The sequence below is a fragment of the Triturus cristatus genome, chromosome 5_1, assembly GCF_964204655.1.
Source record: "Triturus cristatus chromosome 5_1, aTriCri1.1, whole genome shotgun sequence".
Classification (NCBI taxonomy): Eukaryota; Metazoa; Chordata; class Amphibia; order Caudata; family Salamandridae; genus Triturus; species Triturus cristatus.
The window spans coordinates 645,142,677-646,296,109 of NC_140587.1; the positions used below are offsets into that span (position 1 = coordinate 645,142,677).

Genomic DNA, 1,153,433 nt, shown 5'->3' on the forward strand with positions numbered 1-1,153,433 from the left:
TTGGAGAACAGTGTGTGTCCCTCAGTGTCAATTGGGCCCAGACCCTCCAGAGCCATTTCTGGCAGGAATCGTGAAGTTGCGGTGTGATCAGAGTCATTATACCCGATCTGTTAATTTGTGATCTGACCTGATCTGCTGGGCCTGATCACTAGGGTGATGGCAGGACCTGAACTGTTGAGCCTCAGTTGTGAAAATCAGTGTGGCTCAAAGCCTCTGCACTTGTACCCAGTTGCAGCATGGCCCACAACTGTTGTGCAACCAGAGACCTTAGCATGCTTGAAGTTGTGGTCCACCATCAAGCCAGTGAGTCCTCACCATCTGCTTGAACCTGGCTGTGCATGACCACACTGATCCAGACCAGAACACCCTGAGCAGGGCTGCACTAAGCACATGCCAGACCAAAGGCAGCCCTGTGGAACTACAGGCTTCCTCCCAACCCAGAAGATAATGAGTGAGTGAGCATCGGAGGAACCGAGCAGCCACCTGGGAAGCGCTGGCCCATTCACAGACTGAAAGAGATTCATGGGTGAGAATCAGTGTTCTGATTTTAAAAGGCTGTGCACTTACACCCAGGTACAGGGGTAATGTGCACCAGGGCCGAATCCACTAGAACCGGATAGAGTGCTTCAAAATACTTATCTTGAAAGTCAAGCAGTGAGTTGGACAGTCATCTAGTATACTGTGAGTTTGTTGAGTGCTGAGTTTGAGCACTCCCAAGATACCTTCCTGAGATGCCTGTGACTGCTCACTATCACTACCATTGAAAATGAAGGGCCCGATTCACAGAACTAACTTAAGACAAAATCCTAAACTTACTACCATTTTAGTATTCACAGAAGGCACTTACACATTTTGGTATTCACAGAAGGCACTTACTCATTTCGGTATTCACAGAAGTTAGGAGTCCTAAATTTAGGACTCCTAAATGCCTTCTGTGAATACCAAAAGTCTTAAAATTAGGATTTTTAATTTTTTAATGATAGCAGCGACCCCACCACCACCCTTGCCTGAGGACCTATTGGCGTGCAAGATATAGTAGTCAGCAGGGAGTGCTGCCAAGATGTCAGGGGCAGAGTCCTCGGTTAGCCATGTTTCGGCGACCAGAAGAATGTCAGGTTTTTCAGATGACAGTAGCAGGAAAACGTTGAGCTGGTGCTTAACCAGGGAGCGGGTGTTGAGATAAGAGATATGCAAGGACAGAGATTTGGCTATAGGAGGCCCAAAGGTAAAGGGGGTGGGAGGTAGCAGAGCGGTCAGGATCATAGGTTTTTGGAAGATGTGATTTTCCATTAGAATCTTCTGGGTAGAAGATTTGAGGGGGGCGTGGAAGTCAGCTAGAAGCCTAAGGTCAGGGGACGAGTATGTAATGAGTCAAGGCCCCTAGACCCGTCTGGGCGCGGACGGCGCAGACGGGCTTGCCTTTGGTGCGCCTTCGGCGCGCCGCCAGCGCGCCCGCTGCGCTCCCGTGCTGCAGTCTTCATTTTAATCCTAAGCCCCACCTCTTACTCCTCCTCCTGCCGGCCGATTGGCTAAGGCCGCGGGGTGGAGAGGTGCAGGGGAATGTAGCAACGATCAGTGCAAAGGTGAGTATTTTAGCAGTCACAAAATACAGTACAATACGATTCTGAGCAAGATTTTTAAAATTAAAGTAAAAAACTTTAAAAGCGCTGACAGCGGAGGTCCGCGCGGCAACACTACGCAAGCATGCCCGCTCCCGCGCTGCAGTCTACGTTTGAAGCCTAAGCCCCGCCTCTTACTCCTCCTCCTGACGGCCGATTGGCTAAGGCCGCGGGGTGGAGAGGTGCAGGGGAATGGAGCAACGATCAGTGCAAAGGTGAGTATTTTAGCAGTCACAAAATACAGTACAATACGATTCTGAGCAAGATTTTTAAAATGAAAGTAAAAAACGTTAAAAGCGCTGACAGCGGAGGTTCGCGCGGCAACACTACACAAGTATGCCCGCTCCCGCGCTGCAGTCTACGTTTGAAGCCTAAGCCCCGCCTCTTACTTCTCCTCCTGCCGGCCGATTGGCTAAGGCCACGGGGTGGAGAGGTGCAGGGGAATGGAGCAACGATCAGTGCAAAGGTGAGTATTTTAGCAGTCACAAAATACAGTACAATACGATTCTGAGTAAGATTTTTAAAATTAAAATAAAAACGTTAAAAGCGCTGACAGCGGAGGTCCGCACGGCAACACTACACAAGTATACCAGCTCCCGCGCTGCAGTCTACGTTTGAAGCCTAAGACCCGCCTCTTACTCCTCCTCCTTCCGGCCGATTGGCTAAGGCCGCGGGGTGGAGAGGTGCAGGGGAATGGAGCAACGATCAGTGCAAAGGTGAGTATTTTAGCAGTCACAAAATACAGTACAATACGATTCTGAGCAAGATTTTTAAAATGAAAGTAAAAAACGTTAAAAGCGCTGACAGCGGAGGTCCGCGCGGCAACACTACACAAGTATGCCCGCTCCCGCGCTGCAGTCTACGTTTGAAGCCTAAGCCCCGCCTCTTACTCCTCCTCCTGCCTGCCGATTGGCTAAGGCCGCGGGGTGGAGAGGTGCAGGGGAATGGAGCAACGATCAGTGCAAAGGTGAGTATTTTAGCAGTCACAAAATACAGTACAATACGATTCTGAGCAAGATTTTTAAAATTAAAGTAAAAAACGTTAAAAGCGCTGACAGCGGAGGTCCGCGAGGCAACACTACACAAGTATGCCCGCTCCCGCGCTGCAGTCTACGTTTGAAGCCTAAGCCCCGCCTCTTACTCCTCCTGCCGGCCGATTGGCTAAGGCCGCGGGATGGAGAGGTGCAGAAGAATGGAGCAACGATCAGTGCAAAGGTGAGTATTTTAGCAGTCACAAAATACAGTACAATACGATTCTGAGCAAGATTTTTAAAATTAAAGTAAAAAACGTTAAAAGCGCTGACAGCGGAGGTCCGCGCGGCAACACTAAACAAGTATGCCCGCTCCAGCGCTGCAGTCTACGTTTGAAGCCTAAGACCCGCCTCTTACTCCTCCTCCTGCCGGCCGATTGGCTAAGGCCGCGGGATGGAGAGGTGCAGGGAAATGGAGCAACGATCAGTGCAAAGGTGAGTATTTTAGCAGTCACAAAATACAGTACAATACGATTCTGAGCAAGATTTTTAAAATTAAAGTAAAAAACGTTAAAAGCGCTGACAGCGGAGGTCCGCGCGGCAACACTACACAAGTATGCCCGCTCCCGCGCTGCAGTCTACGTTTGAAGCCTAAGCCCCGCCTCTTACTCCGCCTCCTGCCGGCCGATTGCCTAAGGCCGCGGGAGGCGGAGAGGTGCAGGGGACTTGGTGACCTCAATCTCTATAGCTATAGCTGGAGGTGGCTAGTTTTAGGAAGGGTGGTTTATAAAAAAAACTAATTATATAAGTAAACTGATTTGTAAAATAATGCATGTAACATATGTGCTCGTAATCGCCTGTGCTACACAAATTAAATTGATTTGCTCCAATTTATAAACTTGCTTCTGGAAGGATGCCAGTCGAAATTAGAAAAAGAAAAATATTTGCTGTGAATCCAGTATAATCCTCTGCCAATCATAGATCTCGTATGTAATGTAAAATATTTTAACTATGGAGGTATGTGATGAAGGGTGTCCATCTTCTTCCGCTCAGGGCAGACGTCTGTTCTATTATGATCTACATGTGATTTTCGGTTTGTATGTGGAAAACCTTGTATTAACCCTCCTGTCCCTATCCTTAGTTCACAGTTTTTTTCAAGCATAGGAAGATGGCCGTGATTCGTAGTGTACCACTGTATGCTTTCCCACAATATACTGCATGGGGCAGCTTCCCAGTATTTTTTTCCTGCCTGGTTCGTAGTCTCTTTCTTGCTCCACCTTTGGGCATTCTTAACTTTTTTTGCACCAGGATCTATGGTACTTCAACCATGTATCTTGATTATGTTGTGCATCTTGCCCTATTTGGCCTTTCTTTGGCCAGGCGTAGGACTGACCCTATAAAGCAAACATGGCAATATTGGACAAATATTAACACGTTGGTGATGTAAACTTGAAATGTTTGCCTATTATCATTGGATGATACAGTCATAGGAACGTTCTCTTTGCCAACTTAACTTGTTTTTTTTTAGTTTGTTGTTTTTGTCCAGCGGAAGTAGGCAATAATGTAGTTTTTAACCCGAGACTTCTCCACAAAACAGATATAACCATTGCCTTGGGTAAGAGTGAAAAATATGATGGATTTTCTTAAAATGCCAAAAGCGCACCCAGGGGCTGGTTTACAAGAAACTGACACATCTCTCTGTTAGAGCAGAGATGTGTCAGTTTCCTTGTGCCAGGCAAACAAAACCCTTGCGCCTCCATGGTTTTGTCATATTTACAATATGGCGCACCATGGCACAAGGATTGACAGATGTGTCAGAAATTCTAGACACCAGGGATTTTCTTTTATAGGTAATGGAAGCGACCCCTTGGCCATAAATTATGTTTATGTATTTTCTGCCCCCTTAGGGACAGATCTGCCCCTTTTTTGGGCCTTTCTGCCCTAGGTGGGAGGGGGAGCCAGAAAACCCTACTAGGCACCAGGGATCTGTTTATTTAGCAAGGGGGGCACATTTCTGTCTGCTGTCTTCTGCCCCACCTGGGGGACAGATTGGCCTGGCAGAAAACCCCACCTAATCCCCATTTTTCTCATCCCTATTTGAAGGCCCATCTGGCAGATTGACCATTTGGGTAGTGACATAGTGTGTCATAATTTTAATTGTATTCTTTTTTGTGAAGTTTAATTGTAATATTTTTATTTCTCCGTTTTATTCTAGTTCAAGGCTTTTGCTCTTTAGACTGTGCCAGGTTGCGGTTTCGTTACTGGTGGTTCTGCAGTTTGTGTAGTTGCATGTGTTTAGTAAGAGAATTTTTTTTGTACTATTTACTCTAAATGAGTTGAATTTCCCTCCATGAATGTGTTTTTGCAAATGGTGTAATAGCAGTTTGTTTGGCTTCTGTTTTTTGAGTATCAAAATCTTTTTGCATTAGTGCTCGATGTGTACATTGTTGTCTTATCAGTAATTGGTTTTGTTGATTTTTTCAAGTGGGATATCGTTGCTTTTTGCTGTGTCTCTGCAGAGTAGGTGCTGGTGAGTGTAGCTATCTTTGGCAAGAGAGTTATATTGTTTTTGAGAATACAAATCTTTGTGCTAAAGCCACACTTTGTTTATTACTTATTTTGCACAGTGTTGGTTGTTGTTGACATGTTTGTTCAGTCTCCTTTCTTAGTAAGGATAATGGCTAGCCGTAGCAGGTTGTTGCTATGCTTTTTGAGTCTTCGTCTGACCATGATTGAGAGACTGACTCTGCATCTGAGGCAGAGGAGAGAGTGGAAGATTTAGGCAGTGAGTTTTCTGTCCATGAGGAATCATCGGATGATTAAGCTACTCTCAGTGTCGATGAAGCTACTCTTAGTGCGGACGATGTGCCTGTTTTAGAGGAAGTAATTGATGTGCTGATAGTGCAGCAAGAGGCATCTGGGCTGCAGCCTGGGGTTGCAAGGCTTCCCGTTGGAAGTGCTGACCTCTGGGTTGCCCCAGGCATGGTGCAGCCGGCATTGCCAGACTTTACTGGTGTTCCAGGTTTAGAGTGAATACTGAAAACATTTTGCCGATAAATGTTTTTCAGTTGTTTATGGACGATGTATTTTTGGCAGAGATTGTTGAGCAGACTAATCTGTATGCTGAACTGTTTTTGAGGAACAACAGTGCTATCCTTAGACCCCACTCAAGAGCTACCCGGTGGACAAATCTGGAAGAGATGAAGAAATTCTTGGGTTTAACTTTTTTGATGGGCTTGCTAAGGAAGCCATCAATGTCTTCATATTGGTCTACTAATCCCTTGATGGCAACGGCTATATTTCCGGCAGTCATGAGTCTTGATAGGTATTTGCTTCTGCTGCGGGTGCTGCATTTTGTCGATAATGGTTTAGTGCAGTGGTTCCCAAACCTTTGACTCCTGAGGACCCCCATTGAGTCACCACTGGAATCTGGGGACCCCCAAGCAATTTGTATGATTTAAATTTAATTAAAACAGTAATTTGAAAAAAATAAACACTTGTGCACATTAAACAAATACTCAAATTACTAAGGATTTTATATTGAAAGAATTACAAAAAGTGAAATGTTTTAATAGGAAGGTTGGTGCTGCGTCTCCCTTACTGACTTTTAAATGGTTGGTTTTATTTCACGGTAAGAGGCTTCTGCCAGGGGTGGACTAGAAATCCAAAGCAGCCCTGGCAAATGTTTTCAGACCAGTCCACATACGATGCACATATATATGAACAATGGTTCCGTAGGGGAAATATTATTTACAATGAAGAAAAATCAATTGAACAAAAACACAGCAATCGATGATCTAGCAAGCAATTAATCTTAAAGAATGAATAATACTTCAAAAAACGTAACAATTTATTTTTTAGTATTTCATCTGAATTTTAAATCATTCATCAACTCCTTTAGATATGTACAAAAAATGAGAACGGGCTGTATATGCAATAATATTTACAAAACAACGACGCAGTGACAAAGTGAATAGGGTGACTCTGTGTGATAGTGCAGAAGTGAATATTTACAATATCAATAAAATACAAAGGAAGTTTTTTACACAACAAAAGTCCTCGGCTAAATTATGGATAGGTAATGAGCCTTGTATGGCACAAGTCCTGTAATCTGTATATACAAGGGATTCCAGTTAGTGCAGGACTGTGGAACCGTCAACGTTTCGACCCTGTATCGACCAGTTGTTCTATATGGTCATGTCGGGTCTTCTTCAGGACATTGGGGATGTATAACAGCCTGCATAAAATAGATATAGATCAATATCTCTGCTGTGTTAAAAGTAAAAACAGGGAAGGTATAAGTTTCCCATAAACTCACCCAATTAAAGGTGAAAGGACCGATGTCAAACAGTATGGCGTGATTACCGCTCAGTGTCAGTCAGAGGAGAATACCTATTGACATATGTGCACATTAGTAATCAAATATTAGATGACAGTCTTACTTAAACACCATATGGGACACGTAAAAATATTAATTTTTACCAGTATCATAGAAGGTCTAGATTCTTCTTCGCCTAGTTATCTACTCTTTTTCTTCTTATTGTCATTCTGGTTAGCGTGCCCGCTGTGAGTCACTGCAAACATGAACGCAAATAAGGATATTCAGAATAATAACTATAGAGTCAAAATTGGGCGCCAATAGAGCTTAGTGGTCCATGTGATAGCTCACCTGACTTCAGGGTAATTTATTTAGCGCTGCTGGAGTCAAGGTCATCAGGATATCAATTCAACTAGAATAAATCACAAATCAGCCCTCATTAAATATTAGACTAGTTTGATCTGTAAACATTTCAAAACTTCTGAACTCTTGAGTCATAGTATGCTCCGATTCATACAAAACGCAAGCATATTTAAGCGAGAATCCTATGATAGCGATATATCATAAGTACACCCTCATAAAAGCAAGTGTGATCTATGGGTATTTAGAAGAGTGTTATAATTTCCCTCCTTAAAACTTAGACCTGTGACCCAATTAAAGAGTGATTGTTGTGGTGGCGACAAATCAACTCAAGAGTCCTTCAAAAAGCGTCACATACACTAATCAATTGTCTGAGGTACAACAGTTACTTCGCGCACCACGCTGGTTTTAAGGAGGGAAATTATAACACTCTTCTAAATACCCATAGATAACACTTGCTTTTATGAGGGTGTACTTATGATATATCGCTATCATAGGATTCTCGCTTAAATATGCTTGCGTTTTGTACGAATCGGAGCATACTATGACTCAAGAGTTCAGAAGTTTTGAAATGTTTACAGATCAAACTAGTCTAATATTTAATGAGGGCTGATTTGTGATTTATTCTAGTTGAATTGATATCCTGATGACCTTGACTCCAGCAGCGCTAAATAAATTACCCTGAAGTCAGGTGAGCTATCACATGGACCACTAAGCTCTATTGGCGCCCAATTTTGACTCTATAGTTATTATTCTGAATATCCTTATTTGCGTTCATGTTTGCAGTGACTCACAGCGGGCACGCTAACCAGGATGACAATAAGAAGAAAAAGAGTAGATAACTAGGCGAAGAAGAATCTAGACCTTCTATGATACTGGTAAAAATTAATATTTTTACGTGTCCCATATGGTGTTTAAGTAAGACTGTCATCTAATATTTGATTACTAATGTGCACATATGTCAATAGGTATTCTCCTCTGACTGGCACTGAGCGGTAATCACGCCATACTGTTTGACATCGGTCCTTTCACCTTTAATTGGGTGAGTTTATGGGAAACTTATACCTTCCCTGTTTTTACTTTTAACACAGCAGAGATATTGATCTATATCTATTTTATGCAGGCTGTTATACATCCCCAATGTCCTGAAGAAGACCCGACATGACCATATAGAACAACTGGTCGATACAGGGTCGAAACGTTGACGGTTCCACAGTCCTGCACTAACTGGAATCCCTTGTTTATACAGATTACAGGACTTGTGCCATACAAGGCTCATTACTTATCCATAATTTAGCCGAGGACTTTTGTTGTGTAAAAAACTTCCTTTGTATTTTATTGATATTGTAAATATTCACTTCTGCACTATCACACAGAGTCACCCTATTCACTTTGTCACTGCGTCGTTGTTTTGTAAATATTATTGTATATACAGCCCGTTCTCATTTTTTGTACATATCTAAAGGAGTTGATGAATGATTTAAAATTCAGATGAAATACTAAAAAATAAATTGTTACGTTTTTTGAAGTATTATTCATTCTTTAAGATTAATTGCTTGCTAGATCATCGATTGCTGTGTTTTTGTTCAATTGATTTTTCTTCATTGTAAATAATATTTCCCCTACGGAACCATTGTTCATATATATTTACGAGGCCCAGGTTCCTTGGGTTATAGGGTTACCCCTGTGTGCTTAACTCTCACATACGATGCACAGCAAGTGCAGTGAGTGAGCCTGGCCACAACAAAGGGAGCTTTGGGAGGCTCTTCCCCCCAAGAAAATTTAGGAAACAATGGTGCATTCTAAAACACATTCATCATTATATATTGAATTGTATTAGCTTTTAAAGAATCGTAAATAATGGCCTTACTGTGCACCAGGATACGACAATCTTTATTGGGGTTCTTCAATGATTCCCTAAATATCACCCTTCAACAGTGCCTCTCATCTCTCCTTAGCCCCTCTGACACATGTATTTCATTTGTTTTATAGCACCTCTTATACCAGTGTAGGATGTCAGAGAACTTTACATCTCACACATATAGAGACAATGAATCATATGTGGAAATCAGCGTATAGAAAATGTTACATAAGGCAAAGGAGACTACAAGGTGTAGGATTCACACGTCATCCATAATGGTAGGCATTTTGAAAGGGTGCTTGTTCTGGAGAACCAAAACCCCAGGATTCAGAACATAAAGTGGTTAGCATTGACTTTAATAATAAAAATGTATTTCTACACAAATAAATCTTTTTGGCAGCATCAGGATAATGAAAGACTGGGAAAAAACATAAGTTACTAACTTGTACCATGCAGTTTGCAAGCAGCTCTTCAACAGTTTATAGGTCACTGTGTTAGATTACAATTGTAATTTATGAACTGCGCAGTAACAAAAGAATCTCAATGAGAAAAGCAGTAATCCACTGAGCTATGCACATTAAATAGTTTTTTTTAACTGCATGGTACACGTTCTTTGCAGTAGGCATATTAACCCTCTGTGCTACCTTAGATTATTCAAAGCTGCTACTGGACAAAACTCTAATCTCTCTCCAGCAGGTACATTAATCACTGGCGTTATCTTGACACTTTTATTGTTGCCGACAAACTGCTAATTATACAAGGAACTTTGCAGAGCTTTTAAAACTGCTGCCTGCGGACCCCCGGAGAATGTGTCACGGACCCCTGGGGGTCCGCGGACCCCAGTTTGGCAAACACTGGTTTAGTGTTGCCACGAGATCACCCTGATTGTGACCGTCTTTTTAAGATTTGGCCTGTCATTGATCACTTTGTAGATCGATTTACTTAGATCTATGTTCCAGGGAAAGAAATAGCAGTGGATGAGTCTTTGCTCTTGTTCAAGGGCCGCTTGGGTTTTAGGCAATACATTCCTTTAAGAGGGGACGCTATGGAATTAGGATGTATATGATGTGTGACAGTAGGACTGGATATGTCTCTAATTTCAGGGTGTACACCGGTAAGGATTCCAAGATTAACCCCCCTGGTTGTCTGTCCACTTTTGGAGTGACTGAGAAAATTGTGTGGGAGCTTGGTAGAGGACTTTTTAACAAAGCTCACCATTTATATGTAGATAACTTCTACACTGGTGTGCAGTTGTTCAGGGAATTGGCCAAAGTGGACATTGTTGCTTGTGGCACAATCCGCTCTAACCATAAAGGTTTCCCAAAAGAACTTGTTCGCCAAAAGCTTGTTCCGGGACCGTGTAGTGCATTGCGTTGCGAGAAACTTCTAGCTGTGAAGTTTTCAGGCAGGAGAGATGTCTACATGCTGACTACCAGCAATGATGAAAGCACTGCACCTGTGACTGTTTGGGGTCAGGTTGCTGAAGCATGCAAACCTGTGTGCATTTTAGACTATAATAGGCACATGGGTGGTGTTGATAGAGTAGATCAGAGGTTGGAACCTTACACTGCTCTTTGTGAGGCTACATTTGGTATAAGAAGTTGGCTATCCATCTTTTCCACTTGGCAACCTTTAATGCTTTTGTTGTATTCAAGGATTGTTGTCCTGAGTCAAAGATGACTTTTGCTAAGTTTCAGGAGTCTGTAATAGGCAGCCTTGTTGTAGTGGAACAGGCGAGTGTTCCTAGAGTTGGAGTGGTGGAGGATGTGGCTATATTGAAAGATTGCCACTTTCCTGATCACATTCCTCCCACACCCTCAAAAGACTTTCCCAGTAGGAGATGTAGAGTCTGTTGGCGAAGAGGTACGTGGAAGGAGACTCGTATGTACTGCCCCGAGTGTCCTAACCCTGCACTGTGTGGGCCTCATTGTTTTAGAATGTACCACACGCAAAATAAGTTTTGTGAGCATCTATGAGTGGTAAAGTGAACTGCCTGGTCTCTATTGTTTTATATTTTTTTGTTCAGTTTCAAAGTTGGCATTTGTGCAATGTATTTAGCTGTGTGTAGGCTGGCGCTTGGCTGGTGGTGTGTGTGGACTGGCGCTTGGCTGGCGGTGTGCGTGGACTTGCGCTTGGCTGGCGGTGTGCGTGGACTGGTACTCAGCTGGCGGTGTGCATGGTCTGGCGCTTGGCTGGCGGTGTGCGTGGACTGGTACTTGGCTGGCGGTGGGAGGAAATTTGTGGATCCACACAGATTCCAGAACTTTCCCACACAGAAATTTGAGAAAAAAGTGATTTTTTGCAGCTAAATTTGAGATTTGCAGGTGATTCTGGGTAGGAGAATGTTGGGGGACCCATGCAAGCCATACCTCTCTGGACTTCCCCGGGTGTCTAGTTGTCAGCAATGTGTGAGTTTGGTAGGTTTGCCTAGATGGTCGCCGAGGCTGGGGCCAAAAACTCATGGGACCCCCTTGCAAAACCAGGTTTGTTTGTGATAGGTAATTTTGATGTCGCCTCAATAGGTTTTGGGCCCTTCCCTGTCGCGGGTCCTTGACCCACCCACACAAGTGAGGAACCATTTTTATCGGGAGACTTGGGGGAACGCTGGGTGGGAGGAAATTTGTGGATCCACGCAGATTCCAGAACTTTCCCAAACAGAAATTTGAGATAAAAGTGATTTTTTGCAGCTAAATTTGAGATTTGCAGGTGATTCTGGGTAGGAGAATGTTGGGGGACCAATGCAAGCCATACCTCTCTGGACTTCCCCGGGTGTCTAGTTGTCAGAAATGTGTGAGTTTGGTAGGATTCCCTAGATGGTCGCCGAGCCCGGGGCCAAAAACTCATGGGACCCCCTTGCAAAACCAGGTTGGTTTGTGATAGGTAATTTTGATGTCGCCTCAATAGGTTTCGGGCCCTTCCCTGTCGCGGGTCCTTGACCCACCCACACAAGTGAGGAACCATTTTTATCTGGAGACTTGGGGGAACGCTGGGTGGGAGGAAATTTGTGGATCCGCGCAGATTCCAGAACTTTCCCACACAGAAATTTGAGACAAAAGTGATTTTTTGCAGCTAAATTTGAGATTTGCAGGGGAATCTGGGTAGGAGAATGTTGGGGGACCCATGCAAGCCATACCTCGCTGGACTCCCCAGGGTATCTAGTTTTCAGAAATGTGTGGGTTTGGTAGGTTTCCCAGGTGACTGCTGAGCCCGGAGCCAAAAACTAATGGGACCCCCCTTGCAAAACCAGGTTGGTTTGTGATAGGTAATTTTGATGTCGCATCAATAGGTTTTGGGCCCTTGCCTGTCACCAGTACTTGACCCAACAACACAAATGAGGGACCATCTTTCTCAGAACACTTTGGGGAACGTGGGGTGGGTGGAATTGTGTGGATCCACGCAGATTCTAGAACTTTCCACCACAGAAATGTGTGGAAAATTCGTTTTTTGGACACATTTTTAGGTTTGCAAGGTATTCTGGGTAAGAGCACCTGGTGAGAGCCAGTCAAGACACCCCATCCTGGATCCCCCTGGGTGTTTAGTTTAAAAAAATGTATAGGTTTGCTAGGTTTCCCTAGGTGCCGGCAGAGCTACGGTTCAAAATCTACAGCTAGGCACTTTGCAAAAAAAGGGTCAGTTTTCACTGTGAAAATGTGGTGTGTCCACGTTGTGTTTTGGGCCGTTTCCTGTTACGGGCACTAGGCCTACCCACACAAGTGAGGTGCCATTGTTCTTGGAATACTTTGGGGAACGTGGGGTGTGTGGAATTTTGTGGATCCACGCAGATTCCAGAATTTTCCACCACAGAAATGTGAGGAAAATTTGGGGGTTTTGACATATTATTAAGTTTGCAAGGGATTCTGGGTACCAGAACCTGGTGAGAGCCAGTCAAGTCACCCCATCCTGGATTTCCCTGGGTGTCTAGCTTTCAAAAATCTATAGGTTTGCTAGGTTTCCCTAGGTGCCGACAGAGCTAGGGTTCAAAATCTACAGCTAGACACTTTACAAAAAAAGGGTCTGTTTTCACTGTGAAAATGTGGTGTGTCAACGTTGCGTTTTGGGCTGTTTCCTGTCACAGGCACTAGGCCTACCCACACAAGTGAGGTACCATTTTTCTCTGAAGACTTTTGGGAACGCAGGGTGGGTGGAATTTTGCAGCTCCTCACAGATTCCAGAACTTTCCACCACAGAAATGTGAGGAACGTGTTTTTTTGACAAAGTGTTAGGTTTGCAAAGGATTCTGGGTAACAGAACCTGATGAGAGCCAGTCAAGTCACCCCATCCTGGATTCCCCTGGGTGTCTAGTTTTCAAACATGTATAGGTTTTCTAGGTTTCCCTAGGTGTCTGCAGAGATAGGGTTCAAAATCTACAGCTAGGCACTTATCAAAAAAATCGACAGTTTTCACTGTGAAACTGTGGTGTGTCCACATTGCGTTTTGGGCCGTTTCTTGTCACGGGCACTAGGCCTAGCCACACAAGTGAGGTACCATTTTTCTCGGAATACTTTGGGGAACGTGGGGTGGGTGGAATTTTGTGGATCCACGCAGATTCCAGAACTTTCCACCACATAAATATGAGTAAAATGTGGGTTTTTTGACACATTATTAGGTTTGCAAGGGATTCTGGGTACCAGAACCTGGTAAGAGCCAGTCAAGTCACCCCAACCTGGATTTCCCTGGGTGTATAGCTTTAAAAAATATATAGGTTTGCTAAGTTTCCAGAGGTGCCGGCAGAGCTAGGGTTCAAAATCTACAACTAGGCACTTTGCAAAAAAAAGGTTAGTTTTCACTGTGAAAATGTGGTGTGTCCATGTTGCGTTTTGGGCCCTTTCTTGTCGCGGGCACTAGGCCTACCCACACAAGTGAGGTATCATTTTTCTCAGAAGACTTTGGGAAGCCCGGGGTTGGTGGAATCTTTTGGATCCACGCAGATTCCAGAACTTTCCACCACAGAAATGTGAGTAAAATGTGGGGTTTTTGACAAATTATCAGGTTTGCAAGGGATTCTGGGTACCAGAACCTGGTGAGAGCCAGTCAAGTCACCCCAACCTGGATTTCCCTGGGTGTATAGCTTTAAAAAATGTACAGGTTTGCTAGGTTTCCCTAGGTGCCGGCAGAGCTAGGGTTCAAAATCTACAGCTAGGCACTTTGCAAAAAAAATGTCTGTTTTCAATGTGAAAATATGGTGTTTCCATGTGGTGTTTTGGGCAGTTCCGTGTCGGGGTCACTAGGCCTACCCACACAAGTGAGGTACCATTTTTCTGTAATGACTTTGGGGAACGCCGGGTGGGTGGAATTTCGTGGATCCACGCAGATTCCAGAACTTTCCACCACAGAAATGTGAGGAAAATGTGGGTTTTTGGACAGGTTTTTAGGTTTGCAAGGGATTCTGGGTACCAGAACCTGGTGAGTCAAGTCACCCCATCCTGGATTCCCCTGGGTGTCTAGCTTTCAAAAATGTATAGGTTTGCTAGGTTTCTCCAGGTGCCGGCAGAGCTAGGGTTCAAAATCTACAGCTAGGCACTTTGCAACAAAATGTCCGTTTTCACTGTGAAAATGTGGTGTTTCCATGTTGCGTTTTGGGTCATTTCCTCTTGTGGGCACTAGGCCTACCCACACAAGTGAGGTACCATTTTTCTCGGGAATACTTTGGGGAACGCGTGGTGGGTGGAATTTTGTGGATCCACGCAGATTCCAGAACTTTCCACCACTGAAATGTGAGGAAAATTTGTTTTTTTGACATATTTGTAGGTTTGCAAGGGATTCTGGGTACCAGAACCTGGTGAGAGCCAGTCAAGTCACCCCAACCTGGATTTCCCTGGGTGTATAGCTTTCAAAAATGTATAGGTTTGCTAGGTTTCCCTAGGTGCCGGCAGAGCTAGGGTTCAAAATCTACAGCTAGGCACTTTGCAAAAAAAGGGTCCGTTTTCACTGTGAAAATGTGGTGTGTCCACGTTGTGTTTTGGGCCATTTCTTGTCATGGGCACTAGGCCTACCCACACAAGTGAGGTATCATTTTTCTCAGAAGACTTTGGGAAACCCGGGGTTGGTGGAATTTTGTGGATCCACGCAGATTACAGAACTTTCCACCACAGAAAAGTGAGGAAAATGTGTTTTTTTGACAAATGTCTAGGTTTGCAAGGGATTCTGGGTAACAGAACCTGGTAAGAGCCAGTCAAGTCACCCCATCCTGGATTTCCCGAGGTGTCTAGTTTAAAAAAATGTATAGGTTTGCTAGGTTTCCCTCGTTGCCGGCAGAGCTAGGGTTCAAAATCTACAGCCAGGCACTTTGCAAAAAAAGGGTCAGTTTGAAATGTAAAAATAAAGTGTGTCCATGTTGTGTTTTGAGCCGTTTCCTGTTGCGGGCACTAGGCCTACCCACACAAATGAGGTACCAGTTTTATCGGGAGACTTAGGGTAACACAGAATTGTAGAGCAACTGTTATTACCTATTGACTTTTGATGCATTTCTGCCTTCCAAATGAAAGACAGTGTGTAAAAAAGAAGTCATTTTGAAAAATGACTTATAATTCTCATGCTAGCATGGGTACTCACAATGTCAGAAATGTGCAAATATCTCCTGTTTCTAAACTCTATATTTTGTTCCAATTTCATAAATACATAGGTGTCTTTCATGCCGATTTTTCCATGTATATATTTTCCCAAATTAATTGCTATATACCCGGTACATAATAAAAAAAACACTACAAGATGCTGCTCAGTTATTGGCTCTGGATTCGTCGGCTTCTTGGTGAACCTACAAGTCCTTCATATCCTCACAACCAGAAAGGTCCATCGGATGTAACGGTATATTGCTTTCAAACAGCTGTCATAATTAGAAGTTACAGGTGAAAACGTTGACACAAATGGCTGGTTTTTTTCAACTAATTTTCAATTTTCCTATATTCTTGCTTGTTCCTGAAAGCTGGGAAGATGGTGATTTCAGCACCACAACCCCTTTGTTGATACCATTTGCAGGGGAAAAAAACAGACGCTTTCATCTGCAGCAGTTTTTTCCCATTTTTCCCCCAAAAACCAAAATTTAGCTGTATTTTGGCTAATTTCTGGGTTCCCTTCAGGGGAATTCACAAACCTTGGGTACCTTTAGAATCCCCACGATGTTGGAAGAAGAGGACACAAATTTGGCGTGTATACCTTATGTGGTCAGAAAGTTACAGGGGCCTAAGCGCGAACTACACCAAATAGCCAAAAAAAAGGCTTAGCACAGGGGGGAAAAGGCTTTGCAGTCAAGGGGTTAAAGTGATGCATTGGAGACGGATCCAGAGTGGGACATGTTGCAGATGAGTAAATATAAACATAACTCTCAGAAGAGAGTGCCTGTGTGTGGAGGGGCTTGGGTTGGGGTGGGTGGGAAGGAAGGCCGGGGTAGTGTGTGTGTGTGTGCCTGTGTGTGTCTGCGTGTGTGTCTGCGTGTGTGTGTGTGTGTGTACGCGCGAGTGCAAGGATACATGCATGTGTGTGTGTGTGGCCTTTGCATAATGGTCATAAATCTTAGCATACTGTGGTCATTCATGGCATCATAGTGTTCACTGCTGGAACAATGCTGACCCTGGCATAATTGTCTTAATTCATTGAATATAGTAGAAACCCATGATCATGCCTGTCTCTAGTGTAATGATTTCCCTAGCACAAAGGTGGTAATTCTTTCTGCATGAAGGGAATCCCCTGGATGAGATGCTAATACAATGGTATACACAGCAGGCTCAAACCATACGGCTGTACTACATGCGAGTACTTGATAAAAAAGATAATCTGATGTTTGAACAACAAACGTGTTTTAAAAAAATACAAATTCGTTCTTTTATAGCAGAAATAGTGTTGTTTCATGAAAATGTTAAGCATTTGTTTTGGGTAATTGTGTTTGTTTTTCCACAATAAAAAGATTTTATAATTATAGATAATATATGAGCGCTAATCACTACTGCTGTCTGAGATTTGAATACTTTTACGGGTGGCACGCAGCAGCATTCATAGCAAAAGTGAAAGGGCTGTTTTTCATGAAACATCTTCTGACATGCCAATCTGCTGATTGCAGGATAAAACAAAGTGCCTTGGCTATGCTTAGGAAAGGGAAACACTTTCTGCTGCCTTTCAAAGCCAATAAAAGGATTCCTATGCAAAGTATGAGGAAAAAGACATTCCATTGAAGGCAATTTGAACATCATTATGCAATTCCAGTGGCGGCTCCTCCACTAGGGCAGAGGAGAGCCGCCCCAATGCTTTTTAGCAGTGAAACAAAGGAAAAAATAAAATGATAATAATTGGACGTCATTATCATTTTATTTGTTCCTGCTGCGGCAGCTTTGCAGGGCGGGACAGGGCTGCTCTGACTACAGGAGCAGGGGGAGTGGTGAGCACACTTTGTAAGTGTGCATGAATGTTTGGCCGACCATCTCAGGCCGGCCAAACCTTCATGTGCACTTTGCATGTTCTTCACCCAGGCTGTATTGCAGCCTGGATGGAGAACATGCCCAGGCTCCCACTGCCTGTCTGAGTGCTGAAGAATGGCGCTCAGACCAATCACAACGCTGCATTGCAGAGTTGTGATTGGCTATGAGGCGTCTGGATGTGTTTCCTGTTCATGGCCGAAGTGAGGGACTACAGAGGAGAGACACAGGGAGAAGATCGTTTTTTTTTTGTTTTTTAACACTTGCTTCCCCTTGTCTACCTCCCACCCCACCCGAACTGTGCCGGTTGCCACTGTATGCAACCATAGCCTCACTGAAGCCCAGCCGTCCACTGAGCTAAGACAGAGGAGCGAGGGCTGGGTTTTGGGGAGCAACAACCCCCGCTCCCAGCACACACTGCCCCTCCGCACTGTGAAGTTCATTTAGATCACTAGTTTGGTTGCGGCAGTGCTGGTGTCCACTGGTGTCACGCATGTGACTATGCCTTACAGGTTTGCAGAAGAGTGATATCTGGGTGTTGTGGCACAGATGGACATGTTGAAGCTGCCACGATGCTCTGGCGTGGTCACTTGGCTGCTGTTGTCCCTGGTCCTCTCAACTGCTACTCTATGTGCTGATGTACAGGTGTTGGGTATGACAAGAATGTCAATTTTGCTGCATAGAAAGCTAACAGGTATATTCCGTGTCCGCCACATAGATGGCGCCAGTACATTGCACCAAAGTGTAAGTGCTTTTTATTAGGCCTCGGCTTGACAGCGCATGCGCTGTCTCGAAGAGACATGTTGTGTTTAATCTGTGGGCTTCTGCCAGCCCACAGGCTTCCCATTTTCTCGCTGCATCGTCTGTCTCATATTGTTTGTCACCATTTGTCTCAGGTATGCATGGTCATGCCTCTTCTTGTGTTTAGCCCTTCCCAAAGCATGGACCAAGTACTTGTCAACATCCACTGTCCAGTTTTTATGACCATTTGAGGACCTATTTTTTTCTTTCTTTTTCAGCACTATACAAAGTGTTTGCGCTTTTACTAACACTGTCTCCTCTCACCCGCCCTCATGCCCCATCCACAGATTAACTCCTCCCCTGTCACTGCTTTTCCCTTCGTTGCTGCTTTCCTTTTCCCCACCTCCTCCCTCCCTTGCATCTCTGCTTGTTCTCTCGCACCTCCCAGTGCTTGCTCCATCCACAAATCCCCCCTCCCCCAACACCTGCTTTAAAGCCCCATTGTAGTCTGCTTCTTTCTAGTGAGTGGTGGTGTTCTGCCTTTTAATGTCTGTTAGTGTTTAGCTGTGGTCGTTCATCAATGGTGTTTATAGCTAGAAAATCAAACCTCAAGTGAATCAGGTATGCGTTATCACGGGGCATGTCAGAGCTTCTAAATAACAGTTTCTTCTGTGCAAAATTATTGAACTTTTCATGTCTTACCTTGCTGCCGCTCAGATTTTAGGATGGGACTCCATTTCTTCAAATTTCTCCCGTCTGGACACTTTTTTCCGCATTCACCAGTGAGGTGTTTCCATGTACCATTGTTGCTTAACTTGAATTTGCTTCAAAGGAGCCAGGCTGAGTCTTGTTGTCTTCAAGAACTGCCTGCCCCTCAACGTCCATGGCAAAAGAAGTGCTTTTAATGTGGTTGCCGATGCAATTTATTTCCTCATGTTCACTTCTGTAAACGAGCCTAACACTGAGATTCTTACTGTTTTGTGCAGTTTTATATAGTACCAACACCACGCAAAGGTATTAGAGTGCTTTACATTAGCACCAGTTCCTTGACACAAGGACACATTCATTTTTGTAGGCACAGGGAGATTATTTGAAGTGCCCAGAATCAAGGACATTAAGCCGACTCCAAGACTCAAACCCGGTTTCCCATCTCCATAGTCGGCAGCTCTGGCCCTTACACCACATCCTCTCCCAAGAGGAAGTCATATCTTCTCCCTAGCCTCAGCCTCAGTCTCAGTTCCACATTTCCTGATTACAGGAAAATCACGTAATCTCCCCGTGGCTGCCCGCATTGGCTGCCCATCCACCTCCCGCCCATCGCTGTTTGTTCCGCTGAACTCTGTTGCACAGATCCCCTCCTCCGCCCACTATGTTTTTTACATTTTGTTTGTGCAGTCTTATGTTGCGCCAATACCACCCGATCGTATTGGAGTGCCTTACATAATAACCAGTTCGTTTTTGTATGCAGTTTTATATAGCGCCAAAACCACCCAAAGATATTGGCGCACTTTACATTAGCACCAGTTACATTTTTTGTGCATTTTTATATAGCATCAACACCACCTGAAGATATTGGCGCGCCTTACATTAGCAACAGTTACTTTACACAAGGACACATTCATTTTTGTAGGCATGATGCAATTAACTGATTTGCCCTAAATCAAAGGATGTCAGGCCGACGCCAAAACTTGAAGCCTGTTTACCAGCTGCATAGTCGGCAGCTCTGGCCATTACGCCACACCCTCTCCCAAAAGGATACCATATCATCTCCCTAGCCTCAACCTCAGTTCCACATTTTGTGATTATGTATAAATGACTTATTTTCCCCGTTTCTAAACACAACAAGCATTGGCAAAGCCAGTAGGTTTTACCTGTGCAAAATCAATTGTTTTTAGGTTTCGGCTAGACAGCGCATGCACTGTCTTGAAGAGACGTGTTGTGTTCTATCTGTGGGCTTACAGGCCGTCCATCTCCTTCTATTGCTAAACTTCAGCGTTGCTCTCATTTTCTATTATGCCATTCATCATGGCATGCTGGTGTCATGCCCTATTCTTGTGTTTGACCCTCTCATAGCGCATGGACCAAATACATGTCTCCTTACACTACTCCCAGTGTGCGCAGCTATTTTTTTTGTGTTTTCATGCACCCTATAAGAGTACTTGTGTTTTTAGGCCATTTCCCTTGTACACATACCACTAAAATGCATGTGCGTGTACATAATTGGATGCATTTCTTAAAAAGTTGTTAAAATATGAACAGTACTTGTTTATTTTTTATTCATGATCAAATGGTATTGGAGCGCTCGCTCCATCCTCTATCTTGCCATAGTGCAAACATGAGCCAATAGGATTGGAGAGCTTCAAGTGCTCACCAGTTACATTCCACAATGACACATTCATTTTTTGTCGCTGATCCTGCTTCAATCAAAGTATTTCTTTCCCCCTTTATTGTTGCTTCCTCCCGCCCTTTCCGGTTGTTGCTTCCCCATCTCCCAATCCCCTCCTGCTTACCTGCTTACCTACTTACCTGCTTGACCAGCACCCCCACTACCACCCCGTTGCTGCTGCTTTTATTTTTTATTGGTGCGATCCTATGGCATTGGAGCGCTAGTTCTGCCCTCCTTCTTGCCATAGTGTTAACACCAGCCGATGGTACTGGCGCGCTTTAACTGCTCGTCAGATAAATGACACAATGACACATTCATTGTCGTACGCAGGGGGAAGCATAAGTGATTTGCCCCAAATCACAAACTGTTTTGTCAACCCTAAGATTCAAACCTGGTTCCCCAGTTCCCCTGTCGGCAGCTTTGGCCGTTATGCCACATCCTTGCTTCACTTTAAAGCTCCTCAACTGTTTCTCACTCTTCCTTCCACATTCGTTCAGCAAGACCCCGTCAACACTGAACAAGCATTGGCACAGCCAATAGATCTCGGCAATGCCCGAGTTATTGGCCTTGTCAATGTGAATATTCTTTAGCCATGTTGTGTAGCATGATATCTGCTGTCCAGCAAAAGCGTCAGGTCCCCTTTTTCAATTTGCAGTCTCTTAAACTTGTCCTGCTATATATCCAGATAATGCCACGTGGGACTCATTCCCAAAGGGGAACCTTGTCTCTGTGTTAGAGTAACATCATCATGGGATTGAAACGCTGATGACTTTATAAACATGGACCTTATATGATTGTTAAGAATTTCCTCTAAAAGGCCGTGCTTTCCTTGTGTTTGTTGATAGACTTGGTCACGATTTATCACTTGAGAGTGCCAGCTCTAAAGAGAGCACTGAGGATGTTTATTTTGTACCAATATTCACTGTGCCACTATGTGTATCAAAATAGTTTTTCATAAACTCCTTTGAATACATTTTTTTCGCCATTTGGTTCTTTGCATATAAAGTATTGTCACTAGGGACCAGTGTGCCTTTTGTTAATAGTTACCCCGAGTCTTCCGTGATCCCTGGGTCTCCTGTGTTGAAATATTATTACCATACTGACTTATATCACATTGCACTGCACAGGTATTGACTTAATACATTCTTGACGGAAATTAGGTTTGTCATGTGCTGTTGTTCTCAACCCTTTTTTGCCTGCCAAATTAAGTTGAAATGAAATCATGATGTTTAGTAGATGGTGGATTCCTCCAACGCAGTGACGAGGTTCCTGTTTTTGAATGAGTCCCATGTGATGTTGTGTTTGGATAATACATATTGACCCCTGTATCGTGGGCATATAGGGTTGTCTATGTTTAATATATATATATATTCACTGAAAAAAACATAGGTTTCACACATGTTATAGTTAGCTCGACATTTCACTCGTAAAAAACTATTGAAATTCCCCTGTTATAGTTAGTTCAGCTAACTATAACTCGCGCAACCGCAATCCACTGCTGATGACGTCGCATATTACATCACTGTATTCACTAAGATACTGTTAATAAGTCAGTTACACAATTAATTTTACAAAAAAAAACATCCATTTAGACACTTATTTACCCATTTATTCTTCCATTAACCTTTAGATATACATATATAAAAAATATTGTTTTTTCAGAAAGATACATATTCACTGGATGATGTCATCAGTGATGTCATTTGAGATGTCATCAGTGATGTCATGAGTGATGTCACTGACCATGTCATGAGTGATGTAATATGCGACGTCATCAGCAGAGGATTGCGGTCGCACGAGTTATAGTTAGCTGAACTAACTATAACGGGGGAATTTCAATGGTTTTTTACGAGTGAAATGTCCAGCTAACTATAACATGTGTGAAACCTATGGTTTTTTCAGTGAATTTGCAAGGTTTTTTAAATGCTGATTCCTAACTATAACGTGTGTGAAACCTATGTATTTTTTAGTGAGTTTGTAAGGTTTTTTAAATGCTAATTTATGTATGTATTATTATATTTTTTATATATTTATTTTACAATAAACTACCTATGTATATAGTTATAGATTGACTGTGTCCTTTAATATGGAATGGCTCAGCTCTTTTATTTAGAATTTGGATAAAGTTGAACAGCATAGTTAATATCTTCTATAAACTTATAAACAGTTTCAAATGTTTTTTTTTTAAGGGTTTTTCACTGTGCGCGCACCGTGCGCGCACCCCGCGATTTTTTGAAAAAAAATAAAATGTTTTTTTCACCCTTCGGGTCCTTCAGGGACCCCCTGACAAAGGCTAGGGGGTCAGGAACTCTCTATCCTGCCCCCTTTTCACGTTCTCCACCTTTCTTTTTCACTGCCACACACAAAATGGCGTCCGACACTTCCTGATTTCGACCGATTCGAATGTTGACTGACATCTAACCACCAATCAGAATTACGCTCGCGCACGGCACCGTGCGCACACGGTGCGCACATATAGATATTTATGTACTTTTAACTGCAATTTTCTCAGGAACTACTGAACAGATTGACACCATATATGCAAAAGGAACATGCCTGAACTGAGGACTACCTCTTTGCCAAATTTCAAGTAATTCTGTTCAGCCGTTCGGGCTGTACCTTCGACTAAAGGTCCTATGGGAAAATGCATGGGGAAAACGCGTTTTGGGACCCCCCTTTTTTCTCAGCCCCCGCTTGATGAATCACCCCGAGACTTTCAGGGTAGGAGCTGAGCGGAGCGCCCCATTAGTTTTGAAAATTTCGCGAGGATTCGCCAACCGGCACCAAAGTTATTCAAAATAGAATTTTCAGATTTCCTATGGGAACTCGGTCCTAACTATAACTATCTACTGGCGACCGCCAGTAGATTATATATATATATATATATATATATATATATATCCAGGCTCAAACTCCCTCCAGTCGCAAAGGAAATAGGCACTCACGGGAGATGTTTAGAAGATTATTTATTCCGATAAATCAAACAGACGCGTTTCGGCGAATTGCCTTCCTCGGTGTTTGATCGCACACCGGGAGGACGCCATTTTAAGTGCACGCAAAGGCTGTCATCATGAAACAACAATCATAGAAAGCGGACTTGCACATGAACAAAATAAACGTCCGCCATTGCTAAATATGCAATGATAACTCTTTCAAGTCGTGAATACACATCAATTTACACCATTGAATTGTTGAATATGTTATGAAAAAAATCATATACATGTTCGCACGCACTTGGCCATATAACAAAATTACGCCATATATTGGCTACGGCTCCTACGCAACGTTGCTATGCACAGATTCTGTAATGGATTTTAGAGAACCCGTCATCTATGCACGAACAAGGCTATAAAAATTATTACTCAGTTAATATTTGAAATTGAGACAGTGCATTGCAACGTAAGTGTCATGGGTCCCAATATTAACAAAGTAAGCATATAGATCTCCATCCCAAGCGTGGCAGATATTTCATCAGATTTGGCCATATATTGGCTGTCATTGCCACCTCATCATACATAATTATAAGGGTACCTAATCAAAATCACGTTATCTAGCATTTCATAACGCCGTGTATCGGCTATAGTGCACCATACTAAATACAATTTATAAAACCTTGTCATCAAGCAATCCTGATACATTACATTTTTCAAGTTAGTTCGTTGGAGATAGCTCTACTGTCAATACGACAAAAAGTACCAATGCTACAGTTGAAACACTACATTTTCTCTCTAATGATATTCTCATGTGCCTAAATGTGATGCCAGTTCCTCCCCACTATTTAAACCCTTCGGAGATTTGGTTTGGCAATCTACTATGTACCGAGATTCTAGTCTACGTAATTTTCTCAATCTATCGCCTCCTCTTACATTATCTGGTACAGAATCTAAACCAAAAAATCTGAGTAGATTTCGATTGCTAGAATGTTTCTCGGCATAGTGTCTAGCTACAGGGTATGCCGTATCTTTATTGGCAATTGCCCTTTGATGTTCCAATACCCTGATCTTTAGTGGGTGCAAAGTGCTGCCTATGTACCATAGATTACACGGACATATAAGGCAGTACACTGCATAAGGAGTACTGCAGGTAATGAATTTGTTGATAACTCTAGTTATCTGTGTTCCCGGTAGATTAAACGAAAGGACTCGTCTACTATTGGAGCATGCTTTGCACTTTCCGCAAGGAAAGAAACCTTTCATTTCCTTAAGGGTTCTAACCACCGATGATGCTCCCTCAAGATGACTGTGTACTAGATGATCCCTTAAGGACCTAGCCTTTCTGAATGTCACTTGTGGATAGTTTGGAATATCATCATTTAATACAGGATCAGTTTTCAAAATATGCCAGTTTTTCCTCAGTATACGTTTTAATTGATTAGCTTCTGCTGAGTAGGTAGTGATCATCCTAAATTTTCCTTGATCACTATCCTCTAATTCATTGGCTGGCTTCTTTTTGTGGGCAAGCAAATGCTAGATAACGTGATTTTGATTAGGTACCCTTATAATTATGTATGATGAGGTGGCAATGACAGCCAATATATGGCCAAATCTGATGAAATATCTGCCACGCTTGGGATGGAGATCTATATGCTTACTTTGTTAATATTGGGACCCATGACACTTACGTTGCAATGCACTGTCTCAATTTCAAATATTAACTGAGTAATAATTTTTATAGCCTTGTTCGTGCATAGAGGACGGGTTCTCTAAAATCCATTACAGAATCTGTGCATAGCAACGTTGCGTAGGAGCCGTAGCCAATATATGGCGTAATTTTGTTATATGGCCAAGTGCGTGCGAACATGTATATGATTTTTTTCATAACATATTCAACAATTCAATGGTGTAAATTGATGTGTATTCACGACTTGAAAGAGTTATCATTGCATATTTAGCAATGGCGGACGTTTATTTTGTTCATGTGCAAGTCCGCTTTCTATGATTGTTGTTTCATGATGACAGCCTTTGCGTGCACTTAAAATGGCGTCCTCCCGGTGTGCGATCAAACACCGAGGAAGGCAATTCGCCGAAACGCGTCTGTTTGATTTATCGGAATAAATAATCTTCTAAACATCTCCCGTGAGTGCCTATTTCCTTTGCGACTGGAGGGAGTTTGAGCCTGGATTATTTGTGGATTGCATCGCCACACCGAGGGCACCCACCCGCGAGTGAATTCCCGACTTTGAAAGGATGCAAGCTGAGCTGATATATATATATATATATATATATATATATATATATATATATATATATATATATATATATATATATACTGAAAAAACATAGGTTTCACACATGTTATAATTAGCTGGACATTTCACTCGTACAAAACCTTTGAAATTCCCCCGTTATAGTTAATTCAGCTAACTATAACTCGCGCGACTGCAATCCACTGCTGATGACGTCACATATTACATCACTCATGACATGGTCAGTGACATCACTCATGACATCACTGATGACATCTCAAATGACATCACTGATGACATCATCCAGTGAATATGTGTCTTTCTGAAAAATAAATATGTTTTATATATGTATATCTAAAGGTTAATGGAAGAATAAATGGGTAAATAAGTGTCTAAATGGATGTTTTTTTTTGTAAAATTAATTGTATAACTGACTTATTAACAGTATCTTAGTGAATACAGTGATGTAATATGTGACGTCATCAGCAGTGGATTGCGGTCGCGCGAGGTATAGTTAGCTGAACTAACTATAACGGGGGAATTTCAATGGTTTTGTACGAGTGAAATGTCTAGCTAACGATAACATGTGTGAAACCTATATTTTTTTCAGTGACTTTGCAAGGTTTTTTAAATGCTAATTCCTAACTATAACGTGTGTGAAACCTATGTTTTTTTCAGTGAATTTGCATGGTTTTTTAAATGCTAATTCCTAACTATAACGTGTGTGAAACCTATGGTTTTTTCAGTGAATTTGCAAGGTTTTTTAAATGCTAATTCCTAACTATAACGTGTGTGAAACCTATGGTTTTTTAAGTGAATTTGCAAGGTTTTTTAAATGCTAATTTCTAACTATAACGTGTGTGAAACCTATGTTTTTTTTGGTGAATTTGTAAGGTTTTTTAAATGCTAATTTATGTATGTATTATTATATTTTTTATATATTTATTTTACAATAAACTACCTATGTATATAGTTATAGATTGACGGTATCCTTTAATATGGAAGAAACCCCAAGGAAGGGGCAACACCATTATTTTTCTTTTCCTCTCAATGCGAGGATGCCTACATCACAATGAAATGCTACATTATTTTTCTATGGGAAATGGCTAATGCATTTTGATTTAGGATTTTATAGCAACGCCCTAATTTTTCCTATTATGTTTTGCTGATGCTGCTACATTTATGCATTCCTCTTGCCGAACTAATTGATTGTTGCTTTATATTTTCTTTTGGCCAGTGCTCATGGATTCGTCCTTAGAGGACTTTGAAATCGATCCTGTCACCCTTTGGCTTTGAATCTTAGATATGACTGAATTATTCTTCTGCCTTTAATGGTAGAAGAAGCCTGTAATCTTGTATCTGATGTTTGTTTAAATTATCCTTTTTGGATTTGAATTTCTGACTAAATGTGTGGTCAAACATTACATGTTTTAATATTATTGACTGAGATACTTAAGAAATATCTTATTTGCACACATTTTTGGAACATAAATAAACTAATTATCTAAATTGCCTAAGTCTATTATTGTGCTCTGAAGTTGTTTATTTGAAACCGTATTGAATTACTCCTTTAATCTAAATGTGTTATATGGTAAATCAGCGAATCTTCTCAGAATATCAAGTTCTGCTTCTTTTAATCTGTGTCACAGTAGCAGAGCTTCTAGTTTGTATCATTCTGGTTAGACCTAATTTCTTTAGGAGATTGGGTCTCCCCACTGCAATACTTTACTTTTACAGTATGGTCGTGAGAGTAGAGTATTTTTACCTTTTTGCAAATTGGTGAATTAGTCACAAATTAATGGTCATCATTGGGTGTCCAACGTTTGTGTCTTGGACATCCTAATTCCCACCCCTCCTATCGGCAGAGAAAGATCCATCAGAGAACTATTCGCTTCAGTGGTGAGGGTAATGGTGTACTCCGTCTAATTATAGGGGGCCCAGTACAGTTAGAGGGATAGATGAGTACGTAGTGAAGCGAAAGTTACATTTTAATATTTATACTGCTTACACTGCATCATGGCAAAGAAGGGAAAAAAAGAAAACTGATAGCAAGATGACTGTACAGTCTGCAATTCCCAAACTTCCCAGCCTAAACAGGAACACTTTTGTGAATATGTATTGCCTGCCATCAGTAGGCACTAACCATTCCATGCATTGTGATGACAGAAATGGTTAAAAACAATGTGCAAATACCACTGCAAGTCGCATGGATCACCACTTGGCAACCGCTTGCAAGGGTTCGCAGTGTTTTCATTGCGATTCTTAAGGCCCATTACGAAGCACAGTGCACTTCTGCGCATTGGGAATTGAGACTTGACATTTGTTACGAGCCCCAAAGACACAGATTTAATGAAGCAATGAAAGAAACGTTACAAAATAGCAAAAGGACAGACCTCTGAATAGTCTGAAAAAAGTGTTTCTTGAACGTTCAATGGAAGGTCACTAAGAAAACAATAATAAAATCATGAATTATGGCTATTTCTTTAGGTCTTTAACCCTACGTCTGAGCTGATAAAAAAAGCAATTGCTTCTGGAGTCTGATGGAAGCACCATTAGATTTCTATCAGTCTGGAGAAAGCAATGATAGATTACCAAATGTATCAATGCAGTGTTTCCCAACTGTGGGTTGTGATTTTTGGTGGGTCATGAATGTCTGAGCAATAAATAAAGATGCCTTTAAATTCAGTTATTTATCTTGTCAAATGAGCTGTGTTTCAAAGACATAGGTAAAATGTCAGGGTATGTCTTCTGACAAATTGCTGCTTATATGTTTTTAACACTTTTGTTGGTGTTTACAAACTACTCAGTTTTTGAAGTCAGAGAAAGAAAAGTAAGGTGCCTTAGATGACAATCTTGCTGGGAAACAGGAATATGAAAGAAAAGGTTGTAGGATGTAATTTTTGTAGCACAAAACAAAATGTAAATACCTGTAAATGAACTGTACACATTTATGTTAGGAAAGCAAAAATGAAGCACATTTTTTGTAGTTGTGAAGTGTGGTGGAAACAAAGATTTTAATACGATCTAAGCAAAACAAGACACAAAATGATGCATAAATGATAAATAATCACTGACATCCGATTCACACATTATCATGTGAGTGCAATATAGATTTATCAGTAAAACTCTCTGTCTGTGCAAATGTAGTGTTCATTGCAATACAAAATGTGCTGTCTGTGCATTACCACATGATGCTGTAGTTACATTAAAAAATCGCCCACCTCATATTGATTAAATCTAGGTAAGTCCCGAAAGGTTGGCGTTCTAAAAGGTGGGTCGTTGTTCTAAACTTCTTCTTTAGTTAAAGTGAAGGAATATAGACAAATGAGTGATCGTTTCCAGAAACTGTAATAGCAGATGAAGCAGCTAAGGTGACTTTCCGCTATGACATTTGCAGAACAGGCTCGGGCACTGGGTTGGATTTATGTGCCAAAGCTAAGTCAGTGCTCTTAATCATGATAAAAGGACGCTGATATTGTTATGAAGCAACCTAATGAAAATGGTGCTGAGAAGATACCAATGAATATAGACTATGAAGGCACTGTGCATTGTGTCAACGGATGTATGATATTACAACGCGGGTTTTTACCACGCGTGCAGTTACATCGCATGCGTTACAACGCATGCGATGTTACAACGCTATGCCATTAGAACGCAAGTCTTTACATCGACTTGCGCTAGATGGCGTGCTGACATTAAAAAAGTGTAATTTACTATTCCAACGCCAGTCCACTTAACAGTAGGGAAGGTGTTGGGATAGTAAACTACACTATTTGTAATGTTAGCACGCCATCTAGCGCAAGTCGATGTACAGACTTGCGTTCTAATGGCATAGCATTGTAACATCACATGCGTTGTAACGCATGCGATGTAACTGCACAGCGTGGTAATAACCGCGTTGTAATGGCTGTTCCCCAAGTGAACTACCCTGGGGTAACAATGAACATGCGCACCCACTTTCTGCGCACCAGAGGTACTTTGGTATTAAAGTAGGGGCTGCAGATGCTTGTGAAGCCCCTTCCATAATAGGGATAGCTCAAATGAACACGTTCCGAGGGGGATCTCTCTCATTTGAATGGGAGTGTGGCCCTAAACAAATGAAGGAACAATTTGCCATCTGGAGGCCCCTGTCTATGCATCACAAAGAGGTGGCACACAGTAATGACACCCTCTGGAAAGGGGAACCAGTGTCCCATGAACCCCTCTCAGATTCACCCATGTAGCCGCACACTCCACAAACCTACAGGAGATCTCCATCCCCAAAGAAAGTGCAAGCTAAGCACTACCTCTACAGTGGAAGGTAGATCTACAGCTTCAATTAGCGGAAATGTCTTTCACTAATGCGCTGCCCCAAAAGGCAGTGCACATTTGCAGCTGCCCTATGGGCAGCGCTTTACCAGTAGTAATAGAGCACACTAGCCCTGTTTGCGCCTGGTGACCATACTTAAAGGTGCATCACAGCACAGCCAAGCACAGTGCATCCTTACTGTAATCAGGCCCGAGATGTCTGTGTTTGACTTCGTCAGTGGCGGCTCATCTGCTAAGACGTAGGAGCATCGACCCACATCTCAATAGGGAAACTCAATTGATAATAACATATTGTTATCATTTTAGTGTTCCTATTAGAGCCAGTGGCTTTCGGAGAAGGTGGGGCTGAGCATAGCAGGGAGAGGAGATGTTTGCACTCCTTAATTACCCACATCTGCTTGGCTAGACCTCTTGGGCAGGCCAAACAATCATGTGCTCTTTGCATATTCCCCACCAGGTTGCATTACACAGCCAGGTGAGGAACATGCAAAGCCTCCCAGTCCACGTCTGAGCGCTGAGCCGTGGCGCTCAGACCAATCACTACACTGCATTACAGCGTTGTGATTAGCTCAGGGGAGCCTCGGAGCTTCCTGCTGCTTCCTGCTGCCGACCGAAGCCAGGAAGAAGAGCACAGAGGAAAGACTCAGCCGGCCGTAGCAAGGTAAGTGGCTTTTTTTGTTCCCGACCCCAGTCCTCCCCAACCCTCTCGGCCTCCCTCCCACCCCACCACCCGGGTCTGGCAGCAGCATCTACTGGACTTCATTGTCACAAGTTCAAATCCTAGCAAGCTTGCTCATCCTTTCATACTTGTGAGGCCAATTAAATGATCAACGCAAAATGCTCTTGTGAAAATGTATTTTATGTACAAAAATAATGCTTAACATAAGTTTGGTTCCATTAGCGTAACCAGGCCAGACTAGGCCACATTATGAAGGCACATGTTTGAATGTTGTGCATGAACATTTGTTTTTATTTGCTTTTCAGAAAATCATTGAATTTCAACCTCATCTAAGGCCTATCTCTGTGCATGTAATGTAACATTTTTCATCTGCTTCCTCGGCTGAAGGGATGTTATTGAAACATTACAAGGTTATGTGCTGAACCTCCATGCTATGTTCATACTGCAGACAGTCCATTGTATTAAGTTGCATTTCTCACGTCTCTGTCCAATGGAAATCGCTTGCCAATAGCTGTTTTAGGAAATTAACCGGCTTATTGGTTTGCTGTGGAAATAACATTTTAGTACAGCCTATCTATCTATGTAAAAACATGCAATGAAGTCTTGTGCTGACTTTGTTTAAAACTTCCTAAAAGATTTGTAAAAATTATGGGCCAGACTCACAAAGGTAAGTTACCCTTTTGAGTAAGTTTGCTACTTTCAATATTCACAAACTCAAACTTACAACTTACTACAAAAGTGTAAGTTGCATATCTTCACTCCCTTAGTAATGCAATTGGCTTACTCTTGTGTGGGTGATGTCCCTGACCCACCTTAAACCCCTCTTACTCCTCCCTAATCCAATCCCCTTTTTTTTTTTATGTTTGAAATGCTTTATTGAGGAAAAGGTATAGTGAACAACAAAGTACAGATCATATAAAAAACATTATCATACAGAATCAAAAAGAGAAAACGAAAAATAGAGGATCATCATGTATTAAATATAAGAAACCTGAGGGAAAGTTAAATTAAAAAGCATTTTGTAAAATTTTATTAAAGGCAACCAGGAGGAAAAGGGGAGAAGAGGAGAAAGAAGGAAGAGAAGGGAGAGAAGGGGAAGGAGAAAGAGAAAGGCAAAAAAATATGAGGCGTTAGGAGAAGAATAGACAAAGAGATCAGAGAGAGAATAGGTAGAATAGAAAGAGCAAACAAGCCAAGGGTAGGGAATAATTGAAAGGCAGAAAAGAGAAATGCAAATGTGAAATATATAAGAAGGGTAGAAACAGAAAAAGAGAAAGAAGAAGGACAGAGAAAGAGTCACTTATGGGGGTTTGAAATTCTCAGAGGATAAAGGAGAGATAGACTTCGATCTCAGAGCCATGCGGTCAAGATATGCTGTGAGAGGCAGCCAAAATAAATCTCTATTGAGGGTAGGAGTGGAGGTAGCGGCAAAGCGAACATCAAGCCTGTGGCAGTGACAGAGGGAATTCCACCAAAATTGTATAGAGAGTTTAGAGAGATCTTTCCAATTAGAAGAGATATGTTGGAAAGCCAGAGCCAACATAAGATCTAATAGACCAGAGGAGCGAGAAGGAATATCAAGAGTATCAGAGATACTACCCAGAAAGAGAAGAGGGATAGAGTATGGAGTAGAGATAGAAAATAAACGAGAGATATAAGACCACACCTGATCCCAAAGTGCGAGAACAGGAGGGCAGAGAAAAAGTAAATGAAAAAGATCAGCATTAGGAGCAGAGCAGGTCCAACAGGTGGAGTCTTTATCAGGAGAGAAGCGAGAAATAGAAACAGGAGAGAGATAAAGCCTATGATATAGAAAAAACATAGATTGAGTAAGTGAGGCGGAACGGGAAATTTTTAAGGACCTGACCCAAACTTTGTCCCAAACAGCTATAGACCAGTCACAGCCCAAATCAAGCTCCCAAGCAAGTTCCAATTTAGACTTCGGTCGGGCTGGATTGGGGGAGGAGAAGAATTTATAAATAAGGGAGGCTTTAGGCAGAGCAGACAGGATCTGAAGGAGTGGAGAATGGGATGCGGAAGAGGATGATAAGGGGAGTGAATAGTAAACATCGAGTATGATGGCCATGAGGACAGTGAATCTGCGGAAAAAAGACTGGGGACAGTGAAACAGAATTCGAAATTGAGGAAAAGAGCATGGGAGAAAACCATCGAAAAGTTGGTTAACCCATATCAGACCCTTTGATCTCCACACAGTCCAACAGATAGGACGGTTATTGAGGAGAATAAGCGAATTGTACCAGATAGGGGAAGCCAAAAAGGATTCACGAGAGACCGGGTCAGGACGGACCAGAGCATGCAGGAGAGAAGCAGTGTGCTTGAACAGGGGCAGAGGAGTGGTTAAGTTCTTAGCGGAGAAATGCACAGTTTCAGATAGGGAAAAAGGAGAAAGGAGTGAGCGTTCAATAGAGAGCCAAAGGGGAGCAAGAGGGGAGGGTACAAGAACAAGCCAGTTAGAGGCCTGACGGAGAGAAAAAGATTTATGGTAGAGACGGAAGTCCGGAAAATTGACTCCGCCATTGGATTTCGGTTTACGAAGAGCCACTAGAGCGACTCTCGATTTTTTATGATTCCAGAGAAATTTAGAGAGACAGGAGTCAATGCGTTTGAAATAGATATCAGGGATGTGAATGGGGAGCATGGAGAGGATGTATATAAGAATGGGGGATATCATCATTTTGATCGAGTCCAGCCGGCCCCACCATGAGAGAAAGAGAGGGTTCCAAGAAGAGAACAACTTGTCAATGCGGGATAATACAGCAGACATGTTCAACCGAATAGATGAAGAAATTGAGTTAGAGAATCAAATTCCAAGGTACTTAATTTTAGAGGAATTCCATGCAAACCCAGTGGTCGAAAACTGATGGGGGAGACAAAATTTAGTAAGGGGAAGAATCTCCGTTTTATTAGAGTTAATCTTGTAACCAGAAACTTGGGAAAAGGAATTAAACTCAAGCAATAAGGCCGGAACGGATTGGTCAGGGTCAGAAATAAACAGAAGGATGTCATCCGCATACGCAGAGAGTTTCAAATGAGTTTTGTCATAAGGGAAGCCCGAAATCAATACATTATTTCTAATAGAGGTAAGGAATGGTTCTAAGGCTAGAACAAAATGTAGGGGGGACAAGGGGCAACCCTGACGAACACCGCGCTGTAGGGGGAAAATAGGGGGATAGATGACCATTAACTAAAACAGATGCTTTAGGGGAGGAATAAAGTAGAGAAACCAGAGAAATAAAATTAGGACCAAAACCGTGCCAACGGAGGGAGGCAAATAGAAAGGACCAATCTACCCTATCGAAAGCCTTCTCAGCATCAACCGAGATGGCCGCTAAAGAAATGCTGAGAGAAGGTACCTTATTGAGAACATTGAGAAAAAGGCGGGAATTATCTGAGGTGAGCCTACCCTTTACAAATCCGCATTGTTCCTTACCTATGAGATATGGGAGAAAAGGGTCTAAGCGCCGGGCCAGAAGTTTAGCAAACAATTTATAATCTACATTGACGAGGGATATTGGGCGGTAATTCTTACAGAATTGGGGGTCGCGACCCTCTTTAGGTATTAGGCAGATCGTGGCCTCGTGAAAGGTACCGGCAGCTGTACCAGAAGTAAAGAAGGATTGGAAGAGGGAAAGAAGTTTAGGAAGCAGAAGGTCTGAGAAATGTAAATAGAATTCCACAGAGAAACCGTCGGGACCCGGAGATTTACCTTTGGTTAGAGATGTTAAGGCGTTATCTAGCTCGGTGATAGAGAGGTCAAGTTCAAGATCAGGGAAGTTAAGATGAGAAGTGGAGGGAGCAGGGATTTTATCCAAGTAGGATTGAATAAGAGCAGCCGAAGGGGGGAAATCAGGAGTATAAAGAGATTGGTAGAATTGTTGAAATTGGGCAAGAATATCCTGCTCCTTATGCAAGAGAAGATTGTCGGTAGAATAGACAGAATCAATCAAGTTGCGCTCCCTGCGAGACTTAAGGTAACTGGCCAAGAGTTTGCCAGATTTGTTACGGCCTCCGTAATAACGGGCGCTGCTGCGAAGTAATAATGAGGAAGCGTTATCGGTGGTGACTTTGTTAAAATCCATTTTGGCGCGTATAAGGTCTGGTAAAACCGTTTTAGTAGAGGAGGTGTAGAATTTATGCTCCAGGGATTTAATGCGGGAGAGAAGGTCTTTCTGTTTCCTAAGGTAGGATTTCTTTTTCTTTAAGACAAAGTCAATCACAAAACCGCGCGCGGTAGCCTTAAAAGAGTCCCAAATAACATGAGGGGGCAAGGAGGGATCAGAATTGAGTAGAAAAAATTCGGTAGCAAAGGAAAGAAAAGAAGAGGAAAAGAGGGGATCTAGAAGAAGAGAGTTATTAAAACGCCAACGGGAAGATTTGGGATGAGGAGGGAGAAGATCAAGAACTGTGACAATGGGAGCATGGTCTGAAATAACTATCGGCTCAATAGATGAAGAAAGAAGATTTTGAGAAAGAGACTGAGAAAGGAAGATGTAGTCAATTAGAGAGAAAGAGGCATGAGGGGGTGAAAAGAAGGAATAGTCCAAAGAATCAGGGTGGGACAGTCTCCACGAGTCAAGGAGGTGAGATTTAGAGATAGTATCAAGGAATTGTGAATGTGACTTGTGTGGGGTAAAACGGGCAGAGGATTTGCGATCAAGAAACGGGTCAACAATTTGATTACAATCCCCCCCCAAAATGAACAGGGAATCACTGTATTGAAAACACTTAGAAGTTATTAGAGGCCAAAAATTACAATCAGGATGAGTAGGGCCATATACATTAAAAACAGTCAGGGATACAGAATTGATTAACAGCTTAACTAAGACCCAGTGACCCTCAGTATCATTTTCTTGAGAAACAACTTTACATTTGAGCTTCTTGTGACACAGAATGGCCACACCATTCTTTTTATTGGATGTAGGAGAAAATAAAACCGTTCCCACCCAGCCCCTCTTTAATTTAAGAGACTCCGCCTCAGAAAGGTGAGTCTCTTGCAAAAGAACTAAATCAGGAGTATAAGAGGCTAGATGGGAAAGGACTCTCTGTCGCTTAATAGGGCTAACAAAACCTTTCACATTCCATGAGATAACTTTGAATTAAGTAACAATAAAATGTACGAGAAACAGAAAAAAGGCATAAAACCATGAACGCCATAAAGGACAATACCAAGTGAGTGAGAAAAAAGGGCAAGACAAAAGAAAGTCAAGGAAAAGGAAAAAAAGGAAAGGGAAGGAAAAGAAGAGAAGAAGAAGAGACAGTGCATATCCTATACGGATGACTGAGGAAAACATACCTGAAGGGGGAAGGGAGATGACAAAATGACGATGGTGGGGTATGGGAGGATTCGACAAGAACGGCCTCCTAAGCCGGAAAGCAACACACCGCACCAGGACGGAATATGAAGAAGACGAATCATGATACGAGGAGGAATACAAGAGGATTTCTAGGGGAGGGAAAAAGAAACTTGTTATGCAGAAGTCATGGTGAGGTAAACAGTACAAAAACAGACATCATATACAGAACAAACAAAAACCCAAACAACAACCATTACAAAATTGCATCAAGCAGACGAAGAATCAAACCAAGGAGGGGAAAAGTTCCAGCGAGAACCTGTAGGGAGAAAAAATCAAGCAGATAAGTAATCAACCAGTAGGGGGATTGGATGTGTCCATGCCAGCATTGGTTTGAATGTGAATAAAATTCTTAAGTGCAGCCGGATCTTGGAAAGTCCAGGTCTTGTTTTGATGGGTTACCTTGAAGGTACAGGGGTGAAAGAGGCCATATCTAGCTCCAATAGTGCGCAAAGGGACATGAAGAGACAGGAATTCTTTTCTTCTGGCAGCAGTGACATTAGAGACATCCTGAGAAAGAAAAACTCTCTGACCCATCCAGGACACTTGGCGCTTCGCTCGAGCAGTAGATAGTATCAGAAGGAGATCAGTAAACTTGAGGAAAAGGATGATGACCCCTCGCGGTTTGGTTGAAGAGGAGGAGCGGGGGCCAAGTCTATGGGCACGCTGGATACTGAGGGAGGTAGAAGCGGGAAGGTCCAGGAGTTTCAGGAGAAAAGAGGAGAAAAACGTGACAGGATCATCTCCTTCCAGGGACTCCGGCAGACCGTAAATGCGTAGATTGTTCCTCCTGTTCCTGTTCTCCAAGTCCTCGGTGTGTTGTTGAAGTGCGAGAAGAGATTTCTCCAGAGAGGAAATACGTTGAGAGTTCGATTGAATTTCTGGAACCTGCTGTTCCACAGAAGAAACACGAGCCTCCATGGTTGACCATTTAGCCTCAAAAAGCTGCATTTTGGTATTAGTCTCCTCCACAAATGGGCGCAGAGCACGAATCTCCTCAAGAATCAACTCCATAGATATAGGAGGTGGAGATGACTCAGATGGAGGAGGAGAGGAGTCCTGCTTCAAGCGCTTAGGCAGGGAGGCAGGAGGAGAAGACTTGCTGGGGGTAAACTGTGATGGAGAGGAGCAGATGGAGGATGTTGTCGCCATTTGATCAGTGGAAGGAGGATGAGGAGATAGGCCTGATGAAGAGGAAGAGGCGGAGGAAGGCGAAGCCTTCGAGGGCACAAAGACAAACTTTGGGTTGCGTAGCTTGCCCATAGAAGCCCAAATGTGCCTGTGGGAAGAAGGCAAAGAGGCAAGCCAGCGACCTGTACTCAGAAAGCAGAGGATGTCGAGATGTCTGGTGGAAGGAGTCCAGCAAACAGCAGAAGTATTGAAGGAGACCAGAAAAACCCTGAAGGAATCCTGAAATCAGAGGTGATGGCAGCAAATGTCAAAAAGGATTTCCAATAAAACCAGGAGGTCACCAGCGGGCGCGAACGCCATGCAAACTAAGACCTGGTGGACATAATTGCAACAGAAAGGAAGCAGCACAAAGCCGGAAAGATGATGGTATGAGTCTTACGCCTTGAAGCTGAGTAAATTATCCTTGAAGAACACAGCGCATGTGATAGGCTGCGAGGAGAGCGTGAAGGCAGAGGTCTCACAGGACGGAATGACAACATGAGGAGTAAGCAGGAAGCATAGCTCATTAAGAGGGCGCAAAACACAAAGAAGAGGTCCTCAGCTGCCAAGAGTGATGTCCAATGACTGAAGGAAGGGCAGGAAAAGCATGTCTGTGATCACCTCAGCGACGCACTGACATCGCGCACAATACAAAATGGCGGTCGCGCTGAGGGACTTACATCGATAGGCTTGAATGGACGAATAAGTACAGGAAAACGAAGCCTGAGGATCACATCTTCAGCACGAAGTTATCCGCCAACAGGAGCCACAAGAAATCTGCCAAAATGATCGCGGATAACGGCAAAAGGATGAAAAGTCCGCCGCGGCACGGGAGAGCTCCGGTCTCAGGCGGCCATCTTGTTCGGCGTCCAAGCCACGCCCCAATCCAATCCCCTTTAATAGTAGGTTTGCCCCTTTCCTTTTCCCAACCACTCCCCTGTGGCCCTCCCACATTTATTACTAAAATCTATACTTACATGTGCAGAGACTCCACAGTCAGGGAAGGGAAAGCCGCACACATAAGTATCGTCAAAACCTATGCTTTGTAATACCACCAAACGTAATGCAAAGTGCAGTTTGAAAATCAGGCCTTATGTCGTTCGATCCTTTTACCGTACATCACTTTGCTTTAAACATTCAGGCATATACCCGCTCAGAACGCGCGGGGGTCGACAAATGGCAATTGCGCTGGGATCAGCGATACAGAACATACTCGCTCACCATCTCCACCATTCCGACCTTCACGGGCTGATTATACCGTTTGTGGCATGTCCTTGGCATGGAGAAACTTACATTAACGATGGCGGGAGAGGGTACCAAGTATGGGGAGTTGTGGCAACCTTTTCTGTCGCTCTTGTCTTCCGAATTCCGAGAGGTTACTTGCACTCGCTATTTGCGCTTGTTGCGCCTATCGGACGAGCAGGGGGAGGAGGGGTGATAAAGACCCCACTGGGGAGCTGGAGAGTGGCGTTGGTGGACATGGAACAGGGGAGGGGGTGGGCGGGGTCCAGGGAGGGGAGGGGGGTGGAGGTTTTTTTGGGATTTCCTTTTGATGGTGTCTTCGTTTAGTCTCTGTATGGTTTCCTCTATCAGGGCATGTGCCCAATGCTCAATACATACTTCCATGGTGGTTTGTTCTGTCACCCATTTTATGTCCATAAGGAGTTGATAACCTCACCTGTCAGAGTCTTTCTGTGTGTTCCTGAAATTTAAATAAAAGATTTAAACCATAAACATTCAGGAATTTATATATTAGGTTTTATACATTTTTACATTGCATCATTTCACATTTTAAAAGTGCTGTTTCATTTTAGAAAGACATTGTTCACAATTCAGCGCTGTGTTTGTATTTAGGCATGTTATCATTAATTTGATTATTTTATAATGTGCTGTGGCTGCTTAATTTCTTAAATGAACATTACAATAGTGCAGTTATTAATTGGTTTCTGATTCTAACTAACCTTTTACTTTCAGGATTGATTCATTTGACATTTACATAAATCTATAAAATGAGAACTGGAAGAAGCCTATTTGTTCATATTTTTCAGTAATGGTCTTGGCTGAATATTTGAGCCCAGGAATTTCCCTTTCCTGTGAATTGACACTCCTTAATGTTAATTGACTTGGAGTATCAACGCCCGGAAGACTGACCCTCTGATTAAGAAATAAACATGTTCAGCCAGACTTACTAAGATTTCATGCAACGTAACACAGGGCCATATTTACAAGGAAGCAATGCAGTGCGGTGCTTAAAGCCATTTGGCTGCGCCGCGCTGTGTTGCTTCCGAAGCAAAGGGTTGCATCATATTTACAACAATATGACATATCTCTGAGCTCTCCCCTGCGCTGGTGCACAATTCGCTGCCATGCGCCAACGCAGGCCCCCTTGCACCAGGGATGATTGTTTTTGTTCAGGAAGGGACACCTTCCTGCGCAAAAAAAAAAATCATAAGAGGTTGAAGAGGAAGCGATACGGGATGAGGAAGTGAAAGGAACATGCAAACTTTATATTTCCATGGAAGGGGCGCAACTACTATACCAATTTAGACAACAAACTACACAGGATGACCCGGACGAGGCACACCAAGCTCAGGCAACACCCATTACACCGATAGAACCCCTTGCAAGACACACTGACGTGGTAGGCACACACGCCAGGGACACCGCACAGCATCTCCTGCGTATGAGTTCAACTCCAGATTAGCGTTCGGGAGATAGTCATCCTCCCCCTTTCCCCCCGCAGGTACAGCAGTAGCAAGCTAGATCACCAGGTGAACTTGGACAAAAGACCTGCTCCCTCCCTCTTCCCCCTCAGTCTGCAGACACACCCCCACCCCCTCCCAGCTGACCCCGTATCTATACCCCAGTTTAGCACCCCGGTTATTAATCAGGGATACAGGCCAGCAATTTAGTATCGACATTGGCTAGCAGATATATAACCGAACTCTGGGGTCAGAAAACCAAGGCTCCTAGTGATACTAATGTCATATCTAAAACACCTCGACTATGCGGAGAGCCCTAATATGCATATGCTTCCAGGACAATACAAATGATAAGAGGCTGTTATGGTTGAAAATCACCTCTTTTGTATAACCTACAGCCACATTAATGTCAGTCTAGCTCAACATATATTTCATGTATTAATCTATGCTTCTCTGTATCTAAACTGTTAAAATCTAATAAACAAATTTAAACAAAAAAAACAAGAGGTGTAGAAAGAGGAAATAACGAGGAGAAATAAAAGTATTTCTCCTCGTTGTGACTCCTTACGCCTCCCCTGGGGAGGAGCAGGAATCTGACGCATTCCCAGGTTTACGAAACTTTGTTAATCTGGAAATGCAGCAGAATCCATGGGTGTTGCGTGGGAAACCCACAACAACCCCCATGGAATGCCCCCTTCATGCAAAGTACTGCGTGAAAAGGGGCCAAATTTGCAAGGACACGAAAAACCACGCACTTTACATGTCCTTGTAAATATGGAGCACCACACTGCGCCGGCGGTGTGTCACAAAAAGTGACACACCGGCGGCGCAAGGGGCTTGTAAATATACCCCCCAGTGTTCACATTTGCTGCGCTGCATTGAGCAAAATGGAAAGCAGCGTAGAAACATACATATTAAGATGGGCCTGCTGCAGAAGTCATCCCTTGTGCCAGTGCATTAGCAGACTACTTTGCACCATGCACAGCTCCGCACCGTGGTGCTGAGGTGATTGTGCGCTGCTCGGTGTAGGATTCGTACAGGAAACATTCCCTTCCAGTATGAATTCCTATGCATAAACAACTGCAGAAGGGTCTGACGCATTAGATGTATGCTGTGCACTGCAACACTCGTGGGCTGTGATAATGTCCCCTGAGTGTGAAATACATATTTTTACATTAGGCACGGAAATCCTGCGGCGAACCGCTGATGTGGAAAGGACAGGCTGTACTGAAAAGCATGGCACCGTGTACAGCTGTGCTCAGACAATCTGACACGCGACAGGCCCTTGAAGAGACAGTGAGGCGCCCTCTATTGACAGCGCCGCCCTGAGGCGCCTTGGGACTCTGCCACGAACATTGCCTCTCACAGCTAGAGGTAGTACACATGCCCTGGCGACTGAAAGGCTGGGGGGAGGGGGTCAGTAGGGCCAGAGGCATATGTCCCAGGACATGACACTTCACTTCCAAGTTACAACATGTAGAATATTTGTACGTTTACACAAGTCTCCTTTTAGGCGTTTAAAAGGTCCTCTGGGGCATATTATCAAGTACGGCGTTAAAATTATCGCGGCGATAATGGGCTTGATAATATGCCGCAGAGAATTCCCATAGAAACCCATGTTCACACCAGAACATGGGCTTCTATTGGAATTCCCAAGGGCATATTATTAAGCCCATTATCGCTGCTTTAGCGATAATTTTAACGCCGTGCTTGATAATATGCCCCCTCTGTGCGGTCGAATGAGCGCTTTTATGTTGTGCTTAGATAGGACCAGCGATATCGCTAAAATGGCAAAATGGAGCCGCCAACCTAGGGGGCTTATGTACAAGCCCTTGCACCCGCAGGTACGTCACTTTTAACCATGTTAAAAGGGACGCACAGGCGGCGCAAGGGGCTTGTAAATCTGCCCCCTGTAGACTAAATCTAGGATTGAATGAGATTCTGGGTGCAATGATGGAGCCTGGGATGAAGCGTTACTGTGTGGTTTTTGCGAATCGCGGACATAGGCCTAGGTATGACTGACATTTGCTTGGGTACTCCTTGATAATGGAAAACCTTGAAGATCAGTCACTATTTACAAATCTCCAAAGACTGGGAGCCGGCTAATGTCTATGAGCAGATATGGCCATTTTACTAAATCCTTTCTCGCTTTACTGTTAGCGCTGGGCAGGTCACGTTTCTCTGGAAACAACTCCCATATTTTACACGGAAAACACAGTTTGCAGTCACTTTGCTTGTATTTCCATTTATTTTCGAAGTCGTTTGAAACGAACTTTCCTCCACAAAACTTTTTCTCTTCTCTCATATAGTAGCTTTCTCAGGGCGATTTCCCAAGTAGCCATTTAAAAAATATTTTAAAAAGCGCACAGCTACTCATAGGTATCCGGCGCTGGGGGCCGTGGGGAAGATTAAGCGAGCTATTGCCCATAGTCACATGGTGCTGGGCCAACCTGCCGCCAGTGCCGGGGATCGAACCGCCGTGATCCCCAGCGTCCAGCGTCAGTCGCCCTGGCAACTGCGCCACAAATCACAGAAGTCATGATTCCTCTTTGAACTGTTCTTCAAATGTACCCATCGCATCACTTTCTTAATTTTAGCGAGCTCTGTAAATACGCGTTTCACATATACTTTTAACTCGTAACTTTATTGGGAGGGAGTGATCCCTAATCTCCTAGCGCCCTCTCGTGGAGTTCTTTAGTAAGCCTGCAACTTTCTCATAAAAATAGGTTCCCAAAGATTTCCACCGACTGTTCTGGTACCTAAAAGTTTAAATATGATTGTTACGAATAAGTATGTAGAATTTAGGTGCAGGAGGAATTTAGAAGGTGGAATGTTTGTGGAAGGTCGATGTTGGAATATTCGAGACGTGGCATTTGCTGCCTATTGTGCGTGTTCAAATCTATCTCGTACTGTGGGCATTATGGGGCATATTATCAAGGTAACGCGATAAATATCGCATTTCCCGCTTTGCCCGATTCTGTTTAACGCCACCTATCGCCGGATTTATTCGCCGAGATATCGCATTATTATCAATGCATATCTCCACGGCGATTAAATCTAGCGATAGCGGCTTGAAGCAGTATTGCGCAAAGCGGGAAATGCAATATTTATCGCATTTCCTTGATAATATGCCCCGTTGCCTCAGCCGTACAATCCACCTGCCATTAAAAGTATGGCTAGTTCAGTTTCTGACCAGGCGTTACAAACCTGCGATAACCGCGGTTAGCGCGGTTTATTTTATTGCATCGCGGGTTTGCACGAGGCTTGATAATCTTGCGCTGCAGTGTCAGTGCGGATGTCTGTTGAGCAATGGAAAGGAACGCCTACTTTGCATGTCATTAGCGATATTCATCGCTGACATGCAAAGTGGCGTTTAAAGGGCTGCTTAAACAAGGAAACACGCGTTAGCGTGCCCTTGTTGATACTACGATAGAATTATTGCCGCTTTTCGTCCGAAAACGGCCGCTAAAGCGGCGATAATTCTCTTGATAATATGCCCCCAAATACTTACCTCACGTCCCAGAAAGGAAACGTAAATGGCGACGATAACATAAATGTTAGAAGCGTATCCTACAGCCCTGAGCTGGAACACAAGCATGAGGGGCATATCTGCAAGGACCTGTGCTAATTATCGCAAATCATGCTTAGCGCGATTTGCATTATCGCTGCCTATTGCTGGAGTACATCGCCGTTTCAGCGGCGTATTATCAACGCTTTGCACAATGGCGATGTACATTCCAACGATAGACGGGGATATCCGGCATCTGCGCAGGAAAAGCTGCGATAATGGCAGTGCGCTACGGTAATCCTAGCTGATAGGGGAGTGTGGATTTAACATGTCAATCAACCTCCCATTGTTAGCATAGCTAAGTGAGGTCTGGAGCAGGTATTAATTTCCAGCAATAATCGCGGGCAGCGCAGATTTTGTTGTCGCTTGACCTGGGTTGTTAATAGGGCGATGTTGTTGTGGCGAGGGATTTCATTCAGGATTTGGTGAGGCACGCCCACTTTGCATGTCATTAGCAATGATTATCGCTGACATGCAAAGCGGAAAGGACACAGGCGCTATTGCCAGTAAGCTGTCGCTAACTGCTATTAGCGACAGATTGTTAATTGGGCGATAATAATATTGCCGCTTTAGCGGCACTTTCTGCCGATATTGCCCTTGCTAATATGCCCCGAAGTGCGGCGCCGTGTGTACGTAATTACATGATACACTCTGACCACTCTCCTGTGTTACTTTGTCTGCATGTACCACGCCCAGAGGGCTTCGAGCGACAATGGCGCTTCCCCGGACGCGCGCTATTGGACGACCTTTTCCGTCACGAGGTCACTGAGGCAATTGAGGAATATTTTGAGATTAACACCGGTTTGGTGGACTCCTGGGCTATGTTATGGGAGGGGTTTAAGGCCTACATTCGGGGCGTTTGTATAGCTAAACATGCAGGGGTCCTTAAGGCGTTGCGTACAACATTGACACAGTTGGAGTCTAAGCTAACGCTGCTGGATGCAGAGGCGCTTCACGCTCCTCACGGCTCTATGTCGGCCAGGAGGTTGGGCCTCCTCTCCGAGTACAGGGAGACGGCAGATAGAGAGATCCTTTATCTGGGTAAATACTAAGCCGCCCGTAGATATGGGGAGGGCGACCGCCCAGGTCGCACCTTAGCTCAGGCTCTGAGACCGCCGTACAGCAAGGCGTGCGTCACTGAAATCCGTGGCCAGAACGGATCGCTTCGCACGACACCCTCGGAGATCAGGGATGAATTTCTGGCCTACTTCTCGGCATTGTACACGACTGGACATAATAGTGACACCACGGCACGTGAGGACTACTTATCTGAAATCGCGCTAGTGTTTTTAGAGAAAGGCATGTAGGAGTTTATGGCGGAGCCCATAACGGTGACCGAGGTGCGAGGGACGATTAAGGTGCTTTGGGACTCCTCTGCGCCGGGCCTTGACGGCCTGACGGGCGAGTTTTACAAGGCCTTTTCGGGTATGTTAGCTCCGAAACTTATTGAGGTGTATGCCGAGGCCTTGGAGCGGGAAACCCTTCCGCCCAGTTTGAGCGAAGCGGTCATTATTCTACTTCCAAAGCCTAATAAACACCCAGCGCTGTGTGGGTCATACAGACCCCTTTCGCTACTGAACATTGACTACAAGATCCTCGCCAAAATAGTGGTCAACAGACTCTCACAATTGATGGAGTTTATTATTTCACCGGCTCAATCAGGCTTTGTCCCCCACCGCTCGACCTAATTGAATTTGCGGACTTTGTTCTCAGTATTGCATAGAATAAACCCCGCTACACCAGCAGCGGCAATACTGCTTGACACAGAAAAAGCATTCGATACGCTTGAATGGCCCTTCTTCTTATCCATAATGCAGCGAATGGGCATGCCAGCCGGCTTTATTGCCACCACGAGGCTATTATACAGTCGTCCCACGGCGAGACTCCGTATTAATGGCACGTTGTCACGCCCATTTGCTCTTACCCGTGGCACCCGCCAGGGTTGTCCGCTTTCCCCGCTCCTGTTCATTCTCGCCATGGACCCCTTAATTAGGCATTTTCAGGAGCGACATCTCCACAGAGGGCTGCAATTCAGGACAGGTCCCCTTTTGGTTTCATTATATGCTGATGATACTATACTGTATGTTAGAGAGCCACATCTAAATCTTGCCCCGCTTATACGGGAAATACTTCGCTTTGGACGGCACTCTGGGCTGGGTATAAATTGGCATAAGTCCATAATTTTTCCGTTGACCGGCTGCACCTCCCTTGGCAATGTGAGTTTCCGCTAGAATGGTGTACAGACTCGGTAAGGTATCTGGGCATACACATAAACCTGAGCCAAGACCAGATTATACGACTTAATTATGGCTGCGCAATTACGAAGCTCGAGTCTCAGGTGGACAAATGGTTACGGCTCCCTTTATCCATGGCTGGTAGAATCGCTATTATAAAAATGATAGTGCTCCCCAAATTTTTATATTTTTTTAATAATATCCCCATACCCCTCCCAAAAAGTTTTTTCGCCACGTTACGAGCCCATTTGGTAAGATTGGTCTGGGGAGGTAAGCAGCCCCGGGTCCGGTGGCAGATACTCACTCTCCCGTACGATAGAGGCGGACTTGGAATACCAGATTTTTATCTATATTATCTGATCGCACAATGTGCCCATGCCTATGCATGGTACCACCATGACGCGCGGATTCCTTTTTTGCGCCCGGAAGCTGACTTTGTGCTTCCTGACCGCTTGGCAGCGGTGCTGCCTAGAGGTGAACCCAGAAGTCCGGTGAACGTACAAACGGTGTCGACCACTAGCTGGGCTTGGTGCAGGCTCCTACGCTACATGGGTCAATCCACTTTATATTCCTCTTCTCTCCCGTTACCAAATGCAAGATGGCTTCCCGTCACCGGTGAGACACTCGTACAACGCACATTGACAAAGTTTGAAATCACAAAGATGGGTGATTTGTACCCGGGCGGGCACATAGTCTCGGAGGAGGCACGTTTCAGGGACGCCACTTTTATGGACAAATTCATTCTCAGCCGGCTTTATTTAACAGCAAGATCTGAGATAGGGGATTCCCATTGGAGCCGGCCTCCTTCGAGCCGCTGACTCTCATCATTGAAAAGGAAACAGGGGCGCATATAATTTCCAAACTGTACAAACTGTGTATAGCACAAGTTCCCTGCATAGACGATAAACTGCGTTCGGAATGGGAGGCTGACCTGGGTCGTCCCATTGCGGATGAACAATGGCCCGCCTGCTGCAGGGTCACCCAAAAGGTTTCATTAAATAGTCGCCATAAGCTTTTACATTATAAGTTTTTCCGCAGAAGCTACATGACACCGGCAAGATTACACACTATTGACCCGAAGAGGCCCAACACCTGCTGGAAATGTGGTGCCCCACACGCTGATTTTGCTCATATGACTTGGTCATGTCTACGCATACACTCGTATTGGGTACAGATACACAAAATTCTGGGGGAGATGCTTGGGCACTCTTTGGTTCCTTCCCCGGAGGTGGCATTGCTGGGTTACACGGTCAACTTTCCCAAGGCAGCGCGGAGGTTAGCATCCATAGGTTTCCTGTTGGCAAAGCGAGGGATTGCCCGGAGATGGGGGAGCGGGGCAGTTCCCACGACACAGGAATGGCTCACTGATTTGGCCTTTTGCAGCTTAAACAGCGAGATTTATTCGAGTCTTCTTCCCAGCATTGTGCGCCCTAAAGATATATGGGGTCCCTACAGAACATATATCGAGACCCTTCCCACTGCCTATTCCTCTCACTCCAGCTCAGGGATTGTGCCCACAGGGGTAGATTAGTTCATGTGGTGGGAGCACTGCTATGCCGAGCCGGCATTGTGTCGTTGGAGGTATCATCCTGCCCCCCCTGGACAGGTATAGAGTGGGGGAAATGTCGAAGTCAAGGGGCACAGGAGCAGGTGTGTAGCTGTTGGCTGCCGGTAACAACATTGGTGGGGACTAAGATGCACAAGCGAAGCTGGAAGGAAAGGGCAGGTCCGAGTACCGCCGCAAAGGCAAGGGGGACTTCGTCACAGAGCCAGGAGTGTATATTGTGATTGGAGGCAGATGTGTTGACATTGAAATGCACATTGCACATCAAAGACTAATGTAACCACTGATGAGATCTTATTGTTAATTTGGTTATAAAAGATAAATAAAGTTTAAAAACAAAAAAAACAAAAAAACTTGGTCCCTGTAGCCGTCCATCGTAGTGGCCTAAGCTTGTGACTTTGACCAGGTCCTGCACAACTAGATAGCCACAGTTAGAGCTCTGTGCTTTTAAGCACTACTCCTAATTAATTCTTTAAAATTGTTTATCTAAAGTGCTACCTTTTGATTTTTGTTATTTTGGTGTCAAATAATTTATTAAACTTTACTCTATTTTTCAAAATTGGTGTGGGGCTTTTCTTGTGCTGTGTTTCACTTTATTACTGTTGGTGTGCTGCAAAAATACTTTACACTTTGCCTCTAAGTTAAGGCTGACTGCTTTTGTGCCAAGCTACCAGAGGGTTGAGCCTAAATTAATTTGTGGTTTGCTTGTGTTTCACCCTGACAAGAATTGTGGTTACTGCTTAAGTAGGGATTGATCCCACTTAACCAGTAACCCAGTTTCTCACACCTTCTACCTTTCTCTCTCCCCTTACTCCTCAAATTGTCTCTACTTCTTTCCTTCTAACTCTTCTCTGCTGTCTTTCTAGCTCCGCGTCACCAGCTCTCCTTCCTCCTCTGTGTCTCCCTCTCTTAGTTCTATCCCTCCACTCTTTGACTCGTCTCACTCTTTCTTCCTCCTCATCTCACCCTCTCACCTACTTCCTTTTGCCCCCTTTACTCCCCTGGGACCACTTTTATTTTTCTTTCGCTCTCTCTCTGGCTCCTCACCCTTCCTAGTCGTGTGACTCCTGTTAATATTTCGTGCTCCTTCCTCTTTTAGTTTGAAAAGCTAACTATTATTTATTGCTTACTTGCTGGGATGTATCTTGGCATTGTGGGACTACTAGTTTCCTTTTCCAGGTTTTCATTTAAAGGCAAAATATGCACAGTGATATTGGGTTAAAATCATGCCGAGGACTGGCTAAAGGTTTCAAACACTACACAGCCACTTTGCAGCTATGAGAACTGAAGTCGCTAAACTGGAATTGTGTGAGAGATTAGCTGAGTACCTTAGCCCTTAAGTGCTTCTGCAACTCCCCATGGTCTCCTTCTCAAATGCTGACAGTGGCAGATCAGATCTGATGCCCTACCTCTCATTTGGATATCATTACCAGACCAGCTGCAGGTGCTAATGCTCTAGGTGCACTGATTGGTAGGTGGGGCAGGAGTGGCCATTCTGAGTATGAGACTGGCGTTGAGCTTCCCCACAGAGAAGTATTGGAGAGACAGAGCAGCATGAAGAGTGCACATGACCCCGAGTGCCTACCTCTAAGCACTGCTATCAGATACAAGGGAAAGACCAGAGCCTGTGAGGGGGAGAGCAGAAATATTAACCATGACAGTGGGAGAGATGTCTTAGCAGCAGAAACCTGCGCTTACAGAAACCCGTCGAAGGCATGGTAAGGGAAATAAACTGTGGGGGTGAAGAGCAGTGACTTGGATTTATGTGACCTGCAATAGCATGGAAAAAATGAGACGCAAGGGGAGGAACTCGCCTATTATGGAGCTTGGTGAACGTTGTGTCTTATGACAGGTTAGATCTGTGTGCTTCCAGGCACAGGAAAGATATTTGTCCTCTGAGACATGTAGATAAAGCAACCTGATTCCAGGCATTCATGATCATTGGGTCTGTCTGTTCATTAGAGGTGGAAAGTGTTTGCTCAGCTGGACACAGTGATTTCTGCCTAGCATCAGCTGTTTGAGTACAGCTGCAATCATGGGCACGCGTACCAAGAGACCAGATTCAGGGAGGGGACGCCCAATCTTTAAAGACAAAAATGGCTTTGATTTAATTTCCCTCATTTCAATACAAATCATGATAATCCCCCTGATTATTTTTCCAAAATGTCCCTCTTTCTGCTTTCCCAATTTGGCATGTATGCATGAGGAGAAAGGAGCTTGTAACTGCTTCTTCCCAGGGGTGGGTGGAAAATGTGATTCCACTTGCGGAATTAGTGGAATTGCGGTCACTCCACATAGCTCTTTAACATGGAGCTCAGGTGAAATACTGCCAATCGTCACATGGTGGAATGTGAGATTTGCCATTTATACAGCAAAATCTTTAAGCATTGGATTTGATGCCCTCCACTTTTGGAACTACCCATAGTCCTGTGCTTCCTGTTTTGCATAATTTATTTGGCACTCTAAACCTGAAAGGTTATTGTATTGACTTATACTGGGTGCTCCTTTGTATCTGGATATAGCTATATCTCTCTGAAAAGTTCAAATGAGAGAGCAACAAGTGTCAGGGGTTGCTCTTATGCATTCCAGGTTGACTTGGATGGTATTTTACCAATCCAAAGCTGAAAACTGTGCCTGGTGTGGCAAAAGGCTTTTGTCATTTTACACCTCGGCATGGCTAGCACTTTGCTAATCCGATGCTTAAAAATCTTAATGTATAAATGGCAAACAGCTTTGTACCGTTCGGTGTGGATGGCACTGTGCTAATCATATGCTTAAAAACTTTGCTAGAAAAACAGACATCTGAGGAGAGCAGATTCAGTGTGTCACTGGTGTTGCTGGGTGCTTTATATAGGAGCTGCTCCATACCTAAATTTGGGAACTATACAGAGTTCTCTGCTTCCTGTTTTGCATAATTTATTTGGCACTCTAAACCTGAAAGGGTATTGTTCTGACTTACACTGGGTGATTCCTTCTGTCTGGGCAGAGCTTTACCTCTCTGAAGAGCTCTAAACACGCATCAGGGGTTGCTTTTAAGCATTCCAGGCTTGGATGGTATTTTATCAATCCAAAGCTGTAATATTCTGCCTGGAGTGGTACATAGCTTGTGTCATTTTACAGCTCGACATGGATTGCACTTTGCTAATCCTGTGCTTAAAGATTTTGCTGTATAAATGGCAAAAGGATTTGTCCCTTTCTAGCTCGGCATAGATGGCACAGTGCTAATCCTATGCTTAAAACCTTTGCTATAAAAAACAGACATTTGAGGTGAGCAGATTCAGAGTGCCACTGGTGTTTCACGGTGCTCTATAATGAAACTGCTCTCCACCTAAATTTGGGAACTACCCAGAGTTCTCTCCTTCCTGTTTTGCATAATATTAATGCAGAAGAGTAATTTACAACAGGTTTTTCTGGTTGACTTCATTGTACTACTGAAGATCGACCTCCAAAACTGCATAGATTTACTATTTCTAACTCCACATCTTTGTACCTTGCAGATATATGTACCACATAGGTACATATAAGTGAAGTTAGGTATAGAAAATCTAGACTGAATTACATGTCATTATTTTTGTTTTTAATATTTTGTCCTGAATATTGTGTCTCATAGCCAAAACAGATACCCGGGCAAAAGGGCTCACACACTTAAGTATCGACACAGTTCCAAATGCCTTAATCAGCAAATAGCAAAATGTTCTGGGTGCTCAAGAAGGGAGAAGGGAGAAGAGCCACCACTTCTTCGTCTGCTGGATCAAGTCCAAGTCATAAGATAAAGAACTCAGAGCACTCCAAAATAAATAATATAATAATAATAATAATAATAATAAATAAATGCTAGGTTCCATTGTATCAAAAGCCTTTATTCCTCTCAAAGCATTTTTCAATCCTCTGCCACCAAGTGTTTTGTCTTTGCTGCAGCTTTGGAAGCAGACTTCATCAGGGTTACAATAACAAACGTGCATGACTTAGGGAAAACTCCCAAGATCGACTGTGATCAGAGAGCCATCACCGGGGTCACACCAACCCTCTCACCATGTGCAGAGGAATTATTGGCATGAGCTATCAAGAAAGATAATACTCATTACTTATTGTGCTTGGACCGTAGTAAGTACAAGTGGCATAAACCAAACTTATTCTCCCAGAAGATAAAAGATTAGATCCTCCCAAGAAATGATGCAGTTTGCAAATTATGTAAACCGTAGTACTGATCTGTCACAAGTGATTAACCAGCCTACACAAAAAAGTTCACCTAGTCTGGTATCCCTATAGGCTAATGCTATTGTCTGAATCCTCAAGTATATGATAGTATAATTCCTACAATATATATTAGTGCATGCCAGAAAGGTAAGCAATCAACAGCATCCTACACACATATCTCAGCTTACCTTATATTGCCTGCAATGTGTGTGTTCCCAAGGTCGCTCTTCTAAAATCACAAGTCCAGTCACTACACGCAGCAAATATTTTGGTAAGTCACTATTTTAATGCCTTTTCAAAGGTATGTACATATGTGTTTCCTACAGACACTTATGCAGGCACTCTCTTACTCACTGAGAGACTCACACAAACACTCACAGACCCACTCAGACACTTGTGCAAACAATCACTGACCCACTGAGAGACTCATGTACCTCAGACACTTATGCACCCACACACAGATTCATTCAGTCACTTATGCATCCAGTCACAGACCTATTCAGAGAATCATTCACCCACTCTCAGACCCACTCACAAATGACCTCAGTGAGTCTTTTACCCACTCACAGACCTTCTCAGACACTCATGAGGCCACTCACAGACCCACTCAGAGACTTATGCGGCCATTCACAGACCCAGAGAGAGACTCATCCATGCACTCAGTGATCCACTGAGATAATTATGCACCCACTCACTGATGTACTCAGAAACTCATGCATCTACTCACAGACACGCTGTCTCACCCACCCACTCACAGACTCAGTCAGATACACACACATGCTGTTTTAGATCCCAGTAAAACTCTTGCAGACACTCACACATCCACTTAAACACTCATGCACTCACTCAGAGACTCAGTCATATTCTCCTGCACTCACTCAGAGATTCATAAAGACACTCACACACTCACTCACATACCCATTGATATTTTGATTCAGTCACTCACAGACCCACTCAGGCACCCTCTCAGAGACCGACTGAGAGACTCATGCATCCAGTCACAGACCCTGTCAGAGACTCAGACACCCACTCAGAGACCGACTCAGACATTGAAGCACCCAGTCACAGGCCCACTCCGAGACTCATGCACACAGTCACACACCCACTCAGAGATGCAAACACCCACTCACAGACCCACTCAGAGACTCAGGCACCCACTCACGGACCCCACTCAGACACCTATACACCCTGTCACAGACCCACTCAGAGAGTTATACACCCACTCACAGACCCACTCAGATACTTCTGCACCCACTCACAGATCCACTCAGACACTCACACACCCACTCACAGACCCACTCAGGCACTCATACATACAAACTTTTCGGCAAAACCCAAACATTCGTATTTGAATAATTCCCAATAACTTCATGGCAAATTTTGAAAAAAATACATACTTATTAACTCATTGAAACAAATTACAAAGTGAGACACAGAGAAATACATAAACAAGTGTTCCATTACATAGCTGTAATCTACAATAAAAAGTAAGTATTTACACAATGAGGATGCATTTATTAATTTAGCAGTAGAAAGTACTCCACTTCAGTGGACATCTTTTTCCAGAAGTGTGCTCCTGTCCCAAAAAATTACTTACTATTAAAACACTGTTACTTATTTCAGATCAGTTGAACATGAACGTAAAGCACCTACAAATATAAACATCACAGAGGCTTGAAGTGAAACTCCACTTCCGTGTAATGGATATTATCTTAAGTTCTCGGGTTTGACGAATGCAAACCAAATATGTTTCCTCTACTATTCTACATTGGAAAATGATCCGTAAACTTTAATAGAAGTGATGGCATTGTGTAGTATCTTATAGTTAACACTGATGTACAGCGTGAATCAGTGTTAGCCAACTAGAATGTTAGAATGTTGGAACTGTTTTACATTGTTAATCTATTGAAGTACAATCTCAACTTGGATGACTGTGATGAGCGGTTTCTTTATTGATATACTCTTGTAAGATTAGAGTGCATAGTTCTCCATTTTAAATAGCCAAATGTCCAAATATCTTTCAACCACTCAAATACACACACTCACAGACCCATAGCAGCACCTACACACCCACCCACAGACCCATAGTAGTACGCAAGCACCCACTCACACACATGCACAGGCCCTCGCACACCAATACACACCCATTGAGACACTCCGGCCTCAGTCACACACCCACTAAGGCAATCATGCACTCACTCACAATCTCATTTTTAAAGGTTACAGGTTACAGTTAGGAAATATAATTTAAAAAATCTTAGAAATTCACTGAAAAAAAACAAGGGTTACCGGAACGTTATGGTTAGGAAATAAAAACAAATTAAATCTTAGAAATTCACCCCAAAAAACCCCAAAGGTTTCAGGGACGTTATAATTAGGCTTACATTTCTCTCAAACAAAACCAGTGAAATGCACTGCTTATGACCTCACATATTACATCACTCATGACATGGTCATTGACAGAACCACTTACACACCCACTCATACCCCCAAAGAACCTCTCATACATCCTCTCCTACACAACCCCTCACATACCCATTCACAGACTCATACCAGTTATCACACAAATAAACATTCATCCATAGAGCCACTCACACATCAACTCACTCATACTGCTACTCGCACACCCACTAAATAACCCATACAGCCACTCAATTCCCCAATCACTCACCAATACAGCAACTCACACATCCAGTCAAAGCTATGCCGCTCAGAATAGCTCTAATGAGAGTGAAACACATTTCAGGGGTTGCTTTCATGCATTCCTGGTTGGCTTGGGTGGTATTTTACCAATCCAAAGCTGTAATACTCTGCCTGGAGTGGAAAAAGGCTTTTGTTATTTTACAACTCGGCATAGTTAGCACTTTACTAATCCTATGCTTAAAGATTTTGCTGTATAAATTGCAAAAGGCGTTGTCCCTTTCTAGCTCCTTGTGGATGGCACTGTGCTAATCCTATGCTTAAAAACTTTGCTAGAAAAACAGACATTTGAGGTGAGCAGATTCAGAGTGTCGCTGGTGTTGCAGGGTGCTCTATAGAGGAGCTGCTCTCCACCTACATTTGGGGACTACCCAGAGTTCTCTGCTTTCTGTTTTGCATATTTTTTTCACCACTCTAAAACTGAAAGGTTATTGTTTTGACTTACACTGGGTGTCCCCTTGTGTCTGGATAAAGCTATTCCTCTCTGAAGAACTCTGTGTCAGGGATTGCTTTTATGCATTCCAGGTTGGCTTGGATGGCATTTTACCAATCCAAAGCTGTAATACTGTGCCTGGAGTGACAAAATACTTTTGTCATTTTATAGCTCTGTATGGTTAGCCTGAAAGGGTATTATTTAGACATAAATATATATATATATATATATATATTTTATTTTTTTTCACTACAAAAATAAAGGTTACAGGAATGTTATAGTTAGGCTCACATTTCACTCAAACTGAACCAGTCAAATCCAGCAGTTATAGTTACCTGAGCTAACTATAACTTATGCCCCAACAATGCACTGCTTATGACCTCACATATTACATCACTCATGACATATTCAGTGACATTACTGATGACATCTCAAATGACATCACTGATGATATCACTAATGGCATCATCTCATGAGTGTAAGTGTTTGGTAAACGTTTCTGAGATCTAAAGATATATACTAAGCTACCGCATAAATAAGTTACTATTCTTTTTGTACTAATAAATAGTCATACTATTTCTAACATATCTCATCTGAGTGGCTGTGTGACTGTCTGTATCAATGTGTGAGTAGATGTCTAAGTGGCTGTATGGATGTGGTAATGGGTATGTGAGTAGCTGTATGGATAAGTGGCTGTATTAGAGAGTGCATGGGTGTGAGTGGCTGTATGGGTGAGTTATTGGCTGTGTGTGTGGCTGCATTGGTGTCTGAGTTGTCGTGTGAGTGGTTTTGTAGGTAAATGAGCGGCTATGAGAGTGGCTGTATTGGTGAGGGAATGGGTGTGCGAGTGGTTGTATGGGAGAGTGGATGTGTAAGTGGTTGTATGGATGTTTGATTGGGTATGTAAGTGGTGTTCTGTGGGTATGTGAGTTGGTTGTATGGGTGAGTGAGTGACTGTCAGTGGCTGTCTGTGTAAGTGAGTGGGTGTATGGATAGCTATATTAGTGAGTGAGTTGGAGAAACAGTCAGAACAATGCAGGCAGAGTCATGCATGTTCCAACAATGCAAGCAAGAACATGCTTGCCTTAGCCACACATCTGTATGATTGTATGTGTGAGTGGCTGTATTGGTGAGTGATTGGGAGATTGAGTGGCTGTGTGGGTTAGTTAGTGGGTGTGCGAGTAGCAGTATGAGGGAGTTGATATGTGAGTGGCTTTATGGATGAATGTTTAGTTGTGTGATAACTGGTATGGGTCTGCGAATGGGTATGTGAGGGGTTGTGTGGGAGAGGATGTATGAGAGGTTATATGGGGGTATGAGTGGGTGTGTGAGTGGTTCTGTGAATGATCATGTCATGAGTGATGTAATATGTGAGGTCATAAGCAGTGCATTTCACTGGTTTTGTTTGAGTGAAATGTAAGACTAATTATAACGTCCCTGAAACCTTTGGGGTTTTTTTGGGTGAATTTCTAAGATTTAATTTTTTTTTATTTCCTAACCATAACGTTCTTGTAACCCTTTTTTAAATTATATTTCCTAACTGTAACCTGTAACCTTTAAAAATGAGATTGTGAGTGAGTGCATGAGTGTCTTAGTGGGTGTGTGACTGAGGCCGGAGTGTCTCAATGGGTGTGTATGGGTGTGCACTGGCCTGTGCATGTGTGTGAGTGGGTGCTTGAGTACTACTATGGGTCTGTGGGTGGGGGTGTAGGTGCTGCTATGCGTCTGTGAGTGTGTGTATTTGAGTGGTTGAAAGGTTTTTGGACATTTGGCTATTTAAAATACAGAACTATGCACTCTAATCTTACAAGAATATATCAATAAAGAAACCGCTCATCACAGTCATCCAAGTTGAGATTGTACTTCAATAGATTAACAGTGTGAAACAGTCCCAACATTCTAACATTCTAGTTGGCTAACACTGATTTACGCTGTACATCAGTGTTAGCTATAAGATACTACACAATGCCATCACTTCTATTAAAGTTTACGGATCATTTTCCAATGTAGAATAGTAGAGGAAACATATTTGTTTTGCATTCGTCAAACCCGAGAACTTAAGATAATATCCATTACACGGAAGTGGAGTTTCACCTCGAGCATCTGCTATGTTTATATTTGTAAGTGCTTTACGTTCATGTTCCACTGATCTGAAATAAGTAACAGTGTTTTAATAGAAAGTTATTTTTTGGGACAGGAGCACACTTCTGGAAAAAGATATCTACTGAAGTGGAGTACTTTCTACTGCTAAATTAATAAATGCATCCTCATTGTGTAAATACTTACTTTTTGTTGTAGATTACAACTATGTAATGGAACACTTGTTTATGTATTTCTCTGTGTCTCACTTTGTAATTTGTTTCAATGAGTTAATAAGTATGTCTTTTTTTCAAAATTTGCCATGAAGTTATTGGGAATTAATGAAATACGAATATTTCGGTTTTGCAGAAAAGTCTGTATATATGAGTGCCTGAGTGGGTCTGTGAGTGGGTGTGTGAGTGTCTGAGTGGATCTGTGACTGGATGCATGAGTCTCTCAGTCGGTCTCTGAGAGGGTGCCTGAGTCGGTCTGTGAGTGACTGAATCCAAATATCAATGGGTCTTTGAGTGAGTGCATGAGTGTCTTTATGAATCTCTGAGTGAGTGCAAGAGAATATGACTGAGTCTCTGAGTGAGTGCATGCGTGTTTAAATGGATGTGTGAGTGTCTGCAAGAGTTTTACTGGGATCTAAAACAGCATGTGTGAGTATCTGACTGAGTCTCTGAGTGGGTATGTGAGACTGTGTGTGTCTATGAGTAGATGCATGAGTTTCTGAGTATATCAGTGAGTGGGTGCATGATTATCTCAGTGGATCACTGACTGCATGGATGAGTCTCTCTCTGGGTCTGTGAATGGCCGCATAAGTCTCTGAGTGGGTCTGTGAGTGGCCTCATGAGTGTCTGAGAAGGTCTGTGAGTGGGTAAAAGACTCACTGAGTTCATTTGTGAGTGGGTCTGAGAGTGGGTGAATGATTCTTTGAATAGGTCTGTGACTGGATGCATAAGTGTCTGAATGAGTCTGTGAGTGGGTGCATAAGTGTCTGAGTGGTTCCCTGACTGGGTACATGAGTCTCTCAGTGGGTTAGTGATTGTTTGCACAAGTGTCTGAGTGGGTCTGTGAGTGTTTGTGTGAGTCTCTCAGTGAGTAAGAGAGTGCCTGCATAAGTGTCTGTAGGAAACACATATATACATACATTTGAAAAGGCATTAAAATAGTGACTTACCAAAATATTTGCTGCGTGTAGTGACTGGACTTGTGATTTTAGAAAAGCGACCTTGGGAACACACACTCTGCAGGAAATATAAGGTAAGCTGAGAGATGTGTGTAGGATGCTGTTGGTTGCTTACCTTTCTGGCATGCACTAATATATATTGTAGGAATTATACTATCATATACTTGAGGATTCAGACAATAGCATTAGCCTATAGGGATACCAGACTAGGTGATCTTTTTTGTGTAGGCTGGTTGATCACTTGTGACAGATCAGTACTACTGTTTACATAATTTGCAACGTGCAACATTTCTTGGGTGGATCTAATCTTATATCTTCTGGGAGAATAAGTTTGGTTTATGTCACTTGTACCTACTACCGTCCAAGCACAATAAGTAATGAGTATTATCTTTCTTGATAGCCCATGCTATTAATTCCTGTGCACATGGTGCGAGGGTTGGTGTGACCCCGGTGATGGCTCTCTGATCACAGTCGATCTTGGGAGTTTTCCCTAAGTCATGCACGTTTGTTATTGTAGCCCTGATGAAGTCTGCTTCCAAATCTGCAGCAAAGACAAAACACTTGGTGGCAGAGGATTGAAAAATCCTTTGAGAGGAATAAAGGCTTTTGATACAATGGAACTCAACATTTATTTATTATTATTATATTATTTATTTTGGAGTGCTCTGAGTTCTTTATCTTATGACTTGGACTTGATCCAGCAGACGAAGAAGTGGTGGCTCTTCTCCCTTCTCCCTCCTTGAGCACCCAGAACATTTTGCTATTTGCTGATAAAGGCATTTGAAACTGTGTTGATACTTAAGCGTGTGAGCCCTTTTCCCCAGCTATCTGTTTTGGCTATGAGACACAATATTCAGGACAAAATATTAAAAACTAAAATAATGGGGAGAGGAGTTGGCCTAACGGCTAGGGCGCTCGACCTTGGACCTGGGGAACTGGGTTCGAGTCTCGACTCTGAACTTCCTGTGATTCTGGGCAAATCACTTAATCTCCCCATGCCTAACAAAAAATGAATGTGTGTCCTCATGTAACGTAACTGGTGCTATGTAAAGCGCTCTGATACCTGATTGGATTCGGGTCAAGTTCGCGCTATATATAAAACTCTGCAAAAAAAAAAAAAGATATGCAATTCAGTCTAGATTTTCTATACCTAACTCCACTTATATGTACCTATGTAGTACATATATCTGCACGGTACAAAGATGTGGAGTTAGAAATAGTAAATCTATGCAGTTTTGGATGTCGATCTTCAGTAGTACAATGAAGTCAACCAGAAAACCTGTTGTATGTTATTCGTGTGCTTTAGACTCTGTAGTGCTGCTGCAACAATTGATGGGTGGAATGCTGAATAAATCAAACATTCATCCCCAGTCAAGAGATCTGGGTTAAATCCATTGTTCTTTTGCTCTCTACACCACCCCAGTTTGGACCCAGCCATATGCAGATCAGTCTTGACCCTGCTCCTTATGGGAACAGTTCAGCCTAAACTGCCAAGCCAGGTCCTACTTGGACCACAAACAAGCCTCCTGGGACTGGTTTCGGAATATCACCACTCCTCAGCCAGGATAACTTGAATCCAGTGGCACAGCGAGCAAGGGGCCCATGTCAGAGCATATCCATCCCACTAAGGGCAAAAAATGCTGCGGCAACAATTTATGGGCGGAATGATGAATAAACTAAACATTCACCCCCAGTCAAGAGATCTGTGTTAAATACATCATTCTTATACTCACTGCGCCACCCCAGTTTGGACCCAGCCATATGCAAATCAGTCTTGACCCTGCTCCTCATAGGAATAGTCCAGCTCCAGCTACTAAGCAGAGACCTCTCTGGAATGGAAACAAGCATTCTGGGAACTGTTTATGAGTATCACCCCTCATCAGTCAGGCTATCTTGAATCCAGTGGCACAGCGAGCTAGGGACCCACATCTGGGCATACCCATCCCACTTAGGGTGAAAAATGTTGCGGCAACAATTGATGTACGGAATGCTGAATAAATCAAACATTCACTCCAGTCAAGAGATCTGGGTTAAATCCATCATTCTTTTGCTCACTACGCTACCCCCTATTTGGACCCAGCCATTTGCAAGTCAGTCTTGACGCTGCTCCTCATGGGAACAGTTTAGCCCGAACTGGCAAGCCGAGTCCTCCCTGGACCAGAAACAAGCATCCTGGGACTAGTTCCGAGATATCACCCCTCATCAGCTATGCTAGCTTGAATCCAGTGGCACAGCGAACAAGGGACCCACATCTGGGAATACCCATCCCACTAAAGAGACAAATGCTGCAACAACAATTGATGTGCAAAATGCTGAATAAATCCAACCTTCACCCCCAGTCAAGAGATCTGGGTTAAATTAATTGTTCTTTTGCTCACTGGGGTGGCATAGTGAGCGAAAGAACGATAGATTCAACCCAGATCTCTTGACTGGGGAAAAGTTGTAGAAAAGTTTCAGCACTCCATCCATCATCTTGTTGTGTTTGCTATGTTCGCCCTAAGTGGCCTGGGTATGCTCAGACGTGAGTCCCTTGCTCACTGTGCTACGGGATTCAAGCTAGCCTGGCTGATATGGGGTGATACCCCGAAATTGGAACCAGGCTGCTTGTTTCCCGTGCAGGAAGGACCTGACCTGGCAGTTCGGACTGGACGGTTTTCATGAGCGGCAGGGTCAAGACTGATTTGTATATGGCTGGGTCCACTCTGGGAAGACATAGTGAGCAAAAGAATAATTGATTCAACCTAGATATCTTGACTGGGGGTGAGTGGTTGCAAAGTTTCAGCACTCCATCCATTATCTTTCTGTGTCTGCTATGTTCGCCTTAAGGGTCAAGGGTATGCCCAGACGTGAGTTTATTGCTCTCTGTGCCACTGGTTTCAAGCTAGTGATGGAGCTCGATGGTGCTTTTTCATTTGTTGGGGTGCATTATATTCATGGATAGTCTACATCCACATATATATAATTTGTTGTGATAACAATTGGTTATTAGGTTGTAATTAGCAAAAACATATGAAAGTGTAATGATAGAAAATGTATCATGCCATGCAAGGAAAAACGTGGCATTTGTGTTCTAATATTGAATTCATAGTATTTGATGTCATTTGCTTAATGAAGTTGCTCACATGTGATGTAATGCATTCGAATTAAATGCGCACCATATTAAAGTTGCACGTAGATGTCATTAATTATGTTTAACGTGTAGGATTACATAGGTTATTTGCAATGAAATATGAATTTGATGTGCTTTTGTAATGCAATGATGTAGATAGGCCTCAATGAAATGTTCACTTATGTGTGTATTTGAAAGGCCTATGTGTTTCACTCTTATGTTGGCTCATTTCTGTAGACATGAAATGTATTTTTTCCCTGGAGGCTCTCGAATAAGGCTTGTTAGTGAAATTCATGTGCATGTTGAATTTGTTCTCAGATTTCTGTTGCAGGTGGAGAAAGTTGTCTTTGTTAGTTAGAACAACGTCTTTTGTTTAGGAGAGTTAGGTTTGGGAGGATGCGATACAAATGTGTAAGGAGCATTGATAATTGGGAGACAGTGTTCTTTCTCATTGAGGGAGGCCTGGGAATCAAGGTCATCAAGCCAGGAGCTGAGAGCACCGAGACAAAATGGAAAATCACATATGAGAAGTGTCCAGCGTGAAGAGGTGATCTGTGGGCGTGTTTTGAGTTTTTGTCTTTTGTATTAGGGACAGTGGCCCAGGGTGGAGTCAGGAGATGAGGTGAAGAGATCTAAGGAGAGGGAAGGAGCTTCTTAGAAGGAGCTCCAAAGCTTTGGCTACTTGACCCATACAACTTGAGTGTACTTCTTAGGAAGTCTTCACGCGCTGACACCTTTTCCTGATCTTGCCTGGAGAATGCTAAGTAGGGATGTCACAGTAATAGTAGTGTAGGGATGGACTAATGCTCTTTATTCATTCACTACAGATGAAAACGGATCTTGGCGTGGGGGCGATCATTGCCTGAGTTCTGCTTCTGGAAATTGTTCTTCTGTTTATGATTCATCCCATAAAATTAGCCAGCAGGTTTGGATTTGTATTTTTTCCCATGTATTTCCACAACCTCGTAATGAGGTGCTTGTACATCCAATTGTTTTTGGCTTTGCAAGAAACCCACTTACTTGAAATTTGGAGTCTGTGATTCTTCAGAGTCATGGTTCTTTTAAATTGTAGTTTGTTTAAATTAGTTATTTCTCCCCTCTACATTTCTCAGCAGGTAACCGAGGTCCATCAGCCAAGAGTTCCACATTAAATTGCTAGGAAGGAACTCGGCCCTATCAGTTGGTAGCAGAAGGACGGTTACCTCTGCAATAAGGGGAGAAGCTAGGAATATTAGAAAAAAGTTTAGTCAAACGGCCCCAAAAAGCCCAGAGGATGAAAGCTCAGAGGATTGTAGGCGGAGGAAGATGAACTTTGGCAGAGAGCGACAGAGAGTAACGGTGCGGCAGAAACAGCGGTTCACAGTGGAGTGAGTATGAATAGGGATGCGTGTGTTAGATTGTGGTTATGATTTGATTGTGTGATGTCTTGCGGAGTTGGGTTGAGAATTGAGTGATTGTGTTTTTGGGTTGAACGCACGTAGTCTTTGCGATACGATTTGTTTTTTTGATGTCAGGCTCGACGAGTAGCCTAAGATCCCAGGATAGATTTGTGGTGTAGAAGGCACCAGAGCTGTAATTATCTGACCAGAGATTGTGGGAGTCGTGAGGCGTCATCGTCAAACCCACTGGAAGATAGGGAACGTGTGTGAGAGAGCTTGAGAGAGTCATGTTGGAGGCTAGTGCACAAGGACGGACCACAGCAATTCAAGTGGCTGACCCAGGTTTTGGGTCACTGTGTGTGAATGACTTTGAGAGATTGGATCTTATCAATTAGTATATGACTGTTCGGCCGTTCATGGGCAGACGGTTTGAGGTGGCTGTCCGGTCGTTTCGTGGACAGACAGTTGCCAGAGGTGAGGCAGACAATTACTTGTGAGACTGTCCGGTCATTTTGTGGACAGACAGTCGGTTATGTGACTGTCCGGTCATATGGTAGACAGACAGTTACTTGTTTCTATGAATGAGGTGTGTGAATGTGTAAGGAAGAGGTTGTAAAGGAAGGTGAACTGCTGAGTGATGAGGAAGAGTGACATCAGAGTGTGCCACGCTGTGATAGGTTGATTGGTGTAAAGCCGCGCTGTGATTGGTGGATTGTCATCAGGAAGTAAATACGAAAACATCTTGTGGGGGGAAAGGAGTTGGTTCAAACATGCAATGCTTTAGGGTGTTACATGACCTTTGTAGGGGAGATAGAGGAGTGGTAACTCGAGTGGGGAAGAGGCACCATCTGAGGACACACCGGCACATTATATGGCCACGAATGTAGGACTCCATACCATAATTTGGCTTCAAAATTGGCATAAGGTTACTGAGAAGGAGGAAGATTTGGCTTTTCCATGTTATGGTTCATTTAGATTGGATGTATTGTATCAGTTGAGGGCAATGATGGCTTCATTGCGACCTCCACCCAGACTGACACAGTTGGAGGAACTGGATGCATGGATAAGAGCAGCACATGGGAGGAAAAGGGACCAAAGTCAAGAAAGAGTGAAAAAGTCGATAAAGGTGTTTCAAGATGCACGATGAGATGCATTGGCGAAGAGATAGAGAGTAGGTACCATTGAGGGAGAGAGGCTATTCCCAATGTTAGCGAAAGTAGGAGATGCCCAGAAGAGGAAGGAAGAAGAAGATGATAGTGACACAGATGATAGTTTGCTGGATAGGTTGCTAGCAAAGCGCTCGCCTCCGTATAATCCAACGTTGAGGAGGGAAGACAAGAGCTTACGGAAGGGACAGGAGAATGACAGATGAGTTCTAGTGCGAGTGTGATGGAAAATATTTCAACAGGAACAGAGGCAATAGGAATACAACCATCGAGGAGTGCAGAGACGAGTAGAGCTAATATTGTTACATGGTTACTGGATGCCCTTAGGGTGCCGGTCACCATTGGTCCCATAGTGTCAGTGTATGATCCAGGTCAAGCAGAAAACAGTAGTCAAACACAGTTACCAGCAGCAGGAGAAGGTATCAGTTCTGGAGGAAATGGTACAGTGAGCGGAATTGATCCTCTTTTGCGACCTATAAAGGCTAGTACTCCGTTGCCAGCAACTGTAGACTCTTCTAGAGGGCACAATGAGTCTAGGGCAGTAAGATCAGTGTCGTTAGCAGACTGACGTTCTGATTTGAGGATGTGGTAACCCCCACTTAGAGGTCCCATGGGGAGAATGGCAGGAGGAGGAATGGATCAAGGAATTTTGGAGAGTCAAAATGTCCTACGGTCTATAGTTGAAGGGAGTCACCAAGAAAATCAGAGCAGTGAAAGTGGATATCTAAACAGTACATCGAGTCAGGCAACAATTAAGACTTCTATAAGGACCAAGGTACTGGATGTGGTGAGGTTGAAGGCAGCAGTGCATAAAATTATAAGTGAAAATGTACCTTTAGAAAGTACGGAACTTTAGGAACAAGTTGAGCTTTTGTTTGTTGGTGAAGGATGTGACCCGCAGGGCAAGGAAAGCTCATTGGAAACTGAGATAATTACCACAGAGGTATGATGTAGATTTGTGTAAAATTAAGATGTTGCAGGGAAGTCATAGGATAAATTACAGTGATCAGGAATTGGAAGAGAAAAGAGTTATAGGGTTAAAAACACACATTCAAGAATTGATTATAGGAATACGTGCATGGAGCATGCTTGACAAGTGGGAAGAGAGGTGGGCCACGAAGAAGAGTATCAAAAAGGGTAACGGCGCCTCCGGGAGGAGGAACAGCAGGAGTAGAGGCTTAGCCGTTGTGAGAGGTACCGAGCGGAGGGTATGTGTATGTGCCTTAGAGCAGGGGTGATCTGGCAGCGTTTACAAATGATTTTCCCTGGCTGAGGGAATAACCTGTTGAATGATACAAGCAAGTCGATCGCTTTGCCCAGATTTCAAAGGTATTGTGGATTGATTTGAATACGTTGTTTGACATTGTAGTACCAAGTGATCTGTGGTCAGCTTGTAAAATTGCTGTTGAATGGCCAACGTTAGAAACAGAGCAAAATCCTGTTACACATGGTCCCTCACCAGTGGTTAAAACAAAGTTTGAGCAGGTAATGGCGTGGTTACAGTCTAAAATTTCACCACAAGATGTTGATAGGGTTAAGATAGATCAAACTACCCAAGAGACCAAGGAATCAGTCCATGCTTATTACGTAAGGCTCTTACTAGCCTTCAAGTAGTATAGTGGACTAGACACCCTAGATTCCAAAGATATGGGACAGTTTGTCTCCAAATTCGTATTAGGGTTAAGACCAGAGATTAGCTTCATGATCTAACAGCACTTGATCTGTTGGCAGAACAAATCCATGGATGAGATTCTACGGTATGCCAGGTACTGTAATGATGAAGTAGACTCAAAGCATAAGAAGCTCAAGGATTAGTTGATGCTGGTCCAGATGAGAAACTCAAAAAGGGTGGACCAGGCACATCTGAGCAGAGAAACACTGGAACGATGGCAGGGGAATGGCCAAAGAGGGGCTTAAAACTCGTCAGGTCATGGGAGGAGGAAACCTGTAGACCCCAAGACAGGGATGGTTGTTGCTACTCTGAAGAATAGTACTGCCTGCCATTATTGTCACAAAATCGGGCATTGGAAGCGCAAGTGCAGGTTAAATCCCACTAATCAGGTCCAAGATGAGGAGATAGTACAGGTAACTGAGACAGTGAATACGGCCGTAAGACCAAGGTATGTACAGGGGATAGTTGGGAATGCAAGTGAAAGTTCCCCAACCACCAAGAATCCCACAAGCAAGCAGAGTGTAACAGCAGATGCTACTCATTAAGACTTTCAATGAGTTCGCTTCAGACCCGTCACAATGGTGAGGCCTGAAGGGGGAGGAAGACTGTTCCCCTGGAGCAGTCTTGGAGGTAGACCTGAGAGAACCATATGTAGAGGCAGATGTTGATGGTCATCCCATCACCTTTTTGATTGATACTGGTGCTACCCGTTCTACTGTAAGATCTGCAGTAGCCCCAAACCTACCACTCTCGGGACAATCAATCCAAGTCGTAGGAGTTGCAAATAAGAAAATGACCAATCCAATGACAGATGAGAAACCTGTGAAAATAGGAACCTTTCAAGATCGACACCAATTTGTGGTGTGCGATTCGAATCCAGACTGTTTGTAGGGTCATGATCTTTTGTGTAAATTGAACTGCACCATTTATTGCACGCCCAAAGAAGTGGAGTTGCAGACTAATGATGATGACATTGCATTCAAACTGGCAAACCAGAATCTCTGCATAGAGATGTTCCCTGTGTTGACAGTCAAGGACTTACCACTTGATTTGAGGGATTCCGTCTCTTTGGAAGTGTGGGATTTCACAGGGGAGGAGATAGGATTGATCGAAGGAGTTGAGCCAGTTAAGATTCAGGTCAAGCCAAACGCTGAGTTCCCAAGAACACCTCAGTACAATTAGACGCAAAATCAGTGGCGAGAATTAAGCCTGTAATTGAGTCCATGATTGAGCAGGGAATTTTGAAGGAGATAATGGGAAGCCCATGTAATTCCCCTATAATGGGACTGCAGAAGCCGAGTGGGAAGTTTAGAATCGTGCAGGACTTGCGAAAGGTCAACACGATTGTAGTTCCATGTTGTCCTGTGGTACCGAATCCATCAGTGATCCTATTTCAGAAACCATGTGAAGCTTAGTGGTTCACAGTGATTTATGCCAAGCATTTTTCTCGATACCTTTGGAGGAGGGAAAGCCAATTTTTATCCGCTTTCCGTCTGGAAAATCACGTGTTAACGTGGGGTCGAATCCCACAAGGGTATAAAGAGAGTCCATCGATTTTCAATCACATTTTGAAAAAGAATCTTGAGAGTCTCGAACTGCCACAGAATTCAGTTCTTGTGCAGTATATTGATGACCTCTTGATCGCGTCTGATACAGAAGATGCTTGCAGAATTTGTACAGTTGGATAATTAAATCATAGAGCAGAAATCGGACGTAAGGAGTCCCCGAGCAAACTACAGTACTGTTTGACTGAAGTTCAGTACTTAGGTCACCGAATTGAGAAAGGCAAGAGGAAGGTGTCACCAGATCGTGTTGAGGCGATCATGAACAGGACTGCACCTACTACACAAAAGGAAGTCAGGATGTTTCTGGGAATGGTTGGGTATTGCCGTCAGTGGATTCCCAACTTTTCCTTGAAGGCGAAGCCTTTGCAGAGATTGACGCACAAGAATGTGAGTGATCCGGTACCATGGGATACCGACTGTTTGATAGCCTTCTTAGAGTTGAGAGAGAGCCTTTGTCGCGCTCTGGCTCTGGGACTGCCTGATTACAATAAGTCCATCTCACTATTTTGCTGTGAGAGAGAGGGTTGTGTACTGTCAGTACTAACACATACTCATGGAGGTGTCCGTAGACCACTTGCCTACTTCTCAGCTACCGTAGACCCGGTAGCTTCAGCATTGTCCGGATGTCTCAAATCCGTTGCTGCAACAGGTGTCAGCATTAAAAGGTGTGAAAGTATTGTAATGGGTCACCGACTTGCTGTTTATGTTCCATATTCAGTTGAGCTTCTGATGACGAGAACTAAGACGCAGCATTTGACAAATAACAGACTCACATGCTATGAGCAGGTCATACTTTCCTCAGAGAGTATGACTCTGAAAAGATGTTCTGTATTCAATCCTGCTACTTTTATGCCTTTACCAAATGTTGATGACAAAGATTGTGAGGACCATGACTGTCTTGATGTGATCGAACTTTGCACCGAACCGAGACCTGCCATTGTCTATGAACCTCTATCCCAATCTGATGAGATATTCTTTGTAGGTGGGTCATGCTTAAGAGACAATGTGGGCCATCTGAGAGCAGCATTTGCTGTGTGCACTATTTCTGGAGTTGTGGAAGCTGCTTCTTTACAGGAAGTATACTCCACACTGTGGAAATATGGATTTTTCTGATCAGTTATGTCCCCTATCTTGGACCCCAACGGTTTCATGTATGAATCATAAGTACATGTATGTTCCCTCCAGTTCCAGTTATGAAGACGCAAACACATGTGCGTCCACCGTCAACATGTCCTCTTTCAGATCCGCCATGGATAGGCCGGATATTCCATTCCTAAGTATGAAAGGCCACCGGCTTTATATGGTTCACTTATGCCATTTTACAGTCCAGGCAAATAGGCCCTGATTCTGTCATCAAACTCTTCTTGCCTTCTGCCTCTGAAAGCTCCAGTCTGAGCCTGCATCTGTGACCATGAACTTTGTCTCATTCCCTGCGCGGCTCACGAAGCCTGACATCAGCCTGTTGCCTGCCAAAAACTGTATTTCACCTTCGAAATTATCTGCTCCGTTCCCTGCCCAATGCATTCCTGTCTAGTAGTTTAAGTAAACATTCTTCCAGCTACCGAGCAAAGGCCCGGCTTCTCTGTCTTTATGCAAGTAATTCATAGCCCTATTAATATGGAAGATTTCTACCCTCGCATCTAGTGTAGACACTTAGACGCTTGTACACGCACTAGCAGTCAGTATAGAATAAGATTCTACTCTAAGAGACCTCTCTTTTGGATAACATAGTTCTTTAAACATAGGATGTTAGATATGATTTGGGATTAGGTTGACTTGACCCTCCAGACTTTTGTCGCCACATGTAGAGCTAAATGTCAAGTCCCCTTCACCCCCTAGTTGCACGTCAATCACACGTCATGCTGCTGCGCGCGCATTTCTGCCAAGTATTTCTGCTGACATTGCGAAATTCTTTCATGGAACCACCCTATTATGACATCACATCTGATGACGTTCCTTAGCCACACCCAGTTACGCCTACTTTTTGCTACGCATGAATATATTATCCACACTATCAATTGTTACGCCTCTTGCATTTGCTTCACTGTAATGCCTATTGTATAAAAGTGATTAATTATCAATAAAGTATGTACTTCACTTCCTGAACCTTCGTGGTGATGGAACTTGGAGCAACCGATTCGAATCGTCCATTGGAATAAAGCCCATTCCGAACCTCTAATACCACGGATTCTGCCTCTTATTTATTGAGCTATTTTTATTATGTTTCTGTATCAAATTAAGTCCCGGTAATTAAATTATTTACCACATGAATGGCGCCCGAATAGGGACACTTTCTCATCTCACGCGCCGGCGGTGCGTTGCAGGCCCGGTCTCCTGCCACAGCTGGACGGACAACAACGCGTACCAGCAGGATTTCCTGTATCTCCCTCCGGTCAAGCGGGGGCGACTGAGGCTGCGATCAACACCCAGACGAGGCGGTGAGAAGTGCGAAGTATCCCGACCAGAGCCTAGCTGAGAGAGCAAGATCCGAGGTATACAGAGGCCCACCAGTTTTCCGAAGTCCCGAGTCGAGTCCAGTTTCTGAAGTCCCGAGTCGAGTCCAGTCCGGTTCAAGTTCAGTTCAGTTCCGAGGCCTTCCGTTTCCGAGCTACCCGGTGAGTACCATTACTGGGGAGGCGTTCTGACGTGCACATAGGTTGTGCCGGTCAAGACGGGTTTGGGTACACAAATCCGGTCTGCACTGTTTTAGCAGTGTATCTGTACTGTTTAGCAGTATATCTAGTATATCAAGTATATAAATTCAGATTAATTCAGTTAATGTCGAGTATTATGTTTAGTGATTAAGTTTTCCTTAGATCGTCATCATCATCGTTGTTCAGTTAAATGTTAAATGTTAAATGTTTTAAATACGTTCTGCATATTGTGGTATGAATGACTGTTCATTATTGTGTTTATTTGTATTAAGTTTGTTCTAGATCAAGTATCAGATCAGTTTTCAATATGCCGCTCTTTTCGAAATTAAGACAGATCACAACAAGAAAAGGGGTACTCGAAGAAGCCGTACCTATTCCTCCTAGGGACACTCCAGGGTACTTCATGTATCATAAACATGGCTTAGACGCTATATTATTTCTTGATTTATGGGTAGACTACACCAAGGAATTACCAGAAAGTCAGAGGTGGCCCGCAGCTGGGACCTGGGATGCAGAGTGCATCATGAAAGTAGAGGAAGAGTTATGGAAAAGGAAAGTCAGACAGTCACAGAAAGACGCCATTGAGTTATGGCGTAAAGAATCTCATAGACGTACAGAAAAAGCACTCCGACAGGAAGAGAAAAATAGAGAGAATTCAAATAAAGTCCGAGAAAATCTGTTAATTGAAGAAGGTACACGAGTGAAATCAGAGCAAGTAGACAGACAAAGAAATGCCCTTATAAATGGTATGTATCCCCTCCTGGCCGAAGGATTACCTAAGGCTACTCCGGAAATACCAAAAGACTTGCCACCCCCATTGTTTCCGATAAAAATGCATCCTAAGGGGCATCCTAGAACAGCAGAAGATGTTTTTCTTTCCTCATATTTAGATGACGCAGCTCCCGAGTATGCTAATCCCGCCCCACATAGACCGCCTGCCAGGGAGGTTCAACGCCAAGATCCAGTATCTGTATCTCTACAGCAACAAATCCTGACACACGTTCCGGCAAGCACATCTGTTTCTACATCTGTTCCTACAGCTACTTCTATAGCTGTGTCCACACCTATAGTTGCTGTATCGCGTTCAACGAATCCTTTCACGCCCGATACCCCAGACGGGGCTACGGGAGGTGCTATCAACATTTTTTCTACGCCACCCAGAGTAAATAAACTTACCTTTCAAGAATCAGCACATTCACGTACCCCCAAACTCATAAATGCCCGCACGCTTAAGGAACTTCTTATAGATTGTAGATATGACCCTGTGCCCGGCAAAGAGGACGAGATGATCATGGCATCATTACGTATCAGACGAGCCGCGGTGTATCTAGGGAAGATACCAGGAATGACTGCGCATCTAGATAATATATACCATTTTGTCCAAACAGGGCGAGATTCAGAATGTATTAACAGAGCTATGGAATACCAGAAGGTGTAGATACAGGGGGAACTGTTACGTTTCCTCATAAATTGTGTGATCCGCAATCAAGACCGACCGGGGGTAGACCCGGAAGCAATGCAAACTCTTACCAGATGGAGCCAGAATATATCAGAAGGGAGACATGATAAGCAAAATTGTATAATAGCCATGTGCCGAAAGATCCGTAAAGAAATAGAACGCCTACACGAAGAGAGATTAGCGGTAGACCAGTTCGAACAAAGCGAGGAGGAAGGATCAGGACTGCCCACAGGACAGTCAGACACCATAGCCTATGTAGGTAGAGGAAGATCTTGTAATAGTACTAGATGTCTTATTGACCCGATGCGTCCGATATGTCCAGATAATAACAGGAATTTCCAAACACCTATAATAAATATAAGGTCCCCCGAGCATTCGTTCCAAGCCGCTGACAAATTACTCCGAGAACGAAGGGGTTATAATTTTCTCGATTCTATGGATGAACAAGAATTAGCCAGGTCAGCCGTTCATTGGGTTGACAGTCCCGGAAAGTATGGTGATGATACAGTAGCACACGCATTTTTGAATCTCACCCCAGATGAACAGCGTTTAGCTGGGATTTATATGATTCAACAACTCCTTATACTATATCAGAGTCAGCATTCAGATCCTGGTCCTTTACCTGATATACTGACTGAATTACTCACGAATAGATGGAGAGGTTCAGGTACTAAATTAATTAAAGAAATACTAGAATCAAGAAAGCAGTACATTCTCTTTGTATGCCCAGAACATGTCTCACTGCCCATCAAGGAAAGAACCACGTATTACATGGACAGACAGAATCCCTTACGAGAAGTACACCCAATAAAAGGCGAGGACAATGAGTTTAAACGTGTATTTGTATATACGCCCATATCAAAAATAGAATTGTTACAAATGAAGAAAGTGGTACCCAGCCATGACAAAGACCCAGCGGGTTTTCACCGAGAAATTAAAGACATGTTACTCATGGGAGAGTATACCTATCCCGACATTATGACAATATTAAAGGTATTGATGCCTGCTGGCATTTATGAAAAACTCAAGGAAAAAGAGTGGGAGGTGGGAGACCAAAAAATAGAATGGTCAGCATTAGAAGCAGAAGAAAAGGCCCGAACTGCAGGAGCAGGACTTGGGGATAAAACTAAAGCACTACCAGGTTTACTAGTACAGGTACTGCCACGTTTATTAACTACGAAAAAGGAAGACTGGGGTACAATTTCAGCCTGTAAACAAAAGCAAGATGAAGACACTAGTGATTTCTATGCCCGATTTGAAAAATGTTTTGGTATAAATAGTGGCATAAAAGCAAGTAGCGAATCATATCCACATCTGTTTGTGACAAAATTAGTTGAAAATTCCTTGCCCCAAGTGAAGAATAGAGTATTAAAATTCGAGAGTACCTGGCAAGGTAACACCCCATCACAAATGTTGCAAATGTTACAGTACCATCACAATAGAATTAGAGAGGAACAAGAACATGAACAAAGACGCATGAAAGACACGAAAATGAAAATGCTAGTCTCCCAGACAGTTCCAGCTGAAGGACATAAAAAGGGTACGACACAGTCCAGTGTTTCAGCAGGTCCTGTAAAAGGGACATGCAACTATTGTAAACAGCCAGGTCATTACGTACACGATTGTCCAGTTTTAAAACACAATATCGCCATAGGTAATACAAAGGAAAGACCACGACCACCTAGACAGGATCAGAATGAACAAGGAGCCCCGCAGCATGCACAGTCCATGCCAGCTCCACCACCGTCTATACCGTTTGTGCCAGCTGCACCAGCGCTGCCTGTTGCTGCCACACAAACTACGACACGACAACTGTACCAGACCGCACAGTACGACTATCCTGATTATCAACGATACGCATGAACCAGCCTAGAGAGGGAAGTTGACTTACCCCTTATCGAGGTCCCAGTAGACCAAGAAGGACCTTATGTACATAGTGAATTATTAGGCCAAGATAGAAAATTTTTACTTGATACAGGGGCAAGTCGAACAACTATAAAACGTAGTGAAGTTCCAGGGGCACCCCTCTCAGGCTCACAGAATATTTCCCTTGGTTTTTCAGGAAAACCTATTGTTAATGAAGTATCACAGCCTCTTCCACTTACGATAGGACCTTTGACCCGAACTACAGATTTATTGCTTACTAAATCATGTCCAGAAAACTTGTTAGGTATAAAAACACTGAAAGCTCTAGGAGCTATAATATGTTGTTCTCCGGAAGGAGTAAGATTGTTTCTACGTGATTTTAAAGGTCACTATGTGTCTAGAGACATGGATCCCCGACTGCAGACTTTACCTACACATCTATGGGCACAAGGCCCTACTGATGTTGGTTGCATGAATATTACACCATATCGAGTCACACTAAAGGCAGGAGTGGTACTACCACGAATGCGACAATACAAGTTACCACCAGATGCTGTAGTGGCTTTACTGCAAATCATTGACGAGCTCATTGCCCAAGGAGTGGTTGTGGAAACAGACTCCAATGTATGTAATTCCCCGATAATTCCGATTCTTAAACGAACAGATCCGAAGGCCCCGCCAGTATATCGATTGGTTATTGATCTGCGCGAATTAAACAAGTGCATTGTGCCACAATTCCCTGTGGTCCCAGATATCTCGTCATTACTGACAGCTATTGATTCCGAAGCAACATTCTTTACTGTAATTGATCTCAAGAATGCCTTTTTCAGCGTCCCAATAGATCCGGAAAGCCAATACTTGTTCGGATTTAGTTTAAATGGACGTAGCTTTAAATTCTCACGCGCACCTCAAGGATTTACAGAAAGCCCCAGCATCTATAGCCAAGCACTGAAACGAGAACTCGACAGTATCCACATGCCAGTTAACACTGCCTTGCTTCAATATGTCGACGATCTGCTGATCACCGCTAGAAGCGAACCCGAATGTGAGAAAGCATCACTGACAGTTTTACAATTTCTAGCCGAAAAGGGGCACAAGGTGTCCCCTTCTAAGCTGCAATTCTGTGTCCAGCGAGTTGTTTATCTTGGACACTCGCTGTCCAAGGAGGGAAGGCAGCTTACACCCGATCGCATTCAGTTAATAGCTAACATGCCAATACCCAAGACACAAAAGGAGGTGCGGGCTTTCATAGGCCTCACTTCATATTGTAGGCAGTGGATCCCTCAGTATGCATTTCTAGCAAAACCACTCATTCAATTGACAACACAGGAGGCAGCCACATCGACTGTTCTCCCTTGGACTCAGGAACATACACAAGCTTTTGAAAGCCTAAAGAAAGCTTTATGTCAAGCACCTGTTTTAGCAACACCATGTTACAATAAACAGTTTACACTCTTTGTTACAGAGCGCGAAGGTACCGCCTTGTCAGTACTCACACAGGAACAAGCAGGATCATACAAACCATGTGCTTATTTTTCTAGTACATTAGATCCCGTAGCTCAGGCTTTGCCTGCGTGCCTGAAATCAGTGGCAGCAACAGCTTTAGCAATCAGACAAAGCGATGCCATAGTGTTAGGACATCCATTGACAGTTCAAGTACCACATGCAGTAGAGGTTCTCGTGAATCGAACGCAAACACAACACTTGACTATAGCGCGACTTACAGGGTATGAATTAACATTGTTTCAGCCACACATAGAAATCAGACGTTGTAACACATTGAATCCTGCCACAATTTTACCTGTGATCGGAATAGACCCACTAGCCCATGACTGTATTGAAGTTATTACAATCACGACGAAACCCAGACAAGACTTGACGGATGTCCCATTGTCAGACCCAGACCTGACGTTGTATGTAGATGGTTCATGTATGAGAACAAGTACAGGAGAGTTAGTGGCCGCTTACGCAGTCACAACAGACACTGAAATCATTGAAACAAATTGCATAAATACCTTGTCAGCTCAAGCCGCAGAGCTCATCGCTCTGACACAAGCCTGTATTCAAGCCACAAATAAAAAAGTCAACATATACACTGATTCACGTTATGCATTCGGAGTTGTACATGACTTCGGCGTGCTGTGGCGAGAGAGAGGTTATTTAACTTCTCACGGTGCCCACATTCAGCACGGACCCCTCATTCATGCTTTGTTAAATGCAATACATCTACCCACTGCAATATCAATTATGAAATGTAAAGCTCATACGAAAGTTACTGATATCATTTCTCAAGGCAATGATCTAGCTGACAGAACAGCTAAACAGACTGCTCAAACTCAAACATCCGACATGACAAAGACAATAGTCCTGACGCCAACACATTGTATGACGGTTAAAGATCCCACTCTTGACGTAATTGATATACAGACACATGCTACACCAGAAGAAATAAAGAAATGGACTGAATTAGGAGGGATCCAAACGGATCAAGGATGGATGATGAAGGAAAAATCTGTGTGGTTCCTTCCTGATTCAATGGTCCAAGTTATAATTAACACTGTACATAGTCCAGCGCATCTAGGAGAAAAAGCTATGCTAGACAGCATTCAACACATTTGGTTCAATAAACATTTACGAGCAGCAGCTAAACAAAAAGTTCGTACCTGTATGATCTGTTGTCAGTTCAACCCAGGAAAAAGCGTTCCCGTAGAACAGGGTGGATTTCAGCCTCCTGATCACCCTTTTGAAGTCCTCCAGATGGATTATATCCAGATGGAACGATGTCGAGGATTCAAATATGTTCTCGTAGTTGTCTGTGCTCTTTCCCGTTGGACGGAGGCATACCCGGTTTCAGATTACACTGCCCCGACTACTGCCAAACAGTTGGTTCGAGAATTCTTCCCACGATACGGTTTACCACGTGTTGTCTACTCAGATAACGGCCAGCCGTTCTCATCCGAACTAATGAAACACGTTTCACTTTTGTTAGGCTATCAGTGGAAATTCCACTGTGTCCGACACCCTGAGGCAGCAGGTCTCGTAGAAAGACATAATCAGATCCTGAAAATCAGACTGTCCAAAATATGCAGAGAGAAAGGTGTCGACTGGGTAGTAGCATTACCAGTTGCACTCTTTTACATGAGAATGGTAGCACACTCTCGAACAGGGCTATCCCCGTATGAGGTGATCTTTGGCAGACCACCAAATATGTGGGGGACGCCCATACCACGCAAAATAACTGATATTGACTGTAATATGCTGACAGATTACTTGGCTTCCTTGATGTCTGCACTACAATCTTGTCGTTCACAGGTAGCTGCAGCTTTTCCTGACAACACTGAGGTGAAACCCCATGACGTAGTTCCGGGAGACCTGGTCTTAGTGAGGAACTTCGATCGGAAGACTCAGCTGGATCCTAGGTGGAAGTCGCCGCAACTTGTCTTGCTCACCACAAGGACAGCCGTGAAGATCGAAGGCAGGAAAGGCTGGGTTCATTCAAGTCATATCAAGAAATTTCATGGACTACAATCGGATGTGAATACCACACCTCGTGTGTCTTCCCCCATTGACTCAAAACTTCCTTTTGTTGAAAAGAGTAATTCCGAACATTATAAACTAAAACTCAGGTCTAATCAGTCAAGCAATTTGATTGTTTAAGTCCTCTCCAAGGTGAAGCGGTTGAATTGTCTCTGACATGTATCCCTTAGACCTGAATAGAGAACACACCCGAAAAATGTTGAAACGACATGCGTACTGTAAATCACTGCGTAGTCATTGCACAGTGACGTTATTAATTTTGTTTTTCTTCAGTCTTTTAATAATTACTGCAAGTATATTGTTGCACATATATTATCCTATTTCTAGACATGTTTATAATATTACTGCTGAACATTCTTTTAGTGAATTACCTCCGCTTGAGTTGTCTTATAGATTTGCGCTGCGCAATAACACATTTATTAGTATGTTACATCATTCCCATCAGGTTAGCAATGCTACAAATTGTTGGATATGTGGCCGACTCCCTCCCTATCAGAATTATAAAGGAATTCTACCTCTCTTTCCATACCCGTTCACACACAACGGCTCCTGTGGAGCATGGTTTAGTTTAATTAATTCTCTAGATTCGAATTCTGCAGTTTATCAAGATAACTGGGTAGGGGGAAATTTGAACTTAGTTTTACTTAAAGTCTGCTACCCTAACAAGGAGGGACTTCCCAAGAGAACCGGAACTGATCTAGAAAATGAAGTGTATGGATTAGGTAATTTTACGCTTAATCTTATGATCCTAAATGTCGAATCCGAAGCTACTCCAATTTTGCCCGCTATGTCAATATTTCCAGTAAAAGGTGAATTATGTGTAAGAAAGAATGGTTCCATACCTATGGGCCATAGTAGATGCACCACTGTAGTAGAATTTAGTGATCAAGGCAAGTCTACATTTAGAGCTTCCCGCCATTCCTATTTCATATGTGGTCGGACGGCATATGTACGTTTGCCTCTAGATTGGGATGGTACCTGCTACATTGGATTTCTTTTGCCACCTGTTTTCCTAGCTCCTCCTGATTATCACAGAAATACTCATTTAGTATATAATAGAGTAAGGAGAGATCTCCCAATAGTCGATTACACTGAAACAGCATGGGAAAAATACACAGATTTCAATAAAGGTCTCTTTCCCTATATAGGTACCGTTACTAATAGTAAGCTGATACGTAGATTAACTAGAACCCTTGAAGCAGTAGTGAAAGAAACTATTTCCGCCTTAGGCAATTTAACAGAAGAGCAGTCTGCTATGCGGATTGTTGTGCTTCAAAATCGTCTTGTCCTTGACGTCATCCTGGCCGATAGGGGCGGAGCTTGTAGGGTCATCGGATCGAGCTGTTGCATTTTCATACCAGAAAATTCGCCATCTGTATATAAAGCCATAACTCGCCTCCATAAGATTGTAAGTCAGATACACCAGAATCCAGGCACCTGGACTTGGTCCGGTTGGTTTTGGAGTGTATTATCTACCTTTGGATGGAAGGTCCTATCTTTCCTAGGTATTGGCCTTCTCATACTATTCAGTTGCTGTCTATGTCTACAATGTGGACCAGCGATCTGTGGTCTGTGTGCCACATCGTGTATTCCACCACCAAGATTTCATTCATCACGGAAGAAGAAAGAAGAACAAATGATGCTATATGAACAGATCAATGGATTGATGAAGATTGATATCTCTTAACGGGCAAGTAGGGGACAAGGAGGGAATGTGGAAATATGGATTTTTCTGATCAGTTATGTCCCCTATCTTGGACCCCAACGGTTTCATGTATGAATCATAAGTACATGTATGTTCCCTCCAGTTCCAGTTATGAAGACGCAAACACATGTGCGTCCACCGTCAACATGTCCTCTTTCAGATCCGCCATGGATAGGCCGGATATTCCATTCCTAAGTATGAAAGGCCACCGGCTTTATATGGTTCACTTATGCCATTTTACAGTCCAGGCAAATAGGCCCTGATTCTGTCATCAAACTCTTCTTGCCTTCTGCCTCTGAAAGCTCCAGTCTGAGCCTGCATCTGTGACCATGAACTTTGTCTCATTCCCTGCGCGGCTCACGAAGCCTGACATCAGCCTGTTGCCTGCCAAAAACTGTATTTCACCTTCGAAATTATCTGCTTCGTTCCCTGCCCAATGCATTCCTGTCTAGTAGTTTAAGTAAACATTCTTCCAGCTACCGAGCAAAGGCCCGGCTTCTCTGTCTTTATGCAAGTAATTCATAGCCCTATTAATATGGAAGATTTCTACCCTCGCATCTAGTGTAGACACTTAGACGCTTGTACACGCACTAGCAGTCAGTATAGAATAAGATTCTACTCTAAGAGACCTCTCTTTTGGATAACATAGTTCTTTAAACATAGGATGTTAGATATGATTTGGGATTAGGTTGACTTGACCCTCCAGACTTTTGTCGCCACATGTAGAGCTAAATGTCAAGTCCCCTTCACCCCCTAGTTGCACGTCAATCACACGTCATGCTGCTGCGCGCGCATTTCTGCCAAGTATTTCTGCTGACATTGCGAAATTCTTTCATGGAACCACCCTATTATGACATCACATCTGATGACGTTCCTTAGCCACACCCAGTTACGCCTACTTTTTGCTACGCATGAATATATTATCCACACTATCAATTGTTACGCCTCTTGCATTTGCTTCACTGTAATGCCTATTGTATAAAAGTGATTAATTATCAATAAAGTATGTACTTCACTTCCTGAACCTTCGTGGTGATGGAACTTGGAGCAACCGATTCGAATCGTCCATTGGAATAAAGCCCATTCCGAACCTCTAATACCACGGATTCTGCCTCTTATTTATTGAGCTATTTTTATTATGTTTCTGTATCAAATTAAGTCCCGGTAATTAAATTATTTACCACAACACAAGTAGCTGAAATCATTGCTTTGACACATGATTGTTTGGTTGCTAATCAAATCCGAGCCACCATCTACACTGACAGGCAGTACGGATTCGGTGTGGTTAATGACTTCGGACAGCTATGGTCACAGAGGAGATTCTTAACATCATCAGGGTCTTCGATCATAAATGGGGAGTACGTAAGGCAGTTGTTAGAAGCCTTGCAAAGTCCAAAGGAAATTGCAGTGGTTAAATGTGCTGACCACGGGAGGGGGGAGGCTTTGTTACGCTTGGGAACAGGTATGCGGATGAAGTTGAACGTTTCTGTGCTGAACAAGGATGCATTTTCACAGTAGAGTATACTGGAGAGAGCTCAGAGAGAACCTAGCTCAGCATGATGTTAGCAATAGCAGACACTTGGGACAAGCTCAAGCACCTGCAGGGAGAGGTGTCAGAACAGGAAGAAGCTGGTTGGATCAAGGCAGGTTATGAGAAAAGAGATGATGGTATTTGGGTTTCAACTGATGGTTGAGGGGTGTTGCCAGATAATTTACTGAGCCCTATGGCAAGGCAGATTCATGGAGCAGTCCATATTGGAAGGGATTAATCCACCATTTTGTGCGTTTGCTGAAGCAGTGTGTCATAGATGTAATACGTCTCAGCATATGAATGCTGGGAAAAAGACTGGTCGCATTGAGTCACATTGGAGGATCAGGGGGACCCATCAATAGGATTCAGCTTGATTTCATTGAAATGCATAGATGCAATGGATTGAGGTACATCCTGGTTGAGGTGTGTGTCTGCTCATGGTGGGTGGAAGCTTATCCAACAAGGAGGTTTGATAGTCTCACAGTAGCAAAGTTATTGCTTAGGGAGCCTATACCACCTTTCGGATTTCCAACCTCATTAGAGGATAGAGATACACATTTCCATAGTGAGATCATGAGAATGCTTTGTGCTGCCTTGCAGGTTGATCAGAGACTGCATTGTAGCTACAGGCCTGAGGCATCTGGAACTGTGGAGCAAATCAATGTTTGTTCATCCACGGCTCTGAAATGGCCTGATTCATTGCCTTTGGTGCTGATGAGTATCCGTAGTATTCCCGACAGGAGGACAGGTCTTTTGACTCATGAGATCTTGATGGGGTTTGCCTGCAGTCCCGTTTACAGCATTGATAAACATCACAGATGATTTGACCCTTGATTATTGTAAAAGACTGGCTGACATAGTTCGTTCTGTGTCTCACCAGGTTGAAGCTGTGACTGCCCTGACCTCGAAGGACCTGTGCTATGATTTATGTCCGGGTGACTGGATGCTCATCCGCAAGCATGTGAGGAAGAGTTGCCTTGATACCCGCTGGAAAGGTCCATGTCAAGTGATCTTGGTAACAAATACAGCTGTGAAGTGCTGGGGCTTGCCTCCCATATCCACAGTTTCAGAATACTTGGAAGAAACAGCTCCTCTCCAAGAAGGAAATCCAGCCGTGGTTGCGAGGCCACAGGAGGGGACAAGCCAAACTGTAACGTTTAGTGACGAGGCTGGTTGCCCACCAGAGCAATCTGAGGAGGGGTCACGCTACACAAGGCCCAGGCATCGACTCTGAGGGAGACGATAACGTTGCGAGTGATATAGAGTCAGACTCAGCTGAAAGAACTGGTGTGCAAGGTGGTCGGGTGGAGAGAAGAAGGGCAGAGCGTGCAAAGGAATCGTGGCCTGGGAGACAAAGGAAATTAAATCTGAGATTGCCACCTGAAAGAGACCTTGCTTCTGTGTCTGAGACATCTGAATCGGAGCTAAGTGATGCAGAACAAGCACAAGAGAGCCCAAGAAGGTCGAGAAGAGCAAGAGTGCCTTGTCAGAGATACGCTGTCCCAGAGTGGACTTATCTGGCTACAGATCCCAGGAGCAGTGGGGACCGGGAGGCTAAGGACTTCACGAGAGGTCAGCAGGGCCCCAGAACTGAAAATTGATATTGAGCTGATAGTTCCTGGTTTGGAAATAGAGGGGCATATGTACAAGGAGTTAACGCCACCTTAGCGGCACTTTTCCAACATTTCAGCTGCGATATTTTCATCGCCATATGAACAAGCTGTCACTAACCTCTGTTAGCGGCAGTTTTCCGCCGAAAACGTCCATAGAAAAGATCCACACTTCTGTTAGCGATAATGACATGCAAGGGAGGCGTTCCCATGAAAAAACATCTGCTAACCCCACTTCGCAATATTTACAAGGGAATTCTTGAAGGTAGAAGGACCAAAAAAACTCTGTCTAAAATGGAGATAACACTTGGGGCCTCTTTCAGCAGCTTTTGGTGCTGGACAGCGCTGCAAGCAATGTTGCTGCGCTGCCCTGCGACAAAGCTACAGGGCAGGCATGCGCATCATCAATAAGATAGTGCGCATTTCTGGGCCGCAGTCATGAAAAGTATTGCAGCGCTGCGGCAAGACAGCATTGCAACACTTTTCACTACGCCCTTCCTGCGTCACCATGGATGCGCTGTATTCACTGGACAGCGCTCCATGATGCAAGTAATGACAGATACGTCTGGAATCCTGACGTATCTGTCTGCGGCTAAAGTCACGCATTGCTGCAGTTGTGTCATAAGCATGACGCAACTCCAGCAATGCATGGGGCCAGTCTATCCATGTGGCAGTGCGTCACCCTTACGCCTGCCATCAGGCAGGCTTAATGTACTGACGCAGTGCCGTACTACAATTGCTGCAGTGAAATATGATGGATTTCACTGTGCCACTCCTATGAGGCCTTGTCGGGTGGGAACGCACACCCTGCATACATCATACCTGATGCAGGTATGAGGTGGCACAGGGCTTCACAAAGTCACGCATATGCTTACATGCGTCACTTTGCAAATACGGTGCAACGTGGTGCTAAATTTTGCCTGGTCTTTTCTTGAGGGGTGCCAGGGTGTCAGCACAGTTAGAGATCCATCGGTGGTGGTTGCGCTCTGCGGTGTTCTCACCTGTAAGCGTTGGCAGAGTGGTGGAGCTAAGGGAGTTGACAAGAAGTTCTTCGGTGGCCTTGATCCAGCTGTGAGGATCGGCGATGATGGCGGTAGTGTACGGTGGGCATGGTGAAGACGTTATGTATTTTATTTGGTAAAGTAACAGGGCCCCCTGCAAAAACTGATAATACCCAGGCAGGGAAATAACTGTATGGGAAAGCACATGGCACAGTGTGTTTAATCTATAAAAACGCCAACTCTAGAAACTAACAAACCATCTAAATAGGAAATACAAATACAAATGAAAAATAAAGAAGTTATTTTTGGGAGAATTACTTATTAAGAATTTATTCTTTTAAATACACAAGATTACATTTGTTTTGATATATGAAAGATATACATAAATAGATGAAAAAGAATAACTAACCAAATTAGTGGCATACATGGAAAATAGCCAAAAACATGAAATTATATTTTCTTAACATAAGAGTTGAATTTATGCACTTAAATATCTTAAAAGCATCTTAATCTGATACATTCTATTTTTTTAATCAACAGTATTTAGTGCTAAACAGTAAAATCTTAGCAGCTTGTTGACAAGCTATTGGCGGCAGGGTGATAAACAATGCGTTTCGGCAAAGCCTTCGTCAGGAATCCGCTCATTGTAGTTCACTACAAGAAAAAATATATTTTAGAACATAATTACAATCTAGTGTTGACCAATGTAAAAACAAATTTATTTAAAGCTAAAAGCACCCTAGATGCAGTCACGGCTTTAGGTGCTGTTGTCAGGCAATACACCAACAGATGAAACCCTTGATAACGGAAATAAATAAACTTACACCGTCTATGTACAGTGCATGTATCTACAATTTTTTTTTAATTACATAATAAGTATGAAAAGAAGAAGTAAGAGATACAGAAGATAAGGAAAATAAAGAGGATGTTACTGGAAAAACCAGCACTTTACTTGAGTTTACAGAAATAGCAATAGTAGTAGTAGAATCCAATCAACCCTACACCACAGTGCATAAACTACAAGAAAGATAAGTGAATAACATACCATCACCGATATGTGATCTAAAGATACGTGCACATATTACTCAAGGGCAAGGTCCTAAATAGCTAGAGCCTACCTCTTCAGGATATAGATATGACTCTCCTGAAGTAGATATAGATATGAATGACGTGAGTATCAGCTTTACACGTAACTGAATTAATTGGAACATGAAAAAGTTAAAAAGAGAAAGAAAACAAGAAAGAGAATCTTAATGTCAATCGCTCCATCTGTATATGTAGTAAAGTTAAGGCATTCTGATTAAATTTCATCCATTCGATGTATACCTTATTCGCAAATGTTCTGAATCTCTTTCTATGTGCTATGATTTGATGGATAAGGCTCTTGGCTAGAGCTATTCAAAAAGCTTCAGAACCTAATAGGCGAGGTGAATGAAAAGGGGAATACAAAAAAACACTAAACATAAGTATCAACAGATGAATATCTACTCTTAGTATAGGTTGAAGATAAGTCTGTGCACTAACTCAGATATAGGCAGCAAGATTATTACCTTTAAATGGCCAGTCACGAATTTAATATTGAGTATTTTAGTTAGTTAGCAGGGGAGATTCTAAAGGCAGGATACTGTTACCTGTAAAAGATTAGCAACAACGAAAGCCGATGTATAATGAGTTACACGAGAGAGCAAAGTTTATTTAAATGAAGTGGCGTCCATGTTAACTACTAACCTTCTCGTGATGAGAGGAAACCTTCACAATCTAATTTGATGCTGTTTGTGGCTGCTTCATGGCATCTCTGTATGCGTCATTATATTAAATGAAGCTGAGGAACAAGCAAGGAATACCGGTGTAAACCATAAGCTTAACTTAAGTCATCAAATGCTGAAGGCACGTAGAATGGCATGTTATGCAATGGGATAATAACATATATTGAATTTCGCTCTCGTGGAGTTAATCTATAAACTTCAGATATGCCATAATATCAGTCTCTGGGGGGTTGAAAACAGAACTGAGACTCGCGTATGAACTAATGACGCCTACTTTTAACGAACTTTTAATCTATAAACTTCAGATATGCCATAATATCGGTCTCTGAGGGGTTGAAAGCAGAGCTGAGACTAGCATATAAACTAATGGCACCTACTTTTAGCAAACTAACAGTGCGTCGACAATAAGGCAACCACATCCGACAGGACATCGGTTAAACAAAATAGAGATTGCTGCTAAAACGTATGCTACGTCTTACCTCCTGGCCAAGTAAACTTCCTTCGCTCTAAAATGGAGTCAACCGTCAAGGCTGGAAGAAATGCAGCCATTCTTTTATATACACGCTGTGTTCCTACAGGTACAAAAACCAGAAATGGAAATGGGACTAATGGCGTACACTGCCTGTTCAATAAAACTGACGCCATCTTGGAATGCCTAAAAAACAGGCTGAGTATGATAGAATTATATATCGTATAAAAATACGAACAGACTCCTAAACCTGAAATATAGGTCTAGGAAGGTATTTATTCTCAAAAAGTCGGTAGATCTTATAAATTCATAAAGACAGATGTCTATATTTCACTATAGCCATCATGATGGAGTAAACTTTTCTTCTATGCTCTATTTACAGGTGCATAAATCCAGTTGATGCACATTATAGACTAATCTTTAAGTGTAAAGGGATCTGTACAGAGAATCTAATTGAACCACAAGAAAGTGTTCAAATCCTTATTTCTATATATATAAGGATTTATTAAATAGAACATTGTGTTTTGTATATTCCATTAAATATTATTTCTGATGGCCTGATCCCAAGGTATTTCTTGATTGAGCCCATTTACTGATGTGCCCAAAATAAAAATCCATTAAACCTCTCTTAATTTTCAGATTTTTTCTGTAGTAGTGCCCTGTTTATGGTAATTTTTTTCCAAAATATACCTTTGCATAGCTTTAGGTGCATGGCCTTTCTCCACAAAGTGTTGCACCATGGGCGCTGTTAATTTCTTGGTTCGGATAGCTGATCTATGTTCTATTAATCGTGTGTTGGGACTTCTACCCGTCTCGCCCACATATCCCAGTTGGCACAGGCATATGATTAAATAAATAACATCAGTCGATTTACAATTGTTAATATTCTTGGGAGATACAAGTAGACCATTGAAAGTGAGTGTGGGAGCTTCTATGGCAGTATCACAGGATTTACAGGTGGTGCACTTAAAGTTTCCTACCACTGCTCTATTGTTCTCATTACTTGTCTGCAAAAAGGTCTTGGTAGTTTTAATACTGGAATTAACAACATGATTCCTTAAGCTTTTGTTGCGTCTATATGCAAATAGAGGTTTAGGAATGACATTACCTTCTGTGGACATGTCTATATTAAGAATCTGCCAACTTTGGCAAACTGACTGCCGGATTCGATCATTAAGCATGGTATGTCGTGTAACAAAAACCAGGAATGGAACTGCTTTATCTTTAATGTTGGTTAACAAATGTTGCCAACTCTAGATTGTAATTATGTTCTAAAATATATTTTTTCATGTAGTGAACTACAATGAGCGGATTCCTGACGAAGGCTTTGCCGAAACGCGTTGTTTGTCACCCTTCCGCCAATAGCTTGTCAACAAGCTGCTAAGATTTGACTGTTTAGCACTAAATACTGTTGATTAAAATAATAGAATGTATCAGATTAGATGTGATATATTTAAGTGCATAAATTCAACTCTTGTGTTAAGAAAATAAAATGTCATGTTTTTGGCTATTTTCCATGTATGTCACTAATTGTGGTTATTCATTCTTTTTCATCTATTTATGTATATCTTTAATATATCAAAACAAATTTAATCTTGTGTATTTAAAAGAATACATTCCTAATAAGTAATTCTCCCAAAAATGTTTCATTTGTATTGTATTTTCTATTTAGATGGTTTGTTAGTTTCTAAAGTTGGTGTTTTTATAGATTAAACACACTGTGCCAGGTGCTTTCCCACTTTTTTCCATACAGAAGACGTGATGTATACAATGATGGTCGGTCCAGGTGAGTCCGGTGGTGTAGCTGTAGTTGATGTTCCCGCTGGCGGTGGAGAAGTGCTCAACCGTGTGTCCTGCTATGTGGCTTGCTGCGGTGACTAGCTGCTTGATTCTGATGTTGGAGAGCTTGCCCAGGAAGGGGTGGTGTTCTGGTCACCAGGGTTGACCAGATGGAAGTAGAGTTCACCGAGTAGGATGCCGTTGGTGTACGGGAGAGCCTGGGGAGCAATGAGGTCTACAATGGTATCGGACAATGGGGGGTCCATGGCACGGGGGTCTGCAGATGAAGGTGCCGCAGAGGATGGGGTTGGGGTTCGTCCGGTTCTGGAAGTTGAGGTGTTCCATGGCCACCGTTGGGTCATTAGAGTGCGTTGTCAGTCGGAGTGTGCTTCTGTAGGTGATGGCAATGCCTCCTCCTGGATGGTCGGGGTGGTCCTTGTACTATATTTAGTAGCCGTCAGTGATGGCGATGTCCAGTCCGGAGCAGAGGTTGGTCCAGGCAGGCGAAGTGGCGTCCAGGGTTGATGACAAGGAGGGTGCTGGTGTCGTAGCGGTGGAGTGTCCAAGAGGAAGGGGCCTTGGTGCTGAGCGCGGTCCAGGGGCAGACGGATGCAGACGGGCTTGCCTATGGCTTGCCTTTGGCACGGGAGACATCCATTATAACGCAGGCATTACATTGTAATGCCTTTACAACGCAAATACAGCAATGCAGGTGCCTTTACATCGCATTACATTCCAATGCATTGTGAGGTTAGTAATGGTGGTTTTTAGGTTTTAGGGTGGGTATGGGTTTTGGGGGTCAGAGATTAAATTTGGGGTGTATTATGGGGTAAAATATGAAATTTGGGGTATGTTTTGGGGTCAAATATGAATTTTAGGGTGTGTTTTGGGGGGTCAAAGATTAATTTTAGGGTCCAGTGTGTGTTTGGGGGTGCAAGGGTTAGTTTTAGTGTGGCACTCACTGAAGTGAGAATAGTAATGTTTTCATCTCCGCTATCCAGCACTTTCCCTACTGTTTCAATATGCGTAGTATTAGAATGCATTGTAATGGAATGCGATGTAATGGTATGCGTTGTAACATAATATATACCTTTCGCACATCAGTAGTATGCCCGCTGCACATGGGTGCACATCGCCCGCCATAGAGTAGTGCTGCTGGGGGGACTGGACAGCTGGGAGGTGGGAATTGCCAGAAAGGACACCGGATGGGGCGGGGACGCGGGGGTGTGTGTGTGAGCGGGGTTGTAAATATTTTCATGAAAGACATCTTACCTCGAGGCCGGGTCCTGTGTCTTCGTTGCTCCTGCTCTCCTGAGTCTGCTTGAAAGCAGTGGGGTGATGCTCTTCCATCATTGTGGATTAGCAGCCACTGGGGATACGTCACACCAGGTCCTAGGCCTGGGCGACTCGACCCCCGGTCCTCCTCTGCTAAGCGTCCCACCTACTCCTTACCTGGACATTGACACAGTGGCGCAATCAGCTGCACTCTCTCCAAATCTGTGACTCAGCCATCAGGATCCTCAGCCAGGTGGAATTTCACAAACCTGGGTACAGCAGTCACCACCAGGTCTGCTGGGGAACCTCTCGATGCAGGTGATGTAGCAGGACCCCATTAGGCGTGAAGTTGCAGCGCTCCCACCACACAAGTTCAGCACAGCTCAGGGGCATCACCCTTCACAGTGTCCGGCCAGCGCAAATTCATCCGGCCTGTGATGCAGAGAGACGCCGCCCACCGTTGGTAATCCCCTCTGTGCACCTGGTGTATTGGTGGAACGTAGTATGCAATGCAGACCTCCCTACATTGGTGCGCAGGTGCGCCTCTACCATTCACAGCTCCAAGGTGCTCAAGGCTGTCTTCTTACACAGGTCAGCAACGTGTCTCTGTGCACCCTTCCAGACATTTAATTTAATTTAATTGTGGGTTTATATAGCGCTAGAATCGACTCCCGGAGGAGTATCTCCGCGCTTCGACCGCTGGGGAACCCGTCCTGGCTCACCCTGAGAGATGGTCCCAAATGGGTATCTCTAAGGAGATACCCATTAGGGTAAGGGCAATCACCGCGCCGTAATATCTACCGCGACGGCTCATCGACTCCACAGCATCTCCGCATCCCACTCCAGGCTCCAGATGCAGGTCCAGTGAGGCATCCAGACGCAGGACCAGCGAGGCATCCAGGCTAAAGATGCAGGACCAGCGAGGCATCCAGGATCCAGACACAGGACCAGCGTGGCATCCAGGCTCCAGTCGCAGGTCCAGCGAGGCATCCAGGCTCCAGAGACAGAACCAGCGAGGCATCCAGGCTCCCGATGCAGGACCAGCGAGGCCTCTGAGCCCCAGGGACTGTGCGCACTTTCAAGGTTTCGGATGCCATGGTGTTGAGAAGAGTGCACAATGAGAAGTGATGCATCACTGGTGTTGCACCACGGTGCGCCTCTTTTCATGGATGTAGTCCTGCATTTCCTCTTCCCCTCGGACTCTGGCTGGTCATCCTGGGTGTTGGGGGGCTAGTGGGGGTTGTTGATCTGTGCTGCACTTGGCCCTGGCTGCTCCATTCAGCATTCCATTTTTTTTTGCCTATTTTTCATTGGAGGACGTCAGATAGGTTATTTTGGGCTATAGAGGCAAAAAAACTCACGTTGGTGTGGTAAATAATTTAATTACCGGTACTTAATTTGATTTCAGTAAAATAAGAGGCAGAATCCGTGGTATTAGAGGTTCGGAACGGGCTTTATTCCAAAATCAATTCGAATTGATGGACTCCATATTCCATCACCACGAAGGTTCAGGAAGTGAAGGGACAACTTTATTGACAAGTAATCATTTTTATACAATAGGCATTACAGTGAAACAGATGCAGGAGGCGTAACAGTTGATAACAAAGATAAAACATCCATGCGTAACTAAAATGGGTGTAACTGGGCGTAACTTAAAGAACGTCATCAGGTATGATGTCACAATAGGGTGGTTTCATGAAAGAATTTCGCAATGTCAGCAGAGATACTCGGCAGAGATGCGCGCAGCATGACGTGTGATTGACGTGCAACTAGGGGGTGAAGGGGACTTGACATTTAGCTCTACATGTGGAGACAGAAGTCTGGGGGGTCAAGTCAACCTAATCCCAAATCATATCTAACATCTTATGTTTAAAGAACTGTGTTATCCAAAAAGAGAGGTCTCTTAGGATAGAATCTTATTCTATACTGACTATACTGACTGTTAGTGCGTGTACAAGCGTCTAAGTGTCTACACTAGATGCGAGGGCAGAAATCTTCCATAGTAACAGGGCTATGAATTACTTGCATAAAGACAGAGAAGCCGGGCCCTTTGCTCGGTAGCTGGAAGAATGTTTACTTGAACTACTAGACAGGAATGCATTGGATAGGGAGCGGAGCAGAGCAGATAATCTCGAAGGTGAAATACGGTTTTTGGCAGGCAACAGGCTGGAGTCAGGCACCGTTAGCCGCGCAGGGAATAGGACAAAGTTCATGGATACAGATGCGAGCTCAGACTGGAGCTTTCAGAGGCAGAAGGCAGGAAAAGGCTTAATGGCAGAATCAGGGCCTACCCGCCTGGACTGTAAAATGGGATAAATGAACCATATAAAGCCGGTGGCCTTTCATACTTAGAAATAGAATATCCGGCCCATTCATGGCGGATCTGAAAGAGGACATGTTGACGGTGGACGCACAAGTGTTTGCGTCTTCATAACTGGAACTGGAGGGAACATACATGTACTTATGATTTATACATGAAACCATTGGGGTCCAAGATAGGGGACATAACTGATCATAAAAATCCATATTTCCACATTCCCCCCTTGTCCCCTACTTGCCCTTAAGAGATATCAATCTTCATCAATCCGTTGATCTGTTCGTATAGCATCATTTGTTCTTCTTTTTTCTTCTGGGATGAATGAAATCTTGGTGGTGGAATACACGATGTGGCACACAGACCACAAATCGCTGGTCCACATTGTAGGCATAAGCAGCAACTGAATAGTATGAGAAAGCCAATACCTAGGAAGGATAGGACCCTCCATCCAAAGGTAGATAATACACTCCAAAACCAACCGGACCAAGTCCAGGTGCCTGGATTCTGGTGTATCTGGCTTACAATCTTATGAAGGCGAGTTATGGCTTTATATACAGATGGCGAATTTTCTGGTATGAAAATGCAACAGCTTGATCCGATGACCCTACAAGCTCCGCCCCTATCGGCCAGGATGACGTCAAGGACAAGACGATTTTGAAGCACAACAATCCGCATAGCAGACTGCTCTTCTGTTAAATTGCCTAAGGCGGAAATAGTTTCGTTCACTACTGCTTCAAGGGTTCTGGTTAATCTACGTATCAGCTTGCTATTGGTAACTGTACCTATATAGGGAAAAAGACCTTTATTGAAATCTGTGTATTTTTCCCATGCTGTCTCAGTGTAATCGACTATTGGGAGATCTCTCCGTTCTCTATTGTGTACTAAATGAGTATTTCTATGATAATCTGGAGGAGCTAGGAAAACAGGTGGCAAAAGGAATCCGATGTAGCAGGTACCATCCCAATCTAGAGGCAAACGTATATATGCAGTCTGACCACATACGAAGTAGGAATGGCGAGAAGCTCTAAATGTAGACTTGCCTTGATCACTGAATTCTACTACAGTGGTGCATCTACTATGGCCCATATGTATGGAACCATTCTTTCTTACACATAATTCACCTTTAACTGGAAATACTGACATGGCGGGCAAAATTGGTGCAGCTTCGGATTCAACATTCAGGATCATGAGATTAAGCGTGAAATTCCCTAATCCATATACCTCATTTTCTAGATCAGTTCCTGTTCTTTTGGGAAGTCCCTCCTTGTTAGGGTAACAGACTTTGAGTAAAACTAAGTTCAGGTTTCCCCATACCCAGTTGTCTTGATCAACTGCAGAATTCGAATCTAGGGAATTAATTAAACTAAACCATGCTCCACAGGAGCCATTGTGTGTGAACGGATATGGAAAGAGAGGCAGAATTCCTTTATAGTTCTGATAGGGAGGGAGTCGGCCACATATCCAACAATTTGTAGCATTGCTAACCTGATGGGAATGATGTAACATACTAATAAAAGTGTTATTGCGCAGCGCAAATCTATAGGACAACTCATGCGGGGGTAATTCACTAAAGGAATGTTCGGCAGTAACATTGTAAACATGTTTAGAAATAGGATAATATATGTGCAACAATATACTTGCAGCGATTATTAAAAGATTTAAGAAAAACAAAATTAATAACGTCACTGTGCAATGACTACGCAGTGATTTACAGTACGCATGTTGTTTCAATCGCATTTTTCGGTTTCTTTCTCTATTCAGGTCTAGAGGATACATGTCAGAGACAAATTCGACCGATTCACCTTGGAGAGGACTTAAACAATCAAATTGTCTGACTTGTTAGACCTTAGTTTTAGTTTATATTGTTCCTTGTCATTCAGTTCAACCAAAGGAAGCTTTGAGTCAATCGGTGAAGACACGCGAGGTGTATCGTTTACATCTGATTGTAGTCCATGAAATTTCTTGATATGACTTGAATGTATCCAGCCTTTGCGACCTTCGATCTTCACGGCTGTCCTCGTGGTTAACAGTACGAGTTGAGGCGATTTCCACCTAGGATCCAGCTGAGACTTCCGGTCAAAGTTCCTCACTAACACCAAGTCCCCGGGAACTACGTCATGGGGTTTCACCTCGGTGTTGTCGGGAAAGGCTGCAGCTACCTGTGAACGACAAGATTGTAGTGCAGACATCAAGGAAGCCAGGTAATCTGTCAGCATATTACAGTCAACATCAGTTATTTTGCGTGGTATAGGCGTCCCCCACATATTTGGTGGTCTGCCAAAGACCACCCCATAAGGGGATAGCCCTGTTCGAGAGTGCGCTACCATTCTCATGTAAAAGAGTGCAACTGGTAAGGCTACTACCCAGTCGACACCTTTCTCTCTACATATTTTGGACAATCTAATTTTCAGGGTTTGATTATGTCGTTCCACGAGACCTGCTGCCTCGGGGTGTCGGACACAGTGAAATTTCCACTGATAGCCTAACAAAAGTGAAACGTGTTTCATTAGTTCGGATGAGAACGGCTGGCCGTTATCTGAGTAGACAACACGTGGTAAACCGTACCGTGGGAAGAATTCTCGAACCAACTGTTTGGCAGTAGTCGGGGCAGTGTAATCTGAAACCGGGTATGCCTCTGTCCAACGGGAAAGAGCACAGACAACTACGAGAACATATTTGAATCCTCGACATCGTTCCATCTGGATATAATCCATCTGGAGGACTTCAAAAGGGTGATCAGGAGGCTGAAATCCACCTTGTTCTACGGGAATGCTTTTACCTGGGTTAAACTGACAACAGATCATACAGGTACGAACTTTTTGTTTAGCTGCTGCTCGTAAATGTTTGTTGAACCAAATGTGTTGAATGCTGTCTAGCATAGCTTTTTCTCCTAGGTGCGCTGGACTATGTACAGTATTAATGATAACTTGGACCATCGAATCAGGAAGGAACCACACAGATTTTTCCTTCGTCATCCATCCTTGATCCGTTTGGATCCCTCCTAATTCAGTACATTTTTTTTTAATTCATCTGGTGTAGCATGTGTCTGTATGTCAATTACGTCAAGAGCGGGATCCTTAACCATCATGCAATGTGTTGGTGTCGGGACTATTGTCTTTGTCATGTCAGATGTGTGAGTTTGAGCAGTCTGTTTAGCTGTTCTGTCAGCTAGATCATTGCCTTGGGAAATGATATCAGTAACTTTCGTATGAGCTTTACATTTCATAATTGATATTGCAGTGGGTAGATGTATTGCATCTAATAAGGCATGAATGAGGGGTCCGTGCTGAATGTGGGCACCGTGAGAAGTTAAATAACCTCTCTCTCGCCACAGCACGCCGAAGTCATGTACAACTCCGAATGCATAACGTGAATCAGTGTATATGTTGACTTTTTTATTTGTGGCTTGAATACAGGCTTGTGTCAGAGCGATAAGCTCTGCTGCTTGAGCGGACAAGGTATTTATGCGATTTGTTTCAATGACTTCAGTGTCTGTTGTGACTGCGTAAGCGGCCACTAGCTCTCCTGTATTTGTTCTCATACATGAACCATCTACATACAACGTCAGGTCTGGGTCTGACAATGGGACGTCTGTCAAGTCTTGTCTAGGTTTCGTCGTGATAGTAATAACTTCAATACAATCATGTGCTAGTGGGTCTGTTCCGTTTACTGGTAACAGTGTGGCAGGATTCAATGTACTACAACGTCTGATTTCTATGTGTGGCTGAAACAATGTTAATTCGTAACCAGTGAGTCTTGCTATAGTCAAGTGTTGTGTTTGTGTGCGGTTCAAGAGAACCTCTACTGCATGTGGTACTTGTACTGTCAATTGGTGTCCTAACACTATGGCATCGCTTTGTCGGATTGCTAAAGCTGTCGCTGCCACTGATTTCAGGCACGCAGGCAGAGCCTGAGCTACGGGATCTAATGTACTAGAAAAATAAGCACATGGTTTGTGTGATCCTGCTTGTTCCTGTGTGAGTACTGACAAGGCAGTACCTTCGCGTTCTGTAACAAAGAGTGTAAACTGTTTATTGTAACATGGTGTTGCTAAAACAGGTGCTTGACATAAAGCTTTCTTTAGGCTTTCAAAAGCTTGTGTATGTTCCTGAGTCCAAGGGAGGACAGTCGATGTGGCTGCCTCCTGTGTTGTCAACTGAATGAGTGGTTTTGCTAGAAATGCATACTGAGGGATCCACTGCCTACAATATGAAGTGAGGCCTATGAAGGCCCGCACCTCCTTTTGTGTCTTGGGTATTGGCATGTTAGCAATTAACTGGATGCGATCTGGTGTAAGCTGCCTTCCCTCCTTGGACAGCGAGTGCCCAAGGTAAACAACTCGCTGGACACAGAATTGCAGCTTAGAAGGGGACACCTTGTGGCCCTTTTCGGCCAAAAATTGTAAAACCGTCAGTGAGGCTTTTTCACATTCAGGTTCGCTTCTAGCAGTGATCAGCAGATCATCGACATATTGAAGCAGGGCAGTGTTGACTGGCATGTGGATACTGTCAAGTTCTCGTTTCAGTGCTTGGCTATAGATGCTGGGGCTTTCTGTGAATCCTTGAGGTGCGCGTGTGAATTTAAAGCTTCGTCCATTTAAACTAAATCCGAACAAGTATTGGCTTTCCGGATCTATTGGGACGCTGAAAAAGGCATTCTTGAGATCAATTACAGTAAAGAATGTTGCTTCGGAATCAATGGCTGTCAGTAATGAAGAAATGTCTGGGACTACGGGGTATTGTGGTACAATACATTTATTTAATTCGCGCAGATCAATAACCAATCGATATACTGGCGGGGTTTTTGGATCAGTTCGTTTAAGAATCGGAATTATCGGTGAATTACATACATTGGAGTCGGTTTCCACAACCACTCCTTGGGTAATAAGCTCGTCAATGATTTGCAGTAAAGCCACTACAGCATCTGGGGGTAACTTGTATTGTCGCATTCGTGGTAGTACCACTCCTGCCTTTAGTGTGACTCGATATGGTGTAATGTTCATGCAACCAACATCTGTAGGGCCTTGTGCCCATAAATGTGTGGGTAAAGTCTGCAGTCGATCATCCATGTCTCGGGACACATAGTGCCCTTTGAAATCACGTAAAAACAATCTTACTCCTTCCGGAGAACAACATATTATAGCTCCTAGGGCTTTCAATGTTTTTATACCTAACAGGTTTTCTGGACATGATTTAGTAAGCAATAAATCTGTAGTTCGTGTCAAGGGACCAATCGTAAGTGGAAGAGGCTGTGATACTTCGTTAATGATAGGTTTTCCTGAAAAGCCAAGGGAAATATTCTGTGAGCCTGAGAGGGGTGCCCCTGGAACTTCACTACGTTTTATTGTTGTTCGGCTTGCCCCTGTATCAAGTAAAAAATTTCTATCTTGGCCTAATAGTTCACTGTGTATATAAGGTCCTTCTTGATCTACAGGGACCTCAATAAGGGGTAAGCCAACTTCCCTCTCTAGGCTGTTTCATGAGTATCGTTGATAATCAGGATAGTCATACTGTGCGGTCTGGTACATCTGTTGTGTCGTTGTTTGTGTGGCAGCAATAGGCTGCGGTGGTGGAGCTGACATAGACTGTTGCGGAGCTGGCATGGACTGTGCATGCTGCGGAGCTCCTTGTTGGTTCTGATCCTGTCTAAGTGGCCGTGGTCTTTCTTTTGTATTACCTATGGCGATATTATGTTTTAAAACTGGACAATCGTGTACATAATGACCTGGCTGTTTACAATAGTTGCATGTCCCTTTTACAGGACCTGCTGAAACACTGGACTGTGTCATACCCTTTTTATGACCGTCAGCTGGAACTGTCTGGGAAACTAGCATTTTCATTTTCGTGTCTTTCATGCGTCTTTGTTCATGTTCTTGTTCCTCTCTAATTCTATTGTGATGGTACTGTAGCATTTGTAACATTTGTGACGGAGTGTTACCTTGCCAGGTACTCTCGAATTTCAATACTCTATTCTTAACTTGGGGCAAGGAATTTTCAACCAATTTTGTCACAAACAGATGTGGATACGACTCGCTACTTGCTTTTATTCCACTATTTATACCAAAACATTTTTCAAATCGGGAATAGAAATCACTAGTGTCCTCATCGTGCTTTTGTTTACAGGCTGAGATTGCACCCCAGTCTTCCTTTTTCGTAGTTAATAAACGTGGCAGTACCTGTACTAGTAAACCTGGTAGTGTTTTGGTCTTTTCCCCAAGCCCTGAACCTGGACCTCGAGCTTTTTCTTCGTTTTCTAATGCTGTCCAATCTATCTTTTGGTCTCCCACCTCCCAATCTTTTTCCTTGAGTTTTTCGTAAATGCCCGCAGGCATTAATACCTTCAATATTGTCATAATGTCGGGATAGGTATACTCTCCCATGAGCAACATGTCTTTAATTTCACGGTGGAAACCCGCTGGGTCTTTGTCATGACTGGGTACCACTTTCTTCATTTCTAATAGTTCTATTTTAGATATGGGTGTGTATACAAACACCCGTTTAAACTGATTGTCCTCACCTTTTATCGGGTGGACTTCGCGTAAGGGATTCTGTCTATCCATATAATACGTCGTTCTTTCCTTGATGGGCAGTGAGACATGTTCGGGGCATACAAAAAGAATGTACTGCTTTCTGGATTCTAGTATTTCTCTAATTAACTCAGTACCTGAACCTCTCCATTTATTCGTGAGTAATTCAGTCAATATATCAGGTAAGGGGCCAGGATCGGAGTGTTGGCCTTTATATAATATAAGGAGTTGTTGAATCATATAGATACCAGCTAAACGCTGTTCATCTGGGGTGAGGTTCAAAAACGTATGCGCTAGTGTATCATCACCATATTTTCCGGGACTATCAACCCAGTGAACGGCTGACCTGGCTAATTCTTGTTCGTCCATAGAATCGAGTATATGATAACCCCTTCGTTCTCGAAGTAATTTATCAGCGGCTTGGAACGAATGTTCGGGGGACCTTATATTTATTATAGGAGTTTGGAATTTTCTGCTATTATCTGGACGTATCGGACGTATCGGATCAGTAAAGCATCTAGTATTATTGCAAGATCTTCCTCTACCTACATAGGCCATGGTTTCTACCTGTCCTGTGGGCAGTTCTAATTCTTCCTCCTCCTCGGTTTGTTCAGGCTCGTCTACTGCTAATCTTTCTTCGTGTATTCGTTCTACTTCTTTGCGGATCTTGCGGCACATAGCTACTATACATGATCGTTTATCATGTCTCCCCTCTGATATATTCCGACTCCATGTGGTAAGAATTTGCATTTCTTCCGGATTTACCCCTGGTCGGTCTTGATTTCTGATCACACAATTTATGAGGAAACGTAACAGTTCCCCCTGTATCTCCACTTTCTGGTATTCCATGGCTCTGTTAATACTCTCAGAATCTCCTCCTGACTGGACAAAGTGATATATATTTTCTAAATGTGTAGTCATTCCTGGTAGCCTCCCTAAATATATTGCAGCTCGTCGGATACGTAATGATGCCAGCAGCATTTCGTCCCCTTTTCCGGGCACAGGGTCATATCTACAATCTATTAAAAGTTCCTTAAGCGTGTCGGGAGTTACTAGTTTGGGCGTACGTTGGTGGGCTAATTCTTGAAAGGAAAGTTTATTTACTCTGGGTGGCGTGGAAAAAATGTTTGATGTACCTCCGGTAGCACCACCTGGGGTGCTGGGTGTGAAAGGATTTGTTGAACGTGATATAGCAACCATAGGTGTGGATACAGATGTAGAAACAGATGTGCTTGCCGGAACTTGTGTCGGAGTTTGCTGTTGCGGAGGTACAGACGGAGGAGGGTCTTGGCATTGAACCCCCTCGGCAGGCGGTCTATGTGGCGCAGTATTAGCATACTCGGGAGCTGCGTCGTCTAAATAAGAGGAAAGAAAAACATCTTCTGCGGTTCTGGGATGCCCTTTGGGATGTACTTTTATCGGAAACAATGGGGGTGGCAAGTCTTTTGGTATCTCTGGAGTAGCCTTAGGTAACCCTTCGGCCAGAAGAGGATACATACCATTCATAAGGGCATTTCTTTGTCTGTCTATTTGTTCTGATTTTACTCGAGTACCTTCTTCAATTAATAGATTTTCTCGAACTTTATTTGAATTCTCCTTACTTTTCTCTTCCTGTCTGAGCGCTTTTTCTGTACGTCTATATGATTCTTTACGCCATAATTCAATGGCATCTTTCTGTGACTGTCTAGCTTTCTTTTTCCATAATTCTTCTTCTACTTTCATGATGCAATCTGCATCCCAGGTCCCAGCTGCGGGCCACCTCTGACTTTCTGGTAATTCCTTGGTGTAGTCTACCCATAAATCAAGAAATAATATGGCGTCTAGGCCATGTTTATGATACATGAAGTACCCTGGAGTGTCCCTAGGAGGAATGGGAACAGCTTCTTCGAGTACCCCTTTTCTAGTTTTGATCTGTCTTAATTTCGAAAAGAGCGGCATATTGAGAACTGATCTGATACCTAATTTTGAACACGTTTAATACAACAAAACACAATAATGAACAGTCATTCACACCACAATATGCAGAACGTATTTAAAACATTTAACATTTAACATTTAATGAACAACAATGATGGCCATTTTTTAGGGAACTAGTCACTAAGCATAATACTCGGCACTAACTAGGTAATTCTGAATTATATACTAGACATACTTGATATACTGCTAAACAGTACAGATACACTGCTGAAACAGTGCAGACCGGATTTGTGTACCCAAACCCGTCTTGACCGGCACAAACTATGTGCACGTCAGAACGCCTCCCCGACAATGGTACTCACCGGGTAGCTCGGAACGGAAGGCCTCGGAACTGAACTGAACTGGACTTGAACCGGACTGGACTCGACTCGAAACTTCGGAACCTCGGAAACTGGTGGGCCTCTCTATACCTCGGATCTTGCTCTCTCAGCTAGGCTCTGGTCGGGATACTTCGCACTTCTCACCGCCTCGTCTGGGTGTTGATCGCAGCCTCAGTTACCCCCGCCCGGCAGGAGGGAGATACAGGAAATCCTGTGGGTACGCGTTGTTGTCCGTCCAGCTGTGGCAGGAGACCGGGCCTGCAACGCACCTCCGGCGCGTGAGATGAGAAAGTGTCCCTGTTCGGGCGCCATATATGTGGTAAATAATTTAATTACCGGTACTTAATTTGATGCGGAAAATCTATAATAATAGCTCAGTAAAATAAGAGGCAGAATCCGTGGTATTAGAGGTTCGGAACGGGCTTTATTCCAAAATCAATTCGAATTGATGGACTCCATATTCCATCACCACGAAGGTTCAGGAAGTGAAGGGACAACTTTATTGACAAGTAATCATTTTTATACAATAGGCATTACAGTGAAACAGATGCAGGAGGCGTAACAGTTGATAACAAAGATAAAACATCCATGCGTAACTAAAATGGGTGTAACTGGGCGTAACTTAAAGAACGTCATCAGGTATGATGTCACAATAGGGTGGTTTCATGAAAGAATTTCGCAATGTCAGCAGAGATACTCGGCAGAGATGCGCGCGCAGCAGCATGACGTGTGATTGACGTGCAACTAGGGGGTGAAGGGGACTTGACATTTAGCTCTACATGTGGAGACAGAAGTCTGGGGGGTCAAGTCAACCTAATCCCAAATCATATCTAACATCTTATGTTTAAAGAACTGTGTTATCCAAAAAGAGAGGTCTCTTAGGATAGAATCTTATTCTATACTGACTATACTGAATGTTAGTGCGTGTACAAGCGTCTAAGTGTCTACACTAGATGCGAGGGCAGAAATCTTCCATAGTAACAGGGCTATGAATTACTTGCATAAAGACAGAGAAGCCGGGCCCTTTGCTCGGTAGCTGGAAGAATGTTTACTTGAACTACTAGACAGGAATGCATTGGATAGGGAGCGGAGCAGAGCAGATAATCTCGAAGGTGAAATACGGTTTTTGGCAGGCAACAGGCTGGAGTCAGGCACCGTTAGCCGCGCAGGGAATAGGACAAAGTTCATGGATACAGATGCGAGCTCAGACTGGAGCTTTCAGAGGCAGAAGGCAGGAAAAGGCTTAATGGCAGAATCAGGGCCTACCCGCCTGGACTGTAAAATGGGATAAATGAACCATATAAAGCCGGTGGCCTTTCATACTTAGAAATAGAATATCCGGCCCATTCATGGCGGATCTGAAAGAGGACATGTTGACGGTGGACGCACAAGTGTTTGCGTCTTCATAACTGGAACTGGAGGGAACATACATGTACTTATGATTTATACATGAAACCGTTGGGGTCCAAGATAGGGGACATAACTGATCATAAAAATCCATATTTCCACATTGGGCTAACTAACGTTAGTGTTTTTGCCGCTAATGGGACTTTCGTTAGTTTTTGCCCACTAACGCCAGTATTCCTATCACCTTAATGCTAGTGTTAGCGGCAGTTTTCACCGCTGATCCCTGAAACTATTGCCATGTAGCTACATCTTGTACATACATCGATAACAGGGCGATAGTTTTCAGCGGTACGCAGCGGTAGGAAAACTGCCGCTAACTAACGTTAGCGGTAGTTAACGCCAGTCCTTGTACATATGGCCCAGAGGGTGTTTTGACGTTGACAATACCAAGAACTGCAATTTTGAGCAAAGTGTGGTTCTTGATTCTACAAAATTGGTCTTTTCCAACTTTTGGATATCAGCCACCAGCTCAGAAAGTTGCAGCTGTTCATCTTGAGATTTTGCAATGTATCATAGTTGTAATTGGTTCTGAGCTTATCAGAGACTGTTGATTGAACTGCGAACTGTAAATAAGCTTGCTTTAAAGAAGATAACCTAGGCCAGAGTGGAAGAAGAATACATTTAGAGATCTTTCCGTAGAAAGAGGGCTAAGGAAGTCTTTTTGAACTGTGTAAATAAAAAGAGGAACTAACTGTTAATTTATTTAAAGAACTTCAACAAACTGCATTTGAATTGGATAACAGCAATCAGAGGCACAGAAAGAGACTTTGTGCTGATCCTCTTGCTGTGCCAAACTGACAATTGAAAATGGAGTCTTGAAATTCGAATTGTATGTCTAAGTGTGTAATAGGTACACTCATACTAGGAGTGATAATAGTAATAGTGGTAGTTATTATTGTTTCTGTAAAAATGTCACATGATGCAGAAGTTAAAGGGGTGGACGTGAAGGGAACAACCACACCTGTTACTTCTAGCGCAAAAGAGGGTATTGTAGGAACTGAAAAGGCTATTCTAGATCAGACTAGCCATATGCTACACGTAGATTTGTCTAAAGGTGATTACATGCTTAACGCTTACGCTAAGCTGCTATATGAATATGTGAACACGATGGGTGTGAGAGATTGCTATGTGTGTATGCAATTGCCTGCGTCTGTGGAGGAAGGTATTTGTTATCATCATCTTCCTTTGACATATGGTATTACGTGTAGTCTGTTGCTTAGTGTGTTCTATGGTAAGGGTCATTATGAGTATTATTTTTCGAACTATGATGTGGTGCTTTCAGAGGTTCCAGCTTATAAGCACCTGAATAAGTATGATTACTACAGGCAGGAAGATAGAGGGGAAAGTATTTCATACCTTTCGTCAACTTAGCTACAGCTTATGAACATCGTCACAATTTTACATGTATGTTAACTGACATAGAAAGGGAATTTGTAAATCAAGTAGAAGATAGACATAGAGAGTTGCCAGTAAAATGTAATAGTAGAGAGGGAAAAATTGCTTGAACCAAGGAGAAACTTGTGCGCAAGGCAAGCGGGAGCTCTGGTCCAATAGCTTTAGATTTTGAACAGAGAGGGAAGCTTTGCATTAGACAGGTACAGACATATTATGATAATATCTTTGTGGGACAGAGTGTGTGTGATCACATCTTTACGATTGAAGCCACTGCGAAGAAGTTCTTGCAGGATACGGTGCAAGTGGTACCAAATGTGTACTTTGTGTGTGGGAAAAATGCTTATGTGCAATTGCCACTGAATTGATATGGTACATGTTATGTGGTTGTTGTGTTTCCCAAAATATATCATGTTGAGGATTTAGGACCCTTGGAAGGTGGAGTACATCATACAGAGAAGTGAGGTACAAGTGCAGGTGAGATAGTTGGAGATGTATTTGGAACAATGATACCAAGTCTGGCAGTAGTTCTGAACGACATTTAGATTAGAAGGTTGTCAACTATCCTAAATAAGTTGTCAGCGAATACAGCTCAGTCTTTGTTGCTTGTAGATGGAGAGATGGTGTCGATAAGAGCTATGGTGATGCAGAACCATCTTGCTTTGGATGTCTTGCTAGCAAAAGAGGGCAGAGTCTGTAAAATGTTGAGGGTTCAATGCTGTACTTATATACCTGATAACAGCAAAGATCTGAGGAAGTATATAAGTAACTTAATATCACTGAGATTCATCATGAAGTGCATGATTTAGCCACAGAGGATGTTTGGGGCAAGGTTGGAAAGGGCTTTAGAAAAGTTGGAAATTGGTTTGCTAACCTTGGAAAGGGAATATTTGGTTATATCTTGAAGCCCATCATCATAGTTGTGGTTTGGGTGATCATCTTGTTGGGATTGGTGAAAGCCTATAAATGGCATAAGGCAGGTCAGGCTGAGAGATCTCTTAGGGAGCATGAGACGAGAATGGAGAGACTGCAGGACAGTCACAATGAGAATCTCAAAAGCCTAGAGAAGTTCTGACAGGGAAGACTGGCTACAATTTCTGTTTAGGTCGGTTCTTTCTCCAGGGAGTTGTGATTTGTTTTTGATGACACACGTCATCAAAGGGGGGGACTGATGGAGCGCGATGGTGCTCTTTCATTTGTAGGGGTGCATTATAATCATGGATAGTCTGCATACACCTATATATTCATTTGTCATGATAACAATTGCTTATTAGGTTGTATTTAGCAATAACATGTGAAAGTGTAATACCATAATTCAAGGTATTTGATGTCTTTTTCCTTATTAAGTTTCTCACATGTGATGTAATGCATTTGAATTAAACGGGCACCATATTAAAGTTGCACATAGATGTCATTAATTATGTTTAACATGTAGGATTTCATAGGTTACTTACAATAAAATATGAATTTGATGTGCTTTTGTAATGCAATGATGTAGCAAGTCCTAAATTAAATGTTCACTTATGTGTGTATTTGAAAGGCCTATGTGTTTCACTCTTATGCTGGCCGATTTCTGTAGGCCTGAAATGTATTTTCCCTGGAGGCTCTTGAATAAGGCTTATTAGTGAAATTCATGTGCATGTTGAATTTGTTCTGTTCTCACGTTTCTGTAGCAGGTGAAGAAAGTCGTCTTTGTTTGTTAAAATAACATCTTTTGTTTAGGAGAGTTAGGCTTGGGAGGATGCGATGCAAATGTGTAAGGAGCGCTGATAATTGGGAGACGGTGTTCTTTCTCATTGAGGGAGATCTGGGAATCAAGGTCATCAAGTCAGGAGCTAGGAGCACCAAGACGAATCAGAAAATCACCTATGAGAAGTGTCCAGCGAGATGAGGTGATTTGTGGGCGTGTTTTGCGTTTTTGTGTTTTGTATTAGGGACAGTGCCCCGGGGTGGAGTCAGGAGATGAGGTGAGGAGATCGATTGAGAGGGAAGGAGCATCTTAGAAGCTCTGTAGCTTTGGCTACTTGACCCATACAACGTGAGTGTACTTCTTAGGAAGTCTTGACGCGCTGACACCTTTTCCTGATCTTGCCTGGGGAATGCTAAGTAGGGATGTCACAGTAGTAGTAGTGTAGGGATAGACTAATGCTCTTTATTCATTCACCACAAATGAAAATGGATCTTGGCATGGGGGCAATCTTTGCCTGTGTTCTGCTTCAGGAAATTGTTATTTATGATTCATCGCATAAAATTAGCCAGTCGGTATGGATTTGTATTAGTTCCCATGTATTTCTACAACCTCATAATGAGGTGCTTGTACATTCAATTGTTTTTAGCTTTGTAATAAAGCCACTAACCCGAAATTCGGAGTGATCCTACAGAGTCATGGTTATAATACATCGTAGTCTGTTTAAATGAGTTATTTCTCCCCACTACACTTCTCAGCAGGCAACAAAGGTCCATCTGCCAAGAGTTCTACAGTAAATTGGAAGGAAGGAACTCAGCCCTATCACTAGCCTGGCTGGTGAATGGTGATAGCCCCAAACCGGCCTGAAGGTGCTTATTTTTGGGCCGGGAAGGATCTGGACTGGCAGATCGGGCTGGACTGTTCCTATGAGGAGCAGGGTCAAGACTGATTTGCATATGGCTGGGTCCAAACTGGGGAGACATGGTGAGCAAAAGAATGATGGATATAACCCAGATCTCTTGACTGGGGGTGAGTAGTTGAAAAGTTTCAGCACTCGCTCTTCTTCTTCTTGTGTTTTTTAGACTCTGTAGTGGCAGGGCTCTCGATGCGTTCGCTCTGTAACCGCTGCTTCCCATCTTGTTGAAGTATCTGATACTATTTTATTGAGTTCCACCTTGATTATCACAGTTTCCCACTCTGCTGCTGCTCTCATCCTCTCCACACTCAGCATCTTTCCACTGCTAGGTTGAACCGATACAAAACAATTGTGTTATCTGCTTCCCATATTACCCTGAGCTGTTGATCTACTATCTTCCAGGCATCTATGATGAACACCAGTGAAGAGGGAGTACCTCATGATTGTCTGATGGTAACTAAGCATGTAACAAAGCCCTGCATTTACCTTACAGATGCAGCATACCAAACTGTGGATTAATTTATTTTTTGGATGGAACATTCCTTAAAAATGATGAAGGTCATCTGTATGCAGGTGATGCTGTATGTGCTGTCTATATAACTGTCAAAAGCTGACGCTTGCCCAATGTGAGGTCTGCCGGGATTGCTGAACTTGTCGCCCTCAACCGAGCCTGTATCTAGGCTGAGAAAAAAGAGTGCAACTGTATTCACAGATTTAAAGAAAGCGTTTGGAGTCGCACATGACTCTGAAATTCTTTGGATGCAGAGGGTTTCTTGACTTCTGGGCGTCAGCTCCAAAAATTATGGCTTGTATGAGTAAAATGTATATAAACCCATACTGTTATCCCAAAGAATAGCTGTAGTTAAGCTCGCTTGCCACCAACACCCACATGATGAAGTGTCCTCAGGGAATGATCTTGCCAACTCCACTTCTCAACATGCTGTTGCAAACCTGTGATGCTGCTATGTATGCTGTGGAAACTGGTTTATTTCCCCTACCGTCAGTACAAGATTTGTTTCTGTTGAAACAGCAAGCCTCTGGAAATGAGAAACATTATTTGCCCTGTTAGAAGGTGGTTCTGACCATCTGAGCCACCCAGATGTTTCGCTTTTTGAACACCTAATTGTTGAACTTTTACTGTGGGAGAGCCTTATAAGTTGGGACTCACCCACAGTGAACTCATGATGAAGGAGACTGCATGTGGATTTTACTGGAGTCCTCCTGGTGAGAATAGGCCGCTGCGCTGCAGCCGGTGTAAGGGGCACCGGGCTGGTTACATGCAGACACGTGTGTACATGCGAGTGCACACGTGTAGGGGCTGTGCAGGGGATATTCCTGGCATGCCCAGCCCAGGAGCAAGTACAGATAGAATGGTGGGGCAGGAATAATGCAGAGCTGGGTGGTGACATGGAATAGGCATTATACTATGGGAAGAAACATGTAAGGGAAAGTCAGTGTGCTTTACTGTTTTCACTGAAGGGCCACTCCATTTTCTCCTCTGAGGATGGGGATCACATGGGGTAGTTTCACTTCCCTAGGGCCTGCAAATTCCAGACACGCACTAACGTCCACTGTAACTTGTGGGAAAATAGATATTCTGCTGAGTCCAAAACCATATATGTACTGCATATGGGTCATTCAGAAATGTAATTTTCTTCTGACTCAGCTCATAACCAGAGCCTGGCTGGGGCTGACCTTGCCAGGCTGGATTAATGAACTTCCTCCCCAAACTGAAGCATCAGAGGCCTAGCCCTTCACTGCAAGCATTCCAAGGGCAAAGGTCTCCTCTCCAAGAGGAAGAGAAGGTGGGTGGAGCTACAGGTTATTCATCAGCAGCTGTCACCTGGTGCCAGGCACCAAGCTGCTCTGGAGAGAAGGCAGCAAGGGGGGGAGGGGCTTTTCAGAGACCATGTGGCATGATACCCCTGGACAACACCATTTTGAACTATCCCAGAGGCCTGGGCTGGAAGGAGGGAGCAGGGGCAGAGAAGTGATGTGTCACTGCCTGATAGGGCAAGCAGAGCCTCCTGCCAGCCCCCTCCAAATTCTTTTGAAAGATCTTGCACAGGAAGAGGAGTTCTCTCTGGGGTGTGGTCTACTGAGGAAGACTGGTGTTGGAGCCTGGCGCCATGGGCAGTTGGAAGGAAGAACCCCCTGACTGGCCCAGGATCCTGAATTGCGCCAGGAGGGGAGTCCAGGACCAGGGAGCCGAACACTAGGCCTCTGTGCAAGGAGAAGAGAGGCTCAGGAGGAGAGCCAGGTGAAAGGCTCGCGCAGAGAGCCGGTGAAGACAGCTCCCTGCTGAGTTCACCCTCCTTGAGACCAGGAGGGCAAAGGGAAGTGCTACCAGTGGCTGGGCCACACCACCAGGAGCAAGAGGAGGCCAAAATGGTGAAGATCGGCCAAATGGTGGCCGGGATACGCCCCCCAGAAGGTAGACGACCTTTGACCCCTGAAGAGGACTGACGACGAAGCGCGTGGGGCTCCGCCGCCGGTCCAAGATGTGTCCCTGGGGTGGGTCAGGTCCCAGGGGTTGCCCCACAAGAAGAAGTTGGGGATAGCCGTTCCGCTCCCTGTGAAATTATCCCAAGGGGTGGTGCATAGTATTGAGTAGACTGTGTGTTTAATAAATGTACTCTTTTATAAAGCAAAGTACAGACTGTACAATCAATTATTGAGTGTTATTTCTGCGTACTGGTAAATGCCGATTACTAGCCCACACCACCTCCCTTGAGTAAGCCTTAGACTGCTCTGCAATGCTACCCTCTGAGAGTCAAGCGCTACAATGGGGTGTTTGGTTCCCAGTGAAGGACAAATGTAGTCATGTTATTTGTGCAGGCCTCACAGATACTAACATATTTTCCAACATGCCCACACAAAATTGTACGAGGGACCCAGAAGGCATATGGAGAGATAGCTCAGGGCATGTGGCCACACTGAAATTTCTACTCCCCAACCGTGCATGGTTGTATTATTAAGCTGTTAATGTCAGTAGGAATGGCATGCAACCCATTAATTTGTCATTAGACAGGAGCATAATGCTGGAAAGGAGATCAACACCACCATACACTGTTCACCCTCCTCCTTGGGGCCCCTTCATGCACCTCCAATTGGATTTCATTCAGATGCCATCATTTGCCTCACAATCCTATGTATTCGTAAGTGACTGCATGTTTTTAGGGTGTGGGGAAGCTTATCGCTGTGCAAGACCACATGACTTCACCGTACCTAAGCGCTGTCTTAGGGACTTTATTCCCTGTTTTGTGATCCAAGTGACTGGAGTGACTGAGGAACACACTTCATTTTATCATTTGTACAGGAGATCTGCAAAGGATTAGGGATCAAACAACACTTCCATTGTGCCTATCAGCCAATCAGCAGGAAAAGTAGGAGGAACAATGGTTTGCTTAAGAAAAAGAAAGAAAGAAAAAAGATGGCGTAACTCACTCAGAAACCAAACTGACATGGCCTCATACCTTGCCTATACTGCTCTGGTTTATTATGGCCATACTGACCCAAAGAGCCAGAGTGAGCCCTGTGAGATAGATACGGGACACCCTATGATGTTATCTTCAAACAATCCATCTTGGCTACTAAGTTAGACATGCAATTAAATAATAATAATGTCCTCCAATACTGATAAAAATCAATCAATCCGCATTTGTAAAGTGCGACTCTGTCACCCCTAGGGCTATCTGAGGGCTGTGTCTCCATTCAAGAGCCAGATCTTGAGTCTCTTTCTGAAGTTTGCCAGTGAGGGTGCCATACAGAGCTGGAGGGGGAGGTCGTTCCAGGTCTTGCCTGCGATCTAGGAGAAGGAGCAGCTGCCGCTGAGATGGATGCGTGGGTGTGTGAGGGTGAGTGAAGAGGAGCATTGGTGTCTAGTGGGTAGGTAGACGTCCAGTTAATGGTTGAGGTAGGTAGGTCCTAAGTCATGGAGGGCTTTGTAGGCGTGCATTGGGCTCTTGAACTGGCATCTTTTCTGGATTGAGAGAAAGTGGAGGTCTCTCAGGTGGGGGACAATGTGAATTTGTTTGTGGAAGTCCAGGATGAGTCTGGCTGTGACGCTCTTTATAATCTGGAGTCTTCTGAGGAGCTGGATGGAGATGCCGGCATAGAGGGCGTTGACATAGTCGAGGCGGCTGGTGACAAGGCCCGATTGATGGTCTTTCTGGTGTTGGTTGGGATACATCTGAAGATTCTGTGGAGCAGGAGAAGTGTGTTGAAGTAGGAGGAGGCGACTGCGTTAACTTGTCGTTTCATGGTCAGTTGGATGTTGAGGACGATGTGGAAGTTGTGTGCGTGGTTGGTCGGTCAGGGTCCGAGTTCTGCAGGCCACCCGCTGCGGTCCCCTGCAGAAGTGTTCGTCCCGAGGATCAGTACTTCAAATTTGTCGGAGTTGAGTTGGAGGTAGTTGTCTCTCATCCATTTGGCTACGTTGGTCATGGTGTTGCAGATGTTGATTTTTGCACTGGAGGGGGTCTTGGTGAGAGAGAGGATCAGTTGAGTGTCATCTGCATAGGAGATTATGTTGAGTCTGTGGGATTTGATGACGTCTGTGAGGGGGTCATACAGATGTTGAACAGAGTGGGGCTGAGGGATGTTCCTTGTGGAACACCGCATATGATGGCTTTGGGTGCAGAAATGAAGGGAGGTAGTCTGATGCTTTGTGTGCATCCTGTGAGGAAGGAGGCAATCCACTTGAGAGCATATTGGCGTATGCCTATGTTGTGGAGTCTGTTGATGAGGGTGTTGGGGGAAAGGTCGAGAAGGATCAGGGCCACTGTTTCTTAATGGTCGAGGAGTGTTCTGATGTCATCTGTGGCGGCAATCAGAGCATTCTCAGTGCTGTGTTTGGCACGAATATCTGATTGGGAGGCATCCAGTAGTGGGTTTTGTTTCAGGAATTCCATGAGCTGTTGCAAATGTATTTGCTGTCTTTACAGTTTTTATTCTCAAGTTCAGTCTGTTCTACATGACTGTCCATCTGAATTCTGCCACAAGCTCCAGCCCTGGGATTGAGTATAGAGCCAGATCCATCAGAGGAATTCTGCCATGCAGCCTCACTGTTGTGACCTGTACCTGATCCTAGTGTTCGCCAACACAGATGTAAGGTGTGTTGGGATGACCACCCAACCCATCGAGATAAGGATCAGTGAACATAAGAGCACTATCTGCCATGGCCGCACTGCCACTAAGATGTGTAACCATTTCTGTGACAAAGGACACTCCTGTGAGGTGATACAGTGGACTGTCCTTGAGGCGAACCAGGCATGGAGCAGAGTCTCGCTCCTCAGACGTGAACAATGTTGGGCTCACCGTCTCGGCACACACATACGGGGCCTGAATGATGAAAATACCCTGGACAGAAATATTGTCAATCCCCGTTGAACTATGGCTCTGCTTTCAACACTTGACACCCTTGAGGTACCTACATCACGCATTCGACCATGTGGTAGGGGTGTTTCAGTGAACCCCTTGATTCTAACCTTACCAGCTACATTGCTATTTGACATATCATCCCCCATCTGGTTCTTAACTCTTTATGCCCACTGCACCAGTCTCCTACACGCTCTGAGGCCCCTACTCGCACAATCGACTCTTGTTACACTTTGTGAGCGCACCTAGAGCATCTGCCTCCTAACCTGCTGAATGTTTCACTGTTTCTACACTGGGCAACAGATAGAGGAAGACCGTTGGGCTTTCATATTAATTTTCTTCATTTTTTTCTATTTTCCCGATCCCGACACTCACACATGATTCACGCGGTCACCGGAGGTCCGGTAAACATTCTACCTCACTATGGCAACCACTTGGGGCATGTGTTACATCTGTTTGCGCATGCGCGAGGGCCGAGCAGCGCTTGACACCACTACTCCCACATATGCGCAATACTCAGCAATTTGGCCGCCCCTCTTGTAGGGTGGTGGGGGCGCTAGGCCCGCATACTTAATAAAGGAGCACACAGACACTGGATGTATCATTAGTAACTGGCCCCGAGCACGTGCGCTCGGCCCTTTTTATTCTCAGGGTCACCTGACTGGTGACGCCTGTGGTGGGTGGGTGTTTAGTGTGGGTTTGCAGACAGTAGAAACACTAGACTGTATCCAGCAGGATACTACATCCCTCCCAACTTTGGATAAAAGAAATATTCTAAGTCCAACCTGTAAAGGAAAACAGACACCCAAACAAACCCCAAGTAGCCTTAACTTCAGGCCTCAGTCCGGCAGCGTTGGTTTTCTTGGACCACCATTGTTCAAGACGTTCGGGTACGTTTTAGCCAACTATTTGAGACCGACCTGGTCTATCAGTAACAATGTCTATGTACACGAGTCCTTCCTCGGGATACCGGGAGCTGTGATGAGATCCACTCTGATGATTCTTGGCATAAGGTTTCCGCCTGGAGATGACGTGCTAGCTGTTCCAATATCTTGCCGGCCAGGATGCTTCCGACTTGCCTCTCTCACGTGGGCACCTCTCTCACCGGCGCCTCCGTTTGGGCTTTCCTGCTGGGCGGTCATGGGACCGTGTGGACCGTGCGGGCTCCGCGTGGGCCGCGCTAAGGCGTCACTTCCGAACTGCCAACGGGACTCACAGCCTAGTCGCTCATGTGTCTGCCTAGGGTGATGTTCCATCTCGGTGTCTTCGCCATCCGGCATCCGGTTCTGTGTCTTCCTCTCAGGGTTGCCGGGCAACCAGTCTCCGTTGCGGCCTCCGTGCATCCTGCGCATGTCGAGGAGCTGCTGTCAAACATCTCTCCCATTCGGACTCCAACTTCACTGGAATTCCGCCGAGGCCTCTTGCCCCTGGATTTCCACTTGACCACGTGGGCTGTGCGGGCCTTCGTGTAGGCTGCACGTAGGGGTCGCTTCAGAACTCCCAACATGGCCACGGCCTAGTCTTGCTTTATCCCAAGGGGTGGATCTTCAAATGTTCAGCTGTGCTCTACTTCCGTATGCTACAGGGTGACAGGGGTGCACCGACGGTTCCTGGGCGACCTGCCTTCTTGGACTCCGATCGCCTGGAGTGTGTGGATTCCCTTGGGTGTTATGCGGCTCCTTGATGGTGCTGATGACTTCACCATTATCCTTTGATGGGGCAGTAGGTGGCGGTCCGATGTCTTGGGGTGTTCTCTTCGGTGATGATGCGAGTACTCTGCCCGGTCACTTCGCCTCATGGTCCCTCGCACTCCTGTGTTGGTTGTCTGCCTGTGGCGCGGTGCCACTGTACCGTCCTCCTTTGTAGGCTGACATCCTGTCATCCTCTTCTTTCTTCATGGCGTCTTGCCACTCACCCTCCTTCTCTTCTTTCCTTCCTTTGCGACGCGGTCTGGTCCTCTCGCATTCTATCTCCTCCTCACCAGGCTACTCCGTATAGCGTGCACTCTACACGTTTCCCTCTGGTCTTGTCCCGGCAATGGGACACTGTCTTCTGTTCAATCTGTGACTGGACCGGTCGTTGCGACCTTCTTCTGACTCCTTCTGGTTTCTAGTATTAAGCTTCTCGTCCGTCTCTTTCTGGTCCTCTTCGCGGACCATACCTGGGGTCCTTTCTGCGGACATCCTCTTCGTTCTTTACGTCATGGACTTCTTCTCCATTCTTTTGATCAGGCCCCTTGTCAGGCCTCTCCTCTCTGACGACCATCTGAGTGGTCCGCTTCTTCTCTTCGGCGACCATCTGGCTGGTTGGCTTCTTCTCCTCACTGGCGACCATCTGCCTAGTCGGCTTCTCCTCTTCTCACTGGCGACCATCTGCCTGGTCGGCTTCTCCTCTTCTCACTGGCGACCATCTGCATGGTCGGCTTCTTTTCCTCGCTGGCGACCATCTGCCTGGTCGGGTTCTCTTCTTCTCACTGGCGACCATCTGCCTGGTCGGCTTCTCCTCTTCTCGCTGGCGACCATCTGTCTGGTCGGCTTCTCCTCTTCTCACTGGCGACCATCTGCCTGGTCGGCTTCTTTCCCGGGTCTTCGCGCTTCTGGTGGCTCTTGCAACCACCTCTTCTTCCCTGCAATCGCGTTGCAGTGGCGCTCTTCTGATGGCGCTCTTCCGCTACCTTCCTGGTTGCACTCGCTGCGCGTTCCTCTATCTCCTTTGTCCCTGGAGCAGTGTCTGCTTTTCTTGCACGTCTTCGCCCTTGCCGGGTGCTGAGCTCCTGAATCTTCGTTCGCATGTCTGGTGGTGCTCCTTCTTCTTACTGTTGCAGCGACAACCTGTGGCCACTAGGTACCGCTGCGCTCTCACTCTGTCTCAGCTTTGTGCTTCTGGTGGTCTGCGCCACCGCTCCATCGACCTGCTCCTGGGTACTATCTTTGGCGCGCTCGTGTCTTTGCTCTGCTTTTCTTCTTAGGGTTCCTCCACTGTGTCACCCTCACTGTGGGGTACTTACTTCCGCTTTGGGTAGCCACTGTTGCCCTGTGCATTCTTCTCCCTTGTGCCGCAATCAGCCAGTCTCCTGTTGCTGCTGGATTTCCTTGGCTTGCTGCAGGCTTGTTTATTTCTCCATTGCTGCAGTACCACAGGTGTCCACCAGATGGCAGGGGAGCACCTTTCCAGGCACCGGCAGTTTTTCCCTCGTTCTGGGCCTTTCCTTATTAGCTGCTGGGCCTCCGTGCAGCTTTGACGCTGGGATCAGAGCCTCACTCCTGGGTTTATGGCACAGGACTCATGCTGCCAAAGTGCTTGGTAAGGCATTTCGTTTTCTTCCTAATATATACGGTGTGTGTGTGTGCTGCTGCTGGTGAGCGTCTCTTCCTCTCGGCGCACCTGTAATTAATTATGGGCTCAGCAGCCCTCTCTCGTTTCCTGAGTTCTCCGTGGCTCCCACTTAGGGCACTTCGCGCTTCATCGCGCTCCTTTGCATTCGCGCTTCACTGCGCCGCTGGCCACCCGCTGACTTAACCTTCTCCTCAGCGGTGAGTCGCTTTCGATCAATTTATCATTTAAATCCTTCCCGCCCCCGCGGCAGGCCTTCCTCTTCATGGGCCGCGCAGGGGGGGGAAGAGATTTGCTGGTGCTTGGGGATGTGTTGTTGCGGGTGGGCTCCGCTTTATTCACTTTCCCGCATGGCGGTGAGGCTGTGGGCAGTTACTTATGCTGCAGGGGGGCTACGCGCAATCTTCGCATCCACTCGCATGGCCCCTAGGAGTACCGCAGCACTATCGCGGCTCACCGCGTTTCACTGTCAGCGCTACACTTCAACCTGGGCAATCTGTGATCGGCATAGAGCCGCACGCTGTCTCCTCCTGTCGCGCTCACTACAGGCGGTCTTCTCTGCCGCGGACGGCATGCAGGCTTCTCGCTCCTTCCCCCACCGCCGCAGCCTCATATTCTCCGCTGCGCTGCAGTGGGAAAGGTCGCCTCATGCTTTCTGCCGTCGCGGCGGGGTGGGCTCCCATTCGCTTTACTCGCAGGGAGCTCCTCTTCACGGTCGGTTGCGGGGTGGGCTCCAGCGGACCTCAACGCTCTCCAGGTGGGCCACGCCTGCTCACGGAGGATGAAGGCGTGGGGTGGGCTCCCGCTTGCTTCCCTTTACTTCCTCCCATGCGCTGCTCCTCACCTTCGGCCGGCGGGCCTTCTCCTCCACGCGGGTGGGCTCCGCGTGGTCCACTCCACTTGCGGGGGTCACGGCCGATGCGGGTGGGCTCCGATCGGTCCGCTCTTCTTCTGGGCACTTCCCCACAGGGGGGGGGCTCGCAGCGACAGGCTCGACGGGGTCGGGGTGGGCACCGACTTCCTCTTGCAGGGTCACAGTGTCGTGGCCGATGCGGGTGGGCTCCGCTCGGCTTGCTCTTCGTTCGGGGCAATTCCCCACCGGGGACACGGCGGCCGGCTCATGAGGTGCGGGGTGGGCTCCCAGTCACCTCGTCAGCTTCCTGTAAGCCTGGGGCTCATCGCATGCCCCTCGGGCAGTTCGAGGTGCGGCGCCTTACTTGTTGGGGGCGGGTGCCGACTTCACGCGGCAGCTCTCTTGCCCTCGCCAGTCCTCCTCGGCCTCACACTTCCCCCACCAGGACCAGGGGAGGCGAGGCCACCGCACACGTGGGATAAGACCCACTCGTCGCCATTGTAAGGTGGTGGGGCGCTAGGCCCGCATACTTAATAAAGGAGCACACAGACACTGGATGTATCGTTAGTAACTGGCCACGAGCACGTGCGCTCGGCCCTTTTTATTCTCAGGGTCACCTGACTGGTGAGGCCTGTGGTGGGTGGGTGTTTAGTGTGGGTTTGCAGACAGTAGAAACACTAGACTGTATCCAGCAGGATACTACACCTCTCTGACACAGGCGCAGCTTAGACAGACATGACCAGGCATTCCGGAAGGGGGTACCTCCCTCAATTACCAGCCCCGTCACTATATCTTGGACTTCCCTACCACAGCCATACAATATGCAGGCAGGCGTGATGGTGGGTAGGTACTGAGAGCCAGTACACTGACGGAAACTGTAAGTATCCCTATGAGATCGGGACCCCGGCCACACCGTAAGGCTTGTACAGTAAGTCGCTGTGCTGGGGCATGACTTCGCCTCATGCTATGTTTTCGCTTGCATTTCTCCCCTCCTCATCAGCCCATTAAGGTGCGGGACACATGAAGCACTAGCCTATGGAGCGAATTTCTTCATACCTTTCGGTAAGAGCATACCACTTACGCGCCTATTATTGATAATGCATAGCGATGTGCGACATGTTTTGTTCCACTGCGGAGCATCACACTGCCATGATTATGAGTGCACTGTCGTGCTCCCAATGCGGGCACTATTACATTGACAATGCAGCGCGAGGAGCGCACTGTTTTGCTTACTACTGAGCACCATATTGTCATGATTAGTAGTGCATTTTCTTGCTCCCAATGCGGGCGCCATCACTCTCCACGCTCCGCACAGACCGGGGGTTTGATCATGGGGACTAGGCAGACACCGTACATGCTACTGCCATTTTCCTGGTAGTGCCCCTGTCTTGCTCACCACACCTACTACGCCGGCCACCCCTGTGGGAGCGTGCTTGCTGTGTAGCTGTGTAGTTGGTCGCAATACTGTTTAACAGGTAATGTGCGCTGATTGATGTGCTCTGTGGAGCCCACAATCAACTCCACCACTGTGTTTTATGTGCGTCTTTTTGTTTTCTTTGTCTCCCTCCCTTTTCCTAGGTTCTTTCAGGAGCAGCTTAACTATTTTAGCTATAGCCTCGCTGTAGCTAGTCACAGACTTGGCCCGCCCTGATTCATTGGGTCCGTGACCCCTCCACTCACTTTCATTGTCCCACCACTGTTTTCTGGTACTTACGAAGTGCCACGGATCTTTTCGACCAGTGAAGCGTGAAACATGTTGACCTTTTTAGATACTTCTGCACATTACGCCTGCAGGAGTAACTCAAGACCTTTGGGGTCTTTTATTCTGACAAGGGCACCTTCATAATAAATTGCAGCAATTCGGTTACTCTTAGCCAGTTTTAACTTGCGCACACCATCTCTCCCTTGACATAGGACTCCCCCCCACACACCCGCACTCATCTGGCGGTGATTCTAACAAAAGATCTCCGACAAAGAGACCCTACGGGAGACTCGTAGGGCATTGCAGAGCCGGCCTGACGAGGAGCAAACGCCCGATGAAGCATGACATCCTTCGGGGTGTGTGATGGCAACAAGAGACAAAACATCGTGCTTGCCTCTTACTAGTGGGTTCGATATCTAGGACTTTTCTTTCACCTCTTAATTTTTCCCTCTGATCTCTCTTTTGTTACAGTGAGTGGGTGACTTGCAGCACCCCTACCGTTGGAACATTTACCCTCCATTTGGTTTTGTAGGTGTTCTGGATTGCCAGCATTTGTTCACTATTCCTAGTGCAACTGTGTGGCACCTCTTCAACATACCTTCCCACCAGTGCCCATTTCCAGATCTACATTGAGCCCTAGAGCAGGGCCGTTTTCCGGAACTGCTCCTGCTGCTCCTGCTCCTGATTGTCATCCTTATTTTAATCATTCCTAAGGCTGAAACTTTAGTTCTACAGCCTGGGAGTGCATGGAAGTCTGGTGGTTAGTCCTATGGCTGCATGTTATGTGGCCTGCTGCCTTGCCTCCTGCAAGTGGGTTGGTTCTTTGAGGCCCACCATCTCCACACACCCCTCTGCAGCTTTTCAATGATGCACCCATCACCCCTCGTCATTACCACCTCTGTCCAATGTGAGTGACCATCTCCTAGATACTGGGTCCATTTGTGGATGTGGACTGTACTCTTTGCCTCTGGCTCCTTGTGGGATACTTCCTTGCTATCAAATGGTGACTTGTCGGAAATCCAAACTGTACTGCACCTGTCCTACAATGGAGCCACCACTCAGTGCATGAAAACATCTCCTACTTGCTGTTGTTTGAGTAGTAATGCCAAACAGTTCTTTTCAATACTGGATCTTCACTCACTTGTATACTGATATTCCGGGGGGATGTTGCCTCTGATCGGAGTGCCCCTCAGCAAAAATAAAACTTGTGTTGATATTGTCTACAAATTCCACTAACTGCCAGAATGTGCCAGTGCCTTCCCAGAGTAGTGACAAGGTCTCGAAGATTACAACATTCCCATTAGTTATTATTCACCTGACGTTACTCATCTTGCATACTCTAAACAGGGGCAGTTTTGTGAGCACCAAGAAACAACTAACTGGAGTATTTTTGTAGGCCAAAGCTAATGTGACACTGTTTTAGAGACCATACATCATAAAGCAACCCCCTATGGACACCATCTTCCATCTAGCATGCTATTTCACAAATATTGATATCAGAAGAAGTATGCACATTTCAACCATAGCAAGAAAGCCTATCCTTGGCTGCCATGAGACTGGACTGATGTCTGCTATGCTGGTTATGTGGGCCCTCAAAATAGACTCTCGAACATTCACCCTTTTTACCAGAGGCAGGTGCATCAAGATTTCCAGAAGGAATAGATCATTTGTTTTCCCTAATCATGTTGAAGAGCAGGCCATCATAGAGACAAGACACAATGTTCAAGTACAGGAAGAAGTAGACAGTGCCACAGCCATTTTTAGGTCTCGCCTAGGCAGTGCGCATGCGCTGTCTCTCCGAGACATCTAGTGATCTATATACGTGGGGAAACTCCCCCTATTACTTAGTAAATTATCGCCGCTTGCCATTATTTAACTTTTTTTATTTTTTTGTTAGCGGGCTTATTATTGGCTCGTCTGCCGACACGTAACTTCCGGTTATTCCCGGAAGCAGCACCGCCTAACTACAGTCTTGTTACGTTCTCGTTTAAAATGGTGCACATTAACATGCGCACGCTACTTTACATACTTTACTAATGCATCTGCCAAGACACCTCCAGTTTTTATCTTGCGTTAGGTCCATTGCTGTTTCCGCACTTCGACCACCCTCTGACAGAAACGTGGCATTTGGCCATCCCGCAGCCGTTTAATTTGAATGTTTTTTTTTTTACATTTCTGCCTTTGCCCGTTGCAGTTTGTTTTCATTTGCACAAATCCAGTGCTTGCCTTCTGCCCGTCATAGTATGTTTTGATAGCGCCGCAGCCCTCGCTAACTATTTTGGAGCGGCAGTAATGGTGCTTGAGCTCGCTTCTCGGAGGCAGACCTATGGCTGTCCCACTGCCGCTCCTCTGCTGCAGTCTGAAGCTCTCTCGCCACTGCCCGCTCTTCATTGCAGACACCAGCTGCTTCAGTCACAGGTCTTCCTCCTTCTCCTGTTAGGAGGCTTCACCCTCCAGGTGGCAACAAGAGCCTGCCACCGGCGCTGATATGTTCCCGGTTTCTCCACATTGGGTGAGTGCATGTAATAATGCTCATGCTGCTTTCACCTTGCGCCTGTTGTGCTGCCTACAGAGCTGCACTGTAATCTTCTTTCCAGATGCTCTGCTTCGATGTTCTGGGAGCATTTAATCAGTGTGGTAGCTCACGGCCCCCACACTTCTGGTTTCAGCATGGTGGCTGCACAACTTTATGTTGAATTACGCGGTGGCAAAACACAGGTGAGGAAAACGCTTTTTAATTGGAATATTTGTTTCTTGCATTATGTTTGTTTTTGAAGGAGTAATTAATTAACTGTGGTAAATGCCATCAACGGCCGTCACGATTCTGGTTTCAGCACGGCAGCCGCATCCATAACTTTACTTTAATCTCTTCTGCAAAATGCCATGCTTTCAGTTCCAGGCACCTTTGATCAGCGTGGTAGCTGTGTGGCATGGCAAGTTTGACTTTAGGTGTAAAGGCGGTTCTCGGATGTTTGCAGTAGATACGTAGACAGTACACGCTTAAGTGCTTCAAGCCTTGCAAGAGGAATGGAAGTGTATATATGTCCATTTGAATTTTACGTACGTTATACTTTTTATAAGAGAAATCGTATTTCACGGACATCATGCTCATGGGCAGGTGTTCGTATATTATACTTATTATGAAGAAGTCGACTATCTATAATGCATTCGATCCCACTACCCCCCCCCCCCCCCGTAACAGATGCAGGCACTGTCAACAGATTTTGAAGCTTCCTATGCTTTCTTGCTAATGTCCCCTGAAAGTTGTCCTTTGTTCTCTTTCACCGTGACTTGAAAGGTTAACAGTATCATTTTATATAGAGCAAAGAATGAACTCGAGTGACGTACATACATGGTTATTTATTTATGTTTCGATTTTCCTGTATAGAGTTTGCAACCCAGGCTGTTTAAAAAACAGGCATTCAATCTAATAAATAAAAAACAGGCATTCAATCTAATAAATAAAAAGTTGCAGGGCCAAGTGGACAATGGTGCCCGGCTAGGATCAGTTAAGCATGTTTGAATTGTTTTCTTCAATGAGTTTGGACAGTCCAACCCCTTGTGCGCTCTGAAACACTAACCCCTTTAGTCGCCAATATGAAGAGTCTTTTGTGTGAGTTGCGCACATGAGTGGTTTGTGGGGCAGAAACACTGCTACTCTGAAAGTACGTTGTAAGAAATAGCCTTGTATCAGCTTTCTTCACTGTTTTCAGTCACTGAGGTGACGTAAATGCTCCAAGTCACTTACCCAGTCTCCCAGTTTAGTTACTCTTGCTGGGTCAACCAGCTCACTCCCTCGCAAAGCTTGTGCATTGTTCAAATTCACTTTCTCTTGCTTCTCATTTTCAGGCCACTCCGCAAACATATTCATCTATTCCCTCAATCACTGACTCTCACTCACTAAGACTTTCACTTACACTCTCATTCACTCATGCACACCCGCCCTCCCTCCTAGCTACAACCACTCGCTCAATAATGAACTTTGACACTTCACCTGCCAGAACTGCAGCTTCACCAGCATCCGATCCGAAAATCCACCCACCGGGAAAGAACCCAACCACCTTAGATGCATCCTTCTCAACACCCGCTCCGCCCGCAAACACGCTGTTGAACTCTGGGACCTACTTGACTCAACCTCCCCAGATGCCGCCTTCCTGACAGAGACCTGGCTGAACCCCTCCTCGGCACCCGACATTGCCATAGCCATCCCGGATGGCTACAAGATCACCCGCAGGGACCACACCAACGGAGTAGGAGGAGGAATCGCCATCGTCCACAGGAACACTCTCAGAGTCTCGACCAACACCGACAACACCCTCAGCACCGCCGAACACCTGCACTTCCAGATCCACACCGATCCCAACACCACCCTCAGAGGAACCCTCGTCTACAGTCAACCCCGGACCCCGACCACAGTTCAGTGACTCCATCACCGACTTCGTCAGTACACACGCCCTCGCCTCCACAGACTACATCCTTCTCGGGATCTGAACTTCTACCTCGAGAACAACAACGACCAGAACTCCACCACCCTGATTGACAACCTCGCCAACCTCGGACTCAGACAACTCGTCACAGCACCCACCCACTCCCCCGGTCACACGCTTGACCCCATCTTCTCCGCAAGCTCCCATGTCTCCTTCAACCACACCACCGAACTCCATTGGACCGACCATCGCTGCATTCACTTCACCTTCCGAAACCTACCATGCACCACCGCACCCAACAGATCCCCCATTGCTCCTGGAGCAAAGTCACCGAAGACCAGCTAACCACCACCCTTGCCCGAAGCCCACCCACCGACCCCACCGACCCAGATACCGCCGCCCGCAACCTCAGACTAAGGATCGACGACTGAGCCAACACCCTTGCCCCGTTCAAGAAACCCTCCAACAGACACTCCAACAAGAAAGCCAGCTGGTTCACTGAAGACCTCCAGGCCTCCAAGCACACCTGCCGAAAGCTAGAGAAGAAATGGCACCGTGAACAGACACCCGCAGACACCACCACCTCATCAGATCCGCCAAAAGGGCCTCCTTCAAAAGACCGCTTAGACAACAACGCACACAACAGCAAAGAGCTCCTCAACATCGTGAAGGAACTCTCCAATCCCAGCTCCAACACCACGACATCCCACCTTTGCAAGACCTGTGCGACTCCCTAGCCACCTTCTTCCATCGCAAGATCGCTGACATCCACGACAGCCTCAACCTCATGACCGCCCGACAACCACCGAGACCTCCATCTCCACTACCACCATCTGCACCGACCCCCTGCTCACCTGGACCAACATAAACGACGACGACAGCATCAAAATCATGAACACCATCCACTCCGGATCTCCATCAGACCCAAGCCCACACCACATCTTCAACAAAGCCAGCACCACCATCGCACCCCATCTCCGGAAAGCCATCAACATCTCCTTCGAGACAGCAACCTTCCCGGAGAGCTGGAAGCACGCCGAGATCAGTGCCTTACTCAAGAAACCCAAGGCTGACCCCAAGGATCTCAAGAACTTCCGGCCCATCTCCCTGCTCCCATTCCCGGCGAAGGTCATCGAGAAGACTGTCAACAGACAACTGACCCGCTACCTCGAGGAGAACAGCATCCTGGACCTGTCCCAGTCCGGTTTCCGCAGCAACCACAGCACTGAAACTGCCCTCATCGCCGCCACCGATGACATGGGCTGCGTAGCGGTCCGGTGTCTGTTCACGGTGCCATTTCTTCTCTAGCTTTCGGCAGGTGTGCTTGGAGGCCTGGAGGTCTTCAGTGAACCAGCTGGCTTTCTTGCTGGTGTGTCTGTTGGAGGGTTTCTGGACAACGGAGAAACCGCGGCCCTCATCCTCCTGGACCTGTCAGCCGCCTTTGACACTGTCTGCCACCGCACCCTACGCACACGCCTCCACGACACTGGGATCCAAGGCAAGGCTCTGGACTGGACCACCTCCTTCCTCTCCGGCAGAACCCAGAGCGTCCGCCTCCCCCCTTTCCACTCCAAAGCCACCGAGATCATCTGCGGCATACCCCAGGGCTCATCCCTCAGCCCAACATTGTTCAACATCTACATGGCATCGCTCGCCCACGTCGCCCGACTGCATGACCTCAACATCATCTCCTATGCCGACGACACCCAGCTGATCCTCTCTCTCACCAAGGACCCTCTAACCACCAAAACCAACCTCCACGAAGGAATGAAAGCCGTCGCTGAGTGGATGAAGAACAGCCGACTGAAGCTAAACTCGGACAAGACGGAAGTCCTCATCCTCGGTTCCACCCCCTCGGCCTGGGACGATTCCTGGTGGCCGACCGCACTGGGAACAGCTTCAACACCCACGACCACGCACGCAACCTAGGGTTCATCCTCGACTCTACTCTCTCCATGACAAAGCAGGTCAACGCCGTCTCGTCCTCCTGCTTCAACACCCTCCGCATGCTCCGCAAGATCTACAGGTGGATCCCCACCAAAACAAGAAGAACGGTCACCCAGGTCCTCGTCAGCAGCAGGTTGGACTATAGAAACGCCCTCTACGCAGGAGCCTCGGCCAAACTCCTGAAACGACTCCAGCGCATTCAAAATGCCTCTGCTCGCCTGATCCTCGACATCCCTCGCCGCAGCCACATCACACCCCACCTGAGAGACCTGCACTGGCTCCCCGTCAACAGGAGGATCACCTTCAAGCTCCTCACCCACGCACACAAGGCACTCCACAACACCGGACCAGCATACCTCAACAGAGGACTCAGCTTCTACACCCCCAGCCGCCAGCTCCGCTCTGCCGACTTCGCCCTCGCCACAGTCCCCCTGCATCCGAAGAGTGACCTCCGGCAGCAGATCGTTCTCCCACCTCGCCACCAAGACCTGGAACACCCTCCCCATCCTCCTACGGCAGACCCAGGACCTGCTAACCTTCAGAAGACTCCTCAAGACCTGGCTATTCAAGCATTAGCAGCCCCCCCCCCCCCCAGCGCCTTGAGACCCTCACGGGTAAGTAGTGCGCTTTACAAATGTCCTGATTGATTGATTGATTGAGTGATTGAGACACTCACACACTCCACCCCTCACTACCTTGTTATTATTGAGTAGTGACCCTTGCGTGTTAACAGCAGATTGCTCTTTCTGCAGGAAGCATATTTATCATCATTCAGTGACTGCGGTATCAGAAAGAAGTAAGCTTTTTCAAGGTTTAGACCCACCAATTAGCATAATGATAACATCTCTGAATATTACATCACACAACATTTGACATCACAGGACATAACACTCTAATCTGTGTGACCCAGAAAAGAACTTGCTTTTCACAACAGGTGACATTTTGAGACATGGATGCCATGACATAAATAAGCACTCTTTGTGCAATGGTGGCAATCACTTCATTTGATTACAAAAAAGCCTCTTTTTTCAGGAGAGTGTTTGGGGATAGGGTGGGGGCAAAAATACCTCTTAGGTACTTCTGGCAAGAGGTCTCACCCCCTCCTTACAAGGTGTAATTTTCGTACAAGTTGGTAGGTCTGACATTGTCATTTACAATGCCAATAGTTCTAACGAGCACAAATGCAAGACCTATTGCATTGCAAATGCTTGGTTAATACTGGTATCCATCCCGCTAGATGCCCAGAAAACAATTCTACTACAAAATAGCATAACTCTGTTTATATTATTGCAACCAAGCGGAGGTTTGTGCTCTAGTATGCTCAGAATCCTGCACTCTTGTTCCTAACATCTCCACTTATATCCATGACCAAATAGATCATATTAAGAGTAGTGTAAGAAAATTACATGAGATTCAAAGTCCTTATACTTCACTGTGAGGGGCGTCTAGTCTTGGTTAACAGGGATATCTGCAAATTGGGGAAGAAGATTTTTAAATAGTAATAGCAATAGATCATATCATATTAACCTTAAAAATATTTTGATCACACTTAATCTTGTACGTCATCCAACATGGTTGTGGTAAAAAAGGAGCTGCCCATGCTTATCCACTTGAAAGTATAGAGGATGGTGAATTTAAAACTAAAGTTGCTAGGCTTTTATGGCATTGAATTGTTGCAGGGTTTCTCCTCAAGGTGAAAAGGATGAGGGGCTGAGGATGTAAAATTTCATATGCTTTTCTGTTTGTGAAAAACAATATACAAAAGGGAGTGTTTAGGAGGTCCAATGTTCTTACTGAAAGTTCACTTAATCACAAAAATAATCCAGATTATTCAAACATATGAATTCTTCTTCTAGATCCAATATAACGCAGGAGCCATGATATGATAGCACCAAAAAGACTTTCTTTATTCTTCACAACATCAAACTGCAGCCCAGCCAATGTGTTTCATCCCGACAAGGGGCTACACCAGGGCTGTAAACTAACAATACATACATATATGTAGATGCATGAAATATATATTCATAGTCCAAACGAGTATGTGCATATTCAAGTTACATTCTAAAACATACAATTGCTCCCACACTTAATACAACAAAAATTCCATAAAAATATTTAGATATTGTTACATCAAGAGAAACAAAGTCAAAAACGCATATACCACACAAAAATGTAACAATATAATATCCCTTTATTAGATTTATATCTATAGCATCACCAAAGAAAATATATAATATTGTGTTGTGTCTACTAAGAGTGGTATAAAGAAAAGACAATGCTCCATTTATAATTTCAAATATAGAGGGGGGGCATTCCTTCACATATCCGGGACGCCAGGCGGGTCTATAGAAAGTTAATTCAAACTGCCAAGACTGAGTGGGAAGAGGAAAGATGGGCTGCTATGAGATTAGCTCTTGTGGCAAAAGATCTAAGATCATTCTGGAACCTTGTCCACTTTGGGAAACCGGAGGGTATCTCCCCGATTGACCCAAACATCTCTGAAGATGCCTGGGCTTTTCATTTTGAAAATTTATATTCGACTAATACAATCAGGACTGTTGACCCCCCTGCCACTTTACTAGATAGGGATCCCTCCTGGCTCGTCCCTCCCTGGACCCTTTCAGAAGTTGATCTGGCTTTGGATCAGCTTCAAGTAAATAAGGCCCCAGGGTTAGATCGTATTCCCGGGGATCTATATAAGGACAAACCGAAGATCTGGGCCCCTTATCTTCAAATCCTCTTCAATGCCATTTTACAAGGTTCACCGGTACCATCAACCTGGAAGGGTGCGGAAATTATCCCCATCTTTAAAAAGGGATCTCCCCTTGATCCAGGTAACTATAGGCCCATAAGCCTAATAGATGTGAGCCAAAAAATCTATTCCAGGCTTGTCTTGCAACGGCTATTGAATTGGATAGAAGAGGAAGACATACTAACCCCACTACAAGCAGGATTCAGGCCCAAAATGTCAACTATGGACCAATTATTTAGGCTCCAGATGCTTCACTGGAAACATGTTATACTGGATGGGGGGAGTTTATATATGATTTTTGTGGATTTGAAATCCGCTTTTGATATGGTGGATCGTAATCAGTTATGGAACCTACTCTTAGTCATGGGGGCCCCGCCATATCTATGCTACCAATTGAAGATTCTTCACGATGAGACTTATGCTAGAGTCCGTTATGGAAAACATGGCAATTTGACTGGACCCTTCCCTGTTGAAAAGGGAGTATGACAGGGATGTGTCCTTGCCCCAACCCTGTTCTCTCTCTTTCTTAACGGGCTTCTTGCTGATCTACTGGACTCACCTGACATAGATGCACCTAAATTGGCCTCTAGAAAATACCCTGCTCTTATGTTTGCCGACGACACCCTGCTGCTGTCAAAATCCCCAATGGGTATGCAGCGGGTGTTGGATCAGTTTTCCAATTTCTGCAAAAAGAGAAACTTGGTGGTCAATATAGGTAAAACGAAGTATATGGCCTTCAATGTAAAACCCTCTACCTATCCGCATCCTAAAATGGAAGGTATTGCTTTGGATCGGGTTAATACTTTCGAGTATCTAGGTTTGACCCTGAATGATAAAATGGGCTGGTCACCACAAATGCGTAAGGCAAACTTAAAACTTAACCAGGCTGTGGGGGGCATCCTAAAAGTCCATAAGAACTGTCGTACAAAAATCATAAGTGCTCCCTTCGAAATTTACCGGGTGCAATCTCGATCTTCTACATTGTACGGGGCCGAACTGTGGGGTCATTCCCGTGTAAATGATTTGGTCACCACTGAAAATACTTTTATGAGGAAACTCGTATCCCTTCCAACTAACATGCCGCTTATGCCACTGAGGTTGGATCTTAACATCCGCCCCATCTCCGAGGTCGTTGCCACTAGACCGGTGATGTACTGGAAAAGGCTCTGGAGTACACCTGAGCTGGCATGTTACAGAGACGAATTGAAAGTAATCCTGGGTTTACTTGGGGCCGATAAGATTCCTTGGCTCCAATATGTCAGGCAGACCTTAGTTCATATTAGTCTTGCGCATCTCTGGGTTAACCCAGAGGTTTCTACTCTAGGTATTTCTAAAAAAAACCTTGCTTTAACCTTTAAAGATTACTTCCTAACGAAAGCTTATAGTTCAGTCAGACTATCCAGTCTGACAGACGCTTTCCTCGATGTTAAATCTCACTACGCCTTTGTTCCCGACCTTGATGCTATCCAACCCATTTTAGCAAAGAAGCTGTATCTACAGTTCAGATATGGAACCCTCCCCCTTTATTCTTTTACTGATCGATGGGTGGGTGGTTCCCAGCATATTTGCCCTGGTTGCTTATCTGAACTAGAAACTACGATTCATGTTGTGCTATTTTGCCCCGCATATGTCGGTATTCGGAAAAAATGGATTATACAATTATGTTTAAATTTGGGTACTAGGAGTTATCTCGATTTCTTTAGGATCTTGCGAAGTGACTTAAACTCATTTGTTGTGGCTGCAGTTTCTAAATTTTTGTTTGCAATGTGGCTAATTCGCAGGAAACTAATAAATTAAATAGGGGGCTGTCTTCTGATCAACTAATATGACATTTTTTTTTTTATTATGCATTTTTATATTAGCAGGAATATGTATTTTTAAATGAACTATTTTTTATTGTACTTTTATGATTCAACCAAATCGCAATAAAGTTTTTGGGGATTGGAATTGGAATAGAGTCTAAACCCTCAGAATTGTTCGTATTAAATTCCAATTACTTTAGAGATTTATTAGTGTTTCCTCGTGGGCAAGTGTAAGCCACACAGAAGAAAAGGGGCTGAATAGTGGTATCACCCAAGTTTCCTAAAAAACATATATAGAAAATCCTTACATTAATTCTAAAACACTGTTTTAGGTGTACTTTTTAATCTAACTGGGGTCAAGTTACATTTAAGAAATGAAGAGTGCAAACCCACAAGTACCACCCTAAAGTATGGCCTATTTAAATAGCATTATGATTTATCACTTCTTACCCATATTAAACATTCATTATTGATTCTTCCTGGATAAGTATAAACCAGAGAAGGGAAAAGGCTGAAAATCTGTATCCCCAGTGGGACCTAAATGAATACAGCAGTATCAAGACATTTAATGAAGTCAGTACCTCATACCAACATAAAGTATTTCCCAATCATATCCAGTGTGGTACATTTTAGACCAAGAAACTATTGAAATGCTCCATAGTCACATTAAGTCAATGAGCAACATGTATTTCACTCTTTAACTAGCAATAGTCCAAAAGCAAACAGATCTGTTACCCTCCACTTCATTATTACTGCACAAATAATTATTTTGTTATGGTTAAAAACCATATCTCCTAGTACAATCCTTAATACAACTACTAACATCCCTGTTAATCTAAATATAAGCCCCTAGTTCCAGGCCTATCAACCTGCCAGGTTAAACAGAAAGACGCGGCATCCCATCAATGTGAAGCCTTTTCATACCATAATTGTTTGTTAACTAAAGTATTTGTAGAGCAATGTAAGAAATCACTGTAGCCAAAATTTCAAATCACCCAATCAGTGTCTTTGTCTTGTTATTGCTATTCCTTCATTAAACCTTTATATACAAGAGGGCACGATTAAACAAGAAAGACCTCCAATAACAAGCCTCCAGGCCATCTATTCTATGGAACACAATTATTATGTCTGGATCAGAGAGGAGCCAGGTAGGCTGACACACTCCTTGGATAAGGAAAACCTCCAATCACAAGCATCTATGCCGTCAATTCTACCTAACTATAAAGTATTTGTTGAGTAATGTTACCAATCACTTTATCCAAAACTTCAAATTGCCTAATCAGTGCCCTTGTCTTGTTATTGCTCTTTCTTCATTAGACCTTTATGTTCAAGAGGGCATGATTGGACAAGGAAGACCTCCATTCACAAGCCTCTATGCCATATATTCTACAGAACACAATTATTATGTCAGACCAGAGAGGGGACACGTAGGTTTACACACTCATTGGACAAGATAGACCAACAATCACAAGCCTCTATGCCGTCCGGACCAGAGTGCAATTTAACCAATCAATGTATCCAAAATTTCAAACCAACCAATCAGTGTCCTTATCTTGTTATTGCGATTTTCATCATTAAACCTGTGTGTCCAATAGGGCATGATTGGAAAAGAAAGACCTCCAAACTCAAGCCTCTATGCTGTCCATTAAACGGAACATAATTATTGTGTCCGGCCTAGAGAAGAAACAGGTAGACAGACACACTCATTTGACAGGAAAGACTTACAATCACAAGCCTCTATACCACAAATTGTACAAAACAGAATTGTAGTGTCCAGACAAGAGAGCACTGTAACCAATCACTGTATCCAAAATTTGGAATCAACCAATCAGTGTCCTTGTCTTATTATTGCTGTTTCATCATTAAACCTGTGTGTTCAAGAGGGCATGATTGGACAAGGAAGACCTCCAATCACAAACCTCTATGCCGTTTTTTGAACAGAACAGAATTATTACTTCCAGACCACAGAGGAGACAAGTAGGCCGACACACTCACGGGACAAGGAAGACATACAATCACAAGCCTCTATGCTGCCGATTGTACGGAACAGAATTGTTGTGTCTGGACCAGAGTGGAGACCACAATTGAATTATGATTTCTTTTGTATTTCTACATTGATATCCCTCAACAAATGAAAAAAGAAGTTACTGCTTTTCATCCAATCCCATACAATACAAATGTCTAAAAAGACTTCTCTCTCCATATCTATTCATGTGATTGCTATTCACCAATGTTAACATGTCAGAGAAAAGGGAGGGGGGCCATATCATCTAAGCTATTATAACCTCAATCATCCTGGATTAGATCAACCTTCTGTTTGTATTAACAACTATGATTCTGGTTTTATGCCTGCTTAAATCATTCTAAAGCCCTAACATCATTGCACATTTACACATATTTTAAATGCTCTGTCATTTTGTATTTCTAGTGATGCATTGCACATTTAGACTAACTATACTAGTAAGCGTGGCCTCATTCTGAAGTTGGTATAGCAAAGCGAGAACTGCACAAATGAGTGAATGAGTGAAGTCCGCCTTTTTACCCTTGCTTGCTGCAACATCTCAAGGTCTACTTGCACTCATCCTTTGAGAAGAGCCCAACATCTGCTCATTAGTGCCCATCTGTAGCTTCTACTTTACCACGTGTTCTTCCCTCTATTCGGTTGCATTGAGAAGTGTATAAGTATAGCACCGAAATGTATGGATTTCAGAATTAAATGTTCCAACTGGTCAGTGGGCAAAGCTCTGGTCTGTTGATAAGGCGAGCCGCACGCAGTTTATTTTTCATGCTTGCTGGTTATATTGCATTAAACATGTGTTAAGGTTCTATGAACTTTCCCAAATATCTGTGTTCTTTTACACTAGCCTGTGCCATTAATCTCTCCCTCCTTGAGTCTACAGGCCATCATCTTTGCCAACACATCTCTGGGTTTGGCATATGACTCTCTCGAGTGGTGTAATGCCCTGTGAGGTCTAATTATGCCTTTCCAGAAAGAGGGTTCTTCTTTAAGGATGCCCAAGGTCTAAGAGAGGCATTAATATATTTGCATCCCTCAGTTTCTTCCCTAGGTTTCAGACTCTTATGCAGTCCCTAAAGTAGCTATTTTCAGAGGTGGTACATTTCTCTAAATTAGCCTTTGTTTGTGTTTCCAGGTGAGAAATGAGTGTGTACATAAGCTACTCTGATTCTGCATGGGCAGTCAGTTGTGATTCTGCTGTTTTCAATCTCTGATTTCGGAAAAAACATCCCCATCTTGATAACATTGTAAAGATCTGCCCTCAGAGCAGTTTGACCCTCTGTAAAGGTCTCCTCAAGCTAGTTTACAGTTTACCTAGCAAGCCTTTAGATCCCTCTTAGTGAGGCAACCTGATGTAGACTCTGCTGTCTCTCCTATATCACTCTAAGCCACCTATCTCTGGCTGTTGAAAGTAGGGCTCCATACCCCCTCCACTACTAATAGGGTTTTCATCCCTCCTGCTCATACACACTCAGCTTGGTCCTCCTGGCTCCTACCATCCTAGTTCTGGTTACACAAGTCCTGGTCTTCATTTTTCTCCTTTACTTAATCCTCATTGTCCTAGTATGTCAGATCTTGAACCTCCTAGTGCTCCAGGCCTTGATCCTCCTGAACCCTGGACTGTCCCGTGGTGCTCCACACTATGCTTCTCTTAGTGCTTGTCCTTCTGGTTTTGGTTGTTTTGGGCCTCTGCTGATGATTCTCCAGGTCTTGTTCTCCTAGATATCCTCACCCTGGATGTGGTGTACCTAGACCTGGTCTCCCTATTCCTGGTCTTCACTGTTCTCCTCCTAGTTTTGTGCCCACTGGACTTAATTTTCTTGCCCCTGGTCCTTCTTGTTCATGTCTTTGTATGCCTAGACCTATAGGTCCGTTTCCTCCTGGCTATGCTGGTCCTTCCACATCCAACTTTTCCTGGCCAGCCCTGGTCCTATTCCTTCCCAGTCCTCTTGATCCTGGCCCTCCCTTGTCCTTCTCCTCTTCCTCACCCTGTTCATTCCTGGTATCCTGCTTGTTCCCTAGCTCCACTGGACCTCTCATGTACTGGTCCTCTTAGGTCTGTCCCTCTTATTTCTTGTCCTCCTGGTTTGGAGCATCCTGGTTCTCTTAGCCCTGTTCCTTGTCTGCTTGATCCTTTTGGTACTGAACACACAGATCATGACACTCTAGGTCCTGGTTTTCTTTGTTTGAGTCCTCTTGAAAATTGTCATTTTGGTACTGGTCCTACTTGCTATCCAGGTTCCTGGTTCTTGCAGTCATGGCCCTCCTGATCCTACTTTCCTTGGTCCTGCTCGCACTGGCTGTGATTTTTCTGCTCCACTTGGAGCCTATTCTGCGGTTCTGGTATCCCTGTCACTCCAAACCTTGATCCCGGTTCTCTTGAGCCTACACCTTCTAGTCCTTCCTGCCTTAGTCTTAATATTCCTGGCTTTGGTCCACCTTAGTCCTGGTTGATCACCTTCCTTGTTTATTCTAATTCCCTGGTCCTACTGGCCATAGTCTTCATGATCCTGATCTTCCCATTCCTCTTCAATCTAGTCATAATAATTCTGGTTCTGGTACTGCTGTTCCTTGCCCTCATGGCTCTACACCAAAAGGTCATGGTCTTCCTTTTTCTGGTCCTCCTGGGCCTGGCCATCCTCTTCCTCAACCACCTTGCCAAATTGTTACTATTTGTATGGCTTAGTCCTCCTTGGTGTGGGAATCCTTGTCCTGAACTCCCTTGTACTGACCCTGCTTTTTACACTGGCTTTGGTGCAACAGTTCCTGGTCATCTTTTTCCTTTTCTTTCTGTACCCCTTGGTTCTAGTTCTCTAGAACGTATCCGTATCTGGTTATGGTTGCCTGGGTCCCTGGTCTGATCATCCTAGTACTCTATGACCTGGTCTTCCTAGCCTTGTCATCCTTTTTTTGGCTGTCATAATCCTTGTTCTTCTAGTGATTGCCTCTTGGTCCTGTTCCTTATTATTTGGGTTCTTCTGGACCTGGTCCTCCAAGCCATCCTAGCCCTAATTCTATCGGCCCTGCACCCCTAGTCCCTCTTGTTCTTGTCCTCTCATGCTGGTCATCATAAACGTTGTATTCTGCCTTTCTAGCCCTTTCTGGATTCGCCGCTGCTGGTGCTGCAGATCAGAGCTTATAAATTCTCCCTACTTCCACAGATGGAGTAATTTCACAGTCATACGCACATACACTCATCATACGCTGGTGGGGCCCATTACACCAACATTCATTCTATTACTCTATCCACACTGAATATAAGAGAGAACTCCTTAATCAATCTGCATCTAATTTGAGGTCAATGCAACCAAATTGAATTGTCTCGAGTCATGATTTAAACAATTTAAACACATTTGAGATCTCAATAATATGACAAAGAAATAACCACCCGACACTGGAATTCAAACAAGAATTATTTTATCTAAATTAATTCAAATGAAAAGTTATTCAATTGCAAAATCATTATTCTCATATTTACCTATTCTGGCTAAATGTTGTACTCCAAGTTAGGACAGGTCTCTCAGTAAAGAATCAAAGTCTCTCGAGTCGCCGTCCTCTCAGTCAGCATTGATCCTCTTGAGCATAAGTTCAGGAAGAAGTGGCCCTTGACCCTCTCTAGTCTAGAAATATTTATACTAAAATTTACATACTAAAAGTTACAAACAAACTCTAAAACGTCCGTTGAGCAGAGCGAGCAGGAAGGGATGTTAGCTTGCAACATTTAAAAAAATCTCTGCTCTCGGATATCTCAAAAATAAAAACACGGAAATAGGAAGTCAAAATATAGTTTGCAACATCCATGGATGCTCTTCTCCAGAATTGTATCACTCGCAGTGAAGCTACCGCAAGTTTATCAAAAATGTTCATTTGTGACAAATGTTCTCCACCAAGAATATTTGGCGACCATCCCAGAATTGTCGTCTTTTTCATAGCTTTTAACTCAGACAGAGGCCGAGGTCACGTTCAGCGAGGCCTCTCTTCATATTTCATCTACTCAAATGCAGGCTGTAGATGTCGGCCATTTTCTCAACAGGCCACAATGGACAACTTAATTAAAAAGAAACACAAAACATCGTTACTACATTATATTGATTATACAGTCTTAATTCCCACTAATACCCTTATGTGTATGTATTTATCTAGCCATTTGCGACATAAAGAAGCATTAAAGCATATTATTTTAAAGCGCAAACACATAAGAAATAGCGCATTAACCACACTTATTTAATTAATTTGCTCACCAACTTAGTTCACTTATTAATTAAGCCATGCAATTGCATTCCCACGTGTAATTCTTTCATTAGTAAGGTTGATTAATAAAACACTCGACAAAACTTAGTACCTAGTAATTAATCATTAGTAATTTTAATTATGACATACAAAAATATAAGCTGATGTTTGGGTTTAAATAGAAAACCCTGCTCCAGCAATCCCCCCTTTGGTGATATATCATCACCACAAAAATCCAACCCAAAAAATTTAGTCCCCTTTTCTTAGGAGAAATTCAAATGTCTTTTTGCTTTTTATTAAACTCCAGTTTCTCTTTCATCATCTCTTTTTGTTTCTAGATACATGCTCTCCCTAAATTCTTCCAATTCTATTTCTTGTGGGTCTCTTTTTGACCTCTTTTGTCTCTTTTCAACATTTTCTTTCGTTATTTTCTTTTTATTCCTCCTATATCTACAACATAAACACCCTAATCTAAGAATCAATAAAAAAAAATAATCACACATGTCAATGGAAATAATATCTTACCAAAGATGGTACTACCTATCTTAGCAATAAAAATTTTAACAGCAATCATCTTATTAGCCATTTTAGTCCAGATACTTTCAGCTTCCAGTGGTACTAATTCTTCATGCAAATCAGTAATATTTTCGATATAATCTTTTAGATCTTTGCTTTCATCAGGAATGTAAGTGCAACAATGTTGAACTTTCAGCCTTCCACAGACTCCACCCTCCTTTGCCAATAGAATATCAAGGGCAAGTCGATTTTGCATAGACATAGCGCGTAAGGCAACCATCTCTGTATTTACCAACAGAAACCCTCCAGCGGTGCTTGTCGATAAGCGATCCACCACTGTTGACGGCTTCCGAATTCCATATGCATTTAGTGAAATTCCCACTGCTGGTATCAAAGCTCCAAAAATGTCTCCTACAATTTCTGTCCAAGTTTCTCTTTTAAAGCGTGTTAGTAAATTAATTTGTTCTGCATCTTCTATTCTATCCATATGAAAAATCTTTGGAAAGACCAGGCCAACATAACATGTGCCATACCAATGGTCAGGCAACCTGTAATAAGCCTTATTCCCACAAATATAATACACTCCCGGGAAAACTGGATCTTCTCCTCCTTTAAATCCCCATCCTGTTGCAATAAAGTATGTATCATGGCACTCACTAGTCCCAACAAAATAATTATCATATTGGGATTTCCTTCTGGTAATGCATAGTTTACCCTTCTGTGATGCATCTAAAGCCAAAGTTGGACTGGCCCCATTCTTCAACTCCTTTCCCATCTCAATGTCCCACATTGTCTCACTCATTTTATATCCTCCTGCCTTTTCATGCATGCTCATTCTCCTTTTCTCTACCATGTCTAGAAAAGCTTTTTCTTCTTCTTTCAAACTACAAGTTAAATTGTTTCTAAAAATGTAATCTAATGTTAATTCTTCTGTTTCAATAAAAATCTCACCTAAAATGTTAGCTTCTTTAGCAGGATTCAGTTTTTCATTCATAGGCAATTGCCCAAAAATGTTATCTTTATTAGACATATCATAATCTATTTTCCCTAACAAATAAAAAATACTAATCAACACACTACATGAAATTCCATACGTAGCCGGAAGATGATGATAAGTAACTCCCTCTGAAACGGATGCAGGTAACTGCATACAGACGTAGCAATCCCTTACCTCCATTGTCTTTACGTATTCATGCAACAATTTTGAAAAAACATTGCTAGAAAAATCATTAATTGACCTATCCTTGTGTATGTATATATTACTAATTCTAGTGGGTACTACCTTCTGTGAACTCTTCCCTATGTTAGTCATATTCTCAGTATGTATTCCCAAAGTATCTATTGTAACTCTAAAAGTAACTAATAAAGCAAGCACATTCCATAGTAGCATCAATAGTCCTGTACAGCAGCAGCACATTTTGCACCATCTTTTCAAGAAGGTACATCTACTTTGATTATTTTCTATGTTAGCCATCTTATTACTTTGGCAGTGTCTTTTGACTTAGCCTCTACTATTCCACTACTGAATCTCTAGAACACTAGATCGCTAAAATCTGTTAATTTTAGAACTCTTCTTCTTCACTCTTCTCCAAGTGACTCCTTTAGTTCACTCAATTTGGATTTTCATCACTTTTCACTTCTTCTTCAGCAACATCAAATTGTATCAGATCCTGAACAGCTGTCTCTTCTCCAATGTCAGACAAGATGACTTTCAGGATTCCAACAGTTTTCTCCTCCTCAACCACTTTCTGTAAGGTCCCCTCTGGATTTCCTTGACTTTCTGCCTCTTCTTCTTCTTCAGACAGTGCCGCATACGTCCATTCTGGTGACCTATACTTCTGGTTGGATTTTCTGAGTCTCTTGATCTCCTCTAGTTCCTTTGGTTCTTTTTGTTCTTCTTCTTTCGCTTGATTTTGACTTGACACCTCGTTCACCTGCTCGGCCTTCGATGAATTCACTCGTGTCAGTCGATATCTCAGCCTCTTTATCTTGTTAGGCCAAAGATCTCCTTTTACACTTCTTTTCTGTTTCACTTCTCTGTTGTTTCTTTCTCCAATCCAAGTTCTCTTTCTCAGAACTCGACCCTCTGGTATCTCATTCTCACTCTCATCCGATTCTGTCTCATTTGCCTCTTGTTCATCAACAATTCTCTCTTTTTCCACAGTCTTCTTCTCCACCGATTGAGATTTCCCTACTACTGTCCCTCCTCGGGTCTCCGACACGCAATCTTCTTGCTGTCTACTTGTCCCTTCACCTAGCTTATCAGGAATATTCCCTACACCTCCTCGGGGGTCTTCCGCAATCTGTCCCTCTCTATCTTCTTCTGACCCTACTTCTTCAAGGATTATCTCAGGTGAATTCCTCTCAACTTCTTCATTTGACTCAGGTATAGTCTCTGTGGAATCGCTCTTTTCTTCTCTTTCTTTCTCTTTATCTTTTTCACTGTTCGGTAGAACTTCAGGCACTTTTCCAGAATCTGAACTCTCTTCTGAGGTCCGCAATGTTCCTCTTGAAGCTTCTTCCGGTAAGAAAAAAGAATCACCTGACTCTCTTTCTGACTCTTTTTCCCCCCTTTCAGGATTCTTTTTTCTTCTCACTGTTTCAGTGTCTACATCATCACTGGAATCTGACTCTTCAAATTACTCTTTCCCAGTCCCATCCTTTGGATTTGGAACTCTCAGAGTATGACTTGCATGAATCCAGTTCTTCACTCCAGCACACTCCACAGTAGTCGTCGTAGTCAGAATGACTTGTCTTGGCCTTCCCCACCTTGGAACCAAGCAATTTCTTCTTCTGTGCACTTTTATTCTCAGCCAATCCCCTGGGCTCAGATCATGGGCTGCCTTCTTTTCAAGTGTGGTGGCGTCTTCTCCAACCTGGTGAAACACAGAATGAACTGCGTCAGCCAGGTCTTTACAGTAATCCAAAATCATGTCATCAATTATAGTCATCAGCTTGTTGACAGGCACAAATGCATGTCTCATTGCACGTCCCATTAATATTTCATGTGGACTCAACCCAGTAGTTCTGTCTGGAGTAGATCTAATAGTCATCAGTACTAGAGGCAAGACATCAGGCCATTTCATTCCAGTGGCTAAGCACATCTTGCCAATTTTATTTTTGATTGTGCCATTCATCTGCTCAACAACGCCAGAAGCCTCTGGCCTGTAAGCACAATGTAGCTTCTGCTGTATGCTCAATGCTTTACAAATTAAACTCATGAGTTCATTATAGAAGTGTCCTCCTCTATCTGACTCAATTGTCACTGGAAACCCGTACCTAGGAATCAACTCTCTTAACAGTAACTTGGCCACTGTTATTCCATCATTTCTCCTAGTTGGATATGCTTCCACCCACCTTGAGAACAAACAGACTACCACTAGAACATACCTCAATCTATTGACTTGGGGCATTTCAATGAAATCTATTTGCATTCTGGTAAAAGGACCTCCTTCTCTGCCTATTGTTCCTAGGCTCACCACTGTTTTCTTTCCAGTATTGAATTGCTGACAAATCAAACATCTTTGACAGATGCTCTCTGCAATCAGCCTGAACTTTGCATTGTACCAGGTCTGTTTAAAGGACCTAATCATAGCATCCCTCCCCAGGTGTCCCTGGCCATGATACATTCTTGCCATTGTTGACAACATAGAATTTGGCATAACTGGTCTTCCATCCCTATAGATCCAAACATGATCCTTTTCTCTTGGTGCACAACCTGCTTTGATCCAATCTCTCATTTCCTCATCTCCTGCTTCATCCTGCAACTGCCTCACCTCATCCCATGTTTCCAGTACATTAGTTAACATCACAGAACGAAAATACATTTCTTTCTCTCTTCCCCTGTTAATGGAATGATTGTTCTTTGCACAATACTGTGCTATGTCATTTGCAAACCTATTACCAAGAGTAACAAAATCATTACCCTGTCCATGAGCAGCACATTTTACAACTGCTAGTTCTTTAAGCAGCTGTATCGCCTCAAGCAATTTCCCAATCACTTCAGCATTCTTTATAGGAGTTCCACTCGAGGTCAGGCAACCTCTCTGTAGCCAAAGTTGGCCAAAGTCATGAACAACCCCAAATCCGTACTGACTATCAGCCATTACAGTCACTCTCACATTTCTCCCAATCTTGCAAGCTTTTGTCAGTGCCACCAATTCCGCTACTTGAGCAGATTTAACTCCTTTCAAAGGTGACGCTTCCATAACTTCTGAAACTTTACACACCGCATATGCTGCACTCAGCACACCTTCTTCTGTTCTCAGACATGATCCATCCACAAACAACACATGATCACTTTCAGGCAGTGGCAGATCTCTTATGTCTGGTCTCGGTTTTGTACAGTAATCAAGCACATCCAAGCAATCATGATCAACATCATCTCTCACACTCACATTTTCAGCATCTGGCAACAGTGTTGCTGGATTCACATTTACACATTTTTCAAGAGTCACATTTGATGCTCCCAGAATGATTTTCTCATATTTTAGTCAGCCGACTATGTGACATATATTGAGTTCTGCTTCTTGTCAAAAGAATTGCCACATCATGAGGTACAAACACCCGTACAGGATATCCCATTATTATACCCTCACTCTGTTCCAAGCTTCTGCATGTAGCAGCTACTGCTTTCAGGCAACCTGGTAAACCCACAGCTACTGGATCAAGTGTTGATGAGAAGTACGCAATTGGCCTCCTCAGACGTCCATGTTTCTGGATTAATACTGAAAGTGCACATCCATTCCTCTCACTACAGTACAGCTCAAACTCCTTCTCATAGTCTGGCATTCCTAGAGCAGGAGCTTCACATAATCTGCTCTTTAATTCTTCGAATGCTGCCATTTGTTCTGCATTCAATTCCAATGGGTCTTTTACTTCGCTTTTGGTCAATTTAATCAGTGGCTTTGCTATCAGGGAAAAATTACTTATCCACTGACGACAATAACCTACCATTTCCAGAAACATTCTCACTTCTCTCTGAGTCATTGGGGCTCTCATTCCTCTGATAATTTTGATCCTGTCAATGGTCACTTTTCTTAGACCTTTTTCAATATTGTGTCCAAGATAATGTACTTCTTTCTTGCAAAATTGCAACTTGGCTGGAGATACCTTTAATCCTCCATCAGCCAGATGATTCAATAAAGCTATGGTATCTACTTCACAAGCTTCACGTGTCTTTGATGCCACAAGTAGGTCATCAATATACTGTACTAGTACTGAGCTTTCAGGCATAGTCAGACTCTCCAAAGACTTTTTCAGCAACTGATTGAATATTGAAGGACTCTCTGTATACCCCTGTGGGATTCGGCACCATGCCAAAATACGCTGTCCAAACCGAAATGCAAAAATCGGCTGGCTGTCATGATGCAATGGAATTGAAAAGAAAGCATGGCATAAATCAATTACCGTGTACCATTCAGCATCATGGGGAATCTGATACAAAATCACTGATGGATTTGGCACAATGGGACAGCATGATACCACAATTTTGTTAACTTTTCTCAAATCTTGCACTATTCTGAACTTCCCATTAGGTTTTTACAGTCCCATTATAGGTGAATTACATGGGCTACTCAGTAATTCTCTCAAAACACCTTGCTGAATCATTTTGTCAATTATAGGTGTTATTCCTTCAATTATCTCTGGTGTCAATCTGTATTGTGGGATATTAGGATAAGAGATTCCCTCTTTCACTGTAATCTTTACTGGATCTACATTATTCATCAATCCCACATCTTCTCCAGTAAAATCCCAAACTGCTGCTTTTACTGTGTGTCTCAACTCTTGAGGCAAATCATCTGGATTAAATACAGCATATGTTCCAACAATCTCATTTTCTCTATTATCTAGAGTTACTCTGTATAAGACATCCTCATCCGGTGTCTCAAAGGCTATTCCATCCGGAGTACAAAAAATTGTGCAATTAATTTTACACAATAAATCCCTACCTAACAAGTTCACCGGACTAGTGTCGCACACTACAAACCTGTGCATATCTGAAAATTTCCCTATCCTTACCCTTACTGGTTCAGTAAGACGAGTCTTAATCTGCGTATTAGATACACCAACCACTTTGATTGCTTCGTCCGAGAGAGGAAGATTTCTTATATCTGCTGACCTGACAGTTGATCTCGTCGCTCCTGTGTCTACTAAAAAAGTAACACTTTCCCCATTTATTTTCCCATCTACAAATGGTCCTGCCTGGTCTATTTCTAGAGTTGCTCCAAGTATGCACTCTTCCTCCTCTCTTCGGCACCGTCAGTAGTCCCCTTCAGACTCACTCCCCTCATTCTTTAGCCAGTATTGTTGTACTGGATTCGTACGTCTCGGCTTGTTTACCTGTTCATCATTGTAGAATCCCGAGTCTTGATTGTATTTCTGGGATCCTCTGTTCTGTGGCAAAGGCGGTTTTGGCTCTTGATTCTGCTGCTTGACAACCTTCTGCTGTTGCTGCTGATGATTACACCCCTCGTTCTGCACCTGTTGATTCAAGGATTGATTATCATTATTCACTAATGGTGGATTCGTACACTCGGATCTCCAATGCCCTAATTTTCCGCAGTTGTGGCACGGAAACTTCTTTTTCACCTCTTCGATGTTCCCCTTTCCTTTTCCTGTACCATACCTAGGCCTATTTCCTGGATTATTTGCTTGTTCAACCAGCTGTGCTTCTTGTCTTGCTGCAACCTTCACCTGTGCCCACATCGCTTTTTCCTTCAGCTTTCTTTGTTTCGCCTCAATTTCATCACTGAAGTACTTCGCATGTCTCAAGATCTCATCAATCTTCTTACTCTGCCAATCAACTGTGTGCTCACGTATCATTTCACTGATTTCAGGTCTCAAGCCATATACAAATCTGTATACAAAATGACTCAAATCCTTATCACCCAGATGTTCATCTCCACTGAACTGTTTAAAAGCCAGTATTAACCTTTCATAAAAAGCATGAACTGATTCTTTTGCTTCCTGATGTGTTCGATCTATCTTAACCCAATCTGTCTCCTTAGGGGGTACCTTATTCTTCAGGAACACAATAACCTGCTCATATTTCTTCATAACCTCCGGGTCTGGAGCTCCTGTTCTTTGATCTCTCAGGTATTCCTTAGCAGGCCAATCTACAACTATTTTACACTCTGCCCACAAGTCTGCTGGAACAATTATATCAAACAGACTATTCAGGTCAATCCACAGCACTTTTGACAATTTCACAAACCTATCTACCTGCCTATACCACTCGACAGGCTTTTCTCTCAGTCGAGGGAAATCATTTGTAAATGACAAAATATCCTGTCTAGTCCATGGGACATGTACATATCCTCCTCCAGGAATCTCTCTCATAGGATAAGCATCCACTGTTTTTTCCTTTTCTCTCATGGGGAATGCTGAGTAAGTCCTGTCCACTGTATCTTCTCTTTTCTTATACCACCTATCCTTCCATTTTTCCACATTACCCCATTTTCGCAATAATCCAATCATTTCCTTAATCTGCCCTGTTCTGCCAACATCATTTAAATTCTCAATGTCCTTATCCGAAAAGTCCACTCTGTAAGGCTTCTGTAAAGCTTTCACCTTGTCCATGTCAATTCCCATTTCACTCGCTCTTCCTTTTAACCTGTCATGTGTATTCCTAGCCCTCCATGTGATGCTCTTGCACATAAATAACAACTCTCCATCATGATGATTTTTTAACAATTCTGTAGGAATTGTCCCCGCTATGAGCTCCTCCAGTTCTATGCGCAACCTGGCTACATCAATTGCCTGAGAATCTTTATCCTTCTTTTGGAGAACTTTCAACCAATCATTCAAATCCTCAGCCGTTATTTCTGTAGACTTTTTCCCTGTATTCACTTGTTCTGCCATCCTCTGTGGTTCCAAAATTGATCCTTCCATCATAACATTTCTTTCTACACAACCAGTATTCAATCCTGAATTAGGCTGTACATTTAACTCTCCACCACATATGGTATGTCTCAACTGATTCTCTCCCGTCCTCATTCCTGACTGTTCTGGAGAACTAACTAGTCCATTTCCTACATATGGAACTGTTAAACCACTTTCACCCATTCTTTGCTTATCAAAAATAGGCATAACCGGACCTATGGTTACAGGCACCGTAACAGCTTCTAGATTCTTGGTTAATTCCCTGATTTTCTCTGTCAACTCAGATGTTGTTCTTGCTAATTCTCTTGTTTTTTCATCCTCAATTCCATTCTCTCTTTCTCTCTCTCGCTCTCTCTCGCTTTCCCTTTCTGCGAAAGAGCTACCACTTTTCAGATCAGGTGTCACAACTTCTGTTTTAATGATTTGCAAAGTATCTCTCATTGGGGTAGCAACTGGTGTTCTCACTTCTGGTTCTGGTCTATATGGAGGTGGTCTTTTGTAAATCATGTCATCCAAGACTTCATCCTCATATTCATTAGCCCCATACCTTCTCAATTCTGCATCATGTACCTTTTCCATACCTTTCCTCCCTTCCGTTTCTTCAACAGTTCTCATAGGATATAGTCCCTCTGACATACTAGCATCTCGCCATCTCCTCATTCGATCATGATGAGTTTCATGATCATATTTCCTCCCAAAAATGTACCTATAGTTACCTCCACTCCTCTGTTTTTCTCGCTCATGCACCTCATCTTCCCATTCTACCAATGCCTCGAACTGTGTCGGCCTTGGTCTGGGCTCTAGACTCATCATTCTCTCCCTTAAATTTCTCAACACGGCCAGATTAAATGAACCATATTCCAGGAATGCTAGAACACCATCTTCTTTAGTATACTTAGCCCAATTGTCTAACCAAATACAGGTATGATACCCATATTTCGCAACCATGAAGGATGCAGGGGTTCTTGTCGGAGGTAGTGACTCACCCTCTCTAGTTATTATGTCCTTATCCTTGTCAAACCATTTTTTAATTTTACTGAACAAGGATTTATTTTTCTTTTCCTCTGTTTGGTAATAAATTTTTGCGTTTACCACAACCCTCTAGTTCTTTCTACAACTGTACGATCTTTTGTCCAATAACAGCACGACTCACACCAACGCACCAATCCCGGAGCGTCTACGTCACCCTGTACTTCTTCCAATCCCTGCGCAGCTCACACCAAGGCACCAATCACAGCACTTTCGCTGTTCTAACCCACTGTCCAATCACAGCGCGGTCTTTCTGACGTCAGTAGTCGCTGCAGTCGCTTCTACTCCTGTCTCCTGTCACTCGTCTACTCCTCCTTTACAAAGCCTTCTTGGTAGACTTTGTTTCAAATTCTACAAATCTATTAGTTACAACATATAAACATCTCCATTGTCTGCTCCGCTAACCACAGCATAGTAAAGACCTTTCCCACGAGAATCCCGCTTCTTTCTAGAACAGCGCTTACCTCTGCTCCACTACGGAATTATTACCTTCGTTGACACAGTAGCACATCCCTCTACTCTGCCCTTCTAACATGCATTCATTAACTGTTTCCTCCCGGAATGTTCCTAAGAGCTTCACAATTAACTAAATGCCCATACATTCACGCACTTTCACACCAGAAAATGTAGCACATTTACACAGAATCCTGTCTTTCCCGAGAACAGCGAACAGTCTGTCCTGCTACAGAATTATAACATACGTTAACCAAGCAGCGCTTACCTCTGCTCAATCCTTCAAACAAGCTCAGAGAATACCTATTACCTCTCCAGCGGTAAGCTTTAACGGCGAACCTTACGGATCCCTGGGACTTAAGACCAGAGTTTCACAGATAACCTTTGCTACCATACACACTTCTTTTATACAGGAAATATGTCTCTAGTAGTAACACACGACGATGTCACTGAATCGAACCCAGACAATGTGACGCGCAACTTCAATTGTCACACGCTTTTCCCTGCATTCGTACAGGGCCAACAATCCCGTCTTTCCCGAGAGCAGCACTCACTTCCCTCTGCCCTACTACGGAACCGTCACCGACTCCTTACGTCCCAGAAGCCGTACACACTACATATAACTCAAAACGACGACTTCAACATTTAGTATTAGTACATGTATCAACATCAATCAATAAATCCAAAAGCCTATGTACAAGCAATCTATCAGATCGAGACAATAATCAAAACCATCATACTGCTACCAGGAAACTGCTGCAGATCAGAGCTTATAAATTCTCTCTACTTCCACAGATGGAGTAATTTCACAGTCATACGCGCATACACTCATCATACGCTGGTGGGGCCCATTACACCAACATTCATTCTATTACTCTATCCACACTGAATATAAGAGAGAACTCCTTATCAATCTGCATCTAATTTGAGGTCAATGCAACCAAATTGAATTGTCTCGAGTCATGATTTAAACAATTTAAACACATTTGAGATCTCAATAATATGACAAAGAAATAACCACCCGACACTGGAATTCAAACAAGAATTATTTTATCTAAATTAATTCAAATGAAAAGTTATTCAATTGCAAAATCATTATTCTCATATTTACCTATTCTGGCTAAATGTTGTACTCTAAGTTAGGACAGGTCTCTCAGTAAAGAATCAAAGTCTCTCGAGTCGCCGTCCTCTCAGTCAGCATCGATCCTCTTGAGCATAAGTTCAGGAAGAAGTGGCCCTAGACCCTCTCTAGTCTAGAAATATTTATACTAAAATTTACATACTAAAAGTTACAAACAAACTCTAAAACGTCCGTTGTGCAGAGCGAGCAGGAAGGGATGTTAGCTTGCAACATTTAAAAAAATCTCTGCTCTCGGATATCTCAAAAATAAAAACACGGAAATAGGAAGTCAAAATATAGTTTGCAACATCCATGGATGCTCTTCTCCAGAATTGTATCACTCGCAGTGAAGATACCGCAAGTTTATCAAAAATGTTCATTTGTGACAAATGTTCTCCACCAAGGATATTTGGCGACCATCCCAGAGTTGTCGTCTTTTTCATAGCTTTTAACTCAGACAGAGGCCGAGGTCACGTTCAGCGAGGCCTCTCTTCATATTTCATCTACTCAAATGCAGGCTGTAGATGTCGGCCATTTTCTCAACAGGCCACAATGGACAACTTAATTAAAAAGAAACACAAAACATCGTTACTACATTATATTGATTATACAGTGTTAATTCCCACTAATACCCTTATGTGTATGTATTTATCTAGCCATTTGCGACATAAAGAAGCATTAAAGCATATTATTTTAAAGCGCAAACACATAACAAATAGCGCATTAACCACACTTATTTAATTAATTTGCTCACCAACTTAGTTCACTTATTAATTAAGCCATGCAATTGCATTCCCACATGTAATTCTTTCATTAGTAAGGTTGATTAATAAAACACTCGACAAAACTTAGTACCTAGTAATTAATCATTAGTAATTTTAATTATGACATACAAAAATATAAGCTGATGTTTGGGTTTAAATAGAAAACCCTGCTCCAGCACTGGCACCTCCTGGACCTGTTCCTTTCTCGTCCTCTTGGCCCTGGTCACCTTGTCCTGACTACTGTCATCCTATACCTTCTAGTCCTGAACTGCAATACCTTGTCCTACTGGTTTTCTTAATCCAGCTGGCTTCTTATGTCCTGGTCTTCGGAAATCTGGCCCTCCCAGTCTTTGCTCTCCTTGCTTGAATTGTCCTGGTACTATTGGATATGCCGCTTGTGCTCTTAGACCTCTTAGTACTGCAGCCACTGGTCCTGGCCCTCTTTATCCTGGTTCTACGTAGTCAGGTTCTACGGAGCCTAGTTATTTTGCCTAAGGTATGCTTGACCACCCTTGTCCAGTCACCTTGGTCTAGCTGGCTTTAGTAGGCCATGTTTTATGCGATCCACTTCACCCCAGTCCTGCAACACCAGGTTGTGATTCTTTTGCTCCAGGCCATGGTCTCTTAGGGCCTGATCTTCATGGCTCTCATAGCCCTTGTCCTGGTCCTAATCCTTTTAGTCTACCCAGTCCTCCTTGCTCAGGTTTCTTGCTACTGGCCATTGTCCTCTTGGTCCTGAGTTTCATACTACTCCTCAATAGTCGTCATACTCCTAGCCCTAGTTCTCCTTGTCCTCCTGCAATTGTTCTCACGGTTCTGCAGTAACTTGTTGTGCCCCCCACACCCTGCTGATCACCCTTGAGTTTCATTGTTCTGATGGTCCAGGACCTCCTGTTCATAGTAACTTTACAACTCTCTGGCCTTTCAGTCCAGGTCCTTCCAGATATTATTCTTGGATACTTCTGCCCCAGGTTCTCTGGATCCTGGTTCTCCTGGCCAAAGGCTCCCGGTTCTGTCCCTTCTCATGATTCTCACCCTAAATCTGTTTTTCGGTCCTCCTGGTCCTGTTCCCCTGGTTTGCTTGCTCCTATCTCCCAACAGTCTTTCTCGTACTGGCCCTCTTAGTTCTCTGAATTATTTGTGTGGATCTCGTCTTCTGATGATAGTACCATTTGCCTTCATTTTCTTTGCCATCATAGCCCCCACTCATTCTGCCCCATCCTAGTCCTACTAGTCCTTATGGTCCCCTGGTTTACCAGTTCCACATTGTTCTTGTCCCTCAGACTCTGGTCCCCTATGTCCTGGTCATGGTAATAGTGGTCCACCTGCGTCTGTTCTCCTTTGTTCTTTGTCTCCAAGGCCCTGTTCCTCCTAGTTCGCATGGTGTGGGTCACACTGGTAATAGTGGTCATCCTGGCACTGGTCTTCCTTGTCTTTTTACCCTGTCTTAGACACCCATGGAATTTCTGATCCAGGTTCTACTGGGCCTGGACTTCCTGGTCCTTTTTATTTCTCCTGGTCCTGCTGATCTAGGGCCCCCTGGTCCTAGTAGCCATGGTCCTTCCTGGTCATGGTCTTCCCTGTACTTCTGCGTCTGGCCCCCTGGTCCTCCTTGATTTGATCTCTGTGGTTCTGGTCCTTCTGTCCCTGTTCTTCCTTTTCATGGTTCTCATGGTACTGGTCCTCTTGGGCCTGTGCACCTGGGTCTGCTACTAATGGCCCTGCTCAATGCTCCTAAACCTCCACATCTTGCTAGTTCAAGGCTTTCTGTTCCTGCTTTCCCTAGCCCTTCTGTTTCTTCAGGCCTTGGTCTGCTGGGTCTTGATCCAGCTGTTCCACAACTTCCAGGTCCTCTTTTCTTCTCACCCTGGTCCCAGTATCCTTAGTCATGCTTCTACTGGTCCTCCTTGTCTATTTGTTCCTGGTCTCCTCTGGCTATGGTCCCCTTTGTCCTCATGGATTATGTCTTACTGGTCCTGCTTCATCTTGTCCTGGTCCTCCTGACTGCGGTCAACTCTAGCCCTCCTGATGATCCATCCACTAGATCTTTTTTTCTGATAATCAGTTTACTCCTACTGGCCCTCCTTCTCCAGGTCTCTTCCACAATTACTTTAGTTGGGTACAGCCTCATCCAGGCCTGTTACTCAGATTTATTTGTGTTTTTATTTTATTATTGTCTTCCAGATTACTGTTGCTAACAAAGCTGATAATGACAGAAATTAGTGCTTAGTAGATGCAGCACCCAGCCCACTTTGAACATTGCTTTGCATGTTGAAAACAAATAAGTAGAATTACTAAGACACATTGGGCAGGTGACTAAAGTAACAGCATGGCTGGAGCACCCAGTTATGACATGTATGAATGTATTTGTTTATTGTTTGATTGATTAAAATCAAGTACTGTACATTTCTATTGCAACTAACATCTCATATCATATGTAATCAAAATTACCCCAGCTATACCTATGCATGAGAGATAAAAAAGATGGTAAAACCAATAAACATCTCAAGGATGTCTGGATACTAATAAAGCATGAGCTAATTTTTCACAAATCTAAGTTTTCACTCGAAGTGAGACATATGCAAATCATAAAACCTATCCTTAATTTACTAAAATGTTCATCATACTTTAGCTTCTAGTCAACTACTCTTGACAGTAGGACATATTGAAAACATTTCAAAGATGTTTATGCTAAGATATCTGTTCCAACTGTATACAAAAGCTAGAATATCACTCAATGGGAGGCATGTGCAAATCTTTAACAAAGCCTGTGCAAAAAATTGCTTAAGTTCTCAACGTTGATTCTCTATCGTTAAGCTTCTAATCAGATAATGTGTAGCAATAAATAATTCATTCACAAAGCCTGTGTAAATTTTGCTAAAATACCAATCCTCATTAGGACGTTTATGACAAGATACCTATTTGAAGCAGTTCTCTGTATCCAAAAGGTGCGTCATTACTCTGAGTGGGATATGTGCAAAATATCAACAAGACGTGCAAAAATTGCTAATGTGCTCAACATTGTTTCTCCATATTCAGCCTTCTAATCAGTCATTGTTTAACAATAGGCAACTTTTACATATGGAAAAATCTGTGAAAAATTTGCTAAAGTGCTTAACATTAGTTCCCTAACTTTTAACTTCTGTCAATTATTAATTAACAATTGACCATATATAGTACCTTCATAGGACATATGATATAAACCACTAATCTGAATGGGGGAAATTCACAATATTCTAAAGTCCTACACTACCACATGGAGGAATTTAACATTAGTTTGTTCATACTGCACTTACGTATATTAAAATCAATTATTTGGTTAGATAGAAAAAACAACAGCTGATTAAATAGAAAAATAAAAGCTTATGATAATGTCAAAAATATTTTTTCTACCTCAGTCAAAAATTTTAAAAACCGGCAGGTAATCTGAGTTGACTTGCCCGATAAACAGAGTAAAAGTGCTTGATGACATGTTCTTACCCCCGCTTTAAAAACACTGATTTTAATGAAATTTGGCGAGCACATAGCAGGCTTGGGCAAACGCATTACCATATTTATTAGTGTACCTTGGGGATAGCCACAAAGCCTGCAACTGCTAATTGGCCATTCTTGGCAACATTTTGGTGTTCCATCCTTAGTTGGATATAGGCCAAGTCTTAACTTCAGAAATGCATTCCCGAAAGCTTGATGGAAAAGGGGCAGTTATATAACTTTGGATACCCAAGTTCTCATAAGAATGTATTACTGTACATGCCCTTTTTTTAACCGATGCTGCATTTTTATCTGATTGGATGAAAGTAATTTTATTGCTAGGTTCAAAACGGGTTTAAAGTACACTGCGTTCATCTCCAGAGGCATAGAAGGCCGTATTCAAAAGTTTCATAAGACTCTAATAAATAGGACCTCCATGCGCCAATATATGAAGATTTGCTGATTTCCTCGCATCATATTTTGCAAGGGAACCATGTTCAGATAAAAACAAAGAATGTTCACATTTTAACAATGCACCCTGTCGCACTAGAACCTGCCCTTGTAGGCCAAGCTCCAATCATATTTTAGCATGGCCAATGGAATCCTAAAAACTGATTTTATTGCCTTGGTTTGCAGCAAGTCCAATAGTTTAGCGTCTTTCCAACGGAAGATGACAGAGCCATAGGCTAATGTTGGAATTACTCTTGAAGACATATCTTTCACAAGATGACCGTAAGAGCGGCACATTAGTTTGTCTCACAGTGATTTTAAGTCAAAAATGAGAGAAGCTGTTTTGGCTACTCTCAAAATGGCCTCTAAAAAGATCTTATTAGCAAACAAAATACCAGGTTATTTATAGCTCTTAACCAATTTGATGGGCTGACCTCTTAAGAGACATATATATTTATCAAAGGAATTGATTAAGCATTGTAAACCTATGGGTGTCTGGCTGAGTAGAATGGTATCATCAGCGTATCGAAGAAGATTTAGAGGACTGTATACAAATTTGAGAAAATGAGAATTTGTTCCTTCCAGATGTTGTTTCAGATCCGCTATAAAAATGCTAAATAAACGCAGGGCAAGCGCACACCCTTAATTCTCCGTGTATACACCATTCTCCTGAGGCGGAAAGCCGGGAGTGCATTTAGCTCGTGAAATTTTAAAACTGTGTGTGTTATTTTTACTTACTTGATTTATTCTCTGAACCTCACTCGGGGCCATACCACTCTCCCATCTTTCTCCGTGCAGCGGATTTAGTGCTGACACGGGACTAGCAGGAAAAAGCCACACACCCCGACGCCATCACCGGCGAGCACGCTGGCCACGCCCCTCCTAGCCGTCCTCCTGCACACATAAAAATGTGTATCTTCAGGACGCGCAGCGGACGAGCGCAGCGGGTACGCCGTCTGCGCGCCTAAGGCGAGCCCGTCTGCGCCCGTCCGCGACGGGCCGGGACCAGGGGCCATGTCCCCTGATTCCTCTATCACCTATTCTAGAGATGCCCTTTTTAGCCTCAGACCAGCACACTGTTCACACAGTGTGCCCCTGAGTTGTCATCTGGCCCCTATCACTTGCTCCATTTGCAATCTGTCCCTTTCCTCCCTCCCCTTACTAACAAACACAACGACCTGCAACTTCCCTTCCACCCAATCCCGGTCTACACATATTAAACCCCCACAAGTTTTTACGTTCCTTAGTTTAAACTGTAGGTCTCTAGTGAAACACAAAAGAGACATCTTTGATCTTCTTATCTCTATCCAACCAACGGCTTTATTTCTCACCGAAACATGGCTTAAAGATCACTCTGGCCCTGATATTGCATCCGCCCTCCCCGACAACTACACGTACATCGGAAAAAATAGAGTGGGTAAAGAGGGTGGCGGCATCGCCATAATTTTCAACAGATTATATTCTTGTAAATGGGAGGACTTTGACATACCGAACAGTGAGGCAGGATATTTTAAACTTCTGCTATCCCCTAATTTTACCTTCTCTGGGATGCTCATTTATCGTTCGCCTGGCTCCGCCAGTTCGTGGGCAACTGCCCTTCCCGAGCTCATTGCCCCTCTACTGCAGGACTCCACGAATTTTACGATTATCGGTGACCTAAACCTGCACTTTAATGACGCATCTTGCTCAATTACATCCAATCTTCTTCAGGACCTAGCAGCTCTTAACATCATCTTACATAACTCCGGCTCCACCCATAAAGCTGGGAATCTTCTCGACCCCATCCTCTCCAATCATGAATCTATTGTATGCAGCCCTTCTCTACCCCTCTTATGGTCAGACCACTACTTGGTGACCTTTTCTGTCACTATTAACTGCTCACCCAACCTTCCCCTGGTCCTTACTGAATTTCGACCTCTCAGAAAATGGACTAATCTGGACCCTACAAAATTCAACGCTTATCTTGAAAATACCATAACTTGTACTGAAGTAAACATCACTGAAGCAAACTCCCTAGTTAACACCTGGCTAACTGAAGCTGTTAATATATGTCTACCCCTGCAAAAGCAAAAGCACAACCAGCATCACCCCCCTGCGCTTTGGTTCACAGATGCATTGAAAAAAGAAAAGACACTATGTAAAAATCTGGAGCGCAAGTGGCGCATTTATTACGACACAAGCTCTAAACAACTATACAAGACTGCCTTAAATAATCATCATACACTTTGCAGAACTGCAAAAAAAGACTACGTCAATATCACAATACTCGAGGCACAGAATCGCCCCAAGGCCCTTTTTAAGGCTGTACAAGAATTATCGGGAGCAGCATGCCAACCCAAAGCGCCTTGCCTAGATGCTCTACAATGCAATTCCCTAGCTGAATTTTTTATTTCTAAAATTGACTCCATTTATGTTGATTTTGAAAAACCATTTTCCCCTTCTCCAAAACTACCCAATGCAGCCACCCTATGCATCCCAGAGGCTTCTATTGACAAACTCACTACTCCTCTGCAACTGAGTAGCTCCACCAACAGGTCGGTTTCTATGATCTCTTCTGAATCCGAACACTTAGAGGAAATCCATACTCCACCTGCCCAGCAAATTAGTACCTGGACCCCTCTCAACAGCTCCTCACTCACCAACATCATAAACAATATTAAATCTGGTTCTCCGCTGGATCCTCTTCCCCCTCAAATATTAAAAACTCTGGACACCCCTGCTCTTAATACTATTCTGGACTTACTTAATTCCTCCCTCAGAGAAGCTAAGGTCCCCTCCGCGTGGAAACATGCTATGATCAAGCCACTATTAAAAAAGGCTAATGCTGACACCAACAACCTATCCAACTTCCGTCCCATTTCTCTTCTCCCTGTTTTCTTAAAAATATTAGAAAAACATATTATCACACAACTCACTCAACATGTTGAATCCAATAAGATCCTCCATCCATTTCAGTCTGGTTTCAGATCCGGCTTCTCAACTGAATCCACCCTGCTGGGGGTCTCAGAAACCATTCGTTGTCGGGTGGATGAGTGGGAGACCGTAGCACTCATTCCACTCGACCTGAGTGCCGCTTTTGATACGGTCTCCCACCCCATCCTCATCAATACTCTTAGATCATCTGGCATCACCGGCTCAGCCCTCAACTGGCTCATTAGCTTTCTTTCAGACCGCACTTTTCAAGTTTTTTCCCCTTCCTCTGCCTCGCAAATCTATAAATCAGCGCATGGTGTTCCCCAGGGTTCCATCCTAAGCACCCTACTTTTCAATTTGTACGTCAGCTCTCTGGCCTACATTGCAGAACAGGCAGGGTTAACCATCTACTCATACGCTGATGATACACAGATCATTTATTCTCTCTCAACCGGTTCCCATTCCACCCCTTCCTCTCTCTGTATAGGTCTTAATAACATCGCCAAGTGGATGCACAAAAACAAACTTAAGCTGAAGGGGGGGAAAACAGAGCTTCTCTTATTTGGCAAAAACACTACCCTGTGGGGCCCCCAACACTGGCCCGCACAAATGGGTAAGCTCCCCGTACCATCTAAAACAGCTCGTAATCTGGGCATCACTTTCGACGATCAACTCTCCATGAAACATCATGTAGTAAAAATTTCCTCCACCTGCATTACCATCATCAAGTGGCTTCGTAAGATCATCGGGATGCTCCCTCAGGAGACCCAGAAAACCGTAGTCCAGGCCTTAATCACCTCTAGACTGGACTACGGTAATATTCTTCTCCTGGGGGCGTGCAAAGAGATAACCCGTAAATTGCAGACAGTCCAAAACATGGCGGCTCGGCTGCTCTGTAAATTACCTAACATATTTCCTACTTCCAACTCACTTCGTAAACTGCATTGGTTACTTATCGAAAACCGCACGAAATTTAAGGCCCTCTGCTATATGCACAGGATAAACACAGGCCATGCCCCTCCATACCTCAGTACCTTAGTGCATCGATATATAGCCCTGCCCGTACCCTTCGATCCTCTAACCAGCATAGGTTCCAAGTTCCTAGAGTCAAGAGAGCCAGGATGGGAGGTCGCTCCTTCTCCGTCCTGGCTCCATCCCTCTGGAACTCTCTTTCTTTATCTCTCCGCACAGAACCTTGTTATCTTAAATTTCGTAAAGAAGTTAAGACCTGGTTATTTAACCAATAATGTCACTCTAGCCTTCAATCTGTCTTCCCCTCATTTTTTGGTCTTTAGCGCCGGGAAACCTCCGGGTAGCTGCGCGCTTTATAAGCTTAAATATAATAATAATAATAATAAGGCAGGTTCATCATCCAACTTAACCTGCACCCGGGTTTTCTTATAAAGAAGGATAATAAGTTCTAGTAATCTCGGAGGCACAACCGTTGCAGCTAACGTTTTCCACAACCAAACTCTAGAGACTGTGTCAAATGCTGCTTTTAGGTCGACATAACAAATGCATAGGTTTTTCTTCCTGAGGACTGCATTTTCAGGCATCAGTGTTAGAGCAAGCAAATTAGTAGTTGTCGACTGACCCTTATGAAAACCAGACTGGTTGGTTGAAATTAAGTGGAATGTTGCAAACCATTCTTCCAACTCCTCTAAAAGACGAGAGGCGAAGACTTTTGCCTCGACATCCATCAAAGCTATTAGCTAATAGTTTGTGGGACATCCGGAGGACCGGTTGTAAAATACTTTCGCTCCATTATTCAGGGACTATTTTAGTGAGCATGACCTGATTATAGAGAGGAGTCAGGATTTCTGCCTCCAAATCTGGATCTGCCCTAAAAACAGCATTTGGCCATATCTGTTTAAGCAGTGCTGATGTTTCTTCTTTTTCTAATCCTCAGTTATGACATGGAACCACCAATCATCTATACATGAAACTCACTCTGGGTGAACAGTGTTAAAAAGTGTGTTTATTCCTCAGGCAACAGAGTAAACAGGCCACTTCTCCCATGAAGTTCCTAGGTACTCTGCTTGTTTGAACCCTGCTTTCACTTCTGTTCCAGAGAAGTCCTAATACTGTCCACACAATGTACCTCCTGCAAGTGCCCCCCAAAAGCATTGTGCCGCCTAAAACTTTTGCCTTATTTCAGTGTTCCAAACTCTGTGGCCCATATAACACCTGTCTCTCTTTATTCCCCATTTGCTGTGGCATGTCAGCTGCTCCTGTGTTGCCAACTCAAAACCACTAACCAAGCACAATCTTCATTTAAAAGAAGCCTAAATAAGCACAAGGCTTTACATAAGAACCCCAAAATGAGTCCAGCCCTAAAAATCATTAAAAGGAGGACTATGAACATTAGAAAGCAATGTATTCACATCATTGAAGACAACATTTATTTAGCCTGCATTAAAAGCATACTCATTATTCTTTGCACACATAACTTTAAAAGGGTCATATGCAAACACCCACATACACAATTAACGCCTAATCCATGCACTTACTCTTGCATATACGTCTGTGCATTTGCATGCGCTCTTACTTTCAAATGTTTCACACACTTTCCAGTACCCCCATTATAAGTTGGCCACCAGCCTGCCATTGTATGTAGTCCTTTCTTTCCTGCATAGATAAATAAAAACGTCTTACACACTATTTACCCAGTCACTACCCAAATAATCACTGCTATTGTGTCTGCAGCTGGATAAATTGTGACGTTTAGCCTGCTGCTGGCTAAATGGCAGAGATTATGTGCTATTTTGCCGGCTGCTGGCTAAATAGAAGACATCGGGGTATATTCACAAGAACGTGTGCTAAACATCACCAAAAGATGTTAACACAACTTTACACATCGCAGCCTATCGCGGGAAAATAACTCTGTGTCAACGTGGAATTCACAACAAGGCGGCCCCATGCGATAGTTTGCCGAAACCGCGGCCATTGCCCGCGACACACCCATCTCGACGGAGATAAAAACACAAACCCGAAAAAACCTGCGATGGGCCAAAGCGCGATGAGGAAATCAGCGATAAGCAGCGCCAGGCCTGCAACACACACCTGCCAGGCGTGAAAAATCACCATAAAAGTAGAAAAAAACACCCAAACACAAACTGACCAACACCCAAGCACCATGGAGGCAGCCGGGGCAGGCACAGAGGACGAGCGCAACCCCACAAGCACCCCGGATGACCAGCCTGGGACCACCGGGACAGGGAAGGACAAGGACAAGGACAAGAAGAAGAGGAAGACGAAGTTCAGTCCACAGGCGAACAGGATCATAGTCACCTCCAACGTGTCTTAGGGCACTAAAAATGGAATATGGCGGGACATCGTGGACAAGGTGAATGCCATCAGAGAGCACAAGAGGACAATGGACGAGGTCAAGAGGCGATGGAATGACATCAAGCGAAAGACCAAGGAGAAACTTGCAGCCAACCAGAAGGCAGCAATGCAGACTGGAGGTGGGGGCCCCGCGTCACAGCTCGTGCTGGATGACAAGGAGAAGCTGGTGTCAACAGTCATCAGTGTGGATACTGTGGGCTCCCTTTTGTGGTGCAAGCTGTGGACCGACTTTGCACCAGGTCAGAGTAGGTGTTATTTTCCTGCTGCTAATGCATCTTATCACCTGTTTTGTGTTCTTATCGCAGTTCTGGCTGGTCGTTGTGAATGTTGTGGAGTGGTGTTGTCTCGGCTTTTGGCATGGGAACGCCTACTCTGCATCTCATTAGCGATAGTTGCGGGGGTCATCTGTGGCGATGTTTTTTGCGGCTGCTATAACGGGTAAACTGGTGCTGTGGGATGTTAACTACCGGCTTGTGATTGGGGCGATAGATTTATCGCTACTTTGGCTGCGATAAAGTGCCGTTGACTCGCCGATAGATCCTTGTGAATATGCCCCATTATGTACTATTTGGCCAGCGGCTAGCTAAAAGGCACTTCCTGTCAGCAGACACACTTTCTTACTGAAGACATCCACAGTTTATATTTGTTACAAAATAAAAGTGGCGCTAAAATTTCTTGAAAAAGAGGTGTTTTAAACTTTACTAAACAATACAGTATTCTTCCTTTCTTACTCAATATATGTGAACTCTAAACTGAATGTGAAGAGAACCAGGCTGACTTGTACATCAGAACAGTTTTTTGAAGTAGCAGTAAATTGAAGGTAGGTAGCAGAGGGCGCCATCTCGCTGAAACAATATATAATATCCAATACATGTGGCCAATTGGTTCATAAATATGTGCGCCGCTTAGATACCTTCCATGCCTGCGAAGGAGGGGCGTTAGGTGGCCATAAGACAATTCATCCTTTCCATTTCATTTTCACAAAGAAATTCTCTTACAAAACAACCTTTTGTTTCAATGAAGTCTCATGCAGTGCAGGACCTAGCTCAGGGATGTAGCGAGTGGCCTTTAATTTAAACCATATGCATTCACTGTTTTGTTTTCAGCCTAATAGTGGCAGGAGGTGGGAGGGTGGGGAAACTCTTTCATTCATAAGTTTGTTTAAACATTTCCAAGAACTGTAGTCTAAAGCCGATATATTCAAAGTATGCTTCTCGTTTTCAGCGGTACAAGTGACTGTTGTTAATGAGAACAATATGACTGGGAACAGAAACGTTTTGTTTCAGCTCAAGAACAGGAAATGATGGCGTACCAAAGGAATGTGTACATAGTCACTTAAAGCTGCACTATGCAATCAAATAGGAGGTTCAAAAATGCAACCACACGTGCTAAACAAACACTAATAATGTAGGTATGGTCTACATTGGCTGTTTCGCTTGTTCAGTTGTTTGTAAAATATAAACCTCCGATGCTTTGCTGGTTATCTGTAAGCCAAGCAACAAACCCTGGACACGAACATTAACAAGCAAAAAAAACACGAGAAACATATCTGTAATGTTTAAAATGGCTATTAGCAGTCTTAAGTCAGTGGACAAAGACATGAAGTTGACCTTAGCTAACAAGGTGTGTATATACTCTTTGTATTTTGTGAAGCTTTTGTTTAACATTTATTTCTCCCTTTTAAAGTCAGAACTCTCTTACATTTGGAGGGCTCCTTGCTTATGACATCCCACGAAGAAAGCCTAACTAGGAGCAGATGCCCAGAGTTCTGAGCTGAACAACCACTTTTTATTTGGGAGGAGAGGGTATTTTACAATAAAATGAGCCATCTTTAGCTGCCCTTCTTCCCGAATTAGATTCTCTGTAGGCCTATGGCACTGGGTTTTCAATGAGACAACAATGGTGCAAATTCATTTCACACCATTTGTAGTATCTCTTGAGCGGAATTAGAGCTACTGCTAGTCATGTGGTTTACTGGCTAGCATGTACATATAAGTATTACGGGGTTTTCAGATTCACTTTCCAAATCCATTGTCTAGTGGCAGCTGCTGCGGAAGGGGAGTGGTGGGCAGGAGGGGTGAAAAATAAGAGTAAAGTTCACTCACCTGTTCACGCCGCACATTTCTCGTCGTCCTCTGCTCTAGGAAGCAGGAAGCACCCAGAATATGAAATAAATATTTTATCTAAAGGCCTTTCGTTTGTTCCCACAACACCCCCTAACTCTTTCAATAATAGGGTTGAGTTACAGCAGTTCTTTAGGAAAATCAGACTCGGGTGCTATTTTGGTAAGAATCCATCTACCGGATTACACAGTGCAGCCACCAGTTCCAGAACTCCTTCCACGTTCAACCCTGCAGCCCGTTTAGTAGCACACACAATCTTGGCCTATGAACAGATAGTACTTAAGGAGATTAGGGACCTACTTAAGAACAGAAATACATTAAGTACAATATTACCAAGGCAGGGAGAGAAAGTTTGGAGTCATTGACAAATAATCATGATATTGTGCTGAAGGATGCTGATAAAGGTGGATAAGTAGTTGTACAAAACACTGATGGCTATGTTGAAGAGATCAAACAACAACTGACTGTGCAAGAAAGCCATCAAAAGATTAATAAGGACCCTACACAGGACATTCGCAAACTAATCTCACCCAGACTCACACAGAAAGGCCTTAACTAGGGGTTTCTTAGAGAACAATAATTAATTTCCTTTATAAAAAAAAGATCCCCAGATGCCTACCATCTATACCCTTCCCAAACTGCATAAGGATCCACACACCCCACTCATGACCCACTATTTCAGGATGGGGCTCCATTCTGGAGCCTTTGAATAAATATATCAACACATTTCTGAGACCATTGGTGGTGAAGACTAGATCCTATGTTAAGGACACCATGCACACCATGCCCATGAGGCCAGCCAAACTGTCATGCGCATTTAAGGTGCATACACCACTCCTCCTCCTGCACTGTGGCAGAAGCCCAGTCCCACTCCACCCAGCCTGCGCTGGCTCCATAGAGAAAAAGAAAATGATATTACCATCCTGTTATTATCATTTTATTTTTCCTGTTTCACTGCTCAGCAGTGGGGGGACGCACCTCCACCTCAGCAGAGGAGCCACCGCTGATTTTAAATCAGTTTCTTCTTTTTCATTAAATGCAATGCAGAAATTTAAATTTAATGGGCATTTTAATAGGAAAGTAAATAAGACATACTTTTATAAGGCATGCAAGTATCATAAACTGTAGGAGAACAAATAATAGTACAAAAGTTAAAAAACTGTACAAAGAAGAGCTAAGGAAGTAGAGATATTACAATGGTTGCAGCCATACAGGGGGATGTTTTCAATGTAGGGAATGGAATTTCCAGTCAGAGGGACAAAAGTTACAATGGGTAAGGGATGAGTTTGTTGGAGTCAGGTTCAACTAAAACGCAAGTCTTAGAACATTAACAGATAGCCACCTTTCTGTCAGTATCTGCCATAGACTGCCCTGTTTATAGGGAGTTACACAGGAACCTATCTGGTCTCCCCTGCTTTTCAATCTTTATATGGTTCTGTTAGCATTGGCGCTAGTTTATATGAGAGGTTAGTATTACATGTACAGAGAGGATACTCAATTGCTATTTAAACTATGCCCTGCAATGGTCAGTCACGACCTCATTGCCAGAACTCTTGTTTTGTAAGAGACAGACTGACTTGCAAATTGACATCCGGATAAAACAAATGTTTGATTGCTAGAAATGTCACAGAGGAACGGATTCCAGCTTTATGTTCTACTTCAGTATGTATTGCTCCCAAACCATCAAAAATGATTTTAAAATGGGGGGTAGCAGCTGACTATAGAAAAACACCTCAGATTAATAAAGTAGCAAGTACCTGCTTTTGGCATCTAAAGATCTTAATAAAAGTATTACCTTTTTTACCTACAGATCTCCACAAGCAGGCGATCACCATTTTATGCAGTCACACCTAGACTATGCAAATTCTGTTTATTTGGCCCTCCATAAAAATCTATCAGGAGATTTCTGCTCCTCCAAAGTACACCTGCCTCCTCAAGAGAGCACATTACACCCATTTCGGGGCAACTGCTTTGGCTATCAATAAAGCAAAGGATTCTTTTTAAGGCCATGCCTGTGGTCCATAAGATTGTACATAACAATCCCCCTCTCCTGTTAGCTAAACAATTCAGAGTGCAGTCCCCCGTCTTTCATCTTCGTTCCAATCGAAAATTCCTCTTAGATGTGCCTAGAATTGAGACCTCTTCTTTTGGCGGTCAGACATTCTCTCATGCCGCGGACAAAGAAAGGACTAGTCTCCCCTTGGAACTAAGAAATCAAGCTTCCACCGAGCTCTTTAAAATAGCATCGAAGACTCTACTGTTTAAAGTGGGATATAAGATCTAAGTTAGCTTGTCTTTGGCGCTTAAGGCTATTTAGAGCCAAGAAGCTTCTGGGATCGTGTGCTCAATAAATACCCTAAATAAATAAAATAAAAAAATAAGCTAAAACAAAGTAAAAAGGCAATGGAATTCAAAATAACTTTCCTTTACATTGGTTATTGATGACTTTAACCGTCTGTATCATCCATAATCCAAATGACACCTGCTACAGTACATTAGCTACTTTTGCAACGGAGCAAGCATAAGATCAAACAAGCATTGGGATGCTCACAGATTCTGGCATGGGTGGTTTCTCCTTTAGGGCTTTAGGGCTGCGCTCCTTTGAAATTCCTCTACCTGAAATAATATCAAATAGATCAACTTATTTTGAGATACTATCATGCCTCAAACAAATCGATGTAGGTAAGTCTGGGCTGTCTGTACCAGGCTGCATTACTTGCCTAGCTCTGAAGCGAGAGACAGAAGCCGGACGGTATATCAACTTTCTCTAATGTGACGTACAACGCAGGGATTACCTTTCTAAAGCCCTTCATTGTAATTATAATCTATGGTGGTATCCACTGTAGGCCAGTGATGCTGTCAGCATCCTGATTATGGGCATTGGAGTCTGCAACATTGCATGAGGCCATACGTCTGTCATTCACAGGCTTAGATCCCACCCTTTGCCATTCATCACGTGGTACAGTAGGACTAGATGCAAGCACTTGTGACTCGGTGGCTTGTCCTCGGTAATTGCAATTGTTATAATGCTAATCTTGTGTTATGTATATTGTGCTGAGACCCCCGGTCACGTTAACCTCCCCTACTGTGATACCCCAGGCCCTTGGCTAGAGGTAGCTGGCCCCTTTAGAAGTGGAGCTGCTGCATTTGTTCCCCCGAGAAATTAATCCAAAAGACGAGAAGGGTTTTTATTCCCTTTCAAAGTTGATCCAAATATCTGAGTCAAGCACAAAGGGAGAAACATGTGTTTGAAGTAGACAGTTACATGCTACGCTGTATGGCATTAAAACGGGAGGAGCCAATCCGCACTCCCCAGGTTCTGTCATGGGCCAGTGGGGTGACTTCAGACTAAGTGCACAGGCAGAATGTCACACATCTCCCTCCTTTATATAGTGGCATGGAACACACCATAACAATGTGAGCTACAATTAAAACTTTAAATAACACATGTATTAAGAGAGAACCCAAACAGGGTGGAAGCAGGGAGGGTTGGGACTAGGGGCAAAAGGAGAAGAAGAAAAGGAAAGGTGCAGGTGGCAAAGAAGAAAGAAAGAACTGCTAATAAGAAAATACAAAGGAACTAAATCAAAATAAATGTCTACTCAGTTGGGAAGCCATAGAAGAAAACAAAAGATATTTCAAATTAATGATCAAGTAACAGAACATCAATGATTCAAGTTAATCACAAAGTCTTTGAGATGAGCAGGGATGCAGGTCCTACGCCCACTCATCCTAACAGGTTACTCAGATTTCTCCTTGTCAGTGACATTTTCTTCTGGCCCATGTTCAGGTCCCCCGCAGCATACAACTCTTCCCAGATTCCATATTCTTCCATCCTGTGTTTTTACTGCATTGCTGAAACTGTTGATGATTTTTATGGGTTCAGTCAATTTTGACCCAGCTCGGTAACCAATTGGAGCCTTCACCTTGACCCACTGACCCAGCTTAAACTGGATTAGTTTGGTTTTATGTGCCTGGTCGTAACGTTCCTTCCTTGCCTTTTGCAAATCTACCTCCCTTCTTTTCCAAGCCTGCTTGATGTCCATCTTTACCCATCCTTTGTACCACTTCATCCACCCTGGTACTAACCTTGAGTTGGGTTTGCGACCTTTCAACAGTTCAAAGGGTGTTCTGTCAGTGGACTGATGCAGAGTGAGGCCATAAGCTTCCAACCTTTGCATAATTTCCTCCCTGCAAGATAAACCACTACACCCGGCTACTTGAATGCCTTCCTTAAGCGTTCTGTTGAAACGTTCTACTACTCCATTTGTTTCTGGCTGAAAGAGAGCACAGGGTTTGTGCCTAATCCCATTGCAATCTGGAAACTCCTTCTCAAATGCCAAAACAGTTTTCTAATTATGACACTCTCCGCCACAGACAGCTCAAGACAAATGACCCTACTCAAGTGCTTAATTTTAGCTGGTGGTTTCCGGCACTTATTTTTTGGGGCCGGCACTTATTTATCTGCATCAGGCATTTACATTAGCAAAAGACACAGCTAGGAAAGAAGGAGGGGCAGAAAGACGGAAAAGCGTCACAAAGGGAGAAAGCAGAATTCTGCAAGACTGAGCTGAAGGGGCAGTGACTGGTTGTCCATGGAATAAAGAGGTCTGAGGTGTCTCTAGCATTAGGCTGCCTCAGTATCAGTGCTTAATTTGAGCGGCTCATTTCCGGTGCTCAGCACCTGCACTTAATTGTCAACACCGCACTTATGACAGTCTGTCACATGGTAGTGCTGTTCATCTAATTTAGAGATGAGCATAACAACTGGTGTTTATGAATACAATACACATTAAAATGTACTTATGGTTAGTAGTTGTTTGGGCAGCGATGACAAGGGCGATGGGTGGTGCAAGCTGCAGTGGCCTCCTGGTCAGAGCCCTGGCACTTATTACTATACAAATGAAGCAATGCTCAGTGTTCGGTGCTTGCACACTTAAATTGCAGCATGCGCGTGTTTCAGAGGCGAGCTGCGTGCACTAGCACGTTTTGATTTACAAATTAAAACTGCCGCTAAAACGGCGATAATGGGCTTGATAATATGCTCTATGGAATTCCAATTGAAACCCATGTTAGATGTGAAGGACATCTAACATGGGCTTCAAATGGAATTCCTTAGAGCGTATTATCAAGCCCATTATCGCCGCTTTAGCTAAAGCGGCGATAATTTTATCGCATGGCTTGTTAATATGCCCCTTAGTTAATTATACGCTCAACAAGTACGTACTTTATATAGTCTTCTGACCTCTAACTTGTGACATCTACAGACCAGTGCTTAAAATACCCCGTACGCAGAGCTCACTAGTATAAATAATTATTTCAAAGGTGCATATCTTTTCATGATGAATTTAGTTTTCCTTCTCCGTGTAATACAACCTTTCCAGTATTTTTTGGCTTCACGAAAATAGCCAGGTCCAGGAACACGTTAGTGGCAGCAGCAGCCTGTAAACTAAGCACATAATGGTTTATTTGACACTGACTCTCGCCGTATTGACTGACTGCAACACAAGGCACGTAGAAATGTACTGAATGTATGAGGAGTCAAAAATAAAAATACAGCAACAAGACTTCCGTTTATTGTAATGAAATAGAATGCTACTATTTCCTTATGCAACATTGCGCTCTAGTGGCTCAGTAAGAAATCAGAACGAGATAAAAAAAAAAAAAAGTATCTGTCGTTGCAAAAGACACCTATCAATTGTCACCCCTTGTGTGGAATATACATCTGCGTGTTTGCAGACGCATTGTACATTTACTGCATTGTAAAAAGATGTACATCTGCAAGCTTTTGTGAAAATGTAGTAGGTGTAACCTCAGATAGATTTGGCGTCTAAATGCAACGTTTATGGCCCAAAACAAGTTGGTGAGTCTCAGATTCACATACATTTTGCGCTACAGAAGCAGTGACTATTTGATACACAGGTTCGCCTGGAATCAAGCAGGACTAACAGTGTGCCTCATCAAACCTGGTATTTTGAAGCAGTTCTGACTAAACCCCTCTATTCTATGCCAATCTATGCACTGCTGTAGCAGTAAAGCCACATTAGCAACTCGCTCGTAATCCACAGTTACATCTCACCCACTCAGCCCCCCGTCCTGGCATCAGGCTGCACACCCACCTCTAAAGCCTCAGTAGTCTTTCTGACCCACTGAGGCCTACAACATTCAGGTCTCCATGACAAGTGAACGAAAATTTAGATTCTTTTGGACATAGTTTTGACCCCCATTCTGCCTTCTACTGGTGTTAAAGTCATGCAACTAAGAGACTGGATTGCTAGTGTAAAACCCCAATATAGATCAATAATGAAACTGGGAGATTCTGTAAACCATTGACATAGGAAAGACTATCCTATAGGTACAAACACTTGATATCAAATTATGCGGCTAAACCCATTTAATGAAATTAACTGGAAATGGGCAAAGGCGGGACTGGCATTAACAAACATCAAATTACAACAAAGATGTGAAAACATGTGCATCCTGCTTCGAGGATCTAATATCTGAAGTTCATTATATTTCACCCTATGTACATTATATTACACACCATTTACGATCCAATCAAGTTTCCTAGCAGCTAACTCAGTCAAAGACACAATTGAGAAACTGTCACTTGGGAGCATATATTTATTGAATGCCCTCGCCTGCAGAGGTTCTGGAAACAGGTTGATGCCCAATTAGGCTCTCGAGGAGCTAACTTCTTTTTTTCTGTTTGAAATGCTTTATTGAAGAAAAAGCATAGTGAACAACAAAATACAGGTCATATATAGAACATTGTCATACAGAATCAAAGAGAGAAAAATAATAGAGGGTCATCATGCGTTAAACATAAGAAACCTGAGGAAAAATTTAAAAAGCATTTTGTAAAATTTTTAAAGGCAACCAGGAGGAAAAGGGGGAAAGAGGAGAAAAAGGGAGAAGAAAGGAAGGAAGGGAAAGGAGAAAGAGAAAGGTAAATATAAGGCGTTAGGAGGAGAATAGATGATAAGATCAGAGAGAAAAAGTAGGTAGAATAGAAAGAGCAAATAAGCCAAGGGTAGGGAATAGTTGAAAGGTAGGAAAGAAAAATGCAAATGCAAGAGATCTGAGAGGAGTGGAGAAGAAGAAGGGAAGAAGAGGGACAAAGCTAAAGTCACTCATGGGGGTTTGAAATTCTCAGAGGATAAAGGAGAGATAGATTTCGATTTCAGAGCCATGCGGTCAAGATATGCTGTGAGGGGCAACCAGAATAAATCTCTATTGAGGGTAGGAGTGGAAGCAGCAGCGAAACGAACATCAAGCCTGTGGTAGTGACAGAGAGAATTCCACCAACATTGTATAGAGAGCTTAGAGAGGTCCTTCCAATTAGAAGAAATATGTTGGAAAGCCAGAGCCAACATAAGATCTAATAGACCCGGTGCTACGAAGTGGAAACAATCCCTGAGTGCTGTTGCACTTACCTGCTGTGCATCCTGATCCTTGGGGCAGCCTTCCCTGTTGACGCCTGAATCTCCCTCCCGCCGTCGCCGGACAAACGCGACCGCTGTGTGGGGGGAGACGCTTGGGAAACTACATCTCCCATGATCCTTGGCACCCCGGAAGTACCGCATTTTCGCGCCCGAAGGCGCTACAAAACTGACGCCGCCCTTGGCAGAGCGGGGCCCGGTGCTACGAAGTGGAAACAATCCCTGAGTGCTGTTGCACTTACCTGCTGTGCATCCTGATCCTTGGGGCAGCCTTCCCTGTTGACGCCTGAATCTCCCTCCCGCCGTCGCCGGACAAACGCGACCGCTGTGTGGGGGGAGACGCTTGGGAAACTACATCTCCCATGATCCTTGGCACCCCGGAAGTGCCGCATTTTCGCGCCCGAAGGCGCTACAAAACTGACGCCGCCCTCCGCCTCGCGGGACGCGCGCGGGCGGCGCCGGGCTAAGCCCGGGCAAAGGGCGGGCCCTCTGTGGCCCTCAGTGGACGGAAGAGGCCGGGCTGGGCCATCCCCCTTGAGTCTACACACGAAACAGGTAACTACTTCAAGCATGGGTAAACGTACTACGAAAACTACATGCACTGTTACTACCGCCCCTGTTGATTCGCCCACATCAATAGATGCATTGTTGGCCAATGCTCTCACTATGGTTACAAATGAGATCGCTGACACTGAACGTAGAATGTCTTTTGGATTCCCCACCACTACTACTACTGTGCCATGTTCACAATCACCTAAGGCTTTATCTAATCCGGACCTCCCCCTCTCCCCCATTGTAACAGTCGTTAAAACAAATAGTAACGTGGACACTCTAAGTATGACCACTGGAAAATCAAGTTTGCGGACTATTGTTGTAACAGACTGTCAAGCGGAGCCAGCACCAGACAAAATGCCACGCTCCAACAAACCTGCAAGAGAGAAACGTAAGAGAGGCCCAGTGAAAAGTATAGTAAATAAAAGGAAACAATTAGGTCGATGCAGAAATCAACCAACACCACAGAGTTTGTGGAACAAAGATAAAGCCAAAGATTGTGAAATAGTAACATCAAGTGCCAATGAGGACTCACTACTCTCGTCATTTCCATTGGATGAAGGACCCGAGAGACCTACTACTCTCACACAAAGATTAGAGTCACCAACCGCGGACAAAAGTATTTGTAGAGTCTCTATGTCATCCAAGGAGAGTAGCGTCAATACAGTCAGTACCCAGACTGAGGTCACCGATCAAAACTTTTTACTCAAATTCAATGGCAACTTGATAGAAACGATTGTTGATACTATTTTTAAACAAGTCGAAATTCAAATAGTCAAACAATTTAATACTGTTTTTAAGAGACTGGACAAAATCGAAAACCTTGTTAAAAAAGAGGAAATAAAAAGGAAAGGATCAATTAACTTAGACGTTGTTAGAGGTGATAAAATTATGAGTAAATTAGAAACTTTATGCAAGGATCTGAGGGAGGGGTATCAGAATGTCGCCACTGATTTCAGCCGTGTAAATATGCAGGGTCTTACTGTTGATAAAATTGTGTCATCTAACAGTACCTCTGCTAACATTTTACCTACATTGTCCACGGGTCCTGATCATGACCCCCCTGGTCTAGAAGGAACAATAACTGGTACCTCTATCCCGGATGCCAAGACCCCGCTAGTCCCCCGAACAGATAGGATAGGTATTACTCCGGAGGATACAAGGGCTGGTGGAGGCCCATTAGTAAGAAACAGACCTGCTAATAATTTAGGGCAGTTCCTCAACCTACCCCCAGAATCTTGCCCGTATGTTTTAGTGTTAGCTGGCGTACCTGCTCTGAAAGAAGGTCAAAGTGAGTCATGGGTACAACTACATAATAAATGCATTAATTGGCTGACAAAACATAGAGGGGCAAGATGGAACATATCAAATGAAATTATACTAACTCGTAGGGTAAGCTGGGTGGGGCCACAACAGAAAAATATTAGCGGGGATTGTATAGTCATTAACTTTAGACATCCGAACTTTGTGAAATATTTCATGGACACACGTAACACCTATGCCAGTACATCCACTACAATAAGCCTCCACCCTTTGGGGTATTTTTATAGGCCCCCCCAGAGACCAACTCAGACAGCCTCTTACACCGTCCCTATAGCTAATAGATTCTCCGCCTTATCGGACTTAGAAAGTTTAGACTGACAACCATCAACATTTCCCACCACGGTGGATAAGGTTGCTAGCACAGTACCATTGGATACGGTCAACTTTATACGCACCAATAAATCTTGTCCAGATAGATTAGTCCCACCACATGTAGCTTGTTCAGACTGTCCCATTATTCCTACTCCCTCTACCATTAGTCCATCAACTGACACCCTAAGCGTCATTAGTTGGAATATTGCAGGGCTCCCAGGTAAGATGAAAATCAAAGAATGGGTTACCTGGATAAGTAACTTTGATGTGGTAATGTTACAGGAAACATGGTGTACATCTACCCAATTGTTGGAGGGTTTCTTTTGCCACAATCTTATTGTTCCGACCCCTGCCTTGGGACGTCCAAGTGGCGGTCTATCTATCTGGGCAAAAATTTCTAAGGATACGAAAATTGAACCTCTAAATGTGGTTAGTAAAAATCTGGTAGCCGTTAAATATGCTGCAAGGGTAAAGATTTGTTTTATAAATTTTTATAATAATGATTTTGTCAACCATCCTAACCCCACCTTTTTAGAACTGTTTAAGTTTATCGATGATGTTGTGGATGGTGAAAAATACGGTTTATTCGATGGTATTTGTGTTGGCGGAGACTTTAATGCTCATATTTATACTACATCTCCGCCCTGTAGACGAGGCTCGGAATTATTGGATCTTTTACAATGTAGAGATCTAGATGATGTCATGGGCCATTTTGGAATTGATGAGGGAAAGGTACCGGCCCCCACGTATATTGGTCGTGGTTCTTCAACCACGATTGATTATATGTTTACCTCTCCCCCCCTTAGTGAAGTGTTAATTAAATCTAAGGTTGTCAGTAGCCCATACAGTGACCATCTACCATTAGTAATTCATCTTAAATCTATTAAAAAGCCTGTAGGTCTTTGTGAGGTCGGAGCTCAAAATATTAATGTATCGTCTGATAGACTAAGAATCATCTGGAGAGGGATTAATAACCGAGAGATCTTGACCAATGTAATTAAGAATAATCCCCTGTTGATTTCCAACTGTTTAACACTTGGTGGACCTGATATTACTAGATCCTTTTGTGATCTATGTGCAGTAATAAAAAGGGCTATTTCCAGACCGGTATTAGAACATAATACAAACACTCAAAGATGGTTTGATACCAATTGCTCCAGGGCTAATAGAGAACTTAGGAAAGCTCTTGAAGCTAAACCCCGAGATATTTCCCTTGTCAGTTCACTACGTTTTAAATATAAACAGGTTTTAAAAACAAGAACTGAAGAGCTCCTAATAAGCCATTGGGATAATCTCACCAAAACAACCGCCCTAAAAGACACCACCGGCTTCTGGAAAGAAGTAAAAAGTTTGAGAGCCCTGGGCTGTAATATCACCCCGATAAATTGTAATATCACAGGTGATTCATGGGTCAGCCATTTTTCTAAGCTCTATGCCACAGCTGGGAATTCTTCTGAGGACACTTTCCCAGATGATACTGTAGTCATTACACTAGAGGAGGTGGAGGAAGCCATCGCAAATAGTGCTGGCAACAAGGCCCCTGGCCCGGATGGTCTGTCCATCGACCAGATAAAATCAAATACATGGTTTTGGGCCCCCCTACTTTGTAATCTCTTTAATAATTTAGGTAAGGAATCTATCCCTCCCACATGGTCTTGCAGTACCATTGTGCCTATTTTTAAAAAGGGAAATAGGATGGACCCGGGGTGTTATCGTCCAATATCTTTGATCGACAACACCCTGAAGGTCCTTGGCAGGGTCTTGTTTGACAAAATAAGCACTTGGGCAGACGATAACTCCATCATCCACCGTTGCCAGCTCGGCTTTCGGAGCAAGCTTGGGACGGTGGAACAATGTCTAAACCTTAACCTCATAATGGCCAAATACACGAAAGCCAAACGATCTCCTCTGTACTTTGGCTTTATGGACCTAAGCTCAGCGTTTGATTTCGTTAATCGCTCTCGCTTGTGGTCCATTCTTTTAAATTATGGTTTGGACGAACCCCTAGTTCACTTTCTGGCTAATCTTCATCGCAACTTGAAAGCCCGAGTCCGTTTAAATAATGATGGTGAGGTTTCAAATGAGATTTTAATTAGCAAGGGGGTAAGACAGGGCTGTGTCTTGGCCCCCTTGCTTTTTATCTTATACATCAATGAATTAACTCATTCCCTGTGCAATTTGACAAAGGACGTTCCAATTATCAATAAGAAACCTATCCCGGCGTTACTCTACGCTGATGATGCGGTCCTTATGGGCCGCACTCCGAATGCTCTACGTATTTTAATAACGGGATTCGTTAATTATATGTCCGATCTTGGGCTGTGCACTAATTTTAACAAATCGTTTATCATGACTTGCGGCCCTAAAAATTATAAAATCCCAAAGATTGTGATAGGTCCAAACATTCTAAAAAGCACATGCACTTTCCCCTATCTGGGCCTCTTATTCTCTAATAGTGGTGCATGGCAACCACACGTGGCGATGGGGAGAAACAAACTCTCAAAATCAATTAATTCTATCACCTCCCTACGCCAACCGCGTCAGGCTGATGTGGTTCTTAGCCTATTACAAATTTATCGAACCCAATGTCTCCCAACTGGCACATATGGTGCAGAAGTTTGGGGGTTCTCAAACTGTAAACCAATACAGAGCGAAGAGAACAGATTTTGTCGAAAAATCCTGGGGGGAGTTATTAGCGCACCGACTTTTGTTTGTCACAATGAATTAAAATTAAAATATGTTGAGGATTTTATTAGAGCAAGACCTGCATTATTTTGGCTAAGGATATGGCAAAACTCGGCAGCCTCATTGACTCGTGAGATTATTTTAGACTGTCTGAAAAGTGATAATGTAGCCCTAATCCCATGGATTAATGCGGTAGAGAGCAGCCTTAAGAGCGTCAATTACGGACACCTGTTCACATATCCAGATAGGATTGACGCCTCTCATAAAAATTTGGTGAGAAGAGCACTCTATCAGCATTTCCAGAATGAAAGGGAAAGAGCGGTTTTTGTGAAACAATCCACAGTCGACTATTTATCAATCCAGGAATCTCATATTGAATCCCTGATGTCCCCCCAGCCTTACTTATGTAAAAAACTGGGTAGATGGACCAGATGTTTATTATTTAGATTCAGGGACAGGAGCATTATAAATCTCATCTGCTTTCCACTGGGTTATACTAAAAATTTGGAAAAACTATATTGTCCTTGTGACCACGGTGGAACCCAGAGTATGCTCCATTTTATCTTCGGTTGTGGATTTTATATGAAATTCACAAAACATTATCTAATACCATATTGTAAGAAATATGATTTGCTTAGCCACAACCTTGCCTATAGACACTTTTTAACGCTAGGATCTGATGAATTAATTTTTAGAGTTAGTAGCTTCCTTAAAGCAATTGTATGCTCACGCAGGTCGTTGAAAATTGATTAGCTTTGTTAAACATTCACTTTGCACTTTAAAACATGTCTTGATGGAATTTAACATATTATTCAGTTGTATTATGCACAGCCCAGTTAGTAGGTTCCTGTGTTTTCATTGCTGTCTTTTTATAAATTATATTTTTATATGTAATGTCTGACGGCCCAAAATTGTAGTTTGATGTGTATTTTAAAATGTCTGATTATGTGCTTTTATGGATGGTTTGTGAAATCCGAATAAAGTCTATTTGAATTGAATTGAATTGAATAGACCAGAGGAGCGAGAGGGAATATCGAGAGTGTCAGAGATACTACCTAGAAAAAGAAGAGGGATAGAGTATGGAATAGAGATAGAAAATAGACGAGAGATATGAGACCACACCTGATCCCAAAGTGCGAGAACAGAAGGGCACAGAAAAAGTAAATGAAAAAGATCAGCATTAGGGGCAGAGCAGGTCCAACAGGTAGAGTCCTTATCAGGAGAGAAACGAGAAATAGAAACTGGAGAGAGATAAAGTCTGTGATATAGAAAGAACATAGATTGAGTTAGTGAGGCGGAACGGGAGATTTTTAAGGACCTGGCCCAGACTTTGTCCCAAACAGCTATAGACCAGTCACAGCCCAAATCAAGCTCCCAAGCAAGTTCCAATTTAGATTTCGGGCGGGTCGGATTGGGGGAGGAGAAGAATTTATAAATAAGAGAGGCCTTAGGGAGAGCAGACAGGATCTGAAGAAGCGGGGAATGGGAAACAGAAGAGGATGATAAGGGAAGAGAATAGTAGACATCCAGTATGATGGCCATGAGGACAGTGAATCGGTGGAAAAAAGACTGGGGACAGCGAAACAGAAGTCGGAATTGAGGAAAAGAACATGGGAGAAAACCATCGAAAAGTTGGTTAACCCACATCATACCCTTTGATCTCCACACAGTCCAACAAATAGGACGATTATTGAGGAGAATAAGCGAATTGCACCAGATAGGGGAGGCCAAAAAGGATTCACGAGAGACCGGGTCAGGACGGACCAGAGGATGTAGAAGAGAAGAAGTGTACTTGAACAGGGGTAGGGGAGTGGTTAAATTCTTAGCAGTGAAACGTACAATCTCAGATAGGGAGAAGGGGGAGAGGAGTGAGCGTTCAATAGAGAGCCAAAGAGGAGCAAGAGGGGAAGGTGCAAGAACAAGCCAATTAGAAGCTTGATGAAGAGAAAAAGATTTATGATAAAGACGGAAATCCGGAAAGTTGACTCCGCCATTGGACTTCGGTCTACGAAGGGCAACTAGCGCAACTCTCGATTTTTTATTATTCCAAAGAAACTTAGAAAGACAGGAATCAATGCGTTTGAAATAAATATCAGGGATATGAACGGGGAGCATGGAAAAGATGTATATAAGAATGGGAGATATCATCATTTTGATCGAGTCCAGCCGACCCCACCATGAGAGAAAAAGAGGATTCCAAGAGGAGAACAGCTTATCCATACGGGATAGTACAGCAGACATGTTCAACCGAATAGATGAAGAGATGGAGTTAGAGAACAAAATTCCAAGATACTTAATTTTAGAGGAGTTCCATGCAAAACCAGTGGTCGAAAACTGATGAGGGAGACAAAATTTAGTAAGAGGGAGGATCTCAGTTTTATCAGAGTTAATCTTGTAACCAGAAACTTGGGAAAAGGAGTTAAACTCAAGTAGTAAGGCCGGAATGGATTGGTCAGGATCAGAAATAAACAAAAGAATGTCATCTGCATACGCAGAGAGTTTCAAATGAGTTTTATCATAAGGGAAGCCAGAAATAGAAACGTTGTTTCTAATAGATGTAAGAAATGGCTCTAAAGCTAGGACAAAAAGTAAAGGGGACAAAGGACAGCCCTGACGGACACCACGTTGCAAGGGAAAATAAGGGGATAGCTGGCCATTAACTAGAACAGACGCTTTAGGGGAGGAGTAAAGTAAAGAAACAAGAGAAATAAAATTAGGACCAAAACCGTGCCAACGAAGGGTGGCAAAAAGAAAGGACCAATCTACTCTATCAAAAGCCTTCTCAGCATCAACCGATATGGCAGCTAGAGAAAAATTGAGAGAAGGTATCTTATTGAGAACATTGAGAAAAAGGCGGGAATTATCTGAGGTGAGTCTGCCTTTCACGAATCCACATTGTTCCTTACCTATAAGGTGTGGGAGGAAAGGATCTAAGCGCCGGGCAAGAAGTTTAGCAAATAATTTATAGTCGACATTGACAAGGGATATTGGGTGATAATTTTTACAAAATTGCGGGTCACGACCCTCTTTGGGTATTAGGCAAATCGTAGCCTCGTGAAAGGTACCAGCAGCTGTACCGGAGGTAAAGAAGGATTGGAAGAGGGAGAGAAGTTTAGGAAGCAAGAGATCTGAAAAATGTAGATAAAACTCCACAGAGAAACCGTCTGGGCCCGGAGATTTACCCTTGGTTAGAGATGTTAAGGCGCTATCTAGTTCGGTCATAGAAAGGTCAAGTTCAAGATCAGGGAAATTAAGATGAGAAGTGGAGGGGGCAGGAATTTTGTCCAAGTAGGATTGAATAAGAGTAGCCGAAGGGGGGGATTCAGGAGTATAAAGAGATTGATAGAACTGTTGAAATTGGGCGAGTATATCCTGCTCCTTATGTAAGAGAAGATTATCAGTGGAATATATTGAGTCAATCAGATTACGCTCCCTGCGAGACTTAAGGTAGTTGGCCAGAAGTTTACCTGACTTGTTGCGACCTCCGTAGTAGCGGGCGCTGCTGCGGAGTAGTGATGAGGAAGCGTTGTCAGTGGAAATTTTGTTAAAATCGAGCTTGGCGCGTATAAGGTCTGGTAAAACCGTTGTAGTAGAAGAGGTGTAGAATTTATGCTCCAGGAATTTAATATGGGAGAGAAGGTCTTTCTGTTTCTTAAGGTAAGATTTCTTTTTCTTTGAGACAAAGTCAATCACAAAACCGCGAGCGGTAGCCTTAAAAGAGTCCCAGATAACATGAGGGGGTAAAGAGGGATCAGAATTGAGTAGGAAAAATTCCGTAGCAAAGGAAAGAAAAGAAGAAGAAAAGAGGGGATCTAGGAGGAGAGAGTTATTGAAGCGCCAGCGGGAGGATTTGGGATGGGGAGGAAGAAGATCAAAAACAGTGACAATGGGAGCATGGTCTGAGATAACTATCGGCTCTATAGATGAGGAAAGAAGATTTTGAGAAAGAGACTGAGAAAGGAAGATGTAGTCAATCCGAGAGAAAGAGGCATGAGGAGGTGAAAAGAAAGAGTAGTCCGAAGAGTCAGGGTGGAATAGTCTCCATGAGTCAAGAAGGTGAGATTTGGAGATAGTATCAAGGAATTGTGCATGTGATTTGTGGGGGGCAAAGCGGGCAGAGGATTTGCGATCAAGAAACGGATCAACAATTTGATTACAGTCCCCCCCCAGAATGAACAGGGAATCACTGTATTGAAAACACTTAGAAGTTATTAGAGGCCAAAAATTACAGTCAGGATGAGTGGGGCCATATACATTAAAAACCGTCAGAGATACAGAGTTGATTAACAGTTTGACTAAGACCCAACGACCTTCAGTATCATTTTCTTGACAAAGAACTTTACATTTGAGCTTCTTGTGACACAAAATGGCTTTTTGTTAGATGTGGGAGAGAATAAAACCGTTCCCACCCAGCCTCTTTTTAACTTAAGAGACTCCGCCTCAGAAAGATGAGTTTCTTGTAAAAGAACTAAGTCAGGAGTGTAAGAGGCTAGATGGGAAAGCACTCTCTGCCGTTTAATAGGGCTAACAAAACCTTTCACATTCCATGAGATAACTTTGAATTAAATAACAATAAAATGTGCAAGGAACAGAGAAAAGACATAAAACCAAAAACGCCATAAAGGAGAATAACAAGCGAGTGAAAGAAAAGAGCAAGACAAAAGAAAGTCAGAAGACATAGTAAAAGAAGAACAAGGAAAAAGGAAAGAAAGGAAAAGGGAGGAAAAGAGGAGTAGAAGAAGAGACAGTACATATCCAAAACGGATGACTGAGGAAAACATACCTGAAGGGGGAAGGGAAATGACAAGATGACGATGGGGTGTGGGAGGATTCGACAAGAACAGCCCCCCAAGCCGGAGAGCAACACACCGCACCAGGACGGAATATGAGGAAGACGGATCATATGATACGAAGAGGACTACAAGAGGGTTGATCGAACAGAAAATCTAAGGGAGGGAAAAAGAAACATGTTATGCAGAAGTCATGGGGAGGTAAACAGTACAAAAACAAACAATTGTATGCAAAACAGAAAACCCAAACGGCAACCATTATACAATCACATCAGGCAGAAGAAGAATCAACCAAGGAGGGAAAAAATTCCAGCAAGAACCTGTAAGGAGAGAAAACCAAACAAGTAAATAATCAACCAGTAGGAGGATTGGATGTGTCCATGCCAGCATTAGTCTGGATGTGAATGAAATTCTTAAGTTCAGCCGGGTCTTGGAAAGTCCAGGTGTTGTTTTGATGAGTTACCTTGAAGGTACAAGGGTGAAAAAGGCCATATCTAGCTCCCATAGAGCGCAGAGGAGCACGAAGAGATAGAAATTCTTTTCTTCTGGCAGCAGTGACATTAGAGACATCCTGAGAGAGAAAAACTCTCTGACCCATCCAGGACACTTGGCGTTTCGCTCGAGCTGTGGAGAGGACCAGAAGGAGATCCGTAAATTTGAGGAAGAGGATGATGACCCCTCGTGGTTTGGTTGAGGAGGAGGAGCGAGGGCCAAGTCTATGGGCTCGTTGGATACTGAGAGAGGTAGTAGCAGGAAGGTCCAACAATTTCAGGAGGAAAGAAGAGAAAAACGTGACAGGATCATCACCCTCCAAGGATTCCGGCAGGCCATAAACGCGTAGGTTATTCCTCCTGTTCCTGTTTTCCAAGTCTTCAGTGTGTTGTTGAAGGGCGAGAAGAGATTTTTCCAGAGAGGAGATGCGTTGAGAATTTGACTGAATATCTGGAACCTGCTGCTCCACAGAAGAAACACGGGCCTCCATAGTTGACCATTTGGCCTCAAAAAGCTGCATCTTAGTATTAGTCTCCTCCACGAACGGGCGTAAAGCGCGAATCTCCTCAAGTATCAACTCCATAGAGATAGGGGGTGGAGATGACTCAGGTGGAGGAGGAGAGGAATCCTGCTTCAAGCGCTTAGGTAAGGAGGCAGGAGGAGAAGACTTACTGGAGGTAAGTTGTGATGGAGAAGAGCGGGTGGAGGCTGTTGTCGCCATTTGATCCGTGGAAGGAGGATGAGGAGAATGGCCTGTTGATGAGGAGGAGGCAGAGGAAGGTGGAGTCTTCGAGGGCACAAAGACAAACTTTGGGTTGCGTAGCTTGCCTATAGAAGCCTAAAACGTGCCAGTGACAGTGAACAGAAGGCAAAGAAGCAAACCAACACAACAACCTGGACTCAAAAGCAGAGAATGTCAATATGTCAACATGTCCAGTCTAAATAGCCCAGCGGTCATCAGGAGTAGTAGAGGACACTTGGAGAAATCGTGAAGAAACCCCGGACCTGGAGGTAATGCCAGCAGATGTTAGAAGATGTTTCCAGTAATAACCAGGAGGTTACCAGCGGGCTCGAAAGCCGTGTGCACTAAGACTTGGTGAGCATATTCGCAAAAAGGAACTAGAAAAATAAGTCTTATGCCTTAGAACTGAAGTAGGTTATCATTGAGGAGCACAGCATATGCGGCCTATTGCGAGGAAAGCATGAAGGCAGAGGTCTCAGAAAATGAAGCGCCAACATGAGGAGTAAGTTGGAGGCATAGCACACTGACAGGGCGCAAAACAAAAAGGAGAGGTCTTTAGTTGCCTAGAGTACAGACCAGTAACTGGAGAAAGGGCAGAAAGGCCATGACTGTAATCACCTCAGCGACATGCGGACATCGCGCGGACATCGCGCACAATGCGAAATGGCGGACGTGCTGAGGGACGTACATCAAGAAATATGAATGAATGGGCGAATCACTTGCAGAAAAAACGAAGCCTGGCCATCACATCATCAGCACGAAGCCATCCGCTTACAGGAGTCACAAGAAGTCTCAGAAGCTGGCATGAATAAAGAGACCACGTGGAGCCAGATGATATATCCCCCTGATGTAGCCTCCAGAAACAGTTCATACAGAGTTGGTGTTTAAATAACGTTGCCCCATAGTAGATTTAGCGCCATATAAGAATTAGCTGAAAGGAAACAAATTCTGCGATGTTTCATTAAGATTGTATAAATGTCACAGCAAGAGAGTCTCTGGTACAAAATCTATCTCCATGCGCCCCCATAGTGTAGAGATCAATTTAAATCATCTCTCTGAAGCGTTAAAGCAGGTGTGGCAGCCTCAGGGAGCAGCAGAGAGCCACAGTAGAGGCATTCACCTACCGGAGAAGTTGTAATGAGTCATTCATGCAGCTATCCCATAGAAAAGCGCTTGTCAGTAAGAAGACATTCCACGTTCACTTGAAAAGCGGAGCGCATCTGAGAGCATGAAGAGAACTTACTGCTCCAAGTGCGCGCGCCGGTTCCAGACGAGCAGCGCTGAGACAGCAAAATGGCGGGCGTTCTGAGGCGCACATTCAGCGCGGTGAAAACGAAGCATTCCAGGCGTGAAAGAGTTCACCTTGGGCTCACCAGGCGCATAACTCGTTCCGCTAGCTGGAACATCCAAAAAACTCGAAGAAGGAACGTGAACACTGCCGTAAATGATACGGGTCCGTCCCGGTGCGGCGGAGCTCCGGATCTAAGCGGCCATCTTGGTCAGCGTCCAAGCCACGCCCCGAGGAGCTAACTTCTAATTATGAACTGTGTGGACATTTTAGGATAATATAATATAATTAGGCAAATTCAATGCCAGGAGACTCACGCCCAAAAAACGAAAGACACGGCTGCATGGAAAGGTGCTATTATCTACGAGTAGGCATAACAATAAAAAAGAAGAACTTTAGGGAAGCTTTTTTAGAGAAATATCTGACTGGTATAAGAAATTGTACAGTATACAAAGATCACTTGGATTTTGATTCTGACACTGATATTCAAATTAAGGTCGCAGATTTATGGCAACTTCTACTGTATAGATAATTGAAATATGTCATGTATGTATATATGTGTAGTCATATTTTCTGATCATAAATGGCTCTGCCACTTCAAGCTCCTCGAACCTTGCTGAAATTGTGACATTTAGCGAAAAAGGGCTCCATGGAGGCCACCACTTAAAAGGCCTAGCTCACTGATAAATGCTGAAATAATGATAAAAACTGTTATCCAAGTAATTAGATTAAATAAAGTACTATCTTCCTTAGATTCTCCATGGCAAAACCGATTTGTCCTTGGCCATTACAGAACTGTTCACGTGAACAACACTATCATAGTAACATACTATTGGAAATCGTGTTTTCAGAAGAATTTGACGTTTGCGTTGGATAGGTTATATTCTCTCATCCAAGGCCAAACCTTTTGCTCTTATGATATCCAGAGTTGCTTCTACCTAGTGGATAAGTGAACAGGAGTTGACTTGAAGCACCTGTCTTGAAAATCCAGGGACAATGAGAAAAAAAGCTGTTGTCTGGTAGTCTTGCTGCAATTCTGTAGTGATAGAAAGGGCTTGCTATCCAGTCATCTAGGTATGGCTAGATAATCTGTTTCTTAGTTGAGTGGTCATGATTGCCATGTGCTTAGTAAAGATGCGAAAAGTCTGCCATCCGTGATTTTTAAGAAAGAGCCTAGGAAGTGGGGTCTAAATTTGAGTGGGTTTTTCAAACGGGTAACGCATACAGGCTCCCTTCCAGATTCATTGAAAAGAGCCATAGTGAACCCCATTTAAAAAAGGGCAAAATGGGCCAGCCCACTAACTATTTCTTGAACTCCCTGTTAGGTATTCCATCTAAACTTTTCGCTGAAACACTGTTGAAGCACCTAGCTGCCTGAGCTTTTGACACTGGACTCATCCCCGTGGCACAAGGAGGTTTCAGACCAAAGCACTAACCCTGCGCGTAGTTCGCGAGTAGCGCTACACGTAGCTACGCGAAGTGCACTTCGCAATACGCGAGTTATGCGTAGCACTACGCGAACTGCGTAGTGTGGTAGGAAATGCTGTTCGCGATAATTGCACAGTGCCGGATGCTTGTCCGCACTGTGCAATCATTGCAAACGGCATCTTGCACAGTGCAAGCGGTCATTTTCTGCTGCTCGAGTAGATTTGTACTCGAGCGGCAGCTTTCTCAATGCGGACTGGTAGTTTCTCGTCGCGAGCATACGCGACCACTCGCAATGAAAAACCTAACCTCCCCGCTTTGAGAATCTCGCCGGGAGGTTTATTTTCCACGCTCGCGATCGGCAACTTGATGTTGCTGATCGCGAACGAGGAAAATGTCTCGCCGGGATGTCATTTTACTCGCTCGCCAACTTGACGTCGAGGGCCGCGAGCAACCAAAAAATGACCGCTACGCGTGTTTGCACTGTGCTACGTGCAATTCACGTAGTGCGAAGTAGCGCAAACTTCACAAACTACGTAAGCGTAGCGTAGTACTTTGCCCAGGGTTATAAAGCCCTCAACTATGGACCACTGTTACACGCTGTGGGAGTTGCAAGGAGGTCAATGGAGCTGGCAGGTGGCCTTTGCTGCTGCTTTGTTGACTTCAGAGCAATCGTCAGGGCAGTCAGAGGTACGCTTTGGAAAAATCTCTACCAGTGGACTATATCTGAGGCCCTGTTAGGTCGTCCGATGAAGCTTCATAGTGATAACTGGGTTCAGGTCGACCTTGATGGGTTAGGTAGCCTGTCAAGGAAAATTCTGGTAGAAAATGGCTTACACCGGGGTGTGTTTTAGCACCCCTGCTGTGTAGTCTGTTTATTGCAGACTTCCCCCAGATATTAATTGCCAATCATAGTTTTTCACCGAAGATTGGGGGCAGGCATATCAGTTGCCTTATGTATGCGGATGTTCTAGTGGTGAAGGATCCCACGCCTATTGGGCTCCCAATGAAAATGTTATGCACCTTACTGTCTTGAGAATAAACGAACATTCGAAGTTGACAAAAGAAAAATCTTGTTTTTCACAAAAAGAAAAAGGAAATGTACTTTGTTTTTAGGGAATGCGCGGCTGGAGCAGGTCTGAGAGTATAAGAATGTGGCTATGATCTTTCCAGATGATCTGAGTTGGGATAAACACATGGCCTCCCGGAGACTTGTATTATCAACAGAAGTGAACGGCTTGAAAAGGTTTGATCATTGGAAGGCTTAGAAGGTAGCTCCTTCAAATTGCTTCTTGATCAACCTAAAAATGCGATGACCCAAGATGTAAGGAGGGAGTCGAGAACTGTAGCCTAGAGTGCTCTGGCCGATGCAAGAGCCTTGTGCTTTTATTTTTTGATAAAAAATGAAGTTCCTGGCGATAGGTTATCAGTGCTAATTTTACCTGAGGCAATGTCAATCTTCCCCGGTAAAAGGAACCCTGTGACAACAATGTTGAAGTGACTGGGAGTCCCAGACATTCGCCTTGAGGTGGGCGAAGCAATATAAAATGAGTCAAATATGGTATACCCTCAGGCGATGTACTGAACAAATTAAACAGTGGGAGGACCTTCAGTAGCTTAAGAACAAGAGCTCAGTTACTCCATTCCTCATTTCCCAGCAGCGTAGGGACTTTTCCCCGTATCTATATAAAATCCAAGATAAGTTTCCACGAAACAAAATCTTACGGATGAGGGTTGGAATCGACCCAGGATGGTGGATGCCAGGGTTAAAAATACCTGAGAGGAGGAGCCAAGATGGCGACCGGAGCAGACGCTTGAGCGCCCGGCTCCGTCGGCCTTTGGCCTCGGACTATCATCCTGCTTCCTATCCTCGCCGATTTTCGAGGTGCAACGTGTGCGACGACGCGCTGACCGCGCCGCCGCTTTCCCGGAGTCTTAGCCCGCCCGGACGCCGGAGTTCTTGGTGCTTTTGTTCTCCGCACTGGACCCCTGCTCTATTGTGGCCTTGGCCGGCCCCCTGGAAGCTCCGCAGTTACCGGACCCGCTAGCGTAAACCTGAGCCCCACGGTCCCGGTCCCACCTCACACCACGGACTGTCGCCAGATGAGCCGGGGGAGGGACGCCCAGACACCTCCTGCGCCCCGCAACTGATGGGCTGGAGCTCCAGGGTAAGCCCCGGTGCGGCGGGTCTCCTGCCCCGTTCCGTGGACCGCGCTGTGGGAGGCTGCAGACCCCCTTCTTCTATTGCCTAGTCGGCTGCAGAGAGAACCCGAGGGAAGGGCACCGATTGTTGGCTTTTCCCTGTTGCGGCGCAGACCTGAGGGGAATTGCCTCCTTGCTACGACCTCCCCCCCTGGCCACCGTACCGTGCTGCGGTAAAACATGGCGATGATTGCCTGCTCGCGGCTGGGGGATGCTACTCCGGTCTCGCCCGCTGCCCGCTTCGCCCTCCCTCTACCAGACACCAGCTCCACAGTGCCGTCCCGGATTGCTACCGATGGGGGGGAGCAGCCTCCGCTGACATGCGGCTCCGTTCTGGCTGCCCTGCGGGACTTGCGTCTACAAATGTGTCTTGGCTTGCAAGCGCTGAGTGAGCGGTTTGACTCCATACTGTCGGCTGCGGGTCGTGAGCGCCCCGTTCGTCATCAACAAGGCGTGGGTCTGCCAGTGCTTTTGTCCTCTTGCAGGGACGCAATGGCTGTTTATGATCGTGCTACACTGGTGCCTGCCTCTGGCTTTACCGGCACCCAGGATCAATCGCTCTCCAGCTCAATTGCGGATACTTTGTCTCCCCGTTTATTGCTGCCTGCTTCGTTGTTGCATGCCTCATCGTGCCCGCAAGGGTATCCAGCAGTGCGACAGCTGACGTCCTCGAGGAACTGTTCACGGCGGCCTACTGCTTCTTTTCTGTGGAACTCCTGTGCTTTACATGCCAGGTTTGGACTTTATGTGGTGTACAAGGGGACCTCAATAGATGGTCGGCGGCCATTTTGTGACTCTACTTCACCATCTTCTCCCAAGCGGCCATATTGTCTTTGTCTGCACGGGGGGCGGGGCCTTCATGTAGGGGCTGGTGTAATCTTAAGCCCGCGATCGGGCCAGGGCTAAACTGATTTATATCGCCATGGTTTCACGGATGGGCTGGACTGGGACTGGAACTGTTTGCATATGTTGTGCGCACTCGTCGCGGTTTGTCCGCCTTCACTTCAATTGTTGTGACACGTTATCTTCCCACGACCGCTTTTGGCGTAGTGGGTTCTCAGTGTGTGGAGGCCATAGCTGGCCGATGGTTTCGGGCGCTCTGGGGTAACGTAGGCTCCTCCCCACTTACCTCTCTGTTCTCTTATTTTTCTTCACTCTATTCCTACTTTCTCTCTTGTCTATATTTCGGGTTCATTGGGCGACAGGCACTATGCTGGGGGGGGGGCAGGCCGTAGCCTCCGCATTGGTGTAGGGTGGGGGGGTAATTCACTGTTTCTACTTAGTTCTATGGGCCTTTTTCTTTTCTGTTTCTGCGCTATACTTGTTTCGATTCGGGGTCCGGGTGTGGGGTGGATTGAGTGGGGGCGGCTCTGGAGGGGTGCATATTTACTCATGTGCCTATCCTGTTATATAACTGCATCGCCTCACTGCCTGAGGTTTTCCTTCCATGACCGTTTTAATGATGCTGCTGCTCTCCCGTGTGGTGAAGCTATCTTGCGGACTCGAATCTCCTTGGTTCTCATTCTTTACTGATTTTACCCTGATAAAATTATTTTGAAAAACCTTAAAATTAACCTTCACTTCTCCTTCCCCTGGTGTCAAGGATCTCTCCAGTGTATACCTCACGACTCGTTGCTAACCTTGACCGTTGATGCACAGGGGATGTAATGTTTGTACCAGTGCTTAAATGTACCGTGGCCGGCCTGACGGTTGTAGGCCCGTATTTGTTCTTTTAATATGCACAAATAAAGGTTTTTTTAAAAAAAAAAAAAAAAAAATACCTGAGAACCATAGTCAGTGTCCTTGTAAGAGAGGTAAAAGGTACTCAGTGAGCCACCTATTGATGGACTGTGTATTCTTCCTTGTGGAAAGGAAGAAGATTCATCGACCTGTTTAAAAAAAATTTGGGATACGGTAGAGAGAAATGGGCCTAAACCTGAAATGCGGCCTCAGGTTTCGAGATGTAGCCATTGCCATTGGTCAATACCTGCGCAAAATCAGAACATCTTAAGCTAGGCTCTCTACCACTTAGTGTTTTAGATCGAGGCTAGTACTCCCCTTAGGTTGGTAGTGCTGTGTTCCTAGCAGGTAGGCTGACATCGATCTAATTAGGAGGATTCCCTGATTAGAACACTGGTCTTGAAATAGGAAATCTGGCATTGCTATGGCCTGGGAATGTGATAATTTGGCCTTACACACTGCACTTTATAATGTTTTAGTCTGCAAAATGAGCTGCACACCACTGATCAATCTATCACCTTTTAAATGTTTTAATGCTTGTGTGATAAAGGACTGCTGACCTTTTATTGAGTTTTAGTGAGAATACATTTTACATTTTATACTGTTTTGTACCGAGTATAGGCCTATGACCTGCGTTGGTAGAATTTAATTAAGTGTTATGTATTGCTGATCTTATGATACTTGTAAGTGTTTATGTCAATGAATTGTGTAATGTGCAATATTTCTGTAATAATGTATTTCTTGGAAATAAAGAATCTTGGCTTGACTTGATAAGACAATATACTGGCAATGGCTTTAACCAATTATAAATCTCATATATTTTCAATGTTTGCAGCAACTGACATATATAAGGGAAGTGTTTTGCAGCTCTGTAGCCCTTGCTGAAGTTGAGGACAAAATCTATGGTGTGGTGGCAATTTGAACTTCTCTTTCTTGATGAGTCAGTTTCCTGTGCTCGTGTGATAAATGGGTTTGAAATCCTTATTTGCCCCTTTCTTTTGAAACATAAATTATAGGGCATAAACACGTTTTCCATCACAGCTGAAAGGAACAAGCTCCATCACTTGCATTTACAAGAAGAAGCTACACCTCTCCTTGAAGACAGTCACAATGACAAATAGCCTGCTTTTTAAGTGAAGTGGTTGGAGATCGAGTCATGAAACATAAGGCGCAGACATCTTGCACAACATTCAGCACCCGGCCATCTTTAGTAATATTCTGTTATTCTTAAAAAGTCACTTTATGTGGTTCCCTATCACAGCAGTGATTCGGCAAACAGGTGGTAAGAGGCAGTTCCCTGCTGCTGAAGAATGTTGTCCATCTCTGCCACAGCATTGTGTAAACTGGTGGCAGGTTTGCCACTGTTGTGGTTAGTGTTGCTGCCATTGAGGTGGCTGACCTCTACCTTTCATAGTATCCCTTTTCTTATTATGTGCAGTGAAACCTCTCAAATATTCAATGTTGTTCAAATTGAAATGCTTTTAAGTTCTCTCTTCTGACTTCGAGTGGTATATTTCAACATCCACCTTACGATCAACACGTTAAGTGCCAGAATTTGATGGGTGTAAGGTCAGGTTGGCGTTCAGTCAGTCACAGATTGCCCGAGCATCAGGCACACTAGGTCAGAGGACTCAGCTCCTTGATTGGGTGCCAGTAATCCTTCATTTCCCACCTCCTGAAAACCATGTTGGTTTTCTTTTGGTAAGTCATCTGAGAATCTTTGCAATAACTACAAAACAAACTTGACTAATCAACCTAGTAAACCTGTTGCCTTCACTGCTGTGATTGTTGATCTGCATATTTCTTGCCCAATACTACATCTCACTATCACAAATTGCCTCTTTCATACCACCGCAAAATCAAGAGGGTCAACTATGAAAAAGGATGGGCCCCTTTCAGATGTGTATTTTTCTTTATGTGCTGAAGTGTGGCCAATTTAGTGAGTGGCTGAGGTAGGAACTTCTCTGTCCCTTCTTACAGCAGAATGTTGTTGCCCTACAATTCGTAAGACGCTTTGCAAAAGTGTTATGCTTGCATGTTTTGTGGCTGAAGGTGCTGCTACTGAGGGGGTTGCCTGTCGCTGATGGTATCCCTTAAGAGATACTCATAGTGGTCTCAGTCCCTCAAAATATAATAGCTGTGTTAAGTGTTTCGCAACCAAATTTATTGCTTCAATAGACTCCAGTTAAATAGACATTCCTAGTTTTCATTTCTAAGCTTCCTGATAAAATATTTCACTTTATGAAAGCTTGATTTTTAAAGAGGAGAAAGACAAATATCTTATGTGACGTCTGCTTAGAAGTACACGTGGGAAAATGTGAGAGATTACTTTGCTATGGATAAGGTTGCATTATTATTTATTGATAACATGGATCAGGCAGTGTAATGTCCTGTATCGATTATGTGCTACGTTTATTAAAATGCAATAAAAATACTGGAAAAAATATATATAACAGCGGCAGGCAAGATTCATCCTTAAAATGGCATGACAGCCAGTGCCTTCCTGCTCCAGTGTACAGAAAGGGTCGATTCTAACTGTACTGAATCTGTAGATTAATTTTAAACGTGATTTATAGGAGAATTGTTATTAATTGGGTTAACTTTAAAAGACAAAATGCTTGATATTTCTGTGATTTGTACATTAAATATCCAGTTGTGCTTGCTCATCTCGAAAAATACCTTTGGGTAGGGGCTCAGTCTTTTCACAAGTTAAATGTAGGGGTTCAGTCTTTTCACATGTTGGTGTTTGAGAGATTGTTCCACAGTAGGAGTCATAACCTGCTGCTTCAGTAGTGATATATGAGATTGTCCATGTGCTACAAGAACAGCCCTGGTTTCTTTGCAGCAATTATCATGAAAATCTTACAAAACAGCCCTGGTTTCTTTGCAGCAATTATCATGAAAATCTTACAGGAAGATCCAGAATCTAACCTCTTTCTCATTCAGTGAATTTCAATAGTGATATATGAGATTGTCCATGTGCTACAAGAACAGCCCTGGTTTCTTTGCAGCAATTATCATGAAAATCTTACAGGAAGATCCAGAGATGCTATCCTATACAAGTAACATACAGCACAGATGATGACTTGACAGAACAACTGGCTAGGGTGGACAGGAGCAGTGATATTTTCAGCCTGCTACAGGTATAAAATGAATTTAAAGAAGTTCAAAATTGCCTATTTAAATGTAATATTTGTTGGATATGAATTATCCAGTGAGGGTAAAGACTTGGCACTTGACGTAATTTGAGGTTGTAAAGCACACCTGCAAAAAGTCAACAAAATGACAAGCCCTGACAGGATTTTTTTTTAAATTCAAGAGAGCTTACTTTCTACATTATGCTGAGCACATAAGATTTAATTAATCCCACATTTTCTAAACACAATGTATGAAAGAGCACTGATGTCTTACACAGACTGTAAGCACTTGTTAGAGACTAAATATTTAAAGACAACTAGGCATAATAAAACAGACTTAGTAATTACAAGTTGTATCTCGTAATTCTGGCTATACTTATGCAGTGTATAACAAAGCTCATACAACTCCTACAGCTTACAGCTGTACACCTCTGCCAATAGGAGAGTCACACCTACAGAAACATTCTTACTAAGTTACAGACAGACATTTTAAAAGAGCGCCCTTTAAGGCAGGGAAATAAATCATTATATTTTCAAGAACATCTATATTAGAGGTGGCAACAAAATCAATTTTTCCAAATGCTCACACTGTACACCAGAACTGGGTGCAAGGGGCCTCTTCTTTAAATTTTTCTCAGACCTGCCTGCAGGGACTGTGAGCAATTTGTAACTGCCATGTCGACCTGGCAAGGGCACCCACTTGCCAGGCCCCAATCTTCCCTTTTCTTACATATAAGTCACCCCTAAGGTAGTCCCAAGGTACCCCTGTGGGCAGGGTGCTGTGTATGTTAAAGGTAGGACATGTACTGATGTGTGTGGCATGTCCTGGTAGTGAATTACAGTGTAATTTATTTTCACTATGGAAAGACTATCTGTCCCATAGGGTAGAAAGGGAGTTTTGCTTATAACATCTTATAAGCATAATTTCCCATTGGAAGAAGATAGGGAAATTGAGTTTAGTATGCCTGGACTCAGAATGTAAGAATGCATCTTTCAGAAAATATGTTTTTTTATGTTCTGTGCTTGAAAATACCACTTTTAGAAAGTGGGTATTTTCTTGCTTAGCCATCGTGTGTGCCTCTGCTGGTTTGTGGATTGACAGTCTGGCTTTTGAATGACAGGGGATGGGGAGGTGCATTCTCTCAGACGGCCTCCGGAGGGGGGGGGGGGATGATGTGTGTCCTGCCTTTCCTGAATGAGTCCCGGCTGGGCTGAATAGACCTGGGCTGCATTCAGATTAGTGGGAGGAGTTTTCACTAGCACCTGAATAGGCCTGATCTGCGTTCAGAGTAGTGGGAGGAGTTTTCACTAGCATCTGAATAGGCCTGGTCTGAATTTAGAGTGGGGGAGAAGATTTCCCTTGCACCTGAATAGGCCCCGTCTGCCTTGGACAATGCTGTCCCCACTTCCTACTGGGCCAGAGAGGACCAAACTGGTTTGGACTAAGCACAGACACTCCCTGCCTGAGAGAACAAGGGCATTTTGAGTATTAATATTGGGGCCAGACCCCAGAACTGTAGAACTCACTGGAATCAAGGAACCTGCCAATAAGAAGGGCTGGAAGAGCTGCTAGGGGGAGTACTGCCCCTTTGCTATGTTGTTGCCTTGTTGTGTTGGCCTGCAGTTGCTGCTTCTGCCTTGGGCAGTGAAAGGACTGGACTGAACTTTCTTTACTTGTGCTGAGTATCTCCAAGGGCTTGAAGTACAGCTTGCCTCCTGTTCTGAAGTCTCAGGGACTGAAAGACTTCACCAACCTCTGGGTGCAGCTTCTGGAACCGCTGTTTCATTTGCCACAGAGAAGGTAAAGGCAAACGACTCTTTCACCAACTCCGTTGCTGGCTCCGTGTCCTGCAGGCACCGCAAAGGGCACCGTTGCATCTCACACAGCAACCCTGGTCTCACCAACGACAACCGCCGCCACCACCGAGCCGCTGCTTGAACCGTGACCCATGGGCACTCCGCACCGCCTTGCTTCATTTTGCCGCCCTGGTCTCACCGATATAGTCGCTGCACGCTGACCATGACCTCCGTGACTGCATCATCGTGGCTTGGGGGAACTGCTTGTAAGTCACACGACACACTGCCCCGCCCCACACTGCAGTCCGGACCTACCAACACCAGCTTCCTGCAACCAGCTTTGACGTCTGCACTGTGATCTGTCAGCACCGCAACGAGCACCGCCTTTACTCTGCACCGCAGCCCTGGTCTCACCGACGCCACTGGACGACCATCACCGAGCCGCTGTCTGCACCGCGACTTGAGGGCACCACACGCCGCACCACTCTATTTCACACAGCATCCGCAATGGTTGCCACGACCGGCCCACACAAACGTGTCAGTTGCAACAGAAAAGGTACTGTTTACGAGTCTGTTGACAGCCCTAACGGATGCAGTCAGACGGAACTGTTGGATTCTGTTGTTTACAGCACCGCTGTAGCACCGGACAGAGCTACCGACTTCAAGGAAGTGTGTTTTTCAAGTATTCTTGCAAAATGCATATTTTTTAAGTACTGTATGTTGGATTTTTGTCGCTTTGGACTTGTTTTGGATATACATAAATCTTGGATAGTTTTCTAAACTGCCATGGTGTCCTTTTGTTGTGTCTTCACTGTATTACTGTTGGCTATGTGCAAATGGTTTACATACTACCTCTGAAATAAGCCTGACTGCTCGTACTAAGCTACAGAGGGGGTGAGAAGGAGCTATTTTAGGAGTGTAACTCCCTTACCCTGACTAGGAAGAAGGGTCCCTACTTGGACAAAGGTGCCACCCCCTGCCAACTAGAGACCGCCATTTCTAACAATTGGTTATACCCAATTGGCCTAGGGTAACTTACTAGCAAGCCCTAGTATATGGCACCAGGATATGTAATTTAGAGGGTCACCCCAAGCAATGCAGGATTGATTGGGTCACCCGGGAGTGACACAAATGGGAAAGTAGTTTTAAACAGCTAGCCCAACTGCGCCATTTAAAGCAATGGCAAACCCAAAACTCCTTCTGCAATATGGGTAAGTCACCCCTAGGGCGGGCCTACTAAGCTCTAAAGCAGGGTGCAATATATTCCACAGGCAGAACATGTATTTGCCATGTACTGGCAGTAAAAACGCAAAACTGTCATTTTTACTGTGGAAAGACTTAGTCGCCCCGTTGGCAAGTACAGGGTTACATGCTGACCACTCAGTAATACTAACTCATGAATGGTGAGACAAAAGTTGATACCCCAGGATAACAAATAATTTGATACATTAAGCTAGACTTGATTTTCAAGTCGAGATTACTGTAAGAAATGGCAGTGTTCAACCTTTACAAAGTTGCCACTTTGATGCTTTTAGTATCCTGTGCACTTAACGGTTGCAAAAAGAGCCTGTCAAAGTGACAGCTTTCTGCCCTCCTGGGGAGAAGTAGTAGCGACTCTCAGGAAAAAAGACAACGGAAGCCTGCAATGGAGAGAGCTGTTACCTCCCCCCGGCAGGAAGTCACACGGGTGCTGGCCAAAAAGGCCAGGGTTGAAGGAGAAGCTGCCTCTGCAAGGGCAAACGGGTAACACTTGGGAGAGGGGCTGCTCCACTGTCTCGGTAGACAGACTCATCAGAGACAGGGAAACCAGTTGTCAAACTGGTTTCTTGGGAGCATCTAGCCCCATTGGTAGCCACACCTCTGGGTTGGGCTAGGGGGCTCTGGACACTGGGAGGGGTTCTGCCATCCTGAGAGTGGGCACAATGGTGCATCTTGGGATAGCCAAATGCAACACTTCCCAGGAAGTGGTCCTCAGAAGGGAGGGCACCTGGTAGCCCATTTGCTACTGACCACACCTAAACTGAGGGCACCTTCTGAACATTAATCAGGCACCCCTGGCACCCAGAACTCAGATCAAAACTAGACCAGAAGAAGGACTGAAGAAGGATTTCCCTGCTGCACTGTGGAACTAGCAAGGACAGACTGCACTGGTGTGGATTGCACTTGCTGAGCCTGGAGGCTAGCAAAGAAGAGGGACAGAGCCTGCTGTGTGCTGCTCATGGAGAGGTCATCTCTGGAGCCTAGCCAAAGCAAAGAGACTACAGGGGTTAGGTGGCTGACCTCCTGTTCACAGCAAAGGGCTATACAGCTGTGAAGTCTGCTGGGGCAAGTTGGTAGCACAGAATCTTCACCTTGCCACCAACCCCCGCTATGCAGCACCAGAGACCAGGACCCGATGCTCAAAGTTGCACCTGAATTCTCTAAACCAGGGAGAGCCATGAGAGTTCAGCTTGGTTGCACAGAAGACGAGTTGTCAAACAGGGAATGTGTTGGCTGTGACCGCGATACCGGATGGTTGGTAGCCCAGTGGCGACAGAACTTCTACCAGGGCTGAGGACTTCGAGGGATGTCATAGACTGAGTAGCCGCAGGAAGACTCCCTGTTGCATCCACAGCATCTTCAAGCATCTTCAGCATCCTGTGTCTCTTGCATCAGGACCACCTTCATAGGAAACCATAACAAACATTAAACGTTCCTGGAACTGGATGAAGACGGCTTGACCTGCTGAGGTAATTGCTTCTGAGGCATTTTCTGGTCCCCCTGACTGTCTCACTACTGGAGTTGGTACCCTACAGTGACTCTAAGTGACTGCAATACAACTAGCCCAACATTTTGCTCAAAAAGTTTCTAAGTGTCAAAATCATTGAATCTGCCAATGCTTATCCACAGTTGAGGGAAATGATTTGATTCACTATATCTTGTAAATTCTATATCTTTCTGGTGGTTCATTTTTTAGTTGAGGGTTCTAAAAATACAGCCTAATTATATAACTTGGTGTCAGATTTTTTGAGTGTCTCCTTGATTTCTTCTTCAATTGTTTTGGCACTGTTTATATGCTTTACACTTGTTCCGTTGTGTAAGCCTTGCAGCTCAGAGGCACAGCTACCCGAGATTCATCTAGAGGGTTTAACAAACAAAACCTACTGGTCCTAAAGGGATGGGTAAGTGTATTACACAGTGAAGTCACACAACCATACCATATTATAACCTAATTTCCTCACATAAACCTACACTCCGCAAGCAAGAATTTTTAAAACATACCCAAAATGTTCCAAACTCTGAATGTTTAACCCATCCACGGGCACAAGTGTGTGTTCTACATCGACAGCTCTGTACAGCCTGCTGTTGCAACTAAACAATATGTGGCTTGCGCTGCAGTTCAGGAAATGTTTGCAGATGGTGGCCGGAAACCACTACTATAAGCACACTAACTCTTTAGGTGATTCGACTGCAAAGCTAGCAGACATATACACCCTGATACTTCCCCTACAGAAAGCAGATCCATCAGTTCTCACATTAATAGTGGCGGATTTTGCTTTTTGTGTGCAAGGGTGCAATGTAGATGTGCTGGATTAGTACCTTAACTGATTCGGAGATTCAAAAAGGGAAGTCAATAAAGAATAAGCAATTTTAGGTAAAGCTTCATTCTGTGCATGTACAGAACACCTTGGCCCATAAACGTAAAATAACTATTTAAAACTAAGATTGACACAGACATTTTGGCAACAATGAGATCCATGTTAAAAGGAGAGAAGCCTCCAGAAGGCTATCCTTTCAAAAAATCCTTCAGCCTCACTCAAGATAATGTTCCGATTGTTACCCAGAAAAGGATAGGCATAGCCCTAATGAGCAAGCTAGATTAGATTTAATAAGGGCACCATATGAGAGGGATCGCGTCTGTAGATGCTAACATAAGTGCTACTTTATCAATGCAACACCAAAAATACTGATAGCCATATTTTCCAAAGCAAAGAATGAAATATGTGGAGTAATGCACAATTTGCCAGCAAGCCCACCACTGGTACCTTTGACTATCTCTGATTGACCATTTGGGGTAATTTGCATTGACCATATCGGGCGAATCCAGAGTGTAATATAAATATCTATTGTAATCCTACCGCCTATGTCCAGTTCAAAGAAAAACAAGGTGCCAATCGATCACATTAAAAACCACTATGCTTTGCGTGGTTAGACAAGAGGGAGAGAGCGAGCCGCGTGGTGCCTTTGATTGAGAGCGTGGATGGTGTGTGCGTCACTGAGCCGGACGCCATTGTCTCCTGCTTCGCGGATTATTTCCGCGAGGTCTACTCCCCGGTTTCTCCCTGCTCGGAGGAAGATTCCCAGGCCTTGCTTCGGGACATCGCACTGCCCTCCCTTACGGTGGAGGACAGGGATTCGCTGGACGCCCCTCCCACCTCGGACGAAATTGCCTCGGCTATTCGCTCGGTTGCATCCGGCAAGGCCATGGGCCCCAATGGTATTCCCATTGAGCTATACAAGTTGCGCCCGGATGTGTTGGCGCCCCACCTGCGCGCGATGTTCCTTGCGGCCCACTCGCGGGGCTCCCTCCCGCCGGACCAGCGTCTGGCTACAATTGTGGTGATCCCCAAGGAGGGGAGGCCCCGTGAACGGGTCACATCCTACCGGCCGATTTCGCTTTTGAACGCGGAGCCCAAAATCCTCGCCAAGGTGTTGGCCAACCGGTTGGTTGGCGTGGTGGGCGACTTGGTCCACCAAGACCAATCGGGCTTTATACCACACCGCAACACGGCGCTTAATCTGCGGCGCTTGCACGGGGTGCTCGCGCGTGTCCCATTTGTGCGGGAGCCGGCCATCTTGGCGTCCTTGGACGCCACCATGGCGTTTGATACGCTCGAATGGCCATATATTTGGGCGATGCTGGCGAAGTTTGGGTTCGGCCCGGGTTTCGTCAGCTGGGTCAAATTGCTCTATTCGGGCCCGCTGGCGCAGGTGGTGGTGAATGGGCGAGTATCTGCCCCATTCGCGCTGGGGCGGGGCACGCGACAGGGTTGTCCCCTGTCGCCTCTTCTGTTCGCCCTGGCCATGGAGCCCCTGGCGGAATGGCTGCGGTGGCATCCTTCTATCCGTGGTCTCCGCTGGACCCCCGAGCATGAGGACCGCGTGTCTCTCTATGCTGACGATATCCTCTTGTATCTTGCCTCCCCGCGCAAGTCACTGATCGTCCTGGTTGATGTTTTGCGTTCCTTCGGTCGCAACTCAGGCCTGGTCATCAACTGGGCGAAATCCTGTGTCTATGTGCTCTCCGGGGAGGCCCCGGTCCTGCCACGGGACTGTCCGATCCAGATTGCCTCCCAGGGGTTCCGGTACCTGGGTATATATATCACTCTCGACCCGGAGGCCCGCTATGAGCGGAACTTGCTGCCCCCCCTCCAGCGTCTGAGGGAGGACGTGGTGCGCTGGCGGCGTCTGCCGCTCTCGCCGCTCGGCCGAGCGGCCTTATTTAAAATGATGTCCCTGCCGCGCCTCCTCTACGCCCTCCAGAATACCATGGACTTGGTCCCAGCACGCTACTTTCGCGAGGTGGAGGGCCTCCAGCGGCGCCTGTTCTGGGATGGGAGGCCGCGTATTGCTCTGGCTAAATTGACGCTCCCGTGGTATGACGGAGGAGTCGCCCTCCCGGACATCAAACGGTATTACTGGGCCTCCCAACTAGCTGCAATTAATCATGGCCTTTACGGGCCCGCCTTGAACCCGGCATTCGAGATGGACCGGACGCTTCTGCCCGGTGGCGATTATAATCGAGCGCTCTACTCTGGCACGCCCGACTCCCGTTTGACGGGACCGACGCGTGTCATGGTGCGTGTCTGGCACGCGGCTAATGCAGCTATGGGGTGGAAGGACCGTTTGACCCGAGCGTCTCCGCTGTATGCATCTGAGAGGTTGGGCTCCCTGTGGACGTCGAAGGGCTTCGAGAAGTGGGACACGATCGGAATCAGCACGGTAGGAGATCTCTGGACGAGGGGGGGATTCAAAACTTTTGAGACGCTGCAGGCGGAGTTTCAGCTGCAGGGCGGTGAGTACTTTCGGTACCTACAGGTCCGCCATGCGCTGGGCTCCGTCTTCACGGATGTTGCATCTATCCCGGAGTCTTCCCCCCTGGAGGACAGAGTGCTAGATGGCCATGTCCCGGACAGCACGATCTCCCTCATATATAAAAAACTGATTAACGATAGATCGTGTCTGCTGACTAGTCTCCGCGAGGCCTGGGTTGCCGACGGGCTGGAGCTGGACGACGAGGATTGGATTTCCGCGGTGGCCTCTCCGAAAGAGGTGGCCATCCCGGCTCGCCTTCGTTTCGTCCAGCTCAAGATCCTTCACCGGGTCTACGTGACGGGGCCAAGGCTTTTACGTATGGGTTTTGCCGGTGATGGAATGTGTAAGCGTGGCTGTGGTGCGTTGGCAACTTTCATGCATATATTGTGGGAGTGCCCGAAGGTGGAGCGATTCTGGCGTGGTGTGCATGAGGTTCTACGAATGGTTACGCGGGTCACGCTGCTGCCTGAAGCGAGGAGATGCTTGCTGAATGTCTGGGAACCAAATGACTACTCGGTACCGCAGACGCGGTGGGTGACTCTGGGATACATGATAGCCAAGCGTGATATTGCCCAATTGTGGGGATCCCAGAGGCCCCCTGCGGTGTCGGCCTGGAAGGAGCATATGGATTGGTGTATGTTTCGTGAAAAGGTGGTGTATGTGGCGAGGGGTAAACCTGGGGCGTGGATGAAACTTTGGGGCCCCTGGAACGCCTACCGCGGGGGTATTTGTGAGCCGCCGCTGCTACCGGCGGTCTCGCCGGCTCCGTCTCCCTAGATGGCGCCCCTCCCTTGGCCGCGGGCGCGCGGTCCCCCAGTCCCTGATCTACTCCCGTCCCCCTCCTCGGAATTTTGCTGCTGGTGTGGATCCCCCACTTATGGAGCACGTGTTGTCACTTTGGATCGAGGGTTGCCTTGCGGTTGTGGTTTGTTTATGTTGTTTTGTGTTGAGAAAATGGAACCGTACTGTGGGCATGGAGCTTGGAGACCTGCACCATTGATCACTCCTGTTTTCCTACTGTGCACCGCTGAGAAAAAATTTTTTTCTTTTTGCTGTATGTATGTAATATGCTTTTGATGCTCTAGCGGCCGGCCGGGTGGTTGTAGGCCCATACCTGTAACTTCTATAAACTGCAATAAACGGTTTCAAAAAAAAAAAAAAAACAAAAAAAAAAAAAAAAACACTATGCTGTTGATTCTGTTCAGCAGACCCTCGTTAAGGCTAAAGTGCCTCTGACATAAAACAGCACATCCTTTCCCTGCTCTGCAAGAACTGTCACAGAAAGAGTACAGCTACAGGGAAATCCTGAGCCCCATTCCAGGTAGCTTCCATGGAGGAGCTGGATGCTGCAATGTCAATGATTCATGCAGCTGAAGCAACCACTGTGGTTTACGATGAGCCACTAAGTGAACAGGCTGAGCCAGCATCAATTGAAATGGTGAATTTATAAGACGTTGTACTGTATGAGGGTGATTCTGATGCATATTTTGAAATAAGAGGCTTAAGAAATAACCCTACAATTTTTCAAGGTGGCAGGTGGATTACTACTGGTTTCATGACAGATACAAAACAAGTTACTTACCTGTACACTGTGGCTCTCCAGTATTGATATCTTTTATAGATTCACATGCTTGAAATAGCAGTATTAAAGCTTAACATTCAGTTCCCATTGAAATTCAAAAGCCTTTAGTAACCTATTATCATTGTTTTAAAACATCCAAACTACAGCAAATCAGAGCATACACTATAGAGTCTCCATCCACTGCAGGGCCACCATACCTCAGATTTCTAGCAGGAGTACAATTAGAAGAGCAATAGAGGTATGGAAAAAAGATATCAATACTGGTGAACCATAGTGTACAGGTAAGTAACTTATTTGTTCTCTAGTATTGTACCTTTTATAGATTCACATGCTTGAATCCGAACAGTAAGCAGTTATAAAATGTCAATCGGCGGTGGATAAGGTGGAAAAAAAACAATAGGGATGCAGCATAGCCATTATATATATATATATATATATATTCACTGAAAAAACCATAGGTTTCACACACGTTATAGTTAGGAATTAGCATTTAAAAAACCTTGCAAATTCAGTGAAAAAACCATAGGTTTCACACATGTTATAGTTAGCTGGACATTTTACTGATAAAAAAAACCAATGAAATTCCCCCGTTATAGTTAGTGCAGGCAACTATAACTCACGCGACCGCAATCCTCTGCTGATGCTAATACTGTATTTAGACACTTATTTGCCCATGTCTTCTTCCATTAAATTTTAGCTATACATATATTACAAATATTTTTTTTTCATAAAGACACATATGTCATCAGCAGAGGATTGCGGTCGCGTGAGTTATAGTTGCCTGCACTAACTATAACGGGGGAATTTCATTGGTTTTTTATCAGTAAAATGTCCAGCTAACTATAACATGTGTGAAACCTATGGTTTTTTCACTGAATTTGCAAGGTTTTTTAAATGCTAATTCCTAACTATAACGTGTGTGAAACCTATGGTTTTTTCAGTGAATTTGTACGGTTTTTTAAATGCTAAGTTACTTTACGCCATTCGTGGCGTGCGCGCCCACTTAACGCAGTTTGCTTCGCGCACCGCGCGCCCACTTTACGCAGTTAGTGCCGTGCACGCACGGTGGGCACGCGGTGCGCTACGTGCACCGCGTGCCCACGTTACGCTTGATGGGCCATGTACGCACGATGCGCTTCGCGCACCGTGCGCACATGGAGGACATATGATGCGCTTCGTTGTGAAAGGTAATATTTTAATTTTTCACAAATGTCATATGCCATGCGTACGGTAAGCGTAAAAACCATAGGTTTCACACACGTTATAGTTAGGAATTAGCATTTAAAAAACCTTGCAAATTCACTGAAAAAACCATAGGTTTCACACATGTTATAGTTAGGAATTAGCATTTAAAAACCTTGCAAATTCACTGAAAAAACCATAGGTTTCACACACGTTATAGTTAGGAATTAGCATTTAAAAAACCTTGCAAATTCACTGAAAAAACCATAGGTTTCACACATGTTATTGTTCGCTGGACATTTCACTCGTACAAAACCATTGAAATTCCCCTGTTATAGTTAGTTCAGCTAACTATAACTCGCGCGACCGCAATCCACTGCTGATGACGTCACATATTACATCACTCATGACATGGTCAGTGACATCACTGATGACATCTCAAATGACATCACTGATGACATCTTTGATGACATCATCCAGTGAATATGTGTCTTTCTGAAAAATAAATATTTTTTATATATGTATATCTAAAGGTTAATGGAAGAATAAATGGGTAAATAAGTGTCTAAATGGATGGTTTTTTTTTGTAAAATTAATTGTATAACTGACTTATTAACAGTATCTTAGTGAATACAAGTATTAGTGAGTAATGTTTAAATATTTAAATATCTGTATCAGTGTCTCACTTTGTGTATAAGTGGCTGCATGGGTTGGTGAGTAGCTACATGAGTGTGTGTATATGGGTTATTAGTTCGTTTTTTGAGTATCAGTATGAGTGTCTGTATGGTTCAGTGGGGGATGTTACTTAGCGTATAGATGCATGAATGAGTGACTCACTGTTTGTATGTGTTTTGAAGACAGTATGTGAGCAGGACAGTATGGGTGGATGAGTGTGTGTATGGGTGAGTAAGAGAGTGAATGACTGTCTCAATAGTGTCTTTATGAGTAAGTCCATATGTTTTAAACTAGTATATGTGAGTATTGCTGTATATAAGTGAGGATATATGAGAGTGAGAGATTGGAAGAGTTCCTGTATAAATAAGTATGTGTTTCTATAAGTGATTGTTTAAGAGAGTAAGTATGTGTACGTTTCTGTAGAAGTAAGTGTAGTGGTGTGTGTATAGCTGTATATGCAAGTAAATGGATGTTTATTTGCATGTGTGAGTATGTGTGTGAGTAACTCTATGTATGAGTGTAGGTGTGTAACAGGATGTATAGGTGTATGAGTACATATGATGACTGAGTACATGTATGAGTGACTATATAGAAGTGTTGATGAATGAGTGGATGCGTATGTAGATTTTGGAATTACTGAATAGGTTGTTCTAACTGGTATTGGTATCTCTATAGTTTTCAAAACTTTAGTTTCTATTTTTGAATGTGTGTATCAAAGGTTACATTAGGGGGAGAGGAGGTCTGCCACTCTATCACAAGGATGATGTCAGTGATGTCATCAGTGATGTCATTTGAGATGTCATCAGTGATGTCATGAGTCATGTCACTGACCATGTCATGAGTGATGTAATATGTGACGTCATCAGCAGTGGATTGCGGTCGCGCGAGTTATAGTTAGCTGAACTAACTATAACGGGGGAATTTCAATGGTTTTGTACGAGTGAAATGTCCAGCTAACTATAACATGTGTGAAACCTATGTTTTTTTCAGTGAATTTGCAAGGTTTTTTAAATGCTAATTCCTAACTATAACGTGTGTGAAACCTATGGTTTTTTCAGTGAATTTGCAAGGTTTTTTAAATGCTAATTCCTAACTATAACGTGTGTGAAACCTATGGTTTTTTCAGTGAATTTGCAAGGTTTTTTAAATGCTAATCCCTAACTATAACGTGTGTGAAACCTATGGTTTTTTAAGTGAATATATATATACATATATATATATATATATATATTAATATTACCTACTGGCAGACGCCAGTAGGTAGTTGGAGTTAGGACCTATTTTCCATAGGAAATCCGCAACATTCTATTCCCAATAAGTCTGGTGCCGGTTGACGAATCTTCGCGAAATTTTCCAAACTTTTGGCCAGCTCCGGTCCGCTCCTATTCTGAAAGTTTCATGGTGATTCATCAAGCGGGGGCTGAGAAAAAAGGGGAGTCCCAAAACACGTTTTCCCCATGCAATTTCCCATAGGACCTGTTGACGCAGCTACAGCCCGAACTGCTTAACGGAATTACACCAAATTTGGCAAAGAGGTAGTCCTCAGTTCAGACTTGTGCATTTTGCATAAATGGTGTAAATCCGTTCAGTAGTTCCTGAGAAAATTAGAGTTAAAAGTATAGATATGTCTATGGCCTCGGAGGATCCGAGCACCCTATGCGCACCCTGAGCGCACCCTCGGCGAACCGTGCGTGCACCCTCCCGATCACGCGCTGAATGCTAATTGGCTGTCAAGTGTCTGTCTACATTCGAAACCAGGAACTGTTGGCAGCCATTTTGTGCCTCGGTAGAAGCGAGGCTGATTAAGTAAGGTAAATAAGTGTGTAAAAGATGTAAAGGGGGCAGGGAAGAAATACTCTGACCCTCTAGTGTTGCTTAGTGGGTCCCAGAAGGACCCCCCGGGGCCCCCTTTTTAAAAAAATAAATTTAAATGGCAAAATGCGCGCAGAGTGCGCGGATCCGTCCGGAAAAAAAAAAAACGAAGCACGGACTTCTGCGCTTCCTTAATAATTAGCCTTTGGAGGGCCAATCCTGGGGGCAAAATCTGTAAAAATTAATGGGGGGCCCAGGAGGCCCCACAGCCCCGGGGACCGCTACCCCCCTGGGCTAGAAAATAGATAGGGTGGGGGGGCTGAACGGCCCTCCCAAGCCCCATGTCAGCAGCTCCCCATGTGGAAAAGCAATGCCGGCTCCCGAAGGACGCGGGGAGCCGGCTGGGACCGTGGGGGCGTTGGAGCTCCCCCCACGGTCCCCAACGTGTTTTAATAAACCCCGGGGGATGGGGTCCCCGGGTATAATAAAAATTAGTGATAGGGACTTTTTTTTTTTTACGGTAAAATCAGGAGTTGCGCATCCTAACGCGTTGGGTGCATGATTTCTCTCGCTTAGGGTGCGCGGTTCCTAACACGTTGGGTGCGCGAAAAAAAACCGAAACTTTTTGGAGATAAACATCACTCATATGACGTATCGCGGAAGCGTGCAAGCGTCGCGTAACGTGCTTCATACGTGTCACGTATAGGCTTGGAGTCGCGTACCGGTCGCATAGTAATCGCGCACAAAAATACGTGACCAACGCATACCGTACGCGGATGCTTTCGCGCAGGGATCGAGAAAGGTGCGCATAGGGTGCGCGAATCCATACAAAAATGTAAAAAAAAATAATAATAAAGTATTGAAAATATAGTTTAAAAATATTTTAAAAAATATAAAAAATATTTTTTTAAAAAGTAAAACATTTTTTTAAAAAAGCATTAAAAACAAATAATTATTTTTTAATTTTTAAAAGAATTAATTGAAAAAATAAGTTAAAAAAGGGTGAAAAAAATATTTTAAAAAGACATAATTAAAGGAATTGACACACTGAAATAGAAAAATTTAGAATTCCAATGAAAATCATTAAACATCATAGCTTTAGAGATGAGTTATAGATAGGAATTAGCATTTAAAAAACCTTTGAAATTCACTGAAAAAACCATAGGTTTCATGCACGTTATAGTTAGGAATTGGCATTTAAAAAACCTTAGAAATTCACTGAAAAAACCATAGGTTTCAAGGGTGTTATAGTTAGCTGGACATTTCCCTCGTACAAAACCCTAGAAATTCCCCCGTTATAGTTAGTTCAGCTAACTATAACTCGCGCCCCCGCAATGCACTGCTGATGACGTCACATATTACATCACTCATGACATGGTCAGTGACATCACTGATGACAACACTGATGACATCTCAAATGAAATTACTGATTCATGTGATCATTTGATGCTTCTTGTCACACCCTAATATAACCTTTGATACACCCACTCTAAATTACATACTGCCACTCTCAAAACCATAGACACTCCAACACCAATAAGTACATACCCCATCACTGACTCTTAGGCCTAAACACTCATCCACTCACTCACCCGTCCAGTCACTCATACTTATGGTCGCTCAGTACAGGACTATCATATGCACTCATACACCTATATAGACACTCCCACACCGCTACTCATCCATAGAGTTACTCACACATATACTCAGTCATGCAAGTAATTAATCACACTGCCATTTACTCACCTATACAATTATACACGCACAAGCTCAATTACTCATACAAATACTAGCAAATTCTTATGGTCTTATACAATCAAAGATACAAGCATACACTCATCCATAAAGACACTCACACTATCACACACTCTCAGTTATAGTTATTTCTGTACTCCGAAATACATATATACTGCCATTCACATATGTAGTAAATTACGCATGTACTAATGAAATATATATTCACTCACTAACACAACCATACATACACTCACCGACCCATACAGTCCATCACAGATGCACTCTTCAAACCATGCACCCACTGAATCACCCACTCACACATCTATGCACAGAGTCACACACACTCCACCCACACAAACACTCAGGCACCCATACAGATACTCAGACAACCAATCAATAACCCATATAGAAACTCATGTAGCTGTTCACAAACCCATGCAGCTGCTTACACAAGCTGCTTACACACCGACAGACAGATACAGACATTCACGCAGTTTAGTCACTAGTCCGCAGTTACATAGATTTAATCACTCACTTATAGTCAGTCATGCACCTACTAAATCATCCATTCACACACTTATACACCCACTCATTCTTCCATAGGCCTTTCCCTATATATATAAAACATATTTAAACTTTACAGAAACACACAGTCACTGGATGATGTCATCAGTGATGTCATTTGAGATGCCATCAGTGATGTCACTGACCATGTCATGAGTGATGTAATATGTGACGTCATCAGCAGTGCATTGCGGGGGCGCGAGTTATAGTTAGCTTAACTAACTATAATGGGGGAATTTCTAGGGTTTTGTACGAGGGAAATGTCCAGCTAACTTTAACACCCCTGAAACCTATGTTTTTTTCTGTGAATATATATATATATATATATATATATATATATATATATATATATATATATATATATATATAAAGCTCGATGGGGAATGTCCCTCAGACGAACCGCACTCGAGCAGCAAACCGCTTTCCCCAACGCTAATCACAGGTATGAGCAGTAAGAGAACCAATAAATGTTCCATGTGGCCACAAACCAAACGCGTTTCAAGTTTCCCTCTTTGTCGATGGAATGCAGCCAACAGCCCTGAAATGGCTTCACCTGCCAATTATATATGCACCAATCGCCTGCCTCAATAGGCAATTCTGAATGAAAGGCGTTGCATTGTGGGAGATGAAGTCTTTATTTAACCATGAATTGCAGCGCTGGTAAATAAATGGCAATGAAAGGCTCTACATGAGCCCCGGTTCCCCCTTACTGTTCTTATCCTGTTTGCTGCCCCATATCACAGCTCCAACATCGGCGAGCTGCATGGCCTCCTCAATCAGGGGTTTACAGAAACACACAGTCACTGGATGATGTCATCAGTGATGTCATTTGAGATGTCATCAGTGATGTCACTGACCATGTCATGAGTGATGTAATATGTGACGTCATCAGCAGTGCATTGCGGGGACGCGAGTTATAGTTAGCTTAACTAACTATAATGGGGGAATTTCTAGGGTTTTGTACGAGGGAAATGTCCAGCTAACTGTAACACCCCTGAAACCTATGGTTTTTTCAGTGAATATATATATATATATATGTATATATATATATATATATATATATATATATATATATATATACATATATATATATATATTTCCAGAAAAAAACAAAGGTTCCAGGGATGTGATATTTAGGAAATACATTTAAAAAAACACCCATCAAATTCACTGACAAAAACAAAGGTTACAGAGACGTTATAGTTAGGCTGGCATTTTACTTGTACAAAACCAGAGAAATTAAGCAGTTATAGCTAGCTGAGTTAACTATAACTCAAGCCCCTGCAATGCACAACTTATGACCTCCTATATTACATCACCCTTGACATGGTCAATTACATCACTGATGACATCACAGAATTTCTGAAGCACCCACTCACAACCCATTATAACCTTTCATACCCCCACTCCAACTTCCACACAACCATTCTCAAAACCACTGACACATTCATACCTGTACTTACACACCCACTCACTGATTAATAGGTCTACACACATATCCACTCATACACCAACTCACTCACTAATACAGCACTGATATATTCACTCATAAACCCATACAGCCACTCACACACTGTCAGTCACCCATAGAGCTACTCACACACCTACTCACTCACCGATGGTCAATCACACAGCCACTTACTCACCTATACAGTTATACACACACCCACTCACTTATTCATACAGATACTAACACATACTTGCTCACCTAAAGTCACTGACACAAGCACACCTCACCCATACAGCCACTCTCACATAGTCACTCATATACTTCAACACTCACCTATACTGCTTTCCACATATGCAGTTACTCACCCATATACCACTGACACAGCCATACACTCAGTCACCCATACAGCCTCTCTCAGACATACTCACTAGCCCATACAGTCACTGACTCGCTCACTTATCCATGCAGGCAGTCACACACCCCCTCACCCACCCACACAGACACTCATACACCCATACAGGTACTCAGACAACCAATCACTTATTTACCAACCATACAGCCACTTAGACACCAACTGACAGACTGATACAGACATTCACACAACCTTGTCACTCACCCATACATTCACTGAGACACCTAAACACTCACTTATACAGTCAATCATGTACTCACTGAATCATCCATACAGGTACTTATACACCCACTGATTCACTAATACACCTTGGTACATATATTTAATCAATCAATCAATCAATCAATCAGGGGTTTGTAAATTGCCCTACTCACCCATTAGGGTCTCAAGGCACTGGGGGGTGCAGTTCCGTTGGGGTCATTTAAGGAGCTGAGTCTTGAGGTCCTTCCTAAACTAGGGCAGCATGGGGCTTTGCCAGAGGTGGAGGGGGGGTCGTTCCAGGTCTTGGCTCCGAAGTAGGAGAAGGAACGTCCGCTTGCTCTTTTTCTGTAGAAGAGTGGGATGGTAGCCAGGGCGAGGTTGGCTGATAGGAGGTTGCTCTTGGGGCCGTGGAAGGAGAGACTGGTGTTCAGGTATTGTGGTCAGATGTTGTGGAGGGCCTTGTATGCGTGCGTGAACAACTTGAAAGTTATCCTTCTTTCGACAGGGAGCCTGTGCAGACCGTGGAGGTGTTGGGTTATGTGGTTGAGCCAGGGGATGTCAAGGATTAGTCTGGCTGCGGCGTTCTGGAGCTTTCTGAGCAGTTTTTTGCAGATTCCGGCGCAGAGGGCATTGCCATTGTCAGGTTCTATTCACCTTTCTGCAGAAACATCATGCAAATGATGAAAGGTCCTCAACCTCTCCAGGTCACCCACATACTACCCAACTGAGTCAAACTACCAACAGTAACCCGGGGAAGAAGGGAAAAAACACAAGGAGAAAAACAAAAGGTCCCACAGCGCACCCCACTCTGGAACAGAACCAGTCAGCCAAGAGAGATCTCTGTTGAATAAAGGACAGAAAAGAGGTAAGTATGCAGGAAATTACGAATCTTGAAATCTATGCTTTTCTATGCGTGTGTGCAACTACCAGAATGATTCCCTTCTTCCGTGAATGCTGGTAACTGGTGTGAGTGTTGGTGTGTTTCTATCTAGAAATGAAAAAAGGCTTGAGTAATAAGGGGTTCAGAGATAAGACTAATGAATAGGAAAGTATATAAATTAAACTGTACTGAAACTCACCTAAAAATGAGTGGTGAATAAATAAAGGGCTTCCACCTTCATATAACATAAGGCTCTTTGATGCTATATGGTACACTGCAGGACATTCACCTTAACTTCAGGCAGATCTAACGAACTTCCTTATCTTTCAAGAATGCTCAAATGGTAATCAACAGCAAGAGCAGAGCAGATCTCCATAGATACGGAGCCCACATTAGATAAGTAACATAAGGAAATAAAAATATAACCAGCAATGTCAGCGCTTAAGCGCTGTTACCGTAAATGAAATAATGCAGCTTTTCTTTCTTTTTATAACTTTTCTCTTGGTAATTATCCCCGGGAACTTGGAGCCGGCAGCCAGTGTAACCATAATCAGGGCAGCAGCCAGGAAGAGTAAGGAAAAGAAGTATGGGCTCGAGTTGCCGAGGGAGGACGCTGACCTGGAAGAGTCGGTAGGTGAACCGGAAGAGGTTTCCTCTATCCTGAAGCTGGAACGCGAAGTGTCCCCGCTCGGGATTAGAGAGGATTTAAGCTCTCCTGCTGGTTACTGCGCATGCGCGCTAGCGGGGTATGGACATGGTTGTAGTTTGCCTCGAGTGCGCACCTGGCAATCATGACAGCCGTAGTCTAGTCTGCTGGTGATGAGGTCGTGTGTGACTGTTTTTGTGGCTTCGGAGGGGATCCATTTGAATATTTTATGGTGTATGCGGAGGGTGTTGAAATAGGCTGAGGTGACGGCGATCTGGCTGATCATTGTGAGCGATGAGTCTAGTATGATGCCGAGGTTACGTGCATGGTCTGCTAGGGTGCGTGGGCTTCCGAGGGCAGGAGGCCACCAGCTGTCATCCCAAGCTGATGGGGTGGAGCCGAGAATGAGAACTTCTGTTTTCTCCGAGTTGAGTTTCAGGCAGCTGCTCTTCTTCCAGTTTGCGACAGCTTTCATCCCTTCTTGGAAGTTGTGTCTGGTGATGTTGGGTCCTTTGGTGTGAGAGAGGATGAGCTGGATGTAATCGGCGTAGGAGACGATGTTGAGCTTGTGATTTCGGATGATGATAGTGAGGGGGGCCAAGTAGATGTTGAAAAGGGTGGGGCTTAGGGAGGATCCTTGGGGTACTCCCCATCTGGTTTCTGTCGGTTCTAAGAGGTAGAGCGGGAGTTTGACTCTGTGTTCTGCCTGTAAGGAATGAGTGTAAGTCTAAGGCCTGTCCTCGGATTTCGGCTTCTTGGAGTCTGGTGGCTACTGTGTGGTGGGAGAAGGTGTCAAAGGCTGCTGATAGGCCCAAAATGATGAGGGCTGCTGTCTTGCCCTGGTTGAGGAGGGCACAGATGTCGTCAGTGGTGGCGAGGAGGGTGGTCTCGGTGCTGTGGTTGCTGCGGAATCCAGATTGGGAGATGTCTACGATGTTGATGGTTTTGATGAAGTATGCTAGCTGGGTGTTTATGGCCATTTTGATGACTTTGGCTGCGAATGGAGGCAGCGAGATGGGCCTGCAGTTCCTGAGGTCCGTCGGGTCTGCAGAGGATTTCTTGAGGAAGGGCTTGACTTTGGCATGCTTCTAGTCATCGGGGAATGTGACGTCTCGAGGGAGTTGATCGTTCGACGTAGCTTGGGTGCCATCACAGTGGCGGCCCTGTGGTAGATGTGGGGCAGGCAGAGGTCTGAGGGTGCTCCGGAGTGGATGCTCTTCCTGGTCTTTAGGGTGTCTTCTGTCGTGATCAGGGTACAGGTGAGTAGGGTCTGTTGGGTGGTGTCGCTGGGGGTGGGAGTTGGAGCGGTGAAGAGGTCGTGCTCATCAAAGTGGTCATAGAAAGTCTTCATCTTGAGGTAAAAGAAGGAGCTGAATCTGCTGCAGGTCTGGGGAGGGTGGAACGTCTGTTGTTTCACTGTCTGGTTTGTCAAATTCCTGTATGATGGAGAAGAGTTCCTTGGAGTTGTGTGCATTGGAGAGGATTCTGCCTTGGAGGAAGCTCTTCTTTGTGGCTTGATGAGTTGGTGGTGTGCCGTGGTGGCTGCTCTGTAGGCGGTGGGTTTCTGGGGTTTTGCTGTTTCTCTAGGCCTTTTCAAGTCGTCGGCAGGAGCGACTAGATTCTTGGAGTGCTGTGGTGAACCAGCTTGCTTTCTTGTTGTGTTGTCCTGTGACCTTCCAGAGGTAAGTGTGTCGGTGAAGTTGGTGATACATCGATAGAGGTTGCTTGCTGCGGTGTTGGGGTCTGGCAAGGTTGGGGGAGGGGTGCTGGTGAGGGCGGATGTGAGGTGTTCTTCAGTGATTTTGTTCCAGCTTCTGTGTGGGAGGCGGCACTTGTGCTTGTGAGCAGTGGGTTAAACACTCAAACTTTTTAAAAATGCACTCACTGGAGGATGTCATCAGTGATGTCATCTGCGATGTCATCAGTGATGTCACTAACCATGTCGTGAGTGATGTCATATTTGAGGTCATAAGTAGTGCATTGCAGGGGCGCAAGTTATAGTTAGCTCAGTTAACTATAACTGCTGAATTTCTCTGGTTTTGTATGACTAAAATGTCAGCCTAACCATAACAGCCTTGTAACCTTTGTTTTTTTCAGTGAATTTCTAAGGTTTTTTAATTCTATTTCCTAACTACAACGTCCCGGTAGCCTTTGTTTTTTCATTGAATCTTTAGGTTTTTTAAATGCAAATTCCCAACTATAGCGGCCCTGTAACCTTTGATTTTTTGTGTGAATTTCGATGGTTTTGTAAGTAGTAGTCACATTTGCAGAGTGGTGAAGAAAGGGGCAGGGCCTTCGACCAGCTCTCAGGAATTCCACTGTATAGGACTTACAGGAGGTACCAGGAGGGCATCTTGGCCCCCAAGGTCCCTCAGGAGTAAAGTGGATATCATCCCTCAACCAGTAGTGCGCCAGGAACCGGGTTTGCAGAGTGGTGGCGAAAGGGGCTTTGTCCTTTGAACACCTGTAAGCAATCCCGCCGTGTGAGACCTCCCAGGGCACTACTAGTTGGGGGTTGAAGTCCTCTTGGTTCCAGAGGGTCCTTGGGGGCCAACAAGCCCTCCTGTTGCCTCCAATAAGTCCCACATAGTGGGTTTGCTGAAAGATTTTCGGTGGCAACTCCCTGCAAACTTGCTTCTGGTGCACTACTAGTTGGGGGATGAAGCCCAGTGGGCCCACCCGCTTTCATAATGAAATGTGACCCAGGGAGGTGTCAGTCCTCAGGGCTTTGAATAGTCTGAGGAGGGGGGCCCTGTGTGCCCCCTCCTATATTTACTATATGACCCCAGGACCAGGCCCACCCAGGGTTTAATTTAAAAGCAAGTGCGGGAGCCCACACTTGCTTTTTTTTGTTTTTGCTTTGAATTCACAAATATTGAGAATTCACACCATTGTTTTTTTTTGTGAAAATGTGTTTATATTTTACATCCAAATACAATCGGTACATTATGCATAGTAACAGACAGTAGTCTTAGGCACTTCACATAGGTACATATTTTTCCCTCCTTATAAACATTCTGGGGGTACTAGAGATGAGATATACAGAGAGGTGGCTGATCTCACATTACATAATTGTTTCTGTCTAATCTTCATTAATCAATAACATCAGATAGTGTGTCCTCTTAGGGGGGTTCACAGATATTGCCACGGAAAGTGTTTCATTTCCCCTGTATTCGGGCCCCCTTTTGGGGACATCCTCTATGTACATACACTGCTATTTCAGTTACCATCGCATTGTCCATTTCTTGGCACCAATTTCTCAGATTAGAAGTCTGCCTTGAACCCCAATTACGAGCTATGTTTCGTTTCGCCAGTGTCAGGCCAAGCGTTACCCAGTCCTGGTCCGAGTGATTGAGGTCTGTTGGTTCCCATATATTAACAAGACGACGTTTTGGTTCCGGGAGAATTTCCACCCCGTGACTTGTGTCATTGTGGTCATAATTGCTTCCCAATATGACATGATGTTGGGGCATTCCCAGATGGTGTGTAGGAATGTACCAGGGAGGCCGCATTGCCTCAGGCAAAGCGGTGTGTCAATAGCCCCTAGTTTATGAAGAAGTGTACGTGTGTAGTATGTTCTGTGTAATACTTTCAACTGTAGTAGTCGTAGCCTTGAGGGGATTGCCACCTCCCTGGGAGATGCCAATGCTTCCTGCCAATCTGTCTCGTCTAGTGGCCCAAGCTCTACTTCCCATCTTTCCTTAAGGGCTATCATGGGGTCTGGCTGATTATTAACTATTTTTCAGTACACTAGGGAGATGGCTTTCTTATGTAGATGGTCTGTGAGGAGTCTATCTTCCAGAGGCGAGGCTTCTGGTAGTTGTACGCCCCGTTGCAAGGTATTCTGGAGCACATGTTTAACCTGCAGTTATCTAAACACTTCTATCTGTGCTAATCCGTATGTTTCCTGCAGCTGCTCAAATGGGATGATTTCTCTTTTTTTCCAGATATCCCCTACCTTTGTAATGCCTATTAGGTCCCATTGTCGGAATCCCTTCGTGTTGCTCAGTTTGCCCAGTCTTCTGGTGTCCCATATAGGTGTGGCCTGTGTGATTGCCCCCTCCCAACCCAGATTCTAATCGTATGCGCTGTCGGGCCTGTAAGTGTAGGTCGCCGTTTTTTATTGTATAATGTCCCCAGTATTCCTTCTTTTTCGAGTAGATGCCTGTCCATTCAGAATGCTGGCTCTTACTGTGGCACATGAAGCCACTGGTTGATGACCATAAGCTGCGCAGCCCAGTAGTATTGTTTAACATTAGGAACGGCAATTCCTTCGTCGTACCACCCCCGCATAAGCGTTTGTATTGCTTTTCGACTCGTTCTACCATCCCATAATAGCTTGGTCACTTCAGCATTGATTGCTGTGAAGTACGCTGGCGTTACTGGGAAAGGTGTATTTTGAAGGGCGTATATGAACCATGGAAGCGCCATCATTTTGAAAAGGGCTGCTCTTCCGAGCAGTGTTAACGGCAATGCACGCCAGTGTTTGACATTGCTTTGGAGCTGCGTCAGTGGCTTTGTGAGATTTTCTGCGATGAAGCGTGCATGATTATGTGTAATATATATACCCAGATATTTAAATCCTTCGGTCGCAATTTGTATAGAACAGTGTTGTGGGAGTTTTGGCGCTGGTCCGTGCAGGACATAAATAAGGGATTTTGCCCAATTTATCGTGTAGCCTGAGGCATTGCCATACGCCGCGCAGATATCCAGCAGACAATTTATGGAACATGCGGGGGAAGCCAGGTAGAGGAGAATATCATCTGCATAGCGCGAGATACGGTCTACCCATCCCATCGCTCACCGCAGTCCCCGGATGACCAGATCCTGCCTGATGCACGCCGCCAGAGGTTCGAGCACTAACGCAAAAAGTTAGCCCTGTCTTGTCCCCCTCCCCAATGGGAAATCTGTCGAAATACGACCGTTTACCACCACCTGAGCTAAAGGTTTCGTATATAAGAGTTCCACCCACGCACAGAATTTGGGAACAAAGCCCATGCGCCTAAGCACCGCAAAGAGGAAGGGCCATTCCACCAAGTCAAAAGCCATACGTACATCCAGAGATAAAATCACCGCATCTTCCTCTATCGTGTCTTTGCGTGCCATTACACTATGTAATCTTCGTAGGTTGAGCACTGTATTACGGTTTGGCATGAATCCCGACTGGTCCGGGTAGATTAGAGTTGGGAGGTGCGCCTGGAGTCGTGTGGCTAGTGCTTTGGCTAGTATTTTCGCCTCCGCGTTTATTAGGGAAATCGGTCTGTATGATTCACATTCCTACAGGGGTTTGCCCGGTTTAGGAATGGCAACTATCGTGGCTAGGCGTTGGTCTCTGGGCAATTCCCCTTTGTGTAAACTGTGAGTTGACATACGGAGCATATGTGGCATAAGTTGTGTTGCAGCTTTCTTATAGAGTTCCACTGGTAGCCCGTTGTGCCCCAGTGCCTTCCCTGAGTGTAATGCTCCGACCGCTCGTTGAAGTTCGTCGTTGGTCAGATCTACTTCTAGCTTTTGGGCGTCTTCCGGCCTCAGTGATGGCATCTGTATGTCTGTAAGGAATTCTATATTTTCGGCAACAGTGTTCGTTGCGAGGGGCGTGTATACCTGCTGGAAATGTGCAGCTGGAACCTCAACTATTCATTGCGGGTCCGTGGTGAGTTCACCTGCTTTTGTCTGGAGCTCCGCCACTCATCTGCCCGCCTTTTCTTTTTTATCTAGCCACGCTAGTAGCTTCCCTGCCTTATCTCCCATCTCGTATACAATATTTTGGGTGTTTGTAATCTTAGATTTCGCTTCCTCCCATGCGTATGCTCTGTATTCTTGTTGGGCTAATTGCAGCCTATGTGTCATGGTGTCTCCATTGTCTGTTGTACAGTCAGTATCGGCCCTGGATACTGTTTGTTCCAGAGACTCAACATGCTGTCGCTTGTCCCGTTTGTGTTGTGTGATTAGGGATATAGCCTGTCCTCTTATCACCGTTTTGTAAGCTTCCCATAGGGTCGCTGGGGATGTCACTGTGTGCTCATTTTCAAGGAAATATTGGTTTGTGGCTTTGAGCAGTCCTTTCCCAATTTTCGGATTTTTAAGATAGCCTGGGTGTAGTGGGAATACACGCCGTCTACCCGGGGTGTGCGAAACGTAGGTGATTAGTACCGGTGAGTGGTCAGATATGCCCCTTGAGATATGCGTAATCTCTCCCACCTTTTCAAAACCTGTTGCCAACGTTAGGATATAGTAAATTCTGGAAAGACTACCGTGTGCTCCAGAGAGGAATGTATATTCCCTCATCTGCGGGTGTCTGGCCCGCCAAACATCTATTAGACCGGTCGCCTCAGTGAATTCTGACAATCAGCAACTGGACCTGCTGGAATCCCTGGAGGGCTGCCTGTCCATGGATTTAAAGCCCCCCAACCCCCCCAATATAAGTTCCCCTTGCGGGAGTGACAGGAGGAATTTACCAGAACGCTGGTAAGGCTGTGTAATGTAACGCTGGGGGAATATATATCGATACCAGATTGTAGGTGCGTCCCTCCCATTGACAGGCTATGGCTGCAAAGCGTCTCTGCTCGTCCGTCCTGGACCCCTGTAATATCAGTGGAAAGCGTTTATTAATTAAGATGCCAACTCCCCGGGACCCAGAAGTGAAGTCTGAGTGGACTGCCATCTTATAGCCCCATCTATCTAACGCTTTGCACGTAGAGCCTATCAAATGTGTCCCTTGTATAAGAGCAATCGCAGGCCCTTTACGTTTTATGTATTGATGGACACATCCCCTTTTTATTTTGTCCCCGAGCCCATTCACATTCCATGAGATAATGGTAAAAGGAAGGTGCGGCATTTGTTGGGTCACTTCCCCCGTGTTGGGACCATCCACTTAGCTGTAGTCTGCTCTTTTTGTGTCATTCCCGTGAGATTGAATGTGTGCCACCCCTCCGCCTAGTTTTCGTCACGCCTATGTGTACACTGTATTGGTGTTCAGTACCGTTGTATGCAAAAGCAAACATTAACCCCTCGAACATACCCTGCTCCCCCCTCCTCCTCCCTGCATAGCGGCTTTAGAACTACCCGCCACCCCAACTTAGCAGAGTGCTTCTGTCCCATAACTTTATACTTGCGTCGGGGGTGGAGCTGCTAGCGACCGGCTGGTATCCGTCCCCTGAATTGTCCCCAATCTGTGGCGGCATTTTAGTGTAATAGAAGAAAGATCATTCTCCCATCATATGCATGAGAGGTCGATCGGCAGTCTTCCAATATTGTCACGTCGGCATTTTACTGCGAAACTATAGGTGTCCATCTGCGTTGTCTGTGCTAAAAGTTCCTCAGCTGTTCTTGTCCATGAAGTGCTTCCCAGCCTATTCGGAGTCCGCGTCTGTGATCTGTTGTGTATTAGGCAATGAGTCCGTCTTCCGGGCTGATGCGGTCACCTCCGATGCCGAGAGTGGACGTTGTCATCTGCGATCTTGCCTGTTTGGGCCTGAGGCCGGTCTCCAGCCCTCCAGCCAGTTTTGAGCTTCCTCTGGCGTCGAGAAGAACCAACTTTTCCCTTTTGCCTCCACCCTGAGCTTTGCAGGAAAGAGCATAGCATATTTTAATTCTCGATTGCGCAGTTCTTATTTTTATTTCTAGGAAGCTTATATGCCGGTTAGTGGCCGTCGCCGTGTAGTCTGGGTACAGGGACACTGTAGCATTTTCTGTCTGTAATGGAGGGGCAACACGTGCTGTTTGTAGAATTGCGTCCCTGTCGCCGTCGTTGAAAGTATAGGCCTGGGTTTACCTCCTGGAACTCGGTGTGCTCTCTCCACCAAGAAGAAGTTGGACAATCTTCGTTGCTGCAGCTGTTTTGTAATAAGATCTTCCACAAAGAGATCCAGCGCAGGCCCAATGATGCTTTCTGGCACTCCAACTAGGCGGATGTTGTTGCGCCGTGAGCGCCCTTCCTGGTCCTCAAGCTTATTAGCCAGTTGTTTAGTCAGGTGCTCCAATTGTTGTACTTGCTTTTGTAAAGCTGCTGTGTCCATGGAAGGACCTGCTCAACTTCAGATATTCTAGAGTTCATTTTGGAAAAACCGGCACACAGAAACGTTAAGTCCGTGGATATTGTGCCGATTGACATTTGGACTTGTAGAGTGGGTCATCGGCGGACCCCGGGGGCGGGGGGGATGGGAAGGATCTGTTTGGCCCAGTTGCTCCTTGCTGAAGGCATACTTGTCCAGCTTGTTCGTCTGGATTGTGCGTTGGCCATGCCCGCCCATGCTGCTGCCCCCTCCTTGGCCTCCACAAGAGATCACTGATGTGGGGGAAGTACAGTAATCGCCGTTGCCTGACCACAGGAATTCCTTCCACGCTCGGCCTTCCGGTTTTCCTGTGTTCTACGTCCCCTTGTGAAAATATGGGTTGACGGTGACACGTGCGGTTCTGGTCCGCCGCGGAGCTTTTTAGACTGTCACAAAGGAACCTCGCCTGCAGGGTGGCATGGACCATGTGGGTGGGTGTGTTGCGCTGGTGACTTATTGTAGCCACTACCTGCGGTTGCGGGCTGAGTATGGCGGCGATGTGGGGTCCAAGCCTAATCAGCACGTAGCCCTGTCTCTGCTGGACATGTTAGAAACAGGCATGTGAGCGCCACTTGCACAATGGCGGTGTAATGAGGACCTCGTCCGTAATGCCACGAGTATTGCTAATACCTCTAGGGTGTAGAGTCTTCATGGTGCTTTGTTCTCTGTTGGGTGCCACTTCGTTCGTGCAGTCTGCCGCTCCCAACGTTATTGGAATCAGATTTTGCTAGTGCTTGGGTGGACCCTCCTGCGTGCTGAAGCGAGGTTTTCTTTCTTAGTCTCCGCGGTTCAATTGACCTCAATGTGCCCCAGAGGGATCTCGAGTGGTACGGCAGTCAGGAGGCATGTGCCGGGTGGGTCCCGGTCTAGTCTGGTGTATAAAATGGCGTCCGGGGTGTCTTCTCTTCGCAGCCCGGAGCGGACCATCGGACTTACGCTAGCAGCGTCCGCTTCTTTACTTTTAGCTCCCCACTGGGAGTTGGTGCGCTGCCCGGGGGGACAATCACAGTCCGATTCGCTGTGTATCACGCCTCCCTCTCTCACAGGCTGCCGAGTCAGCCCACTATGTCCGAGGCTGCAGTCGGGTGTGCTGTAACTCTAGACCCCGGCTTGCAGTGAAGGCTTAGGCCGCAGTTACGTTTCACGGTGGCGCCGGGAAGTGGTGGCACCTGCGGACTCTGCGCTTCGATTGGACGCTCTGTAGGGGTGTCGGGACCTTCGATCACTCTGTATTACCTCGTAGCCGCCGGATAAATGTCAGGATTATGCGGGTTTGGCGCCACCGGTCGCGGAGCTCGCTCAGGCTTCAGCCATCTTCGTTGGCTGCTAGCCACACCACCCCATTGTGTTTTTTTAATAGCTTTTATGTTGTGCGGGATCTCCGGGGAACCCCAAGATTATAGCTTGGGTGTTAGGGTATTCCTACACTGCCCCTTTTTCTTTTTAGGGGGGACTCGGTCAAACAGAGTCCCAAGTTGACTGCCAACACCTCCGGGTTGAAGTGTAGGCAGCCAATTAGAGCGGTACATTTCCCAGCCTGTTAGACCACAAGGACAAGTCACCAGAACTTCGTCTGCATATGGATATGCCACCAAGTGCACCCTAATGGAAGTTTGTGCCAGGCCATATTCTGTAAGAGACAATAGGGTAAAACGTCTTCAGGAGGCAATGAGAGAAGATTACAAGAGTGCTTGACACACCATGACAAAATTGTTTCCATTCACCCTAGTAGCTCTTGAGCGTAGAAGGATCTTGGGCTTACTGAAGCATTGATTGACATTCGCCAGAAATTGCGAACGCTCCGAATTCCGTGTGATGAGGAACCAAGCTGACAAATGAAGAGTGTGAATTTGTGGATGAATCACTTGGCCCTGGTTCATGGAAAGGAGATTCTCCGTTGGCTGGAACAGGATTGGAGAAGACCCTGAAAGGTGATACAGCTCTGTGCACCAGTACTGCCGTGCCCATGTCGGGGCAATAAGGATGATGCGGCAGGGCTCCTGCTTGATCTACTGCAGAATCTTTGTTATGAGAGGAAACGGAGGGGAGCAAACGTCCCCTCCCAATAGAAAGGGAAGGCGTTTCCTTGAGAACATGGCTGAGGAAATCTGCTGGCGCAGAACCGAACCTGCATTTTCTGGTGAGAGATATAGCGAATAGATCTAGGGTTGGAAACCACCAACAGTGAAAAACCCTTTGCAGCTGATCCTCGTTTATCTCCTACTCGTGACATCGGACGATTAGTTTTGGACTTCTGGTACATGTTGAACTTGCATTGATATCTCGTGGGCTATCACCATTCCCAGATCTGCTGTGCTAGGACTGAGAGGGCATCAGATCTTGTCCCACCCTGTTTCAGTAGATAGAACATGGTGGTGGTGTTGTCCGTGAGGACGAGAATTGACAATTTTCTGATGCTTGGTAGGAAAGCCTGGAGGCCCACAAAAACTCCTTTTAGCTGCAATAGATTTATGTGACACTGCGCTTCCTGAGCTGACCACTTTTTGTGAATCCATTGGGCATTGAGCTGCTACTGGAGAGGTCTCATCTGTAGGCGGCAATGTGGGATGAGCGGGATGCAGGATGATATCATCCCTAGCATTGATTTGTATGTCCTTACTGAAACACACCTTTTTGAGGATAGGGACTGCACTGTCCTTTGGAGGCGCAAAATCCTTTCTTTTGTGGGGAAGTCTTTTGAAAGCATGGTATACAGAGTTGCTCTTAGAAACACCAGCGAACTGGAAGGGATGATAGAGGACTTTTCCCTGTTGAGTTTGAGACCTGGGGGGCGAAAGAGCCAAACACAGGTCTCCATAGCTCTTCTGGTAGCTTGGAAGGATGGGCCTTGACACCAGTCGTACAGGAAAGGGGAAACCTGGTGACCGGACCGTCAGAGAAAAGCCGCTATTAGTGCCAAGCACATGGTGAAGACTCTTGAGGCCGACTCCAGCCCGAAGGGCAGCACCTTGAACTGGTAATAGCACCCTGCCACCTCGAACCTGAGAAAAACTTCGGAGCTTCGGATTTATGGGAATATGGAAAAACACATCCAGAAGATCGAGGGAGGACATAAAATCACCCGCGCCTATGAACAAAATCTCCTGGAGCGACAACATCCTGAAGGGTTGACTTTTGAGGAACTTGTTCAGCAACTTGAGGTCCTTTTTTTGCCTCCATTTTCCTGTTTTTTTCTTTATTAAAAAGAAATGAGAGTAGAAACCTAGATTGTGCAGATTGTGCGGCACATGCTTGGAGAGGAGCAATCTAACTTCCCTCTTGAAAACTGCCAGATGACGATGTGAAGTTTTCTGTGGAGGTAAATTCGGAGGCTGCGTCTAACACCCATTGTCGGAAAATATGAGCTTCCATTGACTGAAGAGCTTGGGAGCAAGTGGGGCCAAACTGAAGTGGGACTGCGGTAGCAGGGGCCTATAAATACTCATTGCCTTTTGTTGGCGACATGAGCTCCTCCTCCCGCCCTGGTCGTCGACGTGCCGATGCTCTAGGGTAGGCTAGTGTCGAAAGGGCTGTGCAGAGTACTGCGATCAAAATCCCTGCTTGTAATTGGGTTGAAAACACTGCTGGAGTTGAGGCCAAGAGAGATATTGACCTCTACGTCTTCCCTGAAAAAAAGAAAACTTATTTTGCTGGAAATTCAGCAGCAATTAGCTGTGTCTGACTTTATTGACTGCAGTGCTGCAGTGCGTCATCCATGTGCTAGCCAAATAGGTATTCACCATCAAACAGCATATTCAACACTTTGGCCTGAACCTGTGGGTTGAATGTTGTAGCCTTTATTTCAAAAATCAGACAGGAGGGAGAAAGAAGAGGCTTAGATCCACTCAGCTTCCTTGTCTCAATAATCACAAAAATCAATTGGAGAGTGGATCACTAGTCCTGAAAGAACCAGGGTATGCAAGGTCAGTACTTGGTACTGTTTAAGAAACCCTCATTCGCGTTTAGCAAAGATCGAATAAGGCGGTATATCTTGATTCTCCACTCAATTGTTATAAACGTGACAGCATCATCATTGGGTTAATCCAATGCTTCCTCCACCCGGAGGTTATACCACTGGTAGTCTCAATAGTGATCGTGAATAAAAAAGTGAGGTGACGTGTGGTGAAAGAGTACTTGATAAAAAATCTCGTAAAACCAGCGAATGTCTTTAATAGAGCTGGGTTCGAGATTGTGTTTCTAAAAAAATTATATTGTAAGTGTGCACGTTTAAGACTTGTTATGGTCTAGTGCACTATAAAAAAGTGTCCATAAAAAAGGTCGACATGTTTCAGCCCTTTTAGCCCCAAAGGGTCAAGCGGGCTTTCTTCAGGACCTAGCGTAGTGAAGAGTACCCTTAATTTCAAGGGGTCTCTGGTGAAAGAAATCAGGATGGGATGATTATTTTTCCCATGTATGCGGGTTCAACTTGAACCTATATTAGTCAATCAAATAGAATTTGTTGGGGGAGGGGGGAGGGAAAATTACAGAAGACAAACCATGTTAGATATATGTATCTGTTATTTATAAACAGATTGTAATCATTGCATCAAACATTATAACAGCTAAAAAATGGCAATTCTTTTGGAGTGAATAGTAATTTCTAGAAAGTCACTCATTATGGCAAAATTCGTCCCTCCTTCCAGCAAGAACTCGACCAACACACAATCCATTTTGTCATATATTTCAAATATATCTCTCAAACCAACTCAATGGGATACAGTCAAAAAAGGGGGGAACCAAGAAGTGCACAATGGTGCGTGTGTTACCCCAAGGTATTGTTATTAGAGAACGTCAATTTGTATGGTTATTAGCATAATTCATTATACGTGCTTGCGGGTAGCCCCGAAAAAGTAGAGTGTGCAATCTGATCAATTCTTATTTTTATATATAATCATTTAAAATCAGGTGCAACATACCGGACAAAGCGCGCTACGTTAGCATAAAAGTGCAGTGATAGTCCTGAAAAAATTAATCAAATAAAAGACAACAAGCGCGTTAGACACACAAATGGAAACTCATAAGTATTAGAGCAGTTAGAAGGTAAAAGTGTAACTCGTGTCTTCTAGGAGTTTCAGAATGTAAATTAAGCTTTTACTGTTGATTCTTTAGAAAGTACATAGGAAGCTGCTAAAGGGCGCATTGCGTGGAAAATAAGGCATGAACAGGGAAGAGTTGAGGCATATCCAAGGAAGGATTGAAGTACGCACTAATGGCTGTTTAAAGGCAGAGCCGCGTTATGTAAAAGGCAAAGTCTGCTCGGGTAACGAATGGAAAAACAGCCATACCTGGTATCCCTGGTTGTGGGCTACAGCGGGTACTCTAGGGGGGGTCGCTTCACGCTCTTTCAATAATAAAGAGGAAAGAAAAGAAAGTTCATAAAGAAGCGCCTACGAGGAATACGTTACGGTTTCAATGGTGTCCTTTTCTTCCTGTTACCTCTTAGGCGTCGGTATGTGACCAGTGCTGACTCTGCCTCCTAGGACCCGGTATTGACACGGGTGCCTGCGTTACAGAGATTTTAAAGAGGCTGAGAAGGCATAGAGGGAGAAAACGGACTAGAAGTAGGTTATGTCACACCCTTGAGAGTTTTTTGTATATCAGCTGGATATCACAGTGCTAAGACAGTTGTCAATATTAACACTTCAAGAACGAGACTACATCAGAGAGACTTCATAGGATTATTCATCACAGTCTGTTCACTAGGAAAGTAGCGGAAGGCATTCCTTCAAAAGCGTATTGAGTTCCCATAACCACGTGCATTTTAAATAAAGTTATTTCGTCATCGTTTCTTATCACTGCTCATTGGAAAACAGCAGGAGACATTACTTCATGAGTATGCTTTATTTCCGACTGCAAAAGCTATTTTCAATGAAGTGATATCCTTTTGTACAGTTCTTTCGCTGTAACCCGGTACTGTAATTTTCTCAGCAACAGGGTAGAGCGTTGTCAGTATTGCATTGTTGAGAAGCTCAATCTGCCCAAATTAAGAAGTTGAGAGATTCAATCACACAGATGTTTATAACATTCAAGGTGCTCATTATGAAGTTATATTGACACATAGGTCTCAAAAAAGGTACTGACAGAGGAAAAACAGGTTGTCAATGTAATTAGTTCTTAAAACTGAGCCATGGGATATTATCGTTCGGACCGTGTTTGTGTGTTTGAAGACGATAGACCCATCTTTGTTCTTTCTCGAACAGTATTTTCTCAGCATTGAAGTTCTTGATGAGTAAGGTCTCTAGGATAACCCATTGCAGGTCATTGACAGTGTGTCCTTTCTCTAAAAAATGACTGCTCATTTTAGTAGTGTTCTTCTTGCACTTGACGTTGCTCCTGTGTTCGCAAAGTCTCTGTTTGACTTTGCGACTCGTCAAGCAAAGGAACTCAGCGATAAACTCCGCACAAGAGACTATCCCGCCAGGACCATCAAAAGATGCCAAAAGAGGGCTAGAAACCAACAAAGGGACACCCTCCTCGACACCATCGTGAGGGAGCCAACAACAGACCTGGTGACCTGTGTTAGTACCTATAGCACAGTATCCAACAATGTTAAAAAAAATCATCAATAAGAACTGGAGTATCCTTACTTCTGGATCCCTTAAATGGCCTAAACCTAGGTTCTCTAATAGAAGAACCAGGAATCTGAAAGACTTATTAGTACACACAAGACCACCGCAAAAACTTCCCATTAAGGCCCCACAAGGACTCTGGAACAATACACCAATAACCGGACATTTCCCATGCGGGTCCTGTTCTATTTGCCATTTAACAACTGCAACAAAGACACTGCAACTGTTGCCTAACTTGAAATGGACAATCAGATCACATACCAACTGCAACACTACCCATGTTATCTACATGATCACTTGCCCCTGCGATCTACGCTATATTGGAATGACGAGTCGCAAAGTCAAACAGAGACTTTGCGAACACAGGAGCAATGTCAAGTGCAAGAAGAACACTACTAAAATGAGCAGTCATTTTTTAGAGAAAGGACATACTGTCAATGACCTGCAATGGGTTATCCTAGAGACCTTACTCATCAAGAACTTCAATGCTGAGAAAATACTGTTCGAGAAAGAACAAAGATGGGTCTATCGTCTTCAAACACACAAACACGGTCTGAACGATAATATCCCATGGCTCAGTTTTAAGAACTAATTACATTAACAAACTGTTTTTCCTCTGTCAGAACCTTTTTTGAGACCTATGTGTCAATATAACTTCATAATGAGCACCTTGAATGTTATAAACATCTGTGTGATTGAATCTCTCAACTTCTTCATTTGGGCAGATTGAGCTTCTCAACAATACAATACTGACAACGCTCTACCCTGTTGCTGAGAAAATTACAGTACCGGGTTACAGCGAAAGAACTGTACAAAAGGATATCACTTCATTGAAAATAGCTTTTGCAGACGGAAATAAAGCATACTCATGAAGTAATGTCTCCTGCTGTTTTCCAATGAGCAGTGATAAGAAACGATGACGAAATAACTTTATTTAAAATACACATGGTTATGGGAACTCAATACGCTTTTGAAAGAATGCCTTCCGCTACTTTCCTAGTGAACAGACTGTGATGAATAATCCTATGAAGTCTCTCTGATGTAGTCTCATTCTTGAAGTGTTAATATTGACAACTGTCTTAGCACTGTGATATCCAGCTGATATACAAAAAACTCTCAAGGGTGAGACATAACCTACTTCTAGTCCGTTTTCTCCCTCTATGCCTTCTCAGCCTCTTTAAAATCTCTGTAACGCAGGCACCCGTGTCAATACCGGGTCCTAGGAGGCAGAGTCAGCACTGGTCACATACCGACGCCTAAGAGGTAACAGGAAGAAGAGGACACCATTGAAACCGTAACATAATCCTTGTAGGCGCTTCTTTATGAACTTTCTTTTCTTTCCTCTTTATTATTGAAAGAGCGTGAAGCGACCCCCCCTAGAGTGCCCACTGTAGCCCACAACCAGGGATACCAGGTATGGCTATTTTTTCATTCGCTGCCCGAGCAGACTTTGCCTTTTACATAACGCGGCTCTGCCTTTAAACAGCCATTAGTGCGTACTTCAATCCTTCCTTGGATATGCCTCAACTCTTCCCTGTTCATGCCTTATTTTCCACGCAATGCGCCCTTTAGCAGCTTCCTATGTACTTTCTAAAGAATCAACAGTAAAAGCTTCATTTACATTCTGAAACTCCTAGAAGACACGAGTTACACTTTTACCTTTTAACTGCTCTAATACTTATGAGTTTCCATTTGTGTGTCTAACGCGCTTGTTGTCTTTTATTTAATTAATTTTTTCAGGACTAACACTGCACTTTTACACTAACGTAGCGCGCTTTGTCCGGAATGTTGCACCTGATTTTAAAGGATTATATATAAAAATAAGAATTGATCAGATTGCGCACACTACTTTTTCGGGGCTACCCGCAAGCACGTATAATGAATTATGCTAATAACCACACAAATTGACGTTCTCTAATACCAATACCTTGGGGTAACACACGCACCATTGTGCACGTCTTGGTTCCCCCCTTTTTTGACTGTATCCCATTGAGTTGGTTTGAGAGATATATTTGAAATATATGACAAAATGGATTGTGTGTTGGTCGAGTTCTTGCTGGAAGGAGGGACGAATTTTGCCATAATGAGTGACTTTCTAGAAATTGCTATTCACTCCAAAAGAATTGCCATTTTTTAGCTGTTATAATGTTTGATGCAATGATTACCATCTGTTTATACATAACAGATACATATATCTAACATGGTTTGTCTTCTTTCATTTTCCCTCCCCCTCCCCCAACAAATTCTATTAGATTGACTAATATAGGTTCAAGTTGAACCCACATACATGGGAAAAATAATCATCCCATCCCGATTTCTTTCACCAGAGACCCCTTGAAATTAAGGGTACTCTTCACTACTCTTCACTACGCTAGGTCCTGAAGAAAGCCCGCTTGACCCTTCGGGGCTAAAAGGGCTGAAACATGTCGACCTTTTTTATGGACACTTTTTTATAGTGCACTAGACCATAACAAGTCTTAAACGTGCACACTTACAATATAATTTTTTTAGAAAAACAATCTCGAACCCAGCTCTATTAAAGACATTCGCTGGTTTTACGAGATTTTTATCAAGTACTCTTTCACCACACGTCACCTCACTTTTTTATTCACGATCACTACTGGGACTACCAGTGGTACAACCTCCGGGTGAAGGAAGCATTGGATTAACCCAATGATGATGCTGTCACGTTTATAACAATTGAGCGGAGAATCAAGGTATACCGCCTTATTCGATCTTTGCTAAACGTGAATGAGGGTTTCTTAAACAGTACCAAGTACTGACCTTGCATACCCTGGTTCTTTCAGGACTAGTGATCCACTCTCTAATAGATTTTTGTGTTGTAGCCTTTAGCCATTCCTGCTGCCTCAACACCGCCGCTCCGGCCATCTGTCTGAAGGTGGTCGATGAAATGCCACATCAATAATCTTGACAGAGGCTCTCTCACCCTCCAATAGAACATCTTTTGCATTCTTCTTCATGCACTCTGGAAGATATTCCAACAAGGAAGAGATGTTGGATCACATCTGTCGCTCATATTTCCCAAGGATAGCCATGGCGTTGGAGGCTCTGATGGAGGAGGCTGCCAATGAAGAATCTTTTGCCAATATTGTCCAGACAGCGCCCTTCCTTGTCTAGTGGAGATGCGCATGGAGAGGAATGTTTTTTAGATCTTCTTTGAGCAGCCTGCATAGTAACTGAATCAGGGTGAGGATGACCAATAAGACACGTAGGAGAGTCTTCGGGTTCCCTGTACCTTTTATCCAGTTTCAGTACAACTGCAGGAATAGAGGATGGCGTCTTCACTAACTTTAGACCCTTTTGCCATAAGTAATCCACAACGGGAATGGCCCGAGTGGAGCGTGGCGTAGTAGGTTCAAAATCATATAATTACACTCCCTCTGTCTGGTGGGCAGAGGGAGATCGAAACGCCTTGACACATGTTCCAGGAGATCGTGAAAACTGCTATCTGTAGGTGGAGAATCGGCTATAGACGGAGCAGGCGAAGGCGGAGTAGGAGCCACATAATCGTACCTTTCATCCGGGTACGAGTGCAGCTTCCCTGTTTCTAGCTGCTGGTCATCACTGTCCTGTACCTGAACAGGTATTTCCAAAGGTGGAAGAATATTTTTGTTTTTTGGTTGAGTAGGCGCTGCCAGCTGCGCAGGAATGACAACAGGAACATCCTATGTAGGTGATGGTTGCGGAGCAGTGTTAGCCTCAGGAAAACATTTGTAGTAATCATGTAGCATCATGCGAAGGGCAGTGGCCAACAAAATGAGAATGTTAATGGAAGGCTCTTGTGTATGATCCTCACTGAGCACTGGGATGCTCTGCATCAGAGAAGAAATGTTCGCCCTCTAAATAAGTAGATGGGTTACCCAGCGCCTCATCCTCTTCCGAGTCCTTGCACTTGACTCTGAACTGCCAGGGGCTATATGCAGGGCCATACGGACCATCATCCTCTGATTCCTGGAAATCCAAGAGACAAGTAGGAGGCAAAGGAGACATTTTTTTAAAGTCCTGTAGGAGGAATGGGATCGCCTTTGGAAGAAGAATGTCCTTTTCCCTCGTCAACGGGCTCGTCAATGTGACCGCCGACACTGTCGTCGACTGTAGAACCGACTGCGGTGCCTGAAGAGATAAACTCGCCGACGGTGTTGTGACAAACTGGACCATCGACTGTCTTGACCGTCGACATAGTCGAAGTCACTGACGAGACCGTTGACGGAGCACCTGATTCTGCAGAGACAGAGGCCCTAGATGGTGATTTCTTGGAGGCAATGAAGAAATTTTTTAAAATTCCTGTAGGAGGAATGGGATCGCCTTTGGAAGAAGAATGTCCTTTTCCCTCGTCAACGGGTTCGTCAATGTGATCGCCGACGCTGTCGTCGACTGTAGAGCCGACTGCGGTGCCTGAAGAGATAAACTCGCCAACGGTGTTGTGACAAACTGGACCATCGACTGTCTTGACCGTCGACATAGTCGAAGTCACTGACGAGACCGTTGACGGAGCACCTGATTCTGCAAAGAAGGAGGCCCTAGACAGTGATTTCTTCGTCGACGGAGTCATTGATGAGCGGATTTTTGCAGATGAAGAATCCCTGAAGGGAGCATGAGGCACCGATGGTCGAGCAGAGCCAGCTCGTTAGTGTGAGGAAGAAGGGACCAGGCTGGTCTTTTTTAGCCCTCTTTTCTTCAGGCCTTTCTTTACTCTGAGATCTAGATCTTTTTAGGATCTGTATGCGAAGAGGAAGACGCTTCTTCCTTTCTTTTCTTGAAGGAGATATAGGGCTTCTGCTCACCGTCAGTCCTTAGCAGCCTTCTTATTTGCAGCCAGAGAAGCAGCCTACCCTCACAGTCTTTGAGGGTTTTTGTGGAAAAAGTAGGACAGTCCCTGCATTCTCTGGGCTTGTGGTCTGGATATAGGCTTTCTTTTATGTGGGTCCTCAGAATAAAGTCTGGACTTTCCACAGGTCTAAAAGAGCTACTCAAACAAATGATGGACGGAATGCTGAATGAATCATACATTTTCCCCCAGTCAAGAGATCTGGGTTAGATCCATTGTTCTTTTGCTCACCATGCCACCCCAGTTTAGACCCAGCCATATGAACCTGTACATCATGGGAACAGTCCAGACTGAACTGCCAAACCAGGTCCTCCCTGGACCGGAAACAAGCATCCTGTGACCGGTTTCATGGTATGTCACCCTTCATCAGCCAGGCTAGCTTGAATCCAGTGGCACAGTGAGCAAGGCCCACACGCCTGGGCATACCCATCCCACATAGGGCGAAAAGTGCTAGGCAAACAAATGATGGAAAGAATGCTGATTGAATCATACATTCACCCCCAGTCAAGAGATCTGGGTTAAATCCATTGTTCTTTTGCTCACCATGCCACCACAGTTTAGACCCAGCCATACGCAAATCAGTCTTGACCCTGTGTCTCATGGGAACAGTCCAGACCGAACTGCCAAGCCAGGTCCTCCCTGGACCGGAAACAGGCATCCTGGGACTGGTTTCAGGGTATGTCATCCTTTATCAGCCAGGTTAGCATGAATCCAGTGGCACAGTGGGCAAGGGACCCACGACTGGGTATACCCATCCCACATAGGGCGAAAAGTGCAACACAAACAAATGATAGACAGAATGCTGAATGAATCATACATCCACCCCCAGTCAAGAGATCTGGGTTAAATCCATTGTTCTTTTGCTGGGTTGTTTATTTGCCTCCTGGGGCATACTACACCTGTCCTGTTTTTATTCCGAGCGCTAATGGGCGGTCCATTAGTGAGTACTTCGAAGAAGATAGCACTATGATCAGTCCAGGTCGTTGGTAATGTGCTCTTAAATTTTATCTGTGCATAGTTGTTAAGGATACTGTCCAAAGTGTGTTTTCCAGTATGGGTAGGCTCGGTGACAATTTGCTTTAGGTATAGACTTTTTAGCCTGTCTATTAAGTTGTTGGTGTCAGAGGGAAATGATTCAACCTCCAAAAAACATACACCAGGCATACTGGACTGCAATGCAGTTGCCATTTTTAAGTATACACAATATGATGGGCTATCAATACTGACAACATCGACTCCAACACCTGCTTCACCAAGACTCAGACCAGAGAGTCTTTCTTCCTCCTTGTATTTCATGGATGATTCACTTCATTGTGTGTGCACCTCATCTTCTTTATCACCAACTAGATCGATGCTGTCAAATTCAGCCATGGCTGTTTTCCAAACCATCACAGCTCCAGCCTTATCATCAATAGCTAATGTGTCTTAAATACTTTAAACTTTGAAATTTGTGACAAATGTATGTCAACACCAGCAGCCAAGAAGAAGTAACAGCAACACGGCCTGCATCAAAGCACAGGAAGAGCTGGTCGTGCTTTTTTGGAAACTACATGAAGAATACATTATTTTTTTTTATTAACCAGAGAGTTTCTATGTTTTCATTTTTGCAATACACTTTTATGTACCAAGCAACAATAATTAGAAAATTATATTATTCATTACATTTTTCCTTCTGTGGTTGCACATATAATCTTATACGCATATATTCATTTTACACCTTTCTTATTATTCCAGGTATGTCTTAACTGTACAAGTTACTTACCTTCGGTAATGATGTATCTGGTAGAGACGATTCTAGCCACAGATTCCTTAACGTAGAATAATCCCTAAGCGTGAGACTGGACCCGTAAAACTTTCTTGCCCAGCATCTCTGCGCGCCGGGGGGGCGGCGGCACCTCGCGACTCCGCGGGCGGGACATCAGCGAGGTCACATAAGCCACACCCCAGCGCGCTGACGTCAGTTTGCTTCGGAGAACTTTTCCGCACCACAACGCGGAGCCATCACAACAAAACTGAGGAGAGCATGAGAACAGTGTGCAAAAAAACCAGAGAAACAAAAAGAGAGAGACAAAAGGTGAGGAACAGCACCAGGTGGCACCGAGTCGCCAGGAGTCTACAACAGGAAAGCCAAAGCAGGAAGAGAGCAGACCACCTCTAAAGAACAAGTGTGCAAGCCAGGTGGCAGCACCAGGCAGTGCAAAAGTACCAGAAGGCCACATCAGAAAAGCAACAGCAGGGAAAGCATAAAGCACCCCTCTGCGGGACCACCGTGCAAGCCAAGGCGAGAGCCAGACTGAAGGCACAAGCAGTGGAAAGCGCTGTAAGAGAAAGAGAAAGAGAGAGAGAGAGAGAGAGAGAGAGAGAGAGAGACTGCAACCATAGACCACACAGCAAAGGGCCACAAGCCCGGCACAGAGGAACAACAGCAATCCACCCCCAGACTACAGTCAAGGAGGGCCAGAGCCTCTGAAAGGAGCAGGAGGCAAAGGACAGGCAAAAGAACCCCCAGCGTAGAAGACCGCAAGGAGATGAGAGATTGCAACAACAAAGGGAAAAAAGCAGGCCCCTACACTGGAGAGAACCCAGATGGAGGGAAGCCCGACAGGCAGAAAACGAAAAGGAGCTCCACAGAAGACAAGCCACCCAGAGGGAAGCGAGTGCAGAAAACCAAGCTGAGGGTCCTCGCAGAACAGGGAGGAAGGGCGGGTCGTGAAGGAATCTGCGGCTAGAATCGTCTCTACCAGATACATCGTTACCGAAGGTAAGTAACTTGTACATCTGATAAGACTACTAACCGCAGATTCCTTAACATAGAATAGATACCCTAGCCATACCCAGAAGGGAGGAGGGCCTGCGAGAGAGCCTCCCCAACAGGAGAGACCAGGGCCCTAGTAGAGGACATGGCACAAAAACAAGGAGGAAAGGGCCAGGATATCCTAAATCCAACCAAGGAAGAGCGCCCAATACCCCGCAGGGGCAGACAGCACCCCAAAAGCCTCAAGGAACACAAGGTCCACCTCGAGCCCAGTGAGAAGAGGAAACCAGAGGCAGGGCCCACTGGAAGAAAGACATGCACAGAGACAGAAAAGAGCTGAAAACACCTTGGCCGCAAGCAGCGGACAAGGCCGGAACAGCGCCACCGCCAACAGCACAGGCGGAAGAAGAAAAGCACCGCTGCGCGAAGCCCCAGTGGAACCAGAGGCAGGGGCGCAAGGAAACACATCAAGAGCACAACGGTGGAGTGGAACAAGCAATCTTGCACGGGCATGCGCCGCCAGCAACAGGCAACACCACGGAACATTGCACCCAGGAAAAGGCAGAAACCAGGGAGGACCAGGAAACACCCCAAGGGAGGGGCCGGGCCAGAAACACACACACACTGACCCACGAAGAAGTGGAGGAACCGGCAGAAAATAAGAGAGAGACAGAGGACGGGCCCAAACCGGCCACCAAAACACAGGTCAAGGCAAGGCAAGCCAAACCCTCTGGAGCATCAGGCAGAGGACCAAGCCAAAACCCAGGACAAAAGTGCAGAACCGCCACAACACGATGCCGCAGACAGCAGGCCAGACCGGCCGAGCGACATGGCGACAAGGAGAAGGACGGACCTAGCGCAAGCTGCTCCAAGACAATTGGCAAGAAAATCGCACCTGCGACATACTGTGACGCCACGGAGAGCAAGGAACCTGAAAGGGTGACCACACCTCCCCAGCACATGACAGAGCTATGTAATAGCTACAAGTACCCCACATAGGGTAGGTTACGTCCCAAGAACCATGGGAACACCTCTTAGGAAAAGAATTCTGCAGCAGATGAGACAACAGAAAGACCTGCAGAAAAAACCCGCAGACGGCTTACCAAGCAGCCAATAAAAAAGAGACAGAAGGCCTAATCCCATGGCCTGCCAGGCTTACAAACAGCCAAAACCACAAGTCAACAAAGGGCCGGACCAGCAGCCAACAGCACCAAGGGCCCACCAAAAAGACCCCAAGGCACATCAACCAGACAGAACACACAACCTGGGCTACCCGTGACAAGGCCCCAGGAAAACAACGGGAGAACACCTCCCAAAACACAGACAGACAGTCAGATCACTGAGGGGGGGAGGAGGAGGGCGAAGCCCCACGAAAAACCTCTGAACGGCAGAATCCGCAGGGGTGTGGAACAACAGAGCGCCATCAAAGGGGAGGTCAACCAGCCGTTCTCTAACGCTCTCAGGGAAAACACTATCCCATAGCCAGGCATGGCAGCGAAGGGCCACCGAAGTAGCCATGGTACGACCAAGCACCTCCGAAATGTCCAGAGCCGAGCGAAGAATTAACTCCGCCAGCTCACGGTCATCCAACACATGGTGCCGCAGATCAACGAAGACACCCTCCTGAGAAGCGGAACACATAAGGGACTCCGTCGAGTCCCATAAGCAAGAAGTGGCTCTGGCCAACACACAAAGAGTGTTAAGGACCCCCAAAGCAGCACTAGAGGAGGCGAAGATGTTGCGCACCCAGGAATCTAACCAGCGGGCCTCCCGTGACGGGGGAGACAACACTGATGGCAAGGAGGGAAAGGCAGTCTGTAAAAGTGTGCCCCTGGTAGAAGGGTGGAGGGAAAGACAGACGGCGTCATCTCGGCCTCAGACAAGGCCACCGCCTACCTAGAGGACCGAGGGGGACTTGCAGACGAGCCTTGAGCCCCGACAACCTCCCGTGACACCACAGGGACACCTGCGGGGGTTTGCGGTGAGGCAGAGACGCCGTGGTCCGAAGGAGGGAACCCCGAAGGGCCGCACCCCAACGGCACCACCACTTCAGACCCTGGAGCCGCCGGCGTCGCCGCAGAAGTCCCCGCACGCGGCAAGGGTCCGCAGATGTCCCAAGAAGAGGAGAAGCGGGAAGAGCCAAAGAGGCCTGCAAGGCCACTGCATAGGCCTCCATCTGGGCTCTGGTCACCCACGTGCCGGGGAACGGCGGATACGGTGGCGACGCACGGGGCCACACCACCCGCGGAGAACCCGCGCCCCCAACAGTCCGGGGACCGGGCCTCGAGGACAAACTGCAACACTTACCGACAGATGAGCGACGCCCTTGCGGCCTGGGAGAGGGACGATGTCGGAGACAGAAGCGGCGGTACTTGAAGCCTTCCGCGGGGGACAAGCACGGCGACAATGCTGACCTGGACATGCATGCCGAAAGGAGTTCCATCCGGCGCTCCCGCCGGGACTTGGGCTTCATTTGCTGACACACCTCACAATCCGTGGAGTCATGGTGCTCCCCCAAACACCACATACAGATGGGGTGAGGATCCGTCGCGGACATCTGGCGCGTGCAAGACGAGCACGTCTTGAAGCCCGAAGGCATTCCCACACTGTTCCCAAGAAAAACGCTCAAAGTGGAAAAGAAGAAAACTGACGTCAGTGAGCTGGGGTGGGGCTTATGTCACCTCGCTGACGTCACGCCCGTGGAGGACGTCGGGGCGCAGAGATGCTGGGCAAGAAAGTTTTCCGGGTCCAGTCTCACGCCTGGGGATTATTCTACGTTAAGGAATCTGCGGCTAGTAGTCTCTATCAGATATCATGTTTTGACTTCCTGCCTTAGGATTGGAAATCCTCTTCTTTGAATTCCCCTTCTGTGAATTATGTGTGCATGCTAATTAATTCAGCAAAAGTGATTACACATGATCAAATCAAATGCAAATTTTTCTGTTCCTGCAAATATGATAATCAAGCTTACATGAACATATTCATAGAATGTAATCATTGCTTTTGATCATCTTTATGTTTCATCATTATCTAAATACTAGAGTTTCTAGAAGGTTGTTAAGTACGTGTTGTAATTGTTATCTTTCCAAGAGAACATTCCCTGAGTAAGTAAAAATAGCTGAAAGGGCATTATGCCATTCTTTGTTGAATTTTATGCTAAAAATCTTCAACAAAACCTTAACAAATCTATAAAAAATAGATATCAAGAGCAACCAGTCAGAAAGAACTTCACACAGGGTGATAGGAGGACACAATAGCCCACCCACCCTAACTGAAGTACTCAGCCTTCACTGTCAGCATAAACAGATGGCTTTGTGAGCTGTAAATAGAATTTATTGTTCTGGAATAAGGTATGCAGTTAATGGGCTAGATCTAAACCTAGTATAGCACTACTAGTAGTGAATGAGGGTGTTAATGCTATACTTTAAATAACAATAATGTTGGGAGTTTTGCTTATGTTATTAAGTTCCTTACTGTTCACATTCATTGTCGTAACAATTCATCTTGTGTACACAAAACTAGGGTTTTAGTTTAAAAAATAAAAGGTTTTGAAACATGTTCTAATGAACCCTAAGTCTATTATTCATTTATGAAAGAAAATTTGTTGTTCCAATAACTGTTCCCATCTCAGGTCTCATGACTCTGCAAAGTTACCTGAAATACATCTTACGCAAACATTTCTCAATGGATTGTGTATAGGTTGCAATTCAGCAGTTTTTCTGGTTTGGGTTGGCACGTTGACTAGGTCCTTAGTGACAAGGGGTTAGAAATCCAAACCTGCGGCTCTAGAAAGGGTAACTGTGGAATGGATGTATTGACTTTTGTGATTCATTTTCATCAGCTGGCAGTTGAGAGAATCTGGGTTGAAAGAACTCAGATGACCCTTTTCAATGTGTATTGAGGGAAGAAACAAATTGATTAATTAACAATATCCTACTTCATCGCCTGAACTTGTTGATTTAGTGCTGCAAGTTGAGCATAGACTGGAGAAGAAGCGAATGTAGGAAGAAAAAGAAAGTTATTTCACTCCTTTCATGTTCTATCGTTTGGCCAATCAGAGGTCCATCGATCCTTAGTCTCAGGAAAATCCAATGCAATTATGAGCTGCAATTGCTTTGAAAACAAAAAGGAACACCAGCATAAGGACTGACTGTGGTGAAGCTGGACACACTACTCAGGTATGTGCTCAACTCTTTTAGGAAAATATTGAACTCTGCAAGAAGCTGAAGCCTGGGGTTTTCGAGTAGTTCCACTAGGCCCTAGATGTGCCTAGACTCGCACTTGCTCAGCACCAGGATATCCTCCTAGGTGATTGTGCGATCTATAAAGCTGCATAGCATGTTTTATCAGACTCTGATTGGAACTTTTTAGCACTCTAAAGAAAACGTTCCACCATACACTGGCTTCTACTGAGTGGAGACGTGAACTGAAGAACCATTTGAAATTCAAATAGATCAGAATCTACAGTGTTTGTGAAATATTCATCATAGGACTAGTCACTAAGCCAGATGGACATTCTACCTTGCCCAGCATGATTTCACGGTCACCTACATTCCAGTTTCACTTAAGATGAGCCAGTAATTTCTTCTCAATGAGAAGTTGGTAGTTTAGTCCATTCTAGACAAAGTCAAGAGGGCTCACAAAAACACAGCTCCGCATGAATTAAAGGATATTTATTTAAAGCCAACAAGTCACTTTTCAACTGGATGTTATCAAAATGTGATAAGAGATTTCTGGTCAACATGGTGCAAGTCTACCTGGATTTAGTTTTGCAAGCTTTTTAGTTACCTGCCCTATTTGTGTCTAGCCTTAATTCCTGCATTCTAAACCTTTTGGATAGCCATTAGAAATAGCTCCAGAATATTAACAGAATTTTCACAAATATTAAAACCGATATTTCATTTTAAGAAAGATACTGGGTGATAATGGGTGCATTTTTTTAAAGGCCCATTTTTCTCCATTGCTCAAGTTACCAATAACTGCAGAAATGGTACAATGCTTTTTGAGACACTTTTCCTCTTCATTGGTTGCCTCAATACTAAGATTTCTGATAGAGGGAATATATATCTCACTTTTTTGAAGAACAATGTGTAAGGCGTAGGGGTCTAAATAAGGTTTATATTCTGATTATCAGCCTGAACCAACACTTGGAGGAATATCTACTGTGTTCTGTGATGCAACTCAAGACAACTGGCTCTCCTACTTACCAACTGCAGATCTGTCTTATGATAAGGGTACTTGTAGGGCTGTCAAGGTCTCACCTAACTTCTGCAAGCAACGATTTCATCCAAGAGCTTTTCCATCGTTTTGAATGGATTGCTTGCTTCCAGCAACAAGTGATAATTGAATCAATCAATCAGGATTTATAAAGCGCAGCTAACCACCCGATCGGGTATGCAGACACTTGCAGGCGAATCAGTTGCAAACAGATAGGCAACTTGTTTCTGAACACTTACACTTTTCTAAGGAGAATGTAGGATAAATCAAAATCAAGTTCGGCCCTATTTGCCCCTGGAATGAAGGCTTGGTTATTTTCTCTTCTTCCTGTCTATATAAAGCCTGCAAAGTTCATATATGATTTTTTGGGCCATTTGAGATAACTACTCAAATAAATCCTGTGGCTTTTAAGCTGAAATTGTCTTGGAGGACTCATTCTGTTTTTTATTCATTGTGTGCCTGATCCTTATCAATGACTTCCATCTTAACCTTTGCCAGTTCTGGTACAAAGGTAACCTCAAGAAAAAGTTACTTGCTTGCAATAATGATCTTTCTGGTGGATATTCTATGTACCTACAGATTCATCACCTGCAGAAAAATCTCCAGGCATCAAACTGGATTCAGAATCTTCAAAGCTCTCACGTCTCTGGGGGGGCACTGTTTTCAAATCAATGCCAGATGTGACCTCATGATGTCACCAAAGCCATATTGCACCTACCCCTTCACAACATCAGTTTCCATTAATGTTTTCGAAGACGTCGAGGCAATTGAAGGGGCTGGCATCAATTCAGTACGGAAGTACAAGAACATAAATTGGAATCTTATTAACTTTCTCTATAATTATCCATCAAACATGGAGGCGGACAGGTCGATGAGGTGTCTGAGGTAGATGGAAAATCCACCAGAAAGATCGTTAACACAGGTAACTAACCTTTTCATCTGATGGATACTTCTATCATCAGACACCTTGTCTGTAGAATTACAAAGCAATATTCTGCTTAGAAGGAGGCTTGATGGATGGTTAAACATGGCAGAACTACAAGATAGAACTGGTGAAGTGACCATTTTGCTGCTCTTCAGAATCCAGGCAATAATGCTTGGTGGGAGCGTTCAGAGATGCCCACATAGCTGCCTTGCATATCTCTGTAACTGATACTCCTCTTGCAGAGTCAGTAGTAGTGGATTTGGCCCTGGTGGAATGGGCTCTAATCCCTTCTGGAGGCTCCTTCTTGGCTAAGGCGTATCAGGCACTGATGCAGCAGATGATCCATTTCAAAAGAAACCTTTTCTGCAACACTTTGCCTTTCTGCACCACATTACCCCAGGAATAGCTGGTAATCCAGACATGTGTTCTTGTGTAGTCTAGGTAGTAATTGATCACTTGCCTAGGATCCAACATGTGCAATTACTCATCTTCCTTAGTGGGAGGGGGATAGAAAGTAGGAAGGGTGATGAACTGTTTTAGGTGAAAATGATTCACCTCTTTTGGCAAGAAAGCAAGCAGCTCTGTCTAACACCACCAACGTATCCTCCTTACACCATTAGGTAAAAAAAGAGGACAGAAACTGAATGCACCTCGCTCACACATCTGGCTGCAGTAATAGCTATTAAAAACACTGTTTTTAGAATCAGCATCCTTTTGGGACAAATATAAAGGTACTCAAATAGAGTTCCAATAAGAAAAGCCATGACCACGTTAACATTCCCACTGGGGCACAGCAAAGGGAGTTGGAGTGTACATATTTGTCAACACTTTCAGCAACAACATTACAATGGGGCATTTGAAAAGAGATGGCTAGTCTGGCAGACAGAGGAACGATCAGCCAGAATAAGAGGATTTGTTAGAGGGGCGACACGCTGACAAGATGATGACCACCATCTCTGGTGACAGCTGAAAGTAAGCCAGATGTCTCCTGTCAATCTCCATGGATGTATGTGGACAGTGTGAAGCAGAATCATTTCCCCAGACAAGGAGATGAGGCCCAGTCTGAATGGCAGCTTGAGCAGGAGGATATGTGGAGAACAGATGATCTGCATACCACATCCTTTATGGCTAGTCAAGGGCAATGAAAAGGACTTTGCCACAGCCTTTCTGAATCTTGCGCAGAACCTCAGAAATCAGTTGTACTGGGAGAGGGAAGGGAGAGTATAATGCAGCTAAACGTCCCATCTCAACTGAAACAGGTTCCCTAAAGCTCCTCTCAACATCTACTGGAAGGCACAGAACTGCTGCCATTGATCGTTTTCCAAAGAGGCAAACAAGTCCATCTGAGGGGTTATGCTTGCCTGGTGGAGACATTGTCTGACAAACAGATTTTGCTGCTTTTGTTTGCCTAGTTTGGGGTTGAAGGGTCTGATGTTGAAAGTCACAAACACTTACACTGGCAATAGTCCCTCTTAGGAGGCAATTACAAGTCCATGGAGCAGGCTGTAGCCTTGCTGGTTTTAAACCACTGCAATGCTGAATCCACATTTTACTCCCGCAGAGCGTGAGCCATCGCATGCATGATTCAGAAGGTACACCTGAACATCTGATGAAAAATTAGGCATATGCAGTAAGCATGCAGCCGAATGAAGACAGAGGTGCTAATCGCCTGGCCTAGGGAGATTTGATTATTTGTACATCTTGGATCACTTCCTGGAAGCGCACCCTCAGGTTTTCCGGAACATGGGGGTAATCATCTGAGCCATGTCTCAATGTGTGTGGTTGTAGCACGTCAGGAGACAATTGGAATTCACTGACTTTAGCACCATACTCAAGGCCCTTCAACCCTCTGTCCGCTGGCACCATAGGGAAAGTACCAGCTGACTGCCCAGACGAATATGATGCATAAACTACCAGACTTTCAGTAGAGAAATGAGAGGAGAGAAATGATGGTCACCTGGAGCAGGGCAGTGACATCTAACCAACAGTCAGCTAACCACGTAGCCGATGTGGGTCTGTCCAACACTGCTAGGATTGGGTCTAAGAGGACATAATTGAATGGTAGCAATGGTTTTTTTATTGGCGCTCCCCAAAGAAGAACCTCAGTGAGGACGTTGGTCTTCACCTTTATTTTGGACTAGAAATGAAAGTAAATCACATTCGATGCAGGGGGTCCAAGGGAAAACTCCATTACCAATTCAGTTAAGTTGTCCAATCCACTGGCTGAAGAATTTGAATTTAATTTGAATTTAAAATTTCTTATAAAGCGCGCGTATACCTGCGGTTTCTTGGCGCTGATACTAACCGGATCCTAAATTAAAAAGCTGGGGGGACAGGCAAGTTTATTAATCGAAATATTTTGTGAACAGGTAGGTTTTAAGTTGGTTGCGGAATTGTGGGTAGAGAGAAATGGTACGGAGTTCAAGGGGAAGGGAGTTCCAGAGGGTGGGGGCGAGGGTAGCGAATTTGGAGCCTCCCCACTTCTTTCTCCGGAAGCGTGGGATGGTGAGGAGGGACTGGGAGGATGAACGAAGTACCCTGGTGGGGACATAGGAAACAATCTCGGAGGAGATAAACGCAGGTGCGAGTCCGTGTCGGGCCCGGAAGGTGATGGAGGCAAGCTTGAACTGAATTCTGGCTCGCACAGGGAGCCAGTGAAGTGATTTTAGGAGCGGGGTAGAGTGGTGAAATTTGGGGAGTTTGAAAACCAGGCGGGCCGCCTGGTTTTGGACCTGTTGTAGGCGATGCAAGCTGTAGGCGGGGATACCGGCATACAGGGCGTTGCCATAATCCAGGCGGGAAACCACCATGGCCAAGATGATGAGTTTTAGAGCAGAGACAGTGAAGAAACGGGACACCCTGCGTATAGTGCGCAGTGAAAGAAAAGAAGAGGACACCACAGAGCTCACCTGGGAGTGCAGAGTGAGTTGAGAATTGAGTTTTATACCAAGTGTCTTGACTGAGGAAGCGGGGGTAGGAGGGGGGCCAAGAGAAGGGGGCCAGAAGAGAGGGGACCAGGGGCTGGATGAACCACCCGTCAACACCAACTCGGTTTTGTCTGGGTTGAGTTTAAGGTGATTGTGGTTCATCCAGTCCCTGATGTGAAGCATAACAGATTGAAAGTTTAGAACAGAGGAAGGAGAGGATAGATTGAAGACAAGCTGGAGGTCGTCCGCATAATTGAATACGCCGACCTCCATCTGTTGAAGCGAGAAGATTAAGGGGGCAATATACAGATTAAACAAGAGGGGAGAAAGAGAGGAACCCTGGGGAACCCCGCACTGAACTTTCCGGACGTCCGCCGTGAAGTCACCCAGGCGAACAGCCTGGGTGCGGTCACTCAGGAAGGAGGACAGCCAGACCAGGGCAGTCCCCCCGATCCCCGCCGCTCCGACACGGGAGAGAAGGATGGTGTGATCCACCGTATCGAAGGCGGCTGAGAGATCGAGGAGTACAAGGGCCTGGTGCTGATTAGTGTCCATGCCCTCCCTAAGGGTGTCCAAGACCGACAGGACAACGGACTCCGTAGAGTGTGCAGGGCGGAAACCGGCTTGACGGGGGGCAAGAGCACCATGATTCTCCACAAAAGAGCTCAGAGCACAGGTGACGTGGCGCTCGAGCAACTTGGCCAGGAATGGTAGGAGGGAAATAGGACGGAAATTGGCGGGGACAGAGGGGTCTGCCCCGGGTTTTTTTAGGATGGGCACAATTACCGCCGATTTCAAGGGTTTGGGAACGATGCCTTGGGCAAGAGAGCTGTTAAGAAGGTGAAGGGGAGGGTCAGGGCAGGAAACAAAGATATGGCGGAGAATGTGAGCGGGACAGGGGTCTAAAGGAGAGCCGGATTTGACCAGGGGAACCAAGGTGATCAGGCTCTCTCGAGTGATAGGGGGAAGTGAGGTAAGCACACCTTTAGGGGGGGGACATTGAGGGTCGACAAAAGAGGGGGAGGGTGGCGGGATATTAGCCTTGATAGTGATGATTTTGTGAATGAAATAGTTGTTGAGAGAAAGACAGAGTTCTTCGGACGGGGCTGGCTTAAGAGTGGATCTGTCCGAGAACGCTAGGTTGTGGATGATGGTGAATATCTCCTTGGACTGGTTTTCCGCGGCTAAAATTTTGGAGGAGAAGTAGGATGTTTTTGCCTCCAAGATGTCTTTTTTATACTGGCTTAGGATGTTAGTGTAATCCAGTTTTAGAGTGGGGCAGTAATTTCTTCTCCATGCCCGCTCCGCGCGGCGTACTGTTAATTTGGTGGTCTTAAGCTCTTCGGTGAACCACCGATTAGCGTCCTTGTCGCGTTTGGAGGTAATGCGCTTGAGCGGGGCAAAAGCGTCGCGTCCGTGGGAGAGCCACTGATCTATGGCATCGACCTGGGAAAGTGTAGGAAGACCCTGAAGGGGGGGGAGGGATGAAGTAAGAAGGGAAGAGAGATTCTCCAGGTTGACACGACCCCATGATCGGACCCAGGTGTTTTTAGGCCGGGGGGGCTTGGCTGGAGGGAGGATGGGAAGAAGGAAAGAGATCAAGTGGTGATCAGACCAGGGGCAAGGGGTAATAGAGAGTGAATCCACCCAGCAGTTCAGGGACCACATCTGATCGAGTATATGACCTTTGATGTGAGTGGGGGAATGGACATGGGAAATGAAGTTGAGGGAGTGAAGGGTTTCGGAGAATTCCTTGGAGGAAGGGCACTCAGCGGAGTCGGAGGGCCAGAAATTAAAATCGCCAAGGAGCAGAATGGAGGAGTTGTTGACTGTGATGGTGGCCAAGACCTCCAAAAAGTCGGGGAGAAACTGTGAGGGGGACTGAGGGGGACGGTAGGTAAGGAAGCAAGTCAGGGGGGGAGAGGTGGAGACTGTGCGGATCACCAGAAATTCGGAGGTTGCAATGTCAGGTAAAGGTAACGTTTGGAAGAGGAGATTGGTGCGTGCGATGACCGCCACGCCGCCCCCGGCCCTACCAGAAGGGCGGTCCGCCCTGAGGGCATAGTAGGTGGCCGGTAGGGTGGATAGTAGGGCAGGGAGGGAGTCATCGCAAAACCATGTCTCGGTTAAAAAAAGAAGGTCGGGAGCATGGAGATCCAATAAGACTGACAGTTCATGTGCATGGGCAACAGCAGACCGGGTGTTGAGATAATAAGCTGTGAGGGCTTTGGGGGATGATGAGGGAGCGGTGCTGCAAGACACGGGAGGGGTGTCCACTGTGGGGAGAGGACAGAGGAAGGGAGCAGCAGGAGAGAGACCAAGGGAGGAGATAAGAGAGCAAATAGAGGCCGGGATAGGCCAGGGGCCCTGGCAGCAGCGAAGTTGGTCCGGGGTATAGGTGATAAGCGGAGCAGAGTGATAAGCCCCTAGTCCCGGCCAGTCGCGGACGGGCGCAGACGGGCTTGCCTTAGGCGCGCCTTCGGCGCGCAATCGTCGCGCCCGCTGCGCTCGTCCGCTGCGCTTCCTGCCAAGGCACATGATTTATGGTGAAAGAACAGGCAATTGGAGGGGGCGTGGCCGGCCGAGGGGGCGTGTCTCCCTGGTATATTCCATCATCTTCAGGTACTGGCACCTACAGTGGACAAAGGGTGGCGCCATCCAAGGCCTAGGCAGAGGTGACGTGGTGCACCATAAAGCCAGGAGGAGCCAACATCCATATAGGTGGGATGGAGCCGAGCAGCATCAGAGCGGGAGGCATAAACATTGGAAGGTCATAAAGTTCCATGGGGCCTGATGGTGAGACAAATGGCACAGACACCGGCAAAAGTGTTCTACATGGCGATGAGAAACGCCGCCTGGTCAGTGCCTGGAGTCACAAATTCTGGAAGAGTCGGTGCCAGCATCAGTTTATCTGGGAAGAAAGGTATTTGTTGATGGAGCTGATGAAGATCGAGGTATCTCAGAGTCCAGCAGAGTCAAAGGCACAGGGAAACTAAGAGAATGGTTAACCAACTCCATTAAACCAACTCTGGTTGCAAGAACGAAGATGCTGTGTAAGTGGAAGGGTATTGTAAAGGACATACCTTTTCTATGTGTCTTTTGCTTCCTCCACTTTGCACCCAAGGAGTAGGATGATGGTGCCCAGCATTTAGTTCTTGAGTGTCAACCACTGTCTGTTATCCATGACATGTGCCATGAAGAGCTTGGCCTCCCTTTCCTTTATTTTATTACTGAGAAGAGACATATAAAGCTAACACAATAATCAAGACCACTACAGGATGTGGTAATTTCCAAGTTGAGTGCGGGACCACCTCAATGACAAAATCCAACAAATAAAAATAAGATCATAAACAGGCGAGCAATAAACAAGTGGGTGCAGTCATCATGCTATGTCCGGCCCAGAGAGTAGAGTTCCTGGGGTCTAAAACACGACTATATAAACAGGCAAGTAATAAACATGGGTGTAGTCATCGTGCCATATCAGGCCCGAAAATTGTTCATCAATTGTAATAGGACTTCCTTGTTGAAAGATGCAGTTTAGGGATTCAGTCTGATTTCAAGGAGCACGGAGTTCCAAATTCTCGAGGAAAAGTTTTCTTTTTATAGACCCATTTATGGTTTCCAACAGTAAGGTGCTGGAACTTTTAGAGGATCTGTAGCCGCCTGAAAGCGCCAGTTTCTGTGCGAAGTATCTCAGGGTATTAAAGTGTAGGACTTTATGGGGCATGCAGGAACTTTTTAACTATTCTTGCTTCGTAAGGGAGCCAATTTAAAGATTTCAGATTGGGGGGCAGGATGTGGTTGTTTCCTTTAGATACTGTGATGAGCCCTGCAGTAGAGTTAAAAGAAGCCCTTAACAGAGACTTCTTGAATTTGGGTAGGCCACAGAAGGTTGCACTTCCATAGTCCAATCTAGGAATTACTAGGGCTTGCAGGGCAGACTTGAAGTCATTGAGTACCAGGACGGTTTTTGTTTTGTTTAAGATGTTCATTTGGAGGTATAGTCTTTTGTTGGCAGCACTGATGTGCTTCTGCATGTTAAGGCTCTCGTCTAGTGTTAATCCCAATAATCTTCTGGAATCTAGAACGTGTGGCAAGCTGTTAAGAGAGGTTTGTTGCTTCATCCATTCCTCAATATCGGGTGACTGGGTGGGGCGATTAAGAGGAATTTCGTTTTAAGAGTGTTTAGTTTGAGGCGATTACATGACAGCCAGTTTGGAGTTTTTTTTGCAGAGTTGAGAGACCTGATGTTTTCAGGGGAAAAGACATTCAGGTACAATTGGGTGTCAGTGGCATACATGTGATAATGGACATTGGATGACCTAATAATTTCAGTTTAAGGCTCAATGAACAAGTTAAAGAAAGTTGGTGAGAGCGAGGACCCCTGTGGAACGGAGTGCGTGTGGAGTGGACTTAGCCAGGGACTGAATCTTTGAGTTCTGTTGTGGAGAAACGAGGCAAACCAATTTAGGATGGACCCTGGCAACCCCATCCTATGTTCCAGTAGGTCTAGTAGGTTGTCATGCTTAACCATATCGAAGGCGGACGATAGGTCGAGGAGGATTAGAAGGCAAGATTTGTTCTGATCCAACATTTTTAACACGTCATCCACTATACGTGTAAGAACCGATTTGGTCGGTTGATTACTTTAGGGTGGACATTCGGACAAGACTATCAAGAGCACGAGTTGTGGTCTGAGCCAAGGCAACAGAGACAAATGGATTGGGGGCTGGTAATAGACAAATAGACCAAAGTAATTTGGTTGGGACATCATACTACAAAAGGTAAACTTATTATGTGAGGAAAACGCACGACTCTCAAGAGCGAGCTCTGGATTCGTGTTGAAGGCGCGGACAAAAGGGAACAGATGTTTTTATGCTAGGGTGGGTGCTAAATGGCTTCAGTAATGTCACCTCAGGCCTCTTCCGGCATTGATTTGAAGTCAGCACCCGGACCAGCAACTTGAGAGCTTTGAAGTGTTCAGATTCAGTCTGACAACTGGGGATTATTCTACAAGTGAGGCTTCTGCAGGTAAAAGTATCCATCAGAATAAGAGGTTCTCACTGGATAGACTACCGAGTAAGTGAAAGGTCTTCCGAAGATGCAACTTCAGTTCATGCACCTTTAGTAGTTCGATTTTGATTACAGCACCCTTTCAAACATTGTTCTTCAGGTGAGGAGCCTACAGTTAAAGCTCTGCAATGAGTCGGTTCAAGATCTTTTCGAAAGCTGTATATATATTTTTGGAGCAGAAAAACAATCCTAATGAAGCAGGCCAATGTATACCTGAAACATCATGCGGAGTGTGTGTTGAGCAATTGTGCTGCACAAACTGCTCTGATATCTCCTTGCTTAGTCACCAGAAAAGGTGTTCCACAAGTCCCTAGATCACCAGGAGTAAAAGACAGCAGACAGGTTCTGGACGCCAGTATGGTATGGAAGATGTCAAACTTGTGCTTCTTCATCTATTAAAGGTTCCCAACCTAAAATGGAGTTTAAGTCCTTTCCCAAGATGCCAGTTCATGTTTGATCACTGGAAGGGACGTTCACATCCTCTGTACTACTTCTGAGGTGCAGCGATGTCCTCGTACTACTGTTGCTCATACCAGAGATTCCTTACAATAAACCCGTACCACAAGCTGTGAGGGACACATTTCTTTCACACAGAGACTTTTCTTTTTACTGACAGGGGGGTGGTGCACCATAGTGTATATATATGAAAAAAAAGCGATAGAATGTTTGAACTAATCTCAGCCACTAGTAATTATGCAGGGCTTCTTCAAAGTCCATCATTATTTTGCACATCATGCCACCTCAGTTTGGATCTAGCTAAATGCAAATCAGTCTTGACCCTGCTCTGATAGGAACATTCCAGCTGTACTGTCAGGGAGGGTTCTTCCTGAACCAGAAAACAAGCAACCCAAGGCCAAGTTTTGCCCTTATTAGGGTGAATCAATCGGGTAGAGTCTGGTTCCAGTGGCACAGCGTACATGGGGCCCATGTCTGGGCATACATGAGGTGAGAGAGTGTGTGTGTGTGAGAGAGAGAGTGTGAGTGTGTGAGAGAGAGTGTGAGTGTGTGAGAGAGTGTGAGCGTGTGTGTGTGTATATATATATATATGTATTGACCAGTGGCTTGAATTAATCTCTGCCACTGGTCATTACTCAGGCCTCATCCCAGTCCATCATAATTACCAGAAACTGAGCATTTAGGAAACTTGAGAAGCATGGGAATCCATGGACATTTTCTTATGTAGAATGTTCAGCAAGTGCAAAAAACATGACTTTATATTCAAACTTGCTGGGGGATTCGCTAAGTATACAGGAACTGGGTCAGCCACCATCCAGGAAAACCTAGTAACCCTGAGCATTTCTGAGATCCAGAAGAAAACGGGGTGGTGTGTCTTGTGTTGAACCTAGGACGTATTCTAACTCATGTCACAAAGAGCTAGAATGGGACCATAGTGGAAAGAAATGTATTTATAATGTTTCTGGGTTCCCTCGCCAGCTCAACATTTTTGAATGGCAAAGTAAAGTCCTTCCCCTGGGGACAAGAGGGCACTAGAGTTTCATAGTGCAAGAAAGCAACCACACCTTTATCAATATAGAATATTGAAATTAATGATGTAGGTTCAAATTTATGTTTTTATAAGTAATTTTAAACTGTGCCGCTTTTAATCATCTGCTACTCAGCAGTAGAAACATGGACCATTCATCCTTAAAACTGCAATCTCAGTTGCCAAGTTGATTATTAACTTACACTTATCTTTTTCATTTCTGCCCACTAAGTAACAACATATATCACCACAGTAAGAATCTATGGTCACTCTCAATATTGAGCATTACATTTAAATTAATATACATTAAGATAGCATGTGGTCAAGTGATATTAACCAACATCAATTGATAGTAAGGCTCTAACCTTTACAGGTCAGGGTTGTAGCGACGGTTTCAATAACAATGTGCAACATATGACTAACAATCTTTTTGGCAAGCATGAAACATTTATGGTAAAAAGAAAGATTGGGATTTGGGATCACAATTTCTCTAAACTAGACATACCCGTTTTAATTTTGGGATGAAGTGCATCAAGCTATAATAACTTAACAGGTAATGAAGTAGCTTAATGCATGCTCCTTTCATTGTTAATTTCTTTAGCAAGGTAGACTTTACAAAGCATTGTCCCAGTCAATTCAATTTCACATTAAACCACAGCTAAGTATCAAACTCTTTAGAGGTTCTAAAGGCAGATATTAAAATGATTGCATTCCAGAACATGTTAATTTACATAAGAAACTAGTGCTATCAGTATGGCACTTCTCCTATTGATTCCAAAATAATCTTCCTTTCTTCAGCTGTTGGCATTGTGGGTTTGACGCCTTCTCGTCGCCTCTGCCTCATAACCGTACTCTGGAAAAACAAGGTTTCATGAAATTGTAATTTCAAATAGACTGTCACTATCACTTTATTCTCATCTAATTAAAGAAGTGTTAATAAAGAAACAACCTAAATTAACATTGGAAAACTTTCAAGGAAAAGCACAATGGAAGCGGGATCTTACAAACAAAATAAATAAATAAACACAAGACATTTGCCACATTATAAAATGCTTATGATTTGAAACACTGCATTGGGAGGGAGAGGGGGTGGGTGGGAGGGGGAGGGGGGGACATCTCGTATACGTAGGCTATCCAGTTTTCGGTTTCAACTGTTTCACTGTTAAAAACCCACCAGAAAGATTTCTTCCCTACCATTTTATGCCACTAGATGGCAGCAGAACCTGGTCAGTATTTCAGTTTCATTGTCTGCTTAAGATTTCTAACAAAGAGACAGTGCTCCAATGAAAAAGTTCACAGAACTTCATACAATAAAAAAACTCGCACTGCACCCCACCTTGAGACAGACCAGGCTGATGCAGCCAGACAGAACATATTGTGCTGCCAACTGGTGTGTTTTCCCTCACTAAGTTTTCAGACCAGTCACAAGAGCAATAAACTCCAGGTAGCCAGGAGGTGGTCCACCTTCAAGACAGCCTGCAACATGAGCAGCATATGACAGAACTTGACACACCTCCCAGGAGATGAAAGTGCCAACTGGTGGGTCAATGGGATCAAAGGTGAGGTGGGCAGAAATGGAGGGTTCCCTCACCAGGATGCCAGGAGATACAAATAAATATATATATATATCTTAATCCAGCAAAGAAGATCTTTAGAGCAATTCTGCCTCAGGTACTTGGTACCAGTAGGAAACAATTTAGTGCAGCAGAGCCCACTGGAACACCAAAAAACAGTACATTATTCCAAAGGTTTGCATGTCTCATTTCCTTTTTTCTAGTTTGCAGGTCTCATTTCCTTTTTTCGTGATTAAAAAAAATGAATCCGAATATTTCATGTTTAAAATAATAACGCAATAACAAACGCAAGTCATCCAAGAATAAAGTAAGGAATGACTCTCTCAGGAGAGTGCTAGCCAGCATACATGCATGCCCTAGGACAGAGAGAAAAACTGTTGGTGGAATTCCAGAAGGAAAGAGGCCTGCAAGTGATGAAAGGATGGACTCTTGCTGTAAACTATGAAGGGAACATTTTCAGGTGCACCAAATAAAATGGAATCTGATATTTCACGCAGAGCTTAAAAGCTTATTTTAGGAAAATGGATTGTAGGCAGAAACATTGCAAGGGTTTGGTTATTGTAATGCATTTTCTTGTTAGCGCCTGCATGTCACTGCAAGAGGTGGGATATGATGCAGATTTCAGCATCCCTCGTTACAAATTCTTTGTTCCATTATAATGTGTTAGTTGAATCAAAATGATTGTTTTTCCTGTGCTGCCCTCTCTTTTGAACTTGTTGCATAGAGGTTTCCGTTCCTCTGTGACTTCCTGACCCTGCAGGTTCTTCTACATGTGTATCTGCTGAGTCTCACCCACATCGGTCATTGTGACAACACCCATGTCCCTGCCTCTTTAATGCAGTCCACTCAATGTTTTTATTTGGAGAGTGTGGACTGTGTCTGTTTCCGTGCGTAGCAGCCTCTTCCATATTGCTGGAGCAATGCCTTGCATGCAGCGCTGCTATGTCTTATTGCCCCTATCTGTAATGGAGGTGGTGGCAGCTATCCACATATTCAGCAGGACAGAACTGAAAGGCAACAAGCCACTGAATTTCAGCAGGATAGAAGAGGTGGAATTTTGTGCTAGACCTACCACTAAAAGAGCAGAAAGTGCTACAGAACACAATGCTTCCTATGATCTCCTCTCTTTCTCTCATTTTAGAGTCTATGTTTCAGTTCTCTCCACCTCTCAGCTGTCCTCTAAACCCTGACATACTGCAAGCAAACATATGGAATTACTTAAATACAGCTCACATCTTCTTTGCTACACTTTGTGGGCCTTGCATGTGGCGATGCTAGTCAAGTCTGGTGAAGGTGTGAGTGTTAATCTTCAGGGATCATCATGGGTCTACACCCTAGGTCACAAGCAAGTTTTGCGATTTGGGGCTGATACTAGCAAAGCGGGAGCTCACTCTGCATTGGAAGGCCAAGTCCGGCCAGAGTTTTCGGAGATGGAGGGGGAGTTTCCTGGCCTGGGCGGGAAGCGAAGGGACGCTTCGGCATCAGATGGCCAGGCGGACCGCTAATGAGAAGGCGCTGGATGTGGCGAGGGCGTGGGAGGTGTTGGTGGAAGAGCTGCGGTCCTGGGAGACTAGGAATGTGGAGGCTGTGGAGGCTGGGGATTCTGTAGACGTGGATGGGGGAGTGGAGCCTGGGACGGGGTCGGTGGGGGCTGCGGGGGAGTGCATGCAGGACGGGATCACTTAGGTACACTCATGGAGGACTTGCTATCTGCACTCTACCTGGGTAGCGGTTGAAGATCGCAGGTGGGAACAGGGCTGCGGAGGGAGGCCACGGCAGGGCCCTCTCTCTCGGGCTGACTACTAGCAGGGGTTTGCCCGTTTGCCTGGAGCGGGGACGTCTTAGGCCTTAGGGCCAGATGGAAGGTGGCTGCTGAGGACTTACTGCGGGCACACTGACTGGGGGGGTGGGGGTAGAGGGGGCGGCGGGTGGGGGTTGTAGGGTAGACATGCAGTGGAACGGATTTCTCCTGATGTGTATTATGAGGGGGGATTCCTCGTCTGCTGGTCATATGTGTAATGTTGGTCTGTAAGACCTTGGGTGTGAAAACTTAATAAAATCTTTTACCCCAAAAAAAAAAAAAAAAAAAAAAAAATCATGGGTCTACACCTCAGCCCCTCTGTCCCTTCCTCCCTTCAATATGCCCCACTACTTTGTAGACTTGGGCTCCCAGCTGGGCCACCGATAGCTGGGGTTGGGGCATTATCTAAAGAAAAGACCCTGATGCCTGTAGCCCAACCTTCTTGTCTGGGGAGGATTTTGCTGTAGTTGTTAATATTCACTTAACAAAAGAGTACTAAACACGCTTGGTTAAATCGTGCTGATGTAAAGTCCTACAATGTATTTATTTGGTTAAATAAAATTAGGATGTTGCTCATAAGCAGAGATTCAAGCTTTTCAAATTTACACATCTTTCCTTTTTGAATATTTTATTTATTTCCAAAAGCAACACAAGATGGACGGAGTGCTGAAAATTTTCAAACACTGACCCAGTGTCACAGATCTGGATTAAATCCATCGTTCTATTGCTCACCATGCCACCACAGTTTGGACCCAGCCATATGCAAGACTATCTCGGCGTTGCTTCCTATGTGATAAGTTCAGGTCAGGTCCTCCCTAGAACAAAAACAAGCACCATGTGTCTGGTTTTGGGGTATCACCCCTCATCAACCAGGCTAGCTTGAATCCAATGGCAAAGCGAGAACAATGGATTCAACCAGATCTCTTGTCGGCTTGGGGGGGTTGAAAAGTTTCAGCACTCAGTCCATCAACTTGTGTTTGCTATGTTTGCCCTAAGTGGCCATGGGTATGCCCAAACATGGATCCTTTGCTCGCTGTGCCACTGTATTCAAGCTAGCCTGGTAGAAGTGGGATGATACTCTGAAACAAGTCCCAGGATCCTTGTTTCCTATTCAGGGAGGACCTAGCCTGGCAGTTCAGGCTGGACTGCTCCCATGAGGAGCAGGGTCAAGACTATTTTGCATATGGCTGGGTCCAATATAGGTTGGCATAGTAAACAAATGAACAATGGATTCAACCCAGAACTCATGACTGGTGGCGAGTGGTTGAAAAGCTTCCGCTCTCCATCTATCATCTTGTTGTGTTTGTCATTTTCCAGAGCATCATGCACATATATGCGTACCTCCTGACTTTTCCTATTCCCACCCATAGCCCATCCCAACCCAACCACTCCTCGCTTTTCAGTACTAGCTCTTTTGGCTCCCCCTCATATATCTATCTAAATATAATCTGACATCATTTGTTACCTCTTGCATATACTATAGATATTCATTAATTTAACTCCAAAATGTATAAACACTGATAACTACTAATCGTCAGAATTTGTGAAAACCCTGTGAGATGCCTGTGAGATGCCCACTGAAATTCCAAAAACTAAGCACTGAAAATAGGACACCCTAATTATACTACAAATTCAGCAGCTTCTTAGAAAATGGCCAGACAAAAAAAGAGCGAAGACCCCAAAGACTCCTCCAGCTTGAACAATAAGACCCCAAACAAATTAGACCACTAATTGGTTTTAGTAGTAAGTTCGCTTTTGCAAAGTAATAGGGAGGTTTAACAACTTAGTAGCCAATACCGCCACCTCTCATTTAGTCAACAAAAGAGAAGGACCAAGAAGGAAAATGTTAACCTTCGTAATAGTGACATGAGAAAGGTAGATGAAAGTGAGAGTCATCAACTAAGACGGATTATGCTTTCCAGAGACAGCACCAGGGAAAAAGAACAATATTTGTTAAGTTTTGGTTTAGTTTAGACATTTCTGCAAATATTTTGCAATTGGAGTGTTCAACAAGAATTCTAAAGCAACAGTGTAAAATATGAATATCCATAGAAACACAAGTTTTTGATCCAGTAAGGCATTCAAAAAATGATTAGCAGCCCAGGAATACAGGCTGCTCAGTTCCTTGTACCAAAATGGGCAAAATGCTTCTAAACTCTCCAGCCTTCTGAAAGGCAACACTAGCTTGATAACCGAGCAGTCTGCGATGAAAAAGTCACCTACCTTTGGTAACGTATTATCTGGTAGAGACTATCTAGCAGCAGATTCCTTTCCTTTGAATTTCCCAGGCGTCATGCTTCGGGAGGAAGGTCAAAAGCCATCAACTGCCACCACTCAATCTCAACGCATTGAGGCGCAGAGTTGACAAGTTCGGGTGGAGGACCCTCCCCTGTTGCTGCGACAGAAGATCCTCCCGAAGGGGAAGCCGGACCGGAGGATCGATGCCCATCTTCAGAAGCTCTGGATACCAGACTCTCCTCGCACAGTCCGGAGCCACAAGGATGACTTGGGCCCGGTCGCTCCTGATCTTCTTCAGAACCCTGGGCAGGAGTGGTATTGGTGGAAAGGTGTACAGTAGGCCTGACCTCCACTCGCGACAAAAGTCACAGAGAGATAGTAGCCTAGAAACTCCAGCGCGCAGTATTGCTGACACTGTGTTCTCATCAGAGGCAAGCAAATCCAACCAAGGTTCTCCCCACTGCTGAAAGAGGTCTTGCGCTAACTCAGAAGGGAGACACCATTCGTGATCAGCTAGGCTTTGATGGCGAAGTTCATATGCCCTGGTGTTCAGAGAACCTGCCAGGTGTTGAACCACCAGGGTTATGCCCTGCTGTTCTAACCATGTCCAGAGACACAGGGCCTCTGGATAAAGGGTCCACAACCCCACCTCATCCTGCTTGCTGCAGTACCACATGGCGGCGGTGTTAGCCGTGAACACCTGCACAAACTTCACCTTGAAAGAGGGAAGAAATGCTTTCAATGCCAACCCAATCACCCGGAGCGCCAACAAATTAATGTTGTGCCCCAACTCCGCCGGAGACCAGTGTCCCCTGATCTCCACCTCTACCAAATGGCTGCCCCATCACCGAAGTGACGCATCTGTCACAACTGTGAGATCTGGTTGGGGAAGGGAGAGGGGTCTGCCGTTAACCCAATCGCAGGTCGTTAACCACCGCTGCAGATCTTTTGCAGTTCCTTCGGAGATCTGAACCACGTCGGTGAGATTTCCCCAATGCTATGCCCACTCAAACTTCAAGTCTCACAGCAGAGACCGCATACGCCACCTGGTACGCTTTACTAGCAGGATGTTCGAGGCCATGAGGCCCAACAGCCTCAGTCAGTCTTACCGAAATCCAGGATAGAGGCGGACACATCGGAATCATAATCTGAATATCCTGGACTCACTGCTCGGGAGGATAAGCACGAAACTGCACTGTGTCCAAAACAGCTCAAATGAAAGGGAGTGTCTGAGGAGTCAGGTGTAACTTCAGAACATTTATAGAGAACCCCAGCGTATGCAGGAGGTCCACCTTAGTCTGTAGGTGGGAGACGAAAGCCTGGGGTGAGGATGCCTTCAACAGCCAGTCGTCGAGGTAGGGGTAGAATGACACCCCTAACTTGCGCAGATGAATTGGGACCACTGCCATCACCTTGGTGAACACTGAGGGGCGCTGGTAAGGCCAAAGGGGGGCACGGTGAACTGAAAATGCTCGCGGCCTACCTTGAACCACAGGTAACGTCTGTGGCCTCGCAGGATACGAAAATACGCATTCCTGCAGGTCCAAAGCTACTATCCAGTCTTCTTTAGAAGGGCAGAAAAGACCTGAGCTAGAGTGGCATCTTGAATTTCTCCTTCATGAGGAAGAGATTGACGGTGAAAAGATCTAAAATTGGCTGTCCCCTTTCTTCTTCTTCGGAATCAGAAAGTAGCGGGTAGAACAGCCACTTCCAACTTCTGAAACTGGGACCCTTTCTATTGCCCCCTTGGCCAAGAGACCTGTAACTTCCTCCTAGAGCAATTTTAAATGATCCTCCGTCAGCCGTTCCTGATTTGGCAAAATGAGAGGAGGAAAAGAAAGGAAAGTCAGAGAATATCCCCCCTGAATGATCTGCAAGACCCACTTGTCCAATTTTATTGACCTCCAGTGGGGGAGAGGATGATTAATTCTCCCGCCAGCTGGAGTGGTTTTGGTCTTGCAGAGTCAGACTAGGAGTGCTTGGAGGCTGCAGCTGCAGGGGGGCAGGGTGGCCGACGACTTCTGGCTTCCATTCCTAGGCCGGAATGAACCACGTCCACGTCCCCCCACAGCTTGGGAAGCCTGCACAGTACTGTGGCTGGGATAGGGCTGGCGCAGCTGGAAACTCCTTCCGTTGCCATATAAGGGGCAAAAGACTGGCCATGTGAAATAGAAGAGAGGCCCAAGGATCTGGCCGTACCCTCAGAGTCCTTGTATCTCACTAGGGTTAAATCTGCCTTTTCCCCAAAAAGGCGGGTTCCTTCAAAGGGCATGTCCTTCAAATTAGCCTGGACATCACCCGAAAAGCCAGTTGTCCTTAACCAGGCATGGCGCATCAAGGCCACTGTCGTGGATATCGATTTGCCCAGCCAAGCAGTCGTATCAAAGCCACACCTTAAGGTGAATTTTGCTGCGTCTCTCCTGTCCTTAACTGCCTGAGAAAGCACAGCCCGCCCAGGCCTCCTTTGGAACTTGTGGCAGCACTTGCGCAACCATCTCCCAAAGGGAATGGGAGAAACGGCCCAATAAGCATGCGGTATTCACTGACCGCATTGCCGGGCTGGAGGAAGAAAACATTTTCTTACCAAATTAATCCAGGGGCGGAATGGAACGCCTGCACTCCCACAATTTTTGAGGTGAGGTGTTGGCTGAGGAACTTTGGGTCACCTGGAGTGGGGCGATGGGGGGGTGCAATTGTCCTATTCACAGGAGCCCCTGTGCTAGGCTTTGACCACGCGCCTAGAAGGACATCGGTAAGTGTTTCATTCAAAATCAAAAGGGGTTCGGAGGTGGAAGCCACAGGCTGAAGCAATTCAGTCAGGAGATTAGTCCTGACCTCCATGGAGGGAAACTCCAGTCAAAGGACCTCAGCTGTGCTCTTGACCACCATTGCATAAGATACCCCCTACTCCGCAGCACAGTTGGCGGAGACAACAAGCCAGTATCTGGAGAAGTATCCAGTCCACTGGCCTCCCCAAGTTCCCGAGACCAGTCCAAATGCTCCGCGGAGTCATCCTGGTGTTCCAAAGGGTCCATAGACCCCTCGAAAGCCCAACACATCCACTAAGTGTTCAGGTGACAAAATGGAACCCCTGGGTTCAATCGCAGTCGAGGTACATCATTCTGACTCTGTGTCGTCGGGGATAAGGACGGGCCTGGTGCCGATGATGGGCACCAGTGGCACGACATCGGGTCTAACATAGGTGGAGATTGCGGTGGCACGACTGGCGTCCACCCCGATCCGCGTGCGGATCTTTGAAGTCCCACAGGCCCAGAATCTGATGGGACCCCTTCCAACCACGCAGGGCTCGAGGCCTCACCAGAGTGATCGGCCCGCTCAAAAAAATGCAGCACATGGCCACGTAGAATTATTTTATTTGAGAGTGGCCACTCCGGCAGAACCGTGTCTATAGCGTCAGTGCTCCTTAACTCCTTCGTCAACGGACAACATTCGAGGTGAAGATGAAGTTCATTTGGACTAAGTCTTGTGCCTTTTCCCGGAGTGTCCCTACGACCTAGAGTGGGACGAAGAAGACATTGGGCTCCAGAAGTGGTCCAGCGACCTCCTCTTCTTTGATCAGGACTGGGTCCTACGCGGAGTCTTGGACCGTGTCGACTGCCAGGCCGCAAGGAGCTTCAATGCACGCTCCCGCAAGGTCTTCGGAGCCAGAGCCCAACAGTCCGAGCACGACTTTGGATCGTGGTCGTGCTCGAGACACCATGTGTGGGGACAGGTCCCGCACAGCTTGAACTCTGTCTTCCTCCAAGACATCCTCGCACACAATGGAAAAACAACAAAAAGTCGAGAAAAGGTCGGTCAAAAAGTGACTGAGGAGTAGATGGTCCTAGATCAGCGCTTAACTGGCGCGGAGAGAAAAGAACCGACGTCCGCACACCTGGGTAGCGTCTATATGGGTACAGCAATGTCCTAACCAGCGCTACCGATGCAGACGTCATGCGGAGCCAAATAGAGCCACCTGACGCCGCGCAGAAGGGGTATTGCTAAGCAAAAGTTTCTGGATCCAGCCCGATGCCTAGGAAATTCAAAGGTAAGGAATCTGCAGCTACAAGCCTTTATCAGATATCATGAGCATGACTGCATTTCTGACATGACATTTGATGCAATATACGTTAATTGGTCTAACTTTACAATTAAAGATAAACATGCAATATGGAGTAAGACCTTCAAGTCAGTGCCTGGTCTGGACTGTAGCTTCTACAATTCTTAGCTCAGGAAAACTCATGAGAAATTTAGAACAACAAGATATATGTGTGATGTGACGGGCAATGAAGGCATTTACCAAATAAGAACATACATATGATTGTAGGCCCTTTGGTTCCATCACCTCAAATCCCATCCTCAGTTTGGTTGATGTATCTATCTGCAAAATGGCACATTCTGTCACAGTACTGATTGCACAATTTCAATTCGACTCCAGTTTGAAAGGTAATCATCTGAATGATTAGGAAGCCTGCTTGGATTACTGCAAAAGTACCAATGCCATACTTCTGCTATATAAATGCCAAATTACATCGATTACAGGCTTTAGAAAGAAATAATGTGCACAATCTGTAGCTTCAAGTACAATTAAAGCTAATAAGCCAATTTCCAACAAAAACGAATTGATTAATATAAGTTATAATCACACCCCATACAAGGGTTCTCTCGGCAATGGTCTTAACACTGCCTAGCCAAACAAGTGACACTTGTGTTTCTGTCTGAAACGTAGTAGCAAGGAAGAAAAGTAAACATATCTGGGTTCAGAGTTCCATAATTTAGGATCCTGGACTGAAAAGTCACAACTTCCTTTAATCCACAAATTATGTCTGGGAAGTGTCAGTGTAATTCTGCATGCACTTTGTAACATTTTTGGCAATACTTTTAAGTTTGATTTTAAATGTCAGGTGCTTAGGTGCTAGCTGGAGCAAGCCCTTATAGACCTAAAGCATCTTAAAATTCATCAGATCTGTTACTGGAACTGAGAAAATGGCTTTAAGGGTAGCCCAGACTTTTCTCCCTTAGCCCAGGGAGAGCTTAAACAGTATCATTCTAGGCCCCATGTATTGAGTTACAAGGCACAAATTAACTACTGTGCCTACAACTATCACTCAACTCTTGTAAGAAAGAAATGGGAGAATGGGTTTCAGTTTATTAATTTGGTGAACATAAGTTTCTCACAACTGAAATGATCTGAGACAAATCTCTGTGCAAACCTATCTAGTCATGATGGATAAGACCGGAGATATTGAGAAGGTCTTTTTATCAGACCGAGATGGGGTGTGAGTTAATGGAGCTGGTGGGGCAGAACAAAGACCATTATTGTCAGTTGGATAATATTTGTCTTGGGTAAAAAGACATCAGTGGCTTTTTCCTGGGGTAGCTTGATTATACCAATTAAATGGATGATTTAAAAGAGATCTGTAAGCATTATGGGAATATTTTAAGAAGATAACTTTGCCAGTCCAAAGAAAACCAATCTGGACTTTTAGCCTGTCCATTTGGAAAATAAAAATAGCGTCAGCAACATCATCCTTCCCTAACAAAAAAATGCAATAATCTTGGATTATCTCCCGCGACTTTGGCTTGTTTCAACTGATCTAGATTGACTCAACAAATTGTCTTTTATATGCGCTACATAAAAATAAAGGCATGCACAATACTAAGAGAAGAACCTTGCTGTGCTGATAATGTTGGTTAGAATTGCGGAGGTAATAGGTATATAGTAACATGCAAATTAATGACATGCTCTTACACTGCTTGGAAATAATAGCTAGGAAAAATACACACTTTGTACTGTATTCAAAAGTAAGATATTCCAGACCAAGGTTGTCCAGCATATGCTCAGGTTCCATGCCAGTGTTCAAGATAGCACATAACATGCAAATTATTTCATTTTAAATTCTTTGTATAGTTACAAGCCACATTTGAAAAAACATTGCGGCCCTAGCCCATGTGGACCTATCCTTAACCAGGTTTTAGACACGAAAACTCAATTCTAGCTAAAGGTGAACACAAGTGGACCTGCCGGTTTGAAATTTTAGATGTTTCAAGTTTCCATTGATGAAATGCAAGAGAAATCATCCAACATTTTAAAATAACAGTTGGAACAATCCAAAAACAAGCTAATTAAGTGGCCTTAGTTGCCAGACAGTTTTCTGGATTCAGAGAATTTGTACAAAAGAAGCTTGGATGCTGTAATTGATGAGGTCATCAGTAATGTCATAAATGTGGTTATACAACATGCCACGACTGATGAAAATTTGTGAGGTCCTAAGCAGCGCATGACAAGGGTGCACGTTATAGTTAGCCCTTCAAAACATTATGTTGGCACTGACACGTTCACCTAACTAGAACGTCACTTTAACATTCATTTTTTTTCAGTGATTTTCTATGATGTGAAACAAAACCACATCTTTTTATCACACCTAACTAGAATGTAATTTTAACTTCTTTAATATATCAGGCTTTTTTTCAACGTATAGTAATATTTTATTACCATACGTAAAGCCAGCCCTCGCCAAAGGCTGAGCAGGGCGGGGGCATTTGCACAGCATGACCACCTGTCAGACCCTGCGGATAACCCCTCGAAGTCAAACAACCCCACGCAGCGCACAGTGGCACGGCCTGGCCTGTGGCCAGGCCCTGCATCCAACCCCCCACATGCAGCTAATCTGCCACCATGGTTCTTAGCTTTTATAAAAGGGAAAGGTGTGCAGGCAGCCCACAAAGGCCACTATTGGTCCCAGGAACCCCTACTCCCAGGGTCAAAAAATATATTTAGGGGAAGGGGACTTATGGTACCTCTCTGGAGGCTTAAGGGGCCAAGGGGTAACCATCCCCCCCTGAGCCAAATAAATTATTGGGGTGGGTGGGGGTCGGAGTTTGGCACCCATTCCCCAGCCCTAATGAGCCCTGGGGATCCCATCCCCTGGGACCATACTTTAATTAAAGGGGAGGGGGTGCGGCGTGCCCACTCCTCAAGCGGCCCGAGGACCCACCTCTGAGCTCAAATATTTTGACATTAGTCCAATTGGGCCCCCAAAGGACCTTCCCCCCGGGGTTGTATTTTGCCCCAGGAGAGAAAAAATTAAATCCGGCTTACTGTGGCTTCCTTTTACTACTTTCTTTTCTTCACACTCCTCTCCTCCCTAACAAATATTTTCTTTCTTCTTCCCCTTCTTCCTTTTGTTTTTATTTCCCTCTCTTGCTTTCTCCTACTATCCATTTTGTAAAAAAAAAAAAAAAAAAACTACTTTTCATGCATAAATAACCTTTCCTGTTTGCTCTTTTTTAATCACCATACTTGTATTCCATATTACCATGTTTGTTTTTTATGGTATCACTTATTCATATGTACCTGTTTAACCCCTTCGGTGCTAGGCCGTTTCTAAGCCTTTTTTTTGGCTATTTGGGGTAGTTCGCGCTTAGGCCCCTGTAACTTTTTGACCACATGAGGTATCCACGCCAAATTTGCGTCCTTTTTTTCCCAACATCATGGAGATCAGGGTTTGTGGATTCCCCTGGAGGGGACCCAGAAATTAGCCAAAATACAGCTACATTTTCTTTTTGAAAAATGGGAAAAAAGGGCTACAGATGAAAGCATCTGTTTTTTTCCCTGCAAATGGCATAAAAAAAAAGAGGTTGTGGTGCTGAAATCACCATCTTCCCAGCTTTCAGGGACAAGCAGACTTTTGTCAGAAAACCAAAATGTTTTACACAGTTTTGGCATTTTTCTGGGACATAGCCTATTTTTGCTATTTTTTGTGCTTTCAACCAATTTCCAGTTAATGGTAGAAATGGGTACGAAAGCAATAATGGTTCCTGGAAAGCTAAACATTTTAGAAAAGTAAACAAAAGTCTGAATTCAGCAAGGCGTCATTTGTGTAGCTCCTCCAAGGTTTCTTCAAATAAAAGAACAGTTAAATAGAAAAATTGAAAAAAACAGCCATTTGTGTCAACATTTTCACCTGTAACTTCTTCTAATTATGACAGCTGTTTGAAAGCAATACACCGTTACATTTGCTGGACCCTTCTGGTTGTGGGGATATATAGGACTTGTAGGTTCACGAAGAACCCGACGAACCCAGAGCCAATAACTGAGCAGCGTCTTGCAATGGTTTTTAGGCCTCGCCTGGCTATCGCGTAAGCTATCGCGTAAGCGATCGCCCAGCGAGACTCTAGTAAGGGGCTCCCAAAAGTGCTCCCAAAAGCGGATTGCATGGCGAGCACGCGCACAATCACGTGCATCGTGCCGCCATGCAATCCGTTTGGCATCCCACTTCAAAGGGTCCGCTCACCCGCCTGGAATGCGCTCCCCGCCCCCGCCAAGCGCGCACGCCACGCTCCGCCGGGCTTTTCTTGTTCGTCTTTTTAAACATTCACGTTATCATGTGCTTACAAAAGCCTGCATGTTCGAAATGGGTTTCTTTATATTCAGAGCGAAGGGCTTTACGATGTACGTCTTTAACATTATTTAATGCCAACAGAGCGCTGTCTTTTTACATTTTTGTTTGTTTTTAGGTTGCCATGAGCACATAACTGCGCTGCACGCTAAGCTTTATATTAATAGCAGCGCACATACTTTTTGTAGTACAAGTTAGTACTTTGCTTTGTTTACTTTGCTATTATTCCAGCGGACATAATACAACTGAGCACACTGTCTGATGTCTGATGCCTGATGCTTGCGGATGTCTGATGCCTGATGCTTGTGGATGGCTGATGCCTGATTCCTGATGTCTGATGCTTTTGGATGTCTGATGTCTGATGCTTGTGGATGTGTGATGCCTGATGCTAGATGTTTGATGTCTGATGCTTGTGGATGTGTGTTGCCTGATGCATGATGTCTGATGCTTGTGGAAGTTTGAGGATGTCTGACACCTGATGTCTGATGTCTGGGAATGTCTGATGCCGGATGTCTGATGTCTGGGAATGTCTGATGCCGGATGTCTGATGTCTGTGAATGTCTGATGCCGGATGTCTGATGCCTGATGTTTGTGAATGTCTGATGTCTGATGCCTGATGTTTGTGAATGTCTGATGCATGATGTCTGATGTTTGTGGATGTCTAATGCTTGTGGATGTCTGGTGCCTGATGTCTGGTGCCTGATGTCTGGTGCCTGATGTCTGGTGCCTGATGTCTGGTGCCTGATGTCTGGTGCCTGATGTCTGGTGCCTGATGTCTGGTGCCTGATGTCTGGTGCCCGATGCCTGGTGCCTGATTCCCGATGCCTGATTCCCGATGCTTGTGGATGTCTGGTGCCTGATGTCTGGTGCCTGATGTCTGGTGCCTGATGTCTGGTGCCTGATTCCCGATGCCTGATTCCTGATGCTTGTGGATGTCTGGTGCCTGATGTCTGGTGCCTGATGTCTGGTGCCCGAAGTCCGGTGCCCGATGTCCGGTGCCCGATGTCCGGTGCCCGATGTCCGGTGCCCGATTGTGGATGTCCGGTGCCCGATGTCCGGTGCCCGATTGTGGATGTCTGATTCCCGATGTCTGGTGCCTGATGTCTGGTGCCTGATGTCTGGTGCCTGATGTCTGGTGCCTGATGTCTGGTGCCTGATGTCTGGTGCCCGATGTCCGGTGCCCGATGTCCGGTGCCCGATGTCCGGTGCCCGATGTCCGGTGCCTGATTCTCGGTGCCTGATTCCCGATGCCTGATTGTGGATGTCTGATTCCCGATGTCTGGTGCCTGATGTCTGGTGCCTGATTCCCGATGCCTGATTCCCGATGCCCGATTCCCGATGCCTGATTCCCGATGCTTGTGGATGTCTGGTGCCTGATGTCTGGTGCCTGATGTCTGATGCTTGTGAATGTCTGATGCCTGATGCTTGTGGATGTGTGTTGCCTGATGTCTGATGCATGATGTCTGATGCTTGTGGCTGTCTGATGCCTGGTGCTTGTGGATGTCTGATGCATGATGTCTGACACCTGATGCATGATGTCTGATGCATGATGTCTGATGCTTGTGTATGTCTGATGCTTGTGGCTGGTTGATGCCTGATGCTTGTGGATGTCTGATGCATGATGTCTGATGCCTGATGTCTGATACCTGATGCTTGTGGATGTCTGATGCCTGATGCTTGTGGATGTCTGATGCCTGATGCCCAATGTTTGATGTCTGATGCCTGATGCCCAACGTTTGATGTCTGATGCTTGTGGATGTCTGATGTCTGATGCCTGATGCCCAATGTTTGATGTCTGATGCCTGATGCTTGTGGATGTGTGTTGCCTGATGTTTGATGTCTGATGCCTGATGCTTGTGGATGTGTGTTGCCTGATGCATGATGTCTGATGCCTGATGCTTGTGGATGTGTGTTGCCTGATGTCTGATGCATGATGTCTGATACCTGATGCTTGTGGATGTCTGATGCCCGATGTCTGATGCCCGATGTCTGATGCCTGATGTCCGATGTCTGATGCCCGATGTCTGATGCCCGATGTCTGATGCTTGTGGATGTGTGTTGCCTGATGTCTGTTGCCTGATGTCTGTTGCCTGATGTCTGTTGCCTGATGTCTGTTGCCTGATGTCTGTTGCCTGATGTCTGTTGCCTGATGTCTGTTGCCTGATGTCTGTTGCCTGATGTCTGTTGCCTGGTGCCTGATTCCCGATGCCTGATTCCCGATGCCTGATTCCCGATGCTTGTGGATGTCTGGTGCCTGATGTCTGGTGCCTGATGTCTGGTGCCTGATTCCCGATGCCTGATTCCCGATGCCTGATTCCCGATGCTTGTGGATGTCTGATTCCTGATGCTTGTGGATGTCTGGTGCCTGATGTCTGGTGCCTGATGTCTGGTGCCTGATGTCTGGTGCCTGATGTCTGGTGCCTGATGTCTGGTGCCTGATGTCTGGTGCCTGATGTCTGGTGCCTGATGTCTGGTGCCTGATGTCTGGTGCCGGATTCCCGGTGCCGGATTCCCGGTGCCGGATTCCTGATGCTTGTGGATGTCTGGTGCCTGATGTCTGGTGCCTGATGTCTGGTGCCTGATGTCTGGTGCCTGATGTCTGGTGCCTGATGTCTGGTGCCTGATGTCTGGTGCCTGATGTCTGGTGCCTGATGTCTGGTGCCTGATGTCTGGTGCCTGATGTCTGGTGCCTGATGTCTGGTGCCTGATGTCTGGTGCCTGATGTCTGGTGCTTGTGAATGTCTGATGCCTGATGCTTGTGGATGTGTGTTGCCTGATGTCTGATGCATGATGTCTGATGCTTGTGGCTGTCTGATGCCTGGTGCTTGTGGATGTCTGATGCATGATGTCTGACACCTGATGCATGATGTCTGATGCTTGTGGATGTCTGATGCTTGTGGCTGGTTGATGCCTGATGCTTGTGGATGTCTGATGTCTGATGTCTGATGCCTGATGCCCAATGTTTGATGTCTGATGCCTGATGCCCAATGTTTGATGTCTGATGCCTGATGCTTGTGGATGTCTGATGTCTGATGCCTGATGCCCAATGTTTGATGTCTGATGCCTGATGCTTGTGGATGTGTGTTGCCTGATGCATGATGTCTGATGCCTGATGCTTGTGGATGTGTGTTGCCTGATGCATGATGTCTGATGCCTGATGCTTGTGGATGTGTGTTGCCTGATGCATGATGTCTGATGCCTGATGCTTGTGGATGTCTGATGCATGATGTCTGATGCATGATGTCTGATTCCTGATGTCGGATTCCTGATGTCGGATTCCTGATGTCGGATTCCTGATGTCGGATTCCTGATGTCGGATTCCTGATGTCGGATTCCTGATGTCTGATGCTTGTGGATGTCTGATGTCTGATGCCCGATGTTTGATGTCGGATGCCTGATGCTTGTGGATGTGTGCTGCCTGATGTCTGATACCTGATGCTTGTGGATGTCTGATGTCTGATTCTTGTGGATGTCTGATGCCTGATGTTTGTGGATGTCTGATGCCCGATGTTTGTAGATGCCTGATGTCTGAGGCCTGATGTCTGAGGCCCGATGTTTGATGCTTGTGGATGTCTGATGCCTGATGCTTGTGGATGTCTGATGCCTGATGTCTCATGACTGATGCCTGATGCTTGTGGATGTCTGATGCTTGTGAATAAATTAAAGGCATTGTCATTTACAATACCATTTACAATACCAATAGCTCCAAAACTCGCAGTTGCGAGACCTATTGCATTGCAAATGCTTGTTTATTATGTACCGGGTATATAGCAATTATTTTGGGAAAGTGTATACATGGAAAAATCGGTATGAAAGACACCTATGTATTTCTGAAATGGGGACAAAATATAGAGTTTAGAAACAGTAGATATTTGCACATTTCCGAAATTGGGAGTACCCATACTAGCAGGAGAATTATAGGTCATTTTTCAAAAATGACTTTTTTACACATTGTCTCATTTGGAAGGCAGAAATGCATCGAAAGTCAATAGGTAATAGTTGCTCTACAATTCCGTGTTACCCTAAGACTCCCGATAAAAATGGTACCTCACTTGTATGGGTAGGCGTTTTGCCCACGACAGGAAACTGCTCAAAACGCAACGTGGACACACCACATTTTCACAATGAAAAATGGTCCTTTTTTTGCAAAGTGCCTAGCTGTAGTTTTTGAACCCTAGCTCTGCCTACACCTAGGGAAACCTAGCAAACCTATACAATTTTTGAAAACTAGACACCCAGGGGCATCCAGGATGGGGTGACTGGACTGGTTCTCACCAGGTTCTGTTACCCAGAAATCCTTGCAAACCTAAAACATTGTCCAAAAAAACACATTTTCCTCACATTTCTGTGGCGGAAAGTTCTGGAATCTGCATGGTTCCACAAAATTCCACCCACCCCGCGTTCCCCAAAGTCTTCTTTAAAAAATGGTACCTCACTTGTGTGGGTAGGCCTAGTGCCCGCAACAGGAAAAGGCCCAAAACGCAACGTGGACACACCACATTTTCACAGTGAAAATTTACCCTTTTTTTGCAAAGTGCCTAGCTGTAGTTTTTGAACCCTGGCTCTACCAACACCTAGGGAAACCTAGCAAACCTATACATTTTTGAAAACTAGCCACTCGGGGGTTGCCAGGGAGGTATGGCCTGCGTGGATCCCCCAACGTTTTCTTACCCAGGATCCCCTGCCAACCTGAAATTTGGCTGGGGAAAAAAAAAAAACCACTTTTTTCACACATTTTTGTGTGGGAAAGTTGTGGCATCACCGGGCTGACACAAATTTCCTACCACCCAGCATTCCCCCGGGTCTCCCGATAAAAATGGTGCCTCACTTGTGTGGGTGGCCCAAGTTCCCGCGACAGGCAAGGGCCCAAAAAGTATTGAGGCGACATCAAAATGGCCTATCACAGGGGGCATAGCCAACTGCCTCGATCAATCCGGAAAAATACTGTATGCCCCGGCCGACTTAACTCCAAAACGTACCCATCTGTGCCTTTTGCTGTGCCCTGCGGCTGGCCGAGCTGCTGGCTCCATCAGAGGTGCCCCTGAGCCGTCGCTGCTTCCTGTGAGCTTTGCCGGCGGTGGCGGTGAGCCCCCATTGACTCCTGGGACGAGAGGCCTAATCTACGCCGCAGGACTCAATCGCCGAAGCGACGCTGCCAAACCTGCGGGTGCAGCCTCCGTCACTACATTTCGAGGGGGACGGAGCTCTCCGTGAACGTGGGCGCTGCTGTCCCCGCTTGAGGCCTGGCGGGCTGAGTGGGCTGGCACCGGCCCGTGGGAGCCGGCCTTCATGGTGCCCTCATTTGCGCCCCCTGTGCCTGCGGCGGCGCACTGGAGGAGACGTACGTGCTGCCCATTGGTGTTCCCGCTGCCGGGAGGTGTGCCCGATTTGAACTGCGTAAGCGGACCGGTACGGAGAGATCACCACGGGGGCTAATCAGCAGTAGACATGACGTCTGGGGTAAGAGGGTGTAGCAGGGGGCTCACCGCGTTGGACCTGGCCGCGGTTGCGGCATCCTGCATCCCGCAATCCCTACCCCCGCTGCGGCCCGTCCGTGAGATCCGCCGCCCACGCATGTGGCACCGTGAACTTTGCACCCTGGCATGGAGGGGGTTTAGGAGGCCTATTCTTGAAAATATATTGGCAGCGTGGGAGTGGAGTTGTGGTTGTGTGCCCAGCTTACGCTTTATTGCCGATGGCGGGCGCCTGGGTCCGGCTGTACCCGTTGTGCCTGGGCCTACAACCTATTTGTCCCTGAGGATTGCCTGAGACACCTGTGCTGCCTGTGGAGTGCTGCCAGGGCATTTGTGCACTTGGGGGTTTGGGTGCCACCGGTCAAAGCCGACAGGCCGGTGTGGGAAGCCCCACTGCAGGAGGCGGTGAGTAGCTGGTGTGTCCTGACCACCCTTTGAGTTCCCCACCCTCACCAGCGGAGCAATGGCGACCGGCCATGGTGGACGCAATGCGGTGCAGGCGAAGCTAGAGAAATTCGCATGGCAGAAGAGCCAAGAGGATGAACACAATAACTAAATCCCTGGGCGAACAAGCGAGCTCCACCAATAAGGACATCTTGGTGGCCATAACCTCTGTGCGTACGTCCCTCGAAACCTGGATAGACACGGTAGCTCAAGAGGTTTCCCTACTCAGGGCGGATATGCGCAAAATTGCGGACCGCGTCAGTACCGTTGAAACCACAACCAAAGACCTGGTGAATGACACTGAACACCTTAAGCGCCAAATGACTGACCACCAATCTTCGCAGGAGGCGCTCACCCTGCAGTTGGATGATTACGAAGGGCGTATGAGGCGCATTAACATACTGATGCTGGGGGTCCCGGAGCACGCAGAGGGACAAACGGCAGACCTCTTTGTTGATGAATTGATTCTGAAACAACTTCAGCCGATGGGTCTCTCCAAGTGCTTCCCCATTGAACGGGCCAATCGGGTGCCCGGGGGCAGACCGAAACCGGCAGTCCCTCCTGACCTCTTCTTGCACGAGTATTCAACTATCGTGACAGAGATGCCATTCTTCAGACTGCCAGAGCGGCGGCCCCTCCAGTGGTAATTGACAATAGTAGGGTCACCTTTTTCCCTGATTTCACCCAAAGGGTCCAGAAGCAACGACGCTTCCTGGATGTGAAACGTGCGCCGAGGGACCAGGAAGTCAAGTATGCCATGTTGTTCCCAGCAAAACTTCGGGTGGAGTTGGAGGGTAAGCTCTGGTTCTTCACACGACCCGAGTATGCCTGGGACTGGCTGGATGGCTGGTGCACGGTGGGAAAGCGCCTTAAAAAACACAACGAGCAACGCCGATGCAGTTGACGACAGATGCCAGCGGTCCCCCCCAGCTTGAGATTGGGGAATGGATGGCGACTTTCTACTGAACTATTGCGGGATGAAGACGAAAGATGGACAAGTAAGGGGAACCAACTGTTGAGACTATGAGCTCTATATTGTGGGTTGGGAGAAGGTGCTGTGCTCTGGGTGCTGCATATAAACACATGGTCTGAAGGAACTGAACTCCTTTTACATAATTTTGCGCAGTCGTGCAGGGAGGCAGGGTGGGGGGGCAGGCGGCGTTAGCATGGGGGTATGGGGGTGGGGGAGGTTGGGGTTTTGTTGTTTCTGTTTTTTGTTTTTTGCATTGGTACACTGTCATTCTTGGTTCTCTTGCAAAGCAATTGGTCCCATTGTCCCACAGATAAGTACACCCCAATCAAGAGGTCTCCTTCCACCATCAGGACCTGGCCGTGGGGTGGAGGGGGGGGGGTGGGCACTAGTGGTCCTTTAGTTGCATTTTTCCAACCACGACTTCCTACCCTAACAAGTATACCACAATGGCATCACACACAGTCCTTAGCCTCCTGACCTGGAATGTCAACGGCCTGGGTGACAAGATCAAGAGGAGTATAGTGCTGCAATATTTGAAATGTCATGGGCTAGATATAGTGCTGCTCCAGGAGACTCACTTGATTGGGAACTACTGTGGGGTTCTGAATAGGCAGAGGTATCGAATGGTCGCACACTCGGGGTTTTCCTCAGGCTCGAGAGGGGTGGGGATCCTCCTCCAGAGAGACTGCCCCTATATATTACACAATACCTGGACAGACGCGCAGGGTAGATACGCAGCTGTCACGGGCACCTGGGAAGGACAGACCCTCAATGTTGTCTTCATTTATGTCCCCCCTGGGTTGCAGCGCCCGACACTGCGGGACATAAGAACACTCCTACTTGACTTGCCCATGGGAGTCCTTATACTGGGGGCGACTTTAATTAAACGATGGACGGTTCTAGAGACCGCCTCCCGCCACGCAGTGAGCCACTACAGGGCTCCTAGCTTGCTGAGTTTGCTAATGCCTTGGGCGTTGTGGACGTCTGGAGATGGCTTAACCCAACCAACACTCCCTTCACGTTTCAATCAGGGGACCATGCTAGCCAATCTCGCATAGATTACAAGTTCACACATGCACAAGACATACATGCTTTCATCACCTCCCGATGCTTGGCACGTGGCATTTCTGATCACTCTCCTACTCTCATGACTTTCGGTCTGAAATGGACCGGACGCTGCAATACCATTTCTATAAACCCCTGGGCGTTAAAGATACTTCACATTAGAGAGGCGCTACTTAGGGACACCAAATTCTACTTTACAGAGAACGTAGGGTCCGTCGCCTCTGCGTAGATACTTTGAGGGGCATTTGGTGCTGTCATCAAGGGCCGTGCCTTATCGTTAATGGTGGGACACAGGACTGAGCGTTCCAAGAGCGTGACCGAGTTGGAAAGAGATATTCTAGTCAGGGAGGAGGCCATTGCGCGAGCCCCTGACCCTGAAGCACAGCATACCCTAAACATGATACGCCAGGACTACTGGCAGCTTCTTTCAGAAGCGGCCACGACGCGCACTGTAGCTACCCGTCATCAGATCTACGAACAAGGCGAACGCACGGGCAAACTCCTGGCGTGGCTGGAAAAGAGGGAGCAGGCCTCGAGATGGGTCCATACAATTTCTACCCCCGACACGCTCCTCACTGACCCCCCGCAAATAGCTGATACATTTGCCGTTTATTTTGAAGCGGTCTACAGCACGTCAGATAATTCTCAGGCCCCGTTGTCGGCTGAACTTCTGGATACTATTAATGTAGTGAGCCTTACCCCACAAGATAGTGACTCCATGGAAACAAACATCACAGAGGACGGAGGTCCAGAAGGCAATACAGGATGTCTGCTCAGGCAAAGCAATGGGTCCCAATGGGCTCCCCATTGAACTCTTCAGGCCCATGTCCTCCAAGCTTGCTCCTCACCTATTGAACATGTATACTTAATGTTATGAATCGAGTCTCCTTCCAGTCGACATTAGGACCGCCTCCATTGTGGTCATACACAAGCCAAATAAACCAGCGGATTATTCTAAGTCATATCGCCCTATTTCCCTCCTCTCCGTGGAAGCGAAGATCTTGGCCAAACTATTGGCCAACCGGCTCCTGCCCCACATCACTGAATTGATTCACCCAGACCAGTCCGGATTTATGCCAGGGCGGAACACCCCCCGGAACTTGAGGCGGCTGAATGGGGCCCTTGGTAGGCTCGGGACTATTGGGGAAGAGGTGATTTTACTGTCATTGGACGCCACCATGGCGTTTGACACTATTGAATGGGAGTTCCTCTTTGCGGTACTGGCTCGAATGGGCTTCGGTCCCAGATTCATAAAATGGATCAGGTTGCTCTATACGCAACCTACTGCGCATGTTACTGTCAATAACCACCTTTCCGCTACCTTTCCCCTCCGATGGGGCTTGAGGCAGGGGTGCCCGCTTTCTCCGTTGCTCTGCGCCCTTGTATTGGAACCACTGGCAGTCTGGATTAGGGGTGACCCTGAAATAAGGGGACTGAAATGGACAGAAGATTACTTTTTGCTTTATGCGGATGACATCCTCCTCTATGTGGCCTCACCCTCGCAATCCCTACAGCTGGTACTTCATATATTCCACATATTTGGCGCCCACTCTGGATACACAATTAACTGGTCTAAATCCCAGATGTATGCGTTATGGGGTGACCCCCACCCCTTCAGTCCTTGGGGCTACAATATACTGGTGGTGTCTCAGGGTTTTAGATACCTGGGGATCTTCATAACCCTGGATACTAACCTATGCTATGAACATTATCTACTGGGGCCGCTGACACGTTTGCAATCGGATTTCCAACATTGGCAGTCTCTCCCACTTACCCTCCTGGGGCGTGCAGCACTCTTTAAGATGTCTGCGCTCCCGCGCTTCCTGTATGCACTACAGAACACCCCTAATGCCTATTTCACTAGAATTGACAGCGCTATGCGTTAACTACTATGGGAGCACCGGGCACCGCATATAGCCCTGAATAAACTCACTATGGGGTGGTATGACGGTGGCATTGCACTGCCAGACTTGCGACTCTATTACCAGGCTTCACAATTGGTCGCAATTAACAGGTGGGTGTTTGGGGAACATGATGATCCAAATTTCCGCACAGATCGTTGGCTCCTGGGGCGGGGAGGCTATAACAGGGCACTTTATACCAACACCCACAAGCTTAGATTGACGGGCCCTACAGCCCGCACTATAGAGGTCCAGCATGGAGTCACGAAGAAATGGGGCTGGCACAACCGATTGACAAAAGCTACGCCACTCTGGGAGCCTGACATGTTGGGTCAGCTTAGTAAATGCCCTGGCTTCGATAGGTGGGACACAATTGGCATCCCTACAGTTTGGGACATGTGGGTGAAGGGGAAGCTAGCCACATTTGCTGAACTTCAGGCTAAGTACCAGTTGGCACACACCGAAACATTCCGATATCTCCAGATTAGCCACGCCATCTCGGCGGCCATGCCCAAGGAGCTCCCCCGTTCTGGCGTCTTCCCCCCTAGAGGACAGGTTGATACTTGACCCGATGCCCCAAAAAGCGATATCCCTCACTTATAAAAAGTTGTTAAACAATCATCCCGACCCTATGCAACGACTACGGGAGGGCTGGGCGTTAGACCGGGGTAGCATTGACGACGAAGACTGGCGCGACGCACTAGCCTACCCCAAAGAGGTGGCCATCCTAACTGGTGGTTCAACTGAAAATTCTTCACCGGGTTTACTTTGACGCTAAACTGCTCTTCCGCCTGGGTAGACGTCCTGACCCCCTGTGTTTACGACATTGCAATCAGACCGGCACCTTCTTTCATATCTTATGGGACTGCCCACACACCATTACTGGGATAGTCACAAATCAAATGGAAAGGACTTGCAGCAAACACCTAACGTCCTCTCCCCAGCTCTGTCTCTTCACTATATGGGATGCTACTTACCTTTCCCAAGCAGAGCAAACGTGGGCATCAATGGGCTGGGCCATAGCGAAACGAAATATCACACATAAATGGGGGGTGGGCACAGTCCCGAACCTGCATGACTGGGCTAGAGACATGGACAGGGCAATGATTAACGAGAAGGCTGTGTTAAAAAATAGAGGTTGCCCCAGGCAACCATAAATGGGGGAAATGGAATAAATACGGAGGGGATATCTGCATCTCTCCTTCTATAGAACTTCAACGTGAGAAACTCTTTATTAGCTCAACTAGCTGACAATGATTAGCCTCCACCCATGCATTCCTAATGTTGGTGTAACTGTGTGACCTCATTTGTTCTGTATCTTATTGATGTATGTAGATCTCCTGCTCCATGATGGGCCGCCAAGAAGGTTGGACAACACCCCGATTCAACAAAGTTACAAACCTTGGGATCACTGTTATTCTATTGTAATGTATGTGGAGACAAGTAAAATGGGCCCTAATATTGTACTGACATAGCTATGTACCGATGACGTTTTGTTGATAAATAAAAACGGTTTTTAAAAAATAAATTGCCTATTACGAAACAACCTGGTTTTGCAAGGGAGGGAGGGGGGGGTCACCTGGGTTTTTGGCCCCCTGCTCGGCAGCCAGCTAGGGAAACCTAACAAACCCACACATTTCTGAAAACTAGACACCCGGGGGATTCCAGGGAGGTATGGCTTGCGTAGATCCCCCAACGTTTTCTTACCCAGAATCTCCTGCAAACCTCAAATTTAGCTGGGGAAAAAAAATCACTTTTTCCACACATTTTTGTGTGGGAAAGTTGTGGCATCACCGGGCTGACACAAATTTCCTACCACCCTGTGTTCCTATAGGTCTCCCGATAAAAATGGTGCCTCACTCGTGTGGGAGGCACAAGTACCCGCGACAGGCAAGGGCCCAAAATGTATAGAGGCGGCATGGAAAAAAAATCCCTGGTGGCTAGTGGGCTCTGTCCCACCCCGGGGAGGGGTCGCAGATAAGGGGCTATTGCCCCCTCCTCTACTCTGTTAAATAAGGTATAGTTTGCTTACTTTTTGTAGTGTTTACTATCCTTTTATCTTCAATAAAAATACTTAATTGAAAAAAAAGGGTCATCTCCTCAGCTCTTGCCACCAGCGACACTGTAGAGGAAATTATTTCCGTTTTTACAATTAATAAATGCACCAAAAAAGAATGGATTAGAGTGCAGTATTCTTAATATTACAACAAAGGCATGACTAGGTTTGCTGGAAGACTAGGCATGGAAACAGTTGGCCCCATGAATGAAGAGTCTGAAACAACCTTTGCTCCTAAAAAGGTCAAAGCATCATATCCCAGCAAGCTTGTTTTTAAACAATTGCAATAGAATACAAATTAAACAAATTAGTTCATAAAAAGGGATTGCTACTGAATGGCCACATAAATAGCACGTGTAAAATAAAGTGGCTACGCTAATAGACATTTCGGGCTTAGGGCCTGCAGTGCTATGGCGTGTGTTAGAAACGGGGATTCCCGGTAGGCTAGGGCATGCGGCAAAGCCAGACAGAAACCCCCGTTCTAGTCAGGGCAAGGGAGTTACACCCTGAGGATAACCACTGCTCACCCCCTTGATAGCTTGGCACAAGCAGTCAGGCTTATCCCAGAGGCAATGTGTAAAGCGTTTGCGCAACACACACACACACATGCAGCGACACACTAGGCACACCACAAATGAGACTCCACACAAGGTTATATAAAAATAGCCTTTGTATTATGTAAAACACATTAGAATCACAATCACATATATATATATATATTCACTGTGCCCACTGGCACCAGTTCATAATTTACAGGGCACCAAGTACACGGCAGCACCAATCGGGTCGCTGCTAGAACCATCACAAGCATAAACAGTAAATGCAAAACCACCTGCAATACATGTGTAACAGCCAGTGGTGAATGTATAACAGCCAGTGGTGAATGTATAACAGCCAGTGGTGAATGTTTAACAGCCAGTAGTGAATGTATAACAGCCAGTAGTGAATGTATCACAGCCAGTAGTGAATGTATAACAGCCAGTAGGTACCGGCAGGATCCTGAACTTAGCATCATCACAATAGTCATAAATCACCTTAGCATTAGGCCTAAACCACCTTAGATCAGGCATAAGTCATGAGGATAAAGGCACCATCATTAGGCATGAAAATACATTATGCATAACCATATTCGAATGGGGCATACAATATATGAGCATGAAGACATCATTAGCAGGCAGAAAACACATTATGCGTAACATCGGCATAGTAGTGCACACATAGTAACACCTAAAATAATTGCCCACTACGTTGCAGCTGCCCGCACTCTTGCGGTTCAGCTGATGTAAACTAAGGCCCCAAAGAAAAAGAATCACTGGCACCACTGTGCATGTTGGAACCCCACTCCGGGGATGCGAACAACAAGATAATCCCCCAACGTTGCAGCTGCCCGCGCTGGTGCGGTGCGCAGCTGTGGAGCACAAGAGTCACTGGCTCTTCTGGGGCCCTGCTCGGGGGCTCTCTACACAAATATGGCCCCCGGGGAAAATGGTGCTGGCTCTCTTAATCCAAATTTGTCCCCCATGTTGGAGCAGCCCGCACTCTTGCGGGACCGCTCAAGAAGGACAGGCACTGGCAATGGATGGGAGGTATGGGAGTAGTAAGCCTAAGGACTGTAGGAATCAGATCGAGCTCCACTCACCGGCAATCCTGGGTCTCGCTCTGCTTCTCCAGGTCTCCGTCTGCAGGACTCCGCTCTCCGTGGGTGGGACACGGCCCGATTCTCGGCTTCCTCCCTCCGGCGGCTTCCCAGGTCTCCAGGCCTCTCCTTACTTCGCCTGGGCCCCCTCCTTGGACACGGGACTTCGGTGAGGAACCCGCGATGCTCCGGACTTCCCCAATGACTCTCCTGTTGCGGGGCAACTCCCGGCGCCGGCGCCAATCCTAGCGCGGCTCCCCTCCGACGTCAGCAGGGGAGCCCGCATGGTGCTCCCGACTCCCAGGCCGGCGGCAGTGATTCTTGGTGGTTCCTCCGTGCGGGGGCAATACGGGGTAGGCTCCCGTTTTAAATGGATACAAATGCGGGGTGGGCTCCCTCGCGATGGCTGAAAATGCAGGGTGGGCACCCACTAGTAAAATATGCAGGAAACGCGGGGGGCTCCCGCTCGCATTTCAAAATGGCTGCAATTGAGGGGTGGGCACCCGCTTTTAATACGCACCGAAATGCAGAGTAGACTCCCGCCGATTTCAGAGGTGCAGGGGGGGGGGGGGAATCCTACATGCCGGGATTACCTCACAGCACGTCGGGAGCACAGCGCTGCAGGATCCACACTCCTTCTTGGGGAATTTAAAAATAGAGCTCGTGAGGCGCTAGAGTCCAGGAATGCAGTCAGGGTTGGGCAGAGGACAGCAGAACTTTAGGGCAGCCCTTTCCCAGCAGCATAGCAATCCCGGGGGACAGTCAAACACGGCAAGGATGGTGATCCTGAAGTACAGCAAACCCTGCTCAAGCTGAGATTTCCTTGGACCAGCAGAGATCAAGAGTCCTTGGCACTGGGGAGACCCCAGCAGAGTGCAGCCAGGCAGGCCAGCACGCAAGGACCCTCAGGAGCCAACAGCTGGGTCCCGCAGCAGTTCCTCCCGGCAGAGTGCCCCCTCCAAGTCAGCACAAGCACAACAGCAACCAGGGGTCACAGCCCCTGTATTTATACACCCTTCTGCCCTGCTACTAGAAAGGGGCAGAAGCTTCTGGAAGGGTCTTTGGGGAAACATGTCCCAACTGGTTTTGGGGGAGTGTAGAGCACTTTGTTTACCAGGCTTCCCTCCTCCCTTTGTGAGCTGGGGCTTGGTAATCAGACACACCACAGGGGGGACAGAGCCAGCATTGTACAGGGCAGGCACAGACCTATTCAGGGACAGGGGACTTCTCAGCCCACTACTCCAATTGCAGATCTCCTGTTCAGCCTGACACCGTGCCCTCCCTGGAGCCACCCACACCTCACCAGCTCCGGTCACTTCAGAACCAGACAGATAGGCCGGCACACGGCACACAGAAATGCCAACTTTTAAAAGTGACATTCCTAAAATAGTGAAAATAAATCTGCGCACACCATTGCGCAGCATTTATTATTTCCATTCCACACATACCAAACATGACATACTTATTTTGTTCCATTTAGGAGCTATCCCACAAGGGGGAGGGGGTTCCCAATGTTAGCCTATGGAGGGCACAAGCACTTTGCACTGCTAACTAGTGCTAAAGTGACCAGAGTCCTAAAACCACCAACACCATGTTAGAAAAAAGGCTAGGAGGAAGGCAAAAAGTTCAGGGATGATCCTGCAAAAAGGGCCAAGTCCAACAGAGTGGCAACGTGCCACTTCAGCTTATTTTCATTTCTATAGGTGGATTGCTGTTTTACATAAAAACACTCTAAGTATCAGAAAATGAAAAGAACATTAAGGACATACACCATGGCTATTAGAGCATGAGTCCATGCAAGCAGATTTACACTTTCCAAACCATCTACACATCTTTTAATGCTAAACACCGTTTATCAAGCTGTGCCCTTTCCACCGGTAGGGGTCATATTAAAGCAGACAGAAAAAGGATATTACCAATGCAATATATGCCTAATTACTAGATACGCAAAAAACACACAATTGATGGACGGAATGCAGAACAAATCAGAACATTCACCCCCAGTCAAGAGATCGGGGTTAAATCCATCATTCTTTTGCTCACCATGCCACCCCAGTTTAGACCTGGCCATATGCAAATCAGTCTTGACCCTGTGCTCTCCATGCCACTGGAGTCAAGCTATCCTGACCGATGAGGGGTGAAACCCCGAAACCGGTCCTAGGATGCTTGTTTCCAGTCCAAGGAGGACCTGGCCTGGCAGTTCGGGCTGGACTGTTCCCATTGGGTGCAGGGTCAAGACTGAGTAAAAAGTATGAGGTCTGGCACCCCATACGACTCTCTGGGGGTTAAAGCAAGCACTGGACGGGGCTCTAAGCAGCACCACCACTACACTACTAATAGCGGCACAGGGGCGGCCGAGTGCTGGGTGCCAACACACATCAGATGCCCGATGCAAGGCAACGGAGAACAGCCAAATCGAATAAGGACTGTAGGCTCATCAGGCTCAAGCCAGGCCGGTTGCAGGAAACCCACAGCTGCAGAGCTGAGTTGCCATGCTCTGGGATGTTGGGACACCTTTTGTGCTCTTCACCAAGGACCAGGACGGCCTTGGTACAGGGGTGCTTTTTGGTGTCAGAAAAGGCTTACCGGAGCAAGCCGTGGTTGGAGGGGTCCTCCGTGCAATGGCTGCAGGCAATGTGAAGGAGTCCAGGAGATGTCAGCTCACGGTGGATCTGGAGAGCTGGGGAACCTTGCTGGAACCGGTGGGCCACTTGGACTCAGGCCGGAGAAATAGGGTGCAGAGGTGGGACCGTGGCAGCCTTTGTGGTTCTTCAGGTCAGTGTCTTTACTTTGAAAATGGTTGCTTGGTTAACTGGTCGGCTGTTCTCGGGAGTCTAGATCTTTGTCAAAGGCAGTCAGTCCTCTGAGTGTTCTGGAGGTCGCTGGGATGAAGAACGAGTCGTCTTCCGGTGCAGGATTGCCAGGGGCTGCAGACAGGCCAGTAGGGCTGGGGCGAAGTCAGTTGGTTTCTGCCGTCTTCTTTGCTGGTGCAACTCAGTAGTGTCTGGCTATCTTTAGATCATCAGGAACTGAAGTTCAAGGCTCAGGGAGGGGACAACTAAATACTACATTTAGGGGCGATTAAAGAGAGTGCCAGGTAGTAGCCAATGGGCTACTTACCTTAAGAGAGACTACACTCTCTAAAAGCGCACCCCACACGGGGTGGGCATATCCCTAATCTTGATTGGAGGACTTCCACCATCTTCAAAATGGTGGGCACTGAAAAGTGTACTTCACCTCGCCTTCAACACCTGAGGGGTGAAGTTGGCAGAGGGGGGCACACCTCCTAGTCTTTCTATGTTTTCCCGCCTGTACTCCTGCCAAAAAAGGAGGAGAGTACAGGAAGGGGGCCTGCTCCCTCTAATAGGAGTCTGTGGTCACATTAGAATGACGGCAAGGCCTTTTAACCTTTCCGCTAAGGATGACTCTTCCTGACCAGTGGGAGGTGTGAACACCTCCACCGAGGAAAGGTTTATGTTTAGGGATTTATAAAGCGCATGGCTACCCGCAGGCATCCTAGCGCTGAAACAAGGGAGGCAGATGATATGTGTGAGGTTTAAGGGAACACCCACGTTTTAAGTTTTTTTTAAAAACACTGTTTGTTTTTGATTAGTCATAGTTCTGGATCCACACTGTTCCAGATTTTAGGGACCAGATGTGAGAAAGATCTTCCACCCTGTGCACTTTCAGTCAAAACAGCAATTTCCAGGCAAAAAGTGAGGGCTAACCATGGCACTTTCCTACACAGAAAGACTCAGAATAGGCGATGTAAGCTTTACAGTCGGACTGCTTGCCGTCCTCGTGTCCCCTCACGCTGTGCGCAAACACGCAATCCAGCCTTTTTTTTTGGCAGGACATTACAGCTCTTTACATGAGTGTCCGATTACATCACATGAGTTCAGCTTCATTTTTTTTTAGTCACAGCGCAATTAACTAATTTGCCAACAGACACAGGATGTGGAGTTAATGCCAGGGCTCAAACCTGGTTCTGCAGTTCTAAAGTCAGCTGTTCTGGCGTTAGATCACAACTGCTTTGTGACCTGACCACTGTGAACTCGGAGAAATGGATCTCTGTTGGTACGCTGAATTTCTGCAGGGTGGGATTAGTCTGACCAGACTCTTTACTGAAACAGGTTCCGTAGCACAGTTTAACAACGGCTGTCACCCGGGCCGTACATCCTTGCGTGGTGTGTCAGTTCCTGTGGTCCCTCTACTTCCATTCCTGTTCCTGGCGCGGAGGGCCTGAGTGACCCATACTGGATAAGCCAGTGGTTGTTACTTGTTGACTTTACTTTCACCTTGTGTGCACAGGGCACAATCTCCTGAGCTGACAACTGGACAATCTGTTCTCTACTCTTCTACTTCCAATCCTGCTTCTCTACCATCACCTGGGGATACAAACTCGGTGAATGACTCACCTGAAGATGGGGACCGCCTTCAGGCTCCACACCACACTGCCTTTTCTCTAAACATGAGATTTCGCATGGTTGATATCACTATAGGCCTAGCTGAGGGAAGGGCAAAGTTTTCAAGTTAATATGGTTAAAAGTCACTCAGTAAACACATGGCTAACAGACAATAACATTGACAACGCCAATACGTCTTGGATTGCCGAGACCTACTGGCTTTGCCAATGCTGGTTTGATTGATGGTTAGCACACCAAATACCATGGACTTGATGGTTGGTTTGCTCAGTTTTCTTTCTCTTTGTTGGAATTTTATAAAACTTTGGTGAAGCAAACAGGGGTGGCTTTTTACAAGCGTACAAGCAGAAACTAATTCTTGCAGCCGACCATGATGCTGATCTATAGAAGTACAACCAATAACAAATAATTAGTCCGACAATAAGTTCCTAAAGGTAAGCTTTTTGTAGTTTCTCCTAGCACAGATCTAGAATAGGATGCGACTCGAGCACAAATTACTCTCGGAATTCAAATTTGGTGCAAGAAAGAAAGATATCTTCTTAGAGTCCAGCTAAAATATCTTGTTGAGAGCTTGAAATTGCTTATCAAAGGGGTCTGCCACAGTCTCAAAGTGCTCTACTCAAGATTTAAAAATGGACTACCTGTGGATGGCCACTGATAGCATTAGGATGGATGATTTGGGTTTGTCGAAATCTACATATTGGTTCTAAGTTAAAGAGACTGCCATGAGAAAAGTCCATAGTAGCTGGTTGGCCACTAAATATTTTGAGCGAAAGCAATGGTGGCGATTGGAAAAATATCACACACGATTTTTAGTGAAAAATAAGCTGGCCTCTTGTAAAGTGGTTTGGTTTCTTTACCACTAGAAGCAAGACTCAAGTGATTTGGTATGCAAGAGGAATGCACATTTTCATTGTTCTATGCAGATGCAAAGACATTGATATCAGAAAGGGGGGGCCTGAAATGATACATGAGATGTACGAGTCAGTAAAGTCAGGAGGAGATTACCTCCCTAAGGAAAAAGACCCTCACACATCCAGCAGACTAGATGTCATACTTCGTCATCAAATAGCCCAGATGTCATGTTTCATCATCAGGTCTGCTCCGAATCGGGGCGGCGCTGCAATCCCTGATCGGCGACCTTAGTGGCGCCTTTTGATGGAGATCTTTTTTCCTTTATCTGCCGGTTGGTGTAGTGCGGGTGAGGGCCCTGAAGTGTAGTGTGTATCAAGGGATATTCTAAAATAAGTAGTGGAGGCTCTAAATAACAAAGTTTAATGAACAGGGTCCCACTCTTAATTAAAAATAAAGAGTGCGTAATCCTACAGTAAAGGTGTCTGTCCCCTTCCTTACTGCCTTAAAAAAGGTGATCATCCACAGAGTAAAGGTTGCTAAAGGAGGCACTTGTCTCTGGCAGAGGACACTTCCACTGAAATATTGCAACTAATGTTCAATGTAGAATGGACAGAATTTGTAAAGCACAAGACGCAAGGATTGGTAGAATGTTATGTTAGGGTGCTTGGGCGACGCCCAATGCATTCATTATATGCCAATAGCCAACACAGTGATGCTGAGGTGGACCCTGTCCTGTTATTTCTGAATGTTTTGTGTAATACTTCCGTTTTTTGATTTTATTACCTTCCTGTGTTCATTCTCCGCTCTGCACTGCAGCCCAGCTGAACTCACACTAGGGCCCTGAAGTAGTAGATTGTCGCAGACGGCACTTAATATTGAACTGGAATAACACCACAGACCGTGCTTGGTGTAGACCCTTGTGTCTACAATAACTGTGCGTTCACAAAAAGAAAAACATGCGAAGCACGCCAAAGACTCAGAAATGCCAAAAAAGGCACACAGTAGCATCAAATGTGTTTTGGGCCAAAAACAAATTGATATTTGGATGTGCGACAGAACAAAGGTTTTCATAGCACGTGTGTACATTAGGGCTAGCCGCTGACACTGAAGGAACAATCGAAAAAAGAACGCAAGAAATAATGTATTTAAGAGCATTCTTTCGACCCATATGCATAATTATGCTAACTAAGGTTACTTTCGGAAATTTGTCAATGATCATGTTCCTGGTTGTGCCGCAGAATGTGGACATCAGTCTGACCGTATACTACATGCAGCCACGCGGTGAGTGACACACAACGGAAAGTCCAATTACACAGGTCGACGGCAAATAATAAGCACGGACTGTCCTTTGTCATTCTGTTCTCAGCCAGTGTCATTCAAGCGAAGCCAAGATGATACTGTGAAGCCGCAGCGGCTCAGCCCCCAGTCTGCCATTCCCACCAGAGACGGGTGCGCAATCGTAGACATTCCTGGGCAAAGACAGCCATTGACGGAGGTGGGCGAAGGCCTGGGTGGAGCGGGGGCAGTGAGACAGCAGAGGGCAGAGCATCAGTGAGAGCGAGACTTCATGGAGCAGTGAGACAGTAGCAGGGGACAGTGACTGTGCCCGACGTCGAATGGCGACCGCGTCCCTCGCACTGTAGAGGGCACGGTGCTTGTGTATGGCATCCGCAGTGTCTGTTCACCATACCTTAAGTGAGTGGCCCGCTGACCTGAGTACTGGAGTCCGGTCATCTCGAGGACTCCCCTAGTGGTCACCCCGCATTAATGCACCAAAGACCAATTAAAAAGGAGCACTCCACTGGTCGGCAGAACGGATTAGACCGGGCTGCTCCACTTAAACAAGCATTGACCGCGCGCGCAGCGAGAGTTATATGTGCGCACGGCCAATGCTTTCCAAAAAACACAAGGATGCGAGCTTGAAACAAGCATTGGCCACGAAAGTCATCGCGATCACGCTGTGAAAGCGAAAGTGATCGCTGTGAAAGCGAAAGTGATCGCGATGACGCGCTAAAGGCGTTGCTGAGTGCTGCTGGCTGGCCTAGCGCATGGCGGCTGCGCACGTGCACGCTCACGTGCACGCAAGCACTAGGCCAGCCAGCAGCACTTAAAAAACTCACACACAAAATGTCTCTCCCAGCCAGCGCATGCGCTGGGCTCAGCGAGACCTAAAAAGGGGTGTATAGGAACACAATCCATGCCCCAATCAGGGCAATGAATACAAAGGGTATATAGGAACCTAATCCATGCCCAATCAGGGCAATGAATCCCCAGAACCATTATAATAACAAGGGTTGGTAACAAGAAGAGGGGGCAGAGGGGTGTTTGGTAGGGAATAGGGAGATGATGGGGAAAAGACCGACAACCAATCGACATTCCTAGACATTCCCCAACAGAATATTCAAAAACAGCAGAATAGCAGTACAACAATCCAGCACATAATTAAACGCGTGTCTGTGCCCTAGTGGGAGACTGTTCAGTGGGAAACCTAACTCAAGTGACTCAGATGTCCAATTAGACATTCCTCAATGCACACATGAATAGAGTGAAAGGATGTGTAGGCATGCAGGTGAATGCACAGCAGTGAGGGTGAGGGTTGGGGAGAGAGATACTACCTCTTCTCCCCCAACCATCCGCCAATGTTCTCCTTCACTGTGACCCACCTATAATAGAAACCATGTCACTCACATTAAAGAGACCAGTTCAACTATTGAATGGATTCAGCCTAATGAGTATCATGTAAGAGGGGGTTGCCAAAACAGATCACCATCAGTTCATAACCTAGTAAAATGTAAGATATCAGGGAACAGGGAAAGTCCTACCCAAAGGAGGAAAGGAAAGCGCTGCAAACTCTTCCATAGGAATCTAGCTTGTAGTTGATTCTGTAGATAGTACGTTCATGCAATGCCACCATGTGTAATTCTATAAGCCACTCCAGGGACCTTGGGTTGTCACCGACAGTGAAAAATACATACTTTTCCCACCACTAGGGAGTGGCTAGTCCTCTGTGGGTGTGAGACTCTATATCAAACATCAGTCTTCTTGTAGACAAGCACTAGATGTGATGATGTGATTAAAGTAAAGGTCTAAATTGGCCCATACTTCTGTCCAGTAGGGTTGTAGGGTCACAAAAAACAACAGTACAAGTTAGCGGTCACAGTTGGATTTCACACAGTGCCATCAATGGTTGAGAGGCAGTAAATGCACCCAATCAAACTCACATGGTGATCAGTACCAGTCATTAAGAACCCTAAAGTAAAGAAATAACACCAGAGATTCCCTCAGGACCCCATCATGCTCAGGAAGGAAAATCGCCCTATCTTAAGGCGAATATTGTTTGCCCAAGAGGACCTGCCACTGCAATCTAATCATGGTAAGAGAGGGGCTGGAGTATTGGGAGTTGATGAATGCCCCATAGAATCATGAAATATTCCCCTTAATTGATTCCAATGCGAAAGATACTGTTGAAAGGGATACATGTGCAATTCCATCGGTGGAGGTTCAAGCGTGCCCTGGAGTCAGTGGGATGTGGTTGATGCTTCCAATGATCTGCGTTAGAAAAATGGAATTCATCTCTCAGCGTCTGGAAAGATTTTAAAATGCCATCTTGAAACAAGCATTGGCATAGCCAATAGGTCTTGCCTTTGGGACCTTATAAGTGTTTAGCCATGCAACAGTTGCATAACTAAACACTTATAAGGTCCCAAAAGCGAGACCCATTGGCTCTGCCAAGCGGCCGCAAAAGTGAAAGTAATCGCGGTAAAAGTGGCGCGCGCGCCCGCGCACATGCACTGTAGCTCTAGGCTGGCCTGGTAGCACTTTTTGGAGCCCTCTCAATAATTCTCGCCTGACCCAGCGCATGTCAATGTGTCGATACCCATTGTTATAGCATGTACAATGGTTTGTTAATTATACACAAAGAGGAATCCTATGAAAGCAGGGCCCTGCTATGAAGAAAGGGAGCCATTCATATGAGCTTATAGACCGAGCATCATGACATAGTTGCTGCATGACGAACTGGATTCCCTGCTATAGGGCGATGTGCAGTAGACAAGTATACCTTGAGTTAAGCATTAGAGTATCACAGGATATAGCGTTCAATCTTAACCCACATAGAAGCATCCTTTGAGCCAGTCAGATACAGGAATACGTCTGAAAGGTGAAAGGTCAGGCTGTACGCGGTCATATGTGGAAGGCAAAAGCCTACTGCTGTGGTATCTGACCACAACCTTGATGAAAGGAGTCTAGGCCTTCATCCACTCCAGTTGTGCAACTAAATGTCTGCCTGCGTGCAACTAAATGTCTGCCTCTATCCCTAAAAGAAGAGTGCAGGGGTCTGAAGGGCCAGCATCCTCAACACAATTGTACAGAGGGGCCATCGTCAATTTGACAGTTTCCACCTTCCCTCATAGTGAGACATACAAGTGTTCCCATTTAACAAAATCCTATGTTGACCTTTCCACCAATGCAAAAGGAACAATTGAGGGACAGAATGCTAAACAATGCAAACATTCACTCCTAGTCACAAAGACCTTGGTTTAGTCCATCGTTCTTTTCACACTGCGCCACCCTAGTTTAGACCCAGCCATATGCCAATCAGTCTTGACCCTGTTCCTCATGGGAACAGTCCAGCCAAAACTGCCAAGTCAGGTCCTCTCTGGACCAGAAACAAGCATCCTGGGACCAGTTTCGGGGCATCACCCCTCTTCAGCCAGGCTAGCTTGAATCCAGTGGCGCAGTGAGCACGGGACCCATGTGCTCACTGCTTCCCATTTAGGGCAACAAATGCAAAAGGAACAAATGGTGGATGGAATGCTGAACAATGCAAACATTCACCCAACATAACACAAACACAGCCAGCAGCATTGGCTTCCTTGTATGCCTTTGTCAGAAGCAGCACCGGTAGAGGTGTAGCAGTCTTGTCAATCACCTGCAGAGGACAGTTACTCAGGTGAATTTTAAAAGTCAGCAGGGCTGAGATGGTATCAGCCACTTCCCTTCCTCCTCCATAAACTCTTGCTCAAGATACCTTAATGAGAAAGAGGTGTTACAAAGGCACTAGAAATGCCTTACTTTGCTCTGCTGAGGCTAGGTATCTGAGGCTTAGAGAAAGGAATAAAATGAGACAAAGCAGTCAGTAACATCAAGGAGATAAGCAAGTATCACACCATGAGCATCATGAATTGCCAGAATGGACATCAGGGACTCATCCTGACGCAACTGGACTGCCAGCTGGCGGCCTGCCTTTTCTCCGTAATCATAACTCCACTATTTTAGCTTATCAAGGGCCTTTTCAGCTGTTGTCAAAGTATGTTGAGGAGAGATCAAGCCATTTGCAGCAACTTCTGGAATGTGGGCGGTAGCATGGGACCAGATTGTAGCAGTCATGAACCTCCCTCTCTAGAGGCTGGATATTAATCTTGACAGCAAGCTGCTCAACGGTGGAATCCCCCATCATGATGCCTCAGAGTCACCTTCCCAGAGGCCCAAAGGGTCCAGCTCAATCCCACCAACCCATCATTATCAGTGAAATAGGAGCATATATGAAGCCTAAGCTAGTCTTTCTGCTCAGGTTGTCAGTATGCAAATAACCTCATGCTCCATCTAATTGGTGGTCAAGGTACCAATCCATGTTCAGATCCAATCTCACAGGACAGGGGCGGGGCCTCGCCGGTGGCAGGAAGTTGCCTCGCGTCCCAGCGGGGCTCCCTTGAGCGGCTGGGAGCCTCGGGAGCCCCGGGGGGGGGGGGGGGGGGGGGGGGGGGGGAAAAGAGCGAGATGTACGGCGCTGGCCAAAGCCCCGTCCCAGAAGAGGGACCGGAAGAAGCCGAGACAGAGGGGAGGACGGGAGCCTTTCCCGCCTCCCCGAGCACCGCGGCAGAGGTCCCGGGTGGGGGCCCGGGTGAAGTAGGAAGGCGGCAAAGGCCGCCGATGGCAGCACGGAGCTCCCAGGAGTGAGAGGGAAGCCCCGCGAATGTAAGAGGAGTGCTGCTGGTCCCGCCGCTTTGAAAGGCCCGACCGGGGCCAACAGAAGAGAAGGAGTCCACCTGCACCGGAGCCCGGTGAGTGAGGGCGGGGCGGGGGACATGTCCACAGCATTTTCTGAGCGGACCCGCCATTGCGGGACGCTCCAACGATGCGGCATAATTTTAGAGCCTCGTGTGGCTCCAAACCTTGGGGGCATTATTTGTTTAAAAACCCTGTGTGTGGCTCTAACCTGGCCATTTCAGCTGCCCCACTTGCCAGAGGGCAGCTGCCACGTTTTTAGGGATATAGTTATTTTTAGAGCCCGTGCGTGGCTCCATCGTTTGGCATAATTTCTCTACAGAGCCCAGTGTCGCTCCCATGTGGGGCATAATGTGTTTTACAGGCCATTGAGAGCCCCCTGCCTCATTGTTAACTTTCACAGCTGCCCAGCAAGTAGTGGGCAGCTGCACCGTTTAGGCGCAATTCCTGAGAGGGACAGAAGTGGCACAGAGGTGCCAGGCCTTTCCCAGCTGCGCAGCACTTAGTGCCAGCTGCTACGTTTAGGCCTGCGCAAAGTGCGCACCCTTGACTGTCGCTGCGTTAGCAGCAGCCCTGACTTTTGGATAGAGGGCAGGAGAGCCCCCCTTTGGGATGGCCAGTTGGCCAGGGGCATTGTTAGGTTTATAGGGCGCCAGGCCCTACTGTGATTTTGGGTGCTAGGAAATGTAATGTATGTAGGATGATTTACGCACCTGTGTTGATACCTCTAAATGTGTTTTATGATTATGAGGTTGGTGCGCATATTATGGTTTATGCTAGTGAGATTTATTCCCTAATGTAGTTATACTAAGGAGGTCAGGGTCTAATGCGTTTAGACTTGTGAGAGGATGGCCTCATGTGTTTATGATGGTGAGGTTAGCGCAGAATGTAATGTGCGCCTGGTGTGATGCTGTGCATAATGTAGTTTATGTTACAGGCCGATGCCAAGTACAGTGATTACCAGTAGTCACAGGTGGTGTTCTATGTTTAGGATAAATTCTACATTTACTAAGTTCACTTTGTGATGATACTGACAGTGGTCCAGTGGGCCCTGTCAGGTGTAAATAATCCCTTGTAAATATGACCTAGTGCCAGGTGGCACCCTGTATAATATGTGCTTACCATTCTAATGGGTTATGATAATACAAAGGCTATCTTTATATATAACCTTGTGTGGAGTTTCTTTTGTGGTGGCCCTGGGATGTTGTTGCTGGGTGCGTGCACAAATGCTTTACACATTGCCTCCGGGATAAGCCCGACTGCTCGTGCCAAGCTACCAAGGGGGTGAGCAGGGGTTATCTTTGGCGTGTAATTTCCTTGCCCTGACTAGAGTGGTGGTTTCTGCCTGACTTTGGCGCACGCCTTAGCCAGCTAGAAATCCCATTTCTAACATTGGGAAAAACTCATCAGGCTTCATCTGTCCAGGTCTAGAGAACCCCGCATGGAAGATTGCACCTAATGAGTATTTGGGGGGGGGGGGGAAAGGGGAGTGGTTTGAGGGTAAATCGATTCACCACGTTTCCTCAAATATACTGCTACTACTCACCACAGTACCCACCCAGTCGAGCTTAAGGGACTCCTCTGATAAAGGGTGTTTCTTGGAGAAGAGCAATAGCAATGTGTTTAGTGTTCAGGTAGTGCAAGATCTTTTTACATTTGGCATAGTGCAATAGGCCACTGAAATTCAAAGGAAATAGTGAAAGGGAATTGACATCTCTTTATAGGAGTGTTTGACTGTGTACAATAAACCAATAAATCCTAGTTTGGGGGTGGGGGAGGGAAATGTAAGGGAGGCACAACTATTGAAACCCTAAAGAGGAGGGCGGCCCTGGTTGCCTCTATGCAGAATGGGTGGACCAAGGAAACGCAATACAATCAGATACACTAGTCACAGTGTGGGGAGGGGATGGTGGAAGGGAAGAGGGAGGAGGCGAAGGGAAAAAACAAAGAAAACATCAGGACATGAGCTAACTTGTGCACCTCAAGGCAGCACCAATTAACAGCCATTCCTGCTCATAGAAAGGTACACAGATCAATATACAGGGCTTTAACAAGCTAAGGAGAAGCTGCTACAGTGCGGCTGCAACCCACAAGATACACAACTTGTGGGAGAACGGTGCGAGTAGGATACAGTAGAACTCATGACATCGTTTACAAGCCATAGGCCTTTATGATGTCCAGGTAGATGGGGGCATTAAGGTATAAGCCCACACATATCAGGTGATTATGGTACTCGCTAGAGCCTCCTACATACCCACTTGTGCTCCAGGAGTCGTTGAGAGGGGAGAAGGCAGAGATATTGAGAAAACAAACAAATATAAGACAAACCTAACTGGGACTGTCTGTAGAATCAAAAATGAGAAGGAATGAAGACTTTACCACATGCTATTTTCAAAAAGGCCAAAAAAACAACACATTTAGCCTCCACATAAACATTCTGTTCATTTGTCTTTTTGTTGGGCACATCGTCCATCGTCGCTTGCTTAAAAGGTGACATCGACTTGTCCTAGTCTGTCTTTTTGAAGGGAGTCTCTACAAACTACTGGAGAGTGCGCCCCTGCATTGTTGAAGGGTTGATGTCGGGGGTTGCTACTGGTGTCTGATCTGCTTCCAGGTGTCGAGTGGTCCACTGGCAAGAGGAGAGCTGAGCAAGCCATGAGAAGATAGGGTGTCCATGTCTGCTTCCTCCATTTTATCCAAGAAGGATTCCGTTTCATATGGCCCTGAGAAGTCTTTGGTTTTGCTGCCCAGAGTCACCAACATCCGTGCAGGATCGAAGAGACCATATTTAATATCAAATTGGCTGAGTCGGGGGTCTTTGTACAAGGAAAGTCTTCCGCTTCATGCTGGCCATAGAAGGAAAACCGTAAAAAGGTGTTGCATCCCTCAAATAGCAGGGGCCCCTTGGATTCTGGCACAGCTTGGAGGATGGAAGTGTGTTGGAAACACAGGGTACAGGCAATGATCAGGGGTTGTGAAGCAGAGCAAGCCCAAATATGATGGGCCCTATGAGACTCCAATGGTTCAGTGAGATGGAGGTCTAGAAGCTTCAGGAATAGTTCTCACAGGAAGGATACCACCCCTTCCCCTTCTCTGCATCCTTGGGAATGCCATATATCGAATATTGTTATATTGTGATCTAACCTCTAAGTCAGTTACCTTGTGCCACAAAAATGTAATTTCGATCTTAACCAGGGAGAGCATCATAGCGAGCCTCCACTTCATCAACCCTCTGATCTCAACTCGGAGGTGAGATACCAAACTTTAGAGGCCATAGCTGCCAGTGTTGTGCCAAAGGTTGTAATTTCCTTCAAAAGCGCATCCATGTCTGAGGTCCATGTGTGAAGGGTGCTGGGGTTCTGGGTGGGCTTGGAGCATCCGACTGCCTCTGGGAACAGCAGTTGTCAAACCACCAGTCTATGTGACATCATGAGGTGGTTATGTGGCGTATTCTGTGACTCGGGAGGGTAATGGCGACATGACCATCCAGGTACTGGAGGGGTAATCACTATCAGAAGCAACAGGTGTTCTAGGGAGAGTGCCCTAGGCTCCGTAACTAGTCCAGAGTTTGGTACATTCCTTGGCTCTCCATCAGGAAGCATATCTGCTTTAAGCATGGTTTACAAAGCCATGCATAGCAAGGGTACGCCACATCTGAAGTCTCATTTTCAATGGTACACCCCTGGGAGGCTCTTGAGATTTTCTTCACAGAAAAGACTTGTGATCTCCAGATTTTGGAAGACAAGATGGGGTCGCCCCTTTTCAGTAGCAGCCGCAAAGCTATGGAATTCTCTCCCCACTCTTATCTCCAACGTGGACTCTTATCCGGTTTTTAAAAGACATCTTAAAACTTGCCTTTTCTTTAGTTCCAGGAGGTGGCCTATGCGCCTCCTTTCGGTCTCCTCCATGTCTGCTATAGGGACTTGACACCCTCAGGTATAAGTTCGTTCTACAAGTGATATCCTATCCTATCTTACATGGCGGCAGGCCAGGGCACCCAGCTCTTATTGCCTGTGTCGAAATCAGATCGGGGAGCCTGGTCCTCTGACTGACATCCCCACCCCCACTCTCCCCAAGTCGGCAAGCAGTTCAATCAAGGCCGGAACTAGCTGCTGATAGGCCAGAAGTTGGAGGGGGAACTCCCCTCACATCATGGCAGACTCTCGATCTGAGCTATTCTTCATTGGAAGCGCTATGACAATAATGAGAAGAGTCCGGTCAGAAGGGAGATGGCTGCCACCTCGGTCCACGCCGGGGACCAAAAGGCATATCAAACATTAATAGTCCTAGTGAGCGCAAACTGTATTGTCAATGCGGTCCATGATGTAGGGAGTAATAAGGAGCCAGTCGCTATCCCACAATTATCTAGGAGTAGGATACTATCTAAAAGTCACCAAATCCCATCTGAGTAGGTCAGATCCTCCTATAATAATAGCCACCTGCATAGTGCACCGTAGGTCAATAACTGGGGCAACCTGCTTTTTTCCCCATTTTGCAGCAGGCTAGCAGTGAAGTTGAACGTTTTCTTTCCCTTTCCTTAGCACTTGGAGAGAAGTGCCCTAGGAAATCCTAAAACAATGAGGAGATTGACTTTTTTTATACGAGTACCAATCAACTGTTTGGGATAACATCGGGGCCAGCAGCCTTTCCTTTTTTCAAACTATTTATTGCCTCCATAACCTCCTCCGTTGTGATAACTGCATTGAACGATTCACAAGAGACTACATCCAGCATGGGAAGTTGTGATTCTCTTAAGTAGAGGTCCACTGCTGAAGCTGAAGGCGAAAGGTCTTCGTCATACAATGACTGAAAGAAATCCACAAAAACTTCTTCTATGTCTGCCCTATCTTCTACTTTTCTTCCTTCACTGCCCCTATATATTGCCATAATTTTATTTCTGTTGGAGTCAGTTTTGAGCTTCCACGCTATAAGTTTTCCGCTGTTTTCCCCATACTCATAATTTGATAAACATCTGGCCTGCCACCTCTTCCTTACCCTATCCTCCGAATAAAGTGCTAGATCATGTTTCTTTTTAATATTTCTCCCTTAGCTTTGTTTTGTTCTAACTCCGAAGTTGCAACATCCCACCTTTCCTGTTTTTCTAATGTATCAGCCTCTAACTGGGAGATTAAGCCTTTTCTCCTTGTTACTGCTTATTGCTAAACCAATTAAGACCCCTCTAAGCACAGACTTATAAGCGTCCCAAATTACATTGCAAGAAGTTTCTCCATTAACATGGTCTTTAAAGTAATTTACTGTTGTGACTCTTATCTTGTCTATAACTTGGTGGTCTAGCAAAAGAGTACGATCTAATGTCCATCTTTTCGCTCCTTGCATGAGATTATAACATATGGCTAGCTGGACTAGAGAGTGGTCCGATTGGTGAGCAGGCAAGTGGGACACTTTTTTCACCTTTTTACTTAAGAGTTTATAAATTAAAAAGAAATCGATTCTAGAGGCATGGCCATATTTATGATTCCTACAAGTATATATATTGCTATGATCCTCTCTAGTTTTCCAAATATCAATCAGCACCAAATCATCGTTGGGTCTATTCAACCACTCTCATTTTAGGGAGATTTAAAGCTCTGCCCGGTGGATGTCTATCCTTTTAAGGATTTGATAGAATATTAAAGTCACCACCTAATATGAGTGGAGTAGACGTTATTAGCTGCGCATAAAGGGACTGGAGTGGTGCGGGATCATCTGTGTTAGGGCCATAGTACCCAACCACAGAGAAAGAGCTGTCTCCCAACTTAATTTTAGTTATAGCCCATCTGCCTCTTGAGTCTGCGCTTACCTCTAATAGTGCTAAATTTGATGATTTTTTAATGATAATTGATACGCCCTTAATGCTACAAGATTGATTTGTACAAACACTGTTCCCAACCCATTTTTCACGCTTTATGATTTCAAGCCACTCTTCTTTAAGAAGGTAGGTTTCTTGTAATATAATTCACAAACAAATTTTTGTCGCCTTCTCCTTGTTCTTAGCCCATTCACATTCCATGTCACGATTTTTAAATCGCCTATCTTGATAAACGTTTATTATTCTGCATTTTGCCCTGACCCGGCTTTCTATATATTTTGCATAACGCACAATATGTTTTGGTCTTTTTTCCCCAATGCTCCCCACTCAAAGGAAATTCGTTTAAATTGTGCTCAAAGAAAAACAAAAAACCCTTAACGCTAACCCCACCCCAGGGAAGCCTCCCTACAGTCATTGTACAAACTTAGTTGCCCTGTTTGAGGTCCGCCATTGTGAGAGTTTAATTAAACTATCTTGGCTCTTACAGTTAGTCATTACTTATTACTTTTTGTTTTCATTCGCTCTAGGAGCAATTCCACTTCTTTTGGCTCTCTGATTTTATAAGTCTGGTTATTCCACATTATCCGCAGGAGGGCCGGAAATTTCATTTGGACTGTTGCCCCTTCAGCTCTCAAACCTTGCATGTAATTTCCTAAAGCCCACTGTCTGTCTGCCGTTGCCTTGGAAATGTCAGAACAAATTTTTATAACTATAACCATCCTTGGAGAGAGTACCTGATTTCAAGGCCTTATTCAAAATATTTTCCTTTAAAGTGTATGTCTTGAAATTGACAAGCACTCTCCATGGGTTTTTCCTTGCTTTATTTAACCTAAAAGGGTCGCTATGTACCCTCTGTATGTCTTCATCCCAAAAAAATTCGTCCCAACTCTGGGGTGACTTCTTTTAGCAATTTGACTATAAAACTCCAAATGTTCTGCCCTTCCAAACCCTCCGGGATGTTCAGCAATCGTAAATTGTTCCTCCTTGAGTAGTATTCCAAGGTCTCAACTTTATCCCCAAGTGCTTGTTCAGTTAGTCTTAGCTTGTCAATGTCGTTTTGGCAGAGTTTCACATCCTCCCTGGTCCGATCCAGTGTGTTCTCAATAGCCACAACTCTGTTGACTAAAGTATTAACCTTAGACTCCAAGGCTTAGCACGTTGCCTGGATTTTTTCTTGATTTTTTTCAGACTTCTCAAAACAAAGTTTCATTTCCTTGAAAAGTGACCCCATCAGATCACCAATTTCAGCCTGTGCAGGTATTTCTAGTCTTTGATCCCTATTCTTCATAATCTGGTGCTGAATGTCTTCACTTTCCGGTGCTTCCTCTATTTCTTTGGCATTCTCGTCTCCCGGGTCCTTTCACATAAGAACTTGGAACCTATTAGGGGATTCCATTATTGATGAAGTTGGGGAGGACAAACTTTTGTTTAAAGAGAGAGCCTCCAGTAACACTCTCCAATTTAGGTGTCCCGTGCCCAAATGTCAACTTCTCTTGCACCTTAAAAAAGGAACTGAGGGAAGGAGTCACTTTCAGGTTGGATCCCTTCTTTAACTTCTCTTTTGGCAGCTCTAGTTGAAACTACCGCTGCTATACCTTCTTTAAGTCTCTGCACCTTATGTTTTTTATTGATGTATTTCTCTGTATCACCTTCTGTGGTGCAGTCAGTCTGCTCTTGCTCCCGTTCTTCCTCTAGCCCTGTTCCTGTTAGGGGAATATTGTCATCCACTATATGTACCAACTCCAGATTGAAACGCTTGTTTCTTAGCGTGTAACAAGTGTCTTTAATGTCGCTGTCTTTAATGTCGTCCCTCTCGTGGGATTTTGAAACTAACTTGTCTTTTCTAGGAAGAACCCTCACCTGGGGCACCTTCGGCATTTGGGGTGTTAGTGTGGATTGACTCAGTATGTCCCCTTGCAGCAGAGCCGCCGGATTAATGTTTGAGGTGGACAGACCCCTACGCTTGCCTTTTCCTCTCTTCCTGGCTGAATTCATGCAGACTATCACTTTCGCGCTGTCTTCGGCTTTAACCTTAATTTTTACTCTCTTTACTTTCCTCCGTTATATCTCTAACGTTTCCCCTGCGAACCTGCCCGTCGTTATTGCCAAAACGTGAGAACCCAAAAGTTATCCACTGGCTACGAGGGGACTTGCATAGAGAGCCCCGGAGACTTACTTTTAGTACAGCTCCCTGCTGATGGCGTAATTCCTCTGCCCAGAAAGTCTCCCGCTTTCTCCAGTGTTCTCGAGGGGCCGAGATGCCGGCTCCAGCCTGGACCCACCTCCGCCTCTAACTCTGTCCTCCGCCTCGGACTCTGCACCGCCTCCGTTCTGCCGAGCCTCAAAAGCCCTCGTCACCGCTCAACACGCCGGCATACGGGTTCCTGATTTCTCTCGCCTCGCCAACTCCCAGAGTTCGCTCGTAAACCCAGTGAGTAATCCTCTACTCCGCCAGAAACAGAGCTTCACTTCCCACTTTCCGTTTTCCAAAAACGCCTGCAAGAGCCGGCTGCGTCCTCCGTGCGCATTCAAATTAGTGGAGCTCGCAACCTAGGCTTCTAACTGGCCGCTATGTTCTCCCCAGTCTTCGAGCTTTACTTAGTTCTAAAGGAATCTTTAGTCCCTAAATTAGCAGACCTTTTCAACACTATCTATTTAGAAGGTTCTCCGTTTCCATAACTTGGAACGAGGCGACTATTAGCCTAATTTTAAAACCTGGCATAGATCCCCTAAATTGCGAGTCGCATAGGCCCATATGCTTCTTAATAAGGATTATAAAATATTTACACAGATTTTAGCAAAAAGACTTGGGTCTCTATCAAATAAATTTATCCATGACGACCAGAAGGGTTTCATAATGGGGAGACAGTTGCATGGAGCAATCGATAGTGCTGTTCAGGAAAAATCCCCTCTGGCAGTTCTTACTTTTGAGGCTGCTAAAGCATTTGACCGCGTGAACTGGTCATTCCTACAGGAGGTTATCCTTCACTACGGCCTAGGGGAAGATTTCGCAAGAGCAATAGCAAATATATACTCGGCTCCCGTGACAAAAATACTTATTAATGGCAGCTTATCAAAAGGCTTTCGGATCAAAAGAGGAACCAGGCAGGGATGCCCGCTCTCCCCCCACCCTTTTAATCTCTATATAGAACCTTTAGCTAATAAGATAAGGAGGTCTCATGAAATCATTCCCGTTAATTTCAATGGATGGAATTTCATTATATGTCGATGACCTAATGATTTATACAAGCAGCCTGAATAAATCCCTCAATTGTTTAACAAGTTTATTAACAGACTTTGGGAGTTTCTCTGGTTGTCAAATTACCATCAGAAGACTAAGGTCATGCATTGGCACATTATCACGCCAGTGATAGAATCAAAAAAACAAAATGAAATATTTGGGGATAGAAATTCTAAAAAATATCGATGAAATTGCCCAAGTAAATTTGGACTTAAAAGTTAAACAGATGAGGAAGCTATTAAAATTATGGAGCTGTTTATCCCTTACTTTTATGGGGAGAGCTAATGTTATCAAAATGGCTATCCTGCCAAAGTTCACTTTTGTATTCAATGCTATCCCTTTGGAATTTAAAGCACATTGGAGAAAAAAAGATTCAGAGCGAAATAAATACTTTTATCTGGGCCTCTAGAGTAAGGATAGCTTGGAAAAAGCTCTGCCAAAAGACAAATCGAGGAAGGATAGCCAGCCCAGACCTCATGATGTACTACAAAGCCTTCCATTTTAAGAACATCAGGAAACTTTTTCGACCGCATGAATTTTATACCGCCTATTGGAAAGCAGCAACTGATCATGACCGTTGTCTCTATAAGTTTGGCCATCCTAAGTATTTAAAAAAAAAAATCAAATTAAAAAGGTACTGAGGTCTGGGTACAAGGTATGGTACGAGATCAGGAAAACATGGAAGTTCCCGTACTATAGTCCGTTAGCACCAATATGGAATTCTCCGGGAACACCAGAATGCCTGAAAGACTCCCTAGCAGGTCCTTTAAAAAGAGCAGGAATAGTGAAATGGGGAGAACTTTTAGAACATGGTAATTTAAAAAGCTGGGATACATTAATAGAAAGAACTGACGCAAAAATATCGAGGTTCAAATATTACTAGTTGGCTAGCTGGTCCAAAGAACAAGAGACAATATCAGATTATACCGGGAAACTAGAGGAAGAAATACAAAAAGACCCAGCTCGAAAAGAAATCTCGAAATGGTTTTGGTACCCGACTCAGAGGGACGAGGTCGAATTTATTACACCAGACAATATCTGGAAGAATATCTTTCCGGCTCAAGACTTGCAACAACTTTGGCCAGTATCCTGCACTTTTTTATGGTATATTATAGTTTCTGCACCAATTAGGAAAAACCATCTTTTTACTTTGCACAGGTCCTATCGGACGCCTAAAAGATTAACTAAAATGAACAACCAGGTGATGAAAAAGTGTCCTAAATGCGGCGAGATAAAGGCAAACGACATTTGAATGTTTTACTGGTGTCCATCTCGGCACTTACTGGAATGAAATTGGTAAGATTGTTGATAAAGCTTTAAACACCAATATCAAGGTAAGCACCCTTACTGTCATTTATGGCATTTTGGACACTAATGAACCTAGTATTGTTTTAAGCAAAAACCAGAAATATCTCTTATTTACTTTAATGTTACTAGCCAGACGCGAGGTGTGTATAAATTGGATTCTTCCATCTCCTCCCAAGGTGGAAGACTGGCTTTGTTCAGGCAATAAGTTCAGGAAACTGGATAACTCTAGAGGGGATAGCAAACGTACGAGGTATTGAGAACTTTGGGACAGGAACTTGGTGATAGGGTAGGCGATCAAACAAATTCAAGGGAATCACCATGGTGGCTCCGTGGTGGTAAACTCAAAGAATTTGTAGGTTCTTAAGACATTGTCCTACCTCGCTATCCAAGGGTGGCTTTCTTTCCGACTGAACATGAGGTGACCTTGCTTGCCATAACCATGAACCATCGCATAAATGAGGACAAAAAAAAAAAAAAATGAAAATACCAATCAACTATGACATTATTTAATATTGAGATGAATCTCATAATGTTTTGGGGTGTTTGTAGTGTAGCGTTTGTATTGTATGTAATCAATATCTATTTATTGCTGTAAGTTAATTTTATATTAATGTTATGATAGTAAACTTGCTGTACAACAGGGCTTAAAGAGGGGCAGGTCCCTCCAGAATTAGCGCAGGCAGTAATTAAAACTCGACACTGAAAAGGGTCCCTATTAGGCCCTACATTCAGGTCCATAGCTTTATAGAAGAAAAAAACACTTCTGAACAATTACTGTAAAACCTCTCAAGGTAATCCATGTCTGAGATGTTGTTCCTGTGAACATTACCCATATTTTACTTAATCTTGCATTTCCCATTTCTTGGGGCAGCCTCTCCCCTTATATACCACTTGTACCGTCCTCTTGCACCAGTTAAGGTCTGCCACTCACTCAGTTCCTCCCGGCATGGTAGTGCCCCCGTGCTCTAGCTATATTTCGTTTAACGACTCCAGCTGCTAGTCTTAACCAAATCTGTGTACCTGGGCCAGTCCTGCTCTCCCTTTATCCCCAGGAGTAACCATTTGGCATCAAGAGGGACTTCCATCAACGTTGACGGTGGCCATTTTTGCCGCCACTGTAGCCCAATATCCCCCGCACCCGTGGACAGTTCTAAAGAATACAAAATAAGGTACCAGATCATCTCCTGCACAACAGGGATTCCATCCTACCGATTTTATAGAATAACATCTGTGTGTAGGAAGTTCTGTGGAATACTTTAAATTGGATCAATCTGAATCTCACCCTGATAGCTATTTCCCGAGGGCCCTGGAGGTCTTCCACCCGATCGTCTTACTCAAACTCGCCCAGGTCTTCTTCCCATACCAACCTTAGTGGGCCCAGTAGGTAGGGGAATTGTTTCTTAGTTTCCTATAAATCAGTGACATTCCCCTATGTGCTGTGGTCAATACCCGATCCTCTAGAGGGGAGGACTGTGGTATCTGCTTGGCCTACCACAGATTGCAGTGTAGGGCATGCCCCAGCTGTAAAGTCTGTAAATGCTCAGACTGCGAGATATTGCTCCCAACGTAAGTCCCCATATTGTATGTAGGCTTGGTTCCTCCAGACATTACCCAAATGTTCTATGCCTATGAGCTCCCATTTCAGGAATTCCACCAGTCCCCCCCACCTCCGACAGTTGATCGCTGAACCAAAGCGGTGTCAGACAGGTAAGTTTCCTCTTCCAGCTCAAAAACCATCAACTACTGTCTGTGTATGGTGTGGCATGTACCTATTTTTCCATAAAGAAGTACCTCGTGTCCACCCCGGCCCATGGATGCCCTGTCCACTCTATACACTGGGTCCTGATGATCAGCAAATATCCATTCATTAATGACTAGGAGTTGGGAGGCCCAATAATACTTCAGAACAACGGGGAATGGCAGTCCCCCATCATATACCCCTCATTGCAAATTGGCCAGAGCTATTCTGGGGCCTCCCCCACCCTCACAACAATCTGCAAACTTATTGGTTGTCAGTTATTGTAAACTAGAAAAACTGTTCATGTGGGACAGCTGAAATAAATAATGGAGAGCACACTCAATAGGAGTTGATAAAATACTTATACAAAATGGCCAGATGAGTGTGAGCCATACCCGATGAACTAATGAAAAACCAATTGCCATAGTTGGTAACGTGCACATCAAATAAGTGAACAGAGAGTACATACTTGCACAGGACGTAGAGGGGTACAAAAGAAAAAGAAAAAAAGGAGGGGGAATCAGGTAAGTAATACCAACTATGGCCAGGCAAAAAGGAAAATGCTACTTACCTGTATGCATCTGTTCTTGGCATGTAGAGCTGCAGAATGACCTACTTGTGCATAGATCGCCATCTGGTGTTGGGCTCGCATGATTACAGTTTGTTGTTGTCTTGGAAGAAGTCTTTGTAGTCACAAGATAGGTGACTCCTCCCTTGGACGATAGTGTGCATGGGCATTGACTCCATCTTTAAATTGTTTTCCGCCATGATGGGAAATGATGGAGTTTATAAGAAACTGATAAGATGTCCATGTGAAATGTATCTAAGTAACACAACACTGGAACAGATAGAGGTTTCGGGGAAGCAGATGGTCGTATGTCATTTTGCAGCTCTACATGCCAAGAACAGATGCATATTGCTAAGTAGCATTTTCTGTTTGAGGCATATGAGTTGAAGAATACATACTTTTGCATAGACTGTATAGCAGTGCTCTACCCTAGCGGTGGTCACCTGTATCTGTTGCAGAGGTCTGAAAAAGTGTTTTCAGCCTGGTCTACAGAAGCTTGTTGTTTTGCCTGCACGTCTACACAATAGTGTTTGGTGAAGGTGTGTGGCGTAGACCATGTTGCTGCCTTACAAATGTCATCTGAGAGAATGTTCCCAAAGAATGGCATGGAAGCCCCTAGTTTGTGTGTTGAATGCGCTCTAGGGGGAATTGCTAATGTGCGCTTTGCTTTCTGGTAACATATTTGAATACATTTGACTATCCACCTGGCAATCCCAGCTTTGGGGATGGGTTTTCTTTTTAATGAGGTGGTGAGAAAGCTACAAACAGTTGGTTTGTTTTTCTAAAAGGTTTAGTTAAGTCTATGTAGTAAAGTATGGTTCTTGTATGGTTAAAGCCTGGATCTCTCTTACTCTTCTGAGAGAGGTGATTGAGACTAGGAAAGCTACTTTCCATGTAAGGAATTGCAGTTCACATTTGTGTAGAGGTTCAAATGGAGGACCCATAAGCCTATTAAGGACAATGTTTAAATTCCACACTGGAGAGGGTGGGATTGTGGGAAGAAATATCCTTTTAAGGCCTTCCACGAACGCTTGAATAGCTGGTACCCTAAACAATGACAAATGTCTGTTTTGTAGGTAAGCGGCAAGAGCAGCAAGATGTAATCTTATGGACGTGTATGCTAGATTACATCTTTGTAGATGTAATAAGTAGCAAATAATGTTTTGAATCGAAGCATCTAGTGGGTCAATTTTGTTATTGCAGTAATGACAAATCTTTTCCATTTGGCTGCATAGCAAGCTCTAGTAGTAGGCCGTCTAGCTTCTTTAATAATGTTCAAACAATCCGGTGGGAGGTTGAGGTAACCAAACTCTAGGACTTCAGGAGCCAGATTGCCAGGTTCAGTTGATCTGGATGCCTGATCTCTCCATGGTTCTGTGTAAGAAGCTCTGGGGAGAGGTGTAGTTTTTGGTGTGGAACTACTGAGAGTTTTAGAAGTGTTGTGAACCATGGTTGGCGGGCACATGTTGGAGTAACTAGGATCATTTTGAGAGACTGTTTGAGCTTGCGTACTACTACTGGGATGACTGGGAGTGGCAGAAAAGCATAAGCAAATCAGCCTGACCAATTCATCCATATCGCATTGGCCTTGGACAATGAGTGTGGATACCTGGCAGCGAAGGTTGGGCATTTTGCGTTTATGGCGAACAGATCTATGTCTGGATTGCCCCACATGTGAAAAAAATGGATGAAGAACTTGAGGATGAAGTTCCCATTCATGTATCTGCTGTGTCTGACGACTGAGCAGATCCACAATCTGATTGTGTACCCCTAGAAGATGTTCTACTAGAAGGTACATCTTTTGGGGGATGGCCCATCTCCATAGGTTTTGCGCTAGTTGAGAATGCTTCAAAGAATGTGTTCCTCCTTGTTTTTGTATATAATACATTGCTGTCATTGTCTGTGCGGACAAGGACAGTTCTGTTGGTGGGATGTGGTTGGAATGATCTTAATGCGAGAAAGATTGCTAGTAACTCTAGGTGGTTAATGTGGAGTACTTTTTGTTGAGGGGTCCACCTGCCCTGAATGGGGTGGTTTAGGAGATTGGCTCCCCAGCCAGTGAGTGATACATCCGCTGTTAGCACAATCTGTGGAACTGGGTCTAGGAACGGCCGCCCTTTGGAAAGGTTTTGTGTTCCACTGCTGCAGAGAGCGATGTATGTGGCTGTCCACCAACACCAGATCTGAAAGTTGACCTTGAGTCTAGTTCCACTGACATGCTAAGCATTCCTGTAAAGGGCGCCTCTGAAGTCTTGCATGAGGTACAATGAAAATGCGAGAGGTCATTATTCCTATGAGCTGCATAAACACTCGAACTGGTAGTGAGTGTTGGGGTTGAAATTTTGTTATGAGGGTTTGCATACTGGCTATCCTGGCTGGATTGGGGTATGGGAGAGCTTTGGAAGGGTCTATTGTGGCCCCCAGATTTATTTTATTTTATTTATTTATAAAGCTTTATGTAGCGCGAACATGATCCCTAGAGATATCAGAGCGCTTTACAATTGTAGGGAAAGGAAAGTAACGGTTGCAGGACACGTGTCAAATAGGAATACAGACATAAACATATATCAAAATAGAACTCATAGGAAAAGAACGGTTTCAATTACAGAGGGTCAGCAAAATATTAAGAAAATAACTGGAATATATTGTGATGGAAAAGCATCCAGCGCGGGGTTTAAAGGTGAATGTCCCATACATTAGAGCAGACGATCCAACACCCTATTAAGGTAAGAACTTGTTCATAAGGAATCTTTTTATTTCCCGTTTGAAGGTAACCTTGGAGGAGATTCTACGTATTTCCGGTAGGAGAGAGTTCCAGATCTTCGGAGCGGAGCCTGAGAAAGCTCGGTGGCATGTTCACTTTTTGCGAAAGGTCTGGGGTTTCAGGAGGAGAGAGTTGGTACTCCTAGAAGGTCTTCCGCCTCCGGATAGTTCTAGCTTTTGCATTCTTGCTTCGTAGGGCAGCCAATTAAGGGATTTTGAGACTGGGGAAATGTGCTTATTTCTTTTGGTACCCGTAACTAGTCTGGCCGCCGCATTCAATGTGGCCCTTAATGGGGCCAAGGTGTATTTGGGGAGACCAGATACTGATGTATATGGGAGGGCTGGAGATGTGATTTGGTGAGATTTATCGTGAACCCCAAGTTTTATAGCAGATGAATTGTTTGTGGAGTGTGATAAACACACTGCTTGTATGACTTGGCTTTTATCTGCCAGTCGTCCAGGTATGGAAACACATTATTATTATTATTATTATTAATAATCTTATAAGGCGCATAGCTACCAAAAAGGTTTCCCAGCGCCGCCAAACAGGACAAGTGTAATTACTTTAGTTGTTGTGGACCTACTGATTGAACAGCCAAGCCTTTAGATGTTTTCGAAAGTTACTGAGAGCAGTTTCTTTCCTAAGAAATAAAGGCAGGGAATTCCACAAGAGAGGACCTAGGTAAGCAAAACACCGACCACCCAGCCGAGAGCGTGAAATCCTAGGTACTACAAACTTTGCTTGAGTAGCGGACGGGTGGACGATGGCCTGTAAATATTGAGGGGCACTACCAGATTTCACTTTAAACATGTAGTTAAGGGTCTTGAACTTTATGCAGCTCTCGACCCTAAGCCAGTCAAGTTCACGAAGAAAGCTGGAAACAGGAGTCATACGTGGAATCTGACATAGCAACCTGGCTGCTGCATTCTGTACAAGTTGAAGCTTGCGCTTCACCTCCTTATTGGCTCCCAAGTATAGGATGTTGCCATAGTCCAATCTAGATGTTATGAGTGCTTGAATTACTGTTTTTTGCGTGGGACTAGGCAGCATCCAAAGAATCTTCCTGAGCCATTTCAGGATAGTGAAGCAAACCGAAGCTACTTTTACAACTTGCTGCTTCATTGAAAGGTGGTTGTCAATAGTCACACCTAGGTTGCGAACTTGGGTGGCAGGTGTGGGGAGATTACTCATTTCAAGAGGCCAATGCTGGGGGCCCCAGAGATCTACATTCTTACCCAGAATGAGAACCTCGGTCTTCTCCCCATTAAGCTTCAATGAATTGGTCGCCATCCACTCTGCAATTTTCCTAAGCCCTGTCTGAAGAAAGGAGGAGTCCGAAGACCTGTTTGCCGACAGAGAAAAAATTATTTGGGTATCGTCGGCATAGGAAAAAATAGACAACCCTGCTTCATCTGCAATCACAGCTAATGGCTTAACATAAATATTAAATAATAGTGGACTCAGGATAGAGCCCTGAGGAACACCATTGGGGGATAAATGAGTTTTTGACGTTGCCTCAGATGAAAAAACTTGAAAAGTTAGATTGCTCAAAAAATTACTAAGCCATCTGAGTGCTGGGCCAGCCATCCCTAACGAACGTAACGCCGTCAGTAACACTGGGTGAGTAGAATCAGCGCCGCAGTCTCCCCAGCGTCCAGATATTCCCGCAATTTCTCAGTAACCCCCAGAAGTGCTGTTTCGGTCGAAAAACCTTCCCGAAAGCCTGACTGTGAGGGGTGTAAGAAATTTTGAGTGGCAACAAATTCCGTTAACTGAATATTAATGTGTTTTTCCAAAATTTTGGAATACACTGGAAGCAGGGAGATCGGGCGGAAATTGGAAAGCTGCTCTGGATCAGCATTGGCTTTTTTTAAAAGAGGGAGAACCATCGCATGCTTCCACTCAGCAGGTATAATAGACTCGCGAATGGAAGCATTCAGTAGCTCCATGATCACGTTTAAGACGGGAGCATCCAGTTTGTGCATCACTCGAACAGGACATGAGTCATTCGGCGAACCCGATCTAAGACTATTTAGGATCTGCTTAAATGTAACAACATCTAGAAGCGCCCAGTTTTCAAATAAAGATCTAGCGTATCCTTGATTCTCCTTCAACTGTTCAATACAATCAGAATCAGATGACAGAACAGTAGAATTATCAGGCACTAGAGAGGTGACTGGCTTCGTTTTAAAAGTCTCAGATTATTTCAATTTTAGTAAGGAAAAAACCAGCTAAGTTCTCACATTGAGTAACAGTGAGAATAGGGGGGCTGGGAAGGTTGTCGGTCCCAGACAGATTTCTGAGAACTCTAAATACGGTTTTGGAATTGTTCTGTGCGTTTATTATAGTGTTATTCACAATTCCGCTCTGGCAGTGTTACACAAAGAATGATAGGCTCGAATTGCTGTTTTATAGGCAATCTTGGAGTTGTCAGTGTAGTCCTTCCTCCAATGCCTTTCAAGGACTTTACATTTACTGTGTTCTAGTTTTAATTTCTCCGTGAACCAGGGGGCAGGACGATGATGCTGGTTTAATTTTTTTACAGACAGAGGAAGGCATGCCTCTATAGATTTCTCCAACCAGTAACGGATATTTTGTGAGTCGACCGTAGATATCTGACTAATATCAGGCATATTAACCTTATTAAGGTCCACCTGATTCAGCTTCCCCCAATTTCTACCGTTAGTTTTACCATTTGAGCCAGAGGTCGATGGATGAAACAAAGTTTGCTTAAATCTAAAGCCTATTAAATAATGATCTGACCATGTTAGCGGAAGGGCTGGGGAACACTCAATATTTAGGAGATTTGAAAAAATAGGGTCAAGTAAATTTCCTACTCGATGAGTAGCACCTGAATTATGAAGTAATACATTCATTGCCATTAAATCTGAAATCAACGTAGAACTAACCCCACAAGTGGGGTCATCCAAATGCAGATTTAAGTCCCCCAAGATAGGGAAGTTGGCAACATTTAAAAGTTAAGGGATCACTAAATCAGGAAGAGCAGCAGCCCACGAACCAGCTGGCCCCGGAGGACGATAAATTAAAAATCCCGAAAAACTAAATTGGGGATTAAGATTCAATCTGAATAGCGCAGCTTCACAGCCTGGAAAGGTTAGGTCTTCGAAGTTACAAGTATAAATATTTTTATAGATAATGGCAATGCCACCGCCTGGATTCTCTTTCCTATCCTTTCTCATTATTGTGTAATTAGCTGGAAGAGCAGCAGCTATGTCGGGTCCGGAGCTATCCTTTAGCCAGGTTTCCGTAAGAAACATGGCGTCTGGCTGCTCATTAAGCAGTAAGTCAAAAATCTCCTCTTTATGCTTAGGTAATGAGCGGCAGTTAATATTAAAAAAGTGAAAAGCGGAAGCCCCTGCTTTATTAGCAATCTTAGGTTGCTTCTTATGAGTCTTGAAGTCAAATTTATTAGAGAAAAGAGACTTAATAAGTGTAGTTGGAGTGTTTAAAATATATTGACAATTATTACAGCTGTGTCTGCAATGTGCTGGGTAAAATGTCAATCATTTGTGTCGGGGACTGGGTCGTAGCGCTAAAAGCTGTTCACGGAAGTATTTTATAGCAATCTTTCTAATTTGGGCAGGACTTCTCGCCCCTTGTCCCGGACAGGCGCGGACGGGCGCAGACGGGCTTGCCTTAGGCACTCCCGCGACGCGCGCCCGCTGCGCGTCCGATACCAGCCCATTAAATAATGACGCGGGCGGGCGGCGTGCAAACACTAGAGCGCTAACTCTAGTCAACGCGTGGCCCCCGTAAAATGGCCGCCTGTCGCTAAAAACAGCCTTAATAGTAGGTAGGTTTAATTAAAACTTCCCTGTTTTTCCCCCAGATTCCGATTTAAAATAATAATTCTAATGTAGCAGCTTAGATTGTATTAAAAAGTAATGCTCCCCCACAATGGCTCCAAAGATAACAAACAAAGAAAAATTCGAAGATAGCAGCAAGTTAGATTTCTTTTTTTCTTTTTAAAAAGTGAAGCTTCCCCACAGTGGCCCCAGAGATGAAATCAAATACAATTCTAAAAAATAGCAGCAAAGTTAATTAGTGAAAGCCAATTCACCCAATACAGTCACAACACTTGTATTGATATTCAAACAAAAAGACCTGTTTCACATGAATTTGTTGTCTCCGCAAGTGGGCGGCTACTACCGCCAGACATTTTGTGAAGACTCTGGGTGCTATGGTTACTCCGAATGGGAGGACCTTGAATTGATAGCGTTGACAGTCGACTGTACACCTTAGTTATTTCCTGTGAGCAGGGTGTGTAGGAATATGGAAGTAGGCGTCCTTGAGATCTAGAGTGGCAAGGAAATCGCCTTGTTGGAGCAGTGGAAGGACCTGTTGAAGAGTGATCATGTGAAAATTATCTGACTGTATGTAGATATTGAGAGGTCCAGTATTGGTCTGAGAGTACCGTATTTTTTCGGGATGAGAAAGTAATGGGAGTAAACCCCTGTACCTTGATGCTGGAGGGGAACTGGTTCTATTGCATGCTTTTGAAGCAGTGAGAGAACTTCCTGTTTGAGGAGCATTAGATGTTCCGTGGACATTGGAAGTTGTTTGGGCGGTATGTATGGGGGAGATGTGGTAAGTTCCAGGCAGTAAGCATACTGGATAATTTGTCTTACCCACTTGTCTGTAGTGAAGGAGTTCCAGACAGGTAGGAACTGAGAGTCTTCCTCCAACCGGAGTGAAATGGTCTAAAGGGAGCAGAGGGATTTCATTGTTTGGTAGCGGGGGAGGTTCGATTGTTGTTACCTCGGCCTCTCCCTTTGTTATTATTTCCCCTGCACCCACCTCTAAAATATCCCTTGTTGGGGGATGTTTGTGTGGGCTTTTTGTAGGAGGAGGTAGTGTCTGTACTAATGTTTTTGGATGCGCCCCTATAAAAGGAGTGACGAAAGGAACCTTGTGTTGCTTGAGACTGTAATGCTCCTATAGATTTTGCAGTGTCTGTGGCTTTTTAATTTTTTTCTAAAGCTGTATCTACAGCTGGGCCAAATAGGTGTTATTGATCGAACTGCTGATTCAAGATAGTTGTTTGCACTTCTTGTTTCAAACCAGTCATGCGCAACCATGCATGTCTCCGTAATAAGACACTGGTGTTGACAGATCTAGATGCGGTGTCTGCTGCATCGAGGGCACATTTGATGGATGCATTTGTAATTAACTTGCCCTCCTGGACCAAGTCATTGGCTTTGGCCTTGTATGGTCAGGCAAATGTTGAATTAGGTCTTCAAGCTCATCGTAGTGAGCCCTGTCATTATCTGGCAAATAGTGCCTGTGCATTAGCTATCCTCCAGTGATTGGCTGCTTGGGAGGCAACTTGTTTGCCTGATGCGTCTAGCAGTTTAGACTCTTCGGCTGGAGGTGGAGCATCACCAGAGGTTTGTGAATTAGCAGGTTTTCTTGCATTGGACACTACCAGAGAATCCAACGGTAGCTGTCCTTTAATGTTGGTGGGATCGTTGGGGGCAGGTTTATACTTTTATCAATCAGAGTATTGAGAATCCTGGTCCTGACAGGGTCTTTAAATATGTCAGGTGCATGCTTAATGGCACCTTTGAGCACGGGCAACGTCTGTATCTGGATCAGGAAAGTCTGGAGGATCTGAAGGATCGTTGTAGTCTGCCCATGTATCCTTTGGTATAGTAGTGTCATCATCAGGGTCATCTAAAGGATCATTATGGTGTGCACCCCACCCCCTCCCCCCAGGTCATTCTCATCCGTGGTGGTAAGGGTGAGCATCGAAAAAGTCTATGAGGGTTTTAGGGGTGAAGTTTCAAAGTCTTTTTTTTTTTTTAAAGGTACCTCAGGAGATAGTGAGGTAACCAATTACCTCTACTTTGTTGGGAGACTGACAATATGGCCTGTTTTAGGGTCCACCTTTAATGTCTTGTTTCGGATCAATAGGATCGGGTTGAAACAGTTGTTCCTCCCTGTTGTCTCCTTTCGGTGCAGATTTTTTCGGTCCTGAACGCGGTTTCGATTTGTGCTCTGGAACCATAGGAGGGGTCTTGTGCTCCTTTGGCTTCGATGTCGAGTCGGAAATGTTTTTCGGATCCAAAGTTTTTCAGGGCTTGTTCTGATCAGAGGCCTTATGTCTTTCGGTGCCGAAGAGCTCGATGCCGAGGCCTTTTTGGATGTAACGGGAGTAGGGTGTATTCCTGACTTCGGTACCGACTGTGTTTTTGGGTAATGATATGCGGCTTGCTCGGTCCCGAGCTGCCGGAAGGCTTTTCCTTTGTCTTCAGAGCCGAGCCTGGAGGCGGGGCTTCTGAAGTTTTCCCTTGGTCTCGACTAAGGCCTTCAGGCGAAGTTTTGACTGGAGCCGCCTTCTTTTCTAAGGGGGCTGGGGTAGGGGTGTTTGCACTCACTCATTGACCTGGAGTGATGTGGTCATCGGAGTCATCAGCTTCTGAGACTATGTAGAGTTCCTCCGAATCTTCTGCCTCATCGAAGGCCCTCAAAGATGTCGTGTGGCACCTGTGAAGCCTGTTGAGCCATAACGTGTCATCGAGCCCGGCGATCACGGATAGTCTTTTTAGATCGAAAAGAGACGCAGGCTTGGCAATCCTTTTCTTCGTGATCTGGCGAGAGGCAAAGGTTGCAGACCTTGTGGTGGTCACTGTGTGGAAATTTAGCTCCACACTGGGGGCATTTTTTTAAATGGAGTCCTTTCCATTAGCCGTAGGCCCAAATGGCACAGATAGGCCCAGCGGCCCGCGTCGACGACCGGAATCGAGGACTTTGGAGTTAGCGTGTCCTAGATCACGCGAACGAAACAATACAGTCGAATAGTGATGGTGTGCGCGTCAAAAAGGATTGGAAACAGTGCCGAACCGAGGGGCCGAAAGTCATATCCGAATCCGATGGCGGAAAAAAAGATGGAGTCGATGCCCATCAGCAATATCGTCCAAGGGAGGAGTCACCTATCTCGTGACTACAAAGACTTCTTCCAAGACAACAACAAACTGCAATCATCCAAGCCCAACACCAGATGGTGATCTATGCACAAGTATGTATTCTGTAGCTTATATGCCTCGAACATTATATATAGCCAGGGATAAATAGCTCGAGAGCTTACCTTAGTGAGGGAAGAAAGCTTGCGCAAAACTGGGGCGTAGTATTAGAAAAATATGCACCCAGACAGGAAGGGATGGTTCCTATATTGCTAACCACGTGGATTTGTGTTAGCAGGAGAGGACCGCAGTGGAAAAATGAAGTCGTCACCCTTATGACAATGGAGGGAGTACCTTCAGAATGGCAAAGCTATTTGCGGGAATTACCCTGGGCCAGATGACCACTTAGATACTACGCCCCATATATAATTATTTCGCAACGCCGTCGACTAAGATTCATAACAAACCATTCTTTAGCCTACCTGATTGATAGAAGGCACATGAAATGTGTCATGCAACAACTTATAGTCGTCATAATTTGAGAAACCTCAAATTAAGAAAAAAAATACTGTTTTGTTTTAATGGTTCTTTCTTCACTTGGGACACTAAGCATAATTTACATGATCTATAATACAGTCACCGCTTTTGATACAAAGTAAGTGTTTGGTTGTGTTATTGTCTGTATTAAAGTTCTGTCTTGGCATTTTACGTCCGTGATTATTTTGCCATTGTCCCTACAAAAATTGCCCACATGAACCGTTGTTTTTCTAGTTTACCATATGCCCTGGTTCCATGTGAGAAGGGTTGTCCTTGTCCTTCAGATATAATGTCAGATATTGTGCGACGTGTCTAGATGCAATAACAAAAAGCTCACAGAACGGTAGTACAAAACTGGTTAGGTGGCATGCTATGGGTAGTACAGGATTTTAGTTTAAATGGTTTTAGCCATGCCCTTTTTACATAGGCCACACATACTGGAAAGGATTCCTAGTTAGACGTATTAAGCTACACCTCCTTTAAGAGACTACTCACTCCCGCTATTTTCATCCTTCTTAAAGCCCTGCTGTGCAATAAAATAAATACATGTTGACTGCAGAAATGTGCTTAATTTGGCAGAGTACTAAATCCCATCCTTAACCATATTAAAAATAAGACATAAAATCTTAGAAGATGACAGACTAATGTTCATTTTGAGTAGCATACATCTTAATAGATCTAGTCTGCCGTTTTAAGATTTACTTAGAGACTGGACAAATTGAGAGCACCAACCTAGAAGATATCAGGAGCTAAGGTTTGAAGTTGAGGGAGGCCAGGTTTGGATGTAGAATTGTGCCTTCCCTTCTGGGATTTTTATCAAAAAGAGCTTTAGATGTAAAGAAAAGCAGCTGTAGAATGTCTGAATGTAAAATCTGCCTCACCCATCTGGGAAATATCAGGATGGAGGCTTTACTTACTTTTAACCCAATTTCTCCTGCAGAGAACATTCATTAAAGTTACAAGCACAGACTAGTCACACCAATGGGCATGGTCCCAGAGTTCGTCCAACTACACAAATGTATGTAAAATTCTCTATTTTTAAAATTAGCCTGTCTGTAGGTTATAATAGGCACATTTTGTGTATTTTTCCTTAAACAAATATGTAAGCCAATTTTGAGAAATAAAAAAAAACAACTAAATTAAAACTTGCAACAGGGGAAAACAGAAGAAAGCAGACAACACAGGCAGAACACTGCAGCCTTCACAGGTTGGAAAAAACGCCACTGTTCCTTCAAGACCGCATATTCCGCCATCACAGCCCATCAGTGGAAGTTAGCTCAGTTCTCTTTTCCATTTCCTGTTAAGAGGATCCTGAAGCACCATGTTCAGTTTGGTATGCCTGATTAGGCTGAAAGCCTTTCTTACAGGAAACATTCTTCCTTTGCATGAGAATGACAATATCTTTGTGAAGTCCGCTACCTTGGATAGTATATATTAAAAAAAGAAATTAAAAGTGCCTTCTACTGATCCACACAACCTGGACCTCATGGAACTTATGAAGCTCATTCTCGTGAGAAATATGATCACTTCCTTACCTGTTCTAGGAGGACCATCAGACGGGGATAAAAAAAGACTTCACAAACTGAAAAACAATTTGAAAATTTTGGAAATCGAATTGTCAAAGGTGTGGAAATGGAGGACGTGGGGCTCCCTTTACCTCTACTGGGGCCAATGTCTGAGGAGTTCCACAAAAGGAGATAAAATCACGTTAAAAAATGTAATCACAGTGACAAAGTGCACAATTGCCACTAGCCATCAAGCTCCATTATGTAGAGAAAAGAGACAGTAGTGAAATGTTCAACAGTCGAGCACTTGTTCACCGAAGTCCCATTAGACTAGATTTGCCATCCCTACGTGGAGACCTCAAAATGTCGTAGCAGATGCAGTACATGTGTACACCATAGCAACAGAAATACACAGATCTGAAGAACAAAGGAACAGCTTCTAATGCTGCAGTCGAATGGGAAGCCTGAGGTAGTAATGGGAGGCCACTGAAACTCAACTGCATGCGGAGTTTGTCGGGAAATATACATGGAATTTGAGACTAGAGAGTATACTGAAAGAGCTAGAGAAACTGCAGACTAGTTGCAGGAAGAAATATTATGATACAAAGGAAATTATGCACAGACTCTAGACAAGCTCAAACACACGGAAAGTGGGGTAATAACATATTTGGGGAATTTCACGTAAGAAGCATAATGTAAAACTCAAATTAAGCACATTACGCAGGCGTAATTTCAGTTTTGACCAAGCCTAAATATAAAGGAGGAAGGTGCACCGCACCCTTAAAATAAACACAGAAGAAAGGACAGAACTTAAACAGTGTGCAATAAATCGTTTCAATCATACTATAGCACTTCAAAAGATGCTGAAAGGATAACAGGTATCAAATCATTTAACAGTACACCAGAAAGACAACCCTACAGGTACCCTCACCCAAGGAAAGAGGGTTTCAAAGCTCCTACAGATGTACACACTATTAAAGTAGAAATCACAGTTTTGCCAAATGGCAAAACGCTAGAATTGGATGGTTTCTCAGCCAAATTTTACTCATCAGCTAACATATCTGTCTCAAACTCAAAACATTGTAAGTACCTTTTTTTTTTTACGGAGTTTAATATAGCGCGGACATGACTTGAAAGTATAGGGTATCAAGAGCACTTTCCATGAACACCGAGTGCGTTCCACAAGGACACGTTCATTTTTGTAAGGCACGGGGAGATTAAGTGATTTGCCCAGAATCACAGGATATTGAGAGTCATTGTCAAGACTCAAACCTGGTTCCCCAGATTTGAGGTCGACCGCCCTAGCAGTTAGACCACATCCTCTCCCCAACTGTTTACGAATCAGAAAGCAGTCTAAACCAATTCCTAAAACAGACTGACAGAGGTGGCTTTCACTGCACGGTCTATTTTAAATGTAGACTATAAAATCCACAGGAAAATGGTCACAAACTGTTTCTTCACCATATGCCCCAGCTGAAACAAGCGAACCACAATGGGTTTGTTCCAGGGAGGAATACTTCAGCTAACTTTGGGAGGCTAACCATCTATAGGAATTAACACCCAAAGTGCCCTGTTCCACACATCAGTGATCTTGGTTGATCTACAAAATGCCATAGACTCAGCAAATAACGATTATATGAAGGAGATTCTCCAAAGCATGGCCTTTGGAGAGTCTGTAGTTCGATAGATATCACTGCTCCATACTGAGATGACGACTAGGGGACACACTGGTCAGAAAACAGCAGATCCATGCAGAATGAAAAGGAGGTACAAGGCAAGGGTGCCCATTTTTACCACACATATTTGCCTTAGCAAGCCGCTTGCAGCAGCAATGCAAAAAAGGGGGGCAGTGGTTGGAAAATACACATTGAGAGCGCTGCATAGCATCCGTATACAAGTGTATGACTAACTTATATACTTAAATACTATAAATGCAGGGATTGAATGAGTAGAATACAAAACTAACAGCTTTTAAAGGTGAAAGGGCGAACAACAAGCAAATACCAATTATGTGCAGGAGAAAACCCATTTATGCTCCCTGTACACATCAGAAAGGAACCTGTAACCTTTAGGGACCTAGGGGTACAGATTTATAGAGTAATGTTGGACGCAGTGGAAGGCAACCATACCAGGAGCAGCCGCCACAAATAAAGGGTGGTGGGTGGGTGGAGGGAGCGCGGGGTCTTGGTTGCACCCAGACCATGTTGGGGTGTTACAAGTTTACAAATAATCGATAACAATTTTTTTTTTTTTAAATCACCTTGGGACAGACTCCCATCCAATTGCCGTGCAGCAGAGCAGGGCACGGATTGGCCAGAGCAGGCTAGATAGTCAGGCCATGGAGTCTGTGGGGGTTTCTCCAGCTAGGCTGCTCAAAACCTAAGGGTGCATCTGTGTTTTGGTGGGACTAAGACGGCCGGCCAAACACATATGAGCACTTAGGGAGTGGCGTGTATGTAGCACTCCTCCCATGCCTCTGCCCCGCCCCTCCCTACAGCGCTGGCTAAGAGCCGTCAAAAGCAAAATAAAACGATGCAAAAACTGTTTTATTTTACATTTGCTGGCTCAGAGCCAAGCAATGGGGCGACACTCCTCCGCCATTTAATCATAAAAGGCGAAATTTTGCAGATACGGCTACACTTACAGTTCTGGATTAGTCTCCCAATATAGATTAGCCGAATAGCCCTAGCAAAAATATTAATTCTCCCCAGACATTTCTCCAGTTTTACAAGTCTACCAGTGCTTCTAGTGCAACTGACTACTTAAGGAGATTAATTAACTTTTAGTTCTCTGCTTAGGATAGATGGGAGCCATGGGTAGAAGTAGGAAATCCAAACTTCCACCAGCAGAGGGAGGCTTGGAAGAACCAGATTTAGAACTTTACATGTGGGCTGCACAGCTGCAGTGGATTGCAATATGTATCCTATGCCTGAAGCACACGAAACAAAAATGTGTTTGGCTGTACCTTCCAGAGGAGAACCAAAAGGAAAAAATGGTACACATCTCCTACTATACAGAGGACTTTTTCGTCTCAACAACATGATTCACAGAACATACCTAATCGCTAGTAAGCTACTAAGTTATACGAAATGGCCACAGCAGAGTGCCCCAGATGGAGAGTGGATGAGGCAAACATTCTACATGTGCTCTGGACCTGATGAGGGATTAAAAGACTACTGGACAAAAATAAATAAACTGAAGGAAATCATTGAGTAGTCCAATTTAGTGAAACCTGAATGTATTCTGCTAGATCGGATGCCCAGAAGCAAGGCCACCAAGACCCATTGTATTCCAAGATTTTGCGCTGCTGATAACCAAACAATGGCCGATTACACAGCGGAAAGCTGCAAAACCACCTATAACTGTTAAGTGGAAAGCAGAAGTGATAAAGTGGGAAAAAAGTGAAGCAAAGACACTACACAGATAGAGAAGCATAAGATCCTGAGAGAGTTCAGGCATGGGAAATCCTACTACTAGAGTGTGTACAACACAGGGAGGAAATTGAACATAACACTGTACAAACAAATGAGGAAGGGGCAAACCCAATCACGAAGGACTGGAGATAAAGAACAGTAAAACAGAGCCACTGTGCTTCTCCCACTCACCCCTCTACAGTGTTCGGTGAAAACATCTATCATCCGCTGATCCCCCATATATCAAAAGCTGAATGGTAAACTTCACTACATAGAGATATGCATTCTAAAAACAATTGATTCATAGACAGCACACAATTTAGCGGGTTTTTAGCTCTATTATTTTTAATATTAATTTAAATTGGTTTTCTTTGTTTTATGTTGCTTTGATGGTTGAAACAATAAGAACCAGAAGTTGATGTAAACAAACCACTTTAATGACCTTGTAGAAAAGCAATTGTAACAAAAATATACAACAGAATAAAACTGTAAGACCCCGACGCAACATCTAAGCACGGGTATTGAATTAACAAACAAGTCTGGACAAAGATATTCCTTAAAAAGTTCTACAACTGAAAGTTAAGCAGAGTTGTAAAAGGCAAAAAGGCTATATTGTAGAGGAGGGATTCATGTAGAATAGATGTACGAATAATTATGATGAAAACCAATAAGAAAAATTACCCAAAAATACAATATGCATCTCTTTTTCTGGGCCTAAAACCTTTTTAAACTAAAAAAAAGTGGGGAAAACACTATTCAGAGTATAGCTTTATGGAGATTCATCTTTCGGCTTCTTCGGTGGACAAATTTAAAGCCAAACATTTTCCACCCGTATTAGATCCTATGCATTCATGGGCTAATTCAGCCAACAGAAGTAACTCCAGAGTAAGTAGAGATCCCAAATTCTTCTTCGCCAAGATCTTTTAATCACTCTTCACATCACCTGGAGCCCCAGAGACGGATTCAAGACAATGGTATCTTGAGACGTTGGGGACATGCCTCCAGGCAGCTGCTTTGAGGAGTTCCTAAAAGTATTGGTGCAGTTTACCTCTCCCACATTCAGCCTTGGGACTACCCAATCATTTTGTTTTAGTTGTTTGATACCAAATTAAGATTCAGGGTTCAATCCATTTGGAAATGGACTGAGATAAGCATTTTCAAACAGGCCCAAAATTCATAAATGACACGTTTTGAAAATTACTTGAGTTTTGTGTAGGAAAATCTTTTTTACACAGGCTTTATCTGGCATACGCAGAGAAATTACTACCAGAGAGGAATGAGATTGGGGGAAAAAAACGGACTGGTTGATATGCATGTCCAATACTACTTTGGAAATGAAGCCTGGAGGTGTTTTCAAAACCAGCTTTCTCTTATGATAATTAGGGTAGGTTTCAACAATCCAAGATGCTGACTCAATGAAAACCAGGAAAACAGCATTCCATGAATTGTGTTGTAAGGAGGCTTTGCAGATTTGCTTGAAGGCAAAGCCCATGAGTTTAGAAAGGACTGCACTGAGTTTCAAGGGAGGTGTGGTACACATGACGGGGGGGGGGGGGGGGGGGGGGGAAACATCCTTACTTCACTCTAGAAAGTCCTTGTTACCGGGATTCTTAAATAAAAGGTTTGTGAAAGACATTTTCTACAAGCAGTAATTGTTAGTTGCAAGATATACCTTGATAGAAGAGAACTACAACCCCAACTTGGCCATGTAAAGGAGATAGGAAAGTATTGCTTCAACCTAGCACATAGCAGGGATCCCTACCGTTCTGTATCCACCAAAAACAGAATCTTCTCCACCTAAAGTTAAAGAACCCAGTTAAAGGGCACCTCACCTCCTTGAGAATTTCTATACACTCCTGAGGAATCTTTAAATATCCATACTAAATGAGTTCAGGAGTTTGACACATTCAACAATGGTAGAATAGGTTTCAGAAACTGTCCCCTGAACTTGAAGGAGATCTGGTCTGCACAGCAGTCACCTGAGTGGTCACCGAGATAGGCAAAGGTAATTAAAATCAACACGGCTGGGCAATTCTGGTCAAAAATGGTTCATCCTGACATTGTAGTAGCCCTGTGTGAGGACTGAAGGAATTGGGAGAATCGGCGGGTAAACATCTAGAAACAACTGATAGCAATCAAAAAGTCATTCCTCTTAATGGCTAAAGACACAGTTTGAACATTTTTTGTTTCCTGCATCTGTGATAAGTCTGTGGCAGACGTTGTACAACACCTAGTCTTTTAGTACCAATTCAGAAGTTACTTGAAGATTTCTGCAAAGGGAATCCACCTCTGTTTCTGTGAGCCTGGAAGGAGGAATATGGAGATTTGCTGATCCCTGGCTAAGACTTCCTTATTGCTAGAGCTTCAACAGTTGGCATCTTGGACTCTACTGCCACTCATTTGTACAGATACTACATTGCTGTCATACTGTCTGGATCAGAAGGGAGTTGGTCTTGAAGGATGGGAGAAAGACTTTTAGAGCAATGTAAACTGCAGCGGTTTCGAAAACTGATGTGATTATTCATGGCATGCGCCTGCTATAGTTAGGCCTGTTAACTGCATTAAACACAAAACCCAATTGCCATTTTTTGGCTACAGGTCAGTCTCTTGTAAATGGTACCACAGGTACCAAGGGCACTGTGGCCAGGGAAGGCCGATAAGCGCTGCAGCACTTATTGTGCCACCCTAATAGGCCCTGTACCTTTACACACACACACACTGTCTTTGTTCTGCACCAAAATAAGAAGCCTGCAAAGTGAAGAGTCGACATGGCACACATGTGTGCCATGCCTACAACTCACTGCCCTGGCATAGGTCAGACACCCCTCTAAATGGGTGCACTATACCAGTGGTGAGGATACAGGTGCATGAGCCCGGTACCCCTACAGTATCTAAGTCAATTCTTAGACACAAAGTGCTGTATGACATTAGGAGTGTATGGTGCTGGAAGCTTGCCATTACAAACGCCACAGCCTCAGAATGGCTTTACTGAAAACTGGGAAGTTTGGTATCTAACTGCTCAGCACATTAAACCCACACTGATACCAGTGTGGGATTTAATGAAAAATGCACTCAGAGGGCATCTCAGAGATGCCCCCTGAAAACAGACCTAACACTAGTGTCCAGGCTGAGTGGCTGCTCGCCAGCTGCCACCACCAGACATTTTTCTAGACCCCTGGGTCGAGACCCTGCTGTTCTCAGGGGTCTGAAACAAGGCACATCCTGGGACTAGGTGCCAAGCCTCCTCCCCTAGGATGGAAGGGTCCACAAAGAGTAGGCTTCAAAGCCTTGCCGCCTTTGTGAGCTACCCCAGCCCTTTGCTGCTTCCAGCAACTGGCCCCCACCGGTTCTGACCCAGCTTTGAGCAGGAGAATCAGCAGGAAAACCAAGTGAAGAAGGGAGTTGTGCCCACCTTTGCCGACCCCACCCCTTAAGTGGGGGAAGCAAGATGAAGCACAACTCAGTCCCCACCATCTTGCAGATGGGGGGACCCAGCCAACCAGAGTGAAGCATATGCCCCCTCCCACTGGAGGGTGGCATAACAGGGGGTGTACCCACCGCAAGGAAGGGACCCATTGGTCCCAACCTTTACCTACCTGTAACGCCCCTAAATTTAGTACTTAGGGGCAACTCTGAACATTGCCTCCTCAGACAAAACAACAAGAAGAGAAGGACCGAAGAAGCTGTGCTGAACTAAGAAGAGGAGGATGCCCACTGACTTAGTCCCTGCCCTACCGGCCTGTTCCCACCTCGAACATGCTCCAGCGAATTCCCGGTGTGTCCTGCTGCCAGCAATCTCAAGAAACCGAAGGACCTGCCCTGCATTCCAAAACAAAGACTTTATCTCCAGTGAGTACTGGATTTGCTCACCAACAGACTCTGGTGCAGACCCATTGTTTTGGCTGGAGCCAGGACGTCCACGGCCCGAGTTTGAGTGGCCCAACACCACAAGGAGGTCTCCCCAGCGATGCAGACACAAGTTCCGGTGATCTCTGACCTGGTTCGAATCTCCAAGCGAAGCCTGCAGTCCCTTTCTGGAGGATCCCCCCTGACCGCAACCGGAGCTGGTAAGAAAACCAGATGCCTAAAGACACCGCTGGGTGGCCCAACCGACGGTGTCCCAGGATCCCAACTTAACTCTCCAACCGGTGGTGACCTCCAGAAGATCTTCATCCCCGAGCCTGCAGTCTTTGTTGCAACCGGAGAATTCCCATTGAAATCAACATGGCACCCGATGCCAAACCAGCACCCTACACCCAGCCGCCCCCGTGCCGCTGTGGGTGCACCTTGTGTGCTAAACCGGATCCCCGTTTGCCCTGAGCCTAACACCAGGAGCTTAGCTTCCACAACCTTGTGGCCTGCTCGTGAGCAGCCACCAACCGGAGGCCCCCTATGCCCCATTGGAGAACACTGGGACTCAGCACTCTGCACCTGTCTACCCTAGTGCAGCTGATGGTGCTTTGAGATTGCATCCTCGACCCTGAGAGAACCGTGGTTCTAACTCCAGAATACCAACTCCAAAACCAAAGTACTTACCGATAAGACTGTTTTCTCCCATAGGACTGCATTGACTGCTTTTCTGTGAAAAATCTTTTATGTGTGAAGTTGGTCACATGAAACACTAAGAAACTGCAAATGTACAAAAACTGAATTACTTACTTTTTCTCTAGGAAATGTCCCAGTGTGATATTTAGGCATTTCACACGGAGTAAAAAAAGTAACTTAAAAAGGAATCTGAAAAGTAATGTACAAAGTAAACTCAAAAGTTACTGTAAACCAATTTTTACTGTTGACTTACCAGTAAACAAACCAATTGCATTCAACTGCATTTCAATTGTATTCAACTGCATTATACCTGCAATGCATTATTTCACTTACCTACACCAGGCCTGGTACTTTAACAGTGTCAGTGTTTAAAATTATCAAGCAGTCATTAAAAAGGTTTCTAAAAACATTTAAAATCATTTAAAAATAGTTTAAAAACAAGAAAAAATATGTTCTTTTTGTAGAGAAAAATGTTCTTTGGTAATGTTTGCTATTGTCGTAAAGTTCCGCAAATCACAGTTCCAAATGAGTTCGATCACACAAGTTGAACTACTGTAAGCGTACTTAGAAGGCCATGCTTTCTGATAGTGTCAATTTGAAAAGTTATTTTGATAAAGAAAGGGAAGGAAAAGGTTCCATATTCGCTCCCAGCACACAGTGAGCCAGATTCGTATTAAATGTCCTGGCTGGGAGACATAACATTATCGCTGTGTGCCACAGTAGGGGACAAACATTGCAATACCTTGCATAGCATGTCAAGTGTGCATAGATGTAACTCCTCATTGTCAGTAGCTGCTGTGTAGGCTTCCGGTACCGGATTTGAAATCTCAGTGTCAATGCTGGAGCTGAAATTTAATTCAGTCGTGAAAGGCACCTCCGGCTCCTCAAGGAAGGCATGCGTCAAGATGAGAATACGCTGGGGACAGAGCCGTGCATGGGACCACAAAGGCTCCAGCCTGGAGTCTACGTCCGCTGACGGCTCTGTCAGAGGTGTCAGACAGATGTCGCATTCGCCTCCGCAGAACAGGCATCAGAAGACAGGTACGATGCAGTTCTCCTAGACTGATCTGGAGGATAAGAACCAAGAAGCACTTAGTTCTCGTAGGCGAGGTGCACCGAGATGCTGTAACATGCGTTCACGGTAATGTCTTTCCAGGAGAGCTTTCGCAATCTCGCTGGAGGATGGTCTGTCCTTTGCGCAGCAGGTAGATGATAATCAGGATTCCCGCTACAGTGAGCAGTATCAGAGGTAGACCCCCCCCCCCCCCCCAAAATACTTCCAAACACGGAGTGTATAAAGTTAGGAATAACTCCGAGGATAGTCTGGAAAGTGCTAAGGAATTCAGACCCTATGGTCTTAAATAGGTGTATAATGCCACTCGTATCAGACATATTAAAGATACGTCCCACCATTTCTACGAAATATCGGGGGCAATTTGTTCGAATTAGCGCCTGAATCTGTCGAGGTCCTTGCAACTTAAAGTTCAAAGTTTCGAGCGGAGATCAGTGGCACGGTTTGCTGTAAAAGCATGGCTTTCATTCTGCTCAAAGCATCAAACTGTATCAAATAAACATTCAGTGAAGGCCATACTAGCGCCTCCCTGACTGTATTTATCGGAGGAAACAATACTTGCATTCAGCAAGTAACCCTGGTGTTCACGGTGACCAGATGTGCAATGCCTGGAAGCATGCCACAGCAACCTTGATCGTTCAGCATCAAGTAACTCCCATTCTAAAGTAAATCGAACACTGGCGAGATTACGGCAGCTGGTGTTCCGTTCATGTGGCAAGACAGATTTGAAACTGAACCATTACAGGCTCTGTACAAAACAATATCTTGGCACATGAGAGAACCGCTTAAAGCGCTCTTGCAGTTAGTACCACTAAGAAACACTTCTCGATACCCACTCCGGCATCAACATTTATATGGTAAATCCCAGGATTTCTTGATGTATTCTTTACCCAATTTTTCATATGTGCCCGCTTGCCTCTGCTCAAGGCAATACTGAAACTGGAATGTAGTGACCGGGAGATTGATTTGGCCGTGCATTAGCCACTCAGTTGATGGTAATTCAGCCACTGTAAATGGTAGCCTATCCAGTTTTTCATTTTGCAGCACTGTATATTTAGCTCCCCTTTGTGCCATTTCTATCTGTCTATGTTAGATTATAGTCTAAAAACAGAGACGTACTGTTTATTAAACGTCAAGGTACAAGGCCTGCACGCAGAGATTGCGGCGTCCAGCTCAATAACATAATAGAACGTAACTGTGATTGGCCGTGTTGTAATATGGCTAAATCCTGTTCCAATGTGTCAATAGCAGAAGATACAATGTTGCCCAATGAATATACTCTGGAGGTCAAAGTTGTTAACCCATTATCCACTACAGCAAAAGCTTTTTCTAAGTTAATACGGTCCATTTCCCCTATCCTCTCTGCGACTTCTTGTTGGGAAATCTTCCAAATTTCATAATAGGCAGCATAAATGCCTGCATATATAAAACGTTTTTTTACATTATTTCCTAGGTCCTAGTAAAAAGTTCCTAAGATCCATGTCTTGTGAGAGTAAAGATAAGTGTTGTTTCACTTGTGTAAGTGTTGAGGTTTCTAGCCAATCTAGGCACAACTTCCCAACACTATAGATGTCACTACCCCTGGATGTTCTCTCTGTACATAATGTGGGTCAGGTCTATGCATGGCAAGTCCCTCGGTGATGTGTAGGAACGTTTTATGACATGGGTTTGTGTCCAAGGGCCAAACCTCCCACTGGGTCTGTTCTCTTGTACTTTAGTATGCCATCAACGGTTGCCCCTTCCTTTATAGAAGAATTCCACCACCCATGGGTTGGTGTTGGAAACTTTAGAGTTCAGTTCCTTCATCTTGGCTATTCCAAGACAAGATTTCTATTGCACAGTATCATTTAAAAAGATCTGCTGTGGAATGAGGCATGCTCTAAATAGTGCCGCTGTACCCTGGACTTGCCAGTCTCTCGAACCCCTGACTGATTGTTGTCAATTTCGTCTTTCCATAGGTTGAAACCCTTTTCAGACACTTGGGCCAAAAAGGAAGCAGAGTAAATCTGTTTGGTGTTGGTCAACATCATTTTCAGATCTGATCTTGGTACAATCTTATAGTAAAATGAGGCTGATCTGTTGTGTTAAATCCTGAAAAGTATGCAAATTTCTGTACAAACACTTGTGCACTAATTTTTTGTGGTGTCGGGCAATGTTCCCACTGATTGTATTCAAATACATTCCTAGGTGAAATGGATCTGTGCAGAAAATGATGACCATGTGTTGGTAGCAGTACAATTTGTCATAATCTGATGAGCCATCTAACATTTCATTATTAGAAAATGCAGCAGTTTTCTCTAAATCAGATAACATGCTATTAACTGTTACAGTGTCCCAATACATAATACAGCTGTGATGTTCACGGATGACAAGTCTGTGTGATGATGTGTGTGGCTTCAGGAGGATGTTAAAGACACACAATTGATGGACGGAATGCAGAACAAATCGAAACATTCACCCCCAGTCAAGAGATCTGGGTTAAATCCATCATTCTTTTGCTCACCATGCCACCCCAGTTTAGACCTGGCCATATGCAAATCAGTCTTGACCCTGTGCCTCATGGGAACAGTCCAGCCCGAACTGCCAAGCCAGGTCCTCCATGGACCGAAAACAAGCATCCTAGGACCGGTTTCGGGGTTTCACCCCTCTTCAGCTAGGATAGCTTGATTCCAGTGGCACAGTAAGCATACTTAAAGTCAATACTAAACCTAGCCATAAAAGAAAACACATTATCCCTGAAATTACCCAGAGTTCAATCCAAGGTGATACCAGGTATGTCTTTTGAAGAAACAGAAGAAAGTTCTTTAATTCTTGCTTGAACGGTGTCTTGGCTGGCGTCGTTTCCGGCTCGCTTGGATCCAGAGAAAACGCATCAAAGTCAAAGAAATAGCCAGAAGCAGTTCGATCAATTTTTTGAATTGCATCGGAATTTATTGAAATGTCTATATCAACATACCTCGTTGAGAGGATAAAGACATCTGTATTAGGTTCAATTGAGACTTGTGAATTAGTCTGATTTTAATTTTGAATGTTTGGTTCAAGTGGAACAAGTTCCATAGCATTGTTGCTTAGTCCTTCATTCCTTACAGGTGGCTCTTCAAACGTGAGGAGTCGTTCTATTTGAACTTCTTGGATTGTAGCTAGAGGAGGACGTCTGCTACATCGGAGTCTACTAGGCCTACTGTTTAGTATCGGCCACATAGTGTTGTTTGATTAAGTCAATTGAGAAAAATCTTCTCCTTTTTTCCGGCAAGAGGCGGAAGTAACACCGTTTTATTTTTTATTGCAAGAGGTGCCACTGACAAACACAGCCGTACGCCTACAACCCGGGGGGCCGGCAGCGTTCATACTCAAGGCGTATTACACAGCTCTTTTGCCCACATCCCAGAGGCCGGGCAGCGTAATTCTTGTGAGTTGCGTAATTGAGCACGATACTAGGCGAAACTGCCATGTGTCAGCGTCTGTGCTATATATTAAAATACAATTTTTCCTTTAAATTAACAACCAAACAAAGAGGTATTAAGCCAGCCAACCATTTACGTGTTCTCATTAGTTGCTCCACTGCTCTGTGGTGACATTCTATGCCCGACACTCCTCTATTCTAACTTCCACCCCCCACTACCATGACTGCCCTCTAGTGCCCACCTATTGCTCTGACCTAGTCACTCTCTCAGCGCTTGACGCTTTCCCTTACGTATGAAGATTACTGAGACTAAAAGTCAGTCCTATCCTCTAAGGAGCTATGGGGTCGTGTCCCACTTCCTGTCCCACTGCCGCTGTTCCCTCTCCCTGGTCTTTCAAATATGTGGTGTATGGCCCCCAGAAATTCCTTGGTCTGCTCCTTGGAGGGAGCAATTCGGTAAAGCTCTCAGATTGTGTACAGCAATAAAGTACATTGTGCGACCATTGTGTTGCTGTGGGTAAGGGGCCCCTCAACCAGCACATTGCTACTCTGCGCTTAGCCATCAGCAGGCCCAAGTCCACCAGTCGACGAGCCGCCCTCTGTAGGTTTTTTTTTTTTTAGAGTAACCTAGCAATGCCAGTGCTGGGTCGCGGGGGGGATCTCTAACTCCGCTATTGCACTAATCTCACGGAATATATTTTCCCCAGAATCGGTATACACCTGGGCAGCTCCACGCTACATGTATGAAATCTGCTGAAGTGGCCCGGCATCTATCGCATGTCGCGTCCTCCCTCAAACCGTACCTGTATAATCTTCCAGGTGTATAATACACTCTTGTTAAGATATTTAAAATGTATCAATCTAGGGTTCCCATGTAGAGATATGCGTTGTGCGTTTGTGCAGCAGTAGGTCCACATGGCATCATCAATAGTTCTTTCCAGGTCACGCTGCCAGGCCAATCTAGCTTTGGTATACTGGTGAGCTCTCTGCGACATTGCTAGTCTATAGATATTGGAGACAAGCTTGTGGGGGGATTTAGTTTTGATCAGGTATGTTAGTTCTTGCACTTCAGGAGGTTCATTCAAGTCGTCCCCCAGTTGTTGTCTAAGCGCACTGTGCACTCTGTGAAACTGGAAGCGTTGAAGCAAATTGGGTGCCTCAGCGGAATTCATGACTTAATCACTAGTCTTGACGACTCCTTCTGTAAACATATCTCCCATCTTACGAATACCCAGCGCTTGCAGCGCACTGATGACCCCTCCGTCCCTGCAGGGGATCAGCCAGACCGCCCAGTCCATTAACATCTCCGGGGAATATAGCAACGCTCCCGCTCTTAGTTGTAGCAAGCTGTGCCAGGCGTGCCGGGTCGAGTTTAATGAATCCAGAAAGCCAGTTCTGCGGTCCACCGACTCAAATATGACAGCAGGGAGAGGGAGTGGGTCAGCAAACAACCTCTCGAGCCGAAGGTACGGGATCTCATCCGCACCGTGGATCCAGCTATGTGCTTGCGCGCCCTGTAGTACAGCTCCAGGTCGGGCGCACCCAGTCCCCCCAGGTGATATGGTAATGTGAGTACCCACCATTGTACACGTGCTTGTTTGCCCGCCCAAGCCAACCGCACTAATGATTTATTTACCCGGGCAAAAAAAAGAACGTGGTAGAACTATCGGTATGTTTGTGAAGAGAAAGAGGAATCTAGGGAGCACTACCATCTTCATAATAGAGACCATGCCGAGCAACGATAGCGGCAATCCAATCCATGTTTCTGCATCATATTCTAACTTGGCCACCGCTGTTACATTTTTTTCGCAAAAGACAATGTACGAGTCCGTATGTAGTCTAATGCCAAGATACCTAACAGAGTCGTCCGACCATCGTAACAGATATTTCATCTCAAACCGCACTGTAGACGGAGTGAGCGGAAAGGCAATGGATTTGGTCCAGTTGACCTTCAGACCAGACAATGCACCATAGTGCACCACCTCACGCAAGACCGAGGCTAGATTGTTTTCGGGATCCCTCACATAGAGAAGTGTATCATCCGCATAAGTTGACAGCACAATTTTATAGCTAGGGAAACTAACCCCTCTGTGGCTGTGATATTCCCCAAGAGCACATGCCAAGGGCTCTGCCACCAGTGCATATAGCAACGGTGACAGAGGACAGCCCTGCCTAGCATCTCTAGTAATGCGAATAGGGTCAGAGACCAAGGATCCCAGCCTGATACGCGCCGTGGGGAAATTATATAACACCCCTATCAATTGTAAAAATACCGGGCCGAGTCCCATTCTGGTCAAGACTTGCCTCATGAAGGGCCACTCCACAGAATCAAAAGCTTTCTCCATATCCAAGAAGACTGCGATTGCCTTCGTATCGTGTCGAATATGTTGTATTGTTCGTAAGACCGTACGAAGATTGTATGTGAGGTTTCTGTCAGGCACATACCCTGCCTGTTCCGGAGCGACCAGATCCGGAGTCAGCAGTGCCAGTCGAGTCGCCAAAACATTTGCGAACAATTTGGCGTCAACATTCAGCAAGGAAAGCGGCCTATACGACCCACACTCCTCCTGTGGTTTACCTGTTTTGGGAATTGCAACTATCGTTTGCGGCATCTGCCCCGTAACTCACGTCGTCGAATAATTCGGAGAGGTGGGGGAGCAATAAATCTATGAAGGTTCACAGTGAGGCCATCCGATCCTAGGGCACTGTTCACCCTCATTCCCGATAGCGCCTCCAAAATCTCATCTTTTTCGATGGGGAGGGCAAGGAACTCTACGCGAGTTGGACAAAAAGGGCAGCTTGATATGTTCCAGATAGTCAAGTATTTCCCCGTCCATGTCCGCTAAGCGTGAGGCGTATAGCTCCGAGGAGTATTGTTTAAATCTATTAGCTATCTCTACTTCCTCCGTGAGATCGCCCTCTTCGGTTTTGATTGCCGTAATTAAGGTTTTATCACGTTTGGCTTTCAATAGGTTAGCCAGAACTGATCCCGGTCTGTCCCCCTCACCGTATACCCTCGCTGTGGCGTATTTCCCCAGGTGTTTCACTTCACTGTCCGCCACCTGCTGGTATTCCTCCAATAACTGTTTGATTACTTCCGCATGCTCCCCCTCTGCCCTTAACGACTGCTTTGTTTCCAACTCACCCAGTTGTTGCTTCAAAGCCGCCAAACTTTGGCGGATGTCGCGGAGTACCCCTGAGTGTTTGGCCATGGCCACCCCTCTAATATACACTTTGAAGGCTTCCCATACCATCTGAAAACTGTTGACAGTCTCAATATTGTTGGCGAAGAATGTTTTGATGGCTTCAGCAATCGTTTCTCTGAAAAGAGGGTCCAACAAGGAATAAGGGGGGGAATCGCCATGTAAATGGAGGGATTGTCTTCTTGGGAGTGGCCAAGACCACAAGGAGCAGGGACTGGTCCGACAGCGTGCGTGGTAAAACCTGACATGTATGTATTTGTATGTATTTGTGGGATAAGCGGTAGTGATGCCAGCCAGTAGTCTATTCGAGTGCAGATTATAATAGGCAGAGTAGTGTGTATAACCTCCTTCTAGTGAATGTAGTTCCCTCCACACATCTTTGAGGTCTTGACTAATCAGTACCCTTTCCATAGCTTTCCATAGCTGTAGCTGCTGATGCCGGATTACTGATTGGCCCCCCTGATCTATCTAAGCTCGGGTCCCTTACAAAGTTAAAGTCCCCTCCCCATAACATGTGCATCTCCCCACACACACTCACTATATTGGCTAACGCAGCAAAGAACTTCGGGCAGTCGTAGTTCAGGCCATATACATTAACCAGTAAAAGATCCAGTCCTCGCCCCTGACATCTGGAGATCAAGAACCTCCCAGCCATGTCTGCTTTCAGTAGTTGTAATGTGTAGTCAGTTCTAGGGTTCACCCATGTCATCACCCCTCTAGTGTGTGACGTGAATCCTGCCGTGTTGGTATTACCCTCAATGCCCCTGGTACGTATCATTGGACTTTGCTGAGGTAGGTGCGTCTTTTGTAACAGGGCCACATCTATCTTATGCCTGTTTAAATATTGCAGGACTTTCCGCAGTTTACGATGGTCATTCAGGCCCCTCACGTTCCATGATAGCGTTCTGAGGGAGTCTAGCGGTCTCTGGTTAGCTATTACTCCTGACATTGAATTTCTTTCCATTACGCAGCAAAGAACACCCTAAAGCCTTTGACTGATGTTCATTCTGTACCTCTTGCAACTGCAACTCTACTCTCCCCAACTTAGGGAATAAAAACAGGTTCCCACTCCTACCCTCCTCTCACCCCTCCCACAGCAGACCACCCACAACTCGGTCGCGCATCATCCCTATCTGGGACCTCCCACTACCCCCCCCCCCCCCCTCAACTAGGAAAATTGTCGTGGTGTTTGTCACTTGCGGGCGAAGGTTGCTCTGTGGACAACAAATACAATGATAAACACTAACACCAATATGAATCTGTCCCAGGCCCCCCCCCTGCCAACTGCTATACTTTCTCCTTCCACCTAGCAACTAGTCATATCTGTACTTGCCATAGCACTGCTACGCACCCCGCCATCTCAGCCCGGCCAGTTATATGCAACGGTCCCTATTTCTTCCCTTAACAGTGCTACTGTTTTTTGTGCAGTACCTAGATACCTGGCACTTGTCCATATACCTAACCGATGCAAGCAGCATGTCCACAGCTGTTCACTGCAATGAGACATTAAGTTCCTACCCCAGCCCGAACATTAGTACATCCCCATCTTTACCTCTGCCTCACTCCACCCCCCCCCCCCCCCTCCCCAAGATACATATCGGCAGCACATTATCAGTTGGGACTTAGTCTTGCTCCTCCATCGAACTCCCTTCAGCTTCATTCAGAGGTGGATTCTCTGGACTCAGTCATTGTTCCTTGGTCCAGTCCTTGATCGCCTTATGTAGCACCTTCGGGTCTACAAAGATGTGAGAGCGCCCCTGTCTGTTAACCCGTAACTTAGCTGGGTACAACATTGCATAGTCTACCCCCAATTCCTGTAGCAGTACGCAGGGCCACGTCCCTGTCCCGATAGTTCAGCAACTTGGCTATGATTGGGCGTGGCAGGGCTCCCGGCGGCAGTCTGGGCCCCAAGGAGCGGTGGGCTCGCTCCACCACGAACATATTCAAGAACACTTCTGCGCCCAAAAGATCTACCAGCAGTTTCTCCACAAAGTGCTCCATGTTGCCTGTTTGAGTCGTCTCCGGCAGACCAGTTATGCGCAGATTGCAGCGTCTCGATCGGGCCTCCAAATCCTCCGTCTTGTCCTGTAACACCCGCGTAATCCTCTCCAGTTGTTTTTGGTCCACGTTCAAGGTTGTCTGCGCCTCCTCGACTTCCGTCACCCGTCTTTCGGACATATCTAGTCTTTCCGAATGTTTGTCCAGCCTCTCCCCCATCCTGTCCATCCGGTAGGAGAGAGCATCTATCTTCGCGCCCAGTGTTGTGATACCAGTCTGCAGTCCCTTTTCCATTGATAACAGCAGGCTGTAAAGATCCGGTTCTTCCTCTGCAAGCATAGGGGTCCGAGTAGGCTTGCGTGAAGTCGAGTCCTGAGACTAAGAGCGCTTTTGTTCGAAGGTAAGTTTGGGTTGGGTCTTGTCTGTTATTCCCATTGTCTTCCTCAGTTTAAAGGACCAGCGCTAAACCGCCAAGAGTTTCCGCTACAGGGCCAGGTAAGTCCGAGCGATGTCTCCGTCCCCCTCTCGAACAGTTATGGCAACACCCCAGTCCAGAATTCCACACGTACTGGCTCTCTGCCGTTTGCAGCAGTATCCCAGTCGCCAGGGGGGTTGCACCCATTACTTCCTGTGTGTAGTCGCCCACTGCCCCGCTTCTCATCTTCAGTGTCCGGCCAGCTACTCAACTTCAGGCTTGTGCATCTTCTTGCGCCACAAAATCTGCGATGCCATGTGCTCCTGCTAGGCCAGCCCCATGCGTTGCCCCCTCCAATCTGCCCAGGCTTCGTAATGCACGCTAATTTACTGTCTGGGCGGGCTGACACCAGTCTTATATTGTCCCTTATGCCACTTCCGCACTCACCGCTGTGTCTGCGGCCCGGTCCTATTCACTTCTGCAAACCTTACTGCTGCCGAATGGTCACTGCTGTGGGCTCTTCACTCTACAGTGTCTTCCGGTATCCTGTCCCCTCTGCCAGAATGCAGCTTCAGCGTTGTTGTGGGTGTAATGCAATTATTCCTCCATAACCCACAGCAGACTAACTGTTTGCAAGCCAGTTGTCCTCCTGTCCCTAGTAGTGCTTCGCCGCCCCTCAGTCCGACTTCACTGCGTTTGCAGAAGTGCCTATTAGGGCTTCACCGGGTTACCTTCATGGCTGCTCCCATACCTCTAGATGCAGCTAGACGAGCTCTCGCTTTTGCAACCTCCTGCTTGTGAGCGCTTCCGTTATTGGTCTTTCAAGCTGCTGCCGGCTAGAATTAATTAGCTCCCAGGTCGTTTGCGCTCCGTGTTCCAGGGGGGAAGAGGGTCGTTGAGGCTCCCCACAGCGCTCCTTTTCATACGCTGCAATCGCTCTTATCTCGACGCTTCAGGAGTCACTGACCCCCCACCCCCCTCGCTTTATCCACAGTGTCGCCAAAGCCCTCAGGGGCACGCTGAATAAACCAGGCGAGACCGGGCCTCGTGGCGCCGTGTATCGGCTCCTCCTTCCCGCGCCCCCCACACGCACAGAGACGTCGCTCCGACCTGCGCTCACTTCGGGCCGGGGATTCACGGCCCGGCACTTCGCCCTCTTCCCTGCTCTGTAGCCTCGGTCAGGGGAGGTCTAATGAGGCCGGGATTTCATCCGCGGGGTGCTGCGGTATTCCGGTGCACTAATGTATATTCGTGTTGCTGTGAAAGGTGTGGTTTGTTCGGATAGTTGAAGGATCAGCAATCGGTGCAGAGGAGCTCTGGGCTCAGGCGGCCATTCTCGTTGCGAGCCAAGCTCCGCCCCCCCCGCCCCCGGGAGAAACACAGTTCTTGTTCCGTGTACTGCAAGGACTGGTACAGGTTTTCTGTAAGAGGGTCACGGTTCCTTTTTGTCCGTAATCTTATCTCTGACCAGATCCTTGACTTTTGGGATCCAGACAGGTATTGCCTTGACTACCTTGACTTCTTCAGTGGCGGTGTGCTTTAGATGGACGTTGCTTTGTTTTGTCCTGGATTCTTTTGGATCCTGTAAAACAGCCAAACCATCATGGATATCAAATGGTTTTTCATCCGCCACTGCGCCTTCACAATCAAGATCAGGTACCCACATTCGTGTCCCAAAGAGGACCTCATATGGAGTGACCCCCCCCACAGAGCTTCTTGGCTGGCTATTTAATGCCCGCCCTTATACCCTAGCTGTTAAAGATTGCTTTAAGTCTAGGTTTTTTCTCTCTACAACAGAATTTCCCTTGGGATGATACGGAGATGAGAACCGCAATGCTACGCCCATTCCTTCCATGGCCTCTTTGTAAGCCCGAGAGCTTAAGCAGGGCCGCGGTCAGAATGTAACGTGCTAACTGCGCATGTACGAATAAAGACTCACAAATCTCAGTTCGAGCATCAGCAGAACGCTGAGGCCAAACCCACAGGAATCTCGAGCATGAATCCACTGCCACCATGATATACCTTTAAGCCCCGTCCATTTGTAAGGTGCCGCAGTGGTCCAAGCACACACATGCGAGAGGTTTGTCTGACTTCAGTAATGGGGTCTGTGCTGGGCATGTAACAGTGGAGCCTTTCATCTGCTGGCAGATGTCGCACTTCAAGACAGTCTTTAGTTTGCTTGGATAACCGTGGCCACCAATAGCGCTGTTTCAGTAAAGAAATAGTCGCCCTAACGCCTGTGTGTGCAGAGCCCAGACCCTCGTGTGCAGCTAGTATTAACCCTTGCCTACGATCCATATTTGGAATTACTCTAACCCCCACTCCAAGAATCTGAGCATATGGAATGTTTTGTGCATCTAACTTGTAGGAGTATTTGAGTGGAAATGTTTTAGGTACTGCTGTACTGCCTTTGCGTGATGGATTGACAGCTACCATTATATCTCTGTCTATTCTCGTTTTCGAACGAGTCAACGCACATATAGAAGCTGTGCGAACAGCCCCCTTTGCAGTTTCATCAGCCAATGAATTCCCTTCATTGTGTACACCATCACGTTGATGACTCAGTGTATGGATCAAGCGAGTCCTTGGTAGCTCTGATTTCAGTTCAGCTACCTGTTCCCATAGCATTTTGTGCTTAATTGTGCCACCTTTTGCGTCCTTAAACCAGTCTTGTGCCCAATGTTGGAAGTACTCATTGTAGGATTGTACACAGTAAAAAGAATCCCACACGATTAGTGTGGGGAATTCGTTATCCATATTTACCAGTGCCAGTATTAGTGCTTTTAATTCTGCCAACTGAGCCGTGCAGTCTCCTAGAGATTGCGTTTTTGTGTAACTAGGATGGAACTTGCTATCACTCATGCGACCTTTAACGGTAGCACATCATGACAAATATTGTTGCTTACTCCCTATGGCAGGTCCGTCAGTGTATATAATATATTCATACTGTTCAAGAGGCAAGATTTCATTAGGTAGAGGATATTCTTGTTCATATTGCAGGAATGCCTGAGCTTTTAAGCTGGGATCAAATCTGTATTCAACGTCTGTTGCAGTAGGAGAATTCGCCCATTGTATCCACCTAGGATGCAACGCTTTCACATTTGGGATGCTGGCCTTTGTAACAGCTTCTAAAGCTGGTACTGGAGTCACGACAATGATGCGTTTACCCTGAGCCAGTGCTCTTTCTCTTGCCAAAGCAGTCTGAACTGCTGTCAGGATGTTTTCTGTTGAAGTGAAACGCATTTCTGCATTTGTGTACAGGTGTGATTTGTAAGCAATTGGTACAGTTTCTCCTTCATTAAAGGTCAAATAAGTGTACCCACATTGACCAGCTATTATTCGGATCACTAAGTGGCGTACATTTACACGTGTTTGTAAGTGTTTTGAAGCGATCGTGACTTGCTGGAGTAAACGAAGAATGTTAGTATGTTCTTGTGTCAAATCTCTGGCTAAAAAGTCAGGTTTTATTAATTCATAGAAAGGTTTTACCCTTTGTGCGTAATCTAAAATGTATGTCCTGCTGAAATTTAGGAATCCTAGCATTGACTGTAAATGTTTCAATGATTTTGGAGGCTGGAGCAGCGCACACTTTTTTCCAAAAAGTTAGCTGCCAGGCTTTTGCCTTCACTTGACAACTCATATCCCAAAAAAACAAGTTACTTACCTTCGGTAACGCTTTTTCTGGTGGATACAGTATCTGCCTGTGGATTCCTCACCTTGTGAATATCCCCTGCGCCAGCAACATTCGGAAACTTTTTTAGCAGTCCACCCCGATGAGGTCGAAGATGACGTCACAGAGACACGGCTCCGCTCGCGACTCCGCTGATGTCACCGGCTCCATAAGAAGATCTCGTCGGCGTGATGACATCCGTTCCGCCCTTTTTTCCGAGCCTTCGAGGCACACGGACGGACTGTCAGCAATATATACACAGTATATAATATACAAAGCAACACACAATGTGGAGAATAAATAGGAAGGCAAAAGAAATAACACAATGCCTTTGACAGTAACAAATACATTTTGAAACACCATCATTAAAATTGTAAGTATACAAGGGTGGACAACGGGGAGGTGGGTGGGTCAGTGAGGAATCCACAGGCAGAAACTGTATCCACCAGAAAAAGCGTTACCGAAGGCAAGTAACTTGTTCTTCTGATGAATACATCTGCCAGTGGATTCCTCACCTTGTGAAAAGATTCCCACAGCAGTCCCACTCCCGGAGGAGGGCGTCCACCCTTCTATACCAGAAAGTCCTGAAGGACGGAACGAGCAAAGTGTCCATCCCTCCTCACCTCGGTGTCTAAGCAGTAATGCTTCGCGAAAGTGTGGAGGGAGGCCCAAGTTGCCGCCCTACAAATATCCTCCACAGGAACACTTCTAGACAAGGCAGACGAGGAAGACTTAGCCCTAGTAGAATGAGCTCTTAAACCTTCTGGAGGTTCCTTACCGGCCAAAGAGTAGCATATCTTGATGCACAAGACAATCTGGAAAGGGTGCGCTTGTGCACCGCTCTGCCTTTCCTGCAGCCAACAAAGCCCACGAAGAGCTGGTCGTCAACTCGAAAGTCTTTGGTCCTATCAAGGTAGAAGCTCACCGCCCTCTTAGGGTCCAGACGGTGAAGCCGCTCCTCCTCCTTGGAAGGGTGAGGGGAAGGATAGAAGGTAGGGAGGATAATGGACTGCCCCAGATAGAAGGGAGTTACCACCTTAGGCAGAAAAGCAGCCCTGGTCCTGAGTACCATTCTTTCAGCATGAATGGTCAAGAACGGAGGTTTTGAATTTAAAGCTTGAAGCTCACTTACCCTCCTTGCCGAGGTGATCGCAATGAGAAAAACCGTCTTGAAAAACAACAGTCTCAAGGGACACTTTTGCAAGGGCTCGAAGGGAGAACCCATCAGATAAGTTAAGACAAGAATGAAGTCCCATTGAGGCACAATAAAAGGAGTTGGAGGAAACTTGTTTGTAAGGCCTTTCAGAAACCGTAAAACAATAGGCGATTTAAACAATGATGGTTGATCCGGCAAACAAAGGAATGTCGACAAGGCTGAAAGATATCCCTTCACAGTGGCTACAGCAAAACCTTGCTGAGCAAGAGAAAGGGCAAACTGAAGAATGTCAGATAAACGAGCCCTCAAAGGATCAATTGACTTCTCCCCACACCAGAGCACAAATTTAGACCACCTATAGGAATAGATAGATTTGGTGGAATGACGTCTGGCAGACAAAATTACATCTACCACATCTGGCGGGGGAGAAAAAGAATTCAGGTTGCCCCGTTCAATCTCCAGGCATGAAGGTGTAAGCTCTGGAGGTGGGGGTGTAGAACCTGCCCCTCCATCTGAGAGAGGAGGTCTGCCTTGAGAGGGAGACGGAGCGGAGGGCACGAGGAGAGGTGGAGAAGATCTGTATACCACACCCTTCTTGGCCAATCCAGGGCAATCAAGATGACTTGGGCCCGGCCTTGGTGAATCTTCCTCAGAACCCGAGGAATCAAGGGTATGGGAGGAAATGCGTAAAGGAGGTGAGTGCCCCAACTCAACTGAAACGGGTCCCCCAATGCTCCCTGCATCAGATACTGGAGACTGCAGAAAGACGGGCAGTGAGCGTTCGTGAGTGGCAAACAGGTCCACCCGAGGGGTTCACCACATTCGGAAAACGTGACGAACCACCACTGGATGAAGCCTCCACTCATGGTCGGCGTAGAACTGCCGGCAGACTGTCTGCACGATCGTTTAGAACTCCGGCCAGATGATTTGCCATCAGACAAATCTGCTGATCCTGAGCCCAGGACCAGAGACGCAGAGCCTCTCTGCACAGACAAAGCGACCCCACTCCTCCCTGCTTGTCGACATACCACATCGTGGTAGTGTTGTCCGTCAGGACTTGCAACTGACTGATCGCCAAGGGAGGAAGGCCTTGAGCGCCAAACGTATCGCCCGTAATTCCACAAGGTTGATGTGAAGCAACCTTTCCTCTGGAGACCAAAGACCCTTGATCTTCAGATCCCCCAGATGCGCACCCCACCCTAAAGTGGGTGCATCCGATATCACTGTGGCCACCGATGGAGGTAGATGGAAGGGCTTTCCTTGAGACAGATTGCCCTCCATGCTCCACCAAGACAGATCCGCCGCAGCTTCTCTGGAGATCCTCACAGACTCCCTGAGATTTCCTTTGTGCTGATACCACTGCCTGCGGAGCCACCACTGGAGCGCCCTCATGTGCCAGCGTGCATGGTTGACCAACAGGAAGCAAACAGACCGAGCAGGCGAAGGGCTTTCAGGACTGGAACGACCGCTCCATTGTAAAACAAGGGAATAATTTCCTGAACGTCGAGAAGCCTTTGTGGAGGTCGGAATGCCCAACACACAGTGTCCAGTACCGCCCCTATGAACAGGTTGCACTGAGAGGGCACAAGATGAGATTTGGGCACGTTTATCGAAAAACCCAATTTGTACAACAGCGGAGTTTATAATCTGCAGATGATGAAGCACCTTCTCTGGCGACTCCGTTTTGATCAGCCAGTCGTCCAGATAGGGGAAAACTGAAACCCCCGACCTTCTTAGATGGGCTGCCACCACTGCCATCACCTTCGTGAAGACTCGAGGTGCAGTAGTAAGATCAAACGGAAGTACCGCAAACTGATAATGTTGCGACCCTACCGTAAAACGGAGATACTTCCTGTGCGACTTCATGATGGGATGTGAAAATACGCATCCTGCAAGTCGATCGACACCATCCAGTCCTCCTGATGCAGCGCTTGAAGAACCTGCGCAAGGGTGAGCATCTTGAACTTCTCTTGCTTCAGAAAAAGATTCAAGATCCTGAGGTCCAATATTGAACGCAATCTGCCGTCCTTTTTCGGAATCAGGAAATACCGGGAGTAGCATCCCTGACCCCTTTCATGCTCTGGAACCACCTCTATCGCACCTTTTTTCAGCAATGTCAGGACTTCCTCCTGCACAAGAAGGTGGTCCTCTGAGCAAGCCCCTTGACATGGAGGGTAATTTGGAGGGAATTCCCGAAAGGGAAGGGCGTACCCATTTTCTACAAGATCTAGAATCCAAAAGGACTGTAGTAACCGATTCCCAATCTTGTAGAAAATGGGTAAGCCGGCCCCCCCACAGGACCAGCATGATCCAGAATGGTGGATCTAGGGCTGCTTTGCAGTGGTGGGACGGGCTGAGGAGGAGGAGAGCTGTCTACCTAGAGTGCGACCTCGGATTCTGCCTCTGTAGCTCTTATACAGAGTGTTTTGCTGCTGTTGCTGGTGGGGCTGTCTGTAAGAACGAAAGGTTGACCTTCCGAAACCCCTGTATCTCTTGAACGAACCCATTGGCTGAGTTTGAAGGCCCAAAGATTTAGCTACGGCCTTACTCTCCTTAAATCTTTCAAGCGCAGCATCCGCTTTCTTTCCCAAAAGTCCGGAGCCATCAAAACGCAAGTCCAAGAGCGTTGACTGGACATCAGGGGAGAACTCTGAAGACTTGAGCCACGCACTCCTCCTCGTGGCAACAGAAGATCCCATGACTCTTGCAACCGAGTCAGCTGTATCCAAGCCACTTTGGATTACCTGACGTGCTGCCGCTTGGGTATTCGAAAGGACCTCATTGAAACTCATCCTATCCTCTTCTGACAGCTTTGGGGCTAGCTGCTTTGCTGAGTCCATAAGAGCATTGATATATCGGCCCAAAAGACAGGTGGCATTCGTCGATTTTAAGGCCATACTGGCAGAAGAGAAGACCTTCTTGGCCGACTGATCCAATTTCTTCGCCTCCCTGTCACTCGGGACTTGGGGAAAAGAACCTGTTGATTTTCTGGAACAGGCATCCTGAACCACTAGACTCTCCGGAGATGGATGAGATGTTAAAAAGTCTGGGTCCCCTGGAGCCGCTCTATACCTCCTAGCAATAACTTTAGAAACTGCAGGAGCAGAGAAGGGCTTATGCCATACCTCCATTACTGGTTCTATAATGGCGTCGTGAAAAGGGAGTAAAGGCTCCGATGCAGTAGAAGGAGAGTGCAGAACCCATGTCAGGATGTTAGGCTTAAACTCAGCAGAAGGCAACTGCAGATCTAAAAGTTCAGCCGCCTTCTTAATAACAGCATGGTATGGAGCCACATCCTTTGAAGGAGCATCAGCAGGAGGAGTAATCTCCCATTCAGGCGATAAATCCAGGCCACTAGCCTCCTTCAAATCATCAAACACATCGTCCGACTCCATCAGCTCACCCTCCTCTACTTCCTCCATCAGGTACCTCTGTTCATCCAGTACCCTTTGGGCCTCCCTCCTAGACCTGATCCTCACAGCAGGAGTCGGCGGCGCCGTGACCGAATCAGACGGCGCCGGCGTCGAGCGTGGATCCAAAGGGACAGCTGGCGTCGAACGAGGTCGAGTCGGTGCCGGTGAAGAAGGGAGCGGCGTCGATGTCCTCGGCGCCGGTAGATGCCAAGACGGCGTCGCCGGAAAAAATAGCATGAAGGGAGCATGAGGATAAGCTTGGGGAACTCCCAAACTGAAGGCCATAGGACCCGAAGGTGCACCAGAGGGGTACATGGCTCTGAAGAAGACTCCTTACATAGCATTAAGAAAATGCGTAGGACCCCGACCTGGGCCTGGAAACGATGGATAAGGCTTAGTCTGAGGCATCACCGGACTCGGGCCGACCGGCGCCGACTGTAGAATCAGCGGAGCCGAAAGCTCACCCAGAGCTGGAAGCTCCTCAATTGGAACCGAAGCCGGAGCCAGCGATGGAGCCGGCGTCTGAGAAGGAGCCGGAGAATGCTCCGGTGGTGCCACAGGTGACGACAGGCCAATAGGTGAATCATGAACAGGCGAAGGAGATACAAAGTCCTTACAGCGTCGGGAGGGCGATGTCGATCTCGGAGCCGTATCCCTATCAGAGTGATGTCGAGATCCATGCCTCTTCTTTTTCTTGTGCTTCTTGGACTTAGAAGCATGCCCCGAAGTCGACTTCAATGCCGACCTCGACCTCTATCTTTTCCGGCCTCTTTTTCCCTTTTTTATCTTGGCTATGAACAATTTTGCTTCCCTCTCCTTAAGAGCCATGGAGCTCATCTTGCGACTGCAAGAACATCCTTCAACATCGTGGTCCGATGATGGACACCACACGCAGTCTTCATGCGGATCAGTTATCGACATGTGCTTTCCACACTCTCGACAAGGTTTAAAACCAGACTTCTTCGTCGCTATTTCAGCTGAAGAAGAGAGGGAGATAAACCAGCAGAAAACAAAGTAACAAGTACAGCTACAGAGAGAGTCCCGAAATCCGTTGGCGTCGACGGCGTGGAAAAAAGGGAACTGACGTCATCACGCCGACGAGGTTTTCTTATGGAGCCGGTCACGTCAGCGGAGTCGCGAGCAGAGCAGTGTCTCTGTGACGTCGTCTTCGACCTCATCGGCGTGGACTGTTACAAAAGTTTCCATATGTTTCTGGCGCAGGGGATATTCACAAGGTGAGGAATCCACTGGCAGATGTATCCATCAGAAACAGCACATTGAGGTGGCTATTTTCGACTTTTTAAAGTTTAACTTGTAGCCTTCTGCTGCAAATCCCATAAAAATGGTGCTTACCCTGGTCAAGTGCCTCATCAAGTCGTCGTCAGTCAGATAAATATCATCCACATAGGACAACGCTTCTTCATCAAAAATTTTGAAGGAACTTTGTTACTCTTGCTGAAAATACACCTGGGCTGTTTTTGTACCCTTGTGCCAACCGAAAGAATTGTCTCTGTGACCCTAACGCACTGAAGGCTGTTAGATACCTGCTTTCATGCACTATATTTTGACAGAAAAATCCATTTGAGATATCTAGTGTGGTTTTATATTTTTTGTGCACAATGATATTCAGTAGTGTGGCACTATGTGCATTTTGGACAGCAAATGTCTTTGTGCACCAGTTTAAATGTCTAATCTAGAACTAAACAATATGTATTATCGGGTTTAGAAACGGGAAACAAAGGATTGTTCATTGGTGAGGTACATTTTTCAATAACCCCCTGGTATTCAAGTTGATCTAAGATCTCCCAGACCTGTTTTTTTTAGCTTCTTGCTTTATTGAGTATTGCCTCTGAGCATTAGGTGAAACTTTTAACGGGGTCACGTGGTACGTTGAGTTAACATCCCACCCTGCGTGATTTTTGTACAATGCTGGAGCTTGGGCTACTGCTCACTTCTGTGCATATGCATGTTTTAGGTGAACGGGAAAGTAGTTGGAAAATGCAGGAAAAAATTATACTTTCTCCCCTGGGGCACTCAATTACGAATGCAGGCGGCCAATCTTGTTCTGCTAACAGGATGTCATAACCAGATAAGTTGTTCCAAAAAAAGAGATTTTACTTTCCCGGGCTTGTCCCCCTCCAGCCGGAGTGTTACTTCATATAACTTATGTGGGACGCTCACCGTGGTGTCTGGTGTTTCCACCAGACACCAGGGTAATCCAGATGTAATCATTCAACACCGTAGTCACCAGAAATTCCTTTAGGTTCTGGCGAGCTACTGTTACTTCTGCCGCGCTGTCTAATATCATCAGAGCCCATTCCTCGTTCAGAAGTTGTGTCCTCAGAATTCTGGGCTTGTCCGATTTTTAGACCAGCAACTTTCTTTTTCTTAAATTGAGGTTTTGGGTTTTGCTTATCTTCTTCCTTAGAAGTAAAGTCTTGAGCATGCTGCTTGTCTCTGCACTGTGTGCGCTCCTCTCTGTGTTCTGACCGTTCTTCTCTGTCGGAGCCTTTCTTCGAGCCCTGTAAGGAACGAGAGGAACGTGTATCAGTATCCTGATACCCGTCAGGTTTTCTAATATTGTCCCTATTCCTAAGGTTGTACCTCTTTTCAGAGTGCTCCTGTTGAGGAGACCTACCTCGGGACTGAGATCTCTGGTCTTTAGAGTTTTCTTTTTTATCCTACTTCTTTTTAAAAGAAGTAGGTTTCTGTTTAAAAGTGTTCTTTTCAGGACTGCCCTGTAGATGAGGTTTCAATGCTTTTCCCCCCAAACTATCCCTGCCTAATTCTGCATACGCAGTTTCAATTATTTTGGGCAGTTCATTCTCGTGTTCTAATTGAGTGAATTCCCTTAGGCATTGGCGGATTGCCACTGATGCTGCTTCCCCTTTAATGTTAATGTTAGTGGGAATTTGTAAAGCGCACGTACGCCGATTGGCTTCATGGCGCTGGAGATCCAGATTGACAGGGAGGCAGAAGCTAGCCCTGAGTAAACAGCCAGGTTTTCAGGAGTTTCCTAAACACGAGAAGGTCGGTGCAGGAGCAAATTGAGAGAGAAGGAGTTTCACAGTTTGGGAGCAAGAGTGGCGAATCTGCGACCTCCTAGACGTACCTTTTTGAAGTTCGGGATAGTGAGAAGAGAAAGATGAGCGGACCGTAGGCAATGTGTAGGAGAATACCGGAGTATAAAATTATTGATGAACTCCGGGCTGGTGCCATACAAGGATTTGAAAATAAGGCAGCCAGTCTTAAAAAACACATCGCTGTGATATAGGAAGCCAATGTAGTTTCCTCAACAATGGGGAGGCAGATTGCCATTTAGGTTGATGGTAAATCAGTCGCGTTGCCTGGTTTTGAACCAGCTGAAGTCGTTTGAACAGATAGTGGGGCAATCCCAAGTAGACCGAGTTGGAATAGTCTAGATGAGATAAAACCGTAAAGATCATGGCTTGGATCAAGGCATCGTGGGTAAGGAAACGGTGGATTTTCCTGATTTTACGCAATTGGAAAAAACTCTTGGATACCACAGCTCCGACTTGGGTTTTCAATGACAAATCACCATCCAGGAATACTCCAAGCGTTTTAGCTGAACTGGAAGGGGTAGGAGGCGGACCGAGTGCAAGGGGCCAATAGTGGGGGCCCCAGTGCTTAAGGCTATCGTCAGTGAGAACTATTTCTGTTTTTCCAGGATTCAGTTTAAGATTATTAGAATCCATCCAAGTTTGGATAAATAGCATGGTATCCTGGAATTCCATAATAGAGTTATTGGAGCTGTCAACCCTGAGGAGCTGAAGGTCATCAGCATAGTTAAGAACCAGCACATTTCTTTCTTTAAGTGACTTAACCAAAGGGGCCATATAGATATTGAATAAATGAGGAGAAAGGGCCGAGCCCTGGGGCACCGCACAGGTGGTAGTATGAGGGTTAGATGAAAGCTGACCTAGGCGAACAGCTTGAGAGCGTTCCTCCAGAAAAGAGGAGAGCCAACGTGCCGCGGTCCCCCGAACTCTGGCCCTCCTTACACGGTCGACCAAAATGCTATGGTCGACCGTGTCGAAGGCCGCGGAAAGAACCAGCAAGACCAGGGCTCGCGGTCAGCCTTTGTCAGCAAAATCACGCAGGCTGTCAACAACCGTCAAAATCACAGCTTCGGTGGAGTGTGCGGGTCGGAAACCAGCCTGATGAGAATCCAGATATTTAGACCGCTCCAGAAAACCAGAGAGACATTTAGCTATATAGCCCTCCAGGATTGTGGCCAGGAAGGGTAGCAAAGATATGGGGCGATAGTTGGAAAGAAGCGTAGGATCAGCTCCCAACTTTTTCAGGAGAGGGACTACTATAGCTTTTTTGAAAGCCAAGGGGACTGTGCCTGATGTGATGGATTTATTCAGTAGGGCGAGAGCAGGACCAGAATGAATAGCAAGGCACTCTTTAAGAATGCGAGGAGGGCAACAGTCAGAGGGAGCGCCTGATTTAGTTTCCACTAAAAGGGCTTGAAAGGCCTTTTCACTAATAATAGGGAAACCGCTAAGGGTACTGTTATTGCAGTGTGGACTGGGAGGGCCCAACTGAAGGGGATGGGACGGTATACTAGCTTTTATTAAAGAGATTTTGTCAATAAAGTAATCATTCAATGAATCACATAATTCTTGGGAAGGCGCAGCCTTCAGCAGGGTACGCTCCGGGTTAGAAAGTTCGTCTATTATAGAGAAAATTACTTTAGAGTGGTTATTGGATTTCAGGATACGGTCAGAGAAGAAAGCTGTTTTGGCAATCAGAATGCTTTTCTTATACTCTTTCTGAGCAGAGATATACTGTAATCTTTTTCTAGAGTGTATTGCTGACGCCATTGTCTCTAGTTGACGTACGGCCAGTTTCTGGGCCTTGAGATCATCCGAGAACCATCTGTTTGCCTCTGCCCGACGTACTCATTTTACTCTTTTAAATGGGGCATGTTTATTACTGGCATCGAGGAGCCATTTGGATACTTTATTTTCCAGGGTATTAACATCATGGTCCAGAACCGGAATGGAGTCAGCTAGTGTGTTGAGGAAATCTTCTTTGTTAATAAGATTCCATCTTCTAGCGGAACCTCCTCCCGACGCTTTAATTTTCAGAGGAGCTGATCGTGTGAGTAAGAATTTCAGTAGATGGTGGTCGGACCAGATACAAGGTGAGACAATAGGGATGGAAATATTCACACCAATGACCCAAATTTGATCCAAAATCCGACCCTTAGAATGAGTCGGGGAAGAAACAATCTGAGAGAGATTTAAATTTCTGAGTAGGTCAGACATTTCTGCGGATTGAGGCCCTTCATTTGGTTCATCGTACCAGTAATTAAAGTCACCTGCAAGAAGGACCCTAGCATGCTCCGTCACTAATTTGGCTATCTGTTCACTGAGCGCCAGAGGGAAGAGAGGCATCGGCTTTAGGTGGTCTATATAATAAGACACAGACCAAAGAGTCGTTAACTGACTAATTTAATCACTATATTCTCGGTGTCGATGAGAGGAAGGCATGTCAAAGAGCAAAACCTGAGATCAGTGTGAATAACGGCAGCCACACCCCCTCCTGACTTGCCCGGACATCTATTGGCAGACATGATGTAATAGTCTGGGGGAAGTGCTGCAAGTATATCTGGGGCAGAGTCATCAGTGAGCCAGGTTTCGGTCAATAACAGGACATCTGGTTTATCAGTAATCAGGAGTAGAAAAATCTCCAACTGATGCATAACCAGGGAGCGGGTGTTAAGATAAAAAAAAGACAAAGGAGCGGCTCTGTGTATAGCCTGGATAAATGGACGCCGGTTATAGACCGCGGTAGACTGTATTTCCGAGAAACTGCTCCGTTTGATGAATAGATTGTTATCGGCTATAGAAGACAGTCTCTTTTGAAAGTTGCCAATTAGTGTCATGCAACTCCTTCAGAGTATCGGATGAATAAGTAACATATTGGCCATAATGGCTGGCCCCTGGGCCTGGAGGGGCGCAGACGGGCGCAGACGGGCGCAGACGGGCTTGCCTTTAGCGCGCCTTCGGCATGCTGCCGGCACGCGCGCTCGCGCTGTCATCTGTTTTTATCCCCCCCGGCCTCTGGGCGTCTAGAGTGCTGTCCAGTCCCCCACCCAATATGTCCGCCAAAAGTGTCTGCCTGAATCTCCCAGCACCGCGAGGAGAAAGCGATGCAGGTTCCGACCGGCAGCAATGGCAGCGTATGACCAAGTGAGGTGAGCCCTGAGTAGTGCAAGGTAAAAGGGGAACACAACTAAAATGTAACAAGACCAAAATAAATACCAATTGTTTTAAAAAACTCCCGGCTTCCGCCTCAGGAGTCGATCTGAATACTAGCTAGTAATGTTAGCTAGTATTATGGCTGATACCTGTTCATAGTTGTTTAACAACTTTATCCTTAAGTTCAGGGCAGGTTCTGCTCCATAGTAGTTTTGTATTGGTCTAAATACATTTGGTATTACCGCTAATGCAGGAATACCATGTGTTCTGGTATATATGGCAGCAAATCCTGTACCCCAAGAGGTGCAATCCTCTAACTGTGGTGTAATCCCCATGGGCAAACAGATTGTTAACATTCTGTGTTTTTCAAATGGTGTTGTATTTGGGAATACAGCTTCTAACTGGGTTATTTTCTGAGCTACCCAGAAAGGAATTTGTTTGCGTTTAGTGGGCACTTTGCCCATTACTACGTGTAATGTTTGTGGAGTAATTGTAGTACCTGAACTCTGTGTAGAAGCTGCAGTAGGTGCAATTACTGTTGGTTGGACCGCTAGTGTCCTCAAGACAAAATGTGTCATGTTTCTGTAGAGTTTAATCAACTCTTTGTGTTGAACAAGTAGTTCATCCTATGCCATTGTGTCAATGTCAATGTGGTGCATAGGTCGCTAATATCGGCCATGTTGCTCCTGGAATCCCTAAAGGACCTAGCCTTGCTCTTGTTTTTATGTGGGGTAGGGCGCTATTAAACCAGAAAATATGTTCCTGGAAAGTAAGCAGAATCTCAAAAGGAGTGTAGACCGCTGGAATGTCATCATGTATGTAATAATGAAAGGTTTTTGTAACAGCATCGGCTGCTGGGAATTTAACCCATGAGTAGAATACCTCTGTTCTCAAGTCTTCGTGTGCCTCTATCACGAATATTTCTACACCTCCTCTGCATTGTAACCCACGTTTGAGTAGTTTAATTGTTAAAGTTTGTCTTACTTTCGGTGTAATTTCTATTGCATTTGGGTCGACCTCATTGGTCTAATTAGGTCCCTGGTTCAAAACTCCTTCCTCGTCCGCCATTGTGTTCAAGACACTGAAATATTGTCCAAGAAAAGGATGAAAAGGTTTTATGCACAATTTTGGGAAATTTTCCTTTCAAGCTTGATTAACCAACAGCCAATACATAGGATGTCTTGCCTACTCAGCTGTGGCGGAGTTTTTCCCACTTACTCCAGACGTCTCTGGGTTTTGTAAGTAGGGTTTCTGAGAAATAAGCATGAATGGGCTACTCAGATTCTACTGTTAAGTGCGCTTTCAATATACCACGTTGGGTGCCATGTAGTGTAGTCCTAATAGTACCCTGTCATGCAGGACCTACGCTGTTTACGGATAACATATACTGTGGGTCTGGTGGGAGATCGACTCAGTGCACCCCCGCATATGTTAGCCTATGGTTTGCATTAGCTAGCTGGCAGTGCCACTAGACTCTCCTGCTATCAGAGAGATTAATTTTTTGCAACCTCAGAACACAATAACCTCAGACTTGTGGCAACACTATACTACGTTTCACCCAGTGCATGCTTGTTTTGTTCGCAGAGAGATACATAGAAGGAACAGTTGAGCGTTTTTACAATAAGAATTTATTGTACCGTTGCTCTTCTCATGTAAAAGAAGTGTGCTGTTACGACTAACACAGTAGCAGAGATATAGAACCAGCAGTAGAGTGAATAAAAAGAAATAGAATTGTTCTACCATTTTTCAATTAGTCATGAACATATACAGGAATAGGAAGTGCATTTATAAAATAAAGTGCGTACTCTTAAGATGCCCGACTAGATGTATCCAAGTGTACCTAGCATGTAAGTAGGTGCTATAGAGCCTAAGCCTAAGAGCCAAGAATCCCACTATGCTTTAGTCGGAACCCCATACCTGAATAGTGAGAGTGTGGGACTTCGTCCTGGACTTGAATTAGACACCCCGTATGGGATTGTCAGACCACTATCAGGTGGAGCGATGGCAAGCCCGAGCCGCAGCGTCTCTGGTCAGTGTGTTGGCCTTGAAGTCTCGGTTCCCTCCTGCTTTCTGATAGCAAGAGGTGCTGCATTCTTACAGTCTATGTACGTGTGTTACCCATTGGTCAGCAGGAGGATGACGTTGGGCATGAAATGCGTTACTTACCTGTAACTGCAGTTATCCAGTATTGGTATTTTTCATAGATTCAAATGCCTGAATCATTCCCCGTCGTCGGGATGGGAGTCCCCGGTACATAAATAAAGTAATGTCCCATTAGAAATATAGAATAATAGGCCAAAGGCCTCACATTAGTAACATATCCAGGTTCTTTTGTAATAAGGACCAAACTCTAGAGAGCAATCAATCAGCTGCCACCACCCTCTGGAACCTTCCTGGAAGGAGCTCTAGTCCCTCAGATTTTCGTAAGCACAGTGCTATATAGAGGAACAACTGAGAGTATTAGGTGAGCCCTTCCAAGAGTGGCGGGTGGGTTGCATGTGAATCTATGAAAAATACCAATACTGGATAACTGCAGTTACAGGTAAGTAACGCATTTCTTATCCAGTATTAGGGTGTCTTTCATAGATTCACATGCCTGAATCAGAATAGAAAGCAATGATGAGCACATTTCCCTTTTGCACAAACAAAATAAAAAGCATTAGTTAATATATAGATTACCTACTGGCAGTCGCGAGTAGGTAGTTATAGTTAGGACCTATTTTCCATAGGAAATCCGCAACATTCTATTTGGAATAACGTTGGCGCCGGTTGACGAATCTTCGCGAAATTTTCCAAACTTTTGGCCAGCTCCGGTCCGCTCCTATCCTGAAACTTTCACAGTAATTCGTCAAGCGGGGGCTGAGAAAAAAGGGGGGTCCCAAAACACTTTTTCCCCATGCATTTTCCCATAGGACCTGTTGACGCAGCTACAGCCCGAACTGCTGAACGGAATTACACCAAATTTGGCAAAGAGGTAGTCCTCAGTTCAGACTCGTGCCTTTTGCTTAAATGGTGTAAATCCGTTCAGTAGTTCCTGAGAAAATTAGAGTTAAAAAGAGATCTGGGCGGAGCCTAACCACACTTCTCATCGTGAGATCTGATTGGCTGTCAGTACTTCATCCAAGAAGTGTTGGCAGCCATCTTGGGACCAATATACATGATAGCACCTCATTAAAAAGCATTGCAGTTAATAGAAGGTTTTAAGTTTTTAGTTACATTATAAATCATTTGTTGATGGTAACTCATTTTAGGAATTGTGGTGTGTTCTAAGGTGATTTTACCATGTGATATCATGAATCATGTTTGAGAGAAAACTATTTTCTCATGCTTTTCCCACAGAGGTTTGGAAGGTGATCTATAAGCTAAACTAAGAGCATATTTTCGGTAAATTCACATTATCTTTCTCTGAGAATGAAGTCTGACATTCTCAGTAAACATGAACATCCAACAAGGGCAGAGACTGTCAGTTGATTATTTTGTGTTCTACTGCAGCTTCCCAGAGTGTTCTAACGAACAACTAGAGCGCTAACAGTCTTACTTATGACAAAAGTATGGCACACCTGAAGCCATCCTGATTGGAATAAAGTGGTAACACTTAAAACATTTAATTTACAAAGGAACAAAATGAGGGGGTTCATTTTGCCATAGAAATTATGATTTAGTGCTGCAGAAAGAAAAATTAGGGCACATTTTGACTTCTCAAATCCTCTTCTATTTCAATAAAAAATTCTGACATGCAGACTGAAACATGCACTTTAAATACCAGCAGCAGACTTCCCTGGTGAGCAGTATCTTTACTACAGTGATCTAATGAGCAACTAGAGTGCTAACACTCAGAATTTATGGCAAATGTGTGACATATTTGAATATCTTCTTAAAGGAAGCAAAGTAAAAAACTGAAAGCAGGAGGAGGAGCCAAGATGGCGACCGGGACGGCAGCGTAGACTCCCGGCTCCGTGAACCTCCGCAACCCGCACGGATATCCTGCCTGAGATCCTCAACCTGTGCTACGTGGTCGTGTTTCTGAAGGAGAGGGGCTCCCGACTGTGTGACTCCGAGGTTTCTAGCAGTGCTATCGCCGGAGAAAACTGCATCTGAACCTTGCGGCCTGTGCGGCCCTGGAGCCTGGACATCGAGTGGACGCCGTGGCCGGGTGGCAGTGCGACAACAGCGGCTGGTGGTGACTGGGTGGAGTCGGCCCACCGGAGCGGTGCCAAACTCGGCCCACATTTCGGCGTGGTCACTTCTACTCCCCAGTGTAGCTGACCGAGTGCATGACCGGGGGTGCAAATCTTAGATCCTCCGGTGACTGCCCCTGCCTTGCTGGTGAGCTGCCCGGCCGCCGTCCGTATCCTGCCCCGATCATTGCGGGCCGCCCCCGGATTTCTACGGGAGCTGGTCCGCGGTGGGGACGACTGTTGCCCGTGACCACGGATAGTTTTTTGCCTGCCCCCGGAACCCGGTCACCCGCGACGTGGACATCGCGACGCTTGTCCCGGGGTCCCGGCCCCGGTGAGGGTCGGGCATACTTGGCGGCCATCTTGGGTCGATGAAGCCTACCATCCTGTCCGCTGGGCCGCAGCGGGCCTGTGAGCGTACGATTTTTGGGAGTGTGGCGGCGAGATCACAGAGAGCTGAGCTGGGGTACGGCGACCTCCTCGAGGCTCTTGGTACTCTTCACTCCTCCTTGGTTCATGGTTTCGTGATCTTGGGGAGTAAGCTCGATGGTGTGGTGTCGGAGTTGGAGCAGTGGCGGCCCGCCTGTCCGCACGAACACAGAGTCTACCCACACTGCGCGCAGGAGGACGCTGTGGCGGCCACCCCTGAGGTTAGTACACGACTGGACGCCCCGGCCAGTATGCTACAGTGTGTTCGACCTTCTGAGGGCCTGATCTGTCCCGGAGGCGTCGGACCTGAGTGGGATGTGGTGGCCTCATCCCGTGCATGCCCTCCTGCGACCCAGAGACAACTCCAGCAACTAATGTCTGCTTTGGCTGCTTCTGCCTTCCTGAACCTTGCGTGCAGAGCAGATCCTAGGGCAGCACTGGGAAGCCTGTTTCCTCAAGCGGCGGACTGTGTTGATGCTCAGAGACTTCCACCCCACCTGTGTGCGTCGCTTCTCTGTTGTTGTTGGACATTCCTCTGCCTAGGAACATTGAGTATGGTGCTGGGTCGAGGGGTTGGCATGGGCAGAATTCCAAAGAGTGGTCAGGGATGAGGCTGGCCCCTCGGGGGTGGTCGCCTAGTGGACGGGCGGGCTTGGGGTGGTGTGCTCTCCTGACATGGCTACTGGCACAATAGGTGCATAATGCTCCCCATCGTGGTTTGAGAAGATTGTTTTTGTGCTGTTCCTTGTTCACTTTAGGGGAACCTTACCGTGCGGGAGGGAGAAGCCGGGGGTCTGTTATGAAGGCCCTCCTCCAGTTTATAAATACTTTCTCCACCCCCCCGTCTGGTGGGGGTCCTTTCCTACTTCTTTTTCCCTATTCTCCTACATTTCGGGTCTGGTTCCAGGGTGACAGGCACACTGCTGGGGGGAGGGGCCGTACTCATCTGCAGAGGTGCAGGGTGGGGGGTTGGGGGAGGGGATTCTGTATTCTTTCATCCCTTTTTTCCATGGCCTCCTTTTTCTTCTCTGATTCTTTTTGTTTCCTTTTCTGGGATCAGCGTGATACACCTCCTTTTGCTATGCCTCGTTGCCGTTCCATGTGTTCACAACTTCCGGGGTGCTCTTGGGGAGTTCTGGCGGGTGACTGCGGGCGCAACTGTATACTATGTGTTTCCCCATCCTGATGTTCTTGTGTTTGCGCCATTGACCGAATAGATTGCTGTAAATCGCTAACGTTCATTACTCCGCCTATCCGTGATCGTTGTTTTTAAAATTGCTTGTCACCTGATCCTTCTGTCTTGTTTCATCATAAAATGAAAACCTCTTTCTCCTGGTGCCCTACTTACGCTGGTCACAGTATTAGCAGGACAATTTTGCTCCCCGAAGTGCTGCCTGTGTTTATACTTGTTGTTATTGCTCCGATTGCTTAGCGGCCGGCCCTGGGGGGTTGTAGGCCCATACTTGTTCTTATTGAACTGTCAATAAAGGTTTTAAAAAAAAAAAAAAAAAAAAAAAAAAAAAAAAAAACTGAAAGCATTTCCTACTGAGGAGACTGCAGTAAATGAGGAAATTAGGAAACTTCATAACAAATAAATCTCCCAAGATGGCCACCAGAGACAAAAGAGCCCAAATGCAACACAAATATCACCCAGATGTAGCCCACATGTAGCCCAATGACAGAAGTGTGCAAAACACTTATTTTTTGTGTATTTGCAGTTTTATATAGTGCTGACTTGTCAGGTATTGGAGTGCTTTACATGAGCATTGGTTACATCACACGAGATCAAATTCATTTTGGTTGTAGACATGGGGATATTAAGTGATTTGACCAGAATCACCGAATGTTGAGCTGAAGCAGAAACTCCAACCTGGTTCCCCAGTTGCAAAGTCTGCAGCTCTGGAAGTAATACCACATCCTCTCCCCTAGGTGCATCATTTAATCAAGTGGTCAACTGGATAAAAAAAACAAAGATTACAAATAATTTAGAAGTTCTTTGTCGCTATTTGAAACCTCAGAAAATATGTCCTCATTTTAGATTTTTAGAGCACTAACCATAATTTTGATGCAAATAAGACCCTCTTATATATGTAATTTCTAAAGGAAATGCTCTAGGTATTACAGTTTTGATTACATCAAGATGACGTCAGGCGTTCCACACTTTAATAAATATAGAATGTTAGCAATCTAGTTGTTCATTGGGATACTGTTAAGAGGCAGAGGCACGGAAAATTGAAGGCAGGTAGGAGAGTGCAGAGGCAACAATTTGACCACACTGGGCAGGCAGGAAGGGCAGTGGCAGCACAACAGACTATGAAGTGTAGTGGAAAAGGGGGCAGGGGCAACAAACCAACAATACAGGACTGGCAAGAGAGGTTGTGGCAATATAATAGATCTTTGTGGGCAGAAGGAAGAGGCAGTGGTACTACAACCATATATGCCAACAGACCCGTTTCAGCCAGGAAACGTCCAATGTTTTTAAGCTCAAATGGGCTTTATTTGATCTGTCTCCTGTCTACAATCTCCTCTTTTTCAATGTAACTCAAAGGGGAAAATCAATACCCCAGTTTTTTTCAAAATCTCCCTCTTACCAAGTTCAAAATGTTCTCAAGTATGGTACATTGGATCAAGGTAGGCAGGAGGAATTGGGGTAGGGACATGGACTCGGATAACGGAGGACAGGAGGGACATGGAGAGGTGCACCAAACTGACCCTACAGGGCAGGCATCAGGGTTTTCAGCAGCACAATACACCACACAGGGCATGTGGGACGGGAGTGCAGCACAACAATCCATAGAAAGCAATAGGGAGGGGACATGGACAACAGAGGGGAAAGAGACAATGGTAGCTAGCTGACCATAATGGACAGACAGGAGAGAAAGCTGCAGCATAACAGACCATAAAGGGCAGGAGGGACGGATCAGGGGCATTACAATGGAACAGACAAGCCAGGAATGAGGGAATAGGGATCTGCACATGGAAACAGAGGGCTGGGGGCAAGGGGGCAGGGCAGGAACAGCAAGATAACCATGGAGGTCAAGCAGGATGGGCACTAGAAACAAGACACACCATGGAGAGCAACAATGAGACTATGATGGCGTACACACAGACCATGGAGGGAAGGTGGGAGGGGGTCAGGGGCAGCTAGCTGACCACACAGGGAAGGTGGGAGGGGCCATGGCAGCACAGACGACCATGCATGGCAAGCGGGAGGGTTAGTGGCAGCACAATGGCTATGATGGGCAAGAAGGAGGGTGAAGGGGCATGCACAAAGAACCATGGAGGATAAAAGGGAGGGTCAGGACCTGGGCACAGATAAGAGAGTTCAGGGGAAGGTCCCTCACAACAGACCGCGCGGGGCAGGCAGGAGGAGCAGTTGCAGCACAACAGACCAGTGAGGGCAGAAGGGTGTGGCAGTAAAATGGACCATGAAGGACAGGAGGAAGGGGATAGGGGCATGGCATGTGGACAGGCAGGGTGGAGGTGGCAGGGACAGGTTACAGTCATCTGACAATGCTAGGCAGGTGGGAGGGGAGTGGCAGCTCAACAGAACACTCAGAGTAGATAGGAGTGGCAGGTCCATGGTGGGCAAAAAGGATGGAGCAGTGGCATGCACAAAGACATCGGAGGGCGGGGGAAGCAGAATAGGGGCAGCAAGCTAAGCACAGAGGCTAAGCAGGAGGTCAATGATGGGCCATAGAATTGGGCAATGGAGGGCAGGAGGAGTGGACTGGTACATCATGCTAAATGGAGGGCAGTGGCAGCACATCAGACCATGCATGGCAGGAGGGAGGAGGCTAGTCCATGGATTCAGACAACAGAGGATAGGGAGGAGGTGGATGGGGCAGCAAGCTAACTGTTCAGAAAAGGTGGGTATTAGGAACTTTATTGTTTTTAAAATGTGTGTCTGAGCGAACTACTTAAAATATGAACAAGTATGCAGCATGATCTCACTTTTATTCAGGAAGAAGAGGACGTTTGGGACTGTGACTCTGGGCTCACTTGGCAGAAAACTCCCCTGACCCTCCACCCCCCGTCGCAAAATGTAATGCCCGTGAAAAGGGTAGGTGGACGCAGTGTTATATAGAACATAGTCCTGAGAGCACGATTGAAAATTAAAACTATATATAGTATATGGTATAAACTATGCACCAAAAAGTGTGATATAAGATGAACCAGGGCGTGAAATATAATATGCAATACATTGTGCGCAATGACAGATTCATTGGAGAGCGCGAGATAGCACAGGCACTAGCGTGTGCTATGCGCCTTGGAGTGTAATATGCACAGGGCAGTGTTGTGTAACCTAACTAGTCTCTAAAGGTGTAATATAAAATATGTGCTGGGGGTGTAACGTTGCATATGCACTGTGACAAAGATATGGATCCCAGATTGTAATATGTATGGCATAGCGCTGTGCGTTATAACATAGGCATCGAGGAAGGCACGTTAGATGGGGCAATATAACCCGTGCAAAGTCAAGTGTGGCATGACATATTCACAGGGTGGTGTTACAGTGCACATGGGCTAGAGAGTATCATAGCATACGTACTAGCTGGTGGAATACAACACAGTGGTGTGTGGCACTCGGCGGGCACTGGTGGGTGTAACATAGCATTGGTCTTCGCCAGGAGCACGCTGTGACTCTCAAGTGAGGTTTGTCTCCTTTCCAGAGAGTAAAATAAAAAGTATTACACATCCGGCGGTGGATGTGTGTTTTATTAACCGTGAGGGGGGTTTCTTGCATAGTTTGGTCGAATTTTTGTCGAATCCCTTTTGAATGGCTTGGTGTGCGTGTGTATTAAATGTGCCCGTCAATAGCTACCCATGTTTGTATAAATAAACGACAAGGGTGTCTACTTGGAGAGTACCCACCGGCGGGGGCGCCGGGTTAGGCATGGTAGGGCGTCAGACACATCAGAGCTTCACTAGCGGTGTAAATACATTCCACGTGGATTCATTGTATGCATAGTCGCCTTTTAATGAATATCACGCAAATCGTCATGATGATAGGTACATACAGTTTGTCCAGCATGTCCTAGGTGTTTCTATAAATACATTTTTGTTTTAAATAATAAAAAACAAAAGCCGGCCCCAGGGGATGGGGTCACCGGGGCCATAAGTGGCCTGAGGAGGGGGGCAATGCAGCCCCCCGCCTAAAGAATAAAAAAAAAATTACACAGTGGGGAAGGGAGGGGACGGAGACTGAGTTAACGTGTGCAAACAAGCCCTGTGGCGCGTTTTAAGTTGGGGAAATAATTCTCCTGCAATCCTGAGGGACCCTGGGGGCCAACTAGCCCACCAGGTGCTTCCAGTAAGCGCCACTGCGCTGCGTTGTAGAGAGGTGGTCTAGGCCGTGCCCCTTTTTACATCTCTCTGCAACGCAGCTCTGTGGCGCTTACTGGAGGTACCTAGTGCTCTAGTTGGACCCTAGGGGCCCTCAGGATTCAAGGGGACTTAATCTCCCAACTTAAAACGGCCACAGGGCGTGTTTACACAGTGGGGAAGGGAGGGGACGGGGCCTGAGGTGACGTGTGCAAACACGCCCTGTGGCGCATTTTAAGAGGTAGTTTTAATCCCCTACCCTTTTATAGGGCTTACAGAGGAGGTCATGCTAATCACAGGGGGACCCCAACGCATAGTGTTACCTAGTGTATGTAGGTGTTTTCACTGTATACTGAGTGTCTTTTAACATAGCACTGGCTCTAGGACTAGTTAGTCAGACTCAGTTACCACCAGTATCCGTCTGAAAAAGTTGAGGGTATAGGATGATTTTGCAACAAGGCTTCTTTCTGCTCTTCTGTTTATTCTTTCTGCACGTTATGCTTCTTCCTGCACTTTTCTTTGTGGACTTCTGTTGTTTCTTTCTGCATTTCTTTTTCGTCTTTCTGTGCATTTTTCTTCTTGCTTCACATGTCCTATCTCTGTAGGCATAGTTAGAAATTAGCATTTACAAAACCTTTGAAATTCACTGAAAAAACCATAGGTTTCAGGGGCGTTATAATTAGCTAGACTTTTCACTCGTACAAAACCTTTGAAATTCCACCGTTATAGTTAGTTCAGCTAACTATAATGCGCGCGCCCGCAATGCACTGCTGATGACGTCACATATTACATCACTCATGACATGGTCAGTGACATCACTCATGACATCACCGATGACATCTCAAATGACATCACTGATGGCATCATCCAGTGAATGTATGTTTTTCTGAAAATTACATATGTTTTATATATATGTATATCTCAAGGTCGATGGAAGAATAAATGGGTATTTAAGTGTCTAAATGGATGATTTGTTTTTGAAAAATTGATTGTATAACTGACTAAGTGTATCTTAGTGAATACATGGCTTAGTGAGTAATGTTTAAATATGTAAATATCTGTATCAGTCTCTCACTTTGTGTATAAGTGGCTGCATGGGTTGGTGAGTAGCTACATGGGTGTCTATATAGGTTATTAGTTGGTTTTTTGAGTATCCGTATGAGTGTCTGTATAGTTCGGTGGGGGGTATTACGTAGTGCATAGGTGCATGAATGAGTGACTCACTGTTTGTATGTGTTGAAGACAGCATGTGTGCAGGACTGTATGGGTGGATAAGTGTGTGCATGGGTGTGTTAGTGAGTGAATGACTGTCTCAATAGTGTCTTTATGAGTAACTACATATGTTTTAAACTAGTATATGTGACTATTGGTGTATATAAGTGAGTATATGTGAGAGTGAGCGATTGAAAGAGTTTCTGTATGAATAAGTATGTGTTTCTATAAGTGATTGTTTAAAAGACTAAGTATGTGTTAGTTTCTGCAGAAGTAAGTGTGGTGGTGGGTGTATATAACTGTATATGCAAGTAAATGGATGTTTGATTCTTAGCATGAGTGACTATGTGTGTGAGTAACTATGGATGAGTGGCGTTGTGTAACAGGATGTATAGGTGTATGAGTACATATGATGAGTGAGTACATGTATGAGTGACTGTATAGGACTGTTGGTGAATAAGTGGATGTGGATGTGGATCTTAGAATTACTGAATAGGTTGTTGTAACTGGTATTGGTATGTCCATTGTTTTGAAAAGTTTAGTTTCTATTTTTGAATGTGTGTATCAAAGGTTATGTTAGGGGGAGAGGAGGTCTGCCACTATCACAAGGATGATGTCATCAGTGTTGTCATTTGAGATGTCATCAGTGACGTCATGAGTGATGTCACTGACCATGTCATGAGTGATGTAATATGTGACATCATCAACAGTGCATTGCGGGCGCACGAGTTATAGTTCGCTGAACTAGCTACAACAGGTGAATTTCAATGGTTTTGTACGAGTGTAAAGTCCAGCTAACTATAACGCCCCTGAAACCAATGTTTTTTTCAGTGAATTTCTAAGGTTTTTTAAATGCTAATTCCTAACTATGCCTACAGAAATAGGACATGTGAAGAAAGAAGAAAAAACGTGCAGAAAGAACAAAAAGTTATGCAGAAAGAAGCAACAGAAGTCCTCAAAGACGAAGAAAAGTGCAGGAAGAAGGATAACGTGCAGAAAGAACAAACAGAAGAGCAGAAAGAAGCCTTGTTGCAAAATCATCCTGTACCCTCAACTTTTTCAGACGGATACTAGTGGTAACTGAGTCCGACTAACCAGTGCTATGTTAAAAGACACTCAGAATACAGTGAAAACACCTACATACACTAGGGAACACTACGCGTTGGGGTCTCCCTGTGATTAGCATGACCTCCTCTGTAAGCCCCTAGTATATAATAGGGCAGGGGATTAAAACTACCTCTTAAAACGCGCCACAGGGCGTATTAGCACACGTCACCTCAGGCCCCGTCCCCTCCCTTCCCCACTGTGTAAACACACCCTGTGGCCGTTTGCCACAACTAGCCCAACTAGGCCAACTAGCCCAACAGGTATCTCCCTGGAGATACCTGTTGGGCTAGTTGGCCCTCAGGAACCCTCAGTATTGAAGGGGAATTAATTCCCCAACTTACAACTGGCCAGGGGGCGCGTTTGCAGAGTGCTGCAAGGAGGGGGCGTGGCTTCCGGCACGATGCCGGTCTTTGATTTATTTTTTTTTTTTTAAGAAGGTGGGCTGTGTGGCCCCTCTTCTTTTTCTAGTTTATTGGCAATGGGGACCACATCCCCCAGGGCCTGCACCCTAATTTTTTTATTTGAAAAAAAATTAATTTGGCCCTCCCAAGGCCTTATTTGGCCCCGGGGACCCCAACCCCCGGGTCACGGCCTTTTTTAAAAAAAAAATCTTTAGGAGGGGGGCTGCGTTGCCCCCCTCCTCTGGCCACTTATGGCCCCGGGGACCCCATCCCCCGGGGCAGGCCTTTGTTTTTTATTATTTAAAAAATATATATATTTATAGAAACACCTAGGACATGCTGGACCTATCACCATGACGATTTGCATGATATTCATTAAAAGGCGACTATGCATACAATGAATCCACGTGGAATGTATTAACACCGCTAGTGAAGCTCTGACGTGTCTGACGCCCTACCGTGCCTAATCCCGGCGCCCCCGCCGGTGGGTACTCTCCAAGTAGACACCCTTGTCGTTTATTTATACAAACATGGGTAGCTATTGACGGGCACATTTAATACACACGCACACCAAGCCATTCAAAGGGGAGGCGACAAAAATTCGGCCAAACTATGCAAGAAACCCCCCTCACGGTTAATAAAACACACATCCACCGTTGGATGTGTAATACTTTTTATTTTACTCTCTGGGAAGGAGACGAACCTCACTTGAGAGTCACAGCGTGCTCCTGGCTGAGCCCAATGCTGTGTTACACCCACCAGTGCCCGCCGAGTGCCACACACCTCTGTGTTGTATTCCACCAGCTAGTGCGTATGCTAGGACACTCTCTAGCCCATGTGCACTGTAACACCACCCCGTGAATATGTCATGCCACACTTGCCTTCGCAGGGGTTATATTGCCCCATCTAACGTGCCTTCCTCGATGCCTATATTATAACGCACAGCGCTATGCCATACATATTACAATCTGGGATCCATATCTTTGTCACAGTGCATATGCAACGTTACACTATTTTATATTACAACTTTAGAGACTAGTTAGGTTACACAACACTGCCCTGTGCATATTACACTCCAAGGCGCATATCGCATAGCACGCGCTAGTGCCTGTGCTATCTCGCGCTCTCCAATGAATGTCATTGCGCACAATGTATTGCATATTATATTTCACGCCCTGGTTCATCTTATATCACACTTTTTGGTGCATAGTTTATACCATATACTATACCATATACTATATCTCATTTTCAATCGTGCTCTCAGGACTATGTTCTATTTAACACTGCGTCCACCTAATCTTTTCACGGGCATTACATTTTGCGATGGGCGGGGGTGGGAGGGGTTGAAGGTCAGGGGGTGTTTCTGCCAAGTGAGCCCGGAGTCAGTCACAAACGTCCTCTTCTTCCTGAATAAAAGTGAGATTATGCTGCATACTTGTTCATATTTTAAGTAGTTCGCACAGACACGCATTTTAAAAACAATAGTTCCTAATACCCACCTTCACTGAACAGTCAGCTTGCTGCCCCATCCACCCCCTCCCTATCCTCTGTTGTCTGAATCCATGGACTAGCCTCCTCCCTCCTGCCATGCATGGTCTGATGTGCTGTCGCTGCCCTCCATTTAGCATGATGTACCAGTCCACTCCTCCTGCCCTCCATTGCCCAATTCTATGGCCCATCAGTGACCTCCTGCTTAGCCTCTGTGCTTAGCTTGCTGCCCCTATTCTCCTTCCCCCTGCCCTCCGATGTCTTTGTGCATGCCCCTGCTCCATCCTTTTTGCCCACCATGTTCCAAGGACCTGCCACTCCTATCTACTCTGAGTGTTCTGTTGAGCTGACACTCCCCTCCCACCTGCCTAGCATTGTTAGATGACTGTAACCTGTCCCTGCCACCTCCACCCTGCCGGTCCACATGCCATGCCCCTATCCCCTTCCTCCGGTCCTCCATGGTCCATTTTACTGCCACACCCTTCTACCCTCCCTGGTATGTTGTGCTGCAACTGCTCCTCCTGCCTGTCCCACGCGGTCTGTTGTGAGGCCCCTTCCCCTGAACTCTCTTGTCTGTGCCCAGGTCCTGACCCTCCCTTCTATGCTCCATGGTCCTATGTGCATGCCCCTGCACCCTCCTTCTTGCCCATCATAGCCATTGTGCTGCCACTAACCCTCCCGCTTGCCATGCATGGTCTTCTGTGTTGCCATGGCCCCTTCCACCTTCCCTGTGTGGTCAGCTAGCTGCCCCCGAACCCCTCCCACCTTCCCTCCATGGTCTGTGTGTATGCCATCATAGTCTCATTGTTGCTCTCCATGGTGTGTCTTGTTTCTAGTGCCCATCCTGCCTGACCTCCATGGTCATCTTGCTGCTCCTGCCCTGCCCCCTTGCCCCCAGCCCTCTGTTTCCATGTGCACACCCCTATTCCCTCCCTCCTGGCTTGTCTGTTCCATTGTAATGCCCCTGATCCGTCCCTCCTGCCCTTTATGGTCTTTTATGCTGCAGTTTTCTCTCCTGTCTGTCCATTATGGTCAGCTAGCTACCATTGCCTCTTTCCCCTCTGTTCTCTGTTGTCCATGTGCATGGTCCTGTCCCCTCCCTATTGCTTTCTATGGATTGTTGTGCTGCACTCCCGTCCCTCATGCCCTGTGTGGTGTATTGTGCTGCTGCAAACCCTGATGCCTGCCCTGTAGGGTCAGTTTGGTACACCTCTCCATGTCCCTCCTGTCCTCTGTTATCCGAGTCCATGTCCCTACCCCAATTCCTCCTGCCTACCATGATCCAATGTACCATACTTGCGAACATTTTGAACTTGGTAAGAGGGAGATTTTGAAAAAAAACTGGGGTATTGATTTTCCCCTTTGAATTACATTGAAAAAGAGGAGATTGTAGACAGGAGACAGATCAAATAAAGCCCATTCGAGCTTAAAAACATTGGATGTTTCCTGGCTGAAACAGGTCTGTTGGCATGTATGGTTGTACTACCACTGCCTCTTCCTGCTGCCCACAATGGTCTATTGTATTGCCACAGCCTCTCTTGCCAGTCCTGTATTGTTGGTTTGTTGCCCCTGCCCCCCTTTCCACTGCCCTCCATAGTCTGTTGTGCTGCCACTGCCCTTCCTGCCTGCCCAGTGTGGTCAAATTGTTGCCTCTGCATTCTCCTACCTGCCTTCAATTTTCAGAGTCCGTGCCCCTGACCTCTGCCTCTCAACAGTATCCCAATGAACAACTAGATTGCCAACATTCTATATTTATTACAAAAGTGTGGAACGCCTGACGTCATCTTGATGTAATCAAAACTGTAATACCTAGAGCATTTCCTTTAGAAATTACATATATGAGAGGGTCTTATTTGCATCAAAATTATGGTTAATGCTCTAAAAAACTAAAATGAGGACATATTTTCTGAGTTTTCAAATGGCGACAAAGAACTTTTAAATTATTTGTAATCTTTGTTTTTTTATCCAGTTGACCACTTGATTAAATGATGCACCTAGGGGAGAGGATGTGGTGTTACTTCCAGAGCTGCAGACTTTGCAACTGGAGAACCAGGTTGGAGTTTCTGCTTCAGCTCAGCATGCTGTGATTCTGGTCAAATCACTTAATATCCCCATGTCTACAACCAAAATGAATTTGATCTCGTGTGATGTAACCAATGCTCATGTAAAGCACTCCAATACCTGACAAGTCTGCACTAGATCAAACTGCAAATACACAAAAAATAAATGTTTTGCACACTTCTGTCATTGGGCTACATGTGGGCTACATCTGGGTGATATTTGGGCTATATTTGGGCTCTTTTGTCTCTGGTGGCCATTTTGGGAGATTTATTTGTTATGAAGTTTCCTAATTTCCTCATTTACTACAGTCTCCTCAGTAGGAAATACTTTCAGTTTTTTACTTTGATTCCATCAAGAAGGCATTCCGATGTGTCACACATTTGCCATAATTTCAGAATGTTACCACTCTAGTTGCTTATTAGATCACTGTAGTAAAGCTACTGCTCACCAGGGAAGTCTGCTGCTGGTATTAAAAGTGCATGTTTCAGTCTGCATGTCAGAATTTTTAATTAAATAGAAGAGGATTTGAGAAGTCACTCAAAATGTGCCCTAATTTTTCTTTCTGCAGCACTAATCATACTTTCTATGGCAAAATGAACCCCCTCATTTTGTTCCTTTTTAAATTAAATGTTTTAAGAGTTACCACTTTATTCCAATCAAGATGGCTTCAGGTGTGCAATATGTTTGTCATAAGTAGGACTGTTAGCGCTCTAGTTGTTCTTTACTCTGGGAAGCTGCAATAGAACACAAAGGAATCAACTGACAGTCTCTGCCCTTGTTGGATGTACATGTTTTACTGAGAATGTCAGACTTCATTTTCACATGACTGAGAAAGATAATGTGAATTTACAGAAAATATGCTCTCAGTTTAGCTTATAGATCACCTTCCAAACCTCTGTGGGAAAAGCATGAGAAAATAGTTCTCTCAAACATGATTCCTGATATCACAGCAGAAGGCTTTTTCACATGGTAAAATCACCTTAGAACACACCACAATTCCTAAAATTAGTATGGTACCATCAACAAATGATTTATAATGTAACTAAAGTCTTAAAACCTTCTATTAACTGCAATGCTTTTTAATGAGGTGCTATCATGTATTTTGGTCCCAAGATGGCTGCCAACACTTCTTGGATGAAGTACTGACAGCCAATCAGATCTCACGATGAGATGTGTGGTTAGCCTCCGCCCAAATATATCTATCTTTTTAACTCTAATTTTCTCAGGAACTACTGAACGGATTTACACCATTTAAGCAAAAGGCACGAGTCTGAACTGAGGACTACCTCTTTGCCAAATTTGGTGTAATTCCGTTCAGCAGTTCGGGCTGTAGCTGTGTCAACAGGTCTTATGGGAAAATGCATGAGGAAAACACGTTTTGGGACCCCCCTTTTTTCTCGGCCCCCGCTTGACGAATCACCGTGAAATTTTCAGGATAGGAGCGGACCGGAGCTGGCCAAAAGTTTGGAACATTTTGCGAAGATTCGTCAATCGGCGCCAACGTTATTCCAAATAGAATGTTGCGGATTTCCTATGGAAAATAGGTCCTAACTATAACTACCTACTGGCAACTGCCAGTAGGAGATATATATATATATATATATTTTATCTACTGGCGGTCGCCAGTAGATAGTTATAGTTAGGACCGTGTTACCATAGGAAATCCGCAACATTCTATTTTGAATAACTTTGGCGCTGATTGACGAATCCTCGCGAAATTTTCAAAATAGGTGGGGCGCTCCGCTCCTTCCCTGAAATTCTCGGGGGGATTCGTCAAGCGGGGGCTGAGAAAAAAGGGGGGTCCCAAAACGCTTTTTCCCCATGCATTTTCTCATAGGACCTTTAGTCCAAGCTACAGCCCGAACGGCTGAACAGAATTTCTTGAAATTTGCCAGAGAGGTAGTCCTCAGGTCAGGGATGTGCCTTTTGCAGGTCTGCTGTAAATCTGCTCAGTATTTCCTGAGAAAATAGCATTTAAATCAATACATATATCTATAGGCGCGCTCCGAGCGCGTACGGTAAGCTTACCGTACGCGTACGCTGCCGTGCGCGAGCTGAATTCTGATTGGTGGTTACATGACTGTAAACATTCGAATCGGTCGAAATCAGGAAGTGTTGGCCGCCATTTTGTGTGTCTCACACTGATAAACAAAGGTGGAGAACGTGAAAAGGGGGCAACGAAGAGAGTTGCAGACCCCCTAGCGTTTGTCAGGGGGTCTAAGAAGGACCCAAAAGTATGAAAAATATATTTGATATTTTTACCAAAAAATCGCGGGGTACGCGTACGGTAAGCTTACCGTACGCGCATGGCGGAAAAAAATATAACATTTAAGTGTTTAGATATTAGGGGGCTCTAAAAAGAGCCGTTGGGTTTATGAAGTGTTTTTTTTGTAGTACCTACAAGTAAGTACCGATGCAGAGTCTAAAGTTCAAGAGGAAGACTCTGTTGCCTTCATCTGTGAAATGAACACCGTCTCCTCTATAAATGCCTTGCATGTTGTAACGCAAGTTGTTGTGGTATATAGAACCCATACCATAGTCTCTGAGGAAAGCAGAAATAGATTTGTTGACGTGCTTTCTTGCTTTGTCAATCTGTGGACAAAATTGTTTGGACCAGTTCCACTTTTGCCTTTGGCATATATTAGAATATACAAAGGCAGTTTGTGGAAAAAGCGCCATCAATTGCACAAAGGTGTCCTTAACAAGCATTTCCAGACCTACCCCAGTTAAAGTGCCTAGGTCATTTCCACCACAGTGCACAATAATAAGGTTAGGCTGCTGGAGGTGTAGAAAAGATTTCACCAAAGGCATTAATTGGTGCCACTTTAACCCTCTCTGACCAATCCATTTAATGTCTACATTTGGCAAAGCAAGGTCTCTCACCATACCTCTCTTTTCTGCATACTTTTCACTCCAGAAGACATAGCTGTGACCTACAATCCACACTGTGAACATCTTTCAAGGAGATCTGGATGCACTCAGGAGGTGTCTTTCAGTAGAATGGCACTATGAAATGAAAGACAGTTGTAAAGTGGAGGCATACCTATTTTTTTTTTTAAAAAGAATTCATTGGCTGATTCAAACTATTTTACAGTTAAAACTAGGCTGCAAGTTTACATTTTAAGAAGCATGTTTTGTATTGGATCAGAAAAATGTGTGACAAAAGAACATTAGTTTGGATTTGCTGTTAGGTTTGACAGGTCAAGCACTCTTGCTCTTTGGAATAGAAACATTGTGTGCTGAACTTCTGAACTCTCTGCTCACACCAGTGTTCCATGACCTGTTGCTATGGTAGCAGGCAGAAGTCATGTTGGGGGAAGGGTTCATTTGGAAAGGGTTGAAATTTGCAACCAATAGAAATGTGTGTTTCCATTTGAAAAAATGCGGGAAGCACTGAGATTTGTAGTTAACATGTATATGTGAGAAAAAAGAGAGGGAAACATTGCCATTAACTGGTTCTGCTGAGAGGAGAGAGGTGTACAGCTCTGAGATTCTGGCTCTGATCATCTGCTGCTTGAGTGCCACATTTCTTTCACAACTAACTAATTTTAAAGGTGAGATATGAGTTTGAAAGGGGATGTATGTGGTGAATTTAGATAAAAAAATAGAATTGTGTTTCTTGTTCAAAAGTTGTGTTTTACATTTTGTGAGTCTGTGTGCACACAGGAATTGTTGACAGATATTTTAACTCTTGCCACACATGTACTTTTACATACATTGCTAGAATGTTTACGCTGTTATGGATGCATCCATGAATTTGTGTGGTGTAAGTGAAAAAACAGTCTGCAGAAGCAGACTCTTAGCACACACCCAGCTGTTTATGTGGTAGAATCATGCTTAGTATTCACAAGTGAGTGGTGTTTCAGGTAGCAGTGAGTAACGCAAATTCATTCAACATCACTAAGGCTGATTTGCTTTGCTGGAGTGTAGTCAGTCAACCAGATTACATATATTCATGGAGTCAAAAAGCTGTTTGGACATCTGCTCTTTTCTGTTTCTGAAAACTGTAATGAAAATGTGTCAGACTGTTAGAGAAATCATCACTTGCAAAGAAAACAGTAGTGTGCTTTCAAATTGGCAGACAAATTTCGTTTTCTGCTTAGAATCACCCCATGAGTCTGTGTGCACACAGGAATTGTGGAGAGAGATTTATTCCGTGAAACTCTGGTTCTTTTAGAATTGCATTCGTAGGAAAGGGGCAGCTTGTTTTCTTCAACTGTGATGGATAGCATTCAGCACAAATCACCATCTCACAGATGAGAGGCAAATGCTAACACATTTGAAAACAACAGGGTAGATTTTCCTTCCACTCCTGCAATGGGTGAGGTAGTTCCTAGATGTTCAAAAGCCCAATTAACCCTTACCACATGTGCTCTTACATACATGTATGCAGTCTACATGCAGTTGTGCAAGTGTCCATGCAGATCTCTCTTGCACCTGATAATACACAGTCTCCAGGAACACACTTTTAGCACACAGGCAGCTGCTTCTCCTGCACTCCCATGCTTACTAATCAGCACTGTGTGGTATTTCAGATAGCAGTGTGTAATGCTAACACATTCAACATCACCAAGGCTCATTTCCTTTGCTCTAGTCTAATCACTCACCCAGGTTCCACATGCTCATGGTCTCAAGTAGCTGTTAGGACATGTGCTCTTTTCTGCCTCTCTGAACTATAAGGAAAATGTGTCAGACTGTTATAGTAAGTATCACTTGCAAAAAAACAGTAGTAAGTGTGCTTTTGAATTGCAAAACAAATATCTTTTTTGGCCTAGAATCACACCAAGAGTCTGTGTGCACACAGGAATTGTTCTTAGAGATTTAATTCGTGATGGTTTTATTGTGTTTTTCACTCGTATAAAAGGGATAGATACTATTATAAGATTTGAAAAGCACAAAAAAATATAGTAATATATTTAAATTACATAAAGGTATTTTTTTTAAGTTTCTTGCAGGTATTGCTGCAGAGCAGTGAAGCAAATTTAAGATGCCTATAAAATCAAGAAAGAGAAAACAGAAAAAACATGTATATTTGAAGACAACTGGAGGACCAAAGTTAGTTGAAGATGCTCATTTTGGAAAAAAGAAAAAGTCTTCTGGTAAGCAGACAAAGGAATTCTTTAAAAATATTTTCAAAAAAAGGAAATTTTTTAAAAATGTGCCCACTGGTAAAAATGTTTCAAAATTAAACAGGACAAAGGTGAGAATTTACGAAATGCTAATGTAGAAACAGAAGTAATAAAGATTGACTTAAAAAGAAAAACAGCATTTAAAGAGATCCGTAGAAAAATGTTTCAGAGAAGAGTGATGACCAATTTGCTAAAGGATGTGAAAAAATATAAGAAAAAAGAAAAAAATTTCAAAAGAAAAAAAGATATTGAAGCCATTGTAGCTAAGGCTTTAGAATTAAAAAGAAAATTATTCATTTTAATTTTGAACAGGATGCGTACATTAGATAAAATGGTCAATGTAATGAAGTCACAAAGCAAAACGAAAAGAGTAGTGAAAAGAAATAACTTTTGTAAAGTGTTTTTAGGAAAATGGATGCATAGTTCAAGTTCTGAACCATTTTTTAATGAAGAGAGTTATTTTCAAAGTAATAGTTTGTTGCATGCAGTTGACACCAGTGGCCGAGCTTATGAAGTGAAAGATGGTTGTATAATGGAAAAGGAGAAAATGGTTCCAAGAAATGAGGAAGAAGTGATGGCGGCTGAGGTTATGGGGAGACGTCCTAAAGCCCCAGTGTACATTCGGAATTGTAGTAGTATTTGTACTGTGCGACAGGAATCTATTGATAAATTACGTGAGTTTCTAAGAGAATATAGTAAAAAAAAGTGTTAAACAGAAGATTAAGGTGCTTCAAAGACTAGATCCATGCAGAGTGAGAGAGAATACTGGTTTGCAAGGACATTCTCTGGCTTGTCTTTCTAGGAAAGTTTGTCAAAGTGTTTTTCACCATTTTAGGATGCTGGCAGTACATCATACTGAAATAAGAAAATGTGTGAGAAGACTGTATTCTGCTAAAAGTCCAGCACTAAAATTAAATGAGTTGAATAGGGCTCTGTTCCGTGGAACTGTATCAGATGTTCAGAAGGTTACTGATGAAATTCAGTTTAGTTACTTTGGTCCGGAACAAGAAAGTGCAGAAAATGACACAGTTATTGAGGAAAATGTGGAAGAGAATGTAGAACCCTCCGTAAGTAAGAAATTTGAAGATCATATGACAAAATTTGCTATCACCTCTAATGAAAGACCAAATATTACTTGTATATGTTGCCGGAGAAGCCATTACAAAAATCAAACAAGGAATGTTGATCTGTATGAAAAAAGTGAAGAAGAAGATAATTATAAGTGGAAGGATTTTGCAACATATATATTTCTTGAAAAATGTTTTGATTTGGGTGAAGATCAGCGTATTTGCAAATATTGTTATAACAAGTTAGAAGAAAATAAAATGCCTGCTAGAGCTGTACATAATAATTTAGAACTGGTTGATATTCCAGTTGAACTTTCTGATTTAAATACGTATGAGTCTATACTCATTCAATGTGTTCATCCGTTCCAGACTATAGTACGTATGGAGCCAAAATTCGGTAAATTACCTCCTTCAGATTTACAGAGAGGTTTAAAAGGAAGAGTGGTCTATTTGCCGTTGGATTTGAAAAAAAATATGGAAACTATTGATGCAGATACTTTGGAAACTGAACCATTAGTTATTCTGGTTAATGGTGTACCTACGAAGAATAAGAAAATTTGGCAGGAGCTGGTAGATGTACGGAAAGTACAAAGAGCAAATTTATATTTGAAAAGGAATAATAAAATGGTATGAATCAACTTATATAGATGAAGAAGATGTACTAGGAGACACAAACACCAACTGGGCAAATTGAAAAAGTTGACAAGTCAAAAGAAGAAGAAATTTATGAACATTTCAGCATACATCCTCTTCATTCAAAAGAAGTAATGGCAAACACCATTCATCTGTTTCAAATGAAAAAAGCCAAAGGAACTCCCGTGAGTGTATAGGAGGAGAACTTGGAAGCTCGTTGTTTTCCCCAGCTGTTTCCTACAGGAGAAGGTGGATGATACGATGAACGCCCAGTACAGATTCCTGCTTCTGAGTATCGGACTACAAGATTATATGCAGAAGATCCAAGATTTCGTCAAAGTATTCCATATTTGTTCCATCTGTTATTTGAAAGTGACTTGTCTGCACTATCTTATGCAGTAAACCACATTTTAAAAAGTGGAACACATCTACATAATGTGTCTGCTAAGGATTTTATGAACAAAGTGCAGCAGCAAGATGATCATTTGGAATCACAATTGATCAATCTGATGGCTTGTCAGCGTGGGACAAATGAATATTGGTACCGACGCCATGGAGAATTGAAATGTATGTTACGGAATTTAGGAACTCCTACATGGTTCCTAACCATAAGCTGTGCCGAGTACGCTTGAGATGAATTACGGGATTTTCTACGAGGGGCAAATTCAAACATTAAAAACATTGAATACAAGACAGCAGGAGAACTGTGCTCATTGGATCCGGTTAATGTTTGCAGATATTTCAATCATAGATTTGAGGCTATGATGTCCTTCATCTGCAATAACAAAAATCCACCTCTTGGAGAAGTTGTGGATTTCTTTTGGAGAAAAGAGTACCAAGCAAGAGGTGCTCCTCATATTCATATGCTGTTGTGGATCAAGGATGCTCCAAAATTTGAAACAGATGCTGATGAAGCAGTGTTATCTTTCATTGAAGAATATGCAACATGTGCTATACCTAAAAGCACAGAAGAGAAAAAGTTAAAAGAGCAAGTTTTACATTTCCAAAGTCATCGGTGTGGAAAATACTGTCGACGGAAGTACAAGACCAAAGATAAATTCTACACAAAATGTCGATTTGGATTTCCTAGACCTGTTCTTTCAAAAGGAAGAGTCAACAGTTTTATGTCAGCTGTGCGACATACTATTACAAGAAAATCTCCCAAAAATACGTACAACCTAAGAAGAAAAGAAGAGTCAAAATATATAAATGACTACAACCCAGTCATTTTATCCATGTGGAATGCTAACATGGATATTCAGTATGTGGCAGACAATTCTATTGCTGTTGCTCGGTAGGTCACATCTTACATCACTAAATCTGAGAAAACGGAATTGAAGGAAATGTGGGAAGAGATTTCTCACGAGAAGACTGTCAGTAAGAAGCTGTACAGTTTCAGTTTAAAGATGTTATCACATCGAGAAATTGGATCCTACGAATGTTCAGATAGGTTATCATCTGCAAGTCTGTACTCGAAATCAAGAAGAATAATTTGGGTCAGTTTAGGCCTTGCAGGAATGCGAAATCGGGTACTGAAATCTGTTGGAGAAATTGAATATTTGGCCGAGAACGACCCAGAAAGTACAGATATTTTGAAAACAAACATGTTGGACACATATTACCCAAAAAGAAGTCATCATCTTGAGAACATGTGTCTCTATGAAGTGCTGCAGAACTACATTTTTTCACGGAAAGCCACAGAAGACATCAGCAATGGAAAATATAAAGTCATTGGTGAGGAAGGATGTTTGGTGAAGCAAACAAAAGGAAGTTTGATTAATCACAGGAAGCTGAGTTGTGACACTACTGACAAAAAGGAATTTTACTACTTGCCACTTTTACAGTTGTTTAAACCATGGCGTTCAGAGGACGAACTACTTGGAGAATTTCAAAGCTATGAGGATTCATTTAATGCATGTAAAGATACCATTGAATGCAGTATTTTCAGGAATTATGTCCAAATGTTAAAAGAAGAAATTGAACAGGAAGCTACAATTGCAGCTGAAGTAGCTAGAGACAGTTCTCAAGACAGCCAAAGTTCTGGAACGCTCAGTCAAGATCCACTAGGACAACCAATCGTAGAAAATGAAGCTGCAATAGCCATGACTGAAGTGGAAACGGCTATGAATCAAGCTCAGGAAGATTTAATAGACTTACCAAATTTGGAACAACAACTGAATGAAGAACAACAACAAATTTATAAAGAAGTCAGAAAAAAAAAATTGATCACGGATTACTACATGAAAATAAAGAGTGCACATGCACATCATTTGAACCAATTAGGTTGTATGTGAGTGGACAAGCTGGAACTGGGAAAAGTTTCTTAATTAAAGTCATCAGAAGCTACCTACAGCAAAAAACTGATTCAACTTTGTCTTGTGATGTTACTGCTCCAACTGGGTTAGCAGCATATAACATTAAAGGAATTACTCTCCATCGCTTGCTAATGTTACCAGTGGAGCATGAGAACAAAATAGAATATCACAAGCTAACTGGCGAAGCATGCTTCGAAGTTTCAAGAGTGTTGAAGAAGATGCAAGTTCTCATTATTGATGAGGTAAGCATGGTATCAAACTTAATGCTTGCCTTTGTGCATTTAAGAATGCAGCAAATTCTAAAGAGAGACTATGACGTGTTATTTGGTGGAAAACATGTTTTGGTTTTTGGGGATCTTCTACAGCTTACTCCAGTTAAAGGACAACCAGTGTTTAATACTGTGACACATGAGGACACGAAGAAGTAATTAGGAAGCATTGGTAATACGAATATTTGGTCATTCTTTGAGTACAAAGAACTCACTATCAATATGAGGCAAGCAAACGATGAAGAATATGGAAGCATTCTGAAAGATATCAGAATTGGACTACTCACAGAAGTTGGCAGAAAAGCATTACAGAGTCGGTTGCTACATAATTTATTTCCAAGTGAAGAAATAGTTGCAGAGAAAATATACAAGAACATTGCAGAAAAAAATACTGTAATCTGCTTAATGCCAACACTACGTGAATGCTCAATATTCAATGAGGAACTTTTGAAATTGGAAAAGGAAGAGATTAAGAAAATGGAAGCAGTGGACAAAATCCAACATGAAAGAATTACTATTACATTAACAGGCGAACTGAAAAATAAATTGGATTCTCTAGAGAAGAACATTTCGAAAATAGCTGGATTAGAAAAAAATCTATCTTTGCATGAACTGTCGAGTATTTTTAAGGAGAAATTTGGATGTTGAAAAAGGTTTAGTAAATGGAGCTATGGGTAAAGTTGTGGGTTTTGTTAACTACCAGAAAAAAGAAGGAATTGAGTTTTTAAAAATAAAATTTGATCAGATTGAAGAGGTAAAAGACATTAGTCGTTGTTCAGTCCGTTTTTTGCTTGTGAAAGACTTATATGTACGTTGGATGCAGTTTCCATTTTCTCTAGCATATGCTGTAACTATTCACAAGTCTCAAGGATTAACTGTAGATTGTGCATTTGTGAACATTGGTTCAACTGTGTTCAAAGAAGGTATGGCATATGTTGCTCTGTCACGAGTGAAAACATTATCTGGTTTATTCATGATAGACTTTGATGACACAAAAGTTAGTGCAGATGCAAATTGTGTAAAGGAGTACAATAGATTAAGAAGAACCTATGCTCCTCATTTAGGTCAGTATCCTGTGTTGGAAAAACGTGTTTGTCGGAAAGGGAGATTTGAGAATATCTGTAATGAGGATGTAGAGAAGAGAAAACAAAAAAAGAGTGATGTGACTGCAAGCAAAAAGAAAAAGAACAGTATTGAAGAGGTTGTTGGTTGTCATTTTGAAAATAGCTCTGGTGTCAACTGCTACGCTAATGTAGTGCTGAATGTTGTATTTTATCTTGAAAGTTTGCAAGAGCAGATAATAGAAAATCATGAAAAAAGATTCTGTTCTGTGCTAAGTCTTCTTTATGAGAAGCTGAGTGTTGATAAACCTAAAATAGAAAGTGCGACTGAAATTAGAAATCTTTTAGATATATGTTCAGGACGAACACAGTTTTCTCAAAATGTCCAGCAAGATGCACAGGAATTCTTGATGTACACCTTTTTGGTACTGGAAGATGAAGGGATAGAAATTGAAAATTTGTTTGGTCTCTCTTATAAATGGGAACATAGTTGTGAAAACTGTTTCTACACATGCAGCTCTAATGTTGATTCAGAAAAGTTTATCTATTTAACATTGCCAGAGACTAAATCAGTGACTTTTAGTAAATTAGTTAAAGATGCCAATCATAGCATGGAATGTTGTGAATGTAAATCTGACATGTTTTCAACCTTACTTTTAAAGAAATATGGACAGTATGTAATTTTAATGATGCAACGTTGTAGAGCTGATGGAACAAAATTGGACACTTTAATAAAGAAATTTACAGGACAGCAATTATCAATTTCTGGAAAAACTTTTGTCACAGTTGCAATAATTTTCCATGATGGGCCTATTGTAACTTCTGGTCATTACACAGTTTTTCTTAAATGTGAAAAAGGCTGGACACTGTGTAATGATTCTCAATTGGTTTTCAAGCAACGTTTGCCTTTTGATTTAGCAAATTACTATTTAATTTTTCTGAAACCAAAATTTTAGACAGAAATTGCAACATCTGTACAAAACATTATTGCAATTTAATTGGATTACCATTGGAAATGTCATCAAAAAATATTTTAAAAATTACCATTTGGCCTAAAGGAAAGGTAATAATTTGCATTGTGGACTTTGACACAAATTATTTTGGTGATTATGCAACAGAATTTTAAGACGATATTTATTGGAATTAGTTATTGTTCTTAGGGGAGATTTTTATTGCAAATGTTACATTTCTATAAAGGTATGTTTTAGTGAGAAGAGATTCTGGGCTTTTTTTAAACAATCTTTCAGATTGTTTTTTTTTTTGCCCGCTGTTAAGTGATGAATGCAATTGCTTTCACGATTTACAGTGAAATGCAATATATTCTGAAAACAGCAAAAAAAGGGCAAAAAAATGTTTGTTTAAATATGAAAATATGTGCACTGTATTCTAAAATGTATTGTTAAATATTAATACTTTTTTCTTTTTTTACAGATTGAGAAAGGAAAAATAGGAAAAATAAACTTCTTTATAGAAAGTTAAATAAATCACTTATTTTTAATTAAGTTATTTTGATTGGCAGGTAAGTGTGAAATTTCTGGAATTATCACACATTTACTTTAATGCTCACTTTTTTTCACTACTCCTCTCTATGCTTTTCTCATTTCTGTAGTAGTCCCTCAAGGACCTTGTAGGGTGATTAAAAATGTTTTGTTTAAAAAAAAAAAAAAAGCGCGTACCGTACGTGTACGGTAAAAAAAAAAAAAAAAAAAAAAAGTGATTACAAAATTTTAAAAAACGTTAAGAGGTAAGGTTGGCTATTAAAAGAACCGTTGTGTTCATAAAGGGAAAGAGGAAAGTAAGAATGGGAATACTAACAAGAACCACAGATGTGCTGGTCTATCCTATTGTTTATTAGGGAAACACTGGTCTCCGCATGAGCAATTTGGCCATAACATCTTGTGCACCTCATTGAAACCCTCCCAAAACGAGGGTTTATATCCAGAGGAGCAGAAGAGGGTGATGCTCCCACCGCAGAGGAAGGGCTCAGCTGAGCTGCCGAAGATGTACTCAGCTGAGCTTCTGCGGGTGTGCTCGGGTGACTTACTGGAGATGTTTCTCCAGTATGTCGAGCATAAGTCCTGGGATGTTTATCCCTAATGTGTCTAATCATAGAGTGATTACCAAAGGAATACTTCTTCCTTGGATTCCCTCTAGATAAGACACGCACAAAGTGAGCAGGTGACTAATGGAGCATTTACCTTTTTCTGCCCCTCTGGATAGGTAAAATATTCCCATACAAAAGAAGTCTTTTGTTTCCTCCTTCTCTCTCGGATGATGCTGCTACCAGGCTCACTCTCAGAAGAGGACTGCTGTTCTGCCATCGTATCTCAAAGACAATTCAGCTCCTTCTCCTAAGGGGTCACAAGCAGTAATGAGGGGAATGGGTGTGGTGTAGGAAGGTTCTAGAACTGAAAGTAGTTTAAACCAATCAAAAGTGTTGTTTCTTGATCACATGATCAACCGTACGCGCACGTTAAGCTTACCGAGCGCGTACGGTAAAAGTACGCATGCGCGTACGAAAGACACGCGCATGCGCATTACAGGCACGCTCAAACACTTCCGCGTAACGTGCGCGCGCGTGTGTAAAGCATGCGCTTACGCGTCGCGTAGGAAGTACGGACGCCTACGCAAATTGCGTAACCATACGCAAACAGAGTAGAAATATTACGTACATAAAGCGAACCGTGCGCTTACGGTAAGCTTACCGTACGCGCACGGTAAAATATATATTTTTTTTTTAAAGTTTGTTAAAGAGTTTCACTATGTTATACAACTATATCTTACCTTTTTTTAAAAAAAGGTGAAACTTTATATATTGCAGAATGCATTAAATTTTAGCATAGTGTTTAAAGGGGAAAAAAAGTTAAAAAAAAAAAAAATGATGTAAAAAAACCTTGCAAAGTAAAAAAAAAACCGAAATGTTTCACACACGTTAAATTTAAGAATTAGCATTTAAAAAAACATACAAATTCACTGAAAAAACCATGGGTTTCACACACGTTATAGTTAGGAATTAGCATTTAAAAACAATTGCAAATTCACTGAAAAAACCATAGGTTTAACATACGTTATAGTTAGCTGGACATTTCACTCGTAAAAAACCAATGAAATTCCCCCGTTATAGTTAGTTCAGCTAACTATAACTCGCGCGCCCGCAATCCACTGCTGATGACGTCACATATTACATCACTCATGACATGGTCAGTGACATCACTCATGACATCACTGATGACATCTCAAATGACATCACTGATGACATCATCCAGTGAATGTGTGTTTTTCTGAAAATTAAATAGGTTTTATATATGTATATCTCAAGGTCGATGGAAGAATAAATGGGTATATAAGTGTCTAAATGGATGATTTGGTTTTTGAAAAATTGATTGTGTAACTGACTGATTAAGTGTATCATAGTGAATACATGGCTTAGTGAGTAATGTTTAAATATGTAAATATCTGTATCAGTCTCTCACTTTGTGTATAAGTGGCTGCATGGGTTGGTGAGTAACTACATGGGTGTCTATATAGGTTATTAGTTGGTTTTTTGAGTATCAGTCTGAGTGTCTGCATGGTTCGGTGGGGGTATTACGTAGTGCATAGGTGCATTAATGAGTGACTCACTGTATGTGTTGAAGACAGCATGTGTGCAGGACTGTATGGTGGATGAGTGTGCGTAAGGGTGTGTTAGTGAGTGAATGACTGTCTCAATAGTGTCTTTATGAGTAACTACATATGTTTTAAACTAGTATATGTGACTATTGGTGTATATAAGTGAGTATATGTGAGAGTGAGAGATTGAAAGAGTTCCTTTATGAATAAGTATGTGTTTCTATAAGTGATTGTTTAAAAGACTAAGTATGTGTAAGTTTCCGTAGAAATAAGTGTGGTGGTGTGTGTATAACTGTATATGCAAGTAAATGTATGTTTGATTCTTTATTAGCATGAGTGACTATGTGTGTGAGTAACTCTATGGATGAGTGGCATTGTGTAACAGGATGTATAGGTGTATGAGTACATATGAGTGAGTACAGGTATGAGTGACTGTATAGGACTGTTGGTGAATGAGTGGATGTGTATGTGGATCTTAGAATTACTGAAGAGATTGTTGTAACTGGTATTGGTATGTCCATTGTTTTGAAAATTGTAGTCTCTATTTTTGAATGTGTGTATCAATTGTTATATTAGGGTGAGAGGAGGTCTGCCACTCTATCACAAGGATGATGTCATCAGTGATGTCATTTGAGATGTCATCAGTGATGTCATTTGAGATGTCAGTGATGTCATGAGTGATGTCACTGACCATGTCATGAGTGATGTAATATGTGATGTCATCAGCAGTGGATTGCGGGCGCGCGAGTTATAGTTAGCTGAACTAACTATAACCGGGGAATTTCATTGTTTTTTTACGAGTGGAATGTCCAGCTAACTATAACGTATGTTAAACCTATGGTTTTTTCAGTGAATATATATATATATATATATATATATATATACACACACACACACACACATACATACATTAAAATAGCAATCAGTTACAAGTCTGGGAAAAGGTATAACAGTGACAGAGAAATGTGCGTGGAAAATAAGAGGAAGGCAGGAAGGCTCCCCTTTATCGAAATAGATGACGCAACACCTCCTGTCCCACTGCAGCATCCTTTGTTAGTTCTGTATCCAAACAGTAATGTTTGGTAAATGTATGCGGCGTCTTCCATATTGCCGCTCTGCAAATGTCTGTGAAAGGCTCACCTGCAAACAGTGCCATAGAAGTAGAGACTGCCCTAGTGGAATGGGCACGCATTCTTGATTGTAAAGGTTGACCAGCTTGTTGGTGACAGAAGACAATAGCACCAGAAATCCATCTGGAAATACTGTTTTGTAAGGGGGAAACTCTTCCTGGGCAAACTGTAAGCCACAAAAAGTTGGTTGGACTTGCGGAAAGTCTTTGTTCTGTCAAGGTAGAACTGAAGGCAGCGTTTCAAATCCAGTGAATGTAGAGCTCTTTCAGCTGCTGTTTGAGGATTCGGAAAGAAAGTCTTTAGGAAAATAGGCTCATTTAGGTGGAAGTCCGACAGAACTTTGGGAATGAATTTTGGATGAGTTCGAAGAATTACTCTGTCGTTCTTGAACTGAAGAAAGGGATTATGTATTGTGAAAGCGTGAAGGTCGCAGACTCATCTTGCGGATGCAAGGGCTAGAAGGAGTGCAATCTTCCAGGAAAGGAACTGGAGGTCAGCTCTGTGTATTGGCTCAAAAGGATGCTTCATAAGCTGAGCAAGGCCTGTGTTTAGTTGCCATGTTGGATGTGGAGACTTTACAGGAGGGAAAGTCCGAAACAGACCTTTGAGAAATTGCTTTATCAATCTGTGTGACCAAAGAGTAGGTCCTGTAGAAGATCTCCTGAAACGGGATATTGCTGCCAGGTGAACTTTGATGGAAGCGTGAGCGAGACCCGAAGTAGCTAAATGAAGGAGGTATGGCAATATCTCTTCTGGAGAAGATGTGAAGGGATGCACCTTAACCGACCTGCACCAGATACAAAATCTTTTCCATTTCAAAGAGTAAATCCTGTTTGTACTATCCGCTCGGGCACGAGATAAACATTCCTCCGGACTGCAGAGCCGTTCTAAGTCCTGAAATTCGTGGAACTCAGGAGCCAGGCCGATAATTTGAGAGATGCTAGATCTGGGTGTTGGACTTGTCTCTGGTTCATTGTGAGGAGGGATGGTAACGGTGTCAATGGAATTGGAGTTTGTAGGGAGAGGAGATGAAGTTCCGTGAACCAATGTTGGCGAGGCCATGCTGGGGCTATTAGAATCGGCGTGCAAGGCTCTGCCTTCATCTTCCTGAGGAGCCTGGGAATCAGGGGAATCGGTGGAAAGGCGTAGGCGAATACGCCGAACCATGCTATTGAAAATGCATTCCCCAGAGATCCCCGTTGGGGATGCCAGCTTGTGAAGTGTTGGCATTTGGCGTTCTGTTGTGTGGCAAACAGATCTACGAGTGGTTCGCCCCACAGAGAGAAGGTGCGGTTGAGAGTATCTTGGTGTAACTCCCACTCGTGGTAGGTTGTTTGTATCCTGCTTAGCGAGTCTGCCAATGCATGGTCTTTTCCTGGAACATACTCCGCTCGCAGGGAAACTTTGTTCTGAAGAGACCAGTTCCAAATTTTCTGAGATTCTTGAGAGAGTGAGAGAGAGTGAACGAGTCCCTCCTTGCCTGTTCAGGTAGTGCATGGTCGTAGTATTGTCCGTTCTGACAAGCACTTGTGAACCTTTTATCCTGGGAAGGAAAGCCAGGAGGGCTAGATAGACAGCTCTTAGTTCCAGTAGGTTTATGTGTAGCTTCCACTCGGAAGACAACCACTTTCCGCTGATCTGAAGCACCTGAAGGAAGGCTCCCCAACCTTCTAAAGACGCATCTGTGGTTATAACTTGAGGGAAGGCTTGAGTTAGGAAGGATAGGACTTGAGAGATTTTGTGGCTGAGTCCACCAGTTTAGAGCAGAGACCATCTGAGGAGTCACCTGTATGTCGTCGTCGATGGATCCGTTGATTTGAATCCACTGAGCGGAGAGAGCCTCCTGAAGAGGACGCATGCGGAGGCGACAGTAAGGAACAAGAAGAATGCAAGAAGACCTCATTCCGAGGAGGGTTTTGAATAGGCACACTGAAAGATTTTCTTTTGCGTATGCGTTCTGCCAAATGCAGGAGTTTTTGTTGTCGCTCCTGTGGTGGGTAAGCTTTTTTCAGGACCATATCTAGGACAGCTCCCAGAAACGTTATCCGCTGAGAAGGCTGGAGGACTGACTAGTCTGAGCTGAGGGTAAGACCTAATCTTTTGAAAAGCCCCAGACAGACTTTCTTGCGCGGTCGAGAGAGGATGCCTTGACGAGCCAGTCGTCGAGATAAGGAAAGATCTGGTGATGATGTTGTCTGAGGTATGCAGCCACTGGAAAAAGGCATTTTGTAAAAATGCGAGGGGCTGATTAGAGCCCGAAAGGCATGACTCGAAATTGGTATTGTCTGCCTGGCACAGCAAACACAGAAATTTTTTGCGCCTTCTGTGGATAGGGATATGAAAGTAGGCATCTTGGAGGTCCAAGGATACCATGTAGTCATTTGCATTGAGAAGTTGCAGGACTTCCTGGATAGTGACCATGCAAAATGATTGCTTTTTCAAGTACTTGTTTAGACTTCTTAAATCTAGAATCGGGCTCCATTTCTTTTCCTTTTTGCACACCAAGAAGAATCGGGAGTAAAAACCTTGTCCTCGTTGACGAACAGAAACCCGTTCTATAGCACCCTTCTGGAGCATTGATGATATTTCCAGGAGTAAGAGGTGTGAATGTTTGTGATTCATATGTTGAGGAGGTGTTGGCGGTGGAGTTTGCACAAATTCCAGAGAATGCCCAAACTGCACCAGCTGGAGAACCCAACTATCCGTTGTGATCGGATTCCAATTTTGAAGATAGTGGGATATTTTTCCTCCTACTTTGGAAGGTGGAAACGAAACGGAGACTGGCGGTAGAGAGAAGTCACTGGCGACGGGCGGAATCCTTCTGTCGTCTGTCTCTTCCGCGAAAAGAAGGCTTGTTGTATGAAGTCTGCGCCTGTTGTCTCTGCTGAAATTGTGGTCTGTATTGTTGGTTAGAGGAGGAGTATGAAGACCGATATTGCTGAAAGCCTCCTCTGTTAGAATATTGTCCCCTACCCCTTGAGCCTCGAAAAGGGGTGCTTTTATATTGAAGAGTACCCAGAGCTCTGGTCGTATCCGTATCTTTTTTGATACCCTGGAGGGCCTCGTCAATATGGGCACCTAAAAGGAGTTGTCCATCATAGGGCATGGTTTGAATTTCGGGCCGGAATGTTGTTGCCTTAAGCCACCCTTGGCGCCGCAGGACTGCCACCCCAGCCAGCTGGTGGAAACCAGTGGATGCGATGTCCATCGCACAGTCTAGAATTTCAGAAGCCGACCTTTCACCTTCCAGAAGCACCTTTCTTACTTCTTCCTTAGATTCTTGCGGCTAGGACTCCAAGTACGGTGCAATATCTGACCACATCTGCCTGTTGTAGCGTCCGAATAGCGCTAAAGAGTTAGACGCTCGTACTGTTAGTGCCGACATGGAGGAAAAACGCTTTCCAATATTGTCCAGGCGTCTGCCCTCTTTATCAGGGGGTGCTGAAAGTGGGGCAGAAGGGTTTTTCGATCTGCGTTGAGCTGCCTGAGTAATGACTGAATCAGGCTTGAGATGTCCAATGAGGCAGGCTGGAGCAGTGTCTGGAGCCCTGTATTTCTTGTCCAATCTTGGCAAGACTGGAGGAACTGTAGAGGGATTTTACATTATCTTGATGCCTTGATCCCAAATGTAGTCTGTGATAGGCATAGACCTAACAGACTTTTTGTATGGTTCCTTGAAATTGTAAAGGAAACAGTCCTGTTGGTGAGAGGGCATTGGAACCGTTGTGCTGCCCTTTCCAGGTTATGGAAACCTCCGATATCTTCGGGAGGTGAGTCCGGCAATGGTGATGCTGGAAGAGGGATAACATAGTCGTCCCATTCGTCGTGGTGTGACTGCGTATCCTGAATCTCCCCTTCTTGTTTATCATCGTCTGTAGATGGAAGAGGCGGTACAGGCATCTCAATGGGAGGCGGCGTTGGTGGAACTTGCGTCCCCCGTGGCGGAGAGAGAACTGGAACAGGAGACAACGCAGAGGTAGGGAACCTCCTTTTGTAGTCAGATATCATAAATTGCAGGTCAGAGACCAAGGCTGAAGGAAGACAAACCATCTGTGGCTGTTGATGATGACTATCATCATGATAGTACTCCTGCTCGGCGTCGAGGTCGTTGTCAAGCGAGTCGTCGACGCGGTTGTCGCCGTCGACGAGGATTTCTTCATCTTTATCGTCGATGACAAAGGTGTATGTGCCGTCGGCGAAGAGGTCGTCGACAAAAGGGATGCCGACGAGACTGAAAGAGTAGAAAAGGTCGTCGTCGACGAAGTCACTCCAATGGTTGTATGAGGAGATTTTGTCGTCGTCAAGGCCATAGTCGACGAGGTGTAGTCGACGGGGCTGAGGAAGGCTTTTTAAAAGTGTGTTCCACCCTCGGAAGAGGAGTTAGAGGGTCTAAAGCTGTTTTTTTCGACCCCTGAAGAGGAGAAGACTCCCTGGCAGGTAAATCCTTAAGTTTTGGAGCCTCTGAAGACTTTTTGTGCGTCTTCTTTTGAGGTTGCTGCGTAGAAGGACCTGGAGAAGCGTCTCTGGGCCTTTTCTGAGGAGTCTTTGAGGAGGATTTAGATGATCTTTCACTCTCCTCAGAGGACAAGGGGTCTTCTTTGCCCTTACGTCTCTGCAGCCAAGTTAAAAGCCTTACCTCACGATCTTTTAAAGTCTTTGTAGAAAAAGTACGACATACCTTGCAGTCTTTAGGAGTATGGTCTTGATAAAGACAGTAGAGGCAGTCCTTATGTTGGTCGTCGACATGCAAGCTCTTCTTTTTGCAAGTATCACATGGCCTAAAAAGGCCTTTCTTAGGAGTATCCGACACGAAGACAGCAAGACTTCACTCAGAGCAATATCTGAATAAAAGGCCTTAAATCCAAAAGATAAGGAAAAACCTGAGCAGAGCTCAGTGGAGACTCCCTTAGCACGACGTGCGGTAGAAAATCTGAGGGACTAGAGCTCCTTCCAGGAAGGTTCCAGACGGTGGTGGCAGCTGATTTGTTGCTCTCTAGAGTTTGGTCCTTATTACAAAAGGACCTGGATATGTTACTAATGTGAGGCGATTGGCCTATTACTCAATATGTCTAATGGGACATTACTTTATTTATGTACCGGGGACTCCCATCTCGATGACAGGGAATGATTCAGGCATGTGAATCTATGAAAGATATCCTAATACTGGATAATAAACCTTGTGCGTCAATGGGCGAGGTGAAGTGTTCCCCCTGGAGAGTGTAGTCATCAATTATTCATGTGCGCTAAGGATGACTTCTTAACAATATCGATCGGGAAAAACCCACCCTCGGCATGGAACTAGGTGAAAGGTTTAGTCCATAAAAGGCTGCAGCCCTTATAAGGCATAATGTACATATAAGGCATTCTGTCCTTATTTGGAGTTATGTCCTTATAAGGCTAGTTCATATGAAATAACGGGAGCTGATGTAGGGAAAGTGTACGATGTTCCCTGGTCCTAAATCAGGGTACCGATAAGAAACATAACAACGTGACCTCGTTACCCCTAAAATTTCCAATGACTAGCCAGATGGCTGCCAGGGAATTCTCTGAACGCCTTGTGTACTGTGAGATCACTCCTAGCCTGTAGGAACATTCTGGTGCTTTGGCTCCAGAAGTGGCCTCTGGCATAGATCTTCCCCACCATCTCAGTGGCATAACCCTGTCTGGCACGGGGTACGCTGAGTAACTAATCAGTCACCCTTTACGCACCCCTGGTACAACTATTAGTTTTACCCAAACCAGTGGGACACTTAAAGGGCCATGAGCTAGATTTTTAGGAGAGGGCTGGCATGACAACCCTGGACTATCTTTTCCAACTGTCACCTCCTGTGGTACCTGGTGGAACTCTAAGGCCTCCACGAGGGACATTGTCGTACCTATGGTCTGGTGTGGAACTCTCTCAGATGGGTTTGGTCTATGACAAATGCAGAACCACCACGCATGAACTGATGAATTGACTACATGCCTTGGGTGGTGGAAGCACACATCACTTGGCTCAATAAAGCCTTAATTACTCTCACACAGGTTTCATCACAATCTACACAAGATACCTGGGAGGGCGGATTTAATTGGGCCCTTCATTCTAGGGAATGTGCTAGAGCTCTAGAATTCTAGCAGAAATAGTCTTGTAATGTTAGGCTGAAGATCATATAATTTTACATACTATGCAGAACTTACCTTTTGCCTGCGCGCATCAGCAGAGTATTTCCCAGGGGTTTAGAATTCTGCATTGGGTGATCCCCTAAAGCAGCTGAAACATGCTCTGAGATTGTCCCTCCCTACACACATATTGGGCTGAGTTGCCTGAAGTCGATTATCAAGAACCTCCGAGATAAATTTCAAGGAGGTGGTCATGCTCGGTCTTTAGCTGCAATTAAAGAAACGCAAGGTGGCTTCCCGATTCCTTAACGTGGTGTTAGCGCTTGCAAAAAAAATGAATCAACCAACATTGGAAGTGCATCAAACTCTTAACATCATGAAATCGATCGCTCAAGCTATGGGTGAAAGATATGAGCCTAGCTCTCCAATGGAAAGAAACAAGAATACTACACCTACAACCAATAGCTGCTAACTGGGATACATTGATGTCCAAATTGGTTGATACCACAGGTGATGATGACAGACCACTCTAATTAATATTTTTTCACTTCCTGAAACTACAGGAACCTCCCCCCAACTGGACCACTGCATTGCACCGCTCCCCCTGGTGGACAACTCAGCCTGTCTCCTACTGCTAACTTGCTCTATTGTACACTAGGAACGAGGCCCTTACCTTTCAAAGACTTGTTTTCCAGCTCACTCTCTGGTTGTTGTCCCATTGTTTCCTTTTTCATTGCTTTACAAGTTTAATGCATTGAATGAACTTATTTCCTTCGCTTACATTCTCCATCTGCTGTTGAGGCACTGACCTCCAACTGTTGAATGGCTTAGCTATTTTGTTAACCTCCCCACGCAGATGCAAGCAGATTACTCTTACTGATTTCTAGGTTATATACCGACAAAACTGTCATATGTACCAGTGCAATCTCCGTTACAGGTTATGCTGTCTGCGGTTTATACAAAATCAAATAAAAGATTTTTAGAAAAAAAGAAAACAGATGTCAAAATATATCTGTTTCTAGGACCGTGTGCACTGAACTTGAAAAAGATCATGTTAGCTTCCCTCTTATGATAGTCTATTACTATGTCTGTGATGGATTGGCCTTATGCAAAGGAAGATGCAGAAATATATTTACTGACTACTATCATAACTGAAAGGACTGATTATCTGCTAAAATGAAGTGTAAAATGCCTGTCAATTAATTTTCTAGTTATTCCTTGAACAGTGTAATGTGAAGCTAGCATTTAGGACAAATGCATGATGCGATGAAGCCCAAGAGACATAATACCTTTCTGACAGAAGGAAGCGTAGCCCTCCCCATCCCCCCCGAAACTGACAAACACTTGTGTGCTTAAGTGTACAGAGCAGATCCCAGGAGGTGCAGACATTGGACCCGGTCGCACACTGAGTTGGCATGGTTGACTTGTAACCCAAAACGAATGAAAGCATGGACTACTGGTTGGGAGTGATTAAGAGCTTGATCGGAATAGAAGCCCTTGATCATCCAGTCGTTGAGGTATTGCTATGCAAATATTCTTCACTTGCTTCTTTAGAATGTGTTCACTTCTCTTTGAAGTTCTTCTTGATGGAGCTGCAAGAACTTAACTGGCGGTATCCCTAGTTATGTGATCTTGCACCGGAGACAGTAGCGTCTTTGAGCAATGTTCAGCACCTACTCTTTTCTTGTGTAATCCCTTGCCATTCTCTTTGTGGGGTGGGGGGGGGGGAAAGAGGGGGTCGGTGGTTATCGGGAGACCCTACCTATCACAGTAGCACAAGGAAGGGAGGGAAAGACAGGAGGACCCAGTTTCCCTCAGGTGGTTTCCCAGAAGCTGCAAATGATTGGTGACTTCCTCTGCATTACGTTGGTCTTCAATAATGGTACTAGTTTGCCTGATGTTGCTATTACCGTTAGTAGGTAAGACCTTCATAGGTTCTATAATGATGATGCTTAAATTATATTCTCTCCGAGACCAACTGGTCTGAGGGTCTACCTCTCTGACTTCATAAGCTGCATTTCCTCATCTAAATGTGCTCCAAAGAGAAAGGAGTCTTCTGGGTGTTGAGACTGTAATACTCCACACCAACTTTCTGATGAACCCTGCACTGGTGAGTTGCTACAGGTGTAGCAGAAGCAGTTCCAGGTAACCTAGCAGGAAACACTGCTTAAGAGATAGGAAGAGGTAACAAGTTGACAGTACACCATAGCTAAGAGTGAGAGCCACCCCACTGCACATCTGCCAGGGTTCCATTTATGTCTGACGTTGGCTGGCATGAATGTCGACCTTCCCTCAATGCTGAACAAGTAGCCGTTGTGTCCCTGGAAGGGGATGGTTGCCTCTGAATAATTTGTCTCTGTTGTACTGCCTCTCACTGACTCTGCAAAGTAGCAGAGGACCATTCTTCACATTCTCGGGATCTGCTATATAGATGGATTCCTGGCACCTGTGATCTCCTTCCTGGATACTGTACACAAATGACTGGAAATTGGTTTTTCATGAGAGCTGTTAGTACCTAAAATGGAAATAAACTGTCTAATCCTATTTGGTGGTGTTTTCCCCTGATCCAAGAGCTGGTCTCCTATTGAGCTAATGTACCAGTCTCTACATCATCATCAGTGGTCTATTAGAAAGAAAAGCCCCCGCTAGTGCTGCACAGGAGGCAATCATGGCTGGCACAGGACTGTCACAACAAACAGAAGAGCAAGAAGTATCTGAGATAGCTCTGGTAGCAGCAAAGCTGGAGTATCACTTGCTTCGTCATTGTATTGTTTGGCATCAACTCAACCTTTAAAGAACAAGAAAGGTATGTCCTTCAGCACTGCGAAGTCCCCTCTCTGATGAAGGTAACCTGGAGTGGATCCAGAATCATGAACACCAAGGGAGATACAGCAAGAGAAAGCCCAGATGGCAGTGCCACAAGAAACAATGATAATCAAGTGCCATGCCACCTGCCAAAATTAAGCCAGCTGAATTCTTATCACAGAAATCAAAACAGAAATGCATCCCATCCTTGACATTGCCCTTTCTTCCTGAGGCCACCCAGTCTAGCACCACTACACGTTCTGAGCTTGGCAATGTAACAGCACATACTTGTTATGGGATTTCTTTACCTTACACTAAACTCAGCTTCACATAGCACTGGGAAGTTTACAAGGCATTCCTTTTGAAATGCGAAAAATCTTTTAGCATGACAGAGTGGGAAACCATTGTGTCTGCTTCTATCTCTATTCCTGTGGTGTTCTGCAGTGCTCAGAACTCACTTCCCCTAATTCAATGTTCCTTTGATAATTACTGAGGATTCTGGGCCTTACACAGAAATAGGTGGATGTAGGATATCCACCAAAAAGTGGAGAATGCAATTTAGAGTGCCATTGACATCAAGGCATTGCTAATGAGGCAGACAGGATTTCCAGGTCTTATTGGAGGAGGTCTAGCCTTCATCAAACTTTAAATAAGGACCTTAGCCTGTATTTCCAGGTCTTATTGGAGGAGGTCTAGCCTTCAGCAAACTTTAAATAATGACCTTAGCCTGTATTGGCAGTTGTAGGCTAACATTACCAAAATCACTTTCGACCTTGGGGCACCCTAGTGTTGGGGCAATGTGTGGAAAGAGTGCACTCATTGCCAGCTGGGTCAGGCTGAACGGCAGTCAGACAAATGTCACATTCCTAAGATACAGCTAACTAAAATGGTACAACTTAATTTTCCGGCAACACTGGGAAAACTATACTTCAGTGATGGATGACATGAGTGGGAGTGTGATTTGGCAGCGGGCTGGCTCTTGAATCAATGAGTAATGTTATGCCAGTCTTTCTTTGTAATGCCAACAAAGAAATGACATGGCTAACTAGAATTATGGACCTGGCAGAGGACTCAGTTGAAAAACATGAGGAAATGGATATTCTTTGCATAGCATGCAGATGGTTCATGGTGCTTCCCCAAATTCCTTTAAGTTTAATAAATATACAGAAAACTAACCAGAATTGTCCAAAATGCAATGCATAAACAAAATGAATCTCATTAAGTCATTAGCTTCAAATCAAGGAATGTCCTATATTCTACATGAGGCGTCTTAGATTTCAGATTGGTCTTAACATTAAAAGACTATTAGGTTTTTGATTCAGCTTACAAGAAATGCAGTTACTAATTAGGATCTATGCTTTCACTGTATGGCATGTTACTTTTAGATGTGTATGCCATTTTTGCAACTTGTCATGGTATGTTTACGGTACTCTCGAGGCAAGGATCCATAGAAGCATTAGGCTATTTTCAACAAATAGAACAAAAATAAACAACTTTTTACAATCACTGTTCAATGGACTTAATATGAGCTGGTGCCACTTATAATTGTAGACCACCAGCCAATGTAAATTTTTAGTGTGAACATTATATCCATGGCCTCGGTCTACCTTTGGATAGATTAATTATATCAGACAACTGACAGTTCTGATACAGTCTTCTTCATGGTAATGACTGTAGATGCATTTGCTGGTTTTGCTGAATTGAATGCTTATAACTGTTAAATGTCTGACACCCTACACCCAAGAAATCTTCTCTGAAGCTTGTGTTCCTAGGCTTAGATGTTTACCAAGGATAGCTGCTGAATTATATCCTTTCTAGAGGATAGCCTTTCCAAGTAACGACAGAAAACTACACTACTTAGGGAAGCATATAAAGCTACCAATATAACGCATCATCTATGCAGGGATTTCCCCACTGGCAAGTCTAGAGAGCCTCAGGTGCAGATTTTCATGTGTGTTCTATTCATATACAATTGTGCCAGGGCAATTCCTGAGATACCAGGGATTTAGAAACGGGCGAACACATCTTTTAGTTACACAGATGACAGGAGGAATGCAAAGAATGTTGTAGTCTGACCAAGACAATATTCAACAATAGCTTTTCAAATCCCTACTGAGAAAAAAAATAAAAATAAATAAAGGAGTCTAGCATATTTTAAGAAGTAAAGGAACTAAGAGCTTAGGAGTCTGACTCATCTTGGACTATGGGAGCAGAGAATGTTTTCAAGTCTTTAGGGTTGTTTGCAATAATGGGACTTCAGACTTAAAATATTTTCTTCACATATTGTGATGAAATGAGCTGTAATAATGCTGCTTTCTGCAAACTGGGATTATTACAATCTTTTTCATAAAGGAATTCGAGAGAGTCTTTTGGTTAAGTCAGAGTATGTCCAATGTAGCGCAACAGGAACAGTTATATAGATAAAAACGTTCCAACATGTGAAGCCACTGAGGAACTATAGTTGCTCCCTGTAAGATTTCAAACTAAATTTAAGCAACACTTTAATGCACGACATGGCAGTGGCCCAAGATATCCAAAAACTAAAGTGTCATGGTATACCCCTGAATCAGATTAATGTGATTAGTCTTCTTACCATGATTCATGTAGATAATACTGAAAAGGAAATAATTTGCAGTTTATCTGTTGAGGCTTTGGAACAAGAACCTGAGTGCTGAAGAACAAAGTCATTGCTATTGTAGAGTTTTTTGCTAGTGAATTTTTTGTGCACCAGTACCTTTATTTTTTTTCCTGTAGTTCTGTTAAGTTCTCTCAGGCCCTGGTGAACAGGGCTGCAGAAAAATACTTAAAATGAATAACTAATTAACCAATCTTTGATGCTTATTCAATATACACTGAAAGATAAATGTTTTGAGGCCGGATTAACCTGCTAGGACCTGGAAGTTGCACATCTCACTGCATTAAGCCAAACCAAGTCATACGCCATATCACGTTCTCTTTCAAAAATCCTAAGGCCACATTATAACAAGATGACAGCATGAACTACTGAACATGACAAATACAGTTTGCAAAATATTAGATTACTTGAAAGGATTCATAAAAAGTGTTTCTACTTACCCAAAATTTTCTACAGTTTTTGTATTTTAAAAAGAAATTGTTACATAGCTCCTTCTGGTAATTATTGTCATCCATACATTTGCTAGAAGCATCTGTTTCCTTTAAACAAAACAAATAAAAGTTCAAGTAATATTTTTTTTTAAATGAGCCCTGACCTGTTATGTTCCTAAGGCTTGATAGAACAGTTGTATTCTGTTTTAAAAATGCCTATATGAATTAAGTGAAAGCTATACTTCAATTTTGAAGAACTATTGTGTTTGACAAAGGAATGATATCATAATCCACAGCAATAGCACACTTTCACAATGTCTGTGACCATATCTTGTAAAGCAGTGTTCCATAAAAATTCATTCAGAAGGCAACATGTGATTTACCTTTTCCGGTGTTACTGTGTAATGGAAGCAGCTGCTTTATATTCGTTCTTTTAGTCACAATTTCGTAGTACTTTTTAGCGAGGAAAATTAGTATTTCAAGGCAGTCGATACCATAATATTGTGGAGTTTTAGACACATTTGTAAGTTGCAGAGGATGAAGACTTCAAGGACTGACAAGAGAACCCCTCCATAAAGTGACTGTGTTTTCTGTGCCCTGCTTAGCAGTGGAATGTGGTGAAACATTTACATTTGAGATGCCCTATGACCAACAAGCATTGACCAAAGCTAACAGGTCTAGCGTTAAAGTGCTAATGCATACAAAGCCAGGGCTACCGGTTTTGGTACAGCTTGTGTAGAACAGTATTGACAAAAGCTATAAATTATGTGTGTATATAGTCACGAGCAGTGCTTTAAATGGGGAAAAATAAGTGCAGGTACTCATTAAAATAGAGGTGTGGCAAGTGGGCGGGGCTAAGGGCAAAATATCATCATACATAGAAACTGCTGTACCAGTTGCAGCACATATTAAAACACATGAGAAATGTGTTATTGTAAAAAAAACACAGATTAACTCATAACACAAAATGGAAGTCGTGATGGCACTTTCACCCGAATGGTTGCTGCGCACCTGATTGACAGTGCAGGCCCTTTCACCCCCCTGCAGTTTGGGGACATTCAAATCTTCACCAGCAACTCTGGAAAAGGATACTTCAGCCGAGTTAATTACAAGCTGCTTGGAAGCAGAGCGGCTCTGGCCTGCACTGGATCAGAAACCTAACCTGAGCCTGCCGTGCTGTGGATCAGGGTACCGGTACTCTTCCTGGCTACAGAGAAGTGCCGGTACTTACAGCAAAAAACTTCGGAAGTGCCTGTACTCCGTACCGGTGAGTACCGGCCCATTTAAAGCACTGGTCACGAGGGAAAACAAAAATGTGTGTTAATGTCTTACAGCACAAAGATGGGGTGTTTTTATGCTGCTCAGCACTTTTTGCATACACAAGTTATAATAGTGTTTCAAATTTAAGTATTACACACTTTTTGTAATAGTTCAATGGAAAACAGTCTGTTTATGGCCTGTAAGAGACAAATTTAAGTAGTGGTGATTTGATATAGTTCAAAGGCAGCAGGAGGAGCAATGGGGAAGCAGCGTGACAGAGGAGCGATCACAAGGTTACATGTAAAGTGAGGGGCCAGGTAAAAAGTGGCATCAGAATGGAAGCCAATCTGTTCCTGAAGTGTAAAGGTGCACACTGTTTGCGTTTGAGATTGGGAACGTCTGACTAAAAGTTGGCCATCCAAAGCAGTGATGTAACACGGATTGTTGGGGCACCCCCCCAAAAATGTGATATGGGGCTCCAGAGTCTCCAATATCTTGCAAATCCTCATAGGCTTTGGGCTGAATGAGGAGGGGGTTGGGCCCTGCACAGCAGGGGCTGCAGCAACCCGTGTTACATAAATTTTACACACTCAATGAATAAATCTGAGACCAATTTATAAAAATGTATAAGAAATAATACTTAGGTTATATTTGTTTTACAGAACTTCGTTACAGGTAAATAAGTTTTGCAATAGAAATACTTTCAGTTTAAAAAACAGACAGTGCAATTTTCAGATTTTGCAATGTTAACCTATGGTAGGAAGAAAACATTCAGCATATATGTTGGTAACATAGACTTACAAGACCAGTTTTCAGAAGTTAAGGTCAGTATTGTGCAAGGTTCAGATCAGTAGTACACCCCCAGCGGCACAGTGACCGCCGGGTGCACGGTGCAAGTTCAAGGTCGGATGCCCAATACAAATCAATGGGTTTGGGGGTAAATCGGACAGGGGCTGCACCAACACTACACCACAACACCAGTGGCACAGGATCGGCCGGCTGCAGGTTGCCAACAGCGTTGAATGCCCTATGAAAAGAAAGGGAGAGATGCCAAATTGGAAAAGGGCTGTAGGCTCATGCCAGGAGGCTGGTAGGAGGAAACCAACAGCTGTAAAGTTAGGTTGCGATGCTCAAGACGTAGGGACACCTTTTGTCCTCTTCACCAAGGCCCAGGATTGATGGGTGCAGGGGTGCCTTTCTGATGTCTGAAACTGCTTACCAGAGCAGATCACGGTTGAGGGGGGTCTCCCTGCAGAGGCTGCAGGCAACTGAGGAGTCCAGGAGAGGTCAGCCTACAGTGGACTCTGCTCTGGAGCGCTGGGGAACCTTGCTGGAACGGGTGGGCCACTTGGACTCAGGCCGGAGGCATTGGCTGCAGAGGTGAAACTGGGGCAGGCTTAGAGGTTCTTCAGATCAGAGTCTTTACTTCGAAGAAAGTTTCTTTGTGAACAGGTATGTTGTTCTCGGGATATCTTATCGAAGGCAGGCAGTCCTCACAAGGTTCTGGAGATTGCTGGGCTGCAGGACGAGTCATCTTTTCGAGCAGAATCCTCGATAGCTGCAGACAGGCCTGTAGGGCTGGGGCCAAGACAGTAGTCCTATGCAGTCTTCTCTGTTGGTGCATCTCTGTAGTGTCCAGTTCCTGATGACCTAAGAAGAGCCAAAGTTCAGGGTCTGGGGATGCCACCTAAATACTAGATTTAGTGGCATTCCAAGGGAGTGAGAGGTAGTGGCTAATGGGATCCTTACCTGGGGTGTCTACACCCTCTGTTAAGCCCACCTCCTGTGGGAGGAGGACATAGACCTAGCCCTAATTGAATAAGTTCCACCATCTTCAAGATGAGGGCACTGAAAAGTGTACTTCAACTCTCCTCGAGCACCTGAGGGGTGGCGTTAACGGGGGGGGGGGGGGACACCACTTATTCGTTCTATATTTTCCCACCTGTCCTCCCACCAAAAAGGGGGTGAGGACAGGAAGGGAGCCCGCTCCCTATAACAGAGGTTGGGGGGTGGGCTTGCATTACAAAAGTGGCAAAGCCTTTGAAGCGCCCCGCCATGGATGGCTCTGCCTGACAAGGGGCAGGTATGAACACCTTCACCCAGGAAAGGCATCGTTCTCAACCTCAGAGCGTGCAGACACTCTCCCTAGGAGGCCAGAAAACGGTCTGGTGGTAGCAGGCTGGATTAGGCCAGTCAGTGACCACATTAAGGATTGGTAGGTGTCAGGGGACCCTTTTAAGGGATCCTCTGTGTGCAATTTTTAATAAATCGGACACTGGAATCAGTGCAGGTTTATTATGCTGAGAGGTTTGGTACTAAACATGCCATATTTCAGTGAAGCGATCATGGAGCTGGGGAACTCGTAATGACGAGTGTCAGACCCATGACTTACTATGGCTAACCTGGCCACTTACAATATCCAGGATTCTACAAGGATATTGCAGGGGCATGTCTGTTCATGCTGGTATGCCCTCACACGAGATATAGTGCACCCTGCCTGAGGGCTAAGTCCTGCCAGAGGGGTGTCTTACCAATATCTCATTCAGGGTCTACAGGCATGGCACACAGAGATGTGTGCCCTGTCGACGTTTTAGTTTTGTCTGCACCAAGACATGCTGGCTGCAGATTCAGTGTGCATGTGCTTGGTGAGGGGTCCCTTAGGGGGGCAGAAGGAACGCGTTACTTACCTGTAACTGCGGTTATCCAGTATTGGTATCTTTCATAGATTCACATGCCTGAATCATTCCCCGTCATCGGGAATGGGAGTCACCGGTAAATAACAAAGTAATGTCCAGAAGACATAAGACAGTCATAGGCCTCAGAGGCCTTAGCTTAGTAAGCTATCCACGTCCTTATGTAAAAAGGACCAAAATTTTGGCCAGAGCCAATCAGCTAACACCACCCTCTAGAACCTTCCTGGTAGGAGCTCTAGTCCCTCAGATTTTCGTGAGCACAGTGCTAAGCAGCTGTATACTGAGAGATCCGAGAGAGCCCTTCCAGGGGAGGCGGGTGGGTTGCATGTGAATCTATGAAAGATACCAATACTGGATAACCGCAGTTACAGGTAAGTAACGCGTTCCTTATCCAGTATTAGGGTATCTTTCATAGATTCACATGCCTGAATCAGAGTAGCAAGCAGTGAATAAAGCACATTTCGAAAGATATGGATAACATACAGGTATTAGATAACCACATCTATCCGAGATAAACAACAGTGCTACCGTAAAGCAATGAATAAGTAAAGCATACATTATAGTGCGAAATGTGCATAAACTGAGGATGGTGGGATGAAAGAAAGGGCTCACCTCTATTTAAAAAGATGACGTAGTACCGCTTGACCCACTGACGCATCCTTCATGATCTCCGCATCCAGGCAGTAATGCTTGGTGAAGGTATGCGGCGTCTTCCATGTGGCCGCTCTACAAATGTCCACAATGGGCACCCCAGCAAAAAGAGCCATGGAAGTAGACATGGCCCTTGTGGAGTGGGCACGGACCGTTGTTCTCAACGGACGTCCTGCCTGTTGGTGACAGAAAGAAATGGCCGAAGAAATCCAGCGGGAAATGCTCTGTTTTGTGAGCGGAAGCCCTCGTCGAGGTCTGCTGTAGGCTATGAATAGCTGATTTGATTTTCGAAAAGATTTCGTTCTCTCAATGTAAAATTTCAAGCAACGTTGAATGTCTAGTGAATGTAGAGTTCGTTCCGCCACTGTTTGTGGATTTGGGAAGAATGATTGTAAAACAATAGGTTCGTTGAGGTGGAAGTGAGATGGAACCTTGGGGATGAAAGCTGGATTTGTGCGGAGAAGGACTCTATCCTTTTTGAATTGCAGGAATGGGTCCTGGATAGAGAATGCTTGGAGCTCTCCCACTCGCCTTGCCGAGGTAAGAGCTAGTAGAAGTGCCACCTTCCAGGAAACAAATTTAAGGTCAGCTCTGTGGATGGGCTCAAACGGGTGCTTCATTAGTTGAGCTAGAACTATGTTAAGGTGCCAGGCCGGTGGAACAGGCTTTACTGGAGGGAATGTGCGAAACAGTCCTTTCATGAATTGCTTTATGAGTCTATGAGACCATAAAGAGGGGCCGGAAGAAGATCTTCTGAAACGTGAGATTGCAGCTAGGTGAACTTTAATGGAGGCATGAGCAAGACCAGATTCTGCTAGATGTAAAAGGTAGGGTAAGACTTGTCCTGGGGTGGAAGAGAAAGGATGCAACTTATTCGTCTTACACCAGATACAGAATCTTTTCCACTTGAGTGAATAGGTCTTGTTGGTACTATCTGCTCGAGCCCGAGCTAGAATTCGCCTGCAGTCTGGAGGAATGTCTAGGCCCCGAAACTCTCTGAACTCAGGAGCCAAGCTGATAACCTGAGAGAGGCTAGATCCGGATGTTGAATCTGCTGATCGCTGAGCGTCAGAAGAGATGGAAACGTTTTCAGCCTGATCGGAGGTTCCTGGGAGAGGAGGTGAAGTTCCGAGAACCAGTGTTGGCGTGGCCAAGCTGGGGCTACCAATATCAAAGTGCAAGGCTCCGCCTTCATCTTCCGTAGTACCCTGGGGATCAGGGGAAATGGCGGAAAGGCGTATGCAAAGACGTTGCACCATGCTATCGAAAAGGCATTCCCCAGGGATCCTGGTTGGGGATGCCAGCTTGCAAAGTATTGGCATTTGGCGTTGCGTTGGGTGGCGAATAGGTCCAGCTGAGGTGTGCCCCATTGGGCGAAGATATTGTTGAGGACCTGCTGATCCAGCTCCCACTCGTGGCACGCTGCCTGCCTCCTGCTTAGATAATCTGCCAACACATTGTGGGTGCCTGGAACATAATCTGCTCGGAGAGAGATGTTGTGGCGGAGCAGCCAGTTCCAGATTTTCTGCGATTCGCGCGAAAGTGTCAGTGAACGAGTCCCTCCCTGCTTGTTCAGGTAGTGCATTGTCGTGGTGTTGTCTGTCCGGACAAGCACTACTGAGTTCTTTATCCTCGGGAGGAAAGCCACTAGAGCTAGGTAGACTGCTCGGAGCTCTAAAAGGTTGATATGAAGCATTTTTTCCGAAAGGGACCACTTTCCGCTTATCTGTAGCTCCTGAAGGAAAGCTCCCCAGCCTTCTAAGGAAGCGTCCGTGGTGATTATATGAGGAGTAGCAGGAAGCAAGAAAGGCAAGCCTTGCGAAAGGTTCTTGGGGCAAACCCACCATTGCAGAGCCTGTTTGATCGCCGGGGTTACTTGGATGACGTCGTCGAAAGACCCTGTACACTGGATCCACTGGTTCGACAGAGCCTCTTGTAGGGGTCGCATCCGCAAGCGGCAATGTGGGATTAAAAGAATGCAGGAGGACATCATCCCGAGGAGGGATTTGAAGAGGCGCACCGAGAGTGTCTTTCTTGTCATTACCTGGAGTGCCAGAGATTGAAGTTTGTCCTGGCGTTCCTGTGACGGGAATGCTTTCCTGTGGATGGTGTCTAGTGTGGCTCCCAAAAATTGCATGCATTGGGATGGTTGCAGGACAGATTTGTCGTGGTTGAGAGTGAGCCCCAGTGACTCGAAGAGTGTCAGACAAGCGTTGGAAGAACTTATCACGCCTTCTTGTGATGGGGACTGGATAAGCCAGTCGTCTAAATACGGGAAGACTTGGTGGTGGAACCGGCGTAGGTACGCCGCCACTGGTGCTAGGCATTTGGTGAAAATGCGTGGCGCCGATTTGAGCCCAAATGGCAGAACCCGAAACTGGTAATGCCTGCCCGCCACCATGAAACGCAGGAACTTCTTGTGGTTGCGGTGTATTGGGACATGAAAATAGGCGTCTTGAAGGTCCACCGACACCATGTAGTCGTTTGCGTTGAGTAAATGCAAAACCTCCTGTATGGTAATCATTCGAAACGACTGTTTTTTCAGAAATTTGTTGAGATTTCTGAGGTCCAATATGGGTCTCCATTTCTTCTCTTTCTTTCGGATGAGAAAGAAATGGGAGTAGAACCCTCTCCCTCGTTGGCTGAGGGGAACTTTTTCTATAGCTCCCTTTAGAAGCATAATCTTTATTTCTTGGAGTAATGGGCGTAGGTTTTTGTGAGCCCTTTGGCGGGGAGGAGTTTGAGGAGGAATTTGTGTGAATTCCAGGGAATGGCCGAATTGTATTAATTGAAGGACCCATCGGTCCGTAGTTATCGTTTGCCATTTTTTGAGGAAATGGGAGATTTTTCCGCCAATCTTGTAGGGTGGAGACAAGTTTGAGCCCGGCTGCATCTGGAAGTCATTGCCGCCGCGCGGCACCTTTTTGTCTTCCTCCTCTGTTACGAAAGGAAGTTTTGTGGTAAGACGACTGTTGTCGCTGCTGAGATTGTGGACGGTACTGCTGGGAAGAGGAGAAAGAGGAACGCTGTTGAAAGTCTCCTCTGGAGGAAGTCTGGCCTCTTCCTCTTGACCCACGAAAGGAAGGGTTCCGAGATTGCAGAGACCCCAGGGCTCTGGCAGTATCTGTATCTTTTTTGATACCTTGCAATGCCTCGTCAATAAGAGAACCGAATAAAAACTGGCCATCATAAGGCATGTCCAGGACTTTTGTCTGGACCTCCGGCCTGAAAGAAGTTGCCTTGAGCCAACCCTGGCGCCGGAGAGCAGCCGCACCAGCCAGCTGTCTAAAGCCTGTGGAAGCAATATCCATTGCACAGTCTATCAGTTCCGTGGCAGATCGCTCACCCTCCAACAGAATCTTCTTTGCCTCTTCTTTTAAGTCAGAAGGCAAATCCGCTAGATATGGGGCAATGTCCGCCCACATTTGTCGGTTGTACCGTCCCAATAGTGCAGTAGCGTTGGAGGCACGCACTGTCAAGGCTGACATAGAGGAGAAACGTTTCCCTATGTTATCCATACGTCGCCCTTCTTTATCCGGCGGAGCTGTCAACAGCGCAGCTGGGTTGTTTGACCTCCTCTGCGCAGCCTGAGTGATAACCGAGTCCGGCTTTGGATGGCCTGTAAGACAAACCGGAGCAGTGTCCGGAGCTTTATACTTCTTGTCCAGGCGTGGTAGAACCGGTGGCATTGATGAAGGGTTCTGCATTATCTTTATGCCCTGGTCCCAAATATAATCTATTATCGGAATTGCCCGGACGGTCTTCTTGAAGGGTTCCTTAAAGTCATATAAGAAACAGTCCTGTTGATGCGAAGGCATCGGGATCTGGAAGCGCTGGGCCGCCCTTTCAATGATGTTGTGGAAACCGCCGATGTCGTCGGGCGGTGAGTCGGCTGTGGTAGGGACAGGCGAAACAGGAGCCGGAAGGATGTAATCGTCCCATTCATCTTGTTGGGATTGGACGTCCTGGAGTTCTCCTTCCTCAGGTTCCTCCTCCTCCTCCTCCTCCTCCTCGTCGTCCATGGCGGGCCGAGGCGGAGGTGCCGTCCTCTCCAAACGCAGTGGAGGCGGTCGTGGCCGTGTAGCCTCCTCCTTGGAAGGCCCCGCAGGCATCGGTGGAGGTGCCGGAGTCGGAAAACGCTGCTTATAGTCCGTTATTAAGAGCTGAAGGTCTGTGACCAAGGTTGCCGGTAGACACACCATGGAAGGTGGAGGCGGCATGTATTCTCGATGAGGAACCTCCTCATAATCCTGGGGATTGTCTTCGTAATCCGAGACATCCTGGTACTTCACATGGAGTTGTGATGGACTAGTCGCCGCAGGAAAGAGACTAGCGTCGTCCGAATCCTCCTCTTCAAAGAGGCGAGTGGGAGGCAAGGTTGAGACCTTACTGGGCGAAGTGAGGGCCGGAGTCAATGCACGCTTGGTTATTTGTACATGCACAAATGTACTCTGGTCGTCCGTGTCCATACTCCTCAAGGGGCTCGATGGTATAGCTGTAACCGACGTTACAGGTATCAATGCCGTCGACGGGATCGTCGTCGGGGTCGTCGTCAACGACGAGGATGATGAAGACGGTCTCCTCGTCGACGATGACGTCGACGATGACGTCGACGACGGCGTCGTCGGTGATATTCTCGTCGACGGTGTCTTCGTCGACGACGGTGTCTTCGTCGTTGATAGCTTCGTCGACGAGGTTGTCGTCGACGATGATGAAGCTCTCGTCGACGGTGTCGTCGTCGTCGACCCTCCCGTCGACAGCTTACTCGACGACGCCTTTTTTATGGCTAACGTCGACGGGATTGACTTGCCTGCCGTCGACGATGGAGTTGTCGTCGTCGAGGACATGGAATGGGATGTCATCGTCGATAGAGTCGTCGTCGACGATGTAACTGAAATCGCTGTCGAAGGAGATTTTCTCGTCGACGCTACTGTCGACATTGTTGTCGTCGACGAGGTGGCAATAGGCTTTTTGAAGGTGTGGGGCATCACCTTAGGAGACGAGCTCCCTGGAACAGGCGAATCCTGGACCTCTGAAGACTTTTTCTGCGTCTTCTTTTGAGGTGGCTGCGACGAAGGGCCCGGCGATGCCACCCTTGGTCTTTTAGATGAGGAGTGAGACGCAACTGAAGAACTCTCACTCTCCTCAGAGGCCACATCCTCCTTGTCCTTTAGCCTTTGCAGCCAGATTAAAAGGCGCCCCTCTCGGTCTTTCAAGGTCTTAGATGAGAAAGTCCGACATACCTTGCAGTCCTTAGAACTGTGACTGGGATAGAGACAATACAAGCAGTCCTTGTGTTGGTCGTCGATATGTAGCCTCTTTTTTCCACAAGAGGCGCAGGGCCTGAATAAACCCTTCTTAGGTGTATCAGCCATGCTGAAAATCCAGAATGTTGAGAAGAAATGCTGTCAAATCCAAAGAAATGAGCAGAGCTCAGTGGAGACTCCCTTAGCACGACGTGCGGTAGAAAATCTGAGGGACTAGAGCTCCTACCAGGAAGGTTCTAGAGGGTGGTGTTAGCTGATTGGCTCTGGCCAAAATTTTGGTCCTTTTTACATAAGGACGTGGATAGCTTACTAAGCTAAGGCCTCTGAGGCCTATGACTGTCTTATGTCTTCTGGACATTACTTTGTTATTTACCGGTGACTCCCATTCCCGACGACGGGGAATGATTCAGGCATGTGAATCTATGAAAGATACCCTAATACTGGATAATTTGTGCTGCAGCCCTTAGGGATCCTCTTTAACCACAGACCCTTGATAACAAGGGTACCTTTTACTAAGGACTTAAATGTGAGCTTAAGGGGTACCAATCAAGGAAACCACAGGTACAGTTTAAGAAAGGAGACCTGGCACAGGTGACCTGGTTGGCATGGACCTACTGCGCTTCCAGTCAAAACTACATCATTTTCCAGTGAAAAAGGAGTGGCTAACCATGTCCAAAAGAGACACTTTGCTACATCCTGATCCAATCTCAAGAAAAATAGGCGCTTTTAACATTCGTTTTAAAATCTTACATCCCATTAATTAGATCGAGCCTAGACAGCGCTTGCGCTGTCAGGGTGAGTTTTTATTGTATGCACTTTGTGGGCTTTGACTACTCCCATCGCTTTTGATTGGTCTAGTCGGTGGTCTTGTAAAAATCCTTACTTGCTAGTGGATAATTTGGATTCCTGGTGCCTCCTTTTTCAAAGTTCTTCACTCCCCTGGAGTATCGCCCCAGGACGTATAGGCTTCTGCTTGTCCCACTGTAACATCAGCTTAGGTACTACTTTTCCCTTTCTATAAGAGCATTTGACCAGCGCTCAATAATTTCAGTGGTCCAAGGTCCATTTCTATAAACAGGGCTTTAAATCATGTTCTTATTGCCTTACATTTGCTGTGCATTCAAAGACCGAGGTCAAATGTTACAGGCTGTTTTATTTGGCTTAGTCTGGATATAAATATGTGGGATCTGAATTTTTGCTTCTGTGTCGCCGCAGTCAGAATGTGTGTTGTGGTACGCTGAAGCTTCCAGTTGTCATGAATGGCCATCACAGTATCTTACTCACCCACCTACATCGCTACTGTCAGCGCATTATCACTTTCCCGTAGTATCAGAAGCCTCATGAGCCCTTAGGGAGGGAGACGGGTGAAGGAGGCAGTGTGCGCCGATTACAGGCAGCACAAACATGTAGGATGTCATTATTTATTTATTTAGCAGGCTGCACGTGAACTCGCACAGCACCCAACAAGCCTTCAATTTGAGACCAGACAGTGCAACTCTAACAGAATTTGGTGGCTTGGCTTTACTGCTTTAGAGTTTGATGGCTCCCTTTCCTTCTTGACATCATCTAGAGGCCAATATCTATTTCTACTTGATATGAGAAAACAATGGCTCAAACAAAACATAACTTCATACACAGGTTTAACTAGCGCCTGTTCAGATCAGCGTGTACCTGCGTGATTTTGTACTCGTCATAAAAATGACTTTAAATAGTAGTTACCCGCTTAGGTACAACCCAGTGAACTTTGAAGTGCCTTAGTGGAGCTCAGAAAATAAAAACTTTGTTAAACGGAAGTTCAGCACTTTGCCAAGGTTTAGTGGAATGGGCACCTTTGCAATGAGTTCAGTATATGTTTCTGATAAGAAACACGTTCTCCTTTTATTAACTTTGACACTGTGACAACGCACAATTTTAAATGCGGATATCCAAGTCATCACGTCAACTTTCTGCAGAAACGTTATAAATTACCGTCTCCAAGCATTACGTTTTGTTCCATTCTATTTTCTTTTGTACGTTTGTTTTTTTCTTGCCACTTTTTTGCAAAAGAAATCACAGCTTCATTATTTAAGAACGGATTGGGCTAAACAGTTAAAATCACTACTACCTAAACCATAAAAAACAAACTATTAATTCTATGACTATTCTTTGTACTGTGCTACTTTGCAGGCAGGGGCACAGGAATTATGCAGCAGTGCAGCACCAAATTATGCGGCAGGTTTGACTAAATTATGTAGCAAGAAATGGCAAATCATGCAGCATAAAGTGACATTTTTTTAATATTAATTATTTTGTGATTTATTTTTTTTACCCATGGTAATACTGTCTGGCCAAAGAATTAAACTCATTAGTATCAATTTAACAAATAACCAGAAAAGAGCAAATGAAAGACAACCAGTTAACCTTTGCAAAGGGTTCTACTATGTGCAAACCCACAACGCCACATTTTAAGTAACTTTTGATCCGTTTGAGGTAGAATTTTTTCGTCAAAACCCGCAGATTATGCAGCAGAAGATGGATCATGAGGGAAATGCAGCAAATTCATAGTATTGTGAAAATAGCTGCAGCATCGCATAATTCAAATAGCCCTGCTTAAAGGGCAGATTAAACAGTATTCTGAGTTTTAAAGGCAGGAGTTTATATTTCATTCATTCTAATTCAATGCTAAAAAAAAATCCTTTTACCGACAACCAGTGTCTGTGACAAGCGACGTTTTAATAACTCGGACTACAAAAGGCGTTTACACCAAAAGGTGTAAATTAATTCACATGCCTTTGCTGTCTGTAAAGCCAGGTTTCAGATTACTGAATAAATCTGCAGAGTCAGGTTTTCAGAGGTGAAGTAGAGATTTTGGACTGTAATGCCAGTAATTGTTCCATATTTAATGTTGGTCCAAAGACCTTGGTTTCATTATTTACCTTTCTCAGTCACGTGTTAAAGCAGCGGATATGTCTGCTATATCAACTTATCTTCGAGATATTTCACAGCTCTGAACTTTGATGTGCTCAAATTAAACAGTCATTCAGAAGTACTCATCCAAACACAGCAAATGTTTACGTGGGAAGGGCTGCTTTGGTATGTTACCAGGACACCGTTGTCAGACTTCACTTTAATATCGTTTAGAATATTTTTGTAAAATACATTCACGTGAGGCAATACTTCTGTGCACGGTATTCTGACATACAACCGCAGCCTTGCCTGGTGCATAACTATACGAATCAATGACAATGCAAAATGATACCCCGTGCAGAACGTGAGGAAGGGGCCCTTAGTCTCGCATATCTCACAGATATTCATGGAATTTGGGCTGAACGGGGGGGGTGGGGGGGGGGGGGACATAGAAGAGTTGCTCCCTTTGCACTACGGAGGCTTCCATTACACCCCTGATGAGTACACCCCCTTCTTGAAAACATAAGATATAACAAAGACCACCTCTATGCTCAGGACATTAGATGGTAACAAAACCTTAATCAAAGACTCTGACATGCTGCTTTAAAATACAATCACATTTTTTGCTGTGAGCCTTGCCTCTTAACCAATGAAGTTGCATAGGCCTGATAAGAAGAAAATGCTTTTTTTTCAAGCCTGGATGCCAAAATGTTCCAAATACTTGATTTCTATTAATGACCAAGACTTTTTTGATCTCTCACGGGTTAACAGGTCTGACAAGTGGTAGGCCAGGTGTAATGAAAGACCATTTGGACACTGTTCCAAATTTTTTTCAACTCTCATATGGTGGTACTAGACTCCAAAATGAATATAAAGCTAAGCTCTACCACTCAAGGCTGTATTTTTATATCAAGCTATGCTTTGAAATAATGATGGTAGTTCCATGGCTATGGTCCGTGCAGATAGGTCAGTAGTATTTTTGTGAAATCCATATTTTATTATTATTAGCTTTGCAGCATGAAGATAAAACCCACACTCAAAGACTATAAAAAGAAAAATAACTTCAAATAACCAAGAATATTACTGCTACAAACGTAGAAGCTGTCCTTACTGGCCAGACTATACCACTTTCCTAATCCGTGTTCACTTAAAATAAAAATGAACACAAATGCACACTCATTATTGCAAAATCTTTCCACCCCTTTCACCACCACAATTTGGGCCATCTCACCCAAGAACCGTAAGATATGCCTGGTACAAGCTGAAATTACACCTATAAACATTTTGTGACGCGCACAAACCTACTCCTGAAGCCTTCAGCTGCATGGTTTCAGCAATCCCAAAATTCAATGAATGGCTGTCAAAAGCCTACAACATGGCCATACCACTAAAATAAACATAACACTCTAACAAGTAGTCAGCAAAACAGTTCACCACAGAACTCATAACACAAACCTAAATGGAAGGAAAAACAGGGAGAGCAGATAACGATATATCCATAGAGCAACAGTTAAGAAAGCAAAAAACATAAATAAGCAATGACACTCTTCTTGCCTTGCTTCTGCATCATGCCACACAAAGGAGGTCTTCAGAATGATCTCGGAATTTAAAGAAAGTACAGCTTGCTGCCACTAATCTATTTCGCCCCAAAGAATCAGGGCTGGCCAGCCTATTCTCACTGGCTGAAAGGTTATGTGCCTTGCAATGTTTTGCTTTATTAATTTAGGAGTCTGCTATTCATCCCTCCATTTTGGCTTTATGAACATGATTTCACTAATAGGACAAAAAAAAAAATTTTCAATCAACACAGCACATTTTCAAATTGCTCCCTTTCTTGGGGCCCTACAGTTGTACTCCACAAGGTAAGCTAAAGGTATTTTATTTGCACAATTAATTAAAATCATTGCAATTCATACAGAAACGTGTTAAAAATACTGTCCATATTCTATTTAAAACGAGGTGTCCATGAGAGCAAAGGGGGTCATAGCTGGCAGGACAAGAATTCTTGGTAGTCCTCTACTGGTAACATGGAATTAATCTCAGACATGAATTTTACAAAAACGGGCGGACAACTGAGCCGAGTCGCCCCTCATGCACTCCTCTAGAGCTTCTTGGCATTTCCGGACATTCAGGATCCGCCAAATTGGGCGCAACAAAAAGGTTTGTAAATGGAGTAAGGTTCTGCAGATGCACAGGACGTGGATTAAGTTTTCTTCCCAGTTGTTACAAAAACGGCACTGTGAGGGCACATCTTCCTTGTACCTCCGGCCATTCTTATACGCCATTAACGGGATTAGGCCAAAACGTAATCTCATTAGGTGGTGTTTCACATATGGTTTCATGGAGGACGACAAGTAGTTTGGCAGGGTTTTAGGTGCATAGAGTTTTGACGCCCAACTGCCATGAGAGAGATTCTTCACGATTAGCGCATCAAGTGACAGGATCTTTGCTTGTTTGGTCAGGATTTTTTGCAAACGACCCTATGGGCAGCGAGCTTGCCCGTATATCTTGAGCCTCTAGTGCGTCGAGGCAGAATGTCAAGAATTGGCTCCAAGAAGTGCTAGGGTTATTTAACAGAGACCATATGCAACTCTTCAATGTAAAGTCACGAGCCGTTTTGTTTTCTAAACAGTAGGCGATAAATCTTGCTTTCATAACCCAATGGTGAGATGACAAGCAAAACTCCATGCGGATTTGGGCATGAGAGGTCGAGTTGGGCTTGTGGAACACCCTGCGGAAGCACATTGACTGCGCTCTGTCAAGCCAGATGAACATTTTGTCTTTAAAAGGTTATGGCGCCGAAGGCTATTATCGGCAACAATTTGGTACCCATCACTCCGATTAGCAGCGAAAACTCAGAAGAATGAAGGGCTTTCTTGGTTCTGATGAAAGGCCCCTCCAAGCTGCGGGCCACACCCTGCATTGCTGTGATATGCTGCGCCGGACTCCCTTTGTGATCCATCCAGACCACAGTGGATAGTTGCTTGCTGCAGAGACACTGACAACCGCGAGGAGATGGGACCTAGTTAATTCAGGACCTGTTGACTCACCCTTGCCATGTACCACACCTTGATTTTATGCTCGAGAGTGTCCTTCGACTTGTACTTACTATCGACCCCTTTGCCCTCCCTTCAAGTACTAATAACCACTAGGCCCTTTTTAGGTCGAGCCTAGAAGGTACTTGCACGGTCAGGATAATCTGTTGCATGTACTTTGTGGGCTTTGACTCCTCCCATCGCATTTGATCTTTCTAGTCCGTTGTCTTGGGGACAATCCTTGCTTGCTGAAAGGTAATTTGGCTTCCTGGTCCCTTTTTTCCAAGTTGTTCACTCCCCTGAAGTATTGCCCCATGACTTGTAGGCTACGGCTTATCCCACTGAAACATCTGTTTAGGGAGTACTTTTCTATTTCTCTAATAGCATTTGACCAAATCGCTCAATCTTTCAGTGCTCAGTGGTCCGTTTCTGTAAACAGGGGTGTAAATCATGTTCTTATCTCCTTACATCTGCCGGGCATTCAAAGACGGAGGTCAAATGTTAGAGGCTGCTTTCTTTGGCAGAGTCTGGATATAAATATGTGTGATTTGAATTTTTGCTTCTGTGTCGCTGCTGCCAGGATGTGTGTTGGGGTACGCCAAAGCTTCAAGTAGCTATGAATGGCCATCATGGTAGGTTACTCACCAACCTACATTGCTGTTGTCAATGCATTACCTTGTTATCCCTGGGGGCGGGGGGGAGGGGGAACAGGCAAAGGAGGCTGTGTGAGCTAATTGCAGGCAGCACGAAGGTGTACGAGGTAATTATTTATTTAGCAGGCTGCAGACAGGATGAAATGTGCATCAGACATTTCTTTATTACAGAACATGGCAGTAAGGGCACACTCGGCTTAACAGGTACTAAAATAAGAGAAAAGAGCTACGTCCGTGTAGCCACAGATTACTACCCAGTCCTTCGGCTGCACCTAATGTAGCTTTCACAAGCAAAGTAACCGACTACAGTACCTGACATGCTGTGCGTTCACCAGAAATCCGTGTGCATTTTGCTGAGGAGCCAGGACTAGGACCAGGTAGCCACTGTTTTATACTATGATCCCCTCCTTGATTTGGATTCCTTTTGTATGTCATCTGGGGTGGGGAGGGACAGCTGCAAGTAGTGACAGCACAGTTACTGCCCCACCTACCCGTGACTGCACAGTGATGTCAGCAGGGGTGGGGATCTGCAGGAAACACGCAGCATACACACAACACAGCTGACTATGAAGTAACTTATTTCAACTTTGCCTCAGGGCTCCTGTTTCCTCCTCTCTACAATGCACCCAGTCGTCTTCCAATGGAACACCTTGTCTCAACAAACTACACACACTTGCGCAACACAATGCCTAAGCTTGCATGCTGCACCTTAAGTCAGTCATAGAGTTCCAGTGTAACATCACAGCCAGGATTCCGTTGCCTGCTCCGCGGCAGGGATAGTTTGTTTTATGGTGGCTGTTCAGGAATGGTCAGCAAGAGTGCTGGGGTTAGGAGCGAGGGGATTTGAAAGGGAGTCTGCAGGGCAGTCAGGGGCATTGACTGAACGGGCGGCGGTTGGTGGGGTTATGCACACAACGGCAGTATCTTACACCTCATTACAATGGAAGTCAGCCACTCCACTGATTGGTGGTCTGATCAGGAGGAACACAGGAGCCTCTTACACACATGTCCATCTCCCTCTGTCAGGGTGTCTGCATGCTCTCCAAGGCAGCTGCTGCTGCCTTCTTTGTTTCTGGTGGTGAGCCCAGTCCAGCCAGGGAGACAGCCAGAATTGCTACGGTCAAGGGGTAGCTCAATCTGGACCAGTGCTGGCCATCTTCAGAGCGACGACCAGTGCACAATCTCTGGTCTGGTTCGAGTGAACCCAAACAAGTGTGACGCACTGGCCATCGACTGCTAGTGTTACGGACCAATGAGTGCCCTGCAGTGCACTTGCACCCCTCTCCCCCTACCCCCACAAACCTAGTTGGATCTCATGCTACTCAAGTATGTCAGGGAACGTGAGCAGTGCCTGCCAGCTAGGTGAAGAGGCGATGGGTATTAAACAATCAGGAGAATGCCTGGACAAACAGAACCTTAGAATGTAAATAAAACTGAATCTGCAGGTCTAGTTTAGACTGAACAAGGACTTTCAGAACCAATCTGGCCCTTCTACTCCTGTATTTTGTTTTATTGCAGACTTTGTGCTTTAAAGAAACATATCACGGTAAGACAAAGCTGAAGCATGAAGTAAAAAAATAAAAACACCACATTACCCATTGCCCTAAAAACAACATTAAACATACAAAAAATGAGTAATACATTCTAACCCTTGGTTTACACATACACGTGTCGTGAATCGTACTGTGACAAAACAGGGAGCTTTTCCCACTACACTTAAGAAAATGTTTAAAAATTTTAAAACAGCAAATCACCCCTTTCACAAATCTATTCAACAAGGAAATGTCTGCTTAATCTTGTTGTGTGGATACTAATAGCCCACAACCACTTGATCTTGGCGATGTGCAGAAGGCGTCCACATTAAAAGTTCTGTATAACAGGTGAAAAGTGCAATTATGAGGTGTTGGAAACTGTTACAGTTTATCGCTTAGTTTGTACACATACCCTTTGTCATGGATGACCACAGATGCATTTGGTACGTAGAACATATAATTGTGCTCAGCCAAGGTCATCAAACTAATTTCCAGTCTCTTCTCATTATCGCTTACAGCTGCCAATTCTAAAAGTTGATAGTGTCGACCACTTGTACCGAGCCCAGTCTCCCGACAAACTGTCAAAGTTTGCCGATCCCCGAAAATAGCATAACTCATGCATTAAACTACTACGAAAAACCCTTGCTGCAGGTCAGTCTGAGCGACTATTGCTGTATTAGAAGATTTCCCACCAGTTTGTTGGCATTATTCGCACTGCAAGTGTAGCATAGAGTTGCACCAGCTGATAGTGGCTTTTAATAAGCGTTTAGCGAGTGTAGGAACAATAGAGCTGTTACATTTTGTTCTTTCTTCAATTTCAAATTTCTGTCAGCCGGAGCACCCTCCGATTTGTCGTTTTGCCAAAGAAGTGGACTTGCAACTTCTATTCCTCTTGTGGCTCTGGATTTGGCTTTAAGATTTTAGTTGACTTCGACGATTTAAATCGGCTATCTTTAATCCCTGATAATTTGCAAAGAATGGCAATAGTGATTAAGAGGTGTGAGTAATAGCAGTGGTGGGTCCACATATGAATACTTTATTTTCTCTCATCTCTTATCTTTAAAGCCAACTGTTGTTGTAATTGATAGGCTGTTTATGTGAAACTTCTATTTTGATAATATATAAAGTCCCCAAAAGGGTCTCTGCATATGCACTTATTCATCGTAACCAGTCAGTCTTAAAATGACAGATTATGGCAGAATATCACAATGAATACTTGTTTCATGGGCCAAGTTCTGCTGCTTTTTTTCTACTTTAACGAGCAAAATAGTACTTACGCTTCTCTAGATCTACCTGTAGCCGCCATACTATTCAACACTGAAAATATAAATGTGTGCTAACATTCCAAATATAAAAGCAGGTGGAGCTGCTGGGTGAATTCAGATTATTTCCATGCTGCCAAAGACACCAACCACATCGGGCTGGTATTTAAAGTAGTCCTCGTCCCCGATAATCTTCCTTTCGGCTGATAAAACAACTTGACAGCAACATCAACAATATAGTCTTTGTCTGAAAAATTGTACATACAGATCTCAAAGGATGAGCAAATGTGATAAAATAGTACACAAAGTGGATAACTATTTCAAAAAGCAGGAAGTAGTGGGGGCTAAAGCTAAATATTGCGCCTCACTTTCAAGTCTTCCTCTCCTCTGCTTATACCTCCTTTCATCTAAAGTTAAAAACAACTCAGTCACAACAACATAGCCAAAGTTTGCAAGTGCTCACACTCTCTGGTGAGAAGCACCAAAAGAATGTAGTCACATGTGGACTGAATCGGAAAAAATAAATTAATGGATCTAAAATATAGTGATCATGGAGACAAACTGCATTTGTATACGTTACCAACACGGTGATTTACAGTTAATTCCTATAAAGGACAAGTTACTTACCTTCAGTATCGCATTATCTGGTAGAGACAATACCTAGCTGCAGATTACTTACCTTAGAATTTCCCCAGGTGTTAGGCTGGATGCGGAAACGTTTGCAAGAGAGGTACCGCTTGCACGTGCTGTCAGGTGGCTCCATTCAGCTCCGCGTGAAGTCGGTTAGCCATCGCAGTCACCTATATAGGGGGCACGAGGACATCAGTACTTTTCGCTTTTCCACACCAGAAGCACAGTCATTAAGTGACTGAAGTAAGTGTGTGTCAAAACTAGGGCCCTCAAAAAGGGTGTAGCCCTAACTGATAAGTCCGCAGAGCATGGAAGCATAGTTTGGTCTGTAAGGAATCTGCAGATAGATATTGTATCTACCAGATAATGCATTACCGAAGGTAAGTAACTTGTTCATGTGAGAGACTTCTAGCTGCAGATTCCTTACTTTAGAATAGATACCCAAGCCATACCCTCCTGTGGACAAATTCCTCACACTAGAAAGTCCTGCAGGGCTGAAAGGGCAAACTGTCGGTCCCAGGTTGTCCAGGCAGTCCTGCTTGCCAAATGTGTGCAGAGAAGCCCACAGTGCTGCCTGGCAGATGTCTGGGACTGGGACACCCCAAGCCAACACAGTGGTCGCAGCCTTTCCGCTGGTGGAATGGACTCAATCCCTTAGGGGTTCTGTCTTATCCAAAGCATAGCAGATCTCTATGAAGCTAGGGACCCGGCGAGAAATGGTCCTCTTCTGCACTGCCCGACCTTTCTAGCTCCCCACAAAGAACCCCACAAAGAGTTGGTCATCCACCCGGAACGCTTGTGCGGTCACGGTAGAATGACCACACTCTTTTTGGGTCCAGAGCAAAAAAGGTGGGCAGCATGATAGACGGACCCAGATGGAATGGAGTCACAACCTTTGGAAGAAATGAAGCATGGGTGCGAAGCACCATGTCATCTATGAAAGTCATAATGTAGGGGGGGGGCTTACATGATAACACCTGCAATTCAGTCAACATCTGGGCAAATGTTATTGTCACTAAAAGGGCTGTCTTGATGGTAAGCACCCGGAGGGGACAGTTGTGGAAAGGCACGAAAGGAGTACACATAAGTTAAGAACAAATTGAGGTCCTGCTGCAGCATTTCAAGAACCCATTTACAATGGGAGATTTAAACAGTGACGATTGGTCTGGCAGCCGCAAAAAAGCAAATAGAGCAGAAAGATAACCATCAAAAGTACCCAAAGCAGAGCCCTGCTGGGAAAGGGTAAGAATGATTAGAAGAACAGCAGAAAGAGAAGCAGAAAGAGGGTCAATAGACCTTTCTGTACAATGTGATACAAACTTTTGCCAACAGCAGGCGTATACCATCTTAGTGGAGGGCTGCCTGCCCCCCCCCCCCCCCCCCCAAATAAAGTTGCATACTTCGGGAGGACGGTCAATAGCCATCAGCTGCCGCTGCTCAATTTTCATGCATGGAGGTGGAGAGTTGACTGGTTTGGGGTGGAAAACCCTCCCCTATTGCTGAAACAGAAGATCCTCCCAAGGGGCAGCCTGATCGAAGGATTGATGCTCATTCTTAGTACCTCTGGCTACCAGACTCTCCTTGCCCAGTTTGCAGCCACAAGAATGACTTGCGTGGGTCATTCTTGATCTTTTTCACAACGGCGAGTGATAGCTGCCTTGGAAAGTCCAGCGATAAACTGCTGACATTGTGCGTTCTCTTTGGAGGCAAACAGATCTAACCAAGCCTCTACCCACTGCAGAAAATGACCTTGCGCCACCTCCGACTGGAGATGCCGTTCACTAGGCATCGACGGCTGAGTTTGTCTGCACTGGCATTCAGAGAACCTGCCAGGTGTTGAACCATCATGGTTATGCGCTGCTGTTCTAGCCATGTCCAGAGACGCTGGGCCTCTTGACAAAGGGTCCACAACCCTATCCTGCTTGTTGCAGTACCACATGGCGGTGGTGTCAGTGAACACCTGCACTAACTTAATGCTTTTAATGCCAACCGGATCACTCGAAGCTCCAAACTGATGTGGACCCCCTACTCTGCCAGAGACTAGTTTACTCTGATCTCCATCTCTCCCAGATGGCCGCCCCAGTCCAGGAGTGATGCATCTGTCACCACTGTGTGATTTGGTTGGGGAAGGGTGATGGACCCAATCGCGGTTTGTCAACCGCCACTGCAGATCTCTGGCAGTTCTTTCTGAGATCTGGACCATGTCAGTGAGATTTCCTGATGCTGCGCCCACTGGAACTTCAGATTTCACTACAGGGCCCGCATAGGCCACCTGGCATGCCTCACCAACAGGATGCAGGAGGGCAGGAGGTCATGAGGCCCAGCAGCTTCAGTCAGTCCCACCAAAATCCAGAATAGAGGCTGAAACATCGGTGTCATAATCTGAATATCCTGGACTTGCTGCTCGGAAGGATAATCCTGACATTGCACTGTGTCCAGAACAGCTCTAATGAAAGGGAGCGTCTGAGAAGGAGTCAGGTGTGACCTTGGCACGTTTATAGAGAACCCCAATGAATGCAGGAGGTTCGCCATAGTCTGAAGGTGGGAGACAATGCCTTCAACAGCTGGTCATCGATGTAGGGAAAAGACTGAAACCCCTAACCTGCGCAGATAAGCTGCAACCATCGCCATCATCTTGGTGAACACCCGAGGGTTGCTGGTAAGGCCAAAAGGGAACACGGTATATTGATAATGCTCGTGGCCAACCTTGAACCGCAGGTAACGTCTGTGGCTCTGCAGGATGACGGGGGTGGGGGTGAAAACATGCCTCCTACAGGTCAAAAGCAACCAACCAGTCTTCTTGGTCTAGGGCAGACAAGACATGAGCTCAAGTAAGAATCTTGAACTTCTTCTTGAGGAAGAGACTGCCGGTCCGAAGATCTAAAATTGGGATGTAACCCTTTGTTCTTCTTCGGAATAAGAAGTAGCAGGAATAATAGCCACTGCCTACTTCTAAAACGGAGACCCTTTCTATAGCCCCCATTGGCCAAAAGAGCTACAACTTCCTCTTGGAGTAATGTTAAATGATCCTCTGCCAGCAATTCTAGAATTGGGAGAATAGGAGGAGGAAAAGAAAGGAAAGGCAGAAAATAGCCCTCCTAAATGATCTGCAAAAACCACATGTCCGATGTTATGGACCTCCAGTGGGGGAGATGATGATGGATTCCCCATCCTCCTGGAATGGCGTGGTCTTGCAGCGTCAGACTAGGAGTGCTTGGAGGCTGCTGAGGGCAGGGTGGTGGAATACTTCTGGCTTCCATTTCTAGGACGGAATGAGCCATGTCCACGCACAACTTAGGTGGTCTGTGTAGGACGGTGGCTGGGATAGGGCTGGCACGAATGCAACCCTCTTCCGTTGCCACAAAAGCAGACTGGCCACGAGGAGAAGTAGAGGTCCAAGGATCTAGCCATAGCACAAGCGTCCTTGAACCGCTCTAAGGCGGAGTCTGCCTTTTCCGCCAAACAGACGGGATCCATCAAAGAGCATGCCCATCAAATTAGCCTGGACATCGCCCGAAAATCCAGACGTTCTAAGCCATAAGGCCACAGTCCATGAAATCGCTCTGCCAAGCGAATCAGTCATTTCAGATCCACATCTGATGGTGAATTTTGCTGCATCTCTCCCGTCCTGAACTACCTGGGAGAGCACAGCCAAGGCCTCCACTGGGACTTGTGGCATCACCTGCACAACAGTCTTCCAAAGGGAATTGGAGAAACGGCTCAATAAGCATGCAGCATTCACCGACCGCAATGCCAAACGAGGAAGAAAACATCTTCCCAAGTGATTCTAACTTCCTGGATTCCCTGTCCGGTGGGATGGATGGGAAAGAGCCATGGGATGTGAAGCCTGCACCACCAAGCTTTCAGGGCGGGGTGGTGGCTGACGAACTTTGAGTCGCCTGGAGCTGGGCAATGGCGGCGTGCCACTGTCCTATTCACAGGAGCCCCTGTGCTAGGCTTGGACCAGGTGCCTAGTAGGACATGCATCAGTGCTTCATTAAAGGGCAACAGGGGTTCAGAGGTTGAAGCCCCACGCAGAAGCACTTCGGTCAGGAGATTAGTCCTGACCTCCACAGATAGTAACTCCAATCCAAGGACCTCAGCTGTCCTCCTTACCACCATGGCATAAGATGTCCACTCCTCAGTAGCCCCAGTTGGTGGAGAGAGCACGCCAGTATCTGGGTAAGTGTCCAGTCCACTTGCTTCCCAGAGTTCCTCATACCAGTCCAACTGCTCTGTATACAAATCATGTTGTTCTAAAGGGTCCATAGACCCCTCCCAGTCCTCTCCCATGCATGAAACGTCATGAAAATACTTGGGCGACAACATAGAACCCCCTTGGTTCTAACAGCGCTGGAATGTGAGTCGAGCGGCGCTGATCCGGCTCCATGTCGTCGGGGGACAGGATGGGGCTGGAACAGACTTTGGGTCTGATGCTGGTGTAGGTCCTATAGGCACGAGCGCCGCCATCCTGGAATTGGTTCCCCGAGGCCCCACCAGCGCTGTGGCCGGAGCAGATGGTGTTGAACCAGACGGGCCCCTTCTGGCCCTGCGGGGCCCAAAGGCACACCATAGGGGTCAGCCCACTCAAATACGCAGTGCATGGTCTCGTAGAACTCTTTGAGCGGGGGTCACTCTGGCTTCCGGGAAAAGGGAAGGAGGCGCGAAGTTATTTTGTTGCAAGTATCCCTTGTGCACGTCCCTAACGTCTCCGTTAAGGGAGGCAGCCGGCAAATGTTCACAAATCAAAGTGGAGACAGGCATTTGTTTAGGGTGCACTCTGCATGGCTGCGGAGCCCCACCGGGACTGCCTAGTCCACACACGGGGTCATCTTCTGACCCCATCTTCCCAAACCTGGACCCTTGGGGTCACAGCTCATAGAGCCAGCTTTTCCTACAGACCCTCCCATGACCCCTCAGGGAACGATCTCCCCTTCAGATTCAGAGCACGGCACCCCTTCCCCCACACTACTCATGACATACTGGGGGGAAGAACCTCCCTAACCCTACTCAGATATGCTAAATCCGGAGAGCTTGGTACACAACGCTCATCCGAATGGACCCCCACAAATAAGGTCATGACTTGTCACAGGGAGGCTCTATAAGTCGCTGGATAAGGAGGTGCGCAACTGCTTGAGGGCAGAATGCCCACGCCCATCCTTTGGGGATGAGGTACTGCTCACCGCAGAAAATAGACGAGCACACGGCTACATTCCTTGGGAAATCTGTTTGCGATCCCAAGAAAGGAATCGATTGATCACAGTGTGCTTGCCAAGACAAGCTCTTAGATCTAGCGGGCCCCCTGACAGGCATACCGGAAGACGCAAAGCCGTCCGGGACCTTTATCTCTCCCAAGATCTTGCCCAGAGAGCCATCATCTTCTTGGGGAACGCGAACTGCGCCCTCTCATCAGAGGCGCTGCTCGCACCTCATTAAGATCAAGCCTAAACTCTGGGATCTTGCCACGTATGAAGCTGGCCTCTCTGCCCAGGGTGGTTTGTTTGGTGACCCTTTTGTTAGGGAACTAGGGAAATTCGTCCAGACGTTTAATTCGCTGGACAAAGCTCAGGCATTTGCTAAACACATTCACCCCCGAGTTTTCACCGGGGCTGGCCGAGGTAGAGGGCGTTCAACCAGCCATGCTCAACACCCAACCTCCAAAAGAGGATACAGTACCAAGCTAGGACAATATTAGGATGCCTCAAAGTTAGTCAACCTTTACCCATTCACAGAGTGCCCCCGCCATCGTGGGGCTCGAGGCGGAAACTGCAGCTGTGGCAACCATGGACCCAATCACTGACAGTGTCCACTCTATTCCTCTTCAAGATTTGGTGGGCAAGTTCAGGAAATTCACCCACAATTAGGAGGTCCTTACCTCAGACCCTTGGGGCCTTCAGACTATATGGGGTTGCTGCATCAACTTTTAAGGCAAAATCCTATTCCCCTGATATTCTCCCCTGAACAGGTCGAACTAGTGGGCATGGACTATTTCGAGTTGCTCTACAAGAATGCCATTATCCGTTCTGCCACCCCCCCCCCCCCATATCGAAGAGGCTTCATAAGCTACCTCTTTCTGGTGGACGAGAGACACGGCAGACAACGCACTCGTGATAAACCTCAAGGAGTTCAATGAATGGTTGGTGTATCACCACTTTAAAATGTAGTATCCACCTTCCACAGGACCTCTTTCTGACAAACGATTGGATGGTGCGTCTTGACCTCAAGGATGCCTACTTATCTATCTCGATCTATCCCCACCCCCACCTTCCGGTTCCTCCAGGTCCAATGGCGAGGGGATACATAGGAGTTCACCACCCTCCCCTTCGGCCTCTCCTCCACCCAGGGGTGTTTTACCAAGGCAATGGACAATGCCTTGGTAATGGTGGAAACCCTCACGGTCAGAGGCATATGCCGCCTCATCTACCTGGAGGATATCCTTCTCCTGCATCAGTCTCCTCAGACCCTTCCAATACATCTGCAGACAAAAATTTCCATCTTGGAATTTCTAGGATTTATTATAAAAATCAATAGAAATCACTCCTGCCCCATCCACGTCTGGCATTTCTGGGATTCCAGTGGCCTTGATTCGAGCCAAGCTCAGTCTTCCTTCCAAGAAAATGTCCAAAAATCAAGCACGAGCTGCGACGCCTGGCAGCCAGACAGTCAACATCCCCAAGGCAGATAGCGGGGGTGGTAGGACTTCGGTCTTCCATCAAGGCGATCTTCCCAGGGCCTCTGCACTATTGTGCTCTTCAACGACTGAAAGCCTGCCACCTAAGGAGGGGGCTCGCATATTCTCATACAGTTCCTTTATCTGAGGAGGCGATCCAATGGTGGCTAGCCCATATGGAGGCCTCGAAAGTCCCCGCAATAGTCACTACTCTCCAGACCTGGTAACAGAATCTGATGCCAGCGGCATGGGCAGGGGGGGCAGATGTGGGGATTTCTCCACAGGTGGTCTGTGGTCCTCACAAGCACGAGACATGCACATCAACTGCCTAGAACTTCTGGCGGGGTAGTTTGCGGTTCGGTGCTTGACCTAAGATTAGGCCCAGTGTGTCCTCCTAAAGATGGACAACGTGGCAGCAAATAGATACATGAACCCTTGTGGGGGAACACAATCCAAGAACCTGTCAGACATGGCCCGCAGCTTCTGGGATTATGGTCTTCCAGGGACGGGCAACCAGGTGGCGGACTGGCACTTTATTCATCTCCAAGACACGAGCCTCTGACGTCCACATCCATCTGTGTTCCGAGCCCTTCACGAAACATGGGGCCTATTCATGGTGGACCTAATAGAATCCTGCCTAAACTTCCAGGTTCCAAAATATTTCAGTTGGAGGCCGGATTCAGGGGCGGCAGCCACAAATGCTTTCCTCCAGGAGTGGCAACAGGAAGGAGGTTATGCCTTTCCCCCATTTACAATGACCGTGCGCCTTTCAGCCCAGGTCCAACAACAAACGGCGGATGTCATCCTAGTGATCCAGACCTGGAGATCGCAAGTCTGGTATCCAAATCTTTTGAAACTTTCTTGGGATTCTCCAATCCGGCTACCACCTTTTCCGGATCTCCTCAGGGACCCTGAGGGAAATCCCCATAGACTGGTGTCAGAGGGGACTCTGTCGCTTACAGCCTGGAGGATTAGAAGGAATGTTGGAAAGTCCTGGGCCTTTCAAAACAAACTCCTCTCAAAGGCCTGGGCAGACAGTACTGTCAAGCGCTATAGGTTGGCATGGACTAGATGGCTGGGTTGGTGTCGTCAGGGACATCTGGATCCCATGTGGGGGGGAAAGAGACATTGTCCATATATTGAATTTTCTGGCTTCCCTGTCCTCCGAGGGCTTGGCATACACATCAGTGAACGCATTCTGATCAGCGAGTTCCGAAGATCACTTGCCCATGTGATCGGCCACCCAGTCGGGGAAAACCCCCTGGTTTGTAAGTTGTTGTGAGACGTTCTCCTTCCTTTACCCCCGGAGCCCAGATACACTGTTTAAAAAGGGACATGAACAAAGTCCTAAATCTGTTCTTATCTTGGCAGCCCAATAACTACTTTTTATCAAAAAGCTATCAGCCAAGCTGGACACTCTTCTGTTTGGTTTCCTGCAGACAGTTGTCAGACCTCTGGATTTAACAGGTAGAGTATTCACCCCGCAAGGGGTTACTTTCCATATCTTTAAACATACAAAATGGAATTCTCTCCTGATCAATTACCCTTCCTTTGTTCCCTCCTTTAAGGTGGGTATGCCTGCATATGGAGTTTTATGTGTCATAGTAATGATGAATGGTTAATATGGATGGCTTTGTAATTCAAGCAAGATTTCAGCCTTATTCACCAACTTTCTTTATCTCCAGGATCGGAAGGGATGAAATAGGGATAAAATTTCACTTTTAGTCTAAAATTCGCAGGAATAAAGAGGAGGCGCAGACAACAAATGACTGTCAAGGGGCCTCTGATTGGGCATTGCTTACTTTTGGAATGTTGAATTTTTTCCTCAAATATTAATGGGGAATGAAGTCTTTGCTGTTGTTCACCTAATGGCTGCTATAATAAAGTGAAAAGAGAAAACACCATAATCCTCACCTCCATGTCCTTATTAGAATTGAAACTTTCCTTTACGATATAGGACATTTCTCATTCATTAGTTAGTGGCAAATTTTTATCACAGATTTTGGCCAGGTATCCTCCTGTTCATTTGGTCACTTCTTCGCAGGGGTAACTTAGAAGAAGATACAGTTGATACGTTTCCAGTTCTTTTTCTATGTTTTGGCTGATGTGTGCCTTCAGATTTCATCAATGGATGGGACATTTCAGCAGAAAGCAAGAGAGATCTTCAGGTTTGCTGCATGTGCAAACCTGGTTTGGTTATTAATTTAGGTGTGCTAGTGTGTGCATTTAATTTATTTGTCAAGGACTCCAAGCGGTCTAGACGTTTCCAAAGTGCAGTAAAGTTCTTATCCACAAGGTCTCTAATGCGCTCATATACAGTGTCCACTATGATATCAATTGAGATGTCACCAGGTCTGAAGTGAGTTGGAGGAACTGCTAAGGACTCAGTTTGCGTATGGATGGAATGATTTGGTGGTTCTGATAAAGTTAAGTCATCAGTGGCAACCGCAATGGCGTCAGCAGGCTCTGCATTTGCTGAGGTCGCAGGGGTCACCGTGCATTGTATCCATGAGCTCAGGGCAGCATGTTGTTGTTTTAGGCGGGGGGTTGTTTCCTCTTAGAGCTGATCGGTTTAGCTAGTTTTCTTTTTGCTCCAGTGATTATTGGATTTGGGGAAACATCCTTATTTGGAACGTTATCCTTGCTGTGAACCTTAGCTAGATAGTCTTCAGATGCTCCATTGCCCTTATTGCTCTGGTTACTTTCTATACCACTGCCACCTTCTTGGTTTGGTGAGTGCCTAATGGTGTTATAAATTACATTTGGCGACAGGGGGGGGCGGGGGGGGGGGGGGGGGGGACCAATACAATCCTCCTGAACCTCCTCTGCCGAAGGAGTAGACCGTGGTACTACCAGTCCCAGGGACAGTTGCCTCTCAGTTAGTTCAATCTCCGTTGCTACGATGTTAACTGCTCTTTCTAGCATACGGTCTATGGAAGAGGGGGGGGAGGGATGGGGGGGGGGAAAAGAGTTGGTTATGGTAGTACGTTTCCCCATGTCGTAATCTTTCAGCACTCACCTCAACACAACTTATTAGATGACACTCCTCTCAGAGGGGTGGCCAGTCCAGCCTCTTCCAGACTCTGACGGGCGCACTGCGGGAGGCCGGCAGAGTTCTTATCGCGCCTCCGGGCACGAGAGGCAGCGTCACGGCAGGCGCCGATGCAGGGCATCTGGGATATGTAGTCCCGAGATGGCTGTTCCCCTCACGGCAGGATGGTAGCGAGGGCAGTGTTGACCGTTCCCGTCACGGCTGCAATTCTCGCTGTTTGCCAGCGTCCCCGCATGAAAGCACCATCAAAGACGTCAAAAAACATTTTGAGTTTAATTTAATAGACTATAATCTTGCTCTATCTATAATATTTTGGGCCAAAGACAGGGTGCAGGTCAACTGACCACCTGTCCAGAATTTCCCTCATCCACCACTAACATAACTTGCCCGCAACTACTGCCGAACGGAAATCTGCAGCCTGCCTTCCTCGTCTGCGCGACTAGGGCCTGTGGGACGCAAGTGTTCGGAACCATGCAGTGGGCAGCACATGATGCAGCGATCGACTAGGAGTATTGTTGTGCACCTATCTTCCATTACAGAGGATATGCTGGACCATTATACCAGGCCTTGCTTGAGCTGACCGGCACTGAACTGTGACCACCTGACTCCACCTCATCGATCTTCCCCTTGACGGTAACCCAGTAGGCATACACACTGAAGGGCCCCCAAGTTGGCCTATTTACTGGTAACTGGATACATACCTGTTTATTATAACCCTTAACCAGCAGCTTCGATGGGGCCTATGTTCCTGTTTTAGCATCATATGTATTTGGTTTGATAGATGTTTGGGACGATAACAGCTAGAAAAGTCACTGGCGCACAAACCACTAACCTTTTCAGCCTTGCAACAGTGCAGATAACCCAACAAATACATTGTTGCATTATAGTACTCCCCCCCCCCCCCTCCCAACTAACACCAACAACCAAACCTTTCTATCACAGAACAGCACATGCAATAGGGTCCCACATGATTTCAGTCTACTACCTTACGTCTTAACGCAGTCCCTGAAGGGGTTAAAAACCTTGTTTTCTGAGTGCACCATTAATTTAACCGCCCCGCTATTCCCACTAGTCAATGAAAAGCTATAATTTTTGTAATATCTGGCCCAAAATGGTCACTGATGTATGCTTGTCTGGTTGCTTTTGTACACAGCATAAACTTAGATGAAAATGTAAGCCCAGTACTGTTCAGTACTCTGTCAAAAGCAAAGGATACAGTCAACAAGTGATTGGAGGCGTAGCTAGGTTTTGAGAGCAGAAGTGGTCTGCTATTGTACAGTGCTGTACTCCGTTTTGGTGTAATTACTGGTATCCACAGAGCAATTAGCTCATGGAGTACATCTTCACAGTTCGACTCATTATCCACATAGTAACGTATTGTACAAAGGACGTTTAGATACCAACAGCCTTTCATACTTTGGAGAGCTGTGCCACATAATCCCTGAATGGATTTTCTTGTTCACCTGTCCTTTATTCCACCACCCTTCCTCAATGGTGTGTACTAACAATGAGTAAATTCAGGGTGCTTAATGTTTCCACAAGACTTTCAACCCAAGGGGGCACCCCAACTGGACTGCCACCCATAGCACGAAGGGGCTACTGCAATAACATACTTGGTTGCAGTATAAGGTTGATGTATGGTTAGAGGCAGTTGATGCTATATCTTGGAGAACAGACCTTACCTGTATTCCAGCAAAAATCTGCAGTCGCTCCCACCATAACTTGGATCCTTAATTTCCCTTCGAGACCTGTGGTGTGATGCAAGTGGCAGATGGCATGCTTCCAGTGTGTTGTGTTCAGGGCAGTCACAAGAGGGATTTAGCCAGGGCAGTCTGTCCCAGACCTTACTGTTTGTAGGGGCCCTGGCTGCCACGGTCTGCTTTTGTAATGCATTCAGAATGAGGCAGGTAATGCCAGCCACAACTAGATTGTATCGCCCTTCTTGTTTTGCTATAAAATAGGTTAAAATACATTGTTTTCCCATTTTAACAAGTTCCTCATAACCCAGAGGGGAAGCTGCAAAATATCAAAGACATGGCTCCACAAAAGCTTCTGCCAGAGCTGTTGTGGGACTAGGATAAAGTGCTGTACGAACTGTATCCATGGAGGGCTCGATACACAAGATGGGGGTTAATCATCTAGTTATTATTGTATTTCAAAGTGAACATGAATAGCATTATTTATGGAAATCCTAAAAGACTGACTAGTTGATTGGATCTGGGGTCCCAACCTCGGATTAAAAAAAAAAAACACACACACAAAAAAAAAAACACACACAAACAGATGGTGTAGCCAATCATGACTAAGAAAACATTAGTTTTGAAGAAAAGTTGAGCTGCTTGCTGCAGGCAGATTGGCCTTGTGCCAGGGGACCGCTCCTTCAATGATCCCCAGGGAATCCTTCTCTCAGATGAGCAGGGGAGTGCGAGGCTGGGAAACAGGTTTGGCTGAAATATCTAGGTCCAGCACCCAACTCTTTGTTGGCAAGGCCATGTAGCGCACAGCGTTTTGTAATAGCTCATATGCCGAGTTTCCAATGAAGCTGCCAGTCCTGGCCCTGAGCCCAACACTGAGCTGCTACCCCCTGCTATGTATGCCCATCGACTGTGCAGTTAGTAGATTCAGCAGGGTCTGTGCACAGCCTTCAACTATGCATAGAAGGGGCTGGATGCAAGGCCTGCCCTGCAGTCAGGCCGTGCACACACTCACCATGTGACCAACTAATCTGAGCAGTAGGGTTTTGCCTTTGTACCTGGCCTACTACTCTCCAGTGAAAGATTTTGGTCCCTAGTGCGTCCCTCGCCCTCTTGAAAGGGAAGCTGATCAGACGTATTGCCACCAAAATGTAGAGGAAAGAGTTGGCATTTGGGAATCTTAGAATAATCTGACCTATTCTAGACCCCCACCTTGTACTCCAACAGTCTAGGGTTCAAGGCTTCTAGGGGGGCTTTCCAGCAACCTGGTGGGAAAGTTTAAAGGAACCCCAATTCTAATCCACACACACAGGATAAAGGAAAAGGCTGCTGCACGCATGGAAGATGGATAAGTTGGGTATGTGCAGGAGGAGTCTTCCCCTCCCATGTAAGTATCCCCAATTGCTATTTGGCTTGTACAGCCTCAAATAGCTCTTCAGAAGTATCTCCCCTGATTAGATTTTAAGTGTTAACCACCATGCCTCCCCTCTCCCTCCAAGCTCCAATATACAGAAACTCCTCCTTAAATGCAACAGCTTTGAGCATTCAAACATACATACTTTTGCATCCCACAATACTTTCACCGTACCTGGGGGACACCAGATCGTAGAGCTTTAGCTTTTTGTTGGTCTAACATTCCCAGAAGTCAAGACGCCTTGGCCTCAACTCTAGCCAAAAGTAATATGGAAGTTTCTTTCATAATCAAACATCTCCTTAGTCTTTCCTAAAATTTGCTTGTTCAATTTCCAGCCTGGTCAGGGATATGTTAGTAGAATGGACACCACCATCCAATACACTGAAAAGCTAAGTTGGCCACGTTTAATCAAGCCAGGCGCCTTATAAATCACACTTAAAGTAGATTCAGGCAGCAACAATCATTTCTAGGTACAGGAGATGTGCTTGAAATGTGTTTGGTTAGTGATGAGAGTAATTAGTGGTGACAGAAGGGAGTTCAAGGTCTGAGACCTATAGGTATAAGATTCAGTAGAAAGTAAACACTTATTGCTAAGTCATGTATAATTTCTCCCACTTAGATACATGAACTCTGCTACATACTGTGGCACACTATCCCAAGCATCCAGTCTTCCACCCACACAGAAGTAGAAGCTCCTTCATATAGGAGCATACATTTACCCTCAAAGAATATTAGACAATCCCATACAGGTACTCTATGTGGATCAAGACCCTGGGCGAGGACTCACGGGCCACAGAACAGCACCTCAGACAGTATTAATCTAGCACTGGACTGAACCAGCTCCTGCTTGCTATCAAGTTAGTTCATGGACAGTCCATGCTCTGAGACTGTTACTGCCTCCCAGTCTATGTGAGGAAGCACAACTGGTCTTTACCCATTTTGTGCTTAGCTCCGTCTCCTCCAAATGAACATACTTAAAAAAGGGAAGACAGAAGCAGTGAGTCGGAAATAGCCAGTGCACATTACTTGGGGCCATATGTAGGTAAAACATGTTTTGCGATTCTTAAATTGCGATTTTTAGAGAATCGCAACTAGAGAATCGCAAAACGCAATGTAGGTAGGATTAGCAAAATATTTTGCGAATCCCACATATTCCTTACTTGCGAATCGCAATTTGAAATTCGCAAATAAGGAATACCTTGCCATTCATTCCTATGGGCTAGAAGGCCCATAGGAATGAATAGGAAGACATTCTCAATTTGCGATTCTCAATTAGAGAATCGCAAATTGAGAATGCAATTCCAAGGGTGTCAATAGGACACCCTTTTGCACCCCTTAAATAAACATGTGTGCACATGTGGCGCACATACATGCGCTAAGGGCATGTATGTGCACCACATGGCACTTTGGAAAATGCAAAAAAGTGCATTTTTCAAAGAAATCGCAAATTACCACCAACCAGAAGTTGGTGGTAATTTGCAATTCCTTAACCCAAAATCGCACAACTTGGGTGCTTCCTACATTGCATTTAAGGAATCGCAATTTGGGATTCCTTAAATGCATTCGCAAAATAAGTAATCGCTAATCTCTTCGATTCCTTATTTTGCGTGTGGGTTTGTGTGTGCTACATAGCACACTGCCCAAATTGCGTTCGCAAACGCTGAAATTCTGCGAATTTCAGCATTTGCAATTTGGCTTCCTACATATGGTCTTGTTCTCCTACTTCACCAATTCATGTTTTAATAGGATTGAGGGGGAAAAAAGCATTGTAACCATAAGGTAAAAGGATGTTAAACATGATTGTACTCAATAATAGTTTTTAATTTCCTAGGCAGTATTATTGCTGTGGGTAGATTTTAAGCGAAGCACCAAGTTATCAAATAAGCATGTCTTAAAGATTATAGCTTGTAATATTTCTAATTCTCATACCTCTAAACAGGGATTTAGATCATGATCTCTCATAGTCCTCCTGCTTTTAGACATTCCAAGTTATCCTATGAATAAAAAAAAAAAAAAAAAAAAAAAATTAAATTACTGTCATTTAACTTAACTCTGGAGCATACCAATAATGAACTTTTACTGATAGGAATTAATTCTAGAAAAATTCAAGCACTGATTAATGGTTTTCTTTGAGGAGTTTGGATTAAAATACAAGTGTCCTCATTTCTTCAATGAAACCAGATTATTCTATTGGAAATTCAAGTTAATGCTGGATCTAAAATAGCCAATTTTTATTTTACTGGCTTCACAAAATTCCACTCTTATCCATACCCAGATGCAGACTGGCTGAATGCATTGAAGCCCCCTTTGTGGAGTTTAGATACTTACATCATGAAAAACGCAAAGGCTACCAAGGATATAAAGTATTAACAGATTCCACTGACGTACAGAGGAATTAAGTAAATTGGCCAAAATAATTATTTTATCAGGTATGCTCCAAAACAATTCTATTTTACATTGCTACCTATGAGCACTTGTCTAAGCATTTGACAATGATTAAGCAAGAAATCTTTTTCTTAGGGTTGGATTCTGTGTTCTAGTTTCCTTCTATTTAACCTAGCAGAAATGGCAGACTTGTACAAACAGATTTTAGAAGAGCCCAGATATCGCCTTTTTGCTGCAAAACAGTGTAAAAAGCAGGCAATGGAGAAAGGTAAGCTGAATTAACTTCATGTTATTGAATGATATATACAGGCAGCGATCAGCCTAAAACATTTTTAGTCCTCTCAACCCCAAACAGGAGAATATCTTCTCTCGATTAGGCTTTAGGCAAAGTCTGGTAAAGAATAATGTAGCTCATTGAGATAACCACTCATTGTTAAGGTCTTTGTGTAACTTGCAGCTCAGAAACCCAGCAGAGCAGATTTACTGAGCTGAGTTAACTTTAAAACCTATTATGCCATAGAAACTTTAAAAGAGGCAAGTATTTTCAAAAACCTGGCAGAAAGCACAAGTCAAAGTAGTGAAACTAGGCCAGCATATATGGATGCTCATTCAAAGCTAATGCAGATCATGTTTTAACTTCTGGAAAAATATGATTGGGATACCTTGCATCTGAGAACACGCTGACCAATTAAAATTCTACCCTACCAGTCAGTTGCTCAATCATGCTGGTAAATAGGAAGGAAAGTGAAGGACAATATAGCCATTATTACAAGAAGTGGCATACAATTAAAAGCTTTCGCGACACTTATATACAACTCACTTGACGCAGTGGTCAAACAGTCCTCACAGTGGCAGTCTTGTACAAGTCGTCGCTGGAAGACAACAGTTTTGATTAAGACATCACTGACCTTGCATTATTTTCAATGAGCAAGTACAATAATCACATTACAATTTGGGTAGGTTATGGCCTGAGCAGAATGAAGACCCCTTCTCTCCACACCCTCTTCACTCTCGAACAATCTTAAGCTCTAGAACACATGAAAAACATACTTACCTTTGGTAACGCAGTATCTGGTAAAGACAGGATCTAGCTGCAGATTCCTGAACTTAGAATAATCCCCAGAGCCAGACTGGACCCAGAAATGTTTATACAGCAGTACCTCTGCATGTCAGTAGAGGGCGTAGAGCGACACTGTAGCGACCTAGTCCTCCAGATAGGACGTCGGGGTCCATTTAAGCCCTCCCCTGAGATGCTATCAGTTTCTTCAGTGACTAATTTTTGCTCCAACAATGCGGAGCCACGATATAAACTGCCTATGAAAACAGTGTGCCAAAAAGAGACATCTTTGTGTCACACAATTACAAAGTCCTAAAGAAGGGCATCAGAATGCCACAATAGGAATCTTTTAGGTAACAGGACTTACGGTTCACAGAGCGGGGAGGATGGGTGAGTCTTTAAGGAATCGGCTGTTAGATCCCGTCTCTACCAGTTAAGGCGTTACAGAAGGTAAGTAACTTATTCATCCGAAAGACAGGCTAGGCTAGGACTTGCTGGTCCACAAGGAGATAAAGCAACCAGGCTGAATAAAGAATTATAGGTGAAGCCAAGAGGACGCTTCACCAGAAGGACTGTGGGAAGCTAGCATGAAGAACATGTGGGCAACATTACCCACAGCAGAGGGATAAGGAAATGTTGGAAGAAAAACACTTCATAGAAACAATAATACTATGAAGTGCTGCCAAAGAATGTCAACCCTTGACTGGACAAAACTAAAAGGACCAGGGACATCAGCCCAAACCACTAAATTAGAGCTCCAGCTCTCTGTCGTGTAAACTAGAACGTGATCTAACCTCATCCTGTAACAGAGAAAAGGGAATCTCAGAGCACATACAAGATTGAGAGAAAGAGAGACATCGCTGCAATGCTGAATAATAGCATTGCCAGAGAACAACAACAACGTTTAGTAGAGTCCCCTCTCAGGAGAAACCCTCCTAGAGAGAAAACAGCCCTTCGGAACTTTGACACATCAAAGCCCACAGGAGAAAGGTAAAAATGAAATTCATAAGCAACAACCAATTTGAGGTCGAACCAGAGTCTCAAGAGAAGCGCAGTGACAAGAGCAGATATGTACAAAAGTAGTTCAGTTTAACTATATATATTCACTTAAAAAAACCATAGGTTTCACACAAGTTATAGTTAGCAGTACATTTCACTCGTAAAAAACCAATGAAATTCCACGTTATAGTTAGATCAGGTAACTATAACTTGCGCGCCCACAATAAACTGCTGATGACGTCACATATTACATCACTTATGACATGGTCAGTGACATCACTCATGACATCAATGATGACATCTGAAATGACACATTGTGCATTGCGGTCGCGCAAGTTATAGTTACCTGATCTAACTATAACGTGGAATTTCATTGGTTTTTTACGAGTGAAATGTACAGCTAACTATAACTTGTGTGAAACCTATGGTTTTTTAAGTGAATTTGCAAGGTTTTTTAAATGCTAATTCCTAACTATAACGTGTGTGAAACCTATGGTTTTTTCAGTGAATTTGTACGGTTTTTTAAATGCTAAGTTATGTATTTATTTTTAATTTTTGCGCGCACGGTGCGCTTCGCCATTTTTTACAAAATATCAATTGTTTTTTTCTCCCTTGGGGGTCCATAGATTTATATATTAAATGTGATTGTTAATTCTTTTTTTCTTTTTTTTTACCGTACGCGTACGGTAAGCTTACCGTACGCGCACTCCGCGATTTTTTTTAAAAATTATTAAATTTATTTTTCATATTTTGGTCCTTCGTGAACCCCCTGACGAACGCTAGGGGGTCTGCAACTCTCTTCGTTGCCCCCTTTTCATGTTATCAACCTTTGTTTTTCAGTGCGAGAGACAGAAAATGGCGGCCGATACTTTCTGATTTCGACCGATTAGAATGTTTACAGTCATGTAACCACCAATCAGAATTGAGCTCGCGCACGGCACCGTACGCGTACGGTAAGCTTACCGTAAGCGCATGGAGCGCGCTTACAGATATATATATTGATTTAAATGCTATTTTCTCAGGACCTACTGAACAGATTTACACCAGACCTGCAAAAGGCACATCCCTGACCCGAGGACTACCTCTCTGCCCAATTTCAAGTAATTCTGTTCAGCCGTTCGGGCTGTAGCTCGGACTAAAGGTCCTATGGGAAAATGCATGGGGAAAACGCGTTTTGGGACCCCCCCCTTTTTTCTCAGCCCCCGCTTGACGAATCCCCCCCGAGACTTTCAGGGTAGGAGCGGAGCGTAGCGCCCCATTAGTTTTGAAAAATTCGCGAGGATTCGTCAACCGGCGCCAAAGTTATTCCAAATAGAATGTTGCGGATTTCCTATGGAAACACGGTTCTAACTATAACTATCTACTGGCGACCGCCAGTAGATAATATAACACATATATACATACACACACAGGTCTGTCAGAGTACACCAAAAGTATTATCCCCATTGGGGAAGCAAACCCCCGGCCACTCTCGCGGCAAGCAGAGAGACTGACCAGTGTAAAGGACAAGGAACCACCGTAGACTAGAGGCATCCGTTTGAAAGACAGAAATACAAACACACATTGGTAATAGACCAAGATGCAACAGCTTGACAATTACAGATACAGATATAACAGAGCTCGAAAAATCAGCAACATAATACTGTACAAGAGTAGAGTGATAGTGGAGATCACCACGCACCCCAGCAAAATAATAGCAACCGCCCATGAACCAACACCACTTTCTGATGAGGTTACCATGAGGCAGGTAACAAACAGGAAAAATGTTCTACTATGAAGGGAATAAAGGCCTCGCCCGGAGTCCATCCCACGATATAGTCACAATAAAGGCCAAGATCCATAAGACCCTGACAGATAACGATTTCCATCCAACAGACAGAAATATTAGGCAACAAAACCAGACTGATGCTTCCGATAAAAGATGGAGTATCCCAGCTGTGATGGCATCAAACCCCACGAAATGAAAAAAAACAGTGAATGGCAGTGCATACAAGCATGACAAGGATTGAAATCAGCAAGAAATGTCTCACTGGAGACACGATCTAATCACAACTAAAATGCAGAAAACGGACCCCCATCCTCCAAAGGAAGAGAGGGAGAAAAGAAGAAAATATTCCTCCAAGCAGACTGAATTCACAAATAAATTGAAAATGGTACAAAGGGCCTCTGAGGGATAGAGTCCTTAACACATTCCATAAGGAGAGATAAAAACCTTCAGGAAAAGGATAGTAAGGAAGACCCCAGCCTCCTCAGAAACCAATCCTTTAAAAGATAGAACGATATCATCGGAGGGAGGCACCTTCTAGAAAGAAACCCTTTGATGAAAGTGTTGTCCACAACACCGACAAAAATGAGGAGTGAGATGGCAAAATCTGAAGAACAACAAAACGGTAAGAAAATGCTGTGGCTGTAATCAGAATTTGCAAATAAACCAACAATACTTAAAGGAAGAAAGGGAAAAAAAGTAATCCAGATAAGGCAAGAAAAAACATCCTCTCAAGGATGAAACTGAGAAACAAAATAGCAAGGACAGTGGCACAGGACCAAGGTCAACGCGAGGTAGTGGTGCGATCTGAACACTGCCATAGGTGGAGCTTGATACCTAATGTCCACAGAGTCATAGCTTAAAAAAGAACTTGATATAGTGTCAGGAACAGTCATGCCAATGCATCGTAAAAAAAAAAAAAAAAAAAAAAAAAAGATGAACTGCAGAAAGTTACAATGCACTACAAAAGGTCTTAGTCCCAGTTAGCATTCTCTCCAGGGTTGTCCAACCAGGCACGCAAACGTAGTGCTACTGAAGACCTAGCCTGACCTAAACAATCAGTAGTGTCCAAACTACAGCGAATTATCAGCTTAGCCGCTTACTGCCCTTCCTGTACCAGCATGCCAAGAGTGTTCTGAGTCTCATCCGGAAGGAAGGGCAGCAGGAGCTCCAACGAGCCCCATAATTCATGGAAGAAGCATCCAAGAACACAAGTATTGAGAGATCATAGTGCTGATCTGGTGGCGGTGAAAATAGGACTGTCACATAAAGATTAAACAACAAGGGACTCAGTGCAGAACCCGGAGGTACTCCTCAAGAGATAGTACAGGACTCAGACCGAGAATCTGGCGAAAATACTTGTAATGACCTTGCTTTCAGAAATGAGATCAACCACGCAAGGGAAGAGCCCTCCAAAGCCAATTGATCTCAGTGTGTCCGTCAGGATAGAGTGGGACACTGTATCAAAGGCTGCACTCAAATCCAACAGTAATCTTTAATCCTACACAGTGTAAGAAAGCCCCCTCCTCTAATCAAACTAGTTATGAACTTTGAACACACACTATCAAACACCATCTCGAACATTGAAAACCCTTGGACACAGGAGGCTGTATTTCCAAGTTGCTTTTTTAAAACTTTATTGATTTATTTACAAATTATAACAATAGTTACATTGCAGTATAAGGTAATCCACATTTGTAAGAATGCTATACGATGTGCAGACATATATACACAAGGCTAACAAAGTGCACTGTTTACACAGCCTGCAGCGAACAGAAGGCACATTTATCAAAATCACAAGTTATGCAAAGTCCCATCTGCCTCTAGCGTACCCCTCCTGCTCCTAGGAGCTACATCGTGAGGCTGTAGCGGTGTGGGCGTATCCATGGTGTCCTACAGGTAGGAGTGAAATGGTTGCCATATGTCCATAAGCCTTGCAGTGGGTGGTTGTGCATGTGCATAGGGGTCATTGTTGGTATTGCAGTACGACATGCTGTATAGCCATGATTTTACTGTTGGTGTATGCTTCCTGCCCCAATTGATGGCCACTCCCTGCTTGACAATAAGCACTGAAATGGCGACAAACCGTTTTTTGGATCTAGGGAGGTCGTGTGTGTACCCAAGCAGCGCCATTAGTAGTGTGGGTGTAATCGCCAGGTCTATCATTTTGGAAATTTCCACACATATTGCTGTCCAATACTTGCCTATCTTAACACATGTCCACGTAATGTGTGCGAAGTCCGCATCTGGGGAGTGACATTTAGGACATAAGTGTGACCGAGACGGGTCTATACGATGTAGTGCACTTGGTGACTTATATGCCCCCCCAAAGGAATTTGAAGTGTAACAATTTATGCCGGTGATTTGAGGAAACCCAGTAGATGTGTACAACATCTGCTCCATTATGTGTCTGTGATGGGATTACCAAGATCCCGCTCCCAGGCCGCACACACCTCTGCATCACAGGAAGGCATCAGGGCCAATGCAGCCTTATACATTCTAGCCATGTGGTGCGTCCATCCCTATATTTGATAATGCCAGTCAGGAGTGAGAACTCAGGGGGATTAAGCGATAGCTGTCAATGTTGGCTTTCAGGGCACCTTGAAGCCTCTGGAGCACAAAGTGATCCATGATGGTGGCCTCACAGAAGCAAGGATCTTCCGTACACGAAAATATATGCCCTTTAAGGAATAGGTCTCCGGATGTTGGCAGGTGGAATTTGGCAAGTGTGCGCTTTACAAGTGTTTCCTGTAGGATGGGGATCGAGCCGTTACCCGCTACTGGCATTTCAGGTGAGTACAATATACGGGAGTCTGATTTTTAGTAATTTGTGCCATGCCCAGCTGGTCGTAGACAGCGTTTGAATGTCCTGCAGATCCTGTGGGTAACCAACTGGTAGCAGGTTCCCAAGACATGCAGGAAGAGCCAAATCTGATTCTTGCCTGCAACATGGAATCCTAATGTCCGCATGGTGCAAGTGTCGTGCAAAGCTCGCCTGCGCCACCAGGTAATAGATATGGAAATTTGGCACCCCAAACCCACCACTCTCATATGGCAGCATGAGTGCATCCCAGCTAATGCGAGACCCACACCAACCGTATCAGCATAGTACGAAAGCTAGAGAAGAAGCCATTGTATAATGGAATTGGAATATTATGAAATAAATACAGAAATTGTGAGAGGACCACCATTTTAACAATAGCTATTCTACCATTGACGAAGGCAGTGATAGACAACGCTCCATGTTATGCCCCAGTTCTTCAAGTACTGGACCATAGTTCAACTGTAGGATACGATCTTTCTCTCTGTGTATATGAATCCCAAAGTATTTAACAGAATCTTCACACCATGTCAACGGATAATCCGTCGGTTTGCCACATGGTGCCCGTCAATTGGAACACCTCCAACTTTCCCCAGTTAATGCACAAACCAGATAGGCTGCCATACCTGGCACCCTCGCACAGAAGCGGCACCAGTTTATCATCTGGGTGTCGCACGTACAAGATGTCATCCGCTTATACCGTGAGCAGAAGGGGTCCAATATTAATCTGCAGGCCCCTATGACTGTGTCGCTCCTGCATGTGGTGCACCAACGGATCTAGGGCCAATACAAACAATAAAGGGGAAAGAGGACGACCCTGCCGAGTTCACAGAGTAAGTTGAAACTCGGAGGACAGTGTTCCATTGAGTCTTATGCACGCCTTGGGCTGTGTGTATGACATCTGCACAACTGCTAAAAATCGGTCTGGCACCTCAAGGCTATGGATTGTGGCATACAGGAAAGGCCACTAGAGCGAATCGAAAGCCTTCTCCATGTCAAGCAGCACAGTAGCTGCTGGGACAGACGGAGATATTCTGTGGAGCGTTGCAAATAATGTGCGGAGATTGAGTGCTGTTGATTTCTGAGGAATGAATCCAGATTACGCAGGAGAGATCAGCCTTTCTATTATAAGTGCTACTCTTGTTGCTAATAATGTTGCTAAGATCTTATTATCAAAGTTTAGGATTTACAGTGGCCTGTAGGATCCACATCTCAGTGGGTCCTTGCTCGGTTTCGGAAGCAGGATTTTAACCGCCCCTCTTGTGATGGGTGGGAGCACTCCAGTATCGACGGCCCCTTGATATACATCTATTAAATAAGGTGCAAGGACAGTCTTGTACTTTTTATAGAAACATCGGGTGAACCCATCAAGCCTCGGAGCCTTTTGAGCCATCCAACGCATCTATGGCGTCGATCACCTCATTCTTGGAAAAGGGCTCCGCCAGGAACGCCTGGTGTGCTTTTTACATCCAAACCATTGAAAACTCGTCAAGGTGGTCAGTATAGGCCATTCACTGCTCGGTGGATCTGTGGGAATACAATGTGGTGTAGTTTACAAGAACTTCCCCAAGGAAACGGACAGTGCCAGTTATATGCGAGTTATAACTGCCAGTCAGCTCAGCTATGTACATCGGTCTACAGGTCTGTTTCAGTAAGTTAGCGAGGGTCAGGCCCTGCAGTTCACCCTCCCCATATCGCCTAGCTATTGCGTATTTTCCATGGTAGTGCGCCTCATGCTCTGCTGCCTCCCGAAACTCTGTCAGCAGGGCCGCGCGCTGCTGTATCCTGGGGAGCGGGAAGGGGGTCAGTGGGTCGCGTATCTTGCAGATCTATCGGTCAGTAGCGCGTCTATTCCAGCAATTGAGAGTCGTAGGTCTCTATGGATCCCTGCGCTCTTTGATATGCACACTCTAGCATATGCCTTAAATGCCTCCCATAACTTGGCTTTAGATACACAACCTTCGTTCAGACTAAAATATTCACTTATCGCTGTGCCCAATTCTGCAACGAATACAGTGTCTCTCAAGGCCATGTCTGGGAACCTCCATGGATGTTCCACACACACCCGCCCCGCTCGTGGAACGTGTAGTTCTGCTACTACAGGAGAGTGATCCGATAGTCTGCGTGGGCGTTTTGTCATTCCATTGACCTATAGTGCCACGCACAATGACAGGAACCAATAATCCAACCAGGTCCATGTGTTGTATGGCGTGGAGTAATGCGCGTACCCATCCTGACTAGAGTTACGATATCTTAATGCATCCACTAGTCCTTAGTTATCAGTAATATCTAGCAGTGCCCTCCTTTCTCTAGGCTTGGTGTCTGCTGTGGTGGCTGTGCTGTCGTGCAGTGGGTCTAACAAGAAGTTAAAATCTCCACCCAGGCAGAGTTGGTCCGCCCCCATGCGCTCAATGTGTTTGAATGGAATCAAACAACCCAGGGTCATCAACACTTGGCGCGTAAACATTTACAAATAGTATTGAATGTTCCAGCATATACCCTTTAACCAGTAGAGAACGCCCCCCGGGATCGCAATAAATCTCTACCTCCCTGAACGGTACCCTTCTATGTATCAGTAGCGCCACAGACCTTGCATATGAACTATATCCAGCAAAATACCGGTGTGCTCCCCAATTGCCTGCAAAGGATGCTTTCGTGGAGGGTTGCAAGTGAGTTTCTTGTATGAAAGCAATGTCCACCTGGTGGTGCTGCAAGTAATTGGCTACCAACTTACACGTGTTGTTAAGGCCCCTTGCATTCCAAGTCATTAACACAACGTTTGCTTCTGACTGTACCTTGTTAGCCATTCCCTAACTTTCTACATACTGAATGTGTCCGCATCTGCACTATAACTGAACATTTCTACTGAATTGTTTAACCAACAATCATTGTCAAATCTCTTAACCACCACCCATTCCCCATGCCAAACTTCAGGGGAAAGTCCCGACCCCAAACATTTAGGGTAGAGCAAAAATAATAAAACATCAATACAATATATTCGCCAATTAAAGTGGTGCGTCACTCAGGGGGCGGCACGCCATGCCGCAACTCCGTTCTAGTTGACGCATAAGCATCTGAAAGGATACATAGAGTCCAATCCCATGGGGGGGGGGGGGGGAGGAGGGGAATAATTAATAACCAAACTGATTATACAACAATCTAATCCAGACATTACATCATGCATGTGGTACTGATCCTGCAAGTCTCTGTATAAAGGACGACAAGTTTGTTCAGCTAGCCATGAAAAGATCCGCACGGTCACCCGAGTTCCGGATATTCTGTGATTGTAGTGGGGAAAGGCGTATTACGTTGCCACCCCGATTTGGAGCAGTTCTGGCAGAATTCCTTGGCCTCGTGGGGGGGGGGGGTAACTGACGATACAGGAACATCCGTCCACATCCACCTTGAGCTGTGGGGGGTATAGCATCTCATAACGCAACCCCAGCTTGCAAAGGTTCGTTTTAACCCAGACTTGTTTTCGCCTTGCTTTCTGCACCATTGCTGTGAAATCCGGATAGAGGGAGACGATTGACCCTTGCCACGCTAGCTTGCCCTTTTCTCGTGCCATCTTCAGGGCTGTGTCCCTATTTCTAAAGTTGAGCAGGCGTGCTATGATCGGTCTCGGAGGGCACCCTGGATTGGGCCACAGCCCAGGCATGTGATGTGCACGCTCTACTACAAACTTGGCGGTAAAGGATTTTGCCCCGAATAAATCGGTAAGTAGAGTTTCAATGAACCGGTCTAGCCGCCCAGTGTTGGTGGATTCAGGCACTCCCATGACTCAAACATTATTGCGCCACCTCCAAATCCTCATCCTTAATGGCGATGGACTTAGGGAGTTTCTCCACGCACTCTAGCTCCTGGTGGTCTGTGAGGTGCCGTCCTTCAAGTCTGAGATTCTGCCCTCTGCCATATTTAAAATCGACACTCCTGGTTGTCGAGCCGGGCACCCATAGCTTCCATTCTCTTGTCCAAGCAGTCAAAGTGGGTTTCAAGGGCCTTGAAACCCACCCTCAGTTCTGTTAAGACGGTGTCCGGCCCCGCCACATCTGCCACGGACGATCCACCCTCCCTCCACCATATTTGCTTGCTTGGTCACTGCGCTGCTGCCTGGTGGCTTAAAGGATAGGGTGCTTTGTTTGGGGTCTTTACAACCCATGCCACAGGTGTTGGGACCGGTCTGGCCTGCCGTGTGGTACCGCCCCTGTCCCACGCCTCCTCGTGGTGTGGGATGCAGTCTATGGCAAGAAGCAATGCCCACCACGGCCTAGCGGTGTGTTATGTAGTTATTGCTGCCAGGGGGAGTTTGTTCAACCACTCTTGGGCACACTATTTTTAATGCTTTAACTTGGAATATCCGTGGTATGAAAACATCCACCAAGAGTCACAGGACATATGCTTACCTTCGGCACAGGCATATACACAACACTTGTCTCCAGGAGACTCTCCTGACCACAGGAGAGCTTGACAAAGTAAATAGGCGATGGCGTGGGCAGGTATACGGTACTGGAAATTAGCCTATGCCAAAGGACTCATTTTTTTGAGTCGCTCAAGGAGGTACCATTTGTAAAATCCAGAGTCCCAGCTGATAGGGATGGTGGTTACATGGTCTGGGAGGGTGCCTTGGATGGACGGCCCTTCTCTATAGTGCCCTTTTATGCACCCAATACCGCTCATGGCGCGTTTTCAGATACTCTTTACCCAACCATGTTGCTGGACCCTTAGACGTGAATGCAAAAGAGGCCCTGCTACTCCAAGAGACAGGGTTCCGTATAAGACGCAAGAGTCACAAGTAAATTCCCTTGGAGACCTAAAATCACACACTTCTATTATTAAGAAACTTCTTCAATTTCCACACACTCATACACCTAGTCTTGAAAGAGCCAGAGAAACAATTCTCCATTATCAAATATATTCAAAATTCATCCACGAAATACAATTCAATCTAAAAAACATTTTTTTTTCTCTTTTTCCATAGGTACACAGGTTAAAAGGAGAGGCAACACACAATTTTTATTTGTAGGGATCCATATGGGTGACAAGTTGTAAAGAATTTTTTCTCAACATGTGAAACTTAGTTCCCCAAATTTAACACTAAGTGTTGACGCATTTTGGTGGGTATTGCAGGATAAACCGCCTTCTTCAGGACAAAAGAATATTACCCTCATAACAATTAATGCATTAACTGCCAATATTTACACGAAGGTGAAAGAACATAAGCTTCGCTCAGACCATAGATCAAACTTGGAATTAAAACCTTAATCCTCCACTATGGGCTAAAACAGACTTGCATAGATCTTGGAAGATGGGTGAGGAAGCTTAAAAGCCTTCCAACTACATAAGTACTGGGAGTTACTCCACTGTGGGCTTAAACAGGCTCGCATAGATCATGGAACTCTTAGACCCCAGGGTTGTGGGGATGTGATTTTAATTGCATACACAGAACTGATTTGGACCTGGGGTACCCGGAAGTGGGGGTATTGAAAGGTATATAGGCAACAAAGCACTTCTAGCAGTGGTCTAGATTGTCCAATTTCAGGTCCAGACTGGCTGTTGTGGGCATCTGGTGCTTGCCTGGGAGGCTGGAGGCCGGTTTTGGAGCAGTGGGGGCGGTTTTGTTATGTAGCAGTGCTTCACATTTGCCCCCCCCCATCCCTCTTGCGGTGAAAGGGGGGTGGGGGGCAGTTCAACAAAATTGTCAAGGCTGCTTTGGGTTCCTAGTCCAGTCCTGTCCAATTTACAAGATGTCTAGCGCTGGGGGGACCATGGGGAGACATAATAGTCTCACTATGCAAACAGACATCAGATTCAGATGTACTACAGACTGTTGGCCCCTCATACATGGTTCTGAATACCTGGGTAGGACCCTCTTGGATCATACCCGCTCCGGGTCACGTTACAGTGTGGGGGGAGGGCAGGGAAGAGACAAGGACTCCTATCCCAACGTGGCAACTTCAGACGGAAGCCTTGCAGGACACGGTTTAAAAAGACACAATAGCCACACACAATTCCAGGTATTTTGAGGAGAGCGTAAGATCAGTGGGGTCTTGCCAGTTGGAGTGGGATGCCATGAAGGTGGTCATGTGCATCGCCACAGCTTGGGGAGTTAAGTCATCTCACTCGTAGTGTGTTGGTTTTAGAGACAAATAGACCGCAAAGCTCGAGGTGGTGACGATACCAGACGAACGCCCTCAGCTGGTGACCTTGCGTTCCCAATACCGGGAGGAGGTGAAGCAACTGATCTTGACTACAAGTCCTTCCTAGCCCACTAGCATGAAAATGGCGACAAACCAGGGCCCAAGTTGGCATAGTTACTGTGATCGGAGACCTCCAGGACTCTCGTGGGAGCCATACGCGATAGCATAGATCTAGTGAGAAATACCCAGACATCAATGAAGTGTTCACTCAGTATTACGAGCAGCTGTATTCTTCCGCCCCAGGGGCCTTGTTTGCGTAATGCGGCATTACCTGCGAGCTGTGGCACTTCCTTGCTTGACCCCAACTGAAGTTGATGGACTTTAAGCAGCCTCACCAGATAGAGAAGATCAACCTATCAATCCGCCAGATGGCGCGCGGCAAGACCCCAGGCACAGACAGATTTCCCATAGAGTAATATGCAGCTTCTGGAGCTACTCTTGCTCCTTGGCTGCTAGAGGTCTACCAAGAGGCACACAACCAAGGCATTTTACTGAGCTTGCTACGCGAGGCCTTTATAGGAGGTGCTCCCGAATCCGGGTTGAAACCCCCTCGAGGTGAGCTTTTAAATGCCCGTTGTCAATGTTGAACATGGACTACAAAATCTTAAATAAGGTCCTTGCGAATAGGTTGCTTCTCATGTTTAGCTCCCTTGTTCATCCGAACCAATGTGGGTTTGCGCCTCAAAGGGCAACGCACGCCAACATTTGGTGTCTGTGCCACGTTATGGACGCATGGTGGGGTGGGACCTCCCATTGGCGGTCTCCATGGATTTCGAGAAAGAGTTTGATACACTGGGCTGGTACTACTTACTATAACTGCTGGAGGTGTTTGGGATGGGTCTTAATTTCCTAGCTTGGGTCAAGCTTTCATATAGTGTCCCACAGGCAAGGGTCTGCACCGGCCATCGGATCTCGTGCTCCTTTTCCAGGGGACACGCCAAGGATGCTCTTTTTTCCAGTAATTTTTGCATTAGTTATGGAACTGCTTGCAGGCCATGCAGGGCGCCAGGGGCCCTGTCTGTGGCACCAGGGTGGGACTATATTAGGACTCTGTGACCTTATACGCGGATGATGCGATAGAATATATACAGGACCATGCATGCAAGCGACTGGCCCTCTATGACCTGCTCAATCTCATTGGGGAGATGGCAGGTTCTAGGTGAACTGGGTTAAGTAGGGCGCATCCCCAGACATTTTTAACCCTTTCGCTATCTCGGCGTAAATATTTACTACGCAGACATGACTTGCTCAATGGTAATCATGGTGAGGTCTTGACCTCGATTCGCCAATCCATGCACTTCTGGACTCGACTACCTCTCTTGCCTATTAACAAGTCATCTGTGGAGAAGATGCTGGTTCTTCCGAGGCTTCTATATTTCTTTGTGGCTTTACCAGGGATACTAACTAGATGCTTTTTCTGGACTCAGAGTAGTCTGGAGTCTGACCATACTACAGCACTCCATGCTCGAGGGGGTACTTGGGGTCCTGGATCTGGATTTCGCAAAAGCTCAATTGCAGTGGCTGGCTGGGAACAGAACGGCAAAGGGTGGCAAGGACGTCCTGGAATGGCTGCTGAACCCAGGTGGACCGACGAGGGGACTGGGCAGGCTCATGTGAGTGGCGCACGCTCATCTGGACTTGATATATCCAACCAAGATGTGCACCAACCTCCTATGCACCGCAGCTGCCCCTCTGGAGCGTGCCACCCACGAAAAATCAGCTGAGAGTTCACAATTCTTCTCCATGGCAAGAAACCAGGCTCACCCAAATGGGTGATCTATACAATGACTGTGCTCTGCTCTCCTTCCAGGGACTGCAGGAATTATACGAGCTTTGGGACGGTCTTTTTCTTGCACACACTGCAATAGGGGCAGTAATTGGGGACATATGGGAACCAGGGCAGGTTAAGCCACCCATACATTGGCTTTGCAGAGCTTCACACACAGGCTAGGCCGTTGGGCGGTTTTGGCATTATACACAGCACTATTGGGAATGCAGTGAATTTCCGACCAGGGGCAAGCTCATACGGGAGGACTGCTTGCGCACGGAATTAACCACCAAGCAGTGGACTAAGGCTTTAGAACAGGTGAAGCGAGTCTCGCACAATGCCCATTTGAAATTCAGGCAAATCAATTACTTGCATCAAACCTATCTTAAACCACACAGCCTGAACAAAATGTTTCTGATGGTGTCCCCGGAGTGATTGAGATGTGGTCACATAGATGCTACATTTATTCATATGTTTTGGGAATGCCTACCACTAATGCATACATGGACCCAGTGGATGGAATACATGTCGATAGTTTTCAATGTCCAGCTGCCACTAGACCTGCTCCTACGTACCGGACACTAAGTAAAGCTAGCTGATCTGACATTGGTCCTCTTTAAGCAATTAATTACCATCTCCGGGGTGGTTTGTGCAGGGGTTCAACCCCGCTCTCCACTTTGAGCCAATAGTAGCATGCACTCTCCATGTTCGTAGTATCCTCCTGCTGCTCATGTAACAGCACTACCAAGTAGCTGCCAACGGCACAGTCAGTCAGAGGGGTTCAAAAGGTAATGTTCTGCCTCTTTTTATTCTGATATAGACAGACACTAATTTTCTGCATGAAAGGGTGTATGTTTCTTTGGATCAACAGCCTATTCTTTTTCTCTCTTTATCACCCATTATCCCTTTGATATCATTGCATGACAGGCTACCAGAATATTGTTAATGTTGAAATGACGGGAGATGTCTATCCATTCACCTCATTAATTATGTGGATTATGTGGATTATTATATTCTATACAATTGGTGGTGACTCCTACTTAAATGCCAATATAGAAATTAGAAAAAAATATATATCTCTGTCCACAAGTTGTGCTCCTCTGATGCGCACCTACCTGGTGAGCATTCCAATGCCCAAGCATGAACATCTGTGAGGCAGATAACTTTCGATGAGAGCAGCCAGCTCGACTTCGGAACTTGCTTCCCCTCTCACTGCACAATTTACAAGAACAGTTATTCTTCATGAAACCTTTGTAAAACGTTGCTCTATACTCAAGACTTTTTCTCAGTTACTATATTTCCTTGACATTACTTTAGCGCCTTACTTAAATCAGCTCTACAAAATAAAATTAACAGGTGACTGACATGTGGGTGGCCATTATGTTAAGACTGTCAATTGACTGACCAAACATAAGGTTTCCGAGATTCACAGGACCAGCTCAACTTCTATTACAACACTGACGCAACACCTCATGGATTCATCTTGTATGGATGAGATCAATCTGGTACCAAAGACATTATATGTTTTTCACAGAGATATTAGTTAAATGTTGTTTCTACTGAGGGGGTGGGGAGACAACACCAATACACTCACAGAGAATGACCATGCCCCAACAGTGAATTGTTGAGGTCCCTGGCTAAGAACTCAAACACAATCAGCGCATCAGAGTTTGGATGCAAATGCTACCTAAACTAAATTCATCCAGCCTTTTAGCTTACAAAACACCCAAAAGCACAATTATATGATAACAAGGAGAGTGGAACTCAATTCAGTAAAGCAATTTTGGGACAAATGCAGATTAGGGTTTTTTGGGGGTCACATAGAGTGACAGTAATGTGGAGGATGGAGGGGGGTGGGGGGGGGGGGGGAGAGAACTAGTCATTTGCTGATTTAGTACCATTGCCTTTGCTATTCACTACACAAGGCCAAGATATTCCTTGTAAGTATTCAGTGCCCACTATGAAGGCAAGCAGGTCCATGTCATCAGTTCTTAATCCCTCATCTCACGATCCTTGTGTTACTAAATTATTTAAAAGATGTATCCTAAATCAAAGGATAAAGCATATTGGCGGTTAAGGGCCCTGATGAAGACACATCAAGCACTCTTAGTAAGGACGGACGAAACATTCATTTGCTCACAGATTTAAAAACAAAAACAAGATAATAATCCCCCCATGCATTTATTTTTCCTAATTTCTGCTGAAAAAATGTAAACTATGATAAATCACCAAACGATAGAGGGGGTAAGAGAAGCAGACAAATTCCCAAAAAGGCACTGTGTAGTCTCAAAATGGTGCTGGAGTGCCTGGAAGCTAGGGATATGAGCGGTTTACAACCAAATGACCAGCCTCTGTCAAAAAAGAGAGACAAGTGGATTTTTTTTTTTTAAATCACACAGTCAGGTTGCAGAAGCATCCAGTGCCTTTGAGAAGTAGTTATTTTATAAAATTCAACAACTCTTGGATGGCTGAACTACTTGCAACAGAACCTGATAAACATGAGAGCTCTTGAACAGTCAGTGGTAAATTCAGGAGTATCTCAGCAGGAATGCCAAGAATTCCAAATGTAGAAAAGTCCCAGATATGCACGTGTGCAACAACTGTCACTTAGCACAAGATCTAGCAAAAGCACAGGCTCAAGCGTCCCTCATTCTGACAAGATACTGCACCTCCAAAGTGCAAGCTTTTCTCCCTCAGAACATCTCCAGGACATGGTGTCAGCTTCTCCACCAACAAGCATTGGCAACACCAATATGTCTAGCCAGTGCCGGGGTAGGAGCACGGCTAGTTGCCACGCCGCCTTCCGTCATAAGAAACGATGCACTCTGTTCGAAAGCTCCCGTGAGCACAGACCTACTACATATGGGGTCACAGAATACTAGGTGAATCGAACCTGGTATTCACTTGCAAAGCTAGTAACTATTGTAGCTCCTTACTTTTAGAACCAGCATTGCGGTAGTGTTAGAGTTCAGATATTCTCTCTGAAATGATTGGTCCTGATGAATTGCCACAAGACCCGTTAGGGGCTACTACAGGCAAGAATAATGTAGACCTTCTACACCACACATGCCCTTTAGGACCATTATATCCGGTCAGGGATTCTTGTTTTTAGTTAGGTTAGTGAACCCTAGGAATAAGCTTTAGGCGATAGGGTTGCCCTAAACCTATTTTAGACACCACTTTGCACTCACTTCACTACCTATTCCACACACCCACACACACCTAACGGCTTCATCAAAAAAGATCTCCACCAAAGAGCCCCTTTGCGGGTGCCCGTTGGGCATTGCAGCGCCGGTCCAACGAGGAGCAGGCCCAATGATGAAACATGACATCCTTCGGGGGGTGCATGAGGGCACTTTTTAACAGACCTGAACACTCTCACATTCACTTAGGAACTGCACACCATTCGGATACACTTAGTTCACGTTTAGGAGTACGTGTGTAGGACAAATTCAAGAGTATCTCAGCAAGAATGCCAAGAATTCCAAATGTAGATAAGTTCCAGATATGCATGTGTGCAACAACGGTCATTTAGCACAAGGTCTAGCACATGCACAGGCTCAAGCTTCCCTCATTCTGAAAAGATACCGCACCTGCAAAGCGCAAACTTTCCTCCCTCAGAACATCTCCAGGACATGGTGTCAGCTGCTCCACCAACAAGCATTGGCAACACCAATAGGTCTAGCCCAAGCAAGAGCAATTGGCTTTGGCAATGTGTTTTAGCCATGTTGTACGCCAGTGTGGCTGCTATTCAGCATGGTTAAAATGTTAGTGGCATGGGGGAGCAGAGAGGAGCGGGAGGAAAGACTGAGTGGAGAGTTGAGTGGAGTGAAGTTGATTGTAGTAAACTGGATTTCGGGGAGGGGCATGTCGTAGAGAGAAGTGTCGGAGAATGGAGTGGCATGTAAGAGTAGAATGGCATAGTGTGGAGTATGCATGGTGTGGTAGCGCACTGCCATTACAGACAACACATTTTCAATTGAAATGACAATTACATCTGCACAGACCTGCGGTTTTACTGGGCACAAAAGATAATGTGTGGAAAGGTCATCACTTAGTATATTGATGCGTTTTGATCATATTCAAATATTTGTTTCCACCACACTTCAAATACAAATTAAGTTTCTTTGTAATTTCCCAATTCTGATATATACAGTCCACACAGTTCATTTTTATTGTGCGCTAGAAAAAAGCCTTTAGTTTCACAGAAAGATTGTCACAAACTCTCTCACTTTTAAGACAGAGAAAGAAAAGCAAACACCAAGTTACCTAGGAATACACAGCCCGACAGTTGACCTCTGTCTTTGAATGCAGAGCAAATGTGACATGATAAGAACAAGATTTAAATACCGGTTTACAGAAAACGAGCACGCTGAAGGATACAGTAAACAAGGAATGCTCCACCGGATAGGCAAATTCAAGCTGGACAGCTCAAACAAAAGCCAATAAATGAAAAGCATGCAAATGTTAGTTACAAACCACAAAATGAATGGTCAGCAATAATGGGTGGGATGCATTCCTAGGGAAGGTTTCAGAAAGCGCACACGACGTAGTTAGGAAAACAGACAGCTGCACTGTCTGGTAGGCTTCAACCTAAAACTTATTGGATGAAAGATACCTTCATAAAGGAAAAATAGCAACGTTTTTATAATTGCTACTGTGTGGTCTCCTAATCTAGTGCTTCCCGAGCTTCAGTTCACCCTTCTCCTCAGACTGCTGGTGCCTGAAAACATGCATCACTATATCAAGACTTATTACTAATCCTTTGACACTGTGCATATCGCTCCTGCAGAACCTACTGCCAACACCAAAACAGGGAAGTCGGGACTGCATGTAAGTAGACTTGACATTGGATGAGAAACTAAAGTTCATTAATAATCGACCTGCACCATTTGGGTCTAAATTCACCAACAGGACAAACTGGCATCTAAACTGGCTTATGACCCTGCCTGCCTAAAAGGATAATCTCATAGATCAGGCTGCTTGAGTTATCTTAATATGCATGGCTGTGACCAACAGTTGCAAGCACAGTTGATTTCACTGTGCTCGTTTTTATTATCAAACAATGTATGATATTACAGTCAAAAACAAAATTGCTTCTACTCGATTTCCCAACTACTGCTACCCGATAAGTGGCATGTGGATGCTCTCAGGTTTCAAACTGCCCGCTCCATGTTCTATTTTGCTTTCATAACTTGTAGAATTTGGCTTCTCACTCTGAACAATCAATGGTTTTCCTTTGCTATACCTTGCGGCTTGCTTCCCCCAGCCCTCACCCCCAAAGGGGACATATAAGGTTATCCGATCAGGAAGGAAGCACACAGTTTCAACACACCATGAGCACTGCTCAAAGCCTGGATTGGTGATATTTTACTGCCTGCCACTGTCTGAACCGAAAAGCACCCTGACCAAGAGTTGCAGTGTAGTTACTTGTAATCATGCTTCATCATAACAGGGAAAGCTTCCACACACCTTCTAAACCATTGCACTTATCTAACCTCCATGAAGGGTGCTGGGAAATTGGAGCACAAAACAGGCAGGGTGGGTGGGTGGACACATTCCTTTCTTTTTTTAAATAAGTCTATGCAAATACGTCAGAGTATTGAGAAGAAGCATCTAGATCAGTAGAAAGGCAGTCTGGGTTGTGCTCATTTCTCATCTGGTCGGACAACGCGACGTTTTACCACTGATACCCACTTTCTGTATGCCTGGGGGCGGGGGAGGGGGGTGGAGTGGTTTTACCTTAGTAGACTTAACTGTGAGACATCACTGAACACGCCACTTTCTAAAAGAAAATTCCAAAACTTAAACATGTGAATAAGGGGACTGAAGCACTGAAAATCTTAAGTGAACCAGAGAAATTGTCAGTGTGGTTATGTAGCTCGTAAACTAGAGCACATTTGACTATTCAAATGGATGGCTGCTCCCCTCCCCCAGATTAAGGACATGACATAATCAATCTCGATATTGTACTAATGACAATAAGGACTCGAAACTAAACGATATGCCAAATCGGTTTACATAAAATAAGCACAGATAGACAGCGCATGTTAATGCAAGTTAGAAATTAAGAGTAAGTAGCTAATATAAATCCTGTAATATAAGGCAGCAGGCTCTGTGGCTGTCCGGTACCTCAAGATTGCCTTTGTTTATCCCTCATAAGACAACTAAAATGATCAACTGAAGCCACAATTGTCGCACAGATCTTTGGAGAGCTCTCCAGATTACTAGCGAGAGAGGCTAAATTGTCAGTTTAGCCAATCAGGCCATGGCCCCCGCACATGCAATGTGCAGATGGTCTGCAAATTTTCAAGCCCGTGTTCATGTACCTAGGGGTGTATGTGCTGCAGGATCGAAAAAGGGATTGAAACTCTTATTCTACAGCCATAGAATGACAGACTGACGTGGGAGTTTAAATTCTGGGCCTCGCTACCCGTCTCCCGCCTAGGGAGATCAGCTATTTTCAAAATGGTGACTCCGCCCCATCTGCTCTACCAGCTCCAAACCTTCCTGTACACAATTACTTCTTCTGCCGCATCAACATACTCCTAGGGGATTCCTTTAGAATCAGGTGACCCCAAGAAACGCACTAACCATAGGTTGTAAATTCATCCACTACAGTGGCATAGCTACCCTGGATACTACAGTCTTGCATCTAGGGGTCTTGAATGGGAGATGATTTGGTAGGTTTGAGGACCCAGCATTTGCATTGAAAGGACGGGCAATGCGCAGGGATACAGTTACTACACCAGTTATACTGGGGCACACTTCAACAGCGGCTACCCTACCTGCAGCCACTCAGATTATATTTTGGGCCTTGATTGATCAGCCCGGGTGGTGGCAGGAAGAATCACAGCCAGGCTTTGCTTGTGGTGCAACACCGACAATAGAGATTTTATTCACACAACCTGGCAATGGGGTAAACTCCAAGGTTTCTGGATGGGGTGTTGGCATGTCTTGAGGGGCTTCCGGGCTGGAGGTTCCCTAGATTTGATCAACTTCACATTATTGAAGACACCAATAGTGATACAAGTGGGCCCGACTGTGGCTTGAACTTGAGCTAGCCAAGGGGAATTTTACAAAAGCCTGGAAAGGCAAGGAGGCGCCTCCATTTGAGGGTTGAACGAGAGGACTGGACCTGTGCCTGAGGTTAAAACGTCGTATAGACATTGCAGTCTTCACAAATACAGCAGAACATGGCGAGACTGGGCACACTTTCAGGGTGGTACGCCTTGAGCCGTGCTAAAAACGGGAGTGGTCATTGGATAATAAAAGTACATGTAATCAATTCTCTGGCTGTTTAGAGGGGATGTGGAAGATCATGAAGCGAGGTGCTTCATTGTTTAAAGTATCTAATCATTTCCGTAATTACTAGTTTAAGGTTTATTGCTTGGGTGGGCGGAGGGGCGGCTTAGGGGAGTTTTGATTTTTTTATGCAATGTAATTGTGATATTTCTGAATTTTAAAGTTAAAAAAAATATATATATAGAATTATTCCACCAAAAGATAAAACGCTGCACTACGGGAGTTATTTAAGCAGCAATATTTATTAGTGGCCAACCATTGCCACATAAAACATCATAACCAACGTATTTCGACAAAATAGTCTTGATCACGGTTAAGTGAGTCCCTCTTGTTTCTCCATTTATACTCCACTCTCACTTAGATCATAAAGCATTGTGTGATATGTAGTATAAGAGACAGTGATTAAAAACAATTCACTGTACATATTATACAGAGTTGACTTTTCATATATACATTTGGTGCCACTTGTTGTTAAACCCAATCATATTACAATAACTAATTGACCTGTATATTACACACAAGTTTTTGGGACTGGACGTTGCAGTTATTGCTTAGACTTGAACGCCAGGATTATACTTGTATGTCTTGCCATGCTTATCTTAACAAGTTCACTGTAAAGATGCAGTGTTTAATTTTAACCTCATTTTTATTAGTAGAGTGAGGGGTAGAGCATAGAGGACAAAGCTCTTTGAGAAAATAGTGCTCGACGCTGTAACTAAAGCCTACCGAGCAACAACACGTAACAGGGGGTGTCGCTATGGTGGGTTACAAAATGGTAAACGGTGGTGCTAAGGGGGGGGGGGGGGGCTACTAAAGCCCATTGAAAAGCCACTATTTACAATGGATGACACAAGCCAATGAAAAAAACTGGGCGGAGCTTCACGTCCATACCTTAATACAGCATGCCTTGCAGAAAAGTACATGCGCTACCCAGGCTCGACCTAAAAAGGGGACAGAGCTGCAGGGCAAACATGACCTATAGCTCTCAAGGATCAGGTATTGACGATCTCAAATCCAGGATGGAAAATCAAGAATATGATGTACAAACCGAGGGGGCTACATTCTCCTGCAAAAAGAGTTTGGGTTGAAAGCAGTCTACAGGAGAAGAGTGAAAAGCAGCACTCATTCAGGAGACCCATCTGTAGAAGGGCCATACATGGATATTCAGGTAGACACTACAAAACACACTTCCATGCATCAACCGTGAATAAAACCAGAGTAGCAGCGATGCTTATTAGAAATGTATGGGGAACAAAAAAGTGATAGAAACACTGACAACCGTGGGCATTTCCGCCTTTGTGACGTGTAAAGTAGATGACACATTTGTCTCCATTCAAGTACCCAATTCAAGTCAGAACACATTAGTGTCAAAAGTCTGGAGAAAACTTCAGGCGTTAGCAGAGAAGATTATTATTTTTGGGGGCTTTAATCAGGGGAAAAATAGACTAGATGAATAGAACTTGGTTGGGCATGCATGTGACGAGTGTAAGTCATCAGACAACTGAACAAATACAGGACCTAGATCAATTAGAACCATGACGAATTACATACCCAACAATAGACAACTAGCATGTCTCACACGTGCACCAAACACTTAGGTGGATAGACATAATATTTGTCAAGCAAATTACTGAGAAGAGTTAAGAACACAGATAAAGAATTTGCCACTGTACAAGACAGGCCCAGGCAATCTTGATGCCACTCTCATTTCAGAGGGAACCTATACCACAACCAGAGACAAGAAATGAAAGTTGGGGGAGGAGCCAAGATGGCGACCGAGACGGCAGCGTAGATTCCCGGCTCCGTGAACCTCCGCATCCCGCACGGATATCCTGTACTAGATCCTCAGTTTGCGCCATGGGATCGTGTTTGTGAAGGAGAGTGGCAACCGATCGTGTGACTCCGGGGTTTCTGGCTACTGTACCGCCTGAGAAATCTGCGGATGAACTTTGCGGCCCCGGAGCCGGGACCTCGAGTGGACGCCTTGGCCGGGTGGCAGTTTAACAACAACGGCCTGTGGTGACTGGGTGGAGTCGGTCCACCGGAGCGGTGCTGCCCCCGGCCTGCATCTCGCCACGGCCGCTCCCGTTGCTAAAGCGTAGTGGATCGAGGGCATGCCCGGGGGTGCAGTTCTCAGACTCTTCGGTGTTTGCCCCTGCCTTTGACGGTGAGCTGCCCGGACACCGCCCCTAGCTCGCCCTGATCCTTGCAGACTGCTCCCGGATTTTCGCGGCTGCTGGTCCTTGGTGGAGACGACTGCTGCCCGAGTCCACGCAACGGCTGAATTTGTGCCTGCCCCCGGACCCCTGTCTCCAGCGACGTGGATCCCGAGGTGCTTGTCCCTGGGTCCCGGCCCCCATACGAGTCGGGCCCCCCCCGGCGGCCATCTTGTTGTGATGCAGCCTACTATCCTGTCCACCGGGTCGCAGCAGGATTGGGAGTGTGTGACTTTTGGGAGTGTGGCAGAGCGACCGCGGGGAGCAGTGCTGGGGTACGGCGACCTCCTTGAGGCCCTTGGTGCCCTTCATTTCTCCTTGGCTCGTGGCATCGAGGTCTTGGGGAGTAAGATCGACGGTGTGGCATCAGCGTTGGGACAATGGCGGCATGCTGGTCCACAGTTACACAAGGACTTCCTACACTGCACACAGGAGGATAATGTCGCGGCCATCCCTGCGATTAGTGCGCAGCCGTACACTCCGGACAGTATGCTACCGTATGATCGGCTGACTGAGGGTTTGATCTGTTCCGGAGGTAGTGGTTCCGAATGGAAGGTGGTGGCCTCGTCCCGTGCACGACCTCCGGTGACCCAGGGACTTTACCAGCAACGTCTGTCTACTTTGGATGATTCAGCCTTCCCGGACCTTGTGTGCAGTGCAGATCCTGTGGCAGCACTGGGAAAGACGTCCCTCCGAGATGCGGACTGTGTTGGCGTTCTGAGATCTTCACCCCACCTGTGTGCGTCGCTTCCCGGTTGTTTTGGGACATCCCTTCACCTTGGAATATCGGACATGGCGCTGGGTCGGGGGGTAGGCATGGGCAGCATCGCCAGGAGTGGTCAGGGTTGAGGCTGATCCCTCGGGGTGGTCATCTGGTAGACGGGCGGACTTATGGTTGTGTACTCCCAGGATATAGCTACTAGCATATTCGGTGCGCAATGCTCCCCATTCCCCCTTTTGTTATGGTCGATTTGGTGCTACTTATTGTTTGCTGTTGGGATACCTTACTGTGCGGGAGGGAGAAGCCGGGGGTACGTTCTGAAGGCCCTCCTCCAGCTAATTATATTTTCTCCACCCCCCCGCCTGGTGGGGTTCTTTCTTATTCCTTTTTTCCCTGTTTCTTCTACATTTCGGGTCTAGTTCCAGGGCGACAGGCACACTGCGGGGGGGAGGGGCCATACTCATTTGCAGAGGTGCAGGGTGGGGGGTTGGGGGGGGGGGACTCTTTTCTTTCTCAGTCTTCCTCTCTTTTTCCATGGCCTCCTTTTTCTTCTCCGTTTCTTCTTGTTTCTTTCTTTCTGGGATCAGCGTGGTACGCCTCTTTTGTTGTGAACCGTTGCCTCTCCGTGTGTGCCACAGTTTCCGGGGGTTCTCTGGGCGTTAGGTATGGGGGCCTGCAGGCGCAACTGTTTTCGATATTCTTCCCCATCATTTCCTGTGTTTGCGCCATGGATTCAATAGATTGCTGGTTATTGCTAACGTCTATCATGCGGCCTGCCCTTTATCGCTGTTGGGAAATTGTTTGGCACCTGATCCTACTGTTTTGTTTCATTATAAAATGAAAAACCCCTTTTCTCCTGGTGTCCTACCTGCGCGGCTCCCGGGCCGAACTATCTTAGTATGAAGATTTTGCTACCGAGGTGCCGCATGTGCTTATATTTGACCTTATTGCTCTGATTGCTTAGCGGCCGGCCCTGGGGGGTTGTAGGCCCATACTTGTCAATGATCGAAATGTCAATAAAGGTTTTTCAAAAAAAAAAAAAAAAAAAAAAAAAGAAATGAAAGTTAAGGAGTTATCTTTTTAAGGACTCTGTTGAAAGGGACAAGGCGCTGCCCCACAAGAACACTAATGTTTTTATGACAATGGAAACATCCTGGGAAGGTGGTCATTTGGAGGCAGTGATATTGGAGGAGTGATGGCATTAGCAGCAGATGAGAAAAGGAGGAGGAAGCCAGTGTTACATAAGCAAGAAACATTGTGGAAAGCATAAGACAGGCAGAGATGCAGACCTTTGTATGGTCAAAAAAGTCGGAAAACAAAAACAGGTGTGCAGCCTGATCAGAAAAAGCCCAGGCACTAAGCTGATCATAGGAAGCAAGGAGCGAGGCTCTGAGACTGCTAGAGAATGCACCAAAAGCAAACAGAATCCATAGCTCAAAGTAGACTGAAAAGTTATGCACTGCAAGAGGGAAGGAACTTCACTGTAGAAGTGACAAGAGATCCCAGAACAGAACCATTGAATGAGGTAGATATATCCACATTACTTTATACTTTTGGAAGGTGGGGTTGGGTGGTAGTCGGAGTTTTACTGAAAATTTTTAAGTCTCAATTACAAGATTTATTAAGACTGCTGAACATGCAACATAACAAGGTTTACGCATAATATATTAAATCTTGAAGCCGAATTGTAACTCACAATAAATAGGGTTTAAATAAAAAATAAACAATGTATTTAACTCAACACTTTACTTGGTACTTTCAGCTGGCTACCCTTGGAAGCAGGATATGTTCACTCTTCACTGACTAAAACGCCTCAACCAGAAATCCAGTTATCCATCTCTGAATCCTTTTTAGGTAACCAATACTTTTTTTTGAAAAGATTTTATTGTGCATAAAAGGGTTACAAACACGGGCCTACAACCACCAGGGCCGGCCGCTAGTAGTCAAAGTGTTCCAGCATATCAGAAAACAATGGCTGGCCCACAGGGGCTCCGCACTATCACAGTAAATCAGACTGCACATAAAGGAAATCAGAATACACACTTTTAGTATAAATAACAACAAAAAAGAAAAATACAAAAATACAACAAACAAGGCGAAACGACTTATGAAGGGCGGCGAACACCAGCCGGGGGAGTCAACACCCAACCACCCGAGGGCGGTCAATAAAAGAAGACCTGAGAGGGAGGGGGGGGCAACGAGAGAACCAAATCTGTACTCCGAAGTACGAGATGCACAAGGAACCCTCAAGGATCAGGGGGACGAGGCAACCCCGGACGTATCTACCAAAGGGGGAGCACAGATAGACCCACGATACGCGTTCCACTGCCCCCAAATTTTACCCCAAGCCCCCGGTTTACCACGGGCCACATACACCGTTTTCTCCCTGAACATGCACCAGTCCATGTTTTCCTTCCAGGCGGACACGGTGGGAGGCCGCTGGGAACCCCAAAGCTGCGCAATATCTCTCTTTGCAATCATGTTCCCCAAGGCCGCCCACCGAGCCTGAGCCGCATTGCAGTCATTGGGCTCCCATACATTCAGCACACAACGACGCACCTCCGGCAGCAGAGCGACCCCGGTGACTCGTCTCATAATATCATGCACCCGGCGCCAGTATTCCGCCACCTCGCGGCATTCCCATAGGATATGGAGAAAAGTAGCACTGAGCCCGCAGCCACGCTTACAGAGTCCGTCGTTTGAAAACCCCATCGAGACCAGGCGGGGGCCCGTCACATATACACGATGGAGAATCTTAAGCTGGACCAGGCGGAGACGGGCCGGGATGGCCACCTCCTTAGGGGATGACAGTGCAGTCTGCCAGTCCTCATCGTCCAGCTTCACCCCATCTCCCGTCCATGCCTCCCGAAGACGCACCAAGAGGTCAGCCCAATTGTGTATCAGTTTTTTGTAAATCAGGGAGATAGTACTGTCGGGGACGTGACCGTCGAGTATGCGGTCCTCGAGAGGCGAAGAAGAAGGGACCGTGGTCCCCTCCCCAAAGACCGAAAGCGGGGCGTGCCGGACCTGTGCATAACGGAAGAACTCTCTGTCACTAAGCTCATACTCGCGCTGAAGCGCCGCGAAGGATTTAACCGCACCTTTAACCCACAGGTCCCCCACTCTGCTGATGCCGATCGTATCCCAGCGCTCGAAGCCTTTCGTTGTCCAGAGGCTTCCCAAGCGGTCTGAGTCGAATAGAGGAGTGGCGCACGTTAAACGCTCACTCCAGCCCATCGCAACGTTAGCCGCCTTCCATACACGGACCGCAATCCTGGTAGGGCCCGTAAGGGCCCCACCAGCAGACCGCGAGTAAAGCGCTCTGTTATAGTTACCGCCGGGGAGCAGGAATTTATCCATCTCATATGCCGGGTTCGAACCAGGAGCGTACGTAGCATGATTAATGGCAGACAGCTGGGAGGCCCAATAGTACCGTCTAATATCAGGAAGCGCGATGCCCCCGTCATACCAGGAAAGAGTCAGCTTGGCCAACGCGATACGCGATCGCCCGTCCCAAACCAGTCTCCTCTGCAAACTCTCCACCTCCCTAAAGTAGGCCGCAGGAATGACATCGAAGAAGTTCTGGAGTGCATAAAGGAATCTGGGAAGGGACATCATTTTAAACAGCGCCGCGCGACCAAGCGGAGACAAGGGCAGCTTACACCACCGAGCCGTGTCTGCCCTCAAACGCCGGAGTGGAGACAGGAGATTCTGCTCATAGCGGACCGCCGGATCCAACGAAACGTACACCCCCAGGTATTTAAAGCCGGACTGAGATATTTGGGGCGGAAGCCGAGGCGGCAAGAGAGGAAGACCACCAGAGATAGGATACACACAAGATTTGGACCAGTTGATTATCAGACCCGAGTTTTTCCCGAAGGAAGTAAGGACATCAAAGAGAACATTGAGCGACTTCCGCGGTGAGGTGAGATACAAGAGAATATCATCCGCGTACAATGAAACCCGATCCTCGAAGCCCGGGGCCCACCGGAGCCCTCTGATCGAGGGCTCCCAACGGAGCCAGGCAGCGAGCGGCTCCAGGGCGAGAGCAAAGAGCAGCGGGGACAACGGGCACCCCTGTCTAGTTCCCCTCCCGAGAGCGAAAGGCCGAGAAACCCGCCCATTGACAACCACCTGAGCCATTGGTCCAGCATAAAGGAGCTTCACCCAGCCAAGGAACCCCTCCCCAAACCCAAACTTCGCCAAGACGGCCCAAAGAAATGGCCATTCAATGGTATCAAAGGCCATCGTGGCGTCTAGGGAAACCAATATGGCCGGTTCAGCCAAGTACTCAGCCCTAGCAAGGACGCCGTGCAGACGCCGTAAGTTGAGAGCGGTATTACGATGTGGGATGAAGCCACATTGATCCGGATGTATCAAGTCACATATAACGCTCAGCAAGCGATTAGCGAGGACCTTAGCAAGTATTTTGGGTTCGGCATTCAGCAGGGAAATAGGCATATAGGAGGCACAGCGGTCACGTGGCTTACCCTCCTTGGGAATCACTACTATAGTAGCCAGGCGCTGGTCGTCAGGAAGGGAACCCCTCTCGAGCGATTCCTGAAACATATGACGGAGGAAAGGCGCGATTTTATCCGGGCGCAACTTATATAGTTCAATCGGCAGGCCGTTGGGGCCCATAGCCTTGCCCGAGCGGAGGGAGCGAATCGCAGTAGCTATCTCTTCGACAGACAAAGGGGCATCCATCAGCTCGCGGTCCTCGACGGATAAGCCGGGCAGGGCAATATCCCGAAGCAGAAGACGAGAGTCGTCCTCATCTCTATCGGACACCGGGGAGTACACTGCACGGAGGTGGTCAGCAAAACACTCAACAATCTCACCAGGCTCAGTCACACACACTCCATCCGACACCCGAAGCTCCGGGACCACACGATTCACTCTCTCCTTCTTGTCCAACCAGGCAATCAGCTTACCCGCCTTGTCTCCGGCATCATACAACCTGCCCTGCTGCTCCCTATATATAGTCTTGGCAGCATCAGTGACGAGAGACTTATATTCAAACTGCTTCAGGCTGAGGGCATGCAGCCCATCCGGGGTGACACCCGCCTCCAAGGCTGCCTCCAGCCCCGATATTTCAGTCTCCAGCGTCACAACCGCCTCTCTCTTGACCCTCTTGGCCTCCACTATCTGGGACAGGGCATGCCCGCGGAGCACTGCTTTGAAAGCTTCCCACAGGGACACCGAGGACAACACCGACCCCTCATTCTCAGAAAAATATTGATCAATCGACTTAATCAGGCTATCACGGATCTTGGGGTCTCGCAGGTACCAAGGGTTAATAGGAGCGATCCGCCCAGCGGACCGCGACCCGGTGTCAAAAAGCAACCACAGTGGGGAATGATCAGAAATACCCCTGGCCAGGTGTTTGACCTCTCGAATCCGAGCAGCCTGGGCCGCGGGTGCTGGAGCAGAGTTTTCTTTTAGAAAATTCATGGGCTTTTGAAGCTCTGGCATGTCTATGCGTTTTATTAATTTATTAATAATTAACAATTAACTATTTGTCTTTGTGCAAGTGTGTTTTATTAATCAACCCGTTTGTCTTAACATAAGAGAAAGTTACGCGAGGGTTAGCTTATTTGTGCGGTTTCTGTCTTAATAATAACGTGCAAGTTTTCATGTTTAAACGTTGTTGTGTGCTATTTATTTGGAGCACAAAACGCTGTCTGAATTAATGCTTTTTATGTCGCAAAGCTAGATAAATACATACACATAAGGGTATTAGTGGGGTTAACACTGTTTAATCATTATGCTGTAGTAATGTTTTATTTTGTCTCTTTAATTAAGATGGTCTATTGTGGCCTATGAAGGCCTTAGCCGAGCTGACAGTATTTCGAAGCCTGGCTGTGGCATATTCTGTGATGTGGCAAGAGAGACCCCTGCTGGAAAAAGGTCGAAGACAACTGACCGTGGTCCTTGTTGTATTTTTCCATGAGGACATCAGCAGTTTGGAGGTTCTCCAAAAGAAATGGAACGTCCTTGGCAAACAAAGGAGCTTCAGAAATGAACAATGTACTGTGGCCTGGCTGCCGAGGGAAGTTGTACAAGTTGGATACTTTGATAGTTTCTTGGTTCCTGTTCCGTAGTTCACGTCTTGTGACTTTTCCTGAGCGAAGATTTTCAGATGTAGCAATGTTACATCCCTTCCTTCTCGCTCTGCTCAGTGATACAGTTTATCCTGCCAACTTTATGTGTGTTTCCATTGTATTTTTCATTATAAGAATTGTTAGCTTAGGGAGGGTTTTGCCACTTGCCATTTTACCTTTGCCGCGTGAACTTGCGTTGCTGAGGACTTTGTCTTGAGAGACTTTACCGAGAGAGACTGGTCCTGACCCGTTCTGACACTTAGTTAGAATAGGTAACTATGAGAAATGAGTTATTCTGATTGATTTACTTTGACTAATTTTAGATAAAGCAATATAATTTTAAACATGGTGTTGAATATTCTTTCTTGTCAATTATTGTGTACATTTTTGACTATTGTTGTATAGATTGTATAGAGTATGTTTAAGGATAACCACTATAATCAGGTCCTATCGTCCTAGATATAGATGCAGGGTTTTCTTCCCACAGGTCTTATGCTGGTAGAGTATTTGAGCGTATGTTAGTGAAATGGGCCCTAGCGTATGATGAATGTATGTGCGTGTAACTGTGAAATTACTCTATCCATGGAAGTGGGTTTATTTTAGGTACCCTGATCTCTATCACGGGCATAAGGAAATAGTCCAGTCTGGAGAGACTCCCATGGGCCCCAGAGTGAAAGGTGTACTGACACTGTGTCGGATGCATTAACCTCCAACAGTCCACCAGACCGAAGGTCTCCAGGAGCCCGCCCAGCCACGCCTGGGCAGCAGGGAGGGCCCTGGGCGGATGACGGTCCAGGTCACCCGAGACAACCGAATTAAAGTCCCCACCCATAAGCAAAAGACTGTCAGGAAGCCCAAGCAACATACGACCCAAGTCTGAGAAGGTGGAGTTCTGGAGGCCCGGGGGAACATAGACCGAGATCAAGGAAAGGGACTGCCCCTCCCACCTCCCAGTCAGAGCCACATAGCGCCCTCTATCGTCTGGGACCACCCTGGTGATCTCCAACGGAAGTGAAGCTCGCAAGAGAATGCCCACCCCTCTCGAACCAGTGGTGAAACCAGAGTGGGCCACAAGTCGATATCCCCCCCTGTTCATAGCCCGACAAACATTGCCAACCAGATGCGTCTCCTGTAAGAACACCACATCAGGAGTCAGACGACGCAGATATTGCAGCACAACACCCCGTTTGATACGGTCCCCCAATCCATTGACGTTCCAAGACATCAATCTCAACCCGTCCCCCCCCCCATCCCATCCAGTAGATCAAGGGCCCCCTAGCAAAGAGCTCAACACCCAAGGATGAACCATAGCCAATACTTCGCCTTGAAAACAAAAAACACAAATGCAAACAACCCCACCCACCCACCAACCCCCCACCCCCAACTCCAACACCCCCCACCCTGCACCCCAGCGGTCCAAAAAACCACCCCAACTTGCAGTGTGCCTGTCGCCCTACAAACCCCATTCTACGAAAAGACCCCGGAGGAGGGAAGGGACCCGTCCCCGCCCGCTCCCCACACACAACATAGTGAAACAAAATGCACAAAAGAAGTAGAACCCAGCCGAACAGTACAACCTGGCAGAGTCCGGGACCATAAGTCACTCCAAAGGAGACCCACCACCCTCGGTACCGGCAGAGGGCCCAGTCCGGTCACCCCGGTCTGGCAGCGAATCCAGCCAGTCACTCACAGGAGAGTCAAAAAAGGTAGTCCGATCTTCATGTTCCACTCGGAGCCTTGCAGGATAAAGCATAGAGTACTTGAGACCGAGGTCCCGGAGCCGCCGCTTCACCCCCTGGAAGCCCATCCGCTGTTTCTGGACAAGTTGGGTGAAGTCCGGGAAAAAGTTAATGGACGAGTTCTCATGTCGGACCGGGCCATGAACCCGTGAGGCCTGCAGAATCGCGTCTCGGTCTCTGTAATGGAAAAGTCTCGCAACGATAGGCCTCGGGGGGGCACCCGGTCGCGGCCGGCCACCTGGGACTCGATGGGCCCGTTCCACAGCGAAAAACTTACTCAGGCCAGCGGGAGCAAGATGTTCGAGGATGAGCTCCTCGACCAGGAGATCAACCGGGCGGTTATCGGAGGTCTCCGGAACGCCTATGACGCGGATGTTATTGCGGCGGGCCCGTCCCTCGAAGTCTTCCAGCCGCCGGGCCATCAGATCATTGGCCGACTTGAGATCGCCGAGAGAGGCCTGCAGGTCCGACACGTCCGTACCAAGGGAGGACGTCCGCACATCCAGCGATTGAACCCTCTCGTTGGTCTTAGAGAGATCCGCCCGGATTAGGGTAATGTCAATGGCCACCGTGTCGATTTTACGGGCCAAGGCCTCGTACTGTGTAGCGATGGTCTCTCTGATGCCCTTAATGGCGCCCATGATGTCCTGCAGGGACAGATCCGGAGAAACGGACGGGCCACCACTGGTGTCCTCCGGGGGGACATTGGCTGTCCCGGGGGGTCCTTTACCCTGAGTGTAGCGGTCCATGTTGTTCGTCTGGACCGGTCCCCCACTTAGGGATGTCTTGGTCTTACGCCTCTCGGGGTCTCCCTTGCCTCCCATGAGAACCTCGATCGCCGAAGGGGACCACCGAGGAAGCGTCGAGGTGGCACAGGCCAGGCAGACGCGTGTCGCACCACAGGCCGCAATATGGCGGAGCGAAGGGACCACCGTCAATTAGCACACTGGCAGCAGACGAAACCACCGGCATCAAGCGAAGGCAAAATGGAAGCCCAGTCGCACCAAGCAAGTCCACAGTCCAGCCCCTCAAAGACCAAAAGTGAAACCGAAAGTGATGTGACGGCCACTGGCACCGCTCCGCTGCCGTTGTTGTTCAACTACGCCCCGGCTCCACAGATCACCCTCGCATCGGGCACAGCCGTAGGGTGGGCCTCAAAAGTTCAAACCACCATAACTCCGGATTGCCAGGTCCGGTTTGATTTCCGAAAGGAGTTTAGTGTTCAGCCAGCATTCGTCTCCCAGATTCCATCAACCGAGTCAGGATAGATTCAGGATAAATTCCGAGGAGCAGCGAGGGTCCGGGGAGCCCTGTGCTCACGCGACCATCTTGGATGCGCGCTAGGCTCCTCCCAACCAATACTTTTTCAACTTGCTCCGTGTTTTTCCTAGATGACCCTCATGCACTAATTTAATTAACCTTGATAAATTCTGGCACCACAAATTGCTGACTTCTCACCAAACAGACCCCATCCACTGGTAGCTCTTCCTTCACCTTCAAAATCATTTTTAAAGCCTTCCTTCGCCAGAATCCTTGACTTGCTGCAAAACTCAATCCTTAGTCTCCTGCTTTCTTTCCTGAGTAATTTACTCTTCCAAAAAGGACAGCTTCAGCCACTGTTGACCCAGTCCGTCTATTCATATTCCCAATGAAGCAGAACCCAAGAGTGTGCCAAACGTATTTTCTAGCCATGTGAACAACCCAAGTTGTTTGACTGACCTGCAATCTCAATGCTAATTTCACCAAGCATGGCAAAAGCACACACATTCCTCCTAGTTCCAACATGTTAAATGTTTATGATCTCCATAATACTCTAATGGTTGAAGGGCCACATGCAGCCCAGCAGACCCCTTGAGGTGGCTCACTGAAGTAATGCATTTGGTCTAGTAATGGACCTTCCTGCTGGGCGCATTTATCACAAAGGAACTAACTAGTCAAAAAACATATCAATCCATAACCACCTTAGAGTGTGAATCCTGAGTCAAAAGGCAAGATGTTTCTTCATTGAAGAAAGCTTGCAGCAACATTCCCATTGAATATGTATTGAACTTCCTACAAATCTGACTTTCTGTAAGTCATTTTAATACAACACACAAGCCGCCACAAGCTTACTTAATGCCTAGCTAAAAATAAATGAATTTTTAAAAAAGGGGGGTGAGGGGGCATTATACAAATGCTTTTATCAACCATTAGGCAACATCAGTGTTATGTGGACAAAATATTTTGGGACCGTTCATGCAAAGTAGGTGAACGATGCATGTATTTTTCAAATATTTATCCTTCCCTTTACCTTCCTATTACTATGCCTACATGAGTTTGCCAAATCTTCAACAATCCTAATGTGCATTCCATATTTCTGCACCTAGGAGTCGCCCCATGACATTGCAGAAAGGATCATGCCCTCTAGCAACAGGGCTACATACTACACCTTTTACTGGGCTTGGTCATGTTACCCATGCAAGACCAAATGCAGGTAACACCAACAGAAACAAGCATTTGCAATGCAAACTGTCTCACCTTTGGGACCTTAAATGTATTTAGCTATGCAGCACATTAGCCTGGGTGCTAAAACATCTACTGTTCTTTAACATGGAGGGAAAGTAAGCACCAAACTGCGTGACACACCAAGTTTGGGAGCACATGGAGAGAAATATTGCCTTTCAGTGGGAAATGGTATAGTCCAAAACTCTGTTTTTGATTTAAAATCAGGGCCTTCAGTGGTCATATCACTGAAAATACAAGATTTGAAAAAAATATTATTGTCTACGGGTGCTCATGGAAGACAATTTCTATGGACTGGAATCTAGAGAATGCTAAAGTCATTATGGTATTTTACTGACCTCTACTGGTCGTTTTCTATCAAGAAAGTCAAATCGAGGCAGTTGACAGGAAAAAAAAAAAAAGGTACCTCAGCAGAAGGCAAATCTGGTATTTTAGTGACCTCTGCTGGTTGTTTTCTATCAAGACAGTTAAATAGAGGCAGGTGAACAGAAAAAAGGTCCCTAAGCAAACAAGTCCTAGGGCTGATCTCCAGAGCCCACAAAGTACATACACATAAGTATATACCAAAGTATGAAAGTATATATACTAAAGTATATACACAAGAGGTCTTGAATGCTCGACCAAATAAAAGTATATATTAAAGTATAAACAAGAGGCCTTGAATGCTCGACTTAAAAAGGTGATGTGTGAAAATGCTTGAATAAACCTGACAGCTGCAAAAGAGGCCTGCACCTACAGATGGGTGGAGTGTGAACATGCATATATAGACAACAAAAACACAAAATTAAGCCTTGTGTGTAAAGCAGTGAAGGATGTCTGACTTAGTCTAACTTTTATCCAGAGGCAGGTACATTTGTTAGATCAGAGTGGTCATTCACAAACTTGGGGCGTAGGGTTTGCTGGCTTATAAAACAAGCAGGATAAACATATTTAAAAACTACCAACTAAATAATATATGACCTGCACACTACTGAAAAGTTTCCTATGCCACCCCCGCCCAAGAGTCTGTCAAACTGCTATGAAACTTCTGCAGTCTATGCCATCTACAACCACTTAATCCCTGTGAACATAAGCCCAAAGAAACAGAAAGCGAAGGATCTAGCAACCTTTCTATAAGATACATCACTATTTAATGGTCATTTATCGCTTGGACCCATCCACTGCTCAAAGTTAATTTAGCTTTAGACAAACTTAAGATAGAAGAAGGTAGAATAGCGGATACAAACGGTTGAATTTGTAAAGTACTTTGAAAATCTGTTAAATACTATGCACACGAAGAACATGGGGTTTCATGGCTGCAAGTGTTCAGGGCCTTTAGTAATAAAAACGGACTTTGAAACTTGATCCCTATATTTGTGCCCTTAAATGTACTGGCACAAACACTTGGGAGTTCTCTACAATTACTGTAAAAACCCTTATGGTAATCCACACCAGTTACCCATTTACATTCATGGGCTACTTCTTCACGAGGTCCCAAAAAGTTTCTCCTTTTTACAGGATATATATTAGAGGGTAATGGTAGTGCAAATCTTTCAAACGGGTCATAAATGAGTTACAGACAAAAATCACGTGCCCATTGGAATTAACATTTTAAGTGAAAGGGTATACTCAGCTACTGAAAAGCCAAAGAAAAAGTGGTTAGAGGTGAGGGGGCATGGCAAGGGTCAGGAGATGCAAGGAAGCACATGCAGGACAGAAAGAACAGACAATGATAAAGAAGAGGGAGATGACATGTGGGATACATAATTTCATAAAAACATAGGGGTGGAATAAATGGCACAAGTGTATAACAGCGAAACACAGCAAAGGTAAGTAGTGTGAAGGGAAGAGCAGGGTCGACAATCACAACTGCCTCTCGCCCCACATACCATGGTAATGTTAAATTCTGTGATAAGTTTTTACTTGAAACATTTTCAAATTGTAATTACTCCGACAATCACTTAACTGATACAGCTAACTAAAAAAACTGGCAAAGCCAATAGGTCGGGGGGAGGGGGGGTTATTGTTGTGGCATGTCTTCATGCAAAAACACAAAACTCAAAGAGACGCCCAAACAGTGTCACTCAGACTAGTTAACGCGTTTTAAGATCACATAGACCATGCTTCTTGGAAAGGATTTCTAGTTACGTTTCTTGTGTCACCCCACGTTTGGAGACAGCCTTCCCCGCCATCCCACTTAAAGCACTGAGTGTTCCGCTGCAAAAGTTTCATATTTTTAAACAACAAAGTACTAACACAAACGAAATAAGCTGGAACAGTGAACAGGCATTGCACAGGCTGTGTAGCTGTATTATTCCCAGCAGTGGATTCTTGAACATTGAAGGATAGGTAGGTCGCATGCAAGTGTTGGAGGCACACGGGTTCAAAAACAGGAAGTGTTATGTTTTACGATGTGTGTACATACGTTTGACCTGTGATCGTTTCCTTTGGAGTCGCTGCGTCCCAAAAACGACAGCCACACAGGAGGCGATTAAGTCCCAAGCATGAATTACCCCACCGTTCATTCACTCTGCTCCATGGACAGACAAGCCTGTGGAGAAAGGAGGGAGTGGATAAGGTTTGCTGACTTGTTCCTTCGTGATTTAAGACACTTCTCGTAAGGAGATACATAATGCGTTGGGTGACAGGACCCAAATACAAAACAAGGAAACGTAACTTCTTGATTTACGTCCCGTTTATGGGCACTTCAACGATACCAACTACACGTTCATGACGTTAAACAGCAAAGCAAATTCACGTACAGTCTACTAAAGATCACATGGTGTTGGTTTCCTTGTCCGAAGAGCAGTAAGATCCGAACGGTGTCAAGAGGCAAGCATGTTGGGATGGTGGAGGGTCATCCGAGTATTAACGCTCTGACCCACGAAGGGAATCAGGGACAGTGTGCACATAGCTTCTCCTGCCCCGAGAGAATACGAGGGCTTTGGGTGTCATGCAAACCTCGTCCGGGAAAGCACGCAAGGACACTGCCTGAAGGGTTGGAGGTAGCGCCACCTCGCCGGAAGGCTGCTCGTGGAGACTCCAAAGAAATAAGGGGTGTTTCTCTCTCACAACACTGGTGCTCAACCAGTCCGACTCCTTGGTTGTCCTCTTCGCACGAGGCAGTGTACTTCACGACCTTCATCCTCTTTGGGCTCGTAAGAAATAATCGTATCTCCTGAAAGCCGTCTTAATTTTGGCTCTGTGGTTCACTGGGATGGGACCATCTGACCCCCCGGTGATTCACGCTCCTCTTGAGTCTGTTGGTTTCTCGCCGCTACAGCCTCACTCACCTTTGCAGCCGTCCGCAGAACCAGAGCGTGGAGCAGAGTTTTAAGCCAAGATACGTCAATGCTTCACGCACAGTGTTATGTACTTGTGCAGCCTAACCCTCTCGGTTCTGTGTATCTGACCGAAGGCTTCATCCGCCAACCAAGAGAAGCGGCGACGCTTGAACGGCAGTCCAAGTAGCCAATCGAGAGCGTAAGAAACGCCTCTAACCTCCCCGCCTCTCTGCCCAGCTTGACTGCCATCCATCTCTCTTCTCCTAGCCCTGCCATCCTTGTCGGACCGACCAACCCCGGTTAGGGCAGAGGACTGAATGACAGTGTGCCGCCCCCAAATGGAGGGCGAAGGAGGCGGAACTCTAGGCGGGCCCAGGGCCGGGCTAACAGGATGGGCTGCACCGCAGCGCATACAACTACAATGGCTGCTGGAAAGAGGGGAAAGCAAACAATTTCCAGGCCCGCATCGCCCAACAAAAAAATATGAGAAAAAAATTACAGAAAATTCCCAGGGCGTCCTAAACTACGGAAACGCAAGCCAGGGAGGATGCCGGGGCTCCCGCGGTGAGTCTGAGGCGGGTCCTGCGGGGGGCTGCCGGCGTTTAGTCCTGAAATATCAGGGTTATTTAAATTATGAGGAGAGGGCAGGAAGGCAGAGCGAGAGAAAAAAAAGTTTGTGCTGCTCCGAACCCGACAGCAAGAAAAAATAGAAATAAATGTTTAAAAAATATATCAAGGGAAACTAGCTCTGCCAGTAGGTGCTGTGCCCGTGGTAGCAGTCCGTGAGCAGAAACTTGTGCCGGGAAAGGAAAGTTTTGTGGAAGTTTTCTCTCGCAGTTTTGGATATTGTGACAGCAACAGCGGGAGGAGGAGGGGGTGAGAGGGAAAGGCAGCAGCACTGAGAGAAGAAGCAGGGAGAGGGGAGGAGAAAAAAATGCCTGGACCAAAATAATTTTTTAAAAAATCCTAAAAAATCAATTTTGCCACCGGAGTTTTAGCAATTTTGCAGGGAAGTGCCTGGTAAACTCGGGCACGCTGTGGGGTGACCTGGATTGGTTAGGGTTCTAATTCTGTATGTTTTAAAGGGGTCATAAACAGTAGGTTGTGGTGGGGACCTGGTCAGCCGAGACTTGAAGAGGAGTCCTGGTGGCGGCTTAATAAGGTGATAGGTAGCATTTTGAGTTGGATGCCGAGTGGCTGCGCATCTATTTTGTTACCAAACAGAGGGCTCACTAGGACAGCTTGTTGTTGGTGTAATAAACAACCAAAATGGAGGGAGACCCAAGCCGCACAAAAATATTCTAAAACAAAAATATGTATTTAAATTCTTAAAAATCGGCTGGACGTATCTGGGGGCGAACGAAAGGTGTTTGGCTCCTCCTTCATTCTGGGCGACAGTCTGTGCTCGTAGCGCTCGCGGAATCTCCCTCGTCTGTTCTGTTCTTTAAATACTAGAGTGATCCTTAAATACTAGAGTGAGCCTTTGAAGATGGGGGTACATCTCAGGTGTAATCTCCGATATTTATTGTGATAGGTCTCGGTGTAAATGGACATGCATTCCGCGCGTCAGTACAGGGACGGGGAGCAATCTGCGCCCCTTTAAATGGTTTGTGTGTATGTGTGTGTGTGGGGGGGGGGGGGGTCTTTTTCGGCACCTTCTGCAAACCTGCTGCTTCATGCAGAACTGGAAACTGAGCGGATCCCCGTGCAAGCGTACACCTCCCATTTAAACTTTAGTCTGACCTCGGGTTTCTAGTCCAACCCCCTACTTGGCCGCTGAAATGGGGCTGGGGTCTGCAGCCTTGCGCCCGCTGATGCATGCACATAGTGTTTGGGGAGGTGAGGTTTTGTTTCTCTCGACACCTTGTGTTCCTGTTTCACCTGCTTATTGTACCGCCCGGGGCATCGACAGTGCGCGCTTTCCTTTTTATGTTTGATCAGACAATGATGCTGCGGTTTGCATCACACTGAGGTAGATCAAGGGTGAAAGTGCTGCTAATGTTTGGTTCCACGTGGGAGTAGGGACCGTGCCTGGCAAGTTTAAAGAAACAGAACAACAACAATGCGCACGCAGTTAATTGGGTAGATGTGTCGCAGGAGTCAGGTTAATTATTTGGATGTGCGAATGTTTCTGGTTAGGAGGATTTCACTGGAATGACAGTCGACCAATTACTATGGTGACTTTTGGAAGCGATTCACTGCTCTCGCCACCCTGGCGGCCGTAATAGGTTGTTGACACCTTATGTCACAAAGTTGCATGAAGTACATTACTAATATCCCTCACCCATGCTGCACACGCTGACGGCGCTTCTGTCGTAGCAAGATCATCGTGTCCCTTTATCTGTAGCACAATCTCATGTAAAGAGTGCATTTGAGTGTCAGTGGGGTTGGGCAGTTCAACAAATAAACGTGCATGTGTAATTGATCGCTTCCTTAATCGTTCAGAGAATCCGATTCAGGAAAACGTTGTTGTTTATTATGTGTACGTCATACTTGCTAGGGTGCAGAAATCCTGTATTCACTGTTCAGCACCAGTGCGTCAAATTATCGAATCTGTCCAGAGTTATGGATTTTAAAAGCTCGGATGTGCAACGCTTTATCACGGGGCAGCAGAGAAAACATCGACGTGTGCAAAGTATGGAATAATAACACACGACACTAACATTGCTGCGTCACTGGTCACAACCTGTTCAGGTTGTAAAAGAACACACAGACTAGGCTTAATGATTATAACGTGTACACCAATAACCTCCATTATTCTGTAAAATGTAATTGCAAATGCTCCTCGTCTAGGCACTATCGTTTAATTCTTTTGACTTGAATTATTTCCACAGTGAAAAATTGTAGAAACTGTACTGAATTGCGCAAAACACCCTCTTCCCCCAACCCATAGACAGTTATGTGAAGTTAAATTAGCTGACCCAGAAGCTTTTTGTAACCACTAGTAACTTCGTCTGACCATTGCCTTCTGCAAATATTGTCATTCTGATTAAGACATCCATTGTGCTGTAGTAAATGACTATAGAAGTACATGGTTAGAATGTGTAAGTTCACCTCTGCCAGGAGAAGTATCATTCAAAAATAATGTATAGATTTGATGTAATCTTTAGAAATCAGACTAGTTCTGATTTGATTGTAACTGACTGCTTTATTTTGGATTCCTTTAGTTTTTCTAATAATGCATGTGTAAATGATTGTTGTTCACCAAGTTAGTGCAAACTTGCTTTTTAAATACATGGGGATTGAAGACGATTATTTAAAAAGCCAAGTTGTCCAGAATCATTCATTTAATTGAATTGCTTGCTTACCCTGAATCTATTGTAATCACATCTGGCATTACTTGTCTATATATGATTCTAGATTTTCAGCTGTAAGAGATGGAGACCTCTAAAATTCATTAGAGAGGATGCTTTGCAGGTTTTTGGTTAGACTGTTGTAGTAGATTGGTGTATTGAATAGTGGTGTCCTTTTGATTAAAGATTGAAGGTGCTTATTTGAAGTAGTTATTTATCATTATAGCTCAGTCTCGCCCCCCGCCTCGTAATCCAGTTACATATAAAGTGGCATACTTGTTGCATGTCTGGCTAGCAGTTCATTTTTATGTGCACTCAGTATAATTTATGTTGATTTGAAATTGAAGGCAATGCACAGCACCAGTTAGTGTGACCTGTTCAATAAAACTTCCTTTTAGATGGCATATGCTTTATTCCCCTTTAGTGCTGTATTATACTACAGGCAAGTTCGTTATCTGAAGCACAAAACCAATGAGTTGGTAACAAAATGTTCAGCAAAATAAGCTTAATAAAATATATAAAAAGAAAAGCTACTCTAACATATGTTAATCATTTGGGTTACAATAGTGGTGTTGCTGTTTCTCAGGATCAGATTTCCACTGCTTACAGGTTCAGTCAGCTTAATTTTGATTGCTTATTCATGTGTAAAATTAGATTGCAGTGTTTGCCACTTTGGGTTTGCAACACTTTATTTTTTACTACCAGTTTTGTGAATACAAATAATCTAATTATTCAAAATGTGTATATCATTGTGTTGGCTGCTGTGTTTCCGAGTTGGACATATATGTTTACATTCATACTGTTTCATGCAGTCCTTTCTGCATTTTGTTACAGATTTGGATGAAAACTAAATAATCTAAAATGTGTATATTTCACTGCTCTTGTAGAAATGTTGCATTAGTTTTACTACAAGGTTTATGTTTTGTTTATCATGATTTAATTTTTTTTAACATATTTAGTTTTGTAAATACATAACCTTTCTGTACCAATAACCAACTTTCGAAGCACACAACAAGCTTCCACTAATGTTTTGATAGTCTGTTGTTTATACTACACTTTTCGCATTAGCATCGTCCTGTCTGCTGGTTAGAAACAAGACTATATCTTCATAATTTTAATGTAAAACATATCAAACCAAATTGCTAGTTTTTAAGTACCAGTTTTCTTGTATCATATTATTAGGCAGCAGTGAAGTGATATCCTGTTGCTCAGTCCTGGAGAAAAAGTATTTCATTAAAGAGGCTTCCAAAACTTTGTTAAACATCACCTGCGCCCCAAAGCAAAAGTCCATAGTATTTTGTTTTTTAAACTTTGGATAGATTGAAATCACTTGAAATAGGGACACTAGTGGCCAATAAACATGCCATACTAATTCAAATTAATTTACAAGTGCATTTTCTAGCACACTTTGTGGTTGACCTTCGAATGGTTCAGTGTTGGTCATTCTTTGGCGATCTGTCAACAGCCATAAGGAAAGTTACAGAAGCGTTGAAATTGGCACCCATTGTCCGTCTACATGAAAATAGCTTCCATTAATAGTGTTCAAGTGTGACTTATGCCACTCTTGATAATTTCTTTTCAACATTTCTTAAAATCCTAGAAATGAGGGGCAGTTGTCTATTTCTCCTGTAGACTCAATTAAGTCAGTAACATTCCAAAGAAAAACATTGTTTTGTAGTATACGAGTTCTTATTTGACTGGGCTGCTGCACTTGAAAATTTTTTTTTCCTTTCAGCTTCGGAATTAAGAACACAATGTAATCCATAATTAGACTGGCAACACTATCAAAGGTTACATTTTCTTCTGTTTCGAAAGTATACTCCACAGTTAAGTTTTATTATATGTAAATCACCTTTTATTATATGCAACTCTCTTTAACAAGGATTAAAACAAAGTAAATTGCTTGTTTACCTGGTGGTGGGAAATCCTTACAGGGACTTTGCTCCTGATTGAGTTTATATATTTACCTAAATAGCCTTTTAATGATAATACTCAGAGTAATTGGTGGCACATTTTTTATGAAACATAAATTTATACAAAAGGTGGTTTTAAAATCATAACATTTTACTAAGGCTGATAAATTATTTTCCTGTCATGCAGACTGCCAAATGATAGAATAAATTATTGAATTCATCCAAGTTATACAGCTAGGGAAATGTGATATTTTGCCATGAAATGCAGGGACATTTATTCTCCATGCAGTCTTAAAATGTATTAAGTCTCTCTCTATTTGACAACACCCGCTGAGCATACACAACTTTCTTACACAGGATGTATTCACGTCAAATTTAACAATTCAGACAGACATGCTTTTTACAAATGATAATTAATTGGTGAACAGCAAATGGATCAAATCTTATGAAGAAAACAAATAGTCTTATTCTGGTGCTTACAAGGTTTCACTGCTAACATGAACCACATTACTCATTCATGTTTGCAGGTAATATTTATGCAAAATTGAAACAAAACAATATATTTTACATTTGATTTCAGAGAAGGATTTTATTGCTCAGATCATTTTGCACTCACACAAAGCTTCATTCCCTACCAGCTAAACACCTACATAAATTGTGAACCATTACATAAACTGTTAAAAATCAGCAATTCACATGGAGAAAAAAACTTTTAAGATTAGTTCAGTATAATTTTAATGAAGAGGCATATTTGGAAGCAAGCATTTTGTAATTAATTATAACTAAAAATCAAATGCTGCTTAAGTTGAAGACTGATTCTGAAGCGAACCAAATTTAAAAGGTATATTTCAAGGTATCAAGAACTCCTCATTGTATTTGTCAACACTTGCCACAGTGAGTAACATATATACCTTTATCAAAAGTAGGACAATAATCTGCTCTGTATAAAATTAAAAAGGAGGATGTTATCGAATATATAGAAGCTGCAGTCCCGGATAATTTGTTTAAAATACTAACTTTCACCACGCCAAGGGGCAGTTATATATAAGGTGTTTGTGTTTGCAAACCCTCCATTTCTGTAGAAATACAGAACTTGCACCCACAAAAGTAATTTTAGATCTCTACTAATTCCATTTTGGGATTGGAAAAGTTTTAGAAATCCTTAATGAATCGCAGTTTGGAAGGGGCGAGATTGTGTTTTTCCAGATTTCAATTGGGTAACTAATGTTTCAGTGGCTTATGACCGTAATTCCGATTGCAAACCATTGATCAGCTACAGGCTTCCAAGTTGGGGAGGTTACTGACGTCCAAAGAGGAAGGCGTCCCTTTTGAACCACTTCCCTTTTTGGAAATCGGAGTGGTAAATACAGGGGAAAGACCGTGCCTCTTCTCACTGAAGTGCTCTAAAATGTTTTTTTTTTTTAATAAAGAGACCCCCGGTTCCTTTAGGGTATTCAGACTGCTTTACAAACGAGCATTGATAAATGTATTAGGTTTCAATTATGTGATTATTAATGATCTGTTTTTTGTTGTAAGTTGTAGCTTGGTGAGCTGGTGTGCAATATAAGTTACTGAAACTCCGTGAAAGTGTTATGACTTGTTTATTGAAATAGGCGATATTTTATGCTAGTCTATTAAGTACAGAGAGAGGCGTCAGAAATATGGACAAACTACACAAAACAGACTACTCGGTGGAACAACAATATTGAGACACATGGTAGTATCTGAAATGAGTCACAAGGAAATGTAGGCCAACGGATAACACATTGGGGATTTCTTCAAGTATAAAACATTACACAAAATACCGTTTGCGTTATGCATGTTTTGTCAGCAATCTGCTTCTACGGGGCAAAACATCAAGGATCTGATATGCCTGTGAGATGAGCAGTTTCGTATAATAATCCGGTCTTAAAGAACAGTAGGTTGCAGAGAGGCGACAACGTATGACACAAAAGTTGTGATTAGTAGGAATCAGAGTATATGTAGAACCTGCCATTCCATATTGCCCCAAGCCCTCCGAAAAATACTCCCTTTTTTACCCCCCTCAGTTAGACCTCAAGTGGTAAGGAGTATTATCATGAGCAGATTAGATTACTGCAATGCCGTACTCCTAGGAGCTCCAGCTTATTTGCTGAAAAAACTGCAAAGAATACAGAGCATGGCAGCTAAGCTTGCATTAATTAGACAACGTCGTGCATCAGCCTCGCTTGCCTTAAAAGATCTTCATTGGCTGCCTATGGTGCAGAGAGCACAGTTTAAGTCGCTGTGTATCGTCTATAGGGCGATACATAAAATTGGACCTAAGCCTTTACAAAAGAAATTCCAATGGTATTCCCCGGTTAGAAGTTTATGCTCATCTTCAGCCAATCTGGTATGTAGTGCTCGTGTCAACAGAGCCAGGCTGGGCGGCAGATCCTTCAGCTTTGCCGCATCCCGCCTTTGCAACTCTCTACCAATCGAGCTGAGACAAATGAACACTTTAGCACGCTTTAGGAAGGAGTTTTAAACTAGACTCTTTCCCTAGAGATTAATTCCTAGATGATTTTCAATTCTGTTACACACAGTGTATCTTTGGTAATCCCAGCGCCAGGATACCCATTGGGTGGCAGCTGCGCTATAAAAGTCTTTCCTTACATTATATCCCCTTGCATATCTGAGAAGCTGCCGGCTAGGAGTCAACAAGAGTGAGCTTGACCAGGAAAAGAGAAGGCAGTATAGTTGCACATACAGAGAATCCAAATTTCCCCATTGACACTTGGAAGCATGCTTTTGTGAAGGGAATCGAAGATCACATGTGTAGAGACAGTCTCATGAGAGTGCAACCTTTAAAAGCAGACAGATCTCATTGTGTGCCAAACGTGCTGTCTGTAATAAGAGACTCATGCAGGGAACGGTGTATGACTTTAATGGGTAGTACTGTATTCAGTCCTTGTGCAATGCGCTGCTGGTGGTGGTATGTTGTGCAGATTAACCCCCCCCCCCCCCCCTGAGTGCCGTCCTACTGCATTGTAAAATGCACCCCCAAAAACATTGGGGTGTGTCCCCCTGGCACTGACTGTAGTCCTGGAAGAGGTTTCCAAAATTGAAAAGAAGGTCGTTGCAAGTTCTTTGTCTCAAAAAACTTCATTGTTCATTTGGATTCTCCATAAAGCTTGAGGGTTTTGCTTTTTAATCCATTATATACATCTTACGCGTTTAGCGTCTAATATGTTTTGCGTTCCCAGTGCATTTCGGCGTTCATGCCTTCATCAGGGGAAATCTAAAAATGATAAGTATGGTACTGAGTATAATATACGAGGACTTATTGCCACCCATGCATTGTGATATGGCAGGGAAAGTGAGATAAATGGTGAGAAGCGCGGTAAAAGAAGGGGGTGGAGGGCAATATTGTGAATGGGTGGTAAATCGTTATTGTTGGGACAAGTGTCAATTACGAGTAATGGTAGTGGAGGTGTTTAGGGGGTGTCAATAATCTAAAGCTAATAACACCCATGTGAATTTAAATCGTAGTGGTATGATGGGTCTGGTGGAAGGTTAACTTTGGTTAAAACACGGTTCAGTTGACGACAATTACATAGAATCCTGTGTCCTTTAAATCCATCTCTTGTAAGATTATAGCTGTAAAGGTTAACAAGTTGTTGCCGCCGAAACCGATAAAGTCAAAAGTTGGCAAAGTATAAGGGTTAGTTTGGTTAGGTTCACGCTTACCGGGTGTCAGTCGCATCGCCGTGTCAAGCCGGTGATACGCGGGAGGTGTGTCAGCAAAGGTTCAAATGCGGAAGTTGAAGTGTTGAAGGGAAATGTCACGTGGATGAGTTAGTTAAACATTAAAGAAAGACTACGACGTGAACATGGATGGGGTGAGGACAGATTAAAGCGGTGTTTAAACTGCAGAGATAAACGCTAGAGTGTGTGAAAAAACGAGAATGGGTGAAATTATATGTCATACTCACAAAAATGGGTTGTATACACGTAGGAACAAGAACATCAAGTAAAGGAATTTGGTTAAACTACAATCAAAAGAATTATCAACAATTGTTTGCAGAATGAAAATAAAACTGATAAACGAATAACCACCACCACCGCAAACATCTTTATGAATCGCTTTGAAGAAGACAACATCCTGATTGTAGTTTAACCAAATTCCTTTACTGGATGTTCTTGTTCCTACGTCTATACAACCCATTTTTGTGAGTATGACATATAATTTCACCCATTCTCGTTTTTTCACACACTCTAGCGTTTATCTCTGCAGTTTAAACACCGCTTTAATCTGTCCTCACCCCATCCATGTTCACGTCGTAGTCTTTCTTTAATGTTTAACTAACTCATCCACGTGACATTTCCCTTCAACACTTCAACTTCCGCATTCGAACCTTTGCTGACACACCTCCCGCGTATCACCGGCTTTACACGGCGATGCGACTGACACCCGGTAAGCATGAACCTAACCAAACTAACCCTTATACTTTGCCAACTTTTGACTTTATCGGTTTCGGTGGCAACAACTTGTTAACCTTTACAGCTATAATCTTACAAGAGATGGGTTTAAGGACACAGGATTCTATGTAATTGTCGTCAACTGAACCGTGTTTTAACCAAAGTTAACCTTCCACCAGACGCATCATACCACTACGATTTAAATTCACATGGGTGTTATTAGCTTTAGATTATTGACACCCCCTAAACACCTCCACTACCATTACTCGTAATTGACACTTGTCCCAACAATAACGATTTACCACCCATTCACAATATTGCCCTCCACCCCGTTCTTTTACCGCGCTTCTCACCATTTATCTCACTTTCCCTGCCCTATCACAATGCATGGGTGGCAATAAGTCCTCGTATATTATACTCACTACCATACTTATCATTTTTAGATTTCCCCTGATGAAGGCATGAACGCCAAAATGCATTGGGAACGCAAAATATATTAGATGCTAAACGCGTAAGATGTATATAATGGATTAAAAAGCAAAACCCTCAAGCTTTATGGAGAATCCAAATGAACAATATAGTTTTTTGAGACAAAGAACTTGCAACGACCTTCTTTTCAATTTTGGAAACCTCTTCCAGGACTACAGTCAGTGCCAGGGGGACACACCCCAATGTTTTTGGGGGTGCATTTTACAGTTCATATTAACACTCATTTTCGGAGAGTGATACCCCGGAGCACAACACAACTATTAAATTTTCCAATAGACTTTTAGGAAGTGCGCGCACTACATTCTTTTTCTAGTCCTACTGCATTGCTCAGAAGATGGTGGCTTTAATGCCTTGAAAAGTCGAGCAGCGCCACTGCTCCTCATGGCATTTCAAGACTCCTATAACATGTGGGGCACAGTCTGCCGCACTCACGTTCAGAGCACATACATGCAACAGCTGTGCAGGCTCAGAGACCCTGCTACTACCGTGCATGCTCCGAGCACAGACAATCCTACTACAGCAGGATTTGAAACAAGAAGGGGAAAATATCTCCGTCCAATATGAGATTCGGACGCATGCGTGGAGCATGGAGGCTGCCACACAGAGCAGGCTTGGAAACATGAAGGGAACGATCTCTGCACATTGCGTGCGCATGCTCAGAGTACACATCCAGCGTTTCTATGCCAATCTCATAATCTCTCCGTGCCTGTGAAGTGCTCCGATAACTTAGTTGGGGTTCGAGCTAGGTCTAAAATAGCACATCAATGCAGCCAGGGAAAGATTAGAAAATGTAAATGGTATGCAGCGTTACCCAAAAGAAAAGTGCCAACAACCAAAGTGGATGGGAATAAGTAGGTAGGCCACGAGAAACTGATAAGAGAAACACAGAAGGGAGAATAGGCTAAGACCAATAGAAACGGAGGAAAGCAAACTGGCAAGCACAGAGACCAAGAAGAAGTGAAGTAAGTCCTTTTTAAGATATATTAGAAACAGTAGATTACCTGCACAGATGCAATGAAACTTCTTTTTAATTTGAAGATCCCAATGGAACTGGCCAGACTAGCGAAATTTGCATACCATTTGAAAGAACTTATAAGTAAAAGACTTAGCCAAGAATTAGAGTCGAAAACAGTTTTAAATTAGTGAATATACATCTAATTTTATCTGTCTCTTAATGTCGTGTACTGTAGACTTGTTAAAAGAAATGATACAATTAAGTTTTATTCACGATCAAAGAAGGTGCGTTGAAGGAGATATCCTGCCCTGTCCTTTTGTGACAATTTTAATTGATTGAAACAATAAATAAATTCATTCATTCAATAGATTTCACAAGCGAAACCTAGAAATACAGTGACTGGAATTGGTGACCTGCCATCCCTTGCAGGACACCATCCCTTTGTAACTAGTCACGGAGACTCGCAAATTGAGACTTTCCAAAGAAAATGTAACTGGCCAGGTTTTTTTGTGACCTTTTTTATTTATTTTCATTCTGAAGCGACCTAGATTGCTTCCCAAAATAAAAAATACTGATTGCAAGAAGTTGTTGCTCGATTTGCAAACTTTTCTGTGAATAGTTTGTACATACATCTGGTCCATAGTTCTTACATTTGTGTTTTTAAAGAATGGTGTACAAATCAAATATACTACTGGATAAAACTAGTTTACAGTAAACTAATTTAAAAGTATGTCACTTTAATGTGAACTGTAACCAAAAGATTGAATTAGACCTGCCTAATCATATATAGCAGTTGCATGTTTGAGCCTGAAGTAAATTTGCTTTTTATGTCTTGGAAAATTAATAAAATCAAGGACTAATTCCTCTGTTATCCTCACTGGCATGTCGATTGGTGAATCAATCTACCTGTATGAAAGAGAAACCTTTTATTTATTTGAGCTTTCCATTATTTGAATCTTTGCTGTTACACATAAAAGTTAGTGGTGATGTGGCTTTGCTTTTTAATTCATTTGGGCAGTTTGGATTGACAATAACAAAATTGGGGTGCACTTTCTAGACGCTTACCTGTATAGTGAGAATCTGTATTCCATGTCAAAGCCAACACGCTTCATGAGTGCCAGAGAAGCAGCAAGTTTGTTAGCATGCATTCCATAAACTGATTAATTAAAATGTTGAAAGCAAGGTCGGTATTTGGTAATTTAGCCCGCTTTACACAACTTTGATGCTCACACTATAATAATTAATTTTAGTAAATCATATATATATTTTTCTTATTTATTTTGCGTAATGGATCTTAATGTTAAGCCATTCTAAAACAATTCCAACTTATAAAATCTGTAAAAATAAAACTGCCTAAATGGTAAATTTCTAACATTTTGGCTTATTAATAATTACCCTAATATAATAAATGATGTAACTAGAAATGGGATCGACTGTTTATCTGGTCACTTTATCACATATAGAGCTGTTGTTAAGACTGGAAATCTTGGTGAGCAAATTATTAAAAGTTTAATTCTATAAAGCATCTAACAGCTGCTGCAGCTCAATAGATGTTTGGTCGGCGATCTACAGGCTGACTGCATAATTTGGCACCCCTGACATCATGGATGCCCAATGTTGGAGAATGATTGTGCACTGATTTAAGTAGGTAATTGAGGTCGCTCAAATATATGCTGAAGCTGGTGTGGATCTGCATACAATCCTGTCCCATCGTAATCTTATTGGGGATATACTACTGTGTCTTGCATGGTAGAGTCCTGCCTAGGCATCTGTGTGCAGATTGCAAAATATACTTCTTAATAACAAAGGAATGCCCAGATTTGCCATTATTGTACCCCTGGAGAGGGAGATATATACCTAGTCAAAGCTGGGAGTAGTCCACCACCATGCAGTGCAGCGGCCATTCAGGAACTGGAGTTGGAACCTAGGTGGACCCCCTTTGACTAAGGTGACTACCAGGAACACCCGCTACAGTTTCCTATGGAGCAAGTGTCACATACTGATCAAAGTCCTCTCGGATCAGTTTGTATGAGTGTGTATTGCATGAATGTGATTGAGCGAAATGTGAGAGGAAAACCACAAAACCTGCTTTCTAGCACTTGATGTGGTTGAAGCTTATAGACCATAGATGCTAGAGTGATCGGAATTCTTGAGCATGGCATTCTGTTTTAACCTTGCCAAACTGACCCTCAAAGTCACAGGTGTAGGCAATTTTATCCTTTAGATCGCCACCCACTATATCAGTGCTCCCTCGAGGATCTATGTTTGAAGCATCCCGATACAGCATGTATTGGGGAGAATTCGATGATAAAGCATGCCACCAGAAACACTAGTGGGTAAGGGTTTTTATTTTTTATAAAATAACTCTTTCTCTTGAGTAACCCCATGGATATTTCCCGTATGAAATGAGTTGATTGACTCTTTTTTGTAATCCTATTGTCACTGGGAATGTGAACGAACCCTTTGCAAACGTCTCCTCCCCCTCTTTTTGATTTAATTTAATTGGGAATGCGAGTTAAAATGAATGATTTGCAACAATACTAAAGTAAAAAATGTGTTTTTTACTGGGAAAATATATCTGAGATGGGGGGAGTTTGAGGTTGTCCTGATTGTGATGTGATGCATTTTAGGAGAACATGTTTCTAAAAACTCATGTTTAGAATCTCAGGTATTTTTTTCTCTAGGATTGGAACGTGTCAATTACGTGTTACACACCAAAAGTGCAGTAGGTGTATTTACTCCGTTATCTTTGACACTTTTCACATAAATCCCTGCAGTAGGTGCATCAGTCCACTGAGTATCCTCACCAAAATTAGAAACTTTTTTACATCAGTGATGCATACTGTTCTCTCAGTATGTTTCTTTCCACTTATCTATAGATGTAAGTGGTCCTTAGAATTTTTTTTGTGTTGTGATTAAACTTCCAGAACCTATATTTCAAAGTACAATTATCACTGGGAGAAGTGCTGCCAGGACTATCATTTCGCCCTGTAATGCCATCACTGTGGTTGCTAATAAACTACAGTCTTCCTCCTCCATAGACTGTATAGTCAATATAATCCCACCGAAAAGGAAACATGAGGGAATGAAAACTGACTTGGAAATGACTCCATGTTTTACTAAATGTCTATTACTTAAAAGTGGTCTGAGTTATTTGTCAGCAAATAGTGTTTGGCGGCACGGCATGTCGCAAGAATCGTGAGGCTGGTATGACAACAGATATGTTAGACTGGCCAGTGACTTCGGCAGTTCCTGTTTATCACCTCATATAAAAGCTCGCTTGAGTGGCAATATGCTATGAAATTAAACTAGTTATTCGACCCAAGAATAAGGGCTGCATAATGAGTTGCAGAAAGAGTCATCACTGCCTGCATACTGTGCATCACTACTGGATCAGTTGTCACGCCTGCATACAGTGCAGCACAGAAGCAGATGCGTCACAGCCTGCTTATTGCACAATACAGAAGTAGAGGTCACTGCCTGCCTCCAGATGTCACAAACTGCATTATGTAGCATAGAAGCAGTCATGCCACTGCCTGAATACAGTGCCACACGGAAGCAGACCAACAGACTGAACATGGGGATCTCAGCAGCCGTACAGCCTACTGCCTGGATGGGGGGTGTTTTACGGGGTTTGGTGGATTAGGACCAGTAGAGAGGCTGCTTTCTTGGGAGTAGGGAGAGAGTGCTGGTAACACTGGGGGCGTAGTATGAGTAGCTCGCCACTGAGGAGAAGAAAGGGCATCAAAGTACAAGGGAGATGTGGCATGTAGTCAGCTGAAAAAAACGGCAAGTTGATGGTAGCCAAAGGGATGAGAATGGACTGAACTGCCTGTTTAGGACCAAAGTCGGAAAGCTGAGGAGGCAGGGGTGTCCAACACACTTGCTTAAGCGCTGGAAGTAGAGTTGCAGGGGTTGCTGCAGCTATCCCCAAAGTAACTGCTGGAGTTGAGAAAGTGACTGGGCAATAAAGGTGTCTTTAAATCTTGTTTTTATCTTGTCACAGTTGCAATCTGTACAAAGACAGCAGTGAAATGCCAGGCTACGTCTTCTGACAAATTGTTGCCTATTCTTATAACAGGCTGTTGGGTGATTACTTTTCTTTCTTTCACTGCAAAGTATGAGGAGTTTGAAAAATGAACCGTGGGATATTCTTGCAGGTGTACACAGAGTGTGAAAGAAAATGCTGTAGGATGTTGTCTTTTTGTAATAATGAACATTTATATACCTGTAAATGAACTGTACAAATATTTTGAAATATATTAGCAGCGAGGAAAGCACTAATGAAGCACATTTTTATTCCTGAAATATGAGGGGCACAGTTTTTAATAGGATCGAAAATTCTCAGACCACTATACTCGGTGATGCGCACATGGTACATATTTGCTGAAACAGATTGTCTTTACATTATCGTTTGTAGGCAACATACTTGTGTCACTTAAACTGTGTGTATGTGGGGAGCGCGTCCGGCCGCACGACAAGATGGACGCTTGATTTCGGAGCTCCGTGTCGTGGGGAGCCCTGGACGGCGGCGAGTGCTTTCTGAGGACCCGAAGGCAATCAGAAATCGTCTGTCTGTGATGCGTAGAGCCCGGGGGTCATGATGTTTCCACTGTTTTAGCGGAGGTTACTTCCATCCGTGAATTTCGTCGCCTATCTTCGGAGCTCGCGCGGTGGACGGAGAGCTGCTCTGTGAAGCGTGGGAAATGCGCTCCTGAGGAGATTTGCGGCTATGGTCGATTCCAGTTGTTCTTGGCAAATCCCTTTCTCCGGTCGATGGTGCAAAGTCGTGTCCTGGAGATTTATATGTCTGAGCTAAATCAGGTTTGCCTTCATTTTTGTTCCTGTCAGCTGTGAGGAAATGTACGCACTCCCGGCTACATTGTTGCAAGCAGTTTGGGTTGCGCAGGAAAGATGCCCCTGCCTGCATTTTTTTCTATTTTTGTCAGAAAAATAGTGTGCTGAGTCCCTCCCATCATAGGCAGCTTTATAAATGCGAACTACTTTGCTGCCTGATGTCAATTTGAGGGGAGTGTTGTATATTCTGTTATATGGTGCCTGTATTGCTTGAGGCGACCTTAGATACATGAACTAATATACTTACTATTGGGGGAAAAAAGAGCACGTGTTTTTAGTAATGCTGACTTATAAGTACTGATTTTTTTTCTCCTGATACTGCTTTAAGGCGTTTTTTGTGTGAGTCCGTATCACATTACTGACAAAGTTGTGACGCCTTCATCTTGTTACAAACAACCTTACATAAGAGGTCTACTCAGCTATCAAGGAGCAAATTACCAGTGTACGACTTTTGCACAGCGACAGCCTGGAATTCCTTCTGGAAAACCGGCCAGTAAATCGTCCAAACAACCCTCTAATTCTGAGATATTGAGCCAGAATCGTTCTGCCTCAAACTTGCAACACTGCCCCAGCAGCCCAAAAGTCACCTAGCTTTATAATGGCATCTGGACCGGTTCTACTATGGAAAGAATACTCCAAGAGATTACTATGGTCGGACGGCGTTTGGATTGAATGGAGACTTCTATCTCTGCTCTTACGACGGAGACTAAATCCATACGTGCTGATATTTCAGGGTTCCAGAAGCAGCTTGATGGTCTCACTGATAGTGTAACTGAACTTCTCTTCCTAAGAAGCAAAGTGATTAATTTGGAAGATCGAAATCGCTGGGATAATGTGCGCTTCTTTGGATTTCCGGAAGGAATAGAAGGATCAGACGCTAAATCCTTCTTTTAAAGCAGCTCTTCTGAAAATTATAGGCCTCACTTTTGATCTGCCATTAGAAATGCAGAGAGCAAATCGTATCGCCCCCCTAAAGGGGGGAAGAATATGCAGCCCTGTACATTTATTGTATATTTTTTGCGGCACGAACAAGCTCGGCAGTTAATCACAGCAGCACGTACGCATGGTTCTTATATTTTCGACAATCACGAGATTCGAGTATCTGCAGACTTTTCCAGAGAAACACATGCCCGTCGTAAAGCTTTTCTCTCTTTTCAGCTGGTCTACGTCAGTTAGGCATTAAATATGGCCTTTTTGAACCACTACGACAGCGAATCACCAAGGACGGCATATCCAAGGACTTATTCAATCCAGATGACCTTCGACTCTTCCTGGACAGTATTTCTTCCCAGCATATGGAATGTACTGATTGCCTACCTGAGGTCCAATCTACATTTTCTTCTTCAACAACCAAAAAGACCTCTGACATCCAGCGTAACCCAGGTCGTTCTAAAAGCACAAAGCAGGGGAAGAGATCCAGATAGAAATATCCGTTCTTTTGGTGATCATGCTCAAGTTCTACATGCAGTAGCTGGTCTTACACAAGAGAGAGACAGAGAAAAATCACGCTCTCCACTTAAGTCTCCTCATCACTCGACGACGATGTTCCTTGAACTTGCTCTTCTACTTTACTGTAGAATTTTTGAAGAGCAGATAGGAGAGCATATCCTACTACCTGTTGAAGTCCCGAACTGATGAGTATCTACTTATTTACTTATCCAATTGTACTTTACTTGTTGTACAAATCCTGTACTATATTTCCTAATCCATTTTTATTTTTTCACCCTTTTTCCTCTTTCCTCTTTAAGTGTGTATATATATATAAAACGGTTTACTTGTGTTCATTTTCATTGTGTTATAAACCTGATGGTTATTATTGTTACAATCCTTCAACATACCCTCCAAGAAGACATGGACTACATATGTGAATTAATGCCTCAAGGATATGCATTGTATTCTTTACACTACTTTTTATATTTCCTCTTTTATTCTCCCCCCCCCCCCTCTTCTCCCTATTTCTCAAATGTAATGTTTGCTATCATTTCTTCGTCTTACTGTATACTTATGTCATTCTTTAAATATTCTGTTCTTCATTTAGACTAAGGTTTATAATGTTAATACATATTATTTAGATGCTGTTTAATTGCTCTTAACTTAGGCTATATCTCAAATTTCATCTTTCCTTACTTTTCTCTGTTTATATTTAAGTAAACTTGGATCAAAAACTGTATGAATTGCTTTGATATACTGTACTTATATTAATTAATTTTGGTAAGCTTTAACTGTTACAATATTCAATTATCTCATTTTTATCATATTTAATAGTCATTAAGTCTTATAACGGTTGTATTTAATACTTACTTCTTCCATTACCCTTCCTTATCTATTTTCTTTCACCTTTACCTTCTTATGCTGTATCTTATATTGTAAGATCTAAGTATTCATTCATTTTCATAATCTTCAGATTCAGCTAACACTGTTCGCTATTTGCCCTATTCATACCCTCTTTTTACGCCTCTCGCTGAGGGGGCCTCCCCCGGCGCGCATAGCCCACAAGCTAGGACCTGCAGAGCACAGTTCTACTTCCCATATACTGCACGTTTTTCCTGTGCAGTATATTTCCCCTTACTACTCTTCTCCTTTCTCCCTAGTCCTTGTGTTATTGTAATTTTTCTATTTGGGTCTCTCTTCGGTAATTTTCTTCTTTATTTCTAAGTATCTTATACTCCTCCTCCTCCTCCTCCTCCTCTTTTATCCGGAACCTTCTTTACTTTTGTCACTCTTTATATCTCCTACTTTGCTGCTTCTCCTCTTTTTCATTCCCCTGTACCTAACTTGTTACCCTCTCCACTAACCTACACATGGCTGTGAAAATTTCCTCTGCTTCCCATCCAATACGCATTATATCATGGAATCTCCATGGTCTTACGCACTTAAGCGTGAGAAAATACTTTCCTACCCGCAAGCAAAAAAAACTGACATTGCTCTTTTGCAAGAAACTTATTTGGATGCTCTAGAATCCTCTAAGTTACAGCGTGACTGGGTGGGAAAAGTCATTCACTGTGGGCTTACGACACGCCTTCCTCCTCACTAGAACCACCCACGGAAGTGTGGTGTAGCTATACTTCTTGAGAAATGCTTACTTGTTACAATAATCAAGACTTGGACTGATTCCAATGGTAGATACATTTTTGCAAAATTGAAAGTAGGAGATGAGATCCTCTGTGTGGGCTCGGTTTATGCTCCAACAGGAGCCACATGCACTTTCTCAATCTGAATCTTTTGCTGGTAGAAATTGGTGCCTTCAGTTATATTATTGACGGTGAATGGAATCTTGCCAGAGATCCTATAACTGACAGAAGGGGACCCCTGGATAGGTGTAATGAAGGAGACCAAGCCTTGTTGGGTGACATAACCTCAAGTCATGGATTACTGGACCATTTGCGTCTTTGCCATCCTTCTGATCAGGAGTCCTCTACCCATGGCACACAGCCTAGGATAGATTATTTTCTCATCTCGCATCTAGTGGTTGCAAAAACTACTGAATCATGCATTCTCGAGGCTGCACTATCAGACCATGCTCCTATCCTTCTCACTCTAGAAATCGGTTTAGCCTCCCCAGGCCGTAAACCATGGCGTATGAATATCCAAAGGTATCGCTCTCCCAAAGGCAAACTTCTACTCCGTTCGCACATTTCTGATTACTTGAGTATCAACTAGTCATCTGTTCCTTCGGCAGAACTGTCCGGGCAGCCGCTAAAGCAACTATTCGGGGTCAGTTGATGAGGGATGCTGCTGAAACTAATAAGTCTGCCTCCCTTTGTCGTACTGAATTAGAGACTCAAATGACCTCCCTTACACATTTATACTCCTCATCCCACAATGCCCAACCGTCGAGAACTTGCTAAGTTGGAGCTTAATAACTTGTACACCTCCAAAGCGGAGTATGCTCTTCAGCATCTGAAGGGTAGACATTATGAACAGGGAGAAAAAGCAGGTCGTCAGCGTGAGGCAGCTATTGCCATTCCTGCCTTACGTTCAGAAAGGGGTGAGATTCTTACGAGACCACAGGATATTGTAGACACTTTTTTGCATCCTTTTATAAAAAATAAAAAAAACTACACCCCTGAAACATCAGTAACTGAGGACCAACTAGCTTCTTATTTAGTTGACATCAACCTCCCTTGCCTCACAGATGAAGGTAGAGCCCTGCTTGGTGGTGACATTAGCAAAGAAGAAATTACAGTAGCCATCACTAAACTGCCTTATCACAAGTCTCCAGGGGAAGTTGTTTTTGCTGCGGAATTTTACAAATGGACCGGGGCAGAAACGGTTGATACTTTATTTTCTGCCTTTCAAGAGGCGGTTCAAACGCAGTCATTTTGTCCTATTTCTAACAATGCGTTGATCGCGGTTATTCCCAAACCCGGTGAAGACCCGCTTGCCTTCTTGTAGGGAACACTCTGAAGGACCTGATTTCTTCTCTTAGCACTCCTCTTACCTCTTCTGTTATTCTGTTACATGATTTTAGAAGTCTTACTACAGTTACGCGCCCGCAACGTCGGCTTTTACATACTGCACTTTCCACAGCTAAAATCTGTATCCTACATCATTGGAAATCGTCTAGTCCCCCTACGCAGGAAGATTGCATGGTAGCAATGATTCTAACGGCTTCTCATTAACGTATTCTATATAGGTTGCAGGATCAAGAGGAAATGTTCCAGCAAGTTTGGGCTCCCTTTCTTCACGATCCTTGAATTCTCTTCTTCCCACATTTCAGCCTTCTTCTTTCTTCCTTACTCTGTATTTTTATTTTATCCGGGTAAAAAAAAAAAAAAGAAACCATATTATCTATTGCTTCACATTTCCTCTTCCTTTTTAATTATATATATTCACAAGGATATAAATACTTTATTTATTTAATTCCTGTTTATTCATCTAGGAATTCTTCATTACCTTCCTCTTCCTCTCTTATTTTGCAAATTTCTGTCACTCATTCCCCAGTCTATGGACTAAGCTTACTTCCCAGCTTCTCCTTTTCATTGTAAATCCCCTTCTTTTCCCTATAGCTACATCTCCATACCAACTTCATTTAAAACTCCTCTGTTACCCTTTACATACGGTGATCTTTTAATCTTCTAATATTTGTTGTATAAGATATCCCTCTCTTTTACCATGTTCTCTATCTTCTGTAAATCCCTCCTATACAACTTTCCTTCCCTATAATATTGAATATTTTACTTATTATTGTTACTCTGTATGAATTATTGTTACTCTGTATGAACGCAAGCTATTTTATAATATTCTATATGTACTTCTGTTCCTATGTATCATTAATTTCTTTTTCTTAACAAAAAATTATGAAACAAAAATAAACTGTGTATGTGCAAATTTATAGGCCTGGGCAAAAATTTCGTTCCGTTCGCGGAAATTGCGATAATTTGACATTTTTGCGTTCCGCGGAGAGCGCGAAAATGTCAATTCCGGTTTCCGCAGCTTGGCGATAATTTGTTTCTTGCTCGCGCTGTAAAATGATACATTCTCGCGCGCGCGCGATCGCCTTACCTGAATCCCTGCGTTCGCCGACAAGTTTTCTTGATCCGGTCGCGTTCTCCATGAGATGTTGTATTGTTTTTAGCCATTTGCGCTGTCTCGCGACAGTTCGCGCCCGCAGTGACGTCATGCGTCGCGCGATCACGTCTTTCTTCTCGCGATCATGCACCGCGAGAACAACTCAAAACAAGATGGCCGCGCCCGCAAGCAACCACATGGGTAAGTTGGCGACCCGCAACCATGCAGAAAATCTCGCGAACATGCCGGAAAAAAACTTCCGCATCTTCGCGATATTTCTGCTTGTTTGCGATAATTTTAAACATTCTCGCGATAATTTGCGAAGGTTAATTCCGCAAATTCCGCCCACCCCTACAAATTTAGAGGGCATTTCAACGGAAATTGTGCTGTCTGTAAATATCAGTGGTCTAACAAACAATGCCACAATAACAAATTTGTGAGTGTGCTCCAAAATGCAGCCCTGAACACATACTACACCCTTAGCACACTGCTGCTGAATGGGTGTGGCTTATTTTCTACACTTGTTATTGTATGACACTTGGATTTTTCTCAATCCATATCACTTCTGTGATCCAACTTTGATGGCAGCACCACCAATCTGAAAATTGTTCCTGCACCACTGCAACACAGCTTGGTAAATGAATCCTGCCAAGTGCTTGCTTAGACACCAGGGAAAAAGCTGCGCCGGGCCAGGCAGTTTCAGTCCTAACAGTGTGACTCACTCAGGTGTCTTCAGATGCAGCAGAGCCTAACCCAGCAAGCTGAAACCGGAGCCAGGTTGTAGTATTTATACACTGTGCTTAGTCTGTGGTCTTATCCTACACGGTCTACAGTTTTGCCATTCCCTCCAAAACACTCTTTTACTTCACCAGCGATAATTTATGTAAGCCATAGGTGTTGAAGGCATACATCAAAGAAAATTAGTCATTCTATATCATTCTTACAGCTGACCTAAAAAAAAAAAAGTCACATTCTTTACATTGTGCTTTTATTTTTGGCACACTATCCATCTGTTGTGAAAGCACAGCTCTCTTCCTGTTTATTTAATAGAATGTCTGCTAGACCATTGGACAAAACAGACATTAAACACCATCTCCACCCCCCGCCTCCTGGGAAATTCTCATGTCTTGGGCACTGGGAGATATAAAGTCCACACCCTCTACCCTTTGTAAAAGCCCATTCATGTAAGGGGCAGAATGTTTTCACGCTAGAATCAGTCTGGTAGGTTGATTGGTCCTGACTAAAATCTTGATAGGAGGTTTAGTTGGAAGGATCACTTCCTTCACCCGTCTTTGAATTCATTGAGCAAGAGCGATGCCATTTTTTGAGCCGGCAGTTTGCACCAATTCAAAATACCATACTGAATGGGATTTTAAAGTATTGTCCGTCCATACTAATTACTTGCAGTGCAAAATAGTATTGGTCACCCAAATAACAGCTGTTGTCAAAACATTGTCCTTAATTAGGCAAAATAAGTTTTGAAAATTTCCCTTTAGTACCATCAGGTATATAAACGCAACAATCATCTGTAATCTTACTGTCCGCTGTAGTAGGCAGGTACTCACTGACCCCATTACTTACAAGTGAAAAGAATGTTATTAATTATTTTCACATATTGCAAGGAACATGACTTCCCAATTTTCGATGTATGTTACTCTTTTTCCATTTAATAACCTTTTTAAAGGTACCCTTTGCACCTCGTGAAAGGTGCAACCAGCCCAGTCTGAAGAAATGTTTGGGAAGCCCTTGTTCTCTAAATATCAGGACACATTATGCCAATGCTAAGCCATATATTGATCACAGTTTACATTTGAACACTTTGTCCACGTTTTCAGCGTCTTAACCTTGTTGATTGGTCATGGATGTCCTCAAGTAACAACCTATAATTGACTGTGGCGTCTATCGGCAGTGAGTAGTATTGGTTAGCCCACTGGGTTCATTGGGAATCTTTAGTAATAGCTCTTTGCTGGAACCTAAAATGAAGAGATCTAAATTTGTCCTAATCGGCTCCTTAGCCACAGTCTGCAATGTGTACAGATTGATAGTGCACATCTGCGGGAGGTTATCATTCTTCTCCCTCACTTTGACTCTAAAGTCAATGCAACATTTGAATAACTCTACATTAATGAAGATCTGGTCTATAAAGGAAAAAAGTCCTTGCCCTCTGCCAAGTAAGTGTTGCAAGTATATTACTGTAGTCTCTACCATTAAGGTGCTCGCAATTTTGCTCCTTCGAAAAAGTCCTTAATACGGCCTCTCGCTGGTCTGATTTAGAAATATGTAGCGATGTGGTTCTACTTGAACATTTAACATCGAGCTCCGTGACTAATCACACATGTCAGTAGGAGGAGATATCTTAGCATCAAGGTCACCTCCGAAGATAAATGACTGGTCGTAATACTGGCCCAGGAATTTTTCTTCAATCTAAATAAATAGAAATGTAAGAGCAGAGTCCTCTTTTCTCACTCAGTGAGAATAGGATTTAATACAATTACAACAAAGTGTGTTCCTAACCCCAAGAATAGTTTGAGCAAGTACATAGCAAGACTCATATGTAAGAGTGGCAGGTTGTTGTTCGGCTATATACTTCACACATATAGCATGGCATCTGCTATGCCAGCTTTCTGGTCGTACAATTGGATTGAAAAGCGTCTTCGTAACAGGAAGATTGAATGACCCCAACATACATGCTTCATGCAATAACAGGACATACTGTATGAAATGTTCATGATTTAGATGCTTTGTTAAGTCTGCTATGTTCCGTGTGAGAATCAACAAAGGCTGGCTGGCTCCATGATTAGTTTAGCGCTGCTTGAAATGCAAGCAGCAAGCAACATTGCACAGCCTTTTTAGAGTAACATTAATTCCAGTTGGAGTGACCATTTATAACTTTGGTATGGATGACCGCAGGTGAATCAGGGTTGCAACATTTAAGAGTTCAGGAAAATCCTTGGTTTCAGATTGAAATACGAAAACTGTAGTTTGGTGTTAGGGGTGCACACTCTTTAAGGACCATACCTCCCACATGTCCCTTAGCTGCAGGCACTTCTCGTGATTTCAAATAACTTTCCTCAGACTATAAAGGATCAAATGCATTAGGAGCATGGAAGTCATTGCATAGCACACAGTCAGTCCTTGTGGGTCATATGAACTCGCATATAAAGGATGAAGTAAATGACACATAGTAACTTCGTGCCTTTTGCTACCATTATTAACTTCAGACACAAATTTGAAATCAACTAAACTGATTACTCTCAATTCAGAAACTAAATGAAAAATGTAAATTATTTTTTGTGATTAATAAAAGCATCAGAATTTTGAGATCGGGAGATTGGCACGAATAGCAGAGTGGTGAGTTTGATTTTGTAACGTGATTTAATCCCATTCGTTTTTCTCCTGTTTATTTTAATTTTATTTGAAGTATTGCTTTAGTGCAGACCTAGCCAGAAGAGCAGTGCGCTTTACAGATAACAAAAACCTGGATTGAGAGTATATAGATATGAGGGAGGAGAGTACGGGAGAGCTAGTTCGTCCAATATATACATGAGGTTCTACCTGCCGAACTACTGGAGGTTCTACCGGACTTCATGTCCAGATCCTGGCGGTATGGATTCCATCCTGTTTAGTCAGGGATAGTATTCCATGATCTAGGAGCTCAACAAGAGAATTCTTGGTTAGATGTCATGACCCTGAAACTGGAGTCAAATTCTTGAACTTCCTAAAGCTAGTAGTCTGTGAGTTGTAGTGGGTCATGCAGGTACGAAGGAAGGCAAGTGTGGATTGATATGTGGATTGTAGAAGCTATCTTGGAATCAGTTCTTGGTTACAGAGGGAGTTGGCGGAGGTAAATTATGATGGGAGTGAAATGGTAGGATTTTTTGGCTCAAGTTACGAGACAGTGTAAAGTGTAGAATGTATTTTAGGTCATCACTATATGAAGTATGAAAGACGAAGACCATGGCATGATTGACAAACTTTTTCTTATTTGACGATTGTTTCAGGCTATGTGCCTCACTGTTGAAAAAAAAATAAGAAAATGATGTAAAAAATGCTCAATTTAATCCTAGCCACTGGTGATCACTCTGGGCTACTTTCCAGATCATAGTTTTTCATCCACTCTGCCATTCTAGACTGATACCCACCTTGTGCAGATCAGTCTTGATCCTGCTGCAGTAGGAACAGTCTAACCTGAACTGCCGCCCCACTGCCCCAGATGGGAACACAGGCAACCCAAGTCCGGTTTCAACCTACGTAGGTCTCATCAATGCAGTATAGCTTGAGTTCTATGGAGCAGTGTGCACGGGAATCATGTCAGGGTATATTCATCCCACTTGGGGCATCTACAGCAAAAACAATCAGGTGATGGAAGGAATACTTGAATTAATCTCAGCCAATAGCGATTGCTCGAGGCTGGATTCCAGACCATCATTTTTCACCCACTGTGCCATTTTAAACAGAGACAAATTCGTCTTGGTCCTATTACAATAGGAACAGTTCACATTGGTTCTGTCAGGCCAGGTCCCTTCAAGATGGGTGCACTAGCAATCGCAGTCTGGTTTCGACCTACTTAGGTCTCATCAGTGAAGTCTAGATAGAGTCCTATGGCACGGTGAGCACGGGCCCTCCTCTGGGCTTACCCGTTGCACTTAGGACGTCTACTTCTAGGACTGTATTGCACTGATGATGCCTGACAATGCCGAATCTGGTGTGGGGTTCCTTGTAGTCCCTTCTGGTGGGCGCCTTACCTGGCAGTTCAGGGTGGTCTGTTCCCATGAGGAGCAGTGTTAGTACTGGTCCGCATAAGGTGGGCCTAGGCTTAGCATGGCACAGTAGGTGAAAAACGATAAATTGAAATGCTGCCAGTTTGATTGCCCGTGATTAGACTATTTGCAAGCATTCCTCCCATCAACTTTTGTGTGTTTTTATGTAACACTGTTTTTGGAGCACTTGCTGTGTTGATCTCCATCCCACATCATTGCTCTCCTAGACTTTGTTCCAAGTTCTCTAAATGACTACACGGACATGTTTTCTCAGCATTGAGAATGTTTTGTTATTTTGTAAAGTGTAATATTTAAGTTGTTGTTTATTTCCTTTTTGTCATCTATTGAGCTTTAGGCTTCTCTGGTCAGATAATGTGTCTGATTGGATAAAGCCACAAGTGCTTTGCATTTGTTTTCCTTGTAAAAGAGAAAGTATTATTAAAGGAGGCATTTAAATGTAATTACATTTAAAATACCTCAGATCCTTTTATGATGCTGCTGCTTTGATTTTTCCAAGTTGCTTCCTATGTCCACCCAACAATGTCTTTTAAATGAGTCATCCTAGAACATACATGTAGTCAGTTGACACAGTACATGCACACTTTTTAAGCGTTCTACTGTATTTTTCTAAAGCCATGACTGCTAGCAACAACCATGTTTTAATGGTATTGAAACTGCTTTTATACAGCACTTAATGCCCCTGTTAAAGTGCTTTATTGGGGACAGCATGCTTCTCTGGAACCCAAAGTTAGTGGTTAATACAGTGGTTAATAATTATTGTTGATTTTTAGGCAAAGTCTTTTGCACTCAGGAAGTTTTTCCATACATCTCTACAGTTTCTTTGTGGGGCTATAAGTTAATAGGCGTTTAGTGCGGTCATTAGTGTAAATTCGTATAAATGGAAAGTGGCATGAGTAGATAACCTCAAGGAGGTTAGATACAGTCAGACTGCAAGGAATGGTTCCACAGAATAAGAGTTTGTAACTTTTGAAGAGTGGTATAGTAAGCTGCCAAAAAATATAGTAGGCAGACAGGCATGCAACGGAGAAGGCTCTACTCTGAGGCAGTAAGGTAGTCAGAGGATGAGAGGGTCATTCGGTGGAAACGAGAGAGAACAGAATATAGTGGGAAGATGCTTTTGAGATGGCATGCAGTCTAAGATGTAGAAATAAGGGTTGATGGTTGTCACCTGTGGTAGAGTGCTATATGTTGTTGCATTTTTGGTAGTTATTTTGGCTGAACATGGTGCTGGACAGTTTAGCGTATGATAGGGTATATTAATAGCAAAGATTATGTTCATTTTCAACTTGGTACTTGTCCGAGTACATGCCAGAGAAAGCCATTACTATGACTTATTAGACACTAATTAATAATCTGTCTGATCCTCTTCTCCGGCTTCGATCTAAGTGGTAACATGACGTGGCGGAGCTAGAGGACGAGGAATGGCTTGAGGCACTGGCCTCCTCCAAGGAGGTAGCTATCTCATCTAGGTTGAGACTGATACAACTGAAGGTGTTTCACATCTATCTTGCGGGCCCAGCAATGGTAAAGATGGGCAATAGAATAGAAGCAGGATGCATGAGAAGGGGTAGACAGGAGGGAACCTTCATACATATACTCTGGGAATGTACATATATACAGACGTACTGGTCTGAGTTTACAACATGTATGGCAGAAGTGATGGGATGTGAGATTGACTACAATATAAAGCTGTGCATCCTGAATATATGGGGCCCTACTGACCTAAACACCAAAGAAAGAATATGGGTGGCTCTTGGTGTGATGATAGCAAAACGCAACGTTGCAAGATTGTGGAGGGCGCAGGAGCCACCGTCCCTTACAGCGTTGGAGAGAGATATGGATTGGTGTATGCTGACAGAGAGGACAGTGTATGAATTTAGAGGGTGTACCAATAAGTGGTCACAGATTTGGGAAAGTGGAATAAATACAGGGGAGGAATATGCGAGCCCCCTCAGCAGAGACATGGGCAAGATCCAGTGTAGACCAACAGGACAACTTGTTGAATGTATTACCTCCATGCTATTGACAGGCTCTGTAACCTTTGTGGACAAGTTAACAAAATTGGTGCACTCTTGATCCTTAAGGTTTATAAAGTGTCTGCTCTGTGTAAACTTGCTATCAATAAAAAGAAACGTAAAAAAAAAACTTTGTACTTGTCTCTTTTAATGGGAGGTACTGTGTTGTGTCTTGTTAGCTTGTCCTTTAGGTTTCCCATGCAAGATTTGGGGGACTGAACAAATTCAGCGATTTGCATTGTTCCTTTTGTTTTGTGCTTGTTTGAAACGGAAACGTGGATGGCATGTTTGAAGGAGGATCTTGTTCTCCCCTGATATTTGTAGGGGTGTTTTTTAAAGGGATTGTGCCTATTTGCTTCTCCTTTGATCTTAGATGGTCCCGCAGGAACATCTGTCCGTAGCAGAGAGGCCAGAATTTATAATGGCACTCGTTTATGTGAATGTGATCATACAGATTCTGTGGTGGATCACTTTAAGAATAACCAGGTCTTAACCATCCTTCTGAAGTATGATTCTCATCTTTGCGGGTAGCAAATTTCATAGTTTGGCAACTTGAACTGAGAAAGTAGTGCCATTAATAGGCAAGAATTACTAAATGCTGTGCCAGCCTGGAATTCAAGTTCCTCTGTTGGGAGTAGGTGCTGATTTTTGATTGAACAAATATTGGTCCTTTGCAGTTTATTGTTCTGTGTGTTATACATGCTAGCTTGAATATTCTCATTCTTGAGAGTGGAATACCGTGGTATAGTCTGTTAGTGTAATCAAATTTAGAGCGGACAAGTGATGTTATTGCTTATATTTATTGAGGAAATCCAAGATGTGGAAAGATGAATTTACGTGTTTTTATTGTGGAGAAAATTGATTGAGACAAGTTGTCCACTTGACCATTCATGGAAAGTGTAGAGGTGAAGGTCATTCCCAGATTATGTACTACTTTAGCTATTTTTTTTTTTTTTTTTTTTTTTTTTTTTTTGAAACCGTTTATTACAAGACTCAAAAATTATACAAATATGGGCCTACAACCTTCCGGCCGGCCGCTAGCAATAAAAGGAGCATACGATATACATTTATAAAACACATGGTGCTGCGGCCGAGCATGCACAGGAGGTAACATTGTTGCGAGCCACACTATCCAGACCCCATTATACGGTTCCATTTTAAACTTAAAGAACAAAAAATACAAACAAACCCACAAGGCAATCCTCAATCAGAATAGCAACACGTGCTCCCCTAGAGGGGGGATCCTAGCCATCCAAAGGAATCTCAAGAGGGGGGGGGAGAGATCAAAACTAGGACTGGGGACACCTAATGCCCAGGTACCGGGGGGATGAGTTGGCTAAGGGGCCGGCGACGGATCGGGCAATAACGGTGGAGCACAGATTCCCCCGCGGTAGGCGTTCCAGGGGCCCCACACTTTCACCCATGTCGCAGGCTTACCTCTCGCCACATACACCACCTTTTCCCGAAACATGCACCAATCCATATGTTCCTTCCAGGCCGAGACAGTCGGGGTACTTTAGCTATTTTTTGAAGAGGTCCCAGGTCATCTTGCCATAAGCAGAGGATCATCATCTTTATGTTCACCGCAGTTCAGTATTTCAGTTTTTTGAAGCACTTGACTGGAGGTAGTTCATTTTAGTCCATTAATCTACCACTTGGAGAGCTACGACTTTCTATTTTCCTATGTCCTGGGGTTGTCTAATTTTCTAATTATTGGTGTGTCATTTGCAAAGTTGTAGCAGATAAGTAAAAAAACGGTTGATAAGGTCTAGTGTTGGCTTGATGTATATGTTGAAAAGTATAGGTGAGATGATAGATCCTTGTGGAACTCCTGTTTTCTGCAATAAGGATTTGATGAGATGCAAGCTATATGAATTGATTAGGGCCTGTTGTTTAGGTAAGAAGAAATTAAAGCGAGATTGATAGTGTCTATATGACGTTCTTTGAGTCACAGAATTAGTGTATCCTGAAGTATTGTGTCTAATGCTGATGACAGATCCAGAATAAGTAATGAAGCTATACCATTTGTGTTGACTGTTTTCAATGACATCCCAAACTACAGTAAAGGCTGATTCTGTTCCTCTACATGGCTGGAATTCTGTTTACCTGTCTGAGAGTCGGTTTCTATTATGAATTCCGCGATCTGGCACAATGTTGCTCTCCATAAGTTTGCCAAGGAAGGTTCATTTAGACATTGAACGGTTGCTGTTATGCTCTAAGGGCCCACGGTTTTCCTAAATAATAGACATATGCAAACATTCTCCAATACCTCTGGATACATATTTGTGTTTAAGGAATTATAGATGATAATTCTAACCGGAATAGCTACAGATATTGATAAAAACCTCTTTTTGGAAATTTGTGGGGGTGGCAACAGGGGCCGATGCTTACATCAGGTGTTCAAATTCTGAGATTGTAATTTCTTGAAAGGATGATTGAAATTGTTTTACCTCTTAATCACTATTCTGCTCAAATTGTTTACTAGAGACATGTTTTGGTAAGGAGGGTGAGTATAACTCAGGTCATGTTTGTTAAATTGGAGTTGGTGTAGGATTCTGTTTTGGTGATATGTTAAATTTGAATTTAGTGCCGTTTTTATGGGGTATGAGTATACCAACATTTGTGTGATTGGTGGTGGTTCTTTCTTTTATGTTGGTTGAAGTGGATGGGGTAAGACTGGACTATGGGTCAGTAAAATGGTCTGAAATTAATTATCTAAATTCAGAAGCTGATGAGAATCGTGGATATGTGATGAGTTGTGCTGAGTGAATAATGTGTTTAGATGAGTAAGGAGACTGATAATAGTGGGTGGGCAGGAAGCCTGTTGGTCTGGTTGTATATGGTGTCCGATAGGTAATGATCTTGTCAGTGGTTAGTTATATGTGGAGAGTGTGTGTGGGGTAATGAGAGGAGGTGTTTTGGGGGGTTGAAGGTTTATGGAAAGGTGAGATGCATTGGAATTTTATTTTGTCGGAGCTGTGTTTGTGTGTGTGACAAATAGAGAGAGCAGTTAGTTAGGAAAGGAAGTTGTGATTCGAGGTGCTATAGGGTACTATAAGGTAGGTAAGACCTTTGGGCGAGTGGGTTTGGGAGAGATTGGAATGTAGTGGTAGTGAGGTGTGATGGGTATAAAGTGGGTAACATGGTCCATTAGGATTCTAGTAAGTGAGAGTTGAAAAGTGATCAGAGAGTACGGGTATGTACGTTGGTACATAATGGAGTATGTTGAAATATTCGGCAATATGTAGGCTATTAGAATGGATACATTTGTTTGAATAGTTATGATGAGAAATCAAAGCAATATTTTTGTAGTCTGTTGGTAAGGTTGGTTAGTGGGTATGTGAGTGGAAAAGAGAGTAATTACCCCAAGAGTAATCATCTTACCTTGTTGTGTAGTAGCTATATAGTGTTATATTTATTTATTAAACATTTTACATAAAGAACAAAGTTTGTAACATACTGAATATTCTTATAGTAGATAAATAGACAAGTATATTATAGTCATAAAGTATAAAGTACAAAATAGTAAATCATATACACATTAGACAAGGAACAAGCATAATTTAAAAAAAATAAAGTGATACAAGTAAAATATACCTGGTACTAATAAGTTAAGAAAAAATCAATCACAGTATGTAATATAGAATAAGTCCAAACAGTGAATGTAAAAGTGTTGTCATAAGTAAAAGTAGAGCCAATAAAGTTAATAACGAAGCATGGCTATTAATGGATTTGAGAAAAGTTTCCTGACTCAGTGACTGACCGATAAATGTTGATAAAACAGAGATAATTGTGGATGACTCTCTCATAGGAGGCTGTCTGTATCATAGCTACCATCCAGGACTCGTGTGATGGAGGAGTTGGAGATTTCCATTGATTTAATATACATATTTTGGCGGTGGCTAATGCAGTGTGCTGAAGGCGGCTTTGTGGTTTTGAGAGTTTCGGGGAATCTCGAAAATCCTGCAAAAGAATGATGGCATTTGTGAGTGGAAGATGTAATGGTATTGTTTTGTGTAATATCCGGCCTATGTATGACCAATAGGAGTAAATCTGAGGACAATTGCATAGAATGTGGATTATATCGCAGCCAGCTGCCGCACATCTCCAACAGTTGGTGTGCGGAAGCAATCCTGCACTATGCACTTTTACCGGTGACCAATGCCAGTCGTGAAGAATTTTAAACAGACAAAATTTTAGTTGAGCCTCACGGGCACCTCTAATTAAGTTATCTAGTATATCCAACCATTCGTTATCTGCATAGGAAACCGATAAACGGTTTTGCCATTTAACGCAAAGGGCATTTGATAAAGGGAGTGAAAATAAATGCGATGTAAGTGTCTTGTATAAGCCGGACGTGACTCCTTTATATTTCCCCCAGGTGTGTAAATATGATACTATTGGTGATTTTTGTAATAACCAAGGAGTTGGTCCTAAACTCTTATTGAGACAGGTGCTAAGTTGCGTATAATTAAGAGCTTGTTGGACCTTTAGGTCAAATTCCTCTGTTAATTGTTCAAAAGATTTGGGACCACCATTATGGAGGAGTTGATCAATTGTAAGGATTCCTGCTGTTTGCCATTGAGGCCAGGAGAGTGTTTTCCCTTTAATGCATATGCCTGAGTTATTCCAAACAGGGGCTTTTTCATGTATACATGGATTAAAACCCAATAAACGGTGTGTTCTTTGCCAAGTTTTACGCATCGTACAGAGTATGGGATTAGTAGGATCAAGACGACTGGGTCCCGAACCATATAAAACTGAAAGACCCGTTTCTGAAGATCACAGATGTCTTTCTATTTGTATCCATTGTGGTGTAACGGGGGTGTCTTTTAGCATATATGCCATTTGAGACAGTTCTAATGCAATAGTAAAATATTCTAGCCATGGAAGGCTCAAACCACCATTAGAGAGATGGGCTTTCAACTTAGTCACAGCCAAACGGGGCTTCGTTGATCCTCATACAAAAGATTTAATTTTAGAATCTATAAGGCGTAGTGTGGACAAAGGAATCTGAAAAGGAAGCATCCCTAGAATGTAATTGAAACGTGGAAGGGTAACCATTTTCACAGCCTGTACTCTGCCCCACATGGATAAACCCAATATTTTCCATTTATCAAAATCGCGTTGCATCTGGGCTATTAAGGGACTCCAATTATCTGCAGCCATTCCTTCAATGCCCTTGTTGACCAATACTCCCAGATATTTGAGGCGTGAAGGCTGCCAATGAAAAGGGTAGCTCTGTATGACTGCTATCGTGGTTCCATCTGATATGGGTAGGGCTTCGCTTTTGTCCCAATTTATTTTGTATCCAGAAAAGGAGGAAAAGGTGTCTATGATTTTAAGCATGCCCACCACACTGGTTGATTGGCGAATTGCAATAGCGAGAGGTTCTATAGCCAAAAGAAATAGAAGGGGGGAGAGGGGGCATCTCTGACGAGTCCCTCTACGTATTGGGAATGGGTCCGAAACAAAGCCTCCACAGTTGACCTGTGCAGTGGGATTCTCATATAGTAGTCGTATCTTGGCTATAAATTGGTTCCCCAAACCAAATCATTCCAGAACCTTAAAAAGATATTCCCATTCAATGCGGTCAAACGCCTTTTCCGCGTCAAGTGATAATGCCAAGGCATCTTCCTGAAGGGACCTGCTGACCAAAGTGCATGAGCCAGTGTGCACAAACGATTTTTGGAGAAGCGCCCCGGTACGAATCCCACTTGCGTATGATGGATTAAGGAAGGTAAAACTTTGAGTCGAGAAGCTAAAATACTAGCTAGAATTTTGATGTCACAATTTAAGAGCGAAATGGGATCATTGCTGCAAAATAATGGGTTTTTATCAGGCTTGGGCTGGACTGCTATGATTGCGTTATTAGAAAGACATCCTAAGGAAGATTCACGGTCAACTTCCTGAAAAGCAGTATGTAAAGAATCTATGATCTCTTCACCAGACCAACGATAAAACTCCGTTGGAAAGCCATCTTCGCCTGGAGTTTTATGATATGGAAGTTTAGCTATTGCTTGTAAGATCTCTTCTTTGCTGATATCTCCCTCAAGCAATTGTCGTCCTTCATCCGAGAGATGAGGTAGGTCTACTTCTGCTAAAAAGGAAGTCATCGTATCTTGATCTATTTGAGTTCCTGGGGTATGTAAGGATTTGTAGTAAGAGGCAAATTTGTTTACTATATCTTGGGGTCTAGTGAGAATGACTCCGTTAGTTGATTCTAAGGAAGGTATAGCCACAGCAGCCTCTCTTTGTCTTAACTGTGCTGCCAGAGGCCTTCCTGCTTTTTCCCCTTGTTCATAATGTCTGCCTTTCATTTTTTGTAAGGCATACTCCGCTTTAGCCGTAAAAAGACTATTTAGTGCCATACGTGCTTGTTCTAATTATTTGCGATGCATTATTGTCGGCTGTGAGGTGTATGCACGGGTACAGGACTCAATTGTCTTCTGCAGTTCTTTTTGTCGAGCTGCTTTTTGTCTATTAATTTGTGCAGCATCTCTCATGAGTTGTCCTCGTGTAGTAGCCTTGGCTGCTGCCCAGAGTCCAACCAGAGCTGACAGATCTGTAATTGGTGGAGAGATAGTCATGAATATGATCTCTTAATTAGGATTTTCCCACAGGAGTTTTATAGCGGTGAACATTCATCCGCCATGGTTTACGACCTGGTTTGGCGAGTCCTATGAATAGGGATAATAAAACAGGGGAGTGACCAGAGAGGGATGCTTCCAGAATATGAGAATCTTGTACTAGTTGAACCATATTTTGAGAAATTAAAAAATAATCTGATCAAGAGAGAGTTCCATGAGTGGGAGAAGTAAAAGTGTATTCAGTGTCAGCAGGGTGAGAGACGCCAATGGTCTACTAGGCCATTGTCTTCAAGGATATCACCCACCAGGACCCTGTCCGCAGCATTATTCTTGTCAAAAGGACCGGTTCTGTCCAGGATGGGATCTCTTACTAAATTCCAGTCTTCTCCTATAAGGAAATGTGCTGTACCTATTTCTGATATTACACGATTCAGTTGGAGGAAGAAGGATATTTTGGCACTGATCGGGGCATAAACTGAACCAACACATATAAGTTTCACCTATTCGTCATTTGGCAAATACGTATCGCCCGTTTGTGTCTGCCCATGTTTTTGATACCACCACTGGAAGAGATTTGTGAAGAAGAACCGCTACACCACATTTACGAACCGGACCTGCATCGGAGGAGTCCTCTTGTTGAATACTGCTGTGAAATACTTTTCCCACCCAGTCCCTACACAATTTTTCTGATTCTGTCACATGAAGATGGGTCTCATGGAGTAGGGCCACGTCAACCTATTTGGATTGTAAATAAGAAAGCACCTTCTTCCTTTTAGTATAGTGTGTAAGGCCATGTACGTTCCAAGTTATTGCACGTAAGAGATGAAGGTTAATCATATTTGTAGAAGCTCAAGTAGCGTTTGTGGTAGGTGAAATCTAAATAAGTGCTTGGGATTTCTAGTGAAGCAAGGAACTAGGAATGGTCTATGAGAGAGTAAATAGAGAAATATGGAGGAGTAAATATGTCAATGAAAAGGTAACGGAATTGAGATACCAAATTGAAATCTGATAGTCTTATGAAGCAATGGTGTTGAGAATAAGAAAGGAAACTAAATTAAAAGGTCCTATTGAGGGCTGACGGATAACAATAAGGTCTGTCAGAAAAGGGATCCAAAAGGAAAAGAAAAGAAAAAATAGATAAAAAGAATTTATAAGCAAAGAAGAGTAGTAGAAGAATGTGGCAACATACAAAGGTTTTACTTTTAACCGCAGGTCTGGGCTCACTAGAGCACCGCCGCGGGAGGGAACCCCGCCCGACGACCAGGACAATGCACAGGGGCAAATAAGAAAATAATTAAGATCGAGGAATTGATACGTGTATGTGCTGAACTGCCTGAAGAAAAGGTATAATATATTATAGCATATCATATAACGCTTAAAATTTCCATAAACACAGAGGAGAATGCCTATAGTACATATAGAAAACTAAGTAAAATAATACCTGCAGTCCATTATAACTTTAAAAAAAAAAAATTTTTTGGGGGACATTTTGCAAATACAAAACACTACAACAACAAAACGGGCCAGTTTGTTATTACAGTAATACAAAATGTGGGTTGGTTACAGTACATGCATTAATACATGAAGCAGTTGTTAGTCTCTTGGCGTGATCATCTTCGATCCATTACCACACATATTACATACATCCGTAACTACTCATCAGCAACCAGTATGCAGGAATACACATCTACCAGTCCCAGAGCCGCATCTCCCCTCTCCACAGCTTATGGATTTCCAGTCTGTACCACATCTGCAACTTCACTCTGTCCCCGAGCCCATGTCAGGAACGGTTCCCAGATATCACGGGGTCGAGAAGTGGGGGGGAGGGGGGGGGGGGGGGCAAGCTCCCAAAACACAGTTAACTGTGCATGCCCATAGGTGACATCCGCTATCCAACCCTTGTGAGTGAGTGCCCTCCTCCTTCCCCAGTGTAGCGCTAATTGACGTTTAGCATATAATAAAAGCAAAGCGTGCAATTTACGCAACTTGGGCGGGGTGTCTTTGACGTATCCTAATAATCCAAGAGCTGGGGATGGGACCTCCGATCTTCCAACAATTTGGCTCACCGTGGCGAACACTTTGGCCCAATACCCCGCTATCTCCGGGCAGTCCCACGCTATGTGCAAGAAGGAAGCCGGGGAAAACCCGCATCTCCAACAGCTTTCATCTTCTTTGAGCCCCATACGATGCAGGCCTATAGGTGTTCTGTATACTCTGTGTAAGTATTTAAAATGGATCAGACGGAGTTTATAATTGGGAGAAAGCTCTCTTAACTGTCCACAACAAAACTCCCACTGTTCTTCAGTTACTGGGGCGGAAAGTTCTTCATTCCAACATTGCAATGCTTTAGGCTGGACCAAAGGAGCAGATGTCTGCATCTGCGTGTACAGTCTCGTAACAAGTTTGCGAGGGGAGGGGGATTTCAGCAGGTTCTCCAATGCCAACAGGGTCGGAGGAGCAGCAGGGAAGCTCCCACAGAGGGCTCGACATGCCGTGAGCAGCTTATGATATAAGAACAGCACAGAGAAGGATACCGTCCTATCCCCGTCTGCAGTCGGAGGTGGTCTGAATTCATTGTCAGGGAACAGGTCTGCAAAAGAGTGAAGATGCATAGTCTGTATTAATGCCCTGCTAATTCCATCTCCCACACAGGGCAGCATTGGGTTGCGAGCTAACGGGATCGAGGGAGCATACAGCACAGGGATTCCAGCCCGCTTGCGCAGCTCCTCCCATGCCCAACGCAGCGTTCCGGCGGAGCCTATATCTCCACGTGGGCACTTTGATGCTTTCTAAGTGGCTACTTTGAGCGGGACCGGTGCAACTGCATCCAGCTCCACAGCCACATGAGGCTGAAAGGGCGTTGGGTGCACCCAGAACTGTAAAAATTGAGCCTGAGCACAAAGTGCATAGAGATGCATGTCCGGCGCTCCCAATCCCCCCTGTCTTAGCGGGAGTGTCAACATATCCCCCGGACACCCTGGCCTGTCCGCCCGCCCATGCCAGGGAGATGAGCTGTGACTTATGAGTATTGAAAAAATGCTGCGTGAGCGGGATCGGAATATTAACAAATAAATATAAAAACTTGGGCAGAATGACCATTTTTGCTAGAGCTATCCTCCCAGTGAGAGACAGCGGCAATTGTGACCATAACTTTACTTTTTTCTCCATCCATGTCACAGCAGGCCCATAGTTCAGATTCCATACCTCCTGTGTATCCCGACTGATCCAAATGCCCAAATACTTGACCTCCTCCGCATCCCATTTTAAAGGATATTCGGAGCGTACCTGAGGCCTACCATCCGTTGAGGGAAATATCACTGATTTTGCCCAATTAACAACAATTCCAGCCAAGCCACCAAATCGTATAAATTCCCTTAAAATCGGGTCTGGATTCTCCTCTGGGTTGACGAGATAAAGAGTTACGTCGTCTGCATATAAGGTGATGAACAGGCTTCTGGTGCTAAAACCTATACCTCGTGCCGTATGATGCTGCTGGATACGGGCAGCAAGTGGCTCTATTGCGATCGCAAACAGGAGTGGAGATAAAAGGCAGCCCTGCCTCGTGCCACGTGAGATGGGGAAGGGATCAGACAGCAACCCGTTCACCTTGATTCAGGCTCCGGGCAAAGTGTATAGTAGACGTATACTTCTAATAAAAAGCGGGCTAAACCACATCCGACCCAGTATGGCAAAGAGATATGGCCATTCCAGTGTATCAAACACTTTGGTGGCATCCAAGAACACCACCACGGCGCGAACCTCTGGGTGCAGGTAGTGTAAGACGGAGAAAATTGTTCGTAAATTATGGGAGGTAGTTCTTCCCGGGATGAACCCTGACTGATCCAAGAGTGCAATCATGGGGAGAAGCGGCTGCAACCGGTTCGCAAGCAATTTGGCTAAGATCTTAACATCAACACCTATCTTCGATAGTGGTCTATACGAATCAACCTCAACTTCTGGCTTACCGGGCTTCAACAAAGTAATAATCCCAGCTTCCCTCATGGAGTTAGGCAATATCCCCCTCTCCAGAGCTTCCTCATACACCGTCCGCAATCTAGACGCCAACTCCTCAACGTATTGTAGTCAGACCATCCGGTCCAGGGGCCTTATCAAGCGGCAGACTTTTAATAACCTGGGCAACATCTTCAACAGTGAAGGGGAGATCCATATATTCTCTGTGGGTGTTATTAAACCAGGCCAGCACAATCGAGTCCAGGAATGACTGCAGCCCCTCTGTGCACGTATCTTGGGTAGCAGTATAGAGGTCAGCGTAAAAGGTGGAAAAAGCATTTAGGATTTCTTCCTGGCCTCTAACAACAGTGCCTGGTGCAGTGTGTATTTCATGTATGAATGACGTGGGTCCTTGTCTGTCCCCCTCTCCGTATCGCCTTGCCTCTGCATACTTCCCAAGGAACTTAAGCTCTCTCTGTGCATCCTAGGAGAAATCCAGTAGCTTGGCCTTCAAGAGTCCAAGTACGGTGGGATCGTTGGTGGAGTAAAATCTCCCCTCAAATTCTTTAATTTGAGCCTCAAGTGAAGTAATCGTGCCCCTGATTGCCTTCAACACACCCGCCTGTCTGGCAATGCACTAACCCCTTATCACAACTTTGAAAGCCTCCCAAAGGGAAGTCTCAGTGGCTACCGACCCAGTGTTCAAAGTGAAAAACTCAGTGATGTCCTTCCGTATCTCTTCTTTAAATGCCTCATCATGCATTGTAGAGCATATGGCGAAAGACGCCAGGTGAAGGCGCGTTGCGGGGAATTCGGAACGGTTAGTTTCAGCAAGCAGGGAGCATGATCCGACAATGACCGCGGCAAGTATGCTATATCAGGGGGCGTGGTCTGGCGCGCGGCAAGATGGCAGCACCGTAGTGCAGCTCTGCCGGCCGCCGATAATATCCTGCGACTATCCTGCCTTGCTGTGGCCTCCCAAGTGCCCGGAACTGTGGACCAGGGGTTCTGAACTTGGCACGGTCCCATACCTCGGAACCTGCTGGACGACGCTGCCCCTCCGCCCTGAACCGCGACGTGTGTGGGGGTCCCATGGAAGATGGCGGCGGCACGGAGACTGGAGCGATGTTGACGGTGAGCTGGGCCCTCCTACGCCGCCGCGGAACACGCTCTTGACCCTTCGGTGAGCGCGGCGGGACCCCCGGGGGTGGCGGCCGCCGGCAGAGAGCCGATCTGCTGCGGTGAGGGATCGTGTGTCTGGAGGTACGCGAGCTGACGGCTGCCTTGAGTCTGCCTCCGAGGGCGCGTTGCACGCAAGCGGCCGGCTCGCGGTGCCGCGCGCTGCAGGAGAACACTCTGGAGGCTGATTTGGCGTGGGAGCGTGCTGGTGGAGTGGCATGGCACTCCCCCCGGGGCACCTGACTGTCTCGCTTCCTTCTCTGCCCCTGAAGTACACCCCGGTGTTGGCCAGTTGGGGTGAGGAGAGCCTGGGGCCTCGTGGTGCGGCCTGGTGCAGCTGCCACTGCCTGCTGGATATTAGCTGCTGTCTGCTCCTGCTGGGGGGGTCCCATCGTGGCTCTGCTTATCCTGGACTCGGCGCTGGAGCTTCGGTGTATAGTGGCAGCCCTGGATGCCGCTGCTTGGCTGTGTGGGACTCATCTGCGGCTGTGTGGAGAGAAACTGCAAGCTTGTTGACCAGTGATGAGTGACCCTCCTCTCCGGACACAGTATTGCTGCTGTGGCCAGGTGGTGCAGAATTGCTGAGTCCAATGATGTGTGCGACATTGTTGGAGGTGACTGTGTAAGTGTGCCCTTTCGGCGCCCCCGCACCTGCGCTTCTACGTGGATTGGCATTGGGATCTGGCGCTCTAGCGCCCTGCAGCAGTCGTGTGCTTGGTTGCACTGTACGTCAGCTGACTCTGAATTTTGTCCTCAACTGGGGGATCCATCGTATTGGCGGACTACTGCATCTAATACAATGGGAAAGCCTGACAAAAATCAGACTCGACTACAGTTTGATTCGCGTAAATCTGGCAAGTCCACGCAGACTGCGGCGTCGGACTCGGAATTGGACACGCCGGAGCAGGCCCCCTCCGCCTTGGAGAAGACCCTGGCGGCGATTCAGTCCAGGCTGCAGTCCATAGACGATAAGATTGAAGCACTTAACGGTCGCATGGACACTATCTCAGCTAAATTGGATAAACAGAGGGTCCGTCTGGGTGAAGCCGAACAAAGAATCTCGGACACCGAAGATGGCTTGCGGCAGGTGACCGCTAAGACCTCAGATATTGAAAAGATACTGGCGATCATTAAGGACAAGAACGAGGATATTGAAGCGCGCTCGCGGCGCAATAATGTGCGCATACTTGGGCTGCCGGAGTCCACAAATTTAGGCGGGCTAGACGAATACGTCGAGGCTCTATTTCGGGATATGTGTGGGCCGGATACTCTGGCCAATATGCTGGTGGTGGAGCGTGCTCATAGATCTCTGGCGGCGCGTCCGCCTCCGGGCACGCCGCCCCGGTCCATTATTGCGTGTCTTCTGAATTTTTCGTGACCGAGACACAGTATTGTGTGTGGCCCGCCAGAAGGGTAAGGTTCAGTTCCAAGGGAGTGAACTCTTGTTCTACCCGGATTTTACAGCTTTGGTTCAAGCGGCAAGAAAAGAGTTCCAAGGGGTAAAGAAAGTGTTGCTACAGGAACAGGTGCCTTACGCCATGCTGTACCCCACGCCTAAGTATTGGCGTGGACAATGCGGCAAAAATCTTTAATAATCTGAAACTGACTATGCGAAAACCATGAGGCGTAAGAACAAAGGACCCTATCACACTTCAGACATTGACTAGTAATACTGTATATTAGTGCTATGTTGTTGAAACTGTTTTTCGTTAACAGATACGGGTGGTATAGTCGTCTGCCTGTTTGCTAATTGTCACATTGTTTGGACCTGAGATTCATTCACTGGATAATTTGCTCGGGGTGGCATTGGTAGGATGTTTGTCCATATGAGGGTTGTCTAAGGTAGATTGCCGCTGCTGAGGGATCTCTTTTTGATGGGCCCACTCTGGGAGGTACTGCTGCCGATCTCCCCTCTGAATGATGTGCTCTGTGGGGCGGAGGAGTACACTGATAAATAGAATCACTGTTGCTGAGGGGAAAATATCTGACCGTTCTGGATGTGAGCATGGCGGTGAAGGCTATATGTCGGTTCCGGGTGCGGGGGGTGTATACTAGCAATGGCTGCACTGCCGGTGGCAGCCCACTCCCTCTAACAGGGGGAGTATGATGCGCGACACCGCGTTCCCCCTCTATGGGTATACCCTGTCCTGTTATAGGAGTTCGTCATTTTGTTGTTGGGTGGGGAGGCTATTGTAGGGACTGTCTTTGGCAAATTGGGATTGCCAAAGTGGGTGGGGGGTGGGAAAGGGGTGTTGTATCAGTTGGGGGGTTGTTCTTTTGCACGTAATTGAGACAGACGCAGATCATTATTGGCTCTTATGGTGTTTGCAGTTAACAGTACTTGTATGCAGACTAGCGCAATGTACCTGTAGTTATGGGTAAGAGATACAACTGTATCACATGGAATATTCGAGGGCTCAATACCCCTGAGAAAGTTAGGCAAGTATTGGCATACCTAGATAGACACAAGATTCATATTGCCTTGTTACAAGAAACACATTTGTCCAAGCAGAGAGAGAACAGTGTTGCATGCAGGTGGGCGGGGCACAGGGCTGCTTCTTCATTTTCAACATACGCCAGGGGTGTTCTTATTTTGATAAAAAAAGGCTTACCATTTACTCCAACACGGACACAAACTGACAGTGAAGGTCGTTGGGCACTAATGCAGGGCAGACTGGGGAATACACTCATTACACTCATCAATGTATATGGCCCAGTGGTGGACGAGCCAGAAACTTATGTGCAGTTGCTGGGGGTGCTTCGAACGTGGCCAGATGCCACGATATTATGGGGAGGAGATTTTAATACACACCTTGATCCGTCCTTGGATAAATCCAACCCCCACGGAGCGCGTACGATGAAAATTGCGCAGTGTGTGCGGGATGCTATGGCAGAGATGGGTTTGGTCGATGTCTGGCGACTACGCCATGCAACAATTAGAACGGGCACGCATGTAACGCCTGTGCATCACAGCTGGTCCAGATTGGACTATTGGCTATTGAATGAGGACAATAGTGGATGGGTAACGGAGGTATATAATCTACCTCGTACGGTCTCAGATCATAACCCTATACTGCTCGAAGTCCAAATGCCGACCAACACGCACTTCCCTTTCACTTGGAGATTTAGAGCGGAGGCATTATTATTCCCCATTTATGAGGACACAATTAGACGTGCGATCAAGCAATATTTTGAACTAAACGAGGGGACTGTGGACAGTCCAGCAATTTTGTGGGAGGCATTCAAAGTCACAATTCGCGGGGTTTGTATAAACACCACTTCGGGAATCTTGAAGGATCTCAGGGGTCAGCTGGCGAAGCTTGAAACACAACTCACTGCCCTTGAAGTGCAATTTTGCACGGACCCGGCTTCTGTTCCTCTTGATAGGCTCCACACCTTACTGAAAGCATATGATGCGATGGCGGACACAGAGATAAGATACAGATCGAAGCGCCATGTGGCTAGGGCTTATGGTGCGGCTGGACGCCCTGGCAAAAGGCTTGCTGAGACGCTGCGATTTCGTGATCACCACCATCATATTCATAAAATAATAGACGGAAATGGGGAAGAGCACTATCAACCAAGGGACATTGTGGAACAATTCAGACTGTTCTACGGCGAGCTCTATACCTCTGGTGGCACATGTGATGAAGCTGCTCTGTCGGAATATCTAGAGGAGGTGGCCAGTGTGTGGCTTGCGGACGGCCACCGGGAATATCTAGGCCAGCCTATCGGGGAGTCTGATATTGAGGAAGCCATTAAATTACTTCCCAACGGCAAGGCCCCTGGCCCGGATGGGCTGACTTCCGAATACTATAAACAGTATGCAGATATTATCTCCCCGTACTTACTGGAGGTATACGCGGAAGCCCACAACTCGGGGATACTGCCGCCATCACTCAGACAGGTGCTTATTATCACTCTATTAAAAAAGGATAAAGATCCGACGTTACGTGAATCATATCGCCCCTTATCGTTAATAAACCTTGATGCTAAAATACTGGCAAAAATACTGGCCACTAGGCTGCAACCACTGCTCCCGATCATGGTGTTACCGGATCAATCTGGTTTCGTGCCGGGTCGTTCCACCTCCAATAACCTCCGTACAATATTTGCCATGTATCATATTTTAAATCCCGATCTCCAATCCGCGGCGGTCATGCTTGATGCCGCAAAGGCCTTCGACTCCATCGAATGGGGATACATGTCCGATATTCTAAAGAGAATGGGCCTTCCCAATGTCTTTTTACGCTGGTTGCAACTATTATATACTGACATATCGGCGAGGGTGAGAGTGGGTGGCCTCACGTCGGCTCCTTTTAGGGTGGACAGAGGCACTAGACAGGGGTGCCCGCTGTCGCCTTTATTATTTGCTCTTATGCTCGAACCGCTCGCTTGTATTCTCCGTCAACGCCATAGAAAGACCGCTCTCAATTTTAATCAAAGGCCGGTTGGGATTTCTCTGTACGCGGCTGATATGGTCCTTTTTATACGGGAACCACAGACCTACCTTTCCACAGTGCTGCGGGAATGCATCAGATTTGGTCTATTCTCTGGACTCTCTATTAACTGGGAAAAATCAGTGATACTCCCATGCACGCGTCCCCCCCCTCCTTGAGAATTTCCACTGATTTGGACGACCGAACCTATCAAATACTTGGGTGTCTGGGTGCATCGGGATCCAGAGATAGTCATAAAAGAGAATTACGGGAGAGCTCTACATCAGTTGGAGGAACAAGTGGAAAGGTGGTTACATCTTCCTCTATCTTTGGCGGATCGGGTTGCGGTGGTTAAAATGGTGGTATTGCCTCGCTTCCTGTATTTATTCTGTAACATTCCTATCAGACTAGCCAGTCATTTCTTTGCCAAAGTTAAAACACAACTTTTAAGGTTGCTATGGGGAGGCAAGCAGGCGAGAATTAGCTGGACCATACTGACGATTCCGTATGCAAAGGGTGGATTTAGGGCACCTGATCTATTTCTTTATTACCTCTGTGCACAGGCGCAATACGCCTACTATTGGTTCAGGCCACATGAATTTACCCCGCATGTAGCAGTGGAGGACAGGGATGCATACCCTATACCACTCTTCGGGGATACTTACTCATGTCCACAGGGGCACACCGAAACAAGAAATTAATACAATTGATGTGATGGTGGGTACGTATCAGACAATGGGCCGGATAACGGGAAAGCTTCCTCTATATGCATCAACGTTGCAGCTGGCGGGGCATGCGGCTCTGTCGGTGACGCGGGAAACAGGCCCAATCAGGGCGTTAAAAGATGTGGGACTAACACATATGCGAGATTTGTATTCAGGGGTCTTGTGCATGCTGGACACAGGGTTGGACTTCATCACCAACCCAACGCCACTATTTACATACACTATATACTGTCTTAGGTGGGCTTTGCAGCGTCACTACCCGGTGTTTCCGGCAGAGCCGCAGACACTCCTTTCTCTACAGCAGCTACTAGTCGCACCCACAAAGAAGAAATTAATCACTAAGCTTTATACAGCTCTTCAGTGGGAGGTGCAGAGAGGGGGAAGATCATAGCCTAGAGCGCTGGAATGCTGCGTTGGAGGTCCCACTAACGGTAAAGGAATGGGAACAAATATGTCCCTTGACAGGTAAACTTCTACCTAACGGTAACTTACGTATTATTCATATAAAATTTCTTCATCAAGTGTACTACACTCCCCGTAAATTGTATAAAATGGGGCTCCGTGACTCCGCGCGGTGTAAAAGATGTGGACACGGAGACGCAGATTTCTGTCACCTTGCATGGAACTGTGCTGGGGTGTTTACATACTGGAAAGAGATTCTCAGTCAAATACACAAGATGACAGGGGCTAAGCTGCAATGTACACCAGTCACTTGTTTGCTTTGCTATGTACCTCACGTGAAAGGGGTGGTGGGCAGGTTTGTGCGTATTGCCCTGTTGCTGGCCAAACAGCGTGTTGCCATGTCTTGGGAGAGGCGGCCGGGGTCCTCAGCTCAAAAGTTGGATTGCAGACTTAATTTACTGTAAAGAAACTCTTGCACTTTATACGGAGGAGCTGCCGGCTACATCTAGACCTACTGATCTATGGGAGCCACTGAGACAATATTTGCAGACTGACACCACTACTGAGGAAGAGGGCCCCTAAACTGAATGATGTTTGCTTTTTCTTTGTGATCACTGTATGTATGATGCTCAAATTTAAGTTGGTTTGTGGTCCGTAAGGGAATGTGCAACTCTCATTGGTCATGCTTTGTTCTCTCGCGATTATTATGTCCTGATCGCTTCAGGTGCCTTGTGCGACAACATCTGTGATGTCTTAATTCTGTGTCTCTGTTTGAAACTCAATAAAAAGATATTTTTTTTAAAGTGTGCTATATCAACAGTCCAGGTGGCTATGTCTCTTGACACCAGCCAGAAGTCCAAGCGGGACCATGCGCTGTGGTGATCGGAATTACATGTACCCTCCCTGGTCCCTGGGTGTCTGTCGCGCCATATATCTACCAGGTCACCGTCAGTGATTATAGCACGCATTGTGGCACTAGCTGTCGGATGCAATGAGCGGGAGGTGCCTCGCCTGTCTAAGTCATCATCTAGGATAGCATTTAAGTCGCCCCCCCCACAGCACCGTGCTACAGCCCATCGCCCTGATTTTCGTCCAAACATTATTGAAGAACTCTGGAGAGTCCACATTAGACCCATAGACGGTCACAATAACCATGGAAACACCACACAATACCCCCTGTATGAGGACATACCGACCTTCGGGATCAGCCTGCACCAGCCCCTCCCGCCAGTCCAATCCCTGTTTAATCAGTACAGCCACCCCGTGCGTAAAGTTGGAATACACGGATGAGTAAACCTTACCCCACCGGCTATGACGAAGCCTCTGTGAAGGTGTAACGTTGAGATGTGTTTCCTGCAATACACAGACGTCTACATTGTTTCTGGACAAATCAGCATGAACCAGTCTGGCCTTCCTACCATCATTAAGCCCATGGATGTTCCAAGTAACACAATTCAACACATTAGTGGCGCTGTGTGTAAGGTGCATTGACTAACTCTGTACATGTAGCGGTCCCACCATGACCTCCAACTATGGACTGCACATGTTATCCAACCATCCACATACATACTGGCATAAAACGATAAACCCCACTCAACCCCCCCCTCCCACCACCCACTCCAACCCCCCAATTAGGTTGCAGAGTAACCCCCCCAGAAATAGAAACACAAAAGAAGTAAAGCTATTCATGCCAAACAAACACAGGACTCTTCCCACGGGGGCGCAGTAGTGCCGGCAAACTACCTTGTTCACACAAGGTGGCCAGGAGTTCTGTGGATGACGCCAAATGCCCAAGAGCTCAACCATTCAATCAACACAAAACCCGCTGAGCGGAAAAATAAAAAACAAAGTAAGGAGCAAAAAGGAGACCAGCAGGCCTCATTCCGGTATCCAACCTCACGTCCCTCTAGACCCCACATTTCAGCTTGTGCAAAGTACCAGTCAACCCATCAATACGATACCCATAGCAGTCATTGTCACTTAAGTTGTCTCCTGCAGTCATCTCCGCTTTGCGATTCCCTTTCACATTCTTGCCTCCAACATGCTTTGCCAATTTCAGTGCGGATTTCGAGTCTGTGAAGAAGTGAGCAGTCCCATCATACGATACTTTTAACTTGGCTGGATACAGCAGGGAGTATGGAATCGGTGCCTGCGAAAGGATGCGCTTGGCCGGGAGGAATTCCCCTCGCGCCGCCTACACCGCTGGGGTGAAGTCTGGTGTCGCCTTTGTGTTTAATTTGTCATTTTTCTCTAGCCAGCCGAAGGATACAATCTCTGCCCTGATAATTCAATAGTTTGGATATGATGGGCCTGGGTGGTGCGCCAACAGGGGGCTTCGGCCCCAGCGAGCGATGAGCTCTTTCCACCACGAACACAGATGACAGGCCGTGGTCAAATAGCTCATGAAGTAGATCTGTGATGAAGGACTCCATTTTAGAAATCGGTGTTGTCTCAGGAATGCCCGTAATTCGGAGATTGTTGCGTCTCGAGCTAGCTTCTAAATCAGCATTCTTAGCTCTGATGACCCCCAAGAGCTTGTCCATGTGTAGTAACTGTTCCTTAGTTTCCACCTGAAAATCATGGAATTCAGTATGGCGGTTCTCAAGCGCATCCAGGCGTGTTTCGTGACCTGGGATTTGACTGAGTCGAGCTGCGATGTCAGGGTGTCCAGTTTTGTATCAATGTTTCGAAGGCTGGAGCGCATTTCCAGCATAAGTGTTCGCAAGTCTTCACCCTGGTCCTCCGCCTGCGAGTCATGTTGACTACTAGACCGTGCCTCATCCTCCGCTTCCGTATGGCGTGTAGAACGTTTGTTCTCAAACGTCAACTTTGGTTGCTTCGCATCTGGCTTGCCCATGTCGGTGGTGGCATGGAGCACCCTACAGTGGGGGAGCCGACCAGAGACACACCAACTTGATCTCCTCTCGAGCCGACCCGCCACCCGCGCTCGGCCGTTTTTGTACGGATTACCTCCCTCCTTCCATGCCACGGCGGCAACAAGCTGTCCGTGGAGCACTTCCGAGGGGCAGCTCAGTATCGCAACAACAAGGTGCCTGTCCGGTTTGCAATCGCTACGTGAGGCCCAAAATGTTCAGGATCTAGCAATATACGGCCACGTTGCGTCCAAGAGCCACCTCAAGGTAAAGCTCCTAGGTGTTCCACTATGGCAATGGCACTTCCCCGTGGTTAGTATTCTCGACCAGCTAGCAGCAGCAGACACCAAGGCACGCAGCCACCACGTGCAACTGCATTAGGATGCTAGAACAGCAGACAGGGCACAATTCCACGCCTCCACCTGTAGTCTCTCCTGGGCACTAGTGTTCCAGCCAGGGCAGGCCTCAGCACCCCCACGGCGTTACATCAGGTCGCCCAAACGTCGCATCCACAGCAGCCAAAGCACTCTACTCGAATCCTGGAAAAGCACTTACTTCCGCTACGACGATGTTCTCGAGCACCACAGGACACAATCGCGCGCTGCAGCGGGTGAGTCCCGCATGGTGGCCGTCCGAAAACGTATGTCCCGCATCAACGTGCTCCGATCACGGCCCCCACTGCCAACATCCAATCTGCAGGTCAGCCAGCAAGGCCGTAGCGGAATCGGCCCCTTTAATTATGCCGCCAAGGGTAATTGCAAGCCAAGGGTACCCCAGGACAATGATCGCCAAACACTGCTGCATCATGCATCTCACCGTCGTCCATGAAATGGCTCCCAGTCTTGAAGAAGAAATTTCCAAAGCCCGCCTGCTAAGGAATGGTCACGGGTTTGAGTTCTGGCACCGCAGGGCGCCCCGCCGCCGCCCTCTACAGCGTCGCGCGGCCCGCAGGCCTCCAGAAGCCGTGGACTCGAGTTCACGGTCTCCTCCCCACAGTCCAGCTTTGATATCCTCTGCCTCCGGCGCCCAACCAACGGCACCCGCAACTCCGCCCCAGAGTGGAGTCGAGACGTCGGAGCACCCGCAGCAGGGTCCGCCGGTATTCCACAGCAGGACGGTGAGCTCCGGGCAAGAGAGCACACATCCAGAGTGCAGGATTATTGCAGAATTTGTTCCCGGCCGGCGGAGCGCACTCAGGGAGTGGCAATTCCGCTGCGCAGTCCATTATAACATTAATTATAAATAGAATAGAATAAATGCGACAAAGTGAAGCTAAAACTAAGTGTAAGCAACATATAATAAATGCGTCCATCTTAAAGCTTAAATAGAAAAGAATTGATACTATATAAAATACTTCATGTTAGCATAAATAGAAGCACTGTTGTAAATATAAATACATCTTAAAAAGAGCAATGTCAACAAGGAAAAAGAAAGGTATAATTACTCATCTGTCCCTTATGCATGTATATTATAGTATATTATAACAAACAATATTTTATAAAACACTTTAAGTGTCTATAGGTATAAAGAGAAGAATCCTTATTTCATAAGTAAAACTTAACGAGAATATCTTCAATTTAGTATAATATTATTAGAACAAATATGACATATAATCAGACGAATCATAGCTACGAGCAACATATAATAAATATAGTAAAGATATCTGTCTTAAAAATTTAAATACAGAGAACATAACTGAGATATAAAAGCGGTATGTTATTATAAGGAGAAGCATAAGTGTAGTTGGAAATATATCAGGAGAGAGTAATTCAAATCGGAAGAGAAAAGGCAGAAATACGCATCAGTTCTAGATGTAGATGGACCTTGTACTGTAAAATACAAGCATACATTACTCAAAATCTAGGCAAAGGCGGCCAAATCAAGCATAGGAAGAAGATCAGTTAAAAACTGTATCTACAATCAGAACCAGTACATTGTAAATACTTATTCTTCATCGGAGGTGGACTTTAAGGGAGAACGAGATTTATCCCTATGTGGCTCCTGCGCAAAGGTAGATACTGTCTGTAAGGCTGAGGCTTTATCTTCACGTGTGCGATTGAGTCATTCCAATTCTCTACATCGGTGATGGGTTTCAATATTATTCCGACGTCTGTTTTCTGGTGTTTGTTGATAGCGGTTAGAATCTTGATGGATCTGATCTGTAGGTGTCATTTGAGTGTCCATTTCTTGCGGTCTCATTTTGTCTAGAAAATGCTGTAGATCTTCAAAATTGTAAAAATCTCACGTGAAAAATCAGCTGCCAAGCGGATTTCATATCCATCATGCAGAAAAGAGCCTTGTGCACGAGCTGCCATTAATAATTGCCTCGTTTGATCATGCCTTGAACGGCCAATGAGGGGCCTTGGGCGAATGCCAATGTCTTTACGTGGTGGACCAATACGATGTGCACGTTGGATTTCAAGCAGCGGGTCAAAGGTAATGCCGGTCAATTTTGGAAGGATGTCACATAAAAAAGATAGAGTATTCTGACCCTCCATTTTTTCTGGAAAGCCGAAGAAATGGATATTATCTCTGAGTACGATCTTCCAAATCCACCAGCTTGCTACGTAAAAGCAACATGTTGAACTTTATCAAGCCGGTTTTCGACCACTGTTAGCCTTTGATCCAATCCCTCTGTTCTAGGATAAAATCCTGCCATGTCCGCCCTAACTGACTTAGTCTATGCTGTGAGAGAGGAACTATTGGTGTCCATGTCTTCCAAGCGACGACTGATTGTCGAAATTTCATGTGGGATGCGATCCATAGTATTACTCTGTACTGGAGGTGAGGTAGTGTGAGTCGAACCACCTGCAGGAAGAGGGGGATCTTTCGCAGACATATGAGATTGTTTTAATATGTCTGCAAATAGGGGTGGCTTGTAAGTTCTGTTTCCGTGCTTATTGCTAGACATTTTGATTAAAGCTGAGTTACTGTAATATACTGGTAACAGTGGTAGGGGAGGGCACTGATTAGAAGTGTGTTATAACTCCATGAAATTTTAATTACACCTTTATATAAAATAGAGTTCTGTTTTGACCATCACATTGGTGGTGTAAAATATTCAGTATTTTAGAGCAGTGAGGGTCAGCAGGATAAGAGCCTTCCATAAAACAGCACCACTGTTCTCATAAATAATAAAGGAGTGCAGAGCCACAAGAGGCGAAACCAGACGTTTGGCTGCACTGAGGAAGCAACCCTAAAGCTCCACACCCCTCTGGACAGAAACACGCGGACTGCATCAGTAAAGAATCACCGAAGGCAAAAATGAAAAGTGAAGAGCTCACAGCACGACAAGAAGTTAGGAAAAACAAAGCGCGGCAGGCGCGCGCGAAAGTCGCAGTGAGCTAACATTGAGGAGGCCTCATCGGCCGGCAGGCGTGTGTGAAGTCATAGGTGCTTCAATCATTTCCAAGTAATTAATTGTTGGTAGGTAGAAGTAAACAGGAAAGATATCGCAATATTAGTGTGCGCTTAATCACATATCCTGTAAAAGTGCTGTCTCTGTGCTGATATTGTGGAGCCCTCACAAGCATAGGAGGACTGGCAATGTAGTAGACAGTAATTGCTTTCACAAACGGGGCATAATTATCTCTCAGAAAAGGAATGAAAAAATATACTATGCAAAGCAGTAACCACTAATGCACAGCTTACCATAATAACAAAGGAGTGCAGAGCCACAGGAGGTGGAACAGACGTTTAAATGCACTAAAAAAAAAAACAAGCAACCCCAGAGCTCCGCATCCCCTCTGACAGGATCAGGCAGACTGCTCCAGTAAATAATGTGCACAGGCAGAAATGGAGAAGCGAAGAGCTCACAGCATGTTGAGAAGGCAAAAAAGCAGAGTGCGGCAAACCCGCGTGAAAACCACAGCGCACCAGCACTGAGGAGACCTCACCGTGCGGCCAGCGTGCGTGAGGTCCGGGGCTTCTAATAACGCGCTAAGCCTGTGGAACGCCAGTTATCTCAGGACGTCTTCATTAAAAATGGGTCACAGAAGAGCTCATTTTAAACCAAAACTGGAGCCAGCTGCTCTGAAGGGGTACGGCTTTACAGGACCCTCGCTGCTGCATCTCTGGTCGCGCTGAAAGAGACTGTATCTCCGGCCGAAGTCCACCCGCGGCGGACCTCTGTCTTCAGGTGGCCATTTTCCTTCGTGGCCAAACCACGCCCCCCTTTAGTAGCTATGTAGAAGATTAACTATCTATGCTTACCTGTATTGGGTGCTTCCAGGGCCTCACATGTGAAAGAAGCAGTGCCGTTAACCTGATGGATGCCATAGAGGCTCTGTTTGTATAGGTGTGGGACCCCTAGTAACCGTATAACGTGGACCAATAGGTCCTAAGCCCTATAGCCAGTAAAAACCAAAGTCCTAGAACCAATAGAAACCTAAGCCCTCAAACCAATATAAGCCCTGCACCCATGATCCATTTGCAACCAAGACATTGACTTGGTAACCAATAGAAACCTAAGCTCTAAAACTTAGACCCAATAGGAACCTCAGCACTGAACCCTACAACCAATTGAACCCCCAATCACTAAAACCAATAAACACCCAATCCTAAGAATTTGGGCCTGTAGAAACCCTTGGCCCCGGAACTAATTGTTGCCCTTGCCTTGAACCCTAGGTCCATTGGGAGCCGGAATGTTCATTACTGTTTTTTTCTGCTTGATAAATATATATATATATATATATATATATATTTTTTTTTCGAAACCGTTTATTACAAGACTCAAAAATATACAAATATGGGCCTACAACCTTCCGGCCGGCCGCTAGCAATGAAAGGAGCATACGATATACATTTATAAAACACATGGTGCTGCGGCTGAGCATGCACAGGAGGTAACATCGTTGCGAGCCACACTATCCAGACCCCACTATACGGTTCCATTTTAAACTTAAAGAACAACAAATACAAACAAACCCACAAGGCAATCCTCAATCGGAAATAGCAACACGTGCTCCCCTAGAGGGGGGATCCTAGCCATCCATAGGAATCTCAAGAGGGGGGAGAGATCAGAACTAGGGCTGGGTACACCTAATGCCCAGGTACCGGGGGGATGAGTTGGCTAAGGGGACGGGGCCGGCGACGGATCAGGCAATAACGGTGGAGCACAGATTCCCCCGCGGTAGGCGTTCCAGGGGCCCCACACTTTCACCCATGTCGCAGGCTTACCTCTCGCCACATACACCACCTTTCCCCGAAACATGCACCAATCCATATGTTCCTTCCAGGCCGAGACAGTCGGGGGCCTCTGGGATCCCCACAGCTGGGCAATATCACGCTTGGCAACCATATACCCCAGAGTCACCCACCACGTCTGCGGCACCGAGTAATCGGTAGGCTCCCACACATTCAACAGGCATCTCCTCGCCTCGGGCAACAGCGCCACATGCGTGACCACTCGCAGCACCTCATGCACACCACGCCAGAACCCCTCCACCTCCGGGCACTCCCACAAGATATGCAGAAAAGTCCCCAGCGCACCACACCCACGCTTACACAAACCGTCCTCAGCATAGCCCATACGCAGGAGCTTTGGCCCCGTCATGTAGACCCTGTGGAGTATCTTGAGCTGGACGAAACGAAGGCGAGCCGGTATGGCCACCTCTTTCGGGGAGGCCACCGCGGCGATCCAGTCCTCGTCGTCCAGCTCCAGCCCATCTGCTACCCAAGCCTCACGAAGGGCCGTCAACAAGTCCGAGCGGTCGTTGATCAGTTTTTTGTAGATCAGTGAGATCGTGCTGTCAGGGACGTGTCCATCCAGCACTCTATCCTCCAGGGGGGAACACTCCGGGATGGAGGCAACGTCCGGAAAGACGGAGCCCAGCGCATGCCGGACCTGCAAATACCGAAAGTACTCGCTGCCCTGCAACTGAAATTCCGTCTGCAGCATCTCGAACGTTTTAAAGCCTCCCCTCGTCCAGAGATCCCCCACTTTGCTAATGCCTATTAAGTCCCACTTCTCAAAGCCCTTCGAGGTCCACAAGGAGCCCAACCGCTCGGACGCGTATAGTGGTGACGCCCGGGTCAAACGGTCCTTCCACCCCATAGCTGCATTGGCCGCGTGCCACACTCGCACCATGACACGCGTGGGGCCCGTTAGGCAAGCGTCGGGCGCGCTAGAGTAGAGCGCTCGATTATAGTCACCACCTGGAAGTAGCATCCTATCCATTTCAAACGCCGGGTTTAAGGCGGGCCCATATAGGCCCTGATTAATCGCAGCTAGCTGGGAGGCCCAATAGTACCGTTTGATATCCGGGAGGGCAATCCCCCCGTCATACCATGGGAGCGTAAGCTTAGCCAGGGCAATACGTGGCCTCCCGTCCCAGAACAGGAGACGCTGCAAACTCTCCACTTCGCGGAAGTAGCGCGCTGGGACGAGGTCCATAGTGTTCTGCAACGCGTACAGGAAACGCGGCAGCGACATCATTTTAAACAATGCCGCCCGGCCGAGCGGCGAAAGCGGCAAACGCCGCCAGTGCGCGACATCCTCTTTCAGACGCTGGAGGGGGGGAAGCAAGTTCCGATCATACCGAGCCTCCAGGTCCAGAGTAATGAAGACACCCAGGTACCTAAATCCCTGCGGGGCGACCTGGATCGGACAGCCCCGCGGGAGGATAGGAGCCTCCCCGGAGAGAACATACACACACGATTTAGCCCAGTTGATGACCAGACCGGAGTTACGACCGAATGAATGCAAAACATCAACCAGAACTATGAGTGATTTACGTGGGGAAGCTAGGTACAAGAGGATGTCATCAGCGTATAGGGATACGCGGTCCTCATACTCAGGGGTCCAGCGGAGACCACGGATGGAAGGCTCCCACCGCAGCCACTCCGCCAGGGGCTCCAAGGCAAGTGCAAAGAGGAGCGGCGATAAGGGGCAGCCCTGCCGTGTGCCCCGGCCCAGCTCGAACGGAGCCGATACTCTTCCGTTCACCACCACCTGCGCCAATGGGCCCGAATACAGCAATTTGACCCAACTGATGAACCCTGGGCCAAATCCAAACTTCGCAAGCATCGCCCAGATATATGGCCATTCAAGCGTGTCAAACGCCATGGTGGCGTCTAAGGACGCCAAAATGGCCGGCTCCCGTATGAACGGGGCACGTGCGAGCACACCGTGCAAACGCCGCAGATTAAGGGCTGTGTTGCGATGGGGAATAAAGCCAGACTGGTCCTGATGAACCAAATCGCCCACCACGCCGACCAGCCGATTGGCCAGTACCTTGGCGAGAATCTTGGGCTCCGCATTCAGTAGCGAAATGGGCCGATAGGATGTAACCCGGTCCCGAGGTCTCCCCTCCTTGTGGATGACCACGATTGTAGCCAGACGCTGCCCCAGCGGGAGGGAGCCCACCGAGTGTGCCGCCAGGAACATAGCCCGGAGGTGGGGTGCCAGCGTATCCGGTCGCAACTTGTACAACTCGATAGGGAGACCATTCGGACCCATGGCCTTGCCGGAAGCGACCGAGCGTATGGCGAGGGCGATCTCGTCGGAGGTGGGAGCGGCGTCCAACGACACCCTGTCATCCCCGGAAAGGGACGGCAGCGCGATATCACTGAGCAGGGCACGGGAATCCTCTTCCGAGCAGGGAGACACCGGGGAATACACCCCACGGAAATAATCCGCGAAACAGGAGACGATTTCTTCTGGCTCAGTTACACACACACCATCCGTTTTCTCAATCAGCGGGACCACACGATTCGCTCTCTCTTTTTTGTCCAACCACGCTATAAGTTTACCAGCCTTATCACCCACATCATACAGTCGCCCCTGTTGCTCTCTACTGAGGCCCCTGGCCGCCTCCGTGACGAGGGCCCTATAGGCCGCTTGCTTGAGTTGGAGGACATGTAATGCGGCATCCGTCACCCCACCTTCTAAATTACCCTCCAACTCGGTTATTTCAGCCTCCATCCGGGTCACCTCCTCCCGCTCGCGCCTCCGGGCGTGGGAAATAAGGGATAGGGCCTCCCCTCGGAGTACTGTCTTGAAGGCCTCCCATAGCGGTACAGCCGAAGGCACGGACCCCACATTCTCATCAAAATATCGCTGAAGGGATTTAATCAATGCAGCGCGAATGGTGGGGTCGCGCAGGTACCAAGGATTGATTGGGACCACCCTACCCTCACCCCTCGGAAAGACATCAAAGTGCAGTAGGAGCGGGGAGTGGTCCGAAATACCCCGTGGCAAATGGCGCACCTCTCCCACCCTCCCAACATAGGCCGCCGGGACAAGGACATAGTCTAGTCGTGAGAGACTACCATGGGCTCCCGAGTGGAAGGTGTACTGCAGCTGCGTGGGGTATTTTAAACGCCAGCAGTCCACTAATCCAAATGTATCCAAGAGGCCGGGTAGCCACGCCTGTGCCCGGGGGAGGTCCCTAGGGGGGTGACGATCCACAGTCCCAGATACCACCGCATTAAAATCCCCCCCCCACAACTAAAAGCCCCCCCCGGAAGGCCAAGGAGAAGGCGCCCAAGGTCCGCAAAGGTGGTCGACTGCAGCCCCGGTGGGATGTATACTGACACAAAGACAACCACTTTGCCCTCCAGTCTTCCCACCAAGACCGTGTAACGTCCCCTGTCATCGTGGAGCACCTCATCAATCTCCAACGGGAGCGAGTTCTTCACCATGATTCCCACACCCCTTGAGCCAGACGTGAAGCCCGAGTGAGCCACTAGGCGATAGCCACGCCGATTCATGGCGCAGAAGGAGTTGCCAATGAGGTGTGTCTCCTGCAGAAAGACTACATCGGGCGAGATTCGCTTCAAAAACTGCAGGACCACACCTCGTTTGATCCTGTCCCCCAGTCCATTCACATTCCAAGACAACAAAGTTAATTCCCTACCCCCCATCATATACAGAAGCCATCATTCGTCCCCCGGAGAGCACTTTAGAACTAACACAAAAATACGTTTGCCTTGTGATAAAAACGAACAACACCCCATCCCTACCCAACCACCCCAACAGAACTCCCCCCTCCCTGCACCCCTGCATGAGCCCGAACAGCCCCCCCAACGTGCAGTGTGCCTGTCGCCCCATATATAGTTAGACTAACTAGACCCCCTAGAGGAGGAGGGAGAACCCCCAATAGACCCAACACAACCTCCATAGGAGGGGAACTTACAAAAATTGACGCAGAATCGAAAGTGGCATCATTTTCGTCCAGAGTGAGGCCCAATATTAGACCCTCAGTCCCGATCCAGCGTGCCGTCTCCCCCCGCCGCCCCCCCCCACCCCCCCGATCACGATCCCCGGGCAGAGTATCCAGCCAGTCCCCGGCCGCTTCAGGACGATCAAAGAAGTGCGTGCGACTATCCACCTCCACTCGCAGCTTGGCTGGGAAGAGCATGGCGTATTTGAGGTTTAGGTCCCGAAGACGGCGTTTGACGCCTAGGAAGCTCAGTCTCTGCTTCTGGACCGCTGGGGTGAAATCAGGATAAAAATTAACCTCCATATTGTCAAGCTTGACCGGTCCATGCAGTCTGGAGGTTTGCAGGATAGCGTCTCTGTCCCGAAAATTGAAAATCCGGGCGATGAGAGGTCTCGGAGGGGCTCCGACCTTCGGCCTTCCCCCGGGAACCCTGTGGGCCCTCTCCACAGCGAAGAGTTTGCTCAGCCCCCGTGGCTCGAGATGGGTAGCAATCAGGTCCTCCACAAAGAGATCCGCCGCCGCCTCCTCGCGACCCTCGGGCACCCCGATAATGCGGATGTTGTTCCTCCGTGCCCGACTCTCGGAGTCCTCCAGGCGTCGATCCATAAGCGCACTCGCCTGACTAAGCCGGCGCACCTCTGTTTGCAAGGCCGCCACATCTGTCGTTAGGCCCGATGCGGTGTGGGCCAAAGAATCTACTCGGTCGTTGGTTTTGGAAAGATCGGCCCTCACCAGGCCAACATCCACGAGGACCGAGTCTATCTTCTGCGCCAGTGTATCAAACCGCTGGCCCACCGAGGCCTTCATCTCGGCAATGGCGCCCATGACATCACGCAGAGTCAGATCTGCGGGCAGGTCTGGGGCATCAGGAGGGCTCTCAGGGGACTTGCGCGGTCCATCGGGAGATCCCTTCTGGAGGGTATAGCGGTCCATACTGTTGGCCTGATGGACGGCGCCACGCCGGGTCGATTTGGTCTTTGCCCGGTCTCCATCTTGTTTCGTGGCCATGGCCACCAGTCTCCCAGTCGCACCAGCCACGTCGTGTAGGGCAGGAAAGCAGGGCCACGAGCTCCGGGGGGGGTCCCCTCAGAGCAGCGGGGTGGATCACAGCCTGCAGGCAGGCAGGGTCTCCCAGCAAGGCCACACCAACACCAAGGGTCCGCGACCCAACCTCGCAGAGACGACAAGGGGGTGTGAATGCGAAAGTGAAAGTGCGGGGTACGCGAGTCGCCAGGCCCTGCCTGCCGCTGTTGTTCACTTTGTCACTGGACCACCCCACAGCGCAAATCCGGGGTCCGGCGAGGGGAAGGCCGCAAACCTCAATCGGTGCTCACTCCGGTGTCCGAGGTCCGATTCGGAAGCGGGAAACGGGTGCCACCTCAGCTCAGGTTCACCAACATAGTCCCCTCATCCAGGGCAGGATAATTTCAGGATAATCGTAGGAGGTTGCGGAGGTCCTCGGGAGCCTCGCACCTACGCGGCCATCTTGGTTGCGCGCTAGGCTCCTCCGTCTTGATAAATATTTTAATTTGTTTTTTATATGCATAAGAACATACAACCATCATAACTATAATGGTGGCATTTAGGGCAAGTATGAGAAATTTAGTTACTGCGGCCTCACTGATTTTCTGCAGACAGGAAAACAATCAAATAATACAGTACTTTTCCCACCAACATACTAATGATGACACGGTCTGTTTCGCATTCGGGCCACCCAACATTGCATTTCAGGGAAACTCTACTGACTATGTTCCCGCTATCTGGGACTTGTTAAGCATCTTCCAGTAGGGCCAGACTATAATGATTCAACCAACTGCCCCATATCTTACAGAATTTCCGAGGGCAACCCCATCTCTTTTATATGGGACTCTTTCAGCCTGCATATATAAATCCATCCCCCTTTTCCATTCCTGGAGTGTTGGAGCTTCCGGTGACCCCAGTGTCTGGCCACATCACGCTTTGCCATCACCAGGCCCAAGGCGCTAAAAAGTAATTGGGGTCTGATAATGTCAATATTGCTTAGAATGCCCAGAAGAATGTACTTTGGGTCTGTGGGAATGGGTATCCCTAACACCTCACTTAGTTCTTCAATTATTGCATTCTAGTACTTCTGTATGATAGGACAGTCACACCCTGTATGCAAAACGTCTCCCATGGCAGTCCTGCAGTGAAGACAGTTCAAGGTTTCAGCTCATCCCATCTTTTGCAACCTAGCTCTTCCATAGTATACCCTGTGTAGAATCTTATATTGAATGAGGCACAAACTTGCTTTGATTGCCACCTCACTAGGGTGCATTCGGGCCGCCTCCCAGTCTATGTCCTCCATAGCACCCACCACGCTGTCCCACGTCTCCCTGTGTTTTCCAAGTTTATCGGCCATGTTAGTATTTTATAGATAAGGAACACTGCTTTATTTGTTGACTCTTCTTGCAGCAATCTCTCTTTGAGCTGCGCGCATTCTGATAGGTCCGCCCCCACTAGTCCTTTTGCTAACCATGCTTGACGCAGTTGGGCATACTTAATGAATTGGGACCTATGAAGCTTGTGCTCAATGCAAAAGGTGGAGAAATTCACCCAAACAGGGCTCATAAAAATTTTACTAGAACTGCAGGTCTAGTAACTTGAATAATCTACTCGACCTAACTGTAATGTACTTGAGCCGTAAACTGGTCTGAAATTGTCTGATACTAGGCAAATATTTTGCCTTATGGAGCTCCCTCTTTCTTTATTATCACATAAGAGAGCACCTTCAAATATGCAAGTTTTCTCTTTCTGCTGTACAACAACTCCCTGTTTTATTTACTAGATTAAATGTTTGCTCCATGTATATCAAGAATCGAGCCCATATATAGGGTACACATGATCTCTGGCTTGCCTCTTCGTTCTCTAACAACATTGTCATCTGGGCAGGAGCAGTAATAATCCCTGTGTCATGTTTAAAAACACACTTTTCGTAAATATATTACGAAAGCACGATGTGGTAGTGCACTACTATTTACAGATAGCATATTTTCCATTGAAATGGCCACAAAACTTTCCAACTAACATGTAGTTTTACTGATAATAGTGCAGAAACAATGTTTGGAAATTGTGTTTCAGCAACAATATTAAACATTTGCCCATCACTAAGTAAAGTGTTCTAATTTGTTTTGATACTATAAAAATATTTTTTTCACCACAGAATTACAAAAATGTGTTGTCGTAACTAGTGAAATATATTCGGAATGTTTGAACAGTTCACTTATCTATTTTAGTGTTGTGTTAGAAAAAAGCCTGACATCTTACAGCCTTTCACTTCGCATTCTTTCCACAAGTCATTTGTCACACAGTTCACTTTACAAAATACTCTAACTTCAGTCACAGAAAGAAAAATAAATGTAGGAAGACAAACTGACATTTCATCTGTGTCTCTGAATGCCAGCAAATGTAACAAGATAACAAGATTTGGAGGCATCTTTATTGCTCTTTCACTTTGTGAGCTATAAAAATGCCTTTAAATCTTGTTATCTTTTCACATTTTCTCCGCTTTCAGAGACAGATGTCAAAAGTGAGTTTGTCTTCCTACATTTACTTTTTTGTTCTGTGACTGAAGTTAGAGGATTTTCAGCTCACCAGAAAGTGCGAGTGCTCCCTAAAGATAGCTTGTCCTGATTAAAGTCTTGCTCGACAATGCAAGCAGGTATATGGATTTTTCGATCCCTGGGGACATTATCGATAAGGGCCCAACATTGGAGATACCCATTAGATCTCAGGTCCTTAAGCCCTGCAGCTTTCCCAGTTCTTGAGCCACTTCCCTTTCAACAACGGCATTTCCCTAGTGACTCTGTGGCCCCATCCCAAGCTTCTAGTCGCCCTTTCCCATACCTCCAAGGTGACCCACGTCGTGGGGAGCAACATGTATGTTCCCTTGCCGCCTTATAGATAGTGAAGAAAAGTGCGGGGTTCCAGCGTCTCCCTTTCCAATCTGTATTTGGAATGGTCTTGTGCTATGTGAATCCAGTCATTGAAAAGGGGTCAAATTTGCGGCCCAGTAATAAGGTTCGATATCTGGCAGATCTAGGCCACCATTGTAGGGGTTGCGTTGCAGTGTCATCGCGATCCTTAAGTGCCTCACTACTCACAATTGTGACTGTAATTCGCTATCTATTTCAGTAAATACCGTTCTGGAGATTGGATGGTAAGTATTCAGAAGGACATAAATGAACTGGGGTAAGGTGATCATTTTAGACATAAAGTCTAAAAGAGAATCCCCTTCGGGTAAATCTCATGCACAACACTTCACTTTACCACACACAGCCTTTATACACCAGATAGATGAAAACGATGAACAAAGAGGAAATGTAATCAAACAAATAAATAATAAAAATCATAAATTTATTCACAGCATCATTTGGAACACAGTATACACACATATATTTTATCTAGTTGTTGTAATCACTCCTAACATTAAAAAACAATAATTTTCATCAAAATACAACCTACATCAGTTAAAAATAAATTAATATACACAGCAAAGGGAAAAAATGATTCTTATCATTCAGAAAACACTTTATCAGTTAAATATGGATCAATGTTTGATTACTGAGATCGTTATTCCAACTTATTCTAATCAGTATAAATGTCTCCTCAAACTTGATGAGGTTTCCTTTTTTAAGTGCATCGATGCGTTTCGGTGGGCAATCCGTATATAGCCAACACCTTGTTCAGGAAGACAACTTTTATTCCCAACAGTACTATTAAAATCTGAAAGTCCAGGGCAAAAAAGCCTCCAAACGTAACCATAGGCCAAGGGCAAAAGAGCCTCCAAAAATGACTGTAGACCAATGTTTAAACAGCCAATCTCTCTTATGAGATCCACTAGCCCCACTATGTAGGCACTGGTTGGTAGTGTTCGGCCGCCTCAGCAAATATATGGCCGATATCTGTATCCCTTTCTTCAATATCCACTGACGCCAATATATAAGAGCACTGATTAATACTCTTCAGCCGCCTCAGGTCCCGAGAAGAAGTCACCTCTTAAATATTGTCTCTAAATCCGACCCAAAAATGACGAATTCACCATAAGAATATTCTTGATTTTAGTCGGCACAATTAGAGAAAACCCGAGTTGTGGTAATCACAATCAACACCGGGATCTATATCTAGGCGTCGTCTGTCACGGGGCCGGCACCTCCGGAGATACAAGTGAAGTGAAGTGTTGTGCATGAGATTTACCCGAAGGGGATTTTCTTTTAGACTTTGGTCATTGTTGGTACCCTTCCCCTTAGTTGTTTGGGTCCCTCTCTCTTTCTTGAGATCATTTTAGACATAGCGTCGTCCTTGAAATTAGTCGATACCCGTCTAATATTGCGGCTGTGGCAGACCTCTTTGTTAGTGTAATAAAAATACTGAGCTAGTTAAAGCCCTCTGTGACCACCCTTGAATCCTCAGGCGGGGGGGGGGGGGGGCAATCCAAAGTTTGGCCAGGGCCGTACACTATTGATTTATTCCAATTAATCTTATAGCAAGAGTGTCTTCCATATTTGTCTATTATTGGGCACAGGGTGGGAATGTTGTCGCGGGTTCTGTCTCATATAGGAGAATGTCCTCCTAAAGAGAGATCTTCTCCTCCTCTCTATCATTGGAAGTAATTCTAAAACCTTGCACACCGGGATGTTGTCAAATCTCACATACTAGAGATTCCACTGTTATCCCGAACAGGAGTAAGGGCAGGGGGCACCCCTGTCTAGTCCCTCAACCACTGCTGCTATTGGAGCATTGTATAATAGTGCCACCCATTTCTGACAGTTCACCCCAAAACCTAAGTTGGATAGTGTGGAATCAATAAATGGGCAGTGTACCACATCAAGCGCTTTTTCTGCATCCAGTGACAGGAAGAGGTCTGGGTCGTCTCGGTCTTTGACCACCAACAACCAGTTGTGTGTTCTGTGGAAGTTCCACAAGGTAGCACGACCAGGCATGAATCCGGACAGGTCATAGTGAATAAGGGATATGATTGTTCTCAGGGGATGCGTTGCCAGGATTGTCATGAATATTTTTACCTCCGTATTAATGAGGATATTAGGCGGTATGAGTTGCACCTATCTATGAGTTTGCTGTTCTTGCATATAATCGTTATTTTGGAAGTCCAAAGATGCAATAAGAGGATGCCATCTTTATACGCATCCTGATAGAGGCATCACAAGTGGGGGCTCAGTAAGTCTGTACACCGTTTATGTAGTTCAGAGGGTATACTGTTCATGTCTGGGGTTTTGCCCTGGTGTAATTTAGCATCAGCTTCCTTCAATTCTGTGAGCGCCAGGTCCTCTTCTGATCCCTTTATCTCCTCACCCAGTATGGCGGCCTGAATATCCATTAGGTATTTGTCTATGGCTGGAGAACCACTAAGTGGCCGCACCTCAGAGAAGGTCCTGTGATAATCGGCAAACGCTGTCACTATTTGTTCATCCATGGTGTATTTTATTCCCAATTCCTCTACGGTACTCCGTATCCACATAGCCTCCATCTCTTTTTTTTTGCTCAGCCAGACAAGTAGTTCCCTGGCTTCGTCTCCGACCTCGTAGGGTCGGTGTAGTATTGCTAGCCTTTGTTTTCTTGCATTATCTTGTGCTGGGTCTCAATATCCTAATCTCAAAGCGTCTAATTTCTGGGTGGTCAGGGGAGCTCGCCTATCTATGGCCCATCTTTCCATACTGAGTATCTGTTGTTCTAGCCTGGCTAGATTTTCAACTTCCCTTTTCTTTTCCCAGGCTATATGGTTTTCGGCCCTGCCGCGCAGCATTATTTTATATGCCTCCCATAATGTCACCCCAGAGGCCACCCGTTCTTTATTAATCTCAGTGTCTGCCGGAAGGCCTCATAAGATACCACTGTTTTTAGGTTCCAAGCCTTTAGCTGCCACTGTTCATTCCGGCCCCGGGCCCGAGTTTCCTGGCTCACCCTAGGTGGAGAATAGCTAGTAGTCAGTTCGGCGTATCTTGTCTTGTTCTCCCGTAGAGACAAATATATAGTCCAGTCTGGTGTAGACTTTGTGCGCACCCGAAAAATAGGAATGCAGTCTGTCATGTGGGTCAGGTGGTGCCACACTTTGGTCAGTCTAAATGTGGTGGCAAAGCATGCCAGCAGGGTAGTGTTTGTCAATGTCCTGTGGGTCTCGTAGCAATCCAAGGACGAGTGAATTACATCAGTGAAGATGCGCCCTATTACATGAAAAGATGTGGGGGTCGCTAAAAGGAAATCTGTCACTTTGGTCAATGCGTGGGATTGCAGTTAAGGTGGAGCATATACACACGAGTGTGACCTCACACCAACCCCATCTGCCCGTGACTCCCACATAGCGTCCCAAAGGATCTGTCCACATGCGGGTCATTTCAGGGGGGAGGATTTTTTCATTAATATTGCTACACTACGAGACCCAGAAGTGTACTCCGGATGGGCCAGCCCAACATATGCCCCCTCCCAGGACAATGGGTACCTTGTAAATGTGTCTCCTGAAGCATCACTATATCCGGGTGTAGGCATTTAACCTTATCTCTTAAGCCATTAACGTTCCTCGTCAGGACTAAAAAGGACTTGTCCTCCATAGTGATCGGTGTGGGCATGTTGTGGACTTATTAAGTATCATGACTGGACGTGTCAAACTCATGAGGCTCTCCTGTCTCCAGTTTGCCCGCCCTCTTGGAACCTGTGCTGCCAATTATGTCAAGAAAACAATTATGCCCCTTCTCACCCAACTAACCCCCTTCCTACCGCCCACGACCTTCTCACAGCATGTAACCACATTCTCGTGAATCAACTGTATGCAAGAGAAGAAGCAGAGGTCTGTCGCCCACCCCCCAATACTACCTAGTGCAATTCAGTTAACTACTTTCTACATAAGAACAAACAAAAGGATAATATCAGACTTATGTAGGACCTGACACTAAATTAACCCCCGATTTGGGTGTCGGGTGCTCAGTTCGCATGTTGATTTCTCATGGCACCAGTGCATGGTTCTAATTGTTCTGAAGGATGTGGGTCTGTCCGTGTAGACTGCTGGCCGGTCCCTTCTTCAGCAGCCGAGGGATGCACGCTTTCTGCTTCTGAGGATAATTCAGCTTCTTCTAAATCCGAGTGAGTGGTCTCTTAGCCCTGTTCCTGGTTCTGGTGCGGTCACCCTCTGTGTACGTCGATAGCCCCCTACCCCGACTTGCTCTCTCCTGCTCGTGGGGGATCCCAGTCTCTCTGTGTTGTAGTCTACAACCACTTCAACATTTCCTTCACACATTCACATTAGGTCTCCTCCCTGGATTCTGGAATAGTTGTCTTTCTGAATTCAGTTCTGTCTGTCTGTGCATTATTGGTAACTCCTCTAACCACTCCCTGTCCTCATCTGGTGATTGAAAGAAGTGGAAGTTGGCTTGATATATGGCTTTCAGTTTAGCGAGGAATAATAACATATATGGCAATAGGAGGGCTGTCAGCTTCAAAGTCAAATGTTTGTCGCGATTTTGAACCGCGCAGATGTAGTCTGGGAATACCATTATTCTGGAACTTTCGTGCTTTACCTCTCCCTTACGGTGCACCTCTTGTAGGATTTATCTCGATAGAGAAAGTTGAGAAATGTCGCTATGATGGGTCTAGGAGGCACCCCAGAAGGGGGGCTTAAGACTTATTGCCCAATGGGCTCATACTGTTACTAAGCAGGTAGAGATATGTTCAGGTGGGAGGGTGTCCCGCAGCCATCCTGCCAAGAATGCCTGTACATTGGTTCCCTCAAACCCCTCTGGGAAGGCAATAAAACAGAGGTTGTTTATGCATGCTCGGTTTTCTGCGTTGTCCAAGCGCCATAGAACATCCTTGTTTGTCTTGCGTGCTCCGCCATACCCTTGCGGAGGTCTCTCACCATGTTCTCTACTTCCGAAATCTGAGTCTCAGCTTCTGTTACTCTCTCTGAGACATTACGTAGGTCTTGGCGCAGCAATATTACCTCCGAACATGCCTCTCCTGTTTTGCCCTCCAGAACCTCCAGTGAGTGCGGGCAGCCCGGCGACCAACTGTTGTGTGGGCCGGCGCACCTTCATTGGTCCACGTTCACACAATCCCCCGCCCACCACACCACACGCATAGTGGTGCGATCCCTGTCTCCTGCACAACATGCGGGGTGACCACCTCAAGGGGAGGGCAGGGCACACACCAGCTCCAGGGTGTGAACACCATAAAGGGCCAACCGGTGCTTTCTGCCCTGCCTCACCGCGGGTCGCCTCTGGCTGATGTGTTCCCGCGGCTCAACCCCGATGCGTGGCCTCACCTCGGCATCGCCGCGCACAGTCTTTGCCATGCGGCCCCTCTCACCTGGGCAGCATGGCCAACGCTAATGACCCTTACCACAGGGGGAGCCGACTCTCGTCCTCCGGTCTGGGCGCCGCTCCTTGGAGATATTTCGGTACCTGTCAGCGGGGCTCCAACGGCAGCAGGGAATCTCTTATCGGTGCTCTTAACTAGCACAATGCTCTATCTTGATGGATTTATGCCCAGATCTCTGTACTGGGGTGAATGTATGACATTGTTCTGCATTCTGTCCATCAATTGTTGTTTTTGCATTTTGTCACCCCGAGTGGGACGGGTATGCTCAGACATGAGTCCCGTGCTCTCCATGCCACTGGAATCAAGCTATCCTGGCTGAAGAGGGGTGAAACCCCGGAACCGGTCCTAGGATGCTTGTTTCCAGTCCAGGGAGGACCTGGCTTGGCAGTTCGGGCTGGACTGTTCCCATGAGGCACATGGTCAAGACTGATTTGCATATGGCTGGGTTCAAACTGGAATGGCATGGTGAGCAAAAAAACGATGGATTTAGGCCCAGATCTCTGTACTGGGGTGAATGTATGACATTGTTCTGCATTCTGTCCATCAATTGTTGTTTTTGCATTCTATCTTGATCTCCAGCTCGCCTCTCATTTCTTGCTTTGCAGGTCATGTGGCCAAAATTCACTGAAGGTTTACTCACACAGGGTGCGAAGGTGGGGGGGTGGAGCTCTCATGCAGGGCGACTTACTCGGCAATGTTGTTGGCCATGCCTCCACAATGTTCATTAATGTTATAACTTTATTATCTTTTTTTTGTCTGCTTTTTTTTTTTTTTAAGATGGATACTGCTCTTGTGAGTTCCATTCATTGTATTTATATTGTGCCACCATGCCGGGCTTTCATTTTCAGTACATACAATGTAAATTATAGCTAAGTCTGTCATGTTAGCTGTGGGGCTTTTATGCGCGCCTCTGAGTTTTCTTCAATCAGTGACTGCATTCCATTTGCTGGCTATAATTACTTGTTAGGGGATTTTCTCGGAAAAACCTTCACAGATGCAACTGAAGAGCTAGAGTGTGTGTGTGTGTGTGTGTCTGTCTGTCTGTCCCACTTCAAAGGTTGGTACCAGGTATAAAAATTGGACCCTCAGACCAACTCTGCGGTACATTTGTGGACATTATAGAGGATGGCCTGCCTTGTTCCTCCACTGGACTGCCTTGCTGCTTGAGGCCTGCCTAGTTACCCAGAGGACCGCCTTGCTGCTTGAGGACTTCCTGCTTCTACCACATGACTGCCCTGCTGATTGAGGCCTGCCTTGTTCTTCAGAGGATTGGCCTGCTGTTTTAGGCCTAACCTGCTGTCTGAGAAGAAAGAATGGATTAACTCCCTTCATCCCAAACTAACCTGAGTGACTCCTTGGTCAGTTGGCAAACCTCCTGTTCCGAGCTACAGGGACACAACAAGCTCCAGAAACCTTCGAGCAACTGCTCAGCTGATCTGCTGCAACAGGCCCTGCCTGGACCTGCAACAGGACCTGCCTGTTCCCTGCTGGCCTCTGAATGGGTTCCTCATCCCCAAGAGGTCCCTCCCCAGGTCCTGGACCCTTGGCTAGTACCATTTGAGCTCCTTCTGTGAACTCCTGAAGTTTTGGACTCTATGCGGCTGACTTTAAGAAGGTAATTTTCTCAGCTGGACTAACCAGATCCCTGTATCCAGGGGCAGCCCTTCCACTTGAGCGGAGAACGTCTCCCCACAAGCCCGGGAGCTAAAAAACTAAAATAGTATTACCTTTCTATTTTTCAGCAACCCGTTCTTAACTAAGTGTCAGGATGGGGCATGGCAGTGCTGCCAAGTGGCAGCAGCAGAGAGCTATGCGCTTTAAAATGCGCATGTCTCTTTAGCCAGACTTCTTGGGACAGCTAGCCAGACATGCACATTTCAAAGTTCTCTAACCCAGCTGTCTTAAAGAAAGTGCATGTCTCCAGTGCTCTTGGGAGCCCTGAGAGAAGCGGCACTATCCAATCCTGGCACTGCTTTCATTCTGTGAAAGCTGTGCCAGGATTGGGTAGTGCAGTTTTGTGCTTCTGGGGCTTTCAGAAGACACCAGAGGGAGGAGAACGTCGCGCTGGAAAGAAAGGAACAAGGTAAGGTTCTTTTGTGTATATATATGTGTGTGTATATATATATATATATATATATATAATATATATATATATATATTTGCTTCACCCCCTCTGTACATGCCAGCCATCACTGCCTGTAGCTTGCCTAACCTCCGTCTTGTGACTTTGTCTCGGTCGAGCGTGTCCAGATACCCACAGTTAGCACTTTCTGCTTCTTGGCGCCATTTTTAAATACCCAGATCGCTTGACTGGGGGTGAATGTTTTGATTTGATCTGCATTCCGTCCATCAATTGTGTGTCTCTTGCTTTCTCGCCCTGAGTGTGCCAGGTATGCCCAGACGTGGTTCCTGGGCTCACTGTGCCACTGGAATCCAGCAATTCTGGCTGAAGAGGGGTGAAACCCCAAAAACCGGTCCTAGGATGCTTGTTTCCGGTCCAGGGAGGACCTGCCTTGGCAGTTCGGGCTGGACTGTTCCCATGAGGCACAGGGTCAAGACTGATTTGCATATGGCCAGGTCTAAACTGGGGTGGCATGGTGAGCAAAAGAATGATGTATTTAACCCAGATCTCTTGACTGGGGGGAATGTTTTGATTTTTTCTACATTCCGTCCATCAATTGTGTGTCTTTGGTCATTTTTAAATAAACCTTTAAAATTGCATATCTCCAGTTCTACAGATTGTATTTTCTTTCGTTTTGGTCTTGCTTTATTTATTAAACTTTACTCTATTTTTCTAAATTGATGTGGGATTTTTCTTGTGTTATATTGTCACTTTATTACTGTTTGTGTACTGCATAAATAAGTTTCACATTGTCCCTAAATTAAGCCTGACTGCTTTTGTGCCAAACTACTAGAGAGTTAAGAATAGGTTAATTTAGTAACTTTTGTGTTGGTTGCTTGAGAAGGGGTTTCACCCCACTCAATCAAAAACCCAATTTCTTACATTCTTGCTCTTTTACATTTTAAGTTTGTGGGTATCCTTCCATCTAATAGAGGGGGGGATATGAACAACTTCTTTTGCAGGTGATTTCTGAGCTTTGCATGTTGGTTCAGCTTAGCATACAAAGCACTCCCACTTCCTGCACATTTGTTATCCAGGTTCTCATTTATTTGCAATACAGGATGGATTGAAACTAAATTCTCTTGCACTCCAGCCTTCCCCAACACAGAGCCCTCCATCAAATCCCTCATGGTCTTTTTGGACCTTATACTAATAATATTCAGGCTTTAAGCAGTATATGTCATCTTTCCGATTATGTGCAGCAGCTGCCTTACATAATCTCTACATCACTTGTTTAAGTAACGGACATCCAGTGCACATCTGTGCCTTGCCTGCCATCAGTACAAGATCCCTCCAAAACTGCCTGGCTTGCAAGTGGGGTAAATGTACACCAATCCAACGGAAGGTGCTGGATGCAAAAAATTAAAGAAATGGCAGTAAGAGATTATAGGGTATTAGTTACTAGTTGTGGTACCAAATGTACTTGCCGGCGCGGTAGTAGGCATCCTTTTCACACCACTGGTACCAGAGATCCTGTTTTAGCCAGATCCTGTTGTTACAGTTCAGGGAAAGGGCGTGAAATGCCTGGTAGTCTGGAGCCCTTAGGGGACCAATTTCTTTAATGCTGTGGAGACTTGGTTTCTGTATTGAGTTTAGCCCAGTTCCTTAATCTGGGTGAAGATGCCTCAAGTTGCCTTTGCATCTAATGACCAAGCTGGTCGACTCTTTTGGACATGGTGCTACTACATGAACTTTGCAATGAAAGGTCCATTGGCATGAGTTGGGTGACAAGTCTTGGTTTACTCTGAAAGATTAGCACCAGGGAGTTCAACCCTCCGTTGCAGAAACAGGATGACAAGACTGGTCCATCGCCTGACTACTGTCTCCAGGGTTGAACCCAGCTTCTCTGCTATACAGGTAGCATTTGTGAGCAAGAATGCCAGTCAGTCAATGTTTTGAGAGCCGTGCCACAAGAAAAAGCTCAAGAAACCGGCTTCCTTCAGTGATCAAGGACTCCATTATTACTCACCCCCAAAATGAAGGTGACACTTAGATTCACCAAATACCACAAAGCTAGCGTCCGGGAAATCCAGACCATTACAATCTTGAGGTTGAATTGGTACCAGAGGCACACTACACCAAAGGACATGTGACCCCCATAACCTTCTCTGCCAGTCCATGTTTTAGAGAAGCAGGAATATGGTCCTCTGAACTCTCCTGTGTGTAGAGGACCCCATGGTGGACAGATCAGACTTGTCTAGTCCACCAGACCATGTTCTTCTTGATGAGGAGTTGCCTAATACTGATCAGCCCCCTTTGGACTTGCGTGCATTATTTGCCACAAGTAGCCTTCGATCCTCGGCTGAAACTCCTTTGGAGTGCTGAGTGCAAAACTAGCAGCTAAAGAATCTACCCCAGTGTCTCAACCTTAAGTAACAGTGCAGATCCTGTCACCCTAATGCAGCTTCACTGAGTTTGCAGCTTTCAAGGCCACAAGCCAGTACTAGTGTCTCTTTTGCAGCCAATAACTGTGGTCTGGTTCAGCTTGTGATCCCAATCTTAACCACACTTGCTCCAGCTGGACCTTCTTGTATGGATGTTTGCACCTTTGGATCCATCTCCCACACCTTTGGAAAAAAAATACAACTTGGGGGCACAGAGCTCAATTCCAGACATCAGTACCGGCTACCACTGGGACCCCATCCAACCAGACAGTACCATGCTGCCTTGACCAAGCCTTTAACAAGCAGCCAATTCAGTCCCTTGGTGGAGAAGTTACTGGTATCAGCAATAGCTCCTCCACTGAAACCTGCCCAGGTATCTCAAATTCTCGGGCAAGTTCAAGATATCTAAAATAAGTCTGTCTTAAACTACAACCTTGGTGTGCTGGCATACCTAGCACTGGGTTTCAGAAGACAATCCACTCTTCGTCCCCGGGAACCAATCAGCTGTTAGTACTTTCATTATGGTGGCTTCCTCCAAGGGAACACCATCCCACATCGACCGAAGCCATACAACAAGAAGATTTATTGCTTCAGGTTCTCTTTCTTGCTCCCAGACGGTGCTCAGTGCAGACAAAACAGTACCACGCACACCATCTCTCCTCTTCTAGCATGCAAAGGCTTTCGAGTCTTCCACAGCTAGGGAGGGCCTTTCATGCCAAAGCCCTGGTTGGAGCCACTGGTTCCTCATAAGACAAGACTTCAGAGGGAAGAACAAACATGCTGCCATGGCCTCAGCCAAGAACAAGAAGATCTAACGACTTCCCTAAGAACTAACCACCCAACTTGCCACCTTCTCGGCGATCTACTGCATATCGGTGAAAGCAAGTCCACTGCTACAATTGGACTCTGGTAACTACTGATGCATGTTACCTCTCAGTGGTGAAGCCAGACACTGAGATCATGTCAGGGATGCCCACAGTTTGTGAAGAATTAACATCAGAATTCACAATGACATGCATGCATAGTCGAGCACTTCGTTTACCAAAACCAGCACCTGTAAAGAAAGATACTCATATAATACATTAGTTTGAAGATTGCTCACAAGCTTAATTAATGCTAGTAGTCAAGAGTGATGAGAGAGAGAATTAAAATTGAAAGGAGTTGATGCAAATCCCTATTGAATGAGAAAAAGGCAATAACGGAAAAATAGATGTGGGGCAAGAACTCCTTGACGCAGTGAGAACTAATAATGTAAACACATTCTGGCTGATTATAGTAAATAGTAGTAAACAAACCATTTTCTATAGATCTTCACCTCCCAAATATACCAGGAGACCGGATGCACCTTAATGTAGTGCATTATTGCCTGATAAGCCTTTTAGACAAAGTCCAGACAGTTTTTATATGTGCAATACTCTTATAGAATTGAAAAATGGGCCTATAATTTGCATATTTTATCACATTGCCAGGCTGGCTTTAGGGCAAAACAACAGCACAATTGACCACGCTTATAGGTTTTAACTATGCAAAGCGTAACAGGGAACCTTTTAATGTGGACTTTGTGGCCTGTATGGGTGAGAGAGTGGGTGTCTGAATGGCTGTATGAGTAAATAAATAGGTGTGTAAGTGGCTGTATGGGTGACTGAGTGGCTGTTTGAGTAGGTGTTTTGTTAAGTGACTTTGTGTGTGAGTGACTATTGAACAATGAGTGTCTCTGTGAATAGCTGTAGGGATGAGGACAGGAATGTGTGAGTACTTGTATGGATGTGTGAATGGGTATGCAAGTGTGTGTGTGAGTGAGTGTATGAGGGCATGTATGGATGAGTGGGTGTGCTACTTTGTAGGTAAATAAGTGGGAGTAGCTGTATGGGTGAGTGTGTGGTTATGTGGCTGGCTGAATGGGTGAGTGAATGGGTGTACGAGTGAGTGAATGGGTGTGTGAGTGGCACTATGGAGGAGTTAGTGGGCGTGTGAGTACTGGTATAGGTCTGAATGGGTATGTCAGTGGTTGTATGGGAGTGTCAGTGGGCGTACAAGACGTATGGTGGTGTGTGGGTGGTTCTGTGGATGATGTCATCAGTGATGTAATTTGAGATGTCATCAATGATGTCATTGACCATGTCATGAGTGATGTAATATGTGAGGTCATAAGCAGTGCATTGCGGGGGCGTAAAATGTAGTTGGCTCAGGTAATAACTGCCTAATTCCACTGGTTTTGTGTGAGTGAAATCAGACCCTAACTAGAAATTCCCTGTAACCTTTTTTTTTTCCCAGTGAATTTGTAAGGTTTTTAAAAGCTAATCCCTAACTATAACGTCCCTATAACCTTTGTTTTTTTCCCAGTGAATTTCTATGGTTTTTTGGTCGAGCCTAAGCCAGCGCACATGCACTGCTCTGCGAGGCTTCCTGTAAGCACTCTAAAGTACTTTGTGTGGGTCTGACTCCTACCCCCCCCCCACGCATGTGGCTGGCTTTTGCGTGTGTCTTTCAATAATGAAAGCACACAAATGGCTAAAGGCGGGCGCATGTCCCACCTCTTTTTTAATGTTCACTCCCACTGGGTTTTGCTCTCGGGAGCGAGCAGCGACGCGCAGGGTGGCAACCGCATTCTTCGTGGGTCAGGTTACACACAATGCGCCGTGCTTTCGCTGGTTGCTCTTGAAATACATTTTAGCATTGTCAGTGAGGGTAAATTTCATTCCAGTGCTTTTGCTTTTGCTTGTTTAAATATCTTTTCCAAACTTAAAAACGCCGGCACCTCGCATCATCTCTTCTTTGTCAAGTACGGTATTTTTATTTGAAAGAGGTAACCCATTTTTTTTTTTATTATCATGACATTAAAAAGCGGAAGCCCCCATGTGACCTCTGCACGCCAGAGAGCTGCTTGCCAACCAACAAAGGGCAGGCATTCTAGAATCTCCCACCCATTTCAGGCCTGCACTTCCAACCTGCAAAACTGCAATGCCATCAAACGAAGATTGTCGGACCACTCTGATTCTGTCACCCTTACCATAGGCTGCACCAGTTTACCGAAAACCACTATGCACCAAGGCGGGCTCTCACCTTGATCTCTGCTGCACTGTGCTTAACTGAAACACTACAACCCAAAAGACCAAGGGTGAAATCTAGCAATGGTGGCTCGCACACTGTGAACCTCACGCCCCATCCTGTTGCGCCTTTTTTCATCACACAATGCAGCTGTTCATTTTATCAAGTGTCACTGTGAAAAGTTCTGCTTGTAGACGAAGAGGACAATGTTACTCTTACAACTTCCCCTTGCTCTTGTCCTACTCAAGAGTTAAACTAATGTTGCAAGTGCCTCGCAAGTCAGGTCACTTCTGCCCATAGGTGACAGATACCTCCCCCTCCTCTCACATTGGTACTTCTACTATGTAGAATTTGGGGGTCTGGTGGCTTAGTGGACTAAAGCGTCCACTGTCAGGGCCTGTGTTCGACCTCATGGCCACAGGTTCTATTCCCGGCAGGTCCACTCAGCCTTTCATCATTCTGAGGTCAATAAAACGAGTACCATTGAGTTGGGTAACAATAAACCTCTCTTATTTAGTGTCAAGTTACCATTAGGTGAACATGTGCTTTACAAATACACATGTTCTGTTGTATTATTCATCTCGGGAGCTGTTCACACACACACTGTGAAGTGCTCTGACAGGTTGTTCTTCATTCCGAGGAAGAAATAAGGCAGGAAGACAGCCCTCTACTAGGGACATATTAAAAACCAGTTTGTTCTGATAACTGAAGAGACTAAACCTTTTTTGCTTGGCATAAGGTAAACCACTTTGGATTCTGCCCTGATCCCAGTTTCCTCTGTCATTTTTATCTGATGGAGTTTCACATGTATGGCTCTTTCACCAATTGTCTGCTGTCTTTTGTGTTTATCAGGTCACCTTGGTATTTTTAGGTCTCGGCTAGCGAAGGCTGCGCTTGCGCAGTCTCGCTCGCGAGAGATAATGACTTGGAGAAGAGGGGCTTGAACCCGCCCCTCTTCTCCCCTGTTCTCCATTGGCTGGCCTCTTGAATGCTGGCCAGCCATTGGAGAAGAGGTCCGTCACTCCGAACAGGCACCGTCCTTTTCGGATTCGGGGGCGTGTTTTTTCCAACTTTTCTAATTATCTCCTCCAGCCAATGGCAAGAGGAGAGTAAAGAAAAACACTCCCCCGAATTCGAAACCGCCGCTGCCTTTCTCCGAGGCATTTCTGCTTCGCCTCGGAGAAAGGCAGTGGTGTGCTTGTTTTTGTTGTAACATTTCCGTAGCTTTTTAATTGCCAAAATGAATTTTTTGTCGAGTCCGTGTCAAAAAAGTTACGCAACACCGACGCAGAATGCACACAGAACTACCACGAGAGCCGGCCGCTAAAACTGTATGACTGCAGCCTCCATCACGAGAAATAAGCCTGTCCCAGTGCTGTGCCAGAGGCTGACATTCTACCCGGCGCCGCAGTTAATTCAGCTTATATAGCCTCTAAAATACACAAGAAGCTACCGGGGCACTTTCCATAACGATAAGAGAAATATCGTGAACCAGGCTTTCTCACCGCTTGCACATATGGCAAGCATTACTGTATTCATAGGTTTGTTATCTTTCTTCTCTTTTCATGACAACTGGAGCCCTGGTGATCACATGGTACATAGTGACTGGCAGTCGCATTGCCCTCTGTGTGCTCTGGTTCAGAGGCGTGTTGCTATGGTGCTCGTAGTGCAGCTTTCTGCTTCCGCACAAAGATGGTGGGCTCTGGCTGGTGGAGACCGGCTTTACTGCGGGCCGGAAATTTACTGCGGCTGGGTTTTAAACAGAGCGGCAGGGGGAGGCTGCACAGCTCTTCGGCGGGTCCTCGGGGAGCTGGAGGCGGTGGTGCGCCACCTGTATCCGAGCTGGACAAGGCTGATGCGTGGCTGCTGAGGAAGGCCCATGAGACCGGTGAGGGTAGTGGGTAGGGAGTACGGAAACTCCCTTCAAAATCAGTCAGTGTTTGCGTGGGGCACAAAGGACATTACAGTACAATACTTCCCAGCGCGTGGTTTAGATCAAACAAAATTAAAATAACCCGACCTTGCGTAATGTAATTTAGCATTCATGTAAAGCGCTCCAATATCCTTGGGCCGAGTTGGCGCTATATAAAACTGCCAATCAACTATATATGCTAAATGTGCAGTAACTCCTTCTAGCTCTGCGTCCTCCCGCTTTCCTCCGGGGTGGCAACGATGCCATCTGGACTCTGCCACTGCCAGCGCCAACACAGGCCCTGGGGCTCAGCGCTGACAAGGTCGATCAGGGCACTACGGGTGTACGTGTTTCACACCAGGGACAATGGCTTCGGAATTCGACTGACCCCGCTTCAGCTCGCACGCTCCATGCATTCATGGAGAGAAAAACAGACCTGATGATGGCGGGCATAACTCCAAGCTTCAAGAAACACAACAAATCAGCAGCAGCATTTGATAAACAGAAAGTAAAAATAACGCCGCAAACACAGCTAAAACAAGACTGCCAGGCGCAGCGCGTTAATCCGGACATCAGATACAAGAAGCAACCATCCCAGCATGCAGGGAAGTCTGCCGTCTTCACTCATTCTGTCAACAACATAAGCAGTTCCCCCGCCTTTAATTAAGAAGTAGATTGAGAAGCCTTGTGAAGGCCAAGGTGGCCATCCCTCAAGCTTTCCGGGCTGGATGCCGAGTGAGCCACCTTAAAAACTGAACATACACTGTCCAGGGGGCCTGTGACGTGTCAGCATTTGTATAAAGATGGGTACTTGAAGGAGGAGGAGCGGTAGCACAGAAAGTGTCCTCCCAAACGCAGTTTAGAAAACACTTACCATAAGAGATGATAATAAAAAGAAATGTGAAAATGGACAGAGTCCCCAATCCAGCAACGGTCTCGGCATTGTTAAGGTTAGAGCTATTGGCATTGCTCATGACAATGCCGTTTCTTTAAATGTTTTAAAAACAAAAATAATGTCATGAGCAATGCCAATAGCTCTAACTTTACCAATGCCGAGACCATTGCATTGTAAATGCTTGTTCTTTCTTAGCGTGGTTTTCGCCAGCCTATTGTTATTTGCTTTGTTGCTGGACTCGTTCTTATTCCATGGGTATTTCTCAAATGTGTGCACTACGTTTCAGCCCTGTTTGGATCACACCTTTCAAAGTGCACTTCCTCTCAATATGATTTCTTTTCATCCGTCTTTATTATTCGCCACCTGCCCTCGAGGAAGTTGAAGGGCCTTCGCAAAAAGGGAAGTTGTAGGACCTTTGCAAAAAAATGAAAGGCGAGTAAGTAAGCCACCCTCCCCCCAAAAGATGGTTGTTCTGTTCCCGGAAACCTTTTTCTTGCACAGGCCACTTTGGATAGGCAATGATGCTGTCTGTGTTAGGTCTGAAGTGCAACATACCACAATACTTGCCAATTATTTCCTGACAGTTGTTTTACCTCTATTTTTCTACTTCTATTTAATACTTTTTTAATAAGATCAATTTTGCCATTGGTACAACACTTTTCCTTCACCCTTTTTGGTCCCTGTTTTTATTCTGCATTTTTTCTTAAAGACGAAAACAAACAATCTCTAGTTCTCGCTTGTTTTCTTGTAGCCGCCCTGAGAGGGGGAGTGTCAGAGACTGTAGCAAGTCATGAACAGATTCGTTCACGACGACCCCATGTGTGACCTTGGGCTAAGTTACATCCCAGGTTAGCCACCACACATTTTGGAAAGAATATCACTCGGTGTCTCAAGTTAGGAGATTGCAACCAGAGGTGGTTTCATGCCATTAAAAAACTGCTGGCAAAATAATGCTACGTCTGGAGAATACCGGTGCACATCAGTAGGTAATTCCAAAACGAATTCGTGCATATTCCAAACTTTTGAATTCTTTAAAACCAGCTGAAAAGTTGTATGACCGACAAACCTTCCCGCAGTATTTTTGTTGGCAATTGAATTAAATTGGAATTATATAGTGCTTACTACTCCAAAAAGGCGTTGATGCTCTTAATGTCTTTTTTGCTCCCTAGGAATGGTGAACCCAAGCATTGCCTCATTGCTGCCAATGCCTCAATTTAGATGGTTGTGAAATTGCACTCAATCCCTAGCAGCACAGCACCCATGTTAAAGTGCTGCATGGCTTAACTTATGGTCCCAAAGGCGAGACCTATTGGCTATGCCAATGCTTGTTTAACTACTAATCATGTTTGTGGAGTGGTGGAGAAAGGGTGCTGCGCCTCTGACCAGCTCTCAGGAATCCCGCTGTGTCGGACTTACAGGAGTTACCAGGAGGGCTTATTGGCCTCCGCTTTACTGAGGAGTAAAGCGGCCTTCATCCCCCCCCCCCCCCCCAACCTGTAGCGCATTTGCAGAATGCTAGAGAAAGGGGGCGTGGCCTCCAAAGACCTCTTAGCAATCCCGCTGTGTGGGACTTACTGGAGGCAACAGGAGAGGTAGTTGGCCCAAAGGATGTCCTTGGGGGCCAACTACCCCTCCTGTTACCCCCAGTAAGTCCCACATTGCAGGATTTTTGAGAGGTTGGCAGAGGCCACGCCCCTTTTCTTCCCCACACTGCAATTGAGCCTCCTGGTGAACTACTGATTGGGGGAAGTAGTCCACTTTAGTCCAGAGGCCCTTGGTAGTAAAGTGAAATTTGTTCCCCAACCAGAAGCACGCCAGGAGGCGCGTTTGCAGAGTGGTGGAGAAAGGGGGTGTGACCTCCAAGTCCTCTCTGCAATTCTGCTGTCTGGGACTAACTAGAAGTAACAGGAGGGCTTGTTTTCCCCAAAGACCTTCTAAAGGGGACTATATTTGCCCCAACCACCACTGCGACTGGAGGCGCGTTTGCAGAGTGGTGGTGAAGGGGGCGTGGCCTCTGGTGACTTGCCAGAGTTTTTTTTTTTTTTAAATATATATTTTTTAGGGAAGGGGGGGCTGCGTATCCCTCCTTCCCTGGGACCCCATCTCCCAGGGCCCAGCATCATCTTTTTTGCTTTTTGTTTAATTTATTAAAGGAAGGTGGGCCCTGTGGCCACCCTTTCCTGGGCCAATTTGGCCCTGGGGACCACACCCCCGGGCCTGGCCACGCTACTGGGTGCCCTGATCCCACCCAGGGCACACAGTTTTTCCAAGTTGGTGACCGCAGGGGGAGCCTGAAGGTCTCTGTCCAAAAGCAATTCTGCTCTGCTTCGTGCAAACCTGAGCATTTTTAATTCTCTCGCTTCCATGAAGTGGAGTAGTGTTTGCTATGGTGTGAAGGGACCAATGCTCCCACCAAGCCATAGCAAACTGCAATGTCCCGGGGTGGGCACCCCAGGCCATTGCTGGAGCCGGCCCTGGTGGTGGCGGTCCCTAGGGTCATGTAGGGCGCCTGGAGGGGGAACCCTTGGCCCCCCTCCTGTTACCCGTCTAGCTTCCTGCTCCCTGTCTCTTTCCCCTATGAGTGCACTACAACTCCCATAAAGTTCTGTTTCTGGGGGAGGGGGTTGTGTGCTTTCCCATGCTGCCTTGCGAAGAAGGTATAAACTGAACGCTCTTCTCTATGGCCAGTGCTTGGCTTACTGAACTGTGGTGGACCACGCTGTGTTACTGAACCCTGGAATAATCGGAGCTCTCTATTTCATATTGGGAACTTATTCACCTAAATTCCTTCCTGTTTTTGTTGCTTCGTGTCTCTTCATTAAAGATAGTTGCAGAAGGTCTCTCTGTCCTTCCCCGGAGCTTCCCGGACCCTGCCTGCTCAGAATCCCTGTCGCGCGGTGTGCGCTCGCTCCTAACTCTCCGGAGCTTCCCGGACCCCGCCTGCTCAGAATCCCTGCTGCGCTGTACGCGCTCACTCCTGACTCTCCAGGAACCTCACGGACCTTGCCCGCTAGTGCAGTTCGAGCTCACTTCTGATGTTTGTCGGGCATACCAACGAAAACGTAAGTGAACACTTTTCTTTTGTTTACTGACGTTTCCTCCGCGACACGAGGTCGCAACTGCATTACCCGCCTCACGGATTGATTTGTTATTGAAAACACAGCTTTTTGTTTGGATTAGCACTATTTACTTTTGATAAGGCTAGCAGGCTTTGGGACACGCGCGGCCTTCTTGTATTCTGGAAATACCTTTCGTAAGCTGGCGCAGCGCTCGCTCACGTGAGAGGACTGTAGAAGCCTATGGTAATAACAGAGACTAGCGCCTGCCCTCTGTTAGTTTTGGAAAATCTCTTGTGCTCTTCAGAAAAAACTTTATCGATCCATTTTGGAAGAAACAAAAAACATTCCTCTGAAGTGGGATTCACCTTTGTTGCTGCATTGTTTGTGTAATAGGCAGACTTATGCCTTTGGTTTCCTGAGTAATTCTTCAAGCCTGGTACTACAGGAGCCTTTTATTATTTCTTAGGAAGTTAATTTCACGAGGAGATCTTACTAAAAACAAATCTCATATATCGCGCTTGTGTAAGTATGAGAGAGTACACAACCTTGGCTATTACTGGTGTTATAACCGGCAACCTTGTTTAAATCACCTATACTTAATGCTGCCCTTGTCTCTTTTTCTCCTGTTTATTATTTTATGTGCTACAGTCCAGAGACCCGTGCCTTCTCCTACTCCCTTTTCCTGAGATACTAACACACCTGATATTTTCAAGAAATCGTGGTCCTGTGGTGGTCTCCTCTCTCCTCAGGGGTATCAGTTTCTAGTCTGGGGTTTTGCCTGTACAGACTGGTGACTGTACCTTTTGGGAGAGTTGGGACACTGTCTTCGCTCCTGAGGATACTAGTCTTGCTACTGCTCTGGGATCATGACCCAACACCTCCTTTCTTCAAATTTGCCCCGCGGAGGTGGCGGTCCCTGAGGCTGCGGGGGAGGCTAAAGGGCCTCTCCCACTTAAAAAAATAAAAATAAAAGTATGTGCCCAGGGGAGGTGGTGGCCCCCGAGGTAGTGGGGGGGTGCAGTAGCCCCACGCACTTTAATATTAAATCTAGCCCCAGGGAGGTGGCGGTTTGCGAGACTTCAGGAGGGGGCATAGCCCCCGCATTTCACTATTTATAGCCCTAGGGAGTTGGCAGTCCCTGGGGCTGCAGTTGGCCCGTGATTTCTTCCGCATCATTATTGATTATATATTATACAAAGCGTGGATCCGGAGCGACTCCTGTCGAATTTCTTTTGTTTTGTTTTTTTTAAACTGCTTTTTGGGCCGTGGGACCGCCCCAAGAGGCCTAGGAGGTCAGGGTGTTTCTACCCTGCCCCCTTTACTTTCTTTTTTATAAAAAAAATTCTTGTGACCAAGTTCAACCCAGTCACAAGATGGCTGCCAACACTTCCTGGTTTGAAGTGTTGGCAGCCAATCAGATCTCGGGCACAAGATCGGGAGGGGTCGCGGATCCACTGCAGCCTCAGTTGTATATCTTAAAAATCTTTTAATTTCTCAGCAACTACTCAACAGTTTAACACCAAATCACAAAAAGGCTCTTCCTCGAGCTAACCTCTACATTCCTGCCAAATTTGTTGTAATTTAGTTTGGTGGTGGTGGTGGTGCCACCGCCACCGCCGCCCAACCAGGCATACACCTATGTTGTATATATTTATAGGCTAGTAACATTTGTATACACATACCCATATATATATAGACAGCCTAATGTAACTAGCCAAAAGTAATCTTTTGTCATGTCAGAATGTAGATTGTGTATTTTTTGATACCTACATATTGTTATATCCATATAGCAAGTATGAAAACCAACTTGAATAGGTACAGGTACCTACATTATAATCCTATTTACATAATCTACCATATATGTATTATGTGCAAACTATGACATATTTGAAGCATAAACATAATATATATATATATATATATATATATATATAACATTTTTAAAATGTTATGTTTGTATAAATCTTATCTCTTTATATAATGCATAGTCTCAATTGTGCATATTTATACAGCAGCAGTTTCATATCCAGATATGCAGAATTCACGTAATGCATAAATATGCCTATATAAATAAAATTATTTTAAGGGAAAATGAACCAGGGCGGTCTGATGTTCAGCTTTCCTTGAGCTTTACAAATAATGTTTGCATTTACCCACGCTTTCGACTGTTTTGGCCTTCTTGCCTGCCAGAGACTGTGCCACAGTGTTCCAACTATAGGAATAAAAAATAAATTATAAGAGTCGATGGTCCACTCTCAAAAGAGGCAATGAGAGAAATTAAGATTGACATAGGTTTACTCATCCAGTAGAGAATCCGGGTAGAGCTCTTGAAGTAAGTACGTTTTATTATCGAGCCTCTGGTAGTCGAAAATCATTTTGGAAATTGTTGTGCTCTCTAAACTATTAGGGTCTCACCTAGTAGTTTCCATCCCTTCCCCCTCCCCTCCCCCTCCCCCCGAAATTAAATTGACTTTTTCAGAAATAAACGAATGAATTATGCTTGTGTGGGTAAGGCTATCTGGAGCTAAACAGACCTGTCAGAGAATGTTTCATCTGCAGTGGAAATGTGGAGCCTTGCCCGAACTAGAAAATCAGTATTAGTATTTTACAATAAACTAATATTTCATATGTGCTGTTAAACCACATTAATATGTAAAATTGCAGTATTGCCATAATTATTAATGACCTAGCGAACAAATTAGATAAATACACCTCAGTTATTTTTTGCCACACATCCCTTACCAATTAGTCTATTACCTTTCTTTTATGATTAGCTGATTTTAAGTATGTTTTTTTTGTAGAATTTCTATTCGGAGTCATGTAAAGCCTCCACATACAGTCATACCATTAGCTCTGAATTATGAGACCCTTTTCCTAGTATCCCTCTAGCCTCCACCCATCTGCCTTGTCCCACACCTATCCTTTTCATACTTCGTTAGGTCTATGGAACTAGGGCATGTTTGCTCATGCTCGATGCTTTTTAATTTTTTTTTTATATAGGATGGTAAATGATGCCTTAATTCGTATGTCAGGGAGCACATGAAAGATGCCAGTATCATATCGCTCTAATTCCTTTTACATTTTTAGAGCAGATCCCCAAACTACCACGGAATTTAAAATGCTGCAGAGTATGGAAAAATTCCTTCTTAGGCTTGTTAGTGTGAGCAACCAAAATATGTGACAGTTGAGCACACTTAATATATAAGTGGCTAAGAGACCCATGGTAGTATCCAATTGTCTTGTTGGGCCCTAAACTAATGTCATGCACCCCAATGCACAAACAGCCATGTTTAACTAAAGCAAGATCTGTGCTGTATCTAACATAAGCTAGATATATAATCAAAGCCATACCACCTCGTCTTGTACAAATTGTCATATTCTGACACTTATCTCTGTCTCATCTGCATACTAATCCTTAACGGTGTAGTATTACTACCCACTAACCCAAGTGGTTTGTTGTTTTCTGCTTACCTTATGCATGTTGCACTTTTATTTGAAATGGACTGCTGTTTGAAATGGACTGTGGTTGCTGAATACTGGTTATACGCTTTAACTGAGGTGGCAATTCTACAAAGGGTTATGCATGTGTGGAATACATACTTAATTGGCTATCTTCCATCACTGGATTTGGGCAAAAGCCATTGGCTCTTCCATATCCAACCAGATCAATTTTTATTTTAGGGTGTGAGCTGACTTGGAGAGGCAGCAGTGTGGCAGCGGGCAAACACATCTTCCAGTTGACCATGTGGACTATGACCTCTGGCGGATTACCTCCGGGTATTTAATGTGCAAATGTTTCTGTTAGCATTGATTTAAAAATTCTGTTGTAAGTATGCAGATAGAAGTGAAATGATTGCTACATCTCCCTTAGCTGCCTCAGTCTTAAGGCTTTTGTTAAAATACATTATTTAAAAAAATCCAGCAACAGAATGTGGTATCTGTAACCAAAAGCTCCTTAAATAAGTCTAGTGAGTCTTGCTTTATCAACCATGCCACAAGTAGTAAGAAGGTAAATATGCTACCATATTCACCTTTGTCCCATGGTCCCCACTCTTTTTCCCCAATCATAACATTTTGCTTGACTAATATCTTTGAAACTGAACTGAGCGACATTGATTTTAATATGTTGTTGAATATGTACTGGGGAATGCAAGAAAAAATGGTCCATGAAGATATCCTCCGGAATTAAAACTCAATTAGTATTCGCTTGTATCCAGAGTGCACTTGTCTTCCCAAATGTTTTAAACTATTTGCCCCCAGAGAATGACCTCCGGCTCCCTGTAGTCACAAAGACTTCAAGGTAAGGTCATCGCTAGTGAGCCTCCACACTCCCAGTCATTGGTGAGATGTATGTTTTTTCCCCAAAAGAGGTTGGGCCCTCCTTGGATGAACATCACCTAGGTGATAAGACCAGATAATGAAGCATGCCACAAATTGTGGGCGATGGTCATTTTATCAAAAGATTTTAATAAATCTTTGCTAGTATTAGGGAATGACATACTGGATAGGCTGTCTAAAGGAAATGTTTCCTTAAAGAAACAAGCTATGGCAAATCCAGTAGGTCTGGCATTGACTTCCAGGTTTTTGGCTTTTTCAATGTTTGGTATATTTGTAATTGTTTATGCAAAACTTTATTATTGGAAAAGCTGTTGGGCCCTTGTCAGTCTAAAAGTAAAGAAACATTGGTTAAAAGCAAAGTTATCTTTTCATCTCAAAAAGCAGTCATTGCCATAGTAGATCATGCCAATGAAGACAACTACTTTGTGTTTGGATGTGCTCCTTGAAAAGGACAGAAGACCGTCACTCATCATGAACCTAACCAGTGGCAGAAGTGGGCTGGCTCATTTTCCCATGGTATTTGCTGTAGTGGGCAGAAGACAAATGTGAATGGCACAGTAACAGGCAAACATTGAATGAAGAGGGGAGACTGAAAGCCTCTATAATGAAGTATAGTATATGGATAATTTTAGTAATATCAAAAGATCTTGGCTAACACCAGCTCTAGTAATATCCCTGTCCCAGGGCGTCAAAAACTTGAATACACTAATTTGTGAACAACAATCTTTATTTTAAATTGTATCATGGAGATTGTAGGGACTGCTCTCAATTAGTAACCAACTACGGGCCATGGCTACTCTGACAAGTATGCTACGCTGACCAAAGGCATGAATTCCTTTCCTCTACAACGAAACCAAAATGGTGAGAATTCCAGACCAAACGGTGAAATATATGTGAATACTTTAGTAAATGATGGACCTGATTCAGCGCATATTTCAAAGCAACCTTCCTGTGTTATAGGTAGTAATTGCTGGTTAAGATCCTGAATACTGTTATTATGTTGACCGTTAGAAAATATAGGAAAAGAGAAGCTGAGCCACAAAACGGTTAAAGGGGAAAAAACTTTAATAGCAGAAAGCGCAATTCAGGGGGTAAATGGGTACATCTTAAAAAAAAGCACTAACAAGGAGGGTACAGGGCCAACAAGGTGCCCGTTCGAACGTGAGCTGTGTAAGCTGCGTTGGGCTTGTCTTTTATCCTTCAGTTATCCTTACCCTGAATTATCCATCAACTGGCTTGGTGGCTGGAAGAAATACCCCTGTCACCAGTGAAACACCTGACGAGACCTGCAAGACAGGAGAGGTCGTATCACGGACACAAGCCCTCCTCGAGCAACAGCCTTGCATGCAAAAGATGGTGGGCCCCAAGGTCCAGAGACTGATATGTCAATAAGAAACGGTGTGCTAACTGTTCTCTGGAGAGGAGCGAGGTAAGTCACACTGGCAGAGAGGGGACAACACTATCCTCAAACTGGAACCAGCAAGTGGTGAGCTCAGATAACCTGGCTGAGAGTGCTGTAGTGCAGGGTAAAATTGGGCTGGACTAGTTAACAGGGTGTGACCTGGTTCCCAAACGCAGATTGTGACTCACCCAAGTCAATAGTAGAAGGGGTTGGGGGACACCCATGACAATTGCAAATCGATGGCCCCCAAACACATGCAGCCTAGAGAGAAATGTTCGCCGCTGCCCAAGCCCCAATATAGAAGACCGGCACGGTGAGGCCTGAAGTTAGCTCCCTGCTGAGCGGATTCAGCAAAGCACCTGAAATGACTTGTTGGGATGGGCATGATTTGAAAACCTAACAAACCAGACCCAGCTTTTTATGCTAATCGGGTGTAAAAACTAAACCTGAAAGGGGTAAGCTGACTGGGAGATGCAGTATTCACTGTGGTGGCAGTGGAAGGCGTCATTGATGATGAGCAAGACTGACAAACGTATTCTACTCGAGTTAAAACTGAATGTTCCCCAAATGTGAGTAGTAGCCGACTGGGAGCAGGTGATGGAAAGGTGCACCAAGGATCTGGTCTGCTCGGTAGAGTCTTTGCATCAGAATCAATGGCGAAAAAAAAAAAGGAACTTCACTCCTCGTTACAGGAAGATGGAAAAATACTCCAATGTACTGGTAGCTGAGGTAGGAGTGAAGGACATGCACTGGAGACCAGGGGAATTCTCCACCAGAAACAATTCTTCAAGAGATCCAGAAATCCAGGGTGGCCCTTCAGCATAAAATTGGAGATGTTGGATGTGAGATAATCCTAACTAAGCAAGACATCCAGTGTGTCTCTGAGAGGTAACCAGTGCGGAAGAACATATTTCAGAACTGGAGGATACCGAAAAAGAAAACCAAGGCCCACAGTAATTGTATTAACAACATCTTCCAAAACCATTTAACGAGGACAGATGGTGTAATCATTCCACTTCATTGGATTTCTCGAGTGGACAGAAGGGACTCACATGATGAACTTTTTTTTTTTTTCTTAAACGAGATTTTAGTGGCGTTCACATTGACATATATTCATACAGCTATCAATAAACCACATCAGTTGTTAATGAGAGCATTTTAGAATACAAAATAAGCAAGCCAAAATACAACACATTCCCCAAAAAAAAAAAAAACCCCTCTCTCTTCCCTTCCATTACCCATTCAATGTAATTTAAAGTCTGAACTTCAGCCTTCAATGAAAGTAATTGTCAAAGTGTATCAAATGTCCTGTGTCCTCATGCATTTATCCACATTCTATACGATCGAAGGTACATTTAGAGTTATGTCAAAACTATACAGAAAATGGTGAGGGTACACTCGATGACATCATGCATGACGTTTCATACAATTCAACAGACCCAAATTAGAAGGGATGGTTGGTTTGCCCTATAGAAACAAATAGGTGTCAGTCAAGATTCTGGGATACCGCCGAAGGGTTAAGTATCATAGGTGTGACTTACGCTTTGTAGAGAACATTCGGGGGTAGTGACATCATACAATGTCGGGAAGTTATGCCTAGATTGGCTAAGAACCTCAACACTGTCACAGGTGAAACAACACTGTTCCTTACTCTCAGATGACATGGATCTTGGGGATTTTTTGTTAGGTCCCCGAAAGCCACTTCAGAAACGCGTCCTATACTCTGTAATGAAATTTGGAAAATCTCTCAACAAGAAGCTGCGGAGAGATTGCGTGAAATTGACAAAATTAACTTAGAAATTGGCTGTGGTTGACAATGGCATGACCATACCTTATCCAGTATATATTCACTGGGCAACATTGTATCTTCGGCTACAGATATAATGGAACAGGATCTGTCCATCTTACAGCACGGGCAATCACAGTTATGTTCTATTGTGTCATTAAGCTGGACGGTACAATAATTGCGCTCTGGTTATGTGCCCTGGTGATATATCAACAGTACACGTCTGTTCTCTGCACATCATTTTATAGAAAAGCAGACAACAATGGCACAAAGGGAAGCGAAAGATAAGATGCTGAGCATTGAAAAATTAGACCAATTACCTTTTACCGTGGCAGAGGCACCATTCACAGAATGGTTAATTCATGGCCATATAAAATTGCCAGTAACAACTTTCCAGTTTCAGTATTGCATAGAACACCACCAGGTAGGCAGGTATGAAGCAATGGGTAGGAAATTCATCCATGAATCTTGGTAGTTACTGTATAGATTTAGATGGAGGAATTGGGGACACTGAAGTGTTTCTCAGCGGTACAGACTGTGAATTCTTTGAGTGGATCTCTCATTTATCAGGATATCATGCTTCACGGGGCCTGTAACGGTTCAGTTGCAAACTTGTCCTGTCACTTGAAAGGGTCACCAGCTGCCGTGATTAATCGAGTGTTCAAGCTGCTTTAAAACAGGAGTTAATGCTGAATGATCACGGTTTTTGTTGGATGCTTGCAGGCATCGCATATCTAGTCACAGTAAGCTCCAGGGTTACTTGTTGTATGCAAGTATTGTTTCCACTGACCCACACAGTCAGGGAGGTGCCGTTAAGGCCTTTGTTGAATGTTTCCTTTATACGGTTTGAAACTCTGAGCCGAATGAAAGCCATTCTTTTACAGAAAGACGTGCCCTTAACCTCAGCCCGAGAGACTTTTGTTCTTCAGGTTGCAAGGTTTTCAGCCGAGATACAGGCACTGGTAAAAACTAACTTCCCTTTTCATTTCGGTGAAATGGTACCGCAAATCTTCAAAATGTCTGATACGAAGGGTATAGTACACCTATTTAAGACCATAGGTTCTGGACTGTTAAGCACCTTTCAGACAGTCTTCGGAGTGGTTCCAGCTTTTATACACTCAGTCTTTGGAAGCATTTTTGGATGACGTCTGCTAACCCTGCTACTGGTAGTGGGAATCCTGATTTAAATTTTTCTGCTACGCAGTGGACGTCCTAGTCACCAACGAGATGGAAAAAAGGCTCTTGGAGCGACAATACCGTGATCGCATGGTACTCCATCTGGGCATACCTCGACTCCGGGAGCTAAGCAAATCTTGGCTACTATCATTTCGACCAGTCTGGATTGCCTGCCCTCCGCTGCTTGTTCTGCGGAAAAGAATGCGTGTTAGAAAGAGATCTAACACTTCCATCGGTTGCGCCACCGAATGTGGATGTATTACTGGACCCATTAACTGCCCACGTACTGCAGTGCCCCCAGCGTATTCCCATTGTAATTGTATTTATATAGCGCTTACTACCCGTTGAAGCACTTTTTCTGTGAGTAGCACGCTACTCTGGAACCCATAAAGGATTAGTAGTTAGTATAGTGAAAATGTGAAAGTAATTTGAGTGGTGAATATGTTAGTCAGTTATTTGGATTGAAATGGATAGTGGAGGGATAGAGAGAAAAAGGTTTGCAGTTATATAGCGCTTACTACCCCTGACGAGGCGTTGAATCGCTTTTTCTGCAAGGAGCACACTACTCTGGAACCCATAAAGGATTAGCAGTGAATTAGTACAGTTAAATGTGAAATTAATTTAATTGGTGGGCATGTTAGTTAGTTATTTGGATTAAGAAGGATAGTGGATGGATAGAAGAGGGGAAAAAGGTTTGCATTTATATAGCGCTTGCTACCCCTGATAAGGTGTTGAAGTGCGTTTTCGACGAGTATCCCGCTACTACAGAACCCGTAATAAAACTTTGGATATAATCACAGAAGCCCAACGGAGTTCTTAAAATTTGATGACCAACTAGAGCTTACCAAGCAATTTACATCTTCCATAGTGATAATCAACTGCAGGATGGCAGCAGTTGAAGATGTCATAATGGAGAATCTAAGGACACATGCCAACCAAAGGACACTAGAAAATCAAAGTTGTGTTCCCCTATTGGAAAAATTGCTGGAAGTCCTAAACCTCATAAATGACATCATAGAGGATTGTCGGCAAAACTTGACAAACATTGGACACGTCAGTCAAGAACCAGTTTTTGCAAACCCAACAACCAGCTTTTGCAAGCCCAACAACCACATCCAAGATGGCAACTCTTATGTAAAAGACTGTGACTCAGCCTAATTACTATACTAGCACAGGGAACCCAATAGAAGAACCAAGAAAGGCCTATACGCCTATCGTGGAGACACCACTCGATCCTAATAAAAAGGTATAAAGTAAGAGGATCAAGCTAAAGGCAAAAGCTCAAGGAAATCAATTCCAAAAAGGGTGCTGCAAAAAAATAAAAGCGCCTCTCCATTTTTACAGCTACATTGCAATCTCTCCATACTATCACACGACCTTCAGTTGATCCAAATATTCAAAAACTGGGCAGAGTGTTACAAACCAGATACACAGTAAAGCAACAAAAGATGATCAAACTGAAGTTATTTTAAATCAAAATCCAGAACTGTTGTGGAGCAAAGCATGCACTCTTCATTCACCTGCAAATCGAGTACCAATAGGATTTAGTTCCCACATCCAATCAATACATTTTAATGGGGAAAAAACATCAATACCAGAGGACGTGATGATGCTGCTCCGATTAGAGGGCAAACACCACAGAATCGACCTAACACAGGAGACTCAAATCACGCCCCATCCAGTTGAACAAATGGGCTACATAAACCAATCAAGCAAAATGCAAGCTCCTTGCAGATGTATAGGCAGCAAAAGCTTCTGTTATCCAGAGTCTCAGTTCAGCAATTCTCATTCAAGACTACACCCCCCCCCCCCCAATGAAGGATCCTGCCCACTAAACGAAGTAAGGATGGAACAAATGGACCTATGCATTAGAAAAGCTATCCACGGTAACTCCCAAGATTTGACCCTACGTGGTTTAACAACTCCACTCACTGGCTCAGATAGCATCGATCCTATATACTTGTGGGCAAGAAAAACCCAAACCTAATGCAAGATAGGGTTGATGTTGATGTCTGCATTCTTAGAACCACCACAGGATGCTTCAGCTCCTGTTGGATTGGAAAGCGGCTCTACTACAGGCTGTTTCAAACTCTTCCTCCGCATCGGCTGTGGGAACTGAAAAAGATAATCTTTGCTTGATTGACCTGCTCTGTGAGGTGTTACAGGGACCGTCTGCAAAGGCAAGCAGCAGTGATGTTCTATCTCCCACACAGGACACACAAACATTTGGCTCTCCCTATGCTGGGGAGAATTCAGCCTTTTTCCAAAACAACCGAAATTGGAATTTTAAGCAAAATCTTTTTATTTCTTTTCCTTCTATATTATTACTGAGCACCATGGCTTTCAGACGCTCTGTTACTCCAGCCATATATATGAACATATTTGAAAGGACTTGTAGGACTTTTTAAACATATAAAAAGGATCTATAGAGTTTTTAGGCACTTTGTATATACTTTTAGACATTTTTTATTCTGAATTTTTTAAAAATGTTTTTACAAATGATTAGAAGGACATTCACTTTATAATATATCGTGCGGTCGGATGAGGAGTGGGTGTTCTGTTTTGTAATGTACCCCAATATAAGCCTGGGTAGTCGCCTAACCTTTCACTACATTTTCCCTGCCATTGCACTACATAATGATTTTTAGTATTGACCTCTTACCTAGTCCCAGAAAACTAGCCTAATTTATTATGCATGAGGATTCTCAGAATCACAACAGGATTACCATCTTCTGCATAATACCTATGTATAAGGGTCAACCCTTTCGTCATCCTCAGCCGACATGACACAGCAAAAGTGGCGCAAGAAATGGTGACGCAGTGGAGGGCCCCACTCTGAATACACTGCACAAATTATTGGATGCCATTGTGGCCTCCAGGAAAGTGCTTGAAAAAATGGACTTAGTAGTATTATAGGTATGACTCTCTTGTGAAAAAAGTAAAATAAGTGTTTGGACCGACCAAATTAAGGAAAACAAGACCCTTTTAAGTGAACTAGGTCCTAATTATGAATAACTATAGAAACAATTATGCAATGTCACAGAAAGTAAGGTTTCTTGAATATAGGGTGAAGCACTCTGAGGGTTTCTATCTATACAAGAATGGTCACTATTAGTGAAAATAGAAAAATTAGACCTGGTCACTTTCCTGGAATAATGGTTTGTTGAGAATTTAGTATAACACTTTGTCAAAAGTGCTCACAAAGCCCCAGCTCAACCACCAACACTTGGATCAGTCATGGCCAGATTTTGAACCATAGACATGTAATCCTAAAATAAAGCCGAGAAAGTGGGTAACTTTGCAGTCTACATCAACAAAGTAATGATCTTTCCCACCTACACAGTGACAATACAACACTACTTCTATTTGGCCATGAAACATAAGCTGCAAGACTTGGAATTTTGCAATAGATGCTTCTTTTCCCAGTGAAGTTGATAGTCTTGGTCGAAGACCAATCACATATTTTTATAGACCCTAAATACACTTTAAATTGAGCAGAGGAATATGAAGCTGGTCATGATGATTGGCCGCTCAACACATGGTTAACAGCCCCAACGACCAAGATTCAGATAATCGTGAGCATGCAGTGTCAAGAAATCGTCTCATGAAAAAACCCAGCTGGGAAGAGTCTGGGTTTGCAGCATTGTCAGCAATCCCAGATAGATAAGTAAAAAGTTCTACTAGGGCAGACCAAGACTGCACAATGAAAACAATGAATCAGACCGTTATCACTTCTTAGATGGCAAAAAACCTGCCCACGGCCACCCCTAGGTTGCAGATGAGTTGATTTAATATTCTCAGTCCCCCCTAGGATCAGAGGGGACCCTCTACCTGCTGCTTCAAGACTTAAATGTATCCAGGGCTCAGTGCTCCTAAGAGGCCTGAAAACTACAAAAACTCGGCTGGTGACGAGGAGCACTATTCGAGGAGGCTATCAAATCACTCACTCTTGCCTCCAATTAATGGAAGACTTAAGAATTCTATATGGTTTAAATTTTGTTATTGGAGGTAGACTGATGTCTTGTTATCCTGAGGGGGGGGGATAGGGAGGGTTAGAAGGGGATGTTTTGAAGTGGGTCTACTGGTGGTAAAACCTTATTATACACCTATCATTGTTTCGGTGGTGAAACTCCCCATTGAATTAATGTACTATTTGATTGCTGGGTCTTCCTGAGAGGGATCCTGTCTCGTTGTACATCATAAACAAATGTCTTTTACTAATTATCTTTACAAATTTCTACCATGGAAAGTTTAGGGATATGGGTACTACCATCAAATAATACATAGTACGTTCCTTCTTAAAAATGTGAGGAGCACAAATGCACTTCCCAAAAGATAAAAGTGTAAAACCGAAGGAGAGATGTCAATTGTTAAGAACAGGCTACAATACATATGACAGGAGAGTCCTAATTTGGCTGGGTACGGGGTACACTTTTTGCCATGCAAGATGAATATTGATCAAGCGGGGCCATTGGGTCATTGCTGAGGGAAAGGATTGCACCTGATCACTAAAGTTATGGTTGAAGTTAGGGGCTGAATCAGCAGGAGGCTTATAAGGCAGGGACCCTGAGAACATTGTAGGAACTTTTGCAGAACGCAAATATACCCACCAAACAATTCTTCACATATGGGAAGATAATGACAAGGAAATATGGGAGGGAAACAACACAGATCCCATCTACACATGTAGTGCTACAGACACTTCTCCTTTAGCACCAGAAAGAAAGGCAATTACATTTCTATACAAAGCCCACTAGACCACATCAAACGGAGACTAGAGCTGAGAGTCAGAGAGCTAAATTAGCCACCAAACAACTACAAGGTACAATTAAAAAAGTGGCAAAATCTTGTGTCACAATTGGAGAAAAGCTCAGCACCATAGAAGAGACAACAAAAGAGGCTGAAGTAGAACTGGGGAGGCTCAAGGGTCAGATTGAGATGCAGGATAATCAACTGTTGGATATCTTATAAAAGATCAAGGCCTTTGAGACTCGCCAAAGGCGAAATAATCTTCGATTTCTTGGAATAAAGGAAGGGGCACATGGCAGTGATATTAGATCTTTTATGTTTGATTCATTAAAGACTGCCTTCCCAGAACTTGGGTCTTGGAACTGGAAGACGGGAGTACAAAGGGTGCTCAGATATTCACTCATGCGTAGGAATCCGAACTCTTCTGGAGGAGCAATAGAAAGCTGGCACCGGGATGTCTTGGTGTATTTTGGGAATTTTCTTTTCTGACAAATTATTTTTGTGAAGGCTCTACCGGATGCCCAGCGGAATGTTAAAGACTTCTTAGTTTTTGTGTGCCCTGATTTCGTCCACGCCACGATGGAACATCAGAAGCTGAAGGAGAAGCGTTGTTGCTCGCCCCTGCTCAGCTGAAAACTATTGTCCAGGGCAAAACCAGAACTTTTACCTCAGAAATACAGGCCTAAGAATATTTAATCAACTTGGGTCCACAACGCTAGGTTTCATCAGTAGTTTACATATGTGATCACAACCTGAGAAAGTGATCATTCTAATATTAAATATAAAGGGAGTCCCAACAGAGGCTTTATTTTTGTGGGGTGGAACTTGTGTTGTTACTTTGTCTTTGATCTCTGATTTCAAGATTTCAAGCACAATTGTGCGAGTTGGGGAGTTGGAGGGGGATACCTGGGAGTCAACTGACTGGTCTTGGGTGGCCTCTGTGCCTTGAGTGGAAGGTGAGGGAGGGGTTGAGGGGAGAGAGAGCAGGTGGGTGGATAGCGAGGGTAGAGAGCATGGGGTTGTGGTTCACTGGTGGGTCTTTCAGTGGGAAGGTGAAGAAGCGGGGAAGCTTGCAAACAAAATGAGGAAGAGTATCGAGCAATATCGCTTAATAGGTTCAAGAATAGAGACTAGTTTACAGAAATGTTGGGAACCAGGTAGGCTCTCCCAAAAAGGTTTAGATAGCTCAATGGAATGTCTGGCTAGCTGGCCGAAACTTAGTCAAGAATGGCTAGGATTCGTATTGCAACTATAAACATATTTGGCCTTTATGACAGTCGTAAGCGACGGATGGTCACATTATCTAAAAGCCCTTAAAGCAGATCTTTATTGTTCACAAGAATCATATATAGAGCATTCAAATGTTAAGCTGTTGGAGACACTGGGTGTAAAATTAATTGCATATACCAAAACAAAAGGGGTGGCAATATTAGCACGAAGAGGGGTGGGAGAATGTATTTGTAGTAAAACAGATAGATATGGACGCTGGGTTATTGTGTAGTGGTGATATGGCAAGGGGTCTTTTACCCTATGTACAGTATATAGAGCAGTTCTTGATGATCCTGCTATACTGGATTTATTTAGCAGTAGAATTACCAATCTGGCAGGCCCCCTATAGTATCTGTGGGGACTTCAATTTTAATGGGTCAAGGTGTCTGCAACCAGACATTTCAGGTAACTACATAACACAGAGCCCATGGGTGTTTAAAGCTTTTAAAAGTTTGAAAAGAGAAATAGGTCTGTCAGATGTATGGGAGGAGTTAAGGGCGCCTGATTTAGGTTATACATATTACTCAGCTCCCCATCTGACTTTTGGCTGGTTGGTTTATTTGTTTTTGTCACCAGAGTTATTAAGGGATGCCAGATCAAATTATATCCTAAAGTATAGAATTTTTAGATCATAATTGGGGAAGGGCCCAAATTCGGAGTGTTCTGGGATGCCTTCAAGGCATGAATAAGAGGGAAAACCATGAGGTATAGCTTGAACCGGCAGAAACAGGAGAAATTATAGTTAGCAGAAATATATCAAAATCTTACCAAAGCAGAGACTTTGGTCATCACCGCGGTAAGGAAAGGAGGAATTAATGTTGATGTGGCTCAACAACAGATTGCTAGGGCTAAAGCCAAAATCAATGAAGTTACAGCTAAAAAAAAAACACCGAAAAAAGTACCTTTCCAAGAGACAGTAGTGTTATATATATAATGAAAGGGTAGGACATCTATTAGCAATGCACACTCTACAAAATGTGGCTGGATGCAATATTAAGGATATAAAAGATATGGGTGGTAAAATGGTGTCTGATCCTGAGGATATACAACGAGAATTCCAAGATTATTAGGCAAGTCTGTATCATGCTCAACCTCAAGAGGATGGAGTAAGCAGTGGCCTCTGTCTATGGAAAGACTAACTCTGGAGGAGCAGGATAAGCCAGGAGCAACATTTACGGTAGAGGAATAGAGAGTATCCCTTAAAGATTTACCCTCAGGGACAGCTTGTGGGACTGATCAAATCCCACTCGAGTTTTAAAAACTGACCCAAACTTCAAACTTTATCATATAGCTACTGCTCTTCAGTATATGAGCATTCTTTTGAGTAATAGAGAGGAAACATCTGAATCTATTTGAGGTATGCCATCAATCTATAAGCTTACAATAGGAATTGAGCTAAAGGATGTCTGCTAAAACTGCTAGAACCCAGTTACTACAAGAAAGTTAGGTTTAATGTGTTGGAAGCAGCCTATAAAAGCTGAGTCGATTTAAGAAAGAAGTTCAGACTTGGGAGATGGAACTGGTCTACTCTAAAACAAAGGAATCCCGCACTCCCAGGAATATTTTAGGATGCTTGTCTGGCAGAATGGGAGAAATTAGGTCTATGGAAACTGGGGATCTATTCTAGGACCAGAGGTTTGGGGTTTGCATTGTTTGAGGAATTGAGGATCAAGTTTAATCTAAACCAAAAGGAGTTTTTTAAATATCTTCAAATCCGCAGATTTTTACATAAAAAAACTGGTGGACAGTGTTGGTTTCAGTTTCAAGAATAGAACAGAATATCAATTGGGAGGGATCTTAAGTCATGGTCAAAGAGGGTATAGTTGAGGGGAATAACGGAAAATTTGATGGAGACAATTTAGCTGGCTCTCATTGCACTTGCACCTTTCCTAGCTACTGTACTGTATGTTCTATGAATTTAGTGTTATGTGATTTTTATCTATTTCCATGCTTTTTATTAGAGGATGATATGTTATTGAGAGTAATTTTATCTTATTTTATATTTTGTAATCTCCATTTACCACTTCTTATCAACCTTCCCAGATTATGGAACTATGAAATATATAAAACCATTAATTATGATAAACAAAAGAAATAAAGCCCTACTAGATAAAATCATGTGCACCTTGTCAGACAGATTAACTTAGACAGTGAATAAAAATGGCAATTAACAATAAATTGCACTCCCAAAACCTCCTGGAATGCATGTTTTTGCATTTCTATGTAGGACTTCTACCACTGTGTGAGAGGAATGGGGGAAGAAGAATCTAGGAGGCCAAATTTGGGGATCAATTGCGACAAGATTTTATTGGTAGTAGCAGAAACCAAAAGTCTGCATAATCTGGTGGTATACACTCTTCTTCCTCTCTGGATCTTTGGCCGTGATCTTCCTCCAAGGTGGCTCGTCTTTTTTCCTTTTTAGAGAGACACCCCAGGAGGCTCAAGACAGAGAAAAGAGAAGGGCAGTAAGGTATTCCAGTCTTCTATGCTCTTGTCAGGATAGGGCCCTCCACTGTCCCCAAAAGGGAGAGGTATGCATGCAGCAGCAAAAGAAAATAGGCTGTATATAAACCGCACGCAAGACAGCCCAAAACGTACAGATGTGTTATCCTCTTACAACAGTCCCTTAGCTTCAGGGCACTGAGGATGCGCCGGTTTCCGGTCCCTTCGGTATTCAGTCACGTGAGGATAAGGGAGGCAAAAGTAGGGGTTTTAGAGCTATTCCTCTGATCGACTTCCATGAGGATCAGGTGCTCCACTGAGGAGTGAAGTGCAAACGTGGGACTCGTGCAGGGGACGTGAGGGCTCAGGTATGGTGCAGGAGGCTAGTGGCAATACAGCAACACACAGTGCACATAGTGGTGTGGCCCACTCCCCGGTTCCCTCGCCCACCCCCCTCCTGATTCACGTACTGCAATAGCCGCAACTCTCCGGAGTTGCAGCGGCTCACAGGTGTCCTCCGGGGGTATCCACCACTCCTCGGACCAGGTCTCCGGACCTCCTTCTGCGTCCGGGTCTTGAGGTGCGATGGCTACTGGAGTCTTCGCTTCGTCAGTCGAGTCGGTCTCTCTCTGCTCCCGTACAGGATCTCTTGGCATGACGTCCTCGTTCCCTCCCCCGATCCGACCTCCTTGCTCCTCAGGATTCAGCGCACCTTCTGGGTTCTTCAGGACCTCCCTATGTGGCGTTGGCCCTGCTTCTCCTTTCTCCCATTGGTCTAGGCTTCCCAGTCACGGGACTCCCGCCTGCATGTAAGAGGCATCAGAAATAGTTAACCCTTTCTCTCCCTGCCTCATAGAAACAGTGTTCAGATGCACATGACCCACAGGGCATAAGGGAAGGAGAGGTATAGCGGATATCGAGTCGGCCTCCTCACACATCCCAAAAAGTAAGCAAGATATAGTTTGTTTCAACGCTTTTCTTTACCTCAAAAGTGGCTATCCTGGGGTGGCTTCTTCACATTTGGTATGAGCTTTCCTGAAGGGCTGCAGAATGAGGGTCAAGACTTACAGAGACTATATGTGAAGTAGAACAAAATAGATGAAATCTGAAGTATGCTTGTTGAGTTTAATATCATGCACAGGAAAGAAAACACAACAACACAATTGTAAACTTAGCATTAGTGCTTGCCAAAGGGAGTCGCTAGTAGTATACTGGGCAGAACTGGAAGACACAATGCTCCATATGGAAAGCAGAAAGGACAAATGGTGGCGGACATTACGCAAGCTTAGGACAAAGTACTGCTCAGGTTTACTGAAATCCTGCTTACTAGTCTCCCATGTGTACAATTAACTTTATACCATGTAAAGTGAGAGTACAGATAGTGAATGGTCTCCTGATGAAGTCTTCCCTTTCCTAACGTGATCAAAATATGTAGGAGCTCAGAGTTGCTTAAACTGTACGCTAATCTATATTCTCCTCTTTTCCATGATGAATGTTTACATTACATGCACTAAAGAACTGCCAAGGGACCTACCACAATACTGAACCAAAGACCAAGGCACGAAAAACAATTGTTTTTTTTTTTAACCCTCAAATTTTATTAATTTTCAAGGTACCAAATGGGCAAAGCCCGGCAAGCATCAAACCATTTTTTAGACACAGTATATAATTGCAAGGCACCAAATAACATCACCAATGAAGTCTGCAGAACATCAGACCCAAACCCCCCTCCCCTCCCCCCACCCACCAACCAACCATACACCTTATATACAACATTATACAAACGTAGTGCAAACTTGTTCTTTTACCTCTGCATAACACCATGACCCTATTTCGGTGAATTACTCGCTACCAACCTATCTATTGGGTCTCGGGATACCGCTGGCCCCAGGAGAGACAGGTCAATGCCACGGTATGTGGCACAGCGGGCCCAAATCTTCTTGTGTTTTTGCAGACAACCCTGAGCCTGGAATACTGCGACTTCGGCGGGCAGGCACCTATCCATTTCTTTCTTCCAGGTACCTATACTGGGTGGGGATGTTGCCTTCCAATGTTGTGCAATATCGTGCTTAGGTAGCGCAAGCCCCAGAAACAATAAATGTCTTTTGTATCTGTTCCCCTCCAATGTCCTTGGTACTGTGTAGGAGAATCAGTCGAGGGTCTCATGGAATGTGCCATGCCAACACCCGCCCCAAACAGGACCTTATGCCCGATCAGAAGTGTTGCAGAGCCACACAACTCCACACAGTATGGAGAAACAACCCCTCCTCCGAATCGCAACGGAGGCACATGGGGGACCAAATAGCCCCCATCCTGTAAAGGCGTAGATGTGTAAAGTATATCCTGTGAAGATATTTAAATTGGATCAGTCGATATCGGGTAGACAGAGCAGAATACCGGGGGCTAGCCAGCGCCTCCACCCAGTCATCATCTGTTAAGGTGGGCACATCTGCTTCCCACGCCGCCCGAGTCCGGTGTATAGTGGTCGTGGAGTGTGTAGTGAGTGTTTGGTAAATTTGACGAATCTTGTGGGCACCAAGATCCCCCATGAGCAACCGGCCCTCCAGCTGGTGGAACTCTGGGGAAAACCAATTTTTTGATTTGTTTTCATTGTGACCTATGTTAACGAGAGTTAGATTTAATTTGTCTTATTTCAATTACTATGGCCATCAACAGATTGTTTTATTAATGTTTTTATTAAGTATAATTGATTACCTGTGGTGTTTCCCATGTCTGCATCAATGAATAAGGAAAAATAAAAATGCTAATGAATATATTTGAAAAGAAAGTTCAAGAGTCTAATTATACTTTTATTTAAGAAGAAAAAGTAAGAATAAGAAAAAATGTGAGACTATTGATGTATACCATTGAGTAACTAGTACATATGTGACACTGAATGCATGATTGGGCTGTATATTTGTTATATGATGGTACGTATATCACAGAGTGATACCAAGTATATTATTGATGAAGCTCTAAATTCTATAATTGTAGAAAGTATAAACAATGCAATTCTGTCTTAACTTCACATGAGTAGCAGATCTGGATTTGCTTACCATGTATTGATTTTCGGATAGAGTCAATATTTGAGTCTACTCAACTTTGCCCATTACCTCATTGGAAAGAGAAAGAAGACAAAAAAAACGAATTCTTGGAGAAAGGCAATTATGAAGCCTCTCTTTAAAAAAACAAAAAAAAAAAAACAAGCGGGGGATAAGACCAGCCCAGCCTGCTTGAGATTAATGTTTGCCAAACCTATGTTCATCCATCTATATTAATGGAGTCTAATTTTCTTACTGGAATGGAACAAGCTGGATTTACACTGTAGCATAAAAGGAAAAAAAAGATTTCTACAGGTTTGTCATGTATTCTACTGTTATTACATTCACATAATTGGGCTCTGGTTGAATTATCTTTGAATGATAAATGTTCTATATTTTGAATTTGCCATCAGCCATTCCGGATTCCCAAAGATTTGCATTTTACATTTACTAACTTCATAACTTGGTCCGAGCACTATCAAAAATTACAACAACTACCTCCTCTATCCGCAGTGATCCATCCGGATCAGTCCGGATTTATGCCCAACCAAAACACAGCACTAAATTTGAGAAGGTTACATGGGATGATGGAGCGCAGATCGGCCATAGCAGAAGACGTAGTGATATTGTCGTTGGACGCACGAATGGCATTCGACTTAGTTGAGTAGGCCTTCCTGTTCGCAGTCCTTGAACATCTGGGGTTCGGGCCCAAGTTTTGTGCGTGGATCCAATTGCTGTATACTCGGCCAATGGCACAGGTGGTGGTAAACGGCCATATTTCAACTACATTTCCACTGGGGACAGGGACACGACAGGGCTGTCCATTGTCGCCGCTCCTGTTTGCGCTAGTACTTGAGCCTCTGGCTGCATGGATCAGACAGGACCCAGTGATACGTGGCCTACGCTGGACACTCGACTGGGAAGACCGAATATCGCTATATGCGGATGACATATTACTGTATTTAACGTCCCCGGCGCGTTCCATTAACTGCCTCTTAGATATGTGTGCGGCATATGGGCGAGTGTCGGGATACACCATTAATTGGGAGAAGACACTTCTCTATATTTTACACGGATCCATGCCACGGCTCCCACGAGGGTTTTCTCTGAAGGTAGCCACTGATGGTCTTAAGTACCTGGGGATATTCATAACACATGACCACGCACAAATAATTGCGCCGAACTTGACCCAGCCCTTGATCAGACTCAAAAGAGACGTTAGGCATTGGCGCACGCTACCACTGACATTACTGGGAAGGGTTGCCCTCTTTAAAATGATGGCACTTCCTAGATTTCTCTATGCACTGCAGAATACGCCGTTCCCGGTCCCCTTGAAGTACTTTACAGCGATAAATGCGGAAATGTGTCGACATTGCTTTGGGACGAGAAAACTCCCCGTATAGCTATGAAAAAACTCACTAGAAGCTGGTATGATGGGGTATTGCCCTCCCCGATATAAGAGCATACTATTGGGCTGCCCAGTTGGTGGCGATTAACCAATGGCTCCACATCTCTCAAGAGGACCCTGCATACCGGATGGTAGGCACCTGTTAGCCCCGTTGGGGATCATGGGGGCACTGTACAACAGGGGGAAAAGACACAACCTCACAGGCCCAACGGCACATGCGATACACATTTGGTTTGAAGCACAGAGAGTACTGGGGTGGGAAGGAGTAGTTACACAAGCTATGCCTTTATGGGACACAAAGAGATTGGGTATGCTGCACAACACCAAGGGATTTCACAACTTGGACTTGATAGGGATATCCAGAGTCGGAGATCTATGGAAGAAGGGGCAGTAATCGCATTTGCGCATCTACAGGCCACCTACGGGCTAGAGCAGACAGAACTATTCCGCTACATGCAGGTTAGGCACGCACTACAGTCCTTGCTGCCACCAGAAACGAGGCTCGAAGAATCCTCCCCGCTAGAGGATAGGCTTTTAACGGATCATCTCCCAAAAAAAAAGGCAATTTCACAAACCTATCGTAAAATAGTCAATAATCGTTCAGACCCCACAACAGCTCTGATGGCCAAATGGGAACTAGAGGTGGGAGACATTGACGAGGCAGATTGGCAGGAGGCGCTGGCGTCCCCTAGAGAGGCTGCAATATCATCAAGGCTTAGATTAGTGCAATTAAAAATCCTACACCGCACGTACTATACCAGGACACTGTTGCATACAATACACCGGGCTGCCACGCCGCTTTGTCTTAGGAACTGTGGAGACACAGGTACATATTACCACACCATATGGCTCTGCCCGCAGATAGCGCGCTACTGGAAAGCGGTGATGCGTACGCTCTCCCAAGTCACAAGTGTCACAATTCTCCCAGACCCGAGATGCTGTCTCCTCCACATCTGGTAACCCACGGACCTAAACACTATCGCTCAGGACTGGGTTACCCTAGGTATGACAGTGGCAAAACAAAATATTGCACAACGTTGGGGATCCAGGCTTAGCCCTACTCTTAATCAATGGTGCAAGGATATGGATATCACGATGATGGCGGAAAAGTCTGTATATGTCCATCGAGGGTGCCCCAAAAAATGGACAAAGGTTTGGGAGAGATGGAATACATACCGGGGAAATATTTGTGAGTGCAGTGTGAGTAATCCCCTGTGAGGTGTATCATAGAGGCTATAGGGTTGCAGCCATTAACTAACCGTCAACGAACTGGGGATAGATAAACTAGGGAAAAAGGGTGCACTATATCGCGGACCATGAATACTTGTAGCTGTGCGCCTGAGAGCTGGACCATCGTATGGGACAAAGTCGTGGCGGTCGCGGATATGGGGGAAGGGAGGGGAGTCAGGGGAGGCGGGAGCACCGATCATTGCCTATGTGGGACATAGCGGTGGGACCTGTGTTGTCTGCCTCTGCGAGTCACTGGGTGCTTGGGCTGCTTGTGCATTTCCCGGGGTGGGCTCCGGAGTCGTGGGCGCCCCCGGGAGGTCAATCATTCTTGAACTCGCCACAGCTGCTGTTTCCTGTGCGAAAGTGTGCATTAACATGGCCCATGGCATGGAGATCGGGTGTTTGCGCATCCCCCGGGCCTCCTCCGTTCTGAGTGTTGTTTCCTCTGCCTTACCCCATTTCTTGACTGCGCCTACCCATGCCGCTAGGGGGGCCATCCGGCGTCTTCCAATGCATAGCGATGCATTGTTTGGCTAGGAGCAACACCAGGAAAGCATACCTCCTTTCTACCTTCTGTTGTTTATGTCGCCTATGGATACCCAGTGCACACGCCTCCCATGTGTCCAGGTCCTGTAACCCCGTAACCGTTTTAAGGGCAGTATGAATCGTGTGCCAGTAACTATAAAGCGTCGGACAATCCCAAAACATGTGCTTAAACGAGGTAGCGGGCTCCAGGTATCTGGGGCAACCGAACACACCGTCAGGGAAATATTTCTGCAGCTTTTCGGGGGTGAGATACGCCCTGTGTAGTATATGCAACTGTATGTTCTTAAACAGGTAATTGCGGGACACTTTTTTAGTGTATTCAAGGGCCCTGGTCCACTCCCTATCGTGTAGAGGCCTTTGGAAGTCATTTTCCCAGTGTTCTCTGAGGGGTGCCAGCGTAGGACTCCGCAAGGTCCGTACAGCTTTGTAGATCCAAGTGACAAGATGGCGGCCTGGCCCCATCTGCAGTATCGCATGGATGACCGGGTGCGTGGGGGGTTCCGTGTCGATCATCTCAAAGTTGCTTTATGGAAGTGATATTCCTATATTAGATATCATATTTAGATTCTGTTGTGTAGGAGGGCGTATTCTTACAAAGACCCTAAGTATCACTAGAATTAGTGACGAATCCGTAGGTTATTACCAAATATTATTTATTTTTCTTGGATATGAATTTACATCAAAAAGACATACTTTTAGCACAGTGCTTGCAGTAAATTTGAAGGTTAGAGAAAACATTCTGGGACTTTAGCATGGTAGTCATGATACGACAGTTTTGAGCAGGAAATCTTTACTATCTGGAATAAAAAAAGCGATTTCGGTTTGTAAAGAAAGTCGTTGGTGCCTTTCTTTGTTTCCCATGGGGGAATGCTAGTTTGAAATGATGGATGCAAAGCAATGAGGGTTGAAAAATGAAGGTCAAGAAGTTAGTGAAGTTGAATAATGGATTATCTACCTGTGCGCTATAATGCCCATTTTCTAGTGAACATCTGCTTCCAAACTGTATTTAGATTTTAAAACAATGATTTACATATCTTTGTCCTATGTTTTTAAAATATGGTATTTAGTCATTTGTCCCTCCACCTGAACTGCTCGGAGGGATATACAAGTTGGAATGTATTTTTATTACAACGTTTTATTTAGGTCTCGCCTAGCAAACGCAGCGCATGCGTTGCTTCGCCTTGGCGAGACTATTGCTGTTGGTTTGTTGAGCGAAGGGAAACCAATCATGTGCGTGCCCGTACAGCTGATGTGCACACTCACGGTGTTTGCGTTAGCTTGGGCCTGGACAGCACATAGGCACGCACACGGCGTGTCTTTCTGCTTGGGCCCGGACAGCACATGGCGTATCTTTCAGTTTTTTTTTTTTAATTATTTTTTATTATCAGGTAAGGGTGACTCTACTTCTTTTTGGAGTGTTGGATCACTTGGGTGACCTCATTGCTAAAGGGCTTAGCATCACAGCTGGCAGGCATTTTTTTAAAGTCTTTAAGGCGCTTGATCTCAAAGCAAGACTGTGCAAGGCCTCTGAAGTCTGGCGGAAGGTCAGAGTGATTTCGGAGGTGACACTAGGGACGGTCAGGTGCCCGTCCCATAACATCTCCTCGGGAATCCTCACGCACGACATCAAAACACTTCTCACCCAGGCCAAAACAAGCACACTCCCTACGGTGTAGCTTGCTGTCCGTGCGTTAAGCACTGTAAAGCCTCACACATGGGTAGTAAGCACTATACACATACTGCACAGCCTGACAGAGGGGTAATGGCGTATCGGCGCTCCTGCAGGTTACCGAGGAGAGGCATGTGCTTGAAGTGAGGCCCTGTCTTGGGTTGGACCTGTCTGCCATCTAGCGTCCCAGCATTTGTGCCAAGTTGATGAAGCTTGCACAGGTGCCATGGCTTTATTGGTGTGGGTGAACTTGCGTGTGTAGATGAGGCGATACATTGCATAGGTTGATCAGGAGCAAGTCACATGTAGAACCAACATTTGGACTACCCGAGAAGCCCTAACTGTAACTATTTCCCCTGTCAGGCGGTGAAGAGTTTCTTTGAGTGGCGACGCCCCCAGGGCATTCATGCTTTCGAATGAATCCCTCCCAGGCCCCTTTAATTGCGCTAAATGAACAGTGGGGTTGGGGGACAAGGCGACTCTTGAGACCTGCCATCCACACCTGCGTGGTAGTCCTGTAAGAGAAAGAAAGGTCGCTTTGGCTGTGTGTATGCAGGGTGAAGTGTTCGGCCCTCCGCTTAACCCGTGTCAGCTGTGGTGTATTGTCCGCCACTTTGGATGTATTGGCGGATCTCAAAAGAACAGCATGATTTTTGCCGTCTTGTGGGCGTGCAGTGGTGTAACCGTGTCGCAGTGTTTGTAGCTGAGTTGCTCATTTTTCAGTGCCCCCCCTGGGGCTGATCTAGCGTTGTCAGGGGGATAATGTTGGCTCTTACATGGATGTCTCACTTGTCAGTGGCCATGCACTCCCCACGTGGGCTGATAGTGCGAAAGCCCAGCTGAGCCATGGTAGAGTAATTCAGCCCACAGAATCTTTTGCGATTTGTTTGTTCCAGGAAACCTGGTGCCTGGATCCACAGCACAAGCTGGGATACACTACTTATTTCGCACCAGCAGTTCGACCGAACGGAGGCAAAGGGCGCCCCTCCGGAGGTCTGCTAATATGGGTAAGCATTTCCCTGCGGTATTCTATTAAATGTATAGCCACCAATTCCCCGGACCTTTTGAGATTATCAGTGAGAGGCCCGTCTGGAGGAGGAGTGCTCGAAATATTTATGTTAGAAGCACTAGAGGTGGTTTATCTACTCTTGCCCCATCCGGCATCGATGAGGAACTCAAGCGCTGTGGTCCAGACTCCCTTGTCTTACTAGCTGGGGATTTTAACTGCACATTCGAACCTCTTGCGGTGAACGATGTGTTGGGCATCAGCGACGACGATGCAAGGAGAGGCATCCCGCCGCTGTCAATTACTCCTATTAGAAGATGGACCCAAAATGCAATTGACCTCAATGCTCTTTGTCTGGAGCATGGTCTCAGAGCAACTAATGGTAGATCCAAATCAGACCAAATGGGGGCACATACGTTTAATAGAATAGGGCATTCCTCTAGGATTGACTACATTATGCTGAACTTTCGTTTGTGGTCTTTCCTGGTGGATATGGAGGTTCGGCCTTCTATTGATAGCGACCACAACCCTCTAACCCTGTCTTTGTTCCCTCTGTAGAAGGGTTGGTCCCCTCTTTTAACCCCGCATGTGTGGAAATCAACACATGAAGTGTGCCCCTCCAATTGTGGTAGGCGCCTGAAATGGAAAAATATCATTGGTAATGAGGCCAAGATGTTGGAGGTACAATCTGTAATGGCTAATATTATACCTTGCCTAGACTCCCCCTCTTTCAGTGCGCAAGAGGTACCTGCAGTTTTTATACGAACCACAAAGGCTATAGGCGAGTTATTTATAGCCCCCTCTGGGGGGAAGAGGGTCAACAAGAGAGGTGGCAGGAAGGGCCCTGCTGGGTGGTTTTCAGCTGCATGTCGAATGGCCAAACGGGAACTACTAAAGGCAGTAAAATCTAAGAATAGAGTTCTGATTTGTACCGTGAGGGGTAATTACAGAAGGGTATTAATAAAGGCAAAGACAGAATGGGAAGACCAGTTTTGGTGTGACTTGAAGGCCGCTAGTTTAAGGAAGGATGCAAAGGGATTTTGGGACCTACTAAGAATTAGGGAGAAACCTGTGGACACAATGATTACATGTAACGTACCTGAGTGCGCGTGGGTTGACCATTTCTCCCAACTCTATTCAATGGCCCAGGACCAGGGGGAACGTTTGAGAATATGTCACCCTCATGCACCTTTTCAGTCTATGGACGAGCTTGTGTTCACACCTAAGGAAGTGGTGGAGGCGATTAATACCCTTGTGCCCAATAAAGCTGCAGGTCCGGGCGGCATCCCAGGAGATCTGTTACGCATCAACCCAGACGAATGGGGAAAACTTATCTCCGCCCTATTGAATTCCAGTCTTGAAGGGGCATGCCTTCCGACTTCATGGAAGGGTGCTGAGGTCGTTCCAATTTTTAAGAAAGGCTGTCGCAATGACCCAGCTAATTATCGCCCAATAAGCCTCTTAGACACTTCACAAAAAGTGGCTGGAAAAGTGGTTTTGGCTAGGATATTGCAGTGGGTAGAGGAAAAGGGTATTCTCTCAGACTTTCAGGCTGGTTTTAGAACAGGCACGGGGATAATAGAGCAATCCTTTCGTCTTTTGATGCTATATTGGAAAGTGGTTCTACTGGGCAAAGGCAGTCTGTATCTTGCTTTTATAGACTTGCGGACTGCCTTTGACCTAGTTCCCCGTAGCCAACTATGGAGTGTGCTCAATGAACAGGGTATACCACCCTACTTGCTAAGCTTGTTGATAAACCTCCATTCTGACAATTTTGCTCAGATTAGGTGGGGAAATCAGGGGCAAAAAACAGCACGTATACCTGTAAATAGAGGGGTACGCCAGGGATGTGTCCTTGCCCCCACTCTGTTCTCATTGTATGTCAACGGAGTGGTGGAGCACCTGCTACAACACCCCGCAGATGCACCATCCCTGGCCGGTAGAAGAATACCTACCCTTCTATTTGCAGATGATACCCTTCTGATTTCTAAAACCCCGGTAGGTTTGCAGAGTTTACTAACTAACTTTAAGTCTTTTTGCGATATGAGAGGGTTAGTTATTAACACAGCTAAGACCAAGTATTTGGTCCTTAACCCCCCGAAAAGGTTGGCCAAACCACCGTCTTTGGACTCAGCTACCCTCGAGAGAGTGTCAGAGTTCGACTACCTTGGTATTCGTCTCTGCGACTCCATGAGCTGGAAGTGTCACCATCAAAAGATGTTGTTGACCCATAAGAGGGTGGTGGGTGCTCTGCTCAAGGAACATCGTGCTTCATCCCTGAAACCTATTGCTCCTGTCCTAGATATATATAGGGCAAGGGGTGTTAGCGCCGCTCTCTATGGGGCTGAACTTTGGGGGGTCTACAAGGTGGACCATTTGTCCCGTTCTGAAAATAAATTCCATAAAGATCTTATGGGGCTCCCCTATAGCACTCCAACCCTCCCACTGCTTTTGGATCTGGGCACTCGGCCAATTAGTGATCAGGCTAGGCTCCGCCCTCTCCTCTTATGGGCGAGAATTTGGAGAACACCAGAATTATTCAGTTACGCGGATGGCCTAACCGAGGTGTTGGTGTCACCAGGCTGGGCCAAGATCCATTGGCTGAGGGAGGTCAAGCGTCTTCTCTTCTGCCTTGGTCTTGGCGAGGCTTGGAATAATAGAACCGCACCTCCTAAGTCTGAGCTGAAAAAGATTTATTGGAGCTGGGTAGCCGGCATCAGAAGCAGTAATGTCAATTTGTGCAGGTCCACTTTGGACTTTCTTTTGGTCAAAGAAATTCATTTCTGCGAACCTTACCTGGATGTCATCTCCAATCGTAAAGACAGGGCTCTATATTTCCAATTCAGAATAGGTTTACTCCCTGTTGGAGAACTAACTTCCAGGTGGAAGGTACCAACTCAAACAACTTCCTTTTGCCCATTTTGTGACAAGAGGTCTGAGTCCGTTCCCCATTTTTTGTTTGTATGCCCGGCCTATGCAGCCCCCCGGAGTAGATGGTTAAAACCACTTTGCAGAGAACTTGGAACCAGATATTGTATAGAAGCCCTACGAATATTAAAAAACGACCCAAGGCCCCTCTTTGCTTGTGGTTTAGCCAAGTTCCTAGGATGGGCTTGGCGTATCAGGTCAACTAGGCTTTTGTATGTTGTTTAATCTGTTTTTTTTATCCAAAACACTTACTTGTTTTTAGCTAATTTATTGGCATCAGTAGCAGTATGAAATGTTTGTCTATCTCTCCATGCACTGATTCCTTTTTATCATCTTATTGTACATTATTGTATCTCTGCTTTTTAAGATATATTTCTATCGAAATAAAGCCTTTTTGACTGACTGACTGACTGACTGATGAAGCTTGCACAGGTGCCATGGCTTTATTGGTGTGGGTGAACTTGCGTGTGTAGATGAGGCGATACATTGCATAGGTTGATCAGGAGCAAGTCACATGTAGAACCAACATTTGGACTACCCGAGAAGCCCTAACTGTAACTATTGCCCCTGTCAGGCGGTGAAGAGTTTCTTTGAGTGGCGACGCCCCCAGGGCATTCATGCTTTTGAATGAATCCCTCCCACGCCCCTTTAATTGCGCTAAATGAACAGTGGGGTTGGGGGACAAGGCGACTCTTGAGACCTGCCATCCAAACCTGCGTGGTAGTCCTGTAAGAGAAAGAAAGGTCGCTTTGGCTGTGTGTATGCAGGGTGAAGGGTTCGGCCCTCCGCCTAACCCGTGTCAGCTGTGGTGTATTGTCCGCCACTTTGGATGTATTGGCGGATCTCAAAAGAACAGCATGATTTTTGCCGTCTCGTGGGCGTGCAGTGGTGTAACCGTGTCGCAGTGTTTGTAGCTGAGTTGCTCATTTTTCAGTGCCCCCCCTGGGGCTGATCTAGCGTTGTCAGGGGGATAATGCTGGCTCTTACATGGATGTCTCACGTGTCAGTGGCCATGCACTCCCCACGTGGGCTGATAGTGCGAAAGCCCAGCTGAGCCATGGTAGAGTAATTCAGCCCACAGTGCTTTTTTAAATGGCACAGGACCAGGGCAGAAACAGTCATTTGTTTATGTGAATGTTCTAGGCGGCCTAGGATGGGACAGTCACACGTGCCTTGATGCAGCATCAAGGGTGGGGCAGAATCAGTCGTAAAGTGATGCAGCTTGGGAGGTTTATCGAGGGCGCATGTCACTTGCATGTCCAGCCTGCCAAACCCAGAAAGGGCAGTGACACAGAGGTCCCTCGGAGACAGAGGCGTGGTTTCATCTTCAGAGCCTGTCTCTATCTACCTCTCTCAACTACTCACTCTCTACTACTCTCTACTTCTTACTCTCTACTACTTGCTCTCTACTACTCTATACTACTCACTCTACTACTCTCTACACTCTACTACTCTCTACACTCTACTACTCTCTCTACTACTCACTTTCTACTACTCTCTACTACTCACTCTCTACTACTCACTACTCTACTACTCACTCTAATACTCTCTCACTACTATTCACTCTCTACTACTCTCCACTACTCTCTACTACTCACTCTTTACTACTCTACTACTCATTCTCTACTACTCACTCTCTACTACTCACTCTCTACTACTCTCTCTACTACTCACTCTCTACTACTCTCTCTAATACTCACTCTCTAATACTCACTCTCTAATACTCACTCCCTACTACTCACTCTCTAATACTCACTCTCTACTACTTTCTCTCTACTACTCACTCTCTACCCTCTACTACTCACTCTCTACTACTCACTCTTTCTACCTCTCTCTACCTCTCTCTCTACCTCTCTACTCTCCATCATATGTATATATATATATATATATATATATTCACTTAAAAAACCATAGGTTTCACACAGGTTATAGTTAGGTGGATATTTCTCTCGTAAAAAACCAATGAAATTCCCCCGTTATAGTTAGTTCAGATAACTATAACTCGCGCGACCGCCACTCTAACACAAGGATGATGTCATCCACCTAACTATAACCTGTGTGAAACCTATGGTTTTTTAAGTGAATTTGCAAGGTTTTTTAAATGCTAATTCCTAACTATAACGTGTGTGAAACCTATGGTTTTTTAAGTGAATTTGTACGGTTTTTTAAATGCTAAGTTATGTATTTCTTAATATATATATTTTTTTTATTTTTTTTACCGTGCGCGCACCCTGCGATTTGTTAAAAAAAAATGAAATGTTTTTTTCCCCTTGAGGGGTCCTTCTGTGACCCCCTGACAAAGGCTAGGGGGTCAGGAACTCTCTTCCCTGCCCCTTTTCACGTTTTCCACCTTTTTTCCCCCTTTCCTTTTCAGTGCGAGAGACAAAATGGCGGCCGACACTTATTTCGACCGAATCGAATGTGGACTGACATCTAACAACCAATCAGAATTTCGCTCGTGCACGGCATCGTGCGCGCACCGTGCGTGCACGGTGAGCGCGTATACATATTTATATGCTTTTAAATGCTATTTTCTCAGGAAATACTGAACAGATTGACACCAGACCTGCAAAAAGCACTTCCCTGACCTGAGGACTACCTCTCTGCCAAATTTCAAGTAATTCTGTTCAGCCGTTCGGGCTGTACCTTCGACTAAAGGTCCTATGGAAAAATGCATGGGGAAAACGCGTTTTGGGACCCCCCTTTTTTCTCGGCCCCCGCTTGACGAATCGCCCCGAGACTTTCAGGGTAGGAGCTGAGCGGAGCGCCCCATTAGTTTTAAAAATTTCGCGAAGATTCGTCAACCGGCGCCAAAGTTATTCAAAATAGAATTTTGAGATTTCCTATGGAAACACGGTCCTAACTATAACTATCTACTGGCGACCGCCGGTAGATAATATATATATATATATATATATATATATATATATTTTTTTTTTTTTTCCAACAAAGGACGCCGCACTCTGGAACTTGTAATGTTTAAAGTTTTATTTAAACAGAGCCCAGTCTGTCATACCGACGCGTTTCGGCCACAACGGCCTTTCTCACGGTAGGTGGCACTACTCTTTGCTACTGTTATATGTCATTTCCTGTCAATTAACTACTCCCATTGACTTCTGGGAGTTGTACTTTCAATTATTTACAAATCATCTTATGACAGATAAGATGTTTATTACACATTGTTAATACTTTTTCACAATTACCAATGCAGACGTAATTGTAAGATATCTTCAAACCCAAACAGATTATTGCTATGAATTCAGTAGTCATAGAGAGTCAAGTGATGATTGTTGGTATTCACAAACATTGACAATATTGTCTCGTATTCATCAGGTCATCTCACATTGTATAGTACACATGATAACTTGAAAATACATTCTAATTTATATCTATTTGGGTTTATAGGATACTAATAAAGTTGCTCAGTAAAGGGTCCAGTGCCCATTTTATACGATCGTTCATTGGCTTATGTTGTTTTCATGGAAATGTATAGGTTTTAAAGTTTATCACACTTGTCGCAGGCAGAAAATTCAAGTCTCAGTCTGTATTAGAGATGAACGTAAAATTCTTCATCGACGTTCATCCCCTTCGGATGTACGTTTCCACCCGGTAGTAACATAGTTGGTGCTTTCAATGCGCGTTTAACTTTCCGTGCTTCCATTATGCTTCTAAATCACTTGCATTGGTTTGGAGTGGTTTTGTACACGGCGAGTCCTGGCCGTGAAAGATGCACTGCCTGTGTAAATGAAGTACGGGGCTGCGAGCTGATATCCTTTTGGCCTGGAGACAGCACGTGAATTTCTTGAATTGGAACCAGCCTGGTATCTCTGAGGCCCACTGGAGGGTTATTAATATTGGATTAATATTGGATGAAAATTACCTGACCAAATTGCACGGACCCCACTTGATTGGAAAAAGTACACTACAACTCCCAACATGCTACTCACCTGGGAGTGCATGTTTAAAAGCGTAAACAAGTTGCAGCGTTTCCGTGCGAATCCCCCCATGAAGAAGGAGCAGCCGCTCCGAAACGCGTCAGGGAATATGAATTATTGGAGATACTTGTCCGGTTCAGCTGAATCTTTATTAAAAAATCAGTTCATGTGGAGTGGCGTCTTTGAAGATCTGGGGGGGGGGTGTGTGTGTGTGTGTGTGTGTGTGTGTGGTCAACATTCTATTTTGAATAACTCTGGCGCCGCTTGACGAATCTTCGTGTAATTTTCAAAACAAATGGGGCGCTCCGTTCAGCTCCTACCCTGAAAGTCTCGGGGTGATTCGTCAAGCGAGGGCCGAGAAAAAGTGGGGGTCCCAAAACGCGTTTTCCCCAAGCGTTTTTCCATAGGACCTTTAGTCGCAGCTACAGCCCAAACGGCTGAACAGAATTACGTGAAATTTGGCAGAGAGGTAGCCATAGGGTCAAGGAAGTGCCTTTTGCAGGTCTGGTTTAAATCTGTTCAGTATTTCCTGAGAAAATAGCATTTAAAAGCATATCAATATCTATACGCGCGCACTGTGCGCGCACCCTGCCGTGCGCGAGCGCAATTCTGATTGGTTGTTAGATGTCGGTAAACATTCGAATCGGTCGAAACCAGGAAGTGTCGGCCGCCATTTTGTCTCTCGCAGTCTGAGGGGGTCAAAAAAAAAGGTGGAGAACGTGAAACGGGGGCAGAGTGGACAGTTCCTCGTAAAAAACCAATGAAATTCCCCCGTTATAGTTAGTGCAGGCAACTATAACTCACGCGACCGCAATCCTCTGCTGATGACGTCAGATATTACATCACTGATGACATATGTGTCTTTATGAAAAATAAATATTTGTAAGATATGTATAGCTAAAGAATAATGGAAGAAGACATGGGTAAATAAGTGTCTAAATACAGTGATGTAATATCTGACGTCATCAGCAGAGGATTGCGGTCGCGTGAGTTATAGTTGCCTGCACTAACTATAACGGGGGAATTTCATTGGTTTTTTACGAGTGAAATGTCCAGCTAACTATAACATGTATGAAACCTATGGTTTTTTTAAGTGAATTTGCAAGGTTTTTTAAATGCTAATTCGTAACTATAACGTGTGTGAAACCTATGGTTTTTTCAGTGTGTATATATATATATATATATATATATATATATATATATATATTCACTGAAAAAACCATAGGTTTCAGGGGTGTTATAGTTAGCTGGACTTTTCACTTGTACAAAACCATTGAAATTCCCCCGTTATAGTTAGTTCAGCTAACTATAACTCGCGCGCCCGCAATGCACTGCTGATGACGTCACATATTACATCACTCATGACATGGTCAGTGACATCACTCATGACATCACTGATGACATCTCAAATGACATCACTGATGACATCACTGATGACATCATCCAGTGAATGTGTGTTATTCTGAAAATTAAATATGTTTTATATATGTATATCTCAAGGTCGATGGAAGAATAAATGGGTATATAAGTGTCTAAATGGATGATTTGTTTTTGAAAAATTGATTGTGTAACTGACTGATTAAGTGTATCATAGTGAATACATGGCTTAGTGAGTAATGTTTAAATATGTAAATATCTGTATCAGTCTCTCACTTTGTGTATAAGTGGCTGCATGGGTTGGTGAGTAGCTACATGGGTGTCTATATAGGTTATTAGTTGGTTTTTTGAGTATCAGTCTGAGTGTCTGCATGGTTCGGTGGGGGTATTACGTAGTGCATAGGTGCATGAATGAGTGACTCACTGTTTGTATGTGTTGAACACAGTATGTGTGCAGGACTGTATGGGTGGATGAGTGTGTGTACGGGTGTGTTAGTGAGTGAATGACTGTCTCAACAGTGTCTTTATGAGTAACTACATATGTTTTAAACTAGTATATGTGACTATTGGTGTATATATGTGAGTATATGTGAGAGTGAGAGATTGAAAGAGTTCCTGTATGAATAAGTATGTGTTTCTATAAGTGATTGTTTAAAAGACTAAGTATGTGTAAGTTTCCGTAGAAGTAAGTGTGGTGGTGTGTGTATAACTGTATATGCAAGTAAATGTATGTTTGATTCTTTATTAGCATGAGTGACTATGTGTGTGAGTAACTATGGATGAGTGGCATTGTGTAACAGGATGTATAGGTGTATGAGTACATATGATGAGTGAGTACATGTATGAGTGACTGTATTGGACTGTTGGTGAATGAGTGGATGTGTATGTGGATCTTAGAATTACTGAAGAGGTTGTTGTAACTGGTATTGGTATGTCCATTGTTTTGAAAATTTTAGTCTCTATTTTTGAATGTGTGTATCAAAGGTTATATTAGGGTGAGAGGAGGTCTGCCACTCTATCACAAGGATGATGTCATCAGTGATGTCATCAGTGATGTCATTTGAGATGTCATCAGTGATGTCATGAGTGATGTCACTGACCATGTCATGAGTGATGTAATATGTGACGTCATCAGCAGTGCATTGCGGGCGCGCGAGTTATAGTTAGCTGAACTAACTATAACGGGGGAATTTCAATGGTTTTGTACAAGTGAAAAGTCCAGCTAACTATAACACCCCTGAAACCTATGGTTTTTTCAGTGAATTTCTGAGGTTTTTTAAATGCTAATTCCTAACTATAACGTGCCTGAAACCTATGGTTTTTTCTGTTAATTTCAAAGGTTTTTTAAATGCTAATTTCTAACTATGCCTACAGAGATAGGACATGTGAAGAAAGAAGAAAAAATGCACAGAAAGAAACAAAAGAAGTGCAGAAAGAAGCAACAGAAGTCCTCAAATACGAAGATAAGTGCAGGAAGAAGGATAACGTGCAGAAAGAACAAAAAGAAGAGCAGAAAGAAGCCTTGTTGCAAAATCATCCTGTACCCTCAACTTTTTCAGACGGATACTGGTGGTAACTGAGTCTGACTAACCAGTCCTAGAGCCAGTGCTATGTTAAAAGACACTTAGAATACAGTGAAAACACCTACATACACTAGGGAACATTATGCGTTGGGGTCCCCCTGTGATTAGCCTTACCTCCTCTATAAGCCCCTAGTATATAATAGGGCATGGGGATTAAAACTATCTCTTAAAACAGGCCACAGGCCGTTTTTGCACACGTTAACTCAGGCCCCGTCCCCTCCTTTCACCATTGTGTAAACACGCCCTGTGTCCGTTTTTAGTTGGGAGATTAAGTTCATTTGAGTCCTGAGGGTCCCTAGGGTCCGACTAGCCCACTAGGTACCTCCAGTAAGTGCCACAGAGCTGCGTTGCAGAGAGGTGTAAAAAGTGGCACGGCCTGGACCACCTCTCTGCAATGCAGCTCAGTGGCGCTTACTGGAAGCACTTGGTGGGCTAGTTAGCCCCCAGGGGCCCTCAGTATTGAAGGGAAATTATATCCCCAATTTAAAACGTGCCATGGTGCGTGTTTGCACACGTCACCTCAGGCCCCGTCCCCTCCCTTCACCACTGTGTAAACGCGCCCTGTGGCTGTTCTAAGTTGAGAGATTAAGTCCCCTTGAATCCTAAGGGTCCCTAGGGTCACACTAGACCACTAGGTACCTCCAGTAAGCGCCACAGAGCTGCGTTGCAGAGAGGTGTAAAAAGGGGCTTGGCCTCAGAACACCTGTCTGCAGCGCAGCTCCCTGGCGCATACTGGAGATGCCTGTTGGGGGCGCGTTTGCAGAGTGCTGCATGGAGGGGGCATGGCCTCCGGCACGATGCCAGTCTTTTATTTATTTTATTTTTTTAAGAAGGGGGGCTGTGTGGTTCCCCTTCTTATTCTAATTTATTGGCCCTGATGACCCCATCCCCCAGGGCCTGTCTCCTAATTATATTTTTTTGACCCCAATCACCAGGGCCGGCCACTGTTTTTTATTATTTTTAAAAAATATATATTTATAGACACACCTAGGACATGCTGGACAAACCGTACGTACCTATCACCATGACGATTTGCGTGATATTCATTAAAAGGCGACTATGCATGCAATTAATCCACGTGGAATGTATTTACACCACTAGTGAAGCTCTGACATGTCTGATGCTCTACCGTGCCTAATCCCGGTAGACACCCTTGTCGTTTATTTATACAAACATGGGTAGCTATTGACGGGCACATTTAATACACATGCACACCAAGCCATTCAAAGGGGATTCAACAAAAATTCGACCAAAACTATGCAAGAAACCCCCCTCACAGTTAATAAAACACACATCCACTGCCGGATGTGTAATACTTTTTATTTTACTCTCTGGAAAGGGGACGAACATCACTTGCGAGTCACAGCACGCTCCTGACAGAGCCCAATGCTGTGTTACACCCACCATTGCCTGCCGAGTGCCACACACCTCTGTATTGTATTCCACTAGCTAGTGCATATGCTATGACACTCTCTAGCCCATGTGCACTGTAACACCACCCCGTGAAAATGTCATGCCACACTTGTCTTCGCACGGGTTATATTGCCCCATCGAACGTGCCTTCCTCGATGCCTATGTTATAACGCACAGTGCTATGCCATACATATTACAATTTGGGATCCATATCTTTGTCACAGTGCATATGCAACGTTACACTCCCCAGCACATATTTTATATTACAACTTTAGAGACTAGTTAGGTTACACAACACTGCCCTGTGCATATTACACTCCAAGGCGCATATCGCATAGCACACGCTAGTGCCTGTGCTATCTCGCGCTCTCCAATGAATCTGTCATTGCGCACAATGTATTGCATATTATATTTCACGCCTGGTTCATCTTACATCACACTTTTTGGTGCATAGTTTATACCATACACTATATCTAGTTTTCATTTTCAATCGTGCTCTCAGGACTATGTTCTATATAACACTGTGTTCACCTACCCTTTTCACGGGCATTACATTTTGCGATAGGGGGTGGAGGGTCAGGGGGTGTTTTTGCCAAGTGAGCCCGGAGTCACAGTCACTAACGTCTTCTTCTTCCTGAATAAAAGTGAGATTATGCTGCATACTTGTTCATATTTTAAGTAGTTTGCACAGACAAAATGTTTTAAAAACAATAAAGTTTCTAATACCCGCCTTCTCTGAACAGTTAGCTTGCTGCCCCATCCCCCTCCTCCCTATCCTCTGTTGTGTGAATCCATGGACTAGCCTCCTCCCTCCTGCCATGCATGGTCTGATGTGCTGCCACTGCCCTCAATTTAGTATGATGTACCAGTCCACTCCTCCTGCCCTCCATTGCCCAATTCTATGCCCCATCATTGACCTCCTGCTTAAACTCTGTGCTTAGCTTGCTGCCCCTATTCTCCTTCCCCCTGCCCTCCGATGTCTTTGTGCATGCCCCTGCTCCATCCTTTTTGCCCACCATGTCCCATGGACCTGCCACTCCTATCTACTCTGAGTGTTCTGTTGAGCTGCCACTCCCCTCCCACCTGCCTAGCATTGTCAGATGACTGTAACCTGTCCCTGCCACCTCCACCCTGCCTGTCCACATGCCATGCCTCTATCCTCTTCCTCCTGTCCTACATGGTCCATTGTACTGCCACACCCTTCTGCCCTCCCTGGTCTGTTGTGCTGCAACTGCTCCTCCTGCCTGCCCCGTGTGGTCTGTTGTGAGGCCCCTTCCCCTGAACTTTCTTGTCTGTGCACAGGTCCTGACCCTCCCTTCTATCCTCCATCGTCCTTTGTGCATGCCCCTGCACCCTCCTTCTTGCCCATCATAGCCATTGTGCTGCCACTAACCCTCCCACTTGCCATGCATGGTCTTCTGTGCTGCCATGGCCCCTCCCACCTTCCCTGTGTGGTCAGTTAGCTGCCCCTGACCCCCTCCCACCTTCCCTCCATGGTCTGTGTGTATGCCATCACAGTCTCACTGTTGCTCTTCATGTTGTGTCTTGCTTCTAGTGCCCATCCTGCCTGACCTCCATGGCCATCTTGCTGCTCCTGCCCTGCTCCCTTGCCCCCAGCCCTCTGTTTACATGTGCAGACCCCTACTCCCTCCCTCCTGGCTTGTCTGTTCCATTGTAATGCCCCTGATCCGTCCCTCCTGCCCTTTATGGTCTGTTATGCTGCAGCCTTCTCTCCTGTCTGTCCATTATGGTCAGCTAGCTACCATTGCCTCTTGCCCCTCTGTTCTCTGTTGTCCATGTGCATGGTCCTGTCCCCTCCCTCTTGCTTTCTATGGATTGTTGTGCTGCACTCCCGTCCTGCATGCCCTGTGTGGTGTATTGTGCTGCTGCAAACCCTGATGCCTGCCCTGCAGGGTCAGTTTGGTGCACCTCTCCATGTCTCTCCTGTCCTCTGTTATCCAAGTCCATGTCCCTATCCCATTTCCTTCCATGATCCAATGTACCATACTTGCGAACATTTTGAACTTGGTAAGAGGGAGATTTTGAAAAAAAACTGGGGTATTGATTTTTCCCTTTGAGTTACATTGAAAAAGAGGATATTGTAGACAGGAGACAGATCAAATAAAGCCCATTTGAGCTTAAAAACATTGGACGTTTCCTGGCTGAATCGGGTCTGTTGGCATGTATGGTTGTACTACCATTGCCTCTTCCTTTTGCCCACAATGGTCTCTTACATTGCCACAGCCTTGAAGGAGGGTAGATTTTGTATCACAGGGGGCCCCTGGCCCGTTCTGTCCACACCTGAAGTATGAGACCCTTGTCCTTGCCCTGCCAGCCGCATTTGTAGGCCGTATTAAATTGACCAGCGGGTCCTGTGTTGCTATATAATTATCCTGAGACATCCTTACCACTCAGCCAGCATAAAACCCCTGTGTAGGCCCTTCTGTTCAATGTGTAGGCCTCTTTGTTAAATTGACCATAGCTCTGCAATTTTAGTGTATAGCAGTCTGAAGGCAGGTCTGCGAGGCCTTCTGCTCCAAACTAGTAGCCCCCACCCTACCCGAGTGCTCCGTGCTCGGTATCAAAGTTCAACATCCCCCTGAAGCTGTCGACATACAGTAGGCTGCATCCTGGACTGGTACTTGCTTCCTGGGCAGGTTTCCCGCTTTTAAGGAAGTGGCAACTGCAGAGCGTCAAGTTAGGAGAACTGAGGAGATTTTATACATGAATATATTGAATTCCTGTACAATACCCATTATTTTCTGCTTGCTCTATGGAACTTACGATAAGCGATTGGCCTGAGAGACTGACCTTTTCACCCAGTCCATTGTCAGCATTAAGTGGGTAAATGACGAAATGTCTGGTAAAATCTGCAGACGAAGCTTTTGGGTAGCATACGTAGGTAGATGTAGCGTGCAAAGGAGCCCACAAAATGATATAAAAAGGGAGCACCCACAGATATCGACGGACAACCTCGCCGTCTGTATGTAGGTTAACAGGCTGTGCAGGTTTTCCCCAAGAACTGGGAGCTCTTGTCTTCCTTTGCTTAAAATGTCTTGCTCGGCTTTGCTTGAAGTATCTTATTCTATTTTACCTATATGAAATGTCATGTTATGTTTAACCATTGTTCTCTTTACTTTTGCATTTAAAAGATGTTGTATTGTAATTGCAGGAATGCTTGCTCTAAGAGTAAATGTGAGTGTCCCTAGGTAACATTTTCCTTGGTGTAACTTGTTTCTCATGATGCATTTATAGATGTGTTTTCTCTCTCTCTCTGTCAGTCCATTAATTGAGATACAGAGAATATCATGACAGCTGTATGATTATCTGGATTCTGTATTTTGTACTTTAGGTCTCTATTCTGCGGTTTCTTTGAAGTTGCATCTTCTCATTAAACTGCCATTGTATTCTGCCTCCAATTCCATGTCTCATATGTCTGTTTTCTTCATTTTTGGAGCAAGCGTTCCTAGGCACCCCGGCTCAAATTAAGGTGCCCCTTTTGTCCCTGACTCACTCTCCTGCTCAGTTCTGTGGTGGCTCCCGGGGCTCTGGGGACCGCCCCTAGCTTCCTTGACCCGTAATAGATCTTCCCTCCAACAGCCTCTCTTGCAAGTCCTGTATTGTTGGTTTGTTGCCCCTGCCCCCCTTTCCACTGCCCTCCATAGTCTGTTGTGCTTCCACGGCCCTTCCTGCCTGCTCAGTGTGGTTAAATTGTTGCCTTTGCACCCTCCTACCTGCCTTCAATTTTCAGAGTCCGTGCCCCTGGCCTCTGCCTCTCAACAGTATCCTAATGAACAACTAGATTGCTAACATTCTATATTTATTACAAAAGTGTGGAGCGCCTGACATCATCTTGATGTAATCAAAACTGTAATACCTAGAGCATTCCTTTAGAAATTACATATATGAGAGGGTCTTATTGGCATCAAAATTATGGTTAGTGCTCTAAAAGACTAAAATAAGGACATATTTTCTGAGTTTTCAAATAGCGACAAAGCACTTTTAAATTATTTGTTATCTTTATGTTTTTTTATCTAGTTGACAACTTGATTAAATGTTGCACATAGGGGAGAGGATGTGGTGTTACTTCCAGAACTGCAGACTTTGCAACTGGGGAACCAGGTTGAAGTTTCTGCTTCAGCTCGACATTCTGTGATTCTGGTCAAATCACTTAGTCTCCCCATGTCTACAACCAAAATGAATTTGTTCTTGTGTGATGTAACCAATGCTCATGTAAAGCACTCCAATACCTGACAAGTCTGCACTATATAACACTGCAAAAACACAAAATAATAAGTGTTTTGCACACTTCTGTCATTGGGCTATATTTGGGCTATATCTGGGTGATTTTGGGCTACATTTGGGCTCTTTTGTCTCCGGTGGCCATCTTGGGAGATTTATTTGTTATGAAGTTTCCTAATTTCCTCATGTACTGCAGTCTCCTCAGTCGGAAATGCTTTCAGTTTTTTACTTTGATTCCATCATGAAGGTATTCAGATATGTCACACATTTGCCATGAATTCTGAATGTTAGCACTCTAGTTGCTCATTAGATCACTGTAGTAAAACTACTGCTCACCATGGAAGTCTGCTCCTGGTATTAAAAGTGCATGTTTCAGTCTGCATGTCAGAATTTTTTAATGAAATAGAAGAGGATTTGAGAAGTCACTCAAAATGTGCCCTCATTTTCTTTCTTCAGCATTAATCATAATTTCTATGGCAAAATGAACCCCCTCATTGTGTTCCTTTTTAAATTAAATGTTTTAAGTGTTACCAGTTTATTCCAATCAAGATGGCTTCAGGTGTGCCATACTTTTGTCATAATGAAGACAGTAAGTGCTCTAGTTGTTTTTAAGAACATTCTTGGACATTCTGTCATTGGGCTATACTTGGGCTACATCTGGGTGATATTTGGGCTCTTTTGTCTCTGGTGGCCATCTTGGGAGACTTATTTGTTATGAAGTTTCCTAATTTCCTCATTTACTGCAGTCTCCTCAGTAGGAAATACTTTCAGTTTTTTACTTTGATTCCATCAAGAAGGCATTCAAATGTGTCACACATTTGCCATAAAATCAGAATGTTAGCACTCTTTTTGCTCATTAGATCACTGTAGTAAAGCTACTGCTCACCAGGGAAAACTGCTGCTGGTATTGAAAGTGCATGTTTCAGTCTGCATGCCAGGATTTGAGAAGTCACTCAAAATGTGCTCTAATTTTTCTTTATGCAGCACTAATCATACTTTTTATGGAAAAATGAACCGCCTCATTTTGTTCCTTTTTAAATTAAATGTTTTAAGAGTTACCACTTTAATCCAAGCAAGATGGCTTCAGGTGTGCCATACATTTATCATAAGTAGGACGGTTAGCGCTCTAGTAGTTCTTTGGAACACTCTGGAAAGCTGCAGTAGAACACAAAGGAATCAACTGACAGTCTCTGCCCTTGTTGGATGTACATGTTTTACTGAGAATGTCAGACTTCATTCTCACATGACTGAGAAAGATAATGTGAATTTACAGAAAATAAGCTCTCAGTTTAGCTTATAGATCACCTTCCAAACCTCTGTGGTAAAAGCATGAGAAAATATTTTTCTCTCAATCATGATATCCCAGCAGAAGGCTTTTTCACATGGTGAAATCACCTTAGAACATACCACAATTCCTAAAATGAGTATGGTACCATCAACAAATGATTTATAATGTAACTAAAGTCTTAAAATCTTCTATTAACTGCAATGCTTTTTAATGAGGTGCTATCATGTATATTGGTCCCAAGATGGCTGCCAACACTTCTTGGATGAAGTCCTGACAGCCAATCAGATCTCAGGATGAGATGTGTGGTTAGGCTCCGCCCACATATATATATTGATTTAAATGCTATTTTCTCAGGAACTACTGAACAGATTTACACCAGACCTACAAAAGGCACTTCCTTGACCTGAGGACTACCTCTCTGCCAAATTTCAAGTAACTCTGTTCAGCCGTTCGGGCTGTAGCTGTGTCTAAAGGTCCTATGGAAAAATGCATGGGAAAAACGCGTTTTGGGACCCCCCTTTTTTCTCAGCCCCCCGAGACTTTCAGGGTAGGAGCGGAGCGTAGCGCCCCACCTATTTTGAAAATTTCGCGAGGATTCATCGACCGGCGCCAAAGTTATTCCAAATAGAATGTTGCGGATTTCCTATGGAAACAGGGTCCTAACTATAACTATCTACTGGCGACCGCCAGTAGATAATATATATATATATATATATATATATATATATATATATATATATATATATATATATATATATATATATATATATATATATATATATATATATATATATATATATATATATATATATATATGAGAAATAAATATCTTGTCATTCCAACAAAGAGGAGTTCGTGCTGTGTCTTTTCATCGCCCAAGGGGAAGTTGGAAATCAGCGATTCAGTTATATATATATTACCTACTGGCGGTTGCTAGTAGGTAGTTATAGTTGGGAACTGTTTTCCCAATAGCTTTGGCGCCGGTTGACGAATCTTCGCGAAATTTTCAAAACTAGTGGGGCACTCCGGTCAGCTCCTATTCTGAAAGTTTGGGGGTGATTCTCCAAGCGGGGGCCGAGAAAAAAGAGGGGTCCCAAAATGCGTTTTCCCAATGTTATTTCCCATAGGAAACTTTAGACACATGGCTATAGCCCGAACTGCTGAACAGAATTACACCAAATTTGGCAAAAAGGTAGTGCTTGGTTCAGAAAGCGCCCCTTTTCTTAAATGGTGTAAATCCGTTCAATAGTTGGTGAGAAAATAAAAAAATTAAGTTAGTGATATCTATGGCCGCGGTGGATCCGCGCACCTTCCCGATCACGAGCTTCATGCTATTGGCTGTCAACACTCCAAACCAGGAAGTGTTGGCAACCATCTTGTGCCTCGGTAACCGAGGCACAAGAAAACAGAAAAACTAAGGCGCAAAACAAGAAAGGGGGGCAGGGTAGAAACACCCTGACCCCCTAGGCCTGCTCAGGGGGTCCCACAAGGACCTCCAGGCGCCATAAAAGCATTTTTTTTAAATAATAAAAATTGGCCGAATTCATGCTGGGTGCACAAATCCGGCCGAAAAAGGGAAAAAAAAAACGAAGCGCGGACTCCCGCGCTTCATTTAATTGGAGCCCCCGGGTGGGCCAGGTCCCGGGGGCTGGAAAAAAATGTGTTGGGGGGGCCCTAATCCCCCGACACTGCCCTGGGGACCGCCCCCCGGGGCTTGTTTTTAAATCTGTGGGGGGGCCTTGGAGGTCCTCCCCAGGCCCCGGGACCGCCACACCCAGGGCTTTTATTCATTAATTAGCGGGGGCACACGGTCCCCCGACACGCCCCGGGGACCGCCACCTCCCCGGGGCACTAATATTTAAATGTTGGGGTCCGTAACGGACCCCCGAGTCCCAGGGACCACCACCCCCGGGGCTTTGTCAATGTTGGGAGGCCCCCCTCCTGGAGGCAGTAATGGCCCTGGGGACCGCCACCCCCCAGGGCCGGCTCCTGCAGTGTCCCGGGTTGCCCACCCCTGGGACACTGCTGTTTGCAATGACAGGGCGGGAGCCTCGCAGCTCCCGCCCTGTCATTGCAAACTCTGGTTTGGTTTTTGGAAGAAAGAGCAGGTTCCCTGCTCTCTCTTCCAAAAACCAAACCAGATTTCTTTTCCACACGGGAGCTGCATGTCAGCAGCTCCCCGTGTGGAAAAGCAATGCCGGCTCCCGCAGGAGGCGGGGAGCCACGCAGCCCCCCTCCAATAATTGAATTTTTTTAAAAACACTGGCCATGCCCCGGGGGATGGGGGCCCCGGGGCCGAATATGGCCGCGGGAGGGGGGCCACGCGGCCCCCTTCCATTTAAAAAAAAATAATAAAAAAATAGGGGTGAGGCCCTGGGGGATGGGGTCCCCAGGGCCAATAAAATAGGAAAGGAAGGGGGGCCACACAGCTCCCCTTCGTAAAAAAAATTAAAAAAAAGAAGACGGGCATCGCGGCGGAGGCCCCGCCCCCTCCCTGCAACACTCTGCAAACGCGCCCCCTGGCGCGTTGTAAGATGGGGAACTAATTCCCCTTGAATACTGGGGGTCCCTGGGGGCCAACTAGCCCACCAGGAACCTCCGGTATGTGCCAGGGAGCTGCGTTGCAGAGAGGTGTTCAGAGGCCGCGCCCCTTTTTACACCTCTCTGCAACGTACCTCTGTGGCGCTTACTGGAGGTACCTGGTAGTCTAGTTGGCCCCCAGGGGCCCTCAGGATTGAAGGGGACTTTATCCCTCAACTTTAAACGCGCCACGGGGCACGTTTGCACAGTGGTGAAGGGAGGGGGCGGGGCCTGAGGTGCCATGTGTGCAGAAACGCCCTGTGGCGCGTTTAAAGTTGGGGAATTAATTCCCTTTCAATCCTGAGGGACCCTGGGGGCCAACTAGCCCACCAGGTGCTTCCTGTAAGCGCCACAGCACTGCGTTGCAGAGAGGTGGTCCAGATCATGCCCTTTTTTTACACCTCTGCAACGCAGCTCTGTGGCGTTTACTGGAGGTACCTGGTGGGCTAGTTGGATCCCAGGGACCGTCAGGATTCAAGGGGACTTAATCCCCCAACTTAAAACGGCCACAGGGCGTGTTTGCACACATGTCACCACAGCCCCCCCTCCCTTCACCACTGTGCAAACGCGCCCCGTAGCGCGTTTTAAGAGGTAGGTTTTTTTGTATTTTTTTTAAACAATTTTTATTAACACAAACAAAAAATAAAGGTACACCTTTCGTCAGTACAGGTTTCATCCGTGTGGTACATTTTGTTGTCATATTAATCAATTCTGACATTTCTGTTGAAACTGTTGTACTATTACATCCAAGCCTATGTAGCCATCACCCGTCGCCCCCTCTAATGCTCCCACTCTTTGTTTGTGTCATTTCTTATGTCGTGAAGATGTCTCTATTTCATTCGCTCAGCTCGGGCTCTGAGTCTGCCACAGGGGGTTCGCATATATTTCCTCTAAACGCGTTCCATTTTCCCCAGATTCTCTGCCATCTCCAGGGACAACCCCTGTTTGCACACACCACCCTCTCCGCCGTCATGGCACTATCCAGGTCTCGGCACCACCTCACGTGGGAGGGGGCTGATTGCGCCCCCCAGTATTGCGTAATATTCCTCTTTGCTAATGCTAGTCCGACGGCCACCCAGGTTTAGTCAGCATGGTTAAGATAAGTAGCATCCCACACATTCAGTAAACACATCCGAGGTTCTGGTGGGACATCATGACCGGTAACCCGGGAGATCGTCGCCATGACCTCCCCCCAGTACAAGGTAATGTCAGGACATTCCCATATGGTGTGAAAGAAGGTGCCCTGGAGGCCACATCCTCGTAGACAGAGCGGAGTAAGTGCCCTTCCCATTTTATGAAGTGTGTATCTAGTGTAGTATATCCGGTGCAGTATTTTAAGCTGCACCAGTTTTATTTTTGATGGGATTACCACCTCTCGAGGAGACGCCAACGCTTCATGCCATTCTTGTTCGTCCATTGGCCCCACTGCTGCCTCCCACTTTCTTATAAGGATCTCCGTGGGGTCTTTTTGATGGTTCACTAGTTTACGGTATGTCAATGATATAGTTTTCTTGGTTAGGTGGTCCGTGAGCAGCCGATCCTCAAGCGGGGAGGACTCGGGTATGGTGGCCCCTCTGGGTATAGCTTTCTGTAGTGCATGTTGTATTTGCAAGAATTTAAAGTGCTCGGTCCGTTTCATCTGATACTCTGTTTGCAGCTTCTCAAATTGTATCATCTCACCTTTCCTCCAAAGGTCGCCGACCCTGGAGATGCCTATGAGGTCCCACCCCTCAAATTCTTTACTTAAGTGACTCATACCTATCTTAGGGGAGATCCATAGCGTCGTCTGCCGCGTAACCACCCCCTCCCATCCCAACCTGCCGTGTGCCATATCTGTACAGTGTGTGCTGTGGGGCCTGTTAGCTTATTTTTCCCTGATTTATCATATAAGGCTTGGAGGACTCCTTTTAGACCCAGCATATTCCTGTCCATTCGTAAAGCGGGTTCATCTTGCGCTGCATGTATCCATTGATTGATTATTGTTAGTTGTGACGCCCAATAATATAGACGTATGTTGGGCAGCGCGATTCCCCCATCATACCAACTCCGCATAAGTTTGCAGAGAGCTATTCTGTGAGGCTTACCCTCCCACAGCAGACATCCCACCTCTGCTTCGATCGATTTAAAGTAAGAGTCTGGGTCTGAAGCGGGCGCATTTTGCAGCGCGTAGAGGAAGCGAGGGAGAGCCATCATTTTGAACAATGCCGCTCTCCCCAGCAATGTCAGTGGCAGGGAGTGCCAATATTTGACATGGCTTTTCAGTCTTTTCAGGGGCGGAAGCAAATTGCGTTCTAGGAATAGTGCTGGATCCGGCGTGATATTTATGCCCAGATATTTGAAACCATCCTCCGCCACTGGTATTAACACTCCTTTGGGGAGTTGCGGCGTAGGCCCCTGTAGGACGTAAAGCACTGATTTCGTCCAGTTAATCGAATAGCCGGAAAATCTACCATAGGAGTCGCAGATATCCAGTAATCCAGCTATGGACTGCTTCGGTAGTGTCAAATATACCAAGATATCGTCCGCATATAGTGAGATACGGTCATCCCAGTTCTCTGTCCATTTTAACCCTGATATAACTGGATCCTGCCTTATCCATGCCGCCAATGGTTCCAACACCAGGGCGAATAGCAGTGGGGAGAGAGGACACCCTTGTCTAGTACCACGCCCCAGTGCAAAGTCTCTTGATAGCCGGCCATTCACCGCCACCTGCGCCAGAGGTTCTGTATATAGTAGCCGTACCCATGCGCAAAATTTGGTCCCAAAACCCAAATGCACAAGCACTGCAAATAGAAAGGGCCACTCCACTCGGTCAAAAGCCATAATCGCGTCTAGCGAGAGAATAACTGCATCCTCATGGATGTGGGGCCCACTGGCCAGTATGCCGTGCAGTCGTCTAATATTCATTGCAGTGTTCCGCCCGGGCATAAAGCCTGACTGGTCTGGGTGAATAATTGTCTGTAAATGAGGTTGCATACGGGTTGCTAATATTTTTGCCAATATCTTGGCTTCCACATTTAGGAGTGAAATAGGTCTGTAGGATGTACACTCGGTAGGGGGCTTCCCGGGTTTTAATATTGCCACCAGTTTTGCGACTCTTAGGTCCCGTGGAAGTATGCCTTCCTTCAGACTGGCCTCATACATTTGCAGTAAGTGCGGCACTATCTTATTCGCCTCTCGTTTGAACAGTTCTACTGGAATCCCATTCGGTCCTAGTGCTTTGCGAAGGCCATCGCTATGTCGTCCGGGTTTGTCACGCCCTCCCCGGAGGTCAGTCTCAGCCACGCCACCCAGCGGTTGGCTTTCTCTTTTTTGTCTAGCCACGCTAGCAGTCTGCCCGCCTTATCCCCAATCTCGTATATTGTATGCTGTTTTCGTTAGGCGCATCCGGGCCGCCTCCCATAGATAGTCTCTATATGCTTGTTTCGCAAGGTTAAGTGTATGCGTATTTGTGTCGGTGGGGTCTCTGGTGTGTTCCCTTTCTGCCATGGTCACTGCTTCCTCGAGTGTCGCCACCTGTTGTGTCGCGTCTCGTTTATGGGCTGTAATTACTGCAATGGCCTGTCCGCGCATCACTGTTTTGTAGGCCTCCCAGAGGACAATAGGCGAGGAAACAGAGTGTATGTTTTCGGGAAAGTACTGTTTCGTAGTTTTATGCAATGCCTTTCTCACGCCTGGGACCTTTATATATCCAGGATGTATCGGGAAAGTGCGCCTTCTACCTGAGAAGCCTGAGGAATATGTTAGCAACACCGGTGAGTAATCGGATATGCCCCTGGGGAGGTGTTTAATCTCTTGTATTCGATCCATACATGTAGGAGAGGTGAGGAGGTAGTCAATTCGTGAGAGACTATTGTGCGCGCTAGCATGATGTGTATATTGACGTTCTGTGGGGTGTCGCATGCGCCAACCGTCCAGGAGCCCCATGGCGTTCATAAAGCCTCGTAGGGGTGTAGGGGTCGTGTTTTGCCCTCTTGGGGGTTGCCTATCCCACTCCGCATCTACTATGGCGTTAAAGTCGCCCCCTATGATCAGTTCTCCCTGGGGTAGGCCCAGCAGGAAACTTCCCAGGGCCGGAAAAGCAAGTGAGTGTAATGCCGGGGGGATGTATACCGTAACAAAATTAAAGCTGCATCCCTCCCATTGTCCCGATATCGCAGCAAACTGCCCCTGGTCGTCTGCCCATTTCCCGGTCATCACCAAGGGACAGCTTTTCCGGAGGAGGATCCCAACTCCTCTGGAGCCGGAGGTGAACTCTGAGTGCGCTATCATTTTGAAACCCCATCTATCGAGCGCCCTCACGGCCGTGCCGGCCAGATGGGTCTCTTGTAGGAGAGCCACTGATGGAGTGTGTCTCTTAATATGTTGTAGCACCAGCCCCCTCTTAATTTTGTTGCCCAGGCCGTTCACATTCCATGATATCACTGTCAGTGGGGCGCCCGGGCCAAGACGATCATTCATCGGTGCATTCACCATTATCTCGGTACGGTTTTCGCTTTGCGTGTGTGCAAACATGTGGCGTGGTCCAGCTCTGTGGTGGATTTTGGATCACTGACACATTTTTTATACATAAACGTGCTTCGTGTGGGTGTACTCTCAATTCTAACTCCAGGTGTCTAAGGAACAATAAAAAAATTAAAGAAAAACAGAAAAGTCCAAAAATCCACTAGTGGAAAACAACCCCCATCCACCACCCCCCTCCCTGCTTCCCTGCCAGACGGATCCCCAACTACCCGCCACCCCAACATAGCAGAGTGTTTTAATCCCATAAACAGTACTTGCATGCCGGGGGAGAGAAGTCAGAGAGTCGTTGCTGTAGTCCCCCAACCTCAAAGACAGCCTTTCAGTCAGCCTTCGCTGTTTATCATCCCGATTGAGCCTGTAGTCCCGACCCGTCGCTAACAGCACCGGTAAGGGCGGGTTGTTATGTTCACAATCTCTTCACATAGTCAATTCACCATTTGTGAGGGGCTCGCCTCGTCTTCACGCCACCAGTTCTGCTGCTACCTGTAGCCGTATCATTCCCCAGTGTCTGTATTTGTGGAAGTTGATGCATGCCGCTCTTGTGCTGATATCTTGGCGTCCCCAGTGTCGTCTTTATCTTGTCGTCGCCGCCTTGATTCATCACCCTCGGCTTGCTGCCATCCCTCAAGCCAGTCGTGGGCCTCCTCTGGCGTTTCAAAGAAGCATGTCTTTCCATCCACCACCACCCTCAGCTTCGCTGGAAAGAGTATTGAGTATGGAAGCTCCTTTCTACGAAGTTCTTTTTTCACCTCCATAAAGCTTCTTCGGCGCTGGGCAACCGCCGCCGTATAGTCCGGAAAGAAGGAGATCTGGGAATTCTGGATTCGCACTGGCGGTGCCACCCTCGCCACCTGCAGGATAACGTCTCGATCTCGAAAGTTAAAAATGCGGGCCAGTATAGGTCTTGGGGGCGCTCCGGGTTTGGGCTTACCGCCCGGTACTCTGTGTGCTCTTTCCACGGCAAAAAGGGCGGAGAGCCCCCGAAGTTGAAGCTTAGACTATTAGGTCTTCTACATAGATATCCATGGCATGGTTCCCTTCGCCTTCAGGGACCCCCGTAATTCTGACGTTGTTCCGCCGAGAGCGCCCCTCCTGATCATCCAGCTTGGCCGCCATGATTTTATTATCATTCTCCAACCGACCAACTCTGTGGAGCAGCGGGGGCGTGGCCGAGCCGAGCTGCAAGATGGCCGCCGTGTAACGGGGCTCTGCCGGCCGAACGCCTAAATCCGTCAGTTCATCCGTTTTACGCCGACATCCTGGCCCGACAACGCTGAGGCGGAGGGTGCCCGGACGTAGCGGCACCGATCCCTGCAATCCGGACCGAAATCGGTGGCGGCGATCCGGAGCGGTGCTCCCTTGAAGCCCAGGCGGTGGCTCTCCTGACTCCCGGCCGGGGATCCCAGCTACGCAAGTCCCGTGTCGCGGGCCAGAACACGACGTGCAAAAGGCCGCGGCTGCCGGAGGGGGGACGAATCCTGCTGTCCCTGGCGCCCCGGATGGCCCGGGGGGCCCTAATCTGCGGCGATCTCCCCGCCTCCTGACAATCCACGTGAGCACTGACGGGACGGCCCTGGGGCTGTGAGAGCGACGCCAATCCTGCTACCCTCGACGGTGACCCGGGTGGCGGAGTGCGCCTTCCATCAGCCTCCGCCTGGTGCATACCTATCGAACTATGGTGGATCCGGGGACTGCGGAGTGGGTGCCCGCTGTACGGCCGCCCCAACTGCGGGTCACTAGCGGTGTGCCCATTTGGAGGGCCTGTCCCGGCCTCGGACCCGCACGTGGTGTGAGCTGCAGGCCTGCTGGGCCCGACTGTGCGTTGTAGATTCCCGCTGGCGGCGAAGACGGCCGGGCGGCCTTGGGAAGGAGCAGATTGGGCACGGTGGGCCCGTGACTTGGTCCGGACTCGAAGGCCTGTGAATACTCTGTTGGGCCCTTTTTTCCTACCCACCCTCCCGCTGAGACTCTGATGGTGTGACCCCTTAGCTGCGCCATGGGGAAGACGGATGTTAAGCAGAGGAAGCTCCAGTTTGGGAAGCACATGGCTCAGGACACTGAAACTGTCCCAGCGTCCCAGACGGTGGTCCCTGAAACGCAGCTAGAGCCGACGCAGGACGCCGAGGATGTCAAGAGCATGTTTCGGGATTTGAAGGGCTGCCTAAAAGAGATAGACGGCAAGTTGGACTCCATGGCCAGACGACTGGACGGAATATCGCACAAGGTGGATCAACACGAAGAACGACTGGCGGCGGTAGAGGCGCGGGTTGCCGACTGTGAAGAGAGTAGCGGTGACACCCGGGAGCAGCTGCTGCGCATGGACAAGGTCCTGGAGGTGATAAAGAGTCGCAACGAAGATTTGGAAGCCCGCTCTCGCAGAAATAATGTGAGAATTATTGGTATTGCGGAATCCACGAACATTGGCACTATGGAGCACTTCGTTGAAGGGATGTTCCGCGACCTGTTTGGTGAGGCCCTGTCGGCCATGTTCCTGGTTGAGAGGGCACATCGCACTCTGGGGCCGCGGCCGGTGCCGGGGGCGCCGCCGCGCCCGATCCTTGCCAGGATCCTCAACTATCGAGACAGAGACACGATCCTACGGCTGGCACGTGAGAGAGGTGAGCTAACATTCCAAAACATGGCAATATCACTGTTTCCCGACTTCACTCAGGCTGTGCAGGCCGCCAGGCGTGAATTCCTCCCGGCGAAGCGGATCTTCCAGAAAGTGGGGCCAAAATATGCGATGTTATATCCTGCTAAGTTAAGGGTCCACCACGGGGGGAAACCGATGGTCTTCACGGCTGCGACGGACGCACTCAAATTTGCGAGACAGGCGGAGCGGACGCTGAGAGACAAACGTTCCGGGCAGGGGACACCGCCGCATGACCAGCTTAGCGACGTTGAGTAACTATGCCTACATTTTATGTACCCGTTGAACTGAAACGTATAGAGACGCCGGACAGCTTGGTTGTACCGTATCACTTGTTGCTCTATTACAGAGATTCTGAACTTATAGAGTGCCGTGGTTGCCGTGGGAAACGAAGAGGTCAAGGGATACGAGGTTCGGGGACTACTCTTGTACATTGACTGAGAACTTGTGAGGGGATCGGTGTTGGGCTTACCCCGCCGCGGGCAGATAGTATATATGTTAATGGGCGGTAATGTTCGGCCACCCTGTCGCCTTTTGGACAGGGGAGTATGCCGGTGACCCACGCCCTCACAGGGATGATTCCCGTAATTTCACTGATGCAATATAGTTGTTGGGTGGGGTGGGGGGGGGGGGGGGGCGAGTGTCTCAACCTGATTGGGGGGTTGGTGTGGGTGGTGAAGGGATTTGGTTAATGTTGTTTGGTTTTCTTCCATTGCACCATTTGTATGTAATACTACAGGATGATGTGGCCCTGCCGCTGACCGCTGCCATGTTTTTTATGTTGTTACGAAATCCAGAGCGAGAGCTCTACCTGCGGACCACATGCGCGCTGCCGCTACTGAACCCATTGCTGCGTAGGAAACACCACCGCACACATACCTGACCGCGCTGCGTTGTTTTACTTGGAATATTCGTGGTCTGAATGACCATCGCAAGATCAGGTTGACCCATGCATATCTGACACGACACCAAGTTGACATCTGTTTCCTTTAGGAAACGCATTTGCCCCAAGTAGCCGGGGTGAGGCTTCGACATGCTAGATGGGGCGAAATACACACGTCTGGCTACTCCAGCTACTCCCGGGGAGTGGCCATTTTAATACGACGAGGCCTACCCTGGCAAACATATCGGGTGCATGCCGACACTGAGGGGCGCTACATAATATTGCAGGGGAAGCTTTTTCACATGCCAATGACACTAGTCAACATATATGGCCCAAACTCGGACGACCCTGATTTCTTCCGACACGTCTGGCACAAGACACAGTCGCTGGGAGAGGGCGCATGCATGTGGGGCGGCGACTTCAATGCGGTAATCTCTCAAGAACTAGACAGGGAGGGAGCGGCCCGCGTGCATCACCGCATGTGGCTGACCTCCTCCGTGGCCTAATGACGGACTATCAGCTATTAGATTCGTGGCGCGTTCTGCACCCCGAGCTGCGGGAGGGCACTTGCTTCACCCCACACAGGGGAGCTTGGTCCCGGTTGGATTTTTGGCTTTTAACCCCACAGGTACATGCATGGGTGTCGGACGTCGCGCACAGGGCGCGCACCCTTTCTGACCACTCGCCAGTGGAACTGATGCTACGCGTGCCGCAGCCATATGTGACGCCCTTCGCGTGGCGCTTACCAGCGCAGGCCCTGACCGATCCGGTGTTTAGGGAAGACATATACCAACGCGTTACGGAATATTTTGAACAGAACACTGGCTCTGTTGCGTCGGAGGGCACCCTGTGGGACGCTTTCAAGGTGGTAATACGAGGTCACTGCATCGCGGGACAGGCCGCGGTGCTGAAGACCATCAGGGGAACGCTGAAGCGGCTGGAAGACGGCCTGCATGCTCTGGAGGTGCAGTACTGTTCGGACCTATCGGCGTCAACTCTGGCGGAAACACGCACCAAGCTCACGGAGTACCAGGCTGAAGCCGATAGGGAGCTTAAGTTTCTAACTAAACAGGCGGTGGCCCGCAGATATGGCGAGGGGGACCGACCGGGCAAGACGCTAGCTCTACTGCTGCGTTCGCAGCGGCCATCCCCCTTCATCTCCTCAGTGGCGACACCGGAGGGCGGACATGCGTATACTCCTCCAACAATTCTAGATACGTTTCGGACTTTTTATAAAGAATTGTACCGCACCCGGGGTGCGCCGCCGCTGTCGGAGCTGTCGGGATACTTTGATACGATCCAGCTCATTTGGTTCAATGCACACCAAAAGGGGTACTTTGATCGCCCCTTTGAGATAGACGACGTTAAAGAGGCGATAGGCGCATTGGCGGCCGGGAAGGCGCCGGGGCCGGACGGGTTACCGGCACAATTCTATAAGGAATATGCGGATCTGCTGGCTCCCAAGCTACTGGCAGTATATACTGAGGCCGTTGATGCGGGTGTGCTCCCTGAATCGATGAGAGAGGCGGTCATTATCGCCCTCTTAAAACCGGATAAAGACACGCAACACTGCGATTCCTACAGGCCGCTATCCTTAATTAATACGGATGCAAAGATTTTCGCGAAAATGCTAGCATTGCGGTTGCAACCGGTACTGCCGCTCATGATACGGCCTGACCAATCGGGCTTTGTGCCGGGCCGCTCTACGTCTCACAATCTTCGAACTTTATTTGGGGTGCTGCACTACTTAGCCCTGCATGTACAAGCCGTAGTGGTGCTGTTGGACGCAACAAAAGCGTTCGACTCCCTGGAGTGGGGATTCCTGTTTCCCTTGCTGCAGCGAATGGGTATGAGTGAGGCATTCATTGGCTATATTCGCTTGTTGTACACCAACATCACTGCCCGGGTACGGGTCAACGGGCTAGTCTCTGCGCCCTTCGCCATCGGGAGGGGTACGAGACAGGGCTGCCCCTTATCGCCCCTGCTATTTGCCATCGCCACAGAGCCCTTGGCGGCTCGCATCCGACAGCACCATGCAAACCGGGGCATAGGCTTTTCGTCGAGGGCACTGACCGTGTCTCTGTACGCGGATGATATCACCTTGTATGTAACCGACCCGCGGGAAAACCTTTCGCCCATGACAGGAGAATTGATAGAGTATGGCTTGCTATCAGGTGTAACCATAAATTGGGAGAAGTCGGTTATTCTACCTTTGACGGCCGGGACGACTCGCTTTTCCCCGAATTGCCCGCTGAAATGGGCGGACGGACCGGTGCGATACTTGGGGGTCTGGATCAGCACTGATATGCAGCAAATATGGTCGGAGAATTATGGGCGTGCACTAGGCTGGGTCGAGGAGCGGGTCGGCCGCTGGAAGCATTTGCCCCTTTCGATGGCGGGCAGGATTGCGGTGGCCAAGATGGTCATCCTGCCGAAATTCTTGTATCTCTTCGGGAACATTCCGCTGCCCCTGACTGCTAGTTTTTTGCGCCAATTGCGCTCGCAGATGGTGGAGCTGGCGTGGGGCGGTAGGCAGCCGAGGGTGGCGTGGGAGACCCTCACTCTCCCGCAACGACAGGGAGGCCTGGCGGCGCCGGATTTCCCGCTCTACGCCTACTGCGCGCAGGCACAGTTTTTACACCACTGGGTCCACCCAACGCCGTTCCAGCCACATGTGGCGATAGAAACGGATAGAGCTGCACCGTTGCCACTCGCCGTGGCCCTATATGCGCCGCACAAACGGCGATGCGCTGACATAGACCCGGTGCACGCACTTAGATGGGCCTGGGATGGGCTGCGACGCAGGGCTGGACTGGACCTCTTGTATGCTGGATCGATGCCGCTGCGACATAACCCGATGTGGGCCCCGCTGCAGAATATGCGCACTGGCGGGCGGGCTGCGGCGCACGGCCTTCGCACGGTGGGTGACTTGTTCCCGGGGGGTTCCTTCATCACGCTGGAGCAGATGTGTGGCGAGGAGGCTCAGACGCTGTTAGACACGCTACTTTACTGCCAGTTACGCCACACAGGTCAAAAACTGTTTCCCACGTTTCCGGCTCCTCCGCCAGATTTACCAGCCCTGGAGAACGTGCTGGCGGTGGAATCGGGGCGCAAGCTTATGTCTAGATTGTACCAACGTATGCAAGCTAGCCATCCTGTGGTGATCCCGGCGGCCCGTGAGCTGTGGTCTGCGGAATTGGGTTCCGACATTTCTGATGAACACTGGGATCTATGCTGCAGACTCTTGGGGGTCCTATCCCCTAATTACCGACTTCGCCTGATACACTTTAAATATATTCATATGATATATCGTACCCCTCACCGGCTCCACCGCATGGGATTGAGAGATTCCGATGCTTGCTGGCGGTGTCGCGCAGGCGGGGCGACCTTCATACATATGGCGTGGGACTGTCCCCCGCTGGCGGCATTCTGGGTCAAAGTGTTAAACGTAGTAGGAACGATCACTGGTCTGCAGATCCCATGCACCCCGCAGGCTACACTGCTAGGTATATTGCCTATGGTCAAGCCCAAACACCGGAAATTGCCAGCGATGCTTATCCTACTAGCCAAACGCCAAGTTGCGATGCACTGGGGGGTGGCTACAGCGCCTAATATCAGGGACTGGGTGCGAAGCGTAGTATATTGCCAGTCGCAGCTAGCGCTATATTGGGAGATGATGCCGATGCGTTCCAGGCCAAATGATATCTGGGAACCCTTTACTCACTGGGTGGCGCAGACAACGCTTCAAGAACTGTAATTTTCAAGTTAATTCCCTGATATTGCTGGGGGACAGATGCGGGTCGGATGGCATGTAGGGCACGCTAGACTACATAGCTGGGTCGGGAGACAGTACGGCGGGAGGGGGTGGGCGGATGGTTGGGTCAAGCGCATGGGGTTCGAACACTTTGTAAGGGAGCATGTCTATAGTATTACTAGTAGTGAAGTGGTGGGCGGCAGTCTCGTCCATAACATGTTATATGTACACTGCAGTGGATTGTATTGTTTTCTGTTGTTTAAAAATGCAAATAAAAAGAATTTAAAAAAAAACTCTGTGGAGCAGCGAGGCGGTATCTTTAGTAAGGGATTTCGCCACCTGCTCCACTTCCGTCACTCTGGCGTTCATTTTTTGAAAATCAGCTCGGAGGAAGGAAACGTCTGTAGAGATCGAACCCACCGCACCGTAGATTGCACGCTGGCAAGAGCTGCCATAATATCTTCTAATGTCACCTTGGCTGCTCCCCCGGAGTCTGGGGTCCCAGCTGAAAGCTCTTTACGCTCCGGCGGGCCATTGGAGTCTTTAGCGAAGGCATATTTGTCGAGTTTGGCTTGAGCGGTCACGCGTTGGCCCTTGCCCCCCATCTTCTCCTGGTCTGGTCAGTTCTGGCAGGTATTCCCCGCCGCCTGCCGCTAGTCTCGATTCCAAGCGCGGCCTGTCGGTTTTCCCCGTCCAATGAGCGTTGAGTGAGCTATGGGTTTTGGGGTCCTCGCAATCACCAACACGTAGCGACTGGTGTTTCTGTTCGCTTGGGGTGTGAGCTCCACCGTGCCAGGGGCTCTAGGCGTCGCAGCGCACCTGCGGTTCCTTGCACGTCCCCGCCAGATGTCTCTGCTCTCCCGGATCTTCCCTCCACGTTATTGGCCTGGCAATGGCCCGCCTCAGACTGCTACTTGATTTGGAGCACGGACGAGGCTCTTCCAGTGCTCTCTTCTATTTTTATTTATTAATTTTGTTTAAAAGTTTTTAGAACCCGTTCTTAATCTGCCAGAGGGTTACAGCGGGGACAGGGCCTCTTTCCTCCCTTTCATCTGGTGGCCCCGGCTAATTGTGCGTCTTCTCCTCATTGCATGGCAGTTGGGATCGCACGGTTTTTCCCGGGCCCTCTTGCCGCGCTCTGAGCACACTCCGCACCGATGCCAAATGTGCTCGCTCCCGATGTAGTCACTGTCTCCAGAAGGGATGTGCCCCCCACAGGTGTCTCTCGCCACCGCCACTTCCCTCTGTTCTTTCCTGGGCCGGGCCCTCTGGTTCCCCGCCGGGCCCTGCCCTCGTTTCCAGGGCCCTTCGGAAATCCAGGCCCCGGCTTTTAGTGCTTGGCAAGGCCGCTGGCTCCCTCGCGCCCTCCACCACTGCTCCGGTTTCAATTTTAAATCAATCCATAGGGCCTTGGGGATGACCGGGCCTCTGTTCTCTCATACATCGATGGGGCCCAGCTGTTTGCGCCCTTCTTTCGCACTGCCAGATCTGTGGTATCACGCGACTGAGCTGGCTCCACTTCTTCTCATTCCAAGAGCACCGCGCGCCGTTGTCTACACGCACGATTCTGATGTCGCCTTACATGGCACTTTTGGTGTGCCCCCGTCAGGTGTCCTCCGCCGTCGCTGCCTCTCTTCGCACTGCACTGGGTCCACGCTCTTATCCCCGGCTGGGCCTCCCTTCCCGTTCCCGTGTCATTGGCGGATACAGGCAAATACAGTCCCCGGCTGCCGGCGCTGAGCAAGGCCGCCCCTCACCGCACGTCCTCCGCTGCTTCCCGGGCCTCCGCGCAGACTCAGGGCCAGACCGATCGGTACCTCTTGCCTTCCGGTATTTATGGCTGTCTTTGGGGCAGGATAATTATTCGGATATAGTGCCGGATTTACGGGGGAAGCTACGTCGCTCTCAGAGCTTCGCTAGTTCGCGGCCATCGCTGTTGGCTGCAGGCCACGCCCCTCAAGAGGTAGTTTTAATCCCTCTGCCCTATTATGTACTAGGGCCTTACAGAGGAGGTCATGTTAATCACAGGGGTACCCCAACGCATAGTGTTCCCTAGTCTATGTAGGTGTTTTCACTGTATTCTAAGTGTCTTTTAGCATAGCACTGGCTCTAGGCCTGGTTATTCAGTTACCACCAGTACCCGTTTGAAAAAGTTGTGGGCACAGGATGATTTTGCAACAAGGTCTGCTCCTCTGTTGGTTCTTTCTGCACATGTCTTGCTTCTTCATGCACTGTTCTTCATCTTTGTGGACTTCTGTTGCTTCTTTCTGCATTTCTTTTGCTTCTTTCTGTGCGTTTTTTCTTCTTTCTTCACATGTCCTACCTCTGTAGGCATAGTTAGAAACTAGCATTTGAAAAACCTTTTGAAATTCACTGAAAAAACCATAGGTTTCAGGCACGTTATAGTTAGAAATTAACATTTAAAAAACCTTAGAAATTCACTGAAAAAAACATAGATTTCCGCGACGTTATAGTTAGAAATTAGCATTTTAAAAAAACCTTAGAAATTCACTGAAAAAAACATAGGTTTCAGGGGCGTTCTAGTTAGTTGAACATTTCACTCATACAAAACCCGTGAAATTCCCTCGTTATAGTTAGTTCAGCTAACTATAACTCGCGCCCCCGCAATGCACTGCTGATGACATCACATATTAAATCACTCATGACATGGTCAGTGACATCACTGATGACATCTCAAATGACATCACTGATGACATCATCCATGTGAAAATTTCATGCATCTTCTCACACCCTAACATAACTTTTGATACACCCACTCTAAATTACAGACTACCATTCTCAGAACCATAGACACTCCCAACACCAAAAACTACATACCCACTGACTGATTCTTAGGTCTGCACACACATCCACTCACTTACCCGTACAGTCACTCATACTTACGGTCACTCAGTACAGGACTATCATATGCACTCATATACCTATATAGACACTCACACACCGCCACTCATCCATAGAGGTACTCACACGCCTAGTCAGTCATGGAGATAATTAATCACACTGCCGTTTACTCAGATATACAGTTATACACACACCAGCTCAATTACTCATACAAATACTAGCACATTCTTACGCTCTTAGATTATCAATGATACAAGCACACACTCATCCATACAGCCACTCTTACAATAACACACTCTCATTTGTAGCCAATTATGTACTCCAACACACATATATACTACTTTTCACGTATGTAGTTACACATGTACCACTGAGATATACATTCATTCACTAACACACCCATACACACACCCACTCACCCACCCATACAGTCCATCACAGATGCACTCTTGAAATCATGCACCCAGTGAATCACCCACTCACACATCTACGCTCAGTCGCACACACCCCACCCACACCAACACTCAGGCACCCACAAAGATACTCCGACAACAAATCAATAACCCAAATAGACACTCATGTAGCTATTTGCAAACCCATGCAGTCGCTTACACACCAACAGACACACGGATACAGACATTCACACAGTTTACTCACTAACCCATGCATTCAGAAAGATATGTTTAATCACTCACTTATAGAGTCACACGCACCTACTAAATCAACCATTCAAACACTTATACACCCACTCATGCTAGTTGGCCAAGTTAAGTCAGGGTCCAGCACGGACCCATGTCCCCCAAGGTTCTTCCAAATGGCTTTGCCGGCCATTCAAACTCAGTTGCTGAGTCTCCTGAATGAGTCATTAAAGGTGGGTTATCTCCCAGTTCAGCTGAAGGAAGCCAGGATCTCCCCTCTGCTAAAGAAAGCAGGCACAGACACCATGGCCTTAAAGAACTATCGGCCTATCTCACAACTGCCTTTCTTGGGTAAAATCCTGGAAAAACATGTCTTGAACACTTTGGCTAGCTACCTGGAGGATCATGGCTTACTCCACCCCAGGCAGGCGGGCTTTCAACCCCAACATAGTACTGAGCTAGTAATAGCCGCCGTCACTGATGAGTTGAGAACCAGGGCGGATAACAAACAGCCTTGTGCCCTGGTTCTCTTAGACTTGTCAGCAGCCTTCGGCACGGTCAGCCATTCCATCTTACTGAACCGTATTGCAAGGCTGGGAATTTCAGGACAAGTGTTTAAATGGCTTGAGTCCTTCCTGACGGGTCGCACCCAAAGAGTGCAGTTGGGGGACCAGGTATCCGAGGCATGTGCTGTGACCTGGGGTGTGCCTCAAGGGTCCGCTCTTTCGCCGCTACTTTTTAATATCTATCTACAACCCCTGGTGGAGGAGCTAATGCATAGGAACTGTCAAATCTTCAACTATGCAGATGATACCCAGCTTTTGTTCCAGTTGGAAGACTCAGGGGAAGCACAGGAATCAATAAGGAACCTGCTACGATTCACTGTAAACTGGATGACCAGTAACCTGCTGAAAGTAAATGCTGAGAAGATAGAGGTTCTGGTCATCACAAATCAAGCAAACCCCTGGTGTGACCTGTTTTGGCCTCCAGAACTTGGTCCAACTCCCATTCCGGGTAAGGTGGTGAAAAGTCTAGGACTAAAGATTGATGCAGACCTCTCCTTGGTCCCCCAAGTCTCAGCAGTGGTGGGGTCATGTACGGCGGTGCTGAGGCAATTGCGCAAGTTAGTTCCTATTGTTTCTGCCCCCTCCCTGCAGTCCATTGTGTCTGCCACAGTTGTTTCAAGGCTAGACTATGGTAATGCCTTGTATCTTGGCTTGCCACAGAGGCTGGTGAGGATATTGCAGATAGTGCAAAATGACGCTGCCAGGTTAATTTACTCATTACCTCGGAACTCACACGTCACCCCTCTCCTTCGGAAGCTACATTGGCTGCCTATTAAATCCAGAGTGCAGTTTAAATGTCTTTGCATAGCTCATAAGGCAATCTTTGGCAAAGCTCCAGATTACATTAAACAGCGTCTGAGGAAGTACATTCCAGCCAGAACCCTGCACTCGGGTACGGCCTCCAACCTCTGTCAACCTCGATTTAAGCTAAAATCAAAAGGGGGCAGAGCTCTATCTGTACTCCTTCCGCAATTGTGGAATGAGCTACCAGCTAGCCTGAAGGCAGACCCGCAGCTACTGTCCTTCAGGAAGAACTTGAAGACTCATTTGTTTAACAAGATAATCTCCTCATCCCAAGTAGGACGGCTGGCGGAGTGATTTAGGCGCAGTTGGTTATGTTCTCTCTGTGTAAGCGCTTAGAGACCGATGGTGATAGGCGCTCTACAAATTGACTATAACATAACATAACATAACTCATTCTTCAATATGCCTTTCCCTATATATATTAAACATATTTAAACTTTACAGAAACAAACAGTCACTGGATGATGTCACCAGTGATGTCATGAGTGATGTCACTGACCATGTCATGAGTGATGTAATATGTGACGTCATCAACAGTGCATTGCGGGGGCGCGACTTCTAATTAGCTGAACTAACTATAACGGGGTATTTCACGGGTTTTGTATGAGTGAAATGTCCAACTAACTATAACGCCCCTGAAACCTATGGTTTTTTCAGTGAATATAAATACAAATATAAATGCATGCATATACATATAAGCATACATATGCATGTTATGTATATGAAAGTTTAAAAAACACTAATAAAAACAAAGCTAAAAAGCCACCTAATTACAAACAGAATTGCTTTAACTTAAACGAGGGCGAGACCTATTGCATTTTCAATGCTTGTTTATATATATCTTTAGGAAAATGGTTCTATATAATTATTTTTGTTATGTGCCATGGTGGTGTTAAATGTTATTTTGGGATTTGACCACAGCATGTAATGAACTGTAACACAAGTGTGTAGTGTGTAATGTAAATGGCATGAATTTTATAATGCAAAACCAAAGGGGATGATGGACGGAGTGTTGAACATTGCAAGCACTCACCACCAGTCAGCTGTTCTGGGTTTAATCCATCAGACATGGCCATATGCAAATCAGTCTGACCCTGTGCCTCATGGGAACAGTCCAGCCCGAACTGCCAAGCCATGTCTTCCCTGGACCGGAAACCAGCATCCTGGGACCGGGTTCTGGCTAAGCAGGACTGTTCCCATGAGGCACAGGGTCAGACTGATTTGCATCTAGCCATGTCTGAACTTGGGTGGCGGAGTGAGCTAAAGAATGATGATGGATTTAACCCAGATCAGTTGACTGGGGGTGAGTGCTTGCAATGTTCAACACTCCGTCCATCATCCCCTTTGGTTTTGCTATGAATTTTATAACACCTGAGAACTTGGCTCAATAATTAGGCATTTGAAAATTAGGATGCATTACACCCAGCACCCTGGTGGCATTCTTAATTGCCTCAGTGAAAACCGAATTGTGTTCTGGTTGTAGGCTTGTATATTTCTTCAATATTAATCCACAGGTAGGCCCAATAAGTTGCTTACAGGTCTGGGAAAAAGGGGAAGTCAAAAATAAATCGACACAAAAAATTCCCGCTGGACCTATATTTCTTTTATGTAGGCTGACTCTAGCTCTATGGGATTATCCACAGTCATAACATAGTAAACTCACAATTTCTACATCTTTTGTTTTTTTTATTTTGATTATTCATAATCACTTTTTATCATTTTATGTCAACATGCAAAGAGTAAAAAACACTTTTTAAAATAATAAACAAAAGGTCAATCAGTAGTGTGACTAGGCATCCACGGACAAGTGAATTATGAGAACGGATCGATTAAGCGCAGATATCCTGATTGTTAGAAAGATATGGGATATTTACAATAGAGAAACAGCTGCATGGTAATCCGTTGCATCAAGAAGAAATTAGTTTTATATATCTATGCTATTCCCCAACCACTCACCTCTATATTGTTTTTTGATGGTCCTTAAGAAGGTGGTCCTACAGTGATCACAGCCACCGAAACATGCGTTGACCTGGATGTTTGATACCCAACCTACAACACTGTCATGGAGACTGCTTTGCATCTGTCGTTACCATGATCATTGTAGTGTATGTGATCTAGGTAGGGTATGGTATGTTTTGAAGAGAGAGTGGGAATGTATGTTGGTATGACAGGTTAGTATGCTAGTGTGGTTAATTGTCGGGGATGCACAATTACAATAAAACAATACAGGCATTATTGTTGACAAAGAAGAACACATATGTTGACCTTTTGTAATAGATGAAATTGTTGGATATGTAAAAATATGTGGATCCACATTTTTTTTTAAATAAAGTGTTTTTTACTCTGCTTGTTGACATAAAATGATAAAAAGTGATTATGAATGAGCAAAATAAAAAGATGTAGAAATTGTGAGTTTACTATGTTATAACCGTGGACAGCTGTAGTCAGCCTACATAAAAGAAATATAGGTCCAGTGGGAATTTTTGTGTGTAGATTGTATATTTCTTCATTCTTTGAAATGATAGTGCTCAAAAAAATGCTCACGTTAATGAGTTCATTTGATTTTCATTAACAATACTCAATTCAATGCATAAACTACTGTCGTGAGATACACACGTACCCATTTTTCACTTATTTGATTCACATTCAAGCACCATCTGGGTCTACTGGGTACAAAAACTGCTTTTCCTCTTTCACCTTTTCATTTGTAATATCACAGTTCGTATTCCTCCGTCCCTTAAAGTTACCGGACTCATTCTCTAATAATGATCTGATGTAAAAGATTCTGTTTGAAAAGCTGAGCCTAAGGTATATTTAAATATACTCAGAAACATTGTACTATTTGTTTCTAAGTTGGAGACTAACGCTGCCACATTAAAAGCATGTAAAATAGTACCTAATGTCTCAAAATACGCTGATGGATAACTCACTTGAAACAGTTCTGCTACTTGTGAGCACTATGTGATACGAGAGATGTATTGTAATCAGTTGCTGAATTCAGTGTCATATACTGTCTTAATAGCAATGTGCCTGCCTAGAAGCACTAGTAAGGTAATTCACAATATACGACCTGTTCAATTACAGTTACTAGAGAGCGGATTCCTTCATTGAAAGAACATCAGGATTCTGTGAAACAGACTAGATTTGCATTTGAACCATTTTCACCATTGTAAATTCTTGTCTAATAGTCTTTTTTTGTGAGACACTTATAAAGCGCTTTCCATTTGACTGTGTAGAATTATGTTCAGTGTGCATCATAATTTATCATAACCCTATCAGGGTGGTTGTCATGTACTCCGTATCGCAAGCCAAATTGTGTTCGAGCTAATTCCTCTTGCATTAGGTCCCTCCCCCACCAACCGACCCTCCACCAATATAGGTCGATTAATCCTCTTGCATTAGGTCAAGAATGGTAAAAAAAGACCCAAGCTCTGGCAAAAACGGGGTGAAGGAACTGAGAGAGGGGCTCCTGCAAGTTGACAGTTAAAAGATCCTAATTGGTTTCCTAGGCACAGCATCTTGAGTAAACAAGGTTTGCTCCCCGCCTACAGGTGAGAGAACACAAATAACGAGAACGTCTATACACAGAAGGGAAGTACAAGAGACAAATATCACCGAGTGGAACCAGCCGAGTGCAATCAGATGGTATGCTGCGTCATGTCCCGCCCACACCCCCTCCTCACCCCACATGTACTGTCATAGGAGCACAGGCGCCGAAAATGAAGACCACTTCACTGGGAAGGTATAAAACTGGATAAGAAATAGCTCAAAAAAAGGACAAGGAGAGTATAACAAGGCACCAGAGGGAGGGAAAAAGAGATCCAAACAGGCAAAGAAACAACCAAAGCACGGAAATGAGTCAGGTGGGGCAAACTAAGTAGCGGGAATCACAGCAGCTGTTGCCAGACAAGTGAGTTCAGAGTAAGTGAGACCTAAATACTTTAACCACCTCTATTGATAGAAGCCTGTCAGCAATTGGCGGTCCTTTAGTGTGTGGGGCTGCAACTCTGTCTCTGGAAAATGTAGTTAAACGTGCCACACTGCTTAATAGACATTGTCCTGTGTGCCATCTAATCCATGTTTGCCTCTTCATGTGCCTTACTGTGTTCTGTGAACTGATACTATGGGCCTCATGTAGGAAGCCAAATACCGGTCGGTAACGGCCGAAATTCGGTAAATATCCCATTACCGACCGGTATTTAGGCATTTGCTATGTAGGGGGCTCATTTCTGGATTCGGTATTTACCGAATCGGAAATTAAGAAATCGGTAAAATACCGATACCGAATCCAGAAATGCAATGTAGGGAGCACTCTAAAGAGTGAAAATCAGTATTAAGAATTCGTTATTTACCACCAAATACAGGTTGGTGATAAATAACGAATACCTTGCAAAAAGCAATATTTTGCTGATTTAAGAGTGCCATGTGGCAGACATACATGCCCTTAGGGCATGTATGTGCGTCACATGTGCACACATGCAAGATTCAGGGGTGCAACAGGGTGTCATTGTGACACCCTGCCACCCTTGTATATGCTCCCCCCATTACCGATCGGTATTTACCGAATCGGTAATAAGGCATACCTTCCCATTGATTCCTATGGGCCTCCAGGCCCATAGGAATCAATGGGAAGGTATGCCTCATTACCGAATCGGTAAATACCGATTCATAATTTCCGAATTTTACCGATTCGGTAAACATTACCGAATCATTTCCTACATCACATTTACCGATTCATAAATACCGAATCGGTAAAATTCGGTATTTATGAATCGGTAAATGTGAGGCTACCTACATATGGCCCTATGTCATTTATCTGTGTTTAAGAAAACTGGATTATTTTCTAAACAACCACATACAGAGAATAGAATTTGCCAGTGAACATATACAGTAGTATTTCTCAATATATCATACCACGCCACTTCTCTTCATATTGACCGCTCTCAAACAATAAACATTTATTGATAGAGAACGTATCACGTGTATGGGCTATGTGCTACTGTGGTTTCCAAATTGTGTAAGACAAGACAGTTCTAATTCTATGTCGGGACCGGAGGCGAGGATTATGCTTTATCTTTCTTTACTTTAATGACAGCAGCCATTTTATAGTCATCAAAACAAACCACTATTCCCATGATACATCGGGAATATCCCCAAAAAACAATAGTGTCCATGTCCAGAGCGTCCCCTGCTCTCTGCTCCAATCACAGGTCCCTGAGGTGCTGGTAGTCCTCTTTCACTGTCCAATCTCCCTCTTTCTTTGCTGCTGCAGCCAGATAAGTCACATTTACTTTTCTCTCAGTGGTTTATGGAAATACCATTTGCTGTTTCATGTTGTTGTGCTATATTTAAATGCTAAGCTCATTACTGCTTAATTGCTATTAATGCTGGACTGATTATTGCTTGTATTATGGCAGTTTTGCCGGTTTATGAGGGTTTTTCTAATTTTTCCCTCAGGCGCTTCTGGAGCCTTCGCGCTCTGTTATCTGTGTTTACGGCGCACGCCGGCGGTTGACCGTCACGCGCCGTTTCCTTGTTATTTCTTGTTGTTTGGGGGCTCCCCGCGTTTCTATGGTGTGTTTTCTGAGGTAATTGGGTGCGAGTCAGCCGCTACTCAGCTGACTCGCTCTCCGGCTGCGGGAGTGTTCCTCCCTAGTGGCTATGTGTTTGGTGCGACTCGCGGTGTAAACTTTCACCGCTGGAGGTCGCGTGTCTGCGTCCTCCGCGCTGGGTGCGTTCCTGAGATTCAGCGCGTTTGAATCTCGGAACCCACAGCGAAAGAGCCTCTGCCTGTCCTGACACCGTTCACGGTCTGTTTTCTGTTTAGGCAGCTGTTGGTTTTCACGCCCCCTGAACGCCTTCCATAAGGTCTGTAACATTCTGTGAGGCTGCGGTTGGAGTATTGTACCCAGTCTCGGGGGCCTGTAATTTTAGGCCTTTCTAATGCTCCTGTGAGTCTGTATCTGCAGGTTGAGTCCTGCTGGGGCCCATTTAGTGGATAGGCTGCCCTTCCATTGTAGCACCAGGGCTGTTGGGTGCCAGGGATTGGTTCCCGAACATGAGCTCCGCTTGCTGATAAGTTGGCTGACCCCCAGCCTACCATATTGCGGAGTTCCCCTCCGCTAGTCACTCCCACTAACCTACGTAGTGTTTCTCTCCCTTACTTAACTACGTAGCTTCTTTCTTCTTCCCTGATGGAGTCCTATGAAGAGAATGCTTACCTGAATGACCAGTGGGAGGAAGACCCGCTCACAGCGTTGCAGTGGCTCGAAGATTTCTATGATGCAGTAGACTCTTCTATTCATAAGGCGGTGGAGCAGGCTATGGCCCCGTTAGAAGATTGCCTCTCACGAAAAATTGAGCTAGCCTGCGACAAACTGGCCAGAGCAGCCCAGTCTAATCCAGCTTCTCTACCTTCCAGCGCTACCACCGCTGAACCTCAACCGCCTCCCGCTAAACGAGCCAAAGACACAGAGGTTGACACCGACGCCTTCGCCCGCCTCAAGCAGGCTTTCTTAGCTAACAAACCCCCTCCTGCGACTGCCACTCCTGGCGACTCTGCTCACGGGAATGATGAAGGGGCTGGACCTTCACGTCCCTGCAGGCCTCCCCAACCAGCACCTGCCGCTTCTGACCATGGCGTGGATGAGTAGAATCTCTGCGCTGATATGCTGGATCCAGATGACATCTTGCACCCTAGATCCTCAGACTGGGCACCCTGTGACAAGGTCACCCAGTACGTCGCCAGCCACATCCGCCGGCCGCTAGGGGCATGTGTGCGTAATTGCCTTAGGGCGGAGTGTCCGCGCCTCTCTTTATAAGTTAAGGTGGCTGCAACCCCCGAAATTGACCCGCACATGGCGACGTTTCTACAGAAATTCGTAAAGGATCCCAGAAAAGGTATCAACAGGTCGTAGCGGGCAAGACAAGCTCCTGGATATTCTTGGACCCATAACAAAAATTCTTCACATGGCTGAAGAGGCCAAATCATCGGGGGCCCTGATCTCCCCAGAACACCTCTCCTCTTGGGCCCAGCGCGTGGTGGTATTTCTAGGAAATGCCAATTGCGCCCTGTCGACGGAACGACGAAGATCCCTATAGATAAAGGTGGAACCCAAACTGGGGGATTTGGCAGATTCAGAGGCGGGTTCCATTGCCCAAGGAGGCCTCTTTGGTGAGCCCTTTATGAAAGAACTAAGGCGTTTCGTGAATACATTCACGTCTTTGGACAGGGCGCAAACCTCTACTCGGAAGGTCTTTCGCCCGCTGGTTTTCCGAGGAGGCGGTCGAGGCAGGGGCTGCTCGTCCGGCCGCCCTAACCAGCAGAAAGGAGGCTCCAACCAAGCGGCTTATAAAGATCAAGCCAGATTCGGCAACTTCTACCCTAAGAGGGGACGGCGAGGAAAGAACCGTGGTGGCAGAGGCGACGGTGTCTCCAGCTCTTCCGGTGACTGTTCTCCCTTCTTCCCAACTAAAAGGGAGGGGCCGGCTGGCGCATTTTTTTCAGGCTTGGACTTCTGTCACGGGCGACGCATGGGTACTCTAAACTGTCCAATGCTTCCATATCGAGTTCCGCAGGGTGCCTTTCCAGCAGGCTCCACCGCGTCCTCTGGTGTTCTCAGCAGTGGACGACGCTTTGGTCGACCAGGAGGTCCCGTCTCTTTTACTCAAGGGGGCGGTTGTGCAGTCCACTTACCATGCTCGCGGCTTCATCAGCAATCTTTTTGTAGTGGACGAGGCGGACGGTGGCCAGAGATCCGTGATCAATCTGCGCGAGCTCAACGAGTGGCTGATTTACCGCCACTTCAAGATGGAGGGAATCTATCTTCTCCGCGATCTTCTCAGACTGGATGGCGTGCCTAGACCTAAAAGATGCGTATTTGACCATACCAATTTTTCCTCCAATCGGAGGTTCCTGCAGTTCCTTTGGTGGGACAAGGTGTACGAATTCACCTCCCTTCCTTTCGGTCTAACGTCTGCGTGCGTCCGGGATACGACTCATAGTTTATTTGGACGACATTTTAATCCTGGCACAATGTCCCATGCTCTGTCTCATCAGCTTCAGACAGCGGTCAATTTACTCCAAAGCCTAGGCTTCATAATCAACGAGGTGAAATCCATGCTCGTTCCGTCCCAGAGGTGGTTTTCCTGGGGTTTTCCATCGACTCGGTTGCCGCTACTCTCAGCCTTCCATCCCGGAAGATGACGAAATTCCATCACGAGTTGAGAAGAGCTCTTACCCAACACCAACTCTCCCTCGGACAGATAGCCCGCATCGTAGGTCTTCTGTCAGCTTCCATCCAAGCCATTTTCCCAGGCCCTCTCCATTACAGGGCCTTGCAGCGTCTCAAGGCACAGCATCTTCGCAAAGGCCTCTCCTATTCTCTGTGCGGAGGCCAGGGAGGAGATTCAATGGTGGCTTTCCAACATGGAGGCCTGGAATGGACGTGCGATTTTCAGTTCTGGCCAAATATCCTTATCGAGTCTGACGCCAGCAGATCAGGCTGGGGTGCACGGTGTGGCGAGTTCACAACAGGCAGTGTGTGGTCTCCTATGGAGCAACAGTTGCACATCAACTTTCTGGAACTATTGGCGGGGTCATTTGCGATCCAGTGCTGGACCAAAGACTAGGTCCGTTCTTGTGTTCTACTCAAGATGGACAACATATCAGCCGTCCGGTATATCAACCATCTTGGGGACACGCGCTCAAGGGCGCTCTCGGACATGGCAGCGAATTTTTGGAAGTATTGTCTGGACCGTCATGTGTCGGTGACGGCGGAGTACCTTCCGGGTCAGGACAACCAGATAGCGGATTTTCAGTCCCGCCATCTCCACAACAGCAGTTCTCTGGAGATTGCACCCGGGTTTTTCGCAGATCTGCAGTCTCTTTGGCGTCCGTTTTCAGTGGTCCTCTTTGCCTCTCGCTTGGACCATCTGCTGCCCAGGTTCTTCAGTTGGAGACCGGATCCCCTGGCGGCGCAAACGGATGCGTTTCTGCAAAATTGGCAGAACGAACAAGGCTATGCTTATCTCCTGTTTGCCACGCTCACGAGGGTCTCAGCCCAGGTGCGACGCCAGAATGCGGACGTGGTTCTCATCTCCCCGATTTGGAGGTCTCGAGTGTGGTTTCCTGGTTCTTCTGACACTTTCTTGGGATTTTCCAATACCACTCCCCCCTCTTTCCGGCGCTTCTGCTCAATCCGGACGGAGTTCCTCATCCATTGATAGAGCAGGGCTGTCCCGCCCTCAAGGCATGGAGGATTACAGGGGACGCTGGGCGGTCCCAGGCCTTTCGGGTGCGGCTGAGAAGTTCATGTCAAAGGCTTGTGCCGACAGCACAGTCAAACACTACTGTTCCACCTGGAGAAGGTGGTTTCGTTGGTGTGTGCGACGGGGTCTCTCAATCCCGTGGCAACAGATGTGACCTCAATTCTGAATTTTTTGGCCTCTCTGGCAGAGGAAGGCTTGGCTTATAGAACTATCAACACTTTCCGTTCTGCCATTTTGGCGAGTCACACCATGGTTGACGGGTCCCCTGTGGGTGAACACCCCTTGGTCTGACGCCTTCTTCGAGTCATCCGCCTCTCGCTGCCACCTGAGCCTCGGTACTCTCAACTTTGGGATGTTAACCAGGTATTAAATTTGTTTCTGTCTTGGCAGCCGAATAGGTTCCTCTCTAGGAAGAAACTGTTGGTGAAATTGGCAATGCTTCTCTGCCTTATCTCGTGCAGAAGGGTTTCAGATGTCAGGGCCCTTGATTTTTTCCCCCACGGGGATCACTTTTATGATCCGCAGACGGACAAAGTGTGGAGCACGATCTATCTCTTACACGGCGTTCCTGGATTCCCCGAAGCTGTGCGTGGTGGCTTGCCTCAAGGCATATGAGGAGATGCCGGAGGAATTTCGGCCTCCGGGGGAACAACAATTCCTCATTGCACTTCGGAAACCTCATAAGGCGGTTTCTTCCCCCACCATTGCCTGATGGGTGAGGTGGGTCATGCAGGAGGCTGGCATTAACCTTCGGATCTTCGGTGCTCACTCGGCCAGAGGAGCGATGGCCTCAAAGGCATTTACTCTGGGAGCTCGTCTGGAAGACATTCTGAATGCGGCAGATTGGTCTTCAGACTCCACTTTTAAGCGGTTTTATTTTAAGCCGATTATTGATATGGCTCACTTGGTGGTGAGCAAGCTTTAAACGAGCATAATCCTCGCCTCCGGTCCTGACATAGAATTAAAAATTTCCTTGCTATCGTACCGGAAAGTTTCAATTCTATTAAGGACTCGGAAGCGAGGATTATCCCACCCAGGGTTCAAAGTCTCTTTGATTCGTTCCCTCCCACGTACTGGAGTAAGTAAAATGTTTTAACGGTTTAGGATATCACCAAATGTTACCGTACATCCTTTTGATCTGTTGTTTGCCTTGCAGGCTAAACCTTAGCCAGATTGTCGCTTATATTCTGTTTTGCGTCTCAGGCGATTCTGGAAAACAAGATTTGTGAAGCTTCTGGGCTGGCTGACCTGCAGCAACGAAAGAGGGAGATTGGACAGTGCAAGAGGACTACCAGCACCTCGGGACCTGTGATTGAAGCAGAGAGCAGGCGACGCTCTGGACATGGATACTCTATTGTTTTTCTGTGATATTCCAGATGTATCATGGGAATAGTTGTTTGTTTTGATGACTTTAAAATGGCTGCTGTCATTAAAGTAAAGAAAGATAAAAGCATAATCCTCACCTCCGAGTTCTTAATAGAATTGTAACTTTACGTTACGATAGCTAGGAAATTTTTCATTCCTGTACATAGACCAAACTAAACTAAATATAAGTCTTATTTATGCATTGCTCATTGTGTAGATTGTTTTCCATAACAATGAAAAATGGTTGTGTCCTTGATAAGGTTCCATTGCACCCTGTGGGCCTTCAGTACCTGCACAGGAGATTGCAATACAAATCTTTAACATTTTCAGTATAAATTTGTCTGATCTGCCCAGCTTCCTCATTTGCAGAATATGATGATTTTGCGTAAGTGCCAATACTGTAGGTTGTTATCAGATCTTTTAGAGCATCCCACTTTTTCTGGGCCCTTAGGAAAAACACTTCTCTTCATAGTCACATAAAACTGGTAAATATGGTATGAGACTGCAGCCAAGGGAGGGCTATTAGACTATTTTTAGAGCTTCCCCACAATGTAGATTGCAACCCGAACATTACCACATCTGGTACACCGTGTGTACTTTCAACTCCCTTGACATATCTTTTATGATAATCACTTGTATGTAAATTTCAAATATGTGTTCCCTTAAGTTCTTCAGTCATTAGCTGAGAGGTACCATTTGTGGTGAATGCCTTCCTTTAAGAACTGATTTTCATAACTACTCGGCAATCTACCCCATGTGCTAATAGGAAAGTGTGAATAATTTTGTTATCGTAATATTGGAACCAATAGTAGCTTACCACTAAAACAGGTTCTCTGTTACATATCCTTATTTAAAATGTGAAAACGTAAGCATAACAACATGCTGGAAATTGGTTGTGCACTTCTTGGATCTGCCACTCATTCTTCCCCACCCCTGTAAAAGAATTGCTTTATTCCACAACATGTCATGACTTGACCAGAATCGGTAGCAAGCAAGCATAGGATAAGGCAAGAAACCAGTGTCCATGTCAGACTGGCTACAGCTTGCCTCAGTCCAAAATCACACTGTCGCTTTTAGCGTCTCCTGATGCTCATACATTCTGGGAAGGTCTCTGGGTACTTCCTGTGTTTGTTACCAGCATTTCCCATCAGAGTATCAAGTGAGCCACAAGGAGAATTTGCTTGTGCTGTATTGTCATCTGTTAGCGCCTATATTGAGACACCTATTGATATATTTACCTTTCTGTCCTATTCACTGTATGACCGGGCAGCATGGTTACACTGCTTCTGCTTTCCATGTGAGTGTACTTCAGAAATTTTGAGACAGCATCCAGCCCTGCAGTGTGTACTTTTTCTCGTCTCCCTTGACAAGTTTCACCTCACAAGAACCTCCCAACTTGAGTGGATTCGCCTGTAGATCTTATGTGAAGGAGACTGGTAAATTCGTATGGGGGCTCCTATGCCTAAGCTCCCACATGACCCTGCTGGGTCTTAAACACAGCACATGAACTTGTTTCACATGTTCATTCAGAAATAAAGGTGGATATACGCTTTCAGTCTAGAAAGAAACACCTGAGTAATTTGTGTAATTCTGGTTCTAAAAGTAATTGTCTGGATCGGACTGATATTTTGAAGGGTCTTTAACATAAGGGAATTTGGCCACAAACTCAGGTGTACTATCCCACGTTGGAACATACCTATATTCCCATTGAAGGCAGTACAGTCCTTGTAGCATTTAAAATATGGATGAACCGATATGGATATCGTTCAAACAGTTGTTCTTTAGAATTTTCTGCATTCGGATATTGATCTGCATTATGTATATGATGCCCCGGTCTGCCTGTGCTGTTTGTCCTTCATTGATGTCACTGTTGTCTAGCTAGGCAGGTGACATGCACTCTTCTGTGCACTTTAGTTAGGCATGCTGTGTACTTTTGTTTAAAGTCACTGTTTCAAGATTTGTCTAAGTGCAAATGCTCGGAATTTCTGTGTGAGCAAACATGTGTACTGATTAGTTGGAAGCCTCTGTTTCCTCCTGACCTCAACTTTGCCTGATATGCTTGCTTATTTGTTCAGCTGCCCTGCCTAAAGGGCTTGAGTTTCTGCCTTATATTAGTTGAAAGCCTCCATTTCCTGATATGCTTGCATATTGTTTGTGTTTTGATGCCCTAACATCTATTTAAAGGCCTTCATTTCCTATCGGAGGCAGATTTCTCATTGACAGTCAACACTTAATCTTGGGGAAGGCTCCAATGCCTAACGTGTTTGTTTACTCAACTTTGTATTTGCTGCCCATTCTGAGACAGCCTTCTAATTGACAGGAAACACTTAGTAATCCTCAAGAAGGCTCCAGATTAACACTTTCATGACCGGCTATAAAAACTGCATTGAAACTTGGACCCTTGCTTGGCTTTGTTGATCCAGCTTGACAGAGAGCTATGTCTCCCATCAGCGCCATCCTTGGATTCCGCACCCCGCCCCTTGCAACAGGAATAAACTGGACATCTTCACCTACAAGCTGGGGGCCAACAATCCCTCTTAGAACTCTGTCCCTTGGAGAAAGCTTCCAACAACCTTGGACCTGGGTGTTCAGCCACTGCTTTTGTGCCCCCAGCGCCATGGCTACTTCCACCTTCATGCTGTTTAACCCTCAAGTTAGTGCAACAACCAGGTGCTTCTAGTTTTGGTATCCCCTTTTTCTTTGAGGGCTTCCTATCAATTAGAGTTTGAATAAGAAGGCCTTCACTAAAAGAAAAGGACTAGTTGTGTGAAGTAACTTAACGTTAAGGACAGATAAAGATTTCTGAATCATCCGAACAGAGACCTTCTTGTGGACTCGTCCTTCTAGCAAATCCTGCTGGGTATGTATGTAAAGCTTTCATCTATGGTTATCTGAAACAAATGTGTTCTTGTTGCAAAGTACCTCTCCTTTCGAAAGGTGTGTACCTTTCCACAGACTAGACCATGAGGCGGTCCTACTTAGAAAGATTAACCCGCCCTCCTTTTTGCAGGAGCTCCAGGTACACCAGAACCATGACACTAGCTTCCTTCTTTTCTTCTCCTTGGAATTCAGATGTGAGGCTCTGATGTAACAGGAAGCCAAGACCATAAAATATTAGTCTGCCCAAGTGAAGATGGAGTCTAAGCACCCCTTTGGCTCTTGGGATTTGTCCGTAGCCCTTTCTGAAGATACCCCATCCGCTGCGGACATGGCCTTAGACCTTGCCAATGTTTAAGCAGAATTGCAAACCAAGATGAATTAGGTAAGCACTCCAAAGATACTAATCTAGCACTGGCCCTTAGCCTGGGAACTCGGGAGCAATATCAAAGTCCATGCCTACCATTCAGCTACCTGCCAGACAACATAATGAATGTGACTGGTAGCATAATCTCTATATTACCGATTTTGCTAGCCACTAGTTCCAGATAATGTTATATCTGATTTCTGACTGTGTCTGGCTCTAAGTTGTAAAACTCTCATCTGGCCCATTTTCTAGCTATTCTGTATTATTGCTGGGTCAGGAGTTTCCTAGTTTTAGAATCTGTCTTTCTCCTGGTTATATAAATAAACTTCATGGGTGTGGTCCACACTTCTATATTCTGTCTTACTCCTGTCTAGATATTAGCCTGTTTTTGGAGGCTCTGGAACACCTGGTTTCTGATTCTCTTCAGGCTGTGTTGTTCTACATCATTTGCATTACACTTTATTTTTGTCCATGTGTTTCTAAGATTCATATTGCACCTCATGTGGACTTGCACTACACTGCATGTGTTGTATTTTGATCCCTAACTTTGTTTCTGGATTTGTTACATGGGATCTGATCCCTCGTACTGGTTCTAGACTGTTTGTGTTACTTGTGGCCCCTCTGTCTGTTCTAGATGGTCTGCATAATGCCATGCCTTTAGCCGTGGTTTTGGAAAGTTGTGCTATTCTTGGTGCCTGATTTGTTTCAATACGGAATGATGTATGTGTCTGACTCAGTCTTTCGTTTTAAACAAGGGGTTGGGCCTGTTACTTTGCTGTGGCTTCAGGCTGTTTGCATTACAACGGGCTTTACTTCTAGGTGGTGTATTTTATATTTGGTCTCTGATTCTGATTTTGAACTTCCTGAGTGGTCCTTGGTAACCTCTGTCTTATACAGAATAATACACTTTGTTTCAGACTCTGGTACTAAACACCAACTCTGGTTCTAGACAAAGCATACCACTGTTCGCTTTCTATGTCTAAATTTCCACTGTGTGAGTTTTTATAAGCTTTGTGTTCGTTTAGATTTTCAATATATTCACATTTTACTCTTTCATTGTCCGTTACAATGTCATAAAACTCACACTGTACCTATAATCAAACATTGAATGTAATCATCAACTTTTACCTTCATCATACCAGACTCTCTTTTGGTTTATCTGGATTCTTAAGCTTTCTTTAGATTTACTGTTAGCGTTTGTTTTCTGTGACCTCATTCCCAAAGCGTGACTTTGAACATTTTGATGCCGGTACTAACATGCTATGCCCTTACATGCCATTGTGAGTGTTTTCTAATGTCACTTGGCAGTTCCTGACATTCACTGCTCTTCCGTCTTATCTGGTTTCTGAGGTTCTAAAGTCTCCAATGGGTCCACTGTGCTTTCTTTTCTAAACTGTGTGTGTTTTTTCAAGTTTTAGACAAAGTAGTGTCCGGGTTTCTAGATTTACAATCTCTAACACTGTGTCATCGCAAAGAGTTTCCTTGGTAGCCGATACTCTACAGTGGTTCCCATTATGTAACCCCTTCTGGTTCAGGTTCATACACATTAAGTCTCTCCTTTGAAGTACATGAAGTGATATCATTTGTTCTTTTTCTGGGCAATATTCCTGATTTGTATTTTGTCTCTAAACCCTCCTGGCAGAACTCTTATTTCTGTTACCTCTCTCGTGCTCCCAACAAAACTCTTTCAAGGATCAGTTACTTTTGAGGAAATGTTCACGGGGTCAATTCCACAACCCCTTTGATTCTAGACTCTCTCTGGAAAGTCTTTGTGATTAGAGGCCACTGTCTCAGAGTCCCATCTTTCTCGAAGCACTCAACCCCTTCACACTCCCTTTAGGCTTCATGCCTTTTTCCAATAATCCCCAGACTCCATGGTCACATTTGACAATGCCCCTTCTCCATTCTCCACTCTTAAGATCCCAACATATTTAAGCCTCACTTTCCAGGAAGACACCCATTTCCAATCAACCATTCCAAAATCTGTGCTGTTTATGGACTCCCTACAAATTTTGGCCAGATTCCCCGGGTTACTTAGGCACCCAATATCATAGGTTCCTTATTATTCTGTTGCTGGCACCCTTGGTCTTCTTTGTTCTATTGCTCCTTTGTTCATCCTTAATCTGGTCTTCTGGCCCTGTTCCTCTTAATAGTGGTCCTCCTGGGTCTGTGTTCCTCGTTTTTTTTTCTCCTTTTTAGTTGTCATAGTGTGGCCTATGTAATCCTTTTGATCCTGATATAGGGTCACCCTGAGTCTGACCAGTGGTGGCTGGCATCTACGGGGGTGGGGGTGAGCGAAATAAAAAAAAAATTAAACACTTACCGAGTCCTCCGCACAGGACTTCTTCTTCTTTCTTCAACTGCAGACTGGCCACCAGAAAACTCCCTTGACCAATCCTGGTGCTGCTGTCATGCAGCATGAGAGCAGTGCCCTGATTGGAGTGAGCTGTCTCATTTGGTGCTCCACGGTACTCTAGAGGCCTGCACTTGCTCTAACCCAGTTGACTTAGGACAGCTGGGTTAGAGATATTTAAAGTGCACATGTGTGGATGGCTGTCGCAACCTGAAATTCAAAGGTTTCTCGAGCGGGTGTTAGTGCTACGTCCTTTTGAAACAATAGTGCTTTGAGTCTGCTTAGCTTGTTGAAATCTGCCTTCAAAATTGGAAAAAAGGTCACAAGGAGCTATTCATACCCACTTGCATGGGAGGGAAAAGGATGTTGTTGCTGCTGGTCACTATCTGGGAAACTGATAAAATGTATAAGATCCTAGCTTGCATTCCGCAACAGTCCTGATCGCTTAACATTAAATAACTTCTATTTGAAAGGACTGTAATTATCAGCAGCATTGTAAGGGCTGGTGTTCCTTTTAGAAAACATGCCAAATTCACTACTGACGCGTTACAAGCGATGTGTATGGTCACTTATTTTCAAACTAGTGAATGTCCAACAGAAGAGTATGGAAGACCTCCTTGTTGACACATTTACAACAGTACGCTGCCTCATAGGGGTTCATATCTACTGATAGGGAAATGTTTAATTCAAGCTGTGTAATTAAATGTTGAAATCGGAAATTCTATTAAGGCGTGTGTTAACAAGACTATGGAAGGTTTTTCTTCTATTGTGAATGAGAGCTGTTCTAACTTCTCGAGATGTAACATTGTGTATGTGGCATCTTTTTTAGCCATGAGTTGTTGTTCACGTGTCAGATTAACAGGTAGGAATAGGTGGCTGGAATTCTGATAATGCCAAATGACGCGCTCATTCTAAAGAGTTTGAAATGTCCAGCTAAACCTTATGATAGATTTAGGCTGACTTTGCCTACGGTACAATGTAGATATGTCACTTTGCATGATATCAATTACAGATGACACAATGTTATTCAAATTATAAAGGGGGGAAGACAGTGTATTATTACTATTATCAACCACAGCAAGCACTTTATCCAAATTATCCTGATCAATTAGTCTTAAACGGACACCAGCTTCCATTTGTGACAATTTCCAAATTTCTCTAAATGTAGCGTAAATAAATCTTTTTAATCGTGGAGACTAAGGACCTAATGGGAAGTTTAATAAGTCTATGCCTTCTGGCAGGAGAGAAAGATGTTGTTTTACTGCTGACAGCGTGAAATGTTCCAACCATTGTTGACACAATTTCCCCACTGAGTAGGTGGTAACAATATCTGAATGTTGTGAGTGGGAATGTCGGGGTCAGGTCTGCTTCCCTTAAACCCCGATGTGGAATTCGAGAAATAAGCATGACAACCATTTGTATCCACTGGCCAGCATAACCCCCCCCATGAGGACCTGAAAATGTGAAATTAAATGTACTGTCCTACTATTGAGTTGTTCTTCAGTGTAATTTGTTCAATATTGGCAATTATCAAACCAAGCTATTGAGGGAATATTTTGTGCATTCATGTCTTTAATTTTCTGCAATCCTAGACACGTGGGGGCTGATTCACAGAACTAATCTGAGACAAAATCCGAAACTTACTACTTATGGTATTCACAGAATGCACTTACGACTACTAACTTTACATCCGCTCTCGGGCCGGAATTTCCACACCCAGAGCGGAATTTCCACACCCGGAGTGGAATTTTCATCCCGAGTGCGAACACCTCGGAGTGCAGAAGTGAAGTTAGTAGTCGTAAGTGCATTCTGTGAATACCATTCTTTTAGACGGTGTCATTTAGAAAAATCATTTGTGTTGGAATTAAACTGGCTCAGAACAAGGTTACAGTCCCCTGAACTTGCCAAGGTTTGGTACCCCAAATAAACTGCATGTCCATTGTATCTTTCCAATAATCACTTATTTTATCAGCCTTTCACAGCTAATTGGGTGCCAAATAAGTCAGTGTATAATCGCTTAGTCTGTGTAAGCATATATTTCTTTGGTAGTATATGGACTAATTTGAAATAGTATGATGTCTGGTCTGAGGGATCATATCCAGAAAAATATGTGAATGTATTCCTATGTTTTATAGCTCCCTTGTTGGGGAGTGGGGCAATGTTTCCATCATGTGCAATTAAGAATGGTGCATTGAACACTAGCTTTGTGCAGATAGTGATGTCCAAACTGGTGTTAGCAGAACATTTCACTGTAATTAGCAGAATTGAAAAAGAATGCCAGACAGGTCAAACTGGACTGCTACGCACGAGTAGGCCCTCCTCCCCCCACGGCAAATCAGGAGGAGCGTGCCGCCCCTGGCCCCAGCAATGCGGATATATTGCATCTCCTGCGACAATACCACCGCAGTGTCCCGGACAGAGTGACAGTGGCGGAGGCAAGAATATCCGAAGTTGAATACTTGGTACAGGGACAGAAAAGGGTCTCAGATGACCATCGCAAAATAAACTGATGTCCTAGAGTGGATCAAAGATGCAGAACATAGGGCCCAACACAATAATCTTCGATACGTAAGATTTCCTTAAGGAGTGGAAGGAGACATCACTGGTGAGTTTCTTACCTCGTGGCTGGGACCCACCTTCTCCAGTGAGCTCTTCTTCACATGTTTCGTAATGGAGCGAGCACTCTGAGAGGAACCCCTCATGGGCTGCTCCAAGGCCAAATCTTTGTGAAATTACTTAATTTTCTAGACAGAGACACTATCCTGCTGGAAGCACGCAAACTGGTTGAACTGAGATATGAGTGCTCCAAAATCATGATCTTCTCAGACTATAGTTTGGAGGTTCAACGTCCACTCAGGTTGTTTGAAAAGGTAAAATCGAAACTCCGTCTTCTACACCTCCAATATATGCTACTCTTTCGGCTAAGCTAAAGTCCTCTATCAAGGTGAGTTATTCTTCTTCCACTCCCCAGAAGAGGCCTGAGCATGGATAGAGGGAAGACAAATCCTTTGTTTAGGCTCTGCAGGGCCTGCGGGCCATCGCCCCCCCATGGCAGAGACAATGGAAGCAGGGGTAAGCCTTGGTCCAACAGGCGATAGTCCCGGGCATAACAAAGGTCCACATTGGGGACCCCTTCTCTAACTAAGCCAAGAGGAAAACTTTGACGCTCATTGTCAGATACTGAAATTGCTGCAGCTCTGCATACTTGCCGAGCTCAGAATCTCTCCTCACATGCCTCCTCACGGACACCACAGGATGAACTCAGTTCCTCGTCAGACACGGAGCGTGTACACCCATTGGCTAGAGTCATCACAGCCCTGGAGCAAGAATCTACCCTGACAACGCCAATGGCACAGACATCCTCCATGGCCGCTGACCGTCAGATCGCTGGAGAGACACTAAATTGACTGGTAGACCTCATAATGACTTCACAGCGACAACGCATTTTGTCTCCCAAGAAAGACCACTCGATCAATAAGGCACCATCTCCGTTTCTCTGACGACAGGGAGTGGTTTCACATGATACCCTTTCCTGATTTACTTTTCATTCTCCTTTTCCCACTTTCCTCCTCCCTTTCTCTTTTCCGTTCTTTCCCCCTCTGTTATCTCTCCCTGTCCCCCTCTCATTTTCCCTCTCCAACAATATCTGTTTAGCGTTCAACTCTGATCTCCTGTTTGATTTGATCATTGTTGTTTAACTGTTCGACATGGGGAGGGGGACAGATCTCCCGATTTGGGTTCGCAATGGGTTCTCTTGACTTGTTACAGAGAGACACAGACTCAGGGATGGGGTGATGGGGTGGGGGTTGGAGGTCCAAGCATGTAGGTTTTGCATGCTATGTTTACTCTAATTATGGTACTACATGGCATGACGAATGAGACGAGAAGGTACCAAACTGATTTTGGTCCTGAAAGGGGGCTGCCACCTCCCTGATGCTTCCCCAGATTAATGAGCACTGTCTAGTGGGAATCTAGGCAACGCTCTATCCTCACCTGAAACGTCAATGGGATGGGTAGCAAGGTGAAACGGGGGTTAGTAGCCGCTCAAATCAGACTTCTCAAACCAAGGTAGTCTTTCTCCAGGAGACACACCTTAAAGGTAACCAGTGTCAATTATTTGCCAGAAGAGCATATACTGCCCTGGCACATGCAGGATTCAGTTCTGGATCCCGAGGGGTAGTGGTGCTGATCTGGATAACACCCCCCTTCAGAATATTGAAAACTTCATTAGACCCACTGTGTACATATGCAGCAGTTCAGGGCCTCTGGGAGAGATGTAATGTCACTATTATTAGTGTCTAAGCCCCACCGACTCCAAGGCTATACCATGCCCAAACTTACAGACATCTTGTTAGAAACTACTTCCTATAGACTCATCTTGGGGGCAATTTTAATGATACAGTAACTCTTCAACAAGAGAGAACAAGTGGGACGACACATGTGAATGAGGCACTCCTTTGGCCCAATTTCTCACATCCCTGGGTCTTACAGATCTGTGTAGAAAGCACCATCCACTACTGCGACACTACTCCTGCCGCTCGGGGGCCCAGTATAATCCTGACTAGACTATATCTTTGCACCAACGGGCGAAATAACCAGATATACCGGGCTGAATACTTGGCAAGGGGCCTCTCAGACACACTCCTCACACTTTGTAACTATAGGTCTGAGACCAAGTCTGGCCACTATTACATTGAGACTAAACACCTGGGAACTTTGAGACATGACTGTGATGCCCGCAATCCGTGTCGCAATCGAACTTTACTTCTCGGAGAATCAAGACTTGGTTAATTCGGCAGTCACAGTGTGGGAATCCTATAAGGCAATCATGCGGGACCGGGTCCAAAATCTTATTGCCTATAAAAAGAAAAAGGCTAATTGCAAAATACAGTGCATCAAATCTTGTCTGCTGAGAGTGGAAGCAAGACACACCTTCCAACTTCAGCCATCCCTCAAACGTAAGATTGCTAACCTGTGATCTGAATATATTGAACTGGCCACTAATGTGGTTTGCCACACTATGCTTGTGACACAGCATCGATTTTTTTTTGAAGTTGGTGATAAGGCTGGCAAACTGCTTCGCTGTTGGGCCAACGGGAGGCGGAGGCTCAATGGGTTCCCCAGATACAGAGTAGTGACTGCTCCCTCTTCTCCACAGATGCAGAAATATTGGGGAAATTCACAAGATACTAGACTGATCTTTATGAAGACCGTCCCCTGGCGCATTCGGCTCGGATCACCACTTATCTTGAGGGAACTACACTCCCGATTCTATGCAACGACAACAGGGTATCGCTCGCGGGGGCATGGCTAGCCAGCCAACATGGCGGACACGAGTCTATAGATCTCCGGCCGATAAACCCCCAATTATCTGGTAAAACGATCCTGCAGATGTGCCATCCGCAATAAAAGCATAAGCGACTGGTGCGAGATCGTGGAGCGGCACCTGGGAAGCCCAACGAATTGCTGTTTCGTCCGACGCGGCCGAGGCCGTGGTCCAAGGGAGCGTGAACACCCGGGGTGACAGTGAGCGGCAAGAAGCTGGGACCGGCGCTCGTTGCGACGCTCTCAGAGCTGTTGAGCGGATACAGTCAGCCGGCGCTGGAATGGCCGCCGGGAGTTAGCAAATTCCCGGGCAGGCAGAGACCCCCGAAGCCTGTTGATGGAAGGCCGCAAAACCCCCCGGGGGCGAACCTGAGTCACTAGCGGTGCCAGAAGGCAGTGACAATAGCAGAACAAGAGGGGGCTCAGTGCTGACACGAAGAGTGCCATACCAGGCGGCTAAAGTGAGGAGTACGGGTGGCGTGAGGCAGGGGCCTACGGCAGCAGCAGGACGTGAGAGGTGGCGGCCTGGGCCAGAGCAGTGACCCGCATCCGGGGCGACGGTGGAGCGGACTCCCGGAGGGGCCATACTGCAGTGAGTGAGGCTGTGTGCAGCACAAGAGAGCCGGGCTGAAGGGCATCTCCCTGTAAGCCTCTATTGCGAGGGAGGCCACCCGGGTGAATTGGCCTCTCTGAAGCCCCCAGGGTGGCACAGACCAGCGGATGAGAGGGGAGGGGGTGTCCACTGCACACTGCGAACTGAGTGCGGCAAGACTGAAGCGTGCACCGGGCCCAGGAGGCAGCCGCGGGGCTCCCCCACCGTGTTGGGGCAACCTAGCTGGCACGATAATCTGGGGAGGTGATGCAGGCACGGGCCTGCACAATCGTGAAGTGGCAGATAATCACTGGGTAGCTAAACGCTGATCGGTCATGTCCTGGACCATCGTGGACATTTGCGGCAGTGACCTCGCATTGTTGCGGAAACCCCGGATCTGACAAGGTGACGACGGAAGAGCCCGGCGGGCGCCAACTTGACAGCCACAACTGCTGCTGTGATTGAGATGTGGTGAGTGGCTTGTACACAAGGCAGTCCCACAAGGACATATGCAGCCCCCACAGGCCGCTACCTGGGTCCTGACCACAAACAACGGGAAGAGGTTACCGCGATCTGCCCCGCCGGGCTATAACCCGCGTGCAGTCTTCACGGGAGCGGACTCCCCTGTCAGGAATATCACTGTCGGCACACCGCCCCACTGGTGCCCACCCGCGAATGCCCACGGCGCAGCAGCTTGTTATGGGCCGGATGAGAGCCAAGATGCAGCAGGGGCCCTTACGTGGGAACGCCTTGGATCCCATGAGTATGAATACTGGAGGGGCGACTGAGCCGGCGACCATGGCCCTAGCAGTAGACAGGATAGGTGACGCGCTGGAACACACCAGGACCTCCTTGGAAACCAGGATCGATAAAAGAGCTTCGGCCGTTCACGCAAAGCCATACTGCTGCACTGCAAGACCTGATAGATCGTGTCCATGTCCTCGAAGACAGAGCAGATGATGCGGAGGGCCGCTCCCGCCGCAACAACGTCCGCGTGGTGGGCCTGCCGGAAGGTGAAGAAGGTAGACACCCGGAGCAATTCACGGAACGTTGGCTACGCGATCTCCTGCCTCAGGGAACACTGTCACAGCAGTTTGTGGTTGAAAGAGCCCACCGCATCCCGGCACAGAAACCTCAACCTGGAGCCAGACCACGGCCGTTCATCTTTAAGTTACTCAACTACAGGGACAGGGATGCGGTTCTTCGAGAAACACGCAAGATGGTCAACCTTAAAGTGGGCGGCAACCCAGTTATGCTCTTCCCGGACTATACGGCTCGGGTGCAGAAGCGTAGGAGCAACTACACAGCAGTGAAACGACCGCTCCGCTTCTTGGAACTACCTTCCTCGCTGCTATTTCCAGCCCGGCTGCGTGTTGTCGCTAAAGAGGGGACCCGCTTCTTTGACTCACCAGAGGAGGCGTGTGACTGGCTTGAAGAGTCGGGTCTGTGGTCGGGTGTGAGACCTTCGAGCTCAGAAAGTGACACCACAGCGGGTAGGAGAACCCGGCGATGTCGGCGACGGGGGACAATGAAGAATGCCCAGCCTGGGATAAGCGCCCCGAGCCCGGAGAACATGCGAAGGGAAAGACTGGAAGCCCTAGAAGCAGTCACCACCCTCGGCTCCTTACATGCCCAGGAACATCGGGACTCCCTCATGTGCACCACCCTGGTACAGAGCGGCTACTCATCGCCATCGACGGAAGTATCGGAGGATCTTGGATTACCAGTGGTAACTCCGCAAACTGCGGATGACATTATCTAAATTGACACTGTTGCTACGGCCCTCAGCATGGACACTTCACGCAAGTAGATAACTGTCTGTTAACCTCTGTTTTGGTTGCAATTGGGGGGGGAAGGGTGAGCCTGCTGCACTAGCTGTAATGTCCAGTCCACATGGTGGTGGAGCAGCCGCGACACATCCGCCGCTGGTCGGGCTCCGTGCATCATTCCAGGGGGACGGGGGAGTGGAGGGTAGAATGGGAGGAGAGGCGCACTCGCCCAGTGCATTGTTTCGACTCAGTCTGCTGGTCCCGAGAGGCGACACTGGTGCTCACACGGATGGCACATCACACATGCAGGAGCAAGGGGGACGGCCACAACACGACATCGCTAGTGCGCGCACCCCAATAGGCACCCCACTGACCTAGTGTACGCTACTTCACAGTTGAAGTGGTTTGGACGGACATAGCGAAATGTCCGCCCCAGATGTTACACCGTTCTTAGTTCTTCAGTTATGTTTTCTGTTGCAGCACACCGACTTGACACTGCCTGTCCCTGTTTCCCGCACCACCCGGGCACGTCCCGGCCCCGGCGCCCCCATTGAATCGACTCATCCGAGATGGCGCGCACTGACATAATCACGTGGAACATACGCGGCATGTACACGCCTGCGCGGCGCTACTCCATATTCGCACATCTCCAAAGACACTCCACTGCAATCACCCTCCTGCAGGAAACACATATGACACAGCCGGAATTAGGCAGGCTGCGCAAACGCTGGAGGGGTCCACTATATGGCACAACATATTCAGCACACGTGCGGGGCATACTAATTTGGGTGAGAGCGGGTACCCCGTTCATCTGTACAGACACAGTGATAGACCCCGCAGGCAGGCACACTCTGGCACGGGGGACACTCAATGGTCAGCAAATCCTGTTGGGCTCTATTTACGCTCCGAACACTGACAAACCCTCATACCTAGCGCAATTGTCCACAACGTTTGCTCCCTATGCTGGGCTCCCCTGGCTATTAGGTGGGAACTTAAATTCGGTGTTAGAGGTACGCCTAGATAGGTCCTTCCCACCCCTCCGAACAACAACAGCTGTCTCAAACGCGCAGTCCCTCACCGACTGGCTATCATCCTGGGTGTTATTGGATCTGTGGCGTGGCCTGTACCCTAATGATCGCATCTATTCTTATTACTCTGCAGTGCACGACCTTCACGTGCGGTTGGACAGGGTGGCAGGCTCTCCAGCACTGGCCCCGTTGATTGAGGATGCGGAATATTTAGGACGGACACATTCTGACCATAACCCCCTGAGGCTACGGCTGAACTGGGAACCTGATCGTCCTCTGGTCCCTACCTGGCATCTCCAGTCAGCGGCACTAGATGACCCGGAATTCCGTGTATCCCTGGAGTCGGCTATTCTGGAGCATTTCGAACTGAACGAAGGGACAGCGAGTAACACATTGGTGGAACGGGATGCCCATAAAACGGTTATCAGGGGTCACTGCCTCGGTGCTACGTGGAGCATACGCAAAAGCCTGTCGTTGTAACTTACTCGTCTTGAATCGCAACTGCTCCAATACGAACGAGAGGGCGAGGGCGAATGCCGCCACTCGAGCTGTCTGGTGAGCCTTCGGGCGCAGCATGCGGACCTCATGGAACGTCTGCGATGCCACAACTATGCAGCCCACACGGCTCGTACTCACAGCAAAGCCAACAGAGCGGGCCACTTGTTGGCCTGGCTGCTCAAACAGGAGAGCAGCCATGCCCCAATTGGGGCCATACGCACACCTGAGGGGGCCCTGGTATACACGCAGCGTGAGATACACATAGTGATGTCCGACCATTACGGTCAACTGTACCGGTCCGCAGGTCGCTGTTCCGGCCCTGATCTGGATAGGTTCCTCGAGACTATCCGCCTGCCCACAGTCTGCGTGGACCATCAAGAAACGCTCGATGGTCCCCTTACTTTGGAGGAAATCGGCTAGGCTATCGGCTCCATGGCATCAGGGAAGGCACCGGGGCCGGATGGCCTACCCGCTGAATACTATAAGGCCTACCGGGAGTCCCTAGTGTTGAGGTTGCATGCCCTTTACTCCACAACTCTGGACGAGCACACTCTGCCCCCTTCAATGCGTGAGGCCTACCTGGTGTCCCTTCTCAAGCCGAATAGGGACCCCGAGAATTTGGGATCATACCGACCCCTGGCACTTCTTAATGTGGACTATAAAATATTCGCCAAGGTGTTGGCGGAACCCCTGGCACCAGTAGTACCGGAGTTGGTCCACAGCGACCAGAATGGTTTTGTACACAAACGTAGTACCTCACTGAATCTGCAGAGGTTCTTTAGGGTGGCGTCTGATAGTGTACAGGAGTGGTCTAGGGCGGGTTGCCTTGTGCTGGACCTTGAAAAGGCCTTTGTCTGGAGTGGGGCTACCTCGCGGCAGCGCTGCTGCGCTATGGGCTCAGCCTGGGGTTTCTCCAGATGGTCGACCTACTATACAAGAACCCCACAGTGAGGGTGAAGACAGGGCCATACCAATTCGCAGAGGCACTAGGCAGGGGTGCCCGCTCTCGCCCCTCCTGTTGGCGCTAGCAATTGAGCCACTGGCAGCGGCACTGTGTGCGACACTGTGTGGCGGAATTCCCTTGGGGGATGCGACACATCAGGTATCCCTGTACGCGGATGACCTCTTGGTCTAAGTAAGAGATGCGAGTAATATTCCAGCCCAGCTGGCACACACGCTGTGCGACTTCGCTTCTCTCTCAGGCCCCACGGTAAATGCCAGCAAGTCCTGCCTCTACGCGTTCAGGGGTGACACTCAGGACCTGGGCTACATATTGGATGGTGTGTGGGTGCGGTGGACAGGGGACACTTTCCGCCACCTAGGAGTTCAGATATATCGCCAACCGGCAGATCTCATCGAGGGTAACCTGGGCCGGGCTGTGACAGCAATTAAGTCCCAAATACGTTTCTGGACCACGCTCCCACTAACAGTCACAGGCAGGGTAGCATTATCTAAGATGGTGATCCTTCCCCGCCTCCTGTACTACTTTGCTAATCTGCCAGTTTATGTCCCGGCGGCCTTCTTCACCGCACTCACTCAGTTACTTCGGGACTTCCTCTGGGGCAAAACACGTCACAGGGTAGCGTTGTCTAAGTTGCCCACTGACCAGGGAGGCCTTGCTGCACCGTGCTTCGAGCATTACTATTTGGCAGCGCAACTACAATGGATAGCCCGCTGGCTAGCTGACAGGGGACGTGATGGCACCGCAAACACAGCACCTCCCATCTCTCTCGCTGATATTACCAAACTCTTTCACCCTGCCGCAAAAGCCCCAGCACCGACACCGCTCCTCATGGTGGTGGCTTACAAATGCTTCCGCCGTAGCCTATACCTTACTAGAACTCTGGTCCCTTACGCTCCGGCCATACCACTAGTGGGCTCCCCCAGTGGGCTGGGAACGCTTACATCTTCTGAGCTAGTGGAGTGGCACGAAGCAGACATACAGACCGTAGGGGACTTATATGGTGATGGCATTCTCATGACGTATGAATCCCTGGTTGAAGAGGCGGGGCTGCCACCTGGACAATTTCTCAGACACCGCTCACTGATTGCGACGCTGACCTCCAGATGGGGGTCATGAAGGGGGAGCCAAGCCAACACCTTACCATACAGTACCTTTATGTTATGGGGCGAGGTAGACACTTGATCCGGTGGTTTGCGGCATCCCTACGTACACACGCAGCGATAAGTTTGGAACCACTACGCCGTAAATGGGAAGCAGATCTGGTGCTGCCATCAGAGGATAGGGAGTGGGATAAGATGCTACAGAGTCCAACATGCATACCTAGAAATATGAGGTTCCACCAAATACTGTTATTTATACTCCATAGAGCATATCTTACACCCGAAACGATCAATAGGTACTTTCACCGCACAGATACGGTCTGCCCACGCTGTGCGGAGTTGGGAGCTGGATTAGTGCACATGCTGTGGAGTTGCAACAAGCTACACTCCTACTGTGTGGTGGTTCGAGAGGCGCTACACATGTGTACGGGCCGTATCATACCCTTTGAATGGCCAGTTTACCTGCTGCACCTCTTTCGCAGAACGCCGTCCACAAAAGTTTCCTCCCGCTTTCTCGACTTGGGGCTGGTGGTGGCTAAACGGCTACTTACTAAAAGGTGGAAGGAGATGGACCCACCACACATAAGGGCGTGGAGGTATTCGCTCCTGGCGTGAGCCAATGCAGAGGGAATAGCTCTCCTGAGAGAGGAAACACTTGTACTCCGGAAGACGCCTATTGCGACACAATGGGAGGGTCTACTACAGGCCTTGACACAGTCTGAGGGGGGGGCAGCGCAGAGGGGCGACCTGAACATGGGGGAGGCAGCCGTATGGGGAGTGATGAATAAACTACCAAGGGTCAGTAACGTCGCCATACAAATACCAGTGTACTATCTGGTGCTCAGGAGGGCAGTGCTGAGCTCTCTGATTGGTGGTATCTGCCTGCGGGGAACCGGGGGGGGGGGGGGGAGAAGCAGTGGGGACACGGTGCGGAATGCACATTCATAGGTCGGACTATGCTGCTGTTCTTGGTTACTGGGGCTTTGTTGAATTTTGCCCTTTTAATGTTTTCTTCTTGACATCTGTGCACACATGTATCCTGAAGACTCTGCGTAGACTCTGTACACCATACCACTGGAACCATGTCACCAATGTATGATGTCGTTTATCCTGTCCAGGTTTAACTTGTAACTAAACCACTACTGTCCTTGATATGTATATCGGTTTATCACTGGTCCACAGTCCTGTTCATCTGATATTGCCAAATACTTTAAGGTATGGTCGATATTATATGTTCAAAGCTGCCTGTCTACAAGCTGTCAACTCTTCAAAACAATAAAAACAGATTTAATAAAAAAAAAAAAAACTGGGTATCTTTCGCGGCCAAGATCTCTTTGGAGGAAGTTCACACAGCTATCCTCCATTTAAACTCTGGGAAAGACCCTGGCTCCAACTGGCTGCCAGCTGAGTTTAAAAAAAATACTAAAAAAAAACAAAAACTGTAATGCTCCAACTCTTCCTTAATGCACGGGAAGATGGTTTCTTCCCGCCAGACCTACTCCGGGCCACCGTTATTGTAATCCACTAACCAGGAAAGCCCTCAACCTCATGTGCCTCTACCATCCCATTTCCCTCATAAATGCCGAAACCAAGGTCCTAGCCACCATCCTCACTACCCGACTCCTACATGTCATTACTACCTTGGTGCATAGTGACCAGTCCGGCTTTATGCCAAGGTGTTCCACGAGAGGGAACCTACATAGCCTTCACAACTGGATCACTCAAGTCCAACATATACCAGACCCCCACCTTTTTCTCTCCCTGGATTCAGAGAAGGCCTTCGATGAATCCATTGTCCTTTTATGACTCCAATCCTCCAGGTACTGGGATTTGGACCCCGGTTTCGAGAATGGGTGAACCTCCTCTACACAAAACCAACGGCCCGCAGTCTAAATTAAGAATCTATTATCCCTGGATTTTCGGATTAAGAGGGATGCCTGTCAGGGAAGCCCATTCTCCCGCCTCCTCTTTGCCCTGACATTGAAGCCACTGGCCAGCCTGATCCGAGCCCACCCAGAGGTGATGGGCTTCTGAATGGAGGGCTTTTCTATTCCAGAAGAGAAAACCTCCTTAAATGCAGATAACATTTTGCTTTACCTGACTAAACCCATGATCGTGTTATCAACGGTTTACCAGGTGTTTGAGGACTGTCGTTCTCACTTTGGATTTGCCATAAACTGGGATAAATCCGTGTTCTCCCTGTACGGGGGCCGTGTGACCCATCCGCTCTCCCGAGAAAGCTCAGTATGGCCACAGAGGGCTTTCGATACTTAGGGATTTATGCTATGCCAAAACTGAAATGTAGTGTACAACACAATATTAAGACAATAATTTCTGACTTCCAATCTGATGTGGCGCGATGGAAACGTCTCCTGCTGACACCACAGGGAAAAACTGTAATGTTCAAAATGATAATCCTCCCCAAGCTCATTTACCCTTTCCAAACCACTTATTACAGACTCCCAGAAGAACTATTTGCCCGGATCGAGAATTTCCCCAAAACCTCCTAGAATATGCCCATTTGGAAGCTTTACTCCTACTAGGCAAACTCTCTGAGAAAGCATTATCATATACTTACAAAACCATGAGTAACATCAAGCCGGATCTCTTCCAGAAACGTATCATCACATGGTAAGCAGAGATAGACTCACTCGGAGACATTGATTGGGAGGTGGCATTGATGTTCCCGAGGGAGGTGGCAATTCGGTCCCGACTGTGCCTTATACAACTGAAAATCCTACACAGGGTGTACTACGAAAGGGCCCGGCTATTCCATATGAGTAGAGCATCCTCACCTGAATGCCAACATTGTGGGAGGGAATGAGGTGACTTAATCTACACTCTGTGGACGTTTCAAAACATACGGACCTATTGGAAACGGATACGGAAGGAAATAAATACGATACTAGAATCGCCAATCCCAGACAATCCCAAATATGCCCTACTGAGGATGCCTAATGATATAGACTTACCATAAATGAAACTACTCCTATGCAATTTGGGACGAGATTTGGGCCAAAAAATGGGGGTCTCCCGTGACACCAACTTTCACTGAATGAAAGAGGGCTGCGGAGAGGGCAACCTATAAATGTCGGGGCTGCCCACGCAAATTTCATAAAATATGGGGATGATGGATTGACTACTGTGGACTTCATGATGAATATGAGGCTCCTTCAGACTTGTCTCAATGATATTAGGGTGTTTTGCCCTTTTCTCTACCCTCTTTTTAAGTAATCTGAAAGTATGTTTCATTGTCATATACTCTACCGGGATTCCTCATAATATCTGATCTCTTACTGTCGGTTTCACAATCATGCTTGTATGTTTTAGTACTTAAAACAAAACTGAAATAAAAATATTTGGGAGAAAAAGACTGTTCTGAAAAAGGTGGATTTGTATAAACGACATCAGCTGCAGAAGACGCAGTAGTAAGAACAGTACTCAATTCAGTCGTGTTACATGTAGTTGTTGTGGGTGCAGGAATTGACTATAGTGCATTCCCCCTCCAGCTGGGGAGAAACAGCTTCGGTGTTGCTCACTAGCTGTAGAGGAGTTTTCTATATGGTAGCAAGAAACGTTGGGGGAACTACCAAGGACTTCTTGTGGTCTTCTATTAAAAATCGTCCACATGATGTAACTTGATGTAATCAATTGAGACAAAATGATTGTCTTTAGAACTAGGAAGCCGTGGCAAGATTACAGTTTTTGTGCCTTGAATGCCGAGGACTGGCCCTGGTGCTCTGTATAATGTGCCAAACTCCTTTTTTGAGATCTCCAACTTTTGGAATCCAGCCAGAAGGTTCTTGTTTCTCCTTGATTTCCGCAGAAGTGGACGCCTTCAACTGCTCTTTGGATTGGGTGTCTGAAGTTTTGTCAATCCTGTATGACAGCACAGCGATCATTTACATCAAAGGACGTGGCTTCCACCACAATATCTGGACCATCAAGGTCAGGAACGTATAGTTTGATGCAAAAAAGTACCTAGTATGGGGCCTGCCTCCCAGATATCCTTCAGGGAGATTAAGTGCTCACTGCACCCCATCCCATATAGGTGGTGGATCCAACTGCACCCTGTGTCCAATATTAAAGCTGTTAAAGACTGGTTTAAATCACGGTTTATCCTCTCCACAACAAAATTGCCAGGGGGCCTGAATTGAGAAGAATAATGCACCAGTACACCCAGGGATGCCATCGTATCCTGATACGCTTTGGAAGCGAAAGTCAGTGTCCTGGTCTGAGTGGAATGTACTGCATACATCTGTCCCGATAAAGATTTGCAGGTCTTTAATAACAGTGCGCGCATCAGCTGAACACTCTGGCCATACCTAGATGAACCTGGAGCAAGAATCAGCTGCGATTAGGATATTTTTAAATGCAATATCTGAAATCAGTGACCACAGTGGTCCAGATAAATGCAGCCAAAAGGCTTGTTGGATATTAAGAGATGTGTCTGCGGGTGGAAAAGCCACGGTGGAAGGTTTAATTTGTTGACAAATGTCACATCCTAGGACAGTCTTTTTAGGCCTATTGGTAAAAGCCCTGTCACCAGTAATGCTCCTGTGGCAGCTAAATTGTTGCCGCTACACCGGCATGTGCAGAAGCAACACCTTCATGCACAGCTATCACTTAAGCTAGTCTGCGGTCTTGTTTGAGAATTAAACGATAGCCAACTCTTGGAATAGTACCTAAGGAATGTTTTATTTACTTCAGTGATGAGTATATTTAGATGTAGAACCCTTTGATACAAGGATGCCGTCTTTGTTAGCATTCACAGCAGCCAAGTTATCAGAATCAATTCTCATTTTAGAACAACTAAATGCAGCAACAGTAGCAGTTGCAACTGTAGATTTGGCCGCTTCATCAGCCAGAGAATTTCCTAACACATGTGCTCCCGAATGCTGATGACTTAAGGTAAGAAAAACATGAGCCCTTGGCAGCTTGTCTTTGAGATCTGCCACCTTAACCCAAAGCGTTTTATGCTCGATTGTGTTGTCTTTAGAATCTTTGAATCCATTCTGCAGACTATAATGTAAATTATCAAACAAGGACTGTACCCAGTAATACGAATCACACATAAGTGTGGAGAATTCAGGATCTGTATGTTCTAGTGCAAGAACCAAAGCTTTCAGTTCAGCCAACTGCGTAGTGCAGTCCTTTAAGTACTGCAAGTATTTTGTGGTTGGAAGTTCCTGTCCAACATAACACCAACAACCGTGGTGCATGCCGCCTAATATTGCTGATTAGAATCTATAGCAGGTTGGGCAGAACCATCAGTGTAAACAATATATTTATACTGTTCAAGAGGTAAAACAGAGGTGGGCATGGGATAGACATGCTCATACTGAAGAAATTCTTGTATCTGTAAAGACGGGTCAAAGACGAAGTGTACTTCAACAGCTGGTAAGGATGTTGCCAATTGCATCCATCTAGGATGGAGGGCTCTAGCGTTAGGAATGCTAGCTTTTGCGACAACCTCTAAGGTTTTCATGGGAATAACGACAATAATGCCTTTCCCTTGTGCAAGAGGCCTCTCTTTAAGAATTGCTATCTGCACAGCAGACAGTATTTTTTCAGAAGAAGCAAAACTCATTTCTGCACTGGAATGTAAATGCGATTTATATGCCATCGGCACTGTTCCACATTCTTAAAAGTGAGATATGTAAATCCAAGTGCACCAGGTAAGACAGGGATGACTAGGGTTGTGGGGTTAACACATGTATGTAAGTGGCATGTTGCAAGCAAGCCCGATTGTAAAAATCTAATGGTGCCTGTGTGTTCTGATGTCCAATGTGAACTGGAAAAATCAAGATGAATTAATTCTTAAAGTGGTTTAATGCCTTTTGCATAATCAGGAATAAATGTTCTGCCAAAATTAAGAAATTGTAACACGTATTGTAGTTTCTTTAAAGTATTGGGAGGTTGCACTTGTGCACACTTCTCAAAGAAATGAGAGGGAAAGATCCTACTCTCATGTGTAAGTTCATAGCCTAAAAAAAGGACCCATAGAAATTAAATATGTGATTTCTCATAGTTGAATTTATAGCCACATGAGTGAATCTTAAAATTATGAGATCCACTCGGACCAATTGTTGGTTTAACTCATTGTCTGTGAGGTAGATATCCTCTACGTAGGATAAAGTGTCTGGGTAATATCGTGTACACTATGTGGACAGCAAACAGTCCTGGACTGTTCTTATAGCACATTGCTAAACGAGTGTAAGTAACATGGTAATCTTAGGGCCAAAAAGGCTGTCTAATCTCTGCTTTCAGGTACAAGATTTTGGCTGAAAAAAACATTGGGAATATCCAAGGTAGTTTTGTATTTTTTACGGAGTATATTGTTAATGAATGCCGCACTGTATGTATTTTGTATAGCAAAAGTTTGTGTATGGCTATTTACATGTCTGTAGTCTAAGACTATGCAATATGATGACTGATCCGATTTCAAAATAGGAACATGAGGATTATTCATCTTAGAGACACCTGATCAGAACCTTCCCTTCCTTGCGTTGCAACACTCCCTGTTCCTGCTGGTGTGTCCTTGCTCCTGTTGTTTCCTTGGCTCCTATTTTGGCGATTCCTTCCTTCTGTTGGCGCTCCTTTTCCCTTGCGCCTTCTGCTCCAGCTTGACTTCTAGTTTTCTCCTGGTTTCTTTTGAGCTCCTGGTCTTCCAGTGTTTTCTGGCTCCTTGTCTTCTCCTTCATTCCTGGAGTCTCATCGTCATCATCCGAGGTTTTTTCCCCTCCAGGTTTTTTTATCTTGGGGCTCTGTGGAACAGATTAACTAATAATCTGCTGGTGCAGGTTCACCACTTCGCCACAGGTTCTTAACAAGTAAGGCGGCATCGACACTGGAGCGAAGTCAAATCATAGGTCATTTATTAAGCATTCATGAATGGGTCTCCATCCGACAAGTACCATCAAGATACCCAAGGAGAGAGCACACTGAACGATGGTTACATGGGTTTTTGTAGGAAAGATCACAGACAAGGAACGCCCAGAGGTAAATAGAGCTTTGGGAAGAACACACAAATGAGACAATCGGTAAGAATCAACAACCTTGGTGCCTTGTGTAACTGTCACGTCCTGAAGCTGCACAACAAGATAGGCTATCTGAGCAAACTTTATCTAAGGCTTTACCATTGTTTAAGAAACACATAAAATCCAGTGCAGTCATCAGCTGTTCTTTTGTGCTGACTTTGCATGTTTACGCAGCCTACAATGTCTCAATCTAGATTCTTTACCATTGTTGATGCAGGTGCGGTGTCAAGGATAGAGCCAGGCTGAAAACAGGACAGGGGTGAAAATGGATGAAGCACAGCTTAATTAAAAAACAAGAGAATTCAGATTTTACATTTTAACTCCTCCTCCTGGAGGGCACTGGCTGCTTAGGCTTTCATTGTCAGCAGCACAGTGGCTACCGGAAGGGGTTGCCCCTATCTCTGACAAACCAGGACTTACAAGAAATGAAGCTGGGAACCGTCCCAACGCCTCAGGACTGGTAAGAAAGACCCTAAACCCGACAGCTGTTTCTTTAGTTTTAGGGAGTGGAATCACAAGCGGATGCCATGTTGTACCGGGTAGTTAAACCCGTTCTAGCGAATCAGCAGAGAAAACCTCTAGCTGTGCTGCTAGACTGGTGGCGAACCGCTTATAAAATTCCAACGGGAGGCCATCAGGTCCCGGCGTTTTGCCCGTTGCCAGGTCTCCAATGGCTTTCGTGTACTGTCACCGGGCCTCCCAACTCTTCTTGTGTCTGGTGATCCACAGCATGAAGTGGTAGGGGGTCTAGAAAGTCCCTAATGAGGGATGGGTCAGTTGCTGCCGTGGCAGTGTACAACCTCTCATAGTAACTGTGGAAAGCAATATTTTTTTTTTGAAAACATTTTATTAAACAAAAAAAAAAAAAGATGCACCTTTGAACAGTACAGTATAGTTCACGGCAGTACTTCTGGTAGCATAGGAGCCTGTCCTGACATGTAGCAAAACACCCTTACAGTCACCACCACCCCCACCCACCCTAGCCACCCCTCGCTTCCTCCCGCCCGCACCTCCATCTCCCCTCACATCACATCCCTCCCCCGGCCGCAAGAATGGCGTAGGTGCAGTTTCAGTCACTGAGCTCGGACTCTGAGTCCGCCACCGGGGGTTCACAGATATTGCCTCTAAACGTGTTCCATTTTCGCCAAAGTCGTTGCCAGCGCCTGGGACAGCCTCTGTTCTTACACACCACCCTCTCCGCTGTCATGGCACTGTCCATGTCCCGGGCCCATCTCCCGTGCGAGGGGGTTGCCTGCGCCCCCCGTATTGCGCAATGGACCTCTTCGCCAGTGTTAGCCCAATAGTCACCCAGGTTCGAGCATCCTGGTTAAGGTCAGTAGCATCCCACACATTCAACAAACACATCCGGGGTTCCAGTGGGACCTCGTGCCCGGTGACCTGTGAGAGCGTCCCCACTACCTCCCTCCAGTATGCAGCTATGTTCAGGCAGTCCCATAGAGTGTGATAGAAGGCGCCCCGCAGTCCACACCCCCGTAGGCACAACGGGCTCTGTGCCCTCCCCATTTTGTGAAGTGTAGTTCTGGTGTAGTATATCCGGTGTAGTATTTTTAGCTGCACCAGCTTCAGTGTGGACGGGATGGCCACCTCCCGGGGAGATGCTAGCGCTTCAAACCATTCTAGTTCGTCCATGGGACCCACTGCCGCCTCCCAGTTTTGCTTGAGGAGCGCCATGGGGTCTTTTTGGTGATTCACTAGTTTACGGTAGGTCAGGGAGATAGCTTTCTTGGTGAGGTGGTCCGTGAGGAGCCGGTCCTCTAGCGGGGAGGACTCCGGCGGCGCAGTCCCACCGGGTATCGCTTTTTGCAGTGCATGCCTGATTTGCAAGTATTTAAATTGCTCGGTCTGCCTCATCTGATATTCTGTTTGTAGAGTCTCAAACTGTATCACCCCGCCCCTCTTCCACAGATCCCCGACCTTGGAGATGCCTATGCGATCCCACCCCTCAAATTCCTTACGCAGATGACCTACACCTATCTTTGGGGAGATCCATAGAGGTGTGTGTCTCGTAATCACCCCCTCCCATCCCAGCCGTCGCTGTGCCGTGTGCCAGATCTGGACCGTGTGTGCCGTGGGTCCCTGCAGTCTGTTCGACCCTGACCTAACATAGAGGGCCTGGAGGACGCCGTGGGGGCCCAGCTGCGCCCTGTCCATTCTCAAAGCGGGTTCATCCTGCGCAGCGTGCATCCAGTGATTAATTATGATAAGCTGGGACGCCCAATAATATAGACAGATGTTGGGCAGCGCGATCCCCCCGTCGTACGAGCTCTGCATGAGCTTGCAGAGCGCTATCCTATGAGGTTTACCCTCCCAGAGCAAATAACCTACCTCCGCGTTAATAGATTGAAAGTAGGAGTCTGGTACTAGAGCGGGCGCATTCTGTAGCGCGTAGAGGAAGCGAGGGAGAGCCATCATTTTGAATAACGCCGCTCTCCCCAGAAACGTCAGCGGCAGGGAGTGCCAATACTTAACATCCCTTTTCAATCTTTTGAGGGGTGGCAATAAGTTGCGTTCCAGGTAAAGCGCTGGGTCCGACGCAATGTGAATACCAAGATATTTGAAACCATCCTCCGCCCTTGGTATTAATACTCCACCCGGGAGTTGCGGCGGGGGCCCCTGTAGAACGTAAAGAACAGACTTCGCCCAATTGATCGAATAGCCCGAGAAGCGACCATAGGAATCACAAATGTCTAGCAATGCAGCTATGGACTGCCTCGGCCGCGTCAGATAGACCAAGATATCATCCGCATAGAGGGAGATTCGATCATCCCAGCCCTCCGCCCAGCGAAGCCCGGAGATGACCGGATCTTGCCGGATCCAGGCCGCCAAAGGCTCCAGAACCAGGGCGAACAGCAGGGGGGACAGAGGACGCCCCTGCCTCGTGCCGCGCCCCAACGCGAAGTCTCGCGACAGTCGGCCATTCACCGTTACCTGTGCCAGTGGGTCCGTATAAAGTAGCCGCACCCAGGCGCAGAACCTGGGCCCAAAGCCAAAATGCACTAGTACCGCAAACATGAAGGGCCACTCAACTTGGTCGAAAGCCATAACCGCGTCCAGCGAGAGTATAAGGAAAGCAATATTAATATCATCTGGACTATAAAGGAGCTTGCTCGTTTCCTGCCGTAGCTGGGTTACTGGTGACCCACAAGTTTCCGGTTGGATCAACCATTCCAGGAGCCTTCCGGTCCTCGCCTCCTCTCTCTGCATCCTATCCAGGTATTCTTGTAACTATGGCACCGGAATCGATTTAGTACCTCCTGGTAAGTCACCCTTGTCTCCTGTAACTCCAGCAGGGAAGCGGGGTCAGCACCTTGAGCATTGTCCAATCGGTGTAGTTTCTTCTCTAACTATAGGATCTCTTGGCATACTTCCCTCTGCACCCCAATCGACTGTCCCATACAATAACCCTGCACCACCACCTTGAAGGCCTCCCATTCCACCAAGGTCGAGGATGCCGTATGTGCGTTTGTTGGTCAGAAGGATTCGATAAGTGTCGTCAAGGAGGACCGATATGGGACATCTTCCAATGCCAACAGATTAAGTCTCTAGGAATGGATCAGGGGTCGCCTCTCTAAGGGTTGATAAGCCAACAATAGGGGGCTGTGATCAGATAGTGCGCCCCAAATATTCTTTATGCGTAATGGAGCTAGTAAGTGTCGGCGCCGTCTCCAGATGCCGACTAAGCCCCAATGTTGGATCCAATCCCGGAACTCCCTCTGCCGAGCGATGGGATTGCGCCCCCGGGAGTGGCGGGTGGGAGCGGTCAGTCGCAATATCCGCTACTCAATTAAAATTAAATTAAAATCCCCTCTTAGTAATACCTCCCCATTCATATGCACAGCAATCTTGGCCAATAGGGAAGCCAGGTTTGCGACCTGATCCTGATTTGGTGTGTGAATGTTACCCAGTGTTATCTCTCGTCCCGCCAATCTACCCACCAGGAGTATCTACCTACCCTCCGTATCTATCCCGGAGTGTGTGAGGTCAAAGGGAACTCTAGGCTTTACCCATATCAACACCCCTCTTGAAAAGGCCGAGGAGGTTGTTGCAAAGACTTGACCTCTCCACCTTTTACAAAGTTTCCCCGCTTCATCTGTGGCCAAGTACTTCTCCTGGAGAAAGGCTACATTTATATCCCTGCGCTTTAAGTAAGGATAGATGTTGTCCCTCTAAGCCATGGTTCCCATCCCCCTTATATTCCAGGTCAAACACCTTATGACGTTATAGTGTTTGCACTATAATAGCTGTGGATCTTTTGCCAGCCACCCCGTAGGCTTCCCCTCACTCTTGTTCCCATAATCATGTTGGACCACTACATTCTGAAAACAACCCAAAAAATTAAATTAACGTAGCAACCCTGTTGCTGAACAACTCGTGGGCCCCAGGGCAGTCTGGTAACGGCCAGCCGCCCAAACAGTGTGTAAAACATCGAACACTAGCTGAGGCCCAGCTCCAAGGAGGTAGTGGACTCGGTGGGGGGTAGCAAAGGTAGTGATGCTATCTAAGATGGGTAATTTGCTCAAGGCGCACCGGCCAGAGCCACTGTGATCTAAATCTGGTCCGTGGCAGGCATCAGTGCTCCCCCCACCCCCCAAGGATTAACTAATCGTCACCAGCTCGCTCCTACATCAGATGATCTTGTCTGCAAGTTTTGGGGGTCACCACTGGTAGTGTTTCGCTGCCACTATGGGAAGAGTCCGAGTCAGTCCCCTCAGTTTCTCTCGAGGAGCGAGTCCCAGCTTCTGAGGGTGGTCTCTTGTCCTACATGATGGCCGCTACCGCCTGCAGGGCCTCTGCTCTCTCTGTTTCGGTTTGTGAGGGCGTCCGTTGGATCGGGCCCCCCTTCTGGAGCTTCTCTTAGACTGCTGACTGGGGAACTCCGGCTCTGTATACTTCTAACCACTCCCAGGCAGACCAGGGGTCATCACAAAAGTGTCTTTCCATGTAGGAGTATGCATAATCGGGCAGTAAAGATCAAAGAATACTGAAGCCCTCCCTCTCTCAATGCTTTCTTGACCTCTAGGACGGACGTTTACTTTTTATGAACTCCCAGGGTGTAGTCAGGGAAGATGAAAACTCTGTTACCTACAGTAAATGGGTCTTCCGTCCGGACTTTATCTAGGAGGGCATCCCTATCTGTGAAATGGGGGAGTCTAGCCACCACCGGTCGTGGAGGCCGTCCAGGAGCCGGTGTGCTGGCCGGGACACGGTGCGCCTTCTCCAGGGTGTTGAAGATCGATAGGCCCTCGAGGGCCACCACAGTGCGGAGCCATTGTTCTAGGAAGGATACCATATCATTACCCTCAGTTCCTTCAGGAAGGCCAAGAACCCTTATATTGTTCCTCCTAATACACCCCTCAGCATCTTCTGCTCCCCGCTCCAGGGTGCGGATGCGATCTGTGAGGTCTCCCATTTGCACCAGTAGTTATTGTTGCGCCGGCTCAATGACTGTTACTCTGGATTCTGTGGGCCAGATGTACGGCCCTACTTTGCACACGCAAACGGGTTTGTGACCCGTTGGGCATACAAAATCTGATAGGGCAATGTACAATCCCTATTTAGCGAGTCACAATTTTGTTGTGACTTGCTAAATAGGAATTGCGAGTTGCTATTAGGAACGGACATTCCAAGGGTGTCCCTTCCTATTAGCGAGTCTGAGGCCTATTTAAGAATGTTTTGTGACTCGCAATTTACCACCCTCATCAGGAGGGTGGTAAAGCACACCCAAATAGTAAGGGGAAAATATTTTTTAGGGGCAGGCAGTGGTCCCAGGGATCATCACTCCCTGCCCTTAAAAAATGAAACTAAATAGTTCTATTTTTTATAAATTTAAGGAAAGCGGGCTGCATTTAAAAAAAAAAAAAAAAAAAAAAAAACTGCTTTATTTAAAAGCAGACACAGAGGTCTTCGAAGCACAGCAGGCCACCATCCCTAGGAGGGCCAGCCATTCCCAGTGGGGTCACAAATTGCGAGTGCCTCATGAATACTGATGAGGCATGCAATTTGCGACCCCATTGGAAATCGCAAACAGTGTCTCAGACACTGTTGTACATGGCAATTTGTGACTCACAATCTAGCACAATTTGCGAGTTGCATATTGTCATGGTCATACATTTGGCCCTGTGTCTTTTACTCTCCCGGCTAACTACTTATGTTCCTCCCATAGAAGACCTAGGCCCACCAACACCGTACTGATGTCCTGATGGAGGACCTTGGTGTCAGCAATATCCTCCAAATTTCTCGTCAGTTGCTGCTGCACTGGGTCACACAGATTATTTTGCACCTTTTCTGGGAGAGTTTTGTCAGTTTCCTGGGCATTCTCGGTCGGCTTCGCTCCTGGTTTACCCATTTCAGCGGGACAGTCTTAGTATCTTCACCACTATAGTAGAGTGCCCTCAAGGGTCTCCGCCCAAGTTTGTCTCGTAATACTGTGGAGCACTGCAGCTGTCTTCCCCTTTGCGCTGTCACCAGGCTCCAGTGGACCTCCACTCAGGTTCTATTTATGGCACCCTCAGATGCTCCAGCGTGGCCTCGTGGTCCTCCACTCGCAACGCAGCCCTAATCACAGCAGGACCCAGCCACGGGTCAGTGCCCCAAGGGATCCTTCCCACCGCAGTCCAGGGGTAATCACACTCGCGTGGTTTCTGTTAGTCAGTGTGTTCACACAGTTCGTGCCCCTTGTGGGTTTACTTGTAATTCCCACACTGATTACGTCGCCATGTACTCCCCCCGCGGCTCCTGGTTTGCACAAGATCACTCCGAAGTGTCCAGTGGCCAGCCTGTCCTCTCCGGTATTCCTCGCAGCCAGTGGGTTCTCACTATGCAGATGCTTCTCACCTAGCTTGCTTCAGGTCCCTATTAATTTACTCACATGTGTTTGCCCCGTTCTCCCAAGGCTTGTGTCACTTCTCAGGGTACGGGCTGGCAGAGTCCTCACGTTTTTTTTGTTTTTTTTTTAAACTTCTTTTTAATAAACCAATGTCAGCATTTCAAAACTATTACATATGCATATTTTGAGGTACATGTTTCCCCGATTTACACAATCTGTGACTCATAAACATGTTATAGTAGTCATGATGCCACCGGAGTCCACCTGTAGCTTCAGTCCCATCCCCCCCACTTAACTATTCAGTACCCCCCCGTACCCCCTATAGTCTACCCACAGCTGCCAAATTTTCTCCCATTTCTTGGGTTATCCCCGGCTTTCATAAATTGTCCTTTCAGCCGCACAACCCCATTCCATGTCTCTTTTCCATTGAGATACTTTAGGCGACTGAGTCGCCCCCCCCATGCCCCCGCCACATTCAGTTTGGCGACGATTGCCGCCACTTGTAATAATATTTTTGAATATTTGGGCCACTTGTTCCCCAGAGACACACAATATATGCCCTCTAGAATCCAGGGGCACTTCTTTTTCTAGCACTTCCGACATTACCCGAATCACCTTCTTCTAGTAAACTTGTATAATCGGACAGTCCCATAGGATATGGAAAAAATGTCCCCTCTGAGAACAGCCCCTCTGACATACCTCCGTGGAAATGCGCCCTATCTTAAACATTAGTGTGCTGGTGTAATAGGACCGGTGCAGTATCCTCAGCTGGACCAACCTAAATCGTGCCCGTATTGCCACCTCTCTAGGTCTCTGCACTGCCTCTGGCCAGTCATCATCCTCTAGTAATCCCACCTCGGATTCCCACGCCTCTCGCAATTTTATTAGTAAGGCTGATGAGTTATTTATTATTTTTTTATCTGTATAGGACAGTGCCTTCTCTGGAATAGGGTCCAGTAACAACCTGCCCTCTAATGGGCTGTATTCGGGAATCTGGTCTCCGTCTTTAAGGTGCCTACTCAACGCAAATTTCATTTGCAAATATCTATAGTACTCCGTGGGTGCCAATTGAAAGTCCTCCTGTAGTTCTGCAAACTTCATCAGTGCATGTCGCCGCCGCACAGCACCTAATTGTGTAATGTCTATTAGTTTCCACTTCGAGAAGCCCTGTAGAAGACCCACCTCCTTGAGTGTCACGCTGGTCCTCAAAGGCGTCTGTTCCGTCAGATGGCCTGCACAACCTAGGAACCTATTGGCCTTGGCCCCTACTGTTAGCACTGTCTGGGTATGCTGGGGCAATCTGACCTGTTTCTCGCGGCCCTAGAGTGCCCCCAGGTAATCATCAGCCCCCATTGCCAGAGTCCTCACGTTTATTGGGACCAGGATCTGTCTTGCTTCCAGTCAGGTCTTAATGCACATTCCCGGCACTACTCTGCTGACCTGGTCCCAGTGCCCCACTTCACTCTGAGTATCTTTCGAGGTGGTATCGCAGTTATGACGCAGCCTTTAACATGGCCACCAGGTTTCACTGCAGGGCACTCAGGAATATGCCCGCAGTCCTGATAGCAAACTCCACAGGCGCACACGTTCCACCACACTTCCGCAGTGGGGCTCCTCCACGGGTCCCCCAGGAGTTTCAAAGCAGGCCGCAGGCCGAATCACTAACCCAGGGATCTGCAGCGCAGATCACACACTTCTCAAGGTCTCCGCACAGGCCCACCAGAGTGCGCGGAGACCCACAGTCTTCAACCGACCACCGGGTTTCCCAACAGTGCACTCAGGATTCTGCATGCAGCCCCTATAGCCAGAGTCCACCGGTGTACACTTTCCACCACACCTCCACGGCAGGGCTTCCCTCAGGCCCCCCTGGCTGCTAAGTGGGCCTTAAGTCAAACCGCTAACCCAGGCATTGGCAGCATAGGCCCCACACCTCTGAGGAGCTTCGCACCAGTCCCCCAGAGCGCACGGTGACCTGTAGTCTACGCCAGCATTCCCCCAAAGTCCCCGGACCAGCTGCCCGCCAGCACCAGGCGTGAGATCTCGCTGCTGTGCAGCCTTCGCAGCTGCCGGACCAGATGATGTCTGCGTAGGCCCTCCAACGCCGGGCCTCGTCATCTTCAGATCGCCCGACAAGACCCGCAGGAGCTCTCCAGAGCCTGCAGTCAGCACTCGCGGGAGTCCTCGCCTCACCTCATCTCTGCTCGTCAGCAGTCCCCACGATAATCTCAGGCCTCTTCTCTGGTCTGCCGTCGGGAGCTACGCCGCCATTTTAGCTACAAGCAAGCCGGCTCCACTATTGCGCAGCCTTCAAGCGCATTGGTGCCTCCAAGTAGCGGGAAGTTCTACAATCTACTCCGGAATGCCTCCAGTTACCAGATCTGTCCCAGGATGGGCTTTTGGGCCCCGTGCACCTCCGGGGTGACAGCTTGATTGCCGGCCGGCACAGAGCTACAGGCTCACGTGACCACTATCTTCGGCTTCCAAGCCACGCCCCCTCTGCCTTATACAATGTTAAATGCAAAATAAAGGAGTGAGGTGTTAAGTAACTATTGGAGTTCCTTCCCCACTTCTTTCTGTTGAACAACATGCTTCAACCCTACCAAGGTACTAACTAAAAATATCACTGGGTTTTCTTCAGGACATTGTGGGGATCCTTCCAATCTTTCCTAATATTTTCCTACTCAGAGAAAAGATGAAAAAGGTTAATAACAAAACCTCTCTGTAATCAGTATCTTTGTATATTGGTCTGCAGGAAAACAGACAAAATAGCGAAGTAATTTTAATGTTGCAAAGCAGTCATAAAATGCCAACCACCAAAACTTAAAAAGTTCCCTATCACATGTAAAGTCACAGCACTGCAAACCATGGCATGCAGTGTCACTTCACTCTCATTTAGTTAAAAAGTTTGAGAAGCTACTGGGGGTAGGACGACCTAAAACCTGGGCTTACCCCATGCAGTACGGTGCAGACTCTGTGATGGTAACCAAAGACATGAGTCCTATATTGATGCATTGTTTCATAATGAGCATTTGCATCCTACGGTGGTGTTTTATTCAGAGTTTATAGTCAGAAGGTGGTGTCCCTAATGCTGTTGTATGTACTTTTACCAAACATAATGATAATTTGCAAACCAGCCCGATATTGAAAATTGGCAATTATATTGCGGCACACAGAATATTTCTCCTAGAATACAGAAGTATAAACTGAAAGCCAGTGTGTGATGTAGCTGAGGATGGACTGGGAGAGGTGATGTCTTAATCCCCCTTGCTCCACACACAGGCTACGGGGGGGCCCTTTAATTCTTCACTGAGCGTCCTCGGGGAGGAGCCCAGTAGGACGTACCGGATGACGTCTTCTCCAACAGCCCTATCAAAAGAGATGCGTATGCAAAGGAGAGAACGCCCTTCAGAGAGCGGAAGCAAACGCGGAGACCGGAGGACGCAAAGTAACGGAGTCCACGCCGATCATGTGGATGAGACCCCGGACTTCTGAGGAAGAGGATCCCAAGCCAATGTCCAGGAGGACAAGGACACGCCAGGAGGCCAACAAGACCATGCGTCGTCCCTCCACTCCCCAGGAGGAGCGTTGCTGGACAAGGTACGGTTCCGGCTACGGGGGTTCTCAGGGCACTTGGGGGGGAAAGAAACATCGTAAAGGGAGGACACAGTCTCTCTACTTAAAACCCAATCTGGGCTGCACAAGGTGGTGGCAAGTGGTGATACTCCCTCACAACCCCTACCCCTAGTCTAAGAAGTTATTTCGGTCCCTCATACTGACCCGAGTTTATTTTGTGTTGTTTTGTTCTTTACTTTCTGGGACAACGACAAAGATCCGTGGTCCCCGGTGTGCATCCTAAACCAGGACTCCTAAACCAAGTGTTACCAATTCTGTGTATCCCAATAAACCAGAGAAAGAAAAAGAATACGGTCTATAGAGCCTCCTTTGAGTATCCTCTCCTGAATAGTGCCTTCCAGAGTGGAACCCGTGACACAGTTAACAGGAATTTTACTGGACTTCAATTGTTATTCTGGTGGTGGTTTTCAAAATCATGGCCCCTTATCTGTGTCAATTGATAACTAATATTAAGCCCCAAGTAAATTTGCATCTAGATATTGTCAGATTATTTCACTTGCAGCTATACCTTTAAACGTGGCTTTATGCCAGCCTCAGGACAGCTGGTTAAAGAAGATGCAGCCGGTACTATTACACGTTCGAGACCCATCAACTAACCTTACTCCAGTATTACAATGGGCAAAAATTTAACAGGGAAGCGTATACACTGAAATGTAATTTCGTCCTCTAAGATACACGGAGACACGTTGGGTAGATCTAAGTGGAGCAGAATGGAAATATGACCTCCCCCCAGATACAGGGTGGAAACACCGTACGATTGCAACTGTGCAGTGTGTGATGTAACATTATCTTCTGAATGTTTTATGCTATATTGTAAAGGATGTTGAATTTCGATGCTGATTGGAACCAATTAAAAACCAAAAAAACTAAAAAAACCTTACTCCAGTATTAAATGAGAGAGTACGATTTGGAAAACATGCTGGTTTTAGAGTAAACTGTGACAAATCACTGATGTTCCTCCTTACTGCAACCACCACACGTTTCACAGCAAGGTTTCCCCTGGAACGGATGGACGATCTGGTGCCCTGCCTAAGGGTACGAGTACATCTGTACTCTGCTAAAATCAAAATGAGCAACTATGGCTCTGTAATAAACTAACTAATCAAAGACCTCGAAATTTGGATTAAATTACCACTGTCGCTGACCGGAAGAATTGTGATAAAGAAGATGGTGGTGCAGTCCCGGCTGCTCTTTCTATTTTTAAATATGCATATATGGTTCTCCAGAGCATTCTTCCACACACTGTGAACAACGTTGACCAAATTGACTTGGGCCGGAAAACAGCTTGGTCAACACTTGTGACATAATAACAGGAACAGCTCGCAGCTCCAGATTTTTAATCATCTTATAATGTGGCTCAAGGCCAGTTCACACACTAGGGGTTGCACTGCTCCCACTGCATTTGTGGCTGGAGAGGGATGCTGCGGGACTGCAGACTCTAGCAGCTGCACCGTTTAGACCGTTATCCAAAAAAAACACAACACTATTGACCCAACCTGTTGTACAATACCAGTAGTGAAAATTCAATGGTGTATATGGCAGTGTATTTGGAGAGAAGAATCTCGGAACAATTACAAAGGCTACGGTTAGGCGCTCTAGTCACTATGTTAATTGACTACAACTTTATTTCGCTTGACCAGTTAAAAGAGCAGGGGGATAATCTATCAATACTAGACAGCGGTGGCTCCTCTGCAATGGTGGAGGAGCGTCGCCCCACTGCCTGGCTCAGAGCCAGCAAATGTTAAATAAAACTATGTTCTTGCATCGCTTTATTTTGCATTTACAAGCTCTTAGCCAGCGCTGTAGGGTGGGGCGGGGCCTAGGCATGGGAGGGGGAGGAGGAGTGCTATGTGCGCACCATTCCCTAAGTGCTCATGTGTATTTGGCGGGCCATCTTGGGCCAACCAAAACACACATGAGCACTTGGGTTTTCTCCAGACCAGCTGCATTGAGCAGCTGGGCTGGAGAAAGCCCCCACAGACTCCCTAGTCTGAGCAGGGCATCTTTTCAGCCCGCTCAGGCCAATCCCCACACTGCTCTGCAGCACTGGTATTGGATGGGAGTCTGTCACAGGGGCTGCTGGGACCCAGAAAGAGGAGAGGTGGTCAATGTGACGCTGTAGGCAGGCGACGGCTAAAGGTACTATTAAAAAAAATCTATTATGTCTAAACCCCTGAGCTCCCCCTCCAACCCCTCCTGCGCTCCCCCTCCAACCCCTCCCGCGCTCACCCTTCAACCCCTCCAGCGCTCCCCCTCCAACCCCTCCCGCGCTCACCCTCCAACCCCTCCCGCGCTCACCCTCCAACCCCTCCAGTGCTCCCCCTCCACCACCCTTTATTTGTGGTGGCTGCCACTAACACTAGAACTTTTTCTCTATTATAGAATACGTCATGGTCTTAGAGATACCCTTGGCAATGCACTACCAGAGCCTTTCTTGCTTGGTACGCTTACGTACATAATTCAAAACACTATTCCCAAAGGTGGTATATCTCCGACACAGGTTGATCCATTTCAAACATGCGCAGAGATACTAATACACCACTTTTAGGCTGCATAGGTACGGTCTTTGAGATAACTGAATGCACATGTTGCCAGGCTAAAGAAGCAGACTTTATGCATGTAGCATGGGATTGCTTGGGCATCAGGGCCTAATGGGTAAAAGATATGCACTGACATAAGCAAAATATCTGAAAGAGACTGTAGTTATAGATTCTTTACCTTTTAGAATTCCCCCAGGCGTCAGCCAAATTATTTCTTTAGCAGTACCCCTGCGCGTCAGTAGGTGGCGTTGGTCGACTCCATGTCCATCGTCTGCGTCGTGCTCGCCGGGATGACGTTGCTGTGTCTATTTAGATGCCGCCCCGCGTGCTGACGTCAGTTTTTTCTTTTTCCTGGCCAGCCTAGCGAAGATACAGAGAGAGCTTGCCCCTTAGTCAATTTTTGACTAGCCGGTTCACGAGGGATGCCCCTTCGCCAAACAGTATTCAACCCTTGTGACTCCTGTCACAGGTGGATGTTCATCACGGATCCGCACCTCGTGTGCCGCTGGTGCCTGGAGCGCGACCATGACCCGAAGTCATGCTCCGACTGTTAGACCATGAACCTGAAGTCTTTGCAGGAGAGGTCCCATAATCTTTTTCAAGCCCGGCAGTTGCTCTGCGCTGCTGGTGGTCCCGGTCGAGAGGAAGGTCTCTGGACCGGTCGCGGAGCCACCATCACCATTCGTCTTCCAAGTCTTCGTCCTTGGGTAAGTCGAAGCACAAAAAGAAGGCGAAGAAGCACCGTCACTCTTTGCCTTGGCCCCGTCCATCAGCTGACGCGTAGCAGGATCAGGGGCATCATCGCTTTCCAGCTGCATCCTCAGAGTCTGCTTCTGGGACGGCTCCGCGCTTCCCTCCTTTTCCCGGAGCATCCCCTGCCCAGCTTCGAGCTTCCTATGAAGCGCTTCACAGTATCTTTGCGTTACAACAAACAAATGATGGACGGAATGCTGACAATGCAGACATTCTCCCCCAGTCAAGAGATCTGGGTTAAATCCATCGTTCTTTTGCCCACTACGCCACCCCAGTTCAGACATGCCCATATGCAAATCAGTCTTGACCCTGTGCCTCATGGGAACAGTCCAGCCCGAACTGCCAAGCCATGTCTTCCCTGGACCAGAATCAAGCATCCTAGGACCGGTTTCTGGCTCAGCCGTCATCAGCCAGGATAGCTTGACTCCAGTGGCGTAGTGAGCACGGGTCCCACGTCTGGGAATACCCATCCCACTTAGGGCGAAAAGCGTTACAACAAACAAATGATGGACGGAATGCTGACAATGCAGACATTCTCCCCCAGTCAAGAGATCTGGGTTAAATCCATCGTTCTTTTGCCCACTACGCCACCCCAGTTCAGACATGGCCATATGCAAATCAGTCTTGACCCTGTGCCTCATGGGAACAGTCCAGCCCGAACTGCCAAGCCATGTCTTCCCTGGACCGGAATCAAGCATCCTAGGACCGGTTTCTGGCTATCAGCCGTCATCAGCCAGGATAGCTTGACTCCAGTGGCGTAGTGAGCACGGGTCCCACGTCTGGGAATACCCATCCCACTTAGGGCGAAAAGCGTTACAACAAACAAATGATGGACGGAATGCTGACAATGCAGACATTCTCCCCCAGTCAAGAGATCTGGGTTAAATCCATCGTTCTTTTGCCCACTACGCCACCCCAGTTCAGACATGGCCATATGCAAATCAGTCTTGACCCTGTGCCTCATGGGAACAGTCCAGCCCGAACTGCCAAGCCATGTCTTCCCTGGACCGGAATCAAGCATCCTAGGACCGGTTTCTGGCTATCAGCCGTCATCAGCCAGGATAGCTTGACTCCAGTGGCATAGTAAGCACGGGTCCCACGTCTGGGAATACCCATCCCACTTAGGGCGAAAAGCGTTACAACAAACAAATGATGGACGGAATGCTGACAATGCAGACATTCTCCCCCAGTCAAGAGATCTGGGTTAAATCCATCGTTCTTTTGCCCACTACGCCACCCCAGTTCAGACATGGCCATATGCAAATCAGTCTTGACCCTGTGCCTCATGGGAACAGTCCAGCCCGAACTGCCAAGCCATGTCTTCCCTGGACCGGAATCAAGCATCCTAGGACCGGTTTCTGGCTATCAGCCGTCATCAGCCAGGATAGCTTGCCTCCAGTGGCGTAGTGAGCACGGGTCCCACATCTGGGAATACCCATCCCACTTAGGGCGAAAAGCGTTACAACAAACAAATGATGGACGGAATGCTGACAATGCAGACATTCTCCCCCAGTCAAGAGATCTGGGTTAAATCCATCGTTCTTTTGCCCACTACGCCACCCCAGTTCAGACATGGCCATATGCAAATCAGTCTTGACCCTGTGCCTCATGGGAACAGTCCAGCCCGAACTGCCAAGCCATGTCTTCCCTGGACCGGAATCAAGCATCCTAGGACCGGTTTCTGGCTATCAGCCGTCATCAGCCAGGATAGCTTGCCTCCAGTGGCGTAGTGAGCACGGGTCCCACGTCTGGGAATACCCATCCCACTTAGGGCGAAAAGCGTTACAACAAACAAATGATGGACGGAATGCTGACAATGCAGACATTCTCCCCCAGTCAAGAGATCTGGGTTAAATCCATCGTTCTTTTGCCCACTACGCCACCCCAGTTCAGACATGGCCATATGCAAATCAGTCTTGACCCTGTGCCTCATGGGAACAGTCCAGCCCGAACTGCCAAGCCATGTCTTCCCTGGACCGGAATCAAGCATCCTAGGACCGGTTTCTGGCTGATACTTCAGTGGCGTAGTGAGCACGGGTCCCACGTCTGGGAATACCCATCCCACTTAGGGCGAAAAGCGTTACAACAAACAAATGATGGACGGAATGCTGACAATGCAGACATTCTCCCCCAGTCAAGAGATCTGGGTTAAATCCATCGTTCTTTTGCCCACTACGCCACCCCAGTTCAGACATGGCCATATGCAAATCAGTCTTGACCCTGTGCCTCATGGGAACAGTCCAGCCCGAACTGCCAAGCCATGTCTTCCCTGGACCGGAATCAAGCATCCTAGGACCGGTTTCTGGCTATCAGCCGTCATCAGCCAGGATAGCTTGACTCCAGTGGCGTAGTGAGCACGGGTCCCACGTCTGGGAATACCCATCCCACTTAGGGCGAAAAGCGTTACAACAAACAAATGATGGACGGAATGCTGACAATGCAGACGTTCTCCCCCAGTCAAGAGATCTGGGTTAAATCCATCGTTCTTTTGCCCACTACGCCACCCCAGTTCAGACATGGCCATATGCAAATCAGTCTTGACCCTGTGCCTCATGGGAGCAGTCCAGCCCGAACTGCCAAGCCATGTCTTCCCTGGAACGGAATCAAGCATCCTAGGACCGGTTTCTGGCTATCAGCCGTCATCAGCCAGGATAGCTTGACTCCAGTGGCGTAGTGAGCACGGGTCCCACGTCTGGGAATACCCATCCCACTTAGGGCGAAAAGCGTTACAACAAACAAATGATGGACGGAATGCTGACAATGCAGACATTCTCCCCCAGTCAAGAGATCTGGGTTAAATCCATTGTTCTTTTGCCCACTACGCCACCCCAGTTCAGATATGGCCATATGCAAATCAGTCTTGACCCTGTGCCTCATGGGAACAGTCCAGCCCGAACTGCCAAGCCATGTCTTCCCTGGACCGGAATCAAGCATCCTAGGACCGGTTTCTGGCTATCAGCCGTCATCAGCCAGGATAGCTTGACTCCAGTGGCGTAGTGAGCACGGGTCCCACGTCTGGGAATACCCATCCCACTTAGGGCGAAAAGCGTTACAACAAACAAATGATGGACGGAATGCTGACAATGCAGACATTCTAACCCAGTCAAGAGATCTGGGTTAAATCCATCGTTCTTTTGCCCACTACGCCACCCCAGTTCAGACATGGCCATATGCAAATCAGTCTTGACCCTGTGCCTCATGGGAGCAGTCCAGCCCGAACTGCCAAGCCATGTCTTCCCTGGACCGGAATCAAGCATCCTAGGACCGGTTTCTGGCTATCAGCCGTCATCAGCCAGGATAGCTTGACTCCAGTGGCGTAGTGAGCACGGGTCCCACGTCTGGGAATACCCATCCCACTTAGGGTGAAAAGCGTTACAACAAACAAATGATGGACGGAATGCTGACAATGCAGACATTCTCCCCCAGTCAAGAGATCTGGGTTAAATCCATCGTTCTTTTGCCCACTACGCCACCCCAGTTCAGACATGGCCATATGCAAATCAGTCTTGACCCTGTGCCTCATGGGAACAGTCCAGCCCGAACTGCCAAGCCATGTCTTCCCTGGACCGGAATCAAGCATCCCAGGACCGGTTTCTGGCTATCAGCCGTCATCAGCCAGGATAGCTTGACTCCAGTGGCGTAGTGAGCACGGGTCCCACGTCTGGGAATACCCATCCCACTTAGGGCGAAAAGCGTTACAACAAACAAATGATGGACGGAATGCTGACAATGCAGACATTCTCCCCCAGTCAAGAGATCTGGGTTAAATCCATCGTTCTTTTGCCCACTACGCCACCCCAGTTCAGACATGGCCATATGCAAATCAGTCTTGACCCTGTGCCTCATGGGAACAGTCCAGCCCGAACTGCCAAGCCATGTCTTCCCTGGACCGGAATCAAGCATCCTAGGACCGGTCAAGAGATCTGGGTTAAATCTGTGGGCAGTTCGACTCTGCCGGCGCGCCTTTGGGCCCCACGGACTCTGCTTTGGGGCCCTGGGCCTTTGAACTGATCCGGCTCCAGAAGACCCCCGAGGATCCAGGCCTGGATCTGGATTGGTGCCGGTCGACCTCACGGTACCTTCCCCAAAACCGATTCCAGTGATGACATCCCGACGCCGGTTGTGCCCCCACCAGTGTTGACCCCAGCCTCAACCCTGACTTGGACACGGCGCCGGACCGACGTCTATCGACGTTGATACCAGTGCCAGAAGGTTCTTTCGTACCCTTGTTCATTCCTGGTGTTCCTTTCCACCCTGAGTGGCAACCAGAGGAGGGTGAGGCCTCGGATGGGTCTGTGGACCCTTTGGTTGACCAGCTTGAAGAGCCGGCGGGAGGAATTGGGTGATGCCAGAGGGAGCTTCCTACGCAATGGTGTTGCGTAGTGCAGCTGCAGCCTTGGGCCTTGAGCTTCCTACAGTGGCAGTCAGGACTAATTTCCTGACGGAGGTGCTTAAACCGGCAGCGGCCTCTTAGGTGCCCCTTCTACCTTTTAATGAAGCCCACATTGACGTCCTTCTGGGCACTTGGTCCAAGCTCAGTACAGTTGATAGAATGATTGCCCGATGCCACAGCCTGGCCCTCTTTTCCTCAAGGCAACACCCAACCCCTGAGCGCTTGGTGGTCCAAGCCTCGTCCCCACCTCTCCGGATAGGGAATCTAAGAAGCCGTGCCACCTAGGAAGAAGATGTTTTCTTCCGCCATCTTAGCGCTGCGTTCGGTCAACATGGCATGCCTCTTGGGATACGGTTGCCCAAGTGCTACCACAGTACCCAGAGGAGGCCCGGTCTGTTCTCACTCGTGCAGTGGCAGAGGGTAGAGATTCAGCTAAGTTCACCATCAGATGTGGGCTGGACTCTCTGGGCAGACAGGTTTCCATGTCAGTATCCTGGAGACACTACACCTGGTTGAGGATGTCTGGTTTCTCTGGGGGTGTCCAATCCACCTTACTGGACATGCCCTTTAATGGCCGTCGCCTTTTCGGTGACAAGCACGAGCGCTTTAAGGATTCTAGAGCTACAGCCAGATCCTTCGGCCTTGCAGCAACCTCTTGCCCCACGCAGTCTGCTTTTTGCCCCTTTAGTGGCTACGGAAGGGGTGCCCCACCATGTTCAATGCTGTCCAACCACCGGTCCATGCAAGCTACCCAGCCTCTGCGTGTCCGCGAACGTGGAACCCAGCGATGCAGGTCTGGAGACCAGCAGGTGGGCCAGTCCACCCATAACCCCCCTGCATCGGCCTCCAAGCCTTCCTAGCCTGACCTTTCAGGCCCACCAGAGGCCAGTGGGTGTCAGGATTCGCAATCACCTCCCCCACTGGCAAAACATCATGTCAGACAGGTGGGTTTTGCAGATAGTCCAGAGGGGCTACTCCCTCCTCTTCGAGACTGCCCCTCCCTCCAGGCCACCATCCTTTCATCGCATGTCAGAGGATCACTGGGCCCTTCTCCGCCAGGAAGTTGCAGCTCTCTTGGCCAAGGGAGCTATCAGAAGGGTGCCTGTGCCAGAAGTAGGTCATAGTTGCTATTCCCACTACTTTCTGGTCCCCAGGAAGGACAAAGGCCTGTGTCCTATCTGAGACCTCAGGGCCTTCAACCGCTTTCTCCGGAAGGAGAAGTTCAACATGCTCATGCTGGCTCAGGTCCTGTCTGCCTTCGACCCCGGAGACTGGATGGTAGCGTTACACTTGCAGGATGCATATTTCCATATTTGCGTCCTGCCAGTCCACAGGCGTTACCTATAGTTCAAGGTAGGCCACAAGAATTTTCAGTTTACCGTGCTCCCCTTTGGCCCTACCAGTGTCCCTCGGGTGTTCACGAAAGTAATGACAGTGATCAGGGGTTCCAGTCTTCCCCTATCTCGACGACTGGCTGTTGAAGACAGGCTCGCCTCAGGCTGCCGTCTTCCACCTCCAGACTACGGTGGACCTCCCGCACTCACTGAGGTTCACTATCAACGTGCCGAAGTCACACCTGATTCCCTCTCACAAGAACCTTTTTCATCGGCGCAGTTCTGGATACAGCGAAGTTTCAGGCTTATCCTCCCGAGCAGCGAGTCTGGGATATTCAGGCTATGACACCGATGTTTCAGCATCTATCCCGGAATTCGGTGAGAATGACTCTGAGGCTGCTGGGCCTCATGTCCTCCTGCATCCTGCTGGTGGATCATGCCAGGTGGCATATGCGGGCTCTGCAGTGGGACCTGAAGTTCCAGTGGGCGCAGCATCAGGGGAATCTTTCCAATGTCGTCCAGATCTCGGAGGCGACTGCACGTCAATTGCAGTGGTGGCTCACTAACCAGAATTGGGTCAGCGGCAGATCCCTCTCTCTTCCCTAACCAGAGTTGACAGTAGTGACAGATGCGTCACTTCTGAGATGGGGCGGTTACCTGGAAGAGGCAGAGATCAGGGTCTCCACATCAACCTTTTGGAGCTCCGGGCGATCAGTCTTGAACTGAAGGCATTCCTTCCTTCTGTCATAGGAAGAGTAGTGCAGGTGTTCACAGACCACACCACCGCCATGTGGTACTGCAACAAACTGGGCGGAGTGGGGTCGGGGACCCTATGTCAGGAGGCTCTTCGCCTTTGGAAATGGCTGGAACATCAGGGCATATACCTGGTGGTTCAACACCTGTCAGGTTCTCTGAACACCAGATCAGACTAACTCAGCCATCGGTGCATGATGGATCACGAATGGAGTCTTCACTCTGAGGTGCTACAAGGTCTCAGCAGTGGGGAGAGCCTTGGTTAGATCTGTTCGCCACTGAAGGGAACATGCAGTGTCAGCAGTTCTGCACGTTGGAGTTTCCAAGGCGGCACTCTTTGTCGCAATTGGAATTGCAGCCTCCTGTACGGCTTTCCGCCTGTACAACTTCTGCCCAGAATGCTGAAGATCAAGCGCAACTTGGCCCAAGTCATTCTTGTGGCTCCGGACAGGGCACGAAGAGTCTGGTACCTCGAGCTCTTGAGCATGGCAATCGATCCTCCAATCAGACTGCCTTTTCGGGAGGATCTTCTGTCGCAGCAGCAGGGGACGGTCTTCCACCCAAATCTGTCCAGCCTCCACCTTCTTGTGTGGAGATTGAGCGTCAACAGTTGTCAGGTTTGACCTTCCTCCTGAAGTTTGTAATGTCATCTTGGCAGCCAGGTGTCCCTCCACTAAAACGGTATATGCCTGCAGATGGAATAAGTTTGTGGCATGGTGCAGAGCAAAGGCTGTGGATCCCCTTTCTGCCCCTCTTTCGGAGGTTCTTCTGAATATACTTGCTTTGGCCCAGCAGGGCTCTGCCCTGGCACTCTTAAAGGCTACCTTTCGGCCTTTCTTCGCCTTCCTGATCAGCCTACTCATTTCGAGTCCCTTACTGTAAATAGATTTATAAAGGGCATTACTCACCTCTTTCCTCCTTCTCCGTTCATAATGCCCCAATGGGACATGAACCTGGTCTTGGCCTATCTTATGTGCACTCCCTTCGAGCCTCTTCACATCTGTCCCCTCAGGCTCCTCACTCTGAAAACAGCTTTCCTGGTTGCCATCACCTCTGCCCACTGGGTGAGTGAGCTTCAAGCTTTGTCTTCAAAACCTCCTTTTCCTGCTCTTCATCCAGACAAAGTAGTTCTTCCCACATGGCCCTCTTTTCTTCCCAAAGTGGTTACCTCTTTCCATATAGGACAGACCATCACTTTGCCCACTTTCTTCCCACCGTCACACCCTTCCAAAGAGGAAGAGAAACTACACAGTCTGGACCCAAAATGTGCGCTGTCTTTCTATCTCAACCGCACTAAAGATTTGCGGGTGGACGATCAACTCTTTGTTGGATATGTGGGGGCCAAGAAAGGTAGGGCTGTACAAAAACGCACCATCTCTCGATGGGTTGTCCTATGCATTAAAATCTGCTACTCCTTGGCAAAAAAGGAAGCCCCTGTGGGACTACGTGCCCACTCCTCCAGGGCAACGGCAGCTACTACTGCCTTGGGACGTGGGGTCCCACTCCTTGTCATCTGTCAGGTGGCCACGTGGGCCTCTCTGCACACATTCCACAAACATTATTGCCTGGACAGCCAAGTCCGGAGAGACTGTTACTTTGGCCACTCTGTTCTCCAGGACTTTCTGGTGTGAACTTGGTTCGCAGACCCACATCTGTTGTTGGCATTTCTGGGGTATTTATTCTAAAGGTAAGGAATCTAAAACTACAGTCTCTTTCAGATGAACAAGTTACTTACCTTCAGTTACGATATATCTGTAAGAGACATATGTAGTTATAGATTCCTTACCGCCCCACTCATCCTCCCTGTTCTGCGAACTTACTTCTAGAGTAAGGGAGTCGACAAATCCCACCTACCGGCACTCAGTGGTACTGCTAAAGAAAAAATCTCCGGATCCTGTCTGATGCTTGGGGGTAGTTCTAAAGGTAAGGAATGAAAAATCTCCTAGCTATCGTAACTGAAAGTTTCAATTCTATTAAGGACTCGGAGGCGAAGATTATGCCTTCTTTCTTCACTTTATTAATACAGCAGTGTTGAAAGAACTAACAAAGACTACGTTTCCCATGAACCATAGGGAAAAAAGTAGTCATTCACCATGTGTTAACAAACCAATCAAAAGAAAGGGACATCGTCCAATCAGGGCCTCTCAGGCTCCATATAGTCCTTTGTTAGTGTCCTTATCTTCTCTTTCGGAGCGCAAGACAGCCAAATCATCGTCTTCAGGAATCCTGTTTGTGGGTATCCGAACCTGCAACAAACGAGGAAGCATTACCAGAGGAAACTACAACCCTAGGTATCATTTATGTAAGGAAATAATAATACGGAATAGTAAATCATTTCCATTAATACCAGAGAACAGCAGACCCCAACCTCCTCTGACATAGGAATGAAGGAAAAAGAGCATACCTACTTCCATACGGGGAGGGATCTCTTCCAAGAGCATAGGGCGGGATAAACCTTGCCTCCGAGTCCTTAATAGAATTGAAACTTTCCGTTACGATAGCAAGGACATTTTTCATTCTATGTCAGGACTGGAGGCGAGGATTATGCTTGTTTAAAGCTTGCCCCCAACCAGATGAGCCATATTTAGGATTGGCTTGAAGTAAAAACGCTTGAAGGTGGAATCTGAGGACCAGTCCGCCGCATTGAGGATATCCTCCAAGCGGGCACCCAGACCAAACGCCTTAGATGCCATGGCACCTCTTGTAGAATGCGCACCAAAATGTCGTAGGCTAATGTCCGCTTCTTGCATCACCCAACGAACCCATCTGGCGATGGTGGGTGAGGAAACCGCCTTAAGGGGTTTCCGGAGCGCAATGAGAAGCTGACGCTCTCCAGGAGGACGGTACTCGTCTGTCATCTCCTCATATGCCTTGAGGGCAGTGAACTACGCAAAGCTTCGGAGAATCCGAAAATTCTGGGTAAGAGATGACTCGTATGGCACTTTGTACGGCGTAAAAGGGTAAACGTCACTCCATCCGGAGTCAACATCCGACTAGAGATATCCAGTGCTCGCACATCCAACACCCGACGGCAAGACACCAGGCACAGGAGCATTGCAAGTTTCGCTGACAACTCCTTAAGGGATAGAAACCTATTGGGTTGCCATGACAGGAAAAGATTCAAGACCTGGTTAACATCCCATAAAGCCGAATACCGCGGTTCCAGCGGTAAGGAGAGTCGAATACCCCGAAGAGTCTGCATACCAAAGGGTGTTCCCCCAAAGGAGAGCCACCAACCAGGACATGACCCGAGGAAATAGCCGACCTGAAAGTGTTAATAGACCGATAGGCCATTCCGTTCGACGCCAAGTGCGCCAAGAAATTCACAACGTGGACCACGTCTGCGACCAAGGGATCGAAACCCCTTCTCAAACACCAACGGGACCATCTGCCCCACGCAGACTTGTATCTATTAACCGTACTGTCCACCCAGGCTTTGGAGATGAGCTCCTCAGCTGCTCGCGAAAGGCCCGGGGTTTGCCATCTACCCCTGAAATCCTCCACGCAATGAGCCACAGCGAGTTCGTGGACACTAGAGGATGAGGAGTGCCGTACGGATCCTTGAGAAGATCCGGAAACCAGGGGAGTAGGATTGGAAAATCCCATGAAAGTTCCAGAAGAACTGGAAACCACACTTGAGACCTCCAAAGAGGGGTGATTAGGACCAATTCCGCTTGCTGCCTGCGGACTTGAGCCGTTGACCGGGTGATCATCGCGAAGGGAGGGAACGCATAGCCTCGGTCTTTGCTCCAATCTTGGAGAAACGGATCCGTGGCTGCTGCCCGAGGATCGGGCCTCCAGCTGAAAAACCTCAGGAGCTGATGGTCTAGTCGGGACGCAAACAGATCTACCGTAAACGGACCCCAAAGGTAGCTGAGGGACGCAAAGACCGAGTGGTCCAGCTTCCAAAGGCTGGAGTCACGGAAGTGGCGTGAGTGTAAATCTGCCTCCACATGGTCGTGGCCTGGCAGATACTCCGCCGTGACCGACACCTAACTGTCCAGGCAATATTGCCAGAAACTCGCCGCTAGGTCCGAGAGAGCTTTCGACTTGGTGCCTCCAAGATGGTTGATGTAACGGACAGCCGAAACATTGTTCATTTTTAAGAGTACACATGACTGCATTGAGTCTCTCGTCCTACATCTCACGGCAAATGAGCCGGCCAGAAGCTCGAGACAATTTATATGTAACCTCTGTTCGTCGGGAGACCACAAGCCCCCCGTGGAAAGGTCTCCGCAACGTGCGCCCCAACCAAGTCTACTGGCGTCCGATTCGATAACCAAATCTGGAACGGAACCGAAGATCGCTCTTCCGCTCCATGCCTCCATGTGCGTTAGCCACCATTGGATCTCGCTCCGAGCTTCGTCGGACAAGCTGATCTTGTGGGAATACGGATACCCTTTCCGAAGAAAATATGCCTTGAGGCGTTGAAGGGCCCTGTAGTGGAGCGGACCCAGAAAGATAGCCTGGATAGAAGCTGACAGGAGCCCCACCACTCGAGCCAGCTGGCGAAGGGACACCGGCTGTTTGGCCAGGACTCGACGCAACTCGTGGCGAATCTTTGCAAGCTTTCTGGTTGGCAGGCTTAGAGTGGAGGAAATGGAGTCGATGACGAACCCCAAGAAGGTAACGGACTGTGCTGGCTGAAGGAGGGATTTTTTTACCATTTATCACAAAACTGAGATCCTGAAGCAGAGTCACTGTCATCTGAAGTTGATCCGTCAAAAGACGGGGACAGGACGCCATCAAGAGGTCGTCGTCTAGATAAACGATCAACCTGACCCCTCGAGCCCTCAAACTCCACCGCCGGTTTGAGCACCTTGGTGAAGCACCATGGTGCGGAAGAGAGCCCGAAAGGGAGAGAAGTGAATTCGTAAACCTGATGACGTCAAGCAAACTGAAGAAACCGGCGATGCGGTCGAAAAATTGGGATTACCAGATAAGCGTCTTTCAGGTCCAAGCGGACCATCCAATCTTGAGGGCGGAGAACATCTCGAAGGAGGTGAATGCCCTCCATCTTGAAATGGCGGTAAACCAACCACCCATTGAACTTGCTGAGATTGATGACAGGGCGCTTGCCTCCGTCGGTCTTGTCGACCAAAAAGATGTTGCTGAGGAACCCACGCGGATGTGGCGATGTAAGTGAATTGGCGCCCTTGTGAAGAAGGGAAGCCACCTCCTCGTCCACCAGATTTGCATCGTGAGTCGAAAACTGAATGGGTCGCGGAGGAACCTGTTGTACTGGGTTCCCGACGAACTCTATATGGACCCCCCTCACCGTCTGAAGTACCCAAGTGTTGCGGGTGATAGATAACCATGCCCCGTAACAGCCGGCCAGCCGCCCCCCTATGTTTTGTGGGGAAGAAGGGAGAACACTCACCGGAGTTTGCGTTAGACGCTCCTCCCCTGAATCCTCTGCCTTTGCCATGGCGTCCTCTTGTGGGGTAGAAATTCCCAAATTTTTACTGGTCTTGGTACTGTCCGGAGCCACTATGGTTGGCTTGATGATTCTGCCGACCGGTCGAGCGGCCCCTCCCTCGACCAGCCCCTCGAAAAACATGAGGAAACACCTTTTTGTTAGTGGATTGTGCTCTGTCTAATGAGGTAAAAGTGTTAACAAATTTACCCAGCTCTTTAATGAAGGGTTCCCCAACAGTCCCCTTTGGGCAATGGCACCCGTCTCCGAATCTGCCAGGTCTCCGAGTTTCGGGTCAATTTTAATCAGGAGGGACCTGCGCCGTTCAGTGGATAGGGCGCAGTTAGTGTTGCCCAAAAATATCACTACCCGCTGAGCCCAGCCGGATAGTGTCTCGGGTGAAATCATGGAGCCCGAAGCTTTGGCTTCTTCCGCCATGTCCAGTATTTTTGTGGCGGGCCCGAGAACGTCCAAGAGTTTATCTTGTCACGCTCTCCAAGATCTGTCAATGCCCTTTTTGGGATCTCTAATAAATTTCTGCAAAAACGTGGACATTCTTGGGTCAATTTCTGGAGTAAGGGCCACTTTCCCCTCTAGTGAAGGTCGGGGACACTCAGCTCAAAGACAATTGCGAGCTTCCTTCTCAAGCGGGCGTCTTGTATGTTCTGCGACGTACGTCGCGACTTTCTCGGCTGGAACCCAGTCCGAAGAGCGTGGGTGCACAATATCGTTAGGGTCCAACATGTCTGAAGGCGTTGGAGGTGGTTTCGAGTCAGAGGGCACTGAAGGGACCTGAGCGGGCCGGGACGGAAGCCAAGGTCTGGACGTACTGGAATCAGGGTCCCCTGAAGGACCTGGCAAACCTGGTGAAAGGGCAGGAGTTAGAGACAGGGAATCCCCTGTACCTCTAGCAGGGTGGCTATCAATAAAAGCCTGCTTTAGGCGCTCAAAAGCGTCCACGTCTACCCCCGCAGCACATGGGCGTTGAGGAGGGGGCGGGCCAGGGTTATCCTGGGAACTAGAGGATGGAGCAGGTTGCAGAGCAGATCTACGCTCCAGACGCAAGAACGCTTGTTCTATTTTTTGCGTAAGCCTGTCTTCTAAAAGGGAAATGGCTTGGTCCACCGCCCTATAGATAGAGGTGTCAACCGCCTCATAGAACGCTTCACCCCATGGCATGTCCCCCAGGGGTTCTTCTTCCTCCTCATGGTAATCCTCGTAATACTCCATTACGAGTGAGGTAGAGCAATCTTTTGCCTTTGTGTTGCAACAGCAAAGTGTTAAAAGCTGGGTGTCAGCTTAAAAAAAATTCTGGTGGCAGAAACCACAACTTTTAACAGGGAGACTGACCCTATGGGGACAATAGCTGGTAAAATATTGATTTAATTAAAACTGAAGTAGAAACTGGGCTGGTAATGTCCCCTTCACAAAGGCCTAATGGCCAGTACTAGACCTCCCAAGGAGGAGTCAGCGCTACCCAGCGATACTTGACTCGAATCCCTTTATTGCTTTTAAAGCAGGGAAAACGAGCGTAAATGATAGAAAATCGTCCGCGAGCGAAGCGACTAGCTCGCGGGCCTGATACAGACCGTCAGAGGCATATTGATTCCAGCACCAGGGCCCCTGAATGAACAAACGTGCGCGCGTCTCTGGAATGACGGTTGGAAGCTCCAGAGACGCGTCGCGCTTGCCACAGCATCCCGCGCCCCCAGGCAGCTGGAGGACCGGAGCGTGCACCAGCTAAACCACCGCGTAGGAGTGAGTGTGAGAGACATTCACTCCCGCGGTAAAACAGAACAAAACACACGCAATAAGCGCTACGATTGAAAAATAAAGACAGCGCGTCACAACAAGAAACGGAAGAAATTTCATTTGACAGCACAAAAACGCGGCGCTTGCCAAAAACGGCAGCTCCGGCAATAAATAACGTACGCGCATTAACTACCACAGGGAAATAGTAGAGATTAGCATAATTAAGCCCCCAAACAGATTAAAAATCTGAGGAGACTTAACTGGCTGCGCAGCAGCGAAGAAAGAGAAGATCAGGACACTAACAAAGGACTATATGGAGCCTGAGAGGCCCTGATTGAACGATGTCCCTTTCTTTTGATTGGTTTGTTAACACATGGTGAATGACTACTTTTTTCCCTATGGTTCATGGGAAACGTAGTCTTTGTTAGTTCTCTCAACGCTGCTGTATTAATAAAGTCAAGAAAGAAGGCATAATCCTCGCCTCCAGTCCTGACATAGAATCTATAACGACAAATGTCTCTTACAGATACACGGTTACCGAAGGTAAATAACTTGTTTAGTTGACATCCCAGTAACACCCAACCTGATTGCTTTGCTAGGATATGTAAAGTCCCTGCTAGGAGGTTAACCACCCTGGCCTTATTATTAACTAAGTGTGGATGAGGTGGGGCAGAGGGCCACTATCAATGATAAGTGAATGATATAATGACTTGGTTTATTTTAATGAACCATCTGAAAATTACAGTCTGTTGATGCCTCCCATGTCAAGACCGCGAAATATATAGGGACCATATCAGGCACACTTTGCACAATACACTATAGAAATGATGACAGCGATGGTACACCAAATAATGTGTAACTTACGCTCTTAAGTGAGACAACAATGTGTGGATGGTGGATGGATTAGGCACTCAAATCAAAAACTCTATATGATAATATAGATCTATACCTCGCAAATTATACATGCACAGTGGCATGTTTGATTCCTCTTTAAATGTAACACTACCTCTGTAATCAAAGCAATTGCTGTAATGTGGCATGTTGACTGCGTTGTAATATGTTCCTCATTGCACAATCTGTAAATATTGACACTGTACCTATGTCATAGTCAAAGTGTTTAAGTACCATAAGTTGTGATGTGTGTAATGGAAACTTATAAAAACATGTGATCGGCGTTCTTAGGAAAAGGAGGAGTTAAGATTTTACCCCGTCCCTCCTTACCTTTCTATGCTTTTCAGCAAGGTTAGTTAGCTTACGGGTTCCTTCCATCTCTGGTTGAGGTGGTGGTACTGGAGGATTGCCATTGTTTTTTAAGTGTGTGTCTGTCTGTCTGTCCATCACATACATTTCCACAGTAATAGTCTAGACGTGTTGTGTTTTCTTAAGTGTCTACAGTCAGTAACGAAACAGAAAAATTAATTCTCGCATTCTTACAGACACAGAATAACTCAAGTTACCTTCAAACATTGCCCTTTCTGATGTGTCGCCTTGTGAAATACAGCTGTGAAACTGTGATGCTATTGTATTTTTCAAATGTGAAATTACAAAACCAGTAATAGTTATTTTGAGTAAAATATGAAAAACATTTCTATGGTAATTGACGAACCGCACAACATTGCCCACAGACATTCAGATATCAGTCATATTCTCAACAGATAAAGGCAACATAAGAGAGCGGAGGTAAAGGCTTATTTCGCATACTGCCTCTGTTTCAGTAATGGTAAAAACAAGTTCACAGCAATGTGATAATTCAAAACAGGTTACTTTGAACATAACTATTTGATTTGGTGAAAGCAGGACTCTCTTGTCATCGGCCCAAGATGGTGGCAAGCTCTAGCTCTTTCACACCACTCCGGGTTTCCGATCCAGGCCCAGCCACTCCTAACACATATCATGCCTCCGTATCAAGCAACAAGAGGTTTAGAGGCCAATAGCATACAATGCTGATGCCAGTCAAATTCTAGTGCTAAGAGGAGACACCCAGTGCCACAGGATTTGGGATGCCTCCCAGTATGGTGTGTAGGGAACAAGATTGTGAGACAGCAGGGGTGACCGCATCCAGCTTACCTTTAATGCAGATAACTAAAACCAGGGCGGAGGCACCCGGTCCAGTAGACAAGCATGGAGCAGAGGTGGGAATGGGACAACACCCCACTCCTATAAAAAACAAAAGGAAGAAGATGGCGTCAGTAGGAGCAGACGCTGACTGAGCTCCCTCCTGCCCTCGTAAAACCCTTGCGTGAACACCGGGAGAACCAGGGGAGAATGACAAGGATAGAGCTGGTCAGATCGGACCGGCTTATCGAGCAATGAGTATAGCAGAGTACTGAGTATTGAGCACGGAGTAGCAGATAAACGGGAACAGATTGGATCGGGTGCATACGGAATTGGAATGATGCTTGAATGCCTAATGACGAGTCTGCCGTGATAATTTGTGAAGGCATAGATGGCATTGAAGACCGTGAGAAGCTGAGAGCTTGCCCTACTTTCCGGGCTGAGCCTCCGATTGAAATTAATTAACGAACCTCGAGACTGTTGCTTATGTGGCTGTGATTTGGTTATTTGTTTATTCTCCAATTAATTAAGCCAACATCACCTTAGGCTGCCCTTCGTCCTCTACTCTCTCCGCTTTGTCTGCTCGCTTGCTGTCTCCTGCTGCCTGGCCTTCCCGCTAAGTGATAATCGGCATCGGCTCGATTGAAGACTTGATTGATTGAAGGTGGAAGGTGAGGAGCGGGGACAGGGCGGTAGTAGCGTATTTGGAGAGGGAGAATGACAAAAAAATGCAGTAACATTTGCGGTTGCACCGGCATATCACCAGCAGCCTCAGCCTCAGCTCATTGCTCATTGCCAAAGGTATTAGTGCTGACAGCGTGTGGAGGGAAACCGGCCCTTGAGTACAGCACTGGGGATGTTTTTGGCGGCAGAAGCAAGAGGTGTGTGAGGTGTGAGTCGGGTAGAGTTAAATTAACTAAAATAAACACCGAGCTGCTAGCAACAAACAAACACACACTAAAGCTACTTCTAAAAAAAATATATATATTAAACGCTAAAAGGGACCATTACCTCCGTACCATCCAGCGCTGCTTTTTTCAAGTCAGCCAGGAGGATCTCTGTCTCTGTCTTGATCTCTTTTACCAATCACTTGTCTGGAGGCTGTCAGTGGCTATTTGTGCCCTGGAGATCCCAAAAAAAAAAAAAGAAGGACCTAGCTCTTAAAGTGCTACATCCACAATAGCACAATACTACAATACTACATAATGCGAGATGAGACTCGGTGGAAACTCCAGGAATACCATTATAGACATTTAAGAACTCTTGTACGAAAGAGGCTGGGGAGAGAAACCAAATTTGACTCAGCACGCGCTAAGAAGAGTATAGATGTGGCAATAACAGTGATAGCGATTCAGGCATGCGTCAAGGATCTACAAAGTGACAGGATACAGGAACAACGAAAACGAAATAAACAAAATCTAGGAGGCGATACAAGTAGATCAGATCCCCTGTGTCAACTTAACTGCCAAGTAAAAGTACATGATCGGCATATAATATTGGATATTTGGACTGTATCAAAGGCATTAAATTTGGCAAACTTAGAGCAGGAATCAGCCCTTCCGCAACCAGCCCAGATAAAACCAAATGAGCATTGTGACGAAATAGAGAATAACAAACAGACTATAAGGCAAGCAGAGACAGGGAAAATGAATGAAATGGATATGGATACGGAAAGGAGTGAGAATCTCCAGGAGGGTGTCCAGGAGGAGCTAGTTGAATTAAACGATCAAAACTCAGTCGCTGATCAGCTCATGCCTCGATCAAACATCCTGGGAGCACAATGGAATGAAGAATTTGAACCTAACGAGAAAGCACAAGCGACACAAGAAGCGGATAATGGTCATACCCTGAAACCAATCCCTCAAAAACGAGAAACTAGAGGCACTAAAGCCAAGGATGTAAAAAATAAGGAGCAAGATAATGATGGTGGGAAAGACAGACCAAAAGAGAGGGAGAAGGAGAGAGGCAGTAGAAAGGGCCCAGAAAAAGATAAAGACAAGGACAAACCAAACACTATGAATCGCAGAGAGCAACAGGGGGACAATGAAAAATGTAAAAAGGACAAGAAGGGTGATAGACAGGTAGCTAAAGGTGATGGCACAGAACTGGATAACAAGAAGGAAAAAGTCAAAGAGAAAAGTAAGGAGAAGGAGAAAGACGTTGAAGAGACCACAGAGATGGAACTAATATTAAAAAAAGTAAAACGGTTACAAACCATTAAAGACTTGAAAGCAAATGCAAAGGCGACTGCGACAAGCAAGTCAACTGCATCGCAACCCAGTATATTAAATATTTTTAGCCCACTGTCCAAAATGGGGGCAAATAAAGGGATAAGTCATGAGGTAACAGCCCAGGAGTCAAAAAAATTGGGCGGGGCAAATGAAAGACTCCACCCGGTGATTGATGGATATGTAACTCGGAAACCCCCACCTGATAAATTACCCTTGTTACAAATTGATTCACATTCAGATGAATCTGATGTAGACATATATGAGACTGGAATTTCTACTTCTAGCGAGGCAAGCGGTGTTAGCAAAGGTCAAGACCAAGATCCATCAACCCAGGAAATATCAGGTTGCTCTGGTATAAGGAAAGATAGTGATCCGGGGCAAGGAAGCACGCCCAGGAAAAAATTGGAGAAAAGAAAAATAAGGAATAAGAGACTAAATAAATTTACCTATGATGAAACCACTGATCAAGGAAGTAACCCAGAGCCTACCAATCTTCGTAAAACCTTAAAATCTAAAAAACCAAAGGAAACGGCAGTGCTTCGAGAAAGTAGGGAGGGATCAACAGTGGACATCTCTGAAGACGATGAGGCAGGAGAAGTAGACGAACCGTCCTTGAAATAAATATTGACTTCAATAAAGAAATTTCATACAGATATCAAAATGGACACTCAAAAACATCATGTAGCTATTCAAAAGTTACAAGGCGCTGTTAATAAGGTGGGCAACACCTGTCTGGCAATCTCTGAAAGGATGGTGTCAGTTGAAGCACGAACTGACCATCTAGAAAAGGATGTTACTTACCTGCAAAAACAAGAAAAAAATCAAGAAAGTATTATACAGGACTTAATGATAAAGGTCGAGGAACAGGAAAATAGAGCAAGGCGAAATAATCTGCGATTCCTGGGGCTCCCAGAAGGTGTTGAAGACAACGATCCAAGGGGGTATATAATTAGACTCTTAAAATCATCCATTCCCGAATTACAAACTTGGGAACTAGAGAGAGAAGTTCAAAGAGCCCATCGTTTTCCCCTTACTCAGTCATAGAAAACACAGAATCAATCAAAATATCCAAGGGCAATGTTGGTATTTTTTGGAAACTACTTACTTCGGGACTCGATATATGATCTAGCTCGTCCTACAAGTAAGAGAGAATATAATGGCAGCACATATTTTGTTAGGCCAGACTTTGCCCACGCAACCATTGAAAGGAGATGGAGACTGAGGCAGCTATTCATTCCATTTGAACAGGTTGGAGCTAAAGTATTTTTACAAAACCCTGCTCGATTGAAAATAATATTTAGGGGGGCAACCCGTAGCTTTACCAGTGAAATACAAGCAGGAAATTACCTCAAAGAAATTTCAGAGACTGCAAAAAATAGCACTGGAAAATGAGTAAGAACTAATCTCTTTCTTACAACATGTATTGGACAACAAGCATTTTAATAAGAATATTTCTTCTGTGAAAAATAACGGGAGATCAATATTAATCGCTACTCTTGTAGGAAGTAATACTTGAAAACATGTTCAGTAGGAGTAAAACCCTGGTTCTCAAAGACTTCTTCTATGTAAATATAATACTCACGCACTGAGGCATACTGATCTACGGGCGCCCACACCTGGATCCGGCTGGACCCAGGATGCCTCAAGGGGAGGTAAGGGGGGGATGGGGGGGTCGTTGGGGGAGTAAAGGGGAGAAAAAACCATCATCAGAAAAGGAAAGTAACCAGAAATGGGTGGAAAAAAAGAAAAATGATGCGCATAGTCACAATTAATGTATGTGGTTTAAATGATGTAAGAAAAAGAAGGGATGTGAAAGAATATTTTAGAACACTGCAAGCTGACCGAATTTGTGTTCAGGAGACGCATATAGAGATTTCGCAGAAATCTCTACTGGAACAACTGGGGTATAAAGTTTTTACTTGTACGACTCAGGGCACCAGAACACGTGGGGTTGCAATACTAGGACGGGGGAATGGAATTATATTAAAAAAACAACAGGTAGATAGACATGGCCGTTGGGTCTTAGCGGAGTGCCAAATTCAAAATTTTAATTTCACGCTTTGCTCTATTTACGCACCAACAGTTGATGACTCGGAAACCCTTATCTATATAAATTCTCAACTACCCAACTGGCCTCTCCCCATTATACTTTGTGGCGATTTAAATATAAATGGCATTAATGGGTTGTGGAAAGACGATCCTGCAAGGTTTATTGGCAAAAAGAAGAAAAGCCACAGAGCGCTGATACAGCTCATGCAGGACAATGGTCTAATCGACATTTGGGAACATATAAATGGAGGAGGAGGCAGTACATACTATTCTGCCCCCCACAAAACTCTAGCTCGGCTAGACTATTTTCTGATTTCTCCTTCGATAATACCGATGGTGAAAGTTAAAAAAAAAATGCCTAGATTGATGTCAGACCATAATCCGCTTTCTATGGAGATCTTTATTCCATATTCACAGAAAAGTATAAATAGTTGGACTTTTGAGAGAGCTCTGCTACAGGATACAGATTATGTTACACATATGGAAATTTGGTTAAGAGAATTTCTGGAAAATAATAGGGACACAGCGTCACCTCAAATAGTGTGGGATGCTATGAAGGCAGGTATCAGGGGGGGAAACTTTAAGTTATTCTCTTAGACGGAGCAAACAGGAAAACAAGCTATTGAGAAGAAGATAAATCTAGTAGCAAAGCTAGAGGAAGATCTGGTAAGAAGTATAAGAGAGAAGGAGGATGTGACAAAAGTAACGCAAAAATTAGCTCTGGCCGAAGCAGCAGTGGGCGAAGTATATGCCGCGAAGGCAGCTGGTAAATACCTAGCTAGAAGGGAAGAGCAACATGAATATAGCGAACAGGTAGGACGAATCCTGGCGATTAGAACCCGGCAGGCAGCTACTCAGGGGCAGATAACAGAAATGATTACTGAGGCAGGAGGATTAGTAAAAACACCAAAGGAAATCTGCTCTGTATTTCAGAACTTTTATAAGAAACTGTATAGCAAGGATAATGGAGAACCAGATGCAGTGGAAATTGAGGGATATTTAGAGTGTGCCTCCCTGGATAAGCTTACAGAGGAGGATAAGAACTCCCTGGAGATTACCTTTACCACAGAAGAAGTACAAAGAGCTTTCAAGGATCTCCCGTCAGGGAAAGCAGTGGGACCTGATCTAATACCACTAGAATTTTATAAGAAGTTTTTTTTAACCTTAGAAGCCGACATCAACAGACTTATGGGTTTAATACAAAACGGTGCTGCCCCTCCGGGGTCTTGGGGAGAAGCTTCAATGGTGGTGTTCTTAAAAAAGAATAAAAGATCTACGGATCCTGGGTCATACAGACCAATCAGTTTAATGAATAGTGATACTAAGGCCTATTCCAAAATCTTGGCAAACAGGTTGAGCATGGTAATCGGGAAGATAGTTTCACCCTGGCAGCATGGGTTCATACCGGGGAGGGGGACTGCTGATCATATTAGAAGGGTATTTGCGCTGTTGTACAGTACGACTGCCTCACGAGACCCTATGTCCTTAATTTTGCTCGACGCTGAAAAAGCTTTCGATAGGGTCTCGTGGGGTTTCCTGTGGGCAACATTGAATAAATATAATTTTGGGAAAATATGTATAGGAGCATTAAAAGCCCTTTATAAAAGCTCAAGCATCAGACTGAGAGTGGGGGGGAACTGAGTGAGGCAATTAAAATTGAGCGTGGGACTAGGCAAGGATACCCCTGCTCCCCTCTACTTTTCGCCTGCTATATAGATTCATTTATTAGACATATAGAAAAAAATAAAAACATCAGCCCAATTGTGTTGAATGGATATGAGACCAAAATCTTGGGATACGCAGATGATTTAGCAATTACATCATCATCACCAATTATAGCAATAGGAGAAATCGAAAAGGAAGCTAAAAAGTATGGATTATTGTCAGGATACAAACTGAACCAAGGGAAAACACAAATACTCGTAAATCAATTTGCTATAATCAATGATGATAGAGTTATAGAGTCTGCGGTCTATTTGGGGGTTATTATAACATCCGATCTATCTAAGGCGGTGGAGGAAAATTTGACCCCATTAATTAAAAAGGAAAAACTAGACTTAGATAGGATGGACAATTTACACCTAATGATTATAGGTCGTTGTAATGTCATAAAGATGCTGTTTTTGCCCAAGATTTTGTATCTATTCCGTACAATTCCTTTATTATTTACTAATAATTGGTTCAAGGAAATAGAGGGGATGTGTAATCGCTTCATTTGGGCTAAGGGTAGAACTCGAAGAGCTATAAAGATGTTGGCATTCCCTAAAGATCGGGGGGGACTTGCAGTACCTGATTTTAAGGCATATTATTTTGCTTCAGTCCTTCAGTATTGTAAAGGACTCCTCGGTGGGAATACGAAAGATATCTAGAAGGGTAGCGCAGGTATTTCGGATATTTATGATCTGCTGGTTTTGGATTCCAACAAGGGACTTCTTACATATAAGGAGCTAAACTACTATAAAACAACGAAATTCAAGTTGTTGGGGGCGGCCATCTCAGTTTGGTCAATTATCCGGAAGAAAATTAAATTAGGGAGAATGAATTTTTACACCCCTTTATATATGAATGAACTCCTCCCAGATGTATTCCACGATGAAGTAATGAGGCGGTGGGATAACCTCGGGGTTGGTACGATTGGAGTTATCACGGATCAGTCAGGATTAATAACATTTGAAAGGGCCCAACAGCTATATAATCTGGATCGGAGAGATTTTTTTAAATACTTACAGATAAGATAAGTGTTGCAGAGAAAACAAGCAGGTAACTGTAAGTTCACTAGGATAGACCTGATAGAATTTGTTCGAGATGAGGAGGGATGTTCAATCTTTCAACTTTATGGTGCATTATCCCAATATAATGAGGATGATAGAGAAAAGGTATTTGATAAATGGAGAACTAAATTAAAACTTAGTCGGGAATGAGGGTGAAAAATCACTTATATTTGGAAACACTGTCTTAAAGGTCGCACATTTGCAGGCACAATACTATAAGACTTTGCATGAATTATATTATACTCCGCATAGAATAGCCCGCTGGGGGGGTACGAGTGGGATCTCCTGTCCAAGATGTCAGAGTTCGGAGGCAGACACGATACACATGTTTGCAGCTTGTCCTAATTTAGATCCCTTTAAACAAGCTATGGAAAACTTCTTTAAAGACGAATTGGGGATCTTTATTAATTTAACTAATGAGATCATGGTTCTTGGGGTGGTAAAGGAGGGGCAGGATGTACCCCATCAAGAATTTTTGTTTATCGCAATGACTTTGAGCCGGCTTTGTATTACAACGGTATGGAAAGACTCTAATCCTCCTTCGTTCCAACCATGGCTTACAAAATTATTAGCTATTTACACTTTAGAGAAAGCTTTATATAAAAAAAAAAGGTGTGAATGCAAGGCAGCTTGGGAAACGGATATGGGCCCCAGTTGAAAAATGGAAACTTAAATTAGATGGCTAACTCAAGAGGGTCAACATGCTCATTCAGATAGGATTATAGTTGGCGGTGTTGAAACTGTCTGACCATTATTTATATGCGTCTTTATTTTTATGTCTCCTTCTCTAGATCTTTCACTATTTCTTCTTCTTTCTTTTTTTTTTGGGGGGGGGGGAAATTATATACAAATTATGTTTAGCATCTTGTCGTTTAATTTAAGAGACTAAGGGCCTCATGTAGGTAAATAAATTTTACCGGTTCTTAAATACCGAGCCGTACCGAATCGGTAAATTAGAATCGGTAAGTTATATGTAGGTAAAAATTCGGTAACAGTTACCGATTCGGTAACATTCGGTAATCACGAATCGGAATTCACCGAATCGGTAAATACCGAGGTGGTATTTACCGATTCGGAAAATACCGAGGTGGTATTTACCGATTCGGAAAATACCGAGGTGGTATTTACCGAATCGGAAAATACCGAATCGGTATGTACGGATTCGGTAAATAAAATCACATGACTTGACGAAACAGCTAATCCTGTGCAACGACAGCCCACCCAACCAGGAGGTGGCCACACCCAGGCAGGTGTACATAATTAGCCGACCCTGGAGAGGCTTTGAGTGCAGAGGAGAGGCAGGGAGCCGTTGCCTGTGCGAGCGGGAAAACGAACAGCATGTCCAGCCAGAGAACACAGAGAGACGGAGGGGAAAGGAGGAGGAAGCTGAAATTTAGCCCCAAGGAACTCCAGGTGCTGGTGGAGGAGGTGGTGAAGCAGCACCAGAAGCTGTTTGGAAGGCAGTCCCTGCAAGTGCCTGAGGCTGAAAAGCGCAACATATGGCTGGCCATCCAGGCGCAGGTCAATGCTGTGGGAGTGACCCACAGGGACATTGAGGTCCTCAAAAAGCGCTGGTATGACCTGAGGATTGTAACCAAGAGGAAGATGGGCGACATCCAGAAGGAGGCCAGCCAGACCGGAGGTGGAACCAACAGGGCACCTGCCCTCACCGAACTGGAGGAGCTGGTGGCGGCCACAATCGAGCAAGAGAGCGTCGTGGGCCTCGGGGACGCCGACAGCTCTGCCAGAGCCGCAACACACCAAGGTAAGACGAAAGCACAGCAATGTAGCCCCCCCCACCCCTATCCCACATCCCCCATTGTGAAACGAGAATCACACTGCAGTCCACACGTGTCAGTGCAGACAGGCAATGCATTCCGGGAGATGTAGTCAGGGTAACACTAACCATGACGGAAATGTTACAGGGCAACAAGGCATGTCACGCACTCGAGGCACAAGGAGACAGAGGACATTTTGGAATGTGAAATGATTTATTGTGACGCTTGCAATGCAGCCCTTCGGGGACACTGAGCCAATGTTGTATTTCTGTCCACAGATGTGACATCATGCAGGACAGGGCATGCTGCAGGAGAGACGGCACACCGGCCACAAATATCACCTCTAGCCAGCACAAGTTCAGACCAGGGAGCAGGCCCACTGGCAGCCGCACCACCAACACAGCCAGCCTCGCCGCACCCAGAGCCAGCATCACCTCACCGAGAGCCAGCATCACCTCAACCAGAGCCAGCATCGCCACTCATGTTCGATTCACCGGCCACATCTCCGCTTGCAGGTGTGAGAATGAGGAGGCGTCCAGCAGCCAGGCTACGAGCCTTAGACACCTCGTCAGACGACAGCATGGGCCCAGAAGACCGCACCAGGCCCCAGGAAGGGAGCCATGCCACTGTGCCCCACACCTCACAGGCAGCACAGACGGGAGCAAGAGGGCGCCGCAGGTCGCGTGTCCAGAGTCCACCAGCACCCATTGACGGCCATGGTGTCTTCTTGGGTCTCGAGGGCCAAATGTTGAAGCAACAGCGCCTGCAATCAAAGGCAGTCATGTCAGTCCAGAGGCACATGCGGGTGATGAAGACAACATTAGTCAACATGGACAATAACATTAGCGGCATGGCTGCGGGCATTCGGGACATGTCCCAGTCAATCCAGCAGTTGTGCAGCAAATTAGATGCTGACATCGAAGCACGGCGCCGGGAACGCCAGAGAAGGGACACTACCAGCAGGGCACTCAACCGTCTGGCAACTGCGACTTCTCTACTGTGCCGGCGCTCTGTGACGATGCAGGAGGGCCTAACACAGTGCTGCAGCGACCTGTCTCGGGGGATGGTGCAGGTGACAAGTGCACTAGGGGTGCTATTGACCAGTCAGGCGTCGACAACTGCTGCAGGGGATGCTGCGGAGAGCATCGACACCAGCAGCAGGAGCAGCATCACACCCCCCGTCCCAGAAGCACGCAGGAGCAGCAGGCGGCTTGGGGTTGGCTCTAGTGAGGATGCACAGGCCGTGCAATCCACCACTGCAGCGCGTATGCGCAAACATTGATGTAGCCCTGCTTAGCCACTTCCCATTGGGTGACGTAACCCTGGACTTACTCCTTGTATAGATGGGATATTGCCAGATTGGCTTGTTCATGTGTTCATGGCGTGGTGCCACATTAAAACTACGTCATGAATTCTCACAACTCGCTGTGTCCCCTCACTTACTCAGAAATAGTTGCATGTGATCTCTGCCCGTCTCTCTCTCCCATCGATTGCAGTTGGCACTCTAGCTGCGTTGCCCTCTGGCTGGCCTGACTCATCCTCGTTGTCCTCAAAATATGTTAGTTCCACATCTGTACCTTTTTTCGTGGCAAGGTTGTGCAGCATTGCACAAGTGGCAATAATCTTGCAGCAGGTGATGGGTTTGTACTGGCGTGCGCCTCCGCTCTTGTGCAGGCAGCGGAACCTGCTCTTCAGTAGTCCAAACGTGCGCTCCACCACATTGCGTGTTGTTTTGTGTGCCACGTTGTATCGTCTCTCACTCTGGGTTGCTGGGTGTAGGTAGGGAGTGAGGATGAATGACCGGCATGCATATGCACTGTCGCCTAGATGAGTAAAAGGGAACCATCAGTAACATGCCTCTATACACTATGATTTGCAGGTTTCAAGGGGCGTCACTGTTACTTACCTAGCAGGTATCCCTCTCCGAATTCTCCGGCACTCAGTCGTGTGTAGATCCCACTATTCTGGAAGATGTAAGAGTCGTGGGTGCTCCCAGGAAACTTTGCAACAATATCTGTGATGATGTTCCCTGCATCACAGATCACCTGCACATTGATGGAGTGGGTGGACTTCCTGTTCCTGTAGATGTGCTCTGTGTCAGCTGGTGGACAGATTGGGATGTGTGTACCATCAATACAGCCGATGACATGGGGGAACTGTGCCATGTGATAAAAGTCTGTTTTTGTTTTCTGCAGTGCAGCCTGTGTGTTTGGGAAGCTTATGTAGTGGTGCATTCTCTGCATCATGGCATCCAGGAACTTCATGAAGAAACGTGACAGGCAACTCTGGGATACCCCACCCACCGCAGCTGTCACCACCTGATAACTGCCGGATGCCAGCAGATGTAGGCTGCAGAGCACCTGCACATGTGGGGGTATGGCGTGCGCCCTTCTTATTGGCTGGTCCAGGAGTGGGTGAAGGTCCCTGATTAAGTCCATGATGGTTTCGGGGTGTAGCCTGTACCTCTCATGTATCTCTGCATCAGTCAGCTGGAATAGTGTGATGCGCTGTCTGTAGATGCGTTCCTCCCGTCGCCAAACCCTCAGTCCTGCTGCCTGTAGACGTAGGCGCCTTGCAATGACGTACATAGCGGCCATGTTGTCCACGCTGTTGCATTTTGGGATTGCTTATCTGCACTGTTGATGGTTACCACCTGCTTTCAATCCGTGTTAATTACCGACTCTTATTTACCGATTTTCTTGGATTTCTTAATTACCGAGTGCTCCTACATGTCATTTTAATTTTTACCACTTCATATTTACCACTTCATATTTACCGATTCGTTAATTGTGTATTCGGTAAATCTGATTCGGTATTTTGGAATTCGGTAAATATGAATCGGTATTTACCGCCTCATATTTACCGAAAAGTGGTTTTTGGACTCCTACATCTCACTTGTCTGAATACCGGTCGGTAACGGCATATTTACCGAAAATCGGCCGTTACCGACCGGTATTTGGCTACCTACATGAGGCCCTAAGCCTTAATTGAAGGATTTCTGCTGTATTAGATATATATGTTAAAGTAAACTAATGTTTATATTTTGTTTTTCTGATGATGATCAATAAAAAACAAATAAAAAAAAAACCAAAAGGAAAACCCCAGAAACAGTGCTAGAATACCCTTGAAATAATAGGCTGACACATAGTCACATACTGTGAACCCAATATTGCCAATATTGAGACAAACCACAAATGCGCAGGCCAAATAAGCAATCCAAGGATTTGGCCTCTCTAAATACCTTGTGGATGGGGCACGTGTCCCTGCACACCAAACAAGCTCCAAAATGGCCTCCTAACATCAAAACACATTGACTAAGAAACATCTGAAAGCCTGTCTATCTGACCTGCAAAAGACCTAGAGAAATCTTTAGATGAAAATGTAGCCGTTCTGAGAACAAAACTAGGGAAAGATATCCGACACGAGATCAAGCATGTAATGTCTCAACTAAAGATGTGATGTAGAGGATTGCCCGCTGGAGGCAAATGCAGCCAATGAGCAACTTCTCCATACCTCAATGGCACTCTTGGAGTAATTTGTTAGGCAACTTCAAAATAAGTGCAAAGAAATGAAAAACAAGCCTGGAAGTATAATATTCACAATCGGACGGAAGGCATAGAAGAGAACATCTATATATGTCGAACATGTTTTCGATAAGAAATTGCTTCACCCACAAGAGGCCCAACATTGTCAAAATTAGAGCACACAGAGTGGGCAGGAAACCAACATTCAGTACAACCCAGAAACATTGTTGTGAAACAGGCAGAATAAATGAAATAATGGCAGTAATGAAAATCGCAATACTTTTTGACCAAATCCTTTACAGTGACTAATATTCTCCTAGATCACGACCTAGCTCCCACAAACAACCAGGGAATTGAATCGTGTCACACAGATTTTTAATGACCAGCAGAGCAAATACTATTAGAGCTACGCAAGTGCCTTTCACTTCATCTGGAAAGGTAGCAAAAGGGCAATAAAGGATCTGGAATCAGGATGGAACTGTTGGGATCCGAAACTTTTACAAACTGAGACGCCCTTATAGGTCTCCCAGATGTGTTGAACTTCAGCAAAACAGAGGATATGTGGTCACCTCTGAGACAAAGAGGTCCCAAAGACCCAAAGATGCAGACTTGTGATGATGTACCTACTACCTATCAGCAAATAGAAGGGTGGGGGATAATAAAGGTCCAGCATACACACTGGCTAGTACTATCAAAAAGATACAGAATATGCTGTTCCTGTTTACACTCCAAGTTAACACCACTAGTGTACCTAGGTGATGTAAAGGTCTGTGGAAATATTTATATGTTGGAGCAAGAGACCTCACCCACCAAACAAGATGGCATGCTTCATCAACGGGCAGCTCCTCATTGGGCCGACGCTGCAATACCAAATGGGCTCCTTAAGGGGACTTTTTGCTGGAGTTCTCTTTATCTAGTTTGCCTGAAGACAAGGATTTTTGCGAATATGTAGGAAAATAATTTTTCCTCTTATTCTCTATAAACAGTCAACATGTTTCGTGCCCTTTATTTAGTCAAAGATCTATGGCAAGTCGTCAGAACCCTAAAACCCTCATCTACTCAAAAAAATGGGACTATGACTCAATTATGTAAGTGTGTCCATATTTTTCAACTACCAAATGTGTGTAGAGATAGAAGTACCTTTGGTGATTTGCAGAGATACGATGTAGCTATAAATCCAACCTAGAAAATAAAAGTAGTAACATGAAAAATATAGACAACTATCACATAAAAAGCGGGAGATAATCCTTACATGCTAGTGGACATTGCAGTGATTATTATGCGAGAATATCTCATCCATCAAGAATGTTGCTTGCATATATAAACAATGGCCAATTAGTGTTGCCATGAGCCACAGTTGACATCTATTGCCAATGTTAAAATTTCAATCACCCCACACGAAAGAACGTCAAGCATAAGTGCAGTAAAACATATGAAAGTAAAGTTGGTAAGTCTTACCTAATCCCTTTTTGGATTCAGCTCCTTAGGATTCACAGGATCTTTGAAAAACGCTAATTTATAAGTTTGTAAGTAAGATAATAATGCTATCAGAAAATCAAATAGCCTGCATCATTTGTAGCAATTCCATCTCTGAATGCTATTGCTGAGCACTTATGAACACTTCGGTGGACACTGCCACGGACCAGCCGCGTCTCTCTGATCGTTTAGATGCCGGTGTGCACGGGCGTGCCATATTCATACCCAAAAGCTGGCGCGTTATGCTGGCCGGTCACTGACGTGGATGCCGGTGCATCACTGAGGCGTTTGCGTCATCATGATGTGGTGGCACAGGGCAAGGGAACCACGGAGTTATGGTGTGCTGGTCAAAACTAGTACCATCTAGGAAGTGTTTTAATAGGATTGAAGGAGGGCATTGATCAGGTGTTGTGATACCATTTCAAATCCAAATTTGAAAGAAAGAAAGAGTTCATGGATATAAGGCCAAGAAAGTCAGACCAAGACCAGCGACATCTTGAAATGGTTTGAAAGAACTTAAAGGAAGGCAAAGATCAAGTGTTTTGGTGGCTTGCTTGTAGTTATATCCATGAACTCTTTCGAATTTGGTTTTGAAAGGCACAAATGCAGTGAAAACCAATTGCTAATAACAAATTACTATTCTATGCTCCCACGTGTCTTCCAATAAAAATAGTACCTCACTTGTGTGGATAGGCCTAATGCCCGCAACCGGAAATGGCCCAAAACACAACATGGACAAGCCAACTTTTTCCACTGAAACTGGCCCTTTTTTCCACTGCGGGTAGCGGTGGATTTTGGGCCCTAGATCGGCCTCACTTGTATGGGTAGGTCTAGTGCACACGACAAACAACGCAAAATGCTACATGGATACATCCCATTTTCCCAGTCAAACTGACCCTAGGGTTACCTAGCAAACTTTCACATTTTTGAAAAATTTGACATCACGGAAATCCAGTATGGGGTACTTGTGTGTCTCTCACCAGTTCTGTTTTACCCAGAACCCCTTGCAAACCACAAACTTTGAATGAAAAGAAAACACATTTTCCTCACATTTCTTTGATGGAAAGTTGTGTAATCTGCGGGTAACCACAAACTTCCTCCCACCCAGCATTCCCCCAAGTCCCACGATAAAAAAGGTACCACACTTGTGTAGGTAGGCGTAGTACCTGCAGCAGGAATAGGCCCACAGCACAACATAAACACATCACTTTCTTACACCTAAAACTGACCCTATTTTTGCAATGTGGGTAGCTGTGGATTTTGGACTGTAGTTCAGCTGGCACCTAGGCAAACCTAGCAACCCTGAACATTTTTGAAAACTAGACAAGCAGGGGAGTCCAGGGGTGCATGACTTGAGTGGCTGTCACCAAGTAGTATTACCCAGAAGCCTTAGCAAACATCAAACTTTGGTAAGAAACACACATTCTCCTCAAATTTTCTGTGAATGAAAATTCTTGAATCTTCGGGGAGCCACAAATTATCTACCACTCTGAGTTCCCACACATCCCCCACACATCTCCCAATAAGAATGGTACCCCACGTGTGTGGGTGTTCCAAGAGACCACGACACAAAAGTCCCTAAATCGCATCATTGAGAGATCAGGAATTGGGGTAGCTGTTGTATTTGGGGCCTTTGTGTGGTACCACTCATGCAAACCTACAAACCACAGACATTTGTGAAAACTAGACAACCAGGGGAGTCCAAGGGGGTGTGCCTTGCATGGATCCCACAAGATTTTCTGACCCACAATGCTTTGATAACCTCCAACTTTGCCTAAAATTATGTGTATTCCTTCCATTTCTTTGCTGGAAACTTCTTTAATCTGCAGGAATCTACAAAATTCCTACCACCCAGTATTACCCCACTTGTGCTGATAAAAAAAGTCGCCCCTCCTTGACTGAACCATGCATCTTAATCATAGTAAAACTATGTAAAGATCCAAATAATTTCTTCTCCACAGATTCTAAAACGGTGTTTCTCTGGATACTCTGTTCTGTCGGCTGGAATTGGGATTAAAGTCGTCTCACCCCTGGGTACAAACAATGTTAGGGAACGATACCCACATCCTCACTTTTGTGCCCCATCTGCCTCAAGCTACTACCACAGCGCATAAGAGATAATACCCATTGTAGTATCTGCAAGGAAGTGCTCATTTTGAAGTTAGCGTTTTTCACAGATGACGTGCCGGTGTTTCACACAAACCCAGTTAACTTGTCCTGGTCCTCCTTAGAGAGTTACAGCGCATTCAGAGCAACTTCATTTATAAAATTAATACAGGAAAATCTAAGGCACTAAATTTAACAAACCGTTATCACACTTATACAGAACTCCAAAACACATTCCCTCTTGCGTCCCCAAGTAGGGGGAGATAACATGGGCCAAATATCCTCCCCTTTTTCAAGACGTTATCCCAACTCTCCAGCAATGGCACATCTCATGAGTCTATTGGGTAGGACAACTTGTCACTATAAAAGTGATAATTCCAACACTGTTTTTCTTTTCCTAGCACTTCCTGTGCCTTTGCCTCAAGCTGTCATAGACCACATCTGGTGTGTTTGTAGTAGTTTCATTGAAGGAAAGAAGAGAACACAAAAGCAGTCAGTCAGACACCACCTGGACGGTGGGTTGGGAATCCATAATTTCACATCCTGCTGCTAGGTGGCACAATTGTAATGTTTGTTAGAATGGTCTGCAAAAGTGGTTCTCCATAAAACATACCCTTGTAAGCCGTCCTCGTTGGAAAGTTTCATGGTATCAGAGGAGTGACAGGGCTAAGTTGTGTTATATTTCCTCTATTACTAAATCAGTGTTGACAGTCTGTGATATGTCTTGCGTTGAAGGAGAAGCCTCCCATCTTTGATCACCTCACTGTTGGAACCCAACCTTTTCATAAGGGTATGGTAGGGAAGGGTTCAGACACTTAATTAAAAGAAAGTGTATTAAGGTGCTAGTGCACTCTAAATTAGTCAAAGGATCGCAAGATGTAGGCTTGTGTGAGAGCAAATTGTCCTTTATTTGTTTTTCTAGGTCTAGTCGATCCTCAAACATTTAAAGCGTATATCAGAGTGAAACTACATGGCTCACATGAATTATCTGCTAAATTGAAGTCTGGCACTATTCTTGGAAGATCAGTAAACTTGAGTACACAATCACTAGTTTCTTCTCAACCAAGCCAAAAGGTCTTATTCATGTGGGAAAACTAAAGCAAGACTTCTCCCTAAAAACTGCACCAATGGGGGGCTGGAATTCCTCTGCTAATGATCCTTCTTTAATTCTATATTTAAAGATTAGAATTTGGAAGCCAATAATACTGAGATTAGTTTCAGCGTATTTACCTGAAATTACTCCATTATTATTATTATTATTTTACTCATTTTTGATGCGCAACGAATCGTCCCCAGCGGGATCTCTCGGCGCCACAGTAGCAGTCACCTAAAAAGATAGTGACACTTAGATTAGCCAAGTCTTGAACATTTTCTTAAATTGAGACCAGTTGGAACAGGCCCGGATCTCATCAGGGAGACTGTTCCAATGGACGGGGGCTAGATGAGAAAAAGCACGACCGCTCATTTTGGCTTTCCTGATTCTCTGTGTGCAGAGCAAGTTGCGTTTACTAGATCTCAACTGACGCACGGGTTGGTACAACTTAAGTTTCTTCTTAAGGTAGGCAGAGCCGGTCCCCTGAAGGGACTTGAAAACAGTACATAGAAGCTTGAAAACTGCTCGCTTTCTAATAGGAAGCCAATGCAGTTGACGTAGGAGAGGTAGAGATGGAGTGCGTACCGGTTTATTGAGTGCAAGGCGGGCTGCAGTATTCTGAACCACCTGTAATTTTGATAATAGGTCTTCTCTGATTCCGACTAGAAGAAAGTTAACATAATCTAGTCTACTGACCAAAATCGACTGAATAAGAGTTTTCCTTGCCATAAGAGGGATCCAAGGGAAGATTTTTCTTCACATCCACATTATTCCAAAGCAGGTGCCTGACAACATCTTCACATGTTCCTCCATAGAAAGATTATGGTCAATTCTGATGCCTACGTTCTTTGCCCATTTTTTGGGTGAGGGAGCCTCCCCTAGTTCTGATGGCCACCATTCTGGAGTTCACAATTCCTCAGCTTTACCAAACAGCAGTATCTCTGTTTTGATGGAATTAAGCTGAAGAAAGTTCTTCTTCATCCATATGGCTATATTTGACACGCAGTTTTTAAACTTAGCTTTGGTCACTGCAGGGTCAGACTCTATGGGGACTATCACCTGCGTGTCATCAGCGCACAGAATAGTCTCGAACCCACAGCTTCTAATAATTGCAGCCAGCGGGGCCATATATATATTAAACAAGGTGGGACTTAAGATGGATCCATTCCAGGCTTTCAGTTAATGAAAAGGCCTCATAGGCCATTCAATATCAACTCCTAACTGAAACATAGCTTTCTCTTTTAAATCCCTGTTAAAACGCTAGACAGATGGCCAATAAGACGGACATAGTTTTTTCTCAGTCTATTGCTTGTGACCTCAGTGACCCTTCTATGACCAGTCTCACAAGTGATATGCTTCCTATTGTGTACTTTCCTACTTGACCCATGATCGGTATTTAGTTCTAGGAACAGATTTCTCTTATCCTTGCCCCAAAAAAGGTTATTCGTATACCAGCCACTAAGATGACAAATTTTAACGGTCTTAAGCATATCGATAGAAACCTTCCTGGCACTGAGCAATCCACGTCTATTTTAAAATATTGTCTACTTATTTCAGATCAGCCATTGTGCACATGCCCTGAATTCTGACCTCATTGACAATCTAAATGTAGGCTTCTCCATAACCACATCCTGGTTTGGTACGCATTCTCAAGCAATTCTAGACAACCTGGTCCAACTTTGCTATTACTAGATCTTATAGGGAAAAGGGGACCAGCGGTAGTTTAGTTCTCGTTCATCACAACGACCTACCATCTTGCCAGACAACATAATAACCCTAACACCTATCTTGCGCACTATATGACTGAACAGCAAACACTGAATGCTCACAGTTATCTTTGAGATTCATCAGTGAAAGTAATCTATACAATGTATATGTAACCCTCCTTCAGAAGCTTTTATCCAAAGATAACCTGACACAAGCATCTAACTCCCCAGTGTGTAATAAACTATGATGTATTAGATCTCGTTATCTCCAGTCAGATTAAAGTAGAATGACTAAGCCAAGCCAAACTGGTCAGGCCAGTCCATTTGATTACTCCGCCGGTAATTTATCTGCAGTCTACACCTTCGTGGAATCATCCATTACCTATCATTGTCCTGGAAATTTCATCCAGACATGTTGCTGCACAGGATAGACAGTGCACTAAATATGATCTTCTGTAATGCTGTTGTCACCCAGGACATTACACACTGTCTACAAACAAGGAAGTGCCATAAGTCTTTAACACAATCGCTCCCATCAAAATACTTTTTTTTCTATATGAGAGAAGAAATGAGGAAACTAGAGAGACGCTGGAGAGCCATTAAAATGCCCAGAACACTTTCTGCTGTAAAATCCACCACAAAGAACTGGGAGTGAATTCACACAAATAACTAGTTAACGTTTTTCAAATTAACTTTACACGTTCTCATGATTATCTCTCTGACCAGTCACAATCCAAAAGAATCTCTTAACTCTTTTGCAAACAATATTTTACTAATCAATTAACAACAGACACTCCTCAGCAAGATGAATCACTACCTGTACTCCCAAATAAGAGTTGGTCCAAATTTGCACCAATAATTGACAAATGATTGGAAAGGTCTTCAGAGAGCGTAGGCCAATTCCCATTAAGATATGATCCCAGGTTCCATTATCAAATAGGTTTCGATTATTAAGTGAATTCTGCTGTCATCTTATAAAATCCTCACCAAAAGAGGACATCTTTCCTGCTCCCCTCATATCAGACCAAATAACACCCTTATTAAAGAAACCCCAAGATGATCAGATAAACTTTACACTTTCCAGTCTGTGACAAATCTGCAGTGGTCTTAAAAATGTATAGAGAAATGTGTTGTTGACCAAGTAAATTGCTGGCTACATGCCAATCTGGCTTTTGCAAAGACTGCCGCACCAAAACACTAACACTTAAAATATGGATGATACTTTTACTGTTGACATTCTAATTAAATAATTAGAGGGTTGATAAACAAGATCGGGGCTGTCTGAGTCTTTATAAGACTATACCGTAGCCAATTACTAAACCCTCACATGATAAAATTTCAGGTTAATCCTTATGGGATTATTCAAAATTAAGATTATTCTAGAAGGCAAAAAGGTATTTGGCAAATTGAAATCCGCATCAAAAATACATTGAATAATGGAAGAGGATCAACCTAAGATCAATCTCCAAAGCAAATAAATAGCTAGAACCAAAGAATATTTGAGCCAAAGGACTGACAGTCTGCTTCCAAAGAAATAGCCAAAAAGATGAAGTATAAAGTGAGTACAAAATATACAAGCATAGAGTCTGCTCCCTTAAGGAAAGTCTAAGTATAAATTAAAAGACAGACTAATGCAGAGTCTGCTCAGATAGAAAGTGCAAAATGATCTGACCTATTGTCAGATTGCGGTATGTTTTATGAGGTTTTGAGACAGAAAACCACATGCTTGACATGGTGTGAAATAACGTAATTGGGCTGGATTAACAAATATACTTATGAAAGCACCAATCCCTATTCAAATTCTCATGATGCGTAAAATAAGAAATATGTAGCAACAACTACTTTGGTGCATATTAATAAAAAAGAGGAGATGGCTGTGCGTTTCATAACATCAATTAATGGCCCATGCAAGAGCCTCAAGCAAAATGCATTGAACTGTTACAGAGATGGGAACATGCCCAGCATGGCTCCCTCATGACGAAGGCACATTATCAACACATAGACACTGTGGGAAGAGCTGCTTTTTCGCTTCTTTTTCTAAAATGGATAAGCACTCAGACATTCTTGTTGAAAGCATTGATCATGTGAACCAAAAGTGCACATTTCTTTCTGAATGAATGTCAATGGAAGCTGGCTGAGGCCTTGTCTTCAGCTGCAGTCTAGTTATGCTAACTTAAACATATCTGAATGAAACATTAATTTCTAACAATGAAAAACACTTATACAATTTTCAGTTGGCCAGTAGTGATGTCCGCGTCCTAATCTTCTTGATTTATAAACTGTACTCAATACTTTTGACCATCATGAACTCGTCACAGACCTAGAATGCAAGTGTGCTTCAAAGTAAAGGTGCTCAGATAGTTCACCTCCTTCTAAACTACTCAGAAGCAGTTGGTTTGATAGACAGTGCGTCTCCTGATTTCATTAAATTTCACAATTTGGTTGCACTAGGTTCTGTCCTCGCATATGCTTTGTTTAACGTGTACATGGAACTACTAAAAATTATACCTGAGGAGGCATGAGCTTTTTTTTTTGTCCCCAGTGTGAAGTTGACAGTTATACTTAAGAATATCTTCATCACAGGGCATAAGCACTATACAAATCTGCCTTACGTATCACAAATAGATGTCTGAACTTTCTCAGCCTCATTCTGGCCAAAACTAAATACATTTTCAGACAACCACATCAATCTAACTTCAATAAGGACGTTCCAAGCAACATTTTGTCAGAACTTTTTGCATATAAGGCAAGCATTCAAGCCTGTTGTGATTTAGTACAGATGGTGGGATCAGAGGATTAGATTGACCTACATCATGCATCTGACAATTGAGAAGCATGTTTCTCTGGTTTTCAGAAATATCTGCAAAAATATCCAATTCAGTTTGACAGAACTGTCACCACATTGGGTGCTGTTGTAGATGCACTGGGGTACTGAAATACTTTCATCAATGAACAGACCAGAGGCTGTATTACAAAATTGCCCCTGGGGCTCAACGGGCCTTTGCGCCTGCTTTCTTCGCCCTCGAGGCCCTTTAGGATTACAAAAGAGGCCGCAGAGGCTTGTGCTGCCCCTTCTGTAATACAGATAGAACTGGTGCACATGTAGCCCTAGCGCTATCATTAGAGGACGCTCCCTCATTTTTATAGTGCGAGACCTCATGAAAATGAGGCAATCCCTTTGCCTCTGCGCCCACACCGTATTACCGACGTGGTTGCAGATGCAAATATGCCTTTAGGAGGTCCACAAAAAGATGGCGAATTTTCATTGTACCTCCCAAAGGCAGCTCTCTGGAGGGATGAAGGCCCCCCCGACATCCCCAGACATCCCCTTGCAGGTGGGTGCAGTCACTCACTGCACCTGCCTGGAAGTGTATCTCTAATCCCTCTTAAAAGTTCAGGCGGGTTGCCACCTGCACAAGTAGTCGGACTCCTTCCCACTTCATTGCTAGTGAACCTTTTGGCTGCCCTGTTCCCTTCAGCTGGGTCTGCAGCACTCTCATTTATAGGGTCAACATGGAGGCCATTCGCCTATTTAAACAGACAACTTGTGGCATGGAATGTTATACGAAGAGCAATCTCTCTAAGGAGGCAAAATTGGTTGAAGGCGCTGTACTTGTTGTTTTTCACTTAAGAATACCAATTGCAGAAGTAATTTGCATAAATGTAAATTATTAGATTTATTTAATGGTTTGAGTAAATGAATGCAAAAGTAGGCAGATATTTCCCTGTGTTGTAAACACTCTTATCCGAATACCTTGCTCTTTAAGTTATGTTATTCCTATATCTTTTTTAGACCATCCAAAATGGAAGATGCTAGATTCGGGAGTCCTCCAAGAAAAGTCAGCGGGACTGGTTGATTGGAGAATATGAAGATGTGTATTGGGCTGCCAGGTGTACATTGAAGAGAGGCTGCTAAGACCTTTTTAAGTATGCACATTTTGACGTGTAGTTCTGCATGTCTTAAACCTGTGTTAATTGGCCAAATCGTAATTGTTTCAACAGTCGTACAAAGGCAAATTTAATCTATGTTTGAGAAAGTAGTGAATTATGTTGAGCCATAATCCTGTTGTTAGCTAAGTAAACACTATTGAGATGGTTTAAAGGAGCATGTAATATCAAAAGACGTTCACTTTATTTATATATTTGTTCTGTTAAAATGTTATTACATTTCCTCCAAAATATAGCCAGTACACTATCAACATCTTTGACCTTCAGACAACTTGGTGAAGATGTAACTGGGCCTTATTATGCTATAGGACAGCTTTATTATTAAATGAAATCCTTAAGTGGAGAAGATCTTGCATTCTAAACAAGGATTACCAACCACACATAGCTCTCACTTATCTGTTTGCTAAGATGCAAGAGGAGCTAGAAGACAAAAAGAAAGAACCAATATACATCATCTTGATTCATTAAAAGAAGACAATGCCTCTTAGTATTTCTCACATTGCACCAACATCTGAAAAGTGGATTTTCTCATTCTTCAAGAGCTTATTTGGATCTAGAAGCCAGCCTTCAGCAACGTGATCTTCAATAGACTCCCTTATTTCAAGGGCCTTCTTTTTAGAAACAATCAAAGTGTGCTCGTCTCACGACCTCTCTTAAATACTAAATCTGTGTCTCAGTATGAATTACTATAGCTAAGACTAGAATCCTACAAAGTGTTTCACCACAAACCAGTCCTAGAAGGTTCAAGACTGACACCCTCTGTTAGGTGTATCTTAAATTAAGATTCACGTTTTCACGTGTCCATACAGCGCATGACCCATGTTTTGACATCTACTTAATTCTGCAATTCTGGGCCTTCTCTAGTCCCAAATTCTTTACACCTTAGAAGTGTATAAAGGACTTGATTTCACCATCCTGAACAAAAACAGAACTAATGGAATTCCCCCATGAATCATGCTAGAAAATCTCATCAACTTTACAAGTTGGATGACCTAAATAACTATCTGTCTTCTAACTTATACTTACACTGTAATTGTTCAGGGTCCACCATGTCAGTACACAACCAAACTTGCCCCTCCTTTACAATTCGAATCGTTGTCTGATTTTTGCACCGTATTACTCTTTCTAATTTTTACCTGTGGGTTCCTGCTTAAAGCACCTCAGACTGTTTGAAGAATTCTGTTACTGTTCTTATTTAGTACTTCTCACCTATTCTATCCAAACACCCTCTTTCCTTTTTCTAAAGAGTGTATTACAGTTGACAGAACACGTAATATCCACCCTTCTTGAACAACAACAAAGTAACCTGGGGGACTTCATGAACTACTGCCTGTTCTGACTAAATTAATTTACAAGCAAAATATTGATCAATAGATTATGCTAAGGATGATTGTGGGGCCTGGTTTGAAACTTGCTTTCAAGTGTTTTTCATGATATGGAGTTCGATGACTTAACAGCTCCAATTACCGCATGGCTTGGACTGTCTGTCTGTAACCTACCGATCTATTCCTGACGTCTATATAAACTACCCACCTGACTACCTAATCTACTCATCTAGACTACAAGTCTGCCTTTCCAAACCTTTGTGGAAAGATGATGTGTAGCATTGAGTTTGAGGTAAATATAGTGTATGCCTATTTCTCCCTAGCAGTTAGCACATTCTAGAATAGTAAACCTATTGTAAACTTATTGAATTGGCCTTGCAGACATTTAAGCATTACCAAATGTTACCCCAAAAGTAAGCCAAGTTCTCGTCTATTACTAGATTGTGAGAAATTCCATCATCATGTAAAAATGTCCACAATGAAGTATAGTTTGTGCAGGTGAGGTTAGGGCAAGCCGATCAACAACACAACAACACTGGGCAACATATATAGCATATGCTGTTCGTTACCTTTACAATGGTGAGCTTTCCTTAATGTGTGTTTTAATAGTATTTACTTACTTGTAACAATTGACCAAGCAATCCACAGCAGTAAGTGGCAGCGAAATATTTAGCGGTATGTGACTGCTTCTATAGATAAACGTCCTGTATGTAGGGCTGCTGGATGCGTGTGTCGGTAGGTGAGATCCAGTACACTGGCCAGCATTGCATTACAGTAGTTATTGTTTTGAGATTTGTGGGTTGTAAAGGAAACACAGGGACTGCCTGACCTACAAGAGCAACTCGTTCTTGCTGTTGGAACAGGCCATTTATTAGGCTGGTAAAACATGCATTTGCTCGGATTGCCTGAAAATTAGTCCCCCTAGCAGCTAATCTGTATTACCCCAGTCCAAACAGCTTTATTTGAAATGTTGATTGTACATAGAGGTTTGCTTTTTAATCTTGTTGCATAGATAATTATACATACAGACCTATCCTTCTTGTTATTAAAACAGTTGCATCATCGCAAAGCATCTTCTTGAGGCCAATATTACTTCATAGAACGGAAATCAAAGATGGGCCATAGAGGCTGCAATACATCACACCTTGAGGCTAGCTTGCAGAATAAGTTAATCAGAGGAGCGGTCTGGTTAGTGGATACAATGCTAAGCAGACCGCGAATTGCCATCAGGTGTCTAATGGTTTGGATAATTTCTTGATCCAAACAGAGCCCTAGAAAATAAATTGAGCTGTAATCAAAAACGAGAGTTAACAGACGCAAAGTAAGCACATGTATGATTCATCCAAAAAACACATTGAAGTAGTGGCTTCTGTTTTAACATTCTGATATATTTTTTTCCATAGTCTTTATTTTCCATACCACATTTGACACATCCAAAATGTTTTGTTCCCTGCACTTTTAAGGGTTCAAAATGATCACACAGCACGCCACATGTATACCAAATTGTCAGATCAGTTATTCAAACATACAAAATGTACAATCATAATAATCACGTATGCACTGACACCCAACAAACTTTAACCATTATGAGCAGACCAGAAGGTCATGTCCTCTAAGAAAGGGGAATGCTTTTATGAAAGTGCATAGTCTGGGCCCAAATACTAAAGCGAGCCCTAATGGAAATAGAGTAAATTGTCTTTTACGCACAGTTTTGACAAATGTTGTTTCAGTTTTAGAAAAGGTGGTTGGATGCACGCAAGCCACACTACTCTGGTCTCTCCGGTTTCTCTAATTGTCATAAATGTCCTGGTTTGGTAAGGTTACCTATGTGCTTGCGCCCAAAGATTTCAGTCATCCAACCATTACTAAAAAGCTATTGCTTTATTGCCATAGTTTGATGTTTTTTGGGGGGTTCTTGGTAGGAATAAATAGTAGGATATTCTCAAGCTGCTCCCGTCTGAGTTCCCTAGGTCTCTAGTTTTCAAAAAGCCCAGGATTGATAGTTGTCCCTGGGTACCGGGTGACTCTGGGCCCAAATACAGCAGCTATCCGTCGTCCCACAAATGGGCCTTTTGAAATCATATTTGTTGTCCTTTCCTTTGTTGCATTTTGGGGCATTTTTGGCCTTGTTAATAAACCCACACATTTATAATGGAGTAAACCTTTGATTGAGAGAAGCGTGGGAATTCTAGGTGTTAGGACTCTTATTTTTCCCTGTAATTTTGAGTGCTTTCCATTACTGAAAGGTGAGATAAAAAATTTTTTAATTAGGCTTTTTCTCTCGTGGGTTCTGGGTTTGCCTACATGCCAGCAACCCCGGGCCAAATAAGGGAACTCTCCGCCATTCCAAAAATTGATGTTTTCAACTCATCTTTGTTGTCCTTTCCATTGTTGTGTTTTTTAGGTCTCGCTGAGCCCAGCGCATGCGCTGGCTCGCAGAGACATTTTGTAAGTGAGTTTTTAAAGTGCTGCTGGCTGGCCTAGCGCTTGCGTGCACATGAGCGTGCACACGCGCAGCCGCCATGCGCTAGGCCAGCCAGCAGCACTTAGGAACGCCTTTAGCGTGTCATCGCGATCACTTTCGCTTTCACAGCGATCGCGATGACTGGCCGTGCGCGCACACAACTCCCGCTTCTCCCACCGCGCGCGCGGCCAATGCTTCTGTGTTTACATTTTTTTTAGCACGAGGCTGCAGTTTTATCCTCACTAAGAGTAAAGCAGTGAATCAAGTTATTTGGAAGAAAAAAAGTACTCTTGGCTTATTACCATCTACGTCAAAGTTTGTTTATACAAGATTAGAAAAGTATTTTGGAAACCCTGATGTGCAGATTTAAAATGCTCAAAGTACAAAAGAAAACGAAACTGCGTGGGCCATTTATCAAACTGCCTCCGCTGCTCGCTTTCTCCCGACTAATTCAACTTCGCCATTAATCACTGCTTGGCCCTTTTCAAATTGTCTGGCCTGTGTGTATTACCTATTTGCGCAGGGAAGAGGCCGATTTGATCCTTTATCCTTTCATCGTTGTTCCACGACCTTCGATTGGCTGCAATTTGCCGTGTCATCGAGCTTTGAACGCCCGAGGTGCCATCTGGAGCGTGATTACTTTCACTGCCTCAGGCGCCATCAGTATGAGCTGAACAGCTTCTAAGCGCTTGGGCTTCAGTGATGGATGGAAATTACAGTTCACTGTAGAAGTGCGAACTATCTCCCAGGGCCTGTCAATGCCCCACATATGCTCAGATGGCTACAAAGGTGTAATGATGGGACTTTGACAGTGATTGTTTCCTGAAAACTCTCATTTTCCTTACCGCACTCGTTACTGAAGATTTATGTTCTACAAATAGGCATGTCATTTTATTCATAATAGTGATGTAAATATGCAAAATAGGTGGCGGACCCGCTGTGACTTGATGTCCCACTTTCATATTAACTAATGCAATGCTTCGTGAGTGAAACAGAGGGCGCGAATATGTGCTGCGCTTTATGGGTTACACGTTCGAGACCTGTCAAGGGCGACTTCACAGTCTTTTCTTCAAAGGTAATTTAAAAGAGTACCATTAAATTGGGTTATATTAGGGTATACTGCGGTGCACCGGAAGCTTGTGGAATTAAAAAAATAAATCCGCCTCGCAGCCTAATGGAACGAATATCAGGGCCCAGTCATATGAGTAACAGTTTGAGGCACGGTTACATAGAGACATGGTATACAAAGCCTCTGTGCATTTGTACATGTCTGTTGCTTCAAAACCAACCAGGCCTATTGGCTTTGCCAGTGCTTGCTTTCGATGCCGTCTCAACTTGAAGGTGAAGCTCTGACTGAATTATGCCCAAGTGGTGTAAGGTTTTAATGGGTGAATTTTACAAAGTAAGGAACTATGAGGCCCTTTTCCAACATCGACATAAAAACACAGATTGCTGAAATCCTGACCAGGGGCTAATTTGTGGGAACTGTTTCCACAACCTCGTGGCCGCCATTGTCATCAAAAAAATCTTCACAAGCAGAGCACCCGGGATTACTGGTTAGAGAATCAACATCTAGTTGGAGAGCTTCTAAACTCCCAATCAACTTAACCTAGGTCTGTGGAGATGAAGGCTCTTCAATTATTTAGGGGATTGCCATTAAGACTTTCCTAGTTCAATAACTAGAGATGGTTTGCAAAACCAAAATGAAGGACAGTGCAAATGATGGCCAGAGGATATCTTTAACTGTAGGCAACTAATGACTATGCTGACTCCAATAAAGGACTGATAGACACAAATTATCTGCACATCTAAAGTCCACTCGGTAGACAAGTAAAATCATTCGTAAAAGCGAATTTCACATTCCAATTTTAACTCTCCGAAAGCAGTGTGTGGTGGAAATATAGCATTGGAAAGTCGACATTCCAGGGGAAGGGTGTTTGGAGGTGCCTCTTCAAACAGTCATCTTTTCTATCCTTTAAGAGGAATTTACTACAGATATAACACAAAAGTACTTGACCGTGGCTGTTTAGCAGAACCCCATAATAAAAAGAAAAGCAAAATGCAAAAAGTCGCAGACCATTTTCAGGGGATGGATATGGCTCAGTAATCTGGCATGCCTTCTCATGACTGGAGACGTTAAGGCTTGGTTCCAGTGTTGGATAAGCATTATTGATTAGGCAAAACTCCAACTTGGTATGTTCACGTTTGCTAGATCTTTTGGCACTTTTGTCGGATCAAATGGTGCTCACAACGCTTTAAAATGGTATCTTCACTAAGAAAGGAGGCTTTGATGTGTAAATAGCAACTGCAATTGGTCATATGGAATAGGATGGCCTAAAATTAAGATAATTTTGGAAGTCTCGCTTCTGGTTTCAATAATCTGCTTTATATTGGAGTCCGGGCTGTTTTTATAATTATACTTTGACTAAGTGCTAACTTTTATCATTAAGAAAGGCTCTTTATGTTACATTAGTTTAGGCTAAGCTTGCTATAGGAATTAAAAGCCATGTCAAGATTTTTGAAGAATGATACATAGACTTTACAGATTTACAGAGAAATAAATAAAAATACAAGGTCCCAAACAATTGTAACATATTTGCTCATAGACAAATCTGTGAGGTGTTATATAAAAGTGACATATATAAATGGCAAATTCTTTACACCAACTTTCCTAACCAAAAGAGCTACACATCTAACACAATTATGATACTGAAACCGCAATGCTTTAGCCTAATTCTTATATTTTCAATTTCAAACTATCATAGTTGGTTTTATATAATAGGAAATATACGGACAATGCATGGGATTTGCATTGTGCCTGGAACGAATGTCACACATAGCTGTAAATGAATCTTCTTAAATTAAACACTATATACCAAGACCACCTCGAATATGAGTTTCATACCAATGGTGGCCTTGGCTAACCTCTTTTGCGTGGTTATTCTAGCAATAGTTGATTTACTTTTTCATCTGTTTCCTGGCAGCCCTTGTCTCTTTTCAGAAAGACAGACCATAATAACTTGACTCTTAATCCCCACCACCTTTACCATCTTCTCAGACTAGAACAGATTTCAATAGATTCTTAGTCATCCTAATGGCATGTGTCCTCATTGTATCATAGGCACTAACATATTTGTTCCAGGTATGGTTTCAATTATGAGACCAGTTGAACTGCACATTACATTATTTATGCAATGCTGGGGCGGGGAGTCTATTATGTGGTATATATTAGTTGACCTAAGTAATTTTCCTTTAGATTGTAAACTTAAGGTAAGAAAATGTGTTGGTAGATCCTGAAATGTTAATTTAATGACGCCGGATGGTTAACTTGCTTTCACTAGTAATTTTGTTACTGAAAAATTGAATATTTGCTTATGGTCTACTGTCATTTGTCTACAATCACATATCGCTCTATATGAAGAGTGTCTCTCTTCCTTCCTTCCCTGTGGTCTTCTTTACTAAAACTAGTGCTCCTTAGCCACGGCTGGTCAAACCTCAGCATTATTTTCAAATCCTCTTTCTCTACACGCAACTCCGCCATTTTCTTTATCTTTCATTAACAGTTCTACAATATATGGACAATGTACGCTCCTTTCTGGTCTTTTCTAGGCATAAAGGCCAGAACTGCAGCTGACGGGGATTGAGAGTAGGGCACTCTAATTAGTGGTATTGATTGCTACTAGCTCAATATGTTCAACCTCTGACATCAGGCCCTTCTCTTCATTTAAACAGTTTTTTTTTTTTTTTTTTTAAAGAAACCTTTATTACACATTAAAAAAGGGATACAAACAAGGGCCTACAACCACAAGGGCCGGCCGCTAGAAAGCTCGGGAGCCAGCAAGGCAGCGCCATACATTCAAATGAGCCAGAAGCAAAAGCTCCCGGTAGTTCGTAAGCACATATAACAGGCCGCGGCCACAGTCCAAGGGCGATCAAAAAAGGGACGGTTTCATATGTTTTAATAGAAGAAAAAAAAAAAACAACAACCAATAACACACAAACAAGGCAATGAGAGTCCGAAATAGCAGCGTGCGCTCCCCAGGACGGGGGAAGATCCACATTATCTGGAATAACTCTTGACAGGAGGTGGCAGTGGGGGGCAGCGGAGAAGAGGACAAAGCATACACAATCACGTAGAATGCGCGGCTAGGGGGACAAAGCGACGTCTACCTCTCGCGGCAGAGGCGGAACGCAGATATTTCCACGATGGGAATTCCATGGACCCCACACCTTAGTCCACCTCCCAGGCTTGCCTCTCGCCACATACACCGTCTTCTCCCTGAACATACACCAATCCATATTCTCCTTCCATACCGAAACCGTAGGTGGCCTCGGGGAACCCCACAACTGTGCAATATTGCGCTTTGCCACCATGTACCCCAAAGTCACCCACTGCGTCTGCGCCGCATTATAGTCATTTGGTTCCCAGATATTCAGCAAACACCTCCTGGCCTCTGGTAACAAAGCGACATGCGTGACCTCCTCCATTACAGTATGTACTCCGTTCCAAAATCGCACGACCTCCGAACATTCCCATAGAATATGAAGAAAGGTACCCAACAAGCCACAACCACGCTCACACATTCCATCCCTCGAATAACCCATACGTATCAAGCCAGGCCCTGTGACCTACACTCTATGGAGTATCTTCAGCTGCACAAATCTAAGGCGGGCCGGGATCGCCACCTCTTTCGGGGAGGCCACCGCTGATACCCAATCCTCATCGTCCAGTTCCAATCCGTCGGCCGTCCACGCCTCCCGCAGATGGGTCAACAAGTCCGTACGATCATTAATACGTTTTTTATAGATCAGAGAAATAGTGCTGTCGGGCACATAGCCATCTAACACTCTATCTTCCAACGGGGAATATTCTGGGATAGCAGCAACATCCGGAAAAACCGAACACAGCCCATGGTAGACCTGTGCATATCGGAAGTACTCCCTATCATTTAATTTGTATTCAGTTTTGAGCATTTCAAACGTTTTAAAGGACCCTTTCGCCCAGAGGTCACCCACCTTACTTATACCAATCATATCCCATTTCTCGAAGCCTTTCGTTTTCCACAGACAACCCAAGCGCTGGGAGGCATACAACGGCGTTGCTCGAGTCAAGCGATCCCTCCACCCCATCGCAGCATTCGCCGCATGCCACACGCGTACCGCAACTTGCGTTGGTCCCGTCAACCGTGCATCCGGAGTCGCCGAATACAGTGCCCTATTGTAATCCCCACCCGGAAGTAATAACTTATCCATCTCGAAGGCCGGATTCAAAGCAGGACCGTATATCCCGTGGTTCACCGCCGCCAACTGAGATGCCCAATAGTATCTTTTAATATCGGGGAGGGTAACACCCCCATCATACCAAGGGAGTGTCAACTTGGCGAGAGCGATCCTCGGTCGCCCGTCCCAAAACAGTTGGCGCTGAAGACCCTCCACCTCACGGAAGTAACGGGCCGGCACGACATCTAGCGTATTTTGTAAAGCGTACAAGAAGCGAGGCAGCGACATCATTTTAAACAGTGCCGCCCGTCCGAGCGGCGAGAGCGGAAGCCGTCGACACCGCGCGACGTCGGCCTTCAATCGCTGGAGTGGAGGGAGAAGGTTCCGCTCATAACGGACCGCGGGGTCCAGTGATATGAAGATTCCCAAATATTTGAACCCCAATGTAGCAATCTGAATAGGGCACCCCCGCGGCAGGAGGGGGGCCTCGCCCGAGAGGACGTAAACACATGACTTGGCCCAGTTGATAACCAGGCCAGAATTACGACCGAAGGAATTCAATACGTCCACCAATACAATTAGGGACTTTTGAGGAGAGGTGAGATACAAAAGGATGTCATCCGCATAAAGGGAGACACGGTCCTCAAATTCCAGCGTCCATCTAATGCCCCGCAACGACGGCTCCCAACGCAACCAGGCAGCGAGAGGTTCTAAAGAAAGTGCAAAGAGGAGAGGCGACAACGGACAGCCCTGTCGCGTACCTCTCCCCAGCGCGAGGGGAGCCGACACCCTACCATTCACCACCACCTGCGCCAATGGGTCAGCGTATAGTAATTTTACCCACCCAATGAATTCAGGGCCAAACCCGAATTTCGCTAATGCAGCCCAAATATACGGCCACTCTAAAGTATCGAACGCCATGGTAGCGTCCAAAGACACCAAGATGGCCGGCTCACGCATGAACTCCGCTCTAGCAAGCACGCCATGCAACCGCCTCAGGTTCAGGGCGGTATTACGAGGAGGTATAAAACCGGACTGGTCCTGATGAATCAAGTCTCCCACGACCCGAACCAGACGATTGGCCAATACCTTAGCCAGGATTTTGGGTTCCGCGTTCAACAACGAGATAGGCCTGTAGGAGGCACAGTGGTCTCGCGGCTCCCCTCTTTATGTATCACAACTATGGTGGCAGGACGTTGGTCAAGGGGGAGGGAGCACGCCGCCCGTGCAGCGAGGAACATGTCACGGAGATACGGTGCTATCTTGTCTGGACGCAACTTATATAGTTCAACGGGGAGACCATTGGGACCCATGGCCTTACCAGAAGCGATCGAGCGAATGGCCAAAGCAATCTCATCCGGCCATAACTTCGCCTCCATCAACATGCTATCAGCCTCCGAGAGGGACTGCAATGCAATATCTCTAAGCAACAGACGAGAGTCCTCCTCCGAACGCCCAGAGACCGGAGAGTATACCCCACGGAAGTAATCCGCGAAGCAGTTGACAATTTCTACCGGGTCAGTCACACACACGCCATCCACTCTCTCCACAACCGGCACCACTCTACTCGCTCTCTCCTTCTTGTCCAACCAAGCAATCAACTTTCCGGCCTTATCTCCCACATCATACAGTCGTCCTTGTTGCTCTCTACTCATCCTTTTAGCAACATCCGTAACCAGCGCTCTATAATCTGACTGTTTAAGGCTGAGAACGTGCACTTTCTCATCCGTAACACCCCGCTCCAAATCCCCCTCCATCTCAGCTATGTCAGTTTCCAGGCGGACCACCTCTTCCCTCCCGCACCTCCTAGCATGGGAAATAAGAGACAAGGCATGCCCCCGGATCACCGTTTTATAACCTTCCCTTAGGGAGACAGCAGACGACACTGACCCTACATTATCATCGAAGTAATGATCAGTGGACTTAACCAGTTCCGCACGAATATTAGGGTTACGTAAATACCAGGGGTTAATTGGCGCTACTCTTCCCTCTGCCCCAGGAACAACCTCCATCTGCAACAATAGAGGGGAATGGTCAGAAATACCTCAGGCCAAATGACGCACCTCCCCGATCATTCCAGCCTGGAACGCCGGCATAAGTATATAATCAAGTCTCGAGAGACTCCCGTGGGCCCCCGAGTGGAAGGTGTATTGTGCCTGTCCCGGGTGCATCAATCTCCAGCAATCTATAAGTCCTAAAGTATCTAGAAAGCCACCCAGCCAAGCCTGTGCTCTAGGGAGATCCCTGGGGGGGGACGGTCCTCTATACCGGATACAACAGCGTTAAAATCACCCCCTAACACCAGAACCCCCCCAGGGAGTCCCAGGACCAAACGCCCCAAATCAGCAAATGTAGCCGTCTGCAATCCCGGTGGCACATAAACAGCAACAAGCGAAACAGTTCTACCCTCCCATCTCCCCACCAATGCTGCATATCGCCCTCTATCATCGTGGAGCACCTCGTCCACCTCCAACGGGAGAGAGGCCCTGACCAAGATACCCACTCCCCTAGAGCCAGAAGTGAAACCAGAGTGAACAGCAAGGCGATAGCCCCGCCTATTCAGGGCATGGAAGGAGTTCCCAATCAGATGTGTCTCCTGCAAGAAAACAATGTCGGGCGAGATCCGTTTCAAAAACTGCAACACCACCCCGCGCTTGATCCTATCCCCCAGTCCGTTCACATTCCACGAAAGTATTCTCAATCCCTTACCCCCCACCCCGCTCCCGTGCATGATGCCCACATCCCGGAGAACACAACCAGGACAAATCAGCAGCTAACCTCACATTGCCTTGTGAAACAAACAAACAGTCCCCAACACCCCCCCTCCCCCACAATATCCAAACCACAACTCACCCCCTCCCTGCACCCCTGCTTGAGCCCAAACAGCCCCCCCAACTTGCAGTGTGCCTGTCGCCCTAACATATACTGAACCACAAAAAGAACCCCTGAAGGAGGAAAGGGCCCCAATATGCTCTCCACAACCCCCGAGCATTTGAAGGGCATATTACACCAAACTTGAGTCCCATAGAGCTAAGGTACAAAACGTCACCAGCCTAGTCCATCACCGGGAACCAAAGTGCTAGTCCTGTTCCGCCGAACCCTCGCCACTCTCCGCCGTCTGACCATCCCGACCTCGACTCCGGGGCAGGGTATCCAACCAGTCTCCAACCGCCTCCGGCCGGTCGAAGAAGTGCGAGCGATCCTCGAATTCAACCCGCAACCTGGCCGGAAATAGCATCGCATACTTCAGCTCCATGTCCCTCAAGCGCCGTTTGACGCCCAAGAATCCCAGTCGTTGTTTTTGGACCGCTTGCGTAAAGTCCGGATAGAAGCTAAGGTTGGAGTTGTCAAACTTCAGTGGCCCATTCACCCTCGACGCCTGAAGGATAGCATCTCTGTCCCGAAAGTTAAAAAGTCGGGCAATTATAGGCCGCGGGGGAGCACCCACTTTCGGCGCTCCACCCGGAATTCTGTGAGCCCGTTCCACCGCAAAGAATTTGCTCAGCCCCTTGGGTGCGAGATGGTTGACCACCAGATCCTCCACAAAAAGGTCAGCAGCAGGGTTCTCCGATCGTTCCGGTACCCCAATTATGCGAACATTGTTCCGCCTGGCCCTGCTTTCGGAATCCTCAAGTCGACGGTCAGTTAGGTCACTGGCCAGCCGTAACCTACGAACCTCCGTTTGCAGGGCGGCCACATCCACAGTTAGATTCGACGCTGTGTGGTTCAAAGCATTGACCCGCTCATTCGTTTTAGACAGATCCGCCCTGACCAGATTTACATCGATCAGGACCGCATCCAATTTACGAGCCAGGGTATCAAACTGCTGACCCACTGCAGCCTTCATCTCCTCAATGGCGCCCATGACGTCTATCAAAGTCAAGTCAGCAGATAGGCCCGAGACATCCTTGGACCTTTCCGGTGATTTATACGACCCACCAGGGGATCCCTTTGTCTGCGCATAGCGGTCCATGTTATTAGCCTGGGTGTAAACTCCCCGCCAGGTATTCTTGGGTTTCTGCTTGTCTCCGTCCAGCCTCGCCGCCATCGTCTGGTGACCACTGAGATCGGCACCTGCCAGCACAGGAGTAGGGACCAGATAGCAAATTCAAGGGACCACAGCCATCACGGACTGTAGCCTGTGTACAGTCCGAGATCCAGGCCAAACACTCCACCATCCACGCTCCTCTGGAACATCAAGGTCCCTCAGCCGATGTCAGCAAACAGGTGCGAAAACGAAAGTGAAAGTGCGGGGTACGTGACAGGCCAGGCCCTGCATGCCGCTGTTGTTCACTTTGTACCCGGGCACCTCACCAACTCGAGTTCCGGACCAAGGCAGGAGCAGGCCGTAAACTTCAGATCGCAACCATTCCGGTTCCCCGAGCCCGATTTGAATTTGGAGAACGGATGGCACCTCAGCTCAAGTTCAGCAACAAAAGCCCGTTGACAAAACTAGGATTAATTCAGGATCGACGTGGGAGGTTGCGGAGGCCCTCGGGAGCCTTGAGCCTACGCGGCCATCTTGGTTACGCGCTAGGCTCCTCCGCCCATTTAAACTGTTTCAACTGCCTGTAACACTAGTTACACTCTACAGACCAGCAATACCCCTGGCAGTCCCACACTCAACTGTTGCATGGCTAAACACTTATAAGGTCCCAAAGGCGAGACCTATTGGCTATGCCAATGCTTGTTCTGTCTTGTCAATAGGCCCAGCTACACAATGGGGTTCTATTTTTATCAGGTGAAGTGTGGGAGCACTGTGTGGTCATATATGGACTTTTATATATGGAGTTTCTGCATATTGTTTGCTTCTTATTGTAGTTGGATGGACTCAAACACTTTAAGAAATTAGCTCAGAATTGCTTGGCATTGAGTATTCAAACGTTTAGAGTGGTAGGAATGGCCTCTATCCTTTAGCTCAGATTCTGGAGAGGAGCGGCTCCTCCGTGAGAGCAAAGGAGTGTCACCCCACAAAAAACAAATGCCCCAGAGCAACTGAAAAATAAAATGGTGAAATTTATTTATTACCATTTTATTTTTCATCAACCCGTCCTGAACCAAGTGTCAGGACGGGGTGGGGCAATTGCTGCTGAGTGGCCACAGGGAGCTGTGCACTTATGTTTAAAGTGCGCATGTCCCTTTCACTGGCTGTCTTGTGATGGCCAGCCAGACATGCACATTTTAAACTTCTCTAACCTATCTGCCTTAGACAGCTGGGTTAGAGAAAGCACAGGCTTCCTGCATCTTAAGGGCACTGAGAGAGACTGCTCCCTCCAATCCTGATGCTTCTCTCATAGTGTTTAGCAGCATGAGAGCAGAGCAAGGATTGGGTAGTGCAGTTTCCTGGGCCAGAGCTTCCAGGAGAGAAGACACCCGTGGGAGGAGGACATCGTGTGGCAAGTCAGAAAGGTAAGTCGCATTATTTTTATTTTATTTTAATACCGCCTGTATTTTGCCCGCCTCACCACTCTAAATACATGCCAGCTACCACTGATTCTGGTGTTTTTTTTATTTTTAGCTTTCCTTCATCAGCAATTTTTATTAATTAGGTTTTTTATTATCATGTAATGAATGGACGGTACACAATGACAAATCACTGTAAGACACATCTCTATTATTGACTCTGGGTATCACAGGGTTTTTTACATCCTAAAAACTCTATGTATGGTTGTGAGGGGAAGATTCTGATAGATGTAACTGTAAATTGCTTTTCTTAAATCAGCATTTAAAAAAATCTACAGATGAAAAACTTGTTGCCTCTCTCAATTGTTTCCCCCATTGCATTCACCGTTTTTTTATTTCAAGGATTAGTTTATTGGAAATACCACAGGCGATCTACGCAAATAACAGCTAGTTGAATTCAGATTCTCTTCTACCTTTCAGAAATGTGTAGCCTTTTAAATTTACCCGTGGTTTCATACCGGTTTCCTTCATGAATTTTAAGAAGGTAGCAAGTGCAAAAGAAGGAACAATCGACCACCACTTCGAAAAGTGTGTAAAAAAATATGTATTTTTTTCCTGCCTGTTAATTTCTTAAAGGTGGGAAGAGGGTGATCGCAGCTCAGCAAACCTTTTGCATCTCACTTTTTTTCTTTTTTTTTTTTATAACAAAACATACTTTCTTGAAAACACTTGTTGCCATATTTTGACACGTACTTAAGCACCTCCAGGGTTTATCCTTTCATTTTTTTTAATTAAAAGTATGCATCTTTTGGTTATTGTAAATTGTGAAACCTACCAAAAACATGAGGTCCTTTGCTCTGGTATATATAGATTTGTTTTGGTTGTGCTCACTTGTGCCAAAGCTCATTAACAAAAATAGAAGCTTGTGTCCTCTTCTCCCTATAGCACTGGGAATCTTGTTGATTCTGGGAGGAATTATGGAGGTCAGGGAACTCTCAGAACAAATCTGAAAAACTATTTCAGATGGTGGAACAGATTCTTTGAGAGTATTTCAGAGACAGCCAGAAAGTCTGTGTAGATGTTCTTCTCCTTTGAAGACAGATTCTTCCCAGTTGTGTTACTTATCGCCATCTTCTATTTCATCTTCTTGGTCTTGTCCGATGGTCCTGAGAACCTAATGGGATGTCCATTCAAAAGGAAGTATTAAAAATTTTGATTTTCTGCATGTGCTTTAGTCTACAGCTTCCACTGGATGATAATTAACATTAACTAGTGGAGATTGTTTAGGCAGTCTTATAAACTCTAATTCTGAAATTCACAGTTAATGAGGCCATTTAATGACTTTTAAAGAGGCAATAGAGTGATTCAGAAAGAGTTTCTGTACCAAGGTTCATGGGTAGGCCGAAACCCATTGAGAAAAGCGGGATGGATATGGATCTTTCACAGAGGTTAATAAGAGACCCGTTTCTGGGAAATGTAACCGGTTATTCCGCAAAACTCCCTACAGAAGATGTAGTCATCTCTTGTGCTGGAGATAAAACAGATGCCACCCTTAAGAGGGCTTAGTCTGGGTGAATCTTGTCATGAGAGCACGATTTGTTCAGTTTGCACAGCACAATCCTTTTTAAAGATTTCCAGTCTCGATCTGTAACAATTCAGGAAGTGGAAGATGTCTCACAGTTGCTCACAAACATATAAACTCAATCCAAGTACTTATCAGACATTACAATTTGATTTGAAAGCTTCCTCTGTGGCTGTGGAGGATAGTAGCGCTAGAAGGTAATTTTATCAAGGAATTGAATTAAGGAAACTGCAGAGAAGCCTTGTCTTCTGAAAATACCCCTTTCAGGAGAAATATTGCTTGTTGAGGAGCTGGAAGGTGTTATTCAAAAAGCCATCACGCGGAGAAAAAAAAACACTCAACTGTACAAATTGTAGTCTAGGTATCATAACGGAAACTGGACGCCCTATGAACGTTCAAGAAATTAAAGGCACACACCCTTTTCTAAAAAAAAATCTTGCTTTCACCAAGACAACGGAAGTCTGGGTCCAAAGGCTCTCAGGAAGCTAAGAATAATTCACTTTCCCGACTATGCTGATATTCAAAGTTCTACAGAAATACTTTGGAATCAACTTACGTTGTTTCAAAATACTTGATTGAGTACGATAAAAGACCAGTGGTTGCCTCAAATAATATATGTGGTTACTCCCCAGAATTTCAGAATCCTCTACCAAGCTGTTGATTTATTTGACTTCAATTCCAAAGAACTTCAAGGGACAAAATACATTATAAGAGAACATTTGAGAATTATCTTAAGAAAAAAATCAATTGAGAAAGTGCAAGAGAAAAAACAGGGACTGGGATTTATCTTTTAACCATCCATTTCAGGATGAACTCTCTACAACAAGTAATTCCGTTAGTATCTTTAGTGGATTTTCTAGCCTCAGTAGACCTGCAGGATGCTTATCTGCATGTAACAGTGAGGAAAGAGCATCAGAATTCTCTGCGGTTTGCAATCGAAGGAGTTCATTGGCAGTTTTGGTTGTTACCATTCATTCTGAAGCATTCTGCCAGAGACTTCATAAAGATCGTAGCCCACTAATCGAAATTCTACACAAACAGAACATTCAGATTCACCCCAGACAATTTATTTATAGTTTCTTCTGCTAATGTTGGGAAGAGACATAGGAACATTTACCTATTTGCTTTAAGTTACAATTTTATTTATTAGCGGCTTGCCTGTTTGTGGTCTCCGAGGCACAGCTTCCTAAGGAGCCACTGGTAGGAGCCACTGGTTCAATACATCCTTCAGAATTGAGAACAAGCTGCATTAAATTTCAAGACTATGAGTCCGGTAACAGCCTGCCCTGGGAATCATCTTCTTTGTTGGTTTGACTGTCAAAATCTAGAAAAGGCAGTGTCCATAGAATTCTTAAACCAAAGTGGTCATAACTACAGATTTCAGCAGGCAAGGTTGTGTTTGAAAACCGTTCAGGGGACGTTGGGGGTGTTTTATGGAAAGCACATATTATTCAAAATCAAGGGAGCTGGAGGCTGTTTGAAAAGCTCTTCAGTGTTTCTCAGAGGAGATTCGGGGCGGGGGGCATCAATAATTACACAGAGCATAACAATTCACACTTTTCAGGGGATCTGTGAGAGATTTGGTGTCCTTTCCATACACCTGTTTGCAGACCAAGTGAATGCACTGGATCCTCAATTGTTTTTCAAGTTTTTGGAACCCGCTGGCCTTGTGGGTGAATGCGTTGGCCGGCCAGTACCCCAGTTCTCAGCTATAAGCTTTCTTTTTGGTCCTTCTGATTCCTCTTCTGATTTCAAAGATTCAGAGAAAGGAGGCAGACCTGATTCTGGTTGTTCTTGTTCACCAAGGAGACTGTGGTGTTTACTTCTAAAGGAAAAGTCAATAGGTCAGGTGTGGTTCCTGTATCCTCCCTTTTTTTTTTTTTTTACCCTTAGCGTCTCTTCAAAGACTTAATTTGGAGGTGGGAAGAATGATGGAGAAGGCCTTAGAAAAGTGGGTCTTTCCTCGTCAGTCTCCAGTTGTGTGCAGGCATCCAGAAGGGGATCCATGCAGCAAGAATGCAATTACCTTTGGGCATCCTTTACAAAATTGTGTGTAAATAAGAATTTGTGTCCTAATATCTATCCTCCAGATTACATGCTTCCTTTTTACAGGATGGATTTGATAAGGCCTTGTCAATATCCACGTTGAGATTACAGTTGGTAGCCATCAAATCCATTTGTTCTCCGAGGATGTCTATCTGTTATTGAGGTATGGATCTTCAGGGTATTTAAGGGTTTTGAAATTTTGAGAAAAGATTAAAAATATATTTCCAGATTGGGATTTGCTGTTGGTCATCAAGTCTTTTCAAATATCTCCATTTGAACCATCCGAAGAGGTTACAGTCACACTTATGTCACTGAAAGTTGTTTTTCTGGTGGCAATAACTACTGCTAGAAGTGTGTGAAAGCTTAATACTTTGTTTAGTCCCCCACCCTTAATTTGAGATGTTTTGAGGTTATATAATTTTTTTAGATTGGATTCTAACTTTGTACCAAAGGTTAATTTTCTTCCTATGGGACTCAGAAACTAGTTCTGTTAGTTTTACCCCCCCCCCCCCTCCCAAATCTGAATTCAGAGCAAGTGGAATTCCTGAATTCCTACTTCAGGACAGTCATACTACCCCAGCAGCTTACAATTAAACCTATATTCCCTTTATATCAAAAGTCTTCCTTGTTGCATTGTTCTAAAATGTGGACGATGACAAGAGCTGTGAACTATCCGTGTACACAAAGCCACTGTATGGAGAAGCCGAGACATTTCGCACAAGGAGACATAAGATCAATTTCTCAAATGCCCGAAAGTTCTGGCTAGTGGCAATTATACTTTCTGGCTGCGGTCCCCTTACAGGTGCATCAATTACAATCATGCAAAAAAATCATTTTGCTAAGTGATTCATTATGATGAAGCCTGTCCAGATCCAATGCTCTGAGAGAGTGAGGCCAGTGAGTAGAGGAGCGAGCAATATGGTCTCACCAACTAACAAAGAATGTTGGCTTTCAATCAGTTGGATATGGACTCATCAGCTTAAAGCCAGCCATTCCTGAGTCATCGACTGGCCAGCCATTTAACAATTAAAATAATTCTATCTGTATGAATTTTGTATTGGCTGGATGGGTAGGAGGGTACCTGTAGTATGCCCCCTTTTCACTCACACACACACTTTTTCCTCCAATACTCATAGTTAAGACTGTGATGGTGCACTAGAGTCTGCTGAACAGACCCCAGTGCCTGTGCTCTCTCCCTAAAACTGTTATATTTGACTTGGTTACCTCAATTGACAAGTACTACCCCCCGCCCCCCTTTATAAGTCCCTAGTATATGGTACCTCTGGTACCCAGGGCATGGGTGGTAAAAGGGTCCCCAGGGCTTGCAGCACTGTTTGTGCCACCCTGAGGGACCCAAGTAAAGTACTGACAGCAGGCCTACCATTGCAGACTGCAGAAACAGTGTAAACTGCTCCATTTCGACTTTGCCCTCACTTAGTGTGGCAGAGTCAATGCACTGCTTTTAATATGTGTTAGTCATCCCCTAAGGAAGGCCTCCTAAGCCCAGGAGGCAGGGTGCTTTATATTAAAGGTATGGTCATGTAAGTGCAAGCTTATATGTCCATATAATGGCCTTTACCAATACAGTACACTGTAAGTGATAGGTGGCCCATAGGATAATATGGCTTGGCACCCAGGCAAACCCGAGATTGGCAGCTCCATATGGTACCACTTAAACCTGTCTAGTTTGGTATTAAATAATGGGCCCTCTAACCCTTGACACAAATCTTGTGTCGAGGGTGATGTAGCATGCACCTAGGTGGCTACCTTAGTGATTGCCCATCGTATTGCCCCAGCCTCTCTGGGATCTGGCTGGCAACCCGTCGCTTGCTGCTGCCAAGACAGGATTCTGACCTCATGCCAGATCACTCCCAGGCACAGGAACAAAGGCCTAAGTAGGAAGGTGGTCACACCTCCTCCCTCCCAGGAAGACTAATAAAGTTGCACATCAAGGTGGTGAGCTTCAAAGGCTACACCACCTCTGTTATGCATCTGGGCTTACTCCCAGAGGAGGAAACAGCCCTGCCCCGCCTTAGGCACATTGGCACCCGGGCAGGCGGGAAATTGGATAGTCAAGGAGGTGTACACCCCTAGAAGGCTAACCACACCTCCAGGGTGGGCAGCCCAGTCTCTAAACTGGAAGAAGGGTTCTGCAGTTTTTAGAAGTGGCATAATAGAGGGCTCTGGGTAGAAAAGGTGACCCTCGTACCCGGATGTGGTCATCTCCCGAGCAGACTAGCTGTAGGGGCTAGCAGCCCATTGGCTACTTGCTCCTACACCCCTAACTCCCCTAAATCTATGATTTAAGGGACTCCCCTGACACCAGAACTTCAGCTCTGAAACATCCTGCATCGTAGAGGACAAAGAAGAGACCCGTGTTAACGAAAACAAGGACTTTTGCAATGTCAAACCAAAAGAGAGATACTTTGTCCCTGAGGCAACTCACTTGTAACTGTTTCAACGAGAATCGCCACATGCCAAAGCTTGGTTCCCCCAAGCAGAGGAGTTCCTGAAAGAGCCTAAAGCACCCTCAGCCTTTCCTGGACTAGAGGCACTAATCCCCTGCAAACTGCAGGTAAAGCCAGGCCCTGGATCCAAAGAATAGCTGGCCATCGGGCCCTGTGAGGGACTGCCGAAATCCAAATGGTCTTATGCCTTGTGGGAAATGTAGCCCTGATGTCCATGAAGTTTCAGGCAGCTACTGGGTTCCCCTGGACCACCGGACGTCAAAGTATCCATCTGCTGTGCTTACCAATGTCAAGGCTTGTTGGTCACTAGTCTGGCAGCCGAGCCCTGCACTCTACGCTGCTCGTACGGGTAACTCCATCTGACCTTCGATCAACATCAGCAACCACCCCGTTATGCTTTTGCATCTTGTTCCCCACAGCATGATGTAAGCGGTAAAAGCAGCCCTCCAGCTGCTGCCATTTAACAGACTGTCGTGGCCTGGTCCAGGGACCCACACCACCTTTACCCTGCAAGGGTACAACACAACTCAATCTGCAAGTGACCGAATGTTGCTAGTGGTTTTCTCCATAGACCGCAATGTTAAATTTTCACTGTATTATTTTGCGCTGATTTTATATTGCTTCTAAAATCTATAACTCCAGTCATAGAGCACGGGCACAGTCCTTCGGTAGTAACCAGGCGTTTTATAAAACGTCTAACACACACACATATGCTAGCTATGACGTTCATTGTGATGTCTAATTTACGATAAAAATGTACTTTAATTATACTAATTGGTTTCGGATTTCTCTTAAGTTGTGCAAATTACTTATCGCCCATGTTGGTACTCTGAAATGCTTAAAACCTGTTCCTCAAGTAAAGCCTGACTGCTCTTTGCCACACTACTAGGACTGAGCTAAGGATTCATTAGGACCATCTTTGGGGTAGGTGACAGTATTGCATGGTGAAGCCTAGCCAGCATCACCACATAATACTCCACCTTCCTACAGTACCATAGTCACATTTTTAGAGAGATTAACTCTCGAGCTGAGAACTCAATCTGTTATCAAAGGACAGCCGACATGAGTGCTCTCCAAGCATTCTCATTTTCTACTTGTGCAAATAGATTTGCTTACAGAGATAGCCAATTAAATGTCTGCTGCTGACCTCAGGTGATTGTCGGGTTCTGAAGCTGTCTATATAAAAACCTGATTATGTCCCAGGAGATTGTTGGGATCTGATTGAGGGGAACGAGGTGGGCAAATCAGATTGGCTACTGCCATTTCGTGTTTGTCATGCCTCTATATTAAAGATTTGTTAGCCATATGCAGCCTCCTGTCATAATTTTAAGAAACCTGCTGACTTTAACAAGACTTTAAAGTTGATTGAGAAGGGATGCTGTTTTTAATAAAGATAATGAAAAGTGCTTCAAATTTGGGAGTTAGTTTTCCCATTAATGGTGTCAATTTGCAACCACAACCAATTCAATTGTTCTCAATTCACTGCAGTCGCTGAAAATCATGAACCACCCATCGGTCCACATACCGCTAAAATAGAGGAGGCAACATTTGAGTTACATCATGACCCATAAAACAACCTCCGTTTCAGTCCTGATCAGTCTGAAAAAAGGAAATAAAATGAAATAAAAAGAAAATTGGAACAGTGCAAACAAAAAGCGGTTGGAGTGTACTTGGAAAAATTCCAAAAGGAATAATTATTCCCTAGTTTTTAAATCTTCTAGGGACAGAAGTACAAAGCCATTTAGTGGTCACAAAGCCTGCCAGACACAAACACAGGCTGTGCGATTATTAATTGGCTTTTTCAAATGTACTGAAGCCGTTTTGTGATTCTGTGAGTGCTTTCCCATTCTCAAAATGCTTTTAGAAACTCATTAAAAAAAAAAATCGCAATTTGAAAGGGACATGTTTCGGGCATCCCTTCCAAATTGTGATTTGGAATGCAATTAATCATTGGTTTACTTCCACATTTTTGGCCACCAAAACAATGATAGGTTGTTGACTGTTCAAGGGAGGTGTAGCCCATTCAGAAAGGGTCCCACACGAATCCACCTTTGTGAATGTGAAAAACCAGGGGATCCCTGCAAAGTTGAAATATATATTTAGAAACAATTTATTGCACAAAAAGGGCTCCAAAACAAAAGTGTCAGGGCCCTCGTCAGGAGTCCACTGCCACATGCACCACACATTGCCCCTGACATGCTGCCAATGACAGTACATATAAAGAGACCTCTCATCTGACCTTTCCAATTTCACATTGGTAATTACTCAAAAAATGGACATCCCCCATAGACAAAATTTCATTGCAAAACCAGATTTTCTTTTTATTTATCAAAACATTTATATTTTTTTATATTAGATATATATCATTTTTATATATTTTCATAAAAACATTTACACATAGAAACAATTTCAAAAGAACATTTAAATTGAGAAACCAATGAAATGGCTCAGCTTCTTAGTTTTGAAAAACAATTTTGAAAAGCTCAGTTTTGAAAACCCCCCATAGATAACACCATCATCCTTTCATTCTCACCTATCATTCTACTCATACATACCATCAATCAAAGAAAAAAGTACAATAAAAACACATCCATAGTGGGATCCTACTAGTAAGTTTCTGTCCATTGTGTTTTACGGATCTAAATTGAGCATTCAAAGAGAATTCTTATTCAATGTATTGGCAATTAGTTCTTCCGTAGGACTCCCAGATGTGTGATCACTGGTCTACGCACATTTCGGAGAAAAGTATAAATTTGTTTCTCCTTCTTCAGGACCAAGAATATATATTTCTTTTACATCTGTGTAGCAACCTGGGGGTTCTCTGCAATAATACAATAATAAATCATATAAGATTGGGGAATGTCAGGCTATAATACTAGCTTGTATATTAATGCTCATAGATTAAAAAAGCCCTTAAAACAAAAGTTTTAAAGCATCATCTTATCACTTCTGACAGGCATGATCAAATATTTGAAAAGGAAAATTTGCAAGCCATATAATACCAAGAGTTAGAATGTCCGAGTGTGCTCTAAAGGAAAGTGCAACACAAAAATAGAACTTCTTAGTGATGTGCTCGGTGATGAGCAAAACAAATTAAAAATATCAAGTGAGTCTCCAAGATAAGAAAAAAGCAATAATCCAGTTAAAAAATATTTTTGAAGAAATGCCTACATATGTGATGTAGCATAGGATTATCTCTGGCTTGGCCAGAGTTCCTGGGGATAGACCTGATATGTTTATTCTAGAGTGTCTCAGGATTGTTTTACAACATAACTATTTTGAATTCAAGCAGAATGTCTACCACCAGATCAAGGGGACCAGCATGGGGGCATCTTATGCCCCAAGTGTAGCGAATATCTTTATGGGTGAGTTCGAGCGTAAACATATTTTTAATGAGGTGGCCCCCTTCTATGAAAATGTAGCCCACTGGCACTGATTCATAGACTATATATTTTTTATTTGGACAGGTTCTGAATTAGATCTTTTGGTCTTCATATCATGGCTTAATCTGAGTGACAACAACCTAAAGTTCACCTGCAAGTATTCGGCAGATAAAGTGGTATTTCTGAACATATGGATCATGGGCAGACAGGGACAGCTAGAAGTTAGTCTGTTTAGAAAACCCACAGCTAAAAATACCATCTTGGAACACAGTAGCTACCACCCGTCATGCCAAAAAGATTCAATCCCCTTTGGGGAATTCCTAAGAATTAGGAGAAACTGCACCAACATCGCAGATTTTATGACACACGCCAAAGAACTTCAAGAACGTCTCCTACTTAGAGGTTACCCCAGGAGACTAGTACGTCAGTCGTTAAAGTGGGCTAAATATTATAATAGAGATGCCCTTATCAGTAACAACCCCAGAGAAACCTCAGATAAATTGGTCTGTGTGGTGGATCATTCCAGTATCAACTATAAGATCAAGCAGATATTGGATAAAAATTGGAAAATTCTGACCATCAATGAAGAGGCAAGAACCGACAGTAGCATAAAGAAGAAATCCTAATCTAAAAGATAAACTAGTGCACATCAGGTTTATATCCCCGGATAAGACCAGACAAACTACCATGGATGGACTACCACTACTTTTAGGCAATTACAGATGTGGCAATTGCCATGCCTGTGATTCAGCGATTGTCACTCAGACTTGGACATATGGAGAAAAATCAGGCAAACTATGGCAGATGGCAAATTGTAGAAGCTCCAATGTTATCTATTTGATCCTATGTCCCTGTGGATTTGGATATATAGGCGAAACTTATAGAGAATTTCGGACGAGATTCTCAGAACATAAATCTGCCATAAGTACTGGTAAACAACAGGCACCATTAGTGAGCAACTACCTATATCACCAACATATGGAAACAGAAATGAAATGGCTGATCTTAGAGAAGGACCCAGTGAAAACGTGCAAACAATGGGAAACGTATTGGATTTTCAGTCTTGATACAGTACACAAAGGTCTGAATGAAGAAATTATTTGGCTAGTTACAGGGTAATTTGTGTGCAACTTCTTTAGTGCAAGCAGTAATATGTGCTACAGTTTTATTGTTATCTGCATAAACAACACATTTTGAATAAAACCTTTTTGCAGTACATTAGCCATTACCTACCAATAAGGGCCATATCTTCTTCTCAACATCGTATTTCATGTGACATGGATAGCCCACAATATTAGACATTATGTAAAGCCACCAAGCTGATCAGTTGGATAATTCGGTGCTCGCAAGCAATATTTCCTTTACTTAGGCGGTTGTATCTATATGTTCAGAAAAAATTCTTTTTGACATAATCTATCAAATTTTAGGCATTATAGACACTTATTACAGTGTTATACATCGTTTGGTGCTAACATCACAATCCTAGAAAAACTCAGTCTTAAAACTGCTGGAGGGTATTAATACGGGTTTTCTAACATAATGTTACAGTGTGCCTAACTCTTTATTGTTATAATCGTATTGGACTATGTCACACCTATTAAAAAATCGGGTGTGCGGATTGTATTTTATCGCTCCAAAATGGCGACTATATTGGTAATCCCTTTAAGGAAGCCTGTGCACCAACACACGTAATATTGTGAGTGTTACTGAGATGCACGCGATAATACGTCATAAAAGCAGACGCGGAAGAGTCCGCGTCTTTTTGAACTAGTTTGATTTAGATGGGCTTACCTTCGTATTACATCGGGTAAGGAAATCTTTAGCTGTAGCATACGCTGATTTTTCATTTTTTGAAAGGATACTGTCTCTGTTTAACCAGCTTAAGTGTTAGTAAGCTTTATTACTAGTGAAGTCAAGCGTGCATATATGCACCTGGTCAATATAATAGTGAGTTAACGGGATGTTTTAAGCATTGAAATCATAGTGGCTGTAAGCGGTAGGGATCACGTGGGGAGTGCGAGTGCATTTCATCGTATTAGTGCTGCCCTATGCGTATCACGTAGCATAGGTTTTGATCTAATACCATTGTTAGACCATGGAATAAGTTAGTATAGAGTCTACTACGAATCTGTGTTATAAAGTGAATATCCCCATTTTTAAATGTATAGTTGAAGCACTTCATCGTCTATGATACATTTCAAGATAGCATTTAAGTACTTACTATGTGCCATAAAAAACAATAAAGAGATGGCCTCTGGAGAATTATTTTGTCCGAAGTGTTTGGACTTAGGGAAAGTCCTTATTCTTTTTTGTACCAGATAGATCTCACTTGTTCTAATAAGAAATGCATTTATCCTCATCTTGATGCAGACTACTTGCCTTAATTAAATTGCGCGGAACCCCACTAATATCGAATCATATCATTTGTTGATATGTCTAAACTCTACTAGTATGTTGTCTTTGTCGCTATCTGTACCAGCTAGTTTGAACGTTCTCTAATAGGGCTTTCTCATTACAGAATGAAACCTTGTGAACTGATAACTAAATAAATAGGATCCTTTAAAGGAGAAGATAAGTCTTACACATATAATTTTTGTGAAACTATCTGTTCCACCCACACATAGGTAAGACGCTTGTAGGAACTTTGATCAATATCTATACTGTATTCCTATACATCAGATCCCTATGAAAAGCACTTCTAAAAATATACTGTTGGGACCTTATGTTACAGATGGAACTATAATACCCTTGCAGACATGGAGGACAAATAATAACTTAAAAAACGTAAAAGGCTGGATTTAAACCATCGGAGGCACATCGCTCCCTCATAAGACAAATCAAATAGAGGGTAAGATATAATTACTTTGTCCTATAGACTAGTATTATCAAAGAAGAGGATTATGTATAGGAAACTAAGCCTTATTTCTGTCTTTGACAATAGAAATACTTTTTGACAGAAACTCTGCTGGATCACATCTTTCCAGAAAACGGAATACTTATTTCTCGAGCCAGAGATAATCCTACGCTACATCACATATGTAGGCATTTCTTCAAAAATATTTTTTAACTGGATTATTGCTTTTTTCTTATCTTGGGGACTCATTTGATATTTTTAATTTGTTTTGCTCATCACCGAGCACATCACTAAGAAGTTCTATTTTTGTGTTGCACTGTCCTTTAGCGTTACAACAAACAATTGATGGACGGAATGCTGACAATGCAGACATTCTCCCCCAGTCAAGAGATCTGGGTTAAATCCATCGTTCTTTTGCCCACTACACCACCCCAGTTTAGACATGGTCATATGCAAATCAGTCTTGACCCTGTGCCTCATGGGAACAGTCCAGCCCGAACTGCCAAGCCATGTCTTCCCTGGACCGGAATCAAGCATCCTAGGACCGGTTTCTGGCTATCAGCCGTCATCAGCCAGGATAGCTTGACTCCAGTGGCGTAGTGAGCACGGGTACCACGTCTGGGAATACCCATCCCACTTAGGGCGAAAAGCGTTACAACAAACAATTGATGGACGGAATGCTGACAATGCAGACATTCTCCCCCAGTCAAGAGATCTGGGTTAAATCCATCGTTCTTTTGCCCACTACACCACCCCAGTTTAGACATGGTCATATGCAAATCAGTCTTGACCCTGTGCCTCATGGGAACAGTCCAGCCCGAACTGCCAAGCCATGTCTTCCCTGGACCGGAATCAAGCATCCTAGGACCGGTTTCTGGCTATCAGCCGTCATCAGCCAGGATAGCTTGACTCCAGTGGCGTAGTGAGCACGGGTACCACGTCTGGGAATACCCATCCCACTTAGGGCGAAAAGCGTTACAACAAACAATTGATGGACGGAATGCTGACAATGCAGACATTCTCCCCCAGTCAAGAGATCTGGGTTAAATCCATCGTTCTTTTGCCCACTACACCACCCCAGTTTAGACATGGTCATATGCAAATCAGTCTTGACCCTGTGCCTCATGGGAACAGTCCAGCCCGAACTGCCAAGCCATGTCTTCCCTGGACCGGAATCAAGCATCCTAGGACCGGTTTCTGGCTATCAGCCGTCATCAGCCAGGATAGCTTGACTCCAGTGGCGTAGTGAGCACGGGTACCACGTCTGGGAATACCCATCCCACTTAGGGCGAAAAGCGTTACAACAAACAATTGATGGACGGAATGCTGACAATGCAGACATTCTCCCCCAGTCAAGAGATCTGGGTTAAATCCATCGTTCTTTTGCCCACTACACCACCCCAGTTTAGACATGGTCATATGCAAATCAGTCTTGACCCTGTGCCTCATGGGAACAGTCCAGCCCGAACTGCCAAGCCATGTCTTCCCTGGACCGGAATCAAGCATCCTAGGACCGGTTTCTGGCTATCAGCCGTCATCAGCCAGGATAGCTTGACTCCAGTGGCGTAGTGAGCACGGGTACCACGTCTGGGAATACCCATCCCACTTAGGGCGAAAAGCGTTACAACAAACAATTGATGGACGGAATGCTGACAATGCAGACATTCTCCCCCAGTCAAGAGATCTGGGTTAAATCCATCGTTCTTTTGCCCACTACACCACCCCAGTTTAGACATGGTCATATGCAAATCAGTCTTGACCCTGTGCCTCATGGGAACAGTCCAGCCCGAACTGCCAAGCCATGTCTTCCCTGGACCGGAATCAAGCATCCTAGGACCGGTTTCTGGCTATCAGCCGTCATCAGCCAGGACAGGGTCAAGACTGATTTGCATATGGCTGGGTTCAAACTGGAATGGCATGGTGAGCAAAAAAACGATGGATTTAGGCCCAGATCTCTGTACTGGGGTGAATGTATGACATTGTTCTGCATTCTGTCCATCAATTGTTGTTTTTGCATTTGTCACCCCGAGTGGGAAGGGTATGCTCAGACGTGAGTCCCTTGCTCTCCATGCCACTGGAATCAAGCTATCCTGGCTGACGAGGGCTGAAAGCCCGAAACCGGTCCTAGGATGCTTTTTTCCAGTCCAGGGAGGACCTGGCTTGGCAGTTCGGGCTGGACTGTTCCCATGGGGCACAGGGTCAAGACTGATTTGCATATGGCTGGGTTCAAACTGGAATGGCATGGTGAGCAAAAAAACGATGGATTTAGGCCCAGATCTCTGTACTGGGGTGAATGTATGACATTGTTCTGCATTCTGTCCATCAATTGTTGTTTTTGCATTTGTCACCCCGAGTGGGAAGGGTATGCTCAGACGTGAGTCCCTTGCTCTCCATGCCACTGGAATCAAGCTATCCTGGCTGACGAGGGCTGAAAGCCCGAAACCGGTCCTAGGATGCTTTTTTCCAGTCCAGGGAGGACCTGGCTTGGCAGTTCGGGCTGGACTGTTCCCATGGGGCACAGGGTCAAGACTGATTTGCATATGGCTGGGTTCAAACTGGAATGGCATGGTGAGCAAAAAAACGATGGATTTAGGCCCAGATCTCTGTACTGGGGTGAATGTATGACATTGTTCTGCATTCTGTCCATCAATTGTTGTTTTTGCATTTGTCACCCCGAGTGGGAAGGGTATGCTCACACGTGAGTCCCTTGCTCTCCATGCCACTGGAATCAAGCTATCCTGGCTGACGAGGGCTGAAAGCCCGAAACCGGTCCTAGGATGCTTTTTTCCAGTCCAGGGAGGACCTGGCTTGGCAGTTCGGGCTGGACTGTTCCCATGGGGCACAGGGTCAAGACTGATTTGCATATGGCTGGGTTCAAACTGGAATGGCATGGTGAGCAAAAAAACGATGGATTTAGGCCCAGATCTCTGTACTGGGGTGAATGTATGACATTGTTCTGCATTCTGTCCATCAATTGTTGTTTTTGCATTTGTCACCCCGAGTGGGAAGGGTATGCTCACACGTGAGTCCCTTGCTCTCCATGCCACTGGAATCAAGCTATCCTGGCTGACGAGGGCTGAAAGCCCGAAACCGGTCCTAGGATGCTTTTTTCCAGTCCAGGGAGGACCTGGCTTGGCAGTTCGGGCTGGACTGTTCCCATGGGGCACAGGGTCAAGACTGATTTGCATATGGCTGGGTTCAAACTGGAATGGCATGGTGAGCAAAAAAACGATGGATTTAGGCCCAGATCTCTGTACTGGGGTGAATGTATGACATTGTTCTGCATTCTGTCCATCAATTGTTGTTTTTGCATTTGTCACCCCGAGTGGGAAGGGTATGCTCAGACGTGAGTCCCTTGCTCTCCATGCCACTGGAATCAAGCTATCCTGGCTGACGAGGGCTGAAAGCCCGAAACCGGTCCTAGGATGCTTTTTTCCAGTCCAGGGAGGACCTGGCTTGGCAGTTCGGGCTGGACTGTTCCCATGGGGCACAGGGTCAAGACTGATTTGCATATGGCTGGGTTCAAACTGGAATGGCATGGTGAGCAAAAAAACGATGGATTTAGGCCCAGATCTCTGTACTGGGGTGAATGTATGACATTGTTCTGCATTCTGTCCATCAATTGTTGTTTTTGCATTTGTCACCCCGAGTGGGAAGGGTATGCTCAGACGTGAGTCCCTTGCTCTCCATGCCACTGGAATCAAGCTATCCTGGCTGACGAGGGCTGAAAGCCCGAAACCGGTCCTAGGATGCTTTTTTCCAGTCCAGGGAGGACCTGGCTTGGCAGTTCGGGCTGGACTGTTCCCATGGGGCACAGGGTCAAGACTGATTTGCATATGGCTGGGTTCAAACTGGAATGGCATGGTGAGCAAAAAAACGATGGATTTAGGCCCAGATCTCTGTACTGGGGTGAATGTATGACATTGTTCTGCATTCTGTCCATCAATTGTTGTTTTTGCATTTGTCACCCCGAGTGGGAAGGGTATGCTCAGACGTGAGTCCCTTGCTCTCCATGCCACTGGAATCAAGCTATCCTGGCTGACGAGGGCTGAAAGCCCGAAACCGGTCCTAGGATGCTTTTTTCCAGTCCAGGGAGGACCTGGCTTGGCAGTTCGGGCTGGACTGTTCCCATGGGGCACAGGGTCAAGACTGATTTGCATATGGCTGGGTTCAAACTGGAATGGCATGGTGAGCAAAAAAACGATGGATTTAGGCCCAGATCTCTGTACTGGGGTGAATGTATGACATTGTTCTGCATTCTGTCCATCAATTGTTGTTTTTGCATTTGTCACCCCGAGTGGGAAGGGTATGCTCAGACGTGAGTCCCTTGCTCTCCATGCCACTGGAATCAAGCTATCCTGGCTGACGAGGGCTGAAAGCCCGAAACCGGTCCTAGGATGCTTTTTTCCAGTCCAGGGAGGACCTGGCTTGGCAGTTCGGGCTGGACTGTTCCCATGGGGCACAGGGTCAAGACTGATTTGCATATGGCTGGGTTCAAACTGGAATGGCATGGTGAGCAAAAAAACGATGGATTTAGGCCCAGATCTCTGTACTGGGGTGAATGTATGACATTGTTCTGCATTCTGTCCATCAATTGTTGTTTTTGCATTTGTCACCCCGAGTGGGAAGGGTATGCTCAGACGTGAGTCCCTTGCTCTCCATGCCACTGGAATCAAGCTATCCTGGCTGACGAGGGCTGAAAGCCCGAAACCGGTCCTAGGATGCTTTTTTCCAGTCCAGGGAGGACCTGGCTTGGCAGTTCGGGCTGGACTGTTCCCATGGGGCACAGGGTCAAGACTGATTTGCATATGGCTGGGTTCAAACTGGAATGGCATGGTGAGCAAAAAAACGATGGATTTAGGCCCAGATCTCTGTACTGGGGTGAATGTATGACATTGTTCTGCATTCTGTCCATCAATTGTTGTTTTTGCATTTGTCACCCCGAGTGGGAAGGGTATGCTCAGACGTGAGTCCCTTGCTCTCCATGCCACTGGAATCAAGCTATCCTGGCTGACGAGGGCTGAAAGCCCGAAACCGGTCCTAGGATACTTTTTTCCAGTCCAGGGAGGACCTGGCTTGGCAGTTCGGGCTGGACTGTTCCCATGGGGCACAGGGTCAAGACTGATTTGCATATGGCTGGGTTCAAACTGGAATGGCATGGTGAGCAAAAAAACGATGGATTTAGGCCCAGATCTCTGTACTGGGGTGAATGTATGACATTGTTCTGCATTCTGTCCATCAATTGTTGTTTTTGCATTTGTCACCCCGAGTGGGAAGGGTATGCTCAGACGTGAGTCCCTTGCTCTCCATGCCACTGGAATCAAGCTATCCTGGCTGACGAGGGCTGAAAGCCCGAAACCGGTCCTAGGATGCTTTTTTCCAGTCCAGGGAGGACCTGGCTTGGCAGTTCGGGCTGGACTGTTCCCATGGGGCACAGGGTCAAGACTGATTTGCATATGGCTGGGTTCAAACTGGAATGGCATGGTGAGCAAAAAAACGATGGATTTAGGCCCAGATCTCTGTACTGGGGTGAATGTATGACATTGTTCTGCATTCTGTCCATCAATTGTTGTTTTTGCATTTGTCACCCCGAGTGGGAAGGGTATGCTCAGACGTGAGTCCCTTGCTCTCCATGCCACTGGAATCAAGCTATCCTGGCTGACGAGGGCTGAAAGCCCGAAACCGGTCCTAGGATGCTTTTTTCCAGTCCAGGGAGGACCTGGCTTGGCAGTTCGGGCTGGACTGTTCCCATGGGGCACAGGGTCAAGACTGATTTGCATATGGCTGGGTTCAAACTGGAATGGCATGGTGAGCAAAAAAACGATGGATTTAGGCCCAGATCTCTGTACTGGGGTGAATGTATGACATTGTTCTGCATTCTGTCCATCAATTGTTGTTTTTGCATTTGTCACCCCGAGTGGGAAGGGTATGCTCAGACGTGAGTCCCTTGCTCTCCATGCCACTGGAATCAAGCTATCCTGGCTGACGAGGGCTGAAAGCCCGAAACCGGTCCTAGGATGCTTTTTTCCAGTCCAGGGAGGACCTGGCTTGGCAGTTCGGGCTGGACTGTTCCCATGGGGCACAGGGTCAAGACTGATTTGCATATGGCTGGGTTCAAACTGGAATGGCATGGTGAGCAAAAAAACGATGGATTTAGGCCCAGATCTCTGTACTGGGGTGAATGTATGACATTGTTCTGCATTCTGTCCATCAATTGTTGTTTTTGCATTTGTCACCCCGAGTGGGAAGGGTATGCTCAGACGTGAGTCCCTTGCTCTCCATGCCACTGGAATCAAGCTATCCTGGCTGACGAGGGCTGAAAGCCCGAAACCGGTCCTAGGATGCTTTTTTCCAGTCCAGGGAGGACCTGGCTTGGCAGTTCGGGCTGGACTGTTCCCATGGGGCACAGGGTCAAGACTGATTTGCATATGGCTGGGTTCAAACTGGAATGGCATGGTGAGCAAAAAAACGATGGATTTAGGCCCAGATCTCTGTACTGGGGTGAATGTATGACATTGTTCTGCATTCTGTCCATCAATTGTTGTTTTTGCATTTGTCACCCCGAGTGGGAAGGGTATGCTCAGACGTGAGTCCCTTGCTCTCCATGCCACTGGAATCAAGCTATCCTGGCTGACGAGGGCTGAAAGCCCGAAACCGGTCCTAGGATGCTTTTTTCCAGTCCAGGGAGGACCTGGCTTGGCAGTTCGGGCTGGACTGTTCCCATGGGGCACAGGGTCAAGACTGATTTGCATATGGCTGGGTTCAAACTGGAATGGCATGGTGAGCAAAAAAACGATGGATTTAGGCCCAGATCTCTGTACTGGGGTGAATGTATGACATTGTTCTGCATTCTGTCCATCAATTGTTGTTTTTGCATTTGTCACCCCGAGTGGGAAGGGTATGCTCAGACGTGAGTCCCTTGCTCTCCATGCCACTGGAATCAAGCTATCCTGGCTGACGAGGGCTGAAAGCCCGAAACCGGTCCTAGGATGCTTTTTTCCAGTCCAGGGAGGACCTGGCTTGGCAGTTCGGGCTGGACTGTTCCCATGGGGCACAGGGTCAAGACTGATTTGCATATGGCTGGGTTCAAACTGGAATGGCATGGTGAGCAAAAAAACGATGGATTTAGGCCCAGATCTCTGTACTGGGGTGAATGTATGACATTGTTCTGCATTCTGTCCATCAATTGTTGTTTTTGCATTTGTCACCCCGAGTGGGAAGGGTATGCTCAGACGTGAGTCCCTTGCTCTCCATGCCACTGGAATCAAGCTATCCTGGCTGACGAGGGCTGAAAGCCCGAAACCGGTCCTAGGATGCTTTTTTCCAGTCCAGGGAGGACCTGGCTTGGCAGCTCGGGCTGGACTGTTCCCATGGGGCACAGGGTCAAGACTGATTTGCATATGGCTGGGTTCAAACTGGAATGGCATGGTGAGCAAAAAAACGATGGATTTAGGCCCAGATCTCTGTACTGGGGTGAATGTATGACATTGTTCTGCATTCTGTCCATCAATTGTTGTTTTTGCATTTGTCACCCCGAGTGGGAAGGGTATGCTCAGACGTGAGTCCCTTGCTCTCCATGCCACTGGAATCAAGCTATCCTGGCTGACGAGGGCTGAAAGCCCGAAACCGGTCCTAGGATGCTTTTTTCCAGTCCAGGGAGGACCTGGCTTGGCAGTTCGGGCTGGACTGTTCCCATGGGGCACAGGGTCAAGACTGATTTGCATATGGCTGGGTTCAAACTGGAATGGCATGGTGAGCAAAAAAACGATGGATTTAGGCCCAGATCTCTGTACTGGGGTGAATGTATGACATTGTTCTGCATTCTGTCCATCAATTGTTGTTTTTGCATTTGTCACCCCGAGTGGGAAGGGTATGCTCAGACGTGAGTCCCTTGCTCTCCATGCCACTGGAATCAAGCTATCCTGGCTGACGAGGGCTGAAAGCCCGAAACCGGTCCTAGGATGCTTTTTTCCAGTCCAGGGAGGACCTGGCTTGGCAGTTCGGGCTGGACTGTTCCCATGGGGCACAGGGTCAAGACTGATTTGCATATGGCTGGGTTCAAACTGGAATGGCATGGTGAGCAAAAAAACGATGGATTTAGGCCCAGATCTCTGTACTGGGGTGAATGTATGACATTGTTCTGCATTCTGTCCATCAATTGTTGTTTTTGCATTTGTCACCCCGAGTGGGAAGGGTATGCTCAGACGTGAGTCCCTTGCTCTCCATGCCACTGGAATCAAGCTATCCTGGCTGACGAGGGCTGAAAGCCCGAAACCGGTCCTAGGATGCTTTTTTCCAGTCCAGGGAGGACCTGGCTTGGCAGTTTGGGCTGGACTGTTCCCATGGGGCACAGGGTCAAGACTGATTTGCATATGGCTGGGTTCAAACTGGAATGGCATGGTGAGCAAAAAAACGATGGATTTAGGCCCAGATCTCTGTACTGGGGTGAATGTATGACATTGTTCTGCATTCTGTCCATCAATTGTTGTTTTTGCATTTGTCACCCCGAGTGGGAAGGGTATGCTCAGACGTGAGTCCCTTGCTCTCCATGCCACTGGAATCAAGCTATCCTGGCTGACGAGGGCTGAAAGCCCGAAACCGGTCCTAGGATGCTTTTTTCCAGTCCAGGGAGGACCTGGCTTGGCAGTTCGGGCTGGACTGTTCCCATGGGGCACAGGGTCAAGACTGATTTGCATATGGCTGGGTTCAAACTGGAATGGCATGGTGAGCAAAAAAACGATGGATTTAGGCCCAGATCTCTGTACTGGGGTGAATGTATGACATTGTTCTGCATTCTGTCCATCAATTGTTGTTTTTGCATTTGTCACCCCGAGTGGGAAGGGTATGCTCAGACGTGAGTCCCTTGCTCTCCATGCCACTGGAATCAAGCTATCCTGGCTGACGAGGGCTGAAAGCCCGAAACCGGTCCTAGGATGCTTTTTTCCAGTCCAGGGAGGACCTGGCTTGGCAGTTCGGGCTGGACTGTTCCCATGGGGCACAGGGTCAAGACTGATTTGCATATGGCTGGGTTCAAACTGGAATGGCATGGTGAGCAAAAAAACGATGGATTTAGGCCCAGATCTCTGTACTGGGGTGAATGTATGACATTGTTCTGCATTCTGTCCATCAATTGTTGTTTTTGCATTTGTCACCCCGAGTGGGAAGGGTATGCTCAGACGTGAGTCCCTTGCTCTCCATGCCACTGGAATCAAGCTATCCTGGCTGACGAGGGCTGAAAGCCCGAAACCGGTCCTAGGATGCTTTTTTCCAGTCCAGGGAGGACCTGGCTTGGCAGTTCGGGCTGGACTGTTCCCATGGGGCACAGGGTCAAGACTGATTTGCATATGGCTGGGTTCAAACTGGAATGGCATGGTGAGCAAAAAAACGATGGATTTAGGCCCAGATCTCTGTACTGGGGTGAATGTATGACATTGTTCTGCATTTTGTCCATCAATTGTTGTTTTTGCATTTGTCACCCCGAGTGGGAAGGGTATGCTCAGACGTGAGTCCCTTGCTCTCCATGCCACTGGAATCAAGCTATCCTGGCTGACGAGGGCTGAAAGCCCGAAACCGGTCCTAGGATGCTTTTTTCCAGTCCAGGGAGGACCTGGCTTGGCAGTTCGGGCTGGACTGTTCCCATGGGGCACAGGGTCAAGACTGATTTGCATATGGCTGGGTTCAAACTGGAATGGCATGGTGAGCAAAAAAACGATGGATTTAGGCCCAGATCTCTGTACTGGGGTGAATGTATGACATTGTTCTGCATTCTGTCCATCAATTGTTGTTTTTGCATTTGCACTGTCCTTTAGAGCACACTCGGGACATTTTAACTCTTGGTATTATATCTCATGCGAATTTTCCTTTTCAAATATTTGATCATGCCTGTCAGAAGTGATAAGATGATGCTTTAAAACTTTTGTTTTAAGGGCTTTTTTAATCTATGAGCATTAATATACAAGCTAGTATTATAGCCTGACATTCCCCAGTCTTATATTATTTATTATTGTTGAGAACCCCAAGGTTGCTACACAGATGTAAAAGAAATATATATTCTTGATCCTAAAGAAGGAGAAACAAATTTGTACTTTTCTCCGAAATGTGCGTAGACCAGTGATCACACATCTGGGAGTCCTACAGAAGAACTAATTGCCAATACATTGAATAAGAATTCTCTTTGAATGCTCAATTTAGATCCGTAAAACACTATGGACAGAAACTTACTAGTAGGATCCCACTATGGATGTGTTTTTTATTGTACTTTTTGTGTGGTTTGATTGATGGTATGTATGAGTAGAATGATAGGTGAGAATGAAAGGATGATGGTGTTATCTATGGGGGTTTTTCAAAACTGAGCTTTTCAAAATTGTTTTTCAAAACTAAGAAGCTGAGCCATTTCATTTGTTTCTCAATTGAAATGTTATTTTGAAATTGTTTCTATGTGTAAATGTTTTTATGAAAATACATAAAAATGATATATATCTAATATAAAAAAATATAAATGTTTTGATAAATAAAAAGACTAAAAAGAAATCAGGTTTTGCAATGAAATTTTGTCTATGGGGGGATGTCCATTTTTTGAGTAATTACCAATGTGAAATTGGAAAGGTCACATAAGAGGTCTCTTTATATGTATTTACCCTTTCTCCCCTCCTCTTAGGCCTCAAACTAATTGGGGGATACCTTCTTGCGCATACAGGCCAATGACAGTACAAACACAACTAATAGCCATCACACTCGTACAAGTGTGACAATTCAGACTATCCTAGGCCGCAAAGCTATAAGAATGGCTTGGGCAATAGTTAATAGCCATTTTTAATGTATACTGAATCAACAATGAACTGTTGTGGTCATCTCAAAATTAGCCAGACAATGCCACCTGTCACAAACGTCGGTGTTGATAATTAAGTGCCCGGGCCGAATCCCAGAAGCCACTGGCTCAAATTAAGCACTGAGCTGAAGTGATACATTTAGCTACTCCTGGAAGATTTTCAAGAATTATTTCAGAGGAAATGGCTTTTGCCAGGGTTCCAACCAGTATCTAGGCAAACAGTAGAACCCTGCAAGTTAATAAGTGAATGCTTACAGGACCAAAACGTTTCTATGCATGCTTCATATATTTTAAGACTGTCGGTTGTCGAAAAGCGACACGCCGGCTTTGAGCAAAGCTCTCTGGCTTGAGTTGTCCCTCTTCCTTGCTTGGAGAAATTCAGTCTTTATATGTGTACAAGTTGGTACAAGTAAAGGTTGGAGACAACAGTTCACTACTAAACAAAATGTATACACAGGCAGACGCAGGGGTGCATTCTCGCACCCCTGTTTGATCTCTGTAGGGCAGAAACTGGCACTGCGATAATAATGGATCTAGCATGCCCTTCCATGCTGAACAGAGGACCCTTATTGATCCTGTAATATAGAGATGAGAGTGGTGTTTGACCAAACAAAAGTAAGCCGAAAGCACTCCCTCAGGGCTGTCGAAGCATATTGCAGGAAAAATAACCTGATAATTAATCACTGGTAAATCGAATGTGATTGTATTCGGTCGTGGTTCAGAATATCCGCGTACCTGTCTCTTACAAGAGACAGAGATCAAAAGTGGCAGCACATATAGATTTTTGAGGTGGAATTTTGCACAAGGAATATGCTGCCTTTTTAACTATAAGATCGACATCCCTTTAATACGCATAGAAAAACGCTATCAAAGCATCTGCCTGGCCATTCTATCGAGCCACGGCTCGAAATTAGCTGGACAAAGTACATCTCAGCATAAAAATATGGCCCTGAGGTCCACCTGGAAAAACTTGAATTTTGGTTATGTCGCATGAAGTGCACACTTTTCAGGATTTTAGTCAGCACTAATCAGATGGAAACCCAATTAGAATTTTGTGTAGTAAAGCAGTCGTTAACGCGATCTGCAATGTTGGTTTCGTGGCTGAGCCAGGCTCAATAGGGATAAAACTCAGGCTGGACTTGCATACAGCCATGCATCCACAGAACAATCCATAGAATGGCTTCTTTAACAAGGCGCTTGGCCAATTATAGATGAATGGCACTTGGAGGTTTCGTGTGAGGACTTTAAAGAATTTAGATGAAGTTGTTTACATTTAACACTGATTTGGACAAAAATGAAGCTGGAAGACGTAGCATATTTTTGCTACATACAAATCACAGGTTAATACCAACTATACTGTTAAACGCTGTTATTTGGCAAGCAAGAATGGATTTTACGTGCTTTAGACCCGGTGGATTTACGGTTGACGTGGAAGCGGCATGGACTCCAAAGGAGAAGGTGTTTTGTATGATTTTGTGAATGAAATGGTCACTTATATGCTACGTGTTGCTCGGTCTTTTTGTCTGCCAGACAGTAATTGCAAATTGGTGGAAAATGGAGTTGGAGGCACAGCAGCTCAGTTAAAATTTCCAGCACTTCTTAAGGGTACAGGAAAAAATATGTATAATGCCAAAAACGGAAATAGATAAGTTGATGTTAGTCAGGAAAAGGACCCATCTAGGACATAGTGCTCAGTATATTTAAGCTTGATGGAGTCTCATGAGATAGACACATCGGCTAAATAGGATATTGTCATTGCGACAGGAGTATTAATGCGAGTGTAGTTTAAATGGAGAAGCTTAAATGTAGAATGTGTGCTGTCGGCTCAGAGGTCTCCTATAGGGAAATGTTACTCTTATCCTCATAACGCTTTGCAAGATTTATTAGATGTAAGGTTCAAAATGCGTGCTGTTTTCTGTGACCCTTGTCCTAAGTTCTGGAGCTCAGACATTAATGGATTGAGAAGCTGATTGAGGAAGATCCTCATCTAATGCGTGAATCAGAAAGAAGCGGACTTTTTGTTTCGTCCAAGAGAACCACATAGCAGATCAGGGGGCTCATACGTGATTGGCTCTCAGTGGATAGGATTTGTGGTCTGCTAAGCACAGAAACCTAAATAAAGGACAATGCTAGCATGACTTAGAATGAGTGCAGTTATGACTTAAGAAGCAAGGAGAGCCAGCAGTGAGATGAGTAAATGCGCTGATCTCTATTCATGTAAATCCCATGATTTTGGTATCCATTTGTGGCCCTAATATAGATGAACCAAATTTCTTTGAGTAACTGTATCAAAAATGGCTTGGAATCAAACTCCATACACAATGGCTGATGATTTCAGAGCAGCAATAATTGAGAAGCTAAGTGCATCAAACCACCGATTCCCCTCTTGGAATGATTGACTTGATCTGCCTCAAAATTTACTAAAGGTTCTGGATTTAAGGGATATCTGGAGGTAAAAAGCTGCACCAAAAATAGGTTTTACTTTTTAGTCCAGCTAGCATGGCCACTATGAAAAGTTGGATTATTTTCCTCACAGGCTCTGCCATGCTCAAAGGGGTAAAAAAAGAGTAATCTTTTTTTCCCCATTATCTTACCTGACCATGCAGCAGTTAAAATGCCAAACGCAATAAAGAGACCCCTTTAAACGATTATAGTGGACAACAAACCGGTCCTATTAGTCAAACCTAGTTTATTGACATGCTTGCTCCAAAGCTATATAATCAATACATTTATATATTGTATATCACTGGAGGCCCGGGAATTCAGGAGTGACAGCAAGGGAAGCCTTTCATCTTTTCTTTCAATCTCTCTACAGTGAGGAAGTGCTGTTAGACCTTCCTGATTGGATAATATAGGGTTCTCCTGATGTTGCAGATAGTGTAGTAGAACCACAACAAAACTCTGGGTGGTGTGGGGATGGCGACCCTGGATCATTCTTCTGTGTTTTTTCCGCTCATTGCCATGGTTTTACCTTTAATTATGATCCCAAAATTGTGGAGGGGGGTGGCACTAGAGAGCCTATGGCAAGATAGCCCCACTGTAGTGCAGCACTGCCAGCTGTGAGCTAACATCAATTAAGTATCCTGTAACCAGTCTGAAAATGACGAAGAAAAAAAGCACTACTGGACGGTGAAATGCCAACGTCGATGGACTGACAGTGGAGCATGAACATAGTGTATGAAGTGGAACAAGTGAAGGCTATGACCGCCAAAGAGAAGTAAATGTGCGGAGCAGGGAAGTGCAAAACCCCCTGGGTGGTGATGGCTGACACCGCACAACTAAATAAGTGAGCCGCATTGAACTTGTGAATGTCCTTGGTGCCCGTTGGTGGGAGTGGCTGACAGCAGGCCACATACAAGTGTCCCCCCTCCCCCATTAAGCTGATTTTAGGGGAGCGCTAAGAGGCCCTGATCTTCGGCCTCAAGTTAATATTACACTGTGGCAACAGGAGTGAGTAGCACTATATGTACCAGTAACACGTGGGCGGCTAATGCCCTCAAAACCCACAAATAGAAGGCAAGGCAATTAAGACATATGAATGTCTAACAGAGGATAGCAAGGAAACCCCACCAATAACGTGGCCTTTCGGTGAAACTCCCCGGACTGCCCCCAGGGAGTGAAACACATGACCAGGCCATGACTGAGGACTCTGCAGGCAGGTAGGAAAAAATACCACTGAACAGAGTTCGACCTAGCCGGGTCATTGAACGGAATAGCTGCACTATGGTGTAGACCTCGGGGGGGGGGGGGGAGGGGGGGGCAGAGGTGAAACCTCCCTGGGAGGAGATACTGGGAGACAGTGCTATGGTCTAAACAAGAAAGAGATCCACAGGTGCGACAAGGTGAGATCTCCAAGAAAAGTCAAGAAAGACCCCATTACATAGCACCCTGCCAGAACAGTGCAAGCAATACCCACCCTATACTGCGTGCAGATTGACAAGATAAATGGCCCCAATGTGGAAAGCGGATAAATCCCAACCCAAGCTCACATTTGAGTCCAGGAAAAGCACAAGGAGTTCGCCTGAGACTGGGGTGAAAGCAGATATGGAAAACTCAAGCCAAGGAGATGTGTTCCCTCGAAAGCACCCTCCTGGTGATGCAGTAGAGTCTGCAGTCAATTGACTGCAAAATTGACCGCCTCAACTTACAAATGAACCACTTCGCTTACAAGCTTGATCAAAGTGCGGCCAGACTGACAGAAGCAGATCAACAGATTTCAAACACCGTGCAATCCATGACCAGTAAATGCCTCAACATAGAGAAAGTACTTGCTGTTATCAAGGCCAACAACTTGCGGATAATGGGGATTGCAGAATCGGCGAACACTGGGAGAATGGAGGTTTATATTGAGCACATGTTAGCCGAAATCTTTGGAGCTGAAACTCTATCACAATTTCTGGTGGTGGAACGGGCTCATAGATCCCTGGCGTCACACCCGCCCCGGACCTCCTCCCTCCAAGACAGACAATAGCCAAGCTCTTAAACTACACAGACCGTAACTTATGCATGTTTTCCAACTTCTATGAGAATCTATGTGCCACTCATGGGACAACTGAGGCAGTGGAGATTGCTGAATACATAGATGATATTACCATAGCTTGGCTGTCATTGGGGCAAAGAGAAGACTTGTCGCAACCCATAGAGATAGAGGATGTATGCAAGGCTATATGAAAACTACCAAAACGAGAAGTTGCCGGACACAAACGAGCTAACCAGTGATTTCTATAAAGAGTATGCTGGCCCGTAGCCCCCTACCTTCAAGCAATGCACGCAGAGGCGTACACCAAACGGACCCTCCCACCAACGCTATGAGAGGCCCTTATAATAGTGCTCCAGAAACCCAACAAACAGCCGGAACGGTGCAAATCATACTGTGCCCTCTCGCTTATCATTGATGCTCAGATTCTAGTGAAGATTCTAGCTAGCCGACTTCAGCTTTTAGCAAATGTGATTCTCCCGGACCAGGTGGGCTTTGTCCCGACTTGCTCCACCACACAAATCCACGTAAAATCTTTGCACTCCTGCACCAGCTGAACCCTGAGCTGGAGGTGGCAGCAGTACTATTAGACACCGCCAAAGCCTTTGACTCTAAAGAGTGAAATTTCATGTTCACTATTCTAGGGCGTATACCAGAGAGTTTTCTGCAATGGGTGCAACTGCTGTATACATGCCCAGTGGCGAGAGTCTGCGTCAATGGGCACACTTCGATGCTGCTGCATATATATAGGGGTACGAGATAGGGATGTCCCCTTTCCCCTATCCTCATCCCGCTGGCTCTGGAGCTGCTTGCCTGCATGATCCGACAACAGCATGCAGAGGCAGCGCTCCGATTCTGGCAGTGTCCCATTGGCATATCGCTATATGCAGATGATATGGTCGTATACGTGAGACACCCCACATTACACCTTGTGGCAATTCTTAGAGAATATGTCAGGTTTGAATGACACTCAGGCCTCAGTATAAACTGGGAAAAAATCAATGATATTCCCGCTAACACCATGCACAACACCACATAACCTAGAATACCCACTGGAGTGATGAACCGATCCAGTGAATTACCTGGGGGTGTGCATACAGAGCAACCCCAATTTGGTACTACGCAAAAACTATGGCAAAGCAATAGTGAAACTTGAGGATCAAGCAGAGAGGTGGGTCAAGATGCCGTTCTGCCTTGCTGATAGAGTGGCAGTAATGAAAATGATAAGCCACACTTCCTCTATTTATTTATTCAGTAATATCTCCATAGTGCTCCCTAAAGTTTTTTTTAAAAATGCTACTAACACTACTGATAAAACTAGCATGGGCGGGTAAACAACCTCAAATTGAGTGGAATACAATGACATTGCCATATGTGAAGTGCGACTTCGGTGCACCAAATTTATACTTTTACTAGTTATGTTCCCAAACAATAAAATAACTGGTACTAGCCCCATGCCTACACGTCCCATGTAGCAATCGAAGCAGAGGATGCAAACCCCACTTAGAAACATCCTTACACACACATGCAAGGATATACCATGCACAGTAATAATCAACAAAATCAGCTGCAAAACTGCAGTGTGGCATGCCATTGGCGCAAGAGCCCGTAAACTTCCATTGTACGCCCTCACACTCCCAATAGGACTTCATCCAGCCCTCTCAGTAACACAAGAGGAAAGAGCTCTTGCTCTCTTTAAACAAGTAGGGATTGAGATGATGGGGGAATTCTACCCAGAGGGAAGATTTCTCGACTCCGGTGACCTGACATTGATAGGAAACGTGATGCCGCTCTTTCGTTTTCCTACCTCTGGATCCACTCGGCTATTAGGGCCTTATTCCCATCATTTCCAGAAGAACCTCCAACACTGAGTGCATTGCAAACGTTGCTGACTAGCCCCACTCGCCGCCACATGGTAACGAAATTATACAGTGCAGCAATGGAAGAAATCCGTTAGCGGATAAAGTGCTAGAACAGTGGAACACCACATTAGATGTTAGACAAACCCTTAACATAGGAGGAATAGGTTTTCTTCTGTACACTGACTGGGCTACTAACCCCAAATTGTATTTTACTCATCATACACTTTAAGTATTTACAGCAATGTACTAAACACCTGCCAAACTGTATAGATACAGGCTACCGGAGCATACACAATGTCAGAGGTGTGGGATGATTGTCACTATGACGTCTGATTCAGTGGATTGCACTATTCATATGTGCTTACTGGGGCTGGTTAAGGATAAACTAATTCAGTTAATACATCATTTTTGGGAAATTAATCGAGCACCGATTTTCAACAACAATTAGGCCTTTGCTGCACATTGTAGCACTCCCTTATTCTTTCCCCTACAAAGGTGAAGAGATTCTCTAAGAGGTAGTACATAAGTAAACTGCATCTCATTGAACAATTGTCTTTTGTAGTTACGTTGGTCATGGGGTGCGGGGAAGGTTGCTACCTTTTATACTTAAGCCTCAACATAGCATTTAGGCTAATGTAACAGCAGGCTTCTTCTGTCTCTGTTGTATTTTGATATAGAAGCTAGTTGTTCAGAATCTGTTGTCATTGTGAATAAAAACTCATTAGGATTTTATCACCTAGACACCTGTATATCAAAAGTAAAGAACACAAAATGATGAAGTTTCATTTGTTATTGTGATCTTATATCAAGACAGGAGGCAGCATTATGCATGAACCTTTTATTCATTCCTACTGAGCAGCACCTCAAAAGCTTCCAACATAGAACTTTAAAACATCTCAATAAACTAAAATGTTCAGCCCATAAATGCTCCTTGTCCTCCATCTTCTTCCTTCTTTGTTTGCTGCTTCTGAGCAGATAAGTATATGTGCGTTTTTGTCTTTGTAGTAGCAAAGGTCAATAATATTAATAAGAACGATGAGTCGTGTTGAACTTATCCAATTTATGGGTAAGAATGTTTAGTTTAGCCTAGGAGGTTTATTGTTTATGTATTTATAATTGAGGAATTAAAAAAAAAACGTTATCTGGTTATAGACCACGTCATGTTATCATATGTGGATGATTTCTGTCTTGGTTTCAAAAGGTAGGTTTTTGATTTATGTTTTAACAATCATTTTTTAGGCAATCTGTATTTGAGAAAAAAAACACACAAAAAACAGGCGTTTACCTGGAAGTCCAAGCGATAATTGTTAGCAGCGCATTTGATGCGCCGGGTACGAGGGGAATTTGTTTCACTCCAAGCGGAGGCACACTGTAGTTCGGCTAAGTAAACAGCCTTCCAATAGACTCTCGTGCAACAGGCGCATGAGCATCTGTTTCTAAGGAAGTAGACTGTATCATTGAAACATTCATTTTTACTGGCAGTCTGCCATGTTTTGACAGAACTTCGTCTATTGCCTAAGGAAAATAGACTTGTGAAGTACGTTACTTAACAATGTAGCACTCGGGAATCCCCGATCCACACTGTTTATGCCTCTGTGGCGCCATAGGTACATATTATCACACCTTGTGGGAGTGCGCACGGCTTACACCGTACTGGGCAGCAGTGGTAGAAACCATTACGGAAGTCAGCGAGAAGCAAGTCCTGCTCGAGCCTAAATGCTGCCTCCTCAACATATGGGGACCAACAGACCTCAACCACGCTGAACGCCAGTGGGCAACGAAAGCTATGATGATAGCTAAAAGAAATCTAGCACAAAAATGGGGGTCGGCAGATGTAACAACTTTATTAGAATGGTGTAGAGATATGGATATAGTTATGGTAGTGGAGAAGGCCACCTTTATTCACAGGGGATGCCCAAAGAAATGGGAAAGGGTATGGGGCAAATGGAACCTCTATAGGGGGAACATTTGTACACCTCCGATGTTGGATCAAGACTCAGAATATGAGACATAACATTATTGTAGTCACCTTAGAGTTGGTGTCTCTATGGAAGCTGTGTACTGATTGACTGTGTGTGCTCGCCCTCGTGACTTTAATACTATGTATGCAGATTGTCTTTTATTTCAATAAAACATCTAATTTAAAAAAAAAAAAAACAATGTAGCGCTCAGGAGAGCATTTACAGGGAGAAACAGCAGTTGGTGCCTGGCAAGAGACGAAGGGAGTTACGGTAACCAATAGAAGTGTAATATTTGGTTAAAAGAAATAAAATACTCATAATTAAAAGGAAATAAGATTTAATTGAAGAAAGGGGAAGTAATGTTGGCAGAGTTGGTACGAGTGATTGGTCTGTTATCTTCGTCGATACAAGCGATCTTTCTAGGGCTGGTACACTACGAGCACTAGAGCGGTTGAAGACGCTGGGTCTTTCTAGCAGTCTAAGGAATGGAGACATGGTAGTCTTGAATCAGGATGCAAAGGTGGAGTAGTTGCAATGATGGAAGAAAAATTTGGAGGCATGGAATGGCAAGCCAATTTTTGGAGTCAAACCAGATTTTATTCTGAAATGGGATGCAACAAATTTAGGATGGAGAGCATTTAGCTCAGGACAGGAAACCGGAGTGTGGAATGTATTACAAAGGGAGAATCACATAAATTATCTAGAAATGAGGGCAGAACAATTTTCCTCGCAGAGGTTCAGGAGACAGTTGGAAGAACATTCTGTTGTCTTAAAGATGGACAATTTATCAGCAGTGACCCACATCAGCAAGTTGGGAGGAACCAGATCAAAGAGCTTGTTGGATTTAACTCCGGAAATGTGGGAGTTTTATTTAGAACAAAATTATCCTGAAAGCAGAATACTTACTTCGTGTATACAATTTGATAGTAGACTGGAATTTAAGGAATTTGTCAGATTTCAGCGATTGGAAACTGAGGAGGATTTCTTTCAGATAATTCAGGGGATTTTTTGTCCATTTGGGGTGGATCATTTTGCATCAAGGTGGACAACCCAGTTACAGAGTTTCATAAGTTATAGACCAGATCCAGGAGCAATAGCCCATTCACACAAGATTGGAGGAAAATGAGGAGTTATTCTTTCCCTCCTTTTTCAGTGACTCAGGGGGTGTTAGTTCATATGAGGAGACAGAGGTGTCAAATAGTGTTGTTGATTCCGTTTTGGAAAACTCAAGCTTGGTAGAGATCGCATTCGAGATTCCATATTTGATTCAGTCGTTCTAAGTACTCTTGAAGTGAGTAGAGCAAGAAGAACATCCTTTAGTATTAGTGGGTTTACTCAACCTTCGAGCATGGAAGGTATCACAAATTCAGAGAGAATCTCTGGCTTTTTGGGAGCAGCTACAGAGTTGCTCTGACTCGTAGGCACCTGTTACTAGAAAGGAATACAGAGGGGCATGGAGAGTTTGGTTATGTTGGGGCATGGAAAGGGATTTGGATCCCATACAGGCAGTTAAAGTACAAGTAGCTAATTGTTCAGCAGAAATATTTGAGAAGGGGTTATCATACAGGATTATTAGTTGCTGTAGGTCGGCCGTGGCGGCAGGACATTCTTTGGTTCAAGGAATGTCTATTGGAAGAAGTCTATTAGTATGGAGAGTGATGAAAGGGGTTAGGTTGAGAAGGCCACTGAGAGCTAAGTACCATACTTTATGGGATGTAGGTGCAGTGCTCAAAGGCTTTTGGAATTGGCCAGGCAATAAGTACTTAGGGGTACAGAAATGGACTTGGAAATTAGCAACATTGTTGTGTTTGATTTCTTTCAGGATTGTATCTGATATTAGGGATTTGGAAGGATCTAGTAGATGTTACCATCCTACTGCAGTAGTTTTTGAAATACGGAAAAGGATTAAGACTGTCTGGTTCAGTTTTTGATCCATGTTTTGATAACATTTTGAAGTTGTACGTGGTGAGGCATTCAAAAGAGTATGAGTGTAGAATATTAGTGAAAAGGCATGCAGGAGAAGATAAATTGTTAATTTCCTATGTTAAACCATTTCAAGGTGTTACAAATGTCACAATTGCAAGATGAATAAAATCGGTAACGAAAGAAGTGGGGGTAGGTTTGCCCTAAATTTACAGCTCATTGGGCCAGAGGAGCCATGGTGAATAAGGTGTTTTTTTCAGGGGGACAATTGGAAGATGTGTGTAAGGCATCAGATTGGTCTAACGCAGACACATTTCGAAGATTCTATTTTAAGATCAACTTGCTGAACCTCTTATTTCTTTGTTGTGGTAACATTTTTAAAAAAGAAAACATTTTTCAAATGAAAAGCTAATTCGGGGACTGTTGAACAGTGTTTCACAAGAGAATGTTTTATGTTTACTTGCGGGGGGAATCTATTTCCTGGTGGGAATTGCCAGGCCTTTAGTGCAGAGCGGTTAGCACTCTAGCTATTTTGCAGCCTGTCCGCTGCTTCAGGCTGGCGCTATTAAACGTGGCTGTGGTGCAGCGGATTCCGGCTCCCTCACAACCCAGGTCGACTTGCTGAACCTTTTATTTAGAATTTGTTCTGGAATGATTTTTAAAAAGGAACACTTTTTTAAAACGAATAGCTGATTTGGGGACTGTGGAAACGTGTTTCATGAGATTTTTACTTGCGAGGAGAATCTATTTTCCCGTGGCTATTGTTGAGCCTTTAGTACAGAGAGGTTAGCTCTCTAGCAGTTTTGCAGCCTGTTGGCTGCTCCAGGCAGCCGTTATTAAATGCAGCCGTGGCTCTAACACCTAGCGGACACGTGCAGCGGATGCGCCAAAGGCAAGCTTTTCTGTGCCCAAATGGGTCCAGGGCCAGGAATGCTGCCCCTTTGTTGTTGGATAAGCATACGTATTGGGCCCTCCAACTGCTTGCTTTGTGCTCCTTGGCTATAGAGATATGTCCCCCATTTGCTGACTTAGACAATATGGTAGCAGTTAGAAAGTGCACTCACTGTGATTTTATGACCACCCCCTGGCACTCAACATCGCTGCCCCTTACTGATAATCAACTAGAGCACGGGAAGCCTTGCTCTGCCCAGAATTATCAGGATTGTAAGTTCTAAATTGAAGCTCACTTGTAAAACACCACTGGGACATATTCACATTTCTTATAGACCATGACCTGGATGTGTTCTTTTTAAAACAAGCCTGGCTCACGGAGGCTTCAGACCCTGACATTATTTCAGCTTTGTTCCCTTCTTATCAGATCCTGAGAATGGACTACGAACAGAAAAAAGGAGTAGGTATTGCTATTATTTTTAAAGAAAGTTTTAGATGTAAAGTAGACAAATTGGTCATTCCTGAGTGTGAAGCACTTTTCTCACTATTTTGAACTGAAAATGTTATGTTATCCCAGAGCCCTTATTAATTGCCCACTGGGCAATGCTGCTAATTGGTGCTCCAGCATTTCAGATGCTCTTGCATCGCAAATTCTCTAGTTGCCCAACTTTACTATATTAAGCGTTCGTTTTGACAAAGATGATTGCAGTATGGCTTTGTCTTATAAAGAGGACCTTGCGGCTCTTAACACTTATCTTACCTTGAGTTCCGCTACTCATGTTGCCAGCCACATGCTTAATCCCATGTTTACAAATTTCAGTGGGTTGCAAACCAACCAACCTATTTGTTGAACATGGACCGATCACTTTTCAGTCCCTCTCACCTTTTCTGTTCAATCCGGACCACAAATGAGAGACGTGTTGAAGACAATTCATGGTTGGAGTTGATTCAAGCTCAGTGTCCCAGCCGTCAATTCCTTACTTGAAACTAACCGTCCCACTTTGAGTAAGTCCGTGGAAGAGGACACTCACATTCTGACCTCTTGGATTAGATCCTCTCTAGATATGTTAGTCTCTATTTCTAGCACAAAATGTAGTCAAAGCATTCTTCGCAGTCCGGTTTCTGGCCTGGTCACAGTATGGAATCAGCTCTTCTCGGTGTCACTGAATATCTCCGTTGCCAACTAAATAAAGGTGGCACAGCAGCACTGCGGGTGGAGCTCTGGCGTGGCTGAGCTCTTTTTTTACATGACCACACCATTCAGGTGCATTCACATTATCATAAGTCGAACCCACACCACCTAGTTTCTGGGGTGTGGCAGGGCTCACCCCTGAGACCCTTACTTTCCAACTTGTATGTGAGACTATTAGCAGAGATTGTATAATCTCATGGCCTTACATTGTTCTCATATGCAGATGACACCCAAATTGTGGTATCCTTGTCTCTCAGGATAACCACAAGGTAGTATCTCTTAACAGCTGTCCTGTCCAAGTTTCCTCTTGGATGATTAAGAACGTGTTACAACTAAATGGAGACAAGACAGAGGTTCTGTTAGTGGGTGATCAACCCTACTTGTGGTGTCCTCATCTGTCGCCACCAGCTATGTGTATCATTCCATTACCAGTCCAGGTGGTAAAAAAAATCTGGGAAGACGGCTCAATGACAAATTGTCTGAGCCATCAGATTAACAAAGTAACAGCCACCTGTTTTGGCATCCTCAAGTGGTTACAGAAAATGTTGAAGTATTTTTCAGCCCCTGCCCAAAGAACGGTTGTCCAGGCCCTTGTAATATCTAGATTGGACTACTGAAATGTTCTGTACTTGGGGGGTGGGTGGGGGGGAGGGCTGCCACTTCCCAGCTTAAATGTCTGCAGCCCATACAGAATGTGGCGGTACAGCTTCTTCTCCATCCACCCAGAATCACTGCATCAGCCAGCTTGTAGTATTCTCTTCACTGGCTGCCAATTGCACATCAGGTGCAACCCAAAGCAGTATGCTATATACTTAAATGCCTCTTCCAAACAGGGCTATATACCTGAAACCTCACCTAAACGCTTGCTCTGCTCTAGCCATCTGGAGCTGGCTGTAGTCCCCAGATTGAAGAAAACCTGCCAAGGATGACGGGCATTTGTATATTTGGGTCACAAATTGTGGAACACCTTTCCACAATCATTGAGAACCTGTAAATCACTCGCAGCTTGTTGCAAGCTGCTCAAAACATGGCTGTTCCCATCTTCTCATTAACAGTCGTCTTGGTCTCTGCAATCCCGGTCTAGTGAGGTGCAATCGCTGGGAAACCTTGTTAGGTAGCCATGTGCTCCACAGTTGCATAAATAAGACCGTAGAACATGTTTAAAGTTATGTCTTGAAAAGCTTTCAACATACATAATGCTAGCCTCCTGTCATTACATAAAATGCTGATTCTTTAAGGTTAACTGAATGAAGAATCGCAATTTTATTAAAGACAAGGAGGCTAGCACTATCTCACCCACCCTTCCCATATGAGAAGAAGCTTTTGGTGGGAAGGGAAACTAAATGGAGAAGAGTGTGTTTGATATATTGAATAATTTGAAGTTATTAAATGTTTAGAGTTACTTTGGTAAACAAAGGTAAATAGACATGGATATATGTTTTTCTCAATGAATGTTTTTGCAGATAACTTGGTTGAATAAAGAATATAAGGCGGAGAAGTAATAGAGTAACAATTTTTATCTGGAAGAATCAAACAAGAGAGGAAGAAGATGGTGGACAAGAAGCATTTATGGGACTGAAAGTTCTAGTTTGTGATGTTTCAAAGTTCTATGTTGGAAGCATTTAAAGGTGCTGCGCAGGAGTGAATAAAGGGTTTATGCCTAATTCTAGCCTCCTTGCCTTTAATAAAATCGCAATTCTTTTTTCAGTTAACCTTTAAGAATTCATTTGCTTGCAACTTCGAGTTGGTGTCACAAAGTTGAAATGGACAAAAGCAGCTACTCAGCTTCAAATTCTTTAATGTACAATAGCTTAAGAATCAAGGTTGGTTTACTTATTGCTTTCTGTCTTTAGTCCTAAATAGAGCACCAAAACAGCCACTCATCAGATGCTCAGCAACTTATTACTCACACTGCATGAGGGGTGCACCCTTATCCTCTTTATCTCTGTTGTTTTTGATATAATAGACCATGATCTATTCTGAGAGATCGGGGAGGTAGGGTCCCAGGGCAGTCGGAAGTAACTGGGCTTCAGTTATAAAACTCAGGATCTTTTGGTGTCCCCGGGGTCCTTAGTACTGCAGACACCCAAACTGAGAAGCAAGAGCCCCTTTCAGCACTTGACGTTCAGGGTAGTGAGACACAGCAGTTCAGGGCTTTATCAGGGTTGTACAGTAGGCCATGGATAACGTTTTTTTTATTTTAAAAAAATTAGTAAAAGAACCGATGTATACAAGATGACCAATGGAAATAATAATGGGAACTTCATCTTAAGATCCTCGCGAAGCACAAAAGAACAGACTAAGGAAAGATCAAAGCCACCAAATATTCACCTACATGTTTAATCCAGAAAACATTCAAGGGACACTCCACATTCTCCAAGACAATAATTTTGAATCAGCTGCCTTCGTTTTTTACATTATATGCACCTCTCAGCAGTGATTTGGCTTTACAAGCGAATGCTCCTGACCCTTCTTGGAGCAACCATGCTCTGTTTCCCAGGGACCATGCAGCAGTCCCAAGACCCTGCTTCGTCCTGCTGGTCTGGTCTCTGCCTGTCATTCATTCCCCAGCAGAAAAGCAGGGGACGGCGCTTCCATCTGCTTTGCTCCTTTACCATGTTGGACTATTAATGGTATGGAGAGTGACCATCAGCATGCTGGAAGCATGAGGGGCCTTGGGAGACCTCTGTCACAGCTCCTTCAGGTCAGCGACAGGGCTCCTCAGGCAGGATCTGCTTTCTGGCAGCCCCCACCTCTGAGAGAAACTAATAGTGTAATTTTAGGGCCTATAGCCATCTAATTTTTTAATGATATTTCTTGATGTTTTAAATGCTGCTTTTTCCAGCTACTGGGATCTGCTGCTTTCTCTTCCTAATGGCAGAGGGCTCATAAGAGATTTGTCCTTGCCTTCTTGTGCTAGACCTTTCCAGATGTTGAATATTTTTTGGGTATTTTGGTAAATCTATATTGTTTTACTTGATATTTGGTCATAAAACCTATCATTCACTTAATGCCACAGTTCCTGACGTCCTTCTTCACTGAGTCAGTGATCCATTTCTGTTGTTGCACTGCCCGGGTGAAATCGGGAACAGAGGTCTATGTACTTTTTTATAGAGAGATGACCCTTGGATCACGGTGACTTGCAGTAAAGAGTCCCAGTATCTGCAGTTAAACAGGACCTCAGTTATCACCATAGGATGTGCTCCAGACTTTTTGAGGGGTGCGCTCAAGTCTAGGTGCCATCACCAACGCATCTCACGATTAGTGTTCCTTCTTCTCATAATGTTCTTTGTGGCGAGCCCAGCAGGTACCTCAACCATTGGTGGCATGTTGAAAGATTTTTAGGAAAACATTTTGATCCACATTATTTTATTGCTGCAAGCAGGCAGCCTGATCTCATCCCATATTGTCTCACTCTTTGCGTACACATTTGAGGTATGGAATGCCTACTAATCGATGAGCACATAATCGGTGGCAATTCTCGATGCCTAGCGTCGTGTCGCCATGATCATCAGTCGGTCAAATGACATGTTAAGAGTACATTACAGTCATAATCACTATCAGGTCGCTTCAGATTACATATGAAGATAATCACAATCAGGCTAGCTCAGGGCTTAAATTGTAGAGATCAGACACAGGAAATCAGGTGTGATGCATATGGATCAGTGATCATTGTGATAGTCCAATTCAGCCATTTAGGGGATAGGTCTTTACCTCCGTCCCTGCACGGGAAGGTGGCACCTCAGCAGGGACGCCCATTTAGCCCACATATACCCCACTCCCAAGTCTACAGCAGTGGAGTAGAGCATCCAAGAGAAAAGCTTCCATTAACCAATCAAAAACATACCACCGGGGTCCTTTGTTTCATTCAGTGTGTGTGCTGGGGTGCAGAGGGTGGGGAGATGCTTAAACAATCAGGTCACTGCCAGACCTCGCACCCTATGAGCCCTCCCCAGAACCCTCCCCCCATTCATTTATAATTCATATAAAGTTACTGTTAATGTCAAGGTCTACAACCACTGAAGTTGGATGCTGGACATAGTGGCATGCAACACATGACAGCGAACTCCTAGTAGCATTGCCTTTGGAGTCACCACATTACTCCTGCTCTTTATATTTAGCCCACATTGATCATCCAAAAATGCCCTTCTCAATCCCACCAGTGAGATCTCCTAATGATTGGTAACTTGCTCTTAGGAGAAGTCATTTACACTACTAAAGACTGCAGGAGGGGCAAAAGCCTCACAGACTGTGCGGTCCCAGCATTAGGAGAAAGACGGTCATGGGTCAGGCAGGGAATTCTGGGCAAGCCTCAGTCATGGTCAATTGCAAAAGCAGCTGCAATTGCACAAAGCGACTAAAGAGCTTAGAGAACTGTATCCATGGCCAAAGGCTGCTCATCTATTCCCTGACCTCCATTATGACCCGGCCTCCATCATGTAAGGGTCGGAGTAAGACCTCCGACCCTCGGTCTAGGTCCACTCTCTCCCAGCAGCTCCGCTGTGCCGTCTCTTGCCTCCAGACTCTGACCTCCTCCTTGGGAGGTTCGAGGCTGCTGCCCGCTCCAACTGGGACCAGACTGCCTGCAACCACCATAACCTTTCTCAGCCGTTTTTTTTCTCTTCATTTTTCCCTTTTGTGCCACTGTTATTGTGCCCATCTGTGTCTTGCTCTAATTCCACCACTGTTTACATTTTCTCATGCCTGCCTGTTCCTTTCGCCGCTGCTGCCTGTCCCCCCTGGAATAACCCCCCTGGAATAACCCCCCCTGAAATTCCCCCGCTCCCCCTCCCAGCATCTCCTCCCTCCCACCTCCCCTACTTAATGGCGGCCGCTACGCAGTTGCGCAGTGGACGTGCGCAGCAGACGCGCCAAAGGCAACCCCGTCTGCACCGCGACCGACCGTGGCCAGCGCCAGGAACGCTGGACCTCCCACTACCCATGGCTACGACACCACCCCCCTCCTCGCACTCAACCCTGGAAGACTTGGAGAATGCCAACAGGCCTCGCCAAACACGACCCATGGCCAGTTCTCCTGCCTCCACTGCCGCCAGACCCTCACCGCCACCCCGGCCTCCACACCGCAGACGCCAGCACCGGCAACACCCTAATATGCATCCTCAGCGTACGCTCCGTACACAAACACGCCATGGAAATTTAGAACCTACTTGACTCTCTCTCGCCCGACATCGCCTTCTTCACAGAGACCTGGACCAAGGCATCCTCCGCCCCGACATCAGCACCGGTCTCCCAGACAGATACAAGATCCAGAGGAAAGACAGCCCCAACCACCCTGGAGGGGGCCTCGCCATCACCCTTAAGAGCACCCTCCGCCTCACCACCTCCAGCGAACCCTTCCCCTCTGCCGAACACCTGCACTTCCAGATCCAGACCACCCCCAAAGCCACACTCCGAGGAACCCTCGTCTACAGAATACCTGGCCTCCGAACACCCTTCGCCTCCACCATGACCGACGTCATCGCACTCCACGCCATCGCCTCAACAATCTACATACTCATTGGAGACATGAACTTCCACCTCGGCAAACCCAGCGACCTAAACTCCGCTATCCTTCGTGACAACCTCACCAGCATCGGACTTAAACAACTCGTCAACACACCGACCCACAGAGCAGGACAGACCACCATGGACCGGCCACCACAGCGTACACTTTGCCATCAACAAACCCAAGGCACCCAAACCAGCCCCACACCCACCACGAAGGAACTGGAGCAAGGTTACCGACGAACAACTTAACTCCACACTCACCCGAGACAACCACACCTGGGCACCCAACGCAAACGACGCAGCCAGAGAACTCCACACCTGGATCTCCAACTGCACAGACGAGCTCGCCCCGCTAATCAACAACAGAAAATGCCCCAGGAAAGCCGCCTGGTTCACCACCGCTCTCCAAGAAGCCAGACACACCTGCAGACGCCTAGAGAAGAACTGGAGAAACACCAAGACAACCGAAATTCCCCCCCTGGAATAACCCCCCCTGAAATTCCCCCGCTCCCCCTCCCAGCATCTCCTCCCTCCCACCTCCCCTACTTAATGGCGGCCGCTACGCAGTTGCGCAGCAGACGTGCGCAGCAGACGCGCCAAAGGCAACCCCGTCTGCACCGCGACCGACCGTGGCCAGCGCCAGGAACGCTGGACCTCCCACTACCCATGGCTACGACACCACCCCCCTCCTCGCACTCAACCCTGGAAGACTTGGAGAATGCCAACAGGCCTCGCCAAACACGACCCATGGCCAGTTCTCCTGCCTCCACTGCCGCCAGACCCTCACCGCCACCCCGGCCTCCACACCGCAGACGCCAGCACCGGCAACACCCTAATATGCATCCTCAGCGTACGCTCCGTACACAAACACGCCATGGAAATTTAGAACCTACTTGACTCTCTCTCGCCCGACATCGCCTTCTTCACAGAGACCTGGACCAAGGCATCCTCCGCCCCGACATCAGCACCGGTCTCCCAGACAGATACAAGATCCAGAGGAAAGACAGCCCCAACCACCCTGGAGGGGGCCTCGCCATCACCCTTAAGAGCACCCTCCGCCTCACCACCTCCAGCGAACCCTTCCCCTCTGCCGAACACCTGCACTTCCAGATCCAGACCACCCCCAAAGCCACACTCCGAGGAACCCTCGTCTACAGAATACCTGGCCTCCGAACACCCTTCGCCTCCACCATGACCGACGTCATCGCACTCCACGCCATCGCCTCAACAATCTACATACTCATTGGAGACCTGAACTTCCACCTCGGCAAACCCAGCGACCTAAACTCCGCTATCCTTCGTGACAACCTCACCAGCATCGGACTTAAACAACTCGTCAACACACCGACCCACAGAGCAGGACACACCACCATGGACCGGCCACCACAGCGTACACTTTGCCATCAACAAACCCAAGGCACCCAAACCAGCCCCACACCCACCACGAAGGAACTGGAGCAAGGTTACCGACGAACAACTTAACTCCACACTCACCCGAGACAACCACACCTGGGCACCCAACGCAAACGACGCAGCCAGAGAACTCCACACCTGGATCTCCAACTGCACAGACGAGCTCGCCCTGCTAATCAACAACAGAAAATGCCCCAGGAAAGCTGCCTGGTTCACCACCGCTCTCCAAGAAGCCAGACACACCTGCAGACGCCTAGAGAAGAACTGGAGAAACACCAAGACAACCGAAATTCCCCCCCTGGAATAACCCCCCCTGAAATTCCCCCGCTCCCCCTCCCAGCATCTCCTCCCTCCCACCTCCCCTACTTAATGGCGGCCGCTACGCAGTTGCTCAGCAGACGTGCGCAGCAGACGCGCCAAAGGCAACCCCGTCTGCACCGCGACCGACCGTGGCCAGCGCCAGGAACGCTGGACCTCCCACTACCCATGGCTACGACACCACCCCCCTCCTCGCACTCAACCCTGGAAGACTTGGAGAATGCCAACAGGCCTCGCCAAACACGACCCATGGCCAGTTCTCCTGCCTCCACTGCCGCCAGACCCTCACCGCCACCCCGGCCTCCACACCGCAGACGCCAGCACCGGCAACACCCTAATATGCATCCTCAGCGTACGCTCCGTACACAAACACGCCATGGAAATTTAGAACCTACTTGACTCTCTCTCGCCCGACATCGCCTTCTTCACAGAGACCTGGACCAAGGCATCCTCCGCCCCGACATCAGCACCGGTCTCCCAGACAGATACAAGATCCAGAGGAAAGACAGCCCCAACCACCCTGGAGGGGGCCTCGCCATCACCCTTAAGAGCACCCTCCGCCTCACCACCTCCAGCGAACCCTTCCCCTTCCCCTCTGCCGAACACCTGCACTTCCAGATCCAGACCACCCCCAAAGCCACACTCCGAGGAACCCTCTTCTACAGAATACCTGGCCTCCGAACACCCTTCGCCTCCACCATGACCGACGTCATCGCACTCCACGCCATCGCCTCAACAATCTACATACTCATTGGAGACCTGAACTACCACCTCGGCAAACCCAGCGACCTAAACTCCGCTATCCTTCGTGACAACCTCACCAGCATCGGACTTAAACAACTCGTCAACACACCGACCCACAGAGCAGGACACACCACCATGGACCGGCCACCACAGCGTACACTTTGCCATCAACAAACCCAAGGCACCCAAACCAGCCCCACACCCACCACGAAGGAACTGGAGCAAGGTTACCGACTAGCAACTTAACTCCACACTCACCTGAGACAACCACACCTGGGCACCCAACGCAAACGACGCAGCCAGAGAACTCCACACCTGGATCTCCTACTGCACAGATGAGCTCGCCCCGCTAATCAACAACAGAAAATGCCCAGGAAAGCCGCCTGGTTCACCACCGCTCTCCAAGAAGCCAGACGCACCTGCAGACGCCTAGAGAAGAACTGGAGAAACACCAAGACAACCGAAAACCACACCACTTACAAGGACGCCATGACGGACCACCACAACCAGATCAGAGCCACCAAGAGGAACTTCATCCACAACAAAATCCTGGCCAACTCCAAGGAACTTTTCTTTGTTATTCAAGAATTCACCAACCCACGCACCGAAGCCAGACATCACGCCATCCCAAGACCTCTGCGACAAGCTTTCAACCTATTTCCACCTCAGGATCATAAACCTCTACGACCACTTCATCGACCATCCACCAGGTGCCACAGACGGCCCCCCACCCCCCAGAAACTCTAGCCAGCCCACAATCTCCAACTGGACACCGATCAGGGTTGAAGACACCGCTTCGACCATGATAAGCATCCACTCGGGGGGCCCCCCTGACCCCTCTTACATCTACCACAGATCCACGGCCGCCATCGCACCCGAACTACAACGCACCAACACCACCACCTTCAAAACCGGCACCTTCCCAGACGATTGGAAGTGCGCAGAAGTCAGACTCCTGCTCAAGAAGCCCACAGCTGACCTCACCGACCTCAAGAACTATCGGCCCATCGCGCTCCTCCCCTTCGCAGCCAAAGTTGCAGAGAAAACAGTTAACAGGAAACTGACACGATTCATTGAAGAGAATGCCGTCCTCGACCCGTCCCAATCCGGATTCCGAAGCAACCACAGCACAGAGATCGCCCTTCTCGCCGCCACAGACGACATCCGCACCCTCCTGGACCAAGTCCACTCCGCAGCCCTCACCCTGCATGACCTATCAGCGGCCTTCGACACCGTCTCCCACCGCACACTAGCCGCCAGACTACACGACGCAGGCATACAAGGAACAGCCCTGGGCTGGATCCGATCATTCCTCACCAGAAGAAGCCAAAGGATCAGACTACCACCCTTCCTCTCTGACCCCATGAAAATCACCTGCAGAGTCCCACAGGGTTCATCCCTGAGCCCCACCCTCTTCAACATCTACATGGCCCCCCTCGCAGCCATCGTCCGACAACACGGCCTCAACATCGTATCCTACGCCAACGACACCCAGCTCATCCTCTCCCTCGCCAAAGACCCCACCACTGCCAAACTCAACTTCCAGAAAGGAATGCAAGATGTCGCAGTCTGGATGACCAGCAGCTACCTTAAGCTCAATGCCGAGAATACAGAAGTCCTCGGTACCACCCCTTCTGCATAACACTATAAGAGACATGCATATCAATGTTGTCAAAATGGCTGCTTAAATGTACATACAGTTTCATATATAGAAGAGTTTATGCCTGCTACTAAAACTCAAAAAGTTGCATACTTCTGCACAAGATAACTATGCACATCAGACCATGTTAAATATCTGTACACATATGGGTATGGGTCATGTGCAAAAATGACTGTTAACTTCAGTTTAAAAAAAAATAAAAAATCTGCGTTCAACCTTTGTCCTATCATTCCTCTGACTCCTCCCAAACCTGTGTACTACGAACTCCCAAATATCCTTCTCAAACTTTTCCCTCCTCCCTCTTTTTTGTTCTTACCTATGCCCACCAACTCACAGGCACACTCGGCGTCTAACAAAAAACAACTTACAACTTCCCCTTTCAAATGCACTCCCATCAGTCTATCCCTACTCTAAACTCTACTAAACACACAAAAAATAAGAGAACAAACCTAACATGCCTAATGTACATAGCAAATAGTTTTTTAACTAATCCACTAATTCTTAACCTCTAATCTTGGGCACTGGAGTCACGTGCTACTCACCTCAAAATGCCTCAACACCTCGTCGTTAGTAGTAAGTGCTATATAAATAGAATTTAAAGTTTACATAAAGAATGTGGAGTTTTACCTGACTGAGACACGACTCTTCAAAGCCAATGGTTTGCCACTAGCTGTGGTGTATTTTAATGTGCATAAATACCATTTAAAAGCAGAACACAATTTTCCCAAAAAGTGTCTGTGAAATATACAAGCAACATCTTTTTCCTAGCAAACTAGATACTGTGCATAAAAGAAGGCCCCTTATATTTAACAATATTCAGTGCAAGAAGCCCACCGCTTATCTGTGGAAGTCTTAAACGCTGCTGTACCCGAGACACTACACAAACTGAAGTAAGATACCTCTCCCATTATTGTGTACATTAAATTGTTTTTTTTGTGTTTAAATCTTTTTTTATTGAATGTATGCATTTGTATGCGGATTTACCTACGTATATAATGCTTTTTATTCTCTAACAGTTGCATTTGATACAATGTGTACACATCAGCAGATCATTAGCACTGTTCAGAATGTAAAACTGACAACGCAGTGCTTACCAAGTATATCTGGTGTATCTTAACAGCTGTTCGAATTAAGGAGCAACTACATTCTTTATCTTTGATCATTGTTTCGCACTGTGTAAGGCTTACGGTTAGGCACAGTTGATTGCAAGTATAGTAGATGTGAAGCTTTGCATGAGTTCATTTAGTTCTAACATATTGAACCTAAGGGAAAAGATGATACAACAAAAAGAAAACCAGCAACATTGACCTTGCCCGTAGTACCTTTTCCTGGTTTCCCCGCATATGCTTGCATAGTGTTGCGTTGCTAGTGTATCTCTTGGTGGCCTTGTCTGTGGCGTACGTGCCTGCGTAGCTTCATGCTTGACACGTATTCGCCCATGGAATATCTCGGTCTGCACTCAAATGACCTGTCCGGTTTGTGCCACCTGTCCACAGGTTACTCAGTCAGAAGGTCTCTCAGGCCCCTGCCACTCATTCTGCTGCAGCTCATTTAAGAGAGCGTCCCGGTGTGTTGCTATGGGGGTCTGGTGCAGACCCAATGTTTCCTCGCGCCTGATGGCAATGCTTTCTGCCTTGGCCATTTTCTAGCAGTGAATGACGCCGTGCATGTGGTGGATCTGTTGCTTTCCACCTTTTAGTTAGCAATCTTTTGGCTACCACCATCCCTAGATCTAGGAACCTAGATGTTACCTCAGTGGCTGGCGTTTTCCTGAATTTGTGTAGTAAGTATACCGGCCATTCAAAGGGCAATTTGCAGCCTGTGCAGGTGTGTAACATTCTGGCTATCTCGCTCCAATATGCACCAATCCGGGGGCAGCTCCAATATGCACCAATCCGGGGGCAGCTCCATAACCAGCCCCGCCTTTCCGCCCCACGGAACTGCCTCCACGGACCGCGGCTGTCCATAACATGTGTATTAGCTCAGCTCCCAGCTCCGCACATCTCGGGCACACTGCGTCTGCTCGATTGAAATACCGATTGATCTTAGCAGGCGTGTGGTAGGCCTTGTGGATTATATATAGCTGAATTTGCCTAAAGCGTATGTTTCTGGGTATGCATGTTGGACTCTACAGTATTTGAGTCCATTCCTTGTCTACGAGTTGGTGCCCCAGGTCCAGCTCCCACTTACTGTGGAGGGAATCCAGGCTTACCTCTGCATGGGTCCTAAGCAAGGCGCGAACCAGCATATGAGGTGTCTGCCATGCCGCGTGACATGTAAATACTGTATGATAAGGTGTGGTTGCAACTCCGTAGTCATGTACCCCCATCTGGCCGTCATTATGGCTATCAGCGAGCGGTGTGTAAGGAATTGCCCCGATGAGAGCCCCTCTTCTTCTACCACGGACGTATATGGTGCGAGTGCACCATCTCGATATAGATCCCATAGAGTCTGGACCCCTCTCTCCTGCCACTCCTCAAGTGACTGTGCCGTAAGCACCGCATGGCCACTGGGAGATCCCTCCAATGGTATAGCTGGCGCATAGGGAACAATGCCGCGGGTTATGTATAAGCTCCTGTGGAAGCATTTGTATGTAACTGCAAGCAATAATGGCTCTGGTGTCGTCTACTTTGTGGCAGGGTGGAAAAGTCTAACAATTTGTTCCAGGGAGTAGGGTTGCCAAGCAGTGGCTGTGTCTGCGCAGTTCCTGTCCGCTAACCATCAGGTTGTCCACTGCAGTTGAGCAGCTAAATAGTAGTGCTCAAAGCAGGGCGCCGCTAGGCCCCCTTGGTCTGTTGGTAAGTACAGTTTTGTTAACGTCCTTCTGTGTCGGGCACTTCCCCATATAATGTCTCTAACCTGTTTCTCTAGTGTGGTGAAGAAGGAAGCAGGGATGTATATAGGTAGATTTGCAAAGTAATATAAGAGCCTGGGAGGATTACCATCTTGGCTAGTGCCCCTCTACCTGTTACTGCGAGTGGAAACATGCCCCAAAATTGCATTTGCGACCGGATTGCCGCCAGAACTCTTCCCAGGTTTCCGTCAAATAGATCTTTCGGCTGGCGATAGATCCGGATACCTAAGTAGCGAAATGTATCTTCCTTCCACTGTACCTTTCTACCACTAATAGTGAAGTCTGGGTATTGTACCCCCTCGCTAAATGCATATATGTTAATGTGTGCATTAATATGTACATTAAAGGATTCATCGGAGATTGCCTGATGGCTATCTTACAAAAGTGGTTTAATGCATGTGGATAAAAATGTTTTCTTTTCCAACAAATGTCCAAACTAAACAAAGGATAATATGCCACATCCAGAGAAACTGGGCAATTATATGTCTTCAAATGTATAATTATAAGTAACCCTCCCCAAAAGTTCCCCCATTTCATCAAATTTGTGTTTTTCCATCTCAGAAATGCTCAAATAGAAGAAAAGAGGTAATATTTTTCAAAATTCCAGCCAACAAGTCAAACTTTTATTCAGAGTTGTATACCTTGGTTAGCCTGCAAGGTTATGGAGTAGATGAGGGACCCAGAACTCCCCTGGATCCTGCGGCACCCAGTGAGATAAAGGCACCCAGTGGCAGTTGCACTTTGATTGCTGTGCTTTGAGTGTACAGGTTTGTTGCTGAGCCTAGCACTAGTCTGAGTTGGAGGTGCAAGAGGTATCTGGGAGAGTGGAGGTCGCAAATTACCACTTGGTCCTGAAAGATGAGTCACACGCAGTTTGATTCATCTTGGCCATCCGTACCACCCACCTCCCAGACGGAGAACAGGCCTGGCATGAGAGGCAGCTCAATATGGAGAAGGAGACTGCAAGCAGATGTACAGAGTTGATACGGTACCGCTGCTAAAGCGACCAGTCCACGTAAGGCGAGGGTGCAGTGATGGCTTCTGTCAGGAAGAGGCTGGCAAGAGAATGCATGTGACCACCACTAGAATACATGGAGGGCAACTACATGGACAAGCTGTAAGCAGAACAGAGATGAACCCCCGGTTCAAAAGGATCACATAGCGATGGCAGGTGCCATACCAAGTGGAGCTGAACCCTTTACAGGTAAGTGAGGCCTCTGGGGACAATCAGCCTTGACTTGGACTTTCACCGCGGGAATGCGATCCAGAGAGAAAGTGTTCCAGAAGACATGAGAGCTGAGTCTGCTAAATCGAGATGGCTGAATGAGGCATCGTGTGGTAATAAGAGAGATCCACTACTGGACATGCCTAAAAGGGTCCAAGGCCTAGAGGTCTGCGGCACAAGCAGTACTGCATAGGTTCTACGGATAATCTTCAATTGAGCCCACACGACAGACGCTCAGAAATAAAGGCACCTTAACTCTGGAATTCAGGAGAATCATCCTGACATTCCGGGGGAAGTTCACCTCCTCCATTTTGATACAACATGCAAAGAACTTTGATTAAAAAAAAAGATATCTGGTAAGTCGCAGGCTCTGAACAAACCTCCACAGTGGAGGGAACTGGACGAAGAGGGAACCAATGGTGAGGGACCTGCTCACCCAAAGCGAGCAAAGATGCAGCAATTCCTAGAGGGCCTAAAAAATGAAATAGGGAGCATTAAGGAAGACTTAAAGACCAGCTTCATTGAACTGAAAGGGGATCTCAATTCACCAGGTGGCAGAGTGGATAATCTGGAGAATGCAGTAGACAACCAATCGGAAGATCAACATCAGCTGTCAGAGGCCATCCAGGGCTTCCAGGAGCATAATAGTGAACTACAATTGAAAATGGAGGACATTGATAATCACTCCTGGGGAACTCCTCTGTTCAATGCTTGGACTGTCCACATTACACTGGAGGAGGCTCAGAGGATGCTCAAATAAGTGTATTTCTGTGATGAGAAGTTGGAAATGATGGCTTCAGCAACAGCAAACAAAGTGGGAGCTCCCCTTCAAAAGGCATAAGATCTCGCTCTACCAGGACTTGGTGCCCACCACTCTCAAACACTGCAGGGACTTTCAATTATTCACACTTTTGAAGAATCTACAAATACTCTATCAATGGGGCCACCTGTTCTGCTTCATCTTTGTGTGTCAAAGAGAAAACAGACTCATGAGATCACTTACGGACACATTCTAGCACCATTTCTAATAAAGCTATATAATTTTTACCATAATACAGCTCTGGTTAACCCTTACATGAGAGGCAATGATAGTCCTCTCCAAATTGGCGAAGGATCTGATGCTGGGTAGCTCATAAAGACCATAAAGAAAACTTGACTGCTGTGGCAGGAGCACCGAGATGATGGGTGTACGGCGTACTCTAATGCTCTGTGCTCAATCCTGCATAATCCTGTGGTGAAAAGCAAATTATACCGTCCCATGCCCACTCCTGGTGTTGGATGAAGTCCTTGGACTGTTTAAATTCTGGTGCCCCTGCTTGGGCTGCATAGTGTAAATCTCAGAGTTAGAGGACTCTATGCAGATGCTTCAGACCACATTTGCTCGTCTTTCTTCATCATTTGAGGCACTGTCCGACAGAATGGAAGACACTGAAGAAAGGGCAAGACTAAACAATTTTTGCTTTGTGGGTTTCCCTGGCGGAATAGAAGAAACCAACCCAGAGTTGTTTCTCGAGTCTTGGCTGAAGAAACTCATCCCACCTGACAGACTTTCCCAGTGTTTCATTATTGAGCAGGGCCATAGCACGCTTGCCCTGAAGCCCCCGTTGAGGGCTCTGCCAAGGGCCATGATTGCCAATGTTAGCTCATTTTTTAGATGACAAAGAACCAAATGAAATTCTCAAAACTGTTCGTACACTTGGTGAACTCAAACACAATTCGCAAACCATAAGAAAATTCACTAATTACTCAAGATGTGTCTGGAACTGAGGAAAATTATTTGAAGGCGTTAAAAATAAACTCAGTGCAAATATATACCAATATGTCCCATTCAACACTGGCCATTTTGCAAAAAGGACACACCTTAGATTTGACAAAAAGCAGAGTCCTATCAGCACGAAGCTGCAGACGACAAGCTCGAAGTTCATGCCCAAAATTTACCAATCAAGCAATTAATCAAGGGTTTGTTAAGTGCAACTGTTCACCCTGAAGGGTCTCAAGGTGCTGGGGGGGGCGGGGGGGAGGGGGTGCGCATGTGCAGCCCCTTGGCACTCACGGTGTTTCGCCGAGAGGCAAGTTAGGTCTTGAGGTCTTCCAGGGCCCACCAAGGTCCGTGCAGTTGCAGGATGCTTATGGTGATTCATCGAAGAGCCAGGTCTTGAGGTCCTTCAGGAACTTGGAGTGAGATCGTGTCTGGAGGAGGTGGAGAGGGAGGGCATTCCATTCCTTGGCCATGAGGAGGGAGAAGGAGCAGCCTCCTGTTCTGGTCTTCTTGATGCGCGGCACTGTCGCAAGGGAAAGCTGGGCTGCGCGGAGGGGTCTTTAGGGTGCGTGGAGCGAAAGGCGGTGGTTCATGTAGTCAGGGCCTGTGTTGTGGAGGGCTTTGTGGGCGTGGGTAGAAGCTTGAAGCCAGGAGCCAGTGTAGGACCTGCAAGTGTTGGGTGATGTGGCAGTGGTGCTGTAAGTTAAAGACTAGTCTGGTGGAGGCATACTGGATGTTCTGGAGTTTGGGTGGCGGTTTTCTGGTGTCCGAGGATAATCCAGTTGAAAGTTTTTCGTAGGAGACGGAGTGTGTGAAAACAGGAAGAGGTGACTGCATTGATCTGGCGGTCCATTTTGAGTTTGGAGTCCATGATGATTCCGAGGTTGTGTACGTGGTCCGTGGGTGGGTTCCCGAGGACGGGGGGCCACCAGGTGTCGTTCCAGGCTTTGAGATGTGGGCCTATGATGAGTACTTCGCTTTTGTCTGTGTTCAGTTGTAGGCAGCTGTTCTTCATTCACCTGGCAACTGCTTCCATTCCTTCTTGCAGTTTGTGTTTCGAGATGTTGGGTTCATTGGCTCGGAAGGGGATGAGTTGAATGTCATCTGCCTTCGATACGATGTTGAGTCTGTGTGATCTGACGATGGATGCGAGTGGGTCCATGTAGACGTTGAACAGAGTGGGGCTGATGGAGGATCATTGGGGGACTCTGCAGGTGGTCAGTGTGGGTTCCAAGAGGAAAGGAGGGAGTCTGACCCGCTGTGTTCTGCCGGAGAGGAATGAGCTGATCCAGTCAAGTGCTTTGTTCCGGATAACTGCATCATGGAGTCTGTGGGCTAGAGTGCGGTGTGAGACTGTGTCGAAGCCTGCGGAGAGGTCCAGGAGGATGAAGACCACAGTCTCTTCTCTGTCAAGGAAGGAGCAGATGTCGTCTGTCGTGGCGATGAGGGCGGCTTACTTGCGGTGGTTCTTCCTGAAGCTTGATTGGAAAGAGTTGAGGATGTTGTTCTCGTTGATAAAGGAGGTGAGTTGGCTATTGATAGCTTTTGCAATGACGTTCACCGGGTACGGAAGTTAGGAGATTCGTCTTGAGGTGAGTGAGGTCCGTTGAGGGTTGTTTCAGGAGAGGGTTGATCTCGGCGTGTTTCCAGTCATCGGGGAAGGAGGCGGTCTCGAAGGAGCGGTTTATGATTCTTTGTAGCTCAGGGGCGATGATGTCTGCGGCTCTGTGGTAGATGTGGTGGGGGCAGGGGTCCATGGGGGCCCCGGAGTGGGTGGTCTTCATAGTCTATAGGATGTTTTCCTTGCTGAGGGCGGTCCAGCTGTCCTGTGTCGGCTGTGTGGTGCAGGATGCAGTGGGTGTGGGTTCCTCGTTGATGTTGTTGTCGTAGATGGTCTTGATTTTGTAATGGAAGAAGAGTTTTTCACAGAGGTCCTGGGAGAGTGGGATGTCGGTGGACTCACTGTTTGGATGGACAAACTCTTTGATGATGCCAAAGAGTTCTTTGCTGTTGTGTGCCTGGGTGGAGATTTTGTCCTGGAGTGCTTTCTTCCTTGAGTGTCTGAGTTTGTGGTGGTGGCTGTTTTGTAGTTGTCGAGGTCCGCTGTGGTTTTGGGGTTCCTTATACTAGTTATCCTCTAACTCAGACTCTCTACTTAGTCCTGTGGGCGAAGCTTCGAATTCATTAAATGACTTGCATCTGGCAGCTCCTGATGCCATGGAAACATAGGCATGACACTGCAGCTGGGACAAATCGTAGCTGACTCTACTTTCATCAATAATCTATTTTGTCACAGGCCAGTCATGTACTTGATTTCCAGTGGAAAGTATTCTGGGGTCAGAAATAATATTGCCAGGGCTGGGGATGTTCATCATGTTTCATAGCTAAGACTCTTTTATTGCACTGGGCTCTTGATGGTGTCTTTGCACACAGCTCCCGGGCCCTCCGCGGTATTAGGTAAACCATAGATACACATATGAGGCATCTGGCAGTATGAGACGCTACTCGTTTAAAACCATCTGATTGTTTTACGTTACATTTGTCTAGTTACCAGTTTATAAGTTGGGGTCATGGTGAATACACAATTTTGTTGCTATTCCAATTACACTAAACAGGGTGAACTGATTATCCACATTTGATGACTGATACTTCCCGTTTAGTATGGGTTGGCAAGGGGATGTTTCTCTCCATATTTAGGGAAATTGTTTTAGCCCATTTAATTTAATTATAGTCTCTATTGTTGCTTGCATGCACTTACAACCATACTTTAGTGATAAAATTATGGCTGAAGTATTGACTTCCAACTGTCCTCTGTCATTTCGATGCCTATCCTGGAACATTATTGGCCTTCTAGGTGCAGTCAAGTGGAGGACAATATTCAAGATTGCATAGCATTATGGTGCAGAGATCCTTATGTTGCAGGATACACATTATGGGTACCCACTGTAATTTCCTAGCTCAGAGTTGTTAACAAAAGGTATTCCATTCTGGCTTGACACATGGCTCCGGGGGAGTTAGTAATTCTGAAGAAGCAGTTTTCCCTCCATGTGACGTATACACAGACCAACCAACAGTGTCAATATATGATGGTGTTGGGCACCATCTTTGGTTTTCCCCTATGCTACTGAACAGCTACGTTACCGCCCCACCTCAAACTCTTTTCTCCACTCATTGGGCCTCGTTCTCCTCGCAGCTGCCCCACGCGGTTGATAATAAGGGGTGATTTCAACTGCCTTATGGACACATTTCGGGATTGGCAGGGGCCTCCCATTTGCGCCAAACCTACAACCACTTCTCTGTCGTCCTCTGTACCAAGTCTGGTGCCACCTTTACCCGATGGCATGGCAGTTTACATTCCTGTCAAAAGCGAACAGATCTTTCTCCTGTCTTGATTATTTTTTCCTACCCACCACTGGTGTAAGGCACATAACTAATTGTCACATTCACCCACACAGCATTGCCGATCATGTGCCCATCACAATCACACTGGGTATTTGAGCCGCCAAACATCGTGGCGTTTGGTATCTAAATGCATGGTGGTTGAGTTAAGAGGAGTTTAGAGAACCAGTAAGAAAGGAAATTAAGAAATGCATCACACAAACACTGGTTCGGTACCTTAGCCTACCATATTGTGGAAAACACTTAAACCTGTGGTGCAGGGGAGAGCCAATAATATCCTTTAGTACATCAAGCTGCAAAACCTTTATAAAATATTTTTTTTTACATCCTGATAAAATGCCAACAGCGTACCCTAGATGTTTCTTTTGACACTAACCTGCAAGAGTTCAACCTCACCAAGTTGCCCCAGGACCAGTCCTTACTCAGAGCATTTATGCTGGCATGTCAAGCATCACAAAGCTGATTTGATGAATCTTGAAATAAGGCTGGTAAGCTGTTACTTTGGCATTGTTGCAGAGAGAAAATATATGCAGCCGAGGGATTCTCAGTGACAGCAGCTTCCTAGTATCTGAACCAAATAAGGTGGGCCAGGTGTTTGTTTGTTATTATCAACAACTCAATGGTTCTCAGAAGATTGAGTGCCTTGATTCCCTTTTGGAGTTCATGGCAACATTTCCTGTGGCACACACGTTTCCCAGGATACTCTTTTGCCCTCAACAGTGAGTTCACTGTAGAAGAGATTTCAGAGGCCAAACTCCAGATTAAACCACACAAGACAAAGAGGTCCCAATGGCTTTCTGTACACATTTTTCAAAATGCTCTCATTGTCACTTGCGGAACCAATAAGCCACTTATTGCTCACTGCAAGGAATACTAGTATTCTCTCTCGAGATCTATGGCAGGCAACCATCACCGTGTTTTTGAAGCAAGGCAGACCAGCAATTGCATTTGCCTCATACAGGCCAATCTCGCTTATTAGCAAACCTTGGATTTTAAATCCTTGCCAATTGCCTTCTTGTATTGATTCATCAACTGGTTGGACGGGACTAAATTGGTTTTATCTCACAGGTTCACCAGACATAATGTGGGAAGGATCAACAAAGCTATTGCACTCTCCCTTCCCTGGTATTATTGCAAGCAGATTTGAAGGGAAAAAAAGCCTTTGATGGGCTTTGCTGGGATTACCTCTTCTCTCGCCTCTTCCCTCTCCTTATAAAGCTTAGAACACATTTTCTGGCTTACTTTAAGTTCTTATATGCAAATAACTCTGTTAATCAGCATCAATGGCTCCCTCTCCCCCCCTCCCATTCAGATACAGAAGGCAACCCATCAGGGTGGTCTTCCTGCTCCATTATTTTTTGCATTCACTTTTTAGCTCTTGGTGGAATGGCTTTGCTGCAACTCATCGGTGGGCTTTCCTTGGGCTCTGGATTTGGAAGACAAAATCTTGCTTTCAACAGATTAACTTCTTGTCTACCTCAATCACCTTATGATTTCTAGTCCCATTGTGAAGCAAATCATAAATATGTTAAGCTCCCACTCTAAACTCCATATTAATTGGGACAAATCTTGCATTTTCTCTCTTATTAGCTGAAGAGGGTGAAGACTACCCGATCCAAGACCGCCACAATGGCCTAGTTGAGTGCGCAGAGCAGGAACTGTGGCTGTGAAGACCACCCCCTAGAGAATTGCCTGACACAAGGGCAGACTTGCTCTAGCTGTGAGGAGCCCAACCATTATTCCAAGGGGGGCCGGGGAGGACCGAGGGGCTGTGGGGTCTTGGGGGTGGGGGGGATGAAAAGACCCAAGAAAAGCCATTTGTCAGATTTTGCTAGATGGCCCAGAACACAAAGGAGCTGTCAAATGCAATATGTGGGCTGGGGACGATCAGGATGAGACACCCTCGGAGGGGGATGAGGAAGTTTTCCTCATCTCATTAACGGAGCATCTTAAATGGTACAGGAGGCCGCAACCCACCCGCATGCTCTAAGTAGCCGGTTCGTTCATCAAGTCTCTCATTGACTCTGGAGCCTCGGTGAATGTGATGGGCATCCAACAGTATTGATGCCTCCATCCCAGGCCAGTCCTTTCCCCGTCAAACACCAAGATCTACACGTACAGTGGGCACATCCCACTGTCAATCAAAGGGAAAATGAAGGTGTGTTTTAGATCCAATGATGAGGAAATTCCCGCCGCGTTCCTTGTCCTAGAAATGAAAGCTAACACTCTACTTGGGTGTCACACAGCAGAGGATTTGGGCTTAGTTTTGTTCACAAGGGATCTACAAGCATTCCAAGTTGATAAACTCTTGAAGCAGTTCCCTGGACTATTCAAAGGCTTGGGCTGCTTACAAATGCCGCCAATCCATTTACACACCTACAAGCCAGTCAAGCCTGTGGCGCTACGACATCGCTGGGTGCCTTTCCAGCAGAGGCCACTGGTGGAACAAGAGCTAGACAAACTGAAGAGTTTGGGAGTGATTGAAAAAGTGTCTGGTCCAACACCGTGGGTATCACCAATGCTTATTGCCAGAAAACAAAAACAACCCAGCAAGGTACGTTTGTGCATCGAAATGCACCTCCTGAACAAGGCCGTTAAGAGGGAGTGGCCCATCACTCTAAAAACCCTTTTTCTTTTTCTTACATTTGTACACATAAGCAATATTGACTCCTGCACTGCATCAAAACAATTTTAAAGGTGTACTCTTTATTTCTTTCGCTCAATTGAGCTGTATATTATTGCCATTATATTGATTGCTTTGATATGTTTGACATTATATTGAGGATATGCTTTGTATATTTGGCCAATCATGTGTCTACATTTTAAAGAAAATCTTATTCTTTCATCATGTGTTATAAGAACACAACATGATTTTGGTAGTATGTTGTGTTTAATTAATCAAGGCATGTATATCTAAAGGCAATAGAACATTTTTCCGATTACTTTGAGAAAGGCTTCTCTGACGCCGAAACGCCTCATTCCTGAGCACGATTAAATGGTGAAATTCTAAGTTGGAGTGCGGCTTGCTGTTCACGTTCAATTCATGTGATGGCAGCTTTGTACGTGTGTGTGTGTGTAATAATATTTACATACCTAGACATACACATGTATTTGAGCATACATATAGTCATATTTTGTATTCCTTTCTTCAATTCTTTTTCCAATCTCTACCTATATGTATATCTTTATAAACAAAAGCATAAACCCCTATACATAATCACATGTATATAGACAACTTGAATCTACATAACCAGATATAACAGGTCTGTCATGTTACAATATAAAAAAAATCTTAAAATTATAGAAAGCATGAATAAGGTTATATATAGGTAAAAGTACCTACTTTATAATCTCATTTACATAATCTGACATATGAATTATTTTACAATGAAGCATAGAAACCAATATAAGAGACGCATAGATGTGTTTCTACATACTTTGACATACAAATACATGAAGAGCATAAACATAAGTTTATTGTTATATACATAAGCACTTTTTATGTATTTATAAAGTGTATATTCTTCTACATGCAATATTTCAAGTACATAGATACATCTATATATGCCTAGCTGTATTAGTCTATAGGTAGAACTGCATTTCTATATTCAAATGCTTGGATTCCCCAAATGATTTTATTTTAAATGTATGTATTTACTAACACACACACACACATATATATATATATATATATATATACGCAGATCCCCTTCGTGAAAGAAAAGGTAAGAGGCCTCTTTGGGGAAATCACGGGAACCTTTATTCACAAACAGCATAGGCATAATGCATTTCGGCGTTTGTAGCCTTCATCAGACGCCGCTGTCACCTGGATTCACCATTTAGTCCCGCCTTTATGTGTCCAGCTGTACCACCATAGGATGGAACAGGCCGCCCCCTCGTCACATGACCACGCAGTTGCTGTGTTTCACTGCCAACTACAGATCCCAGAAAGCAGTGTTCCTGGTAACGGGTTGCGAAGGGAAGGCTGCAGGGAAAAGGCGCGTTGTTCAGGGGTAGGTAATTCAGGCAAGAATGATATCCACAAGTTCCCTTGGGTCCCCTTAGACGCCCTAACCTCCAACACAGGCTTCAGTAAGATGTGGAACAGAGTGAAAGTGCACTCGGCTCCTCGTGCAGTCACGGGCCCATCCAGGCAACATCCATAGCATTGTCCGTAGCGGAGGCGAGCAGGAGCTGATCCGATACCTCGGAAGCAAGTAAGCAAGCTGCAGCAGCCGACGCCAACATAACTCCCGCCACTTGACACTTAGATACCCATTTATTATCGACCTTGAGATATACATATATAAAACATATGTAATTTTCAGAAAAACACACATTCACTGGATGATATCATCAGTGATGTCATCAGTGATGTCATTTGAGATGTCATCAGTGATGTCATGAGTGATGTCATTGACCATGTCATGAGTGATGTAATATGTGACGTCATCAGCAGTGCATTGCGGGCGCGCGAGTTATAGTTAGCTGACCTAACTATAACGGGGGAATTTCAATGGTTTTGTACAAGTGAAAAGTCCAGCTAACTATAACACCCCTGAAACCTATGGTTTTTTCAGTGAATTTCTGAGGTTTTTTAAATGCTAATTCCTAACTATAACGTGCCTGAAACCTATGGTTTTTTCTGTGAATTTCAAAGGTTTTTTAAATGCTAATTTCTAACTATGCCTACAGAGATAGGACATGGGAAGAAAGAAGAAAAAATGCACAGAAAGAAAAAAAAGAAGTGCAGAAAGAAGCAACAGAAGTCCTCAAAGACGAAGAAAAGTGTAGAAAGAAGGATAACGTGCAGAAAGAACAAAAAGAAGAGCAGAAAGAAGCCTTGTTGCAAAATCATCCTGTACCCTCAACTTTTTCAGACGGATACTGGTGGTAACTGAGTCTGACTAACCAGTCCTAGAGCCAGTGCTATGTTAAAAGACACTTAGAATACAGTGAAAACACCTACATACACTAGGGAACATTATGCGTTGGGGTCCCCCTGTGATTAGCATGACCTCCTCTGTAAGCCCCTAGTATATAATAGGGCAGGGGGATTAAAACTACCTCTTAAAACAGGCCACAGGGCGTTTTTGCACATGTTAACTCAGGCCCTGTCCCCTCCCTTCACCACTGTGTAAACACGCCCTGTGTCCGTTTTTAGTTGGGAGATTAAGTCCCCTTGAATCCTAAGGGTCCCTAGGGTCAAACTAGACCACTGGGTACCTCCAGTAAGCGCCACAGAGCTGCGTTGCAGAGAGGTGTAAAAAGGGGCTTGGCCTCAGAACACCTGTCCGCAGCGCAGCTCCCTGGCGCATACTGGAGATGCCTGTTGGGCTAGTTGGCCCTCAGGGACGCGCAGTATTGAAGAGGAATTAATTCCCCAACTTACAACTCGCCAGGGGGCGCGTTTGCAGAGTGCTGCAAGGAGGGGGCGTGGCCTCCAGCACGATGCCAGTCTTTTATTTATTTTAATTTTTTAAGAAGGGGGGCTGTGTGGTTCCCCTTCTTATTCTAATTTATTGCCTGGATGACCCCATCCCCCAGGGCCTGTCTCCTAATTATATTTTTTTGACCCCAATCCCCAGTGCCGGCCACTGTTTTTTATTATTTTAAAAAAATATATATTTATAGACACACCTAGGACATGCTGGACAAACCGTACGTACCTATCACCATGACGATTTGCGTGATATTCATTAAAAGGCGACTATGCATACAATGAATCCACGTGGAATGTATTTACACCACTAGTGAAGCTCTGACATGTCTGATGCCCTACCGTGCCTAATCCCGGTAGACACCCTTGTCGTTTATTTATACAAACATGGGTAGCTATTGACGGGCACATTTAATACACATGCACACCAAGCCATTCAAAGGGGATTCGACAAAAATTCGACCAAAACTATGCAAGAAACCCCCCTCACGGTTAATAAAACACACATCCACTGCCGGATGTGTAATACTTTTTATTTTACTCTCTGGAAAGGGGACGAACATCACTTGAGAGTCACAGCGCGCTCCTGGCAGAGCCCAATGCTGTGTTACACCCACCATTGCCTGCTGAGTGCCACACACCTCTGTGTTGTATTCCACTAGCTAGTGCATATGCTATGACACTCTCTAGCCCATGTGCACTGTAACACCACCCCGTGAATATGTCATGCCACACTTGTCTTCGCACGGGTTATATTGCCCCATCTAACGTACCTTCCTCGATGCCTATGTCATAACGCACAGTGCTATGCCATACATATTACAATCTGGGATCCATATCTTTGTCACAGTGCATATGCAACGTTACACTCCCCAGCACATATTTTATATTACAACTTTAGAGACTAGTTAGGTTACACAACACTGCCCTGTGCATATTACACTCCAAGGCGCATATCGCATAGCACGCGCTAGTGCCTGTGCTATCTCGCGCTCTCCAATGAATCTGTCATTGCGCACAATGTATTGCATATTATATTTCACGCCCGGTTCATCTTATATCACACTTTTTGGTGCATAGTTTATACCATACACTATATCTAGTTTTCATTTTCAATCATGCTCTCAGGACTATGTTCTATATAACACTGTGCTCACCTACCCTTTTCACGGGCATTACATTTTGCGATAAGGGGTGGAGGGTCAGGGGGTGTTTCTGCCAAGTGAGACCGGAGTCACAGTCACAAACGTCCTCTTCTTCCTGAATAAAAGGGAGAATATGCTGCATACTTATTCATATTTTAAGTAGTTTGCACAGATACACGTTTTAAAAACAATAAAGTTCCTAATACTCACCTTCTCTGAACAGTTAGCTTGCTGCCCCATCCCCCTCCTCCCTATCCTCTGTTGTGTGAATCCATGGACTAGCCTCCTCCCTCCTGCCATGCATGGTCTGATGTGCTGCCACTGCCCTCAATTTAGTATGATGTACCAGTCCACTCCTCCTGCCCTCCATTGCCCAATTCTATGCCCCATCATTGACCTCCTGCTTAAACTCTGTGCTTAGCTTGCTGCCCCTATTCTCCTTCCCCCTGCCCTCCGATGTCTTTGTGCATGCCCCTGCTCCATCCTTTTTGCCCACCATGTTCCATGGACCTGCCACTCCTATCTACTCTGAGTGTTCTGTTGAGCTGCCACTTCCCTCCCACCTGCCTAGCATTGTCAGATGACTGTAACCTGTCCCTGCCACCTCCACCCTGCCTGTCCACATGCCATGCCCCTATCCTCTTCCTCCTGTCCTACATGGTCCATTGTACTGCCACACCCTTCTGCCCTCCCTGGTCTGTTGTGCTGCAACTGCTCCTCCTGCCTGCCCCGTGCGGTCTGTTGTGAGGCCCCTTCCCCTGAACTTTCTTGTCTGTGCACAGGTCCTGACCCTCCCTTCTATCCTCCATCGTCCTTTGTGCATGCCCCTGCACCCTCCTTCTTGCCCATCATAGCCATTGTGCTGCCACTAACCCTCCCACTTGCCATGCATGGTCTTCTGTGCTGCCATGGCCCCTCCCACCTTCCCTGTGTGGTCAGTTAGCTGCCCCTGACCCCCTCCCACCTTCCCTCCATGGTCTGTGTGTATGCCATCACAGTCTCACTGTTGCTCTTCATGGTGTGTCTTGCTTCTAGTGCCCATCCTGCCTGACCTCCATGGCTATCTTGCTGCTCCTGCCCTGCCCCCTTGCCCCCAGCCCTCTGTTTACATGTGCAGACCCCTACTCCCTCCCTCCTGGCTTGTCTGTTCCATTGTAATGCCCCTGATCCGTCCCTCCTGCCCTTTATGGTCTGTTATGCTGCAGCTTCCTCTCCTGTCTGTCCATTATGGTCAGCTAGCTACCATTGCCTCTTGCCCCTCTGTTCTCTGTTGTCCATGTGCATGGTCCTGTCCCCTCCCTCTTGCTTTCTATGGATTGTTGTGCTGCACTCCCATCCCGCATGCCCTGTGTGGTGTATTTTGCTGCTGCAAACCCTGATGCCTGCCCTGCAGGGTCAGTTTGGTGCACCTCTCCATGTCCCTCCTGTCCTCTGTTATCCAAGTCCATGTCCCTACCCCATTTCCTTCCATGATCCAATTTACCATACTTGTGAACATTTTGATTTTGTGAAGAGGGAGATTTTGAAAAGAAAACTGGGGTATTGATTTTCCCCTTTGAGTTACATTGAAAAAGAGGAGATTGTAGACAGGAGACAGATCAAATAAAGCCCATTTGAGCTTAAAAACATTGGACGTTTCCTGGCTGAATCGGGTCTGTTGGCATGTATGGTTGTACTACCATTGCCTCTTCCTTCTGCCTACAATGGTCTATTACATTGCCACAGCCTCTCTTGCAAGTCCTGTATTGTTGGTTTGTTGCCCCTGCCCCCCTTTCCACTGCCCTCCATAGTCTGTTGTGCTGCCACGGCCCTTCCTGCCTGCTCAGTGTGGTTAAATTGTTGCCTTTGCACCCTCCTACCTGCCTTCAATTTTCAGAGTCCGTGCCCCTGGCCTCTGCCTCTCAACAGTATCCTAATGAACAACTAGATTGCTAACATTATATATTTATTACAAAAGTGTGGAACGCCTGACGTCATCTTGATGTAATCAAAACTGTAATACCTAGAGCATTTCCTTTAGAAATTACATATATGAGAGGGTCTTATTGGCATCAAACTTATAGTTAGTGCTCTAAAAGACTAAAATAAGGACATATTTTCTGAGTTTTCAAATAGCGACAAAGCACTTTTAAATTATTTGTTACCTTTATGTTTTTTTATCCAGTGGACCACTTGATTAAATGTTGCACTTAGGGGAGAGGATGTGGTGTTACTTCCAGCACTGCAGACTTTGCAACTGGGGAACCAGGTTGGAGTTTCTGCTTCAGCTCGACATTCTGTGATTCTGGTTAAATCACTTAGTCTCCTCATGTCTACAACCAAAATGAATTTGTTCTTGTGTGATGTAACCAATGCTCATGTAAAGCACTCCAATACCTGACAAGTCTGCACTATATAACACTGCAAAAAAACAAAATAATAAGTGTTTTGCACACTTCTGTCATTGGGCTATATTTGGGCTACATCTGGGTGCATTTGGGCTACATTTGGGCTCTTTTGTCTCCGGTGGCCATCTTGAGAGACTTATTTGTTATGAAGTTTCCTAATTTCCTCATTTACTGCAGTCTCCTCAGTAGGAAATACTTTCAGTTTTTTACTTTGATTCCATCAAGAAGGCATTCAGATGTGTCACACATTTGCCATAAATTCAGAATGTTAGCACTCTTTTTGCTCATTCGATCACTGTAGTAAAGCTACTGCTCACCAGGGAAAACTGCTGCTGGTATTGAAAGTGCATGTTTCAGTCTGCATGTCAGAATCTTTTAATGAAATAGAAGAGGATTTGAGAAGTCACTCAAAATGTGCCCTAATTTTTCTTTCTGCAGCACTAATCATACTTTTTATGGAAAAATTAACCCCCTCATTTTGTTCCTTTTTAAATTAAATGTTTTAAGAGTTACCACCTTAATCCAAGCAGGATGGCTTCAGGTGTGCCATACGTTTATCATAAGTAGGACTGTTAGCGCTCTAGTTGTTCTTTGGAACACTCTGGGAAGCTGCAGTAGAACACAAAGGAATCAACTGACAGTCTCTGCCCTTGTTGGATGTACATGTTTTACTGAGAATGTCAGACTTCATTCTCACATGACTGAGAAAGATAATGTGAATTTACAGAAAATAAGCTCTCAGTTTAGCTTATAGATCACCTTCCAAACCTCTGTGGGAAAAGCATGAGAAAATATTTTTCTCTCAATCATGATATCCCAGCAGAAGGCTTTTTCACATGGTGAAATCACCTTAGAACATACCACAATTCCTAAAATGAGTATGGTACCATCAACAAATGATTTATAATGTAACTAAAGTCTTAAAACCTTCTATTAACTGCAATGCTTTTTAATGAGGTGCTATCATGTATATTGGTCCCAAAATGGCTGCCAACACTTCTTGGATAAAGTGCTGACAGCCAATCAGATCTCAGGATGAGATGTGTGGTTAGGCCCCGCCCACATATATATATGATTTTACTTTTGATTTTCTCGGGAACTACTGAACAGATTGACACCAGACCTGCAAAAGGCACATCCCTGACCTGAGGACTACCTCTCTGCCAAATTTCAAGTAATTCTGTTCAGCCGTTCGGGCTGTACCTTGGACTAAAGGTCCCTATGGAAAATTGCATGGGGAAAACGTGTTTTGGGACCCCCCTTTTTTCTCAGCCCCCGCTTGACGAATCCCCCCGAGACTTTCAGGGTAGGAGCGGAGCGGAGCGCCCCACCTATTTTAAAAATATCGCGAGGATTCGTCAACCGGCGCAAAAGTTATTCCAAATAGAATGTTGTGGATTTCCTATGGAAACACGGTCCTAACTATAACTATCTACTGGCGACCGTCAGTAGATAATATGTATGTACATACACTTAAGTACATATATAAGCAGGTGTATTTTTATACAAGAGCTAAACCCATATTGATGCACACACGCATATGTTTAGAACAGTAGTTATATATCCAGATTGGCACAATTAATATTATATATATAGATCCTTGCACGACATATGCGAAGTAACTTGTCTATGTCCATCATGACGTCTATTGTTTACAATTGTTTGCTTGGTAACGCTTTGGCAACTTGACAAAAGCCGTTTTACGGCTGAAACGCATTGTTGCTGGTGAGCGATTAAAAAACACCTATAACACCAGGACGGAGTGCCGCCTCATTCCTGTTTTTGGATATATATATATATCTATATATATATCCACAAATCACTTTTTCAATAAGCGCGCTCTCAGAAATCAGGGACCCAGCACTGGTGAAATTAAGCTGCTGTTTATTCGCACCCAACGCGTTTCGCCGAAAGGCTTGATCACGTGCCTTCACTGTGTCACACAACATATATAGTGGAGATAACCATGAACATAGAAAGAGGACCACCTCGAACCAAAATACTCGTATTGTGAGTTACAGACTGAATTTACATTTACATTTGAAATAAATCACATGTTAAATACAATTGGTGTTGTATAGCATTAGTACATATACAAAATATATAATATATATATATAGATCCTTTTCGTGTACTAAACAAACTTGTCGTGTAATAAACACAAACAAAGGACAAAATATAGCGGATCTGTAAAACGAAACGTAATGATAGAAGTAATACAATATAAGACCTCTATAGCAGTGTAAGAGATCTATACACCATAAACTCACATTTTGTAGTGAGTCTACACAATAATAAAACAAGGTAGCCTTCTCTATGAATCAAATGTAAACACGTCAGAAACTGGAAACACTGTCTATCTTAGAGGGTCGCAAATGCGCTATATGGCATTCCTGTCCTGCAAAAAGTATAACGGTAAAATGCATCTGCATATTGAACAGACGTATCCAGCATAGACCTCGGAGTGAATGACTAGAACACATAATGTTGTTGTGTGCACATTTCCCAATAGACAAATAAAGTTGCACTTTCAATTGAAAAAACAACACACTTAGTTCTAGGATTGTGCAGCAGAATACAATATTCTCTATTTACATTAACACTAAGACTGGAAATCCAAAGTTTTTATGTGATATAACTGACATATGTGAGTCAACTACACAAACTCCTAAGGTGTATCAATAAAGTTACATAATATCAAAGTATCACAGCTACTGGCAAGTGCCATACACCAGACATGAAAAGAAAATGATGTCTCCACCACAACGTAGGCATCCTAATGGCATGATATCTCATATTTGTGTGAAAAGAAAAAAGGGGGGATGAAAACAAAAAATAAAGTGATAACGATATAAGGTGAAAAAGTAAACAGAAGGAAAGAAAGAAAGAAAGCCAAAATTGGCTGCCCGTGCAGGTAAATTCAGATGAATGGGCCCCTTCCTTCCTTCCTATAAAATAAAACAAAACACATAATACGAATTAAAACCCATAATAAAAAAGTCAAATTCACAAATTTGCCACCAATATGTGGTATTCTTTCAACATAATATCGAGCGCAGTCAAGAACAATGAGGAAACACTATGATACGCTAACATCCGTTGCCCAAGCTAACTTATTCTCTTAGATGTACAGATAATTCTTCCTCTAGATTTAACCCCCCGGGGGTCTTAGTCTGAAAATCTATAATATATTTAGATTCTCGTTGTCTTAATTTAAGAACTCTGTTACCTCCCTGGGGTTCCGCTCAATTTGCTCTAAGAGGATATATCGTAGTTCGTTGGTGTTGGAAAAATGTTTATCCCTGAAATGTCGTGCCACAGGATATTTCTGGTCAAAATTAGTAATAGCCCTGCAATGCTCTAAAATGCGTTTTTTCGCCATACAGGTGGTACTACCGATATACCATAATTTACAGGTGCACTCTATAACATATATTACAAATGTAGAGCTGCACGTCAAGAACTGGGTGATGTTTCTAATTATGCCATTGTATGACACTTTCTTTTCAGATATGCTGTTGTTACATGCCTTACAGTGTCCACATGGATAGAAACCTTCAAGACCCTGGATGTTATTGCGAGGATATATAGTTACATCACTATGGACAAGCATATCTCTGATATTCCTATTTCTACGATATGTAATATTGGGAATGCTACCACCTATTACAGTGTCGTTTTTAAGGATGTCCCAATTTTTAGTGATGATTCTCTTAATGGCTTTTGAATCAGATCCGTATGTCATTATAACTCTAGTGGTGTCATCTTCTTTGGTGCAGTCTGGTAATGAATCAGAGATGGTCTGTGCCCTATCTACACCTGCAGCTCTGACCAATGCTTTCTTGAGTACCCAACTTGGGTACCCTCTTTCCCTGAATCTGTCAATGATACAATTGCTTTCCAGTTTATATGCCTCTTCCGTGTTGCAGTTCCTCTTGGCCCTTAGCAGCTCCCCATAGGGGATACTCCATTTCAGGGTATCAGGATGGCTGCTGAGGGCGTGCAGAACACTGTTACCTGCTGTACTTTGCGATACAACGATGTATGTACCTTGTTCTCCCTTACTTCTAGTTTAACATCTAAGTATTCCACTTGTGTCTTACTATTGGTTCCACTTAGGATGATGTTAAAATCATTCTCATTAGGTTTCTTAATGAAATCATGTGCTTCCTCTAGTGAGCCTTTCCATACAATAAACAGGTCGTCGATATATCGTAACCACATCGACACCCGTTTCCAGTCCTGTTGTAGTGATGGATGGGATCGAATGCCTTCCTCCCAGCTCCCCATGAAGAGATTAGCGAAGCTGGGAGCAAAGCACGATCCCATCGCAGTCCCGTTGACCTGTCTATAGAGAACACCGTTGAACAAAAAAATATTGTTCTTTAAACAGTACTCTAACATCGTAAGAAGCATATTTGTATGTTCTCGGAATCTGATAGCTCTGTTCCTTAGGTCGTGTTTACAGGCTTCTAGACCTTGTTCATGATTGATAATGGTGTACAAACTGTGTACATCCAAGGTAATAAAAGCCGGTTTCTCCGCCGGCGTGCGAGCCACTCTCCATGGGTCTACTCGAATCCGGAAGGAGCCGTCTATGAGAAAATATATATATATATATATATATATATTCACTGAAAAAACCATGGGTTTCACACACGTTATAGTTAGGAATTAGCATTTAAAAAACCTTAGAAATTCAATGAAAAAACCAAAGGTTTCACACATGTTATAGTTAGCTGGACATTTCACTCGTAAAAAACCATTGAAATTCCCCCGTTATAGTTAGTTCAGCTAACTATAACTCGCGCGCCCGCAATGCACTACTGATGACGTCACATATTACATCACTCATGACATGGTCAGTGACATCACTCATGACATCACTGATGACATCTCAAATGACATCACTGATGACATCATCCAGTGAATGTGTGTTTTTCTGAAAATTAAATATGTTTAATATATGTATATCTCAAGGTCGATGGAAGAATAAATGAGTATATAAGTGTCTAAATTGATGATTTGTTTTTGAAAAATTGATTGTATTACTGACTGATTAAGTGTATCTTTTTGAATACATGGCTAAGTGAGTAATGTTTAAATGTGTAAATACCTGTATCAGTCTCTCACTTTGTGTATAAGTGTCTGCATGGGTTGGTGAGTAGCTACATGGGTGTTTATATAGGTTATTATTTGGTTTTTTGAGTTTCAGTCTGAGTGTCTTCATGGTGCGGTGGGGGGTATTACGTAGTGCATAGATGCATGAATGAGTGACTCACTGTTTGTATGTGTTGAAGACAGCATGTGTGCAGGACTGTATGGGTAGATGAGTGTGTGCATGGGTGTGTTAGTGAGTGAATGACTGTCTCAATAGTGTCTTCATAAGTAACTACATATGTTTTAAACTAGTATATGTGACTATTGGTGTTTATAAGTGAGTATATGTGAGAGTGAGAGATTGGAAGAGTTCCTGTATGAATAAGTATGTGTTTCTATAAGTGATTGTTTAAAAGACTAAGTATGTGTAAGTTTCTGTAAAAGTAAGTGTGGTGGTGTGTGTATAACTGTATATGCAAGTAAATGGATGTTTGATTCTTTATTAGCATGAGTGACTATGTGTGAGTAACTATGGATGAGTGGCATTGTGTTACAGGATGTTTAAGTGTATGAGTACATATGATGTGTGAGTACATGTATGAGTGACTGTATAGGACTGTTGGTGGATGAGTGGATGTGTATGTGGATCTTAGAATTACTGAATAGGTTGTTGTAACTGGTATTGGTATGTCCATTTTTAAAAAAATGTCAGTCTCTATTTTTGAATGTTTGTATCAAAGGTTATATTAGGGTGAGAGGAGGTCTACCACTCTGTCACAAGGATGATGTCATCAGTGATGTCATTTGAGATGTCATCAGTGATGTCATGAGTGATGTCACTGACCATGTCATGAGTGATGTAATATGTGACGTCATCAGTAGTGCATTGCGGGCGCGCGAGTTATAGTTAGCTGAACTAACTATAACGGGGGAATTTCAATGGTTTTTTACGAGTGAAATGTCCAGCTAACTATAACATGTGTGAAACCTTTGGTTTTTTCATTGAATTTCTAAGGTTTTTTAAATGCTAATTCCTAACTATAACGTGTGTGAAACCCATGGTTTTTTCAGTGAATTTGCAAGGTTTTTTAAATGCTAATTCCTAACTATAACGTGTGTGAAACCCATGGTTTTTTCAGTGAATTTGCAAGGTTTTTTAAATGCTAATTTTTTTTTTTCTTCTTTTTTTTTTTACATATTTTTATTTTAATTTTCTATCCTTTTTTAAAGACTATGGTTAAATTTTTAAAATTCTACAATATGTTTTTTTTAATATATTTTATAAAATAAACATGTAAAATTTATTAGCAATACATTTTTTCCTTTTTTTTTTATTTTTTTTTTAGTACGCGTACCGTAAGCTTACGGTAAGCGTACGGTTTACTCAACGTCCGTAATTTATCTACGCTGTTTGCGTATAGTTACGCAATTTGCGCAGCCGCGCGGGACGCGTACGCGTGTACGCTACACGCGCACGTTACGCGGAAGTGTCGGTGTGTGACTGTTAAGCGCATGCGCGCAAGCGCGTGTCTTTTTTACGCGCATGCGTACTTTTGCCGTAAGCGTACCGTAAGCGTACGGTAGGTCATGTGATCATGAAACACAACTTTTGATTGGTTGAAACTACTTTCAGTTCTAGAACTCTCCTACATTACACCCATTCCCCTCATTTCTGCTTGTGATCCCTTAGGAGAAGGAGCTGGGTTGTCTTTGTGATACGATGGCAGAACAGCAGAGCTCTTCTGAGAGTGAGGCTAGCAGCACTACCTTGAGGCAGAGAGCGAGGAAACAAAAGACCTCTTACGTATGGGATTATTTTACTTTTCCAGAAGGCCAGCAAAAGGTAAATGCACCCTTAGTGACTTGCAAGCTGTGTAAGCGTGTACTTTCAAGAGGTAATCCTGACAGGAAGTATTCCTTTGGGAATCACACCATGATGAGACACCTTAAGGATGTACACAGAAGGACACATGCTCGACTTACTGAAGGTAACCCTTCAGTAAATCAACCAAGCACATCCACAGCAGCTCAGCCTGGACCATCATCTGCAGAGCCGAGTCCTTCTTCTGCAGGTCAGGTGAGCCCTTCATCTGTGGGGGGAGCATCTCCTTTTTCTGGTCCTCTGGAAATTAACCCTCGGTTTCTGAGGGTTGATATACGGTGCGCCACTTGTCATGATCTAATTTGTCATAGGGAGACCAGTATTTCCCTAGTGAACAGTAAAATAGATCAGCACACTTGTCGTACCGACTAATATTCCCAATCTTTCTTTCCTCTGTCCCTGCATGAACACAACGGCTCTTTTAAGAGCCAACCTTACCTTTCATCTATTTTTTATATATTTTTTAAAAAACTTTTTTTATTTTTTTTTTACCGTACGCGTACGGTACGCGTAATTTTTTTTTTTTTTTTTTAAAAACACTAAAAATCAATTATCACATTACAAGGTCCTTGAGAGACTACAATTAAAAACTGCAAATGTGATTGTAGAGAAGTGGAAAAAAGGGACCATGACATTATTGACTTACCATACCCACTCAAAAAAAGATTTATTCATTTAATTTATTTTTAATTGCTTTTTAAATGGTTATAGTTTTCGAAAATTTTCTATCTCAATCTGAAAAAAAAGAAAAAAGTATTAATATTTAATAAAACATTTAATAATACAGTACACATATTTACATATTTTTCAAAAAATATTTTTGCCTTTTTTTTTGCTGTTTTCAGAAAATATTGCATTTCACTATAAATTGTGAAAGCAATTGCATTCATCATTTAACAGCAGGCAAAAAAAAATTAACAATCTCAAAGATTGTTTTTAAAAAAGCCCAGAATCTCTTTTTTCATAAACATAACTTTAAAGAAATGCATAATATTCTAAAAAAATATCATCTAATATCTATACTTATTTCTTTAAAATACCGTCTGATATTTTTGTTTCAGAAGTATAATCACAATAATATATGTCAAATAACTCCACAATACATCTGGTTCCATTTCCTTTAGGCCAAATAGTAATTTTAAAATTCTTTTTTTGTTTAATTTCCAATGGTAATCCAATAAAAAACAAAAGTTTTTATTGTACAGATGTCACCGTTTCTCTGTAACATTTTGGTTTCCGAAAGATTAATTAATAATTAAATAAGTCCACAATAGAATTGTTTACTTTTCCGCATGGCCAAATAGTAATTTTAAAAATCTTTTTTGAAAAAATTTCCAATGGCAATCCAATAACATTCCAAAATTTAAATTGTGCAGATGTTACCGATTTTTTCTAAATTTTTGGTTTTCCAAAGATTCCTTAAAAAATGGAAAAATTCCACATTACAATTGGTTACCTTTCCATTAGGCCAAATGATAATTTGTTAAATCTTTTTATTTGTAAATTCCAAATGGTAATCCAATAAAATGGTAAAATTATTTTCTCCAGATGTTGTCAAATCTCTCTAAAATTTAGGTTTCAGGAAGATTAGATAGGAATTTGCTAAATCAAAAGGCAAACGTTGCTTAAAAATCAATTGGGAATCATTACACAGTGTCCAGCCTTTTTCACATTTAAGATAAACTGTGTAATGACCAGAAGTTACAGTAGGTCCATCATGGAAAATTATTGCAACTGTTACAAAAGTTTTTCCTGAAATTGATAATTGCTGTCCTGTAAACTTCTTTATTAAAGTATCCAATTTTGAACCATCAGCTCTACATCGTTGCATCATTAAAATTACATACTGTCTGTATTCCTTTAAAATTAATGTTGAAAACATGTCAGATTTACACTCACTGCATTGCATGCTATGATTAGCATCTTTAACTAATTTAGCAAAAGTGACTGTTTTACTCTCTGGCAATGTTAAATAAATAAACCTTTCAGAATCAACATTAGAGCCACATATATTATAACAGTTTTCACAACTATGTTCCCATTTATAAGAGAGACCAAACATATTTTGTATTTGTACCCCTTCCTCTTCCAGTACCTGAAGAAAATACATCAAGAATTCCTGTGCATCTTGCTGTACATTTTGAGAAAACTGTGTTCGTCCTGAACATACATCTAAAACTTTTCTAATTTCAGTAGCACTTTCTATTAGAGTTTTATCATTACTCAGCTTTTCAAAAAGGAGACTCAGCACAGTACAGAATCTTTTTCCCTGATTTACTATTATCTGCTCTTGCAAACTTTCCAGATAAAATGCAACATTCAGCACTACATTAGCGTAGCAGTTGACACCAGAGCTATTTTCAAAATAACATCCTACAACCTGTTCTTCATTTTCCTTATTCTTTTTGCTTGCAATTACATCACTCCTCTTTTTTTTCCTCCTCTCTACATCTTCATTACAGATATTCTCATTTCTCCTTTTACGAGAAACTACACGTTTCTCCAACACAGGATACTTTCCTAAATGAGGAGCATAGCTTCTTCTTAATCTATTATACTCCTTTACACAGTTTGTATCAGCACTAACTTTTGAATCATCAAAGTCTATCATGAATAAACCTGATAATGTTTTCACTCGTGACAAAGCAACATATGCCATACCTTCTTTGAACACAGTTGAACCAATGTTCACAAATGCACAATCTACAGTCAATCCTTGAGACTTGTGAATAGTTACAGCATATGCTAGAGAAAACGGAAACTGCTTCCTACGTACATATAAGTCTTTCACAAGCATGAAACGAACTGTACAACGACAAATATCTTTAACTTCTTCTATCTGATCAAATTTTATTTTTAAACATTCAATTCCATCTTTTTTCTGATAATTAATAAAACCCACAACTCTTCCCATAGCTCCATTAACTAAACCTTTTTCAACATCCAAATTTCTCCTTAAAAATACTCTACAGTTCATGCAAACATATAGATTTTTTTCTAATCCAGCTGTTTTGGAAATCTTCTTCTCTAGTGAATCCAATTTATTTTTCAGTGTGCCTGTTAATGTGACAGTAATTCTTCCATCCTCAATTTTGTCCACTGCTTCCAATTTCCTGATATCTTCCTTTTCCAATTTCAAAAGCTCCTCATTGAATATTGAGCATTCACGTAGAGTTGGCATTAAGCAGATGACACTTTTGTTTTCTGCAATGTTCTTGTATATCTTCTCTGCAACTATTTCTTCCTTTGGAAATAAATTATGTAGCAGCCGAGTCTGTAATGCTTTTTTGCCAGCTTCTGTGAGTAGTCCAATCCTGATATCTTTCAGAATACTTCCATATTCTTCATCGTTTGCTTGCCTCATATTAGTTGTAAGTTCCTTGTACTCAAAGAAGGACCAAATATTTGCATTACCGATGCTTCCCAATGACTTCTTCGTGTCTTCATGTGTCACAGTATTAAACACTGGTTGTCCTTTAACTGGAGTAAGTTGCAAAAGATCTCCAAAAACTATGACGTGTTTTCCTCCAAATAACACGTCATAGTCTGACTTCAGAATTTGCTGCATTCTTAAATGCACAAAGGCAAGCATTAAGTTCGATACCATGCTCACCTCATCAATAATGAGAACTTGCATCTTCTTCAATACTCTTGAAACTTCCAAGCATGCTTCTCCAGTTAGCTTGTTGTATTGTATTTTGTTCTCATGCTCCACTGGTAACATTAGCAAACGATGTAAAGTGATTCCTTTTATGTTATATGCTGCTAACCCAGGTGGAGCAGTAACCACACAAGACAAAGTAGAATCCGTTTTTTGCTGTAGGTAGCTTCTGATGACTTTTATTAGGAAACTTTTTCCAGTTCCAGCTTGTCCGCTTACATACATCCTGATTGGATGAAATGATGTGCATGAGCACTCTTTTTTTCCATGTAGAAATCCGTGATCAATTTTGTTTCTGATCTCTTCATAAATTTGTTGCTGCTCTTGATTCAGTTGTCTTTCCAAATTTTGTAAGTCTATAAATTCTTCTTGAGCTTGATTCATAGCTGTTTCCACTTCATTCATGGCTATTGATGCTTCATTTTCAACGATTGGTTGTCCTAGGGGATCTTGACTGAGTGTTCCTGAACTTTGGCTGTCCTGAGAACTGTCTCTAGCTATTTCTGCTGCAATTGTAGTTTCCTGTTCAATTTCTTCATTTAACATTTGCAGATAAGTTGTGAATGTTCTGCATTGTATGCTGTCTTTGCAAGCATTAAATGAATCTTCATAGCTTTGAAATTCTCCCAGTAGTTCATCCTCTGTACGCCATGGTTTAAATAGCTGTAAAAGAGCCAAGTAGTAAAATTCCTTTTTGTCAGTAGTGTCGCAACTCAGCTTCCTGTGATTTATCAAACTTCCTTTTGTTTGCTTCACCAAACATCCTTCCTCACCAATAACTTTATATTTTCCATTGTTGATGTCTTCTGCGGCTTTCCGTGAATAAATGTAGTTCTGCAGCACTTCATAGAGACACATGTTCTCCAGATGATGACTTCTCTTTGGGTAATATGTATCCAACATGTTCGATTTCAAAATATCTGTACTTTCTGGGTCATTCTCGGCCAAATATTCAATTTCTCCAACAGATTTCAGTACCCGATTTCTCATTGCTGCAAGGCCTAAACTTGCCCAAATTATTCTTCTTGATTTCGAGTAGAGACTTGCAGAAGATAACCTATCTGAACATTCGTAGGATCCAATTTCTCGATGCGATAACATCTTCAAACTGAAACTGTACAGCTTCTTACTGACAGTTTTCTCGTGAGAAATCTCTTCCCACATTTCCTTCAATTCTGTTTTTTCTGATTTCGTAATGTAAGACGTTACATATCGAGCAACAGCAATGGAATTGTCAGCTACATACTGTATATCCATGTTAGCGTTCCACATGGATAAAATCACTGGGTTGTAGTCATTTATATTTTTTGATTCTTCTTTTCTTTTAAGGTTGTAGGTATTCTTAGGTGATTTTCTTGTGATAGTATGTCTCACAGCTGACATAAAACTGTTAACTCTTCCATTTGAAAGAACAGGTCTAGGAAATCCAAATCGACATTTAGTGTAGTATTTATCTTTGCTCTTGTATTTCCGTCGACAGTATTTTCCACACCGATGACTTTGGAAACGTAAAACTTGCTCCTTTAACTTTTTCTCTTCTGTGCTTTTTGGTATAGCACATGTTGCATATTCTTCAATGTAAGATAACACTGCTTCATCAGTATCTGTTCCAAACTTTGGGGCATCCTTGATCCACAACAGCATATGAATATGAGGAGCACCTCTTGCCTGGTACTCTTTTCTCCAAAAGAAATCCACTACTTCTCCTAGAGGTGGATTTTTTTTATTGCAGATGAAGGACATCATAGCCTCAAATCTATGATTGAAATATCTGCAAACATTAACCGGATCCAATGAGCACAGTTCTCCTGCTGTTTTGTATTCGATGTTTTTAATGTTTGTATTTGCCTCTCGTAGAAAATCCAGTAAATCATCCCAAGCGTACTCGGCACAGCTTAGGGTAAGGAACCATGTTGGTGTTCCTAAATTCCGTAACATGCATTTTAATTCACCATGGCGTCGGTACCAATATTCATTTGTCCCACGCTGACAAGCCATCAGATTGATCAGTTGTGTTTACAAATGATCATCTCGGTGCTGCACTTTCTCCATAAAATCCTTAGCAGACACATTTTGTAAATGTACTCCACTTTTTAAAATGTGATTTACTGCATAAGACAGTGCAGACAAGTCGCTTTCAAATAAAAGATGGAACAAATAAGGAATACTTTGTCGAAATCTGGGATCTTCAGCATATAGTCTTGTAGTCCGATACTCAGAAGCTGGAATCTGTTCCGGACGTTCATCGTATCGTCCTCCTTTTCCTTTAGGAAACAGCTGGGGAAAACATCGAGCTTCCAAGCTCTCCTCCCATACACTCACGGGAGTTCCTTTTGCTTTCTTCATCTGAAATAGATCAATATTGTCTCCCATAACTTCTTTTGAATGAAGAGGATGTATGCTAAAATGTTCATAAATGTCTTCTTCCTTTGACTTGTCCACTTTTTCAATTTGTCCAGTTGGTGTTTCTGTGTCTTCTTGTAAATCTTCTTCTTCTTCTTCTTCTATATAAATTGATTCATACCATTTGTTATTCCTTTTCAAATACAAATTTGCTCTTTGTACTTTCCGTACATCTACCAGCTCCTGCCAAATCTTCTTATTCTTTGTAGGTACACCATTAACCAGAATAATTAATGGTTCAGTTTCCAAAGTATCCGCATCAATAGTTTCCATATTTTTTTTCAAATCCAAGGGCAAATACACCACTCTACCTTTTAAACCTCTCAGTAAATCTGAAGGAGGTAATTTACCAGTTTTGGGCTCCATACGTACTATGGTCTGGAACGGATGAACACATTGAATGAGTATAGACTCATATGTATTTAATTCAGAAAGTTCAGCAGGAATAGCATCCAATTCTAAATTATTATGTACAGCTCTGGTCGGCATTCTATTTTCCTCTAACTTGTTGTAACAGTATTTACAAATACGCTGAACTTCACCCAATTCAAAACAATTTTCAAGAAATATATAGGTGGCAAAATCCTTCCACTTATAATTATCTTCATTTTCACTCTTTCTGTAGAGATCAACATACCTGGTTTGTTTTCTATAATGAGTTCTGCGGCAACAAATACAAGTTATATTTGGTCTTTCATTAGAGATTATTGCAAATTTTGTTATGTGATCATTAAATGTCTTACTTACAGAGGGTTCTACATTTTCTTCCACTTCTTCCTCATTTACTGTGTCCTTCTCTGCACTGTTTTGTTCAGGACCAAAGTAACAAAACTGAATTTCATCAACAACCTTCTCTACATCTGATACCGTTCCACGGAACAGAGCCCTATTCAATTCATCTAACTTTATTGCTGGACTTTTAGCAAAATACAACCGTCTCACAAACTTTCTCATTTCAGTATGATGAACAGCCAGCATCCTAAAATGATGGAAAACACTATTACACACTTTTCTAGATAGACAAGCCAGAGAATGACCCTGCAAACCAGTATTCTCTCTCACTCTGCATGGATCTAGACTTTGAAGCACCTTAATCTTCTGTTTCACACTTTTTTTGCTATATTCTCTTAGAAACTCACGAAATTTATCAATAGATTCCTGACGCACAGTGCAAATACTACTACAATTCCAAGTGTACACTGGGGCTTTAGGACGTCTCCCCATAGCCTCATCCGCCATCACTTGTACCTCATCTCTTGGAACCATTATCTCCTTCTCCATTATGCAACCATTTTTCACTTCATAAGCACGACCTCTGGTGTCAACTGCATGCAGCAAACTATTACTTTGAAAATAACTCTCTTCATTAAAAAAAGGTTCACTACTTGAACTATGCATCCATTTTCCTAAAAACACTTTACAAAAGTTTGTTCTGTTCACTACTCTTTTCCTTTTGCTATGTGATTTCAGTACATTAACCATTTTGTCTAATGTACGCATCCTATTCAAAATTAAAATGAATAGTTTCCTTTTTAATTCTAATGCCTTTGCTGCAATGGCTTCAATTTCTTTTTTTCTCTTATAAAACTTTGCCTTTTGCTTATATTTCTTCACATCCTTTATCAAATTGGACATAACTCTCCTCTGAAACATTTTTCTACGTATCTCTTTAAACGCTGTTTTTCTGTTTAAGTTTATCATTTTAGTTGCAGAAGGTATATTTGCATTAACTAAATTCTCAATTTTTTCCTGTCCTTTTCGATTCAAATCATTCTTTCCAGTACAGACATTTTGTACATTTTTCCTTTTTTTGAATATGTTCCTTAGAAAATCTTTTTTTTGCTTACCAGAAGATTTTTTCTTCTTCCCAACATGAGCATCTTCAACTAACTTAGGTCCTCCAGTTGTCTTCAAATATAGGTTTTTTTTCTGCTCTTTTTTTACTCTGGATTTTGTAGGCATCTTAAATTTTGTTCACTGCTCTTCAGAAATACCTGAAAAAAACTAAAAAAAAATTCCTTTATTTTATTTAAATATATTACTACATTTGTTTTCACATTAGTCACAAAACGAAATTTCTTTGCCAATTTGAAAGCACACTTACTGCTCTTTTTTTTGGCAAGTGATAAACACTTTTACAGACTGACACATTATGAATCCACTTTTCAGATTTTTTACAAAGCACATGTCCAAACTGCTTTTTCAGACCAGCATCATTTGTAAACTGGGTGTCTGCCTACACTCCAGCAAGGGCAACCAGCCTTAGTGATGCTGAATGTATTTGCATTACTGACTGAAACCTCAAACCCCACTCGCTTGTGAATACTGTGCATGATTCCACATGGTAAGCAGCTACCTGTGTGCTAAGAGTCTGCTTCTGCACCAAAAAATGGCTCCCCCTTTCCATCTAATGCAACTGTGAAATCACCAGAGCAATACGCAATAAATCTCTGCCTGTAATTCCTATTTGGACACAGAGTCATGTTTTCACATTAGTCACAAAACGAAATTTCTTTGCCAATTTGAAAGCACACTTACTGCTCTTTTTTTTGGCAAGTAATAAACACTTTTACAGACTGACACATTATGAATCCACTTTTCAGATTTTTTACAAAGCACATGTCCAAACTGCTTTTTCAGACCAGCATCATTTGTAACCTGGGTGTCTGCCTACACTCCAGCAAGGGCAACCAGCCTTAGTGATGCTGAATGTATTTGCATTACTGACTGAAACCTCAAACCCCACTCGCTTGTGAATACTGTGCATGATTCCACATGGTAAGCAGCTACCTGTGTGCTAAGAGTCAGCTTCTGCACCAAAAAAAGGCTCCCCCTTTCCTTTTAATGCAACTGTGAAATCACCAGAGCAATACGCAATACATCTCTGCCTGTAATTCCTATTTGCACACAGAGTCATGTTTTCACATTAGTCTCAAAACGAAATTTCTTTGCCAATTTGAAATCACACTTACTGCTCTTTTTTTTGGCAAGTGATAAACACTTTTACAGACTGACACATTATGAATCCACTTTTCAGATTTTTTACAAAGCACATGTCCAAATTGCTTTTTCAGACCAGCATCATTTGTAACCTGGGTGTCTGCCTACACTCCAGCAAGGGCAACCAGCCTTAGTGATGCTGAATGTATTTGCATTACTGACTGAAACCTCAAACCCCACTCGCTTGTGAATACTGTGCATGATTCCACATAGTAAGCAGCTACCTGTGTGCTAAGAGTCTGCTTCTGCACCAAAAAATGTCTCCCCCTTTCCATCTAATGCAACTGTGAAATCACCAGAGCAATACACAATAAATCTCTGCCTGTAATTCCTATTTGCACACAGAGTCATGTTTTCACATTAGTCACAAAACGAAATTTCTTTGCCAATTTGAAAGCACACTTACTGCTCTTTTTTTTGGCAAGTAATAAACACTTTTACAGACTGACACATTATGAATCCACTTTTCAGATTTTTTACAAAGCACATGTCCAAACTGCTTTTTCAGACCAGCATCATTTGTAACCTGGGTGTCTGCCTACACTCCAGCAAGGGCAACCAGCCTTAGTGATGCTGAATGTATTTGCATTACTGACTGAAACCTCAAACCCCACTCGCTTGTGAATACTGTGCATGATTCCACATGGTAAGCAGCTACCTGTGTGCTAAGAGTCTGCTTCTGCACCAAAAAATGTCTCCCCCTTTCCATCTAATGCAACTGTGAAATCACCAGAGCAATACGCAATAAATCTATGCCTGTAATTCCTATTTGCACACAGAGTCATGTTTTCACATTAGTCACAAAACGAAATTTCTTTGCCAATTTGAAAGCACACTTACTGCTCTTTTTTTTGGCAAGTAATAAACACTTTTACAGACTGACACATTATGAATCCACTTTTCAGATTTTTTACAAAGCACATGTCCAAACTGCTTTTTCAGACCAGCATCATTTGTAACCTGGGTGTCTGCCTACACTCCAGCAAGGGCAACCAGCCTTAGTGATGCTGAATGTATTTGCATTACTGAGTCCAACCTCAAACCCTTAAACTATTCTTTTATTATACCAGTACACCTTAATTTATTGTGAAAACATAGTCCATATTATTTTACATGTTCCTCACATTTAAATTTCTCCCAAAACAGAAAATAATAAACACAACTTCAACAAAAAGAATTGCATTTCTATTATTCATTTCTTAATTTACCATATACATCCCCTCTCAAACTCTGAACTCACCTTTAAAATTAGTTAGTTGTGAAAGAAATGTGGCACTCAAACAGCAGATTATCAGAGCCAGGATATCTGTTCTCTACACCTCTCTCCTCTCAGCAGAACCAGATAATGGCAAACTTTCCCTCTCTTTTTCCACACATATCCATGTTAGTTTCAAATCTCAGTGCTTGCCCCTTTTTTTCAAATGTAATCACACATTTCTATTGGTTGAAAACCAACCCTTTTCCAAAAGTACCCTTCCCCCAACTTGACTTCTGCCTAGTACCCTTCCCCCAACTTGACTTCTGCCTGCTACCATAGCAACAGCTCATGGAACACTGCTGTGTGGAGTCAGGTCAGAAGTTCGCCAAACAATGTTTCAATTCCAAAGAGCAAGAGTGCTTGACTTTTCAAACCTAACAGCAAATCCATAGTACTGTTCTTTGGTAACACATTTTTCTGTACCAATACAAAACATGCTTCTATTAATTTACACATACAGCCTAGTTTTTATTCTAGAATGGTATGAAACCGCCAATCAGTTCTTTTTTTTTTTTGAAAAAAATATGTATGCCTCCATTTCCAAACTGTCTTTCTTTTCATATTGCCATTCTACTGAAAGACACCTCCTGAGTGCATCCAGTTCTCCTTTGAAGATGTTCACAGTGTGGATTGTAGGGCACAGCTATGTCTTCTGGAGTGAAAAGTATGCAGAGAAAACAGATATGGTGAGAGACCTTGCTTTGCCAAATGTAGACATTAAATGGATTGGTCAGAGAGGGTTAAAGTGGCACCAATTGATGCCATTGGTGAAATCCTTCATGCACATCCAACACCCTGACCTCATAATAGTGCACTGTGGTGGCAATGACCTAGGCACTTTGACTGGGGTAGGTCTGGAAATGCTTATGAAGGAGACCTTTGCACAACTGTTTTCACTTTTCCCTAAAACTGCCTTTGTGTTTTCTAACATATGCCAAAGGCAAAAATGGAACTGGTCCAATCATTTCTGTCCGCAGATTGACAAAGCAAGAAAGCACGTCAACAAATCTGTTTCTGCTTTCCTCCGTGACTATGGTATGGGTTCCATTTACCACAACAACTTGCGTTATGACATGCAAGACATTTATAGAGGAGATGGTGTACACTTCAATGATGAAGGGAACAGAGTCTTCCTCTTGAACCTTAGACTCTGCATCGGTACTTACTTGTAGGTACCACTAAAAAATCACTTAATAAACACAACGGCTCTTTTTAGAGCCGCCTTATATCTAAACACTTAAATCTGATTTTCATTTCTTTTTTTTTCTTTTTTTTCTACCGTACGCTTACCGTACGCGTACCCCGTGATTTTTTTTAAAATCAATAAATGTTTTCTTTGTACTTTTCTGTCCTTCTTTGACCCCCTTACAAATGTTAGGGGGTCTGTAACTCTCCTCCTTGCCCCCTTTTCTTGTTATCACTCTTTTTTTTCTGAGTGAAACACACGAAATGGCGGCCGCCGCTTCCTGGTTTCGACCGATTCGAATGTTTACTAAGATCTAAGAGCCAATCAGAATCGCGCTTGCGCACGCCACCGTACGCGTACGGTAAGCGTACCGTAAGCGCACCGTAAGCTGGCTCAGATATATATATTGATTTAAAGGCTATTTTCTCAGAATCTACTGAACAGATTTACACCAAACCTACAAAAGGCACTTCCTTGACCTGAGGACTACCTCTCTGCCAAATTTCTAGTAATTATGTTCAGCCGTTCGGGCTGTAGCTGTGTCTAAAGGTCCTATGGAAAAATGCATGGGAAAAACGCGTTTTGGGACCCCCCTTTTATCTCAGCCCCCGCTTGACAAATCCCCCCAAGACTTTCAGGGAAGGAGCGGAGCGTAGTGCCCCACCTATTTTGAAAAATTCGCGAGGATTCGTCGACCGGCGCCAAAGTTATTCAAAATAGAATGTTGCGGATTTCCTATGGAAACGTGGTCCTAACTATAACTACCTACTGGCGACCGCCAGTAGGTAATATATATATATATATTTTTTTTTTTAATCACCAAAGTGCCCGAAGCATTCGAAGGGTCACTCAACGTCGTCCGCACCTTACGTCCTAATGTTGCTGCTCTCCTCGTCTACCAACCATTATTCATGAATTCCCCCGACGCGTTTCGAGGCTGTCACGCCTCTTAATCATGGGGCTGCTTGAAGAAAAATGGCATCGCGGACTCACATTATTTAAATTCTTGAAATCTTTTATTTCTACAAGAAAAATGACAAAGCTGTTCCAGGAACAGCTTTGTCATTTTTCTTGTACACTTTGAGGGCACACTTAGCTGGACCTTCTTCGCAAAGCCCTTTTACGCCCCCCCTGTTCATTCTTGATACACATCTTTTATTGCTACACAGCCCCTCCCACTGGTTTTGCTTAGTGCAGTTCCTCAGGATGCATTATGGGATGTGTAGTTGCTAATGTGAGTATAGTCATTATTCCCTTTAGTAGGTGCGATGTCCATTCGTACAATTAAAGCTTGGATTAACCTTAGTAGGATGTGGAGAACAACAGGAGGGCACTTTACTGCAAATGGAACGACGTGCTGAAATGGAGCAAAGGAGTTTCACCCCACAGCCTCTCAATTAGATTCGAGATGGTGCCCCTTCCAGGACTGGACCGCCCTGTCGAAATTTTAATCACCAAAGTGCCCAAAGCATTCGAAGGGTCACTCGACGTCGTCCGCACCTTACGGCCTAATGTTGCTGCTCTCCTCGTCTTCCAACCATTATTCATGAATTCCCCCGACGCGTTTCGAGGCTGTCACGCCTCTTAATCATGGGGCTGCTTGAAAAATAGCATCGCGGACTCACATTATTTAAATTCTTGGCATCTTTTATTTCTACACAGCCCCTCCCACTGGTTTTGCTTAGTGCAGTTCCTCAGGATGCATTATGGGATGTGTAGTTGCTAATGTGAGTATAGTCATTATTCCCTTTAGTAGGTGCGATGTCCATTCGTACAATTAAAGCTTGGATTAACCTTAGTAGGATGTGGAGAACAACAGGAGGGCACTTTACTGCAAATGGAACGACGTGCTGAAATGGAGCAAAGGAGTTTCACCCCACAGCCTCTCAATTGGATTCGAGATGGTGCCCCTTCCAGGACTGGACCGCCCTGTCGAAATTTTAATCACCAAAGTGCCCAAAGCATTCGAAGGGTCACTCGACGTCGTCCGCACCTTACGGCCTAATGTTGCTGCTCTCCTCGTCTTCCAACCATTATTCATGAATTCCCCCGACGCGTTTCGAGGCTGTCACGCCTCTTAATCATGGGGCTGCTTGAAAAATAGCATCGCGGACTCACATTATTTAAATTCTTGGCATCTTTTATTTCTACACAGCCCCTCCCACTGGTTTTGCTTGGTGCAGTTCCTCAGGATGCATTATGGGATGTGTAGTTGCTAATGTTAGTATAGTCATTATTCCCTTTAGTAGGTGCGATGTCCTTTGCTCCATTTCAGCACGTCGTTCCATTTGCAGTAAAGTGCCCTCCTGTTGTTCTCCACATCCTACTAAGGTTAATCCAAGCTTTAATTGTACGAATGGACATCGCACCTACTAAAGGGAATAATGACTATACTCACATTAGCAACTACTAAATAAAAGATGCCAAGAATTTAAATAATGTGAGTCCGCGATGCCATTTTTCTTCAAGCAGCCCCATGATTAAGAGGCGTGACAGCCTCGAAACGCGTCGGGGGAATTCATGAATAATGGTTGGAAGACGAGGAGAGCAGCAACATTAGGCCGTAAGGTGCGGACGACGTCGAGTGACCCTTTGAATGCTTCGGGCACTTTGGTGATTAAAATATATATATATATATATACATGCCATCCAACATCAAAAATTATAAAGGGGCCACAGATTCTCTCAAGAAACTGTTAGTACAACTTCGTGGTGATGGCCTTATTTCTAATGATGAGTTTAAATTCATGCATAATGAGAACCCTACTATACCTGTGTTATATTTAATACCGAAAGTGCACAAAGGTGTCTCTCCTATACCGGGTAGGCCCATCATTTCAGCTATAGGGAGTGTGGCGGAACAGGTGGGCCAATATATCGACTTTTTTCTACAAAATCATGTAAGAACACTGCCTAGTTACATCAAGGATACGGGTGATTTTTTAAGTAAGATTAAGAACATACATTGGTCAGATGGGATGTATCTAATTACATTGGATATTGAATCCTTATATACCAGTATAGATCACCAGGCAGGACTGTCAGCTGTAAAATTCTTTTTGGACCAAAAAGCGTGCGAATTCTATCAGCACAATAAGGCCCTAGTGAGTATGATGAATTGGTGTCTCAACAACAACTTCTTTCTATTTGGAAAGGAGCTGTTTAAGCAATTAAGGGGCGTGGCCATGGGTGCTTGCTTTTCCCCCAGCTATGCGTGCTTGCACGTAGGCTGGTGAGAAGAGCAAATACTTAAAAGGAACTATTCTTCTATCTTTAAAGAAAACATAGTGCACTACTACAGGTTTATCGATGATATTTTCATCGTGTGGCATGGTAACAAAGAAAAAGCGTTGGAATTCATTGAAAGCATTAATGTCAACAATTTGAATCTCCATTTTACCCACCACATAGACAATTCCAGCTTGGAATTTCTGGATGTCAAACTGTATGTAGCTAATGATGGAATAGAAAGTACCCTTTTTAGGAAACCCACCGCTGGAAACGTAACATTGCATGCCTCCAGTGCCCACCCTAAACACCTAATTGCGAGCATTCCCTATGGGGAATTGTTACGCTTGAAAAGGATATGCAGCACGGATGAAGAATTCAACATCTGTGCTTCAGAATCCATGCATCGCATGAAAGCAAGAGGCTATTCAGATGAAATTTTAACTAAAGCTCTAACTAAGACATCAACTAGATCTAGAGCTAGTTTACTCCCAGTTCCAACAGTAGTCTTGGAGGCTTCATCTGACTCATCAGCTACTCCAGAGGCAACAGTTAAAACTCAATGTCCTAGACTAATCACAGCTTATAGTGAGAACGAACGCAAAATTAGATCTATTGTCAACAAAAATTGGGGAATAGTACTCACTGATCCTGTTTTAAAAATGAGTCTACCATCCAGTCCCACCATAACATTCAGTAGAGCTAAAAATATTTGGGCAATACTAGATCTCACTAGCCCGGAGACAAGAACCAAAACCAATTGGTTAAAACCAAAGGATGGTTTTTACAAATGCTCATCTTGCCGGGCGTGTAAGTTCGGGGTTAACACAACAGAATACTACACTCCATTCAGCCCTATACCACACAAGATAATGGGAAACTATAACTGTAAGACTGATTTTGCAGTTTATGTTCTCACGTGTACCTGTGGGCTTCATTACATCGGAAGCACCAAACTACAGGTACATGAGAGAATTCTTCAACATCTACGTGCAATTTTACATAGTGATCCCAATTACCCAGTGGCACGCCACTTTAAACAAGTGCATGGTAATAATTTATCTTGTTTAAAGTACTATGTGGTAGCTGCTATTCCTAAACCACGCAGAGGAGGAAACAGAGAGGCTTTGCTAAGAAGATTAGAAACTAAATTCATTCTTAACTTCGACAGCAAATGCCCAAATGGTCTGAATAACACCGAAGATATGCACACATGCTTGTAAACAGTTATTCTGTATGTTACCCGGATTATTGCATTCATATGTGGTACAGATTTTTTGAGTTTGCTTTTTTTGATTTAATTTTACACAATTTATTGTTTTAATTTTGTGAATGTTGGTGAAACTGGTGACCACGAGAGAAGGATAGAAAGTATATAAGGAATGGTTGGTACTTTTGTACTTACGATTTTTTAGCAGCGATATATTTACACTGTGGCAGAGATTTAGTATCAAAGGAATGGCATCCATTTTTCTTCTTTTTGTTTCATAAGAAATGGTTAAAACTTAGACATGAACTGGGTTTAATAAGTTTAAAAGAATTTGTCAAATAGAAGTTGGCGCCATCTTGTAACAATACATAGTATACTAGGAATTATGTCTCAGCCGAGTATAGATTGCTGATAAATGTATATAGATCATATTTATATGTATATATATATTTTCTTCTATCCATGTGGCCATTTTTTATAACCAATATTCTCCACACTTAATATCACATTGATTTGCACATGAATTATTTGGAACATTAATTCTTCAACCAGCTCTGCTATGCACTTTAAATACACGAACAAGAATTATTTTACACATTGCCTTCCAAAGTCACAAGTTTGTTAATGATTGTATGCATTTATGCAATTACAATGAATGAATTGTTTACATTATTTATAAATGTAAAGTCGGATTTATCCAGGAATTTTTTCAAATTACCGATATGTATTTATTACATTCGTTATATTTATGGAGTCTGTTTTCTATGTCCTGTATGAACTTTCGTATCATGTGACTATTGTGGGAAGGGCATATCGTTTCAAAATGGCGAAATCAAATGCAGCCTTTATGTGAACAAGGGCGCTTGAGCCCGAAACGCGTCATCTGTCGACTGCTGCTGGGTATGAAATAAACATCTTGCCTGAGAAAACAAGTGGTTCGTATCTCTTTCTTCGCTGCCGTGGTAGAGGTGGAAGGAGTAATTTTTGCGATATATATATATATATATATACATATATATATTCACAGAAAAAACCATAGGTTTCAGGCACGTTATAGTTAGGAATTAGCATTTAAAAAACCTCAGAAATTCACTGAAAAAACCATAGGTTTCAGGGGTGTTATAGTTAGCTGGACTTTTCACTTGTACAAAACCATTGAAATTCCCCCGTTATAGTTAGTTCAGCTAACTATAACTCGCGCGCCCGCAATGCACTGCTGATGACGTCACATATTACATCACTCATGACATGGTCAGTGACATCACTCATGACATCACTGATGACATCTCAAATGACATCACTGATGACATCACTGATGACATCATCCAGTGAATGTGTGTGTTTCTGAAAATTAAATATGTTTTATATATGTATATCTCAAGGTCGATGGAAGAATAAATGGGTATATAAGTGTCTAAATGGATGATTTGTTTTTGAAAAATTGATTGTATAACTGACTGATTAAGTGTTTCATAGTGAATACATGGCTTAGTGAGTAATGTTTAAATATGTAAATATCTGTATCAGTCTCTCACTTTGTGTATAAATGGCTGCATGGGTTGGTGAGTAGCTACATGGGTGTTTATATAGGTTATTAGTTGGTTTTATGAGTATCAGTCTGAGTGTCTGCATGGTTCGGTGGGGGTATTACGTAGTGCATAGGTGCATGAATGAATGACTCACTCTTTGTATGTGTTGAAGACAGCATGTGTGCAGGACTCTATGGGTGGATGAGTGAGTGTATGGGTGTGTTAGTGAGTGAATGACTGTCTCAATAGTGTCTTTATGAGTAACTACATATGTTTTAAACTAGTATATGTGACTATTGGTGTATATAAGCGAGTATATGTGACAGTGAGAGATTGAAAGAGTTCCTATATGAATAAGTATGTGTTTCTATAAGTGATTGTTTAAAAGACTAAGTATGTGTAAGTTTCCGTAGAAGTAAGTGTGGTGGTGTGTGTATAACTGTATATGCAAGTAAATGTATGTTTGATTCTTTATTAGCATGAGTGACTATGTGTGTGAGTACCTCTATGGATGAGTGGCATTGTGTAACAGGATGTATAGGTGTATGAGTACATATGATGAGTGAGTACATGTATGAGTGACTGTATAGGACTGTTGGTGAATGAGTGGATGTGTATGTGGATCTTAGAATTACTGTATAGGTTGTTGTAACTGGTATTGGTATTTCCATTGTTTTTAAAATTTTAATTTCTATTTTTGAATGTGTGTATCAAAGGTTATATTAGGGGAAGAGGAGGTCTGCCACTCTATCACAAGGATGATGTCATGAGTGATGTCATCAGTGATGTCATTTGAGATGTCATCAGTGATGTCATGAGTGATGTCACTGACCATGTCATGAGTGATGTAATATGTGACGTCATCAGCAGTGCATTGCGGGCGCGCGAGTTATAGTTAGCTGAACTAACTATAACGGGGGAATTTCAATGGTTTTGTACAAGTGAAAAGTCCAGCTAACTATAACTCCCCTGAAACCTATGGTTTTTTCAGTGAATTTCTGAGGTTTTTTAAATGCTAATTCCTAACTATAACGTGCCTGAAACCTATGGTTTTTTCTGTGAATTTCAAAGGTTTTTTAAATGCTAATTTCTAACTGTGCCTACAGAGATAGGACATGTGAAGAAAGAAGAAAAAATGCACAGAAAGAAACAAAAGAAGTGCAGAAAGAAGCAACAGAAGTCCTCAAATACGAAGATAAGTGCAGGAAGAAGGATAACGTGCAGAAAGAACAAAAAGAAGAGCAGAAAGAAGCCTTGTTGCAAAATCATCCTGTACCCTCAACTTTTTCAGACGGATACTGGTGGTAACTGAGTCTGACTAACCAGTCCTAGAGCCAGTGCTATGTTAAAAGACACTTAGAATACAGTGAAAACACCTACATACACTAGGGAACATTATGCGTTGGGGTCCCCCTGTGATTAGCATGACCTCCTCTGTAAGCCCCTAGTGTATAATAGGGCATGGGGATTAAAACTACCTCTTAAAACAGGCCACAGGGCGTTTTTGCACACGTTAACTCAGGCCCCGTCCCCTCCCTTCACCACTGTGTAAACACGCCCTGTGTCCATTTTTAGTTGGGAGATTAAGTTCATTTGAATCCTGAGGGTCCCTAGGGTCCAACTAGCCCACTAGGTACCTCCAGTAAGTGCCACAGAGCTGCGTTGCAGAGAGGTGTAAAAAGTGGCACGGCCTGGACCACCTCTCTGCAATGCAGCTCAGTGGCGCTTACTGGAAGCACTTGGTGGGCTAGTTAGCCCCCAGGGGCCCTCAGTATTGAAGGGAAATTATATCCCCAATTTAAAACGTGCCATAGTGCGTGTTTGCACACGTCACCTCAGGCCCCGTCCCCTCCCTTCACCACTGTGTAAACGCGCCCTGTGGCTGTTCTAAGTTGAGAGATTAAGTCCCCCTGAATCCTAAGGGTCCCTAGGGTCAAACTAGACCACTAGGTACCTCCAGTAAGCGCCACAGAGCTGCGTTGCAGAGAGGTGTAAAAAGGGGCTTGGCCTCAGAAAACCTGGCTGCAGCGCAGCTCCCTGGCGCATACTGGAGATGCCTGTTGGGGGCGCGTTTGCAGAGTGCTGCACGGAGGGGGCATGGCCTCCGGCACGATGCCAGTCTTTTATTTATTTTAGTTTTTTAAGAAGGGGGGCTGTTTGGTTCCCCTTCTTATTCTAATTTATTGGCCCTGATGACCCCATCCCCCAGGGCCAGTCTCCTAATTATATTTTTTTGACCCCAATCCCCAGGGCCGGCCACTGTTTTTTATTATTTTTAAAAAATATATATTTATAGACACACCTAGGATATGATGGACAAACCGTACGTACCTATCACCATGACGATTTGCGTGATATTCATTAAAAGGCGACTATGCATGCAATGAATCCACGTGGAATGTATTTACACCACTAGTGAAGCTCTGACATGTCTGATGCCCTACCGTGCCTAATCCTGGTAGACACCCTTGTCGTTTATTTATACAAACATGGGTAGCTATTGACGGGCACATTTAATACACATGCACACCAAGCCATTCAAAGGGGATTCGACAAAAATTCGACCAAAACTATGCAAGAAACCCCCCTCACGGTTAATAAAACACACATCCACTGCCGGATGTGTAATACTTTTTATTTTACTCTCTGGAAAGGGGACGAACATCACTTGAGAGTCACAGCGTGCTCCTGACAGAGCCCAATGCTGTGTTACACCCACCATTGCCTGCCGAGTGCCACACACCTCTGTGTTGTATTCCACTAGCTAGTGCATATGCTATGACACTCTCTAGCCCATGTGCACTGTAACACCACCCCGTGAATATGTCATGCCACACTTGTCTTCGCACGGGTTATATTGCCCCATCTAACGTGCCTTTCTCGATGCCTATGTTATAACGCACAGTGCTATGCCATACATATTACAATCTGGGATCCATATCTTTGTCACAGTGCATATGCAACGTAACACTCCCCAGCACATATTTTATATTACAACTTTAGAGACTAGTTAGGTTACACAACACTGCCCTGTGCATATTACACTCCAAGGCGCATATCGCATAGCACGCGCTAGTGCCTGTGCTATCTCGCGCTCTCCCATGAATCTGTCATTGCGCACAATGTATTGCATATTATATTTCACGCCCGGTTCATCTTATATCACACTTTTTGGTGCATAGTTTATACCATACACTATATCTAGTTTTCATTTTCAATCGTGCTCTCAGGACTATGTTCTATATAACTCTGTGTTCACCTACCCTTTTCACGGGCATTACATTTTGCGATAGGGGGTGGAGGGTCAGGGGGTGTTTCTGCCAAGTGAGCCCGGAGTCACAGTCACAAACGTCCTCTTCTTCCTGAATAAAAGTGAGATTATGCTGCATACTTGTTCATATTTTAAGTAGTTCGCACAGACACAATGTTTTAAAAACAATAAAGTTCCTAATACCCGCCTTCTCTGAACAGTTAGCTTGCTGCCCCATCCCCTTCCTCCCTATCCTCTGTTGTGTGAATCCATGGACTAGCCTCCTCCCTCCTGCCATGCATGGTCTGATGTGCTGCCACTGCCCTCAATTTAGTATGATGTACCAGTCCACTCCTCCTGCCCTCCATTGCCCAATTCTATGCCCCATCATTGACCTCCTGCTTAAACTCTGTGCTTAGCTTGCTGCCCCTATTCTCCTTCCCCCTGCCCTCCGATGTTTTTGTGCATGCCCCTGCTCCATCCTTTTTGCCCACCATGTCCCATGGACCTGCCACTCCTATCTACTCTGAGTGTTCTGTTGAGCTGCCACTCCCCTCCCACCTGCCTAGCATTGTCAGAGGACTGTAACCTGTCCCTGCCACCTCCACCCGGCCTGTCCACATGCCATGCCCCTATCCTCTTCCTCCTGTCCTACATGGTCCATTGTACTGCCACACCCTTCTGCCCTCCCTGGTCTGTTGTGCTGCAACTGCTCCTCCTGCCTGCCCCGTGTGGTCTGTTGTGAGGTCCCTTCCCCTGAACTTTCTTGTCTGTGCACAGGTCCTGACCCTTCCTTCTATCCTCCATCGTCCTTTGTGCATGCCCCTCCACCCTCCTTCTTGCCCATCATAGCCATTGTGCTGCCACTAACCCTCCCACTTGCCATGCATGGTCTTCTGTGCTGCCATGGCCCCTCCCACCTTCCCTGTGTGGTCAGTTAGCTGCCCCTGACCCCCTCCCACCTTCCCTCCATGGTCTGTGTGTATGCCATCACAGTCTCACTGTTGCTCTTCATGGTGTGTCTTGCTTCTAGTGCCCATCCTGCCTGACCTCCATGGCTATCTTGCTGCTCCTGCCCTGCCCCCTTGCCCCCAGCCCTACTCCCTCCCTCCTGGCTTGTCTGTTCCATTGTAATGCCCCTGATCCGTCCCTCCTGCCCTTTATGGTCTGTTATACTGCAGCTTTCTCTCCTGTCTGTCCATTATGGTCAGCTAGCTACCATTGCCTCTTGCCCCTCTGTTCTCTGTTGTCCATGTGCATGGTCCTGTCCCCTCCCTCTTGCTTTCTATGGATTGTTGTGCTGCACTCCCGTCCTGCATGCCCTGTGTGGTGTATTGTGCTGCTGCAAACCCTGATGCCTGCCCTGCAGGGTCAGTTTGGTGCACCTCTCCATGTCCCTCCTGTCCTCTGTTATCCAAGTCCATGTCCCTATCCCATTTCCTTCCATGATCCAATGTACCATACTTGCGAACATTTTGAACTTGGTAAGAGGGAGATTTTGAAAAAAAACTGGGGTATTGATTTTCCCCTTTGAGTTACATTGAAAAAGAGGATATTGTAGACAGGAGACAGATCAAATAAAGCCCATTTGAGCTTAAAAACATTGGACGTTTCCTGGCTGAATCGGGTCTGTTGGCATGTATGGTTGTACTACCATTGCCTCTTCCTTCTGCCCACAATGGTCTATTACATTGCCACAGCCTTGAAGGAGGGTAGATTTTGTATCACAGGGGGCCCCTGGCCCGTTCTGTCCACACCTGAAGTATGAGACCCTTGTCCTTGCCCTGCCAGCTGCATTTGTAGGCCGTATTAAATTGACCAGCGGGTCCTGTGTTGCTATATAATTATCCTGAGACATCCTTACCACTCAGCCAGCATAAAACCCCTGTGTAGGCCCTTCTGTTCAATATGTAGGCCTCTTTGTTAAATTGACCATAGCTCTGCAATTTTAGTGTATAGCAGTCTGAAGGCAGGTCTGCAAGGCCTTCTGATCCAAACTAGTAGCCCCCACCCTACCCGAGTGCTCCGTGCTCGGTATCAAAGTTCAACATCCCCCTGAAGCTGTCGACATACAGTAGGCTGCATCCTGGACTGGTACTTGCTTCCTGGGCAGGTTTCCCGCTTTTAAGGAAGTGGCAACCGCAGAGCGTCAAGTTAGGAGAACTGAGGAGATTTTATACATGAATATATTGAATTCCCGTACAATACCCATTATTTTCTGCTTGCTCTATGGAACTTACGATAAGCGATTGGCCTGAGAGACTGACCTTTTCACCCAGTCCATTGTCCGCATTAAGTGGGTAAATGACGAAATGTCTGGTAAAATCTGCAGACGAAGCTTTTGGGTAGCATACGTAGGTAGATGTAGCGTGCAAAGGAGCCCACAAAATGATATAAAAAGGGAGCACCCACAGATATCGACGGACTACCTCGCCGTCTGTATGTAGGTTAACAGGCAGTGCAGGTTTTCCCCAAGAGCTGGGAGCTCTTGTCTTCCTTTGCTTAAAATGTCTTGCTCTGCTTTGCTTGAAGTATCTTATTCTATTTTACCTATATGAAATGTCATGTTATGTTTAACCATTGTTCTCTTTACTTTTGCATTTAAAAGATTTTGTATTGTAATTGCAGGAATGCTTGCTCTAAGAGTAAACGTGAGTGTTCCTAGGTAACATTTTCCTTGGTGTAACTTGTTTCTCATGATGCATTTATAGATGTGTTTTCTCTCTCTCTCTGTCAGTACATTAATTGAGATACAGAGAATATTATGACAGCTGTATGATTATCTGGATTCTGTATTTTGTACTTTATGTCTCTATTCTGCGGTTTCTTTGAAGTTGCATCTTCTCATTAAACTGCCATTGTATTCTGCCTCCAATTCCATGTCTCATATGTCTGTTTTCTTCATTTTTGGAGCAAGCGTTCCTAGGCACCCCGGCTCAAATTAAGGTGCCCCTTTTGTCCCTGACTCACTCTCCTGCTCAGTTCTGTGGTGGCTCCCGGGGATCTGGGGACCGCCCCTAGCTTCCTTGACCCGTAATAGATCTTCCCTCCAACAGCCTCTCTTGCAAGTCCTGTATTGTTGGTTTGTTGCCCCTGCCCCCCTTTCCACTGCCCTCCATAGTCTGTTGTGCTTCCACGGCCCTTCCTGCCTGCTCAGTGTGGTTAAATTGTTGCCTTTGCACCCTCCTACCTGCCTTCAATTTTCAGAGTCCGTGCCCCTGGCCTCTGCCTCTCAACAGTATCCTAATGAACAACTAGATTGCTAACATTCTATATTTATTACAAAAGTGTGGAACGCCTGACATCATCTTGATGTAATCAAAACTGTAATACCTAGAGCATTTCCTTTAGAAATTACATATATGAGAGGGTCTTATTGGCATCAAAATTATGGTTAGTGCTCTAAAAGACTAAAATAAGGACATATTTTCTGAGTTTTCAAATAGTGACAAAGCACTTTTAAATTATTTGTTATCTTTATGTTTTTTTATCCAGTTGACCACTTGATTAAATGTTGCACTTAGGAGAGAGGATGTGGTGTTACTTCCAGAACTGCAGACTTTGCAACTGGGGAACCAGGTTGAAGTTTCTGCTTCAGCTCGACATTCTGTGATTCTGGTCAAATCACTTAGTCTCCCCATGTCTACAACCAAAATGAATTTGTTCTTGTGTGATGTAACCAATGCTCATGTAAAGCACTCCAATACCTGACAAGTCTGCACTATATAACACTGCAAAAACACAAAATAATAAGTGTTTTGCACACTTCTGTCATTGGGCTATATTGGGGCTACATCTGGGTGATTTTGGGCTACATTTGGGCTCTTTTGTCTCCGGTGGCCATCTTGGGAGATTTATTTGTTATGAAGTTTCCTAATTTCCTCATGTACTGCAGTCTCCTCAGTAGGAAATGCTTTCAGTTTTTTACTTTGATTCCATCATGAAGGTATTCAGATATGTCACACATTTGCCATAAATTCTGAATGTTAGCACTCTAGTTGTTCATTAGATCACTGTAGTAAAACTACTGCACCATGGAAGTCTGCTCCTGGTATTAAAAGTGCATGTTTCAGTCTGCATGTCAGAATTTTTTAATGAAATAGAAGAGGATTTGAGAAGTCACTCAAAATGTGCCCTCATTTTCTTTCTTCAGCATTAATCATAATTTCTATGGCAAAATGAACCTCCTCATTGTGTTCCTTTTTAAATTAAATGTTTTAAGTGTTACCAGTTTATTCCAATCAAGATGGCTTCAGGTGTGCCTTACTTTTGTCATAATGAAGACAGTAAGCGCTCTAGTTGTTTTTAAGAACATTCTGGGACATTCTGTCATTGGGCTATACTTGGGCTACATCTGGGTGATATTTGGGCTACATTTGGGCTCTTTTGTCTCTGGTGGCCATCTTGGGAGACTTATTTGTTATGAAGTTTCCTAATTTCCTCATTTACTGCAGTCTCCTCAGTAGGAAATACTTTCAGTTTTTTACTTTGATTCCATCAAGAAGGCATTCAGATGTGTCACACATTTGCCATAAATTCAGAATGTTAGCACTCTTTTTGCTCATTAGATCACTGTAGTAAAGCTACTGCTCACCAGGGAAAACTGCTGCTGGTATTGAAAGTGCATGTTTCAGTCTGCATGTCAGAATTTTTTAATGAAATAGAAGAGGATTTGAGAAGTCACTCAAAATGTGCCCTAATTTTTCTTTCTGCAGCACTAATCATACTTTTTATGGAAAAATGAACCCCCTCATTTTGTTCCTTTTTAAATTAAATGTTTTAAGAGTTACCACTTTAATCCAAGCAAGATGGCTTCAGGTGTGCCATACGTTTATCATAAGTAGGACTGTTAGCGCTCTAGTAGTTCTTTGGAACACTCTGGGAAGCTGCAGTAGAACACAAAGGAATCAACTGACAGTCTCTGCCCTTGTTGGATGTACATGTTTTACTGAGAATGTCAGACTTCATTCTCACATGACTGAGAAAGATAATGTGAATTTACAGAAAATAAGCTCTCAGTTTAGCCTATAGATCACCTTCCAAACCTCTGTGGTAAAAGCATGAGAAAATATTTTTCTCTCAATCATGATATCCCAGCAGAAGGCTTTTTCACATGGTGAAATCACCTTAGAACACACCACAATTCCTAAAATGAGTATGGTACCATCAACAAATGATTTATAATGTAACTAAAGTCTTAAAACCTTCTATTAACTGCAATGCTTTTTAATGAGGTGCTATCATGTATATTGGTCCCAAGATGGCTGCCAACACTTCTTGGATGAAGTGCTGACAGCCAATCAGATCTCAGGATGAGATGTGTGGTTAGGCTCCGCCCACATATATATATGCTTTTAAATGCTATTTTCTCAGGAAATACTGAACAGATTTACACCAGACCTGCAAAAGGCACTTCCTTGACCTTATGGCTACCTCTCTGCCAAATTTCAAGTAATTCTGTTCAGCCGTTCGGGCTGTAGCTGTGTCTAAAGGTCCTATGGAAAAATGCATGGGGAAAACGCGTTTTGGGACCCCCCTTTTTTCTCGGCCCCTGCTTGACGAATCCCCCCGAGACTTTCAGGGTAGGAGCGGAGCGTAGCGCCCCACCTATTTTGAAAATTTCGCGAGGATTCGTCGACCGGCGCCAAAGTTATTCCAAATAGAATGTTGCGGATTTCCTATGGAAACAGGGTCCTAACTATATCTACCTACTGGCGACCGCCAGTAGGTAATATATATATATATATATATATATATATATATATATATATATATATTCACTGAAAAAACCATAGGTTTCAGGGGTGTTATAGTTAGCTGGACTTTTCACTTGTACAAAACCATTGAAATTCCCCCGTTATAGTTAGTTCAGCTAACTATAACTCGCGCGCCCGCAATGCACTGCTGATGACGTCACATATTACATCACTCATGACATGGTCAGTGACATCACTGATGACATCACTGATGACATCATCCAGTGAATGTGTGTTTTTCTGAAAATTAAATGTTTTATATATGTATATCTCAAGGTCGATGGAAGAATACATGGGTATATAAGTGTCTAAATGGATGATTTGTTTTTGAAAAATTGATTGTGTAACTGACTGATTAAGTGTATCATAGTGAATACATGGCTTAGTGAGTAATGTTTAAATATGTAAATATCTGTATCAGTCTCTCACTTTGTGTATAAGTGGCTGCATGGGTTGGTGAGTAGCTACATGGGTGTCTATATAGGTTATTAGTTGTTTTTTTGAGTATCAGTCTGAGTGTCTGCATGGTTCGGTGGGGGGTATTACGTAGTGCATAGGTGCATGAATGAGTGACTCACTGTTTGTATGTGTTGAACACAGAATGTGTGCAGGACTGTATGGGTGGATGAGTGTGTGTATGGGTGTGTTAGTGAGTGAATGACTGTCTCAATAGTGTCTTTATGAGTAACTACATATGTTTTAAACTAGTATATGTGACTATTGGTGTATATATGTGAGTATATGTGAGAGTGAGAGATTGAAAGAGTTCCTGTATGAATAAGTATGTGTTTCTATAAGTGATTGTTTAAAAGACTAAGTATGTGTAAGTTTCCGTAGAAGTAAGTGTGGTGGTGTGTGTATAACTGTATATGCAAGTAAATGTATGTTTGATTCTTTATTAGCATGAGTGACTATGTGTGTGAGTACCTCTATGGATGAGTGGCATTGTGTAACAGGATGCATAGGTGTATGAGTACATATGATGAGTGAGTACATGTATGAGTGACTGTATAGGACTGTTGGTGAATGAGTGGATGTGTATGTGGATCTTAGAATTACTGAAGAGGTTGTTGTAACTGGTATTGGTATGTCCATTGTTTTGAAAATGTTAGTCTCTATTTTTTATGTGTGTATCAAAGGTTATATTAGGGTGAGAGGAGGTCTGCCACTCTATCACAAGGATGATGTCATCAGTGATGTCATCAGTGATGTCATTTGAGATGTCATCAGTGATGTCATGAGTGATGTCACTGACCATGTCATGAGTGATGTAATATGTGACGTCATCAGCAGTGCATTGCGGGCGCGCGAGTTATAGTTAGCTGAACTAACTATAACGGGGGAATTTCAATGGTTTTGTACAAGTGAAAAGTCCAGCTAACTATAACACCCCTGAAACCTATGGTTTTTTCAGTGAATTTCTGAGGTTTTTTAAATGCTAATTCCTAACTATAACGTGCCTGAAACCTATGCTTTTTTCTGTGAATTTCAAAGGTTTTTTAAATGCTAAGTTCTAACTATGCCTACAGAGATAGGACATGTGAAGAAAGAAGAAAAAATGCACAGAAAGAAACAAAAGAAGTGCAGAAAGAAGCAACAGAAGTCCTCAAATACGAAGATAAGTGCAAGAAGAAGGATAACGTGCAGAAAGAACAAAAAGAAGAGCAGAAAGAAGCCTTGTTGCAAAATCATCCTGTACCCTCAACTTTTTCAGACGGATACTGGTGGTAACTGAGTCTGACAAACCAGTCCTAGAGCCAGTGCTATGTTAAAAGACACTTAGAATACAGTGAAAACACCTTCATACACTAGGGAACATTATGCGTTGGGGTCCCCCTGTGATTAGCCTGACCTCCTCTGTAAGCCCCTAGTATATATTAGGGCATGGGGATTAAAACTACCTCTTAAAACAGGCCACAGGGCGTTTTTGCACACGTTAACTCAGGCCCCGTCCCCTCCCTTCACCACTGTGCAAACACGCCCTGTGTCCGTTTTTAGTTGGGAGATTAAGTTCAATTGAATCCTGAGGGTCCCTAGGGTCCAACTAGCCCACTAGGTACCTCCAGTAAGTGCCACAGAGCTGCGTTGCAGAGAGGTGTAAAAAGTGGCACGGCCTGGACCACCTCTCTGCAATGCAGCTCAGTGGTGCTTACTGGAAGCACTTGGTGGGCTAGTTAGCCCCCAGGGGCTCTCAGTATTAAAGGGAATTTATATCCCCAATTTAAAACGTGCCATAGTGCGTGTTTGCACACGTCACCTCAGGCCCCGTCCACTCCCTTCACCACTGTGTAAACGCGCCCTGTGGCTGTTCTAAGTTGAGAGATTAAGTCCCCTTGAATCCTAAGGGTCCCTAGGGTCACACTAGACCACTAGGTACCTCCAGTAAGCGCCACATAGCTGCGTTGCAGAGAGGTGTAAAAAGGGGCTTGGCCTCAGAACACCTGTCTGCAGCGCAGCTCCCTGGCGCATACTAGAGATGCATGTTGGGGGCGCGTTTTCAGAGTGCTGCACGGAGGGGGCATGGCCTCCGGCACGATCCCAGTCTTTTATTTATTTTAATTTTTTAAGAAGGGGGGCTGTGTGGTTCCCCTTCTTATTCTAATTTATTGTCCCTGATGACCCCATCCCCCAGGGACTGTCTCCTAATTATATTTTTTTGACCCCAATCCCCCAGGCCGGCCACTGTTTTTTATTATTTTTAAAAAATATATATTTATAGACACACCTAGGACATGCTGGACAAACCGTACGTACCTATCACCATGACGATTTGCGTGATATTCATTAAAAGGCGACTATGCATGTCTGATGCCCTACCATGCCTAATCCCGGTAGACACCCTTGTCGTTTATTTATACAAGCATGGGTAGCTATTGACGGGCACATTTAATACACATGCACACCAAGCCATTCAAAGGGGATTCGACAAAAATTCGACAAAAACTATGCAAGAAACCCCCCTCACGGTTAATAAAACACACATCCACTGCCGGATGTGTGATACTTTTTATTTTACTCTCTGGAAAGGGGACGAACATCACTTGAGAGTCACAGCACACTCCTGACAGAGCCCAATGCTGTGTTACACCCACCATTGCCTGCCGAGTGCCACAAACCTCTGTGTTGTATTCCACTAGCTAGTGCATATGCTATGACACTCTCTAGCCCATGTGCACTGTAACACCACCCCGTGAATATGTCATGCCACACTTGTCTTCGCACGGGTTATATTGCCCCATCTAACGTGCCTTCCTCGATGCCTATGTTATAACGCACAGTGCTATGCCATGCATATTACAATCTGGGATCCATATCTTTGTCACAGTGCATATGCAACGTTACACTCCCCAGCACATATTTTATATTACCACTTTAGAGACTAGTTAGGTTACACAACACTGCCCTGTGCATATTACACTCCAAGGCGCATATCGCATAGCACGCGCTAGTGCCTGTGCTATCTCGCGCTCTCCGATGAATCTGTCATTGCGCACAATGTATTGCATATTATATTTCACGCCTGGTTCATCTTATATCACACTTTTTGGTTCATAGTTTATACCATACACTATATCTAGTTTTCATTTTCAATCGTGCTCTCAGGACTATGTTCTATATAACACTGTGTTCACCTACCCTTTTCACGGGCATTACATTTTGTGATAGGGGGTGGAGGGTCAGGGGGTGTTTCTGCCAAGTGATCCTGAGTCACAGTCACAAACGTCCTCTTCTTCCTGAATAAAAGTGAGATTATGCTGCATACTTGTTCATATTTTAAGTAGTTCGCACAGACACAATGTTTTAAAAACAATAAAGTTCCTAATACCCGCCTTCTCTGAACAGTTAGCTTGCTGCCCCAGCCCCCTCCTCCCTATCCTCTGTTGTGTGAATCCATGGACTAGCCTCCTCCCTCCTGCCTTGCATGGTCTGATGTGCTGCCACTGCCCTCAATTTAGTATGATGTACCAGTCCACTCCTCCTGCCCTCCATTGCCCATTTCTATGCCCCATCATTGACCTCCTGCTTAAACTCTGTGCTTAGCTTGCTGCCCCTATTCTCCTTCCCCCTGCCCTCCGATGTCTTTGTGCATGCCCCTGCTCCATCCTTTTTGCCCACCATGTCCCATGGATTTGCCACTCCTATCTACTCTGAGTGTTCTGTTGAGCTGCCACTCCCCTCCCACCTGCCTAGCATTGTCAGATGACTGTAACCTGTCCCTGCCACCTCCACCCTGCCTGTCCACATGCCATGCCCCTATCCTCTTCCTCCTGTCCTACATGGTCCATTGTACTGCCACACCCTTCTGCCCTCCCTGGCCTGTTGTGCTGCAACTGCTCCTCCTGCCTGCCCCGTGTGGTCTGTTGTGAGGCCCCTTCCCCTGAACTTTCTTGTCTGTTCACAGGTCCTGACCCTCCCTTCTATCCTCCATCGTCCTTTGTGCATGCCCCTGCACCCTCCTTCTTGCCCATCATAGCCATTGTGCTGCCACTAACCCTCCCACTTACTATGCATGGTCTTCTGCTGCCATGGCCCCTCCCACCTTCCCTGTGTGGTCAGTTAGCTGCCCCTGACCCCCTCCCACCTTCCCTCCATGGTCTGTGTGTATGCCATCACAGTCTCACTGTTGCTCTTCATGGTGTGTCTTGCTTCTAGTGCCCGTCCTGCCTGACCTCCATGGCTATCTTGCTGCTCCTGCCCTTCCCCCTTGCCCCCAGCCCTCTGTTTACATGTGCAGACCCCTACTCCCTCCCTCCTGGCTTGTCTGTTCCATTGTAATGCCCCTGATCCGTCCCTCCTGCCCTTTATGGTCTGTTATGCTGCAACTTTCTCTCCTGTCTGTCCATTATGGTCAGCTAGCTACCATTGCCTCTTGCCCCTCTGTTCTCTGTTGTCCATGTGCATGGTCCTGTCCCCTCCCACTTGCTTTCTATGGATTGTTGTGCTGCACTCCCGTCCTGCATGCCCTGTGTGGTGTATTGTGCTGCTGAAAACCCTGATGCCTGCCCTGCAGGGTCAGTTTGGTGCACCTCTCCATGTCCCTCCTGTCCTCTGTTATCCAAGTCCATGTCCCTATCCCATTTCCTTCCATGATCCAATGTACCATACTTGCGAACATTTTGAACTTGGTAAGAGGGAGATTTTGAAAAAAAACTGGGGTATTGATTTTCCCCTTTGAGTTACATTGAAAAAGAGGATATTGTAGACAGGAGACAGATCAAATAAAGCCCATTTGAGCTTAAAAACATTGGACGTTTCCTGGCTGAATCGGGTTTGTTGGCATGTATGGTTGTACTACCATTGCCTCTTCCTTCTGCCCACAATGGTCTATTACATTGCCACAGCCTTGAAGGAGGGTAGATTTTGTATCACAGGGGGCCCCTGGCCCGTTCTGTCCACACCTGAAGTATGAGACCCTTATCCTTGCCCTGCCTGCCGCATTTGTAGGCCGTATTAAATTGACCAGCTGGTCCTGTGTTGCTATATAATTATCCTGAGACATCCTTACCACTCAGCCAGCATAAAACCCCTGTGTAGGCCCTTCTGTTCAATATGTAGGCCTCTTTGTTAAATTGACCATAGCTCTGCAATTTTAGTGTATAGCAGTCTGAAGGCAGGTCTGCGAGGCCTTCTGCTCCAAACTAGTAGCCCCCACCCTACCCGAGTGCTCCGTGCTCGGTATCAAAGTTCAACATCCCCCGGGAAGCTGTCGACATACAGTAGGCTGCATCCTGGACTGGTACTTGCTTCCTAGGCAGGTTTCCCGCTTTTAAGGAAGTGGCAACCGCAGAGCGTCAAGTTAGGAGAACTGAGGAGATTTTATACATGAATATATTGAATTCCCGTACAATACCCATTATTTTCTGCTTGCTCTATGGAACTTACGATAAGCGATTGGCCTGAGAGACTAACCTTTTCACCCAGTCCATTGTCAGCATTAAGTGGGTAAATGACAAAATGTCTGGTAAAATCTGCAGACGAAGCTTTTGGGTAGCATACGTAGGTAGATGTAGCGTGCAAAGGAGCCCACAAAATGATATAAAAAGGGAGCACCCACAGATATCGACGGACTACCTCGCCGTCTGTATGTAGGTTAACAGGCTGTGCAGGTTTTCCCCAAGAGCTGGGAGCTCTTGTCTTCCTTTGCTTAAAACGTCTTGCTCTGCTTTGCTTGAAGTATCTTATTCTATTTTACCTATATGAAATGTCATGTTATGTTTAACCATTGTTCTCTTTACTTTTGCATTTAAAAGATTTTGTATTGTAATTGCAGGAATGCTTGCTCTAAGAGTAAACGTGAGTGTTCCTAGGTAACATTTTCCTTGGTGTAACTTGTTTCTCATGATGCATTTATAGATGTGTTTTCTCTCTCTCTCTCTGTCAGTACATTAATTGAGATACAGAGAATATCATGACAGCTGTATGATTATCTGGATTCTGTATTTTGTACTTTATGTCTCTATTCTGCGGTTTCTTTGAAGTTGCATCTTCTCATTAAACTGCCATTGTATTCTGCCTCCAATTCCATGTCTCATATGTCTGTTTTCTTCATTTTTGGAGCAAGCGTTCCTAGGCACCCCGGCTCAAATTAAGGTGCCCCTTTTGTCCCTGACTCCCTCTCCTGCTCAGTTCTGTGGTGGCTCCCGGGGCTCTGGGGACCGCCCCTAGTTTCCTTGACCCGTAATAGATCTTCCCTCCAACAGCCTCTCTTGCAAGTCCTGTATTGTTGGTTTGTTGCCCCTGCCCCCCTTTCCACTGCCCTCCATAGTCTGTTGTGCTTCCACGGCCCTTCCTGCCTGCTCAGTGTGGTTAAATTGTTGCCTTTGCACCCTTCTACCTGCCTTCAAATTTCAGAGTCCGTGCCCCTGGCCTCTGCCTCTCAACAGTATCCTAATGAACAACTAGATTGCTAACATTCTATATTTATTACAAAAGTGTGGAACGCCTGACATCATCTTGATGTAATCAAAACTGTAATACCTAGAGCATTTCCTTTAGAAATTACATATATGAGAGGGTCTTATTAGCATCAAAATTATGGTTAGTGCTCTAAAAGACTAAAATAAGTACATATTTTCTGAGTTTTCAAATAGCGACAAAGCACTTTTAAATTATTTGTTATCTTTATGTTTTTTTATCCAGTTGACCACTTGATTAAATGTTGCACTTAGGGGAGAGGATGTGGTGTTACTTCCAGAACTGCAGACTTTGCAACTGGGGAACCAGGTTGAAGTTTCTGCTTCAGCTCGACATTCTGTGATTCTGGTCAAATCACTTAGTCTCCCCATGTCTACAACCAAAATGAATTTGTTCTTGTGTGATGTAACCAATGCTCATGTAAAGCACTCCAATACCTGACAAGTCTGCACTATATAACAATGCAAAAACACAAAATAATAAGTGTTTTGCACACTTCTGTCATTGGGCTATATTTGGGCTATATCTGGGTGATTTTGGGCTACATTTGGGCTCTTTTGTCTCCGGTGGCCATCTTGGGAGATTTATTTGTTATGAAGTTTCCTAATTTCCTCCTCAGTAGGAAATGCTTTCAGTTTTTTACTTTGATTCCATCATGAAGGTATTCAGATATGTCACACATTTGCCATAAATTCTGAATGTTAGCACTCTAGTTGCTCATTAGATCACTGTAGTAAAACTACTGTTCACCATGGAAGTCTGCTCCTGGTATTAAAAGTGCTTGTTTCAGTCTGCATGTCAGAGTTTTTTAATGAAGTAGAAGAGGATTTGAGAAGTCACTCAAAATGTGCCCTCGTTTTCTTTCTTCAGCATTAATCATAATTTCTATGGCAAAATGAACCCCCTCATTGTGTTCCTTTTTAAATTAAATGTTTTAAGTGTTACCAGTTTATTCCAATCAAGATGGCTTCAGGTGTGCCATACTTTTGTCATAATGAAGACAATAAGCGCTCTAGTTGTTTTTAAGAACATTCTTGGACATTCTGTCATTGGGCTATACTTGGGCTACATCTGGGTGATATTTGGGCTACATTTGGGCTCTTTTGTCTCTGGTGGCCATCTTGGGAGACTTATTTGTTATGAAGTTTCCTAATTTCCTCATTTACTGCAGTCTCCTCAGTAGGAAATACTTTCAGTTTTTTACTTTGATTCCATCAAGAAGGCATTCAGATGTGTCACACATTTGCCATAAAATCAGAATGTTAGCACTCTTTTTGCTCATTAGATCACTGTAGTAAAGCTACTGCTCACCAGGGAAAACTGCTGCTGGTATTGAAAGTGCATGTTTCAGTCTGCATGTCAGAATTTTTTAATGAAATAGAAGAGGATTTGAGAAGTCACTCAAAATGTGCCCTAATTTTTCTCTCTGCAGCACTAATCACACTTTTTATGGAAAAATGAACCCCCTCATTTTGTTCCTATTTAAATTAAATGTTTTAAGAGTTACCAGCAAGATAGCTTCAGGTGTGCCATACGTTTATCATAAGTAGGACGGTTAGCGCTCTAGTAGTTCTTTGGAACACTCTGGGAAGCTGCAGTAGAACACAAAGGAATCAACTGACAGTCTCTGCCCTTGTTGGATGTACATGTTTTACTGAGAATGTCAGACTTCATTCTCACATGACTGAGAAAGATAATGTGAATTTACAGAAAATAAGCTCTCAGTTTAGCTTATAGATCACCTTCCAAACCTCTGTGGTAAAAGCATGAGAAAATATTTTTCTCTCAATCATGATATCCCAGCAGAAGGCTTTTTCACATGGTGAAATCACCTTAGAACATACCACAATTCCTAAAATGAGTATGGTACCATCAACAAATGATTTATAATGTAACTAAACTCTTAAAACCTTCTATTAACTGCAATGCTTTTTAATGAGGTGCTATCATGTATATTGGTCCCAAGATGGCTGCCAATACTTCTTGGTTGAAGTGCTGACAGCCAATCAGATCTCAGGATGAGATGTGTGGTTAGGCTCCGCCCACATATATATATGCTTTTAAATGCTATTTTCTCAGGAAATACTGAACAGATTTACACCAGACCTGCAAAAGGCACTTCCTTGACCTTATGGCTACCTCTCTGCCAAATTTCAAGTAGTTCTGTTCAGCCGTTCGGGCTGTAGCTGTGTCTAAAGGTCCTATGGAAAAATGCATGGGAAAAACGTGTTTTGGGACCCCCCTTTTATCTCAGCCCCTGCTTGACGAATCCCCCCGAGACTTTCAGGGTAGGAGCGGAGCGTAGCGCCCCACCTATTTTGAAAAATTTGCGAGGATTCGTCGACCGGCGCAAAAGTTATTCAAAATAGAATGTTGCGGATTTCCTATGGAAACGTGGTCCTAACTATAACTACCTACTGGCGACCGCCAGTAGGTAATATATATATATATATTACCTACTGGCGGTCGCCAGTAGGTAGTTATAGTTAGGACCACGTTTCCATAGGAAAACCTCAACATTCTATTTTGAATAACTTTGGCGCCGGTCGACGAATCCTCGCGAATTTCTCAAAATAGGTGGGGCGCTACGCTCCGCTCCTACCCTGAAAGTCTCGGGGGGATTCGTCAAGCGGGGGCTGAGATAAAAGGGGGGTCCCAAAACGCGTTTTTCCCATGCATTTTTCCATAGGACCTTTAGAACGAGCTACAGCCCGAACGGCTGAACAGAATTACTAGAAATTTGGCAGAGAGGTAGTCCCTAGGTCAAGGAAGTGCCTTTTGTAGGTTTGGTGTAAATCTGTTCAGTAGATTCTGAGAAAATAGCCTTTAAATCAATAAATATATCTGAGCCCGCTTACGGTACGCTTACCGTACGCTTACCGTACGCTTACCGTAAGCTTACGGTGGCGTGCGCGAGCGCGATTCTGATTGGCTCTTAGATCTTAGTAAACATTCGAATCGGCCGAAACCAGGAAGCGGCGTCCGCCATTTTGTCTCTCGCACTGAGTGTTGTTTATCAAACATGATGGCCAAAAACATGTTACGGGGCTGTTTTGACAACTCCCTCCCACATAGTCATGTTGAGGGAGTCCCCAAACATCCCCCAAGAGCAAAAACGGTTTTATTTTTTTTTCGGCAATTTCGCGGGGTACGCTTACCGTACGCTTACCGTACGCTTACCGTACGCTTACGGTAAAAAAATAAAAATAAAAAAAACACTATCCACACTTACCCCACCCCCTGTGCTTTTGGTGGCCGCAGGCCACCAAATGTGCAGGGCTTATTAATAGAGAAAAAAAACGTAATTTTTGCAACATGAAATTATAAAATCGAAATAAAAAAAACACTATCCACATTGACCTCACCCCCTGTGCTTTTGGTGGCCGAAGGCCACCAAATGTACAGGGCTTATTAAAGTTGATAAAAACCGTGCACGGAACGAACTGCGTTAAGTGGGCGCGCACGCCACAAATGGCGTAAAGTAACTTAGCATTTAAAAAACCGTACAAATTCACTGAAAAAACCATAGGTTTCACACACGTTATAGTTAGGAAATAGCATTTAAAAAACCTTGCTAATTCACTGAAAAAACCATAGGTTTCACACATGTTATAGTTAGCTGGACATTTTACTGATAAAAAACCAATGAAATTCCCCCGTTATAGTTACTGTAGGCAACTATAACTCACGCGACCGTAATCCTCTGCTGATGACATATGTGTCTTTATGAAAAAAAAATATTTGTAATATATGTATAGCTAAAATTTAATGGAAGAAGATATGGGCAAATAAGTGTCTAAATACAGTATTAGCATCAGCAGAGGATTGCGGTCGCGTGAGTTATAGTTGCCTACAGTAACTATAACGGGGGAATTTCATTGGTTTTTTATCAGTAAAATGTCCAGCTAACTATAACATGTGTGAAACCTATGGTTTTTTCAGTGAATATATATATATATATATATATACACACTCACAGGCATGCACATAATGGTTCCATCACTGAGCTAAGTACAGAACCATAGACCTTCCGAACTTTACTCTCACATATGTACATACCCATTCTGATTTCTCTATACATAAAGATGCATACACAAGTAAAGTATAACACATACATTGTTATATAAATAGCATAGGTATTTGTTATATAATTTTTAGATCTGTCATCCTTAGGATGGTCTTCCCCTAAACATTTTGCCTACTTATCGCCTCTTTTTGCAGTATCTTTTTGTTTACCTTAGGACTCTGAGCACTTTCCTACTGCTAGCTAGTGCTAAAGTGCATGTGCTTCTCCCTTAAACATTGTGACATTGGTGTATACATGATTGGCATATGTAGTTTACTGAGAAGTCCCTTGTAAAGTGGTATACCATATACCCAGGTCCTGTCATCTAAATGCTACTTGTGGGCCAGCAGCACTGGTTGTGACACAAACACAAGTAGCTTTTTAAAGCTGTCTTTGTGCTGTCATTGCAGAAATGTGTGTGCAGTTTACCCCCACTTGGACTTGGCATTTAAAACCACTTGCCAAGCCTTAAACTCCCCTTTTATTACACGTCACCCCTAAGGGCGGCCCTAGGTAGCCCTCCGGGCAGGGTGCTGTGTAAGTAAAAGGTTGAACATGTACTTTTACGTTTTACATGTCCTGGTAGTGACAAACATCTAAATTAATTTTTCACTACTGTGGGGCCTACTCCTCTTATAGACTTGCATTGGGAATTCCTTAAAAAACTTTTAAGCTGTAATTCCTGATTAGAAATGAGTCGCTAAATTATGTTTCATATCTGTGGAATGATAATGATAAATCCTTTTTAGTGCTAAAGTTGGATTTAACAGTACTATTTGGAAATGCCACTTTTAGAAATTGTCAATTTCTCTGCTCTTACTGCTCTGTGTGCTTTGCAGCCTGCCTCCAATAAACGTCTGGGGTGGGTGACAACTACACTTTGTGCATTCCCTCTAGACAGCCACAAGCACTGGAAGGGTGGATGTGACAAGCAACTCACTTCAATTCACCTACATTCTGATGGCTCTTCCCGGGCAGGAAGAAGGAGGAGGATCTGACGCACCTGAATAGGCAATGTCCTGTGTCCCACACAAAGGGCTTATGACCACCCCCACCACCACCCTCCCAAGGATAGCCTGGCAGACTAGACTAGGATGAAAGGGGACCTGTGCACTATAAGGGCCTGCTTTGAAGTCACCCACAGCTCAAAGGCACATTTGGGTATAAGTACTGGGCCTCTGACCCTACCACGACAGTACACTAGTGTACCTGTGAAGAACTCTGCCATAAGTAAAGACTGCTGTGTTACAAGGATTGCTACTTTGCTAGACTACTGCCCGGAAGAAACTGCTTTCTGCTTTGTTGAGCTGGCCTGCTGATCTGTCCTGCTGAGGACAATGACTGGACCCATCTCACTTGAACCCAGAGTGACTACAAGGGCTTGATGGCTTGCCCCCTGTTTCCGGAGTCTCAGGGCCATGAAAGACTTCCTAGAACCCTGCCGCTGTTGCTGGACTCTGCTATCTGTGGGTCCTACCCTGCCTGAGGTACAGTCCAGTCCTGGGCCTTAGAACTAGGTTCTACAGCTGTTTTGCTTCAAAATCGATGCAGTGACGAATTAGTGGCAATCGAATTTGACACAGTACCCTTCGACAACACAGTGCCGACCTGAGGACATCCCTTAGCAGCTCAACGGTGACGCGAGACCCGACTGCGAGATTCGGCGATGACACAGCGTCTACATATTGAAGGGGTTTGACAACTTGGGTCCTGACTGCGAGGCTCAAAGACGAAGCAGCAGCCCAACTGCGTGACTTAGAACCATTGCATCATTCTCTCAGTGTCGACACTTGCTCCTGCTAAAGTACTTTGTCAGCGGGACCTGTGTGAGTTCTGTAGCTGGCCTGCGCTTCATCGTGGTTGGCCTGCACTTTGGATTTACCTTGATCTAGTGCGACCTCAAGTAACCCCTTCGCGCTATTTATTTCTAAGCACTACTTTTTTTGTATTCTTTAAACATTCAAAACTACTGTTCTACTGGTTTTGGTCTTGTTTTACTCATAACATTATTCTCTGTTTCTAAATGTGTGTGTGTGGTGTGTGTGTGTGTGTTTTTTTTTTTGGTAAAAGATTTTATTAAGTTTTCACACCCAAGGTCTTACAGACCAACATTACACATATGACCAGCAGACGAGGAATCCCCCCTCATAATACACATCAGGAGAAATCCGTTCCACTGCATGTCTACCCTACAACCCCCACCCGCCGCCCCCTCTACCCCCACCCCCCCAGTCAGTGTGCCCGCAGTAAGTCCTCAGCAGCCACCTTCCATCTGGTCCTAAGGCCTAAGACGTCCCCGCTCCAGGCAAACGGGCAAACCCCTGCTAGTAGTCAGCCCGAGAGAGAGGGCCCTGCCGTGGCCTCCCTCCGCAGCCCTGTTCCCACCTGCGCTCTTCAACCGCTACCCAGGTAGAGTGCAGATAGCAAGTCCTCCATGAGTGTACCTAAGTGATCCCGTCCTGCATGCACTCCCCCGCAGCCCCCACCGACCCCGTCCCAGGCTCCACTCCCCCATCCACGTCTACAGAATCCCCAGCCTCCACAGCTTCCACATTCCTCGTCTCCCAGGACCGCAGCTCTTCCACCAACACCTCCCACGCCCTCTCCACATCCAGCACCTTCTCATTAGCGGTCCGCCTGGCCATCTGATGCCGAAGCGTCCCTTCGCTTCCCGCCCAGGCCAGGAAACTCCCCCTCCATCTCCGAAAACTCGGGCCGGACTTGGCCTTCCAATGCAGAGTGAGCTCCCGCTTTGCTAGTATCAGCCCCAAATCGCAAAACTTGCTTGTGACCTTGGTGCGGGGGGTGTGCGGAAACCACAACAAAAGACAAGTCCCCATCTCCACCTCCAACTCACGGTCAGTCACCTGATTCAGACACGCCACCACATCCGCCCAGTACGAGCCCAGGCCCCGGCAGGACCAGAACATGTGACCAAAATCAGCCCCTTCTACTCCGCATCGAGGACATGGCGACTGAGAGCCTCCAAAATACCGCAGAATTTTGACCGGAGTGAGGTAAGCCCTGTGAAGGGTGTAAAATTGGATCAGCTGGAATCTAGCATTGCGCGTGCCCTTCCAGGCCCGCCGTAAAAGCTGTGCCCAAGTCGTCTCAGGAATGGGCCTGCCAAGATCCCCCTCCCATTTACCCCGCAAGACTTCCAAGGGTGCCAGCCTCTCCGTGGACAACCGTCTATACAGACAAGTAATGGCCTTAACCATACCCGCCGCCATAGTGACGTATTGACATCCCTGGGAAATTGGGGGTTCCGACAGCCCCATCCCCCAGTGCTTCTGGATCCCACGCACCAAGGCAGCATGCAAAAGGTAGTCCCCCCGTGGTAGGTCATATGCCCCCTTCAGATCCTGAAACGACAGCAAAACGCCATCTCCGTATAAGTCCCCAATCATGTGCACCCCGCACTCCTCCCAGTGAGCCAGGGCCGACCAGTCCCCGCCGTGCTGGAGGGCCGTGCACATGCCCAACGGTATCTCCGGGGCATACGGCCGGGCAAACCCTGCCCGTTTCTGACTACGGATCCAGCACAGCCGAAGCGTGCGTTCCTCGAGGGTAAGCTGATCCAATCTGAGCCGTTGCCGGAGCACAATGAACGACAATACATGGCGCGGAATGACCCTATCCTGCGGACCCTCTGGGCCCCGAAACTCACGTGCCACGGCCTGCGTCAGCCACTGCAGCTGCGCCGCCAAATAGTACCATTCAAAATCGGGGGCTGCCAGCCCGCCCGCCTCCCGTGGCCTCAACAGCGTCGACATCGCCACTCGTCTCCTCCCAGTTCCCCAAATGAACCCTGTCATTAAGGACCGAAGCGTCCGGAAAAAGGCGGCCGGAATCCAGATCGGCAAAGTACGGAAATAGTAGAGCAGGCGCGGTAGTGCTATCATCTTCAACAGCGCCACTCGTCCAGCAACCGAGAGGGGAAGGGTGCGCCAGAACGCCATACTACCCCGAAGCCCCCTCAGTGCGCCCCCCACATTCCCCTCAAAAAGATCAGTGGGGGTGTGGAATATGCGGACGCCCAGGTACGGCAAACAGCCAGGTTCCCACCGCAGGTCAGCCAGCGCCAAGGGCTGCCGCGCTCCCAGCGACAGAGGAAACAGGCAGGTCTTAGTCCAATTCACCCGCAACCCCGACAAGCGACCAAATTCCTCTAGCAAAGTCCGAGCACCCCGGAGGGAATCCCCCGTATCAGCCAGATACAACAGGAGGTCATCCGCATACAACGATATGTGTTGCAGTTCCTCGCGCCACCAAACCCCCCCGTAGTACTGCCCTTGCCGGGCGCGGGCCGCCAAAGGCTCCACGGCCAGCGCGAACAACAGCGGGGAGAGAGGTGTGTGTGTGTTGCACAAATACTTTACACATTGCCTCTTTAGATAAGTCTTACTGCTCTGTGCCAATCTACCAGAGGGTGACCACAGGTTATCTTTTAGTGTGTATCTAGCTTTCCCTGCTTAGGATTGTGGTCCCTACGTGGACAGGGCACATACCTCTGCCTACTAGAGACCCAATGTCTAACATAAATGTATTGTTTCGATATCTTATTCATATTGTTGGTGTACATTGCTGTGTTGTGAGTACTGTAATTATGTAGGGGAGAGCCAGCTCTTAACTGGTCTTCTGAAGCTGGAATAGTTCTCAGTGGATCTTAAGTTTGGTAGTAAGGAATCCGATAGTTTAAATGCTTGCTCAGAGAAAGATGTTCCACCCATGTTTTTGTCTTGTAAACAGGGATTTTGAGAAGGGGTGCCAATGTACATTGATGTATTTTTTTTTGTTTTTCCTGATGAAAGTGGATATTTGTTATGTGTTCCCTTGTGGGTCATGCAAAGCAGCTTGAAGGAGGATCTTCTGGCAAAGTGTAACCAATGGAGGGCTTGTAAGGCAGGGGCAGATATGGGCTGTGGCTTTACATGTAGTAGAAGCCTGGCAGCAGAATTCTGAATTCTCTGTAATTTTCTCATTGTTAAGGTGAGCTGTAATATAGATCATTAGCATAACCTAGTTTCAACAGAACAAATGAGATTTTTGCTTGGACCTTGTGGCTAGGTGCGGAAAGATGTGACAGTGTTTTCATGGTAAGGAAACTTGATCCAGATAGCTAATCAACTGGTGCACTTATGGAAAGCTTGGAGTCTGTGGTAATTCCAAGGTTTATTACCTCCTTGGATATTTGTGTTGGTGGCCCTAGATCAGGGTTGCTGTGATCCCCTGCCTTAGCAGCTACAGTGGGGTTAAGGTTATTTGTGAGCCTCTTACCTGAAACATGGCAGATAAAAGCTCATAACTAATACTAAAAGGAAGAAAGTTGGATTGATAGTAAAAGGAAAGAAGGATGGATGGCTGGATGCATGAGTGGGTGAAAGGATGGATGGGTGGGTGAAAGGATGGATTGATGAGCAAGTAAAAGCATAAGTCGATGATGGATCAAAGAGTGAGTGAAATAATTGATGGGTAAATGGATGGCTGGATAAAAGGATGAATGGGAGGTGAAAGGATGGAAAGATGAACTGGTGTGAAAGGATGGGTGTGTGAAAGGATGAGTGGCTGAGAAGATGGGTGGGTAAAATGATAGATGGGTGAAAGGATGGACGTGTTGGTGAAAGGATGGGTAGAATATGGGTTGATAGGTGGGTGAAAGGATGGGTGGATGAAAGGATGGATGGATAGATGGGTGGGTGAAAAGTTGTCAAAGTAAATCGAAATCTGGGAGGCTGGTGGGTGTATGAGAGGATGGATGAATGAATGGATGATTGAGAGGGCGCATGGGTGAAAGGATGGCAGAGTAAATGGAATCTAAGAATCGGTTTGAAAGAGTGGCAGAGTAAATGGGAATCTGAGAGGATGGATTAATCACTGAGTGAAAGTAGCAGAGCAGATGGAAATCGTAGGATGGATGGATGGATGGATCGATCAGTGGGTAAAAGAATATGAGTGTAAATGGTATTCTGAGAGGATGGATGGATGGCAAAGCACATGTAAATCTGTGAATGGATGAATGCCAAAATAAATGGAAATCTGAGAAGGTGGATGGGTAATGGTAATGGAGGGACAAAAGGATCAACTAATGGAGGAAAGACTTGATTTATGGGTGGATAGGTCAAATGATGGGTGGATGGATTTATGGATGGATGTGTGACCAGCTTGAAGGACTCAATGGGCAATGGATGTATGGAATGGTGAAAGACTGAGTGATGGTGTAATGGATGACAACATAAAGGTGAGAGGGTGGATATTAGTGGGTGGATGGAAAGTTCAAATGGAACAGACAAGGCAGCTCTTCTAGGGAGGTTCAGGCTCACTTGCTTGGTGCCATCAGCGCTTTGAATCATTGGAGGCTATTTTAAATGTCTGGTCACTCCCTTGTCCTAGACCACGTGCAGAGAGGGTCATACCGTTTCCAGTTGCCACAGATGGGCATTTCATTTTCTCTGGCATAATGCTTGGGTACCTAGTTATAATTGCACTTGCTGTAGGCACTTAGGGAGATATATATTTTTAGAAGGGAAAATAGTTGCTGCGAAGACTGGAGCTATTTATGTGAAAGCACTTTAGCTGTGGTAAGCACTCAGGCACTTTGATTTGCATTATGCACTTTCTCATGACATGTTTACTCCCTTCTAACAGGCATGCAGTCGTGTGTGGTGCGACTTAGTTGCGCTATAGTGCTATTGAGAAGCAATGGTGTCCTCCTGGTTCAAAGGGAAAAAAACTTGTTTGTGTGTAGCATTATTTGATGTGTTCTGTTACTAGTACTATAACACTTGTCGTACTATGCACTTTAGATATTGCACTTTGAACTCATATTTATTTATTAAATAGCACCAGGTAAAGCTATAGAAATCAGGATATGCGGGTCGTTCTGGGTCGGAAAGCACCAAAAGACACTGTCTAATGGAGATAAATACATTGAAAATGTATATCATTTAGGGGCCGATTCCGGCCGCAAAACGTACCGACCGACACGGACTCGGAACAGAGACCGACCGACATGGACCGGCGCAGTACGATGCAACGCATGTGAATTACAACTATAACACATACAAAATACAAGCCGTACGACCGAGCCGTAGGGAAAACAGTGATTCGTCCGGAAAACGGACGCGATTTGCACCGACCGACAAGCACCAGGAATTAACCCGACCGACACGTACCCGCGATGTCCGATCCGCACAGTACGATGCAATGCGTGTAAACCCAGACCGACTCGCACGGAGCCCAAGCCGCATGACCGACACGCACAGAAAACAGGGACCTCAAGCAATAGAGATCTCCGCGACCAACGCGTATGAAACACAGAAGAAAGTCAGCGTGAACGAGCCGGAGAAGCCTGTACGAGCCAACATCAGCATCCGTCTCAGTCAGAAGAACGTCTCCTTCATGCCTAGAATACCCAAAGGAAAAAATACAAAAAAAGGACCAAACAAGCAATGACAAAGTCAATAAATATCCACAAAAAAAACCTGGAACAAAGACACACCCACAACTGCACCTATATAAAGGACATCAATCACTACCATGATCCTTTGCAAATAGGAGACAACAGCCAGCAGAAAACACCATCACACAGCAACCACAGACACACTCACTACTCACCCATCACACAACTTTCACACCATTAGCACCTCACCAAAAGCACCCACATATACAGCTAGCAAAACCAACACTAACCCACCCTCACACACATCACTCACCACCACCACCCATCACCATGCCCCCAAAGAAAAATCCAAAGTTCACAGATAGTGAGTTACAAGTGCTGGTAGACGAGATCATCAGAGTAGAGCCACATTTGTTTGGTACATTGGTCCCATGTCACAGAAAACAAAGATTTGGGCGAGGATTGTGGACAAGGTGAACGCACAAGCACCAACGTTGCGCACAAAGGACGATATCCAGAACAGGTGATATGACGTGCGCAGGAGGGTGAAGAAACTAATCGAGAAAGATCACGCCTTGAGTCAGCGCACTGGCGGTGGCTCTCCTGCCAAACCAGTATACTTCTGGACCTGGGATGAGAACGTGCGGGACATCCTACCACCAGAGAGCGTCCATGGTCTAGCAGACATACCAGAGCCTGGTGAGTACACAACCAACATACTCAATATTGTGTGGCAAGGGGACAGTGAAACCATGCACCGTTAGCAAATCCACAGTAACCAATAGATAATCATCCCAAGATGTGTATGCCAGTAAGACAAACACAATACCTGCCATCTCATAGTGACTTGGAACTGTGTCATGACATGTACAAACCTACAAACAAATAGAGCAAGGCAGAGGCACAAAGCCAAATAAACACTGTCAGGCAGTTTGCCACCATAAACACACTACCTCACAGTGCAGCTGACTGACAGGAAGGAATAGTGGGTATGCAGGTGAAGTGAGTGCATCCAAAAGCATGATGGGGTTTGTATTCACAAATAATGCCCCCCCTCAAAATTGGCCCATCAAGACCTCTCTGAACCATGCCCACATCACAGGAAGTGGAAAATGAATGACAAGATGGCTGACACTGGGTCCTGCTCTGGGGAGCACAAGGCCCTGGTAGGGGATGTGCACCAATCAGAAGCAGGACACCACTGACTGACATCCTGAAAGACAACTTGCACGCCCTCCAATGGAAGCACGTTTCATGGTGGGATGTCTGGCCGGGTTGGAAGGAGGACTGACAGCTCTGACCATACTTACCAGCATGTGGAGACACACACCTCTCAACACAAACTCCACACAACTCACCGGGTAGAATGCATTGACTCACACCATAGTGAAATATCACCCAAAGATGCACCGTGCTGCTGTGTGAAGCACAGGGGCTCTCTTTGGACTTGTAGCCAAACAAACCCCAGGATTTCACAGTCAGCCATCTTGCCATTGCTGTCACACCCCCTCACAGGGAAGCAGAGTCAAAAGGAAAGAAGTATGGGCATGCTGGGAAGGAGGGTGTAACCAAGAGCATGATGGGAGTTGCAGTCATAGACATTACCCACCCACACACCCACATGGCCCAGCAAGCTCACACTGAACCATGCTCTCCTCACAGGGAGTGGGAATGGACTGACAAGATGTCTGACACTGGGCTCTGTTGTGGAGAGCACAAGGCCATGCTGGGAACTGGGCACCAACAAACACCAGGACTGCACAGTCCGCCATCTTGCCACTGCTGTCACACCCCCTCACAGGGAAGCAGAGTCAAAAGGAAGGAAGTATGGGCATGCTGAGAAGGGCGGTGTAGCCAAGAGCATGATGGGAGTTGCAGTCATAGACATTCCCCACCCTCCCACATGGCCCATCAAGCTCACACTGATCCATGCTCGCCTCACAGGGAGTGGGAATGGACTGACAAGATGTCTGACACTGGGCTCTGTTGTGGGGAGCACAAGGCCATGCTGGGAACTGGGCAAAAATAAACACCAGGACTGCACTGACTGACATCCTGAAAGTTAACCTGCACCCACTGCAATGGTGGCACGCTTCATGATGGGTTAACTGACCTGGGGGAGAAGGAGGCCCTGATTTGTAAACAAATAACACCGATGCTGGCCATACACACACCTTCTATGATAAAACACATTGCACACATGGTACCAGTCACTCACAAAGATGATGCCCGGGCAAGATGTCTGACACGTGGGCCTGAGAAATTATGTGGCTGAAAATCACACATATGCACTGACCAAACAAAACACGGTTGCACACACAGCCATTGCAACCATATGTTCAAACTCATTGTCTGGGGATGCAATGTCCAGGGGTGCCCCCTGGCCTGGCTGGGGAGGTGTGCCTTGCAGATGACAAGTGTGGAGATCCATATAGGGTACATTGCACAAAACACACAGGAACTCACATATACATCATTGACAGGGGACATCTGACAGTGAATGGAATGGACACACCAATATAGCTGACAACATAGCATGGTCTCATTCACCCTCGGTGCTGTTGTGAGCTGCATTCCACTCCTACATCGTGCTGCAACATATGCATCCTTCACACAACACACCACTCACTCTCATAGACACTGTAGACACAAGGTCTAACCTGGACTGCATTGGATGAGAAATGCTACTCACAGCAGCCAAACTGCAACACACACAGCACCGGCCCTCACTGTCATGAGCATTGAAAAGCCAGAGTGCTACTTTGCCCAATCCACGTCACCATGAAGAACATTGACAAGTCAAATCACATATGAACGTACAAAACTCAGTACCAGACTCATTAACAATGGTGACATCATCACTTGTATGAAATGAGATGGGAACTAGGAACACTGTAAAAAAACACTTTCTCCAAAGAGATCACAGGCGTACCGGACTGTGACCATGTCGTACCAATACACCAATGTGGCACACAAAGACTAGCAAAATCTGCTACCACACATGCCCCAATCTTACAACATATCCTCAGTGGAATTGCACGTATGTCCTTGTTAAAGCTCACACGTGTACAGGGATGACACACCTGTGTCAGCAATGTGATGGCCCTTAAGTAGTAATGGTCATGTACAGACAAATGTATACATGAGCTTGGCATGCACACACTTTGGCATGCACATTGAAATGTTTCATTTTGGCTGGGCAGTGTGCCACAACAATATCAATCTCTGTCCGTGACAACCTTGGACAAAGCTGTGTACAGGCACGCATACGGACGTACAGTAGAAAATGTCATTTATGTGAACCATTGATGCCTGTAGAAACATAACTGACATTGTGTGTCTCTTCCACACACAGGTGGTGCTGGGGACACAGCACCAAATGAAGAGCAGTCCCTGTCCCAGACTCTGGTGGACCCCCAGCTCTCTGGTGTGGATCCGTCTCTGTCCTCTTCGGATGATGATGAACAACCTGGCACCTCCGGTGAGAGTCATCTTGTAGCACCAGCAGTACCAACATCTGCACGCCCTGTACCCACGCCTCCAGCATCTGGAAACAGACAGGGCACCCCCGGCAACACAGACAGACCAAGGCCACAGAACACCGACAGCTCAGGGACACAGGACCCCCAGGAAGCTACGGACAACACCTCCAGCAACAACACCCAAGGGGTCCCAGTGTCACCTATGCGTGCCACCTCAGGTCCTGCCTGTGTGCATAGGAGTGCTGGGAGGGGTGGTAGGCAGAGGGTGCGCGCCTTGCAGAGGGGTCTGGACTGCATGATGACCCCCAACTGGCACGCATCATCAATGCGTACGAGGATAGCACCGGAGGATTTGGCCAGATAGTGGGGATCCTCAAAGACATTCAACAGGAGCAGGCTGCCCACCATGCCCGCATGGAGGCAAAGTGGGATGCACTTACTGCGGTGCATCGGGACATACTCCTATGCCTCTGCCAGATCAGCACAAACATGTCCACACCTCCCTGTGTGGCCACAACATCTGTAGCCACACCATCTGCCAGTGCCACAGGGAGGGAGGATGACTCTGGCGGAGAGTCTCCTGCACCGCAGACGCCTGCAAATGAGGATCCCCCCCCGAAGAAGAAGAGGGGTCGTCCGAAGAAGAACAAGTGAGACGCAGATGTCCCTGCACATCCCCCAGGGCCTCTAAACCTGTTCTGGACAATGTTCTTTGTGCGCAACCCGTTCACCTTGTCGTATCTGACACAACTTGCCTACATGACATGGAGCAGATGACTGTGGACTTTACTCTGGACATTTCAGCTACCAATACTTCCAACTCTACTGTGAACTTTGGATTCAAAACCCAATGTACAGCACCCACCATCCTGTGCACTATCCTCACACATGTTTGCAAATAAACTCACCAGTACACCATACTTGCCTCTGTTGTGATTCCAACTTGTCATGTGTCATGGAGATGTTGATCTGCGAAACAACACAGTGCATGCCAAATACTACAACAATGTGACCACCGTTATGTGAGTCATGGTGATGTGACACATGTGAGGGAGACACACCACTATGGCACCACAACACATACTCACCATGTCCATGTAATTCATCCCACACAATGATGTTGACCTGAAATACATTGGTATGCACAGACACGACACCTATCCACAGTCAGTGGTAACAAGTTTACAGGTAAGGTAAGCAAATGTCAGTCAGATGTGGGAAGACAGACAACGCACCTAACAAAGCGTAGCACAGGTACATTACACATCAGCAACATGTTTATTCCACAATAGTTGCAAGGTAATTGTACGTAACAGTGGACACAAATTCACAAAGTGTCGGAGAATTGAAGTACAGGGGTGTGTGGCACATCACTTGATGGGAATTGACAACTTCCACACTGGTGTTGGATTCTGGGTGTTGTGGATAATTATATATTTTTTTTAAACTTTATTTTTCAATTTTTAAAAAAGCAATCAACATTACAGCATACAATAGATCATCAGTATTTCTGGCATAATCCTAAGCTTGAGTAGGACACCGTACCAAACAAGAATGTGGTATACTTGACAATGAGAAATACATTATAGGTGTCATCAAAATTCACTATAAACAATGGGGGGGACAATCATTATACTTGACCCTCTGAGTCCTCCCCTGCACGGACTTGGGGGTCAGTGTTGACCAAACAACAGGCAAAGTACTCTGGGAAGGACAGACACAAGACACAGTCAAAACACAGCAGAACAGGAGAGAAATGCCATACACATGCACAAAACATGTCAAAAGAAACCTACACAGAAACAAGTTAGCAGTTCGACACTATTGTGGAGTACAGACCACCTGAAAGGACACATCACTGCACGCATTCAGTCAAGTGGCACACAGACACACTCAAACAGCAACAGAGCAGCCACAACACATTTCTGGCTAACTCCATACATTGACATAACACTGTAAACTCACATTCAGGTGAAGAAGTTGTTGATGAGCTGTGTGCGGACGTCACCCTCATCATCATCATCACTGGCATCGTGGCCCAGGCCTGGATCCTCCACAGGTGGCGGAGGTAGGTCATCGTCATCCTGGATGAGAGGCAACTTCTTCTGCACTACCATGTTGTGTAGCATGCAGCATACAAGGATAATTTTGCACACCTTTGTAGGCTCATATGGGAAGGCCCCTCTGGTCTTGTCCAGGTAGCGAAAGCGGCTTTTCAGGAGACCAAATGTCCGCTCAATCACCCTCTTGCTCCGACCATGTGCCTCATTGTAGCGTATCTCGGCTGGTGTCATAGGGTTCCTGAGGGGTGTCAGCAACTGCGGCATGTTGGGGTATCCGGAGTCACCTACACACAAACGATTGAACAATTAGCAGAGTTTTGAAGGAGGGTGGAATACAACATTGCCAAACACACACCATGGTAAACAGTCAGTACACACCGACAAGCCAGGAACTCTGGTCTGGCATCTGTGACATCAGCGTTGCAATGCGACTACTTATGATGTAGGCATCGTGCGCAAAACCGGGGAAACGTGCACACACGTGTGATACACATGTCTGCAAGACATAACACCAGAGCATTGATGGAGTGGAATTGTTTCCTGTTCCGGTATGCCTGCTCATGTGCCTGTGGTGGTATCAGGGCCACATGTGTACCATCAATAGATCCAATGACGTTCAGCATCCTCCCCAGTGTATAAAAGGCATCCTTTATTTCAGTGAGTTGACCTGGGCTAGGAAACTTGATGTACAGGTCAAGGAAATGCAACATCCCCTCCAAGACATCACGTAGCACACGACTGAACATAGTTTGCGACATACCACCAGAAGTAGCCACAGTGTACTGGAAGGTACCAGTAGCAAAGAAGTGCAGGGCTGACATCACCTTCACCTCTGGGGTCAGTGCTGTAGGGTATGTACGGCCAGGTAGCAGATGTGGCGCCAACTCTCCGCCAACTCCTCAATCAGTGGCCTTGTGAAGCAGTACCATCGGATGCAGTCGCGTTCCTGCATGGTTTCAAGGTCTGGGAATGGTCTATGGACAGCTGGTGCCCTGCAGAACAGAGATGAACAAAGGTAGATTGTCGATTCATCCACCCATGTGGCTATGACCAAGCAAAATATCACATGATACATCATGACAATACACAATGTACTGAGGTGTGTGCTGTTGGGCATGGACACATATATCACCTACATGCCCATCACCTCACATCTCAAGTCCACATGTCCACATAAGTCTCATGTAGTGGCCAATCATTGGGCTGTGTCACACTACCGATGAACTGCTGTGAAGTTACAAACACACACCACAGTGACAAGTGAGGCCTGATGTCTCCCAGGCTTCGCAGATCTTTGCCATGCAGATACCCAGAGCCCCTGTATTGCCACATGGACACTGGCATGACATGGCGTATCATGTACACGCCACAAGGCAACCGTGAGTCCCACAGGTAGTGGCCACTGTTGTCTCTGCAGGCCCTACATGTACGTCTCTTAGACACACACATCATCAATGTTGATGCACCAACCACATGGATGTGGAGACTGTCTCCCATTGGGCACATTTGATCAGCCACAACTGAGACACAACATGCACACAGACTGGGGGTGTACATCAGAATTGTGGCTATAGGTCTCACTGTGACGTACATACCATCACCCCCAGCACTCGGGATGTATGTGACATGTCCTAAACATATCCAACCTGAAACTGTGTCCGTGACTCATGCCCATAACTGTACAGTTGCACATCACAGTGGTAATGTGCACAACACACAAAGGATTATGTCCCCATGAACATGTGCACAGCCTGGGAGTGGCTGCACAAAAGTGCCACACAACAAACCAAATGTTGCCCCCCCAAACACACAAGTAATGCAGCCTTACATGCCATGGGACACTATGTGGCCAATGCTGTAGTGTGGTAGGTGTGCACCTGAGTCCCTGGCAAGTAATTGTGTGTTGAAGCCGTCAAATAGTCACACCAATGAGGACCGACGTGGGTGACTATGCGTACACATTGCACAGTTCAGGACCGAGCCGTGCGTACACTTAACCATTGACTCCAATGAGGTCCGACGCAGGTGACTATCATGCATACGTGTCGGGCAGGCATGGTCTGAGACCGGCGTACGCCTTGGCCATTGAATCGTATGGAGACGGGTGCGTGTGTATTTTCAAACTACGCGTTGTACAGTCAGTTGACCGAGCCGGGCGCACCCATTGGCTCTGGACAGTCATGGAGACGGATGCAGATTCAAAACTTGTACGAGTAGTGCGCTGGAAATTCAGTTGTATGCCTACAACAATGTTGCAATTTCTAGGGTTTTATGAAGGTGAAGATTTGAAAGATGCGGAAGACGTGTACGAGTCGTACATTTCCATGGATTGGCCAGATTCATAGGATGCAACCGTGTTGGACCTATCGCTTGGGACACATGGCACAGATTCTGCCTCTGCAGCACAGATATAAGGCTGGCTGGCCCCCAGGGAGCTCACTTGCCTGCACTACATGCTACTGGATCACATCCCTGCTACCACTGCTGCTGTTTCTGCATCCTCTGGCTACTGCTATGGCACGTACTCTGGAGAGGGCCCCAGCCTTCACTGAGGAGGAGAACCAGGCCCTGCTGGACGGGCTCCTTCCACAATACAGCAAGCTGTATGGGAAACCAGAGGAGCAGGTGAGTATGCAGTCCACTGCCTTCCTAATTGTGCATGTTGTCTGACTAGCAGTGTGTACCCCAGTAGCAAGCATACTCGCTGAGTACTTTCATCCCCCAAAGTGTGTAGGTACATGTAATGAACAGGTGTTCTGCAGCTAAAGTGCATTTGTGCAAGCTTAAACTTCCCAGGCATTGTTAACATGTCAGACATGCAGGGCATGTGTCCTTTTCCATGGGTGCACTACCTGTGTAACTCATTTTCCTTTGTGATGACGACATGTATATCCAACTGTGTGCAGCACAATTATGGGCGATGTGTGTTAATGGACTTTTCACTTTGTCATCCTCACAGGTTTATGCCCACCAGAAGCAGGCGATATGGATGACCATCGCCTGGGCAGTTCGATCGGTGGGGGTCTACAAGCGCCGGATCCGCACCTGCCAGAAGAGGTGGCAGGACCTTTGGGGCTGGACCCGGAGGATCGCAAGGGTCCAGCTGAAGCTGTCGCCTCCTCGCAGGAGGTGCGGACACCGGACCCTGACCCCCACATGCACAGGATCCTGGCGGTGGTCTTCCCGGACCTGGATGGGCAGCTGAAGGCCAGATAGCAGCAAGGAGGGGGTAAATTCATGCCTAATCTGTGTACTATGTCTGACATGCTAATTGCTGTCTTTTGGCCTGGTCACACTTCCACATTACGTAGGTCTTGTAGCCCAATACTCAGGTCCCTCAATTGTGTGATACACCCTCCTCATCTGATCCACAGGTGTGGACCCTACAGTCCGTTGCTTGTGTCACTAGGGCACTGTGTCCCTGCAGTCAGCTATGCTTCAGCTTCCGAACAGCATCTGTTACCGTGACTCTGTTGTGTGTTTCATGGGTGGGTCCTACAGAAAACCAAATTTATGGCATTTAATTGCCCAAAAAGTACACGCCCTAACCCGTCTTTAAATGGTAAACCCCTTGAGAGAGTGTCATCCTTCGTGTATTTAGTCATTACAATCTCCGAGTCTATGGAATGCGGGGCGCACATTACAAAATCCACGCTAAAATTAGCACAATCTTCAGGTGGCATCATGAAGGTCTTTAATAAGTCCAGTAAAAGAATTGTTAGTCCAGCAATAGAAATCTATAGGGCTCAAGCGAGAGGTGGGGCTTTATATGGCGCAGAGCTATGGGGCCACCTAAACTTGAAAAAATTAACACAGGTGGAGAACCAATACTTAAGACAGTTATTTAGATTACCACACAGTACCCCGTTGGTCCCGCTACGTCTGGATACAGGTATAACTTCAATAGCTGAAGTAGCGAGTCTTAAGCCTATCATGTATTGGCGTCGCCTCTGGACTTCCCCCGAACTCATATCCTACAGGGAGGAATTACTAGAGGTACTGAGGGTACGAGGTGCCGTAAAGATTCCGTGGCTCGACCACATAAAATCTCTGTTAATTAGCATGGGTTTAGGGGATTGTTGGTCTGAACCTGAGTCAGCCTGTCTGCTAATATCTAAGGATCATATGAAGGCATGTTATAAAGAGTACAGACTGACTCAACTTCATACCCTTTCTGGAACTGGAAAACTCACTAATGTTTTTTTAGAAATAAAAGATTTTCCCTGCTTTGAGTCGACAATAGATCTCATAACTCCACCAGCGGCTAGGAAGCTCTATTTACAATACAGATATGGGGTGCTTCCACTTCGCTGTTTTACATCTAAGTGGAGAGGCCAACAAATGACTCAGTGCCCGGCATGTGACTATCCTGAGGAAACTGAGCTTCATGTGTGTTTTTAGCTGTTTAGGCTATCAGAAGGCAAGGAGACGTTGGTTGGTCCAGATTTGTAGGAATCTTGGTAATAGGCGCTACCTCGAATTATTTAGGGTACTGAAATCTGATTCAAGCATCCCGATAGTATACTCGGTTGCAGGTTTCTTGTTTTCAATGTGGTGCATTAGAAGGGTTTACCTGAGATCTCGAAATAATACATCGATTGCCCGGTAGCAAGTTAATTATTTTTGTGCTTCATGTATAGTTTTATATTCAAGAGCTTTTGCTTCTTTTAATACATATGTTTTTTTAGCTAATTTATGTATTTATTGCACCATGCACTTTTCAAAGTCAATTGTGTAACCCTTGTCCAAATCATATACCCCAAAATCTAATGTATCCTTAATATGAAAATGTGTGTACAATTACCATTGTTTTCATCTTTTTCTTCTCTTTTTTTTTTTTTTTTTTAATCATGGCTGGCAGCATGTTGTCATTTTAGATGTAAAATGTTTGCTGTGTGTTGTACTTTTTAGGTCATTTTGTCCGAAATAAAGTCTTTTTGAATTGAATTGTATGGGAAACCAGGGGAGCAGGTGAGTATGCAGTCCACTGCCTTCCTAATTGTGCATGTTGTCTGACTAGCAGTGTGTACCCCAGTGGCAAGCATACTCACTGAGTACTTTCATCCCCCAAAGTGTGTAGGTACATGTAATGAACAGGTGTTCTGCAGCTAAAGTGCATTTGTGCAAGCTTAAACTTCCCAGGCATTGTTAACATGTCAGACATGCAGGGCATGTGTCCTTTTCCATGGGTGCACTACCTGTGTAACTCATTTTCCTTTGTGATGACGACATGTATATCCAACTGTATGCAGCACAAATATGGGCGATGTGTGTTAATGGACTTTTCACTTTGTCATCCTCACAGGTTTATGCCCACCAGAAGCAGGAGATATGGCTGATCATCGCCTGGGCAGTTCGATTGGTGGGGGTCTACAAGCGCCGGATCCGCACCTGCCAGAAGAGGTGGCAGGACCTTTGGAGCTGGACCCGGAGGATCGCAAGGGTCCAGCTGAAGCTGTCGCCTCCTCGCAGGTGGGGCGGACACCGGACCCTGACCCCCACATGCACAGGATCCTGGCGGTGGTCTTCCCGGACCTGGATGGGCAGCTGAAGGCCAGACAGCAGCAAGGAGGGGGTAAATCCATGCCTAATCTGTGTACTATATCTGACATGCTAATTGCTGTCTTTTGGCCTGGTCACACTTCCACATTACGTAGGTCTTGTAGTCCAATACTCAGGTCCCTCAATTGTGTGATACACCCTCCTCATCTGATCCACAGGTGTGAACCCTACAGTCCGTTGCTTGTGTCACTAGGGCACTGTGTCCCTGCAGTCAGCTATGCTTCAGCTTCCGAACAGCATCTGTTACCGTGACTCTGTTGTGTGTTTCATGGGTGGGTCAATTGTTTACACAATGCCTGAGATCTGACATGTGATCTGTGTGTGCCCTTGATAAGTGTTACAATTGCTGGTCTGACTCGCCACATGTGGCTGGGGTATTTCAAACAAACACATGCAGCAGGGAACTCCAAATTGTGTGCCTCAGGAGTATGTATATCAAGTGTGTCACACTTGCTTAGCCACCTGACTACTATTCAGGGCTAAACACTGTTTCACGTAGACCTGGGCAGTCATGCCTACTCAAGGGCATTTAGAAACACTCTGTAATCCCAATCCTGTGTATCAATTTACAGGTTGTGCTTAGTGAGATCTACCTTCAGGTGTCTGACTCTGTGTCATTGTGGTGTGACTTCCTTTTCCATACAACTGTGGTGTTCATGAGTTTGAGGATCAGCAGGACATCTGAGATGTGACTATGAGAGACAATACCTGTGTGACATATAGGTGTGTGATCACTTGACAGTGCACAATGGTGTATGAAACTGTGCACTTCAGGCAGCTGTGTTACATGCACAGCAGACTGTGATGTGCTAATGTACAGGGAGGTGTGTTCGCCGAGACTCGTATGTCTGTTTTGTATGATGTGGGTCCAGGATATGTTGTTTGCAGGGGATGGGCAAGTGCACTTGTCAGCTGCAGAGTTTGCTTTACCCATGAGCTATGATTGTGACACAGTGCATACTGTTGTTGTCTGGATGCCCTGCCCCTGTGACAGGAGACAGTGTTGACTGACTTTCCAGGCATGCCAGTGCCATGGCATTGAACTTGCTACGAGTGATTCTGCATTGTGTTCAAATGTGCTCCATGCACCCCATTGTGGCATTGACCATCAGGACATGAGAACATCATAGTTTGTGTTGCTGGCATGAATCACAAGCATGTGAAATGAGATTCTGCCCATCCCTTCATCCTTACACCTGTACTGAGTCAGTGGCAAGAGATGTGATGTGTGTATAGTGACATACTCCTGCATGTTCACTTGCATGTCTAACAAATGTGTAGGTGGTGCATGTCGGCACATTGGGGTATTAGCCTCCAACATGCAACAGACATATGGGTGAAAGTCCAGGAGGGATATGAGTGCCATGGTTGATGGTGAGACTGACAATTGGCTTATTCTAAACAGTGTGAGTACTTTGAGCCGTGTTCAGCTGATGATGCCAGGGCTTGCCCTGTGATGTAATGTACTCACTGTGGTGTGTGCAGTCAGTGCAGGTGACTGATGTTGTTCTCTTTTTTCCTAATTCTATCCAGATACATCCACGGCCACAGGAGGGGACAGCTCCACGGACCAGGAGGAGCCACAGAGCCTGACTGGGACAGAAGGCGAGGAGTCTGAGGGACCCAGTGGCACGGAGGGTGAGTGGAGCCACACCAAGGAGTCCTCAGCAACATCCACCCCAGCTGAAGGCCACAGCAGCTCGGAGGATGACTCCCTTGTGGAGGCGGGTGTCAGCAGCCACCAAACCCCAGCTAGTGAGGCTGTCCCCGCCACCGCCCCCGCCACCGCCCCCATCACCACCACCATCACCACCCTCCCATCGGCTCCCATCCCAGAAGTCCGTGGAGGCTCCTGTGTTCGGGAGCATGTCTCCTTTGTGCCAGGCATCGCACCCCCTGCCCCTGTGTCCCTCTGCCCTGAGTGAGGAGTCTGGACTTGCTTCGACAGATCCATGTAGGGCAGACATCAGTGCTGAGTGTCCTCCGTGTACACACCAGTCTGTTGACACAACTGGTGTCGTTCATGGAGGGCATTTCATTGGGCATGTCTGCCCTACAGAGGACCAATCAGTCTGTGGCCTCCTCCCTGACGGCAGCAGTGTCCTTCCTCCAACAGTCCCGCACCCCTCCTACCCCTGCACCACCCATGATTCCTAGCACCCTACCTGTCCCAAGCACACACACACCTGCACATTCTCACAAACCCACAGACATGGGCAGCACACAAACATCCAAACCAAGGGTTAGACGTGCACAAAAGCAAGCGCAGGGGACTGATACCACACTCACAGGGGATGGTTTGCAGACACACACACAGTCATCCACAACCACTCCGCAGTCCTCCGATACCTCTCAGTCCCAGCCCCCTTCCCTTGCCTCACCTGCAACCCCATCTCCACAGAAGCTCATCCTCTGTGACCTTGGCCTCTTCCCCACTGACCCAACAGATCCAGCTTACAAGGGGAAGAGGAAGTCCTCACACACAGACGGGAGTGCCCCTCACACCCAGACACCCTCCCCCAGGTGCAGTAAGACTGAGGCCCCCACCCACAAGTCCCCCCGGAGCCGGAAGAGCAAGACCCCACCCCCGCCCTGCAGCTCCACGACGAAGTCTCCGTCTTCCATCCCCCAGACCACCAATTCCACAGGTTCCCCCACCACACCCTGCCCCAGGTTCCCCCACGCACAGATACACCATCCCCAAAATGCTGAGGCCCTACCCCCCACCACTTGCTCTTCCATCCCCGAACAGGCAGTTTGTGCCACTGATGTGGGGACCGTGTCCCCCCCCCCCTGTCTTGCCGACCTCACCTGAACCCCATTCCACTCCCATTGAGTTAGGCACTGCAGTGGAGTCCACGACCACCCCGTCTGACTTGGGCACTGCAGTGGGGACCCAGTCCACTCCATCTGACCTGCCCACTGCAGTTGTGCCGGAACCCACCCCATCTGATTTGTGCCCCACAGTTGTGACTGCACCCAGTCAGCTCCACTGCAGTTGCCAGTGACTCTCCTGCATCCACCACCGCTTCACTGCCGCCTCCTGCTGCGCCCTGATCCTGTCCCTGCGGTGCCTGGCCTGCCCCCATTTATGCCCCTCCGAACGGATGTCCCCTGTCCTTACCAGTGCAGGCAAGCAACGTGTGACAGTTGTTACTCAAGTTAACTTTTTGTCATTTGGATATGGACTGGCCATTGGCCTTTGTTTTGAATAGACTTTGCATTTTAAAATTGCTGAATAAAGCATTTTTCTTTATCCTTGTGAATTTGATTTAGCTGTACATTATGTTGATGATGTTTAGCATAACCTTGCAGTTGTAATGCTGGATTTACAATGTTGAATACTGAGGTGTTGATGTGAGGTACTCCATGTGGTCCATGAGATATGTATCCTATTCTGGTCGTTATCCATATCATCATTTGCAGCTAATTGGGAGTGTCATGATTAACAATTTGTGAACATCTCTGTAAACATTTCATTTGCATGGTCACATCTGTGGCTTGTACACATGCACATATGATGTGCTTCCCATTGTCCAATTTGTCTATTTCCCTGACTGTGGGCGCATCTCCACTGGACATGTAAGTGTGGGCATCATTGGTGTAGGAGCAACTGGGTCCTCTGTGAAACTTGCTGGACATATGTATTGAGTATGTGCAGATGACTTAACCCCTTCAGTGCCCATGACGAGATAGTCTCGTCATGGAGCGCGGTTGCGCTGTGCCCATGACGAGACTATCTCGTCATGAACCCCGCCCGCTAATGAAACGCCCGGCACAGGGCGTGGAAAGGGCGGGGCACTGAAGAGGTTAAGGGACACTCCCGTACACAGGCTGTTGTGACCAGAGCCTTCATTGTGTGGTAACTGATGGCTGACTGACCAATTGTTCTGCTGACATGACTGAGACCTGCTGGGACTATGTTTGGCACAGCTGAGCTTCCATAGGAGTTGAGTCCCCTCAAGTAAGTGTGTTTCGTGACATTGCCTGGGCCCATGGTGTGTGTTGTGTGAGCATGTGTGTGTGTGTCCACATCCCTTTTCATACACAGGCAGTGTTCCCTTGATATGTTCCTGTTGTTGATGCTTGCTGAGTTGTACTGTGTTCATCACACTACTTGTGTGGGGGTGCATGACACACTACTGTTAATTGGTGTTTCATCATTGGGATTTGTCAGTTCTGAGTGGTGATGATGTTGTCAGACGCAGATGGGGCACAGTCTGGGGTCCCCAAGGCACTTGTTTATTTGCAAAATCATGTAGTTGTCCCTAGGTGGTACCTTTCAGTGATTGAGACATGTGTATGTGTGTGTGACTGCTCCCACTTGCCCGGTTCAGGGCTGCAATGTTTGCAGGTGTCAGCATGTGTCCCTTGTGCTTCTCCTTGGCTTCTGCAATGTCCTGAGACTGTGGCAGGTATTCCGAAGGTTACGGGAGCTTGGACGTCATGGCCATGTACTGCATACTGTGCAGTATGTCGTGTCATTCGCCAGGGTTGTAAACTGTCCTTGTGTGATGAGTCTGTGCACCTTAGTTCCTCCCAACATTACTGTGTTTGTCATGAGTGGATGTGCAATGTCACCTGTCCATGTGGGCTTCACAGATGCACATTGGTGCAGTTCAGGGTGTGTGGTGTTGAGGGTGGACTGATGTAAATGTTTGCATGGATGGGCCCCTAGCTCCCGTTTGTCCATGGATGACGGGCCATGCTGAGTGATTTGTGTTTGTGTAGGAGTGAAGTACGTTTGTGGCACAGGACACATGTCTGGGTTTCACAGTTTCTACGACATCTACCTTTGTCAGCACAGTGGATATATCATGCATGCTTGTGTCACCCCAATGTCTGGTCCCTGGGGGTAGTGCTGTTGTGTGTCAGTCTCTTGCTGTGTTAGTTGCTGTTCATTCCAGCTAGTGTCACGTGTCTGTTGTGCTCCCTCTCATCTCACAATGCCTGATTGCCCACTAAGGGGGGACCATTGATGGTTTACTTTTGTATGGCACTGTGTCCACATCTGTCTCACTGTGGTTCAGCCACCCTCATGTGTTGTGTAGTTGCCTGGGGATACTGAGACACACTCACACACACATGTTGTGTCAGATGTGCAGTGTGAGGTTGTCTGTTTGTACATCTGCTTCAGTGCATTGGTATTGTTGTGGGCCATTGTCTGGATGTTGTTTTTGTGATTTACCCTGCTGTCCCTGTGAGTCATATCACATAATTCTGCACATTCATCCTGGTTGTTAGGTCCCATTGCTGGCATGGAATGGTAGTTTGTGACCTGACACCTACAGTCTACACAGGTTGTTTTGATTTGTGTGTCTATTTTCGAGATGTATGTATGCTTTGTGATGGTCACTTCTGCTTTTGTCTCATTGTACACTATGCATTGTCAGCCCCCATGGGTGGTGCTTGTCTGCACATGGCCGAGAGTATGTTAGGTTTTCACAGCACTGTTAGCCTCACCACATCTCTGTGCGTATCGGACACAACCACTACTTTGCCCCAAAAGTGTTTCATGTGATGGGACCAGGAATCATGCATGCTGTTTGGCATTTGCATCTTTGGCCAAGATGACACTTCCCCTTTGGTCACTGTAATGAGGGGGGTTTTGGAGCCCATCACCACAATGCTCAACATTTGCTGCAGTTTGGAACCACACACTTAACGTTTGCTCCACACAGTGAGGGGGTTTTAGTTTTACATTGACACCGTGCTATAGTGATGCCCTGCCTTGTGTAGGCCACAGTCAGTTTTTGGTCACACATGTGATTGTAGTTACATTGTATGTTCGAAGTAATAAGCATTGTTGTGGGCATTTGTCACAGACTACACACTTTTGTCATGATGTTAGGGGGGATGTATTTTGCTGACATACCTAATGTTGGTATATGATGGATGTGTGGCGCATCACCCATCCTATGGGTGGGGGTGGCAGGGGTGATGGGCAACATAAGCCCTATTAGTGGGGTTGGCAGTAGTGATGGGCAACATAAGCCCTATGGGTGGGCGTGGCAGGAGTGCTGGGCAACAGGTCCCCTATGGGTGGGGGTGGCAGTAGTGATGGGCAACATAAGCCCTATGGGTGGGGGTCAGGAGTGCCGGGCAACATAAGCCCTATGGGTGGGGGTGGCAGGAGTGCTGGGCAACAGGTCCCCTATGGGTGGGGGTGGCAGTAGTGATGGGCAACATAAGCCCTATAAGTGGGGGTGGCAGTAGTGATGGGCAACATAAGCCCTATGAGTGGGGGTGGCAGTAGTGATGGGCAACACAAGCCCTATGGGTGGGGGTGGCAGGAGTCCTGGGCAACAGCACCCCTATGGGTGGGGGTGGCAGGAGTGCTGGGCAACATAAGCCCTATGGGTAGGAGTGGCAGGAGTGCTGGGCAACAGGTCCCCTATGGGTGGGGGTGGCAGTAGTGATGGGCAACATAAGCCCTATGAGTGGGGGTGGCAGTAGTGATGGGAAACAAGCCCGATGAGGGGGGGTGGCAGTAGTGATGGGCAACATAAGCTCTATGTGTGGGGGTGGCAGTAGTGATGGGCAACATAGGCCCTATGAGTGGTGGTGGTAGTGGTGCTGGCCATGCAACCCCTATGGTGGCCTGTTGCTAGTGGCCAGGATATGGATCCCCGTGTGTGTGTGTGACATTTTGCGGGTACGTGTCGTTTGTTTGTGTGGTCGGTGTCTGACTTACAGTCTGCGCCGTCCGCGTCGGTTTCTGATCCGGTCATAGATGTACAGTACTGGTATGACCTGCACTATGGGATTCATGATGTATTCATCTCGTACACGCTGCTTGTTGCTCCGTCTCGTACCCGTTGCAAGCTGGTCTGTCTCGTAGCCGTGGATTGGGTTCTGGCGCGAATCGTACCTGATATGCTTCTTTTCAAATGCTGTGACATGCCTTACGTGGTGACCCGTCCGGCGCGTATGATTTGCGCATCGTACTTGTCCGCCCGGAAACTGCTATGGATACTGCATCTGAAAGAAACACGTTAGTTAGATTCCTCACCTTAGAATATCCCCAGGCGTCAGACTGGATCCGGAAGATTTTTTCGTCAGCAATACCCCTTGCGCGTCGCTATGCGTCGTCTGCGGCTCCGCGTCCGTCGTGGGCGTCGTGCGCCGGGATGACGTCGTCGGAGTACTTAGACGCCGCCCTTGCGCGCTGACGTCAGTTCTTCTTTTTTCTGCGCCAGTAAGCGCAGATCCGGGAGAGCTACCCCTTTTAGTCTTTTTTGACTAAGTTTTTTGATCCTTTTTGATCTTGTCTCGACTCCGGTGCCGGTAGGATGCCTGGTTTCAAAGCCTGTGCTGACTGTAACCGCTTGATGTCGGTTACGGATCATCACCGCCGGTGCCTTTACTATTTGGGCCTCGACCACGACGCGGAGTCGTGTTCGGACTGCAAGGCCCTGACCTCGAAGGCTAGACGGGAGCGGTCCCGTAAGCTCCTCGAGATTCGCCACTCGGCTCCGCGCCCCTCTCGATCCCGGTCCAGGAGGAGGTCCAAGGATCGGTCGCGGAGCCGCAGCCGACGTCATCATCGCTCGTCTGGCTCCAAGTCTTCGGGTAAGTCGAAGCACTCCAAGAAGTCCAAGAGGCGACACCGCTCTTCGGACTCCCTTCGCCGGTAGCGCGACTCGGCCGAGGGTCAGGGTGGTTCCACCCCCGCGGCTCCAGCGGAGCCACAGGCGCCGCGCAAGTCCCCATACCCGCCGGTCCCTGGGATTGGCGCGACGCCGGCGGAAGTCAGTGCCTTCCTCTCGGCCATGAGGAGCCTGGCTCTGCCGTCGACGCCCGCTGGCGCTCCTTCGGGCCCCGCGGACCCGACTGGGCAACCTTGCATGCCGGCGGCTCCGGCCCCGTCGCCGGCTCCGGCCACGGCGCCACAGGTTCCCGAGGGACTCGCTCCCGAGTCCCCGTCGACGCCGGTCGACCTCGTCACGCCTCCTCCGCCGGCGTCGACACCGGTTCCACCTCCGACGCTGGCTCCGCTCGGCGTCGAGCCCCAGTTCAGCCCCGCTCCGGATCCGGCACCGTTGCGGCGTCGATGGACGCCGCGTACGGCGCCGTTAGAGACACATTATGTCTATCGTCCGGCTCCGCTCCTTCCTCCTGTTTACCAGGAATCGGATGACGGGGGCGAATGGGAGGGGTCCGAGGATCCTATGGCCGTTCAGGCTCAGCTGTCACAGGACTGGGCAGATGAACTGAGGGAGGCCAGTGGTCTGGATACCTCACCAGACACTGGATTCATCTCTCCTCCGACTGTGGCTTCGGAGGAGGGTGCTGCTTTCTCTGTGGTGCTGCGCAAGGCGGCCGCAGCCCTTGGGCTCGAGCTGCCTGCCGTGGCTGTGAGGACTAACGTCCTCACTGAGGTGCTTCAGTCTGCAGCAAGCTCCACTGAGCCTCTGCTGCAATTCAATGAGGCCCTCATTGACGTGCTGCAGGGCACCTGGTCCAAGCCCTCCACAGTCCCTCCTGTGGACAGGAACGTCGCCAGGCGCCACCGCCCTGCTCCGGGCGACCCCAGTTTTCTGTCCCAACACCCCACCCCCGAGAGCCTGGTTATCCAGGCTTCTACCTCCCAATCCTCCTTCCCGACCGCTCCGCCGGACCGGGATTCCAAGAGACTGGAACAGTTTGGCAAAAAGCTGTTCTCCTCCCTTAGTTTGGGTCTGCGGTCCTTGAACACCGCCTGTCTTTTGGACCATTATTCCCACTCTCTGTGGGATACGGTGGAGGACGTGCTGCCCCTGTGCCCGGAGGAGGCCCAGACACGACTTACCCAGGCTCTGGCCGATGGGAGGGACGCAGCACGACATGCAATCCGATGTGGGCTTGACACTACGGACTCGCCGGGTAGGGCGATTTCTACCACGGTGGCGCTTAGACGTCACGCCTGGCTGCGGTCCACGTCCTTTTCGGGGGATGTCCAGAGCACTCTCATGGACATGCCCTTTGATGGCACTTGCCTTTTTGGTGAGAAAGCGGACAGTGCGCTGAATCGCTTTAAGGACTCCCGGGCTACGGCCAAGTCCTTGGGCCTCTCGGCCCCGCGGTCGCAAACTTCCGCCTTTCGCCCCTTTTGTGGCCAAGGAAGGGGTGCCTCCTCACGTCCGCCTAGCTACCAGCCGCAGAACCAACCTGCGCGCGGTCGCGGACGTGGTTTCCGCCGAGGCGGTTCTGGAGGACGACGCAGTCAGCCCACATCCACCCCGGCAGCATCCGCCTCCAAGCCTTCCTAGTCCGAGCTTTCCGGCCCATTCCTCGCCAGTGGGCGGCAGAGTTCGCCATCACCTGCTCCACTGGCGTACCATCACTTCGGACAGGTGGGTGCTGCAGATCGTCCGAAGGGGCTACTCCCTCCCCTTCGAGACGACCCCTCCAGCCATGCCACCGCAGCACCACCGTATCTCGGAGGATCATTTGAATCTTCTGCGAGAGGAAGTTTCGGCCCTCTTGGCCAAAGAGGCCGTCGAGCGCGTTCCGAGCCCAGAAGTAGGTCGTGGTTGTTATTCCCACTACTTTCTGGTTCCCAAGAAGGGCAAGGGGGGCCTACGCCCTATCTTGGACCTCAGGAGCATCAATGCCTTCCTTCGGAAGGAACGGTTCAAAATGTTAACTTTGGCTCAGGTTCTAGCTGCCCTAGACCCTGGAGACTGGATGGTAGCGTTGGACTTGCAGGACGCTTATTTCCACATCCCCGTCCTGCCGGCCCACCGGCGTTACCTGCGGTTCACGGTGGGCCAAGAGCACTTTCAGTTCACCGTGCTCCCCTTCGGCCTCACCAGTGCCCCTCGGGTGTTCACGAAAGTGATGGCGGTGGTCGCAGCTCATCTGCGCAGATCAGGGGTTCCAGTCTTCCCCTATCTCGACGACTGGTTGTTGAAGGCGGGCTCGCCCCAGGCAGTCGTCTCCCACCACCAGACTACGGCGGATCTCCTGCATTTGCTGGGGTTTTCCATCAACGTGCCGAAGTCACACCTGAGTCCCTCTCAGAAGCTCCTCTTCATCGGAGCGGTTCTCGATTTGGCGCAGTTCCGGGCTTATCCTCCGGAACAGCGGGTCCGGGATATAGAGGCCCTGATTCCCATCTTTCAGCCTCTATCCTGGGTTTCGGTCAGGCTAGTGTTGCGGCTTCTGGGGCTGATGGCCTCCTGCATCCTACTAGTGCATCACGCCAGGCGGCGCATGCGGGCTCTGCAGTGGGACCTGAAGTTTCAGTGGGCCCAGCATCACGGCAACCTGTGCGACCATGTCTTGATCTCGGAGGGCACTGCGCAGCAGTTGCAGTGGTGGCTCACGGACCGCGATTGGGTCACGGGCAAGAGCCTCTCCCTTCCCCAACCGGAGCATGTCGTAGTGACGGATGCATCCCTCCTGGGATGGGGTGGCCATATGGGAGAGGCGGAGATCAGAGGCCTCTGGTCTCCGGCGGAGTCTCGTCTCCACATCAACCTGTTGGAGTTGAGAGCGATCCGACTTGCACTGAAATCCTTCCTTCCCTCTGTCAGGGGAAGTGTCATGTTGGTGTTCACGGACAACACCACCACCATGTGGTATTGCAACAAACAGGGCGGGGTGGGGTCGTGGACCCTTTTTCAGGAGGCTCTGCGCCTCTGGACATGGCTGGAACACCAGGGCGTCACCCTAGGGGTTCAACATCTGGCGGGCTCTCTGAACGCCAGAGCAGATGAACTCAGCCGCCGGTGCATGATGGATCACGAATGGCGTCTGAACTCCGAGGTGGCGCAAGGTCTCTTTCAGCAGTGGGGAGAGCCTTGGTTAGATCTATTCGCCACCGAAGAGAACGCGCAATGTCAGCAGTTCTGCGCGTTGGAATTTCCAAGGCGGCACTCGCTCGGCGACGCTTTTCGTCACGAGTGGAGTTGCGGTATATTGTACGCCTTTCCGCCTATACCACTTCTGCCCAGAGTGCTGAAGAAGATCAGGCGCGACCGGGCCCAAGTCATCTTGGTGGCTCCGGACTGGGCACAAAGGTACTGGTATCCCGAGCTACTCAGTATGTTGACCGATCCTCCGATACGTCTGCCCCTTCGGGAGGATCTTCTGTCGCAGCAGCAGGGGACGGTCCTCCACCCGAACCTGTCCAGCCTCCACCTCCATGCTTGGAGATTGAGCGGCGGCAGTTAATGCCATTTGACTTGCCTCCTGAAGTCTGTGATATCATTCTGGCAGCCAGGCGTCCCTCCACAAAGACGGTATACGCCTGCCGGTGGAACAAATTTGTGGCATGGTGCACAGCAAAGGCTGTGGATCCCCTTTCCGCCCCTCTTTCTGAGGTTCTCCTCTTTCTTCTTTCTTTGGCCCAGCAGGGCTCTGCCCTGGGCACCTTGAAAGGTTATCTTGCTGCCATCTCTGCCTTCTTGCGGCTTCCTGATCAGCCTTCTCTTTTCAAGTCCCCTGTAGTTATACGCTTTCTAAAAGGCATTACTCACACGTTCCCTCCTGTCCCTTTTGTAATGCCTCAGTGGGACTTGAATCTTGTTCTCACATTTCTAATGTGCGCTCCCTTTGAGCCTCTTCATAATTGTCCTCTTCGTCTGCTGACGCTTAAGACTGCTTTTCTGGTAGCCATCACCTCGGCTAGACGGGTGAGTGAGCTCCAGGCTTTATCATCAAAGCCTCCTTTTCTCTCTGTTCATCCGGACAAGGTTGTCCTTCGGCCTCGTCCCTCCTTTCTTCCGAAAGTGGTGACCCCCTTTCATCTTGGGCAGTCTGTCACCTTGCCCACCTTCTTTCCGCCTCCGCATCCTTCCAAAGAGGAAGAGAGGCTCCACCGTCTGGACCCCAAAACGTGCGCTCTCCTTTTATCTGGACCGCACAAAGCAGTTCCGGGTGGACGACCAACTTTTCGTTGGATACGTGGGTGCTAAGAAGGGGAAAGCTGTGCACAAACGGACCATCTCTCGGTGGGTCGTTTTGTGCATCAAAATTTGTTATTCCTTGGCAAAAAAGGACCCTCCTGTTGGGCTGCGCGCCCATTCTACTCGGGCCACAGCGGCTACTACTGCTTTGGGACGGGGCGCCCCTTTGCAGGACATCTGACAGGCGGCAACATGGGCTTCGCTACACACGTTTGCCAGGCATTATTGCCTTGACAGCTAAGTCCGGAGGGATGGCTTCTTTGGCCGTTCTGTCCTCCAGGACTTTCTGGTGTGATCTTGGTTCGCAGACCCACCACCGGGGATGGTGTTGCTTGGGTATCTATTCTAAGGTGAGGAATCTAACTAACGTGTTTCTTTCAGATGAACAAGTTACTTACCTTCGGTAACGATGTATCTGTAAGAAACATTAGTTAGTTAGATTCCTCACCGACCCACCCATCCTCCCCGTTCTGCGAACTGACATCTAGGGTTAAGGTTATCCTTTTCAGGCCCCTAGATTTTATTTTTGGCACCAGTGTCGGTCTCTTGCATGGCTCTGCGTTCCTGGCGCGGAAAGCTATGTACAAGAACTGACGTCAGCGCGCGAGGGCGGCGTCTAAGTACTCCGACGACGTCATCCCGGCGCCCGACGACGGACGCGGAGCTTCAGACGACGCCTAGCGACGCGCAAGGGGTATTGCTGACGAAAAAATCTTCCGGATCCAGTCTGACGCCTGGGGATATTCTAAGGTGAGGAATCTAACTAACTAATGTTTCTTACAGATACATCGTTACCGAAGGTAAGTAACTTGTTCTTCCGGGCGACTCGGTTCAGCGTTCGGAGGTACGGCTCGGACAGAGAATGAAGCTTGAATCACAGCCTACGTGTCGGTCTGATTTTTGTCAGTTATGCACATCGTACTTCATCGCCCGGACAGACCGGCTCCGGGTACGAGTCGGTCACAAGGTAAGATTACCAACAGCTCTCGGAGAGCTGTCCGACCCAGATCGGAATCGACCCCTTAATGTTAAGGGTCCAAATAAACCTAAAGCAAAGGCAATTATATTATGGCTAAAAGTCCCCTCTCCCAATATAGTTTTACTCCAAGGAACCCATATAAAACTAGATAAAAGTTGAGATTTTCTTAAGCTTTTTAAATGTGCAGGCTTTGAATGTATTTTTTGTGCAAAAACAGCACATAGTGGTGTGGCAATTTGTCAGTAAGCAATTGAGGTGGAATGCATGTGCTTTTTAGCAGGATTAAGAAGGGAGATGGGCATGGGTTAATGCACAGACAGATGGAGAGAGTGACAGTTGCAATGATATATGAGGATATTGAAGATCATCCAGGAACTTTACTGGAAATATTTAAATCTGTCGTGCTCCTCCCTGGTAAATTGATTTTTGGACGAGATTTTAACATCCTTCAAAATCCAGGTTTGGACTCCTCACCAGTTGTTCGTAGGAAAAATAAGTTAAAAATGGATTGACTACTTCAGGGATATCCAAATAGTTTACATTTAATTGATCCAGGTACGACTACATTTCCAACTCACCAAGAATATAGTTATGTATCCAATTGATATAAATACGCAGCTGGCTGGATAACTTTTTAATACTTTTTAGTAACTTCATTTGGCGAGCACCTTTTCAGACCATTTGTTAATTGAAATACATGTTGTAGTTATAAGGAAGACTCACTCCGCACGCAGATGATTTTTTTATAAAGTAAAGCTGGAAGACGATTCTTAGGTTTGGAAACTAAGGTAGACAAGCGCAATATTTTAAATTAAATGAAGGTATCGAAAGTCGTAATCGTAATGGTTTGGGATGCCTATAAGATAGCTATTAAAGCCAATTTAATTTCTAGGGACATCGCAGAAAAGAGAGGACAGAGTAAGTTAAGGAATGACCTTGAGCTTCAGCTAAAGATGGCTCACGAAATGTATTCAAATCAAAGATTGACCTCCAACATGCAAGTATTTAAACCGGCAAAACAGCGGATGCAGAATTATTATTATGAGCAGACTTGTCGGTCAAGCAAAGCCTACATGCAGAAACTATATGAGGAGAGTGAATATTGTCATAGATTGATAGCTTGGCAGACAAGGGAAAAGAAAATCTGTGATTAATATTCAGTAACTTTATGACATAGAGGCGAATACCCGCATTATTGATGCAGAAACTATAGAAGATATGTTTAGACAGCAATATGAGAAGATATATACAATTTTTAACAAGAAGTGGACAGTACCAAGCTCAGAGTTCTTGGGCGGTATCCCATTATCATGATAGACCAGTGGTCATCCCACACACTTATGACCCCATTCAGAAGAAGAAATAGATGAAGTGGTTAAGTCTCTAGCAAGTGGGAAAGAAAGCCTGTGGTGAGGATGTCATCCCAGCTGAGTTTTTTTTTTTAGGTATTCACATATTTTGAGATTTGCAAATTACTTACTGCCCGGGAAATATATATCACTTTCGTTTGATATGGCTGTGTTCGTAGGTTTTCTTAGATAAAAATCCTGAAAATCTCAATTCTTATAGACTTATTAGCATTCTAAACACTGATTATAAAATTGTAGCTAAGCTACTAGCAAAAAGAGTGCATCAAATAGCAGGACAGCTGATAAATAGGGAACAGTGTGGTTTTATAGCAAGGAGACAACTTTCGTCAAATACCTAACTTTTTAAGCCTTGGATTTTTTATAGAACAAAAATGATACCAGCACAGATATTTTTAATGGATGCAGAAAAGGCCTTCGATCTTGACAACTGGGAGAGCCTTTTTTGCATTCTAGATAGTTTTGGTTTTCCTACAGCACTCACAAATGTAATATCTAACTTGTATAAAGAGGCAAAAGCACACTTGAACATGAACTCTATTGATATAGGTGTGTGTGTGTGTGTGTGTGTGTGTGTGTGTGTGCAAGTCAAGCATGGAACAAGGCAGGGATGTCCACTTTCACCTATTTTATCTGCAATATTTATAAAACCATTTGCAATCGTAATAAGGGAACACAAGACGATAAAGGTTCCAATTAATGGGATGACTAAAATGAAGCTATATGCATATGATATTGGACTTTTTGTTTAAAACCTGGTCTGGTGATTCAACAAAGCGTGTTTAGTATTTTTAGTCCGTTTCAGCACGGGTTGGGGGAGGGGGGGATGGAAGGAGGTATAAAATCTATATTTTAAAAACGGAGACTCTGCTGTGTAACTGCATGATAAACACTTTACTTTCAGATTATGGTCACTAGCAAACCAGGCGCCAAAGAGCTATTTAGGCACATACATGACCGTAAATGTAGGCTTATATGAATGAAATTGTTTACTACTTATAGATCAAATAAAATCCCTATAAAATGGAATTTTTGCTTCTGTCCATTATGGGAAGTGTAGCACTAATTTGCATTTCCATTTTACCATTATTTAATTTTTTTCACATGCACTCCCTTGCTTTTTAAAGAAATTGAAGCAATATTTTTCAGCATTTATTTGGGCAAATAGAACACAGATACTGTCCTTAAATATTTTGTATAAATCAGTAAATGACAGGGGTCTTGCTCTTTCAAATATATAAGAATATTATTTTGCAAGCTTTTCACAGTCCTTTTTTGCTTTTTTTTAAATTGTGGATAATGTTTTTTTGTATCAAATGTTAGAGGAATATAGAATCGACGATTTCCTGCGGCTAACTAAATCCCCCCCAAAAAGTTTGGTATAAAACTCTGCAATGGAAGTTGAAATAAGAAGCAATTGTTTAGATATTATGCAATGCCAAATTTCAATGTGTCCACCAGACTTGAAGATATTGCATTAGAGCATCAGCCATTCCTAGACAAAAATATAGAGTATCGATGGAGCATTAATGGCTATAATTATCTCTTGGATTTTGCTAATAATGGGTGAAAAAAGTGGGTAGGGACTGAACCCGGTATTAGGGTTGACAAAGGCTCCGTTTAATAGCCTTTTACCCAAATTTAAAAATTTTAAAAATCATTTTTAAAAATAATTTCTAACCTTATGGAGGGCCTTATAGATATAAGTACATGTAGATCAGTAAAATATTGAAAACTGAGGTCTACAGAAGTTAACGAGGTAGGCATCACTAATAGAGTAAGCCAAACGTGTCATTTTTTAGAAGGGTTGGAAATCATGGTGATTTGTTGAAAATGGTAAATAAATGTAATTTCTCCATTTAGAAAGGAGGAAATGGTTGTAGAATACAATTCTGTACCAACTACTTGCTTATACAAGACCACCGCTTTTTCAAATAAAATTAGCCTGCATATACCATTGAAATGTTTCAGATGCTCAATGGAAGTGCAAAGTAATTAGAGACATGCGATTAAGGAATGTCCCATGTTATTACAATACTGAGAATCGATGCGCCATTATTGCCACACTATACTGGATTTTGACTTCCCAGATGATTTACAATTAATTCTGTTGGGCTATTCACCAGGTGCAGGATCATGCATTAACCATAGGAAAAAAATATGTGTAGTCACAGTCCATAATTCTACAAAATTGGAAAACCAAACTAATACCAGTTGGTTAGTGGAGGGCAAAAATACTGAAAGTAAAGGAATGTAAAAAACTGTATGCACTGAGTAAAGGTTCTTTTAGAACATTTTGGGCACTTTGGGAAACATTTGTATAGCAGTACAGTGGTTATGCAAGGGCAAAGACGTATTTGTAATATAATTTAAGACGCTGAAATGTAATTCGGGAATAGTAGAAGTATTTGCAGAAATTATAAATGTTATTGATCATGGGTATTTAATAATGAAATTTGTTTTTGAGATACTTTGAAGGAGTATTGTAAAGAACTGAAATATGATTGTATGATGAGATTTCGTCCAATAAAAAAAAAAAGCATTTTAGTTTTGGGGGCGCTCAATTTGAAGTGAGTCCATGTCATTCACTGGTCAACGGCGCAGAGGCAACTAAAGATTGTGCAGTTTCCAGTGTCATTGAGGCTTTCCAATTTAAGTATCTGTGTGTCCTCTGTGTAGTTATGGCCGGTGAACTGAAAAACATAGATGAGTTCTGGTAATGATTTCATGCAGAGTCTTGAGGAACTCCTGTATTTATGCTGTAGGATTTGGATGAGAAAGTAGGGTTATGGATCACATTTGTTGCTGCTCTGATAACATTGACTCAACAATAACAATGAACTAACCGTCACTCTTAGATTGCGGTTAGCATTTTTAACAGACTAAGGACATTCAATTAATTATATGGTCTTAAGTGATTATTTACTCATCGCTTTTATCTTTTTAAGATATAGCTCATTTACTTTTTATGTCAGACCAAGGGAAAAACCTCATATTTCCCATCAATCAACATACATTGAAAATTACATGTCAAATGTAAAACAACACTGTTGTACACAAAAAACATGAATAACAAACAGTATTGAGCCAGTCTTCTATTTCAAACTAGCAGCAACCTTAGGACTGTGGAAGCGGATTATTGATAACCCACGGATGCAGGGTCACCTCTTCTTCCACGGGTTCTTAACAAGTAAGGAGGAATCGACACTGGAGCGAAGTACAAACCATAGGTCATTTATTAGCATTCATGAATGGGGCCTCGTCTGACAAGCACCATAGAGATACTCAAGGAGGAAGTACACCGAACGATGGTTACATGGGTTTTTATAGCAAGAGATCACAAACAAGGGACGCCCAGAGGTAAATAGAGCTTTGGGAAAAACACACAAATGAGGTACCTGTAAGAATCGACAGCCTTGGTGCCTTGTGCAATTGTCGCGTCCTGAAGCTGCACAACAAGATATGCTATATGGGTAAACTTTACTTGAGGCTTTACCATTGTCTGAAAAACCCCAAGCATCTTTTCTTTTGTGCTGACTCTGCATGTATACACAGCCTACAGTGCCTCAATCTAGATTCTTTACTCATGTTTATACAGATGCAGTGTCAAGGATAAAGCCGGGCTGGAAGTGGGCAGGGGTGAAAAATGGATGAGGCATTTTTAAAAGTATATATATTTAATCTTGTATGTTAATATTCAGAAGTTCGTAAATTTCAGTGTGCATCATCATTTCCAGTATGGAAATCCCATTGGCAATCGCGCTAGCAGGCAGTGGCTGAAAACTTCAATCAGCTTAGCCAAAATCCAGCAGTGAGCTCCTGAGGCTTGAGCCGGGAGCAAGCGAAGCGAAGCGCTAATCCGGTATTGGCGCTCACCTGTCTATTCATTTTGCGTTCTTTGCACATTTTGGCACATGCTTTTAATCTGTTAGGGTTAACCCCTGTTTTTACTGTGTCATTGGTTTTAAAACATTGGTTTTAAAACATAATACAGGGACCTTAGCAATCCCCTCCGCGTTCATTTTACCTGTGATCTGCCTGTGGGTCCTTGGTGGTGGGAGAGACCGGGCTCCTGTGCTGACTTCCCCGAGACGGCCTGAATAGTTCCGCCATCTTGGATTGGGGGGAAGCCGGCGGTACAGTTGCCTGGCCGGACCCTCCCTTTCGCCCATAAATGAACCCGCAGCCGCGACCGCGCTAGCAGTGAGCTCCTGAGGCTTAAGCCGGGAGCAAGCGAAGCGCTAATCCGGTATTGGCGATCACCTGTCTATTCATTTTGCGTTCTTTGCACATTTTGGCACATGCTTTTAATCTGTTAGGGTTAACCCCTGTTTTTACTGTGTCATTGGCTTTTAAACATTGGTTTTAAAACATAATACAGGGACCTTAGCCATCCCCTCCGTGTTCATTTTACCTGTGATCTGCCTGTGGGTCCTTGGTGGTGGGAGAGAGCGGGCTCCTGTGCTGACTTCCCCGAGACGGCCTGAATAGTTCCACCATCTTGGATGGGGGGGAAGTCGGCGGTACAGTTGCCTGGCCGGACCCTCCCATTCGCCCATAAATGAACCTGCAGCCGCGACCGCGCTAGCAGTGAGCTCCTGAGGCTTGAGCCGGGAGCAAGCGAAGCGAAGCGCTAATCCGGTATTGGCGATCACCTGTCTATTAATTTTGCGTTCTTTGCGCATTTTGGCACATGCTTTTAATCTGTTAGGGTTAACCCCTGTTTTTACTGTGTCATTGGTTTTTAAACATTGGTTTTAAAACATATTACAGGGACCTTAGCAATCCCCTCATTGTTCATTTTACCTGTGATCTGCCTGTGGGTCCTTGGTGGTGGGAGAGACCGGGCTCCTGTGCTGACTTCCCCGAGACGGCCTGAATAGTTCCGCCATCTTGGATAGGGGGGAAGTCGGCGGTACAGTTGCCTGGCCGGACCCTCCCTTTCGCCCATAAATTAACCCGCAGCCGCGACCGTCTGCGCCCGTCCGCGCCAGGAGGGCGCTGGCACTATGGATGGCGGTAGGTCTGACCCTATCATGTATTCACGAGAAGATCTCTTGGCCCTGGAGTGCACCCCCTGCCCATCCTCCCCATGGTCCCCCCTCGAGCTACCCTCTCACTGCAAGTCCTGCCCGTTCGAACTATCCCCAGCACAACCGACTCCTTGCTCTCCTGAGTTTAAGCTATTTAAAATTCTTAGCCTCAACTGCCGCTCGCTGATAAAACATCACGCTGAGATTCTGGACCTTCTAACTGATGAATCTCCTGACGTTCTCTTTCTCACGGAAACCTGGCTTCACCAAGACGCCACCGTAATACCATGGCTGGCTCTTCCGCCTGGCTACACATTGAAAACTGTCAACAGGGAATCGGGAAGAGGTGGTGGGGTGGCAATGATAGCTAAAGAATCCTATAAAACCAACTTAGTAAGTGAACCCATAGTAGGTTGCGAATGCGCATCATTCAAAATCGGGCTATCCCATAATATCTCTTTAGCCGGTCTTCTGATTTACAGGCCCCCTGGGTCAGCGACCAGTTTCAAAAAAGACCTTCTTGATAAGGTGGGGCATTTGGCTGGCAAGACTGCCAATTTCACCATTTTGGGTGATCTCAACCTCCACCTTGAAAGCACTGAACAGGTGGGGATTGGCAGTTTCCTGGCTGATCTGGAAGCCTTTCAATTAAAACAGTGCGTGCTTGAAGCTACCCATGTAGCCGGCCATGTTTTGGACCCAGTCATTTCTAACCTCCTCCAAATCATTATGCGTTCTCCAGTCCCTCAGGTCTGGACAGACCATTTTCTGGTCACCTTCTCCCTACAATTTCCAATTAAAACTGACCCTAGTCGCCCCATGAAGATTCTAAAACGTGCCTGGCATAAACTCAACCCTGAGACTCTTTCCGCCTGGCTTTCTAGCCACAAACCCCAACTCCCCGAACGCGCGGATGAAGCAAACCAGGGTTATCAGGACTGGCTGACGGCGGGCTTGGACACCCACATCCCTGCAAAATGGGGTAAGATCGGGCGTGGGCCATCTAACCCATGGTTCAACGAGGCCCTTTCTGTGACCAAAAAGAGCTGTAAAAAGTTGGAGCGCGCTTGGAGGCGCTCCTACGATATGACTGCCAAAATCGAATATCAAGCAGCCCTTAAGTCCTACCACAAAGAGATCCGCAGAGCGCGGGCCGACTTTGTGGCCAATAAAATTATGGTGAGCTCCAACCCTACTAAGACAATCTTTTCCTTAATGAAGAAATCTGGTGGTAATGAGGGCTCCCCAATAACCTCTGATAACCAGTGTAGTGCGTTAGCTACATATTTCATTAATAAAGTGGAACTAATCTACCAGGGACTCCCGCAAACCTTTTCCCTGTCTGAAGAGCCGGCCCCCTCTGGGGTTGAGATTTTGAATGATCACAGCTTGGGGGTATTTCCTCCTATTACGGCTCTGGAGTTTGCGTCTCTCAGCTACAAAATCAATTCAGGCTCCCCGGCGGACCCAGTGCCTCCCACCTGTTTCCGTCTTTTGTATTCCTCCATCTCCGGACTAAGCCTTGAAGTGGTCAATCGGTCACTACTCACGGCATCAGTCCCTCGAGCTTGAAAGCATGCCAAAGTTATCCCCCTTTTGAAAAAACCCTCCTTAGTTGCATCCGACCCTAGTAATTATCATCCCATCTCGCAACTGCCTTTCTTGGCCAAAGTGACGGAGGCACACGTGAACTCTATTCTGGCAAGCTTTGTCGAGCAACATGCTTTATTCGCCCCCACTCAACATGGCTTCCGCCCTCGACATAGCACTGAATCCGCGCTCCTGGTGGTATCGGAAACTATCAAAAATCATCTAGATGCAGGTGACTCCGCGGCCTTGGTCCTATTAGATCTGAGTGCCGCATTTGACACTGTATCGCACAAAATTCTTCTGAGACGCCTGCAGGACATTGGGGTTAGGGACTCGGCCTTGGCCTGGATTACATCCTTTCTGTCAGAGAGATCTTTTCAGGTCCTAGCTCCCCCCTTTTCCTCTCAAAAGTGTGCATTGCACCAGGGCATTCCACAGGGTTCTATACTAAGTCCACTTCTATTTAACCTGTACATTAGCCCTTTGGCGGCACTGGCCAAGAGAAGGGGGCTTTCATTGGTCTCATACACCGATGATACCCAATTAATGATCAGCTTCTCTAAAAAAAAGTTCCACCAACCTAAACAACTTCGGGGCTGATCTATTGGCTATTTCCGACTGGATGGCAGCAAACTGCCTTCAACTGAACTCCGGGAAATCAGAAATACTGCTTTTTGGTAAGGATAGGGTGTTATGGACTGACCTTCTTTGGCCAGAACGTCTGAGGCCTGACCCAGTCCCCAAGGACTCTGTAAAGAACCTTGGTTTTTGGTTTGACCGGGGCCTAACCTTCGAAAAGCAAACTAAGTTTGTTGCGGGGGTTTGTTTCGGTCTCCTGCGGAGCCTCAGACCACTGCTTGGGTTCTTTCCCCCATCGGTGCGGCAGTCCATCATCCAATCATCTGTTCTTGCCAGATTGGACTATGGGAACTGCCTTTACTTGGGAGCAACAAGGGCTAGCATTAACCGCCTTCAGAGGATCCAGAATGCTGCAGCCAGGGTTCTGGTGTCTCTACCCAAGCATTGTTCGGTTGCCCATGTGCTTCCGAAACTTCACTGGTTGCCAGTGTGCAAACGCATTCAATTTAAAGCTCTATGTATTTCACATAAAATTCTTGCAAAACAGGCCCCATCAGGCCTCCTGGATCTATTGGAACCTTACGTTCCCACGCGCCCCTTGCGCTCCGCCGACCATGCTCTGGTCTGCGTCCCTCGGGTGCGGAGGGCCAGGGCAGGGGGGCGCTCTTTCCGACACCTAGCAGCAAAATTGTGGAATTCTCTCCCGAAAGCAGTTAGAACTATTCCTAGCCATCTGACCTTTCGCAAGGCCCTGAAGATGTGGCTCTTCCCCCTTTCTATCATCTAACCCTTGGTTGATCTGCTCCGGTTCTCGCTCCCGGGCTCTCGCTGCTGCGCTGGGACGCCTCGTTGCTGGGGCAGCCATGCGCTTTATAAAACTAATAATAATAATAATAATAATGGTACTGGATACTGTGGACAGTGGTGGCGGAACTTGGATGCGGTTCTTCAGCGGTTCAAGTTTTTGGAATTGAATTCCGTACTCATTGATGGCCGTCCAACTACGTGGACCGTCTACCATTATTGGATTTTGACTGGCTAAGCTGGTTGAAGTTTTCAGCCACTGCCTGCTAGCGCGATTGCCAGTGGGGTTTCCATACGGCCATAGAATTATATGGACCGCCACCCCATCACCTTGACTAAGAACCCACAAACCCGCGAGTTTCAGCGGGTATGTGACAACGCCCAATACCTATCCAGGTTGCCCCACCAAGTCCTGAAGAAGACCCGCAAGGCCAAGGTTCAAACCAGCCTTATGGCCACAAGTTGGGTGGAAACGTCGACACCCCTTTAAGAGGCCTGGACCCCGAATCTACCCCCAACGTGCCACACAAGAATATATTTCTATGTAAATTAAAACTGTAACAAAATTGAATGTTTATTACAATGTGGCCAGGCCCGATAGGACGGTGAATTACAACCAGTCTAACTGCCTAAATGAAAAAAGTTTTTCGTTTTCCCTATGTCACTACCCTGACTATTTTCCTTCATCACCTTACACCAGAGCACCCTTCTTTTATGCATGTTCCCTCTGGAGCAACCTCCCCTATGAAATGATAAACGTTCAGTCAAGACTGTTTCAACAATTGACATGAGAATAAAATGCCTGGTGAATTGAACTATGGGTTGTTGCACCTTTCTGTTTCATTTTGATTAACGTATTGAGTACTATGAGCTGTTACACTGTTTTTAAGCTGGCTCATGAAATAATATGCTGAATATTCCAAACAGGGAAACTGATTTGTGTCTTGTACAAATAAGGTCTAGGACCACTGTTTTTAGTATCATATTGTACCCAGGTCCGTGACCATGATTGGGTTACCCCATTTATGTAATGATATATATCGTAGGGGCACATTGAATGCAGCAACAGCAAGTGAGAAAGATGGCTCCTATAATTACTATTCCCATTAATAAGTTCCTGTTACCATTCGGACCAGGACCAGGTTCCTTGGTCTTGATGTTTTTCTGTAGCTATTTTATGTAATTTGGAAATGGTGTCATAGACAGAAGGGGCGTGGTCAGGAATGAACACACAACAGCTACTACCGATGATGTGACATGCTCCACCACGATCGGCGAGTACTACATCAAGCACCATTCTGTTTTGCAGGGTTACAATCCTTGTAATTTGGAGCTCTTCTGTGATATTACCAAGAGCCATTGCTGTTTGATTTGTCACAGCCTCTACTACACGGGTCAAACGCCTAATTTTTCTACTATTTAAAGCTTAGTCTACTATCCGAATAAATATTTACTGATAATCCCTGACTGAGTTCGCAAGTCCTCAAAAGCGCAATGAGTTCAGCTGCTTGGGCAGATTTTTGTGGAATAAGGGCTGTTTCTACCACAGTTTTTAATGTGGTTATGGCATAGGATGCAGAGGTGGTGACATCAGGTAATTTAACAAAGGTGTATCTTTGAGATCTATTCTTCCCTTAGTTTGTTCTTCTATTAGGAAAATACAGTTGTGCAAATCATGAGTTTGTTCAGCTGGCAAAGGTAACAATGTAGCTGGGTTCAATATCAAACATCTCTTGAGTGTGATATGAGGTGCCAAAAGTGTAAGTTCATAGCCCGTGAGTCTAGCACTAGTCAAGTGTTGTGTCTTAGTCGATTCAGGAGTGCATCTACAGAATGGGGTACCATAACCATAAGCTTGTTACTCAACATTATTCCCTCAGACTGTCGTATAGAAATCGCTATGGCGGCAACCGCTCTGAGACACCCTGGAAGACCTCTGGCCACTGGGTTTAACACAGCCAAAAAATAAGCACATGGACGATGTTTACTACCATACGGTTGTGTCAAAACTGACAATGCACATCCTTCTCTCTCGTGTACGTGTAATATGAAAGGCTTAGCATAGTCTGGAGTGCCTAACACTGGAGCAGAACAAAGGGATGCACGAAGCTGCTGATATGCTTCCTGACCTTCAAATATCCATGGTAGAGGAGAGGGAGTGTCTTTAGTAACACAGGACAGAAAGGTTTGATAAGTGAGAAGTTGTGGATCCACTGTCTACACAGTAGGAAGTAATACCAACAAGCATTTACAATGCAACGGTCTCGGCATTGTTAAAGTTAGAGCTATTGGCATTGCTCATGATATTATTTTTGTTTGTTTTTGTTTTTAAAACATTTAAAGAAACGGCATTGTTATTTACAATGTCAATAGCTTAATCACTCTCAAATGCGAGACCTATTGCATTTGCACCCACACACACAAAGCCACCCACACACACACAGCCACCCACAGAGCCACTCACATAGAGCAACCCACACACAAATAGAGACACCTACACACACACACACACACGCAGTAGCCCACTTACCTATTTACATTATGTGCACTTTGTGATCTGCATGGTACATGTTCTTTGCTGCAGGCACATTAACCCTATGTGCTACCTTTCCAGGAGTCAAAACTTCCACTAGACAAAACTCCGATCTCTCTCTAGGAAGAACATTAAACATCAATCATAAGTATACAGTTTTAGAAAAGTCACAACCCTGCCAGATTTTATATAAGGAACCTAGCTGGATTTAAGGGGGCGAGCCAACAGACAATAAGGTATGCATTGTATTAACGTTAATTATAAGAGTTTCGATGTCTGACAAAGGAAATCAGGTCATGTGGGCAGTGAAACAGGTTGATAAGATGAAGATGGCATGGAAGATCAGTGTTTGCAGCTTACGGGAGTCGAGCTAAACAGCTCATGCACGAATAACACGAACACCTGAAAGAGATAATATTTACAACTACATAAACCGCACATGTTAAGAGGGCCGCGGAAAGACGTTAGCCAATGACTGACGTGCACACTGAACATTCCCCATCAAAGACAGTACTGAATGTGCTGTTCTCAACATCACAGTGGCCTTCACGCAGTAGAAATATCTATTATTTAGTTGGTTAAATGGCATCTCCAATAGAACTGTTTCTCGCCCGTGGATAAACAAATGCTAGAAGGTAAAAGACAAGGAAGGTGTGTAGGGGGGTGTAAGTGTTTATGAAGAATGGGGGTGGTGGGGTTCATGAAGAAGAGGAAATAAATGTCAATAGCAATCCCTTGGAAGGTTGTATTTTTAGACGTCTCGCGGACTGTATGATTCGTTCTGAAACATACAAGCTGTAGTGTGCACCTGTATTAGGGTGAAAATGAAAATGCTGATTATACGCGTAGGGATCTGCGCGACCACCAACCCTAGCTTTTCTATTAGTTAGAACAGTAAGGGCTGCGCAAAGACAACTTTTGGAATTTGTGATGAAGCCCATTGTACATGCACTTGAGCATAACCCCTTGATGTGTCATTGCAATTTGCACAACTATGGCGGACACAGTTGTTGAAATTACCACAACAAATCGCCCAAAACGACAAGTCCCTCGTGATTCAATGGATATACATCGAGTGGTGCCTGTCGAATGTGCTGTCTGCGCTTCTTACCTCTGGAAACAGGAGAGCTGGTACTGCGGGCCTCCGGGGACCCGCTCCTCCTGCCGTTTGTCCGGTGGAGACCTCCGCGTCCGACCAGGTGCCCTACTGCCGCCTACGAGCTCCGACCCGGTGGGGCTGACGCTTTCTGCGCCGAGGATCGGAGGGCTGTTGCCGGGTCTAACCGAGCCGCCCGGCTCCGTGTTGCTGCCCACCGTGGCAGAGCGTGTCGGGCTCAGCGGGTGAGGGTTCCCACCCCCTCTTCGGAGCTGGAAGTGGACCGTGGCCCGGATGGGCTGCAGAAGCAGGCGGCTGTTGTTGGGAGGCGGGGAGCCGGTGCTGCTGCGCTGCCTCATCGTCTGGGGCTGCTGAGAGGGGCCAGAGGACATGACATCAACCGAGCGCGGCGGGGGCGGGACACGCTTCACGCCGAAAGCCTTGGGGAACGGGGGCTGCCGAGACGTTCAAGATAGAGGGTTTATGAAGCAATTTAGAGCCCACGCAGATCTCAGTTCGGAAAGGGCCGTCTGCTGGTCGGGGGCTGAACCATACAGCAGCTGCTAGCCCCGGTGTTCCTTTCCCAGCAAGGGGCATGAAGGCTGTCTTCACATGCGCTGCCTCGTGTGGTGCTTGTACTGGCGAGGGGGAAGGAATCCCTGTGCCTGGAGGGCTCCAGGAGAGCCATGAACACCGCCGCCTTTCTCCGAGGTCAAGCAGAAATGCCTCGGAGAAACGCAGCGGCGTTTTCAGATTCGGGGGCGTGTTTTCCTTTCTCTCCTCTTGCCATTGGCTGGAATGTTTACATTCCAGAGGAGAGAAAGAATCGAAAAAACACGCCCCCGAATCCGAAAAGGACGGGGCTTGTTTGGAGAGACAAACCTCTTCTCCAATGGCTGACCAGCATTTAAGAGGTCAGCCAATGGAGAAGAGGAGAGAAGAGGGGTGGGTTAAAACCCCTCTTCTCCAAGTCATTAAATCTCGCGAGCGAGACTGCGCAAGCGCAGCCTTCGCTAGCCGAGACCTAAAAAGTGCCCTGACTTCTTCTTTTTGAGTACTTGGAATAGGAATTTTTAGGATAGTTTGAATCCTGTCTTTAGTCAGAGTGCGGCCTTCCTTAGACAAGAGATGACCCAAATAAGTGACCTCAGACTGACAATATTGCAGCTTATTCTTAGAGACTTTATGTCCCTTGACAGCAAGATGATGCAATAGGGAGAGAGTGGCCTCTTTACAATTCTCAACTGTGTCTGCGGCTAGCAAAATGTCCTCAACATATTGCACAAGTGTAACTCCTGGTGGCAAAAGAAGTTTACCCAACTGCCGTTTAAATGCCTGACTGTAAATGCTGGAACTTTCTTTATAGCCTTGTGGAGCCCTACAAAATCTAAATGAGCGACCCCCGTAATGAGAATCTGAATAAATATCTACTATTCTCATGTAGAGTTATAGAGAAAAGGGCATTTTTGAGGTCAATAACAGAAAATATAGTGGCTGTAGGTGGGATTAATGTCAACAAGGTCGTAATATCAGAGACAACAGGATATTGAGGAATCACTATTTTGTTGACTTCTCTTAACCTCTTCTGTGCCCATGACGAGATAGTCTCGTCATGGAGCACGGTTGCGCTGTGCCCATGACGAGACTATCTCGTCATGAACCCCGCCCGCTAATGTAACGGCCGGCACAGGAGGGGGAAAGGGCGGGGCACTGAAGGGGTTAAATCATTCACGAATCGGTAAATCTTGTCCCCTGTTCCATCGCCCCGTTTTAGGATGGGGAGAATGGGGCTATTACATACATTAGAGGAAACTTCCTCAACAACTCCTGTACTTATCATGTCATCAATGATAGATATCAGTGCAGTCTCACCTTCTTTTGATATCTTATATTGCGGGACCCTTGGTAAGGAAGCATCCTCCCGAATCTGTATGTATACTGGGGAAATGTCCGTTCTTCCCACATCTGTGTCAGCAGTAGCCCAAACACATGAAGGGACCGAATCAAGATCTGAACATAAAGAAAAATTATATTGTTTAGGCAATGTCTTTTTCCTAAAAATGACACGTACTCCAGATGGGGAACAATGTATAGTAGCATGGAAATATTTCAAAAGATCAAGTCCCATCAAATTATCTGGAGCGTGTGGGGGAACTAAAAAGGGGGCTGAAGCAACAAAATTCTCAACCAGCAAAAGCAATTTTTGGGACACAGGGCTAGGAGTTAGTGTTCCATCAAATCCTATTGATGTGATCACTTGGCCAGACAAGGGTGGCCCAGGGACTAGTTTCTGAGATATCGCACTACGTGTCGCCCCTGTATCCACAACAAGTTTCTGATCCTGCCCAAGTATGGTGGCTGTTATATAGGGTCCTGGCTGGTCTACAAGTATCTCAACTGGTCCTCCTTGTCCTATGCTGTCCTAGGCAAAATATGTTCCCACAGCTTCTTGATTCCCAATCCTCCATAGAACATTGATTATTTCATTGATCAAAATAATTTCCTGACCTATTTCTCTCTGGAGCTTGAACCTGCTGTGGCTGCTGTCGGGGAGCTGAAGTCCCCCGGCTGCCATTCACTTGTCACCTTCCTCTCCCACCAGCAGCTAAAACAGGACATTCGGAACGCCAATGTCCTTTCTCCTTACAATAAGCGCATTGATCCAGTCCTAGTGGAGTTTGTCTACACGGTGGCCCTTCTGGAGGTGTTTGTCTGAAATTCTGACCATAGGTTTGACCTCGACCTTGGGGTCCATAGGCCTGGACCATCATTACCTTAGTTTTCAATTATTTTAGTTTTCCTTCTTTCCGTTCTTGCTCAGTGGCCACCTGATTCTGATAATACTGAGCCATATCTAATATAGCTTTCGGGGTTACTGAAGCCCATGTACTCTCAGAATTCTTTAAGCGAACAGATATCTCGGGAAGTAAATTTCCCACAAATTGATCTACAAATAAATGTGCACCCGTAGGTGTAGATGTATCTTGCCCACTAAAATCGTGGAACACTTCATCAAAGCGAGTAAATAAATCAGGGACAGCCTCTCCCTGTTTTTGTTTACAAGCAGTGAGAAGTGCCCAATCTATTTTCCTGGCCGGAACCATCGTTTTTATGTAAGTTAGTATGTTCCCAGGAAGATCCAGTATAAGCTGACTAGGTTTCTGACCAGGTTTCCTATCCTATTTCCTATCCCTGTCGGCTGCTATGATGGCAGCCCAATCTCCTCCGAAGTCAACAGCATGATCTTGCTTCCGAGTAAGTCGCCACATATCAGGTGCCAGGATCATACCAAAAAACATAGCAATATCAGCTACGGACATGACACCGGAATCAATGGCTGCCTGTACATCATCATAAAATCCTCTAGGGTTTTTCCATATGTCTGGTAAAGAGGCTTTTAAAGTGAGTACACCCGTCCTTTTCCAGGGCGTATATATCCAATTGTACAAAAAAAGGGCTCTAGCATCGGGACTATTCGGGTCATCATTATCTGCATTCCCTCTTCCAGGAATGAAGTGAGGCACGGCTTCCCTCATTGGTCTTATTCGAGGAGAGGAAGAAAGTTCATTACGATATCCAGTTATCGTTGCTATGGCAGTGTTAATTCTACTTACAGGGAAGGCTCCTATCAGACACTATCGTTTGATAGCTCTAACATCATCAGGACCATTTTGTCCTATAGTCTTCTCCCATTGGACCATAAGTTGATGAGAAAGCTCATTTATGAGACAAAGAAGCTCGCCCTCAGAAAAATCCTGTGTCTGATCTATCATTTCTCCTACCTCCATTTCTAGATCACTCAACCAATTTAATACCTTCGACCTTATCGCATCCTAACGTGATTGAGATACAGTAGAATGAAGAATTCGAGGGGTCAAGACAGATACAGAAAGTACGGGATCATCAGTCATTTCGGGTGCAGTGGTCTGGGATGGAGGCGCAGTGGCCTGGGATGTGGGGGGGGGGGTAAGGGATGTACCGGTTGGAAAAAAGGGAGCTGGACAACCGCGAGCAAAGGAGGTGGAGCCGGAGGTACAGGGGGAGCGACATTTGGTGGTCCAGGGGGAAGAGGTGTTAAAGGTACATTTGGGGGTGGGGGTCGTTGAATCAATAATCCATCAATATCTGAATCCACATCTTCTTGGTGGATATGTGCTTCTACTATCGGTCTGACTATATATTCCTTAGATATTAGCAAACTATGCTCTCAATCTAAACATTCCTTTTTCTCCTGAACTTCCTGATCCTTCAATTCCTTATACTTCTGATACTGTGTCTTCCTTTCCTGTTTCCTTTGTACCTTCTCTGCCTTGAGCTGCCGCACCTTTACTTCCTTCCTCCACATACAAACATAGCTGGCCTAACTTTCTTTAAAAACAATCGTTTCTCTAAATACTCGAATTTGTGAGGGTCCATTGTTCCCTTTAATGGCCATTCCAACTGGGGATCCCCTTTTGTATATTTGTTCCACAATGCATTATACATGATGGGACAAATACCATATTTGATGTACATCTCAAAATTTGGCGTACCTTCTGGTGGCGCCGGCTGACTTGCATCCAAAATGCTCTGCTTATCGCAGCAACAAAACTTCCAAAGCGTACTAAATACAGGCATGTTATATAAGATATAAAAAACGTATAAACCGAGAGAAATACAAAATATTCTCACATTACCTGTAAGGAAACATGTTACTCAAAACAAATAGCAAGTTCCAAAACAGATTCCAAATTCGAAAACAAATTCCAAGCAGATTCCGAACGGATACCAAACAAATGCCAAGTAAATTCCAAACAAATTCTAACCAAATGAACCGGTTCAAAACAGATCTACCTTATGTGTAGTCTTTAACTCCCACCTGTGGATCCTCCCTGATCACAAAAAATTGACCGTCCGAGGGCCCCAGGCAAGGCCAGCAACCGCCAGGAAGATCAGAGTCGGAGAGCAGAAAAATCACCTTGGACCATGAGAAACACTAGTCTCTTCAGGTGGAGCACCCCTCAGCGAAGTTCATCTTAACGACACGATCTCATTCCCCAGTCAGACTGCAAGCCCTTGATGGGGCCCCCCCGTCTGGGTGCCAATTTTTGGAAGCGGATTATTGATAACCCACTGGTTCGTCCATGGGTTCTTAACAAGTAAGAAGGAATCGACACTGGAGCGAAGTACAAACCATAGGTCATTTATTAGCATTCATGAATGGCGCCTCGTCCGACAAGCACCATAGAGATACTCAAGGAGAAAGCACACTGAACGATGGTTACATGGGCTTTTATAGCAAGGGACGCCCAGAGGTAAATAGAGCTTTGGGAAAAATGCACAAATGAGATACCGATGAGAATCGACAGCCTTGGTTCCTTGTGCAATTGTCGGGTCCTGAAGCTGCACAACAAGATATGCTCTCTGGGTAAACTTTACTTGAGGCTTTACCATTGTCTGAAAAACCACAAGCAGATGCCAGCTTTTCTTTTGCGCCGACTCTGCATGAAAACACAGCCTACAGTGCCCCAATCTAGATTCTTTACTCATGTTTATAAAGATGTCAAGGATAGAGCCGGGCTGGAAGTAGGGCAGGGGTGATAAATGGATGAGGCATGGCTTAATCAAAAAATGAGAGAATCAGATTTTACATTTTAACAAGACTGTTGTTTTAGCCAAATTCTTTGTCATTATTATGGTGCTACTAAACCAAAGGGGACAAATTTGCTAAGCCTAGTAGGTGGTAGACATTTGTACTGTTTCCTACATAGGGCAAAATTGATTAGATACATATTCTATGTGGTGCAGACACGTTTCGAGTCCCATTGTAATTGTAGGGATTTTCTTGAGGTCTTAGACTGAATGCAATCTATAAAGATAAATGAAGGAATGTTCAAGAATCAATTTCTAGACTCTCCTAAAAACTAGTTACGTATGTACAATTTTGATTCTGGTACCCGATTGTGTTATCTTTCTTTTGTATGGGCACAAAATCTGAATTCAAGAGCATTCCCAGTAACTCCGTCTGTAATACAGAAAATGCAATGATGAGTGTGCGCACCAATTAAAGAGTACAGAGTAGCACCTCTAGTGTGTGAAGTTGCAAAACCACTTGCGTATGAGTGTTCGCATACTACACTGATTAGTGGTAGAGCCTTATGGCAGTTTGTTCGAACGGTGTGGTCATCCTTTTAGGTGGCGGCAATCAGTCTCTTAACAATACATTCTAGAAACAATGAAACACTCCGTCTCAATTGAAAAAAACAATTATGCGGTCTTCGGCAGCGAATGATACAGTTGCATAGCTGACTTACTTTCAAAGGCACTTGTCCTGGAGTGTTACGGGTCTTGGCCTCAGTCAGTTTCTGCATTCACTTCCGGTTTTCGAGTGGTTTTGGACTCATTACCGGTGATGTTGCATTCTGGGTATGTGAGTTCAAAATGTGCGGGGACGTCTTTCAATTGTTTTTCATTTTTGAGGGGAAGCTCTAAGTTCTACCTATTTCTGCCATCTCGTTCAAACCATTACTAGTGCTGTTAATATCTGGACTAAATGGAATGTATACCGGGGGGGGGTTGTGTGAACCACCGATCGTCTCGTCCCCAGAAGACCACTGTACAGTTTAAGAATTGCAATGCATATATTGTAACATTACCCGCTAAGTCGAAAAGTATGTACTGAAACGTGTTAAAAATGATGCAGAAAGAAAATGTACGGTACAGAGCTGTATCACATGACCAAGGTTTTTCTAAGTTAATTAAACAGAGTTAAAAAAAAAAAAATAGTGCTGTTAAACCTTGCAATTAGATAAGCTTCTTTTTGCAGCAAAAGTGCCTCTGTGTCACCTCCTCTGTGGTTCGGTTTAATGACAGATAAAACAGTCCACTTTAATTCTTTCTGGCTCTGGTTTTTTTCACCATTGGGGCAGTCAGTTTATTTTTACTTCTGAATTGACAAGATTCCGAAAATCAGTTGGTCGAAGTCCTTTGAAGGAGTGCAGAGGCTATGTTAACCTTCTCTGGAGGGGTTTGTTGGAAAAGGATTAGTGCTGTTGGGTTTATGTATGTTAAGTATGAATCCAACATGTCTGCTTTTGTTGCGGAATGAGATACTAATTTGTGACAAAAGTTGGGTTTCTTCAGTGCAAATTGTGTAATAGATAAGGGAAAGCAAAGTTATGAACAGTGGAGTGGAGCAGCTTTCTTTTGCGCATGCTGAGGGTGGAAGGAGTATGGGTGATAGGTGAGAGTGGAGCACGAGGGTCTGGCTTTATGACTCTTAAATTGTGCGATGGAGGATAGATGGGTGAGTGAGTCACATTGTTGTTTATTTTTGTGTATGGTTAATCTCTGTTGAATGGAAATTGTGAGATGGATTTGGGTTAGAATAAGTGTTATTTGTGCTGGGTTAGGTGCATAGTGGATTAGGGACGGTATTCTGGGATGGATGGAAGTCTGGCTGGGAATGTGCGAATTGTTTTGCAAAGAAAGGCTGTATGGGTGTTTGGATATGTTTTCGTTGGTTAATATTGTGATATGGAGAATCATCGACACTGTCTGTGATTCAGGCATATAGGAACATGGAATTGGCCCTCCTTTAAATCCATGTAGGTAAGAAACTCTTCTTCCAATAACAATCTCTTGCAAGGCGATCATCTGGAAGGCTTGTTTCTTTAGAAACTTGTTGAGTTTTTGGAGGCCCAGGGAAGTTCTCCATTCTCCCATTTTCCTTCTCAGTAGGAAGAAACCTGGAGTGGAAATCCATATTACTTTAGGATCTTTCTGATTACTCCCTTGAGAAGAAGAATTATTATTTTCTGTTGAAGTTCTCACATATACACATGGTGTTCCTTCATGGTTGTGTGAAATCTCCAGGAATTACAGTGTGTGCCTTGAAAGCACAATCTGGAATAACCAGCAGTTGATGCTAATATTGGCGCACTCAGAAGTGAAGCACTCCCACCAACATCCTGTGTAGCAGGTAGTAGGTAGGACATCATGAAAAAGTCATGCTTGCTTGGTGTTGTCCTGAGAGCACGAATGTGATGCATCCCTTTTCCTTCCTGCTGATTTGTGGTAGCTCTGACGGCCTTTACCTCTGTTTGTAGAATGACCTTGGTCATAACCATGTTGAAAGCAGGGGAAGTATTGGCGACCTTGACCCCTGTATTTGTTGTTGGTTCCCCTGAATGCTTACAAGTAGCTGTCTTCATGAAATGATGTGGAAGGAGCATGTCTGTATTGCATGTCTCCTAGCAAAAGTGGTGTATCAGCATCTGCCTTACTCTTTGCAGCATATCATCCACATGTTTGCTTAACAAAGTGTCCATCAAAGGTCATATCAAATCTTTTTGTTTGCTCTTCTGGTTAAAACACAGTGGATCATAGCCACACTTGCTTCACACTTGCTTCGGTGAATGCATTTGCTGCCTTAATGGATTTTGCCCGAGTGGAACTTGACTATGGTGTGAAGTAAAAAAAGAAAAGCACGTTATTGTCTAGCGACCTCTGTCACCTTTAATCTTGGTAATTGCGTGGCATTACATACAGAGGAGAAAACATTGTTGTGGGCCTGGCATACTGCTTGATTTTGGCATAAATATCCCAGATGGATTCTGATGTTCATCCCACTGTTTCTGGGTTTGGCCATAACAAAGAGCAGAAAGGTGTGTTGTTGGGGGAAAATAATATACAGAGTCCAAGTCACACTTTCCTCATTCTTTCAGTCTGACCGCTGTCAAGAGCCCAGCAAGCACCCGGAAACGCGTTAGGAGTCTGAACAAACCAGAGTGGAGAAGTATGTTCTAAAGAGATCAAAATAACTAGGCACTGAAGACTAAGGGCCTGATTCGGATCTTGGCGGATGGAATAAATAGTCACAAATATGACAGATAGCCTGTCCGCCGTCTTACAAGTTCCATAGAATATAATGGAATTGTAATAGGGTGTACAGGATATCCGTCCTGTTTGGGCCGGAGTAACCCTATCTGCCAAGATCATAATGAGTGGTACTCTAAACCCGAACCTGGAGAGAAAGGAGATAACAATAAAGGTGCAGGAAGTGAAGCTGGTGTTAAACTGCATGGAAAGTGAGAAGCCAGCACAATAAGTAAAGGTTGCCAGGCACCTGCTTCCAAGTCCTGTCTCTACTTCTCCACTTATAAGGACCAGAAATTAAACGTGTTCCCACAGCCTGTCCCAATCTGAAAGGGACTAATACTGCTTCCTGCAGTTGGAGTGCCCCAGTTTCCCAAAGCGCTTCTTCCATGGTCTCCAGCCTACTCCATGCCCCCAGTATTTACCCAAGTGATAGGTTTGCACTAGCCAGGTAATCGAGATCCTATAGGATTGATGCTGATATGCACACCTTCCAAAACCCACTGAGAACCATGCAAAGGAGATTTATTCTGGTTAGCAGTAGACCCAGGGAAATGGAACAAGGGAGAAAAACTGAAACTCTGGATATCTTCATTCTGCCTATTCTTTTTTTTTTTTTTTTTTTTTTTGTAAACAATTTTATTGAAAAAAGAAAAGAGAAGGTACAAGGCTGTTAGAGAACAATCTTTGGGTCCACAATAAAGATTTACCAATCGCAACAGAGAGAGCACAGTGTGCACAGTTCACCTCCCCATACCCACACAGTAATGCAAGGACCGGCACAGTAATGAAGCATCGAACATTTAGGCAGAATAATATACAGATTACACGTCCACCCCACCCAGCTGCTTGCAATCGAACAGGCATGTCTGTCCGTCTAGGGCTGGAGCATGGCATCAAGTCTAGAGACATCCAATACCTGGCGTCTATCACGCTGTAATTCAATGGTAGGGGATACACAGATGTCACCCCTGTATCTATTCCACCTCCCCCACTTATGGTCCCATTTCTTGGGGCACTCCCTGTACTTAAGCACATCCTTCTCGGCAATCATTGCCCTGTCCATATCAATCGCTCAAGCACAAGCCGCCCTCCTTCCCCACCTCTGCGCAATGTTGCGTTTTGCGATGGACCACCCCATTGAGGCCCATGTCTGTTCAGCCTGCGTGAGGTCGGTGGCTTCCCACATGTTGAGGAGACACAGTTGGGGAGAGGCCTTCAGAGATTTACCACCCGCTCTCCATCTGTTTCGTAACCCTGTCCCAGTACTGTCGCACTTTGGGGCATTCCCACAAAATATGAAAGAAGGTGCCCGGCAGATTACAGCGCCGAAGGCACAGAGGGTCAGGTCTTCTACCCATTTTAAACAAGGTCTGCGCGTCGAAGTACTTCGACGCGATGTAGGGATTTTAGTTGGACCAGGCGCAGTCTCATTGGGATGGTGACCTCTCTGGGAGAAGCCCGTGCATCGCGCCAGTCTTCATCATCTATGCCTCCCCAAGTCCACCTCCCAACTCTGCCGCAGACGGATCATGAGGTCAGGACGGTTATTTAACAATTTCTTATAGGTGGGGGATATGGCTTTTGTGGGCATAGGGTCAAGTACCAGCCTATCCTCCAACAGGGTGGACTCTGGCAGAGGATGACCCTTGGGCAAATCAGTGGTAACTGCATGGCTAATCTGTAGATATCTGAAGGCCTCGGACTGCGCTGGTTGATACTTGGTCTGCATATCAGCAAACGTTGCCAATTTACCCCTCACCCACATATCCCCCACTGTCGAAATCCCTATCATGTCCCACCTGTCAAAACCAGGGCATTTGCTGAGCTAACCCAACATGTCGGGCTCCCAGAGTGGCGTGGCCTTAGTGTTTTATGCCAACCCCATTTCTTTTGACTCCATGCCAGATCTCCACTGTGCATGCTGTGGGCCCCGTGAGGTGAAGTTTGCGGGGATTTGTGTAAAGTGCCCTATTGTAACCACTCCTTCCCAGGAGCCAACGGTCCGTGCGAAAGTTCGGGTTGTCATGCTCCCCGTGCGCCCTCTTATTGATTGCAATCAATTGAGAAGCTTGATAATAAAGCCTTATATCAGGCAATGCGATACCACCATCGTACCACCCCATTAACTTTTTCATTGCTTTGCGTGGGGCCCGTCCCTCCCATAGTAACTCTCGCACAGTGGCATCTATACTGGCGAATAAGGTGTCGGGGATCACATTGGGGGAGTTCTGCAGCACATAAAGGAAACGCAGTAGGGCTAACATTTTAAAAAGTGCGGCCGTCCCAAGAGAGTCAAAGATCTCCAATGCTTGGCGTCAGATCGAAGACTGGTCAAGGGCATGAGCAAGTTAGACTCGTAGAATAAGGTTGGATCCGGGGTGATGAAGATACCGAGATATTTGAAGCCCCGTGAAGCCACTGGAATACTGTGTCCCCTGGGGTTACGCAGCGGTTTACCCCACAGGACATAAAGCTTGGACTTAGCCCAGTTAATGGTATAGCCCAAGTGAGCACCAAATATGGGGAAAATATGGAGAACTTGACTGAGGGACTGCGTAGGCGAGGCTAACTAAAGGAGAATGTCATCCGCATATAGGGAGATGCGGTCCTCCTGGTCCTCTGTCCATTTCAGGCTTCTGATCACCGGTACCCCCTGATCCAGACTGCCAAGGGCTCCAACACCAGTGCAAAGAGAAGGGGCGACAGGGGGCACCCCTGACTGGTGCCTCACCGCAGTGGGAATGATCCAGATACATGGTTATTGAAAATCACCTGCGTGGCGGGTTGGGAATAAAGTAGCCGGATCCACTTAAATTTAGGACCGAACCCCATCCTAGCCAATACTGCAAAAAGAAAGTCCCGCTCCATGGTATCAAATGCCATAGATGCGTCAGGAGACAACAGGATCGCATCTTCCCTGATAGTGTCTATTCTGCCCAGTATCCCATTCAAATGCCGTAAATTCAAGGCTGTGTTTCGTCCTGGCATAAACCCGGATACATAAGGGTGCACCAGCTCAGTGATGTAAGGGATAAGCCTATTGGCCAGTAGCTTTGCCAGAATGTTCGCCTCAACCGTGAGGAGGGAAATAGGACAATATGACTCAAAATTCTCTGCTGGTTTGCCAGGTTTATGTATAACCACAATTGAGGCCATCCTATCTTCGGGTGTTAGGACCCCGGCATCAAAACTTTCAGTAGTAATTTGCAGGAGGTGGGGAGAGAGCTTGGACGCTATTGGTTTAAAAGGTTCAATTGGGAGCCCGTTGGGTCCCATGGCTTTGCCGGAACGCACATCCTGAATAGCTTTCTGAATTTTGGTCTCCGTGATGTCGCTCTCAAGGTCTCTGTCGTGCTCGGACAAGCAGGCGACTTTAATAGGCGACAGAAGTTCCGTAGCCATGGCAGACTGGGACGTCTCGGTGGGTGTATACACCAAAGAGAAATGAGAGGCGAATGCGTCGGTGATCTTCTGGGGTTCAGTGAACAAGTCCCCGTCATCTCCACGGATCTAGTGAACCCACCTAGATGCTCTTTCTCTTCTCTCCAACCAAGCCAAAAGACTACCCATCCGCTCGCCATGCTCATATATTTTATTCCGGGTGGCGGTGTATTTAGCCCTTGCCGCTTCAGTCAGAAGCTGGTGATAATCCAGGCGTACCATTTACAGCGAGTGTTGCGCATCCAAATCAGGGGCAGCCGCCAGGACTTCTTCTTTAGCGCGGATTTCCACCTCTAGCTCAACCAAGCGCTTTGTGAGTTCTCTCCTATGCCCCACCATCAGCGACAGGGCTCGCCCTCATAACGGTGCCAAACACCCCTCACAGCACAATTGCTGAAGTGACTGACCCCACATTTTCAGTAAAATAGTGATTGGTGTCTTTGAGCAGCACCTCCCTGATGTGGGGTACCTTAATTGCCCAAGGGTTTATGGTGAGAGTAGAGCGGTTCTTAGGTTGCCCCAGGGTTAGTGTCGTAAGAATTGGGGAATGATCTGAGATTCCACGTGCAAGACACCTGGAGTCAAAGAAGAACTGAATATCTTGAGCAAGTGTGAACATGTGGCCAATACGTGATTGACTACTGTGGGCCACAGAATAAAAAGTAAATTGCATGGCGGTAGGGTTAAGCCAACGCCATATATCCACTAAGCCCAGCACAGATAAGAACTCAGACAGCGAGGATCCCCCTGGAGGGTTGTATGACGTTACTACGCATTCCGTTGTAACGCATGCCTTTACCACGCATGCGTTACAACGCGAATGCTTTCTCCACGCATATCCTTTATCACGAAAATGCCTTTAACACGCACATTTATACTACGATGTTCGTTGTTAAACTATGCATGTTAATGGCATTTTTATTTTAAAGGATATCTTCCATCACTACTAATTAACCTTTAAATGTAACCCTTATAATTTACCCCTGTGCGACACCACCCCCTCATTCCCCCTTATCTCTCTACATTGTCTTCACTCCAAGCACTTCCTTTTTACGTTTCACGTCGTAAAGAGGAAGCTGAGGTGTCTTTCCGTTTCCTCTTACGACGCCGATTGCCTCCTCATCTTTTTTCTTCAATTTCTAAAAATAACGGAATTCAGGTGCGTTTCTTTTTTTTGTGGGGGGAGACCCCCAACCCCCCTTTTTTGTAACCCATGTTTTTGTTTCTTTTTTTGAGGGGGGTGACACCCCAAGCCCCCCCCCCCCTTTTTTTAACCTTTAACACACATGCCTTTACTATGTATCTCGTAGTAAAGGTATGCGTGGTAGGCTATTCGTTGTAACCACGCATGCGTTGTAATGCATGCGTGGTTATTTTTAGGCGTGGAAACGGCCGCGTTGTAGTGGCCGTTTCCCCCCCCCGGAGCGTCACTCTGAGGGAGGCGATGTCTGGAGCCGTCCATTGCCAGGTTAAAGTCCCCCCCCCCCCCAACACCAATAATCCACAGGTAGGTCAAGTAAGAGTGCTCAAATGTCTCGCAACACTGGGTGCTGTAGTCCAGGGGGGGCATAAACAGACACAACATTGAGTACCTGCCCCTCCCAAGTGCCCGGGATTGCTATATATCTAGCCTGGTCATCCGACCAAGTCTTGTTTAAAATATATGGACATCCCCTACGTATGAGCACACCATCCCCACGTGAACCCTGAGTGACCGACCAGACGGTAACCCCATCTATTCATTGCCCCGCATGAGTTGCCGATTAGGTGCGTCTCCTGAAGTAGGACTATGTCCGGTGCCTGGAGCTTCAGGTACTGCAGAACTACCCACCGTTTAATCTTATCGCCCAGGCCGTTAACATTCCATGTGAGGAGTTTTAGTTCTAAGTGTGATCCCATATGTGCAGGAAAAAGGGCGGACAGAATCGTGTCCAGGGTCAGGCAACGGACTCAGGACAGGGCCGTGGCGGCCGCGAAGCAAGGCCGGCATGCAATGTGGGAAAAAGTAAGCACACCCAGTGATGGGATCTACCCACGGACAAGCGAATCCAGCCATAAATACCACTTGTGTAGCCCATGGCGCTGTGGACAGTCAGAGTATGGATTTGTCGAACCATAGTGAAGATGTGAGGTTGCGCAAATCGAGTGGACCTAGCAACGTAAAAGAAAGTAAAAAGCATCATTGTACAAGTACTCCCCTCCCACCCACCCCCCACCCTGCCTCCCTGCATAACTGGCACAAAACCACCCGCCACCGCCAACTTGCAGAGTGCCTGTTGCCCACCCTCCACAGATTGGGGAACGTGATACAACCCCACTCCCTGGGGCATCCATATGTAAAAATGCTAACAACCCCGTCCATTTAACCCCATAATGTATAATTCCAACATCATGAGAGGACCTGCTGCAATAACATGACATCAATGGCAACACCCTTGCAGTAATTCAGTAGCCAAAAGAAAGCGTGCATATAGTGTACGACATGCCGGGACCTTACAAATGATGATGCGTTCCAAGACAGTCTGTATCTACGTAATGCGTGCTCAGGGAGCCCACCAACCCCATAGGCAGACTCTTATACTTGCTGTTCTGTGCACACTATTCCTCCGGGCTCCGAGTCGCTGATTCACCTCCGGGTGGAAGCCCCTGCCGCTGTCGTTGCCCGCTGGTAGCCCCAGAGCCACCCATGGGCTTATGGGGACGCTTACATGGCGTATTTGATTTCTTGATCCCTCAGCGCGCGCTTCACTTCCAGGAAGCTGCGCCGCCGTTTCTGAACTCGCAGGGTGAAATCGGGAAAGAAGGTGACCTTGCTGTTATTGATCACTAGTGGTGGGGCCGCCCTTATCGTCTGTAGAATAGCATCTCTATCGCGGAAGTTAAACGCCCTTGCCAGGAGATGCCGGGGGGGTGCTCCAGGCTTGGTTCTGCCCCCAGGTACACGATGCGCATGTTCAATTAAGAAGCATTTGGAGAGGCCCCTCGGCTGAGGCTGCTGGAGAATCAATTCCTCAACAAAGAGGTCAGTCGCTTGTCCCTCCGCCCGTTCCGGCACACCCAAAATTCGGACGTTGTTGCGTCTAATGCGGCCTTCGTAGTCATCAAGTTGCAGGGTCAGCGTCTCGTGTGCATTTAGGAGTTCAGACACTTGACGCTTGATGAGGTCTGTATCATTCTTCAGTTCTTTTGTGGCTTCCTCGATGGCCCGACGCGGGCAGACATTTTTCTCATGTCCGCTCTTATCAAAGAAACCTCTGTGGTGACTGTCGATACGGGTTTCAAGTGAGGAACGCACTGTGGTTATAGCCGTTAGAATGTCCTGCAGTGTGGGTTCTAACTGATCCCCTGTTGGCTTGGAGTTCGATTGCTCCCCCTCATGGCCCTTCTGACAAGCGAATTTCTCCAGCTTCGCTTGAACTGCATTGCGTCCACTGCGGCCGGTCGCCATCGTACCAATGGTGGGCCCATGACACCAGGGAGGAGAGTGTCGAGCCTCGCCAGCTACTCACCGCCACCTGCAGTGGGTATAAGCCCACACCGGCCTGTCGGTTTCTGCCGGCTGGGCCCTCACCACCTGTTTAGAGGAGTTCCAATAAGCACCACACCGGCAACACCGCAGTATCTTGTGGTCGCCACTAGCTGGGGGGATGCACCACCTTCGGGTGAGGATGAAGCTGTGTCACTGTCCCCGCCACCAGAGACAAGGAGCGAATGGGGCCCCCAAGATCTCACCTCCACCTCTAGGCGTCAGGGGGAATGCTGGCTCAGGTCACACACAGTCAGGATAATGGAGCAGCTCCTTCCATGCGCAGGAGGCCTTATCGTAAACAGTCACGGTCCCTTAGTACCAGGCTGGTCTTCACTGATCGTGGATTGGCGTCACTGGGCTTACCTTAACTGTAGTGTGCTGCAACCCTCCGTGGAGGCGCCACTCGGTGAGGAGCCAGAGTACCTTCTGTGAGGCTCCACAGGCCGCGTTAATAGTGTGCCTGCCGCTAGATTTTGCAGGAGTACAACCGCTCTTGGGGTGAGGAGGAAATCAGGCAGCAATGAAGAGAGTTGGCAGCGGTGACGGCACCCCCTCTCTGCTGGGACCCCCAATCCAGGAATCACCGTGCGGCCTCCCTGGCACAGCCACAGGCCCGTACACCACACTGCAGCCGCGGCGTCGATTTATGCGCACGCCCAGGGATGAACAGGACGCACACAGGGCCACCGACGCCGTCGAAACACACCGGAGGATACCTCCCTGCAAAGACGCCTCCGATTAAGGCTGTACTGTACCCAGCCGTGGGGCAAGATGTTGAAAGCAGCCAGGCTCCACCGCGGTCGATATTGGCCGGGGCCCGATGACTATTATCAGATTAATCGGGAGTGGGGCGACGGAGCTCAGCTACCGTGCGGCCATTTCCCTCAGCAGTTGGCCACGCCCCCTCCATTCTGCCTGTTCTTACAGCTGCACTGTAGAAGCATTATTATAGCCTTATGGCCTACTGCAGAGGGCTATACCAGTTGTTAAAGGCCCTGAACCTGAGTTATAGGCCTTTAACAAGGAATAGTGCCTTTAACAACCGGTGTAGCACAGGGCAGAAAGGCTTTTAGAACATTCCACCCACTAAGGGTAGAATGTTCTAAAGTAAAAAGAGAGAAACCTAAAGACAACAAATTTAAATGTTGGAGCAGAAGGCTTATACCAGCTATTTTAAGCATGCATATACTCCATTTATTTCAGTGGAGCTTTCAACATGCCAATGTTCTCATATCTGTTATTATGTGGTGTCCGTCTAAAATGTGATTCTGGTCATAGAGGCTTCATACTAGGAAAGGGACTGATTGCCATACTCTGGAAGTCAAGCACCAGTCTATGTACTCAGATGCCCCAGTTGCGCTTGACTGAACTCATTTCAATTTAAAGCCAGAAAAGAAACCAGGCACACCTTTAATACTTTTAGTATTAGCCTGCAGTGTTAAAACAGAGGAGATACTGTTTTTTTCTTATGTTAATGTGCAGCAATCTTTTGGACTATCTCATATATTGGGTGGCAAAACCTCTGCTTCCAATTAAATGGCAGCTGTGGCGGGAAGCAAACAGGCATTTCCTGTATTTCGTAACAGGGTGTCTTTCCTGATATCTGGTAGGCATGCTCCACCTACGGGAGGATAGCACACCCTGCACCTCGAAGAAGAGACATCAAGTTGGTGTCAAGGAAGGGCAACTCTACAAAGAACACAGACGTAGAGTGCCCAGTATGTGGCATATACTGACAGTTGTCCCCTGGACAACTAGGTACTGCCCTGCACCATGATTCCTAAATACCCCTCATTATCAGTGCATTTGAATAATTGAATGTTTTCTATTTTTTGCACATTAGATGCTCGTAAGCACTTCTTTTTTGTTTTCTTTGCCTGCTCTAATTACAATGTTGTCACAGCCACAAAATATTTTGCATCTATACTATATGGATAATGCAAATATAATTGTTTCACCACATTCAAGTAGTAGTGATACAGATCACCAAAGGAAAGGTACAAATATATTAGCTCTCCTCACTCTTCCCTTCAGTGCAAAAAGTGCAGAGAGCACTCTTCTGAAAACCCTTACTTTCTTTAGTACTAGTGACAGTGTTTAGGTTCTCATGGAGAAAACTAATACTAATTTTTTGCGGTAAGTAATGCCTTTTGTTTGTAAGCCTTTATATGCAATGGGCTTGTATTGTTTTAAGTTCCTGGCCATCATTAATTTCAGGTCAGTGTGTATCTTTCAGATTTGTTGTTGTTTTGTTCTTGTTCTTTAGGCTTATTTTTTAAAATGCTTTCCTGTTTTATTTTTTAATACCTAGTACAATTTGAAGTATTGAAATGTTTGATATTCTATTACATAAAGAGCTTTAGCTATTCTAGGCTACCATTGTTGTCTATTAATATTGCTTTCAGTCTGATTTTTGTACTCAAAGGGTCTTGGCTGTATCGCAACTATGGTCAACTGGATTTCTTCTTCCTGAGAAATGAACACTCTCTTCATGCAGGCCTAGGAAGGATATAAAATGCTATAGTGTTAAATATTCATCACATATATACAGAGCTGTATGTAAAATAAGACACTATACAGTGTAAATGTTACAAAATAGCTCACATGTAAAACAATGGACTATTAAAGTATTTGCTCATCTATTAAGGAAGAGCAATGCAATGTTGACATCTGTGCTAACACGATAAAATACAAATATAATATTAAAATGGTTCAAGTTTAATCTATGAATTTAGTTGACTATAGAAGCTTCATATTACAGGTAATCATATTAAAATTAAGTGTAGTTACAAAAGAGTTTTCTTTTTTTTGTTTAGGCCCCTTTTGGTTTCTTTTTCGACTTCATGAAACTTGAGAAGCCATCTTCCGCTGAACCATTTAGTGGAGTTGGGCAATTTCCAAGTGCCCAACGAGAAGGTCTGGTTTAGGTTGCGATGGCCACTGTCATTCCTGGTGACTTGTCAGAAGTAAGAGATACGCAGAAAGCCTCTTCAGGGAAACGAAAGCGTGGTGAAACAAAACCAAGAAAAAACTTTATTTGCCAGGTGTGCGACAAGGCCTTTAACAGTGTTGAAAAACTAAAAGTTCATTCATACTCTCACACGGGTGAGAGACCCTACAAGTGCACACAGCAGGACTGCACCAAGGCCTTTGTTTCCAAGTACAAACTGCTAAGGTATTAAGCTATTTTTATCCTTTAACCCTATTTTATTTACTTCAGTTAATGTGTCAAGAATATTTAAATTTAGTGATGTAGTTTCTATAATTTGCTATCCTACAAATGTATGTCTAAAAATTTTTATATTAAATTTGTACATTAATTTGTAAAAGAAAAAGGTAAACAATATGGAAAGTATGAGTTTCTGCAGTTAAATATATTTACAAAGATAAAATTACATTTAATTGACTTGCAAAATTTTTAAAATTTAAAGGTGTATAGAATTTTGCTTATAAGTGTAATCTGTGTATGTCACCTTACAGAGGATATGATTTAAATGAAGACTTTGTTGAGTTTAGTTTCTAATTGGAAAAAAACGTTACTTTTTATTGAAATTATTTCTTACAAACTGTATCTGTGTTTAAAGGCATATGGCTACCCATTCTCCAGAGAAAACGCACAAGTGTAACTATTGTGAGAAAATGTTTCACCGAAAGGACCACTTAAAAAATCATCTACATACTCATGACCCCAACAAAGAAGCTTTTAAGTGTGAAGAATGTGGAAAAAACTACAATACCAAGATCGGATTTAAGCGTCACTTGGCTTTACATGCTGCAACGAGTGGTGACCTTACTTGTAAGGTATGTTTGCTGACTTTTGAAAGCACAGTAGTGTTGCTGGAGCACCTCAAGTCTCATGCAGGCAAGTCTTCAAACGGAATAAAAGAAAAAAAGCACCAGTGTGAACATTGTGATCGTCGGTTTTACACACGAAAAGATGTCCGTCGACATATGGTGGTGCATACCGGGAGAAAGGACTTCCTGTGTCAATATTGTGCACAGAGATTTGGACGGAAGGATCACCTAACTCGTCATATGAAAAAAAGTCATAACCAAGAACTTCTCAAGGTCAAAACTGAACCAATGGATCTTTTAGATCCTTTCACATGCAATATGTCTGTGCCTATAAAGGATGAGCTGCTTCCAGTGGTTCCTTTACCTTCCAGTGAGATGATATCAAAACCCTTCACAAATGCACTACAGTTGAATCGCTACAATACCCATATTCAATCCATGCATAATTCAGCATCTGCTCACCAAGTGGTCAGCACGCCTATCCCATTGGGCATGACATGCCCCTTAGATATGGACTCTGTTCACCATTCACACCAACTGTCTCTGAAATGCCCACTCAGTTCTACCTCATACCCAATGTCTATGACTGAGAAAGAACAGCAATTAAAGGGAGAAATAGAAAATTACCTAATGGAATTGCAAAGTGGTGTGCATTTTTCCCAGGACCTTCAAGCATCATTACCAAAAATAGGGATGAATTCTCAAGGGGAGTCCCTAGATGATGGCTCTGCAGATGTGTGCCTCTCGAAAAGCTCTGTTTCCATTAGTGAACCTCTTAACACACCTCCATTAGACTTCTCACAGTTGTTCAATTTTATACCAGTTAATGGCCCATCATATAATACACCTATTTCAATTGCAAATCTAGGAATGAACTTTACACAGGAGGAGGCCCATTCATCTATGACTTCAATGCCACAACAAGCGCAGGATGTTCAAGATCCTGGGAGCAATATATATTTTGGTTCTCTGCACTCATTGTCCTCTGCTTTCACAAACAGTCTAAGCACCGCCACCACCTTGCCACGATTTCATCAAGCTTTCCAGTAGAATATGTATGTAAAGCTTACTTTATACAAACTGAACTTGTAGGGTTGCCTTACATGAAAACTAAGCTAGTGCCAACTACATGACATTGTAAAACCTCGTAAATGAATTGTTCTAGTCTCATTATGCCAGTAAGACATCGAACAATTTTAAGTTTTTCAATTATTTTTGTCATAGTGTGTTACAATGTTCATCTTGGTTTATGTTGTCAAAATGTGTAGTTTCTTTTTCCTGCTCCACTGATTTATATGCCCTTATTTTTATATATAACACCTCACTTAATTTGTAGTTAATTCGAAAGCTTCTGTATGAATCACCTTTGTGGCCAGGTTTGTTTTTAAAAACAAATTACTTAATATTAAAAGACCTTCACCGTGATTCTCTTAAATTGCGTTGTAAAAAGGTCAGGAGTTTGCCATAATCACTTTAATGTTAAAATGTGAGTTGAAGAATTTCCGGTTTCTTGAGGAAAATATGTATATTTCATATTAGAAGGTATTTTAAAAAGACGTTATTGGCTTTCAAATGCCAATATTTCATGTCACATACCTCTACCACACAAGGGCATTTCCAATAAACATATAGTCAATATGATTATTCCCAGCAGGTGAAGAATTTTGGGAAAATCTCATTGATCATAAAACCATGGGCTGTTTTTCCATTCAAATGTTCCGCCATTAGTCCCCTTTTTAAAAGTATAAAAATACAGCAAAAGCACTTCATGTAAAGCTTCAGATTGGTAACGTCCAGTCATTAGACTTTAATCTTTTACATCAGTTATGACCAAGTGATGGGGCAAATACAGCTGTAGGTTTCTATGACATGGTCCATTTTAATGTTAGCTTATAGTCAGAGAATCAAGGTATTTTTTTATTTATTCTTATTTTAAAACTGAGCTCAATAACTAATTTTGCTTTTTATTCAAGATGCTAAATAACCCTTGATAGATGTGGATTTAGACCATGTAATCTAACATCCAGGTAGTGAATTGGAGGATATTTTCCAGCAGCCAAAATTACAAGTCAAGGCTCTTAAGAGTAAAATAAAAGCATATTGCTTACACCACTTTTTCCTTTGAAAATGTGTATGTTTTTTAAAAACGTTTTTCGTCATACTCCCTTAACAAGTTTTACTCTTTGATACTGAAGAGAAAACACATTGATTAACACTTTATTATAGTTCTTCCCTTAAGCCATTTGTTGCTTGTACTTATAAAATAAAACAACTATCTTGGTATTTTTAATCCTAATTGGAATAGCATGATTAACGTAGACTTTGCAAAATTAAGAGCTGCTTCCAACCTTTTGGATTTTTGTGTTTTTTGCAGAAATATTTTTTTTTAGTTTTGTTTGTCTTTGAAAAATAAATGTATGTACTTAAGTGTGTTTTAGAGGCATTAAAAAAAGAAAGTCATAGGAAGGTGAAAACCAGTTGCAAATTATGAAAAATGTTTATAACATTTTTGATGTAGAGGGAGGTACTGCCTATGGTAGTTACTCTGTTGGATGACTATTGTCTGTGGAAATGTACGTATCCATTGCTTGTGCACTATGTCAAGTTGTTGGCATTTACAAATTGTGCATAACAAGTTTCTGAAAATGTAAAAATTACAAGTAACATCCGGTGTATACATCACTGTATTTAATACACAAACTTTCTTTCAGCTATACCCAATGGCTGTTTAATATAGTTTCTATGAAACATTTCACTTGCACCTGCCATTCAGTTTTTTTGTTCAGTATTACTCATCACCACATACAAATGTAAACTGCCAGGGACGTACAATAATATCCATTTAGTTGAAGGTTATTATGTGCTTATAGTGAGTCAAACATATTTTAATTATACATGCTGGAATCATTGTTTATTTTTGATCGGATAGTGAATTTAAAACGAAATGGACCTAGTTGGTGTTTGTGCTCATTCATTAATTTTAGTAGTCTCTCTTTGGTGAAGATGCTATTATTGAATTACCTGTTTCCTTGATTTTATCAATGTATGTTGATAAACAGGGTGAATGTCTATTATATCTTGCCATAGGCTGTTAGACAAGGTGAAGGGTGTAGAGTATTGGAGGCCTTAACTTTTATGAAGGGTAAAGATCAAAACAAATGCAATACCATAATCCCTCCTGACATAGGGGCTCAGGTTCCCACTTCATATTTACCTTTCTATTACCACACAACAGGTGCTCAAAGTTGGAATTCTACTTTTGATGCATCTTCCGCCAAATTCTGTTTGTGACAGACTAATAATCAAGGGTAGCCCCCTGCTCCAACCAACATCCTACAGACTGTTAAATTTCTGTTTATGTAAGAGTAACAAAGTATTCGGAAGTGGCTGCAAGTTAACCTCTTTGGCCTAAAATAACATGACTGAAACAAATTTCTCTGCCAAAGTTATGTAACCTGTCAAGTAGTCTGTCTTTTACAAGTCTGTTCTTTGTCAATTTGTTTCAGTCAGACTTGGTGATTATATTTAAAAAATAATCAGGACTATTTTTCAATTCATTTGATGAGGCCAGATTTGTGGTGATAGTGCCTGTTTTGTGGGACAAGTAAGAATTTCCTTAAGCTGTTTTTCTTAACTAAAAATAATATATCCGCTTAGAAAATTAACTACATTTAATAATTGTGACTATTGAAAGTAGCATCGGCATGTGCATTTTACTACATCAGACATATATTGGCAAATAAATTAATTTTCTGCCCCGTTTCTATACTTTGTACAAATACCTTATGAATTGTCCACTATTAAACAATCAGAAGCCATTTACATGAACTACCAAGCTTGTATTTGGCCTGACATATTACACACCACTTTTCTTTTGCTGTTTGTTTTTCTAGTATTGCTTGTGCTTTCAAAACAAAATGTTTGCAAAATTTTGTGGAGTAGAGTGAATTAATATTCATTTAGACAGTAGTGGTTTTCGAAAATCATATACTGCTTAAAACATGAGCCAGAGCATATTGCTTTTTACAGTTATAATGAATGTCAAGAGTACATATTTTCTAGATCATTTGTCTAGTAAAGTAAACATGTATCAAAGGCCAATATTTTTTTAAATAAGGTTTGATAACCCTATGATACTTATTACAAAATATAGCACTTTCAGAAATAAAGTAAACCTTTTAAGAATGCTTTTCTTGGAGGTTAGGCTTTTTATTATATAATTGTTTATTGATTATGTTTCAAGTGCCATTAGGGTACTTATGTGCAAGGCATTGATATAATGCTCTGTTTAAAATATAAAAATGTACATTTGACTTTGAACAGGTACAACATTTTTACAATAAGTTCTTTTCAATTTGCTAAATTGCACAGAACCAGTGAGTCTTTATAAAGTGTTTGATAGTGACTTTTTTGAGTAGTTTACATTTTTTACAACGTTTTCTTATGCTCTGAGTCACCAATTCAGTGTGCAGAAAACACAAGAGCACTTCTCCGTTTTAATGTCAGTTTTGAACATGTGCAGTACCATTCTCGCCCCTACATACTTTGCTGAAATGAATCCTGAATACTTAAGCAAATTATACAGAAACGCCAAGGGCCTTATTTGTGCAATAACTATTACGTTTGCTTCTGCGGCTTGATTTGCTAGCAGTACAACCTTTGGTTAAAGAGGAAGTTACATGCTGCATAACTTTAAGATTGCCTCATACATAGTCCAAATTGAATCCTAACGCCCTAAAAATATCACTTAAATGGTAAATCTGTAAATTTGAATCTACCTTTTCATAAAGAAAACATTGCCAAAAAATTCAAATGTCTGATATTTTCAAATATACAAACTGATATTATTCAAATATTTTGTCTTGCTTTATTTCTTGACCTGCTCGAGTAATTCATATCCTTGCGTTTTACAAGGACTTCGAAAATACTTCAAAAGGTGTGTTATTCAGACTAGTTATAACTGATTTAAGTGTGAGTAACAAGTAATTGATGGCATCCAATTGCAAAGACCCTTGAGCTCTTGGTTTAATTTTAATGTCTGGTGTTTTGGCCAGGTTCAAATGGGAATACAACATGTTGATAAATAAATACATCCTCTGACATTACCTGAACTTGGAATTGAGAGTCCAAGATTCGGCCAAGGTGATGGGTGTGAAAAGGGATGTGTAAGGTACAATAGCTTCATCTTTGTAATGTTAAATAATAACCCTTTTGAAACGCTGTTGTTTGACAAGTTATAAAGAATTGTTCATAAAGAGATGCTGCTGTCTTAAGCTCGTTACCTTGTTTCTTTACGTGATTTGTCTTGTACACTGGGTAGCAGTTAGCCAGAGTTATTTTTCTGTGTCTATAAAAAAAGCTTGTTGGATACTTTTTAAGTATATAGTAAGGGCTCAACTGCACTTCCTGTTACTTCAAAGTATAAAAGACATGCCACATATTCAGCAGAATTTAATTACCTAGTGCAAGGAATTATCAAGGTAACTAAAATATATTTTGAGAAACCTTTTGCAGTGCAGGTATCAAACATTTTTAGAAGGTGGTGTCTTTAGATATGCCATCTCGCCTTTAATATGACACAGAACTATTGCTAATCATCTGTAAACAATTTTCTGTAGGTTTTTGTGGTACCTGAACCCTGATGAATGTTTTTTTTTTCTCAAAAACACTCCTGAAATACTATTTTATAGGATATTCATGCTGCTAATGTAACTTGGGATAGAACTAATTTCACGGTGCTACCATCCTCCTCATTCAGATGTATTTTCAATAATACAAAAACACTTTTTCGATTGATAAATGTTTGATACTTTGAAACTGTGACTTGATTTGCCGTTAAACTGTTCTTAGCATCAATGTATTCAAACAACCTTACTAAAGGAAATATTGGGTTACAAAAATGTCTACAGAAAAGTCCATGTTCCGTTTAGAATGCCAGATTATAAAAAGAAAAAGCAAGATGTTTATATGGTATGGAGTAAAGAACATGCTGTATGCTAAATAGAGCTCTTTGAATTTAAGCACAAAAATGGGAATTCTTTTGGAAAATTGATGATCACATCTTCCATTAATTGTTGATATTGTACTTTAGGCATTGTGAAACTATGATGGGTTTTATAACTAAACCATTCAATTATATGGTTTAAGTCATAGTAGGGAGAACTGCATTCCAGACTGAATTTTGTAAATCCTTCTTGCTTTTAAAATGGCTTTCCACCGATATGGAAAAATGTGTTGCTTATCTTGTTATATATGTACTTGCAATGTATTTACAAACTACTGTTGTTTGTGTATAAAATATAGACAAAAAGATTGCATATATATTTTTTGTATAAGCTCTGTAAAATAGCAGTCACATGAAGCTGCAGCTCAATTTCATTTTCCACATTACACCCAAAGAAACAGACTATTTATTGTCCAGGTACCCTGTTATAAACAATACCTTGCTGCTATTAAACGATAGTGCTGCAGCTTCTCGTGGCCTACAGTGTTATTTTCTGTACAAAAATATGTGAACTCCACAAAAATATATCAATAAAATTATGGAATGGTTCTAGAAATTTGAGTGAACTGCTGACTACGTTTTTAATAGAAAACCTTGGCCTGTTTAGTGCCGAAACATACAGTTGCGTTCCACATGCTTTGTGATTCATGCATTTTATAATGTATGCATGGAGTCTTCTATTCCTTTTTATTCATAGGGTCAAGATAAAACGGGATGTATCATTAAATTAAAATGACAAAAAAAAGTGTAGCAGGACGATGCAATGCAGACTCGCTTGTCACCCCAACAACAAGAAACCTTGAAGGTATGAAAGACAAATAGCTCATCAGTCAAAAGGTGATTCTTAAAGATGGACAGGAACGAACCGTACATTATTGCACTGTGGTATGTTCGCTTGTGGCCTGAAGGATGCCCATCCATGTTCCAGCCAGTTCCCACCTCCTGCCTAGGGCTCTCTTTCTCCCCTCACGTAACGCACCACCTTTTCAGAGGTACCACCACAGCAGGAGTGGTAGCAGAGGGCCTGCTCCACAAAAACGAAAGTACAGCAGAGGAAGATGAAATTGCAGGCTTCTGTCTACATCTGCAGGAGCCCACTAAGCATCTGGCACTCGTACCAGTTGTAGACAGCAGTCCCTGCATCTCCAAACGTGTTCCAACCTAGATAACGAAGGTCCCTCTGCATTGGAGCAAGATTTGAGAACGGGAAGCTCAGCGGGGATGGGAGTTAGTTAGGATAGGTAGCTTATTGGCGAGGTTGCTTTCATTAAACTTGGTCTGTACATACCCAGGGAATTTGTTTTCTTGCAGGACAGTGGTGCTGTACACACTTAGGCATTGTGAATTCTTGAATTCTTTACTCACTGGCGCAACACTGTGTTTTTTTGTTTTTGTTTTTTTTTATCTTTTAGTTAAATAATTTTTATTAAAGACAAAAGCGCACAAGATAAGCAATACAAAGTTAGCTAGTAGGAGCAAGTAATGTGTAAAACATGTAAGCTAGTATAGAAGTTGCCTTAAACAACAAATTAATACTACCGACAGAGGAAACAAGATTAAAGCAGTATAAAACAGTACAACTTAACAGTTTGCTAAGAACATGCGATAAAAGTCAAAGCATAGTATACCATAAGAAATATAAAAACTCCTAAAAATGTAACAGTGCAAATATATTATTTAAATAGACGAGTGAAGATTTTTATAAAAAAGGAGAAAAAGGGGAGAGAGAGAAGGAAAGGATAGGAGGAGAGAGAAAAGAGCGGTACAGAAAAGAGAGAGGACAGAGAGAAAAGAGAGAAGAATAAGATGATGAAAAAAATAAAATAAAGACTATGGTGGTGATGATAAGAAGGATGTGAAGGGTAACCATAATAGGTCGGACTTAATCTGTACGTGAATGGAGGATTGAGGGATAGATGCAATTCTATGTTCGTCACATATATAATTCCACCAATGCAGAAAGGATAATTTAAAATTGTCTTTCCAACAAGTGAGTATAACTTTAAAAGCCACAGCAAGGAACAAATCTAATAATGGAGAAGCAGGAGTATCTAAAACAAAATCTGGTGAAACAGTGCCTAAAAATACATTCTGAATATTAAGTTGTGCATTATAAGAAAAGATCTGAGTACATTTTGACCATATCTCCTTCCAAATGGCACAAACCTTAGGACAGTAAAATAATAAATGTATTAAAGAGCCCTCAGCTGTAAAGCAAGACCAGCAAGATGATGTGACAGAGTGATTGATTTTATGTAACAAAAGCGGAGTAATGATGACTCTATTAAAAATAAAAAAGAGGGATTGTGTGAGATTTGCAGCTTTGGAGGTTTTGAATAATTTCTGCCAAAACTTATCCCAATGTGACACAGATAAAGTCAAGGAAAGGTCAGACTCCCACTCTAGTTCCACCTTCGATTTAGCCCGTGTGCAGGTAGGAGTAGACAGAAGTTTATAGATATAGGAGGCACTAGGGGTAGCATCGGCAAAAGTGTGGCAAAATAAAGAATCAGAAGGAGAGGAAGGGGGAGTTGGAAGAGAAGAGAATTTATGTAGACACTCCTGCAGAATTGGGGCTAGTGTGTTATATTGCAGAATACAGGAATCAGGGAGATTGAAAGTAATTTGTAACTGATGGAAGGAGAGAATTACATTGTTGACAATTATTTGATGTACAAAAAGAAGGCCCTTCTCTTTCCATTGTTTTTAATAGAATGACTTGTGGCGAAATTTAATGTACTTGTTAAACCACAGAGATGAAGTTAGAAAGGATTCATAGTTATTCATGTTCTTAAAGAAAAGTGTGTGTAACAACATATGAGAATGTTTCAAAATGGGATACTTGGAAATAAAAGTACAGTTATACATGTAAACAACATCTCGCATTGAAAAATCATTCAGCAAGGAACATTCAACATTAACCCAAGAGGGTTTAGGTAAGTCTTGATAATCCCTAGACAAAGCAAAAAATTGACGAATCAAGAAGGCATTGTGATACAAATTAAAATCAGGAAACCTTACACCACCTTCATTTTTAGGACGAATCAATTTAGCCAGAGCAATACGTGCATGTTTGTTATTCCATAAAAGCTTTGAGCATAGCGAGTTAATCTGGGAAAAATAATATTTAGGAATTTTGAAGGGTAACATTGATAGTAGAAACAAAATTTGAGGAACAATCATCATTTTAATTGTATCAAGTCTACCCCACCAAGAGAGGAACAATGGAGACCAGAGATTCAACAAATTAGTAATTTTAAGTTTTAAGGCAGAGAAATTCTGAGCGAGTGTATCACGAATGGTGGGGGTAAACCATGTACCAAGGTATTTTATTTTTTGGGGACACCAAGTGAAATTAGATGATTCAAACATATATCTGTAACATGAAGGATTTAAAGGTAAAACCTCAGTTTTAGAAAAGTTCAATTTGTAACCTGAAACCTTAGCGAAAGATGCAATTTCGTTCAAAAAAGGGGGCAGGGAGGATACAGGGTTAGACATATAAATAAGCACATCATCAGCATATGCGGACAGTTTAATATGTTGAGATTTAAGATGAAAACCAGTAATAAGCACATTATTTCTGATACGTTCTAGGAATGGTTCTAGACATAACAGGAAAAGTAATGGGGAGAGCGGGCAGCCCTGGCGTGTACCTCTTTGAAGGGAAAAATAAGGGGAGAAAAGACCATTGACAAAAATACAGGCTTTGGGATTGGTGTATAACAACTTAACATAAGAAATAAACTTTGGGCCAAAGCCAAACCGTCTTAAGGTGTGAAGCAGAAAATCCCAATTAACACGATCAAAGGCTTTTTCAGCGTCCAGGGATAGCGCCGCTAACGGGGAGGGATATTTTGTACTGAGAGCAAGGATATTGGAAAACATTCTGGCATTGTCAGACGCCAAACGACCTTTAACAAAACCAACTTGGTTAGGATTAATGAGATGGGGAATAATTTTCTCTAAGCGAGAAGCCAAAATTTTTGCAAAGATTTTACAATCATAATTAATTAATGAAATAGGACGGAAATCTTTACAGTAGAAGGGATCTTTATCTGGTTTGGGGATTACAATGATAAGAGCTTCCAAAAAAGAACCACAGGCTTGGGAACTAGAAATAAAAGAATTAAAAAGTTCTAATAATTTGGGTGCAAAAATTGAGGAGAAAGCAGAAAGTAACTCAATAGAAAAACCATCCGGGCCGGGAGCTTTTGCTTTCTTCATAGATTTAAGTGCCTCAGTTAATTCTTGCAAAGACACTTCATCTTCAAGGGGTTGAAAATTATCTTGGGGAATTTGAGGCTTAGGGATATCCCTGAAAAACGTAGCAAGATCATCTTCAGAGGGATTGGTGGATTCTGTGTATAGGAGTTTGTAATAAGATTGAAATGTATCAATAATATCCGAGTCAGAAGATAGGAGAGAGTCATCAAATTCTGAGTGGATTGGGCCAATGGCTTTTCGTTCCGATTTAATTCTTAAATAGTTTGCTAGCATTTTCCCGGCCCTATTTTGGCCTCCATGATATTTAGACTTAACCTTGAGGAGGATATTACAGGCCTCCGTTGTGGCAATCTTATTCAGGGTGGATTTAGCTTTGATTAACTCTTGTAAAGATGATGAAGATTTGGAAGAGTAATACTTGTGCTCTAACGCTTTTATGTGGGTTAAAGTTTCTTTATATTTAGCATGTAGCAACTTTTTCTTTTTCGAGGAATAGGCAATAGTAAAAGCTCTGAAAGATGCTTTAAAAGCATCCCAATTGTTGTGTGGGGAAGTATCTGAAGATTTATTAAAAGAAAAAAATTCCTTAATAAAAGAGGTCGCTTCTGAAATAAAAGTGCGATCTGATAAAAGAAAGTTATTGAAACGCCATCTACCTTGTTTGCAAGTGGTGAGGGATAAGTCAATATGGGTGGAGACAGGAGCATGGTCAGAAATAAAAATAGATCCAATCTCAGATGACTGGAGACAAGGTAGCAGTGATTTGGAAACAAGAATATAATCAATATGATATCTAGTATGATGTACAGGAGAGAAAAAAGTAAATTCTGAGGTATCAGGGTTACAAGTTTTCCAAGAATCGAATAGCGGGCGAGAGGAAATGGCTGTTTGAAAGGATTTGTGGGACTTGTCAGGTTTGAATTTGCATTTGGAATGCCTATCAGTGAACGGGTCCAACCAATTATTAAAATCGCCACCAATCACAATACTATCATTAGGAATTGATAATAATTTCAATTTGACAGAATTCCAAAAGTCAATATCGGGTTTAACAGGTCCATAAATATTGAAAAAAAACAGTTGTCTTTTATTAATGATAACCTCAGCCAATATCCAGCGACCATTCGGATCACACTCAGATGACAGGATTTGAGCATTAATGGATTTATGAAATAAAATGGCAACACCGCCATGTCTGTCATTAGCCGGAGAGAAAACAATCTGGTTGACCCATTGACGTTTAAGTTTAAGTGATTCTTTATCATTGCAGTGGGTTTCCTGTAAAAAAGCAACCTGGGTGTTAAGTTTAGCAAGATGAGACAATACCTTTTGACGCTTGACGAGATGACCCAGACCACGAACATTCCACGACACGACGTTAATCATATTTCCGGGACCAGGGGAACGTACAAACATAGGACCATAAAACTGCAGGATTGACAAGAAGAGGAAAGGAAAGACATGTTATATTCAGTAAAACATGAAGACAAGTCATATGAAATAAGCCAGACCTAGATACTAAGACTAAAAATGAGGGGAAACGAAGAGGAAAAGGAGAATAGAAATAGATTAAAGAGAGAAAAGAATACAATGGGAGAGGTAGGTGGAGAAAAGTAGACAGATCAAGGAAAAACATCCAGATCTGTAAAAAGAGAGAAGATCTAAGAGCGGGGAGCAAAGTGACACCGGAGGACACGGACCACCATGAAAACAGTTGAAAAAGACAATGAAATGAACCCGAACCTCACAAGTAGAAAGAGAACAGAAAAACAAGAAAGGAAGACATGCATATCAATATAACAATGAAGAAAAACAGATAAGCGTATCAATATGACAATGAAGAAAAACATTCCGACAATAGGGAAGAAGGAAATCAAGAACCAGTGTCCATGCCATGTGCAGAAAAATTTTGAAGAAAAAGTTTGAGTTTTTCTGGATCCTCGAAGGAGCGTGTGCGACCTTCATGCGTAATCTTGCACAGGCAGGGATGAAGAATTCCGTATTGAATGTTGAGCTGACGCATCTGAGGTCGAAGAGCAAGAAATTCTTTACGTCTGGCATTGGTAGCGTTGGAAATGTCTTGAGATATAAAAATATTATGGCCTGACCAGGTGAGACGTCGCTTGAGCCTGACAGCTTTCAAGACTTGCATAAGATCGGTGAACTCCAGGAAGAGCATTATGATTCCACGCGGTCTGTTAGCAGAAGGTAGAAGTCAACCCAATCTGTGTGCTCTTTGTATGTTGAGAGGATTTGATGGGGATGGAAGGTCAAGAAGCTCTCGAAGGAATTTCTTTAGGAATGATACTAGGTCAGCCCCTTCAACATTCTCCGGCAGGCCAAAAAGGCGAAGGTTGTTTCTGCGGTTACGATTTTCAAGATCCTCCGTGTGGAGCTTTAGTTTAAGGACTTCCTGTTCAAGAAAAGGGATCTTTGTAGATATATCCTGCAAGTCACTAACCCTCTGTTCGATATCCAGAACCTTACTTTCCATAACGATCCATCTTTCCTCAATTTGTTTAAGTCTATCATTGGTAGCGGACATGAATGGCTGGAGGCCACAAACCTCATCTAAGATGGAGTCCAGGACTGGATTCTGTGAAGACAAAATCGGTGAAGGAGGGTCGTTTTTGTGCCTCTTCGGTTTTGTACCTGAGCTCGAAGCTCTAGGGACATTGGGCTCGTTTGACATCCTGGAGCAGTAGAGAGTCCAGGATACAGTAATCCACAAGCAACAAAAGCTAGCGCCACTGAAACGCAGGATAGCAGGAAGATCAGCAGAAGCAGGAGTATGCCTAAAAGGACTGTTATGCAATAAATAATCCTGGAGCAGCTAGACCGTATGGATACTGGAGCACAGACCAACAAGATCCCACCATGATTGGAATTGGCACAGCGATGTCAAAAAGAAAAATGCCTCACGCAATCTGCAAGAAGTTAATTAAGGATACCGCAGCTTTGAGGAGCCTCAAAATTTTTGTGGAAACATTGTAAACAAAAGAGTCACACTTCCATATTCATATTGGGTGAGGGCATAGTGAGAAGATGAAAAAAGAAAAACGAGCACCGCAAAAGAGACATACAAAATGGCGGTCACTCATAACCCAGAGGTAAATGACAGCATCAACTGTGAAGAACTGATGGAATGGTGGCAAAAACAGCTCACTGCACCGGCCCCATCACAAAAATGCAGAAATAGGAAGTTTATAGACACCAGGCACTGGGCAGCAAACAATTGAGGAGGAAGACGCCATAAAAATCGGAACGCGAGCGCCGCGATTCAAAATGGCGGACGCTCGCGTTGTGTGAGGGAAAATTCACCGCCGCGGCTCCTGGGGTGGAGAACAGAGTAGGAGACTCCGTTTGCAGCCAGCTGACTCACCGACCCATCATGTGCCTGGAAAAGTCTTCCGAGCAGGAAGAGGTGGTGTCCGAGGGTGAAGAATCGATACGAAAGCTCCGCGCTCGCACGGAGCTTACGGAGAAGCCGCCATGTCGCTGCGGCGTCGAAGCCACGCCCCCCGCAACACAGTTTTGAGCATGGTGTTTAACATACTGGCACAACATAGAAACAACCGTAACAACGTGTGATTTTGATACTGGCCCAATATAGATACTACAATCATGCACACTCGGTAACCTAATTGATAACTCCTATGGCTGAGGCTTAAGCGGCAGGCATTGAAATTATTTGTGTATTCCCTGCTTTCAACTAAAGTTTTTGCATCCTGGGTAGACCCCTGACGCAGTAAGCTGTCTCCTGTTTCAATGAGCAGAACGAGTCTTTGTGATAATTAATGATCATTTAGGACACTGTTTCGTTTTGAGCAACACTCTAACGCCATTCCTGTGGGGCTAGCCGATTTTAGCATTAAACAGTTCTCATTACAGAAGTAACAGTGATTGCCATAAAATGTAATTCTGGTGTTGTGTTTTACTGACGTATAGAAAAAAGTGGTGAAATGCTTGAATTAATTACAGCCACTGGTAATTACTCGGGCCACATCCCAGTCCATTGTTGTTTGCACATCGGGCCACCTCAGTTAGGACCCAGCCATATGCAAAACAGTCTCAACCTTGCTCCTTTTGTCACAGTCCACCACTACAGCCAGGCCACATCCTCCTTGAACCAGAACACAAGCACCCAAACTGATTTCCCCCTGATTGGGGCCTTTCAGTCGGGTATAGCTTGGTTCCAGTTGAAAGTTCAGGTCTCTGAGGAGGAACAAGATGCTGGAGTTGATGAAGAGGGGTGCGACGAAGTCTGTAATGACACTGGTGAATTTGGTGCATGGTCCTCGTGGTCTGTAGATACGGTTTCCACTCAGGCTGATTTGGATGAAGTAGCTGATGGCGTCCTTGAAGATGATGGTGAGTCTGCCTCAAGGCTTCTGCCGACAGTTCTGCCAGTGAAACTTGTAGCCAGTGGGTATGGCTGTAGTGATGTCAGAGGCTGATGCCGGGATCATCCAGGTTTCCGTGAGGAACAGAAGGTCTGGGTCATGGTCATGCAGCAGGTCCCAGATCTCGATGGCGTGTCTGGTGGATAAGCAGGTGTTGAGGAGCATGCATGAGAATGTCGAGTGTTGTGTGGGTGGTTGCCGGCCCATGTGATGGTGAGAGAGTGGGGTGGAGGGTGCTGTTGATGCGAGCGATGTGACTGTTGGGTGAGGAGGGCATGTGAATTTGCAGGTGGCGTTGGAGAAGGCTCCTTCATTATTGTGCAGTGAAACAGCAGTGCAGTGAGCGGTGCTGGGATTGAGAACGTGGATGGCCATGGTGTGGTAGTCCTGGAAGGGGGAGGAGAGCGGGGGCAGTAGGAAGGGAACGGGATATGGGACACAGGAGAGTGCAGGAAAATAGTTAAGGAGTGCGTAGGAGGCAGAAGGAGGGAAAAAGTGGGGAAATGTCCATAAGGGGGGAACAAAAGAAACAAACAGAGAATGAGCAACAGAGACTAAAGATTATGGCTCAAAGAGCTAAAATGCAAATAAATTGGGCAGAAAAAGAGCAAACAAGGTGAGATAAATGGGCCTAAAGATCAAACGTAAAGAACATTGATCAAAAAAGGGCACAATAAGCTAAAACAGGAAAAAAGAGCTACCATGGCAAAGAAAGAGCAGAAAAAGAGCAAACGAGGTGAGAGAAATGGGTAGAAAGAGAAAAGAGGCAAAGAAAACAGGCAGGAATGAGCAAGAGTGTGAGCAAGAGTTGACATGCCAACCAGCAGAAATCAGCAAGAGTAATGAGTGAAGCAGTAGAGGGACGAGCTGATGAGATAGAAAATCAAGGCAAGATAAACCAAGAAGGCCGAAATGAAAACTGTGGCAGTAAAAGGCCACAGAGCAAACCGAAAAGAGAGAGCAACCGAGGAAAAGGAGCGCGTCTAAAGCCTTGTAGGCACAGGAGCGGGTCTGAAAGGGCCTTGCCTGGTTGGATGACCAGACACAGGTAAGTCCTAGGTGGGGCTTAGAAGGGCACCTGCTTAATCGTAAGTGCTCATCTGGTACTTTGAGTTAAAGAGCAGTAGGCCAATAGGTTGGAAGGGGCTCGCCGAATATAATAAACAGGTTTACTGCTAATCTGTTGGAACAGGGTTATTGTAGCCTGAGAACAAGTAACGGGGCAACCTGGTGATATAACAGACATTGGGGATCTCTTCATCTTAGAAGCTGTATAATATTGGGCAACATGCAGGGGACACAAGGGGAGAGTGTTAAGCAGTGCCCTCATCTCCAAAACAGCTGATGCAATACCCTGTTCAACCAGCGGCGTCACTAGGGGGGTGCGGACCGCACCGGGTGACACCATCGTATGGGGTGACACCAGGGCCGGCTTAGACGCCGTGTTCGAAAGTTTATTATGCTTTTGAAGCACCTGCTGGCTGCTGCAGCGTTTCTTTCCCCCATCAATTACCAGGCCTCACATAAATGTCAAGATAACTCGTGTGATTAATTATCTTCCTAGAGAGAGATCAGCATTTTGTATAGATGAGGTTTTGACTTTTATGTGAAGTTGATGCAGCGGGTTAATGTGCCTGCTGCAAAGAACGTATACCAAGTAGATTACAGAGTGCGTATGATGTAAACAGATCTGCAGGTTACTGCTTTCCAAAGAGACATCCTTTTGTTACTTGCAATTTATAACTTAAAGTCCTAATATAGGATAGTGAGCTAGTAACTTTCATCCTAGAACTGCATACACACAGCAAAATATACATTATTAGAGCATTGATTAACGTTGCAAAAAGGGTTAATTTGGCTAGAAATCGATTCTTATTTTTAAATAAAACTCCCAACTAGGCTGTTTCTTTTTCGACTCTGAGTTTGTGCTTCTCCACACCAAGCACTCTTAAACTATACTGCCTACCAGTATGGATGACATGTGACTCCTACACTTTTAGTCCTTTGGCTTATGTAACATTGTCTATACACTGATTTACACACGTATGATTGATTGTCTCTGTGTAATGTGTGTGTGATGCAAAGTGCTCGGACACCCTACACTGGTATGAGTGGTGCTGTATAACTAATTCAATGCATCTGAGAGGGTGTGGTTATGGAGACTTGGTCACTGTTAAAGGGTGCTTGTGAGAGAATCCGAGGTGGAGGTGGTCATTGGGGGGGCACCAACAAACATTGTCGCACAGGGCGCCACCAGCCCTAAAGCCGGCCCTGGGTGACACCAATCTGGTTACGCTGTGTAAGTGTAACACAGCTCTGCAGCCTTGCCTCTGACTGCTTTATAATCAGGACTCAGAGGAACAAATACTGCAGTGCACGCCAGCGCCACGCACGCACCACCTACTAGCATAGTGGTGATGGTGCGATGCGCGGCAGTGGCGTACCCAGTTTGTGGGTCCCAGGGCCGTCAATCTTATAGCGCTACCAATGACGGCCCTGGGCCAGCCCCCGCGCTGTGCTCCTCTGACGCGCACCATCACCACGTGCTTAGACTGCGTGAAGACATACGGTAGGGGCCCAGCCACCACCACAGTGAAGTCTTAAAAGGTAAGATGTTTCGTGTAATCCAATCAGGCTGCTCGTAGTACCCGGAAGACCACACACACTGGAGTTACAGTTCATGTAACATTACAGTGATTCACCTGGAGTCAGCTTGGATGCCCCTGGGAAGAGATGCATGCATGAGGGCTGCTGTCTGACAAAGGCAATGTCACCCACTCACGAGTACCCCTGCATCCACCCACTCACAAGTACACCTGCATCACGTGCTGATAGGTACTGAGAAAGGTCAGGGCGGTTGCGCCACTGTGCCATGCACCTCTTGTTATTAAACTACCCACTGTAAAAACGTCATGAAACGTATGCCTTTTAAACGTAAACACCGCATACCTAAGGGGTTTATGGCGTGAGTAACCACATGCATATAAGGATTTTCCAGCAAATTTCAAGTCAGTTTATTTACTTTTACTGGACCTATTAAAACGAGCGTTGACAAAGTCAGCAAGTCTGACTAGAACTTGCTAACGTATGTAAACAGAGGCATGCATAAACGAACACAGACAATGTATGTGGTCTCTCAGTGGAGCATGATTCTTTCTAGGTCACCCCAGACTGGACATTTTTTTATGCAGTTTTTTTATAGCGTGAAACTGTCCCAAGGGCATTAGTGCACTTAACAACAAAACCATACTACGTACACATTTTTTCATTTTTTAAGCAGCGAAAGATTAAGTGATTTGCCCACAAAAACTGCTAAGCCTAGACAAGGATTCAACCCCTGCTCCCTAGGTCAGCAGCTCAGTTCCACTAGGTATTCACCCCAACCCCATCATGTGGCAAGGCACTTGCACTGTAAACTGAGGAACAAAAAGAAAAGCAGCACCAGATGTTTAGGACAAAAAATCCAGGGCACAGACAAAATTACAAACAGAAAGTGACAGGTTACACAGAGGCACCGCACAAATAGTCTGTCTGCATTTGTGTTTCCCTACCTGTGGTTGCATGCCTTAGCAGCAAAGCGTTTCCCAAACTGTGGCTCAGGACCCACTGGAGGGTCGAGCTTACTTTTGGTGGGTCTTGAAAGTTAGTCCGAGCAATATACAAAGATGCTTGTAAATTCTGTATTTATCTTGTCACATTTCCTATGCTTCAAAGATAGAGGACATGACCTGACATTTGACTTCTGACAAATTGCTTCTTATGTTTTTTTCAACGTGAAGGATTGGTATTTACAAACTTCTCTCACGTTGTGGTCAGAGAAAGTAAAGTGAATTATATGACAATATTACCAGGCACAGGGAGTGCGAAAGGGAAGGCTATCATTTTTTGTAACCCACAACAAAATGTAGATACCTGTAAATTAAATGTACACATTCACCTGTGAGAAAACCAAGCACAAAGCCCATTTAGTTCTGAAGAGTTATGGAAACACAGATTTAAATAGGGTTAAAACAAATCAGAACACGCAACTCATTGATGCACAAATGATGAATGGTCACAGAAACCCAAGCTCCACACATCATCATTTGTCACCAATATAGTTTTATCAGTAAAACTGAATGTCTGTGCACATTTAGTGGCCATTTCAATGGGCAAACTAAAATGACACCCAAAGAAAACAAACAATAAGAATGGGGCTTTGTGACATCTCACTGAGTGCAGTGGGCACAGTGTGGTTTGGTGACATAAGGCCACAACAAGGAAGCATTTTCGGAGATGAGTCCGTGTGCATTGGGACGTTCAGCTTTAGAACATGACGGATGCCAAGCATATAATGCTGCATGTCTGCACGTGCCTCCACAATAAAGCAACATGTTATTGAGCAGACATTGCCTCTGGGAGTTTTTTGGTGCCCCAAGGTAAGACCTTCCTCCTGATGACCTAAACAACATGAAGAAAAAACCTTCAGCAGAAGGCACAAAGTTTTTTATATGGCTCAATACATACATGTGGGCCCTCTTCCCACCCCTCGGTACTCACTGTGGTTCATGGGGTTATTCTCAGGTGATGCCACCAGGTGCAGGTAGGTGGTCCAAAACTTTTCTATGGCCTTTGTAAATAGAGGACCTACATTTACAAATGTTACTAAGGATTCTGTATGGTTCCGTTATTTGCCAACTGTGTCCACTAGTGGACTCGGAGCGGAGGAGGTCCATGCGGTAAGTCGTGATGGGGTGACACCATGAGTTACCCGCACCGGGTGACACCAACCCTAGTGACGCCACTGTGTTCAACATAAAAAAAAACATCTTCAGGCAGAATCAAAACTCAGGTGCAGCTCTGTAGGCCATGATCATCATTTCTTTCAGCCGTTCGTTCATCATGGGAATTGTTTGTTCTCCCTGTCCACAAAATGCAGAGCTTAGCTACAGCTAAGGTTCTAACAAATCCACTTCTCATAAGGTAAGTCATGCAAGCTATTATAAAACAGTACCAAACCAGACCACTGATCCACCATATACACTTGTTCTTGCAATACTTAGAGCAAAGCTTTTCATTGAACCTAATTAATGAGACCTCCAAAATGCATTCATACAAGCCAGACATCACTCTTCGTCATTTGGCTCAGGTCTTGAGATAAATGAGAATTGGAGAATTCTGCAGTAGCTAGGGTCATGAAAACAGGTAAAATTTGGGGCAGTTTACACTTGAGATGTCCTGCTACATTGCAGGACACACCACGGGCCTTATTTTCACCACCTTTTACATCATCCGAGTCGACTAGCCCACACCAGTCTCCTGGACAGACAGCACCCTCATCAAATTCAGTATCCCGGTCCCTAGTCCAATGCATCTGCACCACTGCCAGATCAGCCTGCCATAACTGAAACAGCATCACTGCCAAAGAATGGCACCATCGCTCTCAGCAGTCACTTACCCAAAAACAGCAACAGCCTCTCCAAAGCCATCAAGAATTTCAACAATTGTTTCACCTCCTTCACCGACTCCCTGGTCTCCTCACACACATTAATGCAACAAGATCTAGACACCAAGCCAGTTGGTACACAGAAGAACTCAGACTGATAAAACGCCACTGCAAACATCTGGAGCACAAATTGAGAGGGGACAATGTCAAGGAGGAGAAACCAAGCCCTGTTATAACAGTGTGGAGCACCCAGAAGAGCATGTATACCAACGGGTATGTAGCCTGCGCCGACCTGAGCTACAAAGGGTCACCCGGCCTCCTTGCATGCTTCATGTGGTGAACTAAATTAAATATTGACAACCTCTAGCGACAGCTTGTCATCCAGCATCACTGTGATGTGGCCAGAGGGATTGTACTGCAGCTCCCATGACGTGTTGAGAGTCCTGCGAGGGCCGATAATACCACTGGTGGGAGTCCGACTACTTACAGGTCGCACCTGCTGAATACTAACAACTGCTGCAATGGCCCATCATGCTGTTCTTCATCTATCGGCAAGATCTCAAGAGGCAGGGCCCTTACCTGTGATCCTGCGCTATTTGAATGAGGTGCTGACTGTGTGTCTGCCTGTCTTGATTCAGGTGTATAGCAGGAACACAACACGAGGAGTATTCGGAGGTTGGAGAAAGTGGAATACAGCTATGGAGATTTGGAACACTTGACAGTTAACTTGAGGCCAACCTATTACTTCCTGGGTTGGAGTCATTTACGGGTCATTAGTGGTAGAGCCCTATTTAAGACCTCTATTGGCTAACTGACCTTCATCAGTTGCATTGGCTTTTTAACATCCGTACTGGTTTACATCTATATTTTTGTATCTCACCTCAGTCGCATTTCTCCTCCCAGTTCGCTCCCCTACTTCTTACTAGTCCTGCATTGTGTGAGCCATGCCTAATTGACCTCTTAAATTAGTACCAGTGAACTGATGGTGGTCAGCTGGATTCAAGGTCGGCTCATGATCGTAAAAGCCATGCCTGCTGCTGGAACCTGTAAGTCTTCCTACCTATTTCTCCTGCCTCCTTCTGCTCAAATTATGATCTTACCTTTTTTCCTTCTTTCCATACCCGTTTTCCTTGGTCCTTCTCAGCTGTGCCCATTCCAATTATTCTTCAACATTCACTCTGTTTTGTGCTGTTTCTGAAAGGGAGAGAGAGAGAGAGGGAGAGAGCGAGAGAGAGACACAGTGTTGTCTGAGAGTGAGGTCCAGTCTGGTGTTTCTATCTCTCCCACTTCCCTTCCCTGTTTTTCACAGCTTCCTATTGCAGGTAGCCAGTTCAGGTTTGATACTGGGGTAGGTATTCAGGGATGGCATAGGCCCACAGCGCGGCCTCTGAAAGAGCAAGACACATTCCTTCCCTCTCTGAACAGGCAGGCAGGGTTTTGTCTACTAGACAGACCCACATCTCTCCAACAAGTTGTACATACTTGAGGTGATGTCCCTTCACCTCTGGGAGATTGGCTGTCAGTCAGACACTAGCCCTGGATCACAGTAGATGTTTAGTACTCTGCAAAGCACTCCTATCCAGGGTCTGACTGTGAGAGAAAACTGGCCCCCATACATGAACTTGAAAGCTAAAAATGTGGCCCATGTTTGCAAATTTGGTCAGTTTTGAAGTTGTAAAGACATGCTGTAATAAGTGTTTTGCAAGGTATGAAAGACTGCGTGGATTTGAACTCACTGAAATTAATGTTTGTTTTAATAGTAGGAAAATCAACTGTAAAAATAGGTCCAGCAGACCATGAAACAGGCCCACAAGCAGCCCAGCACCGCCCACACACTGACCTTTTAGACAAGCCCACTGGGCACTTCCTGATTGCTCTATAGATCAGTCCGACCCTGCTCCCTTCCCTGGTCAAGAAGATCTTGAAACTAGAACATAGTGCTGTGGGTTGGGGCCCACCTTTATACTAATTTTCCAGGCATGGGATGTTGATCCACTGTCAAAGGTCCAGGTACTTGTTTGAGGCGGTTCCTTTTCAAATGTCATGTTATGTTTGTAGTGCAAAGACCGTCTTAGTGCAAGGTGAGGGCTCTCACAGCAAGAAGTATGGATGCTGACTCCAAGCATGATTATCCAAGAGCAAGACCTCTGACCTCCTGGTCAGGGACCTGCTCTCCCCCGCAGCTCCGCTGTTAAGTCCCACCGCTCCAGGCACTGTGACCTGCTCGCTCAGACAGGTGTTCAAAGCCCTTCTCCACCTGCAGGCACCTGCCTGCGCCTCATCCCTGGTGGTACAGTGGGAGAGCCTTGCTCTTCTGCTGGCCGCTGTTCTCTGTGTCTGTCTTGGTGCCACCTATCCGTTTTTCCGTCTCTTGTGCCTGTGTCTGTCTTTGTGCCATTTTCGGTTTTTCTGTCTATCTTGTGCCCGTTTTCTGCCTCCTCTCTGTCTTTTATTGTGCCAGTAATTGTACCTGTGTCCTCTCTGTATACTTAGCTGTTTTCTGTCTCTGTGCCCTTGCTGCCCCCGCTGCCCCGCTGGTTTTCGCTTCCCACCTCCCAGCTGCGCTTCCCTCCCCTACATAATGGCGGCCGCGCTGCCGGCGCGCCAAAGGCAAGCCCATCTGCCCCTGTCTGCCCCCGTCTGCGCACGTCTCTGCCCGTCTGTCCCCGTCTGTGCCTGTCTACGCCCGTCCGTGGCCAGTGCCAGGAACCCTGGATCTATGACCCCCCAAACCTACAACTCCGCCGCCCTAATCGCACTCAACCCCGGAAGAAACAGCAACTGCCTTAGAGCGGCACTGAACACCACCCACGGCCAGTTCTCCTGCAGACGCTGCAGACAGTCCTTCACCATCAACAGCCCCCCCCCCCACGACCGCTGAACCCACGCCGGACGCCTGCACCACCGAAGCCCTGACGTGCATCCTCCTCAACGTGTGCGCCCTACACAGACATGGCATGGAGATCTGGGACCTGCTCGACACCCTCTTAACAGACGTTGCCTTCTTCACAGAAACATGAACTAACGCCACCTCCACCCCCAACATTGCCATCGCCATCCATGACGGATACAAAATCCAAAGAAAGAACCGCACCAACCGCCAAGGAGGAGGACTCTCCATCACACACAAGAGCTCCCTCCGACTCTCCACCTCCAGCATGAGCGACCCCCCCCTCTCCAACACAGAGCACCTCCACTTCCAGATCCAGACCAACCCCGAACAATGCTGCGTGGGACCCTTGTCTACAAACCCCCCGGGCCTTGTGCCTCTTCCGCTACTACCATTGCTGACCCCACTCCTTTGCCTCAACGGACTACATTCTCATCGGAGACCTGAACTTCCACCTCGACAACCGCAGTGACCCTGACTCACCACCTTCCTTGACAACCTCGACAACCTCGGACTGAAGCAGTTCGTCACCACTCCCACCCACAGAGCCAGACACACCCTCATCCCCATCTTCACAGGAGGGACAAACATCCACTTCAGCCACACCACGCAGTCCCTCTGGACAGACCACCACTGCGTACACTTCACCTTCAACACCATCACAGCACCCAAGCCTGCCCTGCGCCCGCCACAAAGAAACTGGAGTGAGATCACAGAGGAACACCTTGACCCCCCCCCTCCGCCACCAACTCTGCAGCCAAAGAACTACACCGCTGGATCTCCAGCTGCGCAGACAAGCTAGCACCCCTCCGCCACCCTATCAAACAACGCCCCCTGGAGGCCGCCTGGTTCACCACTGACCTCCAAGAAGCCAGGCACTCCTGCAGACGCCGCTAGAAACTCTACAGGAACAGGAAAACCACCGAAGACGAGAACACCTACAGGAACGCCATGACTGAATACCACCAGCGCATAAGAGCCACCAAGCGGACCTTTATCAAGAAGAAAATCCACACCAACGCCAGTAACACAAAAGAACTCTTCAATGCCACACAGCAGTTCACAAATACCCCCAGCAAAGCAATGGACGTCACACCATCCCAGGACCTCTGCAACAAGCTCCGCTCCTACTTCCACCTGAAAATCAAGGCCCTTTACAACTTCAGCGAACAGACTCCAGACACCACGCCCTCGCCGCCACTGATGACATCTGCATGCTACTCGAGCAGGGCCACACTGCGGCCCTCATCCTACTAGACCTCTCCCCAGCCTCGACACCATCTCACACCGCACTCTCGCAGCCAGACTCCACGACACCGGTATACGAGGAACCGCCCTCAACTGGATCCGCTCCTTTCTCTCCGGCAGAACCCAAAGGATCAGACTCCCACCCTTCCTTTCCAAACCCACAGAGTTCAACTGTGGAGTACCCCAAGGATCCTCACTCAGCCCCACGCTCTTCAACATCTACATGGCCCCCCTCACCGCCATCGTCAGACAGCATGGACTCTTCATAGTATCCTACACTGACGACTCCCAGCTCATCCTCTCCCTCACGAAGAATCCCTAAGACACCAGACTCTGCTTCCAGGAAGGAATGAATGACATCGCAGCCTGGATGAACAACAGCTGCCTGAAGCTCAACTTGGAGGAGACGGAGATCCTCGCCCTCGGACCCTCCTCCTCCTGCCCATGAAAACCCAGCCACTCCATCAGACCACGCCCGAATCTCCGGCATGATCTTAGACTCCTCCCTCACCATGACCCGCCAGATCAACGCCGTCGCCTCCACCTGCTTCAATTCCCTCCGCATCCTCCGCAAGACCTTCAAGTGGAACCCCCTGAATGCAGAAAGACAGTCACCCACGCACTCAAAACCAGCAGACTGGACTACGGCAACGCCCTCTACGCCAGAATCAAGAGAACCCTGTGACACAAGCTTCAAACCATCCAGAACACTGCGCCAGACTCTTCCTCGGAACCCCACGACACGAGCACATGACCCAGCACCTACGAGACCTTCACTGGCTCCCCATCGAGAAGAGAGTAACCTTCAAGCTACTCGTCCATGCCTACAAATCCCTCCACAACATCGGTCCCAAATACCTCAACGAGAGAGTCTCCTTCCATGTACCCAAAAGGAACCTCCGCTCTGCCGACCTCGCCCTGGTAAAGACCCCACGCATCCGCAGAACCAGAGCAGACGTCACAGCAAAGACCTGGAACGAGCTCCGAGTCAACATCAGACTCTCTCCTACTCTGCACACCTTCAGGAAGAGCCTCAAGACCTGGCTCTTTGACTGATTCGGAGCTGTACCCTCTCCCCCCTGCCCCCCCCCCCCAGCACCTTGAGACCCTCACGGGTGAGTAGCCCGCTTTATAAAACCCTGATTGTTTGATTGATTGATGCAAAACATGATCTCAATAGTGTGTGAAAACTCTTCAGTTGGCTGTCATCAGCCTTCCTGAAGTGGCACTCTGAAAGAGAAAAGGGGCAGGCTCTGTGTAGAAACTTCCCTACCTCTAACAGCCGACTGTTGACTCCCCTTTCTCCTACAGTCAACCAAAAGGTGGTTCTCATGAAGGACGAATTATCAATCCCAGACTAAAAGGTCCTCCTAGAATTTCTAAGGATAAGCTTGTCTCCATCCAATACATGTCCACTCTTTTTGAAAGCTGTACTTCAACCTCTATCTTGTGATACGTCAAACAGGTGAATGCAAAATGGAACCTGCTGGTCCCAGCAACCAAGCATTTCTGCTACTATCCATACCTCACACATACATACACGCAGCCTGCCCATGGGATGTCAGCGCAAGGGTCCGGGTGTACCATATAAGTGAAACTTGAAACGACCAGAGCCTGTAGGCACCGCACTCCATCTGAAACAGAAAAAAAGGGCTGTCCAGTGCTATAATGCACAATAATCGGTATGGTGCCACCAGGACTTTGTCAAAAGGAACAAATGATGGTCAGAATGCTGAATAATGCAAACATTCACCCCCAGTCACAAAGATCTAGGTTTAATCCATCGGGCATTTTCTCACAATGCCACCCATTTTGGACCCAGCCATATGCAGATCAGTCTTGACCTTGTGCCGCATGGGAATAGTCCAGCCCGAACCATCAAGCCAGGTCCTCCTTGTACCGTAAACAAGCAACCTGGAACCGGGTTCCGGGCATCACCCCTCCTCAGTCAGGCTAGCTTGAATCCAGTGGCACAGTGAGCACTGAACCTACATCTGGGCATACCCTTCCCACTTAGGGTGCCAAAAGCAAAAAGAATAAATGATGGATGGAATGCTGAACAATGCAAACATTCACCCCAGTTACAAAGATCTGGGTTTAATCCATCATTCTTTTGTCAGCAAACCAGGACATAGATAGTGCCATGTTAAGATAGAGGACACGCTTGGTGTTAGTCACACACATTAGACTGGTTGGGTCAAAGAAAACCTGCATATCAATTTCACATGCAGTTAGGTCATTCACGCAGGAGTGCATGCCCATTTACAATGCAGATGACCGTTCTGTCCCAACAGATGCCCTTCCCAGATCAGTCTACCCAGAGCCTTACTCTAGAGCTTGAGAAGTCAGGTCATCAGATCAGCAACCCGTGGCAAAGCCCATTTGCATTCTCATGCTGCAGTCCTGCTTTGTGTGAAATCTAGGCCATGAAATGAAACATTCCATCTCAACAACCTTCATTGCCATCAACCACTTGAGTAGTTTGTAATGTGACGGGACTACAAACTTAGTACCAAATAAATAAGGCCGGAACCTCCTAAGCTCCTACAATATAACAAAGCATTTCTCCTCAATGGCAGTCCAGTTCTGTTCTATATGAAGCAGTTTGTGACTGATAAATGCTACGAGACTCTCTGTACCATTGTTATCAAGTTAAATCAGTATTGCTCCAACTCCCTTGTCTTAGGCATCAGTCTGTATAGGGAAGGGCTGACCAAATTCTTATGCCTTGAGTTGCCGCAGGTTCTTGAAGGCCTTCTGACATTCTACAGTACTGATAAATTTGTTTGGCAGGTATGTGGTTGTCGGGGATCATAAGGGCGTAACCAGGGACTTGTTGTTGCCCACAAATTTCCTGTGATATCCAATGAACCGTAGAAATATTCACCTGAGATTGGGTAGTGGAGACCTCCCACTGCAACACAAACTAGATCTTGGGATCCAATGGGCAGATCTTTTAATTGCCTACCTGATATCCTTGGTAGACCACAGAGGGCTGCCTCACCTGGAATTTGGTCACCTTAAGGGTCCGTTTTGTACCTGTATCCTGACTAACATCTACTTTAGGCACTTAAGGTGAGTCTCCTCAGAATTGCTAAAGATGGCAATAATGTTAAGATGGGCCGTAAAGAGCTCCTCAAGTCCTGATTGAACATAGTTCACTAGGTCCTGGAGAGTGGCAGGAGTATTCTTAAGCCCAAAATGCATAACCCTAAACTGATATAGGCCCTCAAGGCACTGCGAGTGTAGTCTTGTCACTCTACACCAATGTGATCTGCTAATGATCATTGACCGTATCTGTGATACTCAAAAAGCAGGCAGTTTTCAGCTGGTTCACCAACTTGTTGGCTTGAGGGGTTTGGGTATACACTGATCTTGGTCACATCATTGAGAGCCCAATAGTCCATGCAAAAGTGCAGGTCTAATGATCCGTGCTTGCGAACCAACAACACTAGGCTGGCCCAGGGACTACATCCTAGTATCCTAGTAGTCTACAGTAATGGTAGGGCATTTTAAGGAATCTCCCTGAAGACCTTATCCTAGAGACAGACAACCCAGACCTCTTGACCTTGTTCCTGAGTAACGGATGGAACAAAATTCCTGGGAGTGAGGTGCTGAACCAAGAACACACAACCTCAGCCGCCCTTATAACCCAAGAGCCTTAGCTTTTAGATAAGAGCTTCAGGTTAGCGCAGACCAATGACGCCTCTCTTCAGAATGCCCGGCAGGAAGAACGCAATAATCTACCGAATTCCCAATCTAGATATCCCCGTTTCTTTATGCGGAAGGGGTTGCTTTATAGACTTGGAAAAAAGAGGAATCTCCTCAACTGTTGGTACTTACGATATTTCAAAATCGGGTACTGTTTTTTGCTCATTCCCATCTCCACTCAGGGTTGCTTAAAACCACACAAAATATTCTACGCCATTTCTATTGGCTGGGTATTTATGCCAATATAACAATATACTGCCAGGAGTGTGAGGTGTGTCAACAGAGAAATGCCTCAACATCCCCTGCCCCTCATAGGCAAACCGTTCAAGCGGGTTGGCATGGACTTGATTGGTTGTTTACCCAAATCTAGTAAAGGATACAGATATGTCCTAGTATTGGTTGATTACCCAGCCCGCTTTCCTGAGGCCTTTCCTTTGAGAACGCGTACTACCTCTAATATAGCCGATAAGCTAATTGAATTCTTTGCCAGGGTGCGTTTCCCTCATCAGATTCTCACCGATCAGGGGTCTCCTTTTGTTTCCCGCCTCATGGCCCAGGTATGAAAAACTGAACCTCTCTCATATCAAGACATCCGTATATCATCCCCACATGGACGGGCTAGTTGAAAGGTACATTGGGACCCTCAAACTTACCCTAAAAAATGCTCACCGGGAAGGGAAAGAACTGGGATCAACTCCTCCCCCTAGCCTTGTTTGTTATTTGGGGACAGGTTCAGAGTAGTCTTGGGTGTTCATCCTTCAAACTATTGTCCGGAAGACAGCCCAGGACTCCCCTCAAAATGACTAAAGAAGTTTTGTGTACTCTTATAGATCTCTTGCCTCGTCCCCTTCTCCTTTTTCCCAAACAGCTGAAAGTCTGGATAGGAAAGCCAAGTGACTTAGCCCACTCCAACTAACATAGAAAAAAGCCAAAAATATCAACAAACCTTTTACAACAAAGGAAAGAAGTGGAGGTATTTCCAGGTCAACGATTTGTTCTTAGTACTGCAGACCAACTCCCCAACGAAGGTCAAGTCAGAGTGGAAAGACCCTATAAGGTTTTAGCTAGAGTAGGGAATACCACCTATCGATTCCAGGTCTCGCCACGAAAACAACAAAGTTATTATATAAATCTCCTGAAAAAATGGTTGGGGCCCCTTACCCAAAACAAACCAGCTTGCTCATTCCCCGCTATATAGCCCCTTCTACCCTGGAGAACATGATTATAAATGACACTCTAACCATGACACAAAAAAACACTCTATTGACGGTTCTACATTCCTCTCAATTGTATTCAGACCTACCCGGGAGGACCTCCCTGATTGAACATACAGTTGAAAACGTCCCAGGACAGGTCGTGAAACTAAAGCCTTATAGGATACCATCCGCACTGATACAAGCGATTGCTTTGAAGATAACAAGTATGATACAGATGGGAGTCATAAAGCCCTCTCAAAGTAACTGGTCCACCCCTATCATCTTGGTCCCAAAACCGGATGGAACAATCCGGTTTTGTTCAGACTTCTGAGTAGTGAATGCTATTTATTTGATGCTTATCCCTTGCCAAGGATAGATGAGATAATAGAGAAATTAGGTGACGCCCAGTATATTTCCACTCTTGATTTAACCAAGGGTTATTGGCAAGTTCCCTTACAGAAAATAGATCTAGAATAAACAGCTTTCTCAACCCCAGATGAGTTATGAGTTCATGGTCCTTCCCTTCGGGCTTCATGATGCCGCAGCCACCTTTCAAAGACTAATGAATTGAATACTCCAAAACCATCAGCCATACTCCTTAGCATATCTGGATGACATTGTTATCTTTAGTCCCACCTGGGAGCAACATCTCCAATACTGTCATCAAATATTCCAGGAGTTACAGGAAGCTGGTCCACATGTGAATGCAAGAAAATCCAAGATGGGGTTCAAAAAAGTGAAATGCCTGGGTTTTCTCTTGGGGAACGGAGTAATAGAACCTTAAGAAGAGAAGATTAGGACAATTGTAAAAATACCTTTTCCCAAAAGTAAAATCGAAGTAAGAGCTTTCCTAGGGCTCCTTGAGTATTACAGGCGGTTCATACCACAGTACTCCGAGATCGCAGGGCCTCTTACGGACCATTTGAAGCAGAATGCACAGAAGAAAGACCGCCTGAACCCCTCTGACAAACTCCAAGACCTTTCGTCTTCTCAAAAAGGCTATTACCACTAGCCCCGTTTTGACCTCTCTCAACTTTAGTGGGCCTTATATATTACAAACCGCCACCTCAGAAGTAGGCATAGGGGCTGTACTTTCACAAATGTCCCCGGAGGGAGGGGGAACTCCTGGTACTATTCATCAGTCGGAAGGTATTTCCTAGAGAGAGAAACTACCCGGTAATACAGAAAGAATGCTTGTCCATCAAATGGGCGGTGGAGAAGCTTCGGTATTACCTGGAAGGGAAGCCTTGAAACACTTAAAAACTACCTTAAAAACCAAACCCAGAAATCAGCTGGAAATACGGCAGGCCAGACAAAAATACCGAGAAGTACGGGCGGCAAGAACTAAACAGCTAAAAGCAGAGGCCTGGCTAACCTTACAGGAAGCTTCCAATAGCAGGGACAACACTGCTTTTTGGAAAGCGGTTAATGCCACATTCCTGCAAAGTACACGGGCTGCGAAGATTGAGATGGCTATAACTCCTGAAACTTGGGTCAGCCATTTTGGCACACTATACGATACAATAGACAATACAGCGCCCATAGATAGCCTGGATCTTTACCATAACCATCATAAAGATCTGAATGACCCTACTTTTTTCCTTTAGATCTCACTTTTGATTGTGTTGAGGTACTTATGGCCCTGAAAGAAAGTCCCTCTGGGAAAGCCCCTGGCCCTGACTGTGTACCTATTGATGTTTTTAAATCACAGCTGGACCTGTGGGCTCCTTTACTTACAAATGTCCTAAATTCTTTAAATAAAATAGGTTTTATTGACACTTGGCCTGAAGCGGTTGTTGTGCCGATTTTTAAAAAAGGCGATAGGAACAACCCTTCTAATTATCGCCCAATTTCACTGCTTGACTCTCTTATGAAAGTCGCAGGGCGTATTATTTTAAACCGGATTCAGGATTGGTTGGGTGAACATGACATAATCTCAAAATTACAATACGGTTTCAGACAAGGTAGAGGCACTATTGAGCAAGGCTTGAACTTGACCCTTATTATTGCCAAATATACCCAAGCAAAATAGGGGAATCTCTGTCACTTTCGTAGACCTTAGCTCCGCATTTGACTGCGTCAATCACAAGCTTCTCTGGGAATCCCTTGTCGAGATTGGTATTGAGCCCCCTATCCTTGCTTTTATTAAGGAGCTCTATAGGGGAGCATCAGCACGAGTAAGATATGGCAGACAAGGAGAGTGTTCAGATAGATTTTATATTAAAAGAGGCGTTAGGCAGGGATGTATTTTAGCCACCTTACTCTTCACTCTCTACATAAACTCTGTCGGAACGTATCTTAACAGAAACTATCACGACTACCCCACTATAAATGGGAAACCCATACCCATTTTGCTTTATGCAGATGACGCAGCAATTATGTCACAGACCCGTATGGGCCTTCAAAGAGCAGTAAATGATTTCACTGAGTTCATGTCACAGCGAGGCTTAAAAATCAATGCGTCAAAAACTTTTACCATGTCCTGTGGCCTAGGAATAGGGAAAAGACAATGCTCCATTTTTATAAATGGTAATAAGCTTGAAAGTGTCGATAGGTTCCCCTACCTGGGCATTACTTTTGAGAAGAAGGGCTGCTGCCCAAGCTAGAGGAACCGCATTTTCCAGAGCTATAGGAACCCTGATTAATTTCTCAAAAAAACTGGGGGGACGCCCGATCAACCCTCTATCACAGATTTATCGTGCTAAGTGTGTTTCGACTGGAACATACGGATCTGGGATTTGGGGAATTGATCCGGCAGTTTATATACAGCGCTCTGAGAATTTATTTTTGCGCTACCTCCTGGCCACCCCACGTGGTACCTCTGTTTTTGTAATGCACAAGGAACTTGGTTTGACATATATTACTGACATTATAAAATCAGCCCCCATCATTTTATGGCATAAAATATGGACCACCCCTGAAACACACTTTAACAGGGAAATTATCCTGGACTGTCTCAGCTTAAGTGAGGCTGACAGCCTCAAATGGTTGAATTACATCAGAAATTTGTCAGTAGACATAGGGCACCCAGAATTTTTTAATGATCCCTCTACCCTAAATAATATCCCTAGAGTAACTTTAAAACGATTAGTCGCTACCCATTTGGCTAATCGTCGTTGGCTCACTGAAAATTCTAAGCATACCGTGTTGGAGTACCAACTCTCCACCACTGTTGAAGGGATGCAACAATACCTATCTTTAATTCCTTCTCCATTTTCCCGTATGCTTGTGACCCGCTTTCGTACGGATACCTTTTTTAGACTGTTGACCTTCCCTGACCAGAATAGCTGGTCAAGAAACTTGGAGAAATGCCCTTGTGATGGTTTGCCCTTGTGATGGTTTGTCAGCGCAATCTAACATCCATTGCATCTTATTTTGTAAGTTCTACCAATTGCAAAGGGTTATTTATTTGAAACCATTGCTTAAATCTTGGGGATTACGCTCCTGCAGGGCAGCTTATCTTAAACTGAAAGCATTAGATAGCCCATTAACTATTGCAGTGGTCTTCCTTTATCTGAAAAAGATTGTAATAACAAGAGCCTCTATGCAGAGATAGACGATGAACGCTCTTTTCTATGTCATGTATCTTTTCCCCCCACTGAACGAATTTTGTAAGGATTGTTTCAACACTAAAACTATGTTTTACATATTATTATCACTTTTAAATTTTTATGTCATTTATGATGTTTTAATATGACTTTACTGTACTTTTATGATAATGTTTTTACATTTCGATTAAAGAATATTGACTGACTGGCCTTTTGTAGTATACACAGATCATGCTCCTGTGAGGTGGATGAGTCGCAATAAGGGTAATAAACCATGTGTGCTATGATGGTTTTTATCCTTGCAACCCTTTGTTTTTTAGGTAAAACATAGGAAGGGCTTCAATAATGGTAATGCAGATTTCTTATCTCAAATCCCTTTTTTCCCCGAGTGGGATAAGTCTAGGGGAGGGGTATGTCACGAGTCACGACAAACAAAAAGAGCCCCAGGCGACATGAACGATGAATGGTCTATTCCTTATCAGCCCAAACTTCTTTGTTTGCAGCCTACCTACAGAGATACTCAAGAGGTGGAACAGTCTTCACCCTATGGTGACCAGAAATACGACAATTAAGAGAGTTATGGCCCCTTGAACTCAGCACTGTGTCCCGGTCATGTTACCCATGACGCAAGCGTCAGCCCCACCCTCCAGCCTACAAGGACGGAACTAGATACTCAAATGTAAAGCCCTGTACTGGAAGGAGCAACAAACCCCTGAGGAAGTCAAGGACGTGCTGAAAAGGAAGGACTCTGAGGAAGCAGAACGCCTGACCCTGACGGAGGGACTTCAAAAAGAATTGCTCACCGTGCTGGAAAACCCAACGCGGGACTCAGGGGACAAGGATGAAGGTCAGGTGAGGACCGATGAGACGCCAGGAGGCCAACGTTCCCACCTATCACCCAGCCGCATTCCAGGAGGAGCGTGGCTTGCACAGGTGCATGCCTGACTCTGGGGAGGAGGTGGAAGGCGGGTAGGGGAGACGGAACGTCACTTCAGGGGGGAAACACCTGTCACCGGAATATAACGAATACTTGCTACAAGGCATACTCTGCCCCACAAATGTAAATGTTCCCTCCTGATAAAACCACATTAAGGCAACATTTGCCTACACAGGGTGAAGAAACTATCCCCAATACATATTTATTTTTCTCTTGCTCATTTTGTTTTAGAAGTGGTGTGCCTCCCACACTCCCTTTCCCTGACACTGTCACCTGTGAAAACAATGCTTACCTGTGCCTTTTGTTCTTTTCTTTTTTTCCCTCCTACACCTATTCTGAGGAGAGGAGCCGCTGGCCTCTGTGGTGAAACCTGATACCAGTCTCCCAAAGAAGAGGATAAAGAAGGACTTTCCTTAATCATATTCTGTATTGAACTTGGAATAAAGCATCCTAAAACTCACTACATCAAGTCTGTGACCACTGTATTCTGCAAAACTTATCAATTACTTTAAAAAAATTAAGGCCAAAGTATATAATTAAACAGACAATTTGCAACCCCAGAATCTAAGGAATTCTTTCAGGGCATGATGTTGTTAATCTGGGATTGGATGAACAGCAACCACTTAAAACTAAACTCTGGCAAAACGGATATAGGAATCACCAAAAATAAGCTTGACCCCTGGAGCCCTTTCATTTGGCCCTCTGGCATGGATACTCCCTCTTCCCCTCCCTAAACTGGATGCAACATTCAAATCCCTTCACATGAACTATCCAGCCTTCATAAAATCTTGTATCCAAAACTACATCCCCAACAAAAATTTAAGATCTAACCATCTGCACTATCTATCAATCCCTCACTTGAAAAAGAAAAGGACAGGTGGGTCTAGATTCTCCGTTATTGCCCCATGCATTTGAAACTCCTTACCCCTGGAAATTAGGACAGCTCCCAACTATGGAACATTAAGACAGCTCTTAAAAACATGGCTCTTTAAACAAGCCTATAATTGACATCTGAACTGCCAATTCAGTTAGGCTACCTGAGCACAAAAAAACCATTCAGTGTATGTGCTCTACTAATAATAGTTACATAACATAATGAACCAGTAGCTACTCTCCCTCACTGAACCTGCACCATTCTGTGGCCCTGATGCTGAGTGTCATCCTGGCTCCCCCATGCACCCACCCTACCCCGGAATGCTTTACAGGTAAGCTACAGCCTCTCTGGGCATCAACACTACCACAACTTGATAAACAGAGGGGTATCTGTCCACAGGGCCTGCTTTGACCAGAAGCTGCTGATTTTGAGGTTGCGCACTCACCTCTGCGCCTGACTCTTGTGCCTGTGAATATAGAGTGCCATTGATAGAGTTCAAGGAGTATCTGGTGGCAGAGTCCATACAGGAGCCGTAGTATTTGGGGTGTGCGCTCCCTGACTGACTTTCTTTCCGCCCGAGCATTACAGATTTCGGTGAGCTCTGGCTGTACTTATGCCCTTTGGTCTACTTGTGCCCCCTGTCATTCTCAGGGTGTGGTGGGACCTTTGTTGCTAAGCCTCTATGTCACATTGACCTCTCCCGCATACATGTGCTTACGAACCTTAGCCATTCAATCTAAAGCACTCCCTACTGAGTCGCTGGGATGGGAAAACGGAGTCATAAACATAAAAAATAGACATTTCAACAGAAATTATTGTTGAGATTTTCAAGTGTCGACCCACTGAGGTGCCAGCATGGACTAGAACTTACATAGACTGCTACTTAAGGTCTCGCTACAATTGACTTATTGACTACCAGGTAGGTACATCAAACACGCAAAAGATGATGTTAGGATGTTTGCAATTTGTCTAAGTACTGGTAGTCGCTCTGGGTAGCATTCCAACCCATCATTCTTTTACCAACCATGCCACCTCAGGTTGGACTCAGCCACATGCGAATCGGCCATGACCCTGCTCCAATAGGAACAGTCCAGCCTGAACTGCCTGTCCAAATCATGCATGAACCAGAACACTAGCAACCCATGGCCAGTTACACCCTGATTGGGGCTCATCAGTTGGGGATACCTTGGTGTCAATGGCGCAATGATGGGACCCACATTTGGGCATACCCATGTCATTTAGGACCGTATATATCAAGTACACAAAAGGTGATAGGAGTTATGCACAGCCGTGAATAGACTAGATTGCATGTAGGGGCAGGCGGATCAGCATAATGGCCGCTTGGATCAGCTTGAGCACCTTGTGTCTGATGCAGAGGATAACACCACAACCGGCAATGAACATCTGCTGTGGATGGAAAAAGTTCTCCAGGATATCAAAGACGATATCAAAGACAAAAGAAGATCTGGCAGCTTGGTTCAGGAGGAATAATGTCTGTATGCCTATCGTTCCTGACCGCCATGGATTGTATGAAAATGATCATAAAAGTCATGTTATTGACCATATTCAAAATTCACCTTGATGTTCTCAGTGGAACATGCACTTCGTTTGTTGGGGCCTTGGCTGTCTGCAGAGGCCCTGACCCATCCGATCATTACCTTCCTAATGAAGTTTAAGGATCGGTACACAGCCCTCCAACTGGCGACAGAGCAGAAAGGCCTTCAGTTTCATGGCAAACATATATAAATCTGTCTAGACATAGAAAATTTGTCCCCACCAAACGTGCCCTGATGAAAGCCGGCCTACCTTATGCTCTTATGTATCTGGCTAAATCACGTATTACTATTAGTGTGCAACAGCATATACTTACAGATCCGAAACAGGATGCTAAGTTTTGTTGCTGGCTGACTTTCACAATGTTCACCCCGTAATAAAGAATGTGGCAGGGAGAGCCCCACTAGCCACCTCAGTGACAATGTCTGATCATACACCTCACTCAGGGGTTACCCCATCAGTCAGGATCCCCTCCCCTGTTGCTTGCTACACTTCTTGGTTCCCTTGACCACTCCAGTACCTCAAGCCCAGAAATCTGGATTGACTATTTGTGGCCTATTAGCTGCTGGGCATCCAAATTTACCCTTTCCTTCTGCCACCCCTTTCCTTTTTTTAAACAGGTTGACCACCTGGCTATTTGACCACTACTGATATTAATCCCTACAATTTCTGTTGTGTTGCTACTGACAGTTGGCAGCTCCTTTAAGTACTTCTAAATGTTTTTCTATTTTGCGCTTAATTGTTGGGGGTGGTGGATGGGAATAGATTGTACGGTGATTTGGGGCTGCAGTAGTGGGTGGAGGGCGAGATTTGTTGTGTGTTCTTTTACACAACTTTATTTACTGGCACTGCCATGCTAGGCTTATCCTACATCACATGGACTACACAGTCCTGCTTCTCCCTTGTGGGCGCTCTATAGGTCACCTCCCTAGGCCTGTCTAGATGTCTTCCCTGAAACTTGTTAGCTGGAATATTCTGGGCCTCAGTGACCCACGCAAAATTTGTCATGTATTTGCTAATTTAAATTGACTTAATATCTACATTGGGCTCCTCCCAGAGCCCCATCTCACCGAGCTCACTAAATTCAGGGACTGTACAAACTGACTTACTGAAACATGTGTGACCCCTATTCAACAACACAAAGTCCCTATCATTAATCTAGAAAGGCATACAGTATCACCCCAAGCCAAGTGTCGTAAATTCACAAAGGTAGAAAGTTATCTAGAAAGAGGCTATACTTGTATATTTGTCTAATCTTTAAAAATAATCTGCACTTTCAAACTTTCATACAACAGCCCTATATTGTATATACCAAATTCTTGACAAACGAAACTTTATAAAAAACTAAATTATTTATTATTTAAAAAAATTTAGAAAAAAAAAACAATTTTGATACCACAATACCGCCCAACATGGGTTACAATCTATATTGGTTACCGATAAAACGAATCAGAATTGTTAAAAGTCGACGCAGCGTTTCGGTGATTCCTTAATGTTTCCACCTTCTTCAGGACTAAAAAGTTTAATCAAATCTCATATTATGTTGTGTGGGTATTCCAATAAAATATTCATGGGGGATGACCCTCTGGATTTTTACTGGTTACCTGTTGATTGGTAAGTCTTTTTTTTAGTAATTAGGCAATCTTTATTGTCCGTAAGAGCCACCGTTTAAATGTTCATGTGTTGAATAAAGGCCACTTTAATCACTTTTGGGACTTTCATGAAAATTGATAAAATGCCAATCCCTTTCTTATTTCAATTCTGCATTCGGGAAATGGCATTAAGATTGTCGGAAGGTGAGTCTTCTCAGCTTTTCATGACTCTCTGCTTGAGTTTATCTCGACCTCTGAATGCACAGTTGGCCTCCCTGCTCCTACGGACTTTCGACAAAACCCCTATTCAGCCTGTGTCAGAAAGGGTACCCACTGATTACACTGCAAGATATCATTTGATCCCTGGGGGGTAGAAGGGGAGGTGGGCAGATACTTTATTCTCGATGGTATCCTACTTCTGGTACCACAAATATTATTTGTATGTGTGGGCTTAACACAATTTCCTTCATTTCTTCCTTCGTACGGCAGACATTTGCAGCTCTTGACCCAAAGATAATTCTCTGGGGAGAGGATTTGCTAAAGCCCTTGAAGCCTCCCTGGATAGGCCAGAATCTGGCTGCTGATCCCACCAGCAAGCAGCCCGGCAATAACACACGACTGACTGCAGCCTGGTAGATATTTGGCATGCAAGGCATGCCGAAATTAGTGAAGCATGTGAACTACTTTGTCCATCAATACATGTCCTAGAATAGGCTTTTGGCTCGTCACCAGAGACATGAGTGCGTGATGACTCGAGTAGAACACCTGCCGAGAATCCTCTTAAATCATGCCCCTGGAGTTCTAGAGATGACCCCACCAGGGTCACAAAGCTGTCCTTTTTAATGGCCTTTGCCACCCCATGCCCTCATGGGTCCTGTTTTTCAGGAAGACATTCGATACGATATTTAGGAATATTTTGAGTTTAACTCCACGTCAGTGGATACAGCTGGCTCACTCTGGGAGGCCTTTAAGGTCATTACAAGGGGTGCATGCATTGCTAAACAATCAGGCATACTCAAAACAATACACAGACAACCTAGCAACCTCAAGAAGCCAATACACCTCCTTGAGACTAGTTGCTGCTCTTCTGGGGACTCCCTACTACTTGTTTAAATTAACACACAACCTGCTAAATATGTTGAGGCTGCAACCAGAGACTACCTTGGCAGGGAGGCAACAGCCCAGAGGGGGACAGATCTGGCACAACACTGGCACAAATGTGTGCAAACCCTCGACCAAGTCCTGTGTAACAGAATTAGTGGGAGATAACAATGTTATGTTATGGAAGTTATGAGGTGAACCTGGTTTTGCAAACGTTTAAGGTGATAGTGCAAACTAAATTTCTTTATTGTGCAAACCTTTTTATTAAATGAGTGGGTATTATGACTAATTAGTTGGAAGGTCAGTGTCTGAAAAGACTTTAGTGTATTCCTCAATTGTCTATGGTTCAAGCGATAAGAATAAAACTCAAACTCGTCTCCTGGCATTTTAGCTATATGAAACTGTGGATGAGATTTTGGAATACGTTGCTTCTGGACGGAGATGACAACATTTGCTAGTTTTGCCAAAATCAGCTTTTAAATAGCGAATTGTCATGGGCTTCGGCTGTTAGAAAGCTTTAAGGAAATCTTTTATTTTCCTCTCTTTACATTCTTACCCTTTAGGATCACCCACAAAAATGTCCCGGGTGCATGTCAATATAATAATGGAAATTTTGTCTAGAGAATGACTTGAGGTATTTATGCTCGAAAATGTGGGTCACCCACTTAATTCATGCTGCAATCAGGATGTGTAAGCCTACACTTCAGGATTGCCTGACCTATGTCTGCAAAAACTCTATTTTGAAATATAGATTGGGTATGAACCCAATATTGTATGGTACAAAGTTACCCAACACAACTCTTAAAGTTGGTAGGTACTGCAATTGCGGTATGCCTATGAAATGCAAAATATAGCACATTTTATTGGATTGTTGGTTTTACACTGGGGGAAAGGTTTAGTTTATAAAGCTTGTTTTAATGAAATAAGATAGTGAAACACGGCAGGTAGCTTCAAGGTTTTTATGTGCTATGCATTCATTAGAGGTAATAATTTTTACAAACAATAGAGGAGAAAAATAAGGGGATTCATTTATCTGGTGATATTCTTTGCTTGTATTTTTAATGCATTTTTAGTCATTCTGTGTTTGAGCACCTTAAAATATTGTGATGAATTTTTTTAATGATGTTAGATATATTTGTTTTACCAATGGAATAGTTTAATGGACTATGGTCCTGATAAGCCTATTTTCTGGCTAACAATATATCATACTATAACACTGTACACATGCTGCACATAGTCACTAATTACCTCAATTGCTCCATATTCGACCCTTATTCTCAGCAAATCATCACATTCCTTCACTTCATCACAGTTCTGTGATTGAACAATGCCCATAGAAAATATCTACATGTCCTCTTGTCCTTTGAATCAGTGGTTCAGGTGATTTTATGGCTTTCCAGGCTAGAGCTCCGGGCAACGACAGGTTGACAGCACAGCTCTTAAAGAATATGCACATATACGAACCCCACAACTATTGGTCACGTAGGAGGCGGCGTGAAAAGCCACCTCGCTCTAGGAGGCCCTCATTGCCACGGTCTCAAAACATGATAAACCACCTACAAGATGCAACATACAGGCCACTCACTATCTATGATAAATATTGACAATAAAATTATTGTCAATCTGCTTGTCAAAAGGATCGTCCCTTTACTCAGAACCTTTGTTTGGCCAGATCAATCTGGTTTTTATGCCTGGGCACTCAACCGCTAACAACCTATGCACAATTTTCACCCTCCTCTGCTCTTTAAAGCCCTAGTTGAGAGCCGCAGCAATCTTTCTAGATGCCACTAAGGTGTTTGACCCTTTGGAGTGGAAATACTTATTCATGTATAGGAAACCAATGTGGGATCACACTGCTTCACCTCCCAGCGGGTCGCCCCTGAGCATTGTGGTCAATGCAGTGCAACAAGCGTGTGTGCTTTCAGGATTGTCTTGAGTAATTACAAAGTTGTACTGGCCATCTCTATACACGTGTTTCTGGACCATTATCCGTCATCAGTAGAGATTAGGCATCAAATATTTAGGGTTGCTGAGCAGGCTGCCAAAGTATTCTCAGGTCACAGTACACCTCTAGGCGCGCAGGTGCCTCTCCACGAGCTCGTCAGCTCAACCGGCTCGAGGGAGCCCCTTAAACAGGAAACCAATGTGGGATCACACTGCTTCACCTCCCAGCGGGTCGCCCCTGAGCATTGTGGTCAATGCAGTGCAACAAGCATGTGTGCTTTCAGGATTGTCTTGAGTAATTACAAAGTTGTACTGGCCATCTCTATACACGTGTTTCTGGATCATTATCCGTCATCAGTAGAGATTAGGCATCAAATATTTAGGGTTGCTGAGCAGGCTACTGATGACGGCTAATGATCCAGAAACACGTGTATAGAGATGGCCAGTACAACTTTGTAATTACTCAAGACAATCCTGAAAGCACACACGCTTGTTGCACTGCATTGACCACAATGCTCAGGGGCGACCCGCTGGGAGGTGAAGCAGTGTGATCCCACATTGGTTTCCTGTTTAAAAGGCTCCCTCGAGCCGGTTGAGCTGACGAGCTCGTAGAGAGGCACCTGCACGCCTTGCGAGGTACTGTGACCTGAGAATACTTTGGCAGCCTGCTCAGCAACCCTAAATATTTGATGCCTAATCTCTACTGATGACGGATAATGATCCAGAAACACGTGTATAGAGATGGCCAGTACAACTTTGTAATTACTCAAGACAATCCTGAAAGCACACACGCTTGTTGCACTGCATTGACCACAATGCTCAGGGGCGACCCGCTGGGAGGTGAAGCAGTGTGATCCCACATTGGTTTCCTGTTTAAAAGGCTCCCTCGAGCCGGTTGAGCTGACGAGCTCGTGGAGAGGCACTTACGCGCCTTGAGAGGTACTGTGACCTGAGAATACTTTGGCAGCCTTCTCAGCAACCCTAAATATTTGATGCCTAATCTCTACTGATGACGGATAATGATCCAGAAACACGTGTATAGAGATGGCCAGTACAACTTTGTAATTACTCAAGACAATCCTGAAAGCACACACGCTTGTTGCACTGCATTGACCACAATGCTCGGGGGCGACCCGCTGGGAGGTGAAGCAGTGTGATCCCACATTGGTTTCCTGTTTAAAAGGCTCCCTCGAGCCGGTTGAGCTGACGAGCTCGTGGAGAGGCACCTGCGCGCCTTGAGAGGTACTGTGACCTGAGAATACTTTGGCAGCCTGCTCAGCAACCCTAAATATTTGATGCCTAATCTCTACTGATGACGGATAATGATCCAGAAACACGTGTATAGAGATGGCCAGTACAACTTTGTAATTACTCAAGACAATCCTGAAAGCACACACGCTTGTTGCACTGCATTGACCACAATGCTCAGGGGCGACCCGCTGGGAGGTGAAGCAGTGTGATCCCACATTGATTTCCTGTTTAAAAGGCTCCCTCGAGCCGGTTGAGCTGACGAGCTCGTGGAGAGGCACCTGCGCGCCTTGAGAGGTACTGGGACCTGAGAATACTTTGGCAGCCTGCTCAGCACCCCTACATATTTGATGCCTAATCTCTACTGATGGCGGATAATGATCCAGAAACACGTGTATAGAGATGGCCAGTACAACTTTGTAATTACTCAAGACAATCCTGAAAGCACACACGCTTGTTGCACTGCATTGACCACAATGCTCAGGGGCGACCCGCTGGGAGGTGAAGCAGTGTGATCCCACATTGGTTACCTATTCATGTATCTTGGATGCTTGGGTTTCGGTAACCTCTTTCTACGGTTGATTAGATTACTTTACCAAAAAACTGTTGCTTTCATCTGTGTAAATCGCAAGATCTCTCCCTTATTTCCAGCTTCTCCCTATCTCCACTCTTTTTTGCCATTGTGATGGAGCTGCTGGCCGCGAAGCTTCGCCAACGCCACATGCAGCAGGGGCTCAAATATGGAGCCAGGCAATAGATTATATCACTGTTGACTGGCAACGTCACTCTGTACATTTGCAACCCTGAGGAGAATGCGTTGCTTGTGATTCGAGAATTTCTTACATTTGGCTTGATAGTATGGATTAAGATCATCTGATCTAAGTCCACAATTTTCCTCTTAAATCACTCCATGCATAGGTTCATCCAAGTTTCCTCTAAAATGGGTGTCAGCTGAGCAGAATTATCTAGAAAATAGATCTGTAGAGACATTAACACTCTGTGGCAGGGAAAATTATGGCAGAGCTATATCCTGGCTAGAGGGCTGAGTGACTGCATGGATAAGACTCCCTCTCTTCATGGCTGGAAGATTATTTGTGGACAGAATGATAATTCTACTTAAAATTCTACATCTATTCAGTTGGGGTTAGGAGGGACGATACTCCTTTTGGACACGGGGCCACGCTGTGTAATGAACAGTAATTGTTGATTTGGAAACAATAAAAATGTTTCAACAAAAAAATAAAATTCTACATCTATTCATAAATATTTCTATTCTGCTAACAGAGCAGTTTCTTAAAAGAATTAGGCCAAGTTTTGTCTGGATGTCCTGGACCGATTATCAGCCACATATGACCTGGGAAGCTCTCACACTTTTATCGGGAAGAGCTGAGTGTTCTCTATTTGGAATTATATTACTATTGTGCCCAGGCTCTGTTCTCTCACTTTTGGCAACACCCCATTCCCTTCCTTCCACACACACAGCAATTGATGATGAAAATATATCCCCCTGGCCTTTAAACACCACATTATGCCTGCCTTGACCGCGATCTCCAAGCTGACATAGACACTGGAGGGTGCCCGATCTGGGCTTGAGAGTGCATGCAATGCAGGGCCAAGCTTGAAGGTCTGTATTCTGATAATGTACCCTTTATACAAAACCTATTTGTGCCCTTAACTGCTGAGCACAGAAAATACCTTTAAATGAAAAGTTTGTCACTGACCAGGTTAGGATTTATATCTGGATGGTCAATTGCCACCTTACAGATCGTCATGGATTGCCAGGATCAAACTCGGAGTGATGTCTTATTCTATTCTACAAGGAGACCCCCAAGTCACTAAACCCATTGACTGCAATCCTGAACTCCTCCTGCTCTAAGAAATTGTTTACATGCTTATATAGCTGCAAGCCGAACAATTCTCCGGTATGTATTCCCAAACCATGGAGAGAGTATGGACTGTGCATCAACTATAGAGAACCTAACCCCATTACGATATGTAATTGCTATCCTTTGCCACTGGTATCTGTATTATTGGATCTAATCAAATCTGGGAAGATTTTCTCAAACCATATTTAGCGGGTGCATATAATCTTGGGAGAAAACAACAGGGAAACGAATAGCATGTGATGCAAATCAGTCTCTGCAACACACCCACCTCATTCCAGCATTTTGTAAATGGCATTTTCTTGACATTCAAGATGTATATGTGGTCATTTACCTAAATTAAATTTTGGTTTTCTCAGAGTCGTCAGAAGAACATCAGAGCTATATCAAAGAAGTACTAAAGAGACTAAGACAACATTCCTTGTTTGCCAAATTAAAGAAATGTACATTTAAGGTACCCAAGGGTTTGTTTCCTGGCTTTAAAATGTTATAGCAAGGACTGTCCATGAATCAAGATAAGTTAAGGCTGCGAATGAGTGGTCAAGTCCCATGTCTTATGATTTGCCATTGTTCTATAGATATTTTTTGTCTGTTTTTTGTTGATAATGAAACCCATCATTAGACCCACCCAAAGGGGGTTCCTTGCCAATGGGGGGAGCAAGTAAAGGTATTTTCAAGACTAAAGAGAGCTTTGATCACATCTATAGTGAAGCAACCCACTCTTGAACAACCTTTGATTGTAGAGACAGATGCGTCCTCATGTTCAATTTGAGTTATTCTTTCTCAGGAAGATACTTATACAGGGGCTTTCCAACCACTAGCCTATTTCTCAGAAACTTTAACATCTTCTGACATAACTACTCTGTTAGAAAACCCCACTCCCACACCGGAAGGGTGGTAGTGGGTCTTCCAGACATACACTGTGGTAGCTTGGCTCGAGTGGTCAGGGGTCAGGCACCGTGCTAAGCATACGTCATACCCACACAATAACCATGCGTGCATCCGTTCCAAAAACGACACTACACCTTAAAAATTATACTGAAAATATATCTCTATCTTCTTTTCTCTTAGTTGCTGATTAAATAAATAATAATACAATCACAGTACACAAGGCTTTTCCTGTGGAAGGGTAAGTCAAATAAATAATACTTCAACGATTCAATAAATAAGGTAGATCATAAATAATCAAGGCATAAATATAAGTGCATTACATAAAAGGCAATTAAATATTATGAGGCAATAAATACTGCGAGACAATAAATACTGTGCGACAATAAATACTGTGAAACAATAAATACTGTGAGGCAATAAATAGGATGAATACAATAAATACAGTGCTCTCAATAAATAATAAAAGCCAACAGTGACACTTGAAAATCAGTTCACATTCCTGAGGTACTATGGGATGATTTGACCCAGTCCCAGCTTGTAGAGTTTTGGATGACCTGAGGGATGTACTACTTGGCTTGGTCAAGGCTGAGGCCTAAACTGAGGTAGATCAAGGGGGGATCTAGAGATCTGGCTCTCCCACACTACACAACCCCTCTGTATTAGTCTCAGCTCACCCTGGCACTATCAAGCTGGTTCCAGCACCTCTCTAGCCTCTAGGATGGTCTCTTAGGGCTTCACAGGGCCTTAGGCGCCCTCTATTCCACTTACTGCCCTTTTTATGAAGTTCCGACGCCGCTGGAGTCGTGTCGACGCCGTGAGGCAGTTCCGGTTCGATGTCGGCGGCCTCGGCTCAATGACAGTTCTTGTCGACGCCGGTAGGCGGTTCCGGTTCGATGTCGGCGGCCTCGGCTCGATGTCGACCTCCGGTTCGATGACGTCGGGCAGTCTTGGCTCGATGTCGACTTCGGGCGGCTCCGGTTCGATGACGTCGGGCGGCCTCGGTTCGATGTCGACTTCCGGCGGCTCCGGAGTGCGATCTCCACTCCCGACCTCCGGTGCTCCCTTCCTCGGGTTCCGGCGACTCCGGAGTGCGACCTCCACTCCCGACCTCCGGCACGATTCTCTTCAGGTTCCGGCGACTCCGGAGTGCGATCTCCACTCCCGACCTCCGGCACGCTTCACCTCGGTCTCCGGCGACTCCGGAGGGCGGACTTCACTCCCCCGTCGACGCCGCTCACTCGACCTCGGGTGACTTCCTCCTCGACCTCTGGTACTCTCCACGACCTCCGCCGGCGCCCTCTCTCGCTCTCTGGCGGCTCCGGGTACGACGTCTGCTTTCCAGTCAGCGCCGCTTCTCCACCTCGGGCTCCAGGTCTCCAGGCTTCTCGACGTCGGACTTCAAGAAGTTACCAGTAACCAGGTCAGGAACTTGCTGTTCTTTACTCTTAAGGCCTGTTCCGGCTGTCCAGGTCCTTAAGATGGTTTTTCTTGCTTTCTCCCACACAGGGCTCCAGGCTGGGCTCAGTCAGCAGGGACTAGTATCAAGGGTGGGTTTATGGACCCCACTCCAGGCACAAGTTTCCACCCCTGCTGCCTCACTCCTTCCTCCTTCAGGTTTCTGCTCCTCTCTCTTCACCAGTCAGGTGCCAACTGCCAACTCCAACTGCCAACCTGGAGATGCCTTCCCAACATTCTAAACCTGCCTCACACTGTCACAGGGTTCTGGAATGTTCTGGAAGGTGCTGGTAGGTTCCAGTGATGTCACAGGTGACAATGGGTGGCCACCATTTTATGCTCCAGGCCCTCAGACAGAAATTCCAGGGGTAGATAAAATGGCTCCCTGAATCTGCATCAGTACTAAAAAGTCTGGTGGTTCCCAAAAAGGAAAAAATACTAACAGGGTTTGAGGCAAAAGTGGGACAAAATAAATAATGATGAGGAGGGACCACCCAAAGGGCTGACAGGTCTAACATACACCATCTCTGATAGAGTACTTTTAACCATAAAAAAGTACTGAGACATTGGAGACATTACATGGAAGGGGCTTCACACCGCATTACAGTCTAGAGCGATCATAAGAACGTAGGATATTTGAAGTCCATGAAATGCATGAACCCTTAGCATGCAAAGTGGTATCTTTTCTGCTCAAAGTTTAATTATGAGAATACATAGGCCAGGTAGCTGACATTGAGAAATGGGTGCCATGTTCAGATAAGTTTAAAAACAGAAGAACAGAAACCAGCCCCAAGTCCACCCTTTATTTCAATACTTGCAGAAGAAAAGGTTGAATATGAAGAGATCTTCCTAAAACTGCTCATTGAAGTATATCAGACTCTCAATACGTCAGAGTGGATTGTGGAGGAAACATCCAAAAGGAATGCAGATTACGACCTGTGGTATAGGATAAAGTTTGTGTTCCTAAATTGGAATTATAAAGACATTATGAAATGAGGGCCTTCATATTCAGTAGCGGGAAACCCCGAAAGACCTGAGAAATAATAACTGAACAGTTCTAGTGGCCATCAATGAGAAACAATATCACAAGGTATACACATCACTGCAGTTTATGCTCAGGCCGAGAAACCCTCCAAATAAAGTCTGTAGTTTTGTTTTAGCCTTTACCTATCCCTCAGCAACTGTGGCCTTAGAGCACTATGCTTTTCATTACTGATTTGCCCCCTTGAGAAGGAATTACAGATCTATTAGAAGATATCGATTATCTCACAAAGAAAGCACACTATATTTCTTTAAAAAATATTCTCATTGCTCTCACATTATCTACCATTTTTCTTAAATAAATTGTAATGCCCCATGGACTACCACATACAATCATTACATATCATGGATCCCAGTTTATAGCCAGATTTTAGAAGCTAATACTCAAATAATTAAATTGTTATATGTTTTTGTCCACCAGCTATCATCCACATATGGATGGATAAGCAGAGGGCTTGAACAATATCTGTGCTGTGGTGCCTCCTGTCGCACCATTGAGAGCAGTGATTAAAGTTCATATGACACTTTCCACACATCAATAGGGTATTCCCCTTTCCATTGCTCATCTGGTTTTCACCAACACCTCTGGCCACCCGTCTTTTCCTTGAACCCAGTTCCTACTGTACAGGCTTTCTATAAGGATTTTAGTCTGATTCATGCTTATGCCCTAGTTTAAGCTCTGGCAAAGCTGCATATGATATTTTCTAATAGAAAATGTAGCTGTAGCCCAAGTGTCCAAGTGGGGGTGAAGGTGTGGTTGTGCACAGATTACCTATCTATTCCAGAGTCACATCCAAAGTTGTCACATAACATTGTTGGCCCATTCCCCTCACTAGATTAGTTGGGCCAACAGCAATTGTGCTAAGACTGCCCTGTCATTGGAGAATCCATCTGGTGTTTCCAGGGTCAAGAATGCTACCTCTTATATTTCAGTCACTCCTTCCCTATGTTAGCGTATGATACATAAGAATACATAGTAGAAGAGCTATTGGATTCCTGGTATGTGAGAGGCCAATAACAGTGTTGTGTACGGGTTACGATGTATCTGATAATTTCTGTGAACCACAATTGTCATCCATGCCCCAAGATTGGGAAGTTCTTCCAAATGTTTCCTAGCACACCCAAACCCAAGAGGAAGGGAGGTCTTTGGGAGGAGGGTACTGTCAGTTGTCTGAGAATAGCCCAGCAGAAAAGGCCCAGAAAACAACATACAAGGAGAAGTTGGAAAACGGGGAAGTGGAAACTACACTCATAAAGGAAAGGTTTTTCCAGGGATGTACTAATTGCACACTGCCACAGCCACTACATGCTCCAATTTCTGGGTCACAATAGGTAGATCTGGAAAAGATTTGTGAGACTAGTGATGAGGTATATGGAAACTGCAGTTACTACTCCTCTCTCTCGCTTTTGTATCAGTTCACACCCAATCCCTGTCACTTACCTTTGTTATTGTGTGCATCCTCGGTTCCCCTCGTTCCCTACTGTTAAGTTGCCCTTACTGAGTCGGGTTAAACACTCCTTGAGTCCTGTTTCGATTTGTGCCTTACAATGAATTGTCTCATTGGTCAGTGTTTGGCATCTAAGCATTACTCCACATATCCCAAAAGGTGCAGAGTACAATTCTCTTCGGTTCACTGGCAAGTTTCATGTTTTACCTGAGAACTAGTTACATTGAACTCCTCCGCTCACAGGATAAGAGTTTGTCTTGTCTCCCTGGTGTTTATATACATTGATTTTGCATCTAGTTGTATACTTGCCTTATCTCTGTCCCTCGGTGCTCCTACATCAGTGGTGCTGTGTATATTTATCGCCAGAGAGTCAAGTCCAGGATTTCCACATACTCGCCTGCTGGCAGGAGTGTCTCTTTCGCACCCCCTTTCCCTTACCTCTGGGTTTCCTTCACTGTTCTGGGGGTTAGAGAAAGTTCACTCACAGCCTCATAAGGGAAGTTGGTGGGATTGCCCTTCCTATCCAATAACCACTCATCCAAGGATTGTGGCATCAACCCAATCAGAGGTGCATGTAGAAATTAAACAATTTTTCATCTGTGCCTTGGTTTGGTTGACCCGTCTCATCTGACCATCGGTTTGTGTACGATATGCCAATATACACAGAACGTCTTCCAAAATTGAGATACCAATTATGGACCACAGCCATTCTCCAGTACTGATGGCAGCCCATTCAAATGAACAATGTGCTGTATGAAAACTGTAGCCAGTTCCTTTGCATCAGGGTTTCTTTAATAGCAATGAAATGGGCCACCTTCGTTGGCATCCCTACATTTACTAAAATGATAGTAGAGCCTTAGATCAATGGAAGATCTGTAACCAAATCTATGTCAAAGAGTGTGCTAGGGTTTAGGAGGGATCAGGAACATTTTTACTAGTCCTGTAGGCTGGGAATGTGGTTTTTATTGTGAGCAGGTTATACAATTTGGTCAAAATTTGGTGCATCTCTTGACAGTTTATCCCAACAAAGCCATTACTTACAAATGAGCACGGTCTTTTGTCCTCCTGAATGACCTGCTGTTGAGGAAGAATGGCACCATGATAATACCAGCTGGCATAGATCTTCAGAAGAAATGTACAATAAACCTTTATAGAACTGTCCATGCTGAATACTATGAGATGGTTCAGTTAAACAGTCATTGAAATTCAAGACCGTTGTAGCAACTTTTACTTTTGAAAAAAAAATCTTCTGATGCTGTAAGACCTCTAATCACAGCCTCTGAAAGAATATTGTGAGAGTCTTTCTTAGGAATTTCAATCTCTGGGTTTTTAAATCTAGACAAAGAATCAGCCTTAGCATTTATATTCCCCGATCGATGAGCCTTGACAAAGGTTTAGTCATTAAAGAAGTAACATCCATTTGAACTTTCCAGAAGTCAATTCTCAAGCAGAGTGCACAAGTGGAAGATCTTTGTGGATCAGACTATGGTGGTTGTGTGATGGGCTCCCAGGAGATAATGCCTCCATTCCTGAGAAGCAGTTATAAAGGCCAGTAGTTCTTGTTGAGCAATAGTGTAATTCTGTTTCTAGTCCTGGCATCCCTTTGAGGTGCCCCACAGCCTTGAGGCATATTGAGAAGCATCCACTGCCACAGTACAATGAAGGCTAGGATCAGGAATGATGTACAATTTGGATGAAGTGATTTTTTTTTTCCAATGATCGAAAAGCAGTTTCAGCTGTTGGGGTTCATTCAAAGGGAACATCTTTTCACAGAAGCTTTATAATTGTGTGATTGAATCGGTAAAGTGGGATGTAAATGCTTATAAAAATTGACGAACCCAAAGAAGATTTCTACTTCTTTCACACATGAAAGAGATGGCCAGTTTGGGATAGTGTCTAACTTACTATTCTCAATTTGAATATCAAAGCGAGAAAATAAAAAAACATTACATTGTATAGTAGTGTCATGAAAATTACATGTGTCTAATGTGGTAAAAGTTTTCCCAGAGATGTTGCTATACTGCTTGAGCCTGTTCAAAGTTCTGCGTGTTTGTTTTAGAGCACATTAGAATGTTGTCTATGTAAACAATCACAAAGACATCCAAGAACTCACAAGGTATCTCAGTTATAAAAACAAAATCGGAATTTCGATGGTATTTTACAGAGTCCGAAAGGCATAATGCAATACTTGTAGGGACAGTATTTCATATAAAATGCAGTCTTCTACTCTTCTCCCTTTGGGCTCTGACAAGATGACATGCCCTTCAGTATAACTGGAGGAATGGCACACCTGGTCCAAATGGATGTGAATCAGGGTCAGTAGTTTTTTTTTTTCGTTTTTTTTTTATAGTTACCTGATTTAAGATTCTAATCTGTGCATGCTTTTGGTTCCCCAATGTTTTTGGGCACAAACACAGTGGTGATTTTACTGACGAAGTTGAATGTCAAATAAATCCTAGGAGCTCATATGCTTGCACAGGCACAGTACTTAAAATGTTTGTTTTCCTTGTCAGTAAAAACTCATATTCAACTACACGCTGCCTGGCTCCAGTCTGTAGGTTTATTCGGCTGCCAAAACTCAATTCAACCTTGTCAAAAATATCCACACAGTCTTCAAAGACAGGCAATTAATTTTCAGTAGCTTGACTAGTTATGGAATACGATAAATGGGCTAACTATCTAAGAGGTCTTGATAAGTTATATTAGCAGTGTATTAAATCTAAAGTTACTTTTCATAATTACTAATCAATTTTTGGATCATAGAGTTAAGCCATGGAAACCCTAGAATGTTCCCAAACAAAGGGATATCAATATCTCTTCAGTGTGACAATTGCTACAATCTACAGTAATGGGCTGGGTTTAGAAAGTAATTTACCCAGAAGACAATTCATCTTGAAATGTTCCTAGTTATTCCTTAAGAATAACTGGACCACTGAGGTTTAGCAAAAGTGAGGTCCCAAAACTTCCCTGTTGCTCCTGAATCCAATAGTATTTGAATGTTTGCCCTACTTTGATTGGATAGAATCAAAGTTACATGCAGAGCAAGATATTTAAGATCATAACTAGTTATATCAACAAGCATATGCAAGACAAATTGAATATTTTCATCCAACAGGTTGGTCTCTGTTCCTCTTCCTATTTTCCAGAGCATCGAAGATCAGTTCTTACATGGTTGCATGGGGTATAATCTCAGACGACATTGCTAAAGTTCAGCCAAAGTACTGAATATTGGCAAATGACCTAGCCATTACAGCCATAGAAAATGTGTGAGTCATAGTCATCACGGGCGTACGCCATAACCCGAGTGTCTATGTGGTTGGGTCCATGTCATCTAATGTATATGGGCTTGGCTTTTTGTGAAGTCCATTCCTTTCCTTTCCATACCTGTTGTGCCTCGTTCCACGGATGATCTGGGCATCTCTGCTCACTTGTCTGACTGTCAGAGAGTTGCAATATCAAAGGTGAACAACTCAGACAGTCAAGCAAGAGAAAGAGGCAATGAGGCTGAGAAAAAAGATTTTGGAAGTGTAGTCTTCACCTCTTTAGGGTAAGCTTGTCTGGGAATCTTGTTATAATCAAGGGTGTAAGGCAGGTTTGTCGAATTGTCTTATTCCCTTGGGTGGGAATATTGCAGCAATCCCTTGCACACAAACAAATACAAGAAAATTCCTAGTAACTTGTAATGTACTTCCTCTTTTATGGTACTCAAAGGAATTTTTGAACAACAATTGATTAACATTTTTTAAATAATTTTATTTATAGTTTCAGATAACATTATACCTCACAACGAACCAAGGTTCATCATTGAAGCATATAACAAGGTGTACTAAGTACGTTTTCCCAAATATAGTTGACATGCAGAAGATATTTAGCCCACATTATAACACAATTAATATTCAATAAAAACATTCGGCTTTATGTGGGTTGTATCAATGACATGTTCATTATATGAAGAGGAAGATTAGCTCGGCTATTCTCTGCTTCCTTCCATTCTTTGCTTCAGTTACATCTTTATGCATAGTGTACCATTTTTCCGAGTCGTTTTTCCTTATAGTTGTTCCCAGTCATCACAATGATGTGTGTTCTCACATTGTAAAAGATAGTTCTTAAGTGGGGCCCAGATATTCCTGGGGAGTAATAACCGGGGGCAGAAGCTCTGCATATAGTTCAAGTTGTTCATTACAGAAAATTAATGTGTTTAACCATTGTTTGAGTTTAGGACATCGTCCCCTGCTCCAGTAGCAGGCAATCAAGCATTTAGCAAGAGTATTGCTAGTGCAAGGAAATTCTTATGAGTGGTGGGAATCTTCTCTGTCCATCCTAGTAGGGCTAGCCTAGGGTCCAATGGGATGTTACATTCAAGCATAAGCTTCAGTATGTTTATTACTTCTTTCCGATAGGCCAACATGCTATTACAGGACAGCAAAAGGTGGAAAAAGTTTGCTTCTTATCTCTAGCACAATAGGCAGTGTGAGTCCTCTCAGAGGCCATAGCGGCATAGAGCATTATGGGTGTGATACCTACGCATGGTGGAGGAACTTGGAATAGATGGCACGTTGCCTGTTACTTGAGGATATCAAGCCCTTTTGGACACAGCAGAATATCTCAATGTTTGGGGATATTTCCAATCTCATTTTATCTTCCCACCCGGCTCTAGCTGAATGGTCTTTTGGGAAGTTTCTCTTGTGTGGTACAATACAGAATACATAGCAAGCGTTTGGTGAACATGGTGTTAAGTAATGTATCTAGTGCGGGGAGAGATTCTGGTTCCAATGGGAAACTAGAGTCTAGAAGCCGATTTGCTCAACAGAGACAATAGTAAATAAACTTGTCTAGTGAGCAGGAACTATGCAGGCCCCTGACCTCTGCGTGCGACAGGAAGGTGCCATCTTTGTAATGCTCGCCCCATTGTGTAATCCTCAACCTGCGTAACTGAGACCAGGCCTTCGGTTTGTTTGTTGTAAGTAAGTGCTGGGCAGGAAGGAAAGGTAGCCCAGGGGAATATATGATACTTCTTTCTGCTCACCTTGATAGGCCTTCCCAGGCCTTTAGTGTACAGGCTGCAGTGGAGGTCCTATTTAGTAGCTAGGAGAGCGGTGTGGCAATCCAAGATGTGAGTGGAATAGGGTCTGTACTGTTTGGTCCAATCTCTACATACTCCTAGTGAGGGTTTTGGTAGTGCCAGTATTATGCGAAGTGTGCCGAGGTACACATGTAATATAATTTGGGGTCAGGTGCCTTGAAGCCACCTAGAGGAAAAAGGAGAGGGCGAGTGTATCCAGGTTAATCCTCACTTGTTTGCCTGCCCACATTAAGCATATCAAGTGTGTTTTAAACATACAGGAAAGCATTTTACTGAGTATCAGGAGAATATTGATCAACTTGTAGAGGAGTAGGGTTAGAATAATTATTTTTATGTGGCTAATGCACCCCGCTAATGACAACTGGAGGGTGAGCCAGCGGGTGAAACTTTCAGTTTTCTGGGCTACCGCAATTTATTTTTAATACCCATGTATTTAACCCCTTCAGTGCTGCAGACGTCCCCGGCCGTCACACGTGACGGTGGGCGTGTGCGGAGGACACCAAGGGGCCGTCCAAACCCCGCCCACTGATTAAATCACCCACACCGTGGCGGAATTTGCGCCGCGGTCAACGGGTTAAGGGTGTCACCACACCATTCTAGTGCGTAGTCCGGTGTGAATTATTGCGCTTCATGAGATTTAAACAAGTTAAACTTGATTCCAGGGAGTGCCCCAAAGCAGACTTATTCTCTCATCACAGGGTTAAGGCTAACGTTGGGGTTCCAGGGATAAAGTTTCATATCATCTAGGTACAATTATATTTATATTCGCCAATTGTGATAGCGAAGTGCGAGCGTGGTGTGATGCTGTCTAATTTTCGCTGCCAATGGTTCAAGAACCAGAGCAAATAGTATGTAGGTGTGTCATGGAACCACACACCACAGGAGGCTGTGATATTGAAACAAGAGTTATATATTGATCTATGTCTGCTGTAATGGTCCACCAGGGGCGGTGGGTGAGATTTTAAAGTGGTGGGGCGCAAACGAATTAGCATACAGCACCGTAGCGAGCGAGCGCAGCGAGCGAGCCCGAACCCCAAAAGGGGGGTTTGGGGGGATAAACCCCCCCAAGAAAATTTTGAAAAAAAAGAAGAAAAATCGTGCATTTTCAAGCAAATTTGAGAAAGCAGGAAGGTTAATAAAGCAATTGTGAAAGTGCAGTTATTACATTAATAGATGGCATAACATAGGTAGCTGCTTATTCAGTATTACCACAGAGCTTCATACATTCTGTCCTATTATGCTCAGGTGCTGAATTCAGACTATAAGACTCATGGAAATCTCAGCTCTAAGAGTAGAAGAAGTTGCACAGCAGTGTAATGGTTGCCAGGCTCGTTCCGCAGGAGCGTCAGGAACTTGAAGAAAAGTCCACAGTCTTCCCCTACGGCCTTCCGACTCTATTAGACTCTAGATTAACGAATGGCACGCAAGGGGAAAACAGGGAAACAAAACAAGGAAAGGCGGGGGAAGAAAAACAGTCTTACAAACAACATTCTGAATAAGACTCTAGAGTAACGAATGGCAAGCAAGGGGAAAACAGGGAAACAAAACAAGGAAAGGCGGGGGAAGAAAAACAGTCTTACAATATACTGAATATAAAAGAGGCAGCGCAATGCGCTGTTACCGTGATTCTGGTTGAGTTGAACTTTGTACACACACTTCACATAGGTCCACGCAAGTACCCCAAATATAAATGGTATAAAGCAGTGTTTCCCAAACTGTGGTCACATTCCCAGGGGGGTCCTCAGGCAGTAATTTTAAAAGCACAAAAAAGTTCCTTGTAGAATCAGCAGTTTTCCAGCAACAATAAAAGTGTCAAGATTACGTCGGTGATTAATGTACCTGCTGGAGAGAGATGAGAGTTGTGTCAAGTGGCAGCTTTGACTTATCTAATGTAGCACAGAGGGTTAATATGCCTACTGCAAAGAACGTGTACCATGCATTTTGAAAAACATTTTTTATGTGCCTAGGTTAGTGGGTTACTGCTTTAGTCACAGATTCTTTTGTTACTGTGCAGTTCATAAGTGACAACCGTAATCTAGCACAGTGACCTATAAACTGTCATCAAAGAGCTGCTTGCAAGCTGCATGATACAAGTTAGAAACATATGTTTGTTTCAAGTCTTTCATTATCCTAATCCTGCTAAAAAGGTTTATTTGGGTGGAAATACATTGTTATTGTTAAAGTCAATGCTAACCACTGTTATGTTCTGAATCCTGAGTTTGTGCTTCTCCAGACCAAGCACTCTTTAAAAATGCCTACCAGTATGAATAACATGTGAATCCTACACCCTGTAGTCGCATTTGCCTTATGTAACATTTTCTATACACTGATTTACACGTATGAATCATTGTCTCCATGGGGCAGATTTGCAAGAAAATTGACTGTGTGTCGCAAGCCATTTGGCTGCGCCGCACTGAGTCACTTTCGAAGCACAGGGATGCGACATATTTACAACAATATGTTGCATCTCTGTGCTTCCCCCTGTGCTGGCGCACAAACTGCTGCCATACGCCTGCACAGGCACATTTGCACCATGGTGCAAGGATGCCTGTGTCGTGGGGAGATTGTTTATGTGCAGGAAGTAACCCTTCCTGCATGTAAACAATCAGAAATGGTGTTTTTCAACTTCTAAGTGTGCTGCATTAGCACACATAGAACTTGCAAAACGTCATTGTTTTACTGATTGTTTATGTGCAGGAAGGGACACCTTCCTGTACATAAACAATCACCAGAGGTAATATCCTGTTTCTATGCGTGCTGCAGAATGCAACATGCATAGAAAGAGGAGAAATTAATAAATTTCTCCAAGTTGCCCCTCCCTACGCCTCCCCTGGGGTGGCGTAGCATTCAGACACATTTCCAGATTTACGATTCCTCGTAAATCTGGAAATGTGTCTGGTTCCATGGGTTATGCGTGGGAACACCCACAGCAACACTCATGGAACGTCCCTTTCACGTAAAGTGCTGTGTGCAATTGGGCCATATTTACAAGACCAGTAAAAGTCACGCAGGGTTGCTTTTCCTGCCTTGGAAATATGGGGCACTAAAAATAAATGCGTCACTGGTGCATCACTTTTTGTGACGCACCTGTGGCGCAAGGGGCTTGTAAATCAGCCCCTATATGTGTGTGATTTAAGGTGCTCTGACATCCTTCAATGGTATGAGAGATGTTATAAAACAAATTAAATACATGTGACAGAGGGGCTATGGAGAGATGAGAGGCACTGTTGGAGGAGGGGATAATATGGGAATCATTGAAGAACCCCAACAAAGATTGTCATATCCTGGTGCATAGTAAGGTCATCATTTACTACTCTTTAAAAGCTGATACAATTCAATATATAATGACACATTTGTTGTAGACTGCACCATTGTTTCCTAAATTGTCTTGGGGGGAGAGCCTCCCAAAGCCCCCTTTGTAGTGGTCAGGCGCACTCACTGCACTAGGTGTGCACTGTATGGGGACTGGTCTGAAAACATTTGCCTGGGCTGCTTTGGGTTTCCAGTCTGCCTGCAGTAGGTGAAATTCATTAAAGAAAATAGTGCTTACAGACTAAATAAGACATACCGTGTAACAACAGAAGTAAAAGGGCCAGTCCTCCTGAGGACACAATGAACTTTACTGTGTGCATCTGGGTTATTGTATTGGGGCAGGAGGAAAGAAGGACGCACACAATTCATATTAAAATAAAATATTAGCATGTAGTGCCCTTAATCAGCAATAACATCAAACATTCAAAGTTACTTGAGCGTGAGTCAAATTTCACCGGAACAATTACTCGGGCAAAGTCATCTTTTCTGTTTAAGTTTTGGACTAAGCAGTAACAACGCGACATTATGCTTTTTTTCTGATCTATTGTTCTGCAGTAAATTATGTGATCTGTCTGGAAAGAGCCTTGATTTCTTGGAACGCAAATCAGTAATGGCAATTAAATCAATGTCACATTTAGTCTAAATTGGTAATCCAAAATATACTCATATCCTACTGATAAACAGTAAGGATGTGATCATTAATTATGCCTGGTAGTTAGTTGTTGACTTACAGCTAGAAATAAACCCTCCATAAACACGGGGAGGGTATGTTTTTGTCTAAAAGGTACAATGTTGTATATTCTCACAATGTCAATAGTATCTCACAGCAGTGCGAAGTCATGCCACACTGTTAATGTCACATATATATAGCTCCTCTCTAGCTCTGGGGAGCTGGATGGTCGCTCAGTGGTAGAAGGAGAAACTACCCCTGCACTGATTTACACAAGTGTCACTCACTTTAGGTAAAATAGGGGTGGAATCACAAAAAGCACTACAACCAAAGTTCAGCTGGCCCTCCAGCAAGATGATTACGCACTTGGCGGAAACTGCATAAGTACAAGTACACAAGAATGCTGAATTTGAGGAGATTGTCCTTTGTCCTTCCATCTCATTTTTCACCTAATGCTGCAGTTTGCATGTCACAAAGTGAAAGCTGTATCTCTGTGTTCTGTGCAGTTCTTTGCTTGGCATAGTATAGAAATTGCAGACAATATTTAGAAAAGCCTTGCGCACTACCAGTCATTGTGATGGTCTGCCTCTGAGTTCCGCTTGTAAATGCAAGCCTGTCTTATCCTTCTGTTTGGTGAGGACCCCAGACTGCTTTCAATGCAGAAATATAAAGCAGTATGAGCGAAACAAAGCTGCTGCATGCAGCCGAACACCCAACCGGTCTTCATTCTGGGGGAAGCGACCAACCTTCAGGGCTCCGATCCATCCCAGATAGTATGCAGGGCCCATTTTAAAATGCCTGGTGGCGCGTTTATTCACTGAGACTATAAAGGATTATTCAGGAACACCATGTGTTTTTCTATATTAGTTTTTGCAAACAGTTGGGCTTCTGGGAGGTAAAACCACCTTGGGGGTCTCTCGCTACTGATGGTCCATTCTATGTTGTTATAAGAAAGTTCGGGGCTACCTGTTGTTCCACGAGCTCTATCCACACTGGCACGGAACAGTAGGTGGCGGTGCCCCCTATAACCCCGATGAGGGGCTAACTCTGGGCTTTGAGATACTCTGCCCTGTGGGAGTGACCTTTGACCCAGAAGGACTACTTTCCAGATCGGATACCTTCCACCTGGTAGTAATTATGAGCCAGATACACAAAAACTTTTTCTGTGAGTATGAAGTCATGGAAGCCTCTCTTGGGTACAGAGTGGTTTAATGGCAGGGCCTGCCTTCTGCCATGCTGACGTTTACCAGTGGGCTGCAGGACTCGGGGTTGTTTTTAGAGAAGAATAAGTTGCCATGCTCTAACCATGCTTCCATGGCCCTAGTCTGGTAAAGTCCTCATGGTTTGGTGAACACTTTTTTTTTAGCAGGCCCGATTTTATTTTTTCAGTTCGACCCAGAGTACTCTTGAATTCTGATGCCGGAATGACAGCGTTGTTATGTGATAGTCGTGCTTCCTACCGACCCACACGTGACCTACTCGCGAACAAGACATGCTTACTTGTAAAAAAAAAAAAAACACTTTATGAATCAGGGCTGCTACACAGTGGAATAATAAAAGTTAATAAAGGAATTTTACAGGTTGGTATTTAAGCAATCGCCTGTACATTGGCGTCGTCTCACACTTTAAAGGGTCGGGAGGGGGGGGGGTTCCCGCAAGCATGCAATGTCACTGCCAGGCCAGATAACATGAGTGAGGCATGAAGGGGTCATGTCTGATGCTAACAAGCCGTGCACAGACAGCACCGGGTTGAGGACACACCCCGCGCCAGGGATTCACACAGTCTGCGGCTGCCCGTGCCACGGATTCACACAGTCTGCCCGCGCGCCACGGCCCCACAATGCACCGGGACTGGACGCCGCTTCCGCGGCAGACAGGGCCGCATCAGCAAGACGCAAGTGGCTCCCTCTGAGCAGATAGAATTAGAAAATGACATTTTAAAAGTTAAAACTCAAAAAGGTCACGTCATTGCGATGGTTTGTGCTGCGCACATACTAATCTATTACAGACTGGAGAAAGAGCCACGTGTCAGTCTGATATGTTGAAATATTCATCTCCTGCAATATTAATGTGCGGGGGCCCTCAGCAATATAGTATTATACTAAATACTTGTATCTTACCTATGGGAACGATTCAACGAACTAATGAAGGTCCTGCGCAAGCAGTAGCCACAGCACACACACCGTCCCTGTCGAGAGTGGAGACAGAGTGAAGTTAGTGAACCAACCCGACCGTTACTTACGTCACGCTCTCGGCATCCAATATGGATTGCCCGCCCCTGCGGTGACCGGCCAATCCTGGCGCAGTGGCGCTGCATGCAGCACCAGGATTGGCTTGGAGGGCACAGTGACTCCTCGCCCTGTCGCCCTTTTGCTGCCAGCGCTGCCGCCAGCAGGTCCTGCACCCCCCCCCCCCCCCCTAGCTAATGGGGCCGGCCTGGGTGCGCATGCTCGGGCAAGTTGCTGCCCGAAGCATACATGCGGGGATAAAACACAGACGTCACCAGCCAGCCCGGCCCGCCCCCCCCCCCCCCCCTGCACACTCCCGATAAAGTCGGGTGCTGCCCGGCGCCGTGTAAATGCCTGGTAAGTAATTAATTATTTCGAGTTTAAAACTTTATTTATTTTATTTCTTTAACGCGGGTCCAGGGCTGGTGGGGCTACGCCCCTACGCCCCAATGGACGCACCGCGGCTGTGGTCCACACAATAGGAGGGAGTCTTGAGCTCTGTCTCAGGTTGGGTCTTCTTTCCCACGCCTTCTTGTCCTCTCGTCAGTCGTCCGGCTCCCCTCCGGCACTTTTCCCTGGCGCCTGTCTTCCCCTCCGGAAAAAGGGAGAGGCGATCAGTTCCCTTGCTGCATATCTGCCAGATACGCCTACAACAGTCCCTCCCCGGTAAACAGGGTGAAAGCTGGACAGTGCCTCACTGCGTTACTTCACACGTTGTGAGAATATTCAGGGCTGGGAGGTAGGCAGAAGCGGGTAACTGAGAGGAAGAACTTGGCTTGAGGGCAGTGTGGGGACCATTAGGCTTCACGTGACCCCTGTGCCGCTAGATACAGCAAGCCCTGTGCTTATCTCCCCACCTGGCCCGATGTTATAGGCCTGGCTAGACCCCGGCTCTCGTTGTGGGGCTGCTCGTCCTGCTCCCCCTTGCAAGTTGTTAGGCCCCGTCTGTTCCTTCGCTCACCTACTTGAGGTCTCTTCCAGGTCAGGCTGAGGGTCAGGGCTCCGTCCCTCTGTGGATGCAAGACATACCTCTGTGGTACCCCTGACGCACCAGTAGTCATCCTCCGAGGGTGTCCTGTCACAAGGTGATGGGGGCAGTCCTGACGGGTAGAACACTGGCATTATTAATTCGATTGTGAGCAGATCGGCTGGTGTAGAGTAATTTGATCCCATTGATGAAAGGGATGGGCATCTCACACGCTTGAGGATGGTACAAAGATAGTTCCACTCTAGCGAGTCAAACACTTTGGTGGCGGCTAGGAAAACAGCAACTGCATCTGATTTCAGGTTCTTAAGTAATGCAGATAAGGGGTACTGATTGTGGGATGTGGAGCGACCTGGGATGAAACCAGATTGACCTGGCTTGACCAATTCTGGCAATAACTGGGTGAGGCGATTTGTAATTAGCTTGGTTAAAATGTTGGCATCACAGTTAATAATAGCAGCATGTATGACTCACATTTTTTTTTTTTTTTTTTAAACAGTTTTTATTATTTTGATTTACAACAGTACAACGCATTAGTATTCGGGTACACATTAATGCCACAGCAGAAAACCCTCGCGCACTTGGCACTATATCCCACCCATCGGCAATACTGTTGCACCTTGTTCTTGTTCCGGCAGCCACACCCCAAGAGTATGCCTCAAAGTCTTTCACTTCAGTCCGAGTCAGAGGCCTCGTCTTCTTGCAGTGGCGGTGGTTCGCAAATGCCCCCTCTGTATTTAAATGACTCACATTTTTGAGGGGGCTTTTCGGGTTTAAGCAGTGCCATTATTAATGCTTCATGCATTTTCTGTTTACGGACATATTCTTATGTCTTTTAGAAATGAAGCCAGGGCATCTATGTATCGCTTATAGAATTTGACAGGGAATCCATCAGACCCTGGGGCTTTACTTGCCTGAAATCCCAGTATAGCAGTATGTAATTCATCAAGTTCAAATGGTAGCATTAACAACCTTCTATGTCCATCTCCCAGCCATGCTATGGCAGTGTCTTAAAGGTAATTGTCCACCTGTGTGGAGAAGCAGATGGATTGTAAAGTCTAAAGAACAGAGTAGTAGTTGGTGAATATGGCTTGTATCTGATCATTACCCTGGAAGAGAACGCCAGCTGTGCCCTCAATTTCCATGATTTCATTTGTTGCCCAAGGTACCCAATGATTTCCCAGGAGGCTGGCCTTCCCTGTAGGAGCGAGCTCTGGGATATTTGACACACAACCTCTGCTCCCTGTCTGCTACGTCATTATATTCCGAAAGTGTATTTCACATCAGCTCAAGTACCTCTGAACTCTCATTCCCTGCCAATTCATCTTCTAACCTTCTGACATTGCACTCCAGTCAGTCTAAATGTTGCACTCAATATTGTTTAGTAATAAGAGTCCCCTTATCAGCACTTTAAAGGCATCCAGGGTGGTGCTGCAGTGGTTCCCATGCCCAGATTATGTTAAAAATACTCTAATTTTTTTCCTGTACTTCCTTGCAGAACAAGTGATCTGCCGGAAATTCAGGGTTCAGTCCCCCAAAAAGCGCTGTTGAAGTAACATTAGTGAGTGACCAGATAAGGTGGGTGGACTATGTGTCATATCCCCACTATCCATGTCCCCACATCAGGTGTAATGTGGGAGTAGTCTAATCAAGACCACATGTGTACAGAGGAATAAAATTAGCCTTCTTTACTGATCCTTTTTCTGTGTATCCAAGCATTTAGCAGTTTGGTCTCCTCTATTACACCGTACAATCTCTTAGCTGTGTCTGACCTACATCTAGAATTGATACGTTTTCTGTGTCTCCAGGCGTTTAGCAGTTTGTCCTTCTGTATTACACCGTACAATCTGTTGGCTGTCTCTGACCTACCTCTAGAAGTGGTTGGAAATCTGTCTAGGTGTCCTTGCAAGATGTAATTAAACTCACTGACTCAAATGAATGGCTGTGGGTTGGTAGAGACTACTGCCTACAATAGAGTGGTGTAAAAATTGTGATCTTCTGTGTGTTCGGAGCATTACCGTCGCCACGGTAACAAGTGCTCCAGAGGAGTGTATATCCTACCCTGAGCATCCTTCGTGGATCCCTATAGATGAAACCTGGTGCATTTTTGTAATCAATATAGTGACACCTCAGGTATACCAGGAGAATGAAGATGTGACACAATGCTCGGCCCATCTGCTAGCAAAGGTGATGGGTAATCTGGGAGCTAGGTGTGTTTCTTGCAGGAGGGCTACATGAATATGGTGCCGGTCTAGGAATGAAAGTGGCTGTCGAGCCTTGCAAGGGTTGTTGAGACCGTTTACATTCCATATCAGGCAATAAAGTGTTGCTGTGGTAGGACTGACTAGTTTGTGAAGGTGCGAGGTGAGGATGCATAGGGATATAAATTGACTGGGCCTCTATCTGGGGGAGCGAGGCATCTTTAAATAGGTATATCCACTGTTTTGTGGTGTCTGATTGTATGATGAGCCTTGCAGAAGTTACTCAACTCCCTTACCTTATACATTGGTGTTTCAATTTCACAAGGACATACCCTTTCCCTGCATCCAACAATGGTGAATATTCATAACTAAAACATTAAAAAAGAGATCAGGTAGGGTGGAAACAGTGGATGCAGACCAGCCGGCCAGCCATGAACTCTTATTGCGATTGATAGGTGGTTGAAGGGTTGTTGTGGGAAAACTCCTTGCCAAAGATTGGGATGTGGAGTGCTTGTTTTCCAATTGGGGGTTAGCTAGTTAGAATATGTGTGTTACGGGCAGGAGAAAAGATGGTCATTGAACCATTTTGAGTAGAGAAAATGAGGAGTGAAAGTGTCTATGGGGTCTCGCTCCACCTTGCTCTGGGTGGACCACTGGGGAGTCATATTATTCGGGTATTTCCTCTTGTGGGTTTTCCACATGTGTTTCTTTAAATATTCCACTGCTTGCTTGGGATTCTGAAAGAGGTGTTGTTTACCTCGATGTTGGATCTTGAGTTGGGCCTGTTATAGCATGGCTTATGGGATGCTCTCTTTAAACAGTTGCTTTTTGATAAATAAGTGCTTCCTGTGTGTCTCTGGCACTGCTATAGTGAAATATGGAAAGAAGGGGACATAGTCTTCAATTCTGCCCTTGTTGGCTAATTCTGGCACACCAAGGATACAAATAATATTTCAGCAGGATCTTGCCTCCAAGTCTTCATTTTTTCACCTCTGTAACATGTAGGACCATCTCCATATTGTGTAGGGTGTTGCTTTTGCTGTTTAGTCTGTTCTCTGACTCGGAGATCCCCTGCTTCCCTGAGTCACCTGTCATGTTGGTCTTTATTATGTGAAATGAAATCCATGTGTCCCATTAGACCTGTTAGCCTTAGGGCAGTCTTCCCCCAAACTTTCAGCCTTCACCCCTTCTATTTTTGCTGAATTTGGTTTTGTGGCCCTTAGGACTCTGTGCATTTTACCATTGCTAATCAGTGCTAAAGTGCTTGTTCTCTCCCCTGTAAACATGGCAAAATTGTCTTACACCCGATTGGCATATTTAATTTACTTATAAGTCCCTTGTAGAGTGGTATACCATATACCCAGGGCCTGTAAATTAATTGCTATTAGTGGTCCTGCAACACTTGTTGGGCCACTCACTGAAGTAGCCCCTCAAAACATGCCCAGGCCTGCCATTGCAGCCTGAATGCAGTTTTAAACTGCCAGTTCGACTTGGCTTTTAACCCCCTTGCCAAGCCTTAAAATGCCTTTTAAGTTTTATATGTCCTGTTGGTGAAAAACTGTTACATTCATTTTTCACTACTGCAAGGCCTACCCCTCCCATATAATAACATTGGGTTGCCTTATTACATTTAAGAAGTGCCAACTTTTGATTGGGAACAGGCAAACAATTCATATTTTGTATGAGAAATTGTCAATAAAAATCCTCTTTACTGATAAAGTGAGATTTTAAGTTACAATTTTGAAAACGCCATTTTTAGAAAGCTGGCATTTTCCTGCCCTAATCTATTTGCTGCCTGCAGCCTACAAAGTACTTGTCACCTGTGCACTGTTCATGCAGCCAGCTTGAGGCCAGGGTAGGGGAGTCAGGAAACTTCAAGCAAGTCAAATGGAATTTTATAGAAACTTCTCCTACTTCAAAAGAGGCAGCATGTATAAAAAAGATACCCTCCGACCCACTCTTCAGTACACCTCTGGACCTGTGGAAGACTCAGAAGGACTGCTGTGCTACTCTGCAAGAAGGACTGCTACTTTGTTGCCCTGCTGCCTGAGTGGAAGGACTGGACCTACATCTTGAACCCAGGACCACCAGAGTGACTTCATGGTCTAGTTGGCTGGTCTCCTGATCAGAGCCTCAGAGACAGAAAATACTCCAACCACCTTGGACCCACCACCTGGACTCTGTCTGCTCTCAGTCCTACCCTCCAAGTAGTGCCACCCCAGGTCTGGACCCATGAAAATTGGCCTGAAGGTGCTCTGCCAGACCAACTGTTGTCCTGTGAGCAGAACCGACACAGCAGATGCATCTCTTTGCAACCGCTTTGGAACCGCTGCTGCGCAACACATCCCCAAAATAGGACCTGCATTGCAAGCCCTTCATCAGCTGCATTCTCGACAATGACCCAGGACTGCGCACCACAGTCCGGCAGCTTCTTGGGAACTGTCTGTGTGCAACATATCTTCATCGCAGAACTTCGTATCCTAAGCCCCTCGTCAATGGCTTCCGGAATGACGATGCAAGACTCAGCATCTCAGCCTTGTAGCTCCTCAGAACTGCTGCTGTGCCACGCTATTTCGAAGCGGGATCTTGCAATGCTCAGCAGAACAGGATTTAAGGTACTTTTGTTCAGTGGACCTCACTTGGTCCCTGTATCCGGCCCGTGCTCCATCATGATCGGCCTGAATTTGTGACTTTGTCCCAGTCTGGCACGACCAGATAGCCACAATTGGAGATTTAAGATCCTAGGCACTATTTTTATTTAAAACTTTGAAATTACATATCTCCTGTTCTACTGATTGTGTTTTTGTTATTTTGGTGCTCAGTAGTTTATTAAAATGCTCTCTATTTTTAGGGTTCGCTTGCACAGTGCTTGTAAAATCTATTGTATTAAATAGATCTTAAAAGCGGCTTACATCCCACCCCCTTGATTTTAATTGGGTCCTTTGATTGCCTCTTACTTCACCTCCATTTCTATTTGCTGCAGCATACGGTTTCCTGCATTTACCAATGCTGGTTCCTGTGTTGTTCCTTGTTTGCTTCTCTTATCAGTTTCCCGTCTCTGAAGTACCTTTTCCATCTGCTTTTTGGTATGTCATAATGTGAGCGTTTGGGGGGGGGGGTTTGGGGAGGCTCTCTTTAGGTCTCGCTGAGACAGCGAAAGCTGTCTCTTTGAGTCATTTTGTAAGTGGGTTTTCAAAAGTGCTACCCACATGGTTTTGCTGGCCTAGAGCTTGAGTGCACGATGACGTGCACGTGCACAGCTGCTCCTTGCATTCCCCCCTCCCTTCTCACCAAGCCCTTTGATGCTCTGCTTGTATCTCCCTCCTCCCTGGGCGTGAAGGGAGACAGAGCCATCCTGCTTGATTAATGGCTTTGCATTGCCATGTGTTCCAGCAATAAACATGCCCGAGGCGCCAGCCGAGCCAAAGGCACACGGAGACATTCTCTTTACCCTCGTAGTCCCTGTATCTCTATTTCATTCAGAAGCTCTTGCTTTTCCTACCTTTCTGCCCAGCGATTTGCTTGTTTTTTTTTGTAGCCTCCACACACCATACTGTATTTTATCGATTCTGTGATGTTCTCACACATTGTTTTAGCATAATCCGTGTCTCCCTCATACATATTGATCATGTTACTTTACTAAATAATTCTGGCTACTCTTACATGAACCCTTTACCGTGCTCTTTCGATTTTCTTTTGCCCCATACTTACATTTATCCTATATCTGTACTTATATTTTCTTGACCTCTTCAGTTATATATACTTTTCATTATGTTACGCGGTCTCTATTTAATCACTTCTTCTCTTTTGATCGTTTCTTTCTCTCCTAAATCTTATGACTACTTTTCGTCTGTTTCGTACTCTGTCATGCAGACCAAATAACTGGTCTGGGACGGTGACGCAGCAGAGCTCCTAATCCATGACTCAGCAGGAACCATCTGAGTGATACAATACCTAAATATGGTGCAAAATCTGTGTTTTTGGAAGTTCTAAAATTAATTTTGAGGTGATGTTGGAAGCTTACTTGCAGTGTCAGAGGCCATGCAAGGCAGAAACACACTGGGTCAAAGGTTACACAGTAGGATGAGTATGTCACGATAATTTCCACCGAGTACTTGTTTTTTAAATGTATTTAGTTTGACGGTCTCTTCTTTGAGATACTTTAAGTTAAGTGCTCCAGATAAAATGTTGTTTTGTAGATGTTTAGGATTGCGTAGGAAGATAACTTCATTTCTTTTGTTTACCATTTTCAGCTTTTTCCATCTTTGTAACAAAAGTCAAGCCGCACTTTCAGCACATATTTCTGTGCTTAAAAACTTTCCTACTTTCCCCACCTAACTAATTAGTTATTCAATATCGGCTCGTTGTGCTGGTATTTTGTTTCTCAGTATGCTATTCACCTGATTGGCATAAGTGTGAAACACTTTTATGTACCCATTTGTTGACTTTACTAATTTTGTACAAATATTAAATGGCTTTATGGATAATGTGCACACAGTTTCCACGGGTGTGGTTCTAGTTTGTGGATATGGCTAATAAGTGTCTCCGTTGCCAGTCATCCTTTATTGGGTAGTTTTGCTTATGCCAGAATATGCTGTTTGGGGCTAGGCAAGTGGTTAGCCAATGCATTCTTGAAATTTTTGTCTTATATTTAGCGTGACTTGTGATTTCATCTGAAATGCATGAAACCAAAAGGCTGCATCATTGTGAGATTGTGTCGAGAGACTAGTTGGATTTGCAGTTTACTGAGTTTTGGAGTGGCGCAGGTTTACACTTTCTCTGTATATTTTAGAAACAGTTTTATTGGTGGCATAGTAAAGTCAAACAACCTTGTACAACAACAGGACTGCATTTTAACCATCTTAACATTCGACCATAATCCCACAGGGTACATACAACCAGTAGTGTCAGTTGGTCATAGTAAAGTAATTGGCCTTATAACCTTAAGAGAGCTAAATATTAAGCAATCGTGCCACAGTATTTTATTAGTACAACCAAGATGTTGCGTTTTCCTGGGTAGAACAAACTTCATATATGGACTTTTTCAGGATTCTGCATCTGCTTTCCATTAAATAAGGCTTTGAACTGTAGTCGCCCTCCATTGCTGTGCAATATCCATTTTGGTGATAACCAGGCGCAAACTCCTAAGACCAACTGAACCTGTTCAAATTTAAGTTACCAAGTGTTAATAAAGGCCAGCAGGGGTGTCCGTGATTTGTTGACCTGTACTATCTGACAAGACCCTTCCCACTGCCCCCCAAACCCTTTAATGACTCCACTCTTTGTGGAGGCAATCCCCATTCTTGGCTGGCATGTCAGGCAGAGGAGAGGAGACTTGTCCCATTGGCCATTACCAACCCTTATTTAAATACTTATGGTGAAGTAGTTGTATTTTAGGAGTCTAGAATGGCTCTCCAGCTATTTCTATAACAAGAGCCTCTTATGTTCAATGATTATCATCCAGAGATACTAATATTTTTAGTGTTGCAATAGTGACCACATCAGACCAAAATAGATTAGTGGCCACTATATGCCAGATTACTAGCAGTGGTCATTTCAGTGCCTTTGGCCGGGTTGCCAGCAGTAATGTAAACAAGCATTGGCATAGCCAATAGGTCTCGCCTTTGGAGCCTTATAAGTATTTAGTTATGCAGTACAATATCCTTGGTGCAACAACATCAACTGTTGCATGGCTAAACACTTATAAGGTCCCAAATGCGAGACCTATTGGCTATGCCAATGCTTGTTTTGTTAATGTCCTGTGCTTCTCATCTTCTGCTCAGCTGCAGCGCCGTGCGGCGCTCGGTCCTTCACTGTTTATCTAAGTCCCAGGTTCCAATTTCAGTATATGTGCTGTCAAAGTGAGCATAAATCAGAAGCTGATCTGCGCTGGGCTGCATAGCTCTTCATGATATGGCCCCTTCTCTGATATCAGACTGTGCCTCTCCCTATTCACCCTCTCCACACGCCTCAATCCGCAAACCATGGGAGAATGCCAGAGTGGTAGCATTGCCCACCTGGCTGTGACTAGTAAAAGATAAATGAAAAAGTAAAACAAAAAGTTAGATACAATTAACTGAGATGAACAAATTAATTAAAATGAATTGCCAATATAAATCACCACAGGACTATGTGAAATGTGAAATCACAAAACAAATACCACTAATAAGTGACATCTGCCAAAAAAGCCAAATTGAACGACCTCAATTATTTATCTTTACCTTTTAAAAGCTGAAAAATCAATGGGTGATCATCCTTTTGACAAAATGTGCATGTGATCTACTTCGAGCTAATGAGCGCCCTCTTGTGACAGTTCACCATGTATTCTCAAACATCTGGAAATTCCCCATATGCTTTTGAGATAGTATCTCATCATCAGTCTTCCTGCTTTTTACGTCTTCTTCCAAAATGCAATGTGTTGATTGAACTGTAATTTAAATTCAGCGACTGTTAACTCCTTTCTTTGGAGATTTAAGAACATTGCACAAAAAACAGTTATTTTTCAGCTGCCTCATCACGAAAACTACGCTCTTTTGCAAAAATGATGAATATGCCCAAACAGCAATTTGCAGAAATCTCCTTTGTTATGGTTAGCACATATGAGCATATTATTATAATTGCTATAACGTAGTGCACATTTTAGAAAGTAGTTCGTAATTTAGAACATAGAAAAAAAACTATGTTCTAGGAACTTAAATCAGTTCTCTTCAATCCAGGAAAATTATGAACATTACGGTGGTCTGGAACATTTTTACAGTACAGTAGCTTCTTGGATATATGTTTTACATATTTGAAAAACATATCCTGTATGGAAACATTCATAATTTTACCTAACTGAAAAGCATTACTATAAATTAAGCTCTTGGTTAGGAACAACTTCACATTGCACGCGTGCAGTGGTGTGCAGCTCATGTTTTTTGCACCGGCAAGCATTATTTATGATATGGGGCTCTGGTGTTTGCTTGACTCCCAAGAGTTAAATTTAGGTTCCTTTATTCCATTTCTCGATCCACTAAGAAATGTCTGATCCTCCCTATCGTTTTTCTCTATTCCTATTCTAATATCTTTTTTTACTTTGCACTGATTGCTGTGACAAAATATTCCTTTTTCATTTTCCTGTAGCGGTTCTTAACATGTTTCTTAAACTTTGCTCGTAATGGGAGCACAGCTCTCTGCAGGCCTCAAAGGAGACTCAAACTCCATCTTCTCATTGAACACACCTTGCTTGTGCTGAAAGTGAACTCTCGTGATGCTCTTCCATTTTCACGTGGCTTTGAATCCAAGGTAAGAAAACGTCAGTTCAGAACTCTCGTGATGCTCTTCCATTTTCACGTGGCTTTGAATTCAAGGTAAGAAAGCGTCAGTTCGCCCTTTGCAGCTCCACTCTCCCATGTCAGCAGAGCTATCCCCCAAGTTGCCCAGAGCAAAGATGCACAGGTCTCGGATAACTTTTCTTTGGGTTCCTCATACTTAACAGGTTCAGCAGTTCTACAGATTACACAGGCCTCCGGCATTAAACTATCCTCTGACCCTAAACTGAACCTGTTCATCCTGCACTTGTACTATTGACATACTACCCACCCTATGCTTGCACAGCTCTTACCTTGTACAGGATAACATCTCTCACCCACTAAACTCACACAATTCTCTTTCTGCACTGAATACACATTGTATTGTGACACTTTCACTCTGCGCTCATGTATCAACCTCCATTCATGCACCACTCAACCTGCACAGAGAGCACTCTCACCATTCTCCCTGCACTCATACACTACTCCCATACCTCTCAACGTATAATTAATGCCCTAGGCAAAACCTAATGCATTTACAAATGCTTGTTCTAAATTGGTATGTGATTTTTCTTGTGTTGTGTTTTCACTTTATTGCTGTTTGTGTGCTGCATGAATACTTTACACATTGTCTCTAAGTTAAGCCTGGCTGCTTTTGTTCCAAGCTACCAGAGGGTTAAGCATGGAATAATTTACTGACTTTTGTGGTTCTCTGTGACAAGGATTGTGGCTGTTGCTTGAATTGGGGTCACGTCCATTCAACCAACAACCCAATTTCTCACACAGGCATTAAGAGTGTCCCTTTTCCAGTCTATAGACCGCAGGATTTTCTGCTTTGCCCGAAGCAGTGATTGCATCTCGTCTTCCCCTTCCTTCAGTGTCGGTGTGCTCTGAAGGCCAATTATTGTCTCCCATTATCTGAGAGCCCCATTGTGTATTAAATTGCAATTTAGGCTGTCTGGCATCTGCTTTCCTCGTCGTTTGTATGTAGAAGACTGCTTGCACCCTGTTCTCTCCCAAGCATTTGAGGCACTGAGCATGCTAATCCACATCTGCTGGTAGTTGGCGCAGCAGCAGCTATAGATGAAGTATGCCTCAGGGAACTATGAGTATGTCGGCAGATGCTGTGAAAGTGCTATTGTAGTTGAAGTAGTGTGCATACATAATATACTGGTTGAGACGCAGTAGCTTGTGTCTCCTATTTCAGGATGTCCGTCTAGCTCTACATGTTAGGCTCACCTTCTTGGGTATATATTGTGTGAGTATCATACACATGTATTTATGCCAACCATGGATTCTAGTGAGCCCCCTGGGTCCCTCAACTGATCTGTACTGCGCAAGAGCTATGTTGTGAACTGCTGTCATTCAGGAAGGAGCCAGATGGCACCATTCCCCCACTCCTTACCAGTTGGTGTTTTTTATTTTTTTTTATTGGTTTTCAGACATTAAAGACAATACAATACATTCATTGACATATAACAGCAGACATAGTAGGATGAAATAGAAGCAATGTAAACTTCGCACAGAAAGAGATATATTCTGCAATGTGAGTAAGTGGTAGGCAAGACCAGGACATTGTTATTGCGTGCTAACTACTTTTCACATATCTAGGCAGGTCATACAATAAGCAGAGAAGTTACAGTGTACTTGGCTTAACCACATAGAGATCAGAAAAACCATCCTCACAATAGGATCTGACAGCGCCGTCGCAGTATTTTTTCTTTTTTTAAATAGGTTTATTGGGATTTTATACAAATCAGCAAATAAACAATAAAGGAAAAAACAGAGACCTATTCCAAGTGATAGTATCTGCATGTGATAATTAAATAAACACACCGCGTAGCACCATTCTGAAATGAGAAGACAGTACAGTGAACATTGGGAAAGTCCTATCCACAGAATGACAAAGGGCTCCCCATCGTCGGCGCTGTTATTTGAAGGGTATAAATATGAGGGAGCTGATCAGATAGTGTCAAGCAGAAGGGCACGTTACTAGGCAGAGTCACTGTCAGGGAGGTCAGCAGTCGTGGGAAGTGGGGCGTCGTCAGGGGCAGTAGTTGTCGAGGACTTCCGTCTCGTCATATACAGGGCCCAATTTTTTTTTTCGGTCTATTGCAAGGTGGTAGTAATTCGCTATAATATTATGTTTGGGTGCAGCAGAACATCATGTCCCTGGACCACTGTGCAATCGTAGGTGTTGGGCCACGAAACCAGCAGAGCGCAACGCATCTCTTAGCCAAAAGAAATGCCATGCCCACTAGTCGTCTGTGTGCCTTAGGAAGAGGCTTGGAATAACCCAGCAGGGCTAGGATCGGGTCTGCGGTCAGCTCCAAGTCCGTGATGTGATTAATTTCAGTGAATAAGTCTTCCCCCAGAAGTGAGCAACCCCCGGGCATACCCAGGCCATATGAAATAAATCAGCAATTTGCTCCCCACATCGTTCACACTGAGGTCCCTCGCGCATCCCATAGCGGTATAGTCGTTCCGGCGTGTAGTAGACCCTGTTTAGGAATTTAAAATGCACAAGTCTATGGCGTCCATTGAGCGATATTTGTTTAGTGCTCGAGCAACAGTAGAGCCACTTGCTATCCGTCAGATCCACCTGCAAGTCTCGCTGCCATGCAAGTTGTGGCTTGGTGTAGTCATCCCCCTTAGCAGTTAATGTAATGTGATACAGTCTGGACACTAGTTTGGCAGGTGATTGTGCTTTAATAACTGCAGTTAGTGCCAAGAATTCAGGGGGCTCCGCCATATCCTCACCTAGAAGGTCCCGGAGAGCATGTCTAAGTCTGTGAAATTGGAATTGCGCCAGGGGGGTCGGCCCTGGCTCTCCGTTGGAGACATCGTCCCAGGTGCGGGCTGTACCGTTCGTGAAGAGGTCTCCCACGGTATGTACGTTTAGTGTCTGCAATGCAGTTATAACCCCCCTATCATTGCACGGAGCAAGCCAGTGGCACCAATTAAGAGGGGCCAGCGGAGAGTACAGTATATTTCCAGCCTGTGCATCTAATAAAGAGTGCCAAGCGTGTGCGACGATTTGATAGAGTCCATTATGCCCGTGCGTCTGTCATGGGGCGCGAACAGCATGTGCGGGATGTCAGGAGGTCCATGTATCCAAGAATATGTGTGAGAGCATTGGGCAGCTCTATAATATAATTCCAAGTCAGGGGCTCCAAGGCCCCCCATCGCATAAGGCAATGTCAATATCTTCCAAGCAATGCGCGCCTGCTTGCCAGCCCACGCCAGGCGCACCATTAGGGAGTGGAGCCGCTGAAAGAATATCTTGGACAAGACCATGGGTATGTTCGTAAACAGAAAGAGGAAGCGCGGCCAGACAATCATTTTCATAATAGAGACTCTACCCATCAATGACAAGGGGAGATACATCCATCTGTCAACATCTTCCTCCAGACAGCCACTCCGTAGTTCTCCCTTAGGAAAACCTCAGAGTCAGTGTGTAGCTTGATCCCCAAGTATCACACTGCCTCAGTGGTCCACTGGAGGGGGTATTCCGGTTGAAAGCGAGCCGTAACGTCTGCATATGTGAAGACAATTAAACGATAGTTTGGGAATCGGATGCCTCTCTGACCATGATACTCCCGTAGGGCGCAAGCCAGGGGTTCTGCCGTCAGGGTGTACAGTATTGGTGATAAGGAGCAGCCCTGTCTCGTGCCCCTGTAAACTCGTATGGGGTCAGTGACCAGGGAGCCGATTCGAATACGCGCCGTAGGAGCAGAGTACAGTGCCGCTAGAAGTTGCAGGAAAATCTCGCCTACCCCCATGCAGCCAAGGACATGTCTCATGAAGGGCCACTCAACTGAGTCAAAGGCCTTTTCCATGTCCAAAAAGACCGCAATAGCCGGGACTTCATGACGTGTGTGCTGTAGGGCAGCCAAAACAGTTCGCAAATTATACGTTCGGTTTCTGCTAGGCACGAATCCAGCCTGCTCCGGTGCCGCCATGGTCGGGACGAGTGGAACTAAACGATTAGCGAGCAGTTCCAAGAAAATCTTCGCGTCTACGTTCATGAGGGACAGAGGTCGGTACGAGGTGCACTCCTCCGGAGGTTTCCCCGGTTTGAGGATTGCCACGAGGATCGACTCCTGCATAGTCAGGGCTATCGTTCCTGAGGTGCATATGTCCTCAAACAGCGTAAGTAAGTGTGGCAGTAATAGATCCAGGTACGCCTTATAAAAGGTGACAATGAGCCCATCACTTCCCGACGCGCTCCCTGCTCTCATATCAGAGAGGGCTAAAATTATCTCGTCCCGCTCAATCGGTCGCATCAGGAACTCGTGGTGCCAATAGGACAGCCACAGTAGCTTTATAGGAGTCAAATAATCCAGTATATGATCATCATGGCAGCAGCCACGGGAGGAGTAGAGTTCTGCATAATATTCCTGAAATCGTCCCGCAACTTGGGCCTCAGTTAGCGGGGATCCCCCGCTTGTGATCTGATGTCTGGTATCTTCGTTCTGTCCCTGCGTTGCCGAAAGAGTTGTGCAAGAACCGCCCCTGGTCATTCGCCCTCACCATAAGATCGGGCAATGGCGTACTTACCAAGATGTTTTATTTCCGCATCCGCTTCTGCATGGTAATCCCTGAGTGTCTGCGCCAGTTCTAGGGTGAGTTTGTTGGTCTGGTTTTCCCTACAGGCTGCTTCTAGATCTTTTAGCTTACGTTCCAAAGCAGCCAACCTATTCCTAATCGACTTAAGAACCCCCGCGTGTTTAGAAATTGTTACCCCCCTGATATACACCTTAAAAGCTTCCCAAACAGTTTGGAAGGAGTCAACTGATCCCACGTTAGCCTCAAAAAACGATTCAATGGCCGTAGCAATCTCTTCCATAAAGACGGTGTCAAGGAGAGCGTAGGAAGGGAAGAATGCGCCTATTGGGGGATGTGAGTGTCAATAGTAATGGCGAGTGGTCAGAGTAGGTGCGTGGTAGAATCGTGCACGAACAAATGTGCTGCAATAAGTGTCTCGAAGCAAACCAGTAGTCAATTCTGGTGTGAATATTATGAGACGCGGAGTAATGTGTGTACCCACCCTGGCTCGCATGGCGGTGACGCCACACATCACACATGTCTAACCTTAACAAGGATGGCTCCACCACTCTAGCAGAAGCTGAGTGGCGTCTGTCCGGACCGTCAGACCTGTCTAAGGCCGGGTTCCTGACAAAATGAAAATACCCTCCCCACAAGATCCGCTTCTGGGCGTAAGGTTGTGTCAGGATTGTCAAGTTAGTATAGAAATCTGGATGGTCATAATTGGGGCCATAAACATTTAAAAGAATCAGTTCCAGTCCCTGCCCGAGGCACCTAGAGAGAACAAATCTACCCTCCCTGTCTGTTTCCAGAGGCGTCAGCGTGAACAATGACTTCGGGTTAACCCACGTCAGTACCCCCTCTAGCATAAGTAGTGAAGCCACTGGCATGCACATTGCCCAGCAGTCCCTTAGTGCGCAAAATGGGGCTATCCTGGTGAAGGTGTGTCTCCTGCAGGAGGGCCACGTCAATCTTATGTCTGTATAGATATTTCAGAATTTTACGGACCTTCCTATAGTCATTAAGGCAGCGTACATTCCAAGTAAGTAGGACTATCGATTCAGGAGAGTTGTCATGGCTAGTCATCGGTGTATCAGTCATTAGGAAATATGCAGCTAGTAGTCCATGGTGTCTATCTCGTCAGGGCTACATAGCAGTAGTGCCGTGTATCATGAACTGGCACGTCAGGAAATATGTCTAAGAACAGGTTCTGTGCACCTCTCACCCCAACAGGCCTAACTCAAAGGGGCCCATCCCTCGAAACTCCCAACCGCAAACAGTGCAGTGCATGAATGCAAACAATACAGTGAAACATTGCATCAATTCACATTGCAAACCCCCCCAGTCCCCTCCCACGCCTGCCCAACCCCAACTGAGCTGCGACACCATCCCTCCCCCCCCCGAAAAAAGAACAAAAAAATAAAACATACCACAAAAACGCACCACCCCCCTCCCACGCCCTGCAGACCCCAACACTGCATTGGGAAGTCATCCCACCCATCGACCCCGTAAAACACCCATCAACAAAAGGTAGATCAGTGGTTAACACAGTGGGGTAGATGTTACCCAGCTACACAAACTGAGCCAACCCCCTGCACTAACACCGCTTGCTAATTCCTATCCTACTGAAGCTTGTTTGTGGGATATCGAGAAACCAAGGATATGGAGAGATACTCTGCCTCAGGTAGTCAGGAAAGCATCTAAAAGGCAAACTTTCCAGTGAAAGGGCGACACCCCGGCTGCGCACCCCTGGCGTGATTCAGGGCAGAGTATTAAGGAGCTTCTTAAAGGAGGAGAAAGCAGTCACTAAAACAAAGTATTAGCAAGTGCACCACACACGCCACAGCTCTATTATAGGTCAGCAAAAAGAACAGCAATAGATGACCACACCATCAATTATGAAAGCGAGAAAGACACGACATGTAATATAGGTATAACCAGACAGTCAGTCGTTATCGTCCTGAGTCGCAGCATCTTCATTCTGTGAAAAAGAGGCTTGTCGATTGTTCGAGCATTTGTTAGCCCTCTCCCAGTCGCGGAAGGCCTTTTGGAGTGATTGTGAGTCTGCGAATATGCGCGGCTTCCCATCAAAGAGGACCTTGAGTCTTGCAGGGTACAACATAGCATAGTCTATGTGCTGGTCCCGCAGTTTACGCTTTATTGGGATGAATTGCCGCCGCGCCTGCTGAACTTTAAGAGTGAAGTCAGGGTACAGAGATATATCCCACCCCTCATATCGCAGGGGACCCAGTTCTCTCGTTTTCCGCAGCGCAGCATCTCTGTCTCGATAATTCAACAGTTTTGCAATAATAGGGCGGGGAGGGCTGCCCGGCTGGGGTCGAGGCCAAAGCGTCCGATGCGCCCTCTCCACCACGAATATATGGGAGAAAATGTCTGCGCCCAGGAGGGAGGTCAGAAGGCGCTCCACAAACTGCTCCATGTTACCTGTTGCAGTGGACTCCGCCAGGCCCATTATACGCAGGTTGCTGCGGCGTGACCGGGCCTCTAGGTCTTCCGTCTTGTTCCGCAGAGTAGAGAGAGTACGCTCCATCTGTTACCGCGTGGTCCCCGCGTCAGCCTGGGCCTCCTCAACCTCGGTGATGCGGCGCTCCGCCATGTCTAGGCGCTCAGTGTTTGTCGACGCGCTCAGAGACCCGGTCCATTCTATAAGCAAGCGCGTCTATCTTGGAATCAATGCCAGTAGGGCCCCGCTGCATGGAGGCATTGATTTGCTTGATGTCTCCTACCGGGTCATCCGACGAGGCATCGGGCTCTGGTGGGGACCCCTCCACTCCATCCTCATTTCGCCAGGATTTGCGTTGCTCAAATTGCAGCTTAGGCTGGTTCCGGTCGACCTTCCCCATGACGCCTTACAGAGCAGGTAAGTGAGCCTCAATAAGGGAGGCACAGGGGATCCCACGCTGAAGGGCAAGAGAACCACCTCGTGCACAGCAGCAGGACCCAGTATCAGGGGAGCAGCACAGGATCACAGCGTTTCCAGGGGCAAAGGTCTCAGAGCGCAGCTCATCACTGGAGAACCGGCCTCCGATACAGCCGGGATTAGGATTCCAGTGCAGGCTGCTTCGGCCCAAGGGAGAGCAAGGGCACCACCCAACAGGATCACCCCCAGGTAGGCACTAAATGTGGGCAGAAGGCAGAAGCGAGGGAGACACCAACACTGCGGTGAGCTAAGGGTAGCAACCCACCGCTGACCACAAAGAAGGCAAGCGCTGCTCCAACTTCCCACCGGCGCTCAAAATGGCCGCTCGACAGGCAGGAGAAACAGGTCCAGTCAGCTGAGCCCCAGCAAGACCAGAGCAAAACCTGGGGTGTCACAGCAAGCAGCTCCCTGCTAGCCCGGTCCCTCCAACGTGTGGGCACCGAATCTGCAGCCGCCGCCACCTCCGATCAAAAGGCCGTCACAGGGGGTCCGGCGCCGCACCAGAAGACGCAACTTAGGCGGAAGGGGCCTCGGGCAGCACCAAACTCCAGGCCGGGGATTCAAGGCCTCGCTATGCTACAGCACCCAAGCCCCTGCCGCATCCGGGTATTTGAAAGACGGCTGTGAGGAGACCATGCTCACCGGGAGCCCCGCCGGCCAGGGGATCAGCGCAGGTCGCAGCTATGCTGCTGCAGCAGGTGAATTGACAGATTTTAATAAAGTAGTGGCAGCTATGTGCGGAGCTCTAGCAGAACGCGGCCATCTTTCGGCCAGGCAAGCTATTCCCCCCACAGCGCCATTGCAGTATTAATGTAAGACGTAATGCAACACATCATTAGGCTTGTTGCAGTAAGGAGGCAAGAGGGAGTGGTCAGTTCAGCATGGGCCTCTGGCATTTTACAACTTTCTTATAATGTGAAGAATGTCATGGTGCCAGCGCCATCGGGGTGTCGGTCGAGGCCTAAGGCGTTTGTGCTAGAAGGTAACACTGGAGAGGATTCCATATATCACTAGGCCTCGAGGCCCCTGGGAGTGTTTCGGGATAAATAGTCAGTTGTTCTTGGCAGTATATTAAATCATTAAGCCATTCCTTGAACTTTGAATCCCGCCCACTACCCCATCTACAAGCCACTCTGCGTTTAGCTAGCAACAGGGCAATGGTGAGGTATCGACGATATGACTTGGGGATGAGTCTGGTGTATCCCAACAGAGCTGTCAGAGGTGTGCGCTCTAAAGAGATGGATGTCATCTGTTCCAGAGCATCAAAAACCTGTGCCCAATACTCATTCACTCTTGAACAATCCCAGGACAAGTGTAGAAAACCAGCCCCTGGACTTCCACATCTCTCGCAGCTATCTGTGTCTTTTAATTTAAAGCGGAACATTTTGACTGGGGTGTAATATATGCGCTGCAGGAATTTATAGTGCGTGATGCGTAATCTGCCCTTGGCGGATATTTGTTCTGTTTGTAGATAGCAATATGTCCATTGTTCATCCGTCATTTCATACCCCAATTTCGAGTTCCACTGTGCCCGGGAAGAGCTGAGATATTCCTTCTGTTGAGTGCGTATAGTATGATAAAGCATGGAAACCAGGTGTCCTGGCGATGCAGTACGTAGCATCATATGTAAGGAAGCTAGAATGTGGGGTTCTTGAGGAAAGTCCAGAGTAATAGAGCGTATGCCTTGACGGAGCCGGACATAAAGAAATATGTCCAGAGAGGAGGGTTGCATCTCATGAAAGATGAGGTCGGAAGTACGGAATTTCCCATTGTGATAGAGATCTCTCCATGTGGTGATTTTAGTGCGCTCGCAGAGTCTGAGGAAGCCCGTTTTCTTGAAGCAATGGCATGCGGGGATGGTAGGAAAGTGGAAGCAGCGGTGAGTACAGCATAGGGCATTGAAGGAGGATCATGGTACGATTCCAGATTTGTCACTTCCCCCAATTAATATGGACCCCAGACAGTTTCCCAAAGACGATAAATTCCCGTAAGAGTGGGTTAAGGTTATGTTGCAGATCTCTTACATACAGGGTAATGTCATCCGCATATAGAGATATGAGGATCTACCGTAGGCTGCAATGCAGTGCTTTATCCTGGTGGTGCTGCCGCAGCTTAGCCGCTAAGAGTTTGATTGCAAGGGCAAAGAGCAGGGGAGAAAGTGGGCACACCTGTCGGGTACCTCTGGATATGGAGAACGCAGCCGACAAATGGCCATTAATTAGGACTTTTGCAGTTGGAACCTGATAGAGCAGCCATATCCAGGAAATAAATAGAGGAGGAAAGCCCATTCGCTGTAGCACCCCGAGGTGATAATCCCATTCGACAGAGTCAAACGCCTTAGTGGCATCTAAAAAATCTGCCGCTTGCGGCAGTTCAGGATTGATGTTCTGCAAAATGGAAAAGAAGGTACGAAGATTATGTGTGGTAACTTTTCCTGGAACAAAGACCGCCTGGTCAGAGAGGACAAGCTTTTAAGCTTTTCCATTAGCAGAGCTAGTCGGTTTGCAATGACTTAAGGCCAAAATGTTTGTGGGATAATGGCCTGTATGAATCATAGTGAAGTGGTGACTTTCCAGGTTTGAGAAGTGAGGTAATAAGTGCCTCTCTCATAGAGGCGGGGGGGGGTGGGGGAGGGGGTGCCAGTCTCGAGTGAATCCTCATAGATCTCTTTTAGTATCGGGCCATCAGATCTATATAAGTTTTATAAATTTTAGCAGGCAGCCCGTCCAAGCCAGGGGCTTTTCCGGACTTCATTTGCATGATAGCTTCCCAAATCTCATCAAGTTCGAAGGGGGCACAGAGGAATTCCCTTTGTGAGTCACCCAACTAGCCAAGCGCCACTTCACCCAGGAATCTGTCTAGCTCAAAATGGTCTCTCCGCTGTGAAGTGTATAGTGTGGAGTAGTGGGTGGTAAAGGTGGTTAGTATGTCAGCGGTGTCACAGTGCACTACTTCTCCAGATGCAGAAACCTCCAGTACATAGCTAGAAAAGCGTGGTCACCTTATTATTTCAGCTAAGGCCTTCCCGGGTCTCTCACCATCTCCATACCTGCCGGCCACCCAGTATTTCCTCCTATATTTTTTCTCGCGAGCTGCAGTTGTGGTGTACTCTGATAATTTTTCACGGAATGCATGCTGAATGCCGCTATCGCCTCCTGCAACCAGTTGCATCTCCAGTGTCTTAAGCTCCACTTCCAATCACCGTAGTGTGCCCTGTATGTCTCGGAGTACCCCCGAGCTTTTTGGGATACAAAAACTCTGAATCGTTACCTTAAATGCCTCCCAAATTGTTTCCACACTGTCCACAGAGCCTCTATTTCTTTGAAAGAAATCTTGAATTTCTTCTCCCAATTCACTATGAAATACCGTGTCTAACGGTGTTAAGGGTTGTAACCTCCAGCTACTGCGTGGTATATTGTACCCGGGAGGGGCAAGTGTAAGTTTGACAGGGGAGTGATCAGAGTATGTTCTAGCAAAGTGTGTTTCGTCTTTTATAGATGGTCCCAGCCCACGGGAGAGTAAGCAATAATCTAAACGTGCCCAAGATGCGGCTTGCGTTGTGAAATGTGTACCCTCCAGTGCAAGGGGGTGAAGGTTACGCCAAGCGTCTAGTAGGCCATTATCTGTCCTAATTCCCTGTAGGACTTCATATGATCTATTATAATGATGTGGTGCAGAGTTGGACCTATCTACTGCTGGATTAAGGGCAACATTGAAGTCCTCTCCCCATAATATGTAGGTAGAACCTATTTCTACAATCTTACCCCATAGCACGGTAACAAATTCAGGAGTATCAACATTAGGACCATAGCAGCATACTAAGGTGACTGAATCCGTGCCTAGGTGCCCCCATGCAAGTGAGTATCTCCCGTTGTGATCTATGAATGAACCAGATAGGGCAAAAGGAGTCCATGTTTTAATAAGTAAGGCCGTGCCTCTGCCTATGAGGAGTACGATGAAAATATCCTGTGATCTGCCCACTTATTAGCGAAGGTGGTGGGGTACAGTGGATTAATTAGTGTTTCTTGGAGCAGGGCAATATAGATCTGATGTCGGTCTAGGTACACCAGTATCTGGCGGCATTTCCGTGGGTCTCCCAACCCCGAACATTCCAAGTGATGATTCGTAAGTTCTGGTGAGCTGTCAAGTCCGCCATTGTCACTATTGGTGTGCAGAAGATAACGGTGTATACCTGTGCCGTGTGCGAAGTAAACAGTATAGCATCCATATTTCTGTCTGTCGTGCTGTATCATACAAATGGCAATGAACATTAAAACAAATCCCCTACCTCCCCCCTCCCACTGAAGGATCCCAATCATGCCAGACATCTCTACCCCACCTCTACTCCCAAATATCCAGTAAACAAGCAGCACATAACGGTGCAGTGTAATTCAAAAGGGGAGGGCCCTCAGGGGGGAACTCCTAGGGTCATGCACGTACACACGTCACTCTCAAAGAGTTAGCGGAATGGTAGCAACGACCTCTAAGAGGGTGAGGGTACTCGGCTCAAGTTGTCTTATTTACCCAGCATATCACTCATCTTGTCTGCAAAGGGTAGTGTTCCGCCACAGCGGGCGCATAGTTCAGTAGTCCTGAGGCAGCATGTTATCTCAGTGTCACAGGCCTCACAGGGATCACATTTCTTCTGCTGCGTCTGGTGGGTCACTCTGTAATCGGTGAAGCTGATCTGGATGAGGCATCTAGTGCAGTGGAGGTTATATTCTGGTGTATGAGGCGTTTTAAGAAGTCTTCCACCTGCTGTGGTTTAGTGAAGAACATCTGCTTGCCTTGGTGCTCGACTCTCGGGCGGGCTGGATATAATAACGCGTAGTCGATTCGGGCTTGTCTCAGCTTTTGTTTGACAGGGAGAAACTTGCGTCTGTCTTCCTGAACAGTTGCCGTGAAATCAGGATATATGGTGAACGAGTTACCCTCAAAACTGAGCTGCCTATGGGATGGTATGATGGGGGTATTGGGTTGCCAGATATACGCCTTTACTATCAGGCTTCACAACTCACGGCCATCAATCAGTGGGTGTTCGGGCGACATGATAATCCCAGCTTTCGCACTGACCATTGGCTAATGGGGAGGGGAGGCTACAACAGGGCGTTACACACCAATCATAGGAAATTACGCCTGACCGGCCCTACGGCGCGTACAGTGGAAGTGTGGCATGGGGTGCAGCGGCGGTTGGGTTGGCAGATCGCCTAACGAAGGCTACCCCTCTATGAGAACCAGACATTCTGGGACGACTCAGTATCTCTGCGGGGTTTGATAAATGGGACATGATCGGAATCTCACTGTGGGTGATATGTGGGTAAAGGGCAGGAAAGCGTAATTTACGGATCTCCAATCTAAATATCAGCTAGCTCCATCGGAACATTTCCGATATCTTCAGATCCGTCATGCCATAGACTCCGCACCCCCAAAAGATGCCCCCTTCCAGACTCCTCTCCTCTTGAAGACAGGCTCTTGCTGGATCCTATGGCTCGCAAGGCCATTTCCCTTACATACAAGAAACTGATCAATAATCGGACCAACCCGATGTTGAAGCTGCGTGCGAGTTTGGAGGTTGACCTGGGAGAAATGGCAGATGAGGACTGGTCAGAGGCAGTTGCCTCACCCCGAGAAGTGGCCATCCCGATGCGACTTCGGTTGGTCCAACTTAAAATTCTCCATAGAGTATATTTCAACGCCACACTACTATGCCGATTGGGCAGGCGACCTGATGCACTCTGCCTCCGACATTGTAATCAGACTGGTACATCTATTCATATCCTGTGGGAGTGCCCCCACATACAACAGTACTGGACAGACATTACCAGACTATTGACTAGGACTTGTGACAAACCTATACATCCATCTCCCACACTATGTCTCCTCAACATCTGGGAAGCAACAGACCTCACACAAGCTGAACAATCGTGGGCCACCATGGGGTGGAGTGTAGCGAAGCAGAACATTGCTCAGAGGTGGGGCGTAGGTACCGTACCACATCTGAGAGATTGGGAGAAAGATTTGGACCATGCCATGATTGCCGAAAAAACTGTATACAAAGGGAGAGGATGTCCACGGAAATGGGATCATAAATGGGGGCGATGGAATAAATATAGGGGAGAGATATGTATATCGCCTACGGTGGAATTGAGGAGGGAGAGACTATTAGCGATTGAGGGAGAGGATGAGGCTACTACAATGAAGAACGGGGACAGCTATAATTAAGGTGGACCGGTAATGTTTCCTGACCTGGGGACGCAGAAATAACCCTCACAATGAATATTCCGATGTTTCCAGAGTTTGCTCCACTGGGCTCCTGCGGGGTTGATGGTTGGTAATTCAATGCTGTAATCTTATGAACATTTGCCAGAGATATCAATGTAATGTCAATGCCGCTGCAATTTGATTCTAATAAAAATTGTTTACAAAAACTGAGCTGCTGTTTCTACTGGGCCACCTTCAGGGCAACATCTCGATCTCTGTAATTCAGGAGCCTCGCGATGATGGGTCTGGGCGTGCTTCCTAGCGGAGGCTGGGGACCTAACGAGCGGTGTAACCATTCAACAATGAAATGGGAAGAGAGGGCTTCAGCGCCAATCGTGGCCAGTAACAGTTTCTCCACATAGTCTTTCATTTTGCCAGTATTTGTACTTTCCGGGATGCCAAGGACGCGTACATTATTGCACCTGCTTCTCGCTTCAATGTCTTCATTTTTTGCGGCAATAATTTTTAGGAGTTTATCCATTTGTGCCACATTTGCTTGGATATGTGATGTAGCGTCTTCCGCATCTGAGATACGGCGTTCTGTCTCCTTGATGTGTTCTTCATGGCCATCCAATTTGTGAACTATGGCATTCATGCGCATGGTTATGGCGTCCATTTTGTCTGCAATTGTGGTGAGTCCCTGCCTGACCTCTAGCAGTATAGCTTTCATATCGTCATCTGAAGATAAGGACGATTGTCGAGCTGGCGTTTCATTGCTTCTCTCAGATTCTGCCTGATGATGTCGGCCTTTTTTTTGGGGCGTCAAATGTCAGCCTTATTTGCTTTGCGTCGGACTTCCCCATGATTTGTACGTTGCAGCAGCATGTCTCCCGCTTGATGGTGGATTCAAGCCCCCAAGATCTCCCACACAGGGATCAAGGAGCGCTGGTGCCTGTGGTTTTCTCTGACAATGAGGGCAGCAGTTGTTGGCGGGTTCGCTGTTACTTGTGCGTTATTTCGTCTTCCGTGATCACTCCAGTCATTCAGCTGCACCCATGCACCAGGCCACCTCCGCGGGGATCGCAGCAGTTCGGCACCACAGATAATGAGTATCAGTCAGAAGAGAGGTCTCTCTACCCAGATAGATTCGAAGCAGCACAGTGATCCAACACGACAGGAAACGGTACGAGAACTTCACTGCTAAGTGTTGCAGCGAAGTTGCAAATCACCCCCACTACCAGGAACTGTGGCAATGACTTTTGCCTGAAGGAGGGTGTTCCTCACTAAAGTCTATGCCCATATAGTGCGATCAACCTCACATTCACACCGGGCCATAGGAGGGAGACCTGAAGTGTTGTGTGGGCGACTTTCAGGTAGCTGGGTCTCGGTGCCCATCCGCAGCGACCGCCCGTTCTAGGCGCTCGTAAGCAGTGATGGCCGCATTGCGGCCCACAATAGAGTCGGTGAGGTCATTAAGGCCTATCTTATGCCTGCACAGCAGTGATTTCTGTTGTGCCACGTTTGCGGGGTTTGGGGTATGTACCCCTACCTCAGAGACTCATCCGTGGTGCATTAGGCAGGAAAGTTTCTCCGCGCGCTACTGCCTGTGGCCGATCCGCAACCGGTGCAGTTGAAAAGAATATGGCACTTCCCACCTCCGGAGTCGATGCAGGGCTAAATGCGCGGAAATCAGGACTTTGCTGCCGCTTCCTTAATCTCTTTGGTAGGGCAGCCTGTTGCGTTTGCTAGGTCGAGCTGAGGGAGAGGAGCACGCATTCACCGCTTGTCTCCAGGCGCCGGTGACAGAAATCATGCACATTGGGCCTAGTCGACTCGTGGTCACCACGGCACTTTGCGTAGCACGCCTCGTCCAGCAGCAGCTCCGTACGAAGCAGGGCCTCTCACCGAAACAAACAGGATCTGCCGATAACAGCGCAGCATAGCACGGTAGAGACGTCGCTTTCACAGCATCGGTTCTCGGGCCTTCAGACACCACCGCGCCACACTCATTGCGTCGTAACTTTCATCTGGACAGGATAATTTGAAGGATAAATGCACCGAGTTGCAGTGCGGCCATCTTGCTCGTGTGCCACCTAGCGCCGCCCCTACCCATTGGTGTTTCTTAGAGTGGGAAAGGCAGAGGCAGGTCAAGCAGTTTCCAGCAGGGGCTAGTCGTGAGCAACAGGTAAAGCAGGTTGCTCCCACAGCTCAGGTTGGTTTTTAGTATGGGACGATCAGTGCTCAAGAACCATCTATTTCTGCTCCATACCCCACAGGCCCTGACTCCATGAGAGGCTTTCCCAGAAGGAGTCATGCAGTGGTGCTCCTTCTCTGCCTAGCTGGACTATCTCTGAAGGCAGGCGTGGTCTTCCCCCCCGGGAGACCAGTTCACAACATGCGCTCGCTGAACTGGTAATGCTTTCTCTGGGCTTGAAGAACAATCCCCATTCGAGGGTCAAGCCAGTAGTTTGGTTCCGTGTCAGTCTTTGAACCACAGCTGCCTGTCAGCATGTAGGCTTAGGCCGTAGCAAGCAGCAAAGTCTGTGTTCCAGAGGGTGCCAGCCCGGGCACCAGGCAGCACACCTGGGCTCCCCTTTTTCCCAGTTTACCACGGCGTGTAGCAGTGTGGTCTGCACCCAACCCTTCCAGCTCCTGCAGGCTCAAGGAAGTCATTCACCTGTTAGACCTCCAACTTTGCGCAGCAGCATTTGTCTCTGTGGTGCATTGCCTCTCTGGTCTACCACACAGCTGCCATTTTGTATCTTAACACAGTTGTAAGAAATTTGATTTTTGGTTGAGGTGGGTGAAATCCTTCTAAAACAGCAACCCCAATCCTTGTCATGGTAAACTACAAAAGTCACAAAATTAACTTGTGCTTAACCCTCTGGTAGCTTGACACTAAAGCAGTCAGGCTTATCTTAGAGGCACTGTATTAATATGTATGCAGCACACAAACAGAACTAAAGTGAAAACACCACACAAGAAAAATTCCAAACAAATTTAGAAACATAGAGTACACTTTCATGAATAATTTGACAGCAAATGAATTAAATTCAATCAGTAGAACCAGAGTTATGAATTTTTTAAGTGAAAATTAATAGCAAAAAGAGCAAAGGCCAAACTTCAGGTATTTGGACGAGTGATATGGGGTGTCCAAGTCTAAAATTAAGGCTGACCGCGATGGAGTATATCCTTTCCCAGATGGCCCGCTGAGCAGGTCTGGTTGCTATGGATAAGAACATAGTGGGAGCTACGGTGAAGTCAGGCCGACCGACGATGCACCCTGGGCAGATTGGAGGGCACGTAGGTCTCGGTCTCCTGTTGGTTATCAGGCCACTTTTTGATGAAGTTTTTTTACGTCCTACGTTTCAGGTTAGGGCTGGAGGAGCACATTTAGCACCACTTCCAAAGGTCTAGGACTGTTTGTCCATCACTTGGGGGGGAAGGACCTACTCCAGGCAGTGGCCAAGTGCAGGGTTTAAGGCTTCTGGAGGTTGTTTTATCCCTGTAGTTCACACAGGAGGACAGACAACTAGCACTTGGAGTCACTCTGGTAATCCTGGGATCAAGCGGCAATTCAGGTCTCAAGTTGGAGGGCAGTCCTGAGGTTACAAGGCAAGCTTCAAGTGGCAGGGCAGTCCTTTGGTAGCGGCAATCATCTGACGTACAAGGCAGTCCTTCTGGTGGTTCTCTGCAGGTCCAGGGGTGTACCGAAGATTTTATCTGAGGGGGGCAATATATATGCCTGGTGCCAGCCTTTAAAGTGCGGGAAACGTTTAGACTACCCCCAATCTTGTTCTGGAGATTTCCTTGTCCCTGCCCGGGCTGCAAGTGATGTAGGGTGAAAATAGACTGCTATGAAGTTCCTTTGTGAATGTGCTGGAGGCAGCCCTTTGAAATGTATGTCAAGCAGGGAACAGCTTTGCCCCTCCCATCCCATTCTGCCACCATGTAACTTTGTCTCACTTTCTGGGAGGAATACACAAAGGCCATCTGCCAACAATTCACAGTCATATGACACAGGCTGCAGGCACCAAATGGTTAGGACAAAAAATGACAAATTGCTAAAAGTGGATTTTATTTAGAATTTTGACTTAAAACCTGACTTTACCATTGAAGGGGAATTTAGATTACAATTCTTTTGAGACTAAACATGACATTTCTACTTGTTCCCAATCAAAAGTTAGCACTTTTAAAATAAATGCACTAAGTTAACCCAATGTTATCCTATGAGAAAGGTAGGCCTCACTGTAGTGAAAAAACGAATTTGGAAGTTTTTCACTAACAGGACGTGTAAAACTTACAACACATGTCCTACCTTTCCAAATACTTCACTGTGCCCTATGAGCTGTTTAGGGCCTACCTTAGGGGTGAATTATATATATTAAAAACCGCACACCAGGCACCTTGCTTCACGGGGGGACTACAGCCCGCAGTCTTCTCTGCTGTGTTTCCGTGCCAGGAGGCGCCACCGTCACTGCATTGCGCTCGGAGGCGTATTTTACCAGCTCGCGGTCCCCGCTCCACGGGGCGTGCGCAGGCGAAGCCCGGGCCAAGGGCGGGCCCGTCTGTGCCCGTCCGAGACCGGATGAGGCTGGGCTGGGCCATACCTCTTGGTCTGGTGATTAGATGACTGGGGTCCAGTGGATTGTCGTGAGGGGGATTCCAAACTGCAGGTTACCTTGGGTTACCCTAGAGGGAGGAGTGTGCTGGTCATCGGAAGCCCTATTAGCGCCAAGAGATCCTTGCTGTGCAGGACGCGATCCACCCTCGGACAACACACAGACGGAGGCTGGGTTGGGGCCACCCTCTTGATAAGGGAGGAACGGGACTTTCGTGCCTGGACAGAAACACCTACAGGTACCGAGTTGGACAGTTGCCCCCTCATTATTGTTTTTGTTTTTAATTCGTTTTTATTGTGGTAATGACTTGGTGTTGGTTCCAAAATGTGTAAATGCAAGGGAGTAGTGGGATCCCTGGATGCCTTCATCATCAGGGCTGAATCCATGCTCAGCCACAAGATCGAACTGACTGAGAAGCGCCTCTCCCTAGGTCCCATAGGCCCTACTGGACTGTTACCTTTGCAGAGGCGTTCCTCTCTGGGCACCACCATTATGGCTGACATTCCTCAGTCATGCCCGTCACCCACCACACAGGTACAGCAGCACCCGCAGCACTCGTACCCCGTATTTGATTCGGATGAAGCCCCCACAGACACTAAAGATTGCCCAAGTACAGTCGCAAGGACACGGTCACATACTATCAAAGCTCATAACGAGGCCAAATCCAAAGATTCATCCGTGAAGCGAAGAAAGGGCATGGGCCCGGTCCCTCTGAAATCTAAGTACCGAAAGTGAGTCGGCATCCCAATACAGTGTCGACAAAAACCTGTTCTATCAGTACCCAGACTGATTACGCCTTTTTTGCACCCTTACATAGTGCTAACAGGGATGTTGAAACTGTTATTAATGGGGGGTCTGTCTTAGGCTTAGACTTGGCACGCACTATTGAGCTAACATAACCATAAAAGCACAGGGGTGGGCTCCTCAGAACATTTGTCTTTGCCTATTAATAACCATTGCTCCCATGTGGTACATGATCAACTGCGCATTAGTTTAGATGCAATTTATAAAAGGTGACAGAGTCCGAAGTTAAACTTTTGTGAAAAATAGCAGTTATTGAGGAGCTAGTTAGAAATAGCCATGGCATTTGCTCTAACGTTAGTACTGGCAATTCTTTACCCCCAGTAACAGATTTGGGAAATATAAAGTCTCCCACTCAGGTGAAACATACTTCCACCACTGAAAATGTACCCGTTGCTGGAAATCATACTGCTGCACTTCACAGAGCTGTTTCATCAGGGCCTAGGGTAGATCACCCGACTTTACCTTCTTACATCACCGCCAGGGATACGGAATAGGTGACACTTAGCCTGTCCCCCAAGGTTACCCCTTAACACGCTAATATTACCAAATGTACCCCATCTTCTCCATCAGGCACATGAAACTTGGGAGGCATTAAGAAATAAATCCCTTTGTTGGATCTGTTCTAGAACCGGCCTAACTAAAAGACTATTTAGTGAGTTCAAGATGGTGAGAAGTGTTGGCTGGGTTGGGATAAGATAATAATTGCACCCTGGTGATTGTATAGTTCATACTTTTAGAATGCCGAGATTGGTAAGTGAAGTCTTGCGTAGACTAGGGTGTGACCATGCAACCAACAGAGGAATTAATGTTCTTCCTGTTGGATATTTTTATCCTCCTCCAACATAACCTTATACCCCCCAGCCGAGATCTACTAATCCCACTTACCAACATCAATTTATTTTACCTACCTATAACAGATTTGAAACTCTTACAGGCCTAGAAGACATTGACTGATTTATTTCCACACATAGCCACGCAGCCTACAGACCAACTTCTGTCTTTAGTCCAAATGGTTTGGCATCAACATCTAACGATTTAAATGCACTCAAATTTAGGGATGTAAGCTACAGCGATGATTTATATGCTGGTGTTAGAATTGGGAATCTCTGGTTGGCACAGGTAGGTACTTGTGACAAGCAGGGACCCTCTCCTCTAGTCAGGGTAAGGGGTTACACTCCTAAAATAACCCCTGCTCACCCTCTAGATAGCTTGGAGCGAGCAGACAAGGCTTATCTCAGAGAGTTATAGGTTAAGCATTTGTGACCACATACAGTAACCCAGTGACAACACCACAAATGGACACCACACTAGATTTATATAAAAAATAGTGATCTTTTATATAAAGGCTTAGCACAAGACCAAATAACGACAAAAATGACATACGCAGTTCAAGAATATGATTGTAGAAAGAGTTCTTAGGTTAGCGACAAAATCATTCACCTTATCGTCCGTTTTAACCCACAGTACCTTATGATGCGATAAAAAGTTCCTAGCGGCACTTCAGCATTGAAAATCAAGGTGTAGATTATCCGGTAGAAATATACTCGCTAAGGCACAATGCAACAAAATTCGGCTCGCTAACGAGCGGGGCGACAATTTCACCAGCGGTTATCTTGGTTGAGTCTGCGACGATTTTCGCAGAGATAAAATTACTCACGCTAATGAGCAGTGCAATGAACAGGTTGACAATGCAGAAGCGCGCAACCTGCTGGCTGATCTATCTGCCCTAGGTCTTAAACAGTGCAACCAAGGTCCGACCCATCGGGCCGGTCACACCCTCGACTTAATCCTGTCCAACTCGCACTCCCTGACTTGTTATCCTCCAACGCAGGTGGAATGGACCGATCACTTTGTAATTAACTTCTCCCTCCCCACCCTCATCAAAGAACGCTCCCAACCTGCTCCCCTCCCGTTATGGCGCAGGCAGTGGTACAAGGTGTCCGCTGACACTTTCAAAACTACTTTCGTACCTCCCGACTTTCTCCCCTCTGACTCCACCAGTTCGGCTCTGTCTAAATACTATGATGCCTTGATCACGGCGGTCAACCTAATTGCCCCTTTAAGACGCTGTAATCGGCGTTCTGACCGCAGGCAGGAACCATGGTACTCGGACCTACTGCGTGCGGAGAAAAAGGCCTGCAGGAAGTTGGAGAAATCCTGGAGAATCTCACGCAGTATGACCGATAAAGACCGCTATGGCTCAGCCATGAGACTTTATCATAAAAACATCAGAGCTGCCCGTAAATCCCACATTGTCTCCCAACTGTCTGAGGCTGGCAATGACTCTAAACTACTGTACCAGGTTCTCTGCACATTTACCAAGCCCGTCGCCTGTGACAGTCCAGAAATGCTGACCCAAAAACTGTGTGAGGATACCGCTGGGTTTTTTGCCAATAAAATTGATTCCATTTATCGAAACATCTCCCAAGCAAGCCCACCTATTGAGGAAATGGTCCCCTCTTCTAGCCCCCAGCCCGGAATAGTCGGCGCTGTTTCCGCTGCGCTGTCCTCTATCCCCGAGATTAGCTTGGACCAAGTCAACTCCCTGATCGGGACTATTAAATCAGGCAGCCCAGTGGACCCTGTACCTGCCCGTGTCATGCACCTCATTGGGAGTGTCCTCAGTCCCTCCATTCAGACGGTGATCGATCGCTCCCTCTCCGAGGGACTGGTCCCCCGGGAGTGGAAAGAGGCCATGGTCAAGCCTATCAGGAAAAACACCTCCATCCCCTGGTCAGATATGACTAATCTGAGGCCAATCTCCCTCTTGCCGTTCATCAGCAAATTGATGGAGAAGCATGTGAATCACCACCTTTCCAGCTTCATTGAGCAGACCGGCAGTCTGGACCACTCTCAGTCGGGACTCAGGCCTAGGTATAGCACCGAGACGGCTCTTCTTTCCGTCACGGATGCTATACGCTTGTCCCTGGACAGAGGGATGTCAGTGGTGTTGGTGCTGCTGGACTTGTCCGCAGCATTCGACACCATATCCCACGCCATTCTCCTTACCAGATTAAAGGAGATTGGTATTGATAGATCCGCCTTGGCGTGGTAAAACCAGCTTTCTCTCCGAACGTACCCAGAAGGTGACTATGGGCTCCTTCAGCTCCCCCTCGGCCAGCATCACCAGAGGAGTCCCGCAGGGCTCCTGTCTCAGCCCTACGTTGTTTAACGTATATGTCTCCTCTTTGGCTAACATTATGAGGTCTTTCGGGTTTATGCCCATCTCTTACGCTGACGATACGCAGCTGCTGTTCACTTTTAAAAACTTTACCCCGGAGATAAGACAAGCTTTCTCCAACGGCATGACGGCGATCGCCAGCTGGATGGCCCAGAACTTTCTCCAGTGTAATGTGGGAAAGTCTGAGGTCATGCTATTCGGAGAGGCAAAAATCCTGTGGACCCCTGACTGGTGGCCTTCCAGTCTGGGTCAGGCCCCTTCCCCTAAACAGGTGGTGAAAAACCTGGGGGTCCGTCTAGATCATGATCTCACCCTTGCCCATCATGCCAGCACCACGGCGGGATCCTGCTTCCACATCATTAGCCTCCTTCGGAAGGTGTTCCCCCTTCTACCAGACTATACAAGAAAGACCTTGGTCCAGGCCCTCGTTTTGAGCCGCCTGGACTATTGCAATGGCCTATTCTTAGCAGCCAATGAAGGAGTGCTTAATAAACTTCAGGTGGTTCAGAACACTGCGGCCCGCCTGGTGACCAATGCCCCCCCTAGAACTCCATCCTTGCCCCTCCTCAAGGCCCTCCATTGGCTTCCCATCCGGAAACGGGTGGAATTCAAGATTTGCTGTGTGGTGCACAGGAGTCTTCACAACCTCGGTCCACACTACCTGGCCGAGAAATTTGTATACCACCGCCCTTCCCGCATTCTTAGGTCCAGCAATCAGCTATTACTCCAGGTTCCTAGACATAACAAGACCAGACAGGGAGGTCGCGCCCTTTCCATTATGGGTCCGCGTCTGTGGAACAGTCTTCCCCTTTCCCTCAGAGATTGCCCGAGCTATCTAGCTTTCAGGAAACGCCTAAAGACAACCCTGTTCTAGTTGGAGCGCTGCCCTACCTGTTTCTTCACAGCACCGCGCGGAGATACACCTTCGGGTGTGATGCCGGCGCGTTACAAGCCCATAAATAAAATAAATAAATAAATGATCTTGGCTTGTTCTGCGACTATTTCACACAGCAGCGGCAGGCTCTGCGACGAAGTTCGCAGCGATAGAATCCTTTCCGCTAACAGGCGAAGCGCGGATCTTGGGCTGGTAGCAATCAAATTCGGTCCGCTAACGAGCGGGGCGATGATTTTTCCAGCGCTGATCGGGCTCAGCGGCAGCAGGCTCTGCGACGATGTCCTCAGCGATAAAATTCTGCACGCTAACGAGCGGTGCAACGGAAATTTTCTCGCTAAACCGTCTGTGCGTGAAAAAGTGGAGATCTTTGATTTCTTTCTTCTTGGCCAGCTTCCCACAGCAGGCACAGCTCCCAGAGGCCCCAAAACTGGTTCCAGCCCTCTGGGAGGGGCAGAACTCTCACAGCAGAGTTCAGGGGGAAGCTGGGGGTGAAGTCCTTTTGTTCCTGGGACTTCTTAACAGGAAGCCAGCTCTTCTCAGGCCCTTGGAGATCTTTTAAAGCACAAGTTGAAATAAAGTCTTTGTAGTCTTTCTCCTCTCCTTCAGCAGCAAGGCAACCACTGCAGGCCAATCCCCCAGGTCAGGGACAGTACTCCTCCTTACAGCTTTCCCAGTTCCTTCTCCTCAGGCAGAGGTTCTTCTTGTCAAGCAGGATCTAATTTCTTGGGAGCAGGGTCCCAATACTTATACCCCTAAATCCTTTGTTCCTCTGGGGTAGAGGGGCCTTTGCCCAGTCCAAACCAGTTCCTGAGCACTTTGTAGACATGACTCTGACTTTCTATTCAGAGTGCAGGGCAGAGACATCAGCTGCTCCACAGGAGGTGGAGCCAGCATTGTGGAGGCAGAGCACAGCCCTATTCAGAGTGCAGGTGTACTCCTCCCACCCATCTGGATGTCAATCTCTCTATTCACCACCAGGCTACCTATCCCTGCCCCTCTGGGTTTCCCCAGCCCTCTCACTCACACAATCCAGACAGGCAGATACACATCATAGCAGAGGCGGGCTGAAATGGTTAGGCAAGCAAATACCAACTTTCTAAAAGTGGCATTTGCAAACACAGAATATTAAAATAAACTTTACTAAAAGATGTATTTTATTATTCTGAGTTCAGGCATACTAAACTCGAATTTCTACCATGTTCCCTGGGTCTGTTAGGATCATAGAATGTAACAATTCTAACAGCCCATTTGGCCTATGGGAACAGGTAGCCTTGCAATTGTGAAAAACGAAAATGGCTGTAATTCACTATTAGGACATGCCACACACATCAGGGCTTGTCCTATCCTATGCTTACAATGCACCCTGCCCTTGGGCCTACTATAGGGGTGACTAATATGAAGTTAAGGGAAGGTTTAGGGACTGGCAAGTGGGTGCACTTGCCCAGTCAGCATGACAGTACCAGACTGCACGCAGGTTCTGCAATGGCAGACCTTAGACACATATTACTAGGCCGCTTCTGTGGGTGGCACAACCAGTGCTGCAAGCCCACCAACAGCATTTGTATTTACAAGCCCTGGGCACTCCTGGTGCACTCTACTGGGGCCTGATAGTAAACCAAATAAGCCAATCATGGAATCCAACCAACATATACATTTTAAATAGGGAGCACTTGCACTGTGGCACAGTGCTCTGAGCAGCTAACACCAGCAAAACACATGACTAGAGACATTAACTACTCCTGACACAATCTGGGGTACAACCCTACTTATCCTCTACATTAGGCAAATACGATAGGATGCTGTTGACGCACCTTTATTTGCACAACTTTCATATATTACGGTGACCTTTCCTGAGATAAATGACTGGACCCATACCTTGTGTCCATGTCCGTGTGATGATACATCGGCCCAGTCAACAATTCATATTTTCTTTTTCTGTAATTTTTATACTCTTATCAGAAAGAAATGGATTTTGCCCATCTTGAAACGGCTAGATTTGAGACAATGTTGACCCGCTTTTATAAAATTGCTACTTCTTGATGATCACATTGTTAAATTTCTGAAAGGGGTAGTTCGCTTCAGAATGAGCATGCAGGTTAACGCCTCATAGCAATTGTATTTAAACTTTTAGCACGCCTTGATTTTCATTTCATTGTATCATGCATTGCTGTTCTTAATATTCATTTAATATTTTATTTTATTGGATTTTATCTGTTTTAAATGCATTGTGCTTTTATGATTTGATACTCTTGGATCGAATAAAGCAAGATTTGAACCTTGATATATTAAAAAGAGTTTTATTCCTGGTAAAAGGTTTATTTTGCTAAGTCGAATTGGCAGTTTAAAACTGCACACAGTCTACAATGGGAGGTCTGAGGCATGTTTTAAAGGGATTCTTAAGTGGGTTGCGCAATAAGCGCTGCAGACCCACTAAGTAGCATTTAATTTACAGGCCCTGTATACATGTATTACCACTATATGAGGGACTTGTACAAAAATTTAATGTGCTAATTGGGTGAGAGATAATTCTACCATGTAACTTGTCCTTGACAAATCCCACAAGGATACTTGTCCCTGGTAGCTCTTCACCCTAGCCCGAAACATGGATCCCTTAATTGATCTAAGGAATGGGTGCCCTGGTCTACTCCCACCAACCTTGTATGTGCTGTTTTAATAAAACAGTGCTTGAACTGGACTTATTGTTCTTTTCAAGGCAGATGGAAATGGAATATATAGATCAATCACCCCTTGCCACGATTTGCAAGATCCCATGAAAGGATCTCCGGTTTGGCAGAGGCCACTGGGCCCCTACTGTAGTGATTGGGTTTGTTTGCTTCTTAAGAGCTGGGGTCCATCCTCCAGTGGTTGTCCAAACTTGCCAAATGTACCTGTGCCACACTTTATACTCAGGGTCGCAAAAGTGAGCAGCAAAAGACTTCTCAGGAAGGTTGTGTGGGTGATAAAGATTCAGAACCCAAACAGTCAAACAACACATGCTGTCCAGCCCAGTGAGAATCATGGTAAAAAGGGGAGGTACATGGTAATAGTCTTCTTCACCCATTGAAGAACATCAGGAGCGTTTGGTCACTGATTTTATAATCGGAAAAGATGGAGAATTCTGAAACTAGATGTAGTAGAACAGGGGTCTAAGAGTCCAGACTGGACTAGATCAGTAAGATGTGTGAGATCCTGTAGGTGTTACACATTTGCTTGATAGCAGCAGCAAACAGTTTCAAGGCTAGGATGAAAAGTAGGGATGACAGTGGACAGCCATGTTTAATATATCCCTCTTGTCTTGGAAAGAAGCTGCATCAATTTACCTGAGCCAATGGGAATGTGTATAGCTTTTCACTCTAGCAGTGAAAGGATTAGTCCATGTCTTAATCTGGCAAAGGAATTCATGTATATAGCCTAGGTTGTTTCTAGACAGCACCCTGGCACATTACCCACTTTAAACTGACGAGCAAGCACTGGAATCACACTATGGAGTCTACGTTGATTAGAGAGGTTGGGAGTAGTTTGAGCAGAGAAGTGGATCTTAACTAGTTTCAGAATAGGTGATATAGTGGCTCTGCAAACATTGGGTAGTATGCCACTGGTAGCTTTTCTATCTATGTATAACTTGAACAGCATAGAGGTCTATCTGAGTTTGATGAGCTTATAAAATTCAACTGGTAATCCATGTTCACCAGGTGCTTTCCTAGTGGACATTTTATGCGTGAGTTGCAATAATTTTGTTGGGGTAATATTGCCTTCCAGCGAATCACATTCTGCTTGAGATAACTTCAACATGGCCAGCAAGTGTAGAAAGTTAGTTTCAGTTGTAGATTTGGCAGTCTGGTTAGAGCTGTACAGTCAGCTATAGAATGTCACAAATTCTTTTTGTGGCCCTGCAAGTGTGTAAAGATTTCTGAATGAACAGCAAGTGTAGTAAAAATAGTCTCATGCTGTTGAAACTGTGCTGCAAATAGACAGCCAGAAGCTGGCAGTAGATGTGATTTAGATATGATTCAGGCACTACCTTGGGCTACCAGCACAATAGGTTCCCTTGTGAAGATGGCCACTGAAGTAATGTTAGCTTATCGCAGCTCACCCAAGCTAACATATCTGCCCCTCAGTGCATCATGTACCATAAAATGGGAAAGCCCCTGCCTCCAAACCAGCTCCCCCCCCCCTAATCTGGCTAAAACAGCTAGCCTGCCCTGCAGTGAAATTTTCTTATGACCATCTTTATTACCTCTCTTTCACAAGGCAATTGTGAAACAGCTGCTAAAGGAGTCCTCTTTGAAGCCAGATGATCCCAATAATTTTATACAGTTTCTCTACATGTCTGGGCATGTTATGTTGTAGAAAGTCATGGAAGCCAGAGACGTCTTAGACATTCAACAAGCTGGGTTTAATCCAAGAAAGAGTAGCAAGTTGGTTGTGTTCGCCATTCTCGAACATATGAGGCGTTATTATTGACAGGGATGGCGTCTGGGTGCTCGTGTTATTCGGCTTGGCAGCTTCCATTGACCATTAAATATTCTCTAGATTACAGGAAGCAGGCATTGTTGGGTCTGTCCTTTAATGTTATTGTAGCTACATTTGCAACAGAAGGCAATTTGTTGTGTTACAGCCATTTGTTTCCACGGACATAAAGATCAACTGTGTCATCCTGCCGGGTTCCACTGTCTCCTCTATTATTTAACATCTTTGTACATTCATCTGTTGAGTTGTTACATCATTCATGGCCACATTTTAATATGTATTTATTAAATATATTTATACAGCAAGCAACACTTTACAATTAATAATAAACATGAAATAAAATGTAACTAGTTGTGAAGATGGTCTCAATTGTAGCAAATGCAGTTGAAAAAATTGAGAGATAGCGTAAGTCAAGAGCAACAGAGGTGGGAGATCACGTCATGAGAGCATAACAAGATCATGTAATTTTATAGTCTTAGAAAGCAAAAGAGACACAATTGATGGACGGAATGCAGAACAAATCAAAACATTCACCCCTAGTCAAGAGATCTCGGTTAAATCCATCATTCTTTTGCTCACCATGCCACCCCAGTTTAGATCTGGCCATGTATAGTCTTATAAATAGGCTTTGAAGGAGTAAGTATTCAAATGTATTCTTAAATAAGAGTAAGGATGTGTTAATTTTGAGAACATTGGGGATATTGTTCCTTATTCTGAGGGCAGAGAAGAGAAGGCTTGGGTTAATGTTTATGTTTTCCTTACTTTTAGGATCTCCAGAAGTTGATGCAATTCAGTGTTGGTGTTTCCTTTACATTCTGATAGTATCATTTTATATGTTAGTTATGATGGCTTGTTTTGCTGAAAAACATTGAACTGTAATTTGATCTCAAGAGGGGGCAAGTGGAGGTCTTTTGATATAAGGGTGATGTGTATGATTTGTTTTCTTTTCTCCTTTGACACATTCTCAGCTCCATGGATAATGGCCCTGAGAGGTACTATTGTATTTTTGTGTAGACCTGCCAGAATATATTGTCCCATCAAGGTGAGATATGACTAATGCTTTACCAATGTATCTGAAATCATGTGCTGTGGATGGCCTCAGTTTTCTCAGAAGCTGGAGCTAGCATCAGGACAATTTCGGTCAGCTTAGTGATATGAGCCAACATGGTTAAGTTTTGAACTGGTGCAAAGTCTAGAGATTATGGTAATGAGATGGTGATTCTAAAGTTGGGGTACAATCTAGACCATTAAGTTTCAACAACCGGACTTGGACCGAAAGTGGGTGATACCATTTGCTGCAGCTCCCGTTTGGTAATGCCTCTACTAATTTTTCCGCAGTCAAATGTTGTATGGCAGCGGTTTTTAACATGGGTCCACGGACTTCAGGGGACTTCTGACCATTTCGAAAATAAATATCAGATGAATATAGTATATATACATAAAAAGCAAAATGTAAATCTAGACACTTGGTTGTTATCCGGAGGCCAGGCCCCATATAATTTGAACCACTTAATCATTACGGCTCCCTCAACCTAACCAAAAATTATTATTATCAACAGATAAACCAGGTATCTGAACTCCAAAATAGATAGGATCCAAAATAAATCCAGTATTCAACACATCTAAATTTCCTTCAAAAAGTAATTCCACACCACCCCCTTTATCGCAAAAACACCTTCCAAGCGGTGGGAAAACCAGCGGAAAAGAGACCTCAAAATCTTGGGAAAATCACAACCCTTACATGAAGTTATGGAAGCAGACAGAATTCCAAGAGGACTTAGAATACTAATCTACCCACCAGGAGAGACAACTGACAGTGAATATAATAGAAAAAAATGGGAAGCAAATGTCAGCAAGTCCTCCAATAACAAGTTGGGGCAACTAATATAAATAGCAGATGAAGATTGATTCAGATACATTAAAGAAGTGGGCAGCCTCACAAAAAGAATTGAAGAGAGCAGGTGGGGGGACATAACAAAATACATGACGAGATCTTAAATAAAGTTCCGCACAATTTAGAAGAAGACATACTTAATAGGTAAAATTGATTGGAAATTTGAAAAATCAACTGGATTTCCAGAGATGTGCTTCAGGCTGGAGAAGAAATACAACATTCTACTCAATTCAAAAACTAGTACAACAAAACAATCATCAGCATCCTCCTTCAGAAGCAGAGACTCTTGTGAGTTCTGCGGAAAAAGCCTCAATATCATGAATATTGGTCAACATTGGTAGAGGAATTATAGAAACACAGCCCCAAAAATATGACGCATAATGCAAGAAAACACCATAAAAAACATAGGACAAAATATTTTACACAGAAGACCAGCCTTCCTGAAAGCTGGGGCGATCGTGATCTTAGCAGAGCTTGCTTTCCTTTTTGGCGTAAACTTTACTATTCACTGTTGAAGAAAGATGGTGGTTAAAGTGCCGCCTGAAACACATTCCAACTCAGTGTGGATAGCTCGAGCTTCAATTGAAACAAACTTGCTGGTCGCTGCTGTCTAAGAGTCAAGAAATCTCATCTTGGGTCCAGCAGTTGCATTTCAATACACAACATACATACATGTTCAAGGTTGCCATTTGCATCCGGTGCATAACCAACTTCTTATACCAAATGCAGGTCTTATGTGTAACATTGTAAGTCTGAAGCATCTGATCATGCTTGTCAACCCCATCCATTTGCTTGTTATAGTCCAGAATGCAGTTAGACCTCTAACCCTTACATGGGTCCTGGAGAAGTTGATCATGATGCATGGTGATCAAAAGATTCAGATGCCTGTGATTATGGAACCTGATGGCTAGCAGTTCCTCACACTTTAAAGCACACCAATTTCCTCTTGCAAGCTTCTTAATGACCAACTTTACTGGATTTATAGGCTATAGGTTTAACCAATAGAACTCTCATAAAGTAGATATAGCTTGCTATGATACCAAGTCCTCTTGCTTTGTAAGGACTGCAGGCCAGGTAGATACATTTCTTTAAAATGCCCTGTAAGTGGTCCAGCACAGGACAGACTTTGAGACGTTGATCAGTCTAGATGGTCTTTGGGGAGGGCCTGTGCATTACCACTGAAATGTGCTGCAGCAGCAAAACACGATTTCTACTCATGGCAGTAGAGAATGGTTTACTAGACTAGTAAGAGGACCCACATGACTTGTAAATAATTGCTATCTGCAGTGGAGAAGTGTGGCTCAATGATTAGAGCGGCAGACCCTGATGCAGAGGTCTAGCCCGGGACCAGGGTTCAATTCCCCGCCTCGGCGGGTCTTGGGCTCAAAAAATTCCACGGACCTGATAATTCTCGCCTCGGTGCCATTCCAATCATGGAGTCCCACTCTGCAACTCTGGGCAATAGCTTGCTTAATCTCCACAACGGCCCCCACAATGCTAAGGATGCCTGGCCTCCACCTTGGGGGTGCCCAGGAGTGGACACCTCACAGGGAAAGCCAGGATGGGTTCCACAGCGGTATTCGTACAAGCGCCTTGAGACACTTGCGGGTGAGTAGTGAGCTATACAAGTATCAAATTTACATTTACATTTACAGTGTAGGACTCTAAAGTATCTTTAGCTTTTCGACACTGGTTGGAGTCTACCAGTGCACTCTTAAATGGGTGTGAGGGTTGGGCAGAAAATAAATCTGGGAGGCCGTATGTGCTTCTTAATATTGGTGTTTATTTTGGAAGTCAATGCAACAAAAATCTAAATCTTGGGCAAAGCATAACAAATTTTTTTTGTCTCTGTTATCTGTTTCAGATTTGCCAGGGGTTCTTCACTCCTTCTTCTTATCCTTTTCTTAGGTCTCAAGTTCGGTCTCCAAGGATGCATCGTCCCTGGATTAACAGGAGAGAACACAAGGAAAATTGAGGTAAGTATTGGGTTCTGTCCAATTGGTGAAGTGATAAAAGTGACCTTCACCACACACGGGTGTACAGAGCACAAAAAAAAATCCCTTTTCTTTGGATAATTCCATGTCACTTTGTTCTCTTATTTTTAAACTGATTATAGGGACTCTCCTTCAGTCTTCCTGAATCCTTACACTACAGCTTTAACCCTTTCGTCTGGTACTCTTCGTTTATATGTTTGTTTGTTTCTTTGCTTTCCTCTTTAAATTCTGACTATTTCTTCTTGGGATCAATTCTTAATCTTTGTATTACATCAGAGGGCTCTTTTTAGTCCCCCGCTTTCTACTTTTCTCCCCGTTTCCCTTCTCCACCCATACTCCCCCCCCCCCCCCCAAAAGGTACCTTCTCCCCCTGTCCACGCACCGGATAAGCCGCAACTCTTCCCTGAGTTGCGGCGGGGACTTCAAATCTCCCAGGGCGACCACCACTCTTCTTTCCACCCTTCTGGAGCCTCGTCGTCCTCTGGTACTGTTCTCCCATTTTCAGCTGCCGAAACTGAACATCCGTCTTCTTCCTCCACCTCTTTATCCCCTTGAGTCCTGACTCCTCCTTCCTTTCTGGAGTCTTCCGGATTCCGCATTCCTCCGCCTTCTGCCCCAGGTCCAAGCATCCGTCCCTCCAGGTCCGTGCTCGTTATTGGTCTTTCATGCTTCTGGCTCCGCCTTCCGGTGGTGGCTCATCCTCACAATAGGACAGTAGCCTATCACCATGCTTCCTCAAATACTGCACAGATTAAAAAAATAAATTAGAGTGAAATTGTGTGTGCCCGCACAACAATTAGTAACCCTAGTATAAGGCAGAAGAATAGGCTGGGCTCCATCCAAGCAACCTGCCTCATCTGAACGTCTGCCCCTGCTCCAACAAGCAAAAGTCTAACTGACTGTTGGTATGCTAGAGCTACCCTTAGCATTGGTGCATCCACTTCTTGCTCAACAGACAACGACCCTGGCTGTGCAACAACAAATATTTTGCCATCATCATAGGAATCAGAATCATATGGGAATTCCTCTGTGATAGAGAACTTACTCCCAGAACCCTCTCAACCCTCAATCTCCGATGCTGTGTCAGCATCTGAATCCTACATTGGCTCTAGTTCTGAACTGGTTCCAGAATCCACTCCAATGCTACAGAAGCAGATATCCTAACTGGAGCCATACCTGTAAATGGAAAAACTTGAAAAGAAGATCAAGAAATTCAAAGGTTAAAACTCAAGGCTAAAATACACACAAAAAAATGATCTACTGAAGTAGAGCACTGATATTGGCACTGTTATTGTTTGAAAAACAATAACAATTAGACCAATAAAAATAGCGGAAATCTTAAAAAAATATGAATCGCACTGCATGAAAAAGCATATGATAAAAACAGTAGAAAAAAAGAGCAATACAATAAATGTAGAATATCCAATGAAACAAAATAAAAATAAACAAAATCCAACACTTTACCCTAGTCACTCCACTGTACATACTAGAAAAAACGCAAACCAATACATTATGTTAACAAAGGGAAATCTCAAATTGAACTCACAAACAATACCTGTGGAAATACAGGTCCAACTTACCTCCAAAGTATGCCTCGCTGGAAAAAGAATTATACATATATAAATTCACCAAAAAAAGGTTACATGGACGTCATAGTTAGATTCAGATTTTACACCACAAAAATGTAACCTGGATGTAAACCCCTTATCATGATGATTTGTATGCTTTCAATGCTTGTCCAGTCTCTGCAGTGGGTGTCACAGATTAGGTGTCCTTCCATCTTTCAAAGGGCAGTGGAGAGAACAGTCCGAGGGTAGCCACTCCCAACCCTTAGCACCCAATGCAATTGTTGAGTGGGGAAGCGCTACTGAACCCCACATAGGGACAGTAAATGCTATAATTCAACGCATGATATTATATTTCTCCCTTACCTCCTCCATATTTTACTGTATCTTGCAAAAAGGCACAATCTTTAGGTATTGCCTGCACAGAGCTTGCACTGTGCTTGTGAAATCTTTGTATTTGATATATCTTAAAAGGGGGCTCTTATCAGTTTCCATAACCGAATTACTGTGTCCATCCGCTATTGTGTGGAACTTTTTTTTTTTTTTTGCTAACATCAACCGAGGATTTCACATGAAATATTTTGGTGATATCTGGTTGACAGTTGATTTTATTTCCACACCATTCACCAATCTTCTCATATTGTAGGACACACCATTCCCTTGTCCTACAGTGCTCAATTGGTGTATTTATTTTAAGATCTCTGACAAAGAGCCCTTCGTGGGGCCCGCCAGGAATTGCAGTGCCGGCCTAGCGAGGGGCACTGCCCACTGATGAAGCATGTCCCCTTCGAGTGATAGAGGGCAACAGTTTTCAAAAGCACATGCTTCTAAAGGTACCAACACTCAGTGAGGGATAATTTCTCTAGGGCTGAATCACCTCGGAACAGTATACTGATATTTGACTTTGGTTATTCATAATACATATACTACTGCTAAAATGCTTTTCATGCATGGTTAATCACAGTGATTCTCTCCTTTGCACATACGTGTGTAGATTGATTTAGTGGTTACTCCATTGGTTGTCTTGATGAAGGCACTGACAGATGACAAGGTATGATTATGTATTGCTTTTCTCCTCAACATTGACATCTGCCAAAGCATTGTACAATCATTTTACAGCATGGCTTCCCTGTTTCATAATTTATCGTATTTCTCCGTATACCTGAATACTACCAATTTAGGTTCTGATCAGTTTTGGTACAATTTAGAAGTATATTACCTATCTGCTCCTGTAATACATTACCACCATTTGGGGGTTTTATGGTGATCCTTTCCCTTTCAATAGTGCTGTCATGCATGATTGCTTATTTTGCGATCAGTGTAGTCTATGCACGGTGTTTCTAAATAACAGAGTGCACTCCATGATCAGCATTTTGTATGTGCTTCATGCTGGTGAATTCCTTTTTTGTGAGTGATGCTTCTCATATATGTTTCTAAGAAGTGAGCTGGTAGGGCTTCTCATTAAGTAAACATTACTTTTGTAAACTCCTTCTACTCTGTTTTCTCTTAGTTATCTGCTAAAAGACATCTTAACTATGGTGTTACACGGCAGAAGGCTAATTTTTGTTTATTTACAATGATTCTTTGAGCTGCTGTAGAATGGATGCCTTCTGCATGCAGTAAAATGTAGTTCTATCATAACACTTTAATTGTAGGTTGATTTTTGGTCTCTGATAAATTATATGTTATATGTTTAGATGCTGGGATTCTTGGAACCTCTTCTAGATTGGATTTATGTTTGGTAATGTCTGGTTACATCCTAAAAAGTAACTAGTACCATGTATTTTGAGTAATTAACATTAATGAACAGGAGCAGGGCTAAGCCAAGCAACAAGATAGCCACTCGGTAGAGAGGCTCTGGCGGCCGAAACAACTATCTGGCATCTATCCTGTGCCATCGGGCTCCAAATTAGCAGCTAGTCCTTCGATTTCACTTTGACTGTTGGGGGGAGCTCCTCTCTGTTTTTGAATGAGCTCCCTCTACAATGGAGACTCTTGCTCTGCAGTCGGCCTGGTCACAACCAGGGCCGCGCATTGCCAACCTTGTGTGACAACTGTGCCCACGCCCTCCTGCAGTGACTGGACTGAGCCGATCCCATTCCATCCAAACGGCTGCTGGCAGGGGGGGTCGTAGCCACCGGAGATTGCCAGCAGCTTTCTCCTGGTGCCACCTATTGGAACAGGCTTGGTGGCCAAGGACACAGGCCTGACATGGCGCGTCGTAACCGGTGAGCCCTGCCATGGGGTTGCGTAGGGTTAGAGTTTGCTGCGGCTGCTGCATGCACATTGCTTTGGGTGTTACGGCCTAATGGGTTGCGTGGATTCGGCTCCCGTGGCCTGATTGCTGGACATGGTGTGGGGGCCCTGTTTTTGCAGAAGCGCTGTTGTGGCCAGGTCTGACTGCTCCATGGACTGACTGTTGCCACCCTGATTGTTCCTTTGCCCTCCCCCACCAGGAACTGGCCGACTGCTGGCCATATTCGCCAAGGTTGGCCTGAACTCTCTCTTCACTACTTGGCCCTTAGGCTGCTGATACACAACTTCTATACTGTTAGTCCCCTGGCCCCCCATTCTGTTGTTCCGTGCCCTGATGATAGGCCTGCTTGTGCCCCCCCCCCCCAGTGTCGGAGGCTGACCTGGGGTGTGACAGGGTCCCCGATTGTGTTCTACATCTCTTTCTTTCACCTACTGTTCCAGGACTGCGACCGGATCCGCCCGGACCTGACTACACATGTTCGGACATAACCTGTTCAGCACTTCCTCTCCTGGTTGTGCTTGTGCGCCGTGCTCATCGCTCGGATAAGATAGGCCCTTGCCCTCAGTGAGGTGGCCACGAGGACCTTCAATTGACTTGGTTGATTATCTGTTACGGACTTGCGCTACTTCTGGGCTGCTGAGACCGGGGCTGCGCGCTGGACACGGTACGCCTTGATTCTGGGTCCGCTCGTGCCCCTCACAGCTGGAGCACAACTTGGGATGTGGCGGGACCTGGACTTACAGGCTCTCCACTACTCATTGCACTCATTCATCCTGACCCACCGGATCAACACGCTGTCAACAGTCCAACTGTACCTTCTAATCAATAGCTATTACACTGGCTGGCTCTTGGGCATCTGCTCGCAGTTCACAATGGACAAACAGAACACGTGTCAATCACCCACGAGGCGGACCCGGAACTCCCTTGTTATAATCACTCTGATTCATCCTGTGCAGCCCCAGAATAAGAAGATTACCTCAAAGAAATTCTCACAGATATCAAGTCCATTCTCCGCGCAATTAGCACCAAACTGGCTACCCTGATTTGATGCATGAAGGAACGGGTCATCAGACATGAGGTTCGTCTGGACCATCTCGAAACAATCAGATGCCGATGTTGCACAAGCCACGAGAAATGAATACCTCTTACGAGTAGATGGAGTCCACCAACTCATCAAAGCCAAAAATGTGGATCTGGAAACACGCTCGCGGCGCATCAATCTTCGTATTACTGAAGTTCCTGAATCCACAGCTATAGATAGAATGGAGGACTATGTTGAATACTTGCTTCAAGAGTTCTTTGGGGAGGTCCTATCCCCTGTCTTCATCGTGGAGTGGGAACATTGCTCGCTCAGGTTGCGACCGAGGTCTGACACCCCTGCCCACCCTTAATCACTAGGGCTCCTAAACTACAGGGACTGGGATGTGGTCCTTCGCTGAGCCCAAAAGTGCGGCAAAATACGACACCAAGGCAACGATGCTCTCCTTTATCCTGCTAAACTATGCATCTCTCACAAGGGGAAATCTCACCATTTTACTGACCCAAAGGCCACTCTTATGTTTGTCAGGAGTATCATAGCGAGGTGAAATCCCCCCAGTCATCTTCACAGCGCCAGGAGGAAGCTATCCTTGATGATAACTACTAACTGTGCGAGCCCTGTCGATCACCATGAACGAAGCTCCACGCCTACTGAGATTGGTCGTGTTATCACTCATTTGAGCAGCAACTTTGCCACTTGGACGAACAGCCCTACTAACTGCCATAATACCTGGCTTCCTTATCTAGATACTGGTACCCTTGGTCACTACACTGGGCGTCTCGTGCGCTTTCGACCACCTAGCCAGTTCTTGGCCGGGAAGTTTGTTTGTCTTGACACCGCTCTCAGGGATGATTCCCAGACTCACTGGTTATTTTGGGGATGATTGTTGGGATGGGGTAGGTAAATTGCTTTCAGCCAAGTTCAGGGGTTGGAGTGTGTGGGGGTGGGCTGTTCTGTCATGGCTTTTGCTTGTTGTTTTTTCTCTCCTTGTGGCAGGTCCCCTACACAGTATTCACTGGCAGCTTGGCTTCTTCACTCAATGACTCTCAGCACTCTCCTTTTACTACACTCCAGTTCACATGACAGAAGGAACTCCTTCACTCTTTGCCCTCGATAATGTTCTGGGCTTTCTTGTACCGCGCTCCGGCCCGTGCTCCTGCGACCCAGATGCCATGATGCAAGCCACTATGTGCCTAACTTGGAATGTCCGGGGATTAAATGATCAGCGCAAGGCCCACTTAGTACATGCTTATCTCACTAGACATCACATTGATATTTGTTTCCTCCAGGAACCCCATCTCACACTGTCAACATCTATCGGATCATTTGCCTCTACTGGTTTCATTAGGGCAACAGACCCGTACATTTGGGCCTACGTGGAGGCTTAATACATGAGACCTTCAAAACGAAGTGATTCTAAAGGGGCTTCAGACTGATACCAAAATCTTTTTTCAAGAAAACTTGGGCACAGTGGATTCAGGGCTCATACTTTGGGAGGCATATAAAACTGTTCTGCGGGACAGGGCACAGAACCGGATAGCCTGGGAGAAAAAGAAAGATCGTGAACAAATAGAACGTATAGAGGGACAACTATTGACCTTAGAAAAGAAAGGCCTAGATAGGCCGGACCCTCTGATCGCACAACAAATAGAAGTCCTACGGACTGAGTACTGTGAACTGACGCAGGGGGAGGCTAGGAAATTACGGCTAGTGACACTGCACTGTCTGTATGAGGTTGGCGATAAGACCGGGAAATTACTGGCATGGCTCAGTAAAAAAAGAAAACGAGGCCAGATGGGTCGACTCCATTGTTGATGAAAAGGGGATGATACATAACAGATTCTGTCCACTTTTGCCCATCGTTACGCTGATTTTTATGATCAGAAAACATTCAGCACTACTGGCGAGATTACGAATTACCTCGCAAATATTACCACCCCAGGGCTAGAAAATGAGGTTGTCAAGCTCCTAGAGGAAGACATAACACTGGCAAAGGTTGGGGATGCAGTAAATAAGTTAAGATCAGGTAAAACCCCCGGACTGAATGGGCTCCCTGTCGAGTTAAAAAAAAAGAAGAAAAAAGTAAAGACCTCATTGACTCTCACCTCCTGGCTTTATATAGGGATGCATATGAGGAGGAGATTTTCCCATATCTTCGCACTGCTAATATCGTGGTCATCCATTAAAAAAGGAAAACCCAGGGACAAGTGCGACTCATACCACCCAATCGCTCTCCTAAACATGGAGGTCAAAATCCATGCGACTACCCGCATGCCTTTCTGGTGCTGGACGCCGAGAAGGCCTTCAATGCCGTACACTGGCCTTTCTTTGATACCGTCCTCACCAGGTTCGGTCTCGGTCCGAACTTTAGGAGATGGGTGGCACTACTATACATGAAACCAAAGGCAAAATCTAGGGTTAACGGCCGGCTCTCATCTGAGTTCCCAATCTCCCGAGGGACCAGACAGGGCTGTCCCTTGTCCCCACTATTATTCGCACTAGTGATAGAAACTCTAGCTTGCCTAATTAGACAACACCTGAAAGTCTCAGGCTTCCTGATCACAACCGACAATCGAGAGGAAGAAAGAATATCGCTGTATGCGGATGATATTCTTCTGTTCATTACAAAGATAACTACCAAAATCCCCATTGTGTTCTCGATCCTAGAGGAATATGGCCAGTTTTTGGCTATAAAATTAACTACCACAAGTCTATAATATATAGCCCAACACAAGATATGGAGTGGCCTCTGCTACCCAGGGACCTATGTATAGCCACAGAGAGCTTTAAATATCTAGGGATTTTCCTCGACCTCAACCCTACAATATGATGTACCTGCAATATACACTGGGTCATCTCTACACTTAAGCAGGATGCAGATAGGTGGAGAGAACCGCCACTCACAATCATGGGCCGTACAGCAATGTACAAAATGATTTTACTACCCCAATTTCTATATGTGCTGCAGAACACATACCACCCCCTCCCTCGGTCAATATTCAGGGAAGTCAACTCCGAGCACTCCTTCGGCTGAAGGGCCATCCCAGAATTGCATTAAAGACGCTACAGCGCAACCCGTACAATAGGGGACTTGCACTCCCAGATATAGAGGCTTATTATTGGGCAGCCCACCTCATTCCCATAAAAGACTGGATACACACCCCGGGGACCACCCCACCTACAGGTGGGAAAGGGAAACGCTTACACCAAAAACATTTACACATTACTTATATGGTGGAAAAGGGACCCACAGACTACTCCCTGCAACCAGGGCCACTATAGAAGCCTGGAACCAAACTAATACTACGTTAGGCTGGGCACACAAAATATCTAGGTCCACCCCCCTGTGGAGAGGAAATTGGGTCAAAGAACTGTGTAAGCTCTGGGGATTCGAGGCTTGGGATCTGCTCGGGTGCAATACAGGGAATTTCCCTACCATTGAACCCTAGATTCATCCTGCTAGGGATCCCAATTGAGGGGGCTGTCCCCAGACCCCAACTTATTTTTAGCGCACTGGGCCTGGTGGTGGCAAAGCGGGATATTGCTCGTCACTGGGGTGCGCAAGAGACCCCTACACTACAAGAATGGAAAGGGAGTATGGACTTCTACATTGCTGCTGAGAGGGTCATATATAAAAGTAGAGTTTGCCCCAAAAAGTTAAAGAAAATATGGGGGTGCTAGATGAGATACTATGGTCTGTGCCAGAGTGAAGAAGATACCCAATCTACTGCAATTGAGGTGTCGGACTAATGATGTTTTGCTGGTCCCAGTTGGGGGGTGGGGGGGACGGGCTGCGAGAGATGGCCCTACAATGATGTGTACTAAGGTCCTCTACGTAGTTTGTGTTTACATTATGATTTGTATCCCTCAGAGGCCAACTGGAAGTGGGAAGAAATGGGTGGCTGATTGTGGTCTAGGTGCAATGTTGTTCTTATAGTTATGTCAATGTTCACAATTATTGCAAAATAAAAGAAAAATATATATATAAAAAAAGAATCTATAATCTACATCTGTTGCAGTGAGAGAGCTAGCCCATTAAATCCATCGTGGATGTAATGCTTTGGCATTTGGAACACTTGCTTTAGTAGCAGCCTCTAAGGTCGGTGCTGGGGTAACAACAGTTATTCTTTTCCCCTGTTCTAGTGCGCTCTCTCTCTCACTACAGCAGTCTGTACCGCTGTGAGAATCTTCTCAGTGGGTGCAAAACACATTTCAGTGTTTGTGTACAAATGTGGTTTGTATGCAATCGGTACTGTATCACCTTTGTTGAAAGTGATATAAGAGTACCCGGTTGGTCCTGCAACTACACAGATCACCAGGTTAGTTGTGTTTACTCGTGTGTAAATGTTTGGAAGCTATCATGTCAGCTTGTATGTAACGTAAAATGTTTGTATGTTCTTGGGTCCAATGGTTGATTGAAAAATCAGGTCTAATCAAGTCGTAGAACAGTTTTCTTCGTTCTGCGTAATCTAAAATGTCTGTTCTGACAAAATTCAGGAATCCTAAATTGGATTATAGTCTTTTCAGAGTCGTTGGAGGTTGGAGCAGTGCGCATTTTCTAAAAATGTGCTGCCAGGCTTTTGCCTTGACTTGAAAGCTCGTATCCCAGAAACAGGACATTGAGGGGGGCAATTTTAGATTTTTTTAAATATGAATTTGTAGCCCAAATGAGCAAACCCCAATATAATGGAGTCTCCTCTGTCCAAGTTTTCCATTGATTCATCGTCCGTCAGATAATTATAATTTACATAGGACAATTCCTCCTCATCAAAATTTTGAAGTAACTCTGTCACTCTTGCTGAAAACAGCCCAGGGCTATCATTACACCCTAAGGTAAACAGCAAAATTGCGGTTGTGACCCTAGCACTGAAAATGCTGTCAAATATCGGCTTTCAGGGGCTATATTCTGGCAGAAGAATCCATTTGAGAGATCTAGGGTTGTTTTGTATTTTTTCTGCACAATGTTATTTAACAGTGCAGCACTATGTACATTTTGTACCGCAAATGTGCATGTGGATGTGTTCAAATATCTGTAGTCTAAAACTAGATGGTATGAATTGTCTGGTTTCATTACCGGAAACAAGGGATTATTCATGGATGAGATGCAATTTTCTAATACACCCTGGAATTTAAGTTGTTCAAGGATTTCCCAAACTTCTTTTTTTAGCTTTATGCTTTATTAGGTACTGTCTCTGTGGTTGAGGAACTGATTTTAATGGAATTTCGTGATGAAGTGACTCATCATCCCACCCAAAATGATTTTGGTGAAATGCAGGAGCTAGTGCTAAAGCCCACTCCTTGGCATATGAATGTTTAATTGATTCTGGAAAGAGGTCAGAAAAAGCAGGTAAAATTACTGTTTACCCATTCGGAACACCATTACGAACACAGGTGACCAATCCTTTTCAGCCAAAAGAATATGGATACCCATATGTTAGGTTCTCCCAAAAGAGAGCCTTGATCTTTCTGGGTATTTTGTATAAACGATTTGGGACACTTACTCTGGTATCAGGTGTTTCCACTGTGAAATGCTCATTCAGCGCTACTACCACCAGATAATCCATCCGGTCTCAGCAAAATATTGTGACTTTTGCTGCGCTGTCCAGCATCTTCACTGCCCATTCCCCATTCAGAAGCAGAGTCCTCAGTAGCCTGGGCATGTCTTATTTTAATCCCAGCTACCTTCTTCTTTTTGAATTGAGGTTTAGGAGGTTTGAGGTTTGTCTTCTTTTTTAAGGATGTAGTCTGAAGTGCGATGTATTTCCCTTTTCGGCTTTACGCGCTTCTTTGATCTGCACTCTGACTGTCCACCTTTCTCCGAACGTGTATCGGATGAACCTGAAAGGAACAAGAGGAATGTGTATCAGTATCCTGATACATGTCAGGCTTTCTAATGTTATTATGGCTTCTTAGATTATATTTCTTGCCAGTGGTTTCCTGTTGGGAAGCCCCACTCTGTGATTGTGTCTCGTTTTGTTTATTTTTTGTTTATTGTCTCATTTCTTGGTGGAAGAATCGGGTGCTTGCTTAATTATCCTTTTCAGAATTACTCTTAACCTGTGGTTTCCCAGGTCTGGCTCCCAAATTATCTCTACCTAGTGTAGCATAGGATTCTTTGATAATTCTAGGCAATTCCCTCTCCTGCTGTGCAGGAGTGAACTCCCTCAGGTGTTGGTGTATTGCCAATGCTGCTGCATCCCCCTTGATGTTACTTAACATAATAGCTGATACTGTGGCAAAATTGCCCATCAGTTTCTTCCCTAAGTCCAGGTCAGGTGCTGCCTTGCACCCATTCTGTACCTGTTTCAGTACTTCAGGTAAAACTGCTATTGAAATGGTACCATGAGTTCTGGTGTAAACTGCAGCAAAGACTGTACCCTAAGTGGCACAATCTTCCACCGGGGGAGCTATCCCCATCGGCAAGCAAATTGTTAATATTCTGTGTTTTTCCTGCGGGCCCGTATGGGGGGGGAAAACGCTTCAAGCTGACTTGTTGTTTGTGCTATCCAGAACGAAATTTGCTCCCGACTGTTGGGAATCTTTCCCATTATAGCGTTCAGCGTTTGTGGGCTGATACCCGTGGTAGGCAATTGTAGTGGTGCAACCTGAGAGGCCTGCGCTGGGATAATTGTGAGTGTTCGCATTATGAACCGTGTGAGATCTCTGTAAATTTTTACTAGATCTTCATACAGTGTTGCCAATTCTGCTGCATCTAAATTGGCAATATTAGGATGCGGTGTATAAGCCACTAGAACCAGACAAGTCGCTCCTTCTTTACTGGGCGGACCAAGTCTAACATTTCTACAGTATGGGGGAGGGTGCCTTTAAACCAATTTAGGTGTTCTTGGTAAGTTAACGGAATTTCTATGTCCGAATATGAAAAATATTCCTCTGGTGTTTCATTTTCAATGTAAGTGTGAAGCAATTGTGTGCGTGCATCGGCAGCCGGGAACTTAACCCAAGAATAGAATACCTCTGTTTTGAATACTGTGTGTGCTTCAACCACGAAGGTAACGTCTCCACAATTGCTGGGAGACCATGATGATGTAATTTCATAGTAACTGCATCTCTGCAATTTTCTGTAATGTTTAGAATAACTACTTGTTCTCCCCCGTTGGGACATTGTGTGAAGAGGTAAGAATTTTAGTAAACGAATTTATGGAGATTATGTTTACACAATGTGGGAAAACATTTTAACCTACAACCTTGAATTTACCTACAGCTAATACACAGAGTATACCTACTCAGCTGAGGCGGATTTTCCCTTTCCACTATGAGCATCTCCTGTTTGGAGGTGAGTAGTGGTCTCTGAGACAAGCACAACTGAACTACTAAGAAAGACCGTTAAATAAGACTCCAACCAACGCTGGTGGTGCTATGTCGTGTAGTTCCCACCAATCCATAGGACTTGCACGTCTGGTGGAGAACATTAACGTGAGGTACCTAGACTAATTCCGAGCACCCACTGCAGGATATGTTGGCCTAGAGACAAGCTAGCTCACAGTGCCACCGTACGCCCCCCTACATTACCAAAAAGCGAATGGTTTCTGTCAACCATTGAACATGATAACTCTGACCCCTCAGGGATTGTGGAAACAGATCAGAACCTTTCGCTCAGTCACTTGTGCCTACTTGTGCTCAGAGAATTATACAGAGAATACACAGTGGGACGTTTTCAATGTATTTATAGAACCAGTCTTATTCATGTATAGAAAACATGTGCTACGATAATCAGTAGACAGAGGCAGATGAAAGTGATTACAAGCACCAAAAGCGTAAATAGTAGATATAGTTCTACCATGGTGCTAAAGCAGTGTATATATGCAGGCATATAAACAAGGCAGTAATCAGGTGTACTCCTACTATGCGTGCACCTAGAGTCTGTGTAGGTGTGTAGCCAAGAACCTCTCCAAGAGACGATCCAACCCCATTACCTGGTAAGGGTGAATGTAGGAGCCCGTCTTAGTCACAAACTGGACACCCCCTCACGGAGACGTCAGACCGCTGCGTGGTGAAGTCTCAGCATGCAGGGACCCTTGGTGTCAGCTGAAGTGCCTCCTCTGCTAATTTTTGGGGATGCTAATTATTTATAATAGAAAGCATCCTTGTGATGGACGTATAGATTAGTGATGTTATGGATATGTGTATAGCCCTGTCATCCCTTGGATGAAGATAGAACGACATTTGTACATAGTGCATCATGAGGCCTTGTACATGCTGTTTGAGGCATCGCGATAATGTTATGCAAAGCTACATGTGTAAACAAAGTAGTTTTAGAGAAACTAATGCAACATAGTTGCTCATGCAAATATATGCAAAAGGTCACAGCAGAAATGTTATTGTGCAAAATTAGGACAATGTAAGAAAAATGTGTAGCTCCGTTACTTGGGTCTAACTCGGGCACATAACATTACGTCCACCACCAGTGAGATGATACCAAAGAGTTGTATGTAAAGCCTTACAATAAAATTGACTATGGTGCATTTAAAATTGTAAGACTGTGTAGCAACAGAATTTTATTGGTAATTCAATCGCTCTGACTTTGATATGACTTAGTCCTATAGGTTGGCTGGTTCTAGATTTAATCCAAGTTGCTGGATGAAATGTCATATGTTTCTTCTTTTTCAACTGTAGTTTTGGATCAGTGCAATTAAAAGAAATCCTTCTTTCACGAGGATGGTCTCCTTTACACCTGACATAGAGAGAACTGTAAGAAAATGGGTTATTGGTTGAGGAGGGAGTAAACCCATCTCAAGCAACAACCATAATCCTTGTCAGGGTTAACCACAAAAGTCACAATATGACCCTGTGCTTAACCCTTCAGTAGCTTGGCACAAAAGCAGTCAGGCTTAACTTGCAAGTATAATGTATTTATGCAGCACACAACTAGTAATAAAGTGAAAACACATCAGAAGAAAATTACCACACTACTTTAGAAAAATAGAATACATTTCAATAAATAATCTGACAAAAATCCAGTCGCTAGAACCGGAGTTCTGAATTTGTAAAGTTTTTTGTGAAAAATAGCACCTAAAAGATCAAAGTGCCAACCGCGGGCATCTAAAAGCGCGAGATAGAACAAAGTCAAAATTTATGGTCAACCGCGATGGAGCGAGGTTCAAATATGAGAAGTGAATTGGATCACGTCTTAGTTTACCTTTGAATTTCGAATAATTTTAGGAAAAGTTTAATAGGGCAAGCCAGCCAGCGGTGTCCGTTGAGGAGGTGACATCATCGGTGAGCCACTGGACAAAGTTGTTGTGAAGATTTCTACATTCAGAATTTGTCACTTTTGTGGAAGTCAAAAATCTTGATCGGGACAAAGCTGCAGGCTGTAGCCGGCAGAGGCTCCATGAGGCCGAATACCCTTCTGAAGTGGAGCTGATCAATAGGATTTGCTGCTGCAGAGTAGAACGTAGCGTGAGCTACCACAAAGTCAGGGCAACCGGCAATGCACCAATGGCGGATAGACTAACTGGTAACTCCTGGCCTCTTGTTGGTCCTCAGACCACTTTGTTTTATAATTTATTTAAAGTCCCAAGTCTTGTTTGTTGGCTGTTTGATCTCCTTTAGCACCACTTTCAAGGTTCCAGGACTGGGTGGGTACCAGTTGAAGGGCAGGACTCACTTCAGGCAGGGCCCGGTGCAGGTTAGAGCCAGTGGCGTAGCGAAAGTTGAGGGGGCCCCCCTGCAAGGTACATGGAGGGGCCCCCACTCCGGATTTAATCTGGAGCTCCCAGGCCTAAGCACTGTCAGGGGTGTGGAATTGGGCCTAAGCACTGTCAGGGGTGTGGAATTGTTAAAAGAAATCTACTTGTCGAATGGGCAAAATAGTACAGAAATCCAGTTGTCCTGAAAAGAAATCCACTTGCCTTACCTCTTCACTAAATCAATTAGATGGGCAGGTAGAGGAAAAATTCGATTTTAAATATTCAATCACTTGATACGTTGAAGCTGCCATTTGGAAGAACAGTGTCAACAAAGATTCCATATAGGAATCAGAAATGACACATTAAACGGTGTACATTTTACTGGTAAATCAATATTGCCTATTTACAGGATAACATTTTTGCATAATTTATTTGCAAATCATATAAAAGGCAGTCGCATGTCAGCTACAACCACAAAACATTTGAGATCCAGGTAGTAGTCAAGGATGGAGATGAATACGATCTGTGATTATATCTAGATGAGTGTCTTGCTCAGGAAAGCATGACTCTTCAATGTGTCATGGGAAGGGCATGAGACAATTCCTTTCTAGGCCTCGCCTGAGCCAGCGCATGCACTGCTCAGGCGAGACATTTAGTGAGTGGGCTTTAAAAAGCCGACCACAGCTTTTTGTGTGGCCTAGAGCGTGCGGTTACGTGCACAGTAACGCGCATTCCTCGCATCGCTCGATCAGGCGCCATCTGGCTTTCTTCTCGCTTGCTCACCCAAGCGCGCGCTTCAATGCTCCTCCCCCTCCCCCACCACAGAGCGCGTCTTCTATAACCCTCTCTCTCCCTCTCCATTCCCCCTTTGCCTGTCCATCAGTCCCTTCCTTTGCTACCATGTCTTTCCTTGGTCTCCTCCTGCCTCCGCTCTCTCCTTTTTTCCTCTCGATTCCTCTCCCTCGCTCTCCACCTCCCCGGCTTTTTCTTCCTTATTCGCCCCCACCCTCTTCCGACTCGATTTTGCTTCTGCCTACCTATTCCTAACTCCCCCTTATCTTTTACATCTTCTCCACCCCTCGCTCTCGTCCGTTCTTTCTGTCTGTACCCTCCCCTCCATTCTTCCGGTTTCTCCTACCCTCCCCCTCCCGTTGCACACGCAGACCTGTTGCCCACACACCCCTCACCGAGAGACATTCAATGCTTTCCTGAAATAACAAAGCTGCCGGCGGTGCAGCAGCGCTGACGGCGAAGAACAAAGGCAGACCTGCTCAGGAAGTCACGACGTGTGAGCTGCTGGCACTCGCACCCTGTCCGTCCGTGAGCTAGCAGCGCCCCTGTGCCATCCCTGCCCAGACATTAATGGCATGCACATAGGTTTATGGGGATTTGTGCTTCATTGGATGGCTATGGGTTTATTTGCATCTTTACAGAGTGGTCTGCGTGCATCTCTTTGAAAGTTTACAGAAAGGTGTGCACCTCTGTGTGTGTTTACTAAGACACGTGTGGTTGTTTGTGTTGGGTACCCTCGCCAACAGTTGTGCATCTCTCTGAATGTTTACACACACACGTGGTTCCCTCAGTATGTTTACAGAGAGGTATGTGTCTTTTGGTATGTTGAATGGCAGATGTGGATCTCTGTATGTTTACAGACAGGTGCACAGCTTGTAGTGTGTTTGCAGAGCTGTGCTGTGGTTCTCTTGGTATGTTAACTAAAAGATGCGGATCCTTGTGCATATTTACAGAGTGCTGTGCATGCCTTAGTATGCCTGAATAGATTGATATGGTTCTCTTTGGATGTTTAAATTAATGAGTGGTGTGAATCTTTCTGTTTACAGATGTGTGCAGCTTAGTGTGTTTCCAGATGTGGGTTGTAGTGTTTTTGGTATGCTCACCAAAAGATTTATATCTCTGTATGTGAACAGACAGGTGTGCATTTTACTATGTTTACAGACAGGTGTCTTGGCATATTTAATGGCAGGTGTGGATGCTTGTTTAATAGGGTCGTTCATTTGTACATAATTTTTACTTTGTTATATATAACAAAAATGCTTATAACATTTTATCACAACTTTTCAACTTGCTGCACAGCAGCCACACTGCTCTGCAACATAGCTTAAACACATTTACAAAGCCAATAGCTCTCGCTAAACACTTATACGGTCCCAAAGGCGAGACCTATTGGCTATGCCAATGCTTGTTTCATAAGGGATGGGTCTGCAGATTTCTGCACCAATTAGAATAAAGCATCATCTCTGAAAATGTCTAAGGTTTGAATAGGACAAATCAAGCTCTGTGACATTGAGATACATAACAGCCAGATTGAAAACCCCTGCAGCCCATTTGGTGTGAGGGGCACTCTAAGGCCTGTGCTGTAGAAGTCTTACCAAAGGAACACAGGCAGCCCTAGAAGCATTATTTGGGATTGAAGTGCCCTTCGGAGCATGTGGAAAAATGACTATGCCTGAATCCTTGCTGCACCAGAGACGTCTCTCTGAGCATTTCGGAAAAAGAGTCTGCAACAGTTCGAAAAGAAGAAAAATCATGAGTCAACTGTGATACTGGTTGGCTGGTCAGTAATATCTTCAACAAACCCAAGACCCAATTCATGTTATATGGGATCATAAAACAATGCCAGACCCTCTTGAAGAAGACCCCAAACTGTCAGTCCAGGAGGTGTTAAGTCGAGGCCAGGGGCAAATTACACTGCCTCTATTTTCTATATTCAGAAATCATTGAAGGATAGTTCATGTACTGAATTGCACACATTCTTAAATAACGTCATTGGATGATATAGAGGCCAGGGAAGAACCATTGCTTTGCTTATTGATATTGCTAGTTTTGACAGGCTCCCGACACGTCACGGTACAAACGGAGGGAATTTTTGTCTGTGAAAGTGAATTAGTCTTGTATGCTGTGCCAGTGACTCACCACAGTAAATGAAAACAGAATGTTACCATTGGATGGTGGCAGACGTCTGCAGAAAATTTAAGATGGGAATGTCACCTCAGGAGACAGACCTGTGTGTCAGGCTTTATGTACAACTCAGGGTTGCTTTCAGTAGGCCAGTTATGGAAGTGGTCAACACTAGCTGCAACGCTTAGTCCCCAGTCAGTATTTTCACTTTGCTCTGCTGCCTCTCTGTAGAGGTTTGGAACATTAGCTCTTTCTGAGTTTCGCAGCTTTTAACATGACCTTCTCCATGAAGTACATTCATTTGCACTGCATGTGATTACTTTCCAACAGAAAAAAAGAAAAAACTACCTTCCTGACCGCCAGGTAGTTATTTCAAACTCTTCTCCATTGCAAGATGTAGTAGCTGTTACAGAGAAACCGGGGGACTGGGAAGAGAAGGCCAACATAACACAAAGGACAGATTTATAGGCTCAGAGGCATTTACAGCCTGAAAATCACTAGTCTTGCTGTTGTGAAGCAATCGAGGAGCCTTACCAGCCTAACTACTATAAGCAGGTTTTCTTTGGACACATTTACATTACCATTTTCGCTTTCATACGTCCACTTTTAAGAAGCCCATTTCAATGCACTGCATAAACACACTCTCCAGCCATACATGTGCCTTTAGTTGCTTACCCTTCTTGGTACAAAAGAGGTAACCATTCCACATAAATCCCTTATCTTGGCATGCAGTGCACCAGGCTCATGTGAGAATGAAGCTTATCAGCTGCCAAATGAGAGGGTGCTGAGCTAATAACTTCAACTCACCACCACTTAACCACATTGTGTGATCCTGGGCAAGTGTTTTCTTCTTTTATTTTCCTGGTCCTCCATTTCTCAATCTTGCAAGATTGGTAGCGCTTAAAGATTAACAGCTTTAAATTTTTTAGATGCGACCTAAAACAAGAAACACCACAGGAGCACTATGTTTAACTAGAACCGTATAGTGTTTGAAGGGGGTAGTGGGGATGAAAAGAGCTTTCAGAGACTTGCTTGTTATAGCAGTAAATCAGATAAAATATGGGTTATTGGAACGCCTGTGGGCATCGCTGATGTAAGTGAGAGCAGAGCTGTGGTCCTCGGGAAGGCCTGAGAATGCATCAAATGGGTGATGCTAGTAACGGATTCCCTTTGTCATGGCTGTTGAAGAATCACCCTCAGACTACCACCCCAGTGCTGGTTTAAAGTCATGCTTTGCGCTGCACAGAACTGCATATAAAGCCCCTCAAAGTTTCACGTTAAAGGTTTTGAAGACATCGTATCACTTAAATTAAGGCTTAAACTTTTAGTCTGTGGTAAAGAAATTACGGCAAACCTGCCTGCAAAGGCAAACTCTGTCTTGCCTCATCTTCTCACTTTTCCTGACTGCTCATTCCCGGGGGCTGGTGAAGGGACAAGTGCAGAGCACTTCAATCTCCGGACAGAAAGCACTGGCAAAAAGCACCACCCGATAAGCCATAGGTGGAAGAAAATAACATGGTTAGGCACTGGTTAAGACTTTGGGGGCTCTTGGAAAGGAAAGCACAGGCTTGTAGGCTGCATGAGATTGCCACAGTGAAAGTAAGGGGCTTCAATATTGAGACTTAAAAGGGCTGAAGGGGGTGGCACAGGGGCTGTATGAGAGGCCCAGAAAAGGGGGGGGAGGGTGAGACATTAAGCATAGAAGGAAAGCAAAGTGGGAGGGGAGAAATCAAAGAATTTTACTGTAGGCCTTGGATGCGAGGGGAGCGATCTGGGTTCTGTGTGAGAGGCCTACGGATGGAGCAAACTACAAAGGGCAGGGATTAGAAGGTTGAATAAATACATCGGGTGAAAGCAGGATCCAAGCTGTGGGTGTTCTGGAGCTGCAGAAGCTCCATGTTCGCCTCCTGCTCCAAGGAAATGAAAGGGTCATTTCCCAACAGCCCCCCTAGTGCCCACATTTAGAGGTCGAGATTGCTCATCAATAATTGACTACATTTTTATTTCTCCCGGGCTGGCCGATCGCATCAGTAAGGCTATAGTAATTCCTATGCCTCAAGGGGATCACAACCCCATTAAGGTCTGCCTAAAAGCAATCCACCACCCAGTATATAAGAAGGAATGTGGAGCTAGGAACCTCTCCATTTGCTCAAACAATCTTAGATTAAAATGGAGGGGCATTAACGTTATGGGGACTTTCCAGACTCTGGTTAGTGATAACCTACCCCTTTTTCTCTCATGTCTGTCTGATTTAAATCCGAATCCTGAGGCAGTTGAGGATTTTGTAAAGATTTGCTCAGCTCTTCGAGCCCAGCTCATGACCCCGCCGCGTACAGTCACGGTGGACAATGGATGGTTCGACCATGAGTGTTCTCTGGCCAACTGTGACCTGCGGCGTGTTTTATCTTCCTGCCCGAGGAATTTGACCGACGTGAAAAATGCTAGGATTCGATATAAATTGGCCATTAGTAGACGGAAGGAGGAGATCCTTGAAGAGCGTTGGGAGGTGTTAGCGCAAACCGCTGATCGCGGAAGGGGGGACATCTTTTGGGCCGCGGTCAAAGATCTGCGCTGCTCAGGTCAGCTCTTGACTCCAATGGACTGTACCATTTCCGGAGCTGCCTGGGTGGATCATTTCTCTAAGATTTATGCCGCCCCACTCTCAGCGATGGCTACTCCAATATTTAACCACCCTCCGTTGGTAGAAATATCATTATCGGAGGTGGAAGAGGCTATCGCTCAGAGCGCGGGGAATAAGGCCCCAGGCTCGGATGGCCTTCCTATTGACATTATTAAAGCCTGCCCTGATTTGTGGGGCCCTCTTTTGTTGAATGTTTTTAAAAATTTAACTCTTACCTCTCCACCACCAACTTGGTCATCGAGCATAATAGTGCCTATTTTTAAAAAAGGCGATCGGTCCCAACCATCATGTTATAGGTCTATCTCCCTTATTGACAACACCCTAAAAATCTTAGGCAGAGTGCTGTATAATAAAATTTTGACCTGGGCTGAGGATAACCATATTCTAGAGAGTTGCCAGTTGGGTTTTCGTAATAAGGTTGGCATGGCAGAGCAGTGCCTTAACCTCAACCTTATTTTGGGCAAATATACTGTCGCACGTAAATGGCCAATTTACCTTGCTTTTATGGATTTATCTACCGCCTTCGACTTTGTTAATAGGTCATTGCTTTGGAGGGCCTTATTCAAATATGGCCTGGATGAATCTATGGTTCATTTCCTGGCCTATTTGCATAGAGATCTGAAGGCCTGTATTAGGATTGGCCAAGGGGGCGAGGTGACTGAGGCGGTAAGAGTCCACAGAGGGGTCAGACAGGGCTGCGTCCTAGCTCCTCTTTTATTTATTATTTATATTAATGGCCTGCACAAGCATCTGGTTTCCCTAACTGGCGATGTCCCTAAAATAAACGGCAATTACCTCCCCGCTCTGCTATATGCAGATGATGCGGTCCTTATGGGCCGCACCCCTAATGAATTACGCATTTTAGTGAATGGTTTCGTCGACCACATGGACTCCCTAGACTTAAAGACCAATTTAAAAAAATATTTTGTTATGTCCTGTGGCCCGAAGAAACGACATATTGGTAGCATTGTAGTGGGGACAGAGAGACTGGGGTCAACTAGTAGTTTCCCATATTTGGGAGTGGTCTTTGCTGCGAACAACTCCTGGAGTGGGCATATTGCCCACTTCAGGGGTAGGTTCTCAAAGGCCATTAACTCAATCTTGAGCCTCCCCCGCCCTAAAAAGACCGGTGCGCTGGCTGCTACCTTAAAAATATATAAAGCCCAATGCGTCCCGGTTGCCACATACGGAGCTGAGGTCTGGGGAACTGCTAGATGTTCAAACATAGTTGTTGAGGAAAATAGATTTTGCAGGAAACTCCTCTGTGCCCCTATTTCCTCCCCACACTACATATGTCATAAGGAATTGGGGTTGCATTTTATTGGGGACTTTATTCGTGCTCGCCCTGCTCTTTTTTGGCTGGCGATTTGGAAAAACCCTGCCGCCAAATTGACTAGGGATATTATCGAGGATTGTTTACGTTGTGATAAAGGCATGGTTATTCCTTGGCTCTCAGGGGTGCTGAGTGCCTTTCACAGTGTGAATTTTCAAAATGTTTTTTAAAGCCTACCACCACCAAGCTACCACTCAAATCTGAACTTAAACAAGCACTTTATACGTTGTTCAGTGATGAAAGGGTCGCGAGAGAGTCTATGAAACCTAGCGTCTCTAGATATCTAGCTCGCAATCTTTTAACCTATCCCACACCTAGTTATTTAACTCTTCCAATGAGCCACTGGGAGCGAGGCCTTATATTCCGTCTTAGGGCAGGTACTATTAAATATGCTCTCAGTTTTCCGCTATGGAACTATAATGATCAATTTTCCGAGCCTTGCCCTTGTGATTGCCGGAGCGACCAAACAATTTTACACTTTTTATTCTTCTGCAAATTTTATATTAAATATATTAAATGTTTTTTAATCCCCGTATTTTAAAAAACTGAAACCAATCAGCCTGGACCTTGCATTTTCAATGATATTGACCCTGGATGATCATGAACTTGTTTTTCGTATGACCTCCTTTTTAAAAACTGTGGTTCTTGCCCGATTAACCATGTCTTAAAGTTTGTATGGATTATTGTATTTATTTTGTAAACAGCATCATATTGTGTATTTTGTAATGCTTACTTTATTTTGTGCTTTTATGGATTAGTATTAATCCGAATAAAGATTTGAAATCTGAATCTGATCTGAAAGTGTCAGGGCAGGATCCCGGATGCCATATGAGTCACACGAGGGCAAAAAAAACCTCTTACCTGACAGTGCTGTGGTATTCTGTAGGAAGCGGAGAATTCAAGATCATGCTCATGTTCCGCTCTGGGGGGACGAAAAAGCAGGCCCCTTTTTCCGTTATTCTTTCACGAGGAACAAACGCCCAGAGCCCACCCCTGAGCTGGGTTACCAAATAGGAAGGAAAGGTGTAAAAGGGGGCGGGCTCAGGGTTCCTCTCATCCAATCCCAGTCATGTCTGCATTGATGGCCATCTGACCAATCACAGACCACTATACATTAGAGAATGTGGTGGAATATCCTAAATACTTTCTAATTGTCTGTGGGCAACAGGTTTGAATCGTTTGGTCCTGTTTGCCATAATTTACTGTCTACTTGCCCTTCGAGCAAAACAGACATTAAAACTTATTGCCCTCACAAGAAATCGTGATGTCTCGGGTGATATGAATTGCCCACCCCTGAATGTGCTGAGGGGGGCCCCTGCAGCCTGGGGGCCACCCGCACCGCGGGGGCCTGTGTTACACACCTGGTTTGAGCTTTATGTGTCATGTAGTTCAGGAAGGCCAACCAACCAGCCCTTGGAATCACTCTGGTAATCCTGTGATCAAGCTGCAAAGCAGGCCTCATGCAGCAGGTAGAAGGGGTAGAAGCCAGGCTTCAAGCAGCAGGCCAGTTGTCTGGTAGCAGCTTGGCAGGCCTCTGAGGGTACATAGGCAGGCATCAAGCAGCAGGGCAGTCCTTTGAAAATACAAGGCCGTCCTTCTGGGGGTCCTCTGCAGTCCAGGAGTGAACTGAAGAGTTATTCTGATTGTCAAATATGTATACCTGGTGCCCCCCTGCCCCACATATGGTTATGGAACTCTCTACCTCCCCTGCTCAAGCTCCAAGAGGTACAGGGTGTTAAAGGACTGGTGTTAAGTTCTTTGTGAGTGTGCTGGAGCAGCTTCTTTAAAAGTAATAGGGACATGGATCAGCTCTGCCCCTCCTAGGATGGCTCATCCTGCCAACATCTTGCATTTGTGTGCAACGAATACACAAAGGCCAACCGCCAACAAGTCACAAACATGTGACCCAGGACACAGGTGGCAGGCACCAAATGGTTAGGACAGGAAAATGATAACTTTCTTAAGGTGGCAGTTTCAGAAATGTGACTTAAAATCCAACTTTCCCATAATGAGGATTTATTTATTTATTTATTTATTTTTTTGAAAAACCTTTATTTTATATCAGTGACACAGCTATTCAGCCGACATCCCGGAGGTACGGCAGCTTTAGAAGTTGAACACATGCTTGCGGTCACATATCACTGACAGGAGAGCCAAAGGTTTTATTTTGCACAAACATAAATACACCCCTAAACACAAGCAAGGCGAAAGGTACTGTAAGCACCAAGAGAGGTTCCCGTCAGGGGGGACGAGCCCCATCACGTCCAACAGGCACTGATCTATAGTAAGGGAAAGGAGGGAAAGGCAGAGACTCTAGAAACAATCACATATCAGCGGGAAAGTCAAAGCCGGAAAAGGACTAAGGGGAAAGTTGCTCCTCAGGCGGGTCCGGGTCGGGGGGCAAGCATATGTCCCCTCTGTACTGGTTCCATGGCCCCCACACAGCATGCCATTTCCGAGGGCGCCCCCTAGCACAATACACTGTCTTCTCCCTAAACATGCTCCAGTCCATGTTTTCCATCCACGCTGTCAATGTGGGCGGCCTATTGGAGCCCCACAGCCGAGCGATATCGCGCTTGGCTACCATGTTCCCCAGGGTCACCCACTGAGTCTGTGCCGCGTTGTGGTCAGTAGGACTCCAGACATTCAGGAGACAACAGCGCGCCTCAGGCTGCATAACAATTCCTGTCACCTCCCCCATCACCTCGTGGACTTGCCTCCAGAACTCCATAATCGCACCGCATTCCCAAATAATATGGAGGAAGGTACCCACCAAACCACAGCCTCTCTTACATAGGCCCTCCTCAGAGAAACCCATGTGAACCAACCTGGGCCCCGTCACGTAGACCCTATGGAGTACTTTAAGCTGCACCAGCCTCAGGCGTGCGGGGATAGCGACCTCTTTGGGAGAAGAAACTGCGTACTGCCAATCCTCATCATCTAGTTCAAGGCCGTCCCTTATCCATTGGGCGTGCAACCCTAGGAGAAGATCCGCCCGAACATTGATAAGCTTCTTATAGATGAGCGAAATCGTGCTCTCAGGCATGTGACCATCCAGGATCCGATCCTCCAACGGAGAGGACTCGGGCACCTTCTCCCCCTCCACAAGGACTGACCGCAAGGCGTGGCGCACTTGTGCATATCGGAAGAACTCAGTGCTCCCCAGCTCGTATTCCTTCTGCAGCTCCTCGAACGACTTTATCTTACCCTTAACCAAAAGGTCTCCAACCCTGGATATGCCGATCAAATCCCATTTCTCGAACCCTTTTGTGCGCCAAAGCTTCCCCAGAATCTCAGAGTCAAACAGAGGGGTGGCAAGGGTAAGCTTACCCCTCCAGCCCAGCGAGTCCGTCGCCACCTTCCACACATGGACGGCCACTCTGGTGGGCCCCGTGAGGGTGGGGTCCGACGATTTCGAATACAACGCTCTGTGGTAACTACCCCCATGGAGCAACCAGCGGTCCATGGCGAAGCCAGGGCTGAGCGCCGGACCATAGACACCATGGTTAATCGCGCTCAACTGGGTGGCCCAGTAATAACGTCGAATGTCCGGAAGCGCTATACCACCGTCATACCACGGAAGCGTCAACTTAGCGACTGCGATACGCGGACGCCCGTCCCATAAGAGCGCGCGCTGGTGGCTTTCGATCTCATGGAAATAGCTGGCCGGGACCAGGTCAAGAGTATTCTGCAGGGCATAGAGGAAACGGGGAAGGGACATCATTTTAAACAGTGCAGCGCGGCCAAGGAGGGAGAGCGGCAATCGCCGCCAGCCCGCCACATCCCGCCGCAGGCGCGCCAAGGGAGGGAGCAAGTTCTTCTCGTAGCGCAGGATGGGGTCGGTGGAAATATAGATCCCCAAATACAAAAAGCCCTGCTGGGCTATCTGGATCGAAAAGTTACGCGGAACAGGCGGGACATCCCCACACAGGACATACAAGTGTGACTTCCCCCAATTGATGACTAGGCCCGAGTTTCTACCGAAAGATGTCAAGACGTCACAAACCACTATCAGAGATTTCTTAGGCGAGGCAAGATATAACAGAATGTCGTCAGCGTAGAGTGAAATACGGTCTTCGTGGTCAGGTGACCAACGAAGCCCACGTATATCCGGGTGCCACCGTATCCACGCCGCCAACGGCTCAAGAGCAAGGGCAAACAGCAACGGCGACAGGGGGCAACCCTGCCGGGTGCCTCTCCCGAGCTCGAAAGGTGCCGACGCCCGCCCGTTCACCACGACGCTTGCAAGAGGCCCCTCATAGAGCAGCCTCACCCACCCCACGAATCCAGGCCCGAAGCCGAATTTGGCCAGCACCGCCCACAAGTATGCCCACTCTACCGTGTCAAAGGCCATCGTGGCGTCGAGGGACGCCACAATAGCCGGCTCTCGTATCGTACCCGTCCTGGCAATCACTCCGTGGAGGCGTCTAAGGTTTAGTGCAGTGTTACGGTGCGGCATAAAGCCCGACTGATCCGGGTGGATCAAGTCACCAAGTACCCGGACCAGGCGGTTCGCGAGAATCTTGGCAAGGATTTTCGGCTCGGCGTTGAGGAGCGAGATCGGCCGATAGGAACCACACCTATCCCGGGGCTTTCCGTCTTTAGGTATTACCACGATCGTCGCCAGCCGTTGATCGAGCGGAAGAAACCCGTTCCTCCGCGCCTCCACGAACATGGCGGTCAAGTGAGGAGCAAACTTATCCGGACAAAGCTTGTACAGCTCTATCGGCAGACCATTTGGGCCCAAAGCCTTGCCGGAGCGCAACGCACGGATAGCACCTGTCACTTTGTCTACAGTGATATCACCATCGAGGTCTTCCCTATCAATGGCGGAAAGGCGGGGCAGAGCGATGTCACGCAGAAGATCACACGAGTCCTCAGTCGATCTATCCGAGACCGAGGCGTATACCGTACGAAAATAGTCTGAGAAACACCGGACTATACCGTCGGGATCAGTGACAACCTCTCCCCCATCCGTCAACAACTCTGGCAACACATGATTAACACGCTCCTTTTTGTCCAGCCATGCCAGCAATTTCCCGGCCTTATCACCAACATCATACAACCGCCCCTGCTGCTCCCTGTGAAGGGTCTTGGCGGCATTTGTCACCAGATCCCTATACTCCAATTGCTTCAGGCTCAAGTTGTGCAGCGTGGACGTCTCAACATCCCCTTCTAAGGCCAACTCTAAGGCCGCTATCTCGTCCTCCACTTGTATCACCTCGGCGTCTCTCCGCCGCTTGGCGGCCACTACCAGGGACAAGGCTTCTCCTCTCAGTACAGCCTTAGAAGCTTCCCACAAGGACACCGCGGAGTCAACTGAGCCCTGGTTTTCTCGAAAATAGTGGTCAACTGTCTTCAGCAACGCGCTGCGCAGCTTGGGGTCCCGAAAGTACCAGGGGTTAACGGGAGCCACCCTGCCCCCCGCCACCCGGCCTATGTCCAGACGTGCCCACACCGGTGAATGATCTGATATGCCCCGTGCCATGTGCCTAACCTCAGCTACCAAAGAGGCGTGTGCCGCCAGAGTGAGCAGGTAATCAATCCGGGAGAGACTCCCGTGGGCCCCGGAGTGGAAGGTGTATTGTCGCTGAGTGGGGTGCTGCAGCCTCCAACAATCTACCAGGCCAAAAGTATCAATAAAGTCGGGAAGCCACTTCTGAGCTCCCCCGGTGTCTCTGGGCGGGTACCTATCTAGCATTCCAGAACCAACCGCATTGAAGTCCCCTCCCACCACTAGCATCCCTTCGGGGAGTTCCAACAAGGCCTTGCCCAGATCAGCAAACGTGGAGGCCTGCAAGGCAGGAGGGACATAAACAGAAACCAAAACCAACGTTCTGCCCTCCCACCTCCCCGACACGGCCACAAAGCGCCCCCTATCATCAGCAATGGTGGAGTCAACCTCAAATGGTAGGGAAGCTCTGACAAGTATGCCCGCACCCCTAGATCCCGAGGAAAACCCCGAGTGAGCAATGAATTTGTAGCCCTTTCTGTTAAGTGCATAACACATATTCCCTATAAGGTGGGTCTCCTGCAGGAGGACCACATCTGGCAAGGTCCGTTTCAAAAATTGCAGGACTATCCCCCGTTTTATACGGTCCCCTAAGCCATTAACATTCCAGCTGAGTACGTTTAAGCCCCTATCCCCCATCCCTGAACACAAAGAGACCTCCCCCCCCCAGAGAACCACAATCGGACAATCCTGACAGTCATTGCTACGCCTTGCAAGAAAAAACAACAATCCCAAACAACAACCCCAACATCCTGAAACCCCCCCACCCTACACCCCTGCGTCAGCTTACAAAGCCCCCCCAACTTGCAGTGTGCCTGTCGCCCTACCAAAAACAAATCTACAAAAAGCACCCCAAGGGAGGAAAGAGCCCCTATCTTACCCCCGCCGCCCTCCCATTACTGCAATAAGGTGCGAGTCACTGTCCAGGGCCAAATCGAAGCAGGCCAGCACCGAAGGTATCACTTCTGTCCATCCCGGTCGCCTTCCACCCCATCCACGCTGTCCCTGCCGGGCTGTCGCCGAGGGAGTGCATCCAGCCAGTCCCCTGCCATGTCCGGCGATTCGAAGAAGAAAGTCCGATCCTCATATACCACACGCAGCTTAGCGGGGAAGAGCATGGCATACTTCAGGTCCATATCCCTAAGCCGCCGCTTCACCCCCAGGAAACTTTGCCTCTGTTTCTGCACCATCTGGGTGAAATCAGGGTAAAAGCTCACAGAGGCATTTTGAAAAGGCACCGGGCCTGTCACCCTCGATGCTTGCAGGATAGCGTCCCGATCTCGAAAATGGAAGATCCGGGCGACAATCGGCCGCGGGGGGGCTCCCACCTTAGGCCGTCCGCCAGGCACTCGGTGAGCCCGCTCCACCGCGAAAAACTTGCCGAGGCCCTTTGGCGCAAGATGATTCACCACCAGGTCCTCGACGAGGAGGTCCACGGAGAGCTCATCCGAAGTCTCCGGGACCCCAATAATGCGCACATTATTGCGCCGGGCCCGACCTTCAAAGTCCTCGAGCCGGCGAGCGGAGAGGTCATTCGCGGTTCGTAGCTTGCGGACCTCAGCCTGGAGTTCCGAGACATCGTCCGCGAGGCCAGTAGTCTTGAGGTCCAGGGACTTGACCCGCTCATTGGTTTTCCCCAGATCCGCGCGAATCAAGTTGACATCGACCAAAATCATGTCCACCTTGTGCGCCAGGGTCTCGAACTGTCGCCCAATCGAAGATTGCATCCCATCTATCGCCCCCTTGATATCCTGCAATGATAACTCCGAGGCTGGGGATGAATCGGCCTTCTGTGCTTCCAGCGATTGTCCCGATCCACCAGGTGACCCCTTCTGCTGGGCATAGCGATCCATATTGTTGGATTGGACATAGCCTCCCCGCCTGGTAGTCTTAGACTTCGACCTGTCTGCCTCCGATTTGGTCGACATCTCGGACAGCAGGACGGTCAGTCGCAAGAGGACGTCCCTCACCCAGGTAGAGGAGACAGGTACGACTGGGTCTTCAACAGCCAGTCAGGACCGGGTGGAGGTCTTCCAGACAACAGAGGATCTGTATGACGCACTCCCAACCCGGAGCTAACAAAGGGCGAGAAAGCGAAAGTGAAAGTGCCACGGCATCCATCCGTCAGTTCACACCTCCCAAGGCCGCTGTTGTTCAATTAGTGGCCGGGCATCCTGCCAACGCAAGCCCCTGGCATCCTTCGGAGGTAGGCCGCAATCTTCCGCCATGCACAACTTCGGTCCCCGGTGGGCGATCTTGACCCGGACAACGTCAATCGCCCCAGCTGTGACTCATCTGCAGGATTCCGTGCATGAAAATCAGGATTTAGGACAGGATGAGTGCCGGAGGGCGCGAGGGTAGCGGGAGCTCAAGGCTCACGCGGCCATCTTGGTCAAGCGCGAAGCTCCTCCCCCCCATAATGAGGATTTTACATTGCAATTCTTTTGAGACCAAACATGATATTTCTGCCTCTTCCCAATCAGAATTTAGCACTTATTAAATGTAATAAGGCCAACGTAATACCCCAATGTTATCACAGTGGTGTAAAACGAATTTAGGAGTTTTTCACTACCAGGACATATAAGACTTAAAAGTACATGTCCAACTTTTTAAATACAATGCACCCTGTCCTATGGGTTGTTTAGAATTTACCTTAGGGGAGACATATGTATTAAAAAAGGAGGTTTAAGCCTGCCAAAAAGTTTATTTTAATAAAAGTAGGGAAACAGTTGCACTCCTTTTTCAAAAAGCTGTTCGTAAATTAAAGCAACGTATCCAAATGTATGTGTGCTATAGAGTATCACCTCTTGATCATGAGGTGTGTGGACGTAATAAGATATAGGAAGTCCTTCACCACGGGAAGGACATACTCATGTAAGCACTCCTATGCGAAGGGTTCGCTTTATTAAGTCAACTTTCCAATTGTCGTTTTTTAACAATAGTTTATTCAACAGAATATTCCAGTAGTGAAATATCAATCCATTTCCGTTATTATGTTCTCCATTTCAAGTTAGCATCATAACGTGTGATAATCCACTGTTAACTTCACAGGAATTTCAAAAAACCCAGATGCATTTTGGATCTAACCCTTCTTCACTAAATAATCCCAGAGCAGAATGCGTGATGTCAGCGAGCATACAATGGTAAATGCAGTCAAAAAGAAGATAGAGATGCGAATGTCAATAGAATATTGCATGATGAAATCTACGAAAATATAAAAGAAGCTGTGATTTGGTACACATGTCAAAAAAGTTGTGCACGCTGTGATAGTCAAAGAATTGTGATTAGTATGCAGGAAAAAAGAGAAAAAGACCCACCACGGTACCATACGGAATTGTGAAAACAAGATCACAGTGTTCTTACAAAAGCGGTGTGCACGATGCAAGGTAAAATAATGCCCTTCTCAATGGTCAGTGAAAAGACCCTACGTAAGCTTAAGTGAATAAACACGAGTGCTCATGAGTCAAGAGATACAGAATTTATAAACAAGTGTATCCTTGCAGTTCTATGTCGCGCCTCATATCTGTGAAAGCTCGAGATGAGCGTTCTCCGTCAACTGCTTCCGTAATGCATACTATTTTGCAGGTGGCGGTGAACCGGAATTAAATCCCGTGTGAAACCGGTAGTGAACCGCAGTGGTTGCGAGACAGTGAAGAAAGACTACCAATGGAGCCTTGTGGTTTCCACAGTAATGCGATCGTGAATAGACTTGTGTGCAGGACTGAATCCGTCCGCTCGCTATAAGAAATCTACTGCCTAAAGCAATTCAACAATGCAAGTCAAAGCTATCAAATACCCACAACAAATGAATACTGATAAAATCATAACATATACCAAAAATAAATGTGGTGTGAAAAAACGGTCCACACATGAATAATGGAGAAATAGACAGAGAAAAAAGACTGCCGGGTGTAATGCCTGTAGAGTCCCCTAGTAAATTAGTGGAAGAACAAATGCGCTGGTACAGGTCAAAAAGTAGGTCTCATGGATATTAACTAGTCGCATCCTCTGTAAACAACACAACATTACACTAATGCACAGAGTTATAGGAAAAGTACAGGAAAAATAACAACTTGAAAAAGCTCTCATCATCCTAACACAAAACATATGTTCATCCTGACATTGAGATAGTCATCGCAGTGTTGTCACAGTACAATGCCAGATCTTTACAAATAGCAACTGAATTCTAATCGTTCATTTAGACCCTTTGGGTGCAGTGAATTAAGTTTGTGTATCCAGTACAATTCACGTTGTAGAACGAATTTCTTATTGTCTCTGCCTTCCTTATGTTAATTTGTTCCAAAATCATGCATCTTAATTGGCTGATGTTATGGTTCATGTCCGAAAAATGGGTGGCAACTGTCGACTTCAGATTCTTCATGCGTATGTTGCTTTTGTGTTCAACAAGGCGAGTTTTGATTTTGCGTTCTGTCTTCCCCATGTAGGGTAGCCCACACGAGCATTTAAGCAGATATACAACATTGCTGGTGTCACAGGTTGCTGTCACCTGCAGTTTGATTGGAGTCCCTTGTGTGGGATGCATCAAGGTGGTGCCTCTTATTATGTTGTTACAACTCCCACAGGTATGGCACGGGATAGTTCCTGTATGGATTTGGTCCAATGTGTTAGTGTTTCTTTGCAAGAGTTGTTGCAAATGTTTTGTTCGCTGATGAGCAAAGATGGGAAATTGTTGGAATATACCCTTAAAGTCAGTTTCTGGATGATTTGGTTGATTTTAAAGCTCCTAGTTGAGTATTTTGACACACATACCATTCTCTCTTCATTTGTTTCTGAGCGAGTTTTGGGTTTGAACAATTCTGTCCTGTCTTTCTGTTTGGCTCTGTCTTCTGCTTCCTGTAAGATAGACTCCGGGTATTCTCTGTGTTTACATTTTGAAATGATTTTCTCTTTGTTCTCATGGTATATTTCATCAGATGACGATATGCGTTTCGCCCTAAGCAATTGTGAATAAGGAAGATGTTTTTTCAAGTTCATTTGATGGAAGCTGAAAAAATGTAAAAAATTATTCCGATCGGTTGGCTTGGTTAACACGGACGTGATCAATTTGTGGTCTTGTATCATAACGTCAACATCCAGAAAGGAGATTCTTTCCTTGTCGATGGTATGTGTTAATTGAATTTGTTCGTTAATGGTGTTATTACTGATGGCCTGGAGTAAATCACTTTCTTTTCCTTTCCAAATTAAGAATATGTCATCAATATACCTGTAGTAGGTAGTCAAGTTGTCTTGCCAAACGGCCTTAGATAAGATATGGTCCAGTTCGAACCGATGCATAAAGAGGTTAGCGTATGCAGGAGCTGCGCAGTTTCCTATAGATGTTCCTGATAGTTTGGTATAGTATTTGTCTTGCCAAGAAAAATAGCTATGATACAATGTGAAATGCATGAGTTCCAACAAGAATATTTTGAGGTCTTCATTTTTCTCACTTTCACTGAGGAAAGATTCCATCACCTGTAGACCCAAATCATGTGGGATGGAGGTGTACAAGGAGTTTACATCGATGGTACACAACAGTGGTTCAATATCCTCATTAATATTTACCTTGTCAATTTTGCCTAGGAAGTCAGTGTCTTGCAGGTATGTCGACATGTTTTGGACACTAGATTGTAAATGACGGTCGATGTATTTACCTATAGGCTCGTGTATAGAATTTCTGGTACTCACAATGGGTCTGAAGGGAAGTTTTTCCAAACTTTTATGAATTTTGGGAATTTTTAAGGTGTACTGGGGTTATCCTTGATTAAAAAAATGTTGTCACGTTCATTGATGGTTCCCACGGTTAATGCTTTGTCAATGATGATTTTCAGCACTCTGGTAAATTCTTTGGTTGGGTTCGAGTTCAATTCCAAGTAGATGGTGTTGTCGGTGACGTGTGCTTGTACGTTGTCAAGGTAAAAATCTGTATCTAAAATAACAAGTGCTCCACCTTTATCCGCTTTACAACACATGATTTTTTCATTAGCAGCCAATGTTGATATAGCGTTACATTCTTTAAGTGTTAGGTTGGATCTTCTTTTTTCTTTGATTTTGAATGTGCCATGTAATTCTCTCTGTACTTCAGTCTCGAATGAGTCGACAACTTTATGGCTCACCGGTGCCACAAATATACTTTTGGGTATTAAATCCAACAAGGTCCCTTTGTCTTCCACTGGTTTAGGTTCAATTATGTTCCTGAAAAAATGTTTGAGATGTAAGGTTCTCATGAATTTAAACAAACAAATCTGTGCTTCCAATGTCAGTTTTGCTGCATTATTGCTACACTTTTTTTTACTTGTGATCATTTCTTTCCAGCTTTAAATCAATGGAAACTGGTTTAGCAGAGTATTACACTTTGAAATAGGCATGTTTAAATTGTCTGGGAGTGTTGTTTTGCTATATTCTCCTTTGTGGTAACATTCTGGAGCAAAGGTTAAAATCAGCACAATAGCACAGGGAGACCTCGGAGACACCACTGACCATGGAGGCACCCCAGATCATGGAGATGTGGATCTGTTTTGACGAAGCTCGCAGATGCTTCACAAACTTTTTTTAAGCAACAACGTCACTTAAACGACCGACATCGGCTTAACTCTGTATACGTGTGATGTACCAGCGACATTCAACAAGCAGACCTCTATACCATCAATTAATGAGTGACACAGTGCATCATCAACATGCAAATGTCACCCACTCGATTTGCAGAGAACGCAAGGTCCTGACGTGCAGCTGCCTCAACACACAAATCCCTGGAGTGGATAATGATACTGCTAACCGGAAGTATCCTGTGTGCCAATGTCACTCAAGCAGCAGACTACACCTGAGAACCCTGACCATGCAAATGTCTCTCAGCTCGCGGGCGCTGCTCATGCCGCTTGACATGAAAATGTCATAACAGGCTATCGTCACTCAAGCTACACGCATTCACTTAACAGGGTCCCTTGTTACTCAAATGTAACTTAACCAGCAAACATCCACAGACGGCAACCTGACCGATGTAAGCACAACACTCATAAGCGCCACTCAAACTGCAGACATTGCTCCTTCCGCTGACACTATCTGACTCATACACACCCTTCAACCAGCAAACATGGCTGCCACCAACACTACATCAGCGGCTCTTTCTAGGACATCTGCCTCCCTTTAGGCAGGCATTCAAGTGGTAAGTATAATAAACAACAAATGCAATAATGATGACACAGGCAGATTCCCCACTGCTCCGTGCACTTTTGGCTGTCCAACTACCAGGACATTGTTTCAGCAGTTTCTCACTTCGAAATCCTCCGTTCTGCATTCTAATATGACTCTGTCCCTTATCTCACACCCGAAGACCTGCTGTGCACAAAACCTGTCGGAGAAGGCAGTATTAGCACAGGGGTTACTGGGCCAAGCCTATTGTCTAGAACTTTGGCCGAGATTTTCATGTTTTATTTTGTAGGGAAATGGGACTGTAGCTAGCACAAGCCAGGGGATATTTACCTGGTGTTGTAATCAGAGTGAATATTGTTATTACATTTCGGGTGCAGTGTTCCTGTCTGCTCTGCCTCCGTAATTGAGTTGCACAGTAGCTGGGAGATTCTTATCTTAATGACCTTCGCATATTCGAGGGAAAGCCCCTGTTACCCGTGGGCTGGGACAGTTCACATCTTTGGAATAGTCTTTATTATTGCTTTCTCCATATTGCTACCCTCTCGGTAGTCAGGGAAGCACCTGGAAGAATGTTAAGTCATAACAAGGCATATTACACGTTGGACATAAAAGGAGAGTTAGATTGAGGTTTGCTCTTGTCAGCTGCTGCAACAGCCTGTTTTGTTAGAGCACTTGAATTTTCCTCACTTACTTAACATGAATTTACGGTGTACAGCCACAAAATGGCCACAAGATGTCCCCGTTTCTAAAACGTTGGGAATTGAGAGGCAACAATATCTGTAAATGATGTATTCACGAGTCACGACCCCTTTTCAGCCTCGTCAAATAAAACAAATGTCAGATCTCATTTTCTTCAAATTTCGCGAGCGGTTTTGTAAACTGCGCAGCTTTTTTACAAAATCACAAAATCCTGGAGGGTCAGCTTATGGTGATTTTAGTGGTCTTAGATAACTATAGCAAGCTCGCTAAGTTGTAGCAGTGGAGAGCAGCCATCAGGCTTAGTCCAGAACGAGTGTTAAGGAGCTTGTTTTACTAGAACTAATCATATAGTGTAGGTTATATGTAAAAAAAAAGAACCACACAGCGTAGTTATAAAAATAATTATATTTATTATATACGCTCACTAACACATTGGTATATCTCCTACCCGGACATATAAGTACAATACACATAATATTTCAAATGGAATCTGGTAAGTAAGCACAAATACACAGTGGTCTCCGGGGGGAGACCAAACCATATAATAAAGAATTGCGGAATGCGACCGAAGTCGAGACTTGGACCAGAAGACTCCAAAGAGCTGGGGATCCAAGGAACCATCCGAAGTAAGTATCCAGGAACCCCACAGAGGCTGTATGCAGAGTGGAAACACAGCTGCATACTCAATGCAAGTCAATGGGTAAGTCGCTATTGCAGTTTTGAAGAAGGACCATTGCCAGTGGACCCTGAAGAAACCCCTTACAAGATGGAAGGTTGGAGAGTCACTCCACCAGTGGATAGCCCAGGAACCAGAATACCTACACCAGGGAAGCCGGGTGCAATGGTGCGAAATGACGTCGGAAACCACCGCAAACCACAATGAAGGACTTCAGTGAAGATGCCGCTGGCGAAGAAGGTGAAAGAGTCCGGTGGAATCCCAAGGTGGATTCTTGAAGAGAAGTACCTGCAAGCAGAGGGGACAGAGTCTATGCTACTTGGAAGTGACCAGGAAGCACGTTAGACCAATGACCACCGAGGACGGAAGTTGCAGGAGAGTTGGCGGTGACCTTGTCACTGCAGCTGTGAGGACTAGGTGACGCTGTAAGACCAGGAGCCATTCATGAGCTGTCCCATGTTGGAATTCGAGAACTAGGGGGTCGGTGTACAGGGGGAGCACCAACAAGGCTTGGCAGTAGCAACAAACATGGTGAATGAAGAAGGTGCAGTGACGGGTCCTGCAAGGTCCAAGGGACTCACCAAGTATAGGAGAATCTGAGCAGGCCCCGAGAAAGCAGGGGAGCCCATTGAAGCCAAATCAAGTGGACCCACAGGCCAAAGACACAGACATCACAAGAGGACCTTGAGCAGCTCACCACAAATGCAGGCCCACGGTGTAGAGGATGTGGTGAGGAGGAAGCTCTTGGTAGCAAGAGATGCTATAGGCTGCAACTTCGTGTCGCCCAAAGAGCTCTGGAGGACAGAATCAACAAGCCTTGGCAACCGCAAGTCGATGCGGTGCAAAGGCGTTCAATTCCAGCGGTTCCGACGAGAGATACTGTCCTCAAAACTTGCTCAGAAGACAGTGCAAGCCATGAGGGAGTTGCAGAATCACCACCTGTGTTGCTGAGTCTTAGGAGTCCGTGGGACCTAAGGGGCACTCCAAGGGAGATTATTTTGGGTGTCTTTGATGCCCACAGGCCTGGAGAAGAAACTGGATGAGGCACAGGCCCAGATTACACAGAAGACTGGCAGGACGACGAGACCAGGAGCAGCAGTAGACTTCCTTGATGCAGTCTTCCAGACGAAGTCTAACAAAGTCCAAAGTGCCCAGACAGTTGAAGTGGAAGTGGTTTTAGACCTGAATCTTGTTCCACAACGAATCTGAAGAGCCAGCCACTAAGCCCTTAAGTACCCTAGGAAAAGGGTTGGGAGGATTCAGGGATCCCTATCAGAGGAGGGGCTGGACAGAAGGAAGAATACTCCTATGTCCTTTGTCCTGTTTTGCACCAGAGCAGGAGCCAACGGCTCCCTGAACTGGTCCAAACTGGAGTATGCAAGGAGGGCACCAAATGTGAACTTCAAAGCAGTCTGGTGGTGCTGGCAAGCTCTCCTACCCTAGCCCATTACACTCAGTCCTGTCTGGGAGCTGGTCACACCTCCCTGTGACAGGAAACCTATTTTTCTACCATGCCCTGCTCGAGCTCAGCTCAGCAGCAGGAGGGCAGAATCGTCTCTGTGGTCGGCAGCAGCTTGCTGGAAGGCCGGTACCGGAAATACAAGAGGGGCTTCGTTAGGAAGCACCCCAGTACATGGGATCATACATCCAACAGTGATACCAAACATGACTAGTTTCGGTGCAGCCATTATATAGTTAGATATCTCGTAATTGATTTGATGTCCACTTTTTGTATACAATGGCTGACCGCACTTACAAAGCATGGAGAATTGACTCTGGGGTTTGTAGGTGGTGCCCTGCTGATGGAGGGCACCCTCACACTTATAACCTAGCACCCTGCCTTTAGGGTGACATAGGTTTTAAGTGCAGTGACCTCACATACAAGAGAAATTATATCTGTTGTGAGTGGTACTAGCACCAGCTCACACTGGCTGCAATGGCAGGCCTGTAGTCACTGTTTTGAGTGGTCTTGGAGTTCTGCAGCCCATAGGAGAACCCTGGTGTGCCTATGCCCTGGTTTCCTCAGTACCATAAACTAGGGATTTAGAAGGGTACACTAGTAGCCAGTTGGGAAGGTACCAAAGTACTGACCATTGTCCGATTTAAGGAGAGAGCACATGACTGGGGTCCTGATTAGCAGGATCCCTGCAGACAAGTCAGAAAACAGAATAACACCAGCAAAAAGTGGGGTAACCATAAAAGCAGATCCTACTTTTCTACATTCACTCTCTAGAATGAATACACAAAGCCCAACTGTCAACTACACCCAGTCAGAATGTTGGCTGCAGGTACCAATGGCTAAGGCAAGAAATTGCCCACTTTCTAAAAGTGGCATTTTCAAAATTATATTTAAAAATCCGACTTTACCATACAAGATGATTTTCATTACAATTTAACCAACAAACATGAACTCGTCACCTCTTCCCATTTGGAAGTTACAGCTTATTATATGTAATAAGAGAACTCCAATGTTATCCTATGGAAGAGGTAGGCCTAGCAGTGCTGAAAAATAAAGTTAAGGGTTTTTCACTACCAGGGCATTTAAAACGTAAAAGTATATGTCATACTTTTAAAATATACTGCACTCTGCCCTCTGGGATGTCCAGGGCATAACCTAGGGCTGATATATATGTATTAAAAAGTAAAGTTTGGGCCTGGCAAAATGTTTATTTTACCAGCTCGAAATGGCAGTTGAAAACTGCACACACAAGCTGCAATGGCACGCAGGCCTGAAACATGTTTGAAGAGACTACTTAAGCAGGTGGCACAATCAGTGATGCAGGCCCACTAGTAGCACTTAATTTACAGGCTCTGGGTACATGTAGTACCTCTTTACAAGGGGCTTGAAAGTAAATTAATTGTGCAAATTGGGTGTAAGCCAATGTTACCATGTGTTAAGTAGTGAGCACATTCTCTTTAGCACTGCTTAGCAGTAGTAACGTCTACAGAGTCCTAAGGCTGGCAAAAACAAGATTAGCAACAATAGTAGGGGTGAAGGCAAAACGTTTGGGGGAGAACACCCTAAGGCTCACATGTCTAACACGTGTCCCTCCCCCAAGGTGGAAGTGGAGAGACCGACCCAACTTCCTGGAAGTTCTCATCACTAAGGCGTAAATACCTGCAGAGACCATCAGCAATGGTGTGATCTAACCCCGGGTAATGTTCTACCGAAAAGTCCATTCCCTGTAAGAAGATGGATCACCTCAACAATTTGAGATTCTCAACCCTCATCTGCGTCAGCCGTCTGAGGGGGCAGTGGTCTGTCTGAACCTGGAAGGGAGTCCCAAACAGGTATGTCTCCGCTTCTTCAGTGCCCAGACCACAGCAAATGCTTCTCTCTCTCTAGTGCTCCACCTCTGTTCCTGAGGAAGAAACCTCTTACTGATGAAGGCTACAGCAACGTCTAGACTTCCTCATTTATCTGTGACAGTACTGCTGCTATGTCATGCTCTGATAAGTTTGCACAATAAATTCTTTAGAAAAAACGGGGGCCTTGAGTAAGGGGGCAGTACACATGGCCTGTTTGAGGGAGTCAAAGGCTTTCTGACAGGCCTCTGTCCGGATCACCTTTCTTGGCTGCTTCTCCAAAGTCAGCTAAATTCACTACAGACAACTGCCCTATCTTGCACTTACTGGCCTTGATAGTCAGGCTCGCCTGTTGCAGCGGTTGAAGCACCTTCTGGAGGTCAAACAGGTGGTCCTCCCAGCTGCTACAGAAAACAGTAATGTCATCCAAGTTGGCAGCGTTGAAGGCCTCCATTCAAGTCAGAACCAGCCTTTGGAAGGTTTCAGGGGCATTTTCAGGCCAAAGGACATCACCTTGAATTCAAAGTGGCCCTCTGGTGTGGAAAATGCTGACTTCTCTTTGGCCCCCTTAGTTAGGGCAATCTGCCAAAACCCTAAATATACTCGGGAATTTTAACAGCCCCCAATCAACCAGATGCTCATCAGATCGCGGGATGGGATGAGCATCAGTCTTGGTGACTGAATTGAGCCCCCTGTAGTCTATACAGAACTGGAGTTCTGGTGTGGTACCAGGTGGGGCAGCCTTTGGAACCAACACCATTGGGTTGGACCAGGGACTAATGGAGTGTTCAATCACTCCCAACTCCAGCATCTTGGATACCTCCCCCTTGATGCTGGCCCTCACCTTGTCTGACAGTCTGTATATTTTGCTTTTGACAGGAACTGCCAATAGTGTTAATATTGTGGGTACACAAGTGTGTAAGCCCAGTGGTGAGGGAACACAGTGAGGATAACTGAACCAAATAGTTGGTAACAGTTCTTCTGGTGCTCTGCAGTCGGGGTGGGGTAGAGGTTGACACCCTCCACTGACCCATCTTTCTCCTTGGATGACAGGCGATCCGGGAGAGGTTCTCCTCCACTCCATCATCCGTCTCCAACAACATGGTGATTTCAGACCTCTCTTAGTGGGGCTTCAGACGATTGTGATGGAGGACCCATATGGGGTTTCTGGGAACCTGACTTCCACCAGGTAGGTGGCCGCCCCTTTCCTCTCAATCACCTCATGGGGCCTTATCCAACGATTTTGGAGGGAACTGGTTCCATCACCCACAACTTCTGGCCAGGCTGAAACTCAACCAGAGTGGTCTCCTGGTCATGCCATTGCTTCTTCACCGCCTGGCTAGCTTCTAAATTCTCGGAAGCCTCGTTCTAGAATTTCTGCATTTGATTGCAGAGTGCTAGAATGTAGCTAAACACATCCTGATGGGGTTTGTTGGGTGCTTGCTCCCACCTGTCCTTCACCAAATTAAGCGGGTCCTTTACAGGATAAACATAGAGGAGTTCAAAAGGGCTGAACCCTACTCCTTTCTGTGGTACCTCCTTGTAGGCAAAAGTAAACAGGGCAAGAGAATGTCCCACTTCTGCCTCATGGGCTTCGGCAGGCCCATAAACATACTCTTAGGGGTTCGTGTTAAACCACTCAACAAGCCCATTATTCTAAGGGGTAGTAAGGTGTGGAGAACTTCTAAGTTACTCCACATTCCTATCATGTGGCCTTCATGTAGGCAGATATAAAGTTGGTTCCCCTGTCTGACATCACTTCCTTGGGGAACCCACTCGGGTAAAAATCCCCGTCAAGGCCCTAGCCACTGCGGGTGCAGTGATGGTCTTCATAGGGATGGACTCTGGGTATCGTGTGTCATGGCCCATGAAAATGAGGATAAACCTGTTGCGCAAGGCAGTTTTGGGGTCCAACGGCCCAACAATATTGATGCCCATTCTCTCAAAGGGGGTGCCAATGGCAGTCAGTGGGCTTTGAGCTTCTTCCCAGTCTTACCACTAGCTTGGCAGGTGAGAAAAGTCCTACAGAAAGCATCTGAGGCTTTTCTCATTTGGTGCCAATAAACGTGATTGGCAAGCCAGTTTAAAGTCTTGACCTTCCCCAGGTATCCTACCAAAGGTATCTTGTGAGCCAGACCCAGCAGGAAGGCCCTGTAGAATTGGGGTATCACCAGCACATGTGCTGTCCCATGCACAGGAGCCCTAGCCTCACTGTAAAGGAGGTTGTTATCCCGGAAGATTAGGTGATCTCCAGAAGTGTCACGACCTCCTTGGGCTTCAGCCTGCCTCCACAGCCCTTCTAGGATTGTGCACTATCTCTGTGCCTTGCAGAATTCATACCTCATGGGCCAACCCTCAAATAGCCACACAGCAAGCTCAGGCAGGTTTCCTAGGGAGGCAATGTCCGCTCCCATCAGCTCCGGGCCGCCTTCTCCAGTGCCCCGTCTGTCCATCCATACTGTTGGAACTTCAGAGACAGGTTTCCCACACCACCTGCTCTTCCAAAACTTTGCAGCTGCCTGGGCCATTCTTTCTGGCGGTCTTGACTTTCCTCTCTGGTAGCCATTGGCCAAGTGGTCGCGCAGACCCACTCAGGCAGCTTTAACATTTCCAGGTGCGACATGAGCTCCACTTCCTTTCAGACAGTTTGCCCCAAGTCATTCCCTGGCAAATAATCCACAGGCATGGCAGGGTCCACAGCTACCTTAAGAGAAGCCGAGATACCCCCCTCACTCAAGGGAACCAAGAGCCACTTGGTAGTGGCTCTCATGGTTGTCTGCTAACACAAACTGGTGAAATTCATCAGGTAACCCCTGCTCTGAGATTACCAGATAACACTTGCCAGTAGTCATACTGGCTCCTGTGTCCTTCAGAGCCTCTACCCTCTGCCTATTGATGGTGAGCCACTGCCTACACCTAGAAGTGTTAACAGGCATGTGAGCCTTAAGTACCATATCTCCATCATCCAGGGGCACTAAGGTAAACTCAGTTGCCCCGCCCCTCCCCTGACTGGGACCATCTCCTACCCAAGCTCTACACCTGCGACTTCCCACCACTGGGGGGGCTGTGCCCTCTTGAAGCACTTATTATCTCCCTTGATGTGCCTATATTGGTAGCACGAATTACACTGAGAGACAAACTTATCAGTATTCCTGTCCACAAAAACTTTCTTTTGGTGGCCAGATTGGGAATGGAACCCTTTCCTAAGTTAACTACTTTTGGGGCCTGGTGAGAGCTCCTTGTTTTTACCTCCCTCCCTCCTTCTTCTGGTGGGAACCCCTACCACCGTTTTGGAAGTCCCCAGATACCTTTTCGGACACCCAGACTTCCTCATAGGCACAGAAGGCAATCTGAAGGTCCATCTGGTCACGCTGGAACAAGTCAAAGTCAACCAATGAAATGTGTTAGACCTACCCAAACATGTAGGCTGTGTTTCATGTGGGCTGTGTTTCAATCAGAAGAAGTGTGGGAACGCAGGGGGGTAAGACTTTGGCCATAGATATATATGTGAGAGTAAATTGGGGTGTAGTTTGAAAACCCCAATCTGCCTTTCGCGGGAGAGGGCAGAAAGACTATTGGGTCTATTGAGGGCACAGCCCAATACCAGGACAGGCTACCCTCACCCCATTTATTATTCCGAAACAAAATTCCCTGGTGCTTTAGTGGGCTCCAGGGGGGAAAGACTGTTGTGGTCCTTTTGATGTGGGAGTGCAGCTCACTGCTAGTAAATGTTTCCAGGTACCTAGTAGGCCCTTCTGTGGCGATACCAACCAGGAATCCACTAGGCACGGGTTCTGGTATAAAGGTGACATGGTCCCACTTCTGAGATACCTGTTTTACTCTGGTCATTGCTCGGAGGTCTGAGATATGACCCCTTAGATCGATCAAAGGGATAGCAGCCGTAGCCTAATGGTGCCAACTGCTTTCACTTTGACACTGTATGATATCAGCATGTGCAGCGATATTCAGTGTTTATAAATGTAATGAGGATACCCTTGATAATGAACTGGTGATAGTATGACTGGAAGTAACTTCCCGATTCTATATTTACACACTAGGTACAAGGAGAACATTTTCAGGCCAATCCTGCTTTAAGTGTCATGTAAACAAATTACTTTAGGGAACAAACGAAAGGCAGCTGGTTTACTCAAATGTGTGCTTATGTAAGTGTAATCCATAAAGATGTTAGTATTTTCTTTTATTCATATAGGATATATAATTCAAGCCTAAACGATGCTGACCATAAGCAGGAAAGTGAAAGAAAACTGAGTTGACTGGAAGACATGCCTGCAGGGACATTGTACTGTTAAGCAATCCTTCTATAGGATTACATAACGATGCTGTATTTCCAGTGGCGGCTGGTGGAATCTTAAACTGGCGGGGGCGTAAGCAGAACAAATCAACGTATGCAAGCGAGCCCAACGGCAATAAGGGGGGTTCGGGGAGAACAGGAATGTCGCTGACGTAAAACCCGTCCGTCTGCTACAACTTTACCTTTATCGGCACTACCGTAACAACACAGATTTTACACAAAGTCCCGCATACACACTGCTGCACATGCCCAGGCAGCAAGCAGACACCCCATGAGCCTGCACACAATACAACATACACAGACCTCCCATGAGATACATGATTAAATCAACTAAACAATAGGTATACCAAAATAGTCAAACAATCTGAGAATATAATGTGCAGATCATGCTCTCAAGAACTTTACCTGGCAATCGTCCTTGAACATTGAGCCCTCAACCTCCCCCACCCCCACCCCACTATCGCTTTGTCCTTTCTGTTTCTCATAACCAAGAGTCGGTGTGTGCATCCTTGTTGTTAGTATTCACAACTGTCACCAGCAGGAGCTTAGCCCACTGAGCTATGACGCGGCTGCCATGCTTGAAAGGAACTGAAACAATCCCGCCAATGTGTGACGTCACTCTGTCTCACTCTCACCTATTCTCCCCCCGCTGTGTGTATTCAAGCAGTTCCGGGAGGCCTCCAGGGAGGCTATGCTCTGGAACCTTCTAGATTTCAAGCAGGGGTTTGCGAAAATTAGGGCAGGCCATGGAGCAGCATTTCAAAGAAGGGAACCCAGGCCCGGGAAGCAGACACGTGGATTGAGAGATCGCTGCCGAGCTCCTGTATACAACAATATATACATTCTTCCCTGGTGCGCGAAGGACCGTGCCATGAAACTGGTGTCAATACAAAGGAACAAAGCGGCGGCCGGCATGCTCGGGGTGGGGGGGAATAAACAAACAACTAAAATAAAACAAACCTACCTGAGTGAGTGCCGGGGACCGGGTACCGCACCGCCTCCGCTCCAGGCCGGTCACTGTTCCTGCTGCAGGAAGCAGCCAGCAGGCAGCTTCCTGCTTCCCTCCCCTACGCAAGAAACGCAACGCACTACGCACACCAATCAAAACGCTGGTAGGCGCAGCAGGCGAGCGCCCCAGCCGGGACATTTTCTCTGGCATAGAGAACAAGCATTAGCATAGCCAATAGGTCTCGCCTTGGGACCTTATGTGTTTAGCCATGCAACAGTTGCATAACTAAATACTTATAAGGTCCCAAAAGCGAGACCTATTGGCGAAAGTGATCGCGATCAAACATCAAAGTGGCCGTGCGGCCGCGAAAGTGAAAGCAATCGCAGTAAAGTGCGGCACGCGCGCCCGCGCACATGCACTGTAGCTCTAGGCTGGCCTGGTAGCACTTTTTGGAGCCCTCTCAATAAGTCTCGCCAGACCAGCGCATGCGCTGGGTCAGGCGAGACCTAAAAAGGGAGAGTGGGCGGGCCTGCTCGAGGGCCGGAGGGGAGTGGCTTACCCACTGTTGTGGGTACTGACTGTTTGGTCTGCTCCGGGCCGACCAAACAGTCAATACCCACAACAGTGGGTAAGCCACTCCCCCCCTGCCCTCGAGCAGGACCGCCCACCCTCCCACCCCCAACCATGCACAGAGGCCCTTCTGCTTTCTTGCATTGCGAGAAAGCAGAAACATAAATGGTCGTTTTTACAGTTTATGTTTCTGCCTCGCGCACCGCGAGAAAGCAGTGGGGCGACGCCCCCACGCCCTAATGGGGGAGCCGCCGCTGTGTATTTCCAATGGAGTTAATACGGATTATTTGAGTTGTATCCAAGTGAAGTAGCATTATTTGCCATTGAGCAAAGTGACTGAAAAAAGGGAACTCTATCATATTAAGTACTACATGGAAAGTTATATAGTTTCTAATTCTGTAAAATGTAAACTATCTAGTTAAACAAGCTACATCTCCCTTGCCCTGACTGGCTGGCCGAAAGAAAGTGCTGAACATTAATTTTGTCAATTTTTCATCAATTGTTTCCAAAACAGGCAGTTCCCTCCAATCTCCCTTTGCACATGAAAATACCCATGCCAAGGATTGACCCGCATCTGTGTTCTCCTGGGCTCTGATCTTCCTGAGCATGGGAGTACCAGACATGTATGTTTTGTCTAGGAGTTTGTGGTCCCCACGGGTGATAAAACTGGGAATTGTGCATCTCGGAAATTTCGAAAGCATCTAAACAGGAAATGTCAGTTTAGGGGTAAATGTCGTTTGGTCACAGATATCACTACTGTGCTATATCGAAACCTACAACAACCATATATTTTCAACATCGACACCCTAAGGTATTGAATTCTGGTTGCTTGATCTCCCTTACTCTGACTAGGACAACACACTGAACATGAATTTTAGCAGAGTTTTAGCAATTGTTTTTTACAACATGGTAATTCCTTCTAGTATCCCTCATTCAGGAACAAAGCCTTGCCAAAACTTCACCCTCATTGGTGTTCAACTGGCGCTCCTGAGCATGGGTTATCAGACATGTATGAGGTTTTTAATGGTAGTGGAAGCTCACAGCAGAGAAACTGGGTGGAGTATATTTAGGATATTTTAACAGTAACAAAGTCAAATCCTAATTTATGGTCCCTGACATTGAGGTGTATCACCCTTGCGCTTTATGGAAACCTTCAACCATCCATTTCCTCCATTTACACATCCTACGTTTTCTCTCACTGGGTGACACACCTCCCTCTCTCAGACTGGTTTGCCTGATATACTGTTAAACATAACATTTGACAGAAGTACAGCAGTTTTTCCCAAAACATGATATGTTCCTGCATAAGAAAGACTGAAGAAAACTATCTCAGCCAAGGCTTGACCGCATCTGTATCCCACTGGGTCTTATAAGAATGGAGGGCAAGATGTGTGCGTGTTCAGTGATTTTGAGCAGGGATCCACACACCAAAAAGCAGGAAATGTTTTTAATGAGGGGAGTATCCTTGAAGGATGTCTGCCGTTTTTGGCCCGGCATAAGATGGCATAAAGGTTCACATAACAACCCAAGACATATTTGAAATTGAGACCCAGGGCCTGTGTAAATCCCAACCCGTCTTATAAACCAGAATGCCATGCAAATGTTAAAATATAGGTTTAAAAAAAAACTTTTATTAAGGTTTCTGTAACCGAAAACACCAGTACTTCTGTCAAATGGCTGAAGTTCTACCATCCTATGTTCTCACGCTTCTCCCTCCTTAATACTATATTGACTTCACATGATCACAGATTTGGTCTGATCCTGTCCGGTCTGATCCTGTCCCTTATATTAGACCCTTTCACACATGCAGTACTTTTTTTATTGGTAGAAGTGCAGGACTTTTGCTGTTCACCACAAATTGCAGAACCTTTCGCCCCAGAAATTCTGTTTATTGAACCACGGTTTGATATTTACAGGGCCTTCTGGAAAACGAAATGTGGTGACATTCACCCAAGCCACACCACCAACGACTCCCACAGGCACTTAAAAAATGTGTTGGGTACATACGTTTCTCGGGTTGCTGGCTACATGTCCAAATACCACAGTTACACACATCCTAAGAATCTTCCTAATTGTAAAATTCTTTCTTGTGATTTCCACAATCATGTACTTGGGCCTTTTCTGTCCCAGGCAATAAATGCGCCTACACTTTTGAGGGACGGTTTTAATCATGACAAATGCGGGAAAGCAAGAGGATGGTAGGACATTTGCTATTATCCATTTAAAAAAAAAAATACTAAATATGATTGCCATGAACCCTCTGGAAAGAAATTACAGTCCAACATCCAATAGCATTGCAATCATCCAAAGAATATGCTCTCCCACTACCCATGCCTCCTCTCTCTTCACTGCTCCAATAGTAGATAAGAAATCTGCAGAACTGTGACATATGAATGTCTTTTGGTAATGCTATTTTAAATTGACTGTTTCTATGCTAAATCACTGTTGTGTTTCCAAACTCTTTTTCCTTAAGGAGATCGTGTTCCCTGTATGAACTAACTGATTCAGGTAGGACACTGACTCTTGCAATGTGGTCTGTGGACCAGTAGAGGGTGCTCGAGAGTGCTTATGGCCAACACAGTCTCCTCTTGGGAATCATGTGCATTTTCCGAAGTCGGTGAAGCGCCCTTCAACCATATTAAACAGAAGCATGAGGAACACGGCTGGCCATGGACGCCAATGACGCTCCTTCCCTTCCTTCCTGGAGGTTGATGTCCCCATGAGGGTCTGTATAGTAGTTAGTGCATGTTAGAATAATTGCTATAGGGATTATATTTAGTCTCCATTTTAGTTTTCCTTTTTAACTTAGCATCTTTTTAAGATGGTGGTTAGAACATGTTTTTTCACTAATAGAAGAAAATGCTAGGCATGCATTTATTTTTGGTAGGCATTGTTGTTCTGTATTATGCACTGTCAGTTTTAGGGACACATACTAGATGTTCTTGCTTTGTTTTGTGCTTGTTAGGAGATTACTTTTTTGCCTAGACTAAGTAAAGATGTTTTTCGCATATCTGGCAGAATGAGAATTTTGAATTAGGTGACAGGCACTTCACATTGGAGTTATCATGGAAGCTGCTGAGAGCTGTGACCGAGATGCAGCTCCACAGGCCCCGGCATTCTTCCTAGGAAGGAAGATATCTGGGCAAGCAGAGAAGTGTGCAGGCTTGTACACTACGATGGAGTGCATCTGATAATGCACCAAGGCTGGTATGGGGTTAGATCATTACAACAGGCTCAGGCAAAAGGTTACTCCCACCATGTTATCGCTAGTGTAAGGGTATTAGTGATAGATAGGAGTACCATTAGGAAAAATTAACATGGCTGAATTGTTTGGGTTCTTCACCATTCTGATAATTCTAATAATGATGTATCTAATAATCGCAGTTCATGATCTACGTGCAAGGATTATATCTTTTCAATAAACATTTGAAAATACATTATTGTCTCTTTTTGTGAAACTTTGGCTGTGCAAAAGTGACAAATGAAAGGGTTTGACCTGTTTCCACAAATTCCTTGGGAATAGGAGTGGTCATGTCCGAGGTCAATGACGGCGTCTATAACTCTGGAGGTTTAGGAGTTTAGATGAGGTACTGTGAGCTAAGAAAACCAACATTTACTAATGATATAAGAAGACTCAGTTACTATATTATGAAGTTTTGTTGATCTCATAAACATCCCTCCTATATTCGTAGGAACTGTATAATATACATTCTACGTTTGGTATCTATTTAATGGGTTTCCTGGGTAGTTTCTTGAGCGTGCCCAAGGGTCTTTTATTACCATCATACAGAGTTGTCCGTGGTAATAGCTGTGTATTCTCCTCAGACTTAATAGGAAGCAACTATTTATAACTGTAGGTTAATCACGCTTGATCTTTTAAACAGATAGTCCCCTTTAGTATTTCCTTTCTTTGCATTTCATTCATTAATATAGCAGTGCAATCAGTGATTATTGCTGTTAATCGTAGACAAGCAGTAACTAATCATTTAAATAGATATGGACTTGCCTATGAAGGAGAAGATGTTCCCTTTGTGATTGAGGCTCAGGAAGCGTATATATGTGATTTGTTTTATTCCTGGGTTAATTTTCCTGCAGTCGATTCAAATTCGCAAAGATTTCACACGCATACTAAGGATGCTGTTCCAGCTGCATATAGACCTTATGAGCATTTAGAAATACCATTAACTTATCAGGAACATCACAGTTGGTTCCAAGGACCCGCCCACATACCCATAGGAATGTAAGATTGTATCTCTTAGTAACAAGGGGGCGACTTGGCTGGTCTAAGCAGGCAATTCACCTTTTCCAAATGCAAATCATTTAACACAGCAGGAGACACTTGCTCTCATAAATCATTTGGGAAAACTGTATCACCATCTGATACAGTTCATAATGTGTACCTTAAATACTGCCCTAGCAAGGGTTCCTCAAACTGGCCTGGCGCAGTTATCTATGCCTGCAATTAGTCCAGTTACCATTAATGCTATTATAGGTAATGTTGCAACCAAACTTGATGAGATAGCGTTTTGAATTGCACATAAACCAAACCAGCTTGATGCAGTTATTCCCTATACTGGACCCCAAGATACGATTAGAATTCTCACACCCAAACCACGGTGCTGGCAGCGTTGTGGTCGGTGAGACCAGAGTGGCGGAGTAAATAAAGGTGGTGCGGAGTGCGGTGGCCAAAGGCCATTGTGCAAGCAACGCTTGTGGCAGCGGTGGACGTCGTTGTCGGTGAGACCAGGGTTGCGGTGCAAAGTACGACTGTGCCCTGTGTGGTGCCTTCAGGTCACAGAGCCGCTGCGGTCACGGTGGCAGCGTCAAATTGTGGTTTTGTCTTGGTATGGTTGCATAGCTCATTGATGTAGGAAGTTGAAAGTTTTTGTAAGAATATTATCATATGTGTCTGCCTGGTTGGGCAATTGCAAGTTATACCTGTAGATATTCTTATATTTACATAATCCAAATAAGAGGATTTCTAAATAATTAATTGTCTTCTATGTTTCTGTATTTGATAATTTTTCGAATTATTCTTTAAAATGTGGAAATGAATATTCACAGATTGCTGTTATTAAAGAGAGTGTTCAGAAAAAATAAGTGTGGTAAAGTCCTGGCATTTTGTTGAGAATACACTTTCTAAAAGATGCATTGTCAAACACACAATATAAAAATCGTCTTTGCTAAAATATGTATCTTTAAATTCTGAGTTCAGGGAGCCTAAACTCAATTTCTCTATCTTGTCCTAATGGGAAGTTATGCTTGTAAGATGCTACACAGCAACTCCCATGTGTGCTCATGGGACAGATAGCCTTGCAATAGTGAAAACCAAATTGGCAGTATTACACTATTATGACATGTAAGACACACCAGTACATGTCCTACCTTTCCCATATACAACACCCTGTCCATGGGGGTCCTTGGGCCTACCTGAGGGGTGCCTGACATATAACAAAAGGGAAGGTCAGGGCCTGGCAAGTGGGTGCACTTGCCAGGTCGATATGGCAGTAAAACTTTGTGCAAACACTGCAATGGCAGATCTGAGACACATTTGAAAGGCTACTGATGTGGGTGGCACAACTAGTGCTGCAGGCCCACTATAGCATTTGATTTACAGGCCCTGGGCACACACAGTTCACTGTACTAGGGACTTACTAGTAAATCAAATGTCCCAATCATGGAAAACCAATAATAACACAATTTACAGTTCGAGCCCTTGCACTTTAGCACTGAATAGCTGAGACATGGTGTGCAGAGACACTAAACCAGCAAAAACAAAGTCCAGCACACCATCAAACTCAAGAGGTCAGAAAGCAAAAAGACAGGGGAAACACGCCAAAAGATGCCAGGTCTAACACATGTCCCCTCCAGCTGAAAGTAGGGAGAACTACCCACCAACCTGGGAGTTCTCTTCATTAAGGCAGAAGAACCTGGACAAACCATCAGAGTTGGCATGTTCTGTGCCAGAGTGGTGTTCCACAGTAAAGTCCAATCTGCATTAACCCTCTGAGGGGCCTGTGGTCGGTCTGAACTCGTAAATGAGTCCTAAACAAGCAGGACCTTAGTTTCTTCAGTATCCAGTCCACAGCAAAAGCTTATCGCTCTATGGTACTCCACCTCTGTTCCCTGGGGAGTAGTCTCCTACTAAGAAAGACTACAGGCTGGTTCAGGCCCTCTTTGTTGTTGAGAGCACCTCTCCCACACCATGCTCCGAAGCATCAGTCTGCACTACGAATTCCTTGGAAAAATCGGGTACCTTGAGCATGGTCGCCATACACATGGCGGCCTTCAGGGCATCAAAAGCGGTCTGACAGGTATCCGTCCAGGCCTCTTTCCTGGGCTGCTTCCTGAAAGCCAGCTCAGTCAAGGGGGCAACAATGGTGCCATAGCCCTTGACAAATCTCCTATAGTAACCGGTGGGACCTAAAAGGCTTTCACCTCAGTGTGGGTCTTGGGGGGGCTCCCAAGCCAGAATGGTGTCATTCTTAGGTTGTAGGTGTGCCACCTGGCCACTTCTTACCTGCCCTAAGTACACCACCGATCCCTGAACAATCTGGCCCTTACTGGCCTTGATCATGAGGCCTGCTTTCTGCCGAGCCGTCAACACTTCCCAGAGATGGTGCAAGTGCTCTTCCCAGCTGTAATTGAACACTGCGATGTCTTCCAGGTAGGCGGCACTAAAATCCTCCAGCCCAGCAACACCTGGTTGACAAACCTCTGAAAGGTGGCAGGGGTATTCTTCAACCCAAAGGGCATCACCCAGAACTGATAGTGCCCCTCTGGTTTTGAGAATGCCAACCTCTCCTTGGCCCCATCAGTCAAGGCCTTCTGCCAGTACCCAGATGTTAGATCAAATGTGCAGAGGAACTTGGCATCTCCCAACCGATCAATGAGCTCATCACCTCTGGGGATGGGGTGCGTGTCAGTTCTGGTGAGGACATTGAGCCCACGGTAGTCCACACAGAACTGAAGTTCCGTAGTGGCACCTGGTGAAGCAGCCTTTGGGGCCAAGACCACTTGACTGGCCCAAGGACTGTTGGAGTGCTCAATCACCCCTAATGTCAACATCTTAGAAACCGCTTCTTTTATGCTGGCTCTGACCCTGTCAGTCAACCTTTAAATGTGCTTCACAGGAGGATTGTTCCCAGTGTCCTCATCATGGGTACACCAGTGGGTGACACCTGGGGGTCAGGGAGAACAGTGTAGCAAACTTCCCCAACAGCTGGTGACAGTTACTTTGCTGTAGGGAAGAGATTCGCACCTTCCACTGACCCATCGTGCTCCTTGATAGACAGAAGGTCAGGGAGAGGTTCACTCTCCTCTTTCACCCCATCATCTGTCTCAAAGAGCATGCTTACTTCAGACCTTTCAAAGTGAGGTTTGACACGGTTCGTATGTAGGACCCTGAAAGAGTACCTGGGAGTCTGAAAGTTCACCAGGTAGGCGACATCAGTCTTGCGCTCCACCACCTCAAAAGTCCCAGTCCTCTTGTACTGAAGAGCGCAAGGCTCTACTGGGGCCATGACCCACACTTTCTGGCCAGGTTGAAACTATACCAGAGTGCTATTGTGATGTTACCATTTCATCTTTTCCATGCTGGCTTCTAGGTTCACCTGAGCTAGTCTCCTGAAGTGCACAGTCTGGTTTCTAAAGGCCAGCATGTAGCTAAATACATCCTGGAGAGTTTTCCTGGGAGCAGTCTCCCAGCCCTCTTTCACCCAACTGAGTGGGCGTCTCAAAGGGTTCCCATACCGCAGCTAAAAGTGACTGAACATTAATGACTTCTGTGGTATCTCCCTATATGCAAAGAGAAGGCATTGTAAGAGGACGTCCCACTTATGCCTAATGGGTTCTGTCAGATCCTTTATCATGCCCTTCAGTGCTTGGAAGAATCTCTCCACCAAACCATTGCCTTGGGGGTGGCAAGGAGTGGTGAACTAGTAGGATATACCACATGCCTTCCACAGGGATGTCACATACTTGGATTTGAAATTGGTCCCCCAGTCAGACACCACCTCTCTGGGGAACCCCACGTGGGAAAATATACCCATTTACCTCCGGCCCACCACAGGCGCCATCTTTGCCATGAGAGGGATAGCCTCCGGGTACTGGGTGGCATGGTCCACCAAGACCAGGATGTACCTTTTGTCCATCGCTGTCTTGGGGCCCAGGGGCCCCACAATGTCCATCCCCCCCCTTTCAAAAGGTGTGCTTTTAACCTGAAAAGGTTGGAGAGGAGCCGTACACTTCCTTCCACTTTTACCACTTGCCTGGCACGTATGGCAAGACCTACAATGTGCATCCGACAACCTTTGCATTTGGGGTCAAAAGAAGTGGCTGACAATCCTGTCAAAGGTTTTGTCCTGCCCCAAATGTCTCGACAAAGTTATGTCGTGAGGCATACCCAGTAGGGAGGTCCTGAAGTGCTGGGGTACCACCACCACACAGGCTGACCCAGGCTCAGCGTCCTTAGGCTCACTGTATAGGAGACCATTTTCCCAGTAGAGCCAGTGTGATCCAGACTGATCACCAGCTGCCTGGTTTGCATCCTGCTGCAGCAAACCTTCCAGAGAATGGCATTCCTTCTGCTCCCTGCACAACTCCTCCCTGGTGGAACCCTCTTCTTGCTGCCACTGGGTCAGCTCAAATAAGTCCGCCAGTTCAGCCACTTGTTCCCATGTGGGTTCCGGGGGCGTCCCCCTCAAGGTCATCCTCCTTCCGGACCATGGGAACTTCAGGAGTGGGTTTCCCATGCCACTTGCCCTTCCTCTCAGCAGGCACCTGGGCCACTGTTTCAGGCTTCAGGTCCTTCTGATCACCCTTTCTGGCTGCGCGGACTGAGTGGTCATGCATGCCCACTCTGGCAACCCAAGCATCTCCAAGCGAGAACTGAGCTCCACATCCTTCCATAAGGACTGCTCCAGGTCATTACCTAGCAGACAAACTACAAGCATGGTAGGGCTCACAACCACCCTCAAGGGGCATGAGACCGCCCTTCCTTCCCCACTCAAAGGGAACTGGCGCCACCTTACATTGGCGCTCTGAGTTGTCTACAGCAACTACTTGGTGGAATGCACCAGGGACTACTTGCTCCTCAGATACCAGATGACACCAGACGGAGATCACACTGGCTTCAGTATCTCTGAGAGCTTCTACCCTTTTCCCATTGATGGTCACCCAGGAACTGTACCTCTTAGTGTTTGCAGGCACCAGGCTTCCCTGGACCATCTCACTGTTCACTAGAGAAACAAGGGTAATTTCTGTAGGACCCCCACCCTCCTCTGGGAACCCCTCCTCTCCAAGCTCTACACTGGCCATCACCTTGGATTGCCCACTGGATGGTTGCTGTGCCCCCTTGGGACATTTGGGATCCCCCTTCATGTGGCCCACCTGGTCACATGCATAGCACTTACGGATCCAGTCTGTGCAGGCTTTCCTGAAGACACCCATTGTTTATCTCCTGGGGGCCCGGGAATCCTTACCCTGAGTATTAGTTTGGGCCCTTTAGAGAACTCCTTTCCTTTCCCTTTGTCCCCCTGCTCTTCTGTTGGGGACCCTCCCCACCTTTGGTGGAGTCCCCCATACACCTTCTTCTGGACCCTGGTACTCACCTAGCGATCTGCCTCCATAGCAAGCTTCCTGAGGTCAGTCCGCTTACTATCAGTCTAGTGCTGGGGAAACTCTGCAAGACATAGACTAGACCCACACAAACAGATTGTAGAGCCCCTGAAAATCTGTCACATTACTGCCCTTCATCCAACCTTCCAATGCTCTGCAAAAATTATCAACACGTTCTAACCACGTATGTGCATCAGTTTTCCTACTGGACCTAAACTTTTTCCTGTACTTGTCAGGGGTGAGACCATAACTGGTGAGAAGGGCCTTCTTCATGTCGGTGTAGGTGAGGTTGCACCCCTTATCCAGTGCTAACAATGTGTCCCTATCCTCCTCTGCAAAGTGGTTCCACAATCCTGCTCCCCAATTCTTCTCAGGGACCTCATTTATGTGGATGGCTGCCTCATAGGCCTGAAACCACCTCTGTATGTCATCTCCCTTCTTATACTCTCTTCCTACATTCATGGGAATGTGTACTACTCTATTTGAGTTCACTGAGGTTTTTCTGCCACCATCTGTGCTGGACCTACTCCTCTGATCCAGTACCTTTACTCTAAGCTCCTGGTCTAACATCATTCTATTTTCTTCCATTGCCAGCTTGAGCCTCTCCAGCTCCATTGCATCTCTCCTTGCTTTCAGCCTGTCCTCCAGCTCCTCTGGGGACAAGCTAGGCCTGGAGGGGGCCCCTCCCCTCCCAAAAGCACATCAGCCATTTGAATAGGCTCCCCAGCCTCCACACTAAGACTAAGATCTCCAGACTGCCCACTAGCCCGTCTCTCTGCTACCCAGGCCCTTAGAACATTTTGTAGCTCCTCTTTCCTGGTAAGGCCTCTGATTAGGACTTTCTTTTTTTGCATATAGCCTTCAACTCCTTCACGTTGTAGGTTTCCAGCCTTTCCTCCTAAAAGGCCACTTCTAGGAATACAACTGATGTTGCTGTTGATGATGATGCAGTAGAAAGTTCAAACTCAACAAAAATATCAAGATCAAAAATATGCTTCTGTCAGAGTTTTCCTTCGGAACTTTGTTTTCAACATAAAAGCGCAAATTTTATTTGAATGAGAAAATCTCCCCCAGCTTTATCTGCGGAGGTCCGGGTATCCAAAGATATTGGAGTAGACACCTCACTCACTTATCGTGACATGCTTCATGGCGCCTATCCACACCCGGGTAAGATGATACTACCCGGGCGGACTCAACCATAGATGGAATGGAAGTTCTTAGATAAAGCAATACTGGACAAGCAGGGATCCAGACTTGTGATATTAAAAATACCTTCAGGTATACCCAAACAATAGGTTTATTTGGAGGGTATCTAAGGTATGTATAAAAACGTGAATTTATTGGGTTTTACTGAATATAATCATTCAGTTGTACCCGTTTTGTAGTGCCAACATGTTTCGACATGCGCTCTGAGCCCACATTGGTCTGGGGCCATCGTCAGGGCTATTTATCTATTTTAATGTCCCTGCTTTCTATTGAGCACACACTCCATGCACTATTGTGAGGCCTAATGTGCTCACCTGTCTTCTTCTCGTCCACAGTGGATTTTCTGGTGGGGGAGAAATGGAGAAGTCAATGACATCTTAGTTAATTATCCTGATTTATTCCATCATGTTTCATCCGTACTTATGGTTCGGACAGTGATGCCCTGTATTTTATAACTATACTTCTTCTGTGCATTTCACTCTGGCACACCTTTTTCCTAAAAATCTATATTGAATATACATATGGTTATCAGTGGCAACCCTTACAGGCACTTTTTTTAGGGAGAGGCCAAAACCAGGGGAGAAGGAAACGAAGAGGTCCAAGAGTACATTGGCAATCCCAACAAGAGGAATCGACACTGCAAGAAACACGACAGAGCACCAGCAGAAACACTTGGGAATAATTAACTTGAGTGAGATAACATTCACCACCACTCAGGAAGCAGTTGTCAACAAGGGACGAGGCTTCGTCCCCACAGCAAAATCTAATCTATTCGACTTAAGAATCGAGTTGGCAGAATTCTTCCGGCGATTAAGACTATCAGTCTGTTTTGCAGACCAAGATACACAACCCAGGGACATTAAAATAGATAAATAGCCCTGACGAAGGCCCCAGACCTACGTGGCCCGAAACATGTTGGCACTACAAAACGGGTACAACTGAACGATTATATTCAGTCAAACCGAATAAATTTACGTTTTTATACATACCCTAACCCTCCAAATAAACATAGTGTTTGGGTATACCTGAAGGTATTTTTAATATCACGAGTCTGGATCTATTGCTTTATCTAAGAACTCCCATCCTATCTATGGTTGAGTCCGCCCGGGTAGTATCATCTTACTCTGATGTGGTTCCGCGCCGATGATTAAGCATGTACGATAAGTGAGTGAGGTGTCTACGCCAATATCTTTGGAAACCCGGACCTCCGCAGATAAAGCTGGGGGAGATTTTCTCATTCTAATCAAATTTGCCCTTTTATATTGAAAAAAGAATTCTGAAGGAAAACTCTGAGGAGCAGTTGCTTATATGTGTTAAGACTGTAGATGGGAGGTGGCAACTGTCTTGCATTCCTCTCACTCTCTCTTGTGAAAAAAAGATAAAAAATTGACCAAAAGAAAACATTATGTGGTACGTAGTGGTCTGCGACATGGTAGTAGTGTACACCAGTCACTGTAGGTCGAGTGCAAACGCAAGTCCTATTCCACAACTGCCACCAGTGTTATAAATTGGGGTCTCTAGTTGGCAATGGTTTGCACCTTGTCCAAGTAGGGACCCTTCTTCCTAGTCAGGATAAAGGAGTTACACTTCTAAAATAACCCCTGCTCACCCCCTTGGTAGCTTGGCATGAGCAGTAAAGCTTATCTCAGAGGCAATGTGTAAAGCATTTGCACATAACTTACAGTAATACAGTGAAAACACTACAAAAGAACACCCCACCAGGTTTAGAAAAATTACCAATATTTATCTGTGTAAAATATGACCAAAATGATAAAAACCCAACATACAGTTATTCAGGAATATCAATAATCAGAAATAGACTTTAGAAATAGTTCCTTGCAGTGGATAGCTGTGTCCAGGGCTACCAGTGTGGTGTGAACCAACAAATCTCCCGGTTTACGCCGGCCGTTGTGGTGCGGCCTGGCTGCGGTGTCAGAAGACCCTCAAACAGTACCTTTTTTCCGATGGATTGTTGCGGGGCGGCAGCAGTGGGAGTTGCAGGCAGTTGCTCGGTGGCGGTCATTCATTGGTGTTGGTGAGACCAGGGTTGCGGTGCGAAGTGGTGTAGTGTAGTTCCTATTTCCCTTATAGGCTCTGCGCATTGGAATAACATACACTATAGTTTTTGCATAGGACTAAGGTCAGTATGCTCCTATCGAGTATATTAAACGTAATTACTTGTGTGTGCCATCTAACTCAGAGGTCACTAGAAACTTCTCGAATGAACAAGAAGGGATTAGTTTCTGACAACCGCATAAACATTACAACTTTGTTTCCCTTAGAATCAGAACGCATCTCAGAATCGTGGAAACAATAGATAACAGTTCACTCAGTCAATCGTGCATGCTTAGTTTCTTCAGAGTTACACAGAAATAGATAGATGGGCGTTTCAATAAAAGGATTTATTGAACAGTCTTGTTTCTCATGTAAGAGATATGAGCTGTTACAATCATTAGACAGTAAGCAAGATATAATACGCACAGCGTAAGCAGTAGGAAGAAATAATACTGCTATAGTATTGCCTTTTAGCTATGACATATATTCATATATATATACATAAATAACACAGGCTAAAAAGGGAATACTCGTCTGATGCTTCTAAATAGTTCTACCCCGGTGTACCTAACCTAAGTGTAGTGCGAGGTAAAAGTAGGTGCTGTTTTCTATAGTATGGTATATACTAAGTTTGTATGCCAAGAGTCCCTCTAGGTTCTAGTCAGCTCCATACCTTTAGAATGAGAGAGGTGGGAATCTCTTTCTGGGTCTCAAACTCTAACACCCCGCAAAGGGAGTCAGAACACTGGAAGCTGGATTCTCTGTGAGCAGGGATGACAGCATGTGGTCAGTGCGTCAGGCCGGGACATGGTCTCTTCCAACTTGCCGTGGCGACCCGTGCAGTCAAGTTGTGCCAAGCCGTGCCGTGGTTTGCCATGGTATGAGAAGGTATATTTATACCTTTGAAGGTGTTTAGGAATGCTAGCATTGACGTAAAGTCGGGCAGAGGAAGACGTCATGGATGAACCCCTAAGGAATAGTAGTTCATGCATAATAGATGAGTTCTTGGAGAAATCAATAATCCTAGCTAGGGAAAGTCCCGACGGCTTAAGGGTCTGGTTTCTAAGAACACGTTGTGACATGAGATGGACGGATGTAGTTGACCATGCCTGTATTTGGATTGCATGGCTAATGCCAAAATAAAGACTGGGATTCTATGCCTAAATAAGGGCAATGCGATTTGTGCCTATATAAGGACATGATTCAGGGAAACCTATGTAAAGGCATCTAAATCGAAACACAACACCCACTCCATTGACGAATGATCGATATTGCTAAATGCTAAACATGCTAAACACATAAAATTGAGTATCGCATGTTTACTAAAAACATTTGTAAAAGCATATTTTAAATTAGTTCATATTAAAACTTTCAGCTAAACATGGAATGTGAAAGTGCTGTACGTATCAACTCAATGTTTCATTCTAAGCATATGTTTACAGTGGATGCTAAATGAATGAACATGCATATATGCATATGATAAAATGGTTCGTAATTACAGAAGAAAAAGTTAAAAGCCATTTCATGTCATGGTATATAAATGCGAAGAAAGGTGACAATGTGTTCCTGGAAGTGTATCAAAGAGGTCTGTTCTCTATAAATAGTTCTACTGTAAGCAAAGCTTTGAGCCATAAACGAAAAAAGACAATATTCACAAAAATGATCGTAGCCAAATTTTGTCTTTTGTTTTGATAAAAATGAAGGCTGAACTCATAGATTATATGGTACACTGTAAGCCAAATCAAAATTTATTTGAAGATGCTGGAGAAAACATGAAATCCTCTAATCCTGTAGACAAAAAGTAATCTACCGTTGTCGGTGGTAGGTCGATTACCTCGTTTAGAAGACTAACTGCACATAGATGTGATGCATCGTCAGTAGCAGTGTTTGTTGCCGATGTTACCTGTGTGCCTATCGATCCATCTCGTACCTCAGCAGTAGCATGTTGCGTCTGTGAGATCTCAATGAATGCCGCCATCAGTATCGGTAGCTGCTGGGGACAACAGAGAGCATGAGCCGTTATCGGGTCCAGCAGAGTATCGATATCCATTGGCATGACTGATGGGAGTGTTACATTCTTCACTGCAAAGCAGGCAGCGTAGAACAGGTAAGATGCAATCTTGCCAGATTGGTCTGAATGACAGAAACCATGTGGTACTTAGTTCTTGTAGACGAGGTAAACCCAATAGTTGTACTGTGCGCACACGACACTTCCTTTCCAGGAGAGCATTCTCCAAGCCACAGGGAGTGACGCTGGTGGATTGGCGTGCCATAGCGCAGCAGTAGGAATAAAATAGGATTCCTGTGACGATTGCTAGAATTAGCGACAGACCACCAAACACCGAGTGCATGAAGTTTGGAATGATTCCGAAGACTGCCTGAAAAGGTGTTAACAGTCCCATATGGTCTTAAATACATGCACAATACCGCTTGTATCAGACATGTTTAAGATACGTCTCAACATTTCTGTGAAATGTGTAGGGCAGTTTGTCCTTAACAGAGCCTGTATCTCAGCCGAAGTGCTTGCAATTTGTAGATCATAGGTTTTCTTTGGCCGAGGTCAAAGGCACGGTTTGTTGTAAAAGAATGGCTTTTATTCTGCTTAAAGTATCAGTTCGTATAGAAGAGATGTTCAGTGAAGGCCATAAAGGCGACTCCCTGACTGTGTCTATTTGGGGGAACAAGACTTGCATACAGCAAGTGACCCTGGAAGTAACCGTTACTAGATATGGGATACCAGGCAACATGCCACATCAGCTCTGATCATTCAACATAAGGTAACTCCCATTTGAAAGTGTTGCAAACGTTGGATTAATCACAGTGTCCGGTGTACCTTGCAGGTGGCAGGATACATTTGCAGTGGAACCGCTACAGGCCCAGTGTAAACTAATATCTAGACATATGAGTGAACCGCTCAGTGCATTTTCCCAGTGTGTACCGCTAATAAACACTTCACGCCCCCTACTCGAACATCTGTGTGTGTAAGGTAAATATACATAACAGTACGAAATCCCTGGGTCTATACTATTTATCATTAAAGAATGTGTCCACAACTACATGACAAATAAAGACAAACACAGATACCACCATGAAAAGAAAAGTTGGGCATTTCCCTTTTTAGGACGAAATCCCTCACTCACCACAAGGTGACATGCTTCATCATAGGGACTCTGCTCTCAAAGGAAAACCCTAGTTCCTTTGAGGGCTGCACCCTCTCAATGAGAGGGGAGCTCAGGGATGTTTTGTCACACCGAGGATAAACTAAATCCTCATATGAAGAGGAGGTGTCGATCCTAAATTTATTCTAAGACACCCACTGCTAGGAATAAAACCAGAGCATCAGCGGTATGGTGAAAAAGAAAGTTGGTCAACATGTTTCAGCTTTTATACCCAAACGTGGGCTAGGCTTTCTTCAGGACCTCACACAGGTGCTGCTGCGAACAAATAAAGTGCAACACAAAAAGGATATGTATATTATTGTATTTAACCTCAATCCTCAGTCCAGCTGTTGTAGTATGGACGAGTATACCTAGAGATAATAAGAGATAACAAGAAATTATAATAATAAATAAAAATGATCAGTTTGGGTATAAAGGCTGAAACATGTTGACCAACTTTCTTTTTCACCATAGCGGTTATAAATCCATACCGCTGGTGCTCTGGTTTTAATCCTAGCAGTGGGTGTCTTAGAATAAATGTAGGATCGACACCTCCTAGCTAGTTTTAGTTTCACTGTTTTCACTTGTTTTGCGCTGCGCCCTCACTTTTGAACTATTTTTGCTCTTCATATGAGGATTTAGTTTATCCTCGGTGTGACAAAACATCCCTGAGCTCCCCTCTCATTGAGAGGGTGCAGCCCTCAAAGGAACTAGGGTTTTCCTTTGAGAGGAGAGTCCCTATGATGAAGCATGTCACCTTGTGGTGAGTGAGGGATTTCGTCCTAAAAAGGGAAATGTCCAACTTTTATTTTCATGGTGGTATCTGTGTTGTCTTTATTTGTCATGTAGTTGTGGACACATTCTTTAATGGTAAATAGTATAGACCCAGGGATTTCGCACTGTTATGTAAGTGTAGTTTGGGGAATAAGTCCCGGGTGGTCTTTAAAAGTTTTCCTCAGGACCCTCTTGTTTTCAATCGGTGTTTGTTTGTGTAAGGTAAATCCCAGGATGTCCTGATGTATTCTTTACCCAACCTTTTATATTTGCCTACTGGCATGTGTTTAAGGCAATACTGAAAATGGAAAGTTGTAACAGGCAGAGTTATTTTGCCATGTAAATGGCACTTTTTCCAGTTTTTCAAGGCTCAGCACTGTATACTTTGCTCCCCTTTGTGCCTGTTCGATCTGTTTATCAGTGAGATTGTAATCCGAAAACAGAGAAGGCATGTTAATGAAACGCCAAGGCACATAGCCTGCACGCAAGTTTTGTAGCGTCCAGCCTAATAACAGAATAGAACGTAATGGAGACTGGCCTTGACGCATCAGGACCAAATCTTGTTCCACAATGTCTATAGCAGAGGATACAATGTTGCCCAATGAATATATCCTGGATGACAGAGTTGTTAACCCATTGTCTACCACAGCGAGAGATTTTTCTAAATTAATACGATCAATTTCTCGTATTATTTCTGCAGCATCTGCTTGGGTATCCTTCCATATTTCATTATAAGCAGCATAGATGCCGGCATATATGAAACGTTTTTGAAGCGGTTTTCTTGGACCTAGCAAGAATTCCCTAAGGTTTGCGTCTTCTTTAAGTAAAGATAAGTGTTGTTTCACATCCTCTAGTGTAGATGTCTGTAGCCAATCCAGGCATAATTTTCCTACACTGTATGTTGTTACTACCCCTGTTACTACCCCTGGATGCTGTCTTTGAACATAGCGTGGGTCTGGCCTATTGATTGTTAGACCTTGTATCTTGTTCAGGAATCTTTCTTGACAGATGTTTGTGTCTGTGGGCCAGAGCAACCATTTTTTCCATTTGGAATCTGATCTGTTTTGTAAAATAGTATGTACCTCGACCATCCCCTGTATAGTGCTATTACATGCTTGTGTAGGTATGGACTGAGTGTTCATATCTTTGATCTTGGTTAACCCAAGGCAAGACGTTTGTTCGACAGTGTCATTCAAAAACATTATCTGCTGTGGGATGATGCAGGCTCTAAACAAAGCTTCTATCCCCTGTACTTGCCAATATTTTGTACCCCAGACAGATTTTGTGTCAATTGTGTCTTTCCAAAAGTCGAAACCCCGTCTAGACAGTTGGGCAATAAAGGCTGCAGAATAAATCTGTTTTGTATTGGTTAACATATTTTTCATCCCTGTTTTGTTCACATTTTTAAAGTAAAATGTTTCTGGATTGGATGTGTTGTACCCTGAAAAATATGGAAACTTCATTGTAAACGTTTTTGAGCTACCCCTTGGCGGTGTAGGACAATGTTCCCATTGGTTATACATAAATAAAGTTCTAGGTGTTGCAGATTTATGCAAGAAATTATGACCATAGTGGTTGTAACAAAAAAGCTGTTCATAGTCTGTTGAACCCTCTAAATATTCATGGTTAGAGAATGTAGGAGACCTTTCTAGATCTGACGTCATGTTATTAACAGTCTCAAAGTCCCAATCATCAGAATAGGTACTAGAGGTAATTAAGTCACTTAATGAAATTTTAAATAAGTGTGGAATCTTCAAACGTTCCGACGGACCGAATATATCATAATCTGTTTTGTCCCAAACTATACCATCTTTTATAGGAACGGATGTGATGTTCACTGCTGACAAGGCTCTTTGTGCGGTTTCAAAAGTAAGTTCACATTTTTGCTTCCTGTTTCCAAATGAATGTATCTTCCATTTATCAGCATGCTTAGTCATTACTAAAGCTAGCCAAAGCAGAAAGAAAAATGTTCCAGAAATGATCCACAGTTCAATCCATGGTGAAACCAGATAAGTCTTTTTCACGTGATGAAAGAACTCTTGTGCTTGTTCTTTGAAAGCTTTTTTGGCTGGCGTCGTTTCAGGTTCGCAGGGATCCTCCGAAAACGTATCAAAGTTAATGAAATAGCCAGAGGCAGTTCTGTCAATGGTTGAAATTGCATTAGGATTTGTTGAAATCGCTGGAACCAGTGGATCACTTGCTACAATGGTGTAGACCGGTGAATCAGGACGAACTGTTATTTGGATTTCAAGAGGAATGAGTTCCATAGCATAGTTGCTTAGTCCTTCATTTCTTACTGTTGGATTCTCAATGGTGATGAGTCTTTCAGTTTGAACCTCTTGGATAGTAGCTGGAGGAGTGCATCTGCTACTTGGTCAGAGTCCACATGGCCTACTGCTTAGTATCGGCCACATAGTGTGGTTTGATGAGGTCGATGGACACAAATCTTTTCTCCTTTTTTTCTAGCAAGGGGCGGCAGAAGTAATGTTCTAGATCCGTGGATTGCTAGGACAGGTATCGGTTGTCTGTAAGAAGGCCCAAATTCCTTCTTGTCCGCGATCTTCTCTCTGACTAGATCCCCAAGCTTTGGGATCCAGACAGGCCTTGCTCGGACGGCTGGATTTTCCCCAGTGGTGGTTGGCTTCAGGAACACGTTGCATTGTTTCGATCTTAGTTTATTTAAGTCCTGTAAAACAGCCAAACGATCTTTGATATCAAATGGTTTATTTTCCACCACTGTGCCCTTACATTCGAGATCAGGAACCCACATTCTTGTCCCAAATAGGACCTCATATGAAGTGACCCCCTCCTAGAGAACTTCTTGGCAAATTTTTAATGAGCGTTGGACCCCATAAAGATGTTTGACCCACCCATCACCCGAACCTGATACCCTAGCTGTTATAGACCGCTTTATGTCCCGGTTTTTCCTTTCCACAACAGAGTTTCCTTCAGGATGGAATGGAGAGGAGTACCGCAATGCAACGCCCAAACTGGCTATGGCTTCTTTGTAAGCCCGAGAGCTAAACGCAGGGCCCTGGTCAGAGTGTAGCGAGCCTATTGTGTATGTGCCGACAAAGACTCGCAAATCTTTTATAACAGTTCGAGCGTCAGCCGAGCACTGAGGCCACATCAATAGGAACCTTGACTTAGTGTTTGTGGGATTGCATTCGTCCAAGAGGACGCCTGAACGTAGATAGTTTAATGCTGTCTAACAATAGTGTCTGTACTGGGCAGGCTACTTCGCAGCCTGGTGTCTGGTGGCGTTCTGCACTGCGATCTCTATTGCAGTCTATGCAGTTACTGATGAAGATGTGAATCCGAGTATTCATTTCAGACCACCAGTACATCTCTTTTCATGTTAAAATTGTTTTAGAGATCCCCTGATGTGACAGACCCTCTCCCAGATGTACTTCATAAATCAAAGCTGCTCTACGTTCCATGTTTGGAATTACCCTATCCCCCACTCCAGGGATTTGAGCAAAAGGAACGTTGTTCGCTTCAATTATATACAAGTATTTGAGTGGAAATTTTTTAGGTAACACTGCACCACTGCCTTTGCTTGAAGCATTGAAAGCCAACAATATCTCACGGTCTATTTTTGTTTTTGAACGAGTGATTGCAACTAAGGAAGCTGTTTGCACAGCCCCCTTCGCGGCTTTGTCAGCCAATGAATTCCCTGCAACGTGAACGCCATCACGTTGATGACTCAGCGTGTGTATCATGTGAGTGTTTTGTAGTCCGTTTCGCAACTGAACTACTTGTTCCCAAAGCGTTTTATGCTTGATTGTGCCACCTTTTGCATCTTTGAAACCATTTTGAAGCAAATTCTGTAAATATTCATTGTATGATTGAACACAGTAAAAAGAATTGCACACTATAAGTGTGGGGAATTCGCGATCCGTATTTTCAAGTGCCAATTTGAATGCTTGTAGTTCAGCTTGCTGAGCTGTGCAATCTCCTAGAGATTGTGTTTTCGGGACCATTGGTCACAATTTACCATTGCGCATACGACCTTTAACGATCGCGCAAGCTGCACTGTAAGCTTGCTTACTTTACGTAGCGGGTTGTGCTGATCCGTCAGTATAAAGTATAAATTCATACTGGTTAAGAGGGAGAATCTCAATAGGCAGAGGGCATTTGTGTTTGTATTGCAGGAATGCTTGTGTTTTTAAATTAGGATCAAAAACATATTCAACATCTGTTGCAGCAAGAGAATTAACCCATTGCATCCATCTTGGATATAAAGCTTTTGCATTCAGAATGCTCGCTTTTGTAACTGCCTCTAAGGCTGGTACTGGAGTCACGACAATAATGCGTTTCCCCTGAGTTAGAGCTCTTTCTTTTGCTACAGCGGTTTGAACTGCTGTCAGAATTTTTTCTGTCAAAGTGAATCGCATTTCCGCTTGTGTATACAAATGGGATTTGTATGCAATTGGTACTTTTTCACCTTCACTAAAACTTAAGTAGGTGAATCCGCATTGACCCGAAATTATTCGGATCACTAAATTGCATATATTTACGCGTGTTTGTAAGTGCTTTGTTGCTAACAAGTCAGCTTGAAGTGAACGCATAATTTCTGTGTGTTCCTGTGTCCAATCTTTGTTTTTGAAATCAGGTTTGATTAGTTCGTAGAGAGGTTGAACACATATTGTGTAATTTAGAATGTAAGTTCTTCCAAGATTCAGGAAACCTAGAATGGACTACGTTTTCAGCGTTTTTAGGTCTCGCCTGACCCAGCGCATGCGCTGGTCTGGCGAGACATTTTGTGAGGGCTCCAAAAAGTGCTACCAGGCCAGCCTAGAGCTACAGTGCATGTGCGCGGGCACGCGCGCCGCGCTTGACCGAGCTTACTTTCACTTTCACGGCCGCAGTGGATCGACTCCTGAATTGGTTGCCATGGTAAAGCCAGACCAGTACCTCGGTTCAGGCTCGGCTCTTGTGGCTTGTAAACCTCTACTTTAAATGTACTCGTGTTTGCATATTTGTTTTCACTTTTTTTTACGGTATTTTCATTCGTCGTCTTTCTTGTTAGGCTGGGGATGTGAAATTGGGAACTTAAAATCTGACTCTATTTGCGCTACACAGTACGATCAATTGCAACAGTTCGGCAAAAATGAACTTTTTTATGTAAAACAAAAGATATTGCGCCACCTACTGGTTTTAATGGTATTTCTTTTCTTGATCCTTCCAAAAGGAGAAATTCACAGGCTGCAACTCGTGCAAAATGCTTTTACTTCACCCCCCACATACAGTACCTATCTCACCAGCTCACCTGTGAACATTCAAGTCTCTATTTCTTGCAGAATAACTCATCATTTAAGTGGTAGCATACAGGCTGCTGGTGGTTGAAATGCGGTACCAATATAAGCTGCAAGTTCACTCTTTCAAACGGGATTGGATGGAAGACGGAGTCTTTTCTGCAAGTGCAGCACGGCTATGAAACCAGCTCCCTATTGAGTTACCCAGAGAAGCCGGTTTATAGCAATACAGGGAAAGTCTAAAAAATGGGTATTTCCTGCAGCATCAGCATGATGTGTTGTGTTACCCGTCGGAAGTTCTATGACAAGTGTCTAGAGTGCTTTGGAGCCTATAGGCGAAAGCAGCGCTCTATAAAACCCAATACTTCTAGATTTGGCACGACCCTTTAATCTCCCAATATCTCAGCAAGGCTTATTAGGGTTAAAGCAACAGACGGGCGCAGGACTAACCCCTGGACCAGGGCAAATTACTATGCACACACGAGGCACCCGGCTCAAAAACCAAGCATGTGGCAACGATCCTTCAAAAACTGGAAACAATATCTATCTAATCTACAAAAAAATAAAAACAAGCATTTGCAATTCAATAGGTCTTGCATTTGAGAGAGTTTGAGCTATTGACATTGCAAATAACAATGCCTTTTATTTTTTTTTTCGTTTTAAAAACATAAATAAAAGGCATACTCATTTACAATGCCAATTGCTAAAACTCGCGTAACTGCGAGACCTATTGCATTGCAAATGCTTGTTGGAGTTTGGAGCAGCGCACATTTTTATAAAAAGTTAGCTCCCATGCTTTTGCCTTCACTTGAAAGTTCATATCCTAGGAAAAGGACATTGAGATGGGCAATTCTGGATTTTTTAAAGTTTAATTTATAGCCCTCAGAGGCGAAGCCCAGTATAATGGTATTCACCCTGTTCAAGTGCCTATCCAGGTCATCGTCTGTCAGATAGATATCATCGACATATGACAATGCCTCGTCATCGTAAATTTGTAGTAACTCTGTTACTCTTGCTGAGAATAACCCCGGGCTGTTCTTGAACCCCTTCGAAGGAGTCGACAGAAGTGACTCTGGGTCCCCATTATTGAGAAAGCTGTCAAGTACCTACTTTCAGGTGCTATGTTTTGTCAAAAGAAACTATTTGAAATATCCAATGTGGTTTTATATTTCTTACGCACAATGTTATTCATTAATGCTAAAACTAGACAATATGTATTGTCTGGTTTGGAAACAGGAAACAAAGGATTGTTCATTGATGAGGTGCATGTTTCAATCACCCTTTGGTATTCAAGTTGATCTAAGATCTCCCTCTCCTCTTTTTTAGCTTCTTGCTTAATTGGGTCCTGCCTTTGCGCAGTAGGTTGACATTTTAATTGGATTTTATGGTGAGGTGAGTCCTCATCCCATCCCACATAATTTATGTATAATGCTGGGGCCTGGGCTATTGCCCATATCCTGGCATAAGTATATTTTAAATTTATAGAAGCATGGTTGGAGAAGGCTGGCATAATGATGTATTCACCATGTGGGCACTCCCTGACAAATTTTGGTGGCCAGTCTTGTTCTGCTAGAAGTATGTCATAACCCCTGAAAGTTTTTCCCAAAAGAGTGCTTTCACTTTTATTGGTATGTCTCTCTCCATCCGGAGTGTTATTTCATATAACTTTTGTCGAGTACTAACCCTGGTGTCTACAGTCTCAACTGTGATGCACTCATTAAGGTCCACTATCTCCAGAAGTTCCTTCAGGTTCTGGCGAGCTATTGTTACTTCTGCTGCACTGTCCAGCATTGTCTGAGCCCATTCTCCATTCTTGAGTTGTGTCCTCAGAATTCTCGGCATGTCTAATCTTCAGACCTGCTACCTTTTTCTTAGTGAATTGAGGTTTGTTTTGTTTTTCTGAACGTGTTGATCGTCTCTGGACTTCACACGTTCTTCTTTGTGATCTGACCGTCCTCTTCTTTCGGATGTCTGTAAAGATGTCTGAAAGGTACGAGAGGAAGGTGTATAAGTATCTTGATACCTGTCAGGGTTTTTCAAATTATCCCTATTCCTGAGGTTATACCTCCTTTCAGAGTGCTCCTTTTGAGGAGACCTACCTCGGGATTGAGAACGTTTCTCTTTTGAATGTTGTTTGTTGTTTTCCCACTTCTTTTTAGAAGATGTAAGATTGTGTTTAATTAAGTTCTTTTCAGGACCTTCAGACAGTTGTGGTTTAACTGGTTTTCCACCTAAACTGTCTCTGCCTAATTCTTCATAGGATTTTTTTATTATTCTGGGTAGTTCATGTTGATGTTCTGTTACATCAAATTCCCTTAATTTTTGGCAGATTGCCACTGATGCTGCCTCCCCTTTAATATTAGATAATATTATTGTTGAGACCTGGTCGAAGTTTTTCATTAATATCATACCTAAGTTCAGAGCAGGCTCTGCCCTGTATTCATTTTGAATTTGTTTTTCATCAGGTATTATCGCAATAGATGGAACACCATGTGTTTTAGTATAGATGGCAGCAAAGACTGTGCCCCAAGTGTGCAGTCTTCCCGATGTGGTGTGATCCCCATTGGCAGACAGAGTGTTAAGATTCTGTGTTTCTCCAATGGGCTAGTATTAGGGAATACTGCTTCGATTTGAGTAATTTTTTGAGCTATTCAGAATGGAATTTGTTCACGTTTTGTGGGCATTTTACCCATGACTGTATGTAAAGTCTGTGGAGTAAATTTCAGTGTATTCCCCAGATGAGGGGTTTGATTTGGAATGGTTATTGGTGGTTGGACTGGTAAAGTCCGCATGACATATTGTACTAACTGCCTGTAGATTTTTATTAACTCCTTAAGTTGAGTGCGTAATTCATTGTCTGACATCTCTTCGATATCAGGATGAGGTGTGTAGCCGGCTAAAATCAGGCATGTTGTTCCTGGTCTACCTAGTGGGCCGAGCCTGATTATGTGATTGTAATGTTTTAAGGCGCCTTTAAACCAGAGCTGATGCTCCTGGTATGTGAGTGGAATTTTAACATCCTCGAAGGGAATGTATTCCTCAGGTGGTTCATCTTCTTTGAAGAAGTGAAGCACATGTGTTACAGGATTTGATTCTAGGAATGTAATCCATGAATAGAATACCTCTGTTTGAAAAGATTCATGTGCCTCTATCACAAAAACTGCTCTACCACCTCTTGGTGTTAGGCCATGTTTTATAAGTTTTAGAGTGATGGCTCTCCTTAAATTTGGTGGGATGTGTATAACACCCACATCGGTTTCATTTAAACCTGTAGTATTAAAAGCTGTATTGACTTGGTCAGCCGCAGCCTCTGTATCAGACATTTGTTTAATGAAAAATGTAGAACAAGATTCAAAGAAACAAAGATAAGGTGCACAATATTTTGGAACACTGTATCCTTCAACGTTGAACAAACCAAACAGCTAATACATAGGATTCTCGTCCTACTCAGCTATGGCGGATATTATCCCTACCCACTCCAGACGTCTTATGGAGTATTATGAGTAGGGGTCTCTGAGAAAAGCACGACTGAGTTACTTCAGTATCTAGCTTTAAATTAGTGCCTTGTCCCACGTTGGGCTCCATGTAGTGTAGTTCCTATTTTCCTTATAGGCTCTGCGCATTGGAATAATATACACTATAGTTTTTTCATAGGACTAAGGTCAGTATGCTCCTATCGAGTACATTAAACATATTTACTTGTGTGTGCCAGCTAACTCAGAGGTCACTAGAAACTTCTCGAATGAACAAGAAGGGATTATTTTCTGACAACCGCATAAACATGACAACTTTGTTTCCCTTAGAATCGGAACGCGTCTCAGATTTGTGGAAACAATAGATAACAGTTTCACTCAGTCAATCGTGCATGCTTAGTTTCTTCCGAGTTACACAGAAATAGATAGACGGGCGTTTCAATAAAAGGATTTATTGAACAGTCTTGTTTCTCGTGTAAGAGATATGAGCTGTTACAATCATTAGACAGTAAGCAAGATATAATACGCACAGCGTAAGCAGTAGGAATAAATAATACTGCAATAGCATTGTCTTTTAGCTACGACATATATTCATATATACATACATAAATAACACAGACTAAAAAGTGAATACTCGTCTGATGCTTCTAAATAGTTCTACCCCGGTGTACCGAACCTAAGTGTAGTGCGAGGTAAAAGTAGGTACTGTTTTCTATAGTTTGGTATTTCCTAAGTTTTTATGCCAGGAGTCCCTCTAGGTTCTAGTCAGCTCCATACCTTTAGAATGAGAGAGGTGGGAATCCCTTTCCGGGTCTCAAACTCTAACACCCCGCGAAGGGAGTCAGAACATTGGATTCTGGATTCTCTGCAAGCAGGGATGACAGCGTCTGGTAAGTGCGTCAGGCCGGGATATGGTCGCTTCCAAACTTGCCGTGGTGAACCGTGCAGTCAAGTTGTGCCGAGCCGTGGTTTGCCATGGTAAGGGAAGGTATATTTATACCTGGAAGGTGTTTAGGAATGCTAGCATTGACGTAAAGTCGGGCAGAGGAAGACGTTTGGATGAACCCCTAAGGAGTAGTAGTTCATGCATACTAGATGAGTTCTTGGAGACATCAATAATCCTAGCTAAGGGAAAGTCCCGACGGCTTAAGGGTCTGGTTTCTAAGAGCTCGTTGTGACGTGGGATGGACGGATGTAGGTGACCATGCCTGTATTTGGATTGCATGGCTAATGCCTAAATAAGGACTGGGATTCTATGCCTAAATAAGGGCAATGCGAATTGTGCCTATATAAGGACATGGTTCAGGAAAAACTATGTACGGGCATCTAAATCGAAACACAACAGTGGGGGGGGGGTGATCGTCGCGGTGCTGACTGTCATGCTGCAGGCCACGGTGTCTGTTGATGATCTGGGATCATTGGGGCTGGCGTAAATAGGCCGAGACTGCTGTGTGGGACGGGGTGGTGATTTGTGCAACTTATGAGCAATGCCCCCAAACCACAGTACAGGCAGCAGCGTTGATGTGAGCTTGCAGTGGCATTGTCAGTGAAACTGGTGCAGCGGAGTGAAGCGAGGCAGTTCGGAGTGCGGTGCCCAGAGGTCATGGTGAAAGCAGCGGCTTGGTGGCAGCGGTGGACAGCGTCGTTGGTGAGACCAGAGTTGCGGTGGTACCTTCAGGTCACGGAGCCACAGGTGTTCTCGGTGACCACGCCGGATTGTGGTTTCCCTCTGTGGCAACTGAAACACACAGTCCCAGAGGCGATACTTGAACAGGGGCAGGTTCTACTTCAAGTCCTTGGAGATAGTCAGAAAAAAGAAGTTGTAGAGAGTTCAGTCCAGTCCTTTCACTGCCCAGACAGAAGCAGCCACTGTAGGCCTGCACAGCAAAGTGGTAGTCCCTCCTAGCAGCTTCTCCGCCTCTTCTTCTTGCTAGATTCCTTAATCCAAAAAAGTTCCAAAGTACAGGGGTCAGGGCCCCAATATTTATACCACATTTCCCTTTGAAGTTAGCACAAACAAAGTTCCACTGGCATACATAATTCTACCTGGCTCAGGTCACGCTCACTCCAGGAGGGGGAGACAGCTTTGAGGAAGGCAGCCACAGTCCATTCAGGTGCAAGTGGCAACACCTCGCACTACTCTAAATGCAGCCAGGTATATTCAGCCTGGCTATGAGTCACCCAGGAAAGGCAGGACACTCCTCAACCGCCTCCCCCTTGTGTCTGTCTAGTGTGAATGCACCTTACCTGCTCCTATCACTCCAAACCCAGACGGGTAATACACAAAATGGCTGCGGCACACATGGTGGTTAAGCAAGAAAATGCCCACATTCTATAAGTGGCATTTTAAAACAAACAATATAACAATCATCTTTACTAAAAGATGTATCTTTAAATTCTAAGTTCAGGAAGCCTAAACTCCATTTCTCCATCTTGTTCCAATGGAAAATTAGGAATGTAAAATGCTACAAAGCAACTCCCATGTTAGCCTATGGGACAGCTATCCATTCAATAGTGAAAATAAAATTAGCAGTATTTCACTATCAGGGCATGTAAGACACCCCGGTACGTGTCCTACCTTTCCAAACTATAATATTTCCTTTCTCAATGTCCTATGATTGCCATATGAGTTGTCGAATGAAGGCAAAAGTCTGGCACCACATTTCTTAGAGAAATAGGCTCTATTGCAACCACCAAATACCTTAAAAAAGCTTCAATCGTTTTTGGGATTCCAGAATGTTGACAGAATATTCATACCAGATTATGCACAACAGGTTAGACCGCTGTACAATTTATCTGATAGAGACATCTAGCCTCAGATTCCTTAACTTTTGAATTCTCTATAGGCGTCAGACTGGATCCGTACATTTTTCAGCAGTCCCTCTGCGTGCCTTTTAATTTGCTTAGTCGCGCTACGCAAAGCTCTGCAAAATGGTAAAAAATCTCCGCGAGCACGCAGAGATTCTGTGAACATGCGGAATTGCTTGTTCGCGATGCTTTTTTCCTGTTCGCGAATGCTGTTTGTGTGCTCGGTGGGAAATATCTTGCAACACGCATTTTGAGAACACGAAGAAGCAAAGAATTCCGCGAAGCCACAGAACGCAGAATTTTGGGCAATTCCGTGTTCCCCGCGGAACACGAAATTATCAAAATTCCGCCAATTCATGAATTTACCACCCACACCTACTCTTAATGAGAATGCTTTCATAATCTATACTGATGGTTCAGCCCAGCTGATGGCTGGTACAAAGTACAAGTACTCAACTGTGTGTGCTGCAGTTAAGGGTGTCATGAAGGATTCGTTTTTTTAGGAACAAAGAACATATACTAAACTTTAGGTGACTGCACCGCTCAGCTGGCTAAATTGAAAGCTTTGGTTCTAACTTTGCAGAATACAGATTCAAAATTCCCCACACTTATAGTATAGTGTGCAATTCTTATTACTATGTCCAGACCTTTAATTATAATTTACTTTATTGGTGTTTGAATGAATTCAGAAATTCAAATGGAAATACTATAAAGCATAAGCTTCTTTGAGGGAAAGTGGCGGCTCTGAAAGATGCTTTGCCACAAGCTCATGTGATCTACACATCGATTCATCCACGTGAAGGTGCGATTACTCACTCACATACGAGAATAGATAATGACATTATGGCTGCGGTCACTGCCTCAGCTAGGGGCGATCCCTTACCTAAAAGCTATTCAGTTAAGAACTCCTATCTATTGAGTCCTCAAAATGTTCCCTTTGCCCACATTCCTGGGGTGGGTGATCAAATGATACCCGACTGGGACCGCAGGTTAGAGTTAATAGTAGCTCAAGAGGGTTTGGCATCTGCCCATGCAGGTGTGGTGGCTGCTGTTTCTTTTTTACAGAAACTATACTTGTGGCAGGACCTTAATCAGCACACCTGAAAATTGGTGCTTTATTGTGACATTTGTCATCAAATTAAAAGTTCAACTGTTGCACGCCCACCACAGACACAGCTTTTAGTTTGAGATAAGCCATTACAATGTGTCTATTTAGTTCATTGCATGCAACTCCATACAGATGGTGCCTTTAAATATATCTTAGTGGGAGTTTATTCCTGTGCTCGATTTCTATGGGTGTGGCCACAGCGATTGGCTGATGCTCGAATTGTTATTAAAGATTTGCAAGTCTTTATCAGTACATATGCCATTACAGCATTTCATTCGGACCAGGGCCCAGATTTTGCCTCTAAGGTGTACTGAGACACTATGGACCTGCTGGTTGTTACTGTGTATTATTCCACTCCCTGTCATCCTGAGGGAAATTTGGTAGCGATGTGTCTGGATCTCCATAGTATGCCACAAGGGTTTCTGGGTAGTTCTTTGTGACCCCGCCGTACCCCATAAGAGATCCCTTTGCATGCAATAAGTAGTCCTAATCTTGCTACTTCCTGGCTGGGGTCTTCCGATGCTGAACTTTTGATCCTTCAGATTGATGATGGAAACACAGGATGAGTTTCTAGCATGAGTTAGCCATTTTCTACAGCTGCTCCTTGCAATTAAGTTGTGTATTATCAATTGCATGGGAGGCGTCTCTGCTCTCTTTCGCATAATGAGGTTCCTCTTTCTACTCAGAGTGCCTCTGGTTATTTTTTCAACATTGATGATTTTTCTTCAGACTGTTCGCAGACCTCCTTCCATGGTGCGTGTGGACTATTCCTTTGGCTGAAACAGAATTACCTGATTACTCCTTGGTCCTATTGTTGGAATTTTCTTTCATTACTTCTTCTTGTCCTTTGGTTTGGACTTGTTACAGTCTTCTTTCTATTGTTGAATGGCCACTATCTACCTGTATTGCTTCAGAACTTGTAGATGAGGTGCTTACTCCCCATTTTTCATCACATAAGGTCCGAAGAGACTTGGCCCCTGTGGACATTACTGCATTCCCTATCCATGATGGTATTGGATTGGATAAGGTTCCCTATGATATTTCTGGTCCTACAGAAACATTTAATTCCGTATGTATTTAAAGTTGCTATGGGTGACATTATTACCCCAGGTTCTATTTCTGATGAATGGGATGTTATGACTGTTACTAATATGCTATCTGAATTAGATTCATACACAGTATTTGAACATTTAGATTTGTATTTGAATTCTGCAAATTATGGTTTCATTTTTTGCTACCATCATTATTTACACAGAGCTAGTACTCCATGTGCTGTTGTTAATTTTACACAGTGAGAACACTGTTTGACTCCACCTGTAGGTAGTTTGAATACACATTTTAAGATGTTCCCTTATTTTTCCTGTCATGGTCCTACAGACCGGTTTTATATTTTTATAAGTTTACGACTTCCAAACAGAAAAAGAACATGCTCAAGCAAACAAAGTTAATATATTCAGGTTCAATTATTTCACAACTCTCATTACAGGGTTATGAGTATTGGAGAAATAATATTGAGCTCAAGTCTGTTTGGAGAACACGTTATTGGCAGGTCCAGTGCATTGATGCTTTATTTAGAGCATGTCTGATCCCTCAGAAAATGATCTTTTTAAACAAAACAACAGATTACATGTCTTGGTTTTGGCAGTGTTAAGACTTTGAATAGGCCAAGCATTCACTCTATTGCTCGGTTTCATTACTGGCAACAGTTTGAAAATTTCACAGAAGAAGAGCTTAATAAAATGGATGTACGGTTCTTCAATTTGTGGTTCAGATGGGTGATTAATATGGCCAGTTGATACCAATGGTACCAATGGGTGTAATGTTTTTTTTTTAACTCTTTCGAAGGGTTTAAAGCAAACAGGCTGGACCCCCAGTATACGCAGTCACTAAATTTTGGGATTGTCACTTCGTATATAGTGTTGGAAAAGTGTGCCCGCAATGGTTAGAACATTCAACATTGTCAGCAGTTAAACACCACTTGTCGCTACTTTCTGATAAAATGGATTTGCAGAATTTTCTGTTGAGTCCAAGATCTCTTTGAACTAAACGTTTTTGTACACCAGTCATAATGAAATTTAGAAAATGTTTCAACAAGAAGCTGCTGAACGTTTGAGATAAATTGATAGGGGAAATTTGGAAGAAGCTTTGGCTGTTGTTAATAATGGAACGACCAAATTGTCAACTAGTATTTATTTGTTGAATAATGTTGTTTCATCTGCCTTCGATATGATACAAAATGACATGTCTATGCTTCAATATGGCTAGAGTCAAATGAAATTCATTCTGCAATTGCGTTGGACTTTGCCTGTTCTGAAATCAAATAGTGTGCCATGGAATTATTTGAATGCAACATAGTTGGTTATGCCTTATACGTTGACATGCATGCAAAACATAATGACTAAAAAAAAGCCACCTACACAATATTTCTTCCGATTTCCACTTTTCATTTCATATCATGTCTTAGGCATTTTTAAGTCAGCAGATATGAGGACATGGGTACACATTTTTTACACAAAGCTTGGTTCCTCCTTTTTCAGTAAAGATGCATACATGACAACAAAGAGGCTTTAGTTAGTCTACGTGACTGTGGTGCTTCTTTAGGTCACTCTTTAGTCTACAGAGAGCTTACACATATATGGCTACCATAGCATGTTATTTAAAAGGTGTTCCTGTATAATTGATCAAGACTAGATTTTTTTTTTGATTTCTAATGGAAGTTATCTAATTTTCAATGATCAAAGTTGTTGCAGGATGAAACCAGATGTCCCTTATGTGGTCACTGTTTCCAACGTGGTAACTTGCTGTACGCATATTTTATATTCTCCTACACATACTACCAGAGAAGTATCTTTGTGGCCCAAGGTTCCTGTAGTTAAAATACAATTTGATAGGTGAAGCAGACTGAAAGCCTTATTGTTTCAAAGAGATGTAGCTCTTACATCTGCCTGAGAAACTTATGATCTCTGAGTACCACATTCCTCCTTGAAGGTGCAGACCCTTTTACAAAGTCAATTCCCACAGCACTTTGGTGAGCTTGTAAACCGTATTTAGCAATAATGTAGGGATATTAGTGTAGAAAGGAGTAACATTACGAACAATTAATATGATTGAATTGTTTGTGGTTTTCACCATTCTAATAATGCTTATAACAATGCTGTGTCTGATCTGTCTAATAATCGCAGTTCATGTTCTACTGACAAGGATTAGATATTTTCAATAAATATTTGAAAACGTATTCTCATCTCTCTGTGAAACCTTGGACATGCAAATGTGACAAACAAAATGGTTAGATCTGTTTCCACGAATTCACTGAGAATAGGATTGATTATGTTTGAGGTTACCAACAGCATCTATGACTCTGGAAGTTTAGCAGTTTAGATGCGGTACTGAGCTAGTTGAACCAACATTTACTGATGATTTAAGAAGACTCAGTCCTTATCTTATGAAGCTGTGTTGATCTAATACACGGTCCTACTAATTTCAGAGGAACCGTATAACATAAGAAGGCAACTAGCCCAGGCAGCACTAACCTTTAAAAAATACATGGGATGAACCTGAGTGTCACTGAAGTTGTAATTCCTGCAAATGGAGACCCTTAGAATCCTACATATATCACTGGTGAGTATCTCGGCCGAGCACTCCCTCTAAATATATCCCAAAGATTATATACATAATCTACAAACTCTTTGTTTGATGAACTACATAGAGCAGGGGAGAAGGAAGAGGATGGGATGGGAGCAGAGCACCAAGACATCTAGGGAATGGTTACTTGGAATCCCCTATCCACTTAAATATCATCAATCCTCTCACCTATGATGTCTTTTGGAATGTTTGCATATGGAAACACAGAAGAAATAAGCCTATGTTAACCATACACTATCAGACAATTCGGTCTTGGATGTAGCATACCTACCCAAAAACCAGAAGTACTCCTGACTTTACATCTCAACAACACAGATTTCTCGGCATGAATGTATGGAGGGGTGTTTTGATTCTGGAGACAGCAGATGTGTCACAGTGAGGGAAATGTTTTGTGAGGGCTTGTTTAAGTCTTTTCAGTAACTTAAGGAAGACTTTGAATTTCAACACGGCAAGAGAATTTGGCACTTACATGTGAGAGATTAGGTTGTGACAGCAAATTAGCAAGGGAGACAATAGATAACTGTCACAAGAAAATATTGACGCCATAAAACCCTCACAGGTGAGCCATGTTCTTTAACTAAAAGATCTTAATAACATCAAAAGATCAATACTACTTCCCTTTCCGGAGACAGTGGGAAAAGGAACTGGAGATAAAATTAGGTGAACGCCAGTGGGAGCGGGCACTTCAAAGATGCACCTACTTTACTAAACAAACAGAGGGGAATATAATATTATATAAAAAAAAGATGCCGCCTGACACCATATGGTTACACTAGTTAGCCAATTCTCCTGTCAGTGCCTGCTGGAGAGAATGTAGGGAACAGGGCACACTAACCCTATTCTATGAGCTTGCCTATGGAACCAAGAAATGTAGAGTATGCAAGCATCCATTTGATCAGATCAAGCTAGATGTAAATTAGTGATTCTGCCCACTACAACCAAACTTGTATTAGCAGCAAAACATGCAATATTTACACTCTGGGGGAAAGGGGATGCCTAGGCTGGCAAAAGGTTTGGTCCCTACTGGATATGGAGAATGTGACTGTTGTATGCAATAATCATGCAGGATGATTTATAGAAGTGTTTAATACATAACAGTTTTTCATAAATAAAGCCTACAACAGTAAAGAGAAAGAGATTCAGCTGCAGTCCTGGAATCCTCAGGGAAAATGAGTCTACACTAAACAAAAGCGGAACATCAGAACTCTCTGTACAGCTAAGGCAAGCTTACAGGGTAAGCTTTCTAAATAAGAGCACAGAATGAAACATAGTAAAGTTCAAATGAGCTTTATTTCGTCATGAAGCCATGATAAAACAGTTTATGGGAATATAACAATAAAGACAACTTCAATAAAAATACATTGTAAGAACAATAAAAGTTGATCATGATACTTATCCCACTGGGCCCTAAGGTATTTAGTGCAATCTCACAATCACTTTATATCAACTTTGTATGATAAAAACAGTAAATATAAAACATATTTGCTCTCCTTACATCTATTGGTGCCAAGTGCTTACTCTGTTTAAGAGGTCTTAGTATAAAACACCATAAATATACAATTTAATACTCGATCACAACATATAGTGACTTGTGCATTTTCAAAAGTTCCTGCCTGTTCTTTACAGGAGTACTGCAAGTTGTACAGTGCATTACTAGTTACAGGAAATAAACAAAGTTCACCATGTATCATACAGTGCTGGTACGTTTTAGCACAGGATGGGGGCATAAAACAGAATATAATGTCTTAAATGCCCACTACCACCGAGCCTGGACGCAACATTTGTCTTAGTCTCCACATTCCTAGCAGGAATCTGCTTACACCAAAGCCAATTAGGTGATATTGTCATCATATTTATTTAAGCATTCTAATGGCCTCTTTAAGTTCTCTAACTCCCAGACTCCGACACTATGGGATAATTAATCTTTTCTTACAATTAGTATAAAGAGGACAAAAAAACCAAGACGTGTTCAACAGTTTCTTAGGCCGCACCGTATATTAAACACTGGGCATCATTAGCCTCCTTAGAGTGGGCCTAATTGGCTGTAAACAAGCCAAGAGGCAGAGTTCTGTGCCGAAGCTGCAGATATAAGCACCTAGCTAATGGCAGATGCATCTCACCTAGAACGTTATCCCTCTTATAAGAGCTTTTGAGAGAAAGGAAAGTCTCTGCAAGGTTCCATAGCACTGCTGAGAGAGTTGCACAGAGTCTTTGTTTTGCCAATACACTGATTTAAGCAGTGAGTTAGGAATGGCCCTAACTGCACCAGGAGAGCTCCACAAGCTCCCAACCTCTGCCTCCTGCAAGGTGACCTTAATATACCTTATCCATGGGATATCTAGGGAACCAGGTATAGGCAGGATTTCCTCCAGGCCCCAGCGATAGGTGAGCTCTGGGGTAACCCAAATTCTCCTCCAGTAAAGTAGGGGACGTAGCCCCACTTTATCAGAGATTGGTCTCAGCCCTAGGTCCAGCCTAAGTGGGAGCTGGTAACGGGAAGCCCTATCTGCTGCCTCATAAAACAGTTTTCTATCGCTGTGAAAAACTCCACTTTAAGATGACCCCACAATTCTGCTCCATAGCATACCGTCCCCAGTGCCTGGGAATTATAAATTTCGAAAACAGGGTTAGTGGTTTTGAACTGGGATCTTAGTAGCATCTTGATAATTCCTTCAGCTACTTGTTCCAGTTTAAGCCTGTGGCGCATGAGGTGAGTGTGCCACACCAAGTGCTCTGTTTAAGTTACACCCAGATCATCAAAAGTGCTCAAATGCTCAAGGGAAATGCCTGCTAACTTGGGATTTGCCCTGTTAAAGTTCCCTGTGTTCAAAATCATGAACTTCTTCTTGCTCATGTTGATCTCCAAGCTCCTTTCTTTATAGAAGCTGGCAAAACACTATAGCAGCCTCTGTTGTCCCATTGGCTATTCAGAGAGGAACATAAGTGCAGTGACCATCCTGATTAGCCAGCCTGGGTGCATCATTATCGCACAACTCAAGGTTATCAACAAGGCCTTTAATGTACAATGAAAACAGTGTAGGAGCAAGGATGCACCCTTGCCTAGTCCCTCTGTTCATTGGGAAGGTTCTGTTAACTCTCCCACACTACCACATCTCACTTGTGCATAATTATCTGTATGTAACCTCACCATAATGTTGAGCAAATAGGCCCGGAAGCCCCATCTCAGCAAGGACTTTCCACAAGGTCTTTCTAGGGACTAAATCAAAGGCCGGGCGTAGGTCCACAAACACAACATGTTATTGGCCTTTGACCAGGGTGATATCTTTCCAATGCAGCATTTAGAGTCAGAACACCTGATCAATGGTACTAACTGGCTCCCTAAATCCCACCTGCAGCGGGGTTAGTACATCATTAGTGGCCGTCTATTCCTGCATTCTAACTAGGACTACTTTACTGAAAATCTTCTATGCACCGTCAGTAAGACTTATAGTCCTATAGTTGAGGGGGAATCCCAGGGGCCTTTTTTGTAAATTGGTAATATTTAGGAACCTGCCCACATGGGGGGGAATTAAGGCCCCTTTCATATTGGCAGAAAATACTACTGTAGAGTAAGCACTACAGATGCCTGTGTTTGTTCAAAAACAGGTTGTCATGGATTCTATCAAGACCTGGGGCTTTATTTTGAATGATGCCTCCAATGGCTTTTAGCCATTCCGGAATTACAATCTCATAGTACCTTGTAGTTGTGCAGTAGTCTGTCGAGTACCAGCCGCAGAGCTTATGTCTACTTTCCTGCTGTCGCTACAGGCTGTTCCCAGCACCCCAAAACATGTATTGCTAGATATAGGGCCCATTCTATCCCCCTTTTCAGAGTAGAGACTAGTGAAATGCTGCACCCAGTCACTAGCTGCAATATTGGTTTCGATAGAGCATGACTCATCCCGGCTTCCAGCTGTAACCAAATTCCAAAAGGAACAATGTGCTTTGGATCTCACAGCCTCAAGAAGGCCCACGCATGTTTCCATGACATAAAAAATATGCATCTTACAACATTCCCATTACCATACAATCAAATACAAATAACCACAAATATGATAAAGGAACAATACAAACTAAAATTTAAAATTCAATAAAACCAATACATGATGTAACAGGCTAGCAGAACAGATCACAACACAGAGAGTATGAAAGTTTGAGATGTTTACTGAAAACACTTGGATAGAATTTATTAGGTTTTTTTGCAAAAAAGGCTGGCATTACAAAAGATATGTGGATACGGCAGTCTGAAGTTACTTCACTCCTCTTTGTCTTTCTAAGGCCGCTGGTCTCTCCACTTCCACTCCCTCTTCGGTGAAAGCGGATCCTCTGGAAACAAAAAGACTTGTTTTACCTATCTAGAATACCAGGCTAAACCCTGCCACCATTCTGATGAATACAGGCCCCAGCTAGGCCCGCAGAGTACAAGGGTTCGCTCTCCTGTAACAAAAACTAGAAGGAAGTTGGCACGGAAACTGCAAAATACAAAAACAGAGTTTATTAACCCTTAAGGGTGGTCCTACAACCTATACAACACTCTTCAGTATTGCATAGAGTAGCACACAGAACTTGCGTACACGGTCCCCTTTTATACACAACAGAGGGGCTCATAAGTGGGTGGATACAACATGAAGCAAAATTCATTACCTTTTATGGTCATTTTCGATACAGAACCAATATGTGGGCGGAGTTAACACACTCCTTAAGCCCGCGAAAACATGGTCAAGCAAGGACTAACTGATAACAGATGTGGTCAAGTCTGGGCATGCGCCAGACGGACAAAGGAGCTATTTATAGACTGTTACTAGGCAGAATAAAGAGCAACTGACACGAAGATAGGACTCTTCTCGTGCTGAGCACGTGGAGACACGACAATACAAAATGGAGTCCAAACATTAGTCAACATAAGGAGAGAAACTTGGTCCACCTAAGGGGAATTCATGTCTTCAGTGAATGCTTAATCACATCGCTGTTTCAATTTTCAACAGACGACCCTTTCAGCATTTACTGAAGACATTCGGTTTATTAGGATAATCATCATATATGTCAATTTTCATCATTTCTTCTACTTAGTTAAATGTTTCTGATAGGTGACATTGGCAATAGCTTTCTTATCAGGAATACAGAATGACACACATAGGGAACAAAGTAAAGGACCACATTGGACACAAATGCAACAAGAAAACAGAATTGCTACAATAATACAAAGACCAGTCAAAACCTTCCACTCCCATGTGGTGATCAATGCCCAAAACCATCCAGAAAAGGTCCAAGTGCCATTTTCTGTATGGATTTCAGCTGCAATTTTATGTAATTTATTGATAGTATTATAAACTGATGGCGTATGGTCAGGAATAAACACACAACAACTACTTCCGATAATTTTACATGCTCCACCTCGGTCAGCTAACACAACATCTAATACCATACGATTCTGTAATGCAACAATTCTGGTAATTTGTAATTCTTCCGTAAGATTCCCAAGAGCAGCAGCGGTTTGATTTGTCACAGCTTCTACAACTCTTGTTAATCTTCGAACTTTCCTACTATTTAGGGCAGCTCCAACAAAGAAAAACAATCCTAAATTAAAATCAATATACTGCTGCAAGCTAGTATCAGTTTGATCAATATCATCAATAGATAGAGTACGTTTATACCTATTTACAGTCACATTGTTCAACAACTTCAAATCTTTATGATAAGATGCAGGTGCCAAGAATACAGGAGGTAATAGGAATGCTACATAGCATACTCTGGACCAACCGGCTGGCAAACGATAATAACCCTTATTCCCACATACGAAGTATGTGTTATGGGATGCTAAGAAAGTACTATTATTCAACCCGTCAATGTTCAGGATAATGATACAGTCACTAACACCAACAGGAATATCACCCACACTCTGGACACACAGGTCCGCTTGAGCTTGTGCCACTTGAATCACAAGTCGTTCTCTCCCTACAGTGTCTCTAGTGTTCGTGAAAATGTAGGGGATCGATTCATTGTCTGGTCGATACTCTTCCCATTCCCATATTGTCCCATTCGCTTGTGGATAACCATCTTTATCTTGATGACATTCCCTATTAAGTCTAAAGAGTAATCGTCCCACTGTAGGTTTCCGTGTGGCAAAAAGCAAAGTGTACCATGCTCTACAAGAGCCATTATGAGAAAAGGGAAGAGGTATAAATGGCGTTCCTCCTTTCTTCTGATGAGCTGGCATCATACCACATATCCAACAGTTCGTAGCATTAGTAGCAACATGGGTGTGATGCAACATCTGGATGAAAGTGTTATTCAAATAAGACTGACAATGCTTCAATTCTTGATACGGAAGGGTATAAAAGTAGTGCTCCTCAGGCACTGGGGTGGTCAAAACAAGCAACTCACGGGCAGGAATCACATCCTCAACAAACCATGTGGTTATACCAACAATAGCCACAATGACAATAAAGCTTGTCGCACAAAGAATCTTCTTCTTCTCCATCTTGTAGTAAGAAGTCAATATCTTCCTGAAACTAAAAAGGTTGTCAGAACTCTTCCCCTTAGGCAGCCGTTGATTTCTTCACCAGCGGGCCAAGACGGGTGTCGCTACACTAATGCAGGGCTGATCCCCCCCCCTTGCCACATTGGCTCTCCGTTTCACTAACCTAAGGGCTGTTCTGACAACTTTGGATACAGCAATCACTTTCTTGGTCTGAGGTGATATCTTCCTCCTCCAGGAATCGTTTGGTTCGGGAAGAGCTCCTCAGTGTCGTTCGGTTCCACAGCACGGCCTTTCTCCGCAGTCAGAATTTCTCGATGGTCGGTCAATACAGCAGGCTCCACCAATCCAGGCGGCACTTTGCGACAGTGCAAGGAATGGATCCAGTTCTTCCGATTGGACACCCGCACAGCCGTCCTCGTTGCGAGTAAGACTTGCTCAGGACCAACCCATCTCGGCTCCAGACTGTTCGTCCTTTCATAAATCTTCAGCATAACCTGGTCTCCAGGTCGGAGATTATGACCTTCACCTGTGGACCGATCAGGGAGCGCCTCTCGAACCTGTTGATGAATAGAAACCAAATTATCCGTTAACTGTGCCAGATAATCATTCATCATTACACAAGGTACATCATGCAGTGACTTAGGTTTTGGTGGACCCCAAATATTCATTGGGCGTCCAAAGACGATCTCGTAAGGTGTGAGACCGGTCCGAGAATGCGGTATCGATCTGATTGATAATAATGCCAGCGGCAAAGCGTCTGGCCAAGTCAAAGAAGTCGAAGCTTGGATCTTAGCGATCTTAAGCTTCAGAGTACCGTTATACTTCTCAACCAATCCCGCAGACTGAGGGTGAAATACTGCATGGAACTTCTGGGTAATGCCTAGACCCTTCAGGACATACTTTATAACGTCTGCTATAAAATGAGGTCCGTTATCACTCCATAACAATCTGCAAACACCGTATCGAGGGAAGAACTCCTTCAATAGCATCTTGGCTGTAGTCATTGCAGTATTGTCTTTCGTAGGGTATGCCTCAACCCATTTGCTGAAGGCACAAACCACTACTAGAACATACTTCAGATTGTTACAGCGCTCAAGCTGAATGTAATCCATCTGCAAAACCTCAAAGGGTGCAGTAGGTGTTGCAAATCCTCCTGCTGGAGTTCGTGTACCCTTTCCTGGGTTATACCTCAGGCAAATCATGCAAGTCTGCACTACCCTCTTTGCCGTACTAGCAATCTCCGGATGCTCCCAAACTCGTGTGAGTAATTTAACAATTGCGGAAGCTCCGACATGCGCTAGTCCATGTGCCATCTGAACCATAGGTTGTACGAAGGCTGTGGGTAACTTCCATTTATCCATCTGCTTATTTCTCCAACACCCTTCGTCATCTAATTCTCCATCGTTGGACCATTGCTCCCGTTCCTTATCAGAAGCGGTCCTCTGTATTTCCAACACTTCTCTCGTAGCATTGTGCCATCTTTCTGCCTGTGACTTCACAACATACATTGCAGTAGCACCAGGCTGCATCACAGTCCCTCGTGCCACCCGGTCTGCCAAAGCATTCCCTTCTCCAACTTTATCAACCACTTTCTTATGGGCACTACATTTAATTATAGCAATCTTCTTTGGATATGTTAATGCAGTCAAAAGGTGGTGAACTAACTCCCCATACATTATCTGCGCTCCATGTGACGTTAGAAACCCTCTCTCCTTCCAAAGTAGGCCGAAATCGTGCGCTACTCCGAAGGCATAGCGGCTATCTGTATAAACATTCACACACAATCCTGCACTGAGCTCACATGCTCGTGTTAATGCTATCAGTTCCGCTGCTTGAGCTGATTTCTGCGGTATGCGTGCTGTCTCCACTATTGTTTGCAGTGTGGTAATTGCATACGCTGCTGAAGTGGTACCATCTGGTAGCTTCAGGCATGATCCGTCCACCCACAGTTCTCCATCTACATCTGTAAAGGGCGTATCCTGGAGATCAATACGACCCTTTGTCTGTTCCTCAGTCACAAGAATACAGTCGTGTGCTTTCCTTGCTTCAGACTGAGTTTCCGGGAACGGCAACAATGTGGCCGGATTTAACGTTACACACCTCTTTAACGTAATATGAGGAGCCAAAAGCGTCAACTCATATCCTGTTAAACGGGCACTGGTCAAATGCTGCGTCTTTGTCTGATTAAGCAGGGCATCAACAGCATGGGGGACTAATACCAACAGTTTGTGAGATAACACAATTCCCTCACTTTGACGTATTGACACAGCTGTCGCCGCAACCGAGCGAAAACAACCAGGCAATGCTCGGGCGACAGGATCAAGTACAGCCGAAAAATATGCACAAGGGCGCTGCTTGTCGCCGTGCATCTGTACTAGAACTGATAATGCACATCCATCTTTCTCATGCACATACAGTGAAAAGAGCTTCGTATAATCAGGGGTCCCTAACACTGGCGCCGAACAAAGGGCCTGTCGCAATTGCTGGAAGGCAATTTCACACTCATTTGACCAGGGAAGGGGAATTGGTGTGTCCTTTGTCAAAAGATCTAAAAATGGTTTAGCTATGTGTGAAAATCCCAATATCCATTGCCTACAAAAAGAAACAAGACCCAAAAATGCACGCACGTCCTTCTGTGTGGAAGGCACTGGCGTGTCCAAAATTGCTTGAATACGATCTGGTGTGAGTGCACGCCCCTCCTTAGACAAAAGGTGACCCAAATAAGTCACCTTTGGTCTACGGAATTGCAATTTCTTCTTGGACACTTTGTGATTGTGAGATGCCAAAAAGGAAAGTAAGGATAACGTACTTTTTTCACACAGCTCAGGAGTGTCAGCCGCCAACAAGATGTCATCGACATATTGTATAAGGGCGACACCCTCAGGCAGAACAAAGGAATCCAATTGCCTTTTCAATGCTTGACTGTAAATGCTAGGGCTTTCTGTGTAGCCCTGAGGGACTCTACAAAATCTATAAGACCTATTATTCAAAGTAAAACCAAAAAGGTATCGGCTATCAGGATGAATAGGGATCGAAAAGAAGGCATTCTTCAAATCAATAACTGAAAACGTGGTCGCCGTTGGCGGGACCAAAGTAAGTAACGTCGTGATATCAGAAACCACTGGATACTGGGGTATCACAATCTTGTTCACTTCCCTTAAATCGATGATAAACCGATAAACCCTAGCATCCGTATCTTTCTTCAAAATGGGTAAGATAGGACTGTTGCAAACATTATAGGGAACTTCTTCCACTACCCCCACCTTAATCAAATCCTGCACAATCTGAATGACTGCCTCCCCCCCTCCTGGGAAATGCGATACTGCGGGAGGCGTGGTAACACCGCACCCTCCTGGACACTAATATGGACAGGTGGAATCACCATCCGTCCCACATCAGTATCTGAAGTAGCCCACAAAGAATGAGGGAGGGAAGCTAACACAGTATCCCCCGCGACCACACACATCCGGTCTGTCATCGGGTGATTATCATTTAAGATCACACGTACTCCATCGGGGGAGCAGCGGATCGTAGCTCTGAAGTGCTTGAGCATATCAAGACCCATAATGTTGTCAGGCGTGTTCGGGGCAATCAGAAACGGACAGGGTGCAGAAAAGGGATCAACATGGAATGCAAGGGGTCGGGAAAGAGGGCTTCGAGAGAGTGTACCATCAAACCCTACCGATGTAACCATTAAGCCAGATGGGGGAGCCCTCGGAACCAATTGTTTGGACAGCGCACTGCGGGTAGCTCCTGTATCAACTAGGAACCGATCAGTAGAACCCAAAACCTTTGCTGAAACATAAGGACCCTTCTGATCAACCAGCACTTCAACTGATTCTGACCCCCATCCAACGCATTCCTATGCATGCTGCGAATCATGGTACCCAGAGCGGTCAGTCCCTGACATTTGATACTGGTGCTGTCGATCAAATACATTGGGTCTATCTCGCTGCTGCGCGTTAGGTTCAAAGCGAGCACGATCATTAGAATTCCCTCTGAAATTCGAAAAGCCCCCTCTACCTCTCGGTGGTCCCTGACCACCTCCCGGACGAGATGCATACAACACCGGGCAATCTCTGGCCCAATGGCCCGACTGTTTACAATACGCACATTGATTTCTATTTACATCTGACCGACCTGAAGGGAGACCATAGAATCCTCCCCTACCTCTATCAACACCCCGACGAGGCGGACCATACACTTGCGCTAACATCACCTTTGTTTTCAAATCTTTCGATTTCTTCTCCTCCTGCCCCTTCGCTTCTTGCTCCTGACGCTCATAATACTGAGCCATAGTCAGGAGGGATGCCGGAGACGAAGTGGACCAAGAACTTTCACTCGCTTTTAAACGAGCTGCTATTCCCGGTAATAAGTTTGCCACATATTTATCCACAAAAAGATGGCGACCCGTATCATCCATAAGTGACTGACCACTGAAATCATGAAATGTCTCCTCAAAGCGCGTAAAGAAATCTGAGACTGATTCATCAACCTTCTGTTTACACGATGCTAACATATTCCAGTCAATCTTTTTAGGGGGAATAATCGTTTTCAACTTAGTCAAGATGGCAGCGGGAAGATCTAAAATAATCCGCGGTGGTTTTTGCGCGGGTTTTCTCTCCCTATCCTCATCCTCAATCTCGGACCACCTAGCCTTAAAAGCGGGAACATCATCCACCTTCCGCACAGATCTCCACATATCCGGTGGTAATATGAGCCCAAAGAACAAATCTATATCTGCTAAAGTCATAGTACAAGAATTCAAGGCCCCCTCGACCTCTTCATAAAAGGCCGCTGGATTCTTGCGGGGGTCAGGCAATGCATTCTTTAATGCCATAACATCAGCCCTATGCCAGGGAGTATAGACCCAATTATACACTAAATATCCCTTAGCATCGGCGGAAGTAATATCTGAACTAGTTCCCGCTCCTTTAGGAGGAACATACAAAGGTGCTGCCTCTCGCATCGGTTTAGCATGCACTAGTTCGCTCTTATCTGAGTGGGAGGTAGATGATTGGTCATCGCCGGTACGTGGATTCGACTGCTCCTCCTCCCCTGCTTTTAGGCGCGCTCTCTCTTTAAGGTCACTCGCCGCGTCCCGCAATGCAAACAGCCGTCGAACCGCAGCAGGCGCCTTAGAGGGAGAAAAAACACCGTTACGTAATGCTTTAGCATCTAATACTACATCATCAGGCTCAAAAACTTCTGAATATTTCCGAAAGGCAGTAATCACTTCATCAGAAAAGGTTTCCAAAAAATACAACTTCTCTCTATCCTGCCACTTTTCCAAAGAGTCCAACAATTCAGTGAGGGATAACTTGCCCTTAAGTGCACGAAAAGAAACTTTCCGAAGCTCACCCATACGTTCAACTGATAACATAGACCGCGTGTCTACCTTATCCGAAACCATTCCAGAATCCTGTGATCTTGGGGCAGGCGCGCCAGCGTAAGGAGGCGGAGAACGATCTAATAAATAAAAATCATCTTCAAGATTAGTAAGGACAGGATAAAGTGGCTGGCGGACAGCATATTGACCCGAGACTTGCAACCTACGCTCTTTCTCTTGTCTCTCCGCCAGTTCTCTTTCCTCCCGACGCTTCGCTTCCTGTGCTCGCACATGATCATTTTTCCGTTCCTCTTTATCAAACAACGTTTTCTCACGTTTCTCTCGCTCACGCACTTCCTTCACCCATAACCGTACACATTCAAACATGTCTTGCCGAGCACGCCGTTTACACATACACTGTTCCACATACTCAATCTTACGCATATCAAATGATCCATACAAAGGCCAGCGCAACTCAGGATCCTTTTTGGTGTATTTCCTCCATACTGTGCTGTACATTATAGAAGAAAGACCATGCTTTACATACATATCCCTATTAGGAGTCCCCTCTGGGGGGGCTGGAGCAGATTCCTCGAGGTTCAACCGGTTTCCAAAGCAGCAGCACCACTTACGGAGTGCGCTAAAAGCAGGCATGCTCAAAAATAATGCAAAATATGCAGTATTACCAAAAATGGCACTTAAACTTTGCGCCGTTCAAATTTACACAGCTCCGGAGAAATATCTCCACATTACCTGCCTATATGTGTTGCAACGCATATATTCCCACAGTAATCAATACAAGGTATGACCGGTCATCACAAATCAAACTCAAATAGCCAACCCAGGCGTCAAAACTCGGAGCAAGTACCGTACAACGGTTCTTACCAATCAAGAGTGTCCAGATTCCAACTGCCAAGTTCCAAAATTCGCCCAAACGGCTGTCACGGCAAAACCGGCAGAAGAGGTCTCAGTCGAGGACCGGCGCCACCCAGAAGGTCAGTTCGGAAGGGAAGGAAGAAAACCTCGGGATGCCAGGACTAAAACGCCACTGGCAGTGATCACATCCCCGGCAAAATTCCTCACCTTCGTCACGACCAGTCCTTCGAGCATCCGAGTCGCCGATGAGCCCCACGTGACGGGCGCCAATTGATGAATACATACCCCAGCTAGGCCCGCAGAGTACAAGGGTTCGCTCTCCTGTAACAAAAACTAGAAGGAAGTTGGCACGGAAACTGCAAAATACAAAGACAGAGTTTATTAACCCTTAAGGGTGGTCCTACAACCTATACAACACTCTTCAGTATTGCATAGAGTAGCACACAGAACTTGCGTACACGGTCCCCTTTTATACACAACAGAGGGGCTCATAAGTGGGTGGATACAACATGAAGCAAAATTTATTACCTTTTATGGTCATTTTCGATACAGAACCAATATGTGGGCGGAGTTAACACACTCCTTAAGCCCGCGAAAACATGGTCAAGCAAGGACTAACTGATAACAGATGTGGTCAAGTCTGGGCATGCGCCAGACGGACAAAGGAGCTATTTATAGACTGTTACTAGGCAGAATAAAGAGCAACTGACACGAAGATAGGACTCTTCTCGTGCTGAGCACGTGGAGACACGACAATACAAAATGGAGTCCAAACATTAGTCAACATAAGGAGAGAAACTTGGTCCACCTAAGGGGAATTCATGTCTTCAGTGAATGCTTAATCACATCGCTGTTTCAATTTTCAACAGACGACCCTTTCAGCATTTACTGAAGACATTTAGTTTATTAGGATAATCATCATATATGTCAATTTTCATCATTTCTTCTACTTCTTTAGTTAAATGTTTCTGATAGGTGACATTGGCAATAGCTTTCTTATCAGGAATACAGAATGACACACATAGGGAACAAAGTAAAGGACCACATTGGACACAAATGCAACAAGAAAACAGAATTGCTACAATAATACAAAGACCAGTCAAAACCTTCCACCCCCATGTGGTGATCAATGCCCAAAACCATCCAGAAAAGGTCCAAGTGCCATTTTCTGTATGGATTTCAGCTGCAATTTTATGTAATTTATTGATAGTATTATAAACTGATGGCGTATGGTCAGGAATAAACACACAACAACTACTTCCGATAATTTTACATGCTCCACCTCGGTCAGCTAACATAACATCTAATACCTTGCGATTCTGTAATGCAACAATTCTGGTAATTTGTAATTCTTCCGTAAGATTCCCAAGAGCAGCAGCGGTTTGATTTGTCACAGCCTCTACAACTCTTGTTAATCTTCGAACTTTCCTACTATTTAGGGCAGCTCCAACAAAGAAAAACAATCCTAAATTAAAATCAATATACTGCTGCAAGCTAGTATCAGTTTGATCAACATCATCAATAGATAGAGTACGTTTATACCTATTTACAGTCACATTGTTCAACAACTTCAAATCTTTATGATAAGATGCAGGTGCCAAGAATACAGGAGGTAATAGGAATGCTACATAGCATACTCCAGACCAACCGGCTGGCAAACGATAATAACCCTTATTCCCACATACGAAGTATGTGTTATGGGATGCTAAGAAAGTACTATTATTCAACCCGTCAATGTTCAGGATAATGATACAGTCACTAACACCAACAGGAATATCACCCACACTCTGGGGTGCCGTTCGTGGCTGGAGTCTCTTGTGTGCCATTTTACCGGAACTTATAATTTAAGGATCTAGTGAGTGCTGCCATAACGAGGGAGCTGCTAACATCCCCAACGCTGACTGGTAGCTGAAGAAGAGTAACGGACACGGGACTGCGAGGACCAGCAGCCCCGCAATTCAATACAGCTGTGGCCTCTTCCCGTACTCCCGCCCTCCCGCCATAAGACTCCTCACGGCCCCCGCTTCGCGGGTGCCGTTCGTGGCTGGAGTCTCTTGTGTGCCATTTTATCGGAACTTTTAATTTAAGGAACTAGTGAGTGCTGCCATAACGAGGGAGCTGCTAACATCCCCAACGCTGACTGGTAGCTGAAGAAGAGTAACGGACACGGGACTGCGAGGACCAGCAGCCCCGCAATTCAATACAGCTGTGGCCTCTTCCCGTACTCCCGCCCTCCCGCCCTGACGCCATAAGACTCCGCACGGCCCACGCATCGCGGGACGCGCGCGGGCGCGCGCCGGGCAAAGCCCGGGCCAAGGGCGGGCCCGTCTGAGCCCGTCCGAGATCGACCGAGAACGGAACGGGACCTTCCCCTAACAAGCATTGTTTAAAGAGAACCAGCAAGGGTAAGCACCAGGCCCTTGTGTGTAATGCTGTGGGAATCTGTGCCAAGTGGCTGCTAGTATTTATTGAAGAATGGAAAAGTCTGCTAAAAGGGATGGTACTACTACACAGTTGACTGGGGGTGCACTAATGGGAACATTGGACAATTTTCTGGTGCGGGTGCAATCAGTTCTTGCAAAGGATATCGAACTAACTGAAAAAAGACTATCTTTAGATATCCTGTGTGACAAGAGGTCCTCTTTAGGAAGTATGGCTAACCTAAGTTCACCACCTTGTCGACAGCCGGTTAGGTCGGATTCCATGACCTGTATATCTCCTCTGGAGGAAGAGCAAAATGATGATCTCATGATGTGTCCCACCCCTCTGATCGAAATATTGGATGATAATGCTGATGTCGCGAACCGCGTAAATCTGGTACCGACTTCTAAGCCTTTATCAAGTATTAAGACCCGCTCAACTAGCAATGGAATAGCGGCCTCTGATCACCAACAATTAGCCCCTACTTTGAAAAAAACTCGCAGGGGAAATCAAAAGATTGTTGCTGGGAAGAAGGCTAAAATTGATCATGTTCCTGCCCCCGTTACAAGGAGGGATATACCCCCATGTCCTAAACCCTTATCTACTGAAACGCGGGCAAACCTATCACTACCTACGGGGTCCGTGTGTGTGGCAGAATCAGACACAACGCTATTTTGGAAAAGACTAGAAAGAATCATAAAGAATCTGTGTGACCCGATTTATGAAAGGCTTGGTTCGATCGAAAGTAGACTTACATGTATGGAACTTTCACTTGTATCGGCCCAACCTCGAGGTGGTAGGCAAGGCTTGGGATTGCCAAAGGAATGTCCTAGTGCAGTAGGCCATTGTACTGAGACTAATCTCATTGATAATAATATAACTGCGAAAAACAATCCCATTAATTCTCATGGATCTCAACCCACTCCAGCTGCTGGTAACCAACTAAGAGCCGAACATCCCCTTCCATCCGTGGTACCAAATAGTCCTGGGACAGGCAGAGCTAGAAGGGACAAGCCACCCCCACTTGCTCAACCTCTTGCGCAAGCTACATCGGGTTTAATTGATTTACATCTGCCCCCGGAAGCTGCCCCCTATGTGGTGATCTTAACGGGGGTCCCACCTTTGGCCAATGGAGCAAGGGAATCTTATGGGGACTTAAAGAACAAATGTACATTCTGGCTTAATGATAAGCGACCATTGCCGACCCACATGCGAGCTGAAATCTTGTATGCTAGGCGAGTGAACTGGGTGGGCAGGAGTCCTAAGTCATTAAAGGGGGATTGTGTTGTTATTAACTTTAGGGATAGACGGTGCGTGGAATATATCTGCTCTTGGCCCCAAATCGACCCTTCTCCCCTAATACGTACAAAGCCATTGTAATTTTTCTATGCACCCACGTCCTTGCCCCTAGGTGGGATCATATGTGGGGGCTCTCTGTTGTGGGGTAACGCCTACGAGGACATAAGATCCATCAATAGATTCGATGTGCTCTCTGGGCTAGCGGACTGCGACTGACTGAATAAGGGTAGAGTATATCCTAAACACAAAATGTCATATGCAGCCCCGACGACATCGGGCAATCATGAAAAACTGCATGTAGTCACAGAGGAAGTAGAGGGCACATGTCAAAGGGATCTCCCTAGAATAGTTGATGGAACTAATGCCAGTATGTTTCTCGATCAAACAATCATTGGAGGGGCTGGCGAGGGAGGCTTACAAGGTGAATTCCAAAATGAAAATCTAAGCACTGAGGGCACCCCTAGTTTCTCACAAGGTGTAGTTCCTTTTCCTATATCAAAAAATGGGAGTGTCAAAGGCGGAATTAATCCCGCTGGTCATGTGCTGTTTCTATCCTGGAATGTTGCGGGTATTGGTTCTAAACTTCTTTCTCCTTTGTGGGCAGATTTCATTAGCAAGCATGATATCTGTCTCTTTCAGGAGACATGGTCAACAGAGCCTGTATTTATGTTGGGCTATCTGAATTTTTATGTCCCCGCGGTCAAAAAATCCAAGGGACGGCCATCAGGAGGCTTGGTCATTTGGATCAAACAAAGCTTAGAGTGTAAAACTCAATCCATTCCAACTTAGAATAATGATATATTGGGAGTCAGACTGACCTGTATGCCAAACCTCAAAATTAACGTATACAATGTATACGTAAGGGGCTTACCTGGTGGGAAAATGTCTGAGGTGATGCCTGCACTAAGTACCCTCGTCGAATCTAACCCCATCGATGTGCTCCCACTTATTGCGGGTGATTTTAATACAAACTTTGAGCCTCTAGGGTCTCAAGATATGCTTTTAGTAGAGGAAGAAGATTTGAAGTGGGGTGTCCCACTGTTGAGACAAAGGCAGTGACCAAGTGGACTGAGGCGGCCCTGTACCTGAATGGGTTTTGCCTGAGCAACCAATTGAGGGCGGCTAACGGCAGAACCATATCAGATAGGACATGCAATAAAAAGTACGATAACGGTATCAGGGCAAGCAACATAGATTATCTCTTGGTCCACCTAAGGATGTGGTATACCCTTGTGGATATGGTGGTTGAGACACGGATAGAAAGCGATCACAATCCGCTAGTTGCAACTTTTAAACTAGGATTGGGCGATAGGGAGGCCCATGGTTCTGAAAAGATTGGTCCAGCTGCCGTTTTATCAAATGATGAACGCCACCTTAAATGGCGTAACGTAGTTGAGCACCCTGATCTTTTAGGCAGCATCGAGTCCTATGTGGAAGAGGCTTTGACATCAATCATGGCAATAGGTAACAATTGTCAACCTTTAGTTGATCAAGAGATTATACATGAAAAATTAGTAGTCAATTTGAAATCATGTTTTTGTAGACCTTCTAAAGTAAAACAAGCCCCTAAACGCAAACAGGAGGATTGGTATAACGCCTCCTGTAAATATGCCCGCAGCAATTTGGGTCTTGCTCTTAAAACAAAAGATATGAGCAAGATTAAAATAGCTCGCAATGCACACAAAAAGACCTTATGGAAAGCAAAAAAAGACTGGGAAGAGTGTGAGTGGCAAGACTTAAAAGCAGCATGTGCTGACAAAAACCAGAAAAAATTCTGGGATATTTTTAAATGGAAGAGGGGCGAAATTACTGACAGTCCTCATAATCATGTACCTCAGAATTCTTGGATAGACTTCTTTAAGTCACAATATTCTAAAGGCATCGAGGATGCTAGAACGCCGCTTCAGGAGAGGCCGTTCTATAATAGCCCTGTGTTTACCACAGAGGAGGTTGATACAGCGCTTGATATGGTTACCCAGGGACGCGCACCTGGCATGGATTGTATCCCGGCTGACGTATTTCTGCACAATAGAAAAAGATGGTGCCTATATATTACTCATTTAGCTAACGCCATAGCCCAGGGAATGACTATCCCTCATTCCTGGAAGGGTGCCGAAATCGTCCCGATATACAAAAAAGGGGACAAATCGCTGGCTTGCAATTATAGGCCCATAAGCCTAATAGACGCTATGCAAAAAATCCTGGGCAGACTGGTTTTGGGCAAAATTCAGACCTGGATGGAAGATGATAGTAAATTAAGTCCTTTACAGGCTGGGTTTCGTCCAAAAACAAGTACAATAGATCAAGTCTTCAGGTTTGTTGTCCTCTATTGGCGGACAGTCGTCCTAGAGAAAGGGGTTTTGTATGCTGTGTTTGTTGACCTACGGGCGGCCTTCGACTTGGTCCCACGAGGCAAGCTGTGGCAGGTATTGGAGGAGTTGGGGATGGCGCCGGAGTTGTTGGCATTGGTCGTCCGCTTACATGAGAACAATTTTGCGCGGGTCCGATGGGGGCGGCAGGGGGAGGTAACGGAGTCCTTCCCCGTGGAGCGAGGAGTTCGACAGGGCTGCGTTTTGGCACCGACCTTGTTCTCGCTCTTCGTGAACGGGGTGGCCGAGTTCCTCTCCCGGGTCCCCTCGGATGCACCGGCTATGAATGGAACTCGTATTCCAGTTCTCATGTTCGCGGATGACACATTGCTGATTTCTAAAACTCCGAGTGGCCTGCAGCTTACCCTCCGACGCTTTGAAGAGTTCTGCTTGCTTCGTGGTTTGGAAATAAATGTTTCCAAGACCAAGTTTATGGTTCTTAATGGCCCTAACCCGTGTAGATCCTATAAACCGTTTGGTGGCAAAATTGTAATGGGTGGCTCGCCCCTGGAACAAGTTGACGCATTTACATATTTGGGAGTTACGATACAGAAGAATATGTGTTGGAAAAGCCAACTAGACCTGTCAATTTTGAAGTTCCAGCAGCAGACAGGCTTCCTTATAAAAAGATTTAAAGCTTCGCACTCGCAGCCAATAAGCCCACTCCTAGAAATCTATTCAATGAAGATTCGTAGCTCATCATTATATGGTTCAGAGCTATGGGGCTACGGTAATAATCCCAAACGCTTGAATATAATGGAGAGTGAGTTTATACGGAAAATCGTTGGCGTACCACAAAGTACTCCCTTGTTACCTCTCTTTTGGGACCTCGGTCTGAAAACCTTACAAGACACTGCTAATTTGCGACCATTGTTGTATTGGCGTAGGGTTTGGTCAACTGAGGAGCTCAGGCATTATGCTCTGGGATTAAAAGAAATAATGGAGAAAGACCTCTTTCATAAAATAGAATGGCTGAAGTCTATCAAAACACTACTTTACAGATTGGGGTGGAGCAATCTATGGGATGATCCCCAAAATGCGGTTTTCCCTTCAAAAGATATTGTTAAAGCTAAGTATTGGGAATTCATAGCCATGGAATCTGTTTCCAGGGGGAGTACATCTCAGTTAACAGCTAGATACCTAGAGATTAAGGCCCACCCTGGGCAGGAACAATTTTGGGGCCTGATTGAAGAACCAACTGATCGCAAATTGTATTTCCAGTTTAGGATAGGTACCCTTCCCATCTGTACATTTACGTGCAAATGGACCAATGGGTCCCAGGACAAATGTCCTAAATGTAGAGATACGATTGAGTCTCTTAGTCATTTCATTTTTTTTTGTCCCCTCTATGAGCACCCTCGTAAAAAATGGGTATTACCTGTCTGTCGTCTTATAGGCATTCGAAGGTATGAGGAGGCACTAAGAATCTTGCGCTCAGATCCAAGCCCGACAATTGCAATAGCAATGGCTAAATATATTAAGTGGGCTTGGACTATACGGTATAGACACTCTAATGTGAAAGTGACTAATGATAAGGCACCCTAATGTAGTCACGTTTTTATTCATTTCATATAAATTTACTCATCCATCCTCACATGTAAAAACTTTTAGTCTTGGTCTTTTTGTGGTTTCGACTAATTTTTGTTGAGGATGAGTTAATATCGTTGTTCAAAAATGAATTGTTTTTATCGAACTGGATGCTCAGGAATTAATATCCATTAGTAATCATGGAGTATTTCGTAATCTAGGGTGTTTAAGTGTAAAAATCATGTGTTGAGTTTATTTTATTACAGTTTTCCTATAAACTATGTTAATGTAAATGCTTGATGTACGATACTTTCATGACTTAATTGTCTAATAAAGTTTTTCAAAATGGAAATGGATAACAGATGTGGTCAAGTCTGGGCATGCGCCAGACGGACAAAGGAGCTATTTATAGACTGTTACTAGGCAGAATAAAGAGCAACTGACACGAAGATAGGACTCTTCTCGTGCTGAGCACGTGGAGACACGACAATACAAAATGGAGTCCAAACATTAGTCAACATAAGGAGAGAAACTTGGTCCACCTAAGGGGAATTCATGTCTTCAGTGAATGCTTAATCACATCGCTGTTTCAATTTCCAACAATTCAAGTTGCGCTTTTTAACGTGTGTGACATAAACATCAGTTTCTAATGTTCCCCGTAGACAGTTTTGGTCCCTGGGCCCTCAACTGGCCTATGTGTATCACATAAATCTGACCCATCCCCATGGGCCCCTTATACCCTCTTAAAATGCAACAGGTAACTTGCCTTGGGCTTCATCTCATTTCCTAAGCTGCAGGATTGTCAACCCCAGCGTCCTCTCACTTGGTGCTGCTGGGTGATAACAGTCATGCAGTCAGCAGGTCTCCCTCGCTCTCCTAACGGTTTCTCAACATGACCTCATCTCGAGGGCAGCAGTCCGATCCTCTTTCTTCCTTGCCGTTTGATCCCTTTCATAGATGCTTGGCTCCTGATCCCCCTCTGGGCTCTTTCATGTTTGTGTCCTGTTCACTCATGGCATATTTGCTTGGGTTGGCCTGTTCTTCCGTCTCGCCGGTTTCTTTTGAATCAGCGTTTGCCCTCTAATCTAGCGGCCACAGGGGTGTGACCCCAAGAGTTCGCACAGGTGAGTACAGCCAGGTGAATATAACTGTATCCTCCTCATCGTGCCAGTAAATAGCGGCAGCCATCTTGGATTTCTCTACATCCTGTTCACTTGCCCTTCCTTCTACAATGACATAATCCTGGAACTTTGCAGGCAGCTTGATGTTTCTCTTGGTAACCACATTTTACAAAATTGAGTTCGTACTTGCAGGAATACATTTCTGCAAATCAGCACAATAAGAACTCAAAATCTGTTAAGCATTCACCAACGTTAACTGGAAAATAGCTAGTTTAAGTAATTTATTGTGCCATTGTTAGTGAACTATTTATTTCAATGTCTCACAATGTGTAATTTGCAGGAGCAGTAGACAGAATTATTACAGATGTGGTGCACTGGCACAGGCTCACCTATCTTTGAGAGCAGCATTGTATAAAAATATGTCCCTCTCCAGTTTTACATAGGTCTATCTAAAAAGAAAGGTAAATAAGCAAGCCTGCATTAGTATGTGAAGTTAACATTTGGCCTCCTATTAGAAAAGTGGAGCTTAAAATCTCTGTATCTCACCTCTCTGTTCACGAAAAGGAAACCGGGAATCTCCTTCTCAGAGTTTCTTACTCCACATACTAATGCAGGCTTGCTTATTTACCTTTCTTTTTAGAAGAATTGAAGGCGATTAATTAGCCTTTGGATTAGTAAAAAGTATTCCCTGGAAGCGGAAGGCCTCTACGAGTAATTTATTGAGAAAAGAGAGTGATTTATATTGGAAACCCCGAGCGCCAGATGCCGGAGGTCAGTAACACGCACATTACTTTTACAATTTTTCATTAAATGCAATGGCACCGACTGTGTCATAATTAGATGGTAACAGATGCTATGACTAATACAAACCATCGTCCCTTTTTAGAATGGAAGGCACGATGTGCCACAGATCAATTCTGTCTAATAGCAAGATGAGCCACGCCTGAATCAGGTACAGTACCTGCAAGGGCACAATATAATTAAATTTGTCCCTTTTCTGACTCATGAGGTTACCAGCCTAATATAATGTATTTTTGGCAGGTCAACCATCTAAACTTTACAAGCTGCCATGCTGCCCCTTGGTATCCAAGTGGAACCTATCAGAAGGTGAGCAGAGACATAAGGTCTCTCATTAATTCTACAGTCCAAACCTTTTAAGGATTCTGAATTACTGTTATTTCTCTTAAATAGGACACACACAGATTCAATTTCTAGTCTTGAGGAAGACCCCCATACAGACGATTACATTTTCGCAATATTTTTCAGGGGTCGAAACGTCGACGTACAATATTGAGTGTTCATGATCACCCAGAACAACTAAGACAATTGGATGAATTTCTTGCTGGGCAGAATCATATTTAAAATACTTTGCACTGTATTTAAATGTTTGTCGTAAAATGTATATGTTATGTACAGAATGTGGTGTGATATGTAAATAGTTTTTTGTAGGTCCACTTCACGTCACTAGTCTGCATGTAAATGTATAGTCTATATCTGTGTGTGTGCATTTATATGTGTTATAATCACATGTATATAGTACATGATTTAATTCAATACACTAAAAATCTTATACTGATTGAGAAGTATATGATTTCCTTTTTTGTTTGGACTTTCCTGTTTCATTTATGATTAGTCCCAACTGGACAGATGGACTAATTTATTTATAAATAAGTTCCTACGCTTCGAAAGCGAATAGGTGGCAGAACCACTGTTCCCTTAATGAACTAATCCCCAGGTTCTGCACGTAACTGGGCTACCCCATTATCCTATACTGGCAGATCACAATCCAGCGCAAAATGATTCTCTTCTGCACAGCCTTCTCTTTTTTTGTGCTCCTGAGTACTCCACAAAGCAGTGATTGTCCACCTGGTGGTTTGTGGTATGAGCCAAGTAGAAGCTAAGCGCTCTTTTATGGTCCATGCATTGGAGTAACTGCTCCTCAGAGGGGTAAAGTGGAGCATAAAAACGCCAGTATGGTGATGGTTTGACCGACACAGAATGGCTTCACAACTTTTGGCAGAAAGGATGCCCGAGACTGCAGAACCAGTTTGTATAGGAAGATGGTGTACAGCAGGTTGACATAAAGAGCTTGAAGCTCAATTACACGCCACGCAATGTGATAGCAACAAGGAACATTTTACTGTGGTAGAGGACCCCAAGGAACAGCTGTGAAGTGGCTCAAATGGAGTGTATATTAAAAATGTGAGGACCAAGTTGAGGTTCCAGTGAGGCATGACGAAGGGAGAAGGAAGATACAAGTGTTGTAACCCTTTCAAAAATTACATAACAGGGGATTTGATCAAAGATGGCTGATCCAACAACTACAGACCAGCAGAAACAGCTGAAAGGTACCCTTTAACGAAGTACAAAACAAACAATAACACATCAGACAGCTTGGCCTGAAGGGGGTCCATCTACTGGGAACTGCACCAAGCCACTAATTGTTCCCAAGAGGCGTATACAGTTTTAATCGAGGGACGCCTGCCTGCCAAGATGACATCAACCACCTCCGGAGGAAGATCAAAGGTGTTCAGCTGTCACCGCTCAATCTCCAGGCATGAAGGTGGAGTTGCAAAGGCTCAGGCACAAAAACCCTGCCCTGTTGCTGCAACAGTAGGTCCTCTCAGAGGGGCAGCCTGATTGGAGGACAAATGCTCATGCCCAAGAGCTCTGGATATCATACTCTCCATGTTCAATCCTGAGCAATTAGGATGACTTGGGCTGGGTTGGTCCTGATCTACTTGAGAACATGGGGCAAGAGCAGCATCAGCGGTATGGCATACCGTAGTCCCAAGTTCCACGCGAGCAGAATGCTTCTCCACCTAGAAAACTCAAACGAGAGGAAGTGCAGATATTGCGCATTCTCTTTGGTGTCAAACAGATTGAGCCACGGTTCCTCTTATTCACGGAGGAGTTCTTGTGCCACATTTGCATTTAACTGCCACTCAAAATCCGCGAGGCACCCACAGCTGAGTCTGTCTGCCGTGACGCTCAATGATCCTGCCATATGATTCACATGCAAAATAAATCTGTGGAGGACCAGCCAGTTCCAGAAGCCTAAGGCCTCCTGGTACAGGGTCCTTAACTCCATCACGTACTGTTTGTTGCACTACCACATGGGGTGGGACTGTCCATGAGCACCTGAACCAGCCTCCCTTTGATGGACGGAAGGACAGCTTTCAGCAAAAATGGATGGCCCTGAGCTCCAGAAGGTTGATATGGAGCTGGGAATCCAGTGGAAACCAGAGGCGTCTGAGCTACACCTCAACAGGTGGCCACCCCAGCCCAAAAGTGACGCATTGTCACTATTGCTAGCTCTGGGTTGAGAAGGGAAAGAGGTCTGCACTGACCCAATCTTGGTCCAGCAACCACAACTGCAGATCCTTTGCAGTCTCCTCCAAAATCTGAACACGGTTGGGGAAGTCCAATTGATTTTGGGCTCACTGAGGCTTCAGATCGCACTGCAAAGCCTGTGTATAACCCAGATATACCACCTGACATGCTCTATCAGCAGGATGCAGGAAGCCATCAGTCTCAGTAGCCTCAAAGTCGACCTCACTGAAAGCCAGGATCAAGGCTGAAAGACCGGGATCATAGACTGAATGTCCTGGACACTCTTTCCCAGGGGATAGGCACAAGACCAAAGTGTGTCCAGAATGGCTCCGATGAAGGGGAGTGTCTGAGAAGCAGTCAGGTGTGACTTTGGCATGTTGATAGCAAACCCCAAAAATGAAAGGAGGTTCGCCATAGTCTTGAGGTGGCTGATGACTGCCTGGGGCGAGCCTGCCTACAACGGCCAATCGTCAAGGCAGGGGAAGACTGGCACCCCTGACCTCCGAAGATGTTCTGCCACCACCGCTGTCAGTTTTGTGAACACCTGATGGGCTCTGGTGAAACAAAAGTGGAGCACGGTAAACTGAAAATGCTCCTGCCCACCACAAACTGCAGGTAACGCCGGTGAACCGGCAAGACGTGTACATGGAAATAGACATCCAGCAAGCCCAAAGCTATCATCCGGGGTAACCAAGACTTGTACCAATGTGAGCATTTAACATTTTTCCTTCTGGAAGAAGGCGCTGGGAGGGGAGCAGGTTTAAAATAAGCTGGAACCTTCTGTCCTTTTTAGACGCCAGGATGTTGCGGGAATTACAACCACATCCTACTCTTGGTGCAGGTAACTTCACAATAGCCCCTTCGGCCAAAAGGGCCAGCACTTCCTGCCACAAAATTGGAAGATGATCCTCGATCAGTCGTTGGGGAGACGGTGGGAGGTGCTGTGAAGTGAAGTGGTGGGCATAGCTCTTCTGAACAATTTAGAGGACTTGTCTACCTGATGGTATAGCCTACCAGTCTGGCAAGAATCGCTGGATCCTGCCTCCCACTGGGTGGCCGTGCTGCATTAAGGGTATGCTAAATGGACCCTATGGGTGGGGCTGCAGGGAGTGTAGTGGACTGGGTGGCCCATTGACCTTGGCCACAGGGGTAGTGGGCAGCATGATTGTGACTGCTAACCAGCTGTGTGCCATGCTGGGACTGGATTAGTTGGCAGTATATGGTACCTCTGCCAAAACAGCAAAAGGAGCAGTAGGGCTGATGCAGCTGGCGAGGTGCGGCAGATAAGCCCCAGGAGCGTGCCGTAGCCCTGCTCTCAAGAGCGGAGTCTGCCTTGTCCAAAACAGTTGAGTCCCATCTAACAGCATGTCCATGAGGGACAACTTGGCATGACCTGAAAAACATATGGACTGCAGCCAGGTGGGGTGGCGAATGGCAACATTGTGTCAATGGCCAGGCCAATAGATTCGGTGGTGTCCAATCCACAACAAATATTGAACTTGGCAGCATCGCAGCTGTCCTGAACGGCTCCGGCAAGACAGGTCAGAGATCTTCGGAAACATCTAGGAGGACTTGAGCCTCCAAATCCTAAATGGTGTGATAAAAGTGCCTCAGCAGACAGCTGCTGTTCACAGGCCTGAGCGCCAAGCTGGTAGATGAATAGACTTGTTTGCCAAAAGTTTCAATACGGTTTGACTCTCTATCCAGGGAAATAGTTGGGAATGGTCTTACTTGCAAGTTTTTCCACCCCCAAATTGTCTGCGGAGTGAGTGCTGAGATAGGAAAGCGGGATAGCCTGAGGCAGGGCAATGGCATTGCTCTAGCTGGAATTAGACTGGTGGGCCAGGGTAAGTATAGTACGTGGAAACAGGAAACAGGAAAACACGATCCAGAGTCCAGTTTGTTGCTTAGTGGGGAATGAGGTTTATTCTTAAGTAAGTAAGAAGGGAGCCCATGGCAGAGGACCTGACAGGTGTCGAGTCAAACCGCAACTGTCGTGGGGAACAGAACTCAGAATGAGATGAGCTTAAGGTTCTACAAACGGAATGTATATAATTAAAGGAACAGGTGAGGATGAAAACCATGTGATAACCATGAACGATAAATAACATAAGGCATACTACATACCCCCCATCACAATGAATAAAACAAAAATGAATAACAATAAAACAAATGAATAAGTAAATATAAATAAACACCCCAAAAAGATATTAATACAAGACATAATCTCTCAGCTTGATGGGTGGTTTGCAAACCCGATGGTTGCGTACATTTTCATCACTGACAGAGGGATGGTTAGGAGAAACAGCTTGTGAGGAATTTAGGGAAGAATTTACAGTGCATTAAGTAGGGTTGTTGGTATGAGTAGGAAAGATGTCAAAGCCAGGACCAAAAGGGAAATCAGAATCATTTTCTGCATTCCTGTTAGCATATACTTTGTTGAAGATGTGAACTTGAGGTTTAGTAATTTTAACAACACTGTTCTTACTCCACCACCCTCTGTTCTCTAAATGAACTGAGGGTTTAGTAACTTTGATTATTCGAACAGGTAAAGTAAATCTAGACTGACCTTTACACACCTTAAATGGTTTTTGATAAGAACCCAATCATTGGGTTTATAATCAGTATGCGATTTAGAATGGTCATCATAACATTTCTTTTGTGCTAACTGTTTGCCAATAACAGTTTCCTTTGTCATTTGATGGTCTGTTAACATGTTCCTTTTCTTTTCTAAAGCAGAACCCGCTGCTAAATTGTTGAACCATTTCGGTATCAATTTGGAATTAGCTTCTCTGCCTCTAAGAGCTTTAAAAGGTGTGACGTTAGTAGTGGAATGAGGAGTATTGACATATGCCCATATCTTATTTTGTAGGAAATCACCTACATCTATGTTGGAAGCTATAGCAGTTTGGACTCCTTTTTTTATGAACCGGTTCGCTCTCTCCACCAATCCATTTGAAGAAGGGCAGTACAAGGCAACTTTGAGATGTTGTATATCGTGACTTGTTAAGAAATCAGTAACTTGATTAGAGAGAAAATGTTGGCCATTATCAGTAACAACATAATTAGGACTGCCTTCAATTTTAAAAATGTTTTGTAAAAACGATATGACTGTGGAAGAATTCGGTGCATTTACAAAAGAATAGTTGTTAGACCGGTCAGCCCTAAGGTGGTCTTTCCCTGTGTTTTTGCCCTTGCCTTATTTTTTCCACCCTCTTTTTCGTTGGCCTTAGGTCTCCGAGCGCCTTTCCATTGCTAATCAGTGTTAAGGTGCAGGTGCTCTCTTCCCCCAAGATGGCTGCCACAGGCCCCTGCTACTGCGGAGTGGCCTTTTTAGTAGCACCCTAGTTGCCAGGAGCTGGCTGGGACCCTACAACATTGTTGCGACACGAGCCCGCCTTTTTCTCCTATAGCTAGAGTGGGGAAGCTCCTGGAACTTGCTGGAACCTTCTAGAATAAGGGTGGGGTCTGCTTTTGCCGCCTTAAAGAGTGGTCACCTGACCTAGGGATACTTAAGGAAAGGAGGGAACATTTTTAGTCAGTTGGGGCGATGCAGACCTGGGGGAACCTACGCAGGAGTTTTAGGCGATAGGGCCTAGTCAGGGACCTATACCACTGGAAATGACAGGGCTTAGGTGCTGCCTTTTAAGTTGAGTGAGGGATCCTGAACTAGCCCACTGATCTGGCCAGCGGGAGGGGAACCCAGGGACAACCTACCAAGTCTGACCAAGAACTCTCTTCAGTCACCAACTCAACTTACCCCCCACCCCCCCCCCCCCCGAGGAAACTAACCTCCAAGGGCGCAGGAATCAACAAGCGCCGAAGAAGATCTTTTAAACTCACTACAGAACTGCTGGGGGATCAACCAGGTAACAGCGCTGTGACACCCTCGCGCTCCCTGGCCCCACCTGGTATCCCCCCACCCTTTACCCAAGCATCACCGTCGTGGGGCCTGCCCCTCTGAACTCCCCTGTCCGTGGCTGGCCCGCTGGCCCCCGCTGGGCGCCCACCCGACACCCCCAAGAACTAAGCCTGGGCCCCACGAAGCTCACCTCCCGGGGCCCGCTGCAAGTTACAGGGCCCCACCGACGCCAGCGCGTGATTGGGGATCCGACGTTCGTGCCTCCCGTGGCAGCCCTCAACAAGGAGAGGGCCGCCGGAGTCCAGCGTAGGCCTCGTTAGGCCTGAAGACACCCCGTGAAGGCCTCGTTAGGCCTGAGCCATCCAGCGGAGGTCGCGCTGGGCCCTGAAGCCGAGGTCCGTGTCACCTGACGGGGGCGGACTCCTAAACGCCGCCACCGCCGCTTCGTGATACGCCGTCCAGGCCGCGCCCCCGCAGGCCGCTCTGTCATTGACGGCTGCAGGCGCGCCTTTCCCGGAACAAGGAGGAATTCCCGGGCCCCGCGAAGTCCTCGTCGGCCCGGGCACCGCCGGAGAGCCAGCATCCATAGCGGGAGGGGCTCCGGGAGCAGTGAGCCCTCCCGCCCGGAAGCGACCGACTGCCAGCGCCAGGAGGAGACCCGACAACAAAGTAACCCCCGGGGAGGAGGGCGGAAGGCCCGAGAGAGGCCCCGAGTTTGCCCCTCCCCTGGGGGAAGCTACCGTTGGGACCCGGAGGCTCTTGCGCAGCCCAGAACCCTTGCCATCGCCCCCTCTCGCCCTCTGAGGGGCGTAGTGACTGCGCCCCGCACCAAGTACTTTGGGGGGCATAGAGACAGCGCCCCACAGTGCTTCGGTGGGAGAAGTTGTTCACCCCTGACAGTTAGCAGGCCCTCATTAGGCCAAAGGGAGGAGCGACCGCCTGGGGGGCCTAGGGTATGCCCTAAGTGAATACCAAGTTTAATACCCGGAGGAGTGGAGAGGGCTGGTTAATGGCTATGCGGAGCGCTTTTGATTAATTCAATGGTTAGCGCTTGGATTTCCGGCTGTGTGCAGTGCCCTGATTAAATGCTGTGCTGTAATGCCCCACGGGAATGCTCTGATCAAATGTCATGGTTAGCGCTGTGCTTCAATGCCCAGTTTAGCGCTGTAATGAACTGCAATGTTTACTGCTCTAATGAAATGCCCCGTTTAGCTTGTAATGAACTGCAATGTTTACTGCTCTAAGGAAATGCCCAGTTTAGCGCTGTAATGAATTGCAATGTTTTACGCTCTAATGCAATGCCCAGTCTAGCGCTGTAATGCAATGCCCTGTGTAATGCTCTAATGAATAGCCCTGTGCAGCGCTTTGCGTATATGCCGTGTTTGACGCTCTCAGGAATCACCAGGTGCAACGTTTTGATTCTATGCCATGTTTGACGTTTTAATGAACTGCCAAATCTATTCTGGATGAAATGCTTCAATCCTAATGTTAGTCTAGATAAAGCTGATTGGTTTTATTCAACCTACTGGTGTGGTGTCAATTATTGCATGGGTTTCCTGTCTCAGTGGATGTGTGTGCTGTATGGTCACTTTACACGTAAGCCTTTGGGTGCCTACCTGCTCGCGCCACGCTACCCCCATAGGGCCTGGTGGCACCCGGTCCTACAATAGTAAATCCATTTTGAATGGTAGTCAATTGCGACGATGCAATACCTTTTGTCCGATGGAAGTAAGGAGAAGGGTCCTGAAAAATCTATAGCAATTTTATCCCTAGGGAGGTCTGGAAATGACACTGGGAATAAAGGTTTTTTGATCGTTTTCCAATGTTTATCAGCTACTATGCAGGTGAGACAATTCTCTATGAACAAGCTTACTTGTTTATCCAAACTTGGCCACCAATAAATGCTCCTAAGTTTTTTACAAGTTGCCGAGATACCTAAGTGACCTTCATGGACACAATTTATGAGTTTGTCTCTCAAAGAAGTTGGAGGAATGAAAAGACCATTTCTGAGGCAGACTCCATTATCGAATGAGAGTTCTTCACTGATTTGTGCAAAGGACTTAAGTTCGTTATCAAGGTTTTTAAGACCGGGCCATTTAGTTTTAATGTAAGTTTCAACTTTTTTAAGGGATTCATCAAGTGACATAGCAGATGCCCACTCATCTTGTGAAATTTTGTCAGAAAACGTGGCAATGGCATCTATTAGACCAACGACACAATCCTTAGAAAAATTGTCTTCGCCTTCAATACAATCAGGAAGAGGAATACGAGAGAGACAGTCTGCCCGTACATTTTTCCCTCCCTGGATATACTTTATGGTGAGATTGTACTCCTGTAATTTGGAAAGAAGTTTTACTAATCTAGCAGAGGATTCTCCTAAGCCATTTCCAGAAAGTAAAGAGACTAATGGTTTATGGTCAGTAAAAATTTCACAAGGAATGCCCCAAATGTAAGTCTTAAATTTTTGGACGGCCCATACAATGGCAAGTGCTTCCCGTTCGATAGTACTATAGTTGCATTTGGTGGATGTTAACGCACGAGATGCAAAAGCAATAGTACTCTCTTTCCCATCGACCCACTGGCCAAATACTGCACCGAGATCTTTTTGGCTAGCATCCACACACATAAAAGGGCTGGCATTTGGGACAAAAGGATGTAGTGCTGGTGCATTTATGACTAATGACTTTACTCTATTGAAACATTCTTGAAGTGTGTCATTCCATGTGAATTTACAACCTTTCTTGAGTAGGGACCTCAATGTTTGTATTATTTGTGCATAGCCAGGCACAAATCTAGCATAATACTCACAAAGGCCAAGGAAAGAACGCAATGCGTCTTTATTAGTAGGAGGGGGATCGTTACGTATGACTTCAGTGTTGCATAATTTTGGATTGATGCCTTCGTTAGAAATCAGATGGCCCAAGTATTCAACTTCACAAACTAATAGTTTGCATTTATTGGCTTTGATGGTCATGCCTTTATCTTGCAAAATTGTGAATACTTTTTTGAGGATAAGTATGTGTTCTTCTTTGGTTTCTGTGTGGTCTAAAATGTCATCTTGAAATGCTTGCACCTGATTAAGTTCGCTAAAATGTTTATCCATAAGTTTTTGGAAGACACTCGCAGCGGATGCGGGGCCAAACGGCAATCTTAAGTATTTGAAGGCACCGAAGGGCGTCACAAAAGCAGCGAGTGGTTGAGAATTTGGTGAAAGTTGGATTTGATGGTATGCAGAATACAAATCAATAGTAGAGAAAAACTTGGATTTGCCAATATTGGCCAACATTTCGTGGATGTGCGGTAAAGGATGGCAATCTACAAGGATATTTTGGTTAAGAGATCTAAGATCAACACATAACCTAAGATCGCCAGTCTTTTTTTCCCGCAAAACTACCGGAGAAATCCATTCAGAGGCATATAGCGGGGCAATGATGCCTTCAGAATGTAGGTTGGATAGTAGGGTTTTGAAATCATCTCTTACACTGAGGGGAATGGGCCTTACTTTGTGGACTATGGGAATAGCATTTTTTTTTTAAAGTACAATGGTATGTTCAAAGCCTTTGACAGTACCCACAGAATTCTTAAATACATTGGGAAAGGATTGCGCAAATTTATCAATGACAGAATCTTGATAACAGATGGATAGTATGTTGGATGGTAAATAACCTAATACGATGGGAGGATCTTGACCAGGACGCAGGATAATACCTAATAGAGCAAGGTCCCTCCAACCGATGATGTCACTGCCTTTGACAGCAACATACATTTTGGTTTTGATTGATCTACCTAAACACATGAGTGTGTTCAAAAAATAACCCACTAAATCAATATCTTGTTCCCCAAATGCTTTAGGGTTGATGTCAGGAGGGATTAGCGGAGGGTTATTAGGCCACAATTTGTAGAATGTAATATCCGTAAGAATGGTGACTGGGGCACCTGAATCTGCCATGGCTAAAATAACTTTGTTATCAATAAAAATGTCAACAAATGGCCCTTTGATGGGCTTATCAAAACACTCAGGTACATCAATAGTGACTACAATATTGGTGAATTGAGAAGTGCAGTCTTGAACTTCAGGAGAATCAACAGTAACATTAGCAATTCTGATTTTCCCAGGGTTGCTGTTGGGGTTATTGAGTGTGGTATTTGATCTTTTGTTACAAACATTTTGAAAATGTCCAAATTTCTGACATTTAACACATCTTTTCCCTATGGTGGGACAAGAGGGATTGTTTTCAATGTGCTTTCTAGATCCACATCGGAAACAAATTAACTGCGGTCTCGAAGGTTCGTTTTTAATATATCTTCCCTCAGAATTTTGTTTAGGATTTATAGCACAAATGGTGTTTTCTTCAGAAACAAAATTCATAGTTTGAGGAATAGTCGGTTGGGGATTGTTTAGCGTAGAGAACTGAAGAGGTTGGACACTGGACAAAACTTTGGATGTAACGATCGACCTCTCGATACTTTTTGCGATGTCGATTGTTTCGGCCAAAGTAGGATTGCAAGATGTGAGTAACCGTTCTTGTATTTTCTTTGAAAAACAATAAAATACAAATTGATCTCTTATATATGTGTCAACATTAGCACCAAAATCACATTTCTCGGCTAGAACTCTCAAACTTGCAATATAATCTTCTACTGATTCGTCTGAAGATTGTTTGCACATTGCAAAATTAAATCTTTCTAGGAGTACGCTTGTAGAGTCTGAATATTGTTTCCCCATGCATAGTTTAGCCTCAATAAAAACGTTTCAAGTAGCATCTTCGGACACAGGTGCGGGGAAATATGGAAGATTTTCAAATACTCTCCGTCCAGCAGCACCCAAATGATTAACAGTGCTAATTTCCTTGTGGGTGTGTAACCATCAGCATCAATTGCAGTTAGGTCGTTTTCAAAATCTTTTAGCCATTCTGCCCATTTTATTTCTGGTTTCCCTGGTTTCTGTAGGAAAGGTGCAGGTTGAATGACTCCTTGGGCAGTTGCCATGAAGATATTAGTTGTGATGTGTTACTGTAGTTGAAAGGTTGAACAATAAAAATGAAATAAGCAGTAAGGTAGCTGTTAGACACATATGTGTTTAAAAAATGAAATATGTTGCCTTGAGTTTTGGACAATAGACACAAACTGGAACAAAACAGAAACGGGTGTGTGAATCACCGAAGAGGGTGTCACACGGTCGCTTTGTATGAAGACCAGAATGAAATTCGTAAGAAGAAATGCAGATGTGTGAATCACCAAACCAGAAGTCACACGAACATTTAGCTTGACTTCAGAACTGACACAAGATGCCCGCTGACGCGTGACATCAGCACGCTCCCATGATTCTCTGCGCTTTTGCATGAATGCGCTAGATCAATCTTCAGCACTCTGTGCCGGTGACGTGAGAATGGAGTCTACAGCTCGCCGCAAGGCACGCTCTCGAGACACGCTCTCGTGGCCGTGAAGAAGCTTGAAGCAATGAGCGCGAGCGTTGACGTTACGAAGTTGGCGGTGAGGAGTTGACTTTTAAAATCTTATGCGCGCATTAAATAAGTGCGAGAATCAGACTTTAGCAGAAGCGGCGCTAAACACAAAATATGTCCTCAACATTAACGCCAAGCGTCTGACCCACCTCAAAGTGCACAGTTCCGGTGGGCTGAGACGAACAAGTAAAAGCCGGTGGGCTCCAGCAGATCAACTCCGATAAGTTCCACGATAGGCAGACCCCACTCCTGGTACCAAAATGTAGTACGTGTAAACAGGAAAACACGATCCAGAGTCCAGTTTGTTGCTTAGTGGGGAATGAGGTTTATTCTCAAGTAAGTAAGAAGGGAGCCCACGGCAGAGGACCTGAAAGGTGTCTAGTCAAACAACAACTGTCGTGGGGAACAGAACTCAGAATGAGATGAGCTTAAGGTTCTACAAACGGAATGTATATAATTAAAGGAACAGGTGAGGATGAAAACCATGTGATAACCATGAACTATAAATAACATAAGGCATACTACAGTAAGGTTTAGCCCATGCCCCAAATAAGGTGTCTGTCAAGGCCTCTTTAGGTTTTAGATATTTGTTTTAATATTTTCATATGAAAAGAAGGTGATACAATAACTAACCACCTACATCCACTGGCCGGTGGCGAAACATCAATTGGCAGGATGTACATTCATCACAAGGGAAAGGAGCAAGAAAGGAAATGAATGAAGAGGGGTGGGGGTAAAGGGTTCAGTGCAAAGAGACAATGTTATTCCGGGCCTGAACTGGCAACTTTGTGTGCAAAGGTGGTCTCAAACGGATCAGTGTGTGTCAGGATCGTCTGCTGGGGGTTAAGCGGAGTATCCACAGGTAGCATGGGCAGGACAGTTCCCGGAATTCTGCAGAAAGTTATTTAAGACCAGGTTGACACATTTTATCAAATTGGGGGAGGCAGTGCGTGGCTACTGCAGTTAGCTTTTTGATCCCCAATATTTCCCATAATTTGTGTACCCAGTTTAAATGTGTAGGTATGTTCTCAGTGTCCCATCTAGTAAGAAGGATTTGCTTGGCCGCGCCCAATGCTAAGGTAATCGCTCGACCTCTACTGGACTGCAACGGGTAAGTAAGTGGGTTGGGGAGACCCAGGAGGACATAACAATAAAACCTAGGAATGTCAGTATCAAAAATGGCATTTACTGCATCCAGCAACCCCCCCCCCCAAAGACTCCAGTCTGAGGCATCGCCATAGTAGGTGGGTAAGGGTGCCCTGTTGGCCACATTGACGCCAGCAGCTACCACTTCGGGTGGGGCCCCAAGTGGCGATCCTAGCCGGGGGGGGGGGGTTACCAATAATACACACTCTTTAAAAACATTTCTTTACTAGTGGTGTTAACAGCTGAGGTTTGTGCGCGATGTAGAATATCGTTCCACTCAGTCTGTAAATGGGTGCCCACATTCCCCCTCCATCTGGCCCGTGTAGTCTATTACAAAGGAGTCTGGGGTATGACGAGAAAGACAAAAATATTGGACATGATCGGGCTGGTGTGTCATAAAATTCTAGTTTAAAGCCTAGGATGGTCCCTAGGACCCAAGGATCCTAGGTAATCTGCCTCCAATTGCCTGGGAACAATCCCACGCTTCCCCTTGAAGGTGACTTCAGAAAAAGGTATATGTTTTAGCATTATATCTGGTGTCTTGAATTGCTCCTTGTGCTCCTCTGAGATTGCCCTGGTGGAAGCAGGGACTGCCTCTGCTGGGGACTGCTGGCTCTCCATGCCATGCACCCCTGCCTCTGGGGTAGTATCCTTTTTGAGAGCCTTGAAAGGATCCCCACCCTGACGCACGCCTCCAAAGCACCCAGCCCTGCCAAAAAGGCTTCTCCTAAATACTTTTTATTTGACGTATGGGCTTATTCAGTGAGGAACACGTGGATCAAAACCTTGTGAGTTCTTGAACAAATGAGACCCCATAAATAACTATCCTGGATGGCTTCAGAGGGGGCCAAATCATTAAGCTTCGGTCTATTCTCATAAGACCAGATCTCTGTGGAAATATTGCAGTTGGTGTTTGTCAGCTGGCAAACAGCTCTCTACACTCAACCCACTAGAACATCCGGGTCCTCAGGGGAGTTAGATTATTTGGCATGGAATGCTAATTCTAATATCTGCGTCAATGAACCAGACATGTCAGGAGCATGTCCTGGCAGTTACGCCATGCCCAGTCTAGGCCGTTGCATACTTTCTCATAAAGCGGACCATGGTAGTGATAAAAGTGGGTTATGCACAACCTTACCTACCAGATCTTGGCAAGGGCATTCTGCTCCAAGGTGAACACGGACTTCCTGATACACATACACACACTTACAAACCTATCATATATGTGTGTATATATATGCACAAACACACATACGTTGACAAGCCTTTTGGGTGTGTGTGTGTGTGTGTGTGTGTGTGTATCTGTATATATGTGCACATATTTACAAGGCTATGCAAAAAAAGAGACAGGCCAGATATAAAAAATAAAGACTAAAGGCTTTAGTCCTACTTTTATGTCTGGGCTGTCCAGGGTTTTGCTTCTCAAAATCTGGTCATCCTAAAGTAGTCCCACTGACTCCTCAGAGGCAAAGTCGGTGTCGGAGAAGGCCTATGTTCACAATAATGATTGTGCTGCTGCGCACAGAAACAGGAGTATGCCACAAGATAAATAAATCAGTTCATTAGATGCAGTAGATTACTAAATAACTATCAGCACTGACATTATTAACCGCCAATCGCTGGAAACACTTCAACAGTAATAACGCAATATTCAATCATCACATAAACTCATAAAATGTACTTATCTGAGTGCAAAGCAGCAAAAGGGACACAAAATGGAGCCATTGTTACTTATAATTGTTGCTCTGTTGTGATTGGGGCATGAGCTATGTGAGGTAGGAGGGTTACATGGGTAATGTAGTTTTGTTTATTTAAATGCGATTGGCTGCTGAAATTAAAAAGTAAAGAAAAGAGAAGACTTATTGGAGCCTCCGATACTGACATAGAATTTTGTGATATCTTGGCGTGTATGGGTCCTCCAGTTAATATCTTCCTTTCTTAAGTAACAATAAGCTGCACGTAATTTTGTAGTGCAACTGGGTTCGAGAAGAAAAGCTTAACTTGGTACAGAGTCAACAGTTCACGTCTAGTGAAAAGGGGCTAGAATAAAGGTGCATCTACTGAGATAGCGCTGTAGCAAGTGACTTCAGCTGTCTCTTGTTGATGCGAAGCATGGGGCCCTCCCTACAATCAGTGCGTAGACCTAATGGCGCCTCCGTTCACTTTACGGTGTGGTGAAGTGGAGGGACTCCAACGCGCATGCTTTCTGAGCCAGAATGCCGTCCCCTGTACCAGTGGAGCGCTTCCTCTCGCGGGAATTCTCGCCATCGGTGGAGCTGCGGGCCTACAGCAGCAGCCCGCTCGCGCTCTCCCGCAAGGGCGGTCCCCTATCCATATCCTCCTCCGATGGCCGGGAGCGCCGCCTGCCCCCACGCCTGGCTTGGTGCTCCATCAACTGGTCCGAGGTGTCGCTGTTGGAACCTTTAGGGGCCGGAGGTTTTGGCCTCGTCTACCGAGCAACTTATCGCGGCGAAACTGTAGCCGTGAAGAAGGTGAAGCGCTCTGCAAAAAACCGGCTGGCCTCCAGACGGAGCTTCTGGGCCGAGCTGAACGTGGCGCAGCTGCCCCGCCACGATAACCTAGTGCGGGTGCTGGCGGCCGGCCCCTGCGGCCCGGAGGATCCCGATAACCTGGGCGCTGTCATCATGGAGTACACGGGCAGCTGCACCTTGCACCACGCCATCTATAGTAATCAAAACCCCGGAATGGCCTACGGTGAAGACGGACAACCATGGGAAATCGGTACTGGCGCCGCCAGCTGCCTCAGTTACGCCCGCGATGTGGCCCGCGGCCTGACCTTCTTGCACTCGCACAGCATAGTCCACCTGGACCTGAAGCCCGCCAACGTGCTGCTAGCTCGGCACGGCCTCTACACCTGCTGCAAGATCGGCGACTTCGGCTGCTCGCTGCGCCTGCAGCGCCGCGAGGCCCGCGCTCAACCCGCCGATGCGTGTCAGATTGGCGGCACCTACACGCACCGCGCTCCCGAGCTACTGCGCGGCCTGCCACCCACCCGCAAGTCCGACATTTACTCCTTCGCCATCACCTTGTGGCAGATGGTGAGCCGCGAGACGCCCTTCACCGGCGTGGAGAGACAGTGCGTGCTCTATGCCGTGGTGGCCTATCACCTGCGGCCGCCCCTTACCGGGCCCGCCTTCAGCGGCCCCGGGGCCCAAGGAGCCCCATTCAAAGGCATCATCGAGCGCTGCTGGGGGGCGAAGCCCGAGGAGAGGCCGGGGGCCAAAGAGCTCCTTGAGGAGCTCAACAGCATACATGGCCCTGGACTGTATGGGCCGAATTTGGGCCTTTGACCCTCCTGGCTTATACGACTAGACTGACATTACTAGACTGACATTGCTCTCTTGGCTTACAAGCAGTTCCTGAGCAACTGTTGTGACACTGCATAGACATTTCTCGAGGCCTTTGTAAAACATATATCATTGTTAAATAATATCTGCAGATTAATATATTTTATTTATTTTTATTCATGGTTGTATTCGACGTTTACTGTCACACTTTTTTTTTGTTGCATTTTTTTTGTTTTGTTTTTTTTTTCGTATTTTTTTCTGACTAGAACCAAGAGGGTGAAGAACAACCTTGTATTAATAATAAAAAAAAAAAGACACTGAAACGTGTTCTTACTAGCCTTTATCCGTAGTCAATCAACCATTTTCTCATCAGGCAAAAGGACCTTTGTGTACAGAGAGCTTCACAAAATACCTTTATATTTGTCCTTCCGAATAGGAAGAAAAACAACATAGGCCCGGCCCATCTTTTCTTGTCAAATGATCAGTTCATGCTCTTACCCTGACATCGTATTGATTTTGGGGGCCCCTGTGTGGACAACTTTGTATTAATAGTTTTCAACTCTTTCACACCCACCTGGGCCTAAGCAAGATTGAATTGCATGTTAACATTTTAGAAGCCATGAAAGAAGACTGATTTAGTTAGGGAAATAAATTACAGACTTTGTTCAATGTACAGCCAGCACTGTGGCATTATGGGTGACAGTTCAATATCAATACAAAACAAGAGGCTTTCAGAGATGGTGTATTTGGCCTCACTGGCACTAAAAGTGGCCGCTCTCTCATCTAGTACAAATGATACCTTTCTCAGGCACTAGCATGCCCTTCTCACAGGTACTAAATGGGGCTGAAATCTCTGACTTTACAGATGCAGCACTCCCAAGAACTACACAAGACTGTGTTCTTAGACCCTACAGACTGCAGCAGTGTTGAGCACCATAGATGGCTGTGCTCTCTATCACTAGAGATGGCTGCACTCTAAGGCAGTAAAGCTAGCTGCACACAGGACAGATAAGGTGTTGGGTTTAATTTAATATTTTATTCCTATCTGAACAAAATTGAGGGCATATCTCCTTGATTATGGTTCTGTGAAAAGATTAGCATATTCAGTTTTACACAATCTGTGATGCAATCACAGTGAAAAATGACGGGACCAGTGTAACTGAAATGAAGGTCCAGCAACTATGGTATAACTGCCACCCAAAGTAAAGTTTTAATTAAAGAGGGTTTCTGACAAATAGTTGCTGAGCTTTATTTTGCATTCATTAAAGACTTTATCTGCTATATCCTCATTGCAGTTGCTCAGTAAAAGCTTCCCCACTTGTGAAATGCCAAAATGAAGTTTAGTTCCCGACAATGGTGATGTAGTTGCATGACCTTTCTATTTCAAGGCATATGTAATCCCAGTACAAAAATATTATTAAAGGGCCACTTGGTCCAAAAAACTGTAGGTTAAAGAGAAACAACTCATCACTTTCTCGTTTCCAGCTATCATGGTTTTTGATTTGGAGTCGGGGATGTTGAATTTCAATAGCCTGACACCCTGGACATATTGTTTGGGGTCAAGGGCAACACGTTTTCATGTGTATTTTCTCCTTGGGGCAAGTAGGCTCAATCCCCTGCCGCACAAACCCTTTGGCTGCCAGTTTGCAGTACCACATTATGAATCGGGGAAGGGCATGGAAGGTAATATTTTTGCCTAATTAATGCTGTTCAAACTTGTATTTATGGTTGATTCAATTGAAAGCCTTTATTATTCGGGTGAGCACTCTAAGTAAATGTTATAAGATCCAACTACACTACTGACAGTGGTTCCAGTATAAACATTTTACACACATCTTCAAAGTTTAGCAATATGAAGGTATTTAGTAATATGAAGGCTCCCAGAATGCTCTCTGATTTGATGCAAATATTTACAGAAGCTTGATAGCAAGATTGATGATTCTTTGCTTTCAAAATCAAATGTTCTTAAAAAAATGAAAGCAGGAAAAAAACATTATGCGAAACTACTGTAAAATTTCAGGTACCGTTTCTTTGTAGCATGATTTAGTAACGTGTTGATACATGCTAGTATTTCCCAAAAATATTTATAATGGAAAATCAGTGCAACCAGTTTCAATAAGTTTATGGGAAACAAAAAACAAGCATTGGCACAGCCAGTAGGTCTGAAATAGGTGGTCACCTTTTTTGTTTTGTCGATGTGACTTGTGGCACGGTTTTTGTAAAACCTGATTGGTGTGTGCGCTGCCGGGCCCTCCCCATTATAACAAACATTGGCAGAAACAAAAATTGTTTTTTGGTCTTAAAAAGCACACACTGTCACAGTAGTAACTGGCTCTGAACAAAACTACTTTGAGTGCTGATACGCTCCTTGTGAAAGAGCAGAATGCCGTCCATCACAGTTAAGCCAGCCGATACAGAGGTAGAGGGACAGAATTTTAATTAACACAAAAGGTCACGGTCAGCGCCAGTCCAAATTAGGGGCCCAATTAAAGAAAGTCTCAAAAGCGCACCCATGGAAGAAGAAGAACTTTATTGTTTAGTTAGTTAAAACCATAACAATTTTGCATATATCAAATATCATACATTATAAAGCTTAAAATCATTTCAGCATTAAGTGTAAAACTTAATACGCAGTGTTCAAAAACAGCAAATGGAAATTAATTCAGTTTTAAAATTTATCATACATATGTAACTAGCATAAGACGTTGTTCTGACTTCCTAATTTTTTGCAAGCTCTGCATAATAAAAAGTACCAATAAAATGCATTCATATTGAAACTCAATTACCTATACCAAGCTGACTTACTTTCTATCTTGCTGTATTTTAAACATGTATAGGTCTCTGTATCCCATTACTACCAGATTGACCGGTTGATGCCCCTAAAAAAGAGTCCAACGCGTTGGGTCGACTTTAAGTGATAATAGATTGTGCAGTCTTCCTTTCCATACAATGGTAATTTAACAAATGGAGGTGGAATTATGTTTCTCCCCCACTGAGGTAACCTTATAAAATGGCCTTGGCTTTCACAGCTTGATCTGGGCACGGAGGAACTTTATCAATTTACAGGTAATTTGGGGGTCAGATAGGTCTGGTCCTCTAATAACGGAAGACCTGCAGGTTCTTATTCCTCTGTCCAGGAAGGCTCTCCTTAATAAAGTGGCTTGTGCTGGTTGTAGCTTCTTACACTGACATAAGATTAATAAAGTCTTCTTTTTGACTGCCGCAAAGACTGCACACATTTGAGTCAATATTTTTCCAGTGTGGCTCATCTGCCAATGAAGGGGACCTTCTGAACCGCAGTGCCATTAGTTGTCTTTTTAGTTGGATAGAAAATGTGTAGTCTAAATAAGCTGCTGGTTTCAGGACTTTGTAGTTATTGATAACCATCCATGCATGAGATTTTTGGGTGAAAATGCGCTTATCCAGTATTAACGAGTGACATTTTGAAGCTTTATTTAGCGCTAGCTTAAATGTTGGCAAGGGCATATTTTTGTTCCAGGGATTCAAAGTGTCGGTCGTTTTAATCGAATTGTACAAAATTGATTAAACTGCAATATATGTTTTTTAATTATTGTCAAGTTCCGATCTTAGGGCCTCATTTAAGCTTATACTCTCTGAGTTTTGTTTTATCCGGTACCACATATTTATAGAGGTATAAAGTCTGCCCAATAATTCATACACTCAATTTCCAAACACATTTGTGCTGGTGAAGCAGTCCTGGGAAGTTATAAAACCTTTCTGTAGATACTTGTCATTAATTTATTAAGAAGGATAGAATTGTTCCCATGCATGGCGGCACTAGCATAGGTTAAGGTTGGAAGGATTTTGGCGGCGATTACCGAGAGCAACAGCCTTAGTGATGGTCCCTCTGATTTCTTTACTAGCGATTTACACGCAAATGTTAGAGCACCTGCTCGCCGTGTCATATAATTTTTCTGCTCACAATGGGATAGTTTGCTGTCTATATAATATCCCAAATACTGATAGCTGGATACGTTCTCCAAAAGGTTGCCTTCTAGCCAAATGTTGTGATGCGGTGCTAGCCGGTTGCTTATCATAGATTTGGTTTTAGATGTATTGATTTCCAATTTGTTAATTGACAAACATTTGGAGAGTTTGGTTAATAATCTGGTCAGATCAGCTTTAGTTAAACTTAAACGGATGATGTTGTCTTCATAGGCAAGGCAAGAGAGCAGAAGTTGACCTAAGTGCGGCAAGTGGGAATTCATTTTGTTACGTTTTTCCAACAAATCACCTATGAACGGATTGAACAGGTACGGGGCCAACGCACAACCCTGCTTCAGACCCATGGTCGTATACACTTTTCTTGAGTCTGGAGCCGTCTCAGAGTTTTATTCTGACCCAAGTGTCTGTGTAAAATAGCATTAAGCCCCTTAGAATTCTTTCAGGTATATTGCAGGCTTTTAATTTGGTCCACAAAAGTTTCCGATCCACACTGTCAAAGGCAGCTTTTAGGTTGATAAAACAGAGATTCAGATTCTGTTTTATTCTCTTGTATTTCTCTGCTATTAGAGAGATTGATAGAATGTTTGCAATGGTTCCGATCCCCTTTCTGAAGCCTGTTTGATTTTTTGGGGGATCAAGTGGAGTTCTTCTGACTAGTAGACCAGATCTTCGAGGATCAACGAGGCAAAATATTTAGTTTCTAAATCCAGTAGTGCAATTAGCCTATAATTTGAAGTATTGGTTCTATCTCCTCCCTTGTTTATGTGTGCAATAATTTATCCTTGCCAATTGTCGGGATTTGGTTTTTAATCTCCACTTCAGCATACAGCTTCTTTAAATAAATGCTCCAGAATTCAGTGTCATGTTTAAAGGTGGCTTTCGGGATGCCATTGGGTCCTGGCGCTCCGTCACCTTTACCTTTTGTTTATGTACTTTGTAACCATGGTACATGTCCTTGCATTGTGTGCAGCTATAGGGCTTTCGTGAATTCCCAAGAATGTACAAGAAATAGGGCAAGAAATAGTACTCATAGAAAATGTTTGTGAACTGCATTTTAGCATGAGTAAATTTGCATGTGTAGATTTGCTCATGCGAAAATCTGTGTTTGCAAATTCAATCTCCCTCCAACCACTTTTTCTTAATTCTGGAAGAAGGTTTACCTCTGCCATTATCAGGAGTAAATTTCCAATATTTCTCAGTATGGCAAAAGATTAGAGAAGAGTTGTTGAAAACCCTTAAAAACATGTAAGTTAGTAGGTTTGCAAAGACTCAAAAGGGCATTCTAACCCTGGAACTATTGCTTACGACTACCTTCAGCCTCAGTATGTAGATCTGCGGAAACATGACAACATAAGTGGATTGCAAGTATTCAAACGCTACTATGGCATAAGCCCGGGCATATTCAGAGCGGCTATATCAGAGCTCTTGTATAATAAAATTGCTGCCATGATTTGTCGCTGCACTACATAGCACCAAAGGGGCAAGTGTATTTTGTTACAGGACAAGCAGATTTATGAAGTAACTGGCCCCATGGACAAGTAGATATTTTATGAAAGTCCACTCCCCTGTGGAGTATTCATAGCCAAGTCAATACTTGTATTCTATGAGAAGATCTGGTCTCGAATGAAGTTGGCATTTTTGGTGAGGACAATGTCATCTACACGTAATGGGACATGTAAGTATAACACACTATACAGTAACCAGCTGAAATCTTGGAGTTCATCCGTGGACTAGCCTAGTTGGCGCCTATCCTGTCACAATCAATTGGAACAAAACATAAGCAAAGATAAAAACAAATAACCCTTATAGTGAAAGGCTGGCCTGATGTCATGTTTTTCTTTCTGGGTGCTTCTTTTCCAGTCTCTGGTTGAACACACCAGGGCATATTAGTATTGAATGATGTTGCTACGTCTCAAACCTCACCCCAACACCAAGATGTCCAGAAATCTCTTATTGCTGCTATTTAAAGGCTGGCAAAAGATTGGCAATGCAGGCAAAAAACCCTTCACCTTTTCAATTTATGCTACAGAGGTGGGCTGGGAAGTATGTTTGGCGATTCTGCTCATGCTCTGGTCTCAAAATGACAATAGGAATGGTGAATGTTTTGTTTTTAGTTTACAATCATTTATTTCCAAGAATACATTCTTGTAGAAATACAAGGATCAGAGTACAGTAGACTGACAAAACTAACATAGCTTCAAATATTGGATAAAACATTTTTAGTGTATATAAAAACAGAGACTTACTTCTCTTCCTCTTGTGCAAATTCGAGCCAGAGAGCAGATAAAATCCAACCTCACTGCTTATGATGATCATTTAAACTCTTCTGGTTGTAAGATAAATAAAAACATGAATATTAAAACAAACAAGGCACAATTTTACAAGTCCTCCCTATAATCAGCAGTTCTTGACTATTGTTACATATTAACATAATCATTACCACCAAGTATCGACTATCATTTAACAAAACGATCTAAGCTGTAACAACAAAATGTGCTTTAGAAGTGCAATATCAAAGTGCTTCATTGAACATAAAGTGACTTATGCCTCTTTTTGTATTCTACTTCCATAGTTCTTAAAAATTGGGTGAAGAATTCTTTTCTCTCAGAAGTAGAGGGCAGTCAAATAATAAGTGCATTATTGTATAATTCTGTTTTAATTCACACACACATAGTAACCACTGGTTTCCTAGACTTTAGTCCTAAACCTTGGACTTCTCCTGCTGCGATCAAAACCTACGCAGAAACAGAGACTCGTAATCCCTATTCTTTTGTACAGAATCCTAAACAGATCAGGGAAGCACCAAGCATCAGTGTGGCATTTAGTAAAATGTTCTACCGATTTCCTCTGCTCAAGATAGTCTATCCCAAAGTGCAATAGATTCCTGACTCCATCTTTAAATGCAGTCTTCAATTTGTTAAGGGGTTTCGGGAAAAATTGGCAGCTGAATTGTTTGCACAAAGTTAAAGGACAACTACTGAAAGCAGAAAAGATCCTTCTAACAGCAGTTAAAGTCCCAATTTTTGAAACTTGAGAAATTGAAAAAAGTGGAGTTAACAAAATGGGACGGCATCACCATGAAAAATTACTTGGAACAGAAAAAAGTGCAGAGGGGATTAAGAATTCTCATCTTCCCCACATTCGATGATTTGGATGAGGACTTGCTTAAGGAATGGGAAGAAAACTTGCATTCGTCATCTTTTTTTATGATGCACATATTAATAAAAAATGCAGACAGAAAGGTGGAGAAATTGAAGATTCAGATAGAAGAGCTGAAGAAGGAGATTAGGGAGATGAATTTAATGGAATTAACAGACAAAATGTATGCTATATTGAAGGAAGTCATTAACAAACACCAGTTACAAATAAAAGGGCTGAAAAGATTTGATGAAATTGAATGAATGACATTATATGATGATCTTTCTTTAATACATTTGGAACACAAATTCTTTGGAACTGAAAAAGTGGACTGGACTTTCTTTGAGAAATTCAATAATTGATTGATCACATTGAAAGAAGGGGATACACTCCTTTCCTATTGGTATTATTATATGGTAATGTTTGTGGATGAAGTGTAACTAACTGTAGTAATCAGATAACCTGTTTCCTCTATGCTAACCTGGTAGTATGGTTCCAGAATGTTGACATTTGAAATGCCAGGGACTGTTGTGCTATTCCATGGAAGCTGTGGAGATGAACGGTCATTAAACAGAAGGTTTCCTCACTTACCTGGCCCAGCGTGATTACTTCAAATTTGGCGATGAGTTGGTTGACCGTTCTGTATCTCATCCCATGCATGTATGTCTGGCTGGCTGGTTACTGTTTATACAGCGTTGAAAAATCTCTGTGGATCTGATTTCCTACCGTTCTGTGGATACTGTCCAGATTCATGGTTGAGTCAAATTATCCTTATCCATGTCTGCCTCGTTCACCGATGGGATGTCGTGTCTCAGTGTAATTTGAGGTTTTCTGGACATTTTCACACTTGTGAAGCAGCGAGCTGTTGGTGCGTTTGGACACCACTGTGGAGAGCTGGCACCATCACAGTGAGTCACAGTGATCTTGTGCTGTGCTTTGAGGGTGCCAGTGTCCTCTTGGTCGATGCTGGATTGCCCCGGGGGCATTGTCATGTGAGCAGCGTCGGTTGTTCCAACTAGCGCTCCCCGGTGTGAGTGCCCACGCTTTGCCTTGGGAGACCAGAGCTCTTGGAGCCATGGATGCATCATCAATCACAAGGGCTCCCCTGGGGTGGTAGACCAATTTCACGTAGCAGTCCCCCAACTATAATAGGAAAACATACAAAAAGAGTGTAAGAGTGTGGGCCTCTGACAATAGAGCAAAGTGATTTCCAGGTGCAAAGGCACTTAAGGTCTCTAAGAAGCAGTGTGAAAAATGCAGTGCACACATGGCACTTTAATGTTAAAATATATTGGTCCCTGCTAGACTGTTTGTAGCAGGATTAATTGCATTTTGCTCTTGGTGGCAAGTTCCAGCCATCTGTACCACAATATAGGGGTAGTGCATTGTGACCTATCAGATTTCCATTTAGGAATTATTTACCTTTCTTCCAATTTCTGACATTACTGCTTTTTCCCTTTTATAGCAGCGGCTTAGCTGTGTGGTTCTGGGCGTGTCTTCCTGCCCAGGTCTGGTAATATTCCCTGGGTCTCCCTCAGAAGCACTACACAGGCCCTCTAGGGCAGACCATTATTTTTGCCTGCATTCAAGAGTCATCAGGTGCACAGCCTCTGGCATGGTAACTGTGTGCCACTGCTAGTACACAACGCCTAAGCTTCAGGTTACCACATCAGAAAAAAGTACAACATCCATTCATCCCTCTGGGTCCCCAGCAAGTCATCTCTCCACTGGTCCTGTGAGAGAGACACGGACGTCTGTCTAGGGCCCTGGAAAAAGTCTACAAAGTTCAGTGTATAAATCGGGAGTGGGTACAGCCCCAAAACTCCAGCTTTGCTGGTCTTTCTTCTGCTCCTTCCAGGCTCCCTCTGTCTGCACAGAGGCTAAAGGAAAAAGGTGGAGATTTCCATGATCAATGAAGCACCACCCCAATCTAGTGATGCCACATCATCACCTCCAGCCCCCCACAATGACGCTGCCTGTCTCATCCCTGTGTAGTACTCCGGGTAAAATTCAAAATAGGAACTCCTTCTCCAATCATAGCACAACTTCCTCCAAGCTAATCTCTGCCCATCTATACATTTCTCTTCCCTCTAAAAATCTTCAAAGGTGCCCATGCTTGATAGCAGAAACAGAGTGTGTTACAGAGTGCGTTACATTATAAACCCCTGTACTGCTGATGGCTATGGACATTCCAACCCTGCCTCATTCCTCCAGCAGGACATCATTAATCCCCTGAAATGTACCTACCCTCTATAGAGGGCCTTGCTCTGCCAAATGTGGCAGCTCAGTTATTAAATCGCTCAGTCAGGCAGCTGAAAGGGCAAAGTTTGGTTGTCTCTGGAAAATATGCTCTAACGTAAAATGTATATTAGTTAAAAATAACCTCAAATCTAGATTCCAGGCCTGACAAAATAAGGAAAATACAGCCTATCTGATCCCTGCACCATATTCCAAACTAAAGTTATAGGATAAATTTACATGTGGAAATTTGCACATGTGGAAACTTACAACTGCACCTAATAGTAACTGTACTCGTTTTCGGTTAATCACTATTTGGCTATTTCAAAGTGTAAATCTACTACTAGGTGAAGACTTGCATCTCTATGCCCCCTCAAAGGAGGAAGAGGAGCCTGTAGAAAAAGATTTACAGGTGTAAAGTTGCTAATAGTAATTTATCATATCTAGGCGCAAATCTCCCTATGGTAATAATATAGGGAATAATGATGAAGTTTATTAATTATTTAATAAAATATTACAAATATTTTAATGTTAAACACAAATGTATTACATTAAAATAATGATTAACTTAGAAGTAAAACATATTCTATGTTACAGCACAAGATCTCAACAAATTAAATTTGTACTAATAAATAAGTAAAATATTATATTGTAATTTATAATTATGCATCAAAATAATTTTAAACATTGACACCCACATTATCAGATTTATATTTAATTATTGTTTAGTACAGTTTATTTTTTAAAAAAATGCCTACATTTGTTTAGTTAAGGAATATAACGTTTAATTTTAATTAATTGTAATTTTTATTAAAAGATTTAAAGTTTTATTTCATCATTTTTTTTAAAGCAAATAATAATTAATGTAAGTAATATAACCTTAACAATTGGGCCATGCAAGGCAGGGGTTTGTTGTAGGGTGTGGCCTATAGTCAGGCCCTGAGGCCAAGCCCCTCGCTGTCAAGCAACCCATGAAGTGCTGTGAACGGCATGGGGGTAACCTTTCCAAGCCACATTTGGCCCTGGGGACACTGGGTCCCTTTCTTTTAAAAAGGGGAGTGAGTGTGCACAGCCCCCTTACCAAGCCACTAACCCAACCCAAAAATATATTATAAGTGGAGGTGGCAGTGTGGTTCCCCTTCCGGAGCCTTTAGAGACCCCAGAGAAACTATCCACCAAGGCCAAATATAACATATGGGGATGAGGCATGTGGCTCCCTCTCCATCAGCCTAAATGGGCTTTTAGGATCCCACCCCCTAGGGCCATACTTTATTATAGATGAGGGGGTGCTTGGTCCCTCTCTCCAAACTTTTAGAGGCCTGAGGGTCCATCCCCTCGGGTCAAATATTTTTACATTAGGAGAGGAGGACAAATGGCTCCCATCCCATGGGGCCATATTTTAGTTATAGGTTAAGAGGGCATTCAGCCCCATTCTCCAAGCCTTAAGAGGCCCGGGGACCCCATCCCCTGGGGCCATATTTTATTTAACGTCGATGGGGCGAAGTGCCTGCCCCTCCCTGAGCCTTAAGAGGCCCGGTTGACTTCATAACCTGGGGTTGATTACCATAATTAAAGGGAGGGGACCTCACGGCCCCTCTCCTTGAGCCTTAATAGGCCCTAGGGACCCCAATCCCCGAAGGCGAAATATCATATAAAAGGGCATGGGGTCAAACGGTCCCTGTCCAGGAGCCTTATTAGGCCCTGGGGACCCCATTCACCCCGGGGCTGAAATACATTATTTAGGGGAGAGGGATGTGTGGCCCGACCAATCCCTATGTCCAAAAGCAATACAAATTGGGTGGGGGCACACAGCCCCACTTCCCGGGACTTTTTAGGCCCTGTGGACCCAATCCCCTGGTGTCTAATTGCATTACTAAATAGAGGGGGTCATGCGCCCCCCCGAGCATTCATTGGGCCATAGCTGGGTGCTCCGGTTCCCATCCAGGGGATGACAAACCTTGATTTGGGGGCCGCGGTGTAGCCATAGGGCCCCCGCTGACCCATCTGGCTTCCCTCATAATGCAGGAGCCGGCATTGCTCCCACCCAGAAGGGAGCAATGTTTGTTTCCCTGCCCACTGGAGGGCAGGCAGGGAAATAGAAGTCTGCTCCCACCTGATGGGAGCATGTTTAAATCTCCTGCCGGGTGGGAGCAGACTCGCCTTCTCTGTCCACACACCTGCAGGAATGGAAGGCATTTTTACTCTTATTTGTCGGGAGATTTAAAAATGCTCCTGCCAGACAGGATCAAGCGTATTTCCCTGGCCGCATTGGTGGGGACAGGGAAACTACTCTGTTCCCAGGAGCTGGCTCTCGAGATAGAGTGTTTGAGCCAGCCCTGGGGGATGTGGTCCCTGAGGCCTTTAAAGGCTCATGGAGGAGGGCTGCTTGGCACCCCTCCCTTTTTAGGTTATGTTATGGCCTTGGGAGATGGTTTCACTGGGTCTCTTAAGGCTCGGGGCTACGGAGCCCACAACCCATTTTTATTTTACACGACCCGGTGGATGGGGTCCCCAGGTCCTTTTTAGACTGAGGAGGGGCAAGAGGTCCCCCTCCCCTTTTCTGATTTTGGCTCTGGGAGAGGGTGTCCCCGGGATATAACAAGGCTTGGTGAGTGAGGCCATGCACCCCCTGCCCCTTAATTGATATATTGGGCCCAGGAAGATGCGGTCCCCGGGTCTGTAATCGGCTTGGAGAGGGGGCCGCGTGCCCCCTCCTTTTCTTAAAGTATTCAGTCCCAGTGGATGGGATATCCAGGGCCCAAAATGAAAAGGGCTCAGGGAGCAAGGCCCTACTCACAACCCCCTTCCCAAATACATTTGTTTTTTAAATGCAGGACTACAATTTGATTTTATTGTGGCCCCTTCTGGGAGGTGGGTCCCTCTGGGAACCTTCAGGACAGGGGACCAAGTCTTTGAGTCCTGTGTTGGCTGCCAGCAATATTGTTTTAATGTTGGTGACAGCCAATCAGAGCACTGCTCGCTTGGGGGGGAAATTAGCCCAAGGAAAATAGCTCCCTGAGTCAATCAGAAGGCTCTATGTTTTTAAACTAGATGAAAGGGACTCCCACAAGGGTCACTCAAACCCAACAGTATAGATATATAAATATTTTTTAACTTTAATTTCTACAAAACATTGGGAAGGAATTCCACCAAATCACAAAAAGCACACTTTCTGAACCAAGATCTAGTCTCCTGCCACATTTGGTATAGTGAGGTTCAGCAGTTTTTGCAGTAGCGCCGTCTATAAGTCTATGAAAAATGCATGGGGATTTTGCATATTGGGCCCTCCCCTTTTTTCTCAGCCCCTGTTCGACGGATCACCCCAACACTTTCCAAAAAGCTGCTCAGGTGGATGAACTTTGTTTCTGGAAAGGTTTGTGAAAATTCGTCAAACAGAGCAAAAGTTATTAGCTAACCAAAAAGCGCTCTGTCTATGGGAAAGAGGACCTAACTATAAATACCCACTGGCGAATGCCACCGGGTGATATATAATTATGACCTCACACATTACATCACTGATGACATGTTCTTTGACATCATTGATAACATCACAGATGACATTTTAAATCACATCATTGATGACAGCCCTGAGCTTGGTGAGGATGCAAGTTATAATATCTATATATATATATATTATCTACTGGCGTTCGCCAGTAGATAGTTATAGTTACAACCTAGTTTCCATAGGAAATCTCAAAATTCTATTTTGAATAACTTTGGCGCCGGTTGACGAATCCTCGCGAAATTTTCAAAACTAATGGGGCGCTCCGTTCAACTCCTACCCTGAAAGTCTCGGGGTGATTCGTCAAGCAGGGGCTGAGAAAAAAGGGGGGTCCCAAAACGCGTTTTCCCCATGCATTTTTCCATAGGACCTTTAGACACAGCTACAGCCCGAACGTCTGAAATTTGGCAGAGAGGTAGCCATAAGGTCAAGGAAGTGCCTTTTGCAGGTCTGGTGTAAATCTGTTCAGTATTTCCTGAGAAAATAGCATTTCAAAGCATATATATATGTGGGCGGAGCCTAACCACACATCTCATCCTGAGATCTGATTGGCTGTCAGCACTTCATCCAAGAAGTGTTGGCAGCCATCTTGGGACCAATATACATGATAGCACCTCATTAAAAAGCATTGCAGTTAATAGAAGGTTTTAAGACTTTAGTTACATTATAAATCATTTGTTGATGGTACCATACTCATTTTAGGAATTGTGGTATGTTCTAAGGTGATTTCACCATGTGAAAAAGCCTTCTGCTGGGATATCATGATTGAGAGAAAAATATTTTCTCATGCTTTTACCACAGAGGTTTGGAAGGTGATCTATAAGCTAAACTGAGAGCTTATTTTCTGTAAATTCACATTATCTTTCTCAGTCATGTGAGAATGAAGTCTGACATTCTCAGTAAAACATGTACATCCAACAAGGGCAGAGACTGTCAGTTGATTCCTTTGTGTTCTACTGCAGCTTCCCAGAGTGTTCCAAAGAACTACTAGAGCGCTAACAGTCCTACTTATGATAAACGTATGGCACACCTGAAGCCATCTTGCTTGGATTAAAGTGGTAACTCTTAAAACATTTAATTTAAAAAGGAACAATATGAGGGGGTTCATTTTTCCATAAAAAGTATGATTAGTGCTGCAGAAAGAAAAGGAGGAACGTGAAACAGGAGTAAACCCGTATACCCAGTTGAGACCGGGTGGATTATAGTATCAAAACAACAATGTCTCAACCAGTAATTATAGGAACAATTTTAAACAAAGATGCATAAGTCATAAAGGAGGGAAAACAAGAGACCAAAGTATGAAAGAAAGTTTTTGGTTATTATTATTATGCAAAAAAATTGTAACAGCACTATAATACAATTAAATCAAATTCTGGTAGCCAAACATACACCAATTGTGTACTGACCGTGCTCGGTGTAAGTGATAAGTGCAGTGACACAAGTGATATATACAGTGTGGGCGGCGCAAGGTGAAAGGACAACATTAATATAAACAAATTACAAAAACACAATAAATAATTTGCAATAAGGTATAAATCCTTAGGAGGCCGTAGGTTACACTGGGCTGTCGACGGCGTTTCGATCTTATGTACTTAAGGTCATCATCAGGACAATGGCTACAATTTGAAGAGTGCTGTAGAGAGGTAAAGAGAATAAAAGGTAGGTGGATCATCTTTTAAATTAAGGAAAGTTAGGGAAATTGGTAATTGGTGCGGGCAGTGGAAATAGGGTAGGGTGTGGGGTAAGGGCAATTGAGCGAAAGAACGAATAGATTAGAAGTGGAGGGGGAAGGGGGGAAGGGAAGAAGGGGCAGGGAGAAAAGGGGATGAATTGGGAGGGAAGCAAAGGAAGAGGACAAGGGGGGGGGAGGGGGGGGGTGGTGTGTATTATCACAGGGGGAGGAAAAGTACGACTAAAGGTACATAACAGTACGGTGAGCGGATGTATAAATTCACCTGAGTGCTGATCTAATGAAAGCGCTCAAAGCGCTAATGTCCAGGCGATCGTCAGGGACTTCTACGTCAGACGGTGTAACGAAATGCTTTTTAATACCAGTAATACGTTCAGGAGCTGGGAGGAAATGGGAACTAGTTAGGATACAAGGTGACCACAGGAAAGAGGGGGAGATAATTTAAACTAAAACTAAGGGGAGCAAACGTACCAAGTTAGCCGATAAACTGGGTCCGTTACAGTTGTACAATCAAGGGTCCTGTTCAGGTGGACAACCTGCATTTAATGAGAGTTGTGCCCAATTCTACAAACCAAAAAATATAGCGGCCATTAATAGCGGGCCATAGCTTCCATTATTAATTAGCGTTAAATCGAAAAAGGAATGATAAATTAAAATAACAAGGGGCCCTTACCGAATATTATAAGTCAAGGTCCGACCGGTGTGTTCAACAATGGAGTTATCTAAACCGGAGTGCCAAAGTGTCACGAAGACCGCTAAGTGGAGCCAATAAACTCAATCCAGGTGGACCAGACGAAAAATCGCCAGCAGAGTGAGCGGAGCCAATACGCCAGGGTGACTGAATCGCAAGCCGTGATGGAATCAATGGTCTGGAAGTACAGCCAAAGGCGGAAGTGAAAGGCGCGCAGGCGCGTCCATCAAGGGGAACTACTAGACCGTGAGCACACGGCTGACCCAGGTGCCCCAGGGGAACAAGTAAACAGCAAGTAACCGATGTAAAAGCTCTTAAGCCGACGGGAAGGGACCGGATGACAGGAGCGGGTCCAGGAGGGAAGAAACGGTCTTAACTGAATGATAAGACTAACTGATATTAAATAAAAGGGGCGAAAAGCAGGGAGGGAGGGGTGGAAGAAGGGAGGGAAGTGTGAAAAGGGGACAGTGTACAAGGGGGCGTGAAAGAACGAATAAAGGAAAAAAGGGGGGAAAAATTAGGAAAAGGAAGGCAATTAACATTAGAAAGCTCACATATATATACACAATATATATACAACAAAGACATTGGTCAACAAGTGTCTAATTTGAACTTGCTGAAAGGAGTATCAACATGATCATCAAATGTCACAATCAGAGGAAAGGATTAGATTAACACAGAAGCTTAGACCAACAGTATAAGCAATCCACAGTACAACAAACAAAGTACACCTAATAGTGCCGTGGTGGTAAATAGAACAAACATTAAGCCCCTCCTACATCCGATATAGTGGGAAAAGAAGTAGAGGGGGTACAAGTTCTCATATTAAATACCCACTGTTGTTTTCAAGTGCAAGGAATTAGAGCATACATCAATCAGAGTTTTCTTATGATGTTGGCATAACAGAATTCCATTCATCCAGAGAGTTAAGACCACAACTCACAGTGTTGCAGCGTGTGATCCAGCGACATTCACATCTGTTCAATAGAAGTTGAAGGTCACCGCCTCTAGGTGGTATTTGTGGGCGATCAATTACCTGCCATGTGAAATCAGATTCTGTATGATTAAATTGCTTGAAGTGGGTAACCAATGGAGCAGCCTCCACACAGCATCTGATGCGACTCTTGTGTTGGCTGATTCGGTGCTTAATCATCTGGGTAGTCTGACCAATATATAGCAAGTTGCAGGGACAACGTATAGCATAAATTACATTAGTGGTCCGACAATTTGAAAAATGCTTTAGAGTATAGGTGCGATCAGTTGTAACAAAGGACTTGGTGTTAAAAGTAAGGTCGCACGCGGTGCATGTCTGGCATTTAAAATGGCCAATAACAGGAGGCAGACCCCACATAGATGTAACTGATGGAGTTGAACTTTCTTTTACAGGCCATGTTATTGCGTGTACCAGTTTGTCTGAGAGGTTATCGCCTCTTTTGTAAGAGAACAAAGGCGGGTCCTTGTATAAACCAGACGTTCGAAGAATTGTCCAGTTTTTCTTGATTATTTTACTTACATTGTTACTCGAGGGACTGTATGTACTGACAAATGGAATCCGTTGGTTTTGGGTTCTTTCAGAGGGGCATAGGATCGTTTCCCTATGAGAATACCAGGCTCTCTTAGAGGCCCTACGTACCAGATGTTTCGGGTATCCTCTAGACAAAAGTTTTTCAGTCAAGGTAGCTGCTTCACGTACATAGTCTTTTTTCCATTTACAGTTCCTTCTGATTCGAAGGAACTGCCCATATGGTAAGCCGTCACGTAAGCCTCGCGGGTGGTAACTGGTATACATAAGCAAGGTATTACGCTCCGTGGGTTTTCGGTAAAGTTTAGTACCCACTATGCCATCCTCACAATGTAGAGTCAAATCTAGGAAAGGTAGATCGTTTGTTCTAATATCTGACGTAAAGGTCAGATGCTTCTGACAACCATTTAACCAAATGATAAATGATTCCAAATCTTCATGTGTACCATGCCAAAACAAAAGAACATCATCAATATAACGACGCCAAAGTCTGACATTAGTCAAAAATGGATTAAGGGTAGATAGAACAAAAGTAGTTTCAAGATGGTAGACATACAATATTGCAAAATTTGGAGCAAAGCACGCACCCATTGAAACTCCCTTTACCTGCAGATAGAAGGTGTCTTTGTAAAGGAAGTAGTTATTGGTTAGAGCAATATGTAACAACTCTAAAATGAAATCGCTAGGAATACGGACAGGTCTTTGTCTAGTATCCAAAAGATCTTTAATAACAGCGAGTCCTTCAGCATGGGGAATATTTGTGTATAGGGATTCTATATCTAGACCGACCATAAGATCTGAATCGGTATTGAATGGGAAATCCTCTATAATATTAATCAAATGTGTGCTGTCTCGTACAAAGGTGGTAGTTGAAGAAACAAATTCTTTAAGAAAAAAATCAATATATTTTCCCAATGGCTCCAAGATTGAGCCACATCCGGAGACAATGGGTCTACCGGGCGGATCAGAAGCATTTTTGTGGACCTTTGGCAAAACATATAGGACCGGTGTTCTAGGGTAAGGTTTATTCAGAAAAGCATGTTCTTTTTTTGTGATAATGTCCAAAAGAAGGGCCTGATTTGTCACTATCAAAATTTTGTCACGGATTTTAGAAAGAGGATCAGACGGCAAAGCCGAGTAATGATTAAGATTACTCAATTAAAAAGGAACACAATGAGGGGTTTCATTTTGCCATAGAAAGTATGATTAGTGCTGCAGAAAGAAAAATTAGGGCACATTTTGAGTGACTTCTCAAATCCTCTTCTATTTCATTAAAAAATTCTGACATGCAGACTGAAACATGCACTTTCAATACCAGCAGCAGTTTTCCCTGGTGAGCAGTAGCTTTACTACAGTGATCTAATGAGCAAAAAGAGTGCTAACATTCTGAATTTATGGCAAATGTGTGACACATCTTAATGCCTTCTTGATGGAATCTACGTAAAAAACTGAAAGTATTTCCTACTGAGGAGACTGCAGTAAATGAGGAAATTAGGAAACTTCATAACAAATAAGTCTCCCAAGATGGCCACCAGAGACAAAAGAGCCCAAATGTAGCCCAAATATCACCCAGATGTAGCCCAAGTATAGCCCAATGACAGAATGTCCCAGAATGTTCTTAAAAACAACTAGAGCGATTACTGTCTTCATTATGACAAAAGTATGGCACACCTGAAGCCATCTTGATTGGAATTAACTGGTAACACTTAAAACATTTAATTTAAAAAGGAACACAATGAGGGGGTTCATTTTGCCATAGAAATTATGATTAATGCTGAAGAAAGAAAATGAGGGCACATTTTGAGTGACTTCTCAAATCCTCTTCTATTTCATTAAAAAATTCTGACATGCAGACTGAAACATGCACTTTTAATACCAGGAGCAGACTTCCATGGTGAACAGTAGTTTTACTACAGTGATCTAATGAGCAACTAGAGTGCTAACATTCAGAATTTATGGCAAATGTGTGACATATCTGAATACCTTCATGATGGAATCAAAGTAAAAAACTGAAAGCGTTTCCTACTGAGGAGACTGCAGTACATGAGGAAATTAGGAAACTTCATAACAAATAAATCTCCCAAGATGGCCACCGGAGACAAAAGAGCCCAAATGTAGCCCAAAATCACCCAGATGTAGCCCAAATATAGCCCAATGACAGAAGTGTGCAAAACACTTATTATTTTGTGTTTTTGCAGTGTTATATAGTGCAGACTTGTCAGGTATTGGAGTGCTTTACATGAGCATTGGTTACATCACACAAGAACAAATTCATTTTGGTTGTAGACATGGGGAGACTAAGTGATTTGACCAGAATCACAGAATGTCGAGCTGAAGCAGAAACTCCAACCTGGTTCCCCAGTTGCAAAGTCTGCAGTTCTGGAAGTAACACCACATCCTCTCCCCTAAGTGCAACATTTAATCAAGTGGTCAACTGGATAAAAAAACATAAAGATAACAAATAATTTAAAAGTGCTTTGTTGCTATTTGAAAACTCAGAAAATATGTCCTTATTTTAGTCTTTTAGAGCACTAACCATAATTTTGATGCCAATAAGACCCTCTCATATATGTAATTTCTAAAGGAAATGCTCTAGGTATTACAGTTTTGATTACATCAAGATGATGTCAGGCGTTCCACACTTTTGTAATAAATATAGAATGTTAGCAATCTAGTTGTTCATTAGGATACTGTTGAGAGGTAGAGGCCAGGGGCACGGACTCTGAAAATTGAAGGCAGGTAGGAGGGTGCAAAGGCAACAATTTAACCACACTGAGCAGGCAGGAAGGGCCGTGGAAGCACAACAGACTATGGAGGGCAGTGGAAAGGGGGGCAGGGGCAACAAAACAACAATACAGGAATTGCAAGAGAGGCTGTTGGAAGGAAGATCTATTATGGGTAAAGGAAGCTAGGGGCGGTCCCCAGAGCCCCGGGAACCACCACAGAACTGAGCAGGAGAGTGAGTCAGGGACAAAAGGGGCACCTTAATTTGAGCCGGGGTGCCTAGGAACGCTTGCTCCAAAAATGAAGAAAACAGACATATGAGACATGGAATTGGAGGCAGAATACAATGGCAGTTTAATGAGAAGATGCAACTTCAAAGAAACCGCAGAATAGAGACATAAAGTACAAAATACAGAATCCAGATAATCATACAGCTGTCATGATATTCTCTGTATCTCAATTAATGTACTGACAGAGAGAGAGAGAAAACACATCTATAAATGCATCATGAGAAACAAGTTACACCAAGGAAAATGTTACCTAGGAACACTCACGTTTACTCTTAGAGCAAGCATTCCTGCAATTACAATACAAAATCTTTTAAATGCAAAAGTAAAGAGTCCTTTTTATCAGACATAAAGTTATTTCGTGTTTTCACAATTACAGTACAAATCAGTTGGTAGAAGAAATATATTAGTCTCCTCTTATGGGTGGTTCTTTATTCATTAGGTGTCTTCCGTGCGATACACAACATCCAGCCAACACGTGTTTCGTCGCAACAAGGGAATGTAGTCCCGCGACTTTTTCAAGGCTGTGTTACAAAAGAAATTGAGAACCTATATAGTACATAACTTGAAAACATGTACTTAATGGCAATGCCAAAGCAACTTGGTGGTGAAACTCAAGAACCGACTATCAACGGGTGAGCAAGTAGTCCATTGTAAAGACACTAAGCATTGATACGTATAACATTTCTTATTTAAAGCCATCTTAGTATAAACATATTTATATATGATTCTAATAGGAATGGAGAGAGCTGGAAGACCGTGCTGAAGTGAGGACATACGCTAAAAAACCAAAGCTAATCATAATTGTGAGTGGCAAAACCCACGTGAACAGTTTCGTGGTGTGATGTGGCTAGGTTCAATTCAATGTGTTTAAGACCAGACGAGGTGCGTCTATATGTGTGCTCATGCGAAGATCTCTTGTGTGCCATATATCAGTGAAGACAAACGTGAACGTGAAATTGAGAGTCATCCGGTCATAGCTACCTATTCTTTGCTTGGTAAGGTATTTCTGTAAAAAATGATGAACATATCCTTATTTAGTTCTCGTAAAGGGGACTCAGAATATCCAGAACCGAAAATAAACATGGGCAGTTTTTGTTAAAGTAAAAACACCTACTTATTAAGTGGTGATAATTCCAAACCACCTATGGTTTCAGTAGTAGTGGCATCAATTTCTTCCTCAGTATTTGTTCATTGGTCAGGTTCAATAAAGTTATTTTCAGTACTGTGAAAAATAAGTTAAACGAGTTACTTAACCTATATCACATGCTGTATACTAATTCTAACGTCGTTGTACGGTGTGTTGTATTAATAACGCAAGAGGCTGAGCTTGAATTAAAAACTCAGTCCTTATGTATGGATAGGATTGTGTAGTGAGCAGCCAGCAGGCAGCTCAGCCCAGTCAACTGTGACTCATTTGACTGACAACATTCCAAACCATGTCATTACTGTAGGATTCTACAGGCAGAGCATGCATAACCATGAAGTCAGAATATAACAGATTGGTTAAAGAGATATTGAAAACCGAAATTCGGCTGTCAAATTTCGGTTTTCAATATCTCTTTAACCAATCCTATCCATACATAAGGACTGAGTTTTTAATTCAAGCTCAGCCTCTTGCGTTATTAATACGTTATTAATACAATTTTTCACAGTACTGAAAATAACTTTATTGAACCTGACCAATGAACAAATACTGAGGAAGAAATTGATGCCACTACTACTGAAACCATAGGTGGTTTGGAATTATCACCACTTAATAAGTAGGTGTTTTTACTTTAACAAAAACTGCCCATGTTTATTTTCGGTTCTGGATATTCTGAGTCCCCTTTACGAGAACTAAATAAGGATATGTTCATCATTTTTTACAGAAATACCTTACCAAGCAAAGAATAGGTAGCTATGACCGGATGACTCTCAATTTCACGTTCACGTTTGTCTTCACTGATATATGGCACACAAGAGATCTTCGCATGAGCACACATATAGACGCACCTCGTCTGGTCTTAAACACATTGAATTGAACCTAGCCACATCACACCACGAAACTGTTCACATGGGTTTTGCCACTCACAATTATGATTAGCTTTGGTTTTTTAGCGTATGTCCTCACTTCAGCACGGTCTTCCAGCTCTCTCCATTCCTATTAGAATCATATATAAATATGTTTATACTAAGATGGCTTTAAATAAGAAATGTTATACGTATCAATGCTTAGTGTCTTTACAATGGACTACTTGCTCACCCGTTGATAGTCGGTTCTTGAGTTTCACCACCAAGTTGCTTTGGCATTGCCATTAAGTACATGTTTTCAAGTTATGTACTATATAGGTTCTCAATTTCTTTTGTAACACAGCCTTGAAAAAGTCGCGGGACTACATTCCCTTGTTGCGACGAAACACGTGTTGGCTGGATGTTGTGTATCGCACGGAAGACACCTAATGAATAAAGAACCACCCATAAGAGGAGACTAATATATTTCTTCTACCAACTGATTTGTACTGTAATTGTGAAAACACGAAATAACTTTATGTCTGATAAAAAGGACGTGTGCTAAGGACTGATTGCACAACTGTTTAGAGCTAAGGCTCTGTCTTCTGGGAAGTCAGGCGGTACTTCCCACCTTTTAGCACCGTCATACTACTTAAGCCAATAGATAACGCATGCGAAGTTTCCCTGTGGCGCCGTTACCTAAACCCAAAACCCCAGTGACAGTTTTTTAGCAAAAGTAAAGAGAACAATGGTTAAACATAACATGACATTTCATATAGGTAAAATAGAATAAGATACTTTAAGCAAAGCAGAGCAAGACATTTTAAGCAAAGGAAGACAAGAGCTCCCAGCTCTTGGGGAAAACCTGCACAGCCTGTTAACCTACATACAGACGGCGAGGTAGTCCGTCGATATCTGTGGGTGCTCCCTTTTTATATCATTTTGTGGGCTCCTTTGCACGCTACATCTACCTACGTATGCTACCCAAAAGCTTCGTCTGCAGATTTTACCAGACATTTCGTGATTTACCCACTTAATGCTGACAATGGACTGGGTGAAAAGGTCAGTCTCTCAGGCAAATCGCTTATCGTAAGTTCCATAGAGCAAGCAGAAAATAATGGGTATTGTACGGGAATTCAATATCTTCATGTATAAAATCTCCTCAGTTCTCCTAACTTGACGCTCTGCGGTTGCCACTTCCTTAAAAGCGGGAAACCTGCCTAGGAAGCAAGTACCAGTCCAGGATGCAGCCTACTGTATGTCGACAGCTTCAGGGGGATGTTGAACTTTGATACCGAGCACGGAGCACTCGGGTAGGGTGGGGGCTACTAGTTTGGAGCAGAAGGCCTCGCAGACCTGCCTTCAGACTGCTATACACTAAAATTGCAGAGCTATGGTCAATTTAACAAAGAGGCCTACATATTGAACAGAAGGGCCTACACAGGGGTTTTATGCTGGCTGAGTGGTAAGGATGTCTCAGGATAATTATATAGCAACACAGGACCGCCTACAAATGCGGCTGGCAGGGCAAGGACAAGGGTCTCATACTTCAGGTGTGGACAGAACGGGCCAGGGGCCCCCTGTGATACAAAATCTACCCTCCTTCAAGGCTGTGGCAATGTAATAGACCATTGTGGGCAGAAGGAAGAGGCAATGGTAGTACAACCATACATGCCAACAGACCCGATTCAGCCAGGAAACGTCCAATGTTTTTAAGCTCAAATGGGCTTTATTTGATCTGTCTCCTGTCTACAATATCCTCTTTTTCAATGTAACTCAAAGGGGAAAATCAATACCCCAGTTTTTTTTCAAAATCTCCCTCTTACCAAGTTCAAAATGTTCGCAAGTATGGTACATTGGATCATGGAAGGAAATGGGATAGGGACATGGACTTGGATAACAGAGGACAGGAGGGACATGGAGAGGTGCACCAAACTGACCCTGCAGGGCAGGCATCAGGGTTTGCAGCAGCACAATACACCACACAGGGCATGCAGGACGGGAGTGCAGCACAACAATCCATAGAAAGCAAGAGGGAGGGGACAGGACCATGCACATGGACAACAGAGAACAGAGGGGCAAGAGGCAATGGTAGCTAGCTGACCATAATGGACAGACAGGAGAGAAAGCTGCAGCATAACAGACCATAAAGGGCAGGAGGGACGGATCAGGGGCATTACAATGGAACAGACAAGCCAGGAGGGAGGGAGTAGGGGTCTGCACATGTAAACAGAGGGCTGGGGGCAAGGGGGCAGGGCAGGAGCAGCAAGATAGCCATGGAGGTTAGGCAGGATGGGCACTAGAAGCAAGACACACCATGAAGAGCAACAGTGAGACTGTGATGGCATACACACAGACCATGGAGGGAAGGTGGGAGGGGGTCAGGGGCAGCTAACTGACCACACAGGGAAGGTGGGAGGGGCCATGGCAGCACAGAAGAACATGCATGGCAAGTGGGAGGGTTAGTGGCAGCACAATGGCTATGATGGGCAAGAAGGAGGGTGCAGGGGCATGCACAAAGGACGATGGAGGATAGAAGGGAGGGTCAGGACCTGTGCACAGACAAGAAAGTTCAGGGGAAGGGACCTCACAACAGACCACACGGGGCAGGCAGGAGGAGCAGTTGCAGCACAACAGACCAGGGAGGGCAGAAGGGTGTGGCAGTACAATGGACCATGTAGGACAGGAGGAAGAGGATAGGGGCATGGCATGTGGACAGGCAGGGTGGAGGTGGCAGGGACAGGTTACAGTCATCTGACAATGCTAGGCAGGTGGGAGGGGAGTGGCAGCTCAACAGAACACTCAGAGTAGATAGGAGTGGCAGGTCCATGGGACATGGTGGGCAAAAAGGATGGAGCAGGGGCATGCACAAAGACATCGGAGGGCAGGGGGAAGGAGAATAGGGGCAGCAAGCTAAGCACAGAGTTTAAGCAGGAGGTCAATGATGGGGCATAGAATTGGGCAATGGAGGGCAGGAGGAGTGGACTGGTACATCATACTAAATTGAGGGCAGTGGCAGCACATCAGACCATGCATGGCAGGAGGGAGGAGGCTAGTCCATGGATTCACACAACAGAGGATAGGGAGGAGGGGGATGGGGCAGCAAGCTAACTTTTCAGAGAAGGCGGGTATTAGGAACTTTATTGTTTTTAAAACATTGTGTCTGTGCGAACTACTTAAAATATGAACAAGTATGCAGCATAATCTCACTTTTATTCAGGAAGAAGAGGACGTTTGTGACTGTGATTCCGGGCTCACTTGGCAGAAACACACCCTGACCCTCCACCCCCCATCGCAAAATGTAATGCCCGTGAAAAGGGTAGGTGAACACAGTGTTATATAGAACATAGTCCTGAGAGCACGATTGAAAATGAAAACTAGATATAGTGTATGGTATAAACTATGCACCAAAAAGTGTGATATAAGATGAACCGGGCGTGAAATATAATATGCAATACATTGTGCGCAATGACAGATTCATTGGAGAGCGTGAGATAGCACAGGCACTAGCGCGTGCTATGCGATATGCGCCTTGGAGTGTAATATGCACAGGGAAGTGTTGTGTAACCTAACTAGTCTCTAAAGTTGTAATATAAAATATGTGCTGGGGAGTGTAACGTTGCATATGCACTGTGACAAAGATATGGATCCCAGATTGTAATATGTATGGCATAGCACTGTGCGTTATAACATAGGCATCGAGGAAGGCACGTTAGATGGGGCAATATAACTTGTGCGAAGACAAGTGTGGCATGACATATTCACGGGGTGGTGTTACAGTGCACATGGGCTAGAGAGTGTCATAGCATATGCACTAGCTAGTGGAATACAACACAGAGGTGTGTGGCACTCGGCAGGCAATGGTGGGTGTAACACAGCATTGGGCTCTGTCAGGAGCGCGCTGTGACTCTCAAGTGATGTTCGTCCCCTTTCCAGAGAGTAAAATAAAAAGTATTACACATCCGGCAGTGAATGTGTGTTTTATTAACCGTGAGGGGGGTTTCATGCATAGTTTTGGTCGAATTTTTGTCGAATCCCCTTTGAATGGCTTGGTGTGCATGTGTATTAAATGTGCCCGTCAATAGCTACCCATGTTTGTATAAATAAACGACAAGGCTGTCTACCGGGATTAGGCACGGTAGGGCATCAGACATGTCAGAGCTTCACTAGTGGTGTAAATACATTCCACGTGGATTCATTGCATGCATGGTCGCCTTTTAATGAATATCACGCAAATCGTCATGGTGATAGGTACGTACGGTTTGTCCAGCATGTCCTAGGTGTGTCTATAAATATATATTTTTTAAAAATGATAAAAAACAGTGGCCGGCCCGGGGATTGGGGTCAAAAAAATATAATTAGGAGACAGGCCGTGGGGGATGGGGTCATCAGGGCCAATAAATTAGAATAAGAAGGGTCACGTGAGTTATAGTTGCCTGCACTAACTATAACGTGGAAATTTCAATGGTTTTTCACGAGTGAAATGCCCAGCTAACTATAACATGTGTGAAACCTATGGATTTTTAAGTGAATTTGTACGGTTTTTTAAATGCTAATTTATGTATTTATTTATTTATTTATTTTTTAAAAGTTTTTTCACCGTGCGCGTACCGTGCGCGCACGGTGCGCTTCGCGCACCCACGTTACGTAGTTCGCGGAATTTTTCCGTTTCTACCGTGCGCGTACGCTACGCACACTCCGCGATTTTTCGTGAAAAAATTAAAATACATTTTTGCCCTTGGGGGTCCTTCTGGGACCCCCTGACCAAGGCTAGGGGGTCAGGAACTGTCCAGTCTGCCCCCTTTTCACGTTATCCACCTTTGTTTTTCACCCCCTCAGACTGCGAGAGACAAAATGGCGGCCGACACTTCCTGGTTTCGACCGATTCGAATGTTTACTACAGTAGATAATATATATATTTATATTATCTACTGGCGGTCGCCAGTAGATAGTTATAGTTACAACCTACTTTCCATAGGAAATCTCAAAATTCTATTTTGAATAACTTTGGCGCCGGTTGACGAATCCTCGCGAAATTTTCAAAACTAATGGGGCGCTCCGCTCAGCTCCTACCCTGAAAGTCTCGGGGTGATTCGTCAAGCGGGGGCCGAGAAAAAGGGGGGGTCCCAAATCACGTTTTCCCCATGCATTTTTTCCATAGGACCTTTAGTCGCAGCTACAGCCCGAACGACTGAACAGAATCACGTGAAATTTGGCAGAGAGGTAGCCATAAGGTCAAGGAAGTGCCTTTTGCAGGTCTGGTGTAAATCTGTTCAGTATTTCCTGAGAAAATAGCATTTAAAAGCATATCAATATCTATACGCGCGCACCGTGCTCGCACAGTGCGCGCACCCTGCCGTGCGCGGGCGCAATTCTGATTGGTTGTTAGATGTCGGTAAACATTCAAATCGGTCGAAACCAGGAAGTGTCAGCCGCCATTTTGTCTCTCGCAGTCTGAGGGGGTGAAAAAAAAAGGTGGAGAATGTGAAAAGGGGGCAGAGTGGACAGTTCCTGACCCCCTAGCCTTGATCAGGGGGTCACAGAAGGAACCCCAAGGGAGATTTTTTTTTTTTTTTCAATCGCGAGGTGCGCGCACCGCGCGCGCACGGCACGCACTGCGAACCGTGGGAGCACCGAGCGCCCACAGCGCGCACACGGTGCGCGCACCGAGCGATTTAAAAAAAAAAACGGTGCGCGCACGGTGAAAAACCTGAAAAAAATACATTTAAAAATACATAACTTAGCATTTAAAAAACCTTTGAAATTCACTGAAAAAACCATAGGTTTCACACACGTTATAGTTACGAATTAGCATTTAAAAAACCTTGCAAATTCACTTAAAAAACCATAGGTTTCACACATGTTATAGTTAGCTGGACATCTCACTTGTAAAAAACCAATGAAATTCCCCCGTTATAGTTAGTGCAGGCAACTATAACTCACGCGACCGCAATCCTCTGCTGATGACGTCAGATATTACATCACTGATGACATATGTGTCTTTCTGAAAAATAAATATTTGTAATATATGTATAGCTAAAGATTAATGGAAGAAGACATGGGTAAATAAGTGTCTAAATACAGTGATGTGATATCTGACGTCATCAGCAGAGGATTGCGGTCGCGTGAGTTATAGTTGCCTGCACTAACTATAACGGGGGAATTTCATTGGTTTTTTACAAGTGAAATGTCCAGCTAACTATAACATGTGTGAAACCTATGGTTTTTTAAGTGAATATATATATATATATATTCACTGAAAAAAACCTTAGGTTTCACACATGTTATAGTTAGCTGGACATTTCACTCGTAAAAAACCAATGAAATTCCCCCGTTATAGTTAGTGCAGGCAACTATAACTCACGCGACCGCAATCCTCTGCTGATGATGTCAAATATTACATCACTGATGACATATGTGTCTTTATGAAAAATAAATATTTGTAATATATGTATAGCTAAAGATACAGTATTAGCATCAACAGAGGATTGCGGTCGCGTGAGTTATAGTTGCCTGCACTAACTATAACGGGGGAATTTCATTGGTTTTTTACGAGTGAAATGTCCAGCTAACTATAACATGTGTGAAACCTATGTTTTTTCCAGTGAATTTGCAAGGTTTTTTAAATGCTAATTCCTAACTATAACGTGTGTGAAACCTATGTTTTTTTCAGTGAATTTGTACGGTTTTTTAAATGCAAATTGTTTTTTGAGATTTTTGGTAAACCTATGTATAAAATAATATATGTACTATATCCTGCATTATGGAATGGTTAATTTTTTTTTATGCATTTTTTTCCGTGCGCGTACGGTAAGCTGACGCTACGCGCTCCGTACGTCATAAGTACGGTGCGCTTACGTGATACGATGCGCGTACGGTAAGTTGACGCTACGCGCTCTGTACGTCATACGTACAGTGCGCTTACGTGATACGTACGTGACGTACTCGTACACGCATGCGCGTTGCGCGGAAGCAACGTCGTGGTTACGCAGGGGCGTGTAATGCGCATGCACGAGTGCGTCTTACGTACGCGCTCCGTAAGCGTCACGTTTGCGCATGCGTACTTGTTTACGAGCGCGTACCGTAAGCTTACGGAGTGCGCACGGTAGGTCATGTGATCCACAAAGAACACTTTTCATTGGTTGAAACTACTTTCAGTTCCAGAAACTTCCCACACCACACCCATTCCCCTCACTACTGCTTGAGATCCCCTAGGAGAAGGAGCTGAATTGACATTGAGATACAATGGCAGAGCAGCAGACCTCTTCTGAGAGTGAGCCTAGCAGCACCATCATCAGACAGAGAAGGAGGAAACAAAAGGATTTTTTTGTGTGGGAGTATTTTACTTTTCCAGAGGGGCAGAAAAAGGTCAATGCTCCATTGGTCACTTGCACACTTTGTGACCGTGTTTTATCTAGAGGAGATCCAAGGAAGAAGTATTCCTTTGGAAATCACTCTATGAAGAGACACCTTAGGGATAAACATCCCAGGACCTTTGCTCGACATACTGAAGAAAACTCTTCAGTAAGTCACCGGAGCCCAACCTCAGAAGCTCAGCCGAGTACATCATCGGCAGCTCAGCTGAGCCCTTCCCATGAGGTGGGAGCATCACCTTCTTCTGCTCCTCTGGACATTAACCCTCGATTTCGGAGGGTTTCAATGAGGTGTACAACGTGTTGTGGTCTTATTGTTTTTGGGGAGACCAGTGTTTCCCTTATTAACAATAAGATAGACCAGCACGTTTGTAGACGCTCATAATATTCCCATTCTTTCTTTCCTCCATCCCTGTATTAACCCAACGGCTCTTTTAAGAGCCAACCTTACCTCACAATTTCTTTTATCTTTTTAAGCTTTCCTTTTTGAAAATTTTTTTTAGCCGTGCGCGCACGGTACGCGTAATCGCGGAATAGTTACGCGAAGTTCGCGGAATTTTTCCTCGCGGAATTTCTCCGTTTACGCCGTGCGCGTACGCTACGCGCATTCGGCGATTTTTAGAAAAAAAATTAAAAATAATTTTTGCCCTTGGGGGTCCTTCTGGGACTCCCTGACAAAGGCTAGGGGGTCAGGAACTGTCCACCCTGCCCCCTTTTCACGTTCTCCACCTTTGTTTTTCACCCCCTCAGACTGCGAGAGACAAAATGGCGGCCGACACTTCCTGGTTTCGACCGATTCGAATGTTTACTGAGATCTAACAACCAATCAGAATCGCGCTCGTGCACGGCGGCGTGCGCGTACGGTAAGCTTACGGTACGCGCTCGGAGCGCGCCCATAGATATATATATTGATTTAAATGCTATTTTCTCAGGAAATACTGAACAGATTTACACGAGACCTTCAAAAGGCACATCCCTGACCTGAGGGCTACCTCTCTGCCAAATTTCAAGTAATTCTGTTCAGCCGTTCTGGCTGTAGCTCGGACTAAAGGTCCTATGGAAAAATGCATGGGGAAAACGCGTTTTGGGACCCCCCCCTTTTTCTCAGCCCCCGCTTGACAATTCCCCCCGAGACTTTCAGGGTAGGAGCGGAGCGGAGCGCCCCACCTATTTTGAGAATTTCGCGAGGATTCGTCAATCGACGCCAAAGTTATTCCAAATAGAATGTTGCGGATTTCCTATGGAAACACGGTCCTAACTATAACTATCTACTGGCGACCGCCAGTAGATAATATATATATATATATATAAAAGCCAAGCGCAGAAAATAAAGATGCTCACTTAGAACAGCATGAGTGAAGCTGTATTTGTTTATTTGCATACACTGACCTGTATATGTTACATACATATGCAGTTTAATAATGAAGACATTTTAGGAAAAATTACATACGGAAATGTAAAGCAGTCACCTATACTATCAAATTAAAGAACAACAGCATTGCAGTTAAATACTACCTGTGCAATGTAACGCTTTAGTATGACAATAGATTTCTCTATTAAAATTCAAGAATTGATCAGTGAGGGTATCATAGAACCAACTGACTCTTCAATCCGGGTCTCTCCATCAGTTGCTGGTCATAAGACGAAGGAGCATTAGGAGAATGTATGTATTTGTGCTCATTGAATCAAGCTATAGAGATAGATAACTTCCCTTTGCCACACATCGAAGATTTATAAAAATAATTATCTAATCTAATGCTACCGTATATTTCAAACTTGACATGAAAGCAGCAGATCACCACATTGAACTTGCAAAAGAATCATGTCACTTAACACCTTTCTTCACTCCTGATGGCTTGTTCCAATATATATTTTTAAGAACAGCGGTCCCTAGAGAAACACCAATAAAAAGGGGGAAAATTAATATAGACACAGTCAGTACTATATTTGTATAACTTGTTCAGCCGGACAGAGGTCAGATATTTAATATTTTTAATTCGAATAGGAACACTGCAGACAAGACAATTTGTAAGTGGGACCCAAGCCTGCATCCAACTAAACCAAGAGGGACATACAATGAAGAACACAAAAGGCTCAGGCAAAGCTGTAGGTTTGTTAAACACACAATTTTCAATGTAACAAACAAATTGCCAGAGAACACCTTTACACATTAAATGACAATTTAGAGCAGTATATAAGGTGTATCGGGTGTTGTTGGCGTTTCGATCCATGTTGGACCTGTCAGCCCTAGGGTGGTCTCCCCTTCCATTTTTGTATCGTGCCTCATTTTTTCCACCCTCATTTTTATGTTGGACTAGGTCTCCGGGCGCCTTTTCATTGCCAGTGTTAAGGTGCAGGTGCTCCCTTCTCCCAAGATGGCTGCCACAGGCCCCTGCTACTGCAGAGTGGTCTTTCATAGTAGCACCCTAGCTGCCAGGAGCTGGCTGGAACCCCACAACAATGTTGCGACTCCAGCCCGCCTTTTTGTCCCATAGGTAGAGTGGGGAAGCTCCTGGAATGTGCTGGAACCTTCTAGAAGGGAGGTGTGGTTTTTCTTTTGCCGCCTTGGCCAGAGGTCACCTGACCTAGGGCTACTTAAGTGAGGGAGGGAACTTTTTGTGGTGAGTTGGCCATTGGGGTGAAGCAGAGCTGGAAGAATCCACCAGGAGTGTAGGCGGTAGGGCCTAGCCAGGGACATATGCCTCTGAGAGTGACAGGATCTAGGTGCTGCCTCTTAAGTGAGTGAGGGAGCCTGTGAAACCCACTGATCTTGCCCAGTAGTAGGAGGACCCAGAGAACCTCTGCCCAGCCTGACTAGGAAGGACCTAGTCACCTTCTCCATCCCTACCCCCCTGTAACAGAACCCCTTAAGGGCGCCAGATACATCTGCGCCAACAAGACCTTATCTGACATCTAAGAACCGAAACTTACAAGCCAAGCACTGAGACTGCGTGTCCAGACTGAACTTCAACCTTACAAGCCAAGCACTGAGACTGCGTGTCCAGGCTGAACTTTAAACTTACAAGCCAAAGCACTGAGACTGCGTGTCCAGACTGACCCCCGAACTCTGATGTGAAGCTGATTGGGGAACCACCGGGGATCGACCAGGTATTAGCGCTGTGACCCGTGCGCTCCCTGCCCTGGTCTGGGACCCCCAGCAGCGCGCTCCGCTGAACACAGAACCCCATCCTTAACTTTAGCACCCCCCGCGTTGTGCAAGCCGGCGCACTCACCGCCGCGACCCTGAGGCCGGAAGAAGTACCCTGCCGTGTCGAGAGGCCCGTGGATAAGCCCAGGGCCCCGTCGCTGCCGTCGCAGCTGTGAGGAGAAGTGCGCGAGGCCGAGAACGAGTGCCCCATCATCGCTGGAACGGACGCCTTCCAGCACGGAGATCGAGGTAAGCCCGAAGGCTGGGATCGCCCCCGGTGCGCCCCCTGCTGGTTGGGAGCCACACCGCACCCTGGGCCCGGGTTCCCTCTCCGTGGGAGTTCCCCCTGTCATCGCGACGAAAAGACCCCGCCGAGGGATCCCTTCCTGGTACCCCCTGTGTCTGCCCTGAAGCGCGGTGCCTACGAACTGCACCGGAGCAAGAGACTCGCTCCGCAAGTCCCGTGTGCTCCCTGCGGACAGCCCCGTGTTAAACACTGACTGCACCCGAGCACGAGTGGCGCTCTGTGATTCATATGCCGTATTGAAGTGTTACGTGCTATTGATTCCGAGTAGCGCTCTGTTATTCATATGCCATACTGAAGTGTTACGTGCTATTGATTCCGAGTAGCGCTCTGTTATTTATATGTCCTATTGAAGTGTTAGGTGCTATCGAGTACGAGTAGCGCTCTATTATTCATATGCCCTACTGAAATGTTACGCGCTATTGATTACGAGTAGCGCTCTATTATTCATATGCCCTACTGAAAGGTTACGCGCTATTGATTACGAGTAGCGCTCTGTTATACATGTTTCCTACTGCGGTGCTAAGTGCCAGAAGTTACGAGTAGCGCTCTGCTGCTCCTGTTCTACCTTGAAGTGCTAAATGTCATTAGTTGCGAGTAGCTCTCCATGCTAGATGCCCCGTTCTGAGGTCGTCACCGGTTAGCGCGCACAACGCGACAGGAAGGTGAAGAGCACTTGTACAGCTACTTGTTTGGTAGTTGCGCCCCAGGCAGTACTGTTATCTCATGAAATGCATATGTGGTATGAACAGCCTTTATAGCTCCTGACTGATATGTACATCGCTAGCTATTGTATTATCAGCATATGAAATGTACTGCTACCTCATGAACTGCATCTAATGTGACCTACTTGGATAAACTTGGATATTTACATAACTCCTACAGTGTGGCGTCACTTATTGTGTGTGTTCCTCGTCACATGTGAGGTGCGTGTTGTATGGTTGCTTTACACACAGACCTTTGGTGGCCCGACCGCTCGTGTCACGTTACCGCCCCATAGGGCCTGGAGACCCCAGGTCTTACATTGGTGGCAGCGGTGGGATCCTTAGGACCTGTGACCATACAGCACCCTTCCGTGGAGCGAAGGGCGCCACAATTAAACGCCTATTTGTTCCAGAGCTCTAAAACCATTGATTGCTGCATTGTTATTTCCACTGTCCAGGTTGAGAGTACAGGAAGCCTGGTTAGCTGAGAGCTGTTGCCTATCCCCTAGGACTTTTTCTCCTTAGTGTCTAGGTCCCCACCTGCCAGAATGGAATTCCGGTTAGCTGACCTCGAGGGGTACAGTGTGAAGCAACTAAGGGAGTTCGGGCAGGGGATGGGGGTGCCTGGGGTACGGAGGGCCAAAGGACCGGATCTCCGCACCGCCATTAGGGCATGGGTAGAAGCCCACCCAGAAGGGAGAGGGGGTGAGGGACAGGAGGCGCCAGAGGCACCTCAGGAGGAGAGCGCCCAAGAAGTGATCGACATATTGAATGTAGATGTGTCTGAAAATGTGCCCCCAGGGAGACGTTCTGGGGCCAGTAGTAGGACAGGGTCGAGGAGGAGCGCGTCTCCAGAGGAGTACGAGGACAGGAGGGAAGAGAGGCAGTTAAGGTGGGAGCTGGCCAAGTTAGAACAAGATAAAGAAAGGGAATTGGCCAGATTGGAACAAGAAAGAGAAAACAGGAGATGGGCAATCGAGGAAAAGAAGCTGGCGCACGAGCTTCAGCTGAAAGAGCTGGAGTTACGCGCCCTCCAATTGAACGCGTCCAATAAGGACAATGGTGGCAGCATATCTAAGGAACCTCAAGAGTCAAAGTTCTACCTACCTAAAGAGGTAATTGCCAATTACACAGTGGGGGACGACATCATGAAATGGTTGGAGGCATACGAGGTAGCCTTGATGGCCCATGGGGTACCCGAGACTAATTGGGGAGGTGGTTTATAGCGGTATATACCTCCCAATGTTAGGGACACCCTGCTATATTTGGCCAAGGCGGATCAGGTAAGGTATGCCCCCATGAAAGAGGCCTTGTTAAAAAAGTTCAGTCTCAACCCCGAGAGGTACAGGCAAAAGTTTCGTGGCAGCCATAAGCTGTCCACACAGACATGGGTAGATTTTTTTGATTATGCGAGGAAGGCACTAGATGGTTCGGTGCGTGGCAGCGAGGTGCAGGACTACCAAGGGTTGTACGATCTTTTTTTAAGGGAGCACCTCTTGGATAAAAGCTTTCTGGAGCTGCGCCAACATCTGGTGGACCGCAAGTTGATGGATCCCCGTGAGCTTGCGGAGGAGGCAGATATTTGGGTGAGCACCCGGGTGTCTCACAAGGGCCCCGGGGGAGATGGCTCGAAAGGCGGACAGGGTTTCCTCCAGAAGAAAGAGGGGGAGATAAAAAGGTTTAGTTCTCGAAAGGTCCCCAAAATAAGTTTGGGAAGGGAGTAGGAACCCCACCCCCGTCCAATTCCACAAGACCCACTTACCCTGACAGGAGTCAGCAGCCTAGGATTGTGCGGTGCTACGAGTGTGGGGAGATTGGACACTACAGGGGAGATCCCAAGTGTCGCAAGCGACCACCAGCCCCAACGGGCGGGAAAAGTCCCGGGGTGAGTAGTATAGCGCTTGGGGTGGAGCTGCCCTTAGATAGGGAAGGGGAGTGGACAGGCCTGATGCTGGTTTCACTCGGGGATAGAGAAGTGGTCCCCGTAGTGTCCCTGCCCCCGAACACTGCTAAATATCAGCAGAGGGTGAGAAATAATGGGGAGGAGGTGGAAGCTCTGAGGGACACAGGGGCCAGCATGACCACTGTCGTGCGGCAGCTGGTGTCCCCAGACCAAGTAGTCCCTGAGGAGTTCCATCCGGCCGTATTGGCTGACGGCAGTATGAGTCACTATCCAGTGGCTCGTGTTCCATTTGAGTGGGGAGGAGTCAGAGGCCTACTGAGAGTTGCTGTGAGCCCTGCCTTGCCTGTGGGGTGTTTGCTAGGGAACGACCTGGAGCACACCAAGTGGAAAGACGTCGAGTTTCACGCTCACACCGAGATGCTGGGATTACCAGGGTGGACTTGCGTCAGCACGCGGTCCATGGCTGCCCGGCATGGAACTCACCCTGGGTTGGAGCCTGGAATCATGGCCCAACCCAAAGCCAAACATGGGAAGAAGAAGGTGGTAGAGGACATGCCCCGTGAGATGGATGGGGAGGCCGGAGAGGTGCCCCCGGAGTCCGCGGAGGTAGATGTCGTTCCTGTGGAGGACTTGCCGACCCTTGCTGACTGGCATGTGGAAGGATGTCCTACCCGGGAGGAATTTTGTCAGGCACAAAGGGCGTGCCCCACGCTTCAAGGCATGCGGCGGCAGGCCGAAGCCCAAGTGGCCAGTCAGGAACTGGGAGGTTATCACGTGTATTGGGAGGATGGTCTCCTATACAGTGAGCCCAGGGTGCCGGTACATGGATCTTCGAGGGCCATAGTGGTCCCCCAATGTTACCGGGCCTTTCTGCTGGAGTTAGCGCACGAGATACCCTTAGCCGGACACCTGGGTCAGGACAAAACCTTTGCACGGTTGGTCCCCCATTTTTATTGGCCCAGGATGAGGATTGCATCAGACACCTTTTGCAAGACCTGCAAGTCTTGTCAGGCTAGTGGCAAGACTGGGACTAAGTTGAAGGTCCTGTTGGAACCGCTCCCCGTGGTCGGGACCCCTTTTGAGAGGGTCGGTATCGATATTGTTGGGCCATTGGACCCTCCGACCGCAGCGGGACACCGGTTCATCTTGGTTTTGGTGGACCACGCCACAAGGTACCCAGAGGCTATTCCTCTGAGGACCATCACTGCACCGGTGGTGGCGCGGGCACTGTTGGGGATTTTTACCCAAGTGGGATTCCCCAAGGTCGTGGTGTCGGACAGGGGCACCAATTTCATGTCGGCCTACATGCAGGCCATGTGGAAGGAGTGTGGGGTGACCTACCGGTTCTCCACTCCTTACCATCCCCAGACTAACGGACTTGTAGAGCGCTTCAATAAGACATTGAAGGGGATGATCCGAAGCCTACCAGAGGGCTTGAGGCGTAAATGGGACGTCCTCCTCCCCTGCTTGTTATTCTCCTACCGGGAGGTACCGCAGAAGGAAGTCGGGTTCAGCCCGTTTGAATTGCTCTATGGCCATCCCGTTAGGGGTCCCCTCAGTTTAGTAAAAGAGGGGTGGGAGAAGACTTCACAGAAGCTTCCCCGTGACATTGTCAGCTACATGCTGGCGTTCCGCAGCCAGATGGCCAAGCTGTGGAAGGCAGCCACAGAGAACCTGGAGGCTAGCCAGACCGTGATGAAGGAGTGGTATGACCGCAACGCTCGGACGGTTGAGTTAGACGTGGGACAGAAGGTGTGGGTTATAGAACCTGGGGAGCTTTGTGCCCTCCAGGACCGGTGGACTGGCCCGTTCGACATTGTGGAGCGGCGAGGCCAGACCACGTACGTTGTAGATGTGAAAACCCCCCGTCAGCCCCTCAGGGTGCTCCACGTCAACCGCCTGAAGCCGCACCATGAGCGATCAGAGCTTGCTTTCCTTATGGTGACGGATGGGAGCGAAGAGGAAGAGAGTGAAGCTCTTCCTGACCTTCTAGCGGTGCAAGAGAAGGATGGTTCAGTGGAAGGTGTAGTCCTCTCCCCATCCTTGACCCCAGAGCAACAGAGGGACTGTCGCCATGTCCTGGGACAGTTCGCCTCGTTGTTCTCCCTCACGCCTGGAATCACTCATTTGTGTACCCATGATGTGGACACAGGGGACAGCCCCCCGGTGAAGAACAAGTCTTACCGGCTCACTGACCGAGTGAAGGATAGCATCCAGCGTGAGGTGGCAAAGATGCTGGAGCTGGGGGTGATAGAACCTTCCAGCAGCCCGTGGGCTAGTCCAGTGGTGCTGGTGCCGAAAGCGGCCCCACCGGGTACGACACCGGAGCTTCGGTTCTGTGTGGACTACCAGGGGTTGAACTCTGTCACGAAGACAGATGCTCACCCCATCCCCCGTGCAGATGAGCTGGTGGACCGGCTGGGAGCAGCCCGGTACCTCAGCACCATTGATCTGACATCCGGATATTGGCAGATTGCCATGGCCGATGGAGCAAGGGAGAAGACAGCGTTCTCCACCCCCGAGGGCCACTACCAGTTTCGAGTGTCAAAAATGCTCCGGCCACATTCCAGCGGTTAGTGAATCAGGTACTATCTGGCCTGGAGTCCTTCTCAGCGGCCTACCTGGATGACATAGCTGTCTTCAGTGGCACCTGGGAGGACCATCTGCAACACCTCCAGGAGGTATTGCAGGCGCTGCAACGCGCTGGCTTAACAATTAAAGCCAGCAAGTGCCAGATTGGACAGGGATCTGTCGTGTATCTGAGACACCTGGTGGGCGGAGGTAAGGTGCAACCCCTCCAGGCCAAAATCGAAACCATCTTGGCTTGGGAGCCCCCCAAGACCCAAACAGAGGTCCGAGCTTTCCTCGGCCTCACTGGGTATTACCGCCGGTTCGTCAAGGGATATGGTACCATCGTAGTCCCCTTGACGGAATTGACCTCAAAGAAGCAACCTCGCAAGGTCATATGGACAGCTGCATGCCAAGAAGCCTTTGACACGCTGAAACATGCGATGTGTACCGCTCCAGTACTAGCAACACCAGATTTCAGCAAGGAATTTATTGTACAGACAGATGCCTCAGAGCACGGCATAGGTGCGGTGCTCTCGCAACTCAACTCGAGGGCCAAGATCAACCAGTGGCCTTCATATCCAGAAGACTCCTCCCTCGGGAACGGCGATGGAGCACCATTGAGAGAGAAGCCTTCGCGGTGGTCTGGGCTCTGAAGAAGTTGAGGCCATATCTCTTTGGCACTCACTTCCTTATCCAGACCGACCACCGCCCCCTTCGCTGGCTCATGCAGATGAGAGGCGAAAACCCCAAGTTGTTGAGGTGGTCCATTTCCCTACAGGGGATGGACTTTCGGGTGGAACATCAGCCCGGAGTTGACCACGCCAATGCTGACGGTCTCTCCAGGTTTTTCCGCCTTAGTGATGAGAACTCCCTAGAGGTTGGGTAGCTCTCCCCTCTTTCGGCTGGGGGGGACGCATGTTGGACCTGTCAGCCCTAGGGTGGTCTCCCCTTCCATTTTTGTATCGTGCCTCATTTTTCCACCCTCATTTTTATGTTGGACTAGGTCTCCGGGCGCCTTTTCATTGCCAATCAGTGTTAAGGTGCAGGTGCTCCCTCCTCCCAAGATGGCTGCCACAGGCCCCTGCTACTGTAGAGTGGTCTTTCATAGTAGCACCCTACCTGCCAGGAGCTGGCTGGAACCCCACAACAATGTTGCGACTCCAGCCCGCCTTTTTGTCCCATAGGTAGAGTGGGGAAACTCCTGGAATGTGCTGGAACCTTCTAGAAGGGAGGTGTGGTTTTTCTTTTGCCGCCTTGGCCAGAGGTCACCTGACCTAGGGCTACTTAAGTGAGGGAGGGAACTTTTTGTGGTGAGTTGGCCATTGGGGTGAAGCAGAGCTGGAAGAATCCATCAGGAGTGTAGGCGGTAGGGCCTAGCCAGGGACTTATGCCTCTGAGAGTGACAGGATCTAGGTGCTGCCTCTTAAGTGAGTGAGGGACCCTGTGAAACCCACTGATCTTGCCCAGTAGTAGGAGGACCCAGAGAACCTCTGCCCAGCCTGACTAGGAAGGACCTAGTCACCTTCTCCATCCCTACCCCCTGTAACAGAACCCCTTAAGGGCGCCAGATACATCTGCGCCAACAAGACCTTATCTGACATCTAAGAACCGAAACTTACAAGCCAAGCACTGAGACTGCGTGTCCAGACTGAACTTCAACCTTACAAGCCAAGCACTGAGACTGCGTGTCCAGGCTGAACTTTAAACTTACAAGCCAAAGCACTGAGACTGCGTGTCCAGACTGACCCCTGAACTCTGATGTGAAGCTGATTGGAGAACCACCGGGGATCGACCAGGTATTAGCGCTGTGACCCGTGCGCTCCCTGCCCTGGTCTGGGACCCCCGGCAGCGCGCTCCGCTGAACACAGAACCCCATCCTTAACTTTAGCACCCCCCGCCTTGTGCAAGCCAGCGCACTCACCGCCGCGACCCTGAGGCCGGAAGAAGTACCCTGCCGTGTCGAGAGGCCCGTGGAGAAGCCCAGGGCCCCGTCGCTGCCGTCGCAGCTGTGAGGAGAAGTGCGCGAGGCCGAGAACGAGTGCCCCATCATCGCTGGAACGGACGCCTTCCAGCGCGGAGATCGAGGTAAGCCCGAAGGCTGGGATCGCCCCCGGTGCGCCCCCTGCTGGTTGGGAGCCACACCGCACCCTGGGCCCGGGTTCCCTCTCCGTGGGAGTTCCCCCTGTCATCGCGACGGAGAGACCCCGCCGAGGGATCCCTTCCTGGTACCCCCTGTGTCTGCCCTGAAGCGCGGTGCCTACGAACTGCACCGGAGCAAGAGACTCGCTCCGCAAGTCCCGTGTGCTCCCTGCGGACAGCCCCGTGTTAAACACTGACTGCACCCGAGCACGAGTGGCGCTCTGTGATTCATATGCCGTATTGAAGTGTTACGTGCTATTGATTCCGAGTAGCGCTCTGTTATTCATATGCCATACTGAAGTGTTACGTGCTATTGATTCCGAGTAGCGCTCTGTTATTTATATGTCCTATTGAAGTGTTAGGTGCTATCGAGTACGAGTAGCGCTCTATTATTCATATGCCCTACTGAAATGTTACGCGCTATTGATTACGAGTAGCGCTCTATTATTCATATGCCCTACTGAAAGGTTACGCGCTATTGATTACGAGAAGCGCTCTGTTATACATGTTTCCTACTGCGGTGCTAAGTGCCAGAAGTTACGAGTAGCGCTCTGCTGCTCCTGTTCTACCTTGAAGTGCTAAATGTCCTTAGTTGCGAGTAGCTCTCCATGCTAGATGCCCCGTTCTGAGGTTGTCACCGGTTAGCGCGCACAACGCGACAGGAAGGTGAAGAGCACGTGTACAGCTACGTGTTTGGTAGTTGTGCCCCAGGCAGTACTGTTATCTCATGAAATGCATATGTGGTATGAACAGCCTTTATAGCTCCTGACTGATATGTACATCGCTAGCTATTGTATTATCAGCATATGAAATGTACTGCTACCTCATGAACTGCATCTAACGTGACCTACTTGGATATTTACATAACTCCTACAGTGTGGCGTCACTTATTGTGTGTGTTCCTCGTTGCATGTGAGGTGCGTGTTGTATGGTTGCTTTACACACAGACCTTTGGTGGCCCGACCGCTCGTGTCACGTTACCGCCCCATAGGACCTGGAGACACCAGGTCTTACAATCCATATATACAATAAATAGATCATCATCAGGATATTTAGAATAAGCATGCCTGTGTGCAATTGCCTGTAATAACTGAGGTACAATTAGGAGAAGGAAAAGGGGAGAAAAAAAGGAAATAAAAAGGAAATACAAATAATTAAAAGAGAGCACTGGTTCAGGTACAAACATAAGAGTAAATTACGGACTAGTCTGTTTCATGTAGCAAGGTTATGGTGCACCTCATAAACGGAGTACAATTACACATTTTCACATTTTCCTTAATGACAAGGGCATACACAATGTTTGCTTCCCCGACATAATGTTCCTGCTTGGCAAATGGCTCTGACAGAGCCAGTTCAGTCTCTCTCTCATGCACCCTCATGGAAGCTTCCCCACACAAAATCATCCCTATGCAACTGATTTGTCTCTATCTTGTGGTTTAGGGAGGTTCATGTTTATCTCTCTGGCAAGGATAATTCAAGCATCAGCAAAGTACAATGGACAAGACAACTAGACTACATTGCAAGGACACCAAGAGTACACAACCTTACACCCGCATGAGTGCATATTAGAGGTACAACCGAGGCTTCCCTCTACAACTGCCATTCTACAGGTTACCTGCCCTGGTACATGTGCAATATTACTAATAACTTGGAGTATTCGGGGGCTTAACAATCCTCGTGAAACTCGACAAGCACGCATGAATACACACAGGATCGACATAGACAAGTTACAAGAAACACATTTTATGTCTTTGGGCTGACTGCAGGAAAATTGGATCAATGACAAAAACATGGCCTATTAATCCACATATTCCCATGAGGTGGCCTTCGTAGTAAGGAAGGAGGCGCCTATACATCATTTAAGGCATGTACTTAATCCTGCATGCCCAACTCGGCAGAAACACTCTGTTAGCCACCATCTATGGCCCAAACTGTGACTATCCATCTTTGTACCAAAGCCTGTACTCTAAACTCACGCTTCTAGACACCCAAACTGCCCTATGGTGAGGAGATTTCAACATTACACTAGACCTCTGACTGGAAAGTTTAGGATGGTCTTGCCACTCCAACCAGCAATCGGCCAAACAGATAACAGACATCATGGACGACAGGGAGCTGACCTGCTCACTACACCAACGCGGAAGAGGTTTGCATCCAGACTTTGAACGGAGATGGAAGATAGTGCCTCTGGGTTCCAGGTGAAGATTGGTCACAAATGGTCAATGTATATTACTCCTCCCCTGACGTATGTGCAATGGAAATGTTGTCTCAAGCTAAGCGGGCCACTCTCTCCCAATTACAAGCTGCGACTAATACACTTCAAATTTTTCATCAATATATTGTACACCTGCTTTGTTACATCGTATAGGTTTGCGGTCTGACTCATGCTGCTCTAGATGCACCTGGGCCATTGCAGACTTCCTTGGTTTGGCATGGAACTGCCCTCTCGAAATACAGCTAGCGGGTGCAGGCATAAAAAATATTGTCATATATTGTAGCCCACACAACCCCTCAGTCTACGCACATTGTTGGGTTCTCTGAATGATTATCCCCGCCCCCACCTCAACGTAAACTGATCCTGATATCCACGCTATTAGTGAAGTGAAGGGCTGTTGATTGGCTGCGATACATATCATATTACAGGGAACAGATAGACACTTACTGGGATCTCCTTCTACCCAAGTCAAGGCTGAAAGATGTATGGGCCCCATTGAAGGCTTACTTGTCAGATGCAGGAACTGTGACTTCAGGAGATGTGATACAGTTTGTCTTACAAGCAATAAGCATTATAAAATCATGGTTGAATGATATTCCAACAAATGTCTTTACCATGCATGCCTTTTCTATGATTATGGTGAAAAATTATTTTCATTTTGGAGGTGTAATAATTCTGATGATCTTCCTGATTAATGACCCAAAACACTATTGAATTTGGGAGGGGAACTTTTCCTTCAAAGAAAAGGTTTAAGCATGGGAGCCTTGTGCGTTCTAAGCATAGCTAATATCTACTTGAGTCATTTTAAGGACAGATTCGTCCACAATGACCTTGTCCCCTTTAAAGAATCAGTATTATCATGGTCCCGATACAAAGATGATATTTTCTTCATTTGGGAAGGGGAGGAGGAAGCACTCAGAGGGTTCCTGGAGTGGATTACCCCATGTGATCAGAACCTAAGAATCAGAGCAAACATGAGTTGTCAGAAAGTGGAATTCTTAGACATATGAATTAAACACATAGATAGAAAACTCGAGGTAGGTCTGTTTGTCATAACCTACGCCTCGGAACACATTGCTTCATTTGAACAGTTTCCATCCGAGAAAACAGCAGCAAGGCATCCCTTTCAGACAATTTCTTAGATTACAAGATAATTGTTGAAATCTATATGATTATGATAACAGGCTGCCATCATGGGAGAGAAATTTCTGAGAAAAGGGTACCCATGGAGATTAATCCGATATTCCTACAAGAGGGCAAGATTTTATGATAGAGATCGCCTACTGTGGCAAGAAAAAAGACAAAAAGATCCCCAATTGGTTATGCTTTACGAAGCACTCAGTTATGACCAAGAAAGTGCACTAGGCGATTAATTCAAATTGGCATATCTTGAATACCAATTCAAGCCATTCCAATAGGATGCCCAAACCACTGTTTGCCCACCGCAGGAACAAGAATTTGAAAGACAGGCTTGTTAGGTCACGCTTGAAAAGCTCCGGCCACATTCCAGCGGTTAGTGAATCAGGTACTATCTGGCCTGGAGTCCTTCTCAGCGGCCTACCTGGATGACATAGCTGTCTTCAGTGGCACCTGGGAGGACCATCTGCAACACCTCCAGGAGGTATTGCAGGCGCTGCAACGCGCTGGCTTAACAATTAAAGCCAGCAAGTGCCAGATTGGACAGGGATCTGTCGTGTACCTGGGACACCTGGTGGGCGGAGGTAAGGTGCAACCCCTCCAGGCCAAAATCGAAACCATCTTGGCTTGGGAGCCCCCCAAGACCCAAACAGAGGTCCGAGCTTTCCTCGGCCTCACTGGGTATTACCGCCGGTTCGTCAAGGGATATGGTACCATCGTAGTCCCCTTGACGGAATTGACCTCAAAGAAGCAACCTCGCAAGGTCATATGGACAGCTGCATGCCAAGAAGCCTTTGACACGCTGAAACATGCGATGTGTACCGCTCCAGTACTAGCAACACCAGATTTCAGCAAGGAATTTATTGTACAGACAGATGCCTCAGAGCACGGCATAGGTGCGGTGCTCTCGCAACTCAACTCGAGGGCCAAGATCAACCAGTGGCCTTCATATCCAGAATACTCCTCCCTCGGCAACGGCGATGGAGCACCATTGAGAGAGAAGCCTTCGCGGTGGTCTGGGCTCTGAAGAAGTTGAGGCCATATCTCTTTGGCACTCACTTCCTTATCCAGACCGACCACCGCCCCCTTCGCTGGCTCATGCAGATGAGAGGCGAAAACCCCAAGTTGTTGAGGTGGTCCATTTCCCTACAGGGGATGGACTTTCGGGTGGAACATCAGTCCGGAGTTGACCACGCCAATGCTGACGGTCTCTCCAGGTTTTTCCGCCTTAGTGATGAGAACTCCCTAGAGGTTGGGTAGCTCTCCCCTCTTTCGGCTGGGGGGGACGCATGTTGGACCTGTCAGCCCTAGGGTGGTCTCCCCTTCCATTTTTGTATCGTGCCTCATTTTTTCCACCCTCATTTTTATGTTGGACTAGGTCTCCGGGCGCCTTTTCATTGCCAATCAGTGTTAAGGTGCAGGTGCTCCCTTCTCCCAAGATGGCTGCCACAGGCCCCTGCTACTGTAGAGTGGTCTTTCATAGTAGCACCCTAGCTGCCAGGAGCTGGCTGGAACCCCACAACAATGTTGCGACTCTGTACTGCTCGATTTTCCCGGCCCTATTGTGTTGACGGGTGATTAGGGTGACTTCAGTCTCTTACCATTCAAGCCTAAGGGTTAGAGTAGTGAATGAAGCCTATTTACTAGGCACTTCGACATGATCCTGTGTTCTTCCCCATAGATTAGGGCTTGCACACATATCGTAGGGGATAGATTCGTTAGTATTAGGGATAACCTGCCCTGTAGTGAGGGTATTTCATGGAGCCGTGCTAAATTCAGGCCTGGTAGGCCTCAAACGGGAGAGACTCCATCTTTCTTTCTGCTCCGGCAGCTTGAGATGCTTCTAGGTTAAGGGGGATGTTTTAGTTATGAGGTGTTATTCGCTTGGAGAGAACCGGTTCAGACCGGCCCTTATCGAAGGATTGTATTTTTCTTCATGCCGAAGACACTACATCAGGCCGGCCGGCTGGGAAAGTGTCCTTGGTACGGGGAGGTACAAGAATTTGGTGGGCGGCAGGTTATGGGCCGGAATTTTCCATGAGGAAATGCACCTCTATATTAGTGAAAGTCTGAGGCAGTTACGAGGCACTTACTTCAGTCCGTAGGCGGCATCTAGCCGTTAGCAGTAAAGCTACTACTTATTCCAGGGAAGACAGATGACAAACTTGAAGGCGGAGAAAAACCGAGAGACAGATACTCTTCTAGCAGAATTGCCAGAGAGGAGAGAGTAGCCGATGAGGAAGAGGTCCCAGTGACTCGGAGAAGGGAGAAGGGAACAGATCCGTGACTGCGGAGGTGTGACTTCCAGGCGAGCCGAGGCACAGACGAGAAGGGAACCTAGATGACCATTGAGTGCAGGCTACACACGACTAAGGTGATGTCGACCCCTTTCTTATTAGAGTGTACAACCTAATCTTTCACTTTTCTTTGCAGGTTATGTGTTACACAGTAATGTTATGTGATTGCGTATATAATGAATAATAAAGTATCCAGTTTGTAGTGAATCAACATGTGCTGCGTGTTCTTGTATAAGAGGGTAGCCTATTCTTCTAGTCAGCTGTGACTTGACATGAACGGATGTTAACCCTGATCAGGTAAGTGGTAACTGAATAAGGGAGAGAGGAGCCCCTCGAACCAGAGAACAGGTTGTGCTCAAACTGGCAGTTCTTGTGTGTTCTGATAAATAGTAAAACTGATTCCCTTGTTGTTTGTTATGGTAATCATAGGATGAACTTGTACTGAGGCTGCCGTCTGGGTAGGAAGTCCTGGGTCCGTCTGGGACCGCGAGGCTGAGGCTGCCGTCTGGGTAGGAAGTCCTGGGTCCGTCTGGGACCGCGAGGCTGAGGCTGCCGTCTGGGTAGGAAGTCCTGGGTCCGTCTTGGACCGCGAGGCTGAGGCTGCCGTCTGGGTAGGAAGTCCTGGGTCCGTCTGGGACCGCGAGGCTGAGGCTGCCGTCTGGGTAGGAAGTCGTGGATCCGTCTGGGACCGCGAGGCTGAGGCTGCCGTCTGAGTAGGAAGTCCTGGGTCCGTCTGGGACCACGAGGCTGAGGCTGCCGTCTGGGTAGGAAGTCCTGGGTCCGTCTGGGACCGCGAGGCTGAGGCTGCCGTCTGGGTAGGAAGTCCTGGGTCCGTCTGGGACCGCGAGGCTGAGGCTGCCGTCTGAGTAGGAAGTCCTGGGTCCGTCTGGGACCGCGAAGCTGAGGCTGCCGTCTGGGTAGGAAGTCCTGGGTCCGTCTGGGACCGCGAGGCTGAGGCTGCCGTCTGGGTAGGAAGTCCTGGGTCCGTCTGGGATCGCGAGGCCGCCACTTGTATTATAAGAGGTCTAGATATATATATATATATATATATATAGTAGGAATTCCCTGTCCTTAGGTGGTATATATATCGGTGGTTACTTGTTGTGAATAGGCCCTAGGGAGAGGGTAACGTTCTGGCTGGGTTAGAGAGGCTCTGATGAGCGGGTTCTATCTGATCCGAAAACCCAAGCAGAACATTTGGCGTCACGAACCGTTTTCGAAACCTGTGTGCATCGTGTTGTCTCGTGTTTGCTTTCGGCGTGTGCGTGGTTTTGTTTGTATATTATTTGTGGTATACTTGTGTGTATAGTTTTTCTTCTTCTTTCTTTTCTTTTTCTTTCTTTTCTTCTTTCTTTTTCACGATGTTTTCTAGAAAGTCAAAATCTACTTTTAAGTTGCCCGTTGATATTCCCGGATGGGATTCAACGCCTTATGAAGCCTTAGCCCGTGAGTGGGCTGATTCTACTGGTTTGAGTGAGAATTGGAATTCTTCTTTGGAGCTGGCGGAGCCGGCTAATGTGATTACTTGTTTACAGAAGGCACCCATCTCGAAGGGTGAGGAGATTCCCATTTTGGGGCGCAGAGGTTGGATTGTTCTGTCTGCGTACAGGATTCTGCATGAGAGGTTGTTGAAGCTACAGATATCTCTTAAGGATGTGGAAGCGCACTTTGTTGAGATTCAGAATTCTCATACTTTGTTGCGGTGTCAAAATAAGTTGCTTGCTGACAAACTTGAGACTTACCAAACTATTGCCGAGAGGGCGGCTGTGCAAATTGCTCGTTATAAATACAAGAATCGGCACGGTCGGGTTTCGACGCGAAAGGTGCGTCTGGTCGTGGCGAAAGCCGGACTGGATTGGAATCCTGATGAATGGGATGGTAATATCTGGAATTCGAGTGATTCTTGTTCCTCGGGTGAGGAATCTGTCAAGCGCGAGTCCTCTCGCTCCGGCCGTGCTTGTAAATCTGCTTCTTGCGCCTCTGATGGTGCACCCCGTGATTGCGCTCGTCCTTGGAGCGGGGTTGATGCTTCTTCCACTGATTGTTCCTCTACGTGTACTGGTCGAGCTCCTTGTGATGCTCATCCCGCGGTCTCGGCGCATCCAGTTTTTCGTCGGAAGTTGCAGCAGTCTCCCGCTGCTCCGCAGGGTGTTTCTTTAGACTCTTTAGAGGACTTTACTCAACAGGAAATTAGTGATATTTTGCAGCGATTTCGGCAGCGAGCTGGTGAGACCTTGCTCACATGGATGGTGCGCCTTTATGAACTGGGCGCTGCTGGCATTATGTTAGATAATGGCGATTGTTTGAAGTTTTGTTCCTTGAGTTCGGATTCTACTGTACAGGATCATTTTCGTAACTATAATGGTGGTGGTCAAATTTCTTTACTTCAATTGGCGACTGAGGGTTGTAATCAAAAGTATCCTACTGAGTCTGATTGGCCTGTGAATGACAAACCGTGGTATACTTTGCGCGACGCTGCACAACGTCTCAAAGAGGAGGTAATGAAAACGGCAATTTTTCTGGGTACTGCTGACAGGTTGCTTGATGGTTCGTTGACATCTTCTGTGCGGAATCGTATTATTCGTTCTTCCCCTGTTGCTTATAAGCAGGTCATGATGACTTTATTGATTAATCAGACTGGTAACGTGTTATCTACGGTACTGGAATCGGTACGCCAACTCGGTGAGTTGGGTGAGTGGTTTAAACCTGAACGTCAGTCCCGGCCTGACACTCGTACTCCTGGTGACAATAAACTTACTAGACGTGATATCTTTTCTGGTCTTCTGGCCGATGGTGTGCGGAGGGAGGACATTGACGGTGAGACTACTGCTCGTTTGTGGGAGTTGTTTCGCAAACGTGGCTTGGATCGGAAGGAGGGTGCCCGGCGTGTTCGGATGACTGAGTGTGATCGTGGTGGTTCTGACGGTAGCGGTGATGACGACAGCCGTGGGCGCTCTGTTCGTCGTGATGATCGACGTTATGTACGTGATATGTCCCCCCGTCGTGAGAGAGACAGAGAGAGAGAAGAGGAAAGAGAGAGGGGAAAAAATGATTATGTTTACAGCAGACGTAGAGATGATAGGGATCAATCCCCTGAGTTGAGGAGGAGAGAGGATCGTCATAGTTTGGCCGATCGAAACCAGCAGTGCAATGCAGAAGACACGAATCCATTTCGTACTGGGAATGGATATGAACAGGAGGTACCGATACCTAAGAAACGTGAGAGTCTTTATCCTGATTTATCCTGGTACACAGAATGCAGTAAGCATGACTAGGAAATAGGTCAAGCTCCAGTACACAGATGGGCTCACAGAGATAATAGACCCTATGTAGATATTGAAATTTATTGGAGACATCGTAATATCCAAAGGGCCCGAGCATTGGTAGATACAGGAGCGGAGGCCACTCTTATTCATGGAAAATCAAAGAAGTTTACAGGTCAGCCTTTTACAATTACCGGATTAGGTGGAAAGGAAACTCCTGCCGTTCAAACTTTACTTGAAATGAGAATAGGTAGAATCCCTAGAAAAGAATACTCTGTACTAGTGGTGCCACTCTTGGAATTCATAATTGGAATTGATATTTTGAAAGGAATGACTTTGCATTTAGATGTTGGATGTTACCAATTTGGAACTACGCATTATATATCGTCCAGGCCTATACAGGTTGGTCGTTTACGAATGCCCCCCATAAAAGTTCCTCAGGCGACAAAAGTGGTTTGTCAGAAGCAGTATCGTATTCCAGGTGGTCATGAGGAGATTAGTACCACTATTCAGGAGTTGGTGGATGCAGGTGTTATAGCCCCAGTTACTTCTGCTTGGAATAATCCTGTTTGGCCTGTACGTAAGAGTGATAATTCTTGGCGTATGACTGTTGATTATCGAGAATTGAACAAACACACACCCTCTTTGACCGTTGCAGTACCGGATGTCATTACTCTAATTGAAAGAATCCAAAAACATCCAGGTACATGGTATGCGTCCATTGATATTGCTAATGCTTTCTTTTCGATTCCGATTGCCCCTGAGTGTCAGGAACAGTTCAGTTTTACGTGGAATGGGCGTCAGATGACGTTTAGAAGTCTTCCTCAGGGCTATGTGCATAGTCCTACGATATGTCACCGGCTGGTGGCAGAGCATTTGGCTGAGGTACCGGTTCATCCACAAATTCAGATGTGTCATTATATTGATGATGTTTTGATCCAAGGCGAAACACAAGAGGGAGTTCAGACCCAATTGGACAGAGTTATTGAGTGCCTGCGTGAGAAAGGTTGGGAAATCAATCCGGATAAATTACAAGGCCCGTCCCAGGCTGTAAAATTTTTGGGTATTAATTGGCATGAAGGGCACCGTGAAGTGATCCCTCAGGTTAAACAGAAAATTCTTGACTTTGCAGTTCCGAGGAATAGGAAAGAAGCCCAAAGCTTCATTGGTTTGTTTGGTTTTTGGCGTCAGCATATTCCTCATTTGAGTCAAATATTGGCCCCCTTGTACCGTGTCACTCGTAAAAAGAATGCATTTGAATGGGATAAACCACAGCAAGATGCGTTCAACCTAGCAAAAGAGGCAATTCAACATGCTTTGGATTTATGGCCCGTACGTGATGGTGAGGTGGATTTGAATGTGTCTGTACAGGGCCTTTATGCGAATTGGAGTTTGTGGCAGAAGCAAGGCAGAAGTAGAGTGCCGTTGGGTTTCTGGACCAAAAAGTTACCTGATGCTGGTGAGCGTTATACACCTTTTGAGAAACAGTTACTTGCATGTTATTGGGCTCTGGTGGATACCGAGCAACTGACTTTGGGACATGATATAGTTTTGCGACCTGAAATTCCTATCATGCAGTGGGTTATGAGTTCGCCGAAAACTCACCGAATTGGACATGCTCAAGAGGCGAGTGTGATTAAATGGAAATGGTATATACAAGACAGGGCACGAGTGGGACAGAAAGGAGTTGCATCTTTACATGAGCAGGTGGCGCGAGCGCCATCGACTGAGACTGAGAGTGAATGTTCCGTACCTTTAGTACAGGAGTCTCCTGTCAAGTGGGGTAGACCTTTTGATGATTTGTCCGCAGAGGACAGAAACCATGTCTGGTTTACGGATGGTTCAGCAAGGTTCATAGGGACGAAACGGCACTGGAAAGCGGTGTCCTATAATCCGATCACACAAAAACTGCTGAGCACAACTGGTGAAGGTAAGAGCAGTCAATTTGCTGAACTTTATGCTGTTTATCAAGTTCTGAAGCAAGAGTTACCTGGCACATGTCATATTTTCACCGATTCTTGGTCTACTGCCAATGGACTGGCAGTTTGGTTACCGACTTGGCATTCCCATAATTGGGAATTGCATTCAAAACAATTGTGGGGAAAAGAATTATGGCAGGAGATTTGGGAGATGCTCCCACAGAGTACTGTTACAATCTTCCATGTGGATGCTCACACCCCGATAGATTCTCTTGACAAATTTTTTCATAACATTGCAGATGAGAAATCTAAAATTGCTGAGGCAGTGGTGGACAGACAAGATTCTGATATTGCGGGATTGGCGAAATGGGCCCACCAGAAGGCAGGACATTTTGGAGAGAAAGCCACTAGCAGGTGGGCTGCTGATCGAGGAATTTATATTCCCCTAGATTTGATCAAGAATGTTATTTTACATTGTCCCATTTGTCAGCATATCAGACAGCGCAAAGTGCCCCAAATTGTTAAAGGTCATTTACATCGCGGGAAACTGCCCGCTCAAATTTGGCAGATTGATTACATCGGTCCACTTCCCATGAGTAGGAATTGTCAATATGTTTGCACTATTGTTGATACATACAGTGGCCTGTTGGTAGCCCTTCCCTGTAAGCAAGCTACCCAATTGAATACCATTAAAACATTAGAATTGATTATGATGTATTATGGTGTGCCATTCCAAATTCAATCTGATAATGCATCCCATTTTCGTGGAAGATTGGTACAGGAATTCTGTGTGGAAAACAATATTGACTGGGTATTTCATATCCCATACTATCCGCAGGCCTCGGGTCTTGTGGAGAGATTGAATGGTCTGCTGAAGGAGCAGCTGCGTAAATTGACAGATGACAAATATAAGAATTGGCGAGACTTTTTGCCCCAAGCGCTATTAATTTTGAATAATCGTCCTTTTCTAAATGCTGAATCTCCACTTATGCGTTTGTTTCCTCCGAATGTTAATGCTCAGCCAAATGAAATCAGAGAGACTGTGATGTACTGGGAAATTACTCCCGGAGCTTTGGCTCCATGTAGAGCGACCCCAGGGTCGGCAGGTTTAGACTTGCATGCCATGGATGACACCGTTATAAAAGGTAAAGATCGGGTCATCATCGCGACCGGTGTTGGTGTTCATATACCACCCGGGAATTTTGGATTAATCGCCCCTAGATCGGGGCTGGCTGTAAAAGGCATTCAGGTGCTTGGAGGGGTCATTGACAGTGATTATCAGGGAGAGATTAAGGTGCTCCTGCTGAATAGCAGTGAGGCTGACTTGCTGATCCATCAAACTGACCGAGTGGCTCAATTACTCATAATGCCTGTCTTCAGTGGTGGGATGGTAAAAGGCACTGCCCCAACTTTGCTAACTGTACGAGGCCAGAAAGGTTTTGGCTCCACAGATAACCCTGGGGCCAGGGTTTGGGTGCAGTCGCCTAAGAATCCCCCTGAACAAGCAGAGGTCATCGCCACCGGTCATGACAACACCATTTTAGTTATGAGACCAGGGAAAGATAGCTGGGAAGCGGTCCCGGCTGACAAATGTTACTTACGAGAATGAATAATGCCTGTATTTGATTCTCTTTCAGATCATTCTTTGGACTGTTGCTGCAGGATGTGTCGTCGTCGGACTATTTTCGGGTTGGTTCGACGAGAGAGGAGGGATCCCGTCAACCCGGGATGAGCTACGCACCCGAGTGTCGCGTTCCCTCGCTGCGTGGGATTCGTCATCGAACTTTTGGACCTTACTGGCGAAAAGGGTGACTGATGCCCCTCACTTTTGTTTGACGCCGATGAGATCTGTACACGACATCTTGGCGACCTGTCTGGTTGCTGTCCCTGCTTCGCTGGAAACTTTGACTCATATTTTCAACATTTCAAAGGCTCGCCCCAATGTTTTTCTGGGCGATTTTGCCACCCATGCGTATTGCCCCTTATGTACTGAACTACCAGACCAGATACCCCCCGTCCAGTCCCAAATAATTACTTATAATATCACACAAGGAGATATGTGTTTTTTCCTTACGTGTAATCCTAGTGCTATTTCTGAATGTCTGCGTCTAAAATTGAAAGGTGCTACTTCCTTTACCCTTCATGAGCGAACTTTGTGCTTTCAAAGGACACCGAAAACATGTGCTTCGGTCCAGAACAATATGACTTGCAAGAGTTTGGTAGTTACCCCTAGTCATTATCGCACGATGTTACTACCTGCCGGATGGCTTTTCTCATGTGGTAATACTTCCTGGCCATATGTCCCCGCAAATATTTCTGGAGGCCCTTGTGCCATTACGAGACTCAGTTTACTGATGTTCTCGTCACATCCGAATGCCAATTCTCGTGTGATTCGAGATACAGTGATGTTACAGGAGGATTGTGACTCGTCTTTGCATTTATATTCCAAGTCTGAATACCTTAGCCTGGCTATTTCAATTATTGGTGTTCCTGCTTTGGCGGTTTATAATGCTAAATCTATTGAGAAAATGGCCTGCTGGATGGTAAAATCCATTAATCATACTTCTACAGTCCTGTCTGACATGCTGTTGGACGCCCAGGGTGAACGCAGGGCCATCTTGCAAAATCGAGCGGCCATTGACTATCTTTTGCTTAAACATGGACACGATTGTTCTGATTTTGAGGGTCTTTGTTGTTTTAACTTGTCTGATCATACACAATCCATTCGCGCTCACATTGACAAGCTACATGACTTGACGGAGGAAGTAAGAAAACAAATTGACCAGGGCTGGTTTGACTGGCTCTTTAATTGGTTACCTGATTTGTATCTGTTACGTCAAATATTAGGAGGTATTCTGATTACCATCGCTGTTTTGATTTCTATCTGTTGCTTTATTCAGTGTATTCCTTCACTACTTCAATTCTGCACATTTGGTACTAGACATAGATCAGTTAGCTTTGTTTCATATTATTCTTCCACAGATGTTAGTTCTGTTTAATGAATGTATAATAGACTGAAGTCAAGGGTGAAATGTACTGCTCGATTTTCCCGGCCCTATTGTGTTGACGGGTGATTAGGGTGACTTCAGTCTCTTACCATTCAAGCCTAAGGATTAGAGTAGTGAATGAAGCCTATTTACTAGGCACTTCGACATGATCCTGTGTTCTTCCCCATAGATTAGGGCTTGCACACATATCCTAGGGGATAGATTTGTTAGTATTAGGGATAACCTGCCCTGTAGTTAGGGTATTTCATGGAGCCGTGCTAAATTCAGGCCTGGTAGGCCTCAAACGGGAGAGACTCCATCTTTCTTTCTGCTCCGGCAGCTTGAGATGCTTCTAGGTTAAGGGGGATGTTTTAGTTATGAGGTGTTATTCGCTTGGAGAGAACCGGTTCAGACCGGCCCTTATCGAAGGATTGTATTTTTCTTCATGCCGAAGACACTACATCAGGCCGGCCGGCTGGGAAAGTGTCCTTGGTACGGGGAGGTACAAGAATTTGGTGGGCGGCAGGTTATGGGCCGGAATTTTCCATGAGGAAATGCACCTCTATATTAGTGAAAGTCTGAGGCAGTTACGAGGCACTTACTTCAGTCCGTAGGCGGCATCTAGCCGTTAGCAGTAAAGCTACTACTTATTCCAGGGAAGACAGATGACAAACTTGAAGGCGGAGAAAAACCGAGAGACAGATACTCTTCTAGCAGAATTGCCAGAGAGGAGAGAGTAGCCGATGAGGAAGAGGTCCCAGTGACTCGGAGAAGGGAGAAGGGAACAGATCCGTGACTGCGGAGGTGTGACTTCCAGGCGAGCCGAGGCACAGACGAGAAGGGAACCTAGATGACCATTGAGTGCAGGCTACACACGACTAAGGTGATGTCGACCCCTTTCTTATTAGAGTGTACAACCTAATCTTTCACTTTTCTTTGCAGGTTATGTGTTACACAGTAATGTTATGTGATTGCGTATATAATGAATAATAAAGTATCCAGTTTGTAGTGAATCAACATGTGCTGCGTGTTCTTGTATAAGAGGGTAGCCTATTCTTCTAGTCAGCTGTGACTTGACATGAACGGATGTTAACCCTGATCAGGTAAGTGGTAACTGAATAAGGGAGAGAGGAGCCCCTCGAACCAGAGAACAGGTTGTGCTCAAACTGGCAGTTCTTGTGTGATCTGATAAATAGTAAAACTGATTCCCTTGTTGTATGTTATGGTAATCATAGGATGAACTTGTACTGAGGCTGCCGTCTGGGTAGGAAGTCCTGGGTCCGTCTGGGACCGCGAGGCTGAGGCTGCCGTCTGGGTAGGAAGTCCTGGGTCCGTCTGGGACCGCGAGGCTGAGGCTGCCGTCTGGGTAGGAAGTCCTGGGTCCGTCTGGGACCGCGAGGCTGAGGCTGCCGTCTGAGTAGGAAGTCCTGGGTCCGTCTGGGACCGCGAGGCTGGGGCTGCCGTCTGGGTAGGAAGTCCTGGGTCCGTCTGGGACCGCGAGGCTGAGGCTGCCGTCTGAGTAGGAAGTCCTGGGTCCGTCTGGGACCGCGAGGCTGAGGCTGCCGTCTGGGTAGGAAGTCCTGGGTACGTCTGGGACCGCGAGGCTGAGGCTGCCGTCTGGGTAGGAAGTCCTGGGTCCGTCTGGGACCGCGAGGCTGAGGCTGCCGTCTGGGTAGGAAGTCCTGGGTCCGTCTGGGATCGCGAGGCCGCCACTTGTATTATAAGAGGTCTAGATATATATATATATATATATATATATATAGTAGGAATTCCCTGTCCTTAGGTGGTATATATATCGGTGGTTACTTGTTGTGAATAGGCCCTAGGGAGAGGGTAACGTTCTGGCTGGGTTAGAGAGGCTCTGATGAGCGGGTTCTATCTGATCCGAAAACCCAAGCAGAACAGACTCCAGCCCGCCTTTTTGTCCCATAGGTAGAGTGGGGAAGCTCCTGGAATGTGCTGGAACCTTCTAGAAGGGAGGTGTGGTTTTTCTTTTGCCGCCTTGGCCAGAGGTCACCTGACCTAGGGCTACTTAAGTGAGGGAGGGAACTTTTTGTGGTGAGTTGGCCATTGGGGTGAAGCAGAGCTGGAAGAATCCACCAGGAGTGTAGGCGGTAGGGCCTAGCCAGGGACTTATGCCTCTGAGACTGACAGGATCTAGGTGCTGCCTCTTAAGTGAGTGAGGGACCCTGTGAAACCCACTGATCTTGCCCAGTAGTAGGAGGACCCAGAGAACCTCTGCCCAGCCTGACTAGGAAGGACCTAGTCACCTTCTCCATCCCTCCCCCCTGTAACAGAACCCCTTAAGGGCGCCAGATACATCTGCGCCAACAAGACCTTATCTGACATCTAAGAACCGAAACTTACAAGCCAAGCACTGAGACTGCGTGTCCAGACTGAACTTCAACCTTACAAGCCAAGCACTGAGACTGCGTGTCCAGGCTGAACTTTAAACTTACAAGCCAAAGCACTGAGACTGCGTGTCCAGACTGATCCCTGAACTCTGATGTGAAGCTGATTGGAGAACCACCGGGGATCGACCAGGTATTAGCGCTGTGACCCGTGCGCTCCCTGCCCTGGTCTGGGACCCCCGGCAGCGCGCTCCGCTGAACACAGAACCCCATCCTTAACTTTAGCACCCCCCGCGTTGTGCAAGCCAGCGCACTCACCGCCGCGACCCTGAGGCCGGAAGAAGTACCCTGTCGTACCCATAGATAGAACACTCGAGGTAGGTCTGTTTGTCATAACCTACGGCTCGGAACACATTGCTTCATTTGAACAGTTTCCATCCGAGAAACCAGCAGCAAGGCATCCCTTTCAGACAATTTCTTAGATTACAAGATAATTGTTGAAATCTATATGATTATGATAACAGGCTGCCATCATGGGAGAGAAATTTCTGAGAAAAGGGTACCCATGGAGATTAATCCGATATTCCTACAAGAGGGCAAGATTTTATTATAGAGATCACCTACTGTGGCAAGAAAAAAGACAAAAAGATCCCCAATTGGTTATGCATTACGAAGCACTCAGTTATGACCAAGAAAGTGCACTAGGCGATTAATTCAAATTGGCATATCTTGAATACCAATTCAAGCCATTCCAATAGGATGCCCAAACCACTGTTTGCCCACCGCAGGAACAAGAATTTGAAAGACAGGCTTGTTAGATCACGCTTGAAAACTAGCAGCACTTTTATCCGAACGACGACTGATGACAAAACTCTAGTTAAGTGCATTTTCAAATGTGGCCAGTGTGTGGCCTGCAACAGTGCCATCGAAACAGACACCTGGACACACAATAGCTATAAAATACATTTACGGAGGATGACAAATTGCAAAACTCAACATGTTATATACCTATTACTATGACCATGTGGTCAACAATACGTAGGTGAAACAGGTCGCAGTTTCCACACAAGACTGACCGAATATCGAGCAGCCATTAAAACTTAGAAATTTGTGGCACCTATGGAGAAACACAGTGTGGAAAATGGACATCCACCTGAGTGTCTGAAATGGCTTATTCTAAAGAAAATACTGCCATAGGAAGTAAAGACACATTTAAAGTGAGGAAAAGGAAAGGTGTTTCGGATTTTTACCCTCCAAACCCACTCAAAAGGACTTAATAGTGGAAGACACCGCCATACAACTTCTGTCTTTTCTAGCTCTGCTTTACAGTCCCCAAGTATGGTAAAGCAGAAGCACAATCAGGGATTGTATAGGCAAAAATATTCAATATCCGTGTATTTTACCTACCTGGCCTCAATCTTATGCATAGTTACGGAAAGAGAAATGTTTTTACACCTTCCTACCTTCATAGATTTTTATTAATTACCAAACAGACGGTGGATTTTTAATCTAATTTCTTATATGCAACCAACATAGAATCATGTATTTGGTAATTTTCATATTTACGCATGATATATCTGCTACCCTCATGGTGGATTCATCCCAGTTTCACCTTCTAGTATTTGAAATGCTGGCGGATACTTCCATCAGTCGGTATGCAATCTTTCCAATGGTGTTCCCTGAAACTGCATCTAGGTCCAGTTTTTAATTGTACAGAATGGGCAGTGGTGTGCTTTGTCAATAGTTTTTTTTTTAAATCTGCTTATTATTTTGAAATACAATACATCATGCCGCCATACTTAGCAGCGTAACTATAATGAACATCACATTACAACTGCAGTACAGTTCCAGATAATTCCACAAAAGCCAGAGTATATAACACAGATACAGTGCAGGTCCTGCGGTAACCCCGCAGGGAGTACAGTCGCGTATCAACAGCAGCAGCAATATAAATGGTGCTAAAATGTCAATCAGCATCCACAGAGGGTGCTCCCGCATGAAAATGTTTGAGCGGACCCCAGATATCCTTCAGCCTGGAAGACACAGGCAACTCTTCTGCGTATAGTTCCAGATTTTCCCTGCAGTATACCATGTCCTTCAGCCACCCATCCAGCTTCGGACTAGCTGCACTGTCCCACGTGAACAAGGTGCGACGTTTGGCTAACAGCAGAGCAACCCTTACAAATCTGCCCGCAATGCCTTTCAATTGAGGGACATAAGTCAGCAGACACACTGTAGGCGTACAGGGAAGTAGAGCCCCCGTCATTTTGTGAACGTGGTCCAGCACCTCCCTCCAATACTTAAATACCGGGCCACAACTCCAGGCGATGCGCAAGAAATCCGCACCCGACTGTCTACATCGTTTGCATTGATCCACCTCCCTTAAACCCATTCTGTGTAGCCTGGATGGGGTGTAATATACCTGATGCAGGAATTTGAAATGAATAATGCGTAGGTTCCCATTGGGCGTAAGGCGGCCCGTCAACTGACAGATACGCTGCCACTTCTCCCCCGTGAGCTGGTGGTCCAATACATCATTCCATTTTACAAGACTTTTATCATGGGCAGTAATCGTCTCCTCCTGCACAGCCCTGTATAATTTAGTAATCAGTTTTTTCTTAGTTGGGGCCACTAGTAATAACTGTAAGGACTTCGGCGTTGGAGGTTCAGCAGGAAAACACGGGTAGTGATCCCTTATGGCACATTTTAGACGATGGCAAGTGTACAAAAACAGAGATGTGGGGTTCTGTATGTAATCTAAATCGCTATTTTCGAGATAGTGTCCCTGATTATATAAATCCTGCATGTGAGCGATGCCAGTCTCTTTTAGTGATTTTAGGGGACCCGCCTCCTGGGTTACAGATAACGCTGCGTGATACGTCAGAGGTAGCACAGGCGCATACAGTGGTAGTTTGTGTGCCCTGCGTCCAATCGACTGCCAGGCAGCAATGGTCATGTCCAGTGTGTTGATTTCTGTCTGTGGTGTATGCCTAGCAACGTGTGTAAGTATTCCTCCACCGCAACATGTGGAACAAAGTTGTGCGTTCTGAACCAATAATACGCATACTGGGCTTGAGCACAAAGATAATATACATAGAAGTCCGGCGCTGCAAAACCCCCTTTGTCATATGATCGTGTTAGTGTTTGTCAGCTAATTCTAGGCGGTCGTGCACCCCAGATTAAACGCAGCAGTTGGGTGCGCAGTGTTTTAAAAAATTGCTGAGTCAGTTTGACCGGTCTATTACAATACAGATATAGAAAGTGGGGAAGGACGACCATTTTTATCACAGCAATAGGATCCGCCAGGGACAACGGTAAGTGTAACCATCCATCTACCTGTCGAACCAGTGTGTCATAGGCATGACCATAATTTTCTCTTATCACTACTTCGGGATCACGATGTACCCATACCCCGAGATATTTAACAGGGTCTGACGTCCATAGTAAGGGGTATTCCAGTTGGGGCTGGGACGTAATCGTCGTCAATGGTATAATAACCGACTTGTCCCAATTGATCGTGAGTCCGGAGAACAGTCCAAATCTAATATATTCTCGAAGAACAGGGGATAGATGCTGCTGGGGATCTCTTATAAACAGGACCATGTCGTCAGCATACATTGATATGCCGACGTGCCGATGGTTGAAGTTGAGGGCGGATGCTCTATGACATTGTCTAATCTTGCAAGCAAGTGGCTCAAGGACAAGGGCGAACAGGAGATGGGACAGCGGATAACCCTGCCTCGTGCAACACCCAATCCGGAATGGCGCAGAAGTATGGCTGCCCACGTGCACTCTGGCTGATGTGCCAGAGTATAAAATCCGTATCCACTGCAATATGACCCCTGGAAAACCCATTTTACGTAATATAGGAAACATATAGTGCCATTCTAAGGAGTCGAATGCTTTAGCCGCATCGAGCATGACAGCGGCCGCTGGCAGGTCAGGGTTGAGTATGTGGAACATGGAGAATATAGTGCGCAAATTGTGAGAAGTGGATCTTTCCGGCACAAACCCAGACTGATCTGGGAGCACCAGTCTGGTCATCAAAGGTTGAATCTTAGTGTCCAGTATCTTTGCCAATATTTTTGCGTCTAGATTAGTTGGTGACAAGGGGCGGTAGGACTCACAGAGAGAAGGCGGCTTGTCCTTCTTGAGAAGGGTTATGATCATGGCTTGTCTCAGAGACGGGGGCAGGGTGCCAGCCTTATGCGCCTCAGCGTACATTTCTAGTAAGTGTGGGACAATAAGGTCCGCATATGCCTTATAAAATTCCGCCGTTAGGCCATCTGGCCCTGGTGCCTTATTGTTGGGGAGGGAGAGAATAGCGTCTCTGACATCAATTTCGTCTATAGGCATAGATAAGTATTCCCTATGGGCGTTTGATAGCCATGCACATGCTATGTCCGATAGATATTCCGCCATGCCAGCTTCATCTACACCGCCCTGTGTTGTGTAGAGCGTCTTATACCAGTCCCTGAATTGGTCCACAATGGCCTGTGGAGAGAAATGTTCCGTCCCGTCACACAAACGACGATTTTGTCGATCGGTGATGGTTTGCCTGATAGTGTAATTTGGCGGCTAAATTTCTACCTGGCCGACCTCCCTCGCTATATGCTCTAGCCACAAATCTTTTCCCCTTATATTTTGCTTCGGTGTCCGTTAACTTTTCATATTCCATTAGTAGTTCTTGTATGTGAGCGAGCGTAGCAGTAGACAGTGTCGCGCAATATTCCTTTTCCAACTTGCTAAGAGCAGTTTCCGTTTTAGCGAGCTGACTCCTAATATCTTTCAAGATGCCTGACGTGGTACTGATGCAGACACCTCTTATTGTCACTTTGAACGCCTCCCATAATGATGCCTGACTGTCCACTGAACCCGTGTTTTCGGCAAAGTAATTAGTTATGGCAGTTCTAATGGTGTTCTTATAAATAGGGTCTTGTAATGCCTCAGCTCGGAAGCGCCATGTGAAGGGGCGATAGGGATTAGTAGGGATTCGCAAGTGTAGATATACAGGGTTGTGATCTGACAGGGTGCGGGGCAGATTGCTGACATGGGTCACCCACTTGTTCGCATCTTCATTTAATAACCAGTAGTCTAGTCGGGACCAGCTGTTATGAGAGGGTGTGATATGTGTGCCTACCTGTGCCTGCCCATTCCGCAACCGCCAAACATCCACCAATCCTAGTTCTGCCATAGCCTCGTGGACGCAGTGAGCCACCGTAAGTGTGCGGGCGCCTGTTGGGTTCGATTTGTCGACCTGTGGATTGAGATGTGTGTTGAAATCTCCCCCCGTCCAAGTGCGTAGTATAGCAAGCATCTGTATAAAAGGTGAAGGGTCATCCTCTACAGGACCATATATATTAATTATCGTGATGTAGGTCATGCCCAGCTTGCCTTGCACCATAGCCCACCGACCTTCTGAATCAGTGTAAGTGTGTGTGGGTATAAATGAAACACCTCTTTTAATCAGTATAAGCACACCTCGCGCATAGGCGGAATAGGAGGATGCAAGCCGAAACCCCGCCCATCTGTGAGCTATTTTAGCTTCCGTGTGTTTAGTCATGTGCGTCTCCTGCAAAAGGCAATCTGTACATTGTGCCTATCCAGATAATGAAGTACTGGTCGTATTTTTTTTGGGGTGTTAAGCCCGCGAATATTTCATATCAGGCACCTATACTCTTCACCCATTAACCGTGTGTAGACGTTCTGCTGTAAACTTGACCGCCCTGTCCCGACCCTCACCATATTATGTGTTCAGCGTACTTTTCATAGTAAACAATCTGACCATATTCCTCATAATCATCCGGAACTGCATCGAACTCCCTCCCCCCACCCACTTTAGCAACCCAATCTTGCCAAAGACAGATCCCATTAACAAATCCAAAAAAGGAAAACAAAGCATAAAACAAACCCACAATCAATCAATGCGAAATAGTATTGGGGGACACCCAGTGGGGGACGTAGCGGCCTCGACCACCTTCCAACAGAGCGGGAAGGGGGCCGCCATTCATTATCGTGTGCTCCTAGCAGTTAGCCCATTTCAATACACGCAAAGCATATACATAATGTGCAGGTCGATCATCTTTTACTAACCATCAAAGCGACGCCCCCTGTACAGCAGATAATGTCACACATCAACCCTGTCAGCATATCAATAAACAGGAGGTGGAGACCATATTCACTTATGAGCCACCAGGACCCGGCGGCAGTGTCGCCCTGTTGTCTCCAATGTAGTATCCAGACATGTCTACAACCTGTTATAGAGGGAGAAGAAGGAATGCAATTCAGTAACTCAGAGGGGGTCGCTGTTCAGCCACCATATAGACGACCATCTTCAATTGTGTGCAACCTCAATCTGGAGGCCAACAACCTGATCACAGAAAATAAAAATAAAATAACCAACAATGGAGGCAGAGACATAATCATTCATCAACATCGGCGGTTGGCGTGGAGGGTCGTTGTTTCCGTCGCAGTGCTTTGGCGTGATCCATGGCCAGCTGCGGGTTCATGAATATCTTCGCGTCATCGTCAATACCAATGCGGAGGTGTGCCGGATATAACATTGCATATTGAATCCGTTCTTTCAGCAGGAGTTTTTTGACTCCCTGAAATTCTTTGCGCGCCGCCTGAACCGCGGCAGAGAAGTCCGGGAAGAAGGAGAGGACATTGCCCTGATAGTTGGTAGTGCCCTTTTGTTGAGTAATAGGTAGCAACGTGTCCCGGTCTCTTAAGTTCAGCAGTCTTGCTATAATAGGGCGCGGGGGGGCACCCGGCGGAGGGCGAGTAGCCAGAGATCTGTGGGCGCGCTCAATGGCGAACATGGCTGATAGATTCTTGGGCTCACAAATATCCCTTATCATGGCTTCGACGTAATCTTCAAGTCTTCCCACGTTGGTGGACTCCGGCAGGCCTAAAATACGTACATTATTGCGCCTTGAGCGCGCTTCAATGTCCTCGTTTTTCACCTGTATCACCGCCAGTAGCTGCGTAATGTCTGCGGTTTTGGCGGCGACCTGTTGTAGACCATCTTCATTATCCGATATACGCTGTTCCGCCTCACCAATCCGCACCCCCTGCTTGTCTAATTTTGATGATATGTAGTCCATGCGGCCATTAAGGGCCTCAATCTTACCATCAATAGATTGCAGGCTAGCTTGAATAGCAGATAGCGTTTTCTCCAAGGCGGTAGGGGCCGGCGCGCTCAAATCCAGCTCTGAGTCCGATGCCCCCGTGTGTAGGGTTTTACCCCCTTTGCGTGTATCAAATGTTAGACGCGGTTGATTCTTGTCCGGTTTGCCCATGGTCGCGGTGCCCCCGTCGCCACCGCGTTCTAGTGCGATGCCCACCTCGCGACACAGCAGCCTCCGAGTCGCAGTTCCAGCAGCCATCAGCTCGCCCCTTGAAATCACGCAAGTGCCCAATGGTGTGCACAATGCAGTGTCCCATATAGAGTGTAGGCGGACACAACAAAGGAGGTAGAGACCCAATGGTTATCGATCAGCCAGTCATACTACTCGGGCATTTCCAGCAGGGTCTCCCCCCCTCCATACAACAGCGTTCTGGGCAGCCGATTGTCAGCAGGGATCATGCAGGCCTCATCTGTGTGATTTGCCCCGAGTTCGTAGGAGGGGACACGCCGCATGCCGCCAAGGCCTACTCACGTGGTCAAGGACGGCGGCTCGCGTAGCCTCTGTCTTTCGCGTCCCCCGTCCCGGCGGCAGCCGGGCGCCTCCGGTGATTTCGGAAGGCGCGTGTGCAGCCACGGGGTCCACGTTGCCAGCACCAGCTTCTCCGGTCTCAGCGTCAGCCAAAGCGGGGCGTTCGATTCCACCCCCAAGATCGGAGGCGAGTTCTCTGTGCTCAGCATTTCGGGCGATCCCATCGAGGCTCGCCGTGCACGCCCCTGGCCACTCCGTCCACCCGACAGAGCCAGTTTCCAGCAGCACTCATCCAGGGCATCCGATCTAGCACATCAGCACCCGGCAATGGGCACCGTAGGAGCAGGATATTTAAGGATAGTAAAGGCGGCCGGCGGAGCAACACTACAGTGCGGCCATCTTGCAGCGCGCCTAGCCACGCCCCCGTGCTTTGTCAATAGTTACTTCAAAATTGGGAGACCTATCTCCCACATAGTGGATTCATGTTCTTGTTTCCAAAACACTAGAAATGCCAATATAGATGGCTATGAGAGGGTATGCATGTAACTGACCGGTGGTCCCGGCATCTGCACACAGAGACAGGTTTATGCAGTATGTTCATCTCCCTTGCTAACAATATACTTGGATTTCTCCGTGTTAAGAGGGCCACCGCGGTTTTTGCACTAATTCTCTGAAGCAGGGAGGGCGTGGCACCTGGGCCCGATTGATCCATTTAAGTTGAAGCTCAAGGAACGGAAAAGCAATGCTGAATTCACTGCACTTTAAGCTGACGTCTCTTCAGATCGCACCAGGACCCATGACACAGGTAAGAAATACCCTTCATTGGATTGCATGAATACTTTTTCAATAGTTATCCTAGCTTAGAGATTCTTGTGTATATAAGCCACCCTATCTTGATGTAGGGACTTTGGTGTCCTTAAACAATGGGAGCCCGCAGTGAAAGAGGAGGTCGGAGAAGCCTCCGCTCAGGGGGTGCATTTATTGAGATGTTCGCGGAAGCTGACGCAACCCAGAGATTTTGGCATGTTTAAGCCACATGGCCCACTATGTATGGACTCTTGCTGCTCTACTCTTATACATGGGCCAGGGTTAAACTGGTCTATAATACCGCAGTCTCTGACAAAATAAACATTGAACAGGTGTCAAGCAGGGGTGCGGACTAGCTCCAGCTTTTTTAATATGTTTATGTGTGACATGGTACCTGCGTTAAACTCAGTAATCAGTCCTGCACCAAGATTGGGGAACCAGCATATCACCGCACTCCTTTACACGGACGATATAGTCGTTTTAAGAGAAAGACTGTAAAATGTCTTAAATAATTACTGCAGCTCAAACGATATGACAATCAATTACGAAAAAAACAAATATGGACGTTCTCAGTTGCGCAAGACATGACAAAAATTCAGAGTTAACAGAATTAACTGTCTCACTTAATAGGCCGTTATCGTTAAGGACTTCTATTATTAGCTAACAATTAGTGTCTAACATGCATACTGCTACATCATGCAATTGCAGTGACCATCATGTTATGTTATTAATACTCTCACTTTAAATGTGCTGCACTTAACAGTATACATTTTTAAAGGCACATTTTTTTTTTTTAATAATCTTTTTAGTATAGTCAACTTCCTCGAGGCATAACCGTTACAGGTAATATATGTACACATTATATATCAACACTACATAGTTCAATCTCCTTATCACATTAACACTTCTTACACCGTAACATTGCCCCACATGCTGATATCACCCCCCTTCCTAGCTTTCTTCATCCGAGTCCTCTTCCGTTTGTTCAGGTGGTGGATCACAGATGTTTCTGCTGAATTTGTTCCAGGCCCCCCAGATCTTGCTCCATTTCCGGGGACAACCTCGGTTAACAAATACTGTTCTTTCGGCCAACATAACCGTGTCCATGTCTTTACA

General features: G+C 45.3%; 4 protein-coding genes and 1 long non-coding RNA gene across 15 annotated transcripts; 3 read left to right on the forward strand and 2 right to left on the reverse strand.

Moving 5' to 3' along the window:
• Nucleotides 1-82,721: 82,721 nt before the first annotated feature.
• LOC146831321 (uncharacterized) lies at nucleotides 82,722-84,619 on the reverse strand. The gene is made up of 4 exons (XR_014961268.1): nucleotides 84,544-84,619; nucleotides 84,027-84,120; nucleotides 83,849-83,929; nucleotides 82,722-82,952 (listed from the first exon to the last, which is right to left on the reverse strand). It is a non-coding gene; the product is annotated as an uncharacterized LOC146831321 (long non-coding RNA).
• Nucleotides 84,620-230,670: 146,051 nt separating this feature from the next.
• Nucleotides 230,671-454,479, reverse strand: CHCHD7 (coiled-coil-helix-coiled-coil-helix domain containing 7). Of its 10 annotated transcripts, XM_085605597.1 has the most exons (7): nucleotides 454,335-454,477; nucleotides 453,467-453,592; nucleotides 431,591-431,687; nucleotides 416,689-416,740; nucleotides 415,413-415,477; nucleotides 380,794-380,892; nucleotides 241,699-242,490 (listed from the first exon to the last, which is right to left on the reverse strand). In XM_085605597.1, the coding sequence occupies exons 5-7, from the start codon at nucleotides 415,464-415,466 to the stop codon at nucleotides 242,386-242,388; spliced, it is 258 nt and encodes an 85-aa protein (XP_085461723.1). In that variant the 5' UTR covers nucleotides 415,467-415,477; nucleotides 416,689-416,740; nucleotides 431,591-431,687; nucleotides 453,467-453,592; nucleotides 454,335-454,477; the 3' UTR covers nucleotides 241,699-242,385. The 10 variants fall into 10 exon arrangements, with proteins under 10 accessions (XP_085461717.1, XP_085461715.1, XP_085461718.1 ...); XM_085605591.1 differs by lacking the exon at nucleotides 380,794-380,892 and having other exon boundaries at nucleotides 230,671-242,490; nucleotides 454,335-454,469; XM_085605596.1 differs by lacking the exon at nucleotides 431,591-431,687.
• A 272-nt stretch (nucleotides 454,480-454,751) lies between these two features.
• On the forward strand, nucleotides 454,752-876,205 carry PLAG1 (PLAG1 zinc finger). 2 transcript variants are annotated; one of them, XM_085605600.1, is made up of 5 exons: nucleotides 454,753-454,889; nucleotides 538,349-538,444; nucleotides 683,308-683,441; nucleotides 868,667-869,025; nucleotides 869,435-876,205. In XM_085605600.1, exons 4-5 carry the CDS (start codon nucleotides 868,784-868,786, stop codon nucleotides 870,693-870,695), a joined length of 1,503 nt encoding a protein of 500 aa, XP_085461726.1. In that variant the 5' UTR covers nucleotides 454,753-454,889; nucleotides 538,349-538,444; nucleotides 683,308-683,441; nucleotides 868,667-868,783; the 3' UTR covers nucleotides 870,696-876,205. The 2 variants fall into 2 exon arrangements, with proteins under 2 accessions (XP_085461727.1, XP_085461726.1); XM_085605601.1 differs by lacking the exon at nucleotides 538,349-538,444 and having other exon boundaries at nucleotides 454,752-454,889.
• LOC146831324 (uncharacterized) lies at nucleotides 669,170-707,979 on the forward strand. The gene is made up of 3 exons (XM_085603879.1): nucleotides 669,170-669,596; nucleotides 669,888-670,187; nucleotides 707,438-707,979. The coding sequence occupies exons 1-3, from the start codon at nucleotides 669,170-669,172 to the stop codon at nucleotides 707,977-707,979; spliced, it is 1,269 nt and encodes a 422-aa protein (XP_085460005.1).
• A 210,354-nt stretch (nucleotides 876,206-1,086,559) lies between the features above and the next one.
• On the forward strand, nucleotides 1,086,560-1,091,085 carry MOS (MOS proto-oncogene, serine/threonine kinase). The gene has a single exon (XM_085605602.1). It carries the CDS (start codon nucleotides 1,086,700-1,086,702, stop codon nucleotides 1,087,792-1,087,794), a length of 1,095 nt encoding a protein of 364 aa, XP_085461728.1. The 5' UTR covers nucleotides 1,086,560-1,086,699; the 3' UTR covers nucleotides 1,087,795-1,091,085.
• Nucleotides 1,091,086-1,153,433: the final 62,348 nt, after the last annotated feature.

Excerpts from the sequence above, each read along its gene's own strand:
- LOC146831324 (XM_085603879.1), top strand. The coding sequence starts at position 669,170 with ATGTCCAGCCAGAGAACACAGAGAGACGGAGGGGAAAGGAGGAGGAAG. Across the intron at positions 669,597-669,887 it reads CAGAGCCGCAACACACCAAG|ATGTGACATCATGCAGGACA; the intron begins GTAAGACGAAAG and ends TTCTGTCCACAG. Across the intron at positions 670,188-707,437 it reads AGACACCTCGTCAGACGACA|GTTCTGAATTAGATCTTTTG; the intron begins GCATGGGCCCAG and ends TTATTTGGACAG.
- CHCHD7 (XM_085605595.1), bottom strand. The coding sequence starts at position 237,619 with ATGTGCCTTGGCAGGAAGCGCAGCGGACGAGCGCAGCGGGCGCGACGA.
- PLAG1 (XM_085605601.1), top strand. The coding sequence starts at position 868,784 with ATGGCCACTGTCATTCCTGGTGACTTGTCAGAAGTAAGAGATACGCAG. Across the intron at positions 869,026-869,434 it reads TCCAAGTACAAACTGCTAAG|GCATATGGCTACCCATTCTC; the intron begins GTATTAAGCTAT and ends CTGTGTTTAAAG.
- MOS (XM_085605602.1), top strand. The coding sequence starts at position 1,086,700 with ATGCCGTCCCCTGTACCAGTGGAGCGCTTCCTCTCGCGGGAATTCTCG.